Source organism: Rhinatrema bivittatum, chromosome 5 (genome assembly GCF_901001135.1).
Source record: "Rhinatrema bivittatum chromosome 5, aRhiBiv1.1, whole genome shotgun sequence".
Lineage (NCBI taxonomy): Eukaryota > Metazoa > Chordata > Amphibia > Gymnophiona > Rhinatrematidae > Rhinatrema > Rhinatrema bivittatum.
In genome coordinates, this window is record NC_042619.1 from 322,669,798 (window position 1) to 323,823,230 (window position 1,153,433).

The following is a 1,153,433-nucleotide window of genomic DNA, read 5'->3' on the forward strand; positions in this document are numbered from 1 at the left end:
GGTTATTTACACTTTCGAATAATAGAAGGACTAGGGGGCATTCCATGAAGTTAGCAAGTAGCACATTTAAGACTAATCGGAGAAAATTCTTTTTCACTCAACGCACAATAAATCTCTGGAATTTGTTGCCAGAGGATGTGGTTAGTGCAGTTAGTGTAGCTGGGTTCAAAAAAGGTTTGGATACGTTCTTGGAAGAGAAGTCCATTAACTGCTATTAATCAAGTTTACTTAGAGAATAGTCACTGCTATTAATTGCATCAGTAGCATGGGATCTTCTAGGTGTTTGGGTAATTGCCAGGTTCTTGTGGCCTGGTTTGGCCTCTGTTGGAAACAGGATGCTGGGCTTGATGGACCCTTGGTCTGACCCAGCATGGCAATTTCTTATGTTCTTATGTTCTTATAGGTATGCAATGGCTTCTTGAGATAAAAGAGAGTTGAGAAGGGATTTAGGAACATAGGCCCTCATGGAGGGAGTACCGGTTCCTATCTGTATTCTGAAATAGTAGTCCTTCAAATATATGTATGCAATAGCTTCTTGAGATAGAAGGCTTCTTGAGATAGAAGAGAGTTGAGAAGGGATTTAGGAACATAGGCCCTAATGGAGCAAGTACCGTTCCTATGCAATCTATAATAATGACTCACGATCTCCGTACCTGCGATAGCGTCAGACTGAAGGGAGTCTTCAGAGGTTAGGAATATAGGCCCTCGTGGAGCGAGTACCGGTTCCTATCTGTATTAGAAATCACTGTATTCATGTCTGCGATCACTTCCAGGTAATAGGAGTCTTCTGAGAATTCAGGGACATAGGCCCTCATGGAGTGAGTCCCGGATCCCGTCTTCGAATGTGAAATCAAGAAGAGAGAGAGCGGAGCCTCCGAGGAGCAGGTACCCCTAGGTAAGCTGGTGAAGGCAGAGTCGCGGAGAACGAATTCCCTGAGTGCAAGTATTCTTGGACAGCCGAAGCTAGTCCAACGGAGTCCCTTGCTAACTCCTTTAAGGGTAGCAAACAAAGACCTTTTAAAGTGGAAGCAGGTGACATCACTACGGGGGACGCCCCCGAGGTTCGCGCCCTTGCTGGTACATCTCTGGAATGTGCACGCTCTTACGTCATCAGGAATATGGCGGATACACAGTGTCAGGCCAGCCCGGGGATGCCAGGAAGTATGGCAAGGAGAAGCCACGGCAACATCTGTCCATCAGACCCGAAGAAGGAGTTGCCTCTAAGGTAAGAAGGTGGAGCGAGGGCGAGAACAGGAACGAACGCAACAGTGTCCTTGTTTCCCCTTGGCCTGACTCTGGATCTTGATCTCTTACCTGACCTGACCATGATAGCCTGCCATATGGACCTGACCTCTTGCTCGGCCCTGACCATCCTTGTTAGCCACCTTCTCTGACTGTAGTGGTCAGAGTAGTTCTGGAGGACTGGAGACAGGTGGGTATGGTTCCTCTTCACAAAAGTGTAAATAAGAAGGAGACTGCAATCTACATACTGGTTAGTCTGACCTCTGTGGCGAGAAAATTAATGAAATCACTGCTAAAACAGAGGATAATGTTGGTTACGTAATGTAGTTAGCTGGATAAGCCATATTTCTGTGAGCTTTAGGGGTGCCACCATCTGTAATTTTAAGTTTTTGTAACTTAATTAGACATTTTACCGCCTCATTGTACAAAAAAGATTATCATTAAAAATCACTCTTACAAGAGTAAAACACTGACAAACAACAAAGATAAAACTAAGATGGCCGACTCATGCGAGAAAACAACAGTGAATGTCCTAGATGATAGTGTGATTATGGTGCTGACTAAATCTGTAGTTAAAGTGCAAGAACAAATTTAACACATACTAGTGAGGTCAAGATTTCACTAGCTGAAATTGGTGAATGGATAAATGAAGTAGAAGTGTATATTTCATCGGGAAAATCTTAGTAACACCCTAGCCAAAAAAATTTGGTGGCAGTCAGAGACACGAAAATTAATAAGCTTGAAAATCAATCGTGGCAACACAATCTACATTTCGTGGGGATATCCAAGAGCATGGTTGATGATGAAATTAGTGTCAGGCTTACTTGAAAATTGGCTGTTTAAGGAATTAAAACTGTCAGAACTGATTGGTAAAGTGATAGTTGAACATGCTCATCGGGTGAGCCCAAAGTCTTCTTCTAGACAAGCCATGTGTGGTATTAGCCCGGTTCTTGAATTACATTCATAAAACTCAAATCCTTCAAGTCTATTGCAAAGGAACTTAATTTTAAAGGAAACAGGGTATTACTGTTTCAAATTTTTTGGTACAGCTTCTATACAGGGCTGGTGAATACAAATATTTGGTTCAGGTTACAATTCCCCACCAAGCTGAGAATATTGCACAAGGGGAATGGGTTGGGGAAATCAATAGGGATAGTAAAAATATTTATGTTCAGCAATCTGTGAAGGTGAAGCTACACCCACAACTATGAAGAATCTTAAATGGGTGTCAGCAGGCCTGGAATATGGGCAAAACTTCTCAGCTCAAAAGAGAAGTATCCTGGACCTGGATCATTCACCTGATGGCCCATTACAATCTTTGGTCTATTTTTCAAGATTTTTATGTACTGCAAATATACTAAATTAAAAAAAAAGAACTATATATATTATCTCTAAAACATTGTGAATACACCAAAACCCCAACATCAGCTGGTATTTCAAGAAAATTGCATCAGGAGACTTATCTTAGATCATGAGTTATGACATAAAATCACTCTCAGCTGTGTCATCCAATCTCCAGTATGTTGTGAGAAGCAGTTATGAAATGAGACAAGGTCTTCTGTTGACAAGGGGAAAATGAACATATTTGAATAAGTCAATGAGCATATTTGAAACAACTGTCTGTTAACTGACTTGTGTAGCAATTGCCATATGGACAGAGATCTGCAAAGTCTTTTCCCCTTCACCATAGAAACTTTATTTGGTTGATGCTATCTGACTTATACTTTGAATATGTCTAATTGGTCTAACTGTTTTGAAGACCAAAGGTTTATTCAATATAAATGAGATTTCTGTTTTTAATGTGATTGTATATCTTGGCGTGATTTACTTGGAGCCTATTCATTTGAATTCTTTGAAGATTGGAACAGGTTTTTAATTTGAATGGATTGCTGGTGCAGTCATTCCCTGGAAAACTGAGTATTTCTCTAAAGTAAAAAAATTAAATCTTACTTCAGAAACTTTGCAACTTGGTCAAGACATCAAAATCTTTCATTTGGACAAGTCCTATTGCTGGAACTATTTTGAAAGGCTTGCAGTTTTCCCAGTGCAAGTAACAATTCAAGTTTTTTTGGTGACTCTATATCTTTGAGTGCTGCAGTTGGAGATTCATAGCAGACAAGCAATCTGGTTGATGACAAAACCAGACATGATTTATTTGCTGCACGTGTCCAGCTTTTAGGTCTAAACAGTTTGTTGAAATGGTTACCCGGCAAAGTAACTGAAAAGTTTTCTTTGCACAGTCTTGCAGCTTCTGAGATGTATGTTGGTGTTATTTTGTGAACAACTTTGTTTTATTATGCCTGATACATAGTTGCAATTTTATGAGTGCTTTTTGATTTAAAATGTGTAATACTGAGACATGGAGGGTGGGGGTGGCACTCATCTGCATGGCTTAGGGTGGAGGAGTGGAGGAGTAGCCTAGTGGTTAGAGCAGCAGGCTATGGAGACCAGGGTTCAAGGCCCAAAGTTGTTCTTTGTGACATTGGGCAAGTCACTTTACCCTCCATTGCCTCACGTACAAACTTAAATTGTAAGCTCTCTAGGGATAAGGTACCTAAATGTAATCCACCTTGAGAGATATAAAAAGTGGAATATGAAACATCTAAACAAATAGGGTCTTATGCCTCTGTTAGGTGTATATATTTGGGGTTGCTAAGGAAGAGAGGAGAAGGTGGAGATAGTGTTCCACAGGGAGATGGGTTGAATTATGAGAAAGGGAAGATTAGGGGGAAAAGAAGGGCGAGAATTGGAGGACAGCAATTGTACTAGTGCTATGCATGAATGATGCTTTTTTTTTTTTTTTTGTCAACTCAAGAAGACTGCTGCTCATACTTGGACAAAGCAGTTCTTCCAGGTTGAGGTGTCAGTTCAACAATGTTTTATTCTTTACTAGCTGTACCCAGCCACGCGTTGCAGTGGCAGAGCCAGGTTAAGTGGAAAAGAAAGAAAAGAGAATGGGGATAACAGCCCCCTGCCCCCCCCCCCCCACCGAACATGGACGCAAGAACATCCCCACGCCCCCCCTGCAGGCCCGCCGATACCTGTCAAAAATGGTAGTCGGTGGAGCGGGCGTTCGTTCCGGCATGGAAGTATTAGCACTGGGCCCTTGGCAGCCAGCACTGCAACTGTCTCCGACGGCTGTTAGAACTTACTCTGTCAGTGGGGTGGAGCAATGGGAGCGGTCATCTCGCTCAGATAGTAAGGGCGAAGGTGCGCCGGTTGCCAGACCAGAAAATGGCGTCGATGGGCCCTCGCACTTACTATGTCACATGGGCTACTGCCGCCATTGGCGTTCCCGAGTGTCCTAGTAAGGGACAGAGCCATTGGCGCCATTTTGATTGCTGGCAGCCGACGGCCGTAGTGTATGCGATGTATCACGGAGCGGTGTTGCCCACCCCCCGCTGGAGCAGCCCGAACTATTCTGCCGTTTTGCGTACGTTCTGAGGGTGTGGGCAGTAAGTAGAAAAGTCATGGGTGTGGGGCGTCTGAGGAGGGTGTTTTTGTGTGAGTTCATAGGGTGTGGGGATAGCAAACATGTGGCATGTGAGTGGCCTCCTGGTGTAGCATGCTGGAATTTTGTGGGTTTTTGTGTGTTTTGGGAGGGTGTGTGAAGTAAGTACAATTGGCATGTGTGCGGGGGGGGGGGGGTGTGAGGAAGGTGGATTTGTGTCTGGTTGGAGGGTGTGTGAATCCCAAACATTGGTCACGTGTGTGTGGGGTGTGAGCGTTTGTGCAAGGTGTAAGACCTTGCGCTTACGTCCAGCAGATGTCGCTGTTTTGTGGAACCAAATTTTAAAACTTTTTTACCAGCCACCGGTGTGACATAAATGTAACATAAGTGTAGAATAACCTTGCCGTATGTGAGGTGAAGCTTGTGTCCAAATTTGAAAGCAATCGGTTCACGCGTTGCTGTGGCTGAGCCTGGTTAAGTTGAAAAAACAGAACAGAGCAGTAAAGGTTACAGTTTGTGTGTTTTGTTTTGTTTTTGTACCCCAAATGAACAGCACCAGCAAAGAATAGTTTAAATATGCAAGCACACCTTCCTGGCCCCCCCCCCCCAACCCACGCTACAGCCCCCCTCTCGGGAGATGTGGAGAATGAGTGCCCCCCCCCCTGTGAAAAACACGTGGCGGAAAATAAGAATGGTCCCCCACCGTGCTCCACCTCGGCTACCTGTGTAAACTGCCAGCTGGTGGCGAGGGTGTGTGCTAGGGTTTGTTCTGCCGGCTGCCATGTCACAAAACTTCACCGGGGAAAGATGTGCGTCAGGATTCCTGACCTAGTAAGGGCAAATGTCCGCTGAGGATATGGCGCCGACGATATGGTGTACCGACGTCATTGTTGTCTCCGTATAGCATAGTAAGGGCAAGGTCCGCTGGTGCCATTTTGGTTGCTGGCATCCGACGGCCCTACTGAAAGCTATGTGTCCCGGACCGTTCCTGTGGTGCTGGCGGAGAAGCACGGACTTGTTTCAGGTGTAGTGTGTGATCAGAGTGCAGTGCGTGGATGGATGGAAGAGGGTACTTTAATTTAAATTCAGAGGGTGTGTGAAATGCGTGGCTTCCCAATGTAGCAGCCAGGAATCCGTGTTTTGGTGTGTTTTGGGAGGGTGGGTGAAGTAAGTGACATTGGCAGGCGTGTGGGTGGGGGTGTGTGGTGTGATGAGTGTGGATTTCTGTGTGTTATGAGGGAGTGTGAATGAAAGACAATAGCCCTGTGTGGGGGTGGGGTGTGGTGTGTGAGTGTGTGTGAAAGGTGTAAGAGGTTGCGCTTGTGCTGACGGCCACCAGATGTCACTGTTTTGTGTAAGCAATTTTTAAACTTGTATTACCTGTCACAGGTGTGACCTATATGTAATGTAAGGGGCGGATTTTAAGAGCCCTGCTCGCGTAAATCCGCCCGGATTTACGCGAGCAGGGCCCTGCGCGCCGGTGCGCCTATTTTACATAGGCCTACCGGCGCGCACAGAGCCCCAGGACTCACGTAAGTCCCGGGGTTTTCCGAGGGGGCGTGTCGGGTGCGTGCCCGATCCGCGCAGTGTTTTCGGGGCGGGACGTAGCGTTTCGGGGGCGGGTCCGAGGGTGTGGTTACGGCCCGGGGCGGTCCGGGGGCATGGCCGCGCCCTCCGGACCCGCCCCTAGGTCGCGTCCCGGCGCGCTAGCGGACCGCTGGCGCGCGGGGATTTACGTCTCCCTCCAGGAGGCGTAAATCCCCCGACAAAGGTAAGGGGGGGTTTAGACAGGGCCGGGGGGGTGGGTTAGGTAGGGGAAGGGAGGGGAAGGTGAGGGGAGGGCAAAAGAAAGTTCCCTCCGAGGCCGCTCCGATTTCGGAGCGGCCTCGGAGGGAACGGAGGTAGGCTGTGCGGCTCGGCGCTCGCCGGCTATACGGAATCGGTAGCCTTGCGCGCGCCGATCCCGGATTTTAGCGGATACGCGCGTATCTGCTAAAATCCAGCGTACTTTTGTTTGCGCCTGATGCGCCAACAAAAGTACTCCAAATTGCGCTTTTTGAAAATCTACCCCTAAGTGTATAAGATCCTTCCCGTATGGAAAGTGAATGTTGTGTGCAAATTTGAACGCATTCGGTTAAGCGGTTGGCGAGATTAGCGACGACGTACAAACTATTTAACATTTTTATTTATATAGATAGATGTTCCTATATTGTATGATATTTAAATTAGTGATTTGAATGTATGAGAAGTGGATATACTGCTGAAACAAGAGAAAGTCATCTCAATCGATTGCAATGTAACATTGCTTTGCTACAAAAAACACATCTGTCAGAGATTGAACAAGAAAACTGTACAAGTATTTTCTGCCACAGGTCCATCCAAAAGTTGTGGGGTGGCTATTCTGATAGACAAAACATTTCCTTTAAGAAGGTGAAAATGCTGGTTGATCCCAAGGATGGGTTCATTATTGTATTAGGTGAATTAATAGGTAAATTAGTCATTTTAGTATCTGCATATGCACCTAACAAGCATGAACACACAGTCTTCTCTACTCTGATGTAAACAATATTGGAGATTGGGAATTATCCCATTATGGTGGAGATTTGTATTGTAGATCCTTTACGGGATAGGCAGCCTTATGAGAGAGTTTCTATTATGTCTGATACAAAAGGGATACATTTTTTGTATAAACATCTCAATGTTTTAGATATTTGGTGAGTTCTCAATCCTTTTGTTAAGGATTTCATACAGTATGCTGTAGCCCGTAACATGAGCACCCAAACTGAATATATATTAATTTCTGAGATTTTGTTAACTTCCGTTTTAGGTGTAAATATTGTAAACTTAGTTACCTCAGGTTACTACCCAGTAGAGATGTGCATCGTTTTTTGTGTTCGTGTCGTTCTTCATTTTTCGGCCGCCATGGAAAATGTCGTTTTTTTTCGGTTCGGGTCTTTTTTTTCCGCGAAAAATCGATTTTTAGTTAGTGCGCGCTAACTCCCCGTTAGCGCGCGCTAACTCCCCGTTAGCGCGCACTAACAAAAACCGTTAGATTTTGTTACTTTTTGTTAGTGCGCACTAACAAAAAGTAACAAAAAGTAACAAAAAGTAACAAAATCTAACGGTTTTTGTTAGTGCGCGCTAACAGGAGTTAGCGCGCACTAACGGGGAGTTGGCGCACACTGACTCCCGTTAGTGCGCACTAATCGGAAAAACGAATTTTTGCGAAAAAACAGGAAAATCCTGATTTTTTTCGGGCTCCCTGAAACATGCCGAATTGGACAATTTCGTTGCAATTTTCCAATTCGGCAAAAACGAATGCACATCTCTACTACCCAGTAACTTGTATACTTATCATAGGTGAAGGGCATGATGCATCTTCACTGTGAAAAATGCCTCCTGATGTAACAAATGATAAAGATTTTCCAGAAGATCTAGTGGATAAGTGCACTAATGTCCATCACAAGGAAAATCTGATTTTTTATTGGGAAGAGGCAAAAGTGGTACTGTGCAGTGAGATCATTAACTCTGTGACAGCAAAGAGTTAAATGCCCAATCAAAGATTTAGAGAAAATCTTATAATATAACTGAAAATTTCCCCCCAGATGTGTAGGGACACCACAAATAAATAATGAGTGAATTTAGTAAGGCAGATCGTTGACTTTATTGATAATAAAATTACTTTGTTCAAGGAAAGGAGCATATGGGGTTTACTGAAAAACAATTTTTTACTTATATCAAATTAGAGCTTTGGTGAGTAACACATTTTACTTTCCTATATACATGGTTACCAGCAGCAATACCCAACCAGTCAGGTCTTCCTGATGACCTTAGCGGGGCAAGCATTTGTAGAACATAAGAACATAAGAACATGCCATACTGGGTCAGACCAAGGGCCCATCAAGCCCAGCATCCTGTTTCCATTAGTGGCTAATCCAGGCATTAAGAACCTGGCAAGTACCCAAAAATTAAGTCTAATCCATGTTACCATTGCTAGTATTAGTAGAGCAGTGGCTAATTTCTAAGTCAACTTAATTAATAACAGGTAATGGACTTCTCCTCCAAGAACTTATCCAATCCTTTTTTAATCACAGCTATACTATGGGGCGGATTTTCAGAGCCCTGCTTGCCTAAATCCGCCCAAAACCGGGCGGATTTAGGCGAGCAGGGCCCTGCGCGCCGGTGAGCCTATTTTACATAGGCCTACCGGCGCGCGCAGAGCCCCGGGACTCGCGTAAGTCCCGGGGTTTTCGGAGGGGGGCGTGTCGGGGGCGTGTCGGGGTGGGACCGAGCGCAGCGGCGTTTTCGGGGCGTGTCGGGAGTGTTCCGGGGCGGGCTCAGGGCGTGGCTACGGCCCGGGGCGGTCCGGGGACGTGGCTGCGCCCTCCGGACCCGCCCCCAGGTCGCGTCCCGGCGCGCTAGCGGCCCGCTGGCGCGCGGGGATTTACTTCTCCCTCCGGGAGGCGTAAATCCCCCGACAAAGGTAAGGATCGGGGTTTAGACAGGGCCGGGCGGGTGGGTTAGGTAGAGGAAGGGAGGGGAAGGTGAGGGGAGGGCGTTAGAGGATTCCCTCCGAGGCCGCTCTGATTTCGGAGCGGCCTCGGAGGGAACGGGGGTAGGCTGCGCGGCTCGGCGCGCACCGGCTATACAAAATCGATAGCCTTGCGCACGCCGATCCCGGATTTTAGCGGATACGCGCAGCTCCGCGCGTATCTACTAAAATCCAGCGTACTTTTGTTGGCGCCTGGAGCGCCAACAAAAGTACGCCTATTCGCGGTATTTGAAAATCTACCCCTAACTGAATTAACCACGTCCTCTGGCAACAAATTCCAGAGTTTAATTGTGCGTTGAGTGAAGTAGAACTTACTCCGATTAGTTTTAAATGTGCCACATGCTAACTTCATGGAGTATCCCCTAGTCTTTCTATTATCTGAAAGACTAAATAAGCGATTCACGTCTACCCGGTCTAGACCTCTCATGATTTTATACACCTCTATCATATCTCCCCCTCAGCCGTCTCTTCTCCAAGCTGAAAAGTCCTAACCTCTTTAGTCTTTCCTCATAGGGTAGCTATTCCATTCCCCTTATCATTTTGGTCGCCCTTCTCTGTACCTTCTCCATCGCAAGTATATTTTTTTTTAGATGCGGCGACCAGAATTGTACACAGTATTCAAGGTGGGGTCTCACCATGGAGCAATACAGAGGCATTATGACATTTTCCGTTTTATTCACCATTCCCTTCCTAATAAATCCCAACATTCTGTTTGCTGTTTTGACTGCTGCAGCACACTGAACTGACAATTTCAATGTGTTATCCACTATGACGCCTAGATCTCTTTCATGGGTGGTAGCACCTAATATGGAACCTAACATTGTGTAACTATAGCATGGGTTATTTTTCCCTATATGCATCACCTTTCATCTACCATTTCGATGCCCATTTTTCCAGTCTCACAAGGTCTTCCTGCAATTTATCACAATCTGCTTGTGATTTAACTACTCTGAACAATTTGTATCATCTGCAAATTTGATTACCTCACTCGTTGTATTTCTTTCCGGATCATTTATAAATATATTGAAAAGTAAGGGTCCCAATACAGATCCCTGAGGCACTCCACTGCCCACTGAGAAAATTGTCCATTTAATCCTGCTCTCTGTTTCCTGTCTTTTAGCCAGTTTGTAATCCACAAAAGGACATCACCACCTATCCCATGACTTTTTACTTTTCCTAGAAGCCTTTCATGAGGAACTTTATCAAACACTTTCTGAAAATCCAAGTACACTACATCTACTGGTTCACCTTTATCCACATGTTTATTAACTCCTTCAAAAAAGTGAAGCAGATTTGTGAGGCAAGACTTGCCTTGGGTAAAGCCATGCTGACTTTGTTCCATTAAAACATGTCTTTCTATATGTTCTGTGATTTTGATGCTTAGAACACATTCCATTATTTTTCCTGGCACTGAAGTCAGGCTAACCGGTCTGTAGTTTTCCGGATTGCCCCTGGAGCCCTTTTTAAATATTGGGGTTACATTAGCTATCCTCCAGTTTTCAGGTACAATGGATGATTTTAATGATAGGTTACAAATTTTTACTAATAAGTCTGAAATTTCATTTTTTACTTCTTTCAGAACCCTGGGGTGTATACCATCCGGTCCAGGTGATTTACTACTCTTCACTTTATCAATCAGGATTACCACATCTTCTAGGTTCACCGTGATTTGGTTCAGTCCATCTGAATCATTACCCATGAAAACCTTCTCCGGAACGGGTATCTCCCCAACATACTCTTCAGTAAAAACCGAAGCAAAGAAATCATTTAATCTTTCCGCGATGGCCTTATCTTCTCTAAGTGCCCCTTTAACCCTTCGATCATCTAATGGTCCAACTGACTCCCTCACAGGTTTTCTGCTTCAGATATATTTTTAAAAGTTTTTACTGTGAGTTTTTGCCTCTATGGCCAATTTCTTTTCAAATTCTCTCTTAGCCTGTCTTATCAATGTCTTACATTTAACTTGCGAGCGCTTATGTATTATCCTATTTTCTTCTGTTGGATCATTCTTCCAATTTTTGAATGAAGATCTTTAAGCTAAAATAGCTTCTTTCACCTCTCCTTTTAACCATGCCAGTAATCGTTTTGCCTTCTTTCCACCTTTTTTAATGTGTGGAATACATCTGGACTGTGCTTCTAGGATGGTATTAACAATGACCACGCCTCTTGCACACTTTTTACCTTTGTAGCTGCTCCTTTTAGTTTTTTTCTTACAATTTTTCTCATTTTATCAAAGTTTCCCTTTTGAAGGTTTAGCACGAGAGCCATGGATTTGCTTACTGTCCCCCCTTCCAGTCATTAATTTAAATTTGATCATATTATGATCACTATTGCCAAGCGGCCACACCACGTTACCTCTCTCACCAAATCCTGTCCTCCACTGAGAATTAGATCTAAAATTGCTCCCTCTCTTGTCGGTTCCTGGACCAATTGCTCCTTAAAAATGTCATTTATTCCATCCAGGAACTTTATATCTCCAGCATGTACCGATGATACATTTACATTAAAGTCTTGAAACAATCACGTTGTGTTAATTAAGTTTTTTTGTTTCTTTTGTGAAAATAAATTCATAGATTAATTTATGTTAATATATTGGACCATTATACTACCCGCAGTTTGCAAATATGTGCTTGCAATTTTGACCACTACGGGTTTTGTTTAATCATCGGTCCATAACCTTTTTTTGTATTTTCTAAGACTTTGCGATTTTTTAACTTCTTATTTTTTCATAAATATGTGGAAAATGATCTTCTCTTTGATGGCGCTGTGGCGCTTCAAGAGTCCAGAATTAGGAAATGCCAGTCCGACGTGTCCACGTTTCACGGGCTGCTGCTTCAGGGACTACAATGGACAATTCGTGGTGTACAATACTCTCTGGTTAATGCTTATTGGGTGGAGTATATCTATTGATTCCACATAACTTCCTGAATTTTATTCAAGGACCAATTTATTTGTTCTATAAAATTAAAAAGTTATTTAAGTTATTTATTCACTAAGCAGTTTCTTAATGATAAAATGCACATCCTTTGGATTATTGCTGCAAAATTATCGTGACTTACCCGACCTTGCCACCATTTTCTCTTACCGGCGTTTAAGCAAGGGAGAGCACGGGAACAAGACTGCTTATATGTAAATGTACATACTTCACCTGATTGCTAATGTGGCATGATGAGCTGTCACTCACATGAAGTGTATCCATTCGATCTCGTTATTCAGCCCATACAGAGCCACTGATTTAAGTTGAAAAATCCATCTCTGCTCACTTTGACGAAGACGTTTAACTCGGTCTCCTCTTCTCCATTGTGCTGGTACTACTTCTAGTACCATCCATGAGATGTCAGTGTAAACATGATTAAATTCCTTAAAATGTGCTATTAGAGGTTCTTTCATACTGCCAGTGTTTAGGCAGCATTTATGCTCCGTGAGTCAAATACGTACTGGATGCTTGGTCATACCCTCATACACTAAATGGCATGGGCAGAAGATTGCGTACACAACATGAGTTACAGGTGAAGTATGGTAAAGCCAAGGTTTGTCCTGATTATTTTATGGTGGTCTGTGAAGATTTTAGAGGGCAGTGTGAGCATTTAGTGCAACTTTTCATATTCTCCACTGTTGCTGGGGGGTTATACATGCTAGAATGCACAACATGGTCTCTGATGTTTCTGCCCCTGGAGAAAGCAATATAAATGGATTCTTGAAATGAAGGATGAATTTCTTCAAGGATTTCCCAATGTTTTTTGATAGCTCTGCTGATAGCAGGGAATGCTAGTGTGTGTTTTAACACCAGGGTCTGTGGGTTCGAATCATCTCGAATTTTTTTCAAAAATAAATATTCTCTATTGGAATAGAGGGCTCTGCGGTATGCTTTTTTTACACATGGCACTGGATATCCTTGCTGCAGAAAGTGGTCAGCCATGTGTTTAGCTTGATTTTTTAATTCAGTTTGATCAGAGCACAAATGCCTCAGTCTCATGAATTGCTCCACTGGGAGATTGGATTTAAATGTTGTTGGATGAAAGCTATCAAACCGGAGTAGATTATTACGATCATTGGGCTTGCGATACAAACTTGTTGTGAGGGTGTCTTGGTGTCTGGTAATCAGTATGTCTAAGTATGCCACTTGTTTCTTATCAAAATTCATAGTGAATTTGAGACATTAGTCCAGACTATTAAGCCAGGTGTGGAATTCTAAGAGTGGTGACTGTGATCCTTCCCATACAACAAAGATATCATCTATGTATCTCTTCCAGTGTTTGAGGAACGGGGTCCAATGACATCCCTGAATGTACTTCATTTCAAATGCAGTAACAACAAATTGGCAATATCTGGCGCCATGGCTGCACCCATGATGGTCCCTCTAACTTGTAAGAAAAATTTGTCTAAAAAACATAAAATAATTTTTACTTAGGGCTAAATGCAATAGCTCAATTGTTGCAGTCCTGCCCGCGAGGAGCGCGGGCAAGCTCCCTACCTCACGCGGCCAGTCGGGCCGCTGGCGCTGCCTCCTTTGCGGCGAGCGTGCCGCCGTTGCCGGGCTCCTCCCCAGTTGCCTTCAGCCCTGCACAGCAGGGCTGACCCTCTGCGAGCTCTCCCTCATGGTCAGGACCTCCACTGCTGCCCCTGCTATCCCCAACTCGGCTGGGGCCGTCCCGGTGGCTGTTCCCACGATACCGGGGTCTTCAGCCGGCAGGGAAGCTGTCCCTGCCTGTGCCTGCAGCCTCCCTACTCTCTCTGACTTCTTCACGGCTGGAAGCCGCTCCGGCAGCCTGCCTTCCCCAGCTCTGGGCAGGGCTGCTCCTGATGCCTACCTTGCTTCCTGGGCCCTCCACGTGACCGAGGACGCCACCAGTGGATCCTGCTTCTCCTCTTCCAGCTCTACTTAGGCCAGGCGTGCGTCTCTCTCCAGATTTTCAAGGGCCAGCCAGGTGTGGGCCTCTACTGACCCCTCCCTGGGCATTGTCCTCTTCAGCCCTACAAAAGGGCTCAGCGTCCATTCCAGCTTTGCCTTCGCAAGGAGTTGACACTCCTGGCATCCTGCTGTCCTTCGCTCCTGGAGTTGTCCTTCAAGGTCCTGTGTTTCCTGTTCTTCGTTGGAGCTCCTTGTCTTGTCCTGATGTCCATGTTCCAGTCCAGATGTCCACCTGATGTTTGTGATCCAAGTCTAAGGTCTGTCTCCTGATCCAGTACTCTATGTTCCAGTCCAGATGTTTGTTCTCTGTACCTGATGTCCTTGATCCAGTCCAGTTGTTGTTTCTCCTGATCTTGATGTCCGTGATCCTGACCAGTTATCCTGCACTCCTGGTTCCTCATTGCCACCCTTCCTGGTGTGCCATGTCGTTGTCAACAACCAGCCCCATGGGCGGGCTGTGTAGGGTGCTTCATGGTGCAATGCCTGCCTCACGTCTGCAGCACTAGCCTCTGGGAGACTTCTACTTCTGTACTTATCCGTGGTCTACGGAGTCCCTTGTGCTTGCTCCATCCATGCCAAAGACTCTGCCAGAACCTGTACCATCAGCGTGGTCCGTGACCATCCACTGGCAGCTGAGTAGGGCGCGCCTCAGTTCAGGCCTCTACAGCTTCTGAGACATGTCCCTTTTCATTGCTCCACATCTCATCTAGAGGCTCTTCGAGTCCAGCGTGGTCCGTGACCAGTCCCGTGGATGGACTGTGTAGGACGTGCTGCGTCGCAGTCTCAACTCAGTACTTGCCTGAGTCTTCTGAATGCCTTGTACCTCATTCCTGAGTCCTCGTCTGTGCATCCAAGTACCTCATTCCTGAGTCTCGTCTGTGCATCCAAGTACTGTTGGATTCGTGGACCCTTGGGCCGATCGGAACCGAAGGATGAGTTGCTGAAGGAGGTTGCAGCAGTGGTCCCGACCGGGAGGCGGCAAGGACAGACTCGTGGATGGCCGAAGGAGTGACTCTGGAAGCCCTATGCGACCAAGGGCCTTGGCGAGGAAGGATGAGACGATGGAGCTGGCGCAGTGGTGGGAAGATCTTCGCCCTGGAAGCCGATCCTCCCCCGAGAGGAGCTTGTAGGAGTTCGGCCGCTGGGACTTAGGAGATTCACCCTGGAAGCCGGAGTCCCCCCAGGAGGAGCCCGTAGGAACCCGGCCGCTGGGACTTAGGAGGGCCCGCGGGGGCCGAGTCAGATGGAGTCCAAGGTTAAGTGCCGGAGGGTCGTCGCTCGCCAGTCCAGAGTCAGGAACCAAGGGATCACCGTAGGCCAGTCCGAGGTCAGGAGCCAAAGAGTCAACGTAAGCCGGTCCGGGGTCAGAAGCCAGGGAATCAACGTAAGCCGGTCCGGAGTCAGAAGCCAGGGAATCAACGTAAGCCGGTCCGGGGTCAGAAGCCAAACGATACAGGAACGCAGCAACTGGAGACAGGAATACCTGGGAACCTCGTTGCAAGGCAAGGAGCAGATCTTGATGCAGGGTTTAAATACCCTGAGGGTGTCTGACGTCATCCTGAGGCTGTGCTGGAGTTTCCCGCGCTGGCCCCTTTAAATTGAAGGGAGGGACACGCGCGCGCGTCTAGGGGGCGGAGCCAGCAGTTGCTGGACGCCGGCTGCTCCGACGCAGCGAAGACGCGGTGGCAGAAGGAGTTGCAGGCCCAGGCGAGGTGGACAGGCGCCGGGCCTGCAGCAGCAGAGGTCCCCGGAGGCCCGGGGACCGCGGGCCCAACCCAGAAGCACGACGGGGTAGGTGGCGATTCCGGGACCGGCCCGGAATCACAACAAGTACCTTGTTCCTGAGTCTTCATCTGTATCTCCATGTTCTGGTCTTCGCTGCCCTGGCCTCCATCTGGCCTGCTGCTTCTTGTCGTGCCCTGCGGCAAGTCCGAAAGGGCTTGGAACGGTCGGAGGACTGTTCATAAGACCACCATTGCGTTGCTGGTCTTCCGATGCATGCAAGTCCGGAGGAGGGTAGGTATCTCCAGTCATCTGTCTTCAGTTCAGCCTCGCTCCTGTCCAGCCCATGCTTGGGCATGCCTCACCTGCCGTGGCACCTCTTCGGAGTTCCTCTGGGGTCGAGCCGTGTTCCAAGAACACACATCTCCTGGTAAGCGGGACTTTTCTCCTAGCGCTCCACAACATCAATGATAAAATGTGTGGGGATCCGTTGTGGCCCTGGACGATTTTTCAATATTGTGGCTATTACTGTCAATGCTTGATCTTGAGGGATGACTGTGTAAAGAGACTTGATGTCCATGGTGACCAATATACTGTCATGTGTAAGGGAAACTGTAGACAAAAACTGGAGCATATTTGATGTGTCTTTGATGTAGGACTGGGCTTGTGGTACAAAAGGCTGTAAACATTTGTCTAGAAAGATAGAGACTGGCTTAAGTACCGATTCCTTTGCTAAGACTATGGGTATCCCCGGCAGGTTCTCAAGGGTTTTATGAATTTTGGGCACTGTGTATAGTACAGGTATTCTTGGATTCTGATTAATGAGATAATTTCGCTCATTACTGGTAAGATATCCTAGTTCATATCCACGTTCAACTATTTGTCTGACTTCAGCTAGAATGCTATCTGTGGGATCTTCACTGAGTTCTTGGTAGAACGTAAATCAGTGGCTCCATATGGGCTGAATAAAGAGATCGAATGGATACTTCATGTGAGTGACAGCTCAGCATGCCACATTAGCAATCAGGTGAAGTATGTAAATTTACATATAAACAGTCTTGTTCCCGTGCTCTCCCTTGCTCAAACGCTGGTAAGAGAAAATGGTGGCAAGGTCGTGTAAGTCGCGGTACTTTTGCAGCAATATTCCCAAGGATGTGCATTTTATCATTAAGAAATTGCTTAGTGAATAAATCTTAAATAACTTTTTAATTTTATAGAACAAATAAATTGGACCTTGAATAAAATTCGGGAAGTTATGTGGAATCAATAGATATACTCCACCCGATAAGCATTAACCGGAGAGTATTGTACACCACGAACTGTCCAGTGCAGTCCCTGAAGCAGCAGTCTGTGAAACGTGGACACGTTGGACTGGCATTTCCTAATTCTGGACTCTTGAAGCGCCACAGCGCCATCAAAGGGAAGTACATTTTCCACATATTTATGAAAAAATAAGAAGTTAAAAAATCGCAAAGTCTTAGAAAATACAAAAAAAGGTTATGGACCGATGATTAAACAAAACCCGTAGCGGTAAAAATTGCAAGCACATATTTGCAAACTGCGGGTAGTATGATGGTCCAATATATTAACATAAATTAATCTTTGAATTTACTTTCACAAAAGCCACAAAAAAACTTTATTAACACAATGTGATTGTTTCAAGTATATTGTTATGTTCGTTGTGTACTGGACTAATTGACAAGGATATATTGTGGTAATTGAAGTCTCCCATTATTACCGCACTACCAATTTGGTTAGCATTTCACTATCAATCTCACCTTCTTGACCAGGTGGACGGTAGTATACTCCTATCACTATAGTCTTTCCCGACATACAAGAGATTTCTACCCATAAACATTCAATTGTGCATTTAGTCTCATGCAGGATGTTTATCCTGTTGGACTCTATGCCATCCCGGACATAAAGCGCCACACCGCCTCCCGGGTGCTCCTCTCTATCATTACGATATAATTTGTACCCCGGTATAGCACTGTCCCATTGGTTGTCCTCCTTCTACCATGTCTCTGAGATGCACTGTTTATGATTTGTTTTAGTTACCAAGTTTATCTTCTGCCTCTGGCTTCATCTTCCTATTTCTATTGCCCTTGTTTTATTGTAACTTTGCCTCTTCTTCTAGGTTAATGTTATAAACCCTGTTCCAGGTAAACCGATATGATATGATCTGTATCATGAATGTTGGTATAAAAAAAGTACTAAATAAATAAATAAATATGTCATAATTCACTGCTATGCATTTTAATTCTCCCATCTTTCTTCTTAGACTTCTGGCATTAGCATACAAACGTTTCAAAGTTTGTTTTTTGTTTGTATTTTCATTCTGCTTTTTAATTGATAGGGATAAGTTAGAAATTTTTAGCTCAGTTGAGTTTTTAGTTACAGGCATTTGGACTACTTTTCTTATAATTGTAACCTTACTGTCAGGATGCCCTAATTCTAATGCATCATTAGTATCCTTTGAAGATAACTCTCTCCGAACCATGCGCTGCTGAGCCACTGTCGGCTTTCCCCTTTGTTCTAGTTTAAAAGCTGCTCTATCTCCTTTTTAAAAGTTAGCACCAGCAGCCTGGTTCCACCCTGATTAAGGAGGAGCCCATCCCTTCAGAAGAGACTCCCCTTTCCCCAAAAGGTTCCCCAATTCCTAACAAAACTGAATCCCTCTTCTTTGCACCATTGTCTCATCCACGCATTGAGACTCCGGAGCTCTGCCTGCCTCTGGTGACCTACACGTGAAACATGGAGCATTTCAGAGAATGCTACCCTGGAGGTTCTGGATTTAAGCTTTCTACCTAAGAGCCTAAACTTGGCTTCCAGAACCTCCCTCCCACATTTTCCTATGTCATTGATGCCCACATGTACCACGACAGCCAGCTCCTCCCCAGCACTGTCTAAAATCCTATCTAGGTGACGCATGAGGTCTGCCACCTTTGCACAAGGTAGGCATGTTACCAGGCGATCCTCAATGCCCACCAGCCACCCAGCTGTCAACATTCCTAATAATCAAATCACCAATTATGACGGCCAACCTAACCCTTCCCTCCTGGGCAGTAGGCTTTGGGGAGATATCCTCAGTGTGAAAGGACAATGAATGACCTGGAGAGCAGGTCCTTGCTACAGGATCCTTTCCTGCTGCATCAGGTTGATGCTCTCCAATCATGAGACCGTCTTCCTCCAAGGCAGCACCAGGGCTGCCAGTCTGAAGTTGGGAGTTGGCTACTATGTCCCTAAATGGTCTCATCTATATACCTCTCTGACTGCCTCAGCGACCCCAGGTCTGCCACTTTAGGCTCCAGAGATAGGATTCATTCTCTGAGAGCCAGGAGCTCTTTGCATCGCATGCACATGTACAAGTTCTCACCGGCGGGTAAAAAATCATACATGTGACACTCGATGCAAAAGACTGGAGGCCCCCCTCTTGCTGCTGGACTGCTGCCTTCATCTCAAATTTGTTCAGTTCCTACTTAAGTTTTAGGTTGCTATGGGAGTAGGAATGTGTCTAGGACAAGGTTATCCCCTATTTGAGACTCTATTGGTCAGCTCATGGCCAACCAGACCAGCTCAGACTGCATAGAAACATGTCCTTTGGAAGCCTCTCCATGGGAAGTTGTGAAAGTACACCACAGGGAGTCTAAGACACCCAGACCACAAAGGCAGCACTCGATAAGAAATTCTGAGAGGTCTCAGTGTCTGAAGACTGCGTGGACTTTACTGGTTTTACGTTGCATGGTGAGATATATCAGAGGGAACCAGAGTCTTTCAAGAACCCTTAGTTGATACCCAAAAAAGGGTGGGGGAGGATAACTCTAGAAAACTTAAGTAAGTCCCATTCGAAAGTAGTTCCCTTGAGTCAGAAGGGAGGTGTATACATGCAGAGGAGGTGAAGATACCCTGTGGCCTAGAGAACCCCATAGAGATACTACCCTCCATAATGAAGAGAAATGGTCAGTTCCAGTTTAGGGTAGGAAAAGAATATAGGAAGGATGATTTATTTTCTTGATAGTTAACCCAGGTAGTGACAGATGCCCGACCTGACAAGGTCAAGCTGAGGGGGAGGGTATGTGAAAGAGTATATGTTGGACCCTCCTTAAAAGCCTGGGACCTGATATTTAGCCTTGTCCCCCTTAAGCTACAGACTGGAAGGGAGTTCAGCTCTGAGGGTGTTCTCCTTAGAAAGGGATAAGAAGCTAGACCCAGGGAGCATGGGGCCCCCATGGAAGAGAATAAGGAAGCCTAGGGAAGGTTAATACTACTGAACTGTAAGTTATATTGCTGTTTTTATTTTGTGAATTGTGAACATAAGCAGACCTGCTTCTGTTTTCTTTTCTTGTTACTAATAAAATAATTTTATGAAAGAACAGCCAGAGTGCAGCTTCAATCTCTCTGGCTAGCCCAAGACCACTCATGATGCCACACTCCTACTATGAAAATGTGGAGGTCTCAAATGATAGATATGTTACATATGGAGTACTGAGATAAGAGAGGTAAAACACAGAAAGCAAAGGTCTTGTTTTAGACCATATGGAGACTATTTTTATAAACTTTACCATCTGCTCTTTAGAAATAGTTCTGCACTTGACTCGATACCACAACCCATTTGGTATTCTATATTTGTCGATCAGTTGGAATCAGACTGCTACTGGTGGGTGGGGTTTTAATTTCTTGTGTTATAATTCACGTGTATTATACTCAGTGGCCTTCTACTGTATATTGGATGAAAAAGGGAAAACGTTTGTTGGCTTTTTTTCTGGCATGGTGTTATTATTATTATTACAAAGAAGAAATTTTGAAAATAACAACAGAGATAGTGCAGTTTCTGGAAACCATTGCCAATGGATTATAAAATCCTTGGCAGCATGGTTTTCACCAGAACATAGTCTTGTCAGACAAGTCTGATCAATCTGAGATTTGTATCGGGGAGAGTATTAGATGTAGAGGATTAAAGTAAGGCCTTTGACATGGTTCTGCATAGGTGACTTGTGAATAACCTGAGTGTTCCTGGTGTGGACCCTAATGTGACTGACTGGGTTAGAAACTGGTTGAGTGGAAGGCAACAAGGGCTAGTGGTAAATGGAGTGCACTCCAAAAAAAAGAGAGTTGCTGCTAAAATGATCAGTGGTCTTTATAATAAAGCATATGGTGAAAGATTTAAAGATTAAAACACGTATACCTTAGAGGAAAGGTGGGATAAGGGGAGATATGATGGAGACATTTAAATAACTCCAAGGTATCAATGTACAGGAGGAGGGCCTATTTTAATGGAAAGCAGACTCTGCAAGGAGGGGGCATGGGATGAGGCTGAAAGGGGAAAGATTCAAGAGTAATCACAGGAAGAATTTCTTTACAGAAAGAGTGGTGGATGAATGGAACGACCTCCCATTAGAGGTGGCGGAGACAAGGACAGTATTTGGATTCAAGAAAGCATAGGACAAGCATAGGGGATCTCTGAAAAAGTGGTAGGAACTCTACTGCACTTTAAATACATGTGACTCTAGGTTCTATTTTCTGCTCTTTACTTTTAGCAGCTAAGGATTATTTATGCTTATCCCATGTCCTCTTAAGCTATTATTGTTTTAGCCTCCATCACCCAACCAGGGGGTGCCCCATACAGCCACCATTTTTTTCTGTGAAAAAATTTCCTGAGGTTACCCTTCAGTCAACACTTTCAGAGCCTTGAAGCATAACCCCTTGTTCTAGAACTTTCTTCCTTCTGAAATAGGTTTGCCTCTTGCACATTGTCATCATTTAGGAATTTGAATGTACAAATCATTTGTTAGACCTCATTTGAAATATCCTATTCTGGAACTAATGTCACCAAAAGGGATATAGAAAGAATAGAGGCTGCTTAGGGAAGTGCTTCCAAAGTATGTGTTAATGCCATAAGCCCTTTGAAATGAGACTCATGGACCTGAGAGGGGTGATTTGCTAGAAGCATTAAAATATCTCAAAGGTATAAATGTACAAAATGAAAACCATTTTTCAGTGAAAGGATAGTTACAGAAAAGGAGGTCACGCAAGGAAGATCAAATTGGATAGGCTTGGGAGTGATAGAAAAGAATAGAGTACTTATGTGGAAACAGCAAAAATAGTAAAACAAAAAAACGCACAGAATTCTTATTTGAGGAGAAATGAAGGTTAAATTAGATTGTGGTGATATATTTGCATTTTTATGTACTGCCATAAATTGAGGCACATTACAACAAATTACATACAAGTGCAAGTTCTGCCCCGGAGAGTATACCTGGTGCATTAGGGATGAAGTGACATGCCTAAAGACAGGCAGTAGCAGACGTAGGTTTTGAACCCAGCTTTGTTTGTTAGTCCATTCTAACCCTTAAGCCAGTGCTTCTCATCCTGGTCTGTGGGGAGGGAGGGAGGTGTCCAGCAAGTCTGATGTTCAGGATTTCTGAAATGAATATGTTTGAGATTTATTTTCACGCACTGCCTCTATTGTATGTAGATATTGTGTACATTTTCATTGGGGATATCTTGAAAACCAGACTGGAGTCCCCTCAAGGATGGGGTTAAAGATCACTGTCCTAAGGCATCAACTTTCTATATTGTAAACCAAGAGGATAATGGTCAGACAAGCAGTCTCTGTGTTGTCATATCCTGTGTTTCAATGTAGAGAAGCAAACTGAGCAAAACTGTTTATCACACCTAGAAAAACACACTAGGAACAATGTTCCCTCAAGTTTTTGAAAGACTGCACGCACAAATATTTTTTCTGTGCAGCTTTTTATAAGCCAAGTGCAAATGTGTGTACTACAAGCCAGTATAATGCAAATATGATCAGGATATATGGGGCACCTGTGGACCACCCCAGCATGTGTGCCCTACACAGGTGGGGCCAAAAAATGTATTTGCATGTTCTTGGGGGCAGGAGCCCTCTTTTCTGTGTTTCTTTCCACAGGGTGAGGATTTTTTGGCTTGAGGGGAAAGGCTTCCTTTCGGGTCACAGTGCAGGGGTGGCTGACATCCTGTTGGGTAATTCCTGGGAGAGGGGTCACTTCCGGTGTGCTGTCTGCCAGATTAATACAATGGACACACTGGATTAGTGTCCAGATTTAAGTTCACTGAATAAGATAGGTGCAGATGGACAATAAATATCATTTTAGCACCACAGTCTTTTTGGTTCTTTTTTTACAATCCTTTTCCTCTATCTGTGCAGGAGTCTTTCAACAGGCAAGGGCAAAGGCTATTGATTACTGGCAGCCGATGGCCCGAGTGCAGGAGATCACTCCCGGACCCCCGCTGGACCACCAGGGGCTTTTGGCAAGTCATGGGGGACCCTTCTGACCCTCACAAGACTTGCCAAAAGTCCAGCGGGGGTCCGGGAGTGACCTCCTGCACTCGGACCGTCGGCTGCCAGTATTCAAAATGGTGCTGATAGCCTTTGCCCTTACTATGTCACAGGGGCTACCGGTGCCATTGGTCAGCCCCTGTCACATGGCAGGAGCACAAGATGGTGCTGGCCATCCAGTGCTCCTACCTTGTGACAGGGTCCGGCCATTGGCACGGATACCCTGTCACATGGTAAGGGCAAAGGGCCATCGGCGCCATTTTGATTAGTGGCAGCCGACGGCCCGAGAGCAGGAGATCGCTCCAGGGACCCTCACTGGACCACCAGGTACCTGTAAAACATTTTTGGGGGGTCGGGAGGGTGGGGGAAGCAAAGGGATTAGTTTTAAAGGGTCGGGGTGGGTTTAGGGGTTATTTTTGTGTGCCGCTTTTCCCGCCCTCCCCCAAAACGATAAGAGAACCCCCACGATCAATATCGTGGGGTTTTCCTATCGTTTTGGGGGAGCCCCCGATTTCTGACGATTTTGAAAATATCGTCCGATATTTTCAATCGTCCGAAGCCCGATTCACATCCCTAGTATCTACACCAGCTAGGGAGTAGACTAGCAGGACCACCCTCCCGCCCCTGGTCAGGAATCCCAGGCTGTGTTAGCCTGTTCCCACTGACTGGGCCTGCAAATGCAACAAAAGGTAAGCACCTATCATCTCCGAATGCTCCAAAAATTATACCAGACTGCAGCCAGACTTTCAGAAGAAAGCTGTTATAAAGCCTTCTAGGGGGATGGTAATTCCTAGGCCCCTCAAAGGGAGGGACTGCATTTTGAATGGGTCCTCCCCCATCCACTAACCTATTCTAGCTAGTATCTTCCTGGGCATACTAGTAACCGAAGAACGGCTTTAGGTTACACACTCAATGTTTTGTTGCGTGAGCAGGGTTCACGATCTGTGTGCCTGCGCACATCTTAGAAAGAACAGTGGCTGGGACTATTTTATCCATTCTCCAATGGAGCATTGAAGTACTGTGAGTTGTGTGTTTTTTTTTTAATTCAATGGTTGTGGCTGATGGAAGAAAAAAATAGGGTGAATAGGGAAGGGGAAAATAAGGAGCCAGAAGGTAAAGGTATGACCTGCTCATTTTTATGTCTATACCATCTCCATACTAGGGCATGTGATTTGGGGATGGATGATAGTATGGATGTCAATACTCCAGTTTTTTAAAATACTGACTGCAAAAGATTGGCATGAGTACAGAAGGAGTGGCTAATTTCTAAAGAACCAAGTTGATTTCAAAGCTGTGAAAGGCAGTCCAAAGGGAAGATACATCTTGAGACTGACAGCAACTGAACTGTAAAGGCAAATATTGATTTCACTGTTTTGTTTTTTTTCATTAGCCATATATCAAATCCACAAGAAAAAATAAAGACCTAGAAATGTTCCCAAGCACTGTAACAACTAAAGCCTAATTTATATGCATTTTAACCACAAACTTCTTTCTAGCTTCTGAACTACAGGAAAATGATTAATATAACAAACCGGCTGTCGATAAAGCTTCACATCAGTGGGAATGGCTCATAGTTCAAATAGTTTTAGTACAACTTAACCCCTGAGCCTCCCCTGAAAAAACATCCAACCATTATGAAAAGAAAGTTATTAACAGAAAATTCTGTGCCATACTCTCCAGTGATGGATAAGTATAACTTTAACTTTACTTGCATTTGATGTTCATTTTGTTTGTGGTTGTACGATTATTAACACATGCTGAGTACTGTCTGCGGATTCAGAGATGGCAGACGCTGGGATGTTAATACAATGTCAGCTCAGCCCAAGGCTGGCAAATAACATTCCCCAGAGATACAAAGAATCTGTACAATTTATTCAGTTTTACCAGCCCATCCGGTCAACACATTTAGTCTATTAATGTTCACCAGTTCATTGGCCAGTTATGTTCCAAATGTAATTATTCATTTCCTGGGAGTTAAGCCATTAAAATGTGCCCTATTTAAAATAAAAATTAGTTTCTTGCTCTGGCACGTTCTTTTCCAACAAGTCTGCTTTTAAGAGATTTCTTTCAAAACATCAATAAAAAATAAAACTGTTTTTTGTCATTTATCATGGGAGAGAAAACTCAGCCCTATGGTTGACTTTGAGCTCTCAGTAAAGCAAAGAGTTTTCTTTCTACTATGCTCAGTTTCAGAAATGTAACGAATAGCTTTATGTTACTTGTCAGCACCTAGAAAAATAAAAAATAGGGTAAAACAACATGGAGTAAAAAACATTGAAAGGACTAGACAGATTCAAACAGCCCTATGCTTTCTTTTTTTAAAATAACTCATAGTAAACAGCTTAAAATTTTACATGCTTTGATATTATCATGAACATTAGGGGTATGCACAGGACATTTTTGTTTCATTTTTTTTGTTTCATTTGTTTATATATTTCTCACAGGACAAGCAGGATGGTAGTCCTCACATATGGGTGACATCATAGGATGGAGCCCAATCACGGAAAACTTCTGTCAAAGTTTCCAGAACTTTGACTGGCCCCTATTGGGCATGCCCAGCATGGCACTAACCCTGCAGCCAGCAGCAGCCTCACTGTTAAGGAGCTCTGCAGAGATTCCTGACAGGAATTTTCCTCACAGAATTGCTAAAAGTTAATTTGCCCCACAGGGGTCCCTCCTTTAACTTTTTCCAGACCGCGGTACTCCGGTAAGTTTTTATCCATTTTCCGTCAATTACCTTCGAGTTTGGCCCTCGCGGCCTACTGGCCGTCGACTGTACCGTGGCTCGATTTTTTTCTATGGCCATGGCGTCAGGGTTTCATCGGTGCCCGGACTGTACTCACACCATGTCCATTACAGACCCCCATAAAGTCTGTGTAATGTGTCTTGGACGAGAGCACGATGTCTTGACCTGCACCAAATGTGCCCTAATGACACCAAAAGGTCGCAAGGCCAGAATGGAGAAGATGGAACTTCTCTTCCATGCTCAAACCCCGACTCCGTCCATTGCATCAACGTAGTCTGAACCGGCACCATCCACTTCGCGCCAGCATTGACCACTGGCCGGTGACCATCTGGTATCGATGACTTCTCGGCCTTCGACACCCTCTACTCCCCCTCAGGACCGAGGGGATCGTAGGGAGAAACATCGCCATCGGCACCAAAAGACTTGGACCATCGAGGGAGCAAAATCATCGACCTCGCCATCGTCCGAGCCGCCGTCGAAGAAACCCTGTCCAGAAAAGGCACCAACCTTTTCGGCGACCAGGTCACCGAGGCAACCCTCGCCCAACAGGGCATTGGGAGCCACGACTCCGCCTTTAACGGTGGTCCCTCCGACTATGCCTAAGCCTCCTTCTTCTGTTCCAGAGCCACGGCTGCTTGCTTCAGGTCTCTAAGAAGAACTGGACGGATGGTTCAGGAGGCCATCAACAAGGCGAGGCAATGACTTCAGGTTCCTCTGGCACCGACACCGGTACCGATTGCGGAACCGACCATCAACCTGATTCCAGCAGCATTGGCATTGCTACTCTCCAGGATGGAAGTGCTTATGGCCGCTTTTCCACCGATGGATCCTGGGTCACCGATGGCTTCGGTGCCCTCCCCACTTACTCTGTCATCGGGAGGAGAAACACCATTCCATATCCCTCCATCGGGAGTTTTGCTTCAGCCATCGAGGCCAATACAGCCGTCTCTACCGATTCCATCGGTGCTATGTCCATCGGCACCATCAAGCCATCCATCGATGCCTTCGATGCCTGCGCCGGGGCCTTCAATGCCTTCTTCGGTTATTCCTTCGATACCTTCGGAGCCTAGACCGGGGCCTTCAGGTATCCAACCACCCCGTCCCCCTCTAGTTCCTAGAGCGACAGTTGCTGATCCTTATGATACCTGGACTGATGACTCCTCACCAGACACCAATGATCTGCCATCACCACCTTCACCCACTGAGAGTAGAAAGCGTTCTCCTGAAGACCTCTCTTTCATAAATTTTGTGAAGGAAATGTCTGAATTGGTTCCTTTCCAATTACAGACTGAACAGGACGATAGACATCAGATGTTGGAGTTGTTACAATTCCTGGATGCTCCCAAGGAAATAACCTCCATCCCTATCCACCAAGTTCTTCTGGACCTCCTCAAGAAGAACTGGGAACATCCTGGCTCCACTGCACCAGTCCACAGAAAAACTGACACTACCTGTTTGGTGCAGTCAGCTCCAGGCTTTCAGAAGCCTCAATTGGATCACCAGTCTGTGGTGGTTGAATCTGCGCAAAAGAGAATAAAAAGGTCAAAACCTCACACTTCCTTTCCCCCTGGCAAGGAACAGAAGTTTTTAGATGCCATTGGTTGCCGAGTCTTCAAAGGATCAATGCTGATCTCCCGAATTGCCGCTTATCAGCTTTATATGACTGAATATAAAAGGGTCATTTTTAATCAGATTAAAGACTTAATGGACTCCATGCCTCAATCACTTCAAGAACAACTTCAAACCCTAGTTAATAAAGGGTTTGAGGCAGGCAAGCATGAGATCAGATCATGTTATGACATCTTTGACTCTGCAAACAGAGTATTTGCAGCTGCTATTTCAGCAAGACGATGGGCTTGGCTCAAGTCTTCAGACCTTCAACCTGAAGTCCAGGACAGATTGTCCGACCTCCCCTGTGTAATGGACAATCTCTTTGGTGAGCAGATTCAGAAGACAGTAGCTGAATTAAAGGATCATCATGAGACTCTAAGACAGTTCTCTCTGATACCTTTGAACTATCCTTCCAAACAGCCTTTCTGGAATGACCCTAAAAAGTCATTCTTCAGACCGAAGAAGTCCTACCTGCCACCAGCCAGATCCTGTTCTATGAGACCATTTCTCAAAGCTCAGTCTCGTCAGACCCGGAAACAAAAGCCACAAACAGCCCACCAGTCGGGCCCTGTTTCTGGCTTTTGTCTCTCGCATAGAGAGCAGCAGCCAGCTTCCGTTACCCCACATTCCAGTGGGAAGTCGATTGTGCCATTTCAACAACAGGTGGCACTCAATCACCTTAGACCAGTGGGTTCTAGCGATTATAGCTCAAGGATATCATCTCAACTTTCCATCCCGCTGGATTCCCCACCTCTAATGACATGGAAAACATCCGACCATTCACTGCTTCTGGAACAGGAGGTCTCCCTCCTACTCCACTCCACAGCAATAGAACCAGTACCATTCCCTCAGCAAGGCCCAGGGTTCTATTCCCGGTACTTTCTAATCCCCAAAAAATCGGGACGTGTTCATCCAATTTTGGATCTATGAGTCCTAAACAAGTACCTCCAAAGAAAAAAGTTCAAGATTAGACCTTAGACCGACCAGAGAAACCTACAGAGGATCCCTCTACGAGTCCTAAACAAGTACCTCCAAAGAAAAAAGTTCAAGATTAGACCTTAGACCAACCAGAGAAGCCTACAGAGGATCCCTCCAGATACCCAATACGAAATTCACATGACATATAACCTCAAGAGAACGGGCTCTCTCGACAGCCGGACCATCACTCTGGAACTCCATCCCCACTAACCTTCGCCAGGAACCTTGCCTGCCAACTTTCCGAAAAAGATTGAAAACTTGGCTTTTCAAACAAGCCTTCCCAGACCACATCTGAATCACAACCATCTATTCAAAGAATGTAGCCACTCCGGTTCTGTAAATAATTATTAATTTATGAGTTTAACCTTCTACTGTTTTTTCTCCTGTCCCAGTTCCAGTACCCCTGTTTCATTGTAACTGCAACTCCTCTGCACTAAATTCAGTTTTGTATTTTTTGCACACCTTGTTCGAATGTGAACCGGCATGATGTGATGTTTTCACGAATGCCGGTATATAAAAAAACCTAAATAAATAAATAAATAAAAATAAAAGATGGTAACCTTGGGCTCTCTTCTTCCTCTTCTACAACGAAGAGACTGGCTCTGCTCTCTAGACCTTCAGGACGCATACACTCATATTGCGATTGTTCCATCTCATCGCAAATACCTGAGGTTTCTAGTAGGCCACAACCACTATCAATACCGAGTGCTTCCATTCGGCCTTGCATCTGCACCATGAGTCTTCACAAAATGCCTCGTCGTAGTTGCAGCCTTCCTCAGGACTGAAGGTGTTCACGTCTACCCCCTATCTAGATGATTGGTTAATCAGGGCTCCGACTCAGGAAGCTGCTCTGTCGTCCCTACATCTCACCTTACACACTCTCATTTCGCTCGGATTTCTTGTCAACTACGACAAATCCTCCTTAGTCCCATCTCAAACCTTATCATTCATTGGAGCAGACTTGGACACTTTACAGGCAAAGGCATTTCTGCCTCGACAGAGAGCTCTCATTCTCGTGTCTCTGGCACATCAGCTGCAGTCTCAACACTCAGCGACTGCACACCATTTTCTTATCCTTCTGGGACACATGGTGTCCTCAGTTCAGGTCACCCCAATGGCCCGCTTGGCCATGAGAGTCACGCAGTGGACTCTACAGTCACAATGGACTCAATCCATTCAGCCTCTGTCGACCACGGTCCACGTAACCGACTCACTCCGTCAGTCTCTTGCCTGGTGGACAAATCAAATCAATCTTCTACAGGGCTTGCCTTTTCAGGCGCCAGACCCTCAAATAATTCTCACCACCGATGCTTCCAACTTCGGATGGGGAGCCCACGTGGCCGATCTGGAGACACAAGGTTCTTGGTCTCCAGAGGAAGCCAAACACCAAATAAATTTCATGGAGCTGCGAGCAATCAGATACGCTCTCAGGGTATTTCAGGATCACCTCTCCAATCAAGTCATCCTGATCCAGACAGACAACCAGGTGGCCATGTGGTACATCAACAAACAGGGAGGGACAGGCTCCTATCTTCTGTGTCAGGAAGCTGCACAGATATGGGAGGAGGCCCTCTCCCACTCGATGTACCTCAGTGCCACCTACTTGCCAGAAGTGGACAATGTGTTGGCAGACAAGCTGAGTCGCACTTTTCAACCGCACGAATGGTCTCTCAACCCTTAAGTAGCAAACTCGATCTTCCAACAATGGGGTCATCCTCAAATAGACCTCTTTGTGTCACCTTAAAATTGCAAAGTAGACAATGTCTGCTCTCTCACTCGCAGCCAACACTATCAGCCAAGAGACGTGTTCTCCCTCTCATGGGCAACCAGTCTCCTCTATGTGCATTCCCTCCACTTCCACTTCTCTCGAAGACTCTCGTGAAGTTACGTCAGGACAAGGGAACAATGATCCTGATAGCACCCCCACTGGCCACGCCAAGTGTGGTTTCCAATACTTCAGGATCTCTCCATTCGCAGGCACATTCCTCTAGGAACAGACCCACTTCTAATCACTCAAAACAACAGGTGCCTTCGCCACCCCAATCTTCAAGCCTTGTCCCTGACGGCATGGATACTGAAAGGTTAATCCTTCAACCACTTAACCTTTCTGAACCAGTTTCCTGTGTCCTGATTGCTTCACGGAAGCCTTCCATGAGAAAATCTTACTCTTACAAATGGAAAAGATTCACGTCATGGTGCTCGTCTCAGTCGCTTGACCCTTTTATCTGTCCAATTCTGAAGTTTCTTGACTATCTCTGGCACTTGTCAGAGTCAGGTCTAAAAAGTTCCTCCATCAGGATGCATGTCAGTGCAGTAGCCGCCTTCCATAAAGGTGTCAGGGATGTCCCTATATCAGTACACGTTTTTTGAAAGGCTTCTAACACGTTTTTTGAAAGGCTTGATTCACCTCAAGCATCCACTGCGTCCTCCAGCCCCTTCTTGGGACCTTAACCTGGTTTTAGGTCGGTTCATGGAACCACCACTTGAGCCTCTTCACTCCTGTGAACTTCAATATCTCACATGAAAAGTGATTTTCCTTTTGGCAATCACTTCAGCTCGCAGAGTTAGTGAATTAAAGGCCCAAGTTACCTATCCGCCTTACACTAAACTTCTGCAGGACCGGGCGGTACTCCACACTCCCCCTAAATTTTTACCTAAGGTAGTTTCAGATTTTCACCTCAATCAATCCATCATACTACCAACCTTTTTTCCCAGGCCTCACTCCAATCCAGGAGAGCAGGCTCTGCATACCCTTGACTATAAACGGGCCCCCGCATTCTACCTAGACCATACGGCTGCCCACAAAAAGAGCACTCAATTGTTTGTCTCTTTCCATTCCATCAAATTAGGGCAGCCTCTGGGTAAGCAGACCCTCTCCTCCTGGTTAGCGGACTACATATCCTTTTGCTATCAGCAAGCAGGCATTCCACTTCAAGGACGTGTTAAGGCACACTCTGTGAGGGCCATGGCAACTTCAGTAGCACACCTCCGATCGGTGCCGCTTACTGATATTTGCAGGGCTGCCACCTGGAGTTCTCTCCACACTTTTATAGCCCACTATTGCTTGGACAAAGCCGGAAGACAAGATTCCATCTTCGGCCAGTTTGGGGTAGATTTTAAGCCCTGAGCATGGGTATACATGTGCGCGCACTACCCGGGGCGCACACATATACGCCCTATTTTATAGCATGTTATAAAATTGGGGGTTGGCACGCGTAAGGGATGTACTGTATTTACGCGCGTAGAGCTTTTAAAATCCGGCCCTTTATGTGGAACCATATACACCACATATAAAGCTCCCCCCGATCCAACTTTCTGGCCACCTAGTCAAAGAAATTGATCCAATTTGTCTGATAGGACCTACCACTGGTAAATCTGTGCTGCCTAGAATCTTGTAATCCTCTGGATTCCAGAAACTGCACTATCCTGTTTTAGCAATAATTCCATTAATATATTCACCACAGTGGTCAGATTAACCGGCCTGTGGTCCCATCCTCCTCCATACTTCCAATTTTGTGAAGCTGAGCCACCGTTGTGATGGTGTACTACTAAACGACGGTATAGAAAAGTTTTAAATAAATAAATAAATAAATATTTCTAGCGATCCGGAGACAGGCAACTGTCGTCTAGAAACAGGAAATGTCATCCCTCACCAAAAAATCACTGATTCTCAACGACTATCTCCTAGACGCAAAACCGGACATCTGTGCCATAACAGAAACCTGGCTTAAACCAACAGACACAGTGCTAATAAATCAACTCCCCATCCAGCTCTACGACTTCTTTTCCCTTCCACGGCAAAAGAAAAGAGGCGGGGGCCTCCTTCTAGCAACCAAAAAAGAGCTCAGATTCTCCCAGTTCTCAGCAATATCTGACTCTAAACTAGAAATAGGTCTCTTCAAAACAGACCAATTCCAAATCCTCCTAGTCTATGCCCCGCCAGGACTTCTGGAATCAGATCCCTCCTCCATCATAGAAATTATCGCAAAATATTTGAACCTAGACGCACCTGCTCTGATCCTAGGAGATTTCAACCTCCACGTCAACAATACCACACTCACATCCAGCTGTGAGGCCCTTCTCACCTCGATGTCATCCATGGGCTTCAAACAGATCATCAATAAGCCCACCCACAAAGCAGGTCATACGCTGGACCTTATGTTCATAAATTCTGGCATAACACACTCATCTCCCACTGTATGCACTCAGGTCCCTTGGTCGGATCACTCAGTAATTTCAACCTCCTTCAAAGTGATAGAAAACCGTAACAACCATCAAACTCAATCATCGTTTCTCTACAGAAAAGCCTGTTCATCTGAAGACCTCAGCAGTCAATTATCTAAAGAACTCCCACTCATCAACCTGACAGACCCAAACACTGCCTTACTTTCCTGGAATAACATTACAGAGTCAGTGGCAAATAAAATATGTCCTATTTCATCCAAAAAACTTAATCCCAATGCCCCAAAAAGACAACCTTGGTTCACCAAAGACCTCCGAAAACTCAAACAATCCCTCAGAAAGAAAGAAAGTGAATGGCGCAAAACACCTTGTCCAAGCACACTATCCACATACAAATTTGCTCTCCACCACTACAGGAACTCCACCTTAAGAGCAAAAAGGGATTTCTACGCCCATAGGATCCATAACATTATCTTCGACCCTAAAGCTTTATTTTCATACGTATCCGAACTAACACAAACCAACGCCCCAACTACCCCCATTGATCAAGCACAATCCAAAGCAGATGATTTAGCGCTTTTCTTCCAAAACAAAATATCCAACCTCTTAACTCAACTGCCCCCAGGCACACCTCCTACTATCAGCCTCTCCTGTCAAACAAACAAAAACATACTTTTTGAAGCATTCGAACCCACTACTGCTTCAGAGATCCACTCTCTCCTAAAGAAACTGAAACCCTCCTCCCATCCATCTGACCAAATTCCTTCAAAACTTCTCCTTCTAATACCAGACACCATATCCAATACCCTGGCCGATATCATAAACTGTTCTTTAGTGCAAGGAATTTACCCAGAAGCCCTAAAACTAGCATCTATCAAACCCCTTCTAAAGAAACCAAATTTGGACCCAAACGACAACAACTTCCGCCCTATTTCCAATCTTCCTTTTATTGCCAAGATATTGGAAAAATTAGTCAATTCACAACTCTCAGATTACCTGGAAGATCATAAAATACTGCTCCCTACACAATACGGATTCCGCAAGGCATTAAGTACTGAGTCTCTCCTCATCTCATTGTCAGACCACATCATCATGGGCTTGGACAAAGGACAATCCTTTTTACTAATCCTCCTGGACCTGTCTGCGGCGTTTGACACCGTCAACCACGCTATCCTCCTTAACCGACTGGTGGACATCGGAATAACAGGAACAGCTTTCTCCTGGTTCAAAACCTTCCTTTCGAATAGAGGATACAAAGTCAAAATAAACAATAAAGAATCTCCTCGATGCAATTCTTCACTAGGAGTTCCTCAAGGCTCCTCCCTTTCCCCTACCCTCTTCAACATTTACTTACTTCCTCTCTGCCAACTGCTAACTAACCTTCAACTAAATCATTTTCTTTATGCAGACGACGTGCAAATATTGATCCCCATCAAAGAATCAATTACAAAAACCCTCAAATTCTGGGAATCCTGTCGACAAGAAATCAACCTCCTACTTTCCAGTTTAAATCTGATTTTAAATTCAACAAAAACCGAACTCCTCCTCATTTCTCCGGAAAACAGCAACACCACACAAAACACACCACCAAACATCTTTGTCTCCCAAGCTGGGGACCTAGGAGTCTTAATTGATAATCACTTAAATTTAAAAACTTTCATCAACCGCACTACAAAGGACGGCTTCTACAAATTACAGATATTGAAAAGAATAAAACCACTTCTTCATTTTCAAGACTTCAGAACAGTCCTACAATCCATAATTTTCTCCAAGATAGACTACTGCAACTCTATCTTGCTAGGTCTCCCTTCCTCATCCTTAAAACCACTCCAGATGCTGTAAAACACTACTGCCAGGATTTTAACAAACGCCAGAAGAAGAGATCACATCTCCCCCATTCTCAAAAAATTACACTGGCTCCCAATTCACTTCAGAATACTCCACAAGACCATCACCATCATCCATAAAACCATCTACTCTCAAGCCCCACTCAATCTTCAGATACCACTCAGACTATACTCCTCGTCAAGACCAATCAGAGAAGCATACAGAGGATCCCTACACGTTCCACAAACAAAAGTTACACACCATCAAACATTCAGAGAACGGGCCTTTTCCACCGCTGGACCATCATTATGGAATACCATCCACTCCGACCTCAGACAGGAACCTTGCCTACCAACATTCAGAAAAAGGCTAAAGACATGGTTGTTTAGGCAAGCCTTTCCTGATCACAACTGACAATCACAATGGACTCTCATAACTTTCTCCAAAAATACTACATCCACTTGTAAATTGTCCCATTATCACTATGTAATTAATCTGAACACTATGTAATTAATTAATTAATTGTAATTGACTAAATTGTTCCAGCTACTCTTCTTCTCCAAGTTCTAATTTTCCCTTGTTTATTGTAACTTTCTTCGCTACATATCAACACCAGTTTTCGTTCAATGTTATCACTCCCTTGTTTTCTGTAAACCGGCATGATATGATTTTATCATGAATGCCGGTATAAAAAAGCTTTAAATAAATAAAATAAATAAATTATAATTTCCCATTTAATTTTAAATGACAGCACATCTCTATTGAATATTATACAAAGCAGCTTTCATGAGAGAGATCCCAGTTGGTAATGATTGACTATTTTCAATTTGTAATGAAATCTGAACTATATTAGGCCAGGGATTCCCAACCTTTTTGGGATCGTGGACCCCTTTTCAAACTTCAACATTTTCTCTTTAAGTTTATATATATATATATATATATATATATATATTAATGTAATAACAAAGAAATAATTATATCCACATCAAACTCATTCGTAATAAATAAAACTTATTATGTATAATGCTTACTAATATAAACTGAATACATGTTGCGGGAGCGCTAGGGAGTGGTCCTACTTCTGGAAAGGTTAGTGTGCCCATGGACCATGGCGTGACTGCAGAGGAACTCTGAGGAAGTGCCGAGGCAGGCAAGGGGTGTCCAAGCTCGGGCGAACAGTCTGAAGACCAGGAACTCTGACCTCTGCTGAACCTGAATGCACCAGAAGAGACCCAACAATGTAATGCTGGTTTTTGGGGTAGCTCTCTGGCCACTCGATAGCCCTTTCAGACCTGCCGCCTGGAAACGGCAGATGCGACAGTATGGACAGAGGTTGAGGACAGGTGATGATACTGGAACAAGATGAAGACATTTGAAGACATGGTCGGGATGAAGATACTTGGAGACATAGTCAGAATGAAGACACTTGAAAACATAGTTGGGTCGAAGGTACTTGGAGACATGGAAGAGGCAAAGACAGTAGGCAAGAAGGCAAGGCTGAAGCAAGGATCCGGGTGGCTCACAAGGCAAAGGTCCAGCCGGAAGAGGCTTCAGAGACCCGGCACCCTGGCAGGTCCACTGACAGCAGGGTCCACTGGATGGGCTAAAGCTGGCCCCTGGAACATCCGCAAAAGGACAGGCGAAAGGCAGAAGGTAGACGAAGACTCTGATGAGTGGAAAGTCAACAGCAAGGTTAAAACTCAGGATGAAGTGGAATTCGAATGACACTCGAAGCTGAATCTGGCCCAGACAGAGGCTTCAGTGACTCGGCGTGTCCGACGCCCTGGCAGGTCCACTAGAAGCAGGAATTGGTGGGAGAGCTAGGAGTTGAAGCCGGAACCAGGAACATCTGAGGACTAGGCTTCCAATGAGAGGAGCAGAAGAAAAGGACAACGGAGGACGTAACATCTGAAGTATCTGAAGACAAGGACATCAGGGACATCTGGAGACGAGGACATCTGAAGACAAGGAAATCTGAAGACATGGGATCAGACGAGAGACCAGAAAACAGAGAAGAAGACAATGAGGGAATCCCCATGAAGAACAGAGTGCCTTGAAGAAGCTGGCAATGATGAGAAGTCCAGGAGTGGACTGGCTCCATGCAAAGGCATGGAGAACTGGCGAAGGGCCCTTATGTAGGGCAGAAGTGGAGACGCCAGGATGACATAATCAGTCAGGGCCACAGGGCCTTTCCTGTTGCAGGCCATTTAAGAAGCAGAGAGAGGCAATGTCGTGCACCTAGGTGGCAGGACCAGGGACAGCGGCAGCCATGCCGCGAAGAGGAACAGAAGTGGCACTAGGCCACAAGACAGGTCCTGGCATCGGCAGCTCTTCTAGCCACAGGAGGAACAACGGCGGGGCCACCGGGTCACAAAGAGGAGGCTAGAGGTGGAGGCTCTGCCCATGCAGGGGAGAAGACATCGGCAGCCACTGGGCTGCAGAGGCAGGACAACGGTGGCGGCTCCAGGCCACGAGACGGCATCAGGTCGGCCTGACTGTGCAGAGGTGAGAGGCTGCTCACGGCTAGGCCCGCGAGCAGCATTGTAACAATATATCTGCAAAGCACAGCAGTAAATGTGCAGGAATGTACTCCTATTCATTAACTTATGTAGTGTAACCTTAGGCAGCCACACAGCTGGATCTGTCTGGATATGGAGTGACTGGGGGGACTGGACTGATGGTGTGAGGGGGAAAGAGAGAGAGAGAGAGACTGGCAGGGTGGGAGGATGAGACAGACTGACAAGGAGGGACTGGTGGAGGGGGAGATAGAGAGACCTGTTTAGGTTGGAGGGAGAGAAAGAGAGACTGGTAGGGATGAACAGGTAGAGAAAGAGTGATAGGGATGAACTAGTGGAGGGAGAGAGACTGATGGAGGGGAGAAAGAAATTGGTGGAGGGAGAGAAAGATGGAAGGAATGGACTGGTAGACAGAGAGTGGTAGAGAAGGACTGAGGAGGGAGAGAGACTGGTGGGGATGGGCTGGTAGAGGAAGGGAGAGAGACATGGAGGGGAGAAAGAGATTGGTGGAGGGAAGGAGAGAAAGGGATGGCAGGGATTGGTAGAGAGAGAGAGAGAGACTGGTGGGGAGAGACTGAGGAGGGACTGGCGGGGATGAGCTTGTAGAGGGGGAGAGAGAGAAATAAACTGGCAAGGATGAACTTTTTGGAAGGAGAGAGAGAGAGGGAAGAGTGACTGGCCGGTCTGGCTTGGTGGAAGGAGAGAGACAGACTGGTGGAAATGAACTGGTGGAAAGAGATAGTGACTGGTGGGGTTGGACTAGTGGAGGGATAGAGGGGCTGGTTAGGATGGAACAGAGAGAGAGAGAGAGAGAGAGAGTGAGCGACTGGTAGGGAAGGAGAGATGTTTGAGACAGGCCCACATCACTAAAAGGGAGATGTGGAGAGAGATTTGGTGCTTGTATTTCTCTCCCAAACCCTCCAAATGGTATTGTTTTAAATTATTGTTTGTTTTTAAGGAAATCACTTGTGACAGGGAAACCACCCTGTTAAATCAATCTTTTTGGGAGTCCAATAGCTTTCTCCACACCTTCCTGTTAACAAATTCTATACCTGGAGAAACAGGACACCCCTGCTCATAAAGCAAGATGCACTGCTACAAACATTTTGGGTGCTGGGCATGCATGCCAGTGGCAACTCTAGACAGAAGAACCACTTAAGTAAGAAAGAAACCCCTGGCCAGGTTCAACTATCTACTACAACTACCACTAAAATTATTCAAGAGCTTCAATCAATAAATATTCTCCTATGTGGGACTGAGACAGAATCCCAATATGAACCCTGCACCTCAAGTTTTAACTTAAATAGCCTGCGTTCACAGATACTCCCCCAACAAAGGGTGCAGAGTGATAAAGGTCATTTCCCTTTACCACTCACCATAAAAAAGAAATAATATTCAAATGCTGGTGTCACCTCAATAACAGCAACACAAGCCTATCACTACCATGAACATTGTATAATACAAAATCCTGCAAAAAAAAATGTACTCAACCTATAGTAAAAATGCCATACCGGGGAGTCACGTGATGTGGTGATCAGGGCTGGTCGCAGCTAGCTCGGCTCCAGGTGGCAGGCCGCTGAATCTATCCATATCAGCGCCTATCCGTACACATTTTGGAACTTCCAACGACTACAGAGCTTGGGCTTATGAATATCGACCGCTACATGCATAAATCGCCAGCAACAATGCCTCCTAAAGTGGCCAAAAAAGACAAGGAAAACACAAAAATGGCCGAGGACAAAATGGCCGCCAGCACGGAAAAAGGGTCGCCTGATTTCACTAACGATGCCGCTCTGACTGCATTGTCAGCAGCAGTGACCGCTGCAGTTACCGAAGCCCTATCTACTAAATTGGATAAAATATCGGAGCAATTGAACACCTTGCAAGCTGCATTCTTGGAACTACCCCCCCGCATTGATATGCTGGAGCTGAGGATGTCGGCGGCAGAAGATGAAGCGGTGGCGAAGGAAGGCAAGCTACATAAATTAGAAAAGCTGATCCAAACTCATGAGGATAAAATAGATGAACTGGAAAACCAGTCCCGACGCAACAATTTGCGTTTTGTCGGCATCCCTGAATCGGTTCCGGACAGCGAACTTGCAGCCTACCTTATCAAATGGCTCCCTGAGGCCCTACATGATTCTGAGCTGACGTCTCTACAAATTGAGCGGGCACATCGCCTGGGGGCGCGTTCGGCGGAAAACAGACGGCCGCGAGTTGTAATTGCCCGGATCCTTAATTATACAGATAAACAGCGAATCTGGCAACTTTGGCGCAAAATCCCGACGTTGCAACTGCAGAACGTGCAAGTACGCATCTTTCAAGATTTTTCTGCGCGTATCGCCGCCAAACGCAAGGAGTTCAGCCCCATTTGCTCGCAGCTGGCGACGAAACAAATCAAGTTTGCGTTACAGTATCCGGCAAAACTCCGGATTTGGAACAACGGGCAATCACAGGTTTTTGAGGCTCTGCCTGAAGCGCAAAAGTACGTACAACGTATTCTCTCTACGGAACCAGAATGAGCTAACTCTCGACTAGCCTTGTGGGCTACTGGCTGTTGAAGTTTCCGTTGTTCCAGCGGTTGTTTTATTATTATCTGATCGGTGTGTGTCACATCCCTGTTAGTCGTCTTGGTTGACTTGGGACATGTTGGTGTGGACATTGCTCATTGATGTTTTCTTTTGAATGGGCCTGCCACCTGAGCACTCACAAAAATGGCTCCTGCTCTCACTTTTGAGAGTATTGTGGGTGTTGTTTGGACAAATGGGGATTGGAGGGATTTGAGGTGGGGTGGAAGGGTTGGGGGGGAGGGTTTGCACCTTATTGACATGTTTGCATTTTGTATTTCCTTCAGCATGATCATACTGTTGTGGAGAAACATATTTGGTTTACTGTTACTTTTTCTTCTAATTACCTTTCCACTTTGGGGGCTACAGGCCTTTTTCTTAATCAGGTATCCTTTACCTCTTCTGGATACGATCTCTCCGTTTTGTATTTCTTTTATCCTCACTTGGTTGACACATTGTTTTGATTTTTTCACTATGGTCATTTCTATTATTAAATTCCTATTATGAATCCTAAGGTAAAATACATGACTTGGAATGTTGCCGGTATGGGTTCGCCTATTAAGCGGGAAAAAGTTTTAGCCCAATGCCATAAATCTAAAGGTGATATCATCTTTTTACAAGAAACCCATATGCTGGACCATGAACATCTTAAACTTAATCATAAAAAAGGTTTCAATCAAATCTATTTTTCTTCTGGCACGCATAAACGTAATCGCGTAGCCATATTAATATACAAGTCTGTTCCTTTTCAGTTAACTTCCCAGTGGAAAGATGAAGAGGGGCGTGTTGTCATTATCCAGGGACACCTTTTTGGGACTTTGGTAACACTAGCTTCGATATATGGCCCTAATAAATATCAACATTCTTTTTTTACTACTTTAATTACTAAATTACTTGAATTTGGTCCGCATTCTTTAATTGTGGCAGGGGATTTTAATTGTCTCCTGGACTACACGTTAGATAGAAGTTCCTCTAGTCCCATATCCGCTATGGGCCCTGATAAAGGTCTGCCCTTTTTGTGTTCTGCTTTGCATTTGGTGGATAGTTGGAGAGCCCTCCACCCTATGGAAAGGGATTATACACACTATGCTAGGGCACACTCTACTAAGACCAGAATCGATTACATCCTGATTTCTGACTCGCTTTTTTCTTTGATTGATTGTTCAGAGATTGGTTCGCTGGTCGTCTCTGACCACTGTCCAGTTAGTTGTGTGTTGGGAGCGAACCCTCTGTCACCCTCTTTTTTTCAGTGGCGGATGCCGGAATGGCTGGCCACAGATAAAAACTTTGCAAAATTCCTAGAGGAACGGTGGCTGCAATATGCAGAATTTAATCAAGCTCATACGGACCAGCCACCGTTGTTCTGGGAGACAGCCAAGGCTGTTAAACGTGGCGATATTCTAAAATATGTCATCCAATATAAACGTAAACAAAATAAACAAATTTTGACCTTGGAATCTAAATTAGCCTATTACAAACAGCAATGGAATACACTTAATACACCCTTATGGCGTGATAGATTCCGACAAACTCAGAAAATCCTTAATGATATAATCCACCAAAAAGCGACAGGAAGTATGTTTGCCTTTAAACATAAATTGTTTGAACATGGTAATAAACCGGGGCGTCTTCTGGCTTGGCTAACTAAGGCTAAACAGGCCTCTAAATATATCACCTCTCTTAAGCGAGCAGATGGTACTTTAGCAGTCTCCACACCCGAAATAGGTCAATTACTTCAGGATTTTTATAAAACTTTGTATACTGCAGAAATACCTAACATTGGCAATCAGGATGCTTTCCTTGAAAATTTAAAGTTACCCCAAATCACAGTTCAGCAACGGGAGAGTTTGAATCACCCTATTACTGCAATTGAGGTTACCAAAGTCATCAATGACCTCAAATTACATAAATCACCTGGTCCAGATGGCATAAATTCATTGTTTTATAAATCTTTGGTATCTCATATAGTACCTTCTCTTACTGACTTATTTAATCACATGATATCACATGATATGTTACCGGATACCATGAAAGTAGCGGCTATCACAGTACTGCCCAAACCCGGCCGAGACCCCACGGATCCTGGTTCGTATAGACCAATATCACTGTTGAACCAAGATGTAAAAATATTTGCGAAACTACTGGCTAATAGATTAAAATTTATACTACCCGATTTGATCTCCTTGGAGCAGACGGGCTTTGTGCATGGTCGTCAGCCGATTTCTAACATCAGACGTCTGCTGGTAGCACTGGAAAGTTGCCGGGTTCAGGGTACGCCGGATCCCCTCTTGGTCAGCTTTGACGCTGAAAAAGCGTTCGACCGAGTGGCCTGGTCGTATTTATTTACAGTTCTAAGGCGGTTTGGGTTCATGGGCCCTTTTTTACAGGCTATTATGCTATTATACAGTGACCCAAAAGCCTTTATTTGCCTTAATAATTCCACCTCCGCAATATTTTCTCTGGGCAGGGGTACCAGGCAGGGTTGCCCCCTGTCACCTCTTTTATATATTATGTCCTTAGAACCTCTTATCCATACCATTAAGAACTCTACAGCAGTGCCAGGAGTGATTACTGGGAAAATAGAGCAAAAAATGATGCTTTTTGCTGATGACATGTTGATGCTCATCTCTAACGCCAAATCTTCGTTACCTAGTTTGCTGCTCCTAATTCATACATTTGGTTCCTTTTCTGGGCTGAAATTAAACCTCACCAAGTCAGAAGCTATGGACGTCAATGGTACACTCAAGGAGCAATGGCCTTATTTTCCTTTGATGTGGGCGACAGACACTATCAAATATTTGGGAATTAAAATCCACCAAAACCCACAGAATTGGTATTCTCGTAATATTACTCCTCTCATACAGGCCTTTCGCTCCAAGGTAGTTAGTTGGAATGCTTTCCCCCTCTCTATTTCTGGTAGAATAGCTTTGGTTCAAATGATATTACTTCCTAAACTATTATATATCTTGCAAATGCTTCCTGTGTATTTGACCGCTAAAGATGTGAAGTTGTTACAGAGATTGTTCAACCGGTTTTACTGGGGGAACAAGAAAGCTAGGATGCAATATTCTAAGATGATGGTACCGAGGCATGAAGGAGGACTGGGAGTGGCAAACATCCGTTTTTATAATCTTGCTTGTTTATTGCCCACTTTACGGGAATGGTTGGGCTATGGCAATAATCCAACAATTATCTCACTAGAGGGGGCTCTGATCCATCCTGTCCATTTGGCATTTTTAGTACATGTGCCCGGTCAATTAATACCTGCTTCTGTGGTTGGTAACATTTTAGTTCATTCCATGAGAAGTTGCTGGCGCTTTCTGAGGCAACATTTGAAATTACCATGGCGTGTCTCTTTTTGCCTTCCTCTGGTAGGCAACCCGGACTTCCCTGCCGGGATAGTTGGTTTGCGGGTACTACGCTCCCAGTCCGACTTCGCCTGTTATGCCCTGCACCACTTTATTAACTTGCAAAATGATGAGATACATCCCTTTACATATTGCTGTCAACACTTGCAATTTAAGACTGCTGATTATTTGTCTTACTTACAAATACGTAGTTATCTTAACAAAGTCTTTGCTTCATCAACCAGTCCTATTACCAATGGACCTTTTCAACGGTTTCTTCATTTGTGTGCCAAGAAGAGTTTATCTATTTCTATCTTCTATCGCTTCCTGCATGATACCCGTGCATACCAGCTAAATGCAACAGTGGCTGCTCACTGGTCATTAATTCTTGCCAAGTCTATCTCGATATCAGCTATCAAACGTAGCTGGGCCTTCATCAAAATAGTTGCACGGAGCGCCTATATGAGAGAATTGCACTTTCGGATACTTCACAGTTTGATTATTTGGCCTAGGAAGGCCTTTCTTGCAGGACTTTCAGTCTCATGCCTGTCAGAAATGTACCCAGCCCAACGCTACACTTCTGCATTGTTTGTGGAGTTGTGACTACATACAGAGATTTTGGACCTCTATCTTTCGATTTTATGGAGATGATCAGCACTCTTTCCCGATGTGGGACGAATCACTTTGCGTACTGGGGCTCCATGACTCATTGAGGAAGCCACCGGGCCTCTCTATTCAATTGGTACATAAAAGTCGATTGATGGCTCTACGTGTAATTCTCAGACATTGGATCTCCCAAACAGTACCGACGTTCAAGGAATGGTCAGATACCATGTTAGATCTATATCTTTTGGAGAAGAAATCTATTCCCACACTCTCCAAGAAGAAACAATTGCTGTTTGATGAAAGTTGGAAACCCTATGTACGGTCTCTCCCCAAAGACACACAACAAGCAATTGTTCCACAGGGTACATGATGTCTGTATGCTCCTTGGTTAATTGGTTAATTAATTGGTTAACTTGTTACCTGTTATCTCCGCTATCTCTGGATATCTTAGTCTGGGATGCAATGCCAGTGTCAGCCTTAACAGCATTCTCTTGATTTATGATACCTTATATGAGTTATGGTTACTAGTCTTATCATTCTTATCACTTTCTTTTTATCCCTCTTACTGTCAAGCTGTGGCACTCATGTCTCTGGTACCATTAGCTACATATGGAAGTGCTAGAATTGCTAATATTGCAAAAACTGCTATAATGGCTATGATGATGATATAATAGCTATTGTAAATGTACAGGTTGTCTAAGGTGCTGGGCAGGGGTACGGAAGGAGGGTAGGGGATGGGTGGTGCTTGGGAGGTGGGGTGAAGGGGGGATTAATGAGGTGTTCCGGGGATTTACATTTCATTGCTTAACTTAAGTAGTATTCAGTTTTGTATTCAATTCTTCATGTTAATAATCTGCATTCATGCTTTGTGTAAAAATGGTTGAAAATGAATAAAAAGCATTACAAACAAAAAAAAAAATGCCATACCATAACACCCTAACTGCCATACTCAAACAGTAACAACCTTACCTATGAAAAGGCAAGAAGATTGGTAATTTTATATTCTCAAGTAAGTAAAATAATTTTTTTGGATTTTTCAGCTTATATTCATTTTTGCATTTTTGCACTGTTCTTCTCCTTCTCCTCCACCTTGAAACAGTAGTCAACTGAAAAAATTAGAAGGAATTGAAAAGTCTCTCAACTCTGTGTTTTTGCTTGACTGAAATTAATGCCTCACACCAAGAGGAAAGGGAGATTGAGGGAGATGGCGGCACCAAACCCCTTGACATCCCCAACTCAGGGGAAAATTGAGAGATTTTTCAGAATTGCTTCTGGAGTAACTCCCGAGGGAAGCGCTGCAAGTCAACCAGAGGAGCCTGGGGATGACATGCCTGCTTCACCAATATCTTTAAGCCCAGGAACACCGATAACTCCATTACCCACCTGCCAGGAATTGCAGCAAGTAAATTTATCATCAACCAGTACCCCATCTGGGACTATGGAAGAATCTTCCAATGTGTCCCAATTGGTTAGAAAAGTTTTACCCTTGCAGGGTGGTTTGAATGGGCAACCCAGTTCACACTTGGGTGTGTTGGAAACTGGGTTGAAAGACTATACTACATTACTCACTATAAAGAGGATAGAGAAACCTTCTGTTATAACTCTGGACTCAGTTTGGACGGCAATTGTGACTCTTGAAAGTGCAATATCAAAATTGACAAACTTCAAGTTGCAGATGAATAATCGAGTAGTAGTAAATGAGGAAACAGTAAAGAAACATGATGAGGTAGAGGTGGAACAAAAAGTAACTCAGATACAAAAAATTCAAGCAAATTTGATTCAGGGGGATAAGGTGCAAAATAGAAATTTAGAAAAACTAGAAAATGAAGCAAGGTATTTAAATTTAAGGATAATTAATTTTCCTTTGAATAGATTTACCTCGCTACAAGATCAGTTTAAGAAATATATGATTGATGCTTTAAAAATACCTGTCAGGCCTCTTTTTTTCATGGTTGCTGGCTGATGGGATGAGCTGCAGCCTGTCAGGTTTCTTCTTTCTTGGTCAACAGTGGGATGGGGTGCTCTGGCAGCCAATCAGGACTTTTCTTTCTTGGCCATTGGGATGCGATGTGCCAGTGGCCTGTTGGGTCTTTTCTTTCGCAGCTACCAGTGAGGTGGGATGCACTGCAGTCTGTTGGGCCTCTTTTTGTGGTTGCTGGCAGGATGGGATTTGCTGCAGCCTATTGGAGCTCTTCTATCATGGCTAACATGGGATAGGGAATGTGTCAGCTTGTCAGAACACTTTCACAGCATAGACCAGGCTTTCTCCTCTCCTTTCATAGCTCACTTCCCAAGGACCCCGTTATGGTCTGGCGGACTTCTAGAGGTCCATGGACCACAGGTTGGGAACCAGGGAACCACTGCACTATACAATTGTAGCCATGAACTCTTAACTCTAGTCCTTGAGATCCTGATTTTCAGGATACTGACAATGAGTATTCATGATTGACAATCACCTTTCCTTAAAGAATTTCATCTCGACTACAATTAAAAATGGTTTCTTCAAGTTACATACACTGAAAAGAATTAAACCTCTGTTACATGCTCAGGACTTCCGGACAGTGTTGCAAGCCACAATTTTACCAAAGCTAGACTACTGCAATGCATTACTTCTAGGTCTCCCAAAAAACACAATTCAACTGTTGCAGATGCTGCAAAACGCCGCTGCTCGCTTACTTACGGATACTCGACGACACGAACACATCACCCCTGCTCTCATGTTCCTACATTGGCTTCCCGTATCTTACAGGATTACTTTTAAAGTTCTCTCTCTCATCCATAAATCAATCCACAACCAAGAGATGCAATGGTTTTCTGATCTGTTTATATTCCGCACGTCTAATAGACCAATAAAAAATATCCACCAAGCCAAATTAGCCTCGCATCCACTCAAACATATCAAACACGTTTCCACAAGAGAACGTTCATTTTCTATAGCTGGTATCAACATCTGGAACAATATGCCTTTGGACTTGCGTCTGGATCCCTGCCACAAAACATTCAAACAAAACCTCAAAACATGGTTGTTTGAACAAGCTTTCTATCAATGATCAATAACTAACATTAAATTCAGTTTACCTGTATAATCTTTTTCTCCGATGCCATGTTTTTCTTCCCTACTGCTGATATATCTACTTCTATACCACCCCTTCGCCATGTGCTTCATTAATCCACTTGTTTTATGTTTCTCTGCTTATCCCCCTGTTCCTCATTCTCCATGCCTTCCCGCTGTGCTATTCCGCGTATTGAATCAACACTGACATTGGATATTGCCGTCAACAGGTTAATGACTTAAGTGACACTGCGCTTAAACACTCATTGTTGATTATTATGACAGAAGCTATAGCTTAGTCTCTGGAGACTGTTATTGATATAAAACTTGAAGCTCTTGATCGTTTACCTAATGTATAAACTGTTATATGTAAAGCCTGTTGCTAACTTATTGTTTACTTACTGAATAACCTGTTATATGTAAAGCCTGTTGCTAAGTTATTGTTATCTGTAAACCGAGGTAATGTATTTCTATACGTACCACGGTATATAAAAATCTCCAAATAAATAAATAAATAAATAAAAATATATTTCCAAATACTTGGTCCAAGAAACAGGTTAATTTGCATATTTTGGTTATTTTGCACATACTAGGTCAGACCAAGGGTCCATCAATCCCAGCATCATGTTTCCAACAGTGGCCAATCCAGGTTCAAAGTATTTGTCATGATCCTAAATAGCACATAGATACCATGATGCTTACACTCAGAGATAAGCAATGATTTTCCCCAAGTTGACCTTGTTAATAACACTTATGGACTATTCCCTTCAGGAAATTGTCCAAATTCCTTTTAAATCCAGCTACACTAACTGTCTTTATCACATCCTCCGGCAATGAATTCAAGAGCTAAAGTGTGTGTTGAGTGACAAAATATTTTCTCCAAATTGTTTTAAATGTGCTATTTGGTAACTTCATGGAATGTCACATAGTCTTTGCATTTTTGAAAGAGTAAACAACTTGTTCACATTTAACTGTTCCATTCCACTCATGATTTTATAGACATCTATCATAGCTCCCCTCAGCTATCTCTTCTACAACCGTAGAGCCTTAATCTCTTTAGCCTTTCCTCATAGGGGAGACATTCCATCCCCTTTATCATTTGGGTCTCCCTGCTCTATATCTTTTCTAGCTCCCCTATAAGGAGTAGATTTTCAAAGCAGAACATGTGCTTCCATGTGCTCGAGGTTCCTGGCATGCACACATGGATGCGCCAATTTTATAACATGCGCACGCTGGAGCATGCATGTTATAAAAATGGATGGCTGTGCGCACATGGGCGCCAGATTTTAAAACCTGCGCGTGCATGTGTGGACAGCATGACAGGAAGGGCAAATTTTTGTAAAATAAGCACAGCGATGCAATCAGGCCTTCCCCAGTTCCCTCCCAGTCCGCGCCAGTTAAGGAGTGGACTGGGAAGGAACTTCCCTACCCCCCCTATCTACACTTCCTCCCTCTTCCCCTCTCCTCCCCAGCCCCTAAACCTAACCTGTCTTTCCCTAAATTTTTTATTTTATTACTTACTATTCCTCCAGGGCAGAAGCAAGTTACGCATGCCGGCCAGCTGCCGGCGCGCGCTTCCCCAGAACAGTGGCTAATGGCCACTGTCCCGGCAGGCCTCCACCCCGCCTCACCCCCAACCCAACCCTCCCCTCCCCTCCCCGCTCCTCTCCACCCAGACCACTCCCCCGGTCCACCATTTTTTCAGGGCCCGGCACTTGTGCACGTACCGGGGTTTATGCACGTGGCCGGGCCCATTATAAAATGCGTGCAGTATGCGCAAGACCCAGCCACACTCATAAACTCCAGTTTTTACTCATGCAAGCCTTTGAAAATTTGGCCTTAACGTTTTTAGATATGGCAACCAGAATTGCACACGGTGCTTTGGATGTATTTTTAAAAGCTTTTATTATGAGTTTTTTACTCTATGGTAAGCTTCTTTTCAAATTCTCTTTTTGCCTACGATATCAATGATTTGCATCAAGCTAGATCTGTTTGTGATCCTTGACAATCAGAGCTGAGAGCACCTTAATTTAGGAGCGTGCTGGCAGGAAAAGACCTTTTTTTATCTGCCCATTTGTTCCTTCCTAATGTGCTGCTACACTCAGTCTGTGGTCTTTTACTACCCTTTCCTCTGCCACTAAAGTCCCTTTGTGTCTGTCCCCAGCAGGCTTGAATTCTATCATTATTTTGATTCCTTTCATCTCTGCTGGGAGTCTTTTTCAGCCACCACCCTACCTTCTCAGTTTCAGCAAAGTAAAAACAATATTCACCTATTTTTAAACCTTCCATGTCTCATCCAAATTTGCTCACAACAGGTCAGAACAAATTGAAAAGTTTACTATTCTGATTTGGATTGTGTTCCTACTGACAATGCAAAATGAACAGAGGTTCATAAAAACAATTTCACAAAAACTGCCATCCTGAAAAAATATACGTTCACACTTTCATGGTGCTTCATATAGTTCTGCAGATGAATGTCTAATTTTATCATTCGGAAGCTTATTATTTGAGTGCCTGCCAGAAACCTACAGCACAAGGTTTTAGAAAATTTGAAGATGGCATTATAACTACTCTCATACATTTTTAGTGGAAGAACAATGTGTCAAGCACACTTTTAAGTCTTTCTTGAAAGCCAAAATGTTGTTCAACTGTAAAACCACAGCATAATTCTGTGGGATGTATTATTATGGTCTCCTGAGATTTTTTTTTGTTTTAAATGGACATTTTCCCAGACTGTTAGAATCTGGCAATAAATTGATAGGTTTCATTTAAATCTAATGGTTTTTTATCATGATTTTTGCTATGGCAGGCACCTGAGACTAGAGAATGATATTGGATTATAAATGAAGATGGCAACATATACTAGATTTGTCAGAGCTGAACATATTAAACAGGGGACAAAACATGTCCAAATGAACCTGAAATTGTCCAAATGTAGTAAACATGATCCTAAAGGAGGGGCACCTTTTTTGAACATGCTCAAATTGCCATTGATCCAAGATTTTGTGCAAATACTATCCAGAAGAATGTAGTGGCTCCATAAATCAGTCTTTGATAGAATTCTTTCCATAGTCAGTTTGCAGTGTTTTCTTCAGAAGGAGGGACATAGCCCAACCAAAACTCACCACCTTCTTCTAGAAAGTGAATTATGATGGGTCAGGATGGAGTCAGTCTCACCCTTGCTTAGAACTTTTTCTTGGAGGAAAGAAAACAGATTCCTCCTTATTCTGTCTTCACTTCCACAAACTTGCACGAGGCAGTGGAACTATCATCAAAGTTGATCCTGTTCCCTTTTCTCTGAACTAAAGGAAGTGACTGGACCCCAACCCTTATTTGTCTACTCCCCACTAACCTTCTCCTAGAAGAAAGAAATCTTCAGGAAGGAGACAGGATTAATTAGAGTTCCCCTTAACTCTCAAATGCAATGCACTCATGTTCAATTACCTTGTGAGGGCATTCCTAGGTATGAGACCAATATAGCAGTGGCCCCTTCGGGTGGACTCCCTCAGTCCTTGAATATTTGGTGCCTGATGCCTCTACCTATAGAAAAAGGGTGGATTTCCCTACCTTCTCCCCAGGAACACTTGAAAACAGATCAAACTGTGAGCAGGTCTGGCAGTATTTACAAGCTGTGTTCTACTACTCACTACAAGTACTCACAAGGCATCAAGTGCATTAACTACATGCAATAATAGTCCCCATAATTATTTTACATTTATATTCTATCTTTTTTTGTTACATTTCAAAAAGGATTCCATTCAGGTACTGTAGGTATTTCCCTATCCCCAGAGGACTTAAAATATAAGGTCCTCATTTACTAAGCTATGTTATTTTCCCAGAAGGGAAAATGTCATGGGATTTATTAAGCTGCAGGAAAAATAACATGGTTCAGTTGCACCTTAAAATTTTGCCTTAAAGAGGTAATTGGCTCTAAGTAACACCCCCACCCACCCCATTTAGATAAGACCCCAGGGGTCTCCATAGACCTCCAGTCTCACCTGCAGCTTACTGGCCAACCTGCAGCCAGGGTTCTTAAAATGAAAAATTTTTGGCAACTTCAGCTACCTCCAGGAACGGTTAGGGGAGGGAGTGATGAGACAGGAGTCTATGGAGACCCCTGGGGTTATAGAAGGGGTGTTATTCAGAGCCAGTCAGTCACTTTAAGGCATGATCCTTGGGAGCACTAGGACATGCGTTATTGCATGGTTAGAAATTTTTGAGGCAAACAAATAAATAATTTCATTTGCATGTCCTAGGCTAGTAATGACTTCCAGTGCCAGGGGCAGATTAACACACGGTATTTTAAATACCGTGTGTTATCACTACATTAGCTCATTTACTGTGTGGTAAATGCTGTTTACCATGAGGTAAATAGTCTATCACTGCTTAATAAATGAAGCCCTAATTTTGTACATGTGGCAATGGAGGATGAAGTAACTTTCCCAAGGTCACTAGGAGTGTCATCAAGATTTGAACGCTGGCTACCCAGGTTTGCACACTGGTGTTCTTATTAGGCTGTTCCTCCAGTTTTCCATTCAAACATCATTTTATATTCCTTTTATTCCACCTTAATTATTCATCCCTTTTGGAAATCATTAAGTGGGGGGAGGGGTGGGCATTTCTTTGGTCCAAGACGACTATCAACTGCTGACCATCTACTCTGCCCTCTAGAGTTGATGGCTATATGCCTGTTCTGGGTGAACCTAAGCCTTGCCTCTGCTCCACTGCGTGGTCCAAGCCTATTCTAGATGGTCCAAAGCTCTGTTTCCATTTTGCCACTGGCTTCATAGCCCACCTGGGGGACAAAAGCTCTGCTTTCATTCCACTGCTGGGTCTATGTCTCTCCTAGAGTAAATTGCAATAGTCAAATCAAGTTAGGATTAGCACATGTGCTAAGTCAGTAGATCCTTATGATCTAAAATAACATAAGAACATAAGAAATTGCCATGCTGGGTCAGACCAAGGGTCCATCAAGCCCAGCATCCAGTTTCCAACAGAGGCCAAACCAGGTCACAAGAACCTGGCAAGTACCCAAACACCAAGAAGATCCCATGCTATTGATGCAATTAATAGCAGTGGCTATTAGCTAAATAAACTTGATTAACAGTAGTTATGGACTTCTCATGCAAGAACTTATCCAAATCTTTTTTGAACCCAGCTACACTAACTGCACTAAGCACGTCCTTTGCCAAAAATTCCAGAGCTTAATTGTGCATTGAGTGAAAAAGAATTTTCTCCGATTAGTCTTAAATGTGCTACTTGCTAATTTCATGGAATGCCCCTGGTCCTTCTATTATATGAAAGTGTAAATAACCGATTCACATCTACGTTCAAGACCTCTCATGATCTTAAAGACCTCTATCATATCCCGCTGTGCCAGGAGCCTCTAACCCCGCCCCCGCCCTCATCCCGCCCCTTCCCACCTCTTTAGTAAAGCCCCGGGACTTACACATGTCACCGGGCCTTTTGAAAATAGGCATGAGTAACCCTTTTAAAATCCAGCCCTCACTGTGGGGCACACAGTTCCTTCATCTCTCCCACCTTCCCACTGGGAACTTGATCACTGCAACAAAGACAGGGACTGAATCAGGTAGTTTGATACTGCCTAACATGCATTTGTGAGGCAAAAAGCCAGGAGTAGGTAACTATGCTGATTGCCACAAACAGGTTTCAGAATATCCATAAGTAATATGCATGAAATATTTTGGTAGGTGCTCCATTCATTGTGGATATCCTGAAAAGCAGACTTGTTTGCTGCACTTGAGAAACAGATCTACCTACTGTTGCACTCATTGGTCGCAGATGGCTACGCCCTCTATTGCTCACCTTTGTTCTGCCTGACTTGGTTCCCTTTGGGAAGATGGCTGCCTCCGCTTCTCCATGCCGAGCCCTATGGCGTCCCAGGTCTGGCATGGGCGATTGCATTCGCCATCTTTCTCCTGGAGTCACCTAGGATGCGCACGCGCAGCCTTGACCTTTACATGCATCATGGCGGGAACTTCGAGGGCATCCCCACCGCATGATGTCACAAGCTCTGATATTTAAACTCCGTTCATGATTCCTAATACAAGTTAGCAAGAAATCCTCCATGCTGATCTTTCTGCGTTACCAGATGCTTCCGCTCTGTGTACTCTCACTCCAGGATGACTTAGGTACCTCGGGGTACCTCAGGGGCCTTGCCTTGCTCCTCTACACCCTCCGGGGTTATCTGCTACAAACAAGGACGCCTAAGGTAACCACTCCTCGGGGGCCTTGCCTTGCTCCTGTCTACCCTTTGAGGTTGTTTACCACCTACAAGGACGTCTAAGGTACCCGCTCCTCGGGGGCCTCATTTCATTCCGGACCTCTGCTCCTTAGGGATTCTCTCCAACTACAACTGACAGCATCAGAGTGAGTACTACTGCTCCATTTCTGTCTCTGCATTGTCTCATCTCTCTCTCTCACTCTCTCTCTGCATAGATCCTCAGCTTACCCCGCATTGCGGACCACTACCAGGTCTACTCTCACTGGCCTTTCCATCTAGGCCTGGGTTCTTGGCCTACCCTGCTTCGTGGACCACTACTGGACCCAACTCCCTCTCGGGGACCTTGTGAGACTGTGTAACTGCATTTTCCACTCTGCAGCTATCAGTCAGGACATTGCCATCAGAAATCTCTTCTGGCTGGGATCATTGCCCATTCCTCAGGTTACCATCTACATTGCAGTATAATAAAGACTAACTTTCTCTGTGTCCATCTCTGCTTGGAGCTAGCCTATTGCTGCAGGTCCCCACAGGGCGGAGCCCTGTGCGAGGTGCCATCTCTTGTAGCGGCCAAGGGCCCACACCTCAATGTCCAAAATACAACACCTACTCCTTCAATATGCTCTTTTTTTCACCCAGAATCAGCATATACTGATTCTGGGTGCAGCTTTATCCTTGCATGAAAAGGCTGAAAAGAAGAAAATCCAGTGGACAGACTTTCCTTTAGAGAAGATGGGATCTTCCTTGCACAATGAGTGGGACTGGTTTGACTGGTCTTTATTGTACTTATATAAAGTTTTTTTTAATGATTTTTAATATATGCATTATGAGCACACTAGAATTGATTACAGTTATTCCGGATTTATGGTTTGACACAGCAATATAATATATACTGTAGCAAAGAGAAAAATATGGGCCAAAGATTACTCTTAAAATTAGCAGCAAGGATTCTATACTGCTTTGTATAGGAAAGCTCTGTCTAATATTCCTCTTGGCTAACGATTGGAATTTAATACTACCTTACATGATTTAGGATGGACAAAGAGAGGGCTGGTAAAATCTTCCCTGTAAAAGGGATTTACATAGGTTTCCTGAGATACACAGAGCCTCTGAAATGTGCTTTTCCAGCACAGGATTTGAATATTTTTCTTCAGCAAATTCTGCGAACATGTATCTGCCAAAAATGTTTCCAAAATTCCAAATATGGGCGACCTAAACCCCCTACGAACTGGTTTCCTTACCCCGAAGATAGGCAGTCAGTAAGAACAGTCTTTGCTGGAAAAATATGTCCTTTGCCAATAATAGAGAACCAAGTCAGCAGTTTGACTCTTCTGATTTTTGGGAAAAACAATATATTTTTTTTTCTGTTTATTACTATAGTTCATCACAGCAGAATCCAATGCTTTGCCTTCCTTTCACTCTCTTTCTTTTACCAATTCACAAGTCATGTTTCTTATTTAATGGAGCTCCACATATTCTGCTGTCTGAAGATAACTAGTGCTGATTACACATCATAAATGCAAGCAAAATGTTTTTGATGAGCTCTGCATTTTCTGAGAAGTTGAAGCAGTACAATGAAGCTGCCTGTCATTACTGTTTCCTGTGTAGAGAAAAATACAGCTGCACAATTAAAAGTGGAACCACCCTTCTTAATGAGCTAACAATGTCTTTTTCTTCTTTAATTGCTATGGCTTTTTGTTAAACTTGAATCAGCAAATCAATATTTTTTGGTATGTTGGTGCCTTTGAACTGGACTTTTTTGTTAAATGCATGCAGCAGAGCTCAAATGCTAATGAAATTTAATAGTTTTTGTTTAAGCCCTTTCTATGCAAAAGAATTTTGGAAATGAAACCATATGTTGGAAGAGTATGAATATTTTAACTGGCAAAAGATATAATATGTACTATCTTTTGAATGTAAAAGTAAAATTGAAAGAAAACTTCATGATATTTTTTAATAATCTGCAATCTTACCTGCATCTTATCCAAGCTTACAACATATATATTCAGCTCATCTGTAGATCTAAGATACAAATGAGTTTCAACCCTGATCAACACTACTTCTAAAATGATTTTTGGGAGGAAGAGGAGGTGACTTGGTGGGAACAAGTTGACAGGGCAGATGTCTCAAAGTGGGGAGCCTGGCTGGCTGGTAATTTACCCTCTGAGCCACTGGTGGGGTACAGAACAAAATTAGCTAACACAAAATAGGCAAACTTGTACTGACTGCTGGGATAACAAATTATCCTTCCCCTGTGGAACTGGATTGATCCTTAAGACAAAGAAAACAGTCTATTGGGAATAGAGAAAATGTTCACAGCAATTCAAAAGGTATTTAGCTGTACTGGTGGACCTTGAGAGTGAGCTCCATGGTGTTCAATGTGAAGTAGCAAAAACTATTTTTATGTGAGTTCTCAGCTGCTAGACTTGAGCCTGCTTCTGACTACTTGGATTTAATGACCCTGGAACGGACTTGTTTTGTGTACCTGTTTGTAGATTGACTTAAGACTAGAACTAAAGATACCTGGAACTGGTATTGAATAGGGATGCCCCTTCATTTCAAAAACTTGATGAATAAGGGCAATTCATTTCATTTGGGGCCCCAAAACAAATTAGGGGGCCCCAGAATGAAACAAACCTTATTCATTACATTTGTTTGAAATGCATGCATTGGGCCTAGGCCTAGACCCGACGCCGGGGCCTTGCCTAAGGTATAGATCGAGGCCCAAAGTAGGGGATGTGGCATATGCCCAAGCATGACATCAGTGTCTCGGCCTAGTTCTATTCCTAGGCCCAAAGCCGAGGCCTTGCCTAGGATATAGGACAAGGCCCAGAACAAGGGCCATAGCTTAGACCCAAGTAGAACACCAGAGTCTCAGCTAGACCCAGGCAGATGAAGTGGAGTTGGCCAGGATCCTAACCCACGAATAGGTTCTTGGGTCCGGACCGAGGTCCAGTGTCAGGACCCAGCCTCCATGTCAGGTCCCAGTGTTGGGCCTGAGTCTGGACTGAGGCCCTGGCATCAGGATGTGGCCTCTGGGCTGAGCTACGGCATCAGGCCTGGGTCAAGGCTCTGACCTAGGCCAAGGCTGAGGCCGAGGTCATGGCGACCTATGGCGACCTATTGCAGCCTTAGCCTATGTCAGGCATCACTGGTGGATCTCTACCAGACCGGGTAAATGGGGGCCAGGAGAAATCCTGGTCCTGAAATATTTCCAGGTGGGAGGCCTTAGGAGGGCCTGTTTTCATTTTTTTGGCCATTTTTTAAAATGCTTTCTATGTTTTTTTTCACAAGAATGAACCTAATCAAACATTCCACAAACCAAAATCCATGAGAAATAAACTCCTAAAAATGACCTAAAAAATGAAAAGACATTTTTTTCCCTGCACATCCCTAATATTGAACCGCCTTATGTTATAGCCCATGCTTGAGGTGAGCTTGCATTTCATTTGTTGAAATCCTGTGGTGAAGAGAACTTGCATACATGTACTTAAGCTATTTTTTCTATGCTTAAATAAAGGTAAGACTAGAAGGTAAAAGAGAGTGGAATTTGAATACACTGAGACTGAAAATGTGATGGAGAGGGGTGAAAGCTGCAGAATTAGGGACTGTACAGATTTAATCTAGGAGATTCTTGGAAGTACATAGCAATATATATTTTTTATGTTAATGGATTAAATTGAATGCAATACTAGAACCAAGGTTTTCTGCACTTGATGGAGATAGTCAGACTTATACCTCTCCCCCCCCCCCCCTGACTTACCAGTGGCTGCCTTTAGCAATGAAGGCACAGCTGTCTCTCTGGTGGTGGTGGCTCCAGCGAATTATCCCTCTCCTTCTGCTCTCCTGCCCAGCATCCCTATCTTTCTCTTCTCAAACCCTTTACTCTGAATCTTACTTTCCCATCAGTCTATTCTCCTGTGCCTTGCATCCCTCTCTCTCTCTTTCCCACGCCATTTCATGCTCTGCACCACCTCTATTCCCTGACTCCTTGTGCTAGGTCTCCTTTCTCTCCCCTCCCACTACTTGTACCTCTTCACCATTTACCCCACCTACTCCTTTCCAAGCATTCCCCTTTTTCTCCCCCCACCTACTCCTTGTGCTATATCTTTCTTCAACCCCACAACCCCTTGCCCAGCAGCAGTACCCCCTCTCTCTCTACCATCCCTTGCCTTACAGCTTCCCCATCTCTCCTCTTTACCTCCTGCCCAGAAGCAGCCTCCTCCCTCTATGTAGTACCTATCAGCAACCCTTCTCCCCTAACCTCTGCCTAGCAGCTTTTCTCTTTCTACCAACTATCTGCTCAGTAACAGATGCTCCCTCCCTCCTACAACACCTGCCTGGCAGCAGCAGCAGCCCCCTCTTCATAAACTCTGCCAAGTTTATGATTGTGGATGAGCATAATCATCCTACCCTCAGTTGGGAAGGGCTAGTGGAGGCAGTAGAGATTTGGTCAGTAGGAGGATGAAGGAGAGTGGTTAGAAGATGTACCATGGACAAAGAAATCACCACATTCCTTGTGATGATTTTTATTTTGTTATGATCTTTGCCATACTATCTTGGATTATTTTATTTAAGTTGATGTAAAGATTTTTTCAGTAGAACACTATTACTGGTTTCCATCCTTTATTTCAAGAGTTCTTTGTCCTTCCACACAGATCAACCACTGTAAGTACCCACTGACCCATAAGAGTAAGCATTGGACTGCATGTGTTGTACCATTTCTGCATCAGGAGCCCTGGAGGTATAAATCTCCTCGCTGCTGTATGAACTCCAGCACCTCGGTGGCTGTGTAATTTTCCGGTGTGCAATAAAGGTAGGCCCTGGGGTTTTTGTAGCACCCCAGCCAATTGGAAGTCCTGCTACAGAAGGTGTCCGGACAGGGATCAGTTGGTGACAAAGTGGAGGACTGTTATGAAGAAAACTTAGTGAATTTTGGCTTTTTGTGTAGACTTAGTGGATTTTTCAAAGAACTTTCTATTGTAGACAATATGGATGCTTTCTCGCTACAAAGGACAAGATGATGAGTTTGTACCAAAGCCACAAGAAGAAGGAGGCTCTAGACAGGATCCATGTCTTCCAGGTATGTCGTCATCCACCAGCCAGTGAGAGATTGTCTTTTCTCCTGAGCAATGGAATCAGATGTGCTTGTACAAGGACACAAAGATATCAAGCATACTTGCTCCACCCTTGTGAGAAAGAGTATCAAGCCAGGGTGTGAGTATGTTGATGACAAACTATGACCAGATCTTTGTACAGCATCCTGAGCGGAAGATGTGTCTCAGATTTCATGACTGGAAGAAAGGCATATCATGCGTATAATGGGCATGTCAGGCTTTTAAAATTCACCTTAAATTAAGTCTGTTAGCAGAGCCATAATTTTAACCGAGCAAATTAACTATGCTAAAACCCAAATTTAGCCTGGTAAATCTTTTGAACATTGATCTCCATTGTAGATTTCTCAAAGCAGCATCCAAGTCTATATTTTCAGTCTTTGTTTGGTAAACGGAACAGTACGAACAGCTAATGAACATTCAGTTTAAGTGCCGAAAAGTGGAATATAAAAATCTAAAACGAATAAATAAATAAATATTACAAACTAATCCATGGGGTTAGAGGTGGGTTGTTTTTTCCCCTGTATGAATTCTATCTTGAGTTCAAATAATCTTATTTGGTAAAAGAAAAAATTCTAACAAATAATGACTATTAGAAAGTTTAAAAAAAAAATAACATTTTCTTTTTGCTTTCAAAGAAAACACGAACTTCAGCAAGACGAAAACAGAAAGGTAATTCTTCCATGGTAAGACTATTCAATGCTGCATTCAGCCAACAGATGTCGCACTCAATGCTTGGCACTCACAGCTTTGCAGTTTTTAGCATCTTTAACCCTTCTCTTCCACTCAAACAGTATTAGCCCTGTGAGACAGTGAAAATAAACCTGTTACTTTTACTGAGCTGAATAGTTCTGACACCTTACTTTAAACATTGGTTTTATCATTCTGAAGAATGTGGTTTTTTGTATATGTTATTTTTCTATAAGCAACCAGCACCAACCAGCTTTTTCCATAGCTTTAATTGCCTTATGAGATACGTTTTCAAGGGAGTTACACGCGTAATTGTAATATACTATTGTAGCAATTTTCAAAAGTCATTTACTCAAGTAAAGTCCAATTTTACTTGAGTAAATTCTTTTTAAAATCAGGCCCTGATTGTTTAGTAAATGAAGTAAGTAGATACATTTTTTCATTTCCAATGCTCAACACTTAATTTTATGTTATCATAGATTTTTATGATCTTTCCATTACGTTTGTCCCAGCCTTGATCGTCAGGAAAAGAAACCATGCCCTAAGCAGAGGTGTGTCTAGAGAAGTCAAACCAATGCAAGTGTTTGCAAATTTCAAGGCACTGTCATTATTTGCTGCCGTTTCTAATTGCAAAATCATAATGAAGGGTATTCGGGAAATAATTTTCTCTCTATTGATTATTGTGAAACGCTCATTGTTCAAAAACAGCTTCATACACAAAAAAGAAAAAACAGTAGTCTTTCAAAAAATCTTGATAAGGTGACATAATCTCTACAAAGGGAAAATGTTTGAAGTATTCCCTTTGATGTCCTGCCAAGTAGCTTGACTCATTAACAATTGCATTTTATGAGTGTTATTTCAGACTTTTGTAGATGAAAAAAGTGTTGTACATAAAATATGGAGCTCAGAGATTAATTCATGGAGCCCCGAACCATTCTTTACGTTCTATTGATGTGGTCTACAATGATAATAACTTCCATGCTTTAGCCTGAATGAAGTTATATTTTTTCAAAGTTTAGGAAAAGAAACATTTTTATGATATCAGCTGAAACTGAGGTTGCAAAACAATCCAGTCTCATTTTCTGTATTTTTGGTTTTTGTCATAGCTTAAGAGAAACAAGAACATCAGGGTTGGGCTGGCCCCTAACAGACAGCAAAGTTGCTTATCTGTACTATATTTTATCACACCAGAGAGGAGATGCTTTCTGGCCCACCATATCTCAATTGAAACAAGGGACATGAACAAACAAAATCTTTGCAAGTACAGTAGGCACAATTAGAGGGTGTGCTCTAAGAAATTATTCCATTAAAAGACATAGAATTCTTTTCTCATTTTATTTAAAGGCTATATACTTAAACCATGTTTGAATTAGTTACGGTATACGCTGTAATCATTTATTTTTCTATTGGTAAGAAAAGAAAGCTGCTATCCCTGTTCTGGCACTTTATAATAAATATGTGCTCGCCCACAAAGTCAAATTCATTTAATATAGTGGGGAGCATGGAGCGAAAAATCATTTTATGCTTCGTCACTGGTACATTTGCTTTAACAAGACTTCTAAATGATATCTGTAAACTTTCATTGTCCCCACCTTCGTTAAGAATGGAATAAAAAAGGAATGTCGGTTCATATGTCATTATATCTGTACTTGAGATGCGACATATTATTATTTATTATTTATTAAAGGCTTTTTTATACCGACTTTCTTGATACAAATCAAATCAACTCGGTTTACATCGAACAAGCAGTAACTATAACCAACCAATAACAAGAGACAATTTGAAGGAGTATAAATTTACATTATAACAAGGATGCGTTAACTTGGAGTAGGAAATAAGAAGGGGAACGAAGATAGAGTATAATATACAAGGGAGTATATGAGGGGGGCAAGGAGCCGTCCTCATGATAACTTGTATCATGATAACTTGTATCATGATACAAGTTGATAACTTGTATCATGATAACTTGTATCATGATAACATGATAACTTGATAACATATATATGAGGGAGCCAGAGTTGCTGACAGTCTCAAGGATGCTGACACTCTTGAGGACAGAGACACAAAGTCAGTCTGAGCTCCCAGTTTCAGCATAAAAAAATACGGTACTTTCTTCACCTATCCAGAGGAAGGTGTTCAATATAACAGAATTCCAATTCTCAGTTCAGCAACAGGTGAAAACACCTTTAGTCCTACCCATGGTTTTTGCAGCCTCTAGCATTTTGGATCTGAAACTGTTCTCCAAGATACTCTGAAATATTAACCACACAGAGGGCCTGATTTTCAAAAACATTTACACACTTAAAACTGGTTTTACATGTATAACTGCACTTTACCTGTGTAAATGGGCTTTTGAAAATTGCTACAGTATATGCCATTAAATTGTCAATAGGTTTGGCCTGCGTTAAGTGCATTTAATACAGGTAAATGGCTTTTGAAAATTGCTACAATAGTATGCTACATTTACATGTGTAACTCCTTTGAAAATTCACCTGTAAGGAGGTAATTTTCAAAGCACTTAAAATTGTGTTTTATGCACATTAATGAACTTTACGAGCGTAAATGGGCTTTTGATAATTACTACAATATACAACTTTTAAGCAGGTAAATTCTTTTGAAAATTATCACCTATGGTTTTTGACTTTCTAATACAGACAGGGCATTATTATTATTTTTATTTAATATAACCCAAAACTGCTTTCCTAGCTATATACAGGTTGCTCAAAGTGGCATATAAAATGAAAACAAAACAAAACAAGCAATACACTAAAATAGCATGAATAAAAAAATTATGAACTAATAAAAATATCAAACATGATAACACCAAGAACATGGACAAAAAACAATCCTGAAATACAAAACAAAAAACAATACTGACATACACAGAAACATAACATAGAAACATAGAAATGACGGCAGAAGAAGACCAAATGGCTCATCCAGTCTGCCCAGCAAGCTTTCACACTTATTTTTTTCATACTTAGCTGTTACTCTTGGCTCTTATAAGTAACTTTTTGGTTGTATTTCCCTTCCATCCCCACCATCAATATAGATAGCAGTGCTGGTGCTGCATCTAAATTATATCTAGTACAGGTGTTGCATAACTGTTATGTGGCAGGGTGTTTTGGTGTGCCCTTGGGCCTCAGCCCGACCCCAGATGGATACAGGACCAAACCTAGGGTTGACGGCGTGTTCCAGCATGGCAGACGGTCTTACCCTCTGCCAGGCCTGCAAGCTCCCAAAGCCAACAACAAGATGTTGGAAGTTGAATGGTCCTCCGACCAATCCAAGTCCTTTCGGACCTGCCACTAGGAACGGCATGGAGCAGCAGGCCTGGCCTGAGGATGTGGGCAGACGGGCCTTGACATGAAGACATAACACCAAGGTTGATGCAATGGCATCACAGATGAGGGTTGTTGAAGACATGACACCAGGGCTATTGAAGGCATGACACCAGGGCTATTGAAGACATGACACCAGGGCTGATGCGAAGACATCACGACCCGGGTCAATGCGACGACATCAGAGACATGACGAGGATCTTGACAAAGTCCAGACAAGACGAGAAGCTGGGCAGGAAGACATTAGCAGTGTCTCTCAGGGCTCCCTACTCAGCCCACCTTCACGGGTGGACCCAATGGGCTGGTCGCGAACCACCCTGTCCCACTGTGCGCCCTACACAGCCCGAGGAGGCTGGTCATGGACCACGTGGAGAGCGGGACGAGCGTAGAGAAGAATCCAGTCAAGGTGGGACTCCGATGACGGAGCCAGATGTCATCTGAAGCACCACAAAGGCTGGCAGGACATGACGGCTCAGGAGCACTGAACGAATTCCACCTGTAGGCCAATCCAAGCTCAGGAAAGACGTCATCCGAGGGACCAAGGCCTGACAGGACCAGAAGGCTCAGGAGCGCTGAAGCAAACACCAAGAAGGACAGGACACCAGGAGGCGAAACACCAGGAGACGAAACACCAGGACACCTGGACGAGGACCTCAGGCACGAAGACATGGCATGACGAGAAACAGACGAGACGAGGAACTCCATGGAGAAGATAGAAGACCTGATGGAGCTCTAGCAGGCAGGAGCCTCCAGAGTGAAGGAACTCCGATGCAAGGCCAAGACGTAGTGCGAAGACAGCACTTATATAGGGCTAGCACAGGAAATCAATCCATAGGTGGGGCCAGCACACTTCCTGTGTCTGGCCCTTTAAATTCTAGAGAGAGGCGTGGCAGCGCACCTAGGAAGAAGGAAGCAGGGCTGTGCAGGACTGTGGACAGCGGCCTGCACAGACGTTCAGACGCAGACGCAGGGCTGGGCCTGTGAAGCAGGCCCCGATGACGGCAGTGGCTCCAGCCGCTGCAGGAGGTCCCGGGGGCAGCTCCAGCTGCTAATCCAGGCTGGGGCTTGTGGCATCTTGCCGCGAAGATGTCAGCGACGTCAGTGGCGGCTCCGTGCCGCAAAGAAGGCAGGCAGCGTGGGAAAGTCCATGGCTCCAGCCGTGGTGAAGGCCCGACTTCAGCGGCACCGTGCCGCGACAAGGCGGGACACAAGGGGTGGCCTCCAGACCGCGAGGAGAAGCACAGTCCGTGGCTCCGGCCGCGTCGGGGAGAGGCAGCCTGGGGTGAGGTGAGTGCCTGCTCATGGGGAATAGCTCCGCGGGCAGGGTTCCTAACAATAACCTTTGCTCCCCCACTGCAGCAGTAAACAGAAATCTGATAGAAACATGCAATAACACCATTTTAATCAGCATTCAAAATGGAAGTAAGGCAACATACTATAGAGAGACTATTCCCGATATGTAAACCAAAAAAGGTGTGTCAGTAAAAACTGTGATGATATATTTATATCTCTGGCTACTAGTGTATCTCTCTATTCCTGTAAATGAGGGTATCAATGGTAATGTTTTTCATACCAATGTAGAGAAACACTTGGATAATAGATTTTGTAATTTTAAATACTAACCACAAAAGGTATGGTAAGGGAGTACAGGGACCTTCATTACAACAAATGGTTTACTTAGTCAAATCTGACATTTCTACCTCTGTATTGGTCATAAATAATCATAGGTTCCACAAAACACCACTTATAAATGTGTGAACTATTTTTGGAAAATGTTTTGTTGCTTATAAAAAATAAAAGAGTAATACCTGTATATTAGAAGTCTGTGCAGTGTTTGAAAATCATTTAATCAAGAAGGCCGACATGGAAACATGTTTTGAAAACACTGTTTCAGGGGCTGAGAAGCATTACAAAAACTCCAACTTGTGTTTTCTGAAAAATAATAAAAACAAGGTAAGTATATATAGAGAGAGCAGATGAGTAAAAATAAAATATCCCAAGAATATTCTAACAGGGCAAATATCAGTGCTTTAGGCATAGACAACCACAAACTGGTTTACACTCACTGACTTGTTAGGCGAAACTCCCCATAGACGCTAGAGCTGAGAGTCGGCATCAGAACAACAAATGCTTCATCGGGCGGCCATTTGTAAAGGGATCACTGCTGACTGCTTCCCTGCTTATATACCAACAGGGGGTATACGACGTGAGCAATGCTGTAAAGATGTCATGCATACAAACTGCTTTAGATTTATGATGGGCTGTGTTCCCTTAATTCAATATGCAAAGTATTTCAATTCTCAAATAAGACATTTCATTTTGATTTATTTATCAATCAACAGATGGCAAATACAGTGCCATACTATCGATAATCCTAAATTATATCCCTGAGCCTCTCCTCCACATCCCCAGAGTTGGGGACCTTCCTCCCCAGCCTTCCCCCATATACAATAAAACATACATAGTAAAATCAAAAATTAAAACATACAAAATAAAAATTAACAGTATAATACATTCAAAAGTTAAAATATACAATCAGGCATTAAAAAATATTGGATGTTACAAAATTGAAGTGTGTCACATGTATACCAGCTTAAATAGAATGGTTTTTGAAAGTCCTCTGAATGTTTTTAATGAGTTGCATAAGCATAGTTCTATTGAAAAAGAGTTCCAAAGAACCGGGCCTGTGACAGAAATGGCACATTCTCAGGTGATGTGAGGACATAATGTTTGGTGAAGGGAAGTCTAAAAGGCCTCTTTGGGGGTCATTTACCAAGCGAATCGCAGGCGATACCAAGATGGGGGCAGAGTTGGGGTGGCATCAGCTCCGGAAGAGGAGCCGTTGGGGCGGCAGCGGGGCTGATGCCATGAAGACTGCACCGACAGCGAAAGGTAAGCACCTTTATCGCTGTCAGTTTCGCGCTGAATAACAACCTTTTATGGGTGTGGTTATTTGACGCGACGCCAGCAGCAATCACACTGTGGAATTGCAATCGCTGCCGGCTGTCGCAGGACCGCCCCCCCCCCCCTCGCCCCCTGTTATCGCAGGATTCACTATGCCTTGCTGCATTAGTAAATCCAGCTCTTTGTGAGGAGTGCAAATGTCTGGATGGTTGGTATATCTTTAAAAGGGCGTTGGACCATGGGCATTCATGATTGTTAATCAATTTGAATATTGTCATGCCTATTTTATATTTGATCCGCTCATTAATTGAAAGTGTTGTCAATCAGGACTGGGGTAATATGGTCATGGCATTTTATGCCTGCCATTAAATGGGCAGATGAATTTATAAGCATTTGTAATGGTTATAGTGCAGAGCTGGGAAGGCCTAGGTAAAGGCTATTACAATAATTGATGATTAGAAAATGGAAGCTTGTACAACATTATGAAATTCTGAGGCATGCAGCAACTTTTTGAGACCAGATAGGACGCGTAATTTGAAAAAACCCTGTCTGATTACCATTTTGATATGTGGACGAAAGGATAAGGTATTGTCTAGTAAAACTCCAAAACCTTTGACTTGATTTTGAATTGGAAAATGCACATTTTTTAAGTGAACAGTATTGTCTGAAAAAGTGCTATGAGGACTATGGACAAAAAGAAAATGTTTTAGATATATTCAGCAAAAGTTTGTTGTATTGTAACCAAGTTTTAATGGTGGAGAAGCAAATGTTCAAGTGTTCAACAGTACCATGCACAAGATCATGAGAGGTCTTGAATGAATAGATGTGACTCGGTTATTTACACTTTCGAATAATAGAAGGACTAGGGGGCATTCCATGAAGTTAGCAAGTAGCACATTTAAGACTAATCGGAGAAAATTCTTTTTCACTCAACGCACAATAAAACTCTGGAATTTGTTGCCAGAGGATGTGGTTAGTGCAGTTAGTGTAGCTGGGTTCAAAAAAGGTTTGGATAATTTCTTGGAGGAGAAGTCCATTAACGGCTATTAATCAAGTTTACTTAGGGAATAGCCAGTGGCCACTGCTATTAATTGCATCAGTAGCATGGGATCTTCTTAGTGTTTGGATAATTGCCAGGTTCTTGTGGCCTGGTTTGGCCTCTATTGGAAACAGGATGCTGGGCTTGATGGACCCTTGGTCAGACCCAGCATGGCAATTTCTTATGTTCTTAAGTTCTTATGTTCACCAAGTGGAATGTAAACCCAGCACAAACTGAATATCATCTGGGTAGAGTTTATAACAATCAGAAAGATTTGAAAGAAATGGGTAAATCGGAGCCAGATAGATGTTAAATAAAACAGATGAAAGGGAAGATCCTTGTGGTATGCCTGTTCTAATAAATGAAGCAGAATAAACTTTATTTTTTATTTTGATGTATTGTGAATGATTTGTGAGATAAGAATGGAACCATTTAAAGACACTTCCTGCCAAGCCAATTTCCTGAAAAGAAAATATCATGATCAACCATATTAAAGGCAGATAAAATGTCAAGGAGACAAGTAAATATCGATGGCCACTGTCTATTCTTCACCTCAGTGTGTCAGCTAGAGATAACAAAGTATTCATGGCACGTCCAAACCATATTGGTGTGGATCAAGCAACACACACACTTATCCCTTTGTCAACATGGTTTCAGAATTAAAAGAATAAAAATGGCAAACCCACTGGAATGCCTTTCCAAAAGAGGTGGTAAAGACAAGAATGGAGATGGAATTAAAAAGGGCATGGGATAAACACTTTGAAACCACACTTGCTAGATGATGGAAATGAAAAAAATGGGGTAACCTATGTTAACATTTCTGCATGGGGGTAACCTGCACAGAATAGTAGTTACTACCACCCTTAACAGGCAAGGGGGTAATCTGCATGGAGCGGCAGTCACTACTGTCTTTAACAGAAGGCATGTGGATAACCTGCATGGAGCATGGCAGAATGAAGGAGGCTTCCCATTGGGCAATGGGGGTAGGAAGAAAGGAGGCTTCCAATTGGCCCACTGGGGCTGGAAAAAGGGAGAAGGAAAGTACAATGGGGCAGAGGGACACCGGGAGACGCAACACACCTTTTGAGAAGCGCTGCTTTAAAACATGAGCAACTCAAATACAATCAAATCTGGAGGTTGTGTGTTGAATATTGTGTGTCCTAGGGAAATAGTTAATGGGAATGTCATAGACTGCTTGTCAAAAGCCAGATCTGTGTTGGTTTTGTATACTTTCTTGTCTTGCATAGTTATTATTGTGCCGTACTTGTTATAGGAATATGTGTTTGATTTGTACTGTCTCATGTATGCCATGGAAAAAGTTTATGAATGTTTAAAAATACAAGCAGGAGCAGAAACACCATAGTCCTGTAGGGGGTGAGCACTTCTGTTTCAAAATGTGTTCATTGGCTCAAAAGATTTTTTGATAATGTGAAATTTGTTGCCTTTGATTGTGAAAAATTGAGAAAGCTTTCTTGATGTACTGTTTACTAATTTCAAAAACAGGATAGTTCTTATCTATAGTGGGCAATATTCAAAAGTTTTTACGTGGCAAAACATGTTTTAAAAATTGCCTTCCCCTCCCCCGTAGGCGAGTAAAAGTGATTCATAGCATGTGTGCTTTACTCGTATTGGGGGAAAAAGGGTGGAGTGGGATGGAGGAGTGAAAGTACACAATTTTATTTTCAAATCTGTGTACTTTCCAGTATGTACTTTGTGTATGTTTCCATGGCCAATGTTGGAAACAGGATGCTGGGCTTGATGGACCCTTGGTCTGACCCAGTATGGCATGTTCTTATGTTCTTACTACCAAAAGCAATTTGCTGAGCAGACTGGATGCAGGATCTTTAAGAATGGTGCCTTGAACTTGTCCAAACCTTTTATTAAATGTATTTATACTACTAGCCTTAATCATTCATTCTGGAAACAAGTTCCATAAATTAATTGTGCATTGACTTAAAAAAGTGCTTTCTCTAATTTGTTTTAAATCTGCTTCCTATTAGTTTCAGGGAGCATTCCCTAGTCCCAGTACTATTTGCTAGTGTAATTGCAGTATTGTTCCCTATTAGCTTGTTCTATACCATGCAGAATTATATGCACCTCTATCATATCTGCTCTATGATATCTCCTCTCCAAACTGAACCCTAACCTGTTTATCCTTTCCTCTTGTGTGAGTGGATTCATTCCCATAATCATTTTTGTTGCCCTTCTATGTACCTTTTATAGTTTTATCTTTTTTGAAGTATGGCCTCACTATGGATTAAGCCATAGGTATTATTATTATATTTCCAGTTTTGTTTTCTATGCCTTTCTGAATAATTTCCAACATTCTATTTGCTTTTTTTGGCTGCCACCACACACTGAACTGAACTGAAGATTTCAAAGTTGTCCACAATGACTTCAGGGCCCTTTTCAAGGGTAGTAACTTCTAATATGGAAACCAGCATTGTGTATACAGTTAGGATCATTTTTCTCTATATGCATCATTTTACGCTTGTCCACATTCAAAGTCATCTGCTATTCAAATGCCCAGTTCCCCAGTCTTGCAATGTCCTCCTGCAATTCTTCACAATCAGCTTGTGTTTTAACAACTTTGAATAATTTTGGGTAATCTGCAAATTTTACTCATTGCTCTTTTTTCTAGATCATTCACAAATATGTTAAACAACAATGGTCCCCATCCAGATCCCTAGAGCACTCCACTATTCTTTTCAATGCAAAAACAGACCACTTACATCTATTCTCTGTTTTCTAATTTTTAACCTGATACCTAGCCACAATAGGATATTGCTTCCTATCCCATGTCTTTCCTGAGGAGTCTCTCATGCAGAATGCAAGTGCAATATATCAACTGGTTCACCCTTATCCACATGTTTACTTATACCTTCAAAGAATTCTTAATAGATTGATATTTATTTCCCTTGGCTTTTTCTCATTAAGTCAACAATACCTATTCATACGCTCAGTAATTCTGTTCTTTACTATGGTTTCTACCATTTTGCTTGGCAATGACATTAGACCTACTGGTAGTTTACTGGACCACCTCTGGAACCCTTTTTAAAAATTGGCATTACATTGGATGCCCTCCAGTCTTCAGGTATAGTTGGAGATTTTAATGATATATAACAGATTATAGAGAGCACATCTGCAATTTCATAATTGAATTCTTTCAGAACTCTGAGATGAATGCCTTCAGTTCCTGGTGATCTGTTGCTGTTTGGCCTGTCAATTTGCTCTGTAACATCCTATAGTTAAACAGTGATTTGCTTCAGTTCTTCTGACGCATCAGCTTCAAAAAACAGTTTTGGCATGGATATCTCCTCAACATCCTGTTCATTAAATATTGATGCAAAGAAGTAATTTAATATTTCTTCAACAACTTTGAATTCTTTGAGTGCCTTTGACACTGTGAGCAGTTTTGGGCTAGCCAGAGAACAGAATGAGGCTGGACTTTGGTTGTTCTCTCATAAACGTCTTTATGTTGCGCTCGCCAACTGCAGAGCTCCGCAGCTGGCCGCACTTACCCGGCACTACCCCGGACCAGTCCTGACTTCCCTCACAGTGACAGGAAGCCGCCGACAATGCAGAGCTTCCTTGTGGCTCGGAGATGCTGCTCACACCACTGTCTGGCCCCGCCAGCAACTTTCTAGGCATGTACGCATGTCCCTTGGTGGAATTTAAAGGGGCCATGGCAGGAAAGTTCCTGTGGCTCCCTCTGATGACGACAGCCCTCCAGACTACTTAAACCCATTCCTGCCTGCAGTACTTTGCCTCAGCCACAGGTCGAGCTCCTTGTGAGTTGCTAGTTGCCTAACTCCGTGTTCCTGACTCTGTGTCCTTCCTACTATACTGGATTGCTTCTCTGGCCTTCACCTTGAATCGCTCTGGACTTTGTTGAATTGCCGCCTGCCCCAACTCCTGGTACGCCTTCTGGACTTCATTGGATTGCTACCTGCCCCGACTCTTGGTAAGCCTTCTACACTTCATTGGATTGCCGCCTGCCCTGCCTCCTGGTATGCTTCCTGGACTTCATTGGATCGCTGCCTGCCCCAACACTAGGAACCTTGACTCAGCTTGTACCTGTCACACTTCGTGGAGTTGTTCATTTTTGGAGACCTGCACCTAAGTCCATTTGGCCCCGGTACCCAAGGGCTCAACCTGCGGGGAACAAGGGCTGGTATTGGTGAAGGTCCTGTTGGGTCTCCGCACCAGCCAGCTCTGCCAGCCAATGACGAGGAACGTCAGGGCTCCTCCCTGCAGGTATTGTCAACCTCGTCTCGGTCCAAGGGTCCACCTTTGCAACAGTTTGCTGAGGCTATGGACCCAGCAGATCTTTCAGGGCTCCAGGCCATTCCGGACTTGGCTCAGAAAATCTATCATCAGCAGCAGCACTTCTTGGAGATGTTGGCAGGCACGATGGAATGCCTTAGCGCCCACCTGGATGCTACCACCACAACTAGCCTAGTGCCTCCTGAGACTCCAGCAACCACACCTACCGCACCCCCACTTTGTCTTCTGGTACCATCCCAGTACGCGGGGGATCCTAGACAGTATTGGGGTTTCTTGAATCAAAGCTTCATGCATTTTGCATTACAACCAGAACAATTCTCCAATGACACTCTTAAAACCATGTTCATTCTCTCCCTTCTTAATGGGAAGGCCTTGGCCTGAGCCTCCCCATTATGGGCGTGAGGACACACTCTTCTCCAGGACCTTCAGTGGTTTGTTCAAGCTTTCAAGCAAGAATTTGATGAGCCAGGTAGGCTGACCATTGCCAGGTAAATCTTGGGCAGGGTGCTAGATCACTGATGGACTACACCATTGAATTCCGGACTCTGGCTACTGAATTGGACTAGTATGAAGACAGTCTTCATAGTATTTTCCTGGAAGGATTATCCTCCCAAATAAAGGGAGTTAGCAGCGAAGGATCTCCCAGAATCCCCTGACGCCCTCATCGACCTCGCAGGGAGGATCGACTGCCATGTCCAGCAATGGTCCCGGAAGTTACGGACTCCACAAAGGCTGGTCACAATTGCTTCATCATTCTCATGTCCCCTGATCATGAGCCCAGTGATAGAGCCCAGTTCTTCGTAACCTGAAGAACCAATGTTTCTGAAACTGAGTCACCTCACGTCCCAAGATAAGCACAGATGTTGTACCCAAGGGCTTTGTTTCTATTGTGCTGGGATAGGCCATCTTCTAGAGCAATGTCCTGTGAAACAGGGAAACTACCAAGCCTTGGAGTCAGTAGGGATATGACCCTAGGCTATGCCACTCCTGCTCCCCAACTTACTCTTCCATCGCTACAGAGCAGCATACATTCTCTACCCTGAAGCTGATAGATTCCAGCGCCTGGGGAAACTTCATCTTGAGAGACCAGGTTACTCACTGAACCTGCCAATGGTTTCCAGGGACCCACCTTTAACTATTTCCTAAATTTATGGGGAACCTATCCTGGCCAAATCACCATGACCACTGCTCCTATTCACCTCCGTAGGAGATAATCTTCTACATCATTGAAAAGGCAGTACACCCAGTTGTATTGGGAATACCCTGGCTACAGCTCCACTCTCCCACTATTGACTGAGGAACCCTTCAGCTGATGAGTTGGTGTCCTCACTGTGATACCTCTTGTCTCCTCCAGGTCAGTTCTCCTTTGCTGGTTCCTCTAGCCTCAATATCCTTGGGACTACCACCATTGTATGCAGACTATGCAGATCTGTTCTCTAAAAAGAAGGCGGAGACCTTACCCGAGCACCATACCTTTGACTGCACATTCAATCTATTGTCTGCACTACCCTGCCATGAGGAAGGGTATATCCCTTGTCCCTCTCAATATATCCAAGAAAAGAACCTCATCCGGCCTTCCACATCCCCAGCAGGGGTGGGATTCTTCTTTGTGGCCAAGAAGGACGGCATGCTACAGCCTTCTATAGACTACCAAGGTTTAAATGCAATAACTAAAAAGGAACTCTACCCCTTACCACTGATTTCTGGACTGCCTTCAAAGAGCCAAGATCTTTACAAAGTTGGATCTTTGGGGGGCAGAAAACCTTATCTGAATTAGTTCAGGTGATGAATGGAAGGCCGCTTCAATACACGGGATGGCCATTATGAATATCTCATCATGCCCTTTGGCCTGTACAACGCCCCCACAGTATTCTAAAACATGATGAATAAGGTCTTCAGGGATCTCTTGTATGTCATTTTAGTGATCTACCTCGATGATATTCTTAGCTTTTCAAAGGATCTTCAAACCCATCGCCAAGAAGTCTGTCAAGTCCTTCAATGACTATGGACCAACAAGCTGTTCACCAAACTGGAGAAACGTGTCTTTGAGAAGGAAAGTTTACCTTTCCTGGGATATATAGTCTCTAGCGCCAGCTTCCACATGGATCCAGAGAAGGTAACATGTATCCTGAACTCCATCCCTTACAGAGGTTCCTGGAGTTTGAGAATTTCTATCATCATTGTATTCCTAACTACTCACAGATTGTGGCTCCCCTCACTGCCCTAAGCAGGAAAGGGGCAAATACCAAAGAATGGCCTCCTGAAGTGGTCACTGCCTTCAGTAAATTGATACAGGCTTTCCTCCAGGGATCATGCCTTCGCCACCCAGATTCCATGTATCCATTCAATCTGGAAGTTGACGCCTCCTCCATGGGGGTAGGAGCCATGTTAAGCCAACATTCTGATACAGGGGTACTCTGCCCATGCTCCTTCTTCTCCCATAAGTTATCACCCACCAAACATAACCAAGGCATGTTGATAGAGTTACTAGCCATTAAAATGGCCCTGTATATACTGACCATAAAAAGCTGGATCACCTCAGACATGCCCAGTGTTTGAACGCCCGCCAAGTCCGATGGTCATTGTTCTTTACTCGCTTTGATTTTGTGATGAAATACAGACTGGCCACCAAGAACACCCGGGCTGATGCCCTCCTCCGGTCTTTCAAAGCTGAGGATACACCCGACTCCCCCCCCCCCCCCCTCCGGGTACGTCATCGATCTGGCACGGATTTTTCTGGCCGCTACTGAGACAGTCCCTCCAGAGAAGACGGTTGTTCCCCCGCAAACACCACTAGAAAGTTTTGGAATGGGCCCACGACTCATGTGGCAGGACACCCTGGCCAGGCCTAGACCCTTTCATTACTCCAATGATATTATTGGGGGCCCCAGATACAAAGAAATGTCAAGGCCTATATGGACTCCTGCTCTACATGTGCCCAGCAAAAATCCATGGTGGGATGACCTTGGGGGCTATTGCAGCTGTTGCTAGCCCCCAAGGAATCCTGGACCCATTTGTCCACGGATTTTATAGTGGATCTCCCCCTTTCTAACTGCTCTCATGTCATTTGGGTCATTGTTGATCATTTTTCCAAAATGGCTCACTTCATCACCCTCCCTTGCTTCCCCTCAGCACTAAAACTGGTGAAGTTGTTTATCACCCACATTTTCTGCCTATAGTTTGCCATGACTCATCATCTTTGACCATGGCATCCAGTTTACAGCCAATTACTTGTGTGCTTTGTGCCAGAAGTTTAACATCAAGCTGGACTTTACCATGGCCTATCACCCACAAGCCAATGGTCAAGCAGAATGAATGAATCACACACTCAAAGCCTTCCTGAGGGCATTAGTCAATGAGCATCAGGACAACTGGGCATCTTTCCTCCCATGGGCAAAATTTTCTCATAACTTTCATAACAACAACACCACGGGATCACCCCCATTTCTGATTGTTTATGGGAGAAGCATCTTTCTCCACTACAATATCCCTTATTTATTTATTTATTTATTTAAGGTTTTTTTTATACCGGCATTCAAGAACTCGTTCTCATCATGTCGGTTTACAGAAAACAGGGGTGCAAAAATATAACCAAAAACATAGATAAACATGGAGAAGAGAAGCAGTTACAATTAACAAGGGTTCATGAACTGGGACTATAAGAAATAAAAGAGATAGATGAGGATAATTATATACAAGTGTACAATGTAAATAAGGAGTCCTCTGTAAATACAAGAGAACAAAATAAATATGGAGTCCACTATATACAGCTACTTAGCATAGGAGTCATTGATGGATCTTGTTAGGTGGAGTTCGGGAAGGCTTGCCTGAAAAGCCATGTCTTCAGTCTTTTCCTAAACGTTAAGAGGCACGGTTCGTTTCTTAGATCTGGTGGGATAGAGTTCCATAGCGGAGGGCCTGCTGTTGAAAGGGCTTGGTCTCTCAAGGTTCTGTGATTAGTAGTTTTTACGGGTGGAACAAGGAGGCATCCTGTGTAGGCTTCCCTAGTCGGTCTTGTTGATTTGTGAACACGGGGAGGAATTTGTAGGTCGATTATGGTGTGTTGGTGAATGATTTTGTATAATAATGTGATGGATTTGTAAATTACTCTGAAGTGGATTGGTAACCAGTGGAGGGCTTGAAGGACTGGAGAGATGTGGTCTCTTTTTCTGGTGTTTGTTAGTAAACGTGCTGCTGCGTTTTGGACCATTTGGAGTGGTTTTGTATATGAGGAGGGGAGGCCAAGAAGAGTTGCGTTGCAGTAGTCTAATTTGGAGAAGATGAGGGCTTGGAGAATGGTTCTGAAATCTTTGGCGTGGAAGAGTGGTCTTATCCTTTTTAAGACTTGCAGTTTATAGAAGCAGTCTTTGGTTGTTTTGTTGATGTGGGCTTTGAAGTTCAATTTATTGTCGATTAGGACACCTAGATCCCTTACATGAGTGGTTTGTAGGTTGGTTGGAAGACAGACTGTGGGTTTGTTATCGGGAGTTATGAGTAGGACTTCAGTTTTAGATGAGTTTAGTACCAGATTGAGGCTGTTGAGGAGGCTTTTAATTTTTAGGTGGCAGGATTCCCAGAATTCGAGGGTTTTTGAGTATGATTCTTTGATAGGGATCAGGATCTGGATGTCATCCGCATAGAGAAAGTGTATTAAGTTGAGGTTGGTGAGGAGTTGGCATAGTGGGAGGAGGTAAATATTAAAGAGTGTAGGGGATAAGGAGGAACCTTGTGGGACTCCGACGGTCGAGTCGTGGCGTGCTGATTCTTTGTTCTGTATTTTTACCTTGTAGCCTCTGTTGGTTAGAAATGATTTGAACCAGGAGAGCGCTAAGCCAGAGATTCCTATAGCAGCTAACTGTTTAATGAGGATCGCGTGGTTTACGGTATCGAAAGCTGCTGAAAGGTCTAGAAGGACCAGCAGAAATGATTGTCCTTTGTCTGTACCTAGGATGAGGAGGTCTGTTAGGGATGTAAGAAGGGATTCTGTGCCGCAATTTTTGCGGAATCCATGTTGTGAGGCGGAAAGCAGTTTGTTATCTTCAATGAAGTCCGATAGTTGGGAGTTAACAAGCTTTTCCATGATCTTGGCTATGATAGGTAGATTAGCTATTGGGCGGTAATTGTTGGGGTCTTTTAGGTCCAGGTTGGGTTTTTTTAAAAGTGGTTTGAGTGAGGCTTGTTTAAGGTCTTCTGGGAAGGAACCTTGTGAGAGCGAACAGTTGATTATGTCAGCCAATGGTTTGGAGATGGTTTCTGGTATTGTGAGGAGAAGTTTTGTTGGTATATGGTCCGCTGGGTGCGAAGATGGTTTCATTTTTCTAAGGATGGTTTGGATTTCAGAGGAGGAGGTAGGTTCAAACATTTCTAGGTGAGTGTTTTTGATGTAGGGCATTAGCGCTTGAGTTAGGGGAGCGATATTGGGGGGAAGTTGAGTAAGAAGATTCTTGATTTTGTTTTGAAAGAAGAGAGCGAGTTCATCTGCTTTGGCTTGAGCTTGATTACTAGGGCATTCTGGTGAGGGAACTTGGGTGAGGGTGGAAACGTAGTTGAATAAAGCTTTCGCGTCAAAGACTAAGTTGTGAATTCTGGAGGCGAAGAAGTCTCTTTTTGCTTTGGAGGTGTAGGCCTTGTATTGTTGTAGCGTGCGTTTGTAGTCTGAGAGTGTGCTGGGATTTGGAGTTTTCCGCCAGTTAGATTCCTTTTATCTTAGTATTTGTTTAATCCTTCTAAGATCGTTTGAGAACCATGGTTGTTTTTTGGAGGCATCTGGGTGAGATTTTTTTGTTGTAAGTGGGCAGAGCTTATTGGCTATTAATTCTGTGATCGTATTCCAGGATTGTAAGGCAATATTAGGATCAGTGAGAATTATATCGTGAAGGTGTTTGGTTAGTTGATTGGTAAGGTCATCTGGATTGCAGGGTTTCCTGTAGGTAAAGGATGGAGAAGGTGTGTGACTGGTAGTAGATTTTTCCAGTGAGAATGATGTAGAAATGAGGGAGTGATCAGACCATGGTACCTTCAGATTTTTTATTGGAGAAGTCGATTTTATGCCTTTGTTGATAAAGATCAGGTCTAGTGTGTGGCCTGCTTTGTGAGTCGGGTTATTGACTATTTGGGAGAAGCCCATCGCTGAGAATGCTAGTAGAAGAGTTTGGCAGCTAGGTGAGAGAGCAGGGTTGTCCATGTGGAGATTAAAATCTCCGAGTATTATTGCTGGGGTGTCCAGGTTGAGGAGTGTTGTTATTTCGATGATGGATGAGACGTCAGATTCTAAGAGTCCCGGGGGGGCGTAGACGAAGTATTTGGAGTTGGTGAGATGTGAAGAAGCCTATCTCAAGTTTATTATTGGAGTGGATCGGATGTTGAGAGAATTTGAGGTCTTTTTTTGTAGCAAGAAGGATTTCTCCTCCCCTTTTTTTCAGTCTAGGAAGGGAGAAGATATCGTAGGTTAGCGTCGGTAATTGGTTTAAGATTGCTGTATCTGATGGTTTCAGCCATGTTTCTGTTATTGCGCAAATGTCAGGCTTGGTGTCGGTGAGGTAGTCATTGAGAATTAGTGACTTTTTAGTTATAGATTGCGCATTGAAGAGCGATAGGGTGAATAGGGTGAGGCCTAGTAGTTGTGTTATTGGTGCTATTAGTATTGGTGTGAGTGATTTTAGGTTGTGGAGGTTTGCTTGTCTGGTTAGATTTCTTTTCTGTGGGAAGTAGTGATGTATGATTGGGATTGAAAATGTTGGATGCATTTTGGAGGCTGGATCCTTTTAAATTGTATGTGTTGTTATATAGGATGTTTGATTCGATTGATTGCAGTTGTTGAATGGATTTGTTGAGTTGTGGAGTAGTTGCTGGGTTGATGCTGGAGTCCTGTAGAATTGTTTGAGTGTGGCTTCAGTTGTGAAGTTGGTTGTCTTTGTCTGGCGTGGTTGAGTGGTTGATTGTCTTTGTCTTTATCAACCAACTTTTTAAAGCATGCTTTAAATGTCCCGACTTATCTGATAATGCTGAAAAGCCCGACGTAACCACGCTTCTGGTCCCCAACGGGACCTTTCCTCAGGGGATATTCTCCTGTTTTCAATCAGTCGGTGTACCACGATAGCTAGAACAAAGTATAAAAGTGTTATCTTTCTTCAAGGCGCCATTACACGCTCTTCCACTCTCCTGAAGAAAGATAACACTTTTATACTTTGTTCTAGCTATTGTGGTACACCGACTGATTGAAAACAGGAGAATATCCCCTGAGGAAAGGTCCCGTTGGGGACCAGAAGCGTGGTTACGTCGGGCTTTTCAGCATTATCAGATAAGTCGGGACATTTAAAGCATGCTTTAAAAAGTTGGTTGATACAATATAATATGAAAAAAAAGAACAAAAAACATATTCAGTTTTACCTATGATGCATGGAATCGAAAAAAAACAGGGTGGAGGAGGTTTGGTTTATGATTATACATGCAAACCGAGTATACCATTTTGTGGTTTAAAACTCACAAATATATTAAACCCTTCCTCTACTCTTTAAAAAAATTTTTCGTTTTGATTAAACCTGGTAGGCTAGAAGAGTTGGAATTCACTCTATAGCCTCCAGTGAAGATTTTTCAATTAAGCAATGACTCGTATTTTTTGAGCAGTGAAAAGATTATTGAGTATAATTGAGAAAAAAAATGTTGATGGGGTATTAAATGTTTGATTTGATTTGATATATTTATGCAAATGACATTCAGTTGTATGTCAATGTTCATGGGGATTAAGTACTCTGGCTAGCTCGATTGAACAGTTGCCTAACAGACAAAGATTTAGAAGTATTATGTTAAGATTAAACCCAACTAAGACAGAACTCTTATGGGTTAGCAGACTGGGTAGATCTTCAGTAACTGAAGATGTGGAGCTTCAGCAAAAGGAAGTAGCTCACAGTTTGTGGGTCCTGTTATATGCCAATATGACAATGGAGCCTTACATTAAGTTAGTGATGAGATCAACCTTTGCATGTTTTGATAAAATCTAGTACTTGTGAGTTTTATTTGATAAAAAAAAGGAGTAAGCAACAATAGTCCTTGCCAGTTGGACTACTGCAACTCCTTATTTCATTAACTCTTTCTGAAATTGATGAAGTGCCTGCAGTTTCTCCAGAACAATGCAGCAAAGGCCAAAGGTGAAGGACAATATACCATCAGTCTTAGAGGGCTGCATCAGATGCCTGTTTGGCAAATTTAATTAAAAACCTTATCAATGATTTCTAAGTGCCTTTACAAGATGGGCCCCAGGGTAACTTCAGAACTTCTTAATTCCTTATACCCCCATGTGGATCTTATTATCTTTACAGCAAGATCTGTTGATGATCCCTCCATCGATATAAATTGAGATTTAATAGGAAAACAAGGTTACATATATGGATTTTAAAGCCTTAACACATGAGGCCATTAGGTAAGACTGTAGGGTGTAGAATGGCAGTTTGGTTTTGTCTTGTTTCAACCTACAGGAGAAAATGAGGCACAGGATAATAGCCAGACAAGGCCTACAGACAAAGGGACAGGTGCTAAGAGCTGAAGGAGGAAGAAGCTGAGATAAGGAGCCAGAGGAACATCTGGTGAGATTGCATCCTTCAGAGAATCATGATCTGGTGCCTCTGATGAAGTGGACTCTGTTCTCAAAAGTTAATGTTTCAATAAATTGGTTAGTCAATAAGATACCACATACCTCTTGCCATTTTCGCTACACCAGACTAACATGGATATCCCTCTGAATATCTTCTCTTCCTGACACATTGGTATTCCTTCTTGTAGTATATACAGCATGCAGTGAAGATGCGACAGACCTTATCTGGTTTTTACAGCAATACCTCTCCTGTTTTATTCTGGCATCTAAATTGGGTTTTGAGAATGTCAGCTTTACTTTATCACCCAACTGATGATCTGTAGAGCATGATTGCAGTATACCTTTCCTCGCCAGGAATCTCAGGATTTCTAATGGGAATCCACATCCAGAGTTTCAGCTGCTAGCTCCAATCATCTGTGGAGTGCAGAAGGGTGTTCCCCCAAAAAACTGATAAATGTTAAGGGAGGGGAGCATGATTAGATAAATAAGTGCACAAGGTAGGGCACTAAGTGGGATGTGACTCAGTCTATGCTAATTCATGACTTGCTTCTCTTTAGTAGGGCTATAGGGGAGGTAGCTACTATGCCCGTGGTCTAAAATCCACACAATACACTGTAAGTGGATAGGTCCAGTCTTCAAGGGCTGTAAATGGATTGGGCTTAATGAATATGAATGAGATAGATCTGCATAGACTTGAGGCATTGTGCATGCAAATATATTTCATGCATATTCATTAGGGATACCCTAAAAATCTGACCAATTTGTGACCCTCTTGGACCAAACGTGAATACCACTGGGATAGTTGACGAGGGGGGAGATGAAGTGCCTGGGGTGAGAAGCAGGATGTGAAGCATGTTCTTTTGGTTCACAGCCCATGAATCTAAAAGCATAGGTCATGCAATGAGATTTCTGGAAAAGAACTTAGGAAGCAGTCATTTACTTAGGAGTTAACCATATCTGATCTGCTTCCTTCCTAAAGTCCTCCACCAGTCCAAACAGGGCAAGAATGTATGCATCATGGCAGGTCAGGATCAAGACTACTTGACTAGGACATCTATTATAATACAACTGGTACTGTTTACAGTTTAGATATCCATGGAGTAGAATGATTTCCTGTTTCTATAATTCCTTCTCAATCAGAAATAGTGGTTTAATTAGTACATTAGTTCAATTGATTGCTTCCAGGGCAGAGAGAAACACAGTTATGACATACAAGGTTCTCATTCTTTGGTCTTTCTGTTCTTTCTGAAAGGAAAGGAAATATAGTCATTGATTCTTCAGAGACAAGCTTGAATAATTTGGTCTATACCATGGGAAGTGGCAAATTGTGTTATTCCAGTAATGTCACCTACAGTTCTTCGGAAACTGCCTGTGGCTAAGAAAACCAAGGCAGCGATCACTTTGATGTACACAGGGAAAGCGGGGCTTTTCTGTGTATCAGACTCCAGATTCCGTTTTAACTGATAACAACGAACCAAAATGGTAGGTTTATTGAACCTATATCTAGTGGAGACCTGATAATACCTAAACCAGCACAGTGGAAGTATTTTTCCTTTAATAACTGCATCAAACAGCTTAAATACAAGAACTGCAGTAGAAAATATTAGCTGGGTAAAGTTATGTATAGATTTTGACAGGCCTACACCTTTAGCTCTTAAAAAAGCAGGCTTAAGTTTAGGTGGATTGTGGGAATCTGTTCCAGGTTATCCCTCTTTCTTACTAGTATATGGGTTGCTTCTGTTGTAAAATCACTCCTCAGACTGCAAAACTTCACCTTATCAAAGATGTATTGGATATTTATTCTGTGTCCCTTCAGATGGTGACAGACAAGCTCTCATAAATCTAACAGGTTTACAGTAAGCAAGCCAAACAGCTTCAATTACTGCTTTGCTTCAGTTTCAGCAGCATTTCCTACCAGCTATGGCCTTTTCCCTGGTCAGGTGCTCTCTGGCTAGGGTCTGTGGCTCTGCTTAGCCAGTCCTGCTTCTCTGTGGCTTAGGGTTATTCTTAGCTTGGTTTGGGCTCCCTTGACACATTATTTCAGGATACCTCAACTTTCCAACTGCCTTCAATAGCTGCCACTGCTTCCTGCATCCTGTTTTAACCTGACAGAAACAGGACTCACCCAGTAAGTCAGCAGGTTTATATTTTGTTTTTAAGTGGACCTACCTTAATATTTACTGTCTTCTCTAACTGTTCTATCCCTTCATGGATAAATGTCATAATACATATGCCTTGGCTGTGCTGACAATTTTGACTTGTTTGGGTAAGTTTTGGTTACATCCTGAAATGCCTCCTTTTTTAGCTACATGAAGACAGAAGCACAAAGTCTATTCCTGTGTGACAGAGTATATACCCAGGGACCACAGAAAACCTTAAGAATAAGGCCTAGTGATGTGGCCCCTGTCCATCTTAAGACAGGGAGTCCTGGGTACAGGCTGTCTCCTCTGAGTCAGGGATATAATATGGGCTGAGACAAGAGCAGGGAGGGGCCCAGACTCTAGGAGAGAATGGCTTGTGAATTGACTTTGAGTAAAAAGGGAATGGCAAGCTCTTCAAGATAGCTGACCTGTTGGAATAGTGAATGTGAAATGCTGTTGTACTGTAAATAAAGTGACAAAGAAAAAAAAAGCCTTGACCACTTATTTCTGTGCCACATATGGTGGCAGAGTGAGACTTTCAACACTAAGCATTGCACAGCCAGAAATTTATGCCTCAAGAGGGAATTTGTGAAGTAAAGAGTACTGCAAAAGGGAATTTTTTTTATAAAACCAGAAGTCCAGGCCTCAAGGCAGAAAAGAACTGTTTGGTACTTGGTAAAGACTGTCTTATCAAAATGCTGTGGAGTATAGCAGTGTAGAGCATTGCTCATGAATTTTGTTTTGTTGTTGTTTGGGCCTTGCTGTAGGAGCCTAGGAAAGGAAAGGCTGAAGAAGTTAGGGCTGTTCAGCTTGGAGAAGAGACGGCTGAGGGGGTATATGATAGAGGTCTTTAAGATCATGAGAGGTCTTGAACGAGTAGATGTGAATCGGTTATTTACACTTTCGAATAATAGAAGGACTAGGGGGCATTCCATGAAGTTAGCAAGTAGCACATTTAAGACTAATTAGAGAAAATTATTTTTCACTCAACACACAATAAAGTTCTGGAATTTGTTGCCAGAGGATGTGGTTATGGTAGTTAGTGTAGCTGGGTTCAAAAATGGTTTGGATAAGTTCTTGGAGGAGAAGTCCATTAACTGCTATTAATCAAGTTTACTTAGGGAATAGCCACTGCTATTAATTGCATCAGTAGCATGGGATCTTCTTAGTGTTTGGGTAATTGCCAGGTTTTTGTTGCCTGGTTTGGCCTCTGTTGGAAACAAGATAATGGGCTTGATGGACCCTTGGTCTGACCCAGAATGGCAATTTCTTATGTTCTTATGTTTATACAGTGGGTTAAAAGGCTAGCCCTGCCTGGGATAGTCAGCTGACCAATGAATGGGTTAGAGCCAAACAGGCAGGAGTTTATTTTGTAAAATGGAAATGTTTTTTTCTCTCCTCTTTCCTACTGTAGAGACAAAGTAAAAAATATAAAGCAGATGATATAGGCCCTCATGGAGGGACAGGCATAGCTTTAAGCCATTATGCATGCCCAAGGGGCTAAATATCACAGCCTTAAAGAACAATTGAAAAGTTTTAAGAAGAGATAGCCAAGCAAAGGAGTCATGTGGTAGAGGCACACAGAACAGGTACAGTTCAACATATTCAGATGGTTCCCATATTACCAAAGCTAAGTGCATGAAAGGACCCAGAAACTTTTCTTGTAAATTGTGAATGGATGGCCAGACTAACTAAATAGCCAGAGGCTGTATGGACTACGTATCTGGAAAACCAGTTGACCGGCATCAGCCAAGAAGCACATCAGGCTGCAAACCCAGATGGACGGGCTAGCTATGCCAATGTTAAGATGGCCATACTGAAGAGGTTTGGCTGTACCCCAGATGCCTATTGGCTACGGTTCCATAAAGGGACCCCTCGCTCTGGAGAAAACCCCAGAAACATGAGAGCAACCAATAGCCACCAGAACAGAGGGGGGGATATTCAATTTTGTAGAAATCAGTCATTATTTGTTATTGTTGTTCTGATCTTCTCTGACAAAAAAATATATAGTGATGTGTTTTACTGTAAAATGGAGCAAGAAACTGATCAATATATATGGAGGTGGCTGACTGACTTATTCCATTCATTACCCCTAGAAATGTATGGAAGGTACCAGTAGCATAAAAGGCCAGTGAATCTGAGAGTGTACTGGTAAGGTATGAATTCTCTGAGTGGAAGGGTTCAGATCCTGCTCTAACTGCTGGCATAGGTATAGTATGGTTTCCTTGTTGAACTTGAACCTGTGCAATACCTGCTCCTTAGCTTTAGTCCTATGTACTTTCTCTCAAATGAGTATCTCCTCCTCCTCCTCTGTTTTCTCTCCCTCCTCAAAGGTTGCAGCCTGATTATCCATATTGAATGTCAGGTCACCTCCATTTAAACCCCCTCAATCAGCCTCAATGACACCCCCCACCTACCCATCCCTGGTTATCCCCAGTCAGCTCTGCTCATCAGACATACATACACACACAAAAAAAATGAAAGTGGACACTGTCCTTGAAAGCTCATGCTTCAATAAATTGGTTAGTCTATAAGCTGCCACCTGACTCCTGTAATTTTTTGTTATACCCAGAATAATATGGCTATCCATCTGAAGATTTTACACACACACACACACACACACACACACATACTCCCAGAAATGCAGTGCCATTCATTATAAGGTTCCCACAAGACAAATGGACAAACCTCACAAAAATACCATTACAGCCAAACTTCTGGGGAAGGACAATTATTTTTGAGATTGCCTATCTAGGTGACGCGTGAGGTCCACCACATTTGCACCAGGTAGGCATGTTACCAAGTGATCCTCACGCCTACCAGCCACCAGCTGTCTACATTCCTAATAAATGGATCACCAACTAAGACGGCTGGCCTAACCCTTCCCTCCTGGGCAGTAGGCCTTGGAGACACATCCTTGGTGTGAAAGCACAATGTACCACCTGGAGAGCTGGGCCTTGCTACAGGATCCTTTCCTGCTGCACCGGGTTGATGCTCTCCCATCATGAGACCTTCTTCCTCCTGGGCAGCACCAGGGCTGCCAGTCTGAAGTTGGGACTTGGCTACTATGTCCCTGATGGTCTCATCTATATACTTCTCTGTCTGCTTCAGCTCCTTCAGGTCTGCCACTCTAGAGATCGGACTCATTCTCTGAGAGACAGGAGCACTTTGCATTGCATGCACATGTACAATTTCTCACCAGCAGGTAAAAAATCATACATGTGACACTCGATGTGGCTTCTTCCTCTCCCACAGTTGACACAGGTGGGCACATTCCCATCTGCTGATACAGAGTGGCCTCATAATGTACACAAGCTGAAGAGCAGAAGCACACCAGTGCTGCCTGGCCTTCATCCTGTCTTCTCAAAGGTCAGTTCTCAGGAACTCCTCCAGAGCCCTCTTGTAGCCATTGCCCTTGCCACTGCCTTCAGTTTCCATGGCCTCTAAAGGCATTGTAAGTAATGACCTCACACCACTGCACAGAAGTACAGTTTGCTAGTGATTCTAGCAATGTATCTTCTGTAATTCCTCCTCACTAAAGATATATGTCTCTTCTACCTCTTCTTCACATTGAGCACTGTAAGATGATCATCTTGTCTCTCTGAAGGAGGTAGGCCTCAGGTTTTGGCCAGGTAATGAAGCATGCAGCAGGCTTGACAGATATCACAGACCTTTCTTGGGTTGTAGAGAAGGCATCCCTTTAATCTGTCCAAGCAGCAAAAATGTGTTTTTTGTAGGCCAAAGATGATCTCAGTGACTGCCCTGGTCTGCTAGTATACTCTGTTGCAGTCTGTGGGTATGCCAGCAGGATCATAAGACAGGTTTTAATTAGATATCCTCTATCACCTGTAGGAGAGAAAGCATAGAAGAGTAGAGTGAGATATAGGCACCAGTTCTGGGGGTGCTTCAACATCCCCAATATTGCCTTCTGCACTCCTGCAAATTGGAAGCTGAGAACTCCATGCTGCAGGGCTGCCAGGGAAGGCAGGAAGGAAGTGTTTCTGTCTCCTGGTTGCTATTCCCACCTCCTATTGCAGTCCATTGAGTGACTGTGGAATGTCTGACCAATAGAGGATCAGAGAGCAGCAGCAGTCTAGGACAGACAGGCTTGCTGAGGTGCAGTAGAGACAGGGAGAGCTGTCTCCTGCCTGTGGCCTGAGGAAACCACTGCTTGGTTTCCCTTTCCACCACCTTCTCTCCAGCCTCTTTTCTCCTTCCCTCCTCTCAAACAAGCCAGCCAAAGCCCTCTTCTCCCCCCTCAAACAAGCCAGACAAAACCCCCTCCCCTGCCCCTCCTCCTCCCCCCTGCTGTAGGTTTTTGCTGCTTTCTCCCCCAGGAGCTGCTATCTTGCAAGATCCCTGCCATTCCCCAATAAGAGAAGATAAGAGTTAGCTTGATGTTTTTTCTTTTTCCTCTGTCTTCTGGGATGGCAGGGACTGCAGGGTAGGGCTTGCAATCTGAGGGAGAGCAGTAGTAACCACCAATGGCTTTCCATTTAGGTTTCCAGTTTTTGGAATAGAAATCCCTCCCCTAGTCTTAAATTGCTTCCCCAGTTTAACCTCCATTCTGTTTGAATGTTAATGCCCTCACTCACCCCTTGTTTGTGTCCCTTCTATACCTGATTTAGATTCTCCAGTTTTTTTCTTTCATTAGAGAGTCAATCCCTTTCTATGAGCGGGTGAGTGTTGTGTGTGTGTGAATCTCCTTCCACCACCCCCACCAAGCAAGCTAAAATAAGCTTTATGCCTTATTTTTATTAAGGGCTCTTCCCTTATTTCTCAAACCAAGGCTTGCACAAGTGAAGCAAGCTCAGTACAGGGACAAAGTCTGTATGAAAGTAACACAAGCCTAAAGGTTCTCCTTCTTTTCCACCCCTTTATTCCTTGGCTTCCATTAAAACCATAGTCCAACTTTTTTGTTCTTTTTCTCTTTCTACACACCTCTCCTCTTTTCTCCCTCCTGTTTTATTTTTTTAATCTCTGTATTCCATTTTCTAACAACCTCGTAGGACACCGTGCCAAGGAGGGCTCACAAAGGCAAAGAGGAGGGAATGGACCCCACCTCTTTCCCCCCTATACTTGATGTCCTGAGAACCACATGACACACCGACCATGATATTACCCTCTTCAGCCCAGCTGTGGCAGGGAATCTCAATCCCTCTTATATACAGCTGCTTCCTAAAATTCCAGCAATGGGAGCTAACCTACAACTTTGCGTAAGATTGGGGAATATTACAGTCACCCCGCCACAGCAGTGACCACAGTATTGGTGCAAAATGTACTGCCCCTCCCCAACTATCTGATCCTTTTTCTTACACCCTGGTAATCATGTGACAGCTCGGCCCAAGGGAGAAGGTCTGACCAATCATTCTGTTGGTCGTTGAGGTATGAATGTAGGAACGTTTTCAAGGTCCGATTAGTTCTCACGGCCTGCCCATTGGCCTGAGGGTGATAGGCCGAGCTTTAATTCAAGGAAATACTGAATTTCTGACATAGGGAGTGCCAGTACTTGGCGGTGAGCTGTGGTCCCCGATTGGAGACAGTCTCCTTGGGGAGTCCATGAAGTCGAAAGATGTTTCTCAGGAAGAGTTTTGCTAATTCCGGGGTTGATGGAAGACCCGACAACGGGATGAAGTGCTCCATCTTCGAGAAGCAGTTGATTACGACCCAAATCACTGTGTTGCTTTGCGATGGGGGAAGATCCATGATGAAATCTGTTGAAATACTGGACCAAGGTTCAGTAGGTGCTAGAAGTGGCTGTAGCAAGCCCCAAGGCTTTCCTGTTGGCGGCTTTTGTTGTGCGCAAGTGGGACAGCAGTCCACATAACTCCAAGAGTCCTGTACCATGGTGGGCCACCAATAGTGTTGGCACAGCATCTTCAGCATTCTGGCATGGCCAGGGTGACCTGCCAGCTTTGAATCATGGGCCCACCTTCAGACCCGCTCTCGTGGTTGGTGAGGGACGACAGTCTTCCCGACTGGAACAGTAGTGGTTGCTGCTAGTGATATACAGCCAGGATCGATGATATAACTTGGAACTTCCAGAAGATCCTCGGGCTCAAAGGATTGAGACAGCTCATCAGCTCGTTGATTCTTGGAACCAGGACAGAAACAAAGATTAAAGTCGAATCTCTCAAAAAACAAGGCCCAGCAGGCCTGACGGGGATTTAGAAGCTGAGCCTCTTTGAGGTGCTCTAAGTTCTTGTGATCCGTGAATATAGTGAATTTGTACTGTGCCCCTTCCAACCAGGGGCACCAGTCCTGAAGAGCTAACTTCACTGCTAGTAGTTCACGATCACCAACTGTGTGGCGTTGTTCTGTGGGGGTGAACTTGTGTGAATAGAAGGAGCAAGGAATTAACTTGCCCGTGGGCAAGTGTTGACTTAGGACAGCCCCGGCTCCGATTGCTGAGGCATTTACCTCCACTACAAAAGGATGTTTGGGATCCGGATGATGGAGACACAGACCGGAGCTGAAGGCCTCCTTGAGCCTCTGGAAGCTGCAATGGCTCTAGGTGTCCAGACTTGGGTATTGGCCCCTTTCTTAGTCATCACTGTAAGTGGGGCGACCATGGAGGAGTAGATGGCAATGAAGCTTCGATAATAGTGAAGCCTAGGAACCGTTGCAAGGCTCGAAACCCGACTGGCTGGGGCCAGTCACGGATTCCTTGGACTTTCTCCGGGTCCATGGAAAAGCCACGGTCAGATATTATATATCCTAGGAAAGGTAGATGAGTGCATTCAACAAACATTTCTCTAATTTAGTGCACAGGTGATTCTCTCTTAATCATTGGAGGACAGTATGAACATGTTCACGGTGGCTTTCGATGTCCTTGGAGAATATCAGAATGTCATCTAGGTAGATGACAACAAAATTATACAGGAGGTCCCTGACGATCTCATTCATGTGATGCTGAAAGACTGCTGGGGCGTTACATACCCTAAGGACATGACTACATATTTGTAGTGGCCATCCCTCGTATTAAATGCTGTCTTCCAGATGTCATCAGGTTGGATAAGTACTAAATTTTACGCACCTCTCAAATTCAACTTGAAAAATACTTGTGCGCCTTCAAGGCAGTCAAATAATTCACTGATAAGGGGTAGTGGGTAACGGTCCTTGCGTGTTATAGCGTTGAGACCCTGATAGTCAATGCAAGGATGAAGTTCACCATCTTTTTTCTTCACAAAGAAAAACCCCGCTCCTGAGGGTGAATCAGATGGTCTAATAAACCCCTTCTCCAAGTTTTCTTTTATGTACTCTGACATAGCCTGAGTCTCAGGCTGTGACAAGGGATAAGTTCTGCCTTTGGGAGGCGTCGTGCCCAGCAGAAGTTCAATGGGACAGTTGAACTTACGTAACGGAGGTAGAGTGTCTGCTTTCTGTTTTGAGAATACATCATTGAATTCTGCATACTGTGGAGGCAGACCAGGAAGCATTGTAGACTTCAAAACCGGTATCACATGAGACACCGGCCGGAGACAAGTAGTTTGGCATTTCGGATCCCACTGCACCAGCTGCAGGGATTGCCAATCGAACTGGGGTTTATGAGTCTGGAGCTGAGGCAACCCCAGAATTACCGGATGCGTTGAGCGTTTCAACACGTAGAAGGATATTTCTTCTTCATGGAGGGTACCCACTGTAAGGTGAATAGCCATGGTCCGATGGGTAATTAGACTGGGAAGATGTTCTCCTTGAATGGAGGCAGTATGAAGACTCACCTCCAACGGTTGAAGGGGTATTCCCAGGAGTTTGACGATATCATCCATAATGAAACTGCCACTCGCTCTGGTATTGATGAGAGCAGTGGTGGCGAACGTGTGGGCCTTGATGCCCAGGGATACTGGAAGCAAAGGTTGAGGGCCAAAAACAGTTGCGCCTAAGCTTGGGATCCCTGCCGGGCTCAGGTGTTGCAGTTTCCCGGATGGACCGGGCAGAACTGCAGACGATGTCCAGAGGTGCCACAGTAAAGACAAAGCCCTTCTTTTCTACAGCGGAGATGTTCTGTCGGAGACAACCATCCCCGGTTCACCTCCATAGGTTCCACTATGGAGGAAGGTGGTGGTGCTACGTTCCTTGCAGGGGTGCAGGGTGCACTTGCAGGGCATACTGGAGAAGAGCGTAGAGTCTTTATTTCTAGGCGTCTTTGCCGGAGACGATAATTGATCCTTCCAGCAAGGGAGATCAAGTCCTCTAGAGATGTGGGAGTCTCACAGATGGAGAGCTCATTCTTTAGAGCAGATGAGAGTCCATCTAGAAAGATGGCTTGCAGGCAATCTTCTTGCCACCCAAGTTCTGTGGCTAAGATTGGGAACTCCACCGTGTATTCAGAGAGGGTCCTTGACCCTTGAGAAGGAGGAGTAGATTATGACTGTCGATAGCCATTTGACCAGGTTCTCCAAAGGTCTGCTTGAAGAGAGCAATGAAGTCAGACATCTTGGAGAGGATGGGATCAGAACGTTCTTATAAGGGAGAGGCCCATGCCAGAGCCTTCCCTTCCAACTGGGACAGGATGAAGGTGACCTTAGTGAACTCCTTCAAAACCAAGGAGTGTTGGACAGCAAATTGCATGCAGCACTGATTAAGGAAGCCACGGCAGGAGCGTTGATCCTCATTGTATCTAGGAGGTGCAGGAAGTGCCAGAGTTGCTCTAGGAAGTATAGTGGCCAGGATGCCCACAGGGTTGGCCATAGCAGTCCCTTGTAGCGGGAAGCATAGCTCCTCTACTGAAGAAGCCAGCATCTCCAAAGCTTGGTGATGTTGCTTAACTGTAGTGGCCAGTCCTGTAGGGCCCTAGAGGTGGGAGACTCCACCGAGTCCATGGCCTTGGCAACCTGTTGCGCTCCGGGGTGGACCCTTGTCTTGTGGTAGTACAGGGACTGTCATCAGGGGGCGAAGCATGGGAGACAGAGGCAGTTTAGAGCTTCACAACTGGAAGCCCAAGGTCCCCCCGGAGGAGCCTATAGGGAACTGGGCCACTTGGACTTAGGTGGGCCTCGCAGGGTCTCCTGGGAGAGTGTAAGTCCAGCATGCCCACAGATGCTATAGGACTGCTATTGGGTTTGAGGCTGGAAACAGTCTGAAGCAGAGCGAACCAGAATAGAGATGGCGATGACAAGGCTAGGGACAGAGCCAGAATCAAACAAGGTCAGACAAGCAAGGTCAGAGTCCAGAAGTCAGTCCGAGGAATGGTCAACGAAGCAAGGGTCAGGAATCCAGAGGTCAGGCAAGGTCGAAGAGCAAGCTGAAGTCTTGGGCAGGCGGCAGGCAGGCAGGCAGGTCAGGAACAAGCTGAGGTCTTTGGAAGGCGGCAGGCAGGCAGGCAGGTCAGGAACAAGCTGAGGTCTTTGTTAGGTGGCAGGCAGGCAGGTCAGGAACAAGCTGAGGTCTTGGGCAGGTGGCAGGCAGGTCAGGAACAAGCTGAGGTCTTGGGCAGGTGGCAGACAGGCAGGCAGGTCAGGAACAAGCTAAGGTCTTTGGCAGGCGGAAGGTAGGCAGGCAGGTCAGGAACAAACTGAGGTCTTTACCAGAAGGACAGTCCGAGGTAAGACCGGAGAGATGTACAACGGACACTGGAACAAGCAGAGCTAGGAAGCAGGAACAAGCAGGAACAGAACTGGAACAGAAGGATTCTGGAACGAGACTAGGAACAAGCAAGCAGGAACACAAGCAAGGGTAATCTCAGGAACAAACTGACCCAAATGCTAAGGCAAGGAAGTGAGGGCAGGAACTTCCTTTTAACATGAGTTCAATCAGGGTGCGCCGCGGAACTAGGCCCCGCCCTGGAACCTACATGAAGGCGGCTAGTCCGCGCATGCATGTGTAGGGGTGTGGCTAGCTGCTGCAATGCCGAGGCCCAGCGTGAGGCCTGGCGTGCAGCCGAAGGCCTAGCAACTGCCGCCGCGGGACGCCAGGGCCTAGATGGACTTGCAAGGGAAACAGGACTAGGACCCACTGTGGAACCCCAAAGGTGAGCGGGTGGGGCGTGTAACAGTATGTATATGAGACGGAGATTTTTGTGTGTTTTCATCCTCTGTTCAACCACCTCCTCTCCACTAATCAACGGCAATCTCAGGGTGACTGAAAATCCAAAATTCTTAGTTATAGAGGGGGAAAATGTGTTATCCTTTTTAGTTTTATTGTATAGAAATATTTTATTGATTTTTTGGAAAATTTTAAAGGGTTTTTTAAAATTTTTATCCTTATTCATATTTTTTAGATGCCCCATTTTTCACCTATTTTCAAATAGTTTTTATTATAATTATGTACTATTATGATTGATTTATATTTCTTGATTCTGTTTTATGAGGAATTGTAATGTTTCTGTTTTTGCATTATTGCACTAAATATGAATCTAGCTGGGAGATCTGGGAAGTGAGAGAGGCTGGGAAGCAAGACTGCTGGGGCCTAGGAGAGGATAGCAAGCAAGACTGCTGGGGCCTGGGAAGGTAGGAAAATGAGACTGCTATTGCTTCTGTTTCTCTGAGATGGAAAATGGGATAAATTTGATTTTCTCTGTGTAATTTTTGGGAAATGTGCATCTAAATATTTCGATTATTTTACAGCACAGGGAAAATGCAATTTTTATTTATTTATTTCTCTGGCGTTATACTGCAGACAGTCTGACTTTTCGGGGATTCCAGTTTTGCTTTTGCCTCCATGTTTCTCTTTCTAATATGTAGTTAATTATTCTGTATTTGGTGAGGGGACAAACAGTGTGCTGTAATGAGGCAACAGTGATATGTGCAGGTTTGGGGAAAAAAAAGGAACACATTTAGAATAATTTTTCCTTTTTTCCTGATGGTCAGAATTGAAAAAATTGGAAATTTTGGAAGAATTATGAAATTTTACAGTCCTTGATTCCCAGTTTCATTCTTTATCAAGGGCTGTTTTTGTTTGCTTGCAGTACCACAGAGGGAAGGGGCAAAGGAAACTCTTAACTATAGTCGGGGAAGCTTTTGCCTCATAGGTAGCTCACAATAGCCTGTCGGTTCATTTCTTTTCTGGGGTTTGTATCATTAGTGTAATTTTCTGTGACCACACGTATTTCTACAAGGAGGATAGTGGAGGGAGGGGGACACAGGGGAGGTGACAAATACATTGGGCCCTCAGGCACCAGAGACCCTCGGTATGCCTCTGAGTGAAGTGATCATAAATATCTTAAAAGTGAAAAAAATGACTGGGTAGGCAGGGGACTGGGTGAAATGAGGGGACTTAAGACTAAAAAGCCAGGCAGGTCTTCATGAGCTGCAGATGGACTGGGTGAACTGATAGACTAATTGGTAAAACTGGTTATTTCATTGTCGCACTCATCTTATAAAATACCCAGACTTTAGAGAGTTAAAGCCGAAATACAGGGGCAAAAGCATCAAATTAATGTGAGTACAATATATTCACAAATCCTTTTAACATTTGCTATTTCAAACTCCAAGTGCTGAAAAATCTCAAACCTCTTCTTCACTTCAGTGACTTCCGGCTAGTGGTCCAGTCTATAATCTGTCTAAGCTGGACTACTGCAACTCTCTACTGCTAGGTCTCCCAGCTTTATCCACCAGACCATTACAGATGGTGCAGAATGCAGCAGCAAGGCTACTCACCAACACTAACAAAAGAGCCCACATAACACCTATTCTTCACAGCCTACACTGGCTTCCTATAAAAGCTAGAATCACCTACAAGGCACTATCAATGATTCACAAGGATATAATGGGCATCGCCCACCTAAATCTAAATTCGCATCTCCGCCTTCACACATCTCAAAGACCCATCAGGCACAACTACAAAGGTTCCTTATATGCTCCCCCGATCAAAACCACATTAACAAAACGAGCACTCTCAACAGCCGGACCCACACTCTGGAACTCACTACCGCCAGATCTACGCCAAGAGACCTGTCATCTAACTTTTAAGAAAAATCTAAAAACGTGGCTTTTCAGGCAAACATATACAGAATCACAAGTTTACTTAGACACCGGCCAAAAAGAAAAATAGCCCAACAGCAGATCCTAGTTTCACCTATACCCCCTTCAAGACCCTACCACGTCAGATCTGAACTACTCACCTGTTTAAGACTTCTTCTCTGATTCTTCAGTCTTCCTTAACTCATGCATTTCTCGCATATTTTGCACATCAACATGGTCTATGTACCCTCATATCACAATTTAGTCTACCCTTTATTCTTTCTAGATATTTATTCTCGCTTTAAACATGCCGAACATTTACCCACGTCCTGTTGACGAGTTACTATTATTATTATCTATGTAATATTTAATTTTATTATTAATATCTATATGTTATATGTTACATGCTATATGCTATATGTTATACATTATATGTTAAGAAATGCTGTTCCATGTAACGCCTTTTGTGCGAAAGTTTTGTTATATGTAAACCGACCTGATTCGATACTTGTATTGAGAATGTCGGTATATAAAAATCCGAAATAAATAAATAAATAAATAAGTACAAATTCAGGGGTATATCATTTGCGCACACATATGCAGCTAAATTCCAACTTATCCGGCTAAGTAGTGCCTTTGCTGCTACTTTGATGGACACATTTGAATTTATCCGGATAAGTAGTGCCACTTATCTGATTTATCCAGCTAATTAGCACCTGCTGCTAATTAGCTACTTGTCCATCTAAGTCAGAACTGGGCAAGGGGCGGCCTGCGGGCTGAATCCGGCCCGCCTACGGTCTGAATCCGGCCCGCCCACTGCTGCGAGCAGACGGGGAATGAGGCACTGCTGCCTTCATTGCAGAGGGAAGGCAGCAGTTCATTCTCCGCTCCCTCGCTCCCCGATTGGCCGGCCAATCGGGGAGCGAGGGAGCGGAGAATGAACTGGTTTTTTTTTACAGCATCCCGGGGGGGGGGGGGGGGGGAGTGACTCGAGCGAAGGCACGCTGTCCGATTGGCCGGTGCTGGGCAAGCCTTGCCCAGCACCGGCCAATCGGGCAGCGTGCCTTCGCTCGAGTTTCTTTCCTACATATGTCACGGAGTTTTTTGCCGGTCCGCGGCGCGCGCTCCCGGTCTCTTCCGCTGCCGTTGCCGCTGGGCTGTCAGCACGTTCAAGCCCAGTGGAAACGGCAGCGGTGTTGGAAGAAGCTATGGCACCCACCGCTGGCCTTTTCTTCTTCCCGCGCCTGCCCCCCCCTCCCGTGACCCGAAACAGGAAGTGATACACGGAGCGGTGCACGGGAAGGAGAAAGAGCCGTGCCGCGTCGGCTGCAGCATCGGCCCCCGAGCAATTGAACCAGCCGGCAATCGAGAAAGGAGTCAGCAGCATGAGCCTCCCGCGGCCGAAGGGATTCTTCTTTCTTGGCCTGCGGGGGCTCATGCTGCTGACTCCTTTCTCGATTGCCGGCTGGTTCAATTGCTCGGGGGCCGATGCTGCAGCCGACGCGGCACGGCTCTTTCTCCTTCCCGCGCACCGCTCCATGTATCACTTCCTGTTTCGGGTCACGGGAGGGGGGGGGGCAGGCGCGGGAAGAAGAAAAGGCCAGCCGCAGGTGCCATAGCTTCTTCCAACACCGCTGCCGTTTCCACTGGGCTTGAACGTGCTGACAGCCCAGCGGCAACGGCAGCGGGAGAGACTGGGAGCGCGCGCCGCGGACCGGCAAAAAACTCCGTGACATATGTAGGGGGAAGAGGAAGTGAGTAAGAGAGAGTGAGAAGCAGCCAGCCAGCCTGTGTGTGATTGAGTGGTCAGAGAGCTGATGTGTGTGTGTATGTGAGAGACAATGAAAGTGATTGCTCAGGGAGATGACTGATGTGTATGTGAGAGTGTGAGGCATTAGTCAGGGAGGTGACTGATGTGTGTGTGTGTGTGTGAGAGAAAAAGCATGGAAGTGAGAAGTCTGGGTATGTGGGAAAGCATGAGCATAAGAAGCCTGGAGTTGTGGGAGTGAGAAACCTGGGTGAGTGTGCATGCATGAGAGAGAGAGACTGCTTGGTAAGGTGACTGTGTGTGTGAGAGAAAAAGACTGGTGTGTGTGAATGTGAGAGAATGTGATTCAGGGAATGAGAAGCCTGTGCACGTGGAGAGAGATGCATGGAAATGAGAGAGACTGGTGTGTGTGTAACAGAGAGAAAGTGATTATGGGAATGAGAAGCCTGTGCATGTGAAGAGAGTGAGCATGAGAGTGAGAAACCTGGGTGTGTGTGAGACACAGCATGGGAGGGAGAAGCCTGTATATCTGAAAGAGAACTTGGGAGTGGGAAGCCTGTGTGTGTGTGTATGCATGAGTGAGATCAGGTGACTGGTGTGTGTGTGTGTGTGTGTGTGAGAGAGAGAGAGAGAAAAAGTGATTATGGGAATGAGAAGCCTGTGCATGTGAAGAGTGAGCATGGGAGTGAGAAACCCGGGTGTGTGTGAGACACATCATGGAAGGGAGAAGCCGGTATATCTGAAAGAGAACATGGGAGTGAGAGACTGGTGTGTGTGTGTGTGTGTGTGTGTGTGAGAGAGAGAAAGAAAGTGATTTTGGGAATGAGAAGCCTGTGCATGTGGAGAGAACAAGCATGGGAGTGAGAGACTGGTGAGTGAGTGTGTGTGTGAGAGAGAGAGACAGAGAAAGTGATTATGAGAGTGAGAAGACCATATATGCAAGTAGAACACAGGAGTGGGAAGCCTGTGTGTGTGTGTGTGTGTGTGTGTGTGTGTGTGTGTGTATGGCATGAGAGAAACTGTTCAGAAAGGTGACTGGTGTGTGTGTGCCAAAGACTGTTTGGGAGATGATTGGTGTGTGAGAGACAGAAACTGGTCATGGGGGCATGACTGGTATGGTGTGTGTGTGAGAGACATGGGCACTAAGGAAGAGGACCATAAGTATAGAGCTTAGCTTCTACTGCTGCTTCTGGTGTGTGCCATGGCCTGCAGGGAAGGGGAGTAGGAGAGCTGCTGGAGGGGGTAAGTAAAGGTGGCTTTAAGTTTATTTTTCTTGACTGCCATTTTAATTGTGTGATGTCTGCTTTTTTGAAATATTTTATTGGTGTTTGGAGAATGTTTAATAGTTTTTATGAGTTTTTAATTGTTGGATGTTATTCTGTTCATAGCTGTTTAGAAACATTTATTCTGCTTATTAGTATAGTTTTACAATTATTTCTGTTTGGGGATCTATAGCTGCTTGTTAGTTCTGTTTTCCTAATAAGAGGTGTATTGGTGTTTAGGGTCTGATGTAATATTTGTAGTGTTGCCTTTTCATAGATAGGGTTGCTCCTGTTTGAGTGTATTCCATAATACAGGTGTAACTGTGTGCGGATTAGTTTATGTGCATTACTACAGATCCTGGGAGTATGTTAGGTCGGTTCTGTGTCTGTTACCGAGATGAGATATTTTGCTAGCATGTAAGCGTTTGTATCGGTCTTATTTGTTGTGTTTTCTCAGAGGACATACATTGGTGGTAAACTGCTGTCTTTTCATAAGTAGGGCTATTGAGAACTGAGTTAATTATATTAGTCCGGCCCTCTAAAACCATCCCAATTTCTCATGCGGCCCCATGGGAAAATTAATTGCCCACCCCTGATCTAAGTAATGCTTTTCGGACTTATCTGGATAAGTGCTGCTAAATTGGCATTTATCCAGATGTCCAAACTTGTGTGGCTCTTGGTTTTTACATGTGCGAGGATTTTTGCATTTATATGTATTTGTATTTTATAACCTGCTCATATCATCTCCATGCAAGTTATAAAATAGAGTAGCAATTTTGCGTGCGCCTATATACACGCATAAATAGATGCACATAAGTAGTTCTGAAAGTTATCCTCTTAAAGGGGAATTTTAAAAGCCCAGCACACACTGAAATTAGGGAATGTGCACAAGTCGGGCTTACATGCACCCACTGTATATTTTCAAAGCTCCGAGATACACATGCATCTCGAGCTGCATGCATATCTCACTGAGATTCCCAAGGGGCGGGATGTGTAAATTCTTAACGTGCCTGGTGGTGCATCCAATTCCAGTGTTGTGTAAGATTACTTCTTCTATGGAGAGGGTGTAACTTAAAAATTAAAAAAATCCCTGCATAAAACGCCATTTACTAAGATTTACGCCCTGGGGTCCATGTTTAATAGCTTGATCTAATCTGAAAAAGATATTTCTAAACCATATTTAGCCAGTACCCAAAACATATACACCCAATTCACCTTATCAAAAACATATTTGGCATCCAAGCTCAAAACGATGCCTGCATCAGGAGTTGGTCGAGATTTCCCCCAACACCACCAACACATTACGGACATTATTAACTCCATATCTACCAGGCATAAAACCTGTCTGGTCTGAGCCTACAAACATGGGGACAACTTTCCCCAGTCTTGTTGCTAAGATAAAGGCCAGTAGTTTGGTATCTACATTTAATAACAATATCAGATGGTATGACGTGGATCTCCCTAAGTCTCTCCCTTTTTAAGGCAAACTATAATAATGGCTTGATTCATAGAAGAAGTGTAAAACCATGTTGAAGGGCATAATTATATATCTGCTGTAGTGGTCTAAGACCCTGGAACTTAAAGATATAAAATTTGGGGCCCAATCCATCAGCTCCTGGTGCATTCTCCCCTTTAAGGTGACTAACCACCCTAAATATTTCTGCTAGAGAAATAGGCATATTTAATTTTGCTAAGTTCTCCACTGAAATAAAAGGAAGGGGTTATATCTTGAAAAATCTATCCTTTTCATCATTATCAGAGGATTAAACACTATATAGTTTATGGTAGTAGGCCCTAAATACCTCTAAATCTTTCCTGGCATCAAAACCCAGCCTCCAGGCTGGGTCACAGTATCGGATCTGGGTCATGGCTAGGCCCAGGCATCGGGACCTGGCCTCTGGGTTGGGTCACAGCGTTGGGCCTTGGTCCAGGCTGAGGCTCCAGCATTGGGACCCTGCCTCTGGGCTGGGTAATGATAGCAGGCCTGGGTCAAGGCTCTGGCCTAGGACAAGGCCAAGATGTCGGGACCCAGCAGAGTCAAATCATGGCAGTGGGCCTGGGTCTGGACTCTAGCCTAGGCTGACGCCCAGGCATTGTCACACAGTTTCCAGTTCTGGTTGCAGCACTGGGACTGGTTCTGGGCTGAGATCCCAGCATTGGGACCCAGCCAGAGCCAGGTCATGCTAGTAGGCCTGGGCCCAGGCTGTGGCCTTGGCATCAGGACCCAGACTCGCCTGGTTGTAGCATTGAGTCTGGGGCTGGGCATTGGGGTCCAGTTCAGGTCAAAGTATCAGACCTGGTTCCGGACTTTGGCCAAGGCCCAGGCTTTGGATCTGGGTCTGGCTAAGGTGTCAACCTTGTGTAGGCCGAGGTTGTGGTGACATATGACTTCCTTGCCTACACAAGGCCAAGGCTTTGGCCTTGGGCTAGGCTTTGCTGGTGGATCACCACTGGACCAAGAGAGCCAGGGGGATCCTGGCCCTGGCATTTTTCCAGATGGGTGGGCGGGAGGCTCTGGGAGGCCTTGTTTTCAATTTTTGGTCATTTTTGGGTTTGTTTTTTTCTATTGTTTGATTTGTTTTTCTCTCTCGAATGAAATGAATCAAGCAATCCATGAACCGAGGAAAAAAAAAACCTCCCAAAATGAACCGAAAACAAAAATAAACGTTTTTCCCCCTACACATCCCTTTTCTACTGTTGCTTATGTACTCCTCGCATTTATCTGAATAAAAATGATTTTGAAAAAAAAAGAAAAATAGTCGTTTGACAAGTGTAAAGGGTTTGGGGTAACTGGGAGGAGTGCAGGCTATTAAGCCAGAGGGGTTTGGATGACCTAGCTCTTAAGTGGGTGAACTGGTGGATGAACTGATGAAACTGGCAATGGCGTGGATGCGTGTCCATTATAAAATACCCTGACTTGGGGCTGGATTTACTAATGGCTCTTTGAATCCCATGGTAATGGGTGAGGGGGGGGGGGCGAAACGGGGGGGGGGGTGGTCCTGCGATAGCCAGCAGCGATCGCATCAAATAACTATACCATAAAAGGTGTAGTTATTCGGCGCGAAACTGGCAGCGAAAAAGATACATACCTTTTGCTGTCAGCAAAGTCTTCGTGGCGTCAGCCCCAGTGCCACCCTGACTCCTCCTCTTCTGGGACTGACGCCGCCCCGACTCCGCCCCAATCTTGTTATCGCACCCGATAAGGGACTTTTCGCGTGTGAAACGTCCCTTATCGCATGCAATCCACTTGGAAAATGACCCCCTTAGACCTGGATTCATCATTCTTCGTAGAGTGATGAATCCTGAGAAAATGGGGGGGCGGGCCTGCGAAAGCCCACAGCCTTCGCACCATGGCGGTGCACCGGCTGCCGGCTTTCTGCCCATCCCCACCCCGACTCCTCTCCTCCCCCTAATTTGCATTATATCACATGCGAAAAGGCCCTTTTCGCATGCGATATGGCCTTATCGCGTGCATTAGGGCCCTAACACACGCGATAAAGATTTAGAAAATAACCGCCTTAAATAGTAGAAATGGGATTTACACAGCTAGGTGAATGTCCACTTAAAATTGGGCACATATGTATGTGTGGCCAGTATATTTTATAATGTGTGTCCAAGTTATAAAATTGTCACGTCCCTGGACACACGCCGACACATATGCGTCAGTGTGCCCCCACTGACAGCTTTCAAATTTGCCATTGTATTTCGTGAATATTAATGAATAGTAGGGATGCAAATTCATTTTTACTTTATGTGCATATTTATATATAAAAAAGTTGATTTTATGCATTTAAAAATGACTTTATACATATTTTGTGCACCTAAGTAATGAAATAAAACAAAAAAATGCAGCAAAGAGAATGAAAGGAAAAAACAAACAACCCAAATACAATTTTTCCCATGCACACCCCAAATGCATGTTGGCCTTCTTATAAGTTAGGAGGTTTTTTGTATTTGTTTTCCTGCTGCATAGTTTTTGTATGATTATTCCTTTTTTTACAATTCATGCAAAAATCAAGAAGAATGGATTTCCAGAGTTTTTAATTTTTAACTAGAATCTAAGTCCTATATTCATCTTTTGCCATTGTGTAATAATGTAGTTAGAAAACAACATAAATGGGGAGCTTACCCGGAGAGACGCTCCGAAAGGAGGAAGGGCACTCTGGATTGAACGAGCCTCGGTGAGCGGAACAACGACTCCCCTCCCACCCGTGATGTCACCAACAGCGACGCCCGGCTGTGCCGATTTAAGGAGAGGCATAGCAGGAGAGAAGCGGGAGCTTACCAGGAGAGACGATCCGAAAGGAGGAAGGGCACTCTGGATTGAACGAGCCTCGGTGAGCGGAACAACGACTCCCCTCCCACCCGTGACGTCACCAACAGCGACGCCCGGCTGTGCCGATTTAAGGAGAGGCATAGCAGGAGAGAAGCGGGAGCTTACCCGGAGAGACGCTCCGAAAGGAGGAAGGGCACTCTGGATTGAACGAACCTCGGTGAGCGGAACTACGACTCCCCTCCCACCTGTGACGTCACCAACAGTGACGCTCGGCTGTGCCGATTTAAGGAGAGGCATATATGGGTAAAAAGAGGAAGATAAAGGCTATAACATCGACACCATTGGGGAAGGAGATGAAAGGCCCAATGGACACCATATTATTCGGAGTCAGCAATCTAGAGAAGTAGCCCAAGAAATATCTTTCTCTACGGGGACTACCGTGAGTCCAGCCCAGGACCAGAAATCCAACGGACCTCTCGATCAGGAAGGGGTAAGTGTTTTAAATACCCCTGAAGAGAGGGAGGAATAACATCAAAAGAAAATGGACAAAAGTCTCTAGAGCAGGCTTCAGGAGAGATCCCGGTGCCTGATAATATCTCTCTAGTGGATGTTTGGAAAGCCATCACCAAAGTGGAAAGGATGGTTTCCCAGTCCATTACTCAATCCACTGTCTTTTCAGCGGAAACTAATGTGAAAATGGCAGACCTTACTAAAAGAATTGAAAAAGTTGAAGCCTCTAACTCTGGGATGGGTTCTCAAATAATGTCCCTACAATCAGCAGTGCCTCATTCCCCGTCTGCTCGCAGCAGTGGGCGGGCCGGATTCAGACCGTAGGCGGGCCGGATTCAGCCCGCAGGCCGCCCCTTGCCCAGTTCTGACTTAGATGGACAAGTAGCTAATTAGCAGCAGGTGCTAATTAGCTGGATAAATCAGATAAGTGGCACTACTTATCCGGATAAATTCAAATGTGTCCATCAAAGTAGCAGCAAAGGCACTACTTAGCCGGATAAGTTGGAATTTAGCTGCATATGTGTGCGCAAATGATATACCCCTGAATTTGTACTTATTTATTTATTTATTTATTTCGGATTTTTATATACCGACATTCTCAATACAAGTATCGAATCAGGTCGGTTTACATATAACAAAACTTTCGCACAAAAGGCGTTACATGGAACAGCATTTCTTAACATATAATGTATAACATATAGCATATAGCATGTAACATATAACATATAGATATTAATAATAAAATTAAATATTACATAGATAATAATAATAGTAACTCGTCAACAGGACGTGGGTAAATGTTCGGCATGTTTAAAGCGAGAATAAATATCTAGAAAGAATAAAGGGTAGACTAAATTGTGATATGAGGGTACATAGACCATGTTGATGTGCAAAATATGCGAGAAATGCATGAGTTAAGGAAGACTGAAGAATCAGAGAAGAAGTCTTAAACAGGTGAGTAGTTCAGATCTGACGTGGTAGGGTCTTGAAGGGGGTATAGGTGAAACTAGGATCTGCTGTTGGGCTATTTTTCTTTTTGGCCGGTGTCTAAGTAAACTTGTGATTCTGTATATGTTTGCCTGAAAAGCCACGTTTTTAGATTTTTCTTAAAAGTTAGATGACAGGTCTCTTGGCGTAGATCTGGCGGTAGTGAGTTCCAGAGTGTGGGTCCGGCTGTTGAGAGTGCTCGTTTTGTTAATGTGGTTTTGATCGGGGGAGCATATAAGGAACCTTTGTAGTTGTGCCTGATGGGTCTTTGAGATGTGTGAAGGCGGAGATGCGAATTTAGATTTAGGTGGGCGATGCCCATTATATCCTTGTGAATCATTGATAGTGCCTTGTAGGTGATTCTAGCTTTTATAGGAAGCCAGTGTAGGCTGTGAAGAATAGGTGTTATGTGGGCTCTTTTGTTAGTGTTGGTGAGTAGCCTTGCTGCTGCATTCTGCACCATCTGTAATGGTCTGGTGGATAAAGCTGGGAGACCTAGCAGTAGAGAGTTGCAGTAGTCCAGCTTAGACAGATTATAGACTGGACCACTAGCCGGAAGTCACTGAAGTGAAGAAGAGGTTTGAGATTTTTCAGCACTTGGAGTTTGAAATAGCAAATGTTAAAAGGATTTGTGAATATATTGTACTCACATTAATTTGATGCTTTTGCCCCTGTATTTCGGCTTTAACTCTCTAAAGTCTGGGTATTTTATAAGATGAGTGCGACAATGAAATAACCAGTTTTACCAATTAGTCTATCAGTTCACCCAGTCCATCTGCAGCTCATGAAGACCTGCCTGGCTTTTTAGTCTTAAGTCCCCTCATTTCACCCAGTCCCCTGCCTACCCAGTCATTTTTTTCACTTTTAAGATATTTATGATCACTTCACTCAGAGGCATACCGAGGGTCTCTGGTGCCTGAGGGCCCAATGTATTTGTCACCTCCCCTGTGTCCCCCTCCCTCCACTATCCTCCTTGTAGAAATACGTGTGGTCACAGAAAATTACACTAATGATACAAACCCCAGAAAAGAAATGAACCGACAGGCTATTGTGAGCTACCTATGAGGCAAAAGCTTCCCCGACTATAGTTAAGAGTTTCCTTTGCCCCTTCCCTCTGTGGTACTGCAAGCAAACAAAAACAGCCCTTGATAAAGAATGAAACTGGGAATCAAGGACTGTAAAATTTCATAATTCTTCCAAAATTTCCAATTTTTTCAATTCTGACCATCAGGAAAAAAGGAAAAATTATTCTAAATGTGTTCCTTTTTTTTCCCCAAACCTGCACATATCACTGTTGCCTCATTACAGCACACTGTTTGTCCCCTCACCAAATACAGAATAATTAACTACATATTAGAAAGAGAAACATGGAGGCAAAAGCAAAACTGGAATCCCCGAAAAGTCAGACTGTCTGCAGTATAACGCCAGAGAAATAAATAAATAAAAAATTGCATTTTCCCTGTGCTGTAAAATAATCGAAATATTTAGATGCACATTTCCCAAAAATTACACAGAGAAAATCAAATTTATCCCATTTTCCATCTCAGAGAAACAGAAGCAATAGCAGTCTCATTTTCCTACCTTCCCAGGCCCCAGCAGTCTTGCTTGCTATCCTCTCCTAGGCCCCAGCAGTCTTGCTTCCCAGCCTCTCTCACTTCCCAGATCTCCCAGCTAGATTCATATTTAGTGCAATAATGCAAAAACAGAAACATTACAATTCCTCATAAAACAGAATCAAGAAATATAAATCAATCATAATAGTACATAATTATAATAAAAACTATTTGAAAATAGGTGAAAAATGGGGCATCTAAAAAATATGAATAAGGATAAAAATTTTAAAAAACCCTTTAAAATTTTCCAAAAAATCAATAAAATATTTCTATACAATAAAACTAAAAAGGATAACACATTTTCCCCCTCTATAACTAAGAATTTTGGATTTTCAGTCACCCTGAGATTGCCGTTGATTAGTGGAGAGGAGGTGGTTGAACAGAGGATGAAAACACACAAAAATCTCCGTCTCATATACATACTGTTACACGCCCCACCCGCTCACCTTTGGGGTTCCACAGTGGGTCCTAGTCCTGTTTCCCTTGCAAGTCCATCTAGGCCCTGGCGTCCCGCGGCGGCAGTTGCTAGGCCTTCGGCTGCACGCCAGGCCTCACGCTGGGCCTCGGCATTGCAGCAGCTAGCCCACACCCCTACACATGCATGCGCGGACTAGCCGCCTTCATGTAGGTTCCAGGGCGGGGCCTAGTTCCGCGGCGCACCCTGATTGAACTCATGTTAAAAGGAAGTTCCTGCCCTCACTTCCTTGCCTTAGCATTTGGGTCAGTTTGTTCCTGAGATTACCCTTGCTTGTGTTCCTGCTTGCTTGTTCCTAGTCTCGTTCCAGAATCCTTCTGTTCCAGTTCTGTTCCTGCTTGTTCCTGCTTCCTAGCTCTGCTTGTTCCAGTGTCCGTTGTACATCTCTCCGGTCTTACCTCGGACTGTCCTTCTGGTAAAGACCTCAGTTTGTTCCTGACCTGCCTGCCTACCTTCCGCCTGCCAAAGACCTTAGCTTGTTCCTGACCTGCCTGCCTGTCTGCCACCTGCCCAAGACCTCAGCTTGTTCCTGACCTGCCTGCCACCTGCCCAAGACCTCAGCTTGTTCCTGACCTGCCTGCCTGCCACCTAACAAAGACCTCAGCTTGTTCCTGACCTGCCTGCCTGCCTGCCGCCTTCCAAAGACCTCAGCTTGTTCCTGACCTGCCTGCCTGCCTGCCGCCTGCCCAAGACTTCAGCTTGCTCTTCGACCTTGCCTGACCTCTGGATCCTGACCCTTGCTTCGTTGACCATTCCTCGGACTGACTTCTGGACTCTGACCTTGCTTGTCTGACCTTGTTTGATTCTGGCTCTGTCCCTAGCCTTGTCATCGCCATCTCTATTCTGGTTCGCTCTGCTTCAGACTGTTTCCAGCCTCAAACCCAATAGCAGTCCTATAGCATCTGTGGGCATGCTGGACTTACACTCTCCCAGGAGACCCTGCGAGGCCCACCTAAGTCCAAGTGGCCCAGTTCCCTATAGGCTCCTCCGGGGGGACCTTGGGCTTCCAGTTGTGAAGCTCTAAACTGCCTCTGTCTCCCATGCTTCGCCCCCTGATGACAGTCCCTGTACTACCACAAGACAAGGGTCCACCCCGGAGCGCAACAGGTTGCCAAGGCCATGGACTCGGTGGAGTCTCCCACCTCTAGGGCCCTACAGGACTGGCCACTACAGTTAAGCAACATCACCAAGCTTTGGAGATGCTGGCTTCTTCAGTAGAGGAGCTATGCTTCCCGCTACAAGGGACTGCTATGGCCAACCCTGTGGGCATCCTGGCCACTATACTTCCTAGAGCAACTCTGGCACTTCCTGCACCTCCTAGATACAATGAGGATCAACGCTCCTGCCGTGGCTTCCTTAATCAGTGCTGCATGCAATTTGCTGTCCAACACTCCTTGGTTTTTGAAGGAGTTCACTAAGGTCACCTTCATCCTGTCCCAGTTGGAAGGGAAGGCTCTGGCATGGGCCTCTCCCTTATAAGAACGTTCTGATCCCATCCTCTCCAAGATGTCTGACTTCATTGCTCTCTTCAAGCAGACCTTTGGAGAACCTGGTCAAATGGCTATCGACAGTCATAATCTACTCCTCCTTCTCAAGGGTCAAGGACCCTCTCTGAATACACGGTGGAGTTCCCAATCTTAGCCACAGAACTTGGGTGGCAAGAAGATTGCCTGCAAGCCATCTTTCTAGATGGACTCTCATCTGCTCTAAAGAATGAGCTCTCCATCTGTGAGACTCCCACATCTCTAGAGGACTTGATCTCCCTTGCTGGAAGGATCAATTATCGTCTCCGGCAAAGACGCCTAGAAATAAAGACTCTACGCTCTTCTCCAGTATGCCCTGCAAGTGCACCCTGCACCCCTGCAAGGAACGTAGCACCACCACCTTCCTCCATAGTGGAACCTATGGAGGTGAACCGGGGATGGTTGTCTCCGACAGAACATCTCCGCTGTAGAAAAGAAGGGCTTTGTCTTTACTGTGGCACCTCTGGACATCGTCTGCAGTTCTGCCCGGTCCATCCGGGAAACTGCAACACCTGAGCCCGGCAGGGATCCCAAGCTTAGGCGCAACTGTTTTTGGCCCTCAACCTTTGCTTCCAGTATCCCTGGGCATCAAGGCCCACACGTTCGCCACCACTGCTCTCATCAATACCAGAGCGAGTGGCAGTTTCATTATGGATGATATCGTCAAACTCCTGGGAATACCCCTTCAACCGTTGGAGGTGAGTCTTCATACTGCCTCCATTCAAGGAGAACATCTTCCCAGTCTAATTACCCATCGGACCATGGCTATTCACCTTACAGTGGGTACCCTCCATGAAGAAGAAATATCCTTCTACGTGTTGAAACGCTCAACGCATCCGGTAATTCTGGGGTTGCCTCAGCTCCAGACTCATAAACCCCAGTTCGATTGGCAATCCCTGCAGCTGGTGCAGTGGGATCCGAAATGCCAAACTACTTGTCTCCGGCCGGTGTCTCATGTGATACCGGTTTTGAAGTCTACAATGCTTCCTGGTCTGCCTCCACAGTATGCAGAATTCAATGATGTATTCTCAAAACAGAAAGCAGACACTCTACCTCCGTTACGTAAGTTCAACTGTCCCATTGAACTTCTGCTGGGCACGACGCCTCCCAAAGGCAGAACTTATCCCTTGTCACAGCCTGAGACTCAGGCTATGTCAGAGTACATAAAAGAAAACTTGGAGAAGGGGTTTATTAGACCATCTGATTCACCCTCAGGAGCGGGGTTTTTCTTTGTGAAGAAAAAAGATGGTGAACTTCATCCTTGCATTGACTATCAGGGTCTCAACGCTATAACACGCAAGGACCGTTACCCACTACCCCTTATCAGTGAATTATTTGACTGCCTTGAAGGCGCACAAGTATTTTTCAAGTTGAATTTGAGAGGTGCGTAAAATTTAGTACTTATCCAACCTGATGACATCTGGAAGACAGCATTTAATACGAGGGATGGCCACTACAAATATGTAGTCATGTCCTTAGGGTATGTAACGCCCCAGCAGTCTTTCAGCATCACATGAATGAGATCGTCAGGGACCTCCTGTATAATTTTGTTGTCATCTACCTAGATGACATTCTGATATTCTCCAAGGACATCGAAAGCCACCGTGAACATGTTCATACTGTCCTCCAATGATTAAGAGAGAATCACCTGTGCACTAAATTAGAGAAATGTTTGTTGAATGCACTCATCTACCTTTCCTAGGATATATAATATCTGACCGTGGCTTTTCCATGGACCCGGAGAAAGTCCAAGGAATCCGTGACTGGCCCCAGCCAGTCGGGTTTCGAGCCTTGCAACGGTTCCTAGGCTTCACTATTATCGAAGCTTCATTGCCATCTACTCCTCCATGGTCGCCCCACTTACAGTGATGACTAAGAAAGGGGCCAATACCCAAGTCTGGACACCTAGAGCCATTGCAGCTTCCAGAGGCTCAAGGAGGCCTTCAGCTCCGGTCTGTGTCTCCATCATCCGGATCCCAAACATCCTTTTGTAGTGGAGGTAAATGCCTCAGCAATCGGAGCCGGGGCTGTCCTAAGTCAACACTTGCCCACGGGCAAGTTAATTCCTTGCTCCTTCTATTCACACAAGTTCACCCCCACAGAACAACGCCACACAGTTGGTGATCGTGAACTACTAGCAGTGAAGTTAGCTCTTCAGGACTGGTGCCCCTGGTTGGAAGGGGCACAGTACAAATTCACTATATTCACGGATCACAAGAACTTAGAGCACCTCAAAGAGGCTCAGCTTCTAAATCCCCGTCAGGCCTGCTGGGCCTTGTTTTTTGAGAGATTCGACTTTAATCTTTGTTTCTGTCCTGGTTCCAAGAATCAACGAGCTGATGAGCTGTCTCAATCCTTTGAGCCCGAGGATCTTCTGGAAGTTCCAAGTTATATCATCGATCCTGGCTGTATATCACTAGCAGCAACCACTACTGTTCCAGTCGGGAAGACTGTCGTCCCTCACCAACCACGAGAGCGGGTCTGAAGGTGGGCCCATGATTCAAAGCTGGCAGGTCACCCTGGCCATGCCAGAATGCTGAAGATGCTGTGCCAACACTATTGGTGGCCCACCATGGTACAGGACTCTTGGAGTTATGTGGGAAGGGAAGGCAGCAGTTCATTCTCCGCTCCCTCGCTCCCCGATTGGCCGGCCAATCGGGGAGCGAGGGAGCGGAGAATGAACTGGTTTTTTTTTACAGCATCCCGGGGGGGGGGGGGGGGGGAGTGACTCCCGCGGCCGAAGGGATTCTTCTTTCTTGGCCTGCGGGGGCTCATGCTGCTGACTCCTTTCTCGATTGCCGGCTGGTTCAATTGCTCGGGGGCCGATGCTGCAGCCGACGCGGCACGGCTCTTTCTCCTTCCCGCGCACCGCTCCATGTATCACTTCCTGTTTCGGGTCACGGGAGGGGGGGGGGCAGGCGCGGGAAGAAGAAAAGGCCAGCCGCAGGTGCCATAGCTTCTTCCAACACCGCTGCCGTTTCCACTGGGCTTGAACGTGCTGACAGCCCAGCGGCAACGGCAGCGGGAGAGACTGGGAGCGCGCGCCGCGGACCGGCAAAAAACTCCGTGACATATGTAGGGGGAAGAGGAAGTGAGTAAGAGAGAGTGAGAAGCAGCCAGCCAGCCTGTGTGTGATTGAGTGGTCAGAGAGCTGATGTGTGTGTGTATGTGAGAGACAATGAAAGTGATTGCTCAGGGAGATGACTGATGTGTATGTGAGAGTGTGAGGCATTAGTCAGGGAGGTGACTGATGTGTGTGTGTGTGTGTGAGAGAAAAAGCATGGAAGTGAGAAGTCTGGGTATGTGGGAAAGCATGAGCATAAGAAGCCTGGAGTTGTGGGAGTGAGAAACCTGGGTGAGTGTGCATGCATGAGAGAGAGAGACTGCTTGGTAAGGTGACTGTGTGTGTGAGAGAAAAAGACTGGTGTGTGTGAATGTGAGAGAATGTGATTCAGGGAATGAGAAGCCTGTGCACGTGGAGAGAGATGCATGGAAATGAGAGAGACTGGTGTGTGTGTAACAGAGAGAAAGTGATTATGGGAATGAGAAGCCTGTGCATGTGAAGAGAGTGAGCATGAGAGTGAGAAACCTGGGTGTGTGTGAGACACAGCATGGGAGGGAGAAGCCTGTATATCTGAAAGAGAACTTGGGAGTGGGAAGCCTGTGTGTGTGTGTATGCATGAGTGAGATCAGGTGACTGGTGTGTGTGTGTGTGTGTGTGTGAGAGAGAGAGAGAGAAAAAGTGATTATGGGAATGAGAAGCCTGTGCATGTGAAGAGTGAGCATGGGAGTGAGAAACCCGGGTGTGTGTGAGACACATCATGGAAGGGAGAAGCCGGTATATCTGAAAGAGAACATGGGAGTGAGAGACTGGTGTGTGTGTGTGTGTGTGTGTGTGTGAGAGAGAGAAAGAAAGTGATTTTGGGAATGAGAAGCCTGTGCATGTGGAGAGAACAAGCATGGGAGTGAGAGACTGGTGAGTGAGTGTGTGTGTGAGAGAGAGAGACAGAGAAAGTGATTATGAGAGTGAGAAGACCATATATGCAAGTAGAACACAGGAGTGGGAAGCCTGTGTGTGTGTGTGTGTGTGTGTGTGTGTGTGTGTATGGCATGAGAGAAACTGTTCAGAAAGGTGACTGGTGTGTGTGTGCCAAAGACTGTTTGGGAGATGATTGGTGTGTGAGAGACAGAAACTGGTCATGGGGGCATGACTGGTATGGTGTGTGTGTGAGAGACATGGGCACTAAGGAAGAGGACCATAAGTATAGAGCTTAGCTTCTACTGCTGCTTCTGGTGTGTGCCATGGCCTGCAGGGAAGGGGAGTAGGAGAGCTGCTGGAGGGGGTAAGTAAAGGTGGCTTTAAGTTTATTTTTCTTGACTGCCATTTTAATTGTGTGATGTCTGCTTTTTTGAAATATTTTATTGGTGTTTGGAGAATGTTTAATAGTTTTTATGAGTTTTTAATTGTTGGATGTTATTCTGTTCATAGCTGTTTAGAAACATTTATTCTGCTTATTAGTATAGTTTTACAATTATTTCTGTTTGGGGATCTATAGCTGCTTGTTAGTTCTGTTTTCCTAATAAGAGGTGTATTGGTGTTTAGGGTCTGATGTAATATTTGTAGTGTTGCCTTTTCATAGATAGGGTTGCTCCTGTTTGAGTGTATTCCATAATACAGGTGTAACTGTGTGCGGATTAGTTTATGTGCATTACTACAGATCCTGGGAGTATGTTAGGTCGGTTCTGTGTCTGTTACCGAGATGAGATATTTTGCTAGCATGTAAGCGTTTGTATCGGTCTTATTTGTTGTGTTTTCTCAGAGGACATACATTGGTGGTAAACTGCTGTCTTTTCATAAGTAGGGCTATTGAGAACTGAGTTAATTATATTAGTCCGGCCCTCTAAAACCATCCCAATTTCTCATGCGGCCCCATGGGAAAATTAATTGCCCACCCCTGATCTAAGTAATGCTTTTCGGACTTATCTGGATAAGTGCTGCTAAATTGGCATTTATCCAGATGTCCAAACTTGTGTGGCTCTTGGTTTTTACATGTGCGAGGATTTTTGCATTTATATGTATTTGTATTTTATAACCTGCTCATATCATCTCCATGCAAGTTATAAAATAGAGTAGCAATTTTGCGTGCGCCTATATACACGCATAAATAGATGCACATAAGTAGTTCTGAAAGTTATCCTCTTAAAGGGGAATTTTAAAAGCCCAGCACACACTGAAATTAGGGAATGTGCACAAGTCGGGCTTACATGCACCCACTGTATATTTTCAAAGCTCCGAGATACACATGCATCTCGAGCTGCATGCATATCTCACTGAGATTCCCAAGGGGCGGGATGTGTAAATTCTTAACGTGCCTGGTGGTGCATCCAATTCCAGTGTTGTGTAAGATTACTTCTTCTATGGAGAGGGTGTAACTTAAAAATTAAAAAAATCCCTGCATAAAACGCCATTTACTAAGATTTACGCCCTGGGGTCCATGTTTAATAGCTTGATCTAATCTGAAAAAGATATTTCTAAACCATATTTAGCCAGTACCCAAAACATATACACCCAATTCACCTTATCAAAAACATATTTGGCATCCAAGCTCAAAACGATGCCTGCATCAGGAGTTGGTCGAGATTTCCCCCAACACCACCAACACATTACGGACATTATTAACTCCATATCTACCAGGCATAAAACCTGTCTGGTCTGAGCCTACAAACATGGGGACAACTTTCCCCAGTCTTGTTGCTAAGATAAAGGCCAGTAGTTTGGTATCTACATTTAATAACAATATCAGATGGTATGACGTGGATCTCCCTAAGTCTCTCCCTTTTTAAGGCAAACTATAATAATGGCTTGATTCATAGAAGAAGTGTAAAACCATGTTGAAGGGCATAATTATATATCTGCTGTAGTGGTCTAAGACCCTGGAACTTAAAGATATAAAATTTGGGGCCCAATCCATCAGCTCCTGGTGCATTCTCCCCTTTAAGGTGACTAACCACCCTAAATATTTCTGCTAGAGAAATAGGCATATTTAATTTTGCTAAGTTCTCCACTGAAATAAAAGGAAGGGGTTATATCTTGAAAAATCTATCCTTTTCATCATTATCAGAGGATTAAACACTATATAGTTTATGGTAGTAGGCCCTAAATACCTCTAAATCTTTCCTGGCATCAAAACCCAGCCTCCAGGCTGGGTCACAGTATCGGATCTGGGTCATGGCTAGGCCCAGGCATCGGGACCTGGCCTCTGGGTTGGGTCACAGCGTTGGGCCTTGGTCCAGGCTGAGGCTCCAGCATTGGGACCCTGCCTCTGGGCTGGGTAATGATAGCAGGCCTGGGTCAAGGCTCTGGCCTAGGACAAGGCCAAGATGTCGGGACCCAGCAGAGTCAAATCATGGCAGTGGGCCTGGGTCTGGACTCTAGCCTAGGCTGACGCCCAGGCATTGTCACACAGTTTCCAGTTCTGGTTGCAGCACTGGGACTGGTTCTGGGCTGAGATCCCAGCATTGGGACCCAGCCAGAGCCAGGTCATGCTAGTAGGCCTGGGCCCAGGCTGTGGCCTTGGCATCAGGACCCAGACTCGCCTGGTTGTAGCATTGAGTCTGGGGCTGGGCATTGGGGTCCAGTTCAGGTCAAAGTATCAGACCTGGTTCCGGACTTTGGCCAAGGCCCAGGCTTTGGATCTGGGTCTGGCTAAGGTGTCAACCTTGTGTAGGCCGAGGTTGTGGTGACATATGACTTCCTTGCCTACACAAGGCCAAGGCTTTGGCCTTGGGCTAGGCTTTGCTGGTGGATCACCACTGGACCAAGAGAGCCAGGGGGATCCTGGCCCTGGCATTTTTCCAGATGGGTGGGCGGGAGGCTCTGGGAGGCCTTGTTTTCAATTTTTGGTCATTTTTGGGTTTGTTTTTTTCTATTGTTTGATTTGTTTTTCTCTCTCGAATGAAATGAATCAAGCAATCCATGAACCGAGGAAAAAAAAAAACCTCCCAAAATGAACCGAAAACAAAAATAAACGTTTTTCCCCCTACACATCCCTTTTCTACTGTTGCTTATGTACTCCTCGCATTTATCTGAATAAAATGATTTTGAAAAAAAAAGAAAAATAGTCGTTTGACAAGTGTAAAGGGTTTGGGGTAACTGGGAGGAGTGCAGGCTATTAAGCCAGAGGGGTTTGGATGACCTAGCTCTTAAGTGGGTGAACTGGTGGATGAACTGATGAAACTGGCAATGGCGTGGATGCGTGTCCATTATAAAATACCCTGACTTGGGGCTGGATTTACTAATGGCTCTTTGAATCCCATGGTAATGGGTGAGGGGGGGGGGCGAAACGGGGGGGGGGTGGTCCTGCGATAGCCAGCAGCGATCGCATCAAATAACTATACCATAAAAGGTGTAGTTATTCGGCGCGAAACTGGCAGCGAAAAAGATACATACCTTTTGCTGTCAGCAAAGTCTTCGTGGCGTCAGCCCCAGTGCCACCCTGACTCCTCCTCTTCTGGGACTGACGCCGCCCCGACTCCGCCCCAATCTTGTTATCGCACCCGATAAGGGACTTTTCGCGTGTGAAACGTCCCTTATCGCATGCAATCCACTTGGAAAATGACCCCCTTAGACCTGGATTCATCATTCTTCGTAGAGTGATGAATCCTGAGAAAATGGGGGGGCGGGCCTGCGAAAGCCCACAGCCTTCGCACCATGGCGGTGCACCGGCTGCCGGCTTTCTGCCCATCCCCACCCCGACTCCTCTCCTCCCCCTAATTTGCATTATATCACATGCGAAAAGGCCCTTTTCGCATGCGATATGGCCTTATCGCGTGCATTAGGGCCCTAACACACGCGATAAAGATTTAGAAAATAACCGCCTTAAATAGTAGAAATGGGATTTACACAGCTAGGTGAATGTCCACTTAAAATTGGGCACATATGTATGTGTGGCCAGTATATTTTATAATGTGTGTCCAAGTTATAAAATTGTCACGTCCCTGGACACACGCCGACACATATGCGTCAGTGTGCCCCCACTGACAGCTTTCAAATTTGCCATTGTATTTCGTGAATATTAATGAATAGTAGGGATGCAAATTCATTTTTACTTTATGTGCATATTTATATATAAAAAAGTTGATTTTATGCATTTAAAAATGACTTTATACATATTTTGTGCACCTAAGTAATGAAATAAAACAAAAAAATGCAGCAAAGAGAATGAAAGGAAAAAACAAACAACCCAAATACAATTTTTCCCATGCACACCCCAAATGCATGTTGGCCTTCTTATAAGTTAGGAGGTTTTTTGTATTTGTTTTCCTGCTGCATAGTTTTTGTATGATTATTCCTTTTTTTACAATTCATGCAAAAATCAAGAAGAATGGATTTCCAGAGTTTTTAATTTTTAACTAGAATCTAAGTCCTATATTCATCTTTTGCCATTGTGTAATAATGTAGTTAGAAAACAACATAAATGGGGAGCTTACCCGGAGAGACGCTCCGAAAGGAGGAAGGGCACTCTGGATTGAACGAGCCTCGGTGAGCGGAACAACGACTCCCCTCCCACCCGTGATGTCACCAACAGCGACGCCCGGCTGTGCCGATTTAAGGAGAGGCATAGCAGGAGAGAAGCGGGAGCTTACCAGGAGAGACGATCCGAAAGGAGGAAGGGCACTCTGGATTGAACGAGCCTCGGTGAGCGGAACAACGACTCCCCTCCCACCCGTGACGTCACCAACAGCGACGCCCGGCTGTGCCGATTTAAGGAGAGGCATAGCAGGAGAGAAGCGGGAGCTTACCCGGAGAGACGCTCCGAAAGGAGGAAGGGCACTCTGGATTGAACGAACCTCGGTGAGCGGAACTACGACTCCCCTCCCACCTGTGACGTCACCAACAGTGACGCTCGGCTGTGCCGATTTAAGGAGAGGCATATATGGGTAAAAAGAGGAAGATAAAGGCTATAACATCGACACCATTGGGGAAGGAGATGAAAGGCCCAATGGACACCATATTATTCGGAGTCAGCAATCTAGAGAAGTAGCCCAAGAAATATCTTTCTCTACGGGGACTACCGTGAGTCCAGCCCAGGACCAGAAATCCAACGGACCTCTCGATCAGGAAGGGGTAAGTGTTTTAAATACCCCTGAAGAGAGGGAGGAATAACATCAAAAGAAAATGGACAAAAGTCTCTAGAGCAGGCTTCAGGAGAGATCCCGGTGCCTGATAATATCTCTCTAGTGGATGTTTGGAAAGCCATCACCAAAGTGGAAAGGATGGTTTCCCAGTCCATTACTCAATCCACTGTCTTTTCAGCGGAAACTAATGTGAAAATGGCAGACCTTACTAAAAGAATTGAAAAAGTTGAAGCCTCTAACTCTGGGATGGGTTCTCAAATAATGTCCCTACAATCAACTGGGACCACCTTTATAAAAGATACTGTGATACTATATAAGAATTTAGAGAGTATGGAAAATTTATTACGCAATAAGAATCTGCGATTATTAAATTTTCCTTATACGAGATTATTATCTCCTCAAGAACTTTTTAAAAAATATGTTAATGAGATATTACATATTTCTAAAGACATATTGATATCGAAAATGTACTATGTATCTAATTATAGAAGAGATGTAATAGAACCTGAAGGAGGTGTGGATATATTGAGTGAAAAAAGCCCAAATTTAACATCTTTTTTAGAGGCTTCAATGGATGATATATCCACAAGAGCCACATTAATTGTGGCTTTCTGCTTAGAACAAGATAAAAATCTTGTTCTACAAAAATATTTCCAAAATAAGAGTTTTCTTTTTTGTGGTAAGATGGTACAAGTATTTCCTGATGTATCTAGGAATACTCAAAGTAGAAGGAGACAAATTCTGTTGATACGACAAAGAGTATTGGCCATAGGGGCAACATTTTTTCTTAAGTTCCCCTGCAAATGTCTTGTGACATATCAGAAAAATAAGTTTATTTTTCTAGAACCTTCTAATTTAGAAGTATTCCTATCTGATAAAGGCGGATAGAGATTGAGATTATAGTTGGAAGTATAAATGGTCAAAAAAAGTTTATTCTCTCTGACATTCAAATAGATATGAATATTACTGAATTTTTCTTTTTTTTTCCTTTATTAAGCTCCCCTATAATGTGGACTTTTATGGAATAACAAGAGATGTGTTTGCTTTTGATTTCATTTTATATGGAAAATATTTGCTTGTTATACATTATACCTTTCTTTTTCATTGTAAGAAATGTTTGAGAAATTTAATAAAGCATTAATATATAAAAGAAAACAACATAAATAATTAGGACAGCATTTACTTCACTTGCGTAAGCTAAATGGTCTTTTAAATTAAAAAATATGCTATACAGGTATGCCCTGAAGCTTATAAACAAAGTGCTGATCAATCAATTCAGATAAAGCAAGCACTCAAAAGTGAACAGGAATAATGTGAAAAGATTTCACTGTGTTTGACAGTAAGGTCATATCGCTTTTAAGTTTGTTTAAGTTAGGATTTGATCATATTAACCAGGTGCAATATCAAAATGCCATAGTTTTAACCCTTCCAAAAATATAATTAGATGGAAAAAAGATTGAGACACTAGATTAGCCAAACAAACTTTAACCTTTCTTGTCAAAAAATATTAGCTTTCCCTACTAGGCAGACATAATCAGGGTTATAATCAAAATTCCATTTTCTAGAGATATATTAAATGGCTATAAGCTCACATGAGGAGGAAGTAACACTCTTTTTTTACTCTTTTTTCAAGAAATTTGCTCCTATTTTATTTGTATGGTAAAACCTTAAGGTGAATTTTCAAAGCTAGATGTGTGCCAAAATCGGGGGACAGGCGGGGATTTGCACATGCACTTGTCCACCCAATTTTATTAGCCACCAACAAAAGTGCACAAGTACTGATGCATGAATATCTCGCAACGGGGAAAAAAGGGGTGTGATGTGGGTGGGGCATTGGCATTCTGGGACAGGTTCAAGAGATATGCGCGCATGTACCTATGTGCCTGGGCACGCACCTAGGTATATTGCAGCACAAAGTTACATCTGCTATGGATGAGGTGTAAGTCTGAATAAAACCATTTGCTGCTGTGTTGGAGGATTGTGTGCCGGCAGGCTGCCGGCAGGCGCAAAAGGTAAGACAGAGGTCCGGGGGGGTTAGAATAGGGCTGGGGGTGGAAAGGTTAGTGGAAGGGGTGGGAAGGTTAGAATAGGGGGAAGGGAATGGGGGAAGGCTGCGGGCGTCGGTGCCGCAAGATGCACGTGTGCACCCCCTTATGTGCGCCGACCCCCAATTTTATAACATGGGCGCGCTTGCATGCGCATGTCATAAAATCGGGCGTACATGCGTGTGCGCCAGGTAGCGTGCGCCCATGTACGCCCACGCGTATGTTTTAAAATTTACCCCATATTGCCTCCTTGCTGCCTGCCACATCGTTTAAAAAATACTTGCAAATTGTGTACTGTAGATAGTTTTCAAAATCATTCTCTTAGAACATACAGAGGAACTATGGGCAATAATGAAAAGGAATACTGAAATAGCAATACATTTTATAGCAGGCATATTAACAAGTAGTGAATAAAGAGAGCACCATGGTTTCACTGAAGAAGGAGCACAAGAGCAAGCATAAGGTTCTGCACATACATGCCCTCGTTGAACTGAAATATCATCCCAGACATTATTACATCCAGTAAATGGATAAATCAAATGCTGAAGCCTGATTTTTCTAGAGAACTGCATATTTGTGCATTAGAGAGTAAACACTATTAAAAAGTAATTAAGCTTTTCAGAGAAAGAGTTGTCCATTTTCATCTTCTTTGCCCAAACAACATATGAATAAAATGCTTGCTGTTTGCAAATTAAAAAAAAATACTATAAACAAATTTTAAAAAATGAATAATAATAAACCCATGATGCAAACACTTATTGTGCTTTGATAAGTGCATATGTAAAGCCAGCTGAGAATTTAAAAATATGTGGGGTCTGAGATGCTTACATACAGGGATTACATTGGTTACAAGGTTTATTTTCAGGCTAAGACTTGTCATTTTCAATAAGCTTATGGTTACTGGCTCACAGACAAGGCCCATTATTCTAAGCATTTATGTCAGGCAAGATGAAATGCTTTCAAAACTCCAAAGTCTTTCTTTTGATAGCTCTCAGAATCCCTTTATCCAGAATACAACGATAAGAAGAATAATACCTATTTCTTATATAGAGCTATCAGTGCGCATCATACTATAGAAGATAATGTACATGTTTACAACATTCATTCCTGTAGAAATAAAGGTCAGCAAACAAGTCACTAGAGAGATAGTTTTATTGAACTAAATACAATGGTGACTTGCATTCAGAAATTATTTATTTACCTCATTAGATCAATGCAAAATGAGCTAAGGATGATATTTGACTAAATAAGACAATTAATTAATTAATTAAAATATCAGTGTGGGTTTTTTTAGTCACGAGGAGGTACATATTCAGCTGCTGTATGGCTCTGCTAGTTAGCCAAATAAGTTATCCGGCTAATTAGTGTTGTATTTTCAGGGACATAGTAGCCAAGAACCAACTCCAGTCCAGCACCCCTATGCTACTTTGGAAGAACAAGGTCACCTGGTCAGAGACCACTATTTTGATATAGCAGGAAGTGATCCTGTAGCAAAGGCCTGCTCTCCAGGTGATGCATTATCCTCTCGTACTGAGGATGTGTCTCCAAGGGCTAGTGCTCAGGAGGGAAGGGTAAGTTCAGACGTCATAGTTGGTGATTCAGTTATTAGGAGTGTAGATAGCTGGGTAGCTGGTGGACATGGGGATTACTTGGTAACGCCTGCCTGGTGCAAAGGAGGCAGACCTCACATGTCTCCTAGATAAGATTTTAGACAGTTGTGGGGAGAAGCTGGCTGTCATGTTACAATGGAGCACCAATGAGATAGGAAGGTATGGAGGGAGGTTGAGGAAGCCAAATTCAGGCTCCTAGATAGAAAATTGAAATCCAGAACCTCACAGTGTTGTATTCTCTGAAATGCTTCCTGTTCCATGTGTAAGACCCCAGAGGCAGGCAGAACTTCCGAGTCTCAATGCGTGGATGACATGATGGTGCAGGGAAGAGGACTTTAATTTTGTTAGGAAGTGGGCAACATTTTGGGGTGCCTATTCCAAAGGGATGGGCTTCACCTTACCAGGGTGTAACCAGACTGCTGGTGCTGTCCTTCAAAAAGGAGATAGTGCAGCTTTTAAACTAGAACATGAGGGAAAGCCAACAATTGCTCAGTAGTGTATGATTTGGAGGGAGATATTTTTAAAGGATACTAAAATAACAGAGGATTTAGGGCATCCTAAAAGAGACATTCCAATAAAAGCAATAGTAACCCATGTGCCTATATATTAAGAACTACTTGAGTTAAAAGATTCCAAAATCCCATCAAGTGATAAGAAGGCTGTAATACCAACAAAACACATACTTTAAAATGACTGTATGCTATTTCCAGAACTCTGAAAAGGAAGATGGGAGAGTTTGAATGTATAGCACTGAATGAAGAGGTAACATAATTGGCATTTCAGAGTCCTGGTGGAAGGAAGATTACTAATGAGCCAATGCTCTACCAGGGTACAAATGATATCGAAATGATGGAGGGTGGAGGGGGTGACACTTTATGTTAGGGATGGTAGAGAGTCCAACAGGTTAAAGATACTGCAGGAAATGAAAAATACAGAAGAATCCTTATGGGTGGAAATTCCATGTGTGAATGGGGAAGGGTATAGCAGTGGGGGTATTCTACCATCCACTTGGCCAAAATGAACAGATGGACAATGAAATATTAACAGAGATTAGGGAACCTAATAACTTTGGCACTCGGTAATAATGGAAGATTTCAATTACCACAATATTGACTGGGTAAATGTAACATCAGGACATGCTAGGGAGGTAAAGCTTCTAGAAGAAATAAATGACTATTACAAGGAGCAGATAGTCCAGAAACTAAAAAAAGGGGGACTCATTTTACACCTAATTCTTAGTGGAATGCAATATTTAGTGCGAGAGGTAAAGGTAGTGGAGCCACTCGGCAATAATAATCATAGTGAGATAAAATTTGACTTAGTGTCTGGAGAGACATTCAGTAAATCTACAGCTCTAGCATTACACTTTTAAAAAGGAGATTTTGATAAAATGAAGAAAATAATTAGAAAAAAAACCTGAAAGGTGCCGTTACAAAGGTTAAAAATTTAAATCAGGTGTGTCCATTTATTTATTTATTTAATTTACAAATATTTATTGTTCGCTTATAACAGACCTGCCGTGCTAAGCGGATCACAATGGAAAACATGTCATACAGCCACATAATGAACTTGTATAATAACAAATCAAAACCTAAAATACAGTTAGGATTTAACATCCTTCAGTTCAGTGGTTCTCAACCTTTTTTCTGTCGGGACACACCTGACAGATGGTTCTCACATGCATGACACACTGAACCCTTGATCGTCATGGGGCTAGATGTAAAAGTACAGTTTGCATCCATGGGAAACACCCCCCCCCCCCCCAACCCACAATAATGCATGTAAAGCAGAATTACGACATTCCCCATACAACTCACCTACAAAAAAGATAGTCTTGTTCTGGTGTCATCTCAGTAACAGCAACTCAAACTCCTTCTACTACCAGGCTCAATAGCCCTGCTTATGAAAAGACAGCAGTTTACCACCAATGCATGTCCTCTTGAGAAAACACAACAAATAAGACTAATACAAACACTTACATGCTAGTAAAATATCTCACCTCAGTAAGACTCACAGAACCAACCTAACATACTCCCAGGATCTGCAGTTATGTACATTATTTTATTTTATTTATTTAAGTTTTTTATATACCAATATTCAAGACGATAGTCCCATCATGCTGGTTCACAAGAAACAGGGGTGCAATTATAATAAACTTAACAACTTGAACAATGGTGCAGAAAAAGCAGTTACATGTAACAAGGAAATATAAAACTTGTCCGCACACAGTTACACCTGTATTATGGAATGCACTCAACCAGTAACAACCCTATCTTTGAAAAGGCAATACTAAAAATATTAAATCAGGCCCTAAACACCAATACACCTCCTATTAGGAAAACAGAACTAGCAAGCAGCTATAGATCCCCACTATACTAATAAGCAGAATAAATGTTTCAAAACAGCTATGAACAGAATAACATCCAACAATTAAAAACTCATAAAAACTATTAAAAATTCTCCAAACACCAATAAAATATTTCAAAAAGCAGACAATCACATAATATTAAATAATTAAAATGGCAGTCAATCAAGAAAGAAAAATTTAAAAAGCCACCTTTACTTGCCCCCTCCAGCAGCTCTCCTACTCCTGTCATCTTCCATGCAGGCCGTAGCACACACCAGAAGCAGCAGTAGTGGCTAAGCTCTATACTCATGGTCCTCTTCCTTATTGCCCATGCCCAGTCTCTCTGTCTCTCTCACACACACCATACCAGTCACACCCCCATGACCAGTTTCTGTCTCTCACACACACCAATCATCTCCCGACCAGTCTTTGACACACACACCAGTCACCTTCCTGAACAGTTTCTCTCATGCCATACACACTCACAGGCTTCCCACTCCCATGTTCTATCTTACATATACGGGCTTCTCACTCCCATACTGTGTCTCACAGACACCTACACACCCAGGTTTCTCACTCACATGCTCACTCTCTCCACATGCACAGGCTTCTCATTCCCATAATCACTTTCTCTCTCTTATACACACATGCACCAGTCACTCTCTCATTCCCATGCTCGCTCTCTCCACATGCACAGGCTTCTCATTCCCTTAATCACTTTCTTTCACATACACACACCCCAGTCTCTCTCTCACACACACCATCACATTACCAACCAGTCTGTCTCTCATGCATGCACACACACACACACACAGGCTCTCACTCCCATGCTCTCTCTCACATATACAGGCTTCTCAGTCCCATGCTTTCTTTCACACACACCCCCACAACACCAGGCTTCTTGCTCCCATGCTTTCTCACATACCCAGAATTCTCACTTCCATGCTTTCTCTCTCTCACACATACATACACACACACACACACACACACATCAGTCACCTCCCTGACCAATCTCTCACTCTCTCACACACACTCCAGTCATCTCCCTGACCAGTCACTTTTATTGTCTCTCACATATACACACATCACCTCTCTGACCAGTTTCTCTCAGTCACACACATGCTCTCTCTCACACACTTACACACACATGCTCTCAATCAAATACATACTCTCAATTACACACATGCTCTCAATCACACGCATATCTCTCACTTACAGGCTGGCTGTCTTCTCTCTCTCTCACTCACTTCCTCCCCCCCCCCCCCCCCAGCACAAATGGTAGCTGCAGCAGCCTCCTCCAGGCCCTGCAGGCCAAGAAAGAAGAATCCCATCGGCCATGGGAGGCTTATACTGCTGTCTCCTTTGCCGATTGCTGACTGCTTCGATTGCTCTGGGTGGCCCTCTCACATATACACCCAGGGATAGAGAAAATACCTACAGTAATGTAATCCACTTTGAAATGTCACACAACATTTAGTGGATAAACCCACAATGAAGTGTGGAATGATGGGCAAACACACTAATATGAACCCAATCCAACAGGTGTGTTGCAGCTTTTCCATCCTGCAAACCAGTTATTGGTTTGTGATAATAAACATTGTTCAAGATATCCGTCTGAAGCCTATGATTTTCATTTCATTGATAAGTTTAAGCAGCTTACTTTCTTGTGCTGCCTCATGTAAAGAGCAGATATAGTTTATAAAAAGAAATCCAGTCCATTGCATTCTTTTCTTCTTGGACTCAGCAGTTCTTGTACTGCTAGGACTTGCATCTGATAATTGCTGGAGTAATACATTTGCTATAATAATTTCTGGCTTTGCATCAAAAAGAGTTAGACTGACTTAAATCCTTATCTATAACCTGCAGTAATCAATTTCTATATATTAACCCACTCTGTGCCCCTTTATAGTGCCTTAGGCTTTTCATGCCACTTTAGGTGCTGCTTTGAAACAATCTTGGTGCCTTGGCATGTTCTTCCCCCTTCTGGTGATGTCTACCCACAAGTTTCATTGCAATTCATTAGAAAACTCCTTCTGGAGTCCAAAATAGTCTGAATTGCTTCTCCCATTCACTTTAATGGGAAAAAAATGAGAAAGGTCTTTAAAAGCCTGGCCTGCATTTTATGTGAAAGATAACTGCCAAGCTCCTGAACTGCTGAAGATGCCATGCTTATCAGAACTTGAGGCCGTGGTCACCATTTTACCATGTTAATTCCTTTATAGACTTCTTTACTTCACTGCCAAAAAGCTGATTTTTCCATTTGATGACAAAAATATTTTACCTTTGTTCCTGCTTGTGTTTCGTAAGAAACTGAGCCACAATAAATCAATTTGAATTGTTTCCTGGTGGTTGGGTCTGGCTGCTCTTACACCCACTCCAGTGAGAAGCACTGAACAAATGCACATAAAAGACTGTCCCTACTCCTTGGAGCTTTCAATCTAATCAAGACAGAAAGACAAGATACACAGACAAAAAAAAAAAAAAAAAAAAAGCTTTATTTATTTATTTATTTAGCATTTTTTTTTATATACCGAGGTAGAGCAGAGTAGCCTTCACTCCGGTTTACAGATTATAACAACATGTTACATAAAACTATTGAAGACATTGAAGAAAAATAACATTTAACAATCTGAGAACTGTCATGTCAAACATATGAACAAGGCAAGGTATCCCAGAGGATAAGCACAATGAGTATAAACCAGATAAGATGTACCAAAGGATAGGTACATTAAATAGACTGAGTTCAAGTATAATGATAAAATGGTCTTAGATAACTGTAGGAAACAGGATGATTAGACAGAGGGGGGGAATAAATGACAAAATATGGGAAGCTGTGGGATTAAGTTTTGAGATTGTTGTGCAGGCTGTCAGTATGAGATTGGCAGAGTAGCCAGGCTTTTAGTTCTTTCTTAAAAGATTTTGGGTTTTCTTGGGAGGTGAGGAACTGAGGTAAGGAGTTCCATAGTTTTGGGCCGATGATAGAAATGGCTCTGTTTCTGGTGGACGAGAGTTTAGCATAAGGGAGTGATGGAATCACTAGCTGTAGTTTACTAGTTGATCTTGTTGTGCGTGGAGAGTACTGGATATGAATGATGTCATCAAGTGCGGTGTAGTCTGCTTTGTATATTGCTTTCTGTAAAGTTGAGAGGATCTTAAATTCGATTCTTTGTTCGATTGAGAGCCATTGTAATTGCTTGAGTACGGGTGTGATATGATCAAATTTTCTTTTACCCGTCAGAACTCTGGCAGCAGCATTCTGAAGAAGTTGTAAGGGTCTTAGGGATGATTTAGGTAAGCCAATTAGTAGAGAATTGCAATAGTCCAGACCAGAGAAGATAAGGGTTTGAAGGACAGTTTTGAAGTCATGGGGGTGAAGCAGAGGTTTTAGGTGTTTGATTACATGTAATTTATGAAATCCTTCTTTTATTTTTGAAGAGATGTGTATTTTATAGTTTAGATCGCTATCAATCCAGAAGCCCAAGTCTTTAACGTTGTCTTTGATTTGGATGGTGGTATTGTCGAATTGGAAAGGTGGGAGAAATTTTGGTCTGACATTATTTCTGGCAATTAGAATGCATTCGGTTTTGTTCGTGTTTAAGCATAATTTGAGCTGGAGTAACCTGTTTCTGATTGAATCAAGGAGTGAGGCAGCACTGGACATAGAATCAATGGAGGAGGAAATTGGAATGAGAATTTGAATATCATCGGCGTACATGTAATAGGTAATATCAAGTTTGGATAGGAGATGGCATAGCGGAATAAGGTAGATGTTAAACAGAATGGGAGAGAGAGCTGATCCTTGTGGTACACCTGTATTGAGGGGGATGGCATTTGAAGAAGAGTTGTTGTAAGAGACTCTGAAAAATCTATTTTTCAGGAAGGATGAAAACCAACTTAGGGTTTTTTCAGCGAGACCGATGGTTTCCAGACTAGAAATAAGCAAATTGTGGTCCACCGTATCGAAGGCTGCGGAGAGGTCTAGAAGAATCAGTAAATAACCTTTTTTGTTGTCAAGACCTCTTAGTATTGTATTGGAAAGGTTGAGTAGGAGGGTTTCAGTGCTGTGGTTTGTCCTAAAACCAAATTGGGTGGGGTAAAGGATTTTGTTGTCATCCAAATGATCATTGAGTTGTTTCAGTACCGCCTTCTCAGTCAATTTGGCAAAGAAGGGTAGGTTAGAAATTGGGCGGTAATTGTTAAGGTCGTCAGGGTTGAGGTATTTTTTCTTTAAAAGAGGTGTGATAGTGGCAATTTTAAGCATGGGAGGTAGCTCACCTTCTTCTAGGGAGAATGGAAGCAGGATAGTGACACTGCTGGTCACCGTGGCTGTTTCTTCTCCCTTATATGCATCCTGTCTGGACAGGAAGTAGGACATGGGAAGAACTGTGAAGACCAGTGTTTCTGCATTGCTTCCTTTGTTGGCAGTGCATTGAGGAGGGGAAGAAAGAGTAGAACCCCTGCCACATAGAAGGATAAGGAAAACACAGGCCAGCGCCCTAGTATGTCGGGTATGTGGAGAAGAATGGATTTTCTGGTCAGCAACAGTGTGGCTCTGCCCAAGTACAGGCATCTTTTTTTCATTCTCCTTGGCCAGACTGGGGAGTAAAAAGTGTCACTATAATATATTGGTTCAGTCCATAATAAAAAAAAAAAAAAGTTACAAGTTAGTTTTATCTTCCTCAAGGACAAAACATTGCCATCATCTTCCAGAACAAATGTTGCCAGTCATATCTAGAAGATTCCTTTCTCTTAAGTAGAAGACTCAGGCTTTAATTCTCCCTAGCGCATTTAACTGAGTCTATAATTGAAAAATTAAAGGAAAAAATGTGCCTGTCTAAACAAGTTTTACATATTGTTCAACAAGTACATAGCAATGCCAGGAAAAAATGTGCTTTCCAATGAATAAAATGCCCACTTGCACTGCATAAACGGTCAGAATGTCTCTTGAGTAAAGTAATAATGAATAATTATTAAAACTCTACAGCATCTATTGTCTGTTTAACAAGAAAGCCAAATACTTGCATAAACACTGTGGTACACATTAAAAGGAAATGTTGGGGGTCGTCTGATGTGGTAGTTGGTGCATCAGCAAAACTGTACAGCTCCTGCTCTTACCTCATCTAAAATCTGTTTACTACTATCTAAACAGTAAATGGCCCAGGAAGTTGCAAAACAATTTCTGCCTGAATTTTGGGCTGATCAAGCAGCTAAACCTAAATGATTGGAAAGAAAACTATTCTGGAAAATAGAGCCACATATAAAAGTAGAGACAAGGGAGATGAAATGAAAAACCATGCTTTCTCCCCTGACCTGCTTTTATAACCCACTAAGGCAATAGCATTGCGAGCTTATAAGTACCAAATAAATACTTATACTAGAAGCAATCAACAGGATATTGGATTGGCTGGCTGTTAAGATATACTCTACCATGGACACAAGGCTCACAGTTATTGTGGGAAACGTTACCCAATTAATGTCCACAGTTGGAGAGTCAACAGCTAGAGGAATAAGTAGAGAACTTGGAACAGTTGCTTACTGTTGCGCCGGAAGTGGACCCTTGGTCCAAGTTGGGGTTGATGCTACCCATAAGGCAAGCCCCACGGATCCCCACTGTCGGGAGGCAGAGCAGACTAGGAGACAGAGGCCAACTGGAGCTTCGCCAATACCAGTCCATTTTCCCTGCAGGTTGAGCCCTTGGGTGCTGGGGCCAGCTGGTCTTAGGCGGGCCTCCATCAGATGACTCCTAGTGAATGTTGTAGCAGGTAGCCAGGGACCAGCAGAGGTATCAGAGGGACCGAAGCAGGTCCAGACGAGGCAGGAATCCAGAGACCGAGGCTGCAAGAACGGGCCAAGAGCAAGACTGAGTAATGCCCGGGTATTAGAATGCCAGAGACTGAGAAGGCCAAGTCCAGGGTGATACCGAAGGCGTAGACGAGAACAGCCTGGAATCGGGGCAGGCGGCAGAGCTAGTCAAGGTGCAGAGTTCCAACAAAGCAAGGGTCAAAGCCAGAAGTCAGTCCTAAGCGCGGTCCAAACGTAGCAAGAGTCAAAGCCAGAAGTCAGTCCAAGCAAGGCTAGGTAGGAACCAGGAACAGAGTCAGGAGCAAGGACCAGGACCAAAGACAGGAACAGGAACCAGGACCGAAGACAGGAACAGGAACCAGGAATGAAGTCAGGAACTGGAACAAGCAACGAGCACATGACAAGCATGAAGACCTGTTGCCAATGCAAGGAATGAGTGGCGGGCCCGATGTTGCCAATGCAAGGAACGAGTAGCAGGGCCCGATGATGTCATCATCTGGGGCCACGGGTTAGTTTCCTGCCGCGGCCCCTTTAAGTGCCAGCAAGGCGCGTGTGCCCAGGAGAGGCAGGACACTGGACAGCATCGTTTCCATGCGACATATGTGGGGAGACCTGCTGGGAGCTGGGGAGGTCTGCGGAGGAGCCAGGAACGGCCGAGGAGACAATGGGAGTGTGGGAGCACAAACGGCTGCCTACAGCCGCCAGTGAGGACGGACTGGGTCCTGGAGCCAGGCGCCAGAAGTAAGTGGACCCGGTCACGGCCCTGCCGTGGCCGGGACACGCAACACTTACCGAAGATTATTGGAAAATCAGTGCTCTTGAGAGAGGCAAAAATCACTAATGGAAAAATGTGATGACCTTGAGAACAGAAGTAGACAAAATAATATCGGATTCATCCCTGAGAAAGCTGAGAGCTTGTTTCTTTACTGAATGGTTTCCCAAGTTGCTCAAGCTCAGTATAGAAACTGACTGTATTAAACTGGATCAGGCTCACAGAGCTCCAGCTCTGACTACAAGAGAAAATGGAAGAGCAGTCAACATAAAGGTGCACAATTTTGCAGACTAACTGAAGATAATACAGGCCACATGCAAGGCAAGAAAGTTGATGCACCAGAAATTAAGGATCTTTGTCTTTCAAGATTTCTGAATTGAGCTGCAGAGGAAGAGACAGGAGTACAACCCCATCAAAAAAGAGTTGAGAGATTTTAATATCTGTTTTCTCTATTGTACCCTACTAGGCTGAAAGTCTACCATGAGGAAAAATTGCAAATTTTTAGCTCAGAACAGGCTGCAGAGCAATTTGTGAAGGGGCTGAAAATACTCCCTGAAAAAAAGATAGCTGATTATGTGATACAGGAATTGTCAATGAAGAACATTTGGCTTATGTTTGACTCTGGCAAACTGACCAGGCTGGGGAACCTTTGCACAACTGCTGTCACAAGTTGGCAGTCGGTTCTATTAGTACAGGATTTCCTATTAAGATTGTAGGCATGAGAAGGTTAGTTTTTTAGATCCTCTCTTCTACACTGGTTGAGTTAGATCTCCCCAGTCTTTGCCCCCGGAGATACAGAGAAGAAGCATAGCTATAAAAATAAAGAGATTTAGTGTATGTGTGTGATAGAAACATAGAAACATAGAAATGACGGCAGAAGAAGACCAAACGGCCCATCCAGTCTGCCCAGCAAGCTTCGCACTTTTTTTTTCTCATACTTATCTGTTACTCTTGGCTCTTAGTAAACGTTTGGTTCTATTTCCCTTTCACCCCCACCATTAATGTAGAGAGCAGTGTTGGAGCTGCATCTAAGTGAAATATCTAGCTTAATTAGTTAGGGGTAGTAACCGCCGCAATAAGCAAGCTACACCCATGCTTATTTGTTTACCCAGACTATGTAATTCAGTCCATGTTGGTTGTCTGTATATAGATCCACTTTTCTTCATTCCCCCTGCCGTTGAAGCAGAGAGCTATGCTGGATATGCACGAAGTACTGGCCTTTCTCCCCTGCCATTGAAGCAGAGAGCTATGCTGGTTATGCATTGAAAGTGAAGTATCAGGCTTATTTGGTTTGGGGTAGTAACCGCCGTAACAAGCAAGCTATTCTCCACTTTTTGTGAATGCAAATCCGTTTTTCCACATTTCCTCTTGCTGTTGAAGCTTAGAGCAATGTTGGAGTCGCATTAACCGTGTGTATGTTTATTGAATATGGATATTATCTCCAGGTAGTAGCCGTCATTCCACAAGCCACCCACTCTTCATTCACGTCCTCTAGACTTTATAGATCCACAGTGTTTATCCCATGCCCCTTTGAAGTCCTTCACAGTTCTGGTCTTCACCACTTCCTCCGGAAGAGCATTCCAGGCATCCACCACCCTCTCCGTGAAGAAATACTTCCTGCCATTGGTTCTGAGTCTTCCTCCCTGGAGCTTCGAATCGTGACCTCTGGTTCTGTTGATTTTTTTCCGACGGAAAAGGTTTGTCGTTGTCTTTGGATCATTAAACCTTTCAAGTATCTGAAAGTTTGCATCATATCACCTCTGCTCCTCCTTTCCTCTAGGGTGTACATATTTAGATTCTTCAATCTCTCCTCATAAGTCATTGAAATGCACACTAAGACAAGATCAGGTACAAATATACGTGCAATACCTCTGTCTGTTATATGATAATGTAAATATGCCAGAGGACAATAGGCTAATTCTCAAGCCCACCAATTACTTAATTTATTGTGTATACAAAAACATTTATAAATTTATACAATACAGTCATGTGTGAGGCGTCTATACATTTAGAATGAATTCTAAAATATGATCAATACAATTTATTGATCCACAATCATACTCCATACATACCATTCATCCATAAAAACCACAATGCATATATATCGGATACATAGTTACTCCCTTCTTTATAGCGTTTGGAAAGAAGGGAGCAACTATGTATCCGGCCGGGTTGGTAACAATGTTTGAAAGCACTTTGTGCTAAATGAAGGCGGCGAGTTTATGACCTCGAGATTGAGAGTTTATGGAGGTTTAATTCTGGATTTCAAAGACATATTCGGTAATAGAAATGTGGAGATGGAGTTTAAGCCAGTTGAAGCCAGTCGGCGTTATTCTCCGAGTTTGTAAATGATACAACAGTTTCGCCCAGAAAAGGCAATGAGGGCAGCGGTGTCTGGTCGTTTAATAACTATGAGTTTGTGAATGTGGTCAATAGTCGTGTGAGGACTGCATTTGGAGTGGGGAGAGATATAAAATCTCGTCATGAGAAGATTACTATATGGAGTGGAAATTTGAAAATATATTACACATGTTTAACTGAAGGATTTGCTGTAAATTCAATATATACTACACATGTTTAACTGAAGAATTTGCTGTAAATTTATTTTTGTGAATGATACTTGACCCGTATCTATAAAATCCAGAGGTTCCCTGAAGAAGCCTGGTTACGCAGGCGAAATGAGAAATCTTGTAGGAACATATGAACAGTTGTTAATGGGTCTCAGCACAGTTGTATACAGGAACATTTGAACAGTTGTTAATGGGTCTCAGCACAGTTGTATACATGTTACATAGGTTTGTTTAGATGTGCAATGTAATATTATTGATGATATATATGCATTGTGGTTTTTATGGATGAATGGTATGTATGGAGTATGATTGTGGATCAATAAATTGTATTGATCATATTTTAGAATTCATTCTAAATGTATAGATGCCTCACACATGACTGTATTGTATAAATTTATAAATGTTTTTGTATACACAATAAATTAAGTAATTGGTGGGCTTGAGAATTAGCCTATTGTCCTCTGGCATATTTACACTAAGACAAGATGGCATAATTAAAAAAAATATATTATTTCAATTCAGTTAGTTGTCAAGATGGCTGGTATAAAACACAGTTCTTGAAAACAACTGTGGTAATAGGCCTTTCATGCATATTTACTCATGCATATTCATTGTGGATATCTTGAAAACTTGACTGACTGGAGTCCTCCAGAGCAGGTTTGGGAACCATTGCCATAAATAGTTTAAACACCGAAGTTCCTGTTTTTTCATACAATAAATTATTATTTTTTACATCTAGTTGGAGAACTGTGGAATAAAACTTCAAATCAGATGTTATTTTCCTTTCTAACTTGTTTAGAATTAAACTAGTTTTTACCATTTCTGAATTAGCATAAGTTGTTCCAATATTTCTGAGAAAAGAACAAGAGAAAGAAAAGGCACAAATACCTCAGCAACTCAGGAGAAGAATTCAATACCTGTAGACATACTTTAAAAAGAAATCTAGATGTGTAGATTGCTAAAAGACTCAAAAACTAGTTAAATTCTAAACACGTTAGAAAGGAAAATAACATCTGATCTGAAGATTTATTCTACTCATATGCATATTCTATTTATATATTATTATATACTAATATCTCTGTCTGGCCAGATCTGATTTGTCTTTGTAACATATTAGTATACACTAAAGGGTGGATTTTAAAAACCCTATGCATGCAAATTCCAGCATTTACACACGTGTTACCAGGCCTTGTGTGCGCTGGGCAAATTTTCGAAGAGGCACGGCCATGCACGTATATGCCAGTATGCGAATAAGTGCCAGGCCTCCTTAATTGGAGTGGACTGGAGGGAACTGGGGAAGGCCGGAATGCATTGCTGCCCAGAAATTGCAGAAATCCCCCCCCTTGTGCCCGCCACTCACACATATGTGCGCAGATTATAAAATCCGGCGCGCATGTGCGTGCGGCCCATGGATTTTCTAACATGCACGTGCTTGTTAAAAATCAGCGTGTCCATGTGTGCGAGCCAGGAAGCACACGCATATGGACACATGCAATGAAGATAACCTGGATTAAATAAATAATGAAATTAATGGAACAATTTTGCACAAGAGAAAAGAATATATTTTGCCTTTATGAGCATGCAAAACAGACCTTGGATGAGAAACAGAAGCAGTTTGTGTAAAAACTTGCTGACACTTCAAGGCCTAGCTACTGAATGGGGAAAGAAGGGAATGTACCAAGATAACAGTATTTTGGCATCATTAGTTTAGGTAAAGGTTCAGTAATTCTCCACTCCAAATAAGGGAGCCATCCCAAAACAAAAGAGAAAAAAACGCTGTCAGCCATACATGTATATAAGACAATAATGTATCTTGTATTAGGGGGGGGGGGGAGCGAGAGAGCAGAACAGGCTAGGTAGTACTTCGCTGTTAGATGCACTATGCTTCTAAGAAAGACTATGTATTCATTTCTTGCATTTTACTAATAAAAATTATTCATTAAGACAAGAAGTTGTGGATTATTACAGAAGGGCTGGCCTTCTGCCCCAGAGTATAGGCTCCGGAATTGAACTCTCTGTGTGCGTGGAGAACACAGATAATGATCCTTTGAACCACCTGACCATCGCAGCGGTCAGGTAAATGAACAGCGCACACAGTGGAAAATCTGCCCATTATCTCTATGTAGATCTGAATGTTGGTCATCATCTGATTAGAAGACCTTCTTTCTTGTTTGCTGTTTTCCTCTCTGAAGAATATTTCTTTCTTACTACTCTGCTGTGGCAGTCAAAAAAGCAAACAGAATGTTGGGAATTATTAGGAAGGGAATGGTGAATAAAACGGAAAATGTCATAATGCCTCTGTATTGCTCCATGGTGAGACCCCACCTTGAATACTCTGTACAATTCTGGTTGCCGCATCTTAAAAAAGATATTACGATGGAGAAGGTACAGAGAAGGGTGACCAAAATGATAAGGGGAATGGAACAGCTACCCTACGAGGAAAAACTAAAGAGGTTAGGACTTTTCAGCTTGGAGAAGAGACGGCTGAGGGGGGATATGATAGAGGTGTTTAAAATCATGAGAGGTCTAGAACAGGTAGATGTTAATCGGTTATTTAGTCTTTCAGATAATAGAAAGACTAGGGAGCCTCCATGAAGTTAGCATGTGGCATATTTAAAACTAATCGGAGAAAGTTCTTTTTCACTCAACGCACAATTAAACTCTGGAATTTGTTGCCAGAGGACGTTGTTAGTTCAGTTAGTATAGCTGTGTTTAAAAAAGGATTGGATAAGTTCTTGGAGGAGAAATCCATTACCTGCTACTAATTAAGTTGGCTTAGAAAATAGCCACTGCTATTACTAGCAATGGTAACATGGAATAGACTTAGTTTTTGGGTACTTGCCAGGTTCTTATACAGGATGCTGGCTTGATGGACCCTTAGTCTGACCCAGTATGGCATATTCTTATGTTCTTATGACTTTAACAACATAAAAAGAGAAAAATATCTCTGTCACACAGCTTTCTTCCATAAACTATGTCTGTGTGTTTCCTTAAGAAAACTGAACATTTCTAGCTAAATAAAGAAAATATAATAAAGGTGTCTCCCTTAACTATCCCCTTTATTGTACCTTCTTCACTTTACTTTCCTGAGAGTAAGCTGAAGTTACGAGTTCAAGTAATGTCACAACTTCAAATGATGCCTTCCTTTTATTTCACTCTCACTCTCTCCTTCTCTTCTATCAGAGAGCAATATATTTTCCCGGTAAAAGAATCACCATTTCTCTTTCACAATTATATCTCCCTCAATAAAGTATGAGTTTCCTTATAATTTTTAGTAGGAGATCAAATTAAACAAATTTCCCTTTCAGGTGGTTGACTTTCATCAATATTTGGATTTATAATTTTATTTACCACTTCTCAGAAGCTCTCAGTTTAACACTGAGTCTGGATGCTCCTAGACTTCTCCACTATGGCTTGGGACCAGTTTTATTTGTCTCTAAATCACCTAAGAGTTACTTTCCTGAGTTTGGGAAGGTGCTATCAGCAATATCCTAAGGGAGACTTTGAGCCACAGTTGCTTCTGACAGTTCTGCCCAGTTTCCTTGCAGCTCCAACACATTTTAGCCAGAGCAAAGCTCCTATTTTGCTTCCCACTCAGTCTGGTTCCACATACTATGACTTTAAATTCTATCAAAACTTTCCCCAAACAGAATTACCACAGTCATATCTACCTAGAAAAGAGCAGATGTAATTTCCACAGCTCTACTACAATTATTTTTTTTTTTTACTTTTAACTGCCTTCCTTGTTATCTTCTTACATTTTTAAGTTGAAAGGAAAGAAGATTATTTTTAAATCCTTTCAACTTTTTCTTTTTGTGGTCTGGATTTAAAATCTCACTTCCTCTTCACACACTCACTCTAAAAGCCTCGAAAATGGAAGATATAGCTTTCCCCTGTGTTAATGTGACTTTAGGAAACAAGTTTTAAGCTGAACTCTAAAAAATTTCTCTCTCCAGAAAGAATAACACAAGGCAATTTCTTCCTGTGTCTGTTTCTACCTCTCATTTCAGAAGACATTCCCAGCTGTAACAACTGTGAAACAGCCTATTCATTTCAGGATTTATTACTCTGAAGATTTCAGAAAAGTAATCCCTCCCCTTTTTTTTATGAGGGCCAAGGTACTCAGCGAAACCTTTCAATAGCTGCCCCTGGATGACTCTATTTTCTATATTCTAGTAAAAGGCACTTTTGGCCAGCTTGGGGGGGTCAGGAGGCCCCCCCAAGCTGGCCAAAAGTTCCTTTTGAGCCCAACGAGGGGTCCGGGAGCGAACCCGAGGGGAATCACGTGACGCCGCGTCACTCCGACGTGACGCCGACGTCACGTGCTCCTTGCAAAGGAGTTCAGGAATGGCATCCTGACCCCGCTGGACCACCAGGGAGTTTTGGTAAGTCTTGGAGGGGGGGGGGGATTAAGGCGGGTGAGGGGTTTAAATTTTTATTTGCACATATGGACATAGACTCAACTTATGGAATTCTCCATATGTCCATATTGACCGCAAATGGGACCCCCTTTCGACTTATGGACTTATGAACTTAAACTTTTGGTCTGCACATCCCTAAAACCCTGTGCTCCTGATGATTGTTTCCTCATACTATAGACCAACATAAGAACATAAGAACATGCCATACTGGGTCAGACCAAGGGTCCATCAAGCCCAGCATCCTGTTTCCCATAGTGGCCAATCCAGGCCATAAGAACCTGGCAAGTACCCAAAAACTAAGTCTATTCCATGTTACCGTTGCTAGTAATAGCAGTGGCTATTTTCTAAGTCAACTTAATTAATAGCAGGTAATGGACTTCTCCTCCAAGAACTTATCCAATCCTTTTTTAAACACAGCTATACTAACTGTACTAACTACATCCTCTGGCAACAAATTCCAGAGTTTAATTGTGCGTTGAGTGAAGAAGAACTTTCTCCGATTAGTTTTAAATGTGCCACATGACAAAGGCCACTTCCTCTATGTGGCACCTTGACTTTTCTCTCTCTTTAAAATCCTTGTTTCTATTTTAAAATGATGTGAGGTGCTTTGCCAAGGCCCTCTCACATCTAGTCTGGTCTCTATTGTATTTAAGTTAATGTGACTGTCGCCACAGCTATTCCATTATCTTTTCCCAGGCTCAGATGTCATCTCCTGTTCCCTGGTTGCTACCTTTGCCACCACAAACCTGATCCTATTCTGGGTTTCTGAAGGTCTGGACCTTTTTAATAGGTAGCGGGAGTGTCCCAAAGGCTTCCTTGCCTTTGTGTCATGTTTTAACACTCCCTGGTGTCTAGCTATGAAGATGCCATGGGCATGGTGTTTCTTCCGGGTCCATGATGTCTTTAATAATGTCTGTGCTGGCCCCAGGGCCTTCCTTGCAATGGAGAAAGCTTCCCAGTGATTCCTGCTGCTTGCAGTACCCTCCTTCTCTGACAATGGTGAATTGCAGAAAGCTACAGGAGCCACTGCGTACAACTGTGCTGCTGCTCCTGGTCAGGGCCCACTCCTTCATAGAAACAACAGGAGCCCTTAAAATGGCTTTCTGCCACTAACCCTGAACTTGGCACCTCTGCGGGAAACAGATCCCCTATCTGCTCTTCCTCTCTTCTTTCCCAGGCCCCGAGCTCCAAAATTTAAAGGGGCCTCTCTTTATCAGTGACCGCTGGGCTCCTACAGTCTCGCCTCTCCTCACTAGTGTGGCGAGCCCTACCAAAACAGGACCAGCACCCATTGCACATCACAGTGGCATCTTTGCCCATTGCAGCCGAGTGGCTTCCAACTTCTTTTACTGATAGTTGATCAAATGGGTGAAAATGTTGTTTAAAGTCTTTTGATGTTAAAGTAATAAGTTTGTGACCTCACTCTTCCAGTCAAATTTGTTAGAATTTCTAATAACCAATTCTTAATAATTCTGCTCCTTCACCTTTTCCATTAATCAAAATTGAAGAAAGTGTAAGCGTCCTCCAAATTTCTCAATTTTATCTCAGATTATTCCCATTGTGAAATGGTCAGATTAGTAATCCCAATTATTCAACTGAATGAAAAGTCCCAATAATCTCATACCTTTCCAGTAGTTTTCAGTATTCTCTTTCCCACCACTCAGCTCCAAGTACGGTACCTATCTTTCTCCTCTCGTTCACAATGGGCCGGATTTTAAAAGGGTTACGCACATAAAGTACGCGTGTAACCCTTTTAAAACCCCCCTGCATGCACCGAGCCTATATTGCATAGGCTTCCGGCGCACGCAAAGCCCCGGGACGCGCGTAAGTCCTGGGGCTTTCTTGGGGTGGGCGTGTCGGGAGGCGTGATGCGGTCGGCGCATCATCCAGGGGAGGTGCAACAGGCGTGGTTTCGGCCCGGGGGCGTTCCAGGGTCATGGCCACGGCCTCCGGACCAGCCCCCGGACTGGAACACGGCAGCTCGATTTCGGAGCGGCCTCGGAGGGAACCGGAAGCGCACGCAGGGCTCGGCGTGCGCAAGTTGCACAAATGTGCACCCCTTTGCGCGCGCCGACCCCGGATTTTATAAGATATGCGCGGCTACGCGCTTATCTTATAAAATCCAGTGTACTTTTGTTTACGCCTGGTGCGCGAACAAAAGTACGTGCGCACGTTGTTTCTTAAAATGTACCCCAATATGTCTCAGCTGGGACCATATTGGAAAGTCTTTGAAAAAATAATCTTCATTCCTTCCCACTAGCAAACCATTCCTCCTTGTTGATACAGCTACTCCTTTTTTTGGGCAAAAGACTATACACCTCTGCATCCAAATTAGTACTGAGACCCTGGGCCCTAGGGTTCTCAGTCAATAAAGACACAAATATCTTATATAAAGGGAATCTCTTCTTTAGAAACAAAAGGTCGCCAAACTTCTGGATCAAAAATAGGGTTTAGAGACTCTGTTTCCACTTCTTTACCCAGACCCTCAGAATTCATTCCCCCCAAAAATCAACAAAGGAATTCCTCAGCAGAGCAACTCAGGAAAAAGTTGAACAAAGAATCCACAACTAAACTAACTAAAACCTAGAACTAAACTCCATATGCTAAGATGGTGGCAGGGGTGCAACTGCATATACTGCTAGAGCACACCACCAGTTGCTCCCACATGGGGGAGTAAAAACCCCAACCTCTACTCACATACCTACTCTGAGCCTCACAGAATTTTGGTACACTCCTTACACAACAAAGTGGACAGATATGTATGGAAGATTTTGAAAGAAGGGGAGATAGTTCTGCTAAACTGATAGATACATGTAAGGTTATAGTTTATAGACATGCAAGGTAATTTTCAAAGGAAGATATAATGTAAATGTAACATACTGGCATAGCAATTTTCAAAAGCCCATTTACCTATGTTAAGTGCACTTAATGCAGGTAACACCTATTGACAATTCAATAGCATATGTTGTAGCAATTTTCAAAAGCCTTTGGCAGTCTTCAGATGTAACAAGAAAGTCTTACTCACAGTTCACCTTGCTGGATAACAAACAGGATCTTTCAGATGAAAGGTCCAGGCAACCGGGAACAATCAGCTCTTCCAACTTTCCCCAATCTAGAGCACAAAGGGTGGCAGCAAAAATCTTATTCCCAGATCCATAAAAAGCAAAGTGTTCACTCAAATGTCCAAAAATTGGAACTCTCCTGCAGCAGGTCACCACGTCCTACCAACCGTGAATTGTGAGATGGAGCAAGTTGAGTCTTCACCATAGTTGCACCATGCAGGTAGTTTTTTTGTGAAAAATAATGCACGAAGATTATAAAATACAATCAGCATGCATTATTGTTTGATCCCTCTCATAACACATTCCTCAGAATGCCTCTTCCAATTGAAGCTAAAAGTACAGTACATGCACTAAGGAACGCCATGTTTACCTTTAGCTGATTTAGAGAGGGAAATTTTCAGAGAGCTATTTTACGCAGATCAGTTGTTATTGACCTGCATAAATGGTTCGAAATTGCCCTAACAATCTTTGGTATTATATTTTGCAGATTCAGTATTATATAACTAATCAGACAATATGCACATTAGATAAAAATCTCTTTTTTATGTTTGTAGGATTATGAGTTTTATTATCCCATAAACTCTGTATGCTTTCTTGTGGATGCAGGTATTCAAAACTTCAGTACAGTTCCCAGTGGACAGGTGTTCACATTTCATAAACCACAATCACAGTTGACAGTAATTGGCAGCCTTGTTGTCAGTATTAGTGGAGAGGCAAAAGATTTAATGGGAATGGAAACAAAACAACCTTCTTCTCCAGAACAAGGTTGATGCACGTTGGTAAAGCAGTGTATGGAAGCCTGCAATGCCACTTCTATGCTATATATAGAGACTTTGATTTCTAATGCTGTCAATCAGAAACCTTTCATAAGGACCTGTTACAGCCTGGTGGCTTACAAGAATTTTAAATTGAGTAAAATTGAAAAATTAGATATCTGTTTTATAATCAGGAACACATTTCTGCTTCATGGATGAGAAAACGCAAAAACAACTACATAAAGTTAGTTTTACAACTAACAATAAAATCCATGTCCATCTCATGGAACGATAACCCCTGGAAGCACTGCTGCATGTCAATAACCATTGATTATAATTTGGGTTGTATTGTGCATGACTTGTAGAGTTGTATTGTGCATGGCTTGTAGAGTTATTCAATAATTTTTCATTATATGCAGGTTTTCTTTTGGACTTAGGAGGCCCAATTTTCAAACATATCCGTGATACAGCATTTGCGCACATAAGTAGATGTGCAGAGATTGATACTAGAATTTTGCAAACTGTGGAGCAGGAGCTACACAGTTCATAAAATACTGCTGATTTCTACTTCAAAAGTATGTACAAATATGACCAATGCAAGAAAATGCATACTTTCTCTACCCATTTTAAAAACATATGCACATATTGTATACTTTATACACAAAGTAATTGTGACACTGCAGCAATAAACACCAAGAACATGGAGGCAGTTATTTTATAAATAATTTGCATATAATGTTTTGAAAATATTTATTTGTTCACACACTTGGAGTCACCAGTTCACTGATACTTCCGCCAGTTTATCCAGTCCTTCTTCAATTCATTTAGACCCTCTAGCACTTCATCCTGAACCCTGCCAGTTCACCCAGATCTCCCATCCAAAAATTGCAAACAAGTCTGATTTCACTTGCCTGAATCAATTAGCAGATGTAAAAGTGTATGAATAAGTTTGATAATGTGCACTGCATAAACCCGCCCTGGATTGCTCCTAGTTCACACTTTTTTTCTTGGAAAGATATATGCGGAAAATTAAAAGAATTCATGTACTCATGATGTTTATAAAATAGCACATATGTAAATACCTGCTACTTATGTGCACTTAAGCTATTTTTATGTGTGAATCCCCTTTTGAAAATTCACTCCTAATGGAATTATAGGGCCTGGTTTTCAAAATCCATTATGCAAATATAGCTCATTTTTATTCATTGTGGATATTTTGAAAACTCAGCTGGCCAAGAGGTCACCAGGACAGATTTGGAAAGCTTTGTTTTAATTGATATGGTGACTTAATGCCTGTTGGAAATTAAAATTAAATTTAGAAGCATGTGAAATTCTTTACAAAAGTCATTTTTCATTTCTGTACCTTTAGTAAATCTTTTTATGAAGAGAGACCACAATGCTTCATAATTTTAGTTTCTTAAGATCATGTTGAGAAAAAGAATCACAACTAAAGTCATGAAGAAAAATGAGAATTAATTAGTGCATCAGTGGACATCATGGATTATGTCATGAGAAAATGTGCATGGATGTTTTTTTTGGTTTTTTTTTTACAGTTACCGCAGATCTTACCAGCATTAGCAATGTTTACTTTTTGGCAATAAATCCAACATTTCTTCTTTTAATCACTATAATTCAGAGCAACCATCAAATCTAGCATTTAGCAACAGCTTATACAGCCAGAGGTAAACATCTTAGTTGTTCAGGGTAGTACCAGTGACACCTAGTGGCCAGACATGTTCAGTGTATGTGTGCAATTTTCACGCAATTGTGTTGCCATTTCTAATCCATGTGCTGATGTAAAAAAAAGACAATATAAAACAAAATAATATACTGTACCATTTCACTGAGACATGAGATTGATGGCAAACACATGTATTCTCTTAAAACCTCACTGCATCTGAATTTTATGCTAATACTACAGCTTTGCTGACCAGTAGAGAATTTGACTGCACAGTAGGCATCTAGCGTTGTTCCATCATAAGGATTACCTAAAAAGTGTTATTTGTTTGCGGAGTACATCATCTATAAGTCAGCTTAGGCTTGAGAAGCATGAGTAGTCTTATATGCCATTTGTATTACTGCAGATGGCATGGCAATATACTCACAGGGGCACACAATAGGATTGCCAATTGGCTCCTTTTTTTTTTTTCAGGACAGTCTAATCCACTCCTGGTTTAACTCCAATGCATGCATGGGTTTGTATTCCTGCATTTTCTTAAAGACATCAGAACTACAAATCCATGCATTCAGAAGCATAAACCAGAGTTGGTCAACCTTTCCCGAAGAAAATGGAGCCAGACAGTTGGTTACTTTAGCAAATACTGCGGGGGGTGTCACACTTTTCTTCATTCTCAAAAACCAAAGCTTACCTAAATGACTAAGCTTTTACAAACTGTGCCATCTGGTTCTAGCACTACTTTTTAAGGGCCCGGAGTGACAGGGCTGCCTTTAGAACACTTTTCCCTGGGAAAGCTACCACTCTTTTCCCTGCTGTGAATTGCTATGAGTGCCAATAAAACATAGGGACTTTGGGTGTCCAAATAAAATATTGAAAGCGAATAGATGAGTCAATGGAACAGTTTAAAAACAGTCCTTATCACCACATCTAATCTTTCTTGATTAGAGTCTTTCCTCTGTGTAGGAGTTTCTCACTACCAGGTCATGGACAAGCGAGGTTCCCAAAGGGCAGGGTTCCCTTGTTTGGTTAGACTGTTCCCTTCCAGGCTGGCAAAAATGGTACAATATTTTCTGCACAGTCTCAAATCCTCTCTCCCCAGAAGTAAAGACTCCAAGTGGGTGACCTCAAAAGTTCTCAAATTTGGTATTACTCACAGCCCTCTTCTCTTGTGCCTCCCTCGATATTTCTGTCCAGTCCCAGGATGGAAGGGATCCCCTCTGGGATACATAGCTCTTGATAGTCACCCCTTCAAGGGAGGGAAGGAAGGGGGTGGCAAAATCTTCCTTCCAGTTCTTCTAACCAAAATTATTTCCCCCAAAAAACTGATCCAAACATCAGGAGACATCCCCTGCCCTCATGGAGGTTGCAGAGGGGCAAGTCTTCCCTAATCTAAGCTCCCCCCCTCCCACCTCCTTCCCCACCAGAGAGGTTTCCCTGCGACCTCTCTCCAAGCAACACCCAAGGGACTTGCAGGACCCTTACCAACAAAAAATGGAAAAAAAAACCCAAAACAACTCAGAGAATCACCCTGTAGCCAAGGTGTAGAATGCAGAGGCAGCTTCCTCAACCTTGCCCCAGGATCTGCGGGCAGGTGGTACCTGAGTCCAGGGGTAGGTTCCAAAGTCCAACAAAAGCCAAAAAAACTCCAGCACTTTTTCTAAACTTGAAAACAATACTTCACTGCCTGCAGTCTCTAAGTAGAGAGCTGCTTTTCTTACCTCACTAGGGGGGATAGCCATCCCAGCACCCTCAGAGGTAGGGGCTGTACTGAACGGTGCCTCCCCACAATTCTATACTGCCTATCTCTAGCTAAAAGAGTTAAACTATTGGCACATTTAGTAATGAACCCCAATGGGTCATTGCATACAATAAAAACTAATACGAAGCCAATTTGTGGGGGTTTGCAAAAACATTTAACTGGTTCATTAAAAAGCAATTTAATAAACCTTGCTAAAAGACTATGGGACAGATTTTAAAAGCCCTACGCGCCCCAGGCCTATTTTATAAAGGTCCGGCGATGTGCGTAAAGCCCCGGGACGAGGCCAGAGGCCTCCTATACAGCGGCCATTGCTGCTATATTGGAGGATTGCTTGCCGGCAGGCTGCCGGCGTGCGCAACTTGAGCCTGCCCGGAAGCAAGCGCAAAAGGTAAGATAAAAGTCAAGGGGGGGGTTGGCTAGGGGGGGAAAGGTTAGGGGAAGGGGTGGGAAGGTCAGGCTAGGGGGAAAGGAACAGGGGATGGCAGCGCGGCTCGGCGCACACAAGGTGCACAACTGTGCACCCCCCTTGCACGCGCCGACCCCCGATTTTATAACATGCGCATGCCTGCGTGTGCATGTTATAAAATCGCGTGTCCATGTGTGCGCGCCGAGTAGCGCACACACATGGACGCGCTCACGCAGCTTTTAAAATCTACCCCTACGTGTTGAATTTTCAAAATGTTATACATGTGAAAATGTACATATACGTGCATATCTGAGGCATCTGCACAAAATCTATATTTTCTAAACAGTTCACATATGCTTGCATATCTGCCTTTGTGAGTAAAAAAGTGGGCATTTTAGGAGCATGTTGCTTGATTTCCATGTTTGCGTGTATGTCAATATTTTATAAACCACTTACGTTTGAACATCATCAAAACCGCGTGAGTAGATTTAATACAGCTTTTTATGTGCCAAGTTCAGACTTTCATGGTGTTTCTTGACTTGGTGCTTAACAGGCTAACCTTTGCAGATGAGGGCACATAGCAGGCTAGGGTGTTGTAGTGAGTGACTGAGGCACTGGGCCACACTGGGGGATACTAGTGAGTGTGATTGGGACAGACTGGGCTGTACTGGGGAGGTAGAGTGAGCGGCAGACAATCTAACTTCAGAATGACTAAAAGGTTTATGGATACTCGTGGCACAATGGTTGAGGAGGGAGAGAAAACATATGAGGAAAATGAGTTACCCCTCATGGTATTAAGGCACAGTTTTTGAATCTGTCAGAGGAACAAGTTATGTGCAGGTTCGCATTCAACAAGGAAACCATACTGTACCTAAGCCAGCAGTTAGAGGAGAACCTGCACCCATTCATCCATAGGCTTAAAATCGGGGGGGGGGGAGGGCGGCTCACCGGACCTTACAACCCCATGGGAGGATAAGGACATTTTTTTTTGGTCTCTCCAGACTGCAGGATTCGCACCATCTACCATCTGCTGGAGACAGAAAAATACAAAGGGACTGCAGGTGGCAGACTAGGTTATGTATAGCGTCAATGAAACTTTTTCTGTCTCCATCTTCTGGCAGGGATGCAAAACCAAGGAGTTAGACTGATCTGGGTACATACAGGGAACTTTCCATTGGAGTAGACAGGAACATCAGAAAATAATGACTGACTTCTACCACATTGCACACTTTTCCTCTGTCTTGGGCAGAGCCAGTGCTTCAATTAGACATACTAGGCAGTCACCTAGAGCACCAAAATCCTGCCAGCAAGAGGCCCAGGGGGTGCTATGCCAGAGCCAATATAGCCAAGAGGAATACTGTGCTGAAACTACTGCCGGCGCTACCTTTGCCCTCACTATGTCATACGGGCGACGGTCGCCCGTATGACATAGTGAGCGCAAAGGTAGCGCCGGCACCATTTTGAAGATTGGCAATACGGCCCGCGTGCAGGAGGTCGCTCCCGGACCCCCGCTGGACTTTTGGCAAGTCTTGTGGGGGTCAGGAGGCCCCCCCCCAAGCTGGCCAAAAGTCCCTGGGGGTCCAGCGGGGGTCCGGGGGCGATCTCCTGCACTCGTGACATCGGGAGCCAGGAACCAAAATGGCGCCGGCGCTACCTTTGCCCTGTCACATGATAAGGGCAAAGGGCCACCGGCGCCATTTCTCAACGCAGCCGTAGCCAGAGAGAGAGGGAGATCGCGCCGGGAGCCCCCCACTGGACCCCAGGTAATTTAAAACATTTTGGGGGGGTTCAGGAGAGTGGGGGATTTGTTTTAAAGGTTTGGGGTGGGTTTTAGTGTTTTTTTGGTGTGCCGGTTTTCCCGCCCTCCCCCGATTTACGATTTTTAACGATTTTTTAAAAATAAAAAACACGACGATCAGATTTCCCTCCCCCCCAGTCAAAATCGATCGTTAAGTCGATCGATCACACGATTCACACCCCTAGAGGATAGCCACTCAAAACGTGGCTCATGTTCCCACTACCTAGCCCCTAGAATGCTGCAGATACTCACTATAACAGGGCTTATCAGAATAGTCATAAAGAGAGCCTTTAGCTTACTCAAAACATGTTTGCGCAGTCTGACAGATCTTGGGCTTGTTTTCTCTACAACTCTACTAAGGTCCGTGATATCTTTCTAGCTTGCTGCATGCTTCATAATGTTGCCAAAAACCAGAGACCTTTCTTCTCCAGCGGGACTAAAAGAACATCTGGATGAAGGGGAGGAGGAGGAGGATGCACACAAGCTGAGTCAGGAGGAACTAAAGATGCATAACCAGACTTGGTCTCCGTCTTTTCTAGGGAGAAAACTCTGCTGTCTTTGCCTGTTCCAATTATAAGCTCTTCTGAAGTGATGTCTGATCACTGCTGACAATGCCCTTGGAGGGCAAGGAAATGGGGGCAGGGATGGAAGTTGATTGCTGCTGAAGGGGTGTGGAGGGCAACTTTGCTCCAGCGAGGGGATATGAGGCTGCAGAGAAAATGATCTGGAAGCAGTAGTGGGCCTATCCTCTTCTGCTACTGCACTAGATGAGGCTATCCCCATCATGACCAGCTAGTCGACTGCAAACCAGATATCTGTGCTGCCAATGAGACGTGGCTCAAAGATACAGATGTCGTACTCATTAACCAACTCCCTACCTCCTCTTATGAGATTTTCTCCATCCCCAGACCCAAAAAAAGAGGAGGTAGCCTCCTCCTTGCAGCCAGGAAACTTCTTAACTTTAAACCCGTCTACATAGCCATCCCGCTTACGCTTGAAATAGGCCTCTTCAGGTCAACCGAACTACAAGTCTGTCTAGTATACTCCCCGCCTGCTTTCCTTGACTCCAACCCCTCTCCCCTCATTGAATTCATCGCAGACTGGATCAATGCCAATATCCCCTCCATTATCCTCAGAGATTTTAATCTCCACGTGGACTCCCTACCCCTCTCCTCGTCATGTGAAGCTTTCATCAAGTCCCTCCACGCTTTGGGATTTCAACAAATCATTGCTTCTCCCACCCACAAAGCTGGGCACACACTAGATCTGATGTTCATCAACTCTGGTGTCCTCGCCTCCACCACACCTACCTGCACCCCAGTTCCCTGGTCCGACCACTATCTAATTGAAAGCCTTTTTACCATCAATGCTACCTCCCCCAGCAACAACGCCCAATACACCACCATAATTTCCCGAAAGTCCTGCTCTAGTGATGAACTAGCTGCTGCATTATCGACTGCCTTACCCAACCTAGTCTGTTCGGACCCTGACTCAGCACTAGCATCCTGGAGCAACCTGATGGCCCATAAACCTCTGCCCCATAAACACTGCTTCCAAACACTCTAATCCATGGTACACCGCTGAGCTAAAAACAATGAAAAACAATCTCAGACAAAAAGAAAGAAAATGGCGTAAGGACCCCACCTCCTAGCACTCCGCCATTTATAAAACCGCTCTACACTGCTACAGACTCACAACTCTGAAATTCAAACGGGATTTCTACGCTTCAAAAATCCACGATTACAGATTCAATCCCAAAGCGCTTTTCTCCTATGCTTCAAGTCTCACTAAAGCTATCCCTCCCATTATACCTGACTCCAATGCAGCCTCCAAATGCGAAGAAATTGCCCTCTACTTCCATAGCAAAATAACTAACCTCCTTTCTAGATTTCCCTCCTCCCCAAGCTCTCCCCCCTCTGTTCCCTCTACCCCTCTGCACTCACTCCTCCCACAATGGCTGCCCTTGACTACACTTCCTTCAAAGAAGTCAAATCCATCCTCAAAAAACTCAAACCCACCTCCCATCCCAATGACACCATCCCCCCTAAAGCACTCTTGGCTGTCCCTAATTCTATAGCCAGAGCCATAACAGACATCATCAACTGCTCGCTCTCCTATGGGACAGTCCCTGACACATTTAAACATGCAGTGGTCAAACCTCTCCTCAAGAAACCCTCCTTGGACCTGAAAGACCCCTCCAATTTCCGCCCCATTTCTAACCTCCCATTTATTGCCAAGATAATGGAAAGAGTTGTTAACTCACAACTCATGGACTACATTGAAAATCACAAGATCCTCCACACCTCACAATTCGGATTCCGGAAACATTTCAATACGGAATCGCTACTTCTCACCCTATCTGACCACCTCCTCAGAGGAATGGGCCAGGGCCACAGTTACCTCCTTGCCCTCCTCGATATCTCTGCGGCCTTCGACACCATTTCACATAATTACCTCCTTGCCCGCCTAGAAGGCATTGGCGTCTCAGGCCTAGCCCTTGCATGGTTCAAATCCTCTCTCTCTCAAACAGAAAATTCTCTGTTAAAATTGGTAATGCCATATGCGCCCTCCCTCCCTCTGCTCAAGGAGTCCCACAAGGATCTTCTCTCTCATCCACCCTCTTCAACATCTAGCTCACTCCTCTCTGCCAACTTCTCTCTGAACTCAACCTCAAGTTCTCCTATATGCAGATGATGTCCAGATCATCATTCCTATTCATAACTCCATCTCCAATGCTCTGAAGCACTGGGAAACCTGCCTCGCAGCAATCAACTCCCTACTCACCAACCTCCACCTTGCACTCGATACTAACAAAACTGAACTCCTTTTCATCTCCCCTCACTCTCCCCTCCCTGTCTAATGACCCCAATTTTAACCTCACCACATCTCAACCCTTTGTAAAGGACCTTGGTGTTCTCCTTGATCAACAATTAAGCATGAAGAAACATGTTAGCGCTACACTTAAAGGATTCTTCAAACTCAACGTTCTAAAAAAAAACCTCTACTATACACCCAAGACTTCCATACAGTGATCCAAGCCACCGTTGCCTCTAAATTGGACTACTGTAATGCACGCCTCTTAGGGCTCACCTACTCCACGATAAAACCGCTACAAATGCTTCAAAATGCCACTGCTAGAATCATCTCAAATGCCCGCAAAACCGACCACATCACCCCCATCCTCAGAGATCTGCACTGGCTCCCTATCCCTTCCCGTATACTCTACAAAACACTGACCATAAACCTACCCACTCTCACAACTCTAATTGGCTCAATATTCCTTTTAGTGCCCATCAGTCCATTCGGCCCACCAGAACTGCTAACAAAGGCACCTTACTAGTGCCCTTGTTGAACATAGCACACCTCTCATCCACACGAGACTGTGCCCTTTCAATTGCTGGCCCTTCACTCTGGAACTCCTTGCCTCCAAGCCTGCGCCTTGAACCATGCACCATCAAATTTAAAAAGAAGTTAAAAAATGGCTTTTAAATGAGCATATCCCGATTATTCTGCCTCTCCCGATCCACCCCCTGCTACCTAACCTAACCTAAAGTCAAGATGTTTTAGCACTCAAAATTGTCTACCCATGTACATACTACTATGATGTTCTTATTGTCCTTGACATCGACAATTTTAGTTATCATCATGTTACTGAGTTACTGTTCGCTTGTTGTTACACTATTTTCCTCTCTGCTCTTGTGTGATCCCCCGCCCCAATTTCCTACACCCTGTCAATATGTAATTTCAAACCTGCTGTTCAAATGTAAACCGGTATGATGTCCCCACTAATACCGGTATATAAAAGTCTTTAAATAAATAAATTACAGAGGTGAGGCTCCCACCTGTGCCCTTGGATAGGCAGGTAGCCTTTCTCTGTGGTGGTGGTGATGTTGCTTGACCATCATATTGCACTATGTGAACACCACATCATTTAGGGCTCCAAATGCTGCTCCTTTAAGTGCTTTAGTTTTAATCATCAGTCATTCTAGAATTTAAATGCACAAGTCAAAATCACCATTGTGCAGTCCAATATTCCCCTATTTTTTATATATATATTTTGAAACAGTTTTTTTGCAGTGTATGAATAACTCAAATATCACTTATCTGTAGAGTTATCGTGTAAAAGTCTAAGGGATGCTGTGTATAATTAATTCCACATTGTTGTAATAAGATTACCTGACTTTGCAATTTCAGAAGTCCGATTTTCTTTCTTCTTCAGGGGGACACACACAAAATGGAATCAGCAGAACCCCAATATAGTCATAAAAGGAACAAAACCGACTCAAGGTAGACACTGCTTTAAATGTTACGGGAGAAAAGTGTTGTCTTAGCGTTCATTATTCTTCTCACTGCATCATATTGATCAGTGGTCGGGAATGCACCAGCATTATGGAACAGTCTCCCAGAGTTTTAAGGAAGGAACCGTATATAAAACCCTTCAGGAAACAGCTCAAGGCTTTCCTGCTTATCTATGCATTCAGGCTGCTTTAAGTATTATTTAATTGATTTCAACGCTGTCTTTCTCATGCTTTAAATCTTTTCATACTGTATATCTTTCTGATAGTGTGTATATTTATATATTCTACTTGTTTTAATGATACTATGTATGTACTGTGGCTAGCTGCTTAGAACATTGGATATAGTGGGATACAAAAGTTTTAAAAATTAATAATTGCATGTGTACATTTTTAAAATCGATAGTAAATATAAGCACTTATGTTATATTCCATATATATATTGGTTCACTAGATATGCATATAGCCACTGAATTGTTGTAGAATATGCATACTTTTTCCGCAAAGGTGTGGGTAGATTTGGTCCATTAATGGGATAGCAAAGCCTCCATGTCAGTGTGGACAATCAGATCTGGTCTGGAGTTTTTTCCTATTGCTTTCATTGTGGGTAACACCTGGAACTGCTCTGCCTTTACCTAATGACATGGAAACTGCAGCCATCCCATGTCCATAAGATATATCTTGGTTGTTTTATATTTTGGCCTTGTTTTTTATTCATTATACCAGGCATTTATCCATGAGGAACAGAACCTTCATTCAGCGACAAACTAGCTCTTTGGAAATTGTATGCATTCTGTGTATTATAATATAGCAGGCAAAGAGTTTCTAGTAGGTCTCTGTAGCTTAACTCTACCCTACAAACCATTTTTCCTGCAATTCATATCTGGCCCTTTTAGCTGCTAAGAAGTTAATTGTGACCAAAATTTCATATGTGTAGTGTCGATCACAGGAAGGTCATTCAGGGGAACTGTCCACACTAGTAATCAGAAATTACACATAGAGAGCTGAAAGGGTATATGAAAGGAGGATAGAGATAACTGTACAGACCTGCATGGCTAGCTACATGCATGGTAGTGTGCAGGCAGAAATTGTGACTGCAATAGACTGTCCTAAAAGGGCCTTTACTAGGGATGGAAATGGACCAAAGCATGCATCAAATAAAAGAGACACATTTATTTTTTTATTTATTTAAAGCTTTTTATATACTGGCACTCGTAGGACACATCATGTCGGTTTACAGGTAAAGGTGAAAGGAAATTACAATGAACGATGATAGCAGGATAGATAGATAACAAATGAAAGTACATTTTTATAGAAGGTCAACAAGCAAAATAAAATTTGGTTGAACTAAATGGATTTTTAGGATATCCATATTAAAATTAAATAAACATATGAACTTATAATCAATATTAGGTAGATATATGAACTTATGTACAAATGATGGCAGGGGGTAAAAGGGGGCTGGGAGGGAGGGAGCGGGGAAGGAGATAGAGCTGAGGAGGGGGGTGGGGAGGGGGTGCGGGGATGGATGTGGGGCAAGGAGGGCTGGGGTGATTCAGAGGAAAACGTTGCCAGGGGGGGAAGGGGCAGGGTAGGATGGGAGGTAGTGGGGCGATGGGGATGGGGCGGGGAGGGGAGCTGAAGTGGTTCGGAAGAGGTCACTGATTAGGATTGAGAGGAGGTGGGGTAGGCCTGTTTAAAAAGCCAAGTTTTGATTCCGTTTTGAATTGGCTCAGGGATGGTTCTAAACGGAGTTCGGCGGGAAGGGAGTTCCAGAGGGTGGGGCCAGCAATGGAGAAGGCTCTTTCTCTGGTGGTCGTGAGGTGAGCAATTTTGAGTGAGGGGGTGTGGAGGGTGCCTGAAAGGGAGTTTCTGTTGGGGCGGTTGGCTTGATGGAAGTGTGGCATATCTTCGAGCCAGGGAGAGTTGTTTTTGTGTAACGTGTTATGAAGGATGGTGAGTGTTTTGTATTGGGAACGGAAGGTAATGGGGAGCCAGTGGAGATCTTGTAGTATGGGAGTGATATGATCAGTTTTTCTAGTGTTTGTTAGGATTCTAGCCATCGTATTTTGTAGGATTTGAAGGGGTTTGATAGTGGAGGCCGGGAGGCCTATGAGGAGGGAGTTGCAGTAGTCGAGTTTTGATAGTATGGTGGTCTGCATAACAGTGCGGAAGTCATGGGCGTGGAGGAGAGGCTTCAGTTTTTTGAGGATTTGGAGTTTGTAGAAACCCCCTTTTAGAAGAGATTTGATGTGGGGTTTGAAACTTAGTTGATTGTCTAGGGTGACTCCTAAGTCTCTAACAGTGGGCGGTAGTGTGTGAGTTTGTGAGGCGTTTTGAATCATTTGGTGGATAGAGTCGATCGGTTGATTTGTTAGTATAAGGATTTCAGTTATACACATCCGGAAATGAAAATAATAGAAAAGTTTTAAAATAATTTAAATAATAATAATGACAGCTTTTTCAAATATTTACAATTAATACAAAAATGGGAAAGATATGGAAAAAACTAGGGATAAAACTATTTGCATAAACAAAAAAAGTCTAGAAACATTGGGAGGCCAAGACCTGACTGGCCTAGGTGTCTGTGAGTTATATTGATGGTCTCATGGTCATAAGCTCATGAGCAGCTATGAAGCCTTCTTGAGCTTGGGCAAGCCAACCCACCAACCTCCAGAGGTCAGCTCTGACCCCAATAAGTTCATCCCCCATTCTTTGAATTGCCAGATCATAGTTGTAAGGAGACCCATCCTCCTGGCCTAGAGGGGGTATTCCAACCTCTGATATGTCCTGTGCAGTGAAGGAGTGCTGTGCAGAATCAGGTGGGAGGTCCACAGTGAGAGCATCAACTCCCTTACATGGCAATGGCTGGACAGCCACAGTACCAGTATCCCAAGATCCTGAGGCAGAAAGGAGGCTCTACTAAGAAGGGGGAAAGGGGTAGGTGCTAAATTAGGCCCAGGACCTCCCATTGGGGGAGGTGGGGGGTGGAGTGCCTACTGTGCCACCACAGGATCCTGGTTGTGATGGTGGTAGTTCTGCTCCCTTGTGGTAGGCACAAGAGCAGGAGGGGCTGGGACATCTTTGTCATCTTCATCCTAAACCTCTGATGAAAAGCTGCTGGTATCTGTGAACAAAGCAAAAAGTGTGTGTCAATCCATCAGCTGGTATGCTGCAGGGTGTGATATATTGCATCATTCAAATGGTTAGAGGACATTGCTTTTATGGGAAATGTGAAGGCAATGGGAATTTCTAATGCCAAGTTCTAATCAGAAGCAAAACCATCTGACTATTGTTGAATTTATTTTAATTTGTTATGTTTGTTTTGCTTTAATTTAAATTGTGTATGTTTGCCCTGAATTTTGGAGTGCATGGAATAGAAATAATTTTTAAATAAATACATACATAAATGATCCTAATGATGGGATACCCATGTCCGATAGGGAGAGGCAAGGCCATAGACAGGTTCTGCCGAGATATGGAAGCTTCAGTACAGCAGTCTTTTACAACATGATGCCTAGCTAGTGATAGGGGCTCGGTGTCTAGGTAGTTAGTCTGGGGTATGATCTAGATAGTAAGACATCAACAGCCAGGATGCAGCACCAAGTGTATGGGTTATTGGATGGGAGGCATTGACTTTCCTTGGTAAGATCTTTAGGAATAGGTTCTAACATCCTCTTGATTTCACAACTAGGCCTCTGTTTATAAATAGTGCTTCATTATAGTGCTGCCTGTAACCAGAGAATAGGCAAGATTAAAGTAAATGTGTATAAGGATTTCAATCCGCTCTATGCAGAAACTGTGTTTGGTAGAGTTGCAGGGCAATAGTAAGGCCTGTGATGGAAGCAGGAAACAGGCAAAACCTGGTCATTTAATTAACTTACATCCCTGCTCCTTCTGCCAAGTATGCAGTTGACTGAGCCATTCTCATTTTTTCTGATGAAGCTCCCAGGCCTTCTACTTGAAAGCTTCAATCTATACAGAGAAATAGATTTCACTGTTGCTGATTCTGTGACCTCCAGACTGGTATGTTTACATTTTTTTCTACTGAAGCCTTGTATCTGTTTAATGACTTATTCTCCCTTCATGCAGCTATATGTAGTTTCCTGTTACCTGGCCAGAAATTAGACCAGAGCAGGGGCAATGCCTTAACAGTGAAGGTACCCAGTTTGAGGAAGGACATGTAAGGCCAGCCCAGGCTTTTGGACAACCCCATTCTGATGAAGTATTGGCCCAGAAGCACTTATTACAAAGGAAGAATCAGAGACTATTGATACCACACAGCTTTGGGGTGTAAGATGACAAGTAAGAATGGCATAATTTTCTCCCTTCTGGAACAGACACATTGGTCAGTTCTGCAATAGGGGCCAGCAGGAAAACCAGACATATGCCCCTGCGATGTTATCTTCTTTCCTTGATCCATTTCTATACTTATAAACTTTGTCAAAAGTAAGCCTTTTATGTCCTACACTTTTATTTTACACTTTCTGTATAATACTTTAGCAATTCATGTACATTGGTCATGCCATTATTTTAATAATGTTTTATCACTGATATATATCTATTACGTCTTGCTCCACCACAAGCTACAATAGCCCATACTTGCTCCCCCACTACAACTGTTCCCATCCTTAAAGCCTCCCCAAATGCTCTCCCACATGCCCCAACATACCCCTATCCTCACTGCTTCCAAGGAGGAATCTGGCTGCTTGGGTACTTGTGACCCAGAATAGTCACTGTAGAAGACAGGATGTGGGACTCGACTGCACATCTTATGTCCTTATAAAGGTATCAACCAATAACCATCCCAACAATAAAAATTATATGCTGTAAATGGCCATCATAATAGGCACTTCCATGGCTTCTGGTTTGACCTTTCCTCTGCTGAAGAGAGACTCCATGGTGGAGAAGGCTACAGTTTGACCTTTGACTGCTTGAAAGTCAATGGCAACGGTCATGTCATAAGAAGATTCCCCTGATGCAGTATCACAAAACACAGACCTGTGTCAGGGAGTTTGCATCTCACTTGGACTGAGTTAAGTTTTAAATGCAAAAAAAGTGTATTTTTGGCCAATGATTAAATGTAAGGCAATGAAGGTAAATATTGTGCCAGAAGTGCCTATTATGATGGCCATTTAGAGCATATAAGTTTTTATGTTGGGATGGTTATTGGTTGAAATACAGCTTTATCCTTCCTATTTACACCCTTGCTATTTTGCTCTGATAAAGGTATCAGCATTAGACTATTTCCCCGTCTAACACTGCCCTGTAGTGTAGATACTATAATAGCTGCATCACATAGCCTGCTACTGCTGCAAAACTCACAGACATTTCATTTTATTAGAATTGCAAATTGCTTTTTTCTAAATCAGAACATTTTAGGCCCAGTATTCAAAGATATCCGTTTATGCAGCTGAATATAACCAGATAAGCTGTAGTTATCCGGATAAGTTATGACCACATAATTTTAGACCAGCTATTGAGCAGGTCTAACTTATTCAATTAACTTAACTGGATAAGGCTTAATGTAGGCACTAATGTAGGCACTTATCCAGTCAAGATAACCAGATAAATAGTATCACCTCAATCCGCCCATTCCCCCCCCCCCATCCCATTGACTATTTGGTTATCTACTTAGCCAGATATTCAGTGGCTGCTACTTAGCTGGATAAATCCTATTTATTCGGCTAAGTAGTGTTTAATATCGAGCCCTTTATGTACAAAAAATATAAATATGATAAATTATAATTAAAATATATGTATATATACAAAGAACACAAACATAAATTAAACATAAATAAGCTGTAAAACCATCACAGAATAAAACTTCAAGCATTTTTCCATAATTAAATGTCTTCACCATGGTTATCTGCAATGTGTTGAGGAACTATGTATGTACTAGTCAGGAATTTGTTAACTGTACTGACATGTTAGGAGATTAGTTAGACTATTCCAGTTACCATGTGCTTTTTGTTATTTTGCACCTAAACTTTGGAATGCTATATCAATACATCACAGGACAGAGGCCAATTATATTCAGTTGAGGAAGCCGGTGAACACCTGGCATTTTGAGTAATTATCTGGGGTCTGGCAATGAATAAGTGGAAAATAACACGATTATTTATACTGATATTTTGTTTTAGAGCTATGGTGTATGCTTTTTGAGCAGTTACCTGGGATCTAACAGGGATCAATTGGAAATAATGCGATTATTGTTTTTGATGTTTTGTTTTTAATGTTACCCAGAGTCTAACAAAAATCATATTTATTAAGATGTATTTCTTTATGATTGGTGTTGTATTTGTACAATTTATCATACATTGCTTTGATGTTTTGTGATGACATGCAGGCAATTCAATTTTAATAAATAATTTACCATTGATAACAAACTAGAAGAATATGTCTTCTGCACTCAAAGTAGTCTCTGGCTACAATAATGCCTTGAGTAACGAAAATAGGATTTTTTTTGAAGTGCTCAAGAATGTCTACTCTGTTAATCTTTTCAGTGTCATACTCTCTTTCCCCCCAGTATTTCCACTGTCTCAATGACATGTTGTAAAAACTTTCTTTTCACATTAATAGGAAAAGGATTGGGGAACCCAGTTGCCCCTAGGGAGAGCCTTCCTGCATGGGAGGCCCTCTGCTTTTGTGACTAGCCAGTGAATGGAGCTGGGTCCCCCACAGAAAAAGACTCTCGTGGACAGATTTCAAATGCAAGCAGAGGAAGGGGAGGAAAGTATAGACTGCCAAACAGAGCCAGCTTCTAATTCTTCTATTTCATCACTTTTTTGCAACTAGGGGGTTTTCTGTGTTTATCTCATGTTGATGAGGGCATGGGATAAACACAGGATATATTTAGATGCCAAAAAGTGAAGAGATAGCAAAAGAAATAGCAGCTGGGTCTATCTGGCAGGCTACACTTTCCTCCTCCTCTTTCTCTGTGTCTTACCTCATTGGTGGACATCTGAACCATATGTGCTTGTGGTCTGGTTTTCCTCTTCAGAAGCTCCTTGCTCTCCTTTGACCTTCTGGAGACTTTTCTTCTCCCAGTTCCTCCTATATACTGACAAGCAACCCCCTATGTGCTATCCTCTTTGTATATATCTTGTAAACTGGGAGGAGGAGTCAAGGGAAAAAAAGAACTGAGTTTAATTCAGTATAATCACACTAACCTGCCTTAGGTAAATATGATGCTCATATTAATAAATTAATATCAGGCCCTAGTAGGTTTTAAATATCAGCCATTTGCTTAGCACTTTTAAAATAGCATGGAGGGTGAACATACCATTTTATTTAGCATGAGCTCAGTAATGCCTCATAGGCATATGAAGTTTCTTCAGTTGAATGTGTGGACTCACAGATTTTTGCATACTCATGCTAATTTTTTAAGGACTCCCTTTAAATTCATATTAAGGCCTCCCTGCATATCTTACTATTTTTAGTGTACATATGAGGGCCTCAGTATGCATGCTAAGGTTTATTGAATAGGCCCATTTTTATTCCATACCATTCTCATGTTACTCTGTAATTTTACTCTTTATGCTGGCTGTATATTAAATATAGGATTATTTTCAAAACTGCATTTTAGGTGTTCTTTATCAAAGGAAAGCAAAAGAATGCCTTATAGGCAAATTCTATCCATTGTCTGTCTGTGACCTAGTTTATATTAACAGCATGATAAGAAGATTGTTAATGCAAATAGAAAGTATACTTTGAAATATCTGTATACAAATGCTAGAAGTCTAAAAAAATAAGATAGGCAAGGTTAGAATGTATAACACTGAATGAAGAGGTAGATAACTGGCATCTCAGTGACCTGGTAGAAAGAAAATAACCAATGGGATGTTATGATCCCAGGATACAAATCATATTGCAATGATAGGATGGATTAAATTGATGGAGGGGTAGTGTTATATGTTAAACAGGATAAATGTTCTGCAGGAATCAAAATACACTGTAGAATATAGGTAGAAATTCCATTTCAGAAGGGGAATAAATAACAGTAAAGGTATCCTACTGTCTACCTGTCCAGAATGAACAAACGATCAAAAGCTAACAGGGAAGCTAACAAAATTAGCACCACAGTGAACTGAAAGAGACTATTCTAGCCAAAAAAACATCTTTCAAAACAATGAAAAAGGGATCCAAATGAAGAAAATAGGAAAAAGCATAAGTACTAGCAAATTAGATGCAAAGCATTAATAAGGAAGGCAAAGGCAGAATTTGAAAAGAAGCTTTCTGTGGAAGCAAAAAAATAATAATAAATGCTTTTTCATCTGCTTAAAAAAAAGGCCTGTGAGTGAGTCAGTTGGACCATTAGATGATGAAAGAGTAAAAGGGGCAGTAAGGGAGGATAAGGCCATAGCAGGGAGATTAAATGAATTGTTTACTTCAGTCTTTACTAAGGAAGATGTAAGACAGATACCTATGTCACAAGTAATATTTAAAGGTGATGATTCAGAGGGACTGAAACAAATCTCAATAAAACTGGAAGATGTACTAAGGAAATTAGAAAACAAAAGAGAAGCACCTGGACCAGATGGTAGACTTCCCAGAGTGCTAAAAAAATGGAAAATGAAATTGCAGACCTACTATTATTAATCTGTAAACTATTATTAAAATCAGCTACAATATCTGAAGATTGGATGGTGGCCAACATAAACCTAGTTTTTAAAATGGGTTCCAGGGTAATTTGGGAAATAATAGAGTAGTGAGCCTGACATCAGTGCTGGGAAAAATGTTTGATATAATTTATCTGGATTTTCAGAAAGCATTTCACAAAGTACCCCCATGAGAGACTCTTGAGGAAATTAAAAGGTCATGGGATAGGAATCAATGTTCTATTTTTGATTGAGAACTGGTTAAACACAGAAAACAGAGTAGTGCTACATCGTCAATTTTCTCAATGGAGAAAGGTGAAGAGTGGAGTACCCCAGGGATCTGTACTTGGAATCCTGATTTTTAACATATTTATAAATGACATACAGATGGTAATGACTGAAGTGATCAAATTTGCTGATGATACAAAATTACTCAAAGTTGTTAAATTCAAGAGGATTGTGAGAAATTGCGGGAAGACTTTTTGAGACTGGGAGACTGGGCATCCAAATGGCAGAAGACATTTAATGTGGACAAGTGCAAAGTGATGCATGTAGGGAAAAGCAATCCAAATTATAGCTACATGATGGAAGGTTCCACATTGAGCTTCATCATGTATTATGTTGAAATCCTCTGCTCAGTGTGTGGTGGTTGGCAAGAAAACAAATAGAATGCTAGGAATTATTCGGAAAGGAATGTGGAATAAAACAGTGTCATAATGCCTCTGTATCACTTCATGGTGAGACTGCACCTGGAGTATTGTGTGCAATTCTAGTTACTGCAACTCAAAAACAATATGGTGGAAATAGAAAAGGTACAGAAAAGGGCGTACAAAATGCTAAAGGGGATGGAATGATTCCCCTATGAAGAAAGGTTAAAGAGGTTAAGGCTCTTCAGCTTAGAGATGGTTGACGGGAGATATGATAGAGGTCTATAAAATAATGAGTGGCGTGAACTGGGTAAAAGTGAATTGGTTGTTTACTCTTCATAATGTTCAAAATCTAGGGGATACACAAAGAAGTTACTAGTAATATTGAAGACGGTTACAATATGTTTAAGACAAATAGGAGATTTTTTTTTTTACTCAACGCATAATAAAACTCTGTAATCCATTGCCGTAGGATATAGTAAAACCTGTTACTGCAGCTGGTTTTATAAAAGGGATGGAAAGTTCCTAGTAGAAAAATCCATAAGTCATTAGGCAGACTGGTGAAATCCTCTTCTCCCTGGGATAAGCAACATGGAATCTATTAACCTTGTGGGATGCTTCCAGATACTTGTGACCTGGATTGGCCAGTGGCCACTTCTGGAAACAGGATTCTGGGCTTGATGGACTTTTGGTCTGACCCAATATGGCAAATCTTATGTTCTTATGTTAAGCAGAGCCACACCGGCAGGAACAATGGGGTTGCTGAGTTTCACTGGTCCTGCCATCCCAGGAATAAAAATAAAAAGATGGCTCAGAGCAGTTTTGATGGCTGGGACACTCAAGCCTTGACAGCTGAAGGCAAGATTCCGTAAAGTAGAGAAAACCATGGGCCTGTCCATGTACAACCTCTGAGAGTATTCCTCACCTACTCGCTATTACCTACAAATGTATTCATGCCTCTGCTTTTCACTCCCTCTTCAACTTGGTCTCTCGTTATGCTCCCACACATTGCTTTCATTCAAGTTCTCATACTCTCCTTTCTCTCTGCACCCTATAGTAAACAGGCTTCATCTCATTTTTGCATCTTTTCTCTAGTTGCATAATTTTTATGAAACAACCTTCCATTTGATGTAGAAGAGGGTCCCGGTTCGGCCTCTTTGCAAGAAAATTAAAGACTATTTTATACTGGTATTTCCATGTGCCTTAATCCCTGTTGTTAATTATTTTACCCAATTCCATTATACATTACTTTTTGTACCTTTGCTCTTCATATTACTGTAATGTGCCCTGGATAGGTTCACAGAGAAGTGCTAAGTACATGTATTTATTTTCCTGTCAACATCAAGAAGAATTGCTTTTAGGTCTACATGCCTTGTAATGTGGTTTCCAAAAGAAAAAGGCATGTTTGTAAGTTTAAAACAGATGTTCTCTTAAAGGATTTCTGTCTTAAAATCTTTTTTATTCAATACAATTGCAACTCAGGTTCTCCTTTTTTCAGGAAGCTCTGGGAGCTGTTCTACCTCCTGGCACTTTAATTTTCCTTAAATCCATTTCTCCTTTCAGTGATACTCTAGAGCTCTGTACAGATTCAGTTCCAGTGACAACCCAACTAAGCACATCATCCTCTCTGCATGCCCAAAGGAACAGTAAAAGACAGGTTGCAAGAAAGCCGACAGAATATTTGGGATATAGATGGCTCATCAGATCTCTGCTATAATCTTAATGCCTGAAATGAATAATTTACCAATGCCTTGCAGGGTGAACATCTGAGTAGCCTAGAGTTTTCTTTATACTCCAAAAAAAATAAAATGAATCAAAACTGACTTGCGCCAACTAGTTTACATAATATTATTTTTCACTTGTAGACAAAGTATCAAATGCATGATCGAGCAAAAACGGACAGACCCTGAAGATGGAATTTCCTTTTAAATGATGTGCCAAATCATGTCAACCCCTGTATACATTCTTATTTTGAAACATATGCTGTTGGCTTATTGCATGTTTTATTATTAGTTTAGAATTCATAGCAACCTACTTGAATTGTTCTATTTTAATCGATGTTAGTAGATAAAATAAACAAGACTCATTGTTAAAGGACAACTAATGGGTCTTATGTAGGAAAACATTGTGGCAATTCAGATGAGTGCTTGTGCATGGCTGAATTCCAAATAAAGAACAATAATCCCTTCTCCCTCTCATTTACTAATACGTTGTCATGAAAATTATGAGCTCCATATTCAGACACAGTCCTGATAGCAAAGTTAGCCGGATAAACTTATCCGGCTAACTTTGGAGGTATATTCAGTAGTAAATCTGCATTATTGAATAAAACTGGCTATCTTAAAGTTAGCCAACTAACTGTAGCTGGCTTATTTTAGGAAGGTTCTTTGGCCCGACCAGACTTAGGGGCCGATGCAATACAGTGCGCTCAGCTGCGTGCACTAACCCGCTGTCGGACGCGGGTTAAATAGGCGCTAATCCACCCCCTAATGCAATAGGGGGTTTAGCGTCTAATTAACACACATCCGACATGGAGTGAATGAGATAGCGCTCATCACGTTCAAATGCATGTGAATGCAAAAAGATAAATGTGCATCTCAAACGTACATTTATCACTCAGATTTTAACGCCTGCCTGGAGCAGGCGTTAATAGCTGAGCTCATTGAAAAGACATACAGAAAAGCAGAAAAAACGGCTTTTCTACTTTTTTAAAGTAAATAAAATAAAATAACTCGGCAGAGCACCGAGTTATGAAGACCGATGCCGGTAAACTCGGCCTCGGTTTTCATAACCGGCCATCTGCCAGTAATGAAAACCGACTCCGAGTTTACCGGCATCGGTCTTCATAACCGGCAGCTGTGGCGGGTGGCGTTAGGAAGAAGGCGCTAAGGTCATGCAAGTGACCCTAGCGCCTCCTTCCTAGCGTGACCCCCTAATTTCCATAATGCATGGCGCCCCCCTTGCGGGCGCCATGCATGTGTTAAAAAAGCGGGCACTGAAAAGTCAGCGCCCGCTTTCAGCGTGCATAATTGCATCGGCCCCTTAGCCAGCTAAGTCATCTGGTTAACTCTGAATATCAGAGTTAGGTGATTAGCTTGGCCAGCTACACTCCTGAAACACCCCTAGCTTATCTGGCTACATTCTAGTCACCTAACATTAGCAGGTTAACATTTAGCTGGATATGTGCCGAAATATTCATTTAGGTGGCTAACTTTGTTAGCCAGCTTAATGTTTTTTAATATGGACCTCAGTGTGTCTTAAGTGCTGAATGCATAATATCTTGATTCTGAACCCACATAACACATGTCTATTGTGGAGAGAGTTTTTCTTCTAAAACATCTTCAATACAGCCACAAAACTCAAGCTGATACAGATAAGAAAGAATAGTATAAATGGGTTCAGAATTTCATTTAAAAAAAAAAAAAAGGCAGCAATCACTCCCCCCAGCAGCTCAGTGTTTATTTGTTTTAGCATTTTACAACATTTTCTAAAGCAAATTGCATGCAGCTGCAACAAGTCCTTGTCCTAAAGAGTTTACAGTCTAAAGGAGTAGATGAGGCAATGGAAGACAAAATGACTTGTCCAAGGCTACAAGGAGAATCAATGGGACAAGCAGGATTTGAAGCAGAATTTGGGCTTCTGGTTGCTGGCCTGTTATTCTAACCACTAGGCCACACCCTCTCCCTAATGTAGTTTATTGGACTGAACACATTTCCAACCACATATATCAAATGTGTGCTGTCATGCTAAATCAAATCATATGGTCCATATGGTCTTATGCTTCAAAGCCCTTGACGTCTCTGGAATCTATCAGAACAAACCATGCAACCCAGTACAGATAGCACAGTTTAAACATAATTGTTTGACATTTTCAATAGCAGAAATATCACTTTCATTATGTTAGAACAAGTAATGGTATTTCCCTGTTCCAAATGTGTATTCTAGCTCTGGTCTCATTATCCAATTCTTTTTTCTTAAACCCAGATTGACTATAATTAGGTTAAAGAAATCAAATGTTACATTAAGATTACATGCAGATTTAGGCCATTATAAACTATGAAACTCAGATTATATCTGGATTTTAAGTTAAATTTCTACTACTCTGATTATAACTTAAAAGATAGCAGTGACTTTGAAATAAAGCAGCTTTGCTATATGAAAGCAGAGTGCCAGAAGATAAACTGTGAATAAGGTATAGTTTTAAACAGAAGTGGGAAATATATTTCTATCCAGAAGAAACTATCATGAGTTACTAATAACTGAATAACTATCTATCTGTCTGTCCATCTACTGACAGCTTGTACTGGATGAATGGCAAAGTAATAGCCTAGGGACTCAACGTTTGAATCCAATATTGAGACTTCTACTATATATATATATATATATATATATATATATATATAACTCCAGGGCTGTTTTTTTGGGGTGGAAGGAGCAAGCAGTGAGCCAAGGTTACTAGCACCACAAGAGGCCCCCTTGGAAAATGAAGTCACTGAGGCAGAGTTTCAGGGTGCCTGGCACCAACTGGACCCACTCCTAGTTTCTGCCCTGGGTCCCGGTGTGTAGAAGTGTTGCTAAGTACTTAAAAGATCTGTGGCATGGGCCCATAGATCTTCTATGCCCTTACCTTGCTCACATCATTTTGACAATTAAACTGAAGAATCATAATCACCTCTCCTCAAATTTAAGATTCATGTTATGCATAAACCAATTTAAACAAAGTAGCCTTGGGGGTTACAGAAATGGGCTGAGACCCTGGGAAACCAGGGTTCAATCTCACTCTCCCACTGACAATTCTTGTGGCCAAATAAGCGCATGTATGGGGACTTTCAATCAAGTCCACGCGTCCCAATACATGCGCTTATTTGGCCACATGGAGATCTCCTGCAATATTTTATAACCTGCGCTCAGGTACACGCAGTTTATAAAATACATGTATGTCCGGTGTTGAGCATTGAGAGCACATAATTTTTCCAGCTATTTTAGAACCATACCTGCTTGTGTAAAACCCTGATTTATATGTGAAAATCAGTATATTTTTAAAACATGCGCACATAATTGAAATCACCAGTTTGCCCATACTTTCACCAGTTCTCTGGTCCATCTCCAGTTCATTATGACCCTCCTAATACCTCACCCTGACCTTTGCCAATTCATCCATACCTCCCACCAAGGCTGGTGCAAGGGTATTAGGTGCCCTAGGCAAAACGTACAGCCTGCCGCCCTCCTCCCCCCTGGTCACACCCTTGCCTCACACAATTAAAAATTTTGCATTTATTATAATAGATTTTACATGAACATTTAACTACAGTCTTCTGAGATAAAAATATCACTTACAACATATATATTATATTTACAAGCAGTGCTGTAAAACCCTGCAAAAAAAGTAAAAAAGAGCCTTGGAATTGGTATTAGGTTTATAGTAATGTGTGTTGGGTATGGGCTTAGCTCTCAGAAAGCTACAAGTAAACTGAATTACATTTTCAATATAGTAAATCTCCCATATCAAAACTCCAATAACTGTCAGCACTCAAACACCAATAACCCTACTTATGAAAAGGCAAAACTACAATTATTACTCTAAGCCCCAAAATGCCAATACACCTACTATTAGGAAAACAGAAAAAGCCAAACTGCTATAGATCCCTACACAGAACTTACACACAAGCAAAATATGTCAACTCAGTCACACTTGCAAAATACAAACAGATCCTCACAAAAATGCAGAATAAAGTAACCAAAAAGTATTAATACAAACATGCAATCAATTGCTTGTTATCAATGCCATCAATCAAAACAGTACATCTATCAGAGGTTAGAGAACGGGCTATCTCGGTTGCAGGCCCCAAACTATGGAACTCATTACCCGAAGAACTAAGATTACAAAAGGACTTGAAAATCTTTAAAAAACAGCTGAAAACTTTATTTAGAAATGCATATGAATTAGCGGCAGAGTTTGTGCGATCCTTACTAGCTGTTTCCTGAGCTTATAGTTATAACATCTGGCTGTACCTGTTTCATTTTGTTTTATTTTATTCTTATCTTGTTTTATTTCATGTTTATTATTTTAATAGTAATGTTATTTTAAATTGTTGTACTTTATTTATTTATTTATGTTGCAAATAATTTTACAGTGTTAATTTTACTGTTTTATATAATTGTAAATTTGATGTATTATTATGTATTTATCTTTTATATGACTAAGTGTACACCGTCGAGATTGTCCCAATTTGACAGTATATAAAAAAATAAATACAATAAATAAATAAAATAAATTGAATTGTTAACCGCAACAGGCCAGACTGTTATGCAGTGCAACAATAGAAAAACAGAAATATTACAATTCCTCAGAAAACATCAAATAATAAAATCATTAAATATAAATCAATAGAAGTAAAACCATACTAATAAAAAGAATATTTCAAAACAGCTGACAAATAGAATAAAATCTAATAATTTAAAACATATACATTTTCCAAAGACCAATAAAATATTTCAAATGCCATCCATTACTTAAAACTTTAAAAGGATAAAAAATCCCTATTTGTTCATACCTGGAATCTTTTGATTTCCAGATGCCCAGAGATTGTCAAGGATTAGCAGGGGAGAGGTGAGGGGTTGATCCTCATAATCGCTCTCATATGTACACACATGCTCTATCAAAGAACATGCTCACACACACACACATACACACAGACATGCTCTTTAACACACACAGACATGCTTTCAGAAATGGAGACATGCTCTCACCGACACATACACACACACACAGACATCCTCTCACAGATACACAGAGACACATGCTCTCATAGATACACTCATGCTGTCACTGACACAGACATGCTCTCTCACCCACACAGACACATGCTCTCACAGATACAAACAGACATGATCTCTCACACAGACATGCTGTCAGTCACAGACACACACATGATCTCACAGACAGAGAAACACACACACGTGTTCTCACTCCTTCACTTCTTCTCCCCAGTAGACATATGCCCAGTGGCAGCCTTCTCTTTTAGCACCCTCTTTCTTGAGGTTGCAGGCGCTGATGTTGCTTTGTTTCCTGCAGGAGAATGGAAGTGGCACTGTTTCTGCTCCTCCTGTGCTCAAACACTGCGTGAACCTAGGACCAAAGCTGCCTCTTCCTGCAATGGCCAGGGGATGCGCTTTTATTTTTTCCTGCATGGCCTTGTCGTCTTCCCACCTGTGCTGACCCACCCTCTTCCGGGCCGCGTGGATGGGAAGAAGTAAAAGTCATGCCATTGCCATCCCCAGACCGGTGGCACCCTAGGTGGCCGCCTGGTCCACCTAGTGCTTCTACCAGCCCTGCCTTCCACCCAACAATAACAGACAACAGATAAGACGGATATCAGTTGCGCTACTTAATTACCAGGTATAAAACTGCATGAAAAGTTGCCTAATGTATTTGCATAAATCTTTTATTAAATAACAACCTATGAATGTTCCTCCTGGCCCCTCCTCAGAACACTCCTAGAAGCACCCCTTTTTTGCAAAGTTAAATGTGCACGCCAAACTAAAATTACATGTGTATTTTCGGTGTTTATAAAATTGTTTGTACAGGAGTATAAGCAACGTGTTGTATGCCCCGTCCGCGCTCGGTCCACACCCGGGCCTGCTCAACTCTCCAGCTCCCTCAAGAGTCCCGGGTCATCCTCCCCTGCAGTGGTGGCAAGCACAGCTAGGCTTCGGAATCCCGTGGCAGTGGTTGCCGGGCCTTCGTCCTCCAGCCAAGCCTCACGGCGGGGCTCGGCATCCTCCATGGTGTCGGCACCGCCCCTAGGCACGTGCGCATGGACCACCCTGTGCCTTAAAGGGCCAGTGTCGGATCCCAGCTCCATGGCGCACCCTAATTGATCACAGTATAACAGGAAGCTCCTACCCTCACTTCCTTGCCTTGGCAGTCGGGTCGATCACATTGTGATTTCTAGTTTGCCTATGCGTTCCAGTTTGTGTTCCAGTCTCATTCCAGACTTGTTCCAGTTTCATTCCAATCCTGTTCCAGCGTCCTTCTGTTCCAGCATCCTCCTAGTCCAGCATCCTTCTGTTCCAGCGTCCTTCTGTCTCCTTGTCTCCCCAGGTAGTACCTCTCGGACTGTCTTCTCGGTACTGACCTCGGCCTGTTCTTGACTACATTGATCGCTGCCTGCCCCTGACCTTCTGCCTGTTTCTATGACCACATCTGCATGCTGCCTGGAACTGACCTCTGCCTGATAACCGACCACGTTTGCATGCTGCCTGGAACTGACCTCTGCCTGAACTCGACCACGTCTGACTGTCTCCTGGAACCAGACCTCTGCTTTGGCTGGCTACCCACGGACTGACTACTGGTATTTCACCCTTGCTTTGCCTGACTTTCCACGGACTGATTACTGGCTCTGACCCTTGCATTGACTGACCATGCTTCCTTGTATCTGGCCTTGATCCTTGCCATACATTCAGAGACTCTCTTTTGGCCTTCTCAGGCATCCCGTACATCTGGCCTGAATATCGACCACTCATCCTTGATCGTGATGGGCACACCTCTTAACTTTCTATCTAGGAGATCCTGTGAGGCCCACCTAAGACCAGGCGGCCCGGGTAACCAAGGGCTCAACCCGTGGGGACCCTGGGTTGCTAGTGGCGAAGCTCCAGCTAGCCTCTGTCTCCTTTTGTGCTCCGCCTCTTGGTGGCAGGCGGTCTCTGGGTCCACCAATCCTGCACTAGGCCAAGGGTCCACTATGCCAAGGGTCCACCTCCTGGCGCAACACAACGTATGTGAATATATGCTATTTTTACAAATATCACTCCTTCTGAAATTACCTCCTTAGATGGTAACTTTAAAACATGTACTTGGGCATGCTTACACATACATATGAACATAAGAACATAAGAAAATGCCATACTGAGTCAGACCAAGGGTCCATCAAGCCCAGCATCCTGTTTCCAACAGTGGCCAATCCAGGCCATAAGAACCTGGCAAGTACCCAAAAACTAAGTCTATTCCATGTAACCATTGCTAATGGCAGTGGCTATTCTCTAAGTGAACTTAATAGCAGGTAATGGACTTCTCCTCCAAGAACTTATCCAATCCTTTTTTAAACACAGCTATACTAACTGCACGAACCACACTCTCTGGCAACAAATTCCAGAGTTTAATTGTGCGTTGAGTAAAAAAGAACTTTCTCCGATTAGTTTTAAATGTGCCCCATGCTAACTTCATGGAGTGCCCCCTAGTCTTTCTACTATCCGAAAGAGTAAATAACCGATTCACATCTACCCGTTCTAGACCTCTCATGATTTTAAACACCTCTATCATATCCCCCCTCAGTCGTCTCTTCTCCAAGCTGAAAAGTCCTAACCTCTTTAGTCTTTCCTCATAGGGGAGTTGTTCCATTCCCCTTATCATTTTGGTAGCCCTTCTCTGTACCTTCTCCATCGCAATTATATCTTTTTTGAGATGCGGCGACCAGAATTGTACACAGTATTCAAGGTGCAGTCTCACCATGGAGCGATACAGAGGCATTATGACATTTTCCGTTTTATTCATCATTCCTTTTCTAATAATTCCCAACATTCTGTTTGCTTTTTTGACTGCCGCAGCACACTGCACCGACGATTTCAATGTGTTATCCACTATGACACCTAGATCTCTTTCTTGGGTTGTAGCACCTAATATGGAACCCAACGTTGTGTAATTATAGCATGGGTTATTTTTCCCTATATGCATCACCTTGCACTTATCCACATTATATTTCATCTGCCATTTGGATGCCCAATTTTCCAGTCTCACAAGGTCTTCCTGCAATATGGGTATGCGAGTGCACATATGCTGCAATTTTAAATCGTGCGCACAGTTGTGCTTGTATAATTTAAAATATGCATATCGCGCGTATGTGTGCTCCTAATTTTAAGTGGTTACTTGAGCAAACATATTTTGCGTATCTTCCATAGTACTTTGTCGGCTTTAACGTGCGTAGGTAAGTGGATTTTAAAACATATTTGCATGAAGGACATTCCCAGTTTTACTAATTAGTCTGCCAGTTTGCCCAGTCCGTCTTGAGGTCATCCAGACCTCTCTGGTCTTTCAGCCTGCACTGTTCCCAGTTGACCCAGTCCCTTCACCCAGTCATTTTTTGGCTTAAACAAATTTCTCAAATTTATACCTTAATAAGGTGTCGATTTCAAAAAATGTACGCATGCGTCCATGTGTGCACGGTTCCCATCACATGCATGTTATAAAATGTGATTCCCACGCGCACATGCATGCGGATTTTAATGTCCACACCCACATGTACAGGTGAGTGGCCTCCTCTGCACACAGGGGGGATTTTTTAAAATACGCGCAGCGACGCACTCTAACGTTTTCCCTGTTTCCTCCCAGTCCGCTCCAATTCCCTCCCAGTCCGCTCCAATTCCCTCCCAGTCCGCTCCAATTAAGGAGCGGACTGGGAGGGAATTCCCTATACCCCTACCTAGCCTTCCTACCTTTCTCCCTCTCCTCCTCAACCCCTACCTACCTAGTTTTTTTTTGGGGGGGGGGGGTTACACTTACCTGCACCTTCCCACCTGCACCTGCCCACTTCCCCAGGACAGGGCCTAATAACCGCTGTCCCGGCTGGCCCCCGCCCTCCCCACCCAGACCATGCCCCCGTCCCGTCCCTTTCAGACAGGCTGGTACTTCTGCGCTTTCCAGGGTTACATGCATGGCCAGGCCCTTTTGAAAATGTGCTCGGCCACACGGGTAATCCCCAGTTTTAATGCATGTAGGGCTTTTAAAATTTGCCCTTAAGAGCAGAAGTAAACATGTGCGGCTAACAGCCTGCTCCGTTCTATGGCCGCCATATTTAAAGTATGGATTTATGCGTTCAATTTTTGGCTCCACCCCAGAATGCCTCTGACACAGTCCAACTCTGCCAGGTCCCACAAGACTATGGGGCCCCACACAGCTCAATCTTCATAGTTGTTGTAGAATCTGCTAGGGAGTTAGCAATCTGTTGAAAATCTGCTATGGAGTTAGCAATCTGTTAGGGTTCTCCGTGAGGAGTTAGCAATCTGTTATATCTGTTAAGAAAGCTGGGCATTAGATGGGAGGAGCAATCTGAATGAATGGCTCCTAAGAAGGAGGAGTCAGCTATCTTGAAGTGTCTCAGATTCTGTTATATTCCGCTATGCTGGGAGTTAGCAATCTGTTATAAATCTGAGATAGTAGTGGTGAATCCCTGGTCCGGTGGCAATTAACTACACCCCCGGGAGGATATCCCAAGAGGGACCACCGGCTAGGCTTGAGTATGGAGACAGACACACATTAGTTCTTTTATTAAACAGGTTTTGGAAACCACCAGAGGTGGCAGTAGTGAGCTGATATGCCCGGCAGGGCTGTAGTCCCTCAGGTACTGGGACAACGATCCCAGGATGGCTGAGCTGTTGAGAAACTGTAGAAAGTGAGTAGGCAGAGTAGACAAGGTTCATGAACAGAGCTAGATGACAAAACTCACATAAGGTCTCAAGGAAGCTCAGGAGCTGGAAAGGTTTAGGCCCTCGAGGAGCAAGTTCCTGGTTCCAGGGAAAGCTCTGAGAGAGCGATGGTAACACAATTGTTTGTAGCAGCGATAGCTTCCAGGCAGTAGAGAATCTTCAGAGTGTCCAGGAACATGGGCCCTCGAGGAGCGATTACCGGTTCCTATCTGTAATCTGAAAGTAAAGAAAGAGCAAGGCCCCCGAGGAGCGGGTACCTCTGGTAAGTTCGAGAAGGCAGAGTAGCTTGGAGGAAACGTAGCCGAATCTGTATCCGAATCCTCTCCTTGCTAACTCAGTTAAATTGTGAATTAGAAACCTTTAAATATTGGAAGCGGGTGACATCATCTCAGGGGGACGCCCCTGAGGTTCGCGCCCTTGCTGGGACTTCAATCAGAGCGCGCGCGTGCACCCTAGGTCATCAGGCAACATGGCGGATCTGCAACGTCGAGCCGGTCCGGGCACGCCGGAGGGAGACGGCATGGAGACGCCGCGGCCGCCAGCTGTCCATCAGACCCGGAGGGAGTCGCCACAGAGGTAAAGAGGGCGGAGTGAGGGCGTCAAGCAGCGAGGGACGCAACAATAGTAAAGCCGGCAAAGGAGGAAGCAGGCAGTTACAAATCAGATGCAATGCCACTGGTTTTCTCCTGTCTGTGGGAGAGTGATCATGCTGGGAAGGGGAGGGCTGTTGTAGCAGCTCAGTGTCTGCAGTCTCTGCATTAGATGGTGATGGACCCTATATGTTTTGGCAGGCAGTGCTGGGCTTGTTCATCTGGGATCCTCTTTTAAAATTCCCTGTGTATTGGACTGTAGTCCATGAAGCTCTGCCCCTGGAACACAGAACATAGGGACCCAGTGGAGCCCTGTCTTGTCCAAAACTGAAGTTGAAAGGTGAGGCTTATTCTATTTCACCATCCTAAAACAGCTGAGATTCAGGACAGCTGCAATGGCAGCAGCTGAGATTCAGGACACATTAAAAAGACATGGAGCATGTAGCCTAAGTGCCCACAGATAATGGTACCCCTGCCAGGGTATCTGATTCCAACCCTGTTAACTGCTACAAATGGAATATTACTTGTCTAATCAAAAATGTTAAGGTTGCCATTACATTAAGAATATTATTTTTGGCTCAAGCAACATGGCTATAGTTTACGTATCATGGTCCATTTGTATCATCTCCTTCTACATAATTTGCTACATTTGGGTGCTGTTCATTCTGTGTGTTACATTTCAAAAATATTTGTGCACTGCTTTTTCAGGAGATTTAAAAATGTATTTTGTTTTGCTAAGAACATAAGAAAATAAGATATGCCATACTGGGTCAGACCAAGGGTCCATCAAGCCCAGTATCCTGTTTCCAACAGCGGCCAATTCATGTCACAAGTACCTGGCAAGTACCCAAGCTACTTTTGTTTATTAATTAATATCAGTGTATAGATTTTTCCTCTAGGAACTTATCCAAACATTTTTTCAACCCAGTTACACTAACTCCTGTCACCACATCCTCTGGCAATGAATTCCGGAGAATAACCTTGCATTGAGTGAAAAAGAATTTTCTTTGATTTGTTTTAAATGAGGTACTTGCTTAGTGTCTACTCTCAGTATTCCACCAAAAATTGTTCCTTAACCTTAACTGAACTTGAAATACATTTAAAATAAGTTTCTCATGGAAAACAAAAAGACTGAGATTTTCTAATCATGTCGTTAGTGAGGACATCTATGAACATAGATCAGGCTTCTAAAACATTGCCCAGCCTCTGTACAAGTAAACGTTTGTGCACAGTGTAACAACTTACATATTTTTACCCGCTACAAAAAGCGCATGCGTTGTTTTTCAATGTTGAGAAAAGAGGCATTCCCAGGAGGGCAGTTGGGGGTGTGACTATGCATATAAATGACATTTTTTCCATAGCCGTCTTGTTTTCCCCCCAAATCCCATGCCTTATGCCATCTTTTTATTTCTTTGTGGATAGCATTCTCATCCTCCCCTTTTGGCTGCTATCCTTACGATCCTTTATGATGTACCTCTCTCCTCTACATTCATCCAAAACACTGCAGAAGTGTGTCGTACTTCCTCTGTAACAATCCATCCTTTCTGAGCATGCTACCAAAATAATCACCCACTTTCTTATCACCTCCCGTGTAGACCAAGGCAGCTTCCTGTTTCCTGGTCTCCCACTGAATCAAATTTCTCCACTGTTATCGAGTCAAAATTCAGCTGCAAAACATTTCTTTAACATACTATGACCATATAACCCCTCTTCTCAAGTCACTACATTGACTCCCTGTCCACAAACAGTTCAAACTCTTACTTACCTATAAATGCATTCATTCTGCAGCTCCTCATTGTCTATCTTCTCTTCTCTTTCCCTACACCCTTCCTCATGGACTTTATTTACTTATTGGGCAGGTTGCTTTTATCTGTGTCCTTATCTTTTACTGCCAACTCCCAACTCCATGCTTTCCACCTTGCTGTGCCGTATGCCTGGAACAGACTTTGTATGTTGATGGATCATGCTTCCTTTCTTGTCGTAGTCAAATCCAAGTTAAAAACTTTTTGAAACTTTTAACTCCTTAGTACTTCTCTATTATGCACTTCATACAGATTCTTGTTTGTCATGTATTTATTTTATTTATTTATTTATTTTATGAGTTTTATATACCTTCATTCGGTAAAGCCATCACAACGGTTTACAAAAGCTCAAAATGCAGGATTTTTAACAATTGAGCAAAAAGGGATAACAGGAAGTATATTAAGCAAAGGAGAGATATTCAGTTGTAAAGATATTAACTGGCATTTGCACTACAGGTTGCACTAAGGGGTGCACAAAGGGGAGGGCCCCTTTGTTGCGCCCCTTCTGTGCGCGATGCACGGTGCGCGGTGCCTGGTGGCAGGGCACCTTTCAACGGTCGGAGCTGCCCCTGGTGACGTCGGGGGGACAGGGCTTCTGATTGGGTCTCTCCCTCACATTGCAGTTCTGGTTTTTTCCTTTTTCAGTTTCAGGTGATATTTTTTTCTTCTCTTCTGTTCCCATGGCGATGGAGAAGTGCCGCAGGGCGCCCAAAGGTGGTGGGTGGGCTGCCAGTTCGAGGGCACCGGTGGCAGGGTGCCTTTCAACGATCGGAGCTGCCCCTGGTGATGGGGTGGGGGCGGGGCTTCCGATCGGGTCTCTCCCTCACATTGCAGTTCTGTTTTTTTTTCATTTTTATATTTGTTTTGACTCTCTTATGTGTGTCTGTACAGTGCTATATAAGTCTAGTAGCCTAGAAAAATGATAGTAGTAGTAGTAGTCTGAGCCTTAGGGGGTCTTTTGATATGAGGGAGGTCTTTCGACATGGAGAAACTGCTAACGTTTGATGGCGAAGCCTTTGATAGAGAGGCTTTTGAGAAGGGGAAGGAGCTGCTAACTTTGGAGCAGGAGCGATGTCCTCGAATGATGCAAAGGAAGTTGTGAGTGTCATAGGAGGGTTGGGGATGCCATAGATAGGGATTAGTCTTGCCAAAGGGAGGGAGGAAGGAGAGAAAGAAATCCCTACTGATAAATGACCATTTTGGTCTAGTTAGAAGTGAAGATTTTGAATGGTATTAGGTCCTAGCAAGAATTAACTAGAGGCTGTTTACCAAATGCTCAGTAAAATTGTGGAGGATGAGCATATTATACTATTTTAAGAGCACTCAATAACACTAATTTGTATATAATGTTCCTTTGATGCATGAGCAGGCTCACAAACTTTGTATAAGTAAGGGGACTCTCAAATTTGCTCCTTACTAATAGTGTTGCCCTTAACTAGTATGGCCACAATGGTCTTCAGAGATTTGTGTGCCAGTATGTTGGAATCAGAGATCTTAACAGATCCTGCCCCTTGTGTAGAGATGTCAGTGTAAGTAGATGTATTAAGGAGGTGTGATAATTCCCAATAGAAGGGGGTTTGAGTCAGAATAAAAGTCCTGTACCCATGTGATGCACCAGGATTCCAGAAGTTGGAGTCTGTGGTACTGATCTCTCCGCAGAGTGTGTCAGTGGGCCTGATCCCTTTTCATGGGAAGCCCCAGGAAAGAGGAGATAGAGCTACTTCTGCTCATGGAAAGTGGTTGGAACCCAGAGACAGGGTTGGCCAGGCTTTACAGGGATGAGAGCATTTCAGAATTCTCAAGAGAAAGCCTGGGAGACCAGTGAGTACAAATCAGAAGAAATCTTGGAGGAAAGAAGGAGGAAACCTCACTCATTCCTGAAGAAATTCTTGGGGAAGTGGTTACACCCTGCCAACAGTGTTGCTACATGCTGCCCACCCATGTATGATGAAAGGTAATGAAAAATGAAGAGAGACTATGGGGTAGATTTTCAAACCTGCGCGCGGGCGAACATATGCATGCGCTACCCGGCGCACACACATGTATGCCCAAGGGGCACAATTATGCTCCTTGCGAGCGCCGAGCCACACTGCCTTCCCCCGTTCCCTCCGAGGCCGCTTCAATTTCAGAGCGGCCTGGGAGGGAACTTCCCTACCCCCCACCCTTTCCCCTACCTCCCCTGCCCTTTCTCCCCTACCTTTTTCTTTGTTTTTCTTTTATTTACAAACTTACTACAGCCCTGGGGCTGAAGTAAATTGTGCGTGTTGGCCGACTGCCAGCAAGCGATCCTCGGCACACCAGCCATGCGGAGGCCCCTGGCCACGCCCCTCCCCGCCCCTTTTTGCAAGCCCCAGGACTTACACGTGTCCCGGGGCTCTACGCGCATCTCCAGGCCTTTTGAAAATAGGCCCGGCGCGTGTATGACCGGTTACGCACATAAATATTTGAAAATCTAGCCCTTTATGTAGCTTGTCCCTTTTTGAATCATTGCATCATCATGCATGGGTGGGCAGGATGTAGCAACACTGATGGTGGGGAGCCCAGACCTTGTGAGTAGAGAAAACTGTGGTGCTGGAGGACATGAGCTGCACTGTTGGCAGGAAGACCAGACTTCACCAGAAGAGATGACCTAGGTAGTTGTATGAAAGACTGGGAGGCCAGATCCATCAACAGACAAGAAAGTGCAGTCGCTAACTTTTAATATTGGGGCTGTGGTGGAGGAAGAGAAGGGATGTGGACTACAATGGTGGCAGAGAGAATTTAAGGAAGGACATATGGAGGATTGAGGAGTGCAAAGGAGAGAGAATGAGTCTCTCAATAGACTACCACTCACTCACTCAAATGCCACCCCACCTACTCATTCACACATATGCACACATGCAGCCCCCATCCACTCATTCATTTACTTGGCTGCTCACCTCCATTCATCCAGCTACTCACTTCCACCTACCCACTCACTCAAACATACTCAGACACTTACTCATTTACTTAAACATCCACATCACACCCAGCCACTCACACACACATACCAAGCAACCATTCATGAACTCACACACACATTTTGGGGCATACATTTTCTATGAAAATTGCCCACAGGTTCAAAGGACCCACAAACCTTGCACCTGATTTTTGTGAAATTTCAATGGAAAATAATGCACCGCAATTTGAAAATTCATTTTACACGTATTATTTTTCTTACACCTAACCTAAATATGCCTCTGGAAATACATTCTCATAGTTTGGCTAAGGAAATGCATGCCATGGAAAACTGCATGTACTTTTAGCCTGATTGAGGGAAGGCAATTTTCAGACAGGCAATTTACCCTGTTTAATGGCTATTTAAACATGTAAATATTTTTTGCAAATTGCCTTCACAGTTTCAGCCATAACATTAAAACTATATTTGCCAGGGAGCTTCCAATTTTACATGGAACAGACAAGAAAAGATCAGATTGTTTTGGCTAATTCTTCCCGCTACATTAATTACTAAGGACAAGCAATGAATAAAAGGAACATCCACATTAAAAATGATTCAGTAATGTTGCATTAATACTAAAGCCAGTACCAATAATGAAATAGTTATAAATAATTGTAATGACTATTCCATGAATAAAATTAAATAAATTATAGGGGTCATCATCCAAGTCCCAGCCAGACTACAAACATAGCAGTCATTGACTCCCAAAATGCCCAAGTATAAATCTAAACGAGTAACAGTGCAAAGTGAAAATCCATTACAGTAAAATACTTATCCAATTGTTCCCTTGACATACTTCTTACAAAAAAACCACTCTGAGGATTGAAAACCATTAAGACATTAAGAACATTTTTTCTACCCTGTTCCCCTCCAAGTACTCCCACAGAGCTTCCGGCTTTACATGGGAAAAAGAGCTGATTTTTTGAGTCTAATTCTTCCTACTATTTTAATTACTAGGGAAAAATCAATGCATAAAGAACATCCTACTCAGACATTTAAAACATTCTTAGGAAAACCACATTTTTTGTAACTCATACCCTGTATTCCTTATCCAAAGTTTTCAATGAAATAGATTTTCTTTCAGATGTCTGCAAGGCCAACTGTACCAGGTTGTAGAGCCACAAACCTATTTGCCCTCCCACAGTTTTTATATAATTTACAAACTGTTCTTTTCTAATTTGAAATAGGTTTTTCATATTTTTCAGTTTTTTGTTTGGTGGGTTAAAAGAAAAATTTCAGTAAAGCTGAAAGACGCATTATTGTATTTGTGACGTGGATAAATGCCACATAGTCTAATTTTATAAGAAATAACTGTGTTTGGTATTTTTAAGCATTTGGCTTATTTATTCCAAAGTGAAATTAAATTTGTGAGGCTTTGTGAAACTAAATTATATTTTAATGTGAATCTAACTGTTCTCTAAATATATGACACATTAAGAAGACATTAAATTGAATGTGAACAGTCTGTGAATGTATATAGGCTAGTCTATTTGTAGAGTTTTTATTGGATGTAGTATATAATATCAGCTTGTTTATGAGAAGCAGGGAAATTTCAAGATGCTCCTTGGCTTGAAAGGAGAAGAATATGTAGCCTCCCCCCTCCTGGTACAGCTTTAACTGGGTGGCACACTGAATAATACCAGGGCTCAGACCTGTAACACTTTGGCTTAGTCCTCCAATGGGAGGGGAAGAATTACCTTTACAACACAAGTTGATTTAAGGTTCTAGAACCAAGGAGATAATCGACACAATGTACTGGTGTTCCAAAAATAAAAATCTTTATTAAAACAGTTCCAGTTAGAAAATGGCAGATTATTTTCAGCACTGAATATTCAAACATAGGTACCCAGATTTCAGAAGAGGGTTGTTAATCTTTACTGATCCACCTACTGGGATATCTTCACTTCTTTTCCTGGGCTTGAACAGAAGATGAGCTCTCTGATTCCCAAGGGCTCTCTGGTACCTGAACATCCAATGCTTGAATCCTTCTCCTGCATGCCTTTCTGCTTCTCTCCTCTGGACTCCTTGTTCATTAAGTCAGAGCACCAGCTAGGCATCTCTCTTCTTTCCTCCTCTCCTCTCACTGCTGGCTGCTTCTGGAGTGGATAGGCAATTGATCACTTCTCCTGTGTGAAGATCTATGTTCACTGGGTCTTCTTTCCCTCCTAGAAAAATAAACCCAAGGTGAGAGATTTACTTCCTCAGAGCAGGGATACTTTCCACTCCACAGATGGAGATGTTGTTCACCCCCACGGGTTCCTCAGTAACAGCTACAAGATCTTTGCGAAGGATTCACATTCTACAAAATACTGCTGTGAAAAGGATCTTTTGGAAACCATGCTATCCCATTATTGTAGGACCTTCATTGTCTTCCAGTCATTTGTAGAATAAGATTTAAGATCTTAGGCTGTACGTTTAAGGCCTTACATTGGAGATCCCTCTCCTATCTTTCGAACCTCCTTATTCATAATCAACCTAGTCATGTGCTGCACTCCTCACAACAGGTGTTACTACCTTCCCCATGGAGATTAAGCCAGAAGGAACCTAGGAGGTGAATCTTCAGGCACCTCTTCTTTGGAATTCCTTACCTTTTAGATATACACCTTGAAAAGGAATATTTTAAATTCTGGAAAAAGCAGCTTGTTTTTTTTAATCAAGTATTTAATTTCTAATTGTTTTTACCTTTAGTTTTTTTGTATTACTATTATGTTTAATGATTATTTATATGTTATTGTATGTATTTCTTTTTTCTTTTTTGCTAATGACCCTGCTTTAGTTTTCAGTTTTGTAGTTGGGTTTTAGCTAACATTGCATTTTACATTATCTTGATTTACAAATTAGAAGTGCAATTATATAAATTAAATTAAACAGTGCAGGCGTAGAAACACACCCACAGGAGCTTTTCTTTGTGACCCTATAGGACTCTGAAGACACTGAGACAGAAGACTTTTCTCCTTCCTCCTATCTGAACTCCTGCAGAAAGATCAGACACTCAGCTTCTCCCTCTCTCCAAGCTTCAAACTGTTCTTAACCAGAATATTCTCAGGTTTCTGTAACCAACACCCTGGACTGTACTAAAGGTTTGGTCATCTCAGTACACTGGCAATCACAATAAACCCTCCTCTGGAAGAAGCATAAACCTAGTTAATGGACTATAAACACTTTTGCACATGCTAATGTAATACTGGATTTAAGGATCGAGCAAATCTCTTTACTCAGGAAAATATTTTGCAGTTGCTGGAAATCCACACTTTCATAGTCTGAATATGTATACACACACACATAGATTGCCTGTTCCCATAAAATGGAAGAGAAAGCCTACTTGCAGTTATGTAGATTTACTGATTTTTATATCTGATTCAAAGAAGGAGGTTATTTTTCTGTCACTGAAAAAACAGTGTTATAATAGTTATGGTGGAACCTTTCAAAAGGTTTCAATGGTTAAATTGGGAGTTAGGCAATTAAATCACTATTTTGAAAAATGTCTTCCTCTGACCAACTAAATTTAACCACTGGGAGAGAAAGTTTCAAATCCATTTCTGCACATAAAAAACTGTTTTATGCACAGATATGCAGTGCTGCTATACATGTAACTTTATGTGCAAAATAGGACATACATTCCCAGGGATGGGGCTGCAAATTAGCTGCCACATAAATGCATAATTTTAAGTTTCAAAAGTCCACATGTATATTTTCCCTGAAAAAAGTATATGCACAACAGCAGGTACAGGTATGTACACCTTCCTTTCCAAGTCAAGTGCTGTCTAACTTGCACTTCTAAAACTAGGGGAATGAATTGTAGGTTTAAGAATAGCTGGTCAAATTCTAACAGCCACAGACTTAGGGCCTGAGTCATCATAGACAGACACAGAATTGGAGAAAAACCTTAGTGAATCAGGCAGTTAGCTTGTTAGGTTTGGCTGAAAATGCATCTAAAGATAACTGGTTAAAATGAATAGATTATCTTTTGCAGTTTGGTGTCTCTGAAAAATAATTCATAGTATTTAAAATCATTTACAGGTCGATACAGTAAGGCCGCAGTAGAAACAGTGCGGCAGTGTCAGGCGCACCCTTCCTCCCCACACGCACAGTTCTCTTCACTAACTCCCCGATACTCTCTTCTAATTGCATGCAAATGCATGCCGCGGCTGTGAAGCGATAGGGAAGGGTTATGCCCGCGCAACCCATTTTACTGTATAGGCGCTGAGTACAGCGCCTATACAGTAAAATGGGTTGCGCTGGTACCTGTCATTTCAAATGACATTTGAAATGACAGGTACCAGGAAGTGTAAAAAACAAAAAACCAAAAATATAAAAACCTGAATGTTATAAAAAAAAATAAAAATTTTTAAATACCTGTCACTTTCCGAATCGTGCGGTCATCCAGGCAGCGGCAGGAGCCGGAGGGCCGCGTGGGTCCAGGCGGCTGGCGGCGGGAGCCGGGTGTTCCATCGAGGCCGCGGGCGGATGGGCGCGTTTAATCGAGGCCGCGGGGGCGGGTGGGCGCGCGTTGGTTTCAGGCGGGTGGCAGCGGCGGCGGGATCCGGGTGGGCGCGTGTTTAATCGAGGCCGCGGGCGGATGGGCGCGTGTTTAATCGAGGCCGCGGGGGCGGGTGGGCGCGCGTTGGTTTCGGGCGGGCGGCGGCAGCGGGATCCGGGTGGGCGCGTGTTCAATCTAGGCCGCGGGCCGGGTCGCACAGGCGCGCATTCATTCAGGCGGAGGAGCCGGAGGCGAAAGCGGCCTCCGGCAGCCCCCACCGGCAGTGAACGAATGCGCGCCTGTGCGACCCGTGCGATTCGGTGCTCAAGGCAGTCACATGCCGTGACGTCACGCCATGAGCGCCGAATCGCACGGGTCGCACAGGCGCGCATTCATCCAGGCGGAGGAACCGGAGGCGAAAGCGGCCTCCGGCAGCCCCCACCGGCAGTGAACGAATGCGCGCCTGTGCGACCCGTGCGATTCGGTGCTCAAGGCAGTCACATGCCGTGACGTCACGCCGTGAGCGCCGAATCGCACAGGCGCGCATTCATCCAGGCGGAGGAGCCGGAGGCGAAAGCGGCCTCCGGCAGCCCCCACCGGCAGTGAACGAATGCGCGCCTGTGCGACCCGGCCCGCGGCCTAGATTGAACACGCGCCCACCCGGATCCCGCCGCCGCTACCGCCGCCCGCCTGAAACCAACGCGCGCCTACCCGCCACCGCGGCCTCGATTAAACACGCGCCCATCCGCCCGCGGCCTCGATTAAACACGCACCCATCCGCCCGCGGCCTCGATTAAACACGCGCCCACCCGGATCCCGCCGCCGCCGCCCGCCTGAAACCAACGCGCGCCCACCCGCCCCCGCGGCCTCGATTAAACACGCGCCCACCCGGATCCCGCTGCCGCCGCCCGCCTGAAACCAACGCGCGCCCACCCACCCCCGCGGCCTCGATTAAACGCGCCCATCCGCCCGCGGCCTCGATGGAACACCCGGCTCCCGCCGCCGGCCGCCTGGACCCACGCGGCCCTCCGGCTCCCGCCGCTGCCTGGATGACCGCACGATTCGGAAAGTGAGAGGTATTTAATTTTTTTTTTTTTCTGACAGGTTTTATGTGTCCCACAGCATTACATTTTCTCGATCATCTCTTTATCGCTTTTTTTTAAATTGTTTTTTATTGTGTTTGAGTATCTTAAGTGGTGTCGATGGATTTGTTACTAGACTCAGAGTCCTAACTCCTACTAGGGGGAGGCGGTAAACTAACACGTTACGGCCGCGGCAAAACAGTGCGTTACTAAGGAGATAATATCAGCGCCCATTATAGTATTGGAGGGGAATAGCTAATTCCTTCATTATACAGCTAATTCGTTCATTTACACATCATTTACATGCTGGGTGCGGAAAGGGTTATGTGTCTATTTTAGGAAGCGCTAAGGACGCGTGAAACTGGAGACTGTATTGCTGGACTGCCTTACTCGTCTGTATTGTGCGCTCCCAGCTCGTTACAGACGGGAAATCTTTAACTGCACGTTACTGTATCGACCTGTTAGTCTCTCAGAACAAAATATCTTACCTGCTGTACTTTTAAAAAGCAAATCAAATTAACAAACTAGCATTTCATACAATTAAATTATAATCTTCTGGGGCGCAATTTATATTTTTGTCTGTGTTGCATATACCTCATAATAGTAACTCTACTTTTCCAGTTTATATAGACTCTTTATGAGAATGATGTGCACCCCAATGATTGTAGCGGTATGCATGAAAAAAAAGTTTCAGCACAGTTTCCTGTTTCATTTGGCTCTTTTATTTCTGAGCAGAATATCATTTCTTCATTTGGGTCATTGGTTTCATTTGTTTCCACTAAAGTCAATGGGGGAAGCAATGCATCCTATTTTTGTTTCTAACTTTGGGGTTTTCTTTCCAAGTTTTATCAAACTCGCTGAGAGGCAGAGGCAACAGCACCCCAAGGCACCAAGATTGGCATAAACCCCCCAAGGCACCAAAAGAGGGGCAAAGGGCACTGATCTTACAATACCTGAATGTAATCCTTTTCCTATCTTACAAAGCAGTTATTGGTTTGTGATAAAGAGTATTATTCTAATTTATCCATCTGAAACTGCAGATTTCCAAGCATTGACAAGCTTAAGCCACTTCTTTCCTTGTATTGCCTGCTGTAAAGGCCAGATAATGTCCATAAAACTTAGTCAATCAATATCCATTCCTTTTGTGTTATTTTTCTTGTCCTCAGCAAATCTTGTGCTAATAAAAAACAGGCACTGATATTTGCCCAGTGACAGAGAAAGAAAGAGACTAATTTAATCCTCATCTATTAACTGCACTGACCAAGCTATTAATACATCCATCTTGTATACTAACAATCAGAGTTATCATCAACTCTGTCCTGAGGCAACTTGGATTAAATCTAAACCAGCTACACCTTGCTCACTCTAATCTGAGCCTGTCTTCCCCCCTTCTTTGGACCTGAATATTTGATAGGGATGTGGAATCATTTTACCCGAATTAGGCAATGTCAACGAAATTGCCTAATTTGGAATGTTTTGGGAGAACCGAAAAAAGATTGATTTTTTTTCTGAAATTTCGGGAAAAATTTGTGTTTGAGTTAGTGCGTGCTAACAGGAGGTAGCGCGCACTAACTCCTGATAATGCGCACTAACCCGAAAATCGGGGCCCCCAAAATAAAAAACCTGAACCATGAGAAAAATGAAATTCATGCGGGGGGGGGGGGGGGGGCCGAAACGAAGCCCGACATGAAATTTTTATCTGAAGCACATCTCTGATATTTGAGTCAGGACAATTGGAATGTGCAGTAATTTGAAATAAATGCATATTTTGTAACAATAAGTCAATTTTGGGTTTGTTACAAACAGAACAAACCAAACATCAACTTAGCCAAAAATATCCAAAAATGTATGGATATATTTTATTTTTTAAATGGGGCCTTCCTGGACCTCCTTTTCCCCATCTCAAAAATGAAATAAGGCCTCCCAGCTTTCACATACCCTTTCTGCAGGTTATGTACTATAGAAAGGGGCAGGCGCAATCCCTCGTCACTTCTGCCTTACTGGCTCCTGCTGGATAATGGGGTTGGCCAGCCCAGAGGCCAGCATCAATTTTCCATTATCCAGAAGTATATGGCCATAGAAAAATTTGGCATAGGACAGCCTTAAGAACAGCACCATTTTGTTTAAGGCCATATGCTTTATGACTATGAAATATTGGTACCAACACCTTTGTCCAGCAGGAGCCAGCAGGGCTTAAATAACTTGAGATCACTCCTGCTCTTTTATACATTGAAGTCCCCATGGAATGGGTAATTGGGGCTGGGTAATACCTGGCTAAGATGCCAAGGAGGCCATATCTCAGCTGCAGCAGTGGGGCCAGTGAGGGGATGGGGCGGAGGGGTCTACATGGAGGCCTTGTTTTAGGTCCTTTTTTAAAAATATAAGGGTTTCTTTTTCTTTGGAAAACAAACCAAATCAAACATTAATGGCCGAAATTTCGATTGCCCGCACACACAAATACCAGGGGTTACGTGCGTGGCTGGGCCATGTGCGCTCCATGTGCATTTAAAAAATTGCCCAGCCTCATGCGTTTCTCGCGAAAGATGCAGAAGTGCTGGGCTACTGAAAAGAGGTAGGCTGGGGGAAGGGTCTGGGCAGGGAGGGGGACGGCCCGGACAGCAGCCATTAGGCCTTGTCCCGGGGAAGCTTACTTCTGTTCTGAAGCAGCAGGTAAGTCAAAAAAACAAAAAAAATGTAACTAGCTAGGTAGGAGTTAGGGGTTGGGGGAGGAGAGGAGAGGGGACAAGGTAGGAAGGATAAATAGGGGTATATGGAAGTTCCCTCCCTTAACTGGAGTGGACTGGGAGGGAACTGGGGAAGGCCTACTTGCGTTGCTGCACATTGATTTAGAAAATCCCCTCCCCACCGGCGCAAGCAAGTCACAACCCGTCCACACATGCATGAGCGGGAAATGTATTTTATAACATGCACACGCCGATGCACGTGCATGGAATCAAAACACAAATGTTTGTGGTGTACATCCCTACAGGACAAGTGGTTAGCTTAAAGGCTAGAAACCAACATTTAATGCTAACTGCTGAAATACTGAATGAAACAAAATGCACAGAGAAAGTCACCCTAACTAGCATGCTGCACTTCTACTACTGCTACTACTAAAAATTTACATAGCACTACAAGGTATATGCAGCCCATGCCTGTCATTCTAAAGAGAGAGGGTGGAAGAGAGAGCAGAAAGGGAAACTGAATAGGGAGTAAATTAGTTGCAGCTTGCTCAGTACATCTGAGCAGACATATTACAATATGGAAGCTGTTAGTGGCTATCAGTGTAGCATTTAATCTCTAGCTAAGGGTTATTAGCATTAGTAACAAGGTTGGGACACATTTCTCCTTTTTAGATGGAACCTATGTGGTTTCAAAAGTTTATGTTCTGCAACATCTTTATTTTTTTCTTCCAATAAATGGTATCACAGCTTAGTAAATGCCAATATTTAAGTACAAATTCACAGCATATAAAGATCAGTGACATCTATTCATTTATTTATTTGTTTTTTCAATTTGATAGTCCACCTTTTCCTAAGAAAGGCATAGGGCAGATTACAACAAAGATGTGAATTGCATAATGTATGTCAGGGAGGGAACATAAAGAACATATGAACTGGGAATTGAAAAATGAAATGCTGTAGCAATACATGCAATTCACTGATTTCATTGTAGAAAGAAGATATCTAGCAAATAAGATAGGAAACACAGCACATACTAGAGTACGACACTGTTTGCATAGTTAAGGGAGGATATTGAAAGCTATCGGTGCTTTCAATAGCGCAGAAACAATTATCTAATACCCCTGTGAGCTCCATGTGCTTCTGGTAGAGCATCCTATAGCTACTGGTTTTAAGGTCTTGAAATCAAACTGTTTCTGCGCTATTGAAAGCACTGATAGCTTCAACAACTACAAGATTTTTCCAAAGGTTCAGAAGCTGCAAGAGAGAGACTATTTCAGATTTTATAAAGCTAACCTGAACAGACCATGTCCTTTCTGGGCAAATGACAAGCGTTGTTCTATTAAAGATTGCCATGTAGAGCCATGCCCTGAGCTCCTTGTGTGTGGGCGAAACTCGGCCAGAGTCGGGCATTTGTTGGGCAATTTTCATTATTGTAATAAAGAATATTTTTAAGAACTTTCAATCTATCTCCTTTTTTGTTCAACTGGGCTTAGGTAGGGCTAGTGGGTGACATCATCAAGAGGAGGTTTTTCCTGCCACTGTGCACATATTATGTGCATGCATGCAAGCAAGCACGTCTACGGAGAGGCCAGACGCGGCAAGATGGCGGCTGGATCTGGTGGCATTCCTGCCGCATGAGCTCACGTGAGTGCTGAGAATCCTAACATTACATTATTGTTGTTGACATAAATGAGAATGTGCCCTTCAAGGCTAAGATGTGTTTCCACTGAGAGCTGATGGTCAATATTGACCCCCAGACTACATAGAGTCTGAGAGTTAGAAGATGGTCTCTGAAATGGAGAAGGGGGGTTACCGAGTTTGCCCAGACCAGATTACCCAAAGAAGCTTTAATTTGGATGAGTTGAGTTTGTTTGTGGTCACTGAGCCATTGGGTTACTGCTGACAGTCATTAAGATTAGAAATGGTGAGCTTTGACTTTGTTTTTCATTATTACATATATTATTAATAGCTACACAAAATCTTATATTGCTTACGCCAAAATACTAATATCAGGAGAATGAGGGGGATTTAAACATTGATTTCATATACAGCTGCGGGAAAACAGGCTGGCTGGGTTTACCGTGCTAAGGGAGAGAACTATGGCCTAGATTCATCATTTGCTATAAATTTAGTGCCCGCAGTAAAAAAAGGGGCATGGTTAGGTTAATTTTCCTGGTACCACATCTCATAGGTATTTTGCTACAATGCGCGTAAAATTTATCGCACCTGAGTTACTGACAGGGCAGGCTTTTATTGCAATTGGAGTTGGGCTGCTTGTGAAAGAGAGAGAGAGACTCACAAAAATGTTAACTATTTATATCACTGTAAGAGGGAACACTAGTAACTAGGGTTGAGTTTTGTGGGGGTGAGGTGGGTTTTGGGGGGCAGTTTTATATGCGCACTCATATGTACGAACAACTGGATGCTGGGCTTGATGGACCCTTGGTCTTACCCAGTATGGCATGTTCTTATGTTCTTAATATGGTACAAATCTACTTTTCTTTCAATTTTCATCACTCAAAATCAGATTAAATTTTCACTGATAGTAACTGTGCTGTTTGTACATATGAGTGTGCATGTAAAACTGTTCCCCAAAACCCAACTCACCCTACAAACCTTACCCTGAGTTCATTATGCCCCCACTTACAGTGGTATAAAAAGTTCAAATATGTGAGCCTCCACAGAGGTTCTCTCTCTCTCCTCTCCCCTTCCGTCTCCTCTCTCCCTACTCCCTACCGAACCAGCATTTGTGATAAATACCAACCGGTAAATCACAGCTAGCTCAGGCATTATGCACGGAAAAAAGGTGTGGTTATTTCCGGTGTTAAATCCCAATATAATGTACGTTACTTTATCACATGCCATATTAACCAACCCTCATTTCCATTAACTCCACCCAAACTCCTCCCACTCAACTACTAATTTTAAATTTGCATATGTATTTCATGATGCAGTATTTATCACTTGTGGTACGATCACACCTTAACGCATTTTGATAAATGACCCTGTATGTTTCTAAATAGGGCAGCTGTATGGGTTTTTCTCATATCTTTCATTTGGCAGTAAAACCTCATAAATTTAGCTGTTTGCTGAAAACACTACAGCTCTACCCTTCTGAATAGCAGGACAAGTCACTGATATGGCAAAGTATCTTGCATTTCATTGACAATATGAAAAGAACATATGCCTATGATTTTACCAGTAAGCATTCATTAGCTTTACAAAGTTATTATTTCTGCCCGACTATTTTGATGGCTTTCTTTAAACTGCTTACAAGTTTTTGGTGTGCTGATACAAGACACTTTCCCTACTGTATGAATTCAGGAGCAAATGTTTTCCTTCAGTTATTTAAATGAAAAAGTAAACAATGTAAATGTCCTGAAAAAGGACCCAGCAACTGCTGACTTGTTTAAGTTTAACCATTTGCAGTTTGGTGTCTTTTTTATAACTGAACAAAGTCTTGTGATTGTCATGTTTGTCCACCTGAATATATAGAAATAAGGGTTAATAAACACAGCATAGATGATACCGTCTTATTGAGCTAACTCATTATACCTGTGACTTGCTTTTGAGATCTATGCTGCCTTCATCGTCAGTAAAGAAACAGTGTAGTTACATTGAGTTTAACCAGTACAGAATCAGCTGGGTATGAGATTACATATGCCATTTCCTGGCGTGTAGCCAGATGGACTCAGGACAAATGGGATAGTATCCGCGTGCTAGCAGTTGGAGATGGATCTGACGTCAGCACGGGGGCGTGTATATATCCCCACAGGAAGCGCAGCTGTTCAGTAATTTCCGTCTCCAAAGCAGTTTGGAGTGCCTGCACGCTGGTTCAGCGTGCTTTCCAAGACTACTTTCATTTTTGTTTTCTTCTCTTCTAGATTCTTCTCTTCAACACCTTTTTGAGCCCCGCGCTCCTCAGGGGCCGTTCTGGCCGTGCCCCCCAGTTGAGCTTCCCGGGGTGACTGCCGTGGTCCCCCGGAGGTGAAAGTCCTCGGTCCCGCCGAGGCCCTCGCTCCCGGCGTGGACGAGGTAGCGGGTGCAGTGCCTCAACCGCGGCGGTGAAAGGTATTGGCCCTTTCCCCTCGCAGCCGGAGACCGCCTGTGATCCTGCCCGGCAGCGCTGAAGATTTGGTAAGGCGTACGTCTCTTCACCCAGGTCTCCGCTATCTAGAGGACCGGCGGCGTGGCAAGCCGTGGAGGACGCCATTTGTGGCCTTACTCAGGTATTCCGCGCCTGTAATGGGCGCGGCTTTCTTTCCTCCTTGTTCTTGCTTATTGGCTGCCACTGTGAGTATGTGCCGCATATTGCTGCTGTATGTCTATTGACTGCCATTAGGTGTATCTTGCTACCTGCTTAGTATTGTGCGCCTATTCTGCTCGGCGCCTATTGCGGCCGCACACTGTTGCTATTGTGTGCCTGTTCTACTCAGCGCCTCTTGCTGCCACAGCCTGTTGCTATTGTGCGCCTGTTATTTTCAGCGCCTATTGCTGTCGCATACTCTTGCTATTGTGCGCCTGTTTCTACTCAGCGCCTATTGCTGCCGCTTACTATTGCTATTGTGCGCTTGTTTTGCTCAGCGCCTATTGCTGCCACTTCCTATTGCTATTGTGCGCTTGTTTTGCTCAGCGCCTATTGCTGCCGCTTGCCTTTGCTATTGTGCGCTTGCTCTATTCAGCGCCTATTGCTGCCGCATCCTATTGCTATTGTGCGCCTGTTCTAGCCTGCGCCTATTGCTGCCGCATAAGAAGCGCACGCTTGCTATATTTTGCTCATGGCTCAGCTCGCAGCCGCGGCCGCAGCTGCGCCGCCGCTTGCCCTAGACGTGTCAGCTCTGGGCCTCTGCTCTGCATGCCACCTTCGTGCCACGTGCGGTACTGACCCCGACTCCCTGTGTACCCAATGTGCGGCGGCCGGGGGACCCTCCGGCCAGGACCAATCTCAGCCGCAGTTTTTTGACAGTTCACCTGCGGCTACCCCGGATTTGGGAGGCAGTCTCGACCGCTCAGGAATCCCGGGGGATCTTGTACCCCGGCGTTTTGAGGCTGCTTCCATTTCCTGGGTGGATCTTTTTCAGGGAATTCATGCCTTTGTCCAGATGCAGACGGCTTCGCGTCCTGCCCCTACGGTCCTTGCTGCGCCTGTTCTTCCGGCGGTTGCTGCGGTTCCTGCGGTGGCGGCGTCTACGGCGCATGCTGCGGCTGCCGCCATGATGGCAGCCTCTAGGGATCCTGTTCCTGGACCCTCGCAGCCTTCTCGGGAGCGGGACCTCCCGTTATTGGACAGTCCCGATCACTCGGACCAGGAGGTTTCGCCGGACGAGTCCGAACTCCCGGACGAAGGGGACCTCCCCCCGGGGATTGCGCCATATAGGACTATGCAGCGCTTTTTCCCTAAGGAGGACCTCTCGGACCTCGTGTCTCAGTGTCTGGCGGAGTTGGATATCACTGGACCCAGTGCTTCGATTCCTTCTGCGCAGAACCCCCTGCTGGAAGGTCTTCGTCCTACAGCCCGCCATTTTCCTTTCTTGCAGGCAGCTCAGCAACTCATTGATTTGGAATGGGCAGCACCGGCGGCCTCATTTCAAGGGGGCCGGGCCCTGAAAGGCATGTACCCATTGGCACCGGCTCTCCAGGACCTCCTGGCATGCCCTCAGGTGGACGCCTTAATTAGCGCTGTGGTCAAGCGCACTACCATTCCTGTGGAAGGGGGTATGGCCCTCAGGGAGCCCCATGACAGGCGGATGGACGCCATTCTGAAGCAAAATTTTGAGGTGGCAGCTCTTTCTTTGAGGATTGCGGCCTGTTGCACGGTGGTCACTCGTGCCTGCTTGTCTCAGGTCCGGAACAACGCTCCGGCGGCTGACATGGAGCCCGCTCTTTCCTTCCTCACCGATGCCGCATCGGATTTGGTTCGCACCACGGCTAAGGGGATCTCGTCTTCCGTGGCCGCCAGGAGACACCTATGGATCCAGCCATGGTCCGCTGATACACCTTCAAAGTCTCGCCTCATCAAATTGCCTTTTCAGGGCTCGTTTCTGTTTGGCAGTGACCTTGATAAGCTAGTCGCTACCTGGGGTGCCTCTCCTACCAGAAGACCGGTCCAGGAGGGGACAGCGCTCCGGTCCACGGCCCTCCAAGGGCAGGAGCTCACAGCGATTTGTTCCATATAGAGGGCGCTACCAGACGCCGCGTCCTCCGGCCAGGAATCAGTCCTTTCGGTCCAGGCTGCGCAAACGGGGGAACAGGCCGGGCGGGGGTCCCGGTCGCATCCCACAATGAGAATTTGCCGATTCATCTGGGGGACGAAGCCATAGGGGGCAGGTTGACCCTCTTCTACCCCAGATGGGTCGAGATCACGTCGGACCAGTGGGTCCTTGCAGTTATCCGAGAGGGGTATTATCTGGACTTTCATCATCTTCCTCCGGACAAGTTTGTGGAGTCTTCATGTTCCCCGCTCAAGAAGGCAGCATTGGCGGCCACCCTGACGAGGCTCCTGACCTTGAACGCCATCCTCCCAGTGCCTGCCTGGGAAGTGAATTCTGGACACTATTCCATTTATTTCATAGTACCCAAGAAAGGGGGCACTTTTCGGCCTGTGCTGGACCTCAAATCCCTCAATCGGTACTTACGGGTACCGAGGTTTCGCATGGAAACTCTGCGTTCCGTCAAAGCCGCAGTCCAGCCTGGAGAGTTCCTCACGGCATTAGACCTGTCCGAAGCCTATCTTCATATTCCGATACATCCAGATCATCAGCGCTTCCTACGCTTCAAGGTTCTGGACCGCCACTTCCAGTTTCGAGCTCTCCCCTTCGGGTTGGCCACCTCCCCAAGGACATTCACCAAGGTGATCGTGGTTGTGGCGGCGGCACTCAGGCGGGACGGGATCTTGGTCCATCCCTACCTAGACGACTGGTTGATCAGGGCGAAATCCCGAGTGGAGAGCCTGCGGACAACCGACAGGGTGATCGCCCTTCTGGAAAGCTTGGGCTGGGTCATCAACCTCAGCAAGAGCTGCCTACAGCCTTCCCAGTCCATAGAATATCTGGGGGTACGGTTCGACACTCGGGCGGACACGGTCAGTCTTACGACCAAGAGACAGTTGAAACTTCGGCAGCGTATCCAGTATCTGTTGGGAACCAGTCGGCCGTTAGCTTGGGATTATCTGCAAGTTCTGGGTCTCATGGCCTCCACTCTGGATGTGGTGCCTTGGGCACGAGCCCATATGAGACCACTACAGCATTCCCTGCTCTCTCGCTGGAGCCCCCATCACCGAGCCTATTCCACGCACCTCCCTCTACCGGTCCATGTTCGGACCCAGCTGCGGTGGTGGTTGCGGTCCGACCACCTGAGCAGGGGGTCGCGGATGTCCTCGCCCACGTGGATCTTGTTCACCACGGATGCCAGCCTAAGCAGCTGGGGAGCACATTGCGAAGAACTCACCGCGCAAGGGCGCTGGAACAGGGAGGAGTCCACATGGAACATCAATCGCCTGGAAGCCCGGGCAGTCAGACTGGCCTGCCTTCGTTTCGCTCCACGGCTGCGGCACAGAGCTGTCAGAGTGATGTCCGACAACACCACCACGGTGGCCTACATCAACCGTCAGGGCGGAACCAGAAGCCGACAGGTATCTCTAGAAATCGCCCCACTCATGGTTTGGGCAGAGGCGAATCTGCGGGACATCTCCGCCGTCCACATTGCCGGGAAGGACAATACCACAGCAGACTTCCTCAGCAGGGGAAGCCTGAATCCAGGCGAGTGGCAGCTGTCCCCCACAGCTTTCCAGATGATTGTCGATCACTGGGGGATCCCGGCCATGGATTTACTGGCAGACAAGTCCAATGCTCAGGTACCCAGATACTTCAGCCGCAGACGCGACCCGTGCTCGCACGGCATCGATGCTCTGGTCCAGCCGTGGCCTCCGGGGACTCTTCTATATGCCTTTCCCCCGTGGCCTCTACTGGGTGCCCTCATCCACAGGATTCGGTCACACCAGGGCCTAGTTCTTCTGGTGGCCCCGGACTGGCCAAGAAGACCCTGGTACGCGGACCTCAGACGCCTGCTGGCAGGGGAGCCTCTCCCCCTGCCTCCTCTCCGGGACCTTCTACGTCAGGGTCCCATTCTGCACGAGGATCCGGCTCAGTTCTCTCTTACGGTCTGGCCATTGAGAGGGCTCGACTGAAGAAAAAGGGTTACTCGGGGCCTGTGATTAATACACTCCTCCGGGCTCGCAAGTGTTCCACATCCCTCACCTACGTACGGATCTGGAGAATTTTTGAAGCATGGTGCGACTCTCATGGCACCAGTCTACATGCCGCCACTATTCCTATTGTGTTGGATTTCCTGCAGGATGGACTTCAGAAGGGTCTCTCCCTCAGCTCCATCAAGGTTCAGGTAGCGGCACTATCGTGCTATGGGCCCAGGAGAGGTGGCAAGACTATCGCCAAGCACCCTGATGTTTCTCGTTTCCTGCAAGGCGTCAAGCATATTCGTCCGCCACTAAAGTGGCCTATACCCTTATGGAACCTTAATCTGGTTCTGGATTTCCTTGCGGGATCCACCTTCCGACCCCTTCGGGGCTTGTCTCTACGGTCTCTAACCCTGAAGTTGGTATTCCTGCTGGCCGTATGCTCCGCACGCCGCATCTCTGAACTACAAGCGCTGTCCTGCCGTGATCCCTTTCTACGTATCTCTTCGGAGTCTATCCATCTTCGGACGGTTCCCTCCTTTCTCCCTAAAGTGGTTTCACAATTTCATCTTAACCAAACCATATCCTTGCCTACCACGGTAGGTTTGAAGAAATCTGAAGAAGGCCGTTTATTACGCCATCTCGACATCGGCAGATTGCTGCCCAGGTATCTGACAATGACTCAAGACCTGCAGAAGACAGACCATCTGTTCGTCCTACACAGCGGGAAGAAGCAAGGTGAAGCGGCCTCTCGGCCCACCATTGCCCGCTGGATTAAAGACGTTGTCAGAGCCGCCTACGTGGCGGCTGGGAAGGCTCCGCCTCTACAGGTTAAGGCTCATTCTACCAGAGCCCAAGCGGCGTCTTGGGCTGAATCCTGGATGCTGTCGCCGGCGGACATCTGTAAAGCGGCGACATGGTCCTCCCTCCATACCTTTTCTCGGTTCTACCGTCTGGATGTCCAGGCCAGGGAGGACTCGGCTTTTGCGAGGGCGGTACTGCATGGTCCTCAGGCAGCCTCCCGCCCAGGCGGGGTGTAAAGCTTTGGTACATCCCATTTGTCCTGAGTCCATCTGGCTACACGCCAGGAAATGTTGAGATTACTTACCTGGTAATCTTGTTTTCCTTAGTGTAGACAGATGGACTCAGCATCCCGCCCAGCTGCCTGTGTACATGGGTTTTCACTGATTCCAGGTAAGCCTTTGACCTTTGTTTTCCTAAGAGCGTACACTCTGCCAATATCCGCGCCTTCCGGTTGGGAAGGCTGGCGGTCTCCAGCCACTGTCAATCGGTCAGGGGAGGCCTGTTTTCACTTTTTTTTTCTTTACCTTTCATTGAGCGTCAGTACACACATCCATAACAGCTTTTGCAAGGAAGATTACTGAACAGCTGCGCTTCCTGTGGGGATATATACACGCCCCCGTGCTGACGTCAGATCCATCTCCAACTGCTAGCACGTGGATACTATCCCATTTGTCCTGAGTCCATCTGTCTACACTAAGGAAAACAAGATTACCAGGTAAGTAATCTCAACATTACAGCTCAGTAAAGTGAGGGGAAAGAGGTGACAGAGTCAGTCTTAAAAAAACCTATGTCTGATAATGGGTGAGAAAACCAATGTCCTTAAGTCTTTTTTTGTGTTGCTTCCAAAATGTTTAATCATCATTTCAAATGTTTTTAGTTGTTGTGTAGTTCTGAAATTCCTTTTAAATATACTGATTGTGAGGTTGTTTCTTGTACTTTCAAAATCGAGCATAAATCAAGCATTCTCTGACAGTTGAGGTATTTCCTGTTAATCTCTGTTTCCAGTTTGTAACATGAGAGTTTTCAGAGACAATGTGCAGCCTTTAAGAAGCACAGGATCCTCAGTCATTAAATTTTACATTTTCAAGGTTTAGTTGTTTAATTATCAGCTAATACCAAGGCCTCTTTGTCTCTTTCAATAAGATGAGTGGGATTGAAATGGATTTGGAATAAAGTACAGTTTTGCTCCAAGGCTTTCTTTTGATCAAAGATGTAACATACATTAAAAGTGACTTCAGAAAATAACAATGAAAGAATGATTGCATTTCCTTATAGCAATCATGAGTAAATCATAACAAGTAAGCTATCATCCTGGTAAACCAAACAAGACCATGAAGGTTTAAAAAAAATAGAAAATAGAAAACATAGAAAACGTGCATCATAGTTTCTTATTGCAATTGTAAATCATGTGGAAGGACATTTTGCTCCTGCCCATAGGGCTTATAGTTCCACAGGTACTTTGTACTTATGAGACAACAAGCTTACAGGGTCATTTATCATCTCACGTTATGGCTTTTTGCATGCGTTAAGGTGTTTTTGCATGCAAATAAATGCCTTAATGCATGCAAAAAACACCATGACACATGCTGCGATGCTAATTTTTAAAAGAGGAGGGATTGGGGAGGAGTTGGAGGTGGGAATTTTGTAAAAGTGGGCTGGCTTCACACTGTGTTAAGCCATAATACATGATATTGCACGGTTTTAACACCAAAAATAACTACACCTTTTCCAATAGTGTTAAGCTGTGTGATGTGCCCATTTTTAGGCTGGGGAGAGGCCGGAGAGGAAGAGAGAGCCTCTGGGGGCATGCCATAGTAAGCAGCTATTTATGCTACTATAGGAGCCCACCTAATAACTCAAGGTGAGGTTTAGGTAGTAGTGTAGGGATTAGGGGCCACTTTTACATGCAAAGTGAGACGTATGAACAGAACAGTGCACTCTTGTGAAGATTTGATGTTCTTCAGAGTGTGGAAATGCAGACAATGATGAGATTTGTACAATGTTCTCTCAACCTAGCTTGATGTTACCCATGTCAGGGGAAAGAGTTGCACCTATAGCCAGTCTTTGAATTGTTCCTATTTTGAACTTATTATACTTTGCCTACATGAAAAAAACATTTTGCTGATGAAATAAGGACATCTGGTCTTTGCTTGAACTTCCCGATGGATTTCTATTCACCAGCCTGTACTACTATACTTCGCAGCACACATTGCCCTTTGACAAAGTAGCAATCTACCATACAGGAAATGGGGTGGTGTTCCATTACACTATACTGGGGCAAGAGGAAGACAACCTCTAAAGTAGTAACAAGGAGCATTGGGGAAATGTATGCCCTTGATGAACAGTCCCTGTAGGCGGTGGGGTTTTAAGCATCTGCTGGATGTGTTAGCCTCTAATTACAAAGTCCATTCCAAGACTACAGTTAGAAGGAAGGTCATCCCCACCCTGTACAGAAAAAAGACACCATTCCCCAGGGGTAGAGAAAGAAAGCACCCAAGTCACCTCTAGGACTCTGGGCCCTGGAAGAGACTTTCTTCCCCACCCCTATAAAGAAAGGATCCATGCCCTGGAGAAAAGAGACTGTGAAAGAGCTAGCCAGAGGGTCCAGCCATTAAGTTTATGGCTCCATCGGAGTACAGCTCACCTCCTGGGATGGGGTTAAATATGTTAAAGGCAATAGAAGGGTGCTTTGAGGATATCTGTTGCTTTGCACACATCAAATGTGGGTGCGCAGCATGAGAAAGAGAATCTTCTCAGGATCAGTCCTCAACCTCTGGACTTTAGGCTTGATTCTGACCTCTTTACCTTCAGGAAGAGATTATAAATATGGTTGTTTGTGGAAGCTTTCAGCCCTTAGAAGCTTAATCCTCATAATACATTAATCTAGCCCCTCCAGCGGCAGATTGCAGGAACATATCAGCCCAGGGTTTCTTTTCAAAACCACCTTCATGCACTTTTCTTGCAGCATATGCATCGTCAACAGCTCCCAAAAGCACACCAAGTCACCCTTGGAACCCAGCAGAACTGAGTCAAAACATCTCCAAAATAAACGTCACCTTTCCTAAGTAACTAAGAAGTTGAGCACATTCTAGACCAGGGGTGAGCAAAACTGCAGCTCCCGTTCAATCCATGCAAATTGGTTGGGATCCCTACATATCTGCTTATATCTTTTATAGAGATATATCCTGGATTCCCGGTTTTCCTCTTAAACCAGTTGCAAGTAATGACACTGCCAGCCAGTGTCAGACATACACATTCAGTCACAAACAGATTTTTAGATTGCAGAAACTTTATTGGCACCTACACAAGTACCTGGGTTCCTGCCAGGAACTTGTTACCTGGATTGGCCACTGTTGGAAACAGGATACTGGGCTTGATTGACCTTTGGTCTGACCCAATATGGCAAGTTTTATGTTGACACATATTCTTTCTCAGATAAAAAGACAGACCCACACACTGAGTGTGTGTGTGTGTCTGTATCAGAGAGAAAGATACCAACACACACACACACTCTCTCACAGACAAAGCATTTATGAGTGTGCGTATCTCTCTCACGCTCTCTGACACAGACACACAGACTCTCTCTGATAAGCTAATGCTGTGCTGCTACATATGTGCTCACACAGTGTGCGCCCCCAGTGCTGCATCATGGTTTAAAGTTCTAGCTTGCTGATAGCCCTTCCCCATCCTGTAGCAGCCCCCTCCCTTTCCCAATCCCATTCTCTAGGAGACTCGCTGGTTCCAGAGCCAGCTGCTTCTTTAAGAGCTCAATACAGTCACCTCAGAAAGAAGCCTCCCCAACTGATGCATAGGCACTTCCTCCTGGCTTATCACCTTCCTTCCTGTGTCTGTAGCTTGCCTCCACATCTCCTCAACCCTCTCACCACTCTAGTGCATTCCCATTGACTGCAGGCTACACAGTCTGCTGCTTTTATGGTTCCCAAGCTGTGCTCTGCCTACCAACTCCAGGGTAGGGGGCTACCAGAAGTGACCCATACTGTTCCCTGGGTTTATAAAAAGAGAAAATTAAGCCTGGCCGAGAGTGAGGAGAGCCACTAACCCAAAGTAGCAAAGCTCCAGATGGAATCCTGCAACAGCTAGGGCTGTTGCAAGGGTATTAAGTGTCATAGGCAAACCTTACAGCCTTGCACACACTCCTGGCCTCAACCTTCTCACAAATAATTAAAAAATATGCATTTATAGTAACAGATTTTACATGAAAAAGAACATTCAGTGTTCTAAGGTAAAAATCTCATTTAAAATGTGTATTATTTACATGCATTATTGTAGTACCAACCAGAAAACTGCAAAAAAGACACCTGCATCCATATGGTGTTAGGACTATTGTAAAGCAAGCTTTAAGTAAACTGAATTACAATAAAGCAAACCTCCCATATGAAAACAGCACTTACTGCCTGCACTCAAATAGTAAATGTTATGTTCTGCTAGGTTAGAACTAGATAGTTGGCCCTTGGGTCGTGGCAAGAGCTGAGTCCACCCACAGGGAGGAGCCCTGTGGGGACTCACCACAACAGATGGGGTCTCAGTAGTGATGGACACAGGAGGCAATAGGTTTTATTCTACGGCAATGTAACCCGAGGAGCGGGGTAGATAGGCACAGTCCAGAGTAGATGGTTCTCTTAGCTGGATTTTCTGGTAGTGGCCCGCAGCGCGGGGTAACCCGGGGAATACCTCCTCCAAATGAATCTTGCACAAGCTGTCTCCGGTAGTGGTCCGCAGCGTGGGGTAGGCCAAAGGTTGGTAATAGCAGTAGCACAAGACAGCATTGATCCGGTAGTGGTCCACAGAGCGGGATAACCCAAGAATCCACACAGCGACAGGAAAGGAGGAGAGTAGAGCAGGTCTTGTACTCACTCCGAACTGAAACAGCAAAGCCGTAGTTGTAGACGCAGTGACGACCCAAGGCAGGGAGCCCGAAGGGTCATCTGTAGAATCAGCGAGGAGACTCACTTGGTTGGAGAACATGAGGCTAGAAGAGATGGCTCTCCGAGGAATGGATAGCCCTGAGTGCAGCAAGGCCCCCGAGGAGTGGGTACCTGAGTAACTCAGACAGGAGCGTAGGAACAGCGAAGCGGTCCCAGAATGGCGGAATTAAGCAAGACAGGAATCCTTGATAACTCCAATAGGATTATATACATGTAGGCAGTTACATCATGCAGTGGGGATACCCCCGAGGTTCCCGCCATGACATGTTTAAGAAGGGGGCAGGCACGCGCATACCCTAGGTTATCCCAGAAGCAAGATGCCGTCCCAAGCATGCCATGGAGGTCGGCATGCAGAAGCAGAGACAGCCTTCTTCCCCAGACTCGCAGCTGCAGGGAAAAAGTGAGGTGAACAGCAAAGATCACAGCCGCCTGCGACTGACAGGCGTAACAGTAAAAACCCTACCTAATAAAAGGAAACACTGGAAATATTAACAGGCCCTAAAACACCAATACACCTCTTATTAGGAGAACAGAACAGAAACTAAGTACTAGCAGGATACCTCACCTCGGTCACATATTCAGAACACAAGCAAACCTTCACTACACAATGAATAAAGAAATCATAAAATAACATAGGAACATAGGAAATTGCCGTACTGGGTCAGCCCAACAACCTGTTTCCAACAGTTGCCAATCAAGGCTTCAAGTACCTGGCAATTACCCAAACACTAAGTAGATTCCATGCTACTGATGCCAGTAATAGCAGTGGCTATTCCCTAAGTCAACTTGATTAATAGCAGTTAATGGACTTTTCAAAACAATTATCCAAACCTTTATTAAAACCAGCTACACTAACTGCCATAACCACATCCTCTGGCAACAAATTCCAGAGCTTAATTGTGTGTTGAGTGAAAAATGTTTTTTTCTGATTAGTTTTAAATGTGCTACTTGCTAACTTTATGGCATGCCCCCTAGTCCTTCTATTATCCGAAAGAGTAAATAACCGATTCACATTTACCCGTTTCTAGACCTCTCATGATTTTAAAGACCTCTATAATATCCCCCCTCAGCTGTCTCTTCTTTGAGCTGAAGAGCCCTAAACTCTTTAGCCTTTCCTAATAAGGGAGCATTTCTATGCCCTTTATCATTTTGGTCGCCCTTCTCTGTACCTTTTCCAGTGCAACTATATCTTTTTTAGATGTGGCGACCAGAATTGTACACAGTACTCAAGATCAGTCTCACCATGGAGCGATACAGAAGCATTATGACATTTTCTGGTTTTTTTGTTTTGTTTTTTTTTTATAGTTTATTGAATTTCTATAACATTTACAATGAAAGAAATCAGGAAATCTTGGGATACATATCAATATTTAAAAACAAGAAAAGAAAGAAATACAGGAAAATAAAGTTTACATGTTAATCCCAACTATTTAGTCCACTTTATCTGGGAAGCCACTCAAAAGAATATATAAGAGGTAATACGTCTAATCATAGAACTATAGGTAGATCCTTATTTTATGACCAATTAAATTATCCGTCATGTAGGCTGCTCATGAACCCCAGATCCCCCTTTATCTATAAGAAATACTTCCAGGTGATCAGGTTGAAGAAAAACAAATTTGTTTTTTTGATAGATAACAATACATTTACATGGGAATTTGAGGAAGAATGTAGCCCCAATGGTTAGCACTTTTCCTCGCATTGCCAAAAACTGCTTCCTCCTCACCTGGGTTGATCTCGAGACATCAGGGAAAACTTGGACAGTTTTACCACAGAATAAGAAATTTTTATTCCTAAAATATTTCTGTAAGACATGGTTCTTTTCAATTTCTAAACCAAAAACCACGATTAAAGTGGCTCTAGTTGTTATATCATCTCCAGAAGCTTCTAAAAAAGATGTCAAGTTGGGACTTTTATCAATTATTTCCTCCATCCCACCCTCAGTTACCTTCCCATCCCTCTCAAAGCTGGAAATATAATAAATGTTTGATATCAACAAATCACTATCTATACCCAAGACCTCTTTAGCATACTTTTTGAACAATTCTTGCGCTGAAAACAATCTAGTATAGGGGAAATTTAAGAACCTTAAGTTCCTACTACGAATATTATTTTCCAACATTTCAAGATTCCTATAAATCATTAAAGAGTCTTTAATGAATGCAGTCCCACTAGCTTGCAAGGAGGTAATTTGATTACTCATCATCTTGTCTACAGATTCCAACTGTTCTATTCTCTTTCCATGGTCGTCCACCTTTCCTTTAATCTCGGCAGTAAACACTGTGGACTGGGTCATGGATTGAGATAGTCTCTTTTCCATTTTCATTACAGCCTTCCATATATCTGCCAGGGAGATATTATCAGGGTCTGCTAATTCAGCTTCTCCTTCCCCTATTCCAACAGAAGGTACAGGCTCCAGTACTCTGGTGCCTCCCTCTGTTGAGATTGGCACTTCTGTAATAGTGGTGGTATTAAAAGCACTTACCACCACATTACTATGGTCCTTGACGGGTCTTTGGTCTTGGACAGGACATTTTCCGTTTTATTCACCATTCTCTTCCTAATAATTCCTAGCATTCTGTTTCTTTTTTGACTGCGGCAGCACACCGAGCAGATAATTTTAATGTTTTATCCTTATCTTGCCTAGATCTTTTTCCTGGGTGGTAGCTCCTAATATGGAACTTAACATCATGTAACTACAGCACGGGATATTTTTCCCTATATGCATCACCTTGCACTTCTCCACATTTAATTTTATCTCCCATTTAGATGTCCAATCTTCCAGTCTGGCAAGGTCCTCCTACAATTTATCACATTCCACTTGTGATTTAACTACTCTGAATAATTTTGTATCACCTGCAAATTTGATTGCCTCACTCATCATATTCCTTTCCAGATATTTTATAAATATATTGAAAAGACCCAGTCCAAGTACAGATCCCTGAGGCACTCCACTGTTTACCCTTTTCCACTGAGAAAATTGACCATTTAATCCTACTCTCTGCTTACTGTCTTTTATCTAGTTTGTAACCCATGAAATGACATCACCTCCTATCCCATTACATTTAGTTTTCATGAAGGACTTTGTCAAATGCCTTCTGAAAATCTAAATACACATCTACTGGTTCACCTTTATCCACATGTTTATTAACCCCTTCAAAATAATGAAGCAGATTTGTGAAGCAAGACTTCCCTTGGGTAAATCCATGCTGACTGTGTTCCATTAAACCATGTCTTTCTATATGCTCTGTGATTTTGATCTTTAGAATAGCTTCTGCTAGGGATGTGCAGACAAAATGTTTATGTTCATAAGTCCATAAGTCGAAAGGGGGGGTCAATTTCGGTCAATATGGACATATGTAGAATTCCATAAGTTGAGTCTATGTCCATACGTGCACCGATTCCCTAAATAAAAATTTAAACCCCTCACCCTCCTTAATCCCCCCCCCCCAAGACTTACCAAAACTCCCTGGTGGTCCAGCGGAGAGTCAGGACGCCATTCCTGTATTCCTTTGCGAGGAGCACGTGACGTCGGCGTCACGTCGGAGTGACGCGGACGTCACGTGATTTGCCGCGCTTTCACTCCGGGACCCTCGTTGGACACAACCGGAACTTTTGGCCAGCTTGGGGGGGCCTCCTGACCCCCCCAAGCTGGCCAAAAGTTCCGGTTGTGTCCAACGAGGGTCCCGGAGCGAACGCGCGGGGAATCACGTGACGTCCGCGTCACTCCGACGTGACGCCGACGTCACATGCTCCTCGCAAAGGAATACAGAAATGGCGACCTGACTCCCCGCTGGACCACCAGGGAGTTTTGGTAAGTCTTGGGGGGGGGATTAAGGAGGGTGAGGGGTTTAAATTTTTATTTAGGATCAACAATCGCGATTTCCAACGTATTCAACATAGCTATGTTGAATACGTTGGAAATCCGATCGTTTTCGCCTCATCACTTTTTTAAGTTAAAAAAAAAAAAAAAGTTGCGTTTTACATATGCGGTCAAAACGAATGCACACCCCTAGCTTCTGCTATTTTTCCCGACACTGAAGACAGGCTCACCTGTCTATAGTTTCCCAGATCACCTCTGGAGCCCTTTTTAAATATTGGAGTTACAATAGCTATCTTCCAGTCTTCAGGTACAATGGATGATTTTAATGATAGGTTATAAATTTTAACTAATAAATCTGAAATTTCATTTTTTAGTTCCTTCAGAACCCTGAGGGGCATATCATCTGATCCAGGTGATTTGCTATTCTTTAGTTTTTTAGTCTGGCCTACTACATCTTCCAGGTTCACAGTGATTTGGTTCAGTTCATCTGACTCATCACCCTTGAAAACTATTTCTGGAACCGGTATCTCCCTAACATCCTCATTAGTAAACACTGAAGGAAAGAATTAATTTAGTCTTTCTGCAATGGCCTTATATTCTCTAAGAGCCCCTTTAACTACTCGGACATCTAACAGTCCAACCAACTCCCTCACATGTTTCTTGCTTCAGATATATTTTAAAATGTTTTTATTATGAGTTTTTGCATCTATGGCTAACTTCATTTCAAATTCTCTCTTAGCCTGCCTTATCAATGCTTTAAACTTAACTTGACAATGCTTAAGCTTTTTCCTATTTTCTTCAGATGGATCCTTCCTCCAATTTTTGAAGGATATTTTTTGGGCTAAAATAGACTCCTTCACCTCACTTTTTAACCATACTGGTAATCGTTTTGCTTTCCTTCCACCTTTCTTAATGCAAGCAATACATCTGGACTGCGCTTCTAAGACTGAATTTTTAAACAATGTCCACATCTGTTATACACTTTTAACATTTGCAGCTGCACCTTTCAGTTTTTTTTCTATTTTCCTCATTTTATCAAAATTTCCATTTCAGAAATTTAGTGTTAGAGCTGTAGATTTACATATTGTCCCCCTTCCAGTCATTAGTCCCAATTTGATCATGTTATGATCACTATTGCCAAGTGGCCTCACCACTGTTACCTCTCTCTGAAAATCTTGCGTTCCACTAAGAATTAAATCTAAAATAGATTCCTCTCCCATTGGTTCCTGAACCAATTGTTCCATGAAGCAGTTGTTTATTCCATCCAGGAAATTTATGGCTCTAGCCTGTCCTGATGTTACAGTTACCCAGTAAATGTTGGGGTAATTGAAATCTCCCATTATTACTGCACTGCCAAATTGGTTAGATTCCTTGATTTCTCTTAGTATTTTTTCATCTGTTCAATAATTTTGGCCAGGTGGATGGTAGTATACTCCTATCATTATATTCTTATCGAACACACATGGGATTTCTATCCATATAGATTATTTTGAGCATTTAGTCTCTTGTATGATCTTTACCCTGTTGGACTCTATACCCTCCTGGACATAAAGTCCTACACCCCCACCAAGTTGATCCTATCATTGTGATATAATTTTACCCTGATAAAGCATTGTCCCATTGGTTATCCTCCTTCCACCATGTCTCAGAGATGCCAGTTATGTCTTTCTCAACATTCACTGCTATACATTCTAACTCTCCCATCTTACTTCTTAGACTTCTGGCATTGGTATACAGACATTTCAAAGTGTGTTTTTTGTTTGACTTAACAACCTGCTTTTCAGTTGATAGGGATACTTTGGAATTCTTTCGCTCAGGTGATTATTTATAGGCACATGGGCTACTTTTTCTTTTATTGGAACCAATCTGTTGGGATGCCCTAAATCTCTTGTTTCTTTAGTATCCTTCAAAGATACTTTCCTCCAAACTATGCACTGCTGGAGTGACTGTTGGCTTTCCCCCTTGTTCTAGTTTTGTTGTGTGCCTGCCCGTGCCTGTCATGGGCAGCCTCCCTACCTTTCCTCAAGCACGGCAGACTGCTGCTGATGCCATCCTACGCGGCCCGGACGCCACGACTGGCTCCTGCTCTGCGCAGGGAGGCTGAGCCCCGATGTGCTCCTTCTTTGTAGCTGGAGCTGCTGCCAGAGTCCTCGGACGGCAGGGAGGCTGTCCTTGCCGGTGCCTGCCTCTTCCTCCATCTTCGTGGCAGGGAGCCACTTCTCTTCAGGCTCTCCATGTGGCAGGGACACCGCCAGCATGTCTGTCTCTTCCCAGCTTTCCCATAATTGTGGGCACGCTCCTCACCTCAGCATTTAAAGAGCCAGCGGCGGGAAAAGCATCGCGGTCCTCATCAATGACATCATCGACCTGTTCCTGCTTCAGCCCTATAAAAAAGCCTTGCTGCCATTCCTTAGGGCCTTCGGTTTGGATTTGCACAGTGTCTGTGATCTTCCTTCTGGATCCAGGTCTTCCGTGGTCTCCTGTGCCTTGATGGATCTTCGTTCCATGTTCTTTGTGTTCCTGAACCTCATCTCCTTGATGTTCCTGGTCTCGTCCCTTGTCGGAGCTCCCTCGTCGCCTGTCTTCTGTTCCTGTTCCAGATGTTCTGTGTCAAGATGTCCTGATGTCCCATGTCCTGAGGTGCCATGTTCCTTGTTTCTGATGTCCGATGTTCCTGTCAGAACGCACAATTGACTTAAAAACAACAGAAGAACATTATACTTCTGTCAGGGCCAATGCAAGGGTATTAGGCAATACTGGTGAGCCTCCAGCTTTGAGACCCCTCACCCCCTACTTAAGCCCATAGGCTGCCCCCTTACCCAAAATTCTGATCATTAAACTCAACAATGATGATGGTCCCACCATCATCATCATTACGTCTTCGTCTGGAGTTTGCTTCGCGTTCAGCGTGGTCTGCGACCAGCCATGGGCAGCTGTGTAGGGTGCGCTGTAGTGCAGTTCTCACCCAGTACTTTCGCCTGACTCTTGAATCCTTGCCTGAAACTTCCAAGCAACCTGAATCCTTGTCCGAGTCTTCTGAGTATCTTGAATCCTTGTCCGAGTCTCCTGAATATCCTGAATCCTTGTCTGAGTCCTCTAAGTCTAAGAATCCTGAGTCCTTGTTTGAGTATCTAAGTTTTCGTCTGAGTCTCCTGAGTATCCAAGTCTACATCTGAATCCTCAGAATATCCTGAGTCTTCATGTTCCTGCCCTCAGCCTCCGTCTGGCCTCACGTACTAGTTATTTCCTAACAACGGATCCAGAAGGGCTATCGAGTGGCCAGAGGGCTACTCTTGAGATCAGCATTGCGTTGCTGGGTCTCATTGGTGCGTGTAGGTCCAGTGGAGATCTGAGCCTGCCTAGTTCCTGTTTCGGATAATCCTCGCCTTGCCTTCGCTCCAGCCTTGCTCCTGATCCACCCGTGCTCGTACCAGCTCACCTCCTGCAGTGTGTCTTGAGGCTCCTCCCTGAGCTGTGCTGCAGTCCATGGCTCACTTCCTACTTTAGATGGGACCGCGTCTCCAAGCTCCTAACAGGGCCTGAGGGTTCGCTCCCGCAACAAGTTTAAAAGCTGCTTTATCTCCTTTTTAATAGTTAGCGCCAGCAGCCTAGTTCCACTCTGGTTAAGATGGAGCCCATTCTTTCAGAAAAAAGTCTCCCCCTTCCCCAAAAGGTTGTCCAGTTTTTTACAAAACTGAATCCCTCTTCCCTTCACCATCATCTCATCCATGCATTGAGACTCCATAGTTCTGCCTGCCTTTGGGGACCTGCACATGGAACAGAAAGCATTTTATAGAATGCTACCCTGGAGGTTCTGGATTTCTACCTAAAATCCTAAATTTGGCTTCCAGCATCTCCCTCCCACATTTTCCTATGTCGTTGGTGCCCACATGTACCATGACAGCTGGTTCCTCCCAGTACTATCTATAATCTTATCTAGGTGATGCATGAGATCTGCCACCTTCACACCAGGCAAACAAGTTTCCAGGCAGTCCTGATGCCCACCAGCCACCCAGCTATCTACATTTCTAATAATTGAATCACCAACTATGATGGCTGACCTAACCCTTCCCTCCTGGGCAGTAGCCCTGGGAGACTTGTCCCAGTGAAAGAGGACAACGCATCACCTGGAGAGCAGGTCCTTTCTACAAGATCACTTCCTGCTATATCAGGGTGATGCTTTCCAGTCAGGAGACCTTTCTGATCCAAGTCAGCACTGGGGCTTCCAGACTGGATTTGGGACTTGACTACTATGTCCCTGAAGGACTCAATGTACTTCTCTGTCTGCTTCAGCTCTTCCAGTTCTGCACTCTATCCTCCAGACTAGTTCTCTGAGAGCTAGGAGCTCTTTGTACAGGGTGCACACATACAATCTCTCACCGGCAGATAAAAAGTTATACATGTGACACTCGATGCAAAAGACTGGAAAGCCCCCCTCTTGCTGCTGGATTGCTGCCTTCATTTTAATTTTGTTGAGTTCCTAGTTAAGTTTATGTTGCTAAGGGAGTTGGAATTAGAGCACATTAAATGTATAGGTGTATTCACTAATTAATCTGCTAGTGACCTAACAGGGGTATGATTAAACTCTCAATAAGGATTGGTGCAATAGTATGATTGATTTTTAATTAGAAAGTGACTCTTGCCTAAAAATCAAGGGTTGAGCTAGGGGTGGGTGGGAAGGAAAGACAAACACTAGAATTAACTCATACAAACTCTAAAGAATATTTCCTATTATCTCACCCCTCTCCAAAATTTTTAAGTCCTAAGATTTTCCAAAGCTATACTTACCAATCCTCTTCAACTATGATTATATTGATTTTCTCTCAATGGATTGAGAGGTTTGCGATTCACTGGAGTCCTCTTCTGGGAGATGCTGGGAACAGAATGCAGATGAACCCTTCCGCAACAAGCCATACTATGAGGACAGTGCAACAATGTAAAAATCGAATTATCACCATGCCATGTAAAACATCAACTATAAAATCAAGAAATATAAAAAATAATTTTAGTAAAACCATACTTATAGAACAAATATTTCAAAACAGCTGACAAAAAATATCCAATTATTACAAACTCGTTAAAAAATATTAAAATTTCCCAAAGAACAATAAAACATTTCAAAACAGAATACATCAAATAACAAGCAATACGTTATCTATCTATCTATTTATTTACTTTTTTATTATTCAGCTTTTCAGCACTTAAAAGAGAATTACATTCAGGTACCGTAGTTATTTCTCTGTCCCCAGAAGGCTCATAATCTAAGTTTGTACCTGAGACAATAATAAAAATAAGGCTAAAACATAAAAGCTCCTGTTTTCCATACCTGGGAATGTTTGATTTCCAGTCATCCTGACATTGTTGTAGATTAACGGGGGGAGTGGGAGGGAAGTATGCAGACTTTCCCCTCACATATATTAACACACTCATCTACCCACACACATTCCTTTCTCTCCCCCTCCCATATGTTCTCTCATGCTCACTTTCACATGCTCTATTTCTCTCTCTCCGTCTCTCTCTCACTCACACACACATGCACGAACAGTTGCTCTCTCTCTCCCTCTAATATAGAGGAGCAACAGCTTCCTCCTTGGGCCTGTGCAGCATCTCTCTCACACACACACACAAGCTCTCAAATGCACTCTCACATGCACACATGCGCTCTCTCTCTCTCCCTGGAACCTGTAGGCAGCAGTAGCTTCATTGGGTCCACACAGCATCTCTGATATACACATACATACTAATGTTCATACTCAAGCTCTCACACATGCTATTTCTCACACTCACTAGCTCTCATATGTACTATTGCTCACAGACACACACACACACAAGTTCTCACACATGCTATTGTTTACACATATACATGCTCTCACCCTCTTGCTCTAGCTCTGGAATGTGCACAGTACACTAGCAGCAGTCTCGTTCATTCTTCAACCGAGTGGCCCAGTCTGATGCAGAAGCCTCCTCTCTTAGGCATGGGGGTCAAGCAGATGCTAGTCTCTCTTTCTCTCTCACTGGATTTCTTCATTGGCCACCAGCAGCACAAAGGAAACCCCTTTTTTGCCACCGGCTGCACAGCAGGGCCTCCTGCTGGCTGCAGGAGAAATGCCGGCAACCCTGCTGGATTTTCCTATTGCTGGTAGGGAGTGGGAACCTCACCAGCATGTTGTTTTACAGTGCCACAGATTTTCTTGCTAGCAGGGTGTGGGAACCTCACTGACTTTAGTAATCGAAAGGCATAGTGAGGCAGCCACCGCAGGGTTTTTTTTTTTTGAGGGGGATACCTGCCACACCCAAAATTTTGCCGCCTGAACTGGCTACCTCTCCCTGCCTCATAGAACAGCCCATGGCAGCCTCACAGACCTCTTGTTTGGGCACAGCAGCCCCTTTTCTTCTTTTTTTTGACCGGGAAACAGAAAACAAAAACATGTGATAGGAGCGATCAGCCCACCAGGGGAAGCCTGATCTCCTGATAGGCCAATTAGATCTCATTGCGCTTTACTCTAGCACCATTCTACCTCAGCCTTAATCTACCTCAACATTTCCCCATTGTACTGCATTTTAGTTCTAATATGCTGCTTCCTCCTTCCCTATTCTCCTTCTATTAATTATTCCCACCGACAGTTTATCACAAAGGTTACCAATAGCCTCACATTTTCTCCCCCATCACTGATGTGATATTATATTATTGATCTACTTTATACCTATTCCCATCTGCTCGATATCACTTCAGTGCTGTACTCTATGCTCTTTGTAGTCCTCTCATTATTTGTTAATTTGGTCTCTCTTTTGTACACAGTGTCTATTATAGACTTCTCATTTTGTAACATGCTCTGAACTCAGTTGCTGTTAGAGTGCAAGATAAATAAAAGACATAATGATGATGATGGTGGGACCATCATCATTGTTGAGTTTAATGATCAGAATTTTGGGTAAGGGGGCAAGCCTATGGGCTTAAGTAGGGGGTGAGGGGTCTCAAAGCTGGAGGCTCACCAGTATTGCCTAATACCCTTGCATTGGCCCTGACAGAAGTATAATGTTCTTCTGTTGTTTTTAAGTCAATTGTGCGTTATGAGTATTTGTGTGGGGAAAGACCCCATGTTCTTTCCTCCCCTTTTGCTTTCCCTTTCTTTGGCCCGGATCAGGAAAAAGCCAGCTAAGTTTTCTGTTTCTTCTGATGAGCTAGGAGATTCTTATGGAATCCTTAATTTTGTGAATGTAGCCCCTTTCCTGTTCTGGACACAGAGAAGCTTACCCATACTTTTAATCCAGTCACAGTCAACTACAACACCAGACTGCACACAAAAACAGCTGTTCAAAACCAAAAATCTTTCCTGGTCTCTTATGGCAGACGAACCAAAATCCACACCGTACAGCAAAGGTTAGTGCACCAAACAGTTCTGAAAACAAGTCCAATAACAGGAAAGCTAAACTCGGTCTCTCACACAATAGTGAAATGTTGCACACTTTTGATATGTTCAGCTGTCTGGGAAATGAACCCTCCTGTCTGGGCTCTGCCCTGGTACCTGTTTCTGGTGGCAGCTCTCTCTCCTTCGCTGTCACTGTTCTCTTCCAAATCTCACATCAGATGATTCCCCTTTTCAGTCAGCAACTCTTCAGGGCCTTCCTCAGCCGGGCAGTTATTTTTTTTTCTCTGATCTCCCACCAAGAACAATTCTCTTTTCTCTCCAAACTTCTCCAAGTACACTCACTGGACAGATGAGGAATATGGGTTTAAAGCACTCTTTATCTTCATCAGCCCCTCAGGAATTTCCTCTCTGGAACCCCGGACTTCTTTCCATTCTTGGTGACGTGGGCACCCCAACCTTGGGCCGCAGCCATCTCTCCCTTGGTCATTTCCCACACCCCAGCACCACTTTGTGATGAGGTGGTACCTTCAGGTTGCAGAATGCAGACTGACCCTCAGGACTGAATCAGCACTCACGTGGGGATGGGAGTTTTATTTAACCTAAGACCCCTCCCGCTGGGGAATGTCAAACCTCTTCTAGCCTTCCTCGCTGCACCGACATCATTCACAGGGGCAAGAAATGATGAGACCACTGGTTCTGTACTAGCAAGGGGCAAAACTAGAGTTCCCTTACATAAATATACAAATACTGGAGACAGAGTTTCCTCCATCTTGTTTAAGTCTGCTGGATTGTGTTTAGCTTCGATTGGTCCTTTGGATGGGGAATGAATCAGGGAGCTCTGGATGAACCAGGGTTTATCAGAACACATAGGGATATGCACTAAAAAAATCATTTTGTTTATTCATTTGGGGGGGGGAGATGCTGTTGGGGGGGCTTCCATTTCATTTGATGTTTATTTCTGTCATTTCATTTATTTCAAATGAAACATATAAAAGAAAAGAAAAAAACAAAAGGGGGTTGTCCCCCTCTCTCCATTGAAACAAAATTCGGTGCTGCAGAAATTTCATACCCCAGACTCTCCCCCATTCCAACCACTCTAATGACTGGTAGCCCTCAAAGTCCAAATGGGGCAGGAGTGATCCTCAGCCACTCTTACCCTGCTGGGCTTTGCTTGGAAAATGACACGCCACCCCTAAGGCTGACACCGTTTTGTGACCATTTAGCACACAGACGTAGAACGAAATCATGCTGGCCTTCGGGCCGGCTAGTGCCATTTTCAACTCAGGACCCAGTGGGGCAGTGGTGACTTGGAATTGCTCCTGCCCCATTTGGACTCCGGACCCCGCAGGAGTAAGAGCATCTGAGGAGGTGGGGAGGGGGACATAGGGAAAGGCCTGGGGCAGGGCTGGGGAGTTCTATGTTTTAAAATTTAGTAATGCTGTTTTTTTTTTGTTTTTTTTTGGGGGGGGGGGGTGTTTCAGAGGCAGCAGGGGAAGAATGGGCTGAGGTAAGTGCCTGAAATTTTTGAAGAAACATGAAGAACCCAACCAAAATTCTTTGGGGGTTTTCATATGTTTCATTTTGAAATAGCACGTAATGAAACAGTCTGCTGCATTTTTCTTGCCATTTCAAAATGAATGCACACTCCTGGAGCACATGGCTGGATTTCTGCGGCCTGGAATAGCAATGAAAATACGAGGAGAGTTCCCACCTACTCTAATGCAACTTTGGGTTCCTAACGTAACACTGAGTTAATGCAAAACCTTCCTCATGCTCTGCTGTAAGGTGCATGAAAGATTTATGTTGCATTTGGTAGAATTACCCAAGTTATTATTGTAACTACTAGTTTTAATCATTTATGTAACACTACAAGATATATGCAACCAGCAAAAAGCACAATCTTCTGCTGTGTGCACAGTTTTGCAGTTTAATTGAGCCAGGATTTCCTCCTCTTGAAACGCTGAAACCTTAAATGATAAATAAAAATGAAGAAATCTTAACCACCGTATGTTGAACAACTGTGTTTTTCTGTATGTTCAGCGCCGCATTTTGTTAAAATAGTTTTGCTGTTTCTTCTGACCAGACTTCAGCCAATAAAAATTGCTGACCTAAGAATATAAGAAGTGCCATGCTGGGTCAGACCAAGATCCATTGAGCCCAACATCCTGGCTCCTACAGTAGCCAATCCGGGTCACAAGTAGCCAGCAGATCCCCAATAGTTGATCTATTTCATATATCTCATTCCCAGGGTAAGCGCTGGCTTTCCCAAGTCTACCAGGCTAATACCTGTTTATGGACTTTTCCTTCAGGAACTTGTCCAATCCTTTTTGGAGCCCACTATGGTAGTTGCCTTCTTCCTAAAGCTGGACCTGGTTTTTGTGAGTAATGGTTTCTGGCCATGCTGCTTAAGGGATCTGCTGCACAAGGGAAGAGTGAACATGCCAGAAGGAAATGTGTCTGCTGTACTTCTTGCCAGTAATACAGAGATGATGATTTGTATGAATTCTACTGAAAACAAATAAAAGATCTGTGAGGTAAGAATTGATAGAGCAGAGAAAAAATGTCAACAATAAAAATGATGGTCTGTAAGAAAAGCTTAGGCTTGCCAAACAGTAAAGGCAGAGTATAGCTCAGGGGTAGCTAATTCTGGACCTCAAGAGCCACAAACAGGCCTGGTATTCAAGATATCAACAATGAATGAAATGTATTTGCATGCACTTCCTGCATTCTGTGCAAATATATCTCATATATACTCATTGTGAAGATCTGGAAAAGCAGGCCTGTTTGTGGCTCTCGAGGACCAGATTTGTTCATACCTATAATCCCTGGAAAAGAAACAGATTTTTAGATTTTTCTAAAATTTGCTTTTAGAAAAATATTTTCTTAAAATTTTATGGAAGAGAGGTCTCTATGTGAATTTGGCCCAAAATATACGGTTTTTTGCAATTCAAATATGACTGTGAGTGTGATTTGTAAACAGAACATCTTTATATGCTCTTTTTTTCTAGGGACGTACATGCCAAAACAGCCTTTCTGAATAGTAAAATGAATTTGCATGCTTAATGCACTTTCCTCCAGTCATATTCCATGCATGCATGATGTCATTTGGAGGACGCATACCTAAACAATAATAATGAGGGGTCAAGAGGGTAAAATGGACTGGTGATGTATTCTGTGACATTGAAACATAGAAACATAGAAATGACAGCAGAAAATGACCAAACGGCCCATCCAGTCTGCCCAGCATGATCCCACACTTATTTTCCCATACTTATCTGTTTCACTGACCACCAAGTTCAGGGCCCTTGTTGGTAACTGATTTGAATTTCCTGCCACCTCCTGCCATTGATGCAGAGGGTAATGTTGGGGTTGCATCAAAAGTGAAGCATAAGGCTTAATGGTTAAGGGTAGTAACCGCCGCATCAAGTTACCACGATGCTTGTTTACCCAGACTGCACAGATCAATGCCTTGTTGGATGTTGTCTGATTGTAAATCCTTTTTTCCACATTTCCCCCTGCCCTTGAAGCAGAGAGCAACGCTGTATACGCATTCAAAGTGAATTATCAGGCTTAATTGGTTTAGGGTAGTAACCGCCACAATAAGCAAGCTACATCCACGCTTATTTGTTTACCCAGATTGTGTAGTTCAGTCTTTGTTGGTTGTCTGAATGCAAATCCTCTTTTCCACATTTCCCCTTGCCGTTGAAGCAGAGAGCAATGTTGTTGCATTAACCATGTGAAGGCTTATTGAGTAAGGATAGTAATCACCAGGTAGTAGCCACCATTCCAGCAAGCCACCCCCATGGCTCTTCTCTTCATTCTCATCCTTAGCCTTTATGGATCTACAGTGTTTATCCCATGCCCCTTTGAAATCCTTCACAGTTTTAGTCTTCACCACTTCCTCCGGGAGGGCATTCCAAGCATGGAGAAGTTATGGGCCAAAATCATCATGCAAACTCTAGTTTCAGGAAAATTCAAAAATGTATGGCAGCGGTAGGCATCTCTGGTCTTTGAGTGTTGCAAGCCATTTGGAATTTCAGAATATGCACAATAAATATGCACAAGATGCATTTGCCTTCAATGGAGGCAATGCTTGCAAATGTATCTCAAGCATATTCATTGTGGATATATTGAAAATCTGACCAGTTTTTGGCACCCAAGGACTAGAATTTCCTATCTCTGACATGAGGCAACCCTGCAAAATACTTTTTGAGGCAGAATATGAATATTTTTATTTACTACAGCTACTAAATTTAAACAGTTGAATCAGTTACATTTTTGTTCTAACATTCCAAATAAACAAAATCAAGCTCTATGGGGGTTATTTTCCAAAGTGATTGCACGCAAAAAGGGACTTTTCACATGCAATCACTAAATGGGGTTGGCATCAAGACCGGAACAGGAGGAGTTGGGGAGGCACCGGGGCGGACATCGTGAGGACATCGCAGAGAGCGAAAAGGTAAGAACCTTTTTCGCGCCCAATAGCACCACCTTTTATGATGGCGCTATTGGGTGCAAAAGCCAGATGCGATCGCTGCCGGCTTTCGCAGGCCTGCCCCCCGCTTCGCCCCCCTGCCCCCCATTAGCACGCGATTCAGGGAGCCCTGCGACTTAGGAAAATATAGCCCCTGGTTTTGTATTATTTCTGTTCGTGTCTCCTTAGAAATAAATGAGCTATTCACTATTAAATACTTTTAAAAGATAGCTTGTGGAACAAAACAAATTAATCAGAAAGACAGCTTCTTTTTGACACTCTTAGCTAGAAGTTTCCAAAATATCAGCCAAGCGATAAAACAAACAAACAAAAAAATTATTCTTCTGCCAATAATCAACTATCCCAGACAGTCTAGCAACTGGAGACTAGCTTCCATTTAAGAAATAACTGAATGCCTAAATCACTGGGGAGGAGGAAGATTCATAAGCTTAGGCTAGGAAAAGACAGTGTCATGTAATGCTGCTGCAGAGATTGTAGTCATTTCTCCAATATAAGAACTATATGCCATAAGTTATAACGAGTTGTGAAAAACTATCTGGCATTTAGACAACAAATTGTAATCAAGACTTCATAAATCCCAGTGCTTTGGGGAAAGAGTTATCTGCACTCTGTGCACATCTACAAAATTTGTCTTAATTGCATTGCTTACTCCAGTGTCATAGAAGCTGGACAGAAAAATGTCTTTCTGCTTTTCATCTAGCAGATGGTAAGGGGAGTCGTTTGCAAATTCTTTGGGGCCGATGCAATACAGTGCTCAGCTGAGCGCACTGTTTAACCCACAGTTGGATGCGGGTTGTGTAGGCACTACCTAATCCCTTTATCAATAAGAGGGATCAGCGCCTCCACAACATTCATCCAACACGTGGCGAAACTAATAGCGCTCATCACATGCAAATGCATATATAGAACATGTATTGTTACAAAACTGAATCCCTCTTCCCTTCTTTGCGCGCACCGGCCTGCAGCCCCGCTCCGTGTTCCGGTCCCGGGGGCTGGTCCGGAGGCCGCGGCCACGCCCCAGGAACACCCCTGGGCTGAAACCACGCCCGCGTTGCCGGCCCCGAAACGCTGCGACACGCCCCCGAAACGCCACGTCGCTCCGGGCACGCCCCCAACACGCCCTTGACCCGCCCCTTTTACGAAGCCCCGGGACTTACGCTCGTCCCCGGGCTCTGTGCGCGCCGGCGGCCTATGCAAAATAGGTGCGCCGGTGCGCGAGGGCCATGCGCGCGTAAATCTGGCCAGATTTACGTGCGCAGGGCATTTAAAATCCACCCCTTAGAGAATAGTCACTGCCATTAGCAATGGTAACATGGAATAAACTTAGCTTTTGGGTACTTGCCAGGTTCTTATGGCCTGGATTGGCCACTGTTGGAAACAGGATGCTGGGCTTGATGGACCCTTGGTCTGACCCAATATGGCATTTTCTTATGTATGTGCCAGAAATTACCGCTGGCATATAGGCTGAACACACATGCTTATAGTAGTATTCTGGAAAAAGTAATACCAGAGTTTGCAAACAAATAGCAGGCATGTCCTTATAATTATCTTTTTAGCCAGGACATGATAAAACATTGAGGTCTTATTATATATCAAAAGATATATATATATATAATCACAAGTAAATCCCCAAAATTTTTAGAAAAATGTTTCAAAAAAAGTCTTTAAAAAATGTGTAAGACACAACAGAAAACCAGGGATCACAAAAACTCAAAATCTATTCATATATAAACATACCAGACAAAAGTGAAAAATCAACTCGTAGCCTAAAGGCAAAACCTAAATTGCCAGTTTTGCACTTCCAATAAGCAGTTCATGCTGTCAGCTTGCAGAACCATTCATTATAATCATTGCTGTTACAAAAATCTGTAAAGTTTTTTATGTATAACATATGTTCAGTATATTCATAATCAGTTCTCAATCCAAAACAACTTTAAGATTAAAAAAAAAAAAAGACCAAAATGATTTTATTGATTATTTTTTTTGTTTGTTTTATACTTGTTTTGCTGTATTGGTTTATTGTTCTATGTTACTATCGGTAGATGTAGTGTATTTGGATTTTCAGAAGGCGTTTGACAAAGTCCCTCATGAGAGGCTTCTACGAAAACTAAAAAGTCATGGGATAGGAGGCGATGTCCTTTCGTGGATTACAAACTGGTTAAAAGACAGGAAACAGAGAGTAGGACTAAATGGTCAATTTTCTCAGTGGAAAAGGGTAAACAGTGGAGTGCCTCAGGGATCTGTACTTGGACCGGTGCTTTTCAATATATATATCAATGATCTGGAAAGGAATACGATGAGTGACATTATCAAATTTGCAGATGATACAAAATTATTCAGAGTAGTTAAATCACAAGCAGACTGTGATACATTACAGGAGGACCTTGCAAGACTGGAAGATTGGGCATCCAAATGGCAGATGAAATTTAATGTGGACAAGTGCAAGGTGTTGCATATAGGGAAAAATAACCCTAGCTGTAGTTACACGATGTTAGGTTCCATATTAGGAGCTACCACCCAAGAAAGAGATCTAGGCGTCATAGTAGATAATACATTGAAATCGTCAGCTCAGTGTGCTGCAGCAGTCAAAAAAGCAAATAAAATGTTAGGAATTATTAGGAAGGGAATGGTTAATAAAACGGAAAATGTCATAATGCCTCTATATCGCTCCATGGTGAGACCACACCTTGAATACTGTGTACAATTCTGGTCGCCGTATCTCAAAAAAGATATAGTTGCAATGGAGAAGGTACAGAGAAGGGCAACCAAAATGATAAAGGGGATGGAACAGCTCCCCTATGAGGAAAGGCTGAAGAGGTTAGGGCTGTTCAGCTTGGAGAAGAGACGGCTGAGGGGGGATATCATAGAGGTCTTTAAGATCATGAGAGGTCTTGAACGAGTAGATGTGACTCGGCTATTTACACTTTCGAATAATAGAAGGACTAGGGGGCATTCCATGAAGTTAGCAAGTAGCACATTTAAGACTAATCGGAGAAAATTCTTTTTCACTCAACGCACAATAAATCTCTGGAATTTGTTGCCAGAGGATGTGGTTAGTGCAGTTAGTGTAGCTGGGTTCAAAAAAGGTTTGGATAAGTTCTTGGAAGAGAAGTCCATTAACTGCTATTAATCAAGTTTACTTAGGGAATAGTCACTGCTATTAATTGCATCAGTAGCATGGGATCTTCTAGGTGTTTGGGTAATTGCCAGGTTCTTGTGGCCTGGTTTGGCCTCTGTTGGAAACAGGATGCTGGGCTTGATGGACCCTTGGTCTGACCCAGCATGGCAATTTCTTATGTTCTTATGTTCTTATGTGAGTGTAAAACTGAAAACCTCTTAGAATTTTAGATGGGTCATCTGTAAATAATAAATTAATAAATAAATAGATACATAATACGCTCTCCTTCCTCTACAAAGGCTTTCGTTTCACCTTCAATAGGGGGATGGTACATAGAGGAGGAACAACCATTTTTTAAAGTACAACAAAATTGAGCACTTAACTTGCAAAAATCTTCAAACATTGCAGTAGTTGCTTCACCAGCAAATAGCTCCACATCAGATTTCTAAATATAAAACAAACAACGATCATGCATCCAAGCACTCATATTCATAAAAAAAACCAAATTGCTAAAATGCCACTTCAAAATACTAGCAGCTCCCTTTTAAAACTTCTATAAAGACAGCATACCTGAAGGTAACTTGCTCCATACTCACATCCACAGCAATTAATCTCATTATAATGGAACCAGAAACTATTAAACTTAAGCTGTTCTCACCCAGCAAATCTTTCTGCCAATCCAGAAATAACTACTGGTTGACCCATCCTACAAGAAAGCTTCCCATTCAATGAATTGATTAAAGCCATTGGGAGCTATTTTTTGCCAGGAAAACATGAAACTCTACAGACACATCTCTTCCTCATTATAGATATACTTTCTGTATCACGAAAAACTGCAACAGGTGTAGCTCAAGCTGTTCAGCCTGCCAATGTCTAACCAATGGGTGCTTATCGGTACAGATATAACTTTTATGTTGGATAATACAGGATTTAATCACATGCTTCGTATACAAATTTCAGCAAAGGCATATTATGGCATAAACAACCCATTCAGTCAAAATGACCAGGTAAACAATAGTGAATAGACAAACTTAGATGATCAAATATCGTCAAGGCGCAAATGTTCTCATAGACTGCACATACCCCACACTGAAATTGTACCCATTCCCTGGAAGCCAAAGTATTCTATTATGTTGCATCGGAGAAACCAAACTATCTTGCAAATTTCTACCCTCTGTGCAAGCAAAAATTGTCATCTTTCAAACCAGTGTGTGGGCGCACATTGGTGCATGTGAGCCGGAGCACACCCAGGGACATGCCGATTTTATAATTTGCACGCACATATACGCACATGTTAGAAAATAGGCTGGCCGTGTACACATGTGCACCCGATTTTAAGTGGACCTATACCTGTTCCTGCAAATGCACATAAGTGGGGGGATTTTAAAAGGGACACGTGCTGATGAATTGCCAGTAAAACCAGTTCATCCCTAGTTATCCCCTAGTTACCAGCTAGGTTCCCAAACCCCTTAATTTAATTGGCTTTTCTCTCCCCAGTTAATCTAACCCTACAACTTACACAGCCTCCATAGCAGAAGTAAATATACACGGCAGGGCCTTTGGCGCGCACTGAGACGCATAATGACCATGCCCTGCCCACACCAAGCCCATACCCTTCCCCTTTTTTAGAAACTTTTGAGATGTACATGCTGCTGCAGATATGCGCGGAATCTTGGCAGCTTTTAAAATCTGCTTGGCGCATGCCATGTAACTTTACTTCTGCTATGGATGATGTTCAAGTTATAAAATAGACAGATTGATATGGTTTTAAGGGTGAGGGCTAACAGGGGAGAAGGGAGGCTATTAAACTAGGGGGCTTTGGAAGTTCTATTCCATACCTGGGTGAACTGGGAATGAACTGGTAAAACTGGTAATGGCATTGGCATGCATGTCTTTTAAAATCCCCCCACTTATGTGGTAGAATTGGCATGCGTCCACTTAAAATTGCGTGCACTTGAGCATATAGTCAGGCTATTTTATGCGTGCATGTTATAAAATGGCCCCATCCCTTGATGCGGGCTGACAAACACGCGCACATTTATGCCTGCACATCTGCTTAAAAGTTACTGTCCTTATTGGTCCCATAGGGAGAGATGTACAAACCAGTTTTTCACAGAGGCACAAAAGTAGAAATGTTTAAACTGCCCGCATTGGTGCAAACTCTGCAGGGACTTTTTATCCATAACTTTGTACTAGTTTGCACAGTGAAAGTACAAACTCACTTTCTCTGGAAAATTGCTGTGGATATGAAATACTCAACAAAAATTGAACCTGTTTTTCCCGTGGTCTGAAGTCTACAGTAAAATGGAGTGCATAGATTTGAAAATGCAGTCTACATATGTACTTTTCCTTCCCCAACTTAAACAAACCCGCAGGATCGTCTTCACCTAATGTAACATAAAAAATGTGTATTTAGCCAATTTAAGCATGGAATATTTTCAGACAGCTCTTTTACCCGGGTAAGTCACTTTTGAAAATTGCACTCAAAGGGACCTATGCAATAAAATGTAGTGTGCATGTTAAGTGCAGTGTTCTATAGGGAAAAGACCTTACCATATAAATGAGAAAGCATTATATGCAAATTAAGTTTTAATGCCCCTCTCCCCCCAGTGGCATTCATTCCATACCTGCTATTCTCAGTGTGCTTAAAGTTTGAAAATATAATACTATCTCCTCCCACCCACACAACAAAGATGAAGGAGGAGCTTTCATGCACCGATGGCCCCTCTTCTGCCTCTCCCAGGTAGATCTTTGCCTTTTACCACTTTAGTAGCAAAGTGCAGTGGGGTCTCAGGACGAGCAAGCTTTTCCCCCGACTCATTCCTGGCATCTTGCAAAATTAAGCTGGCTGAGCTCACACTCCATTTCCCCCCTCAAAGGGATGGAAGGAGAAGTCAAACCAGCAGGACCTGATGGTTGGATGGTGATTCCATTGGGAGGGATGGGTCTGTTGGGCTGGCAAGGTCCCTCTGGCATCACTCCCATGAGCAGCAGGGGAAGGCGTGCTGGACTCTTCATGTTTCTCACAGGGGATGGCCCTGTCATTTAGCGGGAGCTAGTATGGATGTTACACTGTTTTGGACTAAAATCCATGTTAATACAGAGACCATACCTTGAAGGGCAAGTTTTAGTGTGACCTTAGTAAAATGCATTATATAGCACATTTATGCAGTTCGTGCATGTAAAAGTTTGACCAAGTCACATGTTAAGGCTTTGTTAGCAGAGGTGTTATCAAATAAGCCGCGGAATGGGAAAAAGCCCTTAAGTACATTTTGATCCATAGTATTTTACTATCAGTTTGCTCAGTTATTCCTGGGAACCAAGAAATGTGAATAATACCTGCATACAGAAGCAAGATAGAACAAGAGAATGGTATTTCAAATAGACAGGAAGAACGTTCTCTTGTAGCAGAGACGCCATGCTCTTTTCGAAACGCTGATCAGCTTCAGGCAATTGAATGAAGTATCACGTTGTGGACACTCTTCAGTTAAGAAAAAAATAAGAAATAAGTCCAATTACTTTTAGGTGCAATATAAAAATATAAAAAAGATTGAACTGTATGAATATTAAAGAGACCTATGATTACATACACCAGTAGAGCAAGTGATTATACTCGCTGAAACAATAGGGGCGGATCACTTTTATGAAGGTCTTTAATCATTAAAGTATTTTGCTTGGTGAAGTGGAGGGATCCTGTTTGGTGGATTATTTGATGGAGACCCTTATATATACACTCTGGGTGAGATTGCCAATCTTCTCAACAATATATAATCTTACATACAAATAAGAGAAGTAATGACCTTTATTATGTAATCTGTATCAAAATACAATAAAATGACACATTTTTATCATTGTAGTCGGATTGTCTCTATTTGAATTTCAGTACTATAAGAAACAATAATTGAGAAAGGTAGAATAAAGATTAAGGATAATTAAAGTAAACAGAGGAAAGGATGAGAAGTAGAGAAAGAAGAGAGATTGAGGACTAAAAACCTAAGTGTTACCCATGGGTTTGTGATGTAGGGGATATATACTCATCTAAAGGCTTCCACACCAAAGACCATTGGGCTATCCTATTACATATGATGGCCATAGCCTTTTCATATTTACAATACTTACATACCGAATTCCACCAAAGGTGATGATATAGCATATCACTACGCTTCCAGTTGGACATGACATTATGTAATGCCACATTGCTAAGAAAATTGAACAATTTCTTGTGAGGAAAGGGTAAATTTAGGATAGCAGTGGCACCCTGAAGAATAATCAGAGCATAACTAGGGGAGGGGTGTAAGAGATAGGCAGTATCTTAGATATAGTTACCCATATCTGTTGCCAACATTTTTTAACATAGGGGCATAAAAAGAGCATGTGTTTCAATGTAGCCTTGGGGGAGTTGCAGGACCAGCAATTATGGGTAGGAGGGAGACCTGCACAATGTAATTTCCAAGGGGTCCAAATAGCTCTATGCATAATGAAGTAAGAGGTTTGGGTTAGGCTGGAAGAAAGTGATATGCGAGTAGATATTAGCCATAAATGTTTCCATGCCATGATTAGAAGAGCTAGGGGGATTGGCCCTGATGAGTTTTATATAAACGAGATGCTAAATGACCTTTGTGTCCATAATCCCGATAAATTTCCAGGAGATAAGGCTGTTTATCAAGCTGAAAGTTTGAGAATATCTTAGAGAGAGTAATGTCCCTTAATTGAAGCCAAGGAAAGAATTGAGTGGAGGGTAATCCAAAATTCCTCTGCATCAAGGGGAAGGATTGTAGAACAGTGCCATCCATTACTGAGGTAAGATGCCAAATTTCCTTACGTTGCCATGTAGGCCAACTAAAAGAGTGATTACCAATTTTTAATAGGGGATTATCCCATAGCGGAGCCATATTAGAGGCCTGCCAAGAGCAATTACCAAGGGGATGAATGGAGTTGAATTCCTTGATCACTTGGTGAAGGGATCTCAATATAGGATTGGAAGCATATTGAGGTAAAAACTTAATTCCAGGAAAGCAAGAGAGTGGGAAGGGAGAGAGAATGTTAGCTTCAGCAGAAAGCCAACGTGAGATGTCACTCGAATCTTGATGAGAAGGTTAATGATGATAGGCTTGCTAAAGAATTAACGATTGATGGTAGGTATAGAAATCAGGAAAATTAACTCCTCCATTGATTTTTGTTTCTTTCAGCTTGGATAGCGCTATTATAGGGGCATTGTGATGCCAGAAGAATTGCACCAAAATATGGTCTACGTGCCTATAAAAGTCTTTTGAGAAGAATATGGGTAGCATAGAGAGAATATGTATGATCTTAGGGGCAATTACCATCTTAATAGTTTCCATGCAGCCCCATCACGTAGGGTGGAGAGGGGACCATCTAAGGTTCCACAGGGTTTGTAAGATTTGAGATTCGGCATTACTAAGAGTACGTTGTAGATCTGTATAAAAGGTTATGCCTAAGTATTTGAGGCCATGAATGACTTTTTGTATGGGTGATTGAGTAAAATCCACTAATGATCCCAAGTAATTTAGGGGAAGAAGCTTGGTTTTATGCCAATTAATTTTATATCCTGAAATGGTTGAGTAAGAGGCTATTAAGTCTAAGAGGTGAGGTAGAGAGACATCACGATTATGGAGAAACAAAAGCACATCATCTGCATATGCCGAAAGTTTGAACATCTCTGACCCTATATTCACACCTTCTATTCGAGAGTCTTGTTGTATAGCAATGAGTAGTGGTTCCAAAGCTAGGTTAAATAAAAGAGGTGACAGAGGACACACTTGGCGAGTGCCTCTGTGTAGTGAGAAGAAGGGAGAGATTTGGTTGTTAATGTATAGGTAAGCTGAAGGAGAATGGTATAATAGACGAACCCAGGATTCAAAATTGGGACCAAAGCCAAATTGACAGAGTGTTGAAAAAAGAAAAGGCCATTCGACACGGTCGAAAGCCTTTTCTGCATCTAATGATACTGCCACCTCAGGGTGGTGATGTTTGTTAGATGAAGAAAGAGTCTTGTATTATTGGCGATTAAACAGTGCTTAATAAAACCAGATTGATCTGGATGAATCAGGGATGGCATGACAGAGGAAAGTCTTGTGGCTAGGATTTTGGTAAACATTTTATAGGCCTAATTTAAAAGGGAAATTGGCCTGTAATTACCAATGTTAGTCTCATCTTTCCCAGGCTTTGGAAGAACCACTTCGCATGCTTCAGAGAAAGTGGGAAACAAATCAGGTTGTAAAGGAGCAGTCGAGTAGTAGTTATGTAAATGAGGAACCAGTTCTTTCTTAAATGCCTGGTAAAAATGCATTGTTAGCCCATCTAGGCCAGGAGCTTTTCCCGAAGAAAGCACTGTTATAGCTTTATGGAGTTCCAAAGGCGTGATTGGCTTGTTCAATAATGAAGCTTGTTTGGTTGAAAGTGAGGGGTGTGAAATCGTTGAGAAAAAGGATTGAATCTCTAAGTCCGGAGAGCCAACCTCTGATTGGTAAATGGAATCATAGAAGTCCTGAAATGCTTGTAAACTTTCTATATCTGTAGTTAGAATTTATTTGGAAGAGGAGAGCACCTTGACAATCTGCTTTTCTTGGCGCCATTTCAAATATGATGCCAACAGATGTCCACATTTGTTGTTGCTTGCATAGTATATAGCCTTGGAATGGAACACATGCAATCGTACTGAGGAACTCAGTTGCAGGTTATAGAGAAATTTGGCCTTAATTAAAGCTTCCAGCATGGAAGGAGAAGCAATATGTACCTTTTCAAGAGAATCTACTTCTTGATGAAGGGAATCCAGTGATGTTTTTTGTTGTTTTCTCTTTTAAGAAGCATAGCTGATGATATCTCCCTGGATCGTAGCTTTAAAAGCCACCCATAATGAAGCAGCTGAGATGTCCGGAGTATTATTGAACTCAAAGTATTCAGTGATTTTTCTGCGTGTTGATTCTAGAAATTGCAAGTCCGAAAGCAGTGCAGAGTTAAAACACCATTGCTGGTAGACAGTGATGGAAGATTGTAGGCTGCATTTAAGTATCACTGCTGCATGATCAGAGATTAAAATGGGAGCTATAACAGCTGAGACAATTCGGGGTATAAGGCTATGTGAGGTGAGAAAAAAGTCTATGCGAGAGTAGGATGAGTGAGGAGAAGAATAGAATATATAGTCCCGTCCTGTAGTCCTCAGTAGTCTCCAGGGGTCAGAAAGCCCATAGGATGACATAAGATGTTGTAAGGTCTTGAGGTGTTGGAGATTATGGGCCGAGCTGTGGATTTCCTATCAATGAAAGGATCCAGGGGTTGGTTGAAATTGCCTCCTATTATGAGCTGAGAGGCATCTATATTAAGCAATTCAGCAAAAGTAGTAGTAACAAATGAAGGATCATCTGCTGTCGGAGCATAAACATTGAAAATTGTGAATATTTCCTGATGTACAGTGACTTGTTTAAAGTTCCATCTGCCATCAATGTCTGTTAGCTGTTGAGTGACATGAGCGTCCAAGTTCTTATGTATCAGTATAGCTGTACCTCTCTTTTTATGGGTGGCCGGGCTAAAAAAGACCTGACCTACCCATTGCCGTTTAAGCTTAAGAGATTCAGAAGCAGTCAAGTGTGTCTTCTGCAGCAGAGCAATGTCTGGTTGAAGAGATTGCAAGTAAGTTAAGACTTTTTTCCGTTTTAAAGGGTGTGAGAAGCCATTAACGTTTAAGGATGCCAGATTAATGGATGTTTTCTGGGTAGCCATGAGAAAAATCACAATGTTGATGTTGAGAAGTGGTCAACACTAGGTTTCCAGAATATAAGTACAGCAAGTAATCTCAAAAAGAGAGAAAAAAGAAGTAAAAGACAAAATATATAATCAGATATGAAAGAAGTAGGAAAGACCAAGGATGTAGTAGATAAACTAACAAAAGAAGAATAAAAAAGAAAGATAAAGTATAGAGTAGTAATAGCCTACTCGTATTAAGACACAAATTGGCCAATTAGAAAAAACAAGTAAAGAGCTTCAGGGTGGGCCTTAGACTGCTTGAGACCACAACTCTACTCAGGAAAAAACATCATTAACTATCAAAATAGTAAAGGGAAAAAGCCATTCCAATAAAATCTTGGAAAATAGCACTGCAAAGATCTGAGTGAGCAGCATGCAGGTACTCTGGGAATGCACACACATATCATGATATATACAAAAGGTAAAAGAATAGACTGGATATGGGGGCCAGCGGCATTACTATTCCACAATAACTAGAGAAATAAGTACGCCTAGCCGGCGTTAGACCAATTAGGTAGTATTCCTTTCAACCCAATATCAAAATTGATTGTGCCTGTTTGAATGATTGAAGAAAATTTTCGAGATCCGTTGTGGCAGGTAACCTTCATTTGTGCTGGGTATAAGAGACCATATTTCACTTCCAGGGCCTGCAGTCAAGGTCGCATCGTGAGGAAGGCCTTTCTTTTATCAGCCATAGATTTTGCCAGATACAGTACAGGGTGTGGCCCTGATAGAGAATCAGGGCCTTCATGCACGCAGCCGCAAAGACTGACAAAACTTGTGGATTCCGCAAGACCTTGAAAATGACAGGTCTAGGATATTTTGAGTTGTGCAGGGGTCTTGAGGGAATCCTATGAGCCCTCTCTAATTCAAATGGTTGTTCAAAGTCCATGCGCAAGCAGGAGGGAATTAGTTGAGAAACAAATTGTCTAATATCAGCACCTTCCATGCCTTCCTGTATGCCCAAAATTCGAACATTGTTCCTTCTATTTCTGTTGGAAAGGTCATCAATGGCCTGCTGAAGTCTTTCCAAGTCTTGTGATAAACGCAGGACCAGGGCAATCGCAATTAAAAGGGATGACACTTGTGATTCCACATCTTCTACCCGGGTTTGAAAAGATTCTAGCTGCGTCGACATATTCTGTAAATCACCCTGAATAGCAGTCGTAGCTTCTATATTTACTTGGATCAAATCCTTAAGTTGTTTAAGTTCTGTGAGTACTAGGTCAGCTGACGCCATTACTTTCGGCAGTGGGGCCTTGTCGGGCGATGGTGGATCTGGTTTCATCCGCTTTGATCCGGACACCGCAGCAAACACAGCTTCAATCTTACCAGATTTATTAGAAGGCATCAATCTTGTTAAGATTTAATGGTGTTGGAATGGAAAAAATCACTTTCTTGTGACTTTTTCCCTGTAGTATGACGTGAGATCAAGCAGAACTGCAGGCTTAAGCGGCCATCTTGGTCGCTGCTCAAGAGCACCCCCCTTTGATAGAGATTTCATAATAAAGAACATTACTTCTCTTATGTGTATATAAGACCTTTATATACATGCCATTTATTTTATAAATATACATATGATTATAATACTTGTAATATATAATTGGAACCTGAAATTATTTGTAAAATACAATAATCAGCTATTTAAAAATAAACCTTGAAGAACCTACTTTATAAACTCTTCTCCAGCATCTCAATAAATTTACTGTAGTATGTTTGAATATATATTTTAACTTGAAGTACTTTAGGCAATTTTATTCTAAGTGACACAGCATTAAAAAGACCAGTTGGTCCATCCAGTCTGCTCTGCCCAGTAATAGTATTTTACAGAAAACAAAACATAGTCCATTGATTTCTGAGAAGTTGTTTGATGCCAGTGTTTCTCCAGTGCGAATTTTGAAATGATTTCTGTGTTGGAGAAGGTCTTCATTCCCAAACCAACTGGAATATGTCATTTCATTGGAAAGAGATTCCATTATCTGTAAAGTGCTGTAGAATCTGAAAACAAACTATTCTTTTTAGAGCTGTCAACTGTGATCAGTGTTGTGGTTGGAAGTATATATGTAAGTCAGCTGTAAAATAAAAATAAAAAAAAATTCATATGGATTTAGTTTGTATTATTTACTAAGCCTTTTTTCCATGCTAAATTCTTCTTCATATTTTACAAAGTTTCTACTATACACTGTGTCAGATTGTCACAATTGAAAAAGTATTATTGCAGTAAACTTTGCTTTTTGTTGGAACACCAATCATTGTGTGGTGAGTGGTTACTTCAGACTATGAGAACATCCTTGTCCAAACGAACCTGAGGAATCCCACTGGGTTGCTTCAACAGCTCTGGTGACCTCCTCTTTATAATGAGGAGTTATATACTAGTTAAAATGCTAACTACTGCAGCAGAGTTTAATCAGGTTGGGTAGTTCATGTTCAAGAGCTGCTCCTGACAGAAGCAGCACTGGACACAGGAGCAGGTAAGTTTGTACTTTGCTCCTGGCATGGCTGTTTTTAGGTATTGAGGTTGAGGGTGGGGGTCCGGGGTGGGGGCATCTGTCCCAGGATTTAGAAACTGCAGTTGAGTGAGTGGCAGGGTCATGGGGCAGCTTGATTAAATCTCAGAAGCAAAGAAGGGGTGGAGGTAGTGGGCGTGACCTATAGACCTGCCACACTTATCTTATTTAGGAGGGGTTTTGGGGTGCAGGGTGCATTAGGGATGTGAATCGTTTATCTGACGATTGAAAATATCAGACAATATTTTCAATTTCGTCAGATATCGTGGGAGGGGGGTCCCCGATAGCGATAGGAAGCCCCACGATTAATTTTGTAGGTTCTTTTATCGTTATGGGGGGGGGGAGGGGTGGGAAGAAAGGGCACTTAAAAGTAACACAAAAACACAGCCTGACCCTTTAAAATTAGTTCTTTAGTATCCCCCCACCCTCCAGACCCCTTCAAACCCCCCCCCCCCCCAATTTTTAAGAACCTGGTGGTCCAGTGGGGGTCCCGGGAGAGTTCTCACGCTCTCGGGCCGTCGGCTGCCAGTAAACAAATTGCCCGAGAGCGGGAGAATGTCCCCGGGACCCCCACTGGACCACCATGTACTTAAAAATTGGGGGGGGGGGGGGGGGTTGAAGGGGTCTGGAGGGTGGGGGGATACTAAAGAACTAATTTTAAAGGGTCAGGCTGTGTTTTTGGGTTATTGACTTGGCGCAGCCGATAAAAAAAAAAAAAAAATGATTGGACCGCGGGAAAAATAATTTCAGGGAATGGTCCATGAATCCGGAACCGATTCCGGTTCTGATTCACATCTCTAGGGTGCATGGCCTGGCAGGGCCACATATTCAATTTGACAGGGCTATTTATTCATATATCTGGTTAAATAGCTAGTTATCTAGCCACACAAGGCTGAATAACTTTAGACCTGCTCCGAAGCAAGTCTAAAAGTACCCGGCTAACTTCTAAGGGCCTGATTCACTAAGGTTTTTCTCCCATTCTGTGACTGTAGGAAAAATGCTTAGTGAATCAGGTCCTTAGCTGCTTATACTTAAAAAATCATCTGTTAGCCAGATAACTTATCCCCTCCCCAAAATGCCCCTGGATTGCCTCTTTTTTATCTGGCTAGATTTTAGCTGGATAATGACTTATCCAGTTAAAATTAAGCCAGACAAATGGCTCAATATAAAGGCTAGAGACATTGTTGTTAGCTGATTACATCTTAGGCCTGCAACCTGCCTCAATCTTAAACCTGCTGCTGTGCTGAATGTATTGGTCAACTGCTCCCAGAGGTCTCATGTGGTTGGCATGATGGCTTATGCACTTTCTATATTGTTCTCTAGAAAGACAAGCATTTAGTGCCACCCGAGGACTGGAGGGGCCCATGTCTGTACCTCTGACAAATGGGATATCATATAGGCTTCTTACAGATGTGTGTCATGCTGCCAAGTGTCAATAATCTTCTCTGCCTAGTTAGACTCTTTCATTAGCAGTAGGGATAAGCCGCCACAGACACCAATGATGGTTAATGATGAACAGCCCAGGAACATCCACATTGGGCATGTGTAGGTGCACAAAGTGCTGGAGGTAGTCTGTACAAAACTATGGCCAAACATATATGTGTATCTATGTGCATCTGGGTGAGTGATGTGCTGTGTTAAACTCTGTCTAAATCAGTGTCTGGGAGTGATGTCAGCCTCGGTGTTCCCTCCCTTACCACACCTTTGTATACCCCAGAGCAGGCAGTGCGTGTGTACCCATCCCATTTAGCATACACTGACTTTGCACACAAGCGATCCTGTGCTTATATTCTTTACAAGGTGTGCCTCAGAGATATGAACGTATAGGAGGGGTAGAAAACGGCCTCATGTTGAGTAAACTTACATTCAACCTTGGCCTGGCACTGTTATTACTTCCATTGAGAGGGGTGTTGTAAAAATCACCAGCATCAGACCTTACTTGATATGGCATGTATCTGGATGAGTAGATATCTGCCTGTATTGTATACCTCCAACATCCCTCTCTCTGGCCCCTGAGGCTCTTCTACTTAGTACCTTGAGTGGGTCTATTTGTCAAGGTATTTGTGTGTGGTTCAAAGAGCTTTAGATGGCAGGGATGCTTTGGTGTTTTGATTGGGGGGGGGGGGGGGGGTTATAGGCTATCCATTTAATATGGGGATGCAGGGATGGTGGGAAGGCAGATTGCCCATGCCACCCTAATGTCATCAACATTTTGGTTCTACAGATAAATGGGTCGGTGGTGATATGAGTGCCAGCATGTTGATGATACCTAGGAATAGGGGATTTGGGAAGAGACCTGAGGCATGCCAGCACTCTTTTTAGATGTTCCCTTTTTCAATAGCGTGGCCTAATTTCCATCTTCTCTATAGATAATATCCTGGAAACTCAACATAGAGGCTGCCACACCAGGCCCCATCATGTGACACTCTGCCACATGATTACACTGGAAACAATAATTCAGCTGTAATAGGAACTCAGTAAGAAGAATGGTTAAGCAACCGTCATATAATGCCACAGAAACTTAATGGCTTATAAAGTCAAGCCCGTAAAGTACTGGGTTTGTCTAATCATAGGTTGCTTTGAGCGCGATACTCTCCAAACGGGGCTGTATCACTTGTGCAGACACTGTGTATAATAAAGCAGCAAATGTATGCACTTATCTTTAATGTAAGTCCACCAGTGAACAGATAGAGTGTTCAATCCTGAAGTACTTCCTCCTACACGGCGGTGTTTCGGAGTATCCTACTCCTTCTTCAGGGAGCTCCAGGTGATGACATACTGTCAAAGTGTTCTGTGTGGACACAATGTAGAGTTCTTAAAAAATGCCAACAGGCTAATGTACACAAAATGGCTCTGAGTTGAATAGAAAGGACTTACAAAGTAAATAAAACTGGTCAGTCCATCTGTCAATGTCAGCGTCTACTAGAACGCTGTAATAATGATGATAAGAAAAACATTATTAAAGGCTTAATCTAAATAGTATACTGAAATTACTGAAAAAAATGACTGCGCACCTATTCTATTATTTAATGGATGAGAGTACTTACATACACATTCAGAGTGCCGCCCGGTAGAAATTTATGCCGCGACTGATGTCTGACAAGTGAAAAAGATGCCGGATTTAAAGGGAACTCCTCCGACTGCTGGAGGAGAGAGGAGGAAATGACGTCAGACACTCCAAATATGGAGAGAGCCATATATGGAGAATGACGTGTAGAAGGAGATGTTCTATGTTTGAAAAGATACCAAAAAAGTGAATTGACGTCATCGGGGTTGCCATATTGAATCAGGCTCTCGGGGGTGATCCTTATATGGGGAATGACGTAGCAAGCGCGGCCATCTTGAATGTTGTATCAAATGAGGGAAAACATTCTACTTTTTCATTGAGACCGGGGCTTCTGGGGAATGTAAACGGTAAATCCAACGGTGTTCTTTGAAGTTAAGCTGTGCCGATCTATCTCCTCCTCTCCAGTGAGGAGGGATATGCTCCAAGATAATCCACTTATAATCCTCAAACGAATGTGAATGTAAAATGCTATGTTGAACCACAGGCGCTTTAATATCCTTATTATTGATCCTACTGCGATGTTCTATAAGTCTTATACGGATCTTACGCCGTGTGCGCCCTACATATATTTTTTTACACGGGCACTGTAAAGCGTAGATAACAAAATCTGTGTTACAGTTGACTGCTAATTTACTTGTGATTTGAATACCTGTTTGTGGATCTTGCCATGCGGTATCAACAATGGCTAATGGACAAAACGAGCACTTCCCACATGAAGAAAATCCACCCTGTTGGAAGTCTGAATGACATTGCGGTGCTGCTCTTACCACTCTTTGCTTGATGTTCTGGCCACGGGTATATGCAAACAGGGGTGGATCTCGCAAAAACAGATGGGGACTAAGTACATGCCAATTCTTCATGATGGCTGCTTTGATCGGCCCCTGTCACATGGTAGGAACAATGGACGGCCGGCGCCATCTTGTGCTCCTACCATGTGACAGGGGCCGACCAATGGCACCGGTAGCCCCTGTGACATAGTAAGGGCAAAGGCTATTGGCGCCAATTTGAATACCGGCAGCCGATGGCCTGAGTGCAGGAGATGGCTCCAGGACCCCCGCTGGACCACCAGGGACTTTTGGCAAGTCTTGGGGGAGGCTCCTGACCTGGGACTTTTGGCAAGTCGTCCCTGGTGGTCCAGCGGTGGTCCGGTAGCAATCTCGTGCACTCGGGCCTCGGCTGCCAGTATTCAAAATGACACCGATAGCCTTTGCCCTTACTATGTCACAGGGGCTACCGGTGCCATTGTTCGGCCCCTGTCACTTTATAACACTGTGTTTGACAAATTGGAGTTGCCATATGTGAGAATAAACAAACAAATATCCTATGAATCTCGACCAATAAGAGTTTATTTGCACTTGTCGTGTTTACACTAATCATGTTGAGTGCAGCATTAGCTCCAGTGTGGACATTGTGTCACGGAGTAAGCCACATACGTCATAACTAGGTAGGAGGTAGGTACCCAAATGCACAGTACAGAGGAACTAGTACTGTGGCTAGTGGGCCATGAAATCAGTTATGGTTGATGAAAGTGCTACAAGTGTGCAAAAGAATGGATAGCCGTGGAAAGAGCAAGAAATGGCAAGAAGGTGAATACCATAGATGAATGGTCTTAAAATCCTGAGGAGTGTTTCAGTAAGTTTGTAATGCAACCTATGCCTTGGGCCTCAGTGGTAATGATTTGATCATGGAATGCGTAGCTGTTGACAGGCCTCAGTGGTTAGGATTAGAAAATGACAAGCCATAGGTGTGACAGGCCTCATTGTTAATGTTTGGAACATGGCATGTCATAGCTGTAAGTGACAGGCCTCATATTTAATGTTTGGAACATGGCATGCCTTAGCTGCTATAAGTGACAGACCTCATTGGTAATGGTTGAAGCATGGCGTAGCTGAGACAGACCTCATTGGTAATGGTTGGAACGTAGCATGCCATAGGTGTAAGTGACAGGCCTTGGTGGTTAGGGATGGAGTAAGCCAGGCTGATAAAGGTTAAATTATTATTAAGTGGTGGTTTTTTTAGTAGAGGTAGAGAATCTCAGCGGAGTCATGTCTTGGAGATTGCATTTGTTAATAAGAGGTAGAGGAACTCAACAGACTCATGCCTCTGAGGTAGCGTTTGTTAAAAGAAAGCAGAGAAGCTCAGCAGAGTCATGCCTTGAAGGTTGCATTTGGGGAAAAGGAGGCAGAGGAGGTCAGCAGAGTCATTTCTCAAAGGTTACATTTGGGGAAAAGGAGGCAGAGTAGCTCAGTGGAGTCATGCCTTGGAGGTTGCATTTGGGGAAAAGGAGGCAGAGTAGCTCAGTGGAGTCATGCCTTGGAGGTTGCATTTGGGGAAAAGGAGGCAGAAGAGCTCAGTGGCGTTATGCCTCAAAGGTTGCATTTGGGAAAAAAGAAGCAGAGGAGCGAAGTGGAGTCATGCCTCAAAGGTTGCATTTGGGGAAAAGGAGGCAGATGAGCTCAGCAGAGTCATGCCTCAAAGGTTGCATTTGGGGGAAAGGAGGCAGGAGCTCAGCAGAGTCATTTCTCAAAGGTTGCATTTGGGCAAAAAGAAGGCAGAGGAGCGAAGATGAGTCATGCCTCAAAGGTTGCATTTGGGGAAAAGGAGGCAGATGAGCTCAGCGGTCATGCCTCAAAGGTTGAATTTGGGGAAAAGGAGGCAGATGAGCTCAGTGGAGTCATGCCTCAAAGGTTGCATTTGGGGAAAAGGAGGCAGAGGAGCTCAGCGGAGTCATGCTTCACAGGTTGAATTTGGGGAAAAGGAGGCAGACAAGCTCAGTGGAGTCATGATTCACAGGTTGAATTTGGGGAAAAGGAGGCAGACGAGCTCAGCGGAGTCAAGCAATGAGGAGTTATCCAAGGTTCTTGAAGATGCCAAACAAGTGGAGCCTAAAGCAGTGGGTGAGCCGGAATGGGGGCTACCTCCGGCACTTCCGAACCTGGCCGATCACTTCCAGCGCAGCTCTGTCCTGGCCATCCACACTCTCTAATACAGCTGCCCAGACTAAGCTGTCCTGAAGCAGTTCTGTTCTTATTTTGTTTTTTTAATGATGTACTTTTAAGATGTTTATTTATGAATCATAAAATTTGATAGCTATGTGCTGCTGGTGTGATGGGATCAGTCAGGCCAGAAGCTCCCAAGTGCTGCTGTTGCTAAGGGAATTGAGCCTGCAGTGAGGATCTGTCCTGGACAAGCAATGGCTAATTGTAGTGCTTTTTAATATTTTTGTGGGTGGGGACCCCCCAAGATGATGTTTTTACAATTGAGAGCAAGGCTTTGAGCTCCTAGTGCTACTAGGCTATTTCTTTGTTTCTGTGGTACTAATCAGGACTTTTAGTGCTTCCCTCTGTGGTTTAAAGCAGGGGAGTGCTTCCTGAGTGTGGGCCTCTGTGAAGGGGCACAGAGTGAATGGTGAGGCTGGTACAATAATGCCCATTGAAGAGGGAAGGTCTGAATTGTTTTCTCTACTTTATGAGCAAACCCAGGCTTGTCTGGATAGAGAGAGGGCAAGCATAAGCTCCTACACAGACTGGGAAGATTAACAGGACTTTTCTTCCTGTACCAGAAGAGACTGAAGCACATAATCTGCTTCTTCTCAAAATAAGCACTGGTTAAGCCTGCATCTTACAAAATGTTACCAGCTGAGCAGCTGAAAGGATGCTAGTGCTCTCTTTCCTCCCACCATGTAAATCAGAAACCCCTGGCCCTCCTGTCTACAGTGGCATCACAAGTTCTATTTTATTGTCTTTACTTGGTACTTTAACAGTTTTGAGTTATAAATGTTTTGCACCTGAGACCCACATTCTCAATGACCTGCAGAGGCTAATCGTCTAAAGCAATCATCTCACCAATTGATCCTGTCACCAATTTGGATGCTGCCTGCCTCTTTCCCTGTGACAATGCCACCGAACACCATCCCATTTCCTCCACTGTGGACTGTCGCTTCTTAGCTATAGATGGGGGACTGCTGCTGCTGGCATGCCACCTGACTGGTAGAAGGAGCCAAAGTCTTGGAAGGAGCTTGAGGAACACTCACCCCCTTTTCATAGACTAGTGTCCTGTGCTTTGCAGAAGGAGCCCCCTGACTACTACTACCATCCCCAGGTGCATATTGAAGAGGATGTTGCTTCTTCAGGTGATGCACCATTCCAGCATTGCTTAAGTGGCCCAGTTGCTTCTTTCGGCTGATGTCCTTTGCACAATAGTTACATTGTGCAAAGTATGGGTCCTACCTCATTTGAAAATGGCTCCAGATTTCTTTCATGATCTCTTGCCTCTGTCTGCATCCTTTGGGGTGGATGCGCTGCTAGCAGGGAAGTCAGGCTGGTAACAGATGCAGCCTAAGGAACTGCAGCAGAGGATTCACTCATCCTCTGTTCCTGCACTGTTAGTGTGGCCTGCTCTCCCTCACTGACATGTGCTCCTGCCTCTCGTTCCTCTGTCAGTGAAGTGGAAGCTAGCACAGTACAGTACGGACTAAACTTCCTAATACAGGGTTTTCAGCTAATGCTTCTCCCATCTCTGCTTCAGGAAATCCTTTGAAGAGAGATTCATCAAGCTCTGAATCAGAAGAGGATGACAAAATTTATCTTATAGCCTTTGCTTCTCTAAGGGTTTGTGGTGCTGGTTTTGGTTTCACCACTTGTACTTGTACCTCTAAAGGCACTGGTGGTTGTACTTTGCTGCTACTAGCAGTCCCTTTCCCTCTCTTCTGAGATAGCAGGATCTGGCTGAGACACCGATGGAACAACTGGCATATCCTCCCCAAATCTCAACTTCTTGCGGCTTGACATGCCTGTCTCTCCTGCTGATGCTGGGATTTGAACTGGGGGACTCACTGTTGTCTAGCAAATCCCCTGCCAGCCACTGTGGGCTTCCAATGTCCTTTGCCTGGCATGATGTATTTTTGTTCTGCTGCAGTGCTGGAAAAAAGGTGTTAATTAATCTTTATTTCCGAAAATGTGGTGGTTAGTCACACTGATGACATTAGTGAGATGAACTACTACAGTGATCCTTACAGTGTGTAAGGTTGAACTACAGTTGAACAACTATTTTAGTATTTTGCTCTGCTAGTGACTACAGTGCATGCATACACACAGAAAAAACAAAGATTGATATAGTGCTATGCTATGTGTGTTAGCTCACTACTGGTAAAACAGAAGTAAAAGTGAGTGCACTAGTAATTTAAATGCAGTAGCAAAATAAAATAATCCACAAAGTGTCTGGCTGTACCTGTAGTGGTAACTAGCATGGATCTACTGCACTCTTTGTGGATGCACTGATGTATCTAGCAGACCCAGACTCAGATAAAGAGAGTTAAAACAGCCTCTCTAGTGGGATACTACAGCACTGGTACTACACTGGTAGCAGCAGGTTTAAAATTTAATAAATCACTGGAAAAATATCCAATGCCATCCAGGCAGGTCAGGCAGCCTGGAGTGACTTCCCCCTAAAGGGAAGGGAGTGCTGGAGAACACTAACCTTCTTCAGTAGCAGTGACAGCAATGAGATGTTTAAAAAAAATTACAAACCTGTGCAAATTAACTCAGTGTGATAGCAACTAACAGCTAACAGGATTAGAATAGATGGAATGTTTCTAATCTTGAACGAAAGCACTGTTGATACAGAAGACTGTAGTAATACAGAATTCTAAGACAACAGCAAAGCAGGATGTATCCTCCACAAGTGAGAGAATCCAACTGCAAGCTGAAACAGTCAGGGATTGCAATAGAAAGGATGGAAAGTTCAGTGATTCACTGATTTAGAAAAATACTTCCCTTTGATATGTACCCTTGCTTTGTCAGTCTGGTTTCCTTGACAAGAAACCTGGTTCTCCTTTGACCTCACACATGAGTCATAGGCAGGTGTTATGGAAACTCCTACATGACCTGCCCAGTCTCAGAGGCTATTGTTTTAAAGCAGCCAATGCTTTTCAATGGGGAAACAAATGAATGAAACAAATGACATATGTTTCATTCATAGGAGTTGCTCATATTTTTTGGGGGGTAAACAAATCAAACAAATATGGTATACTTGTCGCGGATAGGCAATTCAGTTTAAATGAATGCACATCCCTACTGCTTATGAGTAGCAGGAAGTTACCTCCTCTCAATGTGCTACAGGAAGGAGAAAGCAGCATTTCTGTGGCAGCCGGATGTTGCCTTGGGACCCCTCTTCCCCTTAAACCAAGGGCCTCTCTGAAACAGGTAAAACAAATGTTTTTTTTCTGTCTACACCACTATAATATCTGGTGGTGTTATAGTGGTGTAGACATATAGACCACATCCATTAAGGACATTTGCCATTCTGTGTATATTAAAAAAAACTTTTATGTATTATTACTATTTATTATTATTATTATTATTATTATTATTACTATTATTATTATCTTTATTTATTAGTCACCTGATGATGAACTCTAAGTGACTCTAAGTGACTTTTAATCCATAAAATACAAAAATAATTAAAATAATCATATAATTCAACACATCATTGACTTAAATGATAAAAATTTATAAAACAGAATAAAATAAAAGCGGAAATCAGATAAAAACAATAAAATTCAGGCAATCACTGAAATTAATAAATAAAATGAGGCAGAGACAAAGTTTCAGGCAAAGGCTAAATGAAACAATTATGTTTTCAATAGGGACTTAAATGTTTTACAGCAATGGTCAGAAGCAATTCAGCAGTGCTACGTAGGGGGTGTTTAGTGTGCCCATGGGCCTCGGCCTGACCCCAGATGGATCCCCAGATGAACCGAGGGTTGACGGCGTGTTCCACCATGGCTGACGGTCTTACCCTCTGTCAGGCCTGCAAGCTCCCAAGGTCAACAACAGGATGAAGTTGGAAAGTGAATGGTCCTCCGACCATTCCAAGCCCTTTCGGACCTGCCGCTTGGATCGGCATGGAGCAGCAGGCCTGCCCTGAGGTCGAGGGCAGACGGGCCTTGACACGTAGACATGACAGCAGGATTGATGCAACGGCATCGCGGACGAGGACTTGACACCAAGGCTGATGCAGACGGCATCAGAGACGAAGGCTGGCACTAGACAAGACACCAAGGTAGCTGAAGACATGACACCAGGGTTGATGCTACTGCATCGCGGATGAAGACATGACACCAAGAGTGATGCAACGGCATCCAGGACGAGACGAGGAACTGACAAAGTCCAGATGAGACGAGAAGCTGGGTGGAAGGACATTGGCACTGTCTCTCAGGGCGCCCTACTCAGTTCACCCGCGGAACTGAGTCATGGACCACCCTGTCCCACTGCGTGCCCTACACAGCCCGAGGAGGCTGGTCACGGACCACGCTGAGAATGAGACGAGCGCAGGGAAGGATCCAGTTGAAGCGGAACTCCAACGACGGAGCCGATGTCATCCGAAGCTCCACCAACGGCTGGCAGGACATGACGGCTCAGGAGCACAGGACACCAGTCCACCTGTAGGCTAGCCCACGCTCGGGCAAGACATCATCCGAGGGACCCCTGGCCTACAGGACCAGAAGGCTCAGGAGCACTGAAGACGAAGGCACAGGAGCAGGACATCGAGGAACCAGGAACAACAGGAAGCAGAAGACCAAAACACCTGGACGGGGACCTCAGGCACGAAGACATAACTTGACATGGCATGACATGGAGTGACAACAAGAACTCCATGGAGAAGATGAAGAAGACCTGATGGAGCTCTGGCAGGCAGGAGCCTCCAGAGTGAAGCAACTCCGATGCAAGGCAAAGACTGACTGACGGGGCAGCCCTTTTATAGGGCTGGTACAGGAAGTCCCATTAAAGGTGGGGCCAGCACACTTCCTGTGTCTGGCCCTTTAAATGTAGCAGAGAGGCATGCGCCGGCACCTAAGAGAGAGCAGGAAGCTGTGCAGGACTGCGGATAGCGGCCTGCACTGACATACAGCATCAGAGTAAACTACAGAATCGTGGCCGCTGCCACCCCTGATGTCATTGTGGTCTTCGCGGCCTGGAGGCTGCAACCCCGGGATGGAGTAGCGGCTGGAGCAGCCCCCGGGGTCTCCTGCAGCGGCTGGAGCCGCTGCCTCACCCCTGACATCATTGTGATCTTCGCGACCTGGAGGCTGCAACCCCGGGATGGAGTAGCGGCTGGAGCAGCCCACGGGGTCTCCTGCAGCGGCTGGAGCCGCAGGCCCGATGACGGCAGCGGCTCCAGCCGCTGCAGGAGACCCTGGGGGCTGCTCCAGCCGCTACTCCATCCCGGGGTTGCAGCCTCCAGGCCGCGAAGACCACAATGACTTCAGGGGTGGCAGCGGCCACGATGAAGGCAGGCAAGGGTCCGCGGCTCCTGCTGCACGAAGAGGAGCAGCACGGGCGGCCTCCGGGCTGCAAGAAGAACAAAGTCTGCGGTTCCGGCTGCATGGGCAGGCCAGACAGCGGCATCCGGCTGCATCGGGAGAAGAGAAGCAGCATGGGGTGAGCGCCTGCTCGCGGGGAGACCCGCGGGCAGAGGATTCATAACAAGCAGCTAGTGAGCAGGTATTTACCGTAATAAGACTCATTGAATTTATATGCCACATGTTTTACATACAACGACATAGTGATCACCATAAGAAATATGAAGATGTTTCATTTCTGTTTTGCATCTCTGACCTACAATACAATGGTGGCATCTAATATACAGCCCGATCCAGTAAAGTCCGTGGGAGAGCGGACTAACGCCCGCTCTCCCGGCGCGCACACCGGCCCCTCGCCGGTGCGAACGATCCAGTATTTAAATTAGGCGACGCGGTGCAAACGAGGAAAAGGAGGCGCTAGGGACACTAGCGCGTCCCTAGCGCCTCCTTTTGGCCTGGAGCGGCGGCTGTCAGCGGGTTTGACAGCCGACGCTCAATTTTGCCGGCGTCGGTTCTCGAGCCCGCTGACAGCCACGGGCTCGGAAACCGGACGCCGGCAAAATTGAGCGTCCGGTTTTCGGCCCGACAGCCGCGGGCCGAATTCAAAATTTTTTTTTTTTTTTTTTTTACTTTTGGGGACCTCCGACTTAATATCGCTATGATATTAAGTCGGAGGGTGCACAGAAAAGCAGTTTTTACTGCTTTTCTGTGCACTTCCCTGGCGCCGGAAGAAATTAGCGCCGACCTTTGGGCGGCGCTAATTTCTTAGAGTAAAATGTGCGGCTTGGCTGCACATTTTACTTACTGGATCGCTCGGGAATACCTAATAGGGCCATCAAAATGCATTTGCATGTTGAGGGCGCTATTAGGTGCCGCGGGTGGGCCGCGTGTTTTCCTCCCCTTACTGAATAAGGGGTAAGGGAAAACACGCGTCCAGAGCAGGGTGACAGTGCGCTCCGACGGAGCACACTTTACTGGATCGACCTGTTAGTTGGGAAACATAACTTTCTTCATGAAATACACTTTGGAGGGCAACTGTTTCAGAGCTGAAAGTTGATTCTCTTGTATTTTGACATTTGGATCCCTAGGGATACTAACCACAATGTATATCTGAACTTAAATGTGCTGTTTAGTATGACCATTAGCAAGATATCTGCTTGAATTCTTCCTTTATCCAAGAACACTTTTTTTAAATTGCATTCCCCACCCTTCCACATCTGAACTGATTCTGTAGTTTAGGAAGCACTGCAAAAACTGCTATTCCTTTGCTTTGGTGATTTCTGGCTGCATTTAACCTCTTTAGGAGTTTTTCAAAATATTAAATTATCTCTAGAAATAAAGTGACGTATAATTATCTTCCAAATATCACTTTGTTTTCTTAAAAAAAATTAAAACAAAACTATGTGTTGCACTGTGAAAATAATTCCAAATCTTGACATAAAGAAATTTTATTTTCAAAAATGTAATTGAATCCTCGGTAGTACAGGACTCATCAGCTAGCAAAACGTCATGAATATTGGTCTCACATAGAAATATTCCATGATAATGTACATATTTAAAGTAGCAATACTAGTTTGACTTTTTTTTTTCAAATTATCAACTTTCCTATTTCTGAGATCTGTTGATTAAGCATATATCTAGGAAGAATATGTACATATCTTTTAGTATGAGCCACATGACCACACCCAATGTTTTTTAAAATCTCCTTCCCTGGCTCTGTTTCCTCTATTTTTATTATGTTACATTTTAACTTTATATGGGATCAGAATGATGACTGGATTGGGTTTCGATAAGGATGGGCACAATGCAAAGAAGTGCTGTGGCTTAACTCAATTTTTCCTAACACTGGAAATTTTCCTCCTAGTCTGAAAAGAAATGAAGTTTCCAGGGCATCATTTAAATTCATAATGCTGGGAATGATGTAGCAAAGGAGTTCTGGAAAACAAAAATATGGAAAAGCAACAACATAGAAATTAAAGAAAAATCTTTAAAAAAAATGTGATTATTTTCATTTAGCATTTATATTATTTTTATTATTTATTTTATTTATAACTTTTATATACCGGCATTCGTAAAAAAAACATCATGTCGGTTTACAGACAACTGAGAAAGGAAATTACAATGATAGATGGAGGAAGGATAGGAAGTTAAAAGGTGACAACTTTACTGTAGAGCCAACGGGCGCCACAGTTATTAAATGAGATTACATGTGGTTAACCAGGTTGGACATAAATTAATTATATACAAGAGACGACAAGTGGGGGGTAGCGCGGGGGTGGGGGATGAAGCGCATAGGGGAGGCGGGGTAGGAACTGTACAAGGGGGCAGGGGGTGGCGATGGGAAGGAGAGGTGGTGACTGAATATCAGGAAGCCATAATATGGATGGGGTGGTGAGGGAGGGAGGGTGTGTAGGGGGGGCGGGGGACACTGTACTAGGGAGAGGGAAATAATGAGTGTTGAGGAGAAGTCAAATGCTAGGGTTGAGAGGCGTTGGGATAGGCCTGTTTAAATAACCAGGTCTTGATTCCTTTTTTGAATTGATTAAGTGAAGGTTCTAGTCGGAGCTCAGTGGGGAGGGAGTTCCAAAGGGTGGGGCCGGCGATGGAGAAGGCTCTCGCTCTGGTGTTTGTGAGGTGAGCAATTTTGAGTGAAGGGGTGTGGAGGGTGCCCGCAAGGGAGTTTCTGGTAGGACGGTTGGCCTGGTGGAAGTGTGGCATATCTTCGATCCAGGGGGAGTTATTTTTATATAGCGTGTTATGTATGATAGTGAGTGTTTTGTATTGAGAGCGATAGGTGATTGGTAGCCAGTGGAGGTTTTGTAATATGGGAGTAATATGATCAGTCTTTCTTGAGTTTGTAAGGATGCGAGCCATGGCATTTTGTAAGATTTGGAGGGGTTTGATTGTGGGTTTGATTGTGGGTTTGATTATTATAATATAACAGTGCAAAAACTATCTATTACCTCTTTTCTATAAAGGCATTTAGTAGAGAAAAGAGACCTTTTTTCATGGATCTGGGTTATAGAACATCAGTTCTTCTATCTTGATAGTATCCCCGCTATAACCATCAGTCTCTTAAAAAACAACTAGAACACACATAAAAAGAGGTAGTGGGTAGTTTTTGCATGGTTTGGTTTAATATTTTCTATCTACTGTGGTGTATAGTTTTTTTTCTTTTTTTTTTTTAATTTTTAATTTATGCATTTTACATTTACAAACAGGTATATTTATACATAGACAATAAAGTAATAAATCTAAGTCTAATTGTATACAAAAAGCAAATATTTGTCTATATATTAAATATTTGTGGTAATCTCCATGAAAGATTAAACTAATTTGAGCGATCAATAAAGGAAAAACAAAGAGAAATATTCCCTTTGAAAAACAATTGAAATTAGAGATAAACAACTGTATACTTTACTTTGCTTCAAGATCCTGGGTTACAATCTCTTGGGTGTTTGTAGCTAGGAAACTTTGTAATTGAGATGCCTAAAAAATTATATATTTCTGGTTTTGCCAGTCAACAACTCATTTACACGGAAACTTTAAAGTCATTTTTCCCCCTCCTCTTCTCAACTTCAATTCTTAATGATATAAACTTTTTCCTCTTGCCCTGTGTCTGTCTGGAAAGATCTGGGTAGACCCAGACCTTGTGTCCATGAAATAAGGCTAAACAATTTCTCATACATAACCGAAGTACAGCATCTCAGTCCATTGCAAAAGCAAATGTAACATGAGGAGTAGCCCTAGTAGATATTATTGTTTCTATAGTGGATTCTATAAATGCAGTCAAATTCATAGAATTTTCATCAGGTTTATTCACTACAGGTATTTTAGATTTTTCTTGAATATAGTAGATTTTAGATATAGCCGGCATTGCCTGCTGAGGCATTTTTAATATTTGTTGAAGGTATTCCCTTAACATATTCTGTGTTGCTATTAGATCATGACTGGGAAAGTTAATAAACCTGAGATTCAGATATTTTAAAGTGTTTTCTAGGACTTCAAATTTTTTGTCATATAATATAATCTCTGCTCTTGTGGACCTCTGCTGCCAACTTTCACAGTTCATTATACCCTTCTCCATATGTTCTGTTTCTTCCTGAGTTTTGATAAGAGTTGTTTCAATTTTCTGAAATCGAATCATTTGAATCTTTCGTTACCTTTACCAATTCAAGAATAGCCATCCCTAAAGCTTTCATTGCATGCCATAAAGAGTCCATCATGATTCCAATCGGTTTTTCAGGAAGAATGTAACTCTTAGTTAAGGATCCAGCTTCTAATTCCACACTTGTATCTAGGCTCCTTTCACCTTTCTCTAAAGAATTAGATTTCAATTGTAAAAAATCATGAGGTATTTAAACTGAGGAGGTGGAAGAGGACTCGAGGCACCGGGGCTCAAAGATATCTCAGCCAGGGAGGTTGGAGCTCGCTCTGTTCCAGCTACTCCAGCAGCTTGTTCACCCGGCATTGATTCAGTTGTTGGAACAAAAAGTCAAAATCCGAGCTAGTATTTGTAAAGGTTCAGGTAAGGGAGAGGAAGTGGCCACCTCCCTAACCTTGGCCTTATGCTTAGTATGTGGCATATTCTTAAGGCAATTGATATTAACTTGGAGGACTTAATTTGCTACTAGCTCTTTTGTTGATTAATATACTTTCCTGGATGGAGGTAACAGTGGACAGATTTATTAATTTATGGTAAAAGAATATACTTACAGTTCTAAGTTGATTTTTCTTTTGCGAGGCTGACTATTTCTGGGCAAAGCCATGCACCCCTTACAGTACCACTGGTTTGAGCAAGGAGACCTGAAAAGAATTGTGTATTCCTAAGGTTGGTGGCAGACGGAACTGGTACGTGACTGGCCCAATGTGCCTAGTAACTGGAAATGGACCAATAAATCTAGGTGCAAATCTCTGCGAGAGAAGCTTGAGTTGGATGTAATGGGTACTTAACCAGACCATTTGGCCTGGCTGGAACTCTGGAACTGGTCGACAATGAGTGTCCGTGGATTTCTTGCCTCTTGCTGCGGCCTGGTGCAGCCGGAGATTAGTCTGGGACCATAGCGCCTGGAGGGCTTCTGCCATAGCCTGGGCTGCCGGTGAAGGTTCCGAAAGTGGAATCAGTGACGAGAGCTGGGGTTGTCGGCCATATACGAGGAAGAACGGAGAGACTCTGGTAACTGCGGCAATGTGGGAGTTATGGGAGAATTCTGTCCAAGGAACTAATTCCACCCAGTTGTCTTGCTGGTCATTGGAATAGGCGCGGAGGAAACTCTTGAGTGAGTGGTTCATCCGCTCAGCCTGTTCAAGCAGGCCCGTATGCCCGAGTATGAACGAATGTACGTATCTCCTACTACACACACAAACAAAAAGTTCCAAAAAAGGGGCAAGGCATGAGTGTGTTCTTTGCGGGGTATACACATTCCTGGATTTCAACTTCAAATTAGCACATAAATACTTATTCACACAGATGCGAACTGTGCTCCTCTGCTATATAACTTTACTTCTGCTGTGGTTTAAATGCAAGTTATAAAATAAAAATGAATAGATAGATTGTTGTGGTTTAGAGGCTAACAGGGGAGAAAGGAGACTATTAAACTAGGATGAACCTGAGAGCAAACTGGTAATGGCATCAGCATATGTATCTATTAAAATTCCCTTCCTTATACAGCAGAAATGACATTTGCACATATAGATTTATACTCCATTTTTTGGCACTTCAAAGTGGATTGCATTCAGGTACTATAGGTATTTCTCTATCCCCACAGGGCTTACAATCTAATTTGCCCAAAGTCACAAGAAGCACCAGTGGGATTTGAACCCTGGTTTCCCTGCATCATAGCCCACTGCTCTAACCACTAGGCTACTCCTCCACTCCTTGCCCTTATTGTGGGAGGGGCCACAAAAATAACTCCACCTCTCAGCTGTGTGTTTAGGGACAGACCCATGTGCTCCCACACACCTAAAGGGTCTCACAGGGATGGGGAGGAAGGATGGAACAGAGAATAGACAAATAAGTGATAACATAAAACCCACCTTATGTAGCTACAGCAAGTACTGCATATAAAATCAGTTCATGCACAGACACACAGCGCATTAAGATTCTTATACTCTATAACAAACACAGACAAATGGCGTTATAATGAAAAAGAAAGAAGATTTATTAATATGGAAAAGTGGGGAAAATCATGTTGCAAGATATAAAAGAAAAATCTCTAGCCCTTCTCTGTAGCTCAGTTCAGTTAACTAATACTTCAAACTCCCACCCGTTCTGGCCAGGTGAATTTTAAAAGCCTGGCACATGCCAAAACAGGAAGATACCAAGGCGCGCACCAAGGATTTTTAAAGCCACCGGTGTATGCGCGTATCTCCCAGTATGTGCATAAGTGAAAGAGCCCAAAAAAAGAGCAGGGCGTGGGTGGGCCAAGGGCAAGACATGGGCATTCCAGAACTTTCACTTGAATGGGTGCATAAGTATTTACATGCACAAGCATGCACCAGGGTCCCCTGCCAAATATCTTTACTACTGCTATGGATGGTGTGTAAGTAATAAAACAAAAATATACTAAACTAGTCAGCAGGATTTTAAGGGTTGGGAATAATAAGGGGAAAGGGAGGCTTATAACCTAGAAGGGTTTAGAAGTTCTATCCCTTAAATGGGTGAACTGGAAACAAATTGGGAAAACTAGTAATGCATCAGTGTGCGCCCTTATAAAATACCCCCACTTACACGGTAGAGGCGATATTTGCATGCACATGTGCACGTCCATTCAAAATTGTATGCATATGTATGTGTGTTCAGCCTCTTTTATACGATGCGCACCTATATTTTATTTATTTATTTATTTATTGTTTTTGTTATACCGAGTTTCATGACAGGCATCACATCAACCCGGTTTACAATTAACAAAGTGTGTAAAACATAACATAACGTAAAACAATGTTCTCAAAAAGAACCTTGAACTTTAAATATCGTGAATCAGATAAAGGAATTGAGAAAGTTACAATAAATCAGGGAAATCAACTTGGAGCTGGAAAAGAGGAGAGATTGCACAGAGCAATATTAACATTTCAGTCTATTAATGTAATAGAGTAGCATAGTGAGTAAATAAGAATATGTGAGAAACTGTGGCAATACCTCACTATGGAACGGAACATAAATAACCAAATGCATAAATACGACAGTGTTATGATAAAAGTTCAGCAGGTATTGATGATTGTCAATTTAAGGTTCATTGAATTGTATTTGGTCCAGTTATTGGATAAGAGTTTGTGCTATTTAATGGAGGAATTATTCAAGGCTTGGAAATGCTTTTTTGAAAAGCCAAGTTTTTAGTCTTTTCCTAAATGTTAGAGAGCATGGCTCCTGTCTCAAATCTGGTGGGATAGAGTTCCAGAGAGTTGGACCTGCTGAAGAGAAGGCTCTGAGACTCAATGATTTATGTTGGTAGGTTTTGGCCTTTGGTATTTGGAGTGACTCTTTGTAGCATTCCCTGATGGGTCTGGCGGAAGTGTATTTTTTAAGAGGTATTTGTAGGTCGAGGTGCGTGTTTTGGTTGATAGTTTTGTATATGATGTTAATGGTTTTATACATGATTCTATAGTGGATCGGTAGCCAATGGAGGTTTTTGAGGAAAGGTGAAATGTGGTCCATTTTCCTGGAGTTTGTGAGGACTCTGGCTGCAGAGTTCTGGACCATTTGTAGAGGTTTGGTATAGGAAGCTAGGAGGCCTAGTAGTAATGAGTTGCAATAATCTAATTTGGAAAAGATTATTGCTTGCAAAATTGTTCTAAAGTCTTGGGCGTGAAAAAGTGGTTTAATTCTTTTCAGGATATGTAATTTGTAGAAGCAGTCCTTGGTGGTTTGGTTAATGAAAGGTTTGAGGTTGAGTCGATTGTCCAGGATGGCTCCTAAATCTCTTACGTGGGCTGTTTGAAGGAGTGTGGGTGGTTTTGGGTGTGTATTTTTGTTTTCCGGTGATATGAGCAGGAATTCTGTTTTAGAAGCATTAAGTACCAGGTTTAGACTGGTGAGGAGAAGTTTAATTTCTACTAAGCAACTGTCCCAGTATTCCATTGTTTTAGATATTGATTCTTCTATGGGGATCACGATCTGTACGTCGTCTGCGAAAAGGAAGTGTTTCAGGCTTAGTTTTGTAAGAAGTTGACAAAGTGGTAGGAGGTAGATATTGAATAGCGTGGGTGAAAGTGAAGAACCCTGCGGCACCCCTCTATTAGAATGGTGGTATTGGGATTCTTTATTGTGGATTTTGACTCTATATCTTCTATTTTCAAGGAATGTTTTGAACCAGTTTAGTGTGGCACCTGTTAAACCAATGTTTATATGTGCATATAATATATGTGCATATAATATATGTGCATATATTATAAAATGGCCGCTTCCTTTGGCATGATCGGCATACGTGTATACATGTGAACCCGCGCACTGGTATCAAAATTGCTGTCATAGGTGTGTATCCATCTAAAACTGCATACACATGTGCGTGCGGTCAGCCTATTTTATAACATACGCACGTATATGTCTGTGTGTTATAAAATGATCGCATCCCTGGGTGTAGGCCAATGAATGCGCGCACATATGCATCCATGCACCAATTTAAAAATTACCATCCCTCTGCACATACATCCCAATTTTAGGCCCCTGTGCTGGAATTTCAGCTTCTGTCCATAGAAGGAAGTGCTGGAAACTTTACTCCATTTTTGAGCAAGAATAAAATTTTCCATTACTAGGGAAACAAGAGTTAGCTGAAGTAAAGCTGGGGTTACTAGAAATGCTTTATCTGCAGACCATAAAATAAGCTAAGGAGTGCAAGGAATTAGCCATTTCTTTAGATAGCATAGGTCTAGATCACGGAGGACCTTAAAAGGCAAGAATGTTAAATTTAGTGCCAAATTGTATAGAAAGTCAGTGTAAATCATTCAACAGGTGAGATATGATCACTGAATCTCACCTCTACAAGTAAACATGCTGCTAGATATTGCATTAATTGTAGTATGTGTAAAGATTTTACTGGTAGGCCCATACATATGCATTACAATAACTGTGTGTAGACGTAATGTAAGCATGGATAACAATATGGGGTAAGTTTCCTAATCTTTCTTAATTGAATAAAGGAATTTTTAGATACATCTGAGATTTTTTTCCCTATCAAAAATGAATCAACCATTCACCAAGAGTGCATATCTGATTAGTGAAAACCTTTTTTTTCCTTCTAATGTTGAGGGAAAATTTGACTGTAACATTAGATATTTACCTATCCATAAAATTTGTTTTTATCTGGTTGAGTTTCATTTTATTTGTTTTCATTCAATGAAGTATTACCTCCAAGTAACTAGTATTCATGGCAACCACCATGTCATCTGAAACAGAAGTAGATGACACAAAAAGCTATACATCATTATTATTATAGGTGGGCCTATCTGACATCAAATAAACACTATCCTGCCTTAAACTGAAACCCAGTCCTGTTCTATCTGTTGAATGTACACATTTAAGACACTGTATCCTCTTTGTTGGTTACCTTCTGGTTACAGCAGTTTCATAACTTAAGATGTGCCCAGTACTGGTATGATAAAAATGCCTATCTAGTCTATGCATTTTACAGAACTAGAGTGGCACTACTATCAATACTTAGATCACTAGTCGAGTAAGCTTAATATATGTTAAAATATTGGTTGTGCTGCCCATTAGAAAAGCCCTAGGCAAGGAGAAGCAAGAGTAAATCCCTAGATGAGGCCTAATGTTTCCAGAGGGAAAGTGGCTGACGGTTCAGGCTTGGAGTTAGTCTTCTCCATTACTATGTTATAATCTGTACAAATCTGTGCATTTCTGGTTCCCGCATTTCAAAAAAGATATAGCTGCACAGGAAAAGGTTCAGAGTAGGGTGATCAAAATGATAAGGGGGATAGAACAGTTCTGCTATGAGGAAGGGCTAAAGAGGTTAAGGCTGTTCAGTTTAGAGAAAAGATGGCTGAAGGGATATGATAGAGGTCTATAAAATCATGAAAGGACTAGAATGGGTAAATATGAATCGGTTATTTACTAAGGAGCACTCCATGTAGTTAGCAAGTAGCACAGTTAAAGCAAATCAGAGAAAATTATTTTTCATTCAATGCACAATTAAGCTCTGTAATTCATTGCCAGAGGATGAGGTTAAGGCAGTTAGTATAGTTGTGTTTATAAAATGTTTGGACAAGTTCTTAGAGAAGAAATCCATAAATTGTTATTAATCAAATTGACGGAATAATCAGTGCTTATTACTGGCATAAGTAGCATGAGATTTATTTACTGCTTGGTATTTGCCAAGTTCTTGTATCCTGGACTGGCCACTATTGGAAACAGACTGCTGGGCTTGGTGGACCCTCGGTCTGACCCAGTATGGCAACTTATTATGTTCTTAATCTCAGCCCTGTCAGTATCATCTGCCTCCTTTAACTACTCACCTGAGGCTAAGATGCTATTGACTAGAAACTTCAAATTTTCTTCGGTCATTAGCTATACAATATCCTGTGATTTAGGGAATTCAGACATGATTCTTCTGATTCAATTTTTAAAAATACTGCCTCGATTACTTGAGCTTGGAGCTTGAAGAAAAGGAAACTTGAAGAAAATGACCAAGAGGGATCTAAACTGTTAAACATAACTGTGTAAGTTCAGTGTAAAACATCGGATTACCAGAGCAATATCAAGTGTCAGCAAATACTGTAAGGGAAGAAAATTTGGAAAAAACCTTGAAGACAGCGAGAGTAGAGGAAAAACCACCCACAGATACTAAAAATGGCTTGGAGTAGCAGCATCAGCAGTGGTGCTAGCAATTAAAATCACAAATGATAGGTGCAGAGCAATGCAGCAAGAAGAGTGGCAGCAAGGACCCAAGATACTGTTATGATTTGGTTGTGCTGTGGGCCCTTGGTCGCAGCAAGAGATGGAACCTCCCACAGGGAGGAGCCCTGTGGGGACCTACTGCGATACGCTGGCTCTTATGGTACACACACAGGAGTCAATAGAGTCTTTATTGTACAGCCGATGATGGAAATAGCCTGAGGAACGGGAGGAAGAGCCTCTGCACAGAGGAGGGTGTCCTAGAGGAGTGGTCCTGTAGATATTCCGCAGCGTGATCCGCGGAGATGTATTCTTACCAATAGATGGTAACTGTAGATCCGGTAGTGCTCCACAAAGCGGGGTATGCCATAAATCCACACTGTAGTAGATAGGCCAGAGAGGTAGATCCGGTAGTGGTCCGCAGAGCGAAGTACGCCATGAATCCACACTAGATGGTAGGCCTGAGAGGTAGATCCGGTAGTGGTCCGCACAGCAGGGTATGCCATGAATTCACACTGTAGAATATGAGAGAGAGAGAGACAAGCTGGAAAGCTGGGGTACTCACTCTGTAGTAGTAGGCTGAAGAAGAGAGAAACCTCTGCGGGACAGAGGCCCAGGATGAGGCAAGGCCCCCAAGGAGCAGGTACCTTAGGCATCCTAATCTGGAGCAAGCTGACCCCGAAGGGTAACGCCGGAAAGTGGCAAGGCCCCCGAGGAGCGGGTACCTGGGTGGTCCGAGGTAGAATACAGAGTGAAATCGCAGGAATGGAATCCTTGCTAACTCGTAACTGGAATGGATAATGTAGTTTAAATACCGGAGGTAGCGACGTCATGTGGAGGGGACGCCCCTGGGGTTCCCGCCATGACGTACGTAAAAGGAGGGCCAGCGCGCGTGCGTGCCCTAGGTTATCCCAGAAGGAAAATGGCAAAGGCAATCACCCTTGCTGGTCTAGAGACGCCAGGGAGGTTGGCGTGCAGAAGTGGAGGCAGCCATCTTGCCAACTGGAGCGGAGAAAGGCAAAAAAGAGGTGAGACAGAGAGGGTGCAGCCGTCTGCGGCCAACTGGTGCAACAGTACCCCCCTTCTTAGGGCCCCTCCCAGGGGGTTTTGGTTTCCTAGGATGTGCTTGATGAAAACGTCGAATCAAGTATTTATCAAGAACATTGATAGCAGGCTCCCAGGAATTTTCCTCTGGTCCGTATCCTTCCCACAAAATTAAGTACTCCCAGTGTTTACCTCCCTTATGCACATCTAGGACATGAACTAGATAAACAATATCTTCTTCAGCATCTAGAGGTACTGGATCAGGAGTCTTGGTCGAGAAATCAGAAAGGATGAGTGGTTTCAAGAGTACCACTTGGAAGGCATTGTGAATCTTCATAGAGGGAGGTAATTTTAAACTGTAAGTTAATGCTCCCAAGTATCAGAGAATAGCAAAGGGTCCGACGTAATGTGGCGCAAAGCACACAGAGGGTAGTTTTTACTGAAGCACTGTTTCTGTTCACTGTAAACCGAACTGATTTGTACCCCCATACAAGAATTTCGGTATATAAAACTGTTAAATAAATAAATAAATAAATAAATAGTTTTAGGCGAAGGTACTTTGTACTGAGCCATACTTTTTCACCTGGCTGGAACTGGGGCATCACTCTGTGATGAGCCTCGTAGGTCTTCTTGATTCTCTGCCCTGCTTTAAGTAATAGGTCCTTGGTCTGTCTCCAAAGTTGTTGCAGCTCTTCCGCAGTAGTTTGAGCAGCTGGAGAAGCTATGGACAACGGCAAAGGCAGTGGAGGTAACGGCTGACGACCATAGATGATTTGAAATGGAGTTGATCCAGTGGCGGAATGAGGATGGGAATTCAAGGCGAAATCAGCCCAGGGAAGTATATCTGCCCAGTCGCTTTGCCTCAAGTTCACGTAAGAATGTTTGAATTGTTTGAGCGTTCGATTCATTCTCTCGGTCTGTCCGTTGGATTGCGGGTGATAGGCCAAAGTTAGATCCAGCGAGATGTCAAATTTCTGACACAATGCTCTCCAGAATTTAGCAGTGAACTGGACATCTCTATCCAACAGGATGTGTCTCGGCATGCCGTGAAGACGGAAAATGTGTCTCACAAACAATTTGGCCAGTTCCGCAGCCGAAGGTAAACCTGGTAGAGCCATGAAGTGGGTCATTTTCAAGAAGCGATCGACAGTCATCCATATTGTATTGTTTCCATTGGAAGGTGGTAAGTCTACCACAAAGTCGGTCACGATATGTGTTCGTGGTTCTTCAGGTTCTGGCAAGGGTTGAAGAGGGCCCCATGGACGTCCGGCCGGAGGTTTCTGTCTTGTGCAGGTAGCGCATGAGGCTACATAAGCTTGTACATATGCCTACATTGAGGGCCACCAATAGAAGCACTGAAGCATGGCTAGCGTGTGGGCTTGGACAGGGTGACCGGCCAATTGAGAGTCATGTGCCCACCTTAATACCTTTTTCCTCATACCTCGAGCCACCACAGTCTTACCGGCTGGCACTGCATGGGTGGCGGCCAAGACCACTTTCTCAGGACTGTTAATGTGGTGATGTTTGTCAGGCACGTCTTCTGGTATAAATGAACACAAGAAGCCATCGCCCAGACATTCTTCTCCGCAGGACAGTATTGGAGCATAAAGTCGAATCGGTTGAAGAATAATGACTACCTGGCTTGCCAATGATTAAGTTGCTGCGCATGGCGTAGATATTCCCGGTTCTTGTGATCTGTATACACCGTTATTTGGTGTTGGGCCCCTTCCAACCATGGACGCCACTCCTGAAAGGCTAACTTAATAGCTAACAGCTCTTTATCTCCTATTCCATAATTTCTCTCGGATGGGGTAAAATGTCAAGAGAATAATGAGCATGGATGCAGAGTGTTGGTATAGCTGATCTGGCTTAGCACAGCTCCCATGCCGACATCGGAGGCATCAACTTCGACGATGAATGTGCAATAGGGATCGGGGTGGTGAAGACAAGGTTTTTTTTAAGAAGGCCGCTTTGAGAGTCTGAAAGGCCGCCATGGCCTCAGGAGACCATTTAGATGGGTTGGCCCCTTTTCTAGTCATGGCAGTTAGTGGAGCAGTTAAGGTGGAGAAATGTTTAATAAATGTATGGTAGTAATTTGTAAAGCCGAGAAAACGGCGTTGTGCCTTTAATTCAGTGGGTTGGGGCCAGTCTTGGATGTTTTTGGTTTTTTGAGGGTCCATCTGGAACCCTTCTTTGGAAACAATGTTGCCAAGGAAAGGCACGAATTCTTGGTGAAAGGCACATTTCTCAAGCTTTGCATAGAGGTGGCTGTCACGTAATCTTCATAGTACATTGACCTTCTTTAGAGAAGATTAAGATATCATCTAAATATACCATCATGCACTGGTATAGCAGGTCTCACAGAATTTAATTCATCATATTTTGAAATACCGTTGGTGCATTGCACAAGCCGAAAGGCATGACTAAGTACTTGAAGTGTCCGTCACGGATGTTAAAGGTGGTTTTCCACTCATCCCCATGCAGATTCTGACCAGGTTGTAGGCCCCTTTTAGATCCAGCTTGGTAAAGATCTTGGCCCCATGGAGTCTGTCAAACAGCTCTGAAATCAGTGGTAGGGAGTAGTGATCCTTGATGGTAATTTTGGTGAGACCCCTGTAATCAATACAAGGGCGAAGGGATCCATCCTTCTTGCCCACAAGAAAACCCCTGCAACAGCAAGTGTTTTCGAGGGTCTGATAAACCCTTTCTGTAGATTGTCATGGATATAGGCTGACATGGCCTCAGTCTCTGATAATGAGAGGGGGTAAACCCTTCCCTTGGGAGACTCCGAGTTAGGCTTCAGGTTAATTGCACAGTCAAAGGTTTTATGTGGTGGCAGAACGTCTGCTGCTTGCTTGGAGAAGACGTCCTGAAAGGATGCATATTGAGGCGGAAGACCAGGTAGAGATGGTTAGGGTGTAACTTTCTTTAGACATCGGTCATGACAGCGAGAGCCCCACTGAGAAAGTTCCATCATAGTGCAGTTAAACTGGGGGGGGGGGGGGTGTTCTTGTAACCAGGGTAACCCAAGTACAATGGGGTGAATGGCTTTGTCGAGGACTAGGAAGGAGATAGTCTCTGAGTGAAGCACCCCAGTGCGCAAGCATATGGGCTTCCTGAGATGAGAGAAGTGGGGAGAGATAGTGGAGGAGAGGGTGTAGTTAGACCTAGGAAGAGTCCTCCAACGGATCTTAGGTCTGCATGTTTCCCGGACAGATGGAGCAAGTCTGCACAGCATGGCCCGATTGCCTGCAGTACATGCAGAGGCCCATATGTTTGCGGTAGCGCCTCTCCTTGGCAGTTAAATGGATGCAGCCTAGCTGCATTAGTTCATCCTCTTCACTGGGCACATAAGGTTGGGTAGAAGTCATATGAACAGTTCGAGGGCGAATACCAACCGAGGTATGTTTCTTGGAGCTCTTCGATTCCTGGGTCCGGACACTGATTCGGTGATCCACTCTGCCGGCTAGATCAATAAGAGCCTCCAGGGTGTCTGGTAAGTTGCGAGCTACGAGTTCATCCTTTATACGGGAGTTGAGACCCTCCAGAAATGTGGCACATAAGCATCCTATGTCCCAGTGGAGTTCTGAGGATAATGTTTTATATTCAATAACATAGTCCGGTAGGGGTCTACTCCCCTGTTGAAGATGTAAAAATGTAGACCCTGCGATAGTCTGGCATGCTGGGTCATCAAACATTGACTTGAAAAGGGTCAGGAACCCAGATAGGTTGCTCAGGACTGGCTCGTTGCATTCCCAGAGGGGTGAAGCCCAGGCCAGGGCTTTTCCTTCTAGTAATGAAAGAATATACGTTGTTTTGGAAACAGCGGAAGGAAAGTATTTAGGTTGTAACAAAAAGTGCATACAGCACTGGTTGAGGAAGCCCTTACACATCCGGACATCACCAGAGAAGCATGTAGGAGCAGGTAGAGGCACAGCGGTTTAGTCCTTAACCACTTGGGAAGAAGCATTCATATCTGGAACAGGAGGAGTGTTCAGTCTGGCATTCAACTGATTGAAGGCGATGGTTAATGTCTCCAGAGACTTCTGTTGTTAGATCTGTTGGGCCAGGCCAGGAAGGGCCTGCAAGGCTGAGAGCTGAGCTGGGTCCATGGAGTTAGCAATCTGTTATGATTTGGTTGTGTTGTGGGCCCTTGGTCACAGCAAGAGATGGAACCTCCCACAGGGAGGAGCCCTGTGGGGACTTGCTGCAATAGGCTGGCTCTTATGGTATACACACAGGAGTCAATAGTGTCTTTATTGTACAGCCACTGATGGAAATAGCTGAGGAAATGGGCAGAGAGCCTCTGCACAGAGGAGGGTGGTCCCAGAGGAGTGGCCCCATAGATATTCCACAGCGTGATCCACGGAGATTATTCTCACCAGTAGATGGTAACTGTAGATCCGTTAGTGGTCTGCAGAGCGGGGTACGCCATGAATCCACACTGTAGTAGATAGGCTAGAGAGATAGATCCGGTAGTAGTCCGCAGAGCGGAGTACGCAGTGAATCTATACTGTAGAAGGTGAGAGAGAGAGAGAGACAAGCTGGAAAGCTGGGGTACTCACTCTGTAGTAGTAGGCTGAAGAAGAGAGAGACCTCTGAGGGACAGAGGCCCAGGATGAGGCAAGGCCCCTGAGGAACGGGTACCTTAAGCATCCTAAGCTGGGGCAAGCTGGCCCCGAAGGGTAGCGCAGGAACGTGGCAAGGTCCCTGAGGAGCGGGTACCTGGGTTGTCCAAGGTAGAGTACAGAGCGAAATCAGCAGGAATGGAATCCTTGCTAACTCATAGCTGGAATGGAAAATGGAGTTTAAATACCTGGAGGTAGTGACGTCATGTGGAGGGGATGCCCACAATGTTCCCACCATGATGTTCGTAAAAGGAGGGCTAGCGCATGCCTGCCCTAGACGATCCCAGAAGGAAAATGGTGAACACAATCGCCCTTGCTGGTCCAGAGACGCCGGGGAGGTCGGAGTGCAGAAGCAGAGGCAGCCATCTTGCCAACTGGAGCGGAGAAAGGCAAAAAAGAGGTGAGACAGAGAGGGCACAGCTGTCTGTGGCCGATGGGCACAACAGATACAGAGTGAGGACTGAAGCAGGAAGAGTAATGTAATCAAAAGTCCAAGATACCAAGAGGGGCAAAGTAATATCAGGAATGGCATGAAGTGCAAAATGGTCCATGAGTGGTGCATCAAGTGTGCAAAGCATCAGATTGCCATATCAAGACCAAGAGTTGGTAAGTACCATAAGCGAAGGGAAAGAACCTCTAAGACAGGCAGAGCAGAGGCAGAACAACATAAAGGTACCAATAGTGGCTTGAAGCAGGAGTAGCAGCAGTGGCACTGATGATTAAAATCACAAATGTGCAGAGCAATACAGCAAGAGTTGCACTGTTTAGCAAGCAGAGATAGAATGTTTGGCACACTGCCTACTGACTGGCTATGCATATGTACCATACTACAGTTGAACAGTGCTATACTACATGCAGTAGCTTTCACAGTGTATGAAAAAATTTCGCACAGTCACTGTGAGTGTGTGTGCTGACACACAAACTGAGAAACTGACAAAACGCAGTCTAGTATTCACTGCAATCTGTCTCTGAAGCTACTAGTAGGTGTGGATTAGAAGACATGGCTATAGCATATACAGTGAGAAAGAAAGAGAGTGACATCAAAACCTCCAAGACTTAAAATGTGAGGTATCACAAACAGCAAAGAGATCATAAATAGTACAAAGGTATCAAAATCCTCAAGGCATACAATGCAGAGAATCACAGATAGCATGGAGGCATCAAAATCCCCAGGTACAGATCGCAGGGTATCACAAGGCACTGCAAAGCAACAAAACTAAGCTTGTAGTGGCAGATGTTCTCCATGACACCAGGAAGCATGCTGGGCAGTTGTGAACGAATGCGCAATCCACAACATATAGGTCCCTATTCGTTGCATTTGTGGGTTCACGAAACGTATGGCGAACCCCCACGAATGCAATGAATCCTGAATGATTAAACCTCCTACCCTCCTGACCCTCCCAAGACTTGCCTAAAGTCCCTGGTGGTTCAGCGGGGGTTCTGGATCGATCTCCTGCACTTGCGTCGTCGGTTGCCGGTATTCAAAATGGTGCCGATAGCCTTTGACCTTACTATGTCACAGGGCTACCGGTGCCATTGGTCGGCCCATCACATGATAGGAGCAATGGATGGCCGGCGCCATCTTGTGCTCCTACCATGTGACATGGGGCTGACCAATGGCACCGGTAGCCCCTGTGACATAGTAAGGTCAAAGGTTATCGGCGCCATTTTGAATACCGGCAGCCAACGGCGCGAGTACAGGAGATGATCCAGGACCCCCGCTGGACCACCAGGGACTTTAGGTAAGTCTTGGGGGGGGGGTCAGGAGGGTGGGGAGTTGTAGTTAATTAAATTTAAAGGGAACGAATGCTGAATTCAATGTATTAACTGATCGGGCTTTCCCCCCCTTGATCGAATGCAACGTATCTGGGCCCCTATGAATACGTATCCCGAATCCAACGTATTCTTTCCGGCTGCACATCCTTACCGGGCAGTAACAGCAGCTGAGAAAGACACTAAGACAGAGCCAGGAAAGAGGGTGAGAGGAGAACTTGTATTTTGTTTTCACAGTACTTTGTTTTGGGGACAAAACACCCCAGTATAAACAAAAGAGAAGCAGAGTGGGAGAACTAGGTTGAGATCCTAAAGGAGTACAACAAAACAGCAAGGTGGAGATCCAGAAAAGTGATAGGGATGAAAGGAGAACCTTGCAATTTGTTTCTCTTTTTGCATTTTATTTTGGGGGCAAAACACTCCAACATAAGCAAGAAAGAAGCAGGATGGGAGAACTAGGCTGGGATCTAAGTGGCAAATAACATAGGTGCATCAAACCCACCAAGATATAGCATCAGGAGCAGGACAGCAATGGCAGCAAGATCCACAAGGTGTAGCATCAGGGGCAGGACAGAAAGGCGAAGTGGCAGCACCGCCATCACCAAGGTATAACATCAGAAGTAGGGCAGAAAACAGAGTAGCTACAACACTACCAAGGTGTAGTGTCAGGAGCAGAGCAGCAAGGCAGAATGGCAGCAAGACCAATGAGGTATATCAATGCAGTGCACAAAAGTACAGGGGCAGAAAGAAACCCCACATTGCAGCATCAAGAGAAGGGCAGAAAGGCAGAGTAGCAGCAGCACCACCAAGATGTAGTACCAGAAATAAGCAGCAAGGCAGAGTGGCAACAAGACCCCCAAGATGTATCATCAGGAGCCAGTTAGCAAGGCCTCTAAGATATATCATTAGGAGCAATGCAGCAAGACACAGTGGCAGCAAGACCCCCAAGCTGTAGCATCAAAAGCAGGGAAGAAAGGCAAAGTAGCAATTGTGCCACCAAGATATAGTGTCAGGATTAAACACCAAGGCAAGAGTGGCAAAAAATAAAAACCTTATTTGTATCTTCAGGAGCAGGGCAGAAAATTGGAGTGGCAACAAGACCCCCAAGTTGCTTTCAGTCATCCTTCCACTCAAATGGAAATTCTAGGAAACCCAGTAAAGGCAGATCGATTTTCAAGAAGTTCAACTTCTCCATTATCTCTGGCACCAGTCTTGAATGAAGCAGGTTCATGATGTTCCCTCCCTGTGAGAAGACCTGTTCGCTGGGCATGCTGGTGGTGAGCAGAAAAGATAATGCTGAGCCACCTTGACCAGGTCTGACCAGTGCACAGGCTCAAGTGCCTGATATGCCAGCAGATCTGTGACCATGCCCTCATTGGGATGTGTCAGATAGCGTGTCACAGAAATTTTGGCTGGGGTGGGGCATGGTTCTCTGCTGCGAGATGCTCTAGCTATAGCCTGCATCAGGAGAGATGATTCTGTGAGGAAAATGTGGCAGTAGCATATTAAAGTAAGGAGTAAGTGTAGCTGACAGGGTGCTGCTCATGCTCACATTATTCTCTGGGGTGGACATGCTTTTCTGCGCTACATCTCCACTGCACCTCAGCATTTGGTGCTCCTGATCATGCACCCTAGCTGCCAGCATCTCCTTCATGTTAGTGAGATGCTGGGACCAGGGGGTGAGACTCCCTTTCACCCATGGGTAATAATCCTTGGCAAACATATTCACTGTCAGAGGTTTCAATTTTTTTTGCGCCTGCTTTAGCAAGGAGTTCACAAGCTGCAACACCTCTGCTTCCATTCTCTCTTGCTCATAGAAACCCTCTAACTTTTCCTCCAGAATATTTACTATGGAAATGGCGCCACCCAGGGTGGTGCTTTTGGAACTTAGATCCTCTGGGGCATCCTTGAAATTCTTCAGGATTGTATCAGCCTCCTCATCACTATCCAATCATGATGCCCCAGAGAGGCAATCTACACCTATCTCCATTTCCAGTGATAGGTCATAAGGGGTATCTGCTGCTTCACTAACCTCTGATGCATCAAATAGGTGGAATTCTAGTAGGTGCCAACATCTTGAATCAGCTGCTTATGAGTCATCCCAAAATCTTCCTGCTTATTATGAAGAAGCTGCCCATCTTTCATGCTATCATGAAATTGCCCCTCTATTTTCCTGCACCTCTTTTACAACCTTCAGGATTGGAATCCAAGATTCCTTGAGCCCTAGCGCCAGGGCATCTCTCACTGCAAACTGCAGCAAGGTACAAAGCAAATGATCCCCTGATTACTCCCACTACCCTTATCATATTTGTACCATTGTCTGTTGTAAAAACAAATGCATGAACACTCCTGTCTCTTCAGTGTAGCTGCCAGACCTCCAGCATCTTTCTTATGGTTATTAACATATAGTAAAAGGTTGGATGGCATTTATCACCTGGTTGTGCAGCACAGTCCTCCCTGATGCTCAGTCCTCACTAGAACTGCTGCCTGTCCCTGCCTTGACCAACTCCTACCAGTGAGCCATCAAGGACAGGTAGGCGTGTATAGCTTAACTCTGGTCCATATGTTCCTGGCAAAATGCATGCTGCTTCTCTCTACCTTGACCAGCTGCACCTCATGCATCTACAGCATTGGTTGTACAGAGAGGGGATAACTTTCCTACTGAAAGTAGTCCTGAATGGCATTTGTAAATAGGAGCTAAGAGGTACAGCAGATGCTTAAAGCCCAAGTTCTCTACTATCTGCAGGGCTTGTTATCCAGGGCAATCACTTCCCAATGCATTTTATCACTGCTTTGGATGCTGTCTGCCTCTTGCCACAAACAATGATACAAAACACCATCCCATTTTCTCTATGGCTGTTTGCCACTGCAGACACATGGCAGGGAGTTGCTGCCCTGCCACCTGACTAGTGGAAGGGGCTATGGAGTCAGCTTATGAAAAGCCTTCCCCCTATTCATTACTTTTCTACAGTTTCTGCTTTAAGTGGCAGAGCTAGTACAGATGTCCTCCTCAATGCCAATGCTAGCAGGTGGTGATTCCATAGGTGATGCTGTAAACCAGTATTTGTCTGATTCCCTAGTGCCTTTCCTCAGCTGTTGTCATTACTACAATGAATGCACTGAACAAAACACATATCCTCCCTCACTTTAAAATGCCTCCACACTATGGATTTCTTCTGTGAACTTCCCCCTGGATCCTTGAGTGTTGCTGATGCTTCTGGCACTAGAGTTGAGGTTGAAAATAGACTGTAAGGAAAAAGTCTAGAGGCATTGCTCACGCTCTCTTCACTGCCTGTTCTTCTTGGAGGTTGCTCTCAACACTGTCAGTATTATTTAGGGATGTGAATCATTTTTCAAAGATTAAAATTATCGTCCGATAATTTTAATATCATCTTAAATCGTTAAAGAACACAAACAATAGGAATTCTAACGATTTCTCGTTAAAAATCGTTAAATCGGGTTAGTGCGCACTAACAGAAAATGATACAAATTGACACTTTTCAGGTCAGTTAAGGTCAGTTTAGGAATGAATATGTATTCCTATTGGCTGGCTGCCCTCTTATTTATTGATTTATTTATTTATTTATTTTTAATTTTTATATACCGAAGTTCTTGTGGGAATTACAAATCACTCCGGTTTACATTTATTTATTTATTTATTTAAGGTTTTTTTATACCGGCATTCATGAACTCGTTCACATCATGTCGGTTTACAGAAAACAGGGGTGCGGATAATACAACCAAAAAACATAAATAACGTGATGAAGAGAAGCAGTTACAATTAACAAGGGCTAATGAACTGGGAATGTAAGAAATAGAAAGAGATAGAGGAGAATAATTATGTACAAAAGTTCAATATAAATATGGTGTCTCATATGTACAGTCTCTGAGTAGAGAGTTTGTTTATGGTGCATATTAGGTAGAGTTCGAGAAGGCTTGCCTGAAAAGCCATGTCTTGAGTCTTTTCCTAAAGGTTAGGAGACATGGTTCGTTTCTGAGTTCTGGAGGGATGGAGTTCCATAACTGTGGGCCTGCGGTGGAAAGGGCTCGGTCTCTTAAGGTGCTGTGATTAGTGGTTTTCGTGGGAGGAACAATGAGGCATCCTCTGTAGGCTTCCCTGGTCGGTCTTGTGGATTTGTGGAAGCGGGGAGGAATTTGTAGATCGATTGTGGTATGTTGGTGAATGATTTTGTATATCAAGGTGATGGATTTATAAATGACTCTGAAATGAATTGGTAACCAGTGGAGGTCTTGTAGCACTGGGGAGATATGGTCTCTTTTCTTAGTGTTTGTCAGTAGACGGGCTGCTGCGTTTTGGACCATTTGGAGCGGTTTTGTGTATGAGGAGGGGAGGCCAAGTAAAGTGGAGCAGCAGTAGTCCAATTTTGAGAAAATGAGGGCTTGGAGGATGGTTCTGAAGTCTTTGGCATGGAAGAGTGGTCTTATCCTTTTTAAAACTTGCAGTTTATAGAAACAGTCTTTGGTGGTTTTATTGATGTGGGCTTTGAAGTTTAGTTTATTGTCGATTAGCACACCTAGATCTCTTACATGAGTGGTTTGTAGGTTGTTTGGCAGAGAGGTTGTGAGATTGTTATCAGGAGTTATGAGTAATACTTCAGTTTTGGCGGAGTTTAGTACCAGATTGAGGCTGTTGAGGAGGTTTTTGATTTCTAGGTGACAGGATTCCCAGTATTCAAGGGTTTTTGAGTATGATTCTTTGATGGGGATCAGGATCTGGATGTCATCTGCATAGAGAAAGTGTATTAACTTGAGGTTGATGAGGAGTTGACATAGTGGTAGGAGGTAAATATTAAAGAGTGTAGGGGATAAAGAGGAACCTTGTGGGACTCCGATGGTCGAGTCGTGGCGTGATGATTCTTTATTCTGGATTTTTACCTTGTAGCCTCTGTTGGTTAGGAACGATTTGAACCAGGATGTTCAAAACGATGAACTGCCCAACAGCGGATGGGGGCTTTACATAGAACTGTAGAACATAAGGAACATAAGGAACTGATACTGGGAGTGTTGTGATCTTCCTGCACTGAGCAGGGATATGGCACTGCATGCAGGAAGATCACACTCCCGGTATCAGGGATAGGGCACTGTGTGCAGGAAGATCACAACACTCCCAGTATCAGGGATAGGGCACTGAGTGCAGGAAGATCACAACACTCCCTGTATCAGGGATATGGCACTGAGTGCAGGAAGATCACAACACTCCCGGTATCAGGGATAGGGCACTGTGTGCAGGAAGATCACAACACTCCCGGTATCAGGGATAGGGCATTGAGTGCAGGAAGATCACAACACTCCCGGTATCAGGGATAGGGCACTGTGTGCAGGAAGATCACAACACTCCCAGTATCAGGCATAGGGCACTGTGTGCAGGAAGATCACAACCCTCCCTCTATCAGGGATATGGCACTGAGTGCAGGAAGATCACAACACTCCCGGTATCAGGGATAGGGCACTGTGTGCAGGAAGATCACAACACTCCCAGTATCAGGGATATGGCATTGAGTGCAGGAAGATCACAACACTCCCGGTATCAGGGATAGGGCACTGTGTGCAGGAAGATCACAACACTCCTAGTATCAGGCATAGGGCACTGTGTGCAGGAAGATCACAACCCTCCCTCTATCAGGGATATGGCACTGAGTGCAGGAAGATCACAACACTCCCAGTATCAGGGATAGGGCACTGTGTTCAGGAAGATCACAACACTCCTGGTATTAGGGAAAGGGCACTGCATGCAGGAAGATCACAATACCCCTGATATCAGGGATAGGGCACTGCGTGCAGGAAGATCACTCCTGGTATTAGGGATAGGGCACTGCATGCAGGAAGATCACAACACTCCCGGTATCAGGGATAGGGCACTGTGTGCAGGAAGATCACAACATTCCCAGTATCAGGGATATGGCACTGAGTGCAGGAAGATCACAACACTCCCAGTATCAGGCATAGGGCACTGTGTGCAGGAAGATCACAACACTCCTGGTATTAGGGATAGGGCACTGCATGTTGGAAGATCACAACACCCCTGGTATCAGGGATAGGTCACTGCGTGCAGGAAGATCACAACACTCCCAGTATCAGGGATACGGCACTGCATGCAGGAAGATCACAACACTCCCGGTATCAGGGATAGGGCAGGGCACAAGTTCTAGTCACATTGACTGATCACATTACTTTTTTTTGTCAAGCTACCAACTGTTTCCATTTCCCATCCCCCATATATTGTCAGTGGGAACCTTGGTAACATGAATAAATAAGAGGGCAGCCAATAGGAATACATATTCATTCCTAAACTGACCTTAACTGACCTGAAAAGTGTCAAATGTATCATTTTCTGTTAGTGCGCACTAATAATGGTTAGTGCGCACTAACTCCCGGTTAGTGCGCACTATTCGGAAAAAACGATTTTTTTAGCTAAAAAATCGTGCCAAACACGATTTTCTTCTCCTGCTAGACGATTTCAATCGTTAAGACGATCGGGCACACGATTCACATCTCTAGCTATTATTTATCTTCTTCACCTCCGTACATACTTGAATAGAGCTCCAAAAGTCTCTTCAATTACTAGCTCTTCAATATTCTCTGAATCATGGAAGCTGAGGCATAATTCTTCCTCAGAATCTGAATATACTGCCTCCATTATCTCAGAAGCAGTAATCATGAAGAAGCGTACTGCTGGATTTTGTTGTTGCACATCTGATGTCCCTGTCCTTTCCCCTGCCCTGCTAATGCCAGCCTTCAATGGCTCTCCTGCCTTTTAATTGCTCCTAAGCAAGACGCTGGTAATGACACATGATCTCCCAATTTTAATTTCTTATGGTTTGAGCTGGCTTCTATTCCTGACTTTCTGTCGCTAGAAAAGTCTCTTTTAAGCTTAGGGATAGGACTCTCTTTTGTCTATTAGCATTACTATGTGCACTTCTGAGAGACTGAGCTAGCTCTGCCTCAATACCTAATCCTCTGCCCCTGCAATTTTTCTGCTTGCGGCCATTCCTTCCTCTTCGATTAGCTCACTGTGGCATGATGGAATTAGAAGTTGCTACTAGGAGTCTTGATATCACAATATACTTTTAAAATACCTTAATAATTACCAATACCACTGTAATACTGTCTGTCTGTCTGTCACTCACACTCTCGATCAAGTTGACAGACTGAGTTCACTTCAATGCTTAGCAATCTCAGTGCCAACCTTCCAAACAGAGTTAGCAGCTTACTAGTGGCACAAACGTAGTCTGTTTGACTAGAACTATCTCTTACAGTGTCTGAAAAAAAAATCTCTTTAACACACATGCATGCACAGTGTATGTGTGTGTACTGCTGATTAATTCCTTTTCCACAGACCAAAAAACTGACAGAGAAAAAACTAGTAATGTTGCCCTTTTGTTCTCTCTCTCTCTCTCTCTCTGATAGTGAAGCAGTGCACTGTGTAATCCGGGACAAGAAAAATCACTGTTCCCTGGCACTTTCTCTATCTTCACTGCTCCAGTGAAGAGAAGAATGTGGCAGTAAAGATAACAAAAAGACCTTTGCCAGTGCCAAACTTTTTTTTCTCTCCTTTTTTTAAAATCTTTTCTTTTAGAGGCATTCTGAAAAACACCTTTCCCTGTGAAACCCAACAAAGAAGCATGCTCAGAACTTTCAGTGAGAAGATGACAGCATCACTTGATCCAGATGCCAACTATAGTCTAGTTAAAAAAAAAGGGTCACCTTGAGGAGCCAAGATGGCCGCCGCCAGCAGACGCTGAACCGAGTTGCTCCGCACTGCGCTTATAATTTTTCTGTTTAAATCTTTTCGAAGAGGTTCAAACCTGTTCAATATGCCTCACAAGCGCAAAGGAAGGGTAAGAGTCCAGCGGGACAACGATATATCACTGAGTTCGCGTCGGTATCTCCAGTGGTGGGAACTCCAAGCGCCGCTGCGGTGGAGCCGGGAGAAGCGGCACTATCGCCAGGCGAGATCACCTTGAGCCCACCAGTGCCCCGAGGTCTGCTGAGCAGCTCTCCCCTTCGGTTGAGCAGTGGAATTGTAACCCCGGATGTGAAGTTAACCGTGGGCGAACAACGAGAGGGATCTACTCCTCTACACGGAGCAGGGCTTCCCCTCCCCCATTTGTTGGAGGTATGTGAAAGACCCGCGGAGACTTTGGTTAACGTGGGTAATGAGGAATCTCAAGGGACATCAAGAGAGGATCCACTGGGGGAATTGGGAGAAAACATTCTACGTCCCCTGGAGTTTGAGAAACCAGCAGTTATAACACTGGAAGCCATTTGGGAATTAATGGCTACCATGGCTCGTACTCTGAATACTCAATCTCAATTGATTGGTAAATTTGAATTAAAAGTTGAGTCCGTAAAAACAGAACATACTTTGTTGATTCAAAACCATACAAATTGCATTCAAGATTTAACTGCTAAGGTAAACCAGACACAGTCCCAAAATTCCTTAATTATGAAGGATTGCATAACATCACAAAGGAGACTGGAGTCAGTTGAGAACTATTTACGTTGTTCTAATGCAAGATTGGTTAATTTCCCTAAAGTAATGGGTGAGCCTGTTTTGGTGACTTTCAAGCGTTTTGCGATGGAAACACTCAAGATTGAAGCTGCAAAAGTTCCGACTGTAAAAAAAACTCTTCTTTTTAAGGAGTAGTTCACAAATTTCCACTGGAGGAGAAGGAGAGGATTCCAACAATTTGACACAATACTTGGAGAATTCTGAAATGGAAATCACGGAAAGGGCCACCCTGTTTGTTCAATTTTATACTGAAATAGAAAAAAATTTCTTGATGAAAGCTTTTTTTCAAAATATAAATAATGTTTTCATGGGAGGGGTAGTGAGGGTATATCCTGACCTATCATGCCCTACCCAACAACGAAGGAGATCATTTTTAGCTATGCGCCCGGAGGTTTTGGCCAAAGGGGCTAGCTTTGCTCTCCGTTTTCCTTGTAGGTGCATTGTAAAATCTGCTGGAAATTTATATGTTTTCTTTATGCCAGACCAATTGAGAAAGTTTTTGGATGGAAGGGCCATAAGTTAAATGCTCGGAGTCAATATAAAGTGAGATACCAATATTTAAGTGAATTATTATTTCAACAACGTACTTCTCTATTTTTCCTTTGGTTCTCCTCTCCCACCCTTTGCCTATGAAAAACAAATGAAACTGTTGATGTACCCATTGGATATGAATATATATGCTAATGGTAATTATATTATTTCATATTATAATAATTTCTGTAATTTCAGTCAAGGCATATTCTTGTAATTATATTGAAAAAATTCATAAATAAAGAATTAAAAAAAAAAGGGTCACCTTGATTGTTCCTCTGTCCTTTCTACTTGCCTGGTTCTCCTGTTTTGGCTCCAGCTGCTACCTCACATAAGCATTGCTTGGTTGCTATAGTTAATTATCAATCTCACTGCAGCATATTTCAATGAGCCATAGACTTGAATGGGAAATACAAAGAAATGAAACAAAAATGTTCATATTTGTGGGTACCCTCCATTTGTTTTGGGGGTCCATTATTGAAAGGAAAATGGTCTCAAACATTGCATTTTACCCATTCGTTTCAAACAAATGCACATCCCTAGAGACCAGCTCTCAAATCTAGAAAGAGCTCAGAGATTCTAAGAAGGGGGTCATCCACCACTACAGATAGTGCTGTGCAGGAAGAGGCAGTGCTGTTATAAATTAGGAGAGTGAAAGTGAATTATTAGATTTCTAGGTATTGTCAGGGCTGTAACTGAAGGTTGGCAAGAGGGGGAGGTGCCTCTGGAGGGCAGAAAAATGACAGAAATGCATACATACTTGGGTAGCAGATGAAAAGCCAGAAAGTGTGCTCCTCTCTTTCTACCATCCAAATTGAGGAGGGAAAGAGAAGAAAGGGAACGAGGTCTGAGGATCAGAGTGGAGGATGTGAAGGCAGAAAGGAGTGGGGATCAGGCTGGGGATGGGGGCCCCGAATATGCTTGCCTGTCCTGAGCACTGAAGTGCATTCTTACACATACTAGAGTATAACTGGCAGCTTCTTTTACAAGAGAAAAGGAAATGACTGTTTAAACTGCAGTCACTCTACACACAAGTTAATACGTAATGGAAAATTAATAGAATATCTTCAAATCCTTTAAAGTAGATTTTCTCAAAAGACAAGCAAGCCGTTTTGTGATTTAAAAAAAAAAAAAAAAAAGACACACATAATTAGTATTTGAAAATATTTACTTTGTGGGATAGTTCAAAAGCACCGAGTGTAAGATGTATTTCAGAAAAACATTGTTTAGCTGAGGTGCACCAGCCGTGAGAACAGGAAAGCCACAATTTGTTAAACTCCAGACTACAGTGAAAACGTTGGAAGATTACATTTTATAACACATGTACAGTGTTTCTTAGTTTCTAAGAATCACATCCAGGCCTTCCCTGTCAATGGGTGTAATTGGTGAGAGCCATGTGGCAGGTGGCGAGTGGCGTGGGGGTGACAGGCGTGGGGGTGGGGGGGGGGGGGGGGTACAGAGGGGATTCAATAGAAGCATTATTCCAAAAATAAGCTTTAGAAAATCCAATGTCTGAGTGCTGTTCTTCACCAGAAATGGCACACATTTTGGGATGTTAATATCGGTGGATTCTGACTTGCCTTCACCTACATAAGACTATCCCCATTTCCATATTTTCTCTTTCTGCATGGTACAGAAGAGACCCTTTACTTCATAGGACATAATACCATTCTTCCTAGCAGAGTGTGAGGGGTTAGAGTAATAAGGGGAGAGCATGAGCCAGATAAGGCATTATTACTAAGAGCTATAAGGTGAATTTTAAAAGCCCTACGTGCGCCAGAGCCAGGAGATATGCGTGTGTCTTGGGCCAGTGCGCGCTGTGTGGATTTTAAGAAGTGCCTGAGTATGCAAGTATCTCCCGGGGGGATGTGCACAAATAGAAAAGGGAAAAAAAAGGGGCAGGGTGTGGGCTAGAACTGGGTGGGACATGGGCAATCTGGGTCTGTGACATGAAGTCTGTGCTTAAGTATTTACACGCACAAGTGCTGGGGGTCCCCTGCTGTATAACTTTACTTCTTCTATGGATGGCATGTACGTTTTAAAATAAAAATATCCGGGCTAGTCAGCGGGGTTTGAAGGGTCAGGGCTAATAGGGTAAAAGGGAAGCTATTAAGCTAGGGGGGATTAGGAAGTTCTATCCTTTATCAAGGCAAACTGGGAAATGGGGAAATGGGTATTTGCGTCAGTGCACATGCCTAGCAAAATCTCCCACTTATATGGTAGAGGCGGCATTTGCGCGCACATGCACGCATTCATATAAAATTGCACGCCCATGTACATGCGTATTGCCAATTTTATAACATATGCGCATATACCCATGCATGGTGTAAAATGGACTCATCCATTGGTGCGAACTGACATACATGCATACATGTGACCCGTGCAGCTGTTTAAAAGTTACTGTCCTGGGAGCTGTTCCTTTAACTTAGATATAGGGGCGGATTTTAAGAGCCCTGCTCGCCGGTGAGCCTATTTTACATAGGCCTACCGGCGCGCGCAGAGCCCCGGGACTCGCGTAAGACCCGGGGTTCTCCGAGGGGGCGTGTCGGGGGCGGGCCCGGTCGTCGCGGCGTTTAGGGGGCGTGTCGGCAGCGTTTTGGGGGCGGGTACGGGGGCATGGTTACGGCCCGGGGCGCTCCGGGGGCGTAGCCGCGCCCTCCGTACCTGCCCCCAGGTTGCGTCCCGGCGCGCATCCCCCGACAAAGGTAAGGATGGGGTTTAGACAGGGCCGGGCGGGTGGGTTAGGTAGGGAAAGGGAGGGGAAGGTAAGGGGAAGGCAAAAGAAAGTTCCCTCCGAGGCCGCTCCGATTTCGGAGCGGCCTCGGAGGGAACGGAGGTAGCTGCGCGGCTCGGCGCGCGCCAGCTATACAGAATCCATAGCCTTGCGCGCGCCGATCCCGGATTTTAGCGGATACACGCGGCTCCGCGCGTATCTACTAAAATCCAGCGTACTTTTGCTTGCGCCTGATGCGCCAGCAAAAGTAGGCCAAATTGCACGGTTTGAAAATCTACCCCATAATGTCCTTGGGAGAGATCCAAAAGATTGTAGGTTTGGATCCTCAGTGAGAAACTTATGTGGTGGCACTGCAGAGTGTTCAGTAAATGCTAAGCCTTTGCAAAGATGTTGGAGGAATAGAATTAATCTTGCATCTCATATAATTTTCTATATGTGATCTGGTAATTTATGACTTCTACAAATCAAGAAAAGTGACTTCTTACTGATTTAAATTAAATATACTCTTATGCATGAAATCATTTTTAACCTTTTACCTTGTGTTGTGCAACATTTTTCATTCTTGTATTTCCATAGAAGAACTTAAGAAATGCAGTATATATTCCAAAAGAACTGCGCATTAGATGAAAATGGCATAAAAAAAGAAGTTTCTTCGATTAAATTTTACATATTTAGGCAGAACTGGAAGTTTATTTTTTTCTGATTATAAGAAGCATTATCTATAATTTAAGAATTTTTCTTATGGCAGTCTTCATATGGCAACTCCCAATGAAGAAGATAAATATATCTATTTTATGAAATGGCCATGGCTTAACTGGAAATGTGCTATAGAAACTCTTCTTCAAGTATTTTTAAAACATATTTCTTGCATGTTATTAACTTTTCACATTATCCTTTTTTATTTTATTTTTATAAACATATATACAATAATACATCAAGATTAACATTTTTAAGTAAAAGCACAAAGCAAAATAATGAGTTAACCAAAAAGAAACATTAGGTCCAATGAATCAAGATCCTAAAATGAAAATCCACAATAAGTGAGGAGAAAGCCAGGAAGTCACAATAGCGTTAAAATTGAGGAGAGAAAAAAAATATATAACACAATTGAAGTGAACTATTTAACATGTGTGTGTGCGTGTATGTATGTATGTGTGTGTGTGTGTGTGTGTATATATATATATATACACAATCAAAAAAGTACATACATCAAAGAATCTAAAGTGCTATTGTACTAAAATACATAAAATTGTTAACATAAACAAGCACTCATGAATTGAACTTAAGAAGACAAAGCTGGAAATATTATATGATAAAAAATATATTATTTATTAAATATCAACAGTACTATTCTAATGATAAAACCAACAATGGTACATTCCAAATGTCTGGAGAAACAGTCTAATAGTCTAAAACCTCAGTGAAGCATATTCCTACTGGATTTTCAAATAATGTCCATATTTAATATCCATGAGGCAGACCCTGTTTATATATGTTCATAGTAATTAGATATTATTCATAATCACATAAAAACTCAATCAAATTGTCCAAAGGCTAATTGGTACAGCAAACAGGGTAATCTCATCAAATATCTTTCAAAAAATCAAACAATTTATTAAATATAGTACTTATAATGAACCCTGTCTGTATTGGTGTAACTTTTCTGATTGGTATTACCTGCCTAACTTAAATCCTTTTTCAATATAAATGTTCTCCTTTTTCACATCAATACTCCTTGACAAAAGCCTTCATTTCACCAAAATTGTTTCTTCAGTTGGAAGGAGCAATATGGACCAGAGAACAAATTAATAGGATTGTTCATCAAAATGTGTTACGGCATTAATGCATGCGAAAAGTATAGCATCATATTGCATGAATGCAAATTTTTGAGGTGGGCAGGATTGGGGGAGGAGTTTGGGTGGGTTTTAGTTAAATTAGGGACCATATTACATGGTTTTTAACACCAGAAATAACTACAACTTGGAGAGAAAGGGAGAGAGAGTGGGAGAGGGAGAGAGATAGCCTCTGAGAAGGGTCTCACTATGTGCACCTATTTATATCTCTATAGGAGGGCTACCTGATAAGTCAAGGTGAGGTGTTAGTGGTGGTTTAGGGGCCAGTTTCTGTTAGAATACCTGGCTGTGATTCACCATGGACGGGCCTTCCTACCTGCTCTGGCAGGCCTGGGGATTCTGTTTTTGGCATCGGGGGTCTGCTGTGCCATTCCCTGAGGGCTGTGGGTCAATCGTGTGGCCTGTATCACCATTTTGGCAGCGTCAGTGCACGCCCCTCGGGACATCTTAAAGAGGAAGCAATGTTTAATCAGGGCTTCAGGCAAAGAACTTACATTAGAAGCACTGGAGCTTATACTAAAGAGCAACTGTCTTGTGTTCCTTTGTCCTGGCAACAGTTAAAGTGGAGTGAAGTCTGCCAATCTGTTCCTGCTTCAGCCTGATCCTACTCTGGCTTGTTCCTACTTTGTCCTGTTACTGCTTCAGCCTGATCCTACTCTGGCTTGTTCCTGCTTCATTCTGATTCTGCTTCAACCAGCTTGTTCCAGATCCAGTATTTTCCACGTTTCATCTACCTTTCACTGACGTTCCCAATTTCTAAAGACTGAATCCGACTGATAATAATTAATAATCATGGACTGGTAATAATTAATATCTTGTTAAGTTGTCTTCATTTGCACCGTCTTCTGCTGACAAAATCTCAGGGGCTTCACCTTTGAGACTGACCATAATGTCACGGAGAAAGGGTCCACAATCACAACAGTTTGCCAGGATCATGGACTCAGCAGATTTGAGTGGTCTCCAGGCCATCCCTGGTTTGGCCCAATGCCTTCAGCAGCAACAGATATGCCTGGATGTCCTGGCTGCAATCGTATAACCCGCTTGGCAAATTGATTAGATTCCACTCCTTTGTCGTCTGCTCCTCCAATACTTCCAGTGGCTTCACTTTCTCATGTTGCTCCAATTCATCTGCCAGCTCCTCCAAGGTACGCCAGAAATCCTAAGCAGTGCTGTGGGTTTTTAAACTACTGCTTTATGCACTTCTCATTGCAATCGGCTCAATTTCCCATGGATTAGGTAAAGACCACCTTCATCTTGTTCTTGTTGTGGGAACGTGGAGATTCTCTCCTTATGGATCTGACTTCCTTCATACAGAATTTCAAACAAGTTTTTGACAAGCTGGGTCGACAATCTACAGCATCCTCTGATCTTTTGCACCTTCGCCAGGGTTCCCGACCTTTAATGAATTATGGAATTTCGTACTTTAGTTCTCAGCTCGGCTGGTGAGATGACAGTTTACGCAGCATTTTCTTGGAGGGGTTATCATCAAGAATAAAAGATGAACTTGATGCTCAAGAATTGCCTTCAGAACTTGAATCTCTTATTGATTTGGCTGGACGAATTGATTGTTGTATCCAGCAACGCCTCCGTGAGGTGAAACCAATCTGCAAACCAGTTCTTCTAGCACAAGCTTTTTCTAGACCAATAGTCTCACCTTCTTGCACTGAATTAGTCTCAAACCATACTGAAGAATCTATGCAGCTGGGACATAATCGCCTTATGCCAGAAGAGAGACAACGTCGTCTTTCTCAAACTCTGTGCTTTTACTGTGGAGGCAAGTCATATGCTGGTCCATTGTCCCAAGAGGCCGGAAAACTCTCGAGCCTAGGAGTCACTGGAGAGATAACCATAGGCTGCACTAATCCTGCTCCCCAGTGCATAATTCCAGTGACTCTTTTTCATCAAGAAGATTTGTTTACTACACAAGCCTTTATTGATTCCGGGGCTGGTGGAAATTTCATCTTGGCTAGCCTTGTTAAACAATTAGGACTCTCAGTCATTCCCAAGATGCCTCCACTCCTTATCTCCTCCATCCAAGGAGAATCGTTACTTGGCCAAGTGACTCATGTCACCAACCCCGTGAAGTTTTGTAATGGGATTTTGCATGAAAAAGAAATTTCTTTCTTTTTATTAGAAAGCCAATTGTCTTGGGTCTTCCATGGCTTCAAAAACATTCACCACACATTGACTGTGAGACGTTACAATTAGCTGCATGGGGTCCAGCCTGTCATACATCTTGCCTTCATAACATTCCTCAACCATTATTCGTGCTTGCTATGACTTTTACAGGTCTTCCTTCGCAATATGAAGATTTTATAGATGTTTTCTCAAAGGAAAAGGCAGAGACTCTTCCTGAGCACTGATTGACTGGGCTATTAATCTCCTTCCAGATGGTACTCCACCTAGAGGACGTGTATCCATTATCTTTACCTGAAACTCAAGCTATGTCACTCTATATTCAAGAAAATCTTCAACTTGACTTCATGTGTCCCTCCAATTTACCGGCAGGGGCCGGATTTTTCTTTGTGGCAAAAAAAGACTGGACATTGAGACCTTGTATAGATTATAGAGGTCTTAATGCTATTACATAGAAAGATAGATATCCACTTCCTCTCATTCCTGAGTTATTGGATCGTCTCCAGGGAGCTAATATCTTTACTAAACTTGATCTCAGAGGAGCATATAATCTAGTGCGAATTAATTCCGGAGATGCATGGAAGACCTCATTTAACACACGCAATGGGCATTATGAATACCTGGTGATGCCTTTTGGACTGTGTAATGCCCCAGCAGTCTTCCAAAACCTAATGAATTAGATATTCTGAGATCTCCTTATTACCAGTGTGTGTACCTCGATGATGTACTCATCTATTCCAAGGATCTAAGGACTCATCGTACCGCAGCTAGACAAGTTCTACAATGTCTGCGGGAGCACCACCTCTATGCAAAATTAGAAAAGTGCTTGTTTGAGTAAACCTCACTTCCGTTTTTGGGGTTTATGGTTTCTACGGAAGGATTCCGCATGGATCCAGACAAAGTAGCTTGTATCCGAGACTGGCCCCAACCTCAGGGACTTCGAGCTCTTCAATGGTTTCTTGGGTTTTCCAATTTTTACAGAAACTTTATTTCTAATTACTGTCATCGCGTGGCTCCACTCACAGCTTTAACCAAGAAGGGAGCTGATGCATAGAACTGGTCTTCAGAGGCAAAGGAGGCCTTTAAAGATTTAATGCAAGTGTTTCTTCAAAAACCATGTCTCAGAGATCCAGATACAACATGACCCTTTGTGGTTGAAGTAGACGCTTCAGATGTCACTGTAGGAGCAGTTCTCAGCCAACATTCTGATGCTGGAACACTTTTATCTTGCTCCTATTTTTCTAGAAAATTTTTACGGCTGAAAATAATTATGGTATTGGAGATAAAGAATTGTTGGCAGTCAAGATGGCACTGGAAGAATGGTGACAGTGGTTTGAGGGGGTGTCGCACCCAATAACCATCTTCACGGTCTATACAAATTTAGAATATCTCAGCAAGGCCCAACACTTGAATTCCTGTCAAGCCTGGTGGGCGTTATTTTTTAGTCGTTTCAATTTCACTTTAAGATATTGACCAGCTACAAAAAACATCAGGGCTGATACACTATCAAGAGTTTATGAAACAGATGATACTCCGATTCCTCTACAATATATTGTGGATCCAGCATGAGTAATCCTTGCGGCAATGCAAACGGTGCCAGTAGGGAATACTGTAGTTCTCCTTCATCTTAGACAAAAGGTGCTTGCCTGGTCTCATGATTCTCTAACAGCTGGGCATCCTGGCAAGCTACGCACTCTTGAATTATTAAGTCACTACTACTGGTAGCCAACTATAGTGAAAGACACATGATCAGTGATGACATAGAATTAATTGGCATCTCAGACAGACAGCAGAAAGAAGATAACCAATGGGATAGTGCTATTCCAGAATACAAATTATATTGCAATGACAGAGAGGAGCATCTTGATGGCAGGGTGGCACTTTATGTCCAGGATGGCATAAATTCCAATAAGATAAAAATCCTGCATGAGACTAAATGTACAATCGAATCTTTATGGGTGATGTGTTAGGGTTTAGGGGCCAGTTTCTCATGTAGAGTGAGATGTACGAACAGCACAGTACACCTTGGTGAAGATTTGATGTCATTTGGAGTGAGGAAAGTCTCTCAAAGATGAAATTTTGCAGTATATTATCTCACCCTAGCTTGATCAAGCTTGATCAAGCTAGGTTGCAAGAACATAGTACAAATGGCATCTTTGTGAGTTTTGTCCTTCCTCTTGGTATTATTTCATTGATTGTTGCTGGTTGGACTTTTCACCTTTGTTGCCTTTGCTTACTCTGTGACACAAACATATCCTACTGGACTGGTGGATCATCCAGGTGCAGCCATACTGTGACAAGGAGAGGCATCCCCCTATACAGTTGTCTGTATGCTCCAACAGAATCAAAAAACAAAGCGGTAGCCGATCCAGTGAGCTGTGTAACAGTGACGACAATAGGAATCGGATGATAACAAGCCCTTTATTAAAATGCCCGACTCTGGCCGAGCGAAACTCGGCCAGAGTCGGGCATTTTAATAAAGGGCTTGTTATCATCCGATTCCTATTGTCGTCACTGCTCCAACAGAATGACTGGCATCTCCCATGCCACCCTGCCTTAATAATATGCCCTCACCCTACACCTTCACATCCTTGTGCCACTTGGCCTTGCTGCCATGTGCAGATTTTACACCTTGGGGTTCTTCACTTTCTGCCTGTATCTTTCTGGCATACTCCAGCTCTTACACTTTGAGGTCTACTTGCCAATCTAGGGTGCTCCTGTGTACCTTTCCTATGCTTTTGAAATCTTGATACCACTGGGATATTTCCTGCCATATGTTCTGCTTTGTTCCCCTTTCATGTTGCTGATGCCACTTTTGGTGCTACTTTTCTTCTTGTGATGCCATCAAGTGTTCATGACACTATTGCTAGGCTAAATTACCAAAAATCAGACTACCACAAGTACAATAGCATTATAACATAGACGCTTGTAGTGAATATTTGACCAGTCATAATAGGCTTCATCTTATAAGCAACATAGCTAGATGATTGGCCTTATATTTAATCTTCGGACAAGAATTACCCACATATATCAATGGGCATGAGCAATGTAAAATATAAATCACATTACTCAAGGTACAATCAGTGTGTTGATAAGCAAAATGAACATTACCACGGGGTCAGTCCAGTTCAGCCCTGTGAGAGCCTGACTACAAAATGAACATTTGCCACAAATTTGAGGGAGGAGGAATAGCCTAGTGGTTAGAGCAGTGGACTATGAGCCAGGAGAACAGGGTTCAAGTCCTGCTGTCACTCCTTGTGACCTTGGGCAAGTCACTTTACCCTCCATTGTCTCAGGTACAAAACTTAGATTGCCATTGATATATGTGGGTAGAACAAAATGTTCCATTAAGGTCAGATTGACTGAACATCACAGTTGTTTAAGTACATCCAAGCTCCAATTGTGTCTCACTGCATACAACATCATCATCTATTCCAGGACATTAAATGGCAGGTGATAGAATTGGTTCACATTAATCCTAGAGGTGGAAATACTAAGGCTGCTCTCAATTATAGAGAACAATTTTGGATTTTTAAATTGAATTCAGTCCATCCTAATGGATTGAACCTTGCAGTGGAATGGTACACATTAACTTGACGGCATTCACATCACTGATTAATCATGACGACATTCTTGCATATATTAGGAGACATTTCCGGTGTCCATATAGGAAATGAAGCAGACACGCCATCATTGAAATCTTGAATTTTTGAATTCCAAAGGACTACAAATACAGTAAGTGCCAGCCTATGGTTTTTCAATATTTATGAGTTGCCCAACAGATAAGTTATGGACTGTTGTGATTTTTTCATATTTATAGAAAGATAACATTGGTTTTATCTCCTAGACACTGAATTCTAGCCCTTGATAAAGAACGGCAAGCATTCAAAACATGGAACCATATCGGGCGTATTGACAACTTATGGCTTCAGCGATTTCACAAAGTTAAGTCACATGAACTGCCCAGAGTATAAACTGCAAATGAAAATACTAAAAAATTGACCCATTGTTTGGGAAGTTGACCGATGATTAAATATAAGGCCAATCATCTAGCTATGTTGCTTATAAGATGAAGCCTATTATGACTGGTCAAATATTCACTACAAGTGCCTGTTATAATGCTATTGTACTTGTGGTAGTCTGATTTTTGGTAATTTGACATTTTTACCTCAGTACTTAAATTCACTAATATTGGGGTTTACGTGTGTTACAGTTGATTACTATTGCTAGGCTGACATCATTTTGCACTTTTGGGTGTTCTTCATCCTCTTCCTCCTTCTTTGCTCTACTCACATTGCTTTAGAGAACTCCTGCCAATCTTGTAAGCCTTGTACCTCCTGATAGTGAGCTCTGCTTCTGCAGGTGATGCTACATACTAGCATTTGTTAGATACCCCAGTTGTTTCCCTTGATTGATATTCTTTCTGAAATGAATGCACTCAAAGTGTAAAGACCTTTACATGCTTTACTATGGCTAGAAAGTCTCAAAAGTTTCTATATATATGTTAGCTAAAAAAAAAAGTGTGTGCATGCCATTTTGTTTCATTAAATGTGCTAAATCCCTTCTACCAAAATATGATGTTTTCCCTTATGATTCTAGCAACAAGAAGCCAACTGAGCCTTCTTAATTTACTCACCAAAACAATGATCCTATTCCTTTGTTACGGCTGGGTTCTGTGGCTGAATAGTGGACCCTTGGGCCAACCCACCCCGAGGGGCGGAGTAGGTCGGGAGGCGGAGCCAAGACTCAGAGGGCTAGGATGTTTAGTAGCAATAGAGTCTGATACAGGATCTTCACCCGGGTACGCAGAACCCCCCAGGAGGAGCCCGTAGGGTTCCGGCACCTTGGGACTTGGGCCTCAGAGAGAGAGTCCAGCAACAGAGAAGCAGGTACAACCAGTGGTAACAGGACTAGCACAAGCTCTTCACCCGGACACCTAGAAACCCCCCAGGAGGAGCCCGTAGGGTTCTGGCGCCTTGGGACTTGGGTGCTAGTGAGAGAGGCAGCAGCAAGGAACTAGACAGTTCAGGGAGAATAGAGTTCAAGACAAGAGCTTCACCTGGGCACCGGGAACCCCCCAGGAGGGGCCCGTAGGGTTCCAGCACCTTAGGACTTAGGAGACAGCAAAGACAACTCTATCTCACAGGCGTAGGTGCAAGGGGCGCCTGACGTGGGGTCTGGAGTCGTGGCAAAGAAAGGCTGCCGGCAGGCGCTGGAGCAGGCCAGGCTGAGGACAAGGCTGGTAGCAGGCAGCGAGCAAGGTGTAGTCAGGACGGACTGAAGTCAAGGCAGGCAGCAGGCAAGGCGTAGTCAGGACGAACCGAAGTCAAGGCAGGCAGCAGGCAAGGCGTAGTCAGGATGAACCGAAGTCAAGGCAGGCAGGAAACACAGCAAGGAACGCAACTCAGAGCTACAGGACTGTAGTGAACCTCGTTGCAAGGCGAAGAGGAATAGTCTGAGCGCCGGTTATATCTGGGTGGCGGGTGATGTCATCACTGCGGGCGGAGCCAGGCTTCCGGGTTCTGGGCACCCAAAGAGTCCGTACTCGCGCGCGAGGCCACTGCAAGCTGGGCAAGGAAATGGCGGAGGCCACATGGGCCTATGCGCGTCCCTGGGAGCCGGAGGGTGGTGAGAGCGGCGTTTCCTGGCCCGAAGGTAAGCGCCGGTCAACGAGGAGAGAGGGGAAGCGGAGCAGACCGCAACAGTACCCCCCCCTTTACGGCCCCTTTTGAGGGGTCCAGGCTTCTCAGGATGGTCCAGGTGAAACTGGCGCAGAAGGTCCTTGTCAAGGATGTTACGACTGGGCTCCCATGTATTATCCTCGTCGCTACAACCCTGCCAGGTCAGGAGGTATTCCCACCTGCGGTTATGGAACCGAATATCCACCACGTCTCGTACTTGATAAGTAGGATCCTCATCTATGGGTGTGGTCATAGGATCCGGAGGAGTGCGATGGAAACGGGAAAGGACCACAGGTTTCAGGAGGGATACATGGAAAACATCATGGATCCGGAATGTAGACGGCAGTCGTAGACGATAGGACACCAAGCCCACTCTCTCGGCCACACGAAACGGGCCACAGAACCGGGGTGCAAACTTCCGTGAAGGGAGGCGAAGACGGATATTCTTGGTGTTAAGCCACACTCGGTCTCCCGGTTGATAGGCGGGGGCTGGTCGTCGATGTCGGTCTGCCGCTTGTTTGGCGGAGGCAGCTGCCCGGCGTAGTTTGCTCTGGGTTTCTCGCCAGAGAGCCTGAAGCTGGCGAGCGGTGGCTTGGGCAGCTGGCGAAGTGCTCGAGGCATCGAGAGGGAGTGGTGGTCTTAGGGGCTTCCCGGACACCACCTGGAAGGGAGACATGCCCGTGGCTGCGTGGACCTGATTATTATAAGCAAATTCCGCCCACGGTAGTAACTCGGACCAATTATCCTGTCGCTTATTTATGAAAGAGCGGATATAGGATTTTAAGGTGTGGTTCATCCGCTCTGTCTGTCCATTGCTTTGCGGATGGAACGCCGTAGAGAAATTGAGTTTTACTTTAAAACATTTACAAAGAGCTCGCCAGTACCGAGCCACGAACTGGGTTCCTCGATCCGACACAATGTCCTGAGGGAGACCGTGCAGGCAAAAGATGTGCTGAGCAAACAGAAGGGCCAGTTTGGGAGCAGCTGGAAGCTTGGGAAGAGGGACCAAGTGCACCATTTTAGAGAAGCGGTCTACTGTTACCCAGATCACCGTATGGCCGCTAGATGGTGGCAAGTCTACCACAAAATCTGTGGCTAAATGAGTCCAGGGTTCCGTGGGGATAGGTAGAGGTTGAAGAAGACCGCAGGGAAAACCCGGGCTGGGTTTCTGGCGGGCGCAGGTAGGACAGGATTGCACATACGTGGCGACGTCCCGTCGGAGATTGGGCCACCAATAGTATCGGTTAAGTAGTTCTAATGTCCTTTCACGGCCAGCATGGCCGCCGATGAGGGAGTCGTGGGCCCATTGAAGTACGGTCAGGCGATCCTTACGAGGAACTATAGTTCTGTCCTGGGTGAGTACCGTCAAGGCTGAAAGATGGACCTTACTAGGATCCAAGATGAATTGGGGCGGCTCTGGATCTCCCTCATTACAGGTGGTCCTGGAGAGGGCATCCGCCCGGACATTCTTGGCCACTGGTCGATATTGTACGACAAAGTTGAATCGGCTAAAAAACAAGGCCCAACGGGCCTGGCGGGGGTTCAGGCGCTGGGCTTGTGACAAGAACTCGAGGTTTTTATGGTCTGTAAAAACCGTGACGGTATGCAAAGCTCCCTCCAGCCACTGCCTCCACTCTTCCAGTGCCAGTTTAATGGCCAGTAGCTCCTTGTCCCCAATGGAGTAGTTGCTCTCCGCTGGGGAAAACCTTCTAGAAAAGTATGAGCAGGGTAGGAGTTTCCCTGAGTCTGAGTGCTGACTCAGCACCGCACCTACTGCGACGCTGGAGGCGTCGACCTCCACTATGAAAGGCCTGGAGGGGTCCGGGTGCCGGAGGCAGACATCCGACAGGAAGGCTTTCTTAAGATCGGTAAACGCAGCGACCGCGTTCTCCAGCCAGTTCCTAGCATCAGCGCCCTTGCAGGTCACAGCCGTGAGTGGAGCCACCCGATGGGAGTAAGCGGGAATGAAGTGCCTGTAAAAATTTGTGAACCCCAAAAAACGCTGGAGTGCCTTAAGCCCTTTCGGCTGGGGCCATTGGGTAATGGCTGGTTACCTTCTCTGGGTCCATCTGGAAACCGGTCGAGGAAATAATATAGCCCAGGAACGGCAGGGATTCTGCCTCAAAGGTACATTTCTCCATTTTAGCATACAGATGGTTTTCTCGGAGAACCTGAAGGACCTGTCTCACGTGCTGTCGATGAGATGCCAGATCTTTGGAAAATATGAGAACGTCATCCAGGTATACTATCACGAAGGAATTCAGGAAGTCTCGAAGAACCTCATTCATAAGATGTTGGAAGACGGCTGGGGCGTTGCAGAGACCAAAGGGCATTACGAGATATTCATAGTGCCCGTCCCGGGTGTTGAACGCCGTCTTCCACTCATCTCTGGGACGGATGTGCACCAGATTATAAGCCCCTCTCAGGTCCAATTTGGTGAATACCTGAGCACCTTGGAGGCGATCCAGTAGTTCCGGGATCAACGGGAGGGGATAACGATCCCGCTTGGTAATTGCATTCAATCCCGATAATCGATACAGGGCCGAAGTGTCCCATCCTTCTTGGCCACAAAAAAGAAACCAGAACCTGCTGGCGAACGAGATGGCCGGATGAACCCCTTGGCCAAATTTTCCGCCACATATTCCGACATGGCCTTGGTTTCAGGTAAAGACAGCGGGTATACTCGGCCGCGGGGCGGAGTAGTCCCCGGGAGTAAGTCAATAGAACAATCAAATGGCCGATGCTGTGGGAGGATCTCCGCCATCTGCTTTGAAAAGACATCTTCATAGGACCGGTATGGTTCAGGTAACAGCTGGGATGAGCAAACGCTCAGGGGTCTGGACGGAGACGGAGTTTGTAGGCAATGGCCAAAACAGGCTGGACCCCACCGAACCAGCTGAAAGTCGTCCCATTGGATGGAAGGTGAGTGCAGATGGAGCCATGGGAGGCCCAGAACCAAGGGATGCACAGCCCGTTCCAGGACGAGGAACGAAATCTGCTCGGAGTGTAGTAACCCGGTCTGTAGCGTAATGGGTACGGTGGAGCTGGTAATGACACCGGGGAGCAAAGTGCCTCGGATAGACGAGATCCGTAGAGGAGGGATCCTTTGGACTGTGGGAAGGGCTAGCTGGGCCACTAAGTCGGCCACTATAAAATTCCCTTCCGCACCAGAGTCGATGAATGCTCGAAGCTGGATTTCTCCACCGGGATACTTCAAGGTGACCGGTAAGGTGCAGAGAGGAGCGGTTCCAGAAATGCCTAGGTGTAGCTCCTCCGTATAGTCTAGGCAATGGCGTTTCCCGGACGTTCAGGGCAAGTTGAAAGGAAATGCCCCTTGTTTCCACAGTAGAGGCAGAGGCCCAGTGTACGGCATCTCCTTTTCTCCTCAGGGGTTAATGGGGACCGGCCCAGTTGCATGGGCTCTCCTCCGGACATTGGCGTGGGAGGTATACCAGTACTCCTGGGTCTATGAACGGTAGGTGGCTTGCGGATGGAGCGAGTTTCTTTAGCTCGCTGTTGAAGACGACGGTCCACTCTACCGGCTAGTTCGATGAGATCATTGAGGTCTCCTGGGAGATCTCGGCCTGCTAATTCGTCCTTGATACGGCCGGATAGTCCCTCCAGAAAGATGCCCTTCAATCATCCTGCCAACCGACCTCAATGGCCAGTGTATGAAACTCAATGACGTAGTCTGCCACGGAACGAGCTCCTTGCCTGAGGGTAAGGAGTTCTGAGGCTGCTGTACTGAGGCGGGCAGGATCGTCAAAGGCGAGCCGGAAGTTAGTGAGGAACTCTTCCAAATTCTGGAGCATGGAGTCCCGTCACTCCCATAAGGGGGAGGCCCAGTTAAGGGCCTTACCGTCCAATAGAGAAAATATGAAGGCCACCTCTGTGTCTGAAGGAAACTGAGCTGGAAGGAGGGTAAACCGCACCTGACATTGGTTTAGAAACCCTCAGCAGGACTTGCTATCCCCGGTATATCGGGGAGGCGTAGGTAGTTGCGTCGCTGGGACTTTAGAGGCGGTAGATACCTGATGAGATTCCCGAGCCGAGATTTCCAGTTGGGCGGCCAACTGTTCCACAGTAGCTGCTAGTGTATCTATACACCGTTGTTGCTGCTGGAGACGCTGAGCCATTCCCGGAATGGCCTGCAGGCTCGGGGCCTCCGCCGAGTCCATGGCCTTGCAATCTGTTACGGCCGGGTTCTGCAGCTGAATAGTGGACCCTTGGGCCAACCCACCCCGAGGGGCGGAGTAGGTCAGGAGGCGGAGCCAAGACTCAGAGGGCTAGGATGTTTAGTAGCAATAGAGTCTGATACAGGATCTTCACCCGGGTACGCAGAACCCCCCAGGAGGAGCCCATAGGGTTCCGGCACCTTGGGACTTGGGCCTCAGAGAGAGAGTCCAGCAACAGAGAAGCAGGTACAACCAGTGGTAACAGGACTAGCACAAGCTCTTCACCCGGACACCTAGCAACCCCCTAGGAGGAGCCCGTAGGGTTCTGGCACCTTGGGACTTGGGTGCTAGTGAGACAGGCAGCAGCAAGGAACTAGACAGTTCAGGGAGAATAGAGTTCAAGACAAGAGCTTCACCCGGGCATCGGGAACCCCCCAGGAGGGGCCCGTAGGGTTCCAGCACCTTGGGACTTAGGAGACAGCAGAGACAACTCTATCTCACAGGCGTAGTTGCAAGGGGCGCCTGACGTGGGGTCTGGAGTCGTGGTGAAGCAAGGCTGCCGGCAGGCGCTGGAGCAGGCCACGCTGAGGACAAGGCTGGTAGCAGGCAGCGAGCAAGGCGTAGTCAGGACGGACTGAAGTCAAGGCAGGCAGCAGGCAAGGCGTAGTCAGGATGAACCGAAGTCAAGGCAGGCAGCAGGCAAGGCGTAGTCAGGACAAACCGAAGTCAAGGCAGGCAGCAGGCAAGGCGTAGTCAGGACGAACCGAAGTCAACTCAGTGCTACAGGACTGTAGTGAACCTCGTTGCAAGGCGAAGAGGAATAGTCTGAGTGCCGGTTATATCTGGGTGGCGGGTGATGTCATCACTGCGGGCGGAGCCAGGCTTCCGGGTTCTGGGTGCCCAAAGAGGCCGTACTCGCGCGCGTGCGCGAGGCCACTGCAAGCAGGGCAAGGAAATGGCAGAGGCCACATGGGCCTATGCGCGTCCCTGGGAGCCGGAGGGTGGTGAGCGTGGCGTTCCCTGGCCCGAAGGTAAGCGCCGGTCAACGAGGAGAGAGGGGAAGCGGAGCAGACCGCAACATCCTTTTCCATTCTCTCCTTAAATTAATATAGCTATGGAACAACAACTTATTGAAGGATAAGGAACTTCTGGGTTTTACAGTTTAAGATTTTTGCTAGTTTTACAGTTTGGTCTGTATTACAAATTTTCTTCATTTTCTCCATCCTGACACTAACACATCATTATTTATTTCTGATAAATGAGAACATATGATCCATGCCAGGAGTGATCTGAACAGATGCCGTTTTATCATTTTGTTGAATTTCATCATTATTCACAGCCACTATAATTATGTTTCAGTGCTAGAAGACAAACAATGTGGAGTATGGTTGCAGGCAAAAATGGACCTCACAAAACACATTTATAAATGTGATAACTCCCAAATTCTCTACAGCATTGCTGGATCTTGTTTCACAGCCGATTTATTTTCCTTGCCCCATCACTTCCTGTTACATCCTTTCCTCATTCACTACATTTTAAACTAAGCAATAGGAGCCATTTAAATCCTGTGATTGCAAACCCTTTGTACAAGAATAACATGTTTGTGTTCTGAAAGCACATCATATACTTGTGCTTTAGCATTGAAAAGTTGTATCTTATTTGTCACTCCCATACCACTGGGGTAATAATAAAATCTAATATGAAGTATATTAATCATCTGAGAGCAAACAATGTTTAGTTTATGGATGTCTTGGAATGCAATTACTCACAAAAGCTTCAACAATCTATTACCTTGTTAGGAAGCCAGATTGGGATTATTTTTCAGAAGGCATTGAATATTACCCCATTCTATCATTATCCCCAAGAGAAAATCAATTTAATTTGATGTGTTTAACAGACCAAAAACATAAAAAAAAAGAGAGAAGAAAGAATCTCACTCTGAAACGCATACTTAATACCACATTAGTTCAAAGTGAGTTTTTATAACTTGCATTGCAGGCTTGCTGCAAATTTATTGTAGGAAATCAATTCATGAGCTCAAATATTCTCCATGGAAATGTTTACTTGAACAGCATAAGCAAAATTATCTGTTGAATATAACTCAGGAGAGACATTTTGTTAATAATCCATAAGTGTTTTCATCAAGGGTAAATCATCAAAAGTGAGAACATTGGTGCAAATTCTTCACATGCTTTTACTCACAGGACTTACACTAACAAATAATAGTAATAACAATTGTTTTAATTTATTAATTGAAGAAAAATTAAGTGCATATATTTATGTGTGCTTTCTCTGCATGTACTCTTTTGAAATAATCAAAATTGTGTCCATTGTTCCATTCTCTGCCTTTCTGCTGCCCACAAAAATACCTCCACTGAGTATATGCAGATAAATGTGTGCAGGTTGTTACATAATGCATGAACTTTTGCCACATACAGGGTGGAAAATAATCAAAGAAGGCCATTTCTGCAGGAAAAAACACTATTTTACTGATAGAAATGCCTTTGATTATTCCCCTTTCTGTAGTGAACTTTACATTACTCACCAATCACTCTGCTTTGACTCTGTCAGCTCCCTAGTCTTGAAAATCTAGGCTATTGAGCTACTTGGGTAACTATGAATTCAAACTGCCCAAAATATTTTTGGCCTCTGGAGGACAAATGTCAGAAAAAAAAAATGCAACGCTTGTAAAAATTGCTATTTCAGAGATATTTGTAAAGAAAACAAAATGTTAATCAGGACAGAAAAATGATAGGAACTACAAATCAAGCTTAAGTGTTTTCCAGGCTCTTTAGTGTTTGAAAAAGCTCACATGATCTGCTACTAGACTGAGAACTTCTCAGAGAAGAAACTTCTTTGTTTCCTTCACTTTTTTATTATAAGCCTTTAAATTATCTATATAAATAAAAATGTTAGTACAAAATTGCTAATCTCAGAAACCACTTAACCGATTGCGTTCAAATTTGGACACAAGTTTCACCTCACATATGGCAAGGATCTTCTACACTTACATTACATATATGTCACACCGGGGGCTGGTAAAAAAGTTTTAAAATTTGGTTCCACAAAACAGCGACATCTGGTGGACGTAAGCGGAAGCTCTTACACCTTGCACAAATACTCACACCCCACACACAAGTGACCAATGTTTGCAATTCTCACACCCTCCGAGCAGACACAAATCCACCCTCCTCACACCCTACGAACTCACACACAAACATCATCCTCACACCCCTCACACACATGACTTTTCTACTTTCTGCCCTCAAACTCCGAACGCATGGAAAACTGCAGAATAGTTCGGGCTGCTCCAGCGGTGGGGGGCAACACCGCTCCGGGACACATCGCATACACTACGGCTGTCAGCTGCCAGCAATCAAAATAGCTGCGACAGCTCTTTCCCTTACTAGGACACTCGGGAACGCCAATAGCGGCAGTAGCCCATGTGACATAGTAAGGGCGAGGGCCCGTAGACACCATTTTCTGAACTGGCAACCGGCGCACCTTCATCCTTAATATCTCATCGAGACAACCGCTCCCATTGCTCCACCTCGAGAGCCCGGCGCCAATACTTCCATGCCGGAACAAACGCCCGCTTCACCGACTACCATTTTTGAAAGGTATCGTCGGGCCTGCGGGGGGGGGGGGGGGGCATGGGGATGTTCTTGCGTCCATGTTCGGGGGGGGGGGCCAGGGGGCAGTTCCGAGATTCTGCAACTCTTGTGGGTTAGTCTATTTCGCCAGCCTGGGGGGGGGGGGGGAAGGGAGGGTGGGGGAGGCTTATATAAACACAATGTTTCTGTGGGGATTACTTTGGGGTGCAAAGGGGGAGGGCACACACAAACACATACACAAAATGTGCACCATCTCCGAAAGGTTACAAAACAGCCCTCACCAGGTGGGGAGTCACTGAGGTGACAGTGAGGGGAGGGAGAATGAGGAGGGAGGTAACTGTCAGAGGAGGAAGACTGAGGAGAGAGGTGAGTGTGAGGGGACAGAGTTGGAGTGGGGACAGGGGAGGGAAGGGGGGGGAGTGACCAAAGGGGAAGAGGATGAGTGACTGAGCTAAATGAGCAAGGGGAAGGGGCAGGGAGGGCAAAGAATCTGATTTGGCCACTGCAACGCGTGGCAGGGGTCCGCTAGTTTTTTATAGATTTATTTGTCTTGAATCTTACCTGATTTCCACCATCACCTCGCTAACTTGTGGCTCTGTCACTTAAATTCTGTCGGATGCACTCTTGTAATCTATTCTAAATTTTTCTGCTACAATTTTATCTATAGACTCCTGCATAATTAACTCCCATTTTCCTACTTGTTCTTCTTTGGTGCCATCTAGATACACATTGTAACCCTTTCACAGAGATTCCAGATTTTCTTCTTCTAATTAACATCCCAAACCATAGTTAGGCACTGTGCTAGTGAGTGATTCTAATAGCACACTTAGCTTTCTCCTGTAAATTAATCTAAATTGATTTTTAAAAGCTTTTCTTTAACTATGAAGTTTGAAGCAAGTTGTTTAAGAATCTACAAATTCCCTCTCTCTGAGATCCAATAGAGGCATGACTGAAAACAAAATAGTCACTGCCCAAAGTGTTCCTTGTTTCACTGTTACCTAAAAAAAAAAAAAATAAAAAAATGAAGTCATGACTTGCAGCTGCCAATTGAGCTAGTTGAAAAAAAAGATGAAACATGATTGATCCTGCTCCTTTCTTGTCCCATCCCCAACTGGCTCCACTCCGTCTGGTTCAGAGTACAAAAAATGCATTGCTTTCCTTTCACCATAGAATTTAATGGGAATGAACTGCATAAAGCCATTTGAGTTTATTTTTTTTGGAACTGTGGCTATTTGTCCCAAACCAAACTAAACAAAAAATTATCTAATTCATTTTGTTCTTCCATTCAGATCAAAATTAATGCATATCCCTAACAATATTCCCTTTTTCTTCTTCAACATTTTTCCCTCTCTAGAACCCCATATCCCACACATGGCATGCTTATGCAATACACATGATTCCTTACTAACAAGGTTGACTGGAGAGATGTCACTTTAGAGTCTACTCTCAAAGATGTTTTTTTATTTGTCTGGACATTTTTCTTTTCTCTTCAAAATTGAGCAGATTCCCTCCATGGTGTGCCTGACCAGAGATAAAAGCAGGCCAACCTTCATTATTAAACTGTCTGAAGACAGGCTTTATGAAATCTCATTCAGCTAGAAGTAAGTCTAATATGCTGCAAGATGTTGTTATTAATCTTCAGTTTGGATACTGTGTGCTTGAAACTTGACAGATATTTAGTAATTTTATCATAAGAACATAAAATCTGCCATGCTGGGTCAGATCAAACATACATTGAGCCTAAATGAGAGAAAAACTAAAGAAGAAGATCAGCAAGAACCTCTTAATGTGACGGAGTTGCTTGAATTATCTAGTGAAGAAACAGTTGAAAGGAGAGGAACAGTTCTGGTTAAATTTATTTTTCCTTCAGATCGAGACATGGTTTTGAAATTATTTTTGAGGAACCGGGCTGTTAAGTATTACAATCAACAAATCTGGATCTTCCCTGATGTTACCAGAGTAACTCAAAAAAGAAGGAAGGAATTCTTAGCTTTGAAATCTTTGGCGGATCAAGTGGGTGCACAAATGACCATTCGATACCCGTAAATGCATGTTAAAACTGAATAACATAAATTACATCTATTATGAACCAATAGATTTGAAAAAGTTTTTGGAGGCAAAGAATTTGATTGGGGATATGGCAGCCAATTAAGGGATTTTGGGTATTCGCAAAAGTAAATAATAGGGTAAAAGTATTCCAGTTTTTCTTTATTTAATTATAAATTTCTTGGTGTAAGCTCAAATCAGAATTTGACTCTTGTTTATTACATTGATATAGGATGACTAAATAAGGGATAATATATGCTTTAAATATGACTGCTTAATTGTTAAATGTAATAATGATTTTCCTGATTTTGCTTTTATAAGTGGTTTATTTTGCTATTTTGAATTAGACATCCGTGCTGTATATGGCAAATGTATTGTCATGCGTTATAAAAATTAATGAAGTGTAAATTAAAAAAAAAAAAAAACATACATTGAGCCCAGCATCCTGTCTTCAAACGTACTCAGCCTGGGTCATTATGATGTACCTGGCAGATACTAAAAAATAGATCCAATTCCTTGTTGCTCGCTCCTAGGGATAAGGTAGTATTCCTGAAGTCTACATGACTAATAATTCTTCCAGGAATTTGTCCAAACCTCTTTTAAACCCAGCTATGCTAGATGCCTTGACCACATCTTTTGGCAACAAATTTGATAGCTTAATTGTGTATTGATTGAAAAAGTACTTTGCCCAATTGGTTTTAAATCTGCTACCATAGTGTATCCCCCATTTGAAAAGGAAAATAACCATTTCCTATTTATCTGTTCTACCCCACTTGTGATTTAATAAAAGTTTGTCATATTCTCTTCTCCAATCTGAAGAGCCCTAACCTGATTGGCCCTAATCTGATTAGTGGCTGTTATATCTCTGTTCTTTTTCTACAAGCTGAAGAGCCCTAACCTGATTACCATTTCCATTCCCTTTATCATTTTTTGTGCCTTTCTCCATACTTTGCTAGTTCCACTATATCTGTCCTGAAATGTGTTGTAGAGTTAGGAATTAGGGGGAAAAAGGATACAGAGGCTCAGTTTGCCCTTACATAAGATGGGCAACAATGAATCTTTGCCAAGGGCCATACACATATATATTGATTGCTTATATACAATATAATCTTTTTGCAGATTGTTTTACTTAGTGAGAAATATCAGCTATAGAAAGAAACATTGCTTGTATTTGGGTTTATATAGAATTATTAGATACATTATAGTTTGTGATAGCCATCTGAAACTGCATTTGTGATTTTAAAATATTATGAAAGCACTTTCCCCTGACCGAAAAGACAAGTATGTCATTATCTCAGTATCCATCTCAGAAATCTTAAAATAGACACATTGGCATTAGAAGCAGACAGCCATGTGCTAACTAGAAAGTACCAAGCTTCCAGTAGTGTGTTTGCTTCTATAAAATAAGAAAGTCAGTCCCAGGAAGGTAACCTGTTACGTTAAGATTAAGGAAGTACACCATCTAGATTAGGGAAGTAGATAATCCCTGCCCTTACACCCAGAACTGGACTTCTGCCCTTAACAGCTAAGGCTGCAAAAAGAGGAATTACCCATTTAACAGTTGAGTACATGCTCATATAGCTGGAAGAGAATTTCTGTAGCTTAAAATATTCTGAAATTATTCTGAAATCATAATTTAATATGTTAAATCATTTATTTTAAGTATTAAACATGAGATAAACATTTCCCTTACAATAAGAATATACTGTAATATTTTCTTTAAGAGACATTAAGAAGATATTACAGTACCCCAGAAGAGGAAGGAACTACAGTAATTTTAGACAGCTCAAGAATGAAGTACCTTTCATTGAGAGATGAGGCATACATGAGGTTATCTAACATAAAATGTATGGACTCCACATAGCATGATGGCAAGAACATAAGGATGCAAGCTATGTTCATGCAGTCAGAGAGCGTTAGAATGTAGCCCAGACCTGGCTGTCATCCCATCCTGGATATCAGTCCAGTACTAGTTCTGTAATTAGGTATATATAAGAGGGAGATCTGGAAGCAGCTTGTTACGATTTTGCTTGTGGGCCTAGCTGTGAGGAGCCTCTCACATCGCCTGTCCTACCGGCCCTGTTCTATGACAACACTGCCTGCCGGCTGATGCTGCCAAGGCCTCGCCAGCTCTTCCTTGCAGCAGGGAGCTACTCTTGTTTCCATGCAGTGGTATGCTGCCACTTGTTCCTCTCCTGCATGGTGGGAGCGCTGTTGAGTTCCTCCTTTGCAGCCCAGAGGCCGCTGCTGCTGCCATCCTTCTTGTGGCAGAAGTGCCGCCATTGTTCTCCTCTTTGTGGCCTGGAGGCTGCTGACATTGCTGCCTCTCTCACAGCCCATGTGCCACAACATGCTTACCCTATCCCATGGCAGGAGCGCCGCCTTCAGCTTTGTTCTTTGTGGCAGGGATGCCACCACTGCTGTCTCCGGTACTGGCTTCTTCTTAGGCATGCGGCCACATCTCTTTTCAGTACTTAAAGGGTGGTGGGAAAAGCCTTGCGGCCCTGTTTGATGATGTTTCTCTATGTCTCGTCTTCAGCCCTATAAAAGGGCTCTTCAGCAGATCCTTGTTGCCTTTGCTAGAAGCTTGCCTGCTCCTGGATGTTCTGTTCAAGTTCTTCATCCAGGAGGCTTTGAGGACCAACGCCTGTCCTTCAAGGTCCATGTTCTTCATGGGTGTTCCCTTGTCTTCATCCGTGGTTCCTGGTCTCTCATCGAATCCTTTGTCCTTGTCCATCCTATGCCTTGTCGTTCCAGTACTCCAGTTCCTGTCTCCATATGTCCTCGTCTCCATATGCTCTCGTCTCCTGATGTCCTTGTCTCCAGATGTTCCTGTCTTCCTTTGTCCAGTTGTCCCTGATCCTCATGTTTCTGGCTCCGGGTATTCCAGCCTTGTCCCGCTGCTGGATCCCTCCTCCAGATGACCATCCTGAGTTTGCCTGAATCATTGTCCGAATCTGAGCCTGAGTCCTGTTCCTCTCATTGGAGCCTTGTTCTGGTCAGATCTGTCTTCAAGTGCTGCTCGGATTCCTCTCCCGTCCTGAGCTTCACTTGTCCCGCTCTTCGCGTGGTCTGTGACCAGCCTCTTCAGGTTGTGTAGGGTATGCAGTGGGACAGGGTGGTCCATGACCAGCCCATGGGGGGCTGTGTAGGGTGCCCTGAGGGGCAGTGCCTCTCTAAATCTACTAGTGCCTCAACTCATCCAAATCCCCAAGTGCCTCGTACAAGTCTCCTAGTGCCTCATCCAATTGACTCGTCTTGTCCAAGTCTCCTGTGCCTCGTCTCATCCAAGTTTCCAAGTGCCTATGTCTCATCCTTGTTCCACAGTCATCGCCCATCCTTGACCTCTGTCCATCCTGTCTCACCTAGCATTCCCAGGTGGCGGGTCCAAAAAGGCTATCGAGTGGCCAGAGGGCTACCCCAGAGACCAGCATTGCATTTCTGGGTCTCTTCTGGTGCATTTGGGGTTGGCAGAAGTCAGGGCTCTGAGTCTTCAGCCTGTCCACCTGTGCTTGGATACATCTCGCCTGCCTCGGTGCTTCTCCGGAGTCCTCCTCTGGGGCCGTGCCATGGCCCATGGGCATACTCTTTCAAATTGGGACCACTCCCTAGCGCTCCCACAACACAGCTCTTTGCACTGAGTGGACAATCAGTTTGAGACTGTTCATAATGACAGTGCCCAGTGCACTCTCATTTCCCCCTCAGATACCCTTTTTCATAGACAATACTGAGAATGAATGGGGGAGTCATCACTTAGGGAAGTGCCTATTATAAATATTCTTTTATACCATTCTCTTATTGATGTGTTCTCTGTGAGGAGTTAGCAATCTATAGTATTTAGGAGAGTTGTGGGTGGATTCTTGGACCAGTGGCAGATGACCACGCCCCCGGGGAAGTCCCCGAGAGGGATCACCGGTCAGGCTCAGAGTATGGAGACAGACACACACTAGTTCTTTTATTAGACAGCATACTGAACCACCAGAGGTGGCAGTAGTGAGCTGGAATGACCGACTGGGCTATAGACCCTCAGAAGCTGGAATAGTGAACCCTGGAGGCTGAGCTGTAGAGAAACTGAAATATCGTGAGTAGGCAGGGTAAGCATGTACCAAACCTGCTGATGGCTCTGATGGCGCCGATCGCCTTTGCCCTCACTATATCACAGGGGCCGACCGTCAGTACCTGTGACATAGTGAGGGCAAAGGCGATCGGCGCCATTTTGAGTACTGGAATCGGCCGGCCGGCGTGCGGGAGGTCGCTCCCGGACCCCCGCTGGACTTTTGGCAAGTCTCGTGGGGTCAGAAGGCCCCCCCAAGATGGCCAAAAGTCCCTGCACTCCGGCGATCCGATGCCAGTACTCAAAATGACGCCGATAGCCTTTGCCCATATTATGTCACAGGGGCTACCGGTGCCATTGGTCAGCCCCTGTCACATGGTAGGAGCACAAGATGGCACCGATGGCCATGTGACAGGGGCTGACCAATGGCACCGGTAGCCCCTGTGACAAAGGCTATCTGCGCCATAATGAAACCGGCACCGAGGGTGTGAGTGCAGGGGATGGCTCACGGACCCCCTGTTGGACAACCAGGGAGTTTTGGTAAGTTTTGGGGGGGTTCAGGAGGGTGGGGGGTTTGTTTAAATTTTTATTTAGGTGGCCGTATAATTCGGGGAAGATTCGTGTATTCGTGGTGAAGCGCGATACGTTTCGCTTCCCCACGAATACTATGAATAGTGTAATATACGTTGCGGATCGCCAATACGGCGAAAATGAATGCACACCCCTATTATTTGCTAGGTTAAGAAATAATCTAAATGCTTTGCTGCTTCATTGCCAATTTCATTGCCTATAATTTTGAGGGAAGTATTTTTTGTGTGTTATATAGGAATAAAGTTCACATATATTCTTTTTCCTTTTTCCACTGGGTCGCAAAAGACAAACATCCTACCACATGGCCACACTGCAAGATGAGGGTAACATGAACTGCACACAGTACTCAAGATGTGTTAACACTATAGATCTCTACAGAGGCATTCTGATATTCAGTTTTATTCTCCATTCCTTTAAGAACATAAAACATAAGACGTTGCCATACTGGGTCAGATCGAGGTGTCCATCAAGCCCAGCATCCTGTTTATAACAGTGACCAATCCAGGATGCAAGTACCCAGCAAGTACCCAAACATTAAATAGTTCCCTTGCTGCTAATGCCAGTAATAAGCAATGGATATTCCCTAAATCAATGGCTAATAGAGGTTTATAGATTTCTCCTCTAGGAACTTGTCTAAAACTTTTTAAACTCACCTATACTGCCTTAACCACATCCTGTGGCAATGAATTAATTGTGCATTGAGTGAAGAAGAATTTTCTCGGATTTGTTTTAAATGTGCTACTTGTTAATTCATGGAGTGCCCCCTAGTCCTTCTATTATCTGAAAGAGTAAACAATAGATTCAGTTTACTCATTCTAGTCCTCTCATGATTTTATGTACCTCTATCATATCCCTGCTCAGCTGTCTTTTCTCCAAGCTGAACAGCCCTAACCGCTTTAGCCTTTCCTTATAGGGGAGTCATTCCATCCCCTTTATCATTTTGGTCAGCCTTCTCTGTACCTTCCCCAGTGCAACTATATCTTTTTGAGATGTGATGACCAGAATTGAACACAGTATACAACACTGGCGTAGCCACGGGTGGGCCTGGGTGGGCAGGTGCCCACCCAACTTAGACCCAGGCCCACCCAACTGGCACCGGAACTGCAAGGCTGTCGCGGGATCCCATCCCCGCGACAGCGAACAAGAGAACCCACGCCTCGCGCGCCATCACGGCACACGTGGGGAAGCGCTGCTGCGGCCGTATGGCCAACCGGTCTTCCTGTTCGGGGGGGGGGGGGGGGGAGCGGAAGCGCCACGCGCAGCTTCCGCTTCCTCCCCCAGAGCAGGAAGATCAGCTGCCTCTCCTGCTGCCACCGGCCTCCTGCTATCTTCGGACCAAACGGCCCACCGAATTTCCTGTTTGGGGGAGCGGAAGCGCCGCGCACAGCTTCCGCTTTCTCCCCCAAAGCAGGAAGATCAGCTGCCTCTCCTGCTGCCACTGGCCTCCTGCTATCTTCGGGCGTCGGGCCGTACTGCGCGCCGATCTTCCTGCTTGGGGGGGAGGGAGGAAGCGGACGTTGTGCGCTGCGCTTCCGCTCCCCCCCACCCCCGACAGGAAGTTCGGCGGGCAGTACGGCCCAACGCCCGAAGATAGCAGGAGGCCGGTGGCAGCAGGAGAGGCAGCTGATCTTCCTGCTCTGGGGAGAAAGCGGAAGCTGTGCACGTGCTTGAATGTGTATGTGTGGATGAGAATGGGAGTGTGTGTGGGTGAAAACTGGAGCCTGGGTGTGTATGTGGGTGAGAATGGAAGCTTGAATATGTGGGTGAATGGGAGCTCGAATGTGTGTATGTGTGGTTGAGAATGGGAGCCTGGGTTTGTGGATGGGTGAGAATGGGAGCTTGAATGTGTGTCTATATGGGTGAGAATGAGAGCCTGGGTTTGTGTGGGTGGGTGAGAATGGAAGCTTGAATATGTGGATAAGAATGGGTGCTTGAATGTGTGTATGTGTGGGTGAGAATAGTACCTTAAATGTGTATATGTATGGATGAGAATGGGAGCTTAAATATGTGTGGGTGAGACTGGGAGCATGGGTTTGTGGGTGAGAATAGGAGTCTGGGTTTATGTGTGTGGGTGAGAGTGGGTGCCTGGATGTGCGTCTGTGTGTGCATAAGAATATAAGCCTGGGGAGGGGTGAGAAAGTGAGAACTTGAATGTGAGCTTGTGGGGGGGGGGGAGAGCATATGAGAGTGACAGCTTGAGTGTGTGAGGGAGTCTGTGAGAGAAAGCGTGTGTGTGTGTGTGGAAGGGAAGAAGACAGTAATAGAAGAAAGACACTGAAAAGGAATTAGGAAATGAGCTATAAGGGAAAATGGGAAAAAGACCAGGACCAACTGATTAGAAAAATACAAAGATCAGACAACAAAGGTAAAAATATATATCTATATTTTGAGATGTTAGCAATTTAAATATAAGCAACACAACCGCTCTCTCAAAATTTATGGACAGGTAGGAGCCGTGTATAAAATCGTAATAATAAGAAGGCTAAAGTACCACAAATCACCGTGAATTATGTTTGTATCATTAAGTAAACCTCATACTTAGGCGTAGATGTGAATGCTATGCTGCATAATTTGGCATTATTTATCAGTAAAAAAACAACTAGTAGACCTGCATGCCTACAGCCCACCCATGTTAACCTTGTGCCCACCCAAAAAATCAATTCTGGCTACGCCACTGGTATACAAGGTGTGGTCTTACCATGAAGTGTTACAGAGTCATTATGACATTCTCTGTTTTATTCGACATTCCCTTCCTAATAATTTCTAACTTTCTGTTTGCTTTTTTGACTGTTGCAGCACACTGAGCTGATGATTTCAATGTATTGTCCACTATGAAACCTAGATTATTTTCCTGGTGGATAGCTCCTAACATGAAATCTAACATGTTGTAACTAAAACATGGGTTATTTTTCCCTATATGCATCACCTTGCACTTGTCCACATTAAATTTAATCTGCCATTTGGATGCCTAATCTTCTAGACTCAGAAGGTACTCCTGCAATTTATCATTATCCACTTGTGATTTAACTACTCTGAATACTTTTGTGTCATCTGTAAATTTGATCACCTCACTTGTCATTCACCGTTTTGGATAATTTATAAATATATTAAAAAACAATAGTCGAAGTGCAGATCCGCGAGGAACTCCACTGTTTACCTCTCTTGACTGAGAAAACTGACCATTTAATCCTACTCTTTGTTTCCTGTCTTTTAACCAGTTTGAAATCCAAAAAAGTACATTGACTCCTATCCCATGACGTTTTAATTTTCTTAGAAGCTTATCATAGAGGACTTTGTCAAACGCCTTCTGAAAATTCAAATACACCACATCTACTGGCTCACCATTATAGACATGTTTATTAATCCCTTCAAAAAATGTGGCAGATTTGTGAAGCAAGTCTTCCCTTGGGTAAATCCACGCTGGATGTGGTCCATTAAACCATGTCTTTTGCATATGTTCTGGAATTTGGTCTTTAGAATAGTTTCTATGATTTTCCCAGCATTGAAGTCAGGCTCAGACTCTCAGAACAACCCTGGAGCCCTTTTCACATATCAGGGTTACATTTGCCACCTTCCTTCAAGTTTAATGAACAATTTAAATGATAGGCTATGAATAATTAGTATTAGATATTTGAATTCTTTCAGATCCCTGGGGTGTATACCAACTGGTCCAGGCAATTTGGTACTCTTCGGTTTGTCAATCGGGCCTACTACATCTTCCAGATTCACCATGATGTGGTTCAGTTCATCTGAACTAACAACCTTAAAAACCATCTCTGGAATGGGTATCTCCCCAATATCTTTATTAGTAAATACTGAAGACAAGAATTTATTTATTCTTTCCATGATGGCCTTATCTTCCCTAAATGCCCCTTTAATCTTTCAATCATCTAATGGAAAAAATCGACTCTCTCTCAGTCTTCCTGCTTTGGATATATTTTTTAAAGTTTTGATTATGAATGTTTGCCTCGATGGCCATCTTCTTTTCAAATTCTCTCTTAGCCTGTCAGATCAATGTTTTACATTTAATTAACAATGCTTATGCTTTTTCCTATTTTCTTCAGATGGATCCTTCTTCCAAATTTGAAGGAAGTTTTTTGGCTAAAATAGCCTTTTTCACTTTGCCTGTTAAACAAGCTTGCAGTCATTTGGCCTTCCTTCCACCTTTCTTAATGCCTGGAATACATCTAGACTTCACTTCTAAGATGGTATTTCCAAATATTTCTTAAGTCTATTTCCTTTTTTTAACTGCCACATCACACTGAGCTAAGGATTTCAATGTAACTTCAATATCCCTTTCCTGGATGATTGCTCCTACTAAGAAACCCAGCATGGTATACCTTTTTTTTATTTTTTTTATTTATATTCTGTTTTTTGCACTTTTTTTCAGCACTTCAAAGTGGATTACATTCAGGTACTGTAGGTATTTGTAGGTATACCTAATAGAAGATAACTTTCAAAGAACTCTGCATGTATTTGGTCAGAAAAAAATTATAAAACATGTGTATGTATACCGCTCCCCCCCCCTAACATATATGTGTATGTTTCAGCATGCACAAATATCATCAATGCATTGAAAGCACATACTTTTTCTACCTGTTTTGTAAACATAAATGCATATATTTTATGTGGGGAAAAATTATGACTTGTTCAGTTAAAACCCTTATTTGTATGCAAAAGTAGGTATATTTTAAAATATGCATATGTACTTGAAATCATCAGTTAGCCAATATATCCACCAGTTTACCTAGTAAATACCTCAAATTTCACCCAGTTCACTCAGATCTCCAACCCAACAATAGCAGAAGTTTAGCATCCATTCTTCAGGAGTAAACACAGATTTTAATTATAATATATAGATTACCTGTAGTAAATCTTCAATTTCATATTTGAGTTCCTCTAGAACTCTGAGGTGAATACCATCAGGCCCCAATAATTTGCTATTATTTACTTTGTCAATTCTCTCTAACATCTCTTCCATACTCATACTGATTTGATTCAGTTCCTTTGAATCATCACCTATAAAGAATATTTCAGGCATGGGCATCTCCCCAATATTCTCCTCAGTAAAGATGTAAGCAAATAATTAATTTAGATTTCTGCTATGGCATATCCACCCTGGTGCCCTTTTTACTCACCCCAGTCATCTGACAGCCCCAACTGACTCCTTAACAGGTTTATTGTTTTTAATGTGCTTGAAAAAATGTTTAATAATATTGAACATCAAGTGGCCATGTATGCCTTATATTTATTTTAGGTTTTATAGATATATTTACTAATATACCCTGTTTAGATTTTAGGATAATTGAGTGCTATAAGCTTTTTTATTAGCTTTTTCCTCTTTGGAAATACAAAAAATACAAGAAAATACAAAAAAATTCTTTCTTGGCCTGCTTTAACAATATTTTATATCTTATAATCCTATTTTATATCTTATAATCCTAAACTCACTCTTTTCCTCTGCCTAAGCTATCCAGTACTGATTTTTACCTCATTAAAGCTATGATAACCCACATACCTTCCATCCCCCTTCTCTTCAACCCTTCCCTTAGATTTCTCCTTTTCACCCCAACAAGACAACTCGTTTAGCTCTTAACAGTTCGATTTGTTATATTTTCCCCTTGTTTATGTTGTATCCAAGTTTATCCTCCTGTTCTATGTAAGACAATTATTTTGTCACTGTTTGTTCAAGGTTGATATGTAAACCGGAGTGATAACTCTGTTATTTGAACTTCGGTATAGAAAAAGTTATAAATAAATAAATAAATATCTATTTACCATATTTGGTTCTGCTTTCCATTTTTTAAAAGATGATGTTTTGTCTTTGTTAGACCCTTTCATATCACCATTTTCCTTATTCCACACGCTGTTTTTCAACTGTTATACTGTATTAGGTCTTCAATAATATTTGTTGACAATTTGTTTCAATGTAAACCGGTGTGATATTTTGAATTGAATGTCGGTATAAAAAAGCAAATAAATAAATAAATAAATTTTGCCATCCTTGTTCTTCTTTTGACCTTTTTAAATCTGGGGAATACATTTTATCTGGGCTTTGATGATGATGTTTTAAAACTGTCTCCATGTTTCATGCAGACATTTAACCCTTGTACTACTTTTAGTTTCTTTATTTTCTCATAGTCTCAGAAGTTTGATTTATTAATTTTCCTTCCAGTGATTATCTCAAATTTGATTGCACAGGTAATTGCAAAGCAATTCCACTACTGACGCTCCTTGTGCACCAGATCTTGCATTTCAGTGAGAACTTTATTTATTTATTTACAAGTTTTTGTATACCGTCATTCAGTGGGTTCCATCATAATGGTTTACAACATCTGCATAAAATTTCTAATACATTTTCAATTCCTAAAATCACACATAAAATACATATATATTTAAATATATTTAAAATAGCCCCTCTTTTCTTTAGTTCTAGGACTATTTGCTCTATGAAGCAGGCATCACAATTATGTTCCGCAGGTCTGATTTTCATTCATACTCAATGGAAGGTTGGGAAAGAGAGAGGGTTGGGAATTATTTAGGAAATACCTTTCACTTAGTATTTTTTAAATTATTACATACTTAGGCCTTTGAATGTCTTCTTGCTTTTTGGAGATCACAGAGAAAATTTGGTCTTTTATTGATTCATCATGCTTCAAAGATAATTAGTACTTCCTACAAGATTAGCTTCAGTTTGTTACTATAATTGTACTGGAATATTCAGACATACTGATTTTAGATGATATTAATATTCCATTGAGTTCTATAGGAGCCTAACGGCCTTGAAAGGCTATCGTTCCCTGTACCAGTAAAAGAACTTGGGAGCTTGAGTCAGAATATGGCCCCAACACTCCCCAGTGAGCTCTTGAGCCCTTTTAGCAGGCTATACAGGGACTAAACAGATGGGGAGGGAGTAATATAATATAATTGAATTATGGATATTTATGAAAGATGCTTGATCAGTAGCTAAGGCTGAAGCCTTGACCATTGGTGCTGCAGCTGATCACAAGTTTCAATCTTATGCTCATGTCCAATATATGATTGTAAGAGGACTAAGAAATGTTCCCCTTTTTAGCAGAGTTGCCCTTTGATAATGGTGATCTCAGCAGACCAACATTGTACAAATCTTTCTTTCTTTCTTTAAAAACTTTTCTATACCGTCGGTAAGTTATATACCATCGCAACGGTTTACAAATAGGCACATAGACTAACGTTAGTAAATCTAGGATATCGTACATTGTAACAGGTGCCAATAAAGTTCGATTACAATTTCATAAATAAAATCATTATTTGAGTAATGTTGGTCAAGTCCAGGTATATTATTACTATCTCTTTGAGATATTACTTCTTAAATGTAGGATTGAGTAAATTCATTCTCATCTGCATTACTCTGTACTTTCATTCTCTACCCTCCACACTCTTTAGTGAAGGCTTTTTTAAAGAGCCATGTTTTTAAATTTTTCTTAAAAGTTTTGAGATTATTCTGTAATCTGAGTTCAGGGGGCATCGTGTTCCATAGTATGGGCCCAGCCAATGATAAAGCCCTTTCTCTCACTTGGGTTAATTTTGCTGACTTTACTGAAGGGATTGTTAGTAGTGCTTTGTTTGCTGAGCGGAGGTTTCTTTGTGGGACGTGTACTCGTAAGGCTGTGTTTAGCCAGTCTGCTTCTTTATCATATATTAGTTTGTGTATGGTACATAAGGCCTTGTATTTTATCCTGTATTCAATGGGTAACCAATGTAAGTCTGCTAGAGTTTTGGTTATATGGTCCCTCCTCTTTTTTCCCATCAGTATTCTGGCTGCAGTATTTTGAAGTATCTGAAGTGGTCTTATCAATGTGCTTGGGAGTCCTAGTAAAATCTCATCTTTGGGTGAGTTTCCTCACTCCGAAGGACATCAAATCTTCACAAGAGTGTACTGTCCTGTTCGTATGTCTCACTCTGAATGTCAAAGTGGCCCCTAACCCCTACACTAATACCTAAACCTCACCTTGAGTTACTAGGTGGGCCTCCTATAGAGGTATAAATATCTAACTACTATGAGGGCCTTATAGATATTCTCTCTCTCTCTCTCTCTCTCTCCAACAATTGTGGTTATTACCATAAAGCATGCCCCTCTTCCTATCACATTTTTATTTATTTAGCATTTTTTATATACCGATATCCGTTTGCACATCGTATCGGTTTACATGATACGATGTGCAAACGTCATTTACTTGAATAAAGTGCACTTACATGAGTAAATCCTATGGACAATTCAATGGCAGATATTGTAGCAATTTTCAAAAGTCTACTTACTCTAGTAAATTGCATTTACATGTGTAAAACCCAGTTTTACTTGTGTAAATCCTTTTTAAAATTAGGTCCTGTATGTTCAGTGTACAGAAAAAAATAAATTTGCACCAAGCCAACAAACACTACAAAAACATCCAGAATTCTCTTTCCAAAGGGAATAAATGTTTCAATGTTTAGCCTATCTTTGTTCTGGAACACTCCTTGTAATATATATGATTTCCTGCTATAGCAGACAATAGCTCCCAGAGAAATGCAAAAAATAATCACTCAAATTCTTATCTTAATATGCAGTAGCAATGCTTCTCTGGTCAGCTTTCTCTTCTTGATTTGCAGTCAAAATGATTAGCTTTCACACTTCTCTCAAACAGACTAAAATGGAGCAGCAATTATCTCCCATGTGCTACTCAAACTTGATAGAAGTCAACTTGATATACAATCACCCACACAATCAAACCAGGTTTTGAATTTTAACATACAATTCTTTCTCAAGAAAGTCAAAAGGTTTCTTTTATGTACCGTATTTTTCGGACTATAAGGCACACCGGATTATAAGGCGCATTACCAATGAGCGCCTGCTACGGCGTCCAGGTTCATATATAAGGCGCACCGGATTATAAGGCGCATCGCATTAAATGAAACAAAGCTCAGACCATAGGGCAGACTTTACTGAACTTTATTCAACTCTCAACAATAACTCTCAACTTGTTCAGTTGTAACGAGTCTGTCTTTGCTCTTCAGTGATGATTCCAGCCTTCATGAAAGCCTTCATGAAAGCCCGGATGACACTGGAGACTGATACCTTCTTCCAGGCATCCACGATCCACTGGCACATAGTGGCACATAGTGGCATAACTCGTCCCTCAGGCATTACCGGTACATCACATCTTCCTTTCCGATCAGTCTCTCTCTCATGCATACACACACACACACACACACACACACACACACACACACACACACACACAGGCTTCTCACTCCCATGCTGTATCTCATACACACCCATGTTTCTCACTCCTATGCTAGCTGTCTCCACATGCACAGGATTCTCATTCCCATAATCACTTTCTCTCTCACACACACACACACACACACACACACACACACACACACTCCAGTCATCTCCCTGACCAGTCAGTTCCATTGTCTCTCTTATATACACTTACACACAGGTTCTCACTCACAGTTACACATGCACACTCTCAAAATCACACATACTGGTACATTCTCTTCAGGCTGGCTGGTTCTCTCATTCCCCCCCCCCCCCCCCCCCCAGCACACATGATAGCTGCAGCAGCCTCCTCCTCTAGTTTCTTTCAGTTACGGTAAAAAAAAACAAAACAGAAAAACAACTGTTCATTCCTCCACCGCCACAAATCCATCAAATCCTTCATCTTCAGTGTCTGAGTTAAACAGTTGGGCGATTTCTATATCAAGCATGCTCGGGTCCCCCTCATCATTATCCGAGTCGGTCTCGTTGCTGCTGCTTAGCTCTTCAGTGATGATTCCAGCCTTCATGAAAGCTCGGATGACACTGGAGACTGATACCTTCTTCCAGCCATCCACGATCCACTGGCACATAATGGCATAACTCGCCCGGCGTTGCCTCCCTGTGTTGGTGAATGTGTGGTCACCTTCTGTCATCCAACGCTCCCACGCTGCTCTCAATTTAACTTTAAATGACCTGTTGATGCCGATATCTAGCAGCTGGAGCTCTTTGGTTAATCCACCCGGAATTACGGCAAGCTCTGAATTAGTTTTCTTCACTTGGGCTTTGACATTATCGGTCAAATGGGCGCGCATGGAGTCATAGACCAATAGGGATGGGGATTTGTGAAAAAAGCCGTCCGGTCTCTTGACGTAGACCTCCCTCAGCCACTCAATCATCTTCTCCTCGTCCATCCAGCCCTTTGGGTTAGCCTTGATGGTGACACCAGCAGGAAACTTTTCCTTTGGCAAAGTCTTCCTCTTGAAAATGACCATGGGTGGTAGTTTCTGGCCATTAGCCTGACAGGCGAGAACTACAGTGAAAGATGACTTCTCGTTTCCTGTGGTACGTATAGATACCGTACTGGTCCCTGTTTTCTCAACAGTACGTTGTACGGGGATATCGAAAGTGAGGGGGACCTCATCCATGTTAGTGATGTGTTCTGGCTGGATATTCTTATCTTTTATCTTGGTTATGCAGTAGGTGCGGAAAATGGCCAGCTTCTCTTCATAATCCTTTGGCAGTTGCTGGCAGACAGTAGTTCTGGTGCGGATGGAGAGATTACACCTTTGCATAAAACGAAAGCACCATGAAGGACCTTCTCGAAAGTCCTTGATCTCCATGTCGCGTGCTAACGCTGTGGCTTTGAGTCGAATAGAGACAGTGGAGACGCTTCTACCTGCGGTTCTCTGTTCGATAACCCACTGATCTATTTTGTCCTCCAACTGTGGCCATCTTGCTTTGTTTCCTCGGAAACTCAGTTTGGTCTTCTTTACTTGGCATAGGGCATCTTCTTGTTTCCTCCACTTACGCACCATAGATTCATTAATGTTGAATTCTCTCGCAGCTGCTCTATTTCCATGCTCTACTGCATGAGTTATAGCTTTAAGCTTAACATCTGCATCATAAGCATGTCTCTTAACAGGAGGCATTTTGGAGTAGTGGGTATAAACATTTATTGAATGCACGCACATCAATGCTGGAGCACAGATACTGCACGGCTCAGAGCCTTTTTTTTAATCGGTTGCGCTCGGGTCAGGAGGAATCCGGGTAAACCGGTAGAGGAACAGCTTGTTATGCTTGGTGGTCCGTGAGCTATGTCCGCGGACTGCCGCACTCACCCGCTGGCAGGTCGGTTGCGCTCAGGTCAGGAGGAATCCGGGTAAACCGGTAGAGGAACAGCTTGTTATGCTTGGTGGTCCGTGAGCTATGTCCGCGGACTGCCGCACTCACCCGCTGGCAGGTCGGTTGCGCTCGGGTCAGGAGGAATCCGGGTAAACCGGTAGAGGAACAGCTTGTTATGCTTGGTGGTCTGTGAGCTATGTCCGCGGACTGCCGCACTCACCCGCTGGCAGGTCGCATACGCGGTCGGCAGTAGCACGTGCTGATGCTCCTTCTCCTTCCTGCCTGTGCGTCACTTCTGCACGTGCTGATGCTCCCCTCCTTCCTGCCTGTGCATCACCGGAAGTAAACTTTGCCAGAGCCGCGTGGGCAGGAAGGAGGGGAAGCATCAGCGCGCGCAGAAGTGGAGCGTTTACGGACCGAGAAGAAGAGGCCCGGTAGCAGGGCCACTGCAGAGCCCATCCTGCGGCGACCGCAAAGAGGAGGCCTAGAGGTGAGTGCGAGCCTGTGCTAGAGAAAAATCCATATATAAGGCGCACCGGATTATAAGGCGCACTTCCGATTTCTGGGAAAATCGTAGGTTTTTATGTGCGCCTTATAGTCCGAAAAATACGGTATTCTATCTCAAACTTGATAGAAGTCAACTTGATATACAATCACCCACACAATCAAACCAGGTTTTGAATTTTAACATACAATTCTTTCTCAAGAAAGTCAAAAGGTTTCTTTTCATCAAAACACTTCTTAACAGAAAATTTGGGCAATTTCTCTTCAAACCTGAGGGACTTAGGCTCTGAGCAGCTTATAACTGGACACAGGTTATCTCTCAGTTCTTCCTTTTTCTCACAGTTTCTCCTCTCAACCATGAGGATCTTCTGAAGGCAAGCACAGTTGCTATGACAAATTTGGATTCAAATAGCTGCTAAAGATAAACTGTGCTGGACTGTAGTAAGTACTACACCCATTAGTTCTCAAACCTTAGAAGATCTCATTAAACCAAAACATTCTTTTTACTCTTTAGAGGATACATTTAAAAAAATGTATTCAAAGCATCTGATTTTTACTTGGCTGCATTCTTTTATTTATCACCTCCCCCCCTGCAAAAAAAAATAAAATATATATATATATAAGTGCTCAAATATATATATATATATATATATATATATAAGTGCTCAAACTCCTCTAGGGCTTCAACCAATATTTTTTTTTCCCAGTTTTTCTCAACTAATTTTATATTTGGTTTCAGTTAATCTGTTACAGTATAGAAAACTGAAACTGATTTTCAAAAGCATTTTAACACAAAATAATATACATCCTAATTGATTTGCAATTATACTTTTCTATAGTATTGGAATTATAGACTGGCCCAATAAAGATCTTAAAAAGTTGGATATAAAAAACAGAAACTCCTCCATGCCTACCAAGTAATTTGTAAGAATCGGTGTATGCTGAGATTGTACAGTTTAAGAGCTGAAGGTGATGTGGGCCTTATAGAAATAGACTATATATACAGAGATACTATTATAAGCCTTCAAACATACCTAACAATATCATCAGATCCCAATACTCAAAAATATACTGAAGCATGAAAGTCAACAGATGAAATTGGTCTCCATCTTTAAGCTCAGACGTTCGTTTTGAAGAGGAAAGAGAATGAGAATCTACTAGGATATGAGGGGAAAGAAGCAACAGAATATACAAAACAAGAGAAAAAGAACTTTGAAGAATCTAACCAGCAAACAATTGGCAAAAGCACAAATATATTGGGAAATACAGAGTTGTGGATTAAAATCTGATTTAGGGATGGTTAAAGAGAGGTGATCTTAAACCTAAAATGACAGATTGACAATAGCACCACAGGATAATGGATTATGGACAAGATTTATAGCCAGTACAAAAAAAATGGTAGAACAAATAAATGCAGATTCTGTGAAACAGAACTAGAAACAGTTACACACCTCGTCACTGAATGTCAAGTGCTGATATCAGAAGACCTGTATACAGAAAGGCATAATAAGGTGACATGGCTCCACTGGAAATTATGTAAACACTATAATATCACTGTAGCTGAAAAGGTCTGGGATCATGGCCCTGAGAGAATTGTAGAGAATGAAACATTTATGAACACTTAGGATATTTCTTTTCCATCTGTTAAAAAGCTTGATGCAAGAAAACCAGATTTTGTGGTAAAGGAAAACACAAGAACCCATTTGGAGACATTACCCCATATGTGACTTTTTTGTAAAGTTTTCTAGCTTGCACCATGTTAGTGCACATAAATACTTTAGCATGAGCTATTTTATTTTAAATTTAAAAATTTAGAACATGCTAATTCATTTTAAGTGCATATCATTTCAAAATAGTGAATGCTAAAACAAATTATAACTGACCAGAACAAAAAATGCACATCCTTACAAGGAATTCACCAACTCACAGCAAAAGTATACAAACGGTAAAATAGGCAAAATATAACTTCTCATTTTCTCTTTCTTTGTCACTATCATCTCCTTTCTTCCCACTCCTCACCAAGGGGGTTATTTTCCAAGTCGCGTTATGGCCTTTTCGCATGCGTTAAGGCGATTTCACTATGGTGCGATGTTAATTTGGAAACGGGGGAGGAGTTTGGGGAAGGATTTCTGTCCAAGTGAGCTGGCTTCGCAGTTGTACAATGTTCTCACAACCTAGCTTGATGTTACCCAAGTTGAGAGTCCATCAAGCTAGGGTGAGAGAACATTGTACAAATCTCATCTTTGTGTGAGTTTCCTCACTTCGAAGGTCATCAAATCTTCACAAGAGTGCACTGTTCTGTTCATACGTCGCATTCTGCATGTCCCCTAACCTCTACACTACTACTTAAACCTCACCTTGAGTTACTAGATGGGCCTCCTATAGAGGTATAAATACCTAACTACTATAAGACCCTTATAGATAGTCTCTCTGTCTCCTATGGTCCTTGGCAGGAATTGTGATATTACTGCAAAGTGTGAAAAAGTTGTTGCACTCTGCAGTAATACCTAATGTTGCATTGGCACTAGAGGTGTGCATCCATTTTCCACATATTTGTAATCCGGAACTTATTTTTTGCTATCTGTTAAATACGTGGGGAGGCGAAACGCATCGCGACTCCCCATGTATTAAACAGATTTCTGTTTTATTTGGCCTAAATAAAAATTTAAACCCCCCCACCCTCCTGACCCCCCCAAGACTTACCAAAACTCCCTGGTGGTCCAGCGGTGGGGTCCGGGAACTCACTCAGACCCTCGGTGCTAGTTTCATCATGGTGCCGATAGCCTTTGTCACAGGGGCTACCGGTGCCATTGGTCAGCCCCTGTCACATGGCCATCGGCGCCATCTTGGCTCCTACCATGTGACAGGGGCTGACCAATGGCACCGGTAGCCCCTGTGACATAGTATGGGCAAAGGCTATCGGCGCCATTTTGAGTCCTGGCGTCGGACGGCAGGTCGCTCCGGGACCCCCGTTGGACCCACAGGGATTTTGGCCAGCTTGGGGGGGCCTCCTGACCCCCACAAGACTTGCCAAAAGTCCAGCGGGGATCCGGGAGCGACTTCCTTTCACGCCGGCCTTGGTAATCGGGTCAACACCGTTAGTGCTCTAGTTTGCCTCACGTGTTCCAGCGTCTCTTCGTTCCCTCTGTCTCCATGTGTTCCTGTATCCTTCTCAGGTAGTACCTCTGGTACTGCCTTCTGCCTGCCTGACCATTCTTCTGTCTGCCGCCTGGAACTGACCCTGGTATTGACCCCTGCTTTGACTGACTATTCCTGGACTGATATTCTGGCTCTGACCCTTGCGCTTCACTCGGACACTTTCTTCTGGCCTACCATGACTACCAGACCAACCTGCTTGGAAACTAACCGCGGCTTCCACTTGACTAGACCCGCAGGCACTGCCTGTCTTGCCCAGAGAGCCTCCCTGAACTGCTACCTCCCTGAGGTCTCTGGAGCTTCCAGTTCGGGTCTGGTCCATCCATTCTGCATCAGCCGTGCACCCTTGCTCGTGGTGGGCACACCCCTCCGCTATCTCTCTGGGATATCACCAGAGGCCCACCTAAGTCCAAGCGGTCCGGATACCCAAGGGCTCAACCTGCGGAAACCCCATACTGTTATTGGTGAAGCTCCAGCTAGCCTCTGTTTCCTCCTGTGCTCTGCCTCCTGGTGGCAGGTGTTCTCTGGGTCCAACCAGAGGGCTGTACCAATCCTGCACCAGGTCAAGGGTCCACCTCCAACGCAACACCTAAGATAGCACACATTGTGATAAATAAGTTATTACCATAAACATGCCTATCGCATGCAATAGTTTGATGAATCAGGGCCTAATTTACATGCATACAACTTGGTTTTACATGTATAAATACACTTTACTAAAGTAAGTGGGCTTTTGAAAATTACTACAATATATGACATTGAATTGTCAATAGGTTTTACCTTAGTTAAGTGTACTTTATGTGGGTAAATGGCTTTTGAAAATTGCTATGGTAATATCTTACACTTACATGTGTAACTCCTCAGAAATTTAATCTGTAAATATCACAAAAGCTTTGTGCAGGCAAACCTTTTTTATAGGCTCTGTGATGAATCTGCTGGCAAAATGTGCCAAACGTTTCAAGCTTCCAGTGTTGTCAGAAAATTCACTGGTCCCAAAATTTGGATCACATTTTTGTTAATGCTATTCAAATTTAACAGAATTTTGCAGATTTTTCAAAACTCAAGGCAATTTCAATGAAATTTCATGCAACTAATTTTAACAAGCTTTACTATCTCTATTGCTTATGGAACCAACTCAAGTTCTTAGCAGCAAAGCTTGAGCAAGCTGAAACTGGTAATACTGGATATTTCACATATCACTTCAAAGATTTCTCCTGCCTCTTAGGCTAATATGTAACACAAAGCCAGCTACAGTAGTTTATCTTTGCATTTGAATTTAAAGATTCATTTTTTCAGAATGAAATGTCATCTCTTTTCAATCCTGTTGTGATTGTTTTCCCCCTCTTCCAATGTGCTCATCCTCCTGTACCAACAAAACAGAGCACTCTAGAATAACAACCTGTTTGTATATGAAGCGATAAATGAATTTGTATTCATTGTAAGAATTTGTATTTATTATTTAGCTATTTACATTGATCTGTTACCACTTGGTCCTGTTCTCTCCTTTACCTCAAGTTCTAAGTTCCTACAAAGTTAGCCTTGTTATTTTATACCCACTTGTTTGATGTAATTTTCTAATATTGGTTCTGTGTAAACCGAAGTGGTATGTACTAGTACATGAACTCCGGTATATAAAAGCCTTTAAAATAAATAAATAAATAAAATATTACTAGCAATGTTCACATGCTTTCAAAATCAAAACAGACTTGAGAACTTTACATGCATTTAACAGAGCTGACACTTTATTCCCATTTTTAATGATGTGGTCATCGAAAGACGAGGTCAGTTCAGTCTGGAAAACCAAACATACAGTAGGCCACAATGGAAACATTTTAAGGAACTTTAACACTTTGGCCAAGGCAAAAGAAAATAGATGTGGGCTCCTTGATCTCCGGCACAATGCTGCATCTCTGTTTCTATCTTTGATGGATTTTTTTCCAGCCATAATTACCCTAGAGTAAAGGCATAGAAGCAAGGAATAGGTAAAATTTCCATGACTGTTTTTTAACCATGAAGAACAGTCTTTGTCATGGTGGTGTTTTCTTAGGGTGACAGCTTCTAGACTTTGGAGTATTGTTTGTGCTGCCTATAGGCCTCAAGTACAGTGTACCAATCACAATTAATCCCTTTGGAGATCTTTCCCTCTCCATTGATCAGTAACTGCTTATAGCATAGGCTGGTATAAAAACAGCTATTTTAATGTCATAATTATATTATACAAGTCTTATGGTTTTAAAGATTATGACTAGATGTTAAACATGTTGAAATACAATTTTAGTATTTGGTAATCATGATTAGTTGAAATCTCCATGTAATGTACTTCAACATTTTTCTCATACATTTCTAGGATGTTAGTGGTTTATCATCATAAATGGCCTGATTTACTGACACTTTTGTCCCATTCTGTATCTATGGGGTAAAAAATGTGAATCATCTAAATATATATATTCTGGTCGATTTTAAAAGCCTTGCACGTGGCAAAACCAGTAGAAATGTGCATGTCTCCGGCCAACGTGCGCTGCATGGATTTTAAAAAGCAGCTGAGTACTCATGTACCTCCCAGTATGTACATAAATGCAAAAGACAAAAAAAATCTGCAGGGCATGGTGGAGTCTGGTGGAGTCTAAGCGGGATATGGGCCTTTTGCAGCCAAAAGTAAAAATATGCACATAAGTACTCATGTGCACAAGCATGCACCGGAATGCTCTACCGCATAACTTTACTTCTGCTATGGAGGAGGTGTAAGTAGAAAAATAAAAAAATACTAGGTTACTCAACAGGATTTCAAGGGTCAGGGCACATAGGGTAAAACAAAAGGCTAGTTAGCTGGGGGGTAAGTAAGTCTTATCATTTAACTGGGTGAACTGGGAATAGACTGGGGAAATGGGTATTGCCATCGGCATGCATATTGTTATTGTTTTGAGGTATCTGAGTGGATTCTTGGGTACTGAGGTGATGACCACTCCCAATTTAATTCCATAGCCATAGTACGAAACTCTATGGCGTATTCGCCGAGGGACCGAGACCCTTGCCGGAGGTGAAGCAGGTCAGATCCCATCACTGGTAACCTGCCGGGTTCTTCAAAAATCTCCTTAAAGTTGGAGACGAACAGGGGCAAGTTGGATAGTAGTGGATCCAAGTGTTCCCATAATGGTGAAGCCCATGCCAAAGCTCTCCCATCCAGGAGGGAAAGAATGAGGGCAGTCTTTACCAAGTCGTTCGGGAACAATGTGGGCTGAACTGTGAAGTGCATATGGCATTGGTTTAAGAAACCTCGGCAGCGTCTTGCATCTCCGGAGTAGCGAGGCGGGTTAAAGAGAGGAAGGAATTACCGCATGATATAATCTGTAGGTAACAGGAGAACTAGTTAATGATGGAGAGGCATCGAATTGCTTCAGGAGATCCTGACAAAGGGTTAAACAACGAACATCCGTCATCACTAGCTCCAAAGAAGTCTGGAGACTTTGTACCTTCTGAATAAGGCCAGGTAGAGACTGGAGTATCTTCAATTCCTCTGCTTGAGAATCCAGTCGAGCATTCAGATGGTCTACAGCCGTTGATAGCATCTCCAGAAACCTTTGATGTTCCTGGCCTCTCTGGGCCAGACCTGGAATGGCCTGCAATGCAGTGAGCTGAGCCAAATCCATGGAGTTAGCAATCAATGGTTTCAAGGTTTTTGAGTAGATTCTTGGGTACTGAGGTGATGACCACTCCCACGGGGAGGAGCCCCATGAGGCACTGCAGTACTAGGCTAGATGCTATACACGCAGACACAGAGAATTTGTGTTTATTGTACAGCTTAGTGGTACTGTCCAGAGGTGGCAGCAGTGAAGTAACCCAGTAGAGTAGTCCAGGGGTCCTTGGCAGAGGAGACCCATCCCACACTCCAATAATGGTAGGCTGCGCTGAGTAGAAGACAGAGTCCCAGATGTAGACTCACAGCACTGAAGCTGAAGGTGAGACAAGCTGACAAAGTTAGTTTACTCACTGAATAGATAGCTGTATTTGATGAAGATCCTGGCAGGCAGAAGTAGTTGGATTGCAGGCACCAAGGCAGGGAGAGCAGGCCCTCGAGGAGCAAGTACCCAGTATCCCAGATAGGCACCTGAAAGAAAGCTTAGGGCCCCCGAGGAGTGGGTACCCAGGTTAGAGGTGAATGACCCCGAAGGGCAGAGAGAACTTCCAGCGGAAGCAAGGAAGCGGCAGAGCAGCTTAGACCAAAGGCAAATCCAATCCTTGCTAACTGAGTTTGAGAGAGGGAGCTGAGCATTTAAATACCTCCGAGAAGAGGGTGAAGACCTGTAGTTGTTGGACGGCCTTCCCGCGCTGACCTCTTTAAGAAAGGGGCTGGCTTCGCCGCGCACGTCTAGAGGATGTTGGGGGTGGGGCTTCCGCTGCGATAGCGTCCCGGCCACAGGGGTAGGTTTCTCAATGTTGTGGTAGGCCCTGGGGTTCTGCAGCGTGGTGGACCATAGCCGGAAGGGGTAAGCTCGGTCAGTCTCGGCCTCCTTGGCTGACCGGCATACACTTATCTTACAAAAAAATCCCACTTATGCTGTAGATGTGGCATTTGTGTGCACCTATATAAAATTGTGCACACATCTATGCACGTCCTGCCGATTTTATAAATTGCATGCATATACACATGTAGGTTATAAAATGGGCGTGTTCATGTGCACGCATCGGCAAACATGAGCTCATATGCGCCCGCACACTAAAATGAAAGTTACCATCACTATAAGCCTACATTTGTTTTATATTAAAAGAAAATAAATGATGGAGCACCAGCAAGCCACTGAAGGAATGGCTGCCTAACTCTGTTTTATCATCTCATCCCAACAAAGAGCTCTAATGAACAGGGGAAAGTCATTGAGAGCTTACCTGATCACTGGAAGGTGGTGATACTGGTGAATGCCTGAAAGTGTCATGTTCAAAGATTTTTAATGATTAGATTGGAGCACTGAAGATGCATACCTGCATTAGGATTAGAAGTGAGAGTCTTGCAACATTTCAAACACTAAAAAAATGGCTTTGCAATGTAGGCCGCTGTGGCTGAGCAGTACAGTCTGTTGGTGAAACATCCAGGTTCCAAGACAAGAGATTAGAATTAGGTTGAAGAGCAAACATGCTGCTCAGCGATCATTGAAATGGCAAGGAGACGGTGGATTCCCTGCATAAATCAAGATAAGTATAGAAATAAGAAGGCCCCAGGACAACTAGAAATGCTGAAATATTGTTTATACTGCTGTACTGTAATATTATATGAGTGATTTTTGCAGTTTTGAGTTATAGATTGCTCTATGGAGAACAATCCACAGGGAGGATAATTTTCAAACCCTTTCTATGGCTGAAACAGAGCTTTCCTCATGGAAATCGGTTTTACAAAATTGCCCATCTGATATATGGATAAAAATACATGCATAGGGCCTGTATGTGCATATTTTCACCTGCACTTTGAAGAGGCACTCTTGTGGGCATGGTTGAGATAGGGCTTACTATCAGACACATATGTTTGCATTTCAAAAGTATGCAAGTAATTTGTCTCAGAAAACTACAAGCACACATCGGCAGATGTAAATGTGTTTTGGGTAGGTTTAGTGAGATAATTTCTAAAGGGAAAGTATGCACACGCTTTCCTTTTGAAAACTGGTGTAAAGTCTCCTGGCAAAACTATCCACAGATTACACACCAATGCGCGTAGTTACAAAATTATTCTCCAAATACAGATTAGGCTTGGAAAACTGCATTAAGGGGGTGATTTTCAAAACTGTGCTGGCAAGTGAAAAGTCCATGGGTTTGCACCAGTTTTGAAAGAAATACTAGATGTGTACTTTCCCTTTAAAAGTTAATCAAGGAAAAAGTAACTGCAGAGAATTCCACCTGCTTTTTCTGTAGATACTTTTTCTAGGCAAAAGAACATGCATAGTTTTGAAAAAGCAAAACTATGTGTGTTCTTACTTCCCATGACTTAACCCCATCCCCCTGTATGCCTCCATGAAAATACAGGTAAGAACGCACATAGTATGAATGGCATGTGGTGACATTTATAGTAGGAGATTGAGTCTCACTCCCTCAACCCCCCCCCTCCACTTCCATCTCCACCCCCCCAAGTCACCAGTAGTCACTAATTCTGTTTCCTCTCCTCTCTCTCCTCCTATACCCCCCCCCCCCTCCAAGTCTTCAGCAGTCTTACTCCTCTGTCCCCCTTCCCTAACAATCAATAGACAGATGGAACCCATATGGTATTAGGCCTTTTGTAACATGTATTGGGTGTGGGCTTGGCCTCAGAAAGCCATGAATAAAGAAATGACAATATAGTAAACCTCCCATACCAAAACTGCACTAACTGTTAGCACTCAGACAGTAACAACCCTACTTAACAAAAGGCAACACTGCAAAAATTACATTAAGCCATAAAACACTAATACACCATCTGTTAGGTAAACAGAACAAGTAGAGCTGCCTAAAAACACCTACAAATTAAAAAAATACCTGTATCTAAAAATATTATACAAAAGCTTTTAAAACTACAGAGGTCCCTTCTTCAATTGTAAGATCAGAGACATCAAAGACAGGTTCCATATTGTCTCAATAGCTCATGTACAGTATTTTGGATAATATGTACATAGATCCAATAAAAGCTATCAGAGTCTGTCAAGAATACAGTTACCCCAAAAGACAAATATGCCATATCAAAACAACACTAATTCCCAGGACTCAAACATCAATCACCCTATCCAGGAAAGAGCAGCACTGTAAATATTATATCAATAAGATATTTGAAAACAACAGACATATCAAATAACATCCCAACATTTAAAACTAATAGGGATTTTAAAAAAGTATCCTCTGCTCTCCGTACCTGGAAACTTTTGATTTCCAGGTACCCTGAGATTGTCCTGGATTAGTTGGCATGGTTCTTACCTTCGCAGCCTGGGCAGCCAGCATGCCGGCGTGGCAGAGTTCTCCCATGCGGCAGGAGGCCGCTGCCAACTTCCTTTCCACGGACTTCCTTTCCGCGGACTTCAGCTCATTTTCGCGGCCCGGAGTCTGCCACCGATGCCAGTCACTCCGTGGCCTGGAGGCCGCAGTCCCCGGACTTTCCTGTGGCATGGAGCCGCCATCAGCTGCTCTTCAGCGGCAGGATGCCGCCTCCAATGTCGGGACCTGCACGGCCCAGCTCCGGCTCCTCTCCTGCTTCAGCAACTGCAGGGCTGCTGTCCAGGGTCCTGCATACTTCATGTTCCTGTTTCCTTAGGTGAGGGTCTGTGCCTCCTTCAGCTATGTAAAGGGCAAATAGGGCGGGGTCCCTCTGGTCCCACCTGCAAGCTCCTCCCTGGGCGTTGTCTTCTCCAGCCCTACAAAAGGGCTCCTCCAGCAATCAGACGTTGCCTTCGCAAGGAGCAAGTCCTTCTCCAGGATTCCTCGTCTTCTGCTCCAGCTTGGCACTTCTTCTTGGGATCCCAATCCATTCCTGGTCTCTTCCTGTTGTTCCACTTGAGTCCTGATTTTCCTTCCACTCCTGATGTTCCGTTCCAGTCCTGATGTACCTTGGTCTTGTCTTCATGTCCTGATGTCTGTTTTGTCCAGATGTCTTCAAGCTCCACCATGACCCATCCTAGCATGGTCCATGACCAGCTCAGCTGGGCTGTGTAGGGCACGCTGTGGCCCAGTGCCACAGCGTGCCCTACACAGCGTGCCACCCCTTGCTGGGGTGTGTATGGCACTGGTGGGTCTTCTCCATCGAGTGGAGCCAAAGATTTCCTTCTCCTTCATCACCTCCGAAGTCCTGAATCTTCTAGATGTCTTGCTTGCTCTTCCTCGCTGCCCTTAACTGAGTGTCCTGGGAGTCCGTAATGGATGTCCGGAGCCGTCGCCGAGGAGGCCTGATGTTTTAACCTATCCCAGATGCTTTGGTTCTGAATCCGACTCCTTGCTTCCTTCTGTCCTCAGCCCAACTTCTCTGGCCTGTTTCGCCAGACCTTCGAAGCTCAGTCCAAGATGGACGTTGCTACAGTCATTGCCCAGATTCCTTCTCATGCTGAGTTTTAGCCTGCTTTTATCTTTGTCTCGTCCGAGTCTGATCTTCAGCCCTTGTCTTCGTCTGACCTTCAGTTCCACCTCCGTCCAATGCCAGATGTCTCCTTCCGCCCTTGTCCTCTGTCCGGCCTGCCACTTCTTGCCATTACCCAGCAGCAGGTTCAAAAGGAACTGCCAGAGACCACTTAGAGACCAAATCTTGCATGGTTGGTCTCACTGAGGCTGCACAGGTCGGCAGGGGCTTGGGTTGCTCCATTACCAGACATGGATCGTCTCTCCGCAGGGGCACACAACTCTCATCCCATGCTGGGGAGTGCCCCCTGGTGCTCTCTACCATCACAGTACAACAGTAACAACATTTACCATGTATCTTAAATTTATACAAATTAATTTATAACCCTACTATTCAATTGCATCAAATGATGTCACATATAATATTCCAAGCAATTGTTTATTATACTATTCCAAACACTTTTCCACACATATTAAATGCAATAAATATTACACATTACACATTGATCTCTATCAGAAATGTCATACATATCAATGTACATATCATTATCAATATGGACATGTCAGTGAACATCCTAAATCACTATCCCTTCAACCCCAATACCATACACACATTTCCACCATACATTAGAGATGTGAATCGTGTGATTGATCGTCTTAACGATCGATTTCGGCTGGGGGGGGGAGGGAATCAGATCGTCGCAGTTTTGTTTTTTTAAATATCGTGTAAATCATAAATCGGGGGAGGGCGGGAAAACCGGCACACTAAAACATCCCTAAAACCCACCCCGACCCTTTAAAATAAATCCCCCACCCTCCCGAACCCCCCCCCAAAATGTCTTAAATTACCTGGGATCCAGTGGGAGGGGCGGGAAAACCGGCACACTAAAACATCCCTAAAACCCACCCCGACCCTTTAAAATAAATCCCCCACCCTCCCGAACCCCCCCAAAATGTCTTAAATTATAGGAGTAATGAAGAGGCCTCAGACAGCTTTCATGGCAGGCAGGAAGAGAGAAGGCAAAGAGGGTTTGTCCTCAGAGCCTCTTCCTTTTATTGTACATTCATACAAAGGCAGATGATGTGTCATTACATGATTGGCTACTTTCCCATAGCAACAGAAGAGTCATTACACCATTGGCTTTGGCTCAGGGGGTGTGCACGGATCATTTCATTGGCTGCTGAAATCTATACCTCCTGACTTTGTCCTGCCTCTGACTAGGGAACACCCAGCCCCTCCCCCAGGAATTCAGGGCCAACAGGTATCCTTTCCCAGGCAGAGACTTAAGCACAAGTGATGCTTTTATTCAGGCAAATGTCAGGGAGAAGGGAAGTTAATGTTTAAACCCTGAAATGCCTTGCTGGCAAGCGCATATTTCCCACATCTCACCCTTTCTGTTTTTGTTTAAGCAGCTCAGTAAAGCTTTAGACCCTTACTGAAATCTGTTATGTCTTGGTATGGGCTGGAAATAGGGGAAGAGGGATTATGGAGAGAAGAGAGCTAATTCGACGTGGTGTGCCAGCTGTCGATGAGCTCCTGAATCTCCATATCACCCAGAGCTGGTGCAGGTGGTGTTCCAACTCTGCAGGGCTCCGGATTCCCTATTAGGCATCTTACAAGACATCTTTGTATCTGGGCTGAGAGCAAGGTTTCAATATGGATATGAGGTTTGGGTATGCACTGAATACAGCATCACAGGCAAATAATTAAGATAATTACAGTAATTATAATAGAAATCACCCTTTTGAGACCAGAAATATCAGGGAGCCAGGACCATAGCCAGTCCCATGGAGAAGTTGGTACTCTGTCTGAAAATGGTGCATCAGCAACCATGGTTTCTATCTGCTCTATGGTATGTGTGAGGTTTGCTTTATAAACTGATATGTACACACAGCAATGAGATCCAATTAATGCACAAACACCACCCTTAAGGCTAAAATGGTTTCTAAAGTATAGCTGTTCTGTAATGCTACTTCTCTAATCTCAGAAACATCTGTTGTGAGTAGTTTTAATGCATGGACTGTCTGATTAAAAATGGCAGTCGTCCAGTTAGCTAGGATGTGTAAGTCTCTGTAATTCATAGCTGTCCCCATTGGGGGAAACTGGCTTCTAGCTATCTGAGTTTCTGTATACTTTTCTATGGGATTATTTATCGCCTCCCTTTTGTTACGGAGCCTTGCTTTGGGTAAATTGACTGCATAGTATGAGGGGAGGATGTAGCCTAAAGTGCATCTGTCTCTCCATCTTGGGGAAATGTGCATATATGCTCTACGCCCACATAACATCCATATGTTTCCTAACAGATTAGTGGACAGGTCATTGGTTATCATTTGGGCTATATAACTACAAAAGGTAAATCCTTCATCCCCTCTATACTTTCTGTACCTGCTTGGGTCTCCCACTGCACATCCTGAAATCTGCCAATTGCATACATATGTGACGGGATAGAAGGTAAGGTTTGTCTTTTTGCGGACGACACTAAGATCTGCAACAGAGTGGACACGCCGGAAGGAGTGGAGAGAATGAGACGGGATTTAAGGAAGCTGGAAGAGTGGTCGAAGATATGGCAGCTGAAATTCAATGCCAAGAAGTGCAAAGTCATGCATTTGGGGAGTGGAAATCCGAATGAACTGTATTCGATGGGGGGGGAAAGGCTGATGTGCACGGAGCAGGAGAGAGACCTTGGGGTGATAGTGTCTAATGATATGAAGTCGGCGAAACAATGCGACAAGGCGATTGCAAAAGCCAGAAGAATGCTGGGATGCATAGAGAGAGGAATATCGAGTAAGAAAAGGGAAGTGATAATCCCCTTGTACAGGTCCTTGGTGAGGCCTCACCTGGAGTACTGTGTTCAGTTCTGGAGACCGTATCTACAAAGAGACAAGGACAAGTTGGAGGCGGTACAGAGAAGGGCGACCAGGAAGGTGGAGGGTCTTCATTGGTTGACATACGAGGAGAGATTGAAGAATCTAAATATGTACACCCTGGAGGAAAGGAGGAGCAGGGGTGATATGATTCAAACTTTCAGATACTTGAAAAACTTTAACGATCCAAAGACAATGACAAACCTTTTCCAACAGAAAAAAATCAGCAGAACCAGAGGTCACGAGCTGAGGCTCCAAGGAGGAAGACTAAGAACCAATGTCAGGAAGAATTTCTTCACGGAGAGAGTGGTGGATGCCTGGAATGCCCTTCCGGAGGAAGTGGTGAAGTCCAAAACTGTGAAGCACTTCAAAGGGGCATGGGATAAATATTGTGGATCCATCAGGTCCAGAGGACGCATATAAAGAGCAGGTAGTAAAATACTGCACGGAGCGGCAGTAGCCACAGAGGCATTCACGGAGCGGGATGCCAGTGGCCAGTGGTAGGTGTCCACCTTCATGGAGCGGAAGGATGTAGGGCTGTCATCTCCCAATTAAATAAAAAACAAAAACAAAAAACAAAACAGGGATGGGATCCATCAGGTCTAGAGGACACATATAAAGAGCAGGTAGTAAAATACTGCACGGAGCGGCAGTAGCCACAGAGGCATTCACGGAGCGGGATGCCAGTGGCCAGTGGTAGGTGTCCATATAAAGAGCAGGTAGTAAAATACTGCACAGAGCGGCAGTAGCCACAGAGGCATTCACGGAGCGGGATGCCAGTGGCCAGTGGTAGGTGTCCACCTTCACGGAGCGGAAGGATGGAGGGCTGTCATCTCCCAATTAAATAAATAATAAAAAAACCCAGGGATGGGATCCATCAGTTCTAGAGGACGCATATAAAGAGCAGGTAGTAAAACACTGCATGGAGCGGCAGTAGCCACAGAGGCATTAACGGAGCGGGATGCCAGTGGCCGGTGGTAGGTGTCCACCTTCACAGAGTAGAAGGATGAAGGGCATCCATCTCCCAATTAAAAAAGAAAAGAAAAAAAGAAAAAAAAAAACAGGGATGGGTTCATGGGCTTATAGGTATTACCAATTATTAGGCTTTTCAATATTTGATGATAGTTAATGTGACTTTCAAGGCATTCTTCACTTTCGGTGCATGTCCGGCATGACTCCTTGCTTCAATGACAGGGGAAAAGAAAAACTGATACTTCACACATTTCCAGCATTGCCCTCTGCTTCATGGCAGAGAGCTATGCTGCCGCTTACCCAACTAATCAAACTTAATATTTCACTTGGAAGCAGCTCCAGCACTGCTCTCTACATTAATGGTGGGGGTGAAAAGGGAATTAGAACATAAGGTTACTAAGAGCCAAGAGAAACAGTTAAGTATGAGAACAAATGTGTGAAGCTTGCTGGGCAGACTGGATGGACCGGTTGGTCGTCTTCTGCCGTCATTTCTATGTTTCTATGTTTCTATGTTTCTATGTGTGGTATAATTATGTAAGTGTTCAGTGATTAATACAAATGTTCGGTTACAATATGGATATTTCCTACCTGAATTCCCTTTCCCATCCCCTGTATCATAGTCCCAACAAAGAGCGGCAGTCTCTTGAATACCGCTACCAATGTGTAGTATGGTAGTATTAACTGGAGAGTTAATGAAAACCTCTCTGTAAAGGATAATTAGTCCATACTGTAAGGTTAAATGGTACAGCATGCATCAGTAGTTCTCCGCGGGCATGGGTTGGCATGTGTGTGCAGAATCAACAGTCTGTTCGATTCAACAGGTTTGAAAAGTTCTGTGCAAGGTTCTGTGCATCGAGGGTGTACCTGTGTTCTGTCAGAGTCCTTGTTCTGAAATCGTCATAGCTGGAGAAATAAGGCAAAAGATGAGGATGCAGAACACAATTGTTAATGAGTTGGCATTCAGGCAAGAAAAAGCGGCTAATAAGTTCTCTGGAGTTTTCTCAAGGCCTTGCTGTTCTAAGAGTTGTGCAGATTGGTTGGATAGGGCCTTGATCTGTCCCAGGTCATGTGGTGCTGCTTTTTGCAAGGAGTCCGGTCTCTGTCCTTCTGAGGGCTGTGGAGGCTCATGGAGAAGTTGGGGATCGGGTCCTGTAGACCTGGACACCTTTCCATCTTTCCACGGCTTGATATAACTGTGGAAGCAAGCAGAGAAACATATCCTCGTTCCCCATTTTAAGGGAACGGGACCGTACCAGACATTAAATATTCTATACAAAACTGATGGCTGTGGGTGACTAACCCTAGTCCCATAATGATTACTCATGGCTGTGGTCTTAAATTTGATATGTTTAGATGATTTAAAGTAAACAATACTTTGTTCAGGGGGAAAATCCAGGGGCAATCCCCCTTTTTTCTTTTTGTTTGGTCCAGAGCTCTTAAGCATATGGTTGGCTCTCTCCACAATGGCTTGCCCTGTGGTGTTGTAGGGGATGCCAAATAAGTATTTAATATTCAATTATTAACAAAAATCATGCAAAGGAATGGCTGCAGTAAACAGAGCCATTATTAGTTTTCAGTACAGAGGGTAACCCCACTATCAAGAACGTTTTTATGCAGTGATCAATTTTCATTCAGTAAATTAGCAATAAGTGTAAATTAATCGTTTAAAGGAAAAGTCATTTGCTGTAAGCTGAATCAAATGACAAGTATATTAGACATTACATTAAACATGTTACACAAGACTGACATATATTCATTCATCTTGCAAATATTCGTTTACACAAAACTGACACATTCATTCATCCTGCAAATATTTCTTGCATCAAGACAGACAACAGATAACACATAATATGAGCTAAAAATCTTATCAAAAAGTTATCAAAAACAAAATTAGATCAAGGATCAAAAGTCAAAAGGTGTTGAGAAAAATGTTAAAATAAACTGCAAAGTGTTCATCTTCACATCTCTTCATGGCAGTGTCAATCTGGAAAATATTAAAAACTGGCATACAGCAAAAAATTACTAAGGTAAGGATTAAAGTGAAATTCTTACTTTTTTTAACCTTGAAGAAATCAATTCTATTATTCAATTTAATAAAATCAATTTGGATTTGCAAGAAAAGGCTTGGGAGGGATTGCTTTAGATGTAGCAACCTCTGTCAGTAAAAGTTTTAAGGTTCAGAATTCTGTATAAATTTTGTGAAAAAGAAAATAAAACTGAAGTGTCCTTAATACAGAAGGTCTGTAGGCCTGAAAAATAAAAACTATTATACAACAGAATTATTAAAACAATAATATAATATAACTTGTAGAATAACATAGCGCCTCCTAGTGGAGACCTCATCATTACATTATAGATTGCAACTATTGTTCCAGGTTGCAATCAGTAATTCTCTGAGCTTAAATTCAATGTGGAGTATCAGAATAGAATTTCTTCTTATAATTATTAGAATAGGAAATTAAACACGCTGTTTGCTCAGCTCTGTCTGCTGCATGCTAAAGTGACTGTAACTACTATTAATCTGTCTGAGTTATAACATATATAAACTAGAGAGAGAAACTGCAGTACTAAGTCCATTTTTTTTTTTCTTTTCAAAAGTTCTCCCTCCCTCCCCCATGAGTGGCTAGCAAGAGTTACAGAAAAGGGGGGGAGGAGCAGTGTTTCTCAAAAGAAAAGAACTACACCCAAGGAGTTAATCCTTCAGTCAATAGAAACTTAAAGATAGCATTGTTTAACAATTGACCACAGACAATGGCTGGCCCAGGATTTGCTGATTCTTTGCAGACAGATACTATTTTTTTAATTTACTTTAGGGAGAATCACAGTAAGTTCTGTACGCTAGCAATTCAAACTATAAACTTAAATCTCAGAGAAATGGAGTCATTTTAAATGTGAGCCAAATTAACTTTGCAAAAGGGAAACTTTCACATGTAATTTACACAGAATATTATTCAAATCTCAGTACAGTTTTAGCATAAGGTTCAGCATTCACTTTGTGGGGGAAAATACTCTCAAAGTATGCAGATTTTTTGTAACTGAATTCAAAGACTAATAGAAACCATTTTTTCCAAATTTGTACTGTCTGTTAATAGAAACCATTTTTTTTCCAATTCTGTACTGTTTGTTAAGGGAAACCATTTTTCCAAATCTGTACTGTTTGTAAAGAGAAACCATTTTTTTTTTTTCATAGTGATATTTTCTTTGCTTGTAACGCAGGAGTCTAATTAAATCCTTTTTTTCATATTGATATTTTCTTTGCTTGTAATGCAGGAGTGCAGCTGCCTGGCCCAAGGTCTTACACGCTGATTTCTTTGAAGACCTGGGGGCATAGCCACTGCTCATGGCATTCCGGGCTGCACTCAACTCTATTGCTGCCACACCTAGTTCTTTGTTTCTTTCTGTAATGGGAAAGGCTTGAATCCCTTTCAATAATTCCTCTCTTGTGAGATTTCCATGTTCTAGGTGGAATCCCATGCTGACCGCTGCACATAAATTGTTACCGGGAGCAGTGGTTTGAGATAGTAATTTACCTGCACAAATTGGTGATGCAGAATTAATGACTGTCTCAGGCAATGGCAAATGAAGGTTCAGGGAGTGGTTAGTGGGGGAAGGGGGTTGCAGGCAAGATGGAGGAAGGCTAGTTTTTCTGACCTCAGTGTTTTCTATTTCCTGGGGTCTTTTCTCTGAGGTGGATGCAGAGGAAGCCTCAGGAGCCATGTGAGTGTGTGTCCCCAGATGTTCTATTTCATTTTCTGTCCCCCTTTGTTCATGGTTCTTTTCTGGGATGGGGAAGGCTTGAAGTCCTTCTAATAATTCTGTTTCTGTAAGGTTTTCTTTCTGCAGTTTCTGCTGAAATTCAATGCTAATCGCCCCACCCAGGCCAGGTGGTGGCTCTATTGTTCTCAAGGGTTGGTTTTCTAAAGAAATGGGGAAGGTGTGAATTGCTTGTGCTTTGGGTGTAGGTATGGGGAGCTGAGGATACAAAGAATTTGCTGTCTCTGAGGAAGACTGAGAAGATGGGGGAAGGGTATGTCTGCCTGCTTCTAAAAGCACATGGTTTGAAACTGCTGTTTTTAAACCTTTTTTTTCTACCATGTGTTCGATGGCTTCTGTACATTTTTGCCAGATTAATCTTAGTTTTATGGGAGCTCTGGGAGCCGTATGAAGATAATTGCCGATTGAAATCCAATTCTGGGTATTTAGAGTTCCAGACTCCATGGAATACCAAGGGCAATGGCAAGCTATTTCACTTATTAATTTTTCTAAGTCCCCCAGGCTGACTTGCGCTATTTTTCTTCTGGTGATGAAATAATGATTATTGATGATTTGCTGCAGCTCCCTGGCATGTAGCCTCTGCTGTATAGTCAAATCACTACCCATGCTTACGAGTGTGGGGAACAAACTTGCTGAGAAATACTTTTAAAAATTACTAAGAAGTACTTTTTTTTTTTTTTTTAAATATTACGATTGCAAATCTGTTGAACGGTACGTACCTTTAAGCTATGACCAGCCGAAATAAGCATGGAGTTTATCATCACGGTCGGGCGGTCACCAGATATAGGAGTAATGAAGAGGCCTCAGACAGCTTTCATGGCAGGCAGGAAGAGAGAAGGCAAAGAGGGTTTGTCCTCAGAGCCTCTTCCTTTTATTGTACATTCATACAAAGGCAGATGATGTGTCATTACATGATTGGCTACTTTCCAATAGCAACAGAAGAGTCATTACACCATTGGCTTTGGCTCAGGGGGTGTGCACGGATCATTTCATTGGCTGCTGAAATCTATACCTCCTGACTTTGTCCTGCCTCTGACTAGGGAACACCCAGCCCCTCCCCCAGGAATTCAGGGCCAACAGGTATCCTTTCCCAGGCAGAGACTTAAGCACAAGTGATGCTTTTATTCAGGCAAATGTCAGGGAGAAGGGAAGTTAATGTTTAAACCCTGAAATGGCTTGCTGGCAAGCGCATATTTCCCACATTAAATTACCTGGGGTCCAGTGGGGGGGGGTCCCGATCATGGCGCCGGCGCCATTTCTATCAACGCATCCGTGGCCCGAGAGTGGAAGATGACAACGGGACCCCCCCCACTGGACCCCAGGTAATTTAAGACATTTTGGGGGGGTTCGGGAGGGTGGGGGATTTATTTTAAAGGGTCGGGGTGGGTTTTAGGGATGTTTTAGTGTGCCGGTTTTTCCCGCCCTCCCCTTCCCCCGATTTACGATTTTTGACGATAAATCGGGGGAATTCCTATTAAATATCGCCTCTAACGATTTTTGACGATTTAAAATATATCGGACGATATTTTAAATCGTCAAAAAACGATTCACATCCCTACCATACATACCACATTGACTAACATCACCATACAAAAATGTTTTACATTAAAATTCAAAGCATACAATATCCCCAATGACTATTTTCAGATGTCTTCCTGTTAGCATACTCTTCCCTCTTCCCAACAAGGTGCCTTGTTTCGCCTGTTGGGGCTTCCTCATGGGGTTCTTAACCCACTCCTTAATATGCCTCTGTAACAGTCTTCCTGGGGATACACCCCTGATTCAATATACATCCATCACGTGATCTCCTAAAATATATATATACACAATTACTATCCCATTTATCCCAATACAATACTGCCAATACTCAACATGATATCCACTTACTATTGTGTTCTCAAATCTGCTCATGTCCATATTCTCCTCATGATATTTTCCATAAATACACAATAAATACTCAAAAAATATTATATTAACTCTCACTTCCTCATATATTTCAAACCCGTGTTCTGTTGAATATTATAATTACCTCATATAGGCCTCTCATGTGGCAACACCGACCACCCTCACACAATTTACAACCAATGAACTCCTCACAAACCTCCCAGATGAACTTCTTACATTCCTGACTGCCTGCAACAACACATAGCATAAGCTTCAAACATTATCATACCCCCTTATTTATCTCAAAAAACCTTCAGCTCATACCTGATGTCCATATCTCACATCTAACTTTCCCAGAATTTCCAGATACCGTCGAGGTACATGGGACCTCCGTTCCTCTGGATAAATGCCGCTCACCAGCATCAGCGTCCTCACCATGCTGGGTATAAATGGCGATTCTGACCAATCGCATCCCATCATAGAGGGCGTTTCCTCTGCTGCTTGGGACAAACTCCACCCACCAGCATCATAGTCCCCACCACACTGCATACTGACAGCTAATTGGACCAATTACATTCCCTCATACAGGGCATTGCGCAAGTACGCTCTCCATTTCTTCACAGTCCCACTGCCCTATCGCATTGGCATCCCTCTCACACTGGGCCGGATTTTAAGAGGTATGCGCGGGCATACATTTGTGCACGCAATCCAGCATGCACAAATGTACGCCTGATTTTATAACATGCGCGCGCAGCCGCAAGCATGTTATAAAATCCAGAGTCGGCGCGCACAAGGGGGTGCACAATTATGCAACTTGCGCACTCAGTCATGCAGCCTTCCTCCATTCCCTCTAAGGCTGCTCCAAAATCGAAGTGGCCTTGGAGGGAATTTTCCTTCTGCCCCCCCCCCCCCCCCACCTTCCCCTCCCTTCCCCTAACTAACCCGTCCCCCCAGCCCTACCTAAATCCCCCCTAAATTTGTTTTTGATGTGAATCTGCTGTGATCTCCGTGAGGAGATAGCAATCTGATGTCAAAGCTCTGTAGAGAAAGCTGGGAGTTAGCAATCTGATGTGTTCTCCGTGCAGAGTTAGCAATCTGTCAGAAAGCTCTGTTGTTAAAGCTGGTATTTAGCAATCTGTAGTTATTTAGAGTAGTTGTGGGTGGATCCTTGGAACAGTGGCAGGTGACCATGCCCTCGGGGGAAATCCCGAGGGGGACCACTGGTCAGGCTTAGTATAGGAGACAGACACACACTAGTTATTTTATAAGACAATATAGTAAACCACCAGAGGTGGCAGTAGTGAGCTGAAAGCACCTGGCTGGGCTGTAGTCCCTCAGGTATTGGAACAGCGATCCCAGGGTGGCTGAGCTGTAGAGAAACTAAGACAGTGAGTAGGCAGTATATGCAGAGTACTGGAACAAGTCCTTAATGGTAACACTCACACAATAGTCTCTTAAGGCAGTCCAGGAGATGGTATACATTAGGCCCTCGAGGAGCGAGTACCTGTACCCATGGAAAGCTCCGAGAGATAGATGGAAACTCACAATGTTGCAAGCAGCGTTGACTTCTTAGCAGAAGTGGTATTCAGGAGCAAGTCTGGGACGTGGGCCCTCGAGGAGAGAGTACCGGTTCTGGACTGCGACCTTCAAAGAAAAAGAGAGAGCGAGGTCCCCGAGGAGCAGGTACCTCTAGTGAAGTCCGAGGAGGCAGAGTAGCTAGGGTTGCGGAGAGCGAATCCCATCCGCAGTGACTAGGAGGAAGCGAACCCCTTGCTAACTCATCTTGTTAGCGAAGACTGAGACCTTAAATATCTGGAGCTGGTGACTTCATCTCAGGGGGACGCCCCTGAGGTTCGCGCCAATGTTGATACATCAGTCAGGCCGCGCACGCGTGCACGCTCTTAGGCATCTGGTTAACATGGCTGCTTGCAGCGTCAAGCCAGTCCGGGAATGCCGGAGGAGGACGGCATGAAGATGCTGCAGCAGCTATCCTTCCATCAACCCTGAAGGAAGTCGCCAACGAGGTAAGGTGGATGGAGCAGAGATGTCGGACAGTGATGGACACAACAGTACCCCCCTTCAAAGGGCGGTCTCCTCTTCGAGTACCAGGTTTGGGTTTTGAAGGATGCGTGAGATGGAATCGACGAAGCATCACTTATCCACGATAATGTTCTGAGGCTCCCAAGTGTGAACTTTGGGGCCGAACCCTTCCCATCTTAGAATTTATACAAAATCTTGCCTCTGTTACGAACATCCAGTATCTCTTGATTTTGATCTCAAGTCTTCTTCTGCATAGATGACAGGTGGATCTTGAAATCTTGAAGACAACTCGCTGAGTATGAGCAGTTTCAGATGACATGTAGAATGCGTAATGGAAATTGACCAGGTGGTAGCTTCAGATGGCAGGTGACTATGCCAAGACGATGAAGGACTGGGAATGGACCCACGTAGCGAGGAGCAATCCGAAGGGAGAATAGATGAAACAGAGGTGCTTGGTTGACAACCAGACCTTGTCTCCTAGCTTGAAGACTGGAGCCTGCGCAAGGAGCGCATAGTAGTACTTCTTAGCACGGTCATTCGCTTAATTGAGCATGTCCTTGATCTGAAGCCATAGTTTATGGAATTCATCAGCAGTGGTTAAGCTGCTGGGGATGACACTGAAACTTCAGTGGAAGTGGCAATGTTGAGAACGTCCAAAAACCACTTCAAAGATGACAGTCCAGTACATATAGCTGGATGAGAATTGATGATGTTGCCAGCGGATACGGACTGCTTTGTTACCAAGAGTATCTTCTTTGGTTCTTAATATGTGATGTGGCTCATCATGCACATCCTCTGAATTGAAAAGAGCGTAACAGAGATACTCTGAGGTATACGATCCGTGAATACGGTATGATGTTGAGCGCCTTCGAGCCATGGTGAATGTTGAAGGCTTATGAATATCAGCAGCAATGGAAAGGCTGCTGGGGATGTCATAGTGCTCTTCAATAGAAGTGGCGATGTTGAGAAACATCCAAAGCCCACTTCAAGTTGTAGTGCAATAGTGGATCTTCTGACTTGGCAAGAGGACTCTTCAGATATTCCACTAGAGTTTGAGGAGTAAAGTTGCCTCCTTTCCTTGAGTCCACCAGGGCAGGAGTCCGAACCGAACCCGGTCTGCAGGTCAAAAAGACTGGGAGAGAATGCAGAGAAGAAGACGCGGTAAGACCCAAGAACAGTCCTCCTGCAGGACTTAGGCCCATCCATTTCCCGGATGAATAGAGCATGTAGAGACATCATGGCCAAACTGACCGCAGTACATGCAGAGGACGCACTTCTTCCAAAATCTTCTCTCTTTAGAAGTAAAAATGTCCACGACCAAGTTGCATAGGTTCATCTTTATCAGCAGCAGAAATTACTGGAACCTTTCGAGGTGCAGATATAGGGATAGCCTGATTCAACCCAGATAACATCCTGGGCCGGAGTTCCTTCACCTTGTCCCGGAGCCGGTGATCGATCCGAGTAGCCAAGGCTACGAATTCATCCAGCAATCCAGGTGTTTCATGAGCATCCAGCTCATCTTTTAAATGGGTATCCAGGCCTCTGCAAAAGAGAGTCTTGAGACATTTGGGGTCCCAGCAAAGTTCTGCCACAAGAGTTTTAAACTCTAATGCAAATTCAGCCAATGATCTGTTGCCTTGCTTCAAATCCACCAAAGCAAAATCGGCTACAGAATTTCGAGCAGGATCATCAAAAACGGATTTAAATAAGTCCATAAATCTTTTTCTGTCCTGCAAAATAGGGTCCTTGTGCTCCCACAAAATAGATGTCCAAGACAAGACCCTACCATCCAAGTAAGAAAGGATGTAGGTAGTCTTGGAGAGAGCAGTAGGAAATAAAGATGGTTGTAAGGTAAAGTGCATACAGCACTGGTTTAAAAAGCCCCGAGTCTTCTGTTTTTCTCCAGAGAAGTGGATCGGAGCCGCCAGTGGTACCGCAGTCTTTAAAGTTACCTCCTGTAACTGACTTTCATGGTTAGAAGCAGTAGTTTGAACTTTCTGTGTGTGTAGCTGATGAAAAGCTGAAGTAAGCTTTTCCAAGGCGTCCTGTTGTTCCGCAATGCACTGAGCTGCCCGGTATAGCCTGCAAAGCATTAAAGTGTGCTGGATCCATGTAGCCACCCGAATTCTGGAGTCAAGCCAAAACCCAGGAGTCAAGCCGGATCCATGGAGTTAGCCGGAATCTTGGACACAAGCTGGATCCTTGGAGTTAGCCGGAACCTTGGAGACAAGCCCGATCCATGGAGTTAGCAATCTGATGTGAATCTGCTGTGATCTCTGTGAGGAGATAGCAATCTGATGTCAAAGCTCTGTAGAGAAAGCTGGGATTTAGCAATCTGTAGTTATTTAGAGTAGTTGTGGGTGGATCCTTGGACCAGTGACAGGTGACCACGCCCTCGGGGGAAATCCCGAGAGGGACCACTGGTCAGGCTTAGTAGAGGAGACAAACACACACCAGTTCTTTTATTAGACAATATGGAAAACCACCAGAGGTGGCAGTAGTGAGCTGGAAGCGCCCGGCTAGGCTATATTCCCTCAGGTATTGGAACAGCGATCCCAGTGTGGCTGAGCTGTAGAGAACTTTGGCAGTGAGTAGGCAGTATATGCAGAGTACTGGAGCAAGTCCTTAATGGTAACACTCACACAATAGTCTCTTAAGGCAGTCCAGGAGATGGTATACATTAGGCCCTCAAGGAGCGAGTACCTGTACCCATGGAAAGCTCCGAGAGATAGATGGAAACTCACAATGTTGTAAGCAGCGATGACTTCTTAGCAGAAGTGGTATTCAGGAGCAAGTCTGGGATGTGGGCCCTTGAGGAGCGAGTACCGGTTCCGGACTGCGACCTTCAAAGAAAAAGAGAGAGTGAGGCCCCCGAGGAGCGGGTACCTCTAGTGAAGTCTGAGGAGGCAGAGTAGCTAGGGTTGCGGAGAGCGAATCCCATCCGCAGCGACCAGGAGAAAATGAACCCCTTGCTAACTCGTCTTGTTAGCGAAGACTGAGAGCTTAAATATCTGGAGCTGGTGATGTCATCTCAGGGGGACACTCCTGAGGTTCGCGCCAATGCTGGTACATCAGTCGGGTCGTGCACGCGCCCTTAGGCATCTGGTCAACTTGGCAGCTTGCAGCGTCGAGCCGGTCCGGGAACGCCGGAGGAGGACGGCCTGAAGACGCCGCAGCAGCTAGCCTTCCATCAACCCTGAAGGGAGTCGCCAACGAGGTAAGGTGGGCGGAGCAGAGATGTCGGACAGTGACGGGCACAACAGTTTTGTTATTTATGCCTGCCTCTGGGCAGGCGTAGATTGCGTGCACCAGCCAAGTGCCGGTGCGCGATCCCCGGGCCCAGCGGCAGTGGAAAGACCTCTGGCCACGCCCACTCCCCGCACCACCCCACCATGCCCATGCCCCGCCCATTTTTCAAGCCCCAGTACTTACACGCGTCCCGGGGCTTGTGCGTGTCACCGGGCCTATACAAAATAGGCTCGGCGCGTGTAACCCCCCCTTCGCGTGTAAATCCACCTGGATTTATGCGCGTAGGCTTTGAAAATCTGCCCCACTGTGTTTACCAACACTTCAAACCACTTACAAGCCCTCTTCCAGAGTAACAACCTGAAACAATGGCACCCAACTAAACAATATTAGCCCGCAGATCTACATCAATCATATCCACAACACCCTACACAACCGTTCCCAGCACTCTATATCTAAACGTCAATACCAATCAATCAAACCCTATAATATATCCATCCATACAACTAATATCCACACCTTCCCACCCATATAAATCACCACAGATACATCACTAAACAATCCATACATCCCAAAAAAATAGAGCCAATATATACTGTGCTCCCACATATTATACATACTATACATCAAAAAAATCGGTGTGCATATCATCAGATTCTCAAATGACTGATCAACCCATGCTATGTATGTATTTTAAAAATACTACCTCATATTTCCAAATCATCCAATTATATACTCAAAACCTCCTTCTCATCCCATATTGAATGGTTATCTATATCCCACTATATCATACAGATCTTTCACACATACACATATACCGTATTTTTCGCTCCATAAGACGCACCTGACCATAAGACGCACCTAGGATTCAGAGGGGGAAAATTTAAAAAAAAAAAAATTGTGCTAAACCGGCTCTGCGTCTGGGCGTCTTATGGAGCAAATTAGGGGAGTGCATAGTTTTTTTTTTTCTCCCCATTTTGTTTTCGGGTCTGGGGAGGGCCATTTCGGTCCACTCCCCAGATCAGAAAATTTTTCTTTCTGTGGGAACCCCCAAACCCCCCCCCCCCCATCCCCATCCCAACCCTTTAAATTAACAACCTCCACCCCCCTGACCCCCCCAAGACCTGCCGAATTAATTTCCTGCAACCCCCCACCCTCCTGACCCCCCCCAAGACCTGCCGAATTAATTTCCTGCAACCCCCCACCCTCCTGACCCCCCAAAGACCTGCCAAACGTCCCTGGGGGTCCAGGAGCGGTCCGGGAACGATCTCCTGGGCGTGAGCCGTCGGCTGCCAGTAAACAAAATGGCGCCGACGGCCCTATGCCCTCCCTATGTCACTGAGACCGACCGCTGCTATTGGTCGGTCTCAGTGACATAGTGAGGGCATAGGGCCGTCGGCGCCATTTTGTTTACTGGCAGCCGACGGCCCTATGCCCTCACTATGTCACTGAGACCGATCGCTGCTATTGGTCGGTCTCAGTGACATAGTGAGGGCATAGGGCCGTCGGCTGCCAGTAAACAAAATGGCGCCGACGGCCCTATGCCCTCACTATGTCACTGAGACCGACCAATAGCAGCGGTCGGTCTCAGTGACATAGGGAGGGCATAGGGCCGTCGGCGCCATTTTGTTTACTGGCAGCCGACGGCCCACGCCCAGGAGATCATTCCCGGACCCCCGCTGGAACACCAGGGACGTTTGGCAGGTCTTGGGGGGGTCAGGAGGGTGGGGGGTTGCAGGAAATTAATTTGTCAGGTCTTGGGGGGAAGGGGTTGTAGGAAATTAAGTCGGCAGGTCTTGGGGGAGTCGGGGGGGGTGTTTGTTAGATTTTTGTTTGGTTTTTTTTTTTATATTCGCTCCATAAGACGCACATACATTTTCCCCCCACCTTTGGGGGAAAAAAAGTGCGTCTTATGGAGCGAAAAATACGGTATATATTGTGATGCAGTACAACCTAGCCAGGGGCAGAAGCAGCCTTGATATAGAAAAACAGAGGCAGGCAGTACTAAAAATAGACACCAGAGGGTGATCAGGAAGGCGGCAAGAACTACAGCTCCCAGGTTCCCAGAACGTCACCTGAACCCTGGGTTGAGAGAGAGCAGGAACAGGTGTGGGAAGTGGAGACTAATGATTATGACTCAGCAGAGTCTATGGAACTGGAGGAAGAGGGCATGCCGGTTTGGTGGCGTTGGGCTCAAAAGCCTAGTTCCTCAGTCAGAAGGAGAAGAGATGGAGGTAGGATCGGAAGGGGAAACATCTACCAGCTCTTCTATGGAGATGGAATGACCGTGATGTTGGGGGATGGTAAAATAATGATATTTTAAAAAGAATGTTTTGGAGGAAATGTGTGAAAGCAATGGAGGTCTAGGGTGAGCTGATTGTGGATGGTTTTGTGGATTATGGTGAGTGCTTTATGTACTTGGCAGAGGAAGGCACTAGCCGTGCACAATGAGGGGAAACAGGGGCGAGTTGTGTGTTTCCCTAACAGGGAGCGGTAGTGGCTGGCTAAGGATAGCCTAAGTGCTTGAGACTTGTGCTCTCAAGAACAGCCAGGTACTACTGCCTGGACTACAACGTGCAAGGTTGTGGGAACTGCTTTAAACCTTGCTCTGATAAAAACTGTATGTTATACTGTTTGGAAGTGCCGGGGCTAGGCCTGGCACTCTGACTAAAGGAACTTGTGAGTCCAGAGAAGCGGTGCACAGGGCCGGACGGGTGGACAGAAAGGGGCGCCCGGCTGAAGAGATACCCTAGAACCAGGACGAGTGGCCGAGGAGAGCGGCGATGATGGCATAATCGTGACAATATGTATACAAAGGCACGCTCTCACACTCAGTGGCTCTCTCTCTCTCTCTCTTACATACCTGCATACAGGCACTCACACTCAGTGGCTTCTCTCCCACAAACACACAGGCACTCTTTCACATGCAGTGTCTCTCTCTCCCTCATACACACACACACAACCACTCTCAGTAGCTCACACTCCCTGAAGCAAAAAAGGCATTCTCTCACACAAAAAAAGGCATGCTCTTATACTAAGTGGCTCTCACATACAGGGACTCAACCCACACAAAAAAAAGCACTTACTCTCTCACACAAAAAAGCACTCTCTCCCTCAAACACATGCACACTCACACTCAGTGGTTCTCTCTCCCTCACATCCATGCATACTCACAAGCTTCTGCCCCTACTGGCTCAAATAAGTGCCCAGTGGCTCCTTCCCCCTCATGCACACTCACACTGTCTCTCTCTCTTCCTCATATAGTCAGGCACTCTCTCACACTCAGTGGCTCTCAAGCACACATACACATAGGTACTCTTTCATACTAAGTGGCTCTCATACACACATAGACACAGGCACACTCTCTCATTCAGTGGTGTTCTCGCTCTTGTACACAATCACTCTTTCTCTCTCTCACACACACACAGACTCAGGTCCTCTGGGCCTATTCTCCGCCTCTTCATCAAGCTGAAGGGTCGTGGGTCCTCCCTTCAGCCGCCGCAGCATGGGCTCTACACTGGCCTGCCAAGACTCATCTTCAGCCGCCAATGGGATGGGCTCTGCTGTCAGCCACAAGGTTTCCTTTCTTTTCCAAGAAGCCTCAGGACAGACTCCATGATGGCCTGCTGGATCATGGGTTATTTTTGTGGCATGGATTGTAACAGGAGTTGCAACATCACCTGCTGCTGCAGGGCTGTGAGATCGGCCCTTCAGCAGCAGGAAATGACGTTCACTTAAACATAACTCCTGCTGACAGCTATGGATCAATAAAGTGGATCATGTGGTTGAGTGCATCCTCGGCTTGGGAAGGGGTTTGGCTTCTCCCTGCACAACCTGAAAAAAACAAATGTTAAAAAACAATGCAAAAAAAACCAAACCCCAGATTACACAAAGGAAATTGGTTAGGACTGGGGATTCACTGAATCCCTAGAAAGTCCTGACCACTTGCCATTGCAAGGTAGAGACCTACATGTTTATTTTTAATCTGCATCTAGGATAAACAATTTTCAGACAGTCTATTCACCTAGGTAAAAAGATTATCAAAAACCCTCGAGCCCACTGTCCACAATCCAATTTTGCTAATCCATCTTGGCAAGAATGATACTGTGAGGTTCCATACAGATCACAGCAAAAGTGACTTCATGGCTCAGGGACAAAAGGTAGAGCAGACAGGTGGTATTCTCCTCAGTCCTTCCAGTTAAGGATAAAGACAGGCAGGGAAGATTTCATTCAGGAGATAAATGAATGGCTGTGTAGGTGTGTCAATGTGGGCATTTTGGCTTCCTAGATCATGGGATATTGTTTCAAGTATTGCTGACAATAGATGGGATTCATTTGTTGAAGAAGGGGTGCCGCATCTATCAACGCATGGGAAAGAATGGCAAACCACTAAGGAGGGCTTTAAACTACAATAATCAGGGATGGATGAACAAAACCCTAAGGTAAGTAAAACATTACTCATATAGAAAAGGAAAATATGGGGGAAAAGGGCAATAAATTGAAAGCTATATATACTAATGCTCATAGTATGGTGAATAAAGTCCCGTATATAGAGGCAGTCATGGAAGAAGCTGATTTAGATATGGTAGCTGTCATGGAGACCTGGTACATGGAAAACCATGACTGGGATATACAATAGTTATACCGGATTGTAATCTATTCATGAAGTACCTGGTAGGAAGGAAGAGAGGAAGCATGGCATTATATATAAAAAAACAATATTAAAGCAACAGAATTGCTGGGTTTATGAGGTAAGGAGAAGGCACTGTGGGTTAATCTGGAAAGACAGAATTGTATCTATTTATATTGGTGTAATATACAGACCTCCATCAGAGCCAGAGTAGATGGATACAGATATAATGGAGGATATACACAGGATTGCTGTGAAAAGGGAGGTGCTACCACTAGGGGATTTCAATCTGCCAGAAGTTGATTGAGACATCTCAGCTACTGTATCTTCTAGAAGCGGGAGGATCCTGGATTCTTTGCAATGAGAACTGTTCTGTCAACTGGTAATGGAATCCATATGGGAGGCAGCAATATTGGACCTGATGCTTCCAACAAGGACAGTATTTATGATGTTGTAGTGGATGATCATCCAGTGATCATCAGTTCATCATCAGTTCATTCTAACTTTCTTAAAATGGGGGAGTACCTCAAGAAGGCATTAGCTGGATGGGAAAATCTATGGGAAGTAGAAGGGCAGTGGGCAAAACTAAAAGGAGGTATCATAAGGGCAACTAATCTTTATATTAGGAAAGTAAATAAAGGGAAGAGGAAAAAGAGGCCACCATAGTTTTCTAAAGAAGCAGCTGAAAAAGTAAGGGAGAAAAGGTTAGCATCCATCAACTTCAAGAAATCACAGAAAGAGTTGACAGGTGGCAATATCTGGAAAAATTGAGAGAAGCTGGGAAAGTAGTCAGGAATGCAAAAATTCAAATACAAGAAAAAATAGCAAATATGGTAAAATGGTGGGGGAACTAAAGGTTTTTTTTTTAGATATGTTAATGATAGTAGGAAGTGCAAAATTGGCATTCTGGGCCTCAAAGTTGAAAGGGAGAAATATGTAGTGGATGCTGAGGAAAAGCAAAGTTACTTAACAAATATTTCTGATCAGTTTTCACCATGGGAGGGCCTAGAATAGGACCACATAAAACAAACACAAATAAGATTGGATGTAAGGTAAACCTTAAATAATTTTCAGAATAGAATGTTTGTAAGGAGTTAACTAAACTTAAAATAGATAAGGCGCCCAAGGGTATTAAGGTAACTTAGACATGCCCTGGCAGCTCTGCTAACTGAACTTTTTCAATGCTTCTTTAGAGTCTGGAGTAGTCCCAGAGGACTGGAAAAGGGCAAATGTGGTTCCTTTCATATAAGTGGAAGTAAGGAGAAGACCGGGAACTACAGACCGGTTAGTCAGACCTAATAGAATCACTGCTAAAACAGAGGATAGTGCAATATAAGAATCCAATGTATTGAAAGATCTGAGACAGTATGGGCTGGATTTTAAAAGCCCTGCGCGCGTAAATCTGGCCGGATTTACGTGCGCAGGGCACTGGCACGCCAGCATGCCTATTTTGCATAGGCCGCCGGTGCGTAAGTCCCGGGGCTTCATAAAAGGGGCAGGGGAGGGGGCATGTCCGGGGGCGTGTCCAGGGTCAGGGGGCGGTTCGGGGCGGGACCTGTTGCATGGCGGCGGCCCGGGGGCGTGGTCGAGGCCTCCGGACCAGCCTCCGGGTTGGGTGATGGCTTTCAGCAGGCGTAAATCTGCCAACTTACAGCCCGATCCAGTAAAGTCCGTGGGAGAGCGGACTAACGCCCGCTCTCCCGGCGCGCGCACCGGCCCCTCGCCGGTGCGAGCGATCCAGTATTTAAATTAGGCGACACGGTGCAAACGAGGAAAAGGAGGCGCTAGGGACACTAGCGTGTCCCTAGCGCCTCCTTTTGGCCTGGAGCGGCGGCTGTCAGCGGGTTTGACAGCCGACGCTCAATTTTGCCGGCGTCGGTTCTCGAGCCCGCTGACAGCCACGGGCTCGGAAACCGGACGCCGGCAAAATTGAGCGTCCGGTTTTTGGCCCGACAGCCGCGGGCCGAATTCAAAAATTTTTTTTTTTTTTTTTTTTACTTTTTTTTACTTTTGGGGACCTCCGACTTAATATCGCTATGATATTAAGTCGGAGGGTGCACAGAAAAGCAGTTTTTACTGCTTTTCTGTGCACTTCCCTGGCGCCGGAAGAAATTAGCGCCGACCTTTGGGCGGCGCTAATTTCTTAGAGTAAAATGTGCGGCTTGGCTGCACATTTTACTTACTGGATCGCTCGGGAATACCTAATAGGGCCATCAACATGCATTTGCATGTTGAGGGCGCTATTAGGTGCCGCGGGTGGGCCGCGTGTTTTCCTCCCCTTACTGAATAAGGGGTAAGGGAAAACATGCGTCCAGAGCAGGGTGACAGTGCGCTCCGACGGAGCACACTTTACTGGATCGACCTGAAAGGTAGGGGGGGTTTAGATAGGGCCGGGGGGGTGGGTTAGGTAGGGAAAGGGAGAGGAAGGTGAGGGGAGGCGGAAGGAATGTTCCCTCCGAGGACGCTCCGATTTCGGAGCGGCCTCGGAGGGAACAGGCAGCGCGCGCCGGGCTCGGCGTGCACAGGTTGCACAAAACGTGCACCCCCTTGTGCGCGCCGACCCCGGATTTTATAAGATACGCGTGGCTACGTGCCTGGTGCACGAACAAAAGTACGCGCGCACGTAAATTTATAAAATCTACACCTATGGTTTTACCAGAGGTAAATCTTGTTAGACAAAGATTTCTTTGATTGGGTGACCAGAAAGTTGGATCAAGGGAGAGCACTAGATGCAGTGTACTTGGATTTCAACAAGACCTTTGACATGGATCCGCACAGAAGACTTACAAATAAAGGGGTAGATTTTATAAATTTGCGCACACGCGTACTTTTGTTCATGCACCAGGCGGGATTTCAATAGATACACGCGTAGCCATTAAAATACGGGGTCGGCGTGCGCAAGGCTGCCCAAAATCTGCAGCCTGAGCGTGCCGAGCCATGCAGCCTGCCTCCATTCCCTCTGAGGCCGCTCCGAAATTGGAGCGGCCTCGGAGGGAACTTTCCTTCGGTCTCCCCCCACCTTCTCCTACCTAACCCCCCCCCCCCCCCTGGCCCTATCTACACCCCCTCTACCTTTGTTGAACAAGTTACGCCTGCTCGAGGCAGGCGTAACTTTGCACGCACCGGGCCGGCTGCCACGCGCTATGTTCCGGTCAGGGGGCTGGTCCAGAGGCCACATCATGCCCCCCGACACCCCCCCCCCGATGATGTGCTGGCCATGACACGCCCCTGACACACCCCTGATGACACGCCAGTCACGTTACGCCCCCCAACATGCCCCCCGATGATGTGCCGTCGTGTCACGCCCCCGACACGCCCCCCCAGGAAAGCCCCAGGACTTACGTGCGTCCCGGGGCTTTGCGCGCGCCGGAAGCCTATGCAAGATAGGCTCGGCGCGCACAGGTGGGGTTTGAGGTAGGCTTTCGGAGGTTACGCGTGTAACCCTCTGAAAATCTACCCCAAATTGAGCACCCTTGGTATGGAAACTATAATGACTGGGTTAGAAACTGAGTGGGAAGCAACAAAGGGTAGTGGTAATTGGAATTTTCTCTGAGGAGGGGGATGTTGTTAGTGGTATTAGGGATGTGAATTGATTTTTGACAATTTAAAATATCATCCGATATTTTTTAAATCGTCAATAATCGTTAGAGTGCGATACGATAGAAATTCCCCCGATTTATCGTGAAAAAATCATTAATCAGGTTAGTGTCCACTAACAGGAGTTATTTGGGGGGAGGGCGGGAAAACCGGCACACCAAAACAACCCCTAAACCTACCCCGACCCTTTAAAACTAATCCCTTACCTTCCCCCACCCTCCCAAACCCCCCCAAAAACTTTTTACATGTACCTGGTGGTCCAGTGGAAGCCCCGGGACTGATCTCCCGCTCTCGGGCCGTCGGCTGCCACTAATAAAAATGGCGCCGATGGCCCAATAAAAAAAACAACCCACCCTGACCTTTTAAAACTGACCCTTTAGCTTCCCCCACCCTCCCGAACCCCCCAAAACTTTTTACAAATACCTGGTGATCTAGCGGAAGTCCCGGGAGCGATCTCCCGGTCTCTGGCCGTCGGCTGCGCTAATAAAAATGGCACCGATGGCCCTTTGCCCTTACCATGTGACAGGGGCACCGATGGCCCTTTGCCCTAACCATGTGACAGGGGCCGGCAAATGGCACGGATACCCTGTCACATGGTAAGGGCAAAGGGCCATCGGTGCCATTTTTATTAGCGCAGCCGACGGCCCGAGACCAGGAGATCGCTCCCGGGACTTCTGCTAGATCACCAGGTATTTGTAAAAAGTTTTGGGGGGGGTTCGGGAGGGTGGGGGAAGCTAAGGGGTCAGTTTTAAAGGGTCAGGGTGGGTTTTTTGTTTATCGGCTCGGGCGCAGCTGATAAACAAAACGCAATTGGGCCTCACTAAAAAAAATTAGCTATGTGAATCGGAATCGGAACCGATTCCGGTTCCGATTCACATCTCTAAGTGGTATGCCTCAGGGATTTGTCCTTGGACTGGTTATTTTCAATATTTTTGTGAGCAACTTAACAGAAGGATTGACCAGAAATGTTTGTTTTTTTTCCATCGATACCAAAATCTGTAACTGGATGGACAAGCAGGAAGGTGTGGAAAACAGGAGGGATCTAGTGAAACTTGAGGTATGGTCTAAGGTCTGGCAGCTAAGATTTAATGTTAGAAAATGTAAAGTAATGCATGTAGGATATAAACATTCAAGGGAAAGTACACTATTGTAGGTGAAATTCTAAGCACAAAGGAAGAGCGGTATCTGAGGGTAATTGTTGCTGGTTGTTAAGGTGGCCAAACAGGTGGATAAAGTGATGATAAAAACCAGAAAGATGCTTGGATGCATAGGGAGAGGAATGGTCAGCAGGAAAATGAAAGTGATATTGCCTCTGTATAGGACCCTGGTGAGACCTAACTTGGAATACTGTGTACTGTTCTGGAGACCACACCTTCAAAAAGGTACAAACAGGATGGAGTCAGTCGAGAGGGTAGCTACTAAAATGGTCAGTGGTCTTCGTTCTAAAGCACATGGGGATAAAGATCTAAGCATTTACACCCTGGAGGAAAGGTGAGATAGGGGAGATATGATAGAGACTTTAAAATATCTCAAGTTTTCATGCAATGGAAAGGAGACTCTAGAATGAGGGGTCATGTGATAAGGTTGAAAGGGGGTAGACCCGGGAGTAATCTTGGGAAATATTTCTTTACAGAGAGGGTGGTGTATGCATGGAACTGCCTCTCAGAGGAGGTAGGGGAGACAAAAACAGTATCTGAATTAAAACAATAATGGGATAAATACAGAGGATCTCTAAGGAATTGATAGGAATTATAATGCTAAATTAATTAGATGGGCTATACAGTCTATGTTTCCATGTTTCTATATTTATACAGATAAACAGCTTTTGAAAAGTGTCATCCCCATGTATGAAATATAACATATTAAAAGGAAGGAGAAGAATGCCACAATAGGGAATGAATCAATCTCTGACTTGTGGAACAGTTATTAAGCTGTAAGAATCAGTAAGCATTGATATAACATTTATCCCAAAATTGAAAGGATCTGTGTCAATCACTACAAGTAAAATATTTTGTGGAGAGTGCAGACACCTCACCTAATGCTATACTGACATAAATGAAAAACATATGAACATTGCAAATGCCAGAATTTGAAATATAATAATTGTGTAGGGCCCCACTGGGATCTCTATGAAGATGTAGCCTTGTAGAAGGGTCAAGCACTTAGAAGAGAGAGGAATGCACCATGTCTCTACAGCACCCCCACATGAGGATGCTTCTATTGGGTATAAAAGCAAGTTCCCCATAGTGGTCACAACCAGAAATAGATTTACTCCTAAGTGATTTTCAAGTAACTTTTCTGAGACAATGATTTAGTTTTGAAAGGAACTTTCCAGTAGGGATGTGCAATCGTTTTTCCCGAATTAGGCAATGTCAATGACATTTGAGACACTGATGGAAAATGGCCATTTTTCATGTTTGAATGATTTCCTTAATTATATTGAAACACCAGTACCATGTCTAGTTTCATCATAGCATTTATTAATGGACAGATTACTAATGCCTAGGGCCCAGGAAGTCATCTCCCCCTGTTCAGCCCCCCCCCCCCCCCCCCCCCCCAAACAGAGGATCCTCCACTGGGGAATAGAGATGAAAAATGTTGCAAAACCCTAGATTAACCCCAATTTTAAGAGTATCCCGTGTCTTATTGAGGAGTCCTTTACTACAGGTGATAAAATGTTATAGGGGTCTTAAATCTATTAAAAACAATTTCACTTTTTAAAGAGCTGTACGGGTGTTATTTTGAAAGGAGAAAATAGGGAAGAAAAAACAGGATTTGTGACAATTATACTACCTCTTCCTAACTGTAAGATACTGAAGTTTATTAACTGCATAATTATTCCTCAGAATTAGCTATATAAGGATACATTAGGACCCTTACTAAGGAGTTTGGCATAGGAACAAGTTCATGGTGTGCAATGTTGATTAGCAGAGACAGCAAAATAGCTACCTGCAAGATACAGAGAAGAGGAGTGGATTTCAGAGAGAAAATCAAGCAGTGGATCCCAGAGGAATCCTAATAAAATAGGAGCATCCTTTCCAGTTTGCCCAGGGTAATTTCAAACTCAAACAAGAAAACAGAAGGGATCCTGAAGAAGAGATCAAGGGAACGCAGATTCACTGATGTATTTGTAGCCCCCTTTTTAATGGGGGTTCACCTTCGACAACTGCAGAGGTGGTAAGTAGCATTGCTGCAGCCCCAAGATAGGGTAAAGTCTGTCCGGAGTTCACCAACCAGGAACCAACAATCTTCTGGGAGGAGATCCACACTTCAGGATGTAGTACCAAAAAAACTGATTTATTAAAGAATTCAAGAAATAGTAAAAAAAAAAAAAAAAAATTCACAACCACCTTCAGCTTAACAGGATACAGTTCAGGCAGAATATCAAACAGAAGCAAAACTCTTGACAAAAAAAAACAAACCAGGTGGAAGCAAGAACTTAGCCATCTGTGAGGATACAGTACAGTTCAATATCTGGGAGGTTGAAAGTACCTTGAGCCTTTTACTTACTCAGTCTTCACTCATCTACTTAGCAGGAATCCTGGGTTAGGAATTATTAATATAATTTATTATATACCATCCAATCTGGAACATTCATTCTAGTTGGATCACAATAAACATATAGGGGTAGAGTTTTAAAGGTACACGCCGATTTTATGACAGGCACATGCGCGCTGGATTTTATAATCTGCACATGTATGTGCGGGTGGTATGCGCATGGGGGGGAGACATGCAATTTTCATGTGGCAATGCATCCTGGCCTTCCCTAGGTCCCTTCCAGACTGCCCCATTAAAGAAGCAGACTGGGAGGGAACTTCTCTAGCCCCTACCTAACCTCCCCCTTCCCCTCTCCTCTCCTCTCCGCCCCTAGCCCTTTCCTATCTAACCGCCATTTTACCTTTTGCTCCTCATCAGCAGCAGAAGCAAGTTGTGCTCACCAGCAGGGTGCTGGCCGTGCTTTCCTGGCAGAGTGGCAAATGGACACTGTACCAGCCGCCTCCAGCCCCACTCCTCCCTGCCCCCCGGACTGCCCTTTTCCATGGGCCCGGCACTTATTTGCTTACTGGGGTTTATGCGCATGGCCAAGCTCATTTGAAAATTGGCCCTGTGCGCGTAATTCCCAGCCACGCTCGTAAACCCCGGGATTTATGCGCGCCGGGTTTTTAAAATCCACCCAATACTGCATAAAGTGTCTCTCTTCCTACACCGTTTTGTTTTAACTATGGGATCCTCTAATTCACCTCTACATCTTCCACCTTCACCCTCCACTCAGCAGATGTCCCCTACCTCTACTATTAAAGCAGTAAATAATAATATATATCGCTATGACCCATTCCCTTTGGTGGAAGGCACGTCCCACACCCCTGAAGGATGTACATCTTTTGCCTTTCTGTTAGCTTCGTGGACCCTTGGACTGATCAGGACCAATGAATGGATGGAGACTAGGAGGGTTCTCAGCGCTGGCACCGATCGGAAGGCGGCAGAGGCGGACTCGAGGATGGCTGGCGGAGAAACCACAGAAGGCCCTATGCGACCAAGGGCCTGTCAGGGGGTTGAAGAGAAGGTGCGACTGGCCTGGTGGAAGAAGGTCTTCGCCCTGGAAGCCTGTACTCCCCCGAGAGGAGCTCGTAAGAGTCCGGCCACTGGGACTTAGGAGATTCACCCTGGAAGCCGGCGTCCCCCCAGGAGGAGCCCGTAGGAACCCGGCCGCTGGGACAGGAGATACCTCGGAGACGGCGTCCTGAAGAAGTCCAAGGTCGAGAGCCAGAGGAACGTCGCTCACCAGGCCAGGTCGATACCCGAGAATCACCGCTAACCGGACCGAGTCAGGAACCAGAGGATCGTCGAAAGCCAAGCCGAGTCAGGAACCAGAGGATCGTCGAAAGCCAAACCGAGTCAGGAACCAGAAGAAGAAGAAGAGACGAAGCAGGAACTCAGCAACTGGAAGCAGGAAGAACCTGGGAACCTCGTTGCAAGGCAAAGAGAAGCTCTAGTTGCAGGGTTTAAGTACCCTGAGGCGTCTGACGTCATCCGAGGGCAGTGCTGTACTTTCCTGCGCTGGCCCCTTTAAGAGCAGGGCCCTGCCGCGGGAGAACGCCGGCAGCTAGCACGGCGTGGGAGCGCCGTTCTCGGGGCCTGCACGGCCCGAACGCGGCTCGGGGCAGCCCGGAACCGGGTCGGGGCAGGTAAGGGGCCGCGTCGGAGTGGGTGGCGATCCCGGGGGCGGCCCGGGGTCGCAACAGTAGCCCCTCCCCTGCGCCCCCTCCCCGGGGGTCGCGGCTTGGCCGGGTGGTCCAGATGGAACTGGCGGATAAGGTCCTTATCCAAGATATGGGAGGCAGGTTCCCAGGAGTTCTCCTCGGGCCCGTACCCCTCCCAGGAGAGCAAATATTCCCAACGACGGCGGTGAACCCGAACGTCCAGGACTTCTTTCACCGTATATGTGTCCTCTGGATCAACAGCGGATGCATTGGGTTCCGGAGGTCGGGGCTGGAACCGAGAAAGGACCACCGGCTTAAGTAAGGAGACGTGAAAAATGTCATGTATCTTCAACGTGGAGGGCAACCGTAATCTGTAGGCCACTGCTCCAATACGTTCAGCCACGAGGAAGGGGCCAATATAGCGGGGTGCAAGTCTCATGGAGGGGACGCGCAACCGGATATTTCTTGTGCTTAGCCATACCTTGGTCCCTGGAAGGAACACTGGAGCGCGTCGCCGGGTCTTATCTGCATACTTCTTGGATCGTGCGGCCGTCTGCTGAAGCTTCTCCTGGGTGGAGTGCCAGAGGTGATGTAGCTGGTCAGCGGTCAGTTGCGCCGCCGGGGACGAGACCGACAGAGGCAATGGTAAAGGAGGCTTGGGGGTCCTCCCATACACCATCTGGAATGGAGACTGTAGGGTAGCGGAGTGTTTGTGGCGGTTGTATGAGAATTCAGCCCAAGGTAAGAGGGCGGCTCAATCATCCTGTAAGTCACCGACGAAGGACCTAAGGAAGGTCTTTAGGGTCCGGTTGGTGCGTTCGACTTGGCCATTGCTCTGGGGATGAAAAGCAGTGGTCAGGTTCAATTGGACCCCGAATTTCCTGCAGAGAGCCCTCCAGTATTTCGCCGTAAATTGAGGACCCCTGTCCGATGTAATGTGTAGAGGCAGACCATGGAGTCGAAATATATGTCAGGTAAACAATTCTGCCAGCTCGGGAGCTGTGGGAAGTTTCGCAAGGGGCACGAAGTGGGCCATCTTCGAGAAGCGGTCGACTGTGACCCAGACTACGGTCTTCCCCTCCGGAGGTAATTCCACTACAAAATCCGTGGATATGTGGGTCCAAGGCTCCTCGGGAATAGGGAGTGGTTGGAGTAACCCCCAGGGGCGGCCTGGCAGGGGTTTTTGTCGAGCGCATGTGGCGCAGGACTGGACGTAGAGTCGGACATCCTCCTTGACCCGTGGCCACCAGTAGAATTCGGTTAGGAGCTCCAAAGTCCGAGCCACTCCTGGATGTCCGGCGGTTAGTGAGTCATGGGCCCAAGCAAGTACCCTTTTCCTTGAGCGGAGTGGAACCACCGTCTTCCCAGCTGGTGCCACTTCGGATGCGGCCACGAGAACCTTGGCTGGATCTAGGATATACCGAGGTGTTTCAACGGTGTCGTCCGTCTCGGAGTTCCGGGAAAGGGCATCTGCCCTAATGTTCTTGGCAGCTGGTCTGTAGTGGAGCGTGAAATTAAAGCGACTAAAGAATAAGGACCAGCGTGCCTGCCGGGGGTTGAGACGTTGGGCACGGCCGCTGGGACAGGAGGTTTTTGTGATCCGTGTAGACTATTATAGGATGCAGGGCTCCCTCCAGCCATTGACGCCATTCTTCGAAAGCTAGCTTGATGGCGAGCAACTCTTTGTCCCCAATCCCATAATTCCTTTCGGCGGGAGAGAATTTACGGGAAAAATATGAGCAGGGCCGGGACTGACCTGTCTTAGAAATTTGGGCTAGCACAGCCCCTACGGCCACGTCGGAAGCATCGACTTCCACGATGAATTGTTCCTGCGGGTTGGGATGGCGGAGACAGGTATTTTGTAAGAAGGCCTCCTTGAGACGCTGGAAGGCTTGTACGGCCGCGGGAGGCCAGTTCCTGGCGTCCGCACCTCTCCGAGTAAGGGCCGTCAAAGGAGCTACCAGGCTGGAGTAGTGTGGAATGAATTGACGATAGAAGTTGCCGAAGCCCAAGAAACGCTGAAGCGCTTTCACGCCCAGTGGCTGCGGCCAGTTCTTAATAGCGGCAACCTTGTCGGGATCCATATGGAAGCCTGTGGACGATACGATGTACCCTAAAAAGGGCAGGGACTCTTGCTCGAATTGGCACTTCTCCAATTTGGCGTACAGCTGATTTTCCCTCAGTCTCTGGAGTACTTGGCAGACATGTTGGCGATGAGTCTTCAGGTCCTGGGAGTATATCAGTACGTCGTCGAGGTACACTATCACGCAGGTATGAAGCATGTCACGAAGTACCTCATTCATCAGACTCTGGAACACAGCAGGGGCATTACAGAGGCCGAACGGCATGACGAGGTACTCGTAATGGCCATCTCTGGTGTTAAAGGCGGTCTTCCACTCGTCCCCCGGACGGATTCTCACAAGGTTATAGGCCCCCCGGAGGTCCAGCTTGGTGAATACTTTGGCCCCTTGAAGGCGATCCAGGAGTTCGGGAATCAGGGGCAACGGGTAGCGATCACGCCTGGTAATGCGGTTCAAGCCCCGGTAGTTGATACAGGGCCGAAGAGACCCGTCCTTCTTCCCCACGAAGAAGAATCCGGCCCCGGCCGGGGACTTCGAGGGTCTAATGAACCCTCGGTCCAGGTTTTCTTTGATATATGCGGACATAGCCTGGGTCTCAGGCAGCGACAAAGGGTAGACTCTCCCACGGGGCGGTGTGGTTCCTGGCAGCAGGTTAATTGCGCAATCGAAGGGTCGGTGCTCCGGGAGTAGTTCCGCCTTTTCTTTGGAGAAGACGTCCTGGAAGGCGTGATACTGCGGTGGTACCGTCAATGGGGTTGCGAGGAGAGGAAGCGTCTGCAGAGGACGAGCGGGAAGACAATGTTGGACACATGCGGGTCCCCAGGACGTGATCTGAAGTGTACTCCAATCTATCACTGGCGAGTGTTCCCGGAGCCAGGGTAGACCCAAGATGACTGGGTGGATAGACTTCTCCAGAATAAGGAACAAAATCTCCTCTCTATGCAGGACGCCGACCTGAAGCTTCAGAGGACATGTGCGCGTAGAGATGGTACCCGGAAGCGGAGTCCCATGGATGGAAGAAACTCGCACGGGCGGTACTTGGGGCTGGACCCCGAGCTGAAGTTGCTGCACCAAGTCTCGAAGGATAAAATTCCCCCCGGACCCAGAGTCAAGCAGGGCTAAGGCGTCAAATCCTCCCTCCGGGAGACACAGCCTTACCGGTACGGTACATGGGGAGTGAGGTGACGTACTGCCTAGAATCAACTCCCCACTAGACTCTAGGTTTGGGCGTTTCCCGGACGCTCGGTACAGCGAGCCAGGAAGTGCCCCTTGCCCCCGCAGTAGAGACACAGTCCCTGGGAACGGCGATGCCTCCGCTCTTCGGAAGAAAGGGGACCCCGGCCCAATTGCATGGGTTCTTCTGCCGAAGCGGGCGTGGATGCGGGCGGCGAGGACTGGATACGGGGCGGAGTGGCCCTGCGGGCGGTTTGCCCCTGAGTGGGCCTTCGCTCCCGGAATCGGCGTTGAATTTGTCGGTCTACCCGGCCGGCCAGCTCGATGAGGTCTTGAAGGTCATCAGGGAGGTCCCGACCTGCGAGTTCGTCCTGGAGACGTGGGGAAAGGCCCTCCAGAAAGATGCCGTGCAAGCTGTCCGCTCCCCACGCCAATTCGGTGGCCAGCGTCTGGAACTCCATGGCGTACTCCTCCAGTGGCCGGTTCCCTTGCCGTAGCTGAAGCAGTTCTGAGGCGGCCGTGGCAGACCGAGAGGGTTCGTCGAAGACTCGACGGAAGGATTGGACAAACTGCACCAAATTGTTTAGCCGGGAATCCTGACGTTCCCAGAGGGCCGACGCCCAAGACAACGGCCTCCCATCCAAGAGGGAGATTATATACGTCGTCTTGACCCGATCAGACGGGAACTGTGCTGGCAGCAAGTCGAAGCGGATGTAGCACTGATTGAGGAAGCCGCGGCACGCCTTCGGATTCCTCGAATACCGGGAGGGAGCCGGCATCTGTACGGGAGCAGAAGGTCCGGTACGAGCCTGGGAAGTGGATGCCGTAGCGCTGGCAGCCGAGGCCCCCTCCACGCGGTCCGCTAGCCGTTGCACTGTGGACATCAGGGTGTCGAGGCAAATCTGTTGCTGCTGTAGCTTCTGGGCGATGCCCGGAATAGCCTTCAGGCCGGCAAGATCCGCCGGGTCCATGGCCTTGCAATCTGTTAGCTTCGTGGACCCTTGGACCGATCGGGACCAATGAATGGATGGAGACTGAGAGGGTTCTCAGCGCTGGCACCGATCGGAAGGCGGCAGAGGCGGACTCGAGGATGGCTGGCGGAGAAACCACAGAAGGCCCTATGCGACCAAGGGCCTGTCAGGGGGTTGAAGAGAAGGTGCGACTGGCCTGGTGGAAGAAGGTCTTCGCCCTGGAAGCCGGTACTCCCCCAAGAGGAGCTCGTAAGAGTCCGGCCGCTGGGACTTAGGAGATTCACCCTGGAAGCCGGCATCCCCCCAGGAGGAGCCCATAGGAACCCGGCCGCTGGGACTTAGGAGATACCTCGGAGACGGCGTCCTGAAGAAGTCCAAGGTCGAGAGCCAGAGGAACGTCGCTCACCAGGCCAGGTCGATACCCGAGAATCACCGCTAACCGGACCGAGTCAGGAACCAGAGGATCGTCGAAAGCCAAGCCGAGTCAGGAACCAGAGGATCGTCTAAAGCCAAACCGAGTCAGGAACCAGAGGATCGTCGAAAGCCAAACCGAGTCAGGAACCAGAAGAAGAAGAAGAGATGAAGCAGGAACTCAGCAACTGGAAGCAGGAAGAATCTGGGAACCTCGTTGCAAGGCAAAGAGAAGCTCTAGTTGCAGGGTTTAAGTACCCTGAGGCGTCTGACGTCATCCGAGGGCAGTGCTGTACTTTCCCGCGCTGGCCCCTTTAAGAGCAGGGCCCTGCCGCGTGCGCGCGGCTAGGGGGCGGGGCCAGCCGTGGGAGAACGCCGGCAGCTGGCACGGCGTGGGAGCGCCGTTCTCGGGGCCTGCATGGCCCGAACGCGGCTCGGGGCAGCCCGGAACCGGGTCGGGGCAGGTAAGGGGCCGCATCGGAGTGGGTGGCGATCCCGGGGGCGGCCCGGGGTCGCAACACTTTCCTCTTTCCTCTAATGTAAGGAATATAGTAAAATCTCTGCACACTACTCTCTCTAGTAACCCAGAGAATTTACAGTATATATATTTAGATCTGTGGATTAGTGGAATACAAATAGCTATAATAAATACATAAAATAGACTGTTTTAAGATTGCAGTTTAGATGCTACAAGATATTCTTGTACAAAGTGCTATATTATTCATGTTGAAAGTATTCTTCAGTAAAGTTTTTGTTGTAACAGAAAGCCATTTTCCATTTTATTTAAAGGCACTTAGAAAATTAAAGCACGCATAATAACTTGGGTCTTGAAGGTTTATCCTTCTTCCTTCCCCCAATGAAGAACCTACATTAGGGTTTTGGGACAGGGATTCAGCCTAGTACTGAGTAGGGATGTGAATCGGGCTTCGGACGATTGAAAATATCGTTGATATTTTCAAAATCGTCAGAAATCGGGGGCTCCCCCAAAGCGATAGGAAAACCCCACGATATTGATAGTGGGGGTTCCCTTATCATTTTTGGGGAGGGCAGGAAAACCGGCACACAAAAATAACCCCTAAACCTACCCCGACGCTGTAAAAGTAACCCCTTAGCTTTCCCCCCCCTCCCGACCCCCCCCCCCCCCCAAAAAGAAATTTTTTACAGGTACCTGGTAGTCCAGTGGGGGTCCCGGGAGCGATCTCCCGCTCCGGGCCGTCCTCCCGCTCTCGGGCCGTCAGCTGCCACTAATCAAAATGGCGCCGATGGCCCTTTGCCCTTACCATGTGACAGGGTATCCGTGCCATTGGCCGGATCCTGTCACATGGTAGGAGCACTGGATGGCCGGCGCCATCTTGTGCTCCTACCATGTGACAGGGGCTGACCAATGGCACCGGTAGCCCCTGTGACATAGAAAGGGCAAAGGCTATTGGCGCCATTTTGATTACTAGCAGCCGATGGCCCGAGTGCAGGAGATCGCTCCTGGACCCCTGCTGGACCACCAGGGCTTTTGGCAAGTCTTGGGGGACCCTCCTGACCCCCACAAGACTTGCCAAAAGTCCAGCGGGGGTCCAGGAGCGACCTCCTGCACTCGGACTGTTGGCTGCCAGTATTCAAAATGGTGCCGATAGCCTTTGCCCTTACTATGTCACAGGGGCTATCGGTGTCATTGGTCAGCCCCTGTCACATGGTAGGAGCACAAGATGGCGCCGGCCATCCAGTGCTCCTACCATGTGACAGGATCCGGCCAATGGCACGGATACCCTGTCACATGGTAAGGGCAAAGGGCCATCGGCGCCATTTTGATTAGTGGCAGCCGACGGCCCGGGAGCAGGAGGACGGCCCGGAGCAGGAGATTGCTGGAGATCATTCCCGGGACCCCCACTGGACCACCAGGTACCTGTAAAAAGTTTTTTGGGGGGTCGGGAGGGTGGGGGAAGCTAAGGGGTTACTTTTAAAGGGTCGGGGTGGGATTTTGTTTATCGGCTGGGGCGCAGCCGATAAACAAAACCGCGATCGGGCCCGATTGAAAAAATCCACATGTGAATCGGAACCGGAATCCGAACCAATTCCGGTTCCGATTCACATCTCTAGTACTGAATGTAAGTCCTTCACCTTATAGACAACCTAGGTGAGGGTTTCAGCAAAAACTTAGTAGATTCCCCAAAGGGCAGCAAAAAGAAATGAGTGCCATAGCTTGGAACACAGAATAAAAGGGACCTCTGAAATAAAACAATCCTGTGACCCACTAGTCATGCAAGTCAAATATTACAGAACTTGTTAAACAGATTACATTACTGAGAATAGATATATCAAATGTATTGAGTAAGCTTAAATCAGAATCAAAGTCTTGGGTATCTGGCTACCACTACATAAGATTCAAATAGGAAAACAGAATCTGTAGCTTACCTTGAAAGGAAAGTAAAACATCAAAACAAAGAGTAAAGGAGGCTAGAGATAAATAAGATGATTTGTGAAATCAGAGGCATTGCAATGTCTGAATACTGAAGGTTTTAGAACAGAGGTATAGGAGAGAATGCAATCCAAATTGTCAGAGGTAGCTTCAATTTTTGTTTAGCAGAAAATAAAGGCAAGGAAGTAAGATTGGAAAGAGCTCATAGGATAGATTTTATAAACTGAATGGTGGTCAATCAAACCAAGTCTATAATACTAACAATAATATATTTCAAAGCCAGGAACAAAAAATGGCAGAAGTAAGGTCATGTTTGCATATATCTATTATTTTGAAGAAAACAGGCATTAATAATGTAAAATTTGTATTGTACTCTTTATTATTGCTTTTAGTTACAAAGAAATTGTAAACCGTTGTGAAGGTAAATACCAAACATCGGTATAGAAAGTCAAGCAAATAAATAAATAAATAAAAGGCAAAGACCATATTCACTTTAAAGAAAAAGATACACATTTTCTCTAATGTATCCCAATACACAAAAAGATGAATTTTCCACTCTTATGCAGGTTTTAGGGATAAGGAAGTACATTAAAGATGTGGCTCACCCTTTGCCCTTAGATTGTAGTCTGATAGAGGAAATAATAATAGGATGAAAGGTGGGAAAGGGGAGAGATAATAGAAACATGCAAATACCTCCAAGGAATAAATACACAGGAGATAAGCCTCTTCCAACAGAAAGGAGGCTTTGTAATAAGTGGTCATGGAAGGAGAATGGGTAGACTCAGGAGTATTCAAAGGAAATATTTCTTTATAGAAATGGTAGTGGATGCATGAAACACTACCCCCACCCTGGTACCATAACCACAAAATTACCTCCCACAGCTTCCCCATCCCAAGAGGACCCTGACCCCTTCCTGGGGCCTGTGAGATAGAAAGGGCAGGAATGATCCCCAGTCACGCTTACCATTATGGGCCTTAATTTAAAAAAATGGCACAGCCTCAATTTTCTCCCAGAATTTCACCAGCTGGCCAACATAAGGTGCTATACCCTTATTTACCGGTCCCAGAAGGGATCATTTAATTAGAGTGATCAGTCCAAATAACAGGGAGACTTTCCAACTTAGAAATTGCACCTAGGGTTCCCCAGCGCTGGAGGCAAGAAGTAAATCTATATTGTGACCAGCCTGATGAGTGGAGAAGAAACTCACTTGATGGAGATGTAGGGTCAGGATGGCTAATAGCAGCAACCTCGGCCTGTGGACTCAGCCACAACCCTTTCAACACTTTTTTCTCCCATTAATAAATCCCATAACCCTAAAACTAAACATTAATAGTACACCCAATAACCAACCAAGCAAACTGGCACAGTCAGAAATACAACTATTCCGCCCCCCCCCCCCCCCCAATCTCCTCCACTCCCTACACACATACCCCTCCATTTCTGGAATGCATTGATTCTTTCTGAAACGTGGTTCAGGACCATGTTCACAAATCTTTATGATTTTTGTTGCAATGGGAGAAAACCTAAATTAGATATTTTACCCCATAATTTTTATTACATTTCAGCAGTATTATTTAAGTCAAAGTAGTATCTGTGTTTAAAAATGCATTTCCATTGGTAAAAAAAGGAGACATAATGTTGTAAGGAAACAAAATTTAAAATATCAAGAATAGTAGGCAAGAGAGGGGGCAGATGCCTTTTGAAACTATAGTGTTAGAGCTTGTTTTGTTTCTGTGTATCCTTAACCGTTGAAAGCAAAGGAGTAGCTGTAACTCACTCTTAAGGCTATTTAACTCAATCCTGTTGAAAACTGTTGCCAAATGTTTCCATAGGTGGTGAAACATGCTGATGAGTGTTCACCATTGAACTCAACCATGTCTTCTGAGAAGGCCTTCATTTCACTGTGTGCTAAGATGCCAAAATCAGGTCTTGACCTTTACATGTCATTGCATCGTGTGACTATTCCAGTAAGAGGCCTAAACAGTCTCTTTTTTGTTATGACAAGTTCTGGGTTCAATTAACTTTAAAAAACATTCTTTCTTTCGTTTGAGATCAACGGCAACTACTTTTAAGAGCTTAGCTATATCTGAGGGCCGACTCATGACACATCTCTGGCAATTCGTTGATTGAAATCAGTCTGAGAGAAAATCATGCCAAGTCTAGATTTTGCAAAGTACATAGATATATGTATATTTCTGTGTAAGTGTGTGTATAGGTGCATGCGTGAAACAAAAAAAATGTCTTGCTACACAGTAAACATGAAAAGACCATTTAAGCATGTTAGAGTATTATACAATTCCCCGGAAATTTGTTTTATAGAGATGATATTAATCACTGGAAAAAGTCATCCTCACATCACTTAGAGACCAATACATTAAGGTTAATGCAGTGTTAATGTATGTCAAATACACATCAATGAGTGTTAACGAATGTTAACTGCATATTAACTTTAAAACATGTGCTACACCATACTAACATTAATGTGAAGTTAACATGAAATAATGCAATAAAAATATTAATGAGCTCATATTAAAATGGGATAAACTCAAATCACATTAAGTAATGTGAATTGTGTTAATCTATCAGTAACACAAAAATGTAACTAAATCTTCCAATGGTATAGTAAAGTTTCTGCCCTAATCTCTGTCAGTGGTAAAACATGTTATCACCCACATAACCCTAGTTTTAAAAGTTAATTAGTAAATTGGGCAATTTATGCAGGGTTTTCTGGGAGATACAATAACACACATTGTAGGCTGATTTTATTACAATTTTGTACATTGTGTCCTTAGTCTGCAAGTTAAGAATTTGAAAATTTTAAAGTCTTTTAGAATTTTCAGATAAAAATTATGGGTGTGGCGATGGCACTGAGCTGAGTAGATGCTCTTTTACCCTGCTCCCTTGGGATCGCCAATAATTCATACTTTCACCACAATAACTGCCTACCTTTGAGTGCCCTGTGAGAGGGGACTATCTGCTCTTCTTTTCACTGCCACTGCATCAGTTGAGCATAGGATGGAATGGCAAAGAGATCATGGAGACTTGGGCCCGATTGCGTGGCGGGTTCCAAGGACAAAATGCATCTGATGTTGAGTCTCCTGTGGAAGGCCTCTCTGAAGCCATTTTGAAAGACCTTACCCATACTTTGTCTGTGGCCATCACAGATTAGCTGCAAAAGTTGCAAGCTTCGGTGGAAGAATTGCGCGACAAAGTGGATAGTTATAATTTGTCCCTGTCAGGAGTCAGCCAGCGGGTGAGTGAGCACAGTGACCAAATAGACTCTCTCACCTCGACTGTCATTGAATTGACCCAGAAAAATAATCAATTAGAAGACAAGCTTGAAGACTTGGAGAATCATAGTCATCTCAACAGCCTGCGCTTAGTGGGTCTGCCAGAGACTATGCAGGGAGAAGAACTGCTCACATTTTGTGAAAACTGGTTGCCGGAGGCTCTGCATCTTTCCACGTCTGACAGAAAATTCATTGTGGAGTCGGCACACAGGCTTGGCCCAGCAAGATCGGATGGCGGCAGGCCAACCTAAGTTATTGTAAAATATCTTAACTTTATCAACAAAAATAAGATATTGAATGCTTATCATAAGGCGGCCAATCTTAAATATGGCAATGCTAAACTGCTGCTGTTCCCTGATTTTTTGGCGAGAGTGCAAGCTACCCGAAGAATTTTCCCCTTATTGCATGCAGCTATTTTGGAGGGGGATGCACTTCTCACTGCTGTTCCCAGCCCGGCTGAAAATATTCTATCAAGGGGAATCTAAGTTATTCACTTCGGACAGGGAGGCGAAAGCGTTTTTGGGCTCTCTACCAGATTAGCGTGTGGATTCCTTCTACAATGCATGCTTTAATGTGTCTGTGTTTCTGAGAGTCCACTTTTGTAGGCCCTTTTTTACCTTACATTGTAGGAAGTTCACCTCACCTTCTGTTGTTCCAGTATTTTTGTTTCCAGTTCAAGTGACATTTCTTCAACTGCCACGTCTACAGTCAGTAGTGACACATTAGTAAGCTCCCTTTGTTCTGGTATATTATCTGGGACTGTGTCATAGGCATTAGGGGGGCATATTTTGTTGTGTGCGTCCTTTTTTTCTTTCCTGCCCTGTACTTACACCCTTGGTGGGTGACGCACGATGCCTGCAGTGATAACTGCTGTGGCCTTCTTTTGAGTAGGGTGTGATGAACCTGCAATTTTGCTCACATCTGTTTTACTTCTCCCTTGGTGATCTCGGCAGACCTGTGGAGTATGGTGCTTCAAGTCTTGCGTTGCGAGAAGGGTCCACTTGTTCCGGGAATTTGTAGTGGCATCATTCTTCATCGGTGTTTGGGGTTATTTTGAGCTTGGTGAGGAGGGGAAGGATTTTGGATAATGAGTTTATGGGACTGGGGCTTCTTTTAGGTAGGTCAGGATTGATTTAATAGATTTAGTAGATTCCCCAAAGGGCAGCAAAAAGAAATGAGTGCCATAGCTTGGAACACATACGTCTCCACCAATTAAAGATTTGGAAAAAGACCCTTGGGCATCTATTCTTTGTTGTTATCCCCATTGCTAATTAAGCCAGGCCCACAGGTGAACTCAATGCTTTACTGGTATCCAAGGCACGCCAATCTTTGCTCTATTATAAGTATAAACTTCATCAGTGGGACAACAAATTGGGTAAGCTGTTGAGTCATCTACTTAACAATTCAGGCCTGAAAACATTCATCCCTAGATTGAAATTTCATAACAAAGATTATGTGAGCATGGAAGAGGTTCTCTGTGTCTTTAATAGCTTTTTTCCAAAGTCTTTACAAGAGTGAACCGCAAAGTCTCTTGCATAGTCAACAAATGTTCCGGAAGATAACCTTTCCGAAATTGACAGAGGAGGACAAAGTTAAATGGGAAGCCCCTATTTCCTCTGGGGAAATTAGAAGAGTGGGTCAGGGGATCAAGTTAGGCAAGGCCCCTGGACTTGATGGGTTGGACCCTGAATTTTTAAAAATCCTGGGGACCCAAATTTTTGACCTCTTACAGGACATGTTTTGGGAAGCTTTGACCAATGGGCATATGGGGCTTGAGAATAATTTGGCAACTATTGTCCTTCTCTTAAAACCAGACAGAGATCCTATGGCCCCGGGGTTCTATTTCCTTACTGAATCAGGATGTTAAAATCCTCTCGGCTGTACTGGCAGCTTGGGTTAATAGTTTAATTTATAACATAGTGTCTGCTAATCAGACTGGTTTCATTTCTCACTGCTACTTCTCTTCAATTGTGTTAAAAGCTATTATGTCATTGATGTCAAATGGGCGCACTGCAGGAGTTGCATATTAGTAGGGTTGGATGCAGAAAAAGAATCTGATTGGGTGGAATGTCCCTACATCTGATGGGTTTTGGAACAGTTTAATTTTGGGGAGCATTTTATCAGGTGGGTACAGACCTTGTATGTCACCCCTAGGGTGCAAATCATGGTGAATGGTAGGGATGTGAATCGTTTTCCATATCGTCTTAACGATAGAAATCGTGTGGCAGGGCAAGAAAATCGTCTTAGGCACGATTTTTTAGTTAAAAAATCGTTAAAAATCGTTTTTTCCGATTAGTGCGCACTAACTCGAGTTAGTGCGCACTAACGGGAGTTAGTGCGCACTAACTGAAAATGATACAATTTGACACTTTTCAGGTCAGATAAGGTCAGTTTAGGAATGAATATGTATTCCTATTGGCTGCCCTCTTATTTATTCATGTTACCAAGTTTCCTACTGACAGTATATGGGGGATGGGAAATGGAAACAGTTGGTAGCTTGACAAAACAAGTAATGTGATCAGTCAATGTGACTAGAACTTGTGCCCTAACCCTGATACCAGGGGTATTGTGATCTTCCTGCACACAGTGCCCTATCCCTATTAATACCAGGAGTGTTGTGATCTTCCTGCACACAGTGCCCTATCCCTAATACCAGGGGTGTTGTGATCTTCCTGCACACAGTGCCCTATTCCTGATACTGGGGGTGTTGTGATCTTCCTGCACACAGTGCCCTATTCCTGATACCGGGGGTGTTGTGATCTTCTTGCACACATCCCGATATCAGGGATAGGGCACTGCATGCAGGAAGATCACAACACTCCTGGTATTAATAGGGATAGGGCACTGCATGCAGGAAGATCACAACACTCCTGGTATTAATAGGGATAGGGCACTGCATGCAGGAAGATCACAACACCCCTGGTATCAGGGATAGGGCACTGTGTGCAGGAAGATCACAATACCCCGGAGGAGTGAGGGTCAGGCAGCTCCCCCCTGTCTGTGAAGCCAGCCTCTCACTAGTAATGCAGGGAGGGAGCTGTCTCAGACTTCACCATCCTCCCCCCCCTTACCCACACACCATTCACTAGCTGGGACATGGGGGAAGTCAGGAGTGAGGGTCAGGCAGCTCCCCCCTGTCTGTGAAGCCAGCCTCTCACTAGTAATGCAGGGAGGGAGCTGTCTCAGACTTCACCATCCACCCCCCCCCCCCTCACCCACACACCATTCACTAGCTGGGACATGGGGGAAGTCAGGAGTGAGGGACAGGCAGCTCCCCCCTGTCTGTGAAGCCAGCCTCTCACTAGTAATGCAGGGAGGGAGCTGTCTCAGACTTCACCATCCTCCCCCCCCCCCCCCTCACCCACACACCATTCACTAGCTGGGACATGGGGGAAGTCAGGAGTGAGGGTCAGGCAGCTCCCCCCTGTCTGTGAAGCCAGCCTCTCACTAGTAATGCAGGGAGGGAGCTGTCTCAGACTTCACCATCCCCCCCCCCCCCCTCACCCACTCACCATTCACTAGCTGGGACATGGGGGAAGTCAGGAGTGAGGGTCAGGCAGCTCCCCCTGTCTGTGAAGCCAGCCTCTCACTAGTAATGCAGGGAGGGAGCTGTCTCAGACTTCACCATCCTCTCCCCCCCCCCTCACCCACACACCATTCACTAGCTGGGACATGGGGGAAGTCAGGAGTGAGGGTCAGGCAGCTCCCCCCTGTCTGTGAAGCCAGCCTCTCACTAGTAATGCAGGGAGGGAGCTGTCTCAGACTGGTATCAGGGTTAGGGCACTGTGTGCAGGAAGATCACAACACTCCTGGTATTAATAGGGATAGGGCACTGTAAGAGATGACTGTAGTAGATTGAATAAAGATCTGATGTTTCTGCTCTCCTCACACCAAACAAAAACAACACACAAGCAGAGAAGCCCTTCTTACAAAGCTGAGCTAGTGAGTTAAGTAGGAGGAAAAGTAAACATACTGGTGCCAGTGTGGCTACTTAAAAAATACACTTACCAACAATCAATTACATATATTTGAACTGTGTACAGTTCCAGCCAGGACCACCTTTCTAAAATGCACAGTGATTGGCAAATTCAACATGCACTAGCATTTCAGGTGCCTGCTAACAAAAATAATAAACAAACAAGTTCTAGTCACGTGAGTGCTGATCATTACATTACTTTTTTTGTCAAGCTTCCAACTGTTTCCATTTCACATCCCCCCAACCATATTGGTAACATCAATAGATAAGAGCACAGCCAGCCAATAGGAATACATACATACATATTCATTCCTAAGTGACCTTTACTGACCTGGGAAGTGTGAACACTTTGTTTCATTTTCTGTTGGTGTTCGTTAGTTTCCAGTTCCATTTCCCATCCCCCCAACCATCACCTCAGTGGTAACCTTGGTAATATCAATAGATAAGAGGGCAGCCAGCCAATAGGAACACATATTCATTCCTAACTGACCTTCAGTGACCTGGAAAGTGTTTATTTGTATCATTTTCAGTTAGTGCGCACTAAATCGAGTTAGTGCGCACTAACTCCCCGTTAGTGCGCACTAACTCGAGTTAGTGCGCACTAACACGATTTAACGATTTTTAACGATAAATCGTTAGAATTTCTATTGTATCGTGTTCTATAACGATTTAAGACGATATAAACATTATCGGACGATAATTTTAATCGTTGAAAAACGATTCACATCCCTAGTGAATGGTGCGTTGTCTTCTCCCTTCATGTTAGAGAGAGGTACGTGGTATGGGTGTCCCTTGTCTCCCCTTCTCTATGTCCTGGAGATGGAGCCTTTAGCCATTTTGCTGCATCAAATGCCTTCTTTTCATGGTTTGCCAATCTGCAGGAAAGTGGTTAAACTCAGCTTGTTTATTGATGACATGCTTCTCTTTATAGCTAATCCACAAGAATGCCTGGCTGATATTATGGCCTGCATTGATACATATGGCTCTTTTTCGGCTTTGAAAATCAACTACAATAAATCTATGGCCTTCCCGCTTGCTCCAGATCTACTTGCTCGGTGGTGAGGTGCCTTCCTTCTTAAGTGGAGCATGGGGGGTATGAAGTGTTTGGGGAATTTGCATCAAGTGCACTGCCCATGGCATCTTTTTGGCAAACCTAAGCGCTGCCTTGTAGAGTGTTTGGGCTTTGCTTCAGTGCTGGAAATCTCTCCCATTATCCTTAATGGGGTGATGAGTGGTAGTGAAAATGATTGCTCTCCCCAAAGTGCTTTATCCCCTCCAAATGCTTCCCATATGGCTCAAAAAGGCTGTCATGCATTTTTGGTCCATCATCTCTACCTTTTTAAGGCAAGGGAGGCACTCCAGGATTAGTTTGGATGTTCTTATGCAAGCAAAATGGCGAGGGGCTTAGTTGTACCTGATTTATGCTTATATAATGTAGCTTGTATTTTTCGGTAAATCCTGGGACTCATGTCATAGTAAGTATGATGCAGAGGGACTGCTGAGGAAATGGGCTAGTTCTTATCAGGGGATATATCTACTTCACCTTCCCAGGTTGGACATCCAAGGTTTAAAACAATACATTTTGGCTTGGAGCTCTGCAGAAGGCATGGCTCTGGTGGGGGTCTGCATCAGGGGATCCGCTACTGTCATTCCTTTCTTACCACTTACTGACATTATGGCATTCCCTGTGGGTCTTGAACCCTCAGTATTTCATGCCTGGTGAGAAAAGGGCCTGTTTTGTCTGAGGCAGCTAGTAGATCCTGAGGAGCACATTTTTTTTCTTTTCAGCAACTCCAGAACATCTGAGATATTCCTAAGGCACCCTTTGTTTGACTACTTACAGATTAGACATTATGCTATGGAGATTAGTCACAGGAAAGTGGTGCTTCTTGATTTTTCAGATGCGGAGGAATGTTTTTTAGAATCCACTCCCCACTTTAACAAACTTGGTATCAGGTCTCATTTTTTTTCTGAGTCTGTGACCCCTTTGCGCTTGGAGATCCTGGCCAAGCAGTGGAATGCTGATCTGCGGCTTGAGGTAACTGAGTCGGACATCAGCTGGGCTTTTGATGTGATTTACCAGTGTTTATTTTCTGTTAATCTGTGAGAAATTCAATTTAAGATAGTACACTGTATTTATCTCACTCAGGACAGGGAGGCCCACATGCATCTTTGGGAATCTGACGAATGTTTAAAATGTTTTCACCAGCTTGGGGATTTCTGTCATATGTTCTTGGAATGTGCAATGTTGGCAGAAAGTTTGTGCAGCCTTAGAGAGAAAACTACATTGCACGATTAACTGGGAGGGTAGTTTCTTATATCTGTACTTGTTTGATGATTCCCACTCATTTCTGGGAGGGGATCAGAGGTTTCTTATAGTTTCTTTAACTTTGGCTAAAATGGTGATTTTTAACACGCTGGCATAATGATTATGTGCCCCTTTTTTGGGAGTGGTGGTAAGCCATGATTCAATATGCAATCTTGGAACGTATGAGGAAGAGAGATGCTGGTAGAAAATGTAGTGTTCTCTCTAAAGGGCTGCTTCATGTTTTGCGATACTGTTTTACAATTGTAGAACAGCTAGGTCTCATACTTTTCCAAAGATATGGTAGCCACTTGTGTGTGTGTTTTGGTTGGATGTGGGTGTAGAGTTGAGTGTGGGGTGCATGTGCGGTTGCTGTATGGGGAAGGGTGTTTCCTGAATCTTATAAAAATAAAAAGATGGGAAGTGGCAGGTAACATACCCTTTTTGAGGCCTTGTATGTATTAGTTTTAACAGGAATGTTCTCATTTTGTCTTGATAGCTTTCTGTTGTCATATCCTTGTTGTTCCCGTTCAATAAAAATTATCATTCAAAAAAAAAAAAAAAAAGGTGCATTTATGGGTACACAGAGGGATGTGCATTTATTTGAAATGAATGGACAATCCATGATGGATATGTTGTATTAGTTTGATTTGTTTGCCCCTAAAAATGAATGAGCAAGTCCCACAAATGAAATACATGTCATTCATTTCATTCATTTACGTTTTCTATTGAAAACAATTGGCTGCATTGGAAAGATAGAGCCTGAGGCTGGGTAGGTCATGTGGGAGTTTCCATAGCAACCAGCCCTGATGCCTATGACATATGTGTGATATCAGAGAAGAACCGGGACCTGTTGTCGAGGAAAACGACTGACAAAGCAAGGGAATGTATCAGAGGGAAGCATTTCTCTAAATCAGCGAATCACTGCTCTGTCTATTATTCTTATAGTATTCTTAGACTGTCACAGCTTTTATTTGTTGTTGTATCTGAATTCTGTATTTTAGAGTGTTTTGATCAATATTAGAAACATTCCATCTTTTCTAATCCTTTTAGCTGCTGTCATTTTGTGTTAATTTGCACAAGTTTTTATCTTTTTTTTTTTTTTTTAACATCTCACTGTCACTTCCACCGACCTAAAGGACGGTTAGACTTTTCCATCATCCCCTTCTCCTCTCCTGAGACAGGTAGGCTGTTGCCTGGCAGTGGTTGTATTTGTAGTGATTTGTTACCTTTTAAACCTGTTGCTGTGTGAACCAGTATAATACCAGCACTACTAGTAAAGGCAGTATCCAATGGTAGGTATCAGGGTATACAATGTTTTACTCACTCCCTCCACCTAGCAGTAAAGGAGGCCCTGGGGCTGGGGTCTAGGGACCCAGAGCATGTCTATCTGCATGGTTTACCAGAGAAGTGTAAAAAAATAGCTGGGCACTTCCACCAAAGTGTGAAGGCTGGGGACCTTCTCCATGAAAAGCAGAAGGAATTAGAGATGCTTCACAAGCATCTCATTATAGATGTGGGTACTCGCTGGATTTCAACCTACACGATGCTGCAAAGGCTAGTGTGGAACAGCAGATCTCTGCATGAGCTGTCTCGGGAAATGGAGATTGGTGTGTAGAGTCCCCTAGGGCATCATGAGTGGTCAGTCATGAGACAGCCTGTGAAAATCCTGAAGCCCTTTAAGGATGTGACAGAGGAGCTGTCATCCCTATAGTAAATTTCTTGTTAGAAAAGTCGGAGGGCTTTCAACAGGAAGTGTGAATGAGAGGTAAGGTGCTGCACTGGTGTCCTTGGAAAAGGAGATGATAGAGAGACTAGGACCTCTTACCCTAAACTACATTGCTACATTTTGCGATCTACATTTGAAAGGGAGACTCGCATGACAGGCTAACAATCTGAAACATATGAAAAGCATGCTGACAGAGGAGGTCTGTAAACTAGAGCACCAGAGGTTGAGGCAGATGAAGAATGTAGCACAGGAGGAAACACCATCAATTCTCAGGTCAGACAATAGTGGAAGTCAGCCTGTCATCACCACCTAGCACTTTCTCCTGCTCAGAAACACTGAAACAATCCTCACTTCTGTCCCAGGCGATCATAAAAGCAGCTGGGAAGAAAGACACATGTCCAATACCAGCAAAGGAGATGCCAGCTCAAATCTCAGTGACATGTTTTCTCACAGAGACCATCGAGGACATGGAGACAGATCTGCTAACATATTGGTCCCATAAGTCCAGCATCTGGCCAGACCTAGCAAGAATGACTTAGTACTATCTCTCTTGCCGACCAACAAGTGTCCCCAGTGAAAAATTGTTTTCCATGAAAAACGACATGATAAGCATTAGGTCCTGATTCGGCCACCCCGAAAAACGAAGGGAATTTCCCCGAAATTTGGGGGAAATTCCTTTTTTGGGGTTAGCGCGCACTAACGGGGAGTTAGTACGCGCTAACAGGAGTTAGTGCGCACTAACCCCAAAATTCAGGGCGGCCGAAAAAAAAGGCCCGAACTGCGAGAAACCGAAAATTTCCACGGCGGGCCGATAATGAAGGCCAAACTGAAAGGTTCGCCTGAAGCATATCCCTAATAAGCATACATAACTCCAGGTTGTCACCACACCTGATGGAGAAGCTAGTATTTCTGTTGCGACCGTCGCTGCCCGACATCTTCACTCCGCCCTCTTTACCTCTGTGGCGACTCCCTCCAGGTCTGAAGGATGGTTGGCTGCCGCGGCATCTCCTTGCCGTCTCTCTCAGGCGTCCCTGGGCCGGCTCAATGCTGCATATCCGCCATGTTGCCTGAAGCCTAGGGTGCGCGAGCACGCTCCAAGTGAAGTACCAGCAAGGGCGTGAACCTCAGGGGCATCCCCCTGAGATGACGTCATCCGCTTCCGATATTTAAAGGTCTCTGATATCGCTACTAGTTGAGTTAGCAAAGGTTTGGGCTAAGGTTCAGATTGGGTTCCCTGCCTAAGCTACTCTGCCTCCTCGGACTTTCCAGAGGTACCCGCTCCTCGGGGGCCTCGCTCTCTCTCTTTGCCTTTCAGGTTACAGACAGGACCGGTACTCGCTCCTCGAGGGCCCTCGTTCCTGACTATCTGCTGATTCTCTTCTTCCTGGAAGTCATCATTATCTACATCATTGTGAGTTACCATTGCTCTCTCAGAGCTTTCCCTGGAACAGGTACTCGCTCCTCGAAGGCCTATCCTTTCCAGCTCCCTGAGACCATTTGTGAGTGTTGTCATCTAGTTCTGTTCTTGAACTCTGCATACCCTGCCTACTCACTGTCTACAGTTTCTCAACATCTCAGCCGATCGCTGTTACAGTATCTGAGGGACTACAACCCGACCGGGCACTTCAGCTCACTATTGCCACCTCTGGTGTTTTCAAGACCTGTTTAATAAAAGAACTAGTGTGTGTCTGTCTCCATACTCTAAGCCTAGCCGGTGGTCCCTCTCGGGATCTTCCCCCGGGGACATGGTCATCTGCCACCGGCCCAAGGATCCACTTACTACTATCTCCGGAAGCCTATAACAGATTGCTAAGTCCACCTATGGAATACATCAGATTGACACCCCTATCTGATTGCTCCTCCCACCAGCATAGCGGATCATGACAGATTGCTACTCCTCACGGAGAGCATGACAATTCCTTAAAATGAATCTGCCCTTGCTTGGCTTTCCAGATTTTCCATGAGAGTGCCAAGACAAATGAAAAGAACTTGTAGGTCCTGTAGCTGGTTGTTCTGCTTGTGTGCCTGCCGTGCCTCAATAACAGCAAATGGGCCTGCTTACAGCAGTCCAGCAACCTCCAGTGACTCTGACTGACTGCATCTGCCTGCTGTGTCCCCAATACTGCCAGTTGGGCCATAAATCAACAATGCACTGCTGCTGCCGCCTCTCCGGCCGAAAAACCCAATGCAAGGGCCACAGTACAACAATGCTGAGTCCTACTGTGTCCCAAACACCAGTTGTGCCACACTTCAATAAGCACACTGCTGCTGCCTCCCTGGCCCAAAAAGCCAATCCAGTGGTCACAAAATACTAATGCTGAGCCCTGCTGGGTCCCCAATACTGCCAGTTGGGCAACAACCACACTGCTGCTGCCTTTCCAGCCCGAAAACATTCAACTCCAACATTGCTCTCTGCTTCAATGGCAAAAGGTAATGGGGAATTGGACTCAAACAGCAACCAACAGAGCCCTGACTTTGACAGTCTGGGAAACTGATAATTATGGAGGTGGCTTGTGTGGCTGGTGGTTGCTGCCATGGGCTTGCTGGGCAGATTGGATGGACCATTTGGTCCTTTTCTACCATCATTTCTATGTTTCTATGTTGCTACATAAAAGCCAATCCAAGGGCTACAACACACCAATGCTGAGTCCTGCTGTGTCCCGAAAATTGCAAGTTTGGCCACGCACCACCTGCTTCCTGCTACCATGTCTCCAAAAACATCACAGGGGCCAATATGCACTGACACAATCTGTCTTCCTTGCCCTGTTAGTGTCTACCATCACTGGGGACTGAACAAGCCTTCTTCCTCCTGACTGGGGCTCGTCACAACATGCTAGCTCATGACTTGTCCCCATCCAGAAAACTGAGATCATCTGTGTCTTCTCTAGAAACACCACTGAAGAATAACCTATCCTTTATCAACCAGTTTTATTCCAACCCTAAGTACTGTGCCCTGACATTTAGAGCAGCGGCATTCCATTTTCAAACCATAATGACTGTGGCCTGACACAGCTACAACATGCCATGTTACAACCCTGAACACTGTGGTATGACACTTCCAGCTGTGGCATGCCATATTCCAACCATTACCACTGTGGCCTGATACAGCTGCAGGACGCCATTTTAAAACCATAAACACTGTGGCCTGACACTTTGCTGTGTCATGCCATTTTCAAAACATAACCACTGTGGCCTGACACTTACAGCAGTGGCATGCCATTTTCAAACCATAACCACTGTGTTCTGACATTTACAGCTAAGGCATGCCATATTCCAGCTATTACCGCTGAGGCCTGATGCTTACAGCTGCAGCCTGAATTGTTCCAACCATGACCACTAAGGCCTGACACTTTCAGCTACAGCATGGCATAGTCCACCATATTCACTCAGGCATAAGACTGTCTTTCCATGTCCTGCAGCTGGAAGTATCAGGCACAAGACTGTCTTTCCATGGCCTGATACTTCCAGCTGCATAATCCCATGCTCCACCATATCCACTCAGGTCTGACTTATCCTGCATAAGCCTGACTTGCTCCAGCCATGAGCACGATAGTCTGACACTTCCAGGTGCAACATCCCATGCTTCTCTATATCTCCTCAGACCTGATGTATCATACATAAGCCTGTCTTGCTATAGCCATCACCTCGGTGACCTGTCACTTCCAGCTGCAGTATCCCATACTCAACCATATCCACTTAGGCCTGACATAACCTGCATAATCCTGTCATTCTACTACCATGAGCACCATGGCCTGACAATTCCAACTGCAGTATCCCATGTTCCACCAAATCAATTCACTCCTGATGTATCCTGCTTAAGCCTGTTTTGCTCCAACCACAACTCCTTGTCTAACACCCCTCCCTTTCGGTGTAATACAGGGACTGCCCCCCCTTCTGTTACATTGACTGAGGTGTGATAATGAATATGGGGTTTCAGATGTTATTAGAGAAGTCACCATATGAAGGAAACCAGAAGGGGAGGGCAGGAAGGGAAATCTCCTTTCAACTGAGTCCCCCTTAAAACGGAAAAAAATGAGTCCAAAACACACCCAGCATGTCCCTCAGGGATAGAAAGGGAAGGCAGAATCCAAATTACAAATGCAAAATTTTAATGTAACCAGATGGAAACCCTTAGAGCATTCAAGATACTTCAAAACTGATTAATTTTATTTGCAAGCAAGAATTATCAGTTTTATATCAACCATGAATAATATCTTAACAACAAAAGAGGATAACAGATGTTTATATACATGTTAACTAATAAGAACTCTTTTCTTATTTTTCTTTTCTCCAGGAACTAACAGAACCGGTCCTGAATATAAAACAACATAACTAAAAGATAAGTCCTCTATTAGTGTTATGTTTTGTAAGGTTTGGGTGGACCCTTGGACACTGTGGCAGCTGACCACGCCCATGGGGGGGAAGTCCCGTGAGGGGCCACAGGTCAGGCTCAGCTCTGGACACAGAAACACAGATTATATCTTTATTTAGACAGTTTGTGAAGCCACCAGAGGTGATGGTAGTGAGTAGAAGATGGAGCCCGGCTGGGCTAGTATTCCTCAGGGCGCTGGAACAGCGGTTCCTCCAGTAGCAGTGCTGTAGTGAAAAGAACTGAGAGAATGAGTACAATAAGACATTCACAGAGTCTCCAGTATGGAGAAGCCCCAAGATAGGGAGATCTGGCCCTCAAGGAGAGGGTACCAGATCCCTGGGAGCAGAGACTCGTTGGCAAGTACTCCCGCAGCAGTTCCACGTAGGAGATGGCACTGGCGCTGGAACGGCGGCAGGCCCTCGAGGAGTGAGTACCTGGTTCCAGGGAAACAGCTCTGAGGAGTAGATGGTAGTAGTACTCATAGATGGTGTCTGTAGCGAATTCTTCCAAGTAGAAGAGGAGATGGACACAGGCAGCGACTCAGGGAAAATGGGCCCTCGAGGAGCAAGTACTGGTTCCTGATAACGACCTGAAAGAAGCAGAGAGGCTCCCGAGGAGTGGTTACTAGGGATGTGAATTGTTTATCTGACGATTGAAAATATCATCCGATATTGAAATATCATCCGATATTTTCAATATCGTCAGATATCGGGGGGTCCCCGATAGCGATAGGAAACCCCACGATTAATATAGTGGGTTTTCTTATCGTTATGGGGGGGGGGCGGAAAGAAAGGACACAACCTAAAATCACAACCTGACCCTTTAAAATGAGTTTGTTAGTATCCCCCCATCCTCCGGACCCCCCCAAAAATTTTTTAAATACCTGGTGGTCCAGCGGGGGTCCCAGGAGCATTCTCCCGCGCTCGGGCTGTCGGCTGCCACTAATCAAAATGGCGCAGATGGCACCTGCACATTTAGACGTGACCTTGTTCTACGGGCCGTGGTGATGTGAGTTCCACCACGGCCCTGCCGATCTTCCTGCTGTGTGTCTCCGGCACACAGCCCAGCCCAGCAAAACTTCACTGCTCAGCCGCCAGTGGGATGAGGTCCACCGGCAGCCGCATTGGCTCCCACTTGCCGGTGTGTCAAGTGCACCGGGCTTGCGCGGCACATTGCAGGCGACACACTAAAGTGTCGCGACACACACTTTGGAAAGCTCTGCTCTAAAGCTTTGAAAGATTTAGATCTATCAAACAGCGATAACGCAATTAATTAATGGTTCTCTCTGACAAAAAAAGTAGCTGATAATTGCTGCCCACTTATCAAAAAAGATATTACTATTAATAAGAAACACCACACCCATGGTACACCAATGAACTAAGAACACTAAAAACAACACTAAGAAAAGCTGAGAGACAATGGAGAGTATCTCCTTCTTCAGACACATTAACTAATTACAAATCTATATTACATAAATACAATGAATCCACCAATAAAGCAAAAAAAGAATGTTATTCTAATAAAATAGATAAATGTCAATATAACCCAAGAGTACTGTTTTCATATGTAAAAGATCTGACCAATCGCATAGAAACTCCCACATCAAACAGTTCTTTTAATTGTAATACAGTTGCACAATATTTCAAGGAAAAGACTTTAAACATACTAAACAACATCTCTTCACAAACCTCAAACCATATTGTATTACCAAGCAACACTAAAGACCATATAACCTCCTTTGAAACAATCTCATGTCTTGAAATTGAAGGTATAATTAAAAAAAATGAATCCAGCTGCTCACCCAATTGACCAAATTCCAATAACACTATTAAAAACAGTCACCAATATAGTCTCCAGACATATTGCCGATATAATTAACTTATCTATTACTGAAGCAAATGTCCCACACATTTTAAAAGCCGCAACAGTTAAACCAATCACAAAGAAACCACAAGCCAATTCATATGATCTATCAAACTTAAGACCTATCTCTAAGTTACCTTGTATCTCAAAAATCCTTGAGAAAGTAACAGATTTTCTTGAAAAGCATAGTACCCTATATCTGGCACAACACGGATTTAGAAAATATTTCAGTACTGAGACCCTATTAACTTCATTACAAGATATTATCCTCAGAGGAGCTGATAACAGCCAAACTTACTTCCTGATCATGCTAGATTTTTCAGCGGCATTTGACAGTTAATCATAAAATCCTCCTGGATAGACTAAACGAAATAGGCATCAAAGACTCCGCACTGAAATGGTTTGACTCTTACTTAAAAAATAGAACCTTCAAAGTAAAGTTTCTTGATAACGAATCTCAACCAATTGATCTCCAATATGGAGTACCTCAGGGATCCTCTCTGTCTGCAACCCTTTGTAATATTTATATGCTTCCATTGTGCAGAATTCTATCTGGCTTTGGTCTAACACATTTGTCTATGCTGACGATGTTCAGATTTTAATTCCTATCAAAAAATCTATCGACCTAACTCTTAAACTCTGGGATATATATCAATCTGCCATTGAAAAAGTATTAACCCAAATGAATCTTTCCCTAAATACAAATAAAACTGAAATTCTATACATCACAACTAAATTAAGCAAGGCAGAGGAACTTGAAATTCAAGAAGCCGGTAAAAATTACCCCATCTCCCTGGAAGTACGAGATCTAGGGATCTTCCTAGATTGTGAATTCACAATGAAAACCTGCGTTAAAAAATCATTAATGATGGTTATTTTAAATTAAATGTCCTTAAGAGATTAAAACTTCTATTTCCAAAAGATTTTAGAACAGTTTTACAGGCACTTGTTTTGTCGAAATTAGACTATTGCAATTCATTATTTTTAGGCCTACCATCAAATGTTACAAGACCATTACAACTTCTGCAGAACTCAGCGGCTAGACTTTTTGTTATGCTCAGGCTTGTGAACCCTTGGGCCGATGGGAGGATGGTGTACCTTAGGAGGAAGATCCATAGGTTCTCCTGTCGAGTGGCAAGGCAGAACAGAAGATGTGACCAGCTGACCTTCGGCACTGGAGACTGAAGCAACTGTGGAAGCAGATGAAGAGTCGTGACGTCAAGGAGAAGAATGGAGTCTTCGCCACTGGAAGTCCGCGGTCCCCCCAGGAGGAGCCCATAGGGACCCGGACCGCTGGGACTTAGGTGGACCTTTGAGAAGTCAAGGAGTCCAGAGTTCGGTGCAAGGGCTAACTGGAGCTTCACCCCTGGAAGTCCACAGTCCCCCCAGAAGGAGCCCGTAGGGACCCAGGCCGCTGGGACTTAGGTGGGCCCTTGAAGACGATGGTCCAGAAGTAGTCCGCGGTCACGTGCCAGAGGGTCATTGCTTACCAGTCCAAGGTCATATACCAAGGGATCGCCACTTGTCAGTCCGAAGTCACACACCAGGAATCACCGCTTGCCAGTCCAAAGTCACACACCAGGAATCACTGCTAGCCGATCCAAAGTCAGGAACCAGGAACACCAAGACAAGACAGGAACAAGGATCCGAAGTTCAAGAACTCACCGAAACAAGCAGACCTGACTACGTGGGACGTTGCCAAGTCAAGGAATGAGCAGAGGAAGCCTCCTTTTATACTTCCTCTGCTCTGGCTCATAGGGAACAGCTGAGTGTAGTTAAAGGGATCAGGTCCCTTTAAATCTGAGGAAGAGGTGCGGCCTCACGCCTAAAGATGGCGGCAACCATCTTGGATTCCCTCCGTGGAGAGAAACACTGCTGGACGCCACGAGGGAGGAGCAGGGACGGCTTCCCCCCCCCCCCCCTGATGACCATCACAGGGGGCCGTGCCAAAGTGACGGGCAAGGATCAGGGACTTCCCCCGGAGCTCCCACGGCGGGTCGCCATCGCAGGCATGGTAGGGGACTGCGATCGTGGCCTTCCACGGCCGCAGAACACAACACTTTTGACAGAAACTAGAAGATCTGATCATATTACCCCAATATTAAAGGACCTTCACTGGTTGCCTGTTAAATACAGGGCTCAGCAGAAAATCCTGTCCCTAATTCATAAAACGTTCTACAATGATAAAATTGAATAGTTAACTTCATCACTTCATTTCCATATCCCTTCAAGAACTACCAGATCAACAGGTATAGGGATGTAACCAATTCCTTCCCCTAAGATTGCGCATCTAAATAATGTTAGAGAAAGAACTATTTCTATTGCTGGGCCCCAATTATGTAATTCTATACCACAAGAATTACGATTGGAAACAGACATTAAATTATTTAAAAAGGGAATTAAAATATGGCTATTCAAACAAGCCTTCCAAGAGCTGCTAACTTAATCATTTCAGTCTATTGACTATAATTCAAGGTAATGTACCATATTTTTCGCTCCATAAGACGCACTTTTTTTCCCCCAAAAGTGGGGGGGAAATGTATGTGCGTCTTATGGAGCGAATATAAAAAAAAAACTAAAATCTAACAACCCCCCCCCCTCCTTCCTGACTCCCCCAAGACCTGCCGACTTAATTTACTACAACACCCCACCCTCCTGACCCCCCCAACACCTGCCGACTTAATTTACTACAACCCCCCACCCTCCTGACCCCCCCAAGACCTGCCAAACGTCCCTGGTGGTCCAGCGGGGGTCCAGGAGCGGTCCGGGAGCGATCTCCTGGGCTTGGGCCGTCGGCTGCCAGTAATCAAAATGGCACCGACGGCCCTTTACCCTCACTATGTCACTGGGACCGACCAATGGCAGCGGTAGTCCCTGTGACATAGTAAGGGCAAAGGGCCGTCGGCTGCCAGTAATCAAAATGGCCCCAACGGCCCTTTGCCCTCACTTTGTCACTGGGACCGACCGCTGCTATTGGTCGGTCTCAGTGACATGGAGAGGGCAAAGGGCCGTCGGCGCCATTTTGTTTACTGGCAGCCGACGGCCGAAGCCGAGGAGATCGCTCCTGGACCCCCGCTGGACCACCAGGGACGTTTGGCTGGTCTTGGGGGGGGGGTCAGAAGGGTGGGGGGTTGTAGTAAATTAAGTCGGCAGGTCTTGGGTGGGTCAGGAGGTTGTAGTAAATTAAGTCGGCAGGTCTTGGAGGTGGGTCAGGAGGGTGGGGGTTGTTAATTCATTTAAAGGGTTGGGATGGGGGTTTTTTTGGGGGGGAGGGGTTCCCAGAGAAAGAAAAGTTTTCTGATCTGGGGAGTGGACCGAAATGGCCCTCCCCAGACCCGAAAACAAAAATGGGGAGAAAAAAAAAAAAGCTATTGCACTCCCCTAATTTGCTCCATAAGACGCCCAGACGCAGAGCCGGTTTAGCACAATTTTTTTTTTTTTTTTTTATTTTCCCCCTCTGAATCCTAGGTGCGTCTTATGGTCAGGTGCGTCTTATGGAGCAAAAAATACGGTATATATTTTTGAATTTACTATCTCTGCTCTTACTATACTACATCTCTAACAGTTTAAATATTATGATTATTTAGTATACTATTTTATTTAGTTTAATATTTTATTTTATTTATATTATGAAACTATGTATTTACTTCCTTTTTTCTTTTGGAAATGCAAATATTTTTAAATGAACATTTGTTAGCTACTGTAAGCGGGGGTCCGGGAGTGATTTCCTGCACTTGGGCCATCAGCTGCCAGTAATCAAAATGGCGCCGATAGCCTTTGCCCTTACTATGTCACAGGGGCTACCGGTGCCATTGGTCAGCCCCTGTCACATGGTAGGAGCACAAGATGGCACCGCCATCCTGTGCTCCTACCATGTGACAGGGTCCGGCTAATGGCATGGATATCCTGTCACATGGTAAGGGCAAAGGGCCATCGGCGCCATTTTGATTAGTTGCAGCCGACAGCCCGGGTGCGGGAGATCACTCCAGGGACCCCCACTGGACCACCAGGTACCTGTAAAAAGTTTTTTGGGGGGTCAGGAGGGTGGGGGAAGCTAAGGTATTAGTTTTAAAGGGTCAGGGTGGGTTTTTTGTTTATCGGCTCGGGCGCAGCCAATAAACAAAACCGTGATCGGGCCCAATGAAAAAAAAACCACATGTGAATCAGAACCGGAATCCGAACCAATTCCGGTTCCGATTCACATCTCTAGTGCGTGCTAGCTCCCCGTTAGTGCTCACGTACTCTGCCATGTTAGTGCGCACTAACAGGGAGTGAGCACGCACTAACCCAAAAATGAATTTTTTCCGAAATTTTGGAAAAAATGAAATCTTTTTTGATTCATTGAAATTACCTTATTTGGGAAAAACGATTGCTCATCCCTAATAAATATGAAGCTAAGAAGTACACATTGTTGGGTTTGTGGCATACTTGTGGACTCTTGGTCGAAGTGGCGATGAATTTTCCCACGGGGAGGGGCCCCGTGGGGAAGCACAATGATTGTCTAGACTCTTAGTAAGCAGACACTGAGGAAAGAAAGATTTATTATACTGCTGCTGATAAGGTTGAATCTTGCCCAAGGAACGGACAGTTCTGTAGTCCAGTGATATCATAGTAAGCTCAGACAGTCTCTGTAGTAGATGGTCTCACCCAGATTTAGCAAAGGTCCGGTAGTGTTCCGCAGCGTGGGATAGGCCATGAACCTGAAGGGTGGAAATGCTGGAGAGTAGTGATACTCACAGAGTGGCAGTGCTGATAAACTTCCTTCGGTAGTAGAATGAAGAGAAGGACCCATGGTCCGAGGTGCAGGATACCCTGAGCAGAATAGGTCCTTGAGGAGCAAGTACCAAGGAGCGCCGAGGGTTCCTGAAATAAAGCAGACAGGACCCCCGAGGAGTGGGTGTCTTTAAGGTTAGGCAGTTGAACCCCCAAAGGGCAGGTAGAAGTGAGAGGCCCCCGAGGAGTGGGTACCCAGAGCTTTTGTAGGATCAAGATATCCCAGAGTGTAGTGAGGAATCCAAGCGAGCAGCTTAGAAGTGGTCAGAGTAGCAAAACCGAAGTCCTTGCTAACTCGTTGTATTGGAGCGGAGCTGAGGTTTAAATACCCAGAGGTACTGATGTCATGCGGTGAGGACGTCCCCGAGGTTCCCGCCATGATGTATTCAAAAACGTAGGCAGCGTGCACGCACATGCCCTAGGAGGCCTCAGGAAGAAGCATGGCGGACGGGGACACCCATGCTGTCTCAGAGATACCGAGAGTTTCGGCAACCAGCAGTAGAGGCAGCCATCCTTCTAAGGGAGGAGGAAAATGGTAGAGGAGAGGTGAGGCAGAGCGGTCGCAGCCATCTGCGACCGACGGACGCAACTCACATTTACTGATTTGCATAAGATATGCACTTTGCATCATTCAATATGAGCATCCTTTCCAAAAAAGTGTGGACATCTGAATCATACTTCACATTTACAGATGATTGTGACTTACTGACCGTGGCTCACGTCATGTCCAAGACTTCGTCCATCCTCTCAAACATGTCCAGTCCCAGCTGTTGAATCAGCTGCTCTTCATATGCATCAGGACAATTGGGCAAGGGGTTCCTCCTCCTGTGTGGCATATGTATTTGTTCCTGCTTGCCACCATATTCTTTAGCGGTGCCTTTACATCCCTGTAGTGTTGTGCCACCTGCTCTCTGGTCCTCTCAATGCTGCTGCATTGAGATATTGCCTGGGCTATGGTGCACCATATCTGGTTCTTGGCAGCCCTGGAGGTCCTTGCAGCTCAGTTTCTGAAGAACAGTATATAATTTTCAAGGACCCAGTCAATGACAAGCTTGTTGTCCACCACACTGAACTTGTAAGTGCATAAACATGGCAGATCTAGTATCTGGCTGCTGGAAGATTGGGTTGTCATTCCAACTTCTGGAGAGGTTTCACTATCCTCACACTTGTTTCCATTCCTACTCCCCCCCCCCCCCCCCCCCCCGCATCTACCCTGACAACTCCACCCTCTGCCCTCGCTGTCTAGCCCTACGCTGCCATATTCCTCCCACCACACTCATCTGCCTAGCCTCTTCCCCTTCCTAGCTCCTCCTCCTATCCCTTCCCTCCTCCCTATCTCTACTCCTACTGTCCCTACTCCTACTCCTCCTCTTCCTCCTACCACTCCTGCCCTCCTCCTTCCTTCTCCTCTCCTTCCTCGTGCTCCTCCTCCCTCCTTCCCCCCTCCTCTCCCCTCATGCCTCTCCACTCCTCTCTCTGCAAACCTTCCATGATCCATCTTCTCCTGCTCCTCAACTCTCCTCTTCTCAACACTGCTCCAGCACTCCTCCCCACACCACTCCTCTACCAAGACAAAAAGCACAAAACTCACATAGAGATAAAGATAAGACAAAGGTAAAGAAAAACAGTTCAGAACACTAAACAGAGCAACTCACTAGAAAAATCTCCTCCTAAATTCCAACTAACCACCAACTCACCTCCTCTCCTCTGTCTCCAGCACCTGACATACCATTAAAGAGGCAGCTACAGGAAGCTGATATATATAAACAAAGAAAATAATGTGCCATAAGAAAAATTATGCATGTCGCAATAGAGTATTGTGCGACACGATACTTACATACGTGGGTGTGGTATTTCGCTATTTTCCCTAACCAAGTCCATCTTTTTATCACGGAACACTAACACTCCACATTTCTGTTATACTTATCAAAATTTGATGAAACTAAGCCTAAATGAAATAATTTTGTAAGAAATTGCCAAAAATTAGGGAAATTTGCAATTTTGGAACTAAGAAGTCTTCTGATATTGCCATTATGTGGGTGGCTGTGTGAAAGAGTCTGTTTGGGTCTTTGTTTGTGTGTCAGTATGTCCCCCCTAACAACCTTTCTGTTTATCCACATCAAATGTTCAGTAGGGATGTGCAATCATTTTTGACAAATTGGAAAATTTCAAATAGTCCAATTCGGCATGGGTAGGAGGACCTGAATCTTGAGATGGATTTTCCACAAACTTTGGGGAAAATTTGTTGTTTGGGTTAGCGCGGGGGGGGGGGGGGGGGGGGGCACATTTATTTTAAAACCCCCCCAAAAAAACCCCACCCCAACCCTTCAAATTTAGTTAATTACAACCCCCCCACCCTCCCGACCCCCTCAAAACTTGCCTGAAGTCCCTGGTGGTCCAGCAGGGGTCCTGGGAGTGATCTCCCACTCTCAGGCTGTTGGCTGCCAGTAAACAAAATGGTGCCGATGGCGCTTTGTCCTTACCATGTGACAGGGGCTACCGGTGCCATTGGTCGGCCGGTGGCCATTAGCTCCTTTAGCCCTTGTCACATGATAAGGGCAAAGGGCCACCAGCGCCATTTTGTTTACTGGCAGCCGATGGCCTGAGAGCGGGAGATCGCTCCTGGGACCCCCGCTGGACCTCCAGGGAGTTTAGGCACGTTTTGGGGGGGTCGGGAGAGAGGGGGTGTGGTTGTAATTAACTAAATTTGAAGGGGTGGGGGGGGGGTTTCGGTGAAATTGCCGAGAAAAAAAAACGGACTAGTTGTAAAACGAAGTTTTCCACGGGTTGCCTGACCCATAGCCCGACCTGTCATAAAAAAAGATGCACATCCCTAATGTTCAGTACAGATAGAGAAACAGGGACTTAAAGGAATGCCCCCCCCCCCCCCAAAAAAAAACAAAAACTAAACTAAATAAGCTTTGATCACAGAACAGCCTAATTTTCCAGGATTCAGTACAATACATATGGTGCAAATATGTCCTTTTTAATTTTATGATGTTCTGTAGTCAAATAGGTACCTGAACAGAATTCAAACTATTTCCAATTGCAGTTTTTTGTATTCATTGCTCCTGATTAATTTGCATGACTCATGGGAAGAATATAGCTTTTTAATTAATAAACCAAAGTAAATCAAGTCATTTCCAATGGCTAGTGTCTCATTTAATACCAATCTTTTCTCTAGCCATAATAACCTGTCAGATATCAAGGTCAAGTATGCATAAAGATGAAAAACTGCAAATTTATTTTATGAGGGCACTAGTTTAGTACTTATTCATACTGTATAAAGAGAGGCATATTGAAGAGTTACAAAAATGTTATATGGTGAATACTATTTAAAAAAAACTTTAGGACTTTATTTACCCATAAATCATTTATGGCTGAAAATTATATACTAACTTAAGGGAATAAAAATCATCACATCCAATGTTACAAGAATAAGGATTAAAGATATCCATATCTCAGAAAAGACATGCAGGCATCCTTTGGGGCATATATGCTAAACCTTAGCATGATCACTAAGGTTTAGTACATATGCCTTTATACATTGCCTTTATACATTGGGAGGATAATTTTCATTGGCATTTCTGTAGGTAAACAATGCTTTATCTGTGGAAATAGTCTGTTATGCAGGTTTAACTTATGCATGTATGTCCTATATGCACATAGGTTTTCCCAGCCTGAGCTGAGGTATTCCAGAGGGAAAGGGTTTGCGTTAACGTGCACACCTTTGCATTTTCAACAATAAGTATGTAAATTTTCCTGAATTTTTTCCATGCAGTATAATTATGTGTAAGCTTAGGGGGGGGGTTATTTTCCAACTTGCGTTATGGTGTTTTTGCATGTGAAAAATGCCTTAATGCATGCAAAAAGCACCATAACATATGGTGCGACGCTAATTTTTTAAAGGGGAGGAGTTGGGGATAGGATTTTTGTAAAAGTGGGCTGGCTTTGCAAAGCTATATCGCAGTTTTAATGCTGAAAATAACTACACCTTTTTCATTGGTGTTAAGCTCATAACCCAAATTGTGATATGGACAATTTTAGGCAAAAAAAAGAAAAGGAGAGAGAGAGAAAGAGAGAGAGAGAAAGAAAACCTCTAGGAATGGCATCATAGTAAGCAGCTATTTATGCTATTGTAGGAGGCCCACCTAGTAACTCAAGGTGAGGTTTAAGTAGTAATGTAGAGGTTAGGGGCCACTTTTGACATGCAGCGTGAGATGTACAAACAGACCAGAGCAGAGGAGTAGCCTAGTGGCTAGAGCAGTGGGCTATGAACCAGGAGACTATGTTTCAAGTCCTGCTGTTGCTCCTTGTGACTTTGGGCAAGTTACTTTATCCTCTATTCCCTCAGGTACAAACTTACCCCCTCATTTATCAAAATGTGCTAAGGTGTTTTTGCATGTGTTAAGGGCTTATTGCATGCAAAAAGCCCCATTAAGGCATGCGATAGCACCATAATTGTATGGTGCGATGCAAATTGAAAAACAGGAGGAGATAGGGGCAGGATTTGCTAGTCTGTGAAGTGCTATAGCACAGACATAATGCTGATTGTAACTACACCTTTTTCAGTAGCATTAAGTGATGCAATAGCTTCTGTTATGGGGCAGTAAGGTTTGAGAGAGAGAGAAAAAGACACTAGCCGTAATGTCTTCTTCCTAGATAGGTATTTGTATCCCTATGGAAGGACCACCTAGTAACTCGAGGTGAGGTTTAGGTATTAGTGTAGGGGGTTAGGGGCCACTTTGACATTCAGCGTGAGACGTACAAACAGAACAGTGGTCTCTTGTGAAGATTTGATGGCCTTCGGAGTGAGATGAGATTTGGGCAATGTTCTCTCCACCTAGCTTGATGTTACCCAGGTAGAGTCCATCAATCTGCTTTGAAGTGCTGAAAAAAAGTATGAAAAGCAGAATATAAATCTAAATAATGTAACAGTATACTCGTGTGAATATTTGATGTCTTTCTGAGTGAGGAAACTCACACAGCGATGAGATTAGCCAAGATAAGTACTTTGCTTGTTTTTTTTTCCTTATAATAATATGCCTCACTCGGTCCGCAAAAGGAGGGCAAGAGAGAGGCTCATAAATGATAGCTCGGCTAGTCTGGTGTTGGGCCCGATGGATGCCCATATCAGAAAGGTTTCCCTTCGACCCGGTGATGAATCACTTGGAGTTTTGCAGGAAGGCACGGCAAAACTTCGTTAACTTGAGATCTCCTTATCCCTGGAAGTTAGAGTCCCCCCTGTGAATCCTGCTTTTATAGAACAGATCTGAACACAGACAACCCACAGCCTATTGAAGAAGTGGGCGAGTTGGGAATTGGACTGGGGACAACTTCAGTGTCGTTAGCAGAACAAACTAGTTTTACTAGTAAACCAGAGGGGAAAATAGCTGAGAGTTTTTTGTCTCTTCAGGGTCAGAACTTAAAAGGAGGGAAAATAGAAACAATTTCTATAGAAAGACCTGAAGTCTTTTCTTTAGAAACTATTTGGGAAACCTTGGTTATAGTGAATAAGAACGTTACATTACAACTGAGCCCAATTCTGAGTAATATGGAGAACATGGATGTTAAAATTAACAAGATAATAGTGGATGATAGTAAAAGAAAACCAACTTATAGAAAAAATACAGCTGAATTAAAGAAATTAAAAAATTTAAATGAGTTAATTATAAAAGAAAAATCAATATCTTTCTAGGAAAATGGAGGGTTTGGAAAATCAACAGAGGAATAAAAACTTAAGGGGCGGATTTTAAGAGCCCTGCTCGCCTAAATCCACCTAAATCCGGGCGGATTTAGGCGAGTAGGGCCCTGCGCGCCGGTGCGCCTATTTTACATAGGCCTACCGGCGCGCACAGAGCCCCGGGACTCACATAAGTCCCGGGGTTTTCTGAGGGGGCTGTCGGGGGCGTGTTGGGGGCGGGCCCTGGTCGGCGTGGCGTTTTTGGGGGCGGGCCCGGGGGCGTGGTTACGGCCCGGGGCAGTCCGGGGGCGTGGCCGCACCCTCCGTACCCGTGAGGGGAGGGCAAAAGAAATCGGAGCGGCCTCGGAGGGAACGGGGGTAGGCTGCGCGCGTATCTACTAAAATCCCGCGTACTTTTGCTTGCGCCTGATGCGCCAGCAAAAGTACGCCAAATCGCGCGGTTTGAAAATCTACCCCTAAGGTTGGTAAATTTTCCTAAAGTTCCACTCCTCTCAGCTAGAGAGTTATGGAATAAATATGCCATGGAGGTTTTGAAAATTCCCCAGCAAACTTTACCCCCATTAACTCAAATATACTACATCCCCTCATGGAAAAACATAATTGATAAAGATAAAGAACAACCATCTTTAATCCCATTAAATGTTACTGACATATTAGAATCCACAAACTTAGAATTAGTCCAACCCGCTACTTTAGTAATCTCTTTTCTCTTAAATACAGATAAAGAGTGGGTCCAGAAACTTTTCTTTAGGAATATAGAAGAAAAGTTTTATCAACGGTCTGTAAGAAATTAAGAATGTATCCCGATGTAACTAAAGAAATCCAAAAGAGGAGAAAATAATTTCTTAGTTTAAGAGCTGAAGTGTTGCAATTGGGAGCTTCATTTAAACTGAAGTTTCCCTGCAAATGCTGTATTGACTGTCAAAAAGTCAAATATTGTTTCTTTCATAGAAACATAGAAACATAGAAATGATGGCAGAAGAAGACCAAATGGCCCATCTAGTCTGCCCAGCAAGCTACGCACTTTATCCATTTTTTTCCCCTTTTTTTTCTCTCCCACCTGTTACTATTGGCTTCCAGTACCCCCAGCCCTAATTCCCCTCCACCCCCACCACCAATTTAGAGAGCAGTGCCGTATCTGCATCCAAGTGAACGTCCAGCTCAATTTGGGGTAGCAACTGCTGTAACAAGTAGGCCACACCCTTACCCCATACTCTTACCCACCCCTGTTTTTATTTTTTTTGTTTGTTTTTTTTTTTTTTTGGAGATAGCAGCCCTCCATCCTTCCGCTCCATGAAGGTGGAACACCAACTACTGGCCACTGGCATCCCGCTCCATGAATGCCTCTGTGGCTACTGCCGCTCCGTGCAGTGTTTGAATGCCTCACAATTAAAAAAGTTTTCTGTCAGATAAACAAAAAGAGGTTCCTCTGAATAGTACAAGTATAGCATCTTAGTGATAATACTAACTATAGTTAATTATTAAGGAAACCTTGTTTTGATCGTCTGATATTTCCTTGTTTTATTTACGTTTAGAATGCCTTGTTAAATTTCCTGTGTCTTCTTTCCCCATTATAGGGGACTTAGTATTAAGGTGTAAAATAGATACACTTATATGATTATAGGAATAACTAATACATGAAATTGTAAATGTTTCCTTGTGTCTTTCACCTATGTATCTGAATCAAGTATTTATGCTTGTATATCTTAAAAACTGATAAACAAATAAAAAAAAATCAGCAATTGGGTACTGCTTCTCTTCCTGGCAAAATGAGTGAGACCACTGCCAGCACAGGAATAATAGAATCAGCCCTTTACAAATGCCTAATCCAAAACTTAAGCTATTATAAAACTCTCAGAGAACTTCTCCTAGCATGTCCTTCTCTATGAAGAGCTAGAGAGGAAATACAGAAGCAGCTATAGGCTAGTTAAAAAGATGCTGCAAAATTTATTTATTTATTTATTTTATTTAGCCATTTTATATACATTCATTGCAACAGGAGATCACAATGATTTACATCATGACATAACACATTTTGTCAACACACGCTGGCTGACATTGTAGCTCTGAGCTGTTGGCTTCCACTGCAAAGGACATTTCCGCAGGCTGCAAGCAGTAGTATGAATAAGGACATTCTGATCCTGCAGTGTCATGGAGAAATGGACCCCATGGTTCCAGTGTGATTTGGAGCCCTCACATAAGTAGTATAGGAACCAATTACATTTACTTTAAGTGTTCATATTTCCTAGAATTTAGGCATAAGACATAACATTTAGGTGAAACACACATACATTGCCTGAGGCAGCCAGGTGAAGGGGAGATATGAAGGAATGGGGTAGAGGGGGTGAGGGAGCAATTATAACAAAAGGTGCTGGAGGGATGTAAAGAAGGGAGTTTACAGAAGAAGTTTTCTGATCTATTTATTTGGGGTGGGTGGGAAGGAAAGAGGTGATGAGTTCTTTAGAAAGGGTCATGATTTATCCTCTCTCTAGTCTCTTTGCCAGCTTTTCCTGCCTTGGCTCTAACAAGGCTCTAACAAGGCAGTGAGGTCACAGAGGCAAGAGTTGGTTGATAGAGTTACTAGTTGTTTTTTCTCTCAGTAATACAGTCTTAGACTTCAATGGGCCATTGAAATGAATTGAAAACCTAAACAAATGGGCAAAGAATATTTGTTTCATTTGAGGGACCCCTCGATTCATTTTTTTTGGGCGGGGGGGCACAAATAAACCATTTATTATGTTTTACCCATTTGTTTCAAATGAATGCACAATGTCCATGATGATCCATTTGGCATTACAGACCAGGGGTGTGAATCATGTGATCGATCGTCTTAACGATCGATTTTGGCTGGGGGGGGAGGGAAATCTGATCGTCGTGTGTGGTTTTTTTTTTTTTTTTTAAATCATTAAAAATCGTAAATCGGGGGAGGGCGGGAAAACCGGCACACCAAAAAAACCCTAAAACCCACCCCGAACCTTTAAAACAAATCCCCCACCCTCCCGAACCCCCCCCCAAAATGTTTTAAATTACCTGGGGTCCAGTGGGGGGGTCCCAGCGCGATCTCCCTCTCTCTGGCCACGGCTGCGTTAAGAGAAATGGCGCCGGTGGCCTTTGCCCTTATCATGTGACAGGGCAAAGGTAGCGCTGGAGCCATTTTGGTTCCTGGCTCCCGACGTCATGCGTGCAGGAGATAGACCCCAGACCCCCGCTGGACCCCCAGGGACTTTTGGCCAGCTTGGGGGGGCCTCCTGACCCCCACAAGACTTGCCAAAAGTCCGTATGACATAGTGAGGGCAAAGGTAGCGCCGGCGCCATTTTGAAGATTGGCAATATGGCCCGCGTGCAGGAGGTCGCTCCCGGACCCCCGCTGACTTTTGCCAAGTCTTATGGGGGTCAGGAGGCCCCCCCCAAACTGGCCAAATGTCCCTGGGGGTCCAGCGGGGGTCCGGGGACATAATCAGAAGTAAATGTGAACAAGGCAGATACAAGTTGAGTGTGTACATCAAACCATGTGCTGCTATCATTAATCAGGGATACAACTGACTTACTATTGGGGGACAAATGGGAACAATGTGTTTAAGAGAAAATAACTAAGTTAGAATTAATGCCATTCATAAATTTTTCTTTGTAATGAATGTTTAACTAAAAAAAGTCATTTGAAGAAACAAGAGGATTTTTCAGTCCCTGTTTAATATTCTTAAAGGTATTATTGAAAATTCTATATGGGACACTTTCTACTTGAGTGGTAATTTTCTAATTCATAAAATTAAAGCACAGCTGTTTACAATTAAAATCATCATTGCAAATATAATATAAAAGGAAACAATAGAACAATATTTAACATACATAATAAAACCAATATCATTGAAAGCCCTCCCCCCCAATCCCACGCCTAAGGTCCCCAAAACATATAAAGTAACATCTAAGCAGAATAAAAAATCAAAACATACTAAGTAGCACTTCTAGCATAAAAAAATAAATTATCTATCATGGAATAAATTACTCTACTGTTATTCTTATAATAAAACTCATCAAACAATCTAAATTACTTAAATGAATCTGAGCAAGAAGTATTTGACCAGACAACTCATTCCTGCCCCTTCAGTTAAAAGATTTAATTAAAAAGTCACATATTGATTTGTTTCTAAATCCCCTATAATTATCCTCAAGACAAACTTCTAATGGGAGCACATTCCATAAAAGTGGTGCCTGATAGATAAATGTAGTATGTCAAATCCCTCCCACCTAATGACCAATAGTAAGGGGACTCTGAACAATTTCTGTTGTAATGAGCAGAGGGCTCTTGTTAATTTACATGGTGATAGCGCCACTGCAAAATAATGTGGCAGCCCCTTGAACAGGGCTTTAAATGTTAAACCTATTGGGCCCAATATTCAAAGATATCCAGTTATCTAAGTTTTCCAGAAATAGCTTATTCAGCTATCTTAGAAAGGATATTCAGCGGCATGGCTATGTCGCTGAATATAACCAAATAAGTTCTAGTTAGCCAGATAAGTTATATCCAGATGTTAGACCTGCAGTTCTAACTTATTCAGTTAACCAGGTAAGGCTGCATATAGGCACTTTATCTGGTTAAAATAACTGCATAGATTGCACTGCCTCAATCTGCCAAATGCCCGTCCTCAAGATATCCGGCTATCTACTTAGCCAGATAAATACTGCAGGGAGGAAGAGATTGACTAGGCCTATACAAGGATTGATGGACTGGAATCTAGAAGGATACTCAGCAACATATTGTGCAATGATGATACTGGGTGATTAGCTCAATAATTTGTTTTTGATCCTAATGACCATAGCAGAGAACTTTGGCACATTAATGTTAGCTATTGATCTAACTCATTGAATCATGGTAAAGAGAAAGTATTTGGGCCTTTAGAGAAGGCCTGATATTTCACTTCAAGCTTCAGATCCATTGGAATTAAGTTCCATAGGATTCTTCCTGTCAATGATCACTTTCTAGATCTAATTGGTCTCATTTCTTTCACTGCCTAGATTAAGATACATTTTGAGCATAACCTAGACATCTAGATTTTCAGCTCAAAATTTGCTTAAACAAGGAAGAAAAAATATGGCCATCTAGATTAAGGCTGATCAGCTTTAGCTGAAAAAAGTATTTTATTTATATTCTTCTTTTCTGGCACTTCAAAGTGGATTACATTTTGGTACTGTAGGTATCTCCCTATCCCCAGAAGGCTTACAATCTAAGGCCTAGATGAGCCGGGCAAATAAAAGGGGCGGTAGCACAACTATGCAGCCAGCCATATCGCAAGGGTGCATTTTCACCTGCAGTGGTTGCGGCCGGTCCGCCCAATTTCGTACCCATTGCGCCATGGGAAAAGGTGTAGTTATTTCCCGCGGTGCTGCCGGCGATAATGTAGAAAACATTATCACCTACAGTGCTGCCAGGACATAACTCTGCCCAAACCCTGCTCACACTCCTCCCCTTCCCCTAATTTGCATTTTACCATTGCAATACCAGCACATCATAGTTTGATGAATGATCCAGTAAGTTTGTACCTGAGACAACGGAGAGTAAAGTGACTTGCCCAAGGTCACAAGGAGCAACAGTGGGGCTTGAATGCTGGTCTCCTTGGTTTGTAGCCTGCTGCTCTAACCACTAGGCCTACTCCCTTCTACCCACCTCAGGTGCTTTACCTAATACCTATCTTCCTCTTATAGCATATAAAAACTAAGCTAGGGAAACAAGATCCCCCACAGCATCCACCTCTTTCACATGGAAAGATTTAAATTGGACTCAGTGACGGCGAGATACTAACAGCCTCATTGCATGAATCCCCTCCTTTCCATTGAAATTGGAAAGTAGGAGGGAGATTGGCTGTTCTCTACCCTCTACAGTCAGTTTCCCAACATCCTCCTACATCCCAAAGCCTTGGAAACCTTTCCCAGCCAAACACTCTCAGCATGGCATTTAGCATTGTTCTGACAATGACAACACTAGCAGGTGCTGGGGCCTGGCACCTCACCCTCCCCACCAACCTAAGATCCCCTTCTTCCCAGTGAATGTAAAAGCAGGGCTGTAGGGACCACTGTCTTCTGTGATCCTCCCTCTTGCCCCCCTATCACAAACCCACAAGGTGTTCCTCTCAAACCCCCTAAAACCAAGGAGGGAGGAAGATATAGTCTTACTGTTGTGCCGGAGGTGGACCCTTGGGCCGAGGTTGGGTTGACGCAACCCGTAGGAGGGATTCTACGGATCCCCATCATTGGCAGGCAAAGAGGGCTGATGGATGAAGGCCAGCTGGCGCTTCACCAATACCAGCCCTTGTTCCCTGCGAGTTGAGCCTTTGGGTGCAGGGGCCGGCTAGACTTAGGTGGGCCTCCGTCTGTCGTCGTAAGGATCGAGGATAGCCCAGAGGCAGCAACAGGAGAGAGTGTACTGAACGAGGCAGAGTCCCGGAGACCCGGGTACCAATAGAACCAAAGTTAGACAGGGGGTGCCCGAGCAAGAACAGGCTGAAGCCTGAATAGGCCAGGTCTAGGACGTAGACTGAAGAAGCATCATAGGGTAAGCTGGAATCAGGGCTGGTGGCAATCTGGAAGCAATGGCAAGAAAGGCTAAGGTCTAGACGAGGAGAAAGTCAAGAGCGAAGTCAGGCAATACGAAGGTCTGGGTCTGGAGAGAGGCAATGGAGTAGTCAGGCAATACAGAGGTCTGGGTCTGGAGAGAGGTAACGGAGTAGTCAGGTAATGCAGAGGTCTGGGTCTAGAGAGAATCAATGACGTAGTCAGGCAAAGCAGAGGTCCAGGATTGAGAGAGTCAATGGTGTGGTCAGCAAAGCAGAGGTTCGGGCTTGGAGAGAGTCAATGGCATGGTCAGGCAAAGCAGAGTCAAAGTCCGTGAAGGCAATGCAAGGAAGGGTTGAAGATCAGGAATGAGGAAATCAGGAACAGGAGTCAACGAGGATCAGGAACCAGGAACACGGAGAATCACAAGGAGGCAATGGGCTTAAATATCGGAGCTCCGCTGATGTCATCATCTGGGGCTGCGGCTCAGTTCCTGCCACGGGCCCTACTTAAGCCCTACTTAAGCCGTAGAGATGTGAGTGCACGCCTAGGGAGGGGCGTGGCACTGAGAGGTGGCATCTCTACGTGGGCCATGTGGAGAGGCATGATGTGGAGCACCAGGGTCAGTAGCTGAGCCGGAGTCACCAGGGGTGACCTGAGGATGGAACCGGCGGCCTACTGCTGCCAGGGACGAGGGACCAGGCACTGGATTCACTTGAGAGAGGTAAGGGGCCAAGTCGCGGGTCTCCCGCAGGCGGCACAAGTAACACTTACTTCCTGCACAAGTAACACTTACTTCCTCCCAGCTTGATGTCCAGTCACAAAATAGTGAATACTTACCATGTCCCTATAGGGTATAATAATCATTAAAGCTGAACTATTATACATGTGTTATATTACATATATATAACATATATATGTATCCACCCATTTAGAGACTATCACTCTTTCTCTCTCTAAATATATACATATACCCAGATGGCTATGAATAAATAAATAAATATTTTCTTTTAAATTGGGTGAATTTCTGATAGTTCAGTGAAACATCCAGTATTAGTGATCACATTGTTCATGTATCTGGGTCTCACTATTTTCAAAAGTCCCTTTATATTACTTGTTTATTCTTTATAATGCACTCTGGGTAGACCTCCATATACCTTTGTCAAACACCTTCTGAAAATCCAAATACACTACGTCTACCGGTTCACCTATATCCACATGCTTATTAACCTCTAGGAATGTGCAGAGGGACCGCATACGTTACATTCAGTATTTGTATTCGTGGGGGGGCAGATACGTTGCATTCGGCAAGGGGGGAGGCCCGATCCGTTCATGTGTTCCATTCTTATTTGTTTCCCGGCTAAAATGTAATTAACTACAACCCCCCACCCTCCTGACCCCCCCCCCAAGACTTGCCAAAACTCCCTGGTGGTCCAGTGGGGTTCCAGGAGCCATCTACTGCACTCATACCGTCAGTTTCCGGTATTCAAAATGGCGCCATCTTGTGCTCCTACCATGTGACAGGGTCCGACCAATGGCACCGGTAGCTCCTGTGACATAGTAAGGGCAAAGGCTATCGGCGCCATTTTGAATACTGGCAGCCAACCGTCTGAGTGCAGGAGATCGCACCTGGACCCCCGCTGGACCACCTGGGAGTTTTGGCAAGTCTTGGGGGGGGTCAGGAGGGTGGGGGTTTTGTTTAAATTCACTCCTTTAGATGGCCAAATAATTTGGTGAAGATTTGTTATATTCGTGGAAATCGCAATACGTTTCGCTTCCCCACGAATACAACGAATATGGCCCTATACATTGCAGATTGCCAATACGTTGCAAACGAATGCAGAAGATTTGTCAGGCAAGACTTCTCTTGGGTAATCCATGCTGTGTCCCATTAAACCATGTCTATCTAAATGTTCTGCGATTTTATTCTTTATCACACAAACAAAAAAGTGGGGTGTAAACACCTTGCTAGCTATAAATGATTTCCAGTATTTCTAAAATAGGCATATACCATAACTTTGGACACATGTTCAGAAAATGGTGGCTACATAAGAGAATGATTCCAGTAAAACACTCTCTCTAGCCCCCAAAGCAGACATTTGTTGTCGAAACGCTAGCAGTGTCCGGCAATAGGAATTGGAATTGGGCAGGAAAGTTTTCTCCTGAATATACACTTTATGGAGAGGGTGGCTCAACATGGAAATTAGAGGCATCTTTGAGGAAGTCCAGAACTGATATTTTATTTGCATTACAAAATTTTAAAAAATTAAAAATGAATATTTTTATAAAAATGAACTCTAAGATTTGAAATTAAAAATGGTATATTACACTAATCAAGGCATAGCCATAATGCCTATTTTAGAAATACCAGATTTCATTTAAAGCTAGCAAAGTGTTTATACTTCACTTTTTGTTTTTATGTGATTTATTCATAGACAGGGTGTCAATAAGAAGAGGCAACCTTGGTTTGTATATTTTTATTCTTTATAACAGTTTCCATGATTTTTCCTAACACTGGTCAGGCTCACCAGTCTATACTTTCCTGGATCTCCCCTGGAGCCCTTTTCAAATATCAGAGTTATATTTGACACTCTCCAGTCTTTATGTACAATGCATGATTTTAATGATACATTACAAATTTTTATAAATAGGTATAAAATTTCATTGTTTAGTTCTTTCAGAACCCTGGGGTGTACGCCATCCAGTCCAGGTGATTTATTGCTCTTCAGTTTGTCAATCAGGCCTTCTACATCTTCTAGGTTCACCATAATTTGGTTCTGTTTATCTAAATCATCACCCTTGAAAAACATCTCCAGAACCAGTGTCTCCCCAACATCCACTTCAGTAAACACTGAAGCAAAGAATTGGTTTAGTCTTTCCACAATGGCCTTAGCTTCACTAAGTGTCCCTTTAACCCCTCGATATCTAACAGTCTAACCGACTTCCTTGCAGGCTTTCTGCTTTTGATATATTTTAAAAGATTTTATTATGACTTTTTGCCTCTATGGCCAACTTCTTTTCAAATTCTCTCTTAACCTATCTTACCAGTGTCTTACATTTATCTTTCCAATGCTTATGCTTTATCCTATTTTCCTCTGGTGAATCTTTCTTCCAATTTTTGAATGAAGATCTTTCGGCTAAAATTGCCTCTTTCACCTCACTGTTTATGCTAGCAATCATGTGGCCTTCCTTGCACCTTTCTTAATGCATGGAATACAGCTGGACTGCGCTTCTAAAATTGTATTTTTAAACAATGTCCATGCTTATTGTACCCTCTTTAACTTTGTAGCTGCACCTTTCAGGTTTTGTAAATATTTTCATTTTTTCAAAGTTTCTCTTTTGAAAGTTTAGTGCTAGAGCCATGGATTTATTTACTGTCCCCCTTCCTGTCATTAATTCAAATATGATCATGTTAGTTTCACTATTGCCAGGCAGCCCCACCACTGTTACCTCTCTCACCAAATCCTGTGCTCCACTGAGAATTAGATCTAAAATTGCTCCCTCTCTCATTGGTTCCTGAAGCAATTGCTCCATAAAACTGTCATTTATTCTATCCAGGAACTTTAACTCTCTAGCATGTCTTGATGTTACATTGAATATTGAATACTGTGTACAATTCTGGTCGCTGCATCTCAAAAAAGATATAATTGCGATGGAGAAGGTACAGAGAAGGGCTACCAAAATGATAAAGGGGATGGAACAGCTCCCCTATGAGGAAAGACTAAAGAGGTTAGGACTTTTCAGCTTGGAGAAGAGACGGCAGAGGGGGGATATGATAGAGGTGTTTAAAATCATGAGCGGTCTAGAACGGGTAGATGTGAATTGGTTATTTACTCTTTCGGATAATAGAAAGACTAGGGGGCACTCCATGAAGTTAGCATGTGGCACATTTAAAACTAATTGGAGAAAGTTATTTTTAACTCAACGCACAATTAAACTCTAGAATTTGTTGCCAGAGGATGTGGTCAGTGCAGTTAGTATAGCTGTGTTTAAAAAAGGATTGGATAAGTTCTTGGAGGAGAAGTCCATTACCTGCTATTGAGTTGACTTAGAAAATAGCCAATGCTATTACTAGCAACAGTAACATGGAATAGACTTAATTTTTGGGTACTTGCCAGGTTCTTATGGCCTGGATTGGCCACTGTTGGAAATAGGATGCTGGGCTTGATGGACCCTTGGTCTGAACCAGTATGGCATTTTCTTATGTTCTTACATTTACCCAGTCAATAATTGGGGTAATTGAAATCTCCCATTATTACTGCACTACCAATTTGGTTATCTTCCCTAGTTTCTCTTATCATTTCACTGTCCATCTCATCATTTTGGCCAGGTAGACAGGAGTATACTCCCGTCACTATACTCTTCCCAACACACAAAGGATTTCAACCCATAAAAATCTGATTATGCATTTAGTCTCTTGCAGGATCTTTATCCTGTTGGACTCTATGCCATCCCAGACATAAAGTGCCACCAAGTTGCTCCTCTCTATCATTTTGATATAATTTGTTCCCTGGTATAGCACTGTCCCATGGGTTATCCTCCTTCCACCACATCTCTGAGATGCCAATTATGTCAATCTCATCATTTACTGCTATACACTAGGGATGTGAATCGTTTTCCATATCGTCTTAACGATAGAAATCATGTGGCAGGGCAAGAAAATCGTCTTAGGCACGATTTTTTAGTTAAAAAATCGTTAAAAATCGTTTTTTCCGATTAGTGCGCACTAACTGAAAATGATACAATTTGACACTTTTCAGGTCAGTTAAGGTCAGTTTAGGAATGAATATGTATTCCTATTGGCTGCCCTCTTATTTATTCATGTTACCAAGTTTCCTACTGACAGTATATGGGGGATGGGAAATGGAAACAGTTGGTAGCTTGACAAAACAAGTAATGTGATCAGTCAATGTGACTAGAACTTGTGCCCTAACCCTGATACCAGGGGTATTGTGATCTTCCTGCACACAGTGCCCTATCCCTATTAATACCAGGAGTGTTGTGATCTTCCTGCACACAGTGCCCTATCCCTAATACCAGGGGTGTTGTGATCTTCCTGCACACAGTGCCCTATTCCTGATACTGGGGGTGTTGTGATCTTCCTGCACACAGTGCCCTATTCCTGATACCGGGGGTGTTGTGATCTTCTTGCACACATCCCGATATCAGGGATAGGGCACTGCGTGCAGGAAGATCACAACACTCCTGGTATTAATAGGGATAGGGCACTGCATGCAGGAAGATCACAACACCCCTGGTATCAGGGATAGGGCACTGTGTGCAGGAAGATCACAATACCCCGGAGGAGTGAGGGTCAGGCAGCTCCCCCCTGTCTGCGAAGCCAGCCTCTCACTAGTAATGCAGGGAGGGAGCTGTCTCAGACTTCACCATCCTCCCCCCCCCCTCACCCACACACCATTCACTAGCTGGGACATGGGGGAAGTCAGGAGTGAGGGTCAGGCAGCTCCCCCCTGTCTGTGAAGCCAGCCTCTCACTAGTAATGCAGGGAGGGAGCTGTCTCAGACTGGTATCAGGGTTAGGGCACTGTGTGCAGGAAGATCACAACACTCCTGGTATTAATAGGGATAGGGCACTGTAAGAGATGACTGTAGTAGATTGAATAAAGATCTGATGTTTCTGCTCTCCTCACACCAAACAAAAACAACACACAAGCAGAGAAGCCCTTCTTACAAAGCTGAGCTAGTGAGTTAAGTAGGAGGAAAAGTAAACATACTAGTGCCAGTGTGGCTACTTAAAAAATACACTTACCAACAATCAATTACATATATTTGAACTGTGTACAGTTCCAGCCAGGACCACCTTTCTAAAATGCACAGTGATTGGCAAATTCAACATGCACTAGCATTTCAGGTGCCTGCTAACAAAAATAATAAACAAACAAGTTCTAGTCACGTGAGTGCTGATCATTACATTACTTTTTTTGTCAAGCTTCCAACTGTTTCCATTTCACATCCCCCCAACCATATTGGTAACATCAATAGATAAGAGCACAGCCAGCCAATAGGAATACATACATACATATTCATTCCTAAGTGACCTTTACTGACCTGGGAAGTGTGAACACTTTGTTTCATTTTCTGTTGGTGTTCGTTAGTTTCCAGTTCCATTTCCCATCCCCCCAACCATCACCTCAGTGGTAACCTTGGTAATATCAATAGATAAGAGGGCAGCCAGCCAATAGGAACACATATTCATTCCTAACTGACCTTCAGTGACCTGGAAAGTGTTTATTTGTATCATTTTCAGTTAGTGCGCACTAAATCGAGTTAGTGCGCACTAACACGATTTAACGATTTTTAACGATAAATCGTTAGAATTTCTATTGTATCGTGTTCTATAACGATTTAAGACGATATAAACATTATCGGACGATAATTTTAATCGTTGAAAAACGATTCACATCCCTACTATACACTCTAACTCTCTCATCTTATTTCTTAGACTTCTGGCATTAGCATATAGACATTTCAAAGTGTGTCTTTTGTTTGTATTAACATTCTGCTTTTCAATTGTCAGGGACAATTTGGAATCTTTTGGCTCAGGTGATTCTTTACTTATAGGCACTATGTAGTAATATTTAGAAATATAATGGCCAAGAGAGAATGTCTCACTGTTAAAATCTGTCTCATTTGCAGATTAATTTATCAATTTGTGAGGAAGCAGGAGGCATAAATCTGCAAAAGCTGTAGCTTTAAATTCTTTGATCTGCATGAAGCAAACCTCCCTCCTAGTTCTTAAATAGCCACCTGAGACCAACCTGGGGTGGCCATGCTGTTATTAAGTTTCATATTATTCCAGCTTTGCTGAGAAGTTCTTTTTCTAAGAAGATGGTGGACTTGTCTGGTTGCAATGGATTCAACATGCAACATGAAACTGAACAGCTCTGAATGGTGCTTCTTTTTATTAGAATTCATTTATTTCTCTCTCACAGCTAAGGTAGACATGGCAAAAGGTTAGAACGACAACGATTTAGGTGCTTTTTCAGGAGGTGAAACTTATTATGTTTCTCCCTTGAGTCAAGCAATAAGAATATAATACTTCCTAGAACAGGCCTAGGTCAGAAAGTATGGCTAGGTGTGTGTTAATGTGGATGCCTCTTGAGTACAGAAAGAATGCTTTGAAAAACAAACTGTATGACTAAGCTCGGTGGGGAAACTAATGGTGATTACATGACCTCCAGAGATTCTTTCTCCCTTATGCTTGATCACTTATAAGAGATTCCATTGCAAATATATAACTCCTGACTTTCAATTGCATTAAAATAAATGCTCACATAGTAGCAAAGGAAGGGAAATAGAGACATTCTAACTTGTCTCTTTAGCCCAGCTTTACTTTGTATTTTCTAGCTTGTTTTATTATGATTAGTATTATTAGTATCACTAGTGGAAGGTCCTGTAGAAAATGATGGGGGCAAAATGGCAAATATAGTATGTACATAAAGTCACTCCCCTAATCCCCCCATCCCCAAGAACACCCCATTTCTCTGCCACAGATCAATAAGACATAATTGGTTGCACTAACAATCTTGCTTTTAAAAGAAACCTCTCCCTTTCACCACTCTTGTGCTCATTTCCTTTTCCATTTTTCCTGACCTCCTGTTGTTACCTCCTTCTCATTTTTTTCCCTTTTCTAGCCATCCTTCCAGCCTCCTCCACTCTTATTCCCTATTCCCCTCCACCTTCTCTCATTGCTCTTCTCTCTCCCCTTTCACATCTTCTCTTCTCGCTCCCCTTATTCTCCTTCCACTCCCCCTACTCCCCTTACCTGTTTCTATCCTAGATTTTGCTACCTCTAGACACTGTACAGGGAAAAGAAGGTTTAAGGCACAGTCCACAGCTTTCTGTAATAGCTCAAGGGTAGATTCTATGGCAATATTTTAAAAACTCTGAAGCACATTGACAAACATTTACATCATTTTACATTATTATATAGTTTTCCAATCTTGTTATTGTCTATAGTATTTATTTATTTTCTTTTTGTAGAGCCCCAAAGGGATCTCTCTCTACAAAGGAGTATGGCTTAGGGATGTGCAGAAGGAAAAAATGTGTTTCGGTTCATTCATTTAGTTCTTTGGGACCCATATTCATTTCATTAGTTTCAATGTGAAAAAAAAATGTCATTTGTTTCATTAATTTCATGCCTTTTCCATTAAAACCTACTGGGAAGTATTACAGTCTATTATAGGCTCCAGAATTCGTATTATTTCTATCAATTCTAATGAAACATGAGAAGAAATCATCAGAAGGGGAAAAGAACTGCAAGGTATTTAGAGTGTGGCAAAGTGGCATAAATAGTAGCCAAAGATTCCGTGAAAGGGAACTAGGCTTACAGGCTTGGCAGGAGTTCTCTAAAGCAACATGAGTAAAGCAAAGAAGCAGCAATATGTTGCAAACAAATGCCAATATGTTGCATTTGTTTGCAACATACTGGCAATCCGCAACGTATATGCCATATTCGTTGTATTTGTGGGGGTCACTAAACGTATGGCGAACCACCACGAATACAACGTATCACTAACGAATAAACTCCCACCCTCCTGACCCCCCCAAGACTTGCCAAAAGTCCCTGGTGGTCCAGCAGGGGTCCTGGAGCGATCTGCACACAGGCTGTCGGCTGCCAGTATTCAAAATGGCGCCGATAGCCTTTGCCCTTACTATGTCACAGGGGCTACCAGTGCCATTGGTCGGCCCCTATGACATAGTAAGGGCAAAGGCTATCGGCGCCATTTTGAATACTGGCAGCCGACGGCCCAAGTGCAGGATATGGCTCCAGGACCCCCGCTGGACCACCAGGGACTTTTGGCAAGTCTTGCGGGGGTCAGGAGGGTGAGGGGTTGTTAATTAAATTTAAAGAGTTGGGATGGGGTTTTTTGGGGGGAAACAAATACATATGTAACTAATGAACGGATCGGGGTCCCCCAAGAACGGATGTAATGGATTTGGGTCCCGATGAATACGAATACTGAATGGGACGAATCCATCCCTGCTGCACATCCCTAGCAAAAAGAGGAAGAACACCTCATGGTTTAAAATGACGTTTGCAGCCCAGCAATAGTGTCATGAATACTTGATGGAATCACAAGAGGCAAGGTGGCACCAAAAGTGGCATCAAAACCCCAAGGCACCATGAAGGGGGAATTAAGCAGGAAACATGGCAAAAAAAAAATCCCAAGGTACAGATAAAGGGACCAAGAATCAGAAAGAGTGGTATCAAGATTTCAAAAGCATGGGAGAGGTGCACAGCAGCACCCCATATTGGCAAGAAGACCTCAAAGTGTAAGAGCTGGAGTATGCCAGGAAGGTTCAGTGGCAGAAAGAAGTTAAGAACCCCAAGGTTAAAATCTTTACATTGCAGCAGGGCCAAATGGCACAAGGATCCAAAGGTGTAATATGAGGGCATAGCATTAAGGCAGAGTGGCATGGGAGATGCCAATCATTCTACTGGAGCCTACAGACAAGCATAGAGGGGGATGCCTCTCCCCATCAAAGTATGTCTGCACTTGGCTGATCCACCATTCTAGTAGAATATGTTTGTGTCACAGAGTAAGCCTCGCATGTCATAGGTAGGTAGGTAGGTACCCAAGTGCACAGTACAGTGGAACTGCGAGTGGACCATGAAATTAGTTATGGTTCATGAAGTGCTGCCACAAGTGTGCAAAAGAATGGATAGCCATGGCAAGAAGGTGAGTACTATAGTTGAAGAATGGTATTTAAATCCTGAAGAGCGTTTCAGTAAGTTTACAAATCAGTGTATTGCTAGGGTGTGACAAAACGTGGGCAGGTACTGTAGGGGAAGGGGATTTGGCGAGAATTTTGAACACAGCTGGAGTAATAGGAAGCACCCTCAGGTACCAAGACCAGCTTGGAATGGCGGCAGCAGCAGCAGCAGTGGTGCTGGTATATTTTACGAACTTTGAATGGAAGGAGCAGAGCAATGCAGTGAGAAGTATATCCATATAGTATCCCCAAAGGCATTTGCCAGATCTTGCACATGCACAGATCAGCAGAGCAAGTGAGCCCCATAATGTGGCAAGAATGACTTGGAGCAGTGGCAGCAGAAGTGATGTCGTTGTCAGTTAATAATTTAAAAAAAATTGGAATGGTGGGAGCAGAACAATGCAGCAAGGAGTGTAGCTGTTTCAGCCCCAAAGCTGTGGTGTTGTCAATTTCGGGTCCAAGTAGCATTTGAGAAATACCTTTGCAGGTTGAAAATGTAGCGTTAGGACCTGGAAAGTTTATTGGAAATTATTAAGGATCCTGAGCCTTGCTAAGACTGTTTTGATATGGTTGGAGGATGACATGCTGAAGCTGAAAGTGTCAGGTCCCAGGGGTTGTGGTTGAAGCAAAACAGACTTAAGTAGGATATGTCAGGCTTGAATGGATATGTTGGAACATGGGATGCTGCAGCTGGAAGTGTCAGGCCACAGTGTTCTTGGCTAGAGCAAGACAAGCTTATGCAGGATATGTCAGGCTTGCATAGTTATAGTGGAACATTGGATTATGCAGCTGGACGAGTCTGTCAGGCTATGGAAGTCATGGCTGCAGCAAGAAGAGTTTATGTAGGATACATCAAGTCTGAGTGGATATGGTGGAACATGGGATGTTGCATTTGAAATTATCAGGCCACAGAGGTCTTGGCTGCATCAAGACAGGCTTATGCAGGATACATCAGGCCTGAATGGATATGGTGGAGTATGACATGCTGCAGTTGGAAGTGTCAGGCCACAGTGGCAATGGTTGGAGTATCGCATGCCAAAGCTGAGAGAGTCAGGCCACAGTGATAATGGTTAGAGTATGGAATGCAGCAACTGTAAGTGTCAGGCCACAGTTTTTATGGATTGAAAATGGCATGCTGTAGCTGTAACTATCAGGTCTCAATGGTAATGGTGGGAACATGGCATTCCACAGTTGTGTCAGGTTACAGTGTTTATTATTTGAAAATGGCATGCTATAGCTGTAAGTGACAGGCCTTAGTGTTAATGGTTGGAATATGGCATGCCACAGCTGTAAGTGTCAGGCAAAACACTGCTTAGGGTTTTAAAATGGTAGACACTAACAGTGCAAGACAGGTGGGTTGAGTCAGTGCATATTGGCCCCTGTGATGTTGATAAGGGCAAGGCAGGTAGATTGAGTCAGTGCATGTTAGCCCCAGTGATGTTGATAAGGGCAAGGCAGTGTTGGGGACACAACAGACATCAGCATTGTGCAGCCCAAAAGCTGTAGTGTCAATTTCAGGTCCATGTAGCATTTGAGAAATACCTTTGCAGGTTGAAAATATAGCATTCTTAGGAACTGGAAAGTTTATTGGAAATTGTTAAGGACCCTGAGCCTTGCTAAGACTGTTTTGATATGGTTGGAAGATGACATGCTGAAGCTGAAAGTATCAGGTCCCAGGGGTAGTGGTTGAAGCAAAATAGACTTAAGTAGGATATGTCAGGCCTGAATGGATATGTTGGAACATGGGATGCAACCTCTGAGGTATGACTCTACTGAGCTCCTCTCCCCCCTTTTCCCGAAATGCAACCTCCAAGGCATGACTCCACTCAGTTCCTCTGCCTATTTTTAACCAAATACCACTACCGAGGCATGATTCTACTGACCTCCCATGCCTACTTTGCTCCAAACATTTTTTAAGGTGAAGCAGGCAGAGGGGGTCAGTGGAGTCATGTCTCAGTGGTGATGTTTGCCAAACACCACCACTAAGACATAACTCCACTGACTTCCTTGTCTGTTTCATTCCAAATAGTTTTTGAAGGGAAGCAGGCAGGGGAAGACAGTGGAGTTATGCCTCAGGAGTGGTGTATGCAAAACAACATTGGGGTATGACTCCATTGAGATCCTCTGCCATTTCTCCAAACACCACAACTGAAGAATAACTTATCCTTTATCAGCTTTTTTTACTGCCACTGTGGCCTGTCAATTACAGCTGTGGCATTTTATTTTAAAACCATAATGACTGTGGCCTTCGGAGGCACCCAGGATGGCAGCTTAGCAAGACAGACAGATGAGTTGCTCCTGCCTTGGTCATTTAACTTGAGAGCCTTATGCCACACTCAGCGCGGAAGCACAGAGCAAGGGAGAGCTTAGCCTCAGAAGCACTCCCGGCGTTATCCTTGGTAGGACCTATGGACGCCCATGTCCGGCGTGGACCCACAGCCGGTGAGGGAAGCTCACAGACCACCAAATGGGGGAAGTAGAGCCCGAACACGGTGTTGAGCTGTTGACATCTTTTTCCCCGGCAGAGAGGACGCCGCCCGCTAACCCCACCGAGATAAGAATGCTCCCAACACGAGGAGACCAGGGGAAACCTGAACGGTTAACCCCCGGTGTATCTCTGCTGGAGCCTGCGTGGTTGGGGCAGGAAGACTCAGCCCGAATTGAGTCCTTTGGGGCTAGCGGGGGAAGGCCTGTTGGAGCTGCTGAACCAGAGGCCAGAGAGGTAATGGCTGAGAACTCGGTGTTTCAGGCAGCTGACCTGGTAAGGCCTCAACTTTATTCTTTAGAAACGCTTTGGGAAGCAATAAATACAGTCAACAAGAATATGATACTACAATTGCATACTATTACAGACAATGTTAAAAAGCTTGAACAACGGATGAGTGATGTGAAAAATGAAGTTTTGAAATCAAAGGAGAAGGTAGATTCTGTTAAAGTGAATTTAGAAAGTAATGCAAATATCTAACAAATGCTTTTTAAAGAAAATCAACAATTGCAGATGAAGTTGGAAAATATGTAAAAACAGTTGAGAAGGAGAAATTTGAGGTGTATAAATTTTCCTAAAGTGGCATATATTTCACCAAAAGATATTTGGAGAAGATACTTAATGGAGATCTTGAAAATTCCTGAAGGTACTTTACCCATTATGGCGAAAGTATATTATATGCCCCCATTAAGGAAGAGAGAAGCGGATGAGGATAATATACAAGTCTTAACTCCAAAGGAACCCCCTAATTTGGATATTTCAGCAGTACTGGAGCAAACAGATGAAAGCATGACAACACCTGCTACGTTAATAGTAACTTTCTTATTAGAATCTGATAAAGAATGGATTTTTATGAAATATTTCTCTCACAGATCTGAGGTTTTCCTGAATCAAAAAATTCAAATATTTCCAGATATATCTAGACAGACACAAAAGAGGAGACTATAATTTTTATTGTTGAAGCCTACAGTTCTCAAATTAGGTTCATTATTTGCCTTAAAATTTCCATGCAAATGTCTAATTAAACATCAAGGGATATAATATTTGTTATATCAACCATCACAGCTGTCTGCTTTCCTGGTTAATAAAATAGGTCCTAAGTTTAGCTCCTCACCGGCCTCTGGCTAAGAGCTCAGATCAGGCTGAGACCTCTAAAAGGTATAAGGATTCTTATTAATGTGTATTCATCACATGTGTTTCCTTTTTCAAGTGTATTTACTTGAAAAATAATGTGTAAAAGTGATAAATAGAAAAAAAAAAAAAGAATGACTGTGGCCTGACACAGCTGCTTCATGCCATTTTCAAATAATAACCACTGTGGCCTGATTCTTACACCTCCGGCAAGCCATTTTTAAACCATAAGTACTGTAACCTGTCACCTACAACTACGGCATGCCATTTTCAAACCATAACCACTGTGACCTGACATAGCTGCGGGATGCCATTTTAAAAAATATCCATTGTGGCCTCAAACTTACAGAAGTTAAAAGGATTAGAAAAGATGGAATGTTGCTAATGTTGAACAAAAACACTGTTAATACAGAAGACCATAGTAAAATACAGAATTCACATAGAGCAGCAAAGTACTATGTATCTTCCATGAGAGAGAAGTGCAAATGCAAGCTGTAATAGTCTGGAAATACTACAAGAAGAATAGACAGAATAGTGATTTGCTGACTAAAAATGCTTCCCTCTGATACATTCCCTTTCTTTGTCAGTCTGGTTCTTCTCTGGTTCTTCTCTGACCTCTTCCTGGCTGTTCTCTGACCTCATGCATGATCATAGACATTAGAGCTGGTTGCTATGAAAACTCCCACATGACCTGCCCAGCCTCTGGCTCTATTTTTCCCTGAAGCCAATGCTTTTCAATGGGAAACATAAATGGCTGAAACAAATTACATATTTTTAATTGGTGGGACTTGCTGATTCATTTTTAGGGGTAAAAGAATCAAACAAATACAACATATTCATCATGGATTGGCCATTCATTTCAAATGAATGCAAACCCTAATATGGCCTAGTTGGTTAGTCAGGGAACTATATAGGAATGTATCATCTTTGTCACAACACCCCCTCTAGAGACTGCTGTACTGGTTTATTCCTACTTGTATACAAGCAAATGACCTCCTAGTTTCTGTGTGGATTCAGAGAGAGAAGATTGTTTCCTTTCAGCTCTTTCATTTTTTTCAGAGTAAAGGCTCAATATCTTGGCTGAGGAGTCTTAGAAAGTAAAGAAAGTAGTTCACAACATACACCCAGTGGTAATTATTAGGGATGTGCTGGGAAAAAAATGTTTTCATTTTCATTTTGTTATCGGGAGGTTTTTTGTTTCCCCACAAATTTTAGTTCATGATTGCTTGATTCATTCCATTCATATGAAAAAAAAAATGAATGAAACAATAATAAAAAAAAAACCAAAAAAAACTGCCGGGGCCAGGATCTCCCCCTTACTCGGTTGGTGGGAATTTGCCCTCTACCATTAGGCCGAAGCCTCAAGATTGCATATGCTGAGGCTGTAGTACAGGGGTCAGGAACCTTTTTGGCTGAGAGAGCCATAAACGCCACATATTTTAAAATGTAATTCCATGAGAGCCATACAATATGTTTAAAACTAAATACAAGTAAATGTGTGCATTTTATGTAAGATCACACTTTTAAAGTACAATAAGTCTCTGAAAATATTACACCAGGCCTTAAGACACCAATACATCTCCTATTAGGAAAACGGACCAAGTCAGGCTGCTATAGAGTCCTACACAGAAACTACACGCCAGCAGAAACCCTCACCTGAATCACGTGCTGTCCCTCACCTAACATAGAATAAAGAGACCAAAACGCATAACAAGAAGCATGCAGAAAAAACTGAATTGGAAACTGCAACAAGCCAGAGTCTCTGTATGCAGTGTAACAAAGGAAAAAAGAAACATCACCCATCCTTATAAAACAAATCAAATATAAAATCATCAGCAGTAAAACTGTACTAACAAAAAGAACATATTTCGAAACAGCTGATGAGTGGAAAATCCAATAATTAAAAACTCATTTAAAACATTTCCAGATACCAATAAAATATTTCAAAATAGCAGACACAAAGACCCAGTAATGAAAAATAATAAGGATACAAAATTTTTTTTGCTCTGCATACCTGGGAACGTTTGATATCCAGGTGTCCTGAGATTGTTCTGAATTAGCAGGAGGTGGGGTGGTTTGCTTGGAACTTTCTCCTCTCTCAGTCACATACCAGCGCTCTCTCTCACACTGGCTCTCAATGACACACCTATACACACATGCTCTCAGTACTCACATATACACGTTTTTTCTCTCTCACTTATATAGGCTCTTAATTACACATTTACACACATGCTGTCTATCTTTTCACGCTTACACACACACACACAGGCTTTCAATCACATAAATACATGCTGTCTTTTTCTCTCACACACAGATTCTCATTCACATGCTTACAAACATGGCCTCTCTTTCTCTCATTTACACACAGGCTCTCAATCACATACTCACATGCTCCATCACCTAAACCAGCTCTCAATCACACACAGGCACACATGATCTCTCTCTTACTTATACACACAGGCTCTTAATCATACATACACATGATTTCTCTCACACACAAAGGATCTCAATCATACACACATACTCATTCACACAAACAGGTTTTCAATCACAAGCTTACACATACAGGTTCCCAATGGTAAACTTACATTCATGCTCTCTCTCTCACAGGCAGGCTCTCAATCACAGACATACTCTCTTTCACATGTACAGGCTCTCAATCATTCACATACATGCAATCTCTCACACACACACACAGGCCCCCCCATCTCTCAATCATTCATATACATGCAATCTCTCACACATACACACACACACACACACACACACACAGGCGCCCCCCCCCCCCCCGCGGCCCGGAAGAGGAAGTGGAGAGTATCGGGTGCCCGCGCGGCAAGAAGAGGCCACGCTAGTGCGCTCGGCATTGGCCCGAAGAAAAGAAGACTGCAGCACGGCTCGGAGGAAAATGAAGAGGTTCAACCACGGCCGATGGGACTCCGCCTCCGCGAGGGCTGAAAATGAAGGAGGTTAGCGTTGGGAGGAGGCTTCTGCTGCCGCGAGTTCCCGGGGTGGGGGAGAGAGAGAGTGAATGAGCGAGCAAGCATGTGTGTGTGCTCGCTCATTCACTCTCTCTCTCCCCCACCCCGGGAACTCGCGGCAGCAGAAGCCTCCTCCCAACGCTAACCTCCTTCATTTTCAGCTTTCGCGGAGGCGGAATCCCATCGGCCGCGGTTGAACCTCTTCATTTTCCTCCGAGCCGCGCTGCAGTCTTCTTTTCTTCGGGCCAATGCCGAGCGCACTAGCGTGGCCTCTTCTTGCCGCGCGGGCACCCGATACTCTCCACTTCCTCTTCTGGGCCGCGGGGAGGGGGGGGGGAGAAGAGAGCACGCCGGCGCCGCTGACTCCAGCGCCGCTGACTCCAGCTGTCCTGCTGCGTTCCGCCCGGGCTGACAGCATTTTAAGCCCGGGTGGAGGAGGACCGGGGAGCAGCTGGGTCAGCGGGAAAGTGTGGCGACTGTCTGCGAGCCAGATGCAGCCCTCAAAAGAGCCATATCTGGCTCGCGAGCCATGGGTTCCCGACCCCTGCTGTAGTAGGTCACCATGGCCTCGATCTACTCAAGGCTGACACCTTGGCCTAGGCAGGAGCACAGACCCAGGCTCAATGCTGTGATTTTTGTTTGAGGGGAAGCTTTTATCTACCCTTCCTACCTAAAGAGTGAATTCAGAAAAAAAGTTAATTTGGTCAACATGTTAATCCCTAGTCTAAGGGATTCACTTGTATATTTCACAACTTTGGAAAAGATGAAGAGAGGATATTCATCCATTATCTGGCAGAGGCAGAGGAAGCAAGAGAGAGGAGATGAAGTCACACCCATTAGATATTCAACCACTATAGATCATACAATAAAAAGAGTCACTCCTGAATGCACAACCATTATGATAAAAATTTTATATGCACAAGTGAAATTAAAAAAATACATAGCTGGAACCTATGATTTTATCTTTACATGACTTTTATTTATGATGGTCCTCACATATGTTTAAACATATGTTCTGTCGATAATAATAATAATATTAATGACTGTGAATACTGTTTTTTCACCATCCATTACAGATACATACAAAACAAAGTTTAATACTGAAACGTATGGGAGCAATTTGCAAAACTATGGGGCCAACGTGGCAGGCCCCGACACAGGCTGCTGTGTCGGGGCACTCACCATTGCCCCGCCCATGCCCCGCCCATTTTTGCAAGCCCCGGGACATACGCACATCCCAGGGCTTGCGCGCGCCGCCGAGCCTATGCAAAATAGGCTCGGCTGCGCAGGGGGGGGGGGGGTTAAGGGTTATGCGCGTAACTTACGCGTGTAACTCTTTCAAAATCCGCCCCTATATGCTTTGGACCAATTCTCAGAGAGAAAGAATAAGCATACTGAACTGTGCATACCTTAAAGCAATTGTAGGATGGGCAGTTTTTAAAAAGTCCCTTTACCCTGGAAATATGTATTTACCCATGTAGATGAATCAGAAATATTTATTTTCTATGTCCAATTATGTTTTATTACAGGATTGTTCTGGAAGAGGTGGTTCTGGAACAATCATTATAGTTGAGTTTAATTATTAACTAATCAAAAGCTCAGAAGAGGGGTTACTTATGGGTCTGAAAGCTAATAGGGGGAAGGGTGCAAAGTTGAAGGTTCACGTAGGGGTCCTAATACCCTTGCGCTGCTTAATGCTGGCTGCCAGCCATAGAACGTGACCACTTATATTTCTTTTTCCAGGACAGTTTTTGTCATCTTCATCATTTGAAGCTAGGGTGAGACAACACTGTAGAAATATCATCTTTGTGAGACTTTCCTCCTCACTCCAATCTTCATTGAGGTGTACTGTGCTGTTTGTACATCTCACTCTGCATGTAAAACTGGCCCCAAAACCCTACACCACTACCAAAACCTCACCCTGAGTTACTAGCTGGCCCTCCTACAGTGCTATAAATAGTTGACTACTACAAAGGGCTTATAAAGAGGCTCGTTCTCTCTCCCCCTCCCTTTCCATGGTCAATGTGTAATCTTTATCACAAATTGCATTATGGCCGTTTTGGCATATTGTGTAGCTCAAGGCCAGGAAAAAAAGGTATAGTTAAAAGTGTGCGTACGATAATGCCCCTCATTTTCATTAATCCCCCCCTAAACAAAATTTGCATTTGCGCCATGCGGTACCATGATGATGGCATGAATGTATTTTGATGAATGGCGCTGTTAGTTTGTGTAGGGAGGAGGAATAGCCTAGTGGTTAGAGCAGTGGACTATGAACCAGGAGACCAGCGTTCAAGTCCTGCTGTCGCTCCTTGTGACCTTGGGCAAGCCACTTTACCCTCCATTGCCTCAGGTACAAAAACTTAGATTGTAAGCCCTCTGGGGATAGAGAAATACCTACAGTACCTGAATGTAAACCGGTGTGATATCTCAATTGAGATCAAATGTCGGTATATAAAAATAATAAATAAATAAAAATATTAGGTATGCATATTTGTTTCAAATGAATGCAAAAATGCAGCAAATGGGACCATTTTTTGTTTGCTCTGAATGGAACAAACCAGAAATACCCTTCTACAAATATACCCCAAAATTTGGGGGTATTTTTTGAATTCATGAAATTTTGAAAAAACAAAGAGCCTTTTTGTGCCACTCCCAATTCCAGCCCAAAAAACTAATCTGCCCAGCTAGGCCCTCCCTGTTGCCTGCCTGAAGTCTACTTAGGGCTGCCCGGGACATGATTAGGTCTCTTCCCCAATTTAAAGGTCCTGGGTCCAAGGAACTTCCACCCTGGCCTCCACTTACTCCCTTCTTGGATCCTTGGTGAAAAAGAGCTGGAGTGGTGACAACATTCTCCCGCCAGCTGCCAGTGCTTTAAAAATAGTGCAATATGTGTGAAAGATGGCAACAAAATGATGTCACATTGACACCTTCCTCCAGTGCAGTTGGGGCATTTTGATGTATGGCTGTACACCATAATGACACCAGCTACGTCAGATGAAGTCTGAAGTATAGTGCAATTTTTAAAGCTCTGGGACCTGGGCAATTGGTAATCACTCCTGCACTTTTTCACTGAAGATTTGGGAATGGGGTAAGTGCAGGTTAGGGTTAGAGCACCTAGCACTTTTAAATGAGGGCTATGGGGGAGGGACCCAGCCAGGCCCCAAGCAGGCCCCAGGCTGCCCTCTGGTATATCAGGCTGCCTCTGGGTCAGCTCTGGGCCAGCTCTGGGCAGGCCCTGGTTGGGCCAGATTAGTTTTTTGGGCCAGGAATAAGGTCACAGGGAATCAGGGAGGCCTAGCCAGGGCTGTAGGAGGCCTTTTTTGTTTTTTTTTAATGTTTGGTTTTTATGTTTGTTTTGGAGTGTTTTTCATGTTTAATGTTTTTGTTTTTTTGTTTGGCAGACAAACTGAACCAAACTAAAACATTAAATTAACTGGGAAAAAATATCCAAATTAAATAAAGCAAATCAAAATGAAAATGGGGGCTGCACACCCCTTAAGACACACCTTTAATTTTCAAGCTTGCTTATGAATCTCCTTTTAAATTTCCTATAATCCAGTCCTCAAATATTGTTTTATATATATATATTTATATATATATATATATACATACATACATACATACACAGGGCTTTTTTCATGGGTTACTTGCCATTTTTCTTCACCTGCTTGATTTGTCCTGTGATCCCTCAAAAAATATGCATTCTGTATGTGAATATTAGCACCTTTATTTCCAGAAAGATAACATTGTGATTATTTGCATTAGCATTCTAAATATAAGTATTGTCAAGCACTGGAGCATATTACTTAGGGAAGCTGTAGGATATCTGTCACTGGATGCTTTTAAGACCAGGTCAGATGAAGACAGGTTAAAAGAAATCTAAGGGGGGCCATCAAATTCAAGCTGCTTCTTTCTAGCTAATAGCTTTTTTAAGGGATAATCCAGGAGAGGTTAAAAAACACACTGTACATCTGTAGCTAGTCCTATATTAATGGAAAAAAATGGTATTCCCAAATCCTTATATGGTGATTGACCTAGAATCACTAAGACCTAGATTTGCTATAAATAAAGCAAAAATAACGCCCGCTTAGAAAAAGGGGTGAGGTTAGGGTAATTTGTATGATACCTCGCTGCCCGATAAATTGCCACATCACATAGCAATTTTATCGCACGCTGCGTTGCTTCATCGCGTTGCATTGTGCATTGCGTCATTGCAGCGTGTAATATTTTTTTATCAGTATAAATACTCATTTCCTGCACATGCCTCTTTGAAGGTGTGTCAGTGAGAGGAGAGGAGGTTAGTGGCTCTAGAGGAGTTTGAGGAGTTTTTGGCAAATACTGAGTGAGTTGTCTTGTTTTTTTGTTCTCATCTGTTTCCCTTTCCCTTTGTCATTTGTATTATTTGTTAAAGTGAAAGGTAATTAGTCCAGTCTGTCATTTTGTGTGGGAGTAGAGAGGAGGAGTGGAGGAGCGGAAGAGCAGAAGAGTGAGCGGAGGAGCGTGACTGTCTGCAGTGAGGAGGATTGTGAGCGTGTGTGTGTTGTCTGTGTGCATAACCCTTGCTAAATACGTTGACTCTTACTGGTTAATCCTGTGCTGGCTTGGACTCCATAACATGCAGGCATTTCATTTGATTAGCCTATAGGTGTGACATGGCTAACCAAGACTAGTTATTCCTGCATGCATGGCGTTAAACCTGGAATGGATCAACACACAGAAACATAGAAAATGATGGCAGAAAAGGACCAAACAGCCATCCAGTCTGCCCAGCAAGCTTATGGAAGCATCTGCTGCTCCCCCTTACTTAGTTTCCCAAACCGTCAAAGTCAGGGCCCTTGTCAATGTGGATGTAGTTGCTATTCTTTTTCCTTTAAGTGACCTCTGTGTGGCCATGGTCATGTGTCAGTATGCAGACACAATACAGCTGCAGCACCTCACATACACAGCTTTCAGCACCTTGGACTAAGGCTGTAAGCAGCCTGTTCGGTCAGGGAAACCTTTAACTGTGAACCTGCACCTTTCACATGTGCATCCTTAAGGTTCTCAGTTATTTACCATATATAGCATTTCCATAGCTCCTGCTCACCATGATCCAGGAGAAGTTGTAGTGGCAGCATGTAGGTGGGCCAATGTCACACAGTTGTGAGCAGTAAGATGCGGTCCACTGGGGAGGGCTGGCAAGGCACCACCTGCTAGCTAGGCCACAAAGGTTTGGCCAACACATGCCTCCTTTAGTGTACCTATCATGAAGAAAACACAGCTAAATGTCTTTGTTATCTTATCTTCCAACACCGTTTTTGTAGTACGGTGTACTGGTGCTTTGTGAATAAAAATGTTAAGTATGCATACAAAGGGAGTACATTGTACAAATCAACTCCTTTTTTTATCTTTCATCGCTCCAAATGACAGAAAATATTCTGTGATGTCAACTTTGCTGTTTGTACCTCTGACTGTGTATGTAAAACTGGCACCCCAAAACTTACCCCACTCCCCACCCCAAGTTAAAGTACCCCATCTTACAATGCTATAAAGTTACATAGTGTTCTCTACAGTCTCTCTCTCTCTCTCATGTACAATAAAAATCTTTTTGGTCAGGAACAATGCATAGAAAAAAGGTGTAGTTATTTCCAGCATTAAAACCCATGTTTCTCTATTGCATTTGACATTAGGAACTGCTCATTACCATTAACTCTGTCCAAACTCCTCCCACTTGCATAACTAATGTTACATTTGCATATTATTATGTGTTGCACTATTTAATGAGAAATAATAAATAACCCAGTATGACCTTTACTATACAAAATGGGAAGATAAGCAACAGTTATGCACATCATAAATTCATGACTCAGTCTGCAGTTACGGGTTAAATTTCTTCAGATAGTCAACCAAAGCTGTAAATATGGATTTTTCTCTTCTGAAGCTTGCATTTTAAAATTGGGCACTGATAAGAAAATTATAAATTCATCACTCATAGGAAAAAATCTGGTACAAGTAAATTGTATTCCACTGAAAAGTTCAACATTGTGATTCCATGAATGGGATTTTGAATTTTTTTCATTATTTCAATGAACTTCTTCTACTTATACGAACATAAGAACATGCCAACTGGGTCAGACCAAGGGTCCATCAAGCCCAGCATCCTGTCTCCAACAGTGGCCAATCCAGGCCATAAGAACCTGGCAAGTTCCCAAAAACTAAGTCTATCCCATGTTACTGTTGCTAGTAATAGCAGTGGCTATTTTCTAAGTCAACTTAATTAATAGCAGGTAATGGACTTCTCCTCCAAGAACTTATCCAATCCTTTTTTAAACCCAGCTACACTAACTGCATTAACCACATCCCCTGGCAACAAATTCCAGAGTTAAATTGTGCGTTGAGTAAAAAAGAACTTTCTCCGATTAGTTTTAAATGTGCCACATGCTAACTTCATGGAGTGTCCCCTAGTCTTTCTATTACCCAAAAGAGTAAATAACTGATTCACATTTACCTGTTTTAGACCTCTCATGATTTTAAACACCTCTATCATATCCCCCCTCAGCCATCTCTTCTCCAAGCTGAAAAGTCCTAACCGCTTTAGTCTTTCCTCATAGGGGAGCTGTTCCATCCCCTTAATCATTTTGGTCGCCCTTCTCTGTACCTTCTCTGTTGCAACATCTTTTTTGAGATGTGGTGACCAGAATTGTACACAGTATTCAAGGTGCGGTCTCACCATGGAGCGATACAGAGGCATTATGACATTTTCCGTTTTATTCACCAGTCCCTTTCTAATAATTCCCAACATTCTGTTTCTTTTTTTGACTGCCGTAGCACACTAAACTGACGATTTCAATGTATTATCCACTATGACGCCTAGATCTCTTTCTTGGGTGGTAGCTCCTAATATGGAACCTAACATTGTGTAACTATAGCATGGGTTATTTTCCCTATATGCATCACCTTGCACTTATCCACATTAAATTTAATCTGCCATTTGGATGCCCAATTTTCCAGACTCACTAAGTCTTCCTGCAGTTTACCACAATCTGCTTGTGATTTAACTACTCTGAATAATTTTGTATAATCTGCAAATTTGATTACCTCACTCGTCGTATTTCTTTCCAGATCATTTATAAATAAATTGAAAAGTATGGGTCCCAATACAGATCCCTGAAGCACTCCACTGCCCATTCCCTTCCACTGAGAAAATTGTCCATTTATTTATTTATTTATTTATTTATTTATTTATTTATTGTCTTTTTTTATACCGATAACCGTTCACACATCGTATCGGTTTACAGTTAAACAGGAACCATTGGGCAGAACCCTTACATATAACATTGCAAACCCTTACATATAACATTTAATCCTACTCTCTGTTTCCTGTCTTTTAGCCAGTTTGTAATCCACAAAAGGACATCACCAGCTATCCCATGAATTTTTTACTTTTCCTAGAAGCCTCTCATAAGGAACTTTGTCAAACTCCTTCTGAAAATCCAAATACACTACATCTACCAGTTCACCTTTATCTACATGTTTATTAACTCCTTCAAAAACGTGAAGCAGATTTGTGAGGCAAGACTTGCCTTGGGTAAAGCCATGCTGACTTTGTTCTAATAAACCATGCCTTTCTATATGTTCTGTGATTTTTATATTTAGAGCACTTTCCACTATTTTTCCTGGCATTGATGTCAGGCTAACCGGTCTGTAATTTCCTGGATCACCCCTGGAGCCCTTTTTAAATATTGGGGTTACATTAACCAATCTCCAGTCCCCAGGTACAATGGATGATTTTAATGATAGGTTACAAATTTTTACTAATAGGTCTGAAATTTCATTTTTGAGTTCCTTCAGAACCCTGGGGTGTATAGCATCCAGTCCAAGTGATTTATTACTCTTCAGTTTGTCAATCAGGCCTATCGCATCTTCCAGGTTCACCGTGATTTGGTTCAGTCCATCTGAATCATTACCCATGAAAACCTTCTCCAGTACGGGTATTTCCCCAACATCCTCTTCAGTAAATACAGAAGCAAAGAAATTGTTTAATCTTTCTGCGATGGCCTTATCTTCTCTAAGTGCCCCTTTAATAGGGGCGTGCATTCGTTTGCAATGTATTGGCAATCCGCAACGTATAGGGCCATATTTGTTGTATTCGTGGGGAAGCGAAATGTATCGCTATTCCCACGAATACAACGAATCTTCACCAAATTATTCGGCTGTCTAAAGGAGCGAATTTAAACAAAACCCCCACCCTCCTGACCCCCCCCCCCCCCCCAAGACTTGCCAAAATGCCCTGGTGGTCCAGCGGGGGTCGGGGAGCCATCTACTGCACTCATGCCGTCGGCTGCCGGTATTCAAAATGGTGCCAATAGCCCCTGTGACATAGTAAGGGCAAAGGCTATTGGCACCATTTTAATTACTGGCAGTCGACGGCCCGAGTGCAGGAGATCGCTCCCGGACCCCCGCTGGACCACCAGGGACTTTTGGCAAGTCTTGGGTGGGGGGACTCCTGACCTCCCCATAATTTGCCAAAAGTCCCTGGTGGTCCTGCGCCGGCCGTCCATTGCTTCTACCATGTGACAGGGGCCAACCAATGGCACCGGTAGACCCTGTGACGTAGTAAGGTCAAAGGCTATTGGCGCCATTTTGAATACCGGCAACCGACGGCATGAGTGCAGTAGATGGCTTCCAGACCCCCGCTGGACCACCAGGGAGTTTTGGTAAGTCTTGGGGGGTTCAGGAGGGTGGGGGTTGTAGTTAATTACATTTTAGCCAGAAAATGAATAAGAATGGAATGCATGAATGGATCAGGGGCCCCCTTGCCGAATGCAACGTATCTGCAAATATGAATACCAAATGTAACGTATGCGGTCCCTCTGCACATCCCTACCCTTTAACCCCTCGATCATCTAACGGTCGAACTGACTCCCTCACAGGCTTTCTGCTTCGTATATATTTTTAAAAGTTTTTACTGTGAGTTTTTGCCTCTACGACCAACTTCTTTTCAAATTCTCTCTTAGCCTGTCTTATCAATGTCTTACATTTAACTTGCCAACGCTTATGCATTATCCTATTTTCTTCTGTTGGATCCTTCTTCCAATTTTTGAAGGAAGATCTTTTGGATAAAATAGCTTCTTTCACCTCACCTTTTAATCATGCTGGTAATTGTTTTGCCTTCCTTTCACCTTTCTTAATGTGTGGAATACATCTGGACTGTGCTTCTAGGATGGTATTTTTTAACAATGACCATGCCTTATATAAACTTTTTACCTTTGTAGCTGCTCCTTTCAGTTTTTTTTCTAACTATTTTTCTCATTTTATCAAAATTTCCCTTTTGAAGGTTTAGCACGAGAGCCGTGAATTTGCTTAGTGTCCCCCTTCCAGTCATTAATTCAAATTTGATCATATTATGATCACTATTGCCAAGTGGCCCTACCACATTACCTCTCTCTCCAAATCCTGTGCTCTACTGAGAATTAGATCTAAAATTGTTCCCTCTCTCGTCGGTTCCTGAACCAATTGCTCCATAAAACTGTCATTTATTCCATCCAGGAACTTTATCTCTCTAGCAGGTCCCAATGATACATTTACCCAGTCAATATTGGGGTAATTGAAATCTAGCAAAAGCATGAAGCAGAGGTGTCTTGCACAACAATCAAATCAACAAGTCCAGCGTGCAAGGAACAATGACAAAGTCCATCAATCAATTTATAATAGATTTTTTATTGAACCAAAGTGTAAACTATTATTTATGGCAACTCCATGTACCTTCAAGAATACAAGTGCAAGAGTCCCCCGACACGGTCCGTGTTTCGCGGTCGCTGCATCGGGAGGGACCCACGGAATTAATTTCATCTATAACATAAAAAAACCAATAAACGATGGACCTTATGAATATGGCCATTCAAACTTACACAAAATACAAGAAAACATACCTTATGTGTTCATCCTGGAGCGCATCGGCTCGTACAATAGGTAACCCATTTAAAGAAGCAGTTTGGCGCCAAAGACAGGAAATATCGCGATAGAATCACAAGATTGCGATAGAATCGTAAATCAGAGTAAAACCACACGCCCCCACTGTAGACAATTCAGCTAAACAAAAACCATTCAATATCTTTATTTAGACCTTTTGGATGGACAGAAGACAGTTTAAAAATCCATTTTTGTTCCCGTCTATTCTGAAATCCTGGGTAGACGGGAACAAAAATGGATTTTTAAACTGTCTTCTGTCCATCCAAAAGGTCTAAATAAAGATATTGAATGGTTTTTGTTTAGCTGAATTGTCTACAGTGGGGGCGTGGTTTTACTCTGATTTACGATTCTATCGCGATCTTGTGATTCTATCGCGATATTTCCTGTCTTTGGCGCCAAACTGCTTCTTTAAATGGGTTACCTATTGTACGAGCCGATGCGCTCCAGGATGAACACATAAGGTATGTTTTCTTGTATTTTGTGTAAGTTTGAATGGCCATATTCATAAGGTCCATCGTTTATTGGTTTTTTTATGTTATAGATGAAATTAATTCCGTGGGTCCCTCCCGATGCAGCGACCGCGAAACACGGACCGTGTCGGGGGACTCTTGCACTTGTATTCTTGAAGGTACATGGAGTTGACATGAATAATAGTTTACACTTTGGTTCAATAAAAAATCTATTATAAATTGATTGATGGACTTTGTCATTGTTCCTTGCACGCTGGACTTGTTGGTAATTGAAATCTCCCATTATTACCGCACTACCAATTTGGTTAACTTCCCTAATTTCTCTTAGCATTTCACTGTCTGTCTCATCATCTTGACCAGGTGGACGGTAGTATACTCCTATCACTATAGTCTTCCCCAACACACAAGGGATTTCTACCCATAAAGATTCGATTGTGCATTTAGACTCATGCAGAATATTTATCCTGTTGGACTCTATGCCATCCCGGACATAAAGCACCACACTGCCTCCTGGGTGCTCCTCTCTGTCATTGTGATATAATTTGTACCCCGGTACAGCACTGTTCCATTGGTTATCCTCCTTCCACCATGTCTCTGAGATGCCAATTAAGTCATTGTCATCATTCACTGCTATACATTCTAATTCTCCCATCTTACTTCTTAGACTTCTGGCATTAGCATACAAACATTGCAAAGTTTGCTTTTTTTTGTATTTTCATTCTGCTTTTTAATTGATAGGGATAAGTTAGAATTTTTTAGCCCATGTGAGTTTTTAGTTCCAGGCACTTGGACTACTTTTCTTATTATTGGAACCTCTCTGTTGGGATGCCCTAATTCCAATGCATCATTAGTAACATTTGAAGATAGCTCCCTCCAAGGCATGCGCTGCTGAGTGACTGTCAGCTTTTCCCTTTGTTCTAGTTTAAAAGCTGCTCTATCTCCTTTTTAAAGATTAGTGCCAGCAGTCTGGTTTCACCCTGGTTAAGGTGGAGCCCATCCCCTCAGAAGAAACTTCCCTTTCCCCAAAGGGTTCTCCAGTTCCTTATAAAACTGAATCCCTCTTCCTTGCTTCCTAGTCTCCAGTACTAACAAAAAGGTAGTTGATTGTTCTCTGACTTATTTAAAGCAGAATACTACAGAATCTCATCTTACTGGGATCAAATTGCTAAGTTGCATCTAATGTTGACTACATTTAAGTCTGATGTCAGTTTTCCTACACATGTGTGCCATAGGATCCATTAACATTATTTTTCTGCATATTTTATTTTCTAATGAAGTTACTTGCATTATACTAATGAATATATGGAAAATAAATAAAGCATACAGAGATTAAATAAAGCCTTTTAAATCTTTAAACATAGTGGTTTAAAATATTCTAAGTTGGCAAATTTTAAATATCTGGAACATAAACAGAGTAAGTTATGTGTGAGGACAGGTTTAGGGTGTTCTTAAGATTGGCAAAGTATGTTCCTATACTGTATTTTATTTGTTTATTTGAAGTTAATTTTTCTTGAAAGCTTGTATTTTTTCAGTATGACACAGATAATTACAATCACTGATGCAGTTTACAAAGCCAGTCCCATATTTAGGCACTGGCAACATAGGCAGCTTGAAGCTTCCTAGGGTGCCAAATTTTGAAGGTGCCAAGTGTCCGAGCCAAAGATGAGCCTGGTTCTGCTTGCTTTAGAGCTACCTGCCGGCACAGCTGCAAAGGGGCAATGCTATTGCACTCCGCCTATGGGTGCTCAAATCTTAAATCCAGCCTTGAAATTTTCCTACAATTTGTTACAGTCACAGTTGTAGAGGATAAATTTATCACCCTCAAGAAACAGAAGCTGGATATCATCTGCATCATATTTTAAAACTGATAAAATACTGCAGATATATGTTAAGCACAGCTGATAAAAGGACAGAGCCCTGATGAACGCCCAAAGCCACCATTTTCCAGGAGAAGTAACTTTGCCCTCCTGCTGCTGAAGAAACAAAGCCTGTTAATAAGATGGAATGACTCAATCAAATGCCATAGATATCTAGGAAGACCATGATTTCTGCTCCACCTCCATCCAACTGATGCAGCATATAGCCAGTTAAAGGCAATAACAAAGTTTCAGTACTATGCTGTGAATACCACATTGATTCAGATTTAAGAATATTGCTATTGTCCAAAAACTCATGTAGCTGTATCAAAAGCAACATTTTGGCAAGATATTGGAATGTTTGAGATGGAACAATAACTTGACAACTTATCAGTCAGCAGATTATCTCACTTCATTAATGGGGAAGCCAAGGCCTGCTTAAGGGAATCAGGCATTGAATCTTCCTTTAGCAATAAATAAACAAATCTAGGGCCAGATTCATTAAGGCTTTTCTCCCATTTTGTGTCTATGGGAAAAACCCTTTGAGGTGAATCTTAAGATCCACACTTGGGTGCACATGTGGACGCGTTTGCTGGCTCGCGCACATGGATGAGGTGATTTTGTAACATACGCGCCTGTTATAAAATAGACTATACTACAAACATGGGAATGACCTCTGCTATTACTGGCATCAGTAGCATGGGATCTTCTTGGTGTTTGGGTACTTGCCAGCTTCTTGTGGCCTGGTTTGAACACTGTTGGAAACAGGATGCTGAGCTTGATGGACCCTTGCTCTGATCCAGCATGGCAATTTCTTATGTTTTTATGTGCGTACAATTTTATATTGATGTATGCATGTGCATGCAAATGCCACCTCGTTCGTGTAACTGGGGGGGGGGGGTTAGTAGATACGCGCACTGACGCAATTACCCTGTTCCCCCAGTTTGTTCCCAGTTCGTCCCAGTAAACCGCCTAGCTAACTGTTAGGACAGTTCTGTGTTAGAGCTGGGAGTTAGCAATCTGTTAGGATTCTGCTTTGGTTCTGATGCTGGATGGGCGGAGCAATCAGATAGGAGTTAGCAATCTTGTTGTGGTTCGGCTCCCATGGTAGGAGGAGTTAGCAATCTTGTTGTGAACTGCTCCTGTAGAGGGAGGAGCTAGCAATCTGTTATGAAAGCTCTGTGTTAGAGCTGGGAGTTAGCAATCTGTTATGCATTGACTCCTGTAAAAGGGAGGAGTTAGCAATCTGTTAGAGACTACGTGAGGAGTTAGCAATCTGTTACCAGCGGAGTGCTTGGAGAGGGCACTCAGCTGTAAAGGAATGTAGATAGGTGAATCCTTGGGCTGATGGCAGATGACAGCCCCCCAGGAGGATATCCTGAGAGGGACCACCGGCTAGGCTTGAGTATGGAGACAGACACAGATAGTTCTTTTATTAGACAGGTTAGTAGAACCACCAGAGGTGGCAGTAGTGAGCTGATATGCCCGGCAGGGCTGAAGTCCCTCAGGAACTGGTACAGCAATCCCAGGGTTGCTGAGCTGTAGAGAAACTATAGATAGTGAGTAGACAGGGTATGCTGTGTTCATAGCCAGAACTAGATGACAAAACTCACATAAAGTCTTAAGGAGGCTCAGTAGCTGGAAAGGGTTAGGCCCTCGAGGAGCGAGTACCTGATTCCAGGGAAAGCTCTGAGAGAGCGATGGTAACTCACAAATGTCTGTATCTGCGATAGCTTCCAGGCAGTAGAGAATCTTCAGAGTGTTCAGGAACATGGGCTCTTGAGGAGCGAGTACCGGTTCTTATCTGCAATCTGAAATAAAGAAAAGAGAGCGAGGCCCCCGAGGAGAGGGTACCCCTGGTACATCCGAGGAGGCAGAGTAGCTTGGACAAATCCTTGCTAACTCAAATCGTTAGCGAATACTGAGACCTTTTATATTGGAAGCGGATGACGTCATCCAGGGGGACGCCCCCGAGGTTCACCCCCTTGCTGGTACATCATTCGGAGCGTGCGCACGCGCCCTACGTCATCAGGAACATGGCGGATCCGCAGCGTTGTGCCAGTCCTGGGACGCCGGAGAGAGACGGCAAGAAGATGCCGCGGCAGCTAAGTGTCCATCAGACCCGGAGGGAGTTACCACAAAGGTAAAGAGGGCGGAGTGAGGGCGTCGAGCAGCGACGGTCGCAACACTAACTTGCCTCCCTTTTACCCTATTAGCCACAATCCTTAAAACCACGCTGACTAGCCTAGGTTTTTTTTGTTACATTACTTACACACCATCTGCAGCAGAAATAAAGTTGCGTGGTAGGGGACCATGACACCACTTGTGTGCGTAAATACTTATACACTGACTTCATTTTACAGACTTGGCCTGCCTATGACCTGCACAGACCCCACCCACTCCCCACGCTTTTTTGTATTTGTGATTTGTGCACATAGTGAGAGATACATGCGTACCCATGCGAGTTTTAAAATCCTCGCGGCACGCGCCAGGCTGAGTCACACGCGTATCTCCCGGGTTTGGTGTGTGTAGGGGTTTTAAAATCAAGCAACTCGTGAATCAGGTTCCTAGTGAAGAAATCAAGGCAAAAATATGCAGACTATAGAGGACTCAAAAACGACAAGCATCAAGGGCTCAAGATGAGGATTTCATCACAAGATGGAGATTACAGCACACCACTGTGGGGGTCCTGGATCCCTTCTGCACACTAAGGGGCAGATTTTCAAAGGTTACAAGAAAATTTGATCCTGTGTACACCGAGCCTATTTTGCATAGGCTCGGCAGCGCACGCAAGGCCCAGGACCCACATATGTCCCAGGGCATGGAAAAAGGGGCTCTCTGGGGGTGTAGCCAGGGGCATGGCGGCGGTCCGGGGCTGGTCCAGGGGCGGGGTCGAGTGCTCCGGTACTCCGGCCTGTGCTGGGGCATGGCGCGCCGGCGCATGCAAGTTATGCCTGCCTTGGGCAGGCGTACCTTTTTCAACAAAGGTAGGGGGGGATTTAGTTAGGGGTGGGTTAGATAGGGGAAGGGAGAGGAAGGTGGGAGAGGCCGGAGAAAAAGTTCCCTCCAAGGCCGCTTCGATTTCGGAGCGGCCTTGGAGGGAATGGGGAAAGCCATCGGGGCTCCCCTCGGGCTCGGCGCATGCAAGGGGGTGCACATGTGTGCACCCCCTTGCGTGCGCTGACCCTGGATTTTATAACATGTGCGCGGCAGCGCACGCATGTTATAAAATCGGGCGTAGAGTTGTTCGCGCCAGGTTGCGCGAACAAATCTACGCCCGCGCATAAGTTAAAAAATCTGTCCCTAGGGATATGCAGGCAGAAAGATTTTTGTTTAGGAGTATTTTAATTTCATGGTGGGGGATGTTTCGAGATTTATGTCGTTTAATGTTTATTTTGTCTTGTTTCATTTGCTAAACTAAAATAAGCATTTAAAAAAACTCATAAAAACATAAATCGAAATGAACAAATTGAAATGCCCTGCCCCCATGCTCCTGCAGCACCCCATAGTCCCTCGGCTCTCATTTGCTCTGAGAGGGGTTCAAGGGAGAAAAGGGCAAGAGCAAGTCCCAGACATTCCTGCACAGCTATCTGTGCTTTGACATGGTACTGTTCTCAGGCCCAGCCAGGGTCCTTTATTTGTCGGTCATATAGCATTACTGTTATATTGCTTTACAGCTGTATTGCTTAATGGACATATATTAAGTAGGCCCCAGCCATTCCTGAGGCTGTTGCCATTTTTAAAGTGCAGCCAGGAGTGCCTGAAGCTTGCTCCTGCCCCTTTCTTCTTTTGAAACCCCCCCGTTGGGATGTGTCATGGGGAACAGGGGGGCTGAGGGGGATCGGGAGGTAGATGTGCCTATAAATACTACATGCTATTTGCTAGCGTGCAATCTGAGTAACATTCGGATTTTTCAGAAAGAGGCTATTTTCAGTTATATTCAAAACAAATAGGTGAAACGTGACAAGTGAGTCCATTTTCTATTTGGGTAGAGCAAATACACATCCTGAGAAGCCACTCTAACTGGCACTCTTACTTCTACCAAGATAGGACTCGCTTCTCCTTAGATGATTGTTAGGCAAGAGCTTCTCCAACCTTTCTGCTTATTCCAAAATACTGGGAAGAGAGCTTTTACTTTCACCAGCTCCTTAAGTGCCATCTAGGACCTCTGAGCATGGATACTCTCCCCTGTGTGTGAGAGGTCCTGCTCTTTCCTCTACCCTAGAGGAAACTGCTGGAAATTTCCAGTTACCTCACTGAACTCCTTTACATTCACTAGGGGTCTCTATCCTCTTACAGCAATATTCCATTGTGACACTCAGAAATAATCTAACCTTATTCCCTCAAGAATAGAAACAAAGGAAGAGGTGATAAGGGCAAATAAAGGGCAGAGAAAGGATGCATAAGGGTAGACAGGTTGATGCCAGTGAGCAACAATTCCCCAGAAATCTACTAGGTCAGTGCCAGCAGGTTAATAATGGCCATTGACTAGCTACTCTCCAATAAGTCCATAGGGACCTAGGAGTCCAGGTAGTATTTATTTATTTTGTTAATATTTATATATCAATAATCAACATTACTAAGTGATTTACAAAACAACACAAATTAGCAATAGTGTTGCTAATTTTGGTAGCTGTTTAGATTATTACAGAGCTTAGTGGTATGGCATAGGGGGCGGGGTCTACTATGAGATTAAGTATAGGATCTTGTATGCCCATCTAAGCAGAATTGTAGAGGAACATTGGGGCAGCCTGCATAGTATGGCACTTATAACCTTAAACAGCAGTGGTACAGCTGTATCAGATTCCAAGAAGGTAGGGGTAAACTACACAGAGTGATCATAGTTACAGCATGAGCATAAATGAGCATGGTGATAGGCTGGATATTTTGGAAAAACAGCTTCACTAATTTTGGTGGCTGTGTGGATTATTACAAAACTTGATAAAAAGAATAGAGGATTCCCATGAACTTGAACAAAAAGAGGTGAAATTTTGGTATTATTAGTTTGTTTCTCATTCAAGTCTATGTCTGTTTATTTACTCAGCAGAACTGGTAATTATAGCAAACAACTCTTGTCTGTATGACATCACAGCTGCCTGGAAGCTAAAGGAGGTCAAATTGGCAAGGAGGACGAATCACACTGAATCACACTAAAGCATCTTTTTAACCAGCTAATAATTACCATCTGGATCTAGTGATGCTGACTACCTCCCACTGAAAGATCTGAGCATGTGCAAAAAGGAAGAAATTGGGGCTTACTTGATGATTTTCTTTCCTTGAATACAGTCAGACCAGTCCAGATGGAGGGGTTATGTACCCCAACCAGCAGATGGAGACAGAGACAAACAGGCTCACTGATTTCATCTTTATAAACTTCTATGTTGACCTGGCCTGCCAGCATTACTTGTAACAAGCTAATTGAAGACAATAGCATCTTATTTCTAACTATTGTAAATTATTTTCTTTTTTATTTTCTTTTTTAATCATGGGGCTTCCAAGAACAAGATGGAGACTCAAAGAACCAGAAAAGAAACCCAAGAATAAAAGGAACTATATTTCATACCTTCATGCACAAATCTCTTGTAGACAAATATTCTTCTTGAACTGCAGAAAAAGGAATGCAGACAGAGTTTGGCAGCAAAAGAAGAGTTCTGGACTTATCTGACTGTATTAAAGGAAAGGAAATTATCAGGTAAGCCCTAATTTCTCCTTTCTCACAATCCAGTCAGACTAATCCAGACGGATGACACATATCCAAGTTATTCCTGATCAGGGCACATTGCTGCTAAACCCAATCTCAAAACTTCAGCAGCAAATTCGGAATCCTGCCTGGCACTTACATCCAGCTTATAATTCTTAGAAAAAAAAATGCAAGAAAGACCAAGTTGCCACCCTACAGATCTCTCTGGAGAAACCACTTGACACTCAGTTCAGGATGCAGTCTGCACTCTACTGGAATGAGCCTGCACCTGCTTCAGTAAAGCCCTGGCTTTGATAGGTCCTTAATTCGTCATGCTATCAAAACCTTGGATGCTGCTTCACTGTTATGCCCTCTCCTAAAGAACAAAACATGATCATATTTTTGAAAGGTATTTGTGACCTTGAGATTTCATAACAGTACCCTGAGCACATGCAAACAACAGAGCAGATCACAATTTGACTCACCCATATCTCTTCTAAAGAAAGGCAAACAAACCACTGATTCAGATGAAAATGGACGCACCTTTGGAAGTAAAGAAGGTGCCATATGAATCTTCACCAAGTCTTGAGAAATCTGTAAAAAATGCTCCCTGCAAGACAAGTGCTCCAACTCTTAGACCCTCTTGGCCGAACAAACGGCTGCCAAGAACATCGTTTTCAAAGAGAGCAACCTGATTGAGATCTCTCTAAGGGGATTGAACTGCTGGCCTGCCATGAATGACAAGATTGTATCCTGGACTGGTCACTGATGGAAACAGGATTCTGGGTCTGTTGAACCCTCAGTCTGACCCAGTATGGCAACTTCTTATGTTCTCCCTCCCTAGGGCTTTCTACCAATTTAGCTGGTGCCCTTTTCCGCTCATTTGGAACCTTGGGGTGTTCTTGCCACTCTGGGCAGCTGCTTTGTGCCTCTCGTGACACTTTGGGGTCTTCATGCCACTCTTTCAGTTTCTTTGATACTATATTATTTAGAGATGTGAATCGTGTCCTCGATCGTCTTAACGATCGATTTCGGCTGGGAGGGGGAGGGAATCGTATTGTTGCCGTTTGGGGGGGGTAAAATATCGTGATAAATCGTTAAAATCGTTAAAACCCGCTAAAATCGTTAAAACCCGCTAAAACCCACCCCCGACCCTTTAAATTAAATCCCCCACCCTCCCGAACCCCCCCCAAATAACTTAAATTACCTGGTGGTCCAGCGGCGGTCTGGAACGGCAGCGGTCCGGAACGGGCTCCTGCTATTGAATCTTGTTGTCTTCAGCCGGCGCCATTTTCCAAAATGGCGCCGAAAAATGGCGGCGGCCATAGACCAACAGGATTCGACGGCAGGAGGTCCTTCCGGACCCCCGCTGGACTTTTGGCAAGTCTTGTGGGGGTCAGGAGGCCCCCCCGAAGCTGGCCAAAAGTTCCTGGAGGTCCAGCGGGGGTCAGGGAGCGATTTCCCACCGCGAATCGTTTTCCGTACGGAAAATGGCGCCGGCAGGAGATCGACTGCAGGAGGTCGTTCAGCGAGGGTTCCGGCGCCTCGCTGAATGACCTCCTGCAGTCGATCTCCTGCCGGCGCCATTTTCCGTACGGAAAACGATTCGCGGCGGGAAATCGCTCCCTGACCCCCGCTGGACCTCCAGGAACTTTTGGCCAGCTTGGGGGGGGCCTCCTGACCCCCACAAGACTTGCCAAAAGTCCAGCGGGGGTCCGGAAGGACCTCCTGCCGTCGAATCCTGTTGGTCTATGGCCGCCGCCATTTTTCGGCGCCATTTTGGAAAATGGCGCCAGCTGAAGACAACAAGATTCAATAGCAGGAGCCCGTTCCGGACCGCTGCCGTTGCGGACTGCTGCTGGACCACCAGGTAATTTAAGTTATTTGGGGGGGGGGTTCGGGAGGGTGGGGGATTTAATTTAAAGGGTCGGGGGTGGGTTTTAGCGGGTTTTAGTGTGCCGGCTCACGATTCTAACGATTTATAACGATAAATCGTTAGAATCTCTATTGTATTGTGTTTCATAACGGTTTAAGACGATATTAAAATTATCGGACGATAATTTTAATCGTCGTAAAACGATTCACATCCCTAATATTATTACCTTTGGGATTTTTCTGCCAATTTTGGCACTTTGTTCCCCCTTCTCATGGAGCCTTGAGCTGTTCATGTTACAGTTGCCCCTCTTTTTGTGCCTTGAGTTGCTGTGGTCACTCCTGATGCTGCCTATCTCCTCTGAGGGAGCCTTGGGGAATTCCTGCCACTGTTGGTACCCTTTTTCCCCATTGCAGGTCCTTGAGCTCTTCATGTTGACATATTCTTCATGCCTTCCCCCTTCTGATAATGTCTATCTACCAGTTTCCTTAGAAATGATTAGAAAACCCCAATTTGGGAGCCTAAAATAGGCTGCATTGCTTCCCCCATTGTCTATAATGGTAAACAAATGAACGAATAAAACAAATAAATGAAATGGTTTTTTGTTTGAAATGAGTGAAATAAATGACTGTGACCTTTGAAATAAATGAATGACCTAAAACAATTTTTTGACTCTGTACATGCCTTATACAGATTCCAGTAATCAAACACTGGTAATCCTCAATATATTTCAAAATGTTTAAAATATGCTATTGCAAATTAACTGTGAACAGAAAGACCCAGATCACCTTATTATTAGAACCCCTTGAAGCCCTTCTAAAGTACACAGAATACTTGGGTTAAAGAAATTCGGTTGAGATATTTTCTGCAATGTATTACATAAACTGTGAAACAAAAAATACTATTTCAATTGTTACATTTCTTATTTATATCATTAGATTCTATCATACACAAAATCCAATCCACATTCCCTACCAGTGCTTGTATCCTTAAGCCTTCTAAAATGACATTTCACAAGTAATCCTTGATCATTGTGATGGTTTTAGTGTTTGTCCTTGCAGTCAACCTTCAGGTTTTTATTTTTTTAAACTTTTGTGAATGTTTGCACTTTCTCTTACTCTTCATGTCCATTCCTGATACAGACTATATAAAGAAAGACTTCTGGAAAGACCATAACATGTAAAGAATTCTAGTTTTCCTTTATTCCACTCAACCACAGAAAATTGATAGTCTTCATCTTGTCTCCATGGGTCATCTTGGAGGGTCATTCTCTGTGTTACATTAAACTCTTGTTTTCTGACTAACATGGTTAACAGGATTAACTGAAGGTGTGACAAGCAGTAAAGGAAGGGTTGGACACATGGCACATATTATTTTGTTTAGAAATTCATACAACCACCTTCATGGTTAAATGATTAGGAATGTTCAGAAAGCACACAAACAATATTTATGCCATAAGAAAATCCTTCGCTCTCTTTGTATATGTCATTGTCAAACTTTCCAGTTCCTCATGGATGTTTCAGTCTTCACTTTCTGAATCTTAGCATATCTATTCTGATAAATTGTGACTTGAAGGAAATAAATTGAGGATTATAATGTGATGCTATATTTAAAAATCATATTAGAGATTTGTAAGAAGCACCTATAATTTGCTTGCTTTCATTTTCTCAAACTACCATTTTTTTTTGCCTCTTTCATGTATCTTCTCCAGAAAACATACCTTGGTATAACACGGGTAACCAACCTTTCCCTTCAACCACCCTTTCACAATTATTTTACCACAAAATAAGGTGAGACACCACTGCTGGGAATTAACAGGCCGCAGCTATATTAGAAGACAAGTAATAACAAAACAAGCCTAAGCCAACAAAAACCAATCCTATGCCCTGGTAGTCATCTGCCACATGCCAGAAAGTCAACACCCCCCCAGGCCACCAGGCCTGCAGGGCTTCAGGCAGCATCTCGCCATCTGATGCACAACTCCAACCTCCACTCAGCAAGGAGCCAGTCCCAGAGCAACTGCTCCAATTGCTCCAACTGTTGGGTAGTTTCCAAGAGCCAGCCCTATGCCCATGCCAGCTACCCCATCCTGTCACCACTGAAACTTTAATGAGGTTTGGCCAACCTGCCACAGGCATGGGAAGGTATACCTATCCCATTCCTCCCCATCCCCCCCAAAGATGTGACTAAAAATTCCCATAGCAGTACACTTTCCAAGGCCTCCTGAAAAGCATCATTGAATAAATTATATAAAAGATAAATGAACCCCATTTGCACGAAAAAGGCCCATGCCTATATCCCAGTACCAAGCATGCTTAATGTGCCATCCTTTCAGTGCACAGAGCCAATTACCAATCTGCTGATTAGCCTTGGCCCTATTGTGACCCCAAATTTACTGCACTATCTCAGCAGGCCTTGGAATAATATATGACCAACAAACCACTGTGCTGGGCAACCAGCTCAATTCATGGCTAAATCTTTCTGCACCATACTGATGAATTGGCAACCTGACATCTTTCCCTAATCATTTCCCCCCTAAATGAATAATGATGACTTCAGGATGCACTCTGCAACCTAACCACTGCTGCAGATGAGGTAACAACTCATCCCAACACATTCCTCAATGTCCTAGCCAATACAAAGTAAATTCACGGGCTTCCAGACCCAAATGTGGACCATAGGGGCACTGACAAGCATGTCTGTATGCTCAAACCACAAAGGAATGCCCCACAATCCAAACATGACGACCTCACTGATTGTTATTTAAAGAAGAAAAAACAAAGTTAGTCCCCACAATTAAACTTTCCTAGCCCCAAGCCTGATATATGATTCAAAAGCATCTGATTTCCACCTCCCAATCCTTCAAATCACTCCCCCCAGAAAGACCAGATCCTGCTGCTGATATAGCTGCCCCAATTTGAAAAGAATGAGTGCCATAATGGGTCACAACTAATCCAATCTTTTGATAACTGATCTCAAAAACTCTTTCAAACTGATATTTAGTTAATGGTTTATGATCTGCATGAATCAAAATTGATATCCACTGGTTGGATGCATCCGCAAATGCTCCACCGCATTGGCTACCGGACATGTCCGCAACCTATCTACAGCCCTTAGAATTAAACTAATCCCTTTCCCCACCTGATCAGTTTTTGAATGTAGAATTGCCAACATTATGATATCCCTCTCAATCCGCATATGCCGGAGCTATAATTCTTTATGATCAACCCCGACCCCTGCTCTGGCCACCAGCTCACTTACCTGAAATGCCCCCCAAAGAAGTCAAAACGAAGTCCACTTGAAACAAACGTACTTCAAACAGACATGCAAAGAGCAGGGGCTGCATCCCACAGTTCTAAATGTATTTCATATGTGATAGGCAACCTACTGTCTTGCCTCATACCCATATTTGTTGACCAACCCACCAAAAGACACCACACAAGAAAATGCCCTGCCGGGAACCCCCAACTATGAGCTCACATAAAAAAAGAAAACCAAGATATGTCTTGACACTGCCACTTTTGAACACCTCACTCACTGTGCATCTTTAATATGTTGTAACAATAATACATCTGATACTGGCCCCCATGACCAACCTTTAAAAACGAGAAAATCTACCACCTTGTGTGCACCACTCAAATACCTCGCCCAAGTAGATGGGGCTAGAGATGCTGCATCATCTTCCATGGTTCATGGAACCGAACTTCCAAAGGAAACTTGGCACCGGTGCACCACCTGGGTCTGCAGTAGGAGCGAGCTTCTGGAAAAGCACTCACTTAAAATGAGAAAGAGAATCAGCGATGCCAGTAGACATACCTGGCACATACCTCACCCAAGTGGTTACATTCAATATCATACAATGCAAAACAAATTCCCTCAACAACCTCAACTCAATATGCACCAATCGCCTATTAATCACTTCAACTGCTCCCAAATTGTCACACCAAAAAACTAGCTGTGATCTCTCAAATGTGATCCCCACAAATACAATGCAACCACAATTGGTAACAGTTCAAGGAAGGCAATATTCTTAGTTACATCCAACTGTGACCATTCTGCAGTCCAAGGTGAAGCACACCAAGAACTTTGAAAATACATGCCAAAACTCCTCACTCCAGCCACATCCAAAAACAATTCCAAATCTCTACTTGAAATCAACTCGGATTGCCACAAACAAGTGCCATTGAACTCTGACAAAAACTTTGATCACATCATCAAGTTAACCTTAATACTGAAAGAAATACAAATATGATGGTTTTGCATTCAGACACCTGACATTGGCACAGACGATCTGCACAAATATACTCTCCCCAGAGGTGTTGCGATCCCGGGTCGGCTCCGGGATCGCTGCCTACCCGGTCGCGGCCCCGGCGTCGTCTCACGTTCCCCAGGCCTCCGGGGACCTCCTCTGCAGCAGCCCCGACGTCGGGCAGCTTCACCCGGGCCTGCAGGGCCCTCTTCCACTCCGTTTCTGCCCTGTCGGAGCAGCCGGCGTCCTTCGGCGGCTGGCCCTGCCCCCTAGACGCGCGCGCGTCTCAGGCTCCAATTTAAAGGGGCCAGCGCGGGAAAACACTGAAGACTGCCTCCGGTGACGTCAGACGCTGCTGGGCTACTTAAGCCCTGCAGCTGCTCCTCTCCAGTGCCTTGCAACAAGGTTCCCAGGTTTTCCTGTCTCCAGTTGCTGCGTTCCTGCTTCTTTGTTTCCTGCTTGGCTCCTGACCCCGGATTGGCTTGCGTTGATTCTTGGCTTCTGACCCCGGACCGGCTTACGTTGATTCTCTGGCTTCTGACCCCGGACCGGCTTACGTTGATTCTCTGGCTCCTGACCTTGGACTGGCTTACGGTGATCCATTGGTTCCCGACTCTGGACTGGCGAGCGATGACTCTTCGGCACTCAACCTAGGACTTCTTCTGACCAGGCCCCCGCGGGCCCTCCTAAGTCCCAGCGGCCGGGTTCCTACAGGCTCCTCCTGGGGGTACTCCGGCTTCCAGGGTGAATCTCCTAAGTCCCAGCGGCCGAACTCCTACGAGCTCCTCTCGGGGGAGGATCGGCTTCCAAGGCAAAGATCTTCTCACCACAGTGCCACCGCCACTATCTCCTGCTTCCTCGCCAAAGCCCTTGGTCGCATAGGGCTCCCAGGGTTCCACCTTCGGCCAGCCACCAGCCTGTCCTTGCCGCCTCCCGGCCGGGGCCACTGCTGCAACCATCCTCAGCAATCCATCCTCTGGCTCCGACCGGCCCAAGGGTCCATGAATCCAACAGATTGCAAGGCCATGGACCCGGCAGACCTTGCCGGTCTAAAGGCTATTCCGGGCATTGCCCAGAAACTGCAGCAACAGCAATCCTGCCTCGATACATTGATGTCTGCCGTTCAACGTCTGGCGGATCGCGTAGATGGGACCTCCGCAGCTCGCCCCGCAGCATCCACGTCTCAGCTCAAGCCGGGTTCCCCTGTCCCGGTACAGATGCAAGCGCCCCTAGGTACTCGGGGGATCCGAAGGCGTGCCGGGGATTCCTCAATCACTGCTACATCCGTTTTGACCTCCTGCCTGCGCAGTTCACCACGGACCGGTCTAAGACGACCTACATTATTTCCCTCCTGGATGGGAATCCCTTGGCTTGGGCTTCCTCCCTTTGGGAGCGCCAAGACTCCCGCTTAAATAACCTCGTGCAGTTCGTCAAAGCCTTCCGGAGGATCTTTGACGAACCATCCCGGGCCTCCACAGCTGCCTCAGAACTTCTCCAGCTGAGACAAGGTAATCGCCCCCTAGAAGAATTTGCGATGGAGTTCCAGACCCTGGCCACCGAGCTGGCCTGGGGGGAGGACAGCTTACATGGGATTTTCCTGGAGGGCCTGTCTCCTCGGCTCCAGGATGAACTCGCGGCCCGGGATCTTCCGGACGACCTACAGGAACTCATAGAACTGGCTGGACGCGTGGACCGGCGCATCCAGCGCCGTTTTCGAGAGCAAAGGTCCGCCCAGGGGCTGTCCGCTCGTCGAACCACACCACCTCGGGTTCGAGCGTCACCGTCTGCGGCAGCTGCCTCTCCGCCTGAAGAACCCATGCAGTTGGGCCGGGGCTCTCTCTCGGCTGAAGAACGGAGGTGTCGACGCTCGCAGGGGTTATGTCTGTACTGCGGTGGTAAGGGTCACTTTCTGGCTCGCTGCACTGAGCGTCCGGGAAACGCCCGAACCTAGAATCTAGAGGGGAGTTGATTCTAGGCAGTACCTCTCCGAACTCCCCATGTACTGTGCCAGCGAGACTATGTCTTCCGAGTGGAGGTTTCGATACCCTGGCGCTGATCGACTCCGGGTCCGGGGGGAATTTTATCCTCCGAGACCTGGTGCAACAACTGCAACTTAAAGTAGTGCCGCAAGAACCACCCTTGCGGGTATCATCCATACAAGGGGTCCCCCCTCCCAGGGACCATAACCACTCGTACACAACTAGTCCAGCTTCAGGTCGGACTTCTTCACAAAGAAGAGATCTCTTTCCTCATCCTGGAGAGGTCCATTCACCCACTTGTTTTAGGACTACCCTGGCTAAGGAAGCATTCTCCAGGAATCGACTGGTCCTCACTCCAGATCACATCGTGGGGGCCAGGCTGCGCCCGTCATTGTCTTCCTGCTCGCCCGCTACAGACGCTCCCGCTCCTGGCTACTCCTCTGGCGGTGCCACCACAGTACCAAGCCTTCCAGGATGTTTTTTCTAAAGAGAAGGCAGAGTTACTCCCTGAGCATCGTCCTTTCGATTGTGCAATCGACTTGCTGCCAGATACCACGCCCCCTCGTGGGAGAGTGTACCCTCTGTCTTTACCTGAGACCAAGGCTATGTCTGCCTACATTAAAGAGAACTTGGACCGAGGCTTTATTAGACCATCTAACTCCCCGGCGGGGGCCGGCTTCTTCTTTGTGGCCAAAAAGGATGGGTCTCTTCGGCCCTGTATTGATTACCGGGGCCTGAACCAGATTACCCGACGAGATCGCTATCCACTGCCGCTGATTCCGGAGCTCCTGGACCGCTTACAGGGGGCTCGCATCTTCACCAAGCTGGACCTTAGAGGGGCGTACAACCTCGTACGGATCCGACCGGGCGACGAGTGGAAGACCGCCTTTAATACCAGGGACGGTCATTACGAGTACCTCGTCATGCCTTTCGGTCTCTGCAACGCCCCAGCGGTGTTCCAAAACCTGATGAATGAGGTCTTCCGCGATTTCCTGTACACCTCGGTCATTGTCTATCTCGACGACGTGTTAATTTATTCCCGGGACCTTGAGGAACATCGCCAACACGTGCGTCAGGTCTTGCTAAAGCTGAGAGAGAACCGCCTATATGCCAAACTGGAGAAATGCCAGTTCGAGGAGGAGTCTTTGCCCTTTCTGGGTTACATCATCTCCTCTACCGGCTTCCACATGGACCCTGATAAAGTCGCTGCGATCCGGAACTGGCCACAACCTGTGGGTGTTAAGGCGCTCCAGCGGTTCCTAGGATTCGCCAACTTTTACCACCATTTTATCCCGCATTACTCCTCCTTGGTGGCGCCATTGACGGCCCTGACCCGCAAGGGCGCCGATGCACGGGTCTGGTCTCCCACTGCTGTACAGGCCTTTCAGGATCTTAAGGAAGCTTTCCTCCAGGACACCTGCCTCCGACATCCGGACCCCTTACGCCCGTTCACTGTGGAGGTGGACGCCTCCAATGTAGCCGTGGGGGCCGTCCTCTCCCAGACCTCCAAGGACGGTAAGACTCGGCCATGCTCTTACTTCTCCCGCAAGTTTTCGCCTGCTGAGAAAAACTACGGCATCGGAGACAAGGAGCTACTGGCCATTAAGTTGGCCTTTGAAGCATGGCGCCAGTGGCTGGAGGGGGCCCAACATCCTATAGTGGTTTACACTGACCACAAGAACTTAGAGTACTTGTCCCATGCACAGAGGCTCAATCCCCGGCAGGCACGCTGATCCCTCTTTTTTAGTCGGTTCGACTTCACCCTTCGGTATCGACCGGCGGCCAAGAATACTAGGGCGGACGCCCTCTCACGCACTACGGAGCTTGAGGACATCTCCGAACCTCCTCAATACATTTTGGATCCGGCTAAAGTCCAACTGGCAGCCACCGAACTAGCACCAGTAGGGAGGACGGTTGTCCCGGTACGTGCACGAAGGAGGGTCCTAGCATGGGCACACGACTCCCTGATGGCTGGTCATCCCGGGATCGCCCGTACTCTTCAGTTACTGTCGGAGTTCTACTGGTGGCCACGGGTGAAGGAGGATGTTCGCTTATATGTACAATCCTGTCCCACGTGTGCACGGCAGAAGCCTCCGCCTGGTCGTCCCTGGGGACTCCTCCAGCCACTTCCTGTCCCCACGGAACCGTGGACTCACATCTCCACGGACTTCATTGTTGAGTTGCCCCCGTCTCAAGGGAAGACGGTGGTTTGGGTAACTGTCGACCGCTTCTCGAAGATGGCTCATTTCGTGCCGCTTGCCAAGTTACCTACGGCTCCTGAATTAGCTGAACTGTTCATCCAGCATATCTTCCGACTGCATGGCTTGCCTCAACATATTGCCTCGGACCGAGGTCCCCAGTTCACGGCACGATTCTGGCGGGCACTCTGCAGGAAATTCGGGGTTCAGCTGGATTTGACCACCGCATTTCACCCCCAGGGCAACGGTCAAGTTGAACGCACTAACCGGACGTTAAAGGTGTTCCTCCGAGCCTTTGTAGGGGAGCAGCAGGACAACTGGGTCACTCTCCTTCCTTGGGCCGAATTCTCCTACAATCGCCATCGACACTCCGCCACGCTACAGTCTCCCTTCCAGTTAGTTTATGGGAAGGTTCCCAAACCTCCTCTTCCGCTCCCGGTATCTACATCCTCGCCGGCAGCGCAACTGACGGCCAGTCAGATTCATCGGCTTTGGCACTCCACACAGGAAAAGCTCCACCGCACCGCAGCCCGGTTCAAAGCTTACGCGGATAAGTCTCGGCGACCCGCTCCAGTATTGCTGCCCGGATCGAAGGTATGGCTCAGTACTAAAAACATCCAGCTCCGGATTCCTTCCATGAGGCTTGCACCTCGCTACATTGGACCCTTCCAAGTAGCCGAACGGGTGGGCGAGGTTTCCTACCGCCTACGTCTTCCAGCTACCCTTCGCATACATGACGTCTTCCATGTCTCTCTCCTCAAACCAGTGGTTCTCTCCCGCTTTCGACCTCTGCCTCCGGAGCCCACTGCCGTCGCTTCTGACCCTGGGGCCACATATACGGTTAAGGAGGTGTTGGATGTTCGGGTCCGCCGTCATCACTGGGAGTACCTCCTTTCTTGGGAGGGATATGGTCCTGAGGAGAATTCGTGGGAGCCCTCTTCACACATCCTGGACAAGGACCTTCTTCGCCAGTTTCATTCTCGGCATCCGGATAAGCCTCGGCCCCCCGGAAGGGGGCGTAGGAGGAGGGGTACTGTTGCAATCCCGGGTCGGCTCCGGGATCGCTGCCTACCCGGTCGCGGCCCCGGCGTCGTCTCGCGTTCCCCAGGCCTCCGGGGACCTCCTCCGCAGCAGCCCCGACGTCGGGCAGCTTCACCCGGGCCTGCAGGGCCCTCTTCCGCTCCGTTTCTGCCCCGTCGGAGCAGCCGGCGTCCTTCGGCGGCTGGCCCCGCCCCCTAGATGCGCGTGCGCGTCTCAGGCTCCAATTTAAAGGGGCCAGCGCGGGAAAACACTGAAGACTGCCTCCGGTGACGTCAGACGCTGCTGGGCTACTTAAGCCCTGCAGCTGCTCCTCTCCAGTGCCTTGCAACGAGGTTCCCAGGTTTTCCTGTCTCCAGTTGCTGCGTTCCTGCTTCTTTGTTTCCTGCTTGGCTCCTGACCCCGGATTGGCTTGCGTTGATTCTTGGCTTCTGACCCCGGACCGGCTTACGTTGATTCTCTGGCTTCTGACCCCGGACCGGCTTACGTTGATTCTCTGGCTCCTGACCTTGGACTGGCTTACGGTGATCCATTGGTTCCCGACTCTGGACTGGCGAGCGACGACTCTTCGGCACTCAACCTAGGACTTCTTCTGACCAGGCCCCCGCGGGCCCTCCTAAGTCCCAGCGGCCGGGTTCCTACGGGCTCCTCCTGGGGGGACTCCGGCTTCCAGGGTGAATCTCCTAAGTCCCAGCGGCCGAACTCCTACGAGCTCCTCTCGGGGGAGGATCGGCTTCCAGGGCGAAGATCTTCTCACCACAGTGCCACCGCCACTATCTCCTGCTTCCTCGCCAAAGCCCTTGGTCGCATAGGGCTCCCAGGGTTCCACCTTCGGCCAGCCACCAGCCTGTCCTTGCCGCCTCCCGGCCGGGGCCACAGCTGCAACCATCCTCAGCAATCCATCCTCTGGCTCCGACCGGCCCAAGGGTCCACGAATCCAACAAGAGGGATAACTTTACAAGCAAAATGCAAGCTGCCCACCAAAGACTGGACCTGCTGTAAGGACAACGTCCTATTAACCCTTGCCCCTTCCACCATTTCTGTCAACTTAACCACCTTTTCCTCTGGTAACCGAGACACCATATTGATGGAATCCAACTCAATACCCAGAAAAAACAAATGAGTACAAGGACTCTCCATCATCTTCTTCTGCACAATGGGTATACCAAAATCAGATGCTACTTGGAAAAAGCAAAGCCTAATATTGCCACATACACTAGAATCCCAAGGACCCACAAACAAAAAATCAACAAGATAATGTACAATGTTGGGAAGACTTACTACCTGCGCTATCATCCAATATACAAAAGAATTAAACATTTCAAAATAGGTGCAGGCAATGGAACAACCTATTCGCATGTGCTTATCAAAATAATATTGTCTTCGAAACTGAAAACCCAACAAAGGAAAACTGTCAGAATGAACAGGGAGAAGACGAAACGCGGATTCAATATCCACCTTTGCCATCAATGCACCCTGCCCAGATTGCTGAACCATCTGCACAGCAGAATCAAAAGATACATAAGATACCGTATACAAATCCTTTGGTACAAAATAATTTATAGAACTCCCCTACAGAAAAATCAGATTATGAATAAGCCGGAACTTACCCAGTTCCTTCTTTGGAATCACTGCCAAGTGTGACAATATCATCTTATCAAAAGGAGGTTGATCAAAAGGCCCAGCTATTTTTCCCAGATCCAATTCAACCTGTAACTTTTCTTCAGTCACCTTATTCAATTTTACCACTGATTTGCAATTCCTGTCCCAACCCAATGACAGAGAAACAGTAAAAGGAATCTTAAAACCAAATGAGAAGCCTTCAAATAAAAGAAGCTACATCCATTTTATTATATACATTCAACCAATGCTCCATGGCAGCCACCAAAATGGGAGAAGGAGCTCTTGCCATCCCATCACTTACCCGAATTCCCAGCTGCCAAAATTCCACCACTCCCAGCACCTGCACACCTTGCACACTTGCTGGCTGGGTGATTTGCTCTACAAGTGGAGCAGAGTTGGTTAAATTTACAGTCTGGGAAGTTACATATGGATCAATTGAACCTCCAAAAGACATCAGACCCTCACTGTCCTAGTTTGTTCGTACCTCCCAGCATGGATGCCCCTTGAAAGGGCCGATGCCCAGCTGCACTGCCTACATTCCCACTCTGCCCCCCCCCCCCCCTTACTGAAACCAACAGGGTAGCCTTGTTGGTCAGCCATAGGCTCACATCCTGAGAGCCCCAGGACATGAACTTATTCTCTTCCATTTTATCATGGAAGTGCTCATCATAATTGAGCCAAGTCCAACCCTCATAATCCTGGTTTGCTGCCAAAATAGCATCTGTATAAACTAACATAGGCCCATACTGTGAGCATCCTGATGATCCACAACACTTGCTAGCCACAAAAAACATTGAATCCAATTCAACATCATGTAGGGAACCCTCTTCTGAGTGTCCTGTAAATGATCCCTGGCCCTCTTCTTTCTTCCTTCCTTCCTTCACCCCTCCTTCCCTCCAACAATTTAAAGATATCAATGTATCTACGCTTCCTTATCTTTCACCTCACTGAATGTGATACATCCTCCCACAGCTCCAATAATGTAACCACAGCTGGTGTGCCCTATCCCCTTCTTTATCTCGAGACCCTCACTCCCCAGCAATCTCTCTTTAGAAGATGAGCTAGATGAAGAGGAACTAGATGCAATAGATAGTCTGTGCCAACGAGTATGCTTGGACCATTTTCTCGTGCTCTCTTTACTGACATTTTCACCTGCTAATACTGGTGCTACTTGCTCTGCCCCACCCCCTCCTACAGCAGAAATGCTTTCTGACACCATTGCAGGCTCATATTCCATTCCCCCAGAAGCTATGCCACTGCACTGAATGACATAGAGCAGCAAACTCACCCTGTTCTTGGACTCTTACTTCAGTTCCACTACCACCTGCAATCACCGATCCTGCTGCATGACTGGAAGCTGCTCCTGAATCATCCCTCCTTTCCTCAGTACAAGAAACATTGGAGCCCCCAGAGACAGCTGTCATCTCTCGTCCCTGAGAACTTGCAGCCTGAAAAGGAGAAATGGAAGAATCAGCCACCAAGTCAGGAAAAAAAACCCTTCTCCCTGATGATTGTCCAGGCAACAAACCTCTAGATGACAGAATCTACCTGCGAAAAACAATCTCCCTGCCCTCCAACTGGGAAGGGTCCCATCCCCAAATCATGACATTCCATACGCCATGCTTGCTGAGAAAATCTTGATAAACTCCACCCACCGGTACTCGGAGGGAAACATCATGACTCCATCAATGGAAATGACCCACCCCCGCTCCAACTAGCCATACGCAGAAAAGGCTCCACAGACATTCTTCTAGTCTAATTATCAGGCATCATAACACCCTCACCCCAACACTATTGTGATCCCCCAAAAGAACCTGTCCAGTCCCCGAGTGCTTCTGAACCAAGAGTGTTCTGAACTCTTGCACCCAAACACCTAGAGAGTCTGCCAGCAGGAACAGAATCTCTTATCCCATGCCTAACCTCCCTTTCTAGACCGTGTGGCCTACCATTTCTATTAACAAAAAGATGCTCCTTATCATTCTCTGGACTTGTTCCAGCTCCCCCTCTTATAGCCTGCTCCGCTGCTTCAGTGCACCGAAGCACACAAACATTATCCCGACCACAACCAGCAACCTCTGCTGTCACCAAAGTCCTGCAGCTCACTGACATAGTCCCTCCATGTGAAGCCGCTACACCTCCTGCCCCAGCAACATACATGCTTCCATCCACGCGGACCCAACGCACCCCTCAACTAAGCCTAAAATGTCAGAGTCTGGTTTGCTGCTTGCTGACACAGTCACACAGCACCCAGCCACCGCTTCTTTTCCTTTTCCCTTCATGTGCCCCCTCACGAAGAGCCGTCAGTGCAGACGCCCAAACTCCTCCTTCGTTTGACGCATTAGTCAGAGGAAAGGCTCCAAGCTCCAGGCCGGGGCCTGAACAAACAGGCAATGGCAGACTCCCGTCCTCAATCTGACCACCAGGTAGGTACCTCCACAAATGCCCACCCCGCATTGCCTATAATCATCAGCGAAGAGGATAGCAGATTTCCCTCCCCCTCTGATTTGCTGTCACTAACCGCTTCTCTGACCTCACTTTCTATACTCTAGACTCTGTGTACGCAACAGTGCTCCCTCCACTAAATATACTCCCTTCTCTAGCACCAACAAGCCCAGATCGAAGCAACTGCACAATTAAAAATCCCACAAACAATTATACTGCTGACTGCATTGAAGTGCTGCTCGCCTTGTCCAAAACTGAAACCTGGCAAAAATTCCCAGACCGAGCTGTAACACCCTAACTCCTCCCCCATTTCACTAGTATCCCTGCAGTCCCTACCCAATCAGGAAACTGCTGCAAAGCAGCATTATTCAAAAAATCCCCACATGCTCTACAGAGGTAACCTCTGCTTCCCCCCTCCCCACCCCAAGCAGCTTTGTGCAGTGCAGCCTTGTGCCTGGGTCCCATTTATCCTGGGCAGCCCTGCTCAAGACAGGAATGTTTGCTAATCTAAGGCTAGTGGGAAGTCTCCGCTGAAGCTGGCCCTCAGCATTGCTCACCACAGTAGTATAGCAATTCCCCTCTTTCCTTGGACCTCAAGCATGGCCTTGGCAGCATGTCCAAGCCCCACTGGATTTGATTTCTATGTGATGAAATATGTATCTCTCTAACTAGCTAACTTTGCTAGTCTCCTAGCTGCTTAATAGGGGCCTCTGACAAATTAGTAGGTTGTGATTCCTTTTAAAGAATCATCTTTTGTGTTGGTCCTTTAACGGCATCACAATGACCAAGGAGTTGATTTATTAGAAGTTTGCATCATTTCTTCATCTAAAGAAGAGGCCTGTCTGGTCTTGAAATCTCAGGAAAAACATCATCTTGTCAGTGCTTTAACAGCTAGCACAACCTAGAGGAGTGGTTCATTAAAGATTTGTTCTGCTTTTGCTCTGGTGCATCTGATTTGTCAACAAAAAATTGCATTATTTTCAGCAGAGCAAAAGAGATGCAAATCAGCAGCCTCTTTGTCTTCGGGTTTTCCTAGAATGAGTATGGCTAACAGAATAGCACTATAACACTGCCGATGGAACAAAAGGCAACTGCATACCCATAACTGCCACACAATCAAAAGATGATAAAGCTTGAATTGATTAACGATCCTTTTTGCAAACACTGAAGATCACAAGTGCTGCTTTTTCCTAGTGTGACTCTGCGACACAGAAGTGGTTTATTTAAGCTGTAGGATCTTCTGCTTTAGAGCCAAAAGACACCATGGAGCACACACAGTGGTCTCATTGTCTCTGGTCCTGCAAGAAACACTCTGCACACCATCCCAGACGTCTGTGCAATTTGCAGATGAACTCTTTTTCGTCCTGGGACCAACTGCAATGCTATTGTGGTTTTGCTGTGTGGCTCTCTGACTTAATTCTGATAAATTACCACCCTTGTTTTTCAACATCTGGAAAACTTCATGAACGTTTTTCAAGTTACTATTTCTCTTTTTCATTTTTCATGAACTTTATGTAGTAGGTTTTGATTTGATTGTTTGAGGAGAGATTCAAAATGTATGTTCACCTACATATTTTATTTTTTATTTTCTCTTTATTAGGTTTTTTAAATCGATAATATACAAAGCTTATCTTTGTTACAGAAACATGGTGATTTACATCACAGGAAAATTTTAACAAAATGAAATATTATCTGAAAAGTATCCCAGATTAAATACACCTCATTAGACCACAAGAATGGGGGGGGGGGGAGGAGTTACTGCAAAATCTAGGGAGAAAAGACAAAAAAGAAAAAACAATAAACAGGAAATAACGAACTAGCTTCAGGTATCTCTATCTGGACCGTTTAAACTGCCACCCATCTGCTGTTCCAACTTTTTAGCATCAACAAAGCTCCTTAGTTGCTCGGGCTGAAAAAAAATATAACTGTCCCTCCCATACTTAAGAACACATTTACATGGGAACCTGAGTATGAAGGAGGCACCAAGAGCCAATACCTCCTGTTTTATAGCTAGAAAGCTCTTTCTTTTCTGTTGCGTTTCTTTTGTTAAATCTGGGAATATTCGAAGACAGGATCCCATAAAAGGTACATTAATCTTTTTAAAGTATACACGCATAATTTTTCCCATATCATTTTCATTAAAGAAGGAAATCAATAATGTTGCTTTTTTCAGCAATTTCATAAGTGGAGGATTCCAAAAACTCAGTCAGATTTTCTAACACATTTTGGGTTGGTGGTTTATGTTGATTTCTTCGTATAGGCAAGAAATACACCTTCTCCAGGGGTGGAGTCTTATCAGGGGAAATCTCCAAAACTTCATGAATATACCGATTCATGGTTATCCTAGGAAATTCTCCAACAACCCTGGGGAAATTGATAATCCTCAGATTTAAATGCCTTAATGTGTTCTCCATTTTCTCAATTTTTCTTTTAATCATTCCACAATCTTGTATCATTGATGTCTGTACTTCTTTAACCTGTTTCAGTCCTGTCTCCAAATCAGTAATTTTCTCAGATACTTCCAATTTATATCCATCAAAGTTATTATTCAAAGTATCTAGCTGGCAGGAAACCAAATTAATTTTAGCCGAGCATTCTGCTATGGACTTCACCATTGCAGATGACAAATTCAGATGACAAATTCCAAAGTTACCTCTCCCACGGTGTGGGGAAGGGAGCCCTGCCCCGGCATCTCACCTCCAGGGTTCCGCTGTTCTTCTCTCCTTCCCAGTTCGTTCTCACCGATGAAGGTCTCTCCGTATTCCACGGAGGTCCGCTCCTGCTCTCCCAACGACGACGCCCCTTCAAACCGCCCTCCGAGAGCTAACACTTCGGGGCTCTCAGGCAGCCACGGCGTTGAAGTCGCACGCGCAGCTGGTGGAAGTCGGTCGTCCAATGGGCTGAGGGAAACCTCCTCCGAGGTCGGGTCACTAGCTCCTCTCTGTGACCCGACAGCCAGACCGCTCAGCACCGTTGCCCTGGAGCCAGCGATACACTCGCGACACCTACATATTTTTAATGTGTTTATATCTGTCTTTTAGATTGCTTATATTTCCCTTGAAACAGGCATTTTGCCATAACATGGGCGTGCTAGAGATTTGAGCTAGTTTTATTTGCATTATATTTTATATTGCTTAAAATAGATTAGTGTTTGTATAATTTGTTTTAGGCAATTTTTATACACTTTACCACTTTTCTATATTGATATTTTACAGTTTTTATTCCACTTTTGAGCTGATTTCCTGGTCATACCAGGTCATTCGTATACCACTTTTGCTACCCTGTCCAGACCAAGAAAATTATCCTGCATTGACCCTGTCTACTACTTTTGAGCTTCAGAACATACTCTCATCCAGCCTTTACCTGCCTCCCTAAGAGCATCTTATGCTCATCACTGTCACTGCCACTCTGCTTCTCCCCATACTCTTTTCTTCTTCTCCTTTCTGCTGGAGACATCAATCCCAATCTAGGCCCTCCAGGGTAATTGTCACCTTATCTGTGTATTTCAACCCATTGCCCCCTCTAACCTTATTCTTATACCTCTCTTTCTTGTCTCTTCTTTCTTTCACATGTTCTCTCTGGAATGCAAACTCTATTATATTTTCTAATAAGCTTTCCTATATTCGTGGCCTCTATTTCTCATTCCTTCCATCTTCTTGCTTTGAGCAATTCTTGGTGTTCCCCTCATGACTCTACTTCTGTTGCTGTCGATTATGGAGGTTATCATTTCTTCTATCACACTGGAATACATTTTTACATTTTACAAGTTCCCATCTGATTTCCTTGAAAAAGAGTTTACCTGTTGCGCAGGGGCGAGTTAGTGGACCCTTGGGCCGGCCTGCGGGAGACTAGGGAGAAGGTGTACAACAGTCTCAGAACTGCAGGCCGGGGGCCAGAGCGGACAGGCTGGAACAGGCTGGCTTCATCCAAGAAGCTGGTGCCCCACCCCCCCGGGAGGAGCCCTTGGGAGCCCAGCCGCTTGGGACTTAGGCGATTCACCCTGGAAGCCGGTGCCCCCCCGGGAGGAGCCCGTAGGGGCCCGGCCGCTGGGAGAATCGCAAGTCCAGATCCAGACAAGCTGGGGCTGGGGCAGACAGGTACCAGGAAGGAGCCGCAGCAGGCCGAAGCAAGCAGTGCGGGAACCAGGCAGGAACTGCGGCAGGCTGGAGCAGGCAGAGCAGGAACCAAGCAGGAACTGCGGCAGACTGGAACTCAAGAGCAGTTAGCAAAAGCACTACAGGAAGTCACGCACAAACTAGGCAGGCAGGCAGGCAAGCAGGAAACGGAGTGCGAGGGAATCACACTACAGGGCACGGGACAACAGGGCACCACAAGGGACCCAGTTGCAAGGCGCCGCAAAGAGATCCGCGGCAAGCCTAAATAGGACTAGGTGTCTGACGTCAGGGCTATGGGCGGAGCACGCTCTGGCGGGAAGAGGGCTAGATAAGCACCACGTTGGCAGGCGCGCGTGCCTAGGGGACTCGGGGAAATGGCGTCTCCCCCGCAGGGACGCCCAGGAAGCACGCCAGAGTCAGGAGCAAACCGGCTGGAAACCGGAGGTAAGGGCCGGGACGCAAGGGTCACGGCGCGGACCGCAACATATCTAATTCACAATTTCAAAACCATTGCTATTTCTCCTTTAGGGGGTCATTTATCAAAGCTTATCGCATGCGATATGGCCGTATTTCATGCGGTAAGCTTCTATCACATGCGAAAAGGGCCTTTTCGCATGCGATATGATGCAAATTAGGGGAAGGGAGGAGTTGGGGCAGGGAGGGGCGGAGTCAGCGGTGTCTTCCCTGCCAGCGATAATGTTACTAACATTATCTTCAGCAGTAGCTTGCCGAATAGCGCCACCTTTCACGGTGGCGCTTTTCAGTGCGAAAGATGGCAGCCGGCGCACCGCCGTGATGTGAAGGTTGAGGGCTTTCGCAGGCACGCCCCCCCCTGTTTTCGCAGGATTCATCATTCTGCGAAGAATGATGAATCCTGACCTTAGTTGGGATTGGTTTAAAATTTTATGGGCATGTCACCTATTGGTTTATTTGAAAGTCAGTGACACTTTATTGATTTTATTTACAAGCTCTGTGTTATCAACTGTATTCACCATTTAAAATATTGAGAGAGGGTATGCCATGGAAAAATCTTATCTTTTTGAAGAATTGTCAAGTGAGAGTATTTTTGCAATAGGAGTTGTTTTTGCATGTGCCTTTTTTTCAAAATGGTTTCTTCTTTTATTACGAAAAGTCCTGATGCAGTAAACATAAGAAATGTTTGCTACAAGAGCATTTCTTATTCTTTAGGACAGTATAAGATCTTTTTTTTAAGTATATTTAAGCATTCCACAGGATTTGGATTGTAGAACTCCTGTAAAGAAAAGTTCACTTTCATTTTATAAAAATATAAATATATTTTTTTAGATGTTGGTTCAAAATTATCAACTTTAATGAGAATTTTATGGACTTTGGGGTTTATAAATTAGAAGACAATGAACTCAGTTTGTCATTAAAAGATAACATATATTTATTTGGATTTCAGGAGGCATTTATTTCTTTCCGTTTTTGTGCTGCTTTATGGTTTTGTGCACTTCAGTTAAAAGGTGCTACAATAGGAAGAATTTTGTTAGCATCTATAATTTATTTTTAAGATATTATTAAGATTTAAGAGCATACTTGTAACCCCTGGGCAGAATGGATCCTTTAGCTGGCACCCACAGATACATAGAAAAGAGAGGATGGACCATTTGGGGCAGATTTTAAAAGCCTCACGCGTGTAAATCCAGCTGTATTTACGCACGCAGGGGGGTTACGCGCACTGAGCCTATTCTGCATAGGCCTGGTGACGCGCGCAAGCCCCGGGGATGCGTGTATGACCTGGGGCTTTGAAAAAGGGGTGGAAAGGGGGCAGGGTGTGGGCAGGGTGCCGGTCCGGGGGTAGTCTGGGAATGATCAGGGGGTGGGACCGAGGCCTCAGGCTCAGCCTCCGTGCCGGGGCATCGTGCACCGGCAGCCAGCCGGCGTGCGCAAGTTACGCCTGCCAGAGGCAGGCCCTTTAGGTAAACAATTCTCTGTTTTTCCACAGATAACATTAACTCTCTGAATTACAGGATTCCAAGCTGGTAAAGAACAATAGTTCTAATACCCATTTCTTGCAATACAAGCCCTTCACCATTCTCTATACATAGCACTAATAATTACCCATCTTTTCATCTAAAGAACACACTGGGCTGGATTTTAAAAGCCCTGCGTGCGTAAATCTGGCCGGATTTAAGCTCGCAGGGCACTCACGCGCCGACACGCCTATTTTGCATAGGCCGCCGGCGCGTGCATAGCCCCGGGACGAGCGTATGTCCCGGGGCTTCGTAAAAGGGGCGGGAGGGGCGTGTCCGGGGCATGTCTGGGGGTCAGGGGGCGGTTCGGGACAGGACCGGGGGCGTGGTGCCGGTCCGGGGGCATGGTCGAAGCCTCTGGACCAGCCCCCGGGTCGGGTGATGGCGGGCGCAGATTTACACCTGCTTTCGGCAGGCGTAAGTCTGCCAACAAAGGTAGGGGGGGTTTAGATAGGGCCAGGGGGGTGGGTTAGGTAGGGGAAGGGAGGGAAAGGTGAGGGGAGGCGGAAGGAAAGTTCCCTCCAAGGCCGCTCCGATTTCGAAGTGGCCTTGGAGGGAACAGGCAGCGCGCGCCGGGCTCGGCGCGCGCAGGTTGCACAAATGTGCACCCCCTTGCGCGCACCGACCCCGGATTTTATAAAATCCAGCGTACTTTTGTTCGTGCGCACGTAAATTTATAAAATCTACCCCACTGAGAAGAAGAGTGTTTTCCAACTTCTTTTACTGATAGTTGATTAGATGACTGAATGATATTTACAGCTTCTATTCTGATTTCAATTAAAGTCAATAAGTAATAAGATGGCAGAAAGGTTAATAAACTTGTGACCTCACTTCCTTGATAAAGTCTCTCAATTTCTGTGGAAGCACACTTTTCAACACTTCAATTCTAGTTACTCAGATTACTCCTATTAAAGATAGTTCAATCCTCTTTTAGATTCCCAATTTTATCCCAGATTCTTCCCACTGAGGAGAATAGCATATAGTCCCAATATTGTATCAGAACTTAGTCCCGGCTCTCAGACATTTCCTGGATATTCTTAAATCCTTTAATTCCCTATTCAGTACCTGATGGGCACTTTACTCTCACTTGTATTCTACCTGCGTTAAAAGCAACAAAATTCTTGTTACCTGCAGCTTCTCTTCAATTTGTATCCCCTAGTTTCCTTCTCTTTGTGCCATATGCTAGGATCCTTTCCTCCATATGAGGTCCTCCAAACCTCAGTTTTTTTCAGGATGAAAGACAACAGTCTCCATTTGGTTTGGTTACTGAGTCTCAGGAATCAAGGATCATCTACTCCCATTGGAAGAAAATTAGTTTCCCAAAAAGGAGAAAAATCAAAACAGAGGCAAGAAGGATGGACAATTTTCTTGTCTCCAAAACTGAGGATTTAGTTCAAAACAAATAATTTAAAGATGTGACTCCTCTGCATTGGGTCACTGTCAGGTCCATCCTCTGAAGGAGTGATAGCACACTGCACGTCTTCCTTACCCCATGATCCAGCCTTGAACACAGAGATGCATTAATTCACTGCAACAAGGGAGACCAGGTTCTCACAGGGAATTCTCAAAAAATCAATTAAAGAGTTCTAAACAAGCTTGAAACAGGTCAGACAGGAGGCTGACCCTAAAAGGGAAAATCCTCATCTCCTTTTCAATAAATAACGGAAAAATAAAGTGGCAGGAGACTACAAGCTCCTGTCCTCTTGAAAGGCTAACTCAAAATCCATGAAGACTGATGATGCTTAGAGATGATAAATAGCTAGGACACACTATCTACTGCTCCCACATTGGGGGGGGGGGGGGGGAATTAAACCCCAGTTTCTGCAATGAACCTCCCAAGCAAAATGGTATAGTCCTCTTAGTAAGGGAAACCAATGGTTCCCTACATAGGAACATAAGAAGTTGCAATACTGGATCATACCAAGGGTCCATCAAGCTCAGTATCCTGTTTCCATGATACAAGTACTTGGCAAGAACCCAAATATTAAATAAGTCCCATACTACTAATTCCGGAAATAAGCAGTAGGATTCCCAAGACATGTTGACTAATAGCAGTTTATGGACTTTTCCTCCAGGAACTTGTTCAAACCTTTTTTACATCCAACTGCTAACTGCCTTAACTACATCCTCTGGTAAATAATTCCAGAATTTAAATGAACATTATAGGGTAGATTTTAAAAAAATACGCTCGGGCCTCCATGTGTGCGCACATGCTGCACGCACGATTTTGTAATCCATGCACACATGTGCGTGCAGCATGTGCGCAAGGGGGGGTAGATTTTAGCTAGTTTTGCACAGCAATGCATCGCAGCTTTCCCCAGTTCCCTACCCGCTATCCTAGCCTCTCTTTCCCTTCCCCTCTCCTTTCCACCCTTAAACCTAATCTGCCTTACCATTTTTTTGTTGTTGTTTAAGTTGCTGCTCCTCCAGAGCAGAAGCAACTTGTGCACACCAGCCAACTGACAGCGTGTGCTTCCCCGGCACAGCGGCAAATGACCGCTGTACTGGCACCTCCAGCCCTGCCCCTCCCCGCCCCCAGACTGCCCTCTTCACCCCCAGACTGCCCCCTTTTCAGGCCCAGCACTTAATCGTGTATGGGGGTTTACTCACATGGCTGGGCCCGTTTGAAAATTGGCCCAGCGAACAAAAGGCCTGGCCATGCATGTAAACCCTGGGATTTAAATGCACCAGGGTTTTAAAATTTACCCTTAACTGAAAATGTTCTCTGATTTGTTTTAAATATGCTACTTGCAAACTTCATAGAGAACCCTTGTATTATCTGAAAGATTAAACAACTGATTCACATTTACCTGTTCTAATCCTCTCATGATTTTGTAGACCTCCATCCTACCCTCCCTCAGCTGTCTCTTCTCCAAGCTGAACAGCCTTAACCTGTTTAGGAGATGTTCCATCCCCTTTATCATTTTGGTCACCCTTCTCTGGTGCATCTATATCTATTTTGAAATATGGTGATTGGAATTGAACATAGTACTCAAGGTGTGGTCTCACCATGGAGTGATACAGAGGTATTATGCCAGTCTCCATTTTATTCACCATTCCCTTCCTAACATTCTGCTTTTTTGACTGCCGCAGCACACTTAGCCAATGATTTCAATGTACTATGATGCCTAGATCTTTTTCCTGGGTGGTAACTCTTAACATGAAATCTAGCATCCTATAACTACAGCATGAGTCATTTTTTCCTTATATGCATCACCTTGCACTTATCCACATTAAATTTCATCTGCCATTTGGACACCCAATCTTCCAGTTTCACAAAGTCCTTCTGCAATTTATCACTATCAGCTTGTGATTTAACTACTCTGAATAATTTTGTGTCATCTGCAAACTTGATCACCTCAGTCATTGTTCCCCTTTCTAGATCAATTATAAATATATTTTTTAGGGATGTGAATCATTTTTCTGACGAATTGAAATATCGTACGATATTTCTAAATTCGTTAATATATCGGGTAAAAAAAGAAATGATCTCTTTTCCCCCAAAATTTTCGTAAAAATCGTTTTTCGGATTAGCGCGCGCTAACAAAAAAATGTTTATTTTTGTTAATTTTGTTACTTTTTGCTATTTTTGTTAGCGCGCGCTAACATGAGTTAGCGCACACTGACAGGAGTTAGCGCACACTGACGGGAGTTAGAGCGCACTAACCCGAAAAATGATTTTTCACTAAAAAAAAAACGGGGATCCGCGGGAAAACAAGATTTTTCCACGGCCAGACAATACCAAAAGCGGGAACGATTGGACACCCGATTCGCATCCCTAATATTTTTTGCACATTTATGTACAAACTTATAAGACATAAAATGGAGGTTTTTTTCAGACCTAATTAAAAATGAGCTGTAATCAGGTCATCTGACAGTTTGGCTTAGTTTTTTAAGCCTTTTCCTCCACTATATAAAATATTTATATATATTTTTTGTTCCTTCTGTTTTTCTATATTGTACAGAAGTAGTTTAGTGTTACAGAGTTACATTTTTACAACTGTGCTATATCATTGAACAGGCAGGAAAAAAGAGACAGTGTATCGTTCTCTGTACAGTATGGGGCGGATTTTAAATCCCCTGCGCGCCGGCGCGCCTATTTTGCATAGGCCGCCGGTGCGCGCAGAGCCCCGGGATGCGCGTAAGTCCCGGGGCTTCCTGTTGGGGGGCGTGGCGGGGGCGTATTGGGCGGCGTGGCGGGATGACGCGGCGTTTAGGGGGCAGGGCGCGGCATTTCGGGGGTGGCGACGTGGGCGTGGTTTCAGCCCGGGGGCATTCCGGGGGCGTGGCCACGGCCTCCGGAACAGCCCCCGGGACCGGACCACGGAGCGGGGCAGCCGGCCGACGCGTGCAAAGTTATGCCTGCTTTCAGCAGGCGTAACTTTGCTGACAAAGGTAAGGGGGGGTTTAGATAGAGCCGGGGGGGTGGGTTAGGTAGGGGAAGGGAGGGCGAAGGAAAGTACCCTCCGAGGCCGCTCCGAAATCAGAGCGGCCTCGGAGAGAACAGGCAGCGCGCGCTGGGCTCGGCGCGCGCAGGTTGCACAAATGTGTACCCCCTTGCGCGCGCCGACCCCGGATTTTATAAGATACGCGCGGCTACGCGCATATATTTACATGGTTAGCCGCATATATTTACATGGTTAAATTTAGATCAGGTCAGTGGCATGGCCAGAGTTAGCCGCATAACTTATGTGCCTAATTCCACTCTTCCCCTAAACTCTGCTCCTCTCCAAAATGTATCCTGCCTGCCTCTGGAATGCCCCCAAATTATGTGACTAAATTCTAGCCATATAACTCATTATGTGGCTAGAAATTTGCTGTATATTGTGTAATATTGCTGTTTTGCCATTTAGAAGAATTACTTTCCAATTATCCGTCTAAATGGCTTTTGAATATTGACCTCTCAGTGACTACTGCACTGACTGGTTTAAATAATAGCTGTCTGAACCTGGATTTTTTGTTCTCTCTGACTTTCCTTGATTGGAAAAAGAAATCATTGTTACACAATACACTGTGAATGTGGTTTTTTTTCCATAAACTGTTCTCATCTGTGGAAATCAGTCTAGGCACTAGGAAGGCAGCAGTTAGCAAATATAGGGATGCATTTTTAAAAAAACAGCGCGCGCTCGTACTTTTGTTCTCGCACCAGGTGCAAAGAAAGGTATGCGGGATTTTATAAGATACGCACGTAGCTGCGCGTATCTTATAAAATCCGGGATTGGTGCACGCAAGGGGGTGCACATTTGTGCACCTTGTGCACGCCGAGCCCTGCGCGCACTGCCCGTTCCCTCCAAGGCCGCTTCGAAATCGGAGCGGCCTTGGAGGGAACTTTCCTTCCACTACCCCGCACCTTCCCCTCCCTTCCCCTACCTAACCCACCCCCCCCCCCCCCCCCCGGCCCTATCTAAACCCCTCCTTACCGTTATTGTAAAAGTTACGCCTGCCTCTGGCGGGCGTAACTTGCACGCGCCATCTCCCGACCCGGGGGCCTCTTCCGGAGGCCTCGGCCGCGCCCCAGGTACGCCCTCCGACACGCCCCCAGAACGCCCCGAACGTCGCGCCGCCCACCCGACACGCCCCCGACATGCCCCCTAGCGAAGCCCCGGGACTTACGCAGTTCCCAGGGCTTGCGCACACCGCCGAGCCTATGCAAAATAGGCTCAGCATGCGCAGGGGCATTTTAAAAGGGTTACGTGCGTACCTTATGCGCATAAGCCTTTTAAAATCTACCCCATAGAGTGTGGCATGCTTTTTTACTACTTTCTGTGTTTTCTCTGCCTGATTCTGTGTTTTACCACTCTCCACACTGGTGTAGATATATGAGTGGTATAGAAAGGATAAAGCATGCACTACGTAATATGAAAATAAAATCCTCTCTTCCTAGGTACTGCTAATGATTGTGTGACTGCATGAAACTGAATTCCATCATACCTCACGGATTAAGAGGTCAACACTCTAGCACACCAACAACAATGGTCAAGATATAGAAAACATGTTGCCTCCTTCTGGAAAGAGACTTGCAAGCACAAGCATAAATACTTCTAGTAGTACTACTAGTATCAAGAATACCAGGTTTCACCTGCCCAAGATAAAGTAAGATTTCTTTTTAATAGAGGGAACCCTCAAGCACAAGCAGGGTCAAGTAAGAAGAGCATATACCTCCTGCTGTCACTGTTAACTGTGTTCCTATGGTATATGTGCATGAGCAAGAGAAGGCAGAGTCAGTGGAGGTGGCAGCAGCAATAGAGGGGCAATAGTATGGGCAATAGGAACAGAGTACCCAAAAGCAGAACAGTGCTACTCCATGAGTCCTTCTAACTGAGCATTGTTTGCACCAGCTCCTGTGCAATACTAGTACTGATTCAGTGAATCATGTCATGGATTATTAGAATCGGAGAATATTGAACTACTAGTAGTTTAGAAGAACTTGGGAAACATTATTAGCACACTATCCTCTAAGCAGCTACAGGAGGCAGAATGTGATAATGTTAGCACAAAGAGCACTCCCAAGGTAGAAAAAGAAATGAAAAATGCCTCTGGCCTTTTGCCTCCTAGTCTACCCTCAACCTCAGTCCCAGCAATAGCATACAAGCTTACTGAGAAGGAGAGGAGATCTCACAATACATCCAAGTTGTGGAGGCACTTTGGAGTTAGGGAAGACCAGTGTTATGCTGAAGTTATTCACTGTTGTAAGGCTATCAGCAGAGAAAAGTCAGTGGGTCATCTTTCCTCCTCTACTCATGACTCATAAATGAAATTATGGCTTTATACAACTAAGAGCTGCACTGGGAATGGGCCACAAAGTGGTGGAACCTATTACAAATTGGCAGACTGGCAGATGTCAGCTAGTAGTAGTAAATGCCTAAATGGAACCTATTCTGAAGAAAGAAGTGTGGTAACTGGAGTTTCCCCAGTATCTGTTCTGGGACTGGTTCTGTTCAATATCTTTGTGAACGATACTGCAGAGGGATTAGAAGGTAAAATTTGTGATTTTGCAGATGGCACTTTGACAGAGTGGATACATCTGAAGGAGTAGAGAGAATGAGAAGTGACCTAGAAAAACTCAAGAATGGTTGAAGGTTTGGCAGTTCGGATTCAATGTCAAGAAGTGTAGAGTCATGCATTTGGGGTACAGAAATCTGAAGGAATTGTATATATTGGGAGGTGAAAGACTGCTGAGTACAAACTGGGAGGGAGACCTCGGTTGATAGCGCCTGATGATCTGAAGGTGGTGAAACAATGTGATAAGGTGATATCTAAAGCTGGAGGGATGCTGGTCTGCCTAGAAAGAGGCATAAAACGGAGGTGTTAATACCCCTGTATGGAACATTGATGAAGCCTCACCTGGAATATTGTGTTCAGTTCTAGAGACCTCATCTCAAAAAAGATAAGACAGAATGGAAGCAATCCAGGAAAAGGTAGCCAAAATGGTGGGTGGACGGTATGGTAAGCCATATGAGATGAGTCTGTTAGGTTTCGTAGGTTTCATGGTTTCATGGTAGTTGGTACTACCTGAGGGGTTGGGTCCCACAGGTCCCCACGGTCAGGAGGTGAGGTGGAATACAATCATAAGCGAGAGGACCACAGCCGTGGCCCAGGAGAGAGGAGGCATAGAAGAGCTGTCTGCATCACTGCCATGTGACCGCAAGTACCTGCGCTGAAGCAGTACTGCAAGGTGCCCCGAGGAACAGGGTCTGAGAGAGACAGTTCAATGGTATCGCAGTGCTGGGTAGGACAGGAGATAGGATATACCAGAGGAAGGATCTCCAATACAGAAGCGCACAAGGCAGGCACCAAGGAACGGGGAGTGCGGAGACAGGATCTCTGGTGTAGTAACTCTCAGACTACCCCAAGGAAAGGGGAAGCATAGAGACAGGATCTCTGATGTAGCAATGTTGAGGCTACCCCGAGGAGCAGGGAAGCATGGAGACAGGATCTCTGGTATAGCAACGTTGAGGCTATCCTGAGGACCGGGGAGGCGTAGAGACAAGATCTCTGGTGTAGCAGCGCTGAGGCTACCCCAAGGAGTGGGGAAGTGTAGAGGCAGGATATCTGTTGTTGAGACTACCCGAGGAGTGAGGCAGCGTAGAGACAAGATCTCTGGTGTAGCAGCACTGAGGCTACCCCAAGGAGCGGGGAAGCGTAGAGGCAGGATCTCTGGCGAAGTAGCGCAGAGACTACCCCGAGGAGCGGGGTAGTGCAGAGACAGAGTCCCAGGAAAGAAGTGCCGAGCAGGCCCCGGAGGAGCAGGTATCCAGAGTTAGAGTCCTCAATCAGAGAGCAGAGATCCAAGACAGGAACCTCAGGTCCGGAGAACAGGAACAAGCACCAGAGGAGCTCAGGGAACTCGTTGCCCAGACGGTTAGTGTAGGCCAAAGGAAGTGTTTAAATATCTCAAGCTTGTGATGTCATCAGCCGGGGATGACCCTGGAGTTCCCGCCATTGGGCCTTTAAAGGGAGGACAGATGGCGCGCACGCGTGCCTAAGGAAGCCCAGAGTCGGAGCACAGGTCGGCAGCGTCCCAGCCACCACGTGGGCGTGGAGAGCCAGGAGGAATGCGGCGGTAGCGGCTGGCCACAGCTGCGAGTTCACCAGGAATGGAAAGCCAGGCATGGCATGACGTGAGTTGGGTCGGCCACGGCCATCCGTGGCCGAAGGTCATAACAGTCTAAAGCAGCTTAATATGTAATAGCCTGGAAGAGAGATGGAGATTTGATACAGACCTTCAAATATCTGAAAGGAATTAATGATGCACAAAAATCAAATCTTTTTCAATGGAAAGGAGGCTGTAAATCTATGAAACTCCAAAGTGGAAGATTCGGGAACAATGTCAGGAAATATCTCTTCATGGAAAGAGATAGGCATGTGTAGCATGGAATTCCCTCGTGAAGAAAAGAACAGTAATAGAATTCAAAAGGATGTGGGAAAGAAAAAGAGGATACCTGCTGGCTGGAGAATGGAAATTAAGAAATGAGGTAACGTTTCAATTACACCTTGGGGGTAGCCTGCAGAGAGCGGCATTTGCTACCATACAAAAATTAAACAAAAAAGCAAAAAATAATTGCTGGGCAGACTAGATGGATCGTATTAGTCTTTATCTGCTGTCATTCACTATATTATTATGTTACTATAATTTTACAGACAGTGGCAAGCAGTATCATTTAATAAGAAAACAACCATTAGTGTTGGTTTCAGAGCAGGCTACCAGTAAAAACAGCAGCAGCAGCAGCAGCATAAAAGCTATAGAAAAGCAGAAGTAAGCCTCCGAAGCCAACCCCCCAGCCTCTTCTTCCAGTGATGTATCAGGTAAGCAGCACCTCCCTCCTTCCCCCCTCCCCCCCCAAATTGAATTTCATTGGAGAAGCAGATGGGTTGTTTTCTTTTTCCAATGCTTCTTTATTAACTTTTTACTTAATTACAACCATATATAACAATATTCCAACCAAAGAAACTATAATACATGAATAGAGCAAAATAGCAGGTGTTTTATTACATTACTGTTCTGTAGTAGGATGTAATCAAAATAATAAGTGGTGATATGATACATCAGAGAAATGATTGCCCTGAATAACCAACCCTTAACAAATCATGGAGAATGTGTGATTTAAGTGGATGTAGTACATGGTTAGCCCTAGTTACAAAGTACTCTCCCAAGCATCATTCAGTAGATAGATTATTCCTGGCCTATACACTCAGTGCTGTGCTTGCATGCAGGCCTAGCTGGCCAAGATGGAGAGGGGAAACATCTCTTTCAAAATCTGGAGCAGCCAGAATACTACACATGCCTATCTTTCCCTTTCAGCACACTGGTGGCAGCTGGCTGAGGTAGGAACGGACAGCAGCTCTAGTGAGGATGGAGCAATGGGATACAAGTGGGTTGTGCTGCTCACCCAAATCTTGGTGAATATCTTAGAAGCAATAAAGAAAATGGTGAAGGAATACCAGCTATAGAGGAGTGACAAAATTGTTGCTCCTGTTTGTTTGTTAGTGGTGCTAATTGACACTAATATGAAAAAGGCAGTGGAAAATGGTGGCTATGAGAGGATCCATTGATTTGCTCACTTGTTGTATCTGGGACTAAAAGGGCCAAGGAGCAACATATCAGATTAGTCCTAAAAGAAATGAGAAGTGCAGGAAAATAGCGGAGTATATTCACTGAAGCATGAACACCAGCTCTGTGAAAAGCAGAAAGTAGTAGGAGCACCTTTGCACTGCATCTTTCAGGATATAGTCACCAGTTGCAATACCACCTATTTAATGTTGCAGAGTTTAGTGAAGCAATTGACAGCCCTTCATGATTTGGCTCTGGAAATCAAGATAGATGGATCACCCTCTGAAGCATCATGATTGGCTATGCATGACACTGTTGAATGAATCATGAAGCCCTTCAACGATATGACAGAGAATATCGCCATTCAACGATATGACAGAGGATATCGCCCTTCAACGATATGACATCGTTGAATGTCATATGACATCGTTGAATGTCATATGATATCGCCCTTCAACGATATGACAGAGGATATCGCCATTCATTCATGAAGGGCTTCATGAATGAATCATGAAGCCCTTCAATGATATGACAGAGGATATCGCCATTGAAAAACGAGTGCTATCAACTGTCAGTCCGCATCACTGGAATTCTCTCCCGCCAGATCTCCGCCAGGAACATTGTCATATCACATTCAGAAAAAAATTAAAAACATGGCTGTTCGCCAAGCATATCCTTGAAGAAGCCTTATGGTAACACCACACGGACCAACACCCCACGGTTGTGTCCTCTTTCCGCCACACAAAGGAACTGTTTTTCTGCTAACTGCGCTCTAATATAACTTGCCAAATCGACTCCACTATGTAAATTGTATATAATTCTTACCATGTAAGCAATTACTCTCTGCTTACATGCACTGCTCTCCAGTTAGAAATTGTTAATCTATCCCTTTTTTTTTAACAGCCTTGTTCCACATTCCCTGTTGTAATATAACTTTCGCTTTCAGTGTTAACTGGTTTACCCACTAGTTTATTGTAAACCGGTACGATAAGACCTGGTCTTGAGCATCGGTATACTAAAAGAATTTAATTAATTAAATAAATAGATAAATAAACAAATAAACAAATAAATAAATAAATAAATAAATCATTTTACCAAGAGCCAACCTGAGTGAGGTCACCCCAAAAGTCAATATCTAGAAGAATAACTTAGAGGGTTTCCACCAGGAACAGGGACTGGAACCAGAGGTGTTGATGTTTGTGAATTTCTTGCAGCAGCAGATGCAAAATAGGCTGAAACCATTCACCCAGAAGGACGCTTACACTCTAATCATGCCGTGTGATCCCCAGGAAAAAGAGAGTATTGCCCTCTGGTCCAATACTCTAATTTACTGGAAGGAGGTGTTATTGGCAAGGTTGCAGGAATGGGAGCAGCAGAGGCAAAGGGACAGTAAGGAAGGATGCGGCAGAAGAAAGAGTAGGCACAGAGATGATTCAACAGTATATGCCTGTACAGAAAATTGGCAGCTCAAAACCAGAAGGCAAGATCTAGTTAGGATCTGAATAAGCTACAAATACAAGATGGCTGCCCTGGAGAATTACATTTCCCAGCTACCCTTGCTAACAAGCCTTTGGGAGAGCCTCAGCAAAGTGCTGGTGACATTACATGGAGTCAGCATTTCCCCTTGGATTGGCTATTAGCTGTATAAAGGTAGAGGCTTTACGTACTGGTAAAGACAAGAGGTAAGAAGTGATCATCTCTGAAGGAGAGAACAGCTTGGGATTTGGCTGACTATAGTGGAAGACTCTAACTAGAAAAAGCCAGAGGCAAGATTTATCAGTGAACTCAAGTATTAAGCTAAGTGAATTATTTGTTTGGGGTTTTTTAATTATTGTCAAGTCAGAGAAAAATTACACTGCTGGTTTGGGAAATGGACTAAGAAGTTTGCATAGCAGCTCCTTGGGTAAGCCAGACAAGCCTGCAAATAAGGTGGGAGTTAGGAATGCTGCATCCTTGTTTTAGTCTGGTTTGTTTGTTTTGCTGAAGACCATATAGCCAGTACTAATGCACTCATGAATTTTGATTTCTCCACGATATGGAAGGAATACATGCAACTGTAGCACAGTGAAATTGTCTAATTGCTAAGAAATTAGTTCTAATCTTCTTAGAAGTAAAGCTCACTTTACTTAGTAAGCCTTATTTGTCCATTGAATAGGATGAAACTTGCCTCAATTAGCAAAGTGAAAATGTTAAAGTATAACCCTCCTTAATTAACTAGTAATGTGGTTTAAACTATAAATGTTTTAAACCCACACTGACTAGTCAGGTATGCAGGCTTCGCAGACCAAACAATGAGATCCTATATGCTATGGCTGGAAATTAACTATGGAAAGTAATTGGGGAATTGGATGTACTGTTCTAATTAATTGAACTCTTTTGGCCTATTTGGGAACCTTGCCACTATTTTGTTAGGAATCAAGAAATGCTCAGTTAGTTACTGAACATAAGAGTTGCCATACTGGGGTCAGACCAAAGGTCCATCAAGCCCAGTATTCTGTTTCCAACAGTGGCCAAGCCAGGTCACAAGTACATGGAGGGAATCCCAAGATTTTCACACACACCCTTATTAAATTCTCAGAAGAACTGTGAAAATGCCACATATATCAAAGGTCTCACTCAAAATATCTGTGCTGAGATTAGATTTGATTGCTGTCCCTGAACGCTGCCCAATTACATGATCAGGCTCTTTCAGAAGATTAGATTAGTCTCAGCTGTTATTTACACATCTTGGATCTTAATCCTGCTGAATGTCAAATTGAAGACTAAGGCACTGTTCCCTGTGGTGTGAGCTTTACTGGAGTGGTCAGAACAATTTGATGATATGACAAACATTTCTAACAGAAAAAGGAAAGAGCCAAGTAAGAAACAAAATAAATATAAAGAATGATAGTCTATGTAATAAGCATGGTTTAAACAGCTTGCGATGGTTGTTTCCTTTAATTGATAATCATTTTTGTCCCATTTTACCTTTTTCCATCCAGGAAGTATAGTAAAGTCCCTGCTGTAAGAAAATACATTTCAACTTCAACATTCAATTTTTCTATAGAGATTTGTAGCAGGATTTCAAGTCTGGGAGAACTGGGGCGTCATTGAAAAGATTAGACAGTGGTTATGGTATGGACAATGGAGAAAATATATCTAACACAATGGATGTTGTTTGACTTTCAAAAGTAAGCAGATTAATTAGTGTCTTCCCTTCTGCTGTCCTCATGGAGTTGCAAAGGGAAAATCCTTTCATCCAGCTGCCTATTCTTCCATATGTTTTCCTATCTCAAGACTTACCAGTGAGAAGGATCACCGTGTGAACTTGTGCAATAGTGAATTATTGTAAGATAGCACATTATAAATAATGCAAGTTACCATCGTGTTGATTTAAAATGGTCTACGCCCTTCCAGGTTTCCATTTTATTATAGCAAGAAAAATAAGGCAGATCCCCAGAGCCTGTTCTTGGCACACTTAAACTAATGGAACACAAAATGTATATTTATGCCAAATCTAACCATAATTATACATCTGTTCAGCACATGCAAATGCTGAACATTGTTAGAAACATATATGTGTAAATTAGCTTCAATGAAATAGTTACAATTCACAGCAAATATATTAACTCAGTGAACGTCCCTTAAAGAAATATAATAGATGTGATAAGTAAATTGCATTGTTGTAATTCATTTTATTGGTAGTACTAAGATGAACTTATATTATCTCTGAAGGAAGTAGACTTGACCTAGGGGTCTATTTACTAAGCCATGATATTTTATGGCGGGAGGGAAGAAATATCATGGGGGAGAGCATTCTCATGATATTTGGCTGCTCCAACAAGGAAATATCATGGTGGTATCTCTGCAATATTTTTCCTCATGGAAAAACTCCACAAAACAACAATTTCTTGGTGATAGGGGAAATAGCACATGATGATGACATCCTTCACGCCAGATTTGAAATTTGAATCTACATCAGTTATTTTACTTTCCCAAACTAAATATTAGGGATGTCCATTCATTTGAATCAAAAGGGCAAAATGCAATGACTGAATGCATTTTCATTTTATTTGAGGACCTGTGAAATGAATGGAGGGTGCCCACAAATTTAAATGAAATTTTTTGTCACATTTATTTATGTTTTCTATTCAACTCTATGGCTGTGCTGAGTAAACAACAATTGCAGACAGGGCCTAACTGGTAACTATAGGAACCAACTTTGTTTTTATTTTTGCAAATCACTGGTTTAAAAGGATAGGAAACCCAAGCTCACATTGATTAGGTGGAAATGTGTTTTGGGCAACACCTTTACGTTTGGAAAGAAAGCAAAGCATGTTTTTTTGAGCACGCATTCAATAACAATTTTCATGGCAGATTTAACATCAAAGTTGAACACAGTAATTTTGTAGTTTGTGTATGTAGGTACTGTAGGTATTATCGAGGATTACTCCTAGGTCCCTTACTTGCGTGATCTGGGTGTTGGGAGATGTCGGATGGGTTAGGACCGTGTGGTCAGAGGAGATGAGAAGGAGTTCTGTCTTGGCCGCATTGAGAACCAGGTTCAAGCTGGTGAGGCGGTTAATAGATTGGAGGACATTTTCCCAGTAGGTGAGTGTTTTAGGGAGAGATTCTGTTATGGGATCAGAATCTGTACGTCATCTGCATAGAGGTAGTGTATTAATTTTAGGTTTGTGAGCAACTGACCGAGAGGTAGGAGGTATATATTGAAGAGGGTTGGGGACAGGGAGGAGCCTTGGGGTAACCCTAAAGTTGATTTGACATCTGGAGATTCTTTATTATTAATTTTTACTTTGAAGCTTCTGTTGCTGAGGAAGGAAATGAACCATCTGTGGGCAAATCCTGATAATCCAATGTCTGAAAGGCGATTTAGTAAGATGGCGTGGTTCACGGTGTCAAAGGCGGCAGAGATGTCTAGAAGGACTAGGAGGAAAGAGAGCCCTTTGTCTAGGCCCATGAGGATGTGGTCTGAGAGGGAAATAAGAAGGGTTTCCGTACTGAATGATTTACGGAAGCCGTATTGGGATGGGTAGAGGATTTTGTGTTCTTCCAGGTAATCTGAGAGTTTTGCATTTACCAATTTCTCCATGATTTTAGCAAGAAAAGGGAGGTTAGAGATGGGGTGGAAATTGGAGGGTTCTCTTGTGTCCGGGTTGGGTTTCTTCAGAAGGGGTTTGAGAGAAGCAGTTTTTAGCCTGTAAGGGTAGATTCCTTGGGAAAGGGAGCAGTTTATGATGTTGGCCAAAGGTCTAGAGATAGAGTTCGGGATGAGAAGCAGAAGTTTTGTTGGAATGTGGTCTGACGGGTGGCTGGATGGTTTCAGCCTCTTGAGTATGGACTCGATCTCCAGGGGGGTTGTAGGTTCGAAGGAGTCGAGGTTGGCTCCAGAGTGAGGTGGGGTATTGGAGTTTAGGAGGGTGGGGGTTGAGTTGGTAGGGAGGTGAGCTAGTGTGTCTGCAATTTTTTTCTGAAAGAAGAGTGCTAGTTTATTTGCTTTGGATTGAGCCTGGTCGTCTGGTATAGCAGGGGTAGAGGATTTTGTGAGTTGGGAGACATAGGAGAACAGGGCCCTGGCATCAAATTGTAGATCGTGTATTCTGCTGGCATAGAAGTCTCTTTTTGTCCGTAAGATGGAGTTCTTGTAGAGATGGAGGGTGCACTTATAGTCGGACAAAGTCATGGTGTTGGGGGCCTTACGCCACTTGCCTTCCTTGTGTCTGAGGTCTTGTTTCATCTGCTTAAGTTCTGGGGAGAACCAGGGTTGTTTCTTTTTTTGAGTCGAGTTGATTATTTTCACCACTGTGATATTGTGCCAGGATAGAAGGGCTGTGTTGGGGTTGGTGGTATCCAGCTTGGGGAGTTCTTTGGATAGGTGTTCACTGAGCGTGTCTGATGCACAAGTTTTCCTGAAGTAGATGGTAGAGTGGGGCTGAGGGAGCTTAGGGTTTCCTTGAGTTGTGAGGGTGGCTGATATCATTGAATGGTCTGACCAGGGAACGGGGGTGCAGTCAGGAACATTATTGTATGATATGCTGGAATTAATGAAGATGAGGTCGAGAGTGTGTCCTGCTTTATGGGTAGGTTTATCGATGATTTGTTCAAAGTCAATAGCCCCGAGTGTGGTGAGGAGAGCTTCACAGTTGGGGATGGGAGGAGAGGTGTCGACATGGAGGTTGAAGTCCCCCAGAATCATGGCTGGTGAGTCCGTGTTGATGTGTTTGGCTATAGCTTCTATGAGGGGGAGGCATCGGAGTCTAGCAGTCCTGGTGGAGCATATACTAGTAGAATTTGCAGATGCTTAGACTTGAAAAGACCTAGTTCGAGTTTGGTGGAGGTCTTGACTGGTTATGGATTGAGTTTGAATTCTTTTTTGGTGGCTAGGAGAAGACCGCCTCATTTTTTTTTTGTCTTGGAATTGAGAAAATGTCATAAAGGTGTATTGGTAATTGATTTATCAGGGCTAAGTCGGAGCTTTTGAGCCAGGTTTCCGTAATGGCAAAGATGTCTTGCTTTGAGTCCAAGAGGTAGTCGTTAAGGATGTGAGTTTTCTTCGTCAGTGACTGTGCGTTGAACAGTGTTAGAGAGAACATCGTGAGTCCTAACAACTGCGTGAGAGGGGAAGTCATGATTGGGATGAGGGATCTGATTGTATGTCTAGGAGGCTGTTGTGAAGACTTCGTGTGAAGAAGGTGGCGATGGTATACGATAGGGATAGGGAAGGTTTGCATGGTGCCTTCTCAATGAGTGGAAAGGGGGAGGCTTAACTTATGCCTGAGCTGGTATTTGGAGTTGATGAAATGAGAATCGAAGGAGCCGACTAAAGATAGTTTGTGAGCAGGAGTGAGGGGTGGCTGATGAATAGCGGTGTAAGCCATGGATGAGGGGGCTGTAGATTAGAATAGGATGGTAAAGTTCTTATTCGGTGAGTTGGCCCAGATCATAGCAAGGCCCGGATCATAGCAAGGGTCTCATGGAGGGGCTGGAATCTTAGAGAGAGACCGGGTGTTGGAGAGCTGGGTGAGTGCTGAGAGAAAGACCGGGTGTTGGAAAGCTGGGTGAATGCTGAGAGAGCATCCGTCTGCTAGGGAGTGTTGGGTGAGCGTCCGTGTGCTGGAGAGCTGGTTGATTGAGAGTGTTGAGAGCTGGTTGAGAGTGTTGAGAGCTGCTGGAGAGTGTAGAGTGGGTGTCCATCTGCTGGAGAGCTGGTTGATTGAGAGTATTGAGAACTGCTTGAGTTGAGTGCGCATCCATCTGCTGGAGAGCTGGTTGATTGAGAGTGTTGAGAGCTGTTTGAGAGTGTTGAGTGTGCGTCCGTCTGCTGGAGAGCTGGTTGAGAGTGTTGAGAGCTGCTTGAGAGTGTTGAGAGCTGCTTGAGAGTGTTGAGTGTGCGTCCATCTGCTGGAGAGCTAGGGCGTAGTTGGAGTCTGAGAGAGAGACTGCATGCTGGAGAGCTGGGAGCTGGATGATTGTTGGGTGCGCGTCCATCTGCAGGGGAACTAGGGAGTGTCTAGAGTCCAAAAATGTCCGTTTGCTGGCGAGTTGGTAGGATGGGAGACTTGATAAACTGCGCTCCGGAGCGCACAGGGGTGCATAAAGGGCAGGCCCTTTGTCGTGCTCCTTAGGCTCGCAACGCCAGGCACGCGATGCTTAGCGCCATCGCATGCCCTATAAAGGGCTCTGGGGCGCCTGAAGTGACATCGGGCCTCAGAGGGCGAGCTTACCGCTGCTTTGTTTTTGGTTTTGTGTTCCCTTCCGTTCCGTTCCCTTTCTGTTTTCCCTTCGGCTTAGGGGGGTGGGCTCCGGCCGGGTCAGTGGGTGGGCCATCCGCCTCGCGGAAGGACAGCTTCAGGTCCACCTCCCCTGACCCCGACAGGTCCGTGCCGAGAGCGCAGGGAGGGCCGACCAGGTGGGTGAACGGGAGGGAGCAAAGAGGGCGCCTAGTGCCGTCACATGTCCTATAAAGGGCTCTGGGGCGGCCGAACTGACGTCGGGCCTCAGAGGGTGAGCTTACCGCTGCTTTTTGGTTTTGTGTTCCCTTCCGTTCCATTCCCTTTCTGTTTTCCCTTCGGCTTAGGGGGGTGGGCTCCGGCCGGGTCAGTGGGTGGGCCGTCCGCCTCACCTGCCTCGCAGGAAGACAGCTTCAGGCAAATTCAATAAATAATAATAATAAGCACTGATACAAAATCACTGTGAACTAGATCGAGTGTATGTGACAGACATACTGATTCAGTAGTAGAAAGGTACTATGAGTGCTGGTACAGTGAAAATAAATTCTATAGTGATAGCAAAACTCCCAGTAGGTACTTCAAATTCTATCATGCCACTGTGAAGAAAGAACAGAGGAGGGAATGGCAGGGACAGAGAATTGAATGTTCCTGCAGTCAGTCTGTCAGAAGTACAAGCAGTACTACTAGCAGTGAGAAAAAATGCAGTCCTGCCCCTAAAATGAAAAGGCTGTAGAAAGCCAGGAATGGAAGCCAGCTTAAACCAGAAGAAATTGAAATTGCAAGAGAATGCGCTACTACACCTGTTGCTCTAGCTCTTATTTTGAAGCAGGAGCAAAGGGTAGGACAGCCATAAAAAGCTGGCATTAGAATGGCAGGGACAAGTACAGGGGCATCAGAAATACAATACCCAAAGTTAGCTGTTTACTAATGGGCACCAATAATAAAATAAAATACAAATAAATGATTACCTGGGTCCCAAGTTGCAAAGCCATAGCCTGAGACAGCGAATCAGTGGTGGTAATGGTCCTGGGTTGCCAGTCATTGTAGGGGCTCTGAGAGAGAATGCTAGCATGGGTAGGCAGTGAGAGGAGGCCTGCAATATCCTAGGAACCCTGACCCATCTATTGAAAGAATTATCAGAAGAATATTTTTTAAAAGAAAAATGTTAGGGGAGGAAGATGAGAGGAGAGAGACCGCTACTAGCAGTGAGTGATGCTTGTGATAACCAATCAGATCCTTGGGAGGCTTGGGACCTTATCAATTGTGCAAGGAACAAATTCAGGCACACTGCAGCGCACAGCCAGGAAGTAGCTGAGAAGATTGAGCCCTATATTGGCAGTGAGTGAAGCTTGCAATAACCAATTGGCACCTCTGGAAGCTTGGGACATCGTCAGCAGTGCTGGGAACTAGTTACCCTGTTAGAATTTAGCTGGATAATAAGGAGGCATTCTGGGGCGGGTGGGAGGCATTTTGGGGTGGCCCAGAATTAGCCGCATAAGTTATGCGGCTAACTCTGATATTCGGAATTAGCTGCTTAATCAATGCATGCAACTATGGTCAGCCTGTAGGGCTATTAGCTGGTTAGATATAACCGACTAACTTATATTCAGCAGAGCCACACCACTAAACTAGCAGGGATAAACATATCCCTGCTAGTTAGCTGGATATGTTTATCCGGCTAACTAGCTGAGCCACACAGCGGCTGAAAATGGACCTCAACAGATTTATGTTTTTTTATCCCAAACAGAGTGAAATATTTCTTCAATGTCTGTTCAAGTTTCCAGGGAATCTCACAGACTTAATGAGCTAAATTGAGTATAATTTTGGCCTTTGCTATATTGAATTGTATATTAACCTCAATCTTCCTCTCCCAGTGAAGGTCTAATGTAATGTTTTCTGGTTTTCTTGAGACTATGAGCCGGATTTTAAAAAGGTTACGAGCGCTGGGCCTATTTTAAAAAGGCCCAGCAATGCGCATAAAGCCCTGGGACACGTGAAAGTCCTGGGGCTTTACAAAAGGGGTGGTCTGGGGTGGGAGGACTAGAGGCCTCCGACAGAGCGGCGATGACCGCTCTGTCGGAGGATCGCGTGACTGCAGCATACTGGCACGCACAACTTGCGCCTGCTCAGAGGCAGGCGCAAAAGGTAAGACAAAGGACGGGAGGATTAGAGTAGGGCTGGGGGGGAAAGGTTAGGGGAAGGGGTGGGAAGGTCAGACTAGGGGAAAGGGAAGTTCCCTCACAGGCTGCTCCGATTTTGGAGTGACCTGGAAGGGAACGGGGGAAGGCAGCACGGCTCGGCACGTGCAAAGTGCATAATTGTGCACTCCCTTGCACGCACCGACTCCCGATTTTATAACATGCACACGCCTGCACGCACATGTTATAAAATTGGGTGTACATGTGTGCGTGCCATGTAGCGCTTGCACTTGTAGGCCATGCACGCTTCTTTTAAAATCTACTCCAAAATGTCTAATATATTTTCTTGATAATTTATTTCTATTTTTTCTTATGTTAAGTTGTTCTTGATGTTTAATTTTGAAAATTCAATAAAGAGATATTTTTAAAAGAGACATTTTAGCACCAATAAGTTGACTTATGCTCCCTTTTAAGGCTCATAGTGGAATAAGAGAAAATAGAAGGATGAGAGAAATATTTTTGCTACTAGGAAAAATGCTTTTTGAGTTTGAATAAATGAGAAAATTAATGGTGTTTTAAGAAATGGTAGCATCTGTCCATCCCTAAAGTCAATGGTACATCACTGAAAAGTTATGGTAACCAAGGAAATTCCAAAGTAGCAACCAGGGATTGCACAGTAATGGCTTCTGCAGTAACCCCAGTGAAGTGGCAGATGTAGCATCACTATCTGACATTTAGTAAGGGAATGCTATCCAGCATTAGAAAAATTGAGACCCGATGATGTCACGGAGTAAGAATATGAGAAGCTAGGAAAGGCAGCAGTAGTTTTAGAATCTGCGAGAGAGCTGAGCTGAAGTGTCAAAGAGAGGGAGCGCTGTACTAGTGCTTTTCTCTGAAAGTGAAAAAGTTGCTCAAAAGTTTTAAAAACCTGTCAGGAACAATAGTACACTCTCTGGAATGAATGGGGTGTGATTGAAAAGTGATTAGTTATATATAAAAAAAAAACCCAGCAAAGGAAAGGTTTAGATTAGTTAACCTTAAGTGTGATGCCAGCTGACCCATGGCGAATTAGTGTCAGCATCAGTGTCAGCATTGATAATTTCAGTGAACGAAAGAGATAAATATTTTAGAAAAACTACTTATGAGAGTGAGTGAATAATCTCAGAAAAGCATATGGAATTCCTAAAGACTCCCCATTCAAAAGAAGGTTTCAAACAGAAGCATTTACTTTGAGACCAGTGCATTCTAGACAGAGAAAAAGCTTCAACTGGTTTTGGAAAAAAACTTGGAAAGAAAATTCCCTGATTTTGGGCTCAGAGAAAAAAGGTCTGAGAAAAGAGCTTGTACTTTCCTGCAAGGACTCATTGGAACTTGTGAATTCTAACTGGGGGTTCTAGAAAAAGCAAAAATAAAATTGTCTTGGTCTTGGAAAATAAAACACTCACTAAAGTAAGAAAACATCCACTTCAGAGATAAAGAGAGAGAAACTTGAAAAAAAACAGGAGAACTCAAGTATTCTTCTACTATTCTCCCACTATTCTCCCACTATTGTTCCTGACCAGCAATAGTTAGGGAAAAACATAATTATCCTTTGTTTTCTTATAGTTATCTAAAAGTTCAACAAGCCATTGAAGACACAAAACCCTAGGAAACACGTTTAGTTGTTGGAAGAACTGTCGGTGCTAGGGAATCAGTTTTCCTTATTGATTTTGTAAAGAGTGAGGTAGTAGGTATAGAGCTGCAAGAGTCAAGAGGAACAATCAATGCACCCTAGCATCGAACTCAGAACACTAGACAAGTCCAAAAAGGAAAAAAAGTTGTGTGTACACACCAGCCTAAAAAAAAATAAAGGCTTGTTTATTAGAGACAAAAGAGAATACTAGGGATGTGAATCGTTTTCCATATCGTCTTAACGATAGAAATCGTGTGGCAGGAGAAGAAAATCGTGTTTGGCACGATTATTTCATTGAAAAATCGTTAAAAATCGTTTTTTCCGATTAGTGCGCACTAACTCCCCGTTAGTGCGCACTAACTTGATTTAGTGCGCACTAACTGAAAATGATACAAATAAACACTTTCCAGGTCACTGAAGGTCAGTTAGGAATGAATATGTGTTCCTATTGGCTGGCAGCCCTCTTATCTATTGATGTTACCAAGGTTTCCACTGAGGTGATGGTTGGGGGGATGGGAAATGGAACTGGAAACTCATGAACACCAACAGAAAATGAAACAAAGTGTTCACACTTCCCAGGTCAGTAAAGGTCACTTAGGAATGAATATGTATTCCTATTGGCTGGCTGTGCTCTTATCTATTGATGTTACCAAGGTTACCACTGAGGTAATGGTTGGGGGGATGTGAAATGGAAACAGTTGGAAGCTTGACATGTGATGATCAGCACTCACGTGACTAGAACTTCTTTGTTTATTATTTTTGTTAGCAGGCACCTGAAATGCTAGTGCATGTTGAATTTGCCAATCACTGTGCATTCTAGAAAGGTGGTCCTGGCTGGAACTGTACACAGTTCAAATATATGTAATTGATTGTTGGTAAGTGTATTTTTTAAGTAGCCACACTGGCACAAGTATGTTTACTTTTCCTCCTACTTAACTCACTAGCTCAGCTTTGTAAGAAGGGCTCCTCTGCTTGAGTGAGGGTCAGGCAGCTCCCCCCTGTCTGTGAAGCCAGCCTCTCACTAGTAATGCAGGGAGGGAGCTGTCTCAGACTTCACCATCCTCCCCCCCACCCCCCCTCACCCACACACCATTCACTAGCTGGGACATGGGGGAAGTCAGGAGTGAGGGTCAGGCAGCTCCCCCCTGTCTGTGAAGCCAGCCTCTCACTAGTAATGCAGGGAGGGAGCTGTCTCAGACTTCACCATCCTCCCCCCCCCCCCTCACCCACACACCATTCACTAGCTGGGACATGGGGGAAGTCAGGAGTGAGGGTCAGGCAGCTCCCCCCTGTCTGTGAAGCCAGCCTCTCACTAGTAATGCAGGGAGGGAGCTGTCTCAGACTTCACCATCCTCCCCCCCCCTCACCCACACACCATTCACTAGCTGGGACATGGGGGGAGTCAGGAGTGAGGGTCAGGCAGCTCCCCCCTGTCTGTGAAGCCAGCCTCTCACTAGTAATGCAGGGAGGGAGCTGTCTCAGACTTCACCATCCTCCCCCCCCTCACCCACACACCATTCACTAGCTGGGACATGGGGGAAGTCAGGAGTGAGGGTCAGGCAGCTCCCCCCTGTCTGTGAAGCCAGCCTCTCACTAGTAATGCAGGGAGGGAGCTGTCTCAGACTTCACCATCCTCCTCCCCCCCCCCCTCACCCACACACCATTCACTAGCTGGGACATGGGGGAAGTCAGGAGTGAGGGTCAGGCAGCTCCCCCCTGTCTGTGAAGCCAGCCTCTCACAATGCAGGGAGGGAGCTGTCTCAGACTTCACCATCCTCCCCCCCCCCCCCACCCACACACCATTCACTAGCTGGGACATGGGGGAAGTCAGGAGTGAGGGTCAGGCAGCTCCCCCCTGTCTGTGAAGCCAGCCTCTCACTAGTAATGCAGGGAGGGAGCTGTCTCAGACTACACCATCCTCCCCCCCCCTCACCCACACACCATTCACTAGCTGGGACATGGGGGAAGTCAGGAGTGAGGGTCAGGCAGCTCCCCCCTGTCTGTGAAGCCAGCCTCTCACTAGTAATGCAGGGAGGGAGCTGTCTCAGACTTCACCATCCTCCCCCCCCCCTCACCCACACACCATTCACTAGCTGGGACATGGGGGAAGTCAGGAGTGAGGGTCAGGCAGCTCCCCCCTGTCTGTGAAGCCAGCCTCTCACTAGTAATGCAGGGAGGGAGCTGTCTCAGTCTTCACCATCCTCCCCCCCCCCCCTCACCCACACACCATTCACTAGCTGGGACATGGGGGAAGTCAGGAGGGTCAGGCAGCTCCCCCCTGTCTGTGAAGCCAGCCTCTCACTAGTAATGCAGGGAGGGAGCTGTCTCAGACTACACCATCCTCCCCCCCCCTCACCCACACACCATTCACTAGCTGGGACATGGGGGAAGTCAGGAGTGAGGGTCAGGCAGCTCCCCCCTGTCTGTGAAGCCAGCCTCTCACTAGTAATGCAGGGAGGGAGCTGTCTCAGACTTCACCATCCTCCCCCCCCTCACCCACACACCATTCACTAGCTGGGACATGGGGGAAGTCAGGAGTGAGGGTCAGGCAGCTCCCCCCTGTCTGTGAAGCCAGCCTCTCACTAGTAATGCAGGCAGGGAGCTGTCTCAGACTTCACCATCCTCCCCCCCCCCCCCCTCACCCACACACCATTCACTAGCTGGGACATGGGGGAAGTCAGGAGTGAGGGTCAGGCAGCTCCCCCCTGTCTGTGAAGCCAGCCTCTCACTAGTAATGCAGGGAGGGAGCTGTCTCAGACTGGTATCAGGGTTAGGGCACTGTGTGCAGGAAGATCACAACACTCCTGGTATTAATAGGGATAGGGCACTATAAGAGATGACTGTAGTAGATTGAATAAAGATCTGATGTTTCTGCTCTCCTCACACCAAACAAAAACAACACACAAGCAGAGAAGCCCTTCTTACAAAGCTGAGCTAGTGAGTTAAGTAGGAGGAAAAGTAAACATACTTGTGCCAGTGTGGCTACTTAAAAAATACACTTACCAACAATCAATTACATATATTTGAACTGTGTACAGTTCCAGCCAGGACCACCTTTCTAAAATGCACAGTGATTGGCAAATTCAACATGCACTAGCATTTCAGGTGCCTGCTAACAAAAATAATAAACAAACAAGTTCTAGTCACGTGAGTGCTGATCATTACATTACTTTTTTTGTCAAGCTTCCAACTGTTTCCATTTCACATCCCTCCAACCATTACCTCAGTGTTAGCCTTGGTAACATCAATAGATAAGAGCACAGCCAGCCAATAGGAATACATACATACATATTCATTCCTAAGTGACCTTTACTGACCTGGGAAGTGTGAACACTTTGTTTCATTTTCTGTTGGTGTTCGTTAGTTTCCAGTTCCATTTCCCATCCCCCCAACCATCACCTCAGTGGTAACCTTGGTAACATCAATAGATAAGAGGGCAGCCAGCCAATAGGAACACATATTCATTCCTAACTGACCTTCAGTGACCTGGAAAGTGTTTATTTGTATCATTTTCAGTTAGTGCGCACTAAATCGAGTTAGTGCGCACTAACGGGGAGTTAGTGCGCACTAACTCGAGTTAGTGCGCACTAACACGATTTAACGATTTTTAACGATAAATCGTTAGAATTTCTATTGTATCGTGTTCTATAACGATTTAAGACGATATAAACATTATCGGACGATAATTTTAATCGTTGAAAAACGATTCACATCCCTAGAGAATACATCAGAAAACAAAGGTGAAATAAAAAGTATAAAAAGAAACATACTTACCCAGGATGACTTCTGAAGGAGAAGTACATACTCATATGTGATCTAGGGAAACATAAAAGGGAAATAAAAACACAAAGAATAAATTCCTATGGTTAAATTTATGAAACAGACATAACAGAAACAAAAGTTACTATGCATAGACAGACACTTATCTGATGTGTGTTGCTTAGTAGAATCCTGGAACTCCGGAGTTCTTTACTCTGTTCTTATAATAAAAAAGAAAAAAACAGAAAAGTTATGAGTTTATTGTTATTTATGCATTGAGTTTGATTAGATAATGCATTTTTTACTTAAAAAAAAAAAGAAAAACACTTAGAAATTCTTGTTTGAAACAAATGATTTATCTGAATTTTTTTTTTAAATATACTCTAGCACATTAAATTTTAAATGTTATTTGCACCATACTTGCGTTAACATCTGACTTTCTTCTTCTTAAACCATTGCCTTCTTCCTCTACCCCTGAGAGACTTATCGGGTGGGTTTTAACTCCTTTAATCCTGGTTAGGTACCCTGACTAGAAGAAGAGCATTCCTCTTAACCGCCCCTCTTTGTGTGAAACATTAAGTGGTACCTGAGTTGAAACATCCAAAAACTTTAAATTGTCAAATTCAGCCACCAAAAGTGGCAGGGTCACCACGCACAAAGAAGGAGGATTCATCTACGATTACTGCTTCTGAATTGACAGAAGCAGTACTTTCAATAACTGATTCTGAGGAAGAATCGTGTCTGGGATTACCTGAATCAGAAGCTATAGAAGAACTAGTAGTTTAAGAAAATTTGGGAAGTCTAGTTAATAGCATCTTAGCCTCCTGTTAGGTGATGAGAGAGATGATACTGAAGGAGCTGAGAGCAACCTCCAGGAAGAGGCGGCAGTGCAGGTAAAGAATGTGAGTGATGCCCTTGGCCTTTTTCCTCATGGTCCACCATCAACCTCCATTGCCAGCATCAGCCCACAAGAATGCAGAGAAGAGAATTCACAAGATTTTCTTGATCTGGAAACACTTTAAAGTGAGGGAGGACTTGGGTTTTGCTCAGCGTATTCACTGCAGGAAGGATATCAGTTCAAGGAAGGTTCTGGGACATCGGAAAAACAAACAGTATGCAGCATCACCTGCAGAAACAGAACTCATTAGCATTGACATTAGAGGAGGGTGGCGGGACTAGCTTGTGGACCCCCTCTGGCACTCAAAGCAAAAGCCATAGAAAAGGAGTTGAAAAGGGGAAGAATTTTCCCCAAGCTGATCCAGGTCAGATGGCAAGCCAATAGCCCCCTGCCAGGTGTCTGCAGTGGCAACTCACCATAGAGGAAATGGGGGATGATCTGTATCACTGCCCTGGGCCAAGAGTCAAGTAGCATAGAAATCCCTGAGGTGCATTAGGGAAATGATTGCCCTGGATGACCAGCCCCTGAAGTGTCTGCTGCACCTGTTAGCCCCAATTTTCAAAGTGCCATCCAGGACTACATTTATTGGAGAGGTTATCCTCACTCTGTTCAACCAGTGCTGAAGTTGCATGTAGGCGCAGCTGGCTAAGGCACGGAGAGTAGCATGACATCTGGACAAGTGTAAATGCTATATAGTTTACCTCTCCCTGACAGCATACTGGTGGTGGGAGCTATCCAAGGCAGGGGCAGGCAGTAGCTCTAGGTGAGATAGGATATGTTGCACATTCAGGTGATATATATAGCCCTCATACTTCATGCAATATTTTATCAGCCACACAAATAATGCTGGAGGGTTAGCAGCTAGACCAGAGAGGCAGAAATCTTCATGCAGGTTTTTTTGTGACAAACAGTCATGCAAATATGATAAGGGCAATGGAAGATGGGGCTTTCAGGGGATCCATTGCTTTGCACACTTGCTGCACTTGGCAGTGAGGGATGCTCTGTGGCTGGGACCTAAGGATCACAGGATTTCATTCCTCAATGACTAAATATAGAAAATAGTGGAGCATTTTCATCAAAGTGTGGTGGGCAGCTTCTCCATCAAAAAGGAAGAATTCAGGGTGCCTCATAAGAATCGAATTCAAGATGCTGCTGAAGTTAGGGGAGCAGTAGATACCCTTTCATGATCTGTCTCTGGAAACAGATAGATGTGGATTGACCCTTGGGGCATCATGATTGGGTAGTTATGGAGCATCTGATATAAATCATGAGCCCTTCAAGGATGTCATGCAGGATCTTAGTTCCAGAACCACTATCCTGGTGGGGTCATCCCCAGAGTAAATATTCTGTTGGAAAAGTTAGAGGGATTCTGTACACAAGAAGGAAGTGAAGCAGAGGTGTGGCAGTTTGTGGACCCCTTGCAGCAGCAGATGTGAGACTGAAAACAATACTTACATGCTTGCCATACTTTGTGATCCATGGGTGAAAGGTAATCTCACCTTCCAGACCTAGCATGTCACATATATGAAGAAGATACTGGCAGCTAGAGAATGGGAAGAGGAGCTCCAGAGGCAGAGGTAAAGTGGGCATGTAGGACAGGAAATAGTTACCACCATCCCAGAAAGTAAAGCAGGCATAGCAACACCCTGTCAATTAGCACTTCATCTTCTACATCTGTACACCAAAGCCACATTTCCCCCACGAAAGCATCTCTCCTGACACAGGCCATAGCTAAAACATCTGATAGAAGAAATCCTCACTCCACCTCAGCAAAGGAAACCCCAGCAGAAATTTCAGGGACATGCTATCATAGCCCATCAAGGACTTGGATACATATTGTGGTGATTTAAGCCAGTGGTGAGTCTCTGCGCTCTAAAACTTTAGCTGTTTTTCCTTCAGGTGTGAAGGCTCCTTTGCAGGAAGTAAAGGAAACTATATTTCCCAGATGCCCTGGTAGTCAGTCCCTGGAAGTATAGAGGGCAGGGAAACAAAGAGGCAGTGTCTTCCTAGGGAGGAGTAGACTAACTCCTCTAAGAGAGGGGCCCTCCAGAAGGCAGGGGAGGCAGCAGGCAATTCAGGAGAGCTCAGTGGAAGGTGAGGAGGATGGAGAGGCTGAGGCAGAAGGACAACAGTGCCCAGGCACTAAGATATCTCTCTTCCCCTTTTCACTTCTGTGCAGCAGTTTGTTGGATAAGAGTCTCTAGCACTGTTATGGGTTAATTAGAGTGCTAGGTCTATTTCTGAAAAAGCAAAGGTAGAAGGTTTTATTTAAATGTTGAGAGCACTTATTTTTGTTGGGAACCAAGTAGGAATTACTATGAAGAAAAGGAAATGTTGTGGGGGTTAACAACAACTATGAGCTAGTAGCTGTGTAAAAAGGGGTTTTGTATTAAACTATGGCAGCTGTTGAGAATTGTAATAATTAAGGCTATGTAGCTGGCCTAGGGAGCCCTTCTTTTAATGGGGATTTTCCAGTACTACTTTATATCTGAGAGAATTAGGCGTTACCATTGTATTAAACCTGCATTGCCTATAAGTATGTTGAAGGAAAGCATAGTAGAGCATAGAGAAAGAAGCTTGTTTTTATTTTTGCAAATCACTGGTTTAAAAGGATAGGAAACCCAAGCTCACATTGATTAGGTGGAAATGTGTTTTGGGCAACACCTTTACATTGTGTGTGACGTCTCTTCTGTAAAGTTAGCTTCAATAAACTCCGGAGCACTATATTAAGCTACTGCCTGGATGTGCAATATGTTATTTTAAGTTATGGCAAAAGGTCCCTTGACTGGAAGGTAACTCTTATTTTTAGCATGGGAGAGGGATCCCAAAATAAGTAACTTTAACCAATAGCCTCCTTGCCTAAATGTTACAGTGTCAGAATCACTCCCAGGAGAAGCTTCAGTGCTGACTCTGCTACAAAGGAATCTGCTGCAGCAGTCCTTGAGAATAAGCTTCCAAGCAAGAAGTCACCCCAAAGGACCTGCCACTAGGGGGCGTCACGCTACAATATGTGCTGGCATATTAGGCACATACGCCCATAGTGTAGCTAGATCTGGCCAAAGTGGCTCAGTATTATCTTTCTTATCCATTCACCAATGTACCCAGTGAAGCTATCTTCTCAATGGCATGGAATATCATGAGCTCTCATCACTCAAGACTGGTGCCAGAGTTGATAGAAAAGCTGGCCTTGAAAATTAATATGATTTTGATGGGCTTTCCAGAATTTCCGTGTAAATGTCAAAACTGAAAGCATCTTAAAGGTCTTATCTGCCATGCCCCAGATATACCACTTTGGAGTTCTTGCCATCCCTCTGCCTAGATTCCATGCTCCAGATATAACTCCATGGGATGTGGGTCTTGCTGCCACTCTATCCACCTGCCATGCCATAGATATACCATCTTGTGGATCTTGTTGCCACTCTGCCAAGCTGCTATGTCCCTGATATACCACCTTGGGGTTTTGATGCCACCATGTTGTTTTCTGTTTGGATCCCAGACTAGCTCTCCTACCCTACTTCTTTCTTTGTTATACTGGGAGTTTTGACCCCCAAAGAAAATGGGGAATAAGAAAAGAAAATAGAAGTTAATTTTACCACCCCAACTCTTTTTTGGATCATCTAATTGTTTTTGTATACTCCTCTACAATTCTGTTCTAGTTATCTAGGTCTTTTTATATGCAGGTAGTCATAATAATCAATGAGTGTTTTTTATGTCTTTCTATGTTTTCTCCCTTTTTAATGTACTTTATATTAGAGTCTATTTTTTAACTGTACAAGTTCTACCCTGCTCCACACTATGGAAGGGTGGGTAACAATTACATTAAATATACAAATGCCTTTGTGCTGTTTATGATTCCCACATACTGTTTGCCCTGGGGATTTTGATTCATTTCTGTTGTTTGTGATTCCCTGCACTGTACATCTTGTGAGATTTTATGCCTTTGTACTTTTTTCAATTCCCCATTCAGTGTGTGAGTGAAATGTTTGCACACATTGTAGTACACTATATAGGCATAGCCTTAGGTTTATGATGCCATTCTTTCTCAGGCCTCAGCCAGCTCACTACATCTTGGGTCCTTGCTGCTACACTTCATATTGCATTGCTCTGCTTCTACCATTTATGATTTTATTCACCAGTGCCTCTACTACTGCTGCTGCTCCAAGCTAGCCTAGAGTGCTTCTTCTTCTACTCTGGTTCTCTTTGAAGTTCTTTCCAAATCCCCTTCCCCTACATTATTTGCTGACTCTTGGCTTTGCCCTGGCAATCCAATGCTTTGCATACTCGCTGCACCTCTTGGGGAACTTTGGGCCTTTCATGCCACTATTTACCACTTTTCCCCGATTGGTACCTATGGCTTTTGATGGCAATCTTCCTCCTGCCTTAGCCCACTTGGTCCATCTTGTGGCCTTGCTGCTACTCTTCTTTCTGTGTTTCCCTGCTTCTATTGTTTCTTATTTTAAACATCATTGCCACTAGGGATGTGAATCGGGCTTCGGATGATTGAAAATATCGTACAATATTTTCAAAATCGTCAGAAATCGGGGGCTCCCCCAAAACGATAGGAAAACCCCACGAAATTGTTCGTGGGGGTTCTCTTCTCATTTTGGTGGAGGGCGGGAAAAACGGCACACAAAAATAACCCCTAAACCCACCCTGACCCTTTAAAACTAATCCCTTAGCTTCCCCCACCCTCCCGACCCCCCCCCCCAAAATGTTTTACAGGTACCTGGTGGTCCAGTGGGGGTCCCGGGAGCGATCTCCTGCTCTTGGGCCGTCGGCTGCCACTAATCAAAATGGCGTCGATGGCCTTTGCCCTTACCATGTGACAGGGTACCCGTGCCATTGGCCAGCCCCTGTCACATGGATGACCCGCGCCATTTTACCCCAAAGTGAGTCCTTTGGCTCTTCATGCCACTTTTAGTGTCAAGTTGACAGGGACGGTAACTTTCAAACCAGTGTACTGATGCACATACGCAATGTTGGCATGCACCCAGGAACACTGCCATTTTATAACTTGCAAGCACATGTGAATGCACATTATGAAATAGCCTGGCCAGACGCACATGTGTGTGCAATATTAAGTGTGCACATGCCTAGATGGTATGTGCACACTTAATATTGCCTTAAATGCCTTAAATGGTAGAAACATCAGGTTTCTACCATTTAAGTCAAGATAATTTATATCGAGTGTGTATCCATTCCATAACCAGTTTCACCAGTTTGTCCACCAGTTCACCCAGTGTAGAGTTATGTCCTGGATACCCACCTTGTTTAATAGCCTGCATCCCACCAGTTACCCCATTTTAGACCCATCAGAAATGGCTATTGGGGTTTTTTTTTAAGTTATACCTTATCCATAGCAGAAGTAAACTTACACAGCACTGGACCTCGGCATGTACCCAGGCATATAATTATTATATGCACATCTCTCAGCCCTGTCCCAGAATGCCCTCTCCCTACCCAGATCATGCCCATACCATGCCCCTTTTTGAAACCAAATGAGATGTGTGCATAGTGAGTTTTAAACATGTAAATGGGCTTCTGAAAATTGTTATGGTATATGCTACTTTTACATGTGTAAATCCTTTTGAAAATTACCTTATACTTTTTAAAACCTAAAAGAATGTAAATAAGTGCCATATATTCCCCAACTCCACCACTTGGAATGCCTCTGCTCATTTTGCATACAAGATCACATGTAAACATGATAAGCACATACTTTTACATATACTCAGCCCTGGGTTATTTTAGTACAGATATTTATGCACATAAACCAATTTTATGCAAAAATGGCTTTAAAAATTACTCCCTAAAACAACTAGTTAGGCCCCTAGTCCTTTCAATATTGGGATATTTGCTGTTGGTACCCTATAATATTTTCTTTTTGTCTTTCATTAATTTTTTAAGCAAAAAAGATACAGAGTGTTTTGACAGCCCCAGTGAAAAAAAATCCTACAGTTTTCTATGATATCAGCTGAAATATAGAAAATCAAAATACAGAGGTTATTGTTAATAGCTGTAGAATTTGACACCATACTTATTTGTATAATTTAGAATGACTAACTCTTCTGATTACATGATCATGAGTAAATTTCAAACACAAAGTCAATCATTTTTGACTGGTGTTACATTTAATACTTATTTTGTATTCCTCCTGAGCTAATTTGTTGAGGCTATACGCCATTAAGAACCCCACTGAACCTTAAAGATTTCTTCAGTATATCCTCTTCTACTAAGTAAGGTATAGCATGGGAATTACAAGAATGTCTTATTAACCAATATAGTATAAAAAATATGGCATTTAGGCTGTCTGGCCTTGGTTATTTTCTGCAGTCTCCTTTTAAAGGTCAAGAATCTTCAAACATAACAGACTTGAATACACAAACGGGGTGAACATGTCCCTTGAGTTTTTTAAACCATTGAAATGCTATCCCTTTGTAATCATTCTAAGAAAAATGTTTGAATGCTGCTGTGATCAGCAGATCTCAGATTGAACCTTTAATACCATTTAGACTAGTTGCATTAGAAACTAAACTGGTCCTGTTTACTGATCGTTGTTCGGATAAGAGCTGCCAATAAAGGACTTTATTTACAGTATCTATTACAAGAAGGAGGAAATTCTCATATCTTTGCTGAATGTGTCACAAATGGCTTTGACAGGATGTTACCTGCTGTGTGGCACACATTCAGGGGCTGAAATGCTCCCTGTTCCACGCGCAGGTCACCAGAGGCAGGCAGAGCTCCGGAGTCTCAATGCGTGGATGAGACGATGGTACAAGGAAGAGGGATTCAGTTTTGTTAGGAACTGGGAAACCTTTTGGGGAAGGGGGAGTCTCTTCTGAAGGGATGGGCTCCACCTTAACCAGGGTGGAACCAGACTGCTGGCGCTAACCTTTAAAAAGGAGATAGAGCAGCTTTTAAACCAGAACAAAGGGGAAAGCCGACAGTCGCTCAGCAGCGCATGGTTCGGAGAGAGGTATCTTTAAAGGATACTAATGATGCATTAGAATTAGGGCATCCTGACAGTGAGGTTCCAATAATTAGAAAAGTAGTCCAAGTGCCTGTAACTAAAAACTCAGCTGAGCTAAAAAATTGTAACTTATCCCTATCAATTAAAAAGCAGAATGAAAATACAAACAAAAAACAAACTTTGAAATGTTTGTATGCTAATGCCAGAAGTCTAAGAAGTAAGATGGAAGAATTAGAATGTATAGCAGTAAATGATGACATAGACTTAATTGGCATCTCAGAGACATGGTGGAAAGGGGATAACCAATGGGACAGTGCTATACCAGGGTACAAATTATACCGCAATGACAGAGAGGAGCACTTGGGAGGAGGTGTGGCACTTTATGTTTGGGATGGCATAGAGTCCAACAGGATAAACATTCTGCATGAGACTAAATACAAAATTGAATCTTTATGGGTAGAAATCCCTTGTGTGTCAGGGAAGACTATAGTGATAGGGGTATACTACCGCCCACCGGGTCAAGATGGTGAGATGGACAGTGAAATGCTAAGAGAAATTAGGGAAGCTAACCAAATTGGTAGTGCAGTAATAATGGGAGACTTCAATTACCCTAATATAGACTGGGTAAATGTATCATCAGTTCACGCTAGAGAGATAACGTTCCTGGATGGAATAAATGATAGCTTTATGGAGCAATTGGTTCAGGAACAGACGAGAGAGGGAGCAATTTTAGATCTAATTCTCAGTGGAGCACAGGACTTGGTGAGAGAGGTAACGGTGTTGGGGCCACTTGACAATAGTGATCATAATTTGATCAAATTTGATTTAATGACTGGAAAAGGAACAGTGTGCAAATCCAAGGCTCTCGTGCTAAACTTTCAAAAGGGAAACTTTGATAAAATGAGAAAAATTGTTAGAAAAAAACTGAAAGGAGCAGCTACTAAAGTAAAAAATGTCCAAGAGGCGTGGTCATTGTTAAAAAATACCATTCTAGAAGCACAGTCCAGATGTATTCCACACATTAAGAAAGGTGGAAAGAAGGCAAAACGATTACCGGCATGGTTAAAAGGGGAGGTGAAAGAAGCTATTTTAGCCAAAAGATCTTCATTCAAAAATTGGAAGAAGGATCCAACAAAAGAAAATAGGATAAAGCATAAACATTGGCAAGTTAAATGTAAGACATTGATAAGACAGGCTAAGAGAGAATTTGAAAAGAAGTTGGCTATAGAGGCAAAAACTCACAGTAAAAACTTTTTTAAATATATCCGAAGCAGAAAGCCTGTGAGGGAGTCAGTTGGACCGTTAGATGATCGAGGGGTTAAAGGGGCACTTAGAGATGATAAGGCCATCGCGGAAAGATTAAATGATTTCTTTGCTTCGGTGTTTACTGAAGAGGATGTTGGGGTGGTACCCGTAATGGAGAAGGTTTTCATGGGTAATGATTCAGCTGGACTGAATCAAATCACGGTGAACCTAGAAGATGTGGTAGGCCTGACTGACAAACTGAAGAGTAGTAAATCACCTGGAACGGATGGTATACACCTCAGAGTTCTGAAGGAACTAAAAAATGAAATTTCAGACCTATTAGTAAAAATTTGTAACTTATCATTAAAATCAGCCATTGTACCTGAAGATTGGAGGATAGCAAATGTAACCCCAATATTTAAAAAGGGCTCCAGGGGCGATCCGGGAAACTACAGACCGGTTAGCCTGACTTCAGTGCCAGGAAAAATAATGGATAGTGTTCTAAACATCAAAATCACAGAACATATAGAAAGACATGGTTTAATGGAACAAAGTCAGCATGGCTTTACCCAGGGCAAGTCTTGCCTCACAAATCTGCTTCACTTTTTTGAAGGAGTTAATAAACATATGGATAAAGGTGAACCGGTAGATATAGTATACTTGGATTTTCAGAAGGCATTTGACAAAGTTCCTCATGAGAGGCTTCTAGGAAAAGTAAAAAGTCATCGGATAGGTGGCGATGTCCTTTTGTGGATTGCACACTGGCTAAAAGACAGGAAACAGAGAGTAGGATTAAATGGGCAATTTTCTCAATGGAAGGGAGTGGACAGTGGAGTGCCTCAGGGATCTGTATTAGGACCCTTACTTTTCAATATATTTATAAATGATCTGGAAAGAAATATGAGTGAGATAATCAAATTTGCAGATGACACAAAATTGTTCAGAGTAGTTAAATCACAAGCAGATTGTAATAAATTGCAGGAAGACTTTGTGAGACTAGAAAATTGGGCATCCAAATGGCAGATGAAATTTAATGTGGATAAGTGCAAGGTGATGCATATAGGGAAAAATAACCCATGCTATAATTACACAATGTTGGGTTCCATATTAGGTGCTACAACTCAAGAAAGAGATCTAGGAGTCATAGTGGATAACACATTGAAATCGTCGGTACAGTATGCTGCGGCAGTCAAAAAAGCAAACAGAATGTTGGGTATTATTAGAAAGGGAATGGTGAATAAAACGGAAAATGTCATAATGCCTCTGTATCGCTCCATGGTGAGACCGCACCTTGAATACTGTGTACAATTCTGGTTGCCGCATCTCAAAAAAGATATAATTGCGATGGAGAAGGTACAGAGAAGGGCTACCAAAATGATAAGGGGAATGGAACAGCTCCTCTATGAGGAAAGACTAAAGAGGTTAGGACTTTTCAGCTTGGAGAAGAGACGACTCAGGGGGGATATGATAGAGGTGTTTAAAATCATGAGAGGTCTAGAACGGGTAGATGTGAATCGGTTATTTACTCTTTCGGATAGTAGAAAGACTAGAGGGCACTCCATGAAGTTAGCATGGGGCACATTTAAAACTAATCGGAGAAAGTTCTTTTTTACTCAACGCACAATTAAACTCTGGAATTTGTTGCCAGAGGATGTGGTTAGTGCAGTTAGTATAGCTGTGTTTAAAAAAGGATTGGATAAGTTCTTGGAGGAGAAGTCCATTACCTGCTATTAAGTTCACTTAGAGAATAGCCACTGCCATTAGCAATGGTTACATGGAATAGACTTAGTTTTTGGGTACTTGCCAGGTTCTTATGGCCTGGATTGGCCACTGTTGGAAACAGGATGCTGGGCTTGATGGATCCTTGGTCTGATCCAGTATGGCATTTTCTTATGTTCTTATGGCCTTGAGGTTTTCTTATGAGGGAAGGAAAAAACCCAGAAGAAGGAAATTGATGAATGGGAAAAAAGAGAATCAAATATTTACAGTGAGCCCCAGAAGAAGCCTGAACTCCTCAAAAAGAGAATGAAATGCATAAATGTTATACAATATTGAGAAATACAATTAGAAATGGAAATAAAGAGCACTGCAAAAGTTAGAGCTTCCATGATGTCAGTTTGGTGAGGAATGAGCTTTTTAGAAAGACAGAAATTTTCCTTGAAACCATTAGTGCAAAACGATTTAGCTGATCTTCAAATCCAGAAACATAATTCCATGAAGATATAAGAAAATTATTACTTACCTGCTAATTTTCGTTCCTGTAGTACCATGGATCAGTCCAGACCGTGGGTTATGTCCCCAATCCAGCAGATGGAGTCAGCCCAAAGCTTCGAGGGGGCGTCACCATAAGTACTACTACCCCCTCTGCAGGAGTTCAGTATCGAGAATATCAAAGCCCGAGTAATCAGAAACCCCCTGAATTGGATCAAGTTTAAACAAGACGGCAATAAAGAGCCGCTGAATTTAAAACAGAGAGAACTGTACCATCCCACCAACGGATGGGAGGTCACAACTCGTGTCGACCCCCAGGAAAAGAACAATCACAAACAGTGAAACGGGGAACACGTGAGAGAACATAGTAGGAGAAGAAAGAAAACCACTACTGTATAACAGCTGAGTCATGTCAGACCCCAAGACAGCCGAGCAGGAGTAGAACCCAAATGCGGTGGGCGTCTGGACTGATCCATGGTACTACAGGAACGAAAATTAGCAGGTAAGTAATAATTTTCTTTTCCCTGTACGTACCTGGATCAGTCCAGACCGTGGGATTTACCCAAGCTTCCCTAACCCGGGTGGGATTCTGCGAGGCCTGCTCGTAGAACCTGTTCGCCAAAGTGTCCATGGACGGACGAGGCGAGGTGTAGTCTGTAGTGTCTCGAGAACGTGTGTAACGATTTCCAGGTGGCCGCTCTACAGATTTCTTGCGAAGATACCGATCGACTCTCCGCCCAGGAGGCCGCCTGAGAGCGTGTAGAATGCGCCACAATACCGGGTGGAGGAGTCCGCCCCGTCCCGATGTAGGAAGCGGCAATGCCGGCCTTCAGCCATCGGGCAATAGTAGTCTTCGAGGCCTGGGATCCCTTCCGGGGACCAGACCAAAGGACGAAGAGATGGTCAGAAGTCCGAAAGTCATTCGTAGCCTCCAGGTAGACCCGCAGAGTGCGCTTGACGTCGAGGAGACGAAGAGCCCGCGGCTCAGACGAAGAGAAAGAAGGCAATTCCACCGTCTGATTCACATGGAAGGCGGACACCACCTTCGGGAGGAAGGAGGGCACAGTACGAAGTGAAACGCCCGAATCGGTGAACCGCAGATAAGGCTCTCGACAGGACAGAGCCTGCAGCTCCGAAATACGCCGAGCGGAACATATGGCCACCAGGAACACCGTCTTGAGAGTGAGGTCCTTGATCGTCGCACTCCTCAGTGGTTCGAACGGAGGTCCTGACATGGAACGTAGTACCAAATTGAGGCTCCAAGAGGGACAAGGATCCCGCAATGGAGGCCGCAAGTGCTTGACGCCCTTGAGAAAACAAAGGATGTCCGGATGGTGTAACAGAAATCCCCCTCCCCGCAGGAGGGAGCCAAGGGCGGCCACTTGAACCCGAAGTGAGTTGTAAGCTAGCCCCTTTTCCACTCCCGCCTGTAGGAACTGGAGGATCTGCGGGACAGACGCCTCCGTGGGTCTTGTGTTCCGGTCGGTACACCACAGTTCGAACACCTTCCAGACCCGCACGTAGGCCACCGACGTCGAAGTCTTCCGAGACCGCAGCAGAGTTGACACTACCGCCTCTGGGTACCCTCGTCGGCGGAGGCGGCGCCTCTCAAAAGCCAGGCCGCTAGACAGAAGAGTTCTGCCTGGTCGAAAAATACCGGTCCCTGGTGTAGGAGGCGGGGAAGATGTCCCAGCCGGATGGGTCCATCGATTACCAGGTGGAGGAGATCCGCAAACCAGGGTCGTCTTGGCCACTCCGGTGCGACGAAGATCACCGTCCCCTGATGAACTTCTATTCGTCGGAGTACTCTTCCCACCAGCGGCCACGGTGGGAACGCATATAGGAGCACATCGGCCGGCCACGGGAGCGCGAGAGCATCTACGCCCTCCGCTCCCCTTTCTCTCTGGCGACTGAAGAAACGAGGCGCCTTGGTGTTCTGTGCGGACGCCATGAGATCCAGGTGGGGGGAGCCCCACCACCGGACGAGTAGTTGCATGGCCGTGTCGGAGAGCGACCACTCTCCGGGGTCCAGGAGCTGGCGACTGAGGAAGTCGGCCTGGACGTTGTCCACGCCCACGATGTGTGAGGCCGCGAGGCGGCGCAGATGCCGCTCCGCCCACTGCATCAGCATCGCTGCCTCGAGCGCGACCTGCGGACTGCGAGTGCTGCCCTGACGGTTGATGTAAGCTACCGTGGTCGCGTTGTCCGATAAGATTCTGACTTCCTGATTTCGAATGAGTGGCAGGAAATGGAGGAGCGCCAATCTGACCGCTCTGGTCTCCAGGCGATTGATGGACCACTTCGATTCCTCCGCGGACCACATCCCCTGCGTGGCGCTTCGGTCGCAGACGGCTCCCCAGCCGACGAGACTGGCGTCGGTGGTCACCACCACCCAATTTGGTAGGTCGAGGGACACGCCGCGAGCCAGATTCCCCGGTACCATCCACCAGTTCAGGCTGTTCCTGGCGAACTGGGGCAGCGGAAGAATCACCTGGTAGTCCTGCGAGAGCGGTTTCCAACGGGATAGAAGAGCTCTTTGTAGAGGACGGAGGTGCGCAAAAGCCCAAGGAACCATGTCGATGGTGGAGCCCATCACCCCCAGGAGCTGAAGATAGTCCCAGGAGGTGGGAGCTGGTAATGCAGAGAATCGCTGTATATGTTCCCGTAGGGCGTGCGCCTTGTCCTGCCGTAGAAAAACCGCTCCCAGACGGGTGTCGAAGGTCGCCCCCAAGAAATCCAAGCGCTGCGAGGGCACGAGGGAGCTCTTGGAGAAGTTCACCACCCATCCCAGGGACTGCAGAAACTCTATCACCCTGGCTACCGCCGCTTGTCCATGTCGAAAAGACTTCGCTCGTATGAGCCAATTGTCCAGATAAGGATGTACTAGAATCCCCTCCTTCCGGAGGGCAGCCGCCACAACTACCATGATCTTGGTAAAGGTGCGCGGGGCCGTTGCCAATCCGAACGGAAGAGCCACAAACTGGAAATGCTGATCCAGGATCTTGAACCGTAGCAGACAATGATGCTCCTGGCGAATGGGAATGTGAAGGTAGGCATCCGTCAGGTCCAAGGAGGCCAGAAACTCCCCTCGATGAACCGCCGCGATCACCGAACGTAGCGTTTCCATGCGGAACCGGACCACCCGAAGGGATCTGTTGACTTCCTTCAAGTCCAGGATGGGGCGGAAGGAACCGTCTTTCTTCGGTACGACGAAGTAGATGGAATAATGGCCCGAGCCCACCTCTCCGGAGGGTACGGGCGTAATGGCGCCTATCTCCCACAGTCTGTCCAGGGTCAGCTGCACCGCCCTTCGCTTGATGGCCGAACCGCAGGGAGAGAAGATGAACCGTCCCTTCGGAGGGCGGGCAAATTCCAACGCGTAGCCGTGTCCTATGGTGTCCAGAACCCACTGATCCGAGGTGATCCGTGCCCACTCCTCGTAAAAGAACGCCAGCCGTCCCCCGATCCTGGGAACGGCGGAGTGGGCGAGCTGAACATCATTGCGAGGATTTGGGCGAGGGCTGTCCCGCCGTGGGCGCGGCCCGCGCTGGGCGGCGCCCGCGAAAGGACCGGGACCAGGGCTGAGCCCTGGAGGGAGGGGGCCGGGAGACCGCCGGCCTGTAACTCCTGTAGCGTCTTTGCGCCCTGGCTCTGGTCCGGGAGGACGAGAACGCCCTGGTGGAGCGATATCTGTCTTCCGGCAGGCGATGGACCGCGTTTTCCCCCAGCGACTTGATGATCTGGTCCAGCTCCTCTCCGAACAGGAATTTACCCCTGAAGGGCAGGGAACCCAGGCTCGACTTGGAGGACGTGTCCGCTGCCCAGTTGCGGAGCCAGAGGAGTCGACGCGCCGCCACTACCGAGGCCATGGAGCGGGCGAGGATCCTGAATAGATCGTAGGAGGCATCGGCCCCGTATGCCACTGCGGCTTCGACCCGATCCGCCTGGGCGGCCTCCTCGGGAGGCAGCACCTGAGAAGTGAGCAGTAGCTGTACCCAGAGAAGACTGGCTCGCTGGGCAAGAGAGCTACACATCGCTGCCCGCAGTCCCACTGCGGAGACCTCGAAGACCCGCTTGAGGAATACTTCCAACTTGCGATCCTGCGTATCCCGCAGCGCCGCTCCACCCGTCACCGGGATGGTCGTCCTTTTCGTGACCGCCGTCACCGCGGAGTCCACCCTGGGTACCTTGATGAGATCCAGAAAATCTTCCGGCAGCGGGTACAGCCTCTCCATGGCTCTGCTGCCCTTTAGCACAGCTTCCGGGGAATCCCATTCCCGGGTAAGAAGTTGCAGGAACGACTCGTGGATGGGAAAAGCCCGCGCCCGCGGACGAAGTGCCGCCAGGACCGGGTCCCCCTTCTTCGAAGAAGTGACGACAGCGGGCGCGACGGGAGCTGGCGGGTCCGGCGGGGGATCGAGGTCCAACCCCTGAATGATTTGTGGGATTAGGTCATCCAGCTCTTCCCGCTGAAATAGTCGCAGCGTGCGTGGATCCTCTCCCTCCGAGGTAGACTCCCCTTGTCCCGAACCGGCAGGGTCCGATCCCGGGGAAACTGGGTCCGAGCCAGCCCCCCCCCGAGCCCACAGGAAGCCGGACGTGTGCGGGGAGCTGTGGGGCCCCCACGCCCCCCGGAGGGGGGGGGGCCGAGGAGAGGGACGAAGGTCGCGGTAGTTTGGGGGGCGGAGGCCCCGTGGGAGCTGCCAGCTCCTGCAGGTACGCTGTGTGCATCAGCCGAATAAACTCTGGGGAGAACCCCGGCCTACTCGGGGGAATCTCCGCGGGGGAGAGACCCGGAGGGCCCTGCTCCTGTGAGTCCAGCTCCGGATCTTCCTCCGTCAGCAGGTTCGGGGGAGAGTCCCCTGAAGCCTCCCCATCCCCCAGCGCTGTCCGATCTTCCTCGCGGCGCAGCGTGTGCAAAATGGCCGCCGTTCCCGCCATGAATGGGGGAGGGGCCGGCCCACGGCGCCCGGGCAAGGCTGTCAATGGAAAACGAGTGCGGGGCCCGGACGTGCCTTCCCCCCCTGGGAGGCACCTGGCACAGATGCCCTCCCTGGAGATGCGCGAACCGGGCTCGCCGCAGGCCGAGCAACGCGATGGCCGCGGCATATCCGGCGCCCAGAAAAACCACCCCCGGCAACTAAAGTCACTCGGTGAGCCTCAGGGCGGGAGGGGGGGGGGCCGCGAGAAGGTGCGCCGCTGCGGGGGGGCCCGGACGGCCTGCACAACCCGCGGAGAAAACAAGCGGCGCCGCGGGGGGGGCCTGTCCTGGCCTCGCAACCCGCTGAAAACACTCACCCTGCTCCCTGCAGCCCACGAGGAGCGTCGCAAGATGGCCGCAGGAGCGAGGGAACCCGCTGGTAGGCCGGACACACCGGCAGGCGTAATTCAGCTAGCTGAAAATAAAAACTACAGCCCAGCAAAGCAAGAAACACAACTTACCCCGGCAAGACCACAGGCTCGCGCTGAGGAAAACAAAGGAGACAGAGAGCCAGCACAAGGAAGGAGCCCCGCCTCCCCAATTAATCAATTAGTTAGTTTTTTTTTTTGTTTTTTTTTTTTTAAATAAAGCACAACTTGATCCAAGACAAGACAGAGACAGAAGAAAGTTCTAACCAAGGAAAAACAGAATAGGTTACAGGAAATCGGGAGCAAGCCCAGATTCCCCTACTCGCATCTGCTGGAGTCAGAAGATACTGAACTCCTGCAGAGGGGGTAGTAGTACTTATGGTGACGTCCCCTCGAAGCTTTGGGCTGACTCCATCTGCTGGATTGGGGACATAACCCACGGTCTGGACTGATCCAGGTACGTACAGGGAACTGCTATTTAGACATGGACTTTTGCAATTTAAAACATGAAATGAGAGGGGTATTTTCTCAAAGTGCATGGTCTATAAAACCACAGTCAGGTTGTCCTTACTTTCAAATCTTATTTGGACATAAAGGCATCGGCCTAGAATAAAGAATGGTCTGAAGACTGTAAGTTCTTTGATTGAGTGATGTCTTGTAATGAACTTGCTCCCACAACAACTTTCAAGCATAAAAATGTTGGTCGTGTTCATCTGCTGCAAGTCATAGTAACATAGATGTCTTTGAGTCCTAGGTTACTGATTTAAATAAGCAGTTATCCATTTTTGTAATTCTAATAACATCTTTATGTTTTTTAAGTTTTTGCTATTGTTATTTTGTTTGGTTATTTATTTATTTATTTATAGTTTTTATATACCGGGAGTTCCTGTATACAATACATATCACTCCGGTTCACAATTAACAGAAGAACTACTGCCGGGGGCAGTTTACATGGAACAATGTAATGTAATGTAATGTAATGGTTAGAATGTTATCTTCTGGTATAGTATGTTATATTGTAGTTGATTTTATGTTTGATATTGTATTTAACTAGCTATGTTGTATTTTTATTGTGATATTACATGTTGTACACCATTCAGGATGACCTGTGATTAAAGGGTTTAGAAAAAGTTATAAATAAATAGCAACAAACAGGAGTCATTCACATTTTATTTTTAAGCATTTAAATGTGTTAAAGTTAAATCTATAAGTTTCTGTGCAGGTTCTACATTCTTTAATATTGAAAAACAAAGTCATACAAAGGCCACGTTACTTGTTAGATAAAAGGTCACTGGATTAAACACATTTCTCAGAAGGATAGTAAAAGGAATGGAATTAGAAGTTATTAGTAAATTCAGATCTATGGATAATACATACCCAGAGATTTTCTAGTGAAGTTGTACTGTATAGGTATTCAAAATAATTTCTAGTTGATATTCATTGTGCCTTTAGAAATATCTTCCTCAAATAACAAACTTTGGAAGCCTCTACATATAATACATAGGATTGGAGAAAATGAGCCATCGATCAAAATCTAGATAATTAAGGAATTGCTAGGCAAATTACTTAAATGCTATTATAATTATATGCAGTGCAATATTAAGTTATTCCCAGGAAAAAAAACAGTTTTCATAATTGTTGACCACAAAATCTTTTCTTTCTGGTTTATTAGTTTTAGACTTAATCATAATTGTCAAATTATGCATTGTTGGAAAAGGGTCCAGTCAACCCTTTTATCTTCTTCTGATGACTGGGAACAAAAACTGACTTAGCTGAATTATTTATTTCATTTATGTATATGTAAAAAATAAAACCCTAAAAGAAAAGCTGAAATTGTTGAGTAGTATTAGTATTAAGGAAAAACAGATATTAAATTGTCATTGAATTGAACACAAAGATTTAGATAATGAGCCAAAACCCTGTGGGTATGGCTTCTATCACTTATCACAGTAACTGCAACCAAAAATATCAAAAATCAATATTAAATCTCCAAATACATTTTTGTTAATAATTAATCTTCCACTGCTAAAAAAATTGAGATTTAAGTGATAACATATTTCCAATATATGTAAGCATGTTTTCATACACAATATATAAAAAAGCAGATGACTTTCCCTTTGTACAATTTTAGAGGGTAATTTTCAAAAAGTCCTCTGTGGGTAAAACAGTGTTTTATGTGCAAAAATGGTAAGTTTCAAAATTTCCCACCCAATATACTGTGAAGCTTTGTATCTCCAAGTTCCAGGATGTTGGTTTCCTCCAACCACAAAGGTTGAGTGGGTCTTTTCATAAGGGTTGACCTTCTGGTCTTAGGTTTCCATCTCACCCCCCCCCCCCTCCCGCCCCCTCTCACCAACTAATTAGCTCTACATTTCCCACTCTTACAATCTCTCTGCTCATAATCTCTCTTCATCCTCATTCTATTCACAGCCTACTCCTAGTTCACCTCTGCCAAGAGCTGTCCCCTTCTGTGAGCTGCTGATCTGGAGAAATTTTGGAAAAATTATAGATTAACAACCTTCATAAACTGATAGCAAATATGTGCAATTTACACCAAATTTCAAAGCAAACTTACATACTTAATCACTTTGAAATTAGCCCACCAAAATTTCTCGCACACAATTACACCTACTATAATATGCACAGAAAGGTTTATGGACATTTTACATGCCTATTTTGAAAATGGAAATGTATGAGCATAAGTGCAAACACCTCCTCATCCCCACCCCAGGAATTTCTCCAATATTCTAGGTAAACTTATATGTATACTTGACATTCCCACATAAATGTACTCGCATGCCTTTTCCATGAGTAAAGTACCATTTTACTCATGGGAATGCCTATGAAAATTACCTTGCCAATAGGGGTGTGCTTTCATTTGATGTCATTTTTTAAATGAAATGAAAAAAATCCATTGTTTCAGGTTTTTTCTTGTTTTGTTTTTAGCATCCACTAATTAAAAATACTGCACACAGGGACAGTAACTTTTAAACAGGCGCACATGAGCACGCGTTCGACCCATGTCCAGGGACAAGGCCATTTTATAATATACATGCGTTCCCTTTGTTCCCAAGCCTATCCCCTTGCTCTCCCCTTTTTCTTCCCTCCTTGCTCTCCACCATCTCTCTCTCTGAAACGTGTGTGAGGTGGGCTAGGATGAGTGTGCATGATAAATTAGTATTAATGTGAATACTAGTGTAACCCTTTTCTTTGAAGGGGCATTATCTTTCAGGGCACACAAAAATAATTTCTCTCTATGCCACTGGCTGACTGTACCCCAGGAGTGAGTCTTTTCTGTGGGGGGAAGCTTGTGGCCCAGCCAGTGGGGTGTTTCTGTTATCAGTGTATATCCATTTATCTGAGTGGGTGCTGTGATGATGCTTGGCTGGGACAAATGAAACCAGGGCACAGAACTGAGTATTCAAATTAGACTTTACTGATTAGATATACTGTTAATGTCCAAGAGGTAATAAATCAAAATACAGATGAGTGTACCTTCATCTCTGTTTATGTGCAACTGTCTCAGGTTCCTGGGTGATTGCTGACACTCCTCTGAGTGTCACGGGCTGGCCCACCTCTGGGGATACTCCTATTCTGAACAGGGTCTCCTTAAATATAGACAGTCCTACCTGAGTCCACAGTTGACCAAGCGGGTTTACCTAGCCTGCGCCTGTGTCCCAAGGGGAAGATCCTGTTGAGGGTCTTCAAGTCTGATCTGCTTTCTCCAAGCTTGCTGTGAACATCTGCAGGAAAACACCACTACCCCTTTTTATGCTTTCTAACACATGAAATGTTAGAAAGAATCAAGTAACAAGGGTACATGTATGCCTTTCTGCCCATCTGCGGGAAAAATAAATCTCGGGAATGGAAGGAAAATCACCAAATTTCACTCACTGAAAGAAAATATATATATATATATATATATATATATATATATATACATCAGACATGTTAAAAAAACCAGAAATGTTAACTTTGTATTATTAGATAAAAAGCCCTCACAAAAAATCCCCATCACTTTTTGAAAGGAAGTAGTTAAATGCTACAAAATTCTGATAATCACTTCATTCCAAAAGCACCCTCTCCAGCGACTTGATCAAGATCAAAATAGGCAGACAGAGATGGAAAAAACAGCAACTGAAGCAGCTGAACACACAATCATAATCATAACTCTTTTTAAAACAACCCCCCTCCAAATACACACACACACATAAACACACACATATATCCCTATATAAAATCCCTCTACACACACACCTCACACACAAAACCCTATATACAACCACACATTCACTTGCATAGCCCCACCCTCAAACTCATGGCATAGCCACAGGTGGGCCTGGGTGGGCTGTGGCTACACCACTTTGGGCTAAGGCCCACCCAATCAGCATTGCCCAGTGGCCCAAAAAAAAGAGGCGTGCACATCCAGGGGAGCAGCAGACAAGAAGAGGAAAAGGCCCTGGAGGCTGAAGGTGGATCCCATCCCACCAGTGGCCAAGAAGAGAAGGATGCCCAGTACCCGAGAAGTGGTGAAAGCCCACGAGATCACCAGTAGAGCCCATTCCACTGGTGACCGAGGAAGAGGCCTGCAAGGTCGCTGAGGATCCCAAGAAGAGGAGCAGGATCAGGATGTCAGCGGTTGAAGTAAAAAAAAAAAATCCTCACCAGAAGGCTCCCATTCTTCTGCTCATCCACGTGTGCTGGCCCTATGCCATTCAAAACATGTGCAGCCAGTAAGTACTCTATGCTGATAGGAATATCCCCAGAGGTGAGACGGGCATCGCAAAATAAGCATAGTGGATGTCCTAGCCCTGCGAGTTTTGAATATTGTGGGCAGGCACATAAGGAGCAGCAGCAGAACAGGCTCTCCCTTTTGCTTTTGATGGGGAGTTTGCCTGTGTTTTTGTTTGTGTATGTGAATGATAGCCTGCCTGAGTGTATGTGAAAGGCAACCTACCTGTGTGTGTGTGTGTGTGTGCTTGTGATCATGAGTCTGCTTGGAGATGTGTGTGTGAATGGGAGCCTTCTTGGGGGGGAGCGGGGGGGGGAGATGTGAATGGAAGCCTACCTACGGGGGTTGTAAGAGAGAGAGCATGTGGAAGTGAGAACCTGTGTGTCTGTGAGGGAGTGTATGGGTGTGTATGGAGTGGGAGCATATGAAATTGAAAGCCTGTGTATGTACGAATGTATGGAAGCTGGAGCAGGAACCTGCATTTGAGAGCCGGTATGTTTGTATGGGAATATAAAGCTGTGTGAGTGACACATAGAAAAGTGAGAGACTGTGTGTGTTTGTCTGTGAGGTGGAATGGGAGACATCATGTGAGAACCATGTGAGCATGTGAGAGTGAGAGCCTGTGTGTACTTATGTATGAGAGTGGAAGCCTGCATGTGTGAGAGCCTGTGTGTTTGTGTGTGAGAGAGCATTAAGAGTGAGAGCCTGTGGCTGTGTATGTAGGGGGAATGGGAGCCTGCTTATGAGACAGAGCAAGTGAGAATGAAAGCCTGTGTGTGTGTGGGGGGGGGGAGTGGGAGCCTGTGAGTGTGTGTGAGTGGGAACCTGTGTGTATGTGAGAGAAAGCATGGAAGTGTGTTATCCTGTGTGAGAGAGTACATATGACAGAGAACTTGTGTATGAAGGAGGAAGGAAAGAAGACAGGAGGAGAGAGAAGAAATAGGAAGAATAAAAGAGACAGACAAGGGGAGGGGGGGAAGAGACTGGGATCAACCAATTAGAAAAAAAAGATCATACATCAAAGGTGAACAAAAAATATTTTGCCTTTCAGTGATTGGAATAAGCCATCTTTGGAATGTGCATTTCTTATATATTTGAATTTTGCTTTTTCTTCAGTATTCCAGAGTTCACAGAATCTGGTTTCTCAGGTTTTCCATTTCAGTTTTGTCTGCATGTTTCTGTTTCTAATCATTGGTCCCTTATTCTATATTAGGTAAGGGTCTGTCTGTGTTGCATGTGTGTGAGACAGAGATGCAGTATTTTGGCTAGCATGTACTTTCTCTGTAGGGATTTGTAGCAGTTTGGTTTATTCTGTTTGCCCATTAGGTAGTTTGTTAGTCTTCTAGGGCCTGGTGTAATGTTTGCCTTGCTGCCTTTTAATAGATAAGGGTGCTGCTATTTAATAGATAAGGGTGCTACTATTTGAGTCCTGAGAATTACTGCTATTATGATATGGAAAGGTTCTAGGTATTTTTTTTTGCTGGGGGTTTATTTTACTTCACAAAGGGGTAGATTTTAAAAGGTGCATGCGGGAGTAGATTTGTTCATGCAACCCAGCGTGAACAAATCTACTCCCAATTTTATAACATGTGCGCGCTGCCATGCACATGTTATAAAATACAGGGTCGGCGCACGCAAGGCTGCGCAAAATTGGCAGCCTGCGTGTGCCGAGCCGCGCAGCCATCCTCCGTTCCCTACGAGGCCGCTCCGAAATCGGAGTGGCCTCAGAGGGAACTTTCCTTCCGGCCCTCCCTACCTTCCCCTCCCTTCCCCTATCTAATCCACCCCCCAGCCCTAATTCCCCCCCCACCTTTATTTTACAAGTTACACCTGCCCGAGGCAGACGTAACTGCAGGCGTATTATAAGAGATGCACATCTACGTGGCAGTGCGCTTAGGCGCATAGATGCACATATTTTTGCAAATGCCTATTTATGCAAGGCAATGCAAACTTTCATTTTCGCTCATGTGCTTTCCTTAGCTGGGCTGGTCTCTCTGGGTGAGTGGTCACAGAAGCAGGTCAGGGGTGGGAGGGAGTATGTCAGGGACAGACTGGGACCTGTGATGTGGAGACACACACAGTATTAAGTGACACAAGTACAAAACCCCTTCTCTGTATTAAATACCGAAGACGTTCTTGAGAAAGAGATTGAAGTGTTATCTGAAAAGAAAGAAGAAACCCAATGCATACAGAAATTCCATAATACAATTAGTAACCTAAAGAAAAAGCTCATTATGCTGGGTGTCTCTGTCAGAGGCACTAATCTGGGAACTCTCAGCAAGGGAAACACTACAGTTAAAAGCCTCCCAGGATCATCGGCCAGCAGAAATGCTATTCAAACAGTCAGTGACAGTAGGACATTAGAATGTCACCCCCCAAATACAAATACAAATGCAATAAAAAAAAGCAAAGTGGATAACAAAAGTCAGCTAAATATTTCACACAGAGAGTCCAAGAAAAGCATTAACCTGTACCAGAATAGCTGGAAAGCTATGAGCACAAATGCTCATAGTTTGGGCAATAAAATCCCAGACCTGCAAGCCCTAATGGTGGAGGTGCACTTGGACATTGTTGCTGTCATGGAGACGTGATCCATGGATTCACATGATTGGGATACTACCATACCAGGATATAACTTAAGGAAGGACAGAGATGACAGAAAAGGGGGAGGAGTGACTATGTCAAAAACAATATCCAAGCATCCGAGCCTCAGGGAAGATGGGGCAAAGAAGAAGATTTACGGGCCGTCCTAAAAAAAAGATGATGGGACATCTGTTTTTATTGGCATGGTTTACAGGCCTCCAAATCAAATGGAAGTACTAGACAGAGATCTGATTGAAGACATCCAAAAGATGAGTAAGAAGGGAGAAGTGATTGTTGGAGATTTTAATCTACTGGATATAAACTGGAGAATCCCTTCTGCGGAATCTAACAGTAGTAGAGAGATAGTGGATGCCCTGCAAGTGGCTCTGTTCAAACAAATGGTAATGGAGCCTATGAGGGAGGGAGCTATACTCAATTTGGAGCTATACTCAATTTAGTGCTCACTAATGGAGATAATGTCTCTAATGTCTGAGTGGGTGCCCACCTCAGCACCAGTGATCATCAAACGGTATGGTTTCATATCACTAATATGATATTGAGAAGTTGCACGAAGACCAGGGTTTTGTGTTTCAAAAATATGGACTTTGTTGAAATGGGGAAGTACCTGGAGGAAGAACTAGAAGGATGGGAGAAAACGAGAGATGTGAAACAACAGTGGGCCAAACTAAAAGGAGCAATTACTGAAGCGACTAATATATATGTTAGAAAAGTAAATAAAAACAAGAAGAGAATGAAATCTGGTTCACAAAGGAGGTGGCTGATAAAAGTTAAAAAAACAGCGTTTAAGAAATATAAAAGATCCCAAAGGGAGGATCACAAAGAATAATATCTGGTAAAACTGAGGGAGACGAAAAAAGTAATCAAGAAAGCGAAAAGTCAAGCGGAAGAAAGGATTGCCAAAGAGGTAAAGCGAGGTGACAAAACATTTTTCAGATACATCAGTGAAAGGAGAAAAGTCCAAAGTGGTATAGTGAAATTGAAAGGTGAAAAGGATCAATGGGTGGAGACAGATGAAAAAATGACAGAAATAATAAACAAATACTTCAGTTCGGTGTTCACTAAAGAAGACCCTGGAGAAGGACCAATGCTAGTTAACAAGAAACTGGAGGGGAGTGGAATGGATCAAACTCTGTTTACAGAAGAGAATATATGGGAAGAGCTAGGAAAATTGAAAGTGGACAAAGCCATGGGGCCTGATGAGGTACATCCCAGGATACTGAAAGAGCTCAGAGATGTGCTGGCAGCTCCGCTGAGTGACCTGTTCAATAGATCCCTGGAAAAGGGAGTGGTGCCGAGTGATTGGAGAAGAGCTGCGGTGGTCCCTCTTCACAAGAATGGGAGCAGAGAGGAGGCTGGAAACTACAGGCCTGTTAGCCTCACCTCGGTGGTGGGAAAAGTATTGGAGTCGCTGCTGAAGGAAAGAATAGTGAACTATCTACAAGCAGCAGAATTGCTGGACCAGAGGCAGCATGGTTTCACCAAGGGAAGGTCCTGTCAAACGAATCTGATAGACTTTTTTGATTGGGTGACTAAGGAATTGGATCGTGGAAGAGCGCTCGATGTCATCTACTTGGATTTTAGCAAAGCTTTTGATATGGTCCCGCACAGGAGGCTAGTGAATAAAACGAGAAGCTTGGGAGTGAGTGCCAAGGTGGTGGCCTGGCTAGAAAACTGGTTGAAGGACAGAAGACAATGTGTGATGGTAAATGGAACTTACTCGGAAGAGAGAGCGATGATGAGCGAAGTGCCACAAGGGTCAGTGTTGGGACCAGTCCTGTTCAATATCTTCGTGAGCGAAATCGCGGATGGGATAGAAGGTAAGGTTTGTCTATTTGTGGATGATACTAAGATCTGCAACAGAGTGGACATGCCGGAAGGAGTGGAGAGAATGAGACGGGATTTAAGGAAGCTGAAAGACTGGTCGAAGATATGGCAGCTGAAATTCAATGCTAAGAAGTGCAGAGTCATGCATATGGGGTGTGGAAATCCGAAAGAAATGTATTTGATGGGGGGTGAAGGGCTGATGTGCACGGAGCAGACCTTGGGGTGATAGTGTCTAACGATCTGAAGTCGGCAAAACAATGTGACAAGGCGATAGCTAAAGCCAGAAGAATGCTGGGCTGCAAAGAGAGAGAGGAATATCGAGTAAGAAAAGGGAAGTGATTATCTCCTTGTACAGGTCCTTGGTGAGGCCTCACCTGGAGTACTGTGCTCAGTTCTGGAGACCCTATCTCCGAAGGGGCAGAGACAGGATGGAGGTGGTCCAGAGAAGGGCGACCAAAAAGGTGTATGGTCTTCATCGAAAGCCTTATGAGGAGAGATTGAAGAATCTAAATATGTATACCTTGGAGGAAAGGAGGAGCAGGGGTGATATGATACAGACCTTCAGATACTTGAAAGGTTTTAATGATCCAAAGTCAACGACAAACCTTTTCCACTGAAAAAAAATCAGCAGAACCAGGGGTCACAATTTAAAACCCCAGGGAGGAAGACTCAGAACCAATGTCAGGAAGTATTTCTTCATGGAGAGGGTGGTGGATGCCTGGAATGACCTTCCAGAGGAAATGGTGAAGACTAAAGATGTGAAGAATTTCAAAGAGGTGTGGGATAAACACTGTGGATCCACAAAGTCTTGAGGATGTGAATAAAGCGAAGAGGCATGGGGGTGGCTTGCAGGAATCTCGGCTACTACCTGGTGATTAATACCCTTATTCAATAAACATACACACGGTTAATGCGACTCCAACATTGCTCTATGCTTCAACGGACAAAGGATTTGCATTAACAAATAAGCGTGGGAGTAGCTTGCTTGTTGCAGCGGTTACTACCCCGAACCAATTAAGCCTGATACTTCACTTTTATGCAGCTCCAGCACTGCTCTCTACAACAATGGCAGGGGTGGAAGGAAATTAGAACCAAAAAGTTACCAATAAGGGCCCTGACCTCAACAGTCAGAGTAACAGATAAGTATGAGAAAAATAACTGTGAAAGCTTGCTGGGCAGACTGGATGGGCCGTTTGGTCTTCTTCTGCCGTCATTTCTATGTTTCTATGTTTCTATTGGGGGAGGCAGGGAGAGATATAGGGACATAACACCTGGCTTGCAGGTACTGATTCATGGATTAAAAGGGTAATACTGATGTAATCAGATATTCAGGTGCAGACTGGTGCTTAAAGAAATAGATAGGGGGGTTTACAAATGAGGCTAGGAGAGTGTGTTGTACCCACAGCTATTGAGGGGGGATGTCCCTTTTCAAGATTATGATTATAATAGCTGCATGAGTACTCAGATCAATATGGCTGAGAAGACAATGAGAGAGGAGGAGAGGAATGAACAGGAGAGGAGGTACCCCTTACTCAGAGTTTACAGGGCTAGGACACAGTTTCTGGATCTGTCCGAGGAGGAAATCATGCGCGAGTTCAAATTCAGCAAGGAAACCATGCAGTACCTATGCCAACTGTTAGAGCCTGAACTACAACCTTCCACCCAAAGGGGCCATACATTGCCAGTACATGGCAAGGTCATTACTTCCTGGGCCTTTTTCACTACCAGCACCTTTCAGACATCTCTAGGGGGGGGGGGGGGGGGTCACATCTGGAATGACTCAATCTGTACCTCTATGTGTATAGAGCAGGTCCTGGCTGCCTTGCACAGGAAGAAGCATCACTTTATATCCTTCCCTCGCAGAAAACAGGAACACCACCAAATTATGACTGATTTCTATCAAATTGCACACTTCCCCTCTGTCTTGGGAGCTTTCAATTGCACTCAAGTCTCCATAAGTGCACCAGGGAGAGATGAGGCTGCCTACCGCAACCACAACCGCAAGGGCTTCCACTCCCTGAACATGCAAGTGGTCTGCAACGCCAAAGGCATCATCATGAACATCGTGCCCCAGTTTCCAGGATCCACCCACGATGCCTACACTCTCTCACAATAATTCATAACCACCTCCAGCAAGGACACATCATTAGGGGATGGCTTCTAGGTAGAAAGGCACTGATCACTTTTACTACATACGAACTGGGAGCACTAAGCAAAAAGGATCACCTTGCTGTGGCTAAAAAGAATTGGTAAGTACTGCTTGGGGAGACTTTAGAACTTAAAAGTTTTGGGGCAAATATATCCCCGAAGTTAACTATTGGGGATATATTCTTTAGTGTGTTTGTGTGTCTGCTATAGGATGTTGCAAGGCTGTAAGTTCTATTAGAAGCATTGGCTTCTGGCCGCTCAGAGTTTCCTGCTCCAGCTGGTGAGCTTCACATTGCCTGTTACCTATTGGCCCCGTTGGAGAGAGGGAGGAGCTGGACTGCGTTGAAAGACCCGCGCTTGGCGGCGCGACGCTGCCGCTCAGAGTTTCCTGCTCCAGCTGGTGAGCTTCACATTGCCTGTTACCTATTGGCCCCGTTGGAGAGAGGGAGGAGCTGGACTGCATTGAAAGACCCGAGCTTGGCGGCGCGACGCTGCCGCTCAGAGTTTCCTGCTCCAGCTGGTGAGCTTCACATTGCCTGTTACCTATTGGCCCCGTTGGAGAGAGGGAGGAGCTGGACTGCGTTGAAAGACCCGCGCTTGGCGGCGCGACGCTGCCGCTCAGAGTTTCCTGCTCCAGCTGGTGAGCTTCACATTGCCTGTTACCTATTGGCCCCGTTGGAGAGAGGGAGGAGCTGGACTGCGTTGAAAGACCCGCGCTTGGCGGCGCGTAGCTGCCGCCGGCGCGTAGCTGCCGCCGGCGCGTCGCCTAAGCCGCGCACGCCGAAGGGGCGCGCGCGGCTTTGTCCGGCTTCGTCCGGAAGAGAACGGAAGAGAATCAAGGCACACTGACTGTGAGTGTTCTTTTCCTTATATGTCCTGAAAATTAATCTGAGCGGCCATAAGAGACACACAAGAGAAAAGAACCGACTATTGGTTTCTGATCCTCTCCTCTTGAAAACGGTTTGTTTTGCTTATAATGCCACATACTAAGAGGAAGGCCCGAGTGAAGGAGTCTTCCTCTACACCGACTGCAGGTTTTCATCAACCGCGAATAGAGGACAGTTTCAGAAAATCTTCATTAGGAACCCCTGGTATGGCCGCTGAAGGCTCTAGTTTAGAGCAAGAACAGAGCCTCTGGCCTTTAGAAACATCATTGAGCCCTGGGGCCCCCGAGAGACCTGTGCCACCATCCGGTAGAGATATCGGAAGGGCATTAGAACAACCCTTAAAAATGGATACTTCTAATTTTCAGAGTAATCCAGGGGATATGCCTGGAATACCGAATAACTCGGAGGTCAGGAGTTCCTTGGATTTAACAAGCCAGGGTGATGTAGTTCGAAATGCAGAAGCCACTATAAGGGAGGGAGAGGACACAATCCAGATCATAACCTCAAAGAAATTTTCACTAGAAGAAATTGGGGGAATGATTATTCAGATGCAGAGATCAATAAATGCTTTGTCAAGTAAGGTTCAAGATGCTCTACAGATTAATCAAGTAATAGAGCAAAGGGTGGAAAAACTGGAAACAGATTTTAAGATTGTAGAGAAGAAGGTGGAATATAATGAGGAGGTACAATCTAATTTAATAAGATCTGAAAAAATGTTCTTGGATAAAATAGAATACCTAGAAAATCAGACAAGGAACCAGAATCTGAGGTTGCTTAATTTTCCTAAGACTAATTTAATGTCTCCAAATGATCTTTTTTGTAGTTACCTAAAAAATATTTTGAAATATTCGGAAGCTTCTATACCAACAATATCTAGGATATATTATCTCCCTCAGATCAATAAAGGAGAAGTGGGTCAAAATTCGAAAGAAGTGCCTGAAAATATAGATCTAAACTTGACTGATTTTCTGGAAAAATCTTTCGAAACACATATATCATCTAGAGCTACTTTGTTAGTTCAATTTGTTTATATGACAGAAAGAGATTCCGTGCTGAAATTATATTTTAGAAATCAAAATCAGATGTTTTATGGCCAGAGCATTAGAGTGTTTCCAGATATCGCTCGTTCGACACAGATTCGTCGAAAGAAATTTATTGATATGAGATCTGAAGTTTTGGGGAAAGGGGCAAAGTTTATGTTGAGATATCCTTGCCGCTGTATAGTTATACACCAATATTCTAGGTATATCTTCAATCAACCAGAGCAATTGAGGGGATATCTGGATGCCCATCCCTAGTGACCCTTATAGAAGGGGAAAAATGAATTAAGGATGAAGAGTAAGATAGTTGGATTTATTGTATATTATTTCCTTAAATTCTGCTCATATAAAATATGTATGTCTCTTATTTTACTTTTGCACTATGAATGATTTTGAGATAATCCAAGGTTGTGATGAGATTTCCTAAATTATGTAATGTGAATTGTAACTTAAGCACCTTGAATTTGTTAATAATTTGAAATGTAATAAACAGTAAATTAAAAAAAAAAAAGAAGCATTGGCTTCTGTACCGCTGTCCTTTACAGCATGGCTAGCCTAGTGATAATGGCTCTGAGGTAGGTAGTATGAGCCACAAGGCAAAGTGTCCTTCTTGGAAAGGAGGTATAGATTCCCTGGTAATGGTATTTGAAGCTGGTCTAAACACCCTACTTATATAGTTGGCCTGTGAGTGCAGTAAAAATAGTGGCACATGATATTTCAGAAAACAGCAAGGAAGCCAATCCAATGTGTTAGAGACACAGACAAAAAAAGAAGTGGATTGATGTCAAGGGAAAGACTTTTATTTAATCATGTAGCAAAGAATTTACCTGACTCGGGCCAAGTTTCAGGTAACTTCTTTGCTACATGATTATTTTATTTATGTATTTATTTATTTATTTAAATCTTTTCTATACCATCGTTAAGAAGGGTCCGTCACAACGGTTTACAATAGGGCACATAAAAATAAGGATGCTGAAATATATTAATTTACACAGGTGCCATAATGGTTCAGTACATAGTTTTTTTAAACAGTAATAATTGGTTTGTGATACAATACTGTCCAGAACTTTCTATCAGTTATGAAAACAATGCTAACTTTATAATTGTCACTTTATCTTATTGTGATGGACGAGAAGATAAAGTAAAATAAAAATAAAAACACAGCTACACACAAACTGATTGTGTTGGTGTGTGTTGATGTTCATTTGTTCGTACCTCGCACTTCGCCCTTGACATCGATCCACATGATATTTCAGACCATATAGGGTTGTGCTATGTTCACCATTCTACTGGATGGATGTCTATGAGTTCTAGAAGGAAGAAGCTTTTAGCCGAATTTTAAATCAGCCACACATGTAAAAATTGGAACTTACGTGCATGGCCGAGCCCTGCGCATGCCAAGAGCATTTTCAAAAGGGCCCGGCCACACGCGTAAGTAGTGAAATGCGCACAAGTGCCGGGCCCTGAGAAATGGGTGGGCTGGGGGTATGTTCTGGGCGGGGAAGGGTGGGGTGGGGCAGAGGCTGACTGGGACAGCGGCCATTAGCTCCTGTCCCGGGGAAGCGCACGCCAGCAGTCGGCCAGCACGCGCAAACTACTTCTGCTCCAGGGGAGCAATAAGTAGTAAAAGAAAAAAAATGTAAGTCACTGGGTCGTGTTTAGGGGGTGGGGAGGGAGGGGGTTTCAGTAGGAGGGAACTGGGGAAGGGCTGATTGCATCACTACGCATCATGTGCAAAAAACTTTAGCCCCCTGTGTGCACCGCCCGCACTTGCGCACAATCGGTACGTCCATGTGCACGCGGTTCCTATATGTGCATGAGGGATACTTCCATCTATTGCTTGAGACAGGGCACTGTTGGCTGGCAGAACAATAATGGGTTTATGATGGAGTCAGTAGTATTATCCCAACTTGTAAATCTTTGGAAGCCCAAGATATTCTCTTTCCAAATCAGTTCAGATTTAGGAAATATCGTTCAACTGAGACATTACTCCTCTCTTTAACAGACTCTAGGTTACAAGGGTTTGATGTTGATGAATCCTATCTTCTTGTGCTAATCAACTTAACAGCCACCTTTGACACTGTGGACCATACCATGTGGCGCCAGCAGTTGAACAACATTGGAATTGAAAGCAGTGTTCTCATATGGTTCTCTTCCTTTTTATCTAATAGAACATTCCAAATCAAATTGGGCAATCACATAGATGATACTTTTCATATTTATACAGGTGTCCCTCAAGGCTCAGCACTCTTAGCAACACTATTCAATATTTATATGATCTCACTGTGCAAACTCTTTCTCTGTCTGTCACTAGGCAAATATCAGATGCCTGTTTTTTATTAGAACAAGATTTGCTGAGGACAAAAAAAAAATAACACAAAAGGAATGGATATTGATTGACTAGGTTTTATGGACATTATCTGGCCTTTACACCAGGCAGTACAAGGAAGGAAGCTGCTTGAACTTGTCAATGCACTGGAAATCTGCAGTTTCAGATGGATAACTTAGAATATTACTCTTTATCACAAACCAATAACAGGTTTGTAAGAAAGGAAAAGGATTACATTCAGGTATTGTAGGATTGGTGCTCTTTGCCCCTCTTTTGGTGCCGTAGGGTGTTTAAGCCAATCTTGGTGCCTTGGGGTGCTGTTGCCTCTGCTGCTGATGCCTGTCGGAAAGTTTTTCCTCGGAGCATCTTCATTACTGCCTCTTATTATATAGCTAAATTTTGAACAGATAGCGAGTTATCAGGACATATTTAGCCAGGGAAAGGAGGACATTTTTCAAATCTCTCTTTTTCTCTGGGTAACTCCAAACATTATCCCAACAAAGCCTTTGAATTTTAACTGTCACAGATCAAAAGGTCATTTAGCAAACTGAGCTCATGCTAAGTATTTTTAAGAATATGTGGCTTTGACCAGATTATTATCTAAAATATTTGACTTGTATGTTCATTTTTATATAAATAATACAAGCCAGTTTGATTTCTGATTTGTGTGCCCCTTACCCAGTACTTGAAACCAAACAAACTAAAGCTCTCCGAGTCCATGTCCCACACAGGAACCTCAGATCTGCCAACAAAGCCCTCCTAACTATACCCTCAGTAAAAACTGCAAAACTAACACAAGTCAGAGAAAGAGCACTATCATTGGCCGGGCCGATTCTATGGAACACCATGCCCACAGAGGTAAGATTACAGAGAGACTTCAAGGCTTTCAAAAAGAGCTTAAAAACATGGCTCTTTAGAGAAGCCTTTTCACAAGGAGAGCGAGAATGAGAGAAATGCTGAAAGCTGTACACATATAATCTTTATACAGCACTAGCACAATATATGTATGTACGTCATGGTTCGTTTACTACACCCTTAATTGAAATGTTCAAATAAGTATTTTATTGTAGTCATAGGACATATTAAACAACACTGAACATATAGCCTTTTTATGAAACTTTGTTACCGAACTTATAAGGCACCACCCTAATATTAGGAACAGAAACATGTACAATTTACTATATGTGCCTCTATGTAAACCGTTATGACGGTAATATACTGAATGACGGTATAGAAAAGATTTTAAATAAATAAATAAATATAATTCTGGATATTTCCTTTTTAGCTTAATGAACCTTAGGTTTTCTTTATATAAACATGTTAATTACCTAATTATTATTGAATTAGGCAATGTGAAACTGTATCCATTATATATTATGTTCATACAGATATGGTGTACTTCTGCTTTAAAGTTGATAAATTCTTCCACAGCTAGGTTAAAGAAACAGCTAGTCATAATAAAATAAGCTATTTCTATCTCCAAAGGCAAACTAATGAGATTCTAAGACTTGTGATTTAGGGTCATTGACCTGAAAATACCTTAGAATAATTTCACTGCATTAAATTCTGAGGCCATTAGCTCACACCAGGAAAAGAAAAATAATCAATAAAAAGGGGAACTTGGAATGAACTCAAATTTGTTTTACAATTGGTATCAATATTCTTCAGGGGAAGAGATCTTGAAATGGATTTCTTATAAGCAAAATATTCACCCAACTTTCTCTTCTGTGTAATAGTGAATTCACTTCTAGGAGTTCATGAGATTATCATATTTATAAAATTACAACTAAAATTTGTAATATGGTATAAATATGTTAATAACATAACTTGTTTCATTCCTACATGTGATTTAATAAACAAGAACCAGATCAAGGCCACCAGCTAAGGGGGTCATTTTCTAAAGGGATTTAAAAGGATACCTAGATTGGGGTAGAGTCCAGACCGGAAGGGGAGGAGTCGGGGCGGCATCGGGGCGGACTCCGCGACAACTTCGCTGACAGCGAAAAGGTAGGACCCGTTATCGCTGCCAGTAGGACACCCAATAGCGCCACCTTTCACGGTGGCGCTATTGGGTGTGAAAGCCGGCAGCGATCACACCACGGAGGTGCGATCACTGCCGGCTTTCATAGGCCTGCCCCCCGCTTCGACCCCCCCGGTGCCGCCAAATTCACAGATCCGCGATAGTTTAGAAAATCCGGCCCTAATAGTCTTAGATGACTGATTTCTATGAATTTATACTGAGATAAACAGGAGAAATCCTAGTGTGTTTAAAGAAGAGAGGATTTTAATAACATTCAGGATTAATTTAACACAGCATTCAGGATAAGAAAATTAGGTCTTACCTTAGTTAATTTTCGTTCCTGTAGTACCACGGATCAGTCCAGACTCCTGGGTTTTGCCCCCCCTCTAGCAGATGGAGACAGAAGTTTACAAACAAAACTCCGCCTATATCTAGGCTGGTGCCACCTACAGTCTGGCAGTCTTACTTAATGTCAAAGCAGATGAAGCCCCCAAAATCACTACAAACGAACTATATACAGGAACCTACCAACCAAACTAACTGCTCAACTATCCCCCAAATGGGACCAGAACCAGAGCCATCGATAACGAAGAAAAGAGACATCAGAGACAGAATGGACAGAAAGAAACCATACCGTCCTCAGACCGGACTCTCATACCGAACAGTAGACTCGACGGGCGGGACTCTGGACTGATCCGTGGTACTACAGGAACGAAAATTAACTAAGGTAAGACCTAATTTTCTTTTCCCTGTACGTACCCGGATCAGTCCAGACTCCTGGGATGTACCAGAGCTACCTTAACCAGGGTAGGATCCGGAGAGTCCCGCTCTGAGCACCCCTGCCCCGAAACCGCCGGTACCCGGTGCACGCACATCAAGGCGATAATGACGAGCAAAGGTATGCAACGACTTCCAGGTTGCCGCTCTACAAATGTCTTCCGCCGAAACCTGACTGCACTCCGCCCAGGAGGCAGCCTGCGAACGCGTAGAATGAGCCTTAAGCCCCACCGGAACAGACTTGCCCTGCAGCAGATATGCGGAACCAATGGCCTCCTTCAACCAGCGAGCAATGGTAGTCTTGGAAGCCGCCAGACCGCGTCGAGGACCGCCCCACAAGACAAAAAGATGATCCGATCTCCGAAAGGGGTTCGTCACCTCCAGATAACCTAAAAGGGCTCTCCGCACGTCTAGCCGCCACAAATCTCGATAATTCGGAAGCGACTTATCAGCATCAGAAAACGCAGGCAACTCCACCGTCTGGTTGAGATGAAAAGCCGACACCACCTTAGGCAAGAAGGAAGGTACCGTACGAAGCGACACCCCCGAATCCGTAATCCTCAAGAAAGGTTCCCGACAAGACAAGGCTTGAAGCTCCGACACCCTCCTCGCCGACGCCACAGCCACCAGAAAAACTACCTTCAGTGTCAAGTCTTTCACTGTAGCTCCGCGGATAGGCTCGAAGGGAGCGGAACATAAGGCCTTCAGAACCAGATTCAAACTCCACGAAGGACACGGAGAACGGAACGGAGGACGCAAAAGCTTAGCTCCCCGGAGGAAACGAACAACGTCTGGGTGCGCAGACAATGCCACCCCTTGGACCTGCCCGCGCAGTAAGGCAAGTGCCGCCACTTGCACCCTAAGCGAACTGCAAGACAAGCCTTTCGCCAAACCATCCTGGAGGAAAAGCAACACCTCCGGCACCGAAGCCCGCGTAGGCCGAATAGCTTGTGCCAGGCACCATGTCTCAAAGACCGTCCATACTCGCACATACGCCAGAGAGACGTGGAAGGCTTGCGCGACCGTAACAGCGTCGTGACCACCGCATCAGAATAACCCCGTTTCTTCAACCTACGCCTCTCAAAAGCCATGCCACTAGACAAAAGCATTCGACCTGGTCGAAACAAACGGGACCCTGATGTAGCAGGTCCGGCACATACGGAAACCACAGGGGAGGCCCCAGCACCAAGTTCTGAAGATCCGCGAACCACGGCCGCCGCGGCCACTCGGGTGCGACTAGAATCACGGGCGACGGGTGAAGTTCGATGCGCCTCAGCGTCCGACCGATGAGGGGCCACGGAGGAAACACATAGAGGAGCACCCCTGTCGGCCAAGGCAACGCGAGGGCGTCGACTCCCTCCGCCCCCGTCTCCCGGCGACGGGCAAAAAACCGCGGCGCTTTGGCATTTTTGAACGTCGCCATCAGGTCTAGCACAGGTGTTCCCCACCTGGCACAAATGCTCCGAAACGCCACGTCCGCGAGTTCCCATTCGCCTGGATCCAGCCGATGTCGACTCAGAAAGTCCGCCTGAACGTTTTCCACGCCCGCAATATGCGACGCCGCAATGCATTGCAGATGCCGCTCGGCCCAATCCATCAACTGCCGCGCCTCGGCGGCCACCGGCAGGCTTCTGGTGCCGCCCTGCCGGTTGATGTACGCCACCGTTGTCGCATTGTCCGACAGAATCCTGACCGCCTGGCCGCGAACCAACGGCAGGAACTCCCGCAGGGCGAACCTCACCGCCCTGGTCTCCAACCGATTGATGGACCACGCCGCCTCCGTCGGGGACCATATGCCCTGCACCGAACTCCGGAGACACACCGCGCCCCAGCCGTACAGACTGGCGTCCGTGGTGACCACCGTCCACGAGGGCAGAGCCAGCGAAATGCCCTTGGTCAAGTTGTTGTGACAGAGCCACCAGGCCATGCTGGCACGGGCCGAACGTGGCAGCGGTAACGGCAGCTGAAACTGCTCCGACACCGGGTTCCAGCGGGAGAGTAAGGCCAATTGTAACGGTCGCATATGCGCGAACGCCCAAGGAACCAAGTCCCGCGTGGACGTCATAGACCCTACCATTTGTAGATAGTCCCAGACAACCGGCATGGGTTTGGCCAACAAACGCCTGGCTTGGCACTGCAATTTGATTCTGCGCTCCTGCGTCAGATAAACCATGCCCTGACGCGTGTCGAACAAAGCCCCCAAAAACTCCAGGGATTGCGACGGTTCTAGCCGACTCTTGCCTCGATTGATCACCCAGCCGAGGCTCTCCAACAACTCGATCACTCGTTGAACCGCCAACCGACAGAGACGCTCGGACTTCGCCCGAATCAACCAATCGTCCAGATACGGATGAACCAGACACCCCTCCTTGCGAAGATGAGCAGCCACCACCACCATGATCTTTGTAAAGGTCCGCGGGGCTGTCGCCAGCCCGAATGGTAGGGCTTGAAACTGAAAATGCTGCCCCAACACCGCGAAACGAAGGTAGCGCTGGTGATCCACGCAGATCCCGATGTGAAGATACGCCTCCGTGAGATCCAGAGAAGCGAGAAACTCTCCTTGCCTCACGGACGCGATGACCGACCGTAGAGTCTCCATGCGAAACCTGGGGATCCGCAAGCACCTGTTGACACCCTTGAGGTCGAGAATCGGCCGAAACGTGCCCTCTTTTTTTGGTACCAGAAAGTAAATTGAATACCTGCCGCTGCGCAGCTCGTGGAACGGTACGGGTACGATCGCCCCCAGGGCTAACAGATGTCGAATTGTGCCCCGCAACGCCAGCCGCTTCTCGGAAAACCCGCCGGGCGACACCATGAAACAAGGCGGGGGCCGCCGTGCAAAATCTAACGCGTAGCCGCGATTTATCACGTCCAGCACCCACTGATCCGACGTGATCTTGGCCCACTCCCTGGCAAACTGCGTCAGCCTGCCGCCGATCACCGGCACCGGAGCGTGGGCCGGCAGCCCATCATTGTGGCAGCTTCCCGCCCGGGGTTCCGGACCCGGTCCCGGGTCTACCGAACCGGCGCCCGCGAAAGGACTGCGTGTACGACTGCTGCCTAGCCGCATTGTGGCGAAAAGAGGAGACCACCCCTCGCGCATTACGGGGCCGCCGACCCCCACGGAATCTACCCCGCGTGGCCGGCGTCCCCCGACGCGGCCTGTCCTCCGGCAAACGATGGATCTTGTTCTCGCCCAAAGACTCAATCAAATCCTCCAGCTCCTTACCAAAAAGTAACTTCCCCTTAAATGGCAGTCAGCCTAAACGAGCCTTTGACGAAACGTCCGCCGCCCAATGGCGGAGCCACAACAAACGCCGAGCCGAAACCGCCGAGACCATCGCCCGTGCCGAAGAACGGAGCAAATCATGAAAGGCATCCGCGCTATAGGCAATCACTGCCTCCAAACGAGTCGCCTGCTGCGCTTCCTCCGGCGACAAACCTTCGTTAGCCGAAAGCTGCTGGGCCCACCTGAGCCCCGCACGGAGGGAGAAACCGCTACAGATCGCTGCTCTTACACCAAGCGCGGAGACGTCAAAAATCTTCTTAAGCTGCACCTCCAGCTTACGATCCTGCAAATTCTTGAGTGCCGTCCCTCCCGTTACCGGGATGGTAGTCCTCTTGGTGACCGCCGCCACCGCAGAGTCCAGTTTCGGAATCTTAAGGAGCTCAAGCGCGTCCTCCGTCAGGGGATAAAGCTTGTCCATGGCCTTAGCCACCTTCAACCCCAAATCAGGAGTGTCCCACTCCTTAAAAAGCAAATCGGACACCGAAAAATGCAATGGAAAAGCCGTCGGTGGTCCCCTCAGCCCCAACACCACGGGGTCTGTGCGTCCGAGGCGCGACTCCGGTCGTGGCAAGTCTATCGTCAACTCTCCGAGGATCGCCGGGATCAGCGGCGCTAATTCGTCGTGCCTAAATAAACGCACCACCTTAGGGTCATCGCCATCCGACGCGCGGAGACCACTCGACCCACTAGCTCCCTGATCCCCCTCCCCGTCAACGCCACGCGGTTGCGCTTGTGGATCCGGCTCCTCCGGATCCCCAAATTCGGAGTCCGTCTTGGCATCCCCCCGCGGAGCCCCCAAACGGAGCGGGCGTGCTCCCCCCGGGGGATCCGAGACAGGAGAGGGCCTGGTGCTCCGTTTAGGCTCCGGCCCCCGCACCGAATCCGGCGCTCCCCGCGATCTTTTTCTGGCCTGCCTGCTTGCTTTAAAAGCCTTATGCATCACCAGAACAAACTCCGAGGAAAAGGAGTCAGAAGAGCTGCGATCCGGATCCTCCTCCGGATCGCTCACCGCCGGAGACTGGTCCCCCTCGGAAACCCTCCGCTGTGGGGACAGTGCAGGAGGAGCGTCCTCCGCTCCCCCCGGCGACGGTGGTGCCGCGCAGCCAGGCCCCGCCGAGCCCAAGATGGCGGATCTTCCCGCCAAAATCGCTGCCTCCAAAATGGCGCCCGTTCCCGCGCTCCACGGGAACGGACCTGCTACTGCCCCCGACTTGCGTCCCGAAGACTCCGGCTGCCGCTGCCGCTCCGAAACGGGTCCCGCCGAAATGCCCTCGCCGCCCGAGACACAGCCGGAACAAAGGCTGTCCCGTGAAAGGCGACGGGCCGCCCCGCAGGCCCTGCACACTGGACGCCGCGGCATGCTCCACAGAGAAGGAGCCGAAAAAGGGAAAGAAAAAAAAAACCGATCACCACCCGCGGCGCCGCTCCCGTTCCCCCCCCCCCCCCCCCCCGCACGCAAACGAGCCCGAACAGGGAGAGAAAGAGAGACAGGCAAGCAAACACAAACAAAATTTCTTTTTTTTTTTTTTTTTACCGTTCGCTGCCGGCTCCGGGACCACCTGGGGGGAGTGAACCGAGCTCCCCGGTTTCACCCCCAGGCTAGAAACGCTGGCAAGGGCCCTCAGCCCACCCTCAGCGCGCTCAACTCCCCGGAGGAAAAGCCCCTGCGGGACCTCACCCCCACCCCGGGAGGAGACAGGCTCGGACCTGCAGGCACACCACTGCGGTCCCAGCGTCAAGGAAAGAACACTCTACAAACTAAAGACAACCTAGATCTAACCAATCACTTCTTTTTTTTTTAAACTAGGCCTCAGCTCAGACTGCAGGTTTTGCACCCTCTCCACCTGCTAAGAGACAGAAGAAGACTGCCAGACTGTAGGTGGCACCAGCCTAAATATAGGCGGAGTTTTGTTTGTAAACTTCTGTCTCCATCTGCTAGAGGGGGGGCAAAACCCAGGAGTCTGGACTGATCCGGGTACGTACAGGGAATTAGAGTTAGTTGACAGATCTTAAAGGTTTGTGGGAAGATATTTTTATTTATTATAGCATTTATTAGAGGTTGCTAGAATTAGGTTTCAGTGAGCTTTGCTGTTGATGCATTAGCTTAAGATCTTTCAACTATCCTGATTATATTGGGAAATTGCATACAATACAAGCACTTAATACAGGAAAGGAAAATTGAAATGCTAGGATTTTTATGTATAGACATTTTAGTGATTTTCTCACATTTTCTTTTGCTTTAGGTCTTAATCATGATGCTTTATATGAAGCGAGGAAAAGAATAGCATAAGAATTTGTGATTCCTACTTGTATTATATTCATAAACTGAGAACTTCCTCAAGAAGCCCTGGCTCAAGTAGACATAAGCATACAGTCCTGGGTAGCCTATACTTTGCTTTCAAGTGTGTGTCTTTCATGCTGTAGGTTTTTTCTATTGAAATGAGCCCTCAGATGGCACAGAGTCTCTGAATGCAGCCTAACAGAAATATCTAACTCTGGTTGACCAAAGGAGCTCGACCCTGTCTTTGTATGTGAATTAGATACTGGGCTGCTTGTGCGGTAATGCACAATATTGATGCTAGACCACTGTGTTTCTTCCTAGTGCAACCTATTTTTGCCACTTGCATTAAAAAAGCCCTTGTTTTTCATTTGAAATATATATTTTGAAACAGTCCAGTAATTCTATTGTAGCAATTTATTATTTCTGTTTTACTTGGCTGCATCAATTTATGCATGGTTCACTGACTGGCTAGGCTATCTCATGTCCTCGGGGCTGACAAACTTACAATACTGCTTCAATAAAACCTAGAGATGAGTGAACATTTTATTAAGTCCAAGCATCTTTCAGTACATGACTCTCAGAGGATTGCAGTCCAGAAATGATGTGGAAGGGGCAGATAACTGGAAATTAGATCTATGAATCACAACTGTGGATCAGATTGCTTTAGGTTCCAGTATGCATTAACAAAGCATCTTTTCTAGCTATTCCCAGGTTATTTAAGCATCTCTGGTTTTGAGTATGGAAAGTCTGATCTGCTCATAAGCTCAGAACAGTTCCCAGCGGGAAAGGTTGGGTTGAACAGCTTTCCATGCTGGGGAATGATGAGAGGAAAGAAAGGAAGGACAATGAAGAAAAGACAAAAACTGGAAGTGATTAAAAACAAACTTCTGGAAAGGAAAAAATGCCACCCAAAAATAAAAGCAGTGCAAGCTACATTTTCAGTTTTGGACTTTTGCCTGATCCTTACATTTATTCCTGCAGGACAAGAGAACTGCAGCATGTTAGCAAAAAGCTTTGCTTGCATAATTTTTCTTGTAGATTTTTTTCCCTTTCCTGAAGTTGCAGAAAATTAAAACATTAGAGGGTAGATTTTAAAAAATTGCGCGATCGCGTACTTTTGTTTGCGCACCAGGCGCAAACAAAAGTACGCTGGATTTTATAAGATACGCGAGTAGCCACGCGTATCTTATAAAATCCGTGGTCGGCGCGTGCAAGGGGGTGCACATTTGTGCAACCTGCGCGCGCCGAGCCCAGCGCCCGCTGCCTGTTCCCTCCGAGGCCGCTCCGATTTCGGAGCGGCCTCGGAGGGCCACGCCCCTGGAACGCCCCCGGGCCGAAACCACGCCCGCGTCGCCGCCCCCAAAACGCCGCGTCACGCCCCCGAAAGCCGTGTCATTCGGCCACGCCCCCGACACGCCCCCTCCCGTCCCTTTTTAAAAAAAACCCGGGACTTATGCGCGTCCCGGGGCTCTGCGCGCGCCGGCAGCCTATGCACACTGACTTGAATACTTTTTGCACTTTTTTGCCTGGGCCTCATCTCTCTTCCGACATCTGTGAGGAGTTGTGTAGAGTCAAGTAGCACCACTGCCAGCACAATAACAACAAATAACATCAGAAGAAGCACATGCTGAGCTGAGCATCAATACTCACAGGAAAAACAAATCAGTAATTCTATTGCTATCAGCTACATCCTCAGGTCTTGCTGCCTTTGCCCATGCACAATTTTAAGTTGGAATATTTGAATTCTAGTATGCCCTCTTTAGAGAAGATGCATCAACCTCGGCATGCTGGCATTACCTTTCTCATTAGTATTGTAAGGAACCTTTGGTTTCCCCCTTACTATGGAGTGTACCATTAATCTGGGGAGGTTCTGTGCAGAGATAATGCAGAGAGGTTTGAGTTTTGCTCCCCCCATGTGGAAATATGCAGATGGTAGGTCCTTGCTGTTTATCATCTCAATGCACCTGCTATCCTTGTGGATTTTTAGTTTGGAACTTAACAAGTTCTGGATTTTTAGTTACTCTTTCAAAGAAGTGGGCTGTTCTCTGACTCCTGCTTTAATTTTTCCTAATTTATAGGAAAGGAGTAAAGAAATGTTCCCATTTAGAAGCCAGCCTCCGCTGACTCGTCTATCCAGCCATTAAGCTTGTTTTTGTATTCTCTGAAGCCAATTTTTGTGAATTCCCTGTGAGAGCCTTGGTACCCCTTCGCAATGGATTGGGGCATCTGCTGTGTAAGGTTACATCATGTGTAAGGGAAGATTTGGGCAGACTTTTGTCTCTCCTACAGAGAATACAGGCTGTCTGGTGACCTGTTGCAGTAGAGGAGGACCGGAAGGCTCATCTGCATACTGCACCCAGCAGTAGAGGAGGTTGTCTGGTGACCTGTTGCAGTTGAGGAGGACCAGAAGGCTCAATTGCATACTGTTCCCAGCATCCCCCGGGAGAGGAGTCCAGAGGTCACTGCAAGCGATCCAGGGATTGACTTCCACAGCCCAGCTTCCAGAGGCCCCTTACGGTTTGCAGTAGAGGAGGACCGGAAGGCTCATCTACATACTGCTCCCAGAGTCCCCCGGGAGAGGAGTCCAGAGGTCACCACAAGCGATCCAGGGATTGACTTCTACAGCCCAGCTTCCAGAGGCCCCGCACGGTTTGCAGTCGAGGAGGACCGGAAGGCTCATCTGCATACTGTTCCCAGCATCCCCCGGGAGAGGAGTCCAGAGGTCACCACAAGCGATCCAGGGATTGACTTCTACAGCCCAGCTTCCAGAGGCCCCGCACGGTTTGCAGTCGAGGAGGACCGGAAGGCTCATCTGCATACTGCTCCCAGCATCCCCCGGGAGAGGAGTCCAGAGGTCACCGCAAGCGATCCAGGGATTGACTTCCACAGCCCAGCTTCCAGAGGCCCCGCACGGTTTGCAGTAGAGGAGGACCGGAAGGCTCATCTGCATACTGTTCCCAGCAGTAGAGGAGATTGTCTGGTGACCTGTTGCAGTAGAGGAGGACCGGAAGGCTCAATTGCATACTGCTCCCAGCATCCCCCGGGAGAGGAGTCCAGGGGTCACCGCAAGTGATCCAGGGATTGACTTCCACAGCCCAGCTTCCAGAGGCCCCTTACGGTTTGCAGTAGAGGAGGACCGGAAGGCTCATCTGCATACTGCTCCCAGCATCCCCCGGGAGAGGAGTCCAGAGGTCACCGCAAGCGATCCAGGGATTGACTTCCACAGCCCCAGCTTCCAGAGGCCCCGCACGGTTTGCAGTAGAGGACCGGAAGGCTCATCTGCATACTGCTCCCAGCATCCCCCGGGAGAGGAGTCCAGAGTTCACCGCAAGCGATCCAGGGATTGACTTCCACAGCCCAGCTTCCAGAGGCCCCGCACGGTTTGCAGTCGAGGAGGACCGGAAGGCTCATCTGCATACTGCTCCCAGCATCCCCCGGGAGAGGAGTCCAGAGGTCACCACAAGCGATCCAGGGATTGACTTCCACAGCCCAGCTTCCAGAGGCCCCGCACGGTTTGCAGTAGAGGAGGACCGGAAGGCTCATCTGCATACTGTTCCCAGCAGTAGAGGAGGTTGTCTGGTGACAGGTTGCAGTAGAGGAGGATCGGAAGGCTCAATTGCATACTGCTCCCAGCATCCCCCGGGAGAGGAGTCCAGAGGTCACCGCAAGAGATCCAGGGATTGACTTCCACAGCCCAGCTTCCAGAGGCCCCGCACGGTTTGTAGTAGAGGAGGACCGGAAGGCTCATCTGCATACTGCTCCCAGAGTCCCCCGGGAGAGGAGTCCAGAGGTCACCGCAAGCGATCCAGGGATTGACTTCTACAGCCCCAGCTTCCAGAGGCCCCGCACGGTTTGCAGTAGAGGAGGACCGAAAGGCTCATCTGCATACTGCTCCCAGCATCCCCCGGGAGAGGAGTCCAGAGGTCACCGCAAGTGATCCAGGGATTGACTTCCACAGCCCATTTTCCAGAGGCCCCGCACGGTTTGCAGTAGAGGAGGACTGGAAGCAACGGCGCACAATTCTCAAATCCTTCCATTAACTGAGTGAAGATTAATTTAACTGTGGTTTAAGAGAATTGGTAAGTATAGTTTTCAGAAATGTTTGGGCTTATAAAAGTTTGGTGAAAGTGAAATTAAGGGATATATTCTTTAGAGTTTGTGTGTGTCTGAGGTAAAAAGCAAGCCAGAGAGTTAATTCTAGTGTCTGTCTTTCCCACCCACTCAACCCTTGATTTTTAGGCACAAGACACTTTCTCATTCAAAATCAATCAGGGTCTTATCTAAAACATAATATTGTACCAGCCCTTATTGAAAGTTTAATCATCTCCTTGTAGGACACTAGCTGATTAATTACTAAATTCACCTGTAAATTTAAAGTACTCTCATTCCAACTCCCTTAGTATCCTAAACTTAACTAGGAAATCAATAAAACTAAGATGAAGGCAGCAGTCCAGCAGCAAGAGGGAGGCTTTCCAGTCTTTTGCATTGAATGTCACATTTATGATTTTTTTACCTGCCGGTGAGAGATTGTATGTGTGCACTCAGTGCAAAGAGCTCCTGGCTCTCAGGGAACAAGTCCGATCTCTGGAGGCTAGAGTAGCAGAATTGGAAGAGCTGAGGGAGACAGAGAGGTACATTGACGAGACCTTCAGGGACATAGTAGCCAAGTCCCAAATCCATTCTGGCAGTCTCAGTGCTGCCTTGGATCAGAAAGATCTCCCAATAGGAGAACATTACCATGGTGTAGCAGGAAGTGATCCTGTAGCAAGGACCTGCTCTTCAGGTGATGTATTCTCCTCTCGCACTGAGGACAAATCTCCCAGGGCTACTGCCCAGGAGGGAAGGGTTAGGCCAGCCATCATAGTTGGTGATTCAATTATTAGAAATGTAGATAGCAGGGTGGCTGGTGGACGTGAAGACCGCCTGGTAACTTGCCTGCCTGGTGCGAAGGTGGCGGACCTCACGCGTCACCTAGATAGGATTTTAGACAGTGCTGGGGAGGAGACGGCTGTCGTGGTACATGTGAGCACCAACGACATAGGAAAATGTGGGAGGGAGGTTCTGGAAGCCAAATTTAGGCTCTTAGGTAGAAAACTAAAATCCAGAACCTCCAGGATAGCATTCTCTGAAATGCTCCCTGTTCCATGCGCAGGTCACCAGAGGCAGGCAGAGTTCCGGAGCCTCAATGCGTGGATGAGACGATGGTGCAAGGAAGAGGGATTCAGTTTTGTTAGGAACTGGGGAACCTTTTGGGGAAGGAGGAGTCTCTTCCCAAGGGATAGGCTCCACCTTAACCAGGGTGGAACCAGACTGCTGGCACTAACCTTTAAAAAGGAGATAGAGCAGCTTTTAAACTAGAACAAAGGGGAAAGCCGACATTCACTCAGCAGTGCATGGTTCGGAGAGAGGTATCTTCAAAGGATACTAATGATGCCTTAGAATTAGGGCATCCCGACAGTGAGGTTCCAATAATAAGAAAAGTCGTCCAAGTGCCTGTAATTAAAAACTCATTTAAGCTAAAATATTCTAATATATACCTATCAATTAAAAAGCAGAATGAAAATACAAACAAAAAACAAACTTTGAAATGTTTGTATGCTAATGCCAGAAGTCTAAGAAGTAAGATGGGAGAATTAGAATGTATAGCAGTGAATGATGCAAACTAATCCAAAACCAAATCACCTCAGAATAATTTTTAGATGTATTATATTATTCAATCTACTGCCCCACTACTGGGTTATCAACTATGCAATGAAAATTTTTTTAATGACTCCGGAGTCCGGTCACCCTGCGAGTCAACATTTCAAAACAGAAAAAATGTTTATGTGGAAAGAGGAAAGGTTCTCAAACCAACGATACCCAATCGAGCGCCTCATTTAAACATTGTGTGCAGCATGGTCATACTTTCAGTGAATTGAAATGGACTGTTATTGATTATGTACAACCTTTGATAAGAGGAGGGGACAGGGCTGGTGTGCTAAACATACGAGAGGCATTTTGGATATTCACTCTAAAGACGCAAGCGCCTCAGGGTTTAAATGAGGCGCTCGATTGGGTATCATTGGTTTGAGAACCAGCGTGGTCACGTCACAGCAGCAGAGGTTGGGATTGGTCACACGGCCATCCATGCACGGAGGTTAAAAGCAGCAACTGTTATGTTGTAGCGTTGAATGGTGGAGGAGTACTGTTTTGTACCCTGGAGAAATTACACGACTCTTTGATGGATTACAGAAAGTAATTTTTGCACACCGACGCTTAATTTGAAAAGGAAACATCCCCTAAAGAAAGGTCCTTTGTTGGACCTGAAACGCGGCTGTGTCGGGATATTCTGCACTCCAGATAAGTTGGGACATTCATTTGATAAGCATGCTTTTTTAAAAAAAAATTATTGTTGTGCACAAAAAAACAAAAAAAAGGAAGTGTATACATACACAATGGAGTTATATTTGGTGCATGGCATAGACACATTAAAATATTGGATGGAGGAGGAGGGTTAATGATTATACATTCAGTGAGTTCACCCATGTGGGGTTCATTACTCTAATATATGAAACCTTTCCTCTTTCCACATAAAAATTGTTTCTGTTTTGAAATGTTGACTCGCGGGGTGACCGGACTCCGGAGTCATTAAAGAAATTTCATTGCAGAGTTGATAACCCAGTAGTGGGGCAGTAGATTGAATAATATAATACAGCTAAAAATTATTCTGAGGTGATTTGGTTTTGGATTAGTTTGCATAGTAGAAATCCCTCGAAGACATTGGTGCAATTGATTTTTAGCAGTGAATGATGACATAGACTTAATTGGCATCTCAGAGACATGGTGGAAGGAGGACAACCAATGGGACAGTGCTATACCGGGGTACAAATTATATCGCAATGACAGAGAGGAGCACCCGGGAGGTACTGTGGTGCTTTATGTCTGGGATGGCATAGAGTCCAACAGGATAAACATCCTGCATGAGACTAAATGCACAATTGAATCTTTATGAGTAGAAATCCCTTGTGTGTCAGGGAAGATTATAGTGAGGAGTATATTACCGTCCACCTGGTCAAGATGGTGAGACTGACAGAGAAATGCTAAGAGAAATTAGGGAAGCTAACCAAATTGGTAGTGCAGTAATCATGGGAGACTTCAATTGCCCCAATATTGACTGGGTAAATGTATCAACAGGACACGCTAGAGAGATAAAGTTCCTGAATGGAATAAATGATAGCTTTATGGAGCAATTGGTTCAGGAACCGACAAGAGAGTGGAAAACAGGATTTGGTGAGAGAGGTAACGGTGGTGGGGCCGCTTGGCAATAGTGATCATAATATGATCAAAGTTGATTTAATGACTGGAAGGGGGACAGTAACCAAATCCACAGCTCTCGTGCTAAACTTTCAAAAGGGAAACTTTGATAAAATGAGGAAAATAGTTAGAAACAAACTGAAAGGAGCAGCTACAAAAGTAAAAAGTGTGCAAGAGGCATGGTCTTTGTTAAAAAATACCATCCTAGAAGCACAATCCAGATGTATTCCACACATTAAGAAAGGTGGAAAGAAGGCAAAACGATTACCAGAAAGGTTAAAAGGGGAGGTGAAAGAAGCTATTTTAGCCAAAAGATCTTCATTCAAAAATTGGAAGAAGGATCCAACAGAAGAAAATAGGATAATGCACAAACGTTGGCAAATTAAATGTAAGACATTGATAAGACATTCTAAGAGAGAATTTGAAAAGAAGTTGGCCGTAGAGGCAAAAACTCACAGTAAAAACGTTTTTAAATATATCCGAAGCAGAAAGCCTGTGAGGGAGTCAGTTGGACGGTTAGATGATCGAGGGGTTAAAGGGGCACTTAGAGAAGATGAGGCCATCGCGGAAAGATTAAATGATTTCTTTGCTTCGGTGTATACTGAAGAGGATGTTGGGGAGGTACCCGTACTGGAGAAGGTTTTCATGGGTAATTATTCAGAAGGACTGAACCAAATCACGGTGAACCTAGAAGATGTGGTAGACCTGATTGACAAACTTAAGAGTAGTAAATTACCTGGACCAGATGGTATACACCCCAGAGTTCTGAGGGAACTAAAAAATGAAATTTCAGACCTTTTAATAAAAATTTGTAACCTATCATTAAAATCATCCATTGTACCTGAAGACTGGAGGATAGCTAATGTGACCCCCATATTTAAAAAGGGCTCCAGGGGCGATCCGGGAAACTACAGACCGGTTAGCCTGACTTCAGTGCCAGGAAAAATAGTGGAAAGTGTTCTAAACATCAAAATCACATTACATATAGAAAGACATGGTTTAATGGAACAAAGTCAGCATGGCTTTACACAAGGCAAGTCTTGCCTCACAAATCTGCTTAACATTTTTGAAGGAGTTAATAAACATGTGGATAAAGGTGAACCGGTAGATGTAGTGTACTTGGATTTTCAGAAGGCGTTTGACAAAGTTCCTTATGAGAGGCTTCTAGGAAAAATAAAATGTCAGGGGATAGGTGGCGATGTCCTTTCGTGGATTACAAACTGGCTAAATGACAGAAAAGGACAAGTCACAATTTTAAAGTTAATTCTGTAATAAAAACCGAGATAGAGACATGGACATGATTAATTACATTTAACATTATTGATCACTAACTATGTTACCGAACCTTCTGGCACTCTTGTAAATGTGCAAATTACAGTATCATTAATTTTATGTGCCTCGATGAAAACCGTTGTGACGGTCTCCTCCAAACGACGGTATAGAAAAGATTTAAAATAAATAAATAAATAAAACCGAGAGTAGGATTAAATGGACAATTTTCTCAGTGGAAGGGAGTGGGCAGTGGAGTGCCTCAGGGATCTGTATTGGGGCCCTTACTTTTCAGTATATTTATAAATGATCTGGAAAGAAATATGACAAGTGATGTAATCAAATTTGCAGATGATACAAAATTGTTCAGAGTAGTTAAATCAGAAGCAGATTGTGATAAATTGCAGGAAGACCTTGTGAGGCTGGAAAATTGGGCATCAAAATGGCAGATGAAATTTAATGTGGACAAGTGCAAGGTGATGCATATAGGGAAAAATAACCCATGCTATAGTTACACAATGTTAGGCTCCATATTAGGTGCTATTACCCAAGAAAGAGATCTAGGCGTCATAGTGGATAACACATTGAAATCGTCTGTTCAGTGTGCTGCAGCAGTCAAAAAAGCAAACAGAATGTTGGGAATTATTAGAAAGGGAATGGTGAATAAAACGGAAAATGTCATAATGCCTCTGTATCGCTCCATGGTGAGACCGCACCTTGAGTACTGTGTACAATTCTAGTCGCCACATCTCAAAAAATATATAATTGCGATGGAGAAGGTACCGAGAAGGGCTACCAAAATGATAAGGGGAATGGAACAGCTCCCCTATGAGGAAAGACTAAAGAGGTTAGGACTTTTTAGCTTGGAGAAGAGACGGCTAAGGAGGGATATGATAGAGATGTTTAAAATCATGAGAGGTCTAGAACGGGTAGAAGTGAATCAGTTTTTTACTCTTTCGGATAATAGAAAGACTAGGGGGCACTCCATGAAGTTAGCATGTGGCACATTTAAAACTAATTGGAGAAAGTTTTTTCACTCTACGCACAATTAAACTCTGGAATTTTTTGCCAGAAGACGTGGTTAGTGCAGTTAGTATAGCTGTGTTTAAAAAAGGATTGGATAAATTCTTGGAGGAGAAGTCCATTACCTGCTATTAATTAAGCTGACTTAGATAATAACCACTAGGGATGTGCAGGCAAAAAGTTTTCGTTGCGTACGTGATCCGTATTCGTGGGGGGTCAATACCGTTTCATGCGGACGTATGGAGAATTCAATAAGTTGTCGATCTATAAATACGTTACTACTAAATTAACTACAAGCCCTTACCCTCCTGACCCCCCCAAGACTTACCAAAACTCCCTGGTGGTCCAGCGGTTGGGTCCGGGAACTCCCTCAGACCCTTGGTGCTAGTTTCATCATGGCGCCGATAGCCTTTGTCACAGGGGCTACCGGTGCCATTGGTCAGCCCCTGTCACATGGCCATCGGCGCCATCTTGTGCTCCGACCATGTGACAGGGGCTGACCAATGGCACCGGTAGCCCCTGTGACATAGTATGGGCAAAGGCTATCGGCGCCATTTTGAGTCCTGGCGTCGGACAGCAGGTCGCTCCGGGACCCCCGTTGGACCCACAGGGACTTTTGGCCAGCTTGGGGGGCCTCCTGACCCTCACAAGACTTGCCAAAAGTCCAGCGGGGGTCCGGGAGTGACCTCCTTGCACGCTGACCGTCCGATCCCAATACTCAAAATGGCGCCGATCACCTTTGCCCTCACTAAGACGGCGATCGGCGCCATTTTGAGACTCAAAATCGCCGTCCCGCCAATACTCAAAATGACGCCGATCGCCTTTGCCCTCACTATGACGGCGATCGGTGCCATTTTGAGTATTGGCGGGACGGCGACGTCACGTGATTCCCCTCGGGTCCGCTCCCGGAACCCTCGTTGGGCCCAAAAGGCACTTTTGGCCAGCTTGGGGAGTTTTGGTAAGTCTTGGGGGGGGGGGGGGATTAAGGAGGGTGAGGGGTTTAAATTTTTATTTAGATCAACAATCGCGATTTCCAACGTATTCAACATAGCTATGTTGAATAAGTTGGAAATCCGATCGTTTCGCCTCATCATTTTTTTTAGTTAAAAAAAAAAAAAAAGTTGCATTTTCCATTTAAGTTCAAAACGAATGCACACCCCTACCACCCAATTCCTCATCGCTGAGGGTAGGGTGTCTACATATCTCTCTAACACCACCATCTCTATAATCTTGGCTACTGACTTGCCTTCTGGCTCAAGCCAGTGGTACGGCAAGTCCTTCAGATGCTGAACCAGGGCCCTTGGGCGGTCAGATGGGCCAAAACGGATTTCCCTAAAGCGTCTCTGATAGGAGTCCTGGGTTACCCCTAAGCGGTCTAAAATTGCTGCCTTAACCTCAGCATAATTCATGGCTTGTTCCGGGACCAAGGCCCTATAGGCTGCCTGCTCTTCCCCTGCCAGGCATGGGGCTAGCCTTGCAGTCCAGTAGTCCCTGGGCCAGCATGTCACACTGGCCACCCTCTCAAAAGTTACCAAGAAGGCCTCCGGGTCTTCCCCCGGCCCCATGTTTTCTAGGTGAATGTCCGCAACAAAGTCTCCCCTGCTAAGTCCCGGGGCGGCCATAACAAGTTGTGCAGTACCTTTTGGTCCTGAGCTTTGCTGCACCCTCCAGGGCTGAGAAGTCTTCTGGTGTTCTTCCAGCAGTTGTAGCAGGGGACGCTGCTGTTGTTAGTGCTCCATAAGTTAACGGACCAGCTGCTGCATTTCTTCATGTTGTTTTTGCATTTGACTCGACAGCCACTTCAGAACATCTTCGGAAGCCATTCTCCTAAAAAAAAAAAAAAAAAAAAGAAACAAGAGGGGACCCAAGTGCGGTCGTGCGACACCAGCCCCTTTTCTAACTCTTTCCCAGTCCTCCTCCATGCCCCCACACCTGAGTGCCTGGCTGCTTACCAGGTACTCCCTTCTGATAAAACTTTTTTTTTTTCTACAAGGCTATCTTCTCCTGCGACAAACCGCCAAAATCCTCCTGCGAATGCCCCTCTGCACCGTTACCTTATTCAGGCTGGTATGAGTGTTTCCCCAAAGTCTCGATGTCTCAGTCTCTCTGGCGAACGAACGTGTATCCTACTGCTACCACCATTTATGTCGTGGGTCAACTCTGATGTCACTCCCAGGAGGGTATTCCAGCACACACGGTCCTCTAGCCTCTCCTTTTTCAGGGATCTCTGGTGCTGGGCTTGGCGGCCTGTTGCCTTTCCAGACCCCACTATAGGCCTCCAGGCCTCTATAGAGCCTGCCCTTGTACTAGGGAACAACCTGGCAGCCAGTCTACCAAGTTCCCAGTGAAGAAACACAAAATAGTTCGTGGTCAAAACGTATCAATCTTTTACTCTTCTAAACTTACCACTAACACCCACAGGTGGGCCACAAAACTCCCCCTTTGCCCAGGGGCACATCATTGGCTTCTTCAGCCAACAAACCACCCTACCTGGGAGTTGCAGAACCCACCCCAACTCCCCTCGGTTGTGCAGCAGGTTGCGTCTTCCCACTCCAATAAACAGAAAAGCACGGTGTAGCTTAACTAAAATTAAAAACATTCCCGAAAACACATTAAATTCCCCCTTTCCCAGCAATGCCCAGGGCCGGCGGAAGCACTAGGTGAACTAGGCAGTCGCCTAGGGCGCCAGCTTCCCGGGGGCGGCACTGCCCCGGTAAAATTAAGAGAGCCGCGCTTTCAAGCATGTGAGTCCTTTGCTGTCAGCCCGGGCGGAACGCGGCAGGACAGCTGGAGTCAGCGGCACCGGGCGTGCTCTCTTCTTCCCGCCCCCCCCCCCCCCCGCGGTCCGGAAGAGGAAGTGGAGAGCATCGGGTGCCTGCGCGGGAAGAAGAGACCGCGTGGTCTCTTCTTCCCGCGCAGGCACCCGATGCTCTCCACTTCCTCTTCCGGACCGCGGGGGGGGGGGGGGCGGGAAGAAGAGAGCACGCCGGGCACGACTGGAGTCAGACGGGTGCCTGCGCGGGAGTCATCGAGTGTCAGCCGGGTGCCTGCGCTGGAGTCTTCGGGTGCCTGCGCGGGAGTCTTCCCGCGCAGGCACCCGATGCTCTCCACTTCCTCTTCCGGGCTGCGGGAAGAAGAGAGCACACCGGCGTGCTCTCTTCTTCCCGCGGCCCGGAAGAGGAAGTGGAGAGCATCGGGTGCCTGCGCGGGAAGAAGAGGCCACGCTAGTGTCCGACGGGAAGAAGACTGCAGCGCGGCTCGGAGGAAAATGGAGTTTCAACCGCGGCCGATGGGACTCCGCCTCCGCGAGGGCTGAAAATGAAGAGGTTAGCGTTGAGAGGAGGCTGCTGCTGCCGCGAGTTCCCGGGGTGGGGGAGAGAGAGAGTGAATGAACGAGCAAGCATGTGTGTTTGAGATCCTGTGTGTGTGAGTGAGAGATTACATGTATGTGAATGATTGAGAGCCTGTGTATGTGAAAGAGAGTATGTCTGTGATTGAGAGCCTGCCTGTGAGAGAGAGAGCATGAATGTAAGTTTACCATTGGGAACCTGTATGTGTAAGTTTGTGTGAAAGAGTATGTGTGTATGATTGAGATCCTTTGTGTGTGAGAGAAATCATGTGTATGTATGATTAAGAGCCTGTGTGTATAAGTAAGAGAGAGATCATGTGTGTCTGTGTCTGATTGACAGCTGATTTAGGTGATAGAGCATGTGAGTATGTGATTGAGAGCCTGTGTGTAAATGAGAGAAAGAGAGGACATGTTTGTAAGCATGTGAATGAGAGTCTGTGTGTGAGAGAAAAAGACAGCATGTATTTATGTGATTGAAAGCCTGTGTGTGTGTGTAAGCGTGAAAAGATAGACAGCATGTGTGTAAATGTGTAATTAAGAGCCTATATGAGAGAGAAAAAACATGTGTATATGTGAGTACTGAGAGCATGTGTGTATAGGTGTGTCATTGAGAGCCAGTGTGAGAGAGAGCGCTGGTATGTGACTGAGAGAGGAGAAAGTTCCAAGCAAACCACCCCACCTCCTGCTAATTCAGAACAATCTCAGGACACCTGGATATCAAACGTTCCCAGGTATGCAGAGCAAAAAAAATTTTTGTATCCTTATTATTTTTAATTACTGGGTCTTTGTGTCTGCTATTTTTAAATATTTTGTTGGTATCTGGAAATGTTTTATATGAGTTTTTAATTATTGGATATTCCACTCATCAGCTGTTTCGAAATATGTTCTTTTTGTTAGTACAGTTTTACTGCTGATGATTTTATATTTCTTGATTTGTTTTATAAGGATGGGTGATGTTTCTTTTTCCTTTGTTACACTGCATACAGAGACTCTGGCTTGTTGCAGTTTCCAATTCAGTTTTTTCTGCATGCTTCTTGTTATGCGTTTTGGTCTCTTTATTCTATGTTAGGTGAGGGACAGCACGTGATTCAGGTGAGGTTTTCTGCTGGCGTGTTGTTTCTGTGTAGGACTCTATAGCAGCCTGACTTGGTCCGTTTTCCTAATAGGAGATGTATTGGTGTCTTAAGGCCTGGTGTAATATTTTCAGAGACTTATTGTACTTTAAAAGTGTGATCTTACATAAAATGCACACATTTACTTGTATTTAGTTTTAAACATATTGTATGGCTCTCATGGAATTACATTTTAAAATATGTGGCGTTTATGGCTCTCTCAGCCAAAAAGGTTCCTGACCCCTGGTATAGAGCTTAGCCACTACTGCTGCTTCTGGTGTGTACTACAGCCTGCATGGAAGAAGAGTAAGAGAGCTGCTGGAGGGGGTAAGTAAAGATGGCTTTTTAAGTTCATTTTTCTTGATTGACTGCCATTTTAATTATTTAATATTATGTGATGTGTCTGCTTTTTTTGTTTGAGCAACAAGTATAGCTTTGGTTTATGTTTATTTTATATATTTTTATTTATTTATTTATAAAAGAGTTTCTATACCGTCGATAAGACAAATCATCTCAATGGTTTACATGGCATAAAAATGTCAAATAAGTGTTCTGTTATAAATACAGACTTCGTTATTTTCATTAATGCACAATGTAAGTTAATTGTGTGTGGAGGGGGGGGGGGGGCATAGCTGACTAGGGCGCCTAGGGCGCCTAATACCCTTGCACCGGCCCTGGCAATGCCACTCACTCTGTTTCCATGATGGATTCTGAGGACTCCTCCATTATGGAATCGATGTCCATCTCCTCCTCTTTCTCTGAAGAGCTCAGCTTTTCAGGCCACTTGAACCATTCAGGCACGCCTTCCTCCTCTATCACCATTTATTTATTTTATTTAACATTTTTTATATACCGAAATTCTAGCAACAATGTTGCTAATCATTTCGGTTTACATATAACATTGGAGTGACTTAACATGTGAGTCTTACATGGAACAGGAAAATGAACTTGGAGAAAATTGAATAAATACTAATAACAAATAACATTAAAACAACAACAGTAGTAATAGACATGTTATATACCATAGACATGTTATACACCATTGGTTGGGGTGTATTGGATTCACTGGAGCTCAGCTCAGCTTCTTGCTCTGCCTCTTCTCTTGCCCATTGGTTGAGCTGTACCTCCGTAAACCTGGGAGTTGTAGTTCTTTTCCGACCCTCAAGGCGCCCTCTGCTGCCTAACACAGGTCTTGGCTCTCCCTTCCTTACTCCAACCCAGGTTTTCCTGCCTCAGACCTGGTTGTGCTTCATCACAACATATATTTTACATGTTAAAAAAATACAACTTGTATGTATTAAACGCTGATTTACATTCGGAAGTAAGTATATTTTAAAGTATGTGTGCATACTTGGAATCACCAGTTTGCTGATACCTCCAACAGGTCAACCAGTTTGTCTCCAGTTCATGCAGATTTTCCTACTACTCCATCAAGGAACTTCCCCATTCACTCAGACCTCCACCCAAAATCAGTAGACAACAGACAAATCTAATGTCAATTGTGATAGCTAATCAGCAAGTATAAAATTGCTTAAATAGGTTACCTAATGTATTCACATAAATCTCTTATAAAATATCAACTTATATGTGAACCTCTCGGCCAAACCCCAGAATGCCCCAGACCAATCCATTTTTTGCACAGGTAAATGTGTGAACAAATCAAAAAATACATATATGCATGCATATATGCTAATTTTATGCATGTAACTCATTTAAACATTAATTCAATAGTGAGGATAACTTTCAAACCTATTCACAGTACTATCTTGGAGCACATAAATGGATGCACAGAGATCTATCCTAGTACTTTATAAATTTTTCAGTGGGTTGCTGCACAGTTTATAAAAAAACAGTGTAGTTCTGCTCTGAAAGTATGCATGTTATGTTTTAATACATGGAAATATTTGCAATTCTAAGAAAATGCTTACTTTCTGTACCTTTTTAATAAACTATGCATGGGAGTGTCAACTAAGTCTTCTTACACTGTTTGGTTATAGACACATTTTGTGCTGTCCTTGGAAAAAAATAAAAATTATTTTAATTTGAATACTGGATCTTTGTGCAAGTTAAATTCATACCACACCTTTATTTTTTATTTATTATTTACTTATTTTATGTCACGCCTTCTGCTGCTTAGCTTTAAAACTCTAGAAGGCAAATTTTAAAAGCCCTATTCATGATGAAGCCGGGAGATATGCGCAGAAGTCGGGCCAGCATGCATTGCACAGATTTTAAAAAGGGTGTGAGTACACATATATCTCCTGATATGCATGCTAATTTTTTTTTACACGAAAATGGGCGGGGCATGAGCAAGATCTGGGTGGAGAATGAGCATTCCAGGAAATATGAATGAAACCAGTGTGTAAGTATTTACATACACCAGCATGTGGCGGGGTCCCTTTCTTCATAACTTCAGGTATGGATAGCATGTAACTAATAAAACAAAAAAAATTAGGTAAGTTAGTGATATTTTAAGGGTTGGGGTTAAAAGGGTAAAAGGGAAGCTAATTAACTTGGGGGGTTAGGAAGCCCTAACCTTTAACTGGGTGAACTGGGAATGGACTGGGGAAACTGGTAGTTGCATCAGCGCACATATGTATGTACCAAAATCCTCCCACTTACGCAGTACAGGTGGCATTTGTACGCATATGCACGCATCCATATAAAATTGCATGCACATGTACATGTATACAGCCTATTTTATATCATGTGCACAAATATGCGAGTATGTTATAAAATGGCTACGTCCATTAGCGCGAGCCAGCATTCACACATATATCTGCACCCGCGCGGCTGTTTAAATGTTACCGTCTAATTGAGTCCAAGTTGCACAGCTGCATTTTACTGACATTATACACAGGATCAAAGGTTAAGAACATAAGAACATAAGAAATTGCCATGCTGGGTCAGACCAAGGGTCAATCAAGCCCAGCATCCTGTTTCCAACAGAGGACAAACCAGGCCACAAGAACCTGGCAATTACCTGAAGATCACATGCTGCTGATGCAATTAATAGCAGTGGCTATTCCCTAAGTAAACTTGATTAATAGCAGTTAATGGACTTCTCCTCCAAGAACTTATCCAAACCTTTTTTGAACCCAGCTACACTAATTGCACTAACCACATCCTCTGGCAACAAATCCCAGAGCTTTATTGTGCACTGAGTGAAAAACAATTTTCTCCGATTAGTCTTAAATGTGATACTTGCTAACTTCAGACAAAGCGGGGAGTAGCTGGCTTGTTACGGCGGTTACTACCCCAAACCAAATGTACCTGATACTTCACTCTCGACGCATATCCAGCATGGCTCTCTACTTCAACGGCATCGGAGAAAGACTGATACATCACGAATTTCCAGCATAGCTCTCTGCTTCAACGGCAGGGGAAAAGAAAAACTGATACTTCACGCATATCCAGCATAACTTCAACGGCAGGGGAGAAGAAAAAAGGATTCACACTCACAAAGCGGGGAGTAGCTGGCTTGTCACGGCGGTTACTACCCCAAACCAAATGTGCCTGATACTTCACTTTCGATGCATATCCAGCATAGCTCTCTGCTTCAACAGCAGGGGAGAAGATAAACAACCAATAAGGGCTGTATAACATAATCTGGGTAAAAACAAATAAGCATGGGTGTAGCTTGCTTATTGCAGCGGTTACTACTCCTACTACCTCTAACTAATCAAGCTAGATATTTCACTTGGATGCAGCTCCTCCACCGCTCTCTACATTAATGGCGGGGGTGGAAGGGAATTAGAACCAAGAGCTAAGAGAAACAGATAAGTATGGGAGAAGAAATGAGGGAAGCTTGCTGGGCAGACTGGATGGGCCATTTGGTCTTCTTCTGCCGTCATTTCTATGTTTCTATGTTTCTATGTTTCATGGAATGTCCCCCTAGTCCTTCTACTATTTTTAAGGATAGATTAACACCACTGCATATATTGCAGCAATTTTCAAAAGACCATTATTAATGTTTATTTATTTATAAGGTATTATATACCATCATTTAGAAAATACCATCACAACGGTTTACATGAATAAATAATTAGAAATAAAATAAAAAAAACAGCTATTATAAAATACAAAAGTTATACAATATAAAATAAGCATAAAAAATACAATAAAATAGATAAATCATAGCAGTAATTAAAATACAGCGCGATAAAAAATAAACAAGTTTAAATCAATTGTCCTGCACATAATAAGCGATTACTGGTCATGGTCATATTCTTCCTAGGCCCTGCAAAACAGTCATGTTTTTAAATCTCTTTTAAATGATTTCGATTTCTGCTGTAATCTTAGTTTTTCTGGTAGTGCATTCCAAATTTTGGGTCTAGCAATGGAGATCGCTCTTACTAACCTGCGTTAGGTGTGCCGATTGTACCGTTGGGATGGACAATAGGCCTTTATTATTTGATCTTAGATTCCTTTGTGGTGTATGCAGCCTGATGGAGGCATTGAACCATTCTGTTGCTTCCCCGTATAATATTTTATATATGGTAAAAAGAGTAAAATGTTTTGAAAATTACCTCCAGACTATGGAAAATTTTCACATATTTTGGAATATTCGCAAGAGTCCTTGCAAAATGTTAATTTTAATTTCTGCATAGCATCAATGGCACCCATTAGCAATATGATCATCAGTTCGAGAGACAATCAAAGCAGCAAATTTAGAGGGTCATTCATCAAATTTTGTTAGGGCATTATTGCGGGCATTAGGGGTCTTACGCCTGCTATAACCCCATAACACCTGCGATAAATAATGCATTATAAGATGCGTATGTAAATTAAAAAACTGTAGTCAAAACGGATGAGTTTGGGAAGAGTTTATGAAAATGAGGGGTGTTTAACATTGTGTGCAATAGCATAATGCACATTATCGCACATTTTAATGCCGGAAAAAATGAAACTTTTCCTGGCGTTATGCTGTGCAAAAAATTGCAAATTCCATTTTGGGCAGGAGAGAGAGGGGCGAAGGAAGACAGGAGAGGTAGAGGAGTGGAGTGAGGAGAAAGAGAGAGAGAGAGAGCCTCTGGAGAGGCACACATATTATTCAACATTTTATACCACTGTAGGAGGATCCACTAGTAATTCGAGGTGAGATTTGGTGGTAGCCTAGGGTTTGGGAGGCAGTTTTACATGCACAATCAGAGGTACGAACAGCATAGTGTTGCGACCACCTTCGCATCCTGTTGCAAGCATGGGGGTATGGTCACTTGCTCTAGAGGGATGTGAACCCTTGGACCACAGCATGGCTCAGGGAGGAGCCCTAAGACACACACCATGGGAGGTGAGAGTGTCCAAGCAAGGGCTGGAGCTGGAACAAGGCTGGACCAGGATCGAGACACGGTACATCGAGGAACTGGAACAAGGCAGGCTCAAACCTCCACTGGACCTGCATGCACAGATGAGACCCAGCAATGCAATGCTGGTCTCACGAGTAGCCCTCCAGCCACTCGGTATCCCTTCCAGACCCGGCGCTTGGGAACGATGAGTGCGTGAGGCCAGATGGAGGCTGAGAGCAGGAATAAGACGAGATATGGAAGTGAGGAACTTGGAAGACTCCGACAAGGACTTGGTGAACTTGGAAGACTCCGATGAAGACTTGGGGAACTTGGAAGACTCAGACAAGGACTCAGGATTCAGGCACTAGTTGTTAGGGAACTGCTGCTTGAGTTAGCAATCTGTTAGCGAACTGCTGCTGGATGCTCCTGTAAAGGGAGGAGTTAGCAATCTGTTGTGGGATTGGCTGTTAGAGAGAGCAATCGGATAGGATCCTGCTGCTGGACACTCCCACAAGGGGAGGAGCCAGCAATCTGTTGTAATACTGCAAGCGGTTAGCAATCTCTTACAGGGTCTGCGATGCAGATGGGAGGAGCGAGCAGATGCGAATAGCAGTCTCGTGGAAGTCCCTCCCCTAAGGGAGGAATAGCAATCTGTAGTGAACTGCCTCCTATGGGTCTGCTAAGGAATGGCAATGTTAATGTAGACTGCAGAGTTGGCAATCTGTACCAGTGGAGTACTGGAGATGGTGCTCAGATGGACAGAAAGTAAATAGGTGAATCCTTGGGCCGAAAGCAGATGACAGTGCGCTCAGGAGGGAGTCCCGAGAGGGACCACCGGCTAGGCTGGAGTATGGAGACAGACACAGATAGTTCTTTATTAGATAAGCAGTATAACCACCAGAGATGGCAGTTGTGAGCTGGTATGCCCAGCAGGGCTGAAGTCCCTCAGATACTGGAACTGCGATTCCCAGGTTGCTGAGCTGCAAAGAAACTGTATATAGTGAATAGACAGGATATGCAGGTATACATAGCCAGTACTAGATGATATCTCACACAAGGTCTTGATATGGCTCAGTAGTTGGAAAGGGTTAGGCCCTCGAGGTTCCAGGGAAGCTCTGAGAGAGCGGTGATCACTCACACTAATCTGTATCTGGAATAGCTTCTAGTCAATTGAGAATCTTCAGAGTGTTCAGGAACATAGGCCCTCGAGGAGTGAGTGCCAGTTCCTATCTGTAGTCTGAAATAATAACTCACAATGTCTGTACCTGTGATGGCTTCTGGGCAAGGACAATGTTCAGAGTGTTCAGGAACATAGGTCCGCAAGGAGCGAGTACCGGGTCCTGTCTGTAGTCTGAAATAATAACTCACAATGTCCATCTCTTGCAATCACTTCCAGGCAATGGAGAGTCTTCAGAGGGTTTAGGAACATGGGCCCTCAAGGAGCAAGTATCGGTTCCTTTCTGCAATCTGAAATGGAGAAAGAGAATGAGGCCCCCAAGGAGCGGGTACTCCTGGTAGGTCCGGAAAGGCAATGCTGCAAGAGTGAAGCGTGTCCGGAGGAATTCCGCAAACAATCCTGTGGTGCAAGGTAGTCTTTGGACAGCCAGAGCTAGTCCAATCGGTGTCCTTGCTAACTCGAGTTGTTAGCAAAAGTAAAGACCTTTTATGTTGGAAGCGGATGACGTCAATAAAAGGAGACGCCCCTGAGGTTTGCGCCCTTGCTGATACATACTTTGGAGCACGCGCGCGCCCTACGTCATCAGGAGCATGGTGGATCCGCAGCATCAAGCCGGCCCGGGGACGCCAGGGAGAAGCGGCATGGAGATGCCATGCCATCAAGCTGTCCACCAGGATCGGAGGGAGTCACCACACAGGTAGAGAGGATGGAGCGAGGGAGAAAGCAGGCACAAACGCAACACTAGTACAGGGTGAGTACTGCACCACAGCAAGCCCTACACAGCCACCTGTGGCTGGTTGCGGATCACGCTGAGCAGAGCAAGTTCTGGCTTAAGTCTAGGGTATGGACAGAAGAAGGAACAAGGAACTCCGAAGAACTGGAACAGGATTGAAGACTTCAGGATTGAAGACTTCAGGATTGAAGACTTCAGAATTGAAGACTCGGATTCAGGAACAGACCTCGGCATTAAAAACAAGGGCCTTCTGGAGACTTGTGCTGCAGATGTGAAGACAGGTTTGTGCCACGAAGCAACCTACACAGCCCCCATGGGCTGGTCACTGACCACAATGGTGGCATGCTAGGAAAGGTAGACAAGCAGGAAACCTGGAAGCAGGATGAAGAGCCAAAGGCGGGAACATCAGTACCAGAACTGGAACATCAGGAACATGAAACATCAGAAACAAGGAACATCAGGAACACAGGAGAGACGATGAAGGAGCTCCAACGAGGAACAGGAACATCCTTGGAGACCAGGAACATCTAACATGGAACACGGAACCATCTAGACAGAAGCAGACCACCTTGATCGGATAGAGGAAGCATGGACAACCATGAAGATCTGATACGAAGGCTCCGAGGAGAACAAGCAGAGCCCTTTTATAGGGCTAGACATGGCACGGGGAGATGACATCATTTGTTGGGGCCGTGGAGCTTTTCCTGCCACTGGCCCTTTAAATAAGATGCTGAGGCATGCACGTGTGCCTATGCAGGGCCCAGGGAGAAAAGAAGGAAGCAAGCGTTGGTGGCCTCCCTGCCACAAAGGAAACATCAGTAGCAGCACTGCTGCCATGGGAAGATTGAGGTGACAGCGGCCTCCCATGCCACATAGAGATGGTCCTGGCAGCGGCTCCTGCTGCGCAAAGGAACAGTGGCGGCCCCTCCTGCCGCATACATTGGTGTTGGGCCATGAGGGAGCGGCAATGGCGGTCCGGAGCAGCAGCGGCATGGTGGTCCAGGTCACACAGAAGCAAGGTCCGGCGGCGATGGTGGCTGGATACCACCTTCCCGGATACCTTCCCGGATACCGAGATGGTATCCGGGAAGGTAAAGGAGCTGCTCGCGGGCCTGTTCCATGGCAGCAAGCACCCCCTCCTCAAAGCCCCCCTCTTCAGCCTCTTTTCTTCAGCTGAAGACAAGCAGGCATATCTTCTATACCAGCTGGGGAACTTGGGGGTCCAAACACAGGATCTCAAAATGCTTGGAAGAGCTGAAGCGAAGAAGCTTTGAAACATACTGAAGACGTGACGAAGACAATTATAATTAAACTTGACAAAAATCTGACCCAGATTGAACTGAAGGTGCAGATGAAGTAATGGCATTATGACAAATCAGTCCAATTCTTAAGCTTCACTTGATTGTAACCAAAATATGGCACATTAAAGCTGATCCTAGTTAAACAGCACACCGTTGCTTGATCTTGTAGCTAGAGGTATTGACATGAGTAAATTGGACTGCAAGCAGGAATTGGTGAAGTAAGCTCAGATGACTAAAAGGATGTAGATCAGAAGCAGCATCTTAAAGAAAAATTCAATTCCAAGGCACTTAATTAAGTGAACATGCAGAACACAGTAAGGTTGATGTCTCCAACAGCAGTAGCGATGGTGCTCACAACATTATTTTTGATCTATAGCTGGAGATGTTGTGCTAAAATAGAGGGGTAACTGGCTTGCATAAACAGAGACAGGTGGTTCTTAAATAGGCCTAGTGTCTGGAAATAGGATTGACTGAATAGGAGCCACAGAGGATGACATAGAAGGCAACAAACTGGACTTAAAGAAATATCATTATATCCTTTAGCGGCAGATGATGCATGGAGTTGAATCGGACAAGCCGACTGGCCACAAGGTTACCAACAGCAGGTTCCGAAGAGTAGGCTCATTCAACAGAGTGGCTTCTAGATGAAAACTTAGTAGACGATGGTATGACGATACAAGCACAATCTTTGGATTGAACCAGCGGGAAGAGTATAGTAGTCAAAACTCTTCTGGTGGGGACAGTTTTCCAAGGAAGAGATGTCAGGATTGAATCTTACTTAAAGATGTATAAGACATGATGTTGGCCTCTAGAAACCAGGAAGACTCCAATGAAGAGATAGACTTGAGATATAAACTGTAGTCCATTAGTACAGGGAATAGGTCTTGATCTCATTTAGGCGAGAACATGGGCAGAAGTTGGATTTATCTTGGTTTTCAATGTACTCCAGATGTAGAGGAGAGGATGATAGAAGCAGCTTCGGGACGGAGAAATGCTTCTTTCCATCCGTCAAGCTATCGGTGGAAATGGAATTGCCAGCAAACTTGGAATAACTGGAGAATGAATTGAAGTAAATTATCCAAATCTCATTAGTGTCACTGCATTGAAAAACGTACAGGCTGATGTCATTGGCCAGCAATAGCTTCTAAAGCGGAGGTGGAAGTTCTTGTGGATTTTTGGAAAGAGCCTCTCCACACAAGATGAACAAGCAATGGATACTTGCTGCAATCCCAGAAACAGCATCGTTGTTCAAGGTCGAGAGGTCTGGGTTAAAAAGCGAATGACATTTTTTTCATGTGCATTTTCAGCGGATAGAGATTTGATTTTGAAGAGATTTATGTTAAATAGAGTAGAAGTTTATTATGGGGAAAAGATCTGGATATATCCAGACATTTCCCATATTTCCCAGGAAAGACGTAAGAAATTTCTGTCTCATAGGCCCGAAGTAGTTGCGAGGGGAGCGAGTTTTAGCCTGAGGTATCCTAGTAAATGTGTTGTTAAACATCTGAATGCAAAGTATATTTTTTTGAGCCTGTTCAGTTGCAAAAGTTTCTTGAACCAAATAACCCCCAGAATCTGGAGGAAATCGTAGCAGTTAGGTAGAGTCTTGCTACAATCATGAGATGGTCTAATATCTGGTAAATCAGAGTGTTTTTGATTTCTTGTAAACCGTCAATGTAAACCCCCAACAGGATTGCTTGGAATAGTAGATAAGAACTATGAATATTTAAACTGAGTAAGAAATGAAAAGTTTTTTGATTTTGGTAAAAATTTAATATGTTAATGTTAATCTATGCATTGTATAATGTTTACTTGATGTAAATATTGAAAAATTAATAAACAATAAATAAAAAAAAGTCATGGGATAGGTGGCGATGTCCTTTTGTGGATTACAAACTGGCTAAAAGACAGGAAACAGAGAGTATGATTAAATGGACAATTTTCTCAGTGGAAGGGAGAGGGCAGTGGAGTGCCTCAGGGATCTGTATTGGGACCCTTATTTTCAATATATTTATAAATGATCTGGAAAGAAATACGACGAGTTAGGTAATCAAATTTTCAGATGATACAAAATTGTTCAGAGTAGTTAAATCACAAGCAGATTGTGATAAATTGCAGGAAGACCTTGTGAGACTGGAAAATTGGGCATCGAAATGTGAAAGTGGCCCCCAACCCCCTACGCTCATACCTAATCCCCACCTCGAGTTACTAGGTGGCCCTCCGATAGGGATACAAATACCTGTCTAGGGCATAGGCACTATAGCAAGTCTCTCTCTCTCTCTCTCTCTCTCTCTCTCTCTCTCTCTCTCTCCCTCCCCCCCCCCCCCCCCCCCCCCGAAATGAGCCGTTCGGAATTGTCGTAGACCGCGATAACCCTTTACTGACCCCAGGGGAAAACATCTGAAGACTGGCAAGGATAAAAAATGAGTCCTTAAAGTGGGGACCGTCGATGGATCAAGAAGGCTCCAGGAACAAACTGAAGAACTTGTGAAACCTGGGTGCAGGCACCTCCTGCAGGTCATAAAAAATATACCCAGGCTCAATAACAGATGCTCCAGAAGGATGATCGAAGGAAAATGCAGGCGCCTCCTGCGGGTTGTAAAAAATAAAAAATCCAGACACATATTGAAAAAATTCTTGACAACAATCAGAAGAAACAATCCAGGGAAACTTGGGCAAACATTCTTGACAAGGAACAAGGTATCAAAGGAGTCCAGAGAAACTTGAGCCCATCACAGGAACACACCCACCAAGCTCATAGCCTTCGCATCCTGTTGCAACCACCCTCACATTCTGTTGCGAGCGTATGGGTGCGGTCGCTTGCTCTAGAGGGATGTGAGCCCTTGGACCATGGCACGGCTCAGGGAGGAGCCCCAAGACACACACCATGGGAGGTGAGAGTGTCCAAGCATGGGCTGGAGCTGGAACAAAGCTGGACCAGGATTAAGACGTGGTACATCAAGGAACTGGAACAAAGCAGACTCAGACCTCCACTGGACCTGCATGCACAGGTGAGACCCAGCAACGCAATGCTGGTCTCAAGAGTAGCCCTCTGGCCACTCGGTAGCCCTTCTGGACCCGCTGCTTGAGAACGACGAGTGCATGAGGCCAGACAGAGGCTGATGGCAGGAAAAAGAGACATGGAACTGAGAAACTTGGAAGACTTAGACGAGAACTTGGGGAACTTGAAGGACTCAGAATTCAGGCACTAGTACAAGGTGAGTACTGCACCACAGCACGCCCTCCACACCCACCCGTGGTTGGTCGCAGACCATGCCGGAAGCGAAGCAGTCTCCAGAAGAGAATATGAAGACTTGGAACTGGGAACATGACTAAGATTCAGGAGAGGCCTGCACTGAGGCACACCCGAGGGAGGCGCCTGTGGCTGGTCACGAACCACATTGAGTGGAGCAGGTTCTGGCTTGAGACTAGGGCATGGGCTCAAGCCAGGAACAAGGAACTCCGAAGACCAAGAACAGGATTCAAGACTTCAGAAATCGGATTCAGGAACAGACTTTGGCATTAAAAACAAGGGCCTTCCGGAGACTTGTGCTGCAGACGTGAAGACAGGCCTTGTGCCACGAAGCGCCTTACACAACCCCCCCATGGGCTGCTCATGACCACGATGGTGGCACGCCAGGAATTGTGTACGAGCAGGAAACATGGAAGCAGGACGAAGAGACAAAGGCGGGAACATCAGGACCAGAACTGGAACATCAGAAACTTGAAACATCAGGAACACTGGAGAGACAACGAAGGAGCTCCAATGAGGAACATCCATGGAGACCAGAAACATCTAACATGGAACATGGAACCATCTAGACAGAGGCAAACCACGGAGGACCTTGACCGGACAGAGGAAGCATGGAGACCATGAAGATCCGATAAGAAGGCTCCGAGGAGAACAAGCAGAGCCCTTTTATAGGGCTGGACATGGCATGGGGAGATGACATCATCTGTTGGGGCCACGGGGCTTTTCCTACCGCTGGCCCTTTAAATAAGGTGCCGAGGCGCACCAGGAACAAGGAACTCAAGCCAGGACTCAAGCCAGGAACAAGGAACTCAAGCCAGGACTCAAGCCAGGAACAAGGAACTCTGAAGACCAAGAACAGGATTCAAGACTTCAGAAATCGGATTCAGGAACAGACTTTGGCATTAAAAACAAGGGCCTTCCGGAGACTTGTGCTGCAGACGTGAAGACAGGCCTTGTGCCACGAAGCGCCTTACACAACCCCCCCCATGGGCTGCTCATGACCATGATGGTGGCACGCCAGGAATTGTGTACAAGCAGGAAACTTGGAAGCAGGACGAAGAGACAAAGGCGGGAACATCAGGACCAGAACTGGAACATCAGAAACTTGAAACATCAGGAACACCGGAGAGACAATGAAGGAGCTCCAATGAGGAACATCCATGGAGATCAGAAACATCTAACATGGAACATGGAACCATCTAGACAGAGGCAAACCACGGAGGACCTTGACCGGACAGAGGAAGCATGGAGACCATGAAGATCCGATACGAAGGCTCCGAGGAGAACAAGCAGAGCCCTTTTATAGGGCTGGACATGGCATGGGGAGATGACATCATCTGTTGGGGCCACGGGGCTTTTCCTACCGCTGGCCCTTTAAATAAGGTGCCAAGGCACGCCAGAAACAAGGAACTCAAGCCAGGACTCAAGCCAGGAACAAGGAACTCAAGCCAGGAACAAGGAACTCCGAAGACCAAGAACAGGATTCAAGACTTCAGAAATCGGATTCAGGAACAGACTTTGGCATTAAAAACAAGGGCCTTCCGGAGACTTGTGCTGCAGACGTGAAGACAGGCCTTGTGCCATGAAGCGCCTTACACAACCCCCCCATGGGCTGCTCATGACCACGATGGTGGCACGCCAGGAATTGTGTACGAGCAGGAAACTTGGAAGCAGGACGAAGAGACAAAGGCGGGAACATCAGGACCATAACTGGAACATCAGAAACTTGAAACATCAGGAACACCGGAGAGACAACGAAGGAGCTCCAATGAGGAACATCCATGGAGACCAGAAACATATAACATGGAACATGGAACCATCCAGACAGAGGCAAACCACGGAGGAACTTGACCGGACAGAGGAAGCATGGAGACCATGAAGATCCGATACGAAGGCTCCGAGGAGAACAAGCAGAGCCCTTTTATAGGGCTGGACATGGCATGGGGAGATGACATCATCTGTTGGGGCCACGGGGCTTTTCCTACCGCTGGCCCTTTAAATAAGGTGCCAAGGCACGCCAGAAACAAGGAACTCAAGCCAGGACTCAAGCCAGGAACAAGGAACTCAAGCCAGGACTCAAGCCAGGAACAAGGAACTCCGAAGACCAAGAACAGGATTCAAGACTTCAGAAATCGGATTCAGGAACAGACTTTGGCATTAAAAACAAGGGCCTTCCGGAGACTTGTGCTGCAGACGTGAAGACAGGCCTTGTGCCATGAAGCGCCTTACACAACCCCCCCATGGGCTGCTCATGACCACGATGGTGGCACGCCAGGAACAAGCAGAGCCCTTTTATAGGGCTGGACATGGCATGGGGAGATGACATCATCTGTTGTGGCCACGGGGCTTTTCCCACCGCTGGCCCTTTAAATAAGGTGCCAAGGCGCGCGCACGGGCGTGCCTATGCAGGGCCTGGGGTGTGAAGGAGGAAGCCGGCGAGGTGGCCTCCCTGCTGCAAAGGAGACATCAGCGGTGGCACTGCTGTCGTAGGAAGATTGTGGCTTCCCCTGCCGCATAGCGTTGATCTTGACAGCGGCTCTTGCTGCGCAAAGCAACAGTGGCAGCCCCTCCTGCCGCATACAGCGGCGTCATGCTGTGAGGGAGCAGCAGTGGCAGTCCAAGGCAGCAGTGGCGCTGCGGTCCAAGCTGCGCAGAAGCAAGGTCCGGCAGTGATGGTGACGTCGTCAGGCCGAGATGATGTCCGGGAAGGTGAGGGAGCAGCTCGTGAGCCTATCCCACGCATTAGAACATAAGAACATGCCATGTTGGGTCAGACCAAGGGTCCATCAAGCCCAGCATCCTGTTTCCAACAGTGGCCAATCCAGGCCATAAGAACCTGGCAAGTACCCAAAAACTAAGTCTAGTCCATGTTACTGTTGCTAGTAATAGCAGTGGCTATTTTCTAAGTCAACTTAATTAATAGCAGATAATGGACTTCTCCTCCAAGAACTTATTCGATCCTTTTTAAACACAGTTATACTAACTGCACTAACCACATCCTCTGGCAACAAATTCCAGAGTTTAATTGTGCGTTGAGTGAAAAAGAACTTTCTCCGATTAGTTTTAAATGTGCCACATGCTAACTTCATGGAGTGCCCCCTAGTCTTTCTATTATCTGAAAGAGTCGATAACGGATTCACATCTACCTGTTCTAGACCTCTCATGATTTTAAACACCTCTATCAAATCCCCCCTCAGCCGTCTCTTCTCCAAACTGAAAAGACCTAACCTCTTTAGTCTTTCCTCATAGGGGAGCTGTTCCATTCCCCTTATCATTTTGGTCACCCTTCTCTGTACCTTCCCCATCGCAATTATATCTTTTTGGAAATGCGGCGACCAGAATTATACACTGTATACATGGTGCGGGCTCACCATGGAGTGATACAGAGTCATTATGACATTTTCTGTTTTATTCACCATTCCCTTTCTAATAATTCCCAACATTCTGTTTGCTTTTTTGACTGCCGCAGCACACTGAACCGACAATTTTAATGTGTTATCCACTATGACGCCTAGATCTCTTGGGTGGTAGCACCTAATATGGAACCTAACATTGTGTAACTATGCATAGGTTATTTTTCCCTATATGCATCACCTTACACTTATCCACATTAAATTTCATCTGCCATTTCGATGCCCAATTTTCCAGTCTCACAAGGTCTTCCTGCAATTTATCACAATCTGCTTGTGATTTAACTACTCTGAACAATTTTGTATCATCTGAAAATTTGATTACCTAACTCGTCGTATTTCTTTCCAGATCATTTATAAATATATTGAAAATAAGGGTCCCAATACAGATCCCTGAGGCACTCCACTGCCCTCTCCCTTCCACTGAGAAAATTGTCCATTTTATCCTACTCTCTGTTTCCTGTCTTTTAGCCAGTTTGTAATCCACAAAAGGACATCGCCACCTATCCCATGACTTTTTTTTTTATTTGTTGTTTATTAATTTTTCAATATTTACATCAAGTAAACATTATACAATGCGTAGATTAACATTAACATATTACATTTTTACCAAAATCAAAAAACTTTTCATTTCTTACTCAGTTTAAATATTCATAGTTCTTATCTACTATTCCAAGAAATCCTGTTGGGGGTTTACATTGACGGTTTACAAGAAATCAAAAACACTCTGATTTACCAGATATTAGACCATCTCATGATTGTAGCAAGACTCTACCTAACTGCTACGATTTCCTCCAGATTCTGGGGGTTATTTGGTTCAAGAAACTTTTGCAACTGAACAGGCTCAAAAAAATATACTTTGCATTCAGATGTTTAACAACACATTTACTAGGATACCTCAGGCTAAAACTCGCTCCCCTCGCAACTACTTCGGGCCTATGAGACAAAAATTTCTTACGTCTTTCCTGGGAAATATGGGAAATGTCTGGATATATCCAGATCTTTTCCCCATAATAAACTTCTACTCTATTAAACATAAATCTCTTCAAAATCAAATCTCTATCCACTGAAAATGAACATGAAAAAAATGTCATTCGCTTTTTAACTTCAGAGTCCAGCGATAATTCCAAGATCTGTGTCAAATTTAAAGGGTTCTCTTCATCCTGGGCTGTTTCTTTAGCTTTTTCTCCTTTATTCGGAAGATAATATACTCTTGATATCACAGGAAGTCCTTCCACAGGTATTTTCAGTATTTTTAACATGTAATCCTTTAACATTTCATAAGCAGAGATCTCTTTTATGAATGGAAAATTCAATGCTCGTAGATTTAAATATTTTATCTGGTTTTCAACATTCTCTAGCTTTTTCACATTTATATCTTCCACTCTCAAAATCTCTGTTTGAATATTTTCCATTTTATTCATACGATGTTCCATCACTTGCATCTTGGTAGTCTGCTCAGTCATAACTCTTTCAATTTTTATAAACCTGTTATTTGATTTCAGTGTAACTTTAATTAGATTCATAGCAGCTCTTTCCAGACCCTTCATAGCATGCCATAAGGACTCCATAGTTATAACCTTCGGTGTCTCCATAGGTGTATAAATTTCCAGTATCTGTTTCTGAACCAATTCTCCCCCTCCTGTCGTAGTCCCACTCACAACCTCCTGGATAGCTCTCTTTTCCTCATCTTCACTGCTTCTGGGTAAGCCACTCATATTTAATTTATCCACGTCAGAATTTTCCCGAGGTAATATACAAAGTTCTTGAGGACTTACCCCAGCTATCGCAGCATCTGATGGAACAAGGGAGGGGGGGGGGTCATCGGAGCGCCGGGACTAAGTGTGATTTCATTGGCCAGCAAAGCTGACATCGCCCTATGTCGGCATTTGCAGCGGCCTCCACTACTGGCAATCCTCTTGCTACACCAGTAGCGAAAAATGACTCGATTCTTGTTTGGCCACCTTCAGAGATCGGCGATGATGAGGCCAGGACTTCTCTGAGCTTGGCTTTTCTCTTTGAATGCAGCATGTTTCAAGAAAGAAATTTTTCAAAGAAATCGGGGAGTGAGCGTTTCGCCAACCGTTTCACATGGCGGCCATCTTAGAATTCCCCCATCCCATGACTTTTTACTTTTCCTAGAAGCCTCTCATGAGGAACTTTGTCAAAAGCCTTCTGAAAATCCATCTACCGGTTCACCTTTATCCACATGTTTATCAACTCCTTCAAAACCTGAAGCAGATTTGTGAGGCAAGACTTGCCTTGGGTAAAGCCATGCAGTCTTTCTTCCATTAAACCATGTCTTTCTATATGTTCTGTGATTTTGATGCTTAGAATACTTTCCACTATTTTTCCTGGCACTGAAGTCAGGCTAATCGGTCTGTAGTTTCCCGGATCGCCCCTGGAGCCCTTTTTAAATATTGGGGTTACATTAGTTATCCTCCAGTCTTCAGGTACAATGGATGATTTTAATGATAGGTTACAAATTTTTACTAATAGGTCTGAAATTTCATTTTTTAGTTCCCTCAGAACCCTGGGGTGTATACCATCTGGTCCAGGTGATTTACTACTCTTCAGTTTGTCAATCGGGCCTACCACATCTTCTAGGTTCACCGTGATTTGGTTCAGTCCATCTGAATCATCACCCATGAAAACCTTCTCTGATACGGGTATCTCCCCAACATCCTCTTCAGTAAACACTGAAGCAAAAAATAATTTAATCTTTCCATGATGGCCTTATCTTCTCTAATTGCCCCTTTAACCCCTCGATCATCTAACGGTCCAACTGATTCCCTCACAGGCTTTCTGCTTTGTATATATTTTAAAAAGTTTTTATTGTGAGTTTTTGCCTCTACGGCCAACTTCTTTTCAAATTCTCTCTTAGCCTGTCTTATCAATGTCTTACATTTAACTTGCCAATGCTTATGCATTATCCTATTTTCTTCTGTTGGAGCCTTCTTCCAATTTTTGAATGATGATCTTTTGGCTAAAATAGCTTCTTTCACCTCCCTTTTTAACCATGCCAGTAATCGTTTTGCCTTCTTTCCATCTTTCTTAATGTGTGGAATACATCTGGACTATGCTTCTAGGATGGTATTTTTTAACAATGACCACACCTCTTGCATACTTTTTACTTTTGTAGCTGCTCCTTTCAGTTTTTTTCTAACAATTTTTCTCATTTTATCAAAGTTTTCCTTTTGAAAGTTAAGCACGAGAGCCGTGGATTTGCTTACTGTCCCCCTTCCAGTCATTAATTCAAATTTGATCATATTATGATCACTGTTGCCAAGTTGCCCCACCACCGTTACCTCTCTCACCAAATCCTGTGCTCCACTGAGAATTAGATGTAAAATTGCTCCCTGTCTTGTTGGTTCCTGAACCAATTGCTCCATAAAAATGTTATTTATTCCATCCAGGAACTTTATATCTCTAGCATGTACCGATGATACATTTACCCAGTCAATATTGGGGCAATTGAAGTCTCCCATTATTACCGCACTACCAATTTGGTTAGCTTCCCTAATTTCTCTTAGCATTTCACTGTCAGTCTCACCATCTTGACCAGATGGACAGTAGTATACTCCTATCACTATAGTCTTCCCCGACACACAAAGGATTTCTACCCATAAAGATTCAATTGTGCATTTAGTCTCATGCAGGATATTTATCCTGTTGGACTCTATGCCATCCCGGACATAAAGCGCCACACCGCCTCCCGGGTGCTCCTCTCTGTCATCGTGATATAATTTTTACCCCGGTATAGCACTATCCCATTGGTTGTCCTCCTTCCACCGTGTCTCTGAGATGCAAATTAAGTCTATGTCATCATTCACTATATATTTATTTATATATTTATTTATTGAAAAATGTTTGTGTACTGCCTTTACAAATAATGATTTAGTCAAAACGGTTTACATATTTAAAACATTCTATACATTCTAATTCTCCCATCTTACTTCTTAGACTTCTGGCATTAGCATACAAACATTTCAAAGTTTGTTTTTTGTTTGTATTTTCATTCTGCTTTTTAATTGATAGGGATGTTAGAATTTTTTAGCTCAGGTGAGTTTTTAGTTACAGGCACTTGGACTACTTTTCTTATTATTGGAACCTCACTGTCGGGATGCCCTAATTCTAATGCATCATTAGTATCCTTTGAAGATACAGTACACATCAGTGAAAATATTATGTGATATGGAGTGAGGAAAAGTACACAAAGATGAGATTTGTACAGTGCACTCTCGGCCTAGCTTGACCCTCCTACAGTGGTATATATAGTTTCCTTATATAAGAGCCTTATAAAGAGGTTTTCTCTCTCTCTCTCTCTCTCTCTCTCACTCTCTCTCTCTCTCCAGTAAATTATTAAAAGCACCCTCCTATATAAAAAATGCTTATATGAATCTACTTAAAAAAGAGGAAACATACTTCAGAATGCCAGCAGAGAGTCACTGTATTAGGCTTCAAACCATCATCAGTCAAAAAACCTTTCTTAATATAAATGTGATTTCAGAATTTTTTTCGGAATTATACTTCTGTTCATCAAGATACTTCTATAATTTTCAATAAATCTAAATGGACAACTGCAGGTTCTTTTGACCCTATATTACACGCATTCTTGAAAGATATGGGAGAAGTTGAGACCAGAGTGATAAGGGGTCCTTTTACCTATAATAAACAAGAGAAATAAATTGTAGATAATTTGATGAATGATACTCATTATTATTAAACTCATCATTAAAGCCCATCCAAAGATGACGAAATACTGAGAAGTGCAGAAAGTATGTAATTGAGATGAGTTTTGGTAAAGATTGCCCGCTGAGCTCAGGTATCCTGTATGTAGTAGAAGGTGGATTTGACAATTCAGAGAGAGGGGTTAGAGCTGGAGAGTACAGAAAAAAAGGGGGTCAGAACTAAATTTCATATGTGGTAGTAGAGAGTAGATTGGACAATAGTGAGAGGGATGAAGCTAGAGATTGGGGCGGAACTGGAGAGTACAGAGAAGAAAGGGACGGAGTTTAATTTCCATACAGAGAGAGAGAGAGAAGGGCGGAATTAGAGAGTACAGGGAGGGAGGGGGCAGAGATCAATTTGCATATTAGCGATGCAGGCATGGGCCAACTTTCCTTTTTATTATAATTAGAAGTGGAGATAAAGGAGGAGCGGTGGTAAACGAGAACCATTCTAATTACCTGGGTATGTGACATGAAATGTGTGCATAAGTATTTTTGTGCACAAGCGCACGCTGGGGTCCCCTATCATTTAACTTTACTTCTGCTATGGATGGTGTGTAAATAAACAAAAGAATGAGGCTAGTTAGTGGGGGTTTTAAGGGTTGGGGGTAAAAGGGAGGCTTTTTAAATAGGGGGGTTAGGAAGTCCTATCCTTTACCTGGGTAAACTGGGAATGGACTAGGTAGAGCCGACAATTGCATGCATATGCATGTGTCCATATAAAATAGCACTCACATATAGGTGCGTGTAGCCGATTTTATATCATTCGCACATATTCGTGTGTTTGTTATAAAATGTCCACATCTCTGGGTGTGAGTCGGCATATGTATGTACATGTGCTCCCACATGACTGTTTCAAGGTTACTGTCCTCATGTTTCCCACTTTTTATGCCTTTTGTGCACAGCACAGGTAATCACAGCATAGAGAATAATAAACACACTACTCATTAATTCACCCTCCTTACTGATACAGTGCAAATGAAGATTTAAAGTCTTTACAACTGTGAACTTCATTTTCAAATTACTACAAATGCTTTTCGTAAATTTGTGACTTCTTACAGTTTCCTTAATTTCAGATGTTATATCAATTTAAATCAGTACTTGACATATTTCCTCCCATGGGTTCTGGGTAAAGCTTTTGTGCTTCCTTCCTATGGTAATTTAAAACATCAAAGATGTATTTAAAGTGTTTTCAGTCTTTTATCTCTTACCTCCTCGTGTAGTTTCAAGGGTGATACCGTTCTCTCCTCATCTCCCAGTCTTCAGTAGATATTCATGGGCCACTGAAGAGGTCCACATCCTCTCCTTCTCTCCCTTTTCACCTTCTTCCTTTCACAGGATGGCTGGAAATCATCCTCTCCTTGGATCTTGAACACGATGCCCCCCGAACTCAGATTACAGAATAATCTCAAAACTTTTAAGAAAAATCTAAAAACATGGCTCTTTAAAAAAGCCTTCACTAGAGTGTGGAGGGTAGAGAATGAAAGTACAGGTAATGCAGATGAGAATGAATTTACTCAATCCTACATTTAAGAAGTAATATTTCAAAGCGATAGTAACTCAATAATATACCTGGACTTGACCAACATTACTCAAATAATGATTTTATTTATGAAATTGTAACCAAACTTTATTGGCACCTGTTAGAATCTACGATATCCTACATTTACTTACCTTAGTCTATGTGCCTATTTGTAAACCGTTGTGGTGGTATATAACTTAGCCGACGGTATAGAAAAGTTTTTTAGATAAATAAATAAATAAATCTTGGTGATCTAAGATTCTCCTTGCTGGAAGGGAACCTCTCCCATTGTACTGAAGAGAAATCTTAAGTGTTTAACTGAGTTTATCAGATTTGGTACTCCAAAATTTAAAAAATGGAATGAGTGGGTGGAAAGAAACTCTCATCCAAAAGAAAGAACTCCATGGAGGTCAACGATAAGTTAGAGCTCAACACAAGATATGCTGCCTCTTCAAAAGCAAAAGAGATTCTCGAGGTTAAAATTGTGATCTCTCTGTATAAACCAACAGCACAGTTCCATCGCAAGCTTCCACATGGGGAAGCTGTGAAACAATTTATCCCTAAACTGTCTTTCCCCACACCAAATGCCGTACCCTGACTAAAGCAAGTAAGGTACTAACAGGATCTCTACTTTTACATGTTGTGATCTTCTTTTGGAACGATGGTATATAAAATGCCTAAATAAAATAAATAAAAATAAATACATCACTTACCCCCGCCCCCCCCCCCCCCATAAATCTGGTTTTACACGTGTAAGTCGTGAGATTTTCTAATATGTGCGTGGCAATGACCAATTTTAGCAATTAATCTACCAGTTCACCCAGTCCATCTGCAGGTCATCAAGATCCTCCTGGTTCTTCAACCTGAACTCCCCTTATTTCACCCTGTGCCTCCCACCCAGTCAGTATTTCACTTTTAAGATGTTTACTATCACTTACTCTAGATATAGAGTAGGTGTAAATATATGTGAATAAACTCAAAACCTACATGCATAAATCACTTATAAAATTGCAACTTACACACGTAAACGTTGCCCTTCTCCAGAGCACACCAACTCGCCCCTTTTTTATTTTTTGTTTTTATTTTATTTAGATTTATATTCCACTTTTCACATGCATAGATTTACTTGTGAACACTTATGCGTGTATGCATGTAGGAGGATCTAAATTACTGTATATATGAGTATATGCTATTTATATGCATATATGCTGATTTTACCTGTACAACCTTTGAAATTCATCTTTAATTGTTCCACCAGAAAAACCAAGTGTCTGGAGAAGGCTCACTATTAAAACCATATGTACAAGATTGAATGCTCATGCCATCAAAAATCCAGCTAATAACACAGACCTCTTTACTGTTGGCCCCTGATTAAGGCATCGAAACACATCTTGTGTCAGGCCCTATATATTGGTCAAGCGATCTAATTCATTATGGCATCAATATTATGCCTATGTTTCATGGATTTTATAATGCAAATTTTAAAAAATTATACAAAAATAGGGTAGACATGGTAAAATTAAAGAGCTTTTAAATGCTGCGGTGACATAAAACAGTCGCAGTGTTGTTGGTTAGCTCTATTATATGATGGCTCCTATAAAATCAAATTTATTGTATATTTGGCAGGTATTCTTTTGGATGGTTATACATTTATGTACATTTGGAACTTATTTTGGAAACATTAAAGTTAGTTCCTTCTACACTAGCATCCTGCAATTTAAAGCCTTTATGATTATTTTTAAATTTTTAGAATTACAGACTAGACCTCAAACAGTTGCTTCCGATTTTATCTTCACTTTTGATTCATTGGCATTAAACAAAAATTTACATTCTTTTGATAAACAGTTATATTTACAGAATTCCTGTACAATAATGGGTGCCATCATTAGCAAATCTATATATAGAGGGGCGGATTTTCAGAGCCCTGCTCGCCTAAATCCGCCCAAAACCGGGCGGATTTAGGCGAGCAGGGCCCTGCGCGCCGGTGAGCCTATTTTACATAGGCCTACCGGTGCGCACAGAGCCCCGGGACTCGCGTAAGTCCCGGGGTTCTCCGAGGGGGGCGTGTCGGGGGCGTGTTGGGGGGGCGGGGCCGGTCATCGTGGCGTTTCGGGGGCGTGTTGGCAGCGTTTTGGGGGCGGGTACGGGGGCGTGGCTACAGCCAGGGGAGGTCCGGGGGCGTGGCCGCGCCCTCCGTACCCGCCCCCAGGTTGCGGCCCGGCGCACAGGAGGCCCGCTGGCGCGCGGGGATTTACTTCTCCCTCCGGGAGGCGTAAATCCCCGGAGAAAGGTAAGGGGGGGGGGTGTAGACAGGGCTGGGTGGGTGGGTTAGATAGAGGAAGGGAGGGGAAGATGAGGGGAGGGCGTTAGAGGACTCCCTCCAAGGCCGCTCCGATTTCGGAGCGGCCTTGGAGGGAACAGGGGTAGGCAGCACAGCTCGGCGCGTGCCGGCTATACAGAATTCATAGCCTTGCCCGCACCGATCCAGGATTTTAGTGGATACGCGCGGCTCCGCGCATATCTACTAAAATCCCGCGTACTTTTGTTTGCGCCTGGAGCGCCAACGCGCCTTGTTTGAAAATCTACCCCAGAGAGTATATAGAGATTTAAATCACATGAATTAAAGCTTCTCCTTTTACATCATAGATTATTTTTGGTTGAAACGGTTCATCAATGACATTTTCCTTTCCTGGAGTGGTACTTGTGATGAACTGCAAGCCTTTTTTTTTCCACAATTCTTGTGAAAATAACATTTAATCTACTATGGGGGTCATTTTCTAAGGAGTTACCGCAGGAGGTGGAGTTAATGTAAAGTTATCGTGTGCGGCTGCAGTGGCTCCTATAGCTACAACCGTTTCATTTGCAATATGTTGTGTGCTACAGGCGTATTGTGGTTCATGATATTCCCAGACAGCCTGTTTCAGTATGAGAGAGAGAGAGAGAGAGAGAGAGAGAGAGAGAGAAAGACTTCCTATAATGCCTATGCCCTAGACAGGTATTTGTATCCCTATGGGAGGGCCACCTAGTAACTCGAGGTGGGGATTAGGTATGAGCGTAGGGGGTTGTGGGCCACTTTCACATTCAACATGAGACCTACGGAAAGAACAGTGGTCTCTAGTGAAGATTTGCTGGCCGTCGGAGTGAGGACACTCACTCCAAGAAGAGATTTGGGCAACATTCTCTCAACCTAGCTTGATGGACACTCTACCTGGGCAACAACAAGCTAGGTTGAGAGAACGTTGCCCAAATCTCTTCTTGGAGTGAGTTTCCTCACTCCGACGGCCATCAAATCTTCACTAGAGACCACTGTTCTTTCCGTAGGTCTCATGTTGAATGTGAAAGTGGCCCACAACCCCCTACGCTCATACCTAATCCCCACCTCGAGTTACTAGGTGGCCCTCCCATAGGGATACAAATACCTGTCTAGGGCATAGGCATTATAGGAAGGTGCTCTCTCTCTCTCACCTGTCAGGAGACATCATGAACTGTGATAAACCTGTGTTACGAGCGCGCGCGGGCGCGGTCGTCGTAAGCGGGTGGTGGTGAGCCCTTGGGCCACGGCAGGACTCAAGGAGGAGCCCCAAGCCACACCGTGGGAGGTGAGCTGAGCAGGCATGGTGAGCCAGGCAGGCAGGAACAGAAGCAGGGAGTCCGACCCTCAGCCAGACCTGCATGCCCATGGTAGCCAACACGGGGAAGTTGACTAATGAACGGTCCTCCGACTGTTCCCGGCCCTTTCGGACCTGCCGCAGGGAACGGCAATGGGCAGCAGGCCGGACAGAGGCGAGGGCAGACAGAGTCCTTAAACAGAAGACATCAGACGGGGCAGAAGCAGGCTGAAGCAAGACGGAGACATCAGGACAAGGGCTGAAGCGAGACACAGGGAGGATCCAGGCGAGCAGGAACTCCGATGCTGGGATACTCACATCCGAAGCCCCCTCGGCTGGCAGAAGCTCAAGAGCCCGTGGGACGAATCCCTCCTGTTGGCCACTCCAGGGCCCAACAGGACAGAAGGCTCAGGAACCAGACGAGGACGTAGGTCAAGGCAGAGACAGGAAGACATCCAGGCAAGGGCTGAAGCAGATACTGTAGACAAGGCTGGACGGAAACATGGCACTGTCCATCAGGGCGCCCTACTCAGCCCACCCGTGGGACTGAGTCGTGGACCACCCTGTCCCAGACGCGCCCTACACAGCCCAGGAAGGCTGGTCGCGGACCACGCTGAGAAGGAGGGTGCAGGGAAACTCCAGGCGAACAGGAACTCCGATGCTGGGATACTCACATCCGAAGTCCTTACGGCTGGCAGGCACAGGAACAAACATCTAGGCAGAGACACTGGACAGGGATCCATCAAAGCATATGATGATCACGGAAGACCTGGATCAGCAAGGATACAGACGACTGTAGGACCTGATCCGGAGGCCTTGTGCAAGTGAACAGAAAGTCCTTAAATACTGGAGGTAGAAGGCAACTCCCTGGGAGGAGCTTGCCAGGACCGCCCACCGCTGGTCCTATAAGTCCGGTGGAGAGCTGCGGGCCAGCCCCTAGGAGAAGGGCGTCGCCAAACAGGAAGTCCAAACGCTGAGGCATGCAAGCCACAGGCACAGCTAGGCCTCTCAGGCCCTGGAGCAAGTCCCGGATGGAACGTAGGCGAGGCCCTGGCTTCAGAGCGGCCTCTGGAGGAAGGTAAGAGACCTCCTGTAGCGCAGCAGCAGGGGGGATCGCAACAACCTGTAACACAAATGAAAGAGGTGTAGTTATTTACAGTGTGGCTGTTTCACAGCACACAATAAATCCTCCCTACTTTACATTTGCTCCACCCCCTGAATATGAAATTAAAAATTTGCATTCACAAATCATGTTAACTGCTGTTAACATGATTTGCAGAATTATCACACGCGGTAACTCCTTGGAAAATGAGGCCCTTGCTTTGCCATAGTCTCTTACTTCCAGGGTCTGAATTCCTTGTCAAGTGTATGTGTGGGGTGGAAATTACAAGGCCCTGAGTGCTAAGGGTGACCCTTTGTTCTCCTTACTGGGAGAGAAGTATCTGTACATCATTTCTGCGAAGAGCTGAATGGGAATGGCCATTCCAGACTCCTCAAAGGGAGGGGCTACATATGAATGATTCCTCCCCTAATTATACTGCACTAGCTGGTATAAAGTTTCACCCAGGGTTAATAGTAATGTAACCGTTGGGTCCATCACATTTATTTATTTATTAAAAAAAAAATTATACAGTGATATGAACATCTTTTTATACTATTCTGGTGCACATCTCCATGTATTAAATGTTAATTTGCCTTTTTCATAGTTTCTTCATTTGTGGTGAATTTGTTCTGACATTAGTGATTTTAAAGCCAAATCAAAGACACTTTCCACAACTTTGCTCCAGTGAGGTTATCCTGAAACCTTGTATCAAATGAGTTTTGAAAAACATTGATTTACTCAAGAAAAGTCTGTCTACTTTTCCAAAAACATCCCAGTTTAGATGTGATACCTTTAGTTTTACACAATTTTTATCTAGAATTATGAATATCTCAAAAAAACATTGGAAGATGTCAGCTTTTATTTCTTGATTTTCTAATCAACACCAGAGAATAGCCCTTACTAAAGGCAAACATTTTAAAGAGAATCTATGGCACTACCCTTTCTGTTTTTGAGCTTCTTATATTGTGGACATTATAAAACACGATCTGTTACTCTACAAAGGTTGGTTTTAAAACGATCGTGCATGCACCCATAGAAGGACATCTTGCGCACGTATGTTTAAAATGCACCAACCGCACGTAAATATGCTCCTAATTTTAAGAGGTTACTTGAGCACAGCTAGCGTGTGTGTGTCTTCAATAGGACCATGTCCACTTTTACTCGCATATTCAGCAAATTTTAAAACATGCTCACATTCCCAGTCTACCAACTTGTCCAGTTAATAGCGAGGTCTTCCAGACCCCTCTGGTTCTTCATCCTGCATGCTGCCCAGTTGACCTGAACCCCTCACTCTGTCCTATTAGCCCTAAGGCTTGAGATCTACAGACGCGCTCCTCATCAGGAGCTGCAAGAAAGTTATGCCGAGATCTAGCGTACGTGTGCTGTGGGTTTTGTTTTTAAAATTTGGAGTTACACAATAAGTCTTGGGCCTGCCCCAGAACGACAGTTCCGCACCCATGCCTCACCCCTTTCCACGCACGTGTACATACGCATGTATTTTGTGGCTTTTAAAAATCCGCACTTCTTGCGTGCAGCCCACATACATGCATAGGTGGGCATTTTTGTGTGAGCAGCTCTTTTAAAATTGAACTGAAAGGTTTCTAAAACTTAAAGAATATTCTTTGAGTTATCTTGCCATTTATGTTTCTATATTTGTTATGTATATGTCCTTGCCTTAAATTATGTTGGGAGAACCAAAAGATCAATGTGGACTAGCATTTTAGAACACAGATGTTTTTGATAATAAAAACTGTGATGCTCTATGGTTTCACACTACATGGATTAAAAACACACTTTCGATTGTTCACATTTTTTGTGATTGATTAACTAGAAGAGAATCTGAAGGGATTATGAATAAGATTTAAGATGAACAGAAATGTTTTTTTTTTCCTTTATAATCAGTAATGGCCTCTCTTTTTATGACAAATTATTGGTAGCTTTATTTGATTGGCAACCATCATGTGTTTAATGATTTTTTAATTGTTTCTGCATTATTTGGATGGTCAATGTAATTATTTCTTTGATCAATCAAGTGAAAGAAAATATGAAGGGAGTTTGAAATCAAGAATGCTGATATAGAGAATAGGCATGGATTTTTGACCCACGATGAGCAGGATCTCAAGGTTGAAATGTATTTATTCATTGCATTGTTTTTATGAATGAAATAACTGAAAGCCTTATTTGAATGGTTGTTGAGTTTAAAGATCCAAGATGAGTCTTCTCATTGGAGCAATTGGGTCATGTGATTTTCAACCAATAAAAAAGTATTCTGTTTTTCTGATTGACATTCATTTAGTATAAATACCTTACCATTTTTGTAGATTTGCAGCTTTTGTAGCAAGCCAATTTGTAAGCTATTTGCCATGGACAGTGCCGTTGTGTAACGAAATAAGGCAGTAAGAACATGTCTTATGTGTCTACATTTGTACTTTTTGAAAATTTTAATAGTTACTGATGTGTTTTACTTTCATTTTTAAAAGTCTTGGGTTCCCTGATGCAACTTTTTCGTTAATCATTGACCACATTGAGACTTTTCTTGAAAAAAAAATTGGACTCTTCTTAAAAGCTAAGCTGAAAGTTTTTGCACATGCATCGTTTCTTTTTTAATACATTTTTTCATTTGCGCATCTTTAAATTAAGGAGGTTTTTGACTGATGAAGCCTAACACAGTTGAATTAGTGAATCTCTGGTGTAATCTGAACTTTTTTTTCCTCCTTTTAAAAAAGATTCATATAGGTATAATTTTTATTTAGAAGGGTGTTTATAACATTTGGTGAAGATTGATATAGCTGCATCAACCAGTTGTGAGCTCCAATAGTAATTTTCCAGAGCAAACTTGCTAAATATAGCTGTAGAGGTCAGCATGCTAAAAAGGCAGGAAGGGAAGAGACTTATTGGAATGGATCTCCCCATTAGGATGTGCCAGATACTTCCAAGTGACCTTGATTGGCTACTGTCAGAGACAGGATGTTGGGTTTGATGGACCATTGGTTTGACCCAGTATTGCACTTCTTATGTGCTTATGTTCTTATTCAAATCCTCATCTATTTTTCCAAGAGTGTGCCAGTATGGTTCATTTACAGTAAAATTCAATATTATTTAAATGCTCAGTGCTACTTCTAGTAAAATATTCTACCATGAAATACTCCCAGAAATAATGTCTGGGGCGGGGGGTTTGGCCTGCCAAAATGTCTGTCTCCTGAACTCAATAAACTTCAACTTTGTCTGAAGGCTTGCTACGGATTATGTCTGGGGTTTGATACACTCAATTATAGCATACAAAACTCAAGAATCCTACCGTTCAGGAAACCTCAGCCATAATCTATAACCACAAATGGGACTTGCATTTTCCCAGATCTGAAAGCTTTTATGTACATCCATCAGAAGAGAAAAAAAACTATATGCCTGGCTACAGCAATATTATAGTTATAATTTGTTTTATAAATATGCAAGAAACAGAAATATTTAAAATATGCATATACCGTCTATTTTCCCATACTTATAAGCAAGCCTAAGCCATTATTTTAATATTTGTTTTCATAATAATATATATACATCTGCCAAAATATCCAATTTCAACTGTTCCAGACAAGGAATGTTTTCCAGTAAGGGAGTTGAGGTGATGGTAGATGCTTCTTTTCTCTCAGGACAATAATCTAGGGTTGGACAGGCAATTCCAGCACTGGAAGGGGAATCCCAGGACTCCCTTATTAAATTGTTTTATGAAAACAAATTGTGTCCCAATGAATGGAGTAGTGCCTGCGTGAGTCCCTTATTAATACATTTTCAGCACAAGACTGGGCAATTCAATGTGGGGATAATATACAGCAGCTTTCATTGTCTCATTACTCAGAGAGTCCAGTTTTCATTATACATAGCCATAAGCCTCTCACATATCTATCATAGGGGTACAATGTTCACTAGAATAATTTCACAGAAAAATCAGTACCCTGCAGTTAAAACATGACATTTTTGTACTGTGCAGCCTACAAAAGCAGCTTTTTCTTTAAAAATAATTGACCTACTTTTCTTCTGCAGCTAAACTTGTCTACCAAGCATTGCTAATAGGAGAGAAGACATCAGTAAAAAAAGAATTATTATTATTGCTGAAGTCACACTATGGATATCTGTATGATGGAGTTAAAATCCCATTTCTTTTCAATATATATTACCAAGATCACAGAAAAGAGTTTATTGATGATAATCATCTAAATGTATTATCATAATGAAATAAAAAGGCTCTGACTAGACTTGTGCTTTTCTATTCAGATTGAAGTTGAGTAAAACGGGAATTCATTGCTTTTACAGATAATTCATTTCATTGTAATACACTGCCCCCTGCAGGAGAAATTAAGGTGATGCTTCTGAACTAGTAAAGCATAAATACTATTCACCAATATTGTAAATATACTATTTATTTATTTTAGATTTTTATATTCTGCTTTTTGGTACTTTAAAGGGGATTACATTCAGGTACATTCCCTATCTGGCTCATAATCTAAATTTGTAGTGGAGACAATGGAGGGTAAAAACACATTAAGTAACAGTGGGACTTGAACCCTGGTCTCCAGCCTGCTGCTCCAACCCCTAGGCTACTACTGTAGAGCTAAGGCTCATGAATTATAATTATTGTATTTGAAACAAAAAGTCAAATAAGGGATAACACGCGATAGAACGTAGTTGATGTGACTGACATGGAGTACACAAAACTTTCTGTTTCTTACATAAAAGCTTAAATAATATTGTATAAAGAGGAATGACATGAGAATGGAAAAGACTGAAAAGTCCTGAAGATAAGTATGTTAAGTATGAGCAAATCAATTGTGATCAGGCTTAGACAGGTACAAGTCTGGATTAGGTCACATTTTTATACAGATGTCAAAGTAAAATAATTACGGTTTTACATAGAAATCCAGGTTTTCTAAACTGGGCTATACAAAACTGATTGGCTGTTTGGCTATCTAATGCAAGCCAACTGATTTGCTCAACTTGTTTGGCAGGATGGGGTGATTTGGTGTGTTGAATGTTTTTTGTGATCTATGCACCTGTACCACCATCCTTATAACATTTTGTGGCAATCATGTAACAGTTGTGAAGGCAGCAACCGCTTGATGAGTCAAATTAGCTTAGGTTGGTGAGCTGGGTTGAGACAGTTTATGGTTAACCTTGGCCATATTGAGAGAGAAGTACTTTTGGCAAATGACAGTTTCAGACGTAGATCAAATTAAATCTGCCTAGACTTTCTTTTGCTGTTTGATTAATTTCATTTTGATTTCTTTAAATTAATCTATATATTTTGTTGTCCTTCAGTATGATTTTTTTTTGTATTCCCTACCTTTCTGCCTTTTTTTTCCAGTCCCCACACATACACCTAGCAAAAAGAGTTTATTAATTTGGCCTCCATCAAATGACTCTGAAATGTTTGCAGTCAGGCAGTAAAAGAGCAAAATGTTGGAATGCTGAAAACCCCCAAGAAATGAGAATACTAGTGAACCAGAAATCCAGATCAAACTACATTAGCAAGTCACTTTTCGTCATATGGCTATTCTACATTTATGGATCATTTCAATTTGATAGATCCTAAAAGTTAAACATAAAAATGCTTTAGTAATAATATAGAATTAATCTACTATGAGACTAATATAAAAAAAATGGTTAGGTGCCTACTTTTAGCAAATGACTTAAACCTCTAAGGGGGTTATTTTCCAACTCGCGTTATGGCCTTTTTGCATGCATTATGGCCTTTTCGCATGCAAAAAACGCCTTAACACATGCAAAAAGCACCATAACGCATGGTGTGATGCCAATTTTTAAAAGGGGAGGAGTTGGGGTGGGATTTTTGGAAAAGAGGGATGGCTTTGTGAAGCCATATCACACAGTTTTAATGCTGAAAATAACTACACCTTTTTCATTGGTGTAAAGCTGTATGACATGCCCATAATGTAAATTGTGATTTGGGCATTTTTAGGCTCGGGAAGGATTGGAGAGGGAGGGAGAGGGAGAGAGCCGCTGGGGGTGGCACTATAGTAAGCAGCTATTTATATCTCTGTAGGAGGCCCACCTAGTAACTCGAGGTGAGATTTTGGTAGTAGTGTAGGGGTTATGGGGCCACTTTGACATGCAGAGTAAGACGTACGAACAGACCAGTACACTCTTGTAAAGATTTGATGTACTTCAGAGTGAGGAAACACACAAAGATGAGATCTTGTACAATGTTTTCTCAACTTAGCTTGATGTTGTTAAGCCTGTCGGCCTCAGATGGCTGCGACCACTAATGCTCACCTCTTTCTTTGCTGCCTTGTCTTCACTGGGGAGAGTGGCGGCCTCCACAAGCTACCACTGACCTGCCTGGCGTTCCCGGGACAGCGTGGGTGCTGCCAGCTGCCATCTTGACTCCGGGATCACCTAGGTATGCTCGCACGCGCAAGGGCCAGTCTTATACACATCATGGCGGGAACCTCAGGGGTGTCCCCTCCAGATGACGTCTCCAGTCTGCTGTACTTAAGCTGGTTGATCCTACCCATTGACGAGTTAGCAAGGAGTTCCCTCGTTGCTGAATCCACTTCACCTTTACGGACGTCCTGTTCCAGGTACTGCACTTCGGCGTGAGACGCTCTGGGTACCCACTCCTCATGGGCCCTTCCTCGTCTCTGGCTATCCGCTCCTCGGAGGGCCTTCTTCCTTGGACTGCTGTCTGTTCCCATTCCCCAGGACCCTTCCTGGAACTATCACTCTGTGAATACTTTGACTTCTCGAACCTCTATTGTACCAACTACGTTGTGGAATCCTCTCCGGTGTACCCCATGCCTCGAGCCACTACCGTGTCCATCTCTAAGTGAGGAACCACTCCGGTTTACCCTGAGCTGCAGGCCACTACCGCGTCATCACCTCAGGACCACTGCCCTACTATCCCTGTGTGAGGTATCCCTCAGTGTACCCTGCTCTGCAGGCCACTACTGTATCATCGCTACAGTGAGACTTCCTCGGTGTACCCTGCGCTGCAAGCCACTACCACATCATCACTACGGAAGAGGCTTTCTCTGTTTACCCCGTGCTGTGGGCCACTACCAGATCTCCTCATCTGAGGTATTCCCTCTGGGTATACCCCTCTGCTCAAACCTTGCTACGTTTTACTGCATCCCCGCTCTGCGGGCTGTGCCTTGCTTCCTCTCTAATAAAGACTCTATTCCACAGCGGTGTCTGACGTCTGCTGAGATCACGCCTCCTAACGGTGAGGTTCACAGGACTCCTCCCTGTGGGCGATGATACCTCTCACCTCGGCCAAGGGCCCACACACCTCCAAGCCATAACAGATTGCTAACTCCATGGACCCGGCACAGGTCTCAGCCATTAGGCCATGCCTGGCCTGGCCCAACGAATTTCAGAGCAACAAAAGGAAATAGAAACTTTGGCTAACACCAATCAATTAACTGCTCAGCTGGACTCTGCCTCGATGCCTGTCAAGCCAAGTTCCACTTCACATGCGTTGCCATTCCGGCCTTCTGTGCCTTTGCCGGCACCCCCTTGCTTCTCAGGTGACCCCCTGTTATGCAGGGGCTTTCTGAACCAGTGCAGCATGCACTTTTTTTTTTTTCAACCTGCATATTTCCCTGACGTAGTGTCCAAAACTACGTACATCTTATCCCGCCTGGATGGGAAGGCTTTGGCCTGGCGTCACCCCTTTGAGTGCGAATGGATCCAATTCTCAATGACTTGACAGGTTTCCTTGCCCTCTTTCACTCCATATTTGATGACCCCAGTCACAAGACAGTCGCTGGATCCGCACTCTTACATCTACAACAAGGTGCCAGATCATTGACTAAATGTCATTGAGTTTAGAACTCTTTCTTCAGAATTACACTGGGATCTGGGCTGCCTGGGTGCCATATTCCTGAAAGGTCTGTTCACACATCAAAGACAAACTAGCAGCATGTGAACTTTCCGAGACTCTGGACATCCTTATCGACGTGGCCGGTCGCATTGATCATCGTCTGCGTGAGCAGTCGCACAAGACTAGGGGATCCAAGAAGATGCTGTCAGGGACTCCACGCACTCACCCAACATCTATCGCTCAGACTGCTCCTACACCCAGTACCGAGGAGGAGGAACCTATGCAAATGGGTCTGCTAAGGAGAGATGTATTGGCAAAGATCAGGTTTTTGTATGTATTGCAGCCAGCCAATTCATGCAGTACCCTCCTGTCCACTTTGTCCGGGAAACTCCCAGGCTTAGGATCCGCCAGAAGACTCCTCCTAGGCCTGACAGCACCATCTCCTCCACTGACACTACCAGTCTCCATTAACTCGGATGCCTTAGAATACCACACTCTAGCCTTGGTGGACTACGGGGCTGGTGGGAACTTTATCCTCAGACAACTCGTGGAGCACCTATGAATCCCCACTGTCCGGACATCTATTCCACTGCTACTGTCCTCAATTCACGGCGAGCCATTACCAGGCGAAGTTACTCACTCCACCATGCCAATCCAACTTCGCACTGGGTCTATGCACATGGAGACCATTTCCTTTTTTGTCTTAGATAATGCTATACATCCTGTGGTACTTGGATTACCATGGTTACAAATGCACACACCACACTTCGATTGGAACACCTTACAACTATCCCAGTGGGGCAAACTCCTGCCATGGGAAGTGCTTAGAAGTTGTTACTCCGATGCCTTGCCTGACCACCACCACATCCCTTCTGGGCCTTCCTCTGCAATACTCCTCGTTTCGAGATGTATTCTCCAAGAAAGCCGCGGATACTCTACCGCCTCATCGCTCTTTTGATTTAGCCATTAATTTACTACCCAACACTGAACCTCCCAGAGGAAGGGTGTACCCACATTCTCTGATGAAAATTGCGGCCATGTCTGAATATATTCAAGAGAACTTGGAAAAAGGCTTCATCCGGCCCTCTAAGTCTCCTGCTGGAGCCAGGTTCTTTTTTGTGGGTAAAAAGGATGGTTCCCTTCGCCCATGCATAGATTACTGTGGCTTAAATGAGATCACCCAGAAGGACTGCTATCCACTGCCATTGATCTCAGAACATTTTGATAGACACCAAGGGGCCAAAATATTCACTAAATTTGACCTCAGAAGAGCATATAACTTGGTCAGGATACGCCGGGGCGACGAATGGAAAACCGCATTTAACACCTGCGACAGCCATTTTGAATATTTAGTAATACCGTTTGGCCTCTGCAACGCCCCGGTAGTATTTCAAAATATGGTGAATGAAATCTTCAGGGACATGCTCTACAGCTGTATAGTGGTATACCTGGATGACATCCTGGTTTTCTCGCCAACATCTTACAAAGATTGAGGGACAACCAGTTATATGCTAAACTGGAAAAATGTTCCTTCTAACAAGAGTCCTTTCCCTTCCTAGGCTATGTGGTCATTAACCGAGGTTTCCAGATGGATCCACAAAAGACCAAGAGTATTTGGGATTAGCCACAACCCATTGGTCTTAAGGCTCTGTGAAGATTCTTGGGTTTCACTAATTACTACGGATCGTTCATCCACCATAACTCAACACTGACCGCTCCACTTACAGCTATGACTCAAAAAGGAGCCAACCCCTTTCAGTGGTCTCCTGAGGCCGTGATGACTTTTCAAGAACTCAAAGAGGTGTTCCTGCACGAACCGTGCTTATGCCACCCGGATCCCCGATGAGCCTTCATTGTTCAAGTGGATGCTTCTGACGTCGGGATGGGTGCAGTCCTCAGCCAACACTCAGCCAACCACACCTTGCACCCATGTTTGTTTTTCTCCAGACGCTTCTCCCCTGCAGAGCAAAACTACAGAATCGGGGACAAGGAACTGCTGGCGATTAAGATAGCTTTTGAGAAATGGCATCCATGGCTCGAAGGGAGCGCAACATAAAATCACAGTTTACACCGACCATAAGAACCTTGAGTACTTACATCATGCTCAACGCCTGAATCACAGGCAGGCTCGATGGTCCCTATTTTTCAATCGGTTCAATTTCCACTTGCAATACCGGCCAGCAGATAAAAACACCTGAGCTGACAAACTTTCCCGTTCATTCACCTCATAAGATGTTCCAGATACTCCGTGCCACATTATTGACCCTACGAGGATGCTCCTCTCTGCTACACACACGGTTCCAGCTGGAAAGACGGTGGTTCCCCAATCACTCAGAAAGATCCTCAGATGGGCGCATGACTCGCTGCTTGCTGGCCATCCTGGACAAGCCAGAAAGCTGTCTACACTGGGTAAATGTATCATCAGGAACACGCTAGAGAGATAACGTTCCTGGATGGAATAAATGATAGCTTTATGGAGCAATTGGTTCAGGAACCGACGAGAGAGGGAGCAATTTTAGATCTAATACTCAGTGGAGCACAGGATTTGGTGAGAGAGGTAATGGTGGTGGGGCCGCTTGGCAATAGGGATCATAATATGATCAAATTTGAATTAATGACTGGAAGAGGAACAGTATGCAAACCCACGGCTCTTGTGCTAAACTTTCAAAAGGGAAACTTTGATAAAATGAGAAAAAATGTTAGAAAAAAAACTGAAAGGAGCAGCTACCAAAAGTAAAAAAATGCTCAAGAGGCATGGTCATTGTTAAAAAATACCATTCTAGAAGCACAGTCTAGATGTATTCCACACATTAAGAAAGGTGGAAAGAAGGCAAAAAGATTACCGGTATGGTTAAAAGGGGGAGGTGAAAGAAGCTATTTCAGCCAAAAGATCTTAATTCCAAAATTGGAAGAAGGATCCAACAGAAGAAAATAGGATAATGCATAAATGTTGCAAGTTAATGTAAGGCATTGATAAGACAGGCTAAGAGAGGAATTTGAAAAGAAGTTGGCCGTAGAGGCAAAAACTCACAGTAAAAACGTTTTTAAATATATCCGAAGCAGAAAGCCTGTGAGGGAGTCAGTTGGACCGTTAGATGATCGAGGGGTTTAAAGGGGCACTTAGAGAAGATAAGGCCATCGCAGAAAGATTAAATGATTTCTTTGCTTCAGTGTTTACTGAAGAGGATGTTGGGGATGGTACCCGTAATGGAGAAGGTTTTCATGGGTAATGATTCAGATGGACTGACTCAAATCACGGTGAACCTAGAAGATGTGGTAGACCCTGATTGACAAACTGAAGAGTAGTAAATTTACCTGGACCAGATGGTATACACCCCAGAGTTCTGAAGGAACTAAAAAATGAAATTTCAGACCTATTAGTAAAAATTTGTAACCTATCATTAAAATCATCCATTGTACCTGAAGACTGGAGGATAGCTAAGGTAATCCCAATATTTAAAAAGGTCTCCAGGGGTGATCCGGGAAACTACAGACTGGTTAGCCTGACTTCAGTGCTAGGAAAAATAGTGGAAAGTGTTCTAAACATCAAAATCACAGAACATATAGAAAGACATGGTTTAATGGAACAAAGTCAGCATGGCTTTACCCATGGCAAGTCTTGCCTCACAAATCTGCTTCACTTTTTTTGAAGGAGGTTAATAACATTGTGGATAAAAGTGAACCAGTAGATGTAATATACTTGGATTTTCAGAAGGCATTTGACAAAGTTCCTCATGAGAGGCTTCTAGGAAAAGTAAAAAGTCATGGGATAGGTGGCGGTGTCCTTTCGTGGATTGCAAACTGGCTAAAAGACAGGAAACAGTAGGATTAAATGGACAATTTTCTCAGTGGAAGGGAGTGGGCAGTGGAGTGCCTCAGGGATCTGTATTGGGACCCTTACTTTTCAATATATTTATAAATGATCTGGAAAGAAATATGACGAGTGAGATAATCAAATTTGCAAATGATACAAAATTGTTCAGAGTAGTTAAATCACAAGCAGATTGTGATAAATTGCAGGAAGACCTTGTGAGACGGAAAAATAACCCATGCTATAGTTACACAATGTTGGGTTCCATATTAGGTGCTACAACCCAGGAAAGAGATCTAGGCATCATAGTGGATAACACATTGAAATTGTCTTTTCAGTGTGCTGCAGCAGTCAAAAAAGCAAACATAATGTTGGGAATTATTAGAAAGGGAATGGTGAATAAAATGGAAAATGTCATAATGCCTCTGTATCGCTCCATGATGAGACCGCATCTTGAATACTGTGTACAATTCTGGTCGCCGCATCTCAAAAAAGATATAATTGTGATGGAGAAGGTACAGAGAAGGGCTACCAAAATGATAAAGGGAATGGAACAGCTCCCCGATGAGGAAAGACTAAAGAGGTTAGGAGTTTTCAGCTTGGTTTGGCCCCCGGGCCGAAACCACAGCCGTGGCACTGCCCCCGGATGACGCGCCGTCCGCGCCACGCCCCCCCGACATGCCTCCCGATGACGCGCGGATCGCTACACGCCCCCCAACACGCCCCCCCAGGAAAGCTCCGGGACTTACGCGCGTCCCGGGGCTTTGCGCGCGCCGGAAACCTATGCAACATAGGCTCAGCATGCGCAGGGGGTGTTTGGGCCAGGTTTTTGGGGGGTACACACGTACCCCTTTGAAAATTTGGCCCTTAGTGTAGCTGGGTTCAAAAAAGGTTTGGATAAGTTCTTTGAGGAGAAGTCCATTAACAGCTATTAATCAAGTTTACTTAGGGAATAGCCACTGCTATTAATTGCATCAGTAGCATGGGATCTTCTTAGTGTTTGGGTACTTGCCAGGTTCTTGTGGCCTGGTTTGGCCTCTGTTGGAAACAGGATGCTGGGCTTGATGGACCCTTGGTCTGACCCAGCATGGCAATTTCTTATGTTCTTATGGCTGAGGGGAGATATGATCGAGGTGTTTAAAATCATGAGAGGTCTAGAACGGGTAGATGTGAATCGGTTATTTACTCTTTCGGATAATAGAAAGACTAGGGCGCACTCCATGAAGTTAGCATGTGGCACATTTAAAACTAATCGGAGAAAGTTCTTTTTAGTATAAACGGTTTTTATTGAAGAGATAGATAACAGTACAAAGGGAATTAGAGACATATGGTTTCTTCTACATCCCCAATTCCATGAGCAACCATTGTGACAACAACATCATTTCTGTGTGACCCCCCCAACCCCTCCCTGAGATTCCCAACTTTAGTCCTGCTCTGTATAGTCCATGGCTAGTTGAGTCCACGAGTGGATAGTTCTGCATGTCCAAGAATCGTATCAACAATTGAGAATCAGGCTACGCGCCCGATGTGGTAAAGCTTGTAAGTATCCATTCCAAATCTGAAGAAACCATCGACGTTGTTGAGGGCACATCTTGGAGGCGACATTGTCCATTTGCATCATACGTTGTAAGTGAATTCGCCACAACCAAAAGGAGGGATGGTCAACCTCCTTCCAGGTGAGTAAAATAACCTTTTTGCCCACTGCAAAGGCCTTTCGCAAAAACCAGCGTAGCCCTATGCCTCTAACAAGCAATCAAATAAAATCATATAAGGAGAAAGAGGAAGATCAACCCCAGACAAATTCTGCAGATATCTCACTATCTTCCCCCAAAACAGTTGAATCCCCGGACACCCCCAGAGAACATGGGATAAATTCCCAAGGGAGCCGTGGCACCGGGGACAGGATGCAGAGTGCGTGATCTTAGCATGGAAGGCAATTTGCGGGGTTATATATGCCCGTAGAGCAACTTAAATTGCATCTCTCTATAGTACATATTACTCATGATATGAGTTAGAGTTTTCATACAAGCCTTAAATACGCCAATGGGTACCTGGAAAACCCCATCCCGATTCCACCTCTCCACCACATATTTAAAGGCATCATTAGTTAAACCCTGGAGGAGTCCTTGGTAATATCCAGACAGAGAAGGTCCATGTGGGTTACCCAGCTTAAAAAATTCCTCAATTGCATGGAGGTGGACTGGATCTTTATAGGTAGCAGGTATCGAGGTGAGATAGTGATGGAGCTACAAATAGCCAAATAGGTGAGTGCCGGACAGCCTGTACATATTTTGAAGCTCCGCAAAGGAGAAGGGCATGCCGGAAGCATCCGTCACATGGCCCAACATAGTGATGCCTGCTACATGCCAGTCCCGAAATACTTGGGATTGAGATCTGGAAGTAAAGTCAGGATTGCCCATAATAGGTGTTAGAAACGCACTATAAGCTGGTACCCCCAGCTGCTGTGTCAGGAAACACCAAGCATGGCGAAGAGGTGCTATGAGGGGTCCTGCCTCACTGCTGTTGCTAGATCCCGACTGGGGCACATGAGTACAAAATGCAAATCTAGCGGGGCTACTAAGGTTTGTTCCGCTAGTAAGACTATAAAGTTGGAATCCCCAGAAATCCAATCTCTGACAATGCGCAGGTTAGCTGCTACAGCATAACGTTGCAAGTCCGGGACACCCATTCCTCCTGATCCCCATTTCATTTTAAGCCAATGCAGCAGGATACGAGCTTTCTTACCCCTCCATAAAAATTTGCAGAGCATTGTTTCAAGTGTCCACAGATCCTTGCGATTAATAAGAAATGGAAAGTTCTGCAGCACATATAACCACTTAGGCAAAATAACTAATTTGAATAAGTTAATGCGCCCTCCAAGAGATATGGGGAGCTCACGCCATTGAGCCAATTTATCCCACATTAAGTTAATTAAACGGGTGATATTTAGGGAATAGATGGTATTCAGATCCGTTGATAGGAAAACCCCCAAATATTTGAGCGCATCGCCTGCCCATTGTAAGGGAAATGTCCCAGTCCATCTTGCACTCAAAGTGGATGGGAATCCTAAGGCCTCTGACTTGTCCCAATTTATATTCAGACCAAAGAACTCACCAAAGACTTGAAATAAGCCTAAAAGGGCTGATAATGAGCTCTCAGGGGATGTAAGGAAAACAAGAATGTCATCCGCAAATGCGGAATATTTAAAAACCTCTTTTTCCGTCTGTGAATAAAACTGAACTCCTCTAATAGTTGGGGAAGCCTGCAATGCCAGGAGCAACGGTTCTAAGGTAAGTAGAAACAAAAGGGGGGACAAGGGGCATCCCTGGCGAGTCCCACGCAACACCTGAAAGGGAGGTGACAACATGCCATTAACAAATATTCTTGCTTGGGGGGTATTGTAAAGTAGCTGGATCGCCTGAAAGAAAAATCCTTGAAATCCCATTTCTGTAAGCAATTGAAACAAAAAACCCCACTCAACCCTATCAAAGGCCTTTTCGGCGTCCAGACTTACCACCAAAAAGGGGATATCTGTGCGCCTACAAAGTGCCATTGACGCAGCCACCCGCCGAATGTTCGTCAGGGCGTAACGCCGTTTAAGAAAGCCCACCTGTCCCGGTTGAATTAACGTAGGTAAAATGGTCCCTAAACGATCCGCCAGGATTTTTGGTAAGAGTTTATGGTCCACATTCAGCAGGGAAATAGGCCGATAAGCCGTCGGCTCCAACTTGTCTTTCCCTGGCTTGGGAATTAGGGTCACATGTGCAGTATTGCCATGTGGAGGGAAGGAGCCTCCCTTGATCAAATTTTGAAACACCAGTGGAAGGAGGTTCGTAAGTGGATCTATTAAACATTGATAGAACTCAGAGCTGTAACCATCCGGTCCAGGCGCTTTTAGTTTTTTAGCCTTCTGTATAACATTCCGGACCTCCTCCAACTGGATAGGCTCATTTAACCATCGCTGCTGCGCCACAGTAATTGAGGGGATCTTAACCTGAGAAGAAAAATCATCCCATTTATCCCTTATCCAACCCCCGGATTGGTAAAGCTTGGTATAGTAGTCCTGAAAGGTGTTTAGAATATCTGGGGTACTGTTAACTATCCGGCCTTTCGGAGTTTGCAACGCTATAACATGTTGAGACCCCCCGACCAACCTGACCAGGTTCGCTAGCATTTTCCCTGACTTATTTCCAAACTGGTACAACTTAAATCGGTAGTATAGGACACTTTTTGTGGCCCTCTGATGTAATAGAGAATTGATAGCCATTTGCAGTGAGACATAGGCTGAGCGCCGTTGTACTGATGGCTGAGCTAGTAAATCCCTTTTTGCTTTTTGAAGCTGGGTGCTAAGAAGTAAAAGCCCTTTATCTATAGGCCTTCTCCAGTGGGCCACATAAGAAATGATGTCCCCCCTTAATACTGTTTTAGCCGTATGCCAGAACAAAACAGGGTCCCCGCTATGTTGGGCATTTAGGGTGGCAAAATTGTCCCACTTCTCCTGTACAAAGGCCTGGAAGGAAGCATCCTCCGCTAAAAAATATGGATATCTCCAGTGTCGCCCCTAGGATGAACTGGATTAGCCTTTAATTCTAACCAAATGGGTGCATGATCAGATATTATAACATCACCAATCCCGGCGGAGGAAATTTGAGAAAAATAAGAGGCACTCACAAAAAAATAGTCGATTCGGGATTGAGTCGCATGTGCCCTTGCAAGATGAGAAAATTATTTTTCAAAGGGATGGCGTGTCCTCCAAGAGTCTACCAAATGTAAGGTGTTCTCCAAAGACTGAAGGTCTTTACTGGGCTGGCCAGAATGTGGCACTGTAGAAATTCTATCCCAAGCAGGGTCTCGTAAGGCGTTAAAATCCCCCCCCCCCCCACCACCACCACCACCAAATTATTGTCTATGTATGGGAGGAGTACCTTCTGCAGTGTTTGGTAGAAAGCAGCTTGCTGGGAATTAGGGGCATATATACAGCAAAACACCATGGGGGTCTGATTAAATTCAGCCTCTAAAAGCAAATATCTCCCATTAGGGTCTTTAATCACATTTAAAACTTGCAGTGGGAGATTTTTCCGAATTAATATTGCCACCCCTGCTGATCTGGAATTTGCAGAAGCAAAATGAACTTCTCCTACCCATCCCTGATGCAATTTGATGTGTTCCGCATCCGTTAGATGGGTTTCTTGGAGGAACGCAAGATCCGTAGATCTGCGCTTCAGGGCCTGTAAAACTTTGTACCTCTTAACTGGAGAATGGATACCACATACATTCCATGAAGTTAGAACAGGGCCGATACTAGCCATTCTCAGGAACAAAGAAAGTGATTACAACAGAATACTCGAATTGTGAGACAAGAGATGGCCGTCCCAGCAAGGACCACCTCCTTATCCATGAAGACTCACCCACTCATGAACCCAGAACCCGAAATAACCAATTTCCAAACCCTCCCAGAGACGAGCAGGACTGCTATTAATCCTAATGCCCCCCTCCCCCTTCCATCCCCATCTTACCCCTCCACCCCCCTCCCCTTCTCCCTCTGAGTTCCAACCCCCACCCCACCTCTAATCTTACCATACACCCCTCCCAGAGATCACTCAATTATGCTAGAGACTCCCATTGCCACCCCCCCCCCCAGCCCCATCTCTGTATTTATTTATTTATTTATTTATTTTATTTAAATTCTTTTAATATACCGATGCTCAAGACCAGGTCTTATCGTACCGGTTTACAATGAACTAGGGGGAAAAAACCAGTTAACAATGGAAGCAAGAAATTACATTATAACTCTGTACAGGAGCTTCTCTCCTTACCTGTCCCAGATTCCTCATTGCCTGCCCTCTCTGCATTAGTAGTGATTGATAAGGTAGTTGGCAGAGTCCGAGGGTTTTGAAACTGGGGAACAAACCTAAAAAAAATGTCTGTACCCCCAGAATCCGGGTCAAACAATGTTCTCTGTGTAACTGAGCATCCAAACACTGTAAACATGAATTCCTTTTAAAAACTTGAGAAATCAAGGGACAACCACAGATTAAACATTACTGAAAGCAGTTCAAAATTTCAAACAATAAAGGCATGAACTTCAAAACGGAGGGAAAATAGAATTTTTCCCCCAAATACAAATGCACACAGCCTGGCTAACCGTCACTCCTCGGGAGTCCACAGTCTGGAAAAATCTGAATTCTGGCCTTGTAAATTCCCAGGCCTCGTTATCCTCAGACTGTGCTCCGGTCCGGTTGTCTTCCGGCGAGTTAGTAAGTAGAACACAGCAACGGCCACAGTCATGAGGTGGCGTTTGGGCTAGTCGGCACCTTATTGATGGTGCCTATGTAGGCACGTAACTCTCCCGCTTCAGAAAACCACCTCGGTCCCGCCGGTGCTGCCACCCTAACCTTCGCTGGATATACGATAACAGCCTTCTGTCCTAGATTTTGCAACTGTGTGCAAAGGGGTGCCATTATGCAGCGTTTTGCTGATAAAGCCACCAAAAAATCTTGGAAGGCTAAAATCTTCTAACCTTCAAAATGGAGAGTCGTCCCTCATCGTAGCGCTTGTAAAATTTCAGCCTTATGAATAAAATTCAGGATTTTAGCAATAATTATGCATGGTTTCTCAGTAGGCGCTCTCTTTTGCCCCAGACGGTGTGCTCTTTCAATTCGCAATAGCCCTTGGTCAGAGGACAGGGACAGTTCCTTGGTGAGCCAGCGTTCCAGAATCCGCGGCAAATCCCTGTCTCCCAGGGATTCAGGCAGAATGACAAATCTCAGATTCGAATGGCGAGACCTATTTTCGAGGTCCTCCAGCCGTTCTGTGTGCCGCGCGAGCTCCGCCTTAATCGTCTCCACTTCAAATAGCGTGGTCTGAAGGCCATCTTCGGTGTCGGACACGCGCTGTTCAACGTCGGCGAATCTGGCCTCATAATTCGCTACGGAGGAGGTGAGATCTGCTATTTGGACTGAAAGTTTTTGAAATTCAGGTTGCAATGCCGCTACCACCGCGGCTCTCACCTCCTCCCAGTTTGCCGGCACTGACGACTCCATCACTCCCCTGTCCTCCACTGGGGCGCTATCCGCGGGCTGCGATCGCTCTTTCGGGATTTCCTTGTCTTTCCTAGTGAGCCGCGTCAACATTTTGCCAGATAAATATTCTCGAGAAAGAGCACTACCTGAGCGTGTCCAGGAGAGTTGCCCAGACCTTTTTTTACTGCTTAGATGGGTCTGGATGCGTCGGCTGAGAGCCCCCAAAGGCAAGCTACATCTGCTTCCCTTCAAAGCGTCACGTGATCTCCAGAAAGTTCTTTTTTACTCAACACACAATTAAACTCTGGAATTTGTTGCCAGAGGATGTGGTTAGTGCAGTTAGTATAGCTGTATTTAAAAATGGATTGGATAAGTTCTTGGAGGAGAAGTCCATTACCTGCTATTAATTAAGTTGACTTAGAAAATAGCCACTGCTATTACTAGCAATGGTAACATGGAATAGACTTAGTTTTTGGGTACTTGCCAGGTTCTTATGGCCTGGATTGGCCACTGTTGGAAACAGGATGCTGGGCTTGATGGACCCTTGGTCTGACCCAGTATGGCATGTTCTTATGTTCTTATGGGGGCCAATCATGAAGAAAGACATCCATGTGTACGAAGAATCGTGCCCTACCTGTGCCTGTCAAAAGCCGCTGATGGGTTGCCCTTGGGGGATGCTCCAACCACTGCCCGCACCCAGCGAGCCAGGGACACATATAGCCATGTACTTCATTGTTGATTTACCTCTATCCAGTGGCAACAACACCATATGGGTCACTGTAGACCGCTTTTCAAAGATGGCTCATTTCGTGGTGCTACCTGGTCTACCTTCGGCTCCAGAATTGGCGAAACTATTCATCTGCCACGTCTTTCACCTTCATGGCCTCCCAAGACACATCCTCTCTGACCAAGGTGTCCAATTTACAGCAAAATTCTGGAGGACATTTTGCAAGAAATTCAACTTCTCCCTGGACCTCACATCAGCCTACCATCCGCAGGCTAATGGGCAGACAGAGGATGAACTGTACCTTAAAACAGCTTCTTCGGGCATACGTAAACTCTAGACAAAGTGACTGGTCTGATTTACTCCCCTGGGCAGAGTTTGCTTTGAACTCCCACCAGTCTGCTTCTATTGGATCTTCACCTTTTCAAATTGTCTATGGACGCCAACCTCTGCCTCCTCTTCCAGTGCCTCTGTCGGTGTCATCTCCAGCAGCACAGGCCACGGCGCAAGAACTTCACCAGCTCTGGGAGCATACTAAACAACTCCTCCAACAAGCGGGCCAAAAGGCTAAGAAGTTTTAGTATGCTCATCACTGGGCAGCTCCTCAGCTACACCCCGGAGACAAATTGTGGCTCAGTACCCGCTTCATCCGCCTAAAACTGCCTTATGCTTGATTTGTGCCCAGATACATTGGGCCTTTTGCAGTACTTCACCGCCTGGGTCCAGTTACTTACAGCCTTCAGTTACCTTCTTCACTGAAGATCCACAACGCCTTCCAAATCTGTCTTTTAAAACCGCTCATCCTGTCTGAGTTCTTAAAGAAACCACCTGAACCCCAACCCCTTACAGCAGAAGAGGACATCACCTGTCAGGTAGAAGACATTCTGGATGTAAGAAAACACAGAAGGCATTGGGAGTATTTCATTTCATGGGAAGGATTTGGTCCCAAGGAGAATAGTTGGGAGCCCACGACCAATATCCACAACAAGGAACTGATCAAGCAATTCCACATTTCTCATCCTAGGAAACCAAAACCTCTTGGGAGGGGCCCTAAGAAGGGGGGTACTGTTACGCCCATTGGTCACAGATGCCTGCGACTACAATGCTCCCCTCTTTCTTTGCTGCCTTGTCTACATTGGGGAGAGTGGCAGCCTCCGCAAGCTACCGCCAACCTGCCTGGCGTTCCCGGGACAGCGTGGGCGCTGCTGGCCGCTATCTTGACTCCGGGATCACCTAGGCATGCGTGCATGAAAACGTAGCCCTGTTTTCATGCACTTACACCATGACAGGAACCTCGGGGGTATCCCCTCCGGATGACGTCTCCACTCTGCTGTACTTAAGCTGGCTGATCCTACCCTTGACGAGTTAGAAAAGAGTTCCCTCATTGTTGAATCCGCTTCACCTTTATGGACTTCCTGTTCCAGGTACTGCACTTCGCCGTAAGACGCTCTGGGTACCCACTCCTCGGGGACCCTTCCTTGTCTCTGGCTATCCGCTCCTCAGAGGGCCTTCTGTCTTGGACTGCTGTCTGTTCATGTTCCCCGGGACCCTTCCTGGAATTATCACTCTGTGAGTACTTTGACTTCACGAACCTCTACTGTACAAACTACGTTGTGGAATCATCGCCGGTGAACCCCGTGCCTCGGACCACTACCGTGTCGTCTCTAAGCGAGGAACCACACTGGTTTACCCTGCGCTGCAGGCCACTACCACATAATCACAATGGAAGAGGCTTCCTCGGTTTACCCCACGCTGCGGGCCACTACCGGATCTCCTCATTTGAGGTATTCCCTCTGGGAATACCTCTCTGCTCAGACCTTGCTACGTTTTCATGCACCCCCGCTCCGTGGGCTGTGCCTTGCTTCCTCTCTAATAGAGACTCTATTCCACAGCTTTGCTGAGACCATACCTCCCGATGGTGAGGCTCACAGGGCTCCTCCCTGTAGGTGGTGACACCTTTCACCTCGGGCAGGGCTCACACACCTACAAGTCATAGCAGATGTTACCCAGGAAAGAGTCCATCAAGCAAGGTTGAGAGAATCTTGTTCAAATCTCATCTTTGGGTGAGTTTCCTCACTCAGAAGTACATCAAATCTTCATAAGATGGACCCCTGGGCCGAGATGGGGTTGACGCTACCCATAGGAGGGATCCTATGGGTCCCCACTGTCGGCAGGCGGAGTGGGCTGAAGGACGGAGGCCGGCTGGGGCTTCACCAATACTAGCCCTTGTTCCCCACAGGTTGAGCATTTGAGTACCAGGGCCGGCTGGGCTTAGGTGGGCCTCCATATATCGTCATCAATGGATGGATCAAAGGGTCAGCCTAGAGGTAGCACCAGTGTTGAGAAGAATTCTGTACTGGATGAAGTGGAGTCCCGGAGACCCGAACGCCAATAGGAACAGATTCAGACAGAAGGCGCCCGAGCAAGAACAGGCCGAAGCCTGACTAGGCCAAGTCCAGGACGTAGACTGATGGAGCGTCGAGGCAAGCTAGTTTCAGGGCTGCCGGCAATCAAGAAGCAGTGGCAAGACAGGCTGAGGTCTGGACAAGGAGAGAGTCAAAGAAGTAGTTAGGCAATGCAAAGGGCCGGGCTTGGAGAGAGACAATGGCATAGTCAGGCAATGCAAAGGTCTGGGCTTGGAGAGAGGCAATGGCATAGTCAGGCAATGCAGAGGTCTGGGCTTGGAGAGAAGCAACAGTGTAGTCAAGCAAAGCAGAGGTCGTGTCCGAGGAAGCAGTCGAAAGGTAGAAGGAATCAGAAATGTGGAAGAAGGGGAACTGGAACAGGAGACAATGAAGGACAGGAACCAGGAACCTAGGAAGGATCACCAGGTTGCAACGAGTACACGACCAGCATGGAGACCTGTTGCAAAGGCAATCTTAGGGAGCGGAGCCCGGGCTTAAGTACCGGAGCTCCATTGACGTCATTATCCATGGCTGCAGCCAAGTTCCCGCCGTGGGCTCTTCATAAGTCATATTGATGCACGGCGCTGAACGGTGGCATCTCTCCGTGGGCCACTCAGAGAAGCCAGATGTGGAGCAGGAGCACAGGAATCCGTAGCTGAGCCGGAGGCACTGGGGGTGGCCCGAGGATGGAGCCAGTGGCCCACCTCCACCAGGGACGAGGAACCAGGCATTGGATTCAACTGAGAGAAGTGAGGGGGCCGAGCTGCACGTCTGCCATGGCTGGTACGCATAACAGTACCCCCCTTTATGCCCCCCCATGGAGGTCTGGGTTTGCCCGGATGGGCTCGATGAAATTGAAGGGTCTTATCCAGGATGTTGCAAGCTGGCTCCCATGAATTCTCTTCGGGGCAGTAACCCTCCCAGGAAAGGAGGTACTCCCACCGGCGCCCCTACAGCAAATGTCAAGGACTTCATGCACCTTGTAGGTAGTGTCGGTCTCAGCAACCAATGGAGATGGTTCGGGAGCATTACGTGAAGACCAGGATAGGACTACTGGTTCAAGAGTGATACGTAGAATGTATTATGAATTCCCAAAGTTGGTGGCAACTGAAGTTGATATGTAACTGGGCCCTCACAAGGTATGATTCAAAAAGGTCCAATATACCTTGGTGCAAACTTTTGGGAAGTCGAATATACAGAGTGCTCAACCAGACTTTCTGGCCAGGAAGGAACTCAGAGGCCAAGCATTGATGGATGTCTGCAGACTTGTTGGCCCAGGATGTGGCTTGGCATAAGCAAAGATTCGTCTGATTCCAGAGCGCCTTGAGGGCGTCGGTAGTAGCTTGTGCAGCAGGAGAGGGTACTGATAATGGTATGGGCAATGGTGGTCGCAGTTTCTTCTCATTAATGATGGAAAAAGGTGATGTACCAGTAGCAGCAGCAGTATGGGAGTTGTGGGAGTACTCCGCCCAAGGAAGGAGTTCAGACCAGTTGTCTTGACGGTTGTTTATATAGGCGCAGAGGAATGCCTTTAAGGAGCAATTCATTCACTCAGGTTATCCATTGGCTTGTGGATGGTACGCTGTTGTTAAACTGATGTTAATACCAAACTTGTTACAAAGGGAGTCCAATATCAGCAAACAAATTGTGGACCCCTGTCAGAGACAATGTCCTTGGTTAAGCCATGTAATCAGAATATATGGTGAAAGAACAGGCGTGCCAATTCAGGAGCAGATGGTAGGCCTGGAAGGGGAACAAAATGGGCCATTTTGGAAAATCTATCTATGGTAACCCATATGACCGTGTGACCCTTAGATGGTGGGCATGGCTCAAATATTCTAGATTCTTGTGATCCGTGAATACAGTGAACTTATGAGAGTGCTCTCTAGCCAAGAGCACCATTCTTCAAGGGCCAATTTATTGGCAAGTAACTTGCAATCTCCAATGCTGTAATTTTCTTCCACTGAAGAGAATTTGCGAGAATAGAATGAGCACGGGACTAGGGATCCAGAAGCAGAGCATTGGCTCAAGACCATACCGGCCCCGATAGCAGAGGCATCCACATCGACCTGGAAGGGGCGGTTCGGGTCCGGATGGTGCAGATAGGATCTTGTTAGAAAGGCCTCTGAGGTGATGGAAAGCAGCAATGACTTCTGGGGACCAGTTACGGGTGTCTTGGCCCTTGTGGGTCAATGTGGTAGGAGACGCCGCCAATATGGAATAATGTGGAATGAAATGGCGGTAGTAGTTCGTGAAACCCAGAAAGCGTTGCAACGCTTTAAGGCCCACCGGTTGTGTCCAATCTTGGATTCCTTTGAGTTTTTCCGAGTCCATAGAGAATCCTCATTGTGAAATTATGTACCCAAGAAAGGGTAGATTGGATTTCTCAAACAGGCACTTATCCAGTTTTGCAAATAAATGGTTTTCACGGAGACGATGAAGAACCGTACGGGCATTGGTGTGGTGTGTAGCCAGATCCTTAGAGAAGACAAGGATGTCATCAAGATATGCCACGACTTTAAAATATAGCAAATCTCTGAAGATTTCATTAATCATTCATTGAAACACAGCGGGAGCATTGTAGAGGCCAAAGGGCATCACCAGATATTCGTAATGCCCGTCTCTGGTGTTGAAAGCTGTCTTCCAAATGTCATCAGGGCGGATACACACCAAGTTATAGGCTCCACGCAGATCTAACTTGGTGAAAATAGAAGCACCATATAGTCGATCAAATAATTCAGAGATTAAGGGCAATGGATATTTATCCTTGTGGGTGATGGCATTTAAGCTGTGGTAATCGAAACACGGTCTTAAGGATCTGTCTTTCTTTGTGACGAAGAAGAATTCTGCACCGGCAGGAGATGTTGAAGGACAAATGAACACCTTAGCAAGGTTCTCTGGGATGTACTCTGTCATAGCCTTGGTCTCGGGAAGAGACAGCAGATAGCTATGCCCTCGGGAGGCGTAGTCCCAGGCAGAAGGTCAATAGGACAGTCAAACCTCTGAAGAGGTGGTAGTAGGTCTGCCTTTTGCTTTGAAAAGACAATCTCAAAATCTGAGTAGGGAGTTGCTTTTCCTGAGGAGGTGGTTGCCAAGGAAACCACGGGAGAAGGCACCACCCTTCGTAGACAAATCTGATGGCAAGTGGAACCCCACTCTACCAGCTGGAGCGACCCCCAATCAAATTGGGGGGAATGACGTTGGAGCCAAGGTAGCCCTAAGACTACCGGGTGGATAGATTTCTCTAGGACCAACAGTTCAATTTCTTCAGTATGAAGGGCACCAGTAAGGAATTGAACTGGCTCAGTGGTCAAAGAGATTCGACCAGGTAATGGTTCTCCATAAATTGAAACAATACACAGTGAGGTCTCCAAAGGACGGGTATTTATACCCAGTAGTTGAACTAGATCCTTGAGGATAAAATTTCCTCCTGCTCCAGAATCCACTAGAGCAAGAACTGGAAAGGACTGGGAGTCCCAAGTCAGGGTGACAGGCAAGGACAACTGAGGGGTTGGAGACATTGCGCCCAAGTTCAGGACCCCAACTGAACTTAGGCCGGGTAGTTTCCCAGATGGACTGGGCAGGCCTGTAGGTGATGGCCAGATGCTCCACAGTACAGACACAGGCCTGTTTGTCTCCGCCAGAAGCATTCTTCCAGGGACAGCCACCCACGGCCCAACTGCATGGGTTCTTCTATCTTAACCACAATAGGGGCCCTACTGGAGGCAGGGCTAGTGGCTGGTGGTGAGCAGGAGCAAACCCGAAAGGGCTTCTTGGGCATCCAATTCTCCTGGAGGCACTCTTGGAGACAATGATCAATTCGGCCAGTTAGATTGATAAGATCTCAAGAGAGGAAGGGAGCTCCCGAGCTGCCAATTCATCCTTCAGCTGTGGGGAAAGACCATCCAGGTAATTAGCTCGTAGGCAGTCTTCCTGCCAGGAGAGTTCTGTAGCAAAGGTCCAGAATTCGATTGTATAATCGAATAAACTTCTTTGACCTTGTCACAGACGCAACAAATTCGTGCTTGCACGGCATGCCGCCAAGGTTTGTCAAAAGTCCGTGGAACACAGCCACGAATTGAGGCGGTTCCTGCAGGAGCGAATCCAATCGCTCCCATAAGGGCGAAGCCCAGGCCAACGCCTTCCCTTCAAGTTGAGACAAGATGAAGATGACTTTCGTGAGTTAATCTTGAAAGATGGAGGGCTACAGAGCAAACTGCATGTAGCATTGGTTGATAAACCCTCTGCAGAGCTTGGAGTCTCCCCCCCCCCCTCCCAAAACAGGATTTGCAATAAATATCACAAATCCCATTTCAGCCATCACAGGCATAACACCAGGAAAAAAGGTGTAGTTATTTCCAGCATTAAATCCTGCAATAGCAAGCATTATGGAGTAGATTTTAAAAGCCCTCGCGTGTAGATGGGGCTAAGCTCGCCGGGCCTATTTTACAAAGGCCCGGTGACGCGTGTAAAGCCCTGGAATGCGTCTAAGTCCCAAGCTTTGGGGAAAGGGCAGGGCGGCCCAGGGGTGGGGCCAGAGGCCTCCGGCACAGCGGCCATTTGCCACTGTGTTGATCTCGTGCCGGCTGGGTGCCGGCGCGCGCAACCTAGGCAGGCGCAGCAGGTAAAAAAATGTTTTGGGGGGATTAGGACAGGGATGGGGGCTGGTTGGTTAGGGGAAGGGGAAGGGAGGTTAGTGTAGAGGGTTGGGAAGTTCCCTCCCAGGCCGCTCCAAAATCAGAGCGGCTTGGGAGGGAACTGGGGAAGGCCACTGGTGTCGGCGTGCGCAGGGCACACAATTGTGCACTCCCTTGTGCACACTGAACCCCAATTTTATAATGCACGCACCTGCAAGCGCATGTTATAAAATCGGGCATCCATGTGTGCAACTTTATAAAATCTACCCCTATGGTATTACATGCAGCATTAAGCACCCCTCATTTTCATTAACTCCTCCCACTTGAGTAAATTTTTCAAATTTGCATACACCTCTCACGATGCTTTATGGCATTATCGTGGGCATTAGGGCCCTAACGTGATTTGAAAAATGACCCCCTAAGGTAGTCAGAAAGGTTTATCCAGCTAACTAACTACCTGAGTCGCACAGTGGCTGAATATGGACTAACAAGTGTCTTTTTTGCAGGGATTTTGTTTGGCACAATGGCAGTGCATGTAAATATAATACACATGATATTATAAGTGATATTTTTACATAAGAAGACTGCAATTTGATTATACTTTTTCATGAAAATCTGTTATAAATGCATAATTGTAATTATGTGCATGAGAAAGGACTTAGGGTGTGCAAGGCTGTAAGGTTTGCCTAAGGTACCTAATACCCTTGTACCAGCCATGGTTCTGGGGGAGGGGATGAAGACCTGGGAGAAAGGGGGGATCAGCTTTTAAAGTTTGGGTTGCTGGAGGGTGCTGGCCTTTGTTTCTTCAGACCTGGCACAGAGATTGAATTAATTTTGGGGGAGAGGGATGGTAACACAGTAATTGTTGGCATGGGGCAGTAAAAGAAAGCTTGCACTGGCTCTGCCTGCTTCAGCTCATCATGAAAATTGCATTTTCTCTAGATTTGCTGGAAAAGTCCATTAGATTTTTCCAGGTAGATCTGGGGAAGGACGAACTTGATTTCACAAAAGCCCAGAATAGATCTAATACATTTGAATTATTCCTATTTTGATTATTTGATGATGTTTAGCACATTTCAAAATATTTGATGAAAAACCCATTCAAACTCACTAGCAAGTCAACTTCAAATTTATTGAACTGCATAGGAAGCCCACAGATATAAAGTCAAACTTATATTTGAAAGATTCACACATCTGTAAAGTTGCCTCAGACTTTTCTCTGCTAAACAGATACAGCTTCTGGAGCATCTCCTCCTTCATTGTCATTTTCATCTTCATTTTTTTCTATATTTCTTCAAAATCTCTGCTTTATTGAAACGTGAAGACCTAAATCTGGATGCAGTCCATAAACATAGGCCTTACAGATGTTCAGTAGAATGAATTCAATTGCTTTATATGTCGTAGTCAAGCTAAAATATGCTTTCAACTGATACCATACATTCCGTAAAATGTTGGACGCCTTTTTAAAGGTTCAGGACTTTCTTGATTGACAGCTGCTGGCCTGTAGATAAGCATTGTAGTGCTCTTGTTTCATGGTCCATTCTGAACAAGATTGATAGGGAAGCTTTCAGGAGAAAATCATTGGCACGTTGCACATGCTGAACGAATCTGTAGCATTTAGTAGGCTTACATCAACAGCAAGTTGTACATTTTTTCTAGTCAAGATATGTGAACAAATAGAAATAAATACAAGTTGAGCATTTTTTAAATCAATTTAGCCTTTCATAGGTTAAGCACAAATATATTGTTCCATAGTTCACTATTGCTTTTATAATTGCTTTCCCTTACACAATGGTTTTTCTACAGCATACATAAAACTGTGACGGAATACCAAAAAGAGTAATGTGTGAGCCCAAGTACAACATGGGAGAATCCTTAGGAACTAAGAAAAGTAATAAATCAAACACCATGCATAATTTAAAAAGAAATGGATAGTTGAGACACTAATGCTAATCTTCTTGAATTATACTCTGGTACTCCAGGATGTTTATAAGCGGTACACCAGTAATAAAATTACTAATGAATTTCAGTTAGATCATAAAAGAAATCTAATTAGCCATTATCAATGATTTTCATGTGCAGAGTAGCATCCTGGTCACTCTTCCCACAAGGAAGAAGGAAAATTATTAAATTACTGTAACTGTTTAATAATTATTTTCTGATCTTGAGTGTCAATAATGGAATTGGTAAGTTTGCTGCATAATTGCCTGGTAAGAAACCAGGTAGAATCCATTATAACATATACTTAAAAGATGTAATAAAGTACATTAAGTTCACAAGTAACTATTTTATTTATTTATTTGGATTTTTATATTCCGCTTTTTGCACTTTTCAGTGCTTTAAAGCGGATTATATTCAGGTACTGTAGGTATTTCTATCATGGTGCATTAATGCAAACAAACTTTATTGCCTCACTCCATATTGCTAAGTTTACCTCAGCTTAGAAATTTTCTGCAAATTTTCACAGAACTTAATGTGAATCAATTTAAGGCAAACTCATGTAAGCTTGTTGAGATTTGTCTGACTTGCTAGATGGGGTATTGCATTAAGATTATTTGTGACTTAAGTTTACAAAGAATCCAAGATTGCAAACAGTAATTAGTACCTATATGTCAGGTGTTCTCTGAGGGGTAGATTTTCAGAGCCCTGCTCGCCTAAATCCGCCCAAAACCGGGCGGATTTAGGCGAGCAGGGCCCTGCGCGCCGGGAAGCCTATTTACATAGGCCTCCCGGCGCGCGCAGAGCCCCGGGACTCGCGTAAGTCCCGGGGTTCTCGGAGGGGGGCGTGTCGGGGGCGGGCCCGGTCGTCGCGGCGTTCCGGGGGCGTGTCGGCAGCGTTTTGGGGGCGGGGACGGGGCGTGGCTACGGCCCGGGGGCGTGGCCGCGCCCTCCGTACCCGCCCCCAGGTCGCGGCCCGGCGCGCAGCAGGCCCGCTGGCGCGCGGGGATTTACGTCTCCCTCCGGGAGGCGTAATCCCCCGACAAAGGTAAGGGGGGGGTGTAGACAGGGCCGGGCGGGTGGGTTAGGTAGGGGAAGGGAGGGGAAGGTGAGGGGAGGGCAAAGGAAAGTTCCCTCCAAGGCCGCTCCGATTTCGGAGCGGCCTTGGAGGGAACGGGGGGAGGTAGCGCGGCTCGGCGCGCGCAGGCTATACAAATCGATAGCCTTGCGCGCGCCGATCCAGGATTTTAGTGGATACGCGCGGCTCCGCGCGTATCTACTAAAATCCAGCGTACTTTTGTTTGCTCCTGGAGCGCAAACAAAAGTAGGCTGTTCGCGCTCGTCTGAAAATCTACCCCTGAGTGTTCTGCTGAAAGACTATTTTGTTATGGATCTGAACTTTTTTTTTTTTTTAACTTTCTGAATGCTGAAAATGAAAAGCAGGATTCAGGTTTTCTTCTCTAAGTCCATGAATACTCCATACGTTAGAATGACAGAATAATTCAATGCCCATCTGTTTAGCAAAACAAAGTGCTAACACAGGTAGCACAGACCGTGCAGACTGCTGTGACTAGGATACCCCAAGCAAATCCATTTCCTCAGATCCTGTTTAAAATAAAGGCAGGTGAGGACCCAGAGGTCTTCTTGAAAAACTTTGAGAGGACCTCCTACCTGTCATTAGTCCAAAGCCAGTTGGACTATGTACTTTGCTAACTTGCTCATGGACAGGAGTCAAGTGGCTTTCCAAGCAGCCAACCCAGATGGTAGGGCTATCTATTCAGAAGTCAAGGCCACTATCCTGGAGAGAGTTGGGTATACCTCAGAAACATAACAGTAGCAGTTTCAGCATGGGTTCCTGAAGCCCAGAGAGAGCCCCCGAAACCTGTTTCATCACCTGAAGGATGCCGGCTGGAAATGGTTACAGCCAGAGGCAAAGACTGGCTTTGAAGTAGCCCAATAGGTGCTTCTAGAACAATTCTTAGACAGGCTTGATTGGCTCATGTGGAACTGGGTCTGCCAATACACAGGGCTTATGTTGAAAGGAGCTCTAGAAGTTGGGGACACCTTCTACCAGGCACAATTAGTATCTGACGTAGTAAGGAGGCTAAAACACAGCCTGCAGACACTACCTGGAGAAGCATAGAAAGTGGAGGTCCCCGGTAGCATACCTCAGAGATGGATAGCTCATCTTTTATTCCTAGAACCCTGGCCACAGTCTCTTCAACGTGCTTTAACTATGGTCAGAGAGGTCATATGGCAAGGAACTGCCAATCTGAGGGACCTGAAGTTATGGATGTTAGCTTAGTGACCCAGCCAACACTAGAATGTAAAGTCTTAGGAGATAAAGGAAAAACTCTAATGCAAGAAAAATCCTTACCCTGGTAGAAGAAAGAAGAAAAGTACCTCAGGGAATTTAACCCACCTCAGGAATTAAACTGTGGACAATTTTTCCATCTGTGTACTCTGTGCGGAGAATGGTCATCAGGAGGACCGTTGCCAATTTGGAAAGGCTGAAAATAAAAAACCATCAAAGAGAACAACCAAAGGCAAACCCACCAAATGGGCATGCTTTTTTTTGTAAGGCAGTGGACCATAACGTTGAAGAGTGTCCATTAGCGATGTGCATTCATTTTAACCAAATTTGCAAAACGCAATGAATAAAGTCAATTTGTTTTATTCATGGGCCCTGAAACAAATTGAGGAGCTCCCTGAATTAAACAAATCTTATTTATTTAGGTTAAAATTTCCAGTCGGGCCTATGCTTAGTCATGAAGCCAGGACCTCGCCTAGGACATAGGATGAGGCCCAAAGCAGGGGTAGTAGCCTAGGCTCAAGTGTGATGCTGGGTCTTGGCCTAGGCCCGGGTCAATGCGGGGGCCTCTGTTGAGACCCAAACAAGGGCAGAGCTCCCCAAAATGATTTACCCACTTACCTGATCTGTCAGGTATCTGTAGCCATGGCCAGGTCAGGTATCAATGCCTGGACTATGATGCCTGAGCCTCAGCCTAGGCCAGGGTCCAGGCCCAGGCTTGACATTGTGGACGGGCCCAGAGTTCGGGTCATGACACTGGGGCCTCAGCCAAGACCCAGGCCCAATGCTGGGGCCCGGCCTGGAGGCCAAGTCCCGATGCCTGGGCCTCAGCCCAAGGTCAGGCCCAGGAATGGAGCCCAGGCCTCAGAGCTTCTCTCGACATGTCTTCTTTCTTCTTCTTTGTTCTTGAACTGTTGCCATCTGCTGGGGTTGCACTACAGTTAATTAACTCCAGTGCATCACTACCAGTGATGGTGTCAATTTGATGTACGGCCAAAGCTCTGGCATCCAGCTTAGGACATCTTGTCAGGCCTAGGCTGAGGCATTGTGAACAGGCCTCCAAGCCTTGTCCTTATATAGAGCCTAGGACGAGGTCACTGTGACCTACTTCAGCCTCAGCCTATGCATGGCTGAGTCCTCGGCCTAGGTTTAGGCCTTGCCAGCATCTCACCACCGGACCAGGTAAATGGGGGTTGGGGGATCCTGGCCCTGGCATTTTTCCATGTGAGAGAGATGGGTGGTGGGTTGAGAGGCCTTAGGAGGCCCCATTCCCTTTTTATTTTGTTTTTTTTAATATATGTTTGATTTGGGATTTTTTAAACAAAAGAAATGAATCAAACAGTAAACAAATCAAAATTCATGGAGAAAAAAACCTCTTGAAAATGAAGCAAAAATGAAATTCATTTTTTATACCTGCACATCCCTAGTGTCCACAGTTAGATGACATGGAGTATGAACGCAAGCTGGAGGACAAGAGAGGAACCCCAGAATGAAAATGAAAAATGGGAAAATGATTGGGCGAACATGTTCTCAAAACTGAAAAAAATTGTAGCTTATTGGATGTTCCTCAACAGCATCATAAGGAGTTCATGATTCAGGTGGAACTGGACGAAGTTCCCACCCAAGCATTGGTGGATTCAGGGTCTGGCAAGACTCTTGCTTGTAATGACTCCTCCAAAAAGAATGTGTCAATCACAAGAGAAAAGAGACACCTCTGTAAATAGGGATAGACAGGAATACCCAACTGATCGGATACTGCTGATGAATCCAGCAGGTCAAGCTATTATAAAAGTGTGTGTCTTTCCTGAGCTCCCTATCTGATTATTCTGGGACACCATTGTCCCTAGTTCATGGCCCTTTGGAGTAGGTTCACAAATTATCAGGGCAGCCGACCCAAATGGAGGTCACTGGTGAGGAGGAGCTGGGAAGTAGCCCAGGCATGACTGGACTCCTGGCTTGACAAGGCCAAGCTAAGGGAGAAGGTATGTGAGGGAGCATATAAGAAACTCCTTCAGAACACTTTAAAAGACTGGATACAGGTATTTGTACCAGTCCTCCTTAACTCCCAACCAGATAAGAGATTCTGGGCTAGGATGGATCACTGCAAGCAGGAATAAGAGGCTAGGACCAGAGGGACGAGGGAGGCCCCAAAGAGAGAGACAGAAACCCCAAGATAGCGAACTGTAAGTTACAGTGGTTTTGTTGAACTTCACAAACCAGCTAAGTTGTTTTGTTTATTACTGTTCCAAAACTTATAAAGATTTTTGCCAGAGTCTAGCCTGAAGTCTATTCTCTGGCTAGTCTTGACCACTCAGTATCACACCCCTATAGCTTGGCCAATATTCTACCAGCCATCAGAGATGCTGGAGGGTTGGCAGCTAGACCAGAGAGCCAGGAGTCTAAATGCAGTTTTATTTGTGACAGACAATGGTTCAAATATCATAAAGGCAATAGAAGATGGGGGCTTTCAGGGCATCCATTATTTTGCACACTCACTACACTTGGCAGTGAAAGATGCCCTGGGGCTGAGGTCCAAAGACCACAGGAACATATTCCTGCATGAAAATAGCAGAGCATTTTCACTGAAGTGTGAAGACAGGGCAACTTCTCCATGAAAAACAGGAAGAATTTGGGATACCTCACAAGCATCTGATTCAAGATGTTGGCACCCATTGGTTCAACCTAAATCATGCTGCAGAGGTTAGTGGGGCAGCAGACATCCCTTCGTGATTTGTCTCTGGAAATAAAGATAGGTGTCCAATGCCACGTTGAAAGCCATTCCTGGCCTAGCCTAGAAACTGCAAACCCTCCAGTCAGCCTTAGAACTTGTGGCAGACATGAACTGCTTTTCTGCATGTCTGGACTCCTTGACCCCACTCAATTCCCTGCTGCCGCCCACTGCAGTTCCAGTGCTGGTTCCTATTGAGCAACAATTCCATTACCTATACCGCCCCATTATGCCAGAGATCCTAAGCAGGGCCAGGGATTTTTGAATCAATGCCATATGCATTTTTACCTTCAGTTGGCACTCTTCCTGAATAACTCAGTTAAAATGACATTCATTCTCTCTCTCCTTGATGGTAAGGCTCTGGCCTGGGCTTCCCTCCTATGGAAACACTCTGATCGTTTCTCATGGACCTTCAACTATTTGCCTTGGCCTTCAAACAGGTTTTTGATGAGCCAGGCCAGCTGCCCACGATGGGCTCAGACTTCTTGCACCTGCACCAAGGAAGCCGATCATTAATGGACTACACCATTGAGTTTTGAACCCTGGCCACTGAACTAAGCTGGCTGGGAGACAGCCTACATGCAATATTCTTGGAGGGTTTAGCACCCAGGATTAAAGATGAACTTGCAGTGTGAGAACTTCCTACCTCTCTTGAAGGTCTTGACAGACGACTCCAGGAGTGAGCCCGAGAGAAATGCTCAGCTCAAAAGGGTCTCTCTAGAGAACCGTCCTCTTCTAGGGTTGACCCCATAATGCCATTGGGGAATTTCCTAGAGGAGCCCATGCAACTGGGTCGCATTATCTCACGAACACAGAGAAGACAACGCCATCAATTAGGCCTCTGCCTTTATTGCGGAAATTCTGGTCACCTAATGTCTCAGTGCATGGAGAGAAGGGGAATCACCCTACGCCATGAGACACCAGAACAAGTGACCCTCGGCCTGGCTACTCCATCACCCCAATTCCTGTTGCCGATCTTCCTGGAACAATCCTCAGCATGCTTCACCACCCAAGCCTTGGTGGACTCCGGTACCAGGGGGAATTTTGTACACCAGAAATTCATCGACAGGTATCGAATTCCCACAGTTCCTTTGACACTGCTCTTGGCGTTTTCCTCCGTCCATGGGAACAGCCTTCCCATATTGGTGACCCATACTACAATTCACTCATGCTAAGAGTAGGGGCCCGCACACTCAGAGCTCATCACCTTCCACTTTCTCCCAAGAGCCATGAATCCAGTCATCCTAAGCCTGCCATGGCTGCAGGAGCACCAACCACAATTTGACTGGTCCACAACGGAACTCACCCATTGGAGACTGGGGTGTGAAGGATCTTGTTTGAGGCCTGAGGAGCCTCCCCACTCGCTGATCATGGCTGCCACCCTTCGGACCCCTCTCACCCCTGGGGGTGGGGGGGTCACTAGAGACACAAACCACCCCACATCCTTTCGGAAGAATACTCTAGTTTTTGCACAACTGAAAGAACAGTTGGCTCAAGAGAGCTCAGAACACAAAACCTGAAAAAGAAGCACAACCGGGCTATAAAAAGATTTGCATCTTTAGTTACTAATAAAGATCAAGAAATACAAACCCTGCATGCCCTTCTGCAACTAGAGAGGGAGAGGAAATCTTCACGTCTATTTGATTCCACCGGTCAGGACTCAAAGAAGGTAAAAATAAAGTCTCATCCCAATAGGTGGGGACTGTTTCTCTGTCAAAAGAACCCAAAGGTGACCATCCATCCCCCACGGCAAGAGTTCAGTCCCTGGAATTGCATGAACTAGGGGATAAAAACAATCTTTTGGTTGTAGAAACTATTGCCCGAACCAAGAGACCTGTATAGGTCTGAAACACTCTGTATGGTCAGTACCTTGCACACCCCAGACCTCTGGAAGGGGGCTTGAGGGGATTACTTTTATGCCTGGTGGATCTCAGGCTATTCCTACGGCTTCCCGCACTTACCTCCCGACCTGTCGAGCAGGTCTGCCGCACCCCATCACCAACACTGTCTTGCTGCCGCTCCCTCTCCCTCATGGCACCAAGTCTTCTGCCAGCTCACTTCGAATGGCTGGCACTGACACTACCTGTTTTCCTTGGCCTGGTCGCTATCGACATCTCCCTGCATCTGATGCCTCTAGTTGTGCACACACGCGGTCCTCTTGAATATTTAAAAGGCCTGTGGTGGAAAGCCCACAGCCCTTCCTTATCTCAGCAGCTCTGCCCTATAAAAAGGGTTTCTCAGATATTCCAGCATTGCTTTGGCAATAGACTGAACTCCTTCGAGAAGCTATTTGCCACGCTGTTTGCCATGCTGTTCCTGGTTCCTGCTGCTGCTTCCTTTCCTGTGCCCTGTCTTCAATTCCTGATTCCTGTTCCTGTGTCTTTGGTGGTCCTGTGTCCTTGTCTGGTGATTCCATGTCCATCTTCTCTACTTGCTGTCCCACCTTGTCTTCCTCCAGATTAACTCTTTGGCTTTGGACCTCAGCTTGGAAACTGGTTTCGTCTTCATTTGGATTTCCGGCTGACCTTGGACCTCCTTTTGACTTTGTTGGATTGCTGCCTGCCCTGACCTCAGTTTGTCCTCGACTGCTGTCTGCTGCCTGCCTCAACTTCTGACTGAACTGACTTGTCTTCTTCTTGCTGGCCTTCTACTTCTGCAATGGATCCTTCACCACCCAGAGGCCCGCACTTAAGTCCAGCCAGACCTGGCACCCAAAGGCTCAACCTGAGGAGAATGTGGGCTGGTATCGGTGAAGCTCCTGTTGGGATTCTCTGCTCCAGCCAGCTCCTCCTATTGATGGTTAGAATCTGCAGGACTCCTCCCTGTAGGTAGCGCCAACCTCACCTCGGTCCAAGGGGTCCACACTTGCAACATGAATAAACAAACCAAATGTTATTTTTTTCCTCTGCACATCCCTAGTTTCAGTACCAGGAATACCAGATTCAGACTCACAAATACTGATTTGTAATTTGGAAGAGAAAATTGTTAAAATTCAAGACAATGATATTTCTGTTATGAAGGACAATGTAATCCTACATGGTAAGATTGAGAGCTTAGAAAACATTTAATTTAATTTTATTAACTTTCCCAACATTCAATCTTTCACTTCTGTAGATGTGTTTGAAAGATATTTAACTGCAATATTGAAGATTGTGCTCGAAGCTGTACACCTAACATCTAGGGTGTATTTTCTTCCTCCTCTAAGAAAAGTATTGAGGGAGAAGTAGAGGGTCAGTATTCTCAGCTACCGCTACTGTCTTCTGCATTAGATTTTGCTACTGTCCTGACCCAAAAAAAGATAACTAACTAAACTAACAGAGAGAGAGGAGTGGTTTACCAAACGTTTTAAAAAGGAAAGGTTACCTCTGTTTTAAATGTAAAAAATCATCAAGGTTATCAGGAAACAACTGTTGTAAAGAATATTATTGTAAAATGCTGATGACAAACCAGGTTGGACCATCATTTACCCTGGTGAAACAAACTGCAAATTGTTAATCCAAAATGGTAAACAATATTGGAATGTATGTATAGCGAGCTCTACGGAGTCTCTACTAAAGAAGCATACCAATTAACTAAGTAGAGAAAAAAAGTAGGTTTGTCTTGGTTCTAGCTCCTCGATGTGGAAGAATTTTATGGTGGAGTCTTAGTCTATAAAACCCAGCACAGCACTTTCTAGGTGTGGATTTTCGGTTGTTTTTTTCCAGAGGCAGTATGCTTTCTAGGGATGTGCATAAAGAAAAAATTTGTTTCGATTCGGTATTCATTTCACCGGGACCCAAATCCATTGCATTTGTTTCAAAGGGGGGAAAACCAATTTATTGATTAGTTTTATTCGTTTTCCGATTTCCCATTAAAGTCAATGGGGGAAGTATTTGCAGCCTATTTTTGGCTGCAGAATTGGAGTTTTCTTATCAATTCTGATGAAACTTCTGGGGAGCAATCATCAGAATGAGAAAAGAGCTCCAAGTTACTTAGACTGTGGCAAAGTGGCATGAATAGCCTAAGGCACTTTAAAAGGGCAAAGGGGTACCAGGAGTGGCAAGAGTGCTTTAACAGAGGTGCAAAGCAGCAGCGAGAGTGTCAAAAACACACCACAACTTCAAAAGAGAGCACCGATAACAGTTGCATGAACCCTCGAAGGCAGCACGACAGGCAAAGTGGCAAGACAAGTGGCATAGCATCCTACAGCACAATGAAGGGGGCACATAGCAAGCATAAAGTCTAGCACCAACTCACTGAGGAACCATGATAGTGGCAAGAACACCACAAGGAGTTGAGTGAGCCATCTGGTGTATGGCAGCAAGGCAGAGTGGCAGAAAGCTGATAGGGGCAAGAACAGACTGGCACAGTGGAGGTAGGTCTGGTACCTGTGATTTTGATAGGGGCAAGACAGGCTGGCAGAGCTGAGGTAGTCAGGTCCCTCTGGTTTTGATAGGGGCAAGACAGGCTGGCCCCAGGGAGAGTTCCCTTTCCTTTGTACAGGAAAGGGCTCCCTAGAATGGGTTCGCCCCTAGAGTGGGATGTTTCCATTGGCATCTAGTAAGCTCTCGCTGCTCTTTTAAAATCTGGTGGAGTTAGCAGATATACAAATGAGAATTTTCAAGGCCGAGGTGGAGGAGGGTGCCATGTGAACAGCGGTTCAACATGTGTCAACTGGCACTAAGAGGCTGGCTGGCTACCCCGGGGAGAGTTCCCTTTCCTTTAAGCAGGAAAGGGCTCCCCAGAATGGGTTGGGCCCTAGAGTGGAGCAGGAGCCTTCAAAGTGTGGCGATGTGGAGCAGGGTGCCATGTGAACAGCGATTCAACATGAGTCAACAGGTACTAAGAGATAGGCTGGCTGGCTACTCCAGGGAGAGTTCCCTTTCCTTTGAGCAGGAAATTGCTCCCCGGAATGTGTTGGCTTCTAGAGTGGAGCACGAGACTTCAAAGTGTGTTTGTTTTTATTAAGGATCCATGCTGTGAAGGATTAGTATTTTGAATTGCCAGAGACTGAGGGTTTCGTTTGCAACGAGGATTCAGCCGCTAGGACCAAAAGAAACGCTATTGTCATCTCCCACCCAAATTTACAATATCAACCTATGTTGACTTTGTAGTTTACACAGTATCTCTGTAAACTATGGGAAGACAGAGGATGAACTAGAGTGTAACTACCACCAGTTTTCTATAGTACTAGAAACATTACTGTTGGCACTTAAGAAAGATTTCAGGAACATGGCCCATATTATGAAGGTCAGGAAAACTATTGAGCATATGAAATATGCAAGCTCCAAACATCTTAAATCAGCTTTTTATGTTCTTACATTCAAAATGTGGATGGATAGGCAACGCGTTAGAGGTCAAGCCCTTGTAGGGACGTAAGGCCTGGATGGACAGGCACAGCATTCGAGGATAGAGGTCAAGCCCTCATAGGGATGTAAAGCCTGGATGGACAAGCCCTCATAGGGATGTAAAGCCTGGATGGACAGGCACAATCATTAGAGGTCAAGCCCTTTTAGGGACATAAGGCCTGGATGGACATGCAAAGCATTAGCGGTCAAGCCCTTTTAGGGACATAAGGCCTTGATGGACAGGCACAGCAATCGAGGATAGAGGTAATGCCCTTTCAGGGACATAAGGCCTGGACAGACAGGCACAGCATTAGAAGTCAAGGCCTTTTAGGACATAAGGCCTGGAAGGACAGGCACAGCAATCGAGGTCAAACCCTTGTAGAGACGTAAAGCCTGGAAGGACAGGCAGGCACAGCATTCAAGGACAGAGGTCAAGCCCTCTTGGGACGTAAAGACAAGACGGACAGGCATAGCATTATAGGTCAAGCCCTTATAGGGACATAAGGCCTGGATGGACAGGCACAGCATTAGAGGTCAAGGCCTTTTAGGACATAAGGCCTGGAAGGACAGGCACAGCAATCAAGGATAGAGGTCAAGTCCTTTTAGGGACATAAGGCCTGATTGGACAGGCACAGCATTCGAGGTCAAGCCCTTTTAGGGACATAAGGCCTGAACAGACAGGCACAGCAATCGAGGATAGAGGTCAAGCCCTTTTAGGGATATAAGGCCTGGATGGACAGGCACAGCATTAGAAGATTTCCTTTGTGCAGGTTATGTTGTGGTTTGATCTGTCACTTCTTCTTGAACTGGCATCTTTTTCATATCTGAAAGATAGTTCAACAGAGGATGCTTTTAGAGCAATAGAGACTGCCATTTATGAACCAAGAACTGAGCTGGAGATTATTTGTGAATACACAGAAGCTATTAACTATACTTATGTACTTCAGCTGATGACAAAGGAACATGAAGAGCTCTCAGAAAAAAGAAAACCGTTACTCAAGTCCATATCTACAATATCAACCTATGTTGACTTTGTAGTTTACACAGTACCTCTGTAAACTATGGGAAGACAGAGGATTCACTACAGTGCAATTACCACCAGTTTTCTATAGTACTAGAAACATTACTGTTGGCACCTAAGAAAGATTTAGGGAACATGGCCCATATTATGAAGGTCAGGAAAACTATTGAACATATGAGCATATGAACTATGCAATCTCCAAATATCTTAAGTCAGCTTTATATGTTCTTACATTCCAAAGGTGGCTGGATAGGCACAGTATTAGAGGTCAAGCCCTTTTAGGGACATAAGGCCTGGATGGACAGGCACAGCATTCAAGGATAGAGGTCAAGTCCTCGTAGGGACACCAGTTTTCTATAGTACTAGACAGATTACTATTGGCACCTAAGAAAGATTTTGGGAACATGACCCATATTATGGAGGTCATGATAACTATTGAGCATATGAAATATGCAAGCTCCAAACATTTTAAGTCAGTTTTTTATGTTCTTACATTCCAAATGTTGCAAAACAGGAAAAGAATATTCTGGAAAGAAGTGATGCACAAATACATGAAACTGAAATTAGAAATGCTAGAACTAAACCCAGACAGGCACAGCATTTGAGGTCAGGCCCTTGTAGGGACATACGACCTGGACAGTGGACGGACAGGCACAGCGTTTCATGTCAGGTACATGTGCTGATATTATCTGGAGCATAGGAGGCAGTTGGAGCTGCTGCAAGGCTTTCAATTGCTTTTATTCATCTTGCCATTCACAGGGAAAATTTGGAAACCCAAGCAAAGGCAGGTTTATCTTCAAAAACACTAGCATTTCCATCAACTCTGGTGCCAGCCTTGAGCGGTGAGGGCTCATGATATCCCCTGTCATTGAAAATACACGTTCACTGGGCACTCTGGTTGGTGAACATGACAGATATCGCTGAGCTACTTTGGCTAAGTGTGGCAAGACAGTGAACTTGTGTGCCCAATATGCAAGCGGATCTGTCTGCATGTCCTCTGTGGGTTCTGAGAGATACCGTGTCACTGACAGTTGTGATGGTGTCTCCTTTGCTTGGGTGGGCTGAGAGTCACTCATGCCAGCTGCTTTCTCTCTAGCCTGCAGCAGAACAGATGATTCTTTATAGGGATGTGAATCGTGTGCCCGATCGTTTTAACGATCGGGTTCGGCTGGGGGGGGGGGGGGGGGGGGTGGGGGGGGGGGGGGGGAGGGGAAATCTGATCGTTAGAGATGTGAATTGGGATCGGTTCCGATTCCAATTCACATCACTAATTTTTTTAGTGAGGCTCGCGCCGATAAAAAGAACCCCACCCCAACCCTTTAAAATTACCCCCTTAGCCTCCCCCACTCTCTCAACCCCCCCCCCCCCAAAACTTTTTACACATACCTGGTGGTCCAGGGGGGCCGCGGGGAGTGATCTCCCGTTCCCAGGCCATCAGCTGCGCTAAAATAAAATGGCGCCGATGGCCCTTTGCCCTTACCATGTGACAGGGTATCCGTGCCATTGGCCGGCCCCTGTCACATGGTAGGAGCATGGATGGCTGGCGCCATCTTTAAAGATGGTGTCGCCCATCCAGTGCTCCTACCATGTGACAGGGACCGGCCAATGGCACGGATACCCTGTCACATGGTAAGGGCAAAGGGCCATCAACGCCATCTTTATGAGTGGCAGCCAATGGCCCGAGAGCGGGAGATCACTCCCTGTGCCCCCCCTCGGACCACCAGGTAATTTTAAAAGGTTTTGGGGGGGTCGGGAGGGTGGGGGAGGCTAAGGGGGGTCGGTTTAAAGGGCCGGGTGGTTTTTTTTTTATCGGGCCATCGGCGCCATTTATATTAGTGGCAGCCAAAATGGCGCCGATGGCCCGAGAGCGGGAGATCGTGCCGGGACCCCCCCACACTGGACCACCAGGTAATTTAACATTTTTGGGGGGTTCGGGAGGTTGGGGGAGGGTAAGGGATTTGTTTTAAAGGGTCGGGGTGGGTTTAGGGGTTGTTTTGGTGTGCCGGTTTTCCCACCCTCCCCCCAAATAATTCCCGTGCTCGATTTAACGATTTTTGACGATAAATCGGGGAAATTTGTATTGTATCGCGCACTCTAACGATTTTTGACGATTTAAAAAATATTGACAATTTTTTTAAATTGTCAAAAAACGATTCACATCCCTAATTCTTTATGGGCAACATGTCTTTGGTATAATGACGTGGAGGAGGAGGAAGTACTAGCTGTTGCTGACAGATTGCTGTTCCTGCTTGGGCAAGCACTACTCTCTGAAGTGCCCACCGCTGTTTCTTTCTTTGCTTCATGCCTAATCTGTCTCTGCCTATGGCGCTCCTGATCATGGACTTTTGCTAACAGCAGGTCCTTCACAAATGAGAATCAATTGGACTGTAGGGCAAGTTTCCCTTTCACATGAGGATCACAGACTGTGGCGAGCATGTATGTATGGTTGTCTGTTAAAGGCCTTAATCTCTCTTGCACCTGCTCCTGCGAAAAGTCCAGATAATGCAGCACCTCGGCTGTCATTCCCTCTTCCTGTTTAAAGCCCTCCAAATTTTCCTCCAGAAAATTAACTATAGGGATGATGTCAGCCAAGGTAGCACTTCTGGAACTCAGCTCCTCCGTGACATCCTTGAAAGGCTGCAGGATTTTTACCAGCTGACTCATGACTAACCAATTATGATGCCTTAGGGGATTATGCACACCTATGTCCATTGAACCAGAAAGTTCATGAAGGAGTGTCTGCAGCTCCACTAACCTCTGCAGCATCATAAAGGTGAATTCCACCGGGTGGCAATGTCTTGAATGAGACGCTTGTAAGGCATCTCCAAATCAGTCTGCTTTTGTCGGAGAACCTGCCCCGCCTTCACACTTCTGTGGAAGTGCGCTGCTATGTTCCTGCACTTGTGTATTAATGCATGCAGGTATTCATCCTCTTGATGATTGGACTCCAACCCCAGAGCTGACTTCACTACCAGGTGCAGTGTATGCAAAACTTTGGATGTTCTGAAAGTGCCCGTTGGTTATTGCTTTTGCCATGTTTGCACCATTGTCTGTGACAAAGAACCCTGCCTGAGGATTCCTGTCTTGCTGGTGTAGTTGCCAGCCCTCCAGCATCTGTCTGATGCATGCTAAAATATTGGTTGAGGTATGGGCCTCGTCCGTCAGGTGGGTATGCAGTAAAGCCCACCTCCACCCTGATACTTGTCACTAATAGAGCTGTTGCCTGCCCCTGCCTCAGCCAGGTCCCACCAATGTGCTGTCAGAGAGAGGTAAGAGTGTGCAGCATTCATGGCGGTCCAGATATCGCAGATGAAATGCACACTCCCCTGTGCTTTACCTAGCAGCGCTTGGATGCGACTGCAACACTGGTTGCACAGGCTGGGGATGACCTTTCTGCTAAATGTGGTTCTGGAGGGGACTTTGTAATTTGGAACTATGACCTTCAGAAAATGCTTTAAACCCACATTCTCTACTATCTGCAAGGGCTGGTCATCAAGGGCAATCATTTCCCCAATGCTCCTGGTTACAACTTTTGAGGCTGCCTGCTTCCTACCCCGGGATAGCGTTACCGCATACCACCCCATTTCCTCCATGGTGGGTTGTCGCTTCTGCCACATGGTATGGGGCTGCTGGCCTGCCATCTGACTGCTAGAAGGGGCTGGCGTGGGGTGACTCTGCTCCTTTTCAAACACTTTACGCTGCCTGGAAAAAGGGGCCCCCTGACTGGTACTGCCACCATCCCCAGATGGCAGTACTGTTGTTGGGCGTTGCCTCTTCATATGATGCGTCATGCCAAAATTAGATAGATGTCCCATTTGCTTGCCTCTGCTAATAGCCCTGCCACAGTAATTACACCGAGCAAAACGCGGGTCCTCCGTCACTTTAACGTGGCTCTAGGTCGCAGATTTCTTTTGTGATCCCTTCTCTTAAGCCTTTGGGGTAGATGCTGGCACTGGAGCTGAAGTAGTGGGTGCACCCTGAGAAGCAATGCCAGGGGCATCAGTCATACTCTGTGCCTGCACTGACTGCTCTTCCTTCTCTTCATCATCAGTTTCATATCTCCCCTGTTGCACTGAAGTGGAGGCTAAGACAGGACTAACTAATCCTCCTAAACCTTCTTCAGCTATTACGTCTTCCATTTCTGATGATGAGAATACCACATAAGATGATTCTTCATCGGAATCAGAAGCAAACAGTGCCAGCACTACATTGTCAACACTAAGTCGAGCCTGCTGTCGCACTGCTGCTTTTGGGTGTCACCATTTTGTCTGGCATGACTCAGCCTCCCCTTCCCTCACCTCTAAAACTACAGGGTCAGAAACAAGTGGTGGCAATGCATCATCTTTAAATTTCATTTTTTTCTGGATGGAACTGCCTGCCCCTCCAGAGATTTTAGATTGGAACAGGTCCTTTTTTAACTTTAATGAGGGACTGGCACTGCCTTTTGAAGTGCCTCTTCTGCCTGTCCCAATCACTCGACCACGTCTCCCTTTCCCTGACATTATGGAGTTAATATCACTGCCTAGTGCCTACTAGGGATTTCAACTAAAGAATGATTTCCAAAAGAGGCCCACTGTGGATTTGGCTTCAGAGAGCACCACTCTCCCAATATATGTGAGTCTACAAAAGTGCCACCAGGCCCATGAGGCTGTGCCTGGATGTACACTAAAACTGGGACCACTGTATGTGCACACATACCAAGCTTGAAACTACAAAAGAGGCCCACTGGGGATTTGGCTTCAGAGAGCACCGCTCTCCCAATATTCGTGAGTTTGCAAAAGTGCCCCCAGGCCCACGAGGCTGTGCCTGGATGTACACTAAAACTGGGACCGCTGTATGCACACACCAAGCTTGTAACTAAAAAAGAGGCCCTCTGGGGATTTGGCTTCAGAGAGCACTGCTGTCCCAATAATATATATGTGAGTCTGCAAAACTGCCCAGTGCCCACTGATGCCCAGTGAGTGCACTGCGTGTCTTCTTGGCTTAAAAGAGCTCAAAGAGACAGCCTGAGTTCAATAAAAAAAAACTGCAGTTAAATAAAAAGGATGGCTTGCTTGGCACAGCAGCAAAAATGAAGAAATATATTTTTCGTTGGAAAATTCTATCAAAGTAGCTAGCAATTTAATTAATATATCTCCTACCCACAACACCCAAATCCTGCTTGCAACGTACCCCAAGGGGTAAAATAAGCTGAAAAATGTCACTGCTAGCAGCTTCTCTCAGTGGTACAGACAGAGAGACCATCTCAGATCAATAAAAAATAAGTGTGGTAAAAAAAAAACATGGCTAGCTGGCAATGCAGCCAAATTGAACAAATATCTTTTTCAATGGAAAATTCTATCAAAGTAGCTAGCAATTGAATACAGATTTGAGACACTCAGACTAGCTCTGAGTGAAGCCACCTCCCCAGACCACCTCCCCAGACCATCCCCGCCAAGAAAGTGCATGGCACGCTGCGGGCTTAATGTATAAATAGTGCTGCATCTTCAGGAATAGCATCGCAGAGCACTGAGTGAGAGCGGCGATTGGCTGCATTACAAAAAATGCTTAGCTCTGATAGGTTGCATTCTGGTCTCCTTGCCAACCTGTCTGACCCACTCTGTGACAGGGCTGTGTGGTCACTTATGACTCACAGGAAAGGGATGGTTTATGCTATCTCCTATTTCAAACGGCCGCTAAAAAATCACTGCGAGCCAAAAGAATGAAACTAATATGATATGTTGTATTCGTGGGGGATCGCGATGCGTTTCGCAAACCTACGAATACAATGAATAGGGACGTTTACGTTGCGGATTGCCAATGCGTTGCAAATGAATGCACATCTCTAATGCTTTCATGCTTGCTCCTCGTTTTGGTTTGTTTTGGGAAGAGGATGTGTGGGAGGTCCATATTTAGAAGCATTTAGCCGGATAACTCAGAAGTTATCTGGCTAAATGAATTTTTGGGCACGTATCCAGATAAATACTAGCCAGATATCTTTTTATCCAACTAACATTTGGCTATATAAGTCAGGGACATCCTGTGGTTGTAAATGGGAGATGCTCAGTTAGCTGGCTAATTTATCTTGCTGATATTCTGAAAAATTATCCAGCTAATTCTGGTCATTCCATAGACCTGTTCTAACGTTAACCAGAAAATTGTGTCCAGCTACCTTTAGGATAGTTGTATATATTCAGTGCCATGGCCGCACCACTGAATATATAAGCTAAATTACTCAGATAAATGTATCCGACTAACCTGCCGAACTGCATAGAATATGAATATAGTCCTTTTATGTTTCTTGGAAAGAAACTTGGGGCACAGATTAGAAGAAAAGGTGCCTTTTTCCCCATTTTAAAAGTTCCAGCTTTTAATCCTATTGTTTTGGAGAAGAAATTCTATCTACCTTTCTTTCCTCATTTTTGGTTACCTTTTGTAAAATTGTTTATTTTTACTCTATGTCTGAGTTCCCAAGGGCCCAGGGACTCAGTACTACTATCTAAAAGGAGAGTAGGAGCCTCTCACCCTGAGAAACCCAACAACATTTCTTGTCTTCACTACCTCTTCTAGGAGGGGGTTCCATGCATCCACCAACCTTTCCATGAAGAAATAGTTCCAAATGTTGATCCTGAGCCTACCCCCTTGGAGCTAAGACCCCTAGTTCTACAGCTTTCTTTCCAGTGGAAAAGATGTGATTCTTGTGCATCATTAATTAGGGATGTGAATCGTTTTTTGACGATTTAAAATATCGTCCGATATATTTTAAATCGTCAAAAATCGTTAGGGCCACGATACAATACCAATTCCCCCGATTTATCGTCAAAAAATCGTAAATCGGGGGAAGGGGGAGGGCAGGAAAACCGGCACACTAAAACCCCCTAAAACCCACCCCCGACCCTTTAAATTAAATCCCCCACCCTCCCGAACCCCCCCCCAATGCCTTAAATTACCTGGGGGTCCAGCGGCGGTCCGGAACGGCCTCCTGCAATTGAATCGTGTTGTCTTCAGCTGGCGCCATTCTGCGCCGCCATTTTGCAAAATGGCGGCGCAGAATGGCGGCGGCCATAGACCAACACGATCTGAACCCCGGCTGAACGACCTCCTGCAGTCGATCTCCTGCCGGCGCCATTTTCCGTACGGAAAACGATTCGCGGCAGGAAATCGCTCCCCGACCCCCGCTGGACCCCCAGGGACTTTTGGCCAGCTTGGGGGGGCCTCCTGACCCCCACAAGACTTGCCAAAAGTCCAGCGGGGGTCCGGAACGACCTCCTGCAGTCGAATCGTGTTGGTCTATGGCCGCCGCCATTTTGCGCCGCCATTTTGCAAAATGGCGGCGCAGAATGGCGCCGGCTGAAGACAACACGATTCAATTGCAGGAGACCGTTCCGGACCGCCGCTGGACCCCCAGGTAATTTAAGGCATTTGGGGGGGGGGGTTCGGGAGGGTGGGGGATTTAATTTAAAGGGTCGGGGGTGGGTTTTAGGGTGTTTTAGTGTGCCGGTTTTCCTGCCCTCCCCCTTCCCCCGATTTAGCTACGGACCGCCGCTGGACCCCCAGGTAATTTAAGGCATTTGGGGGGGGTTCGGGAGGGTGGGGGATTTAAATTAAAGGGTCGGGGGTGGGTTTTAGGGGGTTTTAGTGTGCCGGTTCACGATTTTAACGATTTTCACGATACTCTAAACACCCAAATGGCGACGATACGATTCCCTCCCCCTCCCAGCCGAAATCGATCGTTAAGACGATCGAGGACACGATTCACATCTCTATCATTAATACCTTTCAGCTATTTAAACGTCTTTATCATATCTCTCCTGTCCTTTCTTTCCACCAGGGTGTAGATATTAAAATTCTTCAGTCTCATCTCATAAGTTTTCCAGAGCAGACCCCACACCAATTTGGTTGCCTTTCTTTGGACGGCTTCAATCCTGACTCTCTGATTTTGAGATATGGTCTCCAGAACTGAAATCCAGGTGAGATCTCACCAATGACCTGTACAGCGGCATTATCACCTCCTTTTTTGTGTTGGTTATGCCTTTATCGATACAGCCCAGCATCCATCTGGCCTTGCTTTGCTGCTTTCAGATCATCAGACACTGACATCCAGAGGTCTCTTTCCCATTCCGTACATATCAATTTCTCACACCCCATCACATAGATCTCCTTTGGATTTCTGCACCCAAGATGCATGACTCTGAACTTTGTGGCATTTGAATTGACGTTTTCAAACCTTTGAACACTCCTCAAGCTTTCTTAGATCACGTTTCATTCTGCCTGCTTCTTCAGTTGTGTCCACTCTGTTGCAGATCTTAGTATCATCCGCAAAAAGACAAATATTACGGTCCCCGGAGTCCAGGAAACCCAGCAGGAGAGTGGCTTGGGACTGCAGGGCAGGAGTCAGGACAAGACAAGGGACAGTCTTCTGCCTAGCCATGCCCCTCCCCCTCATGGTGAGCCCTTGGATTCTGGGACCAGTAGGTCTCTACAGTGGCAGTGCATCAAAGTGGTGAGTCCACACAGGCAGGAACATGGGGCAGCAAGGCTGGGCAGGCAATCCTGAAAGCAGGGTCGAATAGGCACAGCTGGGCACACAAGGCCGGGCAGGGAAGACTGAAGTCAGACAGGTTTGGCAGGTAGAACAAGGCAGGCTGGTTACTAAGCAGGACCTGGAGAACAGAGAAGCCTGAAGACAGGAAGGCTTGGAACAGACAGAATAGACCTGAGGGCCCCAAGGCAGGATACAAGAGAATAGGCCAGAGGCCTCAAGACAGGGAACAAGGTAAGATAGACCTGAAGGCTTTAAGGCAAGGCAAAAACAAGGCAAGAAGGCCCGTAAGCCACAAGGCAAGGCAAGGCAAGAAAAAGTGTCAGGTCACAGAGCTAGGAGTGACACCATGAGAAGAGAGACTACTATGGCAAGATGGATTTATATAGGGCTGGGACTTGGATATGGCAAGGGCAGTGAGGAGGAACTTGACAAGACCAGTGATGAGGCACACTGAGGATCTCTGCTGGTGGGGAGGTATCATGAATGTAGGATAAGACTGCATAGCAAGTGAAATCCTAACAGTAGCCCCCCCCCCCCCCCCCTTTTAAGATCCCCTCCTCCTTGTTATGCTCAGGCTTGTGGACCCTTGGCCGACGAGAGGATGATATACCTTTCGGAGGGTCCGTAGGCTCTCTCGTCGGGTGCCAAGGCAGAACAGGAGGCAGGACCAGCTGACCCTTGACACTGGAGACATAGGCAAGCACGGAGATGATGAAGAGGCGAGGTAGCGCTGTGTCTTCACCACTGGTGGTCTGCGGTCCCCCTGGGAGGAGCCCGTAGGGACCCGACCGCTGGGACTTAGGTGGACCTAGGGAGGTCAGGGTATCGGTGCAAAGGCCAACTGGAGCTTCGCCCTGGAAGCCCGCGGTCCCCCCAGGAGGAGCCCGTAGGGACCCGGGCCACTGGGACCTGGGTGGGCCCTTGGAGACGGTGGTCTAGACGGAGTCCTAGGTCAAGTGCCAGAGGGTCGACGCTCACCAGTCCGAAGTCGAATGCCAGAGAATCACCGCTTGCCAATCCAAAGTCAGGAACCAGAGAGTCGCCGTAAGCCAATCCGAAGTCAGGAACCAGAGAATTACCGAAAGCCAATCCGAAGTCAGGAACACCAAGATGGAACAGGAAACAGGGTTCGAGCACAGGGAACTCACCGAAGCAAGCAGACTAGACAGCGTTGGAGGACGTTGCCAAGTCACTGGATGAGCAGAGGAAGCTGCCTTTTATACTTCCTTTGCCCTGGCTGATAGAGAACAGGTGAGGTCATTAAAGGGATGGGTCCCTTTAATTCTGTGGAGGGGGCGTGGCCTAATGCTGAAGCATGGCAGCGGCCATCTTCGATTACCCCCGTGGAGGGGAGATGCCGCTGGGAGGAAGCAGGACGGCTTCCCCTGCAACGGGCAGCGGGAGCCCGAGTCGGAGCCCTCCCCCGGGGCTCTTATGGTCCTGTGAATCAGGTAGGGGGACGCGGTCGTGGGGCACCACGGCCGGGGAGCACAACAGTACCCCCCTCTTTAGGGCGTCTCCCTGGAGGCCTGGGTTTGGACGGGTGGTCTCTGTGGAACTGGTCCAATAGACTCCGATCCAGGATGTTAGCCATGGGCTCCCAGGAATTCTCTTCGGGACCGAAGCCCTCCCATGCCAGTAGATACTCCCATTTCCTATGATGTTTTCTCACATCTAACACCTCCCGGACCTGGTAGGTAAGGTCATCTTCAGAGGCGACAGGTTGAGGAGTAGGAGGTGTGCTGGAGGGCCATGACAATACCAGAGGCTTTAGGAGGGAGACGTGGAACGTGTTGTGTATCTTGAGAGACGGAGGGAGACGGAGTTGGTAAGAGACAGAACCCACCTGTCGGATAATGGGAAACGGCCCGATGAATCGCGGGGCCAGTCGCGATGAAGGCAGCTTCAACCGGATGAACTGTGTACTTAGCCAAACCTTTTGGCCCGGTTTAAAAGGTGGATAAGGTCTTCTCCGTTGGTCCGCATACCTCTTTGCCGCCTGACCGGCCTTGATCAGGGCGCGTTGTGTGGATACCCACAGGCGATGTAGCTCTTCCGCTGAGAACTGGGCCAGCGGAGATGGCACGGTGATGGCCACGGGCAGAGGCGGTCGTGGCTGTTTTCCATACACAATTTGGAACGGAGAGGATCCCGTAGCTGCGGAGAGATGGGAGTTAAGAGCGAATTCAGCCCATGGTAACAAGCTAGCCCAGTCATCTTGCTTTTCATTGACGTAGATGCGGAGGAACTGCTTCAACGTCTGGTTGGTTCGCTCCGCGAGACCATTGGTCTGAGGGTGACAGCCCGACGTATAATCCAGGGTGACGTCGAACTTTTGACAGAGAGCCCTCCAGAACGTGGCTGTGAATTGAGGGCCTCGATCCGACAGAATACTTTGGGGCAGGCCGTGTAGCCAAAAGATATGCTGGACGAACAGCTGGGCCAGCTGTGGTGCAGATGGCAATCCTGGCAATGGCACAAAATGCACCATTTTACTAAAACGGTCGACGACCACCCAGATCACGGTGTTGCCGCTGGATCGCGGCAGGTCCACCACGAAATCGGTTGCCACATGGGTCCAGGGTTCTGAGGGCGCCGGTAAGGGTTGAAGTAAGCCTAGAACTGCACTGGGGATCCTCTTGTGGCGGGCACATGACTGGCAGGACTCCACGTACGCCCGGAAGTCTTTATTCATCCGCGGCCACCAGTAATACCGTCGCAAGGTCTGTAATGTCCGGGATTGTCCAGGGTGGCCGGAACAATGTGAGTCGTGAGCCCATGCCAAGGCTTGTTTCCGCCAACATGGCTGAACTAGTGTCTTCCCGGGTGGGATGGTAGTGGTGGCCGACAACAGGATACGGGATGGTTCAATTATAAACTGCGGCTCCTCGGCCTCTTCCGTAGACTCAAATACCCGTGACAGGGCGTCAGCCTTAACGTTTTTCCCAGCCGATCTATACCTGAGGATGAAATTGAAGCTGGTAAAGAACAGGGCCCAACGGGCTTGTCGTGGGTTGAGACGCTGAGCGCGATGCAAGTATTCCAGATTCTTGTGGTCTGTGAAGACTGTGAACTGGTGTTGAGCCCCTTCCAGCCATGGGCGCCACTCTTCTAAGGCCACCTTGATGGCCAGGAGCTCCTTATCACCAATGGCATAATTCCGTTCTGCCGGCGAAAACTGGCGGGAGAGAAAGGCACACGGACGTAGCTTATGGCCGTCAGAGGCCTGACTCAGTATGGCCCCCACTCCCTCCGAGGATGCGTCCACCTCGACAAAAAATGGCCACTGCGGGTCCAGGTGCCTGAGGCAAGGTTGTTGCATGAATGCCTCCTTGAGGCGACAAAAGGCGGTTTCCACTTCTGGAGGCCAATTTTTGGGGTCTGCGCCCTTTCGGGTCAGGGCCGTCATAGGAGCAACAACGGAGGCGTAGTGGGGAATGAAAGAGCGGTAATAATTGGCGAAGCCCAGAAATCTTTGAAGTGCCTTTAGTCCAGACGGTTGTGGCCATTCCCGAATGGCTTTTAGCTTTTGTGGATCCATACGGAATACCTGACTGGAGACTATATATCCCAGGAAGGGGAGAGATTCTTGCTCGAACTGGCACTTTTCGAGCTTCGCATATAATTTATTCTCAGGCGTTGTAACACTTGGACGACGTGTTGGCGGTGGGCCGCTAAGTCCTTGGAGAATATCAAGATGTCGTCTAAGTATACGACCACGCACTGGTACAAGAGGTCGCGGAGGATCTCGTTCATGGTATTCTGAAATACGGCAGGGGCGTTACAGAGCCCGAACGGCATCACCAAATACTCATAGTGGCCGTCTCGGGTGTTGAAGGCCGTCTTCCATTCGTCCCCCTCCTTGATTCGAATGAGGTTGTATGCCCCTCTGAGGTCTAGCTTAGAAAAGATCCTCGCCCCCTGTAATCGGTCAAAGAGTTCAGAGATGAGAGGCAGAGGGTAACGGTCCTTGACCGTTATGGCATTCAAGCCCCGGTAGTCAATACACGGGCGAAGTGTCCCATCCTTCTTCCCGAAGAAGAAGAACCCCGCCCCTGCGGGTGACTTCGACTTCCAAATGAAGCCCTTTTCCAGGTTCTCTCTGATGTACTCCTTCATGGCCTGTGTCTCAGCAGGCGAGAGGGCGTAGGTGCGGCCCCGAGGAGGCTCAGTACCAGGGAGGAGATTGATGGCGCAATCAAAGGGACAATGGGGTGGAAGTACCTCTGCCTTCTTTTTTGAGAATACATCTGCAAACAAGGCATAAGGGGCCGGCAGACCAGGAAGGCTGGTGGAAGCCACGGGACAGGGGACGGGAACCACGGTTTGGTGGCAGTGGCCGTGGCACTTCGGCCCCCAGCAAGACAACTGCAGAGTTTTCCAGTTGAACTGAGGCTCGTGCTCCTGCAGCCAGGGAAGGCCCAAGACGATTGGGTGTATGGAGTACTCCAGAACATACAATGGCATGCGCTCCTGGTGGAGGATTCCAACCCCACTGAGTGTGGTGTGTGTCACGCGTTCTGGGAGAGGTTTCCCTTGAATGGAGGAGATGACCAAAGGCGCTGGAAGGCGAGCTTGTGGTAACTCCAAATGCTCCGCCAGACTCTTCATGATGAAGTTACCCCCGGCGCCGGAGTCCACCAAGGCCAAAGTGTGGAACTTGCCGCCGGCGAAGGTTAACGCAACTGGTAGCGTTAGTGGAGGTACTGGAGAGTCATGGCCCAGGATGAGACCTCCTTTCGGTCCTAGGCCCGGGCGTTTCCCGGCCGAGTCGGGCATACTGCTATCTGATGGCCCGCTGCTCCGCAGTAAAAACAGAGTCCTTCCCTTATCTGCCTGCGGCGTTCCTGTGGGGAGACTCTTCCGTGACCCAACTCCATGGGTTCCTCGGCGGACATTCCAGGAACTTCAGGAGCATTCTTGGAAGGCGGTGAGGACCTCCTTGTCCCCTTGACTACTGGGAGGCGAAGCCTCATCCGGCGATCTACTCGGTTGGCCAAATCTACCAGGCCGTCGAGGTCTTCCAGAAGTTCTTTTGCCGCTAGCTCGTTCTGAAGGTGTGAGGCTAGTCCTTCCAGAAAGATCCCGTGGAGGCAGTTGTCTCTCCAATTCAGCTCTGTGGCCAGGGTACGGAACTCCATTGCGTATTCGGCCACAGTCCGAGTACCTTGTCGCAATCGGAGTAACTCAGAGACCGCAGTGGATTTGCGGACAGGTTCATCAAACAGCTGCCGGAAGGCAGACAGGAACTGGCTCAAGTTTTCAAAGATGGGGTCCCTTCTTTCCCACAGATGCGAGGCCCAGATCAGAGGCCTACCATCGAGCAGGGACATAATGTAGCTGGTTTTGACCAAGTCATTGGGAAACTGCATGGGAAGCAAGGAAAAACGAACCTCGCACTGGCTGAGGAAGCCTCGACACAGCTTTGCATCTCCGGCGTATCGAGAGGGTGCTGGGAGTTGAGTGGGAATTCCTTGTCCCAGGTCGCCCCCGGAAACCTGGACAGTGTGCGGCTGAGTAGGGCGGCCTCCTTGAGCCCCAGGCGGAGACGGCAGCGTGGGATTCATGGGCCCTAATGCCTCAAGGCGCTGGGTCAGGCCCTGTACCGCAGAGACCAGGGCATCGAGGGTCTGTTGTTGCTCCTTCAGGCGCTGGGCCATTCCCGGAATGGCCTGGCGGGCGGATGCCTCTGCCGGGTCCATGGACTTGGCAATCTGTTATGCTCAGGCTTGTGGACCCTTGGCCGACGAGAGGATGATATACCTTTCGGAGGGTCCGTAGGCTCTCTCGTCGGGTGGCGAGGCAGAACAGGAGGCAGGACCAGCTGACCCTTGGCACTGGAGACTTAGGCGAGCACGGAGATGATGAAGAGGCGAGGTAGCGCTGTGTCTTCACCACTGGTGGTCTGCGGTCCCCCCGGGAGGAGCCCATAGGGACCCGTCCGCTGGGACTTAGGTGGACCTAGGGAGGTCAGGGTATTGGTGCAAAGGCCAACTGGAGCTTCGCCCTGGAAGCCCGCGGTCCCCCCAGGAGGAGCCTGTAGGGACCCGGGCCGCTGGGACTTAGGTGGGCCCTTGGAGACGGTGGTCTAGATGGAGTCCTAGGTCAAGTGCCAGAGGGTCGACGCTCACCAGTCCGAAGTCGAATGCCAGAGAATCACCGCTTGCCAATCCAAAGTCAGGAACCAGAGAGTCGCCGTAAGCCAATCTGAAGTCAGGAACCAGAGAATCACCGAAAGCCAATCCGAAGTCAGGAACCAGAAACACCAAGATGGAACAGGAACCAGGGTTCGAGCACAGGGAACTCACCGAAGCAAGCAGACTAGACAGCATTGGAGGACGTTGCCAAGTCACTGGATGAGCAGAGGAAGCTGCCTTTTATACTTCCTTTGCCCTGGCTGATAGAGAACAGGTGAGGTCATTAAAGGGATGGGTCCCTTTAATTCTGTGGAGGGGGCGTGGCCTAGTGCTGAAGCATGGCGGCAGCCATCTTGGATTTCCCCGGTGGAGGGGAGATGCCGCTGGGAGGAAGCAGGACAGCTTCCCCTGCAACGGGCAGCGGGGGCCTGAGTCGGAGCCCTCCCCCGGGGCTCCCATGGTGCTGTGAATCAGGTAGGGGGAAGCGGTCGTGGGGGCCACGGCCGTGGAGCACAACACTCCTGGGTTCTAATTTTCATTGAGGCTATGGTCAGGTAAATAAGGCAGGACTTGGCTGGGTAGACATGTTGAGGCTTGACTGGACAATCAAGGCTTGGCTTAGCTTGAGGGCTGGATGTCTGGAACAATACCCTCTTCTGGGTGCTTCAGGATTGGCAGAGCACACTCTGTTGTGCAGTTATACTGTGGAAGAGCACCTCCTGCTGGGCAGACAGACTGTGGAAGAGCGCCCTTTCTGGGCGATCAGGCTGTAGAAGAGCACCTTCTGCTGGGTGGTCAGGGTGCATGGGCAGGAGCACTGCTGACTCGGAGTGTCTGAAAGACAGAACCATTAGCATAGGGTGACTGGAGTGTGAGGCCTCCAGCTCAGGATCCTTGAGAAACTGGACCACCAGCACAGGGTGCATGGAGTGCGGAACCAGTAGCATGGGATAAGTGAAGCATGTAACCTCTGGCTCAGGATCCATTGATTGGACCACCAGTACAGGGTGAGTGGACAGTGGAACTACTGGCATGGTAGTCTGGGGCTCCTCCTGGAGCAGCATGGCTGACTTGAGCTCCTCTCGGAGTGAAACGGCTAGACTGGAGTCCCTTAAGTTTGGTAGAGGGCTAGACAAGGCAGGTTCCCACCGGGACAAGGCTATGGCTACAGGTCCTTCTTGGAGTGGATCCTCTGGACTTTCAGAGGTTGAGGTAGAACCATGACTTCTTGATCAAGGCTGTCTTATTTATTTATTTTATTTAAACAAATTTATATACCGTTTTCCAGTAAGGCTTACTGACCAAAACGGTTTACAGCAGTAAATAACCTTAACAATTAAAAAGGTTAAAAATTAATACTAAATAAAACTTAAAACAGTAAAATAGGTATGAATAAAAATACAACATTTTAGGTAATCAATAAAAATAATGATGACTAAACAGAGAATGGCCAATTACATTAAAAATTTTAAAGCAAGAATAAGTAAAGTAATATAATATAATACAAACTTATTTAGTCTTATTTACTTAGCTAAGATGTTTCTAAATCTTTAAAAGCCTCTTGAAAGAAATAGGTTTTTAAAGCCTTCTTAAATTCCTTCCGGCTGCTTATTAGCCTAAGCGAGTCAGGCAATGCATTCCACAGAATGGGGCCAGCAACCGAGAAAGCTCTATTTCTTGTTATACTCAATGCCGCATTCTTCACTGAGGGAATTTCCAATAAATTTTTACCTGTAGATCTTAGTTCTCTCTGTGGTTTATAGATATGTAAAGTGAAACACATCCAAGTGGAGTCACTATTGTTCAACAGAGAATGGATTAACATTATGATTTTATAACGAATTCTATATTTAACTGGAAGCCAGTGTAATTTGTGCAGAATAGGTGAGATGTGATGTTTTAATGGAGTACCGGTAAGAAGTCTAGCTGCCGAGTTCAGTATCAGTTGTAAAGGCTTAATAGTAGAATCAGGCAATCCCAAATATAAGCCGTTACAATAGTCTAGGCCAGACAGAATCAGTGCTTGAAGCACTGAGCGATAATCATGAGAAAATAAAAGGGGACGCAATCTTTTCAGAACATGCAATTTGAAAAATGAAGTTTTAACCACTTTTGAAATGTGTTGCTTTAGTGATAATTTAATATCTACCCATACACCGAGGTTACGTGCTAATTTAGTAACCTGTATGGTTTCAGTACCTATGGTTAAGCAAGTTGGTGGGGCGTTGGTAGGGTTGGATATAAAGCTTAAACACAGAAGCTCTGTTTTCTTTTTATTGAGCTTTAGACGGTTATGAGCCATCCATTGCTCAATTGTACTGATATAAAGTTGGATCAGAGAAAAAGTATCTGCCCAGGATGACTTATACGGAACATATAGCTGAATATCATCAGCATAAAGTTTGAACTGAACATTCAGTGCAGATAGAATTTGGCACAAGTGCAGATAGAATTTGGCACAAGTAGAAGTTTTAACAGGATTTTCATTTCACTTACTGTCTGACAAGAAGTACTGAAAGTACCTAGAGACAGGACATCAGGCATGGATTCTGTGGAACAGGAAGATATTTAGTCTGTGAGCTAGATTCTGAAATGTCAGGCATAAGAAATGTGCAAGCTAGTTTCTTGGTTTTCAGTGTTTGTCTCTTTAATAAGCTTCTGAAAGCAGGTGTGATTTTCTGACCTTGAGAACAGAATTAATTAACTTGGCTTGACTCAGAGTTTCTACCGAGGGGACTGAACTGTGTTAAGCAGTGCTTTCATTTGCTCCAAGAGTGCTAAGCTGGAATCACAAGAAGATTTTACTTTTCCAGGTAGGAATTTTAATATATTTGAACATGCTGTGGTGAAATTAACTGTACAGTTTAAATTGTCTTGGTCAATAGGAACAGAACCCAGATAACCTGGGGTTTTCAGGGCTTCTGTTTGCCTCTGGTTCTCTGTGCTGAATTCAACAGGAAATTCTGCTTTTCAGGTAAGGATTTTAAACCATTTGAACATGCTATGGTTATATTAGCTATGTGATTTAAATTAGCTTGGTACATAAGTGTTGTGAATTAGCTGTTTTAGTGGACCCTTGGGCTGACCTGCGGGAGATTGGGGAGAGATGGACTATAGTCTCTGCTTGAGGGCAGGCCGGGAGGCCGATACCAGGCAGGCGATGGACGGTGAGCTTCACCCAGGAAGCTGAGACTCTCCCGGGAGGAGCCCATAGGAGCCCGGCCACTGGGACTTAGGAGATCACGGAAGCTGGAACTGAAGCAGGCAGGCAGGGATCTGGAATCAGGCAGGAACTGAAGCAGGACAGGTACTGGAACTAGGGATGTGAATCGTTTTTTGACAATTTAAAAAAATCATCCGATATTTTTTAAATCGTTAAAAATCGTTAGAGTGCGAGATACAATAGAAATTCCCCCGATTTAACGTGAAAAATCGTTAATGGGTTAGTGTCCACTAACGGGAGTTATTTGGGGGGAGGGTGGGAAAACCGGCACACCAAAACAACCCCTAAACCCACCCCGACCCTTTAAAACTAAACCCTTACCTTCCCCCACCCTCCCGAACCCCCCCAAAACTTTTTACGAGTACCTGGTGGTGCAGTGGAAGCCCCGGGACCGATCTCCTGCTCTCGGGCCATCAGCGCCATTTTGGCTGCCACTAATAAAAATGGCGCCGATGGCCCGATAAAAAAAATACCCACTGACCCTTTAAAAATTACCCCTTTGCTTCCCCCACCCTCCCAAACCCCCTCAAACCATTTTAAAATTACCTGGTGGTCCAGTGGGGGCGCGGGGAGCGATCTCCCACTCTCATGCCATCAGCTGTGCTAATAAAAATGGCGCTGATGGCCCTTTGCCCTTACCATGTGACAGGGTATCTGTGCCATTGGCCGGCCCCTGTCACATAGTAGGAGCACTGGATGGCCGGCGCCATCTTTAAAAATGTTCATGTTCTTCCTTGCTGGCCCAGGTCCTCCGTGGTCCTCCGTGGTCTTCATGTGCCAAGATGGTTCTTTGTTCCGTGTCTTCATGTTCCGTGTCTTCATGTTCCTGGTCTCGTTCCTCGTCGGAGCTCCTTTGTTGCCTAGTCCTGATGTTCCAGATGTTCTGATGAGCCTGTGTTCCAAGTTCCAAATGTTCCGTGTCTTCCAAGTTCCGAGTCTACCAGCTCTTCGAGTCCTCCAGATGGCCACCCTGAGGATAAATCCGTATAGATCCGGTTCCTATTTCCGGTCATTGGAGCCTTGTTTGGTTGGATCCCCTTCTGGTGCTTGTCTTGTTTCTGCGTGGTCCACGACCAACCTTCCTAGGTTGTGTAGGGTGCGCAAGCAGACAGGGTGGTCTGTGACCAGCCCATGGCGGGCTGTGTAGGGCGCCCTGAGGAACAGTGCCTCGTCGGAGCTCCTTCGTTGCCTAGTCCTGATGTTCTGATGTTCCTGTGTTCCAAGTCTTCCAAGTTCCGTGTCTTCCAAGTTCCGAGTCTGACAGCTCTTTGAGTCCTTCAGATGGCCACCCTGAGGATAAATCCGTATAGATCCGGTTCCTATTTCCGGTCATAGGAGCCTTGTTTGGTTGGATCCCCTTCTGGCGCTTGTCTCATTCTCACGTGGTCCGCGACCAGCCTTCCTAGGTTGTGTAGGGCATGCAAGCGGACAGGGTGGTCCGTGACCAGCCCATGGTGGGCTGTCTAGGGCGCCCTAGGGACAGTACCCACCTGCATGTTCCAAGTCCTCATCTGAGTCCTTCCAAGTCTTCATCTTGTTCCTGCCCTCAGCCTCCGTCTGGCCTCACACACTTGTCGTTCCCAAGCAGCAGGTCTGGAAGGGCTTTTGAGTGGCCGGAGGGCTACTCCTGAGACCAGCATTGCGTTGCTGGGTCTCACTGGTCCGTGTAGGTCCAGCGGAGGGCTGATCCTGCCTGGTTCCTGTTCTGAGTTCCTTGTCTCAGTTTCAGTCATGTATGTTCCTGCTCTGCCCATGCTTGCATGCTCTTACCTCCAACGGTTTTCTTGGGGCTCCTCCTTGAGTTTTGCCATGGTTCAGGGGCTCACGCTCTCCCATGAGCTAGCAACCGTGGCTCTGTGTCCTCACCACCAGCCGTAGGCCGTGCCTGCATCAGGATCCGAAGCCCATGGTTGCAACAGTCATAATGCCTCTACATTGCTCCATGGTGAGACCGCACCTTGAACACTCTGTGCAATTCTAGTCGCCGCATCTCAAAAAAGATATAGTTGCGATGAAGAAGGTACAGAGAAGGGCGACCGAAATGAAAAAGGGGATGAAACAGCTCCTTTATGAGGAAAGACTTAATACTTTAGGACTGTTCAGCTTGGAGAAGAGATGGTTGAAGGGGGATATGATAGATGTATTTAAAATCATGAGAGGTGTAGGACGGGTAAATGTGAATCAGTTATTTACTCTTTCGGATAATAGAAGGACTAGAGGGCACTCCATGAAGTTAGCATGTAGCACATTTTAAAACTAATCAGAGAAAGTTCTTTTTCACTCAACACACAATTAAACTCTGAAATTTATTGCCACTTGATGTGGTTAGTGCAGGTAGTGTAGCTGGGTTTAAAAATGGTTTGGATAAGTCCATTACCTGCTATTAATCAAGTTGACTTAGAAAATATCCACTGCTATTACTAGCATCAGTAGCATGGGGTAGACTTAGTTTTGGGGTACTTGCCAGGTACTTATAGCCTGGATTGGCCACTGTTGGAAACAGGATGCTGGGCGTGATGGATCCTTGGTCTGACCCATAAGAACATAAGAAATTGCCATGCTGGGTCAGACCAAGGGTCCATCAAGCCCAGCATCCTGTTTCCAACAGAGGCCAAAACCAGGCCACAAGAACCTGGCAATTACCCAAACACTAAGAAGATCCCATGCTACTGATGCAATTAATAGCAGTGGCTATTCCCTAAGTAAAACTGATTAATAGCCATTTATGGACTTCTCATCCAAGAACTTATCCAAACCTTTTTTGAACCCAGCTACACTAACTGCACTAACCACATCCCCTGGCAACAAATTCCAGAGCTTTATTGTGCATAGAGTGAAAAAGAATTTTCTCCGATTAGTCTTAAATGTGCTACTTGCTAACTTCATGGAATGCCCCCTAGTCCTTCTATTATTCGAAAGTGAAAATAACCGAGTCACATCTACTCGTTCAAGACCTCTCATGATCTTAAAGACCTCTATCATATCCCCCCTCAGCCGTCTCTTCTCCAAGCTGAACAGCCCTAACCTCTTCAGCCTTTCCTCATAGGGAAGCTGTTCCATTCCCTTTATCATTTTGGTTGCCCTTCTCTGTACCTTCTCCATCGCATGTTCTTATGTTCTTAAGATCTATTGAACAAGTCTTTCAGGGGACCTGCCCAAACTTCTTTGAATTCCCTTAGTATCCTGGATTGTATCTCACCAGGCCTCATGGCCTTGTCCACTTTCAGTTTTGCTAGTTCTACCCAAACACTCTCTTCTGTAAATGGGATTGTATCTATTCCACTCCCATCCATACTCTTGCTTACCAGCAACGGTCCTCCTCCAAGGTCTAATATTTATGCTTTTCCCTCAACTTTTCCTCCTTTCCCCCCCCCCACACAATGATCCTTTTCTCCTTTCAATCTTAAAATACCACCTCTAGTCTTCCTCCTTTCTCTGATGTATCTGAAAAATGTTTTATCACCTTGCTTTAACTTCTTTGGTGATTCTTTCTTCCACTGAGTTTTCTCCTTGTCTCTTTAAGCTTCATCAGATATTTTTTCCTGTGTTTCTCTTTTTGGATTTATTTATACTTTTGGAATACTAATCTTTTTTTGCCTTTATTTTTTCAGCCACCTCTTTGGAGAACCATATCAGTTTACTTTAGTGATGAGATTCAGCCAAACCTTTTGATTTGGCCTTCGTTATCGGCCCGCTGTGGGAAATTTTGTTTCTTGTGGTTTGGGCCGATTTTATTTCGTTTACCTGCCCTGAATTACAACGGGAGTTGTAAAAAAAAAGAAACCCAAACCCACCCCGACCCTTCAAATTTAATTATTTATTTAAATTTATTTAAATTAATTTATATACCGGAGGTTCCTGTATAATATACATATCACCCCGGTTCACAAAGAACAGTAACTATCGCTACAAATAGCGGTTTACATAGAACAGAATAAAAGAAGTTTTACATTGAACAAAACAAAGTAATAAGTTTTACATTGAAGTCAGCATGTGTAAATTTCTGATTAACAAAGGAAGAAAAAAATAGATCTGAATAACTCGTTGTGGGCTTGAAAAGACTTTTCTTCGTGTTCTTGGCTCTAGGGGAAAGCTTGTTTGAAAAGCCAAGTCTTAAGTTCCCTTTAAATGTAGAGTGGCATGGTTCTAAACGAAGGTCTGGAGGGAGCGAGTTCCAAAGTGAAGGGCCTGCTGTGGATAATGCACGTTTCCTCAGAACGGATTTCACAGGTTGTGTGATTAGTCTGTTCTGATAGGCGCTTCTGGTTGGTTTCACAGATGTGTGTAATTGAATTTGGAATGTTAGGTTGAGAGGTGCGATGTTGTGTAAGGCCTTATGTATCATCATTAAAGACTTGAACTGGATCCTGTATTTAATTGGAAGCCAGTGGAGATGGTGGAGAATTGGGGTGATATGATCTCTCTTTTTGGCATTTGATAGAATTCTTGCAGAGGCGTTCAGGACCATCTGAAGTGGTTTGATGGTGCATGCTGGAAGGCCTAGGAGGAGAGAGTTACAATAATCCAGCTTTGGGAGTATGATGGCTTGTAAACCATGCGGAAGTCTCTGTATAGGAGGAGAGGTTTGAGTTTCTTTAATGTTTGAAGTTTAAAGAAACATTCTTTTGTTGTGTTGTTGACGAATTTGTTGAGACTGAGTCTGTTGTCTATGATGACTCCCAGATCTCTAACTTGTTGTGTGGTGGAGAGCCCTGTGGTGACCGGATGTTGATTAGTGTTAGAATGTGAGGAAGGGGTATAGTTTTCCGGAGTTATAATGAGGATTTCAGTTTTGTTTTATTTAGAACCAAGTTGAGGCTGGTGAGTAGATTGTTGATAGCTGACAGACATTTATTCCAGAATGATATGGCTTTGTATATGGAATCTTCTATAGGGATGAGGATTTGAATATCATCCGCGTATAGGTAATGTCTTAGCTTAAGGTTAGTGAGAAGTTGACAAAGTGGGAGTAGATAAATATTGAAAAGAGTCGGGGAGAGGGATGATCCTTGTGGTACCCCCCTTTTGGATTCGATGGTGTGGGACTCTTTGTTATTTATCTTGACCTTGTATGTTCTGTTCTCCAAAAATGATTTGAACCAGTTAAAAACTACTCCTGTAATGCCAATGTCTATTAGGCGTTGCAGGAGGCATGAGTGGTTAACGGTATCAAACGCTGATGAAAGATCAAGGAGAGCGAGGAGGCAAGGTTGGCCCTTTTCTAGGTTGAAAATGATAGTGTCTGATAATGATGTTAATAATGATTCGGTATTCATAGACTTGCGAAAGCCAAATTGGTTTGAGGTGAGGATGTTGTTTTCGTCAAGATATTCTGTAAGTTGTTTGTTTACAACTTTCTCCATAACTCTGGCAATCAACGGGAGGTTTGCTATGGGTCTAAAGTTTGCTGGGTCTGAGGTGGGTAAGTTAGGTTTTTTGAGGAGCAGCTTGAGCATGGCTAACTTGAGTTGGTTCGGGACATGTCCTTGAGAGAAGGAGCAGTTAATAATGTCTGCTAAAGGTTTGGCTATGGTGTTGGAGATCAGACACAGTTTGTTGTATGGAATATGGTCTGATGGATGAGAGGATGGTTTTATCTTCTTGAGAATATTCTCTATTTCTAGAGTGGATGTGAGCTCAAAAGTGTTGAGTAGTGTTAGTGAAGTGTTAGGTTGTTTGACATTTGGGTGCGATGGTTGTTGATCTGTTGGGAGTGGTGGTTGAGCGGTTGAATGAGGTGTTTGTTGAGCGGGTGATTGCGAAGATTGGGGGGTGATGTTGATTACGTGTTTTGGATGTGTAGATGGTCCCTTGAGGGGAGCTAGAAGTGAAGTGATTTTGTTGTCGAAAAAGTCTGCTAGTTCGTTCGCTTTAGTGAGTGCTTGATCGTCTGGAATGGTCGGTGCCGGGGGTTTTGTGAGGGTTGATACATAGGAGAAAAGAGCTCTTGAATCAAAGATGAGGTGGTGGATAATTAATTGCACCCCCCACCCACCCGACCCCCCCAAGACTTACTGAAAGTCCCTAGTGGTTCAGCGGAGGTCCCTGGAGTGATCTCCTACTCTCAGGCCGTCGATTGCCAGTAATCAAATCACTTACCCCTAGATTCATCATTCTGCTATATCTATATTTCTAGCAGAATGATGAGGTGTGAAAAAAAAGGGTCAGGGGTGATAGTGGACAGCTGGCTGCATCACGGCGGTGTGGTTTTGCCTGCCGTGGTGTGGCTGTGCTGCACACTATCACCCCCATAGTGCCATGGGAAAAAATGTAGTTATTTCCCGCGGTGCTGCTGGTGATAATGTGAAAAACTCCACCTAAACCCCACCCACACTCCTCCTCTTCCCCTAATTAGAATAATACCATCTCGACGGGCCGGTATTGCGTGCGATAAGGCCATACCGTACGCGATACCGGCACATCACAGAATAAAGAATGACTCTGTTAGTGATTTCCTTCTGGCAGAAAGTATCAAACTGTACAGAGAATATTTATCTTCTTCACTTGAGAATCAATCTTCTTTGTGACTGAATGATTTTCAAAGCTTCAATAGAAATGGGAATACCAGACAATTTATTTTAGGTAATATATTTAACGGGGGGGGGGGGGGGTGGCGGAAGGGGGGGGGGGTAGAGTTTACATTTTTCAATAATCTGCAACAAGCATTTGGCCTGCCATCTGCACCTGCCTAAGGAGGATTTTCACCTCTGCCTTAGGAGGCCAAGAAGAGGTGCTGTTATTCCCTGCTGCTCAGCTAAGCAGGGACAACAGTGACCTGTCAGAGAAGAATAGAGCAATATTTTTTGGAGTGAGTTTTGTTCTGGTTATTTTGGAATTCTTTTGCCACCAGTTCTTACCTGCTCAGAAAGAAGGAAATTTTTGGATTTTGGACACTTCTTGGGAATTTTTACCACCAGGAGTGCAAACATTTGTTTACCATCAGAGAGAAAGAGAAATACATAGGGAGATCCAAGCCCCATGAGGAGCCTACATTCTAATATCTGGAGGGTTGGATCTTGCCAGTGCTTTGTCACTTAATAGATGTTAACTCAGCATTTAGAACTGAGGAAGGAAGTATCTTTCATTTGAAAAAGTTTGGGAGAAGGACATTGACTTCAGGATTCCAATTGTTGGTCTGAATTTTGGGATAAATTCCCAAGGGTATCTTTATCTGCTTATACTCAATCCAGTATTTTCATTTAAATTATAGTACACAAAACAAAGTGCCTTTACCTTTTTCTCACTGATTTTCTTCTGGCAGAAAATATCAAATTATACAGAGAAAAACTTCCCTCTGAATCTGCAGAGTTGGAGACAGAGTTTATACAATTGAAGGTCAATTTAGCAATATTTGGAATCTGTCTTTGACTGAAAGCCAAAATACTTGGAGGTCTATCATAGCTTGATTCTGAACAGCTTCAGGCACAATCTTTTCCCTGTACAATTTTAATTCACGTTCAGGAACCTCAGAGAAACCAGGTATTGCCAGAAAATGCTCATATTCTTCTAGCAGGACATAAACTTGCTGAGGATCAAATAACCTACAGCTTCAGTTAATTAAGACCCAGTTGGCCAAATGACAAATATTTGTCAAGCTTTTCAAAAGCTTCATAAAATGCCACTTTAAAGAGATCTAGACAGGCACATCTTTCAACAGAACATATGTTTTTGGCCTCCTTAAATTCAAAGAACTCGGAAATACTTTCTGAAGGGAGTTCTAGATGTGAACTGAAATATATCTGCAGTTCTTCTAGAAGATCCAATGCTTTATCAGGGTAGGGTTTCCTGCTCTCAAAGGCCAGATTTAAACTGAGAATTCTTTCACATTTTTTTGGCTATAAAATTGATCTGTACTCTTAACAATGGCAATATAGTTGGGTCATTCAGCATTTTCTGAATAGTGAGGTCTTATGCTCCACTTATCCCATGCTTCTGTTTCCACTCTCCATGTACCCTGTGCCGGTGATCCAGTTTCTCAAGGATCCTGAGCCAGAGGCCTCACACTCGTCACTTCACACTCCAGTCACCCTATGCTAATGGTTCTGCCTTTCCGACACCGAGTCAGCAGTGCTTCTGCCCATGCACCCTGACCACCCAGCAGAAGGTGCTCTTCTACAGTCTGACCGCACAGAAGGGGGTACTCTTCCACAGCATTACTGTCCAGAAGAGGGTGCTCTGCCAATCCTGAAGCACCCAGAAGAGGGTATTGTTCCAGATATCCAGCCCTCAAGCCAAACCAAGCCAAGCCTTGTTTGTCCAGTCAAGCCTCAACATGTCTACCCAGCCAAGTCCTGCCTTATTTACCTGACCATAGCCTCAATGAAAATTGGGACCCAGGAGGAGGGGATCTTAAAAGGGGGGGGGGAGTACTGTTAGGGTTTTGCTTGCTATGCAACCTTATCCTACATTCATGAAACCTCCCCACCAGCAGAGGTCATCAGAATGCATCATTAGTCTTGTCAATTTCCTCCTCACTGCCCCTGCCATACCCAAGTCCCAAGCCTATATAAAACTGTATTGCCATAGTAGTCTCTCTTCTCCTGGTGTCATTCCTGGCTCTGTGACCTGACCCTTGTTCTTGCCTTGCATTGCCTTGTGGCCTATGGGCCTTCTTGCCTTGCCTTCAGGCCTATCTTGCCTTATTGCCTGTTTTGAGGCCTCTGGCCTATTCTCTCTTGTATCCTGCCTTGGGTCCCTCAGGCCTATTCCGTCTGTTCCAAGCCTTGCTGCCTTCAGCCTTCTGTGTTCTTTGTTTTCCTAGTCTGCCATGTTGGTCTTGTCCTGTCTGTTCCAGTATCCAGTCTTGCCTGTAATAGTCATTTCCTTGTCTCACCCTTGTCTTTTCTAGTTCCAGGTCCTGCTTATTATCCAGCCTGCCTTGTCAAGCCTGAAAAGCCTGCCTGCCTTTCCAGCCTGCCTTATTCTACCTGCCAAACATGTCTGACTTCAGCCTTACCTGCCCGGCCTTGCATGCCCAGCTGTGCCTATTTGGCCCTGCTTTAAGCCTTGCCTCTCCAAGTCATGTTCCTGCCTGTGTGGACTCATCACAATGATGCACTGCCACTGCAGAGAGTTACTGGCCCCAGAACCCAAAAGCTCAACCTGTGGGGGAGGGGGTTGGCTAGGCAGAAGACTGGCCCTTGTCTTGTCCTGAGTCCTGCCCTGCAGTCTTGAGCCACTCCCCTAGTGGGTTTCCTGGACTCCAGGGCCCATAATAGTCTTTTTGTGGATGATACTAAAATCTGCAACAGAGTGAAGAAGCAGAAAGAATGAAACATGATCTAAGAAAGCTTGAGGAGGGCTCAAATGTTTGGCAACTTCAATTCAATGCCAAAAAGTTCAGAGTAATGCATCTGGAGTTACTGTTACATTCTTCATTGAGGGACTCTTTGAGAAACTGAAAAATTTTAACGTGATACTGAACAGCATGGAACCAGCTCTTCCAAAGTGTTCCGACAGGGCTTGGCGTACGGATGCTTCGGTAGCTGGAGATTTCTCTTGTAGTTTTTTGTTCATGAAACAGAGGTTCTTAGCTTTCCTATTACCAGTGTTAAAGAATATATTTTTGAAGCACCTTATACATGTATCAACAAACTGAAAAGACTTTCTGAATGATTCACCAACTAAGTTAACAATATGTGCCAAACAGTGATATGCACACAAGTTGGAAACACAGAATTAAATGCTTTTTTTCATATAACTAGCATTATCAGTATCGATTACTAAAATGCTGTTATAATCAATCTGATAATCATTTATCACTTTGACTACAGCTTGGGCAACAGTTGAGTGATTAACAACATCTAAAAACATTGGGGAATGCAAAGTGCGTTGAAAGCGGGCGCTGAGTGTTCAGCACCCGCTTTCTTAACGCACCCCAGGCATCTCTCCTGGGGACGCAATGCAATATTTAAATTAGGGCTCGCGCTGCCAAGAAGGTGCTAGGGGCAATTGTGCGCCCCTAGTGCCTCGACAGCACGCGCCCAAGAGAGGTCTGCTGTCAGTGGCTGTCTGCAGGTTAAGAAAATGGGCGCTGAATTTATCTGCATCTGTTTTCCTAACCGGCGCACATCCACAGCTTAGGAAAATGGACGCTGAATTTATCAGCGTCGGATTTCTAACCTGCATACATCTACGGGTTAGGAAAACGGACGCTGATAAATTCAGCATCCATTTTCCAAACCTGATTGCCGGCACCAAGTCTGACCAGCCCTAAGCTTCCTCCCTCTGAAGGGACCAATTGCCGATTGGTCTGTTCACTGTCACATGTCAGTGAAAGGACCAATCACCTTTCAGAAGGCTTTCCTGAAAGGGAATTGGTCCTTTCACTGACAAATGTTAGTGAAAATACCAATGGGCAATAATTGAAGGAGTGAATAAATTAATATTAAGGGCCCGACATTTTAATATTGATTTATTCACTCCTTCTGACCTGCTCTAAGCTCCCTCCCTGAGCGCACTGTATTGCATCGGCCCCATTGTATCTGCCAAAAAGGAGTTTACATGCCCACTGCAATCAGGTTCCAATGGTGCAAATAATATATTCAGATCTGATCTTGCATCATCATCACTTATTTCATCAAAGATAATTGCAATTTTTTTTATCTTTAAGCATCAGTTGTAAATTTTCTTTTTCATCAAGGTAGACATTTGGTAAATATGTTTCAGTCAGTTGGGTCCTTCCAGGAACTGTTCCACCATTCCAAATCCTGCTGTTCAGAAATTCCCTTCCAAGTGAGTGTTATGCGATATTTGCACTTGCAAGCATCTTCACCCATGTTTTACAAATCTGAAAGAGGAAGATTGAATATTCTTGAGTGCCTTTATCCAAGGTGACTCACACTAAATAATAAAAATCACATGAAAGTGCAAGAGTAAAGAGACTTACATCCACATATTCTTTCTCTGCCTGTGTTTTGATTTTCAGTGTACTTCTGATGGTCTTCTGGCATTTGACTCTTCCATTCTGTTGATGATTACCTTTCTTCAGTTTGTGTTTTTTGGATGCATAGTGATCCAGAATCAGAATCACAGATTGGTGGACATGATTGAGAACAACATTGCAGAATGTGCGGAATAATTTGTTTTCATGCATGCATTTTTGCTGGGAATTCTCAAACACGAGATCCTGGTATAGAAATTCTTGATGCATGTGAGGGGTGATGCATGTGAGGGATGCAAATGGTGACTTCTAGGCTTGACTGGCAACATTGAGAAGTGGTACTTAGCTTGAGGAGTGCTCAATGGTTTGGCAGCTTCAATTCAATGCCACAAAGTTCAGAGTCATGCAATGTGAAATAAAGAGCACATAATTACAGAGTGCATGGTTAGCTATGGCTTTCCTCCCAGAGAATCAAAAAGATAAGTTTAAATTCACTATCTTATGTAACATTTTGAAGACATATTGTTTCATTGTTTCATTGTTTCAAATAAGCCTGATACTTCACTTTCAATGCATATCCTGCTTCAACGGCAGGGGAGAAGAAAAACTGATACTTCACGCATATCCAGCATGGCTCTCTGCTTCAACGGCAGGGGAGATGAAAAACTGATACTACAAGCATATCCAGCATAGCTCCCTGCTTCAACAGCAGGGGAGAAGAAAAACAACCAATAAGGGCTGAATGGCACGGTCTGGGTAAAGCAGATGGGCATGGGTGTAGCTTGCTTATTGCGGCGGTTACTTCCCCTACTTCCCCTACTACCCATAACTAATCAAGCTTGATATTTCACTTGGTTGCAGCTCCATCACTGCTCCTCTACATTAATGGTGGGGGTGGAAGGGAAATAGAACCAAAGAGCTAAGAGAAACAGATAAGTATGAGAAAAAAATGTGAAGCTTGCTGGGCAGACTGGATGGGCCGTTTGGTCTTCTTCTGCCGTCATTTCTATGTTTCTATGTTTCTATATGTTATGTACAGAAAAAATATTGCTTAAAAAAAGTATCAGAAAAACACAATTATAGCAATCTGACCAATGATTATAATTTCAGTACATTGATGGGAAAGTTTGAATGCAGCCCTAGTACTGTATGATGGTCACTTTATAATTAATAATATATTGCTATTGTGGGCTTCTCGCATCTCTCTCAGAATACCTGTTTGATCAGTGAGATTTCACTTATAGATTGAACTTGTTATTCTTTCACTGCTTGGGTTCGTGATTAATTCGTCTGTCAGCAGTGGCAGCAGTTGGTACTGCTGGCAGATGAGCCAAGTTGGCAAGGACCACAGCAGTTGGTGTTACCCCCCACCTGAGTGTCCATGCCAGATCCCCTTTCCTGCATGGGCTCTGAGGCAACTGCACCTCCACCTCTGATTGCAGTGGAAGTGGCTTGTCCAATGGCTGCATCATGCACTGCCATATGGGAGACTTGAAATGAATCCCCCACATGCTCGCTCTCTCTGTCTCCTCTCTCTCTTACATGAAATCAGACACATGCTTTCTCTTACATACCATCTCTAACACACATGTTCTGTCTCCCTCACATGCAATCTCTGTCTCACACACACACACACACACACACTCTCTCTCTCTCCTCCACACATACACAGACTCCCAGGCAGATACCTACCCACCCACACCAGCTCACAACAAACACAAGGGCTCAGGGCCTGGGCCACTTCTTCAATCACCAGCAGGATAAGGTTCATTGGCAACCCTGGGGTCCTCTCTCTTTTTCACCATGGTGGAGGTGGCATGAGAGGAGGTAAACAGGGACAGAAGCAGAGGTCAAAGGAGGATTCATATTTCCATTTGTTCTAGGCCAGGGATTGGCAACACTGGACAGCTGAGCAGACAACGACCACCGCCGCTACTGAATCAGGAAGCTAGCTCCAAGCCTCACACGCAGCAGCAGGAATCACGTTAAAACCAAATGTCATCTCCTCCTGCTGTGGGGCCGGTCTTGCCAGCAGGAGATAATGTTTGGATAAGTGCAACTTCTGCAGCAGAAGTCAGAGCATGCTCAGTTGTCTAGTGCCATGGAACACATGCCAAAGGCTGCGGACCTCTGGCCCAGAACAAATGGAAATATGAATCCCCTTTGACCTGTGCCCCTGTTCTTGTTCACCTGCTCTCCCCTCATACCTCCACCCCCACCCCGGCCTAGAAACAATGAAAATACGCATCCTCCTTTGACTTCAGTTACTGTCCCTGTTTATCTACTCTCTAACCGCCACCCACCATTTATTCCCCTTCTCCGTTTGAGCACTGTCATCTCGTACATTTATTTACAGCCCATTACCCTCTTTCTCACTCACAGACTGTGTAGAAATATGCTGCATTCCACTCTTGAGTCTTCAAAAGCTGCTTAATCGGTGGTAACGCTGAAGGCCCCTGCCCAAGTCTTCAGCATACCTGTGAACTTCTGAGTTCTGCTCATCCAGAGATTTCTCAAGACTAGTGGGGGAGGAGATCAGATCCAATATTCTGTACCCTGCCTCTTGCATGAAGTTCATTCTTTCATTGTATGTGCAAACGAAACCCAATATAAACCCGGTACCTTCAGTTCTGTAAATAAGGACTCTGTGACCAAAGGAACACCCCCCCCCCCCCCCTGCAACACACACACCCATATACCTCCATCAAGGAGGCGGAGCAGGATATTTTCCCCTGCACTTCAACATACACAAACATTCTAATGTCATCTAAATAACAGTAGCACAAACTCCCTCCACTACCAGGCACATTGTGAAATATTACAAAATACTGCAAAAAAAAAAATTATTTAAAAATATCCCACCCAACACAGCACACATGTAGCAAACCTGACATACTAAAGCCGCACTAATTAACAGGACTCCAACAGCAATAACTCTCCTATGAAAAGGTAATGCAGTGCTGCAAATTATACACTGGGCCTTACAACACCTATATACCTCCTTTTGGGTAAACCACAATGAACAAGACTGCTATAGGTCCCTACACAATAGCAGAATACCGCAGCTCGATCGTACTTGCAGAAAATAGATAGACCATCACCAAATAGAGAATAACTGAGCCTAATTAGAAATGTGCAGGCAAAAAAATGAAATGGAAATCCCCCAAAAAAACAGACTCTGTGTGCAGTACAAAACTAGAATACCGATTTCCTCTTTCTTCTGCGCATAGCAGCTTCTCCCATTGTCCCACTGCTAGTCTCTCTCTCTCTCTTTCACCCTGCCCACCAGAGAATCGGGGATGGGGAGAGAATCAGGGGAGGAGAGGAGAAGTCCAGAAGTGGGGGAGAGCAGAGAAGAGTAAAAGGGAGGGCATATTCGTGCGTAGCTAGCATGTATTCATGTATATACTATTTTTATAAACATCACAAGTCCATGTGTATTTTCATTTTTGAATATACATTTTACTGGCGCATAAAAAAGGGTGGTCTAGGAGGTTGTTCTGGAGTGGCATCAGAAGTATGAGCAGAGGTTGCTATTTTAGGAGATAGCCATACATAAACGATCAAATTTATTTGTACAATTTTACAACCTTTTATTTGACTAGAGCAAATGCAATTGGACGTCTGTTGTCTGCAATTTGTAGGTGGGAGACCAGAGTGAACTGGATGAGCTGGAGACAAACTGGGTGCGCAGGCAGAGGTATGAGTGAACTGTGATTTCAAGTACACATACAAATAAGTACTTTCAAAATGGTATATGCAAATACCAGGTGGGTTTATTATGTGTACATATTCGTGTATGTTTATAAAATAAGAAGAGAAAGTAAGTGATTTCATTGCTTTGCAAATACTCGCACCAACTGAAACGTATGCACATACTTTCAGAGCTCCCGCTGCACAGTTTATAAAGCAGAATGGAAATTCTGTGTGTAAATGAAATACTATGAAAATGTTTGAAGGTTAGGATCCCAATGGGGGATAAAGTGACTTGACCAAGATCACAAGGAGTGTCGGAAGGATTTGAGCCTTGGCTTACAGCTTGCTGTTCTATCCACTAGGATGGTCTCCACACTAGTTGTTCCTGCCGTGCTGGCTCCTTTTTAAAAAAGAGATCAGCCGGATGACATCATATTATTTTATGACAATAAAGTATTTCAGCTGTAAGGTATGATTATAAACAAGTTTTATGGCCACAAAGCTTGCTTTAATGGTAATATTGCTTTACGGCCATGTTATGTCCATTTTATTGCTTTGGGGCAGGCCATTATTTTAAAAAGGTAGCTGGTGGGTAGTAGGCAACTGGATTGATCTTGTTCCTTTCTGCATCCAACGACACCAGGGAAGGGGGTAAGTGACGTCTGGGTGGGCTTTGGCCCCAACATATTTCCAGGGGGTGTGGAAAGCAGGGGGCCAAGAGGAATGGGGAGGCCCCAACATATTTCATGGCAGTGGAGAGAGCAGAGGAGCCCATGAAGTCACTCACTGGCTTTTTTTGCGGGGATGGGAGGGAGAAGAGAAGCCCTAGATGGACTTAGTCGTGTCAAACAGCATTGGTAGCCTGGGGAGGCTCCTCTCTTTGCTTCTGGTAAACCAACTGAAAAAATCCAAAAGTTTTTTTATATTTTTCTTGGGTAAGACAATATGCGATTTCATGATGAAAAACACATTTGTTTGAAATGGATGCTTGTTCATATTAATAAGCAGTTTTGCATGATATTGCATGCAGCATCTCACTAATTTTCAATATAAATACAATTTTGCATGTAGTGGACCATGTGCTGAAAATTTGAGAAAACCTTTGCGAATGGGGCTTGGCATGCTAAAATGCTTGAATGCCATGGATTTTGGGATTTCCCTGTAATTTTACCATGAAACTGATTGTAGAAATTTCCACAATTTATTACATATATCTCAATGTTCTTTAAGTCAACATTTGTAAGATTTGCAAGACTTATCAAGTGCAAATAATTGTACGTTTGAGTATTCTCTAGATCCTCAGTTCCTTTTCAGGACAATATATTAAGGGGGCTATTTTCTAAAGCTTAGCTCACGCATGCGCTAGCTACATCGGGGCGGAGTCGGACCTGGAAGAGGAGGAGTCGGGGCGTCAATGGGGCCGACTCTGTGAAGACAGCGCAGACAGCGAAACGGTAAGGTTCCGTATCGCTGCCTATTCGGCGCGACGCCGGCAGCGATCGCACCGCAGAGGTGCAATCACTGCCGGCTAGCGCAGGACCGCCCCCCGCTTCCCCCCCCCCCCCCCCCCCCCCACCATTACCGCTGGGATTCACTATGCCTTGCGGCATTAGTGAATCCAGACCTAAGTGTAAAAAACAATTCAATAAAAATAGATTACTTGTGTAACCATGACACACAATCTCAAGAAATTGTGCTAAACACATTTTTAACCTTAGCCATAGAATCCACTTCTGAGTTACTGCTGCTGCTGCTGAAAACTGGATCCTTACTAATGATGCTCAGTTGTGTTATCTTCTGTGAAAAAAAAGATTTGGATATTCACATGCAGGATGCACTTTTATTTTGAGGGACCACAGGATAAAACAAGCAAGTGGAGGAAAAGGTGCCAGTACTCGGTACCGGCTCGTAACCCCTGAAAAAAAGTTGTGTTCCATTGCTTTATATTTTTTTGCATGTTCCATGTACCTTAGCTACCCATCACCCTTCCTCTCATCCCTGAATTTTGTCATACTCTGGTTTACCCGGTCATCAACATGCAAATGGTGCTGCACTGGGATTACTGTCTGTAATTATACTCTAAACTGACCAGATGCTGAAATCTAGTAGGACCAGGCAAAAAAAAAAAACAAAACACCCAAAACAAAAAAACCCCTTTTTTTTTTTTCAATTATTCCTCTATGTGTTAGAAATATATATGTGTAGAAAAGCCATAGGGTAGAATATATTCCATATTGTCAAAAAATATTTTATTTCAATTTCAAATATTTCAAATAAGCATTTCAACTGCATTTTAAGAGAGTGATCGTGGGCTTTTCCATTTGCTCAGTGGCATTCAAATTTCACAGTAATATCAATTTATTATCAGAAAAGGATGGAACCATTTAGATTTACATGTGGAAGTCATTCACCCATTCAGTACGCTTGCCATAAATCATCTTCTACAGAGCTCAAAGGTGATAATTAACCATTAACCTTAAGAAACAGATCATGCTTTGCATTCTGAAAAAGGTTCTTTTCAGGTGCTCTTAATGCCATCACTCAGATCAAGAGCTCACAGTGGTCAACTATAAAATATTAATTAAAAATTGAAACTGAAAATGTGTGTTGCATTTTATCTGGGATCTTTATCATTTGCAAATTCCACCATGAGATTTACAAAATACTTAAAAACAAAAAAAAGCCCCCAAAATCCCTTATTTAGTTTTCTTACATCCCTAAATTTTCTCAAGGCCAAATTTGATTGTATTGTTTTAACATAACCACAATCTGCCATTTTCTGGATTAACTTTTTGGTTGGAGACCTTTTATCATTAATATATTAATTTCTATACACTGTTCTTGGATCATACAGACCTTTATAGCTTGACAGTGATACCACATGCTAATGTTACAAAATCCTCCAGTGCAACAGTAATAAATCTGAACATGGTGCAAAGTCCCTAATACCCAAAAGAATAACATCTCTGGGTAGAAAAATGATCATCCATGCCAGTTTGTAGTGCTGATATACATTGCAGCACAGACTGCAATAAAGCCATAAATGTATGAGGCTATCTGAGGAGCAATGGCTTTTCCTGCTGGCACCTATGGATTGCTTGCGGCAATCTTCAGCTTTCTAGCAGGCTGAACTCTTCAGCTGGGGGATTATTCTAATGTCCATAGTAACCCAGTGAGCTTTGTAACTTCAGAAATCCTGCCCCATGCCCATATTCTGTTGCTGTTTCTGTACAGTGGGTATTCTATGTAGATAGCCACTATTTATACTAGCCTAGTTCTTTTAGAAACCTAGGACATGACCAATCAATTCTAGACAGATGGTCACCAGACATTGACATTCATTGACCTTGCCTTCTTTATTCATTGCTGACATTTTATTAGCTTTTTAATTTTTTTTTGTTTGTCTGCATTAACATTATAAAAAAAAAACAAAACTAGGTTTAGGTTTATTAAATATCGATTGAAGCAATTTTTTTTTTTTTTTTACTATTTTCTGTTTGCTGCTATTTACCAATAAACTTTCCCTCACTTTCGGACTGGTGCTGACAGCTATGCATTTTGTCATCATTGATTAGATTGTTTTCCAGAACAATCTAGAATAATTGCTGGCATTTGTATAGCTAGTAATTAATTCCAACCATATCGTTGCAAAAACAGATTAGTATGCAGATGCTTTCCTTGCTCTTATTTTAATTAGTTTAATGATCTGTTAAAGAGCCACAAATAATAATGTGGACTTATTAGTAGAAGTTAACAAGGCTTATGCTGTGTATAAAAAAAAACCCTGAACTCTAAATGAGCCCTTCCCAATATACTTTGCTATTGATTACAGCAAGAGGTGACAGACAATCAGGCCATTTTAAGAGAATATCTGATTACATTGATGATTAGATCACATTCTGCAAATATGCTTGTTTGACTATAATTTCGTTGTGATGTCTACCTCAGTTTTTTCAATTCCAAAGTCAATCTTTTGTGCCAAGGGTCCTTAACCTTTGATCACTCAGGGGACACATCTAAAGACTTAAATGTCTGTGGTGCATAGATTGCAGTTACAGTATATTGATAAAACATCCTTAAAAGATCCCAAGTTAAAAAAGAACACACTGGTTGATAGGTTTTTGCCCTGTTTGCTCACAAGCTGAAGCTTAATCAAATGAGGGTATGTACTGTGCCATGCCAGACAAACATATTTAGAGACTGCATTTTCCATAGAGACTATGGCCATATGAATATTACTCAAAACAATACCATAATTAAAAAAAAAACAACAACACAACACTGAAGAAATTTTCAAAGGAGTTCAGTGTGGGAAAATAGCATATACGCACAGAAGTAGCATGTATTCATGAATATGCTATTTTATAAACATCCAAAATACGTGTGCATTTTCAGGGTTGCGCTCACTTTTTACCAACGCAAAAAAAATAAAAATGTCTAGGGGTGTCCCGTGGTGGGGATAAGAAGTACGTGTGCTAGTTGCTATTTTATAAGTGAGATACATGTATAAATTATCAAACTTATCCATACAATTTTACACTTGCTAATTGACTAATGCAAGTGACATTGCACTTATCTGCAATCTTTGGTTGGGAGGTCTGGGCAAACCTGTGGGGCAGAAGTGGCTCAAGGCAATCTGTTGCCTGAGGTGAGGGATGAGATGGCATCTCCAGTGCTCCAAGGCACAGAACAGGTCAAATCAAGGAGAGGGTCAAGGGCGGTGGTGGGGTTCTCTTGAGTCTGGCTTCTTTGGTGATTTGAAATACTGCAGAAGGGAGAAAGCAGAGGTCAGAAGTCCCAAAGAAATGGCAGATAGTCAGTGATACATTTCTGGGAAGCTGGCAAACCTGCCACACTCACAGGTACCCTACCACCTGCCCCCCCCCCCCCCACAGTTCCCTATCGTTTGTGGGTGATGGGTGAGTGGTGGGGGTCTGCATGTAGTGGCCTCTCTTCTGGTCAGTGCAAGGGTATTAGGTGCCCTAGGCAAATTTTACAATCCTGGTGCCCTCTTATTCCCATCCTCACCATACACAATTAAAAACTGTGCATTTACAATAACAGATTTTACGTGATAAAGGACATTCATAGTCTTCTTAGGTAAAAATATCATAACAACAAGCATATTATTTTTACATGCACTGCTGTGGTGTAAAACCAGAAGACCCTGCAAAAAAGATTCTTGGAACCCATATGATATTGGGCATATTGTAAAACGTGTTTGATGTGGGATGGACCCTCAAAAAACACAGAAACATAGAAATGATGGCAGAAAAAGACCAATCGGCCCATCTAGTCTGCCCAGCAAGCTTCCACACTTATTTCCCCATACGTATCTGTTTCACCAACCACCAACTTCAGGGCTCTTGTTGGTTTGATTCAAATTTCCTGCCATCCCCTGTCATTGATGCAGAGAGTAATGTTGGAGTTGCATCAAAGGTGAGCATAAGGCTTATGGTTAAGGGTTGTAACCGCCGCATCAAGCAAGTTACCCCATGCTTGTTTACCCAGATTACACAGATCGATGCCTTGTTGGATGATGTCTGAATGTAAATCCTGTTTTCCTCACTTCCCCCTACCGTTGAAGCAGATAGCAACGCTGTATATGCTTTCAAAGTGATGTATCAGGTAGAGATGTGTATCGTGTGATCGATCGTCTTAACGATCGATTTCGGCTGGGGGGGGAGGGAATCGGATCGTAGCGGTTTTGTTTTTATAAATATCGTGTAAATCGGGGGAGGGCGGGAAAACCGGCACACTAAAACATCCCTAAAACCCACCCCGACCCTTTAAAATAAATCCCCCACCCTCCCGAACCCCCCCAAAATGTCTTAAATTACCTGGGGTCCAGTGGGGGGGGTCCCGTTGTGATCTTCCACTCTCGGGCGTCGGGCGCGTTGATAGAAAATGGCGCCGGCACCATTTTGATTCCTGTTCCCCGACGTCACGAGCGTAGGAGATCGCTCCCGGACCCCCGCTGGACCCCCAGGGACTTTTGGCCAGCTTGGGGGGGCCTCCTGACCCGGCACACAAGCAAAATGGCGCCGGCCATATGGTCATATTGCCGTACAGCAAAATGGCGCCGGCCGTACGGCAACACGATTCGAGTGCAGGAGGTCGTTCCCGGACCACCGCTGGACTTTTGGCAAGTCTTGTGGGGGTCTGGAGGCCCCCCCCAAGCTGGCCAAAAGTCCCTGGGGGTCCAGCGGGGGTCCGGGAGCGATCTCCTACGCTCGTGACATCGGGGAACAGGAACCAAAATGGCGCCGGCGCCATTTTCTATCAACGCGCCTGACGCCCGAGAGTGGAAGATCACAACGGGACCCCCCCCACTGGACCCCAGGTAATTTAAGACATTTAGGGGGGGTTCGGGAGAGTGGGGGATTTATTTTAAAGGGTCGGGGTGGGTTTTAGGGATGTTTTAGTTTGCCGGTTTTCCCGCCCTCCCCATTCCCCTCCCCCTTCCCCCGATTTACGATTTTTGACGATAAATCGGGGGAATTCCTATTAAATATCGCCTCTAACGATTTTTGACGATTTAAAATATATCGGACGATATTTTAAATCGTCAAAAAACGATTCACATCCCTAGTATCAGGCTTAATTGGTTTAGGGTATTAACCGCCGTAATAAGCAGCTACCCCCATGATTATTTGTTTACCCAGATTGTGAAGTTCAGCCCTCGTTGGTTGTTACCTGAATGTAAATCCTGTTTTCCACTTTTCCCCCTGCCGTAGAAGCAGAGAGCAGCACTGTATATGTATTCAAACTGATGTATCAGGCTTAATTGGTTTAGGGTAGTAACAGCCGTAATAAGCAAGCTACCCCCACGCTTATTTGTTTACCCAGTTTATGAAGTTCAGTCCTTGTTGGTTGTCAGAATGCTAATCCTCTTTTCCACATTTCCCTTTGCCATTGAAGCAGAGAGCAATGTTGGGGTTGCGTTAGACATGCAAGGGATTTTTTGAGTAAGGGTAGTAATAACCAGGTAGTAGTTAACATTCCAGCAAGCCACCCCCATGGCTCTACTCTTCATTCCCATCCTCTAGCCTTTATGGATCCACAGTAATTATCCCATGCCGCTTTGAAATCTTTCACAGTTTTAGTCTTCACCACTTCCTCCAGAAGGGCATTCCAGGCATCCACCACCGTGAAGAAATACTTCCTGACATTGGTTCTGAGTCTTCCTCCCTGGAGCTTCAAATCTTGACCCCTAATTCTACTGATTTTTTTCTATTGTAAAAGGTTTGTTGTTGACCATGAATCATAAAAATCTTTCAAGTATCTGAAAGTCTGTATCATATCACCTCTGCTCCTCCTCTCCTCCAGGGTTTACATATTTAGGTTCTTTAATCTCTCCTCATAAGTCATTTTATGAAGACCATCCACCTTTTTGGTCGCCTTTCTCTGGACCACCTCCATCCTGTCTCTATCCCTTTGGAGATACAGTCTCCAGAACTGAACACAGTACTCCAGGTGGGACCTCACCAAGGCCCTGTTCAAGGGGATCATCACTTCCTTTCTCTTACTAGAAATTCCTCTCTCTATGCAGCCCAGCATTCTTCTGGCTTTAGCTATCACCTTGTCACATTGTTTCGCCAACTTCAGATCATTAGACACTGTCACCCCAAGGTCTCTCTCCTGCTCCGTGCATATCAGCCCTTCACCTCCCATCAAATACAATTCTTTCGGATTTCCACTCCCCATATGCATGACTCTGCACTTCTTGGCATTGAATCTCAGCTGCCATATCTTTGACTACTCTTCCAGCTTCCTTAAATCACGTCTTATTCTCTCCACTCCTTCTGGCGTGTCCACTCTGTTGCAGATCTTAGTATCATCTGCAAAAAGACAAACCTTGCCTTCTATCCCATCCGCAATGTCGCTCACAAAGATATTGAACAGGACCAGTCCCAACACCGATCCTTGTGGCACTCCACTTAACACCGCTCTCTCTTCAGAGTAAGTTCCATTTACCGTCACACATTGTCTTCTGTCCGTCAACCAGTTTGCAATCCAGGCCACCATCTTGGCACCCACTCCTAAGCTTCTCATTTTATTCACAATCCTGTGCGGGACCGTATCCAAGTAGATGACATTGAGCGCTCTTCCTCTATCCAATTCCCTAGTCACCCAATCAAAAAAGTCAATCAGATTTGTCTGACAGGACCTTCCCCTGGTGAATCCATGCTGCCTCTGGTCCAGCAATTCTTCCGATTGGTAGATAGTTCATTATTCTTTCTTTCAGCAGCGACTCCATTACCTTTCCCATCACCGAGGTGAGGCTAACCGGCCTGTAGTTTCCAGCCTCCTCTCTGTTCCCACTCTTGTGAAGCGGGAACACTACCGCTCTTTTCCAATCACTCGGTACCACTCCCATTTCTAGGGATCTGTTGAACAGGTCACTCAGTGGACCCACCAGTACATCTCTGAGCTCCCTCGGTATCCTGGGATAGACCTCATCAGGTCCCATGGCTTTGTTCACTTTTATTTTTCCTAGCTCTTCCCATACATTCTCTTCTGTAAACGGAGTTACATCTACTCCACTCCCCTCCAGTTTCTTATTAACTATCAACGGTCCTTCTCCAGAGTCCTCTTTAGTGAACACCGAACTGAAGTATTCGTTTAATATTTCTGCCATTTCTTCGTCTCTCTCCACACATTGATCCTTTTCACCTTTCAATTTCACACACAGACATGCTTCAGGCTCTCTAACACACACACACATACAGGCTCCTACTCTCTCTTAAGCACACATTCTCTTAGGGCCTCCCCCTCTCTTTTTGGCTGCTGTGGGATGGGATCCACGGCAGCTTTCAGGGCCTCTCTTTGAGCCACAGGGGGATGGGCTCTGCCAGGCTTTCAGTCTTTGGGCCATGGCAGGATGGGCTGTGCTGCAGCCTCCCCACACTTTTGATCTATGGTCTGCAGCTGGATGGGCGTCTCTTTGGGTCTGATCTTTAGTAAGGTGAAGAGTGTACCATAGGAGTGGTTTTTTTTTTTTGGTTGGGAACATTTTTTCGCTCTCAAACTTTTGCTGCCTAAGGCGGACACCTCACCCTGCCTCATAATAGAACCTCCCCTGTTGCAGGTTCAGGGTGAAATGCTAAAGGGTGTAAATGAAAAGGAGATGGACTGGGTGAACTTTCAGACGTATCGGCAAACTGGTAATACACATGTAAGTATTTTCAAAATGGTATTCGCGCATACTTTATAAAATACCTGCCTCTGGGTAGAAATCAGGGTTATTATGTAAATGTTATATTTTTTTTGCATATAAGTTTATAAAATAGGTAGAGAAAATGAGCGCTTCCATGCATAAGAAATATTTGCGTGTATTGAAACAAATGCACTTACTTTCAGAGCAGAACTACATGGCATTTTATAAACTGTTCAGCTTCCACTGTGCAGTTTATAAAAAACTAGGATAAAAGTCTATATACCCGCTTATATATGCAAGTGCGGTACCACAAATAGGTTTGATAGTTGGTCTCTGTTGATAAGAGAAATTTAAAAAATAACTAAGAAGAAATTGATCTAAAGGATTTTTTTTTTTTTTAGTCTTTTTTTTTTTTTTTCTCCTTTATCTTTTGGTCATCAATGTTACAACGTTATTGTTAAATTTTGAACTTATGTACACTGTTCCAAGTTTCATAACCTTGTTCTATGTAATGCCTTTTGGCAATTTTCATGTTCTGTTTCAATGTAAACCGATGTGATCTTTATTTCATATAGGAACACCGGTATATAAAAATCTAAAAATAAATAAATAAATAAATATTGGACAAAATGCTAAATCAGCAATAATAAACCATGCCCAAAACATAATTGTCAGTCCAAAAATGTTTAATTCAAAATAATCAAACATGAAATCAGTCATATTGAATTCCCAAAGTTCAAAATATTAAAAAAAAAAAAGCAAAAGAAATCCAAATTAAAAAAAAATCAAAGTACCAAAAGTGCTACAAAAAGGAATGAGCACAGTGAACAAAATTTGTCTGGACTTAAGGAGTTTGGGACTGAGACCTATAACTTGATACATTGAAGTAGCTGAAAAATGGATCGTGTCAGTGTCTGATGTTTGGAACAAACTCTTCAGCTTGAAAGGTATCTGGCATCTTGAAGCAAGCGTTATTATAATTATTATTACTAATTTCTATTATTATACCAGATGTATACAGGGCTATACATCAACTTTTAAGAGAAGTTTTGGTTTGAAATGTTGGGGAAATTTTCCAGCCCTTTTGGAATGTAGATTGTTTGAAACTGAATTTTTGTTGCATTTAAAGCTTTTTACTTTTGAAATATTTACATTTAACATTTTTTCAGTTTTCAATTTTTTCAATTTTTAACTTAATCATGATGGGGTTCATATTGAAATATTTTAAAATTTGAATTGAACATTTTGGACTGATGATTATGATATGTGGTTGATTAATTTATTACTGAGTCCTCATTTTTCTATGATAGCTGTTGCGCTGGAGGTGGACCCTTGGCCTGGCGCAGGATTGGTACAGCCCTCTGAGGGATCCCAGAGGGTGCCTGCCACCAGGAGGCGGAGCACACAAGGAGACAGAGGCTGACTGGAGCTTCACCAGTTACGGTCCGGGGGCTCTGCGGGTCGAGCCCTTGGATTCCCGGACTGCCTGGGCTTAGGTGGGCCTCTGGGGGTCTCCCAGAGAGATTTCGGAGAGGTGTGCCCACCAAGAGTAGAGGTGCACGGCTGTCGGTGAACAGGCGAGCTAGACCGGAATCAAGAGTACCGGAGACCACGGGTACCAGGCAGGAACTGAAGGTCCTCCGGGTAGGATAGGCAGCGCCTAGTGGTCTAGCTTGAGGAAGGCCGCAGGCAGAGTCAGAACAGGGCAGGCTTGGTGGTCACAGGAGTAGCAGAGTGTCCGAATGGAGCACAAGGGTCAAAGCCAGGGAATCCATCCGAGGATGGTCAGCCAAAGCAAGGGTCAATTCCAGGTATCAGTTCGAGCGTGGTCAGTGGCAAGCAGAGGTCAGTTAAAGGTATCAGTTCGAGCGTGGTCAGTGGCAAGGAGAAGTCAGTTCCAGGCAGTGGTCCAAACGTGGTCAGAGGCAAGCAGAGGTCAGTACCGGGTATCAGTCCAAGCGTGGTCAGAGGCAAGCCTAGGTCAGTACTGTGTATCAGTCTGAGGAGGTACAACCTGGGTAGTGGAACGTGGAACAGGAATCAGGAACAGACGCTGGGACACAGGAGGAACCACGGGAAACACAGGAACGCAGGAACACTGGAACAAGCACAGGAACGCAGGAACACTGGAACAATCACAGGAACAAGGAACGCAGGAATACTGGAACAAGCACAGGAACAAGGAATGCAGGAACACAGGACGGCAACTAGCTTCACACAAGTGTGACAACCCGTTTGCCAAGGCGAGGAACTGAGGGAAGGGCCTCACCTTAAATACTGTGCCTACGTGACGTCATCGGGAAGCGTCCGACCCTGGGCCCTTTAAATGAGGGAGCGTTGGCTGCGCTTGCGCCTAGGAGTGGGGCCAAGGACGTGGAAACCCTGCGGGAGCGCCGTTGTGAGGCCTGTGAAGCCGGAGGCATTCGGGACAGGCGCTGGGGACGCTGAGAGCTGGCTGCTGCAGCTAGGGAGGACGGAACTGAGCCCGTGGAGGGCAGCCCGAGGTGAGCAGGCCCGGTCGCGGCACCAGCATGGCTGGGACGCGCAACAGAGCTCCTTTATATCTGTTTCTAATTTGCTGTTTTTGAATTGCACTTTAGTGCTATGAAAACTTAAAAACTTAAAAATGTCTTTTCATTATTACATTTTGAAATGTTAAATCAAATTTATGATAAACTGATGGATAATTATAATTTATACTATGCAGTGTAGCTATGAATAGATAACATTTAACACTAGATTATAATAAAAGTTTAAAACCTTTATATGAAAACATGAAGGCACTGCAAAATATGAATAACACAATCAAATCTAATACTTATTTCTGTAATGCTATTGGATGTTTGGAGTGCTGTACAATGGTATCAAGTTTTAGGGTAAGTTAAGTCCCTACCTAAGAGCTTATTATGATCTAAGTAGGTATCTGAGCAACATGCCCAAAGTCATAAGGAGGATGAGTAATGGAATTTGAAAACTGGTTTTGCTGCTTAAAGCCCACTGCTGTAATCACTAGACCACTCCTTCTCAATATTAGAAATTAAAAAAATGTTCATTTACCGTATCTTTGCTTTATATACTTACCTTGTACAATAGTTACTTTAAGCAGACACTTTGGGTCTGAAAGTTGAATAAAGTACTGTGGTTGCGGTGTTAGTCCATTTACATATGAGAAAATGAAGGTCAACAAAGAAGCTGTCAACAAAAAGGCATGGTCTATAACTTTTAATGGTTAGAAAAAAATAGGATACTGTCTCTTTAAGAAAAGATTGCTGTCTGTGTTCGCGTCACTGCCTCAGCCCTGCTTTCGGTAATGGCTGCCAGTGTGCTCTGTGTCCTGATGCAAACTGCTTGATTATTCAGTCATTACGTACTGCACAGGATATACCATTCACCAGTGCAGTTTTCTAAATGTATGCTATTTATTACCAGGTAAGAGGCAGTGTACAGAAGAAAGTGAAGGAAAAACAGATGCTTTTAATGTTTACTGCAAATGTAATCTTCCAATATGAGAGAATCAGGGTATGTTTTCATTTAAGAGTTAAAGGAAAAGATGCAGTTAATTTTTGCATAGCTAAATTACAAATTTGTAGCTTTAAAGAACTCATAAGTTGGTAAATGCTAAGTAGATTTTGCGCAGCTTAGTTACTTTAAGTATATATTTAAGATTTACATCAAATGCCGTTACCCGCTACACTCAAGTCACTAAAGAGCAGCTTGCAAGGCTGGTTTTTGAAGCCAAAAGATAGCATAGTACAGAAGGGATCAAATAAAACTTGTAAACGCTTCTGTTTTCTAAATACCATGCACTATTTTATGCAGTAAGTAGGACCGGTAATCCCCAACAGAAAGGTTATGTGATCTGTAGAGTTTAACGTCCATGCAGCGAACACAGAGCCTAATTTACTAAGCAGATTCCCATAAAACCAGAATGGAAGAAAAATCTTAGTGAATGTGGTCCACAGTTTGAAGTGTAGAAACATGCTCATGCTGTGGTCATTGTGCACCCAGGAAACACTGTCCTCCCTGCCTCCAGTGAGAGAATGAAGCCTGCCTGCCTGCCAATATAGCACGTCTTCTGGTTTTACAGTCTCAGGCATGCACAGTAATGCCTGAGAACTTTTGAGTTCAGTTCATCCTGAGGTTAGCAGTGGGGAGGGGTTTGTGCAGAGTTTCCCACTTCCTCCTCCCCCTGGGAATTGCTTTTTTCATGTCTGTCAGCTAATAAAATAGTTTCTGACGTTTGGTGTGTCTGTCTTGATTTTTTTGTTCTCTTTTCTCATTTTCTGCCCTTGTCTCTCTTCCATTTTTTTGGTTTTCTGTCTTGGCTGGTGTCCTCCTTCCTTTTTCTGTCTCAGTTCTAGTCCTTTGTCTGTCTACCAGCAGCAGATATTTTAATACTTTCTTTTCCTTCTTTTTCTATACCTTTCTGTTTTTTTCTTACTTGTCTCCTCATCCTATTCTTTCTATGTGCTCTCCTTTCACACGTCTTCTTCCTCTTTCTTCTGTGCTCTTTTCTGCATTCCTCATCCACAAGGATTGCTACGCTGGGTCTGACCAAGGTCCATTGAGCCCAGCATCCTGCGTCCCTGTGGCCAATCCAGGTCGCAAGTACCTGGCAGATTCCATAAAGTAAATTTAATTCCTGTTGCTCTCTCCCAGGGATAGCAGTAGCTTTCTAGTTTACCTGGCTAATAATGTTTTCCTCCAAGAACTTGTCCAAACCTGTTTTAAACCCCGCAATGCTAGTCTCCTTGATCATGTCCTCTGGCAACAGATTCCACATGAGCTGAGTGAAAAAAATACTTTCTACAATCCATAATATATTGGGCTTAGTAGTGTGTCTGTCAGTGCTCGTGCATGTTCCCCAGCCCGCCGATAGATGGCGCAGGCCGCTCAAACACGCCAGAGGTACGAAGGACAGCAGCCATCACGGGACAGGCAGAATATAGCAGAGGAGACCCTGGCATGCCATGAATGAAGCGCGTCCCGCGGCACACGCTCCATTCGCGGCGAGGATGAAGGCCCGGTGCACTGTTCGGTGAAAAGGGAAGGCCCCCATGTGCTGCGATCGGCATGCCCGGGCCTTCATCTTCGCCACGAATGGCGCAGGTCCCGCGGCATGCCGGTGAGAGAGAATGTGTGTCGGGGAGGGGAGGGTGAGAGAGAGCAGGAGGGTGTGAGAGAGAGCATGTGGGGGATGCCGGTGAGAGAGAATGTGTGTGTGAGAGAGGAGAGGGGGTGTGGGGGAGTGCGGGAGACAGCTTGGTTGGTAGGAGGGAGAGTGCGGGGGATGCTTATACAAGAGCATATGTGCCAATAAAAAGGCTCGCCACCCGGGCGTAGAACGGGTACAGTTGCTGGTTATTAGTTTCATGGAATGACCTTGTTTTAGTATTATTTGAAAGGGTTAATAACTGTCCTATATTTACCTATTTCTTAGTGTTCAGACAGATAAATCCAGAACTGGTGGGTATGCATCTCTACCAGCAGATGGAGCAGAGCAAAGCTGACATCACAGTATATATATACTTCTGCAGTGACATCAGCCCGCCCGTATTCTCCGTCTCCAGCAGATGGTGGATATGCCTCTCCCTAATGGGGATTGCATTAAGTTTTAGTAGGAGAAAGAAGAAGGAAATTTAATTCACCCCGCTCCACTCTCTTGTGGTGATACCATATGGTCCCTCCCACAGATGAGAATTCCTGAGGTGATTTCCATGGTCCCTCAGATGAGTGCCTTGGTCCGGTAGCTGTTTTTTTCAGCCAACAGGGACTTAGCTGTTAAAACAACTGAAACGTAGCGGGTGCAAGAAGCCGAGCACGACGGTGAAGGTATATGCCCTTTTACCCCCCCTCCCCCCCGCAGCTAGAGACCAATTGTGTGGGACTGGGAAAAGAGATGCCAGAAGGGTCGCATAACTTGGACCTCCCCTAACTGATTCATCAGCGGTGCAATGGCAGTTCAGTGGGTTCAGGGTAGGTGCCCCTGGATTTGGGATGGATCTCTCTGCCTTCTTCAGGTGCAGTCCTCAGCCCCAACCTCTATTGTTGGTTCTGGGTCATTGGTGATGAAACCCCCGCATAGAGGATACTATGAGTAAGAGTCAGAGCCTGCCTAGATCAGCTGCCAGTCTTTCCTATGGGGATCCTGATGGCACAGATGAAACTGATCCTTGTTTCCTGGAGGATGGAAATTCTTCTGGGATTGGAGCCGTTTAGAACTATGTTTCAGTTCTTTCATAAAGATGAGTTACCAGCCCTGATTCCCGGACATCGCGGATGCTGGAACTAAATCCATGTCTGAGCCAAAGAAAGATCTCATATTATGGAAGCCATTCAAGAATTAATTGATCTTGAGTGGGGCACCCCAGAAGCTAATTTCAAAGGGGATCGAGTCTTGAAAGGCCTGCACCCCCTGGACCCGGCTGTGCAAGAGCAATTACATTTTCCAAAGATGGAAGCACTTGCGTGTGCTAACACCAAGCAGATAACTGTTCTGGTAGAAGATGGACTGACCTTAAAGAATGCTCACGATGGGAGAATTGAGACTATCCTTAAACAGGCCTTTGAAGCAAAAGCAATGAATTTGCAGATAGCTTCCTGTCCATTGTTCCCTGGTTGCTTGCTCTTGCTTATTGCTCTCCCAGGAGGATGATGAATCTTTGGCAGTAATGGAACCAGCAGCTACATTTTTGTTAGATGCGGGCTGTGATTGGTCCACACCTCGGTCACAGGAGTGGCTTTGGTAATAGCAGCTAGGCTTCAGCTATGGCTGAGAAATTGGTTGGTTGTTACAACTTCAAAGTCTAATCTTACGAAGTTGCCTTTTAAAGGTTCGCTCTTGTTTGGGAGTGAACTGGAAGAGAAGGCCAATAAATGGCACATTTAAAACTAATCGGAGAAAGTTCTTTTTTACTCAACGCACAATTAAACTCTGGAATTTGTTGCCAGAGAATGTGGTTCGTGCAGTTAGTATAGCTGTGTTTAAAAAAGGATTGGATAAGTTCTTGGAGGAGAAGTCCATTACCTACTATTAAGTTCACTTAGAGAATAGCCACTGCCATTAGCAATGGTTACATGGAATAGACTTGGTTTTTGGGTACTTGCCAGGTTCTTATGGCCTGGATTGGCCACTGTTGGAAACAGGATGCTGGGCTTGATGGACCCTTGGTCTGACCCAGTATGGCATTTTCTTATGTTCTTATGGGGAGACTCCCTGGTTTCTTTATTACCAGAGGCGCATCGAGCCTTCAGTACAAGGGGATTCACATGTTTTTGACCCTACAGAGGAGCAGCTTTTCAGAGGACTCGACTTTTGGATAGATCCTAGTTCTTCATCTCAGGCCGCCCAGATGAGGTTCAGGCTCTGGTAGTGGAGCACCCAATGAAGATGTGCCAACCCTCCTCCAGGTTTAGGAGATAGGAGATCTTTTGTCTCTGTTTTTATCAGACAAGTGGTTTCTGGAAGTGATACAAGATGGCTATGCACTGCAATTTCTCACTGTTCCTTGAGATGCGTTCATGGTGTCTCTTTGCAACTCTCCACAGAAGAGACAAGCAGTGGAATGTATGTTGTCAAGACTTCTCAGTCGGCAGGCTGTGGTTTCCGAACCCATGTCTCAAAAAAAAAACAAACAACCCATGAGCCACTATTCCATTTATTTCGTTATGTCCAAGAAGAAAGGATCTTTTTATCCCATTCTGGATCTCAAAGGCGTCAACCATCATGTGTGTGCAACTCACTTTAGCATAGTAACCTTGCGCTCAGTGATAATGGCAGTAAAGTCGGGGTAGTTTACTGATGTCTCTGGATTCGTCTGAGACATACCTGCATATCCACTTCCAACTAGAGCACCGTTTTCTGCATTTCATGTTTTAGGGATGTAGTTATCAGTTCTAAGCGCTACATTTTGGTTTGACAACCGCCCAGGACTTTTTCCAAGGTTATGGTGCTGGTGGTGGTGGAGTTGAGAAAAGATGGGATCTTGGTATACCCATACTTGGACGATTGGCTGATTCGGGCCAAGAGTCTGGAAGACAGCCTCCGGTTATCGCACAAGGTGATCTTGTTGCAGGAGCTAGATTGTATCATGAACTTGACCAAGAGCAATCTTCAGCCAACACAGTCGCTGGAGTATCTGGGTGTTCAAGTTCAACTCGAAAAAGGGGGCAGTGTATTCCCTGCCAGAGAGCCATATTCAGAAGCTGATGGCTCCGGTGTGGATATTGCCAAACACGATTCGATTGACACTGTAGTCCTATCTTCAGGTGCTCAGATTGATGGCGGCGACCCTGGAGGTAGTGCCATGGGTGAGGGCACATATGAGTCCTCTTCAGCGCATTTTGCTGGCTCGTGGGAGCCCACAGTCTCAAGACTATTCAGTTCCACTTCTCCTGCCGATGGAGGTCTGTTCTCAGCTGTAGTAGTGGTTAAAAGTGGAACATCTAAGGAAAGGGATTTCCCTAAGTTCACCAGACAGGCTAGTACTCACGACAGATGTGAGCCTCCAAGGTTGGGGAACTGACAGTGCAAGGGTGCTGGAGTGCAGAAGGGTTTCTTTGGAACATTTATCGGCTGCAAGCCCATGTGGTGCGGTTGTCATGTTTGCGGTTTGGAGACAGATTGCAGTCGAGCAGTCTGAATAATGTCGGACAATGCAACAACAGTGCCGTACATCAGTCGGCAGGGAAGAACCAAGAGCCAGCAGGTGTCACATGAAATAGCCCAACTTATGGAATGGGTGGAAGTGCATCTTCAGGGGATCTCAGCCTCACACATTGCAGGAAAAGACAATGTAAGAGTAGATTTTCTCAGCAGACAAAATCTGGACCCAGGAGAATGGGAACTGTCAAACAAGATGTTTCAGCTAATGGTGGATCGCAATGCAAAGATTCCTTGATTCTTCAGTCGCAGGAGAGATCCAAACTCCTTGGGCATCGATGCCTTCATGCTGGAGTGGCCGAAGGATGAGCTGTTGTATGCATTTCCCCCGTGACCCATGTTGGGCAGAATGATTCGGACGATTGAGAGTCACAGCGGGATGGTGCTTTTGGTGGCACTAGATTGGTCCATAAGACCGTGGTATGCAGATTTACAAAGTGGATTCTTCCCTCTGGTTTTTCAGCTCACAGGGATCTACTACGACAGGGACCTCTTCTCGAAGATCCAACCCGATATTGTCTTATGGTAAAGTTCTGGAGAGGGCTTGGTTGCTGAAGCGGGGATATTTTACTGCGGTGATTATCACCTTGCTATGAGCAAGAAAGTTCTCCACTTCCTTAGCCAATGTAAAGGTTTGGCAAGTGTTTTGAGACTTGGTGTGAAGATTGAGGGGTTCTTTCTCGCTTGGTTCAGATCCCACTTAATTTGGAATTCTTGCAGATGAATGGTGGGCCTTGTCGGCTCACTCAGTTGTGGCCAGTTTCTTGAAAGGAGTGAAGCTTCTTCAGTGTCTTTGTGGATTTTTAGCAGGCCCTACTTTTCGACCGATGCATAACCTTACTTGAGGTTACTGCCCTTGAAAATGGTGTTCTTGTGACAATTTGTTCGGTAGGTCGAGGATCCAAGCTACAGGCTTTATCTTGGTGGGAGCCATTTCTATGAGTGACTCCAGGGGTGAAACAGCTGCATACTGTTCCTTCCTTTTTTGCTAAAGGTGATCTTGGATTTTCACTTGAATTAGTCCATTTTCCCAGTCTTCTCTGGACAGGGTGAGAGATGCAGAGGAATATTGCCTGTTACATCCTTTGGATATCGAATGGCATACCTTGAGATATTTAGAGGATTCTGAACCTCTCAGAAAGACAGATTGGCTGTTTGTTCTCCTGGTGGGAATAAACAGGCAGAGCCAATGTTGCAGGCTACAATAGCTCTCTGGATCAAGGAGATAGTCATGGCCACATATCTGGATGCTAAGCAGCCATTCCCTAGTCAGGTTAGGGTTAATTCCACTGGGGTTCAGGCAGTGTCATGGGCAGAGGTTAGTTTGTTGTCTCCCCTCAAACATCTGCCAATCTGTGACATAGTCCTCCTTACATGCCTTTTCCAGGCATTATCCTCTGCATGTGCAGACCGAAGAAAGACGCAGCCTTTGCATGTGCGGTTTTGACTGGACTGCAGGCTGTCTCCCGCTCTATTCGGGAGTAGCTTGGGTATATCCCACTGGTTCTGGATTCATCTGTCTGAACGCTAAGAAAGGAGAAATTACTATTTACCTGATAATTTCCTTTTCTTTAGTACAAACAGGTGAATCCAGCTTTCCGCCCTTGGCTGCCGAATTGTTGTGCTATGGTCCTCCTGCCTGGCTACATATTCCAGGGAGTACTGGTAAGTGGCAGTCCAGCCCCTAGACTAGTGGTTTCCTGTTGGCTGAGTACTGGAATGGTTATCTGTTAATAATCAAGTTTTGCTAGAGAATATTGTCGGACTGATGTCACTGCAGGAATATGTATATATTGTGATGTCAGATTTGCTCTATCTCCATCTACTGGTAGAGGTGTATAACCCACTGGTTCTGGATTCATCTGTCTATACTAAATAAAACAAAATTATCAGGTAAGTAGTAATTTCTCTTTCCACCCCAGTCATAATTTTATAAACTTCTATCATGTCCCCTCTCAGCCGTCTTTTTTCCAAGCTGGAGGCCTAGCCTGCATAAAGATACTCCATCCCCTTTATCATTTTTGTCACCTTCCTCTGCATAGAAATTCTGCTATGAATTTCTTGAGATGGCGAAACCAGGCACGCACATAGTATTCAAGATGCATTTGTACTATGGCTTGATACAGAGGCAAAATTATATTTTCTTTTTTTTTTTTTCACTCCTTTTTGGATCATTCCAAACATTCTGTTTGCTTTTTTGAGCGCCACAGTGCTCTGCGCAGAGAATTTCCTGTCTAGTTTTTGACTCCTACATAGGGAGTCACTACCCTTTTCCTGGGTAGTGACTCCCTATGCAGAACCCAGCATCATGCACCCATAGTTGGGATTATGTTCTCTGAGCATCACTTTGCACTTTTCCACATCGATTTTCATCTGCTCAGTTGCCGAGTCTCCTAGTCTCACAATGTCCTTCTGCAGTTCCTCGCGGTCCTCCTACGTTATTTCCCTGAATTCCTTCCTCTCCCCCGACCCTCAATCCAGGATTCTTATCTTCTTCAATATCCTGCCATCTTTAGACCTGCCTCTCCTTTCCATCACTCTCATCTTTTTCTTCTCTTCTCCCACACTTTTTTTCCCATCTCTCACCTTTGCTCTCATCTCTCGCTTCACTTTGCTATACCTCCTTCTTCCTGTCTTGCCCTCTCCTCTGTCCCTAATTACTTTTGCTCTTCCTCTGGCTGTTCCTTCCCCTTTCTTCCCCAGCTCTCCTCTCACTGCCCTCTCCACTCTTGATCTCTCCTCACTCTCCCTTGTATACATACCGCTTGCTCTTTTCTCACTGTTCCCCCACACACTCTTGCTCTCTCTGCTCACTGACCTCATAAATTCTTGCTTTCTCCTCTCATTGCCTTCCTGCACATAAGTCTCTTGCTCTCTCCTCTCACTGGCCCCCACCACATGCACACTGTCTTACTCTCTCTTCTCCCTACCCCCTCCACTTTGTGAACTTGAAACATAAATAGCATACACATTGATTGGCTGTTTTATTTTCATTTAATTTCCTTCCTGCTGCTGATCATTTTTACATCAAGCTGATATTTTGTAAGAAGATTTTGGTTGGCTGACAGGTTTGCCGCCACTAAAACAAAAAGATGGCAGTGGGTCTCTGTTTATTTACCTAGGATTGAGATTACCGCACGGAAGGACGCTGAAGTGCTTTTCCAGCTAATCAAACTGTAAGCAATGGTTAAATCGCCAGCACAGAAAGTAGTTAAGTTTTTTTAATGTATTTATGGAAGAGGTAACATGGTTTATTCATGCATTGTAAAAGAAGATACTTTTTACAGCACCGATGAGAGTAGATATTCATTGCTCTTGTCAATACATGTTTTGGATATAGTTGAATACTTTTAAAATAGATATTTCTAACAGCAGTGTTTTTCTGCCATGTTTCTATAATATGTTGAAATGTTTCATTTTGTATGTCGTTGATGCAGATGCTGTATTCGAAACACTGAGTCGGTGTTGGGCTCAGGATTTCACACTTCCGTGGCGAAGATACAGTTTTTGAGGTAAAAATTGATCATTTTATTTGCAAAAACAAATATGGCCAATGATTACAGCAAATGATGCACAAGAAAGACATTAGTCATACTTGACATTGTGAGCGGTCAGCGTCCTTGGTATGATGAAGGTCATTTTTCTAATTTGAATTGTGCAATACTTCAACATAAACTGAGAGTGAAATTCTTACTGATGTTCTTGGGTATTTTTCACTCCTGAGGATCGTAGGCTTTATAGTACTGAGCACGCAGTGTGATAGAATGAGTGCATGAACAGAGAGTGTAGTGTAAGTCAGAGGAAAACAAAGTTAAGAATAATTTTGCCAACTGACTAATAGATGGCTGGCACATTTAATTTTGATTAAAGCAGGCTGTCAGCTGGCAAGAACTTTATACTTGCAATATATTTGCTGGTAATCCACTGACTTTCTGCCTCCCCAGGATCAGAATCTCACCCTATCCCTCTTCACATGTCTCCACTCCTCTGGAGTGTCCATCCCCCTTTCTCAAATTCCCACTTTGTCTCCTCCCACCCACCCCAACTCTTCTTTCATGAAGTGGCCTGGATGAAGCTGGGTCCTGGGGAGGCAGCAGGTTGCAAGTTAGCCCTTCCCTCTCCTGACTTCAGTGCAGGAGATGGGGTCTAAAGCCATGATCTGGCCCAGTCCCTGCACTTTCTCGCAACTTGCTCCTGCCACCTCCACTGGACCCAAGACCACCCCTACCAACTTCCATTGGACCTCTTCAAGAGAGATGAGCTGGGAGGGGGTGCTGGCAGGAGGGAAGGGAGGAAATAGAGAGAGAGTGTAGGACTATGGGGGTAGAGGAAGAAGGAGTAGAGATATATGGGGAGGGGAAAAGGGAACAAGTGGAGGTCCATGAAGATGGCGGCCGTTTTTCTGTTGGCATCCCAGGAAGACTGGATATCTCGGCTACAAGAAGTGAATTTTGTATTAGTCAGCATCTTCTTAGTTCTGCTTAATAAATGGAAAGAAGTGTAAAGAGTGGCTCACTGGTCTCGCTTAAAGAAGAAAGGTCAGGTCTGTTGGCTTCCAAATCTGAACGCAGATACTTTTTTTCTTGAAAGTAGCTGGCAAATACTTTATACTGTGAGAAGCTGAAGGCGCAATCTGTTCTGATGGTTGAGGAGTCTGTTAAAGGCCATTTACAATAGAGAGTAGGGACAGGCATTCGGGAGAAACAAAATAGTACATGAGACAAAATTTGTTTTGAAAACCTGTTAAAAAGAAAAGTTGCCGGTTGGGCACAGGCCGGGGAAATTTCCCAATCCAATGCTGTGGCCCGGTCCTGATGCCAGGGCCTTGGCTTGGTCCCAGGCTTGATGCCAGGGCCTAGGCTGGAAGCTGGATCCTATCACTGGGGCATTAGCCCAGGCCTCGGAGGTCTTCTTTCTTTGGTCTTCTTTCCATTTCAGTGAAATAACGACATCCGCATGGGAGGCACTGGAGTTAATTAACTCCAGCACATCCTCCCCAACGGAGGGTACTGTTTTGATGTACAGCAGCTAATTGTATTGCTGTTCATCAAAATAGCATACTCCACTGGGGAGGATGAGATAGAATTAATTCCAGCGCCTCCCAAAAGGACGGTGTTATTTATCGAAAAAGAAAGAAAACTGAAGAAAGAAGACATCCGAGGTCTGTGCGCTGGGCCTGGGCCCTAACCTAAGCCGAGGCCCAGGTGTCAGGCCCGGGTTTCGGCTAAGGCCCCAGCGTCGAGATCCGGCTTCCTGGCCAGGCCAAAGCATTGGGTCTATGCCTGGGCCCTGGCCTACGTCGAGGCCCAGGTATTGGGACCTGAACTCAGGCCTGGGCTCAGGCCCCATGGTCAAGACCTGGCTTCTGGGCTGGGCTGCAGCATTGTGCCTGGGACCGGGCCCTGGTCCAGGCCTGGCCTTCAAGCCTGGCCTTGCATAGGGCCTAGGCCAAGGTCGCAGCTAAGGCCGAGGCTTTGAGCTGGGCCTAGGTGTCAGGATCAGCTAGCTTCGATGCCTTGCGTAGGCTTAGGCCACGGTAGGTTGCCTTGACGTCATCCTAGGCCCCATGCAAGGCCCTGTCTGTGGGTTAGTGGGGACTGGGGAGGATCCTGGACCATCATTTTTCTTGGTGGGAGAGATGGGTGGGTGACACAGAAGGCCCTGGGAAGCCCTGTTTCTTTTTTTTTTTTCTGTTTTTTGGGGAGGTTCAGTGTTTTTTGTTTTTTTTAAACTAAAGAAACAAAATAAACATTACACAAAATGAAATTTGTGGGGGAAAAAGCCCCCCAAAAATGAAACCAAAAAATGTTCCCCCCTTCCCACTCCTAATAGAGAGCAGCTCTTTGGTGCATGTTTAGGTTCCTTAAGGTAGAATAATAAAGGTGCGTGTTTGAGGGAATAGCTTTGTCATAACAGCTGATAATATTTAATACAAACCTCTTTACCTTCATAGTCTTGATTTCTGCCATTTCCTGTCTAGTTTTTGACCCTGAAGTTTAGTAGACCAGAGTTTGTCTGAAAATCAGGGAGGAAGGCTGACTTGAAGAAGTTTGGTACTTCCTTAATGGAGCAACTGAATCAATTACTCCTGGAGGAATTTTGCAGAAAAAAATTAAAATTCTCACGCAATATTTTAAAATTCTGCGTTCTATATTTATTAAACTAACACAGTTTTCCCACTGTCTTTGAATAGTAATTAATGTAAAATACGAAGCGATGCAAAATTGTAAAGTGCATTGTGTAGGATTCCCGCAGGAGAACAGTGCACTGTAACTATGGCTTCTGGTTTTCAGCTTTCTCCTTTAGCAGTGCATGCAGTCCAAGGTGAACTGCAGACAGTGCTGACTGCTTGCAGCTGCCAGTACTTGTGGCACACAGAGATGTCCGTGCTGGTTGTTACAAAAGGGAACAGTTGGAAGTTGGTTTTGCCAGCAGCTCTTCTTGGGCTGTGCTGATGGCCAAATGAGACCTTACAAGTGCAAGAAACAACGTAAGTTCCTGGTGTAGTTTAAAGTTTTATGTATGACATTTTATTGCGGCAACTCCTGAATTCAAAACAAAGACTTTAAATACGATACCCCCAACTCGGTCCCGTGTTTCGCCACCCGACTGCTTCGGGGGGGAGTTAATTTTAACAATGATCTTTATCAATCTGACAGCGTGTTTGAAAACACGCTGTCAGATTGATACAGTCGGGTGGCGAAACACGGGTGACTGCGTGTTTGAAAACACGCTGTCAGATTGATACAGTCGGGTGGCGAAACACGGGACCGTGTTGGGGGTATCGTATTTAAAGTCTTTGTTTTGAATTCAGGAGTTGCCGCAATAAAATGTCATACATAAAACTTTAAACTACACCAGGAACTTACATTGTTTCTTGCACTTGTGTGGATGTCAATATATTAAAGTGCAAGCATTACTCCAGTGCTTTGTTGGATTTACTCAAATGAGACCTTAACCATGAAGCAATGGATCACTCTCCCCCTTCACACACACTCTTTCCCCCTCCCCCACGCCATCCTCCTACACTCTCCATGCCTACAGCTTATCCACTCCAACAGTCTCTCCTCCCCCTGCTCGTCTCCTCACACTCTCCTGCCACTGCACCCTGTTCCTCACCTCATTACTAGCTCATCTCTCCTTTCCCCAGTCTCTCTCCCCACCACTGTCATCCACCCTGTCTCTCTCACGTTTCCCAGTCTCCAGCAGTCAAATTCCCCTATCTCCTGTCGCTAACCCAGAGCATCTGTCATCTTCCTGCACTGTACTCTCAGACTAGGAGCAGCTTGGTGCCCAAGCTTCTGACCTACTCTTAAAGTCTTGCAGGAGTTTGGGCATCACACAGCTCACACTCTGGTATCTGAGTGGCCTAGGAGCCAGCTTTTGAAAATGTGCTGCACTCAACACAAATTACAGCAAAAAAATAAAAAAATAAAGCCACAGTGGGACATGAGTGGGACTGTATTTAAATATGTAGAGAGGAGCCTGTAATGTGGACATGGGGAAGACTCACGTGGCCAAAACAAAAGCTAGGGAAGACTCAAAATGCTACCAGTCATTCTTCTCGCCAACCCCAGCTCATGTCCATAAGTCTCACCATTTTTTCTCATTCTCCTAATTTCCCCTCCTTCCTTAATTCCTTTGCACTTGTAACCCTCATCCCTCCTGCATGGGCATACTTTGAATTGTATGTTTGGGGGCAGATGTAATACCTATTTTCCTAGTGTGTAGACAGATGGACTCAGCACCAGTGGGTTTATGCTCCTCTGCCAGCAGATGGAGACAGAGGAAGCTGACGTTGCAGTATATACCCATGCAGTGACACCAGCCTACCAGTATTTTCCATCTCCAGCAGATAGTGGACGTGCATCTTCCTTTGGGGATTGCTTTGAGCTTTTTGAAAGGAGAAATCTGAAATTCTAAATTCAGGAAAAGAAAGCCTCGCTCTCCTGTGGTGATACCGAAAGGTCCCTCCCCCAGATCAGAATTCCTGAGGTGATTTCTGTGGTCCCTCAGAGGTGTACCTTGGTCTGGTAGCTGGGTTTCCCGGTGTGGACTTAGCTGCTAGTGCAGCTGAAAGGCCGCAGGTACAGGAGGCCGAGTGCGGCGGTGATGGTGGATGCCCTCTCCCCCTGCAACCAAAGACCGTCGCTGTACTCAGCCGTTAAGCGCTGAGCTCAGGTAAGGTTTAAAAAAAAAGGAAAAAAATTTTCCTGAATCAGACACAGAAGGGTTTCAGGACTTCCTCCAGTCTCCGTTGCCTTGGCACACCTTGCCGACATTTGTTCCGCTCCCGTTGTGGTTGGGGAACTGGGCAGTCTGGCGGGTTGAGCGGCCCCCGGTGGGCTAGGCCCCGCACTTAGGCTTTTTTTATTGCCCGCCGTGTGGTAGGCCGCTGAGGCCATTTTTGTGCGCTCTTGTATGTGCTCTGCTGCCCTCTGTAGGCCGTTGGTGTGGGCAGTGTCGGCTTTGTGCACTCAATGGCACTCGGTTATTGGGCACACTTTTTACATGCACAAATGCTTTTACACACTTAACTTGGCGCACAGGTTGTGCGTGCACCTTGCCACGCTTTCTTCTAGGTGCTTATTTTTTGGGCGCATTTAATTTTTGAGTGCGAGCCATTCCGACACGTATTTACCACAGCTATGGCGCCAGTAAGCAAGAAGCCTAAGCGTCTTCCTATTTGTGTTGCTTGTCATATTAGGGCTTCTCAGCCTGACCTCGCTTCTAACCTGTGTCAGCGCTGCTCAGATGCTCAGGGAGAGTTGTCTTCCTCGGATTTTGCTAAGCCTGGCTCCTCCCATTCTGATGATGGGTTGGTCACAGCCTTGACTTGGGGGGATGGTAGATCTTGATTCTCCCTTGACTGGCTCCTCCGCTGGTGAGGACAGTTCTGTGGGACCAGCTCCAGTTCCTTCTTGTCTTAGTCTGGACCTGGCTGCTTTTTCTTGGGTGGAATTTTGTTCGAGACTGACAAGCCTTTCTTTAGGCGCAGTCCTCTGCTTTCCCCATTTCTGTCCAGTAGGACCCTCAGCCGGTGGCTCCCCTTTTCCAATCCTATGCTTAAGCGCTGGGGCTCGCCTCGGTTCCCTGAAGGTGTTCCCAGCAGAAATCCGGATGGCACTGATGATGAGGTTGATCCTGATTCCCTGGAAGATGGGGAAATTACTCCAGGGCTGGAACCATATCGAACCATGTTGTGGTTCCTTCATAGAGATGAAATCCAGCCCTGATTTCCCAGACCTAGAAAAAGCTGGGTGTTCTTAAGCAAGCCTTTGAGGCAGTGGCGATGAATTTACAGATTGCCTCCTGTTGTGCCTTAGTGGCGAGATCTTAAAGCTGATGAATCTGGAGGGAATTCCAGACTGGTTATGGAGCCTGCTGCCACCTTTTTAGCAGATGTTGTGATTTGGTCCAGACCTCGGCCAGAGGAGTGGCTTTGGTGATAGTCGCCAGGCGTCAACTCTGGTTGTGAAATTAGTCAGCTGACACAGCTTCCAAAGCCAGTCTTATCAAGATGCCCTTTAAAGGCTCATTCTTTTTTGGGAGTAAGTTGAAGAAACTGGCCAGTAAGTGGGGCAAGTCTCTGGTGCCTCGGTTGCTGGAGAATAAGAAACAGTTACAGTGCCCCTTTGGTATGAGGGGTTTTCTCCGAGGTTCCAGGCCATTTTGTCCCTACAGAGGGTTGATCTTTCAGCAGACTCGGCATTTCAGTAGGACTCGGTCCTTTCGTCCTCGGCAGCCCAAGAGAGGAGCAGGCTTGGGTGGTGGACCTTCCCAAGCTTCCCAATGAAGGTTTGCCGACCCATCTTCTGGAACAGGAAATAGGGGACGCCCCTCTCTCTTTTAACAGAGGTGGATCAGGATCATGTTGAACCAGTGAATACTGGAGGTGATACGCGAAGTGTATGCACTGGAATTTTGCAGTATTCCTCAAGACGTGTTCATGGTATCCCCTTGCCACTCCCCGCAGAAGAAGCAGGAAGTTGAGTTCATGCTTCAAAGGCTCTTCAGACTGTGGTTCTGGTGCCCACGTCTCAAGAAAGTATGGGGCAATATTCCAATTATTTTGTTGTGACCAATAAGGAGGTCTTCTTTCGTCCCATTTTAGATCTCAAGAGGGTCAACCGTCACTTGTAGGTAGCTTATTTTAGAATAGAAATCTTATGCTTGGTAATAATGGCGGTACAGTTGGGGGACTTTCTGATCTCCTTGGATCTGTCAGAGGCTTACCTTCATATTCCCATCAATTGGAACACCAATGCTTTCTACGCTTTGCGGTATGGGGCACCATTATCAGTTTTGGGTGCTATCGTTTGGTCTAGCCACCGCTCCCAGAATATTTTCCAAGATTATGATGGAGGTAGCGGTGGCCTTGCGAAAAGAAGAAATCCTAGTGCATCCGTGGAAGGAAATTAGATTCAAAAAGCTACCAATAAGGGCCCTGAACTCAGCGGTCGGAGTAACAGATAAGTATGAGAAATAAGTGTGAAAGCTTGCTGGGCAGACTAGATGGACCTATTAGTCTTCTTCTGCCGTCATTTCTATGTTTCTATGTATTTGGACGACTGGCTGATTCAAGCCAATTCTCAGGAAGAGAACCATCTGGTGACACAGAAGGTGATCTCCTTATTGCTGGAGCTCGGTTGGGTGGTGAACCTGACCAAGAGCAATCTTCAGCCATCCCAGTGGTTGGAGTATCTGGGGTCCGGTTCGACATGAAACAGGTCAGAGTTTTTCTACTGGAAGTTCGGATCCAGAGATTAATGTTTCAAGTGCGTCAGTTGATGAACATCAAACACCCGATGGTATGGTCCTACTTACAGATACTCTGCTTGAAGGCAGCTACCCTGGAAGTGGTGCTGTGGGCAAGGATGCATATGTGTCCACCGCTGTCTGCTACCTTGTTGGAACCCACAGTCTCAGGATTATGCGATTCAGCTCCACTTGCCAAAATAAATCAGCTCCCGCCTCCAGTGTTGGTTTCAGGAGGATCATTTGAGAAAGGGAGTTCCCTTGTCCTCTCCAGCCTGGTTGGTACTCATTACAGAAGTGAATCTCCATGGTTGGTGGCTCACTGTCTGGAATTAACGACCCAGGGGTGCTGGAATGCCAAAGAGTCCCGCTGGAACATCAATCACCTAGAGGTCCAAGCGGAACGGCTGGCTCCGGAATCAAGCGATTCATGTGTCAGACAACGTGACGACGGTGGCCTATATCATTTGCCAAGGAGGAACCAAGAGCCAGCAAGTGTCGCAGAAAATAGACCAGCTGATGAAATGGGTGGAAGGTCGTCTGCAGATGATCTTGGCCTCTCACATTGTAGGAACAGACAACGTAAGAGCGGACTTTCTCAGCAGGGAGAGTCTGGACCCAAGAGAGTGTGTGTTGTCAGCCGAGGTGTTTCAACTGATTGTGGATCACTGGGGCCTTCCGTCCCTAGACCTGCTGGTGACTTCTCGAAATGCGAAGGTTCCTCGCTTCTTCAGTCACAGGAGAGATCCATGTCCCTGGGAATAGACACTTTTGTACAGGTCTGGCTGGAAGGCACAATGCTTTATGCCTTTCCTCCGTGTCCCTTGCTGGGCAGGATAATTCACAAGATCAAAGACCACAGGGAACTAGTACACCTGGTGGTGCCAGAGTGGTCCAGGCGTCTGTGGTACGTGGATTTGCGACTACTCATGGTGGTGGCACCCATTTGTCTTCCACCACACATGGATCTGCTTCAGCAGGGACCGATTCTTCATGGGGATCCGACTCGATTCTGTTTTATGGTTTGGCCCTTGAGAGGGCTCGCCTGTTAAAGCGTGGTTATTCCCCTGCGATGATTGACACTTTACTCCGCGCTCGCAAGTTCTCCACTTCATTTGCTTATGTGCGGGTTTGGAGAGTTTTTGAAGCCTGGTGTGAGGAGCGGGGTGTTCTTCCTCATTCAGTTAAGATTCCTCTCAATCTGGATATTTTGCAGGATGGGTTGAATAAAGGATTGGCTCTTAATTCCTTGAAGGTGCAGGTTGCAGCTCTTGCCTTTTTCAGAGGCCTGGTGAATGGTGTTTCCTTGTCATCTCATCCTGATGTGGCCAGTTTTTTGAAGGGAGTGAAACACCTTAGGCCTCCCTTGAAGTTACCGGTTCCATTGTGGAATCTTAATTTGGTGCTGGACTTTTTGGTGGGCCCTATGTTCTGACCACTGCGTAGCCTTTCCTTATGGTTGTTGATTTTGAAGACTGTATTCCTGGTGGCTATATGTTCTGCATGTCGGATTTCTGAGTGGCAGGCCTTGTCTTGCCGGGAGCTGTTTCTTCGGGTGACTCCGGGGACGTTACAGCTGCATACTGTTCCATATTTCTTGCCCAAGGTAGCCTCGGACTTTCATTTGAATCAGTCTATCTCCTTGCCATCCCTGCATAAGATCAGGGATGCAGAGGAGTTTCGCCTTTTGCGCTCCTCAGATGTTAAGCATCTTGTCGTACGGTATCTGGAGGTCTCCATGTCTTTTCCAAACGCGGATCGCCTGTTTGTTCTCCATGGCGGGAATAAGCAGGGTGTTCCGCCTTCGTGGGCTACCATAGCTTGTTGGATTAAGGAGGTGGTCACGGCCACGTATGTGGATGCTGGAAAGCCATTGCCTACTCAGGTGGGGGCTCATTCCACTAGAGCTTAGTTAGTGTCATTGGCGGAGGTTAGTCTGTTGTCTCCTGTCAATTTCTGCCGAGCTGAGACTTGGTCCTCCTTACACATTTTTTCCAGGCTTTATTATCTGGATGTGCAGGCCTGGGAGGATGCAGCCTTTCCACATGCAGTGTTGACTTGACTGCGGGCAACCTGTCACCCTGTTGGAAGTAGCTTTGGTACATCCCACTGATCCTGAGTCGATCTGTCTACACGCTAGGAAAATGAAATTATCAAGTAAGTAATTTCTCCATTTTCTGCTCCACTCCCTATGTTTGCTTAGCCTTCTCTGCTCCCTATAGCCCCTTGACCTGACCTTCTCTCTTCCCCTCCCTCTGCTTCTGAGAAGGTTCCTTCTTGTCCCTTATTAGCCAGCTGCCCTTCTGTGCAGGTTTGGTTCACCCATCCGCAGGCTCGATTCCCGCCCCTCATTAGCATGTTTAGACTTCCCTTCCTTGGCAGGCTCAGTTTACCTTTCAATCTGTGATTTCCTCTCCTCCATAGGCTTGGATCATTTCCCTGCTCTGAGCACAGGCACTTTTCTTTTTCCTGGATCCTCTCCTGCCTTCCCATCCCCTGCAGCATTTCTCCCGGGACTTGAGGATTCCAGGCCAGAGTCAATCCACATAAGACATCCTTGTTATAAATCCGCTAGGGAGCTAGCAATCTGTTATCGATCACCCCGCATGGGGGGGTGGGGTGGAGCTAGCAATCTGTTATAGATCTGCTCCCTCAGAGGGGCGTAGCCAGCAGTCCGTTGTACTCCGTAGACGGAGTTAGTGATCTGTTGTGGGTCGACTCCCCACAGAGTGGCAGTCTGTATGATACCGCTCTAGAAGTGTAAGGAATAAACACTTAATGGAAATTGGTGAATCCTTGGGCCGATGGTAGATGACAGCGCCCTCAGGAGGATATCCTGAGAGGGACCACCGGCTAGGCTGGAGTATGGAGACAAACACAGATAGTTCTTTATTAGACAGGAAGTAGAACCAGCAGAGGTGGCAATAGTGAGCTGATGTGCCCGGCAGGGCTGACGTCCCTCAGTTACTGGAATTGCAGTCTCTGGGTTGCTGAGCTGTAGAGAGAGACTATAGGTAGTGAGTAGACAGGGTATGCTGGATACATAACCAGTAGTAGATGATACACTCACAATTGTAGATATCTGTAATGGCTTCTATGCAACAGAGAGTCTTCAGTATATTCAGGAACAGGAGCCGTAGGCAAGTACAGGTTCCTCTATGCAGTCTGGAATGAGAACTCACAATATCTGTGTATGAGATGGTTTCTAGGATAGAAGAGAGTCTTTGGAGAGTTTTAGGAACATAGGCCCTCGTGGAGCGAGTACCGGTTCCTATCTGCAATAATGACTCACGATCTCCGTACCTGCGATAACGTCTTAGACAGAAGGGAGTCTTCGGAGATTAGGAACATAGGCCCTCGTGGAGCGAGTACCGGTTCCTATCTGTAATAGAACTCACAAAGTTCACGTCTGCGATTGCTTCCAGGCAGTAAGGAGTCTTCTGAGCATTCAGGGACGTAGGCCCTCAAGGAGCGAGTACCGGATCCCGTCTTAGCAAGCTGAAATCAAGAAGAGAGAGCGGGGCCCCCGAGGAGCGGGTACCCCTAGGTAAGTTGAGGAGGCAGAGCAGCAGTGAGAGAGTTATCCTCCTTGCTAACTCAATTCGTAGTTGCAAGCAAAGACCTTTTAAGTTGGAAGCGGATGACGTCACTACGGGGGGAAGCCCCCAAGGTTCGCGCCCTTGCCAGTACAAACTCTGGAGCGTGCGCGTGCCCACGCCTTTACGTCATCAGGAACATGGCAGATCCGCAGCGTTAGGCCAGCCCGGGGATTCCAGGGAGAAGCGGCGAGGAGAAGCCGCGGCAGAATCTGTCCGTCAGACCTGAAGGGAGTCGCCACAAAGGTAGAGAGGGTGGAGCGAGGGTGAGAACAGGCACAAACGCAACAATCCTCCTGCATGTCCTGAGCCCTGACACCTTCAGCAGTCAGCATCTCCCCACCTCCAGGGCCACGGCTGCATGTGGTGCTTCCTGCCCTCAATTTTGGAAACCCCAGAGATATCCGCCCTCTCCTGTGAGATATAACAGGTGAATGTTTTATTAATTTTTATGAACAAGAGGAACGATGTTCACCTCTGTGCCCTGACTGCAGCCCCTATCAATTCTGGAGCTGCCAGTGGGGAGAGGTTTTTAAAAGAGAGATATTTTGAGCCTATGATATGGCACGCCACCAATACATCCTCCTCCTCCTCCCACCCTTCCAGTAAAATATCTTATTTACCCTGGTGACTTCAGAGCTGGAAGAAAAGGGCAGGTAGCACTTGTGCCTAAGGATGGATTTAAAATTAAATTGTCCATAGGCAGAGGACTCTAGGTAGGAGGATTTGGCATTGGAAATCAGAATTTGGCACTGTAACCACGTGCCTTTGTTGTCTGAGCCCACATCTGGCCCTGCCTGTGCCGCACCCTTGACCCATCTCAGCTAGCAGAGAAATCTCCACCAAACTTTGAATAAATGGTTTTCCAACCTTTGTGGCTGTAGCTTGAATCTATTCTCTCTCTCTCTCTGTTTGTACTTGTACTCTTTTACTTTCATCTGCCTCCTCATTCCTTTTTCTTTTAAAGTTTATTTTCTGGTCTTCCTTTATCATTTATTTTTCCTGCATGTACATATTCTTTCCCGTCGATAGCAGGGCTGAATTAGCCATGCTGTCATGGGATCTGTCCATCAGGTCCGGGAGGCGGAGCTTGATAAAGCAGAGGTTGATTTTTGTATCCTCTGCGCCTGCGTGTGTGTGTTCCCGCGCAGGCAGATCTACTCTCCTCAGTCTGTTTTTTCCGCGCGCGGGATCGCACGCGGAGCCAAGACTTTCCTCATGTCCAAGAGCGGGTTTAAACGCTGCCGCTGCAACCAGGTGATGTCGGTCACCGATGGCCATGACCGGTGCTACCGGTGCCTCGGCAGCGCACACGATGTGTCTAACTGTGAATTTTGCGCAAAAATGTCCCCCAGGGCAAAAAGACAAAGGGCCTACAGGCTTCAAGAACTCCTAAGCACTCCTGAGGCTTCGGAGGCCCATTCTTCACCGGGACCGGTGAAGAAGGTAAAATATTCGGCACCTAAGGCTCTTTCGGATAGCCAGGTAACAGGGGAGCAGGGCCCTGCAACCCTTCATAGCCGAAAATCCGATAGTCAAAGCCGGGAGCGAGGCAGGTCGCCTCATAGACGTAATGGTGGTTCGCGCCACACGACGCCGAGCCTAGGGCCCAGATCACCGCGCCCTACGGGAGACACGGGGCGAGAAGAGCAGGAACGGCGCCGCACAACATTAAAGAGGTCGGCGCCGGCCCTACACGCCTCCATGACGCCAAAAAAACAGGGGCACATGTTGGCGCCGAAGGTTAAAGGCCCGAAAGACGCGTCTTCCAAGACGCTCGATCGCACGACGCCGAAGAGCACGCCGGCGCCGAAAACCATTAGGGCGCTGAAAGTCGGCAGGGCGCCGAAACCACATACGGCGCCGGACAAACATATGGCGCAGGAAGGCCGCACAGCGCCAGACGACCTAACGGCGCCGAAAGGCCACAAGACGCCGGGGAGCCATATGGCGCCGAAGAGCCAAAAGGAGCCGAGAGATCACACGGCGCCGAAAAGCCATAAGGCGCCCAAGGGTACCACGGCGCCGAAAAGCCACACGGTGTCGAAGGACCAACCGGCTCCGAAAAGCCAAAATGAAAAGAAACATACGGCGCCTGAGACTCCTCTGCGATCGGAAGGCCAAGCGGCGCCGATACAAGGGACTGAGCCGCAAAGAGTAATGAAGGCACTAGCTTCTTCTAAAGAGGCATTCCTCCTTTCACCACGGCAGCAGACGAAGGAGCAAACAGGATTGTTTGTGTCGTTGCCTACTAACAGAGATCCCAAGTTGTATTCGTTATCTGTAACGAAGAAGGGGAATCACAAACGTAAAAGATCGGACACTCACAGCTCCACTTCACGCAGTTCCCCACATAGGAGGTCAAGTTCCTCTTCACACGACTCCCGGAGAACTCATACCTCTTCACATGTTTCAGCTTCTCATCAGGACAAGGGAAGGAAACGAGATCTAGACCGGGGCCATAGACATAAGCATCGAAGTCATAGGGAAATCAGTCCTTCCACGTCTAGATCCTCAAAGTGGTCTCAACGCAAGGACCACGACTCCCCGATATATCTTTCATCCTCGCACGCTTCTCCAGGTTCGGGGGGTGGACGGGAACGCCCACAGCCTCCATCTAGTCCTCTGAAAGATCAACAAGTGAAAAAAGCACCAAAAGTGATGTCACAGACCACAAAGGATGCCTTTTGGCAACTGTCACAATCCTTGTCTGGATTTTACGAAGCCATTCAAACGTCATTTATCACAGACAAGGATAACGTACGCCCCACGCAAGATCAGGGATCTTCGGACCCTTTTGAGGACATTAGTGACAAACAATCTCCCCTTGCAGAACGAGCTATCTCGATTTCTCCAGCAGTCTCGGTATCACATGAGCCTGACGACTCTTTTTCTGATTCCCCTACGTCATCAACAGGGTTTCCCTCCGACCCTCCAGAAGGTCAACAGGAACCATATTCACCTCCGGAAGATCTCTCCTATCCGAAGTTTTTGGAAAAGATTGGAAAGATCCTTCACCTGCAAATTCAAAAAGATCCTGACCCCAGAGCTGAGACGTTGGGGCTTCTAAAAATTTTCGATGTGCCGGGAGAGCCAACAACACTCCCGCCTCATGACCTACTCCATCGACTACTATTGAAGTCATGGGAAACTCCTCAAACTATACAATCGGTATCCAGGAAATCCGATATTAAGTTTAGGATCAAAAAAGAAGCTCCATATACTATGCAACAACTACCACATGAATCAGTAGTGGTCGAGTCCGCTATGCAGCGGTTTAAGAAGCCAAAAATCCATACTACCTATCCGCCAAGTAAGGACAATAGGTATCTAGATGAAGTAGGAAGAAAAATATACCAAAACTCGATGCTTACCACACGCATTATGCACCACCAGTTTTATATGGTGCAATATTTGTATGACTGCATCCAGGCAAACCCTACATGATATGGAGGAATGTTCCAGACACCTGCTCCGGTCAGTCTACGAAGGTATGGAGACCTCCTCAAGAGCTTCCGCGACAGCCATAGCAGCTCGTAGGACGGCATGGCTTCGATCCAGCTCCATCAGAGAGGATGTGCACGGGAAACTAGCCAACCTTCCCTGTGCCGGTGATCACCTATTTGGAGCGAAGTTACAGGAAACAGTCGGTAAACTTAAAGATGAGGCGTTGGCGGTTCAGTCCCTTCACTCTCAGACACATTATCAGCCGTTGAAACGGGCTTATCCTTACCAACGTAGAGCCGCCTACGGCAGAAGACCTTTCCGTCAATATTCAGGATACCGATCTCAAACCTACCAGGCGTATCAGCCTTATCAGAGGCAGCAGCATCCTCAGCAACAATCGAATCTGCCCCGCAGAGGCAGGCCACGCGCGCAGCGCCAACAACCTCAACAGCAGTCAGCTGCTCCTAAGGCCACTCAGTCTTTTTGAGCCTGCAGCCACCATCACTCACCCCTTCGCCGCCGGGAAGAATCCAAGCCCGTGTTGCGCTTTGGGATCAAATAACATCGGATCAATGGGTATTGGACATTGTAAATCAAGGTTATCGTCTTCAATTTCAGTTCAAACCACATCTCCCACATGTCCTCGCCCTCAGGCCGTCCCGGGACCATCCACAACTCCAGACGGAGATATTACACCTTTGCCAACAGAAGGCAATAGTGCGATTACCCTCGAACAGCTACAATCGAGGATTCTATTCCCCATATTTCCTAATTCCCAAGAAACCGGAAGGCCTCCGACCCATTCTGGATCTCAGGGACCTCAACAAATGTCTGATAAAAGAGAAATTCAAGATGGTATCCCTGAAATCAATCCTACCCTTACTGCAACCCAACGATTGGATGTGTTCCATCGACCTGAAGGATGCATATACTCACATTCCAATCCATCCTTCTTCTTGGCAGTACCTTTGCTTCACTTACAAGCAGCAGCACTACCAATACAGGGTACTTCCCTTCGGGTTATCAGCGGCACCCAGAGTGTTCACCAAGTGCATGGTAGTGGTGGTGGCTCACCTCCGACAACGGGGTATGACAATTTTCCCTTATCTAGACGACTGGCTAGTAGTAGCGCCATCATAGGACCGCCTTCTCTGCCATCTCAATCAAATACTTCATTGTTTGCATCAACTGGGGTTAGTGGTAAATTTCAAGAAATCTCACCTAACGCCGACCCAACGACTACAATTCATAGGAGCGTATCTGGATACCACTCAATCCAGGGCATATCTGCCACAGGACCGCCAAGTGCAAATGCAGAAGCTTCTGCACGACCTCTTACCGAGACCAGCCTCGTCGGCCAGACGAATCTTAGTTCTTCTGGGCCACATGGCGGCCGCCAATTTCTTAGTGCCGAACACCAAGTTACACATGAGACGGCTACAGTGGGGACTCAAACGACAATGGCGTCAGCACTCCCAACCACTCACACAGGCAATTGCCCCCACCGCAGAAATGAAGAGGGATGTAACCTGGTGGCTCCTCCCGTCCACATTAGTGAAGGAAGCTCTATTCAGACAACCGATACACGATTCGGTTCTAACGACAGACACCTCTCGGACAGGTTGGGGGGCACATCTAGAGGTCCACGAGACACAAGGTCTTTGGTCACCAACGGAACAAGCGATGCAGATAAATTTACTGGAGCTTCGAGCGATTCGCAACGCTCTTCAGGCTTTTCAACAATTTCTGAAAGGACGAAGAGTCATGGTCTACACAGACAATCAGGTTGCGATGTTCTATATAAACAAACAGGGGGGCTCGGGCTCCTGGACCCTCTGCAAGGAAGCATTACTCATCTTCCAATTTGCGCACCAACACTGCATACATCTCCAGGCCACATACCTGCCAGGTATAGCAAACACGAGAGCGGACAGATTGAGCAGAATCTTCCACCCACACGAATGGTCCCTCAACAGGGAAGTAGTGCTCAACATTTTTGCCAAATGGGGCACGCCACAGATAGACTTATTTGCGACGGAACTCAATGCACAGCTTCCAAAGTTCTGTTCCATTCGTCCAAGCCAGTTCCGGCTGGTGCAGGATGCCTTCCTCATTCCATGGACGTCGGGACTGCTATATGCATTTCCGCCCATTCCCTTAATCACCAGAACAATCCAAAAATGCATACTGGACAAGGCTCAAATGATCCTCATTGCTCCAGCCTGGCCAAGACAGCCCTGGTACAGTTTCCCACTGCACCTCTCCAGCGACACACCGATCCGACTACCACATCGCCCAGATCTGCTATTGCAGGACCAGGGAACGCTGTTACACCCACTGCATTCATCCCTACACTTGACGGCGTGGAGATTGACAGGTGGGTGCTAACGGAACAGAACGTCTCTTTTCAGGCTCAGCGTATCCTAATGGAATCTAGAAAGCCCTCTACCCGACGCAATTACCAATATAAATGGAAAAGGTATACTACATGGTGTATAGCCCAACAGGTATCACCTATGGACTGTTCGCCTCAACGGTTGCTAGACTACCTTCATTCCTTATTTGAAACAGGCCTAGCCACGGCTTCGATTAGAGTCCATCTCAGTGCCATCGCGGCCTACCACAAGCCATATAAGCAAGGCTCTATAGCAACTCACCCTTTGCTTACCCGGTTCCTCAAAGGTCTACTACATATCAGACCCCCCACGACCAAACCACCGGTTCCGTGGAATATTAATATAGTATTAGAACAACTCATGCTTCCTCCGTTTGAACCTATGGACTCTGCACACTTAAAATTCCTTACCTGGAAGGTGGTAGTCCTCGTAGCAGTCACATCAGCTAGAAGAGTTAGTGAGTTGCAAGCACTAGTACACTATGAACCTTACTTACAGTTCTTTCACCAAAAGGTGGTTCTTCGAACTCACCCTTCATTTTTACCGAAGGTTGTTTCTGCCTTTCACCTTAATCAGAGTATAGAACTTCCTACGTTTTTTCCAAAACCACATACAACGCCAAGGGAAGCTTTGCTTCACACCCTGGACTGTAAGAGGGCACTCGCTTATTACAGAAATAGGACGTCTTCTTCGACACGCCCATCACAACTCTTTCTATCTTTCGATCCTAAAGCACCTGGACAATCAGTCTCAAAACAAACTATTTCCAGCTGGATAGTCCAATGTATTCAGTTCTGCTATGACAAAAGGAATGAGGTTCTCTCATGTAAGCCAAAAGCTCACCAAGTTCGTGCCCTAGCGACGTCTTGGGCTCATCTCAGAAACATTCAACCAGTAGACATTTGTAAGGCAGCTACTTGGACTTCCTTACATACCTTCACTACACATTATTGTCTAGATCAGCAGACGTCAGCAGATGCTAGTTTAGGTCGCACGGTCCTGCAATCTGCAGCAGAGCATAATAAGTGATTGCCACTCCAATAAGAGAATGGGGAGCTTGTGACTCCCATGACAGCATGGCTAATTCAGCCCTGCTATCGACGGGAAAAGACAAGTTTGCTTACCGTAAACGTTGTTTCCGTAGATAGCAGGATGAATTAGCCATGCTGACCCGCCCACCACCCTGGCAATCACAGTACTTCAAACGCTTCAACTGCTTAATCACAGACTGAGGAGAGTAGATCTGCCTGCGCGGGAACACACACACGCAGGCGCAGAGGATACAAAAATCAACCTCTGCTTTATCAAGCTCCGCCTCCCGGACCTGATGGACAGATCCCATGACAGCATGGCTAATTCATCCTGCTATCTACGGAAACAACGTTTACGGTAAGCAAACTTGTCTTTTTCTATCCACCAACTGTCTCTCCACAGCTCATTATCTTCTCTCACCTACTCCTATTCTAACCTCACCTATCTCTTCAAACCCTCCCCTTCCCCCTTCATGCCTCTGCCCTCCATCATGATCCCTGCTCTTCTCACAAACATTATTTTGATTTACCCCCTTTATCTGCCCTCTCTTTCTCTGTGCCACACAGCTCTTTTCCCAGTCCTCTTCACCCCTCTCTGTTAAGTTCCCTTCACTTAACCCCTCATCCCTGCTCCTCTTATCACAGCCCACCTCATTTCTCCCAGCTTCTTGTATCCCCCTTCTCCCTTTCTCAGCTTCTCTTCTCACAGCTCATGTCCCCTCTTTCAGCCCTTACACCTTAACAGCCTGTCTCTACTCTCTCCCACAATTTCTCTCCCAGTCTCTTTTTCCCCTTCCAGTTTCTCTCCTCTTCCTCTCCCAGCCAGAATTCCTTCTTTCAGTTCCTCTCCCAGACCCTCAGGGCAGTATTATCCCTCTCTCTGCCAGTCTCCTGTTTTGTATCCGATCTTCTCATCTCCCAGCCTGCATTTACCTCTCCTCCTCAGTTCCTCTCCTCCCAGTTCTCTCAGTTCTTTTCTCTCCCCTTTTCCTCTTTCCCTTTCTTAGTCCCTTTTGTCAGCAGCCTGTCTGTCTTGTACTTCTGCTGCTCTCAGGTCCCCCCTGCAGCCCATTGGTCAGACCTTCCACAGCTATCCCAATAAGCTGCAGGGGAAGGTGAGCAGTATCAGAGGAGACACAGATGCTTGCTGCCTGTCTTCCCCTGCAGCCCATCGATCGGGCATTCCTCAGCCAGCTAATAGGCTGCAGGGGGGGAGGGGGGAGCAGCGGGGAGACAAGCCCTTCAGCAGGGGCAGCGGAATGCCTTTTTTGGTTGGTTGCCTCCAACTTCACCCCCAACTCCATTCCCTCGGTCTGGAAAAGAGGAGGATAAGGGATCTGGGTATACAAAGAGAGAGAGAAGATCAGTGTACTCCTGGGGGAATTCTGCATGCAATATTTTAAAATTCTGTAAATTTTATATACATCAGTCTTTGAGTAATTAACTTAAAATGTGATACAGAAAAGTTGTTACCCAAAGATGCAGACAAATATTTTGAGTAGAATTCCTCTAGAAGTGCACACTAAGAGTGCCTCTTCTAGCCTCTCTCCTTATTCCCCTAGCCAGGCCCCTTTCAGTCTGATCTCTCAGGCTCTAACTCCTCCACTCTATCATCTCTCTCTCCTCCCCTTACATCTCAACCCCTTCCACAATCTCTACCTCCCAGCTTTCCCCTCTGAGTTTGACCCCTCTCCCATAAACCCCTCATACAGGTTCCCTGCCCCACTCTCTCACACATACACCCCCTCACACAGGCTCAATCTGTCCCTCTCTCACATACACACACCCTCATACAGGCTCCCTCTCTCTCTCACGCATACACCCCCTCACACAGGCTCAATCTGTCCCTCTCACACACACCCTCACACAAACTCCCTCTATCCATCTCTCACATATACACACCCTCACACAGACTCTATCTCTCTCTCCCTGCCCACACAGGCGCTCTCTCTCTCACACACACACACATACCCCCTCGCACAGACTCCCTCTGTCCTTCTCCCACATACACACTCACAGGCTCCCTGACTCTCTTGTACATATGCCCACGTACCCTCACACAGGCTTCTCTCTTGCAAACTCACACCCCTGCATAGAAGCTCCCTCTCTCTCTCTTACACACACAGTTCTTCGCACCCTCACAAAATCTCTGTCTCACACACACCCTCATTCAGGCTCCAAATCACAGATCACAAGCCCTCCTGTGCACTGTCAGTCTACTCACACAGACACACACGCAGACCTCGTCACCCTCATCACCTGCAGGTGGGTCTCCCAGGCCTCTCTCGTGTTCATTCTCCTTGGCCACAGGCGGGATGGACTCCGCTTGTGGCCTATCATGCCTCCATTGTCTTCAACCGTGAGAAGGATAAGCTCCGCTTGAGGCCCACAGGGCCTCAAGCGGAGCTTTCAACCGCTGATGAAATTACACAGGAGGAGGAGACAGAAGCCATGCGGATCTTCGGGCGCCTTCTCCTCCTCCTCCCCTTCCAGGCCCCAGTGTTGTCCTTTGATTGATTTGGGGCAGGCAGGCAGTCAAGGGACAATACAATAAGTACTGTCCCACTGCCACCAATACATTCTCTCTTTTTTTTTTTTTTAAGAAGATTTTGGGGGAGCCATGGCCACTGTGGGCTCCCCCTTTCCGACACCTATGCCCGGCAGCATGGATCCCTTTCTGCCCTTTCCATAGCTCTGCATGGATCTTTCAGTTCCTGATCCATGAGAAAGATTGGGGGTACTCAAGTACCCACAGAGCTGGCACCTATGCCATGTTATACAGAAGGAAAACAACACTGGCTCCTCTTCTGCCTTCAGGCATACCACAGCACCCTGCTCTTTGTGCAGGTTTTGGTCCACTAGCTCTTCATCATCCTGCTGGCTCATGGAGCCAGTTACCCATAAGTTGTGCACAGAAAAGTGTAAATTCTGTGCCTGGAGGAAATTCTGCATAAGGTTGGAGTCAAGTGTTGCATAGAATTCTCCCAGTTGTAATTAGCTGTTGGAATAAGGGCCCTATCCTGAGTCCCAACTATATTATCAATGGATGCTGATAAGCCTTCCACAGAAAAATCACCTAAGTATCTCAAAAATGTTCTCCAGCTCCAGACTTACTTTAGATCAAATCATTTTTGTCATTTTAGAAGTTTTAGAAATAGTGGAAAAACCTAAATAATTTGAAACTAATCAGAAAATGATCTGACCAAGAGAGTGAATGGATGTGAATACATTCTTCTCCTCCTCAGTATCACTATTGGTTATAGAGGGATAAAAAAGCGGGGAAGCATGCAGATGCATTGCTTTGGGAATACTTTTCAGCATAGATTTATGGAAGTGTATGCAGGTGTGGTGTATGGGATGGTTTGTGCAGAACTCTGTAGCTTTCTGTAGTATCTCAGGTTTATATTCTAGAACTCCTCGGAACCTTTTGTTGAGTTGTATGTGGCAAACCCCTTCTGGTCTGGCCACCAGATGTCACTGTCCCTGTCTTTAGAACCCTCTAGTAAGGAGCCATCCATACCCCTCAGTCCCTCCCACCAGGAGAGTCTGGATTGGATGCCTGAGCACTATTTAGCCCAGCTGTGTTAATACACCGTGGGGTTCAGTTTGAGGAAGCAGTCAAGGAGTAAAGATGTATTTTTTCCACACTCTGGTGGGGCCTCCCAGCTTCACCCAGAGGAGTTTATTTTTGAAGTGACACCCCCCAATGCACTTCCTGCCTGAGGATCCTTCTTATAATTTACAGAGAGATAGACTTTTACGCCTGATACCCTTTAGGGGCAAAAGGGCTCTCACCAGGGGACTTGTGAACCCACTCTAAACTCAAGGTGGGTAAGCACCAGTGATGGATCCTGTTGCAAGAGACAGTGAAGGCAGATGATATATCCAGTTTAAGATTTAAGGTATTTTTTGGACTTAAGAGTGGGGAGGTTTTTGGATCCCCCTTCCCCACTGTGATTTTGGAGCGGTAAACTTGCCTGATCCCATAGACTTTTCCCCCAAGAGAAGTTCCCCAGAAAGATCAGAGCATAAGTATGAACAAATCTTTAAAGAAGGAAGAATAAGAGCAGGAGACCCCATTCGGATCTCTACCATCAAAGGACCAGGATGGGCTGGGTGTCTAAGAAGAAGGTTCAGTAAGTTGGAGACACCTCCACTAGGATTCCCGCACAGCCATTGGGAGACTTTGTACATTTAAGATCACCATGGAGTCAACCCAGAAGTCTGGTAAAAGGACTATCTTACCCAGAATTATATCTGTACCATCAATCAGATGTAAATTCACACCTCTGGATAATGGACTTTGCTATGAGGATTAACCAGTGAACTTTTATTTAACACCCAGACCTGCTCCTGTCCAAATTCTTACAGCCTCTCACCTTATGGGAAGTACCAAATGACCATATACACAGGGCTGGCAAGTCCACTAAGCGAAACCAGGCGGTCGCCTGGGGCGCCAACCAGTAGGGGGCGGCAAAGAGCAGCAATGTGGTTCTGTGAGCAGAACCCATCTTGCTCGTGGCTGAGAGGAGACTCGGTGGGCTGTGAGTGGAGCCCATCCTGTTTGTAGCTGAGAGAAGACTCTGCAACCGCAAGCGGCGCCTACCAGCTAGCGGCTGAGAGAAGAGACTCGGCGGGCCATGAGTGGTGCCCATCCTGCTCGCAGCCATGAGAAGCAGACTCAGGCCACAAGCGGCGCCTCTGTGTGTGTGTGCCAGAGAGAGAGGGAACCTGTGTGAAGGGGGTGTGTGTGCAAGAGACAGAGAGTGTCTGAATGAGGGGATATATAAAAGAGAGAAAGAGAGGGAGCCTTTATAAGGGAATGTGACTGTATGTGTGTGAGAGAGAGAGGGAGCTTATATGAGGATCTGTGAATGTGGGGGTGAGTGGAATTGTGTGTGTGAAAGAGAGAGCGATGGTGTTAGGGAGAGAGCCTGTGTGAATGAGACAAGGAACCTAAGTGTGTGTGTGTGTGAGAAGGGGCCTGTCTGAGTGAATAAGGGCATGTGTATGTGCGGGAGAGAAGGTGTGAGAACGAGAGAGCATGTGTGTGTGTGTCTAGTAGAGTGTGCATGTGTGGAAGAGCCTGTGTGAGTTTGTGTGTAAGAAAGATCGAACGTTTATAATTATGTATGTGTATATGAGAGAAAGGAGAAAGTTTGTGCACATCCCCCACTCCCCACCCTACCAGCTAATCCATAGTAATCTTAGGACATCTGGAAATCTAAAGTTACCACGTAGTTTTGTTAGTTTTAATCATTGGGTGTTAATATTTGATGTGTGTGCTGTTTTTCAATTTTTGTTTTGGAACTGGAACTTTTTTTTATTTTTTTGAATTTGTAATTATTGGATGTCACTCCATTTGTCTGCTATTTTGAAATATTCCTTTTACTAGTATGGTTTTACTATTGTTGTTTTATATTTCTTCTTTTTATTGTTGAATACATTTTACTTGTGTGTTTGGGCCAGGGCCTGGACCTGGGGGGTGGGGAGTGGCAGCAAGGCAGAAGGTTCACCTAGGGAGCCTAATCCCCTTGCACTGGCCTGCATATACACACTGATGACCTTTTCTCATCACCTGGGCCATGTGAGAGCTCCCCCCCCAAGGACCAAGAGTCAGCGTGAGATGGAATGGTTAGCCGGAGCAGCACCTGAAGATATAAATTAGTTGTGAGCCTAATGGAGCAGCAATCCTGCAAAAAAGGGGTTACACATATAAATATACAGCTACCTGATTTTCTATGGCCAGAACCTCTAGTGATCTTTCCCAGTAAAATGAAGAAATACTCCTGGATTCCTTGCTTTATGCACACAGTATCAGTTTTATTCACAGTGTTCTGGTTGGCAAGCAGCCAGCACAGCTGTGGTGGATATATCAATTGTTGATACGTTAAAAGGATGTTTTGAAGAAGTATATAAAGGGTTGCATTGTGAATAATGTTGAAGACCAACTGTTAAGTATATTTAAACTCATCCCGTTTTGAAATTGAAGAAATTATGAGCAGATATAAGAAGATAACACCTGAAGCAGATGGTGCTATCGAAACATGATATCATGTCAGGGTGGATCGATATTTGATGACAAGATAAGAGCTGATGTTTGGTGTTGCTCTTTAGAAGACGAAAAATCTATTGATTCATTGGGACAGTTTGTAGACTGCTGTTTTGAAGGAGTATAACAAAAAAGAATTTGCAATTTTTTGATAAAATAATAAAGTAAAGTAAAATGGACTTTCCAATTACAAGGGCTTTGGCATTGTTGCAAGCCTATTGTGGTCGGTCCTATAAATAAAAATACAAAAAAGAGTTAAATTCACAAAAATGGATTAGTTAGTGTGGGCTTGAAGTAGATGATCAGTGGACCATTATATTTATATTGTGGACATTACACTGTGGGGGTCTCTGGATTGAAGTTTCCTTTTTGGGGCATATTAGTGTGGGATATAATATTGAGATACAGACTGATAAGTTCTACTTCCTAATTGTCCAGTAGGAAAGTGAGTAATAAATTCATGTTTTAGATTCAGGCTTAGTTCATAAATGTGTCTTTTCTGCTGACAAATTCTCACCCTTTTGGTATGATTTTTCTTTAGAAGTTGGGTTCCTTCTTGCTTAGCTCATTGGTTTCTTCTTGCCTCTTCTTCTGTTCCCATGAAACTCACTTTCTCCATCTTTCATTTCATTATATATATATATATATATATATATATATATACATATACATACATACACCACACTTAGCATCCAGTCAGATGAATCCAGAACAAGTGGGTTATGCACCTCTATCCACAGATGGAGACGGCACAAACTGACATCACAGTATATACACCCCAGCAGTTTCTTCATTTTAAAGGAGAATTAAGGATAAAATTCACCCCGCTGTCCTGCGGTGATACCAAATGGTCCCTCCCCCAATTGAGAATTCCTGAGGTGATTTCCATGTTACCTCAGAGGTGTGCCTTGGTCCAGTAGCTGGTTTTTCCGGCATGGACTTAGCTGCTTGAGTAACTGAAAGACAGCGGGTGCAGGAAGCCAAGCATGGCGGTGACTTCACATGCCGCTCTTCCTGCAACCGGAGACCATCTCTGTGCTCAGCCAGGTATGGCTAAGCTCTAGTAAGTTAAAAAAAAAGAGAGAGGTGCAGAGACTTAGCAGGAGGTTTTTTTGTTGTTCAGGGTTTCCTCCTCCCCCGGTCTCATTGCTCGGCATGCCGGTCCGATGTTCGTTCTGCTCCATGGGAGGACGAGGGACATGAGCAGCCTCCTTAGGCTAGGCCCCTCTCCGAGCCTGGAAGCTGGATCCTAGGCCCCTCTCCAAGGATTTTTGCTGCGCGCTGTGTGGTAGGCTGCAACGGCTTTTCACGTGCTTTCTAAGGCTGCCCTCTACAGGATCATCAGTCTGGCATGTGCGTCTTGCTGTGCATCCAGGTTGTATGCCCAGTTTTTGGGCACACAGGGGCGCTTTGTAGTCTGTGTGCCCATGTTAAGTGACATGTGGCTGCGTGCTTACCTATGCGCACAAGTGGTACTGTGCGCTTTTTTGTTTGCTTAATTTTTGGCTGCCTATGTAAGTGCCTAGGTGTGTATGCCTCAGTGTTGGATGCATAATTTCTAGGTGCCTAGTTGAGCGCCTATCTAAAAGAAAAATAAAGCTAAACGCATGCCTCTGGCCGCCGCTCAGCACTTGTCGGCTATCATGGTGCTTGTGCCTAAGAAGCCTAAGCATCTTTCTCTTTGCACTAAGCCTGGTTCTTCCCAGTCAAATGTGCTTGTAGTTTGGGCGATAAAATCCCAGACCTGCAGGCCCTAAGGGTGGAGGCGGACTTGGACATTGTTGCTGTTACGGAGACATGGAGACAAAAAAATAAAAAAAAGTTCCAGTTCCAAAACAAAAATTGAAAAACAGCACATACATCAAATATTAACACCCAATGATTAAAACTAACAAAACTACCTGGTAACTTTAGATTTCCAGATGTCCTAACATTACTGTGGATTAGCTAATAGGGTGGGGAGTGGGGGATGTGCCAAACTTTCTCCTTTCTCTCATATACACATACATAATTATAAACGTTCGATCTTTCTTACACACAAACTCACACAGGCTCTTCCACACATGCACACTCTACTAGACACACACACACATGCTCTCTCGTTCTCACACCTTCTCTCCCGCACATACACATGCCCTTATTCACTCAGACAGGGCCCTTCTCTCACACACACACACTTAGGTTCCTTGTCTCATTCACACAGTCTCTCTCCCTTTCACTAACACCATCGCTCTCTCTCTCTCACACACACAATTCCACTCACCCCCACATTCACAGATCCTCATATAAGCTCCCTCTCTCTCTCACACACATATAGTCACATTCCCTTATAAAGGCTCCCACTCTTTCTCTCTTTTATATATCCCCTCATTCAGACACTCTGTCTCTTGCACACACACCCCCTGCACACAGGTTCCCTCTCTCTCTGGCACACACACACACACCCTTACACAGGTTCCCTCTATCTCAATCACACACACAGAGGCGCCGCTTGTGGCCTGAGTCTGCTTCTCATGGCTGCGAGCAGGATGGGCACCACTCATGGCCCGCCGAGTCTCTTCTCTTAGCCGCTAGCTGGATAGGCGCCGCTTGCGATTGCAGAGTCTTCTCTCAGCTACGAACAGGATGGGCTCCATTCACAGCCCACAGAGTCTCCTCTCAGCCACGAGCAAGATGGGTTCTGCTCACAGAACCACATTGCTGCTCTTTGCCGCCCCCTACTGGTTGGCGCCCCAGGCGACCACCTGGTTTTGCTTAGTGGACTTGCCAGCCCTGTGTATATGGTCATTTGGTACTTCCCATAAGGTGAGAGGCTGTAAGAATCTGGACAGGAGCAGTTCTGGGTGTTAAATAAAAGTTCACTGGTTAATCTTCATAGCAAAGTCCATTATCCAGAGGTGTGAATTTACATCTGATTGATGGTACAGATATAATTCTGGGTAAGATAGTCCTTTTACCAGACTTCTGGGTAGACTCCATGGTGATCTTAAATGTACAAAGTCTCCCAATGGCTGTGCGGGAATCCTAGTGGAGGTGTCTCTAACTTACTGAACCTTCTTCTCAGACACCCAGCCCATCCTGGTCCTTTGATGGTAGAGATCCGAATGGGGTCTCCTGCTCTTATTCTTCCTTCTTTAAAGATTTGTTCATCCTTATACTCTGATCTTTCTGGGGAACTTCTCTTGGGGGAAAAGTCTATGGTATCGCCTGTTTGTCCTCCATGGTGGTACTAGACAGGGAGAGTCAGTCTCGTGGGCTACAATAGCTCGCTGGATTTAGGAGGTAGTCACGACCGCATATGTGGATGCTGGGAAGCTGTTACTTAGTCAGGTTCGGGCCATTCCACTCGAGCTCAGGTAGTGTCTTGGACAGAAGTTAGATTGTTGTCTCCTGATGACATTTGTCAAGCTGCAACATGGTCCTCCTTACACATCTTTCCAGGTATTATCTGGACGTGCAAACCCGGGACGCAGCCTTGGCAAGTGCAGTTTTGACTGGACCGCGGACAGCCGCCCACCCTATTCGAGAATAGTGTAGGTACATCACACTTGTTCTGGAGTCATCTGACTGAACGCTAAGTAATGAGAAATTACTACTTCCCTGATAATTTCCTTTTTTTTAGGACAGTCAGATGAATCCAGCTTCACTCCAGCTGCTGTATGATTGCATAATGATCTTCCTGTGCACCTACGTTTTATAGGGCTTACTGGTAAGTGTTACTCTATTCCCTAGACTAGTGTTATTACGTTCTTGTCTGAGCTCAATGTTGCGTATTGGCTGAGTTTTGCAATGGTTGTCTGTTTTTCAAGTTTTTTGCTAGTCTGCCCACAGATGCTTTTGAAGAGAATACTGGCAGGTTGATGTCACTGCTGGAGTATTTATTTATTTAAAAGCATTTATTACCCACTCTTCCTACATTCAGAGTGGGTTACAACATAAACATACACAGTCAATGAACAAAAGATAAAAGGACATTGCTTAATACATCAGGAAGGGGAGAGCAACATATAGGCACCAGGGGAGTTCATTTTATCAAGACAGAGGCCGGAAAGGAGGACAGTAGTCAGTTAGTTAGCACCGTTCGCAGAGGGGCATGTTGGGGGTGATCCATTATTGTTTAGGTTAAGGAACACTTTTTTGAAGAGGAAGATTTTTAGGGCTTTAAAAAAAAAAGTTCCTTCTTGGAGACATCTGACTTGCTTAAGTAGGCTGTTCCATAGAAGTGGTCCCGCGGAGAAGAAGGTGCATTCTCTGGTTTCTTCAAGGCGAGTGACATCAGTTTGCTCTGTCTCCATCTGCTGGTAGAGGTGCATAACCCACCAGTTCTGGATTCGTCTGACTGACCTAAAGAAAAGGAAATTATCAGGTAAGTAGTAATTTCTCAATACAATACTTATATAGCTGATCAAGGTGGTTCACAACAATTTAATACAAAAATACATCATTTAAAATACATTAAAACAAATTAAAATTTCAGACCTCCCCTTTAACAATCCATTAATAATACAATCGCCCACAAATAAAACTGCATTCCTTGTATCAACCTACTACTCCCCACTTCCTGCACTGCCTACCATCACTTTTAAATTCACCAGCAAGACCCACTGGTAGCCATTTCGTTTAAGGCCTTTCTTTCTTAAAACATTTTCGCAGGATTATTATGTAAAATAACTGGAACACAAACTAAAGGCTAGAACATTTGAGAGCATTTTCAAGGATCAGATAAGAACGTTGGGACTTTTGACCTTCAGCATTGTTTAGTTAGGCTGCTACATCTCTGCCTTTTCCAGTTATATTTCAGTTATAGTGTGTTAACCTTTTCCCTCCTGCACAGGTTGGTACATCCCTTTTCTGGGGTATGCCTTATCTGGTGGAAGAATGTGATGTCTGTTTGATGCACAGTGGCCTTTTGTCTCCCAATAATTCAGAGGAATGTGTAATTTCTACTGGGAGATGGTAGGTCCTGAGAGAAATATTGATTGCATTTTTTTTTTTATTTTGGGCTGGAAAATTACTTCGCCCTGCTTTCTCATAGGTAGAAACTTAAGTCTGTATAACATCAGTGAGGGCGGACAACCTGAAGCTAAATGGATTGCATATACTGCAAAGCAGCCAAAGTAAGAAAACTTAAGCATAAAAAGCCAAATTAACTATTTCCAGGAAATAAGGGGTAACACATTTAAAAAACAGAGAAAACGAACCAAAAACAATTTAGAGCAAGATTAATAATTACAGAGTGTGTAATTTTATAGTGCCTATACTTTTCTTCTGATCTTGGAAGTGGCAAGATTACTACATACTTTTTTTATTTTAGGTGGAAAGCCTCTGATAAGGGTTAAGATGAACATACAGGACATACTCTGAATTCTAAATCTGGAGTTTGACTGCAAGGTGACCTTGGAACTGCTTCGATTTGCTGTCAAAGAATCGGTACCAGTTCAGTTTGTTAGTGTCAGTGAATGCGGTTTCTCAAGTTTACTGATGTGCATATATTTTCATCTCTGTAACCTTTCCAAGAATAGACAGGGTAAGAGCCTCATTTTGGGGGGTAGAACCAATGATCATGCATTAAGTTGCAAGTAAAAAATGATAGCATGAACCATCTAAAATTAGAATTTAGAAATGATAGGGATACCGAGCTGACGAGCTCCACTTTCAGAGCAAACTGAAGGAGCGCACAACTTTCCTTCTGTTTTTTACTTTAGAAAGTGTTATGTCTTCTATATTTTTATGAGCATTTGGAAGCATTTATATACTATTTGAAAGTATGTTTTGGGACTATACCATGTCTACTAGGAAAAACAAATTTTATGCCAATTACCAGACATTTCTTTTTTTAGTATTTAAGCTGTGTATGACATTAGACATGCATTCAGCTCCAACTAATTATTTAACATAGACTCAAACAATTATGGTTTTATGATGTGTCTCGCCCTACAGTGAGGTGCTGCAGGAAAATTCCTTTCAGCATTATAGGGCAAGATACTTTATAGGGGGTTTTTTTTGTTTTTTTTTAAAGAAATTACTAACATGGTATAGGGAAAACAATGTCAGCAGCCTATGATAAGCAGAAAAGTACAATGTACTGAAATCAGGGCGGAAATGACAAAGGTAGTTACTGCATAATATTAAGCATGTCTCTAAGACAGAAGTGTCCCTTGTTACTTTACCATCACAAAATAGTACATTAAAATTGCTAAAACACTAACAAATTGTAGTATTATACTATATTAAAATAACAGATGGTATGCATTGTACTCTCTTTCAAGAAGTGTGGTTGTATAGTGTAGCATTTTGCATGGAAAATGGATATTGGTGTTTATATTGAAAAAGCTCTATTACACATTCCTTATCTATTGATAATGTAATATAATGCAACCACCAAAATTGTTTGGCTGTAGCAGCAAACAGTTGTGGTTTTCAGGCTAACCACAATATGCAAATAAGCTTGATTCTTGAACCAAATATAGGCAAGAGTAGTCGAATAAATATTCTGAATATCAGATCTGTATGTGGTCTTTAAGGACAAGAAGTGAGTACTCCTGTTTTAGATAATATTGCAATACGTTTTGAAAGAACTTACCATTGTTCCTTTGGAAGAAGTGGGTAATCTCACTCATATATCTAAGCTATCTATATCTGTACTCTCAGTCATGAGCATAATTTTAATCCACTCGGTTTTTTTTTTTTTTGGAGTATGTTGCCTGCTTTGTGAGTTGACTGACTAGATACAATCAATTACAGAGTATCATCATTGAAAATATTCACAGAAGAGGCCTCAGTATCTGATTTACTTTGTTATAAGAATGTTATAGCAAGGATGTGATTATTTTTGCTGAGCTATCAAGGTTCACATACCTTCACAATGTAATTTCTTTTTGCACTTATTTTAATGTGAAATTAAAATAAATTCCAGTATTAGTAAAACAGTATGAAATAGACCCCTAGATTCATCAAAATTCAATAATTTTGCATGGATAACGCCCGTGATGAGAGAAAAAGGGGCATGTTTATGATAATTTTAGAATTACCACATATGTTAGTGTTTCACATAGGTAAGGGCAGGCTGCATTAAAGTTTTTGTGATACTTGTATTTCGTGGCTTGTGAAGTGCTCAGACAGGTTATTACTAAAGGGGGGGGGGAAGAGAGAAAGAGAGAGAGATGCTCTTTATAAGGCCTTCATAGTAGTCAACTATTTATATCACTATAGGAGGGCCAACAAATAACTCGAGGTGAGGTTTTAGTGGTGGTTTAGGGTTTTGGGGCCAGTTTGACATGCAGAGTGAGATATATGAACAGCACAGTACACTTCAGTGAAGATTTTATGTCATTTGGAGTGAGGAAAGTCTCACAAAGTTGAGATTTCCTCAGAGTTCTTTTGCCCTAGCTTGATAGTACCCTGGTATAGAGCCCATCAAGCTAGGGCGAGAGAACATTGTAGAAATCTCAATTTTATGAGACTTTCCTCACTCCAAAAGTCATAAAATCTTCACTGAGGTGTACTGTGCTGTTCATATGTCTCACTCTGCATGTAAAACTGGCCCCAAAACCCTAAACCACCACCAAAACCTCACCTCGAGTTATTTGTTGGCCCTCCTATACTGATATAAATCGTTGAATACTGTGAAGGCCTTCCCAGAATCTCTCTCTCTCTCTCTCTCTCTCTCTATCTGTCCCTCTCCCCTCTCTCCCCTCCAAGCCCAGAAATCGCCAAAATGCAATTTGCAATCTTTATCGCAAATTGCGTTACGGCCGTTTCAGGCATATTGCACAGCTTAACGCCAGGAAAAATGGTGTAGTTATTTCCGGCATTAAAAACATTTATGTTATTTATTTAAAGGCTTTTATATACCGATGTTCATGTAATAGTACATATCGCATCTGTTTACAGAGAACTAAAGTTAGAAATTACATCGAACATGTGGGATACATATAACAAGGCGTACGTAATTACAAATAAACTAGAAACTTAGTATTACATCAAACATAGTAAGCATGTGTGATAAAATAACAAGGTGTAAGTAATAAGAATTATAAAATTATAAAACCGAGAATTTAGTATTACATCTAACGTATTAAACACAATTTTATGAAAAAGGTGAGAACATGAGTATATACCTGAAAAACAGACGAACAAAAGGGCAATGGGCCCCGTGATTTTTCTAACCCTGGATCATGTTCCGGGAGTAGACTAGCACGGGGTAAAGGTTAAGAGTGAGCAAAGAGTGGCCAGAACAAGGCTGAGGTGATGGGGTTATTGAGGCCTTCAAGTGAAGGCTTTTGTGAAAAGCCAAGTCTTAAGCTTTTTCTTAAACGTTTGCCTACAGGTTTCTAGTCAAAGGTCCTTGGGGAGGGCATTCCAATGTGTGGGACCGGCGGTCGAGAATGCATATTTCTTAAGCAATGATTTGGCTGGAGGTGCATAGAGTGTGCCTAAATAACTGGCTCTGATCGGTCTGGATGAAAAACATGTGATATTGCCCATCATTTTCATGAATCCTGCCCCTTCAAAAAATTTGCATTCGCGCCATGCAGTAACATAACTATTGAATGCGTTATGGCGTTAACGTCATAACGCATTTTAAGAACATAAGAACATAAGAAAATGCCATACTGGGTCAGACCAAGGGTCCATCAAGCCCAGCATCCTGTTTCCAACAGTGGCCAATCCAGGCCATAAGAACCTGGCAAGTACCCAAAAACTAAGCCTATTCCATGTAACCATTGCTAATGGCAGTGGCTATTCTCTAAGTGAACTTAATAGCAGGTAATGGACTTCTCCTCCAAGAACTTATCCAATCCTTTTTTAAACACAGCTATACTAACTGCACGAACCACATTCTCTGGCAACAAATTCCAGAGTTTAATTGTGCGTTGAGTAAAAAAGAACTTTCTCCGATTAGTTTTAAATGTGCCCCATGCTAACTTCATGGAGTGCCCCCTAGTCTTTCTACTATCCGAAAGAGTAAATAACCGATTCACATCTACCCGTTCTAGACCTCTCATGATTTTAAACACCTCTATCATATCCCCCCTCAGTCGTCTCTTCTCCAAGCTGAAAAGTCCTAACCTCTTTAGTCTTTCCTCATAGGGGAGTTGTTCCATTCCCCTTATCATTTTGGTAGCCCTTCTCTGTGTCCTCTCCATCGCAATTATATCTTTTTTGAGATGCGGCGACCAGAATTGTACACAGTATTCAAGGTGCGATCTCACCATGGAGCGATACAGAGGCATTATGACATTTTCCGTTTTATTCATCATTCCTTTTCTAATAATTCCCAACATTCTGCTTGCTTTTTTGACTGCCGCAGCACACTGCACCGACGATTTCAATGTGTTATCCACTATGACACCTAGATCTCTTTCTTGGGTTGTAGCACCTAATATGGAACCCAACATTGTGTAATTATAGCATGGGTTATTTTTCCCATATATGCATCACCTTGCACTTATCCACATTAAATTTCATCTGCCATTTGGATGCCCAATTTTCCAGTCTCACAAGGTCTTCCTGCAATTTATCACAATCTGCTTGTGATTTAACTACTCTGAACAATTTTGTGTCATCTGCAAATTTGATTATCTCACTCATTGTATTTCTTTCCAGATCATTTATAAATATATTGAACAGTAAGGGTCCCAATACAGATCCCTGAGGCACTCCACTGTCTACTCCCTTCCACTGAGAAAATTGCCCATTTAATCCTACTCTCTGTTTCCTGTCTTTTAGCCAGTTTGCAATCCACGAAAGGACATCGCCACCTATCCCATGACTTATTACTTTTCCTAGAAGCCTCTCATGAGGAACTTTGTCAAACGCCTTCTGAAAATCCAAGTATACTATATCTACCGGTTCACCTTTATCCACATGTTTATTAACTCCTTCAAAAAAGTGAAGCAGATTTGTGAGGCAAAGTCAGCATGGTAAAGCCATGCTGACTTTGTTCCATTAAACCATGTCTTTCTATATGTTCTGTGATTTTGATGTTTAGAACACTATTTTTCCTGGCACTGAAGTCAGGCTAACCGGTCTGTAGTTTCCCGGATCGCCCCTGGAGCCCTTTTTAAATATTGGGGTTACATTTGCTATCCTCCAGTCTTCAGGTACAATGGATGATTTTAATGATAAGTTACAAATTTTTACTAATAGGTCTGAAATTTCATTTTTTAGTTCCTTCAGTACTCTGGGGTGTATACCATCCGGTCCAGGTGATTTACTACTCTTCAGTTTGTCAATCAGGCCTAGTATATAGACTTCCAAAACATTTTCCAGAATATACAATTAGTTAAATCCTCAAGTTACTCTGTGCAAGGAGAGGAAATTGGTATTTTTTGAAGGGATTTTCCCTGACCAGCTTAGTGTTACCCTGCCCACTAAACTACCACTAATCCAGGAGGAGGGTGAATGGATCCCTTGCCGGTTTAAAAGATTCCTGCACAGACAGAGTGTAAAGACTAACTAAAGAAAGAAAAGGCTGTGGTGCTAGATTCCTATTTATTCTGCCATAACTCACCCAGTTCTAAAGTTTTATTTTGGGTACTAACCCAGTGCATCCTGTGTGGTAAAAAGTTCTCCCAGGGACATTTCAGTAAGGAGGAAGTTACCACTGCATTGGGCCCTGAAAGTTAACCTTTCCCCCCAAGAAAAAGGATCCATAACCTAGGAAAAGGGGCACACTGTTGTGTCCGTCGGTCTCAGATGGCTTTGTCTGACATGCCTCACCTCTATTTCAGCCTTCTCCACCAGTCTCGGGAGAATGAAGTCCGTAGCGTCTCCTTGCCGCACCCTCCAGCTTCCTCGGAGCGGCTCTGGTGCGGCGTCCCGCCACGTTGACCTGGGGCCTCCTAGGGTGCGTGCGCACGTGCACACGCCTCACATCTTGTAGCAGTGTTGGCGCAAACCTCGGGGGCGTTCCCCTCGAGTGACGTTACTGCTTCCGTATTCAAAAAGTTGCCCATTTGCTGACTCTCGCCAAGTTAACAACAGATTGGATTCGTTCCAGTCTGAAGCTGCACTGCTGCTTCTACTCTGCTGGAAGCCAACTTCACCCTCCGGGGTTCTACTAACCTGGGTACCCGCTCCTCGGGGGCCCTTTAATTATTTCCAGGTGCCTATCCTAAATACAGGTGCTCGCTCCTCAAGGGCCTGTGTGTCTATCCTGGTGCCTGCTACCTATTCTTGAACCTGCTGGAACACTACCTATCAGCTACAGAGAGTGAGTACAACCTCTCCCAGTTTGTCCATCTACAGCTCCTTGCTGCCCATCTGTATCGGGCCCTACACCACCATTGTGGAACGGGTCTCCTCTGCCGAGGATTACAGACTGTTAATACCTATCCTCTCTCTACTGCTCATTGGGAACTCTATCTACTCAGCTACCAGGGAGTGTATTATAACATCTGTCTACCCTACGCCAAGGATCACAGACTATTGCTACCTAATCAACTCTCTACTGCCACCTCTGGTGGACCTCACTAGCTGTATAATAAAAGATATATTCTCTGTGTTTGTGCATCTGAGTCTAGCCCGGTGCTTCAGTTCCCTACGGGGCTTCTCCCTGTAGGAGATACCATCACTGTTGCCCCTGAGAATCCACCAAACACCTCGACATCATAACACACACCATGCCCCAAAGAGTTATAAATTCTTTGATGGCACACTGGAGTGGGGATACACATTTAAATACCCTAGAGGAAAGACCAAATAGGAGAGATATGACAGAGATATTTAAATACCTCAAGGGTTTGTGTCCACATGAGGCGAGCCTCTTTCAAAGGAAAGGAGGCTCTAGAACAAGGGGGTTATGGGATGAGAATGAAAGGGAGTTAGACTCAGGAGTAATCTTTGGAAATATTTCTTTACAGAGAGGGTAGTAGATGCATGGAACAGACTCCCAGCGGAGGTAATGGAAACAAAATTAATATCTCAATTCAAGAAAGGTGTCTGAGGGAGTGATAGGAATTGTAAACTAAATTAGGTGAATGGGCAGACTAGATAGGCCATACGGTCTTTTTCTGCCATTACGTTTCTATGTTTACTAAATTCTTATGAATTCAATAAAAATATATGCACTAAAAATATTCCCATGTTATCAACATAGACTGCATTTTTCCACATGGTCATAGATCTGGTTCCCTTTCATTTCTATGGATTCTGCCTCTTATCGTGATTTCAGTGTTTTCTATAGCAAAGTAAATCTTCTCTCTCTTCCCGGTGGATGAAGACTCCTGATGGGTGTCTTCAATTATTTTCAAAAGTCTCTTACTCGTAGTTAGTAGATCTCTTCCTTTTAATATGTAGGGGATCCCTTTTGGAAGGGATCCAGATTGGAACTGTATGTTCATAGGTCCTTAGATGGGTAGAATGAGGGGCAGAAAATTACTTTTTCCCAGATCTTCACAAAACAATTTCTTCTGGTCCCCAAAAAGGAAATAACACTGGAGTTTGCCCCTTGCCAACGGGTAACCAGCTCAGAGGGCAGGCCTTCCCTATCCCTGAGCATCCCAATCACAGGATTCCCTATTCCCTGAATCCAGAAAAGGTCCAGATGTCTAGCAAGACTCCTATCATGCAAATTCCATTTCCAAAAAATTCCCTACCAGGGAGAGAATAGGCAGAGAAATCTCGCAGACTACCAAAGGGAGGGCCAGAGCCCTAAGAGTTGGCCCAAAGTCAACCTAGGTAAAATCTCCAACCCTTCTCCTAACCTACAAACTTATACTGTCCCCAGATCTCTTGGCAGAGCACTGCTATAAAACATCTGAAGTGGGTCGTCCATTCCAGCACCTTCAAGGAGAGGGGCTGCACATGAATGGATTCTCCCCTAATTATTCCTTCATTAACTGCACTACCATGACATGTCCCAGGGCTTACTGGTAACCTAACAGAATTGTAGGGTTACAAATGACTCTGTCATATATCCCCTATCTTGCCTTTCCTCTAAGGTTTAAAAGTTTGTCCCCATATACTTTAGAACAAAGACATCTGATAATTTTAATAGCCATCCTCTGGACAGACTTCAACCAGTTTACAACCGTTTCAAGGTACGTCTCCAAAACTGTACACCAAATGAGGTGTCAGCAGGGACCTATACAGGGGCAATATCACCTCCCTTTTTCTGCTGACCATTCCTTCCCTATGCAGCCAAGCATCTTTCTGGCTTTTGCTATCACATGTTTGGTCACCTTAAGATCATCAGATACAATCATCCCAGATCCTGCTCGTTCATGCTTAAAAATATTTCATCCCCTACTCTGTGCCTCTCTCTTGGTTTTTTGCAGCCTAAATGCATAATTTCTTAGAGTGTAGACAGATGGACTCAGGACTAGTGGGTTTATGCCCCCCTGCCAGCAGATGGAGACTGAGGAAGCTGACGTCATAGTATATAAAACTCTGCAGTGACCCCAGGCTACCGGTGATCTCCGTCTCCAGTAGATGGAGGACGTGTATCTCCCTATGGGGATTGCTTCAAACGTTTTGGAAGGAGAAATTTGGAATTCTAAATTAAGGAAAAGAAAGCCTCACTCTCCTGTGGTGATACCTAAAGGGCCCTCCCCTGATTGAGAATTCCTGAGGTGATTTCTGTGGTCCCTCAGTGGTGTGCCTTGGTCCGGTAGCTGGGTTTCCCAGCATGGATTCAGCTGCTAGTTCGGCTAAAAGGCAGTGGGTGCAGGAGGCTCTCTCCCCCACAGCCAGACCCCATCTCAATACTCAGCTGGTAAGCGCTGAGCTCAGGTAAGATTAAAAAAAAAAAAAAAGATGAGTTTTACCTTTGAATCAGAGACAGTTAGAGGTGTTTCAGGACTTCCTCCATTCTCTGTGCTCGGCGCACTGTACAGATGTTTGTTCCTGCTCCTATTGGGGTTGGGGAAGTGGGCAGCCTGGCGGGTTGAGCGGCCACTGGTGGGCTAGGCCCCATGCTTAGCCTTTTGTTTATGCACGCTGTGTGGTAGGCCGTAGTGGCGTTTTTTGCTCGCTCCTTTGCATTGCTCTGCTGCCCTCTACAGATGTGTGCAGTGTGTGCAGTGTGTCGGCTCTGTGCATGCGTTGGGTGCACCTTTTACACGCACAAATTTTACACTGTTCACACGCTTAGCTTGGTGCATAAGTGATGCGTGCTCCTTGCTGCACTTTCTTCTAGGTGCTTATTTTTTGTGCACATTCCCCTTTTGAGTGTGAGCTGTTCAGATGCACATTTACCGCTGCAATGCTGCCATCTACTAGACATCTTCCTATTTCTGTTGCCTATTTAGGGCTTCTCAGCTTGACCTGGCTTCTAACCTGTGTCATTGCTACTCAGACACTCAGGGAGAGTTGACTTCCTTGGATTTTGCTAAGCCTGGCTCCTCCCATTCTGATGGTGGGCTGGTCACGGCTTTGGGGGGATGCCAGACCTTGGTTCTCCCTTGACTGGCTCCTCTGCAGGCAAGGGAAGTTCAATGGGACCAGCTTCAGTTCCTTCTGGGTTTGGACTGGCCCGGCTATTTTTTCTTGGGTGGAATTTTTTCAAGGCTTCAAAGCTGTTCTTCAGGCAAAGAACTCCGGACCCTCAGCTGGTGGCTCCTCCCTCTTCCAGTCCTATGCTTAGGCGCTGGAGTACATCTTGCCTCCCTGCAGGTGTTCCCGACAGGAATCTGGACGGTAATAATGATGAGGTTGATCTTGATTCCCTGGAAGATGGGGAAATTCTTCCAAGACTGGAACAGTGTCAAACCATGTTGTGGTTCTTTCATAGAGATGAACTGCCGGCCCTGATTTCTGAAACCTTGAAACAGCTGGGTGTCCCTGGTTCGGACGCCATGTCAGAGCTGAGGATAAATCCCATTTTGGTTTCCTTACATAAGCATTTTGTTTTTTTCTCTGTGATGGATGCCATTCAGTAATTGATTGATCTGGAATGGGATGCTCCAGAGGCAAATTTTAAAGGGGGTTAGACATTGGAAGGCCTGTACCCCCTGGATCTGGCTGTGAGAGAGCATTTGCATTTTCCCAAAATTGATGCACTGGTATGTGCTGTCTTTAAGTGGACGACTATTACTGCATAGGGAGGAGCGGCCTTGAAGGATGTACATGATAGGACTGAGGCTATCTTAAGCAAGCCTTTGAGACGGTGGCGATGACTTTAAAAATTACTTCCTGTTGCACCCTAGTGCACCCTAGTCTGTTTCTCTCTCGGGAGGTTGATAAATCTGGTGGAAATCTACGATCCAATAACACCGGATTACTTTCCATCCCATCCAACAAACTGGCCCACCTCGCCTCAACGTGAGAACGAGCAATTTCAATAGCAAGCCCCGTACTATGGAACAAACTACCAGCAAATCTCAGAATGGAACCCTCATCACAGAACTTCAAGAAATCACTAAAAACATGGATATTCCAAAAAGCCTACCCAGCTAACAGCTAACCCCAAGACATTCCGAACAACCAATACCAAACAGAACTTTAACCCCGCACATAACCCACAATGAGAATTCTCAATAGTCAAATCAAACATTAGCTGTTATATTGTTAAGATAACAAATTGCTTTTATTTTACAATGTTATAATTTTATACGTTACAAAACCTTACTCCTCTGTAATTTTACAATGTCTCAATGTAAAGATAGTATGACCTGTTATCACACTATCTCACTAAATATTATGTAACCGATGTGATACTCTTGGGTGAATGTCGGTATATAAAAACAAATAAATAAATAAATTGCAAACCAGTTATGGAGCCTGCTGCTGGCTTTTTAGCAGACACAGGCTGTGATTTGGTCCGTACCATGGCCAGAGGAGTGGCTTCGGTGATAGCAGCCAGGCGTCAACTCTGGTTATGCAATTGGTCAGCTGATGCAGCCTCCAAAGTTAATCTTACCAAGATGCCCTTTAAAGGCTTGCTCTTGTTTGGGAGCAAGTTGGAGAAACTGGCCAGAAAGTGGGGTGAGTCTCCGGTTCCTCGGTTGCTGGAGGATAAGAAGCAGTTAAAGTGCCCCTTTGGTGTGAGGGCTCGTCTCCGGGGTTCCAGGCAGTTTTGTCCCTACAGAGGGTTGATTTTTCAGCGGACTTGGCCTTTCGATAGGTCTCAGTCCTTTCATTCCCGAGAGCCCAAGAGAGGAATGGGCTAGGGTAGTGGACCTTCCTGAACTTCCCAATGAAGGTTTGCTGACCCACCTTCCGTAACAAGAGATAGGGGGACATTTTTCTCTTTTATTGGAGGTGATAGGAGAAGGATATTCACTGGAATTTTGCTGTATTCCTCGAGACGTGTTCATGGTGTCCCCTTGCTACTCTCCGCAGAAGAAGCAGGTAGTGGAGTTCAAGCTTCCAAGGCACCTCAGGCTAAGGTTCTGGTGCCCACGTCTCAAGAAAGTATGGGGCAATATTCCATTTATTTTGTTGTGCCCAAGAAGGAGGGGCTCCTTTTGTCCCATCCTAGATCTCAAGAGGGTCAGCTGTCATTTGAAGGTGACTCATTTTCACATGGAAACCTTACGCTCTGTGATAACGGCGGTGCAGTCGGGGAAATTTCTGACCTTCTTGGATCTGTCAGAGGCTTACTTTCATATTCCCATCTGATTTGAAAACCACAGCTTTCTACACTTTGCGGTGTTGGGGCGCCATTATTAGTTTTGGGTGCTGCCAATTGGTCTAGTGTTACGACTGTTGCTGCCCGATGTCTCCACTTCGTCCTCCTTACCTCTTTGGCGACTCCTCCCGCAGTTGATGACGTCTCGCTGCCATGGCGTATGCCTGCCATCCTCTCCGGCGTCCCCGGTCCGGCTTGGGCGCTGCATCCCGCCAAGTTGTTCAGCTGCCATAGGGCGCACGCGCCACGAGCCCTGCTTCTTATTCCTTCTTTGGCGTGATCCTCAGGGGCATCCCCCTGTGATGATGTCACGCATCCCGGATACAAAAGCCTACTCTGTTTGCTAGCTATTCGAGTTAGCAAGGGACTCCTTACGGATGGGATTCGCTCTCCGTACTTAGCTACTCTGCCTCTCCTTAATTGGACTTAGTCTATCGGGTACCCGCTCCTCGGGGGCCTCTCTTTCAGGTCGCTGTCTGGAACCGGTACTCGCTCCTCGAGGGCCCATGTTCCCGGACTCGCTGCCTGAGCTCACTTCTGCTTGGAAGAAACCGCTGCCTACACCATCAGTGAGTTACCATCTATATTTTCTCAGAGCTCTTCCCTGGAACCAGGTACTCGCTCCTCGAGGGCCTGCCTCTATTCCAGCTTCTGTGTTACCTTCCAGGAGAAACCGCTGTGTGAGTAATCAACCAACGAGGCTCTAGACCAGAACCCTGTGTATGCTCCACTGTACTCACTATCTCAGTTTCTCTCCACTACAGCACAGCTATTGAGGGATTGCTGTTCCAGCAGGACTTCATCTCTACTCTCTACTGCCACCTCTGGTGGCTTCTCAAATCTGTTTAATAAAAGATAATTCTGTGTTGTGTGTCCTAAAACTGAGCCTGACCTGTGTCCCATCACGGGACTTCACCTCGTGTGCATGGTCATCTGCCACAGTGTCGAAGGGTCCACCCAAAACGTTACAAACAATAACATCTAGCTAAAGCTCCCAGAACATTTTCTAAGGTTATGGTGGTGGTAGTAGCGGTGGTCTTGCCAAAGGAAGGGATCCTGTGCATCTGTATTTAGATGGCTCACTGATTTGAGCCAAGTCTCAAGAAGAGAGCCACCTGGTGACGCACAAGGCAAGCTCCTTATTGCAGGAGCTTGGTTGGGTGGTGAACCTGACCAAGTGCAATCTTCAGCCATCCCAGTCGTTGGAATATCTGGGCATCCAGTTCAACATGGGGCAGGACAGAGTTTTTATTCTGGAAGTTTGGATCCTTAAATTGATGACTCAAGTGCATCAGTTGGTGAACACCATACGCCTGACAGTGTGGTCCTACATACAGGTGCTCGGCTTGATGGCGGCTACCCTGGAAGTGGTGCCGTGGGCAAGGGCGCATATGCATCCTCTTCAGCACTCTCTGCTGTCTTGTTGGAACCTGCAGTCTCAGGACTATGCAGTTCGGCTCACTTGCTGGTGGAAATCTGCTCCCACCTCCAGTGGTGGTTGCAGGAGGATCATCTGAGAAAGGGAGTTTCCTTGTCCTCTCTGACCTGGTTGGTACTCATGACAGATGCGAGTTTCCACGGTTGGAGAGCTCACTGTCTGGAGTTAATAGCCCAAGCACATTGGAATGCTGAATAGCCCCGCTGGAACATCAATTCCCTGGAAGCCCGGGCAGTGCGACTGGCATGCTTGCAGTTCAGCCACAGTCTGCGGGATCAAGCGGTTTGCATGTTGTCGGACAACGCAACAACAGTGGCCTATATCAATCGCTAGGGAGGAACCAAGAGCCAGCAAGTGTCTCAGGAAATAGACCAGCTTATGGAAAGGGCGGAAGGTCATCTGCAGATGATCTCGGCCTCTCACGTTGCAGGAAAAGACAGTGTAAGAGCAGACTTTCTCAGCAAAGTCTGGCTGTATGAGAGTGGGTGTTGTCAGCCAAGGCGTTTCAGCTGATTGTGGATCGCTGGGGCTTTCCATTCCTAGACCTGCTGCCAACTTCTCGCAATCGAAGGTTCCTCGATTCTACAGTCGTAGGAGAAATCCATGGTCCTTGGGAATAGACACTGTCTACAGGTCTGGCTCAAAGACAGATTGCTTTATGCCTTTCCTCCATGTCCCTTGCTGGGCAGGATAATTCTCAAGATCAAAGGCCACAGGGGGCTAGTACTCCTGGTGGCGTCGGACCAGCCCAGGTGTCCATGGTATGCAGATTTGCAAAGACTCCTAGTGGAAACCCCTCTTCGCCTTCTGCCACATATGGATCTGTTACAGCAGGGACCGGTTCTTCACGAAGATTCGACTCGGTTCTGTCTTACGGTTTGGCCTTGAGAGGGCTCGCCTGTTAAAGCATGTTTATTCATCTGCGGTGATTGCCACCTTACTCTGCGCTTGCAAGTTCTCCACTTTCTTGGCTCATGTGTGGGTTTGGAGAGTTTTTGAGGCCTGGTGTGAGGAGCAGGGTGTTCTTCTTCATTCAGTTAAGATCTCACTCATTCTGGATTTTTTACAGGATGGGTTGAATAAAGGATTGGCCCTTAATTCCTTGAAGGTGCAGGTTGCAGCTCTTGCCTGTTTCAGAGGCCTGGTGAATGGTGTTTCCTTGTCGCCTCATACTGATGTGGCCCATTTTTGAAGGGCTTGAAGCATCTTAGGCCTCCCGTGAGTTTACCGGTTCCATTCTGGAGTCTTAACTTGGTGCCAGATTTTTTGGCAGACCTATTTTCCGACCTCTGCATAGCCTTTCCTTGCGGTTGTTGACCTTGAAAACTGTGCTCTTGGTGGCTGTATGTTTACCGCGTCAAATTTCTGAGCTATAGGCCTTGTCTTGCCAGGAGCCGTTCCTTCGGTGATTCCGGGGGCGTTACAGCTGCCTACTGTTCCATTCTTCTTGCCCAAGGTAGTCTCGGACTTTCCTTTGAGTCAGTCCGTCTCCTTGTCATCCCTGGATATGGTCAGGGATGCGGAGGAGTATCGCCTCTTGTGCTCCTTGGATGTCAAGCGACTTGTGTGGTATGTGGACGTTTATGAACCTTTTTGAAAGATGGATCAAAATTTTGTTCTCCATGGCGGGGGTAAATAGAGCACTCCGCGGGCTACCACAATTCATTGGATTAAGGAGGTAGTCACAGCTGGGTATGTGGATGCTGGAAAGCCGTTGCCTACCCTGGTTAGGGCTCATTCCACTAGGGCTCAGGCAGTGTCATGCTTTTAATCAAGTGTTTTGCTAGTCTGTCCACAGTTGCTTTTGAAGAGAATACTGGCAGACTGGGGTCACTGCAGGGTTATATATACTGTGACATCAGCTTAATCTGACTCCATCTGCTAGCAGGGGAGCATAAACCCACTGGTCCTGAATCCACACTAAGGAAAACAAAATTATCAGGTAAGTAATTTCTCCACTCTATATTTTTTAGCATTAAATCTTTGTTGCCTAAACCATTCCTTGATCTTTGCTAGATCTCCTGTTTTTCACACCTTCCTGGCTGTCTACCCTGTTGCAGAGTTTGATATCATTGGGAAAAAGGCAAACCTCTCCCAACGATCTTTCTGCAATGTCGCTAACAAAAATGTTGAAACGAACCACTCTGAGGACCGATCCCTGAGGAGCACCGCTAGTAACGCTTCTCTCCTTGGAGTGAACTCCATTTACCACTACCCTTTGCCTCCTCCCACTCAACCAGTTTCTAATACAATCACTCACTCTAGGGCCCCTACCAAGAGTGTTCAATTTATTTATCTGTCACCTGTTTGGAACCATGTCAAAAAGCTTTACTGAAATCCAAGTACTCTACTAGCACACTCCCCTGATCCATCTCTCTGGTCACCCAATCAAAGAAATTGATCAGATTTGCCTGACAAGATGTAAAAACCATGCTGCCTCAGATCTTGCAATCCATTGGATTCTGAATACTGTGCTATCCTCTGTTTTAGAAGTTTGAATGTTACAATATACAAGGTACAGTTTTCACCCTGGCTGTAGACTTTGCACGAATTTTCAAAGAAAAAGTATGTGGTTATGCATGGATTTTCACTTTTAAACTTGACGTGGTTACGAAGTACCTGTGGACGTCTGCACTTCCTTTTATATGCAGTTACTATTTCTATGTAAAATAACACATGTAGAGTGCATTATTCTCCTCCCCAGACCTAGACCCGCCCTTGGGAATGTCTCCTGTAATGCAACGAAACGTATGCGGGTGGTGGAAAAGTGGACACATTTTGAGCCATATTGAGGGAATGCAATTTTCAGACTAACAGTTTGTGCATGTAAATTGCTGTTTTTTAAAATCATTTACGTGGATAATTTTCCTCTAACTCATCTATGAGAATACCAGCACCATATTTTATAACATATCTTATCTATGGAACATTATTTTAGTATTAGCATCAAATGTTTTGTGGTTTTTGCAGTGGAATCCTCTCAGAACAAATTATTAACTGTAAAATTAACCCAGAACATACGACTAGAGCCAGAAATTGCATTCAGAATGTCTGTAAGAGGACTCTGTTATCAACTTTTCAACACCTTGCATTTGCCATAAAATCCCTACATTTCCCCCCAGTGGGTCTAAAAATGATGATCTAATGCTATGAAATTCTTTCACCAAGCCCTCTCTCCCCTTCTGTGTCTCGGTTAACAAGACTGTGATGAATCAAGGCCTTATATATTGGAAACAGTCCTTAAGAAATCTAATCAACCCCCTTTTCACTTCTGCTTGACTTTCTAGTCTCACATCTCACTTATTCCAGATATATTTCTGCTTATGTCCTTCCCTCCTCTGTAAGCATCCATCCTTCCATTTAATCCCATTCTTTCACTTTAACAAACATACTGTATATATGAACCATTTCCCACACCCCCTTCTTTGGATTATTTTCACAGCATTCTCCAGGACAAACAAACAACAATTGAACTTCTTTCAGATCCCAGCATTTCAACACACCTCTGTAACTTACATACTACATTCAACTTGCATCTGGTAATTATACAGGCATTTTGTTATGCATGTCCAAGAATCTCGTAGATATTTAGACTGCTGTATGGTGTCCTCTCTTATGTTATCTTTTAAAAGCCCATGCATACATTTTTACAATTTATAATGTATTTATTTTTATTTATTTAATACTTTAACATACCGAAGTTCGTTTGTACATCACATTGGTTTACATATAACGGATAGCGAGGGGGGAAAAGGAAAAGAACAGTGTGGAAATTACATTAAACAAAATAACTGGATGAACAAAATGGCAATAAGTAGAAGGTTGTAATCATAGAGATAGGAAGGATAGGCAATGAGGGGGGGAGAACAGTAGTAACAAAGTAACTGAATAATCATAATGAAAAATAACTCAGAGAGGATTATGTACAGGTGATTTGGGTCGCGTGTTAGCAAAAGGGAGTGGCGAGGAGTTAAGTGAAGGCGGAGCGTGCTCTCCATATATGAGATCCCTGCTGTAGACACTCTTAAGCCTTCTCCTCACGATTCCCAAATGTATCACATTTAAAGGCAAGAGATGTGCTGATGTCATAAAGCCAAGGCTCTACGCTCTTGCAAGCCATTCACAGACAGAGAACAAATAGGCTGTAGGCAACATAAAGGACATTGTAAAAGGAATGTCGCTGTAAGAAAGAGAGTCTTGGGAGTCATCTTATGAACTGATCATTGCAAATTAAACTAATGCCATATGTAATAGTCCTCTTAGGGTTGTTGTAGTATCTACCTTATAAATGGCCTGTGACCGACGGCCCGCAAATGCGCAGTAGAGCGCAGCTCTACTGCGCATGTGCGGGCAAGGATGTCGATCAGAAAAAAAAAATGGCGGTGGGGCCGCAGGAGCGGGAGGAGAAGCAGCGGCGCCGCGCGCGCGCGGTGCCGCTGCTTCTCCTCCCCAGATCTGCCGGCAGATCTCGGGGGGGGCAGGTGTCACTCCCGCGCCCCCCCCACCGAGATCTGCCGGCAGATCTCGGGGGGGGGGGTGTCACTCCCGCCCCCCCCCCGAGATCTGCCGGCAGGAGCGGGAGGAGAAGTAGCGGCACCGCGCGCGCGCGGTGCCGCTACTTCTCCTCCCCAGATCTGCCGGCAGATCTCGGGGGGGTCACTGCCGCGCGCGCGGGAGTGACCCCCCCCCGAGATCTGCCGGCAGGAGCGGGAGGAGTTAATGGAGCCGGGTGAGGGTTGCGGGAAGTCGCGCTTACGGCGCCGGGAGGAAATGGAGGTGGGTGAAGGGAGGGAGGGAGAGGGTGAGTGAGTGGGAGGGAGAGGGGGACTGAGTGAGTGGGAGGGAGGGAGAGGGGGGACTGAGTGGGAGGGAGTGAGGGAGAGGGGGGACTGAGTGAGAGGAGAGGGAGGGTGGAGAGGAGTGGGTGGGGGAGGGGGGTGGTGAAGAGTGAGGGGAGAGAGAATGAGGGGGAGGTGAGAGACAGAGGGATGTAGCCCGTTTTAACGGGCTTTACGGCTTGTATAATAGAAACAGGACATAGTAGCATAGTGAAAGATGACAGATAAAGACCTATATGGTCCATCCAGTCTGTCCCACAAGATTTTTTTTTTTTTGGGGGGGGGGGGGTGGGTAGTAGCAAGAGCTGCTCTGTGCAGGCGACCCCGAAGGTATAATAGAAAGGTTGCCCCTTCATTTCCATTCTCTAGCCAGCAGCAATCCTCTGTGTCTGTCCCATGCCCTTATGAGTTCCATTACTCCACCCATCTGGAAGCAGTTCAGGGATAAGGTTTAGTTAGCCTGCCAGGGAAGCAAAACATGATACAGAGTAAAATGAATGGAAGAGAGGAAGTAATGTCACTATAGCCAGGAGATTGTTGGTTAATGTTTTTGTAAAGAGACAGGAGCCATGGAGACAGGTGTGGTTTAAACAGAAATAAAAGTGTCTTGGAAAAACTAGAAAGGGGGCAACCAATGAACAGAGAGTAAAGGAGCTGCCAGGTGGAGCCTGCAAGTGGCAGGAGCCTTCCAGGGCAGCAGAACAGCCAGAAAAGTAAAGACCAGTTAGAGCAGGGCTTCCCAAACCTGCCTGGGAACCCCACAGCCAGTCAGGTTGTCAGGTAATCTACAATGAATATGAATGAGATAAATGTGCATATCATGGAGTCTCAGTATATGCAGATTTCTCTCCTGCATATTCATTGTGGATATTCTGAAAACCCAACTGGCTATAGGGTCCCCAGGATAGGTTTGGGAAGCCCTGGGTTAGACTGTGGTAAATCTAGGGCTGCTGTTTGAGGTAGGCATAGTCCTTTTAGAATACTGCAGCTTGATGCCTATGTACATGAATGCCTACTGTATATGTATGGAAGACTGTTGTCCATTCTCAAGGAAAGAAGTATAGTGTTATCTGTGAAGTAACAGGCCTAGAAAAAAATAGTGTAATAATTGATATAACTATTTAATTGTACCCCACTTTGTGCACTACTGAAAAGGAGGGTAGTCAAACTTAATGCAAAAATATTAATAAAGGATAGTTTTTCTTCAAGTTTGCCTGACTGCTTGGTTGGTTTTGGCCTATCAGAAATTCAGGACAGGGCATCATTCTGCCACAGTTGGCCAATTATTGCACAAAACATTGCTAATCTATATGTTTGCCTCATTTCCCAAGAATTCTCTAAAAGTCTTTTCCTAGGTGTGTAGCCAGACGGACTCAGGACCAATGGGTTATAAGCTCCCCTGCTACCAGATGGAGATGGAGTCAGGTTTCAAAGCTGATGTCACCCGGCCTAGATACATCTCTTCAGTGACGTCAGCTCCTCAGTATCTCTCCTAGTAGATGTGGATGTGCTTTCCCTATTGGGATCTCAGTACTCTTTAGAAGAAGACATTTTACCTTTAAATTGGATAAATATTGAGCCCTGCTCTTCTGTGGTGATACCTAAAGGTCCCTCCCCCAGTCGAGAATTCCTGAGGCGATTTCAGAGATCCCTCAGAGGTCTGCCTTGGACCAGTAGCCAGTTCCCAGCGTGGAATTTGCTGCTGAAAGGCAGCGGGTGCAGGAAGCTGAGCACAGTGGTGACTGCCAAAGCCCTCTCCCCCTGCAGCCGGAGACCGTCTCTGTACTCAAGTCGGTAAGCGCTGAGTCCAGGTAAGAAAAGAGAGAAGAGGATTCCTTCCAATTCAGAGACGAAGGAGGGGCTTCGGTAAGTCTTCCTCGGGTCTCCTTACTTGGTGCATGTCATCATCTTGGGTGCACCATTTACAGCAGTAGTGCTGACAACTCCCACAGCTCTCCAGAATTATATTTCACTTTTGCCTGGCTTTGTAAAATGCTTTGACATTTTCCCCCCAAGTGAAAATTAAAACAAACAAACAAAAAAAACCATTCTCCTCTAACTGCCTCCTTTTCTTTGTTTGTATAAAACACTGAACTTCAATAATGGATGAATTCCATTAAGTCTGTCAGTTTTAGGTCACTGATCATGTTTTTACACCCTTTATAAAATGAAAAATAGTTCCATAGTGATCATTGTTACTTCAGGCATTCTCATATTTTTTCTATTGGAACTCAAAGGAATTGCATATGTAAATGTAACATGCTATCATAAAAATTTTCAAAAATTTGTGCACTTACGTGATTAAATCCTATGGACAATTCAGTGGCATACATTGTAGCAATTTTCAAAAGCCCACTTATACTGGTAAAGTGCAAAACCTAGTCTTAAGCGTGTAAATACTTTTGAAAATTACTCCCAAAGGTTGTTATCACAACTGGATGGTTCACATTTAAAGTTAAATAATGTATTGGCACATTTCTACAAGATTTCCCTATAGATCTGGATGCTGCGATGCATTAATCCATATACCCATTACATTTCACCAGAAATCTCTGGAAGATTTTTCACTTGGTTTGATATCAGATTTCACAGTCTCCAGTAACAAATTTATCTGTAGACCGGAAGCTCTCAAACTATACCAGCTTCACGTTTTCCTAAGTCTCTCGGCTACTTTGAAACTTTCTGCAGTTAGTCCAGTTGTAATTAAGAATCTTATTTAAATCCAGACCCATATTTAGATTCTCATTTGTGATTATGGCAAAAACAAATTCAGCACATATCCTCATTTCTAGGAATGCAGTACATAAAACTGTCTCTCTCTGGCATTCTCTATGTGTCTCTTTCTGTACATATGAATCAGAAGTCTTTATCTCCTTTTCCAAAAAAAAAAAAAAAATCAATATAAACGTGTAGTTCTTCAGGAGCCTCAAATGTTTAGGCCTTATTCATGGTGACTTTCATCCTCACTGGATAGAGCAATCCATTCCTTGCTTTCATATTTCTTAGTTGTTTTTCTGTTGTCAGAAATCTCTTTTCTGTGTTGTGATTTTACTAAAGTTTTATGAGAATCAAAATTTACTTTCCTTCCCATTTAACAGGTGCCCATGCCTTGACATTTTCCTGGCTTTACAGTAGTTAAAGGTTTCTTAAGATATGAATCACTATTGGTTTTGGGTCTTTTTTGTTGCTGGTGATATGGAAAGGCACTCTGTATCCTTTTTCAGTCTCAAAATTCTTCATAAACTGATTTCCACTGGGTTATCATCTTCCATTCCCATTAGAATCCCCAGAATTCTCAAATGATTTCTCTGACTCCTGTTATTTACATCTTCAAAATCCCTTTTCAGTTTAGCAATGATTTTGACGTTATCCTGTAGCAGTATCTCAGTATCTTCGAACAGGGAAGACCTTTCTCTTTTGAAACACAAAGATTTGCACTGTCAGAAAATCCATTTCCCTTGTAATTTCTTTGATTGCATCATGATTCTTTTCGTTACTACCTTTTAGAATTGCAGCTCCTTCATGATCATGGTAAGCAAGGTTTCAGTTTCCTTATCAGCAGCCATTTTTTTTCTCCAGTGATGGACCTTTTCTTGCTGTGATACCACAAAAATTGCTTCTATTTTGTTTGATTTGCCACTGGCCATGAGAGTTATTTCTTGGAATAAACCGTTGGAAGAAATGGCAATTTTACTTGTAGAGTTTACTAATTTTTGGCATATTCCTCAGAGAGATAGCGTGGATAACCTCCTTTATTCAAATAGTATGAAATCAGAAGTTAATTTAGTATTGACTTTTTAGCTCCCATTCTACGGCTGAAGAAATACACAACACTGGTCCTAGATGGTATCAGGAAAGAAAATCAAATCAAGAAACAGGTCAGTTCACATAGCAGTGCTCACAAGGGTTCTTTAATGTTGGAAACCAAGGCACAAACAAATTCTTCCTGACTTGGGGTTGCAGGTTGGGGAAAACTCCCAAAGTAGTTTCCCTTAAATCTGTAGCAGAGGGAGAGACCCAGACCAGCTAACAACCCTTCTGGTGCTTAATCCAAAACTCACTGCAAATTCTCAGCAGATGTTGTACCAGTAACTGCATTTCCTTGCAGGCTACTGTTTAAGCACAGCTGTGTAATCGCTCACAGCCAATGGGAATCTGGCTGGGCCTACCCCTGTCCATTGTGCCTGGGAAGCTACTAAACCTTTGCTTGCCCAGATCCTCATGAGCTAGCCTAGTTGTCCTGGAAGAGCTCCTAACCCCACCAGACAAGGTCAGGGGTTCAAAACCTTTCAGACCTGGTTTTCAGAATAACCACAGTGAATATTTGTGGATGCCTACTAAGAGGAATGTTCCGATTTTATAGGGGAAACGTGGTACTATTAATATGGGCTTTTGCTCACCCACATAGGAGTTTCAGATGTGAGCCCCTAACCTATAAAACCTCTGCTTATATAGTTGTGAAATCTTTAGTTGACCCTCCCTGGGGTAGCATGATCTGTTTTGTTGTTCATTTTTAGTTTATTTTTCATGGGGAAGGACTCGGGCTATCTGGGCTTGAGACCTGGGTAAACAAAGGAGGCAGAGTACCTGTGCCTATTTTACCATGGTTGTTGGAAATGCTTTCTTTCGCGAGAGGAAGCTTTCCTATCCTTTCTGCCGCTTGTTTGGTTTCCCTTTTGTTTTGTCTTTTACCTGGGTACCTGAGTACCCAGGGACTCCGTTTCGTTTAACATCAGAGGAAGTGGTTTCTATCACAAAGAGTGAACCTCAGGACCATTGGTGTCCTCATGGAGGAATTAATCTACATTCATTCCCAGGGAGAATGAAGTAAGGGGAGTGGAAGAACTCAAGTGAATCTATGACCTTCTCAAGGAGATCATCAAAGGAAGAGAGAAGCATAAAGGCACCACTCAGGTATAAATCAGGAGGAAGGAGGATAGTATAGAGTAACTACAGGAAGTATGACAAATGGGACTTGAAACCAACACAACTAAATTGAACTGAAATCCTTTCCACCAGCTATTGGGAAGACAAATACCTCCCATAATGATTGGCATGGAGAATGAACTAAATTATTAAATGGAATTGGCTTTAAACACTGAATAACCTTACTGGAATCATAATGTCACAAATTTATTGGAGCATAAGCTGTTACAAGAGCTGAAAGGAACCTGTTTATCAACATTTTTTTATCCTTAATCAATAAAATCTTACTTTGAAAATCACATCAGCTTCCAAAGTGATCAATAGTACTGTTTACAGTTGATTTTACTGTTTTATATATTTGCTTATTTATTTCTATAATGTCATTCTATAGTAACAATTAATAGGATTAATATTCATAGATTATGTATGTTATATACTTTTTTAAAACATAAAATCAAGACATCTGTAAAATTTATAATTTTCTGTTAATCAGTCATCACCCCCTTTTAAATTATTCTCTTTCCTTTTAACAGTGGGCCTGCTCTATCTCGAATACTATTTTAAATTAGTCACATTTTCAATCCCTTCTTGAAGCTTTTGAAATCTTTTTGTGTTCTTACTTCTGGCAGGGAGTTCCACAACTTCAGTCCCGAAATTGAAAGGGCTCAGTCTCTTCCTCTGATAAGCGGGCACTTTGGATCGATGATACAGTTAGCAGGCCCCTACTGGCTGATCATACATCTCTTTGAGGGGTGTGAAAGTGCAGTGCTGCTTCTAGCCAGTCTAAGTCTTTATTATTTATTATTTTGTGGATGCTGCTTAAAGACTTTGAACAATTGTTGGATTAAAACCTTAAACAACGCACGGCTCCTAGAAGAGTACTTTCCCCCCATCAGGGAATTCTGTGAACTTAGAGTAAAATAACATCAGGGGAGGACTGTAGCAGCTAAAACTGTGTTTGAAGTGTGATCCGTGGGGTCCTGTAATGCGACACTCTGCCCAGGGGTTACCCATATTTACTTTTATTGGATCCGGGAATCAGGTTTGATTTGCATAGCTTGGTTATTTTATTTATTTATTTATTTATTTGGAGTTTCTTATATACCGATAGCCGTTTGCACATCGTATCGGTTTACATACAACTAATAACTTGTGGGCATAGCCCTTACATCGAACAGTAAAAGTACAGTGGAAAAACAAATATACAAGAGATATGTGAAATTAAAAGCTCTAGGAAACAATATACAAAGGTCTATGTAACAAGGTCTACGTAACAAGCTCTATGAAACAATATACAAGGGATATATAAGTATATAATATTGGAGAATGAAAGAGGGTTTCTTGGACAAATATAATAATAAATATATCTTAAAGAGAGCAATTTAGATGAAGGGGACATGATACTAGCAAAAAACAATAACCTTAAACTAAAAGGTTATCCTGAGAAAGTGTAAAGCAGCCGTGAAGAGCTGAGAAATTCAGATATTCAGGAAAGTGGGTCGGTGAGGAAACAGCCTAGTGTAGGTAGAAGGGTGTGGGAGAGAGGAGGAGGGTGAGGGAAAATACAAAGAAGGGCGTACAGAGGGAGGGAGAGAGGGGTGGGTCATAAGTTACAAAGGGGGTGGCCAGAGGTTAAGGGAGTAGCAGAATACGCTAAGGAGGGTGAGAGTCAGATGTATGGATATCCTAATGATATCCTGTTGTAGGGTCTTCTTCATTGGGGTATCCTGTTGAAGGGTATTCTTCATTGTGATGGGGGAGCATGTGGGTAGGCCTGTATAAACATGTGGGTAGCATGTGGGTAGCATGTGGGTAGGGTAGCATGTAGGGTAGCATGTGGGTAGCATGCGGGTAGGCCTGTATAAACAGGTTACCGTGGAAAGCCAGGCCTGTATACATCCCTCAGATATCAGAGTTGTATACCTTGCATTATAGTTTGATGCTCATTGTCCTTCATACATACTGGATTTGAATGAGGCTAAGTAAACCTCTGTGTCCACTTTCCACCATTTTGGATTGGTATATCATTGTTTAGAAACTGGCATCTAGATTTTGAAGAATAATAGGTGTGATATTGTGAAGATATTTATATTTGGGGCCCCTGTTTGGCCACTAATGGTATACTAGAATGTTTTCCAATATATTTATAAATAATCTGGAAATGAATACAACGAGTGAGGTAATTAAATTTGCAGATGATACAAAATTATTCAGAATAGTTAAATCACAAGTGGCTTGTGATGAATTGCAGGAAGACCTTGTGAGACTGGAAAATTGGGCATCCAGATGGCAGATTAAATTTAATGTGGATAAGTGCAAGGTGATACATATAGAGAAAAATAACCCATGCTATAGTTACTCAATGTTAGGTTCCATATTAGGAGCTACCACCCAAGAAAGAGATCTATTCGTCATAGTGGATAATACATTGAAATCATCGGCTCAGTGTGCTGCGGCAGTCAAAAAAGCAAACAGAATTTTGGGAATTATTAGAAAGGGAATGGTGAATAAAATGGAAAATGTCTTTATGCCTCTGTATCACTCCATGGTGAGACCACACCTTGAATACTGTGTACAACTCTGGTCGCTGCATCTCAAAAAAGATATAGTTGTGATGGAGAAGGTACAGAGAAGGGCAACCAAAATGATAAGGGGAATGGAACAACTCCCCTATGAGGAAAGACTAAAGAGGTTAGACTGTTCAGCTTTGAGAAGAGACGGCTGAGGGGGGGATGTGAAAGAGGTCTTTAAGATCATGACAGGTCTAGAATGGGTAAATGTGAATCGGTTATTTACTCTTTGGGATAATAGAAGGACTAGGGGGTACTCCATGAAGTTAGCATGTGACACATTTAAAACTAATTGGAGAAAGTTCTTTTTCACTCAGTGCACAATTAAATTCTGGAATTTGTTGCCACGGGAGTTAGTGCAGTTAGTGTAGCTGTGTTTAAAAAAGGATTGGATAGGTTCTTGGAGGAGAAGTCCATTACGTGCTATTAAGTTGACTTAGAAAATAGCCACTGCTATTACTAGCATAAGTAGCATGGGATAGTCTTAGTTTTTGGGCACTTTCCAGGTTCTTATGGCCTGGATTGGCCACTGTTGGAAACAGAATGCTGGGCTTGATGGACCCTTTGTCTGACCCAGTATGCCATGTTCTTATATTCTTATTGGAAGGAGTCTGTCACTTAACATTGAGATTCTTTCAGCAGTGAAAGGTTCAAAGGGAGCTTAAGGGGTGTATTTAGTGTACTGGAGTAATAGGGTGGCTCTTCCCCTAGTAGGGATGAGATATTTTCTGGGAATATAAAAATGCCTCCCATGAGGCACTGAGGAGAATTTCTGGAGTCTTGAGGAGTTTCTGAAGGGGAAAGTCCTGAGTTTTGAGAGAGAAAAGCTATTGAAAGAAAAAGAACTGGGAGGAAGGGAGTCACAACAAGAAGAAATTATCCTAACCAGCTCTTGGATGGTCTTTTGAAGGAAGAGAGCCCTTCTCTTGATAGTCCAGAATTTGGACTCGAATGCCCGGCCACTGGGAGAATGTAGGAGGATCTGCGTGGTTCATCTGTGAATGTGAGTACTGAAAACAAGATGTGGAGAGACTAACGTTTTCTGGGGGAACAGTAAGAGAACCTGGGAAGAAGGTGCAGAGCGTTAAACCTGAAGTAACTTATAATGCTTTACATCTGATTCTGGAGAGTTATATTGTTTGTGTATATTATGTTTTATACTAAGACTTAGGTTCAACATTTTCTTCTTGCTTTATGGAATATTTCTGCTCCCTATGTAGACTTCTGCTTTAGTTCAAGTTATTTTTAACCAATTGCTGCTGTTGCCAAAATACATGTAAAAATTTATTAACAAAAACAAGGTCCAAGACTAACATGACAACATGAATTTAGGTTGACAATGTTAGTGAAGAAACTTAAGGAGCCTCTAGTCAAGGCATCCTAGAAGGCTAACACAGACACTATCAATTGGGCCTTATGTTTCCTTTTTATATTACTGTATAAGAGCCGAAGTCTTTTATGCTGGTCTAATCTGAACGGAAAACCAAACAATGTCATAGAACCTGAAGCTAATTATTTAAAGCATATCTATGGAATAGGACCACAAATTTGCCATAGTGCTATAATGGCCTTCTGACTTGCTGGCCACAGATTCCCAGTCCTGAAGTACACTTCGTGGCTACCTACAGCCCAACAATGTGATGGCTGCACACTCTGATCCAGTATGGCAACTTCTTATGTTCTTACTAGAATAGGTCATTTTTGTTTTGGCTTTAAAAATGTTCTGTTTTCAAGTGCTAATGAATGAACACATCTCTTGCTTCTCTGGAGACATCATAAGGCATCCCTCTTTTAAAATGACAAAAAAATTTAATAAAATTAAAGCGAATAATGTGCTTCCAAGATGACTGGAGGGCCCCCAATGTGACGCTCGATACATTATTGCTATGTGTGCAAGGAAGCATGCATTTGCCATGTGTAAAACAGAACTGTATCAAAGCACATATATTTTGGTACCCAGTCTTCCTCTTGCAAGGTTTTCTTATCATGTAAACCGCCATGTTTATGGTGCTATGCAGCAGTTCACAGAAGAAGCATGTAATAATAAGCTTTACAGACATAGTATGTTAATTAAAAACTTGTCACAATGTTTTGTGATAGGAGATTAAGCATACTTTAATGCAGTACTGTGTAACATAGGTTATACTGCCATTTAAGGAGCCACCACTACAAATGAGCAGAGTAAAAAAAAAAAATCTCTTTCTAAAACCACAAAAATTATTGAAACTTGCAGATGCTTAAAAAATGTATTTCATTTTCTGGAGTCCATTGCAAACCTCTTGAATCATCAGATCTGTATCAGAGGTCAAGCAGATTTGCACAATTCAATGGTTTCTGCAAATCTTCATTGACTATCTTACAAGCAGTCCCATGTTATGGCTGGCTCCCTTCCTCTCCTCTGCCCACCATTCCTCTCCTCTGCCCCCCTCTTCTGGCCCTCTATCCCCTCACTTCGCCCTTCTCCTACCTTTTTCTCCCCCCCTCACCTCATACACTTTTTCTCCCCCCTCACCTCGTTCCCTTCCCTCTGCTCGCCACTCCCCCCTCTCCTCCTAGCACTCCTAAATTGCTTATCTCTTAGTGTCTTCCTTTTGTACATATGTATTTATTTACAAACCTCGTTGATTATTTAATGCAAATTTCCCCTTGTTATTCACACCCTCATTTATTCATTTGTTAACTTGTTTTATTTGTTCAATGTAAAGCGCCATGCCTGGCGTTTGTTTGTGTTACACTGTAAACCGATGTGATATCCTGGATGAATGTCGGTATATAAAAATTTTAAATAAATAAATAAATAGATAAAATATAGTAGTTCAGAGATTGGATGGGCCAGTTAGTTTTTTTTCTACTGTCCTAGGATAGTGTTTTCTACAGGTATTCTGGAGAACATTCAACTATTTTCCGTCAGCGATTCTAGGGAAAATCCAAACATTTCATCAAACGCAAAATAAAAATAAGCTGAAAATAAGCTGAAATTCATCTGGTTTAAGTTCAGATTCTAAATTTGTGCACAGCTCTCTCTATATATATCATCATCTTTGGGCAAGTCTTATGTCAGCCCAATGAAATATATCACAGCTTGTAAAATTTACATTATGACGACAGTTTTCTCTGCTAGACCTACATTATGCTATTTATTGCTTGTTTTGACTGCATAGCATTTACATAACAATGTTTCAATAGAGTTATCCTTTTGGTTATTCCCTGTTGAAGTTTCTGTTGGGGCATAGTTACTGTATTTCATTAACGCCATTTCAACTTTTTCACCTCTTCAGTCATGATAAGCCAGGGTACCAACAATTAACATGAGCAGCATCTACTGTCTTAGATTGCATGTCTGCCATGTCCGCCCATTTAGACTTGCCACAGAGAGAGAGAGAGAGAGAGAAAGCAAACATTGCCTGTCATGTGTAATGTAGCAACGTTGTCTTCTGTGTAAACGGAAGTACAAGTATTGAAACTATGTGGTCTTGAATAGTTTAGCAAAAATGCAACCAACCAGAATCCCCGCATGTAAAGAAAATAATATTTTTCCGATAAAGACCCTGGTCATAACCGAACAGGGTGAGATATTGGACCAAGACAGGAATTTCAGCCATTAGACAAAAAACTGCTGCAGGATAGGTTCCATGCATTACGTTGTCTTGCGCTCAGGCCTCAGGACTTCTCCCCTCTTCCCTGCTTAAACCATTTTTTTTTTCTTCCTCTTCCTGGCTTTATTTGGATGTTTTATTGCATTGAATTATTATTCTTAATTTTTTTTTCTGTAAACCTGTTTGGTTTTCATTTTGTTTCTTTTAATTTGCTGATTGTTACTTTGTGATATGGATTGTACTTCACCGTGATTAAACAAGTAAAACATATTTTAAATAAATTAGAGTAGGGGGGATGAAAGCAGGTTCATGTACCAGATATGTGAGAAGGGGGGAGATTTGCTTCAAAGAAATGGTCTGTGATGCTGTGAGCCATTATGGTCAGACTGCATGGACATATAGTTGTAAAAGTTGAAATTCAAATGAATGTACGTTTCTTCCACAGACACGTTAGCAATAAAATGAGTCAGTTGGACAAAACACACCAAGAAGTCAAACCTATATTATCTGACAGCAGTCTTCAGTGACATATCAAAACTTTGATTTATTGCCTCATTATTTACAATTTAAGAAAAATGAACCTTGACACCAGCTGTTGTTTATTATCTGTTCCACCACAGATTGTTACATTTAGCAGACCACAAGAATGCTAGGAAAGAAATTTGAACAGAGATCTTGCCTGAAGACAAAGTCTGTTCCAAATTTAAGGATTCATATTTGTGTCTCCTTCTTTCCCTTTACTTGATCCATCAAAAACCCACATAATGTTGTTATTTCTTCAAATTTCAACTAGCTGTGTATTTTTCTTGTTAGTGCAATAAAATAGGAATTGAACTCAACTAGTTTAACATAGATTTGAAACAATGAAGGTGAGTTAATATTGAAAAGCAGACGGGATCCTACTTGCTTTATTTGCAATTCTTACAACCTAAAAAAAAACAAAAAACCAAACAACAGCAGTGCCACCTATTGGATGGTTAGCATTGCAGCATGATTAGCTTTCAGATGAATAATTAGATACGGGTGAGAGAATTTTCTGAGACGTTTTCCGTAAACCTGAAAATGTGCTGCATTTATAATCATGATATTATAAACTAATACATATATTCTTTTTAAAGTTCTATTTCTAGTAGGCATATCTATTGGTATAAATAAACAAGTACTGTGCAAACTAAGAAAATCAGAATATAATACTCGTGTTTTACATGTTTAGTACCTGTTTTTCCCATAGCCACAAAATGGGAGAAAAGTCTTAATAAATCTGGCCCTAAGTTTGTTAAAATAATTCTATTGCATTTTGGAATGTGTTTGTGAAGAAATATTCTTTAAAGCCCGTGTAAATACAGTTTGGTATATTAATGTTGATGCTTTAATATTTTGTTTGTGAGGTTTGGCCTGGCAGCTTCCTCAGGCTTCTTCAGACTTCCAGCTCAATTGGAGACTGCCCCAGCGAGGGCTAAAGTGCCAAGAGCCTTTATTTTCAGCTACTGTGGGGTTTCCCTACATTTTTTATTTCTTTATCTTCCTCCTACTATAAACCCACCATTGCAAGCACAGTCTGTGATTGTCTCCCATGGGGGAGTCTGTGAATGCTGTCTTTCTAACATCCTGGCCCCTGATGCTTTTAATAGATTTAGCTTACTATCAGTTTGTCTTGTATGATTTTGTACCATGTATTACATTTATTGTATAAAAAGACATGGAATTATTTGAATGCTTTTCATGATTGCATATTGGAACATTATTCACAGGAGAAGCTTTGCTGGCAGATCAGATTGGTTATCACCAATTAACCTGTTGCATAACATCCTAAGATTTAACAATTTAAAATATTTAAACTGAACCAAAGTTTCAAAGACATTCAACTTTGTCAAAGGGAGTGGACTTTAATGTTTGGTAGAAAATTAGAATGAAGTTTTAAGTGCTAAGAAGTTTTGTCCACAATATTTAACAAAAGCTCTGGAATTTGTTGCCAGAGGATGTGGTTAGTGCAGTTAGTGTAGTTGGGTTTAAAAAAGGATTGGATAAGTTCTTGGAGGAGAAGTCCATTAACTGCTATTAATCAAATTGACTTAGAAAATGGCCTCTGCTATTACTGGCATCAGCAGCATGGGATCTTCTTGGTGCTTGGGTACTTGCCAGCTTCTTATGGCCTGGATTGGCCACTGTTGGAAACAGGATGCTGGGCTTGATGGACCATTGGTCTGACCCAGTATGGCAATTTCTTATGTTCTTATAATTCAGTTACAGTGAACCCAAATGTCTTTGGGCTCAGAATCATTTGTGCACATATTTTATTTTAGGTAGAGTTGAAAGAAGACCTTTGTGCACCCCTCTCCCCACCCCTTTTCTATCGTAGGCAAGGAGAGTCAATAGGAATATTACTGTTAACAGATGGCATCCAGAGCCTAGAGCTTACCATAAAGAGAGTAATTTGTAACATTACAAAGCATAAGTTACACCCATTTTCAAAGCAGATTTATGCATATAAGTTATCTATTTGATGCTGCCTTGTGGTTTGTACCTCACTTAGAAGTTTTAAAAATATAAGCATGTGCTAAATATTTTAAATAAATATTTGCTTTGAAAATTTTGTAAAAGTAATAGAAACTCACTCATACAAAGATACACCTGCTCTTTGAAATGTGTAACTTGCATATGTGAATTTATTTGCATACTTTTTCAAATCAAAAGTATGATGGTAACTTTTAAACAGGCACGTGGGCGCACATGTGAGCGTGCGTTTGTCAGCCCTCCCCCAAGGACGCAGCCATTGTATAACTTACGTGCGTATATGCGTGCATGTTATAAAATAGCCTGAATTTTAAGTGGATGCGTGCAAATGCCGCATCTACCGTGTAAATGGGGGGATTTTAATAGACGTTTCAGTTTGCCCAGGTAAGGGATTGCCCTAATTTAATAGCCTCCCTTCTCCTGGTTAGCCCCAACCCTTAAAACCCCACTGATCTGCCATAGCAGAAGTAAAGTTGTGTGGCATGGGACCCCTGCATGCGCCTGTGCGTATAAGTATTTACGCACTAATTTGAAACTGAAATCCAAGAATGCCCATGTCCTGCCCAGACCACATCCATATCTCACCCCTTTTTTGGAACTTTTCATTTGTGCACGTAGCAGAAGATATGCCAGTACATGGATGGCTTTTAAAATCCAACTTGTGTGCATAGCTCCCGGTTTTTGTGGGTCCCGTGCTTTTAAATTCACATTTATGTGGGCACATCCAAACTCATCCCCAATTACACCTCCAGAGTACCTCTTTTTTTGGATCTGCAAAATATAACAAATATCCAGAAACAGGAAAAAGTGGCCCTTTGAAGTTTATACTTTTTTAACCTGTATAAACCCAGCAAATATATTCTAATGTGAAATTAAAACAAAAAGTAAAAACAAGTGAAAACTGTTCATAAACACATTGCAAACAAGTAACTGAAAGCAAGGTGTAAAAAACTTCTAATCATAACTTGTATGAATAACAGTCCTGTGGAATTATACATTTTTATATAGGGATGATAGCTTTAAAAACTGCATATGTGCGGGTTATAAAGTTCAAGTACATATGCGTGCATATGTTCTCATGTATGTAAAAAAACGCAAACTGCACACATTTGAACTTATCCGGAAAAGTAGTGGCACTTATCTGGATAAGTTTCGATTTATGCGGCTGAGTAGCAGCACTTAGCCAGACATGTATGAAAAGCTTTACCTGTTCATCTAAGTGGCACTTTTCAGACTTATCCAGGTATGTAAGATAGTCGGAAAAATCTTTTAAAAGTGCTATTATCCGGATAAATTCATGTTTGTCCTCTAAGAAGGTAGAACTAGGAGACTGGGAGAAAATGGGCGAGGTGGAACAACAGTGGGCCAAACTAAAAGGAGCAATTGCAAAGGCAACAAATCTATATGTTAGAAAAGTAAATAAAAGTAAGAGAAATAAGAAACCAATCTGGTTCTCAAAGGAGGTGACTGATAAAATAAAGGCAAAAAGAACAGTGCTCAAGAAATATAAAGGACCCAAAAAGAGGAACACAGGGAAGAATATATGGTGAAACTGAGGGAGATGAAGAAAGAAATCAAGAAAGCAAAAATTCAGGTAGAAGAAAGGATTGCCAAAGAGGTAAAACGAGGTGACAAAACATTTTTTCAGATGTATCAGAGAAAGGTCTGAATTGGTATAGTGAAATTGAAAGGTGACAAAGTTCAATGTGTGGAGAGAGATGAAGAAATGGCCAAAATATTAAACAAATACTTCAGTTCGATGTTCATTAAAGACGACCCTGTAGAAGGACCGTCACTAGTTGAAAAGACTGTGGATGGTAGTGGAGTAGACAGAACTACGTTTACTGAAGAGAATGTATGGGAAGAGCTAGGAAAACAAAGTTGACAAGGCCATGGGGCCAAATGAGGTACATTCCAGGATACTGAGGGAGCTCAGAGATGTGCTGGGGGGTCCGCTGAAGGACCTGTTCAGTAGATCCCTGGAAATGAGAGTGGTGCCGTAAGGTTGGAGAAGAGCGGTGGTGGTCCCGCTTCACAAGAGTAGGAGCAGAGAGGAGGCTGGAAAGCTCAGACTGGTTAGCTTCACCTCGGTGGTAGGAAAATTAATGGAGAATCTGCTGAAGGAAAGGATAGTTAACTATCTACAATCCAGTAGGTTGCTCGACCTGAGGCAGCATGGAGTCACCAGGAGAAGGTCCTGTCAGACAAATCTGATTGATTTTTTTGATTGGGTGACTAGAGAACTGGATCAGGGAAGAGCACTTGATATGATTTACTTGGATTTTAGTAAAGCTCTTGATACGGTCCCACATAGGAGCCTCGTGAACAAAATGAGAAGCTTGGTAGTAGCATGGATTGCAAACTGGTTGACTGACAAGAGATGGTAAATGGAACCAACTCTGAAAAAAGAACGGTGTTAAAGGGAGTGCCGCAGGGATCCGTTCTGGGACCAGTTCTGGTCAGTATCTTTGTGAGCGACCTATAGGAAGGGACAGAAGGTAATATTTGTCTATTTGCGGATTATATTAAGATCTGCAACAGAGTAAACACTTCTGAAGGAGTAGAGAGAATAAAAAGTGATTTAAGAAAGCTAAAAGAGTGGTCGAAGATTTGGAAGCTGGGATTCAATGCCAAGAAGTGCAGCGTCATGCATCTACTATGAAAGCCTTATAAAGAAGGTCTCTCTGTCTCTCTCTCTGCATGGAGATTTCACATGAGTATTTTCCTTAGCAGTTGTCTGCTTTTACACGTGCAATTCAGTGAGTTTTAAAACATGTGCATGAGAAGGAAAATTACTCGGGGATGGGAATTTGTTTGCAATGAAATAGGAAAAAAAGATATTTCCTATTTTGTTGAATTCTGGGAATAAAAAAAAATAGGAAAAACCACAAAATTTTGTGTATTGTATCCTATCATTTTTGTGAGGGTCTCGATTTAAAAAAAACTGCACCTAAAAATAAAACCTCAAACCTGACACAACCCTTTCCCATTTATTAAAACAAGGAGCCCCCCACCAACAGTCCCCCTCCCATGACTCCCCAAAAATCCTTGGTAGTCTAGCAGGGGGCCCAGGAGCAACCTCCTGCTCCCGTGCCGGCAGCTGCCATTAGTCAAAATGGTGCCAGCAACCCTTTGCCCCTACCATGTGACAGGGGCTACTGGGTCATTGGGCAGCTCCTATCATATGGTAGGGCAAAAGGCTGGCCAACACCATGGGGAACAGGACAGGGCTCTGCTGGTGGGAAACTCCTTATTTTAGTAAATGGGAAAGGTTAGTTTTATTATCCCCTCCCCCCAAAAAAACCCCCAAAAACCAATAGGACAAATCACTCAAAAATTTATGGCCCATCCCTAGACCAAAAACAAAAATGAGCTGAAAATTGTTTGGGGTACTTTTGAAATGACCAGTTTTATCAGTTCGGTTGCCCACCCCATCTAAGTCATTGATACCCTCCTGGTTCTTCAGCCTGAATTCCCCCCAATTTAACTACCCCCCTCATCCTGTCAATATTTGACAATAAATACTTTTATTCTCACCAGATAATCAGCAGGTATAAATATATGCAAGTAAGTTTTACACGTGTTGCTTTGGCAGGATCTAAAATAGCGACTTGTACGCATAAATGTTAGCCTTGCCATGGAGTGTACCCTTTTTACACGTGCTATTTTGCTTGCACATACACATATGGATGCATATGCGAACCCGTTATAAAAAACATGGAAATCGTGCACGGGGCGAAATACATGCATTTGTGACCCTTTTTACTTGGATAACTCTTTTAAAATTCACCTTTATGTGTTGTAGAACAACAGTGGTCTAAACTAGAACGAGCAAAAACAAGAAAGGTAAGGGAAAAAAGACCAGTATGGCTTTCAAAGGGACCACTTAATAATTAAAGACAAAACGTTTAGCTTTCAAAACTTATATGAAATCCCAGAAAGAGGAAAGAGAGGAAAGAATTTCTGAAAAAGCCAAAAGAAGCAGAGAAGTTGGTCAAGACAGTTGTGAGCAGAAGAATAAATCCTCCGGCCTAGACTCATCAAAATATGATAAATTTTGATGAGTCTAGGCCGAATAATGAAAAGGTGCATGGCTATGATATTTTAGAGTTACCACACCGTATCCTGGTAGAGAGTGCATCAAGCTAGGGCGAGAGAACATTGTAGAAATCTCATCTTCGTGTGACTTCCCTCACTCAAAATCACATCAGAGCTTCACTGATGTGAACTGTGCTGTTCGTACGTTTCAATGTGCATGTAAAACTGCCCCCAAAACCCTAGAGCACCACCAAAATCTCACCTCGAGTTACTAGCCAGAGGTGCTCTTGCTCTCTCTCCCTCCCTCCCTCCCCCTCTCTCCCCTTCTACTTCACCCCTCTCCCTGCCAGGAAAATAGGTGCAGTTATTTCCGGCATTAAAAATGAGCGATAACATGCATTACGCTTGGGTACTAAAAGAAAAGATAATGAATTATTTTGCATCCAGCAGGATGCAGAATTCAGGGCAGCATGATTTTTACAATAGGGAAATTGATGCTGACAAATCTGATTGACTTCTTTGATTGGGTGACAAGAGAATTAGATTGGAGAGAGAGACGTCCACTAGATGTAGTATACTTGGAATTCAACAAAGCATTTGGTACTGTCCCACATAGGAAGCTCATAAACTGAGAAGCCTGGGGTGGATTTTCTGAGATAGTGTAAAGAAAGTAGGAACGTTTGTCTCTTTGTAGTTTGCATAAAGAGAATAATTTTCAATTGTGTGCATAGCTCAGCACATGTACGCATAAGTAGATCGCCTAAAGTTATGCCTGTGTTTTATAAACTGTATATTATACACTATATAAAATACCTTGTATTACCACCTTGAATGTACATACGTATATTTTAGTACATGCAGTTTTTATTGCAGAAATTCACATAGTTTGTACATGCATATATTTTGCATGTCAGATAATTGTAACATGTTTGTGTGGAGGCATGTCGTTTATAAAGTTGGCTTAGGTATTTATTTATTTATTTAGAAACTTTTATATACCGACAACCGTTTGCACATCGTATCGGTTTACAGATAACTAAAAACTTTAGGCGTTGCCTTTACATGGAACAGTAAACTGTGAACTAGGGAACAGCAAACATCTAAAAGCACATTAATAGTATTTACAAAGGTAGGAGACAGAATAGATTCATTACAGCTTGGGAACTAGGAAGGCAAGCGGGGTAAAATGGGAAGATATGCAACTTCGGTAACTGGCCAGGCAAGGTTGGACAATTTACAAAATATTAGAGGTATATGACTATCTCTCTTATGAAAATACTTGTACATGTTCTTCCACTTACCAGTTCAGTGAGACCTCCAGCAGTTGACCCAGACATTTTCTAGTGTGCCCTCAAGCTCCGCTAATTCATTTACACCCTCCACTACTTGCATCCAAACCCTATCCAATAATTGCAGACAGGAGAAGTCAGATTTGTTTTCCGCTATTTGATCAGCAGATGTAAAAGCATGAGCGCATGTCTGATGATATATACGTGTATTCCATTCTTAAAATATGTAAACGTGTTTACTTCCAGACTTCACCCTGGAATGCTTTCTAAATGCCCTCTTTGAATGCACTTAGGGGTCGATTTTAAAAGGATGCGCTGATTTTATAACATGTGCGCACTAGCACGTACATTTATAAAATCCGATGGCTGCGCGTGCATATGCGAGCAGCCTGCAACTTGCGGGGGGGGGGGGGATTTGAAAAGGCCATATGTGGTGACAGGAGAAGGGCTTCCCCAGTTCCTTCCCAGTCCTCTCCAATTGGGAGGGAACTTCCCTATACCCTTACAAATCTTCCTACCCTTTCCCCTCCTCCCCAACCCCTTCTTAGCTGCTTACTTTTTTTTTGTCCAGTAACTTACTGCTCCTCGGGAGCAGAAGTAATCTCTATTTTCCTAGCGTGTAGCAGATGGACTCAGGACCAATGAGTATAGTGTACTCCTGATAGCAGTTGGAAATGGCTCAGATTTCAATCTGACATCAGTCCTAGTACATATACCCCTGCAGGAAGTGCAGCTCTTCAGTATTTTCCATCTCCACAGCAGTTCGGGACTCTATGCCCGCTCGCACAACGTTAGAGTAATTTACCAAAAGAAACCCAAAACAAGAAGAAATCTTACCTCTACAGGCGAGCCCCGCTCTCCTGTGGTGACACCCCTTGGGTCCCTCCCCAAGTTGAGAATTCCCGAGGTGATTTCCGCGATCCCTCGGAGGTAAGCTTCGGTCCGGCGGCTGACCCTCGGCGTGGACATAGCCCCCGGCAACGGGTGAGGCTGAGAGGCAGCGGGTGCAACTTCGAGCAAGGTGGAGAAGGTATTTCCCTCTCCCCCTGCAGCCGGAGACCACCCGGAACGAGACCAGGAAGTGCCAAGACAAGGTAAGGTAGAAAACTACTTAAAAGTCTCCGGTCTCCAAAATTCAAAGAGTCGCACAGGTCGCCAGCCGGCGCCAGTGCTACTGGGTTGATCAGCCCTAGCAGGGCTAGGCCCCGGTCAGATCCGAGGGTCCTCCCACGTGGAGACCGTCTGAGGTGGTCGCCGTCACCATATTGACCTGTTCACCGCCCTGTCCGCCGTCTCGACCTGTGCGCACAGTGGCGAGCCATGCGCACAAATCCCTTGTGCGCACATCATCGCGTGCCCAAGTCCCGTGCGCACAGCGACGCGTATAGCCACACGCTTACTGTGCCGGGCGCATAAGTTCGGCCTGTGCGCACAACGACGCGTGCATCTCCTTGAGCGCGCACCAAAACTATGTGCACAACTTCGATGCACTGGAGCGTATAACTAAGCCACCCGGGCCCTGTATTTTACGCGCACAAGCCATGGCACCACCGGAGAAGAAGCTCAAGGCTCAGGGCCTTTGCCCAGCATGCCACATTAGAGCTGTGCTGCATGAAGAGGCCACGGCCCTGTGTACATAGTGCGAGGAGGTCCTGGGGGATTCAGCCCATGGCCCTCCCCAGCCAGTGCCGGGATCCAGCTCCTCGGAGAGTACACCAGACCTCGCGTCTCCCAGCGGGAGCCTCCCTCAAATGGGGCTCTCCAGGGACACAGCGCCTCTTAATATAGACCCAGCATCTATCTCCTGGGTGGAATTCATCAAAGGCCTACATACATTCGTCTACATGCAGCCGGGGCCTCCAATAACATGGCCACAGCCTCCGCCAGAGGATCTCAACATCCCGGGGCCCTCTAGGACCAGAGAAGTGCCACCTCTGCCCAGAAGCCACACCTTCGGGGACACGGACAACTCGGACATGGATTCAGAACCTCTGGAGGAAGGAGAACTCCCCCCAGGGACTGAACCCCACCGAACCATGAGCCGTTTCTTCACCAAGGGCGAGCTTCCAGACTTGGTCACACACAGCTTGAAAGAGCTCTCTATCCCGGGCACAAGTGCCTCGGGGGAATCTAAGACGAACCCCCTCCTAGAAGGGACTCCATCAGACCTCCAGTTATTTTCCACTGTTACAAGCCATCCAGCAGCTAATTGACCTGGAATGGGAAGCCCTGGAGACCACGTTCAAAGGGGACGTGCCCTGGCAGCCATGTACCCCCTGGACCCTGCTGCCAAAGATCTGGCATGTCCGAAAGTGGATGCCATGGTCTGCGTGGTCTCGAAGCGCACTACTATCCCAGTCGAGGGAGGAGCAGCACTCAAGGATGCCCAAGTCTGGAATCCATCCTCAAACAGTCCTTTGACGTCTCCGCTATGTCTCTACAGATCGCGGCCTGCTGTGCCGTGGTGACACGAGCCTGCTTATCACAGACCAGGAACAACAATCCCGGGGAAGCCCTTGAACCAGCAGTATCATTCCTCACGGATGCTGCCTCTGATCTGGTGCGCACCGCGGCTAGAGGCGTGTCATCTGCAATGGCAGCCAGAAGACAACTCTGGCTCCGAAGCTGGTCGGCCAATGTGTCATCCAAAATGAGACTCACGAGGATGCCCTTCAAGGGAACCCTCCTGTTCGGAAGCGAACTGGAGAAGCTAGCGAACAAATGGGGCGAATCCCCACTACCGTGGCTACCAGAGGACAGGAATAAGAGAAACCAGCGACCCTTCCCCCGAACCTCTAGGGGCAGAGGATCACAGCGCTTCAATCCATACAGAAGCACATATCAAACGGCTCACCCCGCAGGCAGGAGCCAGTCCTTTCAGAACAAGCACAACAAAAAGGGAGCCGGCTCGGGTCCAGGTCCCAGCCGCACCCCACAATGAAAATCAGGCGATCCGTCCAAGGGAAGAAGCCATAGGGGGCAGACTTGCCTTATTCTACCAAAAATGGGTCAAGATAACTTTGGACAAGTGGGTCCTAGCCATCATTCGAAAGGGATATTATCTGGATTCCCACCACATCCCTCCAGACAAGTTTGTGAAATCCCCCTGCCACGACCCCTCCAAGAGGATGGCAGTTGAAACTATGCTGACCAGATTACTCGCCTTAGAGGCTATAACACCAGTGCCCTCGCAGCAAATAAATACTGGACACTATTCCATCTATTTTATCGTCTCCAAGAAAGAAGGGGCTTTCTGGCCCATCCTGGACCTCAAGTCAGTCAACCGCCACTTGAAGATTCTTCGCTTCCGCATGGAAACACTACGCTCTGTCATAAGGGCGATACATCCGGGAGAATTCCTTACATCCCTGGATCTGTCGGAAGCCTACCTGCACATTCCGGTCCGTCAAGAGCATCAGTGTTTTCTATGCTTCGCGATCCTGGACCATCACTACCAGTTCCGGGCACTACCATTCGGGTTAGCCACTGCACCCCGGACATTCACCAAAATCATGGTGGTAGTGGTGGCAACACTGAGTAAGGAAGGAATTCTCGTACACCCATATCTGGACGATTGGCTGATCAGGGCGAAATCCTCGGGTGGGTGATCCACACAAACAAGATCTGTCTGCAGCCCTCCCAATCTCTAGAATACCTGGGAGTTCGGTTTGACACCAAACAAGACAAGGTCATCCTGACACCGACAAGGAGATCAAAACTGATGACCCAGTTGCGACCCTTGTTGAGCGAGCTTCGTTCCACAGTATGGGACTACCTCCAAGTCCTCGGCCTCATGGCATCCACACTGGAAGTAGTGCCATGGGCAAGAGCTCACATGAGACCCCTACAGCGCTCCCTACTGTGATGATGGAACCCGCTGTCCCAGAACTACACCTTTCGTCTCCAGCTCCGGACAAAGTTCGGACCCAACTACGATGGTGGCGACAAGAAGGCCATCTGAGCCAGGGAGTAAGGCTATCCTCACTGACATGGATCCTGCTCACCATGGATGCCAGCCTACGAGGATGGGGAGCACACTGCCAGGAGCTGACCGCCCAGGGGCAAAGGAACAAAGAAGAGTCGGGATGGAACATCAACCGCCTAGAAGCACGGGCAGTCAGACTAGCCTGCCTATTGTTCAGTCACAGACTCCGGGACAAATCAGTCAGAGTCATGTCGGACAACGCCACAACAGTGGCCTACATCAACCATCAGGGAGGAACCAGAAGCCAACAGGTGGCTCTGAAAATAGACCCCCTAATGATGTGGGCGGAAGCGAACCTTCAAGATATCTCGGTCGCCCACATCGTGGGGAAAGGCAACGTCGTTTTGGATTACATTAGCAGAGAAAGTCTAGACCCAAAGGATGGAGACTGTCAACCACAGCCTTCCAGTTGATAGTAAACCGTTGGGGAACACCAACCATGGACCTCCTGACAAACCGGTCCAACGCCCAAGTGCCCAGCTTCTTCAGCCGCAGACGGGAAGCTCAGTCCCAGGGAATCGATGCCCTGGTACAGACCTGGCCACAGGAAACTCTACTATATGCCTTCCCACCGTGGCCCCTATTGGGCGGAATCATCCACAAGATTGAACATCACAAGGGACCAGTACTTCTAGTGGCCCTGGACTGGCCAAGAAGGCCATGGTACGCAGACATGCGAAGGCTACTGACAGAGAGCCCGCTCAAGCTACCACCACACAGGGATCTGCTCCAACAAGGGCCGATCCTCCACCAGGACCCAGCTCGATTCTCTCTCTTACGGTCTGGCCATTGAGAGGACTCGCCTGAGGAAGAGTGGATACTCGGGGGCAGTTATTCACAATCTACTCCGAGCATGCAAGTTCTCCACATCCCTAACATACATAAGGATTTGGAGAGTATTCGAAGCTTGGTGTGAGGACCGCAACATCATCCCACGGTTAGTCAAAATTCCCACAATTTTGGAATTCCTGCAGAACGGCCTGCAGAAGGGATTGTCTCTCAACTCCATCAAGGTACAGGTGGCTGCATTGTCATGCTACGGAACCAAGAGTGAGGACGGTAGCCTAGCCTCTCACCCTGATGTCTCCCACTTCCTGAAAGGAGTCAAGCAGATCCGACAACCCCTAAAGTGGCCGGTGCCTCTATGGAACCTCAACCTAGTCCTAGACTTCTTAGCAGGAGCCTCCTTCAGACCTCTCCGCGGCCTGTCCCTCCGACTATTAACATTAAAAACGGCCTTCCTGGTGGCAGTCTGTTCGGCCCACTATATCTCCGAGCTACAAGCACTGTCCTGCCGGGAACCGTTCCTCACACTCGCTCCAGGAGCCATTCAATTAACGCACAGTCCCGTCCTTCCTCCCCAAAGTGGTTTCTCACTTCCATCTCAACCAAACCATCTCGCTACCATCGCCAGATGAGCATAAGGATCCGGAAGAATCTCACTGTCTGCGCCACCTCAACATCGGCAGACTCCTAGTCCGATACCTGGAAAGGTCGGAATCTGTACGAAAGACAGACCATCTATTCGTCCTTCACAGCTGGAAGAAGCAAGGGGAAGCGGCCTTGCAGGCAACCATAGCCTGCTGGATCAAAGAAGTTATCAAGGCGGCCTACGTAGAAGCAGACAAACCGCCACCTTTGCAAGTCAAGGCCCATTCCACTAGATCCCAGGCAGTGTCCTGGGCGGAAACCAAGATGCTGTCACCCGCCGAGATCTGTCGGGCGGCGACATGGTCCTCCATCCACACCTTCTCCAGGTTCTACTGCCTGGATGTTCAGGCTCAAGAGGACACAGCATTCGAAATGTCAGTACTAAATGGGCCACGGACAGCCTCCCAACCGGTTTGGGAGTAGCTTTTATACATCCCATTGGTCCTGAGTGCATCTGCTACACGCTAGGAAATGGAGAAATTACTTACCTGATAATTTTGTTTTCCTTAGTGTAGACAGATGGACTCAGCATCCCACCCATGGCTGCCGTCATTCATGGAATTCTCGGGCGACACCCCCAAGAGCGAGATAATCACGGGAAAGCCGAGCTTTCTCTCCAGTTAGGACACCCATACTAACGGGTGTCGACGTTTCTCGGTTGAGGGCACTGGCGGTCTCCAGCTATAACCAACTCAACCAGTTCAAGTTATAAAGTTAATCAAGTTATCCAAGTTATTCAAGTTATTCAGTCACGCATATATCCACAATTGCTTTTCGAGGAGAATACTGAAGAGCTGCACTTCCTGCAGGGATATATGTACTAGGACTGACGTCAGATTGAAATCTGAGCCGTCTCCAACTGCTATCAGGAGTACACTATACCCATTGGTCCTGAGTCCATCTATCTACACTAAGGAAAACAAAATTATCAGGTAAGTAATTTCTCCAGTGCAGGTCAGCTGCCTGTGCGTGCTTCCCCAGGACAGCGTCGAATGGTGCTGCCCTGGCCCATCCCCGCCTAGTCCACGCCCCCCGGCCTGCCCCTTTGGAGAGGCCCAGCACTTTGGGGCATAACAAGGTTCACGTGCGTGGCCGAGCCCTTCCGAAAATGTGCGACACGCAAGGCCCAGACATGTGCATACCCCCCCCCCCCCCCCCATCCTGTTTTTATGTGCGTGGCCCTTTTAAAATCGGGCCGATACTTTTCATGTTACAGCAACAATACGTACATAGTCCTGCCCTTTTAAAAATGTGCTTACTGAGCACAGAGACTATTTTCATATATTTATACTGATTTACCATGCACAACCCTGCAGAAGTATTCGAAAATTCACCTCAGTGATCTGAATACACCTGGGGGGGGAGGGTAGACAGAATGAGCAGTATTCTAAGAAAGTCCAAGACATGGTCAAATGCTTAACAGATTCCATGTGATGCAAAAAAGTGCACAGTCATGTATTTGAGGTATAGAAATTCAAGAGATCAGTACACATGAAGGGAAAGCTGAGGAGAAGATACTAATTTGCACCAGCCAGGAGAGAGTTCTCAGATTGATCATGACTAATGATCTCGATAGCAAACCATTTTGATTTGGCAGTGGCCAGAGTAAAAGGATTGTTAGGGTGGATAAGGAGCAGTATAACCAGTACAAAAAAGGAAGCAATAATATCATTGGTGAGATTTCACCTAGAATATTTTTTCTGTTTTGAGGCCTCCAAAAAGATATAGACAGGATGGAGGCAGTCCAGAGAAAGACCTAAGTTGTGCAGGATCTGCACCAGAAGTCATGAGATGAGACTTAAGGATCATAATATGTATGTCTTACAGGAGAGGAGAGACAGAGGGAATATAAAAGAGATATTTAATACATCAAAGGGTAAATACATAAGAATTAAACCTTTTCAGAAGAATGTACTGTACCTGGAGGTCACAGTATAAGCTTCCAAGGGGGTAGCTTCAGGAGCAACATCAGAAAATATTTCTTCATTGAAAAGATTGTGGATGCATGGCACAGTCTCCCAATTTGAATGCAAGAAAGCATGGGATAGACATAGAGGATCCCTAGTAAAGAAGAAAAGGGAAAGCCAGAGATCAACTGGTTCTGATCTACCGTTTTATATTTCTATTTAAAGTAATCATAAAGGGGTAGATTTTAAAAGAAGCGCGATCAGCCTACTTTTGCTTGCGCATCAGACTCAAGCAAAAGTACACTGGATTTTAGTAGATACGCGCGGAGCCGCGCGTATCCACTAAAATCCTGGATCGGCGCGCGCAAGGCTATCGATTTTGTATAGCCTGCGCGCGCCGAGCCGCGCTGCCTCCCCCCGTTCCCTCCAAGGCCGCTCCGAAATCGGAGCGGCCTCGGAGGGAACTTTCCTTTGCCCTCCCCTCACCTTACCCTCCCTTCCCCTACCTAACCCACCCACCCGGCCCTGTCTACACCCCCCCCCTTACCTTTGTCGGGGGATTTACGCCTCCCGGAGGGAGACGTAAATCCCCGCGCGCCAGCGGGCCTGCTGCGCGCCGGGCCGCGACCTGGGGGCGGGTACGGAGGGCGCGGCCACGCCCCCGGGCCGTAGCCACGCCCCCGTACCCGCCCCCAAAACGCTGCCGACACGCCCCCGGAACGCCGCGACGACCGGGCCCGCCCCCCGACACGCCCCCCTCCGAGAACCCCGGGACTTACGCGAGTCCCGGGGCTCTGCGCGCGCCGGGAGGCCTATGTAAAATAGGCTTCCCGGCGCGCAGGGCCCTGCTCGCCTAAATCCGCCCGGTTTTGGGCGGATTTAGGCGAGCAGGGCTCTGAAAATCTACCCCAAATATTTTAACACAGAGGAGTTAAACTCCAGTCCTTGAGATCCATAAACCGGTCTGGTTTCGGGATGTCGCTAATGAATATGCATGAGATCGATTTGCACACAGATAAGGCAGTGTGTATGCAGATGTATCTCCTGCATGTTCATGAAAACCTGACTGGTATACAGCCATCAAGGACCAGAGTTGGATGCCCTTGCTTTAAAAGAAAGTGAAAGAATGTGTAACAGAACAAAGCAAACGTTTTCCTCCAATGGATTTTCCTCATTCATTAGAATAAGATTGCATGGAGTTTATAGCTTGTGTCATGGGTTTTTTTTCCCCCCTGTTCCTATGCTAAAATCAATATAGCAGCTCTGTAAAATTGAGTTACTATGTTCTTTGCTTCTTGCTAATTAAAATGGTTGATAGCAAACATGGCATATTTTCCCACTATTCTGCATAAAGGATGCACCTGTAAATGTAATTTATATCTGACAGCAGTCTGAGGTTGTGGTTGCCTGGAAGCTCAATGCAGTGCACCAGGTTTGTTAAAAGCAGAATTCCTAATATAGCATATCTGCTTTGTCAGAATGCTAAAAGCTCTGTCGCCTATAAGCTTTTGTCTTCCTTTAGAAGCAAATTGTAAAATTCTGAAACGATAAGATTGCATATCATAAAACCCAATTCCACTGGAAAAAATGGAGCAAAGTAGGCTGGCTTGATAGTAGTGCTCTGGTTCCTTGTTCCCCAGGTTGGCCAGGTCTCGGGGTTTCTGTAAGGTGGCATTTACAGTCCCTGGAGGTTAGGAATTTGCAGTCGTCCTGGAACAGCAAGACCTAGCAGCTGGATTTTAAGGCCCATGAATGCAGGATTCCAGAAGGAGCCCTGGTGCAGGGCCCTGGTCCAGTTCTGACACTTGCAGTGGCTGAACTAACGTAAGTTGTGAGGGGCTATAAAATACAGGGAAATTTGAAGGAAGGCTTTATGGCATGAGGACCCCAGCACTGGTTCCAATTGAGCTGGAAGCCCAAAGTAGCAGGAGGACATTGTCTGGCCCCTGACAAAAAAAAAAAAAGAGTGGAGCTAGCTGCACCACTTCCTCCAGAAAAATGAAAAAAACAAAACAAAAACAAAAGACAGATAAACATAGAAATGACGGCAGAAGAAGACCAAACGGCCCATCCAGTCTGCCCAGCAAGCTTCACATTTTTTTCTCATACTTATCTGTTTCTCTTAGCTCTTTGGTTCTATTTCCCTTCCACCCCCACCATTAATGTAGAGAGCAGTGATGGAGCTGCAACCAAGTGAAATATCAAGCTTGATTAGTTAGGGGTAGTAACCGCCGCAATAAGCAAGCTACACCCATGTTTATTTGTTTTACCCAGACTGTGTTATTCAGCCCTTATTGGTTGTTTTTCTTCTCCCCTGCCGTTGAAGCAGGGAGCTATGCTGGATATGCGTGTAGTATCAGTTTTTCTTCTCCCCTGCCGTTGAAGTAGAGAGCTATGCTGGATATGCGTGAAGTATCAGTTTTTCTTCTCCCCTGCGGTTGAAGCAGGATATGCATTGAAAGTGAAGTATCAGGCTTATTTGGTTTGGGGTAGTAACCGCCGTAACAAGCCAGCTACTCCCCCGCTTTGTGAGTGTGAATCCTTTTTTCTTCTCCCCTGCCGTTGAAGCAGAGAGCTATGCTGGATATGCGTGAAGTATCAGTTTTTCTTCTCCCCTGCCGTTGAAGCAGAGAGCTATGCGTGAAGTATCAGTTTTTCTTCTCCCCTGCCGTTGAAGCAGAGAGCTATGCTGGATATGTATTGAAAGTGAAGTATCAGGCTTATTTGGTTTGGGGTAGTAACCGCCGTAACAAGCCAGCTACTCCCCACTTTGTGAGTGCGAATCCTTTTTTCCACATTTCCTCTTGCTGTTGTAGCTTAGAGTGATGTTGGAGTCACAGTAACCATGTGTATGTTTATTGAATAAGGGTATTATCTCCAGGCAGTAGCCGTCATTCTGGTGAGCCACCCACTCTTTATTGACGGCCCTCTTGATTTTATGGATCCACAGTGTTTATCCCACGCCCCTTTGAAGTCCTTCACAGTTCTGGTCTTCACCACTTCCTTCGGAAGGGCATTCCAGGCATCCACCACCCTCTCCGTGAAGAAATACTTCCTGACATTGGTTCTGAATCTTCCTCCCTGGAGCTTCAAATCGTGACCCCTGGTTCTGCTGATTTTTTTCCTATGGAAAGGTTTGTCGTTGTCATTGGATCATTAAAACCTTTCAAGTATCTGAAAATCTGTATCATATCACCTCTGCTCCTCCTTTCCTCCAGGGTGTACATATTTAGATTCTTCAATCTCTCCTCATAAGTCATTTGATGAAGACCTTCCACCTTTTTGGTCACCCTTCTCTGGACCGCCTCCATCTTGTCTCTGTCTCTTCGGAGATACGGTCTCCAGAACTGAACACAATACTCCAGGTGAGGTCTCACCAAGGACCTGTACAAGGGGATAATCACTTCCCTTTTCTTACTCGATATTCCTCTCTCTATGCAGCCCAGCATTCTTCTGGCTTTAGCTATCGCCTTGTCACATTGTTTCGCCGACTTCAGATCATTAGACACCATCACCCCAAGGTCTCTCTCCTGCTCCGTGCACATCAGCCTTTCTCCCCCCATCGAATACAGTTCATTCGGATTTCCACTCCCCATATGCATGACTTTGCACTTCTTGGCATTGAATGTCAGCTGCCATGTCTTCGACCACTCTTCCATCTTCCTTAAATCCCGTCTCATTCTCTCCACTCCTTCCGGATAAAGAACTGTAGATAAACTGTAGATAAACTGTAGATAAAGAACTGTGAGTAAAGCTATATGGAATGCAAATGGATGTTTCTTTCTGGTTTCATACCTATAGCATATGTGGTCTCAAGAATGATCAAACACAAACTTTTTTTTTTAATATGTATTGAAAGAATGGCCTTAAATGTATTTTTTTTTTGTTTTTAGAAACATAGAAATGATGGCAGAAGACGACCAATAGGCCCATCCAGTCTGCCCAGCAAGCTTTCACACTTATTTTCTCATACTCATCTGTTACTCCGACCACTGAGTTCAGGGCCCTTATTGGTAACTTTTTTGATTCTAATTTCCTTCCACCCCCGCCATTGATGCAGAGAGCAGTGTTGGATCTGCATCAAAGTGAAGTATAAGGCTTAATGTTTGAGGGTAGTAACTGTCGTATCGAGCAAGTTACCCCGATATTTGTATACTCATACTGCTCAGATCAATGCATTGTTTGATGTTGTCTGGATGTAAATCCTATTTCTTCATTCCCCCTGCCATTGAAGCAGTGAGCTGCGCTGGATATGCAAAGTGAAGTATCAGACTTAATTTGTTATGGGTAGTAACCGCCGCAATAAGCAAGCTACTCCCACGCTTATTTGTTTACCCAGACTGTGCAATTCGGTCCTTGTTGGTTGTTGTCTGAATATAAATCCTCTTTTCTTCATTCCCCCTGCCGTTGAAGCAGTGAGCTGCGCTGGATATGCATTGAAAGTGAAGTGTCAGGCTTAATTGGTTCGGGGTAATAACCACCGCAACAAGCAAGCTACTCCCATGCTTATTTGTTTACCCAGACTGTGCTACCTTGTTGGTTGTTGCCTGAATGCAAATCCTCTTTTCCACATTTCTTCTTGCCGTTGAAGCATAGAGCAATGTTGGAGTTGTATTAACAGTGTGAACGTTTATTGAATAAGGGTTTTAATCACCAGGTAGTAGCCGTCATTCCTGCAATCCACACCCATACCTCTTCTCTTCATTCCCACCCTCCAGACTTTACGGATCTACAGTGCTTATCCCACGCCTCTTTGAAATCCTTCACAGTTTTGGTCTTCACCACTTCTTCCGGAAGGGCGTTCCAGGCATCCACTACCCTCTCCGTGAAGAAATACTTCCTGACATTGGTTCTGAGTCTTCCTCCCTGGAGTTTTAAATCGTGACCCCTGGTTCTGCTGATTTTTTTCCCAATGGAAAAGGTTTGTCGTTGACTTTGGATCATTAAAACCTTTCAAGAATCTGAATGTCTGTAACATATCACCCCTGCTCCTCCTTTCTTCCAGGGAATACATATTTAAATTCTTCAATCTCTCCTCAAAAGTCATTTGATGAAGACCATCCACTTTTTTGGTCACCCTTCTCTGGACTGTGTCCATCCTGTTTCTGTCTCTTCGGAGATACGGTCTCCAGAACTGAGCACAGTACTCCAGGTGAGGCCTCACCAAGGACCTGTACAAGGGGATAATTACTTCCCTTTTCTTACTCGATATTACTCTCTCTATGCAGCCCAGTATTCTTCTGACTTTAGCTATTGCCTTGTCACATTATTTCCCCGACTTCACATCGTTAGACACTATCACCCCAAGGTCTCTCTCTTGGAGAAGATAGGACATTTGGCTCGGCCAATTATATTCAATCTCAAGTGGGCATTAAATGACAGTAGGCGCCTGCTGGAATTTGAATTATATAGCAAATATACAAAGGTCAGGCTGCAGAGAGAGCACGCTGGAACCAAAGCTGAATTTCCATCTTTTAATAACAATAGAGCCAGAGCCCTGAGTTAAGGTGAGAATTTTATTATGTAATTGCCCTTGCCTATGGTTAGATGCTGCTGCTTGCCCTGTCATTCGAAAAGCTTTGAGCAACTCTTTGAAAGTGTTTGAAATTTACTCAAGATACTATCTCTGGCCTATCTGATGTTATCAATGACAGTCACTTGCTTTCACAGTTAATGAATTCCTACCTTATAAGGCAAGGGAGGGCAAAATGTTAGGGTCCAAGGGCCACACTGGAGGCCTGATTTGGGAGGGGAGTACTCCTCCCAAGTTCAGAGAGCCAAGGGGAGTCCCAGTGAGGTCAGGTAGTGATCTGATTTCTGGCCTGCTGAAGTATGCTGTTAAGTTTGCCCCCTCTGCCCACCCACTCCACTGAATTCAAATGCAAGAGTTTATAAGACACAAGTGACCAGGCGTCCTCTGTGGCAGCGGTGCTTCATCTTCTGGCTGCACAGTGTAGCCATCAGCCATTAAGTTGCCAGAACTCAGCAGCCCCTTTCTGAATTCCTGATGTGTTCAGAGGTGGTGCCATGTGCCAGGATAATAATGGTCTGACTACCTCAGTTTAACAAGTTGGGCATTGCTATCCAACTGGATAGTCCCTGGTTTGAAGCCTGCCAAGCACACTATTGTCCTGACATCACCCTCAACCCTCCAGAGGGTAACCTCTGGGTACCTTTCATATACCCTCCCTGGGTCTAAGATCTGTTTCAGTGTGTTATCTTTAATAAATTGTGCCCTCAAAGGCAGAACTTAAGGTTCTTTTGAAAAGTGTCTCAGAGTTTCCTGTAAGAAATCACAACAATTAAAATCTGCTATTAAAAACAGAGACAAGAAGGTAGTTAGACCTGAGTGCTGATGCTGTTGATGACCTTAATGGGCCCGCTGACCACAGCCATATGACAGTTTTGGTTGGATACTGGGGAAATTACATTCCCTACTGAATGAGTTCAGTTCTCGAGTTTGGTCTTGGCAGCAATGGGCTTGCTGATCTAATGCCCAGCCCAATCTTGACTTGATATGGGGAAAAGTAGGCTCTGATAAGCTCAGGTCTGGCTCGCCCAGGTTCCCATGGCTAGATTATTCATGTTCCTTATCCATGAAATCCCCCCAAAAAACAGGCTTGACCCTTTACCCCCCCCCCCCCACCAAGTTGGCAGAGCTTGGTCCTCCTAACAGTGGCCTCTGCTGTTCCTGGCTCTTGGCAGTCTCTCGAACCTGGTCTTTCTGAGATATGGTTACGACGATTATCATTTCCTTGTCTAAATCCATCCACATGGCATCTTATGTCTTGTATAAGGCAGCCCACTACCAGCACTTTTTCCTCATTTTCCATTGGAAGGAGTATTCTTAGCACATAAAATCCTCTAGCTACACTCCCCAGGCAGACTGCAATCATATGAGCTGCCTTCAGGGTCAGTGATCGCTTCCTGTCTACTGGGTCAATTGCAGAGTCCTTGCTTCCTTTCTGTCTGGTACTCCAAGCCTCTTTTGAGCTGTGTGACTTTCTTGCTTAGCTGGGATATTGCAGGCATCACTGCTGTGTCCATTTTGGAAATTATGGTGTTTACAATCGTGCTCATTTTTTAAGATAAAAATATGATGGAATTATTCCATAACTCCTGTTCCCAGAAGTAATCCAGTGTATATGCTCTAGCCACTTTGGCTTGCACCAGGGTTGCCGTTCCTCCCACCCTTCCTCCTTTGTCCTCATCCCTCCAGCTCTGTCACCTCTGTGATCCCTCTGCCCCAGGTGATGCGGCACTCCAACATATAGGCCTTGAGCGCATCCTTCCATGAAGTGCCCAAGTCCTCCATGCCACAGGCATCAGGATAACGACCATCTAATTCCTTCTCCCAGGCCTGGATCCCAGGAGCAAATAGCTCAGGGGGAATCTTCTCAGAGGTGTTGGTTGAGAGCTCATAGAAGGGCATAGCCATCCTAAATTTACCATAAGAACATAAGAAATAAGAACATAAGAAAATGCCATACTGGGTCAGACCAAGGGTCCATCAAGCCCAGCATCCTGTTTCCAACAGTGGCCAATCCAGGCCATAAGAACCTGGCAAGTACCCAAAAACTAAGTCTATTCCATGTAACCATTGCTAATGGCAGTGGCTATTCTCTAAGTGAACTTAATAGCAGGTAATGGACTTCTCCTCCAAGAACTTATCCAATCCTTTTTTAAACACAGCTATACTAACTGCACGAACCACATTCTCTGGCAAACAAATTCCAGAGTTTAATTGTGCGTTGAGTGAAAAAGAACTTTCTCCGATTAGTTTTAAATGTGCCCCATGCTAACTTCATGGAGTGTCCCCTAGTCTTTCTACTATCCGAAAGAGTAAATAAACCGATTCACATCTACCCGTTCTAGGACCTCTCATGATTTTAAACACCTCTATCATATCCCCCCCTCAGTCGTCTCTTCTCCAAGCTGAAAGTCCTAACCTCTTTAGTCTTTCCTCATAGGGGAGTTGTTCCATTACCCTTATCATTTTGGTAGCCCTTCTTTAAGTTCTCTCTGTTGTCCTCCTAAATGCACGTCTGTGTCATGCTGGGGTTGACCAGTTCCATCCCGGTGGCGGGTGGCACTACCTGAGCCGACTTGTCTTTGATTTCTTTGTGTAATCCCAGATGGCATTGGTGCCATAGGGCTTGCTCATTTCATGCTGTATCGCTCCTATAGCTGATAGAACCTAGTTGCACAGGAAAGGACTGAACTTGTGTTGTTTTGTTTTTTTTTAACTGGGGGGGGGGGCTCCTTTCTGTAGAACATATCTAGTGTGGGTCTGAGAATATTTGCTGAACTCTTCCTGAAACCTTTCCCTGGGTTCACTCCATTAGGGTGGTAGCTCATTTCAGGGAATCCTCTATGACTAAAGATGCTACTCAGTATATCTTTGTGGTTCCTTCATTAGAGTACTCTGGATATAACCTGAAATGCAGGATACATTTGTGTAGAAACCCCTGAGAGTGTCTCCTGCTGGTGGTAATGGGGTAGGGGCTAGGTAGTCATTTAATATCTCTAGGATAAGGGTTTCATTAGCCTGAGCCTCTAGGCCTGCTGTCTCTTAAGCTGCTGTGGTCTGCAGGAGCTGGTTCTGCTCTTCCAGTGTACCCACTGATGGGGACTCTGTAACAGGCACTCAAGACCTTAAGGCAGACGTATCCTATATGCTGGCTTTGTGCAGTTTACTGTGTAGGGAGGAAGTGCTATTTATCTCTTCTCCTCTTCTAAACCTAGGGTTAGAATTAGGTTAAACCCCAGAATTGCTGTGAGTGAAAACAGATTGCATGCTGTAGTACTCTGCTAGTACAGAGGACCTGCAGGCAAACTGCTGTTTGCTCTCATGGTGACCTCTACTCTTTTCTGAAGAAAACAAGCTCACAAACATAGACTGTTTAGCCACAAGGCATTACCAAATAAAATCTCACATACACAAGAGTTTTGCAGATTCTTCCTGTAGCAACTCCAGCCAGTATGAGTCTGGAAGCAGAGTAAAGGGGATCTGGTAAACTGTCAGATTATTACCCACCCCCCACTCCCCTGAAGGCACAATATAGGTCTCCTGTGTACTCAAATGCAAGGGTTTATTTAGAAGGCAGGCACAGGTTTCTTTGCAAGAGCTGCAGACCCTGGTCCAACAGTCCATTGCTCACTCTGAGCATTAGTTTGAATCCGGTCATACCAGATTGCTTCACTGGCATTTCAGTTCAGAGTCCAGCTGTCTCGTAGGGTGGTGGAGCTTCAGCTTTTGGCTCCATAGTGCAGCTTTCCCCAACAATCCTTTTTTAAACCACTGATGGCCAATCCGGATCCTCTGAGGCAGGGCCGTATCCCAGGCTAGCAGTGGTCCTGAGGCTGCCACAGTTTAAGCCATCCTGTGGTCTCTCAAGCAGAGCACCCGCTTCTGACTGGGCAGACCCCGGTTTGAAGCCCCCCAAACACCTTTTGCCCTGACAGCCGTCATCACTGTGGAACAACAACTCTCTCACCTCTCTGGGCCAGATGGAAGTTTTCCTTACACCAGATGTAACCTACAGGCCATAGCTCTGTACCTCTGTAGTAGGCAGCATGTGGGCTGTAGTATACAGCACTCAGCCAGTGCATTGGCTTATATATAGAATTCTGATTTCTTGAACCTTGTCGAAGAAACTGATTATGATAGAGGAAAAGATAACCAGAAAATTCTGGCTGTAAAATGTTGGTGTTAAAAGACTTCAGATATTTGGCAGTGTTTACTAAATTGTGATGCATGTTGATGTACCTTGTTTATTTACGAGCTCCATTAAGCTCAATGAGGCCTATTTACTAACAACATGCGCTAATATGCTGTGCCACTTTACCACAATTTAGTTATAAGACCCATATTTCCAGAGGCGGTTCTACCATTAGGCAGGGTGAGATGGTTGCTTCAGGCAGCAAAATTTTGGGGCAGCAAAAAGTGCCCCCTCCCAAAACAGTTCTCTGGTGACTGCCTCATTTCCCTGTCAAAAAGAAACAAATAGTTCTCTCAACAGCAAAGTAGATAAGATGCTGATGGGTTCCCAACCCCTAAGCAGGAGGAGAGTGGTGCTGTGTGAGGAAATGCCTGTGGGGTTCCCATCCCCAAGCAGGAGTTGACCAGTGCCGTTTGAGGAAATATCGTGGGGTTCTCACACCCACCAGCAGGAAGAGAGTGGCGCCATTTTAGAAAGTGCTGGTGAGGTTCCCACCTCCACTGGCAGGAAGACAGTTGCGTGATTTGCTGATGTATCGGTAGCAGGGGTGACGGGTGACGCACTACTTTTTGATGATATACAGGTAGAGTTTCTTATATCCCATTGGCCAAAAGAATGGTGCGCTAGTGAAGTGTTCCCCCCCCCCCCCCCATGAGCAGTAAAATAACATCACTGCTAAAGCCCAAAAGAAAGGAAGATGCCTGAGAGGTGTGTGTGTATGAGGGGGAGAGGCTGTAAGTGTGAGAACCTGTATGTATATATGTATGTGTGTGAAATCCTGCATGTTTGTGTGAGAGAGAGAGCGTGTGTGTGTGTAGAAGAGAGTAAGTGCCTGTATGTGCGCATGCATTTGTGTATATGAGACAGCTTGCCTGTGTATGAGAGAGCACTTGCATGTATGTATGAGAGAGAGCTGCATGTGTGTATGAAAGAGAATGCCTGCTTGTGAGAGCTTGCATGTATGTGTGAGAGAGTGCCTGCATGTATAATACAACCTGCATATGTGTATGACAGAGAGAGCACCTGTTTCTATATATGAGAGCCTATATATGCATGAACGCAAGAGAGAACCTGCATGTGTGCATGTGAGAGAGAGCCTGCATGTGTGTATGTCTGTGTGTGTGTGAAAGCCATGTGTGTATGAGAGAGAGAGAGCACCTATGTGTGTGAGGAGGAGAAAAAAAGAAGATAGTTTGTGCAGCCCCCTTCCCCAAAATCTGTGACATTTTCTGGGTGACTGGATATTAAAAGATCTCATTTATTTTATGGTTTGGAGAGCTAGAGATTTTTTAATCCCATTATTTTAAATTCTGGGGTATTTTCATGTGTCAGCTGTTTTGAAATATTTTATTGGTGTTTGGGAAATAGAACAAATTTACATGACTTTTTAAATTATTGTATGTTTATCAGCTGTTATGACATATTTATTCTTTCTGTTAGTATGGTTTTAATATTATGAATTATGTTTATATCTCTTGATTTTATTGCTTAATATTTTGTGAGGATTGATGATGTTTCTGTTTTTCCATTGTTGCACTGCATACGGAGTCTGGCTTGTTGTGGTTTCCAGTTCAGTGTTTGTCTGCGTGTTTCTATTTCTATTTTATTATCTCTTTATTCTATATGTAGTGAGGGCTGTTTGTGTTCTGTATGTGTGACTGAGGTGAGGTATTCTGTTAGCATGTAGTTTCTGTGTAGGGATCTATAACAGCTTGGCTTGTTCTGTTTTCCTAATAGTAAGTGATTTGGTATTTTAGGGCCTGTTGTAATATTTGTAGTGTTGTCTTTTCCTAGGTACGGTTGTTGTTGTGAGTGTTGACAGTTAGTGCTGTTTTAATATGGGAGGTTTACTATATTGTAATTGTAACTAGTTTATTCATGGTTTTCTGAGGGCAAGCCTAAACCCAGCACTTGTTAAAATAGGCCTAAAACAATATGAGTTCCAAGTGTCTTTGGCAGGGTTTTGTGTTTGGCAACACAGTAGTAAATATAAATATATTCTTATTGTGATTTTTTACCTCATAAGACTGTACATTGAATGTTCTTTTTTCCTGTACATTGAATGCATACTTTTTAATTGTATGTGGGAAGGGGTGGGGGAAACAAAGCTGCAAGGTTTGTCTAGGGCACCTAATAGCCTTGCACCGACCATACACAGACCCTCACCATTCATCCATTTCCTACTTCCCCAAAGTGTAAATGGTGGGGAAGGATGGGATGGTAGGGTTCCTGGGAATGTGATAGGATTACCAGCTTCCTAGAATATTAGAACCGACACTTTCTCTGCCACTCCTCTAGGAAACCTAACCCTGCCTCTCCCCCTGCCCAACATTTCAAATCGCCAAAAAGGCAAAACTCTAAGAGGGAACTCTCCCCTTTCACGGTTTCAGCATGTACCACACCTTGGGGGGCACCATTTCATCCCATTCCATCCCTCACCTCAGGCAGAAGATTGCCTTGAGCCGCCCTTGTATATTTCACAGAAAACACTGAAAAAACAAATTAATGAGAACGCATAAGCTAGCACTAGATTCAAGGAGCTGCTACATGATGATAGGAAATACCGTTCTTGTCCCATTAGCCAGGTCTAGAATACTCTGTTCTTTTCATTATATATGTCAACTGCTGTAGTAAATTTCTTCCTTATGGATATTAGAAAAATGCATAGAAGAGAGAGAGACAATCTGTATAGATTCTTCTATATGAGTTGCAGTAAGAGTCCTGTAACATCTTATTACTGTGAGCAGAATGGCTGCTGTATAGCATAAGCTGGCATATAGAAACCAAGAGAAACAAGATGCTGATTGAGCTTTAGAGTGCTGCATCATTTAGTATTCTTCTGTTCTTCCTAAGTTCATAAGGCGCATTCTGAGTGGCTACATAAAAAAACATCGCTGTGCTCATATAGATGATAACTTTCAACAACTCCGCATGGCCACATATATGCACGTATATGGCCGCATGGAGATCTGCAATAGTATTTTATAACCTGTGTGTATGAGATACATGCATATTATAAACATGCTTATGTCTGCTTACTCGCAAATACAGCCAATGCATTGAAAACATGTAACTTTTCTTACGAGTGCGGAGGCGCGGTCGCTTCTGGTGGGAGATGTGCGCCCTTGGATCGCCACGTCACTCAGGGAGGAGCCCCGAGAGCACAGCGAGATGTGAGCTGATGCAAGCATGGGCAGACAAGGAGCAGAACAAGGCTAGAACGAAGACAAGAAGACTGAAGGTCTGACCCTCTACCGGTCCTGCACGCCTCAGGAAGATCATCAACGCAATGGTGGTCAATGAACAGTCCTCTGACCGTTCCAAGCCCTTTTGGACCTGCCGCTGGGTAACAGCAATAGGCGTCAGGCCGGACAGAGGACGAGGGCAGTCGGAGGCCTTGAAACATGGAAGACTCTGGACGAAGACTCAGGCGAAGACATAGGTACTTGGACGAAGACGTAGGATCAAGGCACTATAGACAAGGAGTCAGGATCAAAGTGCTGGGTTGAGACTGCGACGCAGCGCGCCCTACCCAGCCCACCCACGGGGCTGGTTGCGGACCACGTTGGGCTCGAAGCAGGCTCCAGATGAGGTATGGCGTAGATGAGACTGGAACATGGCGAAGATCCCGAAGAGGCATGCACCGGGGTGCGCCCTACACAGCCGCCTGTGGCTGGTCGCGGACCACGCTGAAGTGGATCAGGTTCAAACAGAGTCTTAGACATGGACGGACACAAATGCAAGGAGCTCCGAAGACCGGGACAGGATTCAAGCTCAGGATACAAAATACCGGATTCACAGACAACTCGGGGTTCAAGACTTAGGATACAAGCAGAAGTCTTCTGGAGGCTTGCACTGCGGAAGAGAAGATGGCCTTGTACCATGAGGTGCCCTACACAGTCCGCCCATGGGCTGGTCATGGACCATGACAATGGCACGCCAGGAAAGTGGACATCAAAAAATCAAGGAACTGGAGGCAGAGGTGAGACAAAGGCATCAGGAAGGAACATCGGACTTCAGGAACATGAAGACATCTGGAGGTACGGACGAAGGAGCTCCGACGAGGGACGAGACCAGGACATCAGGAACATCAAGACAGAAGAACTTTAGGACACTGGGAACAGCGAGACGACAGAGGACCAGGACATCAAGGACACCAAGAACATGGAGCCATCAAAACAGGAGAAGACCACGGAGGACCTGGACCGAAGATGAGGACACAGACAACTGTGAGACTCGATCCAAAGGCCCTGACTGAAGGCAGGCAGGGCCCTTTTACAGGGCTGAAGCAGGAAACTGTCATTAGTGGGGCCCGGGGCATATCCGGCCGCGGGCTCTTTAAATACACAGAAGAGACGCGCATCGGCACCTAGAGGCAGGAAACAGGAAGAAGCAGCATCATGGACAGTGGCGCCCTGCCGCGCAGGACAGACGGAGGAGCAGGCAGGCTTCAGGAGTGGCCTCCAGGCCACAAGAATATGTCGGAGCGGCAGCGGCTTTCCTTGCCGCTCAAAGGCAGACTAACTCACGGCTCCCTACAGCGAGTGATGGTCCGGAACGCGGCGGTCCAGGCTGTGACGGTGCGGCAGCCTCCAGGCCACTTGGGTGGTCAGCAGCCGCAGCTAGGCCATAAAGAGCATACGATTTGTCGGTGGCTTCCCAGCTGCGAGAAGTGTCCCGGTAGCAGCACTAAGCCGCAAAGACAGTCGGCGGTGACAAGGTGGTGAGTAGGTGGAAAGGCCTGCTTGCGTGATGGGCTCCGCGTAACACCTTTCCTGTGATTTAAAAAAATATACATGCATATATTCTACTCTTGGAAAAAAGTGGCACTTGCTTGCAGAAGTCGATTATATTTTAAAAGATGCAAACATAATTGAAATTACCAGTTTTCCAATTCCTTTACCAATTCACCCAGTTCTTCTCTAGCTCATGGGGACACTCCTTGTTCTTCAGCCTGAACTCCTCCCTCAGTTCTCCCCGTCCTCCCACCTAGCCAATAGCAGACAATAAACAAGTCTGATATCAATACCAGATGTAAAATAATATAAATACAGGTAGATTTTAAAAGCCTTACGTGTACCAGAGCTGGGAGGTAGGTGCAGAAGTTACGCCAACGCAAATTTTATAAGGTGTGCAAGTATGCACATATCTTCTAGTATGCGCACAAATCGGAAAGTCAAAAAAGGGGCATGGATGGAGTCTGGGCGGGGCATGGGCAGGACATGTGTGTTCCGGGTCTGTAACCTGAAGTATGTGTGTAAATATTTAAGCGCACAAGCACGCGCCAGGGTCCCCTACTGTGTAACTTTACTTCTTCTATGGATGGTGTATAAGTTTTAAAATAAAAAAAATCAGGGTTAGTCAGTGATGTTTGAAGGGTCGGGGCTAATAAGGTTAAAGAGATGTTAACTAGCCAGGGGAGTTAGGAAGTTTTATCCTTTACTGGGGAAAACTAGGGAAAACTGGTAAGTGCGTCAGCACATGTATCTACTAAAATTCCCCCCACTTGCATACATGTATGCGCATACAGCCAATTATATAACATACATGCATATATGTGCATGTGTTATAAAATGGCCACATTCATTCGCGCGAGCTGGCATATGCACGCACGTACATGTGTGCCCACAAGGCTGTCTAAAAGTTATCGTCATAAGTTGCAAAATGTACATGTAATTCTTGTAGAATAGCAAGCTACGTGCATAACTGTTGGCTGTGTCCTGGAACGTCCCTAGTCCAGCCCTTTTTTTCACATGTATATATGCGTGCAAAACCTAAAGTACTTGCGCAATTTCAATGTTTATAAAATCGCAATTATGTGTGTAGTTAACAGAAACATGGAGGTAATCTGCATGAAACGGATGTTCTCCGAAGACAAGTAGGATGGTAGTCCTCACGCGTGGGTGATATTATCAGATGGAGCCCTGACATGGAAAATTTATGTCAAAGTTTGTAGAACTTTGACTTGGCACACTGAGGAAGCCCAGCATGCTCTAAACTCTGGTCCCTCTCCAGTCTCTTTTTTTCTGCAGAGCTGTGAGCATCACGGTATAAGTGATCTTACTTTGGCTGTTTTGCGCCTTTTGGAAAAAAATGTTCATGCGGTTTTCGTGTGTTTTTCCTCACGGGATTCATCGCCTGATCCCTCTCAGTGCTTCCCTGAAGTGCTCCTAGTCAGGGTTTTCAACGCTTCTGGTAAGTTTCCTTTCACGGTCAATTCCCTCGAGGCGACAGTGTTTCGGTTTCCGCCAGCTATCAACACCCACCGCCATAGATTTTGATTTTACGGCCCTTTTGTTTCTTCCCATCATGGCTATGTCCAGCTTTCAGTGATGCTCCCGGTACTCGAGGACCAGATCTATTATGAGATATGTGTCTTCTGCCTGGAAACATCATAGAATGTCCAAGGTTGCCGCTTATGTGCAACTCTGGACGTCGACTTCGGCTCATGAAGATGGAAAAGTTCTTTGGGTTGAAGAAGACCGAGCCATCAGCATTTGCATCAGTGACATTGGTATCAATGGACCTTGGAGCCGCACTAATGGACACCACGGCATCAACTTTGGCGGGTCCATTGGTTCTGTCGATGTCGCTGGCAGATTAGAGCACCAGAGACCAACCACTGTCTATCTCTGCCAGGCCGAGGATGTAGGGTTCCTCGTCAACAGCCTCGGCACCTGGGAAAGACGGTCCAAGCATCGACGGAAGCCAAAGAAGCATCAGTGCTGGATCCGTCAATGCACAGCATCGGGCACAGGGACACACTGGCTCATGCCGCGATGCCCCCAAAGCAACCCCGCAGCAAGGAGTGCCAGTCCTCTATCTGTGCCGGGGGTCCATGACTGTCTCCACCAGTCCTGATGCCAATCACTGATCTATCTCATAGGTCTGAAGAAGATCTGGCCACTCCTCCTTCCTCCCAGTTGGTATTGGCATTGGCAATGTTCGAGGAGGAGCTGGAGCGCCATCCAGCTGGCGGTGAAACGGGTACTGCAGAACATCAGTTCTGTGGCACCGACAGCACCGGAGCCGGTACCGTCTGTCCTGCAACATTTGCTGAAGAAGCTCAACATGCTCATCAGTGCATTACCGACCCAGCTAGTGTCTGTACCTGGGACGGCGTCGGTGCCCAGTGGGGCACCAGTGCTTCCCCCCTACTAATATGGTGGTCTTTGCCGGTTCCTCAAAGGAGGAAGTTCCAGCTAGGCTGGCAGAGACACCAAGGCCCGTAGCCCCCCATCCAACTTTGCCGGTGCTGGCACCTCTGGACCAAGGCCAAGCACCTAGGGTCCCATGTCCTGTGGCTTACAGTTAGGATGAGGGTCCCTGTGACCCTTGGGGGGAAGATATCTTGGAATCTTCCAAGGGTCTTCCCTCAGACCCTTCTCCAGAAGAGCAAAGGAAGTCTCTGTCCGAGGACTTAGCCATTGCAGGCTATGTGAGGGTGTTGGCAGAAGCCATCCCATTTCAGTTGCTGATGGAGAAGGATGCCAGGCACAAAATGCTAGAGATGTTGCAGTTCATGGAGGCTCCTAAGGAGATTATGGTGGTCCATGAGATCCTTAAGGAGTTGCTGCTGAGGATATGGGAACACCCCCTCACAGTGCTTCCCATGAATAAGAATGCTGACAGGGTTTATCTTGACCAAAAGTCTCCTGGATTCGATAAGAGACAGCTGCCCCACCAGTCAGTGGTGGTCGAATCTCCTCTTAATAGATTCAAGCAGTCTCAGACCCATTTCTCGATGCCCCCAGGGAAGGGACCACAGAGTGATGGATGCTCTTGGGAGGAAAGTTTTTCGAGGGGCCATGCTTATTACATGAGCCAATACTCACAGGACATCTGGAAGCAAGGTGCAGGAGGTGGCCGAGCAGCTGCCTCAACAGCAGCAGGGTACCCTTATGTCACTGATGTGTAAGGTCCTGGAATGTGGGAAACATGAGGTTCGAGTGACCTACAATGTTTTCAAGAAGGCATTGAGGGTCTCTGCAGTGGGAATCGGCACCCACAGAATGGCATGATTGCAGGCCTCGGATCTCCCAGAAGCACAGGAATGACTTGCTGACATGCCATGTACTGGGGAGAATCTCTTCGGAGACAGGGTGAGGGACGCGGTGGCCCAGCTCCGGGACTACAATGAAACCCTCCAACAACTCTCCGCCAGCACTCCGGACCTGTCCTCCTCTTCTAGGAGGCCAGCAAGAACAGGACAGAGGAAGTCTTTCTTTTGCCAGAGGATGTACTATCCTCTGTCCCCTCGCTCCTGTCAACACCATCAGGACTTCCACGGCTGGTGCCTCAGTCAGCTCCATGGATGGAGTTTTGACTGGGTTGTAGGGAGTATAGGTCAGTCGCCTGTACCCGGGACATTGGACCCTCCAGACAGGGGCAGGCTGCGGTTCTTTGCGAACCAATGGCCCAGTATAACCTCGGACTAATGGGTTTTGTCCATTCTCCATCAAGGGTACCAATTTAATCTATTGGGTGTCCCGCCAAATTGCCGTCCGAGCCTTTTTTGGGGGCTAGTAGTGTATCGAGGTACTGCTAGCACTACTGCTAGCTCGACCTTCCTCTTAGCTGCCAGAGCGGTCGAGCTTGACCCACCAGGGCAAAGAGGGTGAGGATTCTACTCTAGGTACATCCTGATTCCAAAGAGAACAGGAGGACTCTGTCCTATCTTAGACCTAAGGGCCTTGAACAAATTTCTAAAAAAAAGAAAGGTTCAAGATGGTTTCCCTGTGCATCTTGATCCCCCTCTTGCAAAAAGGGGACTGGCTATGCTTCTTCGATCTAAAGGAGGCATATACTCACATTGAGATCTTTCCCGGTCACAGGAAGTATCTTCGATTCCTCGTGGGACAACAGCACTTCCAGTACTGGGTGTTGCTGTTCAAGTTAGTGTCAACCCCATGAGTCTTCACAAAATGCTTGGCCGTGTTGGTGGCGCACTTCAGCAGGCTGAGGGTGCATGTTTTCCTCTATCTGGATGATTTGGTCACAAACACATTTTAGGCAGTAGCCATCAGGTCCATGCGCTTGATCATCCAGGTGTTGGAGTTGCTAGGGTTCGTTATCAACTATCCGAAGTCCTATCTAGGTCCATCACCTCAATTGGACTTCATAAGAGCTAGACACGACTCAGGCCAAGGCCTTCCTGCCTCGTCAAAGGGCTGTCATTTTGACGACCATCATGGTAGAGATTCAGCAGAGCCAGCAGGTGTATGCCTGGCACATGTTGAGGCTGTTGGGCCACATGGCTGCAACTGTCGATGTTATTCCCTTGGCACGATTACACATGCGCAGAGCTCAATGGACCCTGAAGTCACAGTGATGCCACGCCACACAGAGCCTCCAGGACAGCATCCGAGTTACCCTGTCTCTCCAGGACTCAGTGTCATGGTGGTGGGTATTTTCAAATCTGTAATGGAGGACCTCTTTTCAAAGACCTCCTACACAAATTGTCCTAACCTTGGAAGCGTCCACCCTGGTCTGAGGAGCTCATGTAGATGGGCTCAGCACCCAGGGTCTCTGGTCTGCCCAGGAAAGCTATTGCCAAATCAATTTCCTGGAGCTCTGGGGAATCAGGTACACGCTATGGGCTTTCAGAGGTCAGCTGTCCAACAAAATTATCCTGATCCAAACCGACAGCCAGGAAGCTGTGTGGTATGTCAAGAAGCAGGGAGGCACGGGATTATACCTCCTGAGTCAGGAAGCAGTCCGGATCTGGTCATGGGCCCTGTTCCACGGGATGATGCTCAGCACCATGTACTTGACCGGGATGGAGAACGTGATAGCGGACAGGCTGAGTCAAGCCTTCTGACCCCATGAGTGATCCCTGGACAAGGGGTTAGCGAATCGGATATTCCGCCTTTGGGGGAGCCCGGATGTAGAACTATTCTTGTCCCCTTGCAACAAGAAGTTGCCTTGGTTCTGCTCCCTGTACAGGTCAGACAGCAAACCAGCCTCAGACACCCTTGCCCATCCTTGGGGCAAGAGTCTTCTGTATACATATGCTCTGATTCCCTGAAGCTTCATGAGGAAAAGGGGACTATGATCCTCATGCTCAATGTGCCAAGTCAGAATTCTAGAAACTTTGATATAAGTTTTCCGTGTCAGAGACCCAGCTGATGACATTCTGTATTCCTTGGAGAACATCTGTTACAGGTAAACAACTCTGCTTTACTACTATAAGAAATTCACTGTGCAGACTGGAGGGACCATATGGTCTTTTTCTGCCGTCATTACTTTATGACGTTATGTATGTTTCAAGCTACTTATGTGCATATATGCTAATTTTACATACATAAGAACTTTGAAAATTCACCCTATAGTATGAATGTGAAGGTTAAGAAAGAAATCTTCTACTTTCCTTTTTTCCATGTAGAATTTTTATTGCATAAATCTTGAGCAGGAAATGGTGGGTGGTCTTTACTTCCCTGTAGTCCACACACAAATAATGGTAATGGCATTTAAGAAGATATGGGCTAAGCACAGCAGATCCTTAGTTGTAAAGAAGTGAGGGGAAAGTGATTCATCAGCTAGGATCTATGGCAAAACACCAAGAACAAAATTAAGCAGAATGGCTGGTATTGGTAGTGGTAATAATTTGTTATACCGATTTTCATCAAAAGTTCAAATCGGTATACAGTAAAATAAAATACAACAATCTTATAAAATCCTAGCATAACAACATCAAACTAATAAAATAACATCCATAATTTAAACAATAAAATAAAATCACACAATAAAATTGAAATTATAGAATTGTAACCACAGCTAAGTCTTACGTTCTTTATATTCCATCATATTCTATGAGACTATTGTTGCACACACTAGGCCAATTACCCACATATTTTCAAAATGAAATTATGTATGTAAGTTCATTTTGAAAATTTGTGCTAATGTGCGTGCAGAAATTGTGCACGCTGACTTTAACCGACCATGCATAGTTACAAAATTACCCTCAGAGAGAAAGGGACTTTTACTAAATTGCCTTATATGCGGGTATACTCAAATGTATCTATTAAGTTTGCATGCAAGTTTATCTGGAGACATTGTTCAGGGTATACTGGGGAAGAGTTTGGACCTATGCATGTGCTTTTGGATTTTGTTGAAAAATGTGTGCAAAAATTGTAGCAGGTGTAACTTGTGCAAGCAGATTTGGTGGGATAATTTTCAAAGCAGACATATGCACACAAGTCTGCTTTGAAAATTGGCATAACTTATGTACATATATGCCAATTTAATTTTACTCCCAATCTTACAAAATTATTCCTATATTGGACACATGGTAGCAGACACAAAAAGGGGTTGAATTACACAAGTATGACATTTTCTGATCCAAGCATGATTTAAGTAAATGCATTCTCCCGCTCTACATTGATTTTTTTTTTAAGATGATTAAATTATAAATGCATATGAAAGATGTGTAAATGCACAGTAGCCAGAGTTAAAGCCTTGGTGATTGGCAGAGGGAATGGCCTGGTGGTTAGAACAATGAGCTAAGAACCAGGGAAACCAGGATTCAGATCCCACTAATACTCCTGGGGCAGGTCATTTTGAGGGATAATGTTGAGGTTGGCTGCATATCTGCAGTGTTTGCATTAATTTTCAAAGAGAAAATATGTACATGCTTCCACTTTCAAAAATTGCCTAATGAAAATGACACATTTACATCTGCTATGATGTGCAGGCAATTTCCCTAAGTACAAATATTAAAAATCCAAATATTAGTGTTACTGCTCACAGGTTTTAAACTAGGGCTAATTCATCCCTATTTTGTGTCATAATCACCTAAAATGTTGTTTTAAAAATGCCAAAAAAAGAAGAGAGATCTCTCTTGACTTTGGCTTGAATCCAGAGATGCAATAATATCCTCATTTTTCTCTACATTTTTTCTGAAATTCGTTATGTTATAAACTAGGACAATTTTATCACAAGTTTTTAGTTGAAAATTATTTTTTTAAAGGTACCTTTAAGATGTCTCATTCATTGTGCATTTTCCAGGTGATATGCTTTAACATGAGCAATCAGCATAATTGCCTTAAGATTGATTAGACTTTGTCAGTCTAGTGTGCAAGTCACATTGGGATGGCTCTTGATTTTATCACCATCCTTTGTATATTATATTAATTTTTTAGTTTGGTAATAATCTTACACATGGTAGGCAATGATGAAAATACATTCAAGGCAGTACCTTTAGGGACAGATTTTCAAAGGGGTACGTGCGTAAGATACGCGTGTACCCCCGAAAACCTGCCCGAAGTTCCCCCTATGCGCGCCGAGCCTAAGTCCGGGGGCTTTCTTGGGGGTGGGGGGCATGTCGGGAGGGTGTGTCGCGGCGGCGCGTCATTTGGGGGCGGGGCCGCGGGCGTGGTTCCGGCCCAGGGGCGTTTTGGGGGCGTGGCCGAGGCCTCCGGAACGGCTCCTGGGCCTGGAAATTGCGCGCTGGCGGCTGGCCCGGCGCACGCAAGTTACGCCTGCCTTGGGCAGGCGTAACTTGTGCAACAAAGATAAGGGGGGTTTAGGTAGGGGAGGGGAAGGTGCGGAGGGGTGGAAGGAAAGTTCTCTCCGAGTCCGCTCCGATTTCGGAGCGGCCTCGGAGGGAACGGAGGCAGGCTGCGCATCTCGGCGCGCGCAGGCTGCCGATTTTGCACAGCCTTGCGTGTGCTGATCCCAGATTTTAACAGATATGCGCGGCTACGTGCGTATCTATTAAAATCCCGCTTTACTCTTGTTTGCGCCTGGTGCGCGAACAAAAGTACACGTGTGCGCAAATTTGTAAAATCTACCCCTAAGTCTTCAGACTGCATTTCTGTAGCAGCAGAATGTAATTTTAAAATATGTTCTTATTTGGAATAGAGTTGAGTCAACATGCTTAAATATATCATGGGTGTCTTAAAATGATGTTAAGCCATTTTACCTGTGAATAGTGTAAAAACAAATGCTGAGATATATAAAGTTTGATTCCATGTATTTATATAAATTACAGTAAGATAAAATGCAGACATGGATTTGTTGAATGATTCATTTTTCCTTTCTGGGTTTTGTAGGCTGGAAAAGCCCTTAATTTATTAACTAAATATATTATTGATTGTTACACACTACCCAGGTGACAGGTTATCTCAATAAAAGTTTTGAATTCTACATTAGGGGGCTAATTTTCAAACTGGTGTAAAGTATATGGGCACTATTTACACATGTCTAGAGGCAGCGTGTGATGGTAAATGGAACCTACTCTGAAGAGAGAATGGTATTAAGCAGCATGCCACAAGGATCGGTGTTGGGACCGGTTCTGTTCAATATCTTTGTGAGAGACATTGCGGAAGGGATAGTAGATAATGTTTGTCTATTTGCGGATGATACTGAGATCTGCAACAGAGTGGACACGCCAGAAGGAGGAGAGAATGAGATGTGATTTAAGGAAGCTTGAATGGAGGTCAAAGATATGGCAGCTGGGATTCAATGGCAAGAAGTGCAGAGTCATGTATCTGGGGTGTGGTAATCCAAAAGAGCTGTATGTGATGGGGGGTGAAGGACTACTGTGCACAGAGTAAGAGAAGGACCTTGGTGTGATAGTGTCTAGCAATCTGAAGATGGTGAAGCAATGTGACAAGACGATAGCTAAAGCCAGAAGAATGCTGGGCTGCATAGAGAGAGGAATAATCAGTAAGAAAAAGGAATAATCCCCTTGTACAGGTCTTTGGTGAGGCCTCACCTGGAGTACTGTGTTCAGTTCTGGAGACCGTATCTCAAAAGGGACAGAGACAAGATGGAGGCTGTCCGGAGAAGGGCAACAAAAATGGTGGAGGGTCTCCATCAAATGACTTACAAGGAGAGGTTGAAGGACCTAAATATGTATAACTTGGAGGAGAGAAGGTGCAGGGGAGACATGATACAGATCTTTAGATACCTGAAAGGAATTAATGTTGCACAATCAACAAATTTTCTTCGTTTGAAAGAAATTAGTAGAACTAGAGGGTCACATAATGAAACTCCAGGGAGGAAGATTCAGAACCAACATCAGGAAATATTTCTTCCCAAAAAGGGTGGTGGATGCTTGGAATGCCTTTCCTGAGGAGGTGGTGAAGGCAAAAACGGTGAAAGATTTCAAAGGGGCATAGGATAAACACTGTGAATCCCTAAAGGCTAGAGGATGGAAATGAAGAAAAAAGTGCATGGGGTAACTTGTAGGTGTGGCAGTTACTACCCTTAACCAGTAAGTCTTCATACTGTTGATACAACTGCAATATAGTTCTCTGCTCGAGTATTGCTGTCTGCTTTAATGGTAGGGGGAAAAGAATAAAAAATGGGCGGAATCAAATTCAAACAGCAACCAACAAGGACACTAAATTTTATGGTCTTCGAAAACAAATAAGCATGGGGGTAACTTGGTGATGTGGATGCTACTACCCTTAACCAATAAGTCTGATACTTTTGATGCCACCATAAGCTTGCTGGGCAGACTCGATGGACTGTTTGGTCCTTGTCTGCTGTCATTTCTGTGTTTCTATGTATCATTTTCTGCCTCTTACAATCATGTAGAACGTGGCTTCAGCTGGTCTGAATGCCCTCAGTATGTCTGGGATCTCAGCAGACTCTGTCTTTGGTGATGTCAGAGTCAGTGTGCTCACTATTTTACCCTCTCCACTAGGAGGGGTAAAATAGTGGTTGCAAAACCCCTGCTCCCACATGAATAGGAAGACTGAATTTAGAAGAATTTGTTGAGAGTTGTAAGGAGTAGGATTCTAAGCCATTGAGTCCTATGTGGTGTTTAGAGCCCTAATCTCATCAAGGGGCTCCGATAGGGTCTATCTCACACTGACAAGGTCCCAAGGGGTGTGAGTTGATATGATTTCCGGGGTGGAGTGCCTGGGATTTCGAGAGAGAAAGAGAGTGGTGCACCCCTGCCCAGCCAAAGAGCGGGATGGAGACTGCACACAGATATTCAAAGGGAAAGTGTGCGAGTTTCTTTTGCTTTGTAAATTACCCCGGGGGCACCTGCTAATTGTTGCCCCTTGCTTTCTCAGGGAAATTTACACTCATACTTTAGAAAACTGAAAAGTAAGCACATAAATGCTAAGCCCACTCAAAGCTCGCCTCCAGAATACCTCTTTTTGGGGCTGATATAATAAGACCGCGGCAGAACAGGCGCTTGTTATGTGCGCGGATTTTGATCACCACGCGCGGCTGAAGCTGCTGCTTGCGCGGGATATAAAAAAAATAAATTATGAAAATGATTTGTGAGCAGAAATCTGTGCATGTACGGAAAAATGTACGTACTTAAGTGTGATACAGGGCACATGTAATAAGTGGCTGCATCTGCGTTCAATACCCGCGCCGATAATCCATGCATGAAAGCGAGTGAGCGAGTGAACAGGTCCTTGGAAAGTATTTTTAAATATTTCCAATAACTGTGCTGCAGAAAACAAGGCAAATATTCACAACAATCTTGCCGCTCTTCTGGCCATGTATCTATCCACCTAGGGAAGCGCCTACCTCAGATGGCGTGAAAAGCGCTTTGCTAAGCAGGCCACTCTGAAGTCGAGATAGACATTCAGCCAGGTGCTTATCAGGCCGCTCATGCTCTTCTGTTCGTGGCAGAAAAATCTGCACAATCGTGTGTCTTGAAAGGTGCCTAGTGTACCTTGCCATTTGGGCGCTGAGCTAGAAACTTAGTTGCTCGCAAATTTGCATGATCAGGCACCCAGCTAATCTTGCTGCTCAGACGCTCTTCTGGCCGTGTATCTGGTTGCTCGGGCACAGAGTTAGGCACTCAGCTGGTCGCAATACTAGCCGCTCAGATGTCGAGAAAAGCACCTAGGGAAGTAGCTACCTAAGCTGGCCGTTCCGAAGCCCAGAAAGGCAACGAGCTAAGCTGGCCACTCAGACACCAAGATAGGTGCTCAGCAAGGTGGTTTTCAGGATGTCCGGATGCCAACATAGCCCCCCCCCCCCCCCCCCCCCCCGAGTCAACACTGACACTTAACTTGTGCCCTGACCATGGCGGTAAAAAGCCCGCACTAGCATTAGCGCAGCTCCCTGCATTGCCTATGATTAGCTAATCGTCTTCTTTACATCCCCATATAGGGATTTGTTCAGGAAAACGCACGTACAAACCCGCGGCAGCTTCAGCGCACCTTATTGCATCGACCCCTTTATATGTGAGTAAAAGTATGCGTGTACAGGGTGTACACGACGATTTGTATCTACATAGTGGGCAGTATTAGAAGAGGTAAAGCGGTGTTTTACCCGCATAAATGCTTTTGAAATTTGCCTTCCCTGAGGGGAATTTTGAAAGACTTTTCCACAGATAAAACAAGGCTTTACTGGTTGAAATGGCCTTTTAGAAGACTGCCTGCACTCTATTCCGGTAACTTTGATACTGGCGCGCAGGCAGACTTGTATGAGCATATGCCAACTCACACCAAAAGACGTGCCCATTTTATGACATAAAGGCATATATGCATGCATGGTATAAGTTAGGCTGTACGCTCGTACATGTGCATGCAATTTTATATGGACGCACATATGTGCGTGCGCAAATGCCACCTCTACCACATAAGTGGGGGGATTATAGTAGATGCGTGTTGACGCAATTACCAGTTTTCCCAGTTTGTTTCCAGTTCACCCAGTTAAATGATAGGACTTCTTATCCCCCATAGTTAAATAGCTTCCTTTTTACCCTGTTAACAAAACCCTGCTGACTAGCCTGGATTTTATTCATTTCTTACACGCCATCCATAGCAGTAGTAAAGTTTCGCGGCAGAGGACCCCGGCGCGCGATTTTGCGCATACATCCTTAACTGTAATTTCAAGTTAAAAGTCCCCAAATGCCCAGACCACGCCCTGCCTCTTTCTTGCAGCTTCTTATTTCTGCACGTACTTGGAGGCTTTAAAAATCCGCTCAACGGGTGCTGGCTGGACATACTCGAGTATCTCTCGGTTTTGGCGCCCACCGGGCTTTTAAAATTCACCCCTATGCATGTAAATGTGCCGCCAGGGGCCTCTGTGCACATATTTTTTATGGCAGTGAGCAGAGGCATTCCCGGGGGGAGGGGAGGGGCAGGTTTGGAAAGGGCTTTGCATTGAATTGTACATATTTATGAATTTTTGAAAAGTGTGCACATATGTTTTTTCTCAGAAAATTTGCCAGCACAAATTATCTGGCGTAAGTGTGCACGGGTAGACTTTTTTCTGGTTGAATTTTCAAAGGGAAAGTTCGGAAATTGTTGAAAGACCACATTGAGTTTGAAGCAATGGAGGACGCGCCGAAATGACCCCTGAAGGAGCAAAGGGTCTTTCCCAGGTTACGTCCTTGGGTACTTGGTACTGGGGGACCTTGCTCCTAGTTTTCAGTGGAGAAGTACTTGCGTGCTTTCCTTCTGAAACTGGCCCATGAGTATAAAGGGCCCGCAGCCTTGCCCCTGCTTTTCCTGTGGGTAGATTTGTTCAGGAAAATAGCAAGTGTAGGTTTGAAAATCCAGCCTACATGGGTTGCTTTCCAACCCTGTCCTGATCCCATCCCCTGGAATGCCTTCCCTCTGTTCTGCTAAAAAGATGCACATTGTAGAACCCTGCAAATGCGCAAGGGCCGTGGTCAAACAGGTAATTTACCTGGGAGAATTGCTGTTGACCTCCCCTGTTGTAAAGTTTTTAAGAGCTCTGTCAAAACGTGTCCCTGTCTTTCTTTCTCCCATGCTCATCTGTCCCATGCATTACTTCTTTGTCTTTCTCATCCCATCCCCTCCTTCATGTCTTCTTGTGCCTTGGTCAGAGCTAGCAGAGCCACACGGGATGAGGACTTTCTGCACGTCAAAATCCCATGAGAATGAAACTTCTCAAGATTTCAGTGGCATTTTTGTTAGGACAAGTAAGTGCAGATGTAGATCCTAAACATAAAGCAGTTTAGGGTTAGGATTTTCTGGTCCTAGTGGCCTTAAGTTCAGATAAGATTCATAAGGCACTAACTTCACCAATTCATGAGAAAAAGGCTTTAGATTTGGGGGGGGGGGGGAGTCACTTTTGTCCTATCTTTAATTATTGCATCTGTAAGTTATAGTGCATAGAGAAGGAACACAATGAACACTATTAACCTGTTCTCAAGCCCAGGGAAGGAGATTTTTGGAACTTGAATAATAGCCAGACAGGCGGCAGGGAACTGTAATTTTCCCTTACCAGATAAAAGAACCAAGAATGAATTAGTTTCTAAAATTGGAGGTTGACACATAGGACCAAAAACTTCAGAAAATTCTTTCAGAATCATATTATGACTAGAAGCTGAAGAGCCATCAAATAACCCTCATAAAGGAATTCAATTTTCAGAAAAGCTGAGACAAAATTAGTAAGAGCACTGAGAGAGAAGTTGTCAGGAGCTTTGTCTGAGGCATAGTCAGATGCTGGGAATCAGAGGAAGTTAATAGTTGTTAGTTTTGCCAACATTACCTACTGCAAATTTAGGGATCTTTATTGTAAGCCAGTTTAGCAAACTCTGTATTTTATCCTCACTGGTCTCTCAGTTACAGAGAATCTTGTCAAGCAGAAAGAATGATTGTACCTATGGAAAGCAAGTTGAACTATCTACATCGTGCTTTCACCTGAGGTAACCAGATTTTCAGTGACTCACGTGTTATATTGGAGTAGACCAGATTTAACAATCTGCCAGAAGGGAGAAGTCATCCATTAAAACTGGCAGAATTACAGTTGTCAATACTCAAGTCTGCTACAACTAATTCATCAGAAAAACCTGACCTTATTCTATTGATTTCATTGAGCCTTTTTGAGGTTTTCCACAGTGCAATGTGGCAGATTCAGCTACCCACATTAAATTAATAGATTCAGAGACCTATACCAATTGTACCCTGGATAGAGGTGAATAGCATGGGGGTTCACAAGTATTTGTAATAGGGTAGCTTTCTGATGGGTAAAATTGTGTTCTAAAGCTATTTTCAGGTAATGTCAAAAAAGTTCATTTAGGAACTGAAAACCTGTTTCACTGATTCTTGGGTTAGAAATAGCAGATTTGAAATTGTTTAAATTTTTGTTACTGAAACATCACTTTACCACATCTTAGTACATAATCTTTTCTTTACACCAGTCATCTATGACCCATCCAAAGTATGTAGGAGTAACTAAAAAGTATTTTTGTGAAGCATTGAGAATTGTGCCTAATACCTCTATTTCATTGTTTACTTGGATTTGACTTTATCTCTGTTAATGCAAACGTATTATCAAATGCTTGCACTGTTGGATTCTTTTTCAGCTTTGGAAGTTGAGCGTCCCACGGGATATTCTTTGCTTTTCAGTACCATGTTTTTATTGGGATCATTTTTATTTGCGGCAGCACCTTTGTTGCACAGTACTGCAGGGAGTTTACATAAGAAACATAAGTAATTGCCATACTGGGTCCATCATTCCCAGTATCCTATTTCCAACAGTGGCCAATCCAGGCTACAAGTACCTGGCAAGTACCCAAAAACTAAGTAGATCCCACACTACTGATGCTAGTAGTAGCAGTGGCTATTTTCTAAGTCAACTTGATTAATAGCAGGTAATGGACTTCTCCAAGAACTTATGCAAACCTTTTTTAAACCTACCTACAGAAACTGCACTAACCACATCCTCTGCCAACAAATTCCAGAGTTTAATTGTGCTTTGAGTGAAAAATAACTTTCTCCGATTAGTTTTAAATGTGCCACATGCTAACTTCATTATCCCAAAGAGTAAATAACCGATTCACATCGTTAACCGTTATCAAATTTGCGGATGATACACAATTATTCAGAGTAGTTAAATCACAAGCAGACTGTGATACATTACAGGAGGACCTTGCAAGACTGGAAGATTGGGCATCCAAATGGCAGATGAAATTTAATGTGGACAAGTGCAAGGTGTTGCATATAGGGAAAAATAACCCTTGCTGTAATTACACGATGTTAGGTTCCATATTAGGAGCTACCACCAAAGAAAGAGAACTAGGCGTCATAGTAGATAATACATTGAAATCGACGGCTCAGTGTGCTGCAGCAGTCAAAAAAGCAAATAGAATGTTAGGAATTATTAGGAAGGGAATGGTTAATAAAACGGAAAATGTCATAATGCCTCTATATCGCTCCATGGTGAGACCACACCTTGAATACTGTGTACAATTCTGGTCGCCGTATCTCAAAAAAGATATAGTTGCAATGGAGAAGGTAAAGAGAAGGGCAACCAAAATGATAAAGCGGATGGAACAGCTCCCCTATGAGGAAAGGCTGAAGAGGTTAGGGCTTTTCAGCTTGGAGAAGAGACGGCTGAGGGGAGATATAATAGAGGTCTTTAAGATCATGAGAGGTCTTGAACGAGTAGATGTGACTCGGTTATTTACACTTTCGAATAATAGAAGGACTAGGGGGCATTCCATGAAGTTAGCAAGTAGCACATTTAAGACTAATCGGAGACAATTCTTTTTCACTCAACGCACAATAAATCTCTGGAATTTGTTGCCAGAGGATGTGGTTAGTGCAGTTAGTGTAGCTGGGTTCAAAAAAGGTTTGGATAAGTTCTTGGAAGAGAAGTCCATTAACTGCTATTAATCAAATTTACTTAGGGAATAGCCACTGCTATTAATTGCATCAGTAGCATGGGATCTTCTAGGTGTTTGGGTAATTGCCAGGTTCTTGTGGCCTGGTTTGGCCTCTGTTGGAAACAGGATGCTGGGCTTGATGGACCCTTGGTCTGACCCAGCATGGCAATTTCTTATGTTCTTATGTTCTTATGTACCCGTTCTAGACCTCTCATCATTTTAAAGACCTCTATCATATCCCCCCTCAGCAGTCTCTTCTCCAAGCAAAACTGCCCTAACCTCTTTAATCTTTCCTCATAGGGGAGCTGTTCCATCCCCTTATCATTTTGGTCACCCTTCTCTGTACCTTCTCCATCACAACTATATCTTTTTTGAGATACGGTGACCAGCATTGTACTTAGTATTCAAGGTGTGGTCTCACCGAGGAGCGATACAGAGACATTATGACATTTTCTGTTTTATTCACCATTCCCTTCCTAATAATGCCTAATATTCTGTTTGCTTTTTTGTCTGCTGCAGCACACTGAGCCAATGATTTCAATGTATTATCCACCTTGACGCCTAGATCTTTTTTCTGGGTGGTAACTACTAATATGGAACCTAACATCGTGTAACTATAGCATGGGATATTTTTCCTTATATGCATTATCTTGCACTTATCCACATTAAATTTCATCTGCCATTTGGATGCCCAATTTTCCAGTCTCAGAAGGTCTTCCTGCAATTTATCACAATCTGTTTGTGATTTAACTCCTCTGAATAATTTTGTATCATCTGCAAATTTGATTACCTCACTCGTCGTATTCCTTTCTAAATCATTTATAAATATATTGAAAAGCACGGGTCCTAGTACAGATCCTTGAGGCACTCCACTGTATACCCTTTTCCACTGAGAAAATTGTCCATTTAATCCTACTCTGCTTCCTGTCTTTTAATCAGTTTGTAATCCACAAAAAGATGACATCACATATCCCGTGACTGTTTACTTTTCCTAGCAGCCTCTCATGAGGAACTTAGTCAAATGCTTTCTGAAAATCCAAATACACTACATCTACCAGTTCATCTATATCTAGATGTTTATTACCCCCCTTCAAAACTGTGAAGCAGATTTATGAGGCAAGACTTGCCTTGGGTAAAGCCATGCTGACATTGTTCCATTAAACCATGCCTTTCTATATGCTCTGAGACTTTGATCTTTAGAACACTTTCCACTATTTTTCTGGCACTGATGTCAGGCTAACTGGTCTGTAGTTTCCTGGATCACCCCTGGAGCCCTATTTAAATATTGGGGTTACATTAGCCACCCTCCAATCTTCAGTACAATGGATGATTTTAATGATAGGTTACAAATTTTAACTTTCTTAGGTAGGAGCACCTGACAGCAAAGGAAAACATTGAATCCTGCTGTCCATCCAGAGACCATTTCCTGACATCCTAATGGGAGCAATATGCATATGCTGTCAAACTAGGTCACACTTGATGGATAGGATGGTATATAATTTGAGATGCTTAAAGCTGATCCAAAGTACAGTTGCTCGCTTGGTGCTGGGAGCTGGGAAATATGATGACATTTCACTTATCCTTTATGATTTGCATTGGTTTTCTGTTGATTTATCTATTTGATGTTCAGCAGAATCTGTCAAGGTGTATCATTGAATATTAGCTAGAATAATAAAACATTATGAGCCAACAACATCTTTGTTCTTCGCAGAAAGTTGTTTTAGTACTACCAAGCCATAAAGAGATAAGACTTTTTTTTCAACTCAGCTCATGGCTTTTTCTTATGGTCCAAAATGGTGGTATGATCTGCCATTGGAGATTAGACTGGAACTCATTCATTTGAAGTTCCAGAAATGAGCATGGATTTTTACTCAGGTTGAATGAATTTGTCCAGTCGTACAGTTTTTACCTACTCTTTCCTGGAGGCACACCTAACTAGTCTGGTTTTCAGGATATTGCCATGAATCTGAGTGAAAGAAATTTGCATACACTGGATCTCCAATATATGCAAACCTATCTCATACATATTCATTGTTGCAATCCTGAAAACTCAACGGACTAGGTGATCCTCCAGGTGAGCATTACAAAACACTGCATTAGGAGGACTAGCTATATATATCACTGCAGTATTGTATGTAGACTGCTTAAGAAGTTACTGAGAAATGATTGAGGTAGAGCAGGATACATTAGAATAAGGGCCTGATTTTCAAAAGCATTTACATGCTTAAAACTAGATTTGACACGTGTAAATGCACTTTACCCGTATACGGGGACTTTTGAAAATTGCTAGAATATATGCCACTGAATTGTTCATAGGTTTTACCCCTGTGAAGTGTACTGACATGGGTCAATGGCTTTTGAAAATTGATGTTAGTATGTTAATTTCTTAGCATCCAGAACCAGTGGATTATGCACCTCTACCAGCAGATGGAGACGGACCAAATTGACGTCCCAGTATATATACTCCTGCAGTGACATAAGCCTGCCAGTATTCTTTGTCTCCAGCAGATGGTGGACGTGCATTTCCCTGTTGGGATTGCATCAGCTTTTAGAAGGAGAATTTGCAAAGGAAAATTAATTGGCCTGCTCTCCTGCGATGATACCAAATGGATCCTCCCCCAGTTGAGATTCCAGAAGTGACTTCGTGGTCCCTCAGATGTATGCCTTGGTCCGGTAGCTGATTTTTTTTTAGCCAGCATGGACTTAGCTGATTGTACATGAAAATGTAATAATGCCTCTGTATCACTCCATGGTGAGACCGCACCTTGAATACTGTGTACAATTCTGGTTGCTGCATCTCAAAAAAGATATAGTTGTAATGGAGAAGATACAGAGAAGGGCAACCAAAATGATAAAGGGGATGGAACAGCTCCCCTATGAGGAAAGACTAAAGAGGTTAGGACTTTTCAGCTTGGAGAAGAGATGGCTAAGGGAGGGAGAGGTCTTTAAAATCTTTAAAGGTCTTGAACGAGTAGATGTGTTTAAAATCATGAGAGGTCTAGAACGGGTAGATGTGAATCGGTTATTTACTCTTTCGGATAGTAGAAAGACTAGGGGGCACTCCATGAAGTTAGCATGTGGCACATTTAAAACTAATCGGGGAAAGTTCTTTTTCACTCAACGCACAATTAAACTCTGGAATTTGTTGCCAGAGGATGTGGTTAGTGCAGTTAGTATAGCTGTGTTTAAAAAAGGATTGGATAAGTTCTTGGAGGAGAAGTCCATTACCTGCTATTAATTAAGTTGACTTAGAAAATAGCCACTGTTATTACTAGCACCGGTAACATGGAATAGACTTAGTTTTTAGGTACTTGCCAGGTTCTTATGGCCTGGATTGGCCACTGTTGGAAGCAGGATGCTGGGCTTGATGGCATGTTCTTATGTTCTTATTTACATTTTCGGATAATAGAAGGACTAGGGGACACTCCATGAAGTTAGCAATCAGCACATTTAAGACTAATCGGAGAAAATTCTTTTTCACTCAGCGCACAATTAAGCTCTGGAATTTCTTGCCAGAGGATGTGGTTAGTGCAGTTAGTGTAACTGGTTTTAAAAAAGGTTTGGATAAGTTCTTGGAGGAGAAGTCCATTAACTGCTATTAATCAAGCTGACTTAGGGAATGGCCTCTGCTATTACTGGTATCAGTAGCATGGGATCTTCATGATGTTTGGGTACTTGCCAGGTTCTTATGGCCTGGTTTGTTCTCTGTTGGAAACAGGATGATGGGCTTGATGGACCCTTGGTCTGACCCAGCATGGCAATTTCATATTTATTATGTTCTTACAGTTTAAAGGCAGCAGGTGCAGGAGGCTGAGCATGGTAGTGACGGCATATGCCCTCTCCCTCCGCAGCTGGAGACCATCTCTGTACTCAGCCGGGAAGGGCTGAGCTCACATAAGTGTTTAAAAAAGAAAAAGAAACAGTCAGAGATAGAGTGGAGGGGTTGGTTTAGGACTTCCTCCAGTCTTCGTGCTCGGTGCGCCATCCCACTGTCCATTCTCACTCCCATGAAGGTTAGGGGAACTGGTTAACCTGGTGGGTTGAGTGGCCCCGTTGAGCTAGGCTCCGCCATTAGGCTTCTCTTTTGTGCACCACATGGTAGGCCACGGTGGTGTTTTTGCGTGCTTTCTTCTGTGTGGTTTGCTGCACTCTACAGGATTGTGAGTGCATCCTGTGCGTCTGATTGGTGCACAAAGCCTGTGCGTTTTCTAGTTATCAGTTTTGTGCCAAGGTTTGGAGTGATCACAGTGCACTTAGCTTTTTGGCACACAAACTTGGACATAAAATTTGTTTCAGCGGAGCTTCAGCTGGACGTACATCTTCAGTCGTCTGTTAAGTGTATTGACGGATTAATGGTGCCACTGGCTAAGAAACCTAAGCACCTTTCTCTCTGAGCGTCCTGTCACATTAGGGCATTCTCTGTCTGAAGGGCCCTCTAACTTATGCCAGGGCTGCTTAGAGGCTCAGGGAGAATTATCTTCCTCTGATTTTACTAAGCCAGATGATGTCAAGCAGGACTCGATTCTTCAGTCACAGGAGAGATCTGAAGTCCTTAGGAATCGATGCTCTTGTGCAGGCCTGGCTGGAATGCAAGCTGCTGTATGCCTTTCCCCCATGGCCCCTATTGGGAAGAATGGTTTGAAGGATCGAAGGCCACAGCGGGATGGGGTTTCTGGTGGCACCAGATTGGCCCAGAAGACCATGGTATACAGATCTGTGAAGACTCCTGATGGAAACCCCTCTTTGTTTTCCATGTACAGGAACCTGTTGCAGCAGGGGCCTGTCCTTCAGGAAGATCCGACTTGGTTTTGTCTTACAGTATGGCCCTTGAGAAGCCTTGCTTGTTGAAACTTGGATATTCTTCTGCAGTAATTTCCACCTTGCTAAGAGCATGAAAGTTCTCCACTTCCTTAACCTATGTGTGGGTTTGGTGAGTGTTTGAGACTTGGTGTGAAGATCGAGGAGTGCTTCCTTGTTCAGTTGGGATCCCGCTCATTTTGGAATTTTTACAGGATGGATAGAATAAATGGTTGGCCCTTAATTCCTTGAAGGTACAGGTAGCGGCTCTTGCTTGTTTCAGGGGCCAGATGAATGGTGAATCCTTATTGTCTCATCCTGATGTTGACCATTTCCTGAAGGGAGTGAAACATCTTAGTCTTCCCTTGCGGTTACCGGTTCTTTTGTAGAGTCTTAATCTGGGCTTGGATTTCTTGGCGAACCCTACGTTTTGACCGCTGCTTAGCCTTTCCTTGTGGTTACTGACCTTGAAAACTGTGTTTGGTGGCGATTTGTTTTGCACGTCAAATTTCCAACCTGCAGGCCTTGTCGGGAGCCGTTCCTTCAGGTGACTCCTGGGGTGATACAGATGCGTACTGTTCCTTCCTTCTTACCTAAAGTGATCTCATATTTTCACTTGAATCAGTCCATTTCCTTACCATCCTTGAATAAGGAAAGAGATGAGGAGGAATACTGCCTGTTGTGTCCCTTGGGTGTCAAGAGACATGTTGTGAGATATCTGGAGGTTTCTAAACCTTTCTGAAAGACGGATTGTCTGTTTATCCTTCATGGTGAAGGAAAATGGGGTGAACCAGCTTCGCGGGCTACAGTAGCTCACTGGATTAAGGAAGTGGTCATGGCCGCATATGTAGCGGCTGAAAAGCCATTGACCACTCAGATTAGGGCTCATTCCACTAGGGCTCAAGCAGTGCCATGAGTGAAGGTTAGACTGTTGTCTCCTGTTGACATTTGCCGAGCAGAGACGTGGTCCTCCTTACACACCTTTTCCAGGTTTTATCATCTGGATGTGCAGACCTGGGAGTAAGCAGGCTTTGCACAAGCGGTGTTGACTGGACCACGGGCATTCTCCCGCCCCATTAAGGATTAGCTTGGGTATATCCCACTGGTTCTGGATTCATCTGTCTGGATGCTAAGAAATGAGAAATTACTACTTAACTGATAGTTTTCTTTTCTTTAGGATAGACAGATGAATTCCCACCCTTGGCTGCCAAATGATTGGGCTATGGTCCTTCTGCATGGCTAAGAGTTTCCAGGGATTACTGGTAAGTGTTATTCCAGTCCCTAGACTAGTGTTAATACATTCTTGTCTGAACTTGGTGTTTCTGGTTGTTTGAGTACAGCATTGGTTGTTTGTTTTTAATCAAGTTTTTTGTTAGTTTGTCCACAGTTGCTTTTGAATAGAATACTGACGGGCTGATGTCACTGCAGGAAGATATATATATTGTGATGTCAGCTTTGCTCCATCTCCATCTGCTGGTAGAAGTGCATAACCCGGAGGCAAGGAGAGGGACAGCCTACAGGTTTTTACCTACTCTTACTCGGGACATTACCTGTTGAAATTTTGCTTTCTGCTGCGTGCCTTGGACTTCCGGGGGTAGCTGAGTTCGGCCCCGACGGTAATACCATCAGCCAATTGACAGCAGCCACGTCACTAGGAGGAGCCGGTCGTGGAGGATTTAAGGGCTCTCCTATGGCACGAAGCAGCCGTCGGCGCGCAGCCGAAGCCGTGCGCCAAAGGGGCGTGCGGCTTTGACCGGATTCGCTGGATTTACTGGGACTGCTCCTTTATTTTTCTGAAGAAGGTAAACACCATCAGGTAGGCAAAGTCTTATTCCTCCTTGCCTCCCAAGTGAACCAAGGTTTATAAGTAAGAGTTTAGATTAATTTACTACTGAAGTATATAATAATTATGCCTCACACCAAGAGAAAGGTGAAAATTAAGCCTCCTCTTGGAATATCAATAGAATCTACTCAATGCCTGAGTGGTTAAATTCTCTTCAAACAACTCCTGTTGAGGGGGCCGCAGTAGGGGAAGATTTAGAGCGAAAATCTCCCCTTATGGCCTAGGATATCTCGTTGAGTCCGGGGGCGCCTGAGATGCCATCACCCCCTGGTAAAAGTTGGGTTAGTCCCCAATTATTACCAGGAATGCCTAAACAAAATCAAGATATTCAGGGAAATCCACAAACACCACGGACTATATCTGAACTGGACAATAGTAATGTCCAATCATTTACACCGGAACAAGGGAGTACACCAAAGAATGTTAAGAAACAAGAACAAAATACATGTTATCCTCCAAAAGGGAATAGTCTTGCATATAAGAAAATAAAAAATATAGAGATGAAACCTGGAACTGTCACCATGGAAACATTGTGGAACTATATTGCTAAATTGGATTCTTCCATTATGAAACTTGCAGATGTAGTTCAAGAGACCAATGTTGTAGTAAAAAAGAATTCTGAGATATTGGACACTCAACAAAAACAAATTCATGATATAGATAAACGAGTTGAGCAGGTAGAGAAAATTCAGCATTTACAAATTAAAGCATAGAAACATAGAAACATAGAAATGACGGCAGAAGAAGACCAAACGGCCCATCCAGTCTGCCCAGTAAGCTTCACACATTTTTTTCTCATACTTATCTGTTTCTCTTAGCTCTTTGGTTCTATTTCCCTTCCACCCCCACCATTAATGTAGAGAGCAGTGATGGAGCTGCATCCAAGTGAAATATCAAGCTTGATTAGTTAGGGGTAGTAGGGGTAGTAACCGCCGCAATAAGCAAGCTACACCATGCTTATTTGTTTTACCCAGACTATGTTATTCAGCCCTTATTGGTTGTTTTTCTTCTCCCCTGCCGTTGAAGCAGGGAGCTATGCTGGATATGCGTGAAGTATCAGTTTTTCTTCTGCCCTGCCGTTGAAGCAGAGAGCTATGCTGGATATGCGTGAAGTATCAGTTTTTCTTCTCTCCTGCCGTTGAAGCAGAGAGCTATGCTGGATATGCGTGAAGTATCAGTTTTTCTTCTCTCCTGCCGTTGAAGCAGAGAGCTATGCTGGATATGCGTGAAGTATCAGTTTTTCTTCTCTCCTGCCGTTGAAGCAGAGAGCTATGCTGGATATGCTGGATATGGATAAGCAGATAGTGAAATACAGAAAAAGATTGAATATTTAGAAAATCATACTCGTGCCTTAAATTTAAGAGTTATAAACTTTCCGAAGTTGGACAAAATAAGTCCAGTAGAGTCATTTAGATCTTATGTTAAGCAGGTATTAAAAATTCCTGAACAAGGAATGCCTATTATTGTAAGAGCCTTCTTTTTGAAGAATACAGTAAAGGTTAGAGGTAAAGATCTAGAACAGGAGGGAAAAGAACAGGAAGTTAGTTTGCAAAATGCAGAAAAGGAGAAATCTATGAATCTTACAGATTTCTTGATGAAATCTCAGGAAGAAATAAAGATTGAAAATCGTGGTACGATGATAATAACATTTGCATTGGTCTCGGATAAAGAGAATATCTTAAAGTTTTTCTTTAGGAATAGGGAGGAAACTTTCAATGGACAGAAAGTCTGGATATATCCAGACTTTGTTAAAGTTACACAAGTCAGAAGGAAAAAAGTCTTAGCTTATAGAAAAGATGTAATAGAGGCTGGGGGACATTTTTTGCTAAAATACCCATGTACATGCGTTATAAAATATAAAGGGCATAACTACCAGTTCACCAATCCTGACCATCTTAGAACTTTGTTAGGAATTGATGATCAGGCTAAAAGTAATTAGAAGAGAATCTTACTTTTTTCCAGTAGTAATATAAATTTAATTTATATGTTACTTTAGAGTCGCTCTGAAAGAATTAGTGTGTTCACTTATTGTTTCTTTTGAGTGATACTGAATATTTTGAGGAAATATAATAGATGTGGTATATTCAATGTTAAAAAAATTTTCTTATATTCTGTATTGTTTCTGTATACAAGTTAAACCTTGTGTGTAATACAAGATTGAAAATTCAATAAATAATTAAAAAAAAAAAAGAAGTGCATAACCCACTGGTTCTGGATTCAACTGTCTGACCTAAACAAAAGGAAATTAGCAGGTAAGTAATACATTTCTCAATATGCATGCGTAACTCCTTTGAAAATTCACCTGTAAGTTAGATATAGTGGAGGTAATTTTAAAAGAGTTATATATGTAACTGTAACATAATGTGGCAATTTTAAAAAACAATTTACATGCCTTAAAGTGCACTTATACAGGAATATCCTTTGGACAATTCAATGGAATATACTGTAGCAATTTTCAAAAGCCTACCTACATGGGTAAAGTACATTTACACATATAAAACCCAATTTTCAGCATGTAAATGCTTTTTAAAAATCAGGCCCAATGTGGAGAGGATTTTAATATTGGATTGTCTTGTATTAATGTTGCAGTTTTGTTGAGCGTCCCGGCCGCGCTGGTGCCGTGACCGGGCCCGCTCACCTTGGGCTCCCCTCTACGGGCTCCTTTCTGTCCTCCCTAGAAGCATCAGCCAGTTCTCAGTGTCCCCAGCGCCTGCCCCGAATGCCTCCATTGTCACAGGCCTCTCTACTGAGCTCCCGCAGGGGCTCCGCATCCTCGGCCCTGCCCCTAGGCACGCGCGCGCGTCTGACATTTCCTCTTTTAAAGGGCCCAGGGCGAGAACCTCGGGCCGGACGCCTCCCAATGACATCACCTAAGCGTCCTATATAAGGCAAGGGCCTTCCCTAAGTTTCTCGCCTTGGCAAACGGGTCGTCACACTTGTGTGAAGCTAGTTGCCGTCCTATGTTCCTGCGTTACTTGTTCCTGTGCTTGTTCCAGTGTTCCTGCGTTCCTTGTTCCAGTGTTCCTGCGTTCCTTGTTCCAATGCTTGTTCCAGTGTTCCTGCTTTCCTTGCTCCTGTGCTTTTTCCAGTGTTCCAGTGTCCTATGTCTTCCAGTGCTCCTGCGTTCCTGTGTTGCCGTGGTCCTTCCTGTATTCCAGCGTCTGTTCCTGATTCCTGTTCCACGTTCCGCTACCCAGGTTGTACCTTCTCGGATTGATACACAGTACTGACCTCAGCTTGCCTTTGACCACGTTTGGACCACTGCCTTGATCTAACCTCTGCTTGCTACTGACCACGCTCGGACTGATACCTGGAACTGACCTCTACTTGCTACTGACCATATTCGGACTGATACCTGGAACTGACCTCTGCTTGCTACTGACCACGCTCGGACTGATACCTGGAACTGACCCTTGCTTTGGCTGACCACCCTCGGACAGATAACCTAGCTTTGACCTTTGCGATCTATCCGGACACTCTCCTTGCTTCTCCTGTGACCACCAGGCCTGCCTGTTTTGACGTTACCCGTGGCCTTCTCCAAGCTAGACCACTAGGCGCAGCCTATCCTGACCGGAGGACCTTCAGTTTCTGTTCCGTTCCAGTGGTCTCCGGAACACTCGGTTCCGGTCTAGCTTATCTGTTCTTCACTAACCACGCTCCTTTGCTCTTGGTGGGCACACCTCTCCGCTACCTCTCCAGGAGACCCTCAGAGGCCCACCTAAGCCCAGGCGGTCCGGGAATCCAAGGGCTCAACCCACAGAACCCCTGGACTGTTATTGGCGAAGCTCCAGCTAGCCTCTGTCTCCTCATGTGTACCACCTCTGGGATTGGTACGGCTCTCTGGGAACCCTCAGAGAGCCGTACCAATCCTGCGCCAGGCCAAGGGTCCACCTCCAGCGCAACAAGTTTAGGATTAGGGTTGGTTGGGATGGGGATGAGTATTATTGTCTGTGAGCTATTGCTTGGGTGGCTAGGTGGAAGAATTGTATTTAATTATAACACTTTAATGTTCTGATGAGAAGCATGAAATAAAATTTTACTAAATAAATATTGGATTAATATTCAGACTCATTTATGCATATAAAAACATGGTTTTATGCATATAAGTGGCTATTTTAACATTGATCTGGGCTCAGTGCATGCAAAACTACATATGTTGATTGCTTTCATGCTTACCATTATGTGAAATGTGGCAAGATGATCTGGGGACAGAGTTAGAACAGAATGCGCATACTTTTTGATTATAAAAAGTATGGAGTGAATTTTCAAAGGAGTTATGTGAGAAAAAGTAGCATATATCAGCAATTTTCAAAAGTCCATTTATTCGCATAAAACCTTTTGAAAATGTGCCTTATTGAGTGAATTTTCAAAGGAATTACATGCGTAAAGGTAGCAATTTTCAAAAGTCCATTTATACGTGTAAAACATTTTGAAAATTACCTCCTAAGGGCCTGATTTTCAATAGCTTTTGCACACTTAAAACTGGGTTTTACATGTGTGAATTCATTTTTCCTGAGTAAGTGGGCTTTTGAAAATTGCTACAGTATATCCCATTGAATTATAGGCTTTACCTATGTTTAAGTGCACTTAACATATTTAAATGGCTTTTGAAATTTACTACGATAGTATGTTACATTTGAAAATTCACCTTATCACCTTAAATTCAGATGCAGAAGTTGAATCCTTGATAGATCAGGTGGGTTTGTGTGGATGGTTTTGTGTGAGTACAACAACACTTATGTTCATATTTCAAAAACAAACTTATGTGTTTGAGTTTGCTTTGAAACTTTCGCATCAGTCTGCATGTAAAAGGCATATGCAGACTTTACCCACCATGTAATACCCTCCTATTGTTATATGCTCTTCAAGGTGAATTTTAAAAGCCCAGTGAGTGCATTAATTAGGGGATGCGCGAATAAGTCGGGCTCGTGTGCATCGACAGCATTTTAAGAAGCACCCAGACAGGCATGTAAATTCCATAGAGTGTACATCTCACAACTTTTCAGAAAGGGCCGGGGCGTGAGCCTTTTGGGGCCTGGCCAAGTGATGTGCGCATAAATAGTTATGCGTCCTGTGCGTGCCTAGGTCCCCCTACTGCATGACTTTATTTCTGCTATGGATGGCGTGTACGTTACAAAAAAAAAGAAAAAAAAGATTGAGCTATTTTGGAGGGGTTTGAAGAGTCTGGATTAACTGGGGGGAGTACAGGCTATCAAACCAGAGGAATCTGGAGGACCTAGCTGTTAACTGGACGAGCTGGTAAACTGGTAATGGCATCAGTGCGCACCCCTTTTAAAGTGCCCCGACTTGCGTGGTAGAAGCAGGATTTGCTCGCCCATGCGCGCGCCCACTTAAAATTTGGCGCTCATGGGGACGCAGACAGGCTATTTTATAAAGTATGCATATACACATGCAAGTTATAAAATAGCCATGACCCTAGGCGCGTGCTGGTTTGATTTTTTTAATAGGAGCTAGGATTTATGTTGCCATTTAGATATATATGAGAAATTCCCATTTTTATAGACTGCATTATTAGACACTGATGATAGACTTTTCCAGTAAATGACTTTCCATAATGAGAGGAAAAGGAAAAAAAAATGACAGTTTTCCGCACAGCCAATTTTATGCTGAAAGTTACCCATTAAAGAATGCCTGATGGTCTCTTGTAATTATCTACAATCATGAATAAACACAGTCATTTTGATTGAAGCAAGATGTGTTACAAACTATTAGTTCCTCAAGGTAGAATGGAAAATGTCTAAAAGCTTTGACTTTATTTACCAAGCCTAATTAAGCCATCCATGCTGTAATATATTCACAAGACTAAATAACCCTGCAACAAAAAAAAATGAAAGCACATATGGAAATGGATATTTTTCTTATGAATTGTTGTTTTAGAAACAGAAAAAAGAAATTTGCCATACTAGTCAAGTAGAGCTTTCCTTCCCCTCTGTAAAAGAAATCTCTCTTTAAGAATAGCATTTCCTTTGCATTTTGTGCCGATATGACTAGCAAAAAAAAAAAAAAAAAGGTTCACCGCCGTTCCAGTTTTTTGAACCATTTTAAAGTTGGCTGTTTCTCACCAGTTTTTTATTTCAGTGCAAAGAATGCAACCTCTCAACCTGTCTTTTGCTGCATGCGGGTTTCTCGGCATCTACCACTTGGGGGCAGCAGCTGCTTTCCTCAGACATGGCAAGAGAATGCTGCAGGCTGTGAAAGCTTTTGCTGGAGCTTCGTCAGGCTCCCTGGTTGCCACAGTTCTCTTAACAGCCCCCGAAAAAACCAAGGTAATTAATTGAGTAATTGACACGCATAGAATGCAAATAAAAATAAAACAGTGCTTGGGTAGGATTAGATTTCATAATAAGGATGGATGGGGGAGGCGGTGGTAGGGTTGACGGGTCATGTAAACTAGATCTCTGCTCTTCTTTGAATCCCAATCCGTTCCTGCAGTACTTGCCTGGGCACTGTACTCATTATTCAGCTCACAGCTCTTGAATCTCTTGTAATAAAGTTTCCTGCAGCCATCAGAAATACTGATACTCCTCTTTGCAAATGAACCCCTTGTGGACTTGTAAACATCTTAAAAGAATCAATCTTGCGATACTGCATTTGCCACAGTTTAAACTGGAAAAGAATTCAGACAAGAACAAAAGATCACATTCATAACATGGTGCTACTGTATGATCTTTGCTTTCGAGAATTCAAGGCTTGTCTCATATGTACTTCGTGTTGGAACTCGTAGCCTAATCTCTGCTGGGTGGTTTAGAAATGACGTCGGCACGTTTGTGAACAAAAGGTGCCGTCATAATATGGTGTCTGCTATGCATTTTGACTATCTAGATAGAAGCCATCTCCAGCACTGAAAATGCAATTGTCTCAGACGATGTGATGCCTGGCAAGGAAATCAGGATGCACTGCAGAGGGCCAAACACAAAACTACAGGCCAGTCTCAATGGCATAGGGAAAAGACAGGAAGAATCCCAGGACTGGGCTGGCAGGTTTTGCTTATCTCTTAACAGAGCCGAAGAGTTTGGTGGAAGGTTGATGCCAGAGCAGAGGTGACAGCTCCCTGTGCTCTACACACCGAGGAGCAGCAGGGTTCCTGCAACCCTGCCTGTCAGAAGCAGAGCGGCAGCGGTGTTCTGCATGCCCGTCTACTCAAATACTGAGGTCAGGCTAGAATGGTGGCAATTACTTTGTGGCTTTACCCAGCAAAAAAAACCAGTGTGGTCAGGCCAGCATGAGTATGTGTGAGACCAAGGGGCGTGTGTGTGTGTGCAGGTGCAAGACCAAGGCAGCATGTGAACATATCTGAGGCTGCATGCGTTCTGAAACAAGTATACAATATCTCGCATTGCAGTCTGTAAACAATGCACAGTTACAGCGTTAGTATTTCAGTGTAGTTGTAACTGAATTAGAGAAAAAGAAATGGGCTTCTGAAAGAACTATAGAGGAGGTACCTGGGTCCCAGAAATGTGCTTTTAAATGGTACAATGACTACATATAAAATGATATCTAAGGGTGTTTCAATTCACAGATATTTTTTGGGAGGAAAATTGAACATGTTTGTTATATTGTGAAATGTTACCATAGAGTGGGAAATCTTATTATTATTGGCTTGACTGCAAGGTCTACGAGTATTTCTCACCTGCAGACTGCTCCAAATTACAAAGAGAAAGTATGTGTGCACTTTTCCCTTTGAAAGTTGCCAGGGGTTCAAAGTGCCCATATAGTTTTGCATTTGCTGTTTGTGGTGAAAATACACAGGCACCAAAATACCCATGTTCCCCACTTGCAGTAAGTGTTCAAACGGAAACTCCATGGGGTACATGAGAATTGCTGTCCCCAGGGCTAAACTTTGATAAATATATAGAGACAGACATAAAATGGTCTCGGTTTCTCTTTCCCCTTGGTATACATTATAGGTGCAGCCCCCTGTCTCGGTCAGCTCTCGGGCACGGGAGCATATGGAAGAGGGTCATGGACCAGGCAAAGGCCTCATGACCTTCCTGGGTTTCCACATAGCAGGGGACAAAAGACTTTCTTTTCAAAGCCTTTAGGATTTTTCGTCACGCTCCAGAGCTCTTCTGTTCACGAGTTCAGTCGCACCAAAAATCACACTATACTCCAAAGCTGTTGTTCAAAATAAGTCTTTATTGACAAGTGGTGGCAGGAAAAATAAAGGCCATAACAGTACACTGGTTGGGAGTGCACTCCAGTAAAGAAAGTCCAAAACGCATCAAACAATAAGCTCAGACTCCACAGTACTTCCCAAACAGGGTAGCTCTTGGGGCAGGTGTCCTTTCTACCTGGGCCCTCACGGTACCTTTGTAAAGCAGTTCCTCTTCTTTGTTCCTCAGTCTCTACACTGCCAGTCAGTAACTGTGTGGATTTTTTTCCAGGCAGCTTTACTATGCCTCTGAAACTTCCCAGTACACTCATCCTGCAGGACTCCTCAGGTATGGTCTTTTCTCAGGAGCTCCTCCCAGCAGCTTACTCTGGACGCCCTGGGGTTCCTTCCTCTCAGCAAGCCTGGCCAACCTGTTCTTCAGGACTCGGCCACCTTCCCTGAGCAGGTATAATATTTTTCTTTGCTTCTCCTGTAACCTTTCCTGTGGAAGGATAGCCCAACAAATATCCTCTGGAAGAAGAGAAACTTGCAGCCCTGTGCTAAGGCTGACTTAGTTCTCCCCAAGTCTTCACATCCTCCTGCATTACAAGGGCACAGAGTTTTTTATACACACCAACAACCCTTCCCAATGGGGAGTGCTACAGTTCACTAAATCACTGACATCACACCAAGGGGCAAGGTCTAATAATACTTCCAACACATACTGCTGGCATAGCAGACCTGTCGAGGCCACTGTCGCCATGAGGGTAAAGGGCAACACTACCAGTAAGGGACAGAATTTTGACATCCCTTTACACAGGCATGTATAAAAGTGAAGCAAAACATTCAGATGAACATAAAGCATTTGTTATGAAGATTTACTTGAGGTGAGCATTCAATTTATCAGATATTTCACCTCTAAGGATAACATTTTGGAACATCTCTAGCACTAACAATATGTGCACAGGTGAAATTAGAGACATGGAGAGTACAGGAAAAATGAATAATGCTTTTCTTTTATTGTTCCCATTGGGAGGTGTGAGGTGTTCAAAGGTTTAGACAGCAGGCAAATGTAAAAATCGTCTGTCTATAAACAGGCTGGATTAGCCATGACAAATGGGTGATGTCATCCGGTAGCACTAAACAAATATGTCTTTCCTAGCTAGTAGAGCTACCTCCTTTGGCAAAGAATTGAGTTGCAGCTCTTCCAAGTCTCCCCAGCTGATGCATCGAGCTGAAACCAAAGGGTTGAGCAATGGGGATTGATTTTCGTCAAAGAGGAAGAAGTGCCATCACTCCATGGAGCCCTCACCACCAGTGAAATACAGAATTCACTGGAGTGCATCGATGCACTATACTCCCAGTGCATTCTGTGCACTCGATGCCTCAGAATGGTTGATGTGAACCGCACAGACTTCCCTGGTGCGTGGACCTCTGGATTTAGCATCACCCCCAATGTATGCTCCATCTTCATTGATGCATGGGGCATTGACCCAGCCCAGATCTGCTTCTATGCACGGCTCGTCCGAAGCCATCCAAGGCTCAAACACTGGCGCAGAGTGCTTCCCCTTCAAAGAGCAGTGCACCTTCAGAAGGCTTCTCAATGCATGGCACTAGACATCTAAGGTGGCATTCCAATGTTACTGCTGCCAGTTTCGATGATGCTCAAGGGATTGAAGCAGTCTCGCCAAGCACCACTATCTTTCATGGCATTAAAGTGCAATCCATCAGTACACTAAAAGAAGTCCTCCTCCCAGTTGCCCAGCCATTCCATGCATAGAGAATCTGTATCAACTGCACTGGTCCTGACTCCTCAACATATGCAGTTGCATGCTGGCCAGACCAGACCAGATGCCAGGGTAGACATCCTTACTCTTCCCCATCTTAGGACTGATCTCCTCTATCCTGCTAAGCTCTTGGCTGAAGGATACCGGCTGGAGACTCTTGACCCAATTTGTTCTGTCTTGCCTCCCAATTCCACAAAATCAGCCCATTTTGAGCTAGAGCTGATTCTGATCTCTGAGGAAGAGTGGCACCTTCTGCTCTGGGCCAAAGACCTCAGTATAGCAGTAATGAAGAGGCCTCAGGACAGCTTTCATTGCAGGCAGGAAGAGGGAGAAGGCAATGAGGCAAAGAGCGTTTGTCCTCCCGAGCCTCTTCCTTTTATTGTACATTCATACAAAGGCAGATGATGTATCATTACATGATTGGCTACTTTCCCATAGCAACAGAAGAGTCATTACACCATTGGCTTTGGCTCAGGGGGTGTGCACGGATCATTTCATTGGCTGCTGAAATCTATACCTCCTGACTTTGTCCTGCCTCTGACTAGGGAACACCCAGCCCCTCCCCCAGGAATTCAGGGCCAACAGGTATCCTTTCCCAGGCAGAGACTTAAGCACAAGTGATGCTTTTATTCAGGCAAATGTCAGGGAGAAGGGAAGTTAGTGTTTAAACCCTGAAATGGCTTGCTGGCAAGCGCATATTTCCCACATCTCACCCTTTCTGTTTTTGTTTAGGCAGCTCAGTAAAGCTTTAGACCCTTACTGAAATATGTTATGTCTTGGTATGGGCTGGAAATAGGGGAAGAGGGATTATGGAGAGAAGAAAGCTGATTCGGCGTGGTGTGCCAGCCACCGATGAGCTTCTGAATCTCCATATCACCCAGAGCTGGTGCAGGTGGTGTGCCAACTCTGCAGGGCTCATGATTCCCTATTAGGCATCTTACAAGACATCTTTGTATTCGGGCTGAGAGCAAGGTTTCAATATGGATATGAGGTTTGGGTATGCACTGAATACAGCATCACAGGCAAACAATTAAGACAATTATGGTCATTATAATAGAAATCACCCTTTTGAGACCAGAAATATCAGGGAGTCAGGACCATAGCCAGTCCCATGGAGAAGTTGGTATTCTGCCTGAAAATGGTGCATCAGCAACCATGGTTTCTATCTGCTGTATGGTATGTGTGAGGTTTGCTTTATAAACTGATATGTACACACAGCAATGAGATCCAATTAATGCACAAACACCACCCTTTAAGGCTAAAATGGTTTCTAAGATATAGCTGTTCTGTAATGCTACTTCTCTAATCTGAGAGACTTCTGTTGTGAGTAGTTTTAATGCATGGACTGTCTGATTAAATATGGCAGTCGTCCAGTTAGCTAGGATGTGTAAGTCTCTGTAATTCATATCTGTCCCCATTGGAGGAAACAGGCTTCTAGCTATCTGAGTTTCTGAATACTTTTCTATGGGATTATTTATCGCCTCCTTTTTGTTACGGAGCCTTGCTTTGGGTAAATATTTGACTGCATAGTATGAGGGGAGGATGTAGCCTAAAGTGCATCTGTCTCTCCATCTTGGGGAAATGTACATATATGCTCTACGCCCACATAACATCCATATGTTTCCTAACAGATTAGTGGACATGTCATTGGTTATCATTTGGGCTATATAACTACAAAAGGTAAATCCTTCATCCCCTCTATACTTTCTGTACCTGCTTGGGTCTCCCACTGTACATCCTGAAATCTGCCAATTGCATACATATGTGGTATAATTATGTAAGTGTTCAGTGAATAATACAAAGGTTCAGTTACAATATGGATATTTCCCACCTGAATCCCTTTCCCATCCCCTGTATCATAGTCCCAACAAAGAGCGGCAGTCTCTTGAATACAGCTACCAATGTGTAGTATGGTATTATTAACTGGAGAGTTAATGAAAACCTCTCTGTAAAGGATAATTAGTCCATACTGTAAGGTTAAATGGTACAGCATGCATCAGTCGTTCTCCGCAGGCTTGGGTTGGCATGTGTGTGCGGATCCAACAGTCTGTTCGATTCAACAGGTGTGAAAAGTTCTGTGCATGTTGTTCTGTCAGAGTCCTTGTTCTGAAATCGCCATAGCTGGAGAAATAAGGCAAAAGATGAGGATGCAGAACACAATTGTTAATGAGTTGGCATTCAGGCAAGAAAAAGCGGCTAATAAGTTCTCTGGAGTTTTCTCAAGGCCTTGCTGTTCTAAGAGTTGTGCAGATTGGTTGGATAGGGCCTTGATCTGTCCCCAGGTCATGTGGTGCTGCTTTTTGCGAGGAGTCCGGTCTCTGTCCTTCTGAGGGCTGTGGAGGCTCAGGGAGAAGTTTAGGATCGGGTCCTGTAGACCTGGACACCTTTCCATCTTTCCACGGCTTGATTGGACCTGTGGAAGCAAGCAGAGAAACATATCCTCGTTCCTTTGATAAGGGGACGGGACCGTACCAGACATTAAATATTCTATACAAAACTGATGGCTGTGGGTGACTAACCCTAGTCCCATAATGATTACTCATGGCTGTGTTCTTAAATTTGATATGTTTGGATGATTTAAAGTGATTTAAAACAATACTTTGTTCTTGTTCAGCCAGTCCTTCTTAGGGGAAAATCCAGGGGCAATTATCCCTCCTTTTTGTTTTTGTTTGGTCCAGAGCTCTTAAGGGTATGATTTGCTCTCTCCACAATGGCTTGCCCTGTGGTGTTGTAGGGGATGCCAAATAAGTATTTAATGTTCAATTATTGACGAAATTCATGCAAAGGAATGGCTGCAGTAAGCAGAGCCATTTTTCAGAAAAGAGGGTAACCCCATTATCAAGAAAGTTTTTATGCAGTGATCAATTTTCATTCAGTAAATTAGCATAAATGTAAATTAATCGTTTAAAGGAAAAGTCATTTGCTGTAAGCTGAATCAAATGACAAGTATATTAGACATTACATTAAACATATGTTACACAAGACTGACATATATTCATTCATCTTGCAAATATTAATTTACACAAAACTGACACATATTCATCCATCCTGCAAATATTTCTTGCATCAAGACAGACAACAGATAATATGAGCTAAAAATCTTATCAAAAAGTTATCAAAAACAAAAATAGATCAAGGATCAAAAATCAAAAGTCAAAAGGTGTTAGAAAAATGTTAAAATAAACTGCAAAGTGTCCATCTTCACATCTCTTCATGGCAGCGTCAATCTGGAAAATATTAAAAACTGGCATACAGCAAAAAATTACTAAGGTAAGGATTAAAGTGAAATTCTTACTTTTTTAACCTTGAAGAAATCAATTCTATGATTCAATTTAATAAAATCAATTTGGATTTGCAAGAAAAGGCTTGGGAGGGATTGCTTTAGATGTAGCAACCTCTATCAGTAAAAATTTTAAGGTTCAGAATTCTGTATAAATTTTGTGAAAAAGAAAATAAAACTGAAGTGTCCTTAATACAGAAGGTCTGTAGGTCTGAAAAATAAAAACTATTATACAACAGAATTATTAAAACAATAATATAATATAACTTGTAGAATAACATAGCGCCTCCTAGTGGAGACCCCATCATTACTTTATAGATTGCAACTATTGTTCCAGGTTGCAATCAATAATACTCTGAGCTTACTTTCAATGTGGAGTATCAGAATAGAATTTCTTCTTATAATTATTAGAATAGGAAATTAAACACGCTGTTTGCTCAGCTCTGTCTGCTGCATGCTAAAGTGACTGTAACTACTATTAATCTGTCTGAGTTATAACATATATAAACTAGAGAGAGAAACTGCAGGACTAAGTCCAGGTTTTTTTTCTTTCTTTTCAAAAGTTCTCCCTCCCTCCCCCATGAGTGGCTAGCAAGAGTTACAGAAAAAGGGGGGGGAGGAGCAGTGTTTCTCAAAAGAAAAGAACTGCACCCAAGGAGTTAATCCTTCAGTCAATAGAAACTTAAAGATAGCATTGTTTAACAATTGACCACAGACAATGGCTGGCCCAGGATTTGCTGATTCTTTGCAGACAGATACTATTTTTTAATTTACTTTAGGGAGAATCACAGTAAGTTCTGTACGCTAGCAATTCAAACTATAAACTTAAATCTCAGAGAAATGGAGTCATTTTAAATGTGAGCCAAATAAACTTTGCAAAAAGGAAACTTTCACATGTAATTTACACAGTATATTGTTCAAATCTCAGTACAGTTTTTAACATAAGCTATGCATACACTTTGTGGGGGAAAATATTCTCAAAGTATGCAGATTTTTTTGTAACTGAATTCAAATACTAATAGAAACCATTTTTTCCAAATTTGTACTGTTTGTTAATAGAAACCATTTTTTTTTCCAAATCTGTACTGTTTGTAAAGAGAAACCATTTTTTTTTTTCATAGTGATATTTTCTTTGCTTGTAACGCAGGAGTCTAATTAAATCTTTTTTTTCATATTGATATTTTCTTTGCTTGTAACGCAGGAGTGCAGCTGCTTGGCCCAAGGTCTTATACGCTGATTTCTTTGAAGACCTGGGGGCATAGCCACTGCTCATGGCACTCAACTCTATTGCTGCCACACCTAGTTCTTTGTTCCTTTCTGTAATGGGAAAGGCTTGAATCCCTTTCAATAATTCCTCTCTTGTGAGATTTCCATGTTCTAGGTGAAATCCCATGGTGGTTGGTGGGGGAAGGGCTTGCAGGCAAGATGGAGGAAGGCTAGTTTTTCTGACCTCAGTGTTTTCTATTTCCTGGGGTCTTTTCTCTGAGGTGGATGCAGAGGAAGCCACAGGAGCCATGTGAGTGTGTGTCCCCAGATGTTCTATTTCATTTTCTGTCCCCCTTTGTTCATGGTTCTTTTCTGGGATGGGGAAGGCTTGAAGTCCTTCTAATAATTCTGTTTCTGTAAGGTTTTCTTTCTGCAGTTTCTGCTGAAATTCAATGCTAATCGCCCCACCCAGGCCAGGTGGTGGCTCTATTGTTCTCAAGGGTTGCTTTTCTAAAGAAATGGGGAAGGTGTGAATTGCTTGTGCTTTGGGTGTAGGTATGAGGAGCTGAGGATACAAAGAATTTGCTGTCTCTGAGGAAGACTGAGAAGATGGGGGAAGGGTATGTCTGCCTGCTTCTAAAAGCACATGGTGTTCAATGGCTTCTGTACATTTTTGCCAGATTAATCTTAGTTTTATGGGAGCTCTGGGAGCCGTATGAAGATAATTGCCGATTGAGATCCATTCCTGGGTATTTAGAGTTCCAGACTCCATCGAATACCAAGGGCAACGGCAAGCTATTTCACTTATTAATTTTTCTAAGTCCCCCAGGCTGACTTGCGCTATTTTTCTTCTGGTGATGAAATAATGATTATTGATGATTTTCTGCAGCTGCTTGGCATGTAGCCTCTGCTGCATGGATAAATCACTTCCCATTGCTCACGAGTGTGGGGAACAAACTTGCTAAAAAATACTTAAATATACTAAAAAGTACTTTAATATACTTACGATTAGCAGATCTGTTGAACGGTACGTACCTTTAAGCTATGACCAGCCGAAATAAGCATGGAGTTTATCATCACTGTCGCGGGTCACCAGATATAGCAGTAATGAAGAGGCCTCAGGACAGCTTTCATTGCAGGCAGGAAGAGGGAGAAGGCAATGAGGCAAAGAGCGTTTGTCCTCCCGAGCCTCTTCCTTTTATTGTACATTCATACAAAGGCAGATGATGTATCATTACATGATTGGCTACTTTCCCATAGCAACAGAAGAGTCATTACACCATTGGCTTTGGCTCAGGGGGTGTGCACGGATCATTTCATTGGCTGCTGAAATCTATACCTCCTGACTTTGTCCTGCCTCTGACTAGGGAACACCCAGCCCCTCCCCCAGGAATTCAGGGCCAACAGGTATCCTTTCCCAGGCAGAGACTTAAGCACAAGTGATGCTTTTATTCAGGCAAATGTCAGGGAGAAGGGAAGTTAGTGTTTAAACCCTGAAATGGCTTGCTGGCAAGCGCATATTTCCCACACTCAGCAGTCTCTTGATGAACTTGATGTATTCTTTACCTCACTCGCACCTCAAGGTGCTTTTCATTCCTTGCTCTCCAGCATGGCTTCAGCCCTACCACCGCAGGGAATACCTGCTTTGCCTATGAGAACACTCACCTTCATGGAACTGCCTTTACTGGCTGCTGCTTCTTTTTGCTTGTTTGTAGTGGATTGTAGACACACGAGGTGGCAAACTGGGGCCTTCCTCCAGGAACAGCCAAGCCAACTTTCTGGCTAGCCTTTGTCATCTTGAGGATCTTGAAGAAGTGTACCCATGCCATTGATATCTGAGGATGACTCTACTGGGATCCCCTCTGACCTTCTCCCAAACCTTCCAGAGTCTACGTCTCCGTGGGAGGACCTGACTTACTCCAAGCTTGTAGAGAAAGTGGGGTCGGTTCTTGGGGTGCAAATCAAAATGGATAAATTCCATTTCCACCATCCAACCCAACATCTCTGCTGCTCCACAAGATTCTGGATAATCTGCAGATGAAACTGTGGGAGTCTCTGGTTACCTGCCTCCCTTCTGCAAGAAAGATAGACCTTAAGTTCAGGATGCAGAAGCAACATGGCTTTGGTGATGTTCAGCTTCCACACCAATTGGTTGTCATGGAGTCTACTTTGAAGAAATCAAAGAAGACATGAACTTACTCAAATTCACCTCCAGGGAAAGACCCCAGAATCCTGGATACCTTTGGCAAGAAGGTCTTTCAGATCTCTATGATTAACACTCACATCACTAATAATCAGTTCTATGTCATGCAGTATTTCTACAAGTGCCTGCAACAACTCAAGCTATATTTCTTATCTATTGAAATTGGGAGCCTTTATCTATAACCATTTCTGAATGCCTTAGAAGTCATACAGCAGCTGCTACGCATGCTTTTGAGTCCTACAATAGTGTCTCCCGCACCTTGGCTGTTTCCATAGGGTACATGCAATATGTCATGGCTGAGGGCCACTAGCATTTGGGAGGGTGTTCCCGAAAATTTGACGGGCCTTCCCTGCCTGAGTGACAACTTTCTCAATGATTAACTCAAGGACACAGTCTCCCAAATCAAGGAAGAAAAAAATGACAGTGCAGTCACTCTCATCAGATCCTGACCATCTTACCACTTCCAGGAGTTCTTTCTTCTTGATGCGTTCGTGCCTGCTTTCACCCTTGCTCCACCCTCTCTACCTGTGTTGTGACTCCCTCCGTGCCTGATGGACGGCTTGATGCCGCGGCATCTCCATGCCGCCTCTCTCCGGGCCAGCTTGACGCTGCGGATCCGCCATGTTCCTGATGACGTAGGGTGCGCATGTGCTCTGAAGTATGTACCAGCAAGAGCGCGAACCTCAGGGGCATCCCCCTGTATTGACGTCATCCGCTTCCAACATAAAAGGTCTTTACTTTTGCTAACAGAGCGAGTTAGCAAGGACTTTGATTGGACTAGCTTCGGCTGTCCAAGACTACTTTCACTCAAAGGATTGTTTGCGGGATTTCCTTCGGACCCGCTTCACTCTTGCAACATTGCCTCTCCGGACCTACCAGGGGGGCCTCATTCTCTTTCTCTATTTCAGATTACAGAAAGGAACCGGTACTCACTCCTCGAGGGCCCATGTTCCTAAACCCTCTGAAGACTCTCCATTGTCTGGAAGGAATCGCAAGAGACGGACATTGTGAGTTATTATTTCAGACTACAGATAGGAACCGGTACTCGCTCCTCTAGGGTCTATGTTCCTGAACACTCAGATTCTCCTTGCCCAGAAGCTATCGCAGGTACAGACATTTGTGAGTTATTATTTCAGACTACAGATAGGAACTGGTACTCGCTCCTAGAGAGTCTATGTTCCTGAACACTCTGAAGATTCTCTATTGACTAGAAGCCTACTCCAGATACAGATTTATTGTGAGTGATCACCACTCTCTCAGAGCTGTCCCTGGAACCAGATACTCGCTCCTCGAGGGCCTAACCCTTTCCAGCTATTGAGCTATCTTAAGACCTTATGTGAGTCTTCTAGTACTGGCTATGTATAACTGCATACCCTGTCTATGCACTATCTACAGTCTCTTTGCAGCTCAGCAACCTTGGAGTCGTAGTTCCAGTATCTGAGGGACTTTAGCCCTGCCGGGCATACCTGCTCACTACTGCCACCTCTGGTGGTTATACTACTTATCTAATAAAACTATCTGTGTCTGTCTCCATACTCCAGCCTAGCCCAGCAGAAGAGAGATATTCCTGTCCCTTTACCATGGAATTCCCTCTGGAAGTGTTAGCGATTTTTTGTGAGTCTTTTTATTTATTTATTTATTTTGAAAAAATTTTGGATTTTTGTGTAGTGCCTGGTTGAGCCTCAGGAGGGCTCCCCCTCCTCCCCTCCCCCCTTTGCCTAGAGGAGTCAGGATAAAGAACTGTGGTTCTCTGCCTACCATACAAAGGAGGGACAGCAGTGTCTTGTCAGAGGAGAAATGAGTTGCAGTTTTTGAGAAGAGGTTTTTTTCTTGTTTCTTTAGAAGAAATTTTTGCCACCAGTTCCTGGCCATGAGAAGGACAGATGGTTTTGATTTTTGTATTTTGGGACTTTCTAACCCAGAAGTCCAAAATAACATCAGAGAAAGAGAGAGGAGATTCCAGTCTCCTACGAGTCAACCTCCTACTATTAGGAGTGTTGGGTCTTTTCCTAGTGCCTGCTGTGCAGTGTGTAGAGAAAAAGGAATTTCAGAATTTGTTGGTGAAGATCAATTAGAGAATTTTTGTTCCTAATTGGAGTGAAGATATTTTGGGTTATAGTAAATCTTTTGGTGGAACACCCCACCAGAGTGTTTTGTGAAAATACATGGTGCCCCTAAAGCAAGGACATCCCAACATGAATACATCTGATCAAGGAAAAGACTGAGAAATGAAAGATGGAAGAGAAACGAGAAAGAGAGCAAGAGAAGGAAGTTTGTGGCTTCGGGATAACCATTTTCCCCTGCATTCAGGACACCTACCAAAAAGGAGGTTACCTCAATTTTAGTATGGGCTTGCAAAAAAAAAAAAAAAAATAAAATGTAAAGGGCTGATTAAAAAACACTTAATGAGCCCTATGAAAAGATTTAGCATGCTTGTGGTACAAAAATAAATAAATAAAAGTAAGAGATAACATGCTAACACTATTCTCATGCATGAAAACCTAAAAATGTATTTGTTAAACAGCATGGGCATTGTGTACTTACTGAGGGCATGCTAAATAACATGATCATGCTAAAATGTGCATGCTCAGTTCGGTTTTCCCATTGGTTCCTCCTGCTGACTTTCAAGGGGTAAGCAACTAAACATGGTACATGGGATTTGTTTGCAGAGGGAAGAAGTGGGAGAGCTAGTACACGCCAGCTGAGGACAAAGGAAAGTAGAGAGTTCAGGAGAGCAGAAAACTAACATGATACTGTGTTTAGAACCATCTGTCTTATGTATCAGTGAGGCTCTTCAAAGGATGATGTTAGTGGACATGGTTGGGGATGGAAGGGAGCCTCTCACCATTAGGGGTGTGCATTCATTTTTAAATAAAATGAAAAATGTGACATTCATAACATTAGTTTAGAAATTAATGTTATCATTTAGACATATTAAATTGGTAGAGCGGTACACAACCAAAATTCTGGATTTACTGACTTTTTTAAGGGGTGGAGGGGAGGGCAGTAACTCTTTCTTTCTCCTTTTTCTTCCAGCTCATTCAGAACCCATGCTGTGATTCTAGCAGCACGAGCTTTTATTTGTATCTTACCCAGGGACTTTTTTTTCCTGTTTTTAAGACTTTCCTACATGTCCTAGTCTTGCCAATGCAGCAGGAGTCCTCAGGCATGCCTTAGGGCTCCTTTCTAAATCCAGCCACTAGGTATCTCCTTTAATAATAAGAACATAAGACCCATGCTGGGTCAGAACAAGGGTCCTTCAAGCCCAGCATCCTGTTTCCAACAGTGGTCAACCTAGGCTAAAAGTACCTGGCACGTACCCAAACACTAAGTCTATCCCATGCTACTGATGCCAGTAATAGCAGTGGCTATTCTTTAAGTCAACTTGATTAATAGGTTAATGGACATCTCCTCTAAGAACTTATCCAAACCTTTTTTAAACCCAGCTATACTAATTGTACTAATCACATCCTCTGGCAACAAATTCCAGAGCTTAATTGTGCATTGAGTGAAAAAGAACTTTCTCCGATTAGTTTTAAATGTGCTACTTGCAAACTTCACAGCGTGCCCCCTAATCCTTCTATTATCCGATAGAGTAAATAACCGATTCACATCTACCCGTTCTAGACCTCTCATGATTTTAAACACCTCTATCATATTCCCCCCTCAGCCTTCTCCAAGCTGAACATTCCTAACCTCTTTAGCCTTTCCTCATAGGAGAACTGTTCCAACCCTTTATTATTTTGGTTGCCCTTCTCCCTCCCCTCTCCGAGGGCTGTGAATACTGCCTCCACTGTATCTCTAACCCCAGCCACTCCAGGGTGTGGAAAAACAACTTGAGGATGGAACCCGGGACCTTTCTAGCCCAGTAAAAGTGTTTAAATGCACATTATTATGTCATGAGCAGTGCTGACATCAGAAAGGGGATGGGGCGAGGGGTGGGGGTTTGTCCCTATTCCTAGGACTAGTATCTTAAAGAATTCTCTAACAGTTAAAAAAAACTGTTAAATCTGTCAAAAATAATATAGAATGTGTCTTTTTCTATTCTACATAGGCAACACTGAGATCAATTATTTGAGTGTTCATAATTAAGAGGGTCTCACCTATAACCTGATGAATGTATTTGATTGGTTTAGTCCTTTATTTCACTTATTAGCCCCTCCCTCTGATCCTCCATCCCCTAGCTATTTTCCTAGCAGAGAGCCTGCATTTCTGTGGCATTCAGTGCCATTCTCTGAACAGAACAGGAAGTGTGGTGGGAGTATAAGTCCCACAGATCACATTGATGGTAGCAGAAACTTGCAGGAAACCACACATTATGCCTCATTTCCATCATTCTTGGCAGGTGTAGGGGGAACTCTCTAATATCTTAATAGCCTCCATAATACTCTTTCTCCTAACAGCTATTATTGCAATAAAGCATAAAACTGATTTGTAGTATGCAGACTGATGCTGAATTTCAGGATTTGAGCCCTGTGCCGTTATTTTTCAGGAATGCCAGCTGTTTACCTACAAGTTTGCTGAAGAAGTTAGAAATCAGACTTTTGGTGCAGCAACTCCAGGTTATGATTTTATGAATAGTCTAAGGTACACATTTTGATATTGTAAACCTCCCTTGCTCATACTGTGATTTTTATGGAACTTCCAAAGTGGGGTCTGCCTCCCTCATGACCACACCCAAGACAGCCAGTTATTTCCCCAGATGTTGAGATTACAGACTGGAGTGGTACGTTGATAGAAAGTTCCTTCATACACTGTTGCAGGGATAGCTTATGATTTAAATTTGCAATGAACATTTCTCTTTTTTTCTATCACATTTCCTTAATATATGTGCAACAATTTAAATGAAACACCATGTGCAATGTAAAAGAATTATATTATTGCCGAGAAAAGCTTCACTATGGTCCTCTGCTTCAATAAATATCTGAATTATTCAACACAACACACATTAAGAACATTTCAATGAAAATAAAGTACAATTTCAGGGTGACAAACTATAACGTGCAATGGCAAGGTAATAAATAGTAAAGTGATTCAGAATTTTTAAGTGTGAAAACCTTTCTATATTCTTCAAGAGGACAAGAACTATTTCTTCTTTCAATTTCCTATGAATTCTCTTTTTAACTCCCTTTTTTAAATGTTTCAGGTCCATTTTAATTATGTACTCATTCTGATCAGAATTAATCTTGGCATATTTGAGCTGATATGACTCAGTCTTTTCAGTAAAAGTAAAGGACACCTCAGGAATGTCTGGTTCCAGAGGTGCAGCAGTGAAACTGCGTTGTCATCCCTGTGGTAGTTCTTCTTGGACCCCCTTGACCTGTGGTCTAGAATAATCTTCTTTATATAGTTCTTACACTTTAACTTTATGATACATTAGGCTAAACAGAGCTCGCATACCAAGAATTCTTCTGAGGAACAACACATAGTTGTGTTCCAGTCTTTCAGTGCTGTAACTAGCTAAAAACTGAAGTTTTGCTCTAAAAATAGAAGTAACTACATTCTCTAACGTATTTTAAAGAGTTTACACTGACATAATTAATAACCCTACTGTAGCATCAAGCCAGGTTTGTGTTCTTCTCTTCTTGTTCCCTAATTAACACGTATCAGTGAACAAAACTTTCATTTTACAACCCTTTCCAAATAATAGGCAATGTAAATCTTAAACATAAAACTGGACTAATAGTTGTTATGTGACACTTCCACTAACTTTAAGGAATAGCTCTTCTTCAAAAGTCCGATTTTTCAAAGTTAGTGTTTACTGACAGTTTTCATTTGTAATTCTCCTTTGAGCAGGATAAATTAAAAGCGGCTCAAAAACAATACTTTCACTTCCTTAGGTTGCTTACTCCTTCAAGAATTAGGTTCTTCCTACCCTTCCTACCTCTGTGTTCCTTCCTACCTCTGTGCAACACCTTTAATATGGTTCACTGATCTAACTGCAATTGTAATTGGATAAGACAGATTCCATTCAGTTCATGTTTGATAGCTCATAGCTGATTAGCTTGCCTAGACAGCAAGAATTCCATTTTTTATTTTGCAGGGTAATGTCAAATTTATTATTTATATATATACTGACATTCGATCTGAGATATCACATCGGTTTACATTCAGGTACTGTAGGTATTTCCCTATCCTCAGAGGGCTTACAATCTAAGTTTTGTACCTGAGGCAATGGAGGGTAAAGTGACTTGCCCAAGGTCACAAGGAGCGACAGCGGGACTCGAACCCTGGTCTCCTCTAACCACTAGGCTATTCCTCCTCCCCAAATAACATAAGCTGCCATGATCTTCCATTGCCATATGCTCACCTCCCATGATTCCTTGAGTCAATAGGTGAGTCTTGAGTGGATTTAAAGAGGATACAACTTTATTTACAAAAATAACCAAACACTCCTGCACGAGCTAATCAGCTATCAAGATTGTTGGACTACATGGCAAGCTACATAGTCTAAAATTTCCAGGTTTGCTGGCCCACTGAAGTAATAGGTAGTCTAGATTTCTATAGACCTTTGGTTCCTGCCATATGTCCAGACTAGGATGGTCCCTTCCAAAATGTTTGTAGTCAACTTGTGCCTTGCTGCTTCTTAGAGCAGTCTGGGGCCCCCGCCATGTTTCCAAACTAAGATGCCCCCCCCCCCCCCCCCGTTGGCATGGTTGCAGTCAGCTCAAATCTACAGCTTCCCAAGGCATATCCAGTTTCATGCTAGACTGCCTATCTGCTAGCTCTGTACAGCAACACCTCTCCTGCAAATTTATGCAACTGTTGTGCTTTGGACATAGAGGCATGGGCCCTTGGTCGCTGTAAGAGAGGGGACTTGCAGTGATAGGCTAGCTCCAAGCAGAGATGGACACAGAGAAATAGCGTTATTATACTGCAATATAGATGGTGACCAGAGGAACGGGTAATGATCCCAGCCAAGAGATGAGTTGACAGATGGCAAAGCTCCGTCTGCAGGCTACTGAGTGGAGAAGGCAGTTCCACAGTCTCACCAGGTCCCAAGAGGGAGATGGGTCCGGTAGTGGTCCGCGAAGCGGGGTAGGCCGAGAACCCAGGCCAAGATGGAAAGGCCAATAGATCCGGTAGTGGTCCGCGGTGCCGGGTAGACCGAGGATCTATGGAGAGAGAGATGAGACAATGCAGAGACAGAACAGAAGCAGTAGTACTCACTCCGATGCTGGCAGTGGTAGCAAGAGAGAACTCCGAGTAGCGGAGGTCCGAGATGAAATAAGGCCCCCGAGGAGTGGGTACCTTAGGAGTCCTTGGAATTGGTAGGCAACCCCGGAGAGTAGACAGGAGCGAGACAAGGCCCCTGTGGAGCGGGTACCTAAGTCGTCCTGGAGCGAGAGTACACAGAGCGGAAGCGTCTGGAAACATAGAGAGATCAGCATGGAGGATTCCTTGCTAACACGTAGTTGGAGTTTAAATACCAGCACTTAGTGACGTCATGCGGTGGGGACGCCCCCGAGGTTCCCGCCATGATGCACGTAAAGGATGGGGCTGCATGTGTGCCCTAGCTGACTCCTGGAGAACGATGGAGAACACAATCGCCTATGCCAGACCGGGGACGCCGGCGGGGTCGGGGTAGAGAGGCAGAGGCAGCAATCTTCCCAAAGGGAACTGAATCGGGCAAGAAAAAGGTGAGCAATAGAGAGTGCAGCCGTCTGCGACCGATGGGCGCAACAGCAACCCAGTATGTAGCTTCTGTGAGAGAATCCCTTCACCGCATGATATAAGGACCGCCTTCCAGGGAGAGGTGTTGTGTATTTCAATTATAGCTTCCCATACATTCATTGCCTTGGGTACCATGAGCTTACTGTGAAAAATTACAAAGTGAATTAACAGTAGAGATGTGCTTCATTTTTTTCTACCGGGTCGTTTTTTGACTCAGATACTTCGTGGTAAAATTTGGGTTTTCTCGTTTAGTTTTTTTGAAAAACGAAACGAGGAAACCCGAAACCAGGCCAAAAAACGAAGCGGGAAACGAAGCTAAAAAAAAAACCCACCCCAAGCATTTAAAAGCATTTTCGTGTATACATACAAACTCCCCCATCCCGATCCCTCCCCAAGACTTACGAACATCCCTGGTGGTCCAGCGGGGTCCCGGGTGCCATTTGTTCCTCCGTGCACATGTGCACCATTGTCAGCCTTGCTCCTCAAAATGGTGCCGAACAGCCTCTGAACTACTATGTCACAGGGGCTACCGGCGCCATTGGTCAGCCCCTGTCACATGGTAGGAGAACCGACCAATGGTGCCGAAAGCCCCTGTGACATAGTAGTTCAGAGGCTGTTCGGCACCATTTTGAGGAGCAAGGCTGACAATGGCGCACATGTGCACGGAGGAGCAAATGGCACCCGGGACCCCGCTGGACCACCAGGGATGTTCGTAAGTCTTGGGGAGGGATCGGGATGGGGGGGGGTGGTTGTATTATAGGTAATTTTAATGTTTGGGGTGGTTTTTAAATTTAAAAAAAAAATTTGCCTCTCTCCCCATGCAAACCCGAAAAACGGATTTTCCCCGAAGTTCGGGGAAAATCCTTTTCGGGTTTCGGGGCCTCCGAAACACGACGAACTAGGCAATTTCGTTGTAATTGCCTAGTTCGTGATAAACGATTGCACATCTCTAATTAACTATACTGAATCAACAGCAAATAAGGTAGAACTTGAGGTTACTGTGACGAGAATTGCAAAGCAAATTCAGCTAGATTAGCTAACATCAGAAACTCAGAACAGATGAGTAGAAGTGCTGTAAACACATGAAATGGCTGCCGTTTGCACCCACTAACCATTTTATGCCCCTTCCCCTCCCTTCATAATCCTGTCCAGTTCTGGAGATCTTGGTGGGCATTTTCACACTTAAGCAGGCAGGAAAGAGAGAGGTAAAAAGATAGATGCAGGGGTTGGTTTGAGGATATTAGGTACCTTAGGTCAGTGTTTCCCAACCTTTTTTAGCCCAAGGCACACTTACATAAACCAAAAACATTTCTGGCACATCAGACCCCCCTCGCCCCCACTCCTCATCCTTCCCCCTCCACACACACAGACGCCTCATTGGCCCCAGCACATTATTGTTAATAAAAACCAATAATGTACTCTATGTTTTACTTTTTATTTATTAAGTTTGCTTAAACTGTGGCCCTCAGTTCCATTGCCCCATTCCATTCCTCCGTGGATGGAAAAGTGGAAGAGTCTGATGGAATAGAAGAGCAAAGAGAACACTATGATGGGCAGTGGACCTAAGGGCAACAGAAGAGCTCTGCAGATTGGGTTTGGTAGAGGGAGGGACAGAGAGAGAGATAGGAAGGATTTCTTGCCATGGAAGTACATTGCAGAGACTTAAAACAGTTTCCTTACTTGCCCCCGTTCTATTTAGTAGCATTCACTTACTTTTGTGCAGGTTGTGAGCTCTGCTGTGTGCTGCCCTGCTCTTGGCCTCCTCCAATTGCCACCAGCAGCAGGGCCTGTGCAAGGGTCTATAGCACCCACTGTAACACTGTCCCCTAAAACCCACCCTATTCTCTCTCTTACAGTGCTCGCTCTCTCTCTCTGATCCCTCCTGCTGGCAGTGCTCGCACACAACGACTGCGAGTCTGCTTCCTGCCTCACTCCCAGCACTGATTTTTTAAAAGACATTGCAGGATGTGCTCTGCAGCCGCGGTCCACTGGTTGGGAAGCACTGCCCTAGGTGAACCTTAAAGCCTTACCCCATTCCTCTGCACACACATTTAAGAATTATGCATTTGTAACATATTTTACATGAACAAGAGCATTTGGAGTAGTGTCTTGTGGTAAAAATATCTCTCACGACAACATGCATTTTATATTTTTATATGCATTTATGTAGTGTCAACCAGAAAACTGTGCCAAAAAAAGACACTTTTACCCATATAGTATTAGATGCATCGTAACATGTGTTGAGTGTGGGCTTGGTTCTCAAAAATCCATAAATAAACTGAATTACAATTACAATATACCAAACCTCTCATATAAAAACAGTACTAACTGCTAGCACTCTAGCAGTGACAACCTTACCTATTTACACACGTAAATGTAACATACTATCGTAGCAATTTTCAAAAGCCATTTACCCGTGTAAGCGCAGTTAGCGTGGGTAAATACTGTGAGCAATTCAATGGCATGTACTATAGCAATTTTCAAAAGCTCACTTACCCAGGTAAAGTGCATTTACACCCGTAAAACCCAGTTTTAAGCGTGTTAATGCTTTTGAAAATCAATCCCATACTGAGCACCTGCTCACAATATATTTTCTCCAATTTATTTTATACCATATGTACAAAAAAGCAGGAAGGTGTGGGATGGATGTGTTTCTTCACTAACCATAGGAAAGCTCTGCATTTTCCGCTTGAAATATTTAATAAGTATTCAATAATTAAAGATGAGTAATGTTTATCATTTTCTTTACTGTAGGGCAGGTTTAGAGTCTATTCTTCCGCCAAATGCTCATGAGGTGGCAGACAATCATCTCTATGTATCAATCACATGCACTAAAAACAGAGAAAATTATTTGGTTTCAAATTTTGCCTCCAGGGAAGACCTCATTAAGGTAAAAAGTGACACGTCATTGTTTTAACCACGTCATTGTCTAACCTTGGCAGACTAACACCTTGACCATATTACTTCCTGCAAAATGTTTTCTATAGATTTCCAGTTTGTTTTGCTTTTTATTATTAAAGCAAGTATATAATACTATCATGGGATCAATTGCTTACCATCCTCATCACACCACTTCAGTCAACGCCAGTAAAAATAAAAAAGCATGCCATTTTAACATTCTAAGACAGTGTGGTTTTTTTTGGTTTTCTTTAACTGACTATGAGGCCTGTGAAAAAAAAAAATTCCCATTTTGTGTCTATGGGAAAAATGCTTTTTACATGTCTGTTGTTATTGCCTGCGGAAGTATGAATGCAATTTTTCATTGTGACATTTTTTTGCTGAAATATGGGCTTTGCAATATTTTTGTTTCTTGGTCAGGATTTATTTCAGTAAACTTAAGAATTGTGAATCACAAAAATATATAAAGCAAATCTGTATGTGTTAAGCAAGCTTAGTCCTGAAAGATAAATACAGACACATTAAGCTACTGAGGACACAAATTGCAAACACAGATATAATAGGTTTTGCTAATAATTACTTTATATACATTAGCTGTAGGTAGTGTGGATGCTATGTTAATCTACTTAGGTAGAAATAGTCAACAAACAAAGTGTAGGTGATATCTTATTCATCTATGATATCTAATCATAAATGTATCAGGTTAATCAGATAAGAAGATATCACCTATACCAGGGGTGGCTGATCCTCAAGAGCCATAAACAGGTCTGGTTTTCAGGATAACAAATGTATTCTTCGTTGTGTGCAAATCTATCTTACAAATAGCCATTGTATATATCCTGAAAACCAGACCTGTTTGTGGCTCTCGAGGACCTCAGTTGGTCACCCCTGCCATTCACCTTGTTTATGGCCTTTATTCCTTTTAAATGATTTTGAATTTAAAATATCCAAAGAAAGAAAGTTGAAGGAGCTAGCCAATGGTTCAGAGATGGTGCTGTGTACCATGCAGAGGGCCAGAGCTTAATTTCTGGGTCAGGTCTTCTGCTGGCCAGGAGGGACTCCCAGTCATCATGTGACATTAACAGCTAGTGACTACATTTAGGGTCCATGATTGCAGGGCTCCCAACAGACCCTGGTGCGTGACTCCTGACTGAGGAATATGGCGGAAATGCCTGGGCTAAAGTGAGTAGGAAATGAGCATAGAAAGCAGGTAAGAAAATCTTCAAGTAGCTACAAGCTATAAGCCAGGACTGGTGGCATTCAAGGAGTGTCCAATGGTCAGGCTGTGGTCGGGGGCAGGCAGCGTTCAAGGAAAGTCCAGTGGTCAGGCTGTGGTCAGTGGCAGGCAGCATTCAAGGAAGGTCCAGTGGTCAGGCTGTGGTCAGTGGCAGGCGGCGTTCAAGGAAGGTCCAGTGGTCAGGCTGTGGTCGGTGACAGGCGGTGTTCAAGGAAGGTCCAGTGGTCAGGCTGTGGTCAGTGGCAGGTGGCATTTAAGGAAGGTGCAGTGGTCAGTGGCAGGCGGCATTTAAGGAAGGTACAGTGGTCAGGCTGCAGTCGGTGGCAGGCGGCGTTTAAGGAAAGTCCAGTGGTCAGGCTGTGGTCGATGGCAGGCAGCGTTCAAGGAAGGTCCAGTGGTCAGGCTGTGATCGGTGGCAGGCGACATTCAAGGAAGGTCCAGTGGTCATGCAGAGGTCTGTGGCAGGTGGTGTTCAAGGAAGGTCCAGTGGTCAGGCAGTGGTTGGTGGCAGGCGATGTTCAAGGAAGGTCCAGTGGTCAGGCAGTGGTCGGTGGCAGGCGGCATTCAAGGAAGGGGTCAGTGGCAGGTGGTGTTTAAGGAAGGTCCAGTGGTCAGGCTGTGGTCGGTGGCAGGTGGCATTCAAGGAAGGTCCAGTGGTCAGGCAGTGGCCTGTGATAAGTGGCAATCAGGAGAAGTTCAGGAAGAAAACTGAGATCAATACTAGGTATTCATCCAAGGGAAGGCGGGACGGATAGACAGGCAGAGGGACATGGGGAAGACAGGTGGGATGTGGACCACATCGGAACTGAAGAAATGACCAGATGAACTGAAGGAGAAAGACAACGAAGACTACTGGATCTGAAGACAAATAAAGATCAGGAACATGGGAACGCTGACAGGAATGCTGAGGCAACTCACACTGCAAGGACTGTAGGAGACCTGTTGCCGAGGCATGGGCACCGCGGGGGATTTCCCGTCGTGGGCCCTTTAAATCTGGCGCTATCGGGCGTGCGTGTGCCTAGGGAAGACTGAGGAGAACACTGGCGGTGACCTGCTGTGAGTCACAGAGGCATCGGGCCTAGAGGAGTGCGGTAGCCCTCTACATGACTGCATCGCAGTTCCTTCGTGGCGTTGGGGGGGGTCAATACTGGTAGTCCAGGCCCGGAGGTAAGAGCAGCGGTTAGCGGGAGAGACCAGCGGACTTCCAATCGCAACAGACATGCCTTAAACTTCCTTACACCACTACTCATATTTTCTACATCCTCAGCAAATACCACTTTGTTGTGGATCTCAGTGATATCTGCAAAGAAACAATTTTTTCTCCTCACCTCTCCACATTAGAACTGCCACAAGGACTAATCCATGTACAAGTATCACAGTTTGAATCCAAATTAATAATAATCTTTCATATATTTGCCTTGTGAACAAATTGGTCTCAAAGATATTTCCAGTTCAGGACTCTCTTTAGCAGTACTATTTTAATAAAATATAACCAGTAATGTTAACAAATAGGTGGAAAGATTGAAACGGAGAATGTTGGCAGATAAGGATGCCCGGTCCACCCAGTCTGCCCATTTTTGCCTGCCTGTTTTACTGGCACAGATCCTTTGCAATCTGAGGTTCTGTCACTAAGCTCCTTTTGTGTCTGCTCAGAGCTTGCTTGATTTCTGCCACACTTTAGGTTTTACCTTCACCTCTGGAAGTCTGTTCCAGGTGTCCACCACCCTCACAGAAAGAGAATATTTTTTGCCTGCCGTTTAAACCTCCAGTTTATATAATGACCCTGTGTCCTTCACCTTCTCCTCCTGTGAAAAATGCTCCCTCGTGCTCTCTGACTGAAGAATGCCAGATATTTGAATGTTTCAGGCTTTATATTAGTTTAAGCAAGCTTTGTTAGGGCTTAGGGAAAAATGGGATGTGAGTTCTTATAATACAGATATGATGAAAGTAAAGCTACTAATACAAAATGGAACTTAATAAGTGAAATGCTTAAAAATGTGATGTGTTATACAACATTTGCACTGCTTCTGCTGGCTGTTTAATCCATTTCTGAGACACAAAGATTGCTTTTTAATCTTCTGTACTTCATTGGCAATACAATGAGCATAAAACAAATACATTTGAAGGGCTGTTAGTAGAATTAGTACATAAAGCATTTGGAAAGTGCACAATAGATAGTTTAACAACTAGATACTAACAAGTAAATTTTAAAAGCCCTGCACACGTGAATTATGGCGGTTACGTGCATGGCCGGGCCTTGCACACACTGCACTCATTTTCAGAAGGGCCCAGCTACGCGCGTAAACCCCGTTACGTGCCGAAGTGCCAGGTTTTTCAAAAGGGGCAGGCCAGGGGCGGGGTCTAGGCAGAGGGCGGGCCAGGACAGCGCCATTAGAAGCTGTCCCGGGGAAGCGCTCACTGGCAGCTGGCTGGCACTTGGGGTTTACTTATGCTCCTGAGGAGCAGTAACTATAAAAATTAAAAAATTGGGACTAAGTATAGTTAGATTAGGGGTCGGGGAAGAAGGAGGAAGGATAGGGTTAGGTTTATGGAACTGGGAAAAAGGGCGATTGCGTCACCACGCATAATTTGAAAATCCCCCCCCCACACATGTGCGCGGACTTCGTATATTATAACATGTGCATGCCGACGTGCACATGTTATAAAGTTGGTGCGTCCATGTGCACGCGTGGGTCTTAAAATTGACCCCTTTGTGTAACAACTTAGCTTCAAATTTATTTTACTCAAACTTGGGAAATTCTAATGGATTTTCAAATAAGTGTAGTCTCATAGGGGAGTCATTCATCAAAATGTGTTATGGCGTTATCGCGGGTGTTAGGGCTGCAATAATGCCAGAACACATGCATTATTTTTTTGCATCATGAGATGCATGTGCAAATTTTTTAATTTTTGTCAAAAGGAAGGAGTTTGGGCGGAGTTTATGAAATGAGGGGTGTTTAACATTGCGTGTGATAGCACAACACGTCATCGCATGTTTTATCTATACCTTTTTTCCTGGCATTATGCTGTATTATATGCCTGAAACAGGTTTCTTGATATTTATCGCAAATTTCGGAGAGGGGAAGGATCGGAGCGGAGTGGAGAGGAGAGCGAGAGAGAAAGCCTCTGGGGTGACACACATATTTGTCATCTATTTATAGCACTGTAGGAGGATCAACTAGTGACGCGAGGTGAAGTTTTGATAGTGGTCTAGGGTTTGAGATCCAGTTTTACATGCACAGTCAGAGATATGAACAGCACAGTACACATCAATCAACATTTGATGTGATTTGGAATGAGGAAAGGTACACAAAGATGAGATTTAAGTGTTTTCTCTCTCTCTCTCTCTAGCCAGGAGCAGCCCAAAACATGGAAATGCCTGTTTGGGCACTTCGCAAGTTGAGAACTATAAATATCTCGGATGCGATAAAATTAATGCACTTTGCGGTAACTCAAAATTACCCTAATGTCACCCTTTTTTTTTTACTGCGGGCGCTATTCAAGTGAAATTTATAGCAAAATGATCAATCTAGGCCTTAATTACTTCTCTTTGACTCTCACAAGAATGAAGAATTACATTGTTTGCATGGATATCTATTAGGGATGGGTAACCCAGGGGAACAAGTGTATCTCTGATCAGTAGCCATGTTTGTCTCATTATGATTTTGATTATCTATGAAGTAGTTTAATAGAACCTGTTATTTAAATCAATCCTGATTTAGTTCTTATTCTATTTTTAGTTCAGCTTGCAAGTCTATACAAGAATTATTTCCAAGCTGAAGATGGGCAATCACATGAATTGTAACTGCCCTAAAATTGCCAAACTCCATAGATGGGGGTATCATTAATTGCCCCTAAATATAAGAGCAACTCAAATCAGAGTAGTTTTACATTGAAAATACAGGTATGAGTTAAGTGGAAATTTGAATGGTTCCAGTTAAAATTTTGTCAGATATATGGTCAATATCCAAGCCAGCCCTATGTAATTTCAACTGGCACCCAGACTGAGCCATGTCTCTCTATTTTTACAATTCACTTTAACTCACCATAGTTTTGTAAAAGAAAATTCCTATTGTTTAACACTAATACACCTGAAGATTGCTTTTCTGACAACAGCTACTCAAAAGTATGATGTGAATCATAATTCCTACTTAAATTTGTATGCAAAGGTATCACCAAAGTGTCCCATAGTAGGCATCAGTGTCTTCACAGACCCTGAACATTTGAAATCAGAGAGAGTAACATATAGAAACATAGAAATGACGGCAGAAAAAGACCAATCGGCCCATCCAGTCTGCCCAGCAAGCTCCCACACTTATTTACCCATATGTATCTGTTTCACCAACCACCAATTTCAAGGCCCTTGTTGGTAACTGTTTGATTCAAGTTTCCTGCCATCCCCTGCCATTGATGCAGAGAGTAATGTTGGAGTTGCATCAAAGGGGAGCATAAGGCTTAATGGTTAAGGGTAGTAACCGCCGCATCAAGCAAGTTACCCCGATGCTTATTTACCCAGACTGCACAGATCATTGCCTTGTTGGATGTTGTCTGAATGTAAATCCTCTTTTCCACATTTCCCCCTGCCATTGAAGCAGAGAGCAATGCTGTATATGCATTCAATATGATGTATCAGGCTTAATTGGTTTAGGGTAGTAACAGCTGTAATAAGCAAGCTACCCCCACACTTATTTGTTTATCCAGATTGTGAAGTTCAGTCCTTGTTGGTTATTGTCTGAATGCAAATCCTCTTTTCCACATTTCCCCTTGCCGTTGAAGCAGAGAGCAATGTTGGAGTTGCATTAACCTTGTGAAGGCTTATTGAGTAAGGGTAGTAATCACCAGGTAGTAGCCTCCACTCCAGTAATCCACCCCCTTGGCTATTTTCTTCATTCCTATCCTCTAGCCTTTATGGAACCACAGTGTTTATCCCATGCCCCTTTGAAATCCTTCACAGTTTTAGTCTTCACCACTTCCTCTGGAAGGGCATTCCAGGCATCCACCACCCTCTCTGTGAATAAATACTTCCTGACATTGGTTCTGAGTTTTCCTCCCTGGAGCTTCAAGACATGACCCCTAGTTCTACAGATTTTTTTTCCAATTGAAAAGGTTTGTTGTTGACCATGGATCATTAAAACCTTTCAAGTATCTGAAAGTCTGTATCATATCACCCCTGCTCCTCCTTTCCTCCAGGGTATACATATTCAGGTTCTTCAATCTCTCCTCATAAGTATTTTATGAAGATCATCCACCTTTTAGGTCGCTCTTCTCTGGACCGCTTCCATCCTGTCTCTGTCTCTTCGGAGATACGGTCTCCAGAACTGAACACAGTACTCCAGGTAAGGCCTCACCGAGGCCCTGTACAAGGGGATCATCATTTCCTTTCTCTTACTAGATATTCCTCTCTAGTAGGAGTAAGTAATATTCTCTGACAATCCCCAGAGGGAGGTGTCTTGTAGGGAGTATGCTTTTTAACCAAATTCATGAGCCCACTTGACGAGAGATTCTGTTCTTTTGGCCTCCTCTCCAGAGAGGGTGATTGGGAACTTGGGAGATTTTCTGTGATACATAGAACTTGGGAGATTTTCTGGGATACATAGAAGATGTTAAGAGTGGAAAGGACTAAGAGGTGATCCAGAGAAAGAGGTAAATTAGCCCCACACTCTTCATACTTCATGGGAGATTACCTAAGACGACAACTTTAAAATGAGTATGAGCGCACCTACCCATATACGCGCATATGTAGGCATGAGCACACATGCACTAGAATTCATTAGAAAAGATGGCAGAAAAGAACCAAATGGTCTCCCCAGCAAGCTTCTTATGGTAGTATCTGCCGCGCTGCTTAGATTACTCCTATGTTTTTCTTAAGGGTAGCAATCACCTCTCTATGCAGTTATTCCCAAGCCATATGATAACTCATAAAAAAAATGTACTGCTACCAACATTTTTACTGGGTGATAAGCCTTCTTGAAAATTCAGACAGTGCTAACATGTTTCGCTTTAGAAGCAGTCCTGTGCATTATCATATGTCTGCATATCATACCCCAGATCGTAAAAGTCAGGGCCTGTGTTAGTTGTCATCTGAATCCAATTCCTCTTCCTCCCAATCCCCACCCCACCGCAGTCAAAGCAAAGAATGATGTTGTAGGTCATCAAAAGCATCAAGGCTTATTAGTTAAGAGTAGTACTCCTTTAGCTCCATTAAGGGTAGTAATTGCTGCTTCTTACAGGCTACCCCCATGCTTAGCTAGACCATAAAAGTCAGAGCCCTCCTTGGTTTTTATCTAAATCTAACTGTCCTTTTCCCCCTACTGTTGAAGCAGAGAGCAGTGTTGCAGTTGCATCAAAAGTATTGGTTAATTTTATATCGACTGCGCAAGTCTGCACGTATTATATAAAATATGCCTAGTGCATGTATGTCTGCTCTTAATTTTAAACAGACGAGGAAACATTATTCGCGTGGCTTTCCTTAGGACTTGTTGCCTTTTACACACACAAGTGAGCACATTTTATAACATGCGCACTTGAAGGAAATTCCCAGTTTTACCAATTAGTTCACCAGTTTGCCCAGTCTATCTCTGGGTCATCCAGACGCCTCGTTCTTCAGCCTGCACTCCCCCAGTTTACCCAGACCCCTCACCCAGTCATTTTTTGGCTATAAAGAGGTTTGTTCTGACTTACACCTGATAAAGAGCAGAAGTAAACATGCGCAGACAACAAACTTACACGTTCTGCATTCACAGATTATAAAATCGGGATTTAGGTGTGTAAATGTTGGCCCATTACCTTTTTAACACTAGTAAAGTTATTTGCGCACCAGTACTTATGCGAGTACATGTGAAGTTGATAAAATATCAGTAGTGCAAATAAGCACTACTTGCTCACGCATTTGCTATTTTATACGTGTACATCTCTTTTAAAGTTCTCCTTTAAGTGTTCTGAGGTATGGATTTGTCATCGGAATCAGAATGGGTACTGCCAGACTGAGAAATCTTCTTGAAGAGTTGCTGTTGGAAGAATCTGTCAGCAGAGATTCTTCCAAATTTATCAGGAGGAGTTTTCTGACTCCTATTGGGAAGGAGTCTGTATCCAACTTGCAAGTAGCATCCAGTGAAGTACCCAGGGAGAGACCCTTGTTAGAATACCTAATACTAGAGAGTACAGATTTACCTATGTGATTCCTTCAATTTCCCTTTCTGTATATATGTGCCTTGTTTCAAAGTGTACTATCTGACTTTTTCATCTGCAGTTGAGTTAAACAGTTAAAAGATTTATTTGTTAAAAACCCCAAATCGGTGTTTTCTATTTTTGCTCTTTTTATTGCTGGGACTTGAGCAGAAGACCTGGAACAAAAAGTTAGAGCTTGAAAACCTTTAACTTCCCACCCACCATTTAGGAAAGAACCCAGGAGCATGTGACAGAACATGGCCTCAGAATTTCCAAGTAGCTGGCAGAACAGAAGCTTCATTTATTTCTGTAAATTAAAAAGCAATCTGTGTCATAGTGGATAATACATTGAAATCATCGGCTCAGTGTGCTGCGGCAGTCAAAAAGCAAACAGAATGTTGGGAATTATTAGAAAGGGAATGGTGAATAAAATGGAAAATGTCATAATGCCTCTTTCCCTGTACGTACCCGGATCAGTCCAGACTGTGGGTTGAGCCTCCTGTCCAGCAGATGGAGACAGACCAAAACTGAAAGGGTATCCTATATGAGAACAGAGCCTACCCTGCATCTCTTCAGTATTTGTCTGTCTCCAGCAGATGCAGGCAGCTCACCTTGCGGTTCCCTTACTTCATTATCTTTGCCCTGCGGGGGTTTTCTCGCTATTTCTCAAGCTCAAGCAAGTATTATTCTTCTTTGTATTTAAATTGAAAAAAAAAAGTTTGAAGAAGTTTTGAAACAGCTCTATCATTTAGGAGACAGTGCTGTCTCCTCGCTCTTGGGGGGCCTAGAGGGGCTTGCCCCTTGAGTTACTTAGTCTAGGCTCCCTTCCCTGTGACCCATGTACTTGGGGCGATACTGGTGGTCCAGTCACTCCCCCTAAATAACTGCCTTGGCCCCCGGGACGTTTTAATTCCCTGGCAGCCCTAACAGGGAAGTTCATTCCCCTGTCTGAAAAAAAAAACAAAAAAACCCAAGATTTAATTATACATAAGTCAAAGGGAAGGCAGATTACTTTCCTCTGCTTCAGTCAGAGAAGGGAGCGGGCAGGGTTCATTCGCCTGCACTCGCTCCTCTCCCCAGCACTGCTCAGCTGTTTCTCCTGCTCGCGGTGATTTCCCCTGTCAATCATGCCGCAATCTCATTGGTGTTTAGCCTGCGGGGAGCCTGCCTTGCAGTTCTCTCGCGATGGGCTTTGTTCTGGGTGCCTGCCGGGTGGAGAGGGTCCCTCTGCGGCACCGAGTCAGCCAGTGACCCGGGGGGCGTTCCTCTCGCCGCATGGCCAGGCCGTTCCTGACTCGGCAAACCGCGGGAACAGCGGCCATTTTAGGTATTAGTGCAGCTCCCAATTCGGAGCTGCAGGGCGGAGAGGAGCCAGATTTTCAAGTTTCTCCCCCGATTTGAGACCTGTGCCCCCCCCCCCCCCAGATGAGGACCCCGACCCTCTCTCACCTCCCCCTCCCCCCTCCGGAAAATCCAGGCCATCTTTTTCTTCAGAATTTGTGCTGTTGCTGCACAAATCTTATCTGGCTAGCTTGCAGGAGGAGGAGGACTTTCCCCCGCCCCCCCCAGGTCCCCAACCTGCCAAAATCCCACGGATGCCCAATTCACTCGCTCCTGCGGCGCCAGATGTGCAAGGCTCCGTCAGGATTAGAGTGGTACCGGGGGTACCACCCCCCCCCCTTGATCCACCTCAGCCACCCGTGGCTCCGGACCAGGATCCGAATGTGAATTTGTCTTTGCCAGGACCCCTCTCGAAGGGGATGACCCACGAGTACTCCGCTTTATTCAAAGGGAGGAGCTGGAGCCTCTCATTCCCTTCATCCTAAAGGAACAGGTGATTGAAGTCCCTCCAGATGATACGTTTACGGCCGCGATGCCGGCTCATGTAGACCCAGTCCTGGCGGGACTCAGGGCGCCTCCACGCACTTTTCCGTTCCATCCCATGCACAAGCTGCTGCTCCTTCGGGAATGGGAAGCTCCTGAGATGGGGCTACATGTGGGTAGAGCCATGGACAAGCTCTATCCTCTTCCTGAAGATTGCCTGGAAATGCTTAATATTCCCAAGGTGGACTCTTCCATCTCTGTGGTCACCAAGCACACCACTATTCCGGTGGTGGGAGCCACCGCTCTGAAGGTTGTCCAGAACCGCAAATTTGAATTTTATCTCAAGCGCATCTTTGAAGTCTTGGCCTTAGGTGTCCGGGCGACGATCTGCAGCAGTCTCATGCAGCGGGCAAGTCTTAGGTGGGTCCTACAATTGCTCAGCACCCAGGACCTCCCGTCTGCAGAGGCGGAGCAGGCTGAATGACTGGAGGGCGCAGTGGCGTATGGAGCGGATGCTCTCTACAACTTACTCCGTGTACAGGCCAAGGCGATGGTCTCAGCAGTGTCAGCCAGACGCCTCTTCTGGGCACATTTCCTTTCAAGGATAAGTTGCTGTTTGGCGAGGACCTAGAGCAGCTTATTAAATCCTTGGGTGAGAGCAAGATCCATAAGCTGCCGGAGGACTGCCCTAAACAGCCTAGGTCCTTCTTCCCTACGCATTCCCGTTTCAGAGGCCAGCGGAGGTATAGTAACAGGGCACGGGGTTCCTTTCCTATGGGGAACTCCTCCAGGTCCCAGGCCTGGTCTCATTCCTTTCGGGGCCGCTGTGCCTTCTGGGATGGTAATCCACAACATTCAACCGCAAAGCCCGCCTCCCAATGAGATCCGGCTGGCCCGTTCCAGACTTATGTGGACGTCTCTCCCGTTTTCTGGAGGAATGGGTCAAAATCACGTCGGACCAGTGGGTCCTCGAGGTGATAAAGGTTACGCTTTAGAGTGTGCTCGAGATCTGCCGGATCTGTACATAGTCTCTCCTTGTGGACACCAGAAACGGGCGGCCGTCTGACATACTCTTGCCAGGCTCCAGGATCTAGGATCCATAGTCCCAGTCCCGGTGGAGGAACAAGGCGCCGGCCAGTATTCCATCTACTTCATTGCGCCAAAGAAGGACAGTTCTTTACGTCCCATCTTGGATCTCAAGAGGGTCAATCAGGCCTTCAGGCTACCCCATTTCCGAATAGAAACCCTGAGGGTGGTGATAGCTGCAGTTTGCCCAGACGAATATCTGGCCTCCCTTGACTTGACGGAGGCTTAACTCCACATACCTATTCGACACGAGCATCAGAAGTATCTCCGCTTCAATATCCTGGGCCAACACTTCCAGTTCCGAGCTCTGCCCTTCGGCCTCACCACCGCTCCACGCACCTTTACAGAGGTCATGGTGATAGTGGCGGCCGCTCTTCGCCAAGAAGGGATCCTAGTCCATCCTTACCTGGATGACTGGCTCGTGCGGGCCAAGTTGGTGACTCTCTGCAGAATAGGGGTCAACCGGGTCCTTGCTCTCCTCACCTCTCTTGGGTGGATAGTCAATTTCCCCAACAGCAACCTTCAGCCCTCCCATGTCCTGGAATTTCTGGGGGCGCGCTTCGATACCCAAGTCGGCAAGGTGTTCTTCCCGGACACTCTGGCGCTCAAACTTATGGACCAAGTGCGCCAACCTTCTTTCTTATGTTCTTATGTTCTTCTCTCGCTTACACTTCCCACGGCATAGGACTACCTTCAGGTCCTGGGGACCATGGCTTCCACTATCGACTTGGTCCTCTGGGCCTTTGCGCATATGTGACCATTACAGAAAGCTTTGCTATCCCGCTGGAAGCCAGTGTCCGAACAGTTTCAGACGACTCTACCACTCTTCGGTTCTACTATTGCCGACATACAATGGTGGCTGTCGCTAGCGCACCTCCTGAAGGGAATGTCCTTACTGACTCCGCAGTGGATCGTAGTCTCGATGGATGCCAGCCTCTCCGGGTGGGGAGCAGTCTGTCAATCCCAGGCTACACATGGCTACTGGTCCCCAGCCCAGTCCCGCTGGCACATCAATCGACTGGAGGCACAAACTGTGCGCCTGGCTCTCAAGGTCTTTCTTCCTCTGATCTGCCGCAAAGCAGTGCGTGTACTCTCGGACAATTCCACCACGGTGGCCTATATCAATCGACAGGGGGGCACCAGGAGTCATCTGGTGGCTCTAGAAGCCAGCAAGCTCTTCGCCTGGGCGGAGTGGCACCTGGATCTCCTGGCAGCCTCCCACATAGTAGGCAAGGAGAATGTACAAGCCGATTTCCTCAGCCGTCAACGTCTCGATCCCGGTGAGTGGGAGTTGTCGGATGGAGCGATGGATCTGATTGTTCGCAGGTGGGGTCCTCCTCACCTGGCCCTTATGGCTACCTTGAGCAATGCCAAAGCTCCCATATTCTTCAGCTGCTGGAGGGAGCACTACTCGGAAGGAGTGGATACCCTGGTCCTTCCCGGACCTCACGACGTTCTCTTGTACATGTTTCCTCCATGGCCCCTAGTGGGCAAGGTTCTCAGAAGAATAGAGCTTCACAGGGGGCTGGTCATCCTTGTGGCACCCAAGTGGCCCCTCAGACCGTGGTTCGCGGACCTGGTAAATCTAGCGACGGACGGTCCTCTTCGCCTCGGCTATCTTCCACGCCTATTCCGGCAGGGTCCTGTATTTTTCTACCAGGCGGATCGCTTCTGTCAAGTGGCCTGGCTTTTGAACGATGGAGAGTAAGGAAGAAGGGATATAAGAAGGAAGTTATTTCCACTCTGCTGCAGGCTCAGAAGCCATCTACCTCTCTCGCTCTTGTCCAGGTCTGGAAAGTTTTCGAGAATGTATGTGCAGAATCAGGCGTACCGGCTCGTAAAGCCCGGATACCCCAGATCCTTTCCTTTCTTCAGAAGGGCCTATCTAAAGGTTTGTCTTTCAGCTCATTGCGGGTTCAAGTGTCCGCCCTCTGTTCCCTCTTAGGCATCGTTGATGGATATTTGGTGGTGGCCCACCCGGATATCATTCGTTTGCTCAAGGGTGCTAAGCACTTGAATCCACCTGTTCGGGTTACAGAGTTCATGGAGTCTTAATTTGATTCTTTGGGCTCTCTGTGAGGCACCCTTCGAAACTCTCCACCAGTCTACTCTTAAAAATTTGACGCTCAAGACTGTGTTTCTGGTTTCTATTTGCTCCGCCAAAAGAGTGTCGGAGATTCCAGCGTTGTCCTGCAGGGAACCTTTTCTTCGTTTTTTGGATTCAAGGGTCTTCCTCAAGACGGTACCTTCCTTCTTGCCAAAGGTTGTTTCTTCTTTTATGTCAATCAATCGGTGTAACTCCCAGCTTTTTCTCCTGAAGATATAGCAGGTTTGGTGGGGGGTGATCTTAGGCATCTTGATGTGTAGCGGGTCTTGTTGCGTTACCTTCAGGTTACCAATGAGTTCCGAGTTTGGATCATCTTTTTGTCCTCTGAAGTGGTCCAAATAGGGGCAACAAGGCTACGATTGCTCGTTGGTTGAAGGAGGCGATTGCGTCAGTCTATATCTGTCAGGCCCCAGACGGCCTTAAGGCTCATTCATTGCATTCTCAGGCTATGTCCTGGGCGGAGAGTCAGTTGGTCTCTTCCCAGGAGATATGCAGGGCAGCTACGTGGAAATCCCTGCATACCTTTGCTTGTCATTACCGTCTGGATGTTCGGGCGCCAGTGTTTGGGTCCTTCGGATGGCAGGTTCTTCGAGTGGGACTGTCTTGGTCCCACCCTATTTAGGGAAGCTTTGGTACATCCCACAGTCTGGACTGATCCAGGTATGTACAGGGAAAGGAAAATTGGTTCTTACCTACTAATTTTCGTTCCTGTAGTATCACGGATCAGTCCAGACGCCCTCCCGTGCTTTCTCGGTCCGTCCGCTGAAAGTTTCTTTTTGTCCTTACAGGTATTTCTGGATGTTTTTCTCTTGGATTCTTTGGAAGGCACTGAAAGCATCTCTTAAGATGACCATGGGTATTTATGAAAGAGCAATTATTTACAGAGTTCATCCAATTGTTCTATTGTTTAATTGTTTAACAAATGTATTAGTTATCTTGCTACTTGCTTGACTGTATACTCATCTTTATACTTTTCCGCTTTGACAATGGTTATACTGAAGAGATGCAGGGTAAGCTCTGTCCTGATATAGGATACTCTTTCAGTTTTGGTCTGTCTACATCTGCTGGACAGGAGGCTCAACCCACGGTCTGGACTGTTCCGTGGTACTACAGGAATGAAAATTAGCAGGTAAGAACCAATTTTCCTGTATCGCTCCATGGTGAGCCCGCACCTTGAATACTGTGTACAATTCTGGTCACCGCATCTCAAAAAAGATATAATTGTGATGGAGAAGGTACAGAGAAGGGGGACCAAAATGATAAGGGGAATGGAACAGTTCCCCTATGAGGAAAGACTAAAGAGGTTAGGAATTTTCAGGTTGGAGAAGAGATGGCTGAGGGGGGATATGATAGAGATGTTTAAAATCATGAGAGGTCTAGAATGGGTAGATGTGAATCAGTTATTTACTCTTTTGGATAATAGAAAGACTAGGGGGCATTCCATGAAGTTAGCATGTGGCACATTTAAAACTAATCGGAGAAAGTTCTTTTTCACTCAATGCACAATTAAACTCTGGGATTTGTTGCCAGAGGATGTGGTTAGTGCAGTTAGTATAGCTGTGTTTTTAAAAAAGGATTGGATAAGTTCTTGGAGGAGAAGTGCATTACCTGCTATTAATTAAGTTGACTTAGAGAATAGCCACTGCTATTATTAGCAACAGTAGCAGGGGATAAGACTTAGTTTTTGGGTACTTGCCAGGTTCTTATGGCCTGGATTGGCCACTGTTGGAAACAGGGATGCTTGGTCTGACCCAGTATGGCATGTTCTTATGTTCTTATTCCAATTTAGAATTGCAAAGTTCTAGGTAACCGTATTGATCCTAATCAGATCTGGATCCTTTGCAACTTGTCATACTTTTATGAGGTCAGTTTTCAAATCCATTTAAATAGCTAAATAGTAATTTATGTGTAAACTGTCTAAAAATTGCTCTTCCTTAATGCACTTAAAAGAATGCTTATTGTTCAAGAGAATGAATAGTTTTAGCTGCATTTAGAATATGCATTCCTGATGCAATTTGAGCTCAGGGGAGGAAAATATTGCCGTAGATTGCATTATCAATTCTATGTGCGTTACTCCCCATGGAAAAGTAGTTGTACAAACAGTGGGGTAGATTTTATAAAAGTATGCCCGCACGTACTTTTGTTCGCGCACCAGGCGCAAAAAAAAGTATGCCGGATTTTAATAGATACGCGTGTAGCCGCACATATCCTTGAAAATTAAGGGTCGTCGCGCGCAAGGCTGGCCAAAATCGGCAGCCTTTGTGCGCTGAGCCGCGCAGCCTGCCTCCGTTCCCTCCGAGGCCGCTCTGAAATCGGAGCGGCCTCGGAGGGAACTTTCCTTCCACCCTCCCCCAGCCCTATCTAAACCCTTCCCCCTACCTTTGTATAAATGTTACGCCTGCGCTGGCCAGCCAGCCGGCGCGCGATTCCCCGGCCCGGGAGCTGTTTCGGAGGTCTCGGCCACGCCCCCGAATGACGCGCCGCCGCGACACGCCCCCGGCACGCCCCCCCCCCCCCCCCCCCAGGAAAGCCCCGGGACTTACGCGCTTCCCGGGGCTTGTGCACGCCGCCGAGCCTATTCAACATAGTCTCGGCATGCGCAGGGGGAACTTGGGGCAGGTTTTTCGGGGGGTACGCGCATATCTTACGCGCGTACCCCTTTGAAAATCTGCCCCAGTGGTTGCAGAAGTACCTGAGGTATGTTTCAAAGTGAAGGTATACACATACTTTCTCTGAAGCTTGGTGCAAAGTCCACGGGTAAAAAACACCCATAGACTTTTTTTCAATGAGAAGAGTGTGAATATTGTTCTGTATATTGATCAACCTAAAATCTACTCGAAGAAGAGCTATTGTACAGGAGCTCTTGTCTTCAGATCAGATCAATGTGACCTTCAAAGTTTATGAAGGTCTCCATATTTGGACAATTCCTATAGTCCTTAAAATGTTACCAATCAAGCTTTCAATGTAGATATTTTGAACCCCAAAATGCTTGATAAATAGATTGTTTTCTTTACAGTAAACATCTTTGATTTAAATTTAAGTATATGGGCATTCAAATCCTTCCTTAAGAGGATACAAGTTTGTGGTTTTCTTTGGATTATTTCACCAAGCATTTGTGCATACATAACTCCATTTTATTGTGAATGTCTTTTCTCTTTTCCTTTGTAGGTTCTTCTAGCAAGTAGTTTTTTACCAGTGTATGCAGGAATTAAAGCTATGGAATATAAAGGAGAGGTAAATTTGAGACATCTTCAATAGTAACATTTCTTTATAAGCAGGTCCTCTTCTGCTCCTTGATTTTGTGGCCACAGTCAGGGCTACAAAATCTGAGCTTTGTAAGGAATTGCATAGTCCCCCAGAGGAGCCAGGTCCAGCTAGGATAGGGAGCACCTGACCTGGCTAAAGGCGCACATACCATACACATGCCCTGCTCCCTTCCCCCATGCTGATCGGCTGGCTGGAGTAGGAAAACAGCAATGTCTCAGTTTTCATCCTCCTCCTCTTCCACCACCCCGGGTCCAACTTCACTTTTGAACTACCGGTATGTGCTCCTGCTCCAATTCTATTTTAGTGCGTTAACTGAACATGTTTGACATAGCTTCATACAACAGATTAGCTTCACATAGCCAGCACAAAGGTCTAATTTTTGCAAAGTGACATCTCTTCTAGCCCTCTTTAGTTAAGTTACATAATTTCATATATTATTTTCAACTACTTTGGTGACATAGAAATGATGGCAGAAAAAGACCAAAATGGTCCAACCAGTCCTCCCAGCAAGCTTATGGTAGTATCTGCTGCACCGTGCAGGATACCCCCAAACCGTAAAAGTCAGGGCCCTCGGTTACTTTCTGAATCCAATTCCCTGTAACAGTATATATAGGGAGTATAACTTTGAAAAATGTGCGTGTGCGCCTGTACACAATATAGGGCCTTATTTTCCAAACGTATCGAACGCGGTAAGGGACGTTTCGCACGCGGAGTCGGGGCGGAGTCGGGGCGTCACCGGGGCCGACTCCACGACGACTGAGCGCACAGCGAAAAGGTAAGTGCCTTTTCGCTGCCTATTTCGCTCCCAATAGCTACACCTCCTATGGTGGCGCTATTGGGTGCGAAACCAGCAGCGATCACACCGCGACAGTGCGATCGCTGCCGGCTAGCGCAGGTCTGCCCCCTGTTTCGGCCCCCCGCCCCTCATCTTCTAAAGTATCGCAGGCCTGCGATACTTTAGAAAATGAGGCCCATAGTGACATTGTAACATAGTGAATGGCAGCAGATAAAGACCAAAATGATCCATCCAGTTTGCTCAACTTTTTTTTTTAATTTATCTTTTTTTTTTTTTTTTTAGTTTAGTTTTAGGGTAATAGCAATGGCCGCTCCATGCAAGCCACCCAAGCCTAAATATAAACTATAGGGGTAGCAGAAAAGTTATCCCATTTCCAATCTCAAGCCAGCCCCACGCCCTCTTGAATTCAATTTCTGTTTTTGTCTTTACTTTTTCTGGGAGGGCATTCCATGCATCCATTCTTTCCATAAAGAAATATTTTCTGGCATTGTTCCTGAGACTTCCCCCTTGGAGTTTCATATTGTAACCTCTAGTTTTACAGCTTCCTTTCCATTGGGAAAGATTTGATTTTTGCACATTTTGCTTGCCTTTCTTTGAATCACTTCCATTCTGACCTTATCATTGCTTGAGATGAGGTTTCCAGAACTGAACTCTATACTCTAGGTGAGGCCTCACCAACGATCTGTACAGTGGTATTATTACCACCTTTTCTCCTCCTAGTTATGCGTCACTCTCTGCAGCCCGGCATCCCTCTAGCCTTAGCCACCACCTTTCATATTGCTTCACCATCTTCAAATCATCAGACACTATCACCTCGAAGTCTCTCTCCCAGTCTGTGCATGTCAGTCTTTCGCTGCCCAACACATTAATATTGCCAGACCCCAAATGCATGACACTGCATGTCTTTGCAATGAATCCTGTTAAACCTTTGACCACTTCTTGAGCTTTCGTAGGTCACATCTTGTTCTCTCTCCTCCTTCAAGGTTGTCCACGCTGCTGCAGATCTTAGTGAATCCGCAAAAAGACAAATTTTACTTTTTAGTTCCTCCATAATCTCACTCACAAAGATATTAAATAGAACCGGTTCCAGAACAGATGCTTGAGGAATTCCACTTACCACTCTTCTTTCTTTAGAATAGGTTTCATTTACCAATACTCCCCCAAGTTTACCCAGTTTACACGTGTATATGGGCACGAACAATTTTACGTGTTTCACATACGCGCACATTATAAAATATGCAGGTTTGCTACACATGTTCACATATGTAGACCTATGCACGATTACATGCATGATTTACCCACCTATTTTAATCATCTATGTGTGAAAGTACTCGCATAAGTTCCAATTTGCATACATAATTCTTCCAATTTTATAACATGCGTCAAGGCAACTCCCAGTTTTAGCCATTAGCCCACCAGTTTGCTCAGTCCTTTTCCAAACTATCAAGACTCTCCTGGTTCTTCAGCCTGAAACCCGCCCCCCCCCCCCCCCCCCCGTTTACCCAGACCTGCCCCAAGTCGGTACTACACAATAAACATGTTATTATCATTTACGCCAGATAATTAACAGGTGTAAAAATATGAGAGTAAATGGGCAAAAGTTTGCGCAAATGTGTCTTTCAAAATAGCAAATTATGCGTGTATGTGTTGGCCCTGCCCTGGAATGCACCTAAATCGCCTCTTTTTTACACATGTATATTTGCGTGCATTTACATGAATATACGCACGTACGTGTGGCTTTATAAAATATGAAATACACATGTAGCATCTGCTTTTGGGCACTAATTTTTGTGCACATCCCTTTTTTTAAAATCACCTTTAAGGTAGTCATTTTTGTTATGGTTAGGGAATTATAAAGCAATATTACTGGCAATTGTTTTAAATCATTCAGTTTGCAGATTAAATGACACAAAATAATTTAAACCTACCATTTTGTTTTGATAAATGTTTGATTCCTGCTGTGGTATTACTGTTTAAATTCTTTGAAAGATCCTATTACTTAACAACCCCCACCAAAATGATAAGATTCTCCCTTAAAGCATCACTATGATGTATCATGCAATGGAATGAATGCAGCCAAAGTGGTAAAGTGGAAACCAAGAGATTTTTCAAGAAACAGGGTATATGGCCATAATGCAAGGTATAAAAAAAAAAAAAAAGACGTTATAATGACGAGCCAAACTGGACAGTAATGTGCTACCAATTGCTTATCAAGAGACTCTTGCCATCTGTATTCCACTCTGTGAGAAACCCTTTGTTATCAGAAAGTAATTTAAGGAAAGTCCCCTGGGAGCCCCCACGGAATAGATCAAAGATTCAAGGAGGAGGCCAGCTGGCTTTTCTAGTAACCCAGCCAACACTGCTAACATCATCTTTGATTCTGTTTTTATGGGAGTGACTTTGGAAAGTGGAGGGGCCCAAAAAGCAACAAGGTAGGCAATCTAGAAAAGCCGTGAGCCACCCCATCTTTGGAAAGTGGAGGGCTTGCTTTGTGTTCATTTTTGTCGTGATATCACAGGGCCTAATTCCCTCAGGCTTTTCTCGCATTCTGTATGAATGACTAAAGACCTTGATGAATCAGTTCCATAATGTTTTGTTTGATGTCTTCTGTTTTATGAGAGTGGTCTGAATTTTAGAGGTTTGAAGAGAACATGTTTTATTGTGTGAGCGATAAGACATAATAATCCTTCTGCAGCTACCCTTTACTCCTCACCCTGTACTCCAAACCTGTGAATTAAATGTCACAATGTTTTTCAGTTTAGTCAAACAGCAAGACAACTGATTCATTAAGCAATACTAGTAGAACAATCAAAACAAAATAATTTCATCACATATCAAAATACTCACCAGAGCAACTTGTATATTTAGATCAGTTTATTAAAAGTCCCCCTATCTGACCTCTGCATGTCAAGCAAGCTCCCCACATTCATGACCTTCTCCTTGAGAGTACAACCTTGGTGATCCTTCCAAGTTGTACACGTCAACCTTGCCAACTCCCATCTCCTCCGATCTCTTAAGCTGTTGCCAATGTCACCCGTCACTCTGCAGACTGGCCTTTTTCTTCTCCTTTTCATCTTTCTGTTCCACTAAGTCAGTCCTCTTCTATAAACAGTGATGTTGTTTGCTGCATTTAATGTAAGAAAATGGAAAAAGTTGTTTCAAACTTCATTTTTTCCTGTGATCTTGGTTCCACATAAGTTTTTTCTGTGTATGTGCATAGGCAAACTAATTTCTTGTATTATGTTTTAAATAGAGAAATCAAGTTTTCTCATTACCTGTGTAACCAGTATGTAATTTAACCCCAGCCCTGGAGAGCACTATTATAAAGGAATTGTGTGTGTGTGAGTGAGTGAAGGTACTTTATAAGAAATGTCCTTTCAAAAATAAGTACCACTTAGATTAGTCATGATGGTCAGCTTCATCATCTCTTTTGAAAATGAAACTGCTCTTTTTACAGAAATGGATTGATGGTGGCCTTACCAATGGTCTTCCTATTCTTTCACCGGGGCGAACAGTGACTGTTTCACCTTTCAGCGGCCAAATGGATATATGCCCACAAGAGAGAGGACTGAGCAAGCTTCATATTAAACTTGCCCAGCAAGACATAACAGTTAGTTACTTGTAAAGGAAAAATCGGTATTTGATTGCCATGACGAAAAAATATAACTCTGCAGAGTTTAGTAGCAGGTTATTAAGTGTCATGGGTTGGAGGGAATTTCATGATTATGTGTTTATTGTGTTGTAGATGTTACTAATTTCATGAAAGCCTCTTTTTTATGAAAGACGGAGTTTTAAATGGGATAAAGAAAGAAATGTGAGTTGTTTCAAAGTCAAATTTTATTTTTAGGAAAAACGTATTTCAGTATAGATCGTTTTCCAGCTACTCAAAGGAGCAATATGAATTAGTAAATAAAAACCCATTCTTGTCAGTTCAAGAGATGAAATATAGGTAGAAGTGGTGGTACGTTTGTAGATTCAGTGCTGCACTAGCTTCAAAGAGACAGATTTCTGTAGCACAACCAGAAGACATAAGAACAAGTCATAATGAGTCAGATCAAGGGTCCATCAAGCCCAGCATCCTGTTTCCAACAGTGGCCAATCCAGGTCATAAGAACCTGGCAAGTACCCAAAAACTAAGTCTATTCCATGCTACTGTTGCTAGTAATAACAGTCGCTATTTTCTAAGGGGGGTCATTTACCAGACGGATTGCACGCGATAAGGGACGTTTCGCACACGAAAAGTCTCTTATCGTGTGCGATACCAAGATGGGGGCGGAGTCGGCCCCGGAAGAGGAGGAGTCGGGGCATCACCGGGGCCGACTCCGCAAAGACGCCGTGGACGACGAAAAGGTAAGGGCCTTTTCGCGTCCTATTTCGTGCCCAATAGCTACACCTTCTATGGTGGCGCTATTGGGTGCGAAACCAGCAGGACCGCCCCCCGTTTCGGCCCCCCGCCCCTCATTACCTAAAGTATCGCAGGCCTGCGATACTTTAGAAAATGAGGCCCTAAGTCAACTTAATTAATAGCAGGTAATGGACTTCTCCTCCAAGAACTTATCCAATCCTTTTTTAAACACAGGTACACTAACTGCACCTTTTTCCACAAGTGACAATTTTTAACTAAGAGTCAGTACATTGGTCAAAGGTCATTTATATTCACAGTTGAATCAAATTTGCAATCAATAGTGTTGAGAGGCCAGAGTGTATAACTTGTAATCTTTATGTACCCTCAGTATCTTATATAGCCTCAGTACTCACATCTAATCCACAGGATACCCAATGTTTGACTGTATCAACAGTGGCTTGAGATGAAAGAAAATAAAATCAATAGAGGTGACTGGCATACTCAAGAAGATTAGATTCAAAATGGAAGAGGGAGATGGGACAATAGCTAGCAAGACATGACGAGTTCAGTGAGTTTTTTGGAGCGTGGTGTTTGAAAGTAGTGGGAACAGTTGCATTGGAAAGTAATAGATTGAGGATGTCTGCATGAGAAATAGAGCTGAGGAGCTGGGTGAGGAACAAGTAGTGAGTTTGGAGGAGGAGAGAGGATAGGTAGTTTCCTGCAATTTGATTTTAAAAACGGAAGGGAGGTTGGCAAGGGTCAGAGGAAGAATGAGAGGCATGAAGTGTGGGTGGGAGGAAAGACAGAGGTGACTCAGTTGAGAGACCGACACTACTTTTGTGAGCCTTGTCATGGAAGTAGTCAGCTATGGTCTGGAGGTAAGCAAACCAGATATTCCCCAAGTGGGGCACATGTGAAGATTTCACTCTTCTGTTCTATGTAAAGGGCTTAAGGCAAACTAGCCTCAGACACCTTTGCCCTAGCTCGGAGCAAGGGCCTGTTGTTCGCGTATCCTCCGATACTGCCAGTTGTGAAAACACTATTGAAGCAGAAAGAAAACCCAAGGGATCATGATTCACATAGCACTCTTTTGGTTTAGACAAATGTAGCTTGTGATTATGTGTTATTTTATTAGCAGGAAATTACGTAGCAATGAGCTGCTTTCTATATCTTTGCAAAGCACATTACCATTCCTGTGCTATTGGGCTTGAAATAACACACAGCATTTAAAATACCATGCATTATGATTGTGTTTACCACACAGTAAACACCTACTGCAGCTATGTAAATGAACCCCTACATTTCTACCTGTGGTAATGGAGGGTGAGGACTTGCCCAAGGTCTTGAGAAGTGTGAGCTGCATTTGAACTCTGGCTTTCCTCTTTCATAGACTGCTGCTCTACTCATCCAGAGTTAACAGTATTTTATCAATTTTCATCAACCAGAGTCTTTGTGAGAACCACTATGTTGCTTTTAACGTCGGTATAAATAAATTCATATGCAGACAAGTTTGTGCCATTGTATTTCATTTGTAGGCATTTTGCAACATCAGCTCTTCAGTTAAAGTTTAGTAGGTTGCAATAAAGTAATCTCAACATTCATTTGAATAGTAAATTTCATTCTTAACTTGACATTATGGGACCATGTACTAAATGTGTTCACCTAAGTTTGTGAGAAAATACTTGGAGGTCAATATTGAAAAGAAAGCAGCTAAGTAAGTAACCCTTGAGTTATGCACTAACTACTTAGCTGAATAAATGACTTATCCAGCTACGGCAGCTGCTGAATATAGCCAGATTTTAGGTGGCTCCCACTTACCCAGCTAAGTAGCTTTCGGGTGGATTTTAAAAGCCCTGCTCGCGTAAATCCGCCCGGATTTATGCGAGCAGGGCCTTGCGCGCCAGCGCGCCTATTTTCCATAGGCTGCCGGCGCGCGCAGGTCCCGGGGTTTTTGGAAGGGGGTGTGTCGGGGGGCGGGACCTGATGACGCTGCGTTTCGGGGGCAGGGCGCGGCGTTTCGGGGGCGGGACCGGGGGCATGGCGTCGGCCCGGGGGCGTGGTCCAGGCCTCCGGACCAGCCCCCGGGTTGGAGGACAGCGCGCCAGCAGTCCGCTTCTCGCTGGCGTAAATCTACGGACAAAGGTAAGGGGGGGTTTAGATAGGGCCGGGGGGGTGGGTTAGGTAGAGGAAGGGAGGGGAAGGTGAGGGGAGGGCGAAAGAGAGTTCCCTCCGAGGCCGCTCCGATTTCGGAGCGGCCTTGGAGGGAATGGAGGCAGGCTGCGCGGCTCGGCACGCGCCGGCTGCCCAAAATCAGCAGCCTTGCGAGCGCCGATCCAGGATTTTAGAGGATACGCGCGGCTATGCGCGTATCTTATAAAATCCAGCGTACTTTTGTTTGCGCCTGCTGCGCAAACAAAAGTACGCGATCGCGCTGTTTTTAAAAATCTACCCCTTTTTGAAAAGTGGGCTTTTAGTACATAGAGCCCTAAATGCAATTATAGAGTACCTTCATTGCTATCAAATATTTTTGGGTATATAATTGTCTATAATATCATACCATTTCATTTTGGTCTCTTGTACATAATTTGTAACTAGATGAACATTTATACTTATGAGTAAATCTCTGAGGGAGAGAGCTTAAGATCTCAAACCTCCCTTTATTAGCTAAATTAATTGAGAAAACAGTACAGAAACAGCTAGCCGAACACCTAGACAATAATAGCACACTGTACCCCTCACAACATGGCTTCCGAAAACACTGCAGCACCGAGACATTACTTCTCTCACTAACAGACAACATACTAAGAGGTTTTGATAACAGTAAACATTACAACCTTATAATGCTCGACTTATCTGCAGCCTTTGATACTGTAAATCACAAAATACTACTAAAAAGACTTGAAGAAATTGGATTACATGACAAAACAATAAACTGGTTCACATCCTACCTAAACAATAGGTTCTTTCAAGTCCAGATAAAAAACACATTATCAAAAAAATTTAAACTTGAAATAGGAGTACCCCAGGGTTCAGCGCTGTCTGCTACCCTCTTTAACATATATATGCTACCCTTATGTCATCTGCTGGCAGGCCTAGGGATAATATATTACATTTACGCAGACAACATTCAATTAATTCTACCAATAGATGACACAATTGAAAAAACATTAAGTCTAGCTAACATGTACCTAGACATAATTAAACAACTACTAAACCAAATGGAACTGGTTATCAACATTGACAAAACTGAATTCCTTCACCTTGAGAGAAAACATACAGAAATCATTCAAACACCGATAACTCTAAGAAATAACCATACAATTGAGCTAGCCGAAAAAGTAAGGAATCTGGGAGTAATAATGGACCCAGAAATCAACCTGAAGCAACACATATCTATAAAAGTAAGAGAAGGCTATGCAAAACTTATGATCCTCAGAAGATTGAAACCATTACTCACACCTGCCCACTTCAGAACAGTATTACAAACACTTATCTTTTCCAGCACTGACTACTGCAATGCACTCTTACTAGGACTCCCAAGCACATCAATAAGACCACTCCAGATACTTCAAAATACTGCAGCCAGAATACTGATGTGAAAAAAGAGGAGAGACCATATAACTGAAACTCTAGCAGACTTACATTGGTTGCCCATCGAATACAGGATAAAATACAAGGCTTTATGTACCATATACAAACTAATATATGATAAAGAAGCAGACTGGCTAAACACAGCCTTACGAGTACACGTCCCACAAAGAAACCTCCGCTCAGCAAACAAAGCACTACTAACAATCCCTTCAGTAAAGTCAGCAAAACTAACCCAAGTGAGAGAAAGGGCTTTATCATTGGCTAGGCCCATACTATGGAGCACGATGCCCCCTGAACTCAGATTACAGAATAATCTCAAAACTTTAAAGAAAAATTTAAAAGCATGGCTCTTTAAAAAAGCCTTCACTAAAGAATCTGAAGGGTAGAGAATAAAAGTACACGGAAACGCAGATGAGAATGATTTTATTCAATCCTACATTTAAGAAGTAATATCTCAAAGAGATAGTAACTCAATAATATACCTGGACTAGACCAACCTTGCTCAAATATTGATTTCATTTATGAAATTGTAACCGAACTTTATTGGCACCTGTTAGAATGTACGATAACCTACATTACATACCTTAGTCTATGTGCCTATTTGTAAACCGTTGCGATGGTATATAACTTAGCGACGGTATAGAAAAGTTTTTAAATAAATAAATAAATCTCTTTAGCTGTCCTAACGTTTCCCTCATTGCAGAGCTAGGGAATCCCATATGCTCTGGTGAGCTCTTTTACACTATACTACTCCACTTAGCACTGCAATGTTATAGGTGGATAATAAATATTTGAATAAGTAAATAGAGATTGAAGAGTGAAATGGAGCAAGTGTATGTTAGGATTCAAAGATAATATCTGAATGTGAATCTTTATGATGAAAGTCATTGAAAATTAAAAAATGATGATTGTACACTGCTGGCACAGAAATTATACTCATTCTTATCTCACTTTGACTTTTTGTTTCAGTTATCTGTGGCCAACTTGGAAAGATTCATTCAAGCCTTGTTCCCTCCCAGACAGGAGAAAATGGAATCGCTATTCCAGAATGGGTTTGATGATGCTGTACAGTTTCTGATGAAGGAGAACTGGTTTGAAAAATAATTGTGAAAAAAAAAAGCTGTCATGGATAACAAAACAGACTGTATCAACATACAAAACTGTAAAATCTGAAGACTCAATACTACAGTTGTCAGTGCACCACCAAAACCAAAATATATGAACATTTTTAAAAAGTAATGACAGGCAGAAATTGTAAATAAGCCAACCTAAAAAAATATAACTCGTTAATGAATGTTCTAATTTTTTTGTTCATTTTGCTTTATGAATGGTTTTATTTTATTTCATTGTTTTAGTGAATTTAATGCTTTTGAAATTAGCTAGATTGATGCCATTGGAAACCAAAGTTCTCTAATAATCCACCAGACAGTGAGCATGACCGTGCAAGGTCCTTGCCATTGTGCTTTTCTGAGGGAGCACCTCTGAAGGAAAGGTAATTTAGTTTCCATGTCTATGCAATTTTTGATCTTGCTGATGAGACTTTAAACAATAATACCAGGTGGAGCCAAATCATAATGGTGATTTTGATGGTACAGATATCTAGATAAAGACTACAAACTCATTTTCAGTTTAAGGTTCCTAACAACTTGACCCAAATTTGAACAGATGACAGACATGTGAAGGACTGTAAGCTTTTGCCTGTTCCCTTGAGGCATCCAGTCCTGCCACAAGCTTTTTTTTTTTTATTTTAATAATTTTTTTCAGCGGCAAGAAGATGTACACTCTGATCCCAGAAGTATAATTTTTTTTTTCAGTGTTGTCTTTCCTTATTGATAGAGTTGGAAATGCTTTTCTCCTATTTATTTGCTATGATTTTTTGTCTAATAGTGCCATACTGGGAAACAGAGAAATAATAAAGAAGGCAATATGTTTTTAAAGCAACTAAGACACATATACTGTGACTGAACAAGATTTGATTTTGTCAAAAACGGTGGAACTTAGTGGAGTCCTAGTATTGCATAATTAAGTAGGAAGAATTCTGGAAGTTTACCTGCTCATTGGCAGCAATGTGTTTTTGCATAAAATAAAAAGTGGCTCTGCTACAGAAAACTTGCCTTGGTTGTGACTGTGGGAGACCTAGGGACAACTGTTGTGTTATGGCATCTGAAAGTTCGCCAACAACTTTGCTGACCCCTGAAGACTTGAAAATGAAATATTCTAGGTCTGGAGGTTAAAAGTAGTAAGCTTTTTGATAAATTGAGTTTAAATGGAAAATTGTTTCATACACTGGAAGACCAAAGATGATATTAAAATACTAAATTAAGATGTCATTTCAGCTTTGTTTAATGGCAGTGCTGGACTACAAAGACAGAATAAAAATGGACATTCAGGGGTCATTGAGGAGAGAGTTCTGAACCTTTCAGTTCAAATTTTGGAAATTGAATTTACCCTTTGAATATGGGCAAAACTTATACGGTAGTACGTTAATACTTAAAGAAAAACATCTTTTTAAAGATTATATAAATCCTAAAGCACAAGACAAGGAGAAATCTATGGAGAGTTCAGGATCTCATAAAAACTTAAAAATCTTGTATTGTAGTCAGAAACTATCAAACTGTTGTCACAAATAAGCTAAGTACAGTCTAATTTTGGCAGGATGTAGATATTTTTTCATGATGTTGCTTGGCCTATACAAATAAGACATGAGTCTTCTGTCTCCCAAGGAGGATTTTATTTTTTTTAAGTAAAACCTGGAAGGGTGATCCTGTTTCCAATTAAGCTGAGTAATATTGGCCAATGCAAAATGTCTTCTTTGGTTACGATGATGCTAGAAGCCTGTTCGAACTGGCAGTAGCTGCAGATAGTCTCTCCAAAAAAACATTGATGGAGATTCCATTTTTCTTTTAACACAGAGATTCTAGTTAAACTGTAGACATTTTGGCAGATGTGTTACTATACTGATGTTTTATTTAGATAGATCACACTGGTTGTAGCTTGAGAAGTACTGTGAAATTGGAATTTGCTGACATTTTGCCATATGACTTCTATTAAAGGGGGTTTCTTCTGCAGATTTTCTGGATAGGGCTTCTTGTTTTCAGTAGACTGGGAGTCCAATTGTTGTTTTCTATTTCAGCTATTAAAGGCACTTTTGGGAGCATGTGTTTTGAAATATGACTGTGTAGATTATAAGGCAATTTTCATAACTATTCAAGTTGTTACAAAGTCCATTGGTACTGTTCACTGTGCACTAGTTTTCAAAGAGAAAATACATACATGCTTTCCCTTTGAAAATTGCCCAGGCTAGAAGCACCTGCAGGGATTTCAACTGCCTTTCTACGTGGATACTTTTTTTCCTGAAGAAAAAAAAAAAGCATGATTTTGAAAATCCAAAACTATGTGCATCATCATCGCCCATGTCTTAATCCTGCCATTGATCCCATCTACTTTTCTCATTATTGATCCCTAAACGTACTTTTACCTGAATAAAAAGTGTGCAGTTTTCAGACAGCCCTTTTACTCAGGTAAATAGCCATTTATTTGGGTAAATGGCTTTGAAAATTGCTCTCCATGTATATTAATGTTTCAACTTTGAAAAGTATATTATAAATATGGTAGGACAAGTGTCAATTTTGAAATATTTTAATCTCATTGTAGGTTGATGAAGGCAGTGCTCATAGCACATGGGGAGGGGAAGGAGTCCCAGGCATCACACCAGGCTTTCTGAGTGCAGTCCTTGGGAGAGCGAGGTAGATTTTCAGGGTATCCGATGTAAATATGCATGAGATGGATTTGCATACAATGGAAGTAAGTGCCTGCAAATCTCTCTCATGCATATTCATTGTGGATATCCTGAAAATATGATTGGCTGGTTGTGTCCCAAGCACTGGGTTGAGAACCCCTGTATCACACAGTGGCTGTAGCCTGGTAGCAGACGCAGGATGCATGCATGCTGATTGCTGAAGGGCCCTCATCTGTGAGACCCATAGCTGTAATGGCTAGAGTAGAGAGGAAGAAGGAATCAAAATGGAGAAAATACCTTGACTTGTTGCTTATGGCACTGGTGCTCAGTAGAGACCTGCTTCAGTTGAGCTAGAAACCCAAAGAATTTGGAGGAAACTACTGGGTCCTTTCCAAAAAATGTATACATATTTGTGGTGTAGAATCTTAGACTGAAGTGCTGAAGCTGCGACTACTGCGGTAGAAAGAATATATATCACATTTGAAATGCTTCTTAGGGTTAGTCCTTTGATTTGAAAGTGACGGCTTTCTTCTCATGTAGGCCTATGTACTAAAAGTAAGTTACCTGTAACACACATGATAACCACTCCTTAAAGGTATATATGCCTGCATATTCAAAACAATTAAATAGCATGCTAATGCACCCTTAGTCATTATTGTGCTATGTCCTAAGGCCCTGGGAACTAAATTTCACACACTCTACCTAGCTGCAGTCACGCTAGGTAGAGAGTGACTTGCACAAATCTACTCTTCTTTTACCTTTCATTACTCCAAATCACATAAATCTTTCACTGATGGCAACTGTGCTGTTAGTACCTATGACTGTGCATGTAAAACTGCCCCCCCCCCCAAAAAAAAACCTACCTCACCCCGAGTTACTAGTCCCCCTGTTACAGTAGTATAAATAGTTAACTTATATGTGAGCCTCTACAGAGTGTGTCTCTCTCTCTTTCTCCATATTTCTCTCTCTCTCTCCCAGCAGCCTGAACCGCCATTCGTGATTTTCGGTCGGTAACACACATGTAGTGGATTACTCAACATGCAATGTGAAAATAACATGGGATGCAGGAAATGATTGTCATATCAGGAAGTAAACAAAATATGGTCTTGGGCAGTACAGTGGACAAGGTTTCTCATCGTCACATATATTCCAGGCAAAAACATCATCGAAACTTGTAAACCATTATGATGGCGAAACCGAATGAAGTTATATAAAACTCGCTAAATAAATAAATAATAAATAAATTTATCATGCGTTACGGAAAATACCGATGTGGTAGCAGGAAAATTAGCCTAACCATGCCCCCCTTTTTTATCACGGGATCTATTTGCATGATATTCATAGCAATTTGATAAATCTAGGTCTTAGAAAAAAAAAACTTTTAATATTGACTTAGGGGTAGATTTTCAAATAGCGCGATTTGGCGTACTTTTGTTGGCGCATCAGGCGCCAACAAAAGTACGCTGGATTTTAGTAGATACGCGCGTAGCCGCTAAAATCCGGGATCGGCGCGCGCAAGGCTATCAATTCCGTATAGCCGGCGCGCGCCGAGCCACGCAGCCTACCTCCGTTCCCTCCGAGGCCGCTCCGAAATCGGAACGGCCTCGGAGGGAACTTTCTTTTGCCCTCCCCTCACCTTCCCCTCCCTTCCCCTACCTAACCCACCCGCCCAGCCCTGTCTAAACCCCCCCCCCCCCTTACCTTTGTCGGGGGATTTACGCCTCCCGGAGGGAGACGTAAATCCCCGCGCGCCAGCGGGCCGCTAGTGCGCCGGGACGTGACCTGGGGGCGGGTCTGGAGGGCGCGGCCACGCCCCCGGCCCGCCCCCGAAACGCTACGGCCCGCCCCGAAAACGCCGCGCAGATCAGGCCCGCCCCCTCGACACGCCCCCGACACGCCCCCCTCGGAAAACCCTGGGACTTACGCGAGTCCCGGGGTCTGCGCGCGCCGGTAGGCCTATTGAACATAGGCGCACCGGCGCGCAGAGCCCTGCTCACCTAAATCCGCCCGGATTTAGGCGGATTTAGGCGAGCAGGGCTCTGAAAATCCGCCCCTTAGATTTTTGCACACATTATTTAGTGTATTTATTTATGAGTCAACTTTTTTTAATTGAAATTATTCTTTAACACAATTTATTTGTACTCTTGTTAAGCATTGTGTAAATCGGCAACATACATAGAATAGAACACCATTTGAACATATTCCCACCTTACCCCCCCCCCCAAAAAAAAAAAAAAAACCCACTCCCTTGAATATACAAGAATGTCCATATTAACAACTGCCAAAAATTCAGTAGTGCCAATATCAATAATCTTAGTTACCATTCATTATCATACTTTGTCCACAATGTGGCAAGGAATGGAGATAGTCATCCTAAATATCAAGAAAAGCCTTTCTTTTCATCAGTGACCCTTGTTTACCAGCATACCTCTCCGTAATACAAAGATAGCACTGGGCAACAATGAAAGTGTTACTGACCTAAAAAGGTCCTACTCTGTAGTATCTTGATGTGCTGAACACAAATATGACCATGAAAAGTTTTTATTGGCTCTTGTTTTGAAGATATTTAATATAGTTCACTTTCTATGTTTAGTTGTGTAAATTTATCCAGTAGGACTGTAAATAAGCCTAGAATGATGTAATATTGCATCATATTGCATAAAACCATCATGCACACATCATCCAGAGTTTATTACATCATTTTCTGATGCAATGCAGTTCTACTGCCATGCTGCTGCTGAGTAAGCTGACGTCAGCAGTGTACTACAGTACACTGCTGAAGCCCAGTCAGAAAGGGTGAGCATTTGAAATATTCATGCTGGCTGACTACTGCTGGACACTCTGCAGAGATGCTCCCGAACAGGTGTGCAAGAGACAAGCAAAGAAATCTAAGACATAGTCTATGACTTCATTTTTCAAATGGTATTAACCGTAGGTCTCCTACTATTGGCATACAATTCAAGATGTAATTATATTATTGCATATTACAAAAAAATAGAGCCAATTTTGCATTTTTACAGTCACATTTGGGTTTAGCACATGGAAATTTATAAGAATTGACTAATTTCATTTCCGTAACATGACTTTTGTGAAAATGTGTTGCCTAGTGTAGTGTATAGCGTTTCTCCACTGCAAAAAGAAGGGGGAAGCATCTGTCGCTCTCCAATTTTGAAGAATTGTTTTCTTAGGGAGTAAAAGGGCTTTCCTTATCCACATTTTACTGAATTTACCTCTGAACTGAGTGAATTCCTGAAAATTTGTCAAGAGTATTTTATGTATTTAGTTAGTTTAAAATTACTTTTATTCCACACCCTCCAAAGTTCAGGGTGGATTACAAGCTAACATGCATAAAATTTCAAAGGACACAAGTCAATTAGCATAAAATTTCAGAAGATGAGACAGATAAGACAAATGCACTGATTAGTAATAGGCATAATTGTTTTCTGCAGGGTGTTAAATTTGGAAGACCTGAATAAATAGATACATTTTATGGGCTTTCTTAAACTCCTTGTGGTTTGCAATGGAGCACATTTTTAGCTGGATAGATTTCCAGGTGGTTGGCCTAGTGATGGAAAAGGCCCTCTCCCGTGTGAGTGCTAGTCTGGGGTGTTTTGCAGTTGAAGTATCGAGAAGAAACTGGTTTGCTAATCTAAGGTTCCTAGTAGGCATGTAAAAGTGTAGGACTTTGCTCATCCAGGGTCCAGGGACTTGTGACATTGTGAAGGAGAATTTGAACTGTAGTCAAAATGTTGTATGTTATGCGCCATTTAACTTGAAACCAATGTAGAGATTTGAAAATGGAAGTGATACGCACATAGAGATGTGTTCTGGTGAGCAGTCTGTTAGCTGAGTTCTGTGCTAGTTGTAGAGATCTGAGTGAGTTCTATGGGAGACCAAGGCTTGAAATACAATTCTAAAGTTGTCTTCTGTCTATTTTATCTGAGAAATCAGAAAATTCAATAGGAGAAATCCTGATATGTACAATTTTACAGTCTTGGACATCAATTCACCATTCAATCTGTGAGTGTAAGTGGAAAAAGACTAAAGTTATCCCTGATGCAGCCGAATAAGGAGAAACATGATTCACGTCAGGCTCCTGTCTGAATTCAGACCATTTAGCACTATATGCTGTTGGACAAAGAACTATAAAACATAAGTTCATGTTCATTGACTTAACCATAAAAACCATAAAAACAAAAAAAAGGGAACAAGTCTAGACTTGTTATTATATCGGTAGCACTATTATGTGAACTATATCATAGATGTGCTAGAAGTCTTCTCCCCTACTCAAAATAATTATAAATAATCTATCACATTGTACCAGTAATGTGAACTGTTAGAATATTGGTTGTTTCTTTACTACATTTTTTCTTTACTACATTTTGTCCCAAAAAGGTTTAACAGCTATGCATGACCAAAACTGGTAGCCTAGGGAGCCAATGGCTGCATTACAATTTCTGACATATGTTAGTGGCTGAGATTTTCATTATTGATACATCTTTTTGGGAAATATAAACCCATTTTTAAAATGTAAATTGAGTTTCACGTAAAGAAAAATTGTCCATAATTTAATCCATTTAAAGCAATTTGTAAATTGTTAAATGCTCATATGTGTGTTCATGTGTCACTTCCATTTTAACAATAAAGATATAGATAAGTTCATGGAACTTTTATTGTTAAAATAGAAATGACACATGAACACACAAATGAGCATTTTACAATTTACAAATTGCTTTAAATGGATTAAATTATGGACAGTTTTTCTTTACGTGAAATTCAGTTTAAATTTCTAGAACTGTTTTATATTTCCCAAAAAGATGCATCAATAATGAAAATAGATGTTTAATTAGATTAAACTGTTATAACATGTTGCTGTGGTTTTATTTGGTCTATTATATTAAGGAGTTCTGTCAAGATCTTCTGGTTTAAAGACATGAGCTCCAATCTGTCTAGTTAATATAATATTTCATCTAACTTCTGCTGAAACTCCTGGAAGGACAAAATCTGACCATCATATAGTAATTGTAAAACAACATTAAAACTCACATTCTCCCTTTCTCTAAAATGTTTAGAGTGATACCTGGGCATGAAAGTAGGGTTGCCTCTAATTGGTAAGTAATGGTGTCAGCTTCAGTTCCAAGTTCTCAAACCTATCCTAATAAGAATATTGTATCTAATATGTAAGGGGATTTTAGAAGGAACCTCATGTAAAAGAAAATGCAGTTCAAACTGTGCTGCCACTTTCCTCTCCATGTCAAGCCAATTCCCTAGATGTCACAATTTCTGACATATAAAAGTTCAGCTTAGACATAGCCAACCTGCTGCCTTTCCATTGACTGATAAAGAGTAGGCGAGCCTTTCTACCTCTCCAAAGAAAACGCCAAATTAGCTTCTCCGGGGAGACTATATCCTGTTTTGAAAAAATTAGTGGCAGAGCCTGAAACACACAAAGCCATGTTGGCAGAATCATCATCTTAAACAGATGAATCTTGCCAGCTAAGGAAAGATGCAAAATTGGCCAATTTCATAACGGCTTCTCTATTTGTACATATAGGGGTAGATTTTAAAAGAAGCGTGCACGGCCTACATGTGCACGCGCTACCCGGCGCACGCACATGTACGCCCGATTTTATAACATGCGCGCGCAGGCGAGCATATGTTATAAAATCAGGGGTCGGCGCGCGCAAGGAGGTGCACAATTATGTACCTTGCGCGCGCGCCGAGCCGCACTGCCTTCCCCGTTCCCTCCCCCTAACCTGACCTTCCCACACCTTCCCCTAACCTTTCCCCCCCCCCCAGCCCTACTCTAACCCCCACTTTGTCCCGCGTCCTGGGCCTTTTTAAAACAGGCCCAGCGTGCGTAACCCTTTTAAAATCCAGCCCAGAGTGAAGAAACAGCCTCAAGCAATTGTGAAAGGTCTTTATGCGACAGGATCTCTAGATATTTGAAAGAGTCACTAGCTCATCTTAAATGAAAACTCTGACCCCACAATTCATGACTGACATGTAAGTAACGCCTCAAACATCAAGTTCAATTTCAGACCCACCAGATGTTCATATCTAAAGAATTCTTCCAATAATACTTCCAAAGAATTAACAGGATTAGCTACATGGATCAGAATATCACTTGCAAAAGCCATGGACTTGAATTGCCCACCCTAACTGATCTTATTTCCCTGAATCTGTCTCAGGAGGGGTTCTAGTATAAGTAAAAACAACAAAGGAGACAGAGGGCTTCCTTGACATTTACTTTGCCTCACCTGAAAATCCATAGACATCAAAACATTGACCATAACAGAGGCAATAGAAGCTTAAATACTGATTAAAAAAAAAAAAAATCCCGGTGCCAAAATAGAGGTGCAAAAAGAAAAGACCAAGCAACATGATTAAATGCCTTTTCTGTATCAAAACTTTTTGACAAAGAAGGTATTTGTTGCCATTTACAATACTCCATATATGCCAACATTTGTTGCATGTTCAAGACAGGATATCCATCTCTCACAAAACCTACTTGTTCCTGTCGTATTCAAGGCCAATTTGTCTGCCATGATCTTCGCTAGTAACGTCACATTATTCAACAAGAAATAGAACTATAAGTCTCTGATATCTTAGGGTCTCATCCAGCTTTGGGATTAACTTCTCAATCATACTACATAATGGGGCACAGAGTTTAAGTTCCAAAATCTTATAGAATTCCCCCATAAATCCATTAATTCCTGGAGCTTTAAATAACTCACGTTTCTGAATCCCATGCTAGGTCTCTGTAAACTGAATAAGCCCATTTAATTCAAAGAGCAGATCTGTGGATATCTTGGGCAATTTAAAGTTGGTAAGATGCTTACTCATTTCTACTTTATCATTAACTTCTAAGGAGTATAAAACAGTGTAAAATTTCCTACAACTTTCACAAATCTGTTTATTGGAGTTCACTATTGTCCCCATTGTATGTTTCATAACATACAAATATAGATTCATCCCTACCCTCACCACCACCAGGTTTTCATAAGATTAGCCATTAGTTTCCCAGTTGCCATATTGAAAACATTTATACTTATGGTTCAAAAGTTCTTCGGTAGTCCTGATATAATAAGAAATTAAGTTCCCCCTGAGTTGCAAACAGTTTTACATGTTACACAGTTGAGGGTTTCAATATTAGGATGTCTCTATCCCAAACCCTCCTTCTGCCAATAGTATTGTATATGCTATGATGTCTCTGCTCAATACTGTTTTAGTGGGTTCCCAAAACAGTATTGGGTTATCTCAATGCTAAAAATTCTGATTTACAAATTCCTCCCAATCTTTAAAAACTAGATCATAGTACAAATATGTTGGAAACTTCCAGGTTTTCACCCCATCCCTTTGCCTAAATCCTTCCAAGTCCATCCAAACTGGGGCATGATAAGATATTTCAAGAGGACCTATATTTACTCTGGTTATTCTAGAGAGCCTTTTCCTTTGTACAATCCAGTTGAAATTGAGAATCAAGGGCCCTTGATAAACACCATGCATCTAAAAGGTTCAAATTCCAACAAACGTGGGAGCCACCTTTATCCACTTTAGATGAAGCCTTGGCTTATGAAAGACTTGCTAAAATTTGATCATGCATACAATTAAAATCCGCTGCCAAGACCAACAGAGTATGGGAGTAGCCTAGCAAGAGTTTCCCCAGGGACAAACAAAAATTATGGTCATAGGAGCATATATATTGCAAAAGGCAATTAACTGTCCAAAAAGAGTACCCTCATCCACCAAATATCTCCCATTATGATCTTCAATGTTTCTATGTTTAATAGTCTTGCATTCTTGAAAAACAATTGTTTTTCCAGTTAAGATGGCTGCTCCAAGAATATTGTTACGGATTTGGGCTGTAGCCTGGTATGGTGAATACCACCTGCAGGAGTGTCACAGGACAAGAGGACAGGAGCAATTGCAGATGATCTGGTGAGGCTGGGTAGAGTCTCCAGAGCCGGGTGCAGATAAGAATCCCTGAAGCTGGGTATCGACTGAGAAGGCCCTCTGGAACTGGGTGCTGGTTGAGAAGGTCCTCTGGAACTGGGTGCTGGCTGAGAAAAGTTTCTGGAGCTGGGTGCTGATGGAAAAGAGTCTCGAGCTGGGTGCTAGCTGAAAAGAGTCTCGAGCTGGATGCAGGCTGAGAAGGGTCTCTGGAGCTAGGTGTGTGGTGGCAAGGGTGAACTTCAGGAAACATTGGAACAGAATGTGGGTATGCGTGGATGTGAATGCAGGTAAGCATGAACTATTACACTGGAACCAAGTGCAGGTATGGGTGAAATCAGAATAGCGTGCAGATAAGCTTTAACTGGAGGAGGGGAGTCAGAGCAAGGAAGACAATGACAGGACTAGACAAACCAGGACAAGGACTACACTGAACATGAAACATAAAATGCCCGAAGGCAGCAAAGCAAAAAAGTCCAAGGGAAGCAAGGGAAAGCAGAGAGTAATAGCACAGCTACAAAGGGATTCAAGGAGAGAAGGGACAAGAAGGCAAGCAAGAACTAGGATGCCTGTAGACAAGAGAGCAAGATTAACAAAGAATCATGAGGCCCATAGGCCACAGAGCAAGGCAAGAAAGCAGAATGCCCAAAGGTGATCAAGGCAAGGAACAGATGGCTAAAGCAGGGAGCCCAAAGGAACTCGATGCCGAAGCACCGAGGCATGGGCTAGACCGGGTTAAACTGAATTCTAGATATGGGGCAGGAAAGCAAGGAAGGCCAGGCCAACCACGGGAGAGTGCTCATGGGGGCCTCTGGTGTTGAGTCTGCACAGCAACCAGAATCGTAACATATTTGCAAAAATATATAAAATAGAGGTGAGGCCTCAGGAGCAAGCAAGACACACATCTACTCATGCACACCACATTATATGACCCCTAGTGTATTTAATGCATTTCATGGCACACCTCTCCATGCAGAAATGCCCAAGGCAAGTTAAAGACTCAAAGAATAAAACATCATGGTAATTAAGATGCATGACACCTAGGTCTCTCTTAAAGCATGAATAGTTACCTTATTTTGGTTTAATCAATCTTTGATTTTGTTTACATATTAACTCACAACTGATGCTGTTACTATCTTTAAAGCTTAAACCTTTTTGCATTGTGTAATCAAGCATAAACTGTAATTACTGAAATATGGTGGGGAAACGAAAACAGACAATATATTTTCATTTCTAGTACTGTTCTTCATATCTCTTTTTTCCAGTGTTAAATCTTTATTTTAAATCTGGTGTATTGTTCTTTTTTGATATATTTTAAAATGACCCTCATTCACATCCAGTGTGTACTGGTCCCAGTGTGGAAGACATGAAAAACCAAACAACTACAAAAAAGGCACCAGAGATATATCAGAACCATTACAAAAGGTTTCTTTTGTATTCTATAACAAGATATAATTGATCGTTTAAAAAAAACCAAACCCATAGATGCTAAATTTGGCGACCTACAATTAAATATGCAAGGACAACAGTTATTCAGATATCCATACAGTATGTACCAGCATGAATGATGGCTACATCTATTAGGATTACATGCATGGGTGACATTTCTATACTATTTATTTCAAAGCAATTATAACAAAATGAGTTGTCTTAATTACTGATTTATTAAACTAATACCTTCAGTTGAAGCTTTATTCACACTAAGCAGCCAAAGTAGTATGTTTCTAAACTGTATTAGTTTTTTCATTCAGCTAACAGTCTTCAGTAATTTCAGCACCCAGCTAATCTATAGGAACAATCAGGTTGTAGTATTTGTAACTTTCTTATTTATTTCTGGATATGGCTATTGTTCCTGTATTTCTTCATTATTAGAAAATGGAGAGCAGGGAGTCATAGTTATTGCGCTGTGGCGGCAGGGGTCCGGAAGATACCCTGGTGCATGGTCTCCCTCCAATGGCTGGGCTAAGTACCTAAACTGAGGGGGGATATAAAATATGAACCAAATCTCCAGGTGGTTGCAAACAAAAACATCATACCAGATCCCAGGCCTGGTTCTGACTATGCTGGTAACCTAAGGAGTAGGAGAAAACGAGTGGGTCTAAAAATATCCCATGGATATGAGATTATTAGCAGGCATGGACAAATCAATCAACAGGCTTGTCTCTGTATCACAGTCCTACACTGTAGAGTATTAAGTGACTGTGACCTGGAGGTAGGATTTAAATGTGCCTATGGAGGCTTCACATCGACAGGATACCAACAGGAAGTTTGATATCTCTTGTAGCTCTTAAGCCACTCCAGGTGTTAACGCTCCAGATAACTTCCTTTCCTAGCAGCTACACCGTTTTTCTCAGGAAATAAACACATTTTAAAGTACTTATCTAATAAATTTCTCTTAATGTATGCAAAGCCAGGCAGCCAGTGTCCCTAGAGTTAGGCAGCCTTCTGCATCTCCAGCCAGAGAAAAACCCCTGGATTTCAGACAGGCAGGCAGCTTCTAGCTTATTCCAGTAGATATTTAGTTGTCCTCTCCCTCTAATAGCTAGTAGCTGTCTTCCTCAAACCTCTTCTGCAAAACTGTCTGGGCTCTTGAATTAGCCAACTAGTAACTGGATATAATTTTGTATAGTTGAAGCTGCTGTTCCCAGACATTCCTGGAAACTTTTGGCATGCTTAGTTTTTGACTCTGGGCTTCACATGCTGTAAGAGAATGGAGAAACATTTTGAGATTGTAGGGGTCATTTCCTGCTTGGTTGAGGGGATGTGATCACCCTTCAATGGTGCAGCTGGCTAATGGTCCTGCAGTGGTGGGGCCACACAGGGAGGCAGCCACATCATTGTAGGAATACCAACTGGCCTTGGAAGTGAACTCTATGCAGCGCACAGAAGCTTACTCCCTTTGCTAGAGCAGTGGTGGTAGCATGGCATGCTGGCACCACTTCACCCAGCGAGCGGGCACCAGTCTTACCTGCCGCTTCTGATGGTGGTGACTATTCCTTCAGTTTGCTTTGACCCATTCAGATACATGCATTTCTTCTTTATGCACAATGGGTCAGATTTTAAAATCTGCGCGCAGGCGCAGATTGGTTCACGCAACCTGGCGCGAACACATCTACGCCCGATTTTATAACGTGTGTGCTGCCGCGCGCATGTTATAAAATCCAGGGTTGGCGCGCGCAAGGGGGCGCACAATTGTGCAACTTGCACGCGCCAAGCCGTGCAGGCTGCCTCCGTTCCCTCCGAGGCCGCTCCCAAATCGGAGCGGCCTCAGAGGGAACTTTTCATCCGCTCTCCCCCACCTTCCCCTCCCTTCCCCTATCTAACCCACCCCCCAGCCCTAACTAAATCCCCTTGCCTACCTTTGTTTCAAAAGTTATGCCTGCTGGCGGGCTGCTGACACACAAACCTCGGCATGGCTGCAGTGCCGGAGGACTTGGCAATGCCCCCTGGACCGCCGCCATGCCCCCGGACCGCCCGTTTCCAAAAGCCCTGGGACATGCACACGTCCCAGGGCTTGCACGCGCCACCGAACCTATGCAAGATAGGCTCGGCGCACAGGGGCAGCTTGGGGCAGCTTTTTGGGGGTTACGCGCGTATCCCTTTGAATACCTACCCCAATATATACTAACTGGAGATTTTACCTGTTTTGGAGGCCAAAAAGTTGGTGTTGAGATCATTGGATTAAGCAGTGGTTCCCAAAACAGGTGGATGTTTGGGGTATATACAATGAATATGCATGAGATATATTTGAATGTTCTTAGTCTCTGATGTATACAAATATAACTCATGCATATTCATTGTGGATATCCTGAAAACCACTGGCTTAATAAAAAAAAGAACAGAGAAAGACAGAATGGAAAATGTCCATGCTCTAAAGCAGGTCCTCCAGACCTGCAAGCAAGTTGGGTTCTCAGGATATCCCTAATGAAAATGCATGAAACAGATATGCATACAACTGAGGCACCGTGCATGCAGATCTCTCTCATACATATATATTAAGGATATCCTGAAAATTGGACTAGTTTGCAGCCTTCGAGGACAGGAATTGCCTTTCCCTGCACTAAAGCAAGGATTCTTGATCCTTGAGGGCTTTCAGAGTAACCAAGCTATGAAATTAATTCAGTTCCTAGAGCAGATGTATGCAGAGATATCTGTTATCTGATAAATATTCATTGTGGACATCCTGAAACCTGCTATTATGTGCAGCCCTCAATTGATGAGTGTTGAGAAGCCCTGCACTAGAGCTATATTTTCTGATGGAACAGACTTCAATAGCTACTGTATATTCCCTATCACAAGAGAGTAAAGCAAGTTTTATCACTGTGCCCACCAAGCAAATATCTATTTTTCCCGTTTTATGTCCTGTCATTCTATCTTTCTCACCCTCTCCATGCTATTACTTCCTTGCTTCTCCATCTCCCAGAATTCAGTCTATCTCCCTTCTTACGACTTCATTTTCCATTTCTATATGTGTTATTTTAAATTTAATTACAAATTAACCTGAACTTTAATTGTATGAACATATTTGATCACCTGGCTTATACATACTTCATAGAGCACATGTGAATTCATGTTATTGTAAATTGTTTCACGTACAAATGCTACCATGCTGTGGAGTCTCCTAGCCCAGGCAGAATGGTGCTTCCCAACTCCTGTTCCTTCACCTTAGAGAATATAAAAGAATTGCCAAAAAGCCCTGCAAGACAACCTGGCAGTCAAAGCGTTATACAACTTATCTACGTACCACTTTGCAAATAATATACAAAATCAGTATTAACTGATGTTTGCACCAAAAGAAGTCCAAGACAAGTCTTACAATTAAGAAAAGAACTGATTTTTCAGAGGAAAATTTCTAAAATAAATCATATTATAAAATAACCATTTATTCATCCTTCATAACAAGTGAAATATATTTGTATATTTGCTTCATTTTAGTTCATGTTTACACATTACAGGTCTTGAGAGAAGATGGGCCTGATATAAAAATGATAGATATATGTTGGTACCGTATAAATACATATATTTATATATATATTTTATAGGCAAGATATTTTAAAGACAAAGCTACCACACACAGATGTGTAGTACTGACTGAAACACCTTAAATATCATAAATAATGCTTCTGATATTTAAGAAAGTGGTCTCATTAGCACAGGTTATTTTGATTGGTTGAATATGTGGCTACAATACTATTAGATAAAAGCATATAATGCAGTTATATGTTTTCTTGTTCTGCAAAAGAAAATTTTTATTTTTTTGCTTTGTTTTCAATTTTTCTGTTTAAGGAAATAAATGGAAACAGTAGTTTTCTTGTACACTAAAACATAGCAATCATTGTAGAAAACACATTGAAATGTGTCTTTTGAGAAACATGATGAGGGCGAACCTTTCTGCTTTCCTTTCTGGCATGTATTTTTCATATATTGTTTCCATTTTGACTTAATTTTCTCAAAAATGTCATATCTTCATACTCTTGATAGAGTATGTTGTTCATAGTTCTGATGGAAGTGTCTTGCTCCAGTAATATCTGTGGATTGTGAATTCTATCTTCATTCATGGCACTATTTTTGCACTTTTTACACCAGTGATGAATCTGCAGAAGTATTTCAGAACAGAACAATTTGTTAGAGGGACAGAACTCACTCATAGTCATCACAAGCCATAAAACAGAAAACTAGGGATGTGAATCGTGTGCCCGATCGTCTTAACGATCGAAATCGTCTGGCAGGAGAAGAAAATCGTTTTGGCACGATTTTTTAATTCAAAAATCGGTTTTTCCGATTAGTGCGCACTAACGGGAGTTAGTGCACGCTAACCATTGTTAGTGCGCACTAACAGAAAATGATACAATTTGACACTTTTCAGGTCAATTTAGGAATGAATATGTATTCCTATTGGCTGCCCTCTTATTTATTCATGTTACCAAGGTTCCCACTGACAATATATGGGGGATGGGAAATGGAAATAGTTGGTAGCTTGATAAAAAAAGTAATGTGATCAGTCAATGTGACTAGAACGTGTGCCCTATCCCTGATACCTGGAGTGTTGTGATCTTCCTGCATGCAGTGCCGTATCCCTGATACTGGGAGTGTTGTGATCTTCCTGCACGCAGTGCCCTATCCCTGATACCAGGGGTGTTGTGATCTTCCTGCATGCAGTGCCCTATCCCTAATACCAGGAGTGTTGTGATCTTCCTGCACACAGTGCCCTAACCCTGATACCGGGAGTGTTGTGATCTTCCTGCACGCAGTGTCCTATCCCTGATACCAGGGGTGTTGTGATCTTCCTGCACTCAGTGCCATATCCCTGATACTGGGAGTGTTGTGATCTTCCTGCACACAGTGCCCTAACCCTGATACCGGGAGTGTTGTGATCTTCCTGCACTCAGTGCCATATCCCTGATACCGGGAGTGTTGTGATATTCCTGCACACAGTGCCCTAACCCTGACACCAGGGGTGTTGTGATCTTCCTGCACACAGTGCCCTATCCCTGATACCAGGGGTGTTGTGATCTTCCTGCACTCAGTGCCATATCCCTGATACTGGGAGTGTGTGATCTTCCTGCACGCAGTGCCCTATCCCTGATACCGGGAGTGTTGTGATCTTCCTGCATGCAGTGCCCTAACCCTGACACCAGGGGTGTTGTGATCTTCCTGCACACAGTGCCCTATCCCTGATACCAGGGGTGTTGTGATCTTCCTGCACTCAGTGCCATATCCCTGATACTGGGAGTGTTGTGATCTTCCTGCACGCAGTGCCCTATCCCTGATACCGGGAGTGTTGTGATCTTCCTGCACACATTGCCCTAACCCTGATACCGGGAGTGTTGTGATCTTCCTGCATGCAGTGCCCTATCCCTGATACCAGGGGTGTTGTGGTCTTCCTGCACTCAGTGCCATATCCCTGATACTGGGAGTGTTGTGATCTTCCTGCACGCAGTGCCCTAACCCTGATACCGGGAGTGTTGTGATCTTCCTTCACGCAGTTTCCTATCCCTGATACCAGGAGTGTTGTGATCTTCCTGCAGGCAGTGCCGTATCCCTGCTCAGTGCAGGAAGATCACAACACCCCCGGTATCAGGGATAGGGCACTGCGTGCAGGAAGATCACAACACTCCCAGTATCAGGGTTAGGGCACTGTGTGCAGGAAGATCACAACACCCCTGGTATCAGGGTTAGGGCACTGCATGCAGGAAGATCACAACACTCCCGGTATCAGGGATAGGGCACTGCGTGCAGGAAGATCACAACACTCCCGGTATCAGGGTTAGGGAACTGTGTGCAGGAAGATCACAACACTCCCGGTATCAGGGATAGGCACAAGTTCTAGTCACATTGACTGATCACATTACTTTTTTTGTCAAGCTACCAACCGTTTCAATTTCCCATCCCCCCAACCATCACCTCAGTGGGAACCTTGGTAACATCAATAAATAAGAGGGCAGCCAGTCAATAGGAATACATATTCATTCCTAACTGACCTGAAAAGTGTCAATTTGTATCATTTTCTGTTAGTGCGCACTAACTCCCGGTTAACGATTTTTTTAACGATAAATCGTTAGAATTCCTATTGTATCGTGTTCTTTAACAATTTAAGATGATTTTAAAATTATCGGACGATAATTTTAATCGTTGAAAAATGATTCACATCCCTACAGAAAACTGCAACATCAAAATACAACAGAATCAACATGTTTCTTATCAATGTTTCTGACTGGCTAAAAAAATATTGGGAGTGTTCTAGACAAGCTATTCATATTTTTATATCAACCAGTATTTTTATCTGTGTAATCCCGCAGTGAAGTCTTGATGAAGAGTGTGTGGTCATATTCATTTCTATGTCCGTGCACTCTGAAATTATTTCATAAACACAGCACTAAAAATGTAAGCTCTGCCCAAGTATGACTTTTTTTTAGACCATATTTAAAAAAAAAAAAACAAAAAACAGAGACAGCAACTTCAGACTATCATTATGATGGCAGTGAGGAAGCTTTTTTACTCTGATTATCTTGAGAATTATAATCAGTGGAGCATAGTCTCCTGGTATTGACACAACAGGTTGCAAGAATCAAAGAAAGAGTGAATCACAGGTCCCCCAATTTGTGGTCATACTACAGACTGGTAATTTGTTGACATAAAAACTAACTTATAAACTTCAAAATAACAATACACTGAAATGACCTGGATTTAAACCTGAAAGAACGAAGGAATTGGGGGATGGATATATTAAAATGTTCAATCTAGGATATCAGAAGTTTTGGACTAAGAGAAAGATAGTTTATAAAAAATTAACTTTGCAGTGATTACAAAGACTAAAATGAAACAAATGTAAGACGTAAGGGATTTTACTGTGGTCTAAAGAGTAATTAAAAAGAGATTGCTGTGGAGTGGACAGTAAATGGGAAAATAGATAAAATTATGCTTTTAAAGACCATACAATTTTTATTGACCCAGCCTCCAGGCCTGTCTACCAAGGTCGAGGCCCAGGCATTAGGCTTTGGTTTGGATTGAAGCTGTGGCATCGGGACATCAGCCTTGTATAGCCTGAAGTCACAGTGACCTACTATGACCTCAGCCTATGTGAGACCTGGGCCTAGACCTTGCCAGCATTAGATCCCCACTGGACCAGGAAAGCCCTCTTTTTTTAAGCTATTTTTTAAGATGGCACCAGCTGTCCATTGCTCCTACCATGTGACGGGGCTGGCCAATGGCATCGATAGCCCCTATCACATGGTAAGGGCAAAGGGCCACCAGCGCCATTTTGTTTACTGGCAACCGACGGCCTGAGAGCGGGAGATATCTCCCGGGACACCCGCTGGACCACCAGGTACTTTAGGAAAGTTTTGGGGCAGTCTGGGGGGGGGGGGATTGTAGATAATTAGATTTAAAGGGTGTGGGGGGGGGGGGGGGTTGGCTCGAGACAGCCGAAAAACAAAACCGTCCATGCTGCGAGGTGTCATCTCTTCTCATCTCCTGCAAGTGCTGGCTCCATGCTGTGGGGTCCTCTCATCTCATCTCCTGCAAGTGCTGGCTCCATGCTACGGGGTCCTCTCATCTCATCTCCTGCAAGTGCTGGCTCCATGCTACGGGGTCCTCTCATCTCATCTCCTGCAAGTGCTGGCTCCATGCTACGGGGTCCTCTCATCTCATCTCCTGCAAGTGCTGGCTCCATGCTACGGGGTCCTCTCATCTCATCTCCTGCAAGTGCTGGCTCCATGCTATGGGGTCCTCTCATCTCTTGCAAGTGCTGGCTCCATGCTACGGGGTCCTCTCATCTCATCTCCTGCAAGTGCTGGCTCCATGCTACGGGGTCCTCTCTTCTCATCTCCTGCAAGTGCTGGCTCCATGCTGTGGGGTCCTCTCATCTCATCTCCTGCAAGTGCTGGCTCCATGCTACGGGGTCCTCTCATCTCCTGCAAGTGCTGGCTCCATGCTGCAGGGTCCTCATCTCTTCTCATCTTCTGCAAGTATTGGATGTGGCACCCCTAATACTATAGCATAGCTGTGGACTCACAGCAATATAAATAACGCACATTTGTGTACATGTTAATAGCGCAGAAAGAGCATGTTGAAAGAGTCACTGAAAGAGGACAAGAAAAAGGCCAGGACAGCAAAATGACAGTCAAGGCCCGACAGAGTGCATGTTCAGAGTGTACTTTAAGAGGAAAGGGCCAAACCTGAATTTCATGCTGCGGGGTGCCATCTCTTCTCATCTCCTGCCTCCAAGCTGCTCTGTCTTCTGCTCCTGCGATGCTGATGGCGCTACTGCATACATTAAGAATAGTTTGCTCATTCTCCTGCTGCGTACATGCTGAACCATTTGCTCATTCTCCTGCTGCTTATATGTTTTACTCTTTGCTGTTTATCCTGCTGACTACATGCTGAGCTGTGCTGGTCAGGGCCTTTGGCTATCGTCTTTGCACTTTTTGAACATGCCAGAGTGTAGGGCCTTTAATCACAAATTGCAGGTCTCGTCCTTTCCCTTTCCTCTTAAAGTACACTCTGAACATGCACTCTGTCGGGCCTTGACTGTCATTTTGCTGTCCTGGCCTTTTTCTTGTCCTCTTTCAGTGACTCTTTCAACATGCTCTTTCTGCGCTATTTCACTTACAGATCATATTATAATGGGTCTAGACAAAGGCTACTCCTTTTTATTAGTTCTACTTGACATCTCGGCGGCATTTGACACCGTCAACCACTCCATTCTTCTGGATCGCCTAACAGATATTGGTATCTCCGGATCAGCCCACAGTTGGTTCAAATCCTTCCTCTGCAACAGATCATTCAAAGTTAAAATCAATAATAAAGAATCGCCTTTAACAAAATCCACCCTTGGCGTGCCACAAGGATCATCCCTATCTCCAACCCTTTTCAATATTTACCTCCTCCCCCTATGCCAATTGCTGACCGACCTTAATTTAATTCATTATCTGTACGCTGACGACGTGCAGATTCTATTCCCCATTACAGAATCTATTTCAAAAGTGTTCACCCATTGGAATAACTGCCTTATATCTATCAACAACCTCCTCAATAGACTAAACTTGGTCCTTAATGCCTCGAAGACGGAGCTCCTCCTCATCTCTTCAAATGATGAAAATATTCACCTATCATCCTCACACAACGCACTCATCACCCACAAGCATGTGAGAGATCTAGGGGTACTGCTGGATAATAGACTAAACCTAAAGAAAATGGTCAACACCACATCCAAAGACTGCTTTTATAGACTCCAGGTTCTGAAACGACTCAAACCACTTCTTTTTTCCAAGACTTTAGAGCAGTCCTCCAAGTGCTACTATTTGCCAAGATAGACTACTGCAGTGCCCTTCTCCTCGGCCTCCCCAAATCGACCACCAAACCACTGCAGATGATACAAAATGCGGCAGCGAGATTACTAACCAACACCAGCCGTGGAGATCACATTTCACCCATCCTCAGAAAACTACATTGGTTACCAGTAAATTTTAGATTCCTCTACAAATCAATCACCCTAATACACAAATCTATCCATCATCAACTCCATCTCGACCTTGAAATCCCCTTCAAATTACACTCTTCCAACAGACCAATTAGAGATATTCACAAAGGCACATTGAATTTCCCCCCTACAAAAGCCTCACGCCTTTCCTCTACAAAAGACAGAGCTTTTTCAATAGCAGGACCAGCTATATGGAACAACATTCCTTCAGGCCTCCGATTAGAACCTTGTCTAACTACGTTCAGAAAAAAACTCAACACGTGGCTATTTCACCAAGCATTCGATGACCCTCCAGACAATCACTAATCATATTTTATCTCTCATGGACATAGAGGATAGAGGTCCACTATTCTTTTGAACGAAGGACAATCACAGGTTAAAGCACATTATGCTCTAACCTAAATTCCTTTTGTATTATGTTATAATTCCTCCTGCCTTTCTTTCTTCCAGCTTTAAGCTTCCCAAGTTTTTACTCCTTGTTAAATGTAACTTTGCCTTATTCTCCTCTCTTGTTAATTACTATTTTATTTATTGCTTCAGTTATACCCTTGTTCTATGTAAACCGATCCGATATGGTTATTACTATGAAGGTCGGTATAAAAAAGTGTTAAATAAATAAATAAATAAATGTACACAAATGTGCGTTATTTATATTACTGTGAGTTCACAGCTATGCTATAGTATTAGGGGTGCCACATCCTCTTTTGGGGACCTATTTACTGAAGGATTTTTTCAGGTATTGTTACATGGCAAAAAATGCTTAGTAAATATTAGGGATGTGCATTTGTCCTGTTTTGGCCACCCCAAAAAACGAAGGAAATTTTCCCGAAATTTTGGGAAATTTCATTTTTCGGTGTTAGTGTGCACTAACCCGAAATTCGGGGTGGCCGAAAAAAAAAAGGCCCAAACCATGGGAAACTGAAATTTCCCGGAGCGGGCCAATAACAAATGCCAAAACAAAAGGTTCAGCCAAAGCACATCTCTAGTAAATATCCCCCAATGTAATTGGTTGTAATCATCATTCTGCATTAAGGATAACATGCAGAACCTGTATATGTCATGATGGTGTTTGCATATATTTCTGCTCAAGTAAAACAGAATGTGCAGTGAATTAAAATGTACATTGTTCTGTGCTATGACCTATCTTGTCTTTGCAGAATGTAATAAAGAAAGCAAATGGCATTATTTCAAGCAGTGCACTACATGTGTTACTTAATAAAGTGCTCACTGTTTGAACATCTTAACTTTTTGGTGGTGATGTTTCATTGTGTAGTTTTACTCTGTATGGTAGGTATGGGTAAACGTTGGATTTTAATATTACCTTGCATACTCCAATGTTGCGATCCTGCCCGCGAGGAGCACGGGCAGGCTCTTACCTCCGGCCAGTCGGGTCGCTGATGCTATTGCCATCGCGCCTGCCTCTCCGGGTCCCCCTCCATCCGCCTTCTGTTCCCTGCAGCAGGGCCGACCCGCTGCGAGCTCTCCCTCACGGTCGGGTCCCCCGCTGTTGCTTCGGGCTCTCCCTGGCGTGCTCTGCCGCTCCCGGCGTCCTCGGCCGGCAGGGAGGCCGTCCCTGCCGGTGCCTGCAGCCATTCCAACTCCTGCAGCCTGCTATCGCTGCTTCCCTCCGGCCCCATGGCAGGGCTGCGCCGGCTGCCTTCCTGCTTCGGGCCCTGCAGCCCTCGGCTCACCCTGGGTCTCTCCGTGGCATGGAGCCATCCCTGCAGCCAGCCACCTCACTCCTGCTCCAGTCTTCGCGACTGGGAGCCACTAAGCAGCCTGCCACCTCTCCAGCTTCAGGGCAGGGCTGCTCCACTGCTTGCCTGGCTTCTTAGATCCTCCACGTGGCCGGAAGGATGCCACCAGCTTCCAGCTTGCCTCTCCAGCTTCCTAGGGCGCGGGCGCGCGCCTCTCTACTCCTCTTCTAGGGCCAGCCAGGTGTGGGCCCCCTGCTGGCTCCTCCCAGGGCGTTGTCATCATCAGCCCTACTAAAGGGCCCAGCTTCCAGTCTAACGTTGCCTTCGCAAGGAGTTGGTCACTCCTGGGAGTCTACGATCCTCGTTCCAGGAGCTGCCTTGTGTTCCAGCCTTCTGCAAGGTCCAGTGTTCCTCGTTCTCTGTTGGAGCTCCTCGTCTCGTCTGATGTCTACCTGCTGTTCCAGTCCTGATGTCTGCTTGATGTTCCAGCCCTGATGTTTGCCTGTCCATGTTCCTGCCCTTGGCCTGTCTTCCAATCCGATTCCGTGTTCCAGTCCAGTTGATGCCTTGCCTTGCCTTCGGCTGCCGGTGTGCAGCAAACCCCGCTTCAGGCTGCCGGTGTGCAGTAATCCCTGCTTCAGGCTGCCGGTGTGCAGCAAACCCTGCTTCAGGCTGCCGGTGGGCAGCAACCTGCTTCTGCCCTGTTCCTGAATCTCCTGAAAGCTAGCACCTCGTTCCTGTTATTCAAGATGTCCTGGTGCCTCGAGGCAAGCCATGTCATGGTCCGTGACCAGCCCCGTGGGCGGGCTGAGTAGGGCGCTTCGTGATGCAAGCCTTGCACCTCGTTCCTGAATCTGTGAGAAAATCTTACCCTATTCCTGAACTCTCTGAAAGCCTGGTGTCCTGCGGCAACCTCTGTCGTGGTCCGTGACCAGCCCCACGGGCGGGCTGTGTAGGGCGCTCCATGTTGCCAGTCTCGTACCTCGCCCTAGAGTCTCCTGTATGCATCATACCTCGTTCCTGACTCCACGTCTACACTTCCAGTACCTTGCTTCTGAGTCTACGTCAGCATGTCCAGTACCTTGTCTCGGAGTCCACGTCTACACTTCCAGTACCTTGCTTCTGAGTCTACGTCAGCACGTCCAGTACCTTGTCTCTGAGTCCTCGTCTGCACTTCCAGTACCTTGCCTCTGAGTCTACGTCAGCACGTCCAGTACCTTGTCTCTGAGTCCTCGTCTGCACTTCCAGAACCTTGCTTCTGAGTCTAAGTCAGCACGTCCAGTACCTTGTCTCTGAGTCCTTGTCTGCACTGCCAGTACCTCGTTTCTGAGTCTCGTCTGCATCCATGTACCAGTCCTCGCTGCCCTGGCCTCCATCTGGCCTGCCGCTTCATGCCGTACCCTGCGGCAGGTCCGAAAGGGCTGGGAACGGTCGGAGGACTGTTCACAAGACCAACATAGCGTTGTTGGGTCTTCCGAAGCGTGCAGGCTCAGAGGAGGGCCTGTCTTCCAGTCTTCACTCCAGCTTGCTTCTGTCTAGCCCATGCTCTGGCATGCCATGCCTCCCGTGGCACCTCTTCAGACTCTCTGGCGTCGAGCTGCGGCCCAAGGGCACACACCTCTCCCAGGAGTGGGATCGCTCTCCGAGCGCTCCGCAACACTCCAATGCATTGACACACAGAAAATGTGCATTTATGGAGTGAGTATGACCCTAATGGCTCTGCCATTACAAGGAAATCTCAGTATATGCTGTTATGAAGATATCCAGAGGTCAATAAGGGGACAGAAAAAAAATGCTGGGTCATGAATACCCTTACTGTGGCACTTCACTATTGGCGCTTGTGTTTTTTACCTTTTTTGTTAAATGACTTCTACTTACATGGCCCTTTTTGTCACAGGCCTGTACCTTACAAAGCTACACATTATTTACTGTGTATGTATAGCCTGTGTAGTAAAATGGTTCAATGTAGTGTTCATGACCCAGCATTTTATTTTCTGTCCACTTACTTCAGGCAGGAGTGCAAGGGTCTGTAACCACATATGTTACATACGTCACATAACTTACACTGTAAATCATCAAAGATGTGTACTTTGTTTATGTTCTTAAGCAGCCTTGTCCTGTATGGTGAAAGGGTTGCAGGTGTGTACATTTTTATAGCCAATGTTGGTAGCAAGTTTAGCATAAACTTGCTACCAACATTGCTACCCAGCCTCTCAACCTTCAAGAAAAGACTCAAGACCTGGCTGTTCATGCAGGCTTTTCCTAACTCCAATATTATTTAACTCCTAACAATCAACACACATCACCATCAATATCACTATTAGCTACCTCTTACAATGTAATTATATGTAATTAGCTGGTTTTCCTTTCCTTTTTCCTTCTCACTCCAAGTTCTATTTTTCCTTGTTACATGTAACTGCTTTTCCGCACTATTGTTCAAGTTTAAGTTTATTTTGCACTCCTGTTTCATGTGAACCAGCATGATGGGACTTTTGTCTTGAATGTTGGTATATAAAAAACTTAAATAAATAAATAAATAAAATAAATAAATAAATGGCATGCACAGATTAAAGTAAGTACTATTACCACTCAATTTAGTATTTCCATGTCTTTTAAGATTTTATGGTTTTCCACACAGGGAACAGTAGCTTGCAGTGGCTTCATTGTTTGCAAGTGTGCATGCATGCAGCTATGTGTCATGTTAATATGTTTTTGCACTTAGCAGCATGCATACATCCTTTTGATGAAGGCACGTACAAACACGCTTCCCTGGGGGAAAACCAAAGATTGGTATGAAGACATGCAAATGCTGTATGTACTGGCAGTAGGACATTCTAAGTGTGTGTATGGACTATATAAACACATTCCTAGCAGCATCGCCTGTGACTTTGTGCAAACCTGTGTTCTTACCAATTGTGATATGTTATCATTTCATATAAGTGAACATCCTCACTGATGTTATGATTCGTATACACTCTGATGCTGCTTTGAAAGAATGGATCCTGAGTGAGCTACTACCATATGCTGGAAAATGTTCATGGGTAATCAACAGAGGCCCTTGAAGGTTGTTAAAGGTGTTTGGTACCAGCATTTCTACCTAGTATGGGTGATACCCTGCTACAGTTCTAGTTTTGGTATATGTATGCAATGTGAAAGGATAGGCAAAATTTGCATGTCATATTATGGCCCGCACGGCAGGAGAGTAGAGGCATGCCAGGCTGTGTGGGGAACACTTGCAGCACACCTCCTTGTCCTGTGCTCCCCACCTCTGCAGATGGTGTAGCACACAGCAATCAGGGAATCCTTAACACTACTTCACATACAGCAGCAGCTGAGGCTGTGTTCCATGATTGACCAACTACACAGTGTACAAAAAGAATATATTTGCATATTGAACACATGATGCTCCTAAAGTGTGCAATAAACATTGGCCCATAGGTATAACGTGCAACATGTATGTTGCCACAGTAAAGGTACTGTCTTTAAAATGGGCCAACAGACATCACATATTCATTTCCTTTTTTTACACAGCACAGATGGACTGTTCAAAAAGGTTGCCTCTTGTGCCTACCTGTATGACAACTATGTATGATATTAAATAGTCACATCAAGCAAAAAATGTGCAGGAAAAATTCAGTGTGCACACGAAGTATAATGAAAACTATATTCATTCAAATCGGCAACTCCACAGTGTTTGTAATATCCCGCTTTGCATTTAAAATTGCTATTACAAACACTGTGGAGTTGCCGATTTGAATGAATATACCTTTTCATTATACTACGTGTGGACATTGAATTTTTCCTGCACATTTTTTGCTTGATGTGACTACTTGTGTGCAGCAGTGCTCCTTTTTGTTGTTTTGATATTAAATAGTTACATATAGTGAGATACACCACATACACAAAGATGGAGCTCAGTAATAGGATGTTCCACATGCCTGTGTGACGAGTGAAGGCTGCCAGGAGGTATCGGAGAAAACTCTTTTTCACTCAACGCACAATAAAGCTCTGGAATTTGTTGCCAGAGGATGTGGTTAGTGCAGTTAGTGTGGCTGGGTTCAAAAAAGGTTTGGATAAGTTCTTGGAGGAGAAGTCAATTAGTGGCTATTAATCAATTTTACATAGGGAATAGCCACTGCTATTAATTGCATCAGTAGCATGGGATCTTCTTAGTGTTTGGGTAATTGCCAGGTTCTTGTGGCCTGGTTTTGGCCTCTTTTGGAAACAGGATGCTGGGCTTGATGGACCCTTGGTCTGACCCAGCATGGCAATTTCTTATGTTCTTATGTTCTTAATAACCAACCTCCCACCCACACACAGAAAGCCATGCACTGCCAAATCTATGTACATGCTGCGTGTTTGGCTGCATTATGGTATGCATTCATATGAATCTTGGATATCATGCAAGCAGAATGTAATAATTTAAGTGCCTGTTCCATGCAGCATATCCTTACATTGAAAGGGCATATTGTTTCCTGTCACAAACATCCTCCATGACTTGACAAGGGTCTGTGGTAGAGGTGTGAATAGTGTTCCCAATCGTCTTAATGATTGAAATCGTCTGGCAGGAGAAGAAAATCGTGTTTGGCACGATTTTTTAGTTAAAAAATCGTTTTTTCCGATTAGTGCGCACTAACAGGAGTTAGTGCGCACTAACAGAAAATGATACAATTTGACACTTTTTAGATCAGTTAAGGTCAGTTTAGGAATGAATATGTATTCCTATTGGCTGCCCTCTTATTTATTCATGTTACCAAGGTTCCCACTGACAATATATAGGGGATGGGAAATGGAAACAGTTGGTAGCTTGACAAAAAAAGTAATGTGATCAGTCAATGTGATCTTCCTGCACACAGTGCCCTATCCCTGATACCAGGGGTGTTGTGATCTTCCTGCACTCAGTGCCATATCCCTGATATCAGGGGTGTTGTGATCTTCCTGCACTAAGTGCCATTTCCCTGATAATGGGAGTGTTATGATCTTCCTGCACACAATGCCCTAACCCTGATACCAGGGGTGTTGTGATCTTCCTGCATGCAGTGCCCTATCCCTAATACCAGGAGGGCTGTGATCTTCCTGCACACAGTGCCTTAACCCTGATACCAGGGGTGTTGTGATCTTCCTGCACACAGTGCCATATCCCTGATAATGGGAGTGTTGTGATCTTCCTGCACACAGTGCCCTAACCCTGATACCAGAGGTGTTGTGATCTTCCTGCATGCAGTGCCCTATCCCTAATACCAGGAGTGCTGTGATCTTCCTGCACACAGTGCCTTAACCCTGATACCAGGGGTGTTGTGATCTTCCTGCACACAGTGCCATATCCCTGATAATGGGAGTGTTGTGATCTTCCTGCACACAGTGCCCTAACCCTGATACCAGGGGTGTTGTCATCTTCCTGCACGCAGTGCCCTAACCCTGATAGCAGGGGTATTGTGATCTTCCTGCACGCAGTGCCCTAACCCTGATAGCAGGGGTGTTGTGATCTTCCTGCACACAGTGCCCTATCCCTGATACCAGGGGTGTTGTGATCTTCCTGCACTCAGTGCCATATCCCTGATATCAGGGGTGTTGTGATCTTCCTGCACTAAGTGCCATTTCCCTGATAATGGGAGTGTTATGATCTTCCTGCACACAATGCCCTAACCCTGATACCAGGGGTGTTGTGATCTTCCTGCACACAGTGCCCTATCCCTGATACCAGGGGTGTTGTGATCTTCCTGCACGCAGTGCCCTATTCCCTGATACCAGGGATGTTGTGATCTTCCTGCACTCAGTGCCCTAACCCTGATAGCAGGGGTATTGTGATCTTCCTGCACGCAGTGCCCTAACCCTGATAGCAGGGGTGTTGTGATCTTCCTGCACTCAGTGCCCTATCCCTGATACTGGGAGTGCCCTATCCTGATACTGGGAGTGTTGTGATCTTCCTGCACGCAGTGCCCTATTCCCTGATACCAGGGGTGTTGTGATCTTCCGGCACACAGTGCCCTAACCCTGATACCGGGAGTGTTGTGATCTTCCTGCATGCAGTGCCCTATCCCTGATACCAGGGGTTTTGTGATCTTCCTGCATGCAGTGCTGTATCCCTGATACCAGGAGTGTTGTGATCTTCCTGCACATAGTGCCCTATCCCTGATACTGGGAGTGTTGTGATCTTCCGGCACACAGTGCCCTAACCCTGATACCGGGAGTGTTGTGATCTTCCTGCACGCAGTGCCCTATTCCCTGATAGCAGGGGTGTTGTGATCTTCCTGCACTCAGTGCCATATCCTGATACCGGGAGTGTTGTGATCTTCCGGCACACAGTGCCCTAACCCTGATACCAGGAGTGTTGTGATCTTCCTGCACGCAGTGCCCTATCCCTGATAGCAGGGGTGTTGTGATCTTCCTGCACTCAGTGCCATATCCTGATACCGGCAGTGTTGTGATCTTCCAGCACACAGTGCCCTAACCCTGATACCGGGAGTGTTGTGATCTTCCAGCACACAGTGCCCTATCTCTGATAGCAGGGGTGTTGTGATCTTCTTGCACACATCCCGGTATCAGGGATAGGGACTTTGTGCAGGAAGATCACAACACTCCTGTATCAGGGATAGGGCACTGTGTGCAGGAAGATCACAACACTCCCGGTATCAGGGTTAGGGCACTGTGTGAAGGAAGATCACAACACTCCAGGTATCAGGGATAGGGCATTGAGTGCAGGAAGATCACAACACCCCTGGTATCAGGGATAGGGCACTGTGTGCAGGAAGATCACAACACTCCAGGTATCAGGGTAGGGCACTCCATCCAGGTATCAGGGATAGGGCACTGCCTGCAGGAAGATCACAATACCCCTGGTATCAGGGATAGGGCACTGCCTGCAGGAAGATCACAACACTCCCGGTATCAGGGATAGGGCACTGCATGCAGGAAGATCACAACACCCCTGGTATCAGGGATAGGGCACTGTGTGCAGGAAGATCACAACACTCCAGGTATCAGGGTAGGGCACTGCATCCAGGTATCAGGGATAGGGCACTGCCTGCAGGAAGATCACAATACCCCTGTTATCAGGGATAGGGCACTGCCTGCAGGAAGATCACAACACTCCCGGTATCAGGGATATGGCACTGCATGCAGGAAGATCACAACACTCCCGGTATCAGGAATAGGGCACAAGTTCTAGTCACATTGACTGATCACATTACTTTTTTTGTCAAGCTACCAACAGTTTCCATTTCCCATCCCCCCAACCATCACCTCAGTGGGAACCTTGGTAACATCAATAGATAAGAGGGCAGCCAGCCAATAGGAATACATATTCATTCCTAACTGACCTTTACTGACCTGGAAAGTGTCAATTTGTATCATTTTCTGTTAGTGCGCACTAACTCCCGTTACTGCGCACTAACATGATTTAACGATTTTTAACGATAAATCGTTAGAATTTCTATTGAATTCTGTTTTTTAACGATTTAAGACGATATTATAAGTATCTGACGATAATTTTAATCGTTGAAAAACGATTCACATCCCTAGTCTGTGGTGTGTGTCACTGTGGGTAGGCAGGACAGCTGCTAAGCATGGTCTTGTACCCTGCTTCAATGAGTTTCGGGAAGCAGATTGCACTGTGAGTCGCTGGAAGGTGAGAGAAACCTCAAAAAGTTCAGTTAACCTTTCCAATGAAACTGCATACTACATGTGTCATCATGCGCACCTTAACACCTCTGACTGTCAGCAAACTGTACATATATACTGTGACATTAATGGTTGTTAATGATGCTTTACAGTTGTAACACCATTTGTACGCCTGTACACATGAATGACTGTTACATGCACACCCTCTGCAGAACATAACCACTCCATTACAGTTCTGGAAAATGTGATACTTCGCAATTGTGCTACACTTAGTGGAAGGTCATTTATTTTGCTGTTGAGCTGCTATGGACCAAGCTGCGAATAATAGTCTGCAGTCACACAGCTAGAAAGCTAACCACACAAAGAGTGTCTGCTGAGTACCACAGTCATTTATGTTACCATTAGGAACTAGCTACTGAGGTCCCTGCACGTACAAAATAGCAAGCCTATGTTCCAGCCAAACTTCTCAGTATACAAAAAGGAGATGGTTGTCAGGTTCCGGTTACAGGTCAGGAGTTGCTGTCTGTCACTCATTCCTCCACAAACAATATGTATACCTCCCCAGCTGATAAACTTCTGTGACTGACATCTATCCCCCCTACTTACTGGAAGATTGTGACCTGGGACCATGAATGGATTACATGGCGATAAAAGAGTGCTTGTGAAGATGAGTACAAGTAAAGGAAATAGTAAAGCATAGGTAGCACATCACATGTTTGCAAACAGGAGCCCTATATAGAGGCCAATACAGTAAACGTCGCGGGCGAGCGGGCGAGCACCCGCTCTCCCGGTGCGCGCACAGGCCACTCTCCTCTGCGTGCAATTCAGTAAAAACAAATATTCAAATTAGTAAACCACATACAATGAGCACAACATTGCAAAATGTGCAGCTTGGCTGCACATTTTACTTACTGAATCGCGCAAGAATAACTAATAGGGCCATCAACATGCATTTGCATGTTGCGGGCGCTATTAGTTTCGGGGGGGGGGGGGGGGGGTTGGACGCACGTTTTCAACACACTAGCTTTACCCCTTATTCAATAAAAGTCCCTATGTTGCGCCATTTAAGATGGCGCCGGCCATCCATTGCTCCTACCATGTGACAGGGGCTGGCCAATGGCACCGATAGCCCCTGTCATGTGGTAAGGGCAAAGGGCCATCGGCGCCATTTTGATTATTGGCACCTGATGGCCTGAGAGCGGGAGATCGCTCCCGGGATACCCGCTGGATCACCAGGTACTTTAGGAAAGTTTTGGGGGGTCGGGAGGGTGGGGGATTGTAAATAGTTAGATCTAAAGGGTCGGGGTGGGTTTGGGGGTTTTTTTCCTGTGTGCCCTTTCTCCCCCCCCCCGCCCCCAAATGATAAGAAAACCATACTAAAATTTCATGTGGGTTTCCTATCATTTTTGGGGACCCCCCCCCCCACCCCGATACTTGATGGATTAGAAAATATCATATGGATTAGAAAATATTCACCAAAAAAACGATGCACATCCCTAGTGACAGCAAGACCCTCAATTTTTGACATCCATTGTGATACTTTTCCACGCTTGATGTACCTCAAAGCATGTAGATCAGCATGCATTGAGGAATGTTTATGCTACATTTGAATGAGCTGTGCACATAGGAAAAAGTTCCCTGCATAGCACTCCCTTTCACCCAGGCAGCCCCACTGCCAACCATTGTCTCACAGTCCCTATGTTGTTTCTCTTCAACTTGCTGAATGGAGTAAGCTCACACATGTACACATGGGCACACGGAGAAAGAGACACCTCACACCCAGACAGAGTGGAATGGACACTGAGAGAAACACAGTTACCCCATATCAAGACAGATTCAGAGAGACAAAGACATTCCATAGAGAGTCAGAAACCCAACATCCAGACAGGCACAGAGACATTGACATACCTCACCCAGACAGAAAAACACAGACACACCACAGACAGATGCAGAGAGGCATAGACAATACACTCAGCCAAACACAGGCAGACATGCCACGCCCAGAGCAAGAGAGAGACACAGGCAGACAGACCACGCAGTACACACTTCATACCAGGCAGACCCAGATCATACACCGTAATGGGAAGAGCTGTAAAACTTGTGAAAAATCATAGTGCCAGCCAAAAGTTTGTAGGAGCTGAGAAAACATTCATCCCATCCTGCCCAGCTATTTTTTTTCTTCATTTTTACTGTTTTCACCAATTTTTCAGTTTGCTCGTCTTTTTTATTTTCTCAAGTTTCGATTTTCTTATTTATCTTTTTAACACTTTTTGCCTTTACTCTGCCTTCTTCACCTCCTCATTTTATCTGCCCTCTTTGCCCATTTCTCTCCCCTCCATCACCATCTTTTTCCCTTGGTGGGCAAAAGCTGAGATCTTTCTCCCTGGATAGGGACCTAGCAGCAGTAGGAATTCCCCCACTGGGCTGAGACCTAATGGGCAAATTTTTAATTGGCCACACACGTAAAAAATGGGGGTTATGTGCGTGGCCGGGCCTTGAGCACGCAACACACATTTTCAAAGTGGCCTGGCCACATGCGTAACTCCTGTTACGCACAGAAGTGCCGGGCCCAAGAAAAGGGGCAATCTGGAGGGCAAAAAGGGATGGTCCGGGGGTGGGGAGCGGCGGGGCTGAAGGCAGCCGGTTCAGTGGCCATTTGCTGCTATGCCGGGGAAGCATGCGCCGGCAGTCGGCCGGTGTGTGCAAGATGCTTCTGCTCCTTCGGAACAGTAAGCAACAAAACAAAAGAAGGTATGAGACGGGATTTAGGGGGTGGGGAGGAGAAGGGAAGAGGGAGGGAGTATGGGTAGGGGGGATGGGAAGTTCCAGTCCGCTCCTTAATTGGCACGAACTGGGAGAGGCCCAATCTCGTAGCTGTGCGTACTTTTTAAAAATTTGTCCCCCCTGCGCGATCCGCCCACACATGCGTGCACATCCCACGGATTTTATAAAATTGGCGCATCCATGTGTACGTGCCGGGAATCACGCGCACATGGACGCGCGTGCGCAACTTTTAAAATCTACTCCTAAGGGCGGTAGCGCTTCCTGTGTTGTAGAACGCTGCAGCAGTTGCTCCCATGTCCAGTGCTGCCGTAGAGTAAGTAGCTCGCCACCTGGGGCCCATCACATCAGAAGGAGCTCTTCTCCCCAGCCCATCAAAAGAGATGTATGGCTTAAGTTGTGGCATGCTTTCAGTGATATCACTCTGCCCTGGCAGCTCCCTTCCTCCCTCCTGGGCTTGCAGTGCCTCCACAGCACCAAGACTCAACAGCATAGCCGCATTTTTCTTTTCTGATTAGTCAGTCAATGTGCCCCCCCCCTTTAGGATAGTTCACCCCCCCTCCCAATTTGCTCACCTCTGTGCTACGGTAAACTGTTGAATGAGTATATCTTTTTTTAATTTGCTGTCCTAATACGTGTTTTTTTCCTCTTCACCCTACTCATCAGTCTTTCTAAGAGTACATTTCATAGGTCTGTTTTAACTAACATTCCAGGAACTTGAGCTTCATGAACCAAAGCAAAAATGATTTTTAAGCCTCTGTCTTTCTTAATCCATAGGTGAACATGCAATCATTTGTGTCTTTAATATTATGGTTTGCGTGTTGTAATTGAGATTACACACAATTGATTACATACATTTATTAATATATATAGATAATTATTTGTTTTTCACAAAATATTGATATACCATATTTATATATTTCTCACTCTCTCTCTCTCTCTATATATATACGCATGTAACAAAACCAACAGCACAGAAGATTTTTAATTAAAGTAGTGATGTACTGTATAATAACCACAAACCAAAAACAAACCCACTTCTGTAGTGACTAAAAATACATGAAAAAATAGCCTAAACACGCAATACCTTTTTTTTTTATATTAACTATATTTAAATAGCTTACAGCATTTTAAATTACTTGTATATGCATAGGGGCAGATTTTAAAAGGGCTGCGCGTGTAAATCCGGAAGGATTTACGTGCGCAGGTCCCTCGTGCGCCGGCGCACCTATTTTGCATAGGCCGCCGGCGCACATAAAGCCCTGGGATGCGTGTAAGTCCAAGGGCTTTCGAAAAGGGGCAGGAGGGGGCGTGTCCGGGGGCGTCCCCGAAACGACATGGCGTTTCGGGGGCGTGCCCCGGCATTTTGGGGGTGGGCCCGGGAGCGTGGCACCGGCCCGGGGGCGTGGTCGAGGCCTCCGGACCAGCCCCCGGGACCGGAGGATGAAGCAGGGCTGCCGGCGACGCGCGCAAAGTTAAGGGGGGGTTTAGATAGGGCTGGGGGGGTGGGTTAGGTAGGGGAAGGGAGGGGAAGGTGGGGGGAGGGCGAAGAAAAGTTCCCTCCGAGGCCGCTCCGAAATCGGAGCGGCCTCGGAGGAAACATGCAGCTCGCGCTGGGCTCGGCGCGCGCAGGTTGCACAAATGTGCACCTCCTTGCGCGCGCCGACCCCGGATTTTATAAGATACGTGCAGCTACACGCGTATCTTATAAAATCCAGCGTACTTTTGTTCGCGCCTGGTGCGCGAACAAAAGTACGCGCTCGCGTATTTTTTAAAAATCTGCCCCATAACTTGTATACATAGAAGATAAGGATTCATGAATTTTATGCATAAAAAGAAACATGAATTTATTTTAGGACTTTAAACTATCAGAAAATGTTTTTCTAGATTTAACCCTCTTTTGGCAATAAGGTGGCAACAAGATATTAAACACTTGAGATGGGTGTTTTTTAAGCCATTGCTGATTTAAAACCTTTTAGCCCTGCTGGTACATTTGTAATAGGCTTGCCAGTTGCTTGCTGTTTTTTCAGTTATGAACTGGCTTTTTCCACCCTTTTTCTGTGGAAACAATATAGTCAATATAAGAAAAATGTAAAAGTCTATTTAAGGTATTGCCTGTTTAGATTCATTTTTTCATGTATGTTTAGTCACTATAGTAGTGGGTTTGTTTTTTGTTTATATATATATATATATTGTTAAAAAATGTTGGCTTCAATTAATTAACAAACTGAAGGTACTCAATAAATGCAATACAAATATAGAAATGAGTATATTAAAAGCCTTAAGACTAGTCAATGCAAATTTTTAATATTCAATATCCAAAAACATTTACTGTTATGTTGGCAAATGGCCTTGGAAGGCCTTGCATTCTGTTGTGTTGGGGTGTTTTAGTGTGCCCTTGGGCCTCAGCCCGACCCCAGACAGATCCAGGACCGAACCGAGGGTTGGCAACGTGTCCCAGAATGGTAGAGACACGGTCTTACCCTCTGCCGGGCCTGCAAGCTCCCAGCGCCAACAGCAGGATGATGTTGGTAGGTGAACGGTCCTCTGACCGTTCCGAGCCCTTTCGGACCTGCTGCTTGGATCGGCATGGAGCAGCAGGCCGGCCTGAGGATGAGGGCAGACGGAGGCCTTGACATGAAGACATAACACCAAGGCTGTTGTGAAGACATGACACCAAGGCTGTTGAAGACATGACACCAAGGCTGATGCAACAGCATCAGAGATGAGACGAGGAACTTGGAGAAGTCCAGACGAGACGAGAAGCTGGGAAGGAAGACATTGGCACTGTCTCTCAGGGTGCCCTACTCAGCCCACCTCCACGGGCGGACCCAATAGGCTGGTCGCGGACCACCCTGTCCCACTGCGCGCCCTACACAGCCCGAGGGGGCTGGTCATGGACCACGAGGAGAGCAGAATGAGTGCAGGAGAGGATCCAGCCGATGCGGGGCTTCGACGACGGAGCCGATGTCATCCGGAGCTCCACAAAGGCTGGCAGGACAGGACGGCTCAGGAGCACAGGACACCAGTCCACTGCCAGCATCTCCTAAGACGGAGCAGCGTCACCTGGAGATCCACGGCCGGCAGAACAAAAGGCTCCAGAGCATTGGAACAAGGACACCAAGGAACCAGGAACATCAGGAAGCGGGACATCAGACGATGAGACACCAGGACATCTGGACGGGGACCTCAGGCAAGAAGACATGACGAGACGAGATGACTAGACGAGGAGCTCCACGGAGAAGCAAAGGACCTGTCGGAGCGCTGGCAGGCAGGAGCCTTCAGGGCTGAAGACACTCCAGTGCAAGGCAACAAGGAAATGCAGGAACAGCCCTTTTATAGGGCTGAAGCAGGAAACAGTCACAAAGATGGGGCCCAGGGTATATCCAGCCATAGGCCCTTTAAATGTAGCAGAGAGGCACAGCCGCACACCTAGAGGGAAGCAGGAAGCTGTGCAGGACCGTGGCCAGCGGTCCTGCACCGACGTCTGTGCGTAGCAGCAGGGCTGGGCCTGGAGACAGGCCCCGATGATAGGAAGGAGGACTTCGGCGGTGGCTCCGTGCCGCGTTGATGGCAGGAAGTCCGCGGCTCCGACCACGGTGAGCAGGCAAAACGGGCGGCCTCTGTGCCACAAGAGGAGAACACAGTCCGCGGCTCCGGCCGCGTGGGACGACCCGACTTCGGCGGCTCAGTGCCCATTCGGGCAACAAGCAGCAGCAGCCACGGTAAGGAGCCTGCTCGCGGGCAGCCGCGGGCAGGTTCATAACATTTACATTCTTTTTATTATACAATATCCAAAAAGCATTATATATTTTTATACAAAAGGTGAAAAATATCACACTAGTATTTGACAACAAACACCTACATACATAACCATTCATTCCATCAATCTCTATGTTATCGTTCACTCTTCACTCAAACATTTCATAAAACACTCATAAAATATCTCCTAAACCACTCTCTTAGTCATTTCTAATTACATTCATACAAATTATATTGTACTTGTTTTAAATGAGTATGCCTCTATAGATATTGACAATTTTCAATATAAATCTAAATACTGAGCTCTTAGCTCAATCTTGGCTTAATTGCAGTCTGAATACTATGCCTTATATTCCTTGTTTTATTTGCTTACTTAGCACAATCTGGGCTTGATGTTTTAGCATGCTGTCAGCTGAATCCCAGTCCCAATCTTTTGTCAAGTTCTCAGCTTAGTCCTAATCCATACAAAGGCCTCTGTTTCGCCAATATCGGCTTCATCAGGGGACTCTGTTTTCCACTGATACAAGTTATTTATATTCTCCTCAAAAAATGCTCCAGCTGATAGCTTTCCACCAGAATGGTAAAATTTAAAGTCATTTACCATGGAGCATCATGAAAATATTTAGAGCCATTCATCACAGGGAATACTGACAGGTGATTGTCTATGAACTCTATAAATTATTCCATGATCCATTGACCAAATCTTGAAACACATTCTCTGAAATCTTTAAATTATGTCTATTAGCTCACTCGTATTCTTGTGAGATTTTTAAATTCCCAACTCCATTAAAAATGACATTATATCTTTTGCTTCAGTAGTAAAAGCAATGGTGTCTGTACATCATAAAAAGCACTTCACCATTTTATGGAGATAACTGTTGTTTCATAAACCACATATATATTAAAAAAAAACCAAACGCTTTTATCTTAGAATACTGTAGCCTTGGAGAAAAGATGACTACAATCTCCTATAATATGGAAAGCAAGTGATAAAAATGGAATAGAAGCAAATTAGACGAAAAATAAAAAATAAATTGGGTTATCTCCCTTTCATTAGGTTTAAATATTTACTAATTTTTAGCAAAAAGCTAAACCAGTGTATAAAGATGATATTCCTATCTTTCTGATTTCATATTGTGCAAGGCAGAAAATGGTTTTAAATGTAACTGTTTGCCTTATGGATGAGTTGTCAGATCCTTGAAGACCTATTTATTCAAGTGTAATAAAGCAAGCAAGAGGAAAGCCTACAAGAAGTTTGATCCCTTTCTATGGAGATGTGAGAAGGATGAACATAAGAAACTGTTTCAGAATTTAAAATGGCAGCAGCATATTATCCTGCCAAAAATAAATTGGTTAAAAGGGAAGTTACATTCTTTATCATTATAAAGGTATCATCTCTACCCAACTACTTTTCTTTTAAATAATCCAGTACATTGTAGTAAAAAGATGTAGGAACATGTGCAAAACAATTTGCTGAATATAAATATGAAAAATGAGATTCCTTTCTAAGTACTGTTTTCAGCTCTGGAGGATACAGTTTTATAAGGACTTTGAAAAGCTGGAAGCAATTCAGGAGAGGGCTTAAGGAACTCAAAATGAAGAAACAATGTAATATAATCTAATAGCTGTTAGGATTTAGTTAGTGTGTGGGCCCTGGGCCGAGATGAGAGATGATACCGCTCACAGGGAGGAGCCCTGTGAGCCTCACCGTCAGGAGGAGAGGTCTCAGTGACGTCAGGCACAGTATCAGTCTAGAGTCTTTATTAAAGAGAAAGGGTGACACAACCTGCGAAGTGGGGGATGCCAGAGAGGAGGTCTTACAGATCCAGAGAGACAGGGTCCGTGGATAGGAGAATACCCCCAAGTGGATACCTCCGTAGAGCAGAGCGATGTACACTGATGATGTCTTCAGTAGAGATGGTAGAGGCCCGCGGAGTGGGGTACATCGAAGAAGGTCCTCAGCTGAGTCAGCAGAGCGGGGTACACCGATGAGGTCCTTAATAGAAATGGTAATGGCCCGCAGAGTGGGGTACTCATGTTGAAGGTCCTCAGTAGAGGTGATAGTGATCTGCAGAGCAGGGAGCATGGGTGAGGTCCTCAGTAGAGATGGTAGTGGTCCGCGAAGTGGGGTACACCAGAGGAATCCTCGGTAGAACAGGAAGTAGTCCATGGAGCGGGGTACTCACGGAAAGAGTAGTGAAGGTTCCAGGGAAGCCCTGGGGAACGGGGCAGATAGAAGTCCCAAGCAATAGGTCCTCCAAAGAGCGGATAGCCAAGATGAGGAGAGGGCCCCCGAGGAGCGGGTACCCAAGACGTCTATGCCTGGAAGCAGGAACTAGAATGCAGGTCCTCTGAGAGCGAGGTGGATTTAGCAAGAAGGGTTCTCTTTGCCAAGTCGTCGGTAGGCAGGGCCAGCTGAAGGGATGACATCATCCGGAGGGGACGTCCCCGAGGTTCCCATCATGATGGCTTTAAGACTGGCCAGAGCGTGCGTGCACCCAAGGACTTCCGACGGCAAGATGGCGGTCGGCGGCGTCGGTGCCGCCCTGGGAGGCCTGGGAGTGGTAGGCAGGCCGTTGGCAGCTGGCGGAGGCTGCCAATCTACCTCACGGAGCCAGGGAAGTAAAGAAAGAGGTGAGCAGATGTGGTTGCAGCCATCTGCGACCGACGGGCGTAACAATAGCTGTCTGGCTCCAATAATGTATAGGTTGGTAACATTTTCCAGAGAGAAAAAATGCAAGGGTTTAAGGACAAAAATTCATGATATTAAGTGTGAAGGGATTTCAGAGGACATGTCAAGGATTATTACCTTAGGGCCTGATTCTCTAAGGCTTTTCTCCCATTCTGCCTTTATGGGAAAATGCTTAGTGAATCAGGTCCATAGTGAGAGTGTGGTTGATGCCCAATAATTGCCTGCCAGCAATGGGGGTAGCGACCAAATCAGAGACAGATCCAGACATATTTGGTACATTTACAGATAGCAGTGATGAGGAATGGATGGAAGATGATGAATTCATAGTAGGCAGAGAACTGGCAGACTGGCAAGAAGTTATCTTATGACAGCCACTTTGTTACTCTTATTAGCTGAATATTAAGCTGATATTCAAATGCATGGTGAACTGGTACCTTTCATAGTAAAGGATGACAGATAAAGACCAATTGGTTCATCGAGTCTGCCTGGTCTCCTTTCTGGTTCTTTACCACTATGAGTAAACGAGCATATAAATCCCTAATCTTAAACCAACACCCGGTCCCTACCCTCTTTTATTTGTCTTTTCTACTATCACTACCATCTATAGCTATCCCATGCTTGTCCAAATGCTGCTACAGTGCTGGTCTACCTACTTCTGCTAGATAAGCTATTCCAGGCATTGCCACTCTTATAAGGTCAACATGTAATTTAACACTCAGGCCCGCTTATAAGTCTTACTACTAAGTTTTGTAACAATATATACAGCCACCAAAATTTGAAGGCTTTTGTCCCAAAATATCCAGCCTCTGCATGCTCACAGGTGTTTGGTTCTAACTATGGCTGCCCGATGTAGATTACCCCAACCTTAATGGAACTCCTGATGGAGCTGTGTAGCTACTTTTACTGCTGTTCCTTGGAGGTTAACCCAGCCATCTTCTATTTGAAAACTGGCTTGGTTTCTGCAGGCTGAAAAGTGCACTCATAGGTTGCCAGTTAGGTGCTCTAATGGAAATGTATCCTTTGAAGTCAAAACGGTTGTTACATCAGCTTCATGAAATATGACTTTTTTTCAGGATGACACCATTTTCTGTATCTTAATAGAGTAAAATTATTTAAAAAAAAAATTGTACTTACAGTGAAAACTGCACAAATTGTTGTTAGACCAACACTATATACAAGGAGAAGTAACTCCAACCACCATGAGGTGTTCTCAGAGGCTGTTTCAATATTGCAGATTGTATCTAAAATAATATAATAGAAAATTAAGTTGGTGAGTCAATCTAAGCCAATTATCTCTCTTTTCTCTCCCCTCAGGCCCCAGATCTCTTCACATAATAGAGATTCCTTTAGACATTTTTTTCTATAATACAATGTAAATATATCAGCTTTTGGTGGGTGATGTGCCCACTTTCCAAGGTTGAGAGGGATAATGGCTAGAAGAACCTTAAGCAACCTGTTGTTTTTCTTTTTTGTGTGTTGAGTTTCTCCTTCCACCTTTTTTTCAGATATATAACAAACAAATTCTATACTTCAGTGGTTTGTGGTTAAAAGCAGTTTCTAGCAGCAGGTGTCATGACTCACTTCCTTAAATCAAGAGATACAATAGGTTCCATTTGTTCTATACACCTAGCCAGAGACAGATGTTCAAGCAAGAAATCAAACCTACATCTCCTACTTTGTAGGACAAAACACTAGCAACCCTTCTGTTGGTCCAAAACATTCTCTTGCCCTTATTTATCCTTGAAAGGCATGCTGGATAGTCGAGTGAGCAATCATATCAAAGCTTGATACTGTAGAACATAGTTGATGAATCAAATGTGCACTCCATCCATGCTTAACGCTGTTGTATACTAGCAATTAGAAAGGTGTGGAGAATTTGAGTTCAGATTCAAACCAGGGAATCTCAGCAATCCTAGGGAATGCTAATTTGGGATGCATTTGCTAATTCATGAGGATGTGCCATGCATCTGCTCAGAGCTGGTTCTAGGGCAAATGGTCCCCTGGGTGAAAATTGTCGGTGGCACCCTCCTCTCCCCCTTCTCCCTCTCTCCATGCATTCTTTTCTCCTTCACCCCCTCTCTCCAAGCATTTTCTTCCTCTTTTCTCCTTGCCTCCAGGCAATATTTCTTCCCTCCCAGTATTCTCTCTCATCCCCAGACATTACCTCCTCCTTCCTCCCTTGCTTTCCAGGCAATTTCCTCTCTTTTCCTTCCCTTCAGGCAAGCACTCTCTCTCTCTCAGTCCCCTGCCTCCCCTACCTCTAAGCACTCTCTTCCCCTTCTATATACTCCTCCTAGTCATGCTCTTCTCTATCCCCTACATCCTCTCCCTCCAAACATTATTTCCTCTCTCCCTCCAAACATTCTCTCCTCTCTCCCTTCAGACATTTCCCCTTCTACCTCCCCTCCCTCCAGGTAATGTCTTTGACATTGATCTTTTCTTCTCTGTTCATTCATAGCTAGATTTCAACTTGTCATCCTTTCCCTCCAGTTCTCTCTGCCCCAGCTTTCACCTCCCTAACTCTCCCATTGCCCATTCTCATATTTCCCCCTCATCCATTCTCCTGATATCTAGCTCTATTGTTCTTACCTCACAACTATCTCTTTTCTGCCTCCCTCACTCCTTTATCATCCCCAAGCTCCCTCCAACCATCCCCTTTCAAGCTGTCTGTTACGGGACGTGGATCCTTGGGCAAGGGGAAGTTGATACTACCTGTGGGGAGGAGCCACACAGGTCTCCACTGTTGGCAGGCGAGGCTATTGGTAAGCCTGAGACACCATAAGAACATAAGAACATGCCCTACTGGGTCAGACCAAGGGTCCATCAAGCCCAGCATCCTGTTTCCAACAGAGGCCAATCCAGGCCATAAGAACCTGACAAGTACCCAAAAGCTAAGTCTATTCCATGCTACTCTTGCTAGTAATAGCAGTGGTTATTTTCTAAGCCAACTTATCTGATCCTTTCTTTAAACACAGCTACACTAACTGCACTAACCACATCCTCTGGCAACAAATTCCAGACTTTAATTGTAGGGATGTGAATCGTTTTTTGATTATTTAAAATATCGTCCGATATTTTTTAAATTGTCATTAATTGTTAAAGAGTGTGATACAATAGAAATTCCACCAATTTATCATGAAAAAATCGTTAATCGGGTTAGTGCACACTAACGGGAGTTAGGACACAACCTAAAAACCCACCCCGACCCTTTAAAACCTCTCTCTTAGCCTTCACCACCCTCCCGACCCCCCCAAAAACATTTTAAAATTACCTGGAGGTCCAGTGGGCCTCGGGAGCAATCTCCCGCTCTTGGGCCGTCGGCTGCCACTAATAAAAATGGTGCTGATGGCCCTTTGCCCTTACCATGTGACAGGATAACCGTGCCATTGGCTGGCCCCTGTCATATGGTAGGAGCACTGGACAGCCGGCGCCATTTTTAAAGATGGTAATAAGACAGGGAAATTAATGGCGGGACTTATGAAAACTTGGTAGGGGAGATCTTATGTCAAGGGGCTCCGAGATGCTTCAGGACAATTATGAATAGATACAAAGGACATTGGAAAAATTTTCATGAATTATTATCATAAATTATACTCAGCAGACACAGGTAGCCATCCAGATATTCAGACATATCTTTCTAAATTGAATTTGCCACAAGTACAGGAGCAGGACTTAATAACACTGTAGATAAGTGTTATTAATACAATAAGACTGTATTTCCGAGAAGGTAACATTACTTACCTTCTCGGAAATACAGTCTTCTTATGGCCTAGCAGCTACAGACTATTTCCAACATCTCCAAGCCAGACATTATTTGCATTCTCTGGGCTCTCCCACCTTTTTGGATGCTAAATGGCAATTACTAAAGACATGGTTTGACTTGGACAACCCCCAGAAAAGATCTATTTCTTATTTATATAAACAGTTGGAAGATATACATAGTAGATGCTTTTAAGAAGAGGTTCAGATCAAGTGGAAGAGAGATATCCAATTCCGGTTACATCGTTAAAGACTGCCTTCATTATGACAAAGAAAATTACAAGCAACTCAATACTTCGAGAAACCAGATACAAAATCATCTACAGAATGTACATTTCTCAACATCAAGCGTTCAGAGCTGGGTTTTCTGTGTCCGACTTGTGTCTTAAATGCAATAAGGTTGAGGCGCATTTAGGTCATGCCCTCTGGTGCTGTCCTGTAATTCAAGTCCTCCGGAAAAAAATTTTCCGATCTACTAGTTATGTTGTGGGCTTTAAAATCCCATTTTCACCACTGGTGGCTCTTTTTGGTATTTTCCCAAGGATGTTCAGGGGAAAAAAAAGTCAAGCACTCTGGATTACTAAAGTTTACTTTCTAGCTTGTAAAGCTATACTGGTTGCCTGGAGGAAATCAGAAAGTCCTTCCCTTATATACTGGCGTTCGTCTATTATCGATCTACTTACTTTGGAAACATTAGTCAGTAATCATCTGCCAATCCGAACCAGGAGAGCTATAAATGCAATCTGGCTTCCATTTATACAAACTTTGCCACATGACTCACAAAGTCTCTTTCTTAATCGAATTGATGTTTGATATTTAGATTTCATGGTGTTTTTATATAAACATATATATTGATGGAATAATGGAACTGCAAGATTTCCCTTTGGTGCAAAAGGGTGGGGGGGGGGGAGGGGGGAAGTGGCCTCAAATAGGGGTAGTGTTGCGATTCCGGGCCGACCCCGGAATCTCCTCCTACCTCGTCGGGAGGCCAGACGAGCTCCGCGCTCCCCAGGCCCTCAGGGACGTCTGCCGCAGCAGGCCCGGCGTCCTCCCACCTCGCCCGGGCCTGCAGCTCCTTCGCCTTCTGCTCCCCTGCCACGCCAAAGCAGCCGGCGCCCCGCGGCGGTAGGCTCCGCCCCCTAGATGCGCACGCGCGTCTCCCTTCAATATTTAAAGGGGCCAGCGCGGGAAACTTACAGGGACGCCCCTCGATGACGTCAGACGCTGCAGGGTACTTAAGCCCTGCAGCTGGAACCAGACCTTGCCTTGCAACGAGGTTCCCAGGTGTTCCCTGCCTCCAGTTGCTGTCTTCCTGTTCCGTCTGATCTCCTGTGTTTCCTGACCCTGGTCTGGCTTACGGCGATTCTCGGCTTCTGACTCTGGACCGGCTTACGACTACTCTTGGCTTCTGATCCTGGTACGGCTTTCGGTGTTCCCTCTGGCTCTGGACCTCGGACTGGCTTACGACGACTCCTGGCTCTTGGACCCCGGTTGGGCTGACAACGATCCTTTGGCTTCTGATCCCGGACTGGCAAGCGACGATCCCCTGGTACACGACTCCGGCCTGGTGAGCAACAACCTTGGACTCCGTCTTATTCTGCCCCCGCGGGCTCTCCTAAGTCCCAGCGGCCGGGCCCCTACGGGCTCCTCCTGGGGGGGCGCCGGCTTCCAGGGTGAATCTCCTAAGTCCCAGCGGCCGAACTCCTACGAGCTCCTCTCGGGGGAGGCTCGGCTTCCAGGGCGAAGACCACCTCGCCACTGTACCAGCTCCACAGTTCCTTCTTTCCTTGCCACGGCCCTTGGTCGCATAGGGCCTTCCAGGGTCGCCTTCCAGCCACTCACAGCTCCGTCCTTGCCGCCTTCCGATCAGGACCTCCGCTATCACCCTACTTAGCGGCTCACCATCTGGTTCCGATCGGTCCAAGGGTCCACGAATTCTACAGATTGCAAGGCCATGGACCCGGCGGACCTTGCCAGTCTAAAGGCTATCCCAGGCATAGCCCAGAAGCTACAGCAACAGCAATCCTGCCTCGACACCCTGATGTCAGCCGTCCAACGCTTGGCGGATCGCGTGGAGGGGACTTCCGCAGCTCGTCCCGCAGCATCCACGTCTCAGGTCAACCCGGGCTCTTCTGTCCCGGTACAGATGCCAGCACCCCCTAGGTACTCAGGAGATCCGAAGGCGTGTCGGGGATTCCTCAACCACTGCTATATTCGCTTCGACCTCCTGCCGGCGCAGTTCACCACGGATCGGTCTAAGACTACTTACATAATTTCCCTCCTGGACGGGAAACCTTTGGCTTGGGCTTCCTCCCTGTGGGAGCGCCAAGACCCCCGCTTGAATAACCTCGTGCAGTTCGTCAAGGCTTTCTGGCGGATCTTTGACGAACCATCCCGGGCTTCCACAGCCGCCTCAGAGCTCCTCCAGCTGAAGCAAGGCAATCGCCCCCTCGAGGAATTTGCAATGGAGTTCCAGACCTTGGCCACCGAGCTGGCCTGGGGGGAGGATAGTTTGCATGGAATATTCCTCGAGGCTCTTTCCCCCCGGCTCCAGGATGAACTTGCGGCGTGGGATCTCCCAGACGACCTTCAGGAGCTGATAGAACTGGCTGGACGCGTGGATCGGCGCATCCAGCGCCGTTTTAGAGAGAGAAGGGCCACCCAGGGACAGCCTGCTCGTCGAACCACGCCACCTCGGGTTCGAGCTTCGCCTCCTGCGGCAGCTGCTTCCCCGCCTGAAGAACCCATGCAGTTGGGCCGGGGTCCTCTCTCGGCCGAGGAGCGGAGGCGTCGGCGCTCGCAGGGCTTATGCCTTTACTGCGGTGGTGCAGGACACTTTCTGGCTCGCTGCACAGCGCGCCCGGGAAACGCCCGAACCTAGGGTCTAGTGGGGAGTTGACTCTAGGCAGTATCTCTCCGGACTCCCCATGTACTGTTCCAGCTAAACTCTGTCTTCCTGGAGGGGGTTTCGATACCCTGGCACTCCTCGACTCCGGGTCCGGGGGGAATTTTATCCTCCGAGACCTGGCGCAACAACTACAACTCAAAGTCGTGCCTCAGGAACCACCCTTGCGAGTATCGTCCATCCAGGGGACACCCCTCCCAGGAACCATAGCTACTCGTACGACTCCGCTTCAGCTTCAGGTGGGTCTTCTTCATAAAGAGGAGATCTCTTTCCTCATTCTTGAGAGGTCCATTCACCCACTCGTCCTCGGACTGCCCTGGCTAAGAAAACATTCTCCGGTGATCGACTGGTCCTCTCTCCCGATCACATCGTGGGGTCCAGGCTGCGCCCGCCATTGTCTTCCTGCTCGCCCGCTACAGATGCTTCCGCTCCTGGCCACTCCTCTGACAGTGCCACCCCAGTACCAGTCTTTCCAGAATGTCTTTTCTAAGGAGAAGGCAGAGTTACTCCCAGAGCATCGCCCGTTCGATTGCGCTATCGACTTGCTCCCGGACACCACGCCTCCTCGTGGGAGAGTATATCCCCTGTCCTTACCGGAGACCAAGGCTATGTCCGCCTACATTAAAGAGAACCTGGACCGAGGTTTCATCAGACCGTCTAACTCTCCGGCTGGAGCCGGCTTCTTCTTCGTGGCCAAAAAGGATGGGTCTCTTCGGCCTTGTATTGATTACCGGGGCCTGAACCAGATTACCCGATGAGACCGCTATCCATTACCTCTGATTCCGGAGCTCCTGGATCGCCTGCAAGGAGCTCGCATTTTCACCAAGCTGGACCTTAGAGGGGCATACAACCTCGTACGAATCCGACCAGGCGACGAGTGGAAGACCGCCTTTAATACCAGGGACGGCCATTACGAGTACCTCGTCATGCCCTTCGGTCTCTGCAACGCTCCAGCGGTGTTCCAAAACCTTATGAACGAGGTGCTACGTGACCTCTTGTACACATCAGTCATTGTTTACCTTGACGATGTGTTGATTTACTCCCGGAACCTCGAGGAACATCGGCAGCATGTACGACAGGTTTTGCTAAAGCTGAGGGAAAACCAACTGTATGCAAAATTGGAGAAATGCCAGTTTGAGGAAGAATCTCTGCCCTTTCTGGGATACATTGTATCCTCTACCGGCTTCCGCATGGATCCTGAGAAGGTTGCTGCCATCCGGAACTGGCCCCAGCCTGTGGGAGTGAAGGCTATCCAACAGTTCTTAGGCTTCGCCAACTTCTACCGCCACTTTATTCCGCACTACTCCTCTCTGGTGGCGCCATTAACGGCCCTCATGCGCAAGGGCGCCGATGCACGAAATTGGTCTTCAACCGCCGTCCAGGCCTTCCAGGATCTCAAAGAGGCCTTTCTGCAGGACACTTGCCTCCGACACCCGGATCCCCTACGTCCGTTCGTTGTGGAAGTAGATGCCTCCAACGTGGCCGTGGGAGCCGTCCTGTCCCAGGTCTCCAAAGACGGGAAAACCCGGCCATGCTCCTACTTCTCCCGAAAGTTTTCGCCTGCTGAGAAAAACTACGGCATTGGAGACAAGGAGCTACTGGCCATTAAGCTGGCCTTCGAAGCTTGGCGTCAATGGCTAGAGGGGGCCCAACATCCCATCGTGGTTTACACGGACCACAAGAACCTTGAATACTTGTCCCATGCACAGAGGCTCAATCCGCGGCAAGCACGCTGGTCCCTCTTCTTCAGTAGGTTCGATTTCGTTCTCCAATATCGGCCAGCAGCCAAGAATACTAGGGCAGATGCCCTCTCACGTGTTTCTGAGAGTGAGGACAGCTCCGACCCTCCTCAATACATTCTGGATCCGGCCAAGGTCCAACTGGCAGCCACCGAACTAGCACCGGCAGGGAGAACGGTGGTTCCTGTGCGTGCCCGAAGGAGGGTCCTAGCATGGGCACACGATTCTTTGACGGCGGGGCACCCCGGGGTAGCCCGGACTCTCCAGCTTCTGACTGAGTTCTATTGGTGGCCGAGGGTAAAGGAGGATGTCCGCCTTTACGTCCAGTCCTGTCCCACATGTGCGCAGCAAAAACCTCTGCCTGGTCGCCCCTGGGGACTCCTTCAGCCACTCCCTGTACCCGCGGAGCCGTGGACCCACATCTCCACAGACTTCATCGTCGAGTTGCCCCCGTCACAAGGGAAAACGGTGGTCTGGGTCACGGTTGACCGCTTTTCTAAGATGGCTCATTTTGTGCCACTAGCCAAACTACCCACGGCTCCTGAGTTGGCAGAACTCTTCATCCATCATGTCTTCTGCCTACACGGTTTGCCTCAGCATATCACCTCAGACAGTGGGCCCCAGTTCACGGCCAAGTACTGGCGGGCGCTCTGCAAGAAGTTTGGGATTCAGGTAGACCTGACCACGGCGTTCCACCCCCAGGGCAATGGCCAAGTGGAACGCACGAACCGAACCCTGAAAACGTTTCTCCGCGCTTTTGTAGGGGAGCAGCAGGACAACTGGGTGGCTCTCCTCCCCTGGGCCGAGTTCTCTTACAACCGACATCGACACTCCGCCACGCTACAGCCTCCCTTCCAGCTAGTTTACGGAAAGGTTCCTAAGCCTCCACTGCCGTTACCGGTATCTACCTCTTCGCCCGCGGCGCAACTGACAGCCAGCCAGATTCACCGGCTTTGGCATACCACTCAGGAGAAGCTCCACCGCGCCGCCGCCCGCTTCAAAGCCTACGCAGACAAGTCTTGGCGACCCGCTCCACTGTTCCTGCCCGGATCGAGGGTTTGGCTCAGTACAAAAAACATCCAGCTCAGGATCCCTTCCATGAGGCTAGCCCCTCGTTACATTGGACCCTTCCGGGTAGCCGAACGGGTTGGCGCGGTTTCCTACCGCCTACGTCTGCCCTCTACTCTTCGCATACATGACGTCTTTCATGTCTCCCTCCTCAAGCCGGTGGTCCTCTCTCACTTTCGGCCTCTGCCTCCGGAGCCCGCCGGGGTTGCTTCTGATCCTGGAACCACGTACATGGTGAAGGAAGTCTTGGACATTCGATTCCATCATCGTCGCTGGGAGTATCTCCTCTCGTGGGAGGGATACGGCCCCGAGGAGAACTCGTGGGAGCCCTCCATCCACATTCTGGATAAGGACCTTCTTCGCCGGTTTCATGAGGTGCATCCGGAGAAGCCGCGGCCCCCAGGGAGGGGGCGTAGGAGGGGGGGTACTGTTGCGATTCCGGGCCGACCCTGGAATCTCCTCCTACCTCGTCGGGAGGCCAGACGAGCTCCGCGCTCCCCAGGCCCTCAGGGACGTCTGCCGCAGCAGGCCCGGCGTCCTCCCACCTCGCCCGGGCCTGCAGCTCCTTCGCCTTCTGCTCCCCTGCCACGCTGAAGCAGCCGGCGCCCCGCGGCGGTAGGCTCCGCCCCCTAGGCGCGCGCGCGTCTCCCTTCAATATTTAAAGGGGCCAGCGCGGGAAACTTACAGGGACGCCCCTCGATGACGTCAGACGCTGCAGGGTACTTAAGCCCTGCAGCTGGAACCAGACCTTGCCTTGCAACGAGGTTCCCAGGTGTTCCCTGCCTCCAGTTGCTGTCTTCCTGTTCCGTCTGATCTCCTGTGTTTCCTGACCCTGGTCTGGCTTACGGCGATTCTCGGCTTCTGACTCTGGACCGGCTTACGACTACTCTTGGCTTCTGATCCTGGTACGGCTTTCGGTGTTCCCTCTGGCTCTGGACCTCGGACTGGCTTACGACGACTCCTGGCTCTCGGACCCCGGTTGGGCTGACAACGATCCTTTGGCTTCTGATCCCGGACTGGCAAGCGACGATCCCCTGGTACACGACTCCGGCCTGGTGAGCAACAACCTTGGACTCCGTCTGATTCCGCCCCCGCGGGCTCTCCTAAGTCCCAGCGGCCGGGCCCCTACGGGCTCCTCCTGGGGGGGCGCCGGCTTCCAGGGTGAATCTCCTAAGTCCCAGCGGCCGAACTCCTACGAGCTCCTCTCGGGGGAGGCTCGGCTTCCAGGGCGAAGACCACCTCACCACTGTACCAGCTCCACAGTTCCTTCTTTCCTTGCCACGGCCCTTGGTCGCATAGGGCCTTCCAGGGTCGCCTTCCAGCCACTCACAGCTCCGTCCTTGCCGCCTTCCGATCGGGACCTCCGCTATCACCCTACTTAGCGGCTCACCATCTGGTTCCGATCGGTCCAAGGGTCCACGAATTCTACAGGTAGTAGATTAGAAAGAATGACCATAAGAGGTTTCTAATTGTATACATTATATGTTATACTTTAATGATATCCATTGTTATATGTATAAACAAAAAAATAGATTTACCATAATTCCTAACTTTGTTTGCTTTTTTGACTGCCGCAGCACACTGAGCCAATTTCAATGTATTATCCACTATGACGCCTAGATCTCTTTCCTGGGTGGTAGCTCCTAATATGGCACCTAACATTGTGTAACTATAGTATGGGTTATTTTTCTCTATATGCATCACCTTGCACTTATCCACATTAACTTCCATCTGCCATTTGGATGCCAAATTTTCCAGTCTCAGAAGGTCCTCCTGCAATTTATCACAATCTGCTTGTGATTTAACTACTCTGAACAATTTTGTGTCATCTGCAAATTTGATTATCTCACACATTGTATTTCTTTCCAGATCATTTATAAATATATTGAAAAGTACAGGTCCCAATACAGATCCCTGAGGCACTCCACTGCCCATTCCCTTCCACTGAGAAAATTGTCCATTTAATCCTACTCTCTGTTTCCTGTCTTTTAGCCAGTTTGCAATCCACGAAAGGACATCACCTCCTATCCCATGACTTTTTACTTTTCCTAGAAGCCTCCCATGAGTAACTTTGTCAAATGCCTTCTGAAAATCCAAATATACTACATCTACCGGTTCACCTTTATCCACATGTTTATTAACTCCTTCAAGAAAGTGAAGCAGATTTGTGAGGCAAGACTTGCCTTGGGAAAAGCCATGATGACTTTGTTCCATTAAACCTTTTCTTTCAATATGTTCTGTGATTTTGATATTTAGAACACTTTTTACTATTTTTCCTAGCACTGAAGTCAGGCTAACCGGTCTGAAGTTTCCCAGATTGCCTCTGGAGCCCTTTTTAAATATTGGGGTTATATTAGCCACCCTCCAGTCTTCAGGTACAATGGATGATTTTAATGATAGGTTACAAATTTTTAGTAATAGGTCTGAAATTTCATTTTTTAGCTCCTTCAGAACCCTGGCATGTATACCATCTGGTCCAGGTGATTTACTACTCTTCAGTTTGTAATTCAGGCCTATCACATCTTCTAGTTTCTCTGTGATTTGGTTCAGTCCATCTGAATCATTACCCATGAAAACCTTCTCTGATACGGGTATCTCCCCAACATCCTCTTCAGTAAACACTGAAGCAAAAAAATCATTTAATCTTTCCGTGATGGCCTTATCTTCTCTAATTGCCCCTTTAACCCCTTGATCATCTAATGGTCCAGCTGACTCCGTCACAGGTTTTCTGCTTTGGATATATTAAAAATGTTTTTACTGTGAGTTTTTGCCTCTGTAGCCAACTTCTTTTCAAATTCTCTCTTAGTCTGTGTAATAATAGCCAGCACAAAACTACACCTAGTAGATTGATATATCCTGCGCACGTGACACTAGCACTATGAAGAACTATGAACATGAAACTTACCAGGGTACCAGCCAGCACAGATGACATCACACCTGGTCAAAAACAAAACTAACTTGGTCTCAATTCCTGGAAATTACACCAGAGGTACCTGCCCATAGTAAGAGCACGCACATATGCCTACAAATTTATTAATTGGTTATAAGATAATGGGCGGGCATATGCAGACACCTGTTGATTGGCTAATGGTGACCCTTAAATTGCTGAACATGCATGTTAGATCTCTTGTGCAGGTTTGGGCATACATCCCTTGCTGTGTATTGTCTGCTACATCAAAGAAAAGACACATTTCTTTTATTAAAGCTTGCATTGATTAGATTCTTAAGGCTGGTCTCTTTACTGATCTTTCAATCCGAGGTTTAAACTGTCTTATCAATGTCTTACATTTAACTTGCCAATGCTTATGCATTATCCTATTTTCTTCTGTTGGATCCTTTTTCCAATTTTTGAATGAAGATCCTTTGGATAAAATAGCTTCTTTCACCTCCGCTTTTAACCATGCCGGTAATTGTTTTGTCTTCTTTCCACCTTTCTTAATGTGTGGAATACATCTGGACTGTGCTTCTAGGATAGTATTTTTAAACAATGCACACTTTTTACCTTTGTAGCTGCTCCTTTCAGTTTTTTTCTATTTTTCACATTTTATCAAAGTTTCCCTTTTGAAAGTTTAGCACGAGAGCCATGGATTTGCTTACTGTCCCCCTTCCAGTCATTAATTCAAATTTGATCATATTATGATCACTATTACCAAGCGGCCCCACCACCGTTACCTCTCTCACAAAATCCTGCGCTCCACTGAGAATTAGATCTAAAATTGCTCCTCTCTCTTGTCGGTTCCTGAACCAATTGCTCCATAAAGCTATCATTTATTCCATTCCCATATAGTTAACTTTGTCCCAATACTTTTAAAAAAGAAAATTTCCCAAGCAAAAACTTACTGATTCCTTTCAGCCACCAGCAAGGTGATCCTGTCCTGTCAGTGCTCCCACTGGATTGTCTTTTGACTCTTCATAACTACCAGCCCACGTTCCCCTCAGGTTGAACCCTTGGGGACCAATATAGCGGGGTGCCAGCCACATAGACGAAACTCTCAGACGAATGAAGTGGGTCTGAAACGATATTGCGGTGCCGGTCTCCGGTGGCGGTCAGCAAATTTATTGGCTGAGTGACTTGCTTCTTGGATCATGTGCTGCACATGAGGCCAGAGTCCCTTTAGTTTCTCAGCTGTTATCTGGCTGCAGGTGAAGGGACAGTTAGCGGTAGAGGCAAAGGAGGAAGTGGCTGTTTCCATAGACAATTTGGAATGGGGGAAATATGAAGAGGAAGGCCGTGAAGTTGAAAGATGTGTTGCACAAACAAATGTGCTTGCTGGAGAGCTGACGGATGACTGGGTAGTGCCGTGAAGTGGGCCATTTTGGAAAAACGGTCTACCACTACCCAGATAATGGTGTTACCTCTGAAGACTGGTAGATCCACTAGGAAATCTGTAGCAAGATGTGTCCAGGGTTCACTGGGGGCTGGAAGTGGCTGAAGCAGGCCCCAAGGTTTCCCTGTTGTGATCTTTTGCTGGGCACAGGTCGGGCAGGCCACTACATAGGTGCGGACATCCTGTCGCATATTAGACCACCAATAATATTGGTGGAGAAGTGCCAGGGTTCTGAGCAGGCTGGGGTGTCCAGATGTATGGGAGTTGTGGGCCCACTTGAGGACTCGGTCACGAAGTCTACGAGGTACCACACTCATACCCGGCAGGACCATCTGAGTTGCAGCAAGGATAATCTGTGCAGGATCTATAACGTGCTGAGCAGGTTCTTCATGGTCCTCCGTTGAGAAGGAGCAAGAGAGGGCATCAGCACCCTGGTTCTTGGATGCCGGGCGATAGCTTAAATCAAAGTTGAATCGTGAAGAATAAGGCCCAGCAGGCCTGGCGAGGGTTGAGGCACTGAGCCTTCTGCAGGTGTTCTAGATTCTTGTGGTCTGTAAAGACCGTAATCTTGTGTTGAGCCCCCTCCAACCATTGGCGCCATTCTTCAAAAGCCATCTTAATGGCCAGTAATTCTTGGTTGCCGATGGCATAATTTCACTGAGCAGAGTTGAACTTCCAGGAGAAGAATGCACATGGATGTAGAGTTCCTGCTGAATCATTCTGGCTGCGTACTGCTTTTACACTGTCCGAGGACGCATCCACCTCTATGAAGAAGGGAAGCCTGGGCTCAGGGTGTCACAAGCAGGGCTTTCGCAAGAAGGCCTCTTTAAGGCCTTGAAAGGACTCCAATGCCTCAGTTGGCCAATCCTTTACGGGGGCTCCCTTACATGTGAGGGGAGCAGCCAATCTGGAGTAGTTCTTGATGAAGGTATGATAGTAATTAGCAAACCCCGGGAAATGCTGGAGAGGGCGCAATCTGGAAGGTCATGGCCAGTCTTGGATTCATTTATTTTAACTTGGCTGGATCCATGCAAAACCCGCGGTTGGATACAATGTATCCCAGGAATGGGGTACCTGCTCCTCGGGGGCCTCTTCTGCTTCTTTCAGGTGCTATCAGGAAAACGGTACTCGCTCCTCGAGGGCCCATGTTCCCTGAGTCGCTGCCTGCATCTACAACCCTTTCTACTTGGAAGACTTCATTAACAGTATCCATCTGTGAGTACAACTACCATCTATTCCACAGTACTGCTTCCCTGGAACCAGGTACTCGCTCCTCGAGGGCCTGCACTCTGCTCCAGTGCCAGACCTCTCATCTAGTGGAACTGCTGTGTGAGTACAATACCACTGAGTCTCCCTGCTCTAAGGGATCAGGTACTCGCTCCTTGAGGGCCTGCTCTCCCTGTCTCGGAGCTTCTCCTATTCTGCCTGGGACTCTGTATGTTTTTCACTGTGTACTCATAACTCTCAGTCTCTTTCCACTAGAGCACAGCTAAGCAGAGGATCCGCTTAGTGAGGCATTACAAATTCATTCTGCTTTTCTATAGAGAAGCTATCACACCTTCATGCATCTGTGAAAGTGCCGTGCTGTTTTCCTGTACTTGTCTATAAGTTCCTGCAGGTATTCATTTCCATGGTTCTTGGACCCCAGCCCCAGGGCATTCTTTACTGCCAGGTGCAGAACATAAGAATGTGCCATACTGGGTCAGACCAAGGGTCCATCAAGCCCAGCATCCTGTTTCCAACAGTGGCCAATCCAGGCCATACGAACCTGGCAAGTACCCAAAACCTAAGTCTATTCCATGCTACTGATGCTAGTAATAGCAGTGGCTATTTTCTAAGTCAACTTAATTAATAGTAAGTAATGGACCTCTCCTCCAAGAACCTATCCAATCCTTTTTTAAACACAGCTATACTAACTGCACTAACCACATCCTCTGGCAACAAATTCCAGAGTTTAATTATGCGTTGAGTGAAAAAGAACTTTCTCTGATTAGTTTTAAATGTGCTACATGCTACTTCATGGAGTGCCCCCTAGTCTTTCTATTATCCGAAACAGTAAATAACTGATTCACATTAACCCGATCTAGACCTCTCATGATTTTAAACACCTCTATCATATCCCCCCTCAGCCATCTCTTCTCCAAGCTGAAAAGTCCTAACCTCTTTAGTCTTTCATCATAGAGGAGCTGTTCCATTCCCTTTATCATGCACCATGTGCAGTTTGTATAATTGATCGTGCCTTCCCTGCCTGTAAGAAGATTTCTATGATTTCTGTCTTGGACCAAAGCCCATTGTAGATTAGCCTGCAGTCTATTAAACTCCCATTCTCAATGTAAAGCTAATCTACCAGCAGAAAATAAAAGACTCCTGCAAATTTTCGCTTCATGAAGGCCAAGTTCAGGCAGATCAGCCAGAACCTCCCAATGAGATACAGAACACAAGTTATATTTCAACTAAGTTACCAAATCATGTGCTGTATGCACAGACACATGACAACATGTGTAAGTGAAATCCATGTCTTCTACAACCAAATCTAGTAGTGATACTAGTGTTCTTATTGATTACCGTCTGAAATCCCCTAAGGATGGAAGCAGCTGCCTGTGACATTGGTGAAGTACTGCAGTGTACATTTTTTAGCAAACGTTTTGCAGATTAATATTACTTGTATAAAGTCATTAGCATTTCAACAAAGCTGACCAAAACGCTGGTGATGCTAACGTATCCCTTTGCAATGTATAACATCCACAGTGCACATTATGGTAAATTCCTCAAAGGAGAAAATGGCCCATCCTGGGAAAAAATTTTTTCCTTTTTCAGCTTTTTCTACCGGCTTCTCTAATTTACTGATCCTTTACCAGGACCATCAGCGACCTGGGCTAGAAAAGCAGCCCAGTAAGCAGTGCTAGCATGGAAAGTAGACTCATCCAAATCAAGCCTGCAGCAATGGTATCCATGTCCCAGGTAAAGAATGTGTGCAAAACATCAGATACCCTGAAATCCCCCATTATATATTGCCTTAATCATATTTTGACCATCGTCTGTGACGAAGAACCCTGCCTGAATATTCCTGACTCTCTAGTCTAGCTGACAGCCCTCTAATATCTCTATAATGGCTAATAGAATACTGGAGTCGAAGTATGAGCCTCATCTATTGACTGGGTGTGCAGCAAAGCACACCTGCACCTGTCCCTGCCTCAGCCAGGTGCCACAGAGTGGCATTAGGGAGAGGTAAGTGTGTGTAGCATTTGTCATGGTCCAGATATTACTAGTGAAATGCATGCTACACCCATCTGCCTTATCCTGCTGCTCCTGGATGCAACTGCAGCACTGGTTATACAGACTGGGGATGACCTTCTTACTGAATGCAGTCATGGGGGGGACTCTGTAATTCAGCGCTAGCATCTACAGCAAATAATTTCCACTACATGTTGTGAACCCCGGCCGCGGGCGGCCACGGCCGGGTCCCCCATTATCTGCTGCCCCGCTTCACTTCTCACCGCGGCCTTCTCCATGCGGCTCTGGGCCGCGGTAGGGTTTTCCCCGCAGCATTCTCCCCACGAGGGAGACGCCATCGACTTCCTGCTCCTGGCTCTGTCCTTTAGGCGCGCGCGCGTGCACCGGGCCGGAATTTAAAGGGGCCTGGCGGGAAACCTCAGCCCAGACCCCAGAGATGACATCAGACGCCTGGGCTATTTAAGCCCAGCTTGGATATCTGTTCTCTGCCTTGGCAACAGGTCGAATCTCAAAGTAACTAGTTGTTGTCCCTGTGTTTTCCAGTTCCTGTGTTCCTGACTCTGTGTTTCTGTTCCTGACTCCATGCTCCTGCCTCTGCTCTGCTCCTGCTCCCGAGTTCCTGGTCCAGCTCCTGTTTCTGTTTCGGCTTGATTCCCTGGTTTCGACTTTGGCTTGGCTTCCGGTACTCTCTCTGTCTGCTGCCTGTCCTGACCCCCGGCTCGTCCTCCGGCTTCGCTTGTCTTCAGCCTGCCCCAACATCTGGCCTGGTTCTCCGTCTCGCACCGCTGCCACCTGCCATGACCTCTGGACCATCTCCATCTCTCCCACGCTTCTGCCTGCCTCGACCCGGACTGTTCTTCAGATTCTTCTTTGCCAGGAGACCCTCGCCTAAGTCTTGCTGGCCCCGGTACCCAACATAAGATCATAAGAAATTGCCATGCTGGGTCAGACCAAGGGTCCATCAAGCGCAGCATCCTGTTTCCAACAAAGGCCAAACCAGGCCACAAGAACCTGGCAATTACCCAAACACTAAGAAGATCCCATGCTACTGATGCAATTAATAGCAGTGGCTATTCCCTAAGTAAACTTAGCAGTTAATGGACTTCTCCCAAGGACTCAACCTGCGGGGAATGAGGGCTGGTATAGGTGAAGGTCCTGTTCGGTCTCCTGGTCCAGTTCCACCTTCCGGCTACGAGTCCCGCTGTAGGCCTTTCTTCAGTGGATCTATCCTGTACTCTAGCCGGTCCAAGGGTCCATGTCTATAACACTACTAGCAGGGGCTGGTCAAAAAGGCTATGATTTCCCTATGCTTTTTGTTACAACTTTTGATGCTGCCTGCCTCTTGCCTCAGGTCAGTGCTACCAAACACTACCTCATTTCCTCCATGGTAACTTGTTGCTTCGGGGCTGCTGGCCTGCCACCTGACTGCTGGAAGGAGCTGAGGGCATAGAATCATCCTGGGGAACACTCGGCTCTTTTTCACTTTCCTCTTACTAGATAAAGGGGTCCCCAGCCTAGTACTACCACCCTCCCCAGATTTTAAAGCCATTTGTTGCTGCCTAGATACGGCATACCAGTATTTGTGAGATGCCGTATTTGCTTGCCTCAACTGATTTCCTTTGCACAGTAAATACACTGAGCCAACGCAGGTCTTCCCTCACTTTGTAGTGCTTCCAGATCACAGATTTCTTCTGTGATCCATTGTCTACATCCTTGGGGTGGATGCCGGCACTGGAGATGAGGTATAGGGTGGACCCTGAGGAACAATGCCAGGAGCATCACTCATACTCTCCCCTGCGCTGCCTGATCTTCCTGACCATTGTCTCCATGACTAAAGTGGAGGCTAAGACGCTACAAACTAAACCTCCAAAACCCATGTTCAGACTCCAGGATTAACATCACTGGATCCAGAGAGCAGCAATAGACTAGATAGAAAAATGCTTCACTGATATCTTGTCTCTGTGATTTCCTTGACAACATGTCCTACCCAGTTTCTGAAAAGGCAGTGAGGTTTTATATGACTCACAAGAAAGTGCTGTTGCTATGGCTACTTACACCTTTCTTCCCCATTGATTTATATGGCTCATAAGCTTCAATGACCCATAGAAATGAATGGAGAACAAAACAAATGGATGTGTTTCATTTGCAGGATCCCTCCAAATAACACAAATTGGGACCCATTTGTTTTGTATTCCACATTCATTTTAAATGAATGCACATCGCTAAAGGATGTTCATTTCCAAGATCTGAACCTTTTTTGGGTGATATTCAAAGCATTTGTTCAGCTTTTTACAGTCTGTCAGACAAACCACAGCATTTAATAATTGCCCCCTATTAACTGGCTAAATTTTAGCCAGATAGAAAAAGGCAGTGCAAGGGCATTTTGGGTGTGTTCCTAAAATGTATCTGGCTAGTGGTGATATTCAGCACTAACTGGATACATTTATTTGGCTAATTCTGGTCATAAAAACTTCTGTACTAAAATTAACTGGATAATAAAAAACAAAACAAAACAGTGTGCTGAACAGGTGCCACTAACCTTCCCCTCCCCTCCCCCAGTCCTCACCCTTAAGATAAAGGTGGTGGTCAAATCCTCATGCCCCACCACACACCACCACCCACACTTTCACAATTCTCAAAACTGGTCCACCTAAGCTGATTTTCAAAAATATTTATACTCTTAAAACTGAGTTTTACAAGTGTTAATGCACTTTATACATGTAATTACGTTTTTAAAAACTGCTACAATGTACAGTATGCCATCGATTTGTAAATAGGTTTTATCAACTTTAAGTACTCTTAACATGGATAAATGGCTTTTGAAAATTGCTAGGATAGTATGTTACATTTACATGTATTACTCTCTTGCCAGTTTACTATCAGGTCGATACAGTAAAGTGTGCTCCGTCGGAGCGCACTGTCAGCCTGCTCTGGACGCGTGTTTTCCCTTACCCCTTATTCAGTAAGGGGAGGAAAACACGCGGCCCACCCGCGGCACCTAATAGCGCCCTCAACATGCAAATGCATGTTGAGGGCCCTATTAGGTATGCGTGCGGGATCCAGTAAGTAAAATGTGCAGCCAAGCCGCACATTTTACTCTAAGAAATTAGCGCCGACCCAAAGGTCGGCGCTAATTTCTTCCGGCACCAGGAAAGTGCACAGAAAAGCAGTAAAAACTGCTTTTCTGTGCACCCTCCGACTTAATATCATAGCGATATTAAGTCGGAGGTCCCCAAAAGTAAAAAAAAGTAAAAAAAAAATAAAAAAATTTTTAATTCGGCCCGCGGCTGTCGGGCCGAAAACCGGACGCTCAATTTTGCCGGCATCCGGTTTCCGAGCCCATGGCTGTCAGCGGGCTCGAGAACAGACACCGGCAAAATTGAGCGTCGGCTGTCAAACCCGCTGACAGCCGCCGCTCCAGGCCAAAAGGAGGCGCTAGGGACGCGCTAGTGTCCCTAGCGCCTCCTTTCCCTCGTTTGCACCGCGTCGCCTAATTTGCATGCTGGAGCATACTGGATAGCTCACACCGGCGAAGGGCCGGTGCGTGCGCCGGGAGAGCGGGCGTTCGTCCGCTCTCCCGCGGTTTTACAGTATCGGGCTGTTAATATGTAATAGAGCTGCTAGCTCCCAGGGACTTTTTACTCTAGGTGAAAAGAGCAGTGATTATCCCTTACCTGACACCTGCCAGGGAAGGGATCAATCCCCATTCACAATGGAGTACCTTTAACTGGGTACAATTAATTGAGTGACTTTAACTGGCTAATCAGCTAATTTTCAGTGGCTAAAGCTATCTGGGTCCCAGTGGTCTGTACACTGCCACAAGACCTCTACAGTGAGGATTTGTGCTACCATTGTCTCAGGAGAGTAACCTAGTGCTCAGCTGCTGCCTGGCACCCTGCAGTTGCCGTCAGCTTCTAAGTTGGAAGGTGTTGTTAGCTCCCTTCTGGTGAGAGAGAGAGAGAGCTAGGTGTCTTCCGAGGCGATCTGCTGGGACTTGTATTTCCTCAAATGGAGTGAAAAATACATGTCTGTTGAGGACAGACAGTGGGGTGAGGGTCCTTTCTCTCTCTGCAGCTGAGAAAAAAAACTTCACTTGAAATTCACTTGAATTTCTAGAGGTTTTAAAGTGTGTTGGGGCCTCCAAAAGGAATTTCACTTCAGAAGGTGTTGGCAGTTTTGCTGCAGCTTGAAGCAATTATGAATAATATTAATACTACTGTTAATATTAATATTAATAATCTGGGCTCCAAATTAACAAAGCAGGAGTAAAAGATCTTGGATCATGCACATAAAATCCAAGTCACTTTACTTTATCTCCTTTGCATTAATGCCTGAAAGAAAATAGTTACTAAAATAATTCTTTCTGGGGAAAGTGTTATATTTATTGGTATTGCTTATGCTACACAGCTGAGAAGGAAAAAGATTTTGATCAGGTGAGGAAATCTTACAAATTGGGAGCAAAGTTTATTGCTATAAGCTATGCAAATGTTTTATTAAATATAAAAGGAACTGTTATATTTCTTCAGTTCCTGATGATTCGCCTGTCTTTATAATGAACAAATCTGAGAGGCCTGAGTTGGAAAAATTACCCAATATTTCCAATAATATTGGTATGTTGGCTATTTTTAGATTTGATCATTAGATGAAATTGTCTTTCAAAGCATTTTCTTTTCACTCCATAGTTTGAGAACAGTGTTTATTGTACTTTTTCTGAGTGGTTCTTTATTGTGTTTGTAAAGTAACAGGTCTTCTGTCTACTGAGGTTTGGTTGTTTTTTTGTATATATATTTGTTTTCACCTTTGTACTTATTGTTCATTATTTCTTAATTCTTGTTTGGATTGATTAAAATAACAATTTTATTTGCCTTTTAGAGTACTTTTGGCATGGGACAGATGATTCACAAGTTTACACCAATGTGCATAGGATGAATTAAGTTAACACAAAAAGTCACTTGCTTAAGGTCATGTAATGAATGATGGATGTGGAACTGCCTTCATTATTCAGCAACCTTAACTATGGTTATTGTTCAAAGTAATTAGATTATTCTAACGACTTCTAAATCGGTTACTTTGTAATACTAAGTGATAAATCACATCAACATAGGGGATATAAATGTCACACAAATAATCCTTACCATTTACCATCAGGGTGGTTCCATTTGCACACTGGTGCCTCCTTGGAGGGGGCAGAGGTAGTGAAACTTCACAGAAGTAAGTCCCACTGTCTTCTGGTTGAAGATGTTCCAGTTGTAAGATGGCATACTTTTTAGATATGCTCTTACGCATATGTATATGGAGGAGTGAAGGCTTGATTACAGCTTGCTTACAGGTAGAGCCTTTTATCCAGTATACGTCTGTGTGCGTCACTGTTTGATCAGCATAATCAAATTCGCAAATAATGCAAATGGTTGCACCAACTGATGCAGTGATTTCATGAGGGTGTTGAACAACCGAAATTTCTGATTCATAGCTAACTGGAAGATAAAAATATGTAAAAAAAATAAGGATACAACACATCTGAATAATTAACAATAGAGGGTATTCTATAAAATTGTTTAAATTGTACACTTGTTGTTCCAGAAACAGACTCAGTGATGTTCTGTAAGGGTCTCCTTATTAGGTCAAACAATTCCTGTACTGGTAAGACATGGTATAAGGATACAATTTTATCTTTATTTCTTCCTTCAGAATCTCCATTTCCCTTACATTCCCACATTCATTGTTATCTAACAACATAAGATCCAAAGGTAGTTCTGCATTTTTTATTTTTGTTTAATATCAAACCAAATTAATTGGAATTATTTTTAATGACTTTTCTGCCCTCATGTGATCTAACAAATCATTATATTACATGAGGCACTCAAGTTCTTTTTGCAATATCCTAGTTTTACAAAACTTAAATTACAGAGCTTTTAGTATTTGTTATTGTAAGTAAATTAAGAGTTTTCCACAGGGAGTATTTCTCACTGTTTTATACCATCATCAACTAGGAGGTAAATTTCATCAAGTGGCTAAATATTGAAATACTTCATCTGAGATGATAAGGAAAGCAAACTATATTTTTTGGCCAAAACTTCATGTTGAATATTTAAGCTAAGAAAATATGAAAGAACTGAGAGGCTGGTGGACAGAAATTATGTTCTCAGGATGGTAACTTTTAAACAGCTGCACAGGCGAACAAGTAAGGCCATTTGCTGGCTCGTGCCAAAGGACGAGGTCATTTTATAACTTATCCACATATGGTATAAAATAGGCCGTACACACATACATAGGTGCACAATTTTATATGGATGCGCACATGTATGCGCAAATGCTGCCTCTTCCGCATAAGTGGGGGGATTTTAGAAGACACATGCGCTGATGCAATTACCAGTTTTCCCAGTTCTTTACCACTTTGCCAAGATAAAGGATAGGTCTTTCTAATCCCCCTTGTTAATTAGCCTATCTTTCACCCTGTTATCCCCTACCCTTAAAACCCTGCTGACTAGCCTATTTTTTTTTTTGTTTGTTTTAGGACTTAAACGCAAACCATAGTAGAAATAAAGTTACACAGTAGGGGTAACTTTATGTGTGCATAAGTATTTACGTGCTGGTTTCATTCATAGATCCTGGAATGCCCATACCCCACCTATACCAGGCTCATACCCTTTTGGAGAAAAAAAGTTTGCATGAGCCGGGAGATACATGTGTACACAGTCGCCTTTTAAAATCCACGCAGGGTGCGCCAGCTCGACCTGCGTGTATCTCCCAGCTTTGGGGCATGCCGGGTATTTTAAAATTCTCCCCTAGATGCCTGTAAATTTTTTTTTTTTTTTAATTTATACCTCCTCCATAGCAAAAGTAAAGTTATGCGGCACCGGACCTGGGTGCATTCCCAGACGTGAAGGTACTTCTGCGCACATCTCTTGGCCCTGCCCCGAAATATCCTCGTCCCACCCACATTCCACCTTTTATTTGAATTATGGAAGATATTTGCACATCGGCAATTGTGCGTACATCTGGACACCTTATAAAATCTGGTGGACACGCTCAAGTGCTAGATGCTCACCCATCTCCCGATTTTGGCATGCCTCCAACATTTAAAATTCACCTTTAAATGTTTATTCTGGAGTACAAATATATTACAGGCCATTGAAGAGTTGCAGGTGTCTGAAAGAAATCTACAAGTACTTTGCATAAGAATGTGCACTGGTTTCTGCATACATCTGAAACTTTCTTGCAGCCTACACTGTGCTTTTTATTTGTACCACTTTAGAATATCTGTTAAACAATCTTTTCCATCAGTAATCTTACTGCTCCTATTTAATAACCGTCTTTAAACACATAATTCAAAGCATGGTAGAGTAATAATTTCCAATTACACTGCAAAATATATTCAAACTTATACATTACATTTAAATGCAGAACTCTATCTCTTGCAAATATAAACTGACAAATTATTTGGATCTGATATCCCCATAGTATATTGCTATCTATTTTCTTTACAATGAAATACTGAGTGAGTAAATTTAACTTTAAATGTTTTGCATTGTACTAATGAATTATATTATCTATTGCACCTGCACTAATCTGCCAGTAAACTTAAAAAAGAGATGCATAGTTAATAGGCAAAGAAAACCATTGGAGGATTACAGAGAATTTGGTCCCAAAGAAGAAGCCAGTTTAATTTGTATATAACGACATTCTTTGAATTCATTTATAAGGACATTTATAAGGACAAAAAACACATTGGGAGATGAAGCATGACTAACACTGCATCAACATGCTAGAAACCAAAATGGGTGGCCTGATTTAAAGCCTGATAAATCAAGGTCTTTATCCAGAGTTACAGCATGGGAGAAACACCTTAATCAGGCCCCTTTAAACAGAAAACAAAGTACATTTTGATGCTTTATGGGCTGTGGTTAGAGAAATATCTTGATTGTCTATAGGATGTCACTCTTTATCCAAGTCAGTTTAGTTTTTTGTTTTTTTTCTTTCACTCTTTGGTTTCCATACTTAAACCAACATGAATTTCAGCCCCCCCTCCCGCCCCCCTCCCATATCTTTTTCGCAGCCTCTCAACCTTGTTCTTTCCACTGTCCTAGATCTGACTCAGGTATACTTGGTCTGGGAAAACCCCATATCTAGAGGCTAGCTTTTTACTTCTTAAATTCATAAAAAATGTGGTCAACAAAATTGACAGTCTAAGAAAGACCATAAAAGATTTACCTGTCATCCCAATCAAATAGAATATCATGTCAAGCTTCAGCAGGTAAAACATACTGCTCAAAATTCCCATACACAGGAAGAATTTTATGAATGAAGACCTCTCCTCAGACTTGATTCTGTCACTGTCAGGAATCCTTAGAAGAAAAATGAGTAACTGAACAAAGCTTTTAAACTTGAGGCTCTGTGGCTTGCTTAACCATTTCCTCTCATATTCAAGTATCAAAACAGTTTACAGCGAGTGCGATGGGACTTTCTGAGGGGATGGCAAGTTTCCAGTTCACCGGATAGTTCAGTGTGTTTTCAATACCACTGATCTGTATAGTGCTTTAATTAAAAAACTTAAGAGGTCCATACTCAGTCACTGTCCAGATAGCAAAGATAGCTGGATAAACTTATCCGACTAACTTTGCAGGCATGTTCAGTGGTGCAGCTGAACTACTGAATATAGCCGGCTATCTTAAAGTCAGCTGGCTAACTTTATTTGGCTAACTTTAAGACAGCTCTTTGGCCCGAACAGACTTATCCAGCTAATGAATGGAATCTTCAAAACGCTATAAATATAACAGAAATATAGCGCAGTAGCATCCCTGTTAGAAAAAGGTAGTGTGGTTAGGGAAATTTCAGATCTACCACTTCACGTGGTTAATTAACACAGTCCTGGGAAACTGGGGAGGGCACAGGTGGAGGCTCGGGCATTCTTTGCAGGATTTGAGTCAAAACACTGGGCACATTATCGAATCTCGCTTGATGCAGACACAGTGGTTAGGGCTTGTGTGTGGGCTGCAGAGCCTAGGTGAGAGTGTTGAGCGCCCTCCTCAGGCGTACTAACTCTGCATGTATGTGGTAAAGGCACACGCCATGCCCCCTTCCAGGTGGTGCAGCTGCTCATGCATAGAGCATTCTGTTGCTGCTGGTGCTGTGCCTGGTGTGGTTGGAACAGCTGTTAGGGCCTCCAAATATGACATGGTGGAGCTAGTGGACTGCTCCTGCTCAGTGCTTGCTGCCTCCTTCTAGCAACGTGGCATGCTACTACTGAGTTATCCAGCTTAATGCCTTTGAATATGGACCTCTAATTTTTTTCCATAATATATAGATAAAATGAAGCTTTACATTAAACTACTTTCAGAAAAACAGTATATATTCCTCCCAGATATACTGTACTGTACTCATCCGTGTAAAGATAGCAAAAGCAGAAGTAATAAAACATGATAAGCAGGTCTTTTGAAAAAGGTGGTTCAATGTTGTAGGGTTCTTTACAGGACAGGATATATTTGGACTGACATGATAATAATCAAAGACACATGAGCTTTTGAGACCACAGAGATCAGATGCCAGAATGCATCTTATAATTATTATATTGGTCCAATGAAAAATATTATGACATGCATGTAAAGAATTTAGTTTCCTCTAAGACTAATCTGGGCATAAGAATTCTGCACTAATCAACAGAGATATGCATTTGGGAGAAACCAAATAGGAAATAATGAAATTTTCTGTTTCGCTTCAGTTCATCCTCAAAATAAAAGAATTGAAAATCCACTGAAATTTTACATTTCGTTTTGAAAATGCAAAAAAACCCCCAAAAAAACCTGCCACTCATCGGGCCTAGGCCCAGACCAAAGGCCAGGACCTCACCTAAAGGATAGGCTGAGGCCCAAAGCAGGGCCCTCAACCTACACCCAAGGCTGGGGCCTTGCCTAGACACAGGGGCTGCAACCTACGCTCGATTGCAATGCCAGGGTCTCAGCCTAGACCTGGGCCAGCATTGCAAGACCTTTGCTCAGGTCCCCCAAAATGTCTCAACTTACCTTTCTGGTTCTGGTTTTACTGTGAGGTTTTACTGTGTTTTCTTTGTACTGGATGAAACCAAGTACTCATTTCAGTAAACTGTTTTCTTGTTTAGAGCACCAACCTTATGGGACTGTGTTTTTTTTTTGTTTTTTTTTGTATGAGGTTACCTCTGCCCAGTTGGCCTTGCAGGCGAGCTCTTTTAAAGCCATAGAACTGGAGGGAGGCAGAGGGAGAGCCTGAAAGACAAAAATCTCTCTCTCTCTATCTGTCTCTCTCTCTCTGTATATATTTAATGCTCACGCCATCAAAGGTGGGGCAGGCAGTCACGGCTCCCCTTCTGAAACATGGGTGTCACCAGTGGCTGAGCTGTTCAGGATCCATCTCTCATTGTGAGCCAAGATGCCCTCCAGTTCCTCAATACACTTAATTGACTAAAAAAAAACCCAACATAAAACCTCTCTAGGCCCTTACAGAAAAATAGGTCTGTACTGAGTATGTGCACTACCTCTGCACTGAAATAAAATAGAACTTGAGTATTCTGTCTGATTAGAACTCCTATCACTTAGGGCCCTAGCAAGGAGGAGACACGGTCCTTTGAGCCGCTCTCTGTGTAACCAGGTGTCCTTCAGGTCTCTGCTGGTTTTCAGCAGGGATAACTGCACCCTTCCCTGCAGCTTACAGACTTCCTCTGTGTCCGCAGATTCTGTCACTCTGCTTTGCTATTAAAGTCCTAATCTCTGATGCATTGCTTGCTGAGCAATGCAATGGCACTATGCAGCACTTTCCTCTGCTCATCTTTCCTTTCTGCTTCTGTTTCAGCCTGCTTTCTACTGTGATTCTGGGCTCTAAATTCAGCTTTCCTCTTTTTATTTATTTGTTCTCAGCAGCTATCTGGCTGCACCGCTTTTCCTTCTCTTATTTATTTATTTATTTATTTATTTATTTATTTTTGGGGTTTTATATACCGATCTTCTTGCATTGGATGCCAATCAAACCGGTTTACAGTGAAACAATTTAACTTGCCTAGGAGCATTACATGGAACAAAGAACATCAAACAAATAAGAGTGCTTATGAGCCTTACATAGAAAAATGAGGAACACTTAAACATTTAAACCTTTAAAAAACCTTTGGTAACTATTCTTATACAAAATGTGAGAAAAGAGCCATCAATGTTAAAACGAAATCGGGCGGATGATTATCTCGATTGAGAAGGAATATAGGGAAGGGAGATTGAGGGCGGACACAGGGAATGGAAGAAGGGGTGGAGGGGCGAGTAGAAAGAAGGTGTAGGATAGGGGAGGATAAGAGGGTGAATTAATAACATATAGAACCAATCAAAGTTGTCGTGGGTAGTACATTGTGGGCCATCAAGGAAACGCAAGGCTGAATAGCCATGTTTTCAGTTTTTTCTTGAAAGAAATCTGGCAGGGGTCTTGTCTGAGTTCTGGTGGGAGTGTGTTCCAATGGGTAGGGCCTGCAGTGGATAGTGCCCTATTACTTAGCGAGGATTTGGCTTGAGGGATGAAAAGGGTGCCTTGGAAAGCTTTTCTGATCGGTCTCGTGGATTTGTTGGTGCGTAGCTGAAATGTGAGATCCATTGGGGCTGAGTTGTATAAGGATTTATGCATGATGGTCAGAACTTTGTATAGAATTCTGTATTTGATCGGAAGCCAATGGAGGTTGTAGAGGATAGGTGTGATGTCTGTCTCTCTCTGTCTCTTCTTGAGGGGAAGAGTCAGAGAGAGAGAGAGAGAGAGAGAGAGTGTGTGTGTGAGGGATGGGGAATCCCCCCCCCCCCCCCACACACACACACCCTCTCCACAGCTCTTTTAGCATATACAGTCTCTTATCTCTCTTCACCTTTTTCTCACTGGGGGAAGTGAGACAGCAGTGCTGATGCAGGATAACCTCTGCTCCTCATTTCCTCCTGAAGCTGAATAGCATAGTTCTGCTTTGGGGAGGGGGGGGGGGGGTCTCATTTTATTTACTTTTTTTTTGGACTGTTTACATAGCTCCCTTTCTCTATATATATATGAGCTAGTGTCCCCTCATAGGACTCCAGGCACCACACCTCACACAGGGCTTAGCCTGCTCTTCTCCTCTCCTGATATTAAGCCAGTCTGAAAGTCCAGAACTCCTTGTCAGGGGGAAGATTCTCTTCTAGGTGCTTTGTGTTGTTCAGGTCTTACTCAAGCATTAAAGTCTACTATAAACAGCATTATTATTTATTTATTTACAAAATGTATAACCCGGTGATCCGCAAATCTCAGCAAGGGTCAACATATATACATAACAGTGGAATAAACACAAGCAAATACATCACTGCAGTAACTTATGTTGCACACTGCAGCACTTGAACCCAAAGCCGCTGTCCACCAACCCAGCCTTATAATACTTATTGAGAGCTAATGGTATCCAAAAGCCAAAGAAAATAGATGTGTTTTTGTTTACTGAATTTCAACAAATCCTTCTTCTTCTTCTTTAGACTCTCATGAAGTTCATGCCAGAGGGAGAGTCTTGCCCCACCAAAAAATATGTTCCTGTGACTCTTTCATTCTTATTAGCTTAAGGGATGGAACCTCCAATAGAAATTTCTCAGAAACGTAGGGGTCTCAGGGGGTTATGACATATCATTTTATCTGATAGGCATTGAGAAGTGAAATGCCTTAAAAACTAACACCAGAATTTTGAATTGGATACACAAATATATAGGGAGCCAGTGGAGGCTAACTAGGACTGGAGAAATATGATCATACCTACAACCACCAGAGATCAAACGAGTTCTGTATTAGCTGTAATGCTTGTACTGTGGATTTAGGGAGACCCCAAAATACTTAATTGTAGTTGTCTAGTGTAGAAAGACTTAGTAATTGCGTCACTAATTGGAAATCTGTTGTCTCTAGAAAAGGCTTTAAAGATCGTAAAAGACCAGTTTGAAAAAATAATTATGGGCCAACGATTGTATGTGAGGCTGAAATGAAAAGGAACATAAGAACATAAGAAAATGCCATAGTGGGTCAGACCAAGGGTCCATCAAGCCCAGCATCCTGTTTCCAAAAGTGGCCAATCCAAGGAAAAGAACCTGGCAAGTACCCAAAAACTAAGTCTATTCCATGTTACCATTGCTAATGGCAGTGGCTATTCTCTAAGTGAACTTAAGAACATAAGAACATGCCATGCTGGGTCAGACCAAGGGTCCATCAAGCCCAGCATCCTGTTTCCAACAGAGGCCAAAACCAGGCCACAAGAACCTGGCAATTACCAAAACACTAAGAAGATCCCATACTACTGATGCAATTAATAGCAGTGGCTATTCCCTAAGTAAAATTGATTAATAGCCATTAATGGACTTCTCCTCCAAGAACTTATCCAAACCTTTTTTGAACCCAGCTACACTAACTGCACTAACCACATCCTCTGGCAACAAATTCCAGAGCTTTATTATGCGTTGAGTGAAAAAGAATTTTCTCCGATTAGTCTTAATAGCAGGTAATGGATTTCTCCTCCAAGTACTTATCCAATCCTTTTTTAAACACAGCTATACTAACTGCACTAACCACATCCTCTGGCAACAAATTCCAGAGTTTAATTGTGCGCTGAGTAAAAAAGAACTTTCTCCGATTAGTTTTAAATGTGCCCCATGCTAACTTCATGGAGTGCCCCCTAGTCTTTCTACTATCCGAGAGAGTAAATAACCGATTCACATCTACCCGTTCTAGACCTCTCATGATTTTAAACACCTCTATCATATCCTCCCTCAGCAGTCTCTAAGCTGAACAGCCCTAACCTCTTTCGTCTTTCCTCATAGGGGAGCTGTTACATTCCCTTTATCATTCTGGTAGCCCTTCTCTGTACCTTCACCATCGCAATTATATCTTTTTTGAGATACGGCGACCAGAATTGTACACAGTATTCAAGGTGCGGTCTCACCATGGAGCGATACAGAGGCATTATGACATTTTCCGTTTTATTCACCATTCCCTTTCTAATAATTCCCAACATTCTGTTTGCTTTTTTGACTGCCGCAGCACACTGAACCGACGATTTCAATGTGTTATCCACTATGACGCCTAGATCTCTTTCTTGGGTTGTAGCACCTAATATGGAACCCAACATTGTGTAATTATAGCATGAGTTATTTTTCCCTATATGCATCACCTTGCAGTTATCCACATTAAATTTCATCTGCCATTTGGATGCCCAATTTTCCAGTCTCACAAGGTCTTCCTGCAATTTATCACAATCTGCTTGTGATTTAACTACTCTGAACAATTTTGTGTCATCTGCAAATTTGATTATCTCACTCGTCGTATTTCTTTCCAGATCATTTATAAATATATTGAAAAGTAAGGGTCCCAATACAGATCCCTGAGGCACTCCACTGTCCACTCCCTTCCACTGAGAAAATTGTCCATTTAATCCTACTCTCTGTTTCCTGTCTTTTAGCCAGTTTGCAATCCACGAAAGGACATCGCCACCTATCCCATGAATTTTTACTTTTCCTAGAAGCCTCTCATGAGGAACTTTGTCAAACGCCTTCTGAAAATCCAAGTATACTACATCTACCTGTTCACCTTTATCCACCTGTTTATTAACTCCTTCAAAAAAGTGAAGCAGATTTGTGAGGCAAGACTTGCCTTGGGTAAAGCCATGCTGACTTTGTTCCATTAAACCATGTCTTTCTATATGTTCTGTGATTTTGATGTTTAGAACACATTCCACTATTTTTCCTGGCACTGAAGTCAGGCTAACCGGTCTGTAGTTTCCCGGATCGCCCCTGGAGCCCTTTTTAAATATTGGGGTTACATTTGCTATCCTCCAGTCTTCAGGTACAATGGATGATTTTAATGATAGGTTACAAATTTTTACTAATAGGTCTGAAATTTCATTTTTTAGTTCCTTCAGAACTCTGGGGTGTATACCATCCGGTCCAGGTGATTTACTACTCTTCAGTTTGTGTGAAATACATCTAGACTGTGCTTCTAGAATGGTATTTTTTAACAATGACCACGCCTCTTGGACATTTTTTACTTTTGTAGCTGCTCCTTTCAGTTTTTTTCTAACATTTTTTCTCATTAGCACGAGAGCCTTGGATTTGCACACTGTTCCTCTTCCAGTCATTAAATCAAATTTGATCATATTATGATCAATATTGCCAAGCGGCCCCACCACTATTACCTCTCTCACCAAGTCCTGTGCTCCACTGAGAATTAGATCTAAAATTGCTCCCTCTCTCATTGGTTCCTGGACCAATTGCTCCATAAAGCTATCATTTATTCCATCCAGGAACGTTATCTCTCTAGCGTGTCCCGATGATACATTTACCCAGTCAATATTGGGGTAATTGAAGTCTCCCATTATTACCACACTACCAATTTGGTTAGCTTCCCTAAATTCTCTTAGCATTTCACTGTCCGTCTCACCATCTTGACCAGGTGGACGGTAGTATACCCCTATTACTATAGTCTTCCCCGACACACAAGGGATTTCTACCCATAAAGATTCAATTTTGTATTTAGTCTCATCCTGTTGGACTCTATGTCATCCCGGACATAAAGCGCCACACCTCCTCCCGGGTGCTCCTCTCTGTCATTGTGATATAATTTGTACCCCAGTATAGCACTGTCCCATTGGTTATCCTCTTTCCACCATGTCTCTGAGATGCCAATTAAGTCTATGTCATCATTCACTGCTATACATTCTAATTCTCCCATCTTACTTCTTAGACTTCTGGCATTAGCATACAAACATTTCAAAGTTTGTTTTCTATTTGTATTTTCATTCTGCTTTTTAATTGATAGGGACAAGTTAGAATTTTTTAGCTCAGGTGAGTTTTTAGTTATAGGCAGTTGGACTATTTTTCTAATTATTGGAACCTCACTGTTGGGATGCCCTAATTCTAATGCATCATTAGTATCCTTTGAAGATACCTCTCTCCGAACCATGCGCTGCTGAGCGACTGTCGGCTTTCCCCTTTGTTCTAGTTTAAAAGCTGTTCTATCTCCTTTTTAAAGGTTATCGCCAGCAGTCTGGTTCCACCCTGGTTAAGGTGGAGCCCATCCCTTCGGAAGAGACTCCCCCGTCCCCAAAAGGATCCCCAGTTCCTAACAAAACTGAATCCCTCTTCCTTGCACCATCGTCTCATCCACGCATTGAGACTTCGGAGCTCTGCCTGCTTCTGGTGACCTGCGTGTGGAACAGGGAGCATTTCAGAGAATGCTACCCTGGCGGTTCTGGATTTAAGCTTTCTACCTAACAGCCTAAATTTGGCTTCCAGAACCTCCCTCCCACATTTTCCTATGTTGTTGGTGCCCACATGTACCACGACAGCTGGCTCCTCCCCAGCACTGTGTGAAATCCTATCTAGGTGATGCGTGAGGTCTGCCACCTTCGCACCAGGTAGGCATGTTACCAGGCGATCCTCATGCCCACCAGCCACCCAGCTATCTACATTCCTAATAATTGAATCACCAACTATGATGGCCAACATAACCCTTCCCTCCTGGGCAGTAGGCCTTATGGAGATATCCTCAGTGCGAAAGGATAATGCATCACCTGGAGAGCATGTCCTTGCTACAGGATCCTTTCCTGTTCCACCTGGTTGGTGCTCTCCCATCATGAGACCATCTTCCTCCAAGGCAGCACCAAGGCTGCCAGTCTGAAGTTGGGACTTGACTACTATGTCCCTGAAGGTCTCATCTATATATCTCTCTGTCTGCCTCAGCTCCTCCAGGTCTGCCACTCTAGCCTCCAGAGATCGGACTCGTTCTCTGAGAGCCAGAAGCTCTTTGCATCACATGCACATGTACAACTTCTCACCCCTGGGTAAAAAATCATACATGTGACACTATGCAAAAGACTGGGAAGCCCCCCTCTTGCTGCTGGACTGCTGCCTTCATCTCAATTTTGATCAGTTCCTAGTTAAGTTTTAGGTTGCTATGGGAGTAGGAATGTGTCTAACGTCCTTCAAATGTATTAGTGAATTCACACTGGGGCGGATTTTAAGAGCCCTGCTCGCCTAAATCCGCCCAAAACCGGGCGGATTTAGGCGAGCAGGGCCCTGCGCGCCGGTAAGCCTATTTTACATAGGCCTACCGGCGCGCGCAGAGCCCCGGGACTCGCGTAAGTCCCGGGGTTTTCGGAGGGGGCATGTCGGGGCGGGCCCGAACCGCGCAACGTTTTCGGGGTGTGTCGGGAGCGTTTTGGGGGCGGGTACGGGGGCGTGGCTACGGCCTGGGGCGGTCCATGGGCGTGGCCGCGCCCTCCGTACCCGCCCCCAGGTCGCGTCCCGGCGCGCAAGAGACCCACTGGCGCGTGGGGATTTACGCCTCCCGGAGGGAGGCGTAAATCCCCCGACAAAGGTAAGGGGGGGGCTTAGACAGGGCCGGGTAGGTGGGTTAGGTAGGGGGAGGGGAAGGTGAGGGGAGGGCAAAAGGAAGTTCTCTCCGAGGCCGCTCCGATTTCGGAGCGGCCTCGGAGGCGCGCGCCGGCCTCGGAGGCGCGCGCCGGCTATACTAAATCAATAGCCTTGCGTGCGCCAATCCAGGTTTTTAGCAGATACGCGCGGCTCCGCGCGTATCTACTAAAATCCAGCTTACTTTTGCTTGCGCCTGATGCGCCAGCAAAAGTAAGCCAATTTGCGCTATTTGAAAATCTACCCCTATGTGTCTGGTAGTGGCCTACTGGGGTCTGATCGAATTCTCAATAAAGTTTTTGCTAATTTTTTTTTTTTTTTGTGAAAGTGGCACCTGCCTATAAATTAAGGGATGAGCTAGGGGTGGGTGGGAGGGTTGGGAAAACAAACAGTCTAACTTTAGTTAGTCAGCCAGAGTGACTCACTGCTCTCTTGATTAACAAATGTTGGTCCCTATTCAAACCCTGTCACACTACCTCAACACCTTTCCAAGGTGAGTAACTGAGCTGAACTATTCAACTTTTTTACATAGGTATACACTGCTCCTAGCTTATTTCTAGCTTCTGGCTACTTTTTGGGTTTTGTTTTGTTTTGTTTTGTTGTGGTTTTTTTTCAATACAAACACTCAGTTCTTTAAAAGTCTGCAGAACACTCAGTTCTGCAGACTTTTAAAAATAAACACACTAACTACTGCTTTCTAGCTACCTTATTGACTATTTAAAAATACAGTCTAACTTGTTTATTTACTGCCTTTCTGACTATTAAAGGCACAAACACACAAACACACTAAATAATATTCCCAAATAGTTAACTTTGCCCCAATACTTTTAAAAAAGACAATGTCCCAAGCAAAAACTTACTGATTCCTTTCAGCCACCAGCAAGGTGATCCTCTCCTCTCAGTGTTCCCAGTGTTCGGTTATGACTCCTAAATCTCTAGCTTGTGACCTAATAAGGATGATACACCCATCAAGGGCAAGCTGTGCTGGGAATGATTCAGTGTTTGAGTGACAGAGAAACACGACTTTGGTTAATAATCACGCTGGAAGCTGATATGGTACTGATTGATAGAAAATTAGATGAACTGATATTTGCAAAATCATTTTACAGTTTCAGGTCTCCAATGAGTTTGTGACCTTACCCTTCCAATCATTTTATTCTGTGGTTAAAGCCAATTCAGATTAATTATTCTATTCCTTGTCCTTTTCAATCAATAGGGTAATTTTTAAACTTTCTCACAATCAGGTCAATACAGTAAAGTGCGGCCATGGTTACCCTGCTCCTAACCCGCTTTCTACTCACTTTTTGGCCGCGTTAGTCCAACCCGCGATACACTATCCCCTTTAACCTACTCTTACTGCCTCTTTAAGTCACCGGGTAACCCCTTCCGCCCGCGGCATGTATATTACATGTAAACGATAGAATTAGCTATTCCCTCCCATATAGTAACGCGCACCCCGACTATCGCTTTTTTACCCTGCCGTTTTGCCGCGCGTTTAACCTGCTAATTTACCACCTACCCCTACCCCTGCATTAGAGGCGGGGTAAGGGTAGACGGCAAACTTTTCCCCAAAAGGAAACCTAAAAACTTAAAATCCCCTCCTCCCGAAGCGACTTGACATGTTACCAACTTACTTTTTGTTGCTTTCAGCCCCTTCCATTCTCTGCCGTCCTCCGGAGGGGGCTGCTGGCGGTGAAAGCAGCTTGCAGCGGTCCCCCCCGAGCAGGTCCCGGTTCTCCTGGCTCAGCCCTCACCTGAAGATTGTGAAGTCACGTAAGAGCCCACTGTTCTGTGCCCTCTCCAGTAACAGCGTGAGCGGAGCGAAGCGAAGCGTACTTTCATTGGCTTGAGCGCCCGTCAATTTGGGCGCTCAAGCCAATGAAAGCACATGGACGGGCGGGCGTGACGCACAACGTCACGCCCGCTCGTCCATGTGCTTACATTGGCTTGAGCGCCCGTCAATTTGGGCGCTCAAGCCAATGAAGCACATGGACGGGCGGGTGATGTCACGCCCGCCCGTCCATGTGCTGTCATTTCAAATGTCATTTGAAATGACATTTGAAATGACAGGTACCAGCGCACCCAGGATACTGTATAGGCGCTGTATTAAGCACCTATACAGTAAAATGGGTCGCACGGGCCTAACGCATCACAGACGCTTCTTGGACGCGGCTTGCATTTGCAAGCTATTTAAATACTGTATCGAGCGGTAGGTGAGCAGGACTGTGCGTGTGGCAAACGCGGGTGCGCCCGGCACTAACGCAGCTCTTCTTACCGCTCCTTACTGTATCGGCCCAAATATTTGGTAAATAGGATGGTAACCCAGTTTAGTTATGTTAGTACAAAGTCCCATTTTTCATAGAAACATGATGGTAGAAAAAGACAGTGAGGCCCATCCACTTTGCCCATCCGTCCAATCAATTCAGCATTACAATACCCATCACTTCCCTGGAGATTCCCTGTATTTATCCCATGCTTTCTTGACTTCAGATATTGTTTTGTTTCTACCACTTCCACTGGAAGGCTGTTCTACACATTCACCACCCTCTGTAAAGAAATATTAACTAAAATTACTCCTGAGTCTATCCACTTTCAACTGCATCTCATGATCCCTCATTCTAGAGTCTCCTTTCCATTGGTCCAGTAACTCCATAATCTCCTCACTCCCCTGTGTTGTACCAGGAGATACATTTTATGATTATCTCGATGGGTGCCACTGATCTCCTTCCAGCATCATATATTCCTCCCTAGGAATGAATGAGGATCATCCACAAAGATACTGATTATCCAATGGTTTACTCTCTGTGTGAGACACTTCTTCCTTCAGATGGTAAAGAACTGAGTCCCTGGATCCCAGGGTATTCAGACACACAATAATAAAATAGTCTTAGAAAAAAGGAGAAACCAAAAGCAGTTTTTCTTCCACCTCCTTTTATTGGGAGGTGGAAGAAAAAACTTCCACCTCCCAATAAAAGGTTTCCAAAAGGCATGAGACAAATAGACAGAGGTACCCAATTTCTTTACTTCACCTATGTCTCAACCCTTGAGGCCACAGTGTCCTTTCCTAAGGGAAATAAAAATGGAGGAACAGAGGGACATGCTGCCCCTAAGAGGAATAACTAAAAGATCCATAACCTAAGATGGGTGGCAGGGGTTTATATACTCTGAGAGCTCACTATCTCATATTCAGGCATGGGGAAGCTGAAACCCTATACTAGGCTTCTCCTGTCTCACCATGATAAAATGGAACACTCAAAACAGATATAGTTGCACTGGAAAAAGTACAGAGAAGGGCGACCAAAATGATAAAGGGCATGGAACTGCTCCCCTATGAGAAAAAGCTAAAGAGGTTAGGGCTGTTCTGCTTGGAGAAGAGATGACTGAGGGGGAATATGATAGAGGTCTACAAAATCATGAAAGGATTTGAATGGGTAAATGTGAATCGGTTATTTACTCTTTCAGATAATAGAAGGATTAGGGGGCAATCCATGAAGTTAGCAAGTAGCACATTTAAAACAAATCAGAGAAAATTCTTTTTCACTCAGTGCACAGTTAAGCTCTGGAATTCATTGCTATAGAAAGTGGTTAAAGCAGTTAGAGTAGCTGGGTTTAAAAAAAAGGTTTGGATAAGTTCTTGGAGGTGAAGTCCCTAAACTACTATTAATCAATAAGGAATAGCCACTACTTGTTACCAGCATTAGTAGCTTGGGATATTTTTAATGTTTGGGTACTTGTGACTTGGATTAGCCACTGCTAGAAAGGGATAGAAAGGGATAGAAACAAGTTACTGGGTTTGATGGACACATGATCTGACCCAGTATGGCATTTCTTATGTTCTTATGTTATATTCTATTTAGTAGAGATTCTTTAGGCTCTCCACATATATATATATATATATAAAACAATAGGCAATAAAGACAAATTGCCCAAAATGAAAATATCTACAAACAAAATGAAAGAAACCAGCACTAATGCACATGATTAACTATAGAGAAGGTTAAAACAATACTTTCATTAACAGATATCTAAAATTCAGAAATGTATATCTGCAAAGCTTAAAAAACCTCTAAATCAGCAAACAGCAATATTCAGAATGTATTGAATCATATACCCCAAATAATCTGGACAAAAGCCAGAATCATTGTCTATAAATGTGATTGTCCTTGCAAACTTGTTCCAAAATGATTGAACTTTATGAAGAAAATAATCAGGATGAAACCTTTAAGTAACAAGGTTCATGCATCAGGAAACATGTTATGTTTCAGTTCACTGAGCAGACAGGCTCAAACCAAGTTCCAAATGATGAAGTAAATTGTCAAATCAACTTTGTAATTCCCCCCTTCATTCCCCAACACTGGCCTCTATTTCACTAAAATGGCTTCCTCAGGGTGAAAAGGATGTATTGTGCTACATATAGAATTCACTGAAAATATAAACGCAAAAAATGGTTATATGTACAATGTGTACAAAAAAGCATTCGTTCAATATATAAAAGAAGACAGCTTACTTCATATGTAAAAGCTGTATATATTCAAAGAACAATCTCTCCCTTATAGTGGAGGTATCACATCAACCAAAGAATGGTGTACAATTGAATGATTACTATAATAAAAAATGTTAAGAGCATAAACACAACATAAATGTTGGTGAAATGAAAATTTTAAAGAGTTATTTCATAAAAATGCTTTCCATCCGATCATAGAATTTAGACCGACTGTGGAAACTGTATCCCATGGAATAAGAACATAAGAACATAAGAAATTGCCATGCTGGGTCAGACCAAGGGTCCATCAAGCCCAGCATCCTGTTTCCAACAGAGGCCAAAACCAGGCCACAAGAACCTGGCAATTACCCAAACACTAAGAAGATCCCATGCTACTGATGCAATTAACAGCAGTGGCTATTCCCTAAGTAAAATTGATTAATAGCCATTAATGGACTTCTCCTCCAAGAACTTATCCAAACCTTTTTTGAACCCAGCTACACTAACTGCACTAACCACATACTCTGGCAACAAATTCCAGAGCTTTATTGTGCGTTGAGTGAAAAAGAATTGTCTCCGATTAGTCTTAAATGTGCTACTTGCTAACTTCATGGAATGCCCCCTAGTCCTTCTATTATTCGAAAGTGAAAATAACCGAGTCACATCTACTCGTTCAAGACCTCTCATGATCTTAAAGACCTCTATCATTTCCCCCCTCAGCCGTCTCTTCTCCAAGCTGAACAGCCCTAATCTCTTCAGCCTATCCTCATAGGGAAGCTGTTCCATCCCCTTTATCATTTTGGTTGCCCTTCTCTGTACCTTCTCCATCGCAACTATTTCTTTTTTGAGATGCGGAGACCAGAATTGTACACAGTATTCAAGGTGTGGTCTCACCATGGAGCGATATAGAGGCATTATGACATTTTCCTTTCTATTAACCATTCCCTTCCTAATAATTCCTAACATTCTATTTGCTTTTTTGACTGCTGCAGCACACTGAGCTGACAATTTTAAAGTATTATCCACTATGATGCCTAGATCTTTTTCCTGGGTGGTAGCTCCTAATATGGAACCTAACATCGTGTAACTACAGTAACGGTTATTTTTCCCTATATGCAACACCTTGCACTTGTCCACATTAAATTTCATCTGCCATTTGGATGCCCAATCTTCAAGTCTTGCAAGGTCCTCCTGCAATGTATCACAGTCTGCTTGTGATTTAATTACTCTAAATAATTTTGTATCATCTGCAAATTTGATAACCTCACTCGTTGTATTCCTTTCCAGATCATTTATATATATATATTGAAAAGCACCGGTCCAAGTACAGATCCCTGAGGCACTCCACTGTTTAACCTTTTCCACTGAGAAAATTGACCATTTAATCCTACTCTCTCCTGTCTTTTAACCAGCTTGTAATCCACGAAAGGACATCGCCTCCTATCCCATGACTTTTTAGTTTACGTAGAAGCCTCTCATGAGGGACTTTGTCAAACGCCTTCTGAAAATCCAAATACACTACATCTACCGGTTCACCTTTATCCACATGTTTATTAACCCCTTCAAAAAAATGAAGCAGATTTGTTAGGCAAGTCTTCCCTTGGGTAAATCCATGTTGACTATGTTCCATTAAATCATGTCTTTCTATATGCTTTACAATTTTGTTCTTGAGGATAGTTTCCACTATTTTTCCCGGCACTGAAGTCAGGCTCACTGGTCTATAGTTACCTGGATCAATGATGTATTGCTTTTCATGGTGTTGGAGATGAAGTGAAATATTTCCATCTCTAGGGAGATTAACACACTATAACATGAAAAATTGAAGTTGGTCCACTGTATGTTGTAAATTGTGCCAATGTCTGATTAGCGGAGCTTCTTGTTTCTTAGTCCAGATACACCTTTTGTGCTGAATAAAATGCATCCTGATAGAAAATAGAAAATAGTTTAGTGTGTCCAATGTATAACATACGGTAGCGGCAGATGATACCATAGATAACTTGAGACATGCTTCAGTTAAAATGCCCTCTTAATTTGTCTGATTGGTTATCAAGCATGCTGGAACGTGTTAATGGCCAGAACATTAATGCATACTGAACAGTGATCACATGTGAACTGCCCAAAGCCATTACTGTTAGGGGTTGAGAGTCTGCTAAGGAAAAGACAAGTTTATCTTGTAAATTGGGGACTCTTGTGCGTGCAAAAAAATAAAAATAAAAAAAAATAAAAAATTATATATATATATATATATATATATATATATATATATATGGAACAATCTTCCCTCGGAACTCCGCACTGAACCTTGCCTGCGGACGTTCAAAAAAAAACTGAAGACCTGGCTCTTCTCAAGAGCATTTACTTAAAGTCCCTTACCTGACCCTACATTATAGTACTTAGGTTCAGACGTGTTTAACTGCTCGAAGTTCCCCTTACTCCTTATCATGTATTCCATGTTTGATTCTCATGTTTACCTTTTCGCTATTCCCCTTAATCCCCTCTTGTAATCCATGTTCAATTTCTATTCTTGTTCAATTTTTGTTCAATTTTGTTCATATTGTTTGCTGTAATTTCCAACTGTTGGTTCTCTGTAAACCGAAGCGATATGTACTTGTACATGATCTTCGATATAAAAAAGTCTTTAAATAAATAAATAAATAAATATACAAATAAATAAATATATATATATACACATATAGTATACATACACACACTAGGTGCTACACCCCTGCTCGTTTTGCTCACCAACTCCATCAGCAGGCTCTTTGCTCTAGATTCCATGTTCATGCCTAGGTGGAAAATTCAAGGAATGGCTTGGTAGGGCAAATGACTTTAATGAAAGGAAGAACAGGGAGAGAATGAGCGCTATACAATTCTTGACTCAGGTCCTTCTTTTTTCCCCCTTGACTGAATGTTCATAGATGTTAAAGGAGCACCCAAAAAAGAGAAAGTGATAACTGCATGCAATGTTAAAAAGCATGTTTTATGAATCCATCAGCTGTTATGTGTACATTGTTGGTGTCTTGTACTTCTCTGTTGGGTATGCAGCTCTTCTGCTGCTGGTGCCTATATTTATTTGTGTTTTGTTTGGGGATTTTCCACTTGTGGGGCTTAGGAAATCCTTACCAGATCATCTTCTTCTGCAGGTGCCTCTATTTTCTTTCTTTCTTTTTTGCTTGTGATGGTGGGCTTGGCAAACTCCACCAGCCCTTCTGCTGCCTGTTGCCACTTCTCTTTCTCTTCTGTGCTATAAGGCCATTGGCATGTGGCTCCAGTTCCAGTGTGGTACCGGTACTGAAGTGACCCCATGCCTCGGAGGCCCCATCCTCCAAGGTAGCTGGGAGTCCCAAGTGTTTCCCACCGATATTGGTGCCGAGCACTGTGCCTCCTTGGAGAACTGAGGAAGAGCCATTGACGCCTCGGCCCTCTCCCTTAGTCCTGGCCTCTCTGGACGTTCAGGAGGAGTTGGACCACAGGGTACAGACCACGGTACTCAGAGCTCTGTGGAGCATTGAGCCGCCCCCGTCAACAATCCCTATGCTGGTACCAGAGCCTCCACCATCTATTCTGGCCGCTCTGCTCAAGCATATGGACATTCTTCTAGGCACCCTCCTGATGCAACAGGTGCCTGAGGGATCTTCGGTTCCCCAATGGCCACAGATGCCCCCCTCGGGAGCGATCCCTATCATTGGATCCTCCAAGGAGGAAGATGCGGCCGGTGCTGCGTTCCCGAAGCCTCGGTTCCCCGAGCCTTTGCCCGGGCTCTCTGGCCGCCCATGACCCTCGGTCCCCCCATTGCCAGGGGGATCATCAATTCCCATGGGCCCTCAGTGCCTCTGAAGCCGTCGGTACCAAGGGCTAGGATGCTCTGCAAACCTCGCCCACGCCAGCCCCGCAATGGCCTTAGTGAGGAAGAAGGCCTTTATGACCTGTGGGGGGATGATTCCTCAGAGTCTTTGAATTCTCGGATGACCACCTCTCCAAGCCTTCCCTGCCGGAGGATCTCTCCTTTTGCAGAGTTTGTCAGGTCCATGGCCGAGGCTATTCCCTTCCAGCTCCTTATGAAGGCGGATGCATGACATAAAATGCTGGAAGTACTCCAGATTGTCGATGCTCCCAAGGAAATCATGGTGGTTCCCATCCATGACATCTTTAAGGACCTTCTCCTTCAGATGTGGGAACACCCAATCTCCATAACTCCAGTCAATAGGAAGGTGGATGCCACCTATCTGATACAGCGGGCCTTGGGATTCGAGAAGCAGCACCTCCCTCGCCAGTCGGTGGTAGTGGAATCTGCCCTTAAAAAGGCCAAGCACTCCTGTACCTATGCCTCTGCCCCTCTGGGGCAGGAGCATAGGGAGCTCATTGCCTGTATTGCTGCCTACCAGTTGTATATGACCCAATACAACTGGAACCTTTGGAAACTAATCCAGAACCTTGCGGAGAGCTTGCCACAGCAGCAGGAGTCACTCTTGGCTATCGTCCTGCAAGGTTTAGAGGCTGGTAAACATGAGGTGAGGTCCACCTACGATGTGTATGAAACTGCAGCCCGAGTAGCCACTGTGGGCATCGTTACCCATTAAATGGCCTGGCTCCGGGCTTCTGACCTCCATTCAGAGGTGCAGGAGAAGCTAGCTGACCTCCCATTACCAGGTGACAACCTCTTTGGGGATTAGTTCTGGGATGCTCTCCGCTAGCACTTTGGATACTCCTTCCTCTTTCAGAAAGTCTTCCAGGCCAAGTTCCAGGAAGTCCTTTTACAGACAGTGGAGATACTATCCCCAGCCTCTCAAGCTTGCACACCATGTACTAGCTCCAGGGGCTGCCTCTGTCAACAGCGGGCACCTAGGCCTCAACCAGCACCCCAGCAAGCCCCGGTTATGGGCTTTTGACTGGCGGCAAGGGAGCACGAGTCAGCAAAACGTACCTCTGGCTCTGGATCACCCAGTAGAAGGCAGGCTGGTTGGCTTCACCCATCACTGGAGGGCTATCTCTTTGGAGCAGTCCATTGGGGCACCGACTCAATTTCAGATGGCTTCCAGAGAACTCTCCCCCATGTCTGTCGTGGAGTTTGCCACCTAGCAGGTCATACTTCAGACAGAATTCTCTGCCCTTCTCACAGCAGGAGCGATAGATCCTGTTCCTCACCCTTAGCAGGGCTGAGGGTTCTATTCGAGGTATTTTCTCATACCAAAGAGAAACGAAGGCTTGCACCCCATACTTGTCCTCAGGGCGTTGAACACATTTCTCTTAAGAGAAAAGTTCAAGATGGTTTCTCTGGGCACTCTGATCTCCCTCCTCAAAAGAGGAGACTGGCTCTGCTCCCTCGATCTCAAGGATACTTACGCTCACATAGCTATCTTCTCCAGTCACAGAAAATACCTCCGTTTCATGGTGGGGAAGGCTCACTACCAGTATAAGGTGCTACCTTTTGGATTGGCCTCAGCCCCTCGTGTCTTCACCAAATGCTTAGCGGTGGTCACTGCGTACCTCAGGCATCGTATGGTGCATGTCTTCCTGTACCTATATGACTGGTTGATCAAGAGCAACTCCCACACAGGGGCAATCAGCGCTTTAGCCCTGACAGTGCAGACTCTGCAATCCTTGGGGTTTGTAATCAATTACCTGAAGTCTCACCTCTGCCTGTCTCCTCAGCTGGACTTTATAGGAGCCAGGCTGGACATGGCGAGGCAAAAGTGTTTCTGCTCCACAACTGGGGTTTTGCCTCTTCTCATTGGCAACCTTTGTGCGCAATAGCCAGCGGGTGACTGCCCTCCTTCTGCTCCATTGTTGGGCCATATGGCAGCTTCTGTCCATGTTACCCCTCTTGCTCACTTGTGCATGTGGAGTGCACAATGGACCTTGCAATCACAGTGGCAACAGGCCTCCCAGGACCTCAAGATCTGTCTCTCAGTCACGGAACCTCTGAGGCATCTCTGTCCTGATGGGAAACCTCTCCAATTTGCAGCGGGGAATTCCCTTCCAGGCTGCCCTGCCAAAGCTGATCCTCACCACCGATGCCTCTCCTCAGGCCTGGGGAACCCATGTGGACGGCCTCCACACGCAGGGTCTCTGGACTGCTCATGAAGCCCATTGTCAAATACATTTTTTGGAGCTTTGGGCGATCCATTACACCCTCTAGGCTTTCAGGGACCGGTTATTGAGCAAGGAATTCATGATCAGAATGGACCGCCAGGGTGCCATGTGGTATATCAACAAACAGGGAAGTACTGGGTCATTCCTCCTCTGTTACGAGGCAGTGCAGGTGTGGTCCTGGGCTCTGTCACAGGGGATGCCACTGCGAGCAACATATCTGCCTGGGACTCTGAATGTACTGCTGCTCCTTTCAGCCATACAAGTGGTCCCTTAATCCAGAGGTGACAGCCGGAATTTTTCATCATTGGAGAACCCCAGATGTGGATATCTTTGCCTCCCCATACAACTACAAGGTGAGCAGCCGGGGGGGGGGAGGGGGGGACATCTGGCCTGTGACACCTTCTCCCTTCACTGGGGGAAGGGTCTTTTGTACGCATATCCTCCTCTCCCGCTCCTCTTGAAGACCCTGCTGAAGCCTCAACAGGACGGAGGGACCATGATCTTTATGGCGCCTTATTAGCACTGACAGATCTGGTTCCCTTTCCTTCAGGATCTGTTGATCAGGGACCCCATTCAGCTGGGGACTGCGCCCGATCTGATTACTCAGAACCAGGGTACCCTGCGCCATCCGAACCTTCGGGCATTAGCCCTAACAGTGTGAATGTTGAGCGCCTAGTTCTTCCACCCCTGGACCTTTTGGACAGTATCTCCCGGGTGCTTGTGGCTTCTAGAAAGCCTTCCACCAGAAAGTCTTATAGTTTGAAATGGAAAAGATTTTCCAACTGGTGTGCAGGGCATGACTTGGATTCATTCACATGCCCCCTTCCCAGACTACTTGTGTCACCTTTCCGAGTCTGGGCTTCAAACCAGCTCAGTCAGAATTCATCTTAGCGCAGTTAGTGCATACCACCAGGGTGTTGCTGGCACACCCATATTGGTGCAGCCTTTAGTGGGTCACTTTATGAGGGGCCTGCATCAGTTGGCTCCCTGTTGCATCCTGGGACCTCAACATTGTCCTGGAACAGCTCATGCATACTCCCTTCAAGCCATTGCGCTCCTGCGACCCAAAGTTCCTTACCTGGACAGTTATATTCCTAGTAGTGATCACTTCAGTTCATAGAGTCAGTGAACTTCATGCCTTGGTTACATACCCGCCATATTCAAGGTCTTTTCATGATTGTGTGGTCTTATGTACGCACCCTAAGTTCATGCCTAAGGTGGTGACTGATTTCCATATCAATCAGTCCATTGTTTTACTTACCTTCTTTCCCAGATCTCATTCCCACCCAGGGGAATGGGCTCTTCACACTTTGGACTGCAATAGGGCCTTGGCTTTTTATTTAGAGTGCACAGCCAATCACAGGCAGTCCACTCAGCTCTTTGTATCTTTTGATACCAATCGGCTGGGAGTGGCGGTGAGTAAACAAACTCTGTCCAACTGACTAGTGGATTGTATTGACTTCTGCTATGCGCAAGCGGGCCTTCAGCTGACAGGCCACATCAAAGCTCACTCTGTGTGGGCCATGGTGACATCGGTGGCTCATCTGCAAGCGGTCCCCGTCATCAAAATTTGCCATGCAGCAACGTGGGGTTCCCGTCACAAGGTTTCAGCACACTACTGCTTAGACAAAGATGGTTGACAGGACAGTGCCTTCGGCCAGTCTGTCCTTCGCAATCTCTTCCGACCAACAGCACCGCAGTTGTTGTTGTGCCCGTTGGCACTTTGTTCGGTAACTGTTGGTCTCACCTGCTGCCAGGGACAGCCTGGAGCTTGGTATTCACCCACATGTGAGGACTACCATCCTGCTTGTCCTAGGATAAAGCACAGTTGCTTACCTGTAACAGGTGTTCTCCTAGGACAGCAGGATATTAGTCCTCAGGAATCCCACCTGCCTCCCCAAGGAGTTGGGTTCTCCTAACAGTTTGTTGTTTTATTTTTCACTTGTGTTTTTCTATGTTATGAGACTGAAGGGGGACCTCACGTGGACGCGTGGATAGCAGCAGGCAGGGCATGCTCAGTGTGCTGGTCAAAGTTTCTAGAAACTTTGACAACAGTTTTCCATGCTGGGCTCCATCGGATGATGTCACCCTCATGTGAGGACTAACATCCTACTGTCCTAGGAGAACACCTGTTACTGGTAAGCAACTACACTTTCTGCTGCTGGCACCACCACTGCACTGGCTAGCTTAGCAATGCAGACATCAGTTCTTCTCCCTCGCTGCCTATACACTTTTCTGACTTGCATGCAAGGATGCAAAACAATATTCTCCTGAAGTCCTTACACACACACATACACACATACACATATACATATTCACACACACACACACACACACATACAGAGTGTCTATATATACACAGAAAGGGAGACAGAGAGATTTGTTGGAGAAAACCACCAAAGTCATATTTTTCAGAAAGAGGAGCAAAGCCAAGCTCAAGGTTAATACTGACAAATCATGACAAGAAACTCTCTGCATTTACTTTGTCTACTTGCTTCAATAACAGCTGTCTATAGCAAGCAACAGCAGCAAAATACTTAAATCTAAGGTGGGGGCGGAAGAGGAAGGAATGAGTGGGAATTGATAGTATTTCTCTTTTAAGATGCTGCGGTTGTGATTTAACACACAGTTTTTCTATATTAACTTTTGGGAAGCTTGCACATCCAGATCCTGTTATTGAACAATAAGTGGTGTTAGGAAAGAAGCAATAGCCAAGTAATATTTAATGCCAAGAAAATTGCTAGTAAAATGTACATATGGTTGTATTGGCTAGCGATCCATATGTCTAAGCTAAGTTGATCAAAATTTGAGACCAGTTGGCTGGTTGGAACACAATACAGATATATCTTAATTTAAGGTGAGATTAGCAGCCATATGCTTTACATGAGTCATAGAAAGTAACTTATTTTTTATACATCTGACAATTTGATGGTTTCAGAAAAGGGTTTTATGCTTCATCCTACTGAGGTTATCATATATATATGATGCACGAGTTTGTACTGTGTGTGTGTGTGTGTGCTTGTCCTCCACTAATAACTTTCTTTTCTGGTGTGCTATCAACACCAAATTTCCAAGGCATATCAGAGGAGGCAAAAAGAGTTGGGCACATATTTATTTTTCCTGATCCAAATGTTCTATGAATATATGCATGCAACTGTCATGCCCTAATAATCTTTTTTTTTATATATCTGTTTTGCTTCTGATCCACAACACATTTTTATCAGGTCAAAAGTGTTGGGGCATTTTTCAAGTATCCATATTCTACAAATACATGCACACAGTTATCCCACCTAATTACTTTTCAGCAATTAGACACCTTTTTGATTTTACATCCAATCCACACCAAATCATTTGGATATGTCAGGAGGTATATTAGGATAATGAAAGGGGTATATATTTTTTTTAATCCACATATTTGATGAATATGTGATTGCAATTATGCCACTTAATAATGTTTTGATTTTGCATCTGATCAATACCCAATTGTCAGGGGATGACACAGAACAAGAGGAGCATAATACTAGGGCTGTACAGCGGTAAAAAATTAGTTTTGTTTTTCAATTTGTTTTCAAGAGTATTTTCATCCACAGATTTTGTTTTGTTAATGATTAATTAATTTCTTTCATTTAAGAAAAACAAATCAGCATTACAAATGTAACCAGGGGTTAAAAATACAATAAGTGGGTAAAGGCATTTTTTTTTTTTTTTTTTTTACTGACCTGAGTCCTCAGGCAGTAGGAAAGCATTGCTGGGATGTGACTTGCTTTCCTTCCTCTCACTGGGTATGTGTCTGCCTGTGGAGGAGAAGAGATCTGGTGTCTCAGGTTTGAGGAGTCCTGGAGCTGTGTGATAAGATTTTCTAAGTGACAGGCTGCAGGGAATAAAAAACACCTCTGGCGAGGTGGAGGGAATCAGCGGTGAGGTGTTTTTGTCCTCCCATCCATTTACAAGGGGTGGATAGGAAGAGCAGGGAAGAGCAAGACTGAAGATTCTGATTATCAGCTTGCTATGTCAGTCCTGCCAAAACCTTTGGCTTATGGGAATTCCATGCCGAGGGACATGCAAATGACCAGCCCCTCATAATCTGGAGAAGGTTTAGCATGTGGAGAGATGGGACAAGAGAGAAGTGTAGACTGCTTCTGCTTTTTCCCCTTTTATAGGGCCCCTTGCTGTGTCTGAAAGGTTGAAATCCAGAGGGAATTGTTGATAATACACTCAAAGAGGAGAGTGTGTGACTGAAAGGAAGGAATGAGATTGTGATTTAGAAATGTTGTTCAAATTAGAGCAACCCAAGTAAGAATAGTATCAGCATAAGAATAGTAACAGTCAGTTGCTTATAATTACAGTCAAGACGTGGATATTTTTATTGACTTATTTCAGTTAGAATATTGTAGTGAGAAAATTTACTGAGTATGAGAAATTGAGGAGTATAAACATACTGTATTAATATTCTTATTAAACTGTGAACCTTTGCTGCATAAATTGACAGAGTCTGAGAGTTAATGGCCTTTTGAAGTTCTACAGCATAAGTACATATCTCAGATTCTGGTCTGAGAGTGATTGTGAAATTTAAGTGACTATTCAGTGTTCCATATGAAACAGGACTAGATATTTCTGGGTCAGCTTTAAATTTAACCTCTGAAAACAGTAATATAGAGGAGTGGAATTATAAGTATGTTTAAGCTGTTTTTCATGTAAGAGCTCTGGATGTGCCAGCATGTGTGTGCGTAAAGATTTTTGAACCAACCTAGAACCAAATCACTTTCCTTCTTTTAGTGAGTTTCCCTCTTTTTGTGAGTTAAGGGTGGGATCCGATTATCTTTTTTTTTTACACACCAAGTTAGACCAATTCAATAAGATACATCTTCGGAAGAGGGGGTCGCAGATAGTACATTCTGAGAACACATGTTTTGATTTATTTAAAGATAGGTGGGACTTCAAACACCTGCACCAGGAGACAGAGAAAAAAGGGAGAAGAGTCAGACAGCCCACAGCCATCTGCATCCAGCACCTGAGAGGGATGAAAAGAGAGCTGCAGCAAGAAAAATAGGAACAGGACCAGAAGGATAGCAGGACAGCTAAGTGTAAGCATTATTCACTAGAGATGTGAATCGGAACCGGAATCGGTTCGGTTCCGGTTCCGATTCAAATCTTATAATTTTTAATGTCCGGCCCGATTGGTTTTTTGTTTATCGGCTGCGCCTGATCCGATAAACAAAAAACCCACCCCGACCCTTTAAAACTGACCCCTTAGCCTCCCCCACCCTCCCGACCCCCCAAAAAAAACATTTTAAAATTATCTGGTGGTTCAGTGGGGGCGCCGGGAGCGATCTCCCGCTCTCGGGCCGTCGGCTGCCACTAATAAAAATGGCGCCGATGGCCCTTTGCCCTTACCATGTAACAGGGTATCCGTGCCATTGGCCGGCCCCTGTCACATGGTAGGAGCACTGGATGGCCGGCGCCATGTAAACCATTGCGATGGTATATAACTTAGCGACGGTATAGAAAAGATTTTAAATAAATAAATAAATAAATATTAAACACATAGAATAGGAGTGAAAATAAGAAAACTGTGCTATTACTTATATTTTTTCTTAGTGAATCAAAGAGATCATTAAAGAGAATAATATAAACCAACAAACATATTTACCTTCTTCGTTGTATCACACCTGATGATCAGCCTGAACACCTGAGGAAAGAAAGTTTTGAAAGAAACATTTTAATAATTGACTTTGGAAAGAATTACACACACACACATACACATATAGATAGAGAGATCTAAAGAAAGGTATATAGATAGATATAGGTATCTAGATCTAGATTTACCTATATATCTAGATCTAGATATTAATATATCCATTAATAGATCTAGATCAAGATATTGATATCTCTCTATATATGGATCTATATCTATCTATCTATCTATATCTATCTATCCATCCATCTATATACATACCAGGGACACAATAAGATATTGAGTTAACACATACCTCAATTTGTCTGGTACCAGTACCTATTAGTAGGTACTGGTACTAGACAAAAAAAAGAGTTCTTTAATACTATTTACTATTGTCAAACAGTTCTTTCTGCCTTAAATGTTTCTCTTGTAAATTCACAAGAACTGGAACTACTGTTAAATAAACTGTTATCTTTAAGATTACATTCAATTTTTCTGAGTATTATACTTTCAAAGACTCTGCCTTCCTGCTCTACCCCTGGGAGACTGGTTGGGTGGGTTTCAGTCGCTTTTTTCCTGGATTGGGAAGACCCAACAGAAAAGAGAGCAACATTTTCCTCTTATAGCCCCTCTTTTGTGGACCTAGTGGCTCCTAGAGTAACACCAGAAACCCCACAACCTAATAGCCACCTTAGCCAGCATAGCAGGAGAGTCACTACCCAAAAGTAGTGGGGTCCCCCCAAAAACATAAAGGGGAAAAAAAAGGAAATGGCGTTTCCAAAGGCCTTCTGTTCTAATCATCCATCCCTCCCACCCAGAAAAATGCCAGGGCTGAAATCCCCCCCAGCCCTAACCCTATCCCCAGTGGGGATCTGCTGGTGAGGCTTAGACCAAGCCTCGGCCTTGTGTAAACCTAGGCTGCAGATAAGAATATAAGAACATAAGATATGCCATACTGGGTCAGACAAAGGGTCCATCAAGCCTAGAATCCTGTTTCCAACAATGGCCAATCCATGTCACAATTACCTGGCAAGTACCTAAACATTAAGATAGATCACAAGCTACTATTGCTTATTAATTACCGTCATAGCAGTTTATGGATTTAACCTCTAGGAACTTATCCAATTTTTTTTTAAATCTAGTAACACTAACTGCTGAAACCACATCCCCTGGAATGAATTCCAGAGTTTAACTATGCACTGAGTGAAAAATTGTTCTTCGATTTGTTTTAAATGAGCTACTTGCAAACTTCATGGAGTACCCCCTAGCCTTCTATTATCTGAGAAAATAAATAACCGATTTATATTAACTTGTCCAAGTCCTTTCATGATTTTGTAGATTTCTATCATACCCCCCCTCAGTCATCTCTTCTCCAAAATGAACAGCCCTAACTTCTTTAGCCTTTCCTCAAAGGGCAGCCGTTCCATGCCCCATATCATTTTGGTCACTCTTCTCTGCACTTTCTCCAGCGCAGCTATATCCTTTTTGAGATGCAGTGACCAGAATTGCACACAGTATTCAAGGTGTGGTTTCACCATGAAGCTATACAGAGACATTATTACATCCTCCGTTTTATTTTCCATTGCCTTCCTAATAATTCCTAACATTCTGTTTGCTTTTTTGATCACCACAGCACACTGGGCCAATGATTTCAATGTATTATCCACTATGACACCTAGAGCAAGTCACTGTGATCTCGGCCTAAGTTCGATATAACACCAGAGGACCGTTAGTCAGCCAGTCCCCACTTACCAGCTCTCGGGGACTCCTCCGTCGCTGCCAGGCTCCTCTCTCATCTTGCCAATGCCAAGCTCCGCAGGGGCCTCCCCGAGGACGTCCCGTTTTGACGATCGCCTCCACCATCAACGAGGGAGCCTAACGAGGCGACCCCCCCACGAACACGCATGCAGCCGGCGTCACAGGACCTCAACCTAGGCCTCGGAAAGGCCTCCCTGCAGCAACACCACCTGACTCGCAGCAAAGACAGCCCCCTGACGTCAGAGGAGGGGCCAGGTGAGTGTCTTTTAAATTTACACTCACCCCAGGTGCCGCGCGCTGTGCGCCACACGCTGAAGGAGCGCAACCAAAGGAGCAGGCCCCTTTGTGCGCCCCTTCGCGCAGCCCATTCAACGCAGCCTACAAAGTTACCCCCTTTCCTAAATTTTGCTTTCTCCACCCGCCCCTCCCAACACTAAAGAAAAAAAAAACAAAACTTCATTACATACAACTTATTTATGAGTTTTTATTTATGAGGTTTTTTTATACCGAAGTATTAGGGTTGGCCTTCACTTCAGTTTACAATTAAAACAACTTGATACATTAAAACAGAGGTCAAATAATAAAGACTAGATATTTTAAAACAGAGGTCAAATATTAGAAACATTAAGAACTGGGTGCAGTTTTAACAGGGAATAACGTAAGAACTTTGGGATAACCATATGATATAATCTACTAGATAAGGGAGCCCTGACCGACGTGCCGCAAATGCGCAGTAGAGAGCAGCTCTACCGCGCATGCGCGGGCGAGCACGTCGGCCAGAGCGGAGCGTGCCCGAAAAAAAAAATTGTGCTGGGTCCTTAGAAGCAGGAGCGGCGGCTAGGAGCAGGAGCAGCGACGGCGGCGACGAGCAGGAGCGGGAGGAGCAGTAGCAGCGGCGGCGACACGAGCGAGGGAGGGAGGGACACCCCCCGTCTGCCGGTTGTGGATGAGCTGAAAGGGGAGGGGATTGGGGAAGGGAGGAGAGAGTGAGCTTAGGGGAGAGGAGGAGAGAGTGGGGGGAGGGAGGAGAGTGAGGAGAGAATGAGCTGAGGGGAGGGGGAGGGAGGAGAGAGTGAGGAGAGGGGGAAGGGGCAGGGAGGAGAGGGGGAGGGGGCAGGGAGGAGAGAGTGAGGGGGGAGGGAAGAGAGGGGGAGGGGAGGGGGGAAGGTGAGAGGGAGGGAGAATAGAGGGGGGAGGTGAGAGGGAGTGAGGGGAGGGGGGAGGTGAGGGGGAGGGAGTGGGAAGGAAATGGACCGAAATTTTTTTTTTAAATGTAGCCCGTTGTTACAGGCTTAACGGCTAGTATAATATAATATATTAGTACTATAACAGGTGAAGTGGGATGCTCCAGCGACATGTGCTACGTTGTTTGTTTGGGGATACTAGGTGGAGGGAAGTGGAGGGGGGAATGGTGAGATACGGAAAGGAGGTAGTGTGCGAAGGGGGTGCTGCCCTTTATTGGTTTGGTTTAGCCTATTCCATCTCCAACTTCTCTCCACTAACAAGTTTTACTCTCAAGTAACTATCGTTGTCAAATTTCAATCCAAAAACTCAAACAGAAGATATGAAGATGAACAACAAAATCTCATCTCCAAATAATCAACCCACATCCTCTAAGAAACATTCAACACAAAAGAAACATACATCTTCAAAACCTCTACACAAAGTAAAACAACCAATCAACAACAAAAACAACACACATATCCAACTCTCAAGCTATATGCTTCTCTCATTCATACTTGTCAATACTCGTTCAATAATAAAAAAAAATCCCTCTATTCAATGACCTACTCAGTGACCACAAACCAGATTTCATTGCAATTATGGAAACTTGGCTCAAAAACACAGATTCTGTTCTAATAAATCAACTATCCAACCAGGATTACAACACCTCTTCAGTTCCCAGAAAAAATAAAAAAGGAGGTGGCTTAATGCTTATCTCTAAAAAAAGCCTTCCACTAACACTTCATCCATCTAACATTCCTCCAACATTTGAAATTGCTTTATATGATTCACCAAAACTTCAAATATGCCTCGTTTACTGTCCTCCAGGAGCACTCGATAAAAACTGCTCCTCTCTAATTGAATATATCATGAATAACATCTCCATCAACAAACCCATCATCATACTTGGTGACTTCAACATACATTTCAACTTACCCACCCACTCAAAAACCTGCCAAACGATCATTGATGCACTATCAACTCTAAATCTAGAACAAATAATCCAATCTCCAACTCATAAAGCAGGCCACACAATTGACCTCATCTTTGTCAACACTGAAATCTGGAAATCAAACTCTACTCACACCACAGAGATACCCTGGTCTGACCACCACCTAATCCAAGCTAACTTACTGTTATACTCAGGCTTGTGAACCCTTGGCCAACGGGAGGATGGTATACCTTTCCGAGGATCCGTAGGTTCTCTCATCAGGTGGTGAGGCAGGGCAGAAGACAGGACCAGCTGACCCTTGGCACTGGAGACTGAGGCGACTGCGGAGGCGGATGAAGAGACGAGAAGAGAATCTGTGTCTTCACCACTGGAAGTTTGTGGTCCCCCCAGGAGGAGCCCATAGGGATCCAGACCGCTGGGACTTAGGCGGATCTTTGAGAGGTCAGGGTGTCGCTGCAAGGGTTGACTGGAGCTTTGCCCTGGAAGCCCGCGGTTCCCCCGGGAGGAGCCCATAGGAACCCGGGCCGCTGGGACTTAGGCAGGCCCTTGGAGATGGTAGTCAAGAAGGAGTCCTAGGTCGAGTGCCAGAGGGTCGTCGCTCACCAGTCCGAGGTCACACACCAAAGGATCACCACTTGCCAATCCGAAGTCGTACACCAGAGAATCACCATAAGCCAATCTGAAGTCAGGAGCCGGGAACACCAAGATGAAACAGGAACAGGATCCAAAGCTCAAAGAACTCACCGAAGCAAGCAGACTAGACAGCACTGGAGGATGTTGCCAAGTCACTGGATGAGCAGAGGAAGCTTCCTTTTATACTTCCCCTGCCTAGGCTGATCAGAAACAGGTGAAGCCAGTTAAAGGGATTAGGTCCCTTTAAATCTGAAGAGGAGGCGTGGCCTCATGCCTAAGGATGGCGGTGGCCATCTTGGATTTCCCCCCGCGGAGGAGAGACACCGCTGGATGCCCTTTAAATCAAATTATTTAGAATCCCCCACCTTCCTGACCCCCCCAAAACTTTTCTAACGTACCTGTTGGTCCAGCGGGGGTCCCGAGAGCAATCTCCCGCTCTCGGGCCATCGGCTGCCAGTAATCAAAATGGCGCCAATGGCCCTTTGCCCTTACCATTTGACAGGGGCTATCAGTGCTATTGGCCGGCCTCTGTCACATGGTAGGAGAAAAGGACGGATGGCACCATTGGGCCATCAGCGCTATTTTGATTACTGGCAGCTGACAGCCCAAGAGTGGGAGATCAGTACGTTCCCATAAGGGAATGGCCCATGCCAGAGCCTTTCCTTCCAAACGGGACAGGATGAAGGTGACCTTAGTGATCTCCTTCAAAAACAAGGAGGGTTTTATTTATTTATTTTATTTATTTAAAAGTTTTTCTATACCGTCATTAAGTTATTTACCATCATAACGGTTTACAAAAAGGCACATATAGTAATAAAATAACTTAAACGTTACAAAAGGTGCCATTAATAACCGGTAACAAATAATTTATTATAGACTATTTGAATTCTGACTTAAATTGTCCTTTTATACATGTCTCTTGGGTGAGTACATGCGGTTCATTCTCGGTATTTAATTGTTATTTACGTATTCATTGAGATAAAGATAATTTCCAGGTAGTTACTTGGATATTATGTGCTGGGTGCTCTGTGCCGTCTTATCCTTACATACCTTCACCATTCTCTTTGTAAAAAGCCTGTTTGAAAAGCCAAGTTTTGAGATTTGTTTTAAACATTTTGAAATTTCTCTGTAGTCTTAGTTCTAGGGGCATAGTGTTCTATAATATGGGACCAGCCAGTGATAGTGCACGCTCTCTGACCTGGGTTAGTCTAGCTGTTTTTACTGATGGAATGGTTAAGAGAGCTTTGTTTGCTGATCTTAAATTTCTATGTGGTACATATACTCGAAGTGCTGTGTTCAGCCATTCTGCTTTTTCGTCGTGGATCAGTTTATGTATTGTGCAAAGTGCTTTGAATTGAACTCTTTGTTCGATAGGTAGCCAATGTAGTTCTGCTAGTGTATCTGTAATGTGATCTCTTTGGAGAGCAAATTGCATAATGCACTGATTAAGGAAGCCACAGCAGGAGCATGGATCCCCATTGTATCTAGGAGGTGCAAGAAGTGCCAGAGTTGCTCTAGGAAGCATAGTGGCTGGGAGACCCACAGGGTTAGCCATAGCAGTCTCTTGTAGCTGGGGGCGTAGCTCCTCTACTGAAGAAGCCAGCATCTTGGTGATGTTGCTTTACTGTAGCGGCCAGTCCTGGTAGGGCCCTGGAGGCGGGAGACTCCGCCGAGTCCATGGCCTTGGCAACCTGTTGCTCTCGGGGGTGGACCCTTGTCCTGTGGTAGTACAGGGACTGTCCACAGGTGGGGAGCATGGAAGGAGACAGAGGCAGTGTAGAGCTTCACCACTGGAAGCCCGAGGTCCCCCCGGGAGGATCCCGTAGGGACCCGAGCTGCTTGGACTTAGTTGGGCTTTGCAGGGTCTCCTGGGAAAGTGTAAGTCCAGTGTGCCCACAGATGCTAGAGGAGCGCTATTGGGTTTGAGGCTGGAAACACATTGGAGGAGAGCGAACCAGAATAGAGATGGTGATGACAAGGCTAGGGACAGCGCCAGAATCAAGCAAGGTCAGGCAAGCAAGGTCAGAGTCCAGACGTCAGTCCGAGGAATGGTCAATGAAGCAAGGGTCATGATCCAGAGGTCAGACAAGGTCGAAGAGCAAGCTGAGGTCTTTGGCAGGCAGCAGGCAGGCAGGCAGGTCAGGAACAAGCTGAGGTCTTGGGCAGGTGGCAGGCAGGTCAGGAACAAGCTGAGGTCTATACCAGAAGGACAGTCCGAGGTAAGACCGGGGAGACGAACAACGAACACTGGAACAAGCAGGGCTAGGAAGCAGGAAGAAGCAGCAACGGAACTGGGACAGAAGGATCCTGGAACGAGACTAGGAACAAGCAAGCAGGAACACAAGCAGGGGCAATCTCAGGAACAAACCGACCCGATTGCCAAGGCAAGGAAGTGAGGCTTCCTTGTAACAAGAATTTAATCAGGGTGCGCTGCGGAACTAGGCCCCACCCTAGAACCTACATCAGGGTGGCTGGTCCACGGGTGCGCGCGTAGAGGTGTGGCTAGTTGCTGCGATGCCAAGGCCCGGCGTGAGGCCTGGCATGCAGCCGAAGGCCTGGCGACCGCTGCCACGGGACGCTGGGGCCTAGCTGGAATTGCAAGGGCCGCGAGGGAGACAGGACCAGGACCCGCTGTGGAACTCGAAGGTGAGCAGTCCCATGCGTGGGACGACCGCGGGTGGGGCGCGTAACAGACCTCTCCTAAGTGTGTTGGTTAAAGACAGGAAAAGCAATTCTGTGCTCATTGATCGCCTGAAACCAAATTGGTGTGGGTTGAGGATATCCTTATCTTCAATGAACTCAGTGAGTTGCTGTAGAACTACCGATTCTAAGATATTAAATAAAAAGGGTAAGGATGAAATTGGTGTATAGTTGTTGAGGAGTTAGAAGTTCGTTTAATTGAATGAAACTCAGAGAAAATATGTTCCTGAATTATACTGTTTTTTACTGCTTTAGGGAAAAATATATGTTTGAAATAGAAATTGCCTTCCATGTAATCGTGAAAATGAGTTACATTTGGCAGCTTGCAACCGCCACACTTACCTCCCAACACCGCTCAGTCTCCACACACCAGGAAGTCACTGGAGCCCCTTTCCTATGCTGCCATGTATCTAACCTCCATGACTGCCATGCCACCAAGGGTCTCCTTCCCTATAAACGAGCGCATACCTGTATGCACATAATATGTGCTCAGTGGCAGGAAAACAGGATTGACACTCTCTGATGATATCATCCTCTCGGACCTATATATGCCTCTGTCTTGCAACACTTCTCTGCTTTAGCAATGGATCTCCTGAATTGTTGTGTGTAATGTGTGTTGCTTCTCTGCTTCCTGTAATGTGTGTTCCTGTTTCTGCTTCCTGCCTCATCTCTCCAGCCCAGCCTGTTTTGTCTCCTCAGTCCTGCTTCCCTCATCTCCCTGCCTTCCCTCAGACTGACTTCTGGATCTGACTCTTGCCTGATTATTCTTGTTTGCCGCCTGCCTCTGACCCTTGCCTTGACATTGACCATTCTTTCTTGCCACCTGCCTCTCACCTTAGCCTGACCTTGGATCAACACCTATGCCATTGCTACAGAGACTCTTGTCTAAGTCCTGCTGACCCCTGAAACCCAAGGGGAAAGGGGTTGGTATAGGTGAAGCTCCTATTCAGTCTCTCTCCTGCATAGCTCCTCCAGCCAACCTCATCCCAGCAACAAAGGTCCACAGATCTTACAAAATGTTTGTGTGAAAATAGCTGATACAGTTTCTAACATGTGATCATTTGTGTTAATCTCATGGCACTGAGGAAAATATAATAGAAAACCTATGGGAGGGAGGGGCGTTATTTTCCAGTATTTTGTTTGTAGCTGCTGTGTAAACTGTATGTACCAGGAAAGTAGCACAAAGCAACTTTTATAGGCCTGTGCACTGCAAAAAAATGTTTTTGGTTCTTTTTTTTTTTTAATTCAGATTTTTTTTCTTTTAATGTTTTTTTTTTTTTTGGTTTAGTTTCATTTGCTGAACAGAAACATTTTTTTAAATAAAAAATAAATCCCCAAACAAATAAGGACATATAACAGGGTCTCCCTGAACCCCTCTATGGTCCCCCAACTACTGCTGCCACTACCGCCACATGAGAGCCATTCTGCCCTTTTCTTCTTCCCCACTACTGCTGCAACAGGGCCAGGGTCTCCCCACACAACTGAGCCTGCGCTTCATCATCTCCCACTTACTTCTTCTCAGGGTATTCAGTGTTGAATGGAGCAGCAGTGATCATCAATCATTCTTGCCCTGCTGGCTCTCACTAGCCAATGGTACCAGTTTGCCCAGAAACTTGCGTCAATGTTTCACTGCATTAAGCATATGGCTGTACAACAAAACGATGCCAGTTTCAGGTACTCCTGGCACCATTTTTTTGTATGTCTCTGAATTTGTACAGCCATACAATAAAATGTCCCTGGCCTGAAGACCCGCTAATGTCATTGCACAATCAGAGCAAGTGTTGGGGGGGGGGGGGGGGGGGGGGGAGAAAGGTCTTTTTTAATGAATTGAAGATATTTAAAAATGTTCATATATTTCATAAGTTTTCAACTATATATTTTCAACTATATTTATTTTCAGTTTGTTCTGTTTGGGTGACCAAAATGATAAAGTGGATGGAACAGCTCCCCTATGAGGAAAGGCTAAAGAGGTTAGGGCTGTTCAGCTTGGAGAAGAGACGCCTGAGGGGGGATATGATAGAGGTCTTTAAAATCATAAGAAGTCTAGAATGAGTAGATGTGAATCAGTTATTTACACTTTCGGATAATAGAAGGGGGCACTTCATGAAGTTAGCATGGGGCACATTTAAGACTAATCGGAGAAAATTCTTTTTCACTCAACGCACAATATGTGCGTTGCCAAGGGATATGCTTAGTGCAGATACGGGTAGATTTTAATACCTACGTGTGAGCGTTCATGTGCACATACTACCCGGTGCATATACATGGACCCCCGATTTTATAAGATGAGTGCGCCGGTGCGCGCATGTTATAAAATCGGGGGTCGGCGCATGCAGGGGGTTGCACAATTGTGCAACTTGTGTGCGCCGATACCCACGGCCTTCCTCCGTTCCCAACCCCCTAATCTAACCTCCCTACCCCTTCCCCTAAGCTATCCCCCCTGTAGCCCTATCCCAAACCCCCCAACCTTTGTTTTACCTTCTGCACCTGGCAGGGGCAGGTTGCCCATGCCGGCAGCCTGCCGGCACGCGAGCCCCCAGCACAGCGGCAAATGGCTGCTGTGCCGGGAGCCTCTGACCCTGTGCCTGCCCCGCCCCCTCCCCCTCCCCACCCCTTTTTCGAAGCCCTGGGACATACGCCCGTCCCGGGGCTCTACGTGCATGGCTGGGCCTTTAAAATCCGGGCCTTAGTGTAGCTGGGTTTAGAAAAGGTTTGGATAAATTCTTGGAGGAGAAGTCTATTAAGTGCTATCAATCAACATGACTTAGGGAATAGCCACTGTTATTACTGGCATCAGTAGCATGAGATTTTAGTGTTTGGGTACTTACCAGGTTCTTGTAGCCTGGATTGGCCACTGTTGGAATCAGGATGCTGGGCTTGATGAACCTTTGGTCTGACCCAGTATGGCAACTTCTTATGTTCTAATGTTGTTAATTTAAAATGAAAGTATATCCCTAATCTTTTATTCATTTGTGGTCATCTTAACCAACAATAAAGTTCTTATCAACAAGACATTAATGTAGTTCTTTACTTTGCTCTGTTTTTGTTTTGTTTCTTTGTATTTTTTAATTGTGTGATGGTTTCATAATACTGGTGAGACAAATCTCTCAGCTGCTGTTCAATTAAGAAAGGGGAAAAGAAGAAACAGAGTCAGGAAAAAAATAAAGGAAGGACAAGGACATAGATGAAATCTTTCATATGTAATACATTAGCATAAAGTAGTAAGTAGATTAGAAATGCCAATTTCATTACTAATTTGAGCATCTTCCAAAATTCTTGTGGTACCTCTTTTTTTGAATGGCATCATTCATAATGATACCTGTCCTCTAAATACTAGGGAATCTTCCAGGTTATCTGGGGCAAGATGAGACAGTCTTCTGTTCAAATTCCCATCCCAGTTGCAGTACATGCTATCTATGGAACCCAGTCCCATGCCCGTCCGTCATGTATTAGCTATTGCATTCCTGATTATCCTTGGGAAAGCATAGTGTCAAGCTCCCAGATGTATTAGGACAAAAGCAGAAACAAGTTAACCTGAATACGTGGCATTCTCTGATAAATTTAACTGGTACAGATCCTTCACAGATTACATTTAGTCCTCATTATAGTTTAGATATCAAATTTGCATGGATGCAACACACACAGCATAGAAAGTATATCCTTGAAAATGTATTTACATCTCATTATTGTGTGTATTATTGGCATTAAATATTTGATAACCAGTTTTACATGTTATATTTTTAATGTAAATAAATAATTTGTTGTATTTGGTGGGTGAGAAAACACATTATCGACATCAGTAGTTATAGAAACAATTTGCTTTATTACTCATTGATGGTATCTGCTAATTATCCAGCAGAAATGAATCACTTTGCTCAAATTAAACACCATTATATTTTGATCTGTTATCATAATGAAGGATGAGTTTATTTATTCACAGGCTATAGAAAATTGCTATTTATTGAACTCCTGCATTCTACGTTAATGATATAGACAACATTATGACTATAGGGCTTTATTTAATGTCTATTTCCCTGAAATTCTTCTAATTTTTTACATAATTTTTACTTGGCATATCCCAACTACGGTATGTACAGTGAAAAAATTACCAGGGTTTCTGGTTTCTTGTGATTCCATAGCCACTAATGCAGAATTTGCCCTTTCCTGTAGAATCACATTAACTCAAAGGCCCTCCTTTTCTAAATTATCCCATACTTTCTGTTGCCTTCTTGAAGAAATGTGTTTGGCTGCTGAACACTGTTTCTGTCTGTAAGACTGATTCTTTCTCCTTCCCCCTCCCTGCTGCTCTGCTGGCTTCAGTCTTCGCTCATCCGCCCCAGCTACCATATTCTATGCCAAGCTGCTGGCCACCACATTCACCTGCTGATATTAACTGCTTCTGTCGGTACTGCAAGGCTGAAAACTTCAGTAGTTAGTACAGACGTGCAAGGAAGGAAGCTGCAGTGTCTATACGGGCAATCATAATGGGGAAAAAATGGCAGGGTAACCGGAGTGAAAGATTGGAAGGGAAGGGTAAGAGGAGAGACTAGGAGGGTGAAATGTGTATGAGCAGGGAACACAGAGACAATGCTGCACTTAGTGTCACATTGTGTACTAGTTCTCACTCTGACACTGCTGAGCTTAGTGACAGGTTTCACAACACAGGAAAAAGAGTGAGGAGCAAGAGGTATGAGATTAAATATAGGATAATAGAAGGACTAGGGGGTCAAATAATAGGATTAGGGGGCACTCCATGAACTTAGCATGTAGCACATTTAAAACTAATCAGAGAAAGTTCTTTTTCACTCAATGCACAATTAAACTCTGGAATTTGTTGCTAGTTGATTAATGCAGTTAGTGTAGCTGGGTTTAAAAAAAGATTGGATAAGTTCTTGGAGGAGACGTCCATTACCTGCTATTAATTAAGTTGACTTAGAAAATAGCCACTGCTATTATTAGCATCAGTAGCATGGGATAGACTTAGTTTCTGGGTACTTGCCAGGTACTTATAGACTGGATTGGCCACTGTTGGAAACAGGATGCTGGGCTCGATGGACCCTTGGTCTGACCCAGTATGGCATGTTCTTATGTTCTTATGTTCTCATGTTCTTATGTAGGAAAAAAGGTGATTGATGGAAGAGAAAAGAAACATGGGAAGATTATATATAAACTAATGGAGACAGTTGAGGGAAAATGATGCTTTTCAAGGGGGAGGTACATTGAAAGAGTGGAAACAAAAAACAAGAAAGATGAAAGGACATAGCAAAAAGTGGGATAAAATGTTATTAAAAAAATCAGAGAAGTGCTACAATTAAATTGGATATGGAAAACTTTAAAATGATTAAAAACTACATAGCAGAGTGGGGAAATATATATTGTAAAGCAACATTTTTAAAAACAGGATAATTTTCAGTAAATATTAGCTTTTATTATATCCATAATTAAATACAAGTTAATGCAAATATCTCACAATTTTCTCACCCTTGCCCCGGAATCTGTCCTTGAGCTATTACATGAAATGGGAGCCTTGGTCATTACCGTAGGTTCTGCCAGAATGCCCTCCTGAGTCTGTGACCATGCCTTTTATTTTCAGGATTCCTTCCATTATGCTTAAAAGGGCTGATATCAACTTTATAGCATGAAATGTTTGAGCTAAAAAATTAGACCGAAAAGTATTTGGATCGATCCAAAATAAAACAAAAGTCAGAATTAAAATAGATCTGTTAAAAAATGAAAAGAAATGAAACTGGGAAAAAATTACATCTTCAAGTGTTACTTCCCATTTGGCAGAGAAGGCTTTATGTTGTCAGCCTGGAAAAATATAAAATCTGGCATGCAGCAAAATGAATGTAATGGTTAAAGTGAAATTACAGTTTCATTGAAAAAATGGGAACCATAATTACTTTGCATTGAACATCCTTCCTGTGGTGAGAGGTGGAGGTGAATTCCGCCTCTTCCCCTCTTCCTTGGAACGAAGCACGCTTCATGGGCAGAGCATCTGAAAATGCCAGACTGGACCATAGCTTGGGAATACTATGAGGGATTAGTTTCAACAAGGAATTAGTTTCAAGGACAAACGTGCATATTAGTGCTGTCTGCTAGTTCATAACATTTGTGGCTCTGGTCTGTGTAAAATAAATATCCTGTTGTGCTTGCAATTTAGATGATTGAACAGTATTTTCAACACACTCCTGGGCTAACATCATTCTGACTTAATTCTCTATTGTTATGCCTCTAGGAGGCACTACTGCAAGTTGTGTTGTGAAAGCTGCTCTCTATCTGCAGAATTAAAACCCCTCTTGTTCATAAGAACATAAGAAATTGCCATGCTGGGTCAGACCAAGGGTCCATCAAGCCCAGCATCCTGTTTCCAACAGTGGCCAATCCAGGCCACAAGAACCTGGCAAGTACCCAAACACTAAGAAGATCCCATGCTACTGATGCCAGTAATAGTAGTGGCTATTCCCTAAGTAAACTTGATTAATAGCAGTTAATGGACTTCTCCTCCAAGAACTTATCCAAACTTTTTTTGGACCCAGCTACACTAACTGCATTAACCACATCCTCTGGCAACAATTCCATTTCCTAAGATAATGATGTATAAGAGAGAAAACATAATCTAAATCAGCAATAGGGCTGAATTCATCCAAAATTGGAACTTAGAATAATTTATGGCCAAAACATGCCTGATAAAAATTCCATATAAAATAACTGTCTCTTCTGCACAGACATTAAAATCACATCTTATAACTAGATGATTTAAAATTAGGCATATTGATTATTTATCTTGCATCTTAATTAAACTTCCACAAGGAAACTTCCACAAGAACAACCAAGGCACTCAACCCTGCATCCTAACTTTCTCTATGAAACAAGAAGCCATTTCAATGAATGGAAGGCGGCTTTTCTGGACGGCTTCCAGGAGCCAGAATTTCCACCAGCTCTCTGACTCTTGTGACAGTTCAGTAAGGTAAACTGCAAAGTAATGTTTCAAATACAAAAACACTGGGAAACACTACCTGGACATCTTTTATCCCAGAAAGACTGAGGTCTCGATATGCACGGTGACTTCTAATTTCTCAGAAACCTGAGGAGTAATATAGAACCACTTACAGTTCTAGGAAACAGCCAATCTAGACTACTCTTAATAGAATTAGACATTCAGGGAGGGGGAGAGATCCTAAGTGAGACTCGCTGGATGGTATGCACCATACCTTGAGCACCTTACACCCAAGGATAAATTAAAGATGCCTTTGACCCCAAACATGGGTACCTCTTTTCCTTTACTGTTTACCCCTACTCTTAATATGATCATTTATAGCCCCCCCCCCAATCCAAGTTTAGGCCCTGGGTGACTATTTTATGCACCCCCTCCCCCCTTTAATCTGTCACTGCTCACATCCTGAGAGGAAATGATTTTTGATCACTTTATCACAGAATGCATTCTCCAGGAGTTGGAATTAGATTCCAGACTCAACCTGCTAAGTGTAACAACTGTTTGCTGTATTTTATAAGAAAAAGTTGTATAATTATGCCATTATTGCTATCAAAACTTAAACTTTAGAGCTCTCTAAGTATTGCTTTTTAATAGCTAGTTTATAATGACCTGTCAGATATTTTATGCTGCAAAATCCCATTTCTCTTTTAAGCAGCAGCTGACCTTATATAATGCCAAGAAATAATTCTCTAATGCTCATCTTTTCTAGCTCTTTTTTGGGACACATGAAGTCAGAGAGCCCTTCGAGAAACCACTGCCTCCCACTCCAAATGTACCTTACCTGACAGGATTCTCAAAGGTAAGGTTAATATGTAAAACTGTGTGGGTTGTTACAACAACACTGGATGAGAAATGTATTAAAGGGGATCTAGTATTTGCTAATGAGTACAGTGAGCTCTGTTTATAGTAAGTTTTAAATTGGCATTTATAATATAAATGATAACATCTAAATAATTGGCCTTGAGGAATTGGCATATTCTAACAAACGTATTCAACATTTTAAAGATTCATACTCAATGATATTATAACACATACATTCCTAGAAATTATCAGTGTAATGTCCATATGTTAAAAACTTTATCTCACAATCACACCGGTCCTTGTTGGAGCCCAAGATGTGGATGCCTGCAGCAGGAGATAGTGAGGTCACTCCAGACATTAGTATGATTTAGAAAGAGATTCCTCCTATAGTATATTCTGATCACTTCCTGCACATTCCTAGTCATTTGTTTTCTCTCCTTCAAGGATGCCAGAGAACAAAGACTCATAAAAATATGAATTTCTCTCTTTGAATTCGAGCCCATGTTGAAAGAAAGCACTGTTACAACTTTATAAAGAAGTTCAGCAATGAAACTTAATTGTAGTTTCTTCAAAATGGGAATTCAATGCCAAAGATGATAATTCAGTTTAGGTAATCCTTTTATTTAGATTAAGGACCTGTTGCTTTTCTGATTTCTATCCAGTACCACAAGAATCAGATTAATGAGTCTAAGAGGTGAAAGTATCTCTTTCCAGTGGAAGCAACAAGAAGGCAGTCAGTTTTCATTAACCACAAACACAGTGAGTTGGAAGGTGAGATGTTTCCTAAATGAAGAAACAAGGCAGCCAGCTTTCTCCAGTTAATATAATTATGCAAAGTAGATCTGCCAGGCAATCTGTCTCTCCTACCACTGATGCACTAAGAAAGCAAATATATTCTCCTATCACAAAGAGTTCCTGAGTTTTTCTATCCTATAAATTTCATTGAACTGTATAGCCTATGCATAAGCTCTGCAATGGCTTTTGGTTTGGTTTGCAAACTAGCTGCCAACTGGTTGGCAATGAGCTTCACAATGGTTATGTGTTTGACCTGAAGTAAGACATGGTTTACATTAGGGTTTATAAAAGGGTTATTCCAGTTGTCCTTTTTATTAAATTTTGTGTAAAAGATCAGCAAAACTGTTCTTGCTAATATTCAAATATGCAAATGATTTAACTTCCCCCTCCCCCGACAAATCTGCAATGTTATATTTATAATGTTTTGGATATTACTGAGGATGTTGAGATTATATTCAGGCAGAACATTGGAATGTGGTGATAATGGTCTTTGACTGTCCAATATTACGTATGGGTGCTTTATCATTTTAAAACAAATAGATTAACTAATGGTCCTATCTACAAAGATGCTCTATTTTTAGCTTGAACATTAAATGCATTTAACATAGCCTCCAAAAATAGCATTATGTTATAAAAGAGCTACTGTGCAGGGTAGTCCATATTAATGAGGCCAGGTTCTTCCCTAACCTATAAACTTTCAGGCCGATACAGTAAAGTTCGCGGGAGAGCGGGCGAGGGGTAAAGCTAGCATGTCGAAAATGCACGTCCAAACGCGGGTTAACAGTGCACTCCACTGGATTTTAAAAGCTGGATTTTAAGGGCCGGATTTTAAGAGGTATGTGCAGGCGTACATTTGTGCGCGCAACCCGGCACGCGCAAATGTACGCCTGATTTTATAACATGTGAGTGCAGCCACTCGCATGTTATAAAATTTGGGGTCGGCGCACGCAAGGGGGTGCACACTTGTGTACCTTGCATGCGCCGAGCCCTACGGGAGCTCCAATGGCTTTCCCTGTTCCCTCTGAGGCCGCTCTGAAATTGGAGCGGCCTCAGAGGGAACTTTCCTTCCACCCCCCCACCTTCCCCTCCCTTCCCCTACCTAACCCGCCCCCCAGCCCTACCTAAACCCCCCCTCACCTTTGTTTAATAAGTTGCGCCTGCCTCTGGGCCGGCGCGCGATCCCCCAGCACAGCCACTGTGCCGGAGGCCTCTGTTCCTCCCCTGCCCCACCCCTTTCAGAAAGCCCCGGGACATACGCACATCCTGGGGCTTGCGCATATCACTGGGCCTATGCAAAATAGGCTCGGCGTGCGCAGGAGTGGTTATGCGCGTAAATCCTTTGAAAATCTGGCCCATATATTGTAATAGTAGCTTCCATATTGTCTTAATTTTATTTGTTTTATATGAATTATGCATGTTTTTCTGTACACTCCCTTGGCAACTCTTCAGAACCAGGAGGGAAGGGGGCTGGCAGTTAAGAAGAAATTCTAAATAAATTGAAATTATCCTGGTGCATTAAATTTAGGATGGCTCCATATGTTAAATAGGTAAGTGCTACAGCAATGAGCTCATTGTTCATTTCTAAGATATTTACCAATGTAGAGAACCCCACTGAGTTTCTTCTAGAAGGAATATGCCATCTGAATAAGTAGAAGTATCCTTAATTGGTTTATAGTTCCCCACTGTGAGTTGCTATAATGGTAGTGCCCTGGCTTTAAAAAAAACCAGGGACATCAGTGTGGATTTTTGCATTGACCTTTGAAGAGGCATGAAAGAGTTTTGTCTGCTCCTGGTTTTGTTGTCATTTGGGGAGAAGTATGCATGGGCTTTAAGGAATAAGGGCTGGGTCAGATGGAAGAACAGGAACTCACCTTATTTATTTATTTATTTTTAGAACTTTTGAGAACTAATGCTTTTTGAACTTTGCTTTGGAGGAAGTTTTATCTACCCTTCCTTCATTTTGTGTTGCTTTTTTTTTTTTTAAACTCTTTATTTATAAAGATTTTTTTTTAAAATCATACAACAAAACTGGTATAGCACATAGACTTGGCATAGACATATCAACATAAAAAGTGCAACATAGGAGATTACATATCATCCATTTCTCGCCACTTCCAATAGGGTCCCCATACAGCATAGTATTTGCCTGATTTTTTAAAATAGATAACTTCTCCAATAAAGTGATATCTCCCACCTTATTGCCTAATGCCAAAGATTATAGAACTATCCTTTTGCAACTATATTGCTCTAGCTAATAAAGTGCCTGCTTTGTTTCCAAGTTCATAATATCTTTGTTGTGTGTACCTGATAGATTTTCACTATCTGCCACTTGCGGTTTCTTGTCTTGCAACGCACCCAGCTTTTTAAAAGTCTTGCGAGTGCAGTCTACTTTACACTGTTGTTCTAGCAGCTGGATTTGGTTTTCTAGTTCTATCTGTTTTGCCTGTCTCTGTTCAATCTGGTGGCTGACATATGATATATATCCCCGGAGCACCGCCTTTAGGGATTCCCATCTTTAAAGTCAGATGAAATTTATCCGGCGGGTAATGCACTGCAAAATCCTCCATGACCTTCTTCATTGTATCCCGGAAATCTTTTTCCCCCCAACAGAGACATATTAAGCCTCCAAGGTGGGTGACTCCTGTCCCCTTGCAATTTAAATGAGAGGGAGATAGTGTGATGATCAGATATTGTGCATTCCAGAATATCCGGTTGGAGATCTGCAGTCATCATCCCCCTGCTACAAAGAAAAAAATCAATTTGACAATTAGTTTGATGCCTCAGAGAGAAGTAAGTATAGTTTCTATTAGAGATGTGAATCGTGTCCTCGATCGTCTTAACGATCGATTTCGGCTGGGAGGGGGAGGGAATCGTATTGTTGCCGTTTGGGGGGGTAAAATATCGTGAAAAATCGTAAAATCGTGAGCCGGCACATTAAAACCCCCTAAAACCCACCCCCGACCCTTTAAATTAAATCTCCCACCCTCCCGAACCCCCCCCAAATGACTTAAATAACCTGGGTGTCCAGCGGCGGTCCGGAACGGCAGCGGTCTGGAACGGGCTCCTGCTATTGAATCTTGTTGTCTTCAGCCGGCGCCATTTTCCAAAATGGCGCCGAAAAATGGCGGCGGCCATAGACCAACACGATTCCATGGCAGGAGGTCCTTCCGGACCCCCGCTGGACTTTTGGCAAGTCTTGTGGGGGTCAGGAGGCCCCCCCAAGCTGGCCAAAAGTTCCTGGAGGTCCAGCGGGGGTCAGGGAGCGATTTCCCGCCACGAATCGTTTTCCGTACGGAAAATGGCGCCGGCAGGAGATCGACTGCAGGAGGTCGTTCAGCGAGGGTTCCGGCGCCTCGCTGAACGACCTCCTGCAGTCGATCTCCTGCCGGCGCCATTTTCCGTACGGAAAACGATTCGCGGCGGGAAATCGCTCCCTGACCCCCGCTGGACCTCCAGGAACTTTTGGCCAGCTTGGGGGGGGGCCTCCTGACCCCCACAAGACTTGCCAAAAGTCCAGCGGGGGTCCGGAAGGACCTCCTGCCGTGGAATCGTGTTGGTCTATGGCCGCCGCCATTTTTCGGCGCCATTTTGGAAAATGACGCTAGCTGAAGACAACAAGATTCAATAGCAGGAGCCCGTTCCGGACCGCTGCCGTTCCGGACCGCCGCTGGACACCCAGGTTATTTAAGTCATTTGGGGGGGGGTTCGGGAGGGTGGAGGATTTAATTTAAAGGGTCGGGGGTGGGTTTTAGGGGGTTTTAGTGTGCCGGCTCACGATTCTAACGATTTATAACGATAAATCGTTAGAATCTCTATTGTATTGTGTTCCATAACGGTTTAAGACGATATTAAAATTATCGGACGATAATTTTAATCGTCGAAAAACGATTCACATCCCTAGTTTCTATGACTTGGGCTCTTCTTTCTCCATATATCCACTAAAGCATAAATTTGTATTAGATTATCAATGCCCCTCCCACTATCATCTTGAACACCTCATGTTCCAGATTCTTCCAAAGCTGGTTGGAGGCATGCATTCCATATACGCTCTTGTTGTATCATATCCTGCTAAAATCTCTCACACCTTAGTGTAAAATTCTTTTTGTCCCACATTTGGTCCATAAATATTCACATTAGTAATCAATTGCCTGTATAACTACCCTTCAAAAATCACATATTGACCCTCTGGGTTGCAGCAAGACCGGAATATCTGTAATGGAAACTTTTTGTGAATTAAGATATAAACTAGAGGTGTGAATCATGTGATCGATCGTCTTAACAATCGATTTTGGCTGTGGGGGGAGGGAAATCTGATCGTCGTGCTTTTTTTTTTTTTTTTTAAATCGTTAAAAATCGTAAATCGGGGGAGGGCGGGAAAACCGGCACACCAAAAAAACCCTAAAACCCACCCCGAACCTATAAACAAATCCCCCACCCTCCCGAACCCCCCCAAAATGTTTTAAATTACCTGGGGTCCAGTGGGGGGTCCCGGCACGATCTCCAGCTCTCCAGCTCTCTGGCTGCGTTGAGAAATGGCGCCGGTGGCCCTTTGCCCTTATCATGTGACAGGGCAAAGGTAGCACTGGCGCCATTTTGGTTCCTGGCTCCCGACGTCACGAGTGCAGGAGATCACTCCCAGACCCCCGCTGGACCCCCAGGGACTTTTGGCCAGCTTGGGGGGCCTTCTGACCCCCAGAAGACTTGCCAAAAGTCCAGCAGGGGTCCGGGAGTGACCTCCTGCACGTGGGCCGTATTGCCAATCTTCAAAATGGCGCCGGCACTACCTTTGCCCTCACTATGTCGTACGGGCGACGGTCGCCCGTATGACATAGCGAGGGCAAAATCTTCAAAATGGCGTCGGCGCTACCTTTGCCCTTGCTATGTCATACGGGCGACAGGGGATTTGTTTTAAAGGTTCGGGGTGGGTTTTAGGGTTGTTTTGGTGTGCCGGTTTTCCCGCGCCCTATTTAACGATACAATACAAATGCCCCTGACGATAAATCGGGGGGCATTTGTATTGTATCGTGCACTGTAACGATTTTGGACGATTTTAAAATTATCTGACGATAATTTTAATCGTTCAAAAACGATTCACATCCCTAATATAAACTCCTCTACATTTGGATGAATAAGAAGCAGCATATACCTGCCCAACCCAAGCCCTCTTTAGTTTTGCATGCTCGGAAGTCACCAAATGAGTCTCTTGCAAAAATGCAACACTTGCCCCCTTTTTGCTTCAGAAACTGTAATATCCTTGATCTTTTCATAGGGTTTGATATTCTCCTAACATTCAAGGACACAATTTTAGCCTCATCCATCTAAAAAAAAAAAAAAAAGGATTAAGATAGTACCCTGTATTTTCACTGCAATTACTGACATACCAATGCCAAAATCAAAAAACCATCTCTCATAACAAAGTGTCCATAATTTTGAGTTATCAAAACAAAACTTGATATGAATACCATGTTTTTCCCCAAACCAACTCACCCCCCCAAATTTCCTTACCCCACCCCAACCCCCCCTATTTCCCTCATCCTCCCCAAGATAACCATCATACCCTCTTCCCTCTTCCCCCTCCACCCGCATTTCCCTATCCTCAAATTCCCAACTTCAAAAATCCCTAGTCCCACAATTTTCACACAGAATACAGAAGAAGAAAAGCTTTGGTGCAAATCATTTTTGTTGCTTTTTGAAGTCTGTATTTTTATGTTTGGTCCAGCAACTAAAATCCCCAGGACCTAGGGCCTGTAGTCACTATCATGAAGTAAGGAGTTTTACAGGATTCTCTCACCAAGAGAGATCCAAGGACCCTTCAGAGGTCAACAAAAGAAATAGATGCACATTCATTTCTGGAAGGAGGAGAAAAATGTGAGAAAAGGAGAACTATGGCACCTATGGTGTAAACTACTGAAATATCATCAAGATATTCTGGAAGACGTTGGATAAAGAATAGACATCTGAATCAAGGTATGAGAAATATGACTTTGACTCACGCCATTTAAATTGAATGAAAGTGTCCTATTCCAGCCTTTCTGGGAGTGAACTCCAAAACTGCCCCTGCATTGGAGAGGGATGTGGATCCTAAAAGAACAGATACTGTCAGCAGTAAAGAGTCATAGATTTACTGGATTAATGTAATTGACTGTATTGGACAAAGACTTGTAAATTGTTATTCATTTTACCATACAATTACATTTCAGTAAAGCTATATTGGAATCACATCTATCTTCCAGCGTGATTATTACTATAAATGTTAAGAACTATGAATACAATGCTCGGGGCCTTTCAAATTATTCTCCCTCCCCCTTCCCCCCAACAGGGAATCCTGGAAAACAGAGGGACAAAGACAGTATAGGAATGTTTGGGCTTAAGCCCTTGAAATTGAAAGTGGCCCTTAAACTCCTCAGTGAGGATCTCGGCCCAAGGGTTACACCAGTTTGCAGAGCATTTATCTGCCTCCTACATACAGTAAGTACAGACAAATGATAGTGTAGCAATTCTTCTACAGGAAGATTTTAAACCGGAGGGGGGGGGGGGGAGGGGGCTGGATTGACTGGGGGGGTCAGCTATTGAAGGTTCTTGTCAAGAGGAGGGGTGGGATCAGAAAGTGATCGGTTGGCAGGGGAGAGGGCAAGGGGGATTTGAAAAGGGATTATCTATCGAGGAATCTTGTCTTTGGGCAGGGAGGGGGAATTGAATGGAATGGTCTAACATCTTTTGGGGGTATGTTGTTTTCTGCACTAACTGGACCTACTACAAATATATTTAGTGGAGTCACACTATAATGATCATGCTCACTTTAGCACAGGCAATTTAGCACTCCACATTCTGCATATAACTCATTTCATACAGAGTGGAGTGAATTTTCAAAAACATGTAAGTACACATATATACAGGCCTTTTGAAAATTAACCTGTCTCTTGTACTCATAAAAGTATATGCAGAAGCAATTTCATGTGCAATTTTATGCATACTTGCAAGAGGCATTCCCAGGGCTGGAGTTAGGATAGGGGAGACCATTTATATGTGTACTTCTAAAATCTAAAGTATGCATATAAGTGTATGCATGAACATTTTTTCCTCCTCCCCGGAAGTATACATGTGTGCCTCTTTGCCATGCAAGGGTGTATCTGCTAATTTTCAAAGCGGATTTACATGGGTAAGTCTGCTTTGAAAATTATGATTGAAGTTCTCCTAGGCTCAGTATACTAAAAGGAAGTACAATAAAAATGTTAAAGTCACCATGTTACCCACAGTAGCATCCCACATTTAATACTGATTTTTACATGGCTTCACAATTATAATGGTATTAACCCTTATAACATGCCACTGTGAAATTATTGCCTGACAAGACCTTTTCAACCCATTTCCAGTAAGCTGACAACTTGTTGCTTTCAATGTATTATCAATGAACTGATTCTGCAATGTATTTTATCATTTTAAGGCATTAGGCAGATAAATGGCAAAGTTGTCATTAATGTCAAGTCAATGTAATTCATTAAAAAACTCTGGGAATAAAGGTGTTGCTTTCCACGGGATCATAAAGTAAACAGCTTTTACCTGCTTAACAAAGAAGGATGCTAGAGTCAGGAATTCCTTGTAATAAATTGGACTGCTGCTCACTGAAATTAGTTTGTGACGTTGTATTGCCAGTTTAATGTAATACTTGTCTCCATACTGTACTGATATTGTCAGCATTACATAGGGTCACCTTGAACCCAAATGATTCAAGAGACTACTTTCAATTGTAGGCATGGGAGAGTGATGTTCTGCTGGTACTTATGCTATTTGCACTTCACAATGAAACATTCAGAGTTGTATTTTGAAGGCATTTGTGGGTGTACATACTGGCTACTTGTACGCTTTCATGTGCAATTATAAAGCTCACATTGATTTCCAGCTATTGCAATCTTCATAATAAATCCAGGTACAAAGTGCAGGAATAGTTAGGAAGTTGTACAAGGCACAGAAATACTAGAACAAGGACTAAAAGCTGCTTGGCTTGATGTTTTGCCCTTTCACTTATACCAAGCAGGTGCAGTTTTGATTAGGTGAAGTAGAATGGGAGGCTCTTCTGTGTTTGTTGCCTTCAGTGTGACTGCATTGATTGCTGCTAGGAGACACCATCTGCTCTGGCAGGATTTTCTCAGTCCCAACAAACAAAAGAATGGATTTTTAGAGCTTTGCTTTGTTCCCAATTTCTGGCATATTTTTAAGAGAATAGTCCCAAAAGATATCATTTAGAAGTACTCTTGGATCTGAGCAAGTGGTAAGAGGACATTGAGCTGCTATCCTCTTAATCATTCTTGTTTAAGTTTTTGTGATATGTACTTTGCATTGTTTCATCTCATACTCCATTTTAGCATACAGTGGCAGCTGTTCAAGGACAAAGAATGAACAAGGCTGTATTTTTAAGATCTCTTCATCAAGCACTCCATATCAGTATCAAAACGGAAATGAAACTTAACCCTGCACTGCTATGATTACTATCAGCACCTCTGCTGTAAGATCTGACCAAGTTTCAGCTTTGGCCACTGCGCTGACCTCATTCTGTGCTCTCTCGATCTACAGGCTCTCCTGTCACCTCAGGCTGCTATTCCGTCCCCTCCCCCCCCCCCCCCCCCGTGATGTCATTCTTGCGGGGCAGGGGAAGGTGAAGAGCCTGTCAAGATGCTTGCTTGTGCCTGCATTACTATGAGAATTTCTGCTGTTAGATCCGACCTAGCTCTCCTGTCACCTCGGGCTGCTAGCCATGCCCCTGCTAATGTTACCTTTTTGCAGGTGGCGATGAAGAGCCAGTTGAAGACACTGGAGAGGCTGTATGCTGGTGGTGTATGTGCTGTATCATGCGCACAAAGGAGGTCTGTGGCCTCTGCTTCATGCTGATATTTTACCTGGTGCTGTGAACAACTGTGTTAATAAGTGATATGAAATCCCACAATATTGGCAGGGTTAGGCCTTCCTTCCTCCCTTCCACCTCCCCCTCCCCCCACCTTAAAACCACTCACCCAACCCTCTTGTGTCTTGAATTACCACCATGCAGTCAGAAAAGAACAATGTTTTATTATTGGACAGATTTGGCCACAGCCTCACAGCAAAAGCAAAGCAATCTAGCAACAATGAAAGAATATAATTATACACTAAAACACTAACATTACTATCACATAACCACTGGTGTTCAACGCCCCAAAACCAATAAGCCAACAAGCTGTTGGTGACACAAGATACACCAGGCGTAGAAGCCAAAGCATCGCTGGGGTCACTGGCCTACCAAGGTTCTGACCTAGAAGTCAGTTGGCCTTGGTTGAGCGCTGCTCCTTCCATTTCCCTTTTCCTCTCCCCTGGCTGCCGTCAAAGCACCAGGGATCTGGTTCTCAAGCTATTGGGCCGCTGACCCTATCATGGTCTGGATCTCATTCTGTCGGGCCGCTGGCCCTGTCCCGTCCCTGGTTCCCCTCCACTTTGCTCTTCCCTGTGGGCAGTTGCCCTCAAGTCAAAATAGCATGAATGGGAGGTTTAACTTAGGAGGGGGGCCCTGTTAACTTTGCTGCACTTTCCTAGCTGCAGACAATCTGTCTAGCAAAGTCTCTAATACATCCTATAAGACGCTATTAAAAATATTCCAGCATATGTCAGACAAATGCGCTCCGTCTGGCCGGAGCAAACCTGGGTTCTTATCCAACAATTCATATCGAGTGTAGAGCCCCTGAATAGTGGGCATAAATCTACACATCTACCTGTTAATTTTCTTTCTAGTAGAGGTGTGCATTGGTTTGTTTTTTTTCGGTTCAGGCTTTGTTTTCAGACCCTGCGGGAAATTTCGTTTTTCCCGGGTTTGGGGTTTTTTTTTTGTGGGCCCCTGATTTTTGTGTTAGGTTTTTGTCACCCCCAAACCATGCCAAATTAGACAATTTCGTTGAAATTGTCTAACTCAGGAAAAACGAATGCACATCTCTACTTTCTAGTTCTATTCACCACCTGATGTGACCACTCCCCCTTCCAAATCCGCCTGGGGGTGATACAGGACCAAATGATGACAAACTGTGGTAACATTCCTAACATGCTGATGAAATCTCTTTGTATTTTTTGGGTCAGCTGCATGCTACGTGTAGCTGTTAAATCATTGCCTCCCAGATGGATAATCATCGCAAGGGGAGTGGGATAAAGCTTTAATGTGTAGAATTGTCGGCATCAACTGGTCCCACCTCATCCCCGGGATCCCTTTCCAGATCAGTGACAGGCAATGTGGGGGGCCATGTCTAGGTGCTCACCCGCAGGTCGATCAATGACTCTCCTATGTGCCCACTGCACATAAGAGTCCCTTATTATCCAGACGAAGCACATTCGTGACATCGGACCTGTAATAGACAACACAAGTTACAAGACTAATGCCAAAAGTATTCTTCCGGCCTAATAGAGATGCAGAGGGACCGCGTATGTTACATTCGGTATTTGTATTCGTGGGGGGGCAGATACGTTACATTCAGCAAGGGGGGGCCCCGATCCGTTCTTGCGTTCCATTCTTATTCGTTTCCCAGCTAAAATTTAATTAACTACAAACCCCCACCCTCCTGACCCCCCCCAAGACTTGCCAAAACTCCCTGGTAGTCCAGCGGGGGTTCGGGAGCCATCTACTGCACTCACTCGGTTGGCTGCCGGTATTCAAAATGGCGCCGATAGCCTTTGACCTTACTATGTCACAGGGGATACCGGAGCCATTGGTCAGCCCCTGTCACATGGTAGGAGAAATGGATGGCCAGTGCCATCTTGTGCTCCTATCATGTGATAGGGGCCGATCAATGGCACCTGTAGCCCCTGCTTTTTCTCCTGCCTGATCCGTCATACTAAACTCTATCTATCTTAGGATGCAGACCCAGCTTGGCCGCCATGGTAGCCACCCCAGTACGGAAAGAATGAGTACCATAACCCTCCGTGGATACGCCACTAGCCGGCAAGGCTAAACATAGCACCTTCCAGAATTGATATTGCGTAATTGGGATATCATCAGCATGTATCAGTAGTTGCCGCCGAGAGGAGGGCACAGCCTTAGATAGAGTTTAGTATGACGGATCAGGCAGGAGAAAAAGGCAGACCTCAAAACCATCGAAACAGTTTCTAGAGCCACCAGGAGGCAAGTCAACAGGTTGTAAGTGATGGGTTGTATTAAATCACGTGGCCTGTGTTTTTCCTTTGCCCAGCCTATCATGAGTCTTTTCACTGGAAATAAATCAGAGCAGCTGGATAATCCCAACACTCTGGAAAAGAACGATAGGCCTGCCAAACGGGTAGCTACTGAAGATCTGGCTGTGCCCTATTCCTTACAATATAGAATGTATCTGATCAACGAGGCAGGTGATATGGGCCATATCTCTGACCCAACTTCATCCCCGAGGAAAGTCTGGAAGCCAAACAATGCTTGGTAATAGCTGTTCTTTGTATTTTCAGCCAGTGAGCCTAAGATCAACTCCCAAAAGTTGGGGGGTCAAGCTGCCATATCTTCTCTGGTATAGGAGTTGGGAGATGATCTGCCTCTGGAGCATAGCATCTGAAAGACGCCCACTGGAAGTAGGAAAGATAATCAGCAATATTATTCTCCACACCAAGAATGTGCGCTGCTTGGCATGTAATATTATAATGCAAGCAAGTAAGCACTGTCTAATGAGCTTCGAAGAATCTCGCAGATAGCCCATTGATCACCTGGACCACCAACATGTTATCTGATCTAAAAATGATGCTCAACTTGGATAATACACTCCCCTACAGCTTAAGGGCAACAATGATAGGGAAACAGCTCAAAAAATGTCAGGTCCTTGGTAATCTTGCACTCGTGCCAACTTGGGGGCCAGAGTTCGGCACAACAGTCTCCCCTGAAATATGTGCCAAAACCTAAGCTGCTGATACATCTGTGAATGGCTCCAATTCGCTTTTCCACCTTGGGAGGTCCTGCCAAAAGGTCACCCCATTGAAATCCCGGAAAAAAAAGTCCCATATATGCAAATCCTGCCTGATTGGTTTAGTAACCATTATGCAATGATGATTTTTGACAACACCTGCTTTGTCCATGGCTAACCTATGCAAGAAAGCCTGTCCCATTGGGATAACCCTGGATGCAAAGCTGAGAAGCCCTATAAGGGACTGAAACTGATGCAAGGTCACTTTTCTGGTGCTGCACGAGTCCCAAATAGCCTCGCGTAGTTTTAAAACGTTGTCACTAGGTAGTTTCGAGATCCACGCTTCCACGTCTAACTCTATTCCTAAGAAGGTTATCGATCTGGAAGGCCCTTCCATTTTCTCCTTAGCTAGTGGGATGCCAAACTCATCCACGACAGCCTGGAATTTGGCCAATAGGTGTTTGCAGTCTAGCACATGCTTACCTATGTATAGGAAATCATCAAGATAGTGCATCATTCTTGCAGACCCCAACCGCTGCTCGACCACCCACTGTAGAAAGGAGCTAAACAGCTCGAAAAAGGCGCAAGCTATTGAGCAGCCCATTGGGATGCACCTATCATAATAAAACTAGCCTCTAAATTGAAAACCCAGGAGGTGAAAGAATTCAAAGTGAACCGGCAACAGCTGAAAAACAGACTCTATGTCCGCCTTTGCTATCTCAACCTGGTCACCTGCTTCCCTGATGATTGCTATCGCTTATTGAAAGAAGCATAGGATACTGAACACAACAAAGGGTCAATCAGATCATTCACAGAATTTCCTGGTGGATAGGATAAATTGTACATGAGCTTGAACTTCCCTGCCTCTTTCTTTGGGACCATTCCTAAAGGGGATATCACCTTATTCAGGAAAGATGGGGATGCGAAGGGGCCCATGAATCTGCCCATCACGACTTTGGAAGATATCTTTTTCTCTGCCTCAGCCTCATATGCCGATAATGATTGTACATTGCAAACGGGAAAAATCTGTGCTGGGGGATCAGAATGGCATGGAATAGGAAACCCGGCTGTGAAACCTGCCGTGAGCTTCACAGTCTTACTCGAGATTAGAGCTGCAGCCAGAGCTTCATGGCATTAATGTTGACCGGTGTTGGCGCTAAGGCTTTCAGCATCATGAACAGCAGTGGGCGGTTGTTGTCTATGATCTCTCGTACCTTGGCATTGATTTGCTGGGTGTGGGCCAAGGCTGTAGGAGGAGCAAATGTGCTTGAATTTGCAGTTGGCCCATGGGCAATGTCCAGCATTGAAATGTCTACATAAGTTCCACCTCCCCCCAGAGGATTGCAACATTCTATCCCGTGAGGTACCTGTGTTGAAACTTGGCCTCTCAGACAAGGATGCCTTTTGTATCGAATCTCGCCTAGCCAAAGGTCCAGCACCCTGTGCCTCCAGGATATAGAGCTGCCTTGGGTCATGCTTTTCCAGAACTTAATTTCGTAGTTCAACCAAGCCCAACCACCCTGCTTATGCACCTTCATGATTGTGTCTAAGTATCTGATCAAGTAGGGGGCCTGTTCTGGCTCACGCTCCACTACCACACTCATGAATACATGAAAAGCATTTATCCAATTGTGTATATTTTTTAAATTTTTGGACTCTTCTCCTTTATCTCACCCCCCTCCTTTTCACTTGCTTCGCTCTCCCCACTATCAAGGTCCCTTATTAACAGGGAGAATGGCCTCTCTTTTTACTGCTACTAGAAGTTTGCTTGGTATGAAACTACACACATACTTTTAAATCATCTGAAAATCCACTTAAGAGGATTCTGCAATTCTACCTTTATAAATCCCATTTTCACTATGTGCCTAAGCCCTTGAAAATTTATCTCATACTGCTTCCAGCTTCCACTATATCAGGAATTCAAATTCAGGTAAAAAATGTAGTTTCTTCTTAAGGTGTCTTATTTGGTGCTAATCTCAGTTTTATACCCTAAATTGTTCCAAAAAGCTTATTTTTTTCTATTGCAAATCCAACAAGTCAGATTTTTTTTGAACATCACAGATTTGAGATCTTTATTGCATGCATTGGTTCTCAATCATCTAGATCAGCAGTTCTCAACCGGTGTGTTGCGACACACCAATAGGTCGCAAAGCACACGGAGGTGTATTGCCACACTTCCCTGTCCCTCGCTGACCCAGTTGCTCCCCCTACTCGAGTGAAAGTGATCCTCCACCTGGGCTTAAAACGCTGATAGCTCGGGCGGAATGCGGCAGGACAGCTGGAGTCAGCGGCACCAGCATGATCTCTTCTTCCCGCTCCCCCCATGGCCCAGAAGAGGAAGTGGTGAGCAGCAGATGCATGCACGGGAAGAAGAAGAGACCATGCTAGTGTGGGCAGCATCAGCCTGAAGAAGAAAAGAGAGGCACGGCCTGAAGAATGAGCAGAGCAGCTCAGAGTAAAATGAGGAACAATGTCAACCCCTGTGACCGATGGGACTCCTTTCTCTGCGAGGGCTGAAAGTGAAGGAGGTTGCTGCTGCCTTTAGGATTGGAAGTGGAGAAGGCTGCTGCTGCCGCTAGTTCAGGGGGGAGGGGAGAGAGTGAGTGAATAAGCAAGCAAATGTGTTTGAGAGCTTTTGTGTGTGTGTGTATGTGAGACAATATGTATGTGAATGATTGAGAGCCTGTATATGTGAAAGAAGAGAGTATGTGTGTGTGACTGAGAGCCTGTGTGTGAGAGATAGCATGAATGTAAGAGTATGAATGAGATGGTGAGATGGACAGTGAAATGCTAAGAGAAATTAGGGAAGCTAACCAAATTGGTAGTGCAGTAATAATGGGAGACTTCAATTACCCCAATATAGACTGGGTAAATGTATCATCGGCTCACGCTAGAGAGATAACGTTCCTGGATGGAATAAATGATAGCTTTATGGAGCAATTGGTTCAGGAACCGACGAGAGAGGGAGAAATTTTAGATCTAATTCTCAGTGGAGCACAGGACTTGGTGAGAGAGGTAACAGTGGTGGGGCCGCTTGGCAATAGTGATCATAATATGATCAAATTTGATTTAATGACTGGAAAAGGAACAGTGTGCAAATCCAAGGCTCTCGTGCTAAACTTTCAAAAGGGAAACTTTGATAAAATGAGAAAAATTGTTAGATAAAAACTGAAAGGAGCAGCTACAAAAGTAAAAAATGTCCAAGAGGCGTGGTCATTGTTAAAAAATACCATTCTAGAAGCACAGTCCAGATGTATTCCACACATTAAGAAAGGTGGAAAGAAGGCAAAACGATTACCGGCATGGTTAAAAGGGGAGGTGAAAGAAGCTATTTTAGCCAAAAGATCTTCATTCAAAAATTGGAAGAAGGATCCAACAGAAGAAAATAGGATAAAGCATAAACATTGGCAAGTTAAATGTAAGACATTGATAAGACAGGCTAAGAGAGAATTTGAAAAGAAGTTGCCTGTAGAGGCAAAAACTCACAGTAAAAACTTTTTAAAATATATCCGAAGCAGAAAGCCTGTGAGGGAGTCAGTTGGACCGTTAGATGATCGAGGGGTTAAAGGGGCACTTAGAGAACATAAGGCCATCGCGGAAAGATTAAATGATTTCTTTGCTTCGGTGTTTACTGAAGAGGATGTTGGGGAGGTACACGTAATGGAGAAGGTTTTCATGGGTAATGATTCAGATGGACTGAATCAAATCACGGTGAACCTAGAAGATGTGGTAGTCCTGATTGACAAACTGAAGAGTAGTAAATCACCTGGACCAGATGGTATACACCCCAGAGTTCTGAAGGAACTAAAAAATGAAATTTCAGACCTATTAGTAAAAATTTGTAACTTATCATTAAAATCATCCATTGTACCTGAAGACTGGAGGATAGCAAATGTAACCCCAATATTTAAAAAGGGCTCCAGGGGCGATCCGGGAAACTACAGACCGGTTAGCCTGACTTCAGTGCCAGGAAAAATAGTGGAAAGTGTTCTAAACATCAAAATCACAGAACATATAGAAAGACATGGTTTAATGGAACAAAGTCAGCATGGCTTTACCCAGGGCAAGTCTTGCCTCACAAATCTGCTTCACTTTTTTGAAGGAGTTAATAAACATGTGGATAAAGGTGAACCGGTAGATATAGTATACTTGGATTTTCAGAAGGCGTTTTACAAAGTTCCTCATGAGAGGCTTCTAGGAAAAGTAAAAAGTCATGGGATAGGTGGCGATGTCCTTTCGTGGATTGCAAACTGGCTAAAAGACAGGAAACAGAGAGTAGGATTAAATGGGCAATTTTCTCAGTGGAAGGGAGTGGACAGTGGAGTGCCTCAGGGATCTGTATTGGAAAGAAATACGACGAGTGAGATAATCAAATTTGCAGATGACACAAAATTGTTCAGAGTAGTTAAATCACAAGCAGATTGTGATAAATTGCAGGAAAACCTTGTGAGACTGGAAAATTGGGCATCCAAATGGCAGATGAAATTTAATGTGGATAAGTACAAGGTGATGCATATAGGGAAAAATAACCCATGCTATAATTACACAATGTTGGGTTCCATATTAGGTGCTACAACCCAAGAAAGAGATCTAGGTGTCATAGTGGACAACACATTGAAATCGTCGGTACAGTGTGCTGCGGCAGTCAAAAAAGCAAACAGAATGTTGGGAATTATTAGAAAAGGAATGATGAATAAAACGGAAAATGTCATAATGCCTCTGTATCGCTTCATGGTGAGACCGCACCTTGAATACTGTGTACAATTCTGGTTGCTGCATCTCAAAAAAGATATAATTGCGATGGAGAAGGTACAGAGAAGGACTACCAAAATGATAAAGGGAATGGAACAACTCCCCTATGAGGAAAGACTAAAGAGGTTAGGACTTTTCAGCTTGGAGAAGAGACGACTGAGGGGGGATATGATAGAGGTGTTTAAAATCATGAGAGGTCTAGAACGGGTAGATGTGAATCGATTATTTACTCTTTCGGATAGTAGAAAGACTAGGGGGCACTCCATGAAGTTAGCATTGGGCACATTTAAAACTAATCGGAGAAAGTTCTTTTTTACTCAACGCACAATTAAACTCTGGAATTTGTTGCCAGAGAATGTGGTTCGTGCAGTTAGTATAGCTGTGTTTAAAAAAGGATTGGATAAGTTCTTGGAGGAGAAGTCCATTACCTGCTATTAAGTTCACTTAGAGAATAGCCACTGCCATTAGCAATGGTTAAATGGAATAGACTTAGTTTTTGGGTACTTGCCAGGTTCTTGTGGCCTGGATTGGCCACTGTTGGAAACAGGATGCTGGGCTTGATGGACCCTTGGTCTGACCCAGTATGGCATTTTCTTATGTTCTTATGTTCTTAACCTGTATATGTAAGTTTGTGATTGAAAATCTGTTTCTGTGAAAGAGTATGTGGGTGTGAGATTGAGATCCTTTGTGTATGAGAGAGATCATGCAAATGTATGATTAAGAGCCTGTGGGGCGGATTTTAAAAGGGTTATGGGCATGTTGGGGGATCGCGTGCCAGCAGCCGGCTGGTGAGCGCAAATTTGGCAGGCGTAATTTACAAAATAAAGGTATGGGGGGATTTAGATAGGGCTGGGGGGGGGTGGTGAATTAGATAGGGGAAGGGAGGGGAAGATTGGGGGGGCAGAAGGAAAGCTCCCTCTGAGGTTGCTCTGATTTCGGAGGAGCCTCAGAGGGAAAGGGTAAAGCCATCGGGGTTCCCCTAGGGCTTGGCGCTCGCAAGGTGCACTAGTGTGCACCCCCTTGTGAGCACCGACCCCAGATTTTATAACATGCATGTTGCTGCGCTCGCATGTTATAAAATTGGGCGTACATTTGTGCGTGTTGGGTTGCGCACACAAATGCACGCCTATGCGTATGTCTTAAAATCCGGCCCTGTGTGTATAAGTAAGAGAGAGCATGTATGTCTGTGTGTGATTGAGAACTGGTTAGGGGAGGGAGCATGTGAGTATGTGATTGAGAGCCTGTGTGTAAATGAAAGAGAGAGAGAGCATGTGTGTAAGCATGTGAATGAGAGTCTGTGTGTGAGAGAAAAAGACAGCATGTATGTGTGCGATTAAAAGCCTGTGGGGGAGATTTTTTAAAAACACACACACATACTTTTGTTCGCGCAACCGGCACAAACAAAAGAATGTCAGATTTTAAAAGATACACGCGTAACCGCGCTTATCTTTTAAAATCCAGGGTTGGCGCGCACAAGGCTGTGCAAAATCATCAGCCTGCACGCGCCAAGCCGTGCAGCCTGCCTCCGTTCCCTTTTTTTTTGTCCCCCCCACCTTTCCCCACCTTTCCTTCCCTTCCGCCGAGTGCCCCGCTGTGTCGGGGCACTCGGCCACTCCCCCGGACCGCAGACACGCCCCCCGGACATGTCCCAGGACCGCAGACACGCTCCTCGGACCGCCCATTTTAGCAAGCCCCGGGACTTACGTGCGTCCCGGGGCTTTGCGCGTGCCAGTGGCCTATGCAAAATAGGTACGCCGGCGCGCAGGGCTTTTAAAATTTACCCCTGTGTGTGTAAGCGTGAAAAGACAGCATGTATGTAAATGTGTAATTAAGAGCCCATATAGGTGAGAGAGAAAAAGCATGAGTATATGTGAGTGATTGAGAGCCAGTGAGAGAGAGAGAGAGCTTATGTGTGAATGAGAGAGAGGAGAAAGTTGCAAGCAAACCATCCTCCTCCTGTGAATTCAAAACAATCTCAGGGCACCTGGATATTGTTAATGGTGGTAACCGCTGACTAATAACTCAATGAATACTAGCTCCAGAGAAGTTATAAAAGTAAAAGGTTTATTAATAGAGGAAGCAGTGGTTCCTCTATGGAGAAGCAACACAAAACAAGTGGAATATAATTCTAAGCTTGCTCAAAGATCTGACGTGCGTGCTCAACCTTATAAGGATTTGGGTCCGCCGATACCAGATATCTGCATAATCACCACCCCTTACCTTAATAGGCAATCAATAAATTTTAGCATGTGTGTGCGTGCTCTTACTATGGGCAGAAGCCTCTTGTTATCAGTAGCAGAGAATAAGAGAATAAGACCAAGTTAGTTCCGTTTTCCCAGGAATGATGTCATCTGTGCTGGCTAATTCTCTGGTAAGTTTAGTTATCATAGTGCTTCATAGTGCTAGTGACACATGTGCAGGATATATGCAATTCACTATTCTACAATATCAAACGTTCCCAGGTATGCAGAGCAAAGCATTTGTTAATCCTTTTATTGTTATTATTGGGTCTTTGTGTCTGCTATTTTGAAATATTTTATTAGTATCTAGAAATTTTTGATATGAGTTTTTAATTATTGGATATTCCATTCATCAGCTGTTTTGAAATAATCTGTTCTTTTTGTTAGTATGGTTTTGCTGCTATTGATTTTATATTTCTTGATTTGTTTTATAAGGACTGGTGATTTTTCGTTTTTTCCTTTGTTATACTGCATACAGAGGGGCCAATGCAATAATCTTCGTGGAAAGCGGGTGCCAACTTTTCAGCACCCGCTTTCTTAATGCACGCATGGCGCCCGCAAGGGGGGCACCATGCAATATGTAAATTAGGGGGTCACGCTAGGAAGGAGGCACTATGGTTGCTTGCGTGACCTTAGCACCTCCTTGCTAATGCGACCCGCTGCGGCTGCAGCTGCCGGTTATGAAGACCGACGCCAGTAAACTCGGCCTCGGTTTTCATAACCGGCCTGTCTGCCAGTAATGAAAATGGCCGCCGAGTTTATTGGCGGCCATTTTCATTACTGGCAAACGGCCGGTTATGAAAACCGAGGCCAGGTTTAGCGGTGGTCTTCATAACTCAGCGCTCTGCCGAGTTATTTTATTTTATTTTTTTACTTTAAAAAAGAAGTACAAAAAAGAAGTTTTTTCTGCCTTTCTGTACTTCTTTTCAATGCGCTCAGCTATTAACGCCTGCTCCAGGCAGGCGTTAATATCTGAGCAATAAATATGCATCTGAGACGCACATTTATCTGTTTGCATGCGGAGTGAATGAGTAATAGGCTCATTCACATGCTTTTGCATGTGATGAGAGCTATCTCATCCACTCTGCGTTGGACGCTCGTTAAATAGGTGATAATCCCCCTATTGCATTAGGGGATGGATTAGCGCCTATTTATCCCTCATCTGACTGCAGGTTATACAATGCGCTCGGCTGAACGCACTGTATTGTGTCGGCCCCAGAAACTGGCTTGTTGCGGTTTCCAGTTCAGTTTTTTCTCTGCATGCTTCTAGTTGTGCTTTATGGTCTCTTTATTCTTTGCTAGGTGAGGGTCTGCACATGTGCCTGAGGTGACTTATTCTGCTGGCGTGTAGTTTCTGTGTAGGGCTGTATAGTAGCCTGGCTTGTTCCATTTTCCTAATGGGAGGTGTATTGGTGTCTTAAGGCCTCGTGTAATATTTTCAGTGTTGCCTTTTCTTAGGTAAGGTGTTTACTGTTTGAGTACTAGAAATTGGTGCTATTTTGGTGTGGGATGTTTACTATTTATGCAATTTCTGTTCAGACAGAATATGTATCTTTCCCTTGTGTCATTCTTAATAATAATGAATACTGGGCCTTAACAAAATAATACTGGGCCTTTATTTTTTATTTCGGCTGTGAATTGTAATGAGCAGTGTGTCACACTTGTGAGCGTGGTCTGTCAGGTGTGTCACGATGGGAAAAAGGTTGAGAACCACTGGTCTAGATTGTTGTAATTCCTTATGTCTGTCCTTATCATCACTTTCTTTCCAAAGATTATAACGTGTGCAAAACACTGCCGCCAAACTTATTTTTGGAAAAAGGAAATTCGATCTTGCTTCTCCACTATTGCACGATCTCCACTGACTCCCAATTTAGCTGTCTGTCCATTTCAAAACTGAGTGCTGTCTTTTAAAACCTTTTGCTCAGGAATTCCTTCATATTTATCGAATCCTTTAGTACTCTATGTCCCAGGACACTCACTCTACTCATCCCAATATGATCTAGTCTGAGTAGCATCTTTTAAAAAGATCATTTATGCGGGTACTCGAGAAATGTCATTTACCTTTCATGCCTCTACTTTTTGGAACTTTTTACCACTTACTGTTAGGCTGAAAACAGAATATCATAAATTCAGGAAACTACTGAAGACTTTTTTATTTGCTCAAGCCTTTCCAGACAGATGGTTTTGTTTGTTTATATGTAACCGCTTTTTTGGAGGATTGTTGCTCCCTAGGGCACACAACTAATTTATATCTTCAGGGCTGCTCTGGCTAAACTTTCCATCCCACACTGACTCTTAATCCCCAGGGGGGACTCTTTTTATGGGGGGAAGCTCTCACTTATGGCCCAAATGATGAGAAAAGGTTGCCAGTGTGTGTGTGTAGTCATTTGGTGCTTCCCATGAGATGAGAGGCTGTAATAACTCAGACAGGACCGGGTCTGGGTGTTTACTTTATGAATATCAATCAGTAAACTTTTATTTAAGTCCATTATCCAGAAGTGTGAATTTACATCTGATTGATGGTACAGTTATAATTCTGGGTAGGTAGGTGTCCTTTTATAGACCTCTTGGTAGAGACTATGGTGTTGCTCCCAACCTTTTCCGAAAAATCCTACCTTTGAATATCTTCTCAGACACCCAGCCTAGCATGGTCCTGTAATTGTAGAGATCTAGAATGGGTCTCCTGCTCTTATTCTTCCTTACTTAATGATTCTTTCATTGTTGTTCTCTGATCTTTCTGGGTAATTTCTCTTGGGGAAAAGTCTATGGGATTAGGCAAGTTCTCCACTCTGAAATTCCCATGGGGAATGGGGATCCAAAATCCTCCCCACTCTTCTTTAGTCCAAAAAATACTTTAAAGCTTAAACTAGATATCTCTTCTGCCTTCATTGTGTCTCTCACCAGGATCCATCACTGGTGTTTGCCCACCTAGAGTTTAGAATGGGTTCACAGGTCTTTGATCCCCTGGTAAGAGCCCTTTTGCCCCTAAAGGGTATCAGGTGTAAAAGTCTATCTCTCTGTAAATTATAAGAAGGACCCTCAGGCAGGGAGTGCACTGGGAGGTATCACCTAAAAGAAACTCCTTTAGGTGAAGCTGGGAGGCCCCACCAGAGTGTGGAAAAAATACATAGAAACACAGAAACAATGAAATGATGGCAGAAAAGGACCAATTGATCCACCCAGTCTGCCCAGCAAGCTTATGCTAGTATCTGCCGTAAAAGCCAGGATCCTTGGATGCTATTTGGATCCAATGTCCCTTAACCATTGCCATGAAAGCAGAGAGCAATGTTGAAGTTGCATCAAAAGTATCAGGCTTAGTGATTAAGGGTAGTAAGCGCCGCATCAATTAGTTACCCCCATGTTAATTTGTTCCCCAAATTGTAAAAGTCAGAGCCCTTCTTGGTTGCTGTCTGAATCCAAATTCCCCTTCTCTCACTTTTCTCACTGCCGTTGAAGCAGAGAGCAATGATGGAGTTGCATTAACAGTATCAAGGCTTATTTGTTAAGGGTAGTAACTGCCACACCAGCAAGTTACCCCAGTTACTCCCATTCACTCTTTTCTTTATTTCCAACCTCTAACCTTTAGGGATCCACAGTGTTTATCCCTTGCCCTTTGAATTCCATGACTGTTTTACGTCTTCACCACCTCTTCCAGAAGGGCATTCCAGGCATCCACCACCCTCTCCATGAAGAAATATTTCCTGACATTGGTTCTGAGTCATCTTCCCTGGAGTTTCATTTCATGACCCCTATTGATTTTTTTCCAACAGAATAGGTTTGATGATTGTGCATCATTAAAACCTTTCAGATATCTGAAGGTCTGTATCATATCTCCCCTGCATCTCCTTTCTTCCGGGGTGTACATATTCAGATCCTTCAGCCTCTCCTCATAAGTCTTCCAATGCTGACCTCTCACCATTTTGGTTGCTCTTCTTTGGACCGCCTCTATCTTGGCTATATCCTTTTTGAGATATAGGCACCAGTATTGAATGCAGTACTTCAGGTGAGGCCTCACCAAGGACCTGCACAAGGGCATTGTCATCTCTTTTTTCTCCATGCAACCCAGCATTCTTCTGGCTTTACCTATCACCTTGTCACATTGCTTCGCCATCTTCAGATCATCAGACACAATCACACCAAGGTCCCTCTCCCAGTCCATGCACATTAGGCTTTCACCGCCCATCACATAAAGCTCTTTTGCCCCTGCCAAATCTTTGACCAAGTTTTTTAAAATCAATTTTCATTCTCTCTACTCCTTCAGACGTATCTACTCTGTTGCAGATCTTAGTATCATTTGCAAATAGACAAACATTATCCTATATCCCTTCTGCCAGGTCGCTCACAAAGATCCTTAACAGAATTGGACCCAAACCTATCCCTGTGTCACAACACTTAACACCGTTCTTTCTTCATAGTAGATTGCAGCTGATAGGACATGTATCTTCACTCCTTGACTGCTTCCTCAAACTGAACCCCATAATGTATTAAAATACCTGGGCTAAATAGTCTTCAGGCATCTAATCCAGACTCTTCAGGTGGGAGGGACTGAAGGTATGGATGGCTCCTTACTAGAGTGTTAAATTACAAGGACAGTGAAATCTGTTGCCCAGACCGAGAGCGTCTGTCACATTTATAATTTCATTTTTATACTGATTATATTACTGCTTATTAATTTTAATTACTGTTTATTGATTTTGATGTTTTATGATTTTGATGTTTCTATTATATTTTTTATTGTTCTTTTTATTATGTTATGATTATAGTTTTATGCTTTATTTATCACTTTGGTTTTTGTAAGAAAAATGATACAGCAAATATAATAAATTAATTAACTAACTGACTACTCACAGTGATTATGGCACCATTAGCTGAGAATAAGTAAAACTGCCTATATCTGGAAAAGTTGGTACTGATTAATTTCTCCTGCTCTGTTTATTTATGTTGCTACAATTGCATATAATCATCATAGTCATCATTTGTTTATCTCATGCTCTTCCAGCAGAAGAGTTCAGAGTGTGTTACAAAATGAAGAGAGGGTTACAATACAGAGGGATGGTAACTTTCAAACAGGCGTTCGGGCACACATGCACAGGTGTGTGTCAGCGCGGACCCAGAGAATTGGCAGTTTTATAATATACATAAACATATGCATGTATGTTGTAAAATAGCCTAGGCACATGTACTGTGCATCCAGTTTTGCAAGTGGGCATGCACAGCTGTGTAAGGTCTGGTCTGAGCCATGCAAGTGGGGGAATTTTATAACAGGCACGTGTCCACACCATGACCAAATCACCAGTTCGCTCTACAGTTCACCTAGTCTAGAGTTTGATCCTCCAAATCCCCTGGTTCCTTAGCCTGCAGACCCCTCAGTTAACCTAGACCACTTAAAACCCTCAGGGATGCCTGTATTTCTTTATTTTTTAACTTAAACCTCCTCCATAGCAGAAGTAAACTTACACGGCACTAGATATGGGCATGCACCCAAGCATATAGAAACTTCCGGGCACATCTCTTAGCTCCACTCCTGAATGCCCAGTCCCACACTCCTCCTACACCATGCCTCTTTTTTTTTTAAAGTGAGATGTTCGTGTATCAGGAGATGTGTGCACATATAGGCAGCTTTCAAAATCAGGTGGACACACGCATGTCCTAAATGCGCACACAGTTTTGGTGCACCTCGGTTTTAAAAGTCACCCCTTGGTGTATATCAGTAATAAGAACAGGTTCCTGTCTAGTGTAGGGATTATAATAGGGGAAGAGTACATCAATAAAATTATATCTAGCATATTTAAACAGGGATAGAGTGAATCATTATTAACATGTCAGATCAGTAATAATGGGGGAAAGGTGAGACATAAAGATATCTCCATAATAATCTCAAATCAGAATAAATAGGAGGGAATGATATATAAATGGGGATGGGATGGAGCTAGTTGGCAGGTTAAAACTAGTGCAGAGTACAATGGGACATATGTTGAAGTGGATTTAGGTAGAGATATCATGGAACTAGCGTAGAGTAAAGTTAGATTTATGTCACAGAAGTTAATCAGGAGATAAGGGATTTGGTAGTGAGCCAAAGGCATCTACAGATAGCCAGGTTATTAGTCTCTTTCTGAAAGAGAGGACAGGTGCAAACCTGATGTCCAGAGGCAGAGGGTCGGGGCTGATTCTATAAAGGTTCGTGTCTTATGCTGGAGAGCCACATTTCCTTCGGAGCTGGTACTACCAGATGAGTGTGAGACAGTGAGCGCAGTGAGTGAGAGGGTGCATATAGGATGAATTGGTCATTTAGGTAGTGTAGTGCAAGGCCCTTGAGAGCCTTGAAAACTATGACCAGTGTTTTATTTATCCTAAGTACCATCATTAAGATCTATGACTCCATAGATCTGCTTGTTTATCCTACTAGCATTTGCTTGTTTAAGTTGTGCTGCTACATGATTTATGGTTTATATATGATCCCATGGACCTTCTTGTTTGTAGTTCCTGTTTTTGCTTACCTTGAATTGTGCTGTTACACCTTTATTTTCTTACCTAATATGTTATATGCTGCCTTGAGTGAATTTCTTTCAAAAAGGCAGGTAATACATTTTAATAAATAAATGCATAAATATTCAAGTCATCTGAAATTTTGAAGATCCAATAACTAATTTTGAAGTCAAACCAGTAAAAAATAAAATAGTTAATATTAAGCATGATATTCAATAGATCTAAGTAAATAATTTAGTGCCTGATTTACAATGGCTTCTTTCCCATTCTGCTTCTATAGGAAAAATGCTTAGTAAATGAGGCCCTTAAGAGTTTAAATGCCTAGATCTACATAAATGAAAATTTCCCCCGTTAAACACCTAAATTTAAGCAGTTATTTTTATTAAGTTCCTAAATTTAGGGAGCTAAAAAGAAGATGGGGCTAGGGCAGGAAAAATAAATTACTCAGCAGCACAGATTTCCAGTTCTAGGCACATAACCTAGACATGTGTGGTGTTTCAGTCATTGGTGCTGCCTTTTATTTCTTATTTAGATTTTTAGATTCCACTTTTCACAGCACTTCAAAGTGGATTACATTCAGGTACTGTAGGTATTTCCCCCTATCCCCAGAGGGCTCACAATCTAAGCTTGTACCTAAGGCAATGGAGAGTAAAGTGACCTTGGGCAAGTCACAAGGAGTAATAGTGGGACCCGAATGCTGCTCTCCTGGTTTGTAGCTCGCTGCTCTAACCACTAGGCTACTCCTCCACTCTTAACCAGTGTGTGTGTGTGTGGGGGGGGGGCTCTTTTTCCAGCTTGTTTTTAGAATACAGGGAGCTGTAGGATAAAGCTATCTAGACTGGGAACTGTCAGTAGACAGGATGTTGAACGACTCTGAGCTATTTTCCCACCTGGAAGTTCAGCATAGTGCCAAAAAGGATCCTTGTCCCCCAGTTCCCTGGCCTTTCAGATACACCTAAAACACGCTCCAGTTTACAGGAGAAGAGACCATCAGATTATAGATTAACACAGGACTTTAGAGTTTTGATAAAGTAAGTTTCCAGATATTTAAGAAACAAAAACAAGCACACAAACAAAACACTACTTTACTAAGCTTCTACTAATCTCTTTTCTTCACCTTCAAATCAGTTCCAATAACAATTACTGTTATTTATTTATTTATTTATTTATATTCTTTTATATACCGACGAACATTGGGAACATCTCATCGGTTCACAGTAAACAAAATGCAGCTATTTAGGAAGCCCCTTATCCTATTCCCAATGTTTCACCCTTGTCCTTAGAACCTGAATGAAGAAATCCCTAGGTCTCATTAACTGGTAGCAGATTTTGTTGTCTAATATTTTATTTAAGTTCCTGCTAGCTACAGGCAATTCCCTAAAGGCTCCCAACTTAGACTCCAGGGCTCATTAACAATTCTTGAAAGCTTTGATTTAACCAGTGCCAGTCACAGCTTTCCAAACAAAACAAAACACCCCTTGCTAGTTCAGTTCATATTAGTACTTTAGCAATCCTAATCACTCTCTGTCCATCCCTACCCTTAACACTTACAGGGGGTAAGGCTAACACATAGAAATATCCAAGCATTTGTGGAGCTGGTTTCTTAGTAACTCTAATCAGAGAGTGACTTTTCAAGTGCTCAGTCTGAACAAATAAACACTTCATAGAAGCATTCCAACAGTTAGCAGCTTAGTTTTTTTTAACTCCTCTAATTAAGGAGTAACCTTATAGCTGCTTCAAACTCCGAGATACTGATAGTAAATATTAGTATCTATACATTTGTTAACTTCTCAGATTCTGTAAGCAAGAAATCACATTCTCAACTGCTTAGGGTTTAGAAAGACTATTATTACAAGAAAACGTTCAAGCAATTTTTCAGCTTTCATGCAACATGTCAGCTGCTTAAGAATTGGAGAGCTAGTGCTGAGGCATACAAACATTTTTATGCATTTCCAAGCTTATCTTCTCAAACCCTTTAAGCAAAGACTCACATTATCACTTGCTTAAGGTTTAAAGAGAGATGATTACTACGGACAAACTTTCAAGACGTTACTAACTTAATTTTTAAATGATTTTCAATTTTACTCTTAGCTAAACAAGAAGGAGCGAAAACAGCTATGGCACTAACATAACACTATTTAAGGATTCTGCCTGCAGATAGTCCCCTTTCTGCCTCTGCCTCACCATCCTCCTCTCCTTCCATGGATCTCTATATTGGGTCTGCTATTGGCTGTGAGTCTGCTTCCGATCCTGGACCTCTTCTTGCCAGGGAATTCCCTCTTTTAAAGCATCTGGCAACCAATTATAGAAATCTGCTGAGTCATTTTTACTCAGCCTACTCTTTCCCATGCTCATTGATACTAGGTGCCAAGACAGTTGGGAATTGTAGTCCTCTTCAAAAGCCATTTTATTTTTTTTCCTTTATTTGACAGCTAGCCAGATCTGGCCTACTAGTATATCTCCTGTGCAGGAACTACCATAAATACTACTAGTCCATCACAATATCTATATATAGACGAAAAAATAGGAGACCTAGATTTAGGTTCCTCAATTTTAGGCACTCAAAATGATGAATTTTCATTCTAAAACTTAGGCTCCTCAGTACTGCAGAAATTTCTCTTGATATTTGGTACCTAAAACTGAGGCCTTTTAAGTCAGAAACTCAGCTTTCTTTGAAAATCAGCCTCATCATATTAAAAAATAACTTCAGAAAATTCTGGCAATCATATATGAAAACTAATTTAGGTAAGTTAGAATTGTGGAAGAATTGAGTCACATGATCTACTTGGATTTCAGCAAAGCTTTTGATATGGTTCCGTATAGGAAGCTTGTAAATAAAATGAGAAGCTTGGGAGTGAGCGCCAAGGTGGTGGCATGGATTACAAACTGGTTAATGGATAGAAGACAGCGAGTAATGGTAAATGGAACCTACTCTGAAGAGAGAATGGTGTGAGGCAGAGTGCCACAAGGATCAGGGTTGAGACCAGTTCTGTTCAATATCATTGTGAGCGATATTGAGGAAGGGATAGAAGGTGAAGTTTGTCTATTTGTGGATGATACTAAGATCTGCAACACAGTGGACATGCCAGAAGGAGTAGAGAGAATGAGATGTGATTTAAGGAAGCTTGAACAGTGGTCGAAGATATGGCAGCTGGGATTCAATGCCAAGAAGTGCAGAGTCATGCATCTGGGGTACAGTAATCCAAAAGAGCTGTTCGTGATAGGGGGTGAAAGGCTGTTGTGCACAGACCAGGAGAGGGACCTTGGGGTGATAGTGTCTAACAATCTGAGGACGGCGAAGCAATGTAACAAGGTGATAGCTAAAGCCAGAAGAATGCTGGGCTGCATAGAGGAATAACCAGTAAGAAAAAGGAGGTGATAATGCCCTTGTACAAGTCCTTGGTGAGTTCTGGAGACCGTATCTCAAAAGGAACAAAGAAAGGATGGAGGCAGTCCAGAGAAGGGTGACCAAAATGGTGTGGAGTCTCCCTCAAATGACTTATGAGGAGAGGTTGAAGGACCTAAATATGTATACCTTGGAGGAGAGAAGGTACAGGGGAGATATGTTACAGACCTTCAGATACCTGAAAGGTTTTAATGATGCACAATTGACAAACCTTTTCTATTGGAAAGAAATCAGTAGAACTAGGGGTCATGAAATGAAACTCCAGGGAGGATGACTCAGAACCAATGTCAGGAAACATTTCTTCATGAATATGGTGATGGATGCCTAGCATGCCCTTCCGGAGGAAAGAATTCAAAGCGGATTGGGATAAACACAGCAGATCTCTAAAGGCTAGAGGATGGAAATGAAGAAAAGAGTATATGGGGGTAACTTGCTGGTACGGCAGTTACTATTCTTAATCAATAAGCCTTCATATTGTTGATGTAACTCCATCATTGCTCTCTGTTTCAATGGCAGAGAAAAAGAAGAAAAGGGGAATTGGATTCAGACAGCAACCAACAAGGATCCTGACTTTTACTCTCTGGGGAAACAAGCTTGGGGGGGAGGGGGGGGGGTAACTTGATGATGCAGCTATTACTACACTTAACCAATAAGCCTGATACTTTTGATGCAATTCCAGCATTGCTCTCTGCTTCAATAGCAAGAGATAATGGGGAATTAGACTCAGATAGTAATAAACAAGGACCATGACTTTTACGGTCTAGGAAACGTATAAGTACAGAGGTTACTTGTTTAGCACAGCAGATACTACCATAAGATTGCTGGGCATACTATATGGACTGTTTGGTCCTTTTCTGCTGTTATTTCTATATTTCTATGTTTCTATGATGCTGGTTCTATCTATGGTTATATTTCTATGTTTCTATGTGGTTGGTTCCTTAGCTAGCTCCCACTCCCTCTTTACATTTTAATATTTTACACCCCTCCAAAGAACCTCTTCTTTGGAGAATGGCTGAGAAGGGATCTAAAAATCCCTGCCCATGAATTGGGAAGAACCAATTTAGAGATCTAAGTGACTGAGCAAAAAAACTGGCCATTGACAAACCGGATCTAGACAAGGCGATATCGGAGGATGAGGTCCAGTCAGAGGCAGCACTTCCTAGCAAGATGGTAGACACTAGGGAACTGGTTATGTAGTAGCTCGGGGATAAAATTCATAGTAGTTTGGAGGCTAAGTTAGAGTCGGTGGTGGTCCACATAGGACAGCTGATCTATGCAATTGGGGAACCCAATGTGTGGCTCGAAACAATGGAAAACCATATGGAGGATATCAAAATCACATTTACCTCCATGAGAAGTCGACTAGAGGCATTCAAGTGGGCCCATTAGTGCACGGTGGAAAAATATGATGACATTGAACATTGCTGAATGCAAAATAACCTCCACATTGCTGGGCTCCCAGAGAAGATCAAGGGGGCAGATCCAGCAGGCATTCTGGTGCTGTGGATCCCGATGGCCTTAGAATTGGAATGTAAAATGGCATGCTGAAAATAGATCAGACGCACAGAAGCATAGTCCCCATGCCAGTTAATGGAGACCGTCTCAGAGTGTTTATTAAAAAGCTACACTATTTTCAAGATAAAAATTGAATCCTGGAGGTGAGCTGAAGAAAGCAAGAAATTTACTATAAAAAAAAGAGTATTTTTTTTCAGAATTTTTCTTTGGAGATCCAAAAGAAAAAAGACAGGGATTTAAGAAATTAAGAAAGAGCTCCACAAGCATAACATTCCCTATACCTTGCTATTCCCGGCTAGAGTATGGGTGCAGCATGACGGCTCTCTATATATTTTTTTTGGAGGTAAAGTCTGTAAACTCATTCCTTTGGCAATTGCAAGCAGAAGATGTGAATGATGTTCAATGATAGACCAATATGCATAATATCCTTTTCTTGTTTTGATAGCTGCAGGCAGAGGGAGACATAAGGGCTGTGGAGGGGTCTGTATAAGTGCAGGGAATAATTATAGAGGGGCAATGGGAGTTGACTAGTGTGGGGGCTTTAAACTGTTCTGGGAGCTCAAGTGGGGTTTTTGAAATCTGGAGAGAGGGTGGATGGGCAAGACAGCTTGGCTATGCTTTTTTCTTGTTGGCTTGCTGGCACAGGCATGGCCCTGGTGCCTGGATGTGCATAGGCCATCTGGCTAGAAGACTCAGCTGTTAGTGACAGGCAGCAGTGGAGACCTGTGTGCTGACTGCAGTACGGGGGTCTTGCTAAGCATATTAGTCTCCAGAGAATATGATGGGAGCAATAGAAAAACGGCAAGGTGTATGACGCCGGAGAGGGTGAATGCTCAGGTCCCACTGTGTGTGCTGGACATAGGTGCAGCTTGTTCTTCAATAATGGACACAGTCTCCTATCAATGTTCCTGCAGAACAGCTGGAGGAGGTAGGGAGGGAGGAAAGGGGCTCTTTTAGGTGGAGGGGGAAGTTTATGGGAGGGGCCAGCTGTTGGAATTGAAGGCATGATTTTCGGAAGGGCCAGGTCTTGGGAGGTTCCCTGTCCAGCTAATCTGGATGGCTGTGGTGGACATGGCAGCATTGACAGAGGGGGAAAATGGAGATGGGATTGGGATAATCTCCCTTGTTGTCCATCAGCTGTAGAGGTTTTTTGGGGATTGGGTACAAGAAGAAGGGGTAAGGGTTTCCTGTATTCTTTCTGTTAGAGATGTTAGTATTAAAATGAAAAGGGATGTTGCACAATGGCATTAGGAGTGCCATTTTATCGTTCACATGGCTAGTAAAATGCTAAATATCATAACTTTGAATGTACGTGGCATAGATTAAGAGGAAAAGAATCTCAATGTTTTAAAGGTCAGGGGGTAATGATTGAGCTGCTGCAGGAAATGCATTTGTCAAATATGGAGCATAAAAAACTAGTACGGGAATGGGTGAGGCAAGAATACTCATATGTTTATAACACAAAGAGCAGAGGGATTTGCATACTAATTCATAAAGTGTGCATGCTATCTGTTGCTAAGGCTATCACAGATATGGAGAGAAAATATGATGCCTTGGAATGTTCTGTATATGTGCAGCAGTTTGTTTTGGTCAATGTATATGGTCCAAAAAAAGCAGGAGTTTTTTTTAGACAACTCTCAAAGAGGCTTAAGGGTGTCTCTCTGCCCCTATCTTAATGGGAGGGGACTGGAACATCTGTCCTGATCCTGTACATAAGAACATAACATAAGATATGCCACACTGGGTCAGACCAAGGGTCCAACAAGTCCAGTATTCTGTTTTCAACAGTGGCCAATCCAAGTCCCAAGTACCTGGTAAGTACCCAAACATTAAATAAACCTCAAACTCCTACTGTTTATTAATTAATAGCAGTTTATGGATTTAACCTCTAGAAACTTGTCCAAACCTTTTTTAAACCCAGTTACACTAACTGCTGTAACCACATCCTCTGGCAATGAATTCCAGAGCTTAACCATGCACTTAGTGAAAAATAATTTTCTTCAATTTGTTTTAAATGAGCTACTTGCTAACTTCATGAAGTGCCCCCTAGTCCTTCTATTATCTGAAAGAGAAAATTATTGATTTACATTAACTTGTTCAAGTCCTTTCATGATTTTGTAGACCTCTATCATATTCCCCCTCAGTCTTCTCTTCTCCAAACTGAACAGCCCTAACTTCCTTAGTCTTTCCTCATTGGGCAGCCGTTCCATGCCCCTTATCATTTTGGTCGCCCTTCTCTGCAATTTCTCCAGTGCAACTATATATTTTTTGAGATGCAGCGACCAGAATTGCACATAGTATTCAAGTTGTGGTCTCACGATGGAGCAATACAGAGTGTTTATGACATCCATCATTTTATTTGCCATTCCCTTCCTAATAATTCCCAATATTCTTTTTGTTTTTTTGATGACCATTGCACCCTGAGCCGACGATTTAAATGTATTATCCACTATGATGCCTAGATCTCTTTCCTGGGTGGTAACTCCTAAGATAGAACCTAACATTGTGTAATTACAGCAAGGGTTATTTTTTCCTATACACATCACAATTGCACTTGTCCACGTTAAATTTCATCTGCCATTTGGAAGCTCAATCTTCTAGTCTCGCAAGGCCCTCCTGCAATTTTTCACAATCCGCTTGAGATTTAACTATTCTGCATAATTTTGTGTCATCCGCAAATTTGATCATCTCACTCATCGTACCCCTTTCCAGATCATTTATAAATATATTAAAAAGTACTGGTTCGAGTACAAATACCTGAGGCACTCCACTGTTTACCCTTTTCCACTATGAAAACAGACCATTTAATCCTAATCTCTGTTTCTTGTCTTTTAACCAGCTTGCAATCCACAAAAGGACATTGTCTCCTATCCCATGACTTTTTAGTTTTCTTAGAAGCCTCTCATGCAGGACTTTGTTGAACCCCTTCTGAGAATGCAAATACACCACATTTACTAGTTCACCTTTGTCCACATGTTTATTCACCCCTTCAAAAATTGAAGATTTATGAGGCAAGACTTCCCAAGGGTAAATCCATGCTGGCTGTAACCCTTTAAACCATGTCTATCTAAATGTTTGTGATTTTATTCTTTATAACAGTTTCCATGATTTTTCCTGGCACTGAAGTCAGGCTCACCGGTCTATAGTTTCCCAGATCACCCCTGGAGCCCTTTTTAAATATCGGAGTTACATTGGCCATCTTCCCATCTTCAGATACAACAGATGATTTTAATGTTAGGTTACAAATTAATTGAATAGGTCTGAAATTTCATTTTTTAGTTCTTTCAGAACCCTGGGCTGAATGCCATTCAGTCCAGGTAATTTACTATTCTTCAATTTGTCAATCTGGCCTACCACATCTTCTGGGTTCACTGTGATATGGTTCAGTTCATCTGAATCATCACCTTTGAAAACCATCTCTGGAATGAGTATCTCCCCAACATCCTCTTCAGTAAACACCAAACCAAAGAAATCGTTTAATCTTTCCACGATGGCCTTGTCTTCCCTAAGTGCCCCTTTAACCACTTGATCATCTAACGGTCTGATTGACTCCCTGTCAGTCTTTCTGCTTCAGATATATTTTAAAAGGTTTTTATTGTAAGTTTTTGTCTCTACAGCCAACTTCTTTTCAAATTCTCTCTTAGCCTGTCTTATCAGTGTCTTACATTTATCTTGCCAATGCTTATGCTTTATCCTTTTTTCTTCTGATGGATCTTTCTTCTAATTTTTGAATGAAGATCTTTTGGATAAAATAGCTTCTTTCACCTCACTTTTTAACCATGCTTACATTTGTTTGACCTTCCTTCCACCTTTCTTAATGTCTGTAATACATCTGGACTGTTCTTCTAAGATGGCATTTTTTAACAATGTCCATGCCTGTTGCACACTTTTTAACTTTGTAGCTACATCTTTTTGTTGGGATGCTCTAACTCTAATGCTTAATTAGTATCCTTTGAAGATACCTCTCTCCAAACCATGCGCTGCTGATTGACTGTCGGCTTTCCCCTTTGATTTAGTTTAAAAGCTGCACTATCTCCTTTTTAAAGGTTAGCTCCAGCAGCCTGGTTCCACCCTGGTTAAGATGGGAGTCCATCCTTTAGGACAGTTCTTCCACAGTGGGTGAGGCCAGGGAGCAGGTGGCACAATTATGTAGCTTAATGAGCACCCTTGCGCTGATCAACTTGTAGAGGGCACAATTCCCCTCATGATTATACTTTTTTCTCCCACTGGCTTAAACAGTCGCATTGATTTTTTCTTGGGACCTCCATAGCTATTATTTATTTAGATTTTTTTCTTTCTGCTTTTCACACTTTTTTAAGCACTTCAAAGCAGATTACATTCAGGTACTGTAGGTATTTCCCTATCCCCAGAGGGCTGGGCAGAAGGGCTGGCCCCATGGATGTGCTCACATGTCAGATAATGAACCACCATTCAATTGTGTTGCCCCTGGGTATCTCTCAAGATTTGGGTGGGTCCAAGAGCTGGTGGTTTAATTCCTCTTTATTGGGTAATGAGCAATTTTGTGACATGATGACAGGAGCTATGAAAGAGCTTAAGAGGACACAGAGAGGAAACTTATTCACCTGAGGTGCTGTGGGAAACATTGAAGGCAGTGCATTAGCTTTGCCAGTCATCTCCACAAAAAGTGACATCTTCTGGAGAGGTCACTAAAGGGCAAGATCAGGCAGCTAGAGCTGCATCACAAGGCCATCTACTCCCCTAGGGTATGCCAGCAGCTACTAGAAGCTAAAGAGGATCTAAAACTGGGCAAAATAGAAAACAGCTTTTAGGCATATGAGGCAAACATTTCATGAGCACAGGGAGAAACCAGGAACACTGTTGACTAGGTTGTTATGGAAATAGGCTGTAAAGACCCATATTGAGAGAATAAGGGGATCCAAAGGGGTTGTGATGCATCAATTGGTTGAGATTAATTATGTTTTTAGGCAATATTATGAAGGGTTATATTATGCATGAGAGGAGTATACTTTGGAAGACATAAAGGCTTATTTGGATAAGATAAAGGTGTCTACTCTAACAGAACAGCAAATAGAATGGTTAGCTATACCCAACACAACAGCCAAAATGTGTAAAGCCATGATAGAACTTCTGAATGGGATGTGTCTTGGTCCGGATGGGTTCCTTCTCGATTTCTATAGCATTTTTCACTGGAGGTGCCCCTGCTCTTTTAGCTGTTTTCTCTTATATACTGAACATGCCATAAATGGTAAGTATATAACTAGAGGCAAATATTGTCCTTATTCACAAAAAGAGAAGAGACAAAACAGAGCCAGGTTCCTATCAACCTATATCCCTCTTGAATACAGATGTGAAAATCCTCGCCAAGATCCTTCAGCTGCAATTGGAGTTGATATTAACCTATTTGCTTGAACCTAATCAAACTGGCTTTGTAAAGGGACAGTTGTCTACAGTCAAAAAGAGTAACATATATAGAAATGACATCAGAAAATGACTGATGGGCCATCCAGTCTGCCCAGCAAGCTTCTCATGGTAGATTCTGCTGCACCATGCAGGTTACCCCCTATGTATCAGTTTTGCTTGATGTGCTTAGTTTATGGACTTGGCTGTAGAAGCAGTCTTGTGTTTTTTTCTTAATGTCTGAACATCAGTACTCCAGACTGTAAAAAAGTCATGGCTCATGTTGGTTGACCCTGAATCCAAATTTCTCTTTCCTTTCAGCCCCCACCCCCCTCCTTCAAAACAGAGAGCAATGTTGCAGTTGCATCAAAAGCATCAAGGCTTTTGATGCAGCTTCGTTTTTGGCCTGCCGCAGGAAATTTTGTATTTCTCGTGCTTCGGGCCTTTGTGATTTTGGGGACCCGAATTTTGGGTTAGCACGCACTAAGATGAAAACCAGATTTTTCCAAAATTTTGGAAAATTTGGTTCGGTTTTCGGGTTCCCCGAACCAGGACGAATTCATTGAAATTGCCTAATTAGTCCTAAATGATTGCACATCCCTATTGGTTAAGGGTAGTAATCCCATGCTTCTATTAAGGGTAGTAACCACTGCACTGTGTTGGTTACACCCATGCTCAATAGTTCCACAGACCATAAAAGTAGGGGCCCTCGACAGTTGCTGTTAAATCTACTATCCCTTTTTCCCTGCCACTGAAGCAAAGAGCAATGTTGGAGTTGCATCAAAAGTATCAAGGTTTATTTGGTTAAGGGTAGTAACCACCACACCAGCAAGTTACCCTCATACACACTTTCTTCGTTTCCTTTAAGACTTGGCCATAAAAGCAGCCCTGTGCTTTTTCCCTTATGTCTGTATAACAATCTCTGACTACGGAAGTCAGGGCCCTCACTTGTTGTCTGAATCAAATTCCTCTTATCCCTCTGCCATTTCAGCGGGAACAATGTTGCAGTTGCATTAAAAGAATCAAAACATATTGGTTAAGGGTAGTAATATCCATGCTTTCTGCTAAGGGTAGTAACCATCGTACAAGCAAGTTACCCCCCTGCATGCTTATATCATTTCTGTCTTCTAGCCTTTAGAGATCCACAGTGTTTATCCCTTGCCCCTTTGAATTCTTTGACTATTTTCTTTTTCACTACTTCTTCTGGAAGGGCATTCCAGGCCTCCACCACTCTCTCTGTGAAGAAATGTTGACTGATGTTGGTTCTGAGTCACCCCCCCCCCCCCCCCTGGAATTTCATTTCATGACCCCTAGTTTTATTGTTTTCTTTCCAGCAGAAAAGGTTTGAAGTCCATACATTAGTGAAACCTTTTAGGTATCTGAAGGTCTGTATCAAATCTCCCCTGCATTTCCTCTTTTCCAGGGTATACATATTCTCATCCTTTAGCCTCTCCTTATAGGTCTTCTTACAGACTCCATACCATTTTTGTTGCCCTTCTCTGGATCACCTCCATTCTATCTCTACATTTTTTGAGATAAGGGCTCAAGAACTGAACACAATACTTCAGGTGAGGCCTCCCCAAATATCTGTACAAGGGCATCATCACCTCCTTTTTCTTACTGATTACTCTTTCTCTCTATGCAGCCCAGCATTCTTCTGGCTTTAGCTATCACCTTGCACATTGCTTCACCATATTCAGATCCCCAGACACTATCACCCCAAGATCCCTGCCTTGGTCTGTGCACATCAGTCTTTCACCCCCATCACATACAGCTCTTTTGGATTATCGTACCCCAGATGCATGACTCTGCATGTCTTGGCATTGAATCCGAGCTGCCAAATCTTTGACTACTCTTCCAGCTTTCTTAAATTTCTTTTCATTCTACTTCTTAAGGCATGTCCACTCTGTTGCAGCTCTTAGTATCATCTGCAAATAGACATATTTTACCTTCTATCCCTTCCACAATGTCGCTCACAAAGATGTTGAACAGAACTTGTCCCAACGCCCATCCCTGTGGCACTCTGCTTAACACGGCTCTCTCTTCAGAGTAGGTTCCATTTACCATTACATGCTATCTGCTATCAGTCAACCAATTTGTAATTCATGCTATCACATTGACAGTCACTCCAAAGCTTCTCGTTTTATTCACAAGCCATATTAGGAGCTACCACCCAGGAAAAAGATTTAGGCTTCATAGTGGATAACACTTTAAAATCGTCAGCTCAGTGTGCTGCAGCAGTCAAAAAAGCAAATAGAATGTTAGGAATTATTAGGAAGGGAATGGTTAATAGAACGGAAAATGTCATAATGCCTCTGTATCGCTCCATGGTGAGACCGCACCTTGAATACTGTGTACAATTCTGGTCGCCGCATCTCAAAAAAGATATAGTTGCGATGGAGAAGGTACAGAGAAGGGCAACCAAAATGATAAAGGGGATGGAACAGCTCCCCTATGAGGAAAGGCTGAAGAGGTTAGGGCTGTTCAGCTTGGAGAAGAGACGGCTGAGGGGGGATATGATAGAGGTCTTTAAGATCATGAGAGGTCTTGAACGAGTAGATGTGACTAGGTTATTTACACTTTCGAATAATAGAAGGACTAGGGGGCATTCCATGAAGTTAGCAAGTAACAAATTTAAGACTAATCGGAGAAAATTCTTTTTCACTCAACGCACAATAAAGCTCTGGAATTTGTTTCCAGAGAAGGTAGTTAGTGCAGTTAGTGTAGCTGGGTTCAAAAAAGGTTTGGATAAGTTCTTGGAGGAGACGTCCATTAATGGCTATTAATCAATTATACATAGGGAATAGCCACTGCTATTAATTGCATCAGTAGCATGGGTTCTTCTTAGTGTTTGGGTAATTGCCAGGTTCTTGTGGCCTGGTTTTTGGCCTCTGTTGGAAACAGGATGCTGGGCTTGATGGACCCTTGGTCTGTCCCAGCATGGCAATTTCTTATGTTCTTATGCAGAATGATATCAAAAGCTTTGCTAAAATCCAAATAGATTACATCAAGCGCTCTTCCTCGATCCAATTCTCTAGTTCTCCAGATCCTGGATTCTACCTCTCCATTCTTCCCATATTCTGGAACCTCCCTCCAACACATGATCACAGATAAGAACATAAGAACATAAGAACATAAGATCCTCCCTCCTTTCACTTACTTCTTTATTCCATTTCTCAATCTCAAAACATCCTTCTCTCTCCCTTTTCTTTCCCAATGCTGGATTTTTTATTGTCCCTCTCTTATTTTTCCTCTCCTCTATCTTCCCAAACACCCAACCCTTCACCCCAGGTCCACTTTTCCTTACCTCCCCATCTCATTCCCGGTTATCTTCTTACTCTCCTCCTTTTCTCACCTTCACCTCACACCATTCCTGGTCCTCTTTCCCGTTCTCTAGGGATTTGTAGAGGCATCATTTTCAGTTTGGATTGCTTTTTTGGTTTCAGTTGGGGTAGGTTTTGGGATTTGGATCGTTTAATGTTTATTTCAGTTCTGTTTGCCAAATTAAAATAAGCATAAAATAAAAAAAATCACAAAATATCCTCAAAAAATACCTGTCCCCAACATGCCCTTAATGGCTCCTGCCGCTCACTTACCCCTTCCATAGCACTGCTTAAAGGATGACAGGGGCAGCTCATCATTAATCAATATGCATGCTTACCATCATAATCAAGATACAAATATTATATAAATGTGGGTTGTGTACTTTCACCAAAAGATTAAAAAAGAAAAGTAAATATTTTATATTTTTAATTATTTTTCTTTTTTTTTCTTTTCAGGCATCCTAGTTGATCTCACATTTTTACAAGTAGTTTAGCGTCAAGTGCCAGGTTTCATCTTTCTTTCTAGTGATACCAGGAGGATTCTGATACTATTGAACTCTACTGCTTCAAATCCAACCATGCTGAGTTTTGATATGGGCTTTAGCAGTAAAAAGCACACCAACACCTCTGTTCTCTTCATGCTATTTTCACTAATAGCTTCATCAATTTTAATTAGTTTGGAATTGAAAATTTAATTTTTTTCATTCATTACCTCATACTATGAGCACATGTGACTAGAGAAGTGACCATCTGGTATAGTCTTACATACATGCCATCATTTCTGCATTGAAGGCCCTGTAAATTATCATTCACTAATACCTTCTTCTAATTAAGTTTTAATAAGCTTTTTGTTTAGAGAATAAAGAGAACTGGGCAGGAATTAGAATTGACATTGGTATTTTCTCTAAACTTACTGCCACTGTGTGTTTTTCTGAGTCTTTGCCAGCCGACAGAATTGGCTCTTGTATGTGATCTCTTCGTCTGGTCAGTGATATCCATTAACACTGGTGCCACAGCCTGTTAGAACTATCTTTCAGAGGCTCTGATCCAAAATGAACAGATGTCTGCTGACATACCGAAGGCCAAGGAAATGGATAAAATATAAAATGTACATTTAATTATGTTATTCATGCGTAGAATGCTGTTATTTATAAATGGAACTCAATGAACAGAAATGAAGGGTGAGACAGACATCAATTGGAGTCTACAGCACTGCCGAAGGAAACAAGCTGGAAAGACTGGATGGACCTTTTGGTCCCTATCTGTTGTTATGTTCCATGTTGCTATGAGGATAACGTTCAAATAACTGCATATGGCGACTTATATGCATGTATATGGTTGCACATAGTTTTACCATAGTATTTTATAGCCCCTATGTATCATATACGTGCGTATTATAAAATACGTGTATAATGATCCTGCAACATATGTGCCCGTGAATGCTATTCCACAAACATATGCAATGCATTGAAACTGAATATTTCAATGCACTGAATGTGCATATTTTTCCTACCTATTTTAAAAAAATATATATGTATATATATTTTATAAATGAATATAAAGTAGGACTTAGTTGCGTAAATCAGGAGTTACATGCATAAATAAGCATATTTTAAAGCATGCAAGCATAAATGATATTACCAGTTTTACCAATTACTCCATCGGTTTGCCCAGTGCTACTTCAGGTCATTGAGACGCTCCTGGTTCTTCAGTCTGAACTCCCCCCAATTCTCCCAGACCCTTCCACCCTTGAAATAGTACACAATAAATATATTTAATATCACTTACGCAAGATAATTAGCAGGTGTAAAGCTGGCAAATCTACATGCGTAAGTTTCTTGAAAATAGCAACTTACATATAAGCCCCACCTCAGAATGCCCCTAGAACACCCTTTTTTTATGTTCATATATTTGCACAAAAGCAGAAATATGTCTGTTAGTTCGAGGCTTATAAAATAGCATGTACATGAGTCTACTCTACTTACCTGCATATATGATCATTTTTTCACACGCTAGTCTCTGAAAAATCACTCCCATGTTTCTCAGGAGTTAAAGCTGGTAGGCATTGCAGTCAGTGGCAAATCTGTGTGATGGCTGTGGATTCTTGGTAGTTTCTAATTTTCCTACACTTTGCAACCTGTTGTTTAAAGGTTTTGATCTGGTTCTGGTTTTGCCTCACAATTCAATAGAAAACTGATTTTTGTTTATTTGCAGTTTGCCTTGAGATAGATGTTGAAAAAGAAGATACTTACATTTTTCTTTCCCACTTCTTTTTCTTCTTTCTTATAGCATCACAGTAGTAGTGCCAGAACTATTATGTTCCTAATGTACGTTATGGTATAGCTGCTGCTGGGGGAAGAGGGAGGAAGCCTATCTGGCCTAGGACGATAAGTAAATATGACAGAAGCGACACAGATCAAGGCCTTAAGGGACAGGTTCAACCATTCCTCTTTCCCTTCGACATGCATGTATTTGTGTTCACGTAAATGTTACAGAAAATTAAGGGCCTGATTTTCAAAAGCATTTACATGCGTAAAACTGGGTTTTACGCGTGTAAATTCACTTTTTTCGTGTAAGTGGGCTTTTGAAAATTGCTACAATATATGCCATTGAATCATCCATAGGATTTATCCATGTAAATGCACCTTATGCATGTAAATGGCTTTTGAGAACTGCTACAATAGTATGTTACCTTAGCATGTGCAACTCCTTTGAAAATTCACCTGTAAGGAAAAAGATTTACTATTTCAAAATTGTGAAAGCAAACTTACAAACTTTTTAAAAACTATTTTTGCCCGAATATTTGCTCCATATTTTTAATTATTAGGAATGTGCAGAAGGAAAAAATTAGTTTTGATTTGGTTTTCATTTTGCCGGGACCCAAATTTGTTGCATTAGTTTCATAGGGGGCAAAATCAATTTGTTGATTAGTTTTATTTGTTGTTCGTTTTCCCATTAAAATCAATGGGGGAAGTATTTGCAGCCTATTTTTGGCTGCAGAATTGGGGTTTTCTTATCGATTCTGATGAACCTTCTGGGGAGCAATAATCAGAACGAGAAAAGAGCTCCAAGGTGCTTAGACTGTGGCAAAGTGGAAACAAAGTGGCATGAATAGCCTAAGGCACTATAAAGGGGCAAAGGGGTACCAGGAGTGGCAAGAGTGCTTTAACAGAGGTGCAAAGCAGCAGCGAGAGTGTCAAAAACACACCACAGCTTCAAAAGAGAGCACCGATAACAGTTGCATGAAACTCGAAGGCAGCACGACAGGCAAAGTGGCAAGAAGTGGCATCAACATCCTACAGCACAATGAAAGGGGAACATAGGAAGCAGAAAAAGTGTCAGAAAAAATCATGAGGTGCCGATAAAGGGACAAAGCAGCAGAAAGACTTGCACCAACACACTGAGGAACCATGATAGTGGCAAGAACACCACAAGGAACAGAGTGAGTCGTCTGGTGTATGGCAGCAAGGCAGAGTGCCAGAAAGTTGATAGGGGCAAGCAGGCTGGCAGAGCAGAGGTAGTCTGGTCCCTGTGGTTTTGATAGGGACAAGACAGGCTGGCCCCGGGGAGAGTTCGCTTTCCTTTGCGCAGGAAAGGGCTCCCTAGAATGGGTTTGCCCCTAGAGTGGGGTGTTTCCTTTGGCGTCTAATGAGCTCTCGCTTGTCTTTTAAAATCTGGTGGATGTAGCAGATATACAAACGAGAATTTTCAAGGCCGAGGTGGAGGAAGTTTCCATGTGAACAGCGGTTCAACATGGGCAACAAGTGCTAAGAGATAGGCTGGTTAAACCTGGGGAGAGCTCCATTTCCTTTGCGCAGGAAAGGGCTCCCTGAAATGGGTTGGCCCCTAGAGTGGAGCACAAACCTTCAAGTGTGGTGAGTCAACGTGGAGGAGGTTTCCATGTGAACAGCGGTTCATCATGGGCCAACAGGTGCTAAGAGATAGGCTGGCTATACCCAGGGAGAGTTCCCTTTCCTTTGCGCAGGAAAGGGCTCCCTAAAATGGGTTGGGCCCTAGAGTGGAGCACGAGCCTTCAAAGCATGGTGAGTTGATGTGAAGGTTTCCATATGAACAGCAGATCTGGTTCAACATGGGTCAATGGGTACTAAGCGATAGGCTGGCTATACCTGGGGAGAGCTCCCTTTCCTTTGTGCAGGAAAAGGCTCCCTGAAATGGGTTGGCCCCTAGAGTGGAGCACGAGCCTTCAAAGCGTGGCGAGTCGACATGGCAGAGGTTTCCATGTGAACAACGGATCTGGTTCAACATGGGTCAACAGGTGTTAAGAGATATGCTGGCTACACCTAGGGAGTATTCCCTCTCCTTTGCACAGGAAAGGGCTCCCTGAAATGGGTTGGTCCCTAGAGTGTGGTGGTTCCGTTGGCATCTAGTGAATACACAGAAGCTATTAACTGTACTTATGTACTTCAGCTGATGACAAAGGAATTTGAAGAGCTCTCAGAAATAAGAAAATCTACAATATCATCCTATGTTGACTTTGTAGTTTACACAGTGCCTCTGTAAACTATGGGAATACAAAGGATGAACTAAAGTACAACTACCACCAGTTTTCTATAGCACTAGAAACATTAATGTTGGCACCTAAGAAACATCTTAGGTGCCAACATGAAGGTCATGAAAACTATTGAGCATATGAAATATTCAAGCTCCAAGTAGGACAGACAGGCACAGTGTTTGAGGTCAGGACATTCTAGGGATATAAAGCCTGGACGGACAAACACAGCATTAGAGATCAAGCCCTTGTAGGAACGTAAAGCCTGAAGGACAGGCACAGCATTAGAGGTCAAGCTCTTCTAGGGACGTAAGGCCTTGACGGACAGGCTCAGCATTAGAGGTCTAGCCCTTAAGAACATAAGAACATAAGAAAATGCCATACTGGGTCAGACCAAGGGTCCATTAAGCCCAGTATCCTGTTTCCAACAGTGGCCAATCCAGGCCATAAGAACCTGGCAAGTACCCAAAAACTAAGTCTATTCCATGTTACCATTGCTAATGGCAGTGGCTATTCTCTAAGTGAACTTAATAGCAGGTAATGGACTTCTCCACCAAGAACTTATCCAATCCTTTTTTAAACACAGCTATACTAACTGCACGAACCACATTCTCTGGCAACAAATTCCAGAGTTTAATTGTGCGTTGAGTAAAAAAGAACTTTCTCCGATTAGTTTTAAATGTGCCCCATGCTAACTTCATGGAGTGCCCCCTAGTCTTTCTACTATCCGAAAGAGTAAATAACCGATTCACATCTGCCCGTTCTAGACCTCTCATGATTTTAAACACCCCTATCATATCCCCCCTCAGTCGTCTCTTCTCCAAGCTGAAAAGTCCTAACCTCTTTAGTCTTTCCTCGTAGGGAAGTTGTTCCATTCCCCTTATCATTTTGGTAGCCCTTCTCTGTACCTTCTCTATCGCAGTTATATCTTTTTTGAGATGCAGCGACCAGAATTGTACACAGTATTCAAGGTGCGGTCTCACCATGGAGCGATACAGAGGCATTATGACATTTTCCGTTTTATTCACCATTACCTTTCTAATAATTCCCAACATTCTGTTTGCTTTTTTGACTGCCGCAGCACACTGTACCGACGATTTCAATGTGTTATCCACTATGACAACTAGATCTCTTTCTTGGGTTGTAGCACCTAATATGGAACCCAACATTGTGTAATTATAGCATGGGTTATTTTTCCCTATATGCATCACCTTGCACTTATCCACATTAAATTTCATCTGCCATTTGGATGCCCAATTTTCCAGTCTCACAAGGTCTTCCTGCAATTTATCACAATCTGCTTGTGATTTAACTACTCTGAACAATTTTGTGTCATCTGCAAATTTGATTATCTCACTTGTCGTATTTCTTTCCAGATCATTTATAAATATATTGAAAAGTAAGGGTCCCAATACAGATCCCTGAGGCACTCCACTGTCCACTCTCTTCCACTGAGAAAATTGTCCATTTAATCCTACTGTTTCCTGTCTTTTAGCCAGTTTGCAATCCACGAAAGGACATCGCCACCTATCCCATGACTTTTTACTTTTTCTAGAAGCCTCTCATGAGGAACTTTGTCAAACGCCTTCTGAAAATCCAAGTATACTACATCTACCGGTTCACCTTTATCCACATGTTTATTAACTCCTTCAAAAAAGTGAAGCAGATTTGTGAGGCAAGACTTGCCCTGGGTAAAGCCATGCTGACTTTGTTCCATTAAACCATGTCTTTCTATATGTTCTGTGATTTTGATGCTTAGAACACTTTCCACTATTTTTCCTGGCACTGAAGTCAGGCTAACCGGTCTGTAGTTTCCCGGATCACCCCTGGAGCCCTTTTTAAATATTGGGGTTACATTTGCTATCCTCCAGTCTTCAGGTACAATGGATGATTTTAATGATAAGTTACAAATTTTTACTACTAGGTCTGAAATTTTATTTTTTAGTTCCTTCAGAACTCTGGGGTGTATACCATCTGGTCCGGGTGATTTACTACTCTTCAGTTTGTCAATCAGGCCTATCCTTATAGGGACATAAGGCCTGGATGGACAGGCACAGCATTTCAGGTCAAGCCCTTGTAGGGACATAAGGCCTAGACAGTGGATGGACAGGCACAGTGTTAGAAGTCAAGCCCTTGTAGGGACATAAGGCCTGGATAGACAGGCACAGCTTTAGAGGTCAAGCCCTTGTAAATACCTTGAAGATATTAAATGTACTTTTGCACTTCAGCTGATGACAAAGGAACATGAAGAGCTCTCAGAAATAAGAAAACCGCTACTCAAGTCCAAATCTACAACATCAACCTATGTTGACTTTGTAGTTTACACAGTGCCTCTATAAACTATGGGAATATAGAGGATGAACTACAGTGCAACTACCACCAGTTTTCTATAGTACTAGAAACATTAATGTTGGCACCTAAGAAACATCTAGGGAAAATGGCCCATATTATAAAGTCATGAAAACTATTGAGCATATGAAATATGCAAGCTCCAAACATCTGAGGTCAGCTTTTTATGTACTTACATTCCAAATGTTTCAAAACAGGAAAAAGAATATTCTGGAAAGAAGTGATGCACAAATACATGAAACTGGAATTAGAAATACTAGATCTGAACTCAGATAGGCACAGCTTTTGAGGTTAGGCCCTTGTAGGGACATACGGACTGGACAGTGGATGGACAGGCACAGTGTTTCAGGTCAGGTACATGTGCTGATATTATCTGGAGCATAGGAGGCAGTTTGAGCTGCTGCAAGACTTTCAATTGCTTTTATTCCTCTTGCCATTGACAGGGAAAATTTGTAAACCCAAGCAAAGGCATGTTTATTTTCAAAAACACTAGCATTTCCATCAACTCTGGTGCCAGCGTTGAGTAGTGAGGGCTCATGATATCCCCTGTCATTGAAAATACATGCTCACTGGGCCACTGGTTGGTGGACATGACAGATATCACTGAGCCACTTTGGCTAGGTGTGGCTAGACATTGGACTTGTTTGCCCAATATGTCTGCATGTCCTCTGTGGGCTCTGAGAGTTACCATGTCACTGACATTTGTGCTGGTGTCTCCTTTGCTTGGGTGGGCTAAGAGTCACTCATGCCAGCTGCTTTCTCTCTAGCCCGTAGCAGAACAGATGATTCTTTATGGGCAACATGGCTTAGGCGTACTGAAGTGGAGGACGTGAGAGTCACTGACAGAGTGCTGCTTCTGCTTTGGCTAGCACAACTCTCTGAAGTGCCCGGTTTCCTCCTCTGCTTCATGCCTAATCTGTCTCTGCCTTTGGCGCTCTTGTTCATGGACTTTTAGTAACAGAAGGCCCTTCACAAATGTGAGACAATTGGACTGTAGGGCGAGTTTCCCTTTCACAAGGGGATCACAGACTGTGGTGAGCATGTATATCTGGTCTTCTGTTAAAGGCCTTAATCTCTCTTGCACCTGCTTCTGTAAAATGTCCAGACAATGCAGCACCTCTGCTGTCATTCCCTCTTCCTGTTTAAAGCCCTCCAAATTTTCCTCCAGAAAATTAACTATAGGGATGATGTCAGCGAAGGTGGCACTTCTGGACCTCAGCTCCTCCGTGGCATCCTTGAAGGGCTGCAGGATTTTTACCAGGTGACTCATGACTAACCAATCATGATGCCCTAGGGGATTCTGCATACCAATGTCCATTGCCATAGAAAGTTCATGAAGGGGTGTCTGCTGCTCCACTAACTGCAGCATCATATAGGTGGAATTCCACCGGATGGAAATGTCTTGAATGAGACGCTTGTGAGGCATCTCCAAATCAGCAGCAAAAATGATGAAATATCTTTTTCAATGGCAATTCTATCAAGCTAGCTAGAAATTGAATTTATCTCCCACCCACAACACCCAAATCCTGCTTGCAACCTACCCCAGGGGGTAAAATAAGCAGCAAAATTCCACTGCTAGCAACTTCTCTCAGTGGCACAGACAGAGAGACCGTCTCAGATCAATAAAAAAAGTGCGGTCAAAAAAACCATGGCTATCTGGCACTGCAGACAAATCGAACAAATATATTTTTCAATGGAAAATTCTATCAAAGTAGATAGCAATTGAATACAGATTTGAGGCACTCAGACTAGCTCTGAGTAAAGCCACCATCCCTGGACCACCACCACCACAGACCACCCCCGCAAAGAAAGTGCATGGGACGCCGCGTGCTTAAGGTATACTGTTACACGACCGGGCCGTGCCTCGGTTTCTCCTCTTACTTTTGGGCCGGCCCGGCCCGCATGGACGTCCCCTAGGCCACGTAGGCCTGATTCGCGGCCTTCCGCGGCTCTCCCTGTACGAGGGAGATGCCACCGGCCCGATGCGCTTGGCCCCGCCCCCTAGGCGCGCACGCGTCCAGGGACTGGAGTCTTAAAGGAGCCAGTGCGGGAAAACTAGAGAGGACGTCCTGGATGACGTCAAACGCTGCAGGGTATTTAAACCCTGCAGCTCCATCAGGACAGGGCCTTGCAACGAGGTTCCTCAGTTCCCCTGAGTTGTTAGTTGCTGCGGTGTATCCTGATCGTCCTTCTGTCTCTTGACCTGGCTTTGTTCTTGACTACGTCTCCAGCTTCCGCTCCTGGTTTTGGTATTGACTTCTGACTTCTGGCTTCCGACCCGGCTCCGTCCCACAACTCTGTCTTCAGCTTCCGCCTCTGGTCTTGGAATGGATCTCTGACTTTTGGCTTCATACCTGGCTTCGCTTCTGGACTCCGACTTCGGCTTCTTCCTCCACCTCAGGTACCCAGTACTTGCTGGCCCAGAGGATTCTAAGTCCCAGCGGCTCGGGCTCTCACGGGCTCCTCCTGGGGGAGCCGTGGGATTCCAAGGGTGAAGACTCATCCTACCACCTGGGTCCATCGGTCCTCTTCACCCACTTTGCCGGACGCTGCTCGGATCCTTGGTCGCATAGGGTCCCGCCTAAGTCCAAGAGGCCAGGGTTCCTACGGGCTCCTCCTGGGGGGACCTCGGGCTGGGCTTCCAGTGGTGAAGTCTTCTCCTGTGCTTCTTCAGCGCCGCCTCCCGGCTGTAACATATACATAGTGCTGCATCATCAGGAATAGCATCACAGAGCACTGAGTGAGAGAGGCGATTGGCTGCATTAGAAAAATGCTTAGCTCTGATAGGTTGCATTCTCATCTCCTTGCCAAACTGTCTGACCCCTCTATGACAGGGCTGTGAGGTCACTTATGACTCAAAGGAAAGTGCTGTTTTTGCAATGATACTCCCACATGGCCTTCTCCTATTTCAAATGGCCACTAAGAAATCACTGCGAGCCAAAAGAATGAAACTAATATGATATGTTTTATTCGTGGGGGATTGCGATGCGTTTTGCGAACCCACGAATATAAGGAATAGGGACTTATGCGTTTCGGATTGCCCATGCATTGAAAACGAATGCACATCCCTATTAATTATTGTTCTATTCTTTGTGTCCTCCCTTCTTGCTACTTAATAATTTTCACACCTAATCTCAGTATAGTATTTACCAACTGTAGTCCAATGTACTAAAATTTTCTTTGTCATAGGCATATATATTTTTTTAAAGCCTTAACAGGCTTCACATTTCCTGTCGAGCAAACAACCAAAGCTGCATCAGACCTTTCATTAAATAGATCGCAAACTCTACAGCATTTTGGGTGTGGTGTTTCCATCATAACACACTCTAAATGTTTTTGTTTCTATAACTCTATTTAATCAATATGCAGTTTCTAAAAGATGCATCTGACCACAGATATTCATAATGTCATTGTTTCCACGGGTGTTTGCAAATTACTTTCTTATGATAGATTATTGGATTTACTACTACAGTAAATTTATTCAAACAGATCTGCTAAAGTATTAACCCCCAAACTATTCAACACAAAATCACAGTAATCCAGTTGCTAGATCCTAAGCAAATTGTAAACAGTTCTTAGATCAGTTCACTCTCTTGACTGTAATTCAGAAGTGTGCATATATTTTCAATTTCCAAGTCATGTACTCTAAAATATAGTTCCAATTTTGCCTGGATCCAATCTGTTTTATCAAAATCATACATACTTTTCACCAAAATGTATATTGTTTAAACTTTCCTAATTTTTCATATCAATTGTCTAAGAGCAAGGTCTTCTTTGCTGCTGCATTTATTTTTTCCTGTTTTCAACTTGATGGTCTTGGTTCTCACTAAAGGTACAAAAGCTGTATAAGCCCCTCCTCCCATCCCCTGAATCTTACTACAGTGTTTCACAATATAAGTCTTAGCTCTCGCACAGCATTGGATTCTGAAGAATCGTTCTGTGGGATATCTACAGTTTTTTGTTTTAAAACATGTCACTAGTCGAAGGGGTGGTGATATCAATAAACTTTTGTTATGCATATAGCAGCAATTAATTTTTTCAATTAAATATGGTGTCCCCTTGTGGTTTAAATGAGAGGATTGCTTGGAGAGTAAAAGGTGAAATTTAAAAGAGTTGCTCACCTAAAAATGAGCACATGCACACACTTAGAGGTGAATTTTAAAAGCTCGAAGTGCATTAATTAGGGGATGCGCGAAGAAGTTGGTCTTGCACGTACCGAGCAGATTTTAAAAACCACTGAGATGCATGCATATCTCCTGCAGTGCACACATCTTGAAATTTTTCAAAAAGAAGTGGGGCATGGGTGTTTCAGGGTGTGGACCTAAGATGTTCAGATCTGTACTGAGACCAGTACTTTTCAATATTTTTATAAATGATCTGGAAAGAAATACGATGAGTGAGGTAATCAAATTTGCAGATGATACAAAATTGTTCAGAGTAGTTAAATCACAAGCAGATTATGATAAATTGCAGGAAGGCCTTGTGAGACTGGAAAATTGGATATCCAAATGGCAGATGAAATTTAATGTGGAAAAGTGCAAGGTGATGCATTATAGGGAAAAATAATCCATGCTATAGTTACACAATGTTAGGTTCCATATTAGGTGCTACCACCCAAGAAAGAGATCTAGGCGTCACAGTGGATAACACATTGAAATCGTCGGTTCAGTGTGCTGCGGCAGTCAAAAAAGCAAACAGAATGTTGGGAATTATTAGAAAGGGAATGGTGAATAAAATGGAAAATGTCATAATGCCTCTGTATCACTCCATGGTGAGACCACACCTCGAATACTGTGTACAATTCTGGTTGCCGCATCTCAAAAAAGATATAATTGCGATGGAGAAGGTACAGACTAGGGGGCACTCCATGAAGTTAGCATGTGGCACATTTAAAACTAATCAGAGAAAGTTCTTTTTCACTCAACGCACAATTAAACTCTGGAATTTGTTGCCATTGTATGTGGTTAGTGTAGCTGGGTTTAAAAAAGGATTGGATAAGTTCTTGGAGGAGAAGTCCATTATGTGCTATTAATTAAGTTGACTTAGAAAATAGACACTGCTATTACTCAGATCACCTTCAGATACGCACTTCTACTTATGATCCTTGGCCAGTCCTTGGACGTTTTTTCTACACCCTTCTGCTAGAATGATATTTTATCCTCCAGTTCATCAACTTGCTTTATCGTGTTTATTATTTTGAGTTTTCAAGTTTTGACTAAGTATCCATTAACCATTTTGAGTAAAATCTCATAGCTCTACAGATTACTTCAAGCCCACATCCTATCTAGTTACTTGTCTTTCCCTTGTTTTATTTCGTCTCCCTCATATTTTCAATGTTACGCACATTTGCAATGTTTTTTGTTCAAAGTTCACACATTGTTATTTGTTCCATGTAATGCTCTCATGTGATGTTATTGTTTCCTTGTAAACCAGTGTGATTTGTACCTCTACAGGAATGTCGATATATAAAAGTTAAAAATAAATAATAAAATAAATAAATTACTAGGAAAAGTAACATGGGATAGACTTAAGTTTTTGGGAACTTGCCAGGTTCTTATGGCCTGGATGGCCACTGTTGGAAACAGGATGCTGGGCTTGATGGACCCTTGGTTTAACTCAATATGGCATGTTCTTATGTTCTTATGTCCACATAAATAGTAAATACTGATGTGACTCGGTGTGTGCCAAGGCCCCCTAACGCATAGCTTTACTCCTGCTAAAGATGCCATGTAAGTTAAAATTTAAAGAAAATTAGGCAGATCTGCGGGTTTTACAAATTGGGTGCTAACTGGGAGGAGAGAAGGCTATCAAACCAGGGGGATTGGAGGACCTATTTGTTAACTGGGTGAACTGGAGATGAACTGGTAAAACTGGGAATGGCATCGTTGTGCGCCACATTTAAAATCACCCGATTTACGCGGTAGAAGCAGGATTTGTGCACATATGTGCATGCTCATTTAAAATTTGGCATATATGTGCAGGCAGCTGGGTTATTTAATAACATGCATGCATAACCGTGTGTATGTTATAAAATAGCAGCATACCTGGGTGAGGGCTGATGTATGTGTGCAAATGTGCGCACATGGCCCGGTTTGAAAGTTACTGTCAAATGATGCATATTCACGCAGCTGTTATTTTTTTAAACCTCAAACATACAGGAACAAATAATGATGCATAAATAAATGTGATCAGGGTTATGTGATGTGATGAACCTGTGAGGACGTATTCCCTTCAGGCTTTGGGTGTCATCCCGTAATCTGCAAGATTCTGGTCACTCTTTGTCAACTCAGAAATTTGCATGCTTCAGTGGCTGGAAATGCACAGGAGCATCAATAAGTACATGTCTAAATCTCTGTTGGGTATGCTGGTGAAACCCGTGAAAAAGGACAAAGGAAAAACGAAGCCAGGTGACTCCAAAATGGCCGCACCGATGGACAAAAGCCTGCCAGGTGTGTTTGATGAAGCGGCGGTAAATGCGCTGATGCTGGCTGTTACAGTAGTGATTACTGGGAAGCTGGATAACATTTCTGAACAAATTGTGAAGTTAAAGAATTCCCTCTGCGAGTTTGGCCCATGAGTGAAGCTTTTAGAAGATCATGTTTCCTCGGTAGAGGATGACACACTTGCCAACACAAGGCAGCTGGAACAGCATAAGAAATTAGTAGAGGTGGAAGAGGAGAAAATTGAAGACCTGGAAAATAGGTCACGCCATAATAATTTGCACTTTTTGGATCTCCCTGAGGAAGTGGAGGATGGCGAACTGGGGGAAGTTTTGTCCACTTGGTTTCCAGAAGCATTAAATTTACTGAATTTACAATCTGTTTTGATAATAGAAAGAGCACACATGCTGGGGAGCAAGAAAGATGGTGACCCTCGACCGTGAGTTGTAATTGCTAGCATTATAATTTACGAACATAAATAAAACATATAGAGGGCTTCACGTGAGAGCTCACAAATGCAATATCATAATTCCCCTGTCAAAATTTTACAAGATTATTCTAGTAAAGTGGTTCTCAAAAAAAAAAAGGAATTTGCCCCAATTTGTTCTCAATTGGTGGCTCAGCAAGTGCATTTTATTAATTAATTTATTTTTAACTTTTATATACCGATGTTCCTGTATAGGATACATATCGCACCGGTTTACATGAAACTGAACTGTCGCCGAAGGGCGGATAGAATGAAACATGTGGTACAATGAACATGCGGAAACAATGAACATGTGGAACATTAGAAATACACTAAAATATAATATAATAATAATAATAAAATCATAATATTAATAAAAATAATAATAATAAACTAGGAAAAAAAAAAACATAGGGCTGTGCCTGATGAAACTTTCAAATAATCTTTAGGAGAAAGCCATCGAGAGGGGAAAGGGGTGTAGCTGAAGGATAACAGGAGAGAACTACCTCAGCGAGCAGGCATGTTAAGAGGGAAGAAGTCCACAAAGTGCATTAAGACGTTTAACTTAAAAGGATTCATAGAGGGACTAAGTGACTTGTAGCTGTGTGAAGGTCCGCGGCTAGGTTAAGGAATTAATGTAGTCTTTGTCTCCCGGAGAAGTCAAAGATCTGGGGGATATATGGAGTGCCGGTATAGATAAGAGGGCTTAGCGTCACAATCTGGTCTATAGTTGGACATAAACCAGGGGAACCTTAGTGCGAGGAATTCCAGCAAAGCTTCAGGTCTGGCACAATGGAATATGCACCATATGTTTATCTCCTTTGATGAGCTGAAAAAATTTGTGGATCAGCTATCAGTCACCTGACTTGTACCCAGCATGGTGTGCTGCTGGTTTGCGAGTTTTTTCTTTTTCTTTTCGATGTTCCCAATTGACTTCGACTATTTCCAGTGAGGATGTGTTTTTTTTCCTAGCAGAGAGGAACTGCTGTGCTTTGTTATCAATTGTGCAGGATTAACTGTAACAGGCGAGGTGCATTTGTGAATGATCTAGCAGCACATTCTGGGATTTGTGCCCCTACAGTTCTCTTGTGTTGGTTTGAGGATATACTCCATTCTAGGCCATAAAGTGAACATCCTGAATCTTCGATTGATGATGTCTGACTATGTCCTTTGCATCACATGCAGACCTGAGTACAGCGCGTAACTTTTGAAGCAGCAGGTTACGGTTTCCTTAATTTCATGTTGTAAACTGCCTGCTTGCTATTTTTTGCATATCAAGTATTTGGAGAACCCCTTATTATATTTGGGAGGCTGGACTTTGCAATGTACAATATGGGCAGATGTTTATCTTATATATATGGGGGATGACACCTAGTCACATTAAAGTGACTCTGGCTCTTCTAATGAAGAGCAACGGCGATGGTCTTGCTCTAACTTGGTGGCTTGGGTGGGGGGACAGAGGAAGGTTGGGATGATTTAATTTCACATTGTGCTTTCATCCATATTTGATGTCATCATACTGCATGTTACACAATTCACAAACAAATCATTACAGGCTTGTACTTTCACAGTTTTGGGGGCTCCAAAGGGAACTATTAGATGCTTGGCTAGTAATGGGGAACTCTGACACCTAGATAACTAGGTTATAGAAGAAAAAAAATGCCAGTTAGCATTTAATTAGGATCAATGGCTAAGCACCTAAAATAAATGAGCTGGAATGTAGCCAGTATGGGGTCCCCCGTAAAACAGGAAAAATTGTTGTCCCATATACGGAGATCCAAAGGAGAGATTGTTTTTCTTCAAGAAGTTCATATGTCTGACACCAAGCACATTAAACTCCAGAAGGGTTGTTTTACTCAGGTGTTTTCTCTTCTGGATCCACTAAAGATAAGGGGGCAACCATACAGAAGCATAAACAGGTATTGTTTCTCTTGCAGAAATCTTGGAGGGATGGCAATGGGAGAATTATTATAGTGAAGGGAACTTTATTTGGGAAAGAGGTAATTTTGATCTCTGCGTATGTGCCTAACCAATATGACCATATTTTTTTCAACCTTAGGGGGCAGTGATGTGGTTTTAGGGGGCGATTTAAATTGTGCTCTAGATCCTGATTTAGATAGATGCTCCTCTACTAGGGGAATATGGGAAGACAAAAGGGGTTCAAGTTCTTTGTGATAACCTGTCTTTGGTTGACATTTGGAGAACTCTCCATCTAGGCGAGTGTGATTTTACTCATCATGCTAAAGTTCTCTTGCGTTAACCAAGAACAGACTTTATCCTTCTATTTGAATCTTTATTTAATGCAGTTGAAACAGCTGATATAGGGAATCTGCTTGTCTCAGATCACTGCTCAATTTTTGCAGAATGGTCATATTGGGTGGAATATCTGGGTTGTTTCAAGAGCAAACGCCGGAATGGTTGAGTCTGGAATGTGACTTTCAGCAGTTCCTAACTGAGAAATGGCAGATGTATGGAAATTACTAATGCCCTGCACCAAAACAATCCGAGTCTGTTTTGGGAAGCTGCTAAGTCGATGCTTTGAGGGGACATTATTAGTTATGTAGCTTTTAAAAGGAAAAGCAGAAATAGAACAATTTTGGAGCTTGGGCAGCAACTGACATACTGTAAGGAACAATGGTATAGGGAAAATTCCATTTTTTGGAGGGAGACTGCCTAAGAGTGGTAACCGGTTCTGGGATTAGGGCTTTCTTCGGGCTCCATGAAGAAGTAACACTTTTGAGAGTGAGCAAGAAGTAGAGCCCTTCAGTTTCGGTACTCGAAATAAAAGCAGAAATAGATTTTTGTGTTGATCTTCTTCTGTATCTTGCTTTGAGCACCTTGGTAGATACATTTTGTAATAAAATAAAACTGCTGAGCATCCCTTGACCCAGAGGGCACTTTTATTTTGGCAGCTAAAGGGAGGGAGGAAAGAAGGGAGGAATCCCCAGAGTGGCACTTTTTGTTTTTCACTGCTTGAGTGCCAAATGGGAAGGAAGAGATTTAGCACTGGCCAGGGAGACAGAAGGTTTTTTTTCCCTTCTGCGTGCTAAGTGGGAAAGAGAAGATCAGTGCTGAATGGGCAGATTTTTTGCTCTTAATTATTAAAGTGAGTGACAGGTGGCAGGTAGGAGGTTACGGGTTGACTGGAGAGTGGTTTGTTTTTTTTTATAATAACTGTTGCAGGTACTGAAGCAGAAAGGGAGTTTCAGGCTTTTTTTTTTTTACTATTGTCAGTACCATTGCATGGAGAAGGTTCAGAGTAGGCAGAGTAGTTTTTTGTTTCATTACTGTTAAGTGCAAGGTGGGAGGAAGGGTGGGAGACTGAGGCAGGTGGGACAAGTATTTTTTTTTAAATAGGGTGAGTGCTGGACTGGGAGGAGTTTTGGGGGCGGGTATTATAAGAATCAGCTAGATTTAAAGGTGGATTTTAAAAGCCTGGTGTGCACATCAGTTAGGGGATACAAGCTGGAGCGCATCGAGCAGATTTTAAAAGGCGCCCGCGGATGCGAGTACTTGCCGTTATGCACACAAATGAAAAATTCCAAGAAAGGGACGGAGTGTGGGCGTGGTCTGGGCAGGGCGTGGGCATTCCTGGATTTCACCTTGAAATTTGCGCGTAAATATATACGCAGCTATGCGCCGGGGTCCCCTACCATGTAACTTTACTTCTGCTATGGATGACATGTCACTAATAAAATAAGGATAAACAGGCAGATCAGCAGGGTTTTAAGGGTCAGGCTAAGTGTACATTTGTCCTGGAATAACTAATTTATAAGACGACTTCTGTATATTTCTCTAAATATTTGTATTTGGTGTTATCTTCTGTTTTCTATTTTGTTTCCAATCTGAGATGTCCTTGAGCATACAAGTAATTTGCTTTTACTCGACACTAAATTCTATTCTATTTTGAAATTGATTTCCCATGAACAGATTTTAATGCAAGGTACTGGGGTCCCTGTTTGCGTTATTAGCTGCATCTCGGGAGCTACATTTGCTGGGGTTTGTCCGATGGGGAAGAAGATAAACTTCCAGGGCCCTATGCGTATCTAATAAAAATTCCACTGCTTCAAGCCTCTGTATTCTGGGATGCCACATAGGAGCAGGGGTAACCACAATAACCACTAAAAAGTAACATCAAACACAGGTGCCAGAAGCAAAAATAAAAGGGCAGAGTTCACTTTGGTGTTCAAAAATTAATTTTGGTTCATTTTTCCTATAGTTTCGGGGGATAGGCCATTTCGGGTCCACCCCCGGATTATAGATTTTTTATTAATTTCGTTTACAAAAAAAAACCTACTGCAAGAATCTGCCCCCAATCCTTCCCCTTTTTTTTACAATATTTAACATTGACCAGCTGGCCCACCCTAACCTAGCATCTCAAGACCTCCCTCCTCCCCTCCCACTGGACTCAACAAAATATACCAGTGGTCTAGTGGGGGCCTGGGAATGACCTCCTGCTTCCAGGCCTGGCAGCTGCCATTATTCAAAATGGCACCGGCTGTCCTTTGTCCCATCATGAGATAGGGGCTACCGGTGGCATTTGGAAACCCCTGTCACATGATAGAGGCAATGGGCCTGGCTGATGAAATCCAACAAATTAGGAAATATCATTGATATTTCCTATTTCATTGCAAATGAATGCCCACCCCTAGTTCAAAATAAAAATGTATTTGCAGAAAAAATAAAGTCCAAACCAGTATGGAAACATCAAAGTGCATAAAAATCATCCCGGTTGCAGCACAATCCCGGTTGCAGCACCATCCAGGCTTAATGATCCCTTCCCATTGAAGAGTAGGGTACCGGGCAGCTCCACCTTAAACTAGGAAAATAGGAAGCACCAAAATCCAAAAATAGAGTCCATGATTAAGAACATAAGAAAACATAAGAAAATGCCATACTGGGTCAGACCAAGGGTCCATCAAGCCCAGCATTCTGTTTCCAACAGTGGCCAATCCAGGCCATAAGAACCTGGCAATTACCCAAAAACTAAGACTATTCCATGTTACCATTGCTAATGGCAGTGGCTATTCTCTAAGTGAACTTAATAGCAGGTAATGGACTTCTCCTTCAAGAACTTATCCAATCCTTTTTTAAACACAGCTATACTAACTGCACTAACCACATCCTCTGGCAACAAATTCCAGAGTTTAATTGTGCGTTGAGTAAAAAAGAGCTTTCTCCGATTAGTTTTAAATGTGCCCCATGCTAACTTCATGGAGTGCCCCCTAGTCCTTCTACCATCCGAAAGAGTAAATAACCGATTCACATCTACCCGCTCTAGACCTCTTATGATTTTAAACACCTCCATCATATCCCCCCTCAGTCGTCTCCTCTCCAAGCCGAAAATTCCTAACCTCTTCAGTCTCTCCCCATAGAGGAGCTGTTCCACCCCCCCCCCCCCCCCCCCCCCCGCCACCATCCTGGTAGCCCCTCTCTGTACCCTCTCCATTGCAATTATATTTCTCTTGAGATGCGGCGGCCAGAATTGCACACAGTATTCAAGGTGTGGTCTCACCATGGAGCGACACAGAGGCATCATGACACTCTCCGTTCCATTCACCATTCCCCCTCTAACAATTCCCAACATTCCATTTGCTTCCTTGACTGCCGCAGCACACTGTACCGACGACTCCAATGTGTTATCCACTATGACACCTAGATCTCTTTCTTGGGTTGTAGCACCTAATATGGAACCCAACATTGTGTAATTATAGCATAGGTTATTTTTCCCTATATGTATCACCTTGCACTTATCCACATTAAATTTCATCTGCCATTTGGATGCCCAATTTTCCAGTCTCACAAGGTCTTCCTGCAATTTATCACAATCTGCTTGTGATTTAATTACTCTGAACAATTTTGTGTCATCTGCAAATTTGATTATCTCACTCATCGTATTTCTTTCCAGATCATTTATAAATATATTGAAAAGTAAGGGTCCCAATACAGATCCCTGAGGCACTCCACTGTCCACTCCCTTCCACTGAGAAAATTGCCCATTTAATCCTACTCTCTGTTTCCTGTCTTTCAGCCAGTTTGCAATCCACGAAAGGACATCACCATCTATCCCATGACTTTTTACTTTTCTTAGAAGCCTCTCATGAGGAACTTTGTCAAACGCCTTCTGCAAATCCAAGTATACTATATCTACCGGTTCACCTTTATCCACATGTTTATTAACTCCTTCAAAAAAGTGAAGCAGATTTGTGAGGCAAGACTTGCCCTGGGTAAAGCCATGCTGACTTTGTTCCATTAAACCATGTCTTTCTATATGTTCTGTGATTTTGATGTTTAGAACACTTTCCACTATTTTTCCTGGCACTGAAGTCAGGCTAACCGGTCTGTAGTTTCCCAGATCGCCCCTGGAGCCCTTTTTAAATATTGGGGTTACATTTGCTATCCTCCAGTCTTCAGGTACAATGGATGATTTTAATGAGAAGTTACAAATTTTTACTAATAGGTCTGAAATTTCATTTTTTAGTTCCTTCAGAACTCTGGGGTGTATACCATCCGGTCCAGGTGATTTACTACTCTTCAGTTTGTCAATCAGGCCTACCACATCTTCTAGGTTCACCGTGATTTGATTCAGTCCATCTGAATCATTGCCCATGAAAACCTTCTCCATTACGGGTACCTCCCCAACATCCTCTTCAGTAAACACCGAAGCAAAGAAATCATTTAATCTTTCCACGATGGCCTTATCTTCTCTATGTGCCCCTTTAACCCCTCGATCATCTAATGGTCCAACTGACTCCCTTACAGGCTTTCTGCTTCGGATATATTTTTAAAAGTTTTTACTGTGAGTTTTTGCCTCTACAGCCAACTTCTTTTCAAATTCTCTCTTAGCCTGTCTTATCAATGTCTTACAATTAACTTGCCAATGTTTATGCTTTACCCTATTTTCTTCTGTTGGATCCTTCTTCCAATTTTTGAATGAAGATCTTTTGGCTAAAATAGCTTCTCTCACCTCCCCTTTTAACCATGCCGGTAATCGTTTTGCCTTCTTTCCACCTTTCTTAATGTGTGGAATACATCTGGACTGTGCTTCTAGGATGGTATTTTTTAACAATGACCACGCCTCTTGTCACAATCTCTATGAATCTCCTTTCCCTTGCTTTTGCATTCGGGGGCGGGGGGAAGACTTACCTTCCAGATTGGTCAATTGAAAGTCTAAAAATCTTCAAATCTAATGCAGACTTCTCTTCCAATCAAAACCCCAAGGGATGAGGCTATGACCATTCACAAAATTCCACTTCTCTCCCTCTCTTCTTCAGGCCTGAGGGGCCTAGGCAGGGATCTCCACCAACTCCACACCCTCTCTTTTCTAGGATTGCCTGCCCTCTGACTCTGAGCATGCTCATGGGGATATCTGTATCCCACACAAACTTCCCCGAACACGGTGAGGTTTATGCAAGGAGATGATCCAAAAAGGCAAACTTTGCTCCCACTGCCCATAGCTGGAAAAAAATGGTGGGGATTGAAATACTGAGGGGTAAAGTGTTATACTCTGGTGGTTTAGTGTGCCCTTGGGCCTCAGCCCGAGCCCAGACCTTCAGGGCCGAGCCAAGGGTTGACGGTGGCTCTGCATGGCTGATGGTCTGACCCTCTGCCAGGCCGGCAAGCTCCCAAGGCCAACATCCGAGGATGTTGGAAGGTGAATGGTCCTCCGACCATTCCGAGCCCTTTCGGACCTGCTGCGAGCAGCATGGAGCAGCAGGCCTGGCCTGAGGTTGAGGGCAGATGGAGACCTTGACATGAAGACAAGACTATGAAGATTGATACAACGGCATCACATGACACGAAGACTTGGGTTGATGCAACAGCATCACATGACACGAAGACTTGGGTTGATGCGACGGCATCACATGAAACGAAGACTTGGGTTGAAGACATGACACCAGGACTATTGAAGACGTGACACCAAGGCTGATGCGAAGACATCACGGACCAGTGGTCAATGCGATGGCATCCCAGACCAGGGTCGATGCAACGAAATCAGAGACATGACGCTGAAGTGCAGACATAACGAGGAACTTGGAATCCAAACAAGACGAGAAGTAGGGAAGGCAGACATTGGCACTGTCTCTCAGGGCGCCCTACTCAGGCCACCCGTGGGACTGAGTCGTGGACCACCCTGTCCCACTGCGCACCCTACACAGCCCTTGCAGGCTGGTCACGGACCACGAGGAGAATGGGACAGCGCAGGAAAGATCCAGGACATGACGGCTCGAGAGTGCAGGACATCAGTCCACCTGCAGGCCAATCCAGCCCGGGAAAGACGTCGTCCGAAGGAGTCCGGCCCACAGGACCAGAAGGCTCAGGAGCGTAGACGAAGATACAGGAACGCACATCCAGGAAGGCAAGAACACCAGGACATAGAAGATCATCAAGACACCAGGACACCTGGATGAGGACCTCAGGCTGTGAAGACATGACGTGGCCTGACGAGAAGACAAGACAAGATGAGGAGCTCCACAAACACAATAGAAGACCTGACGGAGCTCTGGCAGGCAGGAGCCTCCAGAGTGAAGTAACTCCGATGCAAGGTGAAGAGCAGACTGACGGAGCAGCCCTTTATAGGGCTGAAGCAGGAAATTAGTCCCAAGGTGGGGCCAGCACACTTCCTGTGTCTGGCCCTTTAAATCTTGCAGAGAGGCGCGGCCGTGCACCTAGGAGAAAGCAGGAAGCTGTGCAGGACCGCGGACAGTGGCCTGCACCGACGTACAATGTTGAAAGAGGCAGGGCTGGCCTGGACGCAGGCCCTGACATCGGCAGCGGCTCCAGCTGCTGCAGGAGGCCCCTACTCCAGCCACTACTCCAACCCGGGATGCGGCCTCCATGCCGCGGAGAAGAAGATGACGTCGGTGGCATTCCCAGCCGCGCTGAGGTGGGCAGAAGACCCGCGGCTCCGGCCGCGATGGAGAGGGGAATCCGGGGCGGTCTCCGGGCCGCGTGGGCAGGCTGAATGCGGCATCCTGCCGCGTCGGCGAAGAAACAGCAACAGTAAGTGAGCCTGCTCGCGGGGGAGCCCGCGGGCGGGAATGTTCATAACATAAAGTCTAGAGATGTGAATCGTGTCCTCGATCGTCTTAATGATCGATTTCGGCTGGGAGGGGGAGGGAATCGTATTGTTGCCGTTTGGGTGTGTAAAGTATCGTGAAAATCGTTAAAATTGTGAGCTGGCACACTAAAACCCCCTAAAACCCACCCCCGATCCTTTAAATTAAATACCCCACCCTCCCGAACCCCCCCCCAAATGCCTTAAATTACCTGGGGGTCCATAGTGGCGGTCCGTGAACGACCTCCTGCAGTCGATCTCCTGCCGGCGCCATTTTCCATACGGAAAACGATTCGCGGCAGGAGATTGCTCCCGGACCCCCGCTGGACCCCCAGGAACTTTTGGCCAGCTTGGAGGGGCCTCCTGACCCCCACAAGACTTGCCAAAAGTCCAGCGGGGGTCCGGAACGACCTCCTGCGTCGAATCGTTTTGGTCTATGGCCGCCGCCATTTTGCGGCGGCCATTTTGCAAAATGGCGCCGGCTGAAGACTACACGATTCAGTGTGCCGGTTTTCCTGCTCTTCCCCTTCCCCCGATTTAGCTACGGACCGCCGCTACGGAGGTAATTTAAGGCTACGGAGGTAATTTAAGCTACGGACCGCCGCTACGGACCCCCAGGTAATTTAAGGCATTTGGGGGGGGGGTTCGGGAGGGTGGGGGATTTAATTTAAAGGGTCGGGGTGGGTTTTAGGGGGTTTTAGTGTGCCGTGTTTTAGTGTGCCGCTGGACCCCCAGGTAATTTAATGCATTTGGGGGGGGTTCGGGAGGGTGGGGGATTTAATTTAAAGGGTCAGGGGTGGGTTTTAGGGGGTTTTAGTGTGCCGGTTTTCCTGCCCTCCCCCTTCCCCCGATTTATGATTTTTTGACGATAAATCGGGGGAATTGGTATTGTATCGTGGCCCTAACGATTTTTGACGATTTAAAATATATCGGACGATATTTTAAATCGTCAAAAAACGATTCACATCCCTAATAAAGTCCCCGTCACACAAGTAAGAAGGATGTGGAATGTAATGGTTTTACTTCTCCCTTTTTGGCATTGGATTTTTCTTGGTGAAGAAATTGTTTCCCTAAAAATGTAATCTTTTAATGATTACTGTATCAATGGATGGAAAAATAAAATAATGAAAACAATTGTAATATTAGTCCTTCTGATCCTGAAGCATATATGAAGCTCAATAGATCCTATTATTCTGCTTCCCATTTATCAAGATATCCCCATAACTATCTAATTTCCTGTTCTTATTGAACAGAGCATATGAAGACACATTAGAATACAATTAGCAAATCATGTCATAACACACATAATAATTTCCCTACAATAATTAGAGGTTTGAATAAACCCTTGTGTATTTACTCCATAAGCTCCATACCATGAAATGCCATGTTTCATTTATATGAGTGGGTGTGAAAATGGGGAAAAAATACTTAAGAGGTCAAGTTAAATGAAAATAATTGTTAACTTCCTTAATTTGACTTCTTTGGAAGCAATTGAGCTGCCCTGTGTTATCTGGGTCAGTTGTTCTTTTATGCTGGGTTTAATTAAAATTGCATTAAGGACAATAATTTTGTGATTGGTTGTCCCATGGATTAATTGTTTGGGTCACTGGCAATTAAGGACCTATTGCAACAGTACTGATTCCCTGTCTGGCTATAATAACGAAGCAAATTCTTTATATAGTAGAAAAACAGAATTGGAAGGCTTAGATATTGTTTCCAGATATTTTATTCCTTAGAATATCAGTTTACTGGGAGCATAAAAATTAAAAAAGTATATGCTACAATGAGAAGCAGCAGAACAGAAAAAAATGATCTTAGTTTCATGCTGTCCTCTTTCCCCCAAAATTGAAAATTTACATTCACAAGGAAAGCCAAGTATCAGTCATTTTCAGTTATGACTCTAGTAAAACATTTCAATTAAATGTCCCCTTTGCTTCAGTTCAGTGAAGCAACCAAAAATTCACTATACTGTACCTACTGACTGTCATTATGAGCAATGCATCCAAGGCCTATCATGTTGATTAAATATTTTACTATGTCTTCAAAAGAAAGCATGAAAAATCTATTTTGTGTGAAATATATAGAAACATAGAAAATGACGGCAGAAAAGGACACAATTGCCTATCTTGTCTCCCCAGCAAGCTCACATCCTATATGATTCACAGATTGTCGTGGTCTGGGCCTTGTAGATTACTTGTTTGAGTTGTGTCCTGGTTAATTGGTTAAGATAATATATGTCGCATCTGTAAGTCATGTCCTTGATTATTTGTATACCTATACTTCCTCTTGTGCTGTTTGATTTACACTGGTACGTCATCCCTGTGTTTGCTTGTTTTCCCAGACTGCCACCTCCCCCCCCCCCGTACACACACTTTTTGTTCCCCAGACTATATAGTTCATGTCTTAGTTTTCTGCTGTCAGATCTTTTAGCTGTATGAAGGAGCCTGCCTCTTTCATGCCTCTTTCCTCTTCACTTCTCTCGCCTCTAGAGATCTGCAGTGTTTATCCCATGCCCTTTTGAATTCCTTCACTGTCCTGGTCCCAGGTCCTCACCACATCCTCTGGTAGAGTGTTCCATGCATCCACCACCCTCTCTGTTAAGAAATATTTCCTGATATTCAATCTGAAACGTCCTCCCTGGAGCTTCATTTTGTGACCTCTAAGTCTCCTTCTTTTCAACAGAAGAGGTTTGTTATTAAAATTGTCATTTATGCCTTTTAAGTATCGGAAGGTCTGTATCATGTCTCCCCTGCTCCTCCTCTCCTCCAGGATATATATATTTAGGACTTTCAACCTCTCCTCCTAAGACTTTTGGTGGAGATCCCCCCACCATTCTGGTCGCCTATCTCTGTCCCCTTTGAGATATGGTCTCCAAACCTGTACACAGTACTCCAGGTAAGGCTCTCCTAGGACCTGTACAAGGGAATTATCACCTCCTTTTTCTTACTGGATACTCCTCTTGTACGTTTTCAGCATCCAACCTCTTTAGTAATGCAAATTGCTCAGCTTCCAGTGATTAGGCCAAGAACGTAGTCATACTTTTGCCTACTCCAGACTTAAACTTTAGTAAACTGGTATGTGGCAAGTTTATCAGGGGAAAGATACACATGTAACTTTTATTGAATATTCAGCAAGAACTATGCGTATAAGTCACCAAATGAATATCCATAGATAAATTTATGCACGTAAATTTTTCAGGAAAAATTTAGGACTGTGATTTTTCCAAATAGACTTTCATATAATAAGTTTAACATCTTGGAGTACAAACCTCATGCTCTTCTTATTATAGAAATATGGGTTGGATAGGGAGATACTTCTACCCCAACCCAACAATGTCCACTGGGCTATTGATTCTTACAGGTGTCTAGACCTACATAGAAAGAAGGAAGGTTGGCTGTTATTTTCTTCAGAGATCTTAGCTTTACCTTAATAAACTATTGGTTTTTGAATGCTGTGGAATACTATGCAATATGGTTACAGAGAGGTTCTCCTGTGTACTTTCGCTTGGTTTACAGACCTCCAAGTTCAATTTACTGCTGGCCGGAACACCCAGCTGTTTTAATATTTGAATTTATCTTGGTGTGTAATACTTGGATTGTGCTGGGAGATTTTAATATTCATTTTGACTGTCCCACTCAGGGTGGGACACAGAAGACTACATGCATGACATTATTTTTTTTCAAATGTTTGATGCCCCTATATATTCCATAAGCATATAATTGATTTACGGGTTGGATTTTAAAAGGCCCATGTGCGCACATGGATGCAGCAATTTTATAACATGCATGCGTTGACACACACATGTTATTAAATACAATTCCTGCACATACATGCACGCCAGATTTATGTCTGCACACGTATGTGTGGGCGGGTGGCCTCCTCCCTATGTACAGAAGATGGGCCGCTTTCAAAGGAAAGGAGACTCTAGACTGAAGGATCCTGGGACGAGGATGAAAGAGGGGAGACTCAGGAGAAATCTAAGGAAATACAATGGATGCATGGAACAGCTTTCTTGTAGAGGTGGTGGAGACAAGGACAGCATTCAAATTCAAGAATGCATGAGATAAACACAGAGGATCTCTGAAGTGTAGGGGGGAATTAGGATTTCATGATGTCATCAGCCGGGGACGATCCTGAACATCCCGCCATTGGCCCTTTAAAAGGAGGTCCCGGGTCAGTGTTTTCCCTCTCTCTCGCACACATACATGCAAGCTTTTTCTCTCATGCTGTGGTTTCTTTCACCTCTTCCTTTCTTCTGCCACTAGTAGAATGGCCTCTTCAGGTGGCCATACTAGGGCCTTGCTCTCTTACACTGGGCTTGCCCATGGGTAGCCAGCAAAGAGTGGCAAGAGCCTGTTCCACTACTCCTCCTGAAGTGGATCAGATATCATGGGGCTGCTACTTTCTTTATATTGATCTTGGGCTTTACAAGATCAGCATACTGTAAGTGCTAGCATTGTGGGTTTTGAATATGTTGCAGGGCCGGTACACCACAAAGAGTGGCAGATCAGGCTCTCACTTCTTCATCTGCTCCATCAGGTCCAGGTCATGTATAGGCTGAGATGCAGCATGCACCCTGGAGAAAAAATTACTCCCTACCCAAACTCAGCTGAACCCGCATCTTATTCTCTACTTCCTTCTCCAGATGACCCTCCTCCTCAGTTTGTTCTCCTCCCTTTTCCCCCTCCCCAGGCTTAATGCCAGGTTTGGTCTCTTCCCTCTCCCATTCCCCAGGCTCGATGACCAGTTTGCTATTTCCCCACTTTCCAGGCTCAGCCCCTCCAGTTCACAATCTTACCAACATCTCTAGATAGGATCCTCCCTCTCTTTACTCTTTTCTCCCTTCCCTCCCCTATCATTCTTGATCCCCCGGTTTGCTCCCTCCAGCTTCACAGCTGAGCTATGTCTTCCAGCTCCATGTAGGTCACACTGCTCATCTCTCTTGGCCCACACTTTTTCTACTGCTGCTGCCTTCCTCCTCCAGCTGCCCTCAGATGATAACACTGCTCCTCTTCTCATTTTCTGGCCTAAGGATGTGACTGCCTTAATCCTCCACTAGCCCCATGCAGGCTGATACTGCTCCCCTACTCTTCTTCAGGCAGGCTTCCTTCCTTTTTTTGGTGGCCGGAACTGCTCAGTTCGACCACTTCTATGACCCTGAATTCTGCCTCTTAGTGACTCTGCCTCTACTCACATCCTGTGTCTGATGTTCTCAGCCTCTATTGACCGTACAGAGGCAGTGGCATGGAGCCAGGAAGTTAAAAATAATGCTGTTTGGAGGGATCCACATCTGCTATGCTTGATAGGCTCAGTTTAAATCTACCATTGAATTCAATCCTTAGAAGATGTTGGTTCTAGCTGTTGCAGCTAGGTCTAAGTGGGTCTACTACAGATTGATTGCTGCCTGCATGCTCCACAATGGATGACTCTGATGCAATATTTGACTTTGCTGCCACCCCTTGCAATTCAATGATATGAATACCCGGTAGCACTGGACTTGAGCATACAAGATTGAAAAATGTTTATAGATGACATAAAGGTTCTTGATTATGTAGATAGGGACCAGCAGGCAGCTATTGCCAATTTAAATGTCTGTTTGGAGGCTGTATTGAACTGGTTGACTGCACACAAGCTTAAACTTAATACAGAAAAATCAACAATTTTGTGAATGCCTAGTAAAAATAAGATTTGCTATATTTTCCAGATTTCAGGTACCAAGCTGCATCTTTTGACTTCTGTTGCCACTCTATAAGTAAAAGTAGACTCTCAGAGGTCAATATTCAAAAGCCATTTAGAGGATAACTTAGTTACACATCTAAATGGCAAGGTTTGGGATATTCAGCCCCTTATGTGGCTAAAATCTAGACAGATAAGTCATAATTTGTATAGTGAACCTACCATTAAGACCTGAGTGAGCCTATAGTTCAGCTTGTAGAGTGCAAGTTAGTGTGAGGGGGAGGATACCATTCAAATGCAGCCCCTCCCTTTGAGGGGTCTGGAATTGCCTTCCCCCTGGAGAGTCTATATAGCAGCTCCCTACAGAGATCTTGGGAGGCAGTCCCTTTAGATTTGCTGAGAGGTAGGAGGTAGAGAGGAGTTTTGCTTGAGTTGTTTTTTTCAGTCCCAGTCAGTTGACCCAGGCAAGCCCTGCTTGGTGGTCCTGGCCAGGGTAGGGAGGGGTTCCTTATCCAGTCCACTCACTGTCTGGTTAGGATTTTCCCTCTGGGTCAATTTTTTGTCTTTTAAGATTTTAAGCCTCACTGGGCACCTGGGTCTTTCTTGGACTCAAGGCATGGGGATCCCTGGGTCTGGGTCACCCAGAGATAGGGAAGACCTACCCCTGAACTGGTAGTGACCTGTTGTGAGGAGAAACTTCAGCGCTAAATTAATTTGGGGATACTTTGATTTCAAAATCCAGGGGGAAGTTGTGGCTGCCCCTCCTTCCTGTTTGAAGTAAAGAGAGCTGCTTGCTTCAAGGGGATCCCATCCACCAGGGATCCAGAAAGAAGAAATAAAGAGACTATTTAAGCACAAGGAAATCCTGAAGATCAGCTAACCATGAGTAAAGGAAACCAAAAATCACTGTGGATACTTGTCCAGTGTTTTCACTACCTTGGGGAAAGAGAGAAAAGATTTACTCTCTGTGCCATACACTCTACAATTTTTATCAGATTGGAAGGGATTTTTTGTATAATGAATCTGGTCTAAAGAGATTCTGCCCACCTGGAAGCTCCATTTTACCAAATCCATGAGAGCGGATGCTTCCCTGGCCCAGATATGTAAGTCCTGCACAGACCAAGGAAATGTAAACTGCAGGTAGTTTATGCTTTCAGAGTTGGCTTCTAATAAGAGAAGGGAGGGTTCAGCCCAAGCAGAAGGGACTGTGGGTAGGAGGGCTCTGGAGGAGGATCCAGATGCTAAATAAAATTCCAAAAAGGGAAGGGGAAGGGGGTGGTGGTGGTGGTGGTGGTGGGGTCCCTGACCTTTGGACAGCAACTTTTGGAATTTGGGGGAGGGGGTTATACAGCCAGACAGGGCCATCTTTTACAATTTGCTGGGGAAGGGAGATACTGATTTCCTTTTTTAAAAATGTGTATAGCATTTGTTATCTTTTAAGATAAGTTAAGTAGCAGTTACCCGGCCCCACTAGTTCAGATAACTGAAAAAATCTAACCTATTATATTCAAACATAGCTGGTTAGTTGTTTTGTTATCTGTCTAAAGTTGGCTAGACAACTTTAGTGAAGTATATTCAGTGGGTTGTTTATCCTGCTGAATATCTTGGACAAGTTATCCAGCTAACTTTAGCAGGATAACTTCTCCACTAACTGCCTTATTGAATATGGCCCTCTGTTATCAATGGTCCATGAAGTCTCTTTAGTGGTATCAGCTATCTTTTCCCATTTGTACTTAATTCATCAGTTGTGGCTTTATTTGGATTAAGTGGATTTAGCAATGCCGGTGCCATCATGTGCTCCTACCATGTGACAGGGGCTGACCAATGGCACCGGTAGCCCCTGTGACATAGTGAGGGCAAAGGCTATCAGTGCCATTTTGAATACTGGCAGCCGACAACCCGAGTGTAGGAGATCATGCCAGGACCCCATCTGGACCACCAGGGACGTTTTCCAAGTCTTGGGGGTCAGGAGGGTGGGGGCTTTATTCGTTAGATAGGTTGTATTCATGGGGGTTCGCCATACGTTTCATGACCCCACGAATACAACGAATAGGGACATATACGTTGCGGATTGCCAATACGTTGAAAACGAATGCACACCCCTATAAAGCACTACTTAGAATTAAAACACAGCTAAGTCGGGGAGCTAGAGGCAGTGCTGGAAACTTAACGTAAGCTTACATTTCCAGTGCTGTCTCTCTTACATCAGTGCTGGAGGCACCAGGAGTGGAGTGAAGGTCTCTTGTTCCAGCAATGACTGTAAAGATATAGGTGGAAGGGATGAGGAGGGTCAGGGGAAAGAGTGGAAGGAGTGGTCACCACAGTTTTGAATCCTTGTTGGTTGGTGGGAGGGAACAGGGGAGGTAGACTGAAAAATAATTTTAAAATTCACTGGGATGGGGGTCTTTCTATATTTTATGGATTTTTAGGCATGATCAGAACATGGCCCAATAGGGCCTTTATAAGATTTTTTTTTTTGGAGGGGATTCAACCACTGGCCCATTTATTTATTTTGAGTTTTCTTTAATGACAGTGCTATTTAACTTGATATATTTTAAAGATATCTGGTTAAGTAGCACGATTTCTGGCCATACAAGGCCAGATAACAGAAAACCGACCTGGCTATATTCAAACATAGCCGGATAGGTTTTTTGGTTATCCGGCTAATAGTAGTCGGATAACTTTAGGCTGGTATATTAAGTGGTTCGTTTATCCAGCTGAAAATAATTGATAAGTTATCCAGCTAACTTGTCCACTAAGTGGCCTATTCAATATTGACCTCTATACTGTTTAGAAGAATAAACAACTGATTTACGCTTATCCGTTCCACTCCACTCATTAGTTTATAGGACTCTATCATATCTGCCCTCAGCTATCTCTTCTCCAAGCCAAAGAGCCCTATCCTCTTTAGCATTTCCTCATTGGGGCATCATTCCATCACCTTTATCATTTTTGGTCATTCTTCTCTGTACCTTTTCTAATTCTGCTATATTTATTTTGAGGTGCAGTGACCAGAATTAAACATAATACTCATGATGCAGTTGCACCATGAAGTGATAGAGGCATTATGATATTCTCTGTTTTATTCTCATTTCCTTTTCTAATAATTCCTAGCATTCTATTTGCTTTCTTGGCTGCCACCACACACTGTGCAGAGTGTTTAAACAAGTTATCCATGATGATGCATCAATCCTTTTCCAGGGTGATGACTCCCAATGTGAACCTTGCTTTGTATATGGGTTGCTCTTCCCTACATGCATCACTTTTCACTTGTCCATATTAAATGTCTTCAGCTATTTAGATGCCCGGTCTCCCAGTCTTACAAGGTCCTCTTGCAATTTCTCACAATCATCTTGTGATTTAACAACTTTGAATAATTCCTGGGTAAAAGGGAATCTCATCCTTGAAAACCAGTATCTCACACAGATGAAGGAGGTGTCTGAGGATTCTAACAAACAGAAAGCCTGTCAGCAAGGGTGCCAGAGGTATGGGCAGAGTAGGGATGCAGCACAGGAGGAAACAGTAGCCACCTCATAGAGTAACGCAAGCAGGAGCAGCACCCAGACAGCCAGCTACTACTTCCTCCCGCACCACAATATGCCAAAGTCACACTATTTGCAAAGAACCATGTTTCCTGGCTCAGACCAGAGCAAAAGCAGCTGACTGGAAGAAGGACACTTGACTCAGTCAGGCAAAGGAGAGTTCAGCACAAAGTTCTAAGTGACACTCTCTCACCGAGCACTCTTAGGACTCAGACATAGATACATTGGCATATTGGGCACACAAGTCTACCATCTGGCCAGACCTAGCCAAATTGGCACAGTGCCATCTTACTTGCCTACCAACCAGTGTTCTCAGTGAATGGGTCTTTTTGATAACAGGAAACATTGTAGTCCCTCATTGCTCAAGGGTGGTCATACAGTTAATGGAAAATCTGGTATTTTTAAAATGTAATCTCCCTTTGTCTGGGTTTCCAGATTTTCCATGTGAGTGGCAAGATGAATGAAAACACCTTGAAGATCTTGTGCCACTCTGCATGCCAGTGTCTCCCATGCCCCAGATATAACACCACAGGGGTATGACTGTTACCTTTCTGCCTGCCTGTTATGCCCCTTATACTACCATAGGAACTTGCTGTCATATGCCAACCTGCTATACCCCCAGTTCCATAAGTGACTTTTGTTTCATGCCTACCTGCCATGACAATAATTCCACCATAGGGGACTTGCTTTCACATGCCTACCTGCCATATCCCCAATTCTACCATAGAGGACTTCCTGCCTCATGCCTTGCTGCCATATCAGGAAATTGTTGTTGGTAACATCTTTTGGAGCCTTCTCATACTAGTTTTCTTCTTGGATTGTTATTTTGGGATGTTTTGTCCCCAGAACAAAATGTGAAAAAATAAAAAATGTTACGATCCTGTTCGCGGAGCCCATCCTGCTCGCAGGCCTCTCCACTCACCTGCCCGCCACTGTCGACTGTCTCTGTGGTGGGCCGCTGCTGCTGTCCCTCACACGACCCAGAGGCCGCTGACCAAGTTCCTTTCTGCGCGGCCTGGAGGCCGCTGCTGTCATTGGTCCTTCCTGGCAGGCGGAGCCCATCCAATGTCTTCTGCTCTCGTGGCAGGGAGCCGCTGTTGCCGAGCCTTCTCCCTGAGCAGCAAGGGAAGCCGTTGCCGCTCTGACGCCATCTTGCGGCCTGGAGTCCGCTCCCGACACGTGCCTGTTCCTCCTTCCACGCAGAGGCCACTGTTGTCCATGGTCCTGCTCCACCTCCTTCTCTCAGGCCCTCTAGGCACCGGTGCGCGCCTCTTCACTCTGTTTAAAGGGCCAGTGGCTAGAAAAGCCCGCGGCCCCACTGGAAGCCAGTCTCTCTTCAACTTCCTGCTTCAGCCCTATAAAAGGGCTCACTTCAAGTTCCCCAGGGCCTTCGATCGGACTTCATGGTTGTCCATGTTCTTCCTTGCCAGTCCAGGTCCTCCGTGGTCTTCACTTGTCTAGATGGCTCTTCGTTCCGTGTTCCTGGTCTCCTGATGTTCCTGGTCTCCTGATGCTCTTTCATCGCCTGTTCCATGTCCTTGGTCCTGATGTCTACAAGTTCTGTGGTTCCATTCCTAAGTCCTGATGTTCCAGATGTTCCGTGTTCCTGATGTCTTGGTCCTGATGCCTTCGTCTTCGCCTCTGCAACCAGTTCCCAGTTTCCTGCGACCTCCTTTCCTGGCATGCATTCATCGTGGTCTATGACCAGCCATGGGGGGCTGTGTAGGGCACTTCGTGGTACAAGGCCTTCTTCTTGTCTGCAGTGCAAGTTTCCGGAAGACCTTTGTTTTTAATGTTCCAAGTTCCAATTTCCAAATTCTTTTTGCAACCGTTGTGGCCCGATGGCTTCACTGCGCCTACCTTTCTTTTTCTGGGACTCCTCCTGCTCCCTGTGGATGTCTGGCTGCCGCGGCATCTGCCCACCGTCCTCTCCAGTGTCCCCAGACCGGCTTGGGTGCTGCCTCCCTCCATGCTCCTCAGGTACCTTAGGGCAAGCACCACCCGGCCCTCATTCTTATTTCCTCTATGGCACGACCCTCAGGGGCGTTCCCCTGTGATGAAGTCATGCTGCCCGGATATTTAAGCCTGTTGTTTATTGCTAGCCTTTGAGTTAGCAAGGGAATTCCTATAGATGGGATTCACTCTCCATACCCAGCTACTGTACCTCCAACTTCTATTTGCTGTTAACGAGGTACCTGCTCCTCAGGGGCCTCTCTGCTTCTTTCAGGTCGCTACCAGGAACCGGTACTCGCTCCTCGAGGGCCCATGTTCCCTGACTTGCTGCCTGTGTCCATCTCCTCTTCTACTTGGAAGAATTCGCTACAGACACCATCTGTGAGTACAACTGCCATCTACTCCTCAGAGCTGTTTCCCTGGAACCAGGTACTCGCTCCTCGAGGGCCTGCCTCCATTCCAGTTCCAGTGCCATCTTCCATGGAGAACTGCTGTGTGAGTGCTTGCCAATGAGTCTCTGTGCCCAGGGATTTGGTACTCGCTCCTTGAGGGCCAGCTCTCCCTATCTTGGGGCTTCTCCATACTGGGGACTCTGTGAATATCTTAGTGTACTCATTTTCTCAGTTCTTCTTCCTACAGCACTGCTACCGGAGAAGCCGCTGTTCCAGCACCCTGAGGAATACTAGCCCAGCCGGGCTCCATCTTCTACTCACTACCGCCACCTCTGGTGGCTTCATAAACTGTCTAATAAAAGATATAATCTGTGTTTGTGTGTCTGGAGCTGAGCCTGACCTGTGGCCCCTCATGGGACTTCCCCCCATGGGCGTGGTCAGCTGCCACAGTGTCCAAGGGTCCACCCAAACCCAACAAAACATAACAGTTCTGAGTTCCAAGTTCCGAGTCTTGAATCCTGTCCCGGTCCTTGGAGTCCCTTGTGCCTGCTCCCGTCCATGCCGAAGACTCTGCTAGAATCTGCTCCACTCCAGCATGGTCTGTAACCAGCCACAGGCGGCTGTGTAGGGCGCACCCCGGTGCAGGCCTCTATTGAATCTTCAACATGTTCCAGTCTCAAGTTCCACTACTTTGCCTGGAGTCTGCCTCGGCTCAGCATGGTCCATGACCAGCCATGGGCAGCTGTGTAGGGCGCGCTGTGATGCAGTTCTCACTCAATACTTTCGCCTGAGTCCTGAAACCTTGCCTGAGACCTTCTGAGTAACCTGAATCCTTGTCCGAGTCTTCTGAGTATCCGAGTCCTTGCCTGAGTCCTTCCAAGTTCTGTCTGAGTCTTCCGAGTAACCTGAGTCCTCGTCTGAGTCCTTCCAAGTCTTTTTCTGAGTCTTCCGAGTAACCTGAGTCCTCGTCTGAGTCTTTCCAAGTTCCAAGTCTTCGTCTGAGTCCTTCTGAGTAACCTGTCCTTCCAAGTTCCAAGTCTTCATCTGAGTCCTTCCAAGTTCCAAGTCCTCATCTTGTTTCTGCCCTCAGCTTCTGTCTGGCCTCACACACTCGTTCCCAAGCGGCGGGTCCGAAAGGTCTTTCAAGTGGCTGGAGGACTACTCCTGAGACGAGCATTGCATTGCTGGGTCTCTTTGGTGCATGTAGGTCCAGCAGAAGGCTGATCCTGCTTGGTGCCTGTTCCAAGTTCCTTGCTTTAGTTCCAGTCCTGCTTTGTTCCTGCTCCGCCTGTGTCCGCCTGTGCTTGCATGTGCTCACCTCCCATGGTGTGGCTCGGGGCCCCTCTCTGAGTTGTGCCATGGTTCAGGGGCTCACACTCTCCCATGAGCTAGCGGCCGCGCCCATATCAGGATCTGTAGGTCGCGGCTGCAACAGAAAACATACAGGTTTCTACTACCACAGTACCTGTTCTAAAGTTCTTCTTTTTCTTCTACTACTTCACAGTCCCAGCCTAGTTCTCCCATCCTGTTTGTTGATTATAATGCATTGGTTTGTCAACTAAGGCTCTCAGTCTGAAGGAAGAAATACAGGCAGAAGAGAAGACATACTATAGAGAAAACATTTACATGTTCAAGTGTGGTAAAAGCATCAGAAAGGCAGAGAGAATTCATGCAAAACCAGAAAATCACAAAATGGATATCCAGAGTTCAGTTACAAAATATGGGAAAAGCTTCCTAAATAAAGCAATCCTCATAACTTACAAAAAAAACCAAAGCACACTCATTAGAGAAAGCATTTACATGTTCTGAAAGTGATAATAGTTTGCTTTGGAAAGTCTATTTCACAAGAAAATCAAAATTCCACCAGAAACTAGATCAAGTTCAAGCAGGGAATGTAATAAAAGTTCATTTTCTTGTGCTGAATCTGACAATTGGCAAGTGTGCTTCAACAGAATGTCTGGTATCTCCCAAGCCACTATGCCTTGTTGCTATACTCTTCATGCTACACCTTGGGGGTCTTTGTGCCACTCAGCATAGTTACCATGCCCAAATTTTAAACTTTGGAGATCTTTCTGCCACTGTGCCTTGCTGCTATACCCCAGACTTTACATCTTGAGGTGTTCTTACCATGTACTGAATGCTGGTTCTGCACAAACTTATTTGAACTACTTAAAATGATTACAATAGTAAAACAGTATATTAACAAGACCTTTCTTTTCTGTTTTAAATAAACTATGCAACTGAACAAAAGTTGTAATGTGCAACACAGTAAGAGAATGTAGGGTAGTTTACTTATATCAGTGAATATGTCAAAGTAAAATTCTAATTAATTTCAATTTTAGTTCTGGAAAATAGAAAGTAAAATCAACAGCTCTGCTTGATACTCAAAAGATATCATATTATAACACAATATATATGCATAGTCATGATTTTTCTAATGTAGATGTGTGATCCTGCATGCTTAATATCTAGGATCATTCATCTCATCTTTTCTCATTAACCAAGAAGCATAAAGTGGTCCTAGATCTGAATATGAGCAAGTAGGTAAAAAATAAAAGACAATACATGTTGTGCTACTTATATGACTATACATCCCCCAAACTCATAGCAGAATTAAAGGTGCAACATGAGAATTTCAAAATCATGTTACTGCTCATTGGAATAAGGATAATTATGCTTCTAGTTCTTCATCAGTATCTAAATGGTGCCTTTTCAGTACTGAACTGGTTGCTGTATTTGTGTGTGTCTGTGATGAAAGGCTTGCAGTATGTTATGAACTGTTACTAATATTATCAACAGTTAGTTCTATTTGCATTAAAGCTATTAAAACAATGAACTTAATTACATGTTCTGTTTCACTCTTGTTTTATTCTGTCTACAGCAATTCATGCATTTACATTTTTTCCCCTACAAAAAGAAAACTTGAAAACGATCAGACAGCAGTTAAGACTTAAACAGTTTGGGGCATTAGGTTCTTGGATAAAACAGATGCTAGATGGCTTATTTATCTTAGCTTGTGAGGCTTTCTGTAAAGGTATAAAACAATGATGAAGTAATATGAAACTGTCTCTCTCTTGACTAAAATTCCTGTGAAAGTACAGAAACTTACTAAGTGGTAGTATTATTTTATGCAGATAATTTAACACAAAACATACTATTAATGGGGATTTTCCAAAGTTACTGTTGCATGGCCAAGATAACGAGAATCTTATAAGGAAAACACTTTTATTGCAAAATTGATACATCTGCTTTTATTTTGCTTTGCTTGGTTAGTGTGCTTTTTTTCGTTAATCTTTGCTCAGCTTAGTTAGTGAGTACCTCGTTACTGTAAAGATGAAAGTTTTGAATGCTTCAGAAGTACTTTTTTTGATATGGGCCATATTTGAATCTCTGAAAAAAGAAGTGAAAGAAAAAGACATTTCAAAGGATTGCAAGCCAGTTTGCTTGCACAATATTGAAATGAAATAGCCTGTATTCAGTGTTTTAGGAACCCCCTGTAGTGGCATACACCAGCGGTATGAACATAAGAGATTATGTGTTACATGCTGATATGATGGTAGTTGAGGAAGAACAGGGGCCACTTGGACACTTTTCACGCAACATTTGTAATTTGTGCATTATGACCATAGTAGGTATACCTTGGGAGCATCCCCTTACAGGATTCAAGATTTTTAGATGCTTTTATTCAGATTATACCTCAGATTATGTAGTGTGCAATGTCCTTTTTTCAAAAGATGGGACACAAAAGCACTTGTGGCAGACCCCCCCCCCCCACCCCAGGTCTGGCCACCAGATGTCACTGTCCCTGTATTATAACACTAGTAAGAAGCCATCCATAAACCTCAGTACCTCCCACTGGAAGGTCTGGATTGGATGCCTGAACACTATTATTTAGCCCAGCCATTTTAAAAAACTTTGGGATCAGTTTGAGGGAGCAGTTGAAGAGTAAGGATGCTTAAGTTTTACCCTCTGGTGAGGCCTCCCAGCTTCTCCCAGATGAAGTTTCTTTTAGAAGTGATACCTCATCGTGCACTCCCTGCCAGAAGGTCCTTCTACTAATTTACAGAGAGAGAGATTTTTAAACCTGATATCCTTTAGAGGCAAAAGGGCTCCAAAGACTTTTGAGACTACTCTAAAGCCTAGATGGGGAAGCACCAGTGATGGATCCTGCTGCAAAAGACAGTGAAGGCAGAAGACATATTCAGTTTAACTTTTGTAGCATGTTTTGGACTTAAGCAGAGTGGGGAGGTTTTTGATCCCCTTTCCCCACTGGGATTGCAATGCTTAGAACTAACCTGATCCCAATGACTTTACCCCAAGAGAATCACCCAGAAATATTAATAACAACTAAGGATGGAAGAGCAAGAGGGAGACTCAAACCAGATCTCCACATACAAATACCAAGGGACCAGGACAGGCTGGGTGTCCAAGGAAGAAGATGAACTAAGGTAGGAGTTTTGCAGTAAAGTTGGGGACCGCTAGGAATCCCTCACAGGTGCTGGGTACACTGCATGCATTAAAAATCACCATGGGGCTACCCAGATACCTGAAAAAAGGATACCTACCTACCCAGAACTACCCATGTACCAACATTTGGTTGGATAGAATTTAATTTATGATTATCAATCTGTAAACTATTATTTTAACACCCAGACCTGGTCCTGTCTGAGTTATTACAACCTCTCACCTCATGGGAAGCACCAATACAGTATTCACACACTGGGGACCTTTTAACATCATCTGGGCCACAAGCGAGAGCTTATCCCCTTAAAAGGAATCTCCCCCAGGGATTGAGAGTCAAGCATGGGATGGAATTGCTAGTTGGAGCAGCCCCTGAAGATAAATAAATTAGTTTGTGGGCCCTTGAGACTAAATACCCCCTTAAGCATTACACACTCTATGAGAATGTGGCTGATAGAGCACAGAAGCTGTCTGCTAATTGGCAAACAACAAGCAGCCATAGTTGCACATTGTTTATCTTTCCAGTATGCATTTACAGACCTGAAGTGTACTATTATAGATAGAGTGTCTTTATCATACCGTGGAAGTAATCATGTGACCCTTTTAAACAATAGGGAACCTTTTTGGATACATATACCCTTGGGCACTACAGCCTCAAGGGCTTAATGAAGAAATAGACCGGTACAGTCTGGTTGAAAGTTTCCTGTTAATTTGTGTCAGTACTTTGGATTGTCTGTTAAAAGATTTAAATCTGTTGGTTTATTTTGTGCAGCATCAGTCCTACTGGAAGCCTAATCATAGCGCTGTTTGAAGCTGAGACATCAATACTCACAGAGATTCCCCTGAAGCCAAAGGAGGATTCAAAACATGGTGGCCATGTCAGGACTATCTAGTTAGAAGGCATAACTATTATGAAGTGGAACATTTGTGGGAGATGTGTTTAATTTTTTGGCACAAATTTTCATATTTCAAAAAATGAATAGAGTTCTAAGAAGAAATTGATGCAAGAACGCTGTCTGCAGTGATTTCAACACTGATATTGGGAATGCATCATTTTATGAAAGTCTCCGACACATTATAAAATGTATTTACATTCTAATTTAGGCCTGGATTTTCTAAGGTCACAGACCTTAGAGAATCCAGTGGTAACGGGGGCGGGGGGTGAAGCGGGGGGGGGCGGGCCTGCAAAAGCCGGCAGCGATGGCACCTCCACGGTGAAAGGTGGTGCTATTGGGCTCGCTACTGGCAGCGATAAGGTGTCCTACCTTTTCGCCGTCAGTGAAGTCATCACGGAGTCCGCCCCAACACCGCCCCGACTCCTTCCCTTCTGGTGTGGACTCCGCCCTGATTTAGCTATCGCACGCGAAAAGTCCCTTTTGCATGCAATCCCTTTAGAAAATGACCCCCTTAGTGAGAATAAAGGGCTGTAGGTGTAAGTGCAGTAGTTTTTTTTTGGCAGTTTTGAAATAGTACATCTGTTGGCCTTCACTCCAAGTTCCTACAGCTTCTGAAAGGGAGAAAGTTCCAGAAGAAAAGAAAACCATTCATGCAAGTAAATCTTTGCGCAAAAAGCAGCAAGGAACTTTTATCTAAATTTCGGCATTACTGGGTGAAAACCATCTAGTGTTTATTTTACATAAAATATTACTTGCACATTGTTTTATTTCCTATAGATATTGCAGGAAGTTAAATCTTTGGGTAAATGATGTGCTAAGATGCATTGTGCCATCCAACTGACTGCAGGTTTTTTTGTAATTTTATAGCTCTTCCACCAGTTTTTCAGTCATTCAGCATTTAAGTGCACACCTGCAAAATGGTATGGAGCATCTTGGATTTGCTACAAGAGGAAGTTAATCATTCTAATGTATTTCAAGGATAATGAACCAATGTTGATGAGCAGTCATCAGGAAGATCTCTTGCTATCTCTTTCTCTCACCCCACTTCATTTTCAGAATGAAATCTGATTATGCACTTATGTGAATTACACAGTACATCTCAACGGAATGAAATTCTTTGATTTTCAATAATTATAATGCTTCACAAGTTGATTGTCTTCCTGTGATGGCATGGCCTTTGGAGTAAGACAGAGTTGGGTTGCCAGGCACTAGACAAATACTTTATGTTTTTGTATGTTTGTGAGGCACTGGAATTTGCCATGTCTGTCTCAAAATTAAGAAGTTGCTTGATAATTCTGAATGAGCCTTGGAGATAATTACAAGCAAGTAGATTAGCTACACAAGCAGATTAGGATCATTAAAAAATCCGCATTTGCAGAAGGATCATTAAGTCACACTGAACGTGAATAGAAGGTATGTTAGGGCAAATTAAGCTTCTAGAGAACTATACTCATTAAAGCAAGTGGGAGTTCTTATTGGAGAAGCATTGTGGATATCTGTGCAGCAAGTAATGCAGTCATCTGTTGAACTGTTTTCATATGTACTATGAGGGTAATTTTGAAAGGCATGTACTGTACCTGGCTGAAATGATCTGCCTGAAAATTGCTCTCCTCAAATGATGATAAAAGTACACATGGGATTTCTAGCTTGTATCTTTATTTATTTATTTAGATATTTTATATACCACCGTTCCATATCAAGATCACAACTGTTTACAAAAATAACATTCATAATTTTTGAACAAACAGGCATATAGAGTGAAATGCTCCAGTACAAATTAATCCGTGTACCTTTAGCTGCATTAAAAAGAGGCATTCTTGTGGGCATGTTAAGTCAGAGGAGGAAGACACATGTGTCAATTCAATTTTCAAATGTACCCATGCTTGTGGTCACCCTCTGTTGTGACTTTTCAGCTTGGAGAAGAGACGACTGAGGGGGGATATGATAGAGGTGTTTAAAATCATGAGAGGTCTAGAACGGGTAGATGTGAATCGATTATTTACTCTTTCGGATAGTAGAAAGACTAGGGGACACTCCATGAAGTTAGCATGGGGCACATTTAAAACTAATCGGAGAAAGTTCTTTTTTACTCAACGCACAATTAAACTCTGGAATTTGTTGCCAGAGAATGTGGTTCGTGCAGTTAGTATAGCTGTGTTTAAAAAAGGATTGGATAAGTTCTTGGAGGAGAAGTCCATTACCTGCTATTAAGTTCACTTAGAGAATAGCCACTGCCATTAGCAATGGTTACATGGAATAGACTTAGTTTTTGGGTACTTGCCAGGTTCTTATGGCCTGGATTGGCCACTGTTGGAAACAGGATGCTGGGCTTGATGGACCCTTGGTCTGACCCAGTATGGCATTTTCTTATGTTCTTATGTTCTTATGTTCACAAGGAGCAGCTACAAAGCATACAGACATTTTTCACCCATGCATACATTGCATTTACTAATTTTTAAAGAGAAAAAACTTGAGTAATTTCTGACTGAAAATGTACATAAAGATTGCAAGTTAAAACTGTTCATGTAGTTTGCAACTCTGTCAGCTATTTGAATATTGCTCCCTCCAATAGCAGTGGAACTCACATGTATCATTCCCCCTCTCCAAGCATGCAACCATGTCATTATACTCTGAATACAAAGCAAATCCTTACAGCTTTATTGGTCCTGGAACTTTTGTAGATTGTGATACTTTTCATTGGATTAGCCAAAAAGATGTTGTAGAACATAAGCTTTTGAGACCACACAGTTTCTCTCTTTAAATGAATCATATGACGATTGTGATGTGAATCGAAAAATGTTTTAGTTTGGTTCATGCATTCAGTTCATTTGACTCTGTGATTCATCTTGTTTGGTAACAGTGGCAAGAACATCTTAAGGCCTCAAAAGTGAAGCAAAAGGCACTAACAATAGTGGCATGACATCCCCAAAACACCAAAAGAAGGGCAAAGGGCACCAACCACAGTCCAAGGCACCATAAGATTGGCAAAGCAACTCTAAGAGTGGCAGGAATATCCAAAGGCACCAATAGAGGGTCAAAGCAGAACAAGCAGTGATATGAATACTAGGGATGTGAATCGTTTTTCAACGATTAAAATTATCGTCCGATAATGTTTATATCGTCTTAAATCGTTATAGAACACGATACAATAGAAATTCTAACGATTTATCGTTAAAAATCGTTAAATCGTGTTAGTGCGCACTAAATCGAGTTAGTGCGCACTAACTCCCCGTTAGTGCGCACTAACTCGATTTAGTGCGCACTAACTGAAAATGATACAAATAAACACTTTCCAGGTCACTGAAGGTCAGTTAGGAATGAATATGTGTTCCTATTGGCTGGCTGCCCTCTTATCTATTGATGTTACCAAGGTTACCACTGAGGTGATGGTTGGGGGGATGGGAAATGGAACTGGAAACTAACGAACACCAACAGAAAATGAAACAAAGTGTTCGCACTTCCCAGGTCAGTAAAGGTCACTTAGGAATGAATATGTATGTATGTATTCCTATTGGCTGGCTATGCTCTTATCTATTGATGTTACCAAGGCTAACACTGAGGTAATGGTTGGAGGGATGTGAAATGGAAACAGTTGGAAGCTTGACAAAAAAAGTAATGTAATGATCAGCACTCACGTGACTAGAACTTGTTTGTTTATTATTTTTGTTAGCAGGCACCTGAAATGCTAGTGCATGTTGAATTTGCCAATCACTGTGCATTTTAGAAAGGTGGTCCTGGCTGGAACTGTACACAGTTCAAATATATGTAATTGATTGTTGGTAAGTGTATTTTTTAAGTAGCCACACTGGCACAAGTATGTTTACTTTTCCTCCTACTTAACTCACTAGCTCAGCTTTGTAAGAAGGGCTTCTCTGCTTGTGTGTTGTTTTTGTTTGGTGTGAGGAGAGCAGAAACATCAGATCTTTATTCAATCTACTACAGTCATCTCTTACAGTGCCCTATCCCTATTAATACCAGGAGTGTTGTGATCTTCCTGCACACAGTGCCCTAACCCTGATACCAGTCTGAGACAGCTCCCTCCCTGCATTACTAGTGAGAGGCTGGCTTCACAGACAGGGGGGAGCTGCCTGACCCTCACTCCTGACTTCCCCCATGTCCCAGCTAGTGAATGGTGTGTGGGTGAGGGGGGGGGGGAGGATGGTGAAGTCTGAGACAGCTCCCTCCCTGCATTACTAGTGAGAGGCTGGCTTCACAGACAGGGGGGAGCTGCCTGACCCTCACTCCTGACTTCCCCCATGTCCCAGCTAGTGAATGGTGTGTGGGTGAGGGGGGGGGAGGATGGTGAAGTCTGAGACAGCTCCCTCCCTGCATTACTAGTGAGAGGCTGGCTTCACAGACAGGGGGGAGCTGCCTGACCCTCACTCCTGACTTCCCCCATGTCCCAGCTAGTGAATGGTGTGTGGGTGAGGGGGGGGGGGAGGAGGATGGTGAAGTCTGAGACAGCTCCCTCCCTGCATTACTAGTGAGAGGCTGGCTTCACAGACAGGGGGGAGCTGCCTGACCCTCACTCCTGACTTCCCCCATGTCCCAGCTAGTGAATGGTGTGTGGGAGAGGGGGGGGGGGAGGAGGATGGTGAAGTCTGAGACAGCTCCCTCCCTGCATTACTAGTGAGAGGCTGGCTTCACAGACAGGGGGGAGCTGCCTGACCCTCACTCCTGACTTCCCCCATGTCCCAGCTAGTGAATGGTGTGTGGGTGAGGGGGGGGGGGGGGGGGAGGATGGTGAAGTCTGAGACAGCTCCCTCCCTGCATTACTAGTGAGAGGCTGGCTTCACAGACAGGGGGGAGCTGCCTGACCCTCACTCCTGACTTCCCCCATGTCCCAGCTAGTGAATGGTGTGTGGGTGAGGGGGGGGGGGAGGAGGATGGTGAAGTCTGAGACAGCTCCCTCCCTGCATTACTAGTGAGAGGCTGGCTTCACAGACAGGGGGGAGCTGCCTGACCCTCACTCCTGACTTCCCCCATGTCCCAGCTAGTGAATGGTGTGTGGGTGAGGGGGGGGGGGGAGGATGGTGAAGTCTGAGACAGCTCCCTCCCTGCATTACTAGTGAGAGGCTGGCTTCACAGACAGGGGGGAGCTGCCTGACCCTCACTCCTGACTTCCCCCATGTCCCAGCTAGTGAATGGTGTGTGGGTGAGGGGGGGGGGGGGGGAGGATGGTGAAGTCTGAGACAGCTCCCTCCCTGCATTACTAGTGAGAGGCTGGCTTCACAGACAGGGGGGAGCTGCCTGACCCTCACTCCTGACTTCCCCCATGTCCCAGCTAGTGAATGGTGTGTGGGTGAGGGGGGGGGGGGGAGGATGGTGAAGTCTGAGACAGCTCCCTCCCTGCATTACTAGTGAGAGGCTGGCTTCACAGACAGGGGGGAGCTGCCTGACCCTCACTCCTCACTTCCCCCATGTCCCAGCTTGTGAATGGTGTGTGGGTGAGGGGGGGGGGGGGAGGAGGATGGTGAAGTCTGAGACAGCTCCCTCCCTGCATTACTAGTGAGAGGCTGGCTTCACAGACAGGGGGGAGCTGCCTGACCCTCACTCCTGACTTCCCCCATGTCCCAGCTAGTGAATGGTGTGTGGGTGAGGGGGGGGGGGGGAGGATGGTGAAGTCTGAGACAGCTCCCTCCCTGCATTACTAGTGAGAGGCTGGCTTCACAGACAGGGGGGAGCTGCCTGACCCTCACTCCTGACTTCCCCCATGTCCCAGCTAGTGAATGGTGTGTGGGTGAGGGGGGGGGGGGGAGGATGGTGAAGTCTGAGACAGCTCCCTCCCTGCATTACTAGTGAGAGGCTGGCTTCACAGACAGGGGGGAGCTGCCTGACCCTCACTCCTGACTTCCCCCATGTCCCAGCTAGTGAATGGTGTGTGGGTGAGGGGGGGGGGGAGGATGGTGAAGTCTGAGACAGCTCCCTCCCTGCATTACTAGTGAGAGGCTGGCTTCACAGACAGGGGGGAGCTGCCTGACCCTCACTCCTGACTTCCCCCATGTCCCAGCTAGTGAATGGTGTGTGGGTGAGGGGGGGGGGGGGAGGAGGATGGTGAAGTCTGAGACAGCTCCCTCCCTGCATTACTAGTGAGAGGCTGGCTTCACAGACAGGGGGGAGCTGCCTGACCCTCACTCCTGACTTCCCCCATGTCCCAGCTAGTGAATGGTGTGTGGGTGAGGGTGGGGGGGGGAGGATGGTGAAGTCTGAGACAGCTCCCTCCCTGCATTACTAGTGAGAGGCTGGCTTCACAGAGAGGGGGGAGCTGCCTGACCCTCACTCCTGACTTCCCCCATGTCCCAGCTAGTGAATGGTGTGTGGGTGAGGGGGGGGGGGAGGATGGTGAAGTCTGAGACAGCTCACTCCCTGCATTACTAGTGAGAGGCTGGCTTCACAGACAGGGGGGAGCTGCCTGACCCTCACTCCTGACTTCCCCCATGTCCCAGCTAGTGAATGGTGTGTGGGTGAGGGGGGGGGGGGAGGATGGTGAAGTCTGAGACAGCTCCCTCCCTGCATTACTAGTGAGAGGCTGGCTTCACAGACAGGGGGGAGCTGCCTGACCCTCACTCCTGACTTCCCCCATGTCCCAGCTAGTGAATGGTGTGTGGGTGAGGGGGGGGGGGGGAGGATGGTGAAGTCTGAGACAGCTCCCTCCCTGCATTACTAGTGAGAGGCTGGCTTCACAGACAGGGGGGAGCTGCCTGACCCTCACTCCTGACTTCCCCCATGTCCCAGCTAGTGAATGGTGTGTGGGTGAGGGGGGGGGGGAGGAGGATGGTGAAGTCTGAGACAGCTCCCTCCCTGCATTACTAGTGAGAGGCTGGCTTCACAGACAGGGGGGAGCTGCCTGACCCTCACTCCTGACTTCCCCCATGTCCCAGCTAGTGAATGGTGTGTGGGTGAGGGGGGGGGGGAGGATGGTGAAGTCTGAGACAGCTCCCTCCCTGCATTACTAGTGAGAGGCTGGCTTCACAGACAGGGGGGAGCTGCCTGACCCTCACTCCTGACTTCCCCCATGTCCCAGCTAGTGAATGGTGTGTGGGTGAGGGGGGGGGGGGAGGATGGTGAAGTCTGAGACAGCTCCCTCCCTGCATTACTAGTGAGAGGCTGGCTTCACAGACAGGGGGGAGCTGCCTGACCCTCACTCCTGACTTCCCCCATGTCCCAGCTAGTGAATGGTGTGTGGGTGAGGGGGGGGGGGAGGATGGTGAAGTCTGAGACAGCTCCCTCCCTGCATTACTAGTGAGAGGCTGGCTTCACAGACAGGGGGGAGCTGCCTGACCCTCACTCCTGACTTCCCCCATGTCCCAGCTAGTGAATGGTGTGTGGGTGAGGGGGGGGGGGAGGATGGTGAAGTCTGAGACAGCTCCCTCCCTGCATTACTAGTGAGAGGCTGGCTTCACAGACAGGGGGGAGCTGCCTGACCCTCACTCCTGACTTCCCCCATGTCCCAGCTAGTGAATGGTGTGTGGGTGAGGGGGGGGGGGAGGATGGTGAAGTCTGAGACAGCTCCCTCCCTGCATTACTAGTGAGAGGCTGGCTTCACAGACAGGGGGGAGCTGCCTGACCCTCACTCCTGACTTCCCCCATGTCCCAGCTAGTGAATGGTGTGTGGGTGAGGGGGGGGGGGGGAGGAGGATGGTGAAGTCTGAGACAGCTCCCTCCCTGCATTACTAGTGAGAGGCTGGCTTCACAGACAGGGGGGAGCTGCCTGACCCTCACTCCTGACTTCCCCCATGTCCCAGCTAGTGAATGGTGTGTGGGTGAGGGGGGGGGGGGGGGAGGATGGTGAAGTCTGAGACAGCTCCCTCCCTGCATTACTAGTGAGAGGCTGGCTTCACAGACAGGGGGGAGCTGCCTGACCCTCACTCCTGACTTCCCCCATGTCCCAGCTAGTGAATGGTGTGTGGGTGAGGGGGGGGGGGGGGAGGATGGTGAAGTCTGAGACAGCTCCCTCCCTGCATTACTAGTGAGAGGCTGGCTTCACAGACAGGGGGGAGCTGCCTGACCCTCACTCTTGACTTCCCCCATGTCCCAGCTAGTGAATGGTGTGTGGGTGAGGGGGGGGGGGGAGGAGGATGGTGAAGTCTGAGACAGCTCCCTCCCTGCATTACTAGTGAGAAGCTGGCTTCACAGACAGGGGGGAGCTGCCTGACCCTCACTCCTGACTTCCCCCATGTCCCAGCTAGTGAATGGTGTGTGGGTGAGGGGGGGAAGGAGGATGGTGAAGTCTGAGACAGCTCCCTCCCTGCATTACTAGTGAGAGGCTGGCTTCACAGACAGGGGGGAGCTGCCTGACCCTCACTCCTGACTTCCCCCATGTCCCAGCTAGTGAATGGTGTGTGGGTGAGGGGGGGGGGGGGAGGATGGTGAAGTCTGAGACAGCTCCCTCCCTGCATTACTAGTGAGAGGCTGGCTTCACAGACAGGGGGGAGCTGCCTGACCCTCACTCCTGACTTCCCCCATGTCCCAGCTAGTGAATGGTGTGTGGGTGAGGGGGGGGGGGAGGATGGTGAAGTCTGAGACAGCTCCCTCCCTGCATTACTAGTGAGAGGCTGGCTTCACAGACAGGGGGGAGCTGCCTGACCCTCACTCCTGACTTCCCCCATGTCCCAGCTAGTGAATGGTGTGTGGGTGAGGGGGGGGGGGGGAGGATGGTGAAGTCTGAGACAGCTCCCTCCCTGCATTACTAGTGAGAGGCTGGCTTCACAGACAGGGGGGAGCTGCCTGACCCTCACTCCTGACTTCCCCCATGTCCCAGCTAGTGAATGGTGTGTGGGTGAGGGGGGGGGGGGGAGGATGGTGAAGTCTGAGACAGCTCCCTCCCTGCATTACTAGTGAGAGGCTGGCTTCACAGACAGGGGGGAGCTGCCTGACCCTCACTCCTGACTTCCCCCATGTCCCAGCTAGTGAATGGTGTGTGGGTGAGGGGGGGTGGGGGGGAGGATGGTGAAGTCTGAGACAGCTCCCTCCCTGCATTACTAGTGAGAGGCTGGCTTCACAGACAGGGGGGAGCTGCCTGACCCTCACTCAAGCAGAGGAGCCCTTCTTACAAAGCTGAGCTAGTGAGTTAAGTAGGAGGAAAAGTAAACATACTTGTGCCAGTGTGGCTACTTAAAAAATACACTTACCAACAATCAATTACATATATTTGAACTGTGTACAGTTCCAGCCAGGACCACCTTTCTAAAATGCACAGTGATTGGCAAATTCAACATGCACTAGCATTTCAGGTGCCTGCTAACAAAAATAATAAACAAAGAAGTTCTAGTCACGTGAGTGCTGATCATCACATGTCAAGCTTCCAACTGTTTCCATTTCACATCCCCCCAACCATTACCTCAGTGGTAACCTTGGTAACATCAATAGATAAGAGCACAGCCAGCCAATAGGAATACATATTCATTCCTAAGTGACCTTTACTGACCTGGGAAGTGTGAACACTTTGTTTCATTTTCTGTTGGTGTTCATGAGTTTCCAGTTCCATTTCCCATCCCCCCAACCATCACCTCAGTGGAAACCTTGGTAACATCAATAGATAAGAGGGCTGCCAGCCAATAGGAACACATATTCATTCCTAACTGACCTTCAGTGACCTGGAAAGTGTCTATTTGTATCATTTTGAGTTAGTGCGCACTAACTCGAGTTAGTGCGCACTAATCGGAAAAAAACGATTTTTAATGATTTTTCAATGAAATAATCGTGCCAAACACGATTTTCTTCTCCTGCCACACGATTTCTATCGTTAAGACGATATGGAAAACGATTCACATCCCTAATGAATACCCCAATGCACCATGAAGGTGCAAAGCAGCATCAATAATAGCAGGAACATCCCATGGCGCTGTGAGAGAAGTAAACACCACAAACACCCCATAGCACCAATAGAAGATCAAAGTAGCATAGACAGTAATACCCCAAGACACCAGGAGAGGGAAAAATGGCATCAACAACAGTGGCATGAACAGTCCAAAGCACCAACAGTGTCATGAATAAGCCCAAGGCACCAAGAGAGGAGCAAAGTAGTAGGAGCACTGCCATTAAAACACCACACCACAGATGCAGAGAATTGCAGCAAGAAGAGTAGTGTCAAGGCTTAGAGTGAGGGCTATGGAAGCAAGTTACAGGATTTTAGTGCCCCCAGTGGTGAAGACACACACAAAAAGTCACATTAATTATTAAAAAAAAAACCCAAAAAAGCACACAGTGCTATCAACATTCACAGCCACTCACTGCAGGAAGAAGAGTCGCATCAACAACCCAAAGCACCAACATGATCAAATGACTGGCAGCATGGTTTAATGGTGTGGTAAAAAAAGTAAAAGGGAATCTTTCAAAACATTAAAAGCAGATGTTAATGAGCAAAACAGGCAAGAAATTATGTACTGGTAAGTTAGATGTAGAACAATAAGAAACAGGCCAAGACAGAATTTGAGAAGTTAATTTTTGAAGTGCATTCAAAGCACTAGATGACCAAGGGGTAAAAGGATTGCTTAGGGAAGATAAGGAAACAGCAGAAAGGTATTTACTGAGGAGATGTTGTATTTCACACCCGCGGACGGCCGCGGGCGCACCCCCCTACCTAACCGCGACGGCGACCCTCCGTGGCAAACACCGGGTGAGGAGCCCTGGTCTGGTGCCGCTGTTTCCCACGTGTCGGTGCGGGCCCCTGGGGTGTCTACACGGCTGGGAACCGTTCCTGCTCCCCCTGCTCGGCAGCTACAGCTTCTCCCCCGAGGCCGGAATCCAAGATGCCCGCTGCCATCTAAGGCGTGAGGCCGCGCCTTCTCACTAGAATTAAAGGGACCTAAGCCCTTTAATTACCTACAGCTGCTTCCAATGATCCTGAGCAGAGGAAGTATAAAAGGAGGCTTCCTCTGCTCATTCCTTGACTTGGCACCTTCCGTGGTTGGTCAGGTCTACTTGCTTCGGTGAGTTCTTATGTCTTGAATCCTTGTTCCTGTCCTGTCTTGGTATTCCTGGTTCCTGACTTCGGATCGGCTAGCGGTGATTCCTGGTGTTTGACTTCGGATTGGCAAGCAGTGATTCTCTGGTGTGTGACTTTGGACTGGCAAGTGGTGATCCCTCGGTGTGTGACCTCGGACTGGTAAGCGACGACCCTCTGGCACTTGACCATGGACTTCCTCTTGACCATCGTCTCCAAGGGCCCACCTAAGTCCCAGTGGCCCGGGTCCCTACGGGCTCCTCCTGGGGGGACCACAGACTTCCAGTGTCAAAGACACACTTCCTTTCCTCGACATCTCGACTCTTCGTCTGCCTCCACAGTCTCCTCTGTCTCCAGTGCCGAGGGTCAGCTGGTCACGTCTTCTGTTCCTGCCTCGCCACCCGACGGGAGAACCTACGGATCTTCTTCCTAAGGTATACCATCCTCCCATCGGCCCAAGGGTTCACAAGCCTGAGCATAACAGATTGCCAAGTCCATGGACCCGGCGGAGGCATCTGCCCGCCAGGCCATTCCGGGAATGGCCCAGTGCCTGATGGACCAGCAAAGGACCCTGATGCCCTTGTTTCCACAGTGGAGGGCATGAGCCGGCCCCTGTCACATGGTAGGAGCAATGGACGGCTGGAGCCATCTTAAAAAATGGTGTGGGCACAGAGAGATATAGGATGGGGGCTTCATTCTTCATGATTATACGGGGGAGGGCTTGTATTGCAGGAATATATGATAAGTGTGATCATCACTTTTCCTGCATTGCTATACTGGAGATGGTGGGATGTAGAATCAATGCCCCGCCACAAGTTGACTTAATGTGTGTAAGGTTTATGCTGGAAATTTAATAAAAAAATTTGAAAAGAAAAACTGATATCTCTGTAGGCTGCACACAAACATTCTTGCTCCTACCTTTTCAACGATATTTTATTTATTATGCTTTTTATATATCGTCGTTCCAGCGAATGATCACAATGGTTTACATAAATTGCATATAGTGATGTGCTTTGTTTTATTTTATTGGTTCGTGCTTCAGTTCGGGTCCCCTGCAGGAAATTTCGGTTTCCTGCAGTTCGTTCTTTTTTTTTTCATGTTTTTTATGAATTGTGTTAGTGTGCACTAATGGGATTTTAGTGCACAGTAACTAAATGTTAGTGCGTATTACGGCCCGTTAGTGCGCACTAACCAGTTTTGGCTTAGTGCGCACTAACGGTACTGTAATATGCAGTAACTAGACGGTAGTGCATATTAAGTTCCATTAGTGTGCACTAACCAGTTTTCATCAATTAATGAGCAGTTTGCTAGCTAGAGGTATGGTTCTGCATTCCCATTGGCTGTCTCCACCCTGGAGACAGCCAATGAGAATTTAGAACCATAACTGTAACCGTAAGTAACATAGTGTGCACTACGTCCCTGTTAGCGTGCACTAACCAGAGATTACTGCGCACTAACCCGAGCTAGTGCGCACTAATAGTTAGTGTGCACTAAGCCGGGTTAGTGCACATTGACTTGAATTAGTGTACACACTAACTCATGCATGTTCAATGGCGTTCCTCGTGCCATTTTTGCTTCTTTTACAGCCATCAGTGCACACTGCACACTAGAACTGATACAGAGACAGATAGATGTCAGACACTGTGTCAGTGAAGTGACTGCACTAGCACGCCACCACTTGTAAAATTTAAACACAGTAAGTAGTATAAGCTTTTGTTTTAGTTTTTCTAAATGGTGCTTATTAAGGATGTGCATTCGTTTGCGATAAAATAGGAAATCGGCCTTCGTTATTGGCCCGCCGCAGGAAATTTCGTTTCCCGCGGTTCAGGCCGATTTATTTTTGGCTGTCCCGATCTGAAAAAAAACAAAAACCACCCCAACCCTTCAGATTTTATTATTTAGAATTCCCCACCCTCCCGATCCCCCAAAAACTTGCCTAAAGTCCCTGGTGTTCCAGCAGGGTCCCGGGAGCGATCTCCCGCTCTCGGACCATCAGCTGCCAGTAAACAAAATGGCGCCGGTGGCCCTTTGCCATTACCATGTGACAGGGGCTATCGATGCCATTGGCCGGCCCCTGTCACATGGTAGGAGCAATGGATGGCCCGCACCACTTTAAGATACACAGTGAGATGTATGAACAGCACAGCTACCGTTAGTGAAGTTTTATTCTGCTTTTGAGGAATGGAAGGAGAAAGAAGAGGAGATTTGTAGTGTGTGTACCATCATATTCTGTCTAACTTGATGCCAGCTAGGTAGAGTCTCCTTTTATTTCTCCTTCCAATCCTTCAAATTACGTACTATCTATCTAGATTGATAACCCTCCGCTCTCCCCCTCCCCCTCTCTCCCCTGTTATGGACTCCTCATTTTCCTAAAATCCTCTAAGTTAGTAAACTAACTGTATTTTATGATTGTGTGTTTAATTACTTATACAGACTATGTTATTGGAATATTAACACTAATATTCCAATATTTATTTGACATATATGTATTGTCTATGTCTCATGTTTACTTTTTTTTTTTTTTTTTAACAGGGATGGACCCAAAAAACTAACCGGAAGCTGATCCAAAATGGCTGTATAGCGACCAAAAAGAACAAGATCGGTGTATAAAAAGAGACTTTATTCGGGCTTGAATACTGTCAGAATAAAGTCTCTTTTTATACACCGATCTTATTCTTTTTGGTAGCTACATTTTTCTTTTACATTTCCTTATAGGGCAAGAAGAGGGAGCAGAGCCAGCCACTAATGCCGCAGCAGCCAGGGCCACAGCCAGTACCAGCAGTGCCGTACTTCCTCCAGGATCTCCTGCCTGTACTTGTCCTGCATAGTTTGCTAAGCTGGAGGAGATCCTGGAGGAAATACGACAGTTCAGGGTCAAACACAATGCCGACTTTATGGTGTTGCAGAATTTGGAGAGGAGGGTATTAGCCCTGGAGGAGGGCTCTTAGGAGCAGAGGGCAATGGCATCTCATGAGGAGATGCAAGTGTCCTCTGCTCCAGAGCAGGATCCTCCTGGGTCATGACTCTCTTCTCCATCTTCTGCAACACCATGAAGTCTGCAGGACTCCACTCCCATAGTTTTTTTTTAAATTATATAATCATAATAATATTATATAAATATTGTTTTGTTAGCTTTGTAATGTAAATAAAGTTTCTTAAAAATAATTTGTTTCTTTTTGCAATTTTAGAAATATTAGTGGACTGAGTATTCTTCTAATGTGACAAACTGCTCAGTGTTTGATTAGGTTCATAGATGTCTTTCTGTATTTATTACTATACAAGTAAAAAAGTTAACGTTATTAATAATAATAATTATAAATTACTAAATTATGTAGTTTGGTACTATAATCATTCTTACTAAATTATAGAGAGCAGATAGGTACGTAATAATCCAACATATTTTAGTGTTTTTAGTAAGGTACTTACTCATACACTTTCATAAAACATTCAGTCTGGTTGAATTAGCACAAGTTGTATACTTGTGAGCAGTAGGGCCAATGTCAAGGCTTCAACCATGGCTACTAACCATTCACACATCTTTCAAACTGGCCAATGCAATATTTTGCACTGCACTGCACTCAGGCTAGTGCAACAGGTAACACTTTGATGCCAAAAATTGCTGCGTGATCAAGGCAGCCATTTAAAGTGGCAAATGTAATGCTTGTGATAGGACTAAGAAAGCAGAATCATGAAAAAAAAAATCCTTCAGAAATATATAACTGCTGGGAGCTCAATTTTTCTTTTTTTAATATTATTTCTGAAGGTCTTTTGTTTCTTTGGCATGATTCTGCTTTCTTAGTCCTACTTTACTAGTAGTATTGTAATGAACAACAATACAGGGACTGGCAGAATCACATAAAGCTCCCGGACAAGCAAGCATTACATTGTCGCTTTAAATGGACTCCTAGGATACACAGCAATTTTTGGCATCAAAGTGTTTCTACATACACAACACACACTCCAGGGTGTGTATATTTTAATCTGTGTATGTACATTGTTATGGTAGTGGGATAGAACAGATGCAAAACCAGCCACCTCTCCTGTGTGCACGATGCAAAGATTGCATATAAATGCACTTTATTGCACTGGCCTGCAATTCTTTCATACTTCATTCACACAATTATTTTGTTTTGGAAATGATTCTGAGACTCATGTCTCGGAGGTGGATGCTGGGGGAAAGGAAGCAGAGAAACCCAGCAGGGGCCTGCCTTAGAGGTAGACGCTGAGGGAAAGGAGGCAGAGCAACCCAGCGGGGGACCTGCCTCGAAGGTGGACGCTGAGGGATAGGAGGCAGAGGAACCCAGTGGGGACCTGCCTCGGAAGTGGACGCAGGGGGAAAGGAGACAGCCTGGGAGTGAGAAGCCTGTGTGCATGTTGTGTCTGTAGGAGAGAGAGTATGGGAGTAAGAAGCAACAGGGTGCCCCAGCGGGCAGTGCGGGGAGCACAGCTGCACAGAGCAGTCTCTCTTCCAACCCTCAACCTTGCATCTCAGGCCTGGACAGAAGGCAGGCAGGATCCTCGCTCACTGATGGCCGGCTGTAGTGCGCCCCAACGGGCAGTGATGGAGACACAGCAGGACAGAGCATTCTTCTCTTGCGGCTCCCAGACTGGCTTCTTTGGGCCCCAAGAGGCAGCAGCAGCAGCAGCAGTGTGGTAGTAGCAAGCAATAGGGTGCCCCAGCAGGCAGTGCGGGGAGCACATCTGCACAGAGCGAAGCCTCTCTTCCAGCTTTTGACCTTGCATCTCAGGCCTGGACAGGAGTCAGACAGGAGGCAGGAGCAGTGCTCACTCTTTCTCCTAGTCACCGGGAACTTCCAGAAACCCAAGCAGCAGAAAATTAATTTTGATGAAAACCAATTGATCTATTAACTCTCGAGACAAACGTGCATAGTGTGGACTCACAATGTTCCCTGTTATTGAAAATACCCTTTCACTTTGCACACTTGTTGGTGGGCAGGAAAGAAAGTGCTATGCTACTATGGCAAGATCAGACCACATTGAAGCTTTCTGTGCCCAATATCTCAAGGCATGCTCTGAATTGGCTCAGACAGATGAATTTCTGAAAGCTTCTCTTGTGGGTAGGGCTCAGAACTCACTCTTCTGCCAACAGCTGATTCGATTGCCTGTGACACGGCAGCCAGTTCATCAAAATTGGGATCAGTAAAATGGTGTGTCATGGGAGGGGTGCAGCTGATAGTAGTTGAACAGGATGGAGTTGGAAACTGAGAGAATGATCCTAATCCTTCATGATCATTACCACTGGCACTGACCCTCTTTGGCATTATCATTTCAACCATTGTAATCAATTTATTTTTCCAGTATGTAAGCGCCTTGCACTTGAGAGCAATACTGCCTTTCACACATGGGTCACACATAGTGGCTAACATATAGCAATCCTGTTGCATGAGAGGTTTCAATCTTTTTTGAACTTGCTCTTTTAAGCATTTAACAAGCAGTAACACTTCCTTCGAGAAATCTGGCTGCTCCAGATAGTATATTGCAGGGATGAATGACATCACCTAATGTGGCTGTAGCTGAACTCAGTGCATCAGTATATTCTTTGAAAGGCTTGAGGACATGAACCATCTGTGCAATGTTTGTCCAGTCCTGACATCCAAGAGGACTTTCCAATCCAATTTCAGATGCCATTGCCAAATCATGAAGAGGTGTCTGCTGTTCACACAACCTCTCCAGCATAACATAAGTGGAATTTCATCTGGTAGGCAAATCCTGAACAAGGTTGTGCAATGGTGCCCCAACTGCTACTTGCCTCTTTCTGAGTTCCTTCCCACTTTTCATACTGCGATTGAAATGTCCAGCTATTTTGCGACACTTTTCAATCAACTGCTTCAGGACTTGACTACCACCTTCCTTGCCACTAAGCCCCAAAGCATCTCTCACTACCAGATGTAGTATATATGCAAAGCTTCAGATGTCCTTTAATCCACCATCAGCCAGACCCTTAATAATATTGGCACCATTGTCAGTAATGAAATATCCATTCAAACATTCTATATCACTGTTTCTAAGTAGCCCATTTCATCCTTCCATAATCCCCTGAATTGTCTGTAAGATATTTTCTGAAGTGTGGCTGTTGTCTAGCACATGAGCATGCAGTAAAGCCCATCGGTATCCTGGCGAAACCTTTTTGGAGTTGCTGGTACTATTGTTGCCACTGCTTACAGGTAATGCCTCATCCAGTTGCCACCAATGTGCAGTTATAGACAAATATGCATGCATTGCATTCATACTAGTCCAAACATCAGTGGTGAGATGGATGATCCTTCCTTTGCCCTTGCCATCACAATCTGCATTTGAGCACAAGCTGCAGAACACACCAAGCACTCCTCTGATCTTCATAGACGTCCTGCTCCACTCTTCAGTCCAGGCCAGAAAGTTTGGTTAAGTGCTCGACACATCCACCTAAGACTACCCTCACACCGCCTGGCTCCTAAATACATAGGACCATTCCCGATAATCAGTAGGAGCGGTTTCTATCAACTTCAGTTACCTAGCTCATTTGGGTATCCACAACACGTTCCACGTGTCCCTGTTGAAGCCATTGGTTCTCTCCTGGCCCTCTCGTAAACACCCTCCTGCTCCGTGTGTCTCTGCAGAACCAGACATGTCTCTCCAGGTAAGAGAGGTCCTCGACGTATGACGCCGCCGAGGCAAGTGGGAATACCTCTTAGCCTGGGAGGGCTATGGGGCCGAGGAGAATTCGTGGGAACCATCTCAAAATATTCTCAATAAGGATCTTCTGAAGACTTTCCATAGAATGTACCTTGAGAAACCATGGCCGCGTAGGGGAAGGCCTAGAAGGGGGGGGGGGGGGGGTACTGTTAGGCGCCCTGCCCACGGCCATCATGCACATGGGACCGTTCACCTGCATAGTTCCTCAGAGGGTCCCGGGTCGACCTCCCTCGTGGTAGTGGCTAGTCCAGCTAGGCCCCAGCGGTCTGCGGCGGTGGTCGTCGGGCCTTCCATTGCACGCCAGGCCTCATGCTGAGGTTCGGTGTCTTCCTCTATGCTATCCACACCCATAGGCGCACGTGGCCTGCCCTGAGACTTGTAGGACTGAGGGCGGGACCGGGTTCTGCTGTGCGCCCTGATTGAGCTATGATATAAGGATGTTCCTGTCTGCACTTCCTTGCCTTGGCAATCGGGTTAGAACTCTGCTAGATTGTCTTCGCGTTTGTTCCTGCTTGTTCTAATCTCGTTCCAGGATCCTTCTTTTCCAGTTCCGTTCCTGACTTGTTCCTGCATCCTTGTTCCTGAGTCCTGAGTCCTGTCTGTTCCTGAGTCCTGTCTGCCTTCCCAGGTAGTACCCTCAGACTGTCTTACTGGTACTGACATCGGCTTGTTCTGGACCTGCCTGACTGTCTACCACCTGCCTCAAGACCCAGCCTGTTCCTGATCTACTCGTCTATCTGCTGCCTGCCTCACGACCCAGCCTGCTCCTGATCTACTTGTCTGTCTGCCGCATGATTCTAGACCTCTGCTTGCCCCTGACTACATCTGACCTCCGGTATCTGACCCTTGCTTCGGTGACCATTCCTCGGACTGATCTATGGACATTGACCTTTCGCCTGCCTGACCACGCCTCCAGATTCTGGCTCTGTTCCTCGCCTTGTAGTCACCAACTCTGTTCTGGTTCTCCCTGCTCCAGCTCGAACCTGATCGCGCTCCTTCTGTGATTGTGGGCACGCCGGACTATCACTCTCCCAGGAGACCCTGCAAGGCCCATCTAAGTCCAAGCGGCCCGGGTCCCTACGGGCTCCTCCCGGGGGGACCTCGGGCTTCCAGTGGTGAAGCTCTACCTAGCCACTGTCTCCTTCAGTGCTCCGCCCTCTGGGGCCAGTTAACTCCTGTTCCCTTTCAGGAGCTATTCCACCCTTGTCCCAGGCCAAGGGTCCACCCTCAAGTGCAACAGTAACCACTGTTGAGTGAGTCACTGAATGACCACCACTGCTGTACTGTATTGTCTGCCTCCTCAGTTAGCCTGCCAGCCAGGCACAATCAAAGCTGCAAGTGCAAGTCCAGCACCAATAAGTAAGCAAGCAGCACTCATCTTATAAAGAAATTAAGAATATAGCTGGCACAGCAGTGCTATAGTGAGACACTAGTTAGTTAATTTTAAAACCTTACTTACCTAATAGCCTAGACCACAGGACAGGATATAGTGATGATTGATATACTAGTGATCTGATTGATATACTAGCACTACTGATGATGACTGAATTTACAGTCTGCCTGCTTGGCTAGCCTGCCAGTCAGACACAGTCAAAGCTGCAAGTGCAAGTCCAGCACCAACAAGCAAGTAAGCAGCACACACACCTTATAAAGAAATTAAGAAACTAGCTGGTACAACAATAATAATGAGACACTACTGCTAGACAGAGGATAGGGTATAATTGATGATTATACTGCACAGAAAGCACCTACCTTACAAGCACTGTTGGTGTGGCACTGGTGCCTAGACTAGGATAATGCTAAGTAAGTAGCAGTGGCTAGTAGCCACTAGGCTAGTACCTACTAGCTAGTAGTAGCTACCTACCTACCTATGCTAGTAGCACTATAGCTAGGAGCTACCCCATAACAAGAAAGACTGATATTTTAGTATCAATCACCAGCTGTAGCTAACACTGATTGATTGATATAATAAAATATAATTCTTATACTCTAGTAGAACTCGAAAAAAAGGATTGAATAAAGAACTGATGTTTTATCCTCAAACCCCACAAAACAAAAGCAACACACAAGCAGATAATCCCTTATTATATAGCTAGTGAGTAAAAGTAGGAGGGAAAATAAACCTATAATTGGCCAATTCAAAAATACACTTAACCAATTACAATGTACCTCTGAGAAAAAATGAAGCAGGATTGGAAAATTAAAAGTATGTGTGTGTGTTTAATACATATATACAATATTTCAAAATGCCAGGACCCCCTTTTCTAAAATGCACAGGGATTGGCAAATTCAAAACATGCACTAGCATTTGATCTGCCAGTGCCTGGTAACACAAGAATAAACAAACAAGTTCTAGTCACATGACTGATGACATGTAATCACAGTAGGACTAGAACTTTTTGTCTTGCCACCCCATCCCCCATCCCCCACCCCAAACACCACCTCACTGGGAACCTTGGCAACATGAATAAATAACAAAAAGACAGCCAATAGGAATACATATATTCATTCCTGTTCCTAACAAAAGACTAAAAAGTGTCAATTTAGTATCATTTTCTCTTACTATGCACTAAAAGCTGTTAGTGTGCACTGACACAGGGTTACGCGCACTAATGGGAATTAATGTGCAGTATGTTTCGCTAGTGTATACTTCGCACTAACATTTATTAGTGTGCGGTAATACAGAGGTACTGTGCACTAATAACTGTTAGTGCGCATTAGACTGTAATGAAAGATGCTGCGCAGTATCTCTTGTTAGTGCGCAGTAAGGCAGACACAATGCACACCAATAATTGTTAGTGGGCAGTATGTTTCATAAGTGCATGCTGTTTGGTAATTTCCATTAGTGCGCAGTAATCTCTGTGTCAGTGCGCACTAATGGACATTACTGCACAGCATACACTTACGAAAAACAGTGTGCACTAATCGTTGTTACTGAGATATTGTGCAGTAACTCCCGTTAGTGCACACAAACAAGAAATATGAATTTTACCAAAATTTCGGCAAAATTCCTTTTGCATATCGGCGCTATCGAACCATGATGAATTAGAGAATTTTGTTGAAATTTTTGAAAAAAAAAAGCACTAAATAAATAAAAAAATAATTTGTTTAAAACTAATGCACATGCCTAGTATAGTAATTATGTAACAGAGAACATATATGTTAAATTGCAGTGTCTCCTCTCAAACAACATGCAATAGCCCAGCTCAGTCCACCTTGTTTTAAGTTTCTCCTTCCTTTCCTTTCCTAACCTTTAAAACAAAAACAAAGGTTTTTTTGATAGAGAAAGAACTTCATAATCCACTCCAAAAGAGCTCAGAAAGAGCTTATGGAATCCAACTGAGAAATGAGGGTATAAAATGGTGATTGCTCAATATTTCAGGTTAAAATAATGAGGAAGTCAAGCAGCTGCCAGCTGGGATTGGCTTGTTGAAAAGTGCTTCACCTTGATTGTTTCTGCTCCTTTCATCCCTTCCAATCCTGGCTCCGCTCAGTGTACCTCGAAGAGTAACATTACCAACAGTTTTGCTTGCCCCACAGGCTTGTATAGCATTCAAAAAGGAATACAAACGTAAATGTATATTACTTTCGGAGGCCCATTCATTTCATTCATTTGGAATGAAACAAACTAAAAATGGTCATTTTTTTGGTTTGGGTTACCCATTCATTCCAAATAAATGCATATTCCTACTTGGAGGTATCACAACTGTTTGGACATTAATGCAGATTAGTGTTGTTCTGTTTACATCAAATGAATTGATCAGATTTTAATTTCATTACTTCACAGACTATACTTTGGGGCAGATTTGCAAAGGGTTACACGTGTAAATCCAGGAGGATTTACGCGCGTAGGGGGGTTACGCGCGGCGGGCCTATATTCAAAAGGCCCGGTGGCGCGCATAAAGCCCTGGGACGCATGTAAATCCCAGGGCTTGAAAAAATGGGAGGGCCTGGGGCAGGGCAGAGGTGGGGTGGGGCGGTCTGAGGTGGGGCAGGGGCATGGCCAGAGGCCTCTGCAAGGCCACTGGGCCAGGGGATCGCACGCCGGCAGTTGGCCGGCGCGCGTAAGTTACTCCTGCCTCTGGCAGGCATAACTTGTGAAATAAAGGTATGGGTTTTTTTTTTTCGGGCTGGGGGGCGGGACAGGTAGGGGAAGGGAGGGGAAGGTGGGGGAGGGAACGGGGAAAGCCAGCAGGGCTCCATGAGGGCTCGGCACATGTAATTTGCACTAGTGTGCACCCCCTTGCACGCGCTGACCCCTGATTTTATAACATGCGCGTGGCTGCGCGCGCATGTTATAAAATCGGGCATACAATTGTGCGCACCAGGTTGCGTGCACAAATTTACGCCCGCGCGTATGTTATAAAATCTGCCCCTTTATGTCCAAAGATGCGTCATCAGCAACAGAAGATAAAAATATGATGGCAGGTAAAGAACATAAAGCTCATTTATTTATCTATCTATCTATTTATTTATTTATTTATTTATTTATTTATTTATTTAAGAACATAAGAATTGCCATGCTAGGTCAGGCAAAGGGTCCATCAAACTCACATCCTTGGGTACTTTCTAGGTGCCACAAGCACCTAGCAAGTAGGGATGTGAATCGTTTTTTGACGATTTAAAATATCGTCCGATATATTTTAAATCGTCAAAAATCGTTAGGGCCACGATACAATACCAATTCCCCCGATTTATCGTCAAAAAATCGTAAATCGGGGGAAGGGGGAGGGCAGGAAAACCGGCACACTAAAACCCCCTAAAACCCACCCCGACCCTTTAAATTAAATCCCCCACCCTCCCGAACCCCCCCCCCCCCCCAATGCCTTAAATTACCTGGGGGTCCAGCGGCACACTAAAACCCCCTAAAACCCACCCCCGGCACACTAAAACCCCCTAAAACCCACCCCGACCCTTTAAATTAAATCCCCCACCCCAAATGCCTTAAATTACCTGGGGGTCCGTAGCGGCGGTCCGTAGCTTAAATTACCCCCGGGTCCGTAGCTAAATTGGGGGAAGGGGGAGAGCAGGAAATCCGGCACACTAAATCGTGGTGTCTTCAGCCGGCGCCATTTTGCAAAATGGCCACCGCAAAATGGCGGCGGCCATAGACCAATACGATTCGACGCAGGAGGTCGTTCCGGACCCCCGCTGGACTTTTGGCAAGTCTTGTGGGGGTCAGGAGGCCCCCCCAAGCTGGCCAAAAGTTCCTGGGGGTCCAGCGGGGGCCCTGGAGCGATCTCCTGCCGCGAATCGTTTCCAATTCGCGGCTGGACTCCCAGGAACTTTTGGCCAGCTTGGGGGGGCCTCCTGACCCCCACAAGACTTGCCAAAAGTCCAGCGGGGGTCCGGAACGACCTCCTGCATCGAATCGTATTGGTCTATGGCCGCCGCCATTTTGCGGTGGCCATTTTGCAAAATGGCGCCGGCTGAAGACACCACGATTTAGTGTGCCGGATTTCCTGCTCTCCCCCTTCCCCTGATTTAGCTACGGACCCGGGGGTAATTTAAGCTACGGACCGCCGCTACGAACCCCCAGGTAATTTAAGGCATTTGGGGTGGGGGATTTAATTTAAAGGGTCGGGGTGGGTTTTAGTGTGCCGGGGGTGGGTTTTAGGGGGTTTTAGTGTGCCGCTGGACCCCCAGGTAATTTAAGGCATTTGGGGAGGGTGGGGGATTTAATTTAAAGGGTCGGGGGTGGGTTTTAGGGGGTTTTAGTGTGCCGGTTCACAATTTTAACGATTTTAACGATACTCTAAACACCCAAACGGCGACGATACGATTCCCTCCCCCTCCCAGCCGAAATCGATCGTTAAGACGATCGAGGACACGATTCACATCTCTACTAGCAAGTACCCAAGCATTAAAAAGATCCCATGTTACTGATGCCAGTTATAGCAGAGGCCATTCCCTAAGTCAACTTGATTAATAACAGTTACTGGACTTCTCCAAGAACTTATCCAAACCTTTTTTGAACCCAGCTACACTAACTGAACTAACTACATCCACTGGCAACAAATTCCAGAGCTTAATTGTGCATTGAGTGAAAAATAATTTTAACCAATTAGTCTTAAGTGTGCTACCTGCTAAATTCATGGATTGCCCCCTAGTCCTTCTGTTATCCAATAGTGTAAATAACTGATTCACATCTACTCCTTCAAGCCTTTCATGATTTTAAAGACCTCTATCATATCCCCTCTCAGCTGTTTGTTCTCTAAGCTGAACAGCCCTAACCTCTTCAGCCTTTCTTCATAGGGGAGCTGTTCCATCCCCTTTATCATTTTGGTCACCCTTCTCTGTACCTTCGCCATCGCAACTATATCTTTTTTGAGATGTGGCGACCAGAATTGTACACAGTATTCAAGGTGCGGTCTCACCATGGAGTGATACAGAGGCATTATGACATTTTCCATTTTGTTAACTGCTCCCTTCCTAATAATTCCTAACATTCTGTTTGCTTTTTTGACTGCTGTAGCACACTGAGCCGACAATTTCAAAGTATTATCCATTATGATGCCTAGCTCTTTTTCCTGGGTGGTAGCTCCTAATTTGCAACCTAATATCGTGTAACTAAAGCAAGCGTTATTTTTCCCTAAATGTAACACCTTGCAATTGTCCACATTAAATTTCATCTGACATTTGGATGCGCAGTACAGTCTCACAAGGTCCTCCTGCAATTTATCACAATCCATTTGTGATTTAACTACTCTGAATAAATTTTATCATCTGCAAATTTGATAATCTCATTCATTGTATTCCTTTCCAGATCATTGTATGATCTTTATCCTGTTGGACTCTATACCCTCCTGGACATAAAGTGCCACAACCCTACCAAGTTGATCCTCCCTATCATTGCGATATAATTTGTACCCTGATATAGCACTGTTCCACTGGTTATCCTTCTTCCACCAGGTCTCTGTAATGCCAATTATGTCAATCTCATCATTTATTGCAATACACTCAGACTTCTGGCATTGGCATACAGACATTTCAAAGTGTGTTTTTTGTTTGTATTAAGAACCTGCTTTTCAGGGATAATTTGGAAATCTTTAGCTCAGGTGATGTTTTACATATAGGCACATGGGCTACATTTGCTTTCATTGGAACCTCTCTGTTGGGATGCCCTAACTCTCCTGTTTCATTAGTATCCTTCAAGGATACATTCCTCTGAACAATGCACTGCTGAGTGACTCTCGGCTTTCCCCCTTATTCTAGTTTAAAAGCTGCTCTATCTCCTTTTTAAAAGTTGGTGCTAGCAGCTCTTTCCCACATATTCTGATGCTCATGGTGGGGTAACTTAGTCAGTCAAAATTTATAAAGTTAACAACAAATAAAAAGACAAAACCAAATGACCACCCTCACAATAATCTACAAAGTGCTGTTATGGCCAGATTTAATCAATTATACATTGTCCATTCTAGCCAGTGCCATTCAGATAAGCAGAATCCCATACATGCAGTGGCATTGAAACTCATTTCATCCCACAACTTTACTCAAACTAAAAAGTCTTCAACTGTTTCTTGAACATTTGAGAACAACCTATAGCTCTAAATTCGTCAGGGCGCAATTTCCAAAGTGTTGGCCCAGCCACAGCAAAAGTGCTTGTGTGATTTTCCTTGAGTCACACTACAGGTGGTAAGGTATATCTAATGTTGGAATCTGTGGGAGGGAGCGCTAGGGAGCTTTCCCGATTCCGGGGAGATGTGTGCCCTTGGACCATGGCATGACTGCAGAGAGGAGCTCTGTGGAAGCGCCGCAGATGACAAGACATGTCCAAGCATGGGAGGAGCAGACTGCCCACTGCCCTAACCTCCACTGAACCTGCACACCCAGGTAGAGACCCAGCAACACAATGATGGTCTCTGGGGTAGCCCTCCGGCCACTTGATAGCCCTTTCGGACCTGCCACTAGGGAGCGGCAGATGCAGCAGGACGGACAGAGGTCGAGGACAAGTGATAGTACTGGAAATAGGAACAAGATGGGACCTCGGACTTGGACTATGCTTGAAGACTTGAACAAGGCGAGGTTACTAGGAACTTGGAACTCAAACGAGATGAGGATGCTTGGAACTTGAAACTCAGACAAGACGAAGACGCAGGGAACTTGGAACTCAAACGAGATGAGGATGCTGGGAACTTGGAACTCAGATGAGACGAGGACACTGGAGATTCAGACAAGAGGAGGACGCTTGGTTTTTGGAGACTCGGATGCGACAAGGACGCTTGGTACTTGAAAGCTTAGACAAGACGAAGATGCTTGGAAGCTCAGACGAGACGAGGACAAGAGGTAACTTGGAGCTCAGACGAGATGAGGACATGAGGAAACTTGGAACTCGGGCGAGACGAGGACACTTGGAACTTGGAACTCAGAGAAGAAAATGGAGCTCGGACGAGACAAGGACATGAGGTAGCTTGAAACTCAAGACATAAGACGCTCAGATGTAGATGAAGATCAGAGGTGGATTCTAGAGAGTCAGGCGAGGATCTGGATACTCCAATGAGGACTTGGAACTTGGGAAGACTCAGACAAGACTAAGGACTCAGGATTCTCAGACATAGACAAGCACTGCCCTTCAAGACAACCTACACAGCCGACGTGGGCTGGTCACGGACCACCCTGTCCCATGGCGCACCCTAAACTACCTGAAGAGGCTGGTCACAGACCATACGGAGAGTGGAACAAGCACAAGACTGAGGCTCAGGACAAAGGAAGGAATTCAGGCAGTGCTCGAAGACAGATACAACTGGAAGAGGGCTCCAGCCACCAGGAAACGGACACCGGATTGACACGGATTTACTCCCAGGAAAGGTCAGCTGGAGACGAGGTCCGGGGCGAGTGAAGCTTAACCCGGAGCCAGGAACTGATGGTACTTCAGGATCAGGATTGGATGAAGGACATCAGGATCGAGACGTGGAACTTGGAATTCAGAACATCGAAATCAAGACTTGGAACTCAGGACATCAAGGTCAGGACTTGGAACTCTGAGACTTGGAACATCAGGACTAGAATGTAGAACATCGGATATGGAAGGACATCAGGACATCTGGACATATAAGGCATCTGGACATCAGGGACCTCTATGGAAGAGGACCGCAGGATATCTGGAACATGACGGATGAAGACATCAGAGGGTGTAGACGTCTGGACATCCAAAGACAAGGGAATGTCTGGACATCCGGAAACAAGGAGACGTCTGGACATGGAGACACAGAGCCATCAGGACATCTGAAGACAAGAGGATGGGATCCATCGAGAGACCAGGACATGGAACGAATATCAAGATGAAGGTTCAGGAACCTGAAATGAAGAGCTGGAATGAAGAGGTCTGACTCCATGTCCCACTCCTTGCGAAGGCAAAGACTGACTGATGGCTGAGGCCTTTTGTAGGGCTGAAGAGGGAATGCCTCGATGACATCACAAGGAGGAGCCAGAAAGACTAGCCCTTTAAATCAGGAGAGAAGGCACGGCCTCGCGCCTAAGAAGGTAGAAGGCATGACTTTGGAGAGCGAGTACTGCTGCAGGAAGAAGAAACAAGGCCTCGACATGAGCAGCTCCCTGCTGCAAAGAACAGTATGCGGCTTCCTGCCGCGTGAAGAGGAGCTTCGGGGTGGCCTCCAGGCAATGGAAGAGGATGTTGGAGGCGACCTCCAGGCCGCGAAGAAAGAGAAAAGTTGGTGGCAGCCTCCAGGCCACAGAAGAAGAATGTTGGCAGCGGCCTAGCCGCGAAGGAGCAGGAGGAGGCGGTGCCCAGGCTGCAAGGAAGGCGGCAGAGTCTGCAGCATCCTCCAGGCTGTGAAGAGTCGGCTAGCAAAGAGTCGGTGCTGCCAAAGAGTCGGTGCTAGCAGTGGCCTCCAGGCCACGGAAGAAAATGGTCGGCGGCGGCTCGCCCACCGCAGAAAGGACGGTGCTTGATGGTGGCCTCCCAGCCGCCATCAAGCACTCAGATAAGAGTGGCTCCCAGGTCACAAGAGAAGAGCATCGATGGCGGCCTCTGAACCACAGGAGGAGCAGTGGTAACGTTGGGGGCAGTCCGAGAGTAGTCAGCCAAAGCAGGAGTCAGGTTCCAGATGTCAGACGTGGTCGAGCAGGCAGGCAGAGGTCAGTATCCGGGCAGTGATCAGCGTAGTCAAGAACAGGCAGAGGTCAGTGTCCGGGCAGCGATCAGCGTAGTCATGAACAGGCAGAGTTCAGTACCAGAGAGTCAGTCCAAGAGGAGATGCTGGAACAGATGGACGCTGGAACAGGAGGACACTGGAACAGAAAGATGCTGGAACAGGAGGACGCTGGAACAGGACTGGAACAGGACTGGAACAAGACTGAAACAAGACTGGAATGAGACTGAAACAAGACTGGAATGAGATTGGAACAAGACTGGAACAGGTGATGAGACACGGAGGCAAACTAGTATACATACTGTGTCGACCCGATTACCAAGGCAAGGAAGTGCAGGCAGGCACTTCCTTTCCTACAGGGTTCAATCAGGGCGTGCCGTGGGGCTTGGACCCGCCCCTGGCCCTATAAGGGACCGGGCAGTCCGTGTGCATGTGCCAAGGGGCGGGGCCGACGTCACAGAGGATGCCGAACCCCGCCGAGAGGCCTGGTGCACTGAGGAAGGCCCAGCGACAGCCGCCACGGGACACCGAGGCCTGAAGGAGTTTGCGACTGTTGCTGGAGAGGCCAACCTAGGACCTGCAGAGGAGTTGGTGAGGTGAGCAGGCCCATGCGCGGGCCAAGCGCGGACGGGGCATGCAACAGTACCCCCCCTTCTAGGTCTCCCTCTACACGGGTGAGGCTTCTCAGGATGAGTCCTGTGGAATGCCCTGAGGAGCTCCTTGTCCAGGATGTTATGGGATGGCTCCCATGAGTTCTCCTCGGCCCCATAACTCTCCCAGGCTAGGAAGTATTCCCATCTGCCTCGACGCCAACGGACGTCGAGGACTTCTCTTACCTGGAGGGTGGTATCTTGTTCTGTGGAGATCCGAGGTGGCGAGGGATCTCTGCAAGAGGGCCAGGAAAGGACTAGCGGCTTCAGCAGGGAAACGTGGAAGGTATTGTGAATACCTTCCATGTTTCAACTACGTGATAGTTGCAATTGGTAGGAAACTGCTCCCACTCTTCGGAGGACCGGAAAAGGACCAATATACTTCGGTGCCAGATGGTGTGAAGGGAATCACAATCTTATATGTCGGGGGCTTAACCACACCTTCTCACCAGGTCAGAAGAGTGGTGGGACGTCTGTGGGCATCTGAGGTGTTCTTGGAACGTTCGGCGGCCCGATTGAGGTGTTCCTTCACTTGGTTCCACACCTGACGAATGGTGTGAGCCGTGACTTGAGCAGCTGGTGATGGAACAGAGGGGTACTGGCAGAGGTAAACGTGGTTGTCAGCCAAACACCACAGAGAATGGTGATACTTTGGTGGCAGCAGCGATGTGGGTATTATGCGACAACTCGGCCCAGGCAGCAGGTCGGACCATGGCGGTCTGGTTGGTTCTTTCTGCTTGGCCGTTGGCCTGGGGGTGATAGGCCGACGTAAAGTTCAATTGGATGTTGAACTTTTTACATAAGGAGCGCCAGTACCTTGCAGTGAACTGTGGTCCTTGGTCTGATATAATCTATTTTTGGAGACCATGGAGGTGAAAGATATGCTTTAGGAACAATTTGGCCAGTTCTGGGGCTGATGGGAAGCCTCACAGGGGAATGAAGTGACCCATTTTAGAAAAATGGTCAATGGTGACCCAAATCACGGTGTTGTTCTGAGACGGTGCTAGATCCGTGATGAAATCCGTCGATATGCTTGACCAGGGTTTGGTGGGAGCTGGAAGTGGTTGAAGAAGACCCCATGGTCTTCCTGTTGGAGGTTTCTGTTGGGCACAGATGGGGCACGAATCAACGAGGTTGCAGGAGTCTTTCACCTTGCTGGACCACCAGTAAAACCTCCGCAACATCTCAAGGGTTCTTGTCCGGCCTGGATATCCTGCCAGCTTGGAATCGTGGGCCCACCTAAGGACCCGCTCATGTAATCTGCGTGGGACGACGGTCTTTCCGACGGGGACCATGGTGGTCACCACGAGAGCTACACATGCTGGATCGATAATGTGTCTGGGGATGTCTGGAATGTCTTCTGTTTCAAAGGATCTGGAAAGCACGTCTGCATGGAGATTTTTTGAGGCCGGCCGGTAGTGCAGTTCAAAATTGAATCTCTCGAAGAACAACGCCCATCAGGCTTGCCTTGGATTCAGGAGTTGTGCTTCTTTTAAGTGTTGGAGATTTTTATTTATCAGTGAAAATGGCAAATTTGTGTTGCGTCCCTTCCAACCAGGGGTGCCACTCTTGGAGGGCCAACTTGACCACCAGGAGTTCTCGGTCTCCTACAGAACTAGTTCTGTTCTGTAGGCGAGAATTTGTGTGAATAGAATGAGCATGGTATCAATGTACCCTTGGGAGAAAATTGGCATAATACCGTCCCAACTCCAATAGCAGATGCGTCAACTTCTACAATGAATGGACACTTTGGGTCTGGATGTCGCAGGCAAGGGCCAGAGCAGACCTCTTTCGGTGTTTGAAAGGTGGCTTGCGATTTGGCAGTCCACACATGGGTGTTAGCCCCTTTCTTTGTCATGGCGGTGAGTGGAGTGGCTAGGGTAGAGTTATTTGCAATAAAGCTTCTATAATAGTTCATAAAACCAAAGAAGCGTTGCAAGGCACGGAGGCCAATTGGCTGGGGCCAGTCTCGAAAGCCTTGAAGCTTTTCTGGATCCATAGAGAATCCTCAATCGGAGATGATATACCCTAGGAAGGGCAGGCGGTTCTGTTCGAAGATGCATTTTTCCAATTTGGTATAGAGGTGATTCTCTCTCAGGTGTTGAAATACGGTCTTGATGTGATCATGATGGGACTCTAAGTCCTTAGAGAAAATTAGAATGTCGTCCTTGTATACGACCACAAAGGAATATAGGAGATTTTGGAGAATTTCGTTCATGAGATGTTGAAAGACAGTGGGGGTGTTACATACGCCGACGGGCATCATGATGTACCCGTAATGAGCATCCCTAGTGTTGAATGCGGTCTTCCAGATATCTTCCGGCTGGATGCGCACAAGATTGTATGCAACCCTTAGATCCAATTTCGTGAAGATCTGGGCCCCTTGGAGGCGGTCAAATAGCTCATTGATGGGGGCAACGGGTATCTGTCCTTTCGGGTTATGGAATTAAGCCCTTTATAATCAATACAAGGGTGTAATCCTCTGTCCTTTTTTTAGATGAAGAAGAAGCCTGCTCCTGCGGGAGAGTCGGAGGATCTAATGAACCCTTTTTCTAGGTTTTATTTAATATACTCGGACATGGCTAGGGTTTCTGGACGAGACAGTGGATATGTTCTGCCCTTGGGAGGCATCGTGCCAGGCAGAAATTCTATAGGGCAATTCAGTTTGTGAAATAGAGGTAACATGTCCGCCTTTTGCTTCGAGAAAATGTCCTCAAACTCTGCATACTGGGTTGGTAATCCGGTAAGGGTGGTGGACTTTAGGATGGTTACCACTGGAGCCTCAAACAGGTCTTCTGGCATTTGGGACCCCATTGCACCAACTGCAGGGAATGCCAATCGAATTGAGGTCCATGGACCTGGAGCCAGGGCAGCCCCAGGATGGCTGGATGTATAGAACATTTCAGAATGTAGAAAGACATCTCCTCCTCGTGGAGAGTGCCCACGGTGAGGCGGACGCCACTGTTCGGTGGGTGATGAGCCCTGGAAGATGTTCCCCTTGGATGGACACGATGTGGAGGGACACCTCTAGGGGCAGTAGAGGGATGTTCAGGAGCTTGATGATGTCATCCATGATGAAGCTGCCACTTGCCCCTGTATTGACAAGGGCAGTGGTGGCGAAGGACTGAGACGATGCCAAGGGAGAATGGAAGTAGAAGTTGGAGGCCGGTGACAGTACCACCCAAGCTCAGGGACCCCATCGGGCTTAGGCATTGCAGTTTCCCGGTTGAACTGGGCAGAACTGCTGAAGATGTCCGGAGGCACCACAGTAAAGGCAGAGACCTTTCTTTCTCCGCCGAAGGCGTTCGGTCAGAGATAGTCGCCCACGGTTAACCTGCACAGATTCATCAGCAGGAGGTGATGGTGCCGATGAAGCCTTAGATGGAGGACTTTCGGCACGCATTGGGCATGGAGTAGGAGATCGAGAGGCCTTTACTTCTAGGTGCCATTGCCGGAGTCGGTGGTTGATTTTCCCGGTTAGGGAGATCAGGTCCTCTAGAGATGTGGGAGTCTCACGGACGGTGAGTTCATTTTTGAGAGTGCTGGAGAGATCATTAAGGAAGAAGGCTTGCAGGCCACCCGAGCTCAGTAGCCAGGGTCCTGAATTCCACCATGTACTCGGAGAGGGTTCTCGACCCTTAACGGAGGTGGAGAAGGTTATGGCTGGTTACTGCTTGATGGCCCAGTTCTCTGAAGGTCCACTTGAAAATGATGACAAACTGATAACTGGGAGAGCATGGGATCGGAGCATTCCCACAAAGGAAAAGCCTTTCCCTTTAAATGAGAAAGGATGAAAGTCACTTTCGTGGTCTCCTTCAAGAACAAGGAGAGTTGCAGTGCAAATTGCATGAAGCACTAGTTGAGGAAGCCTCGACAGAGGCAAGGATCCCTGTTGAACCGAGGAGGCACTGGAAGAGCCAATGAAGCTCTGGGTAGCAAGGAAGCCGGTAGACCTATGGGATTGGCCAGAGCTGTAGCTCACAACTGGGAACAAAGCTCTTCAACCGAAGAGGCCAATGATTCCAAGGCTCGTCAATGCTCTTGGATAGTTGCGGCCAGACCCAGTAGGGCCCTGGAGGTGGGAGACTCCGCCGAGTCCATGGCCTTGGCAACCTGTTGCACTTGGAGGTGGACCCTTGCCTGGAGCAGTGTAGAATGGCTCCCTGGTTGGGCCTAGGAAGCACCTGCCACCAGGAGGTGGAGCACAGGAGGAGACAGGCTAGCTGGAGCTTCACCACTGGAAGCCTGCGGTCCCCCCGGGTGGAGCCCTTGGGGACCCGGGCCACTTGGATTTAGGTGGGCCTCGCAGGGTCTCCCAGAAAGGAAGTTCAAAGGTGTGCCCACCAGGATCAAGGGTGTGCGGTCGACATATAGGCTGGAGGCCTGAGGGATCAGAGAAGGCCAGAAGAGTGTCTGTGATGACAAGGCTAGGAGCAAGGCCAGAATCAAGGAGACGTGATCAGTGATAGCAGAGGTCAAGTTCCAAAGGTCAGTCCAAGAGTAGTCAGCCAAAGCAGGAGTCAGGTTCCAGAGGTCAGACGTGATCGAGCAGGCAGGCAGAGGTCAGTATCCGGGCAGCGATCAGCATAGTCAAGAACAGGCAGAGGTCAGTACCAGATAGTCAGTCCAAGAGGTACTACCTGGGGGAATGCAGGAACAGAAAGACGCTGGAACAGAAGGACGCAGGAACAGAAGGACACTGGAACAGGAGGACACTGGAACAGGACTGGAACAAGACTGGAATGAGACTGGAACGAGACTGGAACAGGCGATGAGACTCGGAGGCAAACTAGTACACACACGGTGTCGATCCGATTGCCAAGGCAAGGAAGTGCAGGTAGGCACTTCCTTTTCTACAGGGTTCAATCAGGGTGCCCCTCGGGGCTTGGACCCGCCTCTGGCCCTATAAGGGACTGGGCGGTCCATGCGTGCGTTCCTAGGGATGGGGCCAATGCCACGGAGGACGCCGAGCCCCGCCGTGAGACCTGGTGTGCTGAGGAAGGCCCGGCGACCACCGCTGCAGGACGCCGAGGCCTGGAGGAGCTTGCGGCTGTTGCTGGAGAGGCCGACCCAGGACCTGCAGAGGAGTTGGTGAGGTAAGCAGACCTGTGCGTGGGCCGAGCGCGGACGGGGCACGCAACATATTAATTCAGTTTTACCTAAATTTGATGCATCCTATTATCAGATAGCCAATATTTTACTACTGACAAGCAATTCTGCAGTAGCAGCAAAACATCACAACATGTTGATATCATTGAAATGTAAAACTGAACATCTTCATTGCATACACAATTACCGACTCCCAAGGCTAAGGAGATGTTATAAAGGGTTGCTGACAAAGTCGATCAAGGAACCAGGAGGATATTGCCAAACCAAACTTTACTTGTTGCAGTCTGACAAATAAGATGCAAACCGGTAATCACTATAGCTCCTAATCGGGATAACAAAATCCACTGGCCTATGGCATCAAATGCCATTGATATATCATGCAGGACAAGTATAAATCTTGTGCTTCTTTAAAACCCCTGCCTGAACATGTCCAGGCTAGAAAGAATTAAGGTCTCAGTGCTACAAGCTTTCTGAAAGCCAAATTAGAAATTAAAATTACACGTTCCTCAAGAAAATCAGCCAGCTGCCTTAAGACAGCTGTTTCTATAGCTTTCACTATGAATGACAGAGATGAGATAGGATGCTAATTCATAGGCTCAGATCGATCAAAGGTCATCATGTTTGATATTGGGCATATACTGTAGATACACATTTCAGTTGAGCTGGCAAGTAACCTTTGATCAAGAAGGCAGTCACTATTTTTGTCATACAGCTCCCAATGTCATTACATTACACCTTCAATGTGACCATAGAGCAAGGGTTAAAGAAACAAAATGAAGGATTAATTGAAGCTATGTTCTGGACAGTTTATGCTACAGGTACAGACTTGAATTGCTCCCATCTCATCTCTCTACCCTCAAAGGGTACTTCATAAAGAGTAACTTACCATTTCATCTGCCCAGGTTTCTTGCCTCTCACAAATCACAAACTCTGTCTTTATCTTCATTTCCCCACAACTAAGAATCATATGTGCTTATCCTTGGTTTTCTTGAAGTCTGATACCATTGCTTCCCCACTTCCATTGAGAAGCTGTTCCATGTGTCCGGCACCCTTTCTGAAAAGAAATATTTCCTTGTTTATCCTCGGTCTGTCCTCTTTCAGTCTCATATCCTGACCTTTTGTTCTGCCTCCATTCCCATATACTTAAGCTATAAATAACTTACTGCACAGGATGAAAAATGACTCTAGTTCATTATCAATATTCACAACTTTGGTCAGAAAGCATTTAATGTGATTTATCTTGCAAACAGATAATCATTCCTTTCACTAGCAGTATAAAGTCAGATAGAGAAGCCTCTGTCAAATGAAACATTCTAGATTATTTGGAAACTGTTCTCATAGTAACAGCTGTCTTATCGGCCACTGCTGAAACAGCAGCAGCATTTTGTTACTATCATTGATCACTGCAATATTCATCAGGCTCCTCTGAAATAATGTATAACTGTTAGGTATAGGTATGGATATGGATGGCCAATGCACAAACAAGCAAAGAACAGTACCTTAGCAACAGGATCACTCAAGAAAGGGATGATAGCAGGGTCATTTTTGTGCAGAGTTTAGCACTGAACAGTCAGTCTGTGAAACCAGGAGAATGGGGTCCAGACAGAGCAGGGTGCAGGCACACAGGAAGCAGGAACAGATGAAGATGCAGATGACAGAAACTGGATCAATCACGAGTCACAGGAGCAAGGTTCAGAAAATGTACGCTACTAACAAAAAGCCAGAACTGCAAAGGAATTTATATGGTGTAGCCAGTCAGGCCTGGTTCCTGCTGGTGCAATATGGCAACAGGGTGGAACTAAAACAAATAGAGGGATATGATGGGCCTGATTTGATATTTAAACATCCTTAAGCATAGAAGCAAGGATTTCCCTCCAGAATGTAGAAGCAGTGATGGAGCTAAAACAAAACTCATTAAAAATATATCATTCCCTGTACATACCAGGATCATTCCAGACGGTGGGTTATGTTCCATGTCCAGCAGATGGAGTCAGAACACAAAATTCCCAGGGGAGGAACCATATAACCACGCCTCCCCTGTAACAGCTCTCAGTAACGTTCTGACTCCAGCAGATGTGAGCAGGGGACTTGTGGTCCCCAGCTTGTTAGCTTAGGGCTACCTCCCCAGGGGGATCAAGTTAAAAAAAAAAATAGAAAGTTTTAAATTTACAGTTTAGGTCACTTTGCTAAGGCTCCTCTTAGAGCAGGGGGAGCGCTCTCTGCTGGTGCTGGCTCATCGATCTCTAGCCTGGTGACTTGCTGACAGGCTGTTGCCTGTTTTCTTTCTTTCTTTTCTCATTTTCCTCACTGAGGGCTCAGTTGGGGTAAGTGTATATTTTGTTTCATCTTCTTTTTCAGCAGAAGACTGCAATTTTTTGGACTCCGTTCGGCTCTCTGAGGTGAAAGTCGGTAGCACCGGCCTCTGCCTCCTGACCCAGGTTTTCCCCCCTCCCTTTTGGGGAGCGACCGAAGTCCCGACCTGCGGCCCCGCGAAGCACCATTCCCCGGGGCCGCCTGCTGTTGGGAGGGTAATTCTCCGTCAGTTCTTCAGGTCGGTGGGGGACCGCGGCAAGCGTCCATTGCCGGGTCGGCGCTCATTTTAGGCACGAGCCACCTGTAGAGCCTCCCCCCCTCTCTCTCTCCCTGCGGCGATGCAGTCCGCGGCGCCTTGTGAGGGCTCCGACAGGGCCGGATTATTTTCTGAAGAGGGTCTGTGCTCAGGCTGTTTCCCCGAGGGGGAATGTGTGCCAGCTACTAACAAGGATGTTCGATCTGCAGACCGCGTGGGAAGGAAGCGCCAGGCCCCGTTCCCTCTCAATGCGGGAGCGGCGGCCATTTTGTTACAAGATTCTGATGCTGCATTTTCTGAGGAGGACACAGATAATCCGTTCCCCACTTCTAGGCCCGTTTTAGACCCTTACTCCCGAGTCTAATCCTGGTAGGCAGAGGGGGGATTCCCCGGAGGGTGACCCCTCAGGATGCCAGGCCTTTTCCCCTGAATTCATAGTCTTGATGCACAGGGCTTTTCTTCAGAGCAGAGACACGACCTTCGGGAGACTTCGTCAGGGGAAGGACAATCCTGGTCCCGTCCCAGTCGTTGGCTTTTCTGGGAGCTCACTTCGACACCAAGAATGCCAGGGTTTTTCTGTATCCGGACAGAGCTCATTCTCTGCGTCAGCAGATTCAAGGATTTATGGCGCTCGAGATGCCCACTGCCTGGGACTACCTGCAGGTACTGAGGACCATGGCCTCGACCATCGATCTGGTTCCTTGGTCATTTGCACATCTGAGGCCTCTGCAGAGATCCCTACTCTCCCGGTGGCAGCCGGTGTCAAGAGATTTTCAGGCAATCCTTCCAATTCCGAGAGGAACCTTCATCAGTCTCCATTGGTGGCTGGAACCACGGCACCTAGCTCAGGGTGTGTTGCTGGAGGACCCGGATTGGGTGATTATCACCACGGATGCCAGCCTCACAGGCTGGGGAGCGGTCTGTCGGGACAACTCAATCCAGGGTCGATGGACGGAGGAACAGTCGAAGTGGCCCATCAACCGCTTGGAGACCATGGCGGTCTGTCTGGCGTTACAGGGTTTCTTCCCCATAGTACGCCATCAAGCAGTCAGGGTGCTATTGGACAATGCGTCTACAGTGGCATACATCAATCGCCAGGGAGGCACGAGAAGTCGGTGGGTCTCTCTGGAAACCGACAAATTGGGCAGAGCTTCACCTCCAACGACTAGCAGCCTTGCATATAGCGGGAGTGGACAACGTACAGGCGGACTTTCTCAGCCGACAAAACTTGGATCCCGGAGAGTGGGAGCTCTCGCAGCAGGCGATGCGGATAATAGTACGGCGATGGGGGACACCGCACGTAGACCTAATGGCAACAGCCGGAAATGTAAAGGCCACCCGCTTCTTCAGCCGCAGGCGGGAGCGTGGCGCCGAGGGCGTGGACGCGCTGGTCCTGCCCTAGCTGCGCCACTGTCTCCTATATGTTTTTCCCACCGTGGCCGCTCGTGGGCAAGGTCATCTGCAGGATAGAGACACACCAAGGGCTGGTGATCCTTGTGGCACCAGAGTGGCCCCGACGACCGTGGTTCGCGGATCTGCGCAATTTGACGGTGGAGGGTATCCTTCATCTCGGTCAGCTGCCATGTCTTCTACACCAAGGACCAATATTTTTCAAGGAGGCAGATCGCTTCTGTCTTGCGGCCTGGCTTTTGAGAGGCGTCATTTGAGGAGGCGCGGTTATTCGGAGCCGGTTATTTCAATGCTACTGAAAGCACGTAAGATGTCCACCTCTGTTACCTATCTTCGAGTCTGGAAGGTCTTTGAGGATTGGTGTGGAGCGAATGACATTCTTCCCATGCAGGCCTCAGTGCCACAAGTCCTTTCCTTCTTGCAGGCAGGTTTGGATTTGGGTCTTGCTTACAATTCTCTTCGGGTTCAGGTGGCGGCCTTGGGGGCTTTTCTTCGCAGTGGAAATAAGGAGTTTCTGTCCTCGCATCCGGACGTCTCCTGTTTCCTTAAAGGAGTGAAACACTTGAAGCCTCCGATTCGCCCACCTTGTCCGTCGTGGAATCTGAATCTGGTGCTCCGAGTCCTCTGTGGTTCGCCATTCGAACCTCTAAGCTCAGCTACCATCAAGGACATCACTCTCAAGACCATTTTTCTCGTGGCAATCAGTTCAGCAAGACATATTTCCGAGCTGCAGGCCCTATCCTGTCGTGAACCATACCTTCGTTTCACGCCTGAAGGGGTTTCGCTGAGGACAGTTTCTTCTTTTCTCCCTAAAGTGGTTTCAGCATTCCACCTCAACCAATCGGTGGAATTACCATCTTTTGCCTCTTCTGAGTCTGGAGACCTGCGTAGACTGGTTGTACGGCGGTCTCTGATACGCTATCTGGAGGTGACTAATGATTTTCGGCTCTCCGATCATCTGTTTATCTGCTGGTCCAGACCCCGGAAGGGTTGCATGGCCTCCAAACAATCTATAGCGCGGTGGTTGAAGGGAGCGATCATAGCGGCGTACCTTGGCGTAGGTAAGTCCCCTCCGCTGGTTGTCAAGGCTCATTCTCTTCGAGCCCAGGCGACATCTTGGGCGGAGAGCTCCTCCGTCTCCACTCAGGAGATTTGTAGGGCGGCCACCTGGAAGTCGATCCATACTTTTGCGAGACATTATCGCCTGGACGTCGGTGCTCCGTCGGGCGGTCAGCTTGGAGACAAGGTAATACGAGCAGGGCTGTCTGCAGCCCACCCGTGATGGGAAAGCTTTGGTACATCCCACCGTCTGGAATGATCCTGGTATGTACAGGGAAAAGAAAATTATTCCTTACCTGCTAATTTTCGTTCCTGTAATACCATGGATCATTCCAGACACCCTCCCTTGGTTTGGGGGTTTGCCTGTGGGACATCCCTGCCTACCTGTCTTAACAATCTTTTACTCTGTATTTCGAATACTGGGCGTCTTTTTTGTTCATGCACTGCTGTTTCGCAAGTTCACTGTTCAGAATTTAGTTGCTGTTTATTTGGACAGCGGTTATTTCAATTCCTTCTTTGATTACTTGATCCCTCTGTTTTTTAGTCTCTCTCTTTTGGGCTTTGTTAGTCTAGTTACTGAGAGCTGTTACAGGGCAGGCATGGTTATATGGTTCCTCCCCTGGGAATTTTGTGTTCTGACTCCATCTGCTGGACATGGAACATAACCCACTGTCTAGAATGATCCATGTTATTACAGGAACGAAAATTAGCAGGTAAGGAATAATTTTCTTTTATAAAAAGAGGGAATTATGCAAAATAAGTGTAACCCCACCCCAGTGTGCCTGTCTTGCACTGGTGGGGCCATAAAATAATTTATTGTCTCTCCGGGCATGGTCCCTGGCTATCTGTAAACACTGTCTCATGCAGGTTCTACCAGGCTGTGCCTCGTGCTATGTGATCAATGGCGTGCTAATGTTGTTCATATGTTTTGGCGCTGGCCTACTCAATGATGTTGGTTGCAGGCCAGCATGCTTCTTCCCTCCCAGTTCTTGGCATGCTTTTGCTCAGTGCAGGCGATTTCAGTGGGAATGGTGGCCATATTTCAAAGTTTTTCATTTTTTCCGTCAAGAACTAAGCAATGATTAGAAGTTGCAACACAGAAATTTGTAAATTCCATTCGACACAATTCACACCCTGCACTTGTCTAAACCCCACATTCCTGGGTGCCATTTTATGTAACTCCGAACACGGTATGCCTGTCCTGCATGGGTGGGGCCATAAAAGAATTTATTGTCTCTTTGAGGCAGGGACCCTGGCTATCTGTAACAGTCTCTTCTCTACCCAAGGTGTGGGTCCTTTGTTGAATGCTGAGGGTGTCACTTGCATATCTGTGTATCCCTGGGAGAGGAGTACACCATATAAAAGTTCACATGTGACCACATGGTGCCAAAAACCTCTCCAGACATTGAGCTGGTGTCCAAAATAAAAGTTTACTCTTCAGATAATAAAAAATGAAGTGGCACAATTCACTTTGTTCTCAGCTCCACAGGAGACAATGACTGGATTACATTGCCTTCTCTCAATCTGTGTAAAATATTTTCTCTCAGGGAACCAGGGTATCTCCACTCTCCAGGGTGTAGAAAAGTGAAGGACTTTGGTAGACTAAGTACCTTTTTTAAGTGGCAGGGATCCACTCCATTCCTGGATGAAACAGGTAAAACAAACTTGGCACAGAGAGTTGGAGAATCTCTTATCTCTACCCAGGGGCGAAGACTCCAGGTGGGCATCCTCAATGGATGTAAAAAAAATAAATTCATACAGTTTTAAGTACCTTTTCCTTGATCTGATTACTTGGATTTTAGATGGAAAGGATCCTCCTAGAACAGCAGCTCCTGTTGTGCCCTTCAGGTAGGAAGGGGCAGCCACACACTCTTGAGCCTCAAAATAAAGTCTCTTCCTTGTAAAGCAATTTAACACTGGAGGGTCTTGGTATTGGACCACCACCTCCTCCATCCTTGTCTAGGTGTAGAGGCAGCCCAAAAAATAGGGTTCTCCAAATTCTGAGTCTAGATGGTGCACAGGCCTCATACGAAGAAAATTAAAAGCCTAAAAATATATCCAGAGGAAAAATACTAACCCACTAATGAATGGACTGGATAAGGAAAAGTTATCCCGAATCTGGTCAGGTTCCCCAGGAAGGGATTGCCTGGCTCCTCTGACTGGGTCTGAAAAATATAAAGCAAACTAAACTCCTACTTCTCTCCTAACATCAGCAAAACCATAAGGGACTGCCCAATGACTCCCTCTAGGGAGCTGCTTAAAAACACTCAAGAGGACGGCCATTCCAGACCCCTCAAAGGGAGGGGTTGCACATGAATAGTATCCTCCCCCTTATGGTCTGAACTATTCTTAGCCAGGAAAAGGACTTACCCATGGCTTACTATTAACCAAAAATGGCTATTAGTTATATAAGGAAACTAGTTGGACAGAAATTTAATGGTACAACTCAGGGGTGTAAATGTTTGCAGATAGTATATAAGAATATTATATTAGATGCTCAGAGTAAACATATATCATCAATCAACTAGAAGCCACATGCAGATCTGATTCAGCCTACTTTTCAAAACACACATGTACTTGTATGTGCATGCCTATATTGATACTAGAAAGAAAATCCCATGTCTGACTCCTTTTCGACCTCTGACATCTCCATTAAATCTGGTTTAGATTGGATGCAAAACTTAAATGCTACTAAATGGCACAATTGTGTGCACATATTTGTAGAATGTGTGAATTCCTCTCAAAATTCCTTTGTCCTCATTCTCATAGACCCCTTAATCTGAAAATGTGATTTTGCATCAGATGAAAAGGGGTATAAGAACATAAGAACATGCCATACTGGGTCAAATCAAGGGTCCATCAAGCCCAGCATCATGTTTCCAACAGTGGCCAAACCAGGCCATAAGAACCTGGCAAGTTCCCAAAACCTAAGTCTTTTCCATGTTACCATTGCTAGTAATAGCAGTGGCTATTTTCTAAGTCAACTCAATTAATAGCAGGTAATGGACTTCTCCTCCAAGAGCTTATCCAATCCTTTTTTAAACACAGCTATACTAACTGCACTAGCCACATCCTCTGGCAACAAATTCCAGAGTTTAATTGTGCGTTGAGTGAAAAAGAACTTTCTCCGATTAGTTTTAAATGTGCCACACACTAACTTCATGGAGTGCCCCCTAGTCTTTCTATTATACGAAAGAGTAAATAACCGATTCACATCTACCCGTTCTAGACCTTTTATGGTTGTAAACACCTCTATCATATCCCCCCTCAGCTGTCTCTTCTCCAAGCTGAAAAGTCCTAACCTCTTTACTCATAAGGGAGCTATTCCATTCCCCTTATCATTTTGGTAGCCCTTCTCTGTACCTTCTCCATCGCAATTATATCTTTTTTGAGATTCGGCAACCAGAATTGTACACAGTATTCAAGGTGCGGTCTCACCATGGAGCGATATAGAGGCATTATGACATTTTCCGTTTTATTCACCATTCCCTTTCTAATAATTCCCAACATTCTGTTTGCTTTTTTGATTGCCACAGCACACTGAACCGATGATTTCAATGTGTTATCCACTATGACGCCTAGATCTCTTTCTTGGGTTGTAGCACCTAATATGGAACCTAACATTGTGTAATTATAGCATGGGTTATTTTTCCCTATATGCATCACCTTGCAGTTATCCACATTAAATTTCATCTGCCATTTTGATGCTCAATTTTCCAGTCTCACAAGGTCTTCCTGCAATTTATCACAATCTGCTTGTGATGTAACTACTCTGAACAATTTTGTATCAGCTGCAAATTTGATTACATCACTTGTCGTATTTCTTTCCAGATCATTTATAAATATATTGAAAAGTAAGGGTTCCAATACAGATCCCTGAGACACTCCACTGCCCACTCCCTTCCACTGAGAAAATTGTCCATTTAATCCTACTCTCTGTTTCCTGTCTTTTAGCCAGTTTGTAATCCACGAAAGGACATCACCACCTATCCCATGACTTTTTACTTTTCCTAGAAGACTCTCATGAGGAACTTTGTCAAACGCCTTCTGAAAATCCAAGTACACTATACCTACCGTTTCACCTTTATCCACATGTTTATTAACTCTTTCAAAAAAGTGAAGCAGATTTGTGAGGCAAGACTTGCCTTGGGTAAAGCCATGCTGAATTTGTTCCATTAAACCATGTCTTTCTTTATGTTCTGTGATTTTGATCTTTAGAATAGAGATGTGAATCAGAACCGGAATCAGATTGGATTCCGGTTCCGATTCACATGTGAGTTTTTTTTTCATCGGGCCCAATCGCAGTTTTGTTTATCGGCTGTGCCCGAGCCGATAAACAAAAAACCCACCCTGACCCTTTAAAACTAATCCCTTCTCTCAAAAATCCCAGGTTCCTGTAAATTTGACTAACTTTTTGGAAGATTCTACATTAGATGTAGTACATAGGAATACACTAATTGTATCTTTTGTTACAACTCAAGATGTGAGTAGTGTCATGAAAAAATACTTTAAAAAATTTCCAACAAGTTTCCATGGCCAGGTGGTAAAGATATATCCTGATTTGGCACCAATTAAATTACCAGAAATAGACGTAAGGAGCTTTTAGCCCTACATCAGCAGATTGTCTCTTTAGGATTTGTATTTTTATTACGTTTTCCATGTAGATGTGAGTTAAAGAAAGGAGACCAAGTATATATATTTCATCAAGTTGATCAGTTACAACAATTTGTAGAAGCACAGCAATCTAATATAGCCACAATGGAGGCGCCAATAGCAGAATCATCTCCTACAAGTGTTATACAGATAAATGAGTAGCTATGATGGGTAAAGAATTAGAATACAGTTGATTTGTGAAGATTAGAAGTGTTTAATTAACAATATTATATCTCCGTAATTCCTTAGTTCCTTAAATTCAGCCTCCATTTTCTCCTTAAACTCTATTGCAATTAGGAGCAATTATTTCTTTAGTCCAGAAGTATTTTTGGAATCTGTATATATGGTAACAAATTGAAGCTATCTTTTAGATAATTCTTGTTAACTATAGTTGTATTTACTATTATTGTATTTTTCCTTTTCTGTATATACAGGATACAGATATTTTTAACAAAGTGTTTTGTTTTCATATTTTTTTGTTAAATTTAATTGAAAATGATAAATAAAGAACTAAAAAAAACAAACTAATCCCTTTGCTTCCCTCACCCTCCAAAAACATTTTACAGGTACCTGGTGGTCCAGTGGGGGTCCTGGGAGCGATCTCCCGCTCTCGGGCCGTCAGCTGCCACTAATAAAAATGGCACCGATGGCCTTTGCCCTTACCATGTGACAGGGTATTCGTGCCATTGGACGGCCCCTGTCACATGGAGGAAGCACTGGATGGCGGGGAAGGGGGGGAAGGCGGGAAAAACGGCACACAAAAATAACCCCTAAACCCACCCCGACCCTTTAAAACTAATCCCTTTGCTTCCCCCACCCTCCCGACCCCCCCAAAAAACATTTTACAGGTACCTGGTGGTCCAGTGTGGGTCCCAAGAGCGATCTCCCACTCCCAGACCATCAGCTGCCACTAATCAAAATGTCGCCGATGGCCCTTTGCCCTTACCATGTGACAGGGTATCCGTGCAATGGGCGGCCAGTGCCTCTTGTGCTCCTACCATGTGAAAGGGGTCGACCAATGGCACCAGTAGCCCCTGTGACATAGTGAGGGCAAAGGCTATTGGCGCCATTTTGAATACTGGCAGCCGACAGCCCGAGTGCAGGAGATCTCGCTGGGACCTCCGCTGGACCACCAGGGACCTTTGGTAAGTCTTGGGGGGGTCAGGAGGGTGGGGGATTTATTTGTTAGATACGTTGTATTTGTGGGGGTTCACCATACGTTTCGTGACCCCACGATTACAACGAATAGGGACATATATGTTGCAGATTGCCAATACATTGAAAACAAATGTACACCCCTACAGCATCTCCTCATAAGTCTTCCAGAACAGACCCCACACCATTTTGGTCACCTTCCTCTGGCCCTTTTCCGTCCTGACTCTGTTCCCTTTGAGATATGTTTTCTAGAACTGAACTAAGTACTCCAGGTTAGGCCTGTACAAGTGCAATATCACTTTCTTTTTCCTGCTGGTTATTCCTCTCTCTGCACCCCATCATCCTTCTGGCTTTAGCTACCTCCTTGTCACTTTGCTTCGCTGCCTTCAGATCGCCAGACTCAATCACCTGAAGGTACCTCTCCCAGTCTGTGCACTGCACCCCAGGTGCATGACGTTACTCTTCTTGGCATTGAAACTCAGTTGCCAAATTTTCTACCATTCTTCAAATTTACTTAAATAGCTTCTCATTCTCTGTACTCCATCAGCTATGTCTACTCAGTTGCAGATTTTAGTATCATCTGCAAAAAGACAATATGTCCTCTAACCCCTCTGCAATGTCGCTCATGAAGATATTGGAACAGAACCAGTTCCAAAATTGATCCCTGTGGCATTCCACTTAACTCCGTTGTTCTTCAGAGTAGGTTCTATTTACCATGACATGTTGTCTCCTGTCTGTCAATCTGCATTAGCTCCTATAACCTCCTGAGTTGTAGCTAATGTTTTTGAAAATAATGTAGCTTGCAATTTTTCAGATAAGCCATATTATTTTATTAACATGAATTGCTTATTAATTAGTTGCTTTGCATGCATTTGCAAACATTTGTATGCAAAGCAGCTCCTTAGCATACCTGTGATATTAGGGGTGAAATAACAAGCAGTAGTCAAAATAGCATGTGTTATTGCTGCATTAAGGTGGTTACAGTGTAGAAAACACTTAACACAGTTAAATAAAACCCCCTTTAGAGAGTTAAGTGATTAGATAGACTCCTTTGAAAACTACTCAGGGCCGAGCAGCTACATTTACCTAATGCTCAACTAAGGATAAAATTACCTTTAAGCCATTATGGTTTAATATTAGAGGAAAGAAGGTCAGTAGAAACAAAAAGACGAACATTCAAAAAGTAGAAATCATGCATAATTGAAAAAAATAGAAAGGTACATAAACTCTGCAAAGATTAAATATAAAGGTATAATAAGGCAGGACAAAAAGGGATTTAAGGAATATCTTGCTAAAGAAACAAATGCTAATTATAATTAAAAAAACAACAACACATAAGAAACAGAAAACCTTTCAGAGATTCTGTTGGACCATTAAATTCTCAGGCTGAATAAGGTACATTTGGAATATATATTCAATGCACAGAAACCAAACTAATTCTTTGAACTGACTTATATTACACAGGCTATAAGAGCAGAATCCCGAATCATTCTTTCTTTTCAGGAGATAAATATGAAAAACCAGCTCAAAGCAGCGTAATGGTGGAGGAAGCTTTAGCACAAACTACTAAATTAAACAGTAACAAATAACTTGGCAGGCTTGATGGGTTAGTGGTCTTTTTCTGTCATCCTTGCCTATGTTAGTAAATCACCCGAGCAGAGCACATTCATCTAAGAATTCTAAAGGAATCTCAGTATGTAAATGCAGAGCTCCCAACAGCAGCAAAACCAATCACTAACAGCAGCCTCAATGCCCGGGAACTGGAGGGTTGCCAAGGCAACATTCATCACTGGAATACGCTTTGGAGGTAACGGAGAGAACAATTGATCTGTAAGTCTGGTAGGGGCCCTCCTGATCTTCTGGAGTCTTCATTTGCACCTTCCTGAGGATTTTTATCCCCTCCAACTCGCTTAGCCCAATCATTGCGGTGACAGAATTTGGTCAGTGGTTGTGCATTAGGGCTTCTTCCAGAACCTTGTAATCATGGGCATTACATCTGTTCACTAAAGGTCTGATTTTAAAAAGCATTTACACGTTTAAAATTGGGTTTTACCTTTTACTCAAGTAAGAGTAAGTGGGCTTTTAAAAAATGCTACAATATATGCCATTGAATTGTCCATAGGATTTACTTGTATAGATGCACTTTACTCTAGTAAATGGCTTTTGAGAATTGCCACAAAAGTATGTTACATTTACATGCGTAACTCCTTTGAAGATTATCTCCTATATGTTAACATTGCATGATGACTGGAACCCCTCACATAACACCTCCAGCCAGAAGAAGACCAGACCCAGGAATCTAGCACAAGTCTTCTGCATGGCTATGTGAAGTATTGCCAGTGAGCTAACAGATTCACCCAGTAGGTCAAATTCAAGGAAAGTTGCTAATCTTTAATAAAAAGAAATAAAATATTTCATTGCATAGGCAAACATTTGTTGAGAAACAGTAAACATGATTTCTGTGGAGGAATGTCCTGTGTCTTTAATCTGCTGGTGTTTTTTGGTTTTTTTTTAATTTTATGCTGGCATTTTTTGACAGGATAAAAAAGTGCGTGGCTAAAGATATAACACATTTGTATTTTAAAAATATTTTGATGAAGTCCCTCATCATAGCCTACTGATGAAAATAAGTTCTCAAGGGATAAAGTAAACCATATATCTGTGCTGGGACTAGTACTCTTCAAATTATTCATAAAATATTTGGAAAAGGGAATAAAGGCAAAATGTGAGAGGGGTGTACATGGGAAAGGTTTAATTTTGTTTTTCTTTTAATTTTGTTGCTTTTTAAATTTAGTTTTCCTTTATTATGCATGTAAAATGCATTTTTACATAGGAATCCATTTTCAGATGCACATAAAGTAAATTTTATGTACATAGATATAATTTTACATACATGAAAATGCATGCACTTAAATTAACAAATCAAAACAACATGAATGCACATCTTTAAAATTTGAGAGTGAAGCGCTAAAAGGGATCTTGGAAAACTGAATGAATGAATTGTAAAGAGGCAGATTACTTTCAGCATTGATACACATAGGAACAAATAATGCAGACTCATGTTATGGTCCCCCCTGTTGCTGTGCTACCGGAGGTATCTCACCTTCTCCTCCGGAGGCCGCTCCGAAGCCAGGGCCTCGCCTGTGTAATCCAGGATTTGCTCCAGGGCCTGGGAGGCCTAGCTGTTCTTGAGGCCTGCCTGTGGCTTGCTTGTGCTTGCTTGGACTTCCTGGTTCCGGCCACGCCCTTCTCCCTAGGGGCCAGCCTGCGGCACTCCACCTCAGTTATAGGGCCAGCAAGGGGCGGTCCAGGTGAACTCCTCCCAGGGAGTTGCCTGCATACTGCAGTATAAAAGGACTTTCATTCCACTTCCTGTTGCCTTCGGATTGGGCTCCACAGTTGCCTGTGGCCTCTCCTGATACAGGTCCCCCATGGTCGCCGGTGTCTTGATGGCTTTGTGTTCAGTGTCTTCTTGTTCCTTGTTTCCAGTCCTGATGTCTGTTCCGGATGTTCCTGATGTCTGTTCCAGTTCCTGATCCAGTTCCAGATGTTTCTGCCTGCTTTGAGCTGCCAGGAGTGCAGCAACCTGCCTTGACTGCCTGGAGTGCAGTAATCTACCGCTTCTTCTTCCCTGCACTCTCCCGTTCTCAGCATGGTCCATGACCAGCCTTCCTGGGCTGTGTAGGGCGCGTATGGGACGGGATGGACTGCGACTCAGTCCCGCGGGTGGGCTGAGTAGGGCGCCCTGAGAAACAGTGCCCATGTCTTCCTTTCCAGCCCTCATCTCTGATGTCTCTGCACCAGCCCTCATCTCTGATGTCTTCCGTGTACTAAGGACTCTGTCTGCCCTCGTCCTCTGTCCGGCCTGCCGCCCTATGCCGTTACCCAGCGGCAGGTCCGAAAGGGCTTGGAACAGTCGGAGGACCGTTCATCAATCAACATTGCGTTGTTGGTTGCCATGGGCGTGCAGGTCCGGCTGAGGGTCAGACTCTGTTCCTTATCCCTGCTTCAGTACCTGCCCGGCTCTCCATGCCTGCATCGGCTCACCTCCCACGGTGTGGCTTGGGGCTCCTCCCTAGGTCTCGCCGTGGCCCAAGGGCTCACACTACCTGCTCTAGAGGCGGCCGCACTCCTCGCGCCTACAATAGTACCCGAGGGCCTCCAAACCCTCGGCCCATTGGCGGCGTGGTGGACGCGCCCGTAACACTCATATAATAATAGGCTTAGTTTAACTATCACCATTCAAGAAAGAGATTTTAGGGTCATTATATATATATATAGGTCTCAAAAAACAGCCCAATGTGCAGTGGCAAATGAAAGGTTAATGAAATATGAGGAATTACTAGAAAAGAGTATATAAACAAAATCAACTTTACTATGTTGTTATGTAAATCCATGCTGTGGCCACACCTTGAATAATATGATAATTGTGCATGTTTACCTTTGTAAACCACTTTGCATGATGCTTTCGAGTCCGGAAAGCAGTTAACAATACATTTTAAATATATAAATAAATAAAATGCATGACTTTCTGGTCACCTCATCTAGAACAGGTAGAATTAAAGGCAAATTTTAAAAGCCGGGAGATATGCACAGAAGTCGGGCCTCGGGCCGCGTGCCGCGTGGATTTTAGAAAGCATGTGAGTACCAGATGTTTCATGGTAAATGCCAAAAAAAATGTTTGCAAAAAAGGGCCGGGGCATGGGTGTGGTGCAGGCTGTGCGTGAGCATTCCTAGATTTCATAATTAAAACTGCGTGCATTAATGTGCACAACAGTGTACCGGGGTCCCCTACCGCATACATTTACTTCTGCTATGTAAGTCCTGAAACAAAAATAACTAAAGAGTTAGCAGGCTTTTAAGAGTTGGGGCTAACAGTGTAAAAGGTAGGCTAGTTTTGTAGGGGAGTTAGGAAGTCTTATCCTTTACCTGGGTGAACTGGGAATGAACAAGTTTGGCAAATGGCTGATACAAAAAGAGAACAGAGGTGGGTTTTTACTTTGAATACAGTTCACCCCACTGGTTTGAATCGTGATATTCAATGGTCAGCTTTTTTCTAACTCTTTGCCTCTCCTATCCCCCTTTTCAAACCTCCTCCCTCTTTGCTTACTCATTCTTCTGTGTACATCTCTTTCTCTTGCCGTCCCACTCCTCCCCTCGCTTCCCCCTTCCTCATCTGTTCCCTCCCCGTTGCTTCTCTTCCCTCCCATTTCCTCCCCTCCCCTCTCCCTTTTTCTCTCCTGCCCCCTCCTTCTGTATAACCATTTGTCCCCTCCCCCTTTTTTCCTCTCCCCTCTTTCCTTCTCTCCCACTTCCCTTCATCTCGCTATATTCTAGCCAAGACCGTTCAGTAAATTAACTCTCAGACATCTCTTTCCTTCTTACACTAGTCCTTGCAAATTGTGCTCTAATCTTCCCTCTCCTCATTCATTAACAATTATAATTAAAGGTTTCCACTGTTTCCGGGCCCACATTTTTTGTAAAGTTTGGGTTTCTGTTGTTTAAGATTATTGACTATTCCTGTATCCTCCATTTTGGGTTTCGCATGGTTCCGGAGTTATCCCCGCTCACGATTCTTTGTGCTCTCGGGTTCTTTTCTAATTTCCTTTTTTGTCCCTTTGTAATAGTGCATGGATCCGACTACATAGTAACCCACTGGGACATAACCCAACTAGGTACCTTTGCTACCCTGTACCTTCATTTAAATGCAGCCTTATTGTTGAGAGAGCTCCCTTGTGGGCACTTTGCATTCATGCTGTGATGGTGCATTCCCAGCTTCAATCTTTATTCCCATTCTCTTGTCCTTTTGTTTGCAGCCCAGGATTTACCAGCTTTTTTCTTGTCTTTGTAGGTGATCTGTTTAATAACCCAAAGGTATTTTCATGTCAGTGCTCCTGACGGCCTCTTCTGGCTTGGGCATGCCCCCCTTCTGAATGCTTGCATACAGCGAATTGCTTTCTCTATATGGCCGTTCGCTGAGCATTTTCTTCTCTGGATTTAATTTTGTGCAGTGTTTATTTTTACAGTTCTCAAGTATATTTTTTATTTTCCACGTAGAAATATTTCCGTGAGGCTTTGTCATGAACTACATTTAGCATTTCTTTCACACAGTATGTACTGTTTGTTTAAATACACTGTTCACGATTCTTTGTGCTCTCTTGTTCATTTCTAATTTCCTTTTTTGTCCCTTTGTAATAGTGCATGGATCCGACTACATAGTAACCCGCTGGGACATAACCCAACTAGATACCTTTGCTACCCTAATCGGTGCCATGTCCATGCTCTTTGGCTTGCTTTTGCTAATGTCTCCACCTACCTGCTATTTTTCTCTGTTAATTTCACTTTCTTCCTTTCCTGCCTTTCTTGCTCCCATTCTCCCTCTTCACTTTTAAGCTTCTTTTCTTTTTCTTTTCTTGTATCTTTGAGCTTATTTCTGATCTCTGTTTCTTGTATCTCAGGATTGTTAATTTCACATGCCTATTCAGTTGCGTGCCCCTCACCCCCCATTTATACTATGGGGCTGATGCAATATGGTGCGCTGAGCTGAGCACACTCTTAACGTGCAGTTGGATGCAGGTAGAATAAGTGCTAATCAATCCCCTAATGCAATAAGGGGATTAGCGCATATTCAACGTGTGTCCAATGCGGAGTGAATGTAATAGCGCTCTTCACATGCAAATGCATGTGAATGAGGCTATTGGGCATTCACTCCCAATGCAAAAAGAAAAATGTGTGTCTCAGACGCACATTTAATTGTCATCTATTAACGCTTCCCAGGAGCAGACGTTAATAGATGTGCGCATCAAAAAAAGAAGAAAAAGAAAAGAAATAAAAGAAAAAAAACATTTTACAGTCAGGCCCATCACAAAATCCGACGCCGAGTTTAACGATGTAGGTTTTCGTGACCAGTGAACAGCAGTCACGAAAACTGACGCAGATAAACCCGTCGTCGGTTTTTGTGAGTTTGCTGAAAACCAATGCCAAGTTTATCGGCGTCGGTTTTCATGGCTGTCTGCCGGTAAGGAAAACCGACGCCGATAAACCCGGCATTGGTTTTGATGACCGCTAAAATCTAATGCCGAGTTTATCGGCGTCGGTTTTCCTTAGCGGTGGACAGCCACGAAAACCGATGCTGATAAACTCGGCATTGGTTTTCAGCAAACTCACGAAAACCAATGCCGGATTTATCGGCGTCGGTTTTTGTGACTGCCATAAGCCGGTCACAAAAACCTACGCCGATAAACCCGGCATTAGTTTTCATGACCGCCATATGGCAGTAAGGGAAACCAAAGCCGATAAACTCGGCATTGGTTTTTAGCTACTAAAACCAATGCCGAGGTTATTGGCATCAGTTTCCCTTGCTGCCATACGGCGGTCACGAAAACCAAAGCCGGGTTTATCGGTGTCGGTTTTTGTGACGGTCATATGGCAGTCACGAAAACCATTTGGGTTTGCGTTAGCAAGGATGCACTAGGGTCGCAAGCAACCCTAGCGCATCCTTGCTAATGCAACTCCCTAATTTTAATATTGCATGGCGCCCCCCTTTGGGGCACCATGCGCGAGTTAAGAGAACGGGCACTGACTGTTCAGTGCCCGCTTTCTACGCAACTTTATTGCATCAGCCCCTATGTGCATTATTGTTTCAAACATTATACATGTTGCATTTATAATTGTCTGTATATTTTAAATTTTTGTTTGTGTATCATTATTTTGTTTAACTGTATCGCTTTCTAAAATCACCCATTTATGTATATGTAGACATTTTTTACAGGCAGCTAGCTCTGCCTGTTTGTGTCTTGTTGATGTTTTTTGTTTGTAATAGATCCTTGATATTTTCTCACTTTAATTGTTTTGTTTAATTCTCAATTGTTGACGGTTGAGTTTTTGGGCCTTTGTCCCTCCCGACACAGCCCATGTGATGAAATATGATCCATGTTGGGGGACTGAAACTTTTCCTGTACTCTGAAAATAAAAGATGGAAATGCTTGAAATTTATATTCTTTAACTGATTGATTCAATAACCCTCACAAGGATCTGAAAACCTTTAGCGGTAAACCATCCTTTTCTGGTTTGTTACCATCTAGTTTACCACTCAGTGTCTCCAGTCCATTATTTGCTATTTTATAATGGCACCAAATACGCACGTACATAGCTTAGCATGTGTATATTTAAGGCAATCAAAAATGGGCATCTTGGTGACATATTTTATAAGTACCAAACATGCATCCTTGTACGCAGTTACGCATATTGATGTACCTCAGATCATTTATGCGCACACTTAAATACTTGACCTTTCCATTTGCTTTTGGTAATTGGTGGCTTGGCTCCTCCAGGTGAGTGGATGCTGGTGCAGGCTTCTGAGTATGAGAGAGGGTCTCAGGGCCAGACAGGAAGCATTGGGAAAGTCTGGGTTATATGGGGGGGGGGGGGGAGTGCATTAAGGATAGACTGTGTATGTTGGGGGGGGGGGGAGTTCAAAAGCGTGTGAGTGCAGGGGATGGTTCCCAGACCCCCTGCTGGACCACCAGGGAGTTTTGTTGACAACTTACGCTACAATGGTTGCTGCTTCCGTCCGGTTGGAAGTGAGTCGAGACGAGTACTGTCCAGGATGAAGGATATTGGACAGTAAATAATAAGGATATTACGAGAAGATGTCCCTTTAAAAATTGGCGGGAGAGGTTCAATTTTGTAAGCTCCTGAAGAAGCAGAAGTGAAACATCGGCCGGGTGTCGAGCTGACACTTTTCTGTCCATGGGATATATACAAATTTAAAATTCTTTTAAAAAATGCAAAAAATTAAAAAATGCAAAAATTCATAAAATTGAACATTATATAGGAATTTGGTTAAATTGAACTAGACCGTAAATGATGAGAAGTCCGGACGGCTCCCTTTAAAAAAAAACTGTGGGGTTGCGCGTCGTCAGGCTTGCCGATACGGTCAAGTTACCAAAAAATATATATTTTTAAATGAGTTATGGTATACAGATCTTTGAGTAGTGGAGTACAAAGAAAATATATGTTTTGGTTTTTCATTTTTTGGTGACTATCTTAAAGTTAGCCAGTTATTCATAACTGGCTGCCTTTAAGGTAGCCTTTTGGCTTGACCAGGGTTGGCTGGATAAATCATTTAGCTAACTCTGAATATTGAGTTAGCCGGGTATCTGGCCAACTCAAATCCTCCCTGCTCTACCCATTTCTCGCTCATGATTAGCCAGCTAAAATCTTAGGCAGCTAAGACATTTATTTGGCTGTGGCACCTGCTGACCATAGTGCCATTTGGCTGGCTAAGTGCCATTTTGAATATAATGCTCAGTATTGCCAGTTTAGTCTGCATATTCATTCCTGGTGCAATGGCATAGACCTCATTTGATCTCTAACTTCCCTTTCACTTCTGTGCATCTAAATTCATCTGTGCATATGCCAGGCTTTCTTGAATTTCATTTCTGTTTTTGTCTCCACTACCTGCACTGGGAGGCCAGTCCATTTATCTACCATCCTATCCATGAAGAAATGTTCTCATGTTGTTCCTGAGTCTACTGCTTGATGTTTCATACTGTGTCCTCTTGTTCCAGAACATTATTTCCTCTGAAAAAGGGTTTCTTCCTGTGCATTTATACTTTTGAAGTATTTAATATTTGCATGTATTTAATACATTTCTTTCCCACCAGTTCATTTAAGTGTTCTAGGGAAGGTGCAAACGTCAACATGTAATATAATTTAAAACCTTCAGCTATGAACCTTTACAAACATCAGAATCATGTAAACAAAGATAAATGTGAATTTACAAACATAGAGGGTCATTCATCAAAATGTGTTAGGGCCTTAACATGGGCAATAGAGCCCTAACACTCATGATAATGCCATAATGCCCACGATAAAAAACACTTCGCATGCATATGCAAATTTTTTAAATTTAGTCAATAGGGAGGAGTTTATGAAAATAAGGGGTGTTTAACGTTTTTTCCTGGCATTATGCCCAAAATGGAAGAGAGATAGAGAGAGAGAGAGAGTGAGAGAGCATAGGGTGGCATACATATTAGTCAATTATTTATTCCACTGTAGTAAGGTGAATTAAAAACTCGAGGTGAGGTTTTGGTGGTGAGCTAGGGTTTGCGGGGCAGTTTTACTTGCACAATCAGAAGTACAAACAGCACAGCACATATTAGTGAAGATTTGATGTGATTTGGAGTGAGGAAAGGCACACAGAGATGAGATTTGTACATTGTACTCTCGACCAAGTTTGATGAACTGCACTCTCTACCTAGCTGCTATCAAGCTAGGGTGAGAGTACAATGTATAAATCTCATCTCTGTGTACATTTCCTCACTCCAAATCACATCAAATCTTCACTAATGTTTACTGTGATGTTCATACATCTGATTGTGCATGTAAAACTGCCCCCCCCCCAAATCCCAGACCACCACCAATACCTCACCTCGAGTTACTTGCTCACCCTTCTACAGTGGTATAAATAGTTGACTTATAGAAGAGCCTTATAAAGAGTCTCTCCCTCTCTCTCTTTTTCTCTCTCTCTCTCTCTTTCTTTTGGGAACGCCATGTTTAAAGACAAGATTCAAAAAACTACAAATACAACGCTGATATTAAGCCCTTGACAAAGAACGGCATCGTTCGAAACATGGAACCATGTCGGGCATGTTAATAACTGAAGGCTTCAGAGCTAAGCAACACCAGTGGTGATTTTTCAGATAAATCATATCCACTAAGCATTTGAAAAAAATCTTTAAAAAATTTCTATATATCAATATTGACCGATGATTAAAAATAAGGCAGAGTCATATAGTGATCTTGCTCCTACGATGAAGCCTATTATGACTGGCCAACTTTAAAACCAGCGTCTTCTATAGATTGTGAAAATTTTTGACATTCAGGTTGTTACATTAGATTCTGCCATAGTGCTGAGTTCAGACATTAAGGATTACATGATTTATTGTTGATTGAGAATGGGATAGATATCATATCTCGTGGTTGGGGGAGAATAGCTAGGTAAAAATGAATATCCTCCCCAGACTCAGTTATTTATTTCAAACCTTGTCTATAAGGGTGCCATGCTGAAACAATAGCAAAGATAGATTATGCAATATGTATGGCAGAGAAAACCTCCAAGAGTGGCACAGAGGTTTCTTTTCCAATAAAACTACAGGGTGGCTTAGGGGTTCCCAATATGGTATTGTACTATGCTGCTTCACTCCTTAGGGTGATAGTGGATTGACATAAAAAAGGGGAGCAGAAACAGTGAGTGATTATGGAGCAGGCAGCTATAGGTCATATGCCAATATCGGTTTTTATCTGGCAGCCTAAGAAGTCTTGGAGATCTTTGGCCTCCTTCCATGTTTCATTCATTGCAAACTAAAGAACTAGATTCATCAAAGTATCACATGCAATAGGAAGAGGGGTGTGTTTTATGGTAATAGCTTATTTATTGCAAAGTGCACTATCTTAGTGCTTTGCATAGGTTTTACTACAGAGTGCAATAACTTACACTTTGCTGTAAGTACCACAATTGTTGTAAGAGAGAGAGAAAGAGGGAGAGAGAAACCTAGCTGTAAAGCCCTTATAGTAGTTAGGTATTTATTAGAGATGTGAATCGTGTGATCGATCGTCTTAACGATCAATTTCGGCTGGGGGGGGTTGGGAATCGGATCGTCGCGGTTTTGTTTTTTTAAATATCGTGTAAATCGTAAATCAGGGGAGGGCGGGAAAACCTGCACACTAAAACATCCCTAAAACCCACCCCGACCCTTTAAAATAAATCCCCCACCCTCCTGAACCCCCCAAAATGTCTTAAATTACCTGGGGTCCAGTGGGGGGGTCCCGTTGTGATCTTCCACTCTCGGGCCACGGGTGCGTTGATAGAAATGGCGCTGGCGCTACCTTTGCCCTGTCATATGACAGGGCAAAGGTAGGGCCGGCGCCATTTTGCTTCCTGTCCCCTGACATCACGAGCATAGGAGATCGCTCCCGGACCCCCAGGGACTTTTGGCCAGCTTGGGGGGGCCTCCTGACCCCCACAAGACTTGCCAAAAGTCCAGCGGGGGTCCGGGAACGACCTCCTGCACTCGAATCGTGTTGCCGTACGGCCGGCGCCATTTTGCTGTACGGCAATATGGCCATATGGCCGGCGCCATTTTGCAAAGCAAAGCAAAGCAAAATGGCGCCGGCCATATGGTCATGGCATGGCAAAGGTAGTGCCGGCGCCATTTTCTATCAACGCACTCGTGGCCCGAGAGTGGAAGATCACAACGGGACCCCCCCACTGGACCCCAGATAATTTAAGACATTTTGGGGGGGTTCGGGAGGGTGGGGGATTTATTTTAAAGGGTCGGGGTGGGTTTTAGGGATGTTTTAGTGTGCAGGTTTTCCCGCCCTCCCCCTTCCCCCGATTTACGATTTTTGACGATAAATCGGGGGAATTCCTATTAAATATCGCCGCTAACGATTTTTGACGATTTAAAATATATCGGACGATATTTTAAATCGTCAAAAAATGATTCACATCCCTAGTATTTATACCTCTATAGGAGGCCCTAGTTGCTCGAGGTGAGGTTTAGGTATTAGTGTAGGGATTAGGGATGTGAATCGTGTCCTCGATCGTCTTAACGATCGATTTCGGCTGGGAGGGGGAGGGAATCGTATTGTTGCCGTTTGGGGGGGTAAAATATCGTGAAAAATCGTTAAAAATCGTTAAAAATCGAAAAATCGAAAAACCGGCACATTAAAACCCCCTAAAACCCACCCCCGACCCTTTAAATTAAATCCCCCACCCTCCCGAACCCCCCCCAAATAACTTAAATAACCTGCGGGTCCAGCGGCGGTCCGGAATGGCAGCGGTCCGGAACGGGCTCCTGCTCCTGAATCTTGTCGTCTTCAGCCGGCGCCATTTTCCAAAATGGTGCCGAAAAATGGCGGCGGCCATAGACGAAAAAGATTGGACGGCAGGAGGTCCTTCCGGACCCCCGCTGGACTTTTGGCAAGTCTCGTGGGGGTCAGGAGGCCCCCCACAAGCTGGCCAAAAGTTCCTGGAGGTCCAGCGGGGGTCAGGGAGCGATTTCCCGCCGCGAATCGTTTTCGTACGGAAAATGGCGCCGGCAGGAGATCAACTGCAGGAGGTCGTTCAGCGAGGGTTCCGGCGCCTCGCTGAACAACCTCCTGCAGTTGATCTCCTGCCGGCGCCATTTTCCGTACGAAAACGATTCGCGGCGGGAAATCGCTCCCTGACCCCCGCTGGACCTCCAGGAACTTTTGGCCAGCTTGTGGGGGGCCTCCTGACCCCCACGAGACTTGCCAAAAGTCCAGCGGGGGGTCCGGAAGGACCCTCCTGCCGTCCAATCGTGTTCGTCTATGGCCGCCGCCATTTTTCGGCGCCATTTTGGAAAATGGCGCCGGCCATAGACGAACACGATTGGACGGCAGGAGGTCCTTCCGGACCCCCGCTGGACTTTTGGCAAGTCTTGTGGGGGTCAGGAGGCCCCCCCCAAGCTGGCCAAAAGTTCCTGGAGGTCCAGCGGGGGTCAGGGAGCGATTTCCCGCCGCGAATCGTTTTCGTACGGAAAATGGCGCCGGCAGGAGATCAACTGCAGGAGGTCGTTCAGCGAGGGTTCCGGCGCCTCGCTGAACAACCTCCTGCAGTCGATCTCCTGCCGGCGCCATTTTCCGTACGAAAACGATTCGCGGCGGGAAATCGCTCCCTGACCCCCGCTGGACCTCCAGGAACTTTTGGCCAGCTTGTGGGGGGCCTCCTGACCCCCATGAGACTTGCCAAAAGTCCAGCGGGGGTCCGGAAGGACCTCCTGCCGTCCAATCTTTTTCGTCTATGGCCGCCGCCATTTTTCGGCGCCATTTTGGAAAATGGCGCCGGCTGAAGACGACAAGATTCAGGAGCAGGAGCCCGTTCCGGACCGCTGCCGTTCCGGACCGCCGCTGGACCCGCAGGTTATTTAAGTTATTGGGGGGGGGGGTTCGGGAGGGTGGGGGATTTAATTTAAAGGGTCGGGGGTGGGTTTTAGGGGGTTTTAGTGTGCCGGCTCACGATTCTAACGATTTATAACGATAAATCGTTAGAATCTGTATTGTATTGTGTTCCATAACGGTTTAAGACGATATTAAAATTATTTGACGATAATTTTAATCGTCCTAAAACGATTCACATCCCTAGTAGGGATTAGGGGCCACTTTGACATTCAGAGTGAGACGTACGAATAGAACAGTGCACTCTTGTGAAGATTGGATGTGCTTCGGAGTGAGGAAACTCAACCAAAGATGAGATTGATGGTAATATCAAGCTAGGTTTCCCATACAACAACGCATCCAATACAAAACCCTCAACATTATACACAAAACCCTACATAACCAAAACATGAAATGGCTAAATGACTCTGCAATAACAATAGACCAACCCGCCCCCAATTCGCAGCAACCTTAAACACACCCTCACCCAGACTAACCGACTACAACCGACTACAACTCCAACAAAGTGTGTACCCTCTCCATCGCAGGTCCCACACTATGGAATACTCTAACCCCTGACCTTCGACAAGAAACAAGCCCACAAAAGTTCAAACAAAAACTAAAAACCTGGCTCTTCATACTAGCATATACTTAACCTCCTCTCAACCCCCTCTCAATGCCCTCCCCCCCTTCACCAGGTACCTATGTAACTTTCTATTTTATTATACATTTCCTACCCAACTCCCTTCTATATTTTTAGCCAATCCAAACCCTGCAAGAATCCAATTCATACAAATGTTTTGTTACCATCTATATGTTTTTTGTATATAGTTCCCTCCCCCTGTTCCTTCCCCCCTATAGCTACAACCTCTGTTTTAATATCTCTGTGTTTTCTGTAAAGCTACAACTTCTGTTTTAATGTCACCTCCGGCCAGCGAATGATCGAACAGTGGCAATATTAATAGAAGACTTGAGAATGTTGAGAACAACATGAGGCATTTAAACTTGCTGGTATTAAATTTTCCCAGGGTGATGGGAGAAGTACCAAGAATGACTGTTAAACGCTACTTTTTAGAAGCATTAGAAATTTCCCCTGATCAGGCTCCACCCCTGGATAAAGTGTATTTTCTTCCTGTTCGTTCTACCCAACAAGTACAAGTGGCCTCTAATGTTTTAGAGAATTTAACAACATTCTTGGAAACCTCTACATATGAGATAGTAGAAAGAACAACCTTATTGATATCTTTAATGATGTGGATATGGGAAAGATTAAGCGTGCCTACTTTAAAAAAATTCAAGCTATGTTTATGGGAGGAAATGTAAGGATTTATCCCGATTTAACTAAAGTGACTCAGATTAAGAGGAAGAATTTTCTGGCATTGAAAGCTGAAGCATTAGCAGTGGGGGCATCATTTTTTTGAGATTCCCCTGCAAGTGTGTAATCAAGCATGGAGGGAACAACTACATCTTCTACCAACCTGAACAGCTTAAGAACTTTATAGAGGCAAAAAAACCATTGTTGCAAATAGGCAACGTATGGTCCGTAAAATAGAAATTCTGGTTTATCATGATGCCTTTTCTGTATTGGAAATTATTTTGCATTTTGTTTCTCCTTTAATTTGCAGATATTCCTCCCACCAGAGGATATTGAGGTCTAATGGGTTTTGTAACAATTGATTGTATTTGCCTGTAATTTTGGAAAATACTTTTTCTTTTTTTTTTCTTCCTCAATTGTTCAAATCATATTACTTTGTCAAAGTGGATGCTTTGTAAGAATGTTAAAACTTAATATCCAACTTAATATCCAACCTACACCAAACCAGTATGGCTAATATTATTCAGTTCTAAGTTGGAATGTATTTATCATATCCCCCTGTCTCTTCTCTCAAATATATCTTCTTTGGGATGTTTTCTTTTTAGTAGGAAACAATTTTCAAACTTTCTGCCTAAGTGCAATATGTGTAGGTGCTTTGTACCCATGGACCTTGTATATAATTTCCACATATTTCCACAGTATCTTGTAATTTCCATTTGAAAATGACCATGGATAAAAGTACCCACAGAGTTTGTATTTGTTTTACTTGTGGGGAAAATTTCAATGGAAAATAACCTGCAAAGACAACCAGCATGTGTTATTTTCTGATTCTACCCAAAACATGCCCCAGGCATGAAGTAGCACTTGTATTTTTAGCTGCTGGAAGGGTGGGGGCTATTTTCAGATAGCCAATGTATCTGGGTCAATATCTGTTTAAGTGGATACATGGTTTTAAAATTGTCCTAGAGATAAAAGCAGAGACATCACTCTTGAAAATTGTTCATGATTAATACTTGATTTTCTTGGTTTAAGGTTTTCTTGATTTAAGGTTTGCATGCTAAAACATTGAGTGGGAGAGACTGTCTCTTGGCTGGTTGGAGAGGCTTTATTAAAGCATATTTTTTTCAATATTCTGTTTTGCATCCTTTTGTAATATCTTAGCATAGTAGAATCTGGTCTGCCCTAATACACAAAAATGTATCTGTAGGTAAAGAACACAAATTCTTTCATCTCTGAAAGAGTCCCTAGAAAATGTGTACACAGCTGATTCTCATCCAGCTTGCTAGAAATAAATGGAATAAATAGTGCTGACAGTACTCAGCCACTGACACTCCAATTTTTGAGTGCCTTAATTCTGTTTAACACAACTTGGCAGAGTTCTAAAATATTCACTTTTAAGATAACTAATTTATACTGTTTTAGCAAAACAATACTTATACACATGCCATGTTTTTTTTATGGAAAAAAATAAAATACTACTACAATCTCTTCACCATATTCCTAGACATAAAATACTAATTTTGTTACACACCTTTTCACTCAGGTGCTCAAATTGAGTTACAACATAAAAAAGCAAAACCATTTTTAAAACTACAGCAAGCCGAAATAATATTTTACACCTGATATATTAGTATTAGTAATTATAGCAGTTCATGTGACAACACTATTTTTATTTCTTGGGTTTTGTCCAATCCATTTAGCACCATGAAAAACAAAATGAATTAGGGCTAATGACTTTCAAACTGGCATATGGGCGCAAATAGTGTGTGTGTGAAGGGCAGCAGGTGTGTGAGCCTTTGTTCTGCAGCTTAGTTGAACATGCCCTGTAGCGGCACAGTCTGGAGCTTCACCTTTACCAGCCACCTCCCTTGCAGGTTGAGCTCTTGGGTTCTGGTGGCTGGTAGGACTTAGGCAGGTCCCTAGGGTGGTGAAGATAACTAAGGTCCAAAGGCAACCGGGGTCAACGTAGGCAGCAGATTAAGAGATTCAGGGACAGGCCAAGGTTGGGGCAAGCATCTAGTATGGTGTGGTAAGGGCCAGACAAGTGGGGTTGACGGATTCACACTGAAGACACTAGACAAGATGAGCAGGACAAGGCAAGGCTGGGTGAGGTGGGCTGTATGAGGAAGGCTAGAGAAGACAAGACTGGATGAAGCAAAACTGGAAGACAAGGATGAATGAGACAAGGCTGGATGAGGCATGGCTGGAAGACAAGGCATAGGAACCAGGAACGCAGACAGGAATCAGGAACCAACGAGCAGGACAAACATGCACTACTTCAACAGTAGAAGACCCGTTGCTGAGGTGAGGAGCTGCTGCAGGTCCTTAGCTTATATGGGCCAGGAGGCTGATGTCATCCAGAAGTGCCACTCTGGCTTTCCCATCACAGCGCGCATATTATGCTCGCACCTATGGGAAGGCAGCACCCTGGCTGGGATGGTGGCGTCAACGATGGTTGGCAGCATTCAGTGATGGCGGACCACCGCAAAAGGAAGCCTCTGGCAGCATCAGGCAGTGGCAGGCAAGAGTGTGGAGGCTCACAGGACTGACCCTGAGCTGCCAAACATAACAGCATGTATGCTGGTACGCGCCCAGGAACGCGGCCATTTTATAACTTGCATGCACATATGTGTGTGCATTATAAAATAACCTGGGCATGCACACATGTGCAAACAATTTTAAGTGTGCATGTTCCCAGAAGCGTAAATCAGATTTCTCCCAGGTAAGTTAGGATACTTTAAAACTGGTGCACATTCACACCATGACCAGTTTCACCAGTTGAGCTAAGTCTTCAAACCCCCCCCCCCCCCCCCCCCCCCCCCCGGTTTATTAACCTGCGCTCCTCCCACTTACCCCAGACCCCTTTTTTTATTTTATTTTATTTTAATTCATTTTCATAATATACAAATAAGATATTTTCTTTCTATTTGAAAAAATAAATGCAGTCATGAGAAATAAAGGCAGATTATATAATCAATAAGTCAAGAAATGCGCATATCTCCATCAAGAAACAAAATTATATAGAAGGAAGCGGACATCCAGGAGAAATTACAAAATTAAAATAAAGAAACAGGCTTAATGTTAAGCAACCTTTAAATTATGGCTCCCCAGACCTGTTAATAGAAGGAGAGATGGTCACTATACTCCTTGAATTAATGAATGACATAAGCTGTTCAGGCAAAAAAAATATAAAACATTCATGCTTAGATCTAACAATGCATTTGCAAGGACATCTCAATATGAAAGAGTAACCTAACAAAACAAGTTGTGCCTTTAAAGCCAGAAAATCTCTCCTATCTTGTGTAGCACGTGCAAAGTCAGGATATATACAGACTTGAGATCTGTAGAATAAAGCAGATATAGATCTAAAATATCTCCTCATGACTTTGCTTAGATCTTTCTCCGACACAAATGATACCAGGAGGGTTGTATGTTCATAAATCTCCGCTGTTGAATCTTCTGGGAACTGTGTTAAATTTTCCAATATCTCAGGGCGTTTAATCATAGAAACTTTTTCTTTAGCGGTAACAGGTAGAAAATAAATCTTGCTGACACCCCAGACCCTTTAAACCCCTCCAAAATGGCTGCTCTTTTTTGTGTTTTGCAGTTACACCTCCTCATAGCCGAAGTAAAGTTATGTGACAGAAGTCCTGCTATTAATTAAGTTGACTTAGAGAATAGCCACTGCTATTATTAATTGCAACAGTAGCAGGGGATAGACTTAGTTTTGGGTACTTGCCAGGTTCTTATGGCCTGGATTGGCCACTGTTGGAAACAGGATGCTGGGCTTGATGGACCCTTGGTCTGACCCAGTACGGCATGTTCTTATGTTCTTGTGTGTGTGCCGGATACTTAAGTATTTATGTGCATATCTGTTTGCCATGCACTGAAACGCCCATGGCCTGCCCAGACTATGCCCTTTTTTGAACTCGAGTGAGATGTGCATTCAGCAGGAGATTCATGCACATCTGGGCAGCTTTTAATATTCAGTTGGTATGCACAAGCCTGACTTGTGCATGCATCCCCCAGTTGGTGCACGTGCTGGAATTTTTTAAAATGTTATGTTATAATAACAATATTATGTTACTCCCTATTATTGTACATATTGTATATACCTGCAAACTTTGCCTACAATAATTTATTAATATAACTTTATTCTTCTGTTACTTTCCCCCCCTTTTTTTTCTTCTTTTACTCTCTTGTAAACATGTTAATTTAATTTTAGTTTAAATCTTTATTTCCCCCACCTTTCCTTTAATCTCTAGTTATTATGTTTCAATATGTTTTAATTGTATTATGTTAAACTTGTTCGATGTAAAGCGCCGCCACAGGCACTAGTTTCATGTTACGCTGTGAACCGATGTGATATCATTGATGAATGTCGGTATATAAAACCAATAAATAAATAAATAAATAAATAAAATCTACTTCTGAGTGCTGTGTATTCAGTCTAACGTAACTATAGCTCCAACTCCTTGGAGGCAGCAAAATTAATTTTAACAGACAGCATATTAGCATTTCTCAACCTTTTCAAAGCCTCCATGGAGGCTGGTGTGCCACACCAGCCTCCATGGAGCAGGCAGTGTGGTCATGGAGAGGACTCATATGACCCAAAAAAGAGCTAGGGAAGCATTGAAATGTGACAAGGCTGTAACTAAAGCCAAAAAGATGCTGGGCTGCAAAGAGGGGAATAACCAGCAGGAAAAGGGAGGTGATATACAGGTCTTTGTTGAGGCCTCACTTGGAGTACAATAAAACATAACAATGTGCATGAAATAGAAGTAATCAGAGAAAAAAAAATAATAAAACAGATTGTGTACATAATAAAATAAGCTTAAGAAGATAAAAGTAAAAAAAAGCAATTGTATGAAAACGTCAATAACAATTCTAAATTATATTTTAAGCTTATTACATAATAAAATAATATTTTTTTTAAATAATCAATATAATATTAAAAACAAAAAATCATATCATGGAAACACAAAAAATGAAAATAAATGAGGTCCTGAAACAGTTGGATAACGAGAAATGTTTTAAGAGCTTACCTAAATTTCATGTAATCTTTCTCTAACCATACACTAAGAGGTAAAGAATTCCGAATTCTAGGGCTGAAAAAGGCAAAACAACCGTGTCTGGAAGATTCAAGACCATATCGGAAAAAGCATAGAGACCGGATGGAAATGGTCCAGAGGAAGGAACCAAAATGGTGTGGAGTCTGTTTCAGAAGACCTACAAGGAAAGGCAGAAGGATCTAAATATGTATAGCCTGGACGAGAGGAGGTTCAGGAAAGATATGAGACAGACCTTCAGATATTAAAGATGCACATATTTCAAACCTTTTCCATTGGAAAGGATACAATAGAGCTAAGGGTATTGATATTAAACTTCAGGGGGGACAACTCAGAACCAATAACAAGAGATATTTCTTCACAGAGAGGGTAGTGGATGCCTGGCATGCCTTCCCAGAAGAGCTACAGTAAATGAATTCAAAAGGGCATGGACCAAACACTGCAGATCCTTAAAGGCTTGAAAATGAAAAAGAAGAAAAGGATGATGTAACATTTCTGCATGGGGTAACTTGCATGGAGCGGCAGTTACTGCCCTTTACAGAGCACATGGGGATAGCTTGTGTAATCCCTGGTTTGGCTGAAACCAGGCAACAGTTCCAGAGGCCATATCTCAGATTCATATTTAGTGGAACACTGTGGTTATGCCATGATATATAATTTCCTGGGTTTCCTGCATGGAGGAAAAGATACCATTCAAGGCCCTTGCTTAAATTTAAGTCCCAATTTTAAATACTTGAATACAGCAGTGATGATCTCAGTATATATAATCAGTAAAGTCACTACTCAATAATACACATGAGAGTTGTCTGGTGGTTTCCCACTTTTCTTTTTTACTGATAAGGTGCAAATGATGAAATAAAGTCTTTATAGCATGTTACAAGCACTTTTTAGTAAGTTTGTGACTTCCTTCAATCTCTATCAAAACTAATGTCCAAGCCAATTGATTCAATTCTTTAAGTAAAAGACTTATCATACTCTTTCTCTTGTTCAAGATGTTAAATCAATTTAATTACTTCTTAAGTTGAAATGGATTTCCCTCCTCTTGAATATAGGGCAAGTTACTGGCTTCCCACCCATTATTGGTGAAGTATCAATTGGTGGCATTTATATTAAACAGTCATTTATCTCCTACATCCTTGTAGCTTTCTCCTTGAAACTTCTCAGTTTTGTTACTGTGCTGGAAAGGCACATCCTCTTCCTTTCTCCCTAGTTCAATATCATGATGATACCTGTAGCTCCTCTTCTCCTTATCTATTGTAGATGTTTATGGGCCTAATTGGTGGACCACTCCAACTTCTCTCTCTTTCTTCCTCTCCTTAGGATGGCTAGATATTATCTTCTTGCATTCTAGTGATCCCAGATTCCTCCTACATGAAGGGAATCTCTTCCATTAGATTGTAGAGCAGACATTTAGTAAGCGTAACTGAGTTCCTGATGATTGGGTAGTCCAAACTTATATAAATCAATTTAAAGTGTAAAAAGTGAACTAGGATAGTTGAAAAAATTCCCATCTAAATAATATTCTCCATGGAGATAGAAATTACTTAATAGAAAAATCAGGGGGGTCACGTGATGTGGTGAAGCCGAGAGGACATGTTCAACTCCGGCTCCCGGCCCCATCCTCTCACATCTAAAGAAAATCACTGACATTGCAGTGGGATTCTTCCTTTTTTAGCATCAGTGCAAAGATCATATGTCTATTGACATATGATCTTGAAAGGGGGCAGAAGAGTTATGGTTAAGTGTGTTTTGGTGGATCCTTGGGTGCTGTGGAGATGACCATGCCCACAAGGAGGAGCCCCGTGAGGAGCCACAGCACTGGACTAGACTCATACTACACAAAACACAAATTAGTTCTTTATTTAGACAGCTTGAAGAGAGCCACCAGGTGGCAATAGTGAGGCAGTCCATAGTTGCAGTCTCAGGGACCTTGGCAGAGGGAGCCCTTTTCTCCTAGATGACATCAGGAGGTTCTGCAGCAGGTCTCCCAGCGAGGAGATACTGTGGATGAGATAGAGTACTCACTAGGTATTTGCTGTAGCTGTGCAGTTCCACCAGGTATGTTGTAGATGGTATAGGCACTCAAGGAGCGAGGACCTATTCCCTGTAAGGCACCTGAAAGAAAGAGAGGGCCCCTGAGGAGCGGGTACCCAGGTTAGCAGTTACCCCGAAGGGCAGAGAGAGAGAGAGCTTCCTGCGGCAGCACGGAAGCGGCAGAGTAGCATAGACAAGAACGGATTTGAGTCCTTGCCAACTCTACGAACTAGCAAATTAGTGAAGGTAATATACCCAGATGGCATGACGTCAGCATGAGGGAATGAACTCGAGGTTCGTGCCAAGGGTGTACAAAGATGTAGGTTGCATGCGCGCACCCTATTAGATACCTGGGAGGAGCAATGCACCATAGCCATTCTGGGGATGCCAGAGAGGTCGGCTTGTAGACATGGCGGTAGCTATCTTTCCCAGGTAAGCAGGAGGAGCTGTGAATAAGGTGAGGCAAACGGGGCAAAGCCGTATAGGACCGATGGACGCCACAAGAAGAAAAAAGGAGAAGATCAAAGATACCACAGAAAAGATGGCTGCCAGCTCCACACAAACTTCTTCGGCCTCACAATGCACTGAACCTACTGAAGACCTCACTACAAAAGTCACTAAAGCCATGGTCAGTGCGCTGGATGTGCATTTCACAGAACTGTCATCAAAACTGCAAGAACTTATTAACTCAATCGGAGAACTCCATCCCAGACTGGACAGCTGGATAGCATGGAAGGCCGCATATCCTGCCTAGAAGATAATTTAACCATGGCAAGAAAAATCGAAGCTCTTGAAGAACTATCTGCTGACCAAGAAGACAAAATTGATGATTTGGAAAATTGGTCGAGACGCAGTAATATTAGAATTGTTGGCATTCCGGAAAGAATTGCAGACAAAAATTTGGAACAATTTCTACAAAAATGGCTACCTGAGGCCCTAAATTTAACGGAGCTGCAGGACACCTTTATTATTGAAACAGCACACAGATGGGGACGCTCCTGAGATGCGTCTAAGATGGCTGCCTAAACCCGTTGCTCCTCCAGACTTCCTCTAATAAATTGACAAAATCACCTCCGCTTTGGCAGAAATTACATCGGGGCTACCCGTTTGCATTAGTAAAGATGTCTTCAACCAAGTTTGGGAGCAAGTAGTTTCTATTGATGTGAGAGTTGCTAGAAGACAACAGACAATAACTAAGTGGATTTAATCCTGCCCGAGCCAATTAATTTATTCTGCAGATAGCTGTGCTGCTGGCTGGAGTCTCCTAGAACAGTTCCAGTGTAGCATTTTTGAGCACAGATGAGGAGAAATGTAGGGATGTATGACGTGTCTAGAGTGCCTCCTTATTCATCACTAGTGGACAGAACCAAATGCAGCCCAAAGCCAGCATCAGCTCCTCACTACTCAGCCTGTGGTGCAGCCTCCTCACCACCAGGAGTCCTCAGTATACCTGCTTTCCAGCCTTACCTAGCTCCTCCTCCTTACCTGTACCACACTCAAGCCTTGGCCCTACATAATCCTGTTTGTCCCTGCTTTGATGCCTTTACATCATCTGTCTTAGCTGTCGTCTGTCTTAGCTGTTTGCCCTGGCTCCTGTTGCCTCATGGCCTCTGAGCCTTCTGACCTTGTGCCCTTTAGGCCTTCTTGCCTCTTGCCTTGTCTTCTTTCCTATTTAAGTCTTATTTTGCTCTGTGGCCTATCTAGGCCTCTCCTCTGTCTTACCCCTTGGGACCTTCCTGCCTAAACCAGCCCTCAGGCCTTTATGTTCTGTTTTGTCCTTGTCTTGCTTTGTCCTATCCTGTCTTAGTCAAACCTCAGTTCCAGTCCTTTTAGATCTAATTCTCAGTGGAGCACAGGACTTGGTGAGAGAGGTAATGGTGGTGGGGCCACTTGGCAATAGTGATCATAATATGATCAAATTTGATTTAATGACTGGAAAAGGAACAGTGTGCAAATCCAAGGCTCTCGTGCTAAACTTTCAAAAGGGAAACTTTGATAAAATGAGAAAAATTGTTAGAAAAAAACTGAAAGAAGCAGCTACAAAAGTAAAAAATGTCCAAGAGGCGTGGTCATTGTTAAAAAATACCATTGTAGAAGCACAGTCCAGATGTATTCCACACATTAAGAAAAGTGGAAAGAAGGCAAAACGATTACCGGCATGGTTAAAAGGGGAGGTGAAAGAAGCTATTTTAGCCAAAAGATCTTCATTCAAAAATTGGAAGAAGGATCCAACAGAAGAAAATAGGATAAAGCATAAACATTGGCAAGTTAAATGTAAGACATTGATAAGACAGGCTAAGAGAGAATTTGAAAAGAATTTGGCTGTAGAGGCAAAAACTCACAGTAAAATCTTTTTTAAATATATCCGAAGCAGAAAGCCTGTGAGGGAGTCAGTTGGACCGTTAGATGATCGAGGGGTTAAAGGGGCACTTAGAGAAGATAAGGCCATCGCAGAAAGATTAAATGATTTCTTTGCTTCGGTGTTTACTGAAGAGGATGTTGGGGAGGTACCCGTAATGGAGAAGGTTTTCATGGGTAATAATTCAGATGGACTGAATCAAATCACGGTGAACCTAGAAGATGTGGTAGGCCTGATTGACAAACTGAAGAGTAGTAAATCACCTGGACCGGATGGTATACACCCCAGACTTCTGAAGGAAATAAAAAATGAAATTTCAGACCTATTAGTAAAAATTTGTAACTTATCATTAAAATCATCCATTGTACCTGAAGACTGGAGGATAGCAAATGTAACCCCAATATTTAAAAAGGGCTCCAGGGGCGATCCAGGAAACTACAGACCGGTTAGCCTGACTTCAGTGCCAGGAAAAATAGTGGAAAGTGTTCTAAACATCAAAATCACAAAACATATAGAAAGACATGGTTTAATGGAACAAAGTCAGCATGGCTTTACCCAGGGCAAGTCTTGCCTCACAAATCTGCTTCACTTTTTTGAAGGAGTTAATAAACATGTGGATAAAGGTGAACCGGTAGATATAGTATACTTGGATTTTCAGAAGGCGTTTGACAAAGTTCCTCATGAGAGGCTTCTAGGAAAATTAAAAAGTCATGGGATAGGTGGCGATGTCCTTTCGTGGATTGCAAACTGGCTAAAAGACAGGAAACAGAGAGTAGGATTAAATGGGCAATTTTCTCAGTGGAAGGGAGTGGACAGTGGAGTGCCTCAGGGATCTGTATTGGGACCCTTACTGTTCAATATATTTATAAATGATCTGGAAAGAAATACGACGAGTGAGATAATCAAATTTGCAGATGACACAAAATTGTTCAGAGTAGTTAAATCACAAGCAGATTGTGATAAATTGCAGGAAGACCTTGTGAGACTGGAAAATTGGGCATCCAAATGGCAGATGAAATTTAATGTGGATAAGTGAAAGGTGATGCATATAGGGAAAAATAACCCATGCTATAATTACACAATGTTGGGTTCCATATTAGGTGCTACAACCCAAGAAAGAGATCTAGGTGTCATAGTGGATAACACATTGAAATCGTCGGTGCAGTGTGCTGCGGCAGTCAAAAAAGCAAACAGAATGTTGGGAATTATTAGAAAAGGAATGATGAATAAAACGGAAAATGTCATAATGCCTCTGTATCGCTCCATGGTGAGACCGCACCTTGAATACTGTGTACAATTCTGGTCGCCGCATCTCAAAAAAGATATAATTGCGATGGAGAAGGTACAGAGAAGGGCTACCAAAATGATAAGGGGAATGGAACAACTCCCCTATGAGGAAAGACTAAAGAGGTTATGACTTTTCAGCTTGGAGAAGAGACGACTGAGGGGGGATATGATAGAGGTGTTTAAAATCATGAGAGGTCTAGAATGGGTAGATGTGAATCGGTTATTTACTCTTTCGGATAGTAGAAAGACTAGGGGGCACTCCATGAAGTTAGCAAGGGGCACATTTAAAACTAATCGGAGAAAGTTCTTTTTTACTCAATGCACAATTAAACTCTGGAATTTGTTGCCAGAGAATGTGGTTAGTGCAGTTAGTATAGCTGTGTTTAAAAAAGGATTGGATAAGTTCTTGGAGGAGAAGTCCATTACCTGCTATTAAGTTCACTTAGAGAATAGCCACTGCCATTAGCAATGGTTACATGGAATAGACTTAGTTTTTGGGTACTTGCCAGGTTCTTATGGCCTGGATTGGCCACTGTTGGAAACAGGATGCTGGGCTTGATGGACCCTTGGTCTGACCCAGTATGGCATTTTCTTATGTTCTTATGTTCTTAAGTCGGAGGCCCCAAAAATAAAAAAAACCTGCCCGTGGCCCATGGGTTGGAAAACGTACGCTCAATTTTGCCGGTGTCCGTGTTCCGAACCCGTGACTGTCAGTGGGTTCTACAACCGATGCTGGTAAAATTAAGCGCCGGCTGTCAGACCCACTGACAGCCGCTGCTTCTACCAATAAGGAGGCGCTAGGCATGCGCTAGTGTCCCCAGTGCCTCCTTATTAGCGCGGGCCCTGATTTAAATACTGAATCGCGCGCCCAGGAGAAGTGCTTGGGCGTGCATTGGGAGAGCGGGCACTCGCCTCGGAGTGCCAGCTCTCCCGCGGTTTACTGTATGGGCCTGTTAGTGGGGCCTGGAGGATTTTTTCAAGGCCTATTGCATATACTTTAAAAAAAAAAAAAAACATATTTCAACGCCCATGCATGTAAAGTCCGGGCTTTACGCGCATGTCTGGGCCTTGCGTGCTCCGAGCCAATTTTCGAAAGGGCCCAGCCACGCAGCAAGGTTGAAAATTGGTACATCCATGTGTACGCGGTGGGAAGTATGCGCACATGGACGTGGCACGCATAAGTGGAAAATCTACCCCATTATGTGCAACTACATGCAAAGCAGATCATTAATATTTAAATAGATTGGCATAAATTGTATCAAAATACATAATCTGAAATAATCCACTGGCTAATGGAAAACAATTAACTAAATCTCAACAGGTGTAGTTAAGCTTTTGTGTGAGCATTGGCAGGGTAATGTGCCTGCTGATCTGGCTGGGTTCCTCTACCATCTATAACAAGATCTCTACATGGCCCTAAAGCTCTGTGCCTGCACAACCAAAATGGCAATATAGAGCACTCTGGGACTTGAAGACCCCATCCCATGTGGCAGCAAAGGGATCGCCATGGCTTAAGATTTTGTCCCTAACTGGTTACCCCTCCCAAGAGCTTCCAAAGAGGCTCCTAATCCTGATGTCCCCTTCCCACTTCCCCCACCATTTCTCTCCCTTCCATCTCCTCCATTTAAGTATCCATAATGGTATGTGGAGACAGAAGATATTCTGACTCCATCCTGCCCTGCTCACTCTGAAGCACAAAATGGCAGAGCAAAGGAAAGCATCAGGTTAACTAGCATCATTTTGAACTTCAAAGTGAGCAGGGCAGAAGGGACAAGGTGATTTCTTCTGGCCCCACCTATCACTGTGAAACTCCAAATTGGGTAGGAAGGAGAGGAGACATTGGGGAACAGGGCCCATCTGGAAACTTTGGAGATTTGTCAGTTTGAGGAAAGAAAGGAGGGGTTTGGGAGGGCCATTTGTTGTCACTGGGGTTCAGATGGACTTCTGGCCATGAGGGCCTTTTATTGCCACTTGGTGAAAGGGGGTGATCTTTAGGCCACATATTCTCTTGGGATGGAGGGGGCATTGTTGAAACTGCCCTTGGGGCAGGCTACAGCAGCTGGTGACACATGTAGCAGGGCTTTGCCTCTTCCAGTAATATTTTTCCCATGCAGACTCTGGGGAATTTGTATATTGGGATCCTCCTTATGTCATGGGCAGTCCCGCAGTATTTTGGGATTGGTTTGCCCCACCATTCTCCATTCGATTGACAAAGGATGTGGAGTAGCTGCTCGGGGTCTCCAGTAAGACTCCCTTCAGAGTACGAGAATTTTTGTAAGAACAGATTTTTGCTGGGTCTTCACTCACTATTGACGTGCCATTGAGAGAATTTTTTTCCTGTTTTTTGGCCAGTCATCATTTCAGGACCTTAAAACCCCACTAACTAGCCTATTTTTTACTGTTTTATGACGTACATGCCATCCATAGCAGAATTAAAGTTAGACAGTAGGCGATCCTGGCACGCACTTGTGCATGTAAATACACGCCGGTTTCATTGATAAATCCTGGAATGCCCATGCCCTACCCACGTCATGTCCTTTTCTTGGAAAAATAATTTTGTGCATGTATGCTGGGAGATACGTGCGTACTTGGTTGCCTTTTAAAATCCATGCAGCATATGCTGACCTGATTTCTATGCGTATCTTCCAGCTTTGTGTGTGCTGGACTTTTAAAATTCACTCCTTAGTAAATAGGAGCCCTAGGTTTTTAGTAGACAGGGTAATAAGGCCTTTGTGTATTTTTTTTTCTGAGAGCTGTCCATTCTATATTTCCATACTGAATTTGTGTAAGAGACCAGCTCTGGGTTTTGTCTTTTTTTGTGAGTTTCTGGATTTTCTCCCTAAAGCAGGGATTACAATAAGATTATGTACCAAGACACCAGTAAATGCAATTAGATTACGCAATGGAAGACTGTATGAGATCAAAGACATGTTTCATAGGAGACCATACAACAAAATAACACTACCTACAGATATATCTGACACATTTCAAATCCATTCTAAAATACTGTATGCTACTGCTCATAGTTTATTACATATTTATGTGATTGAGTACCTCAGGATAATTTGAATATTGTAAAAGAAATCCACTACTGAGCAATGTAAACTGTGTTTTAATATTTCCTATTTAGATGACTCTTTTAAAAAACATTTACTTAGGTAAAATGACCTGACTGAAAATTACCCTCCATAAATATGAATAAAAGTTTGTGCATGTAAATGTAGCAGTATTAAAAAGAAGTGTTCCTGTGGGTGTGATTAGGTTAGGATAGGACAATAACACACATTCAATTTTCAAATGTATACATGCAGTTTTCCTCCCTTCCTTTGAAAATGTGTGTTAATGAGTGTTAAATCCACCCACATAATCTGCAACCATGCAGGCCGTTTGTAAACTGGCTCCATGATAAACTTTCTAGAAAATCTTTAGTTAGATAGATTGTTCCTTTTACACAGCTGGATTAACTATGCATAAAGATCCCATGTACAATTAGATCTGAAGAAGGATGGAATCCAAATAAACATGAGGTTGATAATATACAACTGGGGTCAAGTAATAAGTATAGAATGATTAGTGCAAGTGGTAAAGGTTCAGAACTTGTGATAGCAAATGTATTAATCCAGCAAATATGTCCATTTTTCTATAGGAAAGATTTGGTGAGTACAATACAATATTGTTTTTATGGACAATATCTTCTCTTTACATCAGGCAGTACAAGGAAATGAGATGCTCGAGCTTGTCAATGAACAGAAATCTGCTCTTTCAGATGGATATAGTTGAACCATGCTTATTATCACAAAACAACTACTGGTTTGCTAGCTGGAGAAGTTGAATGGGAAGCAGGATGCTTGATAAATGTTTTTTCATGAGGTCATTTGTAAGTGATAGAATAAATCGTAAAATCAGCAAAAGGTTATTCTGTGATGACTGGCATGAATATGAGCCCTTTATGTTGTGGTCTAGTTTGCACAACCTCATAGGTGAACTTACAAGGCCTACGCTGACAGTTGGTGAACACGTCCTAAAGTGGGACAGACTGGAGCTTCACTTCTACCAGCCGCCTCCTCTGCAGGTTGAGCCCTTGGGTTCTGGTGGCTGGCAGGACTTAGGTGGGTCCCTAGGGTGGTAGAGCAAGAGTCCAGAGGCACGCCGGGGTCAGGACAGGCAGCAAACTGGAAGTACCAGAAAAAGCCAAGGGTCTGAGCAGGAGGCATGCAAACATGGTGGGGTCCATAGCAAGAGATCAGGTCCAGGCAGCAGGCAAATGTGGTCAGGTCTAAAGCAAGAGGTCAGTATCAGGAAGTCAGCCCAAGGAGTGAGTTATTTATTTATTTATTTATTTATTTATTTATTTATTTATTTATTTATTTGAAGGCTTTTTTATACTGATGTGCATGTAATAGTACATATCACGTCAGTTTACATAGAACAAAAGTTAGAAAATACATCGAACATGATACATATAACAAGGCGGACGTAATAAGAATTGTAGATATTATCGCTAAACCTAAAAAACTTAGATATACATCAAACGTGTTAAAGATGTGTGATACAAATAACAGGGCGGTTAGTAAGAATTTTCGATGAACTTAAGAACTTAGTGTTGCGTCAAATGTAATAAACACAGTTGTATGACCAATGTGAGCACATAGGCATAAGCCCGAAGAACAGTTGAACAAAAGAGGGCATTTGCCTCAGCGAATTTTCTATCCCAGGACCAAGGTCTGGGAGACGACTAGCTCAGGAAAGGTGAAGAAAGAGGAAAATAACGGTCCGACTAAGCTAAGGTGAAGAGATTATTGAATCCTTTAAGTGAAGGCTTTAGTGAAAAGCCAAGTCTTCAGCTTGGCTTTTCACTAAAGCCAAGTCTTCAGCTTGGACAAAGACACACGAGAGATGCTGGACGAGACAGTCTGGGAAGGTTAGTCTGGACGAGGCAGCCTGGGCAAAGCTGGAGGACAGGAATGCAGGAAGAAATAGGAACCAGGAACACAGGAACAATCAGGAATGCAGGAGCAACATGCACTGCTGATGGCAGGAGACCCTTTGAAGAGATGATGCAATGCTATGGGACCTTTGCTTAAATAGCCCGATAAGGCAGATTTCATCAGGAGGTACTGCTCTGAGTTTTCTGCCATGGGGCCTATATTTTGCGAACCCATGCATGCGTGCGCACCTAAGGGGAGGCGGCAGCCTGGCCAGGATGCCATAATCAGCAGCAGTTGGCGGCATGCAGTGATGGTGGTATCCTGCTACAACAGGAGGCCTTTGGCAGCATCCAACAGTGGCTGCGGTGAGTGCAGCGGCTTACAGGGCAGTTCTGCGAGCCACAAAATGTAACAATACCCCCCCCAGTCTTCTGGGCTTGGGCTTCCTGGGGAATCTCCAGTGGAAGTCCCACAATAGTTGTAGGGCTTGGAGGTTAGAAGCTGGCTCCTAGGAATTCTCTTTGTGGCCAAACTTCTTCCAGGAAACGAAGTACTGGATTTGGTTCCCTGCTCTCAAATAATCCTGGATCTCCTTGAATTCATACTGGATGTCCTCTTATATACATAGAAACATAGAAATGATGGCAGAAGAAGACCAAATGGCCCATCCAGTCTGCCCAGCAAGCTTCCACACTTTTTTTTTGTTTTTCTCATACTTATCTGTAGGGATGTGCAGAGGGACACCATAGGTTGCATTTGGGATTCATATTCGTCGGGGGCAGATACGTTGCATTCGGCAAGGGGGGCCCCCGATACGTTCATGTGTTAATTCTTATTCGTTTCCCGGCTAAAATTGAATTAACTACACCCCCCCACACCCCCCCACACCCCCCACACCCTCCTGACCCCCCCCCAAGACTTACCAAAACTCCCTGGTGGTCCAGCGGGGGGTCCGGGAGCCATCTCCTGCACTCACACCCTCGGTTGCCGGTATTCAAAATGGCGCTGATAGCCTTTGCCCTTAGTATGTCTCAGGGGCCGACCAATGGCACCGGTAGCCCCTGTGACATAGTGAGGGCAAAGGCTATCAGCGCCATTTTGAATACTGGCAGCTGATGGCACGAGTGCAGGCGGTTTCTCCCGGACCCCCGCTGGACCACCAGGGACTTTTGGCAAGTCTTGTGGGGGTCAGGAGGGTGGGGGGTTTGTTTAAATTCACTTCTTTAGATGGCCGAATAATTTGACGAAGATTTCTTGTATTCGTGGGGAATCGCGATACGTTTTGCTTCCCCACGAATACAACGAATATGGCCTTATACGTTGCGGACTACTAATACGTAGGAAACGAATGCACACCCCTACTTATCTGTTCTTCAGCTGTGGGATGATGTGGCTGGCCAAGATAAGCTGGTTCCAGCAAGGATATATGGAAGATTTCATGAATCCTAAAAGTTGGGGGTAATATTAGCTTATAGGCTACTGGACCTACCTTTTGTGTGTCAGGGAAGGGACCCACAAATCTTGGGGCAAATTTCAGCGAAGGCATTTTGAGATATACATTTTAGCTGGGCAAACAGTGACCCCACAAACTTTATCCAGGCAAAAAAGAGGCAGCCCTGGTGGCATTTCCAGGGTATGGTTAAATCATTGCTGGTCAGTGCTGATATTCAGCGCTGGCAGACCAAAGTTTGGCCAGCCAAATATTAGGATTAATGTGAACTAGACAATTTTGCTTAATTTTAGACTTGATATTCAGCATAAACTTATTTGAGCTGAATATCTGAATAAAATAAACTAGACAATGATGTCTGGTTAACTTTGCCAGCTGAATATTGGCCTCCGGGTTTGCAAAATCTTTGTTCCATGTATTCTGTATCCTGTATGCTTTTCTCATGCTCTATACCCGATTAATGAAATAGCTTTTCTTGCTCAATAGAAGAAATTTCCTAATGCTGTTCCAGTGTTTTTTGGATGGATAGCAAGCCACAATATGTTATGGCATAGGTTGCCCCATCAATATGCTTTGGCTGGAATGAGCTCAGCAGGGCTGCCAATCATGCTATGACCAGAAGCAGCACTGCCTGCCAGTTGATTTAAACAGCTGCAATATATAGGCAAGGTCTGATGTTTCCTACATCTTTTTTCTGCTGGATCTGCTGCCTGCCATAGAGTTTTTATCCTTTAAAATATTTCACATAAAAGCTGAATATTCTTTTGAGTGGGGGGCAAAATAAATGATTGAAAATGGTTAAAAAATAAGAAGGCAATTTTCAATGGTGTGCATAACTCAGTGCAAAAGTAAGAGCACACAATTTATAAAATACCACATTTCACCATCCCAAAATTACACACATACGTTTGAGTATACATGCAATTTTTTAATGCAGGGATCTGCATAGTTTCTACTTCTATTTTATAAAAGTACACACATATATTTTACACATTAAATAATTGTAATGTGCACATTATAATTCTCAATTTTTGAGCAGAGGCAGGAATTTTATAAAGCTAAATATTGTATGCATGTATCTCATTTATGAAAATACTTGTTTGTGTACTTCCAAGCACCAGTTTCCTGAGACCTACACCAGATGACCCAGACCTTCACCAGTTGATTCAAAACCCCCACCCTTGAACTTCAGACAAAAGAGTCTGATTTAATTTCTATGACTTGATTATTAGGCATAAAAGCTTGCACACATTAGATTACATATGTATGTACTCTGCCTATAAAATATATAAATGTGGGTGTACTCAAAACTCTGCCTTGGAATAACCTCTTTGTATGTTCTATGTGGCAGTGACAGTATGCAAATATGCACATACTTTCATCCTTCAGAAAATGTGCTTACTGCACACACAGGGTATATATGCTTGCATATACCAATTTTATATGCACAACCCCCACATAAGTCTTTGAAAATTACCACTAAAAGACTTTTTTGACTGAAATTAAATTGGCATATAAAGACTGTCAGGTAGCTTTGGTATTCATATGAACAAACGAAGCACATAGACCAATCATAATCACCTTAATGAGGTCCTTTTGGTTTTGAATAAAAAAAATGAGACTATGAACGCTAGTAGATCTCATCATCAGAGAAGTAGATATGCAGACAAGGGTGTAGGAAGGCCGATACAGTCTGCTATTATTTGAATTTCTCATTTTAAATTGTATGTTCAACAATCTGCTATAAAGGATATGAGAGCTAGAGATGACTATTAATTGAATGTGAGTCAGCATTAGAATATGATATAAGGAAAAAAGCTATTAGCATATTAGGGTGTATTAATCTGAGTATCACATATAAGACAAGCAAAGTAATTTTCTGACTCAATATTGAGTAAAGTGTTGAGGCTGTTATGATAATCCACTTGCATATGTAGAAATAAGTGTCAACAAACAATTTGTAAGGGATACCTTTTTTGGACTAACAGTTGAAGTGGGAACATTGGTTCTTGAGTGCTACAAGCCAATTGGATATCCACAAAGAAAATTATTGAAATTTATTTGCAGTCAATGGAGGTAGTACTCATCTGGCCAGTGAAATAACAGTGTAGTTACACTGGGTTTAAATAGTGCAAAGTCAGGTAGCACCAAAGTGAGATTTTTTTTTTCTGTGGACAGCAGCGGGAGTTGAGATTCAAAGAAACCTCCAAGTCACAGAGTGCCAACATCTTTCCACCTGTACATGGCTCTTCAGCACCAATTGTATCTCCAGCCACCACAATCATCACAAATATATTCATTAGCTCTGAAACAGGGATTTTAAAATCCACTGTGTCTTTATCCTTATGCTTGTTTGTATCAAAAGAGAGTCAAAATAGAGAACATTTTTAATGGAGAATTTAATGTTATCAACTTGTAAAGCATTTTGTAAACTGGACATTGAAAATTAAATGGAAAATCACTACCAAGATGTTCTTTTGATACAGCTCAATGTTTAAAATGAATGGGGTTTTCTGTTTTATGGTTTGGGGTTAGTATAAATTTTTGTTTTTATTTTATTGGACGGGTGGTTTGGGGGGCAAGGGTGGTATGGGGCATTGGGTGTTAGGTTATAATATGTGCTGCTATCTTGTGCACTACACTAGGTGACCTTTTTTCATTGAGAAGGCAGTATAGAAAAACATTTAATAAATAAAATAATTTATTGGCCTTACTGGCAAAGACAAGGCATATAAAAATCAGGTATTAAAAGGAAAAGAGCTTATGACATGCCAAGAGATAAGAATACAACCTAACTTAGCAGTTCACATGCTGTATATTAGCAAGGGGAATTGATATCCATTCATTGCAAGTGATTTTTAAAGCCAGTAAGGATAACTTTCAAACCTATTTCAGTTTCTGCATGTGTACACTAAAGGCCAAATTTTAAAAGGCCTGCACGCGTAAAATCCAGGGTATACACGTGTGGCCGGACCTTGCACGTGCCAAGCAAATTTTTAAAGGGGCCCGGCCACGTGTGTAACCCCGGTACGTGCACAAGTGCTGGGCCTCTTCAAAGGGGTCGACTGGGGCTCATGTTCTGAGCGGGGAAGGGCCATTAGCCGCTGTCCCGGGGAAGATGTGTTATGTGTGCCAGCCGTGGCAGACCCACGGCACGGCCCCCTCACCTTTCTACAGTGACTCCAGCTCCTGGTTCCTCCTCACTGGTGGCAGTGGGCTGCCAGCTCCGTCCTTGGGCCTCCCCTGGTTCCTCCGGCCCCGCTGCAGTCCCTGGCATCCCTGGTCCAGCCACCACATCTATTGCTTCTCGTCAGGCCTCTCTGTGTGGCCCGTGGAGAGAAGCTGCTACTCGGCGCTACACCCCTCCCAGGTGCACACACGCGCATCACCAGTGTTTAAGTAGGGCCTGCGACGTAAACCTAGCCGCAGCCCCGGATGATAATGTCAGCGGAGCTTCAGTATTTAAGTGCAGGTTCCACCCCAGAGCTTTGCCTTTGCAACAGGTTGTACCCTCACTGGTCGAGTACTCGTTGCCTACTAGAGATTCGTCTCACAGTGTTCCTGTTCCTCATGTTCCTGGTTCCAGTCTCCTTGTTCCTACATTCCTGCCTTGTAACATACCTCGGATTGCCTACATGAACTTTGACTCTGCTTTGTCTGACTTCACCATTGACTCTCTCCAAGCCCGGACCTCTGCTTCGTCTGACCATGCAATTGACTCTCTCCAAGTCCGGACCCCTGCTTCGCCTGGCCACGCCATTGACTCTCTCCAAGTCCGGACCTCTGCTTTGCCTGACCACGCCATTGACTCTCTCCAAGCCCGGACCTCTGCTTCGCCTGACCATGCATTTGACTCTCTCCAGACCCAGACCTCTGCATTGCCTGACTACGCTGTTGTCTCTCTCTCCAGACCAAGACCTCCACATTGCCTGACTACACCTTTGCCTTCTCCAGACCCAGACCTCTGCATTGCCTGATTACGCCGTTGCCTCTCTCCAGTCCCAGAGCTCAGCATTGATTGACTACCCTTGACTATCTCCATGATCAGATCCCAGCTTTGCTTGCCACAGCCTCCAGATTGCCACCATCCCTGACTCAAGCCTGTTCCTTGACACCTCTCCAGCTTACTTCCTCGACTTGGTCTACTCAGGCTTCGGCCTTCTCTTGCTCGGGCACCCCCCTGTCTGCCTTTGTTCCTTTGGCACCTGAGTCTCCAGGACATTACCTTGTCCACTGTAAGTCTGTACCATCTCTCTCCTGCTGTCTCTGGGCTGAACCCGATCTTCACATCAACTACATACAGAGTCCCACCTAAGTCCAGCCGGCCCTGGTGCCCAAAGGCTCAACCCGCGGGGAATGAGGGCTGGTATTGGTGAAGCTCCAGCTGGCCTCTGTTCACCAGCCCACTCTGCCTGCCGACGGTGGGGATCCTTAGGTCCCTACCTATGGGTTGAGTCAACCCCACCTCGGCCCAAGGGTCCACTTCCAGCGCAACAGGTTGCAAAGGTCATGGATTCGGCAGAGCCGTATGCCCTCCAGGCCATCCCTGGCCTGGCATCCAAGGTATAAGAACAGCAGCAGTTTCTTGAGGCACTGGCCTCCTCCTTGGATCGCCTCCAGGCCTGGCTTGATGCCCTCACTAGCAACCCAGTTCCAATACCGGCTCCTCATCATCCACAGCCGTCATCTTCTATGCCTCGAGCTGTGCTGGCCCTACCAGCACCCTCACGCTTCAATGGTGACTCCAAGCTCTGCAGAGGGTTCCTCAACCAATGCTATATGCAATTTGCTCTGCAGCCCTCCGTCTTCCAGGATGAACTAACCAAGGTCACCTTTATCCTGTCTCGTTTCGAAGGGAAGGCGCTGGCTTGGGCTTCACCCTTATGGGAATGATCGGACTCACTCCTAAGGGAGTTGTCTCAGTTCGTGGCTGTGTTTCAATAGATCTTTGATGATCCTGGGAAGCATGCCTTGGCAAGCACCAGCTTGTTACATCTTCGTCAAGGTCAAAGAAGTCTCTTTGTCTATACCATTGAGTTTCAGACTGACTTCTGAGTTCGCTTGCAGGAAGTCTGCCTATGAGCTATCTACCTGGATGGACTTTCCTCGCAGCTGAAGGATGAGTTGGCTGCAAGGGAGCTCCCTTCCTCCCTCGAGGACCTTATAGAGTTGACAGGCCGAATTGATCATTGTTTCCAAGAGCATCACCGGGAGAGTCTGATGCCCAAAGATCCCTCTTGGGTTCGATCTCGTTCATCACCGACCACCAGCCCTGCATTGGGTAGGGTCTCTATTGTGGCCAAGATGGAAGAGCCCATGCAGTTGGGCCATGGGCAGCTGACCCTGGAAGAGCGCCTTCGGCGGAGACAAACTGGTCTGTGTCTATATTGCGGAGCACCTGGCCACCATCTACAGACTTAGAAACATAGAAACATAGAAATGACGGCAGAAGAAGACCAATCGGCCCATCCAGTCTGCCCAGCAAGCCTCACACTTCTTTTTTTCTCATACTTATCTGTTTCTCTTGGCTCCTAGTAACCTTTGGTTCTATTTCCCTTTCACCCCCACCATTAATGCAAAGAGCAGTGATGGAGCTGCATCCAAGTGAAATATCAAGCTTGATTAGTTAGGGGTAGTAACCGCCGCAATAAGCAAGCTACACACATACTTATTTGTTTACCCAGACTATGTTATTCAGCCCTTATTGGTTGTTTTTCTTCTCCCCTGCTGTTGTAGCAGAGAGCTATGCTGGATAAGCATAGCACCGTCCATCTGGGAAACTTCCTGACACTTGGGCGCAACTTCCTGAACTTCCTGAACTTGGGCGCAACTTCTCCGGCCCCTCAACTGTCTGTACCAGTCACCCGGTCCTTCCCAGTTCTTGCTCTGGTGGTTTCTGGAGCAGGAGGTAATTTCATCCTCAAAGATCTAGTTCAACTCCTGGGCATAAAGACCCATTCTTTGGAGACCTCCTTGTGCATAGCTTCTATTTATGGGGAACCATTACCCAGTTGAATATCCCTCACCACTGAGCCAGTTCAATTACACACTGATGCCCTCCATACGGAAGAAATTGAACTGTTAGTATTGGAAAAATCCATTCACCTGGTGGTCTTAGGACTACCCTGACTCCAACGTCACTCTCCCCAATTTGATTGGGGTTCACTGTAACTGCCACCAGTCCTGTCACCAGTCCTGTCTATGTAAAGTGGTACTGCCATCTGTGGTTCCTCTGGCTGCCACTTCTTCAGGTATACCCACTCCTTATGCGGATTTCAAAGAAGTATTTCCCAAACAGAAAGCAGACCTTCTCCTACCACTTCGGAGGTTTGATTGTCCCATAGACCTCCTACCTGGGACCATGCCTTTCCGAGGGCACACCTATCCTCTGTCTCTCCCAGAAACAAAAGCCATGATGGAGTACATTAAAGAAAATCTTGTGAAAGGATTCATCCGCCCCTCTACCTCCCCTGCCGGGGCAGGATTCTTTTTTGTGACCAAGAAGGATGGGTTGCTTAGGCTGTGTATTGACTATCATGGCGTGAACTCCATTACCCATAAAGACAAGTACCCTCTGCAGTTGATCTCAGAACTATTTGATCGCTTGCATGGAACATCTATATTCACTAAGTATAACTTGGTACCAATCCGTCCCAACGACATTTGGAAGACTGCTTTTAACATCTGAGATGGGCATTACGAATACCTGGTGATGCTCTTCAGTCTCTGTAATGTGCCCACAGTTTTCCAACGAATGATGAATTAAATTTTCAGAGATTTGCTACCAAGGTTGTGGCGAACTTGGATGATATCCTTGTCTTTTCTAAAGATCTTGCCACACACCGCACTGAAGTTCGTACTGTCCTCCAATGACTTTGTGAGAATCACTTATTTGTGAAGTTGGATAAGTGTCTATTCGAGAAATCCAGTCTGCCTTTCCTCGGATACATTATTTCCCAACGAGGATTATGGACCCTACTAAGTTGAAAGGAATCCGGGACTGGCCGCAACCTATGGGTCTTAAGGCTCTCCAGCGCTTCCTGGGATTCTCAAATTATTATTGCCATTTTATTCCACACTATTCCACTCTGGCTGCTTCCCTGACTGCATTGACTCGCAAGGGCCAAGATACTCAAAATTGGACACCGGAAGCCATTACAGCCTTCCACCGCCTCAAAGAAGCATTTCAGGCGGGGTCTTGCCTTCATCATCCGGACCCAAACCGCCCATTTCAAGTCGAAGTGGACGCCTCCGTGATTGGAGCTGGGGCAGTCCTGAGTCAACACACTGCTTCTGGATCTACAGTCTCATGTTCATTCTATTCTTACAAGTTCTCATCTGTGGAACAAAATTATAGTATCGGGGATCGCAAGTTACTTGCCATCAAACTAGCCCTGGAAGAATTGCACCCATGTTTAGAGGGTGCACAACACAAATTCATCATATTCACTGACCACAAGAACCTGGAACATTTGAGCCATGCCCAACGCCTCAACGCTCGTCAGGCCCGATGGGCTTTCTTCTTTTCTAGGTTCAACTTTGAACTTTGTTACTGTCCAGCTGAGAAAAACCTCCTGGCAGATGCCCTAACATGCTCTTTTGAGCCTGAAGATACTCCGGAAGAACCCGGTCACATAATAGATCCAGCCTGTATTTGCTTATCCACTACTCACCCAGCACCTACTGGGAAGACTGTCATGCCCCGATGACTCCGAGAAAGAGTCCTCTGGTGGGCACATGATTCAAAGTTTGCTGGTCACCCAGGGCGAGCACGAACCTTGGTGCTGCTCCAGCGGTTCTTCTGGTGGCCCACTCTGGTCTCTGACGCTAAAGCGTACGTCGAATCCTATAACACTTGTGCGCAACAAAAACCACCGGTCAGTCGACCTTGGGGTCTATTTCAATCACTTCCAGCTCCCGAAGAACTGTGGACCCACCTGTCTATGGATTTCATTGTGGACTTGCCTCCATCTAAGGACCTTCCCATTATATGGGTAACCATAGACCAATTTTCAAAAATGGCCCATTTTGTCCCTCTACTGGGCCTACCAACTGCTCCTGAACTGGCATGCCTATTCTTCCATCACATCTTCAGATTGCATGGCTACCCAAAGACATTGTATCTGATAGAGGTCCACAATTTGTTGCTAGATATTGGCGCACTCTTTGCTGAAAATTCAGCATTAACATCAGTCTAACAACTGCTTACCACCCTCTAGCCAATGGTCAAGCTGAGCGAATGAATCACTCTTTAAAGGCCTTTCTCCACGCATACATTAATGATAGCCAAGACAATTGGTCTGAACTTCTTCCTTGGGTGGAGTTTTCTCACAACTCCCACATCGCCACAGTTACAGGTGCATTTATTTATTTATTTATAGTTTTTTATATACCGCGGCATGTAATGCACATCACCTCGGTTTACAGCAAACAGTAATTCAGCCTGAGGCTTTACAATAAACATAAGTGGAAAAAGCCAAACGCTTGTTTAACAGTTAACTAGGTATATAAATATCATATACATAAATGTAACAAAAATAACTGAGATAATTAACTTAAGGTCGGCCCTATAGGGAGATATTCTAGGGAATAATTCGGGTATGGAAAGGGGGAAACATGGGGGGGGACGTGAGTCAAGGGGGGAAGGGAAGGGAAAACAACCACGACCACCACTGCCCATACCATTGTCAGTAACTTCCCCTGCAGCGCAGGCTACTGCAGATGCCCTCAAGACGTGGGAACAGACAAACCTTCGCTTACGTCAAGCTGCTTCCCGGGTGAAGAGATCTGCTGACAGTCACCGACGCTCGGCCCCTGAATTCCTTCCCGGCCAGAAAGTCTGGTTGAGCACTCAGTATATCCGACTCAAAATACCTTCTCAAAGGTTCGCTCCAAGGTACATTGGACCTTTTACGGTCACCCAATGCATTGGACCAGTTATATACCAGCTTTGGCTGCCTCCTACGCTGGGAATACATAATACATTCCACGTATTTCTTCTAAAACCAGTGGTCTTGTCCTGGCCTTCCTGAAAGACTCCTGAACCACCTCCATTGGTGGCTGAGACCTATACGACCTACAAAATACATGAAGTCCTCGACGTCCACCATAGGGGCCGCCGGGGAGAATACCTCCTTTCTTGGGAGGGTTATGGACCCGAAGAAAATTCATGGGAACCAGCTCGAAATATCCTGGACAAAACCCTCCTCCTGAACTTTCAACGTGCCCATCTGGGCAAACCCCGACCTCCAAGGGAGGGGTGTTAAGGAGGGGTACTGTTACACATGCCATCCGCAGCAGACCTGCAGCATGGCCCCCTCACCTTTCTACAGTGACTCCAGCTTCTGGTTCATCCTTGCTGGTGGCAATGTTCCGCCAGCTCCGTCCTCGGGCCTCCCCCGCTGCCTCCGGCCCTGCAGCAGTCCCCGGCACCCCTGGTCTAGCCACCATATCTATTGCTTCTCGTCGAGCCTCTCCATGTAGCCTGCAGAAAGATGCTGCTACTCAGCGCCGCGCCCCTCCCTTGGCGCACACGCACGCATCACCAGTGTTTAAGTAGTGCCTGCGACGGTAACCTAGCGGCAGCCCCGGATGATGACATCAGCGGAGCTTCAGTATTTAAGTGCAGGCTCCACTCCATAGTTTTGCCTTTGCAACAGGTCCCCTCGCTGGTCAAGTACTCGTTGCCTACTAGAGATTCGTCTCACAGTGTTCCTGTTCCTCATGTTCCTGGTTCATGTCTCCTTGTTCCTATGTTCCTGTCTTGTACCATACCTCGGATTGTCTACATGGACTTTGACTCTGCTTTGTCTGACTTCACCATTGACTCTTTCCAAGCCTGGACTTCTGCTTCACCTGACCATGCCATTTACTCTCTCCAAGCCTGGACCTCTGCTTCGCCTGACCACGCCATTGACTCTCTCGAGACCCAGAACTCCGCACTGCCTGACTATGCCGTTGCCTCTCTCCAGACCAAGACCTCCGCATTGCCTGACTATGCTGTTACCTCTCTCCAGACCCAGACCTCTGCATTGCCTGACTACGCTTGACTATCTCTGTGATCAGACCTCAGCCTTGTTTGCCACAGCCTCCAGGTTGCCGCCAGCCCTGACTCAAGCCTGTTCCTCGATGCCTCTCCAGCTTACTTCCTAGACTTGGTCTACTCAGGCTTCGGCCTGATTTTGCTCGGGCGCCCCCTGTCTACCTTCGTTCCTTTGGCACCCGAGTCTCCAGGACACTACCTTGTCCAGTGTAAGACTGTACCATCTCTCTCCTGCTGTCTCTGAGCTGTCTCTGGGCTGAACCCGATCTTCACATCGACTACATATAGAGGTCCATCTAAGTCCAGCCGGTCCCGTCACCCAAAGGCTCAACCTGCGGGGAACGAGGGCTGGTATTGGTGAAGCTCCAGCTGGCCTCTGACCACCAGGCCACTCCACCTGCCGACGGTGGAGACCCGTAGGTCCCTACCTACGGGTTGCATCAACCCCACCTCGGCCCAAGGGTCCACCTCCGGCGCAACAGCGTGTGCTGGCGCCCATAAATTGCTTCTATTCCGAGGAGCAGCAAGTAATAAAATAAAAAAACCAGGCAAGGTAGCTTAGCTTTAGGTGATGGGGAGGAGAGGGGAAGAGGAAGGAATGTTAGGCAGGGATTTAGGGAAGTTCCCTCCCAGTCCACTTCTTAATTGGAGCGAACTGGGAGGAAACTGGGGAAGGCCCATTTGGATTGCCTCGTGGACTTTGCATAAATTCACTCCCCTTTGCACGCGCCACCCACACATGTGCACATGGATTATAAAATCTGGCATGCATGTGCGTGCGGCCATTCGATTTAATAACATGCGTGCATGTTAAAAACTCAGCGCGTCCATGTGCATGCACCAGAACCGCGCTCACATGGACGCTCGTGCATGTTATAAAATCTACCCCTAAGTGGATGCATGGAGATTTATCCTAATATTTGATAAACTGTATAGTGGGAGCTGTGCAATTTATAAAATGCCAAGTACTTATGTTCTGAAAGTATGTATGTGTGTTTCAGAATGCATGCATAATTCTACTACTATGAAATCACTTATTTTTCCTACCTATTTTATAAATATACACATGTATATTTTAGGTGCATTATAAAGAGAATATGTATGTGTAAAACTAGCTAATTTAAAATGCACTTTCTTGTGTGTGTATTTGAAATCACCAGTTTGCCGATACTTCTACCAGTTTTCCCCAGTCTGGTTCCAGTTCATCAAGATCCTCTAACACTTCAACCTGAACTCCCACCAGGTTACCCAGACTTCCCACCTAAAAATTGCAGACCGCAGACAAATCCAATAGGAATTGCGCTAATTAGCAGATGTAAAACTGTGTGAATAAGTTAGAGAATTTATATACAAATATCTCTTATATAATAGCATCTTCCGCACGTACCTCTTGACCCTTACCCAGATCACCCCAGACCACCCCTTGCTTGTAAATGTATGCATGAAACAAAAAATACTCGTATACTTTCAATGTTTATAAAATAGCTTGTACACAAATACAGGCTACTTACGAACGTATACCCTAATTTACCATGTTTAACCCCTTTGAAAATTTACTGAAGTGATTTTTTAAAATTTGTGTTAAGGTGCTGACATCTTCTAAAGAAGCTTTTGGGTTCTGTCAATGTTTGCTGAGTTTATTTAACTGGGGTTTGCCAAGGGATAGAAAAAGATGTGGGAAAAGGACTTAGAAGCCCATAAAAATATTGCACAATAGGCTATATATTAGAGCAAGTCATTGTGGGTTTTCAATGTCCATCTCACTCACTAAAATGTTGTATTTTATGGCTCATGGGACAACCTGGACTCCAGTAAAAGTCTTCCAACTCAGGAAGATAATAAATGTTGGTTTTACCACCAAAAATTAGTACTATTTTTTTTACATATTTCTGTAATAATATAAGGGCATTTTGGATATGAGTGTGCGTAACAGGCAAGCATATACCCAGTGTGAGTTTTCATTTCAAATTATTTAGAAATTGTTGTTAATTATAAAAGGTATTTTTGCCTTTAAGAAAATAATTAGTAGATATTTTACAAGCCTTCACTTTAAAAACTCATCCTTAATAGCAAGGATAGTTCATTCTTAGAGATACATAAGTGGTAGACTATAGAGTGGAGGAGTAGCCTAGTGGTTAGAGCAGTGTCCTATGAACCAGCAGACCAGGGTTCAAGTCTTGCTGTTGCACCTTGTGACCTTGGGCAAGTCACTTTACCCTCCATTGCCTCAGGTACAAACTTAGGGGGTCATTTTCAAAAGCAATTGCATGCGAAAAGGGACTTTTTGTGTGTGATCACTAAATGGGGGTGGAGTTGGGGCGGAGTCAGCCCCGGAAGAGGAGGAGTTGGGGCAGCACTGGGGCTGACGCTGCCGACACATCGCTGGCAGCAAAAGGTAAGGACTCTTATTGCCCCCAGTTTCGCCAGTGGTACGATGTCTACCGGCTTTCGCAGGCCCCCCCCCCCCCCGTTACTGCCGGATTCTCTAAGGTCGCAGACCTTAGAGAATCCAGGCCTTAGATTGTAAACATCTCGGGATAGGGAAATACCTACAGTACTTGAATGTAATCCACTTTGAAGTGCTGAAAGTGTGAAAAGTGGAATATAAATCTAAATAAATAAATATACAAATATGAAGATGTTGCAGCTGAAAAATGTAATAGAACATTTCAGAAAATGTGGAACTTGCACATCAGTATGTATCCCAAGTTTTATAATTACAACCTTTTGTGGTCTCTTTAAATAAACTATGTACAATATTGTGGCAGTATCCTAACAGACTAATTTATCTTATATTAAGTAAATGGAAAGTATATAGACAGATTTTTATAAGTTCAATAAAAATATGTGAACACACACATAAAAAGCTATTACTTATTGCATTGGTGTGATGGCATGAAAAGTTCTGATAGCGTTAACTAATGAGTATAAAATTAAGGCCCAATAAGCACATTCTTATTATAGTACTTTTCTCTGCAGCTGTATGAGCTTACATTTGTGTATGGTAGATTGTGTGCTGAGTGTCTAATGGTATTTCCATTTTATTCATGGAACTGAAATCTGGTATGAAAATGACTCTGAATAGCTTACTAAAATCCCTCACTGTCTACAGGTTAACGTAATAATCCTCCTATAGGATTATGACACAGTAATTATTCAATCTTTTTAGGGCCCTTTTAGTATTTACCATTAAAAAAATTGCTTTGCAAAGGCAATAATAAAATAGGTTTATTCAGCATGGCTTATTATAGATTAAGTGCATGACAAATGCTTTTACTAATAGCTTTTGTTGGATGACTGAGTGAAAAGGTTAGTTTAAAACATGCTAATCGGTGATAAGTGTATAAATTTCATTGCTCTTTAATTCTAAAGTTAAAACTTATTCTAATTGAGTTGTCAGGTGAAAGAGTTTGAGAATTGTAGAGTTTCAGATGAGAAGAATATTATTTTTGGGGTAATGTAACAAATAGCTCATCATTTTGCAGTTTATTTGAGGGTATAAAATACATATAAAAAAGATGGACTGTAATAATTATGGAGTGCATAAGAGCCCCTAAAATGAATCTAGTTAATAAAAGAGACATAAATTTTATATAAATCATCTTATCAATTATTATATTTGATATCATAAGGTTGCTAAATTAGACCCTTATTTCTTCAAAATCCAGTACTGAAGTGCATTAAGACTAATACAGCATTAACACATGTTAATATATGTTAATGTGCATTTATGCTGCATTAGCCTTAATGCGCTTGTGCATTATTCTACATTAATGTTAATGTATAGCTAACATAGACAAATGCAAGGAAAATCAGTAAGCTGTGTCACATGTAAATGATTACAAAGCAGCTCATTAATATTTAAATGGGGATTAAACAAATTGCATTAGGAAATATGATTTATGTTAAGCCCATGGAAATGTAAAACTTATGTACACCTTCCTATAGTTACATTTTTGTTAGCCTCTGGAGGTTAACAGACCAACCCAAAGCCTGATGTGAACTGCGATAACCCCTGAATTCCCTAAGTGATATGTAAAATCCTCCACAGGCTGAAGGACTTCCTCTCCAATCCTTCTGCATCCCTGTGCCCTCCCCCTAACTGAAGGACCTCCCCCTTCATGTTTTCCTTCTCTTTCAGATTCCTTTTCCTCTCCTTTAGAGGACTCCCTCCCAATGATAATGAAGAAGTGAGGGGAACAAGAAAGAGCCATCTCTCCATCTGCTCCGGCATGCAAACAGTGCTGGTTGATCTCATACTTCAAATACAAAACCTGTAGTCTATTTTTGGACCTAAAAACAGCTCATGACCTACAACTATTCCATGTAAAATTAACTTTCCCTTTTATATTGTTTGCTCAGCTCTTTCAGCTGAAATCTCCGTGAGGTTAAAGCATTTTGAAATACCATAAAATTTGTTAAAATTGCCTTGTCATTGGTTAATTCCTTTTTGACATGGCCATCATGCATTCAATAATTTTAATACATGATCATATAATGAACTCTGACAAATTCAAGATAATTTTTTTCCTCAGTGATCACTAAATACAAGCAGAACCATATGTGAAAAGATCAATAATTAGAGAGCAATAAAAAAATGGCAATGCACAAACTGGAATATAGTCACCTGATTCAACCTGCTTTCTTATCAATCATAACATCAACAATATCCTTTTTTTGCAACATTTTATTTTGCTTTTTTCAAGGTTAAATTAGTTATTGCCTGATGATTTCCTTTTCTTGAGTCCAGTCAGCTAGTCCAGGCAATGAGTTATGCACCACAACCACTAGATGGAGACAAACAAGTTCATTGATGTTACCCTTATATACATTCATGCTGACCACAGCATGCCAGTATTACCTGTAATAAGCTGATTTTGGACAATTTAAACTCATAACCCATAAAAAGAAAGATTATCAAACTATTGTTGTCCTTTTCCTTTATTTTTTTTTTAAACAGAAGGCTTCCAAGACTAAGAAACCCCATTTCAAAATAAGAATATTATAAAAACACACAAGATCAGCATTATAAATAAGAAACCTGCATGAACAGCATCATTAATACAGCACTTCATCTTGCACTGAAATTGTAAAAATATATACAAGAGTTTAGCAGTCCTGGAATGGTCTGACTAGACAAGGAAAGAAAAGGAAATTATCAGGTAATAACTAATTTCACCTTATTCTTCATCCAATCAGACTAGTCCAGATGAGTGGGATATACCCAAGCCACTCCTATCCAGGGAGAGACACTGCCAAATCTGCTGTCAACACTTCCATGGCAAAGGCAGCCTTCTAGCTGGTCACTACATCTAATTGATAATGCTTAGAAAAGGTATGTAGTGAAGACCATATCACTATTGTGCAGATATCCAGTGGAGAAATCAATCACAACTCTACCCAGGAAACTGCTTGAGCTCTAGAGGAATGAGCCCCACACCTGTTAATGAAAGGCTCTGCCACCATCCACATATACTGTAGTAATGACCTCCTTAATCCATTAAGCTATTGAAGCCTTAGTAGCTACCTCACCTTTCTTAGGTCCTCCAAACAAGACAAAGAGATGATCTGACTTTCTGAAGGCATTCATGAACTTATGATACCATAAAACAACTCTCTTTACATTCAAAGATCGCAGCATTCTGCAATTTACCATAACCATAAGTTTGCTATATGAAGACAACAAAATTGTCTGATTCAGATGAAAGATGAAAACAACCTTCAGCCTTCAGAATAAAGGAAGGTATTGTACGAATCTTAACCATATCATTCATGAACTGCAAAAATGGTTCTCTACTGGACAATGCTTGTAACTCTGTTTCTTCTAGCAGAAGAGATAGCCACTAGAAACACCACATTCAGGGTAAACAGCCTCAGTGAAATATCTCTAATAGGTTCAAACTATGGTCCTGCTAAAAACATCAGAGCCAAATTGTGATCCCATGATGGAACAGAAGCCCTTATCAGAGCCTATTATGTTTCATTCCCTTTAGAAAGCATGAACATCAAGGTGAAAAAATAAGGGCTTTCCAACACTTTCACACCATAACACACAATAACTGCAACCTGCACCTTCAATGACTTAAAAGCCAGCCCTAAGAGATCTAGCACCTTCAATGACTTAAAAGCCAGCCCTAACAGATCTAGAACCACCAGAACTAATGCCTTTTTGGGATACAACTGTCTGCTGGCACATCAATGCTTTAGTTACATGAAGTTAGGTTCCATATTAGGAGCTACTACTAGGCGTTATAGTGGATAATACATTGAAATCATCGGCTCAGTGTGCTGTGGCACTCAAAAAAGCAAACAGAATGTTAGGAAGGGAATGGTGAATAAAACGGAAAATGTCATAATGCCTCTGTATCGCTCCATGGTGAGACCGCACCTAGAGTACTGTGTGCAATTCTGGTTGCTGCATCTCAAAAAAGATATAGTTGTGATAGAGAAGGTACAGAGAAGGCCGACCAAAATGATGAGGAAAGGCTAAAGAGGTTAGGGCTGTTCAGCTTGGTGAAGAGACGGCTGACAGGGGATATGATGGAGGTCTTTAGAATCATGAGAGGCCTAGATTGAGTATATGTGAATCGGTTATTTACTCTTTCATATAATAGGACTAGGAGGCATGCCATGAAGTTAGCAAGTAGCACATTTAAAACTAATCAGAGAAAATTATTTTTCACTCAACCCATAATTAAGTTCTGGAATTTGTTGCCAGAGGATATGGTTAGTGCAGTTAGTGTAGTGGGTTTAAAAATGGTTTGGATAAGTTCTTGGAGGAAAATTCCATTAACTGCTATTAATCAAGTTGATTTAGAGAATAGCCACTGCTATTACTAGCATCATTAGCATGAGATCTATTTAGTGTTTGGGTGCTTGCCAGGAACTTGTAGGCTGGATTGGCCACTGTTGGAAACAGGATGCTGGGTTTGATGGACCCTTGGTCTGACCTAGTATGGCAATTTCTTATTTTATTATGTTCTTAATGTCAAAACTCTCCAAACCTGCACATATGCCAAAGAAGTGGAGAGCTTCCTAGCCTTTAATAGGATATTCACTATCTCCTGAGAATAATCTTTCTTACTAGAAAAGCCCTTTGAAGAGCCAAGCTATAAGGTAAAACTGACCTGAATCCTCATGAAACACTGGACCTTGGGATAGCAGCTCCCTTTTCAAAGGGAGATGCAGTGGATCGCCATGCAGCAAACGTACCAGATACACATATCAATCCAGAGCCACCAAAGTTACTAGACTTCTAGAACCCAAAAATCTGTAGTAATATTTTTCCATCTCTGAAATAGTCTTGATAGATGACCACCAAGCTTGGAACCCCCAAATTCTCATTGGGAGGCTTGAGGGGCTAGATCCAGAGGCGCTATCTGAATAAATCAGATTTCTACCAAATGTATGGGATCTTGAGAATATGTTGATCTGCCCCCACTTTCACAGAGGATTTGCAATCCCAGGAATAAAAAGGTTACAGTGGGCTCTGGTAGGAATGACCCATGACACAAAGACATCTTGCTTCTGCAAACAATACCAATACAAAATGCCTTTTCTGCATCAGAAAATGAAGTTGCTCCAAAAATGGAAACAAGTGGTATCTTGATGGAAATAAAACATTCAGGGATCCATATTCAAACATAAGAACATAAGAAATTGCCATGCTGGGTCAGACCATGTTATTTTTTGAAAAGTTTGGGTGGACCCTTGGACACTGTGGCAGCTGATCATGCCCACGGGGGGAAGTCCCGTGAGGGGTCACAGGTCAGGCTCAGCTCTGGACACACAAACACAGATTGTATCTTTATTTAGACAGTTTGTGAAGCCACCAGAGGTGGCGGTAGTGAGTAGAAGATGGAGCCCGGCTGGGCTAGTATTCCTCACAGCGCTGGAACAACGGTTTCTCCGGTAGCAGTGCTCTAGTGAAAAGATCTGAGAGAATGAGTACAATAAGACATTCACAGAGTCCCCAGTATGGAGAAGCCCCAAGATAGGAAGAGCTGGCCTTCGAGGAGCGAGTACCAGACCCCTGGGAGCAGAGACTCGTTGGCAAGTACTCACGCAGCAGTTCCACGTAGGAGATGACACTGGAGCTGGAACGGAGGCAGGCCCTCGAGGAGCGAGTACCTGGTTCCAGGGAAACAGCTCTGAGGAGTAGATGGTAGTAGTACACACAGATGGTGTCTGTAGCGAATTCTTCCAAGTAGATGGACACAGGCAGCGAGTCAGGGAACATGGTCCCTCGAGGAGCGAGTACCGGTTCCTGATAGCGACCTGAAAGAAGCAGAGGCCCCCAAGGAGCGGGTACCCCGTTAGCAGAAAAGAGTCCAATAGAAGTTGGAGGCAGAGTAGCTGGGTACGGAGAGCGAATCCCATCCGTAGGAAATCCCTTGCTAACTCAACGGCTAGCAATAGGCTTAAATATCTGGGCAGCGTGACGTCATCACAGGGGGACGCCCCTGAGGTTTGCGCCATAGAGGAAATAATAATCAGGGCCATGAGGTGCACGCGCCCTAAGGTACCTGAGGAGCATGGCGGGAGGCAGCGCCCAAGCCGGTCCGGGGACGCTGAAGAGGACGGCAGGCAGACGCCGCTGCAGCCAGACGCCCACAAAGAGCAGGAGGAGTCACAGAAAAAGAAAGGTAGGCGGAGTGAAGCCGTCGGGCAGTGACAGTTGCAACAGACCAAGGGTCCATCAAGCCCTGCATCCTGTTTCCAACAGAGGCCAAACCAGGTCACAAGAACCTGGCAAGTACCTTAAACACCAAAAAGATCCCATGCTACTGATGCAATTAATAGCAGTGGCTATTCCCTAAGTAAACTTGATTAATGACAGTTAATTGACTTCTCCTCCAAGAACTTATCCAAACCTTTTTTGAACCCAGCTACACTAACTGCACTAATCACATCCTCTGGCAACAAATTCCAGAGCTTAATTGTGCGTTGAGTGAAAAAGAATTTTCTCCGATTAGTCTTAAATGTGCTACTTGGTAACTTCATGAAATACCCCCTAGTCCTTCTTTTATCCGAAAGTGTAAATAACTGATTCACATTACTCGTTCAAGACCTCTTATGATCTTAAAGAACTCTATCATATCCCCCCTCAGCCATCTCTTCTCCAAGCTGAACAGCCCTAACCTCTTCAGCCTTTCCTCATAGGGGAGCTGTTCCATCCCCTTTATCATTTTGGTTGCCCTTCTATGTACCTTTTCTGTACCTTCTCCAAAGGTATTTGGCTGGCTAGATTTGGACATAGCTGGACAAACCCTATGGATATAAACTTCCCATCAATTTGACTACCCTGGCTTAACTGGCTAAGTTGTTAGCTGCCTAAAAACTTATAGGGTCATTCTTTATTGTGCAATGTGCCGGTATCGCGGTGGTATTATTAAAATCAGCAGGGGAGGATTGTGGCCAGGGTTTGGGTGGAGTTATTTCCTGGCAGCACTGTAGAGGATAATGTTTTTCACATTAATGCCGGCAGCACCGTGGGAAATAACTACACCTTTTCCTGCTATGGGGGCAATAGTGTGTGGTGCAGCCACACCACAGCGGGCGAAACTGCACCGTCGTGATGTGGCTGGCTGCCCACTATCGCCCCCACCCCTTTTTTTTCATGACACATCATTCTGCTATAAACATAGAGGTATGATCAGAATGATGAATCTATGGGTTAGACGGATAAGTCAGGGGCAGGCAGTGGGCATTCCCAGGTGGAAAACGTTATCTCGTTAACTTAGCTAGCTAATGCTGATATTCAGAGCAGTCTTAAAGTTATCTAGGTATGTGTGTATGGATAGCTTGATTCTTACCTTCTGGGTCTGCAAGTCTTATCCCCTGCCCCTTCATCCCCCAAAATAAGCATAGTGCCTAATAACTCCAGACCTTCTAATCCCCAAAATTAAAAAAATATGCAGACTCTGACAGCAGTCTTGTTTGAGTAGTGTCAAAATTCTGTCCTCACTGGAGCTCCTAGGGCAATAGAATACAAGCAGGACTTCCACAGCTGATTCCATTCTTAGTGTGATGCACTATAACTCCACAAATAGTTTTTAGATAAGGTTCACAGCACGCTCACACACTACTCTCCAGTTTAGGCTCTCTGCCTCTAGCAGCTAAGGGGAAAAAGGAATCCATTTAGGAAGCAAACTATTGTTCAGTTGCTTAGTTACTGTTCACAGCAGCAGCTTCTTGTGGTTTCTATTTCAGTTTTTGCTTGTATGTTTCTATTTCTAATTTTAGTCACTTATTCTGTATTTGTGTATCTGTCTGTGCTCTTTGTGTGTGACACAGGTCAGATGTTCTGCTTTTATGTAAGGCTCTGTAGCAATCCAGCTGGTTTTGCTTTTCTAGTAGGCAGTGTATTGTATTCTAAAGTTACACTAGTTGGGTGGCACCTTATAGATTAACCAATTTATAGAGGTATGAGCTTTTGTCAGATGATCTTCGGAGTTAGCCACTTAACCTATGTGGCTAACTCTGGACAGGCCATAGGGCTATCCTAAAATCAGCTGGTTAGACATAATCCAATTCCCAGTTACATGGCTGGGGCAAGGTCAGGTCAGTGCCGCCGACCAGGCCAGGTACAAAGGTGCCCCCTGGCTCCGACATGGGAGCTGCTACTTTAATTTAAGATTTAAATGTGAGGCGGGAGCCCCATAACCCTATCACAGGTCCCAAGAATCCTGCGATATTTTGCATCTTCCTGCCCTATTACAATGACATTCTTTGCATGTGATTTACATGGGGGTTCAGGAAGGGGGAGCCAGGGCTCAGGACCCCAATTTTGTTTTTAGGCCTTGGGGAAGGTGCCGGGGGTACGGCCTTTCTATTCTATTTGGGGGGAAGGAGGGGCCAGGAGGAGCTATTTATTTTGACTATTATTTGGGGGACTGCTTATTCCTTTGACTATATGGAGGGAAGGGGGTGGAGGGACAGGACCATCACAGTTGGCTACATTTTAATTATTTGTTTTACATTCAGGGAGCCGGGGGTCAGCCTTGATCCCCTCTTTGCTGCAAATTTTTTTTTTGTCACCAATTTTAAATGTAAGGCAAGATTCTCGGGACCCGTATTAGGGTCCTGGGGCTCCCGCCTCACATTTACTGCTTTTGAAATAGGTATAATTTTATCACAACTGACCACCTTCTCGATCTGTCACAATAAAATATTTGCATCCAATTGACTATTAATGACCTTCTTTGCATGCATTTGCATTGTTCATGCATGCAAATCACATGCAAAGAATATTACTGTAATAGGGGAGTAAACCTGGACAAGAAGATGCAAAATATCGCAGATATCACCATGATAACACTATATTATGTGGTATACAACATAAATTGTGCATTAAAGCACTACTGCAGCTTGATGCATCTCCCTGTTAGAACTTTAAATAGATTTGTGGTCTTTCTTCTTTTTAATAAATTTATATTGATGGTTCAATTTAAAGTCCAATTAATAAGTCAAATTTCTCTTCCTGTCCAATCCATGTTAGAGCAGTTTGTCAACTACCTCCCAATTGATAAGATAATCCTTTTAGTCAAATTGATATCATAAGCACAGTCCAGAAAACTCCTTCCTTTCCTGAAGCTTTTCTTCCTTCTCTTTACTACTGATAGTGCTTGATAAGCAGCTCTCTTTCTCCTCTTCTCCTTGAATCTCTATAAGATGATAAGGAATCTATTAATAGGTTCAAATGGTATCCTCTCCTTCATCCAGGAATGGATGAAAACCTGCTCCTCTCTAAATCTACCTATAGTCCTCCATGTTCCTTGGATGAGAAACACTCCTACATACACAGCCTCTTGTTGAGTACTCATGAATGCTAAAAGCAAAAACTCAAAAAAGGAGAATCCAAAATATGAGATGAGTTTTTTTTCACCCTCATCTCTTACGGAACAAAAAGAGTTTCAAAATATGATTTTTAACTGAGCAGTGAGCAAACACTCTCTATTTCCTTGCTTAACCCATGTCTAACTCCTAGAAACCCCAGAGGCTTTTCCTTTTAAAAATAAAGAAAACCAGGGAATAGCCATGGACATGCTGTCCCTGGAAGGGTAAAGTTAAGATTTCACACACTAGGATGGTGGTAGGAATTTATATACCCTAATAGGCCGATGCAATATGTACGCACAATTGTGCATCCCTGGCACATTCATGGCATCAAGCACCCATGAGAAATGGCTGGGTGCAGGTAGGAAAACGGAAACTCGATTTTACGCTCGTAAATTGAGCATCTCTTTTTCTAACCTGATCTCTGTAAAGTCCTTTTTTTTTTCTGCTTCTGTGCTTCCTCCTGGTTAGTATCTCAAAAATATTACATCAGAGGAACTACAGAAAAGCAAGGGGAGCAGTATTTTCTGCTTTTCTGTGCATGGCTTGGTACACCTCAAAACTTAATGTCAGCTCTGGGGCTGGTTTAATTTTTGAGAGTAAAAATGTGTGCGTCCAGTGTGCAGTAACTATTTACATCAGGCATACTAGCTAATAGCCTCATCAACATGCATTTACATGTGATGTGTGCTATTACCTATGCATTAGTTTGTACATGCATTTTGGATGTGCTAATCCCGGTATTGCATTGGGTGTAAATCTAGCAAGTCCAAAACATGCATCCAACCACACATTCAGCGGCACACTGACCTTAGTGTCAGATATTGCACCGGCTTATATGAACACACCAGAGCTGTAGTTAGCCTATGGCCAATATAACCATGGCCATAGGCGCTATTCCTCCTAAGGCGCCACTGCTCGCACACAGTGTTGCAGAAAAGCCACCTCCCCTCCTTTCGATATAGCCCAGAGGTTTGTCACCAGGAGGAAAGAATGAAATGCTGTGCCAGTTATTGTTGACCCCCTTCCCCTCAGAGCCATCCTTGATGGGGGAGGGGGAAATTGGGACACAAATATCGATGCTGCTTCACAGTTGAGGCAGCCTGAGCAGGATCCCCTCTCTCTGCAGTCTGGAGCAGTACGGTCCATGGATCGTGAGAAGAATCATCAACAGGAGGAAAAGCAGAGCTTCCACCAAATTGAAGAAGATGCTTCTGCCTCCTTTCCCTCCAGTGGCAGTTAGAGCAGTGTGGCCCACAGGGCCACATCAGCATCCTTTGTCCTGGGCACTCAGGAGCAGTGCAGCCTGTGGCTCCACAAGAGGAAGAATCATCTTCCCCTCTTCTCCCAGTAGTTAGGCACAGAAGAAGCAGTACCACTCACTGGCCAGAAGATACAGCATTGGCCTTCACTTACAGCAGGGCCTTGATGTTAGAAGGAGGAGTCTGGTGGGCCCTGGGGCTGAAGGAGGAGGCTGCTGTACTTTCTGCTTCCAAAGGGGGAAACAAGTGAGAGCTAGCAAGAGCAAGTGTATGGGTGTGCTTGAGATGGCAGAGAGTGTGGGTGTGAATGTGATTCAGCATGGCAGAGTAGATGTGTGGATGTGAATGAGCATAGCAGAGAGTATTACTGTATCTCCCACCTGAGTTCATTGTAAACAGGCATGATGTGCTTCACGAATGTCGGTAAATAAAAGTTAATAAATAAATAAAATAAATAAATGAGTGTGATTCAACATAGCAGAGTATATTCATGTGATTGAGCATAGCAGAGAGTGTGGGTGAGAATGTGATTGAACAAAGCACAGAGGGAGTGTGTGGGTATGAGTATAGTTGAGCATGGCAGAGAATGTGGGAATGTGTGAGCATGGCAAAGAGTGTGGGTGTAATTGAGCATGGCAAAGAATAGGTATTGCACTGCATGCAGAGTCTGGCTTGTTGTGGTTTACAGTTTGTTTTTTATCTACCCATTTCTATTTATACTTTATGATCTCATTATTCAATGTTTGAGGGCCTGTCTGTGGTCTGCATGTGTGCCTGAGATAAGAGATTCTGCTAGTATGTAGTTTCTGTGTAGTGATCTATAACAGCCTGACTTGTTGCATTTTTCTAATAGGTGGTGTATTGGTGTTAAAGGACCTGGTGTAATATTTACAGTTTTGTCTTTTCATAGGTAGTGGTGGTTACTGTTAGTGGTGGCTTTCATTTCTGTTCAGGTAATTGAAATTTACTATATTGTTATTGTAATTCAGTTTACTCATAGCTTTCTTGGGCCAAGCTCATACCCAGCACTCATTAACGTAGGCATAATACTCTAAGGATTCAAAATATCTTTTTTTTTTACTGGTATAAAACAAGAGCAAAGTCTGTAGGTGTGCAAATATCCACGGCTCTGGCTGGCCCCCAGATTTTCAAAGAGAAACTTCGTGGGCAGTTTCTATTATATTATGTACATTAGATATGTCTGATGATTATTGCTCGCTCCCTCCGCGGCCCCACCGCGGATGGCCCTGCTCACCTCGCTCACTCTCCAACAGGCCCTGGTTCAGCTTCTCCCACAGCCGCAGCCAGTCACTGCTATCCCCAGCGCTCCTCGTCTGTGTCTCCTGCTCCGTACGGGCCCTCGACCTCCCAGGCCATCCTGCAGGCATCTCACAGGCCCTCGGCATCCTCCCTTGTCAGGACCACGCCCCTAGGCACGCGCTCGCATATCCCGCGGCCCTTTAAAGGGTCCGCAGGAGGAACTCACTCCGAGGCGCATGAGGAAGACGTCACCTGAATTGACTACTTAAGGCTAGGCCCTTTCCCCAGTTTCTTGCCTTGCCAAATGGGTCGTCACCATTGTGTGAACTAGTTGCCATCCTTGTTCCTGAATTCCAGTGCTTGTTCCAGTGTTCCTGTGTTCCTGTGCTTGTTCCAGTGTTCCAGTGTTTCTGTGCTTGTTCCAGTGTTCCTGCATCTGTTCCTGTGCTCCTGTTCTTGTTCCAGTGTTCCTGCGTTTGTTCCTGTGTTCCCGTGGTCCTTCCTGTGTTCCAGCTCCTGTTCCTGTGTTCCTTCGTTCTTGAGTCCTGTTCCACATTCCGCAACCCAGGTTGTACCTTCTTGGACTGATACCAGGTACTGACCTTGGCTTGCTTCTGACTACACTTTGACTGATACCCGGAACTGACCTTCGCTTGCCCTTGGACCACGCTTGGACTGATACCTGGAACTGACCTCTGCTTACCCCTGACCACGCTTGGACTGATACCTGGAACTGACCCTTCCTTTGGCTGACCATCCTCGGATGGATACCTTGGGTTTGACCCTTGTGCTCCATTCGGACACTCTCTTTACTTTGCCTGTGACCACCAGGTCCACCTACCTTGACGCTGCCCGCGGCCTTCCCCAAGCTAAACCACTAGGTGCTGCCTACTCTGCCCGGAGGACCTTCAGTTCCTGTCTCATACCCGTGGTCTCCGGTATTCTCTGTTCCGGTCTAGCTCGTCTGTTCACAGTCAGCTCCGCACCTCTACTCCTCGTGGGCACACCTATCCATTATCTCTTCGGGAGACCCCCCAGAGGCCCACCTAAGCCCAGGCAGTCCAGAAATCCAAGGGATCAACCTGCTGAGCCCCTGGGCCATTATTGGTGAAGTTCCAGCTAGCCTCTGTCTCATTGTGTGCTCCGCCTCCTGGTGGCAGGCACCCTCTGGGTCCCCTCAGAGGGCTGTACCAATCCTATGCCAGGCCAAGGGTCCACCTCCAGTGCAACAGGTTGTCAAGGCCATGGACGGTGGAGTCCCCTGACTTGCAGGTTATTCCGGGCATGGCTATATGTGTCTTTGAGCAGCAGCAATACATTGAGGCATTGGCCACCTCAGTGGAGAAATTACAGTTACAACTTGAAGAGTCTGCCATGGCCAACCCCGGGACTCTTGCTAGTAGCACTTCCTCTGGTTCCTCACCCTCATGAGCACTGCTGGCCCTCCCAGCTCCTCCCCAGTACAATGGTGACCCTCGTCTTTGCCGAGGGTTCGATAACCAATGTTTCATGCAGTTTGCGCTGCAACCTTCTCACACAAAGTGACAAAGTGACAAAGGTCATTTTTATCCTCTCACATCTGGAGGGGAGAACCCTGGCATGGGCCTCCCTGTTCTGGGAGCATTCTGATTCCCTACTACAGGAGCTTCCTCGTTTCATATCCACGTTCCAACGTACCTTTGATGACCCAGGCCGGCAGGCGGTCGCTGGACATCATCTCCTCCATCTCTACCAGGGCTCCCACTTTCTCACGGAATACACCATTGAGTTCCAGACCCTAGCCACGGAATTGGCATGGCATTAGGACTGCCTGCGGCACTCTATCTCGAAGGACTGTCTTCTCCCCTGAAAGACGAACTAGCAACCCGAGAGATTCCCTCGTCGTTGGAGGACCTTATCTCTCTAGTTGGGCAGATTGACCAAAGCCTCCAGGAACGGCATCAGGAATTAAGGACCATATGAGGAGCGGCCCTGGAACCACCTCGTTCCGCTAGCCCCAAACCAAGGGCATCACTGGTGGTCCCCCCGCCGACAGAAGAACTGATGCAGATCAGCCACGGCCGTCTTACTCCCGAAGAATGCCTCCGAAGGCAGAAGTCTGGTCTCTGCCTTTACTGTGGGGGTCTAGGCCACCATATCCAGACCTGTCCGGTGGGTCCGGGAAACTCCAAAGCCTGAGCCCGGCGGGGGTCCTGAGCTTGTGCACTACTGTTACAGGCCCTCAACTACTTTTTCCAGTCTCCTTCTCCCGGGAGGCACATACTTTTGCAACCACTGCCCTTTTGGATACTGGGACCGGTGGGAATTTCATCCTTGAAGAATTAGTCATGTTACTCCAGATTCCTACGTGACCCCTTGAGGTTCTGCTGCTGATAGCCTCCATCCATGAAGAACCTTTACCCGATCGCATCACCCATGTCACCTTAGCCATCCGGCTGACCGTAGGGACCCTCCACGATGAAGAGATCTCCCTCCTGGTCCTGAAATGGTCAGTACACCCCATCATTCTCGGCCTTCCCTGGCTGCAACTACACTCCCCACAGTTATATTGGGAGTCACTCCAGCTCACTGAGTGGGGTTCTTAGTGCCAGAAACATTGCCTACGGCGGGTGTCCCCACTCATGCCAGTCTTAATGACCACGACTCTTCCTGGGTTACCTATGTCCTAAGCTGACTACCAGGACATCTTCTCGAAGCAACAAGCCTAGATTTTACCATCTCTTTGGAAGTTTAACTGTCCATTTGAGCTGTTACAGGGCACCACAACTCTCAAGGGGAGGACCTATCCGCTTTCGCTCCCCGAGACTCAGGCCATGTCAGAGTACATCAAAGAAAACCTAGCCAAAGAATTCATCAGTTCTTCAACATCCCCTGCTGGCGCCGGGTTCTTTTTCATAAAAAAGAAGGTCGGCTCCTTAAGGCCATGCATCAACTATCCCGATCTGAATGCCATTACTCACAAGGACTGGTACCCGCTTCCACTTATTGGCGAGTTATTCGATTGGCTCCAGGGGCCCCGGATCTTTACCAAATTGGACCTCTGTGGGGCCTATAACCTGATCCATATCTAACCTGAAGACATCTGGAAGACAGCTTTCAATACACGAGATGGGCTCTATGAGTACATTGTGATGCCCTTCGGGCTAAGTAATGCCCCTGCCATCTTCCAGAGAATGATGAACGAGATCTTCCGAGATCTACTCTAATCCACCGTCGTAGTCTACCTCAACGATATCCTGATTTTCTCACAAGACCTGGAATCCTACCGGACAGTTCTCCAATGCCTACGCGAGCATCACCCCTATGTCAAACTAGAGTCTGTTTGAGCACTCTAGTCTTCCATTTCTGGGGTACATCATATCCCAACAAGGCATCACTATGGACCCCGACAAACTACAAGGAATCCTCGACTGGCCGCAACCTGTCGGGCTACGAGCCCTCCAGAGATTCTTGGGCTTCACGAATTACTAGAACATAAGAAATTGCCATGCTGGGTCAAACCAAGTGTCCATCAAGCCCAGCATCCTGTTTCCATCAGAGGCCAAACCAGGCCACAAGAACCTGGTAATTACCCAAACACTAAGAAGATCCCATGCCACTGATGCAATTAATAGCAGTGGCTATTCCCAAGTGAATTTTTATTAATAGCCATTAATGGACTTCTCCTCCAAGAACTTATCCAAACCTTTTTTGAACCCAGTTACACTAACTGCACTAACCACATCCTCTGGCAACAAATTCCAGAGCTTTATTGTGCGTTGAGTGAAAAAGAATTTTCTCTGATTAGTCTTAAATGTGCTACTTGCTAACTTCATGGAATGACACCTAGTCCTTCTATTATTCGAAAGTGTAAATAACTGATTCACATCTACTCGTTCAAGACCTCTCATGATCTTAAAGACCTCTATCATGTCCCCCATCAGCTGTCTCTTCTCCAAGCTGAACAGCCCTTACCTCTTCAGCCTTTCCTCATAGGGGAGATGTTCCATCTCCATTATCATTTTGATTGCCCTTCTTTGTACCTTCTACATCACAACTATATGTTTCTTGAGATGTGGTGACCAGAATTGTACACAGTATTCCAGGTGCGGTCTCACCATGGATCGATATAGAGGCATTATGACATTTTCTGTTTTATTAACCATTCCTTTCTTAATAATTCCTAACATTCTATTTGCTTTTTTGACTGTTGCAGCACACTGAGCCGATGATTTTAAAGTATTATCCACTATGATGCCTAGATCCTTTTCCTGGGTTGTAGCTCCTAATATGGAACCTAACATCGTGTAACTACAGCAAGGGTTATTTTTCCCTATATGCAACACCTTGCACTTGTCCACATTGAATTTCATCTGCCATTTGGATGCCCAATCTTCCAGTCTTGCAAGGTCTTCCTGTAATGTATCACAGTCTGCTTGTGATTTAACTACTCTGAATAATTTTGTATCATCTGCCATACTGGGTCAGACCAAGGGTCCATCAAGCTCAGCATCCTGTTTTCAACAGAGGCCAATCCAGGCCACAAGAACCTGGCAAGTACCCAAAAACTAAGTCTATTCCACGTTACCGTTGCTAGTAATAGCAGTGGCTATTATCTAAGTCAACTTAATTAATAGCAGGTAATGGACTTCTCCTCCAACAACTTATCCAATCCTTTTTTAAACACAGTTATACTAACTGCACTAACCACATCCTCTGGCAACAAATTTAATTGTGCGTTGAGTGAAAAAGAACTTTCTCCGATTAGTTTTAAATGTGCCACATGCTAACTTCATGGAGTGCCCCCTAGTCTTTCTATTATCCGAAAGAGTAAATAACCGATTAACATCTACCCGTTCTAGAACTCTCATAATTTTAAACACCTCTATCATATCCACCCTCAACAGTCTCTTCTCCAAGCTGAAAAGTCCTAACCTCTTTAGTCTTTCCTCATAGAGGAGCTGTTCCATTCCCCTTATCATTTTGGTAGCCCTTCTCTGTACTTTCTCGATCGCAATTATATCTTTTTTGAGATGCGGCAACCAGAATTGTACACAATATTCAAGGTGCAGTCTCACCATGGAGCGATACAGAGGCATTATGACATTTTCTGTTTTATTCACCATTCTCTTTCTAATAATTCCCAACATTCTGTTTGCTTTTTTGACTGCCGCAACACACTGAACCGACGATTTCAATGTGTTATGCACTATGACGCCTAGATCTCTTTCTTGGGTTGTAGCACCTAATATGGAACTTAACATTGTGTAACTATAGCATGGGTTATTTTTCCCTATGTGCATCACCTTGCACTTATCCACATTAAATTTCATCTGCCTTTTGGATGCCCAATTTTCCAGTCTCACAAGGTCTTCTGCAATTTATCACAATCTGCTTGTGATTTGACTACTCTGAACAATTTGATTATCTGCAAATTTGATTATCTCACTCGTCATATTTCTTTCCAGATCATTTATAAATATATTGAAAAGTAAGGGTCCCAAAACAGATCCCTCAGGCACTCCACTGCCCACTCCCTTTCACTGAGAAAATTGTCCATTTAATCCTACTCTCTGTTTCCTGTCTTTTAGCCAGTTTGCAATCCACGAAAGGACATTGCCACCTATCCCATGACTTTTTACTTTTCCTAGAAGCCTCTCATGAGGAACTTTGTCAAAAGCCTTCTGAAAATCCAAGTATACTATATCTACTGGTCCACCTTTATCCACATATTTATTAACTCCTTCAAAAAAGTGAAGCAGATTTGTGAGGCAAGACTTGCCTTGGGTGAAGCCATGCTGACTTTGTTCCATTAAACCATGTCTTTCTATGTATTCTGTGATTTTGAAGTTTAGAACACATTCCACTATTTTTCCTGGCACTGAAGTCAGGCTAACCAGTCTGTAGTTTCCAGGATCGCCCCTGGAGCCCTTTTTAAATATTGGGGTTACATTTGCTATCCTCCAGTCTTCAGGTACAATGGATGATTTTAATGATTGGTTACAAATTTTTACTAATAGGTCTGAAATTTCATTTTTTAGTTCCTTCAGAACTCTAGGGTGTATACCATCCGGTCCAGGTGATTTACTACTCTTCAGTTTGTCAATCAGGCCTACCACATCTTCTAGGTTCACCGTGATTTGATTCAGTCCATCTGAATCATTTCCCATGAAAACCTTCTCCAGTACGGTACCTCCCCAACATCCTCTTCAGTAAACACCAAAGCAATGAAATCATTTAATCTTTCCGCGATGGCCTTATCTTCTCTAAGTGCCCCTTTAACCCCTCGATCATCTAACGGTCCAACTGACTCCCTCACAGGCTTTCTACTTCGGATATACTTTAAAAAGATTTTACTGTGAGTTTTTGCCTCTGCGGCCAACTTCTTTTCAAATTCTCTCTTAGCCTGTCTTATCGATGTCTTACATTTAACTTGCCAATGTTTATGCATTATCCTATTTTCTTCTTTTGGATCCTTCTTCCAATTTTTGAATGAAGATCTTTTAGTTAAAATAGCTTCTTTCACCTTCCCTTTTAACCATGCCGGTAATTGTTTTGCCTTCTTTCCACCTTTCTTAATGTGTGAAATACATCTGGACTGTGCTTCTAGAATGGTATTTTTTAACAAGGACCACGCCTCTTGCACATTTTTTACTTTTGTAACTGTTCCTTTCAGTTTTATTCTAGCAATTTTTCTCATTTTATCAAGATTTCCCTTTTGGAAGTTCAGCACGAGTGCCGTGGATTTGCATACTGTTACCCCGGTATGGCACTGTCCCATTGGTTGTCCTCCTTCCACAATGTCTCTGAGATGCCAATTAAGTCTATGTCATCATTCACTGCTATACATTCTAATTCTCCCATCTAACTTCAGTTAATCAGCCAGAGTGACTCAGACTCACTGCTCTCTTGATTAACAAATGTTGTTACCTATTCAAACCAAATCATACTACCTCAACACTTTTCCAAAGTGAGTAACTGAGCTGAACTTTTCAACCTTTTTACTTAGGTATATACTGCTCCTAGCTTATTTCTAGCTTCTGTCTACTTTTCTGAAGGGGGAGGGGGGGTTGTGTTTGTTTGTTTGTTTTTTAAATACAAACTCTCAGTTCTTAAAATTCTGCAGAACACTCAGTTCTGCAGACTTTTAAAAATAAACACACTACCTACTGCTTACTAGCTGCCTTATTGACTGACTATTTAAAAATACAAACAGTAACTTTTTTATTCACTGCCTTACTGACTATTAAAAGCACAAGCACACTAAATAATATTCCCAAATAGTTAACTTTGCTCCAATATATATATATTGCCCCAATATATATATATTGAAAAGCACCGGTCCACATACAGATCCCCGAGGCTCTCCACTGTTTACCCTTTTCCACTGAGAAAATTGACCATTTAATCCTACTCTCTGTTTCCTGTCTTTTAACCAGTTTGTAATCCATGAAAGGACATCGCCTCCTATCCCATGACTTTTTAGTTTTCTTAGAAGCCTCTCATGAGGGATTTTGTCAAACGCCTTCTGAAAATCCAAGTACACTACATCTACCGGTTCACCTTTATCCACATGTTTATTAACCCCTTCAAATAAATGAAGCAGATTTGTTAGGCAAGACTTTCCTTGGGTAAATCCATGTTGACTGTGTTCCATTAAACCAAGTCTTTCTATATGCTCTACGATTTTGATCTTGAGAATAGTTTTCACTATTTTTCCCGGCACTGAAGTCAGGCACTCTTAACTGTGATGACCCGGAAACGGTATAATATCAAGGAGTGGAGCTCACGAGCCCAAGCAGTCTTCCAGGACCTCAAGGAAGCTTTCCAGACCGGACCCTGTCTTCAACACTCTGACCCAAACTGGCTGTTCATGGTGGAGGTGGGCGCTTCTGCCATCGGAGCCGGCACAGTTCACAGCCAATACTCCTCAAAGGGTAAACTACTGCCATGCTCATTCTACTCTCACAAGTTCTCCTCAGTCGAATATATCTACTCCATTGGGGACTATGAGCTGTTGGCCATCAAGTTGGCCCTCCAGAAATGGCACCCCTGGCTTGAGGGTGCTCCGCACCGTTTTACTATCTTCACAGACCATAAAAACCTGAAGCACTTGAAAGAAGCTCAAGTACTGAAACCTCGCCAGGCCCGCTGGGCCATATTCTTTCCAAGATTCAATTTTGAGCTCTGATATCACCTGGCCGAGAAAAGCACCCATGCTGATGCCCTTTCTTGCTCCCTGGAACCGAGGACACACTAGATGGGACCGCACACATAATTGATCCAGCATGTATTTGCTTGGCAGCCACAATGACTGTACCGCCCGGGCAGGCCATAGTCCCACGCTGTCTCCGGGAATGAGTCCTACGATGGGCCCACAATTCCAGACTCACCAGCCACCCAGGCTGGGCCCGTACCCTAGAGATGCTCCGCCGCCATTACTGGTGGCCCTTCATGGTGAAAGACTCTTGTGACTACGTCGACTCCTGCCCTACATGTGTCCAGAAGAAGCCACCCAGTGGTTGCCTGTGTGGCCTTCTGCAGCCGTTACCAGCACCCACCAGACCGTGGTCCCATTTGGCCATGGACTTTATTGTAGACTTGCCCCCTTCCAATTTCTCAAAGATGGTTCACTACGTACCACTACTAAGCCTTCCTTCTGCTCCCGAGCTCTCCCGACGTGTTCCATCTTCACGAGTTACCACAGGAGATCATTTCCGATTGAGGCCCGCAGTTTGCTGCCCGCTACTGGAGATCGCTATGTAAGAGGTTTCGAATTAACCTCAATTTGACCTCGGCCTACCACCCTCAGGCCAACGGACAGGCTGAACGGGCCAACTGTTCCCTGAAAACCTTCTTACGAGCATACATCAATGATCAACATAACAATTGGACAGACCTACTCCCGCGGGCCGAGTTCTCCCACAATAGCCATGTGGCAGCTGCTACCGGAACCTCCCCATTCACTGTGGTCTTCGGACGGCAGCCTCAACTTCCATTACCTGTTCTGCTCCAGGTTCCTTCTCCAGCAGCCCAAGCTACAGCACAGGAGATTCGCCATGTGTGGCCCAGGTGACGCACCAAATCCGGCAGGCGGCAGATTGTGCCAACTGTTTCACTGATGCCCACCGGTGAGCGGCTCTAGTGTTCCTTCCAGGACAGAAGGTATAGTTGAGCACCTGGCATATGCACCTACAGATGCCTTCACAGCGGTTCACGCCCCGCTTCTTCGGACCCTTACCAGTCCTACGGCGAGTTGGCACCTTGTCCTACCAACTGTGTCTACCCCCAAATATGGGTATCCACAACACGTTTCACGTGTCGCTTTTAAAGCCGCTCGTTCTTTCATGACCATCCTGAGGGCCTCCACAGCCAGCACTGGTTTCCACCGAGTCAGATACCATCCTCCAGGTTTTGGAGGTCCTCAACGTGCAACGCCATTGGAGGAGACGGGAGTACCTCCTCACGTGGGAGGGATTCAGCCCCGAGGAAAACTTGTGGGAGCCAGCACATCGCATTCTAGACAAGGACCTTCTCCAGGCCTTCTATCGTGCTCACCCCAAGAAGCCCCGACCAATGAGGGGGAGGCCTAGAAGGAGGGGTACTGTTGCACGCTCCATCAGCGGCCCCACCGTGGACGGCCCTGCTTACCTCACTCACGCTCCAACAGGCCCTGGTTCAGCTTCTCCCGCAGCTGCAGCCAGTCACTGCTGTCCCCGGCGCTCCTCGTCGGCGTCTCCTGCTCCATCCGGGCTCTCGACCTCCCAGGCCGCCCTTCAGGTATCTCGCAGGCCCTCGGCATCCTCCCTTATCAGGACCTCACCCCTAGGCGCGTGCGCGCAGATGACGTGGCTCTTTAAAAGGTCCGTGGCAAGAACTCACTCCGCAGCGCACGGGGATGACGTCACCTGAATTGACTACTTAAGGCGAGCCCCTTTCCCCAGTTCCTTGCCTTGGCAAACGTGTCGACCCCATTGTGTGAGCTAGTTGCCGTCCTCGTTCCTGCATTCCTATGCTTGTTCCAGTGTTCCTGTGTTCCTCTGTTCCTGTGCTTGTTCCAGTGTTCCTGCATCTGTTCCTGTGCTCCTGTTCTTGTTCCAGTGTTCCTGCATTTGTTCCTGTGTTCCCGTGGTCCTTCCTGTGTTCCAGCACCTGTTCCTGTGTTCCTTCATTCCTGAGTCCTGTTCCATGTTCCGCAACCCAGGTTGTACCTCCTTGGACTGATACCCGGTACTGACCTCGGCTTGCCTCTTACTACATTTGGACTGATACCCAGAACTGACCTTTGCTTTCCCTTTGACCACACTTGGACTGATACCTGGAATTGACCTTCGCTTGCCCTTGGACCACGCTTGGACTGATTCTTGGAACTAACCTCTGTTTGCTCCTGACCACGCTTGGACTGATACCTGGAACTGACCCTTGCTTTGGCTGACCAACCTTGGACGGATACCCTGGGTTTGACCCTTGCGCTCCATTGGGACACTCTCTTTGCTTCTCCTGTGATCACCAAGTCCTCCTGCCTTGACGCTGCCCGCGGCCTTCCCTGAACTAGACCACTAGGCGCTGCCTGCTCTGCCCAGAGGACCTTCAGTTCGTGCCTCTTACCCATGGTCTCTGGTACTCTCTGTTCCGGTCTAGCTCATCTGTTCATCGTCAGCCACGCACCTCTACTCCTCGTGGGCATACCTCTCCATCATCTCTTTGGGAGACCCCCAGAGGCCCACCTAAGCCCAGGCAGTCCGGGAATCCAAGGGCTCAACCGCAGAGCCCCCAGGCCGTTATTGGAGAAGTTCTAGCTAGCTTATGTCTCCTGGTGTGCTCCGCCTCCTGGCAGCAGGCGACGTCTGGGTCCCCTCAGAGGGCCATTCCAATCCTGCGCCAGGCCAAGGGTCCACCTCCAGCGCAACAATAATATTGAATCATCTTATCTAATATTGAATCATCTTATCTATTCAACATTAGAAACCTATCTAATTTAAACACAGTGAACAGTATTTGATGCATGAATGTATAAATATCTTTCTTTGTCTTGTTTGTGAGCCTTTTGATGGTTATAAATTTTAATAAGCATGTCATTGTATACCCTTCTTAGAATTGCAGATAGAGCAGGTTATACATTTTATCAATAAATAAGGATCCTGGCACCAGGATCCCCATACTGGTTCCATTTGAGCTGGAAGCCCAAAGGAGCAGGAAGAAATTGCTGTCAAAATAAAAATAAAATACCCCTACATGCAACAGGAGTCTCCAAGATTGTGGTGTTGTATGTTGTGTTCAGGGTGAGAGCACACTTTATCACTTGACCATAGGTGCCAAACTGCCTGGCTATAGCTCTGGAGCACAACATTCTGGACTCCACATGTGGGAAGCCAACAAACCTATACTCTTATTTCCCCTATGGTATAATCCTTTTGGTTTTTGATAGTGATCTGATAGTATCTCTACACACACCATTTACAAAAGTTTGTATTTGTATGTGCAGAGAGCCCTAGGGGTCTCCATTACATGGCCCTAGTCCCAGCCTTTGCTTAGACAACTAGAAAGGAGATACCACTCCCTATGGCACCTCCCCCTTGAGGATGCCTGTGGTAGTGTCAACCCTATCTAAAGGGGGGGGGGGGGTTTGAGCATATGGTACTGACAGGAAGTATAGATTTACATTTGGATGAGACACAGGTTTCTCCAAGTATAGGCCACTTGCTTAGAAAAAGAAGGGAGAGACACTGCCCTACCAGGGGGCCAATGTAATATAATGTGCAAAAAAACATGCATCCAAACTGGGCACCCGTTTTTTAATGCATGAAGATCCACCTCTCCTGAGTGCCCGATCAAATGAACTGCCATGCTAAAAAGGATGCACTTGGAATAAATTGTGCATCCCTAGCACGTCCTTGGCATTGGGCACCCAGGAGTCGTTTGCTGTGTGTGGGTTACAAAAATGGATACTCAATATGAGCATCTGTTTTATTCCACGGCAGCTAATTTACCAGCACAATACACACACATAATATGCACGGCCTGGAGCATGCATATTGTGTTATGACTGTAGACCCTTGGACTGGGACGAGTGATGATTCTACCACTGAGGGATGGCCCCCAATGGATCTCGCCACCAGCAGGTGGAGTTGGTGACTACAAACTGGCAGGAACTTCACCTATACCAGCCCTCGTTCCCCGCAGGTTGAGCCCTTGGGTGCTGGGGCTGGCAGGACGTAGGTGCGGGTTGCCTCGTCGAGGATGGAAGTACTGAAGATGAAGACAAAACGAGAGGTACAAGTCAGGGCAGCCAGCGGAGGTGCGGAACAAGAGTCCAATCCGAGGATTCGGGGCAGGCAGCAGACAAGCAAGGACGAGGAACTAGGCCGAGAGTCGAGACGAGCAGCAGACAGACAGAGACGAGAAGACAAGCCGACGCCAAACCAGGAGATCAAGCCGAGGAAGGAATCACAGGAATTGGAGGGCGAGAATGAGACCGGAATCTGGAACGGAGGCACGGGCAGGAAAGCAGGAATTGGAATGCCAGGACTGGACTCATGAACCAAGGTCTGGAGCAGAAACAGGAACAGAACCAGGATCAGGATCAGAATCAGGATCAGGAACTGAAGACGTCTGGAACAGCAACTAGCACTCCGAGGAGACGACCTGCTGCAAAGGCAAAGAGCTGGAGACTGAGGCAGGGTTTATATACCCCTCTGAAGTGACATCATCCATCAGGCCGGGCTGAGGTTTCCCGCTGTGGTCCCTTTAAAAGGCGGATCCTCCCATACACACGTGCCTAGGGAGAGCCCTGCTGGACAAAGAAGGACGGCGTTCAGTGCCACGTGGGAGGCCGCGGTCGGCCAGCCCTGGAGCAGGGTATGCCACATCGGGAAGCGGTGGTAGCAGCCAGCAATGGAAGAGGTAGGGGGGATCGGCTGTGGCCTGCCGTGGCCGGGAGCCACAACATATTGTGGATGTATATTTTGTGCCCCAAAATGTTTTTTTTTCCATCAAACCTTTTTATTTCTTCATGATGCTGCTTTCTGTGGTTGCTTCTACATTGTATTGCGACAATACTAAGAAGGAGGAACCATAGAAAAGCAGAATTTTTTTTTTTTTTGTTGAGCCCTTGACGAGCGGCAAGACTTAACTTTAGCTCCGGAGCTGGAGTTAAATTTTCCGAGTTAAAAGGTGTGTGTCGGTTGCATGGCGATTTTTTGCTTTGGGGTAATACATGACATTTACATGTGATGAACACTGTTAGTTATGCACTTGTTTGGATGTGCTAATCCCATTACTGCATCGGGAGTTATTCTAGCGCATCCATAACGTGTGTCCAACTGCACGTCAAGCTGTGGGCTAGGCTGAGCACACTATATTGCATTAATCCCCAGGTTTATGTGATAAAAAATGGAGGGAAAAGAGAGTGAGGAGTTTTGACATTTTTGCTAAGTTTTGAGTGGTTTATGTACTTGGGAGATCTGTACCTTTTAGGAGGCAGAACTCCCCTTTCCCATTGTGCAGTAGGGATCTGTACAACCCTAGAGACTATCAAATGAAGACCTAGTTTTTCCAGAATTTACCAGTAGGTTTTTTCTAACTTATATGATTATTTAGCATTTTGCATTAGGGTCCAAATGTGGTTAAACAGCTATAATATGCGCGATAAATATTGCAACAAACCTTAGCATGCAAATTTGAAATTTGGTATGCGAATGGAAGGAGTTAATGCAAAATAGGATATTCTACTGCATTTTATGATTGATTAACACACAATACCATGAGATTTAACAACAGAAATAATTACAATTATTTTTTTGGATGGTATGGGGACAAAAAGGTTTTATCTTGCATAGCTGCCATTAGTGTGGATCGCGGCTATTATCGCACACGATAAAATAAGGCCTTCTAGCAACCACACCTATCATGGCTTCCTGGCACAATAAAAACACCTGTTTTTACCTGGCCTGCCTTCCTAGACCCATTGTGTTTGTTGCAAGTAGACTTGTGAGGGCATACTGCATGCTTGAGGCTCACCGCAACCAGCAACAAGAAGAAGACCATCAACAACAACAAGTACCAGAACAGGCAAGGGAAGTCCCTACCCCTCCTAAGGAATTCCCTGCACCAGAGCCTGAGCCATTGACCCTGCAGAGTGCGCATTGGGACCCATGACAGTGCTTGGCATGCAGGCAGCCACGATGGAGGAGATACAGAGAACTCATCTTTCCTCCATGAACCTCTTTGCTGGGCATGCCAGAATATTATGTTGTAAGCAGGTATCATCTCAGTTCTCAGGCTATCTTGGAATTATATGAGGTTATAAGAGGGGACCTGGATCCAGTGACAGAACGGTCTCATGCTATACCTGGCCTAACCAAACTATTGGCCAACCCACATTTCTTGGCAATCGGCTCCTTTCAAACAACAATGGGGGTCATCAGGGGAATATCCTAAACCACTTTTTCCGGCTGTTTGAGCCATGTCCTAACAGCTGTATCCGACCGCATTGATCGCTACATAACATTGATGGATATCAAGAAGGATTTTATGCCATTGTACACTTGTGGGAGCTATTGACTGCACTCACATAGCCATCAACCCACCACATAACAGGGAAGAGATCTTCCATAACAGAAAGCTTTTCCAGTCCCTCAACATGCAAATGGTCTGTGATGTTCGCATGCCCATTTTTGACATGGTGGCCAAGTACCTGTGAGCTGTGCACGATTCCTTTATAGTTAGGAAATTGGGCCTCTACAGTGACAGTTGGCTCTTTCTCTATTTCCTGTCTGGCTCTGTGCTTCCATGAATTGGCTGGAACATGGAGGGGGGGGGGGAGCTGTGGGGGAGGCATAAAAAACCTGACAAATGGCTTGCACTGTTAGGTGTATATACCAAAGCACCAGGGCATGCTGGAGAGGCTTACTAATGCTGTGTGGCCACACAACACATTTGCCACAAAGGTTTGCGAGTTGCTAGTACTACATACTTCATACAGCTTCACTTTACAAATGGCTACTTCCCAAGCCTCACATTTGGAACAGTAGAAATGTGTTTGATTACTCGCATTCCTTTAATGTACACACTACTGGGACTCCCAGATCAGGTGTGGCCAGTTAGTCATTATTCAGTCAGGATGTCAACTACAGTTTGTCTGGACCCTCACACAGGTCAAATACTGCAACATGGCCATGATTTCAGGTAGCATATTCTGTGTGTCAGGTCACACCAATGTATATCTTGGGAGGACATACAGCAAGCAGCCAGGGACTTGCACTATCATACCACAAGGTAGAAGCTGTTCTGCTAGGAAATGTGTGGTAGCTGTAAGATACAGCTTCAGGGTTTGATGAGTGCTTTCAGATACTTGAAAGGTTTTAATGACCCATGGTCAACAACAAACCTTTTCCGTTAGAAAAAAAAAAAAATCAGTAGAACTAGGGGTCACGATTTGACACTCCAGGGAGGAAGACTCAGAACCAATGTCAGGAAGTATTTCTTCACAGAGAGGGTGGTGGATGCCTGGAATGCCCTTCCAGAGGAAGAGGTGAAGACTAAAACTGTGAAGGATTTCAAAGGGGCATGGGATAAACAATATGGAGGACCCAAAACACCACAGAGCAGAAGTACTGCACTTCAATAATATCCAAACACACGAGTGCAGAAAGGAGTTAGTCCAAACCACAAGGTAGTTCAAAAAGCTCTAAGGAACACAAGATTTTTATTCATTTTTTCAAGCGGCAACTCCACTGACTTGCAATCACACCATAGTTTAGAGAGCTTTTTGAACTACCTTGTGGTTTGGACTAACTCCTTTCTGCACTCTTGTGTTTGGATAAACAATATGGACCCATAAAGGCTAGAAGATGGGAAAAGAGAAGAGCCATGGGGGTGGCTTGCTGGAATGGAGGCTACTACCTGGTGACTACTACTCTTACTCAATAAGCCTTCACACGGTTAATGCAACTCCAACATTGCTCTCTGCTTCAATGGCAAGGGGAAATGTGGAAAAGAGGATTTGCATTCAGACAACAACCAACAAGGACTGAACTACACAGTCTGGGTAAACAAATAAGCGTGGGGGTAGCTTGCTTATTGCGGCGGTTACTACCCTAAAGCAATTAAGCCTGATACTTCACTTTGAATGCATATACAACATTTCTCTCTGCTTCAACGGCAGGGAGAAATGTGGAAAAGAGAATTTACATTCAGACAACGTCCAACAAGTCATGGATCTGTGCAGTCTGGGTAAACAAGCATCGGGTAGCGGTTACTACCCATAACCATTAAGCCTTATGCTCACCTTTGCAACTCCAACATTACTCTTTGCATCAATGGCAGGAGGTGGCAGGAAATTTGAATCAAACAGTTACCAACAAGTGCCCTGAACTTGGTGGTCAGTTGAACAGATAAGTATGGAAAAATAAGTGTGGGGGCTTGCTGGGCAGACTGGATGGGCCGATTGGTCAGTGGATTACAAGCTGGTTAAAAGACAGGAAACAGAGAGTAGGATTAAATGGTCAATTTTCTCAGTGGAAAAGGGTAAACAGTGGAGTACCTCAGGGATCTGTACTTGGACAGGTGCTTTTCAATATATATATAAATGAGCTGGAAAGGAATACGACGAGTGAGGTTATCAAATTTGCAGATGATACAAAATTATTCAGAGAAAGGAGCAGCTACAAAAGTAAAAAATGTCCAAGAGGCGTGGTCATTGTTAAAAAATACCATTCTAGAAGCACAGTCCAGATGTATTCCACACATTAAGAAAGGTGGAAAGAAGGCAAAACGATTACCGGCATGGTTAAAAGGGGAGGTGAAAGAAGCTATTTTAGCCAAAAGATCTTCATTCAAAAATTGGAAGAAGGATCCAACAGAAGAAAATAGGATAAAGCATAAACATTGGCAAGTTAAATGTAAGACATTGATAAGACAGGCTAAGAGAGAATTTGAAAAGAAGTTGGCTGTAGAGGCAAAAACTCACAGTAAAAACTTTTTTAAATATATCCGAAGCAGAAAGCCTGTGAGGGAGTCAGTTGGACCGTTAGATGATCGAGGGGTTAAAGGGGCACTTAGAGAAGATAAGGCCATCGCGGAAAGATTAAATGATGTCTTTGCTTCGGTGTTTACTGAAGAGGATGTTGGGGAGGTACCTGAAATGGAGAAGGTTTTCATGGGTAATGATTCAGATGGACTGAATCAAATCACGGTGAACCTAGAAGATGTGGTAGGCCTGATTGACAAACTGAAGAGTAGTAAATCACCTGGACCGGATGGTATACACCCCAGACTTCTGAAGGAACTAAAAAATGAAATTTCAGACCTATTAGTAAAAATTTGTAACTTATCATTAAAATCATCCATTGTACCTGAAGACTGGAGGATAGCAAATGTAACCCCAATATTTAAAAAGGGCTCCAGGGGCGATCTGGGAAACTACAGACCGGTTAGCCTGACTTCAGTGCCAGGAAAAATAGTGGAAAGTGTTCTAAACATCAAAATCACAGAACATATAGAAAGACATGGTTTAATGGAACAAAGTCAGCATGGCTTTACCCAGGGCAAGTCTTGCCTCACAAATCTGCTTCACTTTTTTGAAGGAGTTAATAAACATGTGGATAAAGGTGAACCGGTAGATATAGTATACTTGGATTTTCAGAAGGCGTTTGACAAAGTTCCTCATGAGAGGCTTCTAGGAAAAGTAAAAAGTCATGGGATAGGTGGCGATGTCCTTTCGTGGATTGCAAACTGGCTAAAAGACAGGAAACAGAGAGTAGGATTAAATGGGCAATTTTCTCAGTGGAAGGGAGTGGACAGTGGAGTGCCTCAGGGATCTGTATTGGGACCCTTACTGTTCAATATATTTATAAATGATCTGGAAAGAAATCCGACGAGTGAGATAATCAAATTTGCAGATGACACAAAATTGTTCAGAGTAGTTAAATCACAAGCAGATTGTGATAAATTGCAGGAAGACCTTGTGAGACTGGAAAATTGGGCATCCAAATGGCAGATGAAATTTAATGTGGATAAGTGCAAGGTGATGCATACAGGGAAAAATAACCCATGCTATAATTACACGATGTTGGGTTCCATATTAGGTGCTACAACCCAAGAAAGAGATCTAGGTGTCATAGTGGATAACACATTGAAATCGTCGGTTCAGTGTGCTGCGGCAGTCAAAAAAGCAAACAGAATGTTGGGAATTATTAGAAAAGGAATGATGAATAAAACGGAAAATGTCATAATGCCTCTGTATCGCTCCATGGTGAGACCGCACCTTGAATACTGTGTACAATTCTGGTCGCCGCATCTCAAAAAAGATATAATTGCGATGGAGAAGGTACAGAGAAGGGCTACCAAAATGATAAGGGGAATGGAACAACTCCCCTATGAGGAAAGACTAAAGAGGTTAGGACTTTTCAGCTTGGAGAAGAGACGACTGAGGGGGGATATGATAGAGGTGTTTAAAATCATGAGAGGTCTAGAACGGGTAGATGTGAATCGGTTATTTACTCTTTCGGATAGTAGAAAGACTAGGGGACACTCCATGAAGTTAGCATGGGGCACATTTAAAACTAATCGGAGAAAGTTCTTTTTTACTCAACGCACAATTAAACTCTGGAATTTGTTGCCAGAGAATGTGGTTCGTGCAGTTAGTATAGCTGTGTTTAAAAAAGGATTGGATAAGTTCTTGGAGGAGAAGTCCATTACCTGCTATTAAGTTCACTTAGAGAATAGCCACTGCCATTAGCAATGGTTACATGGAATGGACTTAGTTTTTGGGTACTTGCCAGGTTCTTGTGGCCTGGATTGGCCACTGTTGGAAACAGGATGCTGGGCTTGATGGACCCTTGGTCTGACCCAGTATGGCATTTTCTTATGTTCTTATGTTCTTAAGTTAAATCACAAGCAGACTGTGATACATTGCAGGAGGACCTTGCAAGACTTGAAGATTGGGCATCCAAATGGCAGATGAAATTTAATGTAGACAAGTGCAAGGTGTTGCATATAGGGAAAAATAACCCTTGCTGTAGTTACATGATGTTAGGTTCCATATTAGGAGCTACCACCCAGGAAAAAGATCTAGGCATCATAGTGGATAATACTTTAAAATCATCAGCTCAGTGTGCTGCAGCAGTCAAAAAAGCAAATAGAATGTTAGGAATTATTAGGAAGGGAATGGTTAATAGAACGGAAAATGTCATAATGCCTCTATATCGCTCCATGGTGAGACCACACCTTGAATACTGTGTACAATTCTGGTCACCGCATCTCAAAAAAGATATAGTTGTGATGGAGAAGGTACAGAGAAGGGCAACCAAAATGATAAAGGGGATGGAACAGCTTCCCTATGAGGAAAGGCTGAAGAGGTTAGGGCTGTTCAGCTTGGAGAAGAGACGGCTGAGGGGGGATATGATAGGGGTCTTTAAGATCATGAGAGGTCTTGAACGAGTAGATGTGACTTGGTTATTTTCACTTTCGAATAATAGAAGGACTAGGGTGCATTCCATGAAGTTAGCAAGTAGCACATTTAAGACTAATCGGAGAAAATTCTTTTTCACTCAACGCACAATAAAGCTCTGGAATTTGTTGCCAGAGGATGTGGTTAGTGTAGTTAGTGTAGCTGGGTTCAAAAAAGGTTTGGATAAGTTCTTGGAGGAGAAGTCCATTAATGGCTATTAATCAATTTTACTTAGGGAATAGCCACTGCTATTAATTGCATCAGTAGCATGGGGTATTTGCATCAGTAGCATTTGGGTAATTGCCAGGTTCTTGTGGCCTGGTTTTGGCCTCTGTTGGAAACAGGATGCTGGGCTTGATGGACCCTTGGTCTGACCCAGCATGGCAATTTCTTATGCTCTTATGTTCTTATGTTGGTCTTTTTCTGCTGTCATTTCTATGTTTCTATGTTACGTGCTATACTTTGCTTCTTTTTGAGTGAGAGGTATACAGTTGCTATGAACCCTAGATGCAGTAAACCATTCTGGAAGAGCTGACACAGAATAATCAAGTCCTAATCAGTTCATATAGTGTCACTCAAAAAAGTGGCATGGACATAGGGTTGGGAAATAGTATATGAAGGGCCAAGATAACATAGAAGTAACCTTATGCTGTCTTATAACCTGCTGTACCTTGCCTTTGATATCTCCAAATCACAGTGGTACAAATAATGCAGCCATTCTGTCTTTGCCACAGGCAATTCGGGATATGATTGCAAGACCTGTCTTCTCACTCCTGTCGCTATTTCCAACACACCGACTGAGATGAGGTACAACGAGGCCTTATGTTCTACTTGCTGTGCCATAGCATGCACCTTCGAGTTCTGCAGTTTCGCTGTTTGGATAAAATGGGGGAAGTTTTAATGTATGCTCCACCCAGAGTAGCGGATATAGTGCTCCTTTGCTGTGTATTCAATAATCTCGCTCTACATCATGGTTTACCAATACAGATATTTCAGGACCTATCCCAGGATCCCCCATGTCCACCTGCAGGACATCACGCTGAGTGGAAGCTAGCTTTGGCAAAGCCTTATTCAACCCTACTTTGCCTGTTAGCAATCAACTATCCCTTCCCCTTCCATGTAAGAGAGCTGAGCAGTCTTTGCATCAGCTCTCCTCTTGATAATCTTTCTTTTATTCAAACTTCCTCTGTCTGTGTCCACATGTAAAGACTTAGGCCTAATTAGGTTTCATCTTGACTGTGCTGCAATTGACTGTACTAGAAAAAGTGTAGTCCAAATAAAGAGGACAACAAATGCATGTGTTTGGCCTAAGGTTTTCTGTCTGCTTGTGAGTATAAAAGAGCCATGTCTCTACATAGTGTGCATGTAGGCCTGCCAACACAGTGTATATAGCTTGCCCTAGCTTGTAGCATTTGGTTGGATGGCCAGACCCCTTAGACACAGTCCTAGGCCTCACAGGTGGGAGACATAGTGGCATAGGTCTGCTAGGATACCAGCAGGGCCTTGAACATGGAGCCCACCAGCTCTAGAAATCATATGAAGCCCAGGTAGCTCTGAAACATAAAGGCACAGTCTAAAGCTACAGGTTGACAGTAAAAAATATCATTCACTGTGTAGACATTTAACTATCTCATTCCTCAGTGGACATCTGTGTCCTTCTGATGATTTGCACCTGTACATATCATCTAAGTTACTGATGCTAAGTCACTGATGCCAGCACTGCATCGGCTGTGGCAGAGCCACTACAGTCATCAGAGAGCTCATCTAGCGGGTATGTAGTTACAAGCTTTCATAACGTGCATGTCAAGGATAGTGTCATTCACACAATGCTCACAGTTCTTTGCAAGCCAGCATACCTGTTTGTGGTTGGGTGCACCCATACACAGATGCACCCTGCTCCAGCTACCTAGGCTAACTGTCAACTATCATATTCAAACGGTGAGGCCTTTGTCTGTTGGGCTGTTGCTTATGTTAGTTTTTCAGGGAGCCTAGACAAGGATGTTGTTCTGACAGTGTGAAGGCAGGATAGGGAATCAGATAGTGTCATGCCTCGGACAAAGTACATTTCATATATGCCTCTGACAGATGTCGTTTATGTGGACAGGTGTAGGGGGTTGTGGAGTTGGGTTGCTTGGCAGGTGCCTGAGGCCTGGCAGCAATCCTATTTGATATTCTTTTTTTCCAGTCAGTGACCTCCTTAGCCTCATCACTGTAGATCATATCATGGACAGTTGACATAGAGGCTACCACACCAGACGCCATCATTTGATATTCATTCTGCCATCTATATATGCTAGGGGTGTGCATTCGGTCCCTACGTATTGGCAATCCGCAACGGATGTGCCAACATTCGTTGTATTCGTGGAGAAGCAAAACATATCATGATTCCCCACGAATACAACGAATTTTCGCCGAATTATTCGGCCGCCAATTTAAACAACCCCCCCCACCCTCCTGATCCCCCAAGACTTACCAAAACTCTCTGGTGGTCCAGTGGGGGGTCCGGGACCCATCCCCTGCACTCTCACACCCTCGGTACCAGTTCAAAATGGCGCCGGATAGCCTTTTACCTACTATGTCACAGGGGCTACAGGTGCCATTGGTCAGACCCTACTATGTCACAGGGGCCATCGGTGCCATCTTGTGCTCCTACCATGTGATGGGTTGACCAATGGCACCGGTAGCCCCTGTGACATAGTAAGGGCAAGGCTATCGGTGCCATTTTGATTCCTGGCACCCGACGGCACGAGTGCAGGAGATCGCTCCCGGACCCCCGCTGGACCCCCAGGGACTTTTGGCCAGCTTGGGGGGGCCTCCTGACCCCCACAAGACTTGCCAAAAGTCCAGCGGGGGTCCAGGAGCGACCTCCTGCAATCGGGCTCTTTTGCCAGTATTCAAAATGGCGCCAGCGCTACCTTTGCCCTCACTATGTCACAGGGGCTGACGGTCGGCCCCTGTGACATACTGAGGGCAAAGGCTAGTGCCGGCGCCATTTTGAGTACTGGCAGCCTCCAGCCTTTGCCCTCACTATGTCACCGCCCGTCGGCCCCTGTGACATAGTGAGGGCAAAGGTAGCTCCGGCGCCATTTTGAATACTGGCAAAACCGCCCGATTGCAGGAGGTTGCTCCCGGACTTCTGGCACTTGACCTTGGACTCCTTCTTGACCACCATCTTCAAGGGCCCACCTAAGTCCCAGCGGCCTGGGTCCCTACGGGCTCCTCCCGGGGGGACCGCGGGTCTCCAGGGATGAAGCTCCAGTCAGCCCTTGCATCGAGTTCCTTGACCTCTCAAAGGTCCACCTAAGTCCCAGCGATCTGGGTCCCTACGGGCTCCTCCTGGGGGGATCACAGACTTCCAGTGGCGAAGATACAGCTCCTCTCTTCTCGTCTCAGCATCCGTCTCCAGTGCTGAGGGTCAGCTGGTCACGTCTCCTGCTCTGCCTCGCCATCCGACGGGAGAACCTACGGATCTTCTCCTAAGATATACCATCCTCCTGTCGGTTTAAGGGTCCAAAGGCCGAGCATAACACACCCCACCACTTTTCCTCACTCCCCCACTCCTCCATCACCACTCACGCCACACAAAAATACAGACAGACAGATGTGACAAACAACAAAAACTTTCACAGAAAAATACAAAAGAGACCAAGGAAAAAGGAAACAAATGAGAGCACCAAACAGGACAACTCACTCAGTAATTGCAAAAACCTCCTCCCCTCCAACTATGCACTAAACACCACCTACCTCCCCTCTCTCTCCAATTCCTGACATACCCTCAAAGAGGCAGCAGCAGCAAGCTGGTATATATAAACAAATAAAACAGCACACAACGCATAAATTTATGCGTATCATGGCTAATGACACATTCGCGCTAATGTATTGTGCTTTGCAGAAATAGCCTACATGATGTGGAAGATAGAAATTAACCTAACCACACCCATTTTTTTTTAGCATGGGTGTTATTTCTGCTATATTTATATCATTTTGATGAATCTAGCTGTAAGTGAGAAGAAAGTATTTTTCTGCCCCTTTTCTTTCCCAGAGCTGGAAGGTTTGAAAACTCTTTCCTCCTGGAACATCCACAGTTTTTGTGTGAAGAGGACTGAATAGCATCTGGAGACCCCCCATTGGAGTTTCTACCCCTGGGACATAGAACAGCAGACAGGTTGGAGTTGGGAGTACCATTTGGACTTAAGGTACTATGGAGAAGGGAACATTTGTCACAGTTAGGAAACCCCAGCCACCTTGGGACAAATATTCATTCCACCCATGGATGATATACAACTTCCAAGCTCCAGTACTAAGATACTTCCACAGAGGGAGATACACTGTAAATCTGAACTCCCATATGGCTGAAGACCTGGATGTAACTGGACCTTTAATTATTTGATTCTATTTAATTTTTTTTATAATCACTCACAATAAAGTTTATTTTGAACACCCATCCAGCAAGTCCTGCCTGTTTTGTCAAGGTACCTGTTCCAAATAGCCATGGTAACAAACATACAAGGGAAGTGACCTTGTGCCTAGAAGGTTATCCTTCCTCCACAACAGAAAAGATCCACCCTTTGAGACAAGAAGAGGGGGAGAGAGACTGTGGAGTTAACTCCATAAAAGCAATTCTTTTATGGCCATTTAAGTTACATTTTGACCATGAAAGAAGGGTTACTTGTGAAACTAAGAAAGATGAAATTGACAAAGTATGTGGTGAAGTGTGTTTGGAGGAATGTGAATGCTATGTGTGGATATTAGAGATGTGAATCGTGTGCCCGATCGTTTTAACGATCAGGTTCGGATGGAGGGAGAAACAAATCAGATCGTTAGAGATGTGAATTGGAATCGGTTCTGATTCCAATTCACATCGTTAATTTTTTAGTGAGGCCTGAGCAGATAAAAAAACCCCACCCCGACCCTTTACAAATGACCCCTTTGCTCTCCCACCCTCCCAAACCCCCCCCCCAAAATGTTAAATTACCTGGTGGTCCAGTGGGGGGGGGGGGGGGTCCCGGCGCGATCTCCCACTCTCGGGCCATCTACCACTGATAAAAATGGCGCCGATGGCCCGATTAAAAAAACCCCACCCCGACCCTTTACAAATTACCCCTTTGCTTCTCCCACCCTCCCAACCCCCCCAAAAACCTTTTACATGTACCTGGTGGTCTAGTGGGGGGTCCGGGAGCCATCCCTTCAATCATACCCTCGGTGCTGGACTGGTTTCAAAATGGCGCCGATCGCCTTTGCCCTCACTTTGTCACAGGGAGCGACCGTCACTCCCTGTGATATAGTGAGGGCAAAGGCGATCGGCGCCATACTGGCAGTCGATCGCCTTTGCCCTCACTTTGTCACAGGGAGCGACGGTCGCTCCCTGTGACAAAGTGAGGGCAAAGGCGATCGGCGGCATTTTGAAACCAGTCCAGCTCCGGCACTGGCACTGAGGGTATGATTGAAGGGATGGTTCCCGGACCCCCCGCTAGACCACCAGGTACATGTAAAAGGTTTTTGGGGGGGTCGGGAGGGTGGGAGAAGCAAAGGGGTAATTTGTAAAGGGTCGGGGTGGGTTTTTTTTTATCGGGCCATCGGCGCCATTTTTATCAGTGGTAGCCAAAATGGCGCCGATGGCCCGAGATCGCGTCAGGACCCCCCCCCTCACTGGACCACCAGGTAATTTAACATTTTGGGGGGGTTCGGGAGGGTGGGGGAGGGTAAAGGATTGGTTTTAAAGGGTCGAGGTGGGTTTAGGGGTTGTTTTGGTGTGCCGGTTTTCCCGCCCTCCCCCCAAATAATTCCCGTACTCGATTTAACGATTTTTCACGATAAATCGAGGGAATTCCTATTGTATCGAGTCCCTTACCGATTAATGATGATTTTAAAATTATCGGACAATAATTTAAATTGTTAAAAAACGATTCACATCCCTAGTGGATATATGTGAGGGTGTGTGTGTTGTATGAGAGGTTGTGCTTAGGTGTGTGAGTATATGTGTTTGTTGGAAGGCATCTGGTTTATGTCTGTGGAGAGTTACATATTGGGGGGTTGCATGTGTATGTAGAGGTGGTTTATTTGTGGGATTAATCTGGGTGTGGGAGGAAGGCAGTGTGGGTGTATGTGTGAAATGATTTGATTGTCTGTGTATCAGCTAGATTGTAAACTCCGTGGAGAAGGGACTTATGTATCTGATTAGCACTACATATATCTACTAGTACTATAGAAATATTAAGTAGTAGGGATGTGTAGAGGCAAAAAATGTTTCCTCTATTAGTTTTTCAGGTATTTTTGGGAGGAGTTCTTTTCACTGTTTTTATTTTTTCGTATTTTCATTCAAATCTACATTCAGCAATTAGTGTGCACTATTTGTTGAAAACAAATATAAACTGACATTTTTGTTTTGTTTTAAATTTGGTTTGTTTGAAACAAACTGAAAACAGTTTATTGGGTCTGTTTTACAGATTTGTTTCAAAATAATAGCAGTAGTAGTCATGTTTGTCATATATGTGTGTAAGGGTTTGTGTTTATGTGATGTATCATTATGTGGATGAGAACATAAGAATAAAAGAAATGCCAAAGGTATTTCAAGCCCAGCATTCTGACAGTAGCCACTAGCCAGTCTGGGTAATAAGTACTCGGCAGATCCCATGAAGTAAACCTATTTCCTGTTACTTGCTCCCTGGGATAGGAATAGCTTTCTTTAATCTACTTGGCTATGGTTAATAGTTTTTAATGGACTTTTCCTCCAGAAATTTGTCCAAACCTCTTTTAAACCCTGCTATTCTAATCACCTTGACCATGTCCTCTGGCAACAGATTCCACAATTTGATTGTGTGCTGAGTTGAAAAGTACTTTCTATGATTTATAGAATCTAAGTTTTTGAGGTTTGGCTAGGTATGTGTGTGATGTGTGTAGGGGTGAGTCGAGAAATTGAGGGTATGTAAGGGCGTGTTTATTTATGTGTTTGCATGTCTGTGTGTGATATGTATGTTTGGGATGTTTGTGTATGGAGCTATGTGTGTGGCTGGGGTGTGTATTTGGAGGTATAAAGAATTGAGGATTTTTTGATAGGGTCTGTTCTCAGAAAATTATGACAAAGTTTTTTTCAGACTTGTTTGAGATTTTCTCGCTTTTTTTCCAGCAAGTCAAATAAAGGTAACTTTGTATGATTTCATTAGAGAGCTTTTTTGTGCTTCCAGATGGACAGATATGGATTCCTTTTACTTAATACTTTCCAAAATTCCATATGTTAGAAAGCATAAAAAAGAATTTCAACATTTTTTTTTATTAACATTATGGATTGGATTCTTTACACAGTCATTTTGTTGATCTCTGAGCTGTGCAGAGTCTCCCTGTAGCACTATTAATGAAAATAAATGTGAACTCTAATAAGTTTCAAAACTCTAAAGAAATAAACCAAACAAAAAAGCCCCCATAATGACCAAGAAAGAAAAAAAACCAAATGAAAAGAACAGCAACCTATAGTACTTAGGAGAACCTAGTCTGCTGCAAAGTGAATTGCTTCATAGTTTCTCTAAAATAAATGAAAGATGTGCATAATTATTCCAGAGTGAGATGCTAATGATAATGTTGATTAATACTTGTTGAGTAAATCTTAGATAAAGGGTCAGGCATTAATTTTGAAAGGCTCTTTGACTGCCCTGTGGCCAAAAATGTTTCATTTATTATCATAATGACTGTTTTGAAAGGTACTGCAGTTATTTATATGCAATAAGAGGAACAATAACCGTTGAAATACAAAACAGCTTGGTCCATTGGCAGAGACTCTAATTGGAGTTATTTCAGAAAACATCTTGGGTGCCAAAGTAGTTTTCTTTTTTGGAACTATTATATTCAGTCATGTATCAATCAACAACATTATTACCAACTTCATCATCATTACAATATTGCTGGCAATATTACAATATTACTTCATCATCATTACAATATTACTGGCAATTTTAGCTTATTAATCTTTTATTGATTTGAGTAGATGGAATGTACACTCATTATAGTTCAACTATTTTGTTCTATAATGAGTATCATGAATTTATTAGATCCTTTTGGTAAAATAATAATAAAGTATATTTCTGTCATCTTGTTAAGACTGTCCTTTAATTCAGACATTGTTGGAAACTCCAAGATCGGTGCAATATGTGCCCCTTTTTCATAAACTCATAGAGGTCAATATTCAAAGGCATTCAAAGTTATCCATCTAAATACTATGAATATCCCCAGCATTTATCCAGCTAATATTTACCCAAATAAGAAGGGGATATTTTGGGGCATTCCAGGACACAATTGACTTAGCTGAATAACTTATCTGGCTAACTCCAATATTTGAGCACCTGGTACTGGATAACTTTAACTGTAACTGGCTATATTAAAAAAATAGTTAAATGCTAAGCAGAGTTAAAAAACAAAACAAAAACACACTCAGGCAGGCCTAGCATCCTGATCCTTAACCCCCACCTAAGTGTTGCCTGTCAACCTGTCAGCCAAAAACTCTCTTTCCCCCTCTCCCAAGGCCCCCTATCATTACAAAAATATATATTCTTATTAAAAGAAATGGATCACTGCAGCTCCTCTCCCCCAGTTCAGCTACATAAACTTATTTCTGGCCGGCTCCTCTTCCCCACTCCCACTCCCATCCCTACCCCAAACCTAAACTTCCCACCCCACCCAATATCTTTGAAAATCCTCTGCATGCCTCAGTGCACAGTACACTACTACCACACTCCTAGCAGCTTTCAGCATTGCTGCCTATGCTTCTAATATGGACAGCAAAGCAATAATGAAAGCATCTGCAATTCTGGTAGGAGTGTAACATGATGTGGAGATGGAGTGGGAGGGTCAGAGTTGGGGTGTTGGGGGAAGAGGGAAGAGGAGCTGGAGCTGGCCAGAGGCAAGTGTATGTGTCTGAACTGAGGATGGGGGTGAGGGGTTGGAGCTGCAGTGAGATGTTTCTTTTAATAAGAATATTTCTTAATGTTTGGGGCTTTGAGGAAAAGGGAGGATTGGGCCTGCAGGACCAAGGGGGGTCATTTTCTATCACTATCGCATAGCGATAAGCGGCTATCGCATGCGAAAGCGATAGCTTGCTGGGGGAGGAGTTGGGGCGGAGTCAGGGTGGTGAGGGGAGGAGTCAGGGCAGCGAAGAGGCCGACGCTGCGATGTCTTCACTGGCAGCAATAAGGTAAGCACCATTATCATCGCCAGTAGCGCGCCCAATAGCACCACCCTTCATGGTGGCGCTATTTGGTATGAAAGCCGGCAGCGATAACACCGTGGTGGTGCGATGGCTGCCGGCTTTCGCAGGCCCACCCCCCGTTCACACCCCCCACCCCCCGTTTTTGCTGGATTCACCATTCTGCGGTAGAATGGTGAATCCAGGCCCAAATTTGCAACATGGGTGGAGGTGGGAGATCAGACTGCTAGGTCCACTTGAGAATTCTTTCTTTGTTTTTTAAATCTCTGCTCAGAATGTAACTGGCTATATTCTGTAGCCATTATAGCTTTAAATCTAGCAAACGATGTTCTTTTTATTTTTTAAAACTTTTTCTTTATAGAAATTTTTCAAGTGAACAAGAAAAAATTAAAAATACAAGAAAAGTTTAGTTATACAAAACTAAATGAAGGAAATAAACACCATCAATAAACACAACATTACATAACAAAAGTTCATAAATGGAGAGACAGTTGTTATCCATTTGCAAGTTAAAAATATACTAATTTATTGGAAAACCTCCTAAACAACAACAAAAATAAGAATATAAATCAGATGAGCTAGTTTTTTCATCAAGAAACCTTTTTAGCAATAGTCTTAAGATGGCCAGTTAGGTTTAAAGTTATCCAGCTAAGGTTTATCCCATTGATTATCAAGGATAACTTATCTGTCTAACTTTACCTGGATAAGTTGTCTGTTAGACTTTTTAAAAATATTGGGCCAGATTTTCAAAAGGTTACGTGCATCGGGCCTATTTTAAAAAGGCCCGGCTGCGCGCGTAAAGTCCCGGGACGCGTGTAAGTCCCGGGGCTTTACAAAAGGGGCAGGGCATGTGTGGGGTGGGGCCAGAGGCCTGCGACACAGCAGCCATTGCCGCTGTGGTGAGGAATTGTATGCCGGCAGCCTGGCGGTGCGCGCAACTTGCGCCTGGCCAGAGGCAGGCGCAAAAGGTAGGATAAAGCTTTTGTGGGGGTTAGAGTAGGGCTGGGGGGGAAAGGTGTGGGAAGGCCAGGCTAGGGGGAAGGAAACTAAGGAAGGCAGCGCAGCTCGGCGAGCACAAGGTGCATGCAGGGTAGCGTGCGGAAAGAACAGTGGTCTCTAGTGAAGATTTGCTGGCCGTCGGAGTGAGGAAACTCACTCCAAGAAGAGATTTGGGCAACGTTCTCTCAACCTAGCTTGTTGTTGCCCAGGTAGAGTGTCCATCAAGCTAGGTTGAGAGAACGTTGCCCAAATCTTTTCTTGGAGTGAGTGTCCTCACTCCGACGGCCAGCAAATCTTCATTAGAGACCACTGTTCTTTCCGTAGGTCTCATGTTGAATGTGAAAGTGGCCCCCAACCCCCTACGCTCATACCTAATCCCCACCTCGAGTTACTAGGTGGCCCTCCCATAGGGATACAAATACTTGTCTAGGGCATAGGCATTATAACTGTGTACTGCTTTACATATGCTCCGCCCCCCTGAATACCAAATTAGAAATTTGCATTTGCAAATCGCGATAATGGCTGTTATCGCGATTTGGGAATTTATCGTGCGGTAACTCCTTGGAAAATGAGGCCCTAAATCACAGAAATATAGTTTTCCAAAAATAACACAAAAATTCCTAAAATGAAGGAAAAAATAAATAGTCACTGTCAATTATCACGACAGGGTGGGGGAGAGATTCAAGCTGGGCATTAAAAGAACTGGAAAAGGACCAATGCTATCTCTACAAAGAAGTATTTGGAGAGGTTACAGGGGAGCAAGCTAAGTATGGAGGAGGGCAAGCCAGTGGCATTTCCACACACCATTCACACTAGGGGTATGCATTTGTTTCCTACATATTTGTAATCCGCAACGTATAGGGCCATATTCGTTGTATTCATGGGGAAGCGAAACGTATCGTGATTCCCCACGAATACAATGAATCTTCACCGAATTATTCGGCCGTCTAAAGAGGCGAATTTAAACAAACCCTCCACCCTCCTGACCCCCCCAAGACTTACCAAAACTCCCTGGTGGTCCAGCGGGGGGTCCGGGAGCCATCTCCTGCACTCACACCCTCGGCTGCTGGTATTCAAAATGGCACCGATAGCCTTTGACCTTCTATGTCACAGGGGCTACCGGTGCCATTGGTTAGCCCCTGTCACATGGTATGAGCAATGGATGGCCAGCGCCATCTTGTGCTCCGACCATGTGCAGGAGATCGCTCCCGGACCCCCGCTGGACCACCAGGGACTTTTGGCAAGTCTTGGGGGATCCTCCTGACCCCCACAAGACTTGCCAAAAGTCCCTGGTGGTCCAGTGGGGGTCCAGGAGCAATCTCCTGCATTCGTGCTATCAGCTGCCAGTAATCAAAATGGCGCCGATAGCCTTTGCCCTCACTATGTCACAGGTGCCGGCCATCCATTGCTTTTACCATGTGACAGGGGCTGACCAATGGCACTGGTAGCCCATGTGACATAGAAGGTCAAAGGCTATCGGCACCATTTTGAATACCGGCAGCTGAGGGTGTGAGTGCAGGAGATGGCTCCTGGACCCCCCGCTAGACCACCAGGGAGTTTTGGTAAGTCTTGGGGGGGGTCAGGAGGGTGGGGGGTTGTACTTAATTCTAGGGATGTGAATCGTTTTTTGACGATTTAAAATATATCGTCCGATATATTTTAAATCGTCAAAAATCGTTAGGGCCACAATACAATACCAATTCCCCCGATTTATCGTCAAAAAATCGTAAATCGGGGGAAGGGGGAGGGCAGGAAAACCGGCACACTAAAACACCCTAAAACCCACCCCGACCCTTTAAATTAAATCCCCCACCCTCCCGAACCCCCCCCCAAATGCCTTAAATTACCTGGGGGTCCAGCGGCGGTCCGGAACGGCCTCCTGCAATTGAATCGTGTTGTCTTCAGCCGGCGCCATTCTGCGCCACCATTTTGCAAAATGGCGGCGCAAAATGGCGGCGGCCATAGACCAACACGATTCGACTGCAGGAGGTTGTTCCGGACCCCCGCTGGACTTTTAGCAAGTCTTCTGGGGGTCAGGAGGCCCCCCCAAGCTGGCCAAAAGTCCCTGGGGGTCCAGCGGGGGTCCGGGAGCGATCTCCTGCCGCGAATCGTTTTCCGTACGGAAAACGGCGCCGGCAGGAGATCGACTGCAGGAGGTCGTTCAGCCGCTGAACGACCTCCTGCAGTCGATCTCCTGCCGGCGCCGTTTTCCGTACGGAAAACGATTCGCGGCAGGAGATCGCTCCCAGACCCCCGCTGGACCCCCAGGGACTTTTGGCCAGCTTGGGGGGGCCTCCTGACCCCCACAAGACTTGCCAAAAGTCCAGCGGGGGTCCGGAACGACCTCCTGCAGTCGAATCGTGTTGGTCTATGGCCACCGCCATTTTGCGCCGGCTGAAGACAACACGATTCAATTGCAGGAGACCGTTCCGGACCGCCGCTGGACCCCCAGGTAATTTAAGGCATTTGGGGAGGGTGGGGGATTTAATTTAAAGGGTCGGGCGTGGGTTTTAGGGTGTTTTAGTGTGCCGGTTTTCCTGCCCTCCCCCTTCCCCCGATTTAGCTACGGACCGCCGCTGGACCCCCAGGTAATTTAAGGCATTTGGGGGGGGGGTTCGGGAGGGTGGGGGATTTAATTTAAAGGGTCGGGGGTGGGTTTTAGGGTTTTTTTAGTGTGCCGGTTTTCCTGCCCTCCCCCTTCCCCCGATTTAGCTATGGACCGCCGCTGGACCCCCAGGTAATTTAAGGCATTTGGGGGGGGTTTGGGAGGGTGGGGGATTTAATTTAAAGGGTCGGGGGTGGGTTTTAGGGGGTTTTAGTGTGCCGGTTCACGATTTTAACGATTTTCACGATACTCTAAACACCCAAACGGCGACGATACGATTCCCTCCCCCTCCCAGCCGAAATCGATCGTTAAGACGATCGAGGACACGATTCACATCTCTTCTTAATTCAATTTTAGCCAGGAAATGAATAAGAATTAACGCATGTACGTAACGGGGGCCCTCCTTTCCGAATGCAACGTATCTGCCCCCTGATGAATACGAATCCCGAATACAACGTATGGCGTCCCTCTGCACATCCCTAATTCACACCCCCATTGCATGGCTCCCTGCCTTTACATTGGCTACAAAAGACACAATAAGCTACTTCTGTGCAATTTAAAAAAACCAAGGCAATTTCAACCTCCAAAAAGAATTACCATTAATATTATTTTATAGCCTCATTCAACCAATTCTATATGAATTATGAGAGTGAAGAATAGAATCTATACAGGAAGGACAGAATCACCTTATAAATCCTGCACCAATTCTGTAACACATTCCACATGTACAGAAGTTTTCCCAACAGCAGACCTAAGATGTTGAGCCTTACATATAAAAAATTACAACTTACCATACAAAAAAGAAAAATCTTTGTATTTTATATTCAAATTCTGTTGTCACCTCAGTAACAGCAACACAAACACCTTCCACTACCAGGCACTTTGGGGCGAATTTTCAAAACACTATAGGCCTGATTTTGAGAAGCATTTACACACTTAAAACTGGGTTTTACATGTCTAAATTCACTTTTCCCGTGTTAGTTTTTTGAAAATTATTACAATATATAGCATTGAATTGTCATGTTTTTACACACATATGTGCACCTTATGCAGATGTTTTTCAAAATTGCTACAATAGTATGTTATATTTACAAGTGTAACTTCTTTGAAAATTTACTTGTTAGTGTGTAAAAATTAGCATATATACACATAAGAAAGCTTCTATTTGTATTTCCATATTTTGGGGTAGATTTTCAGGCACGCGCAAGCCCCGAGACGCGCGTATGTCCCGGGGCTTCGAAAAGGGGTGGGAAGGAGGAGGGTCTGGGGGCATGGTGGAGGTTTGGAGGTGGGTCAGGGGGCAGTCCGGGGGCAGTCCGGGGGCATGGCGGAGGTTCGGGGGCGGTCCCAAGTCCTCCGGCACAGCGGCCTGTGCCAGGGGATGGCGAGCCGGTGCGCGCAAGTTACGCCTGCCTTGGGCAGGGATTTAGTTAGGGCTGGGGGGTGGACTATAGGGGAAGGGAGGGGAAGGTGGGGGGGATCACAAAAAAAGTTCCCTCCAAGGCTGCCCCGATTTCGGAGCGGCCTTGGAGGGAACGGGGAAAGCCATGAGGCTCCCCTTGGGCTTGGCGCGTGCAAGTTGCACAAGTGTGCACCCCCTTGCACGCGCCGACCCCAGATTTTATAACATACTCGTGCATGTTATAAAATCGGGCGTAGATTTGTTTGCGCCAGGTTGTGCGAACAAATCTATGCCCGCACATAAGTTTAAAAATCTGGCCCTGTATGAATCAAAAATATGCACTTATTTTACTTTCACATGCACATATATGCAGTAAATAAGGGGCAGTGTGGGGCATATTTTCTGAAATGTGTCTGTATCGTACACATGGATTTTAAAATGCTCGCAGCCATTTATGCGTGCATATGTAGCCGTACATTTGTTTGAAAGTTTCCTCCCTGCTAGATAACATAAAACTCTTCAAAAACACACTCAGAACCTATTTGGCAGGGCATGGGTGGGCTGCCTGGAACTGCACCATGAAGTCAGCATGTAAGTAGTTACACTCACAAGCACGTGCCAAGGTCCCCTACTGCGTAATTTTACTTCTACTATGGACAACATGTAATTTGTGTAACAAAATAAACAAGTCTAGTCAGTGGGTTTTAAGACTCGGGGCTAATAGGGTAAAAGGGAGGCAAGTTAGCTAGGGGGTTTGGAAGTCCTCTCCTTTACAAGGTGAACTGGGAATGAACTGTTAAAAAGGCCTATTGTGTCGCCACGCATACCTACTGCAATTTCCCCTACTTATGCTCTTGAGACGGTATTCGCACACACATGGATGTGTCAATATTAAATTGTGCACACATGTATGCATGATAGCTGATTTTATAACACACACGCATATACGCACATATATATTTTTACATTTACATTTTATTGAATTTGTGAATTGCCTAACTCAAAAAAGGTCTAGGCGATGAACATGATAAAATATACATAGTTATTACAATGAAACCAAATTATAAACAATGTGAATGCAGAATAAAACATTACATAAAAAACTAAAATATAATACAATTATAAAACAAACCTACTGTGGGGTTTACTAAACTGTGGCAATTGGTATCATAGCTTTATAAATAATACTACAGTTTTGCTGCCCATATAACTAATGTGCGATGGCGACCCCAGGAATGTAAGGCCCCATTGCCCTAAAGGGCTGATTGGCCTGAAGAACCCCCCGAAAGTACGTCAAAGACCCCAGTAGTCTCTAGAGACCTCTGTCCCACTTCCCTCCACCGCCCCTGGAGACAGTTGAAGCATAAATAAATGTGTAAATGTAAGCCCCCTGGGTGCATACCCTGCCCCTCTATTTCCCAAACAAAAATACCCCCAAAAAAACCTAGCCCCTCACCGTGTTAGTTTTTTGAAAATTATTACAATATATAGCATTGAATTGTCATAAGTTTTTACACACATACGTGCACCTTATGCAGATGTTTTTCAAAATTGCTACAATAGTATGTTACATTTACAAGTGTAACTTCTTTGAAAATTTACTTGTTAGTGTGTAAAAATTAGCATATATACACATAAGAAAGCTTCTATTTGTATTTCCATATTTTGGGGTAGATTTTCAGGCCCGCGCAAGCCCCGGGATGCGCGTATGTCCCGGGGCTTCAAAAAAGGGGTGGGAAGGAGGAGGGTCTGGGGGCGTGGCGGCGGTTCGGGGGTGGGTCAGGGGGCAGTCCGGGGCCATGGCGGACGTTCGGGGGTGGTCCGAGGGGCGTTACCGAGTCCTCCCGCACAGCGGCCTGTGCCAGGGTATGGCGAGCCGGTGCGCGCAAGTTACGCCTGCCTTGGGCATCGGGATACTAAAGCAAGCCCCAATGCTACTGGGGCCATGGCTGTGAATAACCCCCTCCCCACCGTGTGTCAAAGATGCCAGGGGTCTCTGGAGACTCCCTGTGCCATCCCCCCACTCTTGAAAATGTAGCAAAAATAAAATTTTTAAGGTAAGCCCCCCCCCCAGGTGAAGACCCCACTCCCTACTCCCCAAACACTCCTCTTGTAACAAAAATAGCTCACCCCAGAGGCTGTCCCCCCTGGACTTTCCAAGCAAGCCCTAGTAGTCTGCATGGGGGCACAAAACACCCTGTAGGCTCCAGTCCCATTGGCTGCCAATTTGTTTGGCAAGTCCAGAGGGGGTCAGGAGGGGTGGGCTAAGGTGGTAGGTGAGGGGCTAGGTTTTTTTGGGGTATTTTTGTTTGGGAAATAGAGGGGCAGGTTATGCACCCAGGGGGCTTACATTTACACATATATTTATGCTTCAACTGTCTCCAGGGGCGGTGGAGGGAAGTGGGACAGAGGTCTCTAGAGACTACTGGGGTCTTTGACGTACTTTCGGGGGGTTCTTCAGGCCGATCAGCCCTTTAGGGCAATGGGGCCTTACATTCCTGGGGTCGCCATTGCACATTAGTTATATGGGCAGCAAAACTGTAGTATTATTTATAAAGCTATGATACCAATTGCCACAGTTTAGTAAACCCCACAGTAGGTTTCCCAGAGGGGAAAATCCCTTGGCTTAGTAAACACAGGCCTAAGCTTTTACCTGAGGGAATGCAAGGTGAAGTGATTTGCTGAAGATCACAAGGAATGTCAGTGGGATTTGAAACCTGGCTTCCTCAGTTCTCAGCCTGCTGCTTTAACCATGAGGCTACTCCTTCACTCCTGGTATCTTCATTGTAGTTGATTGACATTGGCTTGGTGGTTATTGCTCCTAAGTCTCAAAAGAGTAAATTAATAAAAGCTAAAAAAAAAACTTGTTATACATCAACTAAAGGGAGCCACAGGATGCAAGACATGAGCTGCCCAATTTGCATGATGCAATCTCTTTTTTTTTTTCATCTTTTTTTGTTGCTTACACTGTCAGCACCTCAGGAAACTGTCAGGTGCTCTGTCACAGTGACTAACTCATCATGGTATTTTGAGCTGGTGCAAGAAAGCTTATGTGAAATGAACTTTCATTTTGAACTGAATTTACCTTGTTTATGTTTATATTTATTCTTCCTTGATTAATTGCAATTAATTACAGTTCTAAACACAAGGAGATAAATAAGAAAAGCAAATAGCTCTAGAACTTTCAAAACAAATGTTTCAAATGGAAGGTAGCACTGGATGTTCTTGTTGCGAAGACTGTAGCAGACGAGAAGGAAGATGAGAAATAAGAGGCAAGATAAGATGGAGTGCCCCAATGCAGGACCTTAAAAGTAAAGGATCCAATTTTAAATTGTATACGAAGGACACTAGAAGCCAGAGTAAATCAGTCAAAAGGGGAATAACGTGATCGTATTTAGGTTTAGAAAAAATGACCTTTGCAGCAGTGTCCTGTGTCAGTTGAAGTCATTTAAGCTGGCTTGTTGATAGACCATGTAATAAAGCATTACAATGGTCCAGTCTAGACAGAACAAGGGAATGAGTTAAAGTTTTAAGATCAGAGCTGTCCAGAAAAGGCTGAAGATGATGTATTGATCTGAGGAAAAAATAAACAGATTTGAGAATGTTGTAAATATGTACAGAGAAACTGAGCAGGCTATCAAAAGTAATACCTAACGTAGTGACTGTATTCTTGACTAGAACAGCACAGCCTGCCATGTTCGGAACTGGGAGAGCAGTAGAAAGAGAAGTGTGGTAAACCAAATGGCTTCAGATTTTAAAGGTTAGCTTAGAAGAATGTAACCAGTCAGAAAGTTTTGAAAGACAGTTATTAAAATCAGAGTTTTAGTGGATATTGGTTTAAAACCAGCAAGATTCTGAATATCATCAGTGTAGAAATACCCAGAGAAGCCTAAACCATGAATTAAAGTGGCAGGAGGGGAAAGATATAGATTGAAAAGTACTGGAGAAAGGATGGAAGCTTGGGGTACTCCACAAAGAAATGGGAGAAAGGTGGAAAGCTCTGAATTCCAACTAACGCTCTAAGGGGTAGATTTTAAAAAAAGGATGAGCGATTTTATATCATGCGCGTGCCGGTGTGCGCGTATTGTAAAATTGCAGGCGGCGAGCACAGGGGGGGCATACATAGGCAAAAATCACACGGCAACGCATTGTCCAGCTTCCCCAGTTACCTCCCAGTCCATTCCAATTAAGGAGCGGACTGGGAGGGAACTTCCCTACCCCCTACCCTAACCTCCCTTCCCCTTCCCCTATCCTACCTGCTCCCTATCCCTACCCTAGGTACCCCTATTTCTTTAAATTACCTTTTTGCTCCTCCAAAGGAGCTGTAGCAAGTTGCACGCGCAAGCACGATCCCCCAGCACAGCGGCAAATGTATGCTGTACAGGGCGCATCTAGCCCCACCCCTCCCAGCCTCTCCGAGACCCTCTGCCGAGACCCGGCTCTTTTGTGCGTAACAGGGTTTACGTGCACGGCCGGGCCTCTTTTAAAATGCGCTGGGTGCACGCAAGGCCCGGCCATGCGCGTAATTTTTTGAGTGTTGTTCCAAGGAAGATCTGAACCATTGTAAAGAGTTTTCTCTAATACCAAAATCAGTGGATTGAGTAGAAGCTGATGATGAACTGTTATCAAAGGCAGCATTGAGCTCGACAAACTAGAAGAGCTGTATCACCATTATCAGACAGTGTGCTCCTAGGCAAATGGGGGGACAGGATGGGGTGGATGGTGGTGAGAGAGGAACTTCTCTGAAGATACAGCATCAGAATGAGTGGGAGGGGGTGCAGGAATCCCCTCCAAAACTGGCCACCTCTTCCTCTTTTCTCTCTATGACGCCCCTCTCACATTGGACACACTCTCTTATGGGTCCATGCTGCTTTCTCGTTCTCCACCAAGAGAGAAAGTGCTCTTAGGCACGGGTCTACTCTGCCTAATGGAAAATCTGGCACTGCTTTAACTAGGCTATTTTTACAACACCAGAGAGTGGAAAATACTAAAAAGTCCTTGGAGGTTTCCAATGGACCACTTAAAAATGATAAGTAAAAATAAATCAGCGAATGTATGCTTCTTGAATACTGAAAAGACTCTAATAACTGTGATATTTCATTCCACTCTAAAATATGTGCACACATTATATGGAAGCCATTTTCACTACTGCACAATGAGAGGAGATGGAGCATCCACTAATCAGTGAAAGAAAATGTAACTCATTCAATAGTAGGAATGAGAATCAGCAGCCTTCAATAGAACTACTAACGACAGAATTAAATAATTTTTCAAGTGTGGGATGATTGAAACCATGACACTGCGAGTCAGATGCCCGAGCTACCATTCAAAAGAGCATGTTCTGAAGCCAAAGGCACATAACAGAGTGAAGCAGAAGCAGCTATGATAGAAGTCCCTGTGCCAAAACCATTTGCTTCCACCTTAGTTTAGAGATTTCCAGCATATTGAATTTTATAGATCCCTGAAACAGGCAGAGCTCTAAGGCTTGATTCGTTTCCACCACAGCCCTGCAATGACTAAAAGCTTCTACCTGCAATGAAAACTGTTCCAGTTTTTGTAAAAATCCTTGCCAGCACTTGACTGATAAGCTGCATTCACTTAAAGAAGATAAAGATACAGAGAAAAGTGTGCGCCTCATTTCCTTCATCTGCCTGCAGCTAGGTATTGTTTTGACATTTTAATAGTAGTAAAACTCTATTATGATGAAATGATTAACATGAATTTGAGGTGTATTAGAGGATTATAAAAGTAAGACTACTGCATTTACATTATTTGCAGGGATGTGCATTTGTTGAAGCAAATAGGAAATCTCAAAGACCTTTCTTATTTTGTTATTTTTTCCAAATGGAACAGAAAAAAAAAAGTTTCATTTTTCTTTTTTTCATTAAAAAACCCCCAAAAACCCTCAATGGGCTGTCATCTACCCCGTGGGCCCATGGCCTAACCTGCGGCCTGCCCCTAAGCCTGCCCTGTTGCTTAGAAAATGGCATGGGCCATCCATTGCTCCTTCCATGTGACAGGGGCCGACCAATGGCACTGGTAGCCCCTGTCACATGGTAAGGGCAAAGGGCCACTGGCGCCATTTTGTTTACTGGCAGTCGACAGCCCGAGAGGGAGAGATCGCACCCAGGACCCCACTGGACCTTCAGGGCTTTTACTAAGTCTTGGGGGGGATTGGGATGGTGTGTGTGTGTGTGGGGGGGGTGTAATTAAGTAAATTTGAAGGGTTGGGGTGGGTTTGGGTTTTTTCCGGTTCTTTTCCGCGAAAATTGCCAATAAAAAAAAAAAATGACCCGTTGGTAAACGAAGTTTGCCAAGGGTCGCCCAACCCAGCAGATAAAAATGAAGCACATCTCTAATTAAAATACAGTTGAAACAAAATAAAATAGAAATAAATCTTAAAACATTCCAATTCATAAACAAAAATAATAAAAACTTTAAAATAATTACAGAAAAAGTTAACTCTAAAAATTTATATATTAATATAATATGCAATAAAAGAGAAAGGTGCAAAAAGCAATTGATAGGAACTGGGGAACCTTTTGGGAAAGGGGTAGTCTCTTCCGAAGGGATGTGCTCCACCTTAACCAGGGTGGAACCAGACTGCTTGTGCTAACCTTTAAAAAGGAGATAGAGCAGCTTTTAAACTAGAACAAAGGAGAAAGCCGACAGTCGCCCAGCAGTGCATGGTTCGGAAGGAGGTATCTTCAAGGGATACTAATGATGCATTAGAATTAGGGCATCCCGACAGTGGAATAATCAGAGAACTGTAGATGGAACCCCACCTGGAGCTACTAGTAAGAATCTGATGAGTCCTAAAGAGCCATCAGATATTACGTTGAGAGACTTGTGGAAAATGCTAGTCAATGACTCCAATGTCTCACAAGTAAATGACTCCAATGTCTCACAAGTAAATGATTCCCTCACTTCCTTAGTAAATGTAAATAAAGGTTCGATTGAAGAACAGGGGAAAAGATTATTAGATCTAGAAACAAAGATGAAATCTATAAATGGTAATATACAAAATATTCAAAATGCGGGAAATATGCATATAGTAGATAGTTTATCATTGCATTCAGAGCTAGAAAATGTGGAAAATATGTTGCGTATTAAAAATCTACGCTTTGTTAATTTTCCAATAATGAGGCTACTATCACCATTTGAAATGTTTAAGAAATTCCTTATAGAAAATCTCTCATATGAAGCGGATTCCAGTTATATCTAAGATTTTCTATTTTCCCTTACAATCCAGAACTTCACAAGTTGGAGAACTGGAGAAAAGTCCAGGGATTTCCTCCTTTTTGGAGGAATCACTGGATATTATAAATAAAAGAACCACATTATTTGTTTCCTTTTCTCTTGAGAGAGAAAAGGATTTGGTATTTGAGAAGTTCTTTAGGAACAAAGATTGCTCCTTTCGTGGGCAAAGAGTATATTTATTTCCTGATGTCTCGAGGCCTACACAGGCCCGTCGAAGACAATTTCTTGCCCTGAAAAGTAAAGCCCTAGAGATTGGGGCAACATTTTATTTAAAGTTTCCTTCAAAGTGTTATATTAATTTTCAGGGAAATACATTTATTTTCTCAGACCCCACGCATAAATCTGAGACTAAGGGCCTCATTTTCTAAAGTATTGTAGGCCTGCGATGCTTTAGAAAATTGCGCTACTCTGGGGCGGGGGTTGGGCGGGGGGCAGTCCTGCGCTAGCTGGCAGCGATTGCACTCCGCGGTGCGATCGCTGCCGGCATCGCGGCCAATAACTACACCATAGAAGGTGTAGTTATTGGGTGCGAAATAGCGAGCAAAAAGGCCCTTTCCGCTCTGCGCGCCGTCCTCGCGGAGTCGGCCCCGGTGACGCCCCCGACTCCTCCTCTTCCGGGGCCGACTCTGTCCCGATTTCAGTAGCACAGGCCTGCGCTACTTTCGCTAGCTATCGCGGGCTTGCGCTAACAGCACAAGCCTGCGATAGCTTTGGAAAATGAGGCCCTAAGAGAGCCTAATAACCTACTATAATAATAAGGCCAAGAAAGATATGTTGGTACTCTCTCTCTCCTCATTAAATTAATGAGTTATTTTATGTTTTATTTGTAATGATCCCCCAGTTATAATTTCTTGTTCAACATTTGAAGATTATGGTTACAAGTTATTTGACTGTATATTGTATGTTGTAATCAAGATTTCTTATATTTATCTTGAAATTATGGATAGTATACAATAAAAAATTTTCAATAAAGTGTAAATTGAAAAAAAAATAAAAAGATCATGAATGCCAAAAATAATGAGAAAATTCAAAACCTCAAACTTTTAAATTCATATATGCCAGTAACAAATTGAAAACAGCAGATGCACAAAAGCTGTGGAGATATGAAAAAATAGAAATGAGAGACACCAAAATAAAACATTTGTACAGAATCCAAGCCATTCTGCAGGGAACTGGGAAACAACATTAGTGCAGTTAAAATACCATCAACCAAAGCTGAAACAGAATGGTTTTGGAGAAATCTATCTGAGAATCCCATAGAGCACAAAAGGGAAGCAGAATGGCTGCCCAGCAGACAGAAGACATAGATAAAGCAAACTACAGAATTATAGAAGTGCCTGAAGTACCAACAAAAGAGCTGGAAATCAGGTTAAAAGGAACCCAAATTGGAAGAATCCTGACTGATGGAGTGCCCAACTTTTGACTCATAACTTTAACATTATGGTGACAAAACAGAAGGGCAGCAATAGAGGAGATACATGGAACCAGACCAGTTGAAGCTGAATAAAGCCATTATGTACATCAGTAAGGAAAATCAAAACCTCAGTATAGCATGGATTGACTAAAAAAAATGTCAGTAGCATCCAGTACTCTTGGATGATAAATTGCCTTGAAATGTTCAGAGTGAACCCTGGATTGATCAAGTATATCAAGTTCACCATGAAATGTGGCAGACTACAAGCCATCTGAATTATGCAAATAGACATGTCATTACATAAGAACATAAGAAATTGCCATGCTGGGTCAGACCAAGGGTCCATCAAGCCCAGCATCCTGTTTCCAACAGAGGCCAAAACCAGGCCACAAGAACCTGGCAAGTACCCAAGCACCAAGAAGATCCCATGCTACTGATCCAATTAATAAACAACCAATTGGAAGGGAGCTCCCCAATATAGCAATGTGCGGTGGCTATGTGTGAGGCAACCACTGTGTGGTTGTCTCCTTAAATAGCCCCCGTGTTTGTTCTTCAAATCTCTTTATTATTTTTATTCAATTTATTTTTTTTGTTTTTTCTTTTCCTGTGCTTGGGTGTCTGGTGTCCATTCCCTAGCAGGTGTCCCGACCTTTACTATGCATGCCCCTTTTATTATGGGTACTTATCAATTCTGTGGTGGTCCAACTCGGTTCCTGCCGTTACTGTAAGGTCGGGATGACCTGCCCGCCCGAAACCGGCCGTGTTTCGGCAGTCATGTGGGGGTCAGGAGGGTCCCCCAAGACTTGCCAAAAGCCCCTGGTAGTCCAGCGGGGGTCCGGGAACGATCTCCTGCACTCGGGCCATCAGCTGCAAGTAATCAAAATGGCGCCGATAGCCTTTGCCCTTACTATGTCACAGGGGCAACCGGTGCCATTGGTCAGCCCCTGTCACATTGTAGGAGCACAAGATGGCGCCGGCCATCCAGTGCTCCTACCATGTGACAGGGTCCGGCCAATGGCACGGATACCCTGTCACATGGTAAGGGCTAAAGGCCATCGGTGCCATTTTGATTAGTGGCAGCCGATAGCCCGGGTGCGGGAGGATGGCCCGGAGTGGGAGATCACTCCCGGGACCCCCACTGGACCACCAGGTACCTGTAAAAAGTTTTTGAGGGCGTCAGGAGGGCGGGGGAAGCTAAGGGGTTAGTTTTAAAGGGACTAGGTGGGTTTAGGGGTTATTTTTGTGTGCCGTTTTTCCCGCCCTCCCCCAAAACGATAAGGGAACCCCCACGATCAATATTGTGGCATTTTCCTATCATTTTGGGGGAGCCCCCGATTTCTGACGATTTTGAAAATATCGACGATATTTTCAATCTTCCGAAGCCCGATTCACATCCCTACTATTAGTTATGTTGACTTTGGAAATAGCCACTGCTTATTACTGGCATTAGTAGCATGTGATCTGTTTAATGTTTGGGTTCTTGCCAAGTCTTTGTATCCAAGATTGGCGACTGTTGGAAACAGGATGCAGGGCTTGATGGACCCTTGGTCTGACCCAGTATGGCAACTTTTATGCTCTATGTTACCCTTGCTGATAACTGGTCGCTCAGGCAGAAAGATCTTTGCTACAGCCCTTCTGGATACCAGGGGCTGTCCTTCCTTCCATACTGATCAATCTTCTCCAAAACTCCTCCGGTAGCAATACAAAAATCTAATTCCTCTTCCTCTTTCCAGTCAGAGACTACCATGGATGATGCAATGACCATCAAGAGCTACTACCTCCTTCTACTTCTTTCTCTCCAACCCTAAAAACTCTGAGCATGTTCTATAGCCCACTGAAGACTCCCCCAGAAAGATGAGGATACAGCTAAGGAAGGATTCTCAAAAGATAAAAATCTCCTCCCACTTTCTATGATGGAAAATTGGGGAAAAAGGTAGCGATCGGGAAAGCTGCTAATTAGCCGGATAAGTCTTAAAACACTATTTATCTGGCTAAGTCAGAAAGCCAGAAAAATCATAACTTATCCAGATAAATTTTGCTACTTATGCGGATAACTCAGAATATATATGGATAATTAGCAGTAGTTACTACTTACCTGAATAAATTGGAATTTAGCTGGAGAAGTATGCACAAATGATATACCTATGTAATTTTACTTCAAATTTTGAAGTGATATGTGACTAGATTTTAGAGGCTTGCATTCACTTTAAATGAATTTCAAAAAGCGACAAATAAGGGTAATTTCTTTTATTTTCTTTTATGTGCCTATTTCTCCAGATATTGTTATAAGTGATTGTTATAAGTTATAAGATATTGTTATAAGTGATTTAAATTGTTTTGTGTTAGCCTGTTCCAAAAGCAATCATAAAATATACCAAACATCTCTGATGTCCAAGTGGGCGCCCACCTCAGCACCAGTGATCACCAAACGGTATGGTTTAATATCACAAAAAAGATACGGAAAAGAAGCACAAAAACCCGAGTTCTGCAGTTCAAAAACACAAACATTGATGAAATGGGGAAGTACCTGGAGGAAGAACTAAAAGGCTGGGAGAATGTGAGAGATGTGGATCAACAGTGGACCAATCTAAAAGGAGCAATTTCCAAGTCAACTAATCTATATGTTAGAAAAGTAAAGAAAAGCAAAAGAAAAATGAAACCTATCTGGTTCTCAAAGGAGGTGGCTGACAAAATAAAGGCTAAAAGAACAGCGTTCAAGAAATACAAAAGATCCCAAAGAGAGGAGCACAAAGAAGAATATCTGGTAGAACTGAGGGAGACAAAGAAATTAATCAAGAGAGCAAAAAGTCAAGCAGAAGAGAGGATTGCCAAGGAGGTGAAGAGAGGTGACAAAACATTTTTCAGATACATCAGTGAAAAGAGAAAAGTTCAAAGTAGTATAGTGAAATTGAAAGGTGGAAAGGATCAATGTGTGGAGAGAGACGAAGAAATGGCAGAAATATTAAACGAATACTTCTGTTCTGTGTTCACGAAGGAGGACCCTGGAGAAGGACCGTCCCTAGTTAACAAGATACTGGAGGGGAGTGGAGTAGATGTAACTCCATTTACAGTAGAAAATGTATGGGAAGAGCTGGGGAAACTGAAAGTAGACAAAGCCATGGGACCTGATGAGGTTCATCCCAGGATACTGAGGGAGCTCAGAGATGTGCTGGCAGGTCCACTGTGAGACCTGTTCAATAGATCCCTAGAAACGGGAGTGGTGCCGAGTGATTGGAGAAGAGCTGTGGTGGTTCCGCTTCACAAGAGTGGGAACAAAGAGGAGGCTGGTAACTACAGACCGGTTAGCCTCACTTCGGTGGTGGGAAAAGTAATGGAGTCACTGTTGAAAGAGAGAATAGTGAACTATCTACAGTCGGGAGAATTGCTGGACCAGAGGCAGCATGGATTCACCAGGGGAAGATCCTGTCAGACAAATCTGATTGACTTTTTTGACTGGGTAACCAAGGAATTGGATCAAGGAAGAGCGCTCGATGTCATCTACTTGGATTTCAGCAAAGCTTTTGATACGGTCCCGCACAGGAGACTGGTGAATAAAATAAGAAGCTTGGGAGTGAATGCCGAGGTGGTGACCTGGATTGCAAACTGGTTGACGGACAGAAGACAATGTGTGATGGTAAATGGAGCTCTCTCTGAAGAGAGGGAGGTTTTAAGTGGTGTACCACAAGGATCGATGTTGGGACCGGTCCTGTTCAATATATTTGTGAGCGACATTGCGGACGGGATAGAAGGTAAGGTTTGTCTTTTTGCGGATGACACTAAGATCTGCAACAGAGTGGACACGCCGGAAGGAGTGGAGAGAATGAGACGGGATTTAAGGAAGCTGGAAGAGTGGTCGAAGATATGGCAGCTGAGATTCAATGCCAAGAAGTGCAGAGTCATGCATATGGGGAGTGGAAATCCGAATGAACTATATTCGCTGAGGGGAGAAGGGCTGATGTGCACGGAGCAGGAGAGAGACCTTGGGGTGATAGTGTCTAATGATATGAAGTCTGCGAAACAATGCGACAAGGCGATAGCAAAAGCCAGAAGAATGCTGGGCTGCATAGAGAGAGGAATATCGAGTAAGAAAAGGGAAGTGATTAACCCCTTGTACAGGTCCTTGGTGAGGCCTCACCTGGAGTACTGTGTTCAGTTCTGGAGACCGTATCTACAAAGAGACAAGGACAAGATGGAAGCGGTACAGAGAAGGGCGACCAGGAAGGTGGAGGGTCTTCATCGGATGACATACGAGGAGAGAGTGAACAATCTAAATATGTACTCCCTGGAGGAAAGGAGGAGCAGGGGTGATATGATTCAGACTTTCAGATACTTGAAAAACTTTAATGATCCAAAGACAACGACAAACCTTTTCCGTCGGAAAAAAATCAGCAGAACCAGAGGTCACGAGCTGAGGCTCCAGGGAGGAAGACTAAGAACCAATGTCAGGAAGTATTTCTTCACGGAAAGGGTGGTTGATGCCTGGAATGCCCTTCCGGAGGAAGTGGTAAAGTCTAAAACTGTGAACGACTTCATAAGGGCATGGGATAAACACTGTGGATCCATCAAGTCTAGAGGGCATGAATAAAGAAGAGGCATTCAAACACTGCACGAAGCGGCAGTAGCCACAGAGGCATTCAAACACTGCACGGAGCGGCAGTAGCCACAGAGGCATTCATGGAGCGGGATGCCAGTGGCCAGTAGTTGGTGTTCCACCTTCACGGAGCGGAAGGATGGAGGGCTGCTATCTCAAAAAAATAAAAACAGGGGTGGGTAAGAGTATGGGGTAAGGGTGTGGCCTGCTTGTTACAGCGGTTGCTACCCCTAATTGAGCTGGATATTCACTTGAATGCAGATACGGCGCTGCTCTCTAAATTGGTGGTGGGGTGGAGGGGAATTAGGGCTGGAGGGTACTGGAAGCCAATAGTAACAGGTGGGAGAGAAAAAAAAGGGGAAAAAATGGATAAAGTGCGTAGCTTGCTGGGCAGACTAGATGGGCCGTTTGGTCTTCTTCTGCCGTCATTTCTATGTTTCTATGTTTCTATTAAGGGGGGGCTTTGAAACAAATTGAGAGCCCCCCAAATGAAATGAACCTTATACATTGCATACATTTAAAATGAATGCATCAGGCCTAGGACTTGCTTGAGATACAAATCCCCTGAACAGTCACTTACCTAATCCATTAGGTATCCAACAGGCAGGCTGGGTCCTGACGATGGGGCACAGTCAGGAGACTGAGCCCCATCATCTGGGCCTTGGTCTAGACTAGAGCACAGACCCAGGCCTGAGGCCTGAGGTCCAGATGTCTGGGTCTCAGCCTAGACCAAAGTCTGGAACAAGGCCTGATGCAGGGACCCTGCCTAGAGGCTAGGCCACAATGGCTGGGCCACAGCCTATGCCTGTAGACCAGGTCGCGACACTGGGGCCTCGGCCCAGACCAAGGTCTGATGTCGGAGCTTCGCCTGATGTTGTTCTCTTCTTTCTTCTCTCTTCTTTAAACTGATGCCTTGTGCTGGAGTCACACAGAAGTTAATTAACTCTGGCACATTTTCCCCAGCAGACAGCAACATTTTGATGTACAGCATGGTATGGCATTGATGGAATTGCACGGCCTGGACTCCAGGCCTGGGTCTGACCCTAGGCCGAGGCCCCAGCATTAGGACCCGGACTCCTGCCTGGGCTGCAGCACTGGTCCTGGGCCCAAGCCCTGGCCTAGCTTCGAGACCTGGCTTCTGTGCTGTGCCCAGTCATCAGACCTTGGTCTGGATTGAGGCCTCAGTGTTAGGACCAGTCTCTGGACTGGGCCATGGCATCAGGCCCAGCCCAGAGACTGGTCCTAACACTGGCATTGGGTCTTGGGATGGGCCCTGATGTTGGATCTGGGTCCATACTGAGGATCCGGCATCAATACCTGGCCTTCAGACTGGGCAGTGATGTCGAGCCAGGGCTGGGGTTCCAGCCTAGGCTGAGGCCCAGATCTCAGAACCTGGCCTTTGGGATGGGTCTCAGCATTGGACCTGAATCTCATCTCTGGCATAGGCCGAAGCCAATATAATGACAACATACCACAGCCTCGGCCTATGTAAGGTCAAGGCTTCACCTGGGCCTAGGCCTTGCTGACAGATGCCCAACAGACCAACTAAGTGGGGGCTGGGGGGCATTGTGGCCTCAGCATTTTTCTGAGTGGGAGGGATGGGTAGTGGGCACCGGATGGGAGGCACTATTTTCTATTTTTGGGTAATTTTTTTTTTAATGTTTGATTTGGGTTTTTTACACAAATGAAATGAATCAAATATTTCTTGAAACGTTAATTTGTGGAAAACAACCTCCTAAAAAAGAGAAAAATGAAAATACATTTTTTATCACTGCACAACCGTAATGGATTTTATATGTGTAAATTAAATGCATTTTCCCCCCATAAGTCAGGCTTTTAGACATGTAAGTCTGGAGATTTTCTAATATGTGTGTGGTAATGAAATTCCAGTTTTACCATTTATTTATTTATTTATTTATTTTATTAATTTAATTATATACCATCATTCTGGTTAACAAACATGGCGGTTTACAAAAATAAGCATACATAAAATAATAATGTTAAAACAAAACATAACTAAAAAAGTCAATTATACTAAGGTCATATAATAGATTTCCATTGCTATTTCTATTAGTCCACCAGTTTATCCAGTCCATCTGTAGATCCACAAGACCCTACTGAATCTCCAATCTGAAGTACCTCCATTTCACCCAGTCCTCCCACCCTATCAGTATTTCACTTTTAAGTCATTTACAATCACTTAGTCCAGATATTGAGCAGAAGTAAATATGAGAGTAAGCTGCCAAATGTACATGAATAAATTGCTTATAAAATAACAACTTTCTCGTGTAAATGTTTGTCCCACCCTGGCCTGCCCTTTTTTTACATGCACAACTTTATTTGTGGACCCTTACATATATATGTAGAAGTTTCTAAAATAGCACATACTTTATAACTGCAAATTTTTATGCACACCTTTTGAAAATTCATGTTTTAGCGTGTATTCCTATATTCTGAAAATTGCTAACCATGCACTTATATGCTGATTTTACATGTAGAACATCCATTCCCCCCCCAGTTGAAAATTAATGTTTATTTTGGGTTGGGAAACAAAACAAACTGAAATACATATAGAAATGTACTGAATCCTGAAAAAAAACTCTTGAACAAAATACCAAATTGAAAACAAACATTTTTCCCCTGCACATCCTTGCAAAGAAAAAACAGATTTATTTATTGGTTGATTAGTTCAGAGGTGGCCAACTCCGGTCCTGAAGAGCCACAAACAGGCCATATTTTCAGGATATCCACAATGAACATGCATGAGATAGATTTGCATGCAATAGAGGCAGTGCATGCAAATCTATCTCAGCCACATTCATTGTGGATATCCTGGATATCTGGCTTTTTTGTGGCTCTTGAGGACCGGAGTTTGTAACCCATGAGTTAGTTGAATGATTTCTATATTTTATTGCATAGTTGGGGTTTTTTTTTGGGGGGGAGAGCAGGGGGATATAGTCATAAATTTAAAGAAAGCACAAAATAAGATTATACATGATTGCAACATAGTCACAATTTTAGTACATAAGAACATAAGAAAATGCCATACTGGGTCAGACCAAGGGTCCATCAAGCCCAGCATCCTGTTTCCAACAGTGGCCAATCCAGGCCATAAGAACCTGGCAAGTACCCAAAAACTAAGTCTATTCCATGTTACCATTGCTAATGGCAGTGGCTATTCTCGAAGTGAACTTAATAGCAGGTAATGGACTTCTTCTCCAAGAACTTATCCAATCCTTTTTTAAACACAGTTACACTAACTGCACTAACCACATCCTCTGGCAACAAATTCCAGAGTTTAATTGTACGCTGAGTAAAAAAGAACTTTCTCCGATTAGTTTTAAATGTGCCCCATGCTAACTTCATGGAGTGCCCCCTAGTCTTTCTACTATCCGAAAGAGTAAATAACCGATTTACATCTACCCGTTCTAGACCTCTCATGATTTTAAACATCTCTATCATATCCCCCCTCAGCCGTCTCTTCTCCAAGCTGAAAAGTCCTAACCTCTTTAGTCTTTCCTCATAGGGGAGCTGTTCCATTCCCCTTATCATTTTGGTAGCCCTCTGTACCTTCTCTATCGCAATTATATCTTTTTTGAGATGCGGCGACCAGAATTGTACACAGTATTCAAGGTGCAGTCTCACCATGGAGCGATACAGAGGCATTATGACATTTTCCGTTTCATTCACCATTCCCTTTCTAATAATTCCCAACATTCTGTTTGCTTTTTTGACTGCCGCAGCACACTGAACCGACGATTTCAATGTGTTATCCACTATGACACTTAGATCTCTTTCTTGGGTTGAAGCACCTAATATGGAACCCAACATTGTGTAATTATAGCATGGGTTATTTTCTCTATATGCATCACCTTGCACTTATCCACATTAAATTTCATCTGCCATTTGGATGCCCAATTTTCCAGTCTCACAAGGTCTTCCTGCAATTTATCACAATCTGCTTGTGATTTAACTGCTCTGAACAATTTCGTGTCATCTGCAAATTTGATTATCTCACTTGTCGTATTTCTTTCCAGATCATTTATAAATATATTGAAAAGTAAGGGTCCCAATACAGATCCCTGAGGCACTCCACTGCCCACTCCCTTCCACTGAGAAAATTGTCCTTTTAATCCTACTCTCTGTTTCCTGTCTTTTAGCCAGTTTCCAATCCACGAAAGGACATCGCCACCTATCCCATGACTTTTTACTTTTCCTAGAAGCCTCTCATGAGGAACTTTGTCAAACGCCTTCTGAAAATCCAAGTATACTATATCTACCGGTTCACCTTTATCCACATGTTTGTTAACTCCTTCAAAAGAGTGAAGCAGATTTGTGAGGCAAGACTTGCCCTGGGTAAAGCCATGCTGACTTTATTCCATTAAACCATGTCTTTCTATATGTTCTGTGATTTTGATGTTTAGAACACTTTCCAGTCCAGCCGTCCAATGCCACTACTCAAAATGGTGACGATAGCCTTTGCCCATACTATGGCACAGGGGCTACCGGTGCCATTGGTCAGCCCCTGTCACATGGTAGGAGCACAAGATGGCACCGATGGCCATGTGACAGGGGCTGACCAATGGCACCGGTAGCCCCTGTGACAAAGGCTATCGGCGCCCTGATGAAACCGGCACCAAGGGTGTGAGAGTGCAGGGGATGGTTCCCGGACCCCCCGCTGGACCACCACGTAGTTTTGGTAAGTCTTGGGGGAGTTCAGGAGGGTGGGGAGTTTGTTTAAATTTTTATTTAGGTGTCCGTATAATTCGGGGGAAGATTTGTGTATTCGTGGGGAATCGCGATACATTTTGCTTCCCCACGAATACTTCGAATAGTGCAATATACATTGCGGATCGCCAATACTTTGAAAATGAATGCACACCCCTAGTAGTTTTCCTAGATCGCCCCTGGAGCCCTTTTTAAATATTGGGATTACATTTACTATCCTCTAGTCTTCAGGTACAATGGATGATTTTAATGATAGGTTACAAATTTTTACTAATAGGTCTGAAATTTCATTTTTTAGTTCCTTCAGAACTCTGGGGTGTATACCATCCGGTCCAGGTGATTTACTACTCTTCAGTTTGTCAATCAGGCCTACCACATCTTCTAGGTTCACCGTGATTTGATTCAGTCCATCTGAATCATTACCCATGAAAACCTTCTCCATTACGGGTACCTCCCCAACATCCTCTTCAGTAAACACCGAAGCAAAGAAATCGTTTAATCTTTCCGCGATGGCCTTATCTTCTCTAAGTGCCCCTTTAACCCCTCGATCATCTAACGGTCCAACTGACTCCCTCACAGGCTTTCTGCTTTGGATATATTTTAAAAAGTTTTTACTGTGAGTTTCTGCCTCTACAGCCAACGTCTTTTCAAATTCTCTCTTAGCCTGTTTTATCAATGTCTTACATTTAACTTGCCAACATTTATGCTTTATCCTATTTTCTTCTGTTGGATCCTTCTTCCAGTTTTTGAATGAAGATGTTTTGGCTAAAATAGCTTCTTTCACCTCCCCTTTTAACCATGCTGGTAATCATTTTGCCTTCTTTCCACCTTTCTTAATGTGTGGAATACATCTGGACTGTGCTTCTAGAATGGTATTTTTTAACAATGACCACGCCTCTTGGATATTTTTTACTTTTGTAGCTGCTCTTTTCAGTTTTTTCCTAACAATTTTTCTCATTTTATCAAAGTTTCCCTTTTGAAAGTTTAGCACAAGAGCCTTGGATTTGCACCCTGTTCCTCTTCCAGTCATTAAATCAAATTTGATCATATTATGATCACTATTGCCAAGCGGCCCCACCACCGTTACCTCTCTCACCAAGTCCTGTGCTCCACTGAGAATTAGATGTTTATCCTGTTGGACTTTATGCCATCCCAGACATAAAGCGCCACACCTCCTCCCGAGTGCTCCTCTCTGTCATTGCGATATATTTTGTACCCCGGTATAGCATTGTCCCACTGGTTATTAGGGATGTGAATCGTGTCCTTGATCGTCTTAACGATCGATTTCGGCTGGGAGGGGGAGGGAATCGTATTGTTGCCGTTTGGGGGGGTAAAATATCGTGAAAAATCGTTAAAAATCGTTAAAAATCGAAAAATCGAAAAATCGAAAAACCGGCACATTAAAACCCCCTAAAACCCACCCCCGACCCTTTAAATTAAATCCCCCACCCTCCCGAACCCCCCCCCCAATAACTTAAATAACCTGCGGGTCCAGCGGCGGTCCGGAACGGCAGCGGTCCGGAACGGGCTCCTGCTCCTGAATCTTGTCGTCTTCAGCCGGCGCCATTTTCCAAAATGGCGCCGAAAAATGGCGGCGGCCATAGACGAAAAAGATTGGACGGCAGGAGGTCCTTCCGGACCCCCGCTGGACTTTTGGCAAGTCTCGTGGGGGTCAGGAGGCCCCCCACAAGCTGGCCAAAAGTTCCTGGAGGTCCAGCGGGGGTCAGGGAGCGATTTCCCGCCGCGAATCGTTTTCGTACGGAAAATGGCGCCGGCAGGAGATCGACTGCAGGAGGTCGTTCAGCGAGGCGCCGGAACCCTCGCTGAACGACCTCCTGCAGTCGATCTCCTGCCGGCGCCATTTTCCGTACGAAAACGATTCGCGGCGGGAAATCGCTCCCTAACCCCCGCTGGACCTCCAGGAACTTTTGGCCAGCTTGTGGGGGGCCTCCTGACCCCCACGAGACTTGCCAAAAGTTCAGCGGGGGTCCGGAAGGACCTCCTGCCGTCCAATCTTTTTCGTCTATGGCCGCCGCCATTTTTCGGCGCCATTTTGGAAAATGGCGCCGGCTGAAGACGACAAGATTCAGGAGCAGGAGCCCGTTCCGGACCGCTGCCGTTCCGGACCGCCGCTGGACCCGCAGGTTATTTAAGTTATTGGGGGGGGGGGTTCGGGAGGGTGGGGGATTTAATTTAAAGGGTCGGGGGTGGGTTTTAGGGGGTTTTAGTGTGCCGGCTCACGATTCTAACGATTTATAACGATAAATCGTTAGAATCTGTATTGTATTGTGTTCCATAACGGTTTAAGACAATATTAAAATTATCGGACGATAATTTTAATCGTCCTAAAACGATTCACATCCCTACTGGTTATCCTCTTTCCACCATGTCTCTGAGATGCCAATTAGGTCTATGTCATTCACTGCTATACATTCTAATTCTCCCATCTTACTTCTTAGACTTCTGGCATTGGCATACAAACATTTCAAATGTAAGTAAATAGAAAAGTAAATAATTCCATTCCTTAAATCTGACGTTTATTTGTTAACAGACACATGGATAGGAAAGCAGTCCTTTTGGCCACGTGAAAAAGACTAGGTAAAGTCTCAGATATTTTAACAGAAGTAGATTTGTCAAGAACATATAGAATTCCCCCTTTTGTCCTAAACTGAAATCTAAAAATGAAATTGTTCTTAAAAGTCTATCTTTGTCTTAAAGTTTGGGTCTTATTCAAAAATTGTTTGCTCCCATTCTCTGCCTATAGAAACTCTGACTTTCAATTTTGCAGCATATCAATGCCAAGATTTAACAAAAGATACATGCTAAATTATATACTCAATAATAGTAGTTATTTAAAAACACCTTGGGTTTCATTGCAAAATATCAATCTTGAGGCATATGTCTGATATGACAGTTTGAAGTTAAACCTCTGGGCTGAGCTTCATCATGCAGAAAATGCTTTTAAAAAAAAAATTGAAGGTTGCTGAAAAATTTCCCTCGTTGTGGTCTCTGCTCCTACATTATTAGCCTGAGAAATTTGCACTGAGATCCAGAATTGAAAGTATAAAAGTTGCAAGATGAAAAATTTGGTTTGCTGGAAGCAAGGGTTATAAAAAAAATTATAGCTTACTTTGTGTGTGTGTGTGTGTGTGTGTGTTCGTGTGTGTGTGTGAGCATGATCAATTTTCTTGTAAAGTTTTAGGCATAAGGTGATGCTACTCTTTCCGAAACAAAATTAGTCAAATATGCAAAACTTTATCTACACTACTTTGTATATTCTCGAAAGTAAGGATAATCTTTGAAAATCTACCTTATTTACCCGTGAGCTGAGCTGCAGAGGAGCTGTAAGTATGGAAACAAAAAAATAGTGGATAGTTAGCTTTAAGTTAGGGGTCGATAGGGATGTGCAGCAGGGACGGATTTGTCCCATTCGTTATTCGTATTCGTAGGGACCCAAATCCGTTGCATCCGTTCTCGAGGCACCCTGATCCGTTCATTAGTTACATATGTATTTGTTTCCCAAAAAAACCCCATCCCAACCCTTTAAATTTAATTAACTACAACCCCCCACCCTCCTGACCTGACTTGCCAAAAGTCCCTGGTAGTCCAGAGAGTGTCCTGGAGCGATCTCCTGCACTCGGGCCGTCGGCTGCTGGTATTCAAAATGGCGCCGATAACCTTTGCCCTTACTTTGTCACAGGGGCTACCGATGCCATTGGTCGGCTCCTGTCACATGGTAGGAGCAATGGACGGCCGGCGCCATCTTGTGTCTCTTTTTCATCCAGCTATAAGAAGAACATGCCATACTGAGTCAGAACAAGGATCTATCAAGCCCAGCATCCTGTTTCCAACAGTGGCCAATCCAGGCCATAAGAACCTGGCAAGTACCCAAAAAACTAAGTCTATCCCATGCTACTGTTGCTAATAAAGCAGTGGCTATTCTCTAAGTCAACTTAATTAATAGCAGGTAATGGACTTCTCCAAGAACGTATCCAATCCTTTTTTAAACACAGCTACACTAACTGCACTAACCACATCCTCTGGCAACAAATTGCAGAGTTTAATTGTGCATTGAGTAAAAAAGAACTTTCTCCGATTAGTTTTAAATGTGCCCCATGCTAACTTCATGGAGTGCCCCTAGCCTTTCTACTCTGAAAGAGTAAATAACCGATTCACATCTACCCGTTCTAGACCTCTGATGATTTTAAACTGTTGTGTCCATCACTGTCCGACGTCTCTGCTCCGCCCACCTTACCTCATTGGCGACTCCCTCCGGGGTTGATGGAAGGCTAGTTGCAGCGGCGTCTCCAGGCCATCCTCCTCCGGCGATCTTGGACCGGCTCGACGCTGCAAGCCGCCAAGTTGACTAGATGCCTAAGGACGCGCGCGCTCGCACGGCCCGAGTGATGTAACAGTGTTGGCGCGAACCTCAGGGGCGTCCCCCTGAGATGATGTCATCAGCTCCAGATATTTAAGATCTCAGTTTTCGCTAACAAGACGAGTTAGCAAGGGGATTCGCTACCTCTGGGTATCGTTGCGGATGGGATTCGCTCTCCGCAAACCTAGCTACTCTGCCTCTTCAGACTTTACTAGAGGTACCCGCTCCTTGGGTGCCTCACTCTCTCTTTTTCTTTTCAGGTCGCAGTCCGGAATTGGTACTCACTCCTCGAGGGCCCACGTCCCAGACCAGCTCCTGAATAACACTTCTACCACTTCTACTAAGAAGTCATTGCTGCTTACAACATTAGTGAGTTTTCATCTATCTCTCAGAGCCTTCCCTGGGACCAGGTACTGCAGTCCAACTCCTGGGCTGCCTTAAGAAACTATGGTGTGATGTTATCATCAAGGACTTGTTCCGGAACTCTGAATATCCTATCTACTCACTTTCTTAGTTTCTCTACAGCTCAGCCACCTTGGGATTGCTGTTCCAGTACCTGAGGGACTTAAGTCCAGCCGGGCGCTTCCAGCTCACTAATGCCACCTCTGGTGGTTTAATATATTGTCTAATAAATGAACTAGTCTGTCTGTCTCTTACACTAAGCCTGACCAGTGGTCCCACTCGGGATCTCCCCCAAGGGCGTGGTCACCAGCCACTGGTCCAAGGATCCACCCACAACTACTCCATTAATAACAGATTGCTAATTCCCAGCTTTAACAACAGAGCTTTAATAACACTATCAGATTATTTATTTATTAATACAAATTTCTTATATTCTTCCTATTTGAAATACCATACTAGGTGGAGCACATAATAACAAACAGTAAATCAGACCTAAAAAAATAAACAACAAAAACAATCATAACATTACGGAGTGAATTTTGAAAGAATTATAAGCGTTAAATTTAGCATATTCCTGTGTAAATAGTCAGTACCGGTGTAATCACTATTTTATAAAAATCAAAAGTACATATGTACTTTTGGTTTTGCATGCACATTTATGTGTGAAAAAAAAGGAGCGGTCTGGGGTGTTCCAGGGAAGGTCAACAGCTCCATGCTTAAGTTGCTGTTTTCTAACAGACTTGAATATGGAGGTCCATTTTCAAAAGCCTTTTAGATGGATTACATTAAGCGATGAAGTTTCGATAGTAATTTCTGAACCCAAGGAATCTTTATAGGCATGGTGGCCTACTGGTTGAAGCCGCTCTCGAATACTCTGGAGTTTGTCAGGGTCCATGGTGAAGACACAGTTGGAAATGATGTATCCTAAGAAGGGAAGACTGGGTTGTTCAAAAATGCATTTCTCTAATTTCGCATAGAGATAATGGTCTCTGAGACATTGGAGGAGTGCTTGAATGTGGGAACGATGAGACTTTAAGTCTTTGGAGAATATTAGTATATTGTCCAGATATACTTTGACAAATGTGTATAAAAGGTCCCGGAAGATCTCGTTCATTAACCGTCGAAAGACTGCAGGGGCGTTGCAAAGTCCGAAGGGCATTACTACGTACTCGTCAATTGACATAAGCCTTACAATTTCCTTCGATGATCTGAAAGTAATTAGTTTGGATGGCATTGATAGAAGTAGATTATAGGCTGCAGGTGCTTGGAGCTCGGGAAGACATGTCCTCTCTAGCTCATCGCATCACGTGAACCCGCTTGCTCTTTATCTCTCTCTCTCTCTTTCATCATAGTCAGGAGGAGCATTGAGAGGGAGACTGCTGGAGAGAGGGTGGATGTGAGGGAAAAAGGTTGAGATTTCAGAGATTGTGATTCAGGAATCTTGACTGGCATGAGAATGTATATTCCTTGTCAAAGTAATACATTATAGGGTGGATTTTAAAAACCGTACACGCGTAAATTCTGGCATTTACGCATGTGGCAGGCCTTGCACGCACCGGGCAAATTTTCGAAGAGGCCCGGCCACATGCATAAATGCCGGTATGTGCACGACTGCCGGGCCTCTACAAAGGGGCAGACTGGGGGTCGGGGAGGGGCAGGGTGGGGGTGGGCCAGGACAGCACCATTAATCACTTTCCTGAAGTCTCGCATGACAGCATCCAGCCAGCGCACGCAATTTACTTCAGTTCTGGAGCTGAAGTAAGTTCTGCAAAAAAATGAAAAATAAAGGTAGGGTTTAGGGCATGGGGAGGAGAGGGGGAGGGAGTTTAGATGGGGGTAGGTAAGTTCCCTACCAGTCTGCTTCTTAATTGGAGCGGTCTGGGAGGGAACTGGGGATGGCCCAAATGCGTACCGCACAGAGCTTGCATAATTTCTCCCCCCCCCCCCCCCCCTTGTACGAGCCACTTGCACATACATGCGTGGATTATAAAATCCAACGAAAGTGAGGGGTCACGTGATGCGGTGACGCCGAGCGGACGCTTCTGCCCTGAGCTGTGCGCCTTGCCCTCCCTGTATCTATCAAAATCTCTGCAATCACGCCAATGATCGCTCAAATCACTCGACGATACCTCCGAACAAATGTCTATTGACCACTTTATGTTGAAAAGGACGAACGCCATGCCTCTGAAAGGGGGAAAGAAAGACAAAATCAATCCCGTGAGTTCCAAGATGGCGGATGGACCCTCCCGGCCTGCAACACCGGGCTCTCCGATGTCTATCTCCCCAGTAAATGACCTTACTACAACTGTCACTAATGCGGTGGTCGCAGCTCTGGACGGTAGATTCACTGAATTGTCCACGCAATTTAAAGAATTGAAAGACTCCTTCTCTGAGGTTGTACCGCGGATTACGGCGGTGGAAGAGAGGGTTTCCGCGGCGGAGGACGACCAGCTTATCACTCAGAACAAGTTAAAAGAACTGGAGCAAGTCGTCCTGAGCCAGGCTGATAAAATTGACGACCTCGAGAACAGGGCCCGCCGCAACAATATACGTCTTGCGGGTTTCCCGGAAGAGGTAGGGGAACAGAATCTGGAAGGGATACTTGAAACCTGGCTCCCGGAGGCCTTAGGGCTGGCGGACATAGGGCCCACCTTCCATATTGAAAGGGCGCACAGATTGGGGAGACGGAGAGAGGGAGACCAATGGCCTCGGCTCATTATTGCTAAACTGCTTAACTGGGCTCAAAAACAAAAAATTATGCAGGCCTACAGAACCAAATCGGTACTGCAATATAAAGGAGCGGATATACGTCTTTTCCAGGATTTCTCTGCAGCTCTGGCTCAGAAAAGGAAGCTGTTCAGCCCTATATGTACTGACTTATACAACAAGAACATTCGGTTTCAGCTTGTTTACCCGGCGACCTTACGATTCAAACATGGCGGCCAGGACCACGTTTTCACGGAAGTGGCACCCGCAAGGAATTACGTGGCCACCATCGGCCCCTGAGCCCTATGGGACCTCTCAGAGTTCTTTTCTTCTGACCAGCCGTAGGCCAGCTTACAATTAAGCATATATATCATGGAGACTACCTGCTGATAGCCGATTTGGGAGACCGCGACGTCGTGATCAGCTCACATGACCTGCTATACGGAGATATCATACAGCGTGCGGTTGGCAACCGTCCTCACTTTTCGGTCAGATCCGCGATGGACAGCCCCGAGGATGTTTTTTTTTAAGTGACTTTTCGGTGCTGATTGTGTGGGCGTCCTGCTTCTGGCCGCGTCCGGCGGTCTCCCATCTCTTGCCTTTCACCCGCCGGAAGGGCTCCTGAGACAGTCTCCAGGTTTGATTGTTCGTTGGCTCGAGCAGCTAATGTGGCGGTGGACTCTTTGCGAAACTCTTTACGTAATAGTTTGTGCATTACCGTTAAACTCCTCAGTTCGTCTCATTGTTTATATGTGGAGGTTAATATTTTACTCTCAATGTGTAATTACCATGTGGTTAGGTGGGGAGGGCGGGGCGCGTCGCATCTTTACGTGCCCCCCACACATTTGTGCCCCTGGAGAGCCTAGGGGAGCGAATGTGGTGTGTAAGAAATCGAAGGAATGGGAAAAGGGAGGGATGGGGGGGAGTTAGGGTTTGGGTTATTATTCACAGCATAGTAGTTTTCATTGCATATAGAGGCACAGTGCAGCTGAAATTATTTCCTTGGCAGGGGGAGGTCACTGGGAAGGACTGTGGATCCCACTTGGTTTTTCTTGCTTCCGATGGTGGGCTCAGGCTGGGGAGCCCTCCATTACTCTCTAGATATTCACATTACATGTTATCTCTTGTATATATCAATGGCTAGGTCAGGGGTAAAACTAGCGAGCCTTAATGTTAATGGGCTGGGTCATCCTGTCAAAAGAACTAAAGTCCTACAATACCTCAAAAAGTCGAAGGTCCATATTGCCTGTATACAGGAAACGCATTTGACTGCAACAGAGAGTGTGAAACTTAAAAGAGATTGGGTAGGCCAATGTTTTTATTCCCCGGCTGTTGGGAAAAAAGCCGGCGTGGCAATCCTTTTCCACAAGAATCTCTCCTTCCAATTGAAACATGAACTTGTAGACTCTGATGGCAGATACATTGTTATAATAGGCAAGCTAAATGGGAAAGATATAACGATTGCTAATATCTATGGCCCGAACTCCCCCTCCACCTTATTTTTCACAAACCTCATCAACCTTCTCCTTACTCATAGGGAGGGAGAGTTACTTTTAGTGGGAGACTTTAATACTGTTCATGATCCCTCTAGAGACCGTTCTAATCCGAAGACCGCGCCACCATGTGCCCCTAAAAAGACCAGTATTACTCGGGTGTGCAACTCTTTAAACCTGTTGGATTACTGGAGGGTACTTCATCTTGAGGAAAGGGACTATACCCATGTGTCTAAAGCACATCGCACACTGTCCCGAATAGATTACATACTGGGTTCCGAACGACTGTTCCCCTTTATTGCCTCTGCTGATATAGGCACTCAAGGGGTGTCCGACCATGCCTTAATTTGGGTGGACATTAACTGGGATACCACAGCTCCTAAGTCCACGTGGTGGAAATTCCCATCTTACATGAGGGATGATAAACCTTTCCAGGAATATCTCAAGGCTAAGTGGATGCAATTTCAGGAGACTAATTCCCAGCACAGGGATAACCCAGCACTGTTTTGGCAAACAGGCAAAACTGTTATGAGAGGGGAAATAATCTCTTTTCTTCGCCACAGGAATAAGGTCTTGAATGCAGACATATTACACCTGGACAAACAACTTAAAACAGAAAAATTACTTCTGTCCCGCACTCCCACCCAGGCGCAGTGGGTACAATATCATAATACCCTGGGAAAGTTACAGGCCTTGATTCATCAAAGAACTATTAAGTTTATGCGTTATAAAGAACATTCCTTTTTCCGCTTTGGTAATAAGGCAGGAAAGACATTGGCAAACCTGGTCCGAATCAGGCAATCCAAAACTTTTATTGAAAAATTGAAATCACCTGAGGACATTTGGGTACACAGGGGAGAAGAGATAGTGGATGTATTGCAAAAGTTTTACCAGCACCTTTACACTGAGGACCGGATGGGGGGTCCCGAGGAGGAAGCTGAATTTTTCCAGTCTCTTCATCTCCCTACGCTAACCGACCTTCAATGTGACCGGCTTAATGCCCCTATTACACCCTCAGAAATTCTGTCTGTCATAACCAAAAGTAAATCTGGAAAGGCACCTGGCCCGGACGGATTTGCATATGACTTTTTTAAATTGCTGGGTCCTGAGATAGTTGACACCCTGCAGTCTTTTTATTGCAGTGCCCTATCTCTTGATTCCTTTCCTGCTGATTTCAACAAGGCCTATATTACGGTGCTTCCGAAACCGGGCAAAGATCCGGGTTTCCCAGCATCTTACCGTCCCATCTCTCTCTTGAATTGTGACCTCAAGCTGCTCGCTAACTTGTTGGCGTGCAGGCTGAGTCGGGTTCTGCCGGGCCTTGTCTCTTTACCTCAAGTCGGTTTTGTCAAAGGGCGCTCCTCATGCACACATATAGCTAAACTACTCACTGCTATTCAATATTGTCAGTTGCACTCCATTCCTGCAATGGCTGTGAGTTTCGACTCAGAAAAGGCTTTTGACAGGGTCTCCTGGGAATATTTATTTTCAGTTTTACACAGATATGGCTTTAAAGGATCTATACTATCCTATATTTCTCTCCTTTATAGACACCCTACCTCTCACATTTTAGCGAATGGCCATATTTCTCAAGCGTTTACTCCGCAAAGAGGGGTGCGTCAGGGCTGCCCTCTCTCGCCTCTTTTGTATATACTAGCGATTGACCCATTGCTCCGGAGGATCACTGCAGACCCTTTGATCCCCGGTCTCGAGTGCAAAGGTCATACTTTCAAAACTGCAGCTTTCGCTGATGATGTACTGCTATTTCTCACGCAGCCACAGCAAGGTCTGCCAAGAGTGTTATCCCTTCAACTCTCCTATGGTAGCTTCTCAGGCCTTAAAATCAACACGGATAAATCGGAAGCCTTGGAAGTTTATGGGAATCTTCAGCAAAATTGGGGCACAACCTTTCCGCTTAAATGGGCTTCGGGTCCTATAAAATACTTGGGGGTACTGATCTCCCACAAGTTGGAATCCATCTATAGTTTAAATGTACTCCCCATGCTTAAAAAGACAGGGCAAAAATTGCGACAATGGCAGGGTCTTCCCCTTTCATTGACGGGTCGGGTCCAATTGTTGAAGATGATGGAACTCCCGAAATGGGTATACTTACTCCAAATGCTGCCCATATGGCTCACACGACATGATTTATCGCAACTACATAGGGACATACGAATGTTCTTATGGACTGGCAAGCGATCAAGACTGGCACTTAATCATCTGACGTCACCAATTGGGGAGGGTGGTCTGGCATGCCCTGATTTCCGCAGGTATAACCTGGTCTGTATGCTACGCCATATCAGGGATTGGTTGTTAGGTACGGAATACTTCTCTCCGACAGTTTTTCTGCAGAGTAGCCTTCCCTGCGTTTCGATGGCCGCGATGTTACAGATTGGTGGGAACCAGCTACCCCTGGAGTATAAAAAATATCTCCTGGTACAATCGGGCAGGAAAGCTTGGGTACACTTTTGTAAGATGATGGGGATACCACCAGTGGATACTTTGCTTATACCCATCAGAGACAATCCTAACTTCCCCCCGGGGCGAGGCCACTCTGTTTTTCAAAATTGGGCCTCTCGGGGTCTTAGACTGGTTTCTCAGGTGCTGATGCCCGAATCTGATCAACTCTATAGTTTTTCGGACCTACAAGATAAATATCACATACCGAGGCACGACTTCTATGCTTATTTACAGCTTAGGCACTATATTGGTTCTCTAGGCCCCAACAGGGTATCAGCACTACACAGGCATAGGGCCGGGACGGTGTTGGGCATTGGGTATTCTGGAAGAGTTTCCTGTTCTTCTTTCTCCCGATTGCTACGCAGTCACCTGAGCTCTTCTACCATACTGACTATTAGTGACCGTTGGAAAAATGACCAAGGCCTTCCGATAAACCCAGAAACAGTTAAAACCTATTTGCTTCAAATTAAAACTCTCTCTGAGAATGTGACCCTTCGAGAAATACAATTCAAATTTATTTGGAAACTGTACTGTACGACTGATCAGGCCTTTCGAATAGGGATCTGTACTTCCCCACTCTGCTTAAAATGTGGTTTAGAAAATGGAACCTATCTTCACAGTTTCTGGTTCTGTGCACAGATCCAGTCGTTCTGGTCTACTATTCAATACCACTGTTCTAAAATGCTAAAGATTGATTTACCACTACAGCCCACACTGTGGCTCCTGGGAAGCGAATTGTTTGCATCCACTACTTTCTCACCCACCACAGCTCTAATGGTTGACAAGGCAGGCCTGCTAGCTAAGCAAGTTATACTGGCCGCTTGGACATCAACTACCGCTCCGCATTACAACCACCGGGTGCAAAAAATGATTAAATTAGCTACATTTGAGCAGATGTCAGCTGCTCTACACAGCGAGGGGCGGAAGAGGTCTGCAGTGGCTTTCTGGCAACCCTTCCTGACCTACCACGCTCAAGGGTCCTTCCTGCATACTGGTTTAATGTCATAGATACCTACCCATGTCATTGATTCCTACTTGTTCTCTTCTATGGAATGTAATGCCAATGGTGTGAGCGGCCCTTCTTCCTACAGCGTTTCTACAGAGTATCGTGGGTTCTGTCTCCCCAGAGCCATGCCCATTTCTGATTTTGTGCTCTGTCCTCTTTGTGCTTTCTTTGGTACACTGCCTCTAATCTTACATTTAGTCCTAAGCTTTAATTTATCTTATCACTTGCTGTGACATCGGGAGGGGAAGGGAGGGGGGGTTAGGGGAGTTTACGTTATGGTTGTTCTGTTTACCGATACTCGCTGTGTTATATGCCACTTTTTTCATGACCTTGGTTCCTTGTGGGCCTTTCTACAGTGCTTTGGCAACCCATTACTGTTATCATGTACTGTTTTGACCACAGGGC

The 1,153,433-nt window shown here is 44.6% G+C and overlaps 2 protein-coding genes and 1 long non-coding RNA gene across 50 annotated transcripts; 1 reads left to right on the forward strand and 2 right to left on the reverse strand.

Moving 5' to 3' along the window:
• Positions 1–175,601: 175,601 nt before the first annotated feature.
• On the reverse strand, positions 175,602–178,263 carry LOC115091684. The gene is made up of 2 exons (XR_003856796.1): positions 178,202–178,263; positions 175,602–176,010 (listed from the first exon to the last, which is right to left on the reverse strand). It is a non-coding gene; the product is annotated as an uncharacterized LOC115091684 (long non-coding RNA).
• Positions 178,264–179,339: 1,076 nt separating this feature from the next.
• On the forward strand, positions 179,340–803,379 carry PNPLA4 (patatin like phospholipase domain containing 4). 48 transcript variants are annotated; one of them, XM_029604391.1, is made up of 14 exons: positions 602,510–602,571; positions 617,508–617,563; positions 638,819–638,893; positions 666,103–666,194; positions 666,284–666,370; positions 667,976–668,112; positions 684,118–684,214; positions 693,920–694,012; positions 754,794–754,981; positions 769,776–769,870; positions 775,712–775,847; positions 792,445–792,510; positions 796,797–796,949; positions 802,245–803,379. In XM_029604391.1, the coding sequence occupies exons 8-14, from the start codon at positions 693,961–693,963 to the stop codon at positions 802,377–802,379; spliced, it is 825 nt and encodes a 274-aa protein (XP_029460251.1). In that variant the 5' UTR covers positions 602,510–602,571; positions 617,508–617,563; positions 638,819–638,893; positions 666,103–666,194; positions 666,284–666,370; positions 667,976–668,112; positions 684,118–684,214; positions 693,920–693,960; the 3' UTR covers positions 802,380–803,379. The 48 variants fall into 48 exon arrangements, with proteins under 48 accessions (XP_029460239.1, XP_029460241.1, XP_029460264.1 ...); XM_029604392.1 differs by lacking the exon at positions 617,508–617,563 and having other exon boundaries at positions 602,486–602,571; XM_029604385.1 differs by lacking the exon at positions 666,103–666,194 and having other exon boundaries at positions 667,976–668,188.
• Positions 803,380–817,895: 14,516 nt separating this feature from the next.
• On the reverse strand, positions 817,896–867,866 carry LOC115091685. The gene is made up of 4 exons (XM_029601845.1): positions 867,745–867,866; positions 864,669–865,007; positions 843,635–843,741; positions 817,896–818,561 (listed from the first exon to the last, which is right to left on the reverse strand). The coding sequence occupies exons 1-4, from the start codon at positions 867,812–867,814 to the stop codon at positions 818,385–818,387; spliced, it is 693 nt and encodes a 230-aa protein (XP_029457705.1). The 5' UTR covers positions 867,815–867,866; the 3' UTR covers positions 817,896–818,384.
• Between the last annotated feature and the right edge of the window lie 285,567 nt (positions 867,867–1,153,433).

What these genes read in the sequence shown, in the direction of transcription:
- PNPLA4 (XM_029604379.1), top strand. Translation starts at nt 183,653, where the DNA reads ATGCAAGCAAGCACGTCTACGGAGAGGCCAGACGCGGCAAGATGGCGG. An exon ending in CTACATTCAACTTGCATCTG is followed by an intron (nt 684,215 to 754,780) that starts GTAATTATACAG and finishes GTTTCTCACCAG; the next exon opens with TTTTTTATTTCAGTGCAAAG. An exon ending in GATTTTATGAATAGTCTAAG is followed by an intron (nt 769,871 to 775,711) that starts GTACACATTTTG and finishes TCTTTACTGTAG; the next exon opens with GGCAGGTTTAGAGTCTATTC.
- LOC115091685 (XM_029601845.1), bottom strand. Translation starts at nt 867,814, where the DNA reads ATGGGAATTTTGAGCAGTATGTTTTACCTGCTGAAGCTTGACATGATA. An exon ending in AACCACCCTGATGGTAAATG is followed by an intron (nt 843,742 to 864,668) that starts GTAAGGATTATT and finishes ATATTATTTTAG; the next exon opens with ATACAATCTGCAATATTGAA. An exon ending in CAATTTGTGCAGTTTTCACT is followed by an intron (nt 818,562 to 843,634) that starts GTAAGTACAATT and finishes ATACTTCTGCAG; the next exon opens with ATTCATCACTGGTGTAAAAA.